Below are 1,153,433 nucleotides of genomic sequence, written 5' to 3' on the forward strand. Positions count from 1 at the left end.
ATAGGGACCCCTTTGTCTTCTCTTGAGCTCCCCCCACCCCTGACTTGCTGGGACAGCCGCAGGGCTCCTCACCAGGCTCCCCAGCCCCGGTCCCCGACAGGGACCCCTCCTCCCCCTTCCCCAAAGTCTGCAGCCTGAGCGGCAGACTCCTCCATGTGCCTTCCCCACCCCAGCCCTCACTGCCCACCCCAGTGGGCAGGCCCAGCTCCGGGCAGGGCCACTGCCAGCCCAGTCCGCCTGTCCAGCTACCCAAGAGCAGGGCCTCCCCAGCTCTATCGGAGTCAAAGGAGGACAGAAAAACCCCCGTGGGAAGTGCCAGCCACAGCACAGAATAAAGTGGTGCAAGTCTCCTCCCCAGCTCCATCTGTCTCAGAAACGAGATCGGGGGCACCTCTCCAGCTAGGAGACCTCCAGACCTCTCCAGGCAGCAAGACTCCCGGGGGGCCAGGTTGGGGTGGGGGTCCTCAGGTGCCTGCAGCCTGGCCTGGGTGGGGCGGGGCCTGCACTGTGCTCCCTCCCAACAAAGACTCTGAGTGAGGTGCTCCCAAGCCCCGCCCCTCCTTCCCTGCCCTTCCTTCCAAGTGTGGGAGGACACAGGGCAGGGAACTCCAGGAGTCAACAGAACAGGAACCAGAACTGGAGGGATCCCGGGGGCCCCTGTGGGAGGATCCCGGGTCCAGTGGGAGGCAGCAGCTAGGTGGGGACCAGCTGGACACTGTTCCTCCACACAGACGTCACAGACGCGCCAAGATTGGCCAGGGGAAGAATGAGAGCCTTTTGACACGGTCCTGATTTTTAGAGATGAACATCCATTTATCCAAAGCTGATGCAGACAGGACCACATTCTGCTTGGAACCACAAATGCAGAGAGGGTTTCCTTAAAAGGCCTCTTATCAAGTTTAAAGAATCTTACTGCTTTTGTTAGGACAGGATGTGGTAGTACCTGGCTGAGCAACAAGAGACGGATAAAACGGAGAAAAAAGATCACTGAGGTTTCTGCTAGACTGAAGAGGGAAGAAAATAATTCTCAAGAACCCTGTCTGTGTGATAAAAAAGAGTTTGGAGTTTCCCAGATGCTGTCCTCAGATTCTGGCGCTGGTAGGAATTTTTAAATTGTGGTGGGGACTGCTTCCCTTGTGGCTCAGTTGGTAAAGAATCCGCCTGCAATGCAGGAGACCTGGGTTCGATCCCTGGGTTGGGAAGATTCCCTGGAAAAGGGAAAGGCTACCCACTCCAGTATTCTGGCCTGGAGAATTCCATGGACTGTAGGGTCCATGGGGTCACAAAGAGTCAGACATGACTGAGTGACTTTCACTTTCAACATAGACTGAACATAAAATTTACTATTTTAAGCCTTTTTGAGTGTACAGTTCAGTGGCATTAAGTCCCTTCACAGGGCAACCTTCACCACCAGCATCTCCAGAACTTTTTCGTCTTCCCAAATGGAAACCCCACACCCACTGAACATTTCCCATCCCCTCCTCCTCCAGCCTCCGGGAACCTCTTCTCTGCTTTCTGTCTCTGTGACTTTGATGATCCTAGGGACCTCCCCTGAGTGGAATCACACAGCGTTCATCCTCTGTGTCCAGCTAATCTCAATGAGCCCTCAAGGTTCACCCATTACTATAGCTGTGTCAGCATTCCCTTTTCAAGGCTGAATAATACTCCATTGCGTGGACAGACCCCATTTCCTTTATCCATTCTTCTGTTGATGGATTCTTCGCATGGCTTGGCTTTCAGATCTAAAGACAAAGGGTCAAACTGAATTTGATCCAGTTGACCTTTCAAAGGCATGGGCCTGTTAGTTAATTCAATTTTCAAAATCAAGGCTATCATACAAGTGAATGAAAAATTTTTACTTTATTAAATTTCACTACAGACAGGCCAGTACCCAGCACCCACCCCCATGACTCCCTCATTTCCTCAGTCCTCTTCCAGCCCTAATCATTTTTACAGCCTCTGATCACAAGCAGAGGGAGTGAGATTCCTGGATTCTCTTTCCTTAAAATGCCTTCCTACAACGTGAGGGTCTCCTCTTATTACTTCCAGCCGGGCGGTCTCGGGCTCCCTGGCAGGTCAAGCGGAGTGTCTGCATACAGTTGACATGCAGGAAAACCAGGCTGCACTGGGCGATGCTGACCTACTTTTCTCTGTGAGATATTATAAGAAGATGCTCAGCGTGGCAGCTAAGTGACAACATTTTGCTTGTCTCCTTTGCCTTTTTTTTCTCTTTCTAGGGACAGAGTCTACAGCCTCGCATCAGCTCTGCACTTGGCCTGGGGGAGGGCTGGGCTGCCTTGCCGCCTTACCTGTTTCCCACTCTTCAAATCACCTGGCTGCAGGCAAGGGCGCCTGGGGCCTGAATCCATGAGTCAAAGGAGCCTGGATATAAAGACAGAGCCTTCGAGGATGCCCGTGGGGACTTAGGGAGATGGAGGAGGCAGAGGTGCACTGTGGAAAGGACAGAGGGATGGATTTCCAGAGGTAAAGAAATGAACCAGGAATGAATCAGTTATGGGAGGAGAAAGCGACTGCCCAGAGACCACATGCAGCCAGGAGATACAGCCTGTTTAGCTCACCTGGTATAAAGAATATCCTACTCAGTTGTCTGCATTTTAAAATTATATCATATACATACACAAAAGAGATGGCCATTTATCTTGAAAAATCAGATGTTCCCCGCCCCCACCCCACCAGGCTTACCCTGAGCAGGACGCCCCCTGTGGTCAGGGCTGGTGCTGCTCTTCCCACCCCTGCTCTCCTGGTGCCCGAATACACCTGCCTTCCAGGCCTGCGCCCCGTGACCTCAGCCAGGACTAGGGGACAGGGCATAGGACAGAATGGGCATGCCGGAAATCGCTCCCATGAGCACTGGCTGTCCAGGAATGCCAGGGCGAGGAAGAAGGCGATTCTAGCTGGAAAGAAAGTTTAATCTGAAGTTCTCGACTTTAACATTTGGAGACATCCAGAATCAGTGCACTTTCTGCAGCCTGGCGCAAGTCTAGCCTTTTAAATGGTCTTGACCTTGACCTTGACCTTGATGCCTGTGGACACTGCAGAGCCTCCTGCTTCCACCAGCCCTGCCCCTCCCTCCCATCTGGTCCAGCCCTGTTCCTGGAGCTCCTGCAGACAAATGCCTGCCTCTGCCAGCTCACTGCCTCCTCCCGGCCGATGTCCTGCCCCGCATGGACCCCTGGGGAGGCCCTTCACTGTTGGTTCCCAGGCTCGTGCTGGGCCCCTTCTGAGTGCCAGGGGCTGCTCACGAGGAGGGAGTGAGCCAGAGAGCATGCAGAGGATGGCGGGATTGGGGGCAGGGCGGTCAGAGGTCAGGAGGGGCCTGGTTGGAACTTGACCCTGGGGCTGAGAAGATAGGATCCTTGCACGAGGATGACAAGGGGCCTCCAGGGTGTTTAATCAAGGAAGCACCCAAGTCAGGGCAGAGTTTTCAGAAAGATGTTCTGGGAATGGACGTGCGGAGTGGACCAGAAGTATGTGTGGGCTGTCCCCACCTGCTTCTCCTCTTGACAGGGACGGAGTAAAGGGACTAAGTAGGTGATTAAATAGTGAATCCCACTAGGGGACTGTGGATGGAAAAATATGGGCGACCCCTGTAAATTAGTGATTCCTCAAGAAAGCAGCTTTGCTTAACCACAAAACCAAGCAGGCTTGCTCAGCAACAGAACCAGGAGGCAGAAGGACGAGACAAGCCCCCAGCACAACAAAACCACGGTGGCAAGAGACCCACAAGCTGCCCAGTGAGCTCTGAAGGGTAATGATCCCTAGGACACGCTCTCTGCACATGTGAAAAACAGCAATTTGTGGACCTCGCTTGACCACACAGAGACAAGAAAATCCCCCTGCTCAGCCTGGAGGAGGAGGTGATGGTGGGAGCATGACATCTACTCAAGAAAGACAAAGAAGCTCTTCTGCCTCCCCCACTTTTCTTTTGATTATAAAACCAGAGCCCACTAAGTTCTCAGGCGTGGCATCTCTTGCCTTCCCCACTGTAGGCCTCACGAGTGTCCTATTCTAATAAATCACTTCTCACCTATCACTGCCTCTCCCTGAATCCTCCTCTGCACCGAGACATAAGGGACTGTGGTACCAGAGCTCTTCAGAGCCCCCGAAATGACAACCACATGGGTCCACTTTGCTGCCCATCTCTTCCCTCTGCTCCTCCAGGCACTGTCCCCACCCTGCCCATGTGGAAAAGTCTCCGAGGTTGCTTTCCACTTCTCACGTATCTGAACTGCCTGCCCACCTGGACTAGAATCCCAGCGAGCACTGGGCCATGCTTCTCGCCCCTCAAGTCCCCTGCAAGGAGATACAGTGACCTGGGCTGAACGGACCCTTCAAAGCGTGTGCTGCACAGTGGAAACGCAGACTCAGAGAACAGACTGTGGACACAGAAGGAGAGGATGGGATGAGCTGAGGGGCCGGCATGGAAACATACATTACCACATGCAAAACAGACAGCCAGTGGGAATTTGCTGTAGAGAGCTCAGACTGGGGCTCTCTAACAACCTAGAGGGCTGGGATGGGGTGGGAGGTGGGAGACAGGGTCAGGAGGGAGGAAACATGTGTATATCTATGTGTGATTCATGTCGATGTAAGGCAGAAACCAACGCAACATTGTAAAGCAATTATCTTCCAATTGAAAATAAATAATTTAAAAAAATGTGCACTGCATGGCTGGCGATCACAAACAATCCTGTGCGTGGGCCTCTTCCTGGTTTTGTTTTTTTCTGGAATAACTAGATCTAAAGTTTGAGATTCCTTTTTGGAAAACTGCACCCTGGAGTCATCTTCCACAGTTAATCATGTCCTGCCTGCTTTTGCTATAGGAGACTAGAACGTTCGAAAAAAAAAGAAGGATGAAAGAATTTAAAAAAAAATCCCCCAAAGAATCCTACAGTTGAAGGATTGATTCCCTTTCATTTATAGGAGGGAAAAGTTCTAAGTCATTTTACTGAAAAAGCTGTACCATGAAGCACAAACAAGTGTTTCACTTGCCGAAATACCTGGAAAGGCACTTCCCTGGAATGTTGTGCTATTTAAAGATAATGAACAGTGGGGATTAGTTCATAGCTTTTGTTCAGAAAGGCATTTACAATTTTGTTTGGAGAAGGAAGCAGCTGTCTGGGGTAGCAGGCCCCACACATCAGGTTCCTCGAGTTTTTCACAAAAGGTCTGATATCAGGACATCCTAACTCACACCAACCTGGAGCACCCTGGGATTTCGAGGTCCATGCCACGTTGAAGTACACAGATTTGGGGCCTGAGGGTGGAGATATTACCTTAACAGAGGTGATGGGCTCTGTTTCTGTTTTTCCAATTTGAAATGCAGAAGCAAGGATACTAATTTCATCAATTTACACACTTCCATCCATAGCAAAAAAGAATACTAAGAGGTAATACCATGTGAAATGTACCACAATGCTGCTTTAAAAAAAAGTAAAGAGAAAAGTAATATTGATCCAGTAATCTCAGTTCTGGGTAAATATCCAAAGGAAATGAAATCATTATCTCAAAGAGGTATCTGCAACCCCATGTTCATTGCATTTATATATAAATATATCGAGACAGAGATGATTGAATATTACTCAGCCTTGAAGAAAGAAAGAAATCTTGCCATTTGCAACAACGTGGGTAAACCTGGAGGACTTCATTCCGCTGAGTGAAATAAGCCAGACACAGAAAAACAAATACTGTATGATCTCACTTATATGTGGAATCTAAAAAAGTTGAACTCAGAAGCAAAGAGTTGACTGCCAGGTGGTTGCCAGGGGCTGCGGATGGGGGAGATGGAGAGATGTCATCTGTAGACACTTTCAGTTACATGATAAGTAAGTTCTAGGGATCTAACGCACAGCATGGTGACTATAGTTAATAACACGGTACTGTATACTTAAAATTTGCTAAGAGAGTAGAGCTCAAGCGTTCTCACCACACAAACACTAAAAGGTAATCACTTAACGTAAAGAGTTAAAGTGTTGATCGCTCAGTCGTGTCCAACACTTTGTGACCCCATGGACTGTAGTCTGCTAGGCTTCTCTGTCCACGAGATTCTCCAGGCAAGAATACTGGAGTGGGTAGCCATTCCCTTCTCCAGGGCATCTTTCCAATTCAGGTGTATATTAATTAGCTGGATTGCGGCAATCCTTGAAGGCAATGGCAACCCACTCCAGTACTCTTGCCTGGAAAATTCCATGGACAGAGGAGCCTGGTAGGCTACATACAGTCCAAGGGGTTGCAAAGAGTCAGACACGACTGAAGCACTTCACTTTCACAGTGTATACATATCAAATCATGTCCTACAACTTAAACATATACAACAAAAAAGTAATGTCAATTCTAAAAATATTCTGGATCAAAGAAAACATAAGATTACTTTAAAAATGTCCATTATAACCAGCAGTTAGTCACGACTGAGCTGTGCTTCATGATTAGAGCTTAGAGGATCCCAGCTCCAAGCACACGCCCCCTAATTAAGGGGCTGTCAGGCTGGTTCGTTCACAACTATTATTTTATTGAGAAATTTTGTCAACTCTCTTCACAATGAAGAAATTGGGTCCCAACATGAAAGCAATTTTACACACAAGATTCAACAAGTACACTGGGGCTCTTGACTTTACTAGGCAGCTAGTCTGAGATATAGGAAAATGAAAGCTTTTCTTAAAAAAAAAATATGAGGACTTCTCTGGTGGTACAGAGAAGGCAATGGCACCCCACTCCAGTACTCTTGCCTGGAAAACCCCATGGACGGAGGAGCCTGGTGGGCTGCAGTCCATGGGGTCCCAAAGAGTCAGGCACGACTGAGCGACTTCACTTTCACTTTTCACTTTCATGCGTTGGAGAAGGAAATGGCAACCCACTCCAGTGTTCTTGCCTGGAGAATCCCTGGGACAGGGGAGCCTGGTGAGCTGCCATCTATGGGGTCACACAGAGTCAGACACGACTGAAGCGACATAGCAGCAGCAGCAGCTGGTGGGACAGTGGATAAGAATCTGCCTGCCAACACAGAGGACATGGGTTTGATCCCTGGTCCGCGAAGATCCCATGTGTCTCAAAGCAACTAAGCCTGTGCAGCATAACTATTGAGTCATTACTCTAGAGGCCAGGAACCTCAACTGAGCCCATGCGCCCCAGAGCCGGTGCTCTGCAAAAGAAAAGGCGCCGAAACGAGAAGAACCCGCACCACCGCGAAGTTATCCTCCACTCACCACAACCAGAAAAAGCCCATGTGTGGCAACGAAGACCCAGCGCAACCAAAGATAAACAAAGAAAAGTAAATGTTTAAAAACATGAGATAGTATTATCAAATTGAATATTAGCGATACATCTTTATTAATACCTCTAGGTAGGAGCTATCGAGTCCACACACAGGCACACACACACTCACAAGTGCTTTATTAAAGGCACACACCAAACTAGTATACATAGAATGGATAAACATCAAGGTCCTACTGTCTAGCACAGGGTATAGCATACTCAATATTCTGGGATAATGGAAAATAATATGAAAAAGAACATATACATGCATAACTGAGACACCTTGCTGTACAGAAGAAATTAACACACTATAAATTGACTGTACTTCAATGAAAAAAATAAAAAGATACACTCAAGAAATTCCCTTTTCCCCCAGCTGAGATATTGGTTCTACTTGGGTGAGAACTGATCCTTGGGATTTCTGCCTCTTTATGAGCAATATGTCATCTCTGGTTGGGCAATTGCTAGAACTTCCATTCAGCTCAGAAAGTCTAGGTTTCTATCTACAAATTATGCTCATAGTTTTATTTGGGCAAGTGCAGATTTGCAGATCACCTGATTTTCACCAATTCCAACATGAGTGAACTGTATAGGATGCTGGAAAGGCACCAAATGATTCATGACAAAGTGCCCTTGATTTCTTCCCGAGGTGAGGTTAAGGTTATGCAGATTTTTAAAAAGAGCATTATTACCTGAAAAAAATATAGTTTAAGAGACTTCTTTGGTGGCTCAGTGGGTAAAGAACCCGCCTGCAATGCAGGAGATACAGGAGACTTGGGTATGATCCCTAGGTCAGGAAGATCCTCTGGAGAAGGGAATGGAGACCCACTCCGGTATTCTTGCCTAGGAAATCCCATGGACAGAGGAGCCTGGCAGGTTACAGTCCATAGGGTCGAAAAAGAGTCGGACATGAATTTAAATCACACGTTTAAGACCTTAATCCCATTCATAAAAATTCTGCAGCCAGAGCCTCGCAATCAGGCTTCCCAGGAGGCACTAGTGGTAAAGAACCCGCCTGCTAAGGCTGGAGATATGAGAGACACAGGCTCGATCCCCGGGTCGGGAAGGTCCCCTGGAGGAGGGCACGGCAGCCCACTGCAGAATTCTAGCCTGGAGCACCCCATGGACAGAGGAGCCTGGTGGGCTTACAGTCCATGGGGTTGCAAAGAGCTGGACACGACTGAAGTGCCTTAGCACACACACCAGCATCGGCACCTTTAATTCTGTGTTGTGTTTGTTTTCCAAGCCTTTTCAGGCATAAAAACATCAGAGCTCTGTCTGCAGGAGGATGGAATTGCCTATGAAAGGAAAAGCATATAGACGTAGGGATTATGAGTCTCAGCTCTCAATACTCCTGACGGTTCCTACACAGGCCACATCCACTGTACCAAGAATCATTATTTCTGCCTTTTACAGGACAGCAACAAACACTTGGCCATCTTTAAACTGAACTGGAATTAGAAATTCCCAGCTAACAGCCGCTAGAATATCAGAGAATGGTTCTGAGCAGTCAGTGAGTCTGGTAAGCAGTTCTGAGAGTTACAACAGCCACTAGCCTCAGAGTCAGAATCAGCTCTCTCTTCAAAAGGGTTGATGATCCAGACAAACTCAGGTACACGTCTGTGTGTGATGTACATATATACACACACACACTGGCCACTCTTAATTAAACACCATGAATGTCGAATGAACAGGTCAAATAACGTCAAGTTTCAAATTACATTTTACTTAAAAGACAAATGCCCCAATTCACAGGCATTTACAAAATAGTCTTGACGTGAACTTCATTACAGGATCACCTCTACCGTGCTGTGATTGCTTGTAAGACTGTCTTCGAGTATCACATAGAATACAGTACAGTCACTATTTAAAAGGTGACATCAGATCTCCTGGGATGTCGTACAGAGAGTCATTTTCAAATGTATGTAAGAGATAAGAGGTGGGTTGTGTTCAGTGAAACATGATGGACTGGGCTGCAGTCTGGGGGGCCAAGGAAAGAGCACCCCAACTTCCCCCACCCACACAATGCTCTGTGGCACCAGGAGACTGAGCCCCAGAAGCTGCACGTCTGAGGCTCAGGGGCCACTGTCACTGGAGCATCAGGAGTCTATACTTACTGCCTCTGTAAGAAATCACGTGGTTTCAGGGCTTAGTTTAAATGACTGACACCAGAGCTCCTTCCAGGAGCTTCTGCCTTGGCAAGGACCCTGAGGGTGGTCCCTGGGACGGTCCAGCCTCTCAGAAGACCCTGTCTTGGGCACCGGAGGGAGATACCCTTGCCCTGATGCCCCCAGTGTGACCCTTCCAGGTGGCTGGAGCCTCTCCAAGCCAGGAGCCCTGCAGAATGTGTCAAAGAAGGTGCCCCTGGGTGGAGATGGGTTGGGTCCTGAGGGAGAAGGGGGTCCCCTGGGACAGAACTGGGAGCAAAGGATAGAGCTGCAGGGTCCAGACACCAGCCGGCGGGGGGAAGGGCCCGTGTCATAATCCTTTCTGGGGGCGGGGGTTGGGGGGGGAAGGGGAGCCCCAGCCCCCACAGCACCAGAGGGCTGCTCCAGGGGGGACACTGCATGGACACTCATGTGGCCCCACTGCCAGCCCCTCCAGGGAAGCTGGAGGAGAGAAGGGCGGACGTGTGGGGGCACCCGCTAAGTAGTGGAGGTGCCAGCCCCTCCAGGGAAGCCGGAGGAGAGAAGGGCGGACGTGTGGGGGCACCCGCTAAGTAGTGGAGGTGCCAGCCCCTCCAGAGAAGCCGGAGGAGAGAAGGGTGGGGGACCCGCGTGTGGGGCACCAGCCCCTCCAGAGAAGCCGGAGGAGAGAGGCTGGGGCAGGATGGTGGAGGCTGGGGTAGGATGGGGAGGGCAGCATGGGGGCAGAGCGGGCAGGAAATCCCCTCTCAGGAAGGATGCTCACTGTGCGGGCCCCACCCGCCAGCCCCGCGTTCAGCGCCGCCGCCAGTGAAGGACAAAGCAGGAGAAAGAAGGAGGCTGCCCAGCGGGTGCTGTCTGTGGCCACAGCCTCACAGACACCTGGCTCCCTCACAACCTTGTGTCCCTAGGGGACAAGCGTCCCTTCCCCATGAAAGGGAACACGGGATAGAGGGAGTCTTATGCAAGCTGCATGGCGTCAGCTTCTGAGTTTCCTAAACCAGAGGGCTTCCCTGAGACCTCCGTTGGTAAAGAATCCGTCTGCAATGCAGGAGACCCCAGTTCGATTCCTAGGTTGGGAAGATCCTCTGGAGAAGGGATAGGCTACCCACTCCAGTATTCTTGGGCTTCCCTTGTGGCTTGGCTGGTAAAGAATCCGCCTGCAATGCGGGAGACCTGGGTAAGATCCCTGGGTTGGGAAGATCCTCTGGAGAAGGGAAAGGCTACCCACTTCAGTATTCTGGCCCGGAGAATTCCATGGACTGTATAGGCCATGGGCTGGCAAAGAGTCAAAACCCTAACTTTCACTTTTTCTAAACCAGGGCTGAACTAGGAGGGTGAGGAAGGGCCATCCTAAAGATGCTCTTATCCCTGGGAAGGAAGCAGAACTCAGGGAACCGGAGCCACGGAGCAAACGAGGGTTCCCAGTTTGGAGAGACAGCCAAGCTCAGTTTGCAGGCAGCATCGTATTTCCTGAGGGTGGGTTTCACAGACAAGTCCCAAAGGGCAAATGTGTGTGCCTCTCTCTCCAAAGCAAAGAAACAGTCGAACCCGGGAAAGGCCAGGAGCATCCTCATTATATAAGAGCTTCACTCTCAGGCTCTTGACTGGGAAGCAGTGACACAGAGACTGGGGAGCCCACACCCCCCCTCAAAGAAGCTGCTCCAGGGCTGAAGAAATGGCGAGGCGAACCCCACCTTTTTTGCTTTTGATTTCAAGATTAGCCCCTGCAGAGAAGCTTCAGGTGAGAAACCCCATCTCCTCTATACTGGTTCCAGAAGTTGTCAGAACAAGTGTGGATTCTCTCTCTATGGTTGCTTAACTTGCTCAGTCGCTAAGTCATGTCTGACTCTTTGCAACCGCCTGGACTGCAGCACGCCAGGCTCTTCTGTCCTCCAGTGTCTCCCAGAGTTTGCTCAAATTCATGTCCACTGAATCAAAGATGCTACTTTAACATTTTATCCTTAACTTGTGTGTGTGCTAAGTCACTTCAGTTGTGTCTGACTCTTTGCAACCCTGTGGACTGTAGCCCGCCAGGCTCCTCTGTCTGTGGGATTCTCTAGGCAAGAATACTGGAGTGAGCTGCCATTTCCTGCTCCAGGGGACCTTCCCCACCCAGGGATCGAACCCACCCCACCCTGGGGCTCCTGAATTGGCAGGCGGATTCTTTACCACTGAGGCACCTGGAAAGCCCTTAAATAGCAGGTATCTAACTCTTCCTGATTCACAAATTATCTTCTTCAATGCTACTTCATTTTAAAGCCTAGTCAGAATTATTCCCAGATAGTAAGACTGAGGCTTGAGAACACAGAACTTGGCCCAGCCAGGAGGGGAGGAGGACTGGAGGGGGAAAATAGGATCCATTCCCTCTGGGGACGTCCCTGGCGGTACAGAGGATAAGAACCCTTGCCAGTGCAGGGGACGCAGGTTTGATCCCTGGTCCGGGAGGGTTCCACATGTTGCAGGGCAGCTAAACATGTGTGCCCTGCAGCCTGGAGCTGTGCCCTGCGAGAGAAGCCCCCACAATGAGAGGCCCACACATCTCAACTAGAGAGGAGCCCCCGCTCTCCGCAGCCAGAGAAGGCTCAGGCACAGCAGTGAAGACCCAGCGCAGTCAAAAAAAAAAAAAAGGAATCCATATCCTCTGAGCCCAGCACCAGACCTCCACCACGTGGGGGTGATCCGTCTTCCCAAGTGACAGAGGTGGTCCTGGGCAAGCCCACCGAGGAAGATAATACGTGTTTAGGATTCCTTTCTCTGTTAAATGCCAGAGAATCTCAGACACATATTAAGATACTAGATGATCTCATAATTAACTAGTTTGGCAATATTAATTTGTGGTTATACTGACAAGGAGGTTCCTAGGAAACCTAAAATATGCCACAGACTCGAGCACATTTCCATCTATCCTACTTCAGAATTCTCCAAGAGTTTAATTTGGTCCCTGATGTAAACAATCCCTCATTTTCATCCAGAATGTGTGGCATGTTGCTGTTTTCAGGAAAGAGACAAATCATCTTAATTTATGTAAAGAGTATTCCTAAAGATATGTATAATGGGGTCTGCAAGGCGTAAACACCCAATGTGTAAATAACACAGAATTATCTCTGCACATATTGTCTCAGAAATGGAAACAAATCCCTTTGCTGCGAACAGTCACTCAGGAGAACCTTAAATTTTGTCATTTTGATGTGAACGTGGGTGTGGAGGGAGCTAGGAGGCAGAATTTTAAAAATATCCCCCAAGAGTCCCACCCAGCGTGCAGTGATCCAGGTGCTGCTGGGAAGGGGCTTAGCAGGGGAGTTGAGATTCCTAATCTGCTGACTTTAACGTAGGAGAGAGGATCCTGGATTCTCGGGGTGGCTCCAGGGTGGTCACAGGAGTGCTTAAAAGCAGGAAAGGAGCAGAGGAGAGACATGACGGTGGGGTGGGGTCGGGGATACAGATGGTGGAAACAGGAGAGGGACTGCTGAGTCTGATGATGGAGGAAGCAGGCCTGGAGCCAGGGAATGGGGCAGCCTCTAGAACACGGAGACCACCCTCCACTGTCAGCCACCGTGGACACAGACCTCACCTGCATGACCTGAATGCAGGTCCTTCCTCCCAGAGCCTCAGCTGGGAGGCACCCTGCTGGCACACTGATCTCATTCTATGCGACGCTGGGCAGAGCCCTCCCGAGAGAAGCGTGGGGTCAGAACGGGCTGTTGCTTAAAGCTGCTAAGCTGGTGGGAACTTAACCGCAGCAGTGAGAGGAAACTGATTAAGATGAGCGGGAAGCTGGCCACGGGCACACACGTGTGTGCAAATGAGCAAAAGAGCCTTTCCCTACCCTCCTTTCTCCAAGAAAACCAGAGACGGGACAGCGAACACTGTGACGCTGCGCCCACGAGAGGCCCACAAGCCGGGCCGCAGGCTCCACGAGGCGCCGCCTCACAGCTGTCCCTGTCCCTTCACCTGTGCGGCTCTGCTTCCCCAGAGGGACTGTGCACAGCTGGGAGGTACTTTCTACATCTCTGATTTCCCAAATTATAAGCACTCAACATATATTTGCATACGCTAATGTGCCAAATGTAAAATGTAGGGCATCTATTTATCACTAAAATCCACTCTAAAGCAATAACTAACACATGGAAGAATTCTTCATCATGGCATCATTTTGGCTGTGTGTGTGTGCCAAGCATTCATTTTCAGTATGTACACTGCGTGTACTTTTCCAATTTTTTTCTCTCCAGCGGGGAAGAAGAGAATCCTACGTAAGACACTTCATTGTAATATAATAAAATAGTGTGGCACAAATATCTGTACCTTATATCTTCTGTATTTCCCTTAACAGAAGAACCACAAAACAAGACTAATCTGTTGATCATAAACAAGGATATGATTCCTAAAAACGTCAGCCACTCTAGATTATATTGAAACTTGACTCATAGATTCAGATATGACTGAGTCAATATTTAGCTACCCACTTAAAGAGTCTGCAGAGCCTTTAAAAAATAGCTCCAGTAGATTAAAAAAAATTTTTTTTGCTGGGAGATGAGTTCTGTTAGGGAGCTGGATGAAAAAGACAGATCAAGGCAGAAAAACATGTCAGTCCTCCGTGTCGTGGAGATAATCACAAACAGCGATCAAATACACAGTCAAACTTGTCTCCTGCCTGAAGAAAGAGCTCTTAATTTTGAAGGTGGAACTGAACTATTCTCTTGGAATATGTTGGTTCACTTTTTCCTACAACTTAGGATTTCTTCCATTTGGGTTAAGAATCAAAGAGGGCCAAGGGATTTCAAAAATAAAAATAGAAGAAATGCTTTACGGTTCACCAAAGAGGAGGGAGGCATAAGGGATACTGCTCACAGTTGAGAGTGATGTTGTGAAATCCTATTTTATGTACACAGAACAGAAAAAAAAGAATGATGTTATGCTCTATCATGGACAAGCTACCCACCACTTGGGACTCCATGGACTGCAGCAAGCCAGGCTTCTCTGTTGTTCACTATCTCCCTGAGTTTGCTCAAACTCATGTCCATTGAGTTGGTGATGCCATCCAATCATCTCATCCTCTGTTGCTCCTTTCTTGAAGGGAGCTAAAAATGTAAATGCCAAAGATATTTCAAAGATTGTGTGTCTCCCAAGGGCTCTTAATCTTTTTGGTGACTTGGATCCTTTTGGCCAGTGAGTGAAGAATGTCCTTGGAATAACGTTTTTAATTGCATAAAATAAATTATATAGGACTAACGACTCAATATTTTTAATGGGCAAAATATTTAAACAGACACTATCAAAGAAGATGTACAGTTAGCAAATAAACCCAGGAAAAGAGGCTCTAAGACACTGGACATTATGCAAATTAAAACTGCAACTAGATATTATGACTCACCTATAAGAATGGCAAAATTAGAAAAGTAAACAACTCCTGAAGAAAATTGGCGACATCAAGGGCACACCTCATCCAAGAACAGAAATGGTATGGACCTAATAGAAGCAGAAAAGAGTAATTTTAAGAGTAAGAAGAAGTGGCAAGAATACATAGAGGACAATAAAAAAAGGTCTTGACCCAGATAACCACAATACACTCAGAGCCAGACGCCCTGCAGTGTGAAGTCAAGTGGGCCTTAGGAAGCATCACTACAAACAAAGCTAGTGGAGGAGACAGAATTACAGCTGAGCTATTTAAAATCCTAAAAGATGATGCTGTTCAAGTGCTGAGCTCAATATGTCAGCAAATTTGGAAAACCCAGCAATAGTCACAGGACTAGAAAAGGTAAGTTTTCATTCCAATCCCAAAGAAAGGCAAGGCCAAAGAATGCTCAAACTACCGCACAACTGTGCTCATTTCACATGCTAGCAAGGTTATGCTCAAAATCCTTCAAGTTAGGCTTCAACAGTATGTAAACCAAGAACTTCCAGATATACAAACTGGGTATAAAAAGGCAGAGGAACCAGAGATCAAATTGCCAGCATTCACTGGATCATACAGAAAATGAGGGGATTCCAGAAAAACATCTCCTTCTGCTTTATTGGCTACTCAAAAGCCTAGACTGTGTGGAGCACAACAAACTGTGGAAAATTCTTACAGATGGGAATACCAGACCACCCTACCTGCCTCCTGCGAAATCTGTATGCGGGTCAAGAAGCAACAGTTAGAACTGGACATGGAACAACAGACTGGTTCAAAATTGGGAAAGAAGTAAGACAAGACTGTACATTGTCACCCGGTTTATTTAACTTGTGTGCAGAGTACTTCATGTGAAATGTTGGGCTCGATGAATCACCAGTTGGAATCAAGATTGCCGGGAGAAATATCAACAACTTCAGATATGCAAATGACACCATTCTAGTGGCAGAAAGTGAAGAACCTCCTGATAAGGGTGAAACAGGAGAGTGAAAAAGCTGGTTGAAACTCAACATTCAAAAAACTAAGATCATGGCATCTGATCCCATCACTTCATGGCAAATAGAAGGGGGAAAAGTGGAAACAGTGACATATTTTCTTTTCTTGGGCTCCAAAATCACTGCAGACGGTGACTGCAGCCATGAAATTAGAAGACGCTTGCTCCAAGGAAGGAAAGCTATGACAAACGTAGACAGTGTATTAAAAAGCAAAGCATCACGGTGCAGACAAAGGTCCGTATAGTCAAAGCCATAGTTTTCCCAGTAGCCATGTGCGGATGTGAGAGTTGGACCACAAAGAAGGCTGAGTGCTGAAAAATGGATGCTTTCAAATTATGATGCTGGAGAAGACTCTTGAGAGTCCCTTGGACTGCAAGGAGATCAAACCAGTCAATCCTAAAGGAAGTTAATCCTGAATACTCATAAAGAAGGACTGATGCTGAAGCTGAAACTCTAATGCTTTGGCCACCTGGTGGGAAGAGCTGACTCACTGGAAAAGACTGATGCTGGGAAAGATTGAAGGCAAAAGAAGTGGGCAGTGGAGGATGAGATGGTTAGATAGCATCACTGACTCAATGGACATAAATCTGAGCAAACTCCAGGAGATAGTGAAGGACAGGGATCCTTGGGACATGACTTAGCAACCGAACAACAACAAAACAACAGACAATAACAAATGTTGGCGAAGATGCAGAGCAACTGAAACCCTCCTCCACTGCTGGCAGGAAAGCAAATAGCACATCGCTATGGAGGACCACATGCTTTTTATTTTTTTTAATAATGTTACACGCATGTGATTCAGCAATCCCATCCTGCTTACTTATCCAAGTGAAACAAAACTAGATTCACAGAGAAACTTATACGCACATGTTACAGCCATATTATTAATGTGTTTGTTAATCACTCAGTCATGTCTGACTCTTTGCGACCCTATGCACTGTAGCCTGCCAGGCTCCTATGTCCATGGAATTCTCCAGGTAAGAATACTGGAGTGGGTTGCCATTCCTTCTCTAGGGGATCTTCTGAACTCAGGGATGAAACCTGGGTCTCCTGCATTGCAGGTAGATTCTTTACTGTCTGAGCCACCAGGCAAGCCTTACTTTCTTTATAAGTGCCCCCAGCTGGAAACCACCCAAATGCAACCCCATGTGGAGAATGGTTAACCACAAGAGTATATCCATACATAGAACACTATCCAGCAATATTGATATACTCAACAGCAAGAATGACTCTTAAACCCATATGTTAAGTGAAAGCAGCCAGACCCAAAAGGCTACATATTGTCTGATTCTATTTATAGAACATTCTAGGAAAAGCAAACACTCTAGGAATGGAGGACAGATCAATGGTTGCCAGGAGTCAGGGGTGGAGTTAGAGAATCTGTAAACATACAGCCCAGGAGAGTTTTTAGTTGGGGAGGCAAAGCTTGTTTCTGGATGGTGGTGGTTACATATCTCTATGCATTTGTGAAAACTCATGCAGCTGTACATCAAAAAGAGTGCCTTTTAAAGTTTGAAAAAAAATTGTAATTGTTCCTAAGTGAAGTAAGCCAGGCACAGAAAGACCAGTATCATATATCACTTTTGTGTGAAATCTAAAAATGATACAAATGAACTTACATACAATGCAGAAATAAACTCACAGACGTAACAAAGGGATGGTCAGCAAACAGGCAAGTTAGGAGTTTGGGATTAACATTAACACACTACTGTATATAAAATAGATAATTAACGAGGACATGCTATACAGCACAGGGAACTCTTAGTATCTTGTAATAATCTCCAAGGGAAAAAAAAATCCCCCCCAAATATATATGTGTAACTGAATCACTTTACTATACACCTGAAATTAACACAACATTGTAAATCAACCATATTTCAATAACGAAGAGAAATTAACCATAAATTTAAAAATATATATATACATATATATTCTTCCGACCCCGAAAAAAAATGTTTAAAGATGTGAGGAATGACAAAGGAAACCAATTATATGGAAATAAAGGTGTAAATTTTCCCCCTAATCTAAATTTCCAGACCCTCTGAATTCTATCCATCGACTCCCAGGAGACTCCAGGTTAAGAATCCCAGAGTGCAGACCAACACGCTCAGGGATGTTACCAGAACAGTCCCTATGGCCAAAACTGTTTGGAAATGCGTGCTGCGTCGCTTCAGTCGTGTCCGACTCTTTGCGACCCCATGGCTGTAGTCCGTCGGGCTCCTCTGTCCATGGGAATCCTACAGGCAAGAATACTGGAGTGGGTTGCCATGCCCTCCTCAAGGGGACCTTCCCGACGCAGGGATCGAATCCACATGTCTTATGTCTCCTGCATTGGCAGGCAGCCTCTTCAGTGCTGGAGCCACCTGGGAAACCTGCTGGTGTCCTCACACCTCCTGAAGTGGTACCTGCTGCACCTACAGCTCTCAGCGCACCTGACCACACCTGGCAGAGACGCATGGGGAGGGGATGCAGTCACCAGAGAACCCTTTGGAAATGCCATGCCGGATCAGCACTCTTGGGCGCAGTGCCCATGGTTGCTTGCTCTTGCGGTCCCCAGCACCTGGCCCAGGTATAGACTTGATAAACACCTATATTTGTTAAACAAGGAAATATCCATCTTTGTTGATTTCTTTACAAAAATAAATTTTACCTATTTACCATACAACTCATACTTCTGAGTAATTTACTTAAAATACCTTGTTGTTTTAACACTAAGTATTTATATAATGATTTTAACATGAATCATGATTAATAACTGTATTATTGGGGCTTCCATGGTAGCTCAGCTGGTAAAGAATTCATCTGCAATGCAGGAGACCCCAGTTCGATTCCTTGGGAAGATCTCTTGGAGAAGGGATAGGCTACCTACTCCAGTATTCTTGGGCTTCCCTGGTGACTCAGATGGTAAAGAATCTGCCTGCAATGTGGAAGACCTGGGTTTGATCCCTGGGCTGGGAAGATACCTTGGAGAAGGAAATGACCACCCATTCCAGCATTCTTGCCTGGAGAATCCCCATGGATAGAGGTGCCTGGTGGGTTACAGTCCATGGGGTTGCAAAGAATCAGATGCAATTAAGCATAGCACAGCATCTTATGGCTTTAATACTAAGGATTTATATAATAATTTTAACACGAATCAAGATTGATAACTTTATTATTTACATGACATATACCATGGAAGTAATTAACCTGAAAAATTACAGTTGACAGAATCTAATTACATAAATCACCATGAATGCAAAGCACCTTCTAATTTTTATTTTACAGTGCATATTCAACTCCTTCCTCCCGAATACAATGGCTTACAGTTGTAACTTGAAATGTATACCAATCCAAGGTTTAATTTTGCTTTTAAGATTAAGTAGCACATGTGTTTGAAACAGCAAACAATGCCATTGGGCTTACAATTAATGAGGTTTTGACAACTGCAAACAAATTGAATGCATAAATCTATTCAAAGCAATCTCTGTATTTAACAGGCATGTCACTGTGTGTGACTATACAGTTAATTTTCGTTCTTCACTGTGAAAGCTGATTTACAGTGACATTGACCTCATGCGAAGAGTTGACTCATTGGAAAAGACCCTGATGCTGGGAGAGATTGGGGGCAGGAGGAGAAGGGGATGACAGAGGATGAGATGGCTGGATGGCATCACAGACTCGATGGACATGAGTTTGAGTAAACTCCGGGAGTTGGTGATGGACAGGGAGGCCTGGCGTGCTGCCATTCATGGGGTCGCAGAGAGTCGGACACGACTGAGCGACTGAACTGAACTGAACTGACCTCTAATACTGCCCTCAGCATTTGGTTCACTTATGAAAGTTAGACTGGACAAAGAACATTATGAAATCAAATGCCACGATTTCTTTCTTTCTAACTTTTTTGGCCATGCCACATGGCATGCGGATCTTAATTCCCTGACCAGGAACAGAATCCGGCCCCCTGCTCTGGAAGCAGGAAGTCTTAACCACTGGACCAGCAGGGAAGTCCCATGATTTTTTTTTTTCCTGTGACTTCAGTACAGCCCTTATCTACCAAACACTGTGCTTTCCAAAATGTTATTTCAGAGATGGATACACGTTTCCAGTCCACACCTCTGAGTCTGTATTCAGAGTAAGATGTTTCCTATTTACTCAGACTGTAGACAGACTCAGCATAAACATGCGTGTGGAGCTAACCCAGCACACAAATCTGTCACACCCCCAGAACAATCGGTTCTAGGTACACAGAGAAAAACCAGTAAAGGCATGAAACAGGGGAATGGATTGGCACTGAAACGCTTCCGAAAGAAGGCCCCATGGAATCAATACGAACCGATGAGAATATGTGCATTTAAAAACGGTTAAAGAATTGCTGTATCTGCACTAAGGTTTCACCTATTTCCTTCCCACTCAGAAGTTCCAGGCTCTAAGGAAACAAAATGGCCTTGTCAATACCAAACACGATTTACTGAAAGGGAAAGAAGGCCAGGAAGCGGGCGCACAGATGAGAACTGGATAAACAAAACTGGAGCAGCTGAGAGGCCACTTTCTCTGTGAAATGAAAGGAATTTTAAAGTTTGTTCAGATGGCTGTGTGAGAATGGCTAAAATGAGTGAAGAACAGCAAAAAATTTTCTTTTGAAATTCTGCTCTAAGTATAAACCTGAAGGCTACCACTAACGTAATTTGCGAATCTTGGACGGAGGAAGCAATTCAGGGTTATTGTATTAGGAAGTCAATATTCCCTCTAATAGTTTTTGCACAGTACATTAATTTTCTTGGCCAAAAAAAATGATGGTGCTTTTTCTTATACCAAAATATATACAAAAGTATGGGGAAATCCATTTAAATAACAATAGCAAAATAATAATCATAATAAATTACACACTAAAAGGCACCCAGATTAATGGAAATTGCTATTCGCTCTTAAAAGTAATCACTTCCCGGGTGGCACTAGTGGTAAAGAACCTGCCTACCAATGCAGGAAATGTAAGACACACAGGTTCGACCCCTGGGTCCGGAAGATCCCCTGGAGAAGGAAACGGTAATCCACTCCAGGATTCTTGCCTGGCGGGCTACAGTCCACAGCATCGCACAGAGTCGGACACGACTGAAGCGACTTAGCACACACTTAAACATAAAATTAAATCAGGAAAGTAATTCACTCTATGTCCCACCACAGAATCAGAATCATGTGTATTCTGACATACAGACTAAAATAACCCACTGAAAAATGTTATTTACTGTACGTTCTTTATCCACATCTTTTATCCAAAGGGGTGGCCGTCTCAGGATGTTCATCTGGAATTACAGGAGGCTCAACACAAGCTCCCTAGGTTCCCAGGCGCGTCTCCTCCAAGCTGTTCTGCTCATCACAACCCCTCCTGCCTGTGTGTCGACAGGCCCTGCTCGGAAAGCCGACAGACCTGGGACGGAAGCCCAGCTCTGCCACCTTCTAGGGGACAGGGCCCCGAACGACTCATGTCCTTTGTCCAAGGCTTAGTTTTGCTAACCATAAGATGGGCTGACATCTTACGCACATTCAACTTAAGAGAATTCAGCGACACGAAGTGAATCCACTCCATCCTCCTGTGCCTTCTTAGAGGGGGCATCTTGCCACAAGGAGTATGATTCCAGGGTCTAATGTTTTGTTGTTCTTTTAAAAAAAAAACATTATTTTAAAAGGGAATCTATGCTTTAATAACAATCTCTGAAAACAGAAGTCAGTGCCTCCTCGAGTGTTCACTAATGACACTGATGGGTTCCAACTCCGCAGGAAAAAAGGGGCTGAATCAGTCTTCAGTTCAGTTCAGTCACTCAGTCGTTTCGGACTCTCTGCGACCCCATGAATTGCAGCACACCAGGCCTCCCTGTCCATCACCAACTCCCGGAGTTCACTCAGACTCACGTCCATCGAGTCAGTGATGCCATCCAACCATCTCATCCTCTGTCGTCCCCTTCTCCTCCTGCCCCCAACCCCTCCCAGCATCAGAGTCTTTTCCAATGAGTCAACTCTTCGCATGAGGTGGCCAAAGTACTGCAGTTTCAGCTTTAGCATCATTACTGATGTAGTAACACACGTGTCACTTCCCTACAGGTGTGAGAGACCCCCCTGGGGTGGAGGTCACCCCAGCTTTCCTGTTCCCCTTACTCTGTGCGGATGGAGACAAGAGCGGATGGACACATGTGGCACGCGGGGGCACCTGAATGGCAGCTGTCTGTCTCCAGCGTCTCTCCTCGTCTCTCCGTCTCCAGCGTCTCTCCCCGTCTCCAGCGTCTCTCCCCGTCTCCAGCGTCTCCCCCCGTCTCCAGCGTCTCCCCCCGTCTCCAGCGTCTCCCCCGTCTCCAGCGTCTCCCCCGTCTCCAGCGTCAGCGTCTCAGCGTCTCCCCGTCTCCCCCGTCTCCAGCGTCTCTCACGTCTCAGCGTATCCCCCAGTCTCCAGTGTATCCCCAGTCTCCAGCGTCTCTCCCGTCTCCAGCGTCTCCCCGTCTCAGCGTCTCTCCCGTCTCCAGCGTCTCTCCCGTCTCCAGCGTCTCTCCCCGTCTCCAGCGTCTCTCCCGTCTCCAGCGTCTCTCCCCGTCTCCAGCGTCTCCCCCGTCTCCAGCGTCTCTCCCCGTCTCCAGCGTCTCTCCCGTCTCCAGCGTCCCCTCTCTCCCGTCTCCAGCGTCTCCCCCCGTCTCCAGCGTCTCCCCCCGTCTCCAGTGTCTCCCCCCGCCCCGCCCCCCGTCACCACTGTCTCTCCCATCTCCAGTGTCTCTCCCTTTTCTCTGCATCTCTCGTCTCTCTAGTAGCTTCCGGCACTAGCTTCCTGACTGCCTCCCACCCCGTTCCTCATCCGATGGCTCTCCTTGCTCCTGTTCCACCCGGATTCCTCTGCATACACGGAACCTGTCACGGTCCCCGCAGAGCTGTGCGCATGTCTCTGCCCTGCTCTCCACACCCCTCCTGTCCAGGCTCCTGCACCCAGTTAACCAGGAAACCTGAATACAGCTCTTGGAAATGGAATCAAATTTTCCTGCTATGATGTGGAAGCCTCCCACAGAAGGGGGAAAAAAAAAAACCACTAACATTAAAGGTGAATTTTCCAAATCTAATTTCCCAGGCGGAACAACTAAAAATGCTTGCTTCTTCCCTTGTTCACCACTAAACATGCTCATGTTACAACAGCCTCGTGGGCAAGGACAAAATAAAAACAAGCTCTTTAAAAATTTTAATAGCCTATGCTTCCTTCCAGAAGACAATCAATTACAGTAGAGAAGGAAAAATGAAGAAAACAAACAAACAAACCCTCAGTGCTCTTTTCTTCCGCACAGCATGAGACACTGCTAACAGTTACACATAAAGCTGTCATGGTCCCTCACTATGAGCAAAAGAGGAAACCTGAGCGGATCCTCTGCCTTGAGAAGACACAATATGCAGAGTCTTGACCTTAAAAAAATCATTACGAAGTGATTATTTGTTCCCTAAAAGGATTAGCTGCTTTACAAAAGGATTATCTACAGACTTCTAGAAGGTGTTAAGCTTAGCCAGTGTATATAAACCACGATGCAAATTAACATAACTTTTCAGGAATATATTAATATGTAATACAGGGTGTACTTGGAGACAAAAATAACCCTTGGCTCAGTGCAAACCTTGCAGCATGAACGCCAGTGTTTGGGGATGCCCTCGGAGCCTCAACGCTCCTCCTGCTTTTCAGCATCCCTCTTAGGTGCACCATCGGCGGTTCAAAGCGCTCCACCTCCCAGCGCAGGATCCCACCAACACCCCGCCCTCCAAGCACCTGCAGCCCAGTTCCATCAACCCTACCAGGACTGACTCCTCAAGGTGAGCCATGGATCCAGGGAAGTCCCGAAACCACGGGCAGAGGGCGCAGCTGCAAGAGTCCAGTAGCAGCAAGGCCCAGCAGCCCCACAGGCCACATCTTCTCTGAAAGCTTCCGGTGGCCCCGCCTTGACTGCAGTTCAGACTGTGAGCCTGGGCCCTGCCCCTTTTCTGAAACTTTATCCAGCCTTCCCAGTGATTCCAAGGACCACTCTGTAACCTTCTGCCAGTTCCTTTTCTCAATTCTGTGTGGTTACAACTAAAAGCCACAACTAACACACCCAGGATAGTAAAAGTATAAAGGTTCCTCACCAACACCTTCCTCATTGGAAGGACTGATACTAAAGCTGAAGCTCCAATCCTTTGGCTACCTGAAGCAAAGAGCCAACTCATTGGGAAAGACCCTGACGATGGGAAAGACTGAAGGCAGGAGGAGAAGGGGATGACAGAGGATGAGATGGTTGGATGGCATCACTGACTCAATGGACACGAGTTTGAGCAAACTCAGGTAGATAGTGAAGGGCAGGGAAGCCTGGTGTGCTTTGGCCCATGGGGGTCACAAACAGTTGGACACGACTTCATGATTGAAAACAAGAACCAATACCTACTCTTTGGAAAGGGCTGGTCATTCTTCTCTGCATAAGTGGGGCTAACCTGTATGACCAATGGAATACTGCAGGAAAGACCCTGTGATTTCTGAGGCTAGGTCTTGTTTCAACTTCTGCCTCACTTTTTCTGGGACCACTGTCTCTGGGGAAACCAGCTGCCCCTTATGTGGATGCTCAAGTGGTCCTTTGTATGTCTCCACATGGGAAGGAACTGTGGCCTCCAACCCACAGCCAACATCAGCTTGCCAGCCATGGAAGTGGGTCTTCCAGCCAAGCCTCAGATATGCTAGCTTCAGATAGGTGTGTACGTTCAGTTGCTCAGTCGTTTCCGACTCTCTGTGACCCTATGGACTGTAGCCTACCAGGCTCCTCTGTCCGTGGGACTTTCCCATCAAGAACACTGGAGTGAGTTTCCATTTCTTCCTCCAGGGGATCTTTTTGACCCAGGGATCGAACCCGTGTTTCCTGCATTGCAGGCAGATTCTTTACTGCTGAGCCACTGGAGAAGCCCCTCAGACAGGTGAGAGGAGACAAAATCGCCAACTCTGTTCCGGAGCTTGGAAAACTGAAGTCTATGCCAAAGGCTGCATTTGGCACAGACCTTGTTTCACAGAACCACATCTTCAGTGCCCAGGAGTGTGCACTGCAAAGTAGCCCAGGGACTCCTCTGAAGGCCTCTGCTTAAAACAGCAAGGGTACTGAGGGCGGAGGTTTTCTGGCTTTGCTCATTCATTAGAGCAGCTACTTTCTAGCAAGCTCAGCTACAGTTGTACCAATGCTCCATTACTTCTAGATGTAAAAATGATACACTGTCAATAGTTTTTAGGGAAGATGAAAGCACCAAGATGAGTGGGTCAGAGCCAACATTTCCATGTTCTGTAACCAAATGGGACCCTATTGAACATCTCACCCACACTGTCCTGGTTAATCTTGCAGTTTTTATTGCTTAGGTCATGAAATAGCCCTTGAACACAGAAAGGGAAGTTGGACAGAGGGGACAGAGGGGAACAGGCCGGCTGTAGGCTGACGGTGAAATCCTACTGACAATAGTTGTTTAGCCACTCAGTCCTGTCCAACTGTTTGCAACCCCATGGACTGTATCTGGCCAGGATCCTCTGCCTATGGGATTTCCCAGGCAAGAATATTGGAGCGGGTTGCCAAATTCTTCTCCAGGAGATCTTCCCGACCTAGGGATCAAACCCACATCTCTTGCATTGGCAGGCAGATTCTTTACCACTGAGCCACCAAAAACTATACATGTGCCAAATCACACATCTCAAAAACACCTTGTCCCCCTTCCCTTGTCCCCCTTCCCTTGTCCTTCCTGATGAAGAACCAGGTCTGTGACCCTATAAAAGTTAGTCACACAGTCACGTCTAACCATGTACTATAGCCCGCCAGGCTCCTCTGTCCATGGAATTCTCCAGGCAAGAATACTGGAGGGGATTGCCATTTCCTTCTCCAGTGACCCTATCACTCAGCGCCATTTCCAGCCCAAACTCTTTCTTGATAAAAACGCTTAGGAGTTCTTTCCCACATGTTCCTTTGATTTGTTCAGACACGCAGTTTCCCAGAGACATGGCCCGCCTCACACCATGGTTAATTGTATTTTTTATGCATCTTGACACAGTATTTAAATCTCCACCCAAAGGCTCCTTGTACTTGTCATGGATATTTTCCAGCTTAAGCCTCCTGCAGGCAAACATTCCCCTCCAGCCAGACCAGACAGCCCCGCGTTTACACAGACTTTATCCGGATCTGTGCTGCTCGATTAAGGGGCTAAGCATCTACCGACCAGAAATCAGGCTGGGTGGGGTGAGGGCAAAGGAGCGGGCACCCCACCTGAAGGTCAGCTCCAATCCCAGGTTCATCCAGACTCTGCCAGAGGCAACAGGAAGTGAAATATATGTTGTTTGAATTTTGCATTAAAGAAAGACCGTGACTCCAACACTAGGGTATCTCGATAGAATTTTTCCCAACGTGGAAACTCTCCATGGAGCCATTAGGACTAATTCAAAATGATTCTCCAGTCAGGAGCAATTGGGCAAATCGTTCTGGTATTCGGTTCTCCCGGGCTTGTAGCCCTCGGCCCTGGGTATCTGTGGTCCTGTGGGCAGGGTCTCTCCCACGGCCCCTGGGTGGGGGGTGGCCCGTTCCCGGAAGTCCGTCTCCCTGGCCTCCTCACATGATGAGGCAATCGGGTCTTTTTTATTTTTTGGAGACTGGACAACAGCAGGCAGGGAACAATGGGCATTTCTTGGACCAGCTTGGCTGTTACTCATTTCAAAGGAATGGCATACCAGCGGTGAAGTGCCAGCTCCCAGGGCCGCCAGCCCGGGCAGGCGTGCAGCAGGCAGGAAAGCTGCCCAAGGCACGAGGCCACAGCCCTGCCGCCCGTGGGCCCTCACTCCACAGCGTGAGTGTCCCCGATGCAGTAGGGCGAGCTCAGGAGGGCTTGGGTTCTGGGAAAAAGAAGCCCCAGGGGTGGAAGTGAGGATAGGGAAACGTGAGAGCCCAATGGGGAGGAGGGGGCAAGGCTACTGGGTGGCCCTGCCACTCTCCCCATCTGGCCGTAAGAGTCCAGCCTCCTTCAGACGTTAAGGTTAGGAACAGAGTCCTAGGAATCTGGGTTCACTGCCAGAGAGATGGGCTCTTGAAAGAGAGCCTGGCAGAACTGCAGTTCTGTGGGGTGAGGGGGAGGGACAGTCACTCAGCCATGAACACTCAGTGGAGATGGGGTCCCCTGTGAACACACGCTGCTCCGGATCGACGGGAAGGGAGGCAGGCGTGGGAGGCCCTCTTGGTCCCGCAGGGGTGACGCCAGGACCCTGGGGTGGCCCCCTGGCCACACATGGCCTCCTGAACGAGGCTGAGCTGTGTGCCACTGGCCTCTGAGGGGAGTCCTGGGGGCAGATGGACAGACAGACAGACAGACACAGGAGCCCGGGCCCCAGGTAAAGGCTGCAAGGGCAGGATCAGTGCATTCTATTCAGCATTGTAGCCCCAGACCCAGTAGGTCTCTCCCATTCACGTTTACTGAGTGGATGAGTGGATGGATGTATGTACATGACTATGAGTCTCCTGGGGCTCACAGCGGCAGGGAGGAACACCCTTCCCCACCCCAACCATCACCACCACCATCACCACTGCTATACACCCTTATCACCACCACAATCACCAACATCACCACCACAATCACCCTCATCACCACCACAATCACCCTCATCACCACCACAATCACCCACATCACCACCACAATCACCATCATCACCACCACGATCACCAACATCACCACCACGATCACCCTCACCACCACCACGATCACCCTCATCACCACCACGATCACCCTCATCACCACCACGATCACCCTCATCACCACCACAATCACCATCATCACCACCACGATCACCCTCATCACCACCATCATCACCATCATCACCACCACCGTCACCCTCATCACCACCACGATCACCCTCATCACCATCACCACCATCACCCTCACACTGCCAGGAACCAATCCTCCAATGCTTACTTGGCTTAGTCCTCCTCGTTCTGAAACTGTCATCTTTTAAGAAGAAACACTTGAAACTGGCCCCCAGTGAGTCCCCAACACCTCGTCATGGGTCAGTCTGTCCAAGAGCTCTCATTTAGGATGGAAGTGGCTGGAGCAGGACTGAAAGAGGAGCAGAACGCAAACAAAGGAGATTCCCAAAGTTTCCAGCCACCCTCAGGGCAGCACTCAGGACTGGTGCCCTCCCCATGATGGTTCCATTTTGGTCCTGCGAGCCACGGGTACCAGGTAACACCTCAACCCCACTGTCAGCCCTGAAAGGCACTGGTGCTTCTTCTCCACCTGCCTGGGCAGCCACGGTGCCACCCACTGCCCTCTGCCACCACGGAAAGTCCTGACCTCATTCCTGGGCCCCTGAAAAAGCCCCTGACTTTTTCTACCGGGCTACAGGTTGGGATTCCCTGGGGAGCTTTGTAAGAAATGCAGCTCCTGACCTCACGATATGCAGGGGGCTCTGGGACCTGCCCTGTGACTCAGAGGCATGGCCTCACTAGAAAAGACCACCCAGAGACTCTCCCGCCCCCTGCCCACCCCTCATCAACCGCCCCCAGAACACATTCATCATCAGCGCTTCCCTTCCTCAGAACTCTTCTTTGCCTCCCCCAGCCCAAGATGGAGCCCAAGTCCACCCACTAATTCTAAGACCATTCCTGGGTAGGTCCTAGGGATCCTCCCCTCCTCTCCCTGCATGGTCCACCCTCTTCCCTTCCCCTGAAGGCCCCAGCTGCTCCCCCCGAAGGGTACAGTGGTTTGAGAGGAGCTACTCCACCCCCGACCCCTGGCAGGATGCAGGGCCCCAGCCTGGACAATCAGAATAGGGCAAACCCTGCCCCCCAAAGTGCAAGCTTTGAGGGTAGCGAGTGACCAAGGCCTGGTGCATCAGAGCCAAGGAGACTCACTCTGGAGTCCACGGCCTCACCTGCTCGGGCAGGGGGTGGGGCTCTCTCCTGTGGGGATGATGGATACGAGGCTGCTGGAGACACAGGAGGAAGAGCCTGTCCCAAGAATGAGGAAGCGCTGGGACCTTGACGGCGACGCTGAACCACTGGATGCCGCGCTTTCCCAACCTTCAGTTACGTAAGTCGTGAGGCCCCTCGTGAGATGAACTGTGTTCCCGTCTCTGACACCCCAAGATCCCTGATCACACGGAGCCTGCCTCTCCTAGCCTGCGGGGCGACCTCACACCTTTCTCAGCACTAGGGCCCCCGGAAGTCCGGGCGGAGGGTGGGGCTGGGTGGAAGAAAGGTGGAGCAGCACCCTGAGGTGCAGACTCTCTAGCAGACCCTCCCACAGGCGGCCCTGGAGGCCACAGCCACATCGGCCACGGAAGTTGTTTCCTCTGCCCCACCACCAGGACCCCCCTCCTGGAGAGGGTGGTGACCGCAGGGCGGTGGCACACCCACCAGCATCCTGGGGACAGGCACCCTGGCTGGGGGCGGGGAGCGCAGCGGACCCTCAACCAAACTCAGAGTGGAGGCTGCAAGGGGCTCATGGCAGAAGGCACAGCCTGCTCAGGCTCCGGGGGCCACGCCTTTCCAGGGAGACCAAGGGACTCGTCTCACGGGAGCCTAACCAATGGCCCGTATCAGAGGCGACAGGGGTTGAGCCCAGGTGACCAGACGCCAGTCACTCCACAGGTCTCCACGCACACTGCTGCCATCGATTAGGCAACAGTGACGCGCGCACAGCCAAGCCATCCCCACTCTGTCGTTCAGGCCATCAGCTCAGAAGTCACCCCGGGAAGCACGGCCACACTCCCCACCTAGGGGGCCTGGAAACAGAGAGCACATGGAGCCTGGCTGCACCAGTCTCCAGAATACCGGTCACGAAAGAAAGTGCCATCTCTGTACAGCACTTACAGATCATTGCCGTACTGAAACAAACAAACAAACAAAAAACAAAAAAAAAGAAGAAAAGCCTTTATGCAGAACAGTAACTAGGATTGATGTCATTGATTTCTGCCCGGCACTGCCCATTCATTCAGGATGTGCATTTTAATACAACATATAATAAGTCTTCTGCTAAACAAAAGCCTGCCAGGCACAAGAAGAACATGTGTGACTGACCGCCTTCTGAAATACCGCCTGGCTGCAGCTGGCCAGGCAGAAGCCACACCCAGAGGGCTGGGCCGGCGAGACGTAGGCCAGGCGGACAGCAGAGGCAGGCCTGGGCGTGAGGCAGGAGTCGCCCCCCTCCAGGCTCCGCTGGGCAGGAACGTTCGACTCCTGGCGAAACAGACAGATAGGCTGGGCTTTCAGGTGAAGGAAGTAGATGAGGGGCTTCCATTTCCTGAGACCCCAAAGCATGACCAGGGGGTCAGATACGGGAGGGAGGCGAAGGGGTCAGCCTACCCCTTCTCTCATGAGAACATGAGAAGGAGGCTCGGTCCGAGTTGGGACGTGGTCCCGGGAATGGGCATCGTGACCCCGGCAAGTCTTAGGATGCTCAAAGCGGGGCAGGCATCGCCCTCGGGCTCTAAACGGGGGGATCATGTGGGTCCCCAACCACCTCAGATAAAGCCTAAAACAAAAAGGGCAGAATTGGCGTTGTCTTTTAGTTACTTCTTTATGGAGTTTTTTTTCCCATGATGATTTATCACAGGCTACTGAATACAGTTCTCTGTGCTGTACGGCAGGACTCTGCTGATTGTCCATCCTATAAATAATACTTGGCGTCTGCGAACCCCAAACTCCTACTCCGTCTCTCCCTCAACCCCCTTCTCCCTGAGAAAGCGCCAGGCTGTTCTCTCTGTCTGCCAGTCACTTTCTGTCTCATGGATCAGTGCACTTGTGGCACAGTTTAGAGTCCACATCAGACAGAGCCCAGGTGCTGGTAAGGGGATGGAGAAGGCCCAGCTCTTCCGTCTGTTTGGTTCCAGCCTCCTCACCCCTGGGCTCCAGGTCCCCTGAGTCACCTGCCGTTCCCCAGAGAGGTCATGCCACTTCTCACCGCTGGGCAAGCACAAGGAAGTCCCTCTGTATGGAATGTTCTAGGCCTGTTGGCTGCCAAGCAAACATTCTTGAAAATGATGCCTGCTCGTTGGCGAAGCTCTTCCAGGCCCCACTTCACAAGCCCTTCGCAGCAACTGTGCTCCACCTCTGGGCCATGCTTACATTATATACGCCCTGGAAACGATCAAGTTTGCCCTCCTATGGGTGGAGGGCAGGGGACTCCAACCTCCAGGATCTAATGCCTGATGATGTGAGGTGGAGCTGATGCAATAATTACAGAAATAAAGTGTGCAGTAAATGTAAGGCCCTTGAATCATCCCCAAACCATTCCCCACTTCCCACTTACAGAAAAGCTGTCTTCCAGGAAACCTGGTCCCAAAAAGGTTGGGGACCACTGGACGCCAGGGCACCTGCAGGACAGGTGTCGTGACTGCGTTGTAATGCCAGTGTTAAGCCCAATTTGAGTATACCACAGATACTCAATAGATGTTTACATCTCCATTTGTCCCTTCCATCCCACCTTACAGACTACTTTCCAATACTACCCACATTTGATGAAAACCAAGAAAGATCCTTTGAAAGAATATTGTTGGCTGGCTAAGAATAGGCCTAGCTTGGCACAATTCTGTGCAAAATTATTAAATTTCTGGCTCTTGCATCTTTATATTATGCTAAGCCAAAATCAGGACTTTGCTCCAAGGAATTTAAATGAGCAGAATGATACCATCTCCAATACATGACTGAGCTTTAGCTGATGGTCGCAACACGGCTGAAAAGTAATTTATTGAATTACTGATGCACTTAATAAAGTGCTGCCAAAAGCTCAGAAGGAGAGGGTGCTGAGCCAACTGCACTTGAACTTGAAGGACAGGGTGACTGTTTCAAAGCATTTTTATGTCCAGGACTTAAATGTTTGGCTGTTTATAAAACTAAGGCCACTTTCAGAGCCAGAAAAACCACCTATTGAAGAAAAGTGTCCATCACAAGGAATCATTTTATTAGTAACCAGGCAGGTTTTGAGACGACTTAAAATAACATGGTTGGAAAGGAGAGTTTCTTTTGATTAGCCAACATCTTAACGCAACTAAGATGGGTTTATTTGCACATGGTTAAGAAGTTAAAATATTTAATCTCCTTGGAAGAGCACTTAAGTGTCTAAGTAAGTAAGTGTTAGTCGCTCAGTCATGCCTGACTCTTTGCGATCCCATGGACTGTAGCCCATCAGGCTCCTCTGACACTGAGATTTTCCAGGCAAGGATACTGGAGTGGGTTGCCATTTCCTTCTCCAGGGGATCTTCCTATCCCAGGGATTGAACCCAGGTCTCCTGCACTGCAGGCAGATTCTTTACCTACTGCGCTACAAGGGAAGCCCAGCAAGTGCCCTAAGGCAACAGCTTTGGAGCCCAAACTGAGTTCCTGCAAACCCTTGAATGTCATAAAAGGACACACATATTGTGGCTTCTGGTTAATTCACACTGATTCCCAACGCCTGTCCCCCTGGAATTGTGAGAGTTTCTCCTTCTGTGATTCAGTGAGCTTGGTCTAACTGGTAGCGCCGTGCTTAAAAGGAGTGACAGGTCACGCTTTTGCTCTCTGAAACCATCTGAGACTACACCCTGGAATTTAATTCCTGCCTACAGGTACCTAGATCCAGGCCTCCCATTCTGGATTGAAAGGGAGTTTGGAGGCCTCCTTAGATGACGACTGGAAGATAAAAGCTCAGTATCGGAGTCTCTCTGTCTCTCTGCTTTGTACCAAGTGCATTAGTATGAAATGGCTACGAGCAGCCCAGCCCTGGGAAAACTGTAAGAAAAACTGACCCTGGTATCCTCAGAGCCCCTCCTGAGCCATATGTCAAACGACAAAAGAAAAGCTTTATTCCATGACAAGCATCCAGACAGACTGGTGAGTGAGGTAGGGCAGAGCGGGGGAGGGTGGCCTATGACATCAAGTCACGGAAATGGGTGCCCCACTTCAAGACCAGCCTTTGGAACGGGAGCAGAAAGCAAGGCCGGAGCTCCCACAGTTTAACGGGGAGCCTGCTGGGCCAGGAGCCTGCACCCACCAGACTCTGCGCCCCCCAACTCCCAGGGCCCTCGTGCACGTTGGCCAAACAGTCAGGGCCAAGTCTGCTGGAAGCCAACTGAACTCGGCCGAGCCGACCCGTGGGAGCCCCAGCCCAGGGACACTGCCTGAAAACACCAAGTCCCTTTGGGGCAAGGGACAAAATTAAAAGGCTGAGTCCAAAGGTCACTCAGAACAACACATTGTAACCAAGTAGCTAGGCGACAGGGACATTCACAAATCCCTGCCTAGGAGAAAAATGGAACTCGTTGGCTCTCAAGTACAAATATCAGTGACTAATGTTTGGTTGGAAATGACCAAATAGATCTCAGGACATTAATAACCAAAAATGACGCCTGCATCTTAGACAGTGGACGTGGCGAGACTTGCTTTGAGGACACAGCAGATGCATCCGAACAGAGATCAGAGCTCAGGTCACCTTGAGCCTGGACACGAGGCGGTGCCGTGACCCCCTGGAAGGCTCCCGCAGGTGACAGCAATCCATCCACATGACAGCCCTGTCGGGGACGTGTGATCGCGCCCATTGCAAACAGGGAGGATCACACTGGGAGGTGTGTTAAGTCACTCGCCCCTAAATGCAGTGCCCGGAGCCCCAGCCTTGACCCTGTCCCTCTGGTCCAGTCTGTGCTCTGAGCCCTGGGCTGGGCGCCTCCCAGGGACGAGCGGAGCCCGGGGCTTAGATGCACTGCTGGTTCTCAGACGGAGTGAAATGACTGCAAGCAGGGAAGAGACCTCAGCACGAAGCCTCCTCCCCTGGTGCACTCTGGGGTCTGTCCACTTCCCTCAGAAGCTGGGCTATTCTGGGAGCTCCAGATACCTGGCTAGCATCCTTCATCCCTTGGGAGGATGATGCAGCCACGCACCTGCCGGAGGAGGGTGGCTGACGCTCAACACTCATTCCAGCACATCACACTTACTGCTGCTGGAGCCCAGCCCCAGGGTCCAGACTAGCTTTCCTATCAATTCCTCATTCCCCACCCAATAAACATAACAGCAAATGCTTGCCCAAATCGCTTCTGGTTTTTAGCACATGAAAAGTGAAAGTGAAAGCGTTAGTTGCTCAGTCATGTCCAACTCTTTGCATGACCCCACAGACTGCAGCCTGCCAGGCTCCTCTGTCCATGGAATTCTCTAACCAAGGATAATTTTTCCCCTTCTGTCCCCAAATGGAGTTTATATTTGTTCCAGGGAAAAAGAAAACGCTGGTCCCTTTTTTGGTTATCTCATCCAGGTTACACCCACTGGCTACACAAACACGTCACTGACTGGGGGATTTGTGCAGAAGCTAATGCCTACAGTCAATGATGCGCTAATTGGGGTCCTTGATTATACTTGAAACATATTTAAAACACACATTGAAAAAATATATTTATTTGGTTCTTATTTTCTGGAGATCAATATAAAAGGATATGCTGCTTTTCTGAAAGATAATGTTGAAAAAAAAACTTTTTTTTCATAAGCTTCGACAACTCCTTTGAAGTGTCTGAGGAGTTGAAAGAAAGACATCAGGCTCGCATTTCTGGCTCTGAGCTGGGAGCTGTGTGAGTTCAAAGAGGCTGCGAACCACATCAAAACTCCTGGGTTTGAACACCTGGGTGGGGCAGCCCTTGATGGACGAGGTGTAGGGAACAGCAGCCAGACGGAGAGAAGCAAAGAAAGCCAGCATGGTAATCCCCAAACGAGGGCTCTCTTAGCCCAAACCCAGCAGACGCTGCCCCCCACAACTGTGAATCTGCATCTGTGAAATTCACCGAAACCCCTCCACCTCTGGTACAGCTGATCTAAAACCCCATCCATCTAGAAGGTCATCCAGCACTCTGCTATCGGAGAAAAATGTAAGTGACATGAAAAAGTGAGAAGTTAACTCTCCAGAGAAGCCTGCTGGTGTGTCTGGGGTCAGCAGGTAAAATTAGCAGCACACTAAATGTGCCTATGAGCCTAATCGTCCCCTGGGTAGGCCTGGCACCCAGAGCAGACAGAGACGCGGCCCCTGTGATGACCCAGCAATGGGAGGCAGCCCAGCTGTGGATGGGGTTGGGGGCTTGGGGGGCACTGCACCACCTGGACCGAGTGAACAGTGTGAAATCGGTCAGCACCCCGGGGTTAGGAGGGGCTCAGAGATGGCCCAGTGCCACGCGTCTCTCTCCGGAGAAAAGAAGTGTGAAGTTCTGAGGGTTTGGGGGGAAGTCCGTGGCTTCACAGCCTTTACTTCCTAGAATAAAGAAGTCCTTCTCTTGACCCTGGGGCCACCCTAGTTCTAGATCACACTGCTTCTTGACCCCGGTTCAGCTGGCTTGCATCTTGCACACAGCCTGGTTTAATCCAGCCCGTGGACGCAGGCTAATGTGCATAAATGACTGCATCTCCGCCTCCCAGACCACTCTAACACTCAAGAGTCAATGGTGTGTGTTAAAGAATGGATTGGTTCAAGGTGCACAGTTCACGTTATGAGATTAGAATACTAAATCACACAGATCTTACATCCTTCTTCAAATTATCACTAAAAAAAATAAAGTTAACTGGCATATCTCACTGCATTGACTTGAACGAGCACTTTGGATGGCATACAAAAGGCATGTTATGTATCCGTCAGAGTGGATTCTGCAAACACTAATGACCTTAGGCAGAGGGGTTAGGAAGGCTTTGTGGAGACCCGGGCTATTTGAAGCGGGCCTTGACGTATGGGTAGGAGTCCCAAAGATGGAGATAAGGGGGAAGGAGAATCAGATTAGGAGGCTGAGCAGGCTCTACCCTCAAGGATCTAGAAAGCCTGGGGGTGCCTTCAGGGAGCATGGACCCATGGGTTCACTAGAAGGCAGGATGCCAAGGCAAGGAGTGAAGGTGAACTTGGAACACACAGTTCTTCCCAGTGATCATCAAATATTAAGAAGGCCAGTCTTTATCTTAATGGATATATGTGTTCCTGTTTTGACAGCAGAACCTCTATAAGGGTAACTCAAACATTATAAATGGAAAAGACGTGTCAAATGAAGGAAGGAAAGGGACTTCCATGGTGTCCCCACTGCTCTGCAACTTGCCTCCTGGGGAGGTCATCTGAGGTCGCTTTGGTCCAAGTCAGACAGTCATTTTAGCAAGTACGTTCAGCATCTCTAGAAGCACTGGCTGTTTGGTCCCTAGGCAGGCGTCTCTTCTCTCTCCATCAATGTTAAAAAAAAAAAAAGGTGGCTGCCTATCAGCCACAAAGACATCCCCTAAAAACACACAAACGCCTCTACATCCTCAGACCAGTTCCTAAAATGTTTCCATTCATCCACTGATGAGTTACCAGAGCCTCCTGTCAGATGCCTGGCTGGGTGCTGAGAACACAGCATTTTCCTTGGGGGAATAACAATCCAGCCCATCTTTCCACAGCAGGATGGAGGCTGGTGTGATTAGAAGGATAAAAGAAACATTAGGCAGTGTTGGGCTGGGTGGGAGGTCACAGGTGTGATTTGACAAGTGTTGAGTTGGGGGCATCTGCCATCCCAGAAGAAATGTCAAGTGGGCGCCTAAGCCTGGGACTTGCAGAGGACGGGTCTAGGATAGGACACGCTTCTGACCTGGAAGGGGGGAGTTTTGTTAAAAGCGGGCAGCTTGGCCTGGAGTGATGCTGCAGGAGAGAGAAGCGCGGCGTAGAGAAGACCCGTATCCACGTTTCAGCTCCACCACCAACCATCAACCGCGGCCAACTCCTCACACATCTGCCTTCAACATGCCCCCTCTGATGGACCCTGGGCCCCCACCCCATGGCCACTGCAGCCCCTCTCCGGGTGGACGATTTGCACACACACACACACACCCCGGATGGACAGGAGGGGTAAAGCATGAGGCCACGGAGCTCCAGAAGGCGTCCACTGGCTTCCTTGGGGCACCGGCCGGGTCCTCTCGGGGCTGGGGGAGGTCCCTCCATAAAGCTGAGAAGTGGCCCTGGCGCAGGGCTGTGGACCTGCCAGCAGCTTCACACCCTCTGCGCCTCCACAAGAGGCCTCCCAGTGACAGTCACGGGACCTCCTCATTCAGTGCCCACCACCCACGTGGCTGGGGGCGCTGAGCGGCTACGGTTTTACATCTAAAACCATCTGGATTCAGCCAACAACCCGGCCTTCTACAGGAACAAATCTAGATCTTAGCTCTTGCTGACATGCGGAAAGTTTCCGGGGTGGGGTGGGGGGACGTGGTTGGTTCACAAGCATTGCTGACACCAATGAACAAAGGCCAGAGGTCACGGTCAGAGGCAGCGCCACATCTGGGAAGGGCCTGTCCCATGTCACCACCTGGCCTGTTGCTCCCAGAAGCCTTCAAGCCTATCCTCAGAAAGCCTGGACTCCCAATGCTCTTTGCACACAGAGGGCTGCCCCAAGCCATAAAGGCTGAGTGACCGCAGCAGTCAGGACACCCACGCCCTCCCCTTTGCACCCTCCTTTGGCTGAGAGCTCTTGTTCTGCAAAGGCTCAGCCCTCCCTTCACCCCCCGCCACCCCACCCCACCCACAGTTGAAATAGGCATAGGTCTTTATTTTGCAGAATCAGGATTTCACTGACCTTTGAGACACAAAGACCTCCAGGCACCCCAGGTCAAGGGACACCCAGGGTCAGGAGCTGGCTGGACAGGGGCATAGGGAACTTCTGAAACACCTGACCAGCCTTTGCTGGTTGTCATCCCGCCCCACCACCTTTCGCTCTAGAGCACAATTGAGCCACAATCCTCTTTCCTGGAGTTTCCCGGGTGGGAACTCTGGTACAGTGGTCCTCATCTGAGATGATGGCATAATTCTGCAAGTATAATTGTTTCACCTTTCTTGAAAGGCTTGCCGAGCCAGGAAGGAATTTAGGTCAAGTTCAGCGTGATCACTCTGGGTTTGGCTCTGCTTCTCCATCCGAGGGGCTGTCCAGCCCTTCCCAGATGGTCCCGGGGAGCTGGCAGGCTTGGCTTTGTGCTGCGCTCGGGCCCAGGCGCTCTGACAGGTCACCCCGCGGACACCGTGGGCCAGCCTGGGCCAGAGGGGAGTGCCCACTTGCCCCAGAGCTCCCTGCCGCATCTCTGAAGCCCCACAGCGGCACCCCACTCCCCTGCCCTCCCTGGGAAGGCCAGGGGCGCCCGGACAGCAGCCCATGCCGCTCGCGGAGTTGCTGCAACTCGGAGTCACTTTCTCCGAAGGCTCGGGTCTGACCCCTGGGTGCTGCAGCCCCCAACACACGCGCCGGCACCCCCTCTGGGTCTCGCCTGCCTTCACACACATCGCCCTGTCGCCATCGCCACCCGCAGGCACACTCACTCTGCTGGTCCGTTTACCAAGAGGGAGCCCGAGAGAGCTGCCTACCTGGTCGCCAAGTTGGGCTGGGGGGGGTACCCCCCCCCGGGGGGGCCCGATGGCCGGGGTCGCGCGCTCCCCCAGACGCCGGCACCGGGCGCGCTCCCGGGCCGGCAGAGACCCGGTCGGGGACCCGGCACCCGGGCGCGGCCCCTCCTTCCCGCGGCGTCGGCCGAGGCGGTGTGTCCCCGGCCTGCTCGGACCGCCCCGGGCGCACGGCCACCCGCAGGGGTTCGCGGGGGCCCCGGTCCGCGCACCCTCGCGCGCGCACTCACCTCCTGGGAGCCGGGGCGCTCGCGCCGATCCCGCCGCCGCCGCCGCCGCGGCGACTCCGCATCTCCCGGGGCGCCCGCCCGCCGCCCTCCGGGGCGCCCCGCCGTCCCCGCCGGGCGCGCAGGAGGCTCGTGGGGACGCGCGGAGGCCGCGGGGTCCTGGCGCCGCCTGCGCCGCCGCCGCCGAGCAGGAAATTTGTGGGGCCGGGTCCCCGCCGCCGCCGCCGCCGCCTCCGCGCCGCTGGCTCGGGCTCCGCGGCGGGGGCGGGGGCCGGCGCAGCGAGGAGCGGAGGCGACGCCTGGTGCCCGGCGCGGGGAGCGCACCCGGCCCGCCCCGCAGGGACCGACCGGCCGCCCCGGACCTTGACCCACGCGGCCGCCCCACGCGCGGGGACCCTGGCCGCGCGGCCCCACTGCCCAGACCCGGGCGAACTGTCGGTATCAGGGTGTGACCCTCTTGCAAGCGGGAAAGTCCCTTCCTTCTCAGCCTTGGTCCTGGACACCAGGGACTGGAGTGGCTGGACACCCGCTCTGGGTCATGCCCTTGGTTCAGGAGGGCTGAGGGCAGGCGCCCAGAACCTAGGAGAGCCCAGAAATCTCTTGAGCTGCTGTCTCCCACCCTGCAAAGAGGGAGTAAGGGTAGCGCTGGGTGGATGTTGTACAGACTCAATTTGCCTGCAATGCAGGAGACACGGGTTCGATCCCTGGATGGGGACAATCTCCTTCCGGGGGCATGACAACCCACTCCAGTATTCTTGGCTGGACAAGAATGGACAGAGGAGCTTGGCAGGCTACAGTCCATGGGGTCGCACAGAGTCGAACAGGACTTAGCAGGCAGGCATGCATTTGTCATTAAGGCAGTAACCTGCAGGCACAGGAAGAGAGGGGACTACCAGGAAGGGTCTGAACCAGGTGTTCTCAGGGACTGCTTTCCAGAAGACTTCCTGAAAGCTCCTTGGAGAAGTTTCAGAGTGAAGGAAATCCCACGGGGAAGGGCAGAAAGGACACCTGTTGTGTCAGCTTGGTTTGAGCCTTGGTGCTGTGCCCTCCAGGTTAGTCCCAGGCTCCCGCCCTCACGTGGGAGATGCATCCTCCTTGCAGGGACCTCACTCTGGAGGGCTTGTGAATGCTGGGACCAATGGTGAGAAGGTGACACTTAGGGTATGGCACCCTGCCTGCATCAGTAGCCAGCAGACACCTCCTGGGACCCCTGGCACCTGTTCTGGACAGAGCTGTGGACTCCAAAGGCTGGGGAGGGTGGCCACCTATTGGCTGGGACCATTTGCAATGCTATATATCCCTTCCACATGGCGTAAAGAGAGGTGAAAGAGTGCAGAATTTGAACTCGGCGCTTTGCCCATGCTGTCCCTGGGAATCTTGTCTGGTGCCAGGGCTTTAAATACCATCTGCATGGAGGGAGCTCCAAAACAGCACAGCCTGTGTGGCCCTCTCCTCCACGCTCTGGCCTCCTGGCTGTCTGCCAGGCAGACCCAGCCCTTGCTCTGACTCTGTTTCTCCGCAGGCTTCCTGTCTCCACCTCACATCCCGCCTCTAATGCAGCCGTACGTCCAGGTCCTGTCTTGCTCCTTGGTGCCTCTTGACTATGTCCCCTCCTCTCTGCTCCACCACCTTCATCTGATGAGTGCAGGGTCCCCCAACTCCAGACTCATTCTTTTTTTAGGCAGTCCATTCTAAGCACACCATCCAGGGAGACCCCCTACAAATGAAACCAGGTCCTGCCAGTTTTCGGCTTAAAAGCTTCCATTTGGAATAAAAGCCATATTGCTGGGAGGCTCTGCCTGACGTCTCAGCAGCTCCCGGGCCCTGGGTTCCAGCCCCCCAGAACCCTCTCTCAGGGTCAGAGTCCAGCTCTTCCCCATCTGGGACTCCCCGCCTTGGTACCTGGCCTGCACCTTCCTCCTGACCGCCTCTGGGAAATGACCCTGCACAGCTCCCTTCTGCTCTGCATGTGAATACACACACAAGGTGTATCCCCTTGTTGGGACTACACTGATTCCCTTGTTGGGCATCAGTCTTTCCTCCCTCCCCCTCCTCGGGGCTGTGAGCTCTGAGACAGTCTGCGCGGTGCCTGTCTCCATCACCTCTCCATCTCTAGCTCCTGACATAACACCATAGCTGGGAGGCGCCCAATAAAAGCCTGTGGACTGACGGAGGCAGAAGGGCCCCAGCTGCAGCGCCAGGCAGCCCAGTCACCCTGGAGCCCAGCAGGGCGGTCGGCTGCCTCCAGAGCATGCCCTGGGGGGAACAGCCCAGGTCAGGCAGGGCCAGGTAGGCCGGTGACTCCGCCCAGCAGTCAATTCCCAGCCTCTGTGGCCTCCGGAGCCAGACTTCCGCACAGGAGGAGATCGTTTCAAACCCTGATGAGCACAGTTTTGCTTGTTAACACTGCAGGGCTGCAGAGGCGGAGACTGTGATGCAAGACGAGAGGACAAGTTGCCTTTGTCAGACATCTGCTGCTGGAAAGTCCACAGCCGGGGGAACACGGCGCAGGGCAGATGGCCCCACTCTCCCGGTAATGTCCTCTCTGCAGGACCCCAGGGATGCTTCCTGGAATTAAGCAATCTCCCTCAACCTCTGAAGTCTAAAGACATTCATCGCTGTCACACAAGAGCGTGTTGTCAGAGGCATGGATCCAGGGTCACGTTGATTTCCCTTTGGAAGCCCTTTGACCCTCCATATCCATCTTCCTTCCGCCCCTCCTGACATCAGAGTCAGCTCCCTTATTCCCGAGGCTCTGAGGGCCACCCCCAGCCTCTTGCCATCCTGAACACCTATGCACTCTCATCTTTTTGACCCCAGAACACGGCCCTTCTTACCAACCCAGCTTCCTCTTTAACCCCCAATGCACTTCCTGTTTAAACTGTCTTCCGCCCCACACAGGCTCTCCTCCTGCCTGTCTCCCCGCCTCCTCCTCTTCCCCAAGCCCTGCAGCCCCTTTCCTTTAAAACACTGCTGGAGGCAGTCTTCCTGTGACTGGTGAGGCGAACTGCGGTTGTGTGTCTCCCATTTTACTGGAGGACGGGGCTTCTGGATTTCTCTGCAGCAACCCAGGTAATGCTCATCACGCTTTAAGGGCTCAACAGATGCCAATTAACATTAAGATGTTGAGGCCAGAAATGGTCTCTAGAAGAAGCAAAAAAGGGCAAACTTGGGTCTGTAGAGAGAAATGAGCTTGCGTTTAAACATCAACCAGAAACATGAACATAAAATCACTCAGTGTTCAGAGATAAAAGCAGAAGGCCTTGGTGACTCTTGACTGCAGAGCAGGGGCAGGAAGGAGGGCTGGTTTCAGGACAGAAGCAGTTCAGGTTGGCTACTCCAGTCTCTAGAATGTGCCAGAATGAGTAACTCTAGGGGATCCAGAATCTTCCATTTTCACATTGCCCATCTATCCTTATTCCTCTTCTTTTCCCAAATTATGCCCAGGTGTTAACACTGACTAACCAGTGAACTCACGAGGCCAGGCCCTTTGCTGGAAGTTTCCTCCATTATCCCAGAAAAACCAATAATTCTCTCCTCCAGGTCCTTGCAGCATTCTAACCCCCTTTTCCCACCTTGGATTACTTTTTGTTGGTGAATAATATGTCATGTATTATAGAGATCACTCAACATTCAGAAAACTAGAATTATGGCATCTGGCCCCATTGTTATCATTCAGTTGCTAAGCCGTATCTGACTCTGTGACCACATGGACTGCAGCACGCCAGGCTTCCCTGTCCTTCACTCTCTCCTGGAGTTTGCTCAAACTTGTGTCCGTCAAGTCTGTGATGCCATCCAACCATTTCATCGTCTGTCGTTCCCTTCTCCTCCTGCCTTCAATCCTTCCCAGCTTTGGGGTCTTTTCATCTTTGTATCAGGTGGCCAAAGTATCGTAGCTTCAATTCAAGGCAAATAGTTGGGGGAAAAGTGGAAAAGGTGACAAATTTTATTTTTTGAGTTCCAAAATCACTGTGGATGATGACTACAGCCACAAAATTAAAAGACATTTGCTCCTTGGAAGGAAAGCTATGACAGACCTAGACAGCATATTAAAAAGCAAAGACATCACTTTGCCAACAAAGGTCTGTAAAGTAACAGCTATGGTTTTTCCAGTAGTCATCTACAGATGTGAGAGTTGACCATAAAGAAGGCTGGGTGCTGAAGAACTGATGGCTTCGAATTGTGCTGGAGAAGACTCTTGAGAGTCCCTTGGAGAGCAAGGAGATCAAACCAGTCAATCCTAAAGGAAATCAACCTTTCAATATTCATTGAAAGGACTGATGCTGAAGCTGAAGCTCCAGTACTTTGGCCACCTGATGCAAGGAGCCGATTCGTTGGAAAAACCCTGATGAACAATAACAAATGTGCAATTTAATGAATGAAGACAAACGCATCTATCAAGATACTGGACATATCATTCTAGAAAGTTCTCTTGTGCCTTTTCCCTGAAAACTCTCCACTTCTGCTAAAGGTAGCTCCTGTTTTGATGTCTGTTACCATAAATAACAACATGATCTAGATCTTCATATAAATGGAATCATAGAGTATATACTCTTCCAATTCTAGTTTCTTTCACCCAGCAAAATCTCTTCCAAGTTTCACGGTATATTACCTATATCAGTAATTTAGGCAATGTATTTTTTTTTCCTCTCTCTACTTTAAAGATTTTCTCATCGTGATTTTTTAAAATTTTTGATTAAATTACATCTGAGTGCAGTTTTCTTTGTCTCTTTCACACTTGGGATTAGTCCTGCTTCTTGGTTCATAAAGTATATCTTACAGGTTATAATATCAGTTTATAGTTTTCATCAAATTTGGAAACTTTTCAGCCATTATTCCTTCAAAAATGTTTTCTGCATGCCCCCTTTTGGGGGATTTCATTTATATGTTCATAGTATCTCCTAACATTGTCCCATAGGTCCCTGAAGCTCTTTAAAGTTTAAGACTTTTTTCTTCTGTTTCAATTTGTCCAGTTTTTACTGCTATGTACTTAAGCCTGACAATCATTCCTTTTACAGTGCTTAATCTTCTCTTAAGTCCTTCCGGAGAAATTTTCATTTCAGATATTGTATCTTTAGGTCTTAGAATTTTTATTTGATTATTCTAACACTAATTTTTATTTCTTTGCTAAGGTTCTTCATATTGTTTTCAGCTTTTCCTTTAAACCCTTTAATATATTCATTATAGCACTTCTAAATTCTTGGCTAATTTTAGCATCTGTGTCATCTTTGAGTGTGCATCTATTGAGTTTTTTGGTTCTTGATTTTCCTGCTTCTTTGCAGGTCTATTTTTTTTTTTTTAAATCATTTGCTGGATGCAACACTGGTTAACTCTTTTGTTAGAATAGGTCTGTAGAAATCCTTACTGTAGGGCTAGAATACATGCGTGAGTGGTCAGTCACCTTAGCTGTGTCTGACTCTTTGCAACCCTATGGACTGTAGCTTGCCAGGCTCCTCTGTCCATGGGATTCTCCAGGCAAGAATACTGGAGTGGGTCACCATTCCCTTCTCCAGGGAATCTTCCTAACCTGGAGATTGAACCTGTATGTCTTATGTCTTTTGCATTGGCATGCAGATTCTTTACCACTAGCATCACCTGGGAAGCCCAGGGCCCTGGGAAGCCTAGGAAGACTGGCCTTCTTTCCTTTATTTTAAAATTGTATTGCATTGTTTTGTAATTATCTGTATGGATCCCTTCCCCCAAGGCTGAGTCTAAGTCATTTTTGCATCTTAAACACCTATCAATCACCATAAATGGTCAGAGTGTCAGAGTGAATGCTTTTTGAATGAATGAACTAATACTGGTGACTCAAATGGTGAAGAATCTGCCTGCAGTAGGAGACTAGTTCAATTCCTGGGTCAGGAAGAGCCCCTGGAGAAGGAAATGGCAACCCACTCCAGTATTCTTGCCTGGGAAATCCCATGGACAGAGGAGCCTGGAGGGCTGCAGGCCATAGGGTCGCAGAAAAGTCAGACACAGCTTAGCAACAAATACACACAGATATATGGCAATTCAAATTTTATGTTACATGCTGTTCAGAACTGAGGTTAGTTTAGTAAAGTTAAGTGCTTGTGTTATTTAAATAGCAATTGAAAGTGAAAGTGAAGTTGGTCCGACTCTTTGCGACCCCATGGATTGCAGCATGCCAGGCTCCTCCATCCTCGGAATTTTCCAGGCAAGAGTACTGGAATGGGTTGCCATTTCCTTCTCCAGGGGATCTTCCTGACCCAGGGATGGAACCTTGGTCTCCCGAATTGCAGGCAGACGCTTTACTGTCTGAGCTACCAGGGAAGCCCTTAAATAGCAGTTAACTTTATACTTAAAAAAATGAGGAACACACATGCATGGCTCAAAATGAAAAAGGTTCAACAAGTATAACAATGAAGAATCTAAGTCTCCTTGCTTCCTTATTCCCCAGACAACCAGTTCGCCTTTTTTGAGACAAACTTAGTTACCAGTTCCTCGTCTGTCCTTCCAGAGTAAACATATATGCATATGGATTTTCTGTTACCTAAGTTGCATGATATGGGTATTTTTCCACACTGGTACTTCTAGACTTGCTTTGTTCATTTAGCCACTGGAGCCAAGATGCGGTGCCACACAATGTGTTTAACTCCGCTTCTGTTGTAGACCACACAGGCTATTCCCAGTCATTTTCTAATGCAGTGTGGAGTATATGTGTTCATATGTCATTTCAGGTATATGAGAGTATGTATGAATATAGAATTATTGGCCACCATATAGTTTTTTTTTATTGGAGTATAGTTGATTTATAATGTTGTGTTGATTTCTGCTGAACAACCAAGTGACTCAGCTCCATGTAGACATAGACCCCCTCCCTCTTGAACCTCCCTCCCACTTCCCCACCCCACCCATCTAGGTTATCCCAGAGCGCTATGCAGAGGTTATCTCTCTTGTGCACTATACAGGTTATTTTTTAAAAACAGATGAGCAGTATGTCTCTCTCTCTCTGTGATTCTTTGGAGGTAAGTTTTCACAAATGTGAGTATGAGTGCAGTGGCCAGTCCACCTGTAATGACAAATTGCTTAATTACTTCTTATATGATTAAAAAAGTTGGAATCAATCCCTTGAGTAAATGGACATCTAGAAATTGGAGTAAATTCCACCAGAAGGCCAAACAATGAAACAATTCAATGCCTTCCATGACCCGCTTCAAGTGATGCATGGAACTCCCACCTAGACCTCATTCAAAAAATCATAGAGCTTTATGCTTTGGAAAAGTGTCTTTCCCCCTCAACTTCTTTGAGAAACTTGAAGACCTTCAACAGATTTCTAGCAGAAAGAAATGAGTTAATTTTTTTTCATAATGAAGTTAATATCTGTAATCCACAGAAAGTTTTCATTTATGGAATGATTTAGTATTCACCTAGTTTTTGCCTTGCTTTTGGTTTGCTTCAGGAGCCAAGGAAAATGTTGGTAATGTAATATAATACAGAATTGAGATACCAAGTAAAGTTTCTCAAAAAACAGGGGATAGAGAACCATTTCTTATCAGCTATTAAAGCAGGATAGAAATTTGGTTTTTAAATATTTAGTTGTATGAAACATCGCAATGTTAAGAAAGACTTGTATGTATTAAAAAAATGACTCTTTGAAAAACAAATGCCACATGGTATCACTTACTTGTGGAATCTAAAATAGGACACAAATGAACTTATCTAAGAAATAGAAACAGAGAGACATGCAGATTAGACCTGTGATTGCCAAGGGGGAGGAGGGAGAAGGGTGAAGTGGGAGTTTGGGGTTAGCAGATGCCAATTATTTTATATATATATATATATATATAGAGAGAGAGAGAGAGAGAGAGAGAGAGAGAGACTGGATAAACAAGGTCCTACTGCAAGATGGGCTGGTCATGGTGGAGAGGTCTGACAGAATGTGGTCCATTGGAGAAGGGAATGGCAAACCACTTCAGTATTCTTGCCTTGAGAACTCCATGAACAGTGTGAAAAGACAAAAAGATAGGACGCTGAAAGATGAACTCTGCAGGTCAGTAGGTGCCCAATATGCTACTGGAGATCAGTGGAGAAATAACACCAGAAAGAATGAAGAGATGGAGCCAAAGCAAAAACAACATCTAGTTGTGGATGTGACTGGTGATAGAAGCAAGGTTCGATGCTATAAGGAGCAATATTGCAAAGGAACCTGGATGTTAGGTCCATGAATCAAGGCAAATTAGAAGTGGTCAAACAGGAGATGGCAAGAGTGAATGTCAACATTCTAGGAATCAGCAAACTAAGATGGACTGGAATGGGTGAATTTAACTCAGATGACCATTATATCTACTCCTGTGGGCAGGAATCCCTTAGAAGAAATGGAGTAGCCATCATAGTTAACAAAAGAGTCCAAAATGCAGTACTTGGATGCAATCTCAAAAACGACAGAATGATCTCTGTTCATTTCCAAGGCAAACCACTCAATATCATGCTAATCCAAGTCTATGCCCCAACCAGTAACGCTGAAGAAGCTGAAGTTGAACAGTTCTATGAAGACATACAAGACCTGCTAGAACTAACACCCAGAAAAGATGTCCTTTTCATTATAGGGGACTGGAATGCGAAAGTAGGAAGTCAAGAAACACCTGGAGTAACAGGCAAATTTGGCCTTGGAATGCAGAATGAAGCAGGGCAAAGGCTAATAGAGTTTTGCCAAGAGAACACACTGGTCATAGCAAACACCTTCTTCCAACAACACAGGCGAAGACTCTACACATGGACATCACCAGATGGTCAACACCGAAATCAGATTGATTATATCCTTTGCAGCCAAAGATGGAGAAGCTCTATACAGTCAGCAAAGATAAGACCGGGAGCTGACTCTGGCTCAGATCATGAACTCCTTATTGCCAAATTCAGACTGAAATTGAAGAAAGTGGGGAAAACCACTAGACCATTCAGGTATGACCTAAATCAAATCCCTTATGACTATACAGTGGAAGTGAGAAATAGGTTTAAGGGACTAGATCTGATAGAGTGTGTGATGAACTATGGATGGAGGTTCGTGACATTGTACAGGAGACAGGAAGCAAGACCATCCCCAAGAAAAAAAAAATGCAAAAAAGCAAAATGGCTGTCTGAAGAGGCCTTACAAATAGCTGTGAAAAGAAGAGCAGTGAAAAGCAAAGGAGAAAAGGAAAGATATACCCATTTGAATGCAGAATTCCAAAGAATTAGCAAGGAGAGATAAGAAAGCCTTCCTCAGCAATCAATGCAAAGAAATAGAGGAAAACAATAGAATGGGAAAGACTAGAGATTTCTTCAAGAACATTAGAGATACCAAGGGACCTTTTCATGCAAAAATGGGCTCAATAAAGGACAGAAATGGTAGGGACCTAACAGAAGCAGAAGATATTAAGAAGAAGTGGCAAGAATACACAGAAGAACTGTACAAAAAAGATCTTCATGACCCAGATACTCATGAAGGTGTGATCACTCCTCTTCATCTAGAGCTGGACATCCTGGAATGTGAAGTCAAGTGGCCCTTAGGAAGCATCACTACGAACTAGTGGAGGTGATGGAATTCTAGTTGAGCTATTTCAAATTCTAAAAGATGATGCTGTGAAAGTGCTGCACTCAATATGTCAGCAAATTTGGAAAACTCAGCAGTGGCCACAGGACTGGAAAAAGTCAGTTTTCATTTCAATCCCAAAGAAAGGTAATGCCAAAGAATGCTCAAACTATCTCACAATTGCACTCATCTCACATGCTAATAAAGTAATGCTCAAAATTCTCCAAGCCAGGCTTCAGCAATATGTGAACCGTGAAATTCCAGATGTTCAAGCTGGTTTTAGGAAAGGCAGAGGAACCAGAGATCAAATTGCCAACATCCACTGGATCATCAAAAAAGCAAGAGAGTTCCAGAAAAACATCTATTTCTGCTTTATGGACTATGCCAAAGCCTTTGACTGTGTGGATCACAATAAACTGTGGAAATTTCTGAAAGAGATGGGAATACCAGACCACCTGACCTGCCTCTTGAGAAACCTATATGCAGGTCAGGAAGCAACAGTTAGAACTGGACAAGGAACAACAGACTGGTTCCAAATAGGAAAAGGAATACATCAAGGCTGTATATTGTCACCCTGCTTATTTAACTTATATGCAGAGTACATCATGAGAAATGCTGGGCTGGAGGAAGCATAAGCTGGAATCAAGATTGCCAGAAGAAATCTCAATAACCTCAGATATGCAGATGACACCACCTTTATGGCAGAAAGTGAAGAAGAACTAAAGAGCCTCTTGATGAAAGTGAAAGAAGAGAGTGAAAAAATTGGTTTAAAACTCAACATTCAGAAAACTAAGATCATGGCATCTGGTTCCATCACTTCATGGCAAATAGATGGGGAAACAGTGGCTGACTTTATTTTTCTGGGCTCCAAAATCACTGCAGATGGAATTTGCAGCCATGAAATTAAAAGACGCTTGCTCCTTGGAAGGAAAGTTATGACCAACCTAGACAGCATATTAAAAAGCAGAGACATTACTTTGCCAACAAAGTATGGCTTTTCCAGTAGTCATGTATGGATGTGAGAGTTGGACTATAAAGAAAGGTGAGCACCGAAGAATTGATGCTTTTGAACTGTGGTGTTGGGGAAGATTCTTGAGAGTCGCTTGGACTGCAAGCAGATCCAACCAGTCCATTCTGAAGGAGATCAGTCCTGGGTGTTCATTGGAAGGACTGATGTTGAAGCTGAAACTCCAATACTTTGGCCACCTGATGCAAAGAGCTGACTCATTTGAAAAGACCCTGATGCTGGGAAAGATTGAGGGTGGGAGGAGAAAGGGATGACAGAGGATGAGATGGCTGGATGGCATCACTGACTCAATGGACATGGGTTTGGGTGGACTCCAGGAGTTGGTGATGGACAGGGAGGCCTGGCATGCTGCAGTCCATGGAGTCGCAAAGAGCTGGACACAACTGAGTGACTGAACTGAACTGAACTGAAACTCACAATGAACCTAAAGCAATTCCAGTAACAAGACCCCCCTCCCTCCAACTCTAGGATGTAGGTGTGCAACAGCATTAGAGCTAATAAAGTGCAAAGAGACTTCTGGGGCAGAGGCATTTATTTTACTTATGTTTTTGCAATAGTTTAAAGCTGAGAGGTTGAAAGTTCTGGACAAGGATGAAAGTTCATGAACTCAGGAGCAGAGCGTAAAGAAACGTAGCCAGGAAAGAGAACAAGACAGGTGCCCTGTCTCTGGCCCTGCAGAAGATTTGCATGGGCTTCCATTACCTGAGATGTGTGTGAGCTTACGTCAACTTGATTTACGTATTTTGTCAAAGCTCTGTACATTCTTTCTTCCTGGATGCATTTGGAGAGAAAAAATGCAAGAAAGTCATCCAGCCAAAAGCTGAAGCTTGGGGAAGATGAGACAAAGTGACCCCAGATAAGGTAAGAAAAATTCCAAGGGAATCATTTGCAACATACTAGAGCACAGCAATGGTTGGACAGAACTGCCCAGGTTAAAAATAAGCAAGATAAAAAAAAAAAAGAAAGTGCCAAGGCAACTATGCAGATATACAGCAAAAGGAAACAAAGACAGAAGAAACTACCTTCAGCTGGGAAAGCATGCAATTCACTGAATTGTTTTTTCTGCATGTATTATGTGGCTCCCCTGGTGGCTCAGATGGTAAAGAATTCTTTTTGTAGCTCAAACAGTAAGGAATCTGCCTGCAATGCAGGAGACCCAGGTTCGATCCCTGGGTCTGGAAGATCCCCTGGAGGAGGGCGTGGCTACCCACTCCAGTATTCTTGCCTGGAGAATCCCATGGACAGGGGAGCCTGGTGGGCTATAGTCCATGGGGTCACAAAGAGTTGGACACGACTGACTGACTAACTACTACTACTACGCTATGTAAGGACTTATAATAAGAGTTTATTAAAGTAAGAAATGAATGATGAGATGGCAAAGGAAGAAAACCCAAATGAAAGGAAAGTTTCAGAGCGAGGGAGAGAAACTGAAATTCCAAACTGCACCATTTTGGATTAAATACATAAGCTAGAATAAGACTTGACTGAAAGATGAGCTAGCCTCACGGAAGAAAGGAACAGTGAGGCAGGAGAAGAAGACAAAGAGACCAAAGCTATCAGGAGAGACGGTGGATGTGGAGGTCAATGATAACCCAACGCGTGAGTGACCGGTGTGCCTCAAGGTAGCATTTCAATGAATACAGAAATAGGATACAAAAAAAACACAACAACTGTATCTGCAATGAACCGAATGAGATCTTGAAAAGACAATCCCAGAATAAGAAGCAAAAAGAGATACAGAGCAATCTATACAAAATACATTCAGGTCAAGCAACTGCATTTCATGAATAAAGACTTTTGCAACTATGCTATGAGAATAAGAAAGTCATAATCAGAGAGAAGAAACAGATCTGACCCCAGACTCCTGCATGGCAGCATTGAATGTTAAAACACAACAGCGTAATACATGCAAAATTTTGAGGGGAAGAACATGGGGCAACCATGCTGATTCAAGAATAAACACTGACTGCCTCTTCTGGCCCTGATGGAAGAATAGGGAGCAGATTGGCCCTCGGCAATAAAGCAGAAAATTACACATAAAAGGATGGTTTCTAGACACTGGACATCTGGCCACATACGGGCTTTCATTCCTGAGGGAAAAGAAAGGAATGAGGTGCAACTGACCCCTGCATCAGAAAGTTTCCAAGGAGGAATCCGCAGGGCATGGTAGAGAACCAATAGTCATCTCGAGGCAAAGAGACAGAAATCAGAGTTTGGGGAAGCAAAAGTGGCTAAAATTGGTGTAAGACCCTGGAGAGAGAAAGAAGCAAAAGCAAGCTCTCAAGATCTGCAGAGGGCATCCCTCGAATCTTTGAGGGTTGGTCCATACAGGTGGGAGGAACGTATCTGAGGTCACAGATAAGAGCCTCTGGAAAGCAGGGTGACCAACAGTGCTTGGAGTTGACACAGAGCTGGAAAGATAGACTTTGTAATGGAGAATCCAGAAAGAGACCCACGCAAATGTGGTCATCTGATTTCTAACAGGGACTCCAAGACGATCCACCAGGGAAAGGATACATTTTTCAAGAAATCAAGCTTAAACAATTGTATAGCCACATGTATAAGAGTGAACCTCAGCCCTTACTTCATACTATTTTGAAAAAAACTCAAAATAAGAAAATAATCTTAAGTGTAAGAACTAAATTCATGAATATTCTAGAACAAACCAGGGGGAAAATACCTTTGTGATCTTGGGTTAGGCAAAGCCCACATTGCAGGCGGATTCTTCACCAGCTGTGAGCCACAAGGGAAGCCCAGACATTTAAAGCACAATCCATACAATGAAAGCAATTGGTACTTAGTGTGTGTGTGTGTACGTGTGCTCAGTCACCCAGTCGTGTTCAACTTTTTGCAGCCCCATGGTCTGCAGCCCCCCCGGATCCTCTGTCTTACTGGTACTTAGACTTCACCCAAATTATAAAATGTTTCTCTTTGAAAGATACTGTAAAGAAAATAAAGATGCAAGCCAGAGATTGGGAGAAAATGTTTGCAAAACATAAACCTAATAAACGGCTTATACGCAAAACACACGTGTGCTGCTGCTGCTAAGTCGCTTCAGTCGTGTCCGACTCTGCGACCCCAGAGACGGCTGCCCACCAGGCTCCCCCATCCCTGGGATTCTCCAGGCAAGAACACTGGAGTGGGTTGCCATTTCCTTCTGCAATGCATGAAAGTGGAAAGTGAAAGTGAAGTTGCTCACTCGTGTCCGACTCCTAGCGACCTCATGGACTGCAGCCTACCAGGCTCCTCTGTCCATGGGATTTTCCAGGCAAGAGTACTGGAGTGGGGTGCCATTACCTTCTCCGAAATACACGTATAAAAAGCTCTTAAAACTGAACAAAAAGGACTCAAACCAATTTAAGGAAAGAGCAAAAGATTCAAATAGATACTTCTCCAAACAAAGGATATAGGTAAAAAATAAGCTCATAAAAAGATGTCCAACACCATTAATATTTGTGAAACCATCAAAACCATAGTGAGATACCACGAAGCACTTGTTCCAATCCCATTTTTAAAAAACACTGGTAATAGCAAATGTTGGTGAGGACATAAAGCAATTGGAAATACCACGCATTGCTTGTGGGAATGCATATGGGTACAGACACTTCGGAAAACGCTCCATCAGTTTCTTCAGCAGTTAAATACGGTTACTGGATGTCTGGGTCGAGAAGATCCTCTGGAGAAGGAAATGGCGCCCCACTCCAGTACTCCTGCCTGGAAATCCAATGGACCGAGGAGCCTGGGAGGCTGCAGTCCATGGGGTCACAAAGAGTCGGACACGACTGAGCAACTTCACTTTCACTTTATGTCCCAGCAATTTTTCTCCTGTACATTTAAGTAAAAGAAAGGAAAGTGTATATTCACAGAAAGGCTAGTACTTAAATGTTCAGAACAACTTTATTCAAAATAGCCAATAACTTTTAGTTCAGTTCAGTTCAGTAGCTCAGTCATGTCCGACTCTTTGGGACCCCGTGGACTGCAGCACACCAGGCCTCCCTGTCCATCACCAACTCCCGGAGTTTACTCAAACTCATGTCCATTGAGTTGGTGATGCCATCCAACCATCTCATCCTCTGTCATCCCCTTTTCCACTTGTCTTCAATCTTTCCCAGCATTAGGGTCTTTTCAAATGAGTCAGTTCTTCTCATCAGGTGGCCAAAGTATTGGAGTTTTCAGCCAATAACTTAAATTTACCCAAATATCCATCAATTGCTGAACAGATAAATTTAGAGGTAGTCGGGTGAATCTCAAACTGGGAAAGGAAGACTACATACTGTAAGGAACCATTTCTATGAAATTCTAGAAAAGGCAAAACTGTAGGGACAGAAAATCATAGAATTGCAATATAATGCAACATTCCCTATAAAACTTGCCACAATTTATGAACCTAAGAGCCAGCATCTTCTAGTCCTGTAGGAGAGAGGACCTTCCATTGCTGGCGGGCTTATCAGTGAGAGGCCTATTTGGCTTTGGTATTGAAATGTCCGTTTGAACCAGCAACTCTTAACCTGTTCTCAAGCACGTTTATATGAACAAAAAAACTAATAATACGCAAAATGGCCAGAAAAGAACATTGTTAAATGAGTGATGGCCTGGTTATTCTACTGGGAAAAACAGACATTATCAACTCATTCCACAAACAAGTTAGGTGCTACCCAAGAAAAGCGCAGGATGAAAATGTATATATACAATATGACTTTAACTTTAGAGCCAGAGAAAAAGTGTTAGTCACTCAGTTGTGTCCAACTCCTTGAGACCTTGTGGACTGTAGCCTGCCAGGCTCTTCTGTCCATGGGGATTCTCCAGGTAAGAATACTGGAGTGGATTGCCGTTCCCTTCTCCAGGGGATCTTCCGACCCAGGGATGGAACCCGGGTCTTCTGCATTGCAGGCAGATTCTTTAGTCCCTGAGCCACCAGGCAAGTCCTGGATACAGAGTATAATAAAAAGAAGTGTACCTAATATGCTGTGAACATCTATTTATTAACTCAAGAAATGATCTTCTTGACAAATGGAGGACTTCCTCTAAGGGCCAGAAAGGATCGTTTACAAACTATTCACCGCTCAACAGAGAGAACGGAGTCGCAAAGACAAAGAAGGATTGTTCAGAATCAGTTCCATCAGAGAACTAACGAGAGAGATGAAACCTCTTAAGTTACAGTTTAACGGAGGAGTGTGATCCAGTTTGAAAGAGGAAATTTGAAAGGCGCACTTCTTTATCAAAGTCTAAAAATAAGGTGTCAGCTTTCCTCTTTTCCAATCCCTAGGACCTGTAGCAAGAGCTTCATCTCCTTAGGATTTCCTTTGGAACCTTTGTTAGGGTCACATCATTAACCCTCGGCTGATGGGACTCTGTGTTGTTGGCTGCTAGAATTGGTAACATTTGAGGGGTACAGGGCATATTATTTAGGAATTCTACTTCTGTCCTGATGTGGTAGGCTGATTTTGTTTCTAAAGCACTTGAAAAAAAAGAGCCCTAAGTTAGTTGTGTGATTGGCGATGTCTCGGGAAGACTGTGTTTATCCCTTGTTCCTCCCGGTGGGCTGTAACCATAGCAACCCGTCACTCCAGACCAAAGTTCAGCTACCGTAAATCTTTATGGCCGTAGTCACAGTCCAATGTTCATCAGTGTAACCCTTCCTCTTGAAGAGTGAGGTTTTATATCTCACAAGAAAGTGTGAGACTCCATTTCTAAACACTGGACTCCAAATGAGAAGGCCCCAGAATAGTATAAAAAGATCTCTGCTTAAAACCCGAGGACCCTTATCGTCCTGAGAAAATGCCGACGGCAAAGAAAACACTGACGTTCTTCCTCAGCTGCGTCACCAGCCTGGGGGCTTTCATCGTCCTTTGCTGCGTTCTGGCGACCCAACAGTGGATCCGCAGTACGATCGCCATCAGCGACTCTTCTTCGAATGGTAGTGTGATCATCACCTATGGACTCCTTCGTGGGAAGAGTATTCAAGAACTGAATCACGGACTTGCAGAGTCGGACAAACATTTTGAAGGTAATTATAGCTCTTTGAATGTGCGCAGTGAGGCTGAAATAACTGGGTAAAATTCACGCCATCCTGTATTCTGGTCAAATAGCCCTTCAGAAATAATTTCCTGGTAAATTTTAATTGGGCTGTAGATACGATCTCATATTTTTAATCTTGAAAATTCGCCAAATTTTTTCAGCTTCCTCCGGTCTGGTTGGGTCTATTAGCAAAACAGTCTAAATCCTTCTAGAAGAGTTGTGTTTAAACAGTGTGTGTGTGTGTGTGTGTGTGTGTGTGTGTTAGTCGCTCAGTCATCTCCGACTCTTTGCGACCCCATGGATCTTAGCCCACCAGGCTCCTCTGTCTTTGGGATTTCCCAGACAAGAATACTTGGGTGGATTGCTGTTCTCTTCTCCAGGAGAATCTTCCCAACCCAGGGATTGAACCTGAGTCTCCTGCATTGCAGGCAGATTCTTTACCATCTGAGCCACAGGGAAGGCTTAAACAGCACCAGAGTTTATTGACAAGAAAATATGAAGTAGAAAATATGGGCAATTTCTTACCCCTGTATCTCAGCTTCATTTCTTTCAATGATTTGAATTTGCATTCTTACTTCTAAACAATCTCATTGCTGTTGGAATTGATATTAAATTTCCATCACTTATATTAATTGAAGATTTTACAGAAATTCCTATTTTTTTTAATTTTGTACACACTACTGCTCTACTCTCAATGTGTAGACAACAAAAATTCATTGCGAATAAGCGGAATTTAGCTACTTACTTGGCATTCGAAGTTTAAATACATACCATTGCTTTCTAAATTTAAAAGCATAATTTATAAACTATTTAGCACCTTAAATAGATTTTGTTCTGAATGGTGTTTCAATGCAGCTTACTATACAGGCTTTATCAGGTATTAGGCAATCATCACCTCTTTCCTTGTAAACATACGTCATTTTTTTTTAAACTAGTGTTTCCTGAGGCCATAAGATGGTAGGTTTATAAGACACAAAAAGCTCTCAGCTATATTACAGAAGTCTAATTCTGTTCAAGTGCTGACTTGCCTTTTTTAGTGTTTATTTCTATTCATTTATTTATTTTCAGCACCAGATCTTAGTTGTGGGACTAAGTTGTGTGACTCCCACTTGGTCGTGGGACCTTTTACTTACAGCATGTGGCTCTTTAGTTGCTGCGTGTGGGATCCAGTTTCCTGACCAGGGACCGAACTTGGGCCCCCTGCACTGGGAGCTTGGAGTCTTAGCCGCTAGACCACCAGGGAAGCCCTAAACTTGCATCATTTTCTGTCTTACGCAAATGGAGTGTTTAGTCCTCATGCCACGCATAATGTTGGGAGTTTGAGCCTTTGACCGTAACTCCAAGTTCTAGCTCTAATTTGTGACCTTATTAATGAAATGATTTCCTTAATTCCAGAGCAGCATAATTATATTTAAAAATTATGAATCTGCCTTTTAGACCTTAGCAAAAGCAGTCTCTGCCAGTATTTTAGCAGCGTTACACATCTCTTCTGGTACCGACCTCACCTCCTCGGGAAAAGGAGAATTCACTTCGTGGCAACAAGAAACGAAGACTTTCAGAGACTCAGCCCCACTTTCAGTTCTGTGAATACAATTTTCGAAACCAAAACTCCCTCCAGCTCCTGAATTTCCAGATACGTGTTCAAGTCTGAAAGTACAAGTTAACAGTCTGGGAATTTTTTAATTTTCGTAGTGTCTGTTTACAGCCAGTTGGTTCCCATTTGAGGTAAAGGGCTTCAGTGGGCTCCCTGACTCCCTGCCCCCTGGGGCGCTCAGAGGAGATCTGGGTGGGCCAGCCTGTCTCTAGAGCCCTGTGGGGGTGACGTGAGCCCGGTGACTGTCGGAGGGTGGGGACAGCCGTGGGCAATGGTAACCCTGAAGGCGGCAGGGCCCAGTGGGCACTGCAGGGCAGTGTGTGCCCACAAAGGAGGCAGAGTATTTGCATTTGCCTTGCCTGGCTCTCCTTTTTTATTCTTGGTCCCCAGAGACCCACATTCCAGCTTCAGGTCCTTGCCTCCAGCCACACAGGTGTTTAGACAGCACTCCACCTCCCAGACACTGAGGTGCTGCTCAATTTCAGGGGGTAACAATCTGCTTGGGACCGCTCAGAACCCAGGGGGCCTTCAGTGCGGGCAGCTTTAGCAGTCATTGAAGTGGGAACACTTGCCAACTGTCCTTGCAGACAGGGGAAAAGCCATTTAGCCACAGGGTAGATGGTGCCTTGGCTGGTGTAGGTGTGTGGACACAGTCCCCAGGGAGCAGAGTTACAAGCCTGCAATGAGATGGTTTCCTCAGGACCACACAGGCTCATTTCCAATCAGAAACCAGCCATTGGCAGCACAGTAAAGTCATTGATATGAATGCCACTTTTCTGCCCTGCAGTGATGGATTGCCTTTTCACATAAGAAGTTAACCAGGTCAGTTTCTTAGCCAGGAAGAGTTCTGACTGAAACCTCCAAAGCGTTATAAATATTGCTAAAACCCTGTTCTGTTCCAGCCTAAGATTTATCACATGGTGCCAGTCTGGGGCTGTCGATTTCTGAAATGAAAGAGCAGCATGAAGCGACAGTGGCTGAGCTCAACGTGCAAAAATAATTCAGCCAACGGTGTGTCACCTGGAGGAAAATAATCAGTCCAACCTGGGGAGGAACCTCTCCATGGCATAACTAGACTGTTTGGGCAGCTCAGCTTCACCGGGAGCTCCACCAGCCTCGTCCTGAGGATCCCAGCTTGCCCAACACCTAGATGAAAAGGACCATGTGTCCATGAGTGAGCACGTTGCCTGGCTACGCCAAAAGTTCTAGTTATTTAATTTCAGTTAAAAAAAATCCTCCCTGGGCAGCTGTTACATAAGTGAGGGGCTTGGATCCTGAGTGGAACTGCACAGAGCCCCTGCCTGGGTGGATTCACCACTCAGTCTTCCTAGAGAAAGGCACCCTTATCGGTTAAATCCAGGAGCCTGCCCTACTTGTAGGTTAAAGGTGTGTGCAGGTCGCTATGAGAACACTGGGGTGTTTCACCCCAAATGTGCCTCTCCTCCTCCAAGTCTATTTCCCATCCCTTTCTGTTCTCAGGGAACTTAGAGTTGTACTATTGGCTCACATTTAAAATGATGAAGGAAGTGAATCTGGAGCAGAAAAATCAAGTAACTGCAAGAACAAAGAAAGGAGGTTTATCTCTCCAGAATGTACAAAAAGTCCCTTCTTAACACTCCAACCCGCCCAGTCCTACCCCACATACATCCCATACTTTCCCTCGGGTAGGAGTGACTTCTTATTTGCCACTAGAGATGTGGCCCCGCTGGGAGGTGGAGCATAAAGGGGCAGAAAAGGCTTTTCCCTACTCTTCTCACAGAAATGTGTGTGTATGCATGCTCAGTCGCTCAGTTGTGTTTGACTCTTTGTGACCCCATGGACTGTAGCCCACCAGGCTCCTCTGTCCATGGACTTTCCCAGGCAAGATAACTGGAGCTCTCCACTTCAGCCCACTGAAGTGGGTTGCCATTTGCTCCTTCAAGGGATCTTCCCAACCCAGGGATTCTAAACCACTGCGTCGAGCCACCTTGGAAGCCACCTGCCCCCCTTCCCCGACTGAGATAACCCTGGTCAGTTTCCCAGGCCAGCAGCTGGGACGTCCTGGGAGAGCTCCCAGGCCACACTCTGGTGTCTGTGGAGTCAACGAGCCCTTCCAGGGGTACACTGGGGCCCAGAGACTCAGGAGTTCCCTTGGGTCAGGCCCCCTGGTGTCCAGATGCTTGAGTGGGGCATGGAGACTGCTCCTCCCCAATAAAAGCCAGCGGCTCTGTCTCAGTTTCTCACAGACTAGAAGGGCCAGGTGGCCAGCGGGGCTTGAATATAAATCTTTAGGCCCAGGAAGCCCGGATGTTCAGATGACCCCTCACTTCCGCACTGCCCACCTCCCAGTGCATTCTGGCCTCTTTGCCGGAGCTGCCAGAATCTGGACAATTGGGTCCAATTGTGAGATGGCTTTCTCAATTCTGACGCTTGGGCGCCTCAAAACAAGAAAAAAAGAACTGAATGTATTTGCTAATTTTGTAGGCAGAGAGCAGCTGTCAGATGCTGTGGAGGTTGATTGTGATTTCATTCTTACTCAACTTTCACCGAATTTCTAGCTTTCACTCTCTGAGTTCTAAGCGGGGTTGAGAGGAAGGTTGGGTGGCTGGAAGGTGCAGGAGATACGGCTGTCACACCTGTGCGGCAGGGGACTCAGAAGCTGAAATACAATTTTGAAATGTGGCAGTTAAACTTAATATAAATTGTCACATTAATTCATAGAAAAGTATGAGTCAAATTGACTCCCCTTTGAGAACTGATGTCTGGGTATGTGCCCAGTCGCTCGGTCATGTCTGACTCTTTGTGGCCCCATGGACTGTAGCCCACCAGGCTTCCCTGTCCGTAGGATTCTCCAGGCAAGAATAGTGGAGTGGAATTCCTACTCCAGGGGATCTTCCCAACCCAGGGATTGAACCCAGGACTCCTGCATCGGCAAGTGGATTCTTTACCACTGAGCTTCACCAGATTGTTCCTTTCTAATTTACTCTAAAATGTTCACCATTCACAAATGACCCTCCATTTACAGAGTTAGTAAGAAAGTTTCCCTAGGGGACTTCAGACACTTGGACACGTGACATTTTTCCCATGCTGAAATTTTTATTTTCTAGTTGTGCCCGGTTGCTCAGTCATACCCGACTCATTGCAACCCCATAGACTGTTGCCTGCCAGGTGGCTCTGTCCATGGAATTTTCCAGGCAAGGATACTGGAGTGGGTTGCCAGTTCCTCCTCCAGGGGACCTAGGGATTGAATCTGCATCTTCTGTGTCTCCTGCATTGACGGACGGGTTCTTTACCACGAGTGCCCTCTGGGAAGCCCTATTTTCTAGTTAAGTATCCAAATTATGTCCCATTGGCTAAGGATAGAGTTCCCTTAGTCCCCAGGAAACTTCTAATCTGGTGCTGGAGCTTCCTCCTTGATGCTGAGGCAGAGCCAGAGGGTCGTGGAACGCAGGAAAAGCAGTTCTTCCCGGGGATGACTAAGTTTGGAAGGATCCACAGCATTTGACCTTGTGCCTTGAAACAGGTGTGTCCTGCTTCTTGTTTTTTACTCTGGCGTCATCTTCCACAAGTTGTTAAATACTTGTGTGCTGCCTCACAGCCTGGCAAAGCTCCTCACTCGTCTCTGGGGTGAGACAGACCAAGAAGCCCGAGCCTCGGGCTTGAGGGCTGGACCCTGGAACAGTCTCAGTGCAGGTGGTCCCTCCTCCCGGGAGGGCAGGGCTCCTCACCTGGGCATCAGTGGGTGACAGAGAGGACCATGTCCTCAGTTAAGCCAAGGCCTGTCAGAGTTCTTACCGAGCGCATCACCCAGAGGACATATCCAGAGTGTGTAAACCAGCGAGCTGTGCAGAGCACTGAGCCCCACCCATGGGTCACTAACAGAAATCCCCGCCCATGGGTCACTAACAGAAATAGTGACAGGGCCAGACAGTACCAGGGAGGAGCGGACCAGCCGTGTGTGCGCTGGACTCTGCCCCCAGGGCCCGGCTCCCTGGGCAGTGAGCTCATGGCCTGCATGTTGCTGAGCTGGTATTTCCCTCTCCCGTCCTTCCTGGTCTCCTGTGGGGCTGACAGGGCTGTGGCTGCTCACCAGAGACCACACCCGTGTCTCCCTCCTGGCCGTTGCCTTTCCTGCCTCTGTCCTCTTCTGCAGGCTTCAGCTGCCACGCTCACCTACCTTCTGCTCAGCCCTGCACGCCTGGCATTGCGTCCCTGCTCCATCCAGCCAGGGGCGCTTCCAGCCCAGGCCGGGCCACGTGACCTGACCATCAGGATGAATTCTCTCATGCACGAGGGTCTTTACGACCATATCCCCACTGCCGGGATGTCTGAAGGCAGACTTGCTGGCTCAAATCTCTTTCACATCTACCCTCTGTCCGTTGATGACAAATTTAGCTCCTTCACAGAATACTGCTGGTTTAAAATAAAAATGTCTGAGCGACTAACACGTAGGTGTTAGAGATAGACAGAGGATGGCGCAGGGAGTGTCACATCTTAACAGGAGTGCTGAGCCCATCTGGCCATCATGAATGGGAAGGACGGTCAGACTAGAGTGTGTGTAGAGTCAGGGCCAGGATGGCAGGAGCTGTGGGATCACATTTTATGAATAACACACTGGGTTTACATCCTCTTTTCAAGTATTGGGAGGAGCTCCAGGCAGGAGAGGATGGAGTGGATTCTGCATTGGTCCCAAAGGAGCATTAGGACCCAGGGTTAATATCACAGAAATGCAGGATGAAGAACCTTTGAATGGATACGATACCACAGGGATGAAAAGGGCCACCTTGCAGATGGAGGGCTCCTTGTTCCCAGGACACGGGCTGGCATGACAGTCTGCAGCTCCTGCTTGCACAGCATCCGGGGTCCCCTCTGGCTTCCAGGGCCCTGTTCCTTAAAACTCGCCACCCACAGCAGAACAAGAAATCTTCCGTGGCTGTTTCGGTTTTTGTTCTTTTAAGCTGCTTTGGCTGAAGGTGTGAGAAACTCCAGCTGTCTCCTTGGGGCCCTGAGAAACAGGAATGAAAAGAAGGAAGCTCTGACCCTTTCTCTCCCGCCCCCACCCTGGTTCCTCAGTTCAGTTCAGTCACTTAGTCGTGTCTGACTCTTTGGGACCCCATGGGCGGCAGGCCTCCCTGTCCATCACCAACTCCCAGAGTTTGCTCAAACTCATGTCCATTGAGTCGGTGATGCCATCCAACTGTCTCATCCTCTGTCACCCCCTTCTCCTCCTACCCTCAATCTTTCCCAGCATCAGGGTCTTTTCCAATGAGTCAGTTCTTCACATCAGGTGGCCAAAGTATTGGAGTTTCAGCTTCAGCATCAGTCCTTCCAGTGAACACCCAGGACTGATCTCCTTCAGGATGGAGGGGTTGGATCTCCTTGCAGTCCAAGGTACTCTTAAGAGTCTTCTCCAACACCATAGTTCCAAAGCATCAATTCTTCGGTGCTCAGCTTTCTTTATAATCCAACTCTCACATCCATACATGACTACTGGAAAAACCGTAGCTTTGACTAGACAGACCTTTGTCTCTGCTTTTTAACATGCTGTCTAGTTTAGTCATAGCTTTTCTTCCAAGGAGCAAGAGTCTTTTAATTTCATGGCTGCAGTCACAATCTGTGGTGATTTTGGAGCCCCAGAAAATAAAGTCTATCACTGTTTCCATAGTTTCCCCATCTATTTGTCATGAAGTGATGGGACCGGATGCCATGATCTTAGTTTTTTGAACGTTGAGTTTTAAGCCAGGTTTTTCACTCTCCTCTTTCACTTTCATCAAGAGGCTCTTTAGTTCTTCTTCACTTTCTGCCATAAGGGTGGTGTCATCTGCATATCTGAGGTTATTGATTTTTCTCCTGGCAATCTTGACTCCAGCTTATGCTTCAGCTTGCTTGACATTTCTCGTGATATACTCAGCATATAAATTAAATAAGCAGGGTGACAGTATACAGCCTTGACATACTCCTTTCCCAATTTGGAACCAGTCTGTTGTTCCATGTCTGGTTCTAACTGTTGCTTCTTACCTGCATTCAGATTTCTCTGGTAAGGTGATCTGGTATTCCCTTTTCTTTCAGAATTTTCCACAGTTTATTGTGATCCACCCAGTCAAAGGCTTTAGTATAGTCAATGATGCATAAGTAGATGTTTTTCTGGAACTCTCTTGTTTTTTTCGATGATCCAACGGATGTTGGCAATTGATTTCCAGTTCCTCTGCCTTTTCTAAATCCAGAATGAACATCTGGAAGTTCTCAGTTCACTTACTACTGACGGATTCTGAGCATTCCTTTGCTAGCATGTGAGATGATGATAGTTCTTCTGTGTATTCCTGCCACCTCTTCTTAATATCTTCTGCTTCTGTTAGGTCCATACCATTTCTGTCCTTTATTGAGCCCATCTTTGCATGAAATGTTCCCTTGGTATCTCTAATTTTCTTGCAGATATCTCTAGTCTTTCCCATTCTAGTGTTTTCCTCTATTTCTTTGCATTGATCTTTAAGGAAGGCTTTCCATCTGAACTCTGCATTCAAATGGATATATCTTTCCTTTTCTCCTTTGCCTGTTGCTTCTCTTCTTGTCTCAGCTATTTGTAAGGCCTCCTCAGACAACCGTTTTGCCTTTTCCAGTCCTTTTTCTTGGGGCTGGTTGAGCGCTGAGGAAGGCTTTCTCATCTCGCCTACCAAGGTTCCCACCCTTGCTCTTCCCGTGATGCTGTTAGCGGATTACTGAGGACTCCGAAATCTTACTCCCAGTCTGGTTCTACCTTCTTTCACGGAACGTCCTGGTAAACACTGTACTGACTGTAACGGCAGTCTCCTAAGGGGCTCAATGCACAGACAGCTCTTGGAGATGTGCTATAAACGCGTGGCTGGGCTTCCAGGTAAGAGTGGGGCCACTGCGCCTCTGGTGTCTGACCATCTTGTATTGTAAACGCGAAGGGAACGGGGAAAGCAGATGGACTCCAGGGGAGGCTGGCTGGTGGTCAGAGAAAGGAGGGTGACGAAAGCAGGAACTGATGGCAGAGGGCGCAGGACATCCGTGTTTCATTTTACATGTGTGCAAATCCACGTTGGGCACTCCCCTGCACTCCAAAAATATGGAACTGTTATGAAAAGGCTGAGGGTGTCTAGCCCCAGTGCCTAAGCAGGCGAAGTGGGAAGGGGCCCCGGGAGGGTGGAGCAGCCCTCGGGCCCAGAGCTGGTCTTTGGGTCGGGGGCACCACATACTTACCAGACCTTGTTTCAGTTTTAGGGACATTGACCAATTCTTCTCCGAAGACTCTGCACTCGGTGGTCATCGTGTTCCTGGCCCTTGGTTTGTTTAGTTCGCTGCTGAGTGCTGGGTTCACCTTCTGCAACAGCGTCAGCAACCCCTACCAGACGTTCCTGGGACCGACGGGCGTGTACACCTGGAGCGGGCTCAGCGGTCAGTACCGGCCAGTCCCGGCCTCTGTCCCCCTGGTTCCCTCTCACACAAGGACACACACGCTCACGGTCAGACCCTGGGCGTTAAGAGTGTGCTGAGTCGAGTGTGGAGGGCTGAGGCTTATTTTCGCAAGCCTACAGCATTTATTCAGCATCTTCAGATGTGTTTTGGGTGCCCTGGGGAGGGGCAGACTGTGGGTAAGTTGGGAGTGTTAGGTGTTAAAAATGTATGATATACCCAGTCTTTGCCTTAGAGTATTTAGGATGAGGCGTTAAACAGAAACACGCACATCAATAAAGCATTCACTGGGCTCCTGCTGCATGCTTGACTGCAAAGGAGGCTCCATGTGATGTGGAGAGGCACACACGTGCACACACACACGTGCACATTTATTTAGCCCGCTTCTTGCCCCCATAAAACAGCAGTCGACTTGGCCTAACATCTGAACATGATGGTGGTGCAGAGCCTCCAAGAAGGCCATTGGAGCATCTGAGCCGACGCCCTTGCTGTGGGCGACCTGTGAATCCCGGGTGTCGGCTGGGTGGTGCTGCGAGGTTGTGTTGTCTGTTTGGGGGGAAAGGTGTTGGGGTGGGGAATGGGAAGTGGGGTCCAGTTGCGGTCACAGTGTTTTGAACTCTCTGAGGTCTCATGGGTTCTGGGGCCACTGTGTTTGCCCAGGGGCTTGGTCCAGTGGGAGCCTTGTTGCCCCTGCCCGACAGGGGGGCTTCTCCTGCTCTGTCCTTCTCTCCACCACAAGAACCTGATCTCAAGAGTGGATTAAAAATGGCCCATCCTACTAATGGGATGCCGGCCTGGATGAACCACAAGCTGGAATCAAGATTGCCTGGAAAAATATCAATAACCTCAGATATGCAGATGACACCACCCTTATGGCAGAAAACATAAAGGAACTAAAGAGCCTCTTGATGAAAGTGAAAGAGGAGAGTGAAAAAGCTGGCTTAAAACTCAAAATTCACAAAACTAAGATCATGGCGTCTGGTCCCATCACTTCATGACAAATAGATGGGGAAACAGTGGAAATAGTGAGAGACTTTATTTTCTTGGGGCTCCAAGATCACTGCAGATTTTGACTGCAGCCATGAAATGAAAAGACGTTTGTTCTTTGGAAGAAAATTTATGACCAACCTAGACAGCATATTAAAAAGCAGAGACATTACTTTGCCAACAAAGGTCTGTCTAGTCAAAGCTATGGTTTTTCCAGTAGTCATGTATGGATGTGAGATTTGGACCATAAAGAAAGCTGAGCGCTGAAGAATTGATGCTTTTGAACTGTGGTATTGGAGAAGACTCTTGAGAGTCCCCTGGACCACAAGGAGATCCAACCAGTTAATCCTAAAGGAGATCAGTCCTGAATATTCATTGGAAGGACTGATGCTGAAGCTGAAACTCCAATACTTTGGCCACCTGATGTGAAGAACTGACTCATTGGAAAAGCCCCTGATGCTGGGAAAGATTGAAGGCAGGAGGAGAAGGGGATAACAGAGGATGAGATGGTTGCATGGCATCACCGACTCAGTGGACATGAGTTTGAGTAAGCTCTGGGAGTTGGTGATGGACAGCGAGGCCTGGCATGCAGCAGTCCATGAGGTCACAAAGAGTTGGACACGACTGAGTGACTGAACTGAACTGAATTAATGGGATGGCCCTGGCAGTGGTCATGTGTGTGTTGCAGGTGGTATATTTAAACACAGACCAGGAACTTTCAGGGAGAAGATAGGAGCTCTGGATATGGGGGTATCAAGACGCCTCGGATGACGAGCTCTAGGCAGCTTCCTGTCCTTCTGTGAGGCCATCGTCACACTGGCCAGTGTAGGTGGCTGGAGGCACCGCTGTGCTGTGGATCCCCGCAGTGCTGTGCTGAGACCATGAACACCTGGCTCTCCGGGGAGGGAAGCCCTGAGCACAGCCCTGGCTGGTGTGAGTGCACACACACTTCCGCTGTGGCCTTTTTCAAGCTCATATTTAAGAAGCCAACCCCATTCTGGCATGGATACAAGGGAGAGCCTCTCAACACTCTGACCAAACAAGCTGGGATTCCTAAACATCATGCAGGACAACAGGTGGAAATCCGGGCTGCCCTGGGCAGGCCTGCACACCCACCTCTCAGCTCTGAGAGTGTGGGATCAGGCTGGTGTAGCCACATCTGCACATGACCAGCCCTTTTCTTTCTTTCTGTGCATTTGTGATCAAAACAAGCAGATGCCCAACTTAAAGGGCATGAGCTGCCAGCCAGGAATGAGCGTTTGGGCTTCCCATCTCACGGTGGACCTGGAGGGGTTGGTTCCAAACTCAGAGACCCTCATCTGGACACCAGGGTTCTGTGCCCCAAGCTGCTTCTATGACTGTAGTTCACGTCTGTCAACCAAACCAAAGGCAAGACTCATTGGCACTCATTCCCAGGGTGAAAAAAATAGATTGTTTTAATTCTTGCTCATGTGATGAAGAAGCTGAGGGAAGTGGTGGCTTCAGGTACAGCTGGATCCAGGATCTCAGCCTGAGCCATCAGACCTCTGCTTCCATTTCCGGAGCCATCTCCATAGCTGGCAGGGTTGAATTCACTGACTGACCCACCTTGGCTGAGGACACTGAGCACCTGGAGCTGGGTCTGAGGAGGGGATCTGAGAGCAATGTCAATCACTAGGACCAGAGGGGTGGGTTGGGTGTGAGGCCAGCAGGACAAAATCCACGCTCGTTGCTCCGTCTACACCCACAGGGTCCAGAACCCATCCCCTCGTCTCTGCAGGAGGAAGCCCCTGGCTTCAGTGTCTTCCTCCACTGTTGAGTATGAGCTGGCTTTGCCCAGGGCAGAGGCCTGATGCATGTTTGTCGAGGAAGACACGGGAAGCAAGGCCAGCAGCCTCCCCACCCCCAGTCCACACCTGGTTCTAACAACAAAGAATTGTTTGACGGGCAGCAAGCTCCTGCCACATTCCTCCCCAGGCTCGGGGCAAGTTCTGACACACAGAGCGGCTGTGAGGTGGGCAGAAGCACAATCGGAGACTTTGATGTGTAGGGTGGAGGTGAGCAGCCTCCAACTCTCAAAGGGCAGACTTGGGCCCTGTTTGGTTGAAGAACTTGCGGAAAACTCGGGTCCCTCTGAGGCTCAGCCTGCAGCGGGCTTTGTGCACAAATATGCCATCTCTGGGTCCCTGCCTTGGGTCACTCTGGCACCGGGGGCGGGGTCAGGCTGCCCTGAGGTGCCCTGGAGGCCGAGAGAAGGGCCGCACACACCTCTCCAGGCTGGGCTTGGACACAGGCTCCTTGGCTACAGGAGGAAGGGGAGCAGTTTGCTGGCTTGTCTCTGAAGCAACAGGAAGAGATGCTGCTTTGAGGACAAAAACATGAAGTGCAGCCTCACCTCCCGGGCCCCTGTGCCCTCTGAGCCCAACCTGGCGTGGTGACCCTGACCACAGGGGACAGAACTGTAGTCTGAGAGGTGCTGGAGATGACGGCGGAGCCAGGGAGAGCACTGCAGATGGTCTGCTCCGACACGCTTGGTCCTCAGCCCGGGAACCCGAGAGCAGGGAGGAATTTGCGTGCCGACTATTTCCTGTGCTTCTTCCTCACACCTCCGTCTCATGTCTGTCGGCTGATCTGCAGGCTGGAGCCCTTGGTCTGGAGGAAGTTCACAGCAGTACTGTTGAACTTTATGCAAAACTTTGTTCAGGTCCTTGTTCAGCTATTCAAGCTCTAAAACAAACCATTGCATATCTCTGTTGAAATTCAATGCCAGTGGGCATGGAATATGATTTCACTTGAATAAGGAATTCTACTGGAAAACCACCTAGTGTTTCAGTGTCAGAGCCAGGAATTTTAAGGGCTTCCCTGGTGGCTCAGATGGTAAAGCATCTGCCTACAATGCAGGAGACCTGTGTTCGATCCCTGGGTCAGGAAGATCCCCTGGAGAAGGAATTGGCAACCCACTCCAGTACTCTTGCCTGGAAAATTCCATGGACAGAGGAACCTGGTAGGCTACTGTCCATGGGGTTGCAAAGAGTCGGACATGACTGAGCGACTTCACTTTCACTTTCAAGGTGACTGCCCTGATAAGGGATCATTACCTGTAATCGGCAGGTCCCATGCCCACGGGGACAGGCCAGGGGGGTGGAAGGCCAGTGCCCTGAGCCCTCCGGGGCTCCTCCATCTGCCACGGGGCTTCCTCCAGGCCCCGTAAACCTTCTGTCCCAGGAACCACAGAAGCAGGCAGTGAGCGGCGTCCCCTTCTCCTGGGGGCTCAGCTCAGTGTCCGTGTCCGTTGGTGGGTGCCCCTCACGGTTCAAGTCAAAGTCATGAGCATACACTTCAGAGAACAGCGTGTAGCCCATTTCTGGGTTTTGCTCCTTTCTGACTAAAGCTTTTAGAAGAAACTTCCCAAGAGCAGAATGAGGGATAATTGTGGGGTGTGAGACACAGTGCAGAGGGGAGGGGCTTCGTGTACTCCCACTCCTGTTATTATTAAGAAATAAAAGCATTAGGTTTAAGATGAAAGACTCATCACGGGGAATGAAAACGCCTCACCCAGAAGCCCTCTAATTAGGGCCTCTGGAGGGCTGCTCCCTGGGTCTGGGTTATGACCAGGGCACGCTGGGTGCCAAATGTCCTCCTAGTTTTGGGTAAATGTCAGCAGAGGAAGAGTCAGAGAGCGTGTGTCAGTCTGGACCTCTGTCCTGGGGACTCCTGGATGGCCGCCTGGCACGGTCAGCCCGACTCCGCTGCACGGCTCATCACAAATCCAGCACAGCTGCCATCTGACCCTCCTTCCTCTGCCTTTTTGAACAATCTATTGAGATATGACTCACATACTGTACAGTCTACCCATTTAAGGGCACCATTCAGTGATTTCTAGTGTATTCGCGGATCTGTTCAACCATCACCACCATCACCACGGTTGATTTTAGGATATTCTCCTGACCGCGAAAGGAAACCCATCCCCCAGCAACCCCCCACAGACCCAAGCAGCCTCGAAGCTCCCTGGGGTTTGTAGCTCCCCACCTTTGGAAGATGAGGATCGAGGTTCAGAGCAGCTGAGCGCATCTCCCAAGACCTACGGCTGGAGGCCTTGACCCTGCTCTCTCTGACTCCAGAACCACGGTTGAAGCCAAGGGGGCTTTCCAAAGCCAAGACTGGGGAAAGTTCTCTAGTGCAAGACATTGTGAAGAATAAGGATGAGTTTACTAAAGAGGGCTTCCCTCATAGCTCAGTTGGTAAAGAATCCACCTGCAATGCGGGAGACCCTGGTTCAATTCCTGGGTTGGGAAGATCTGCTGGCGAAGGGATAGGCTACCCACTCCAGTATTCTTCGACTTCCCTATGGCCCGGCCGGTAAAGAATCCACCTGCAATGTGGGAGACTTGGGTTCAATCCCTGGGTTGGGAAGATACCCTGAAGGGAAAGGCTACCCACTCCAGGATTCTGGCCTGGAGAATTCCATGGACTGTATAGTCCATGGGGTCGCAAAGAGTCAGGCACGACTGAGTGATTTTCACTCACTTACTAAAGAGAGCTTTCCTGGTTAAATGCCGTCCCCTGTTGTGGGTGGAATGAGACCCCAGTTGCCAGGCTGGTGCTCAGAGCTGCCCAGGTGGGCTCGACCTCTGTATCCGGTGCTCAGAACCCTCCAGACCCCTCCCCATCAGCTGGACTTGTGTCTCCCAGACCCGGATACTCTGAGCTCACTGTGCCTCACGATGGATGGATGTTCGGGCTGGCTCTTTTCCTCGTCCTGCCTCAGCCTCCCCACCACACTGGTCCTCTCTGGACAGTTGTCCTGTCGACCCCTGTGATCAGTCACTTGTCCCGTCGCTCACGCAGTGCACAGGCTCAGTTCATCGCTCTGGGAAGTGGGCAGGGTTCAACTCATTCTGAAAGGGCTTGAGCTGAATGTTTGCTCCTGGTCACAGCTGCCCTGTGTTATCGTTAGCTTTTGGGGTCTAGAGTCTAGCATGCGTTTTTCATTTCTTTTACCTTCTCCCTAATGCGGAGAAGAGAGTAAATCCCAGTGTAGATGGTCAGTGAATGCCCACAGAGTACATGTTTGATAAAGGGGAAAAAAATGAACTTAAAAATGTACATTAATACATATATATGGAATCCAGGAAAACGGTACAAATGAAACTATTTCCAAGGCAGAAATAGAGACACAGATGTAGGCAACAGGGGAAGGGGAGGGTGGGAGGAAAGGGGAGATTAGGCGGACATACACACTCCACCGTGTGTAAACAGGTAGCTTGGCGGGAACCTGCTCTATAGCACAGGGAGTCGGCTCAAGGCCCTGTGGTGACCTAGAGGGCTGGAGTTGGGGTAGGGGGGCCGGAGGTCCAACAGGGAGGGGACACATGCATGCATGGGGCCGATTCGCTTCATTGTACAGCCGAAACTAACACAACGTTGAAAAGCAACTAACCTCCAATAAAAAAAGGTCTTAAATATAAAAATATTCATTGAAGTATACCACCGTGTTATTTACAAACTCTTTCTTCCCTTCAGCATCCTTCACATTCATAACCATGGTGCTCTTTGTGGGGAACACGCAGTCCAATCGTCTCTCGGAAGAGCTGGCCCAGAGGCTGTACCCACTCTATCCAGCTGCCACTCAGCAAGGGACGGCCCACGCTTACAGATACTCGTTCTGGCTCACCCTGCTGGTCATCCTCCTAAACGTGGTCACCACGGTCATCATCATCTTCTACCAGAAGGCCAGATACCAGCGGAAGCAGGAGCAGAGAAAGCCCATGGAGTCTGCGCCTAGGGATGGAATTTTATTCTGAAGTGTGTGTCTTCGTTTGGTGGCTAGGTTTCCTGTTGTACGCCAGCTCTCAGAGCAGTAACTGGCTGGCGTGGCTGAGTCAGTCAGCAGGTAAAAGTGTAGCCCTGTCCGACTGCCACTCGGGGATAATTTTCACATCTCACGACACTACACTCTTCATAAATGATGCACCCTTGACAAAAGACACTTCCCATGAGGGTGGGGAAGGTGAAGAAGAAAGCTCTGTGGTCCGTGTCGTGTTCAAAGCAGGGCCATGATTCTGAGCCTGTCGACCTTCTGACCCGGCCTCACTCTCTTAAGTAATAAAGGCTTGTGTTACACGCCTCCCCTTTGAGTTGCTCAAAGCACTTTGCTACCTGTGACCTCATTCCCCACAGGAGGGACCACACATTTTGATTCCACTCTGTGAATGGAGACTTGTAGACACAGAGGATCCAGAAATTGTTTTTCCTAGACTGGGTGTTAGAAGGGAAAGGAGAGACTTAGGGGTGTGTGACCTGGACTTCTGGACCCTCTGCCTCTGATCTAACTTAAACCCAGTGCTGGGTAGAGAGGCTGACATTCAGTTTTGAGTTTCCAAGGTATACTTTTGGCAGGGAAAAGACGAGGAAGGAAGAAGATCAAGGAAAGATGGAAATTATAGCCCCATAGCCTCATGCTAAGAAGCTTAAATATGTTTTTGCTTTAAAAAGACTGTGGTTAGTTCAGTCAAAATAGAAATGTCATTTTGTGGTGAGTTCTGAAAACCCCATCAGCTGACGCTCTGCTCGGTTGCTGCAGTGTCCCCGATACGGGTGAGAGAGCATCACCCATCGCAGACTCCTGGCGGCTGGAGGCTCAGTAAGCAGTGGGGTCCTGGTCTGTGACTTGCAGGTATATCCTGAGTCAGAGCCAGGGCAGGTGCACAGTGCAGAGATGGGTTGCCTTCCAAGCACAGGCGGGAGGAACTAGCTCATGGCTCACGAGGGGACGGTGGATGCCCTGGGATATTTTTTAAAAAACACCAGGTGGATTTGGCCTACTTTGCCTGTAGGATATTCTCTCAGAAAATCACTTTGAGAATCTTTTAGGCTTGAATATCCTACACTTTAGCCGGGTCAATGTTGTCAGGATTCTGAAATAATCACCTTTCACATTGTGATAGAACCAGAGCCTAAGGGAACAGAGTTCCCATAGTGTAATTTACAAAGCAGCAGTTCTTTGGACAGAAGGATACATCCTTTAGGAAACTAGCAGAGATGAACAATCTGCCCTAGAAATAACATTGTTTTCCTTCGAGAAGCTCTGCGTACCTGCGATGTGGTTAACACCTAAGCCAGGTACCCGCCCCCAGGGAAATTGCCGTTGAACAGTCAAGACAGATCGTCAAAAAGCAGTCAAAATTCCCTGTGAAATGTGTACTTAGTCACAAAATTGTGTTCAGTCTTTGAAAAGTCAGTTCTCCATAACCTCTCACCCCCAAGTTGTACAAAGTCAAAATTATAATTCTAATAAATTATTCTAATAATTCTAATAAATTAACCTATTGTGAAACTGAATGTATTAAAAATATGATTAACCTCAGTGAAAATGTTCTAAATTCTTTGACACTAAAAGCATCTATGTTCTTTGGAGGCTTGAACTTTATATCAGATTTTAATAATAGGGACAGGTAACAAGGAAGCTAAGGGTAATAATTACATCTCATTTCATGTATAACATTTGTGCAAAGGACACGGCAAGAGGTAAAGCCTGCATTTACTCATCTCAGCATTTGAGCAGAGCTTGGTGTCTCTAGAGGACAAACTATCTCACTCCTTAGATCATACAGGGATTTGAGGAAACATTTAAGACATAGGAAAATCAGGTAAGTGGAACTACAGCTCACAGTTAGGGCAATGAAGAGATAGGCTCCCTTATTACGTCTGAAGGTAGAAGGTAAAGAAGCCATGTGTGTATTCAGTGAAAACCTTGGGCTTCCCCTGTGGCTCAGCTGGTAAAGAATTTGCCTGTGATGCAGGAGACCTGGGTTCAATCCCTGGGTTGGGAAGATCCCCTGGAGAAGGGAAAGGCTTCCCACTCCAGTATTTTGGCCTGGAGAATTCCATGGACTGGTCCATGGGGTCGCAGAGTCGGACACGACTGAGCGACTTTTACTTCACTCACTTCTTAAGGAACAACCAGGCCAGCTGCCTCTTCCAGACTCAGCCACTCCTGACAGACCCAATCCTGGCCCCTTGCCCCGGCCTCCTGTCCCTGGAGCTGTGAGGGATTTTTTTTTTCAGGGAAAAAAGGGCCACTGAGTAATGCTTTGCTGCTCTTTCGTTGTTCAGTTGCTCCCTCGTGTCTGACTCTTCTGCGACCCCATGGATGCCCCCCACCAGGCTCCTCTGCTTACGGAATTTCCCACTCCGTAAGGAGTGGATTGCCATTCCCTTCTCCATCTTCCCGACCTAGGGATCAAACCTTCGTCTCCTGCACTGCAGGTGGATTCTTTACCCTTGGGCCACCTGGAAAGCCTTGCTCTTCTAAACCTGCTTAACAAACGTGCCTTCTCTTACTTTTGTGTTAATGGAACCAGCTGAAATATTATTTGGCAGGGGTCCAGACTGTCCTATGAAACTTGAATGTTTCAGGGATTGTCGTAGGACCTCCAGTCAACCCACGTGGTCCTGTTATGATGAGCTAGGTTACAATAGAGAATACTGTGCTCCTCCATTTTATAAGAACATAGAGGCTATGACAATGATGCTAGAGAAAGTTACTAATTAATGTCAAAGGGATGGGATGTCTCTAATGAGCTGATGCTTGCAAAGCATGCTGGGAGAAAGGAGTGACCTCCAGGTAATCCAGGTTAGCTTGACCACCAGCAATACAATTTCATTTGATCATCTCACCAAAGCCTGTGGATTGGAGTTGTCTCCTTGGGTCTGACACTTTTCTGGGTCTAAATAACCATCCTGCAGCCAGCCCCAGGTGCTGTATTGGTGCCCCTGTGTGTGGCTCGTAGCCACACAGGTAGACCCGGCAGCCTCCTGCTTTCTGGTTGGCCTCTTGGAAGCCCTGGAAACTGGCTGTTCTGCAAAGTGTAGGCAGACACCTACCAATTTCCAGAACAGGCTCTCCTTCTACTGCCCTCATCCACCCTGAGACCATCTTCTTCGTCCCTGAAACCAGCCACTGAGTGCAGACCTGAAGCCAGGTTCTTAGTGGTCTAATCTGATGGCTTTCTACAGCCTGGACCAGCATGCACGCCCTGCATGCGTGGGAGAGGATGTGTGGGAGAGGATGTCTAGAGTCAGTTCAGAATCAGAAACTCTAGCTTGGAGAGGAGCCAGGCTCCTTGGTCCCCAAGCCCCTCCAGGCTGTCCCAACCATGGCACCCAAGTCCCCCACCCCAGAAGGCATGGTATGCATAGGTCCCCTGGCCAAGGGTGCTGAGGGCCGGTGCCTCCCTAGCAGCTGGGGCTGTGGTCTGTCGTCTGGTCCTCAACCTCTGTCCTCACCCCAAACCCCTCCTCCCCCAGGACACGGACCCAATTGGAGACTCCATTTGTAGACTGCTCTGACATCTCATCTTTTCTCTTCTCCTTTGCCTTCTGTGTCTCTTCTTTTCATAGCAATTTGTAAGACCTCTTCAGACAGACATTTTGGTTTTTTGCATTTCTTTTTCTTGGGGATGGTCTTGATCCCTGTCTCCTGTACAATGTCACGAACCTCCATCCATAGTTCATCACACACTCTATCAGATCTAGTCCCTTAAATCTATTTCTCACTTCCACTGTATAATCATAAGGGATTTGATTTAGGTCATGCCTGAATGGTCTAGTGGTTTTCCCTACTTTCTTCAATTTAAGTCTAAATTTGGCAATAAAGAGTTCATGATCTGAGCCACAGTCAGCTCCCGATCTTGTTTTTGCTGACTGTATAGAGTTTCTTCATATTTGGCTACAAAGAATATAGTCAATCTGATTTTGGTATTGACCATCTTGTGATGTCCATGTATAGAGTCTTCTCCTGTGTTGTTGGAAAAGGGTGTTTGCTATGACCAGTGCATTCTCTTGGCAAAACTATTAGACAGGGAGGCCTGGTGTGCTGCAGTCCATGGGGTCACAAAGGGTTGGACACGACTGAGTGACTGAACTAAACTGAATTGAACTGATATCTCATAGCTAGCCACGAGAAGCCAGCAAAGCCATCTGCTTCTCTGAGCATCTGTTTTCTCAAGATGAAAAAACAATAAATAATTAATATTAGAAATGACAACCAATGTGGGGTTGAGCAGAGGAAGTCTGCAGTCAGGGTGCCTGGACTGGAGGAGTTAATCTCAGCAGGCCTCCTTCTAATTATCTGTGAAATGGGATCACAGTAGTAGCAGCATTGCTCTCAGAGGTGTGAGAATGAACTGCGATGAGGGATGTAAAGAGGTCTTGATAACTGACAGCTAGGCCCCTCCCCACGGAACCCGGAGCAGGCAGAGAGTGATGGTGATTGCAAAAGCTAGAGCCTGTTGCCCCTTTAGCAAACACATTAATAATTCTTTCGTTCTGCCAACGAGCAACAAACAACTTAAACCCAGGGAGGTTAGTAAACTTGCCCAGGCATCCAAACCTGGCAAGTGGCAAAGAGACAAGAAACACAGGTCTCCAGGGCCTTGTTCTTTTTTTTTTTCTTAACCAATATTTGATTCTGTTCCACAAACATGTGTCTGTGTCTGAGTGAGGGTAGAGGCTGAGGGTGGAGGCTGAGTAGAGGCTGGGGGTGGAGGCTGGGGGTGGAGTGCAGGGACCAAGGAAGGGGTCCCTGCCCCTGAGCCCTGCCCAGCAGGACCCATAGCCTTCCTGGCATTGCCCATGGGGCTCAGCCCCTCATTTCCACATCTGTGTGCCTCACAGGGGACCCAGATCTGGTTCATTCAGAACAAAAAGGAGCCGCTTGCTCAGGTGAAACAGATCCAACTTGCTTCAAGTACATCCTCTGCCTGACCGCAGAGGGTGGAGTCTCCCCGACATGACCCTCCCAGGCACGCCCAGACCAGGCAGCAGCCAGTGACCTCAGGACTTTGTGCTTTCTTAAAATAGAAAGCGAGGCCTGGTTAGTCATGCTGACCTGGGTCACTGGATTATTAAAGCTGAACCCAAGGAGGAACCAAGACCTGGGAAGTCTGTGGAGCATTCAGTGCCCTGAACGCGATTTTGCACGAAAGGACGGTCAGCCCAGCCCAGGCTGCTCCTTGCCCTTCCTGCACTGGGGGCTCACGCCACCCACAGACTGATCATCCTTAGAGCATCACTGAGAATTCCAGACCACGTCCTAGTCACCAAAAAAGAAAAGTGAATTTGTCCTTGTGACAGGCTTCAGACCACAGAAGTTTCATTTTCAAAGTGCTTACATGTTTAGCAGAGACCTTACTTTGCCAACAAAGGTCTGTATAGTCAAAGCTATGGTTTTTCCAGTCGTCATGTACGAATGTGAGAGTTAGACCATAAAGAAGGCTAAGTGTCAGTTGCTCAGTTGTGTCCGACTCTCTGCGATCCCATGGACTGTAGCCCACCAGGCTCTTCTGTCCATGGGATTCACCAAGCAAGAATATTGGAGCAGGTTGCCATTCCCTTCTCCAGGAGATCTTTCCACCCAAGGGATCGAACCCAGGTCTCCCCCATTGTGGGAAGATTCTTTACCGTCTGAACTACAGGGAGGAACCAGAAGGCTAAGCGCCAAAGAATTGATGCTTTCTAATTATGGTGCTGAAGAAGACTCTTGAGAATCCCTTGGACAGTAAGGAGATCAAACCAGTCAATCCTAAAGGAAATCAACCCTGAATATTCATTGGAAGGACTGATGCTGAAGCTGAAGCTCCAATACTTAGGCCACTTGATGTGAAGAACTGACTTCATTAGAAAAGACCCTGATTCTGGGGAAGACTGAGGGCAGGAGGAAAAGGAGGTGATAGAGGATGAGATGGTTGGATGGCATCACCAACTCAATGGGCATGAGTCTGAGCAGGGATAATGAAGGACAGAGAAGCCTGGCGTGCTGCCGTCCATGCGGTGGCAAAGAGTCAGACACGATTGAGCAGCTGAACAACAACACAAAGATGCAGCTAGAAATACGCTGTCTTTTCTGACTGCTCACTTAGAGGAACTACTTTAAAAACAGACATCTCTCGCGCCTCCACCTCCCACTGCTCACCACGAGGGGTAGACATAATTCTTCACCTTGACTCTTTCCTCTGCCCCTCTGGCTGGCCTGAAGCAGGACACTTCCCCCACACGGTCAGCTCGGGCACCTCTCTTCTGGAAGAGAGGGTTCTGCTTTTCTAATTCAGTGCACGGATGGCGGGGTTTCCAGAAAAGTGTGGCCCCACAGACATCGCTGCCTGTCCGTGTGTGCTTCCCCTAAACACCCTGCAGGAGGGAGTTCAGTGAATCCCGCTGAAACCAGATACCTCAGATTGGGACTCTAACCCACGTGGCCGGGACTCAAACCCAGCCAAAAGCCAGGGTCTTCCAAGATCACAGACCTGGTTTCAGGATCTGATGAAGCTCAGCTTCTTGATGTCTCATTGCAGAAAGAATTCAATGAGAGACAAAGTGATAGGTAAGAAGTGGATTTATTCAGAGAGAAACACACTCCATAGTCAGAGTGTGGGCCATCACAGAGGGCGAGTGAGGCCTCAAAATGTGGCGTGGCTAGCTTTTAAGAGCTGGTAATTTCACAGGCTAATGAGTAAGAGGATTATTCCAACTATTTTGGAGGGGTAGAAATTTCCAGGAATTGGGCCATGGCCTACTTTTTGGAAACCCAGCAAAATTGGGCACTGGTTTAGAATTAACCCATTTCACAGATGAGGACTGAGGCTTACACTGGTGAAACGCTGTGTCTGCCACCCCAAAGCAAGGGAGAGACTGAGCAGAGAGAGATTCCAGCACAGACCATCCGCCATGTCTCGGGTGAGACATGCAGCCTGGGCCGATCACCTCCAGATGGGCCCTTGTGTGTGTGTCAAAGCATCGCACAAAGTCCCAGGTGTGCATTCAAGCACTGGGCCCTGGCCACCAGAAGGGTCCTCCTGGTATGTGACCCTTAGGGTCAACTGAGTGGGCTGGATCCTTGACGTGCTCAATCATCTTCCTGCGACGCTGACTGTTTTCACCAGTGTTATCTTTATGATCTCATCTTACGACAAGCTTCTTGATGGCTCCATCACTGTGCTAAGCAGGGATTAGGTGTTCTATTGAGGGCAGGTGGTGACGTGCAGAAAGCACATGCTTTCTGTGTTTAGACTTGGGTCTTAGTGAGGGCTTGGTGAGCAAATAGTTACTGAGTGCTTGGTCAATTTAGGGGCTTCCCAGGTGGCACAGTGGTAAAGAACCCACCTGCCAATGCAGAAGACACAAGAGACACAGGTTTGATCCCTGGGTGAGGAAGACCCCTTGAAAAAGGAATTGGCAATCCACTCCAGTGTTCTTGCCAGGGAGGGCCCCATGGACAGAGAAGCCTGGTGGGCTACAGTCCACAGGGTTGTAAAGAGTCAGACATGACTGAGCATGCATGCTCTTAGTCCATTTAAGACAGGAGACAGGAGCTGGGAACCTAGCTGGATGGACGTGGAGTCAGACCTGATGAGGCTTTCAAGCAGAAACTCTTTGGGAGCATCTTGAAGGGGAACCTGAACTAATTGGGAATGTTCCCCTGAGAAAGACCTGGCCTTCACTCCACCCCGAATTCTGGACCTTAGAGAAGAGCTAATCTAATCTGCTGGTCACATGGAAAGCCAGGGGAGCTCAGATCTAGGAACTCGAGAGATTCATGTCTCTGTTTCCTCATTTGAAAAGAAATAAAAGGGTAGAAGGAGATTTAAAATCCTTTAGGTTTTTTCTTTTTTCTTAATTTCATCAAGCTTATTGTTTAAAGAAACATTTGCATAAACAAACAGAAAATGTGAACAGGTCAATGTTCCAAGTACAGGATGCATGGTAAGTGTTTCTGAGAGAACGTTTCTATCAGTATTTTTTGTGAATTCTGCTGCTATTATATTCCATGAGGATATGATCAGCCTTTTATGTGGGGGTCTTACTTTGCGGTATGGTGTTGTTGAAACGTTCCCTTCAGCATTTGCCGAAAGAAAAGTCAAATAATGTGGTCTGCAGCAACATGGATGGCCCTAGAGATTATCCTACTAAGTAAGACAGGCAGAGACAGACAGATGTCACATGATATCACTTGTATGTGGAATCTAAAATATGACACAAATTAACCTATCCCTGAGACAGAAACAGACTCACAGACATAGAGAACAGACTTGTGTTTGCCAGGGGGAAGGAGAGCAGGGGAGGGATGATGGGAGATTGAGATTAGCTGATGCAAATTAGCATAGACAGAATGAATATACTACAAGGTCCTACTGTAGAGCACAGGGAAATATATTCAGTATCCCGTGATAAACCCTAATGGAAAAGAATATGAAAAAGAATATATAAATATATATATATATATATATGTATATCTGAGTCACTTGCAGCAAAAGGGATACATAGTATACAGTAGAAATTAACACAACATTGTAAATCAACTACACTTCAATAAAATACATTTAAAAAAGGAAAAGCAGGCCCAAGAACCGTGAAAAAGGGACAATGAGTGAATGATGATGACATTCATGTATACTTAACAGAGTATGAAAAAGTTATTCTTTTGGGGAAAATGAGGGTTCTTTGAAATAGATTCCTAATTTCCAGAGTCCTCCATTTTTTATACAAATAAGTGCCCTGGAGCTGGTGGTATACTGTTGAGGCAATTCCAAGGTCATGTGTCTGGGAACTCTGGCTTTTTACTGAGTGTCCCAACCCATGCGTGTCTCATGCCCTGCTGTGAATACAGCGCCTATAGAAGGTTTCTTTGGCTATAATATGACCCAAGTCAGTTAACTGGTAAACCACCACTCCCAACACTGCCCAATGAATGCAAACATCTAGCTTAATACCTTTATGAAAATGTGGCCATCATGGATGCCTTCAGTTAAATAAAATCTTGTAGAGAATTTTGATAACCAGATAGATGACGCATCACTTTTTCAGAGGATAGTAGAGATCAGTGGCATTCAAGATGCTCAGGGCTGAAGACAAACCTTCTGGGCTCAGGAGGACCCCTTGAAGGTGTCCACAGATGGCTTGAGAACCCTAGGGAGCTTTTCTTCATGTGGGCTGATGCTGTCGGTAGCATATTAGAAATTAGAACTGCTAAGTGTTCGTCTTTTATTTATTGAAAAATAAATCCATGGCATGTTAATATAAGCAACATGTTTTAAAGAAAAATAGCTATTTCTAAAAACAAAAAGTAATTTAGAGAGAAGAGTGGCATTCTTTTGTGTTTCTGTGGATCTCTACAACGTCTGACTTAACAGAAAACGGCTGGATCCTTCTGTCTGCTCCGTCTACCATCTGTCATCGGTTGTCATGGTTGAAGAAAATTTAGCCTCGCGTGGAGATGCGGTCAGGACAGAGTAGGGTGTTTTATGGGCCTTTATGTGTCTTTGCTTTAAGGTCAGTTTCAATATGGAATCTAAAACCGTATGAGTGCATTTTCCCTTCTCCGTTACGTTAACACATTGCATTCTTTGCACTGGTCTCTTGCCTACTGTGCCTGGATCATTTAACCGTGCATGCTTTTCTAACATCACATATTGATGACTTAAAAAATACTGGTTCACTGACTTACACAGATCTTCCAAATGTTGACACATTCATTATATATACTGAAAATTCACATTTGTTAATTTTACCATCTATCTCATCAGAAAGGTCTTTAAAGATTGGGAAGCTGGTAAGCTCAGAATAGCAGATACAAGTTCTCCAGGATTCGAATCTTTGCTTGAAAGCTCAGATTGTTTCATTGGCAACAAATACTGTCAGTTGTTTTCCGTGAAGTGACAGACTCACTTTATTCATTTCTGAGAAAATGTTGCCGAATACTGCACACTGAATAACCGTCGTTTGTCAGTCATTCTTTCGGATCGAATGGAGCTGCATGGAAAAGGCAGTAAGTTTAGTTCACGATTCAGCCGAGTTCACAAGTGCTTTTCCTGGAGACAATCACTGTGCTTCGATATGTAGCAAACACACTGTGTGCAGATTTCTGTTTTGATCAAAGGTGTCCTAACTAGAACTGACCCCTCGACCCCCCACCATCTGGTGGTTTGATGAGTACGTCTTGATTTGTGCCAAAGTGGAAGTGTTGGTCATTCAGTCATGTCCAGCTCTTTTCTACCCTGTGGACTATAGCCCGGCTCCTCTGTCCATGGAATTTTCCAGGCAGGAATACTGGAGTGGGTAGCCATTAGCTTCTCCAGGAGGTCTTCCTGACTCAGGGAACGAACCCCGATCTCCCGCATTGCAGGCAGATTCTTTACCGTCTGAGCCACCAGGGAAGCCCCTGATTTGTGACAAGGTGCAAGGAATTTTACCCACCAGTGCAAGTATCAACCTAGTTCAGAAGGCAGGTAGCATTTCCCTTTGTTGCTGTTCGGTCACTCAGTCGTGTCTGACTCTTTGCGACCACGTGGACTGCGGCACTCCAGGCTTCCCTGCCCTTCACTGTCTCCCGGAGTTTGCTCAAACCCATGTCCATTGAGTAGGTGACGCCATCCAACCATCTCATCCTCTGTCATTCCCTTCTCTTCCTGCCTTCAGTCTTTCCCACCATCAGGGTCTTTTCAAATGAGTCAGTTCTTTGTATCAGGTGGCCAAAGTATTGGGGCTTCAGCTTCAGCATCAATCCTTCCAATGAATATTCAAAGTTGATTTCCTTTAGGATAGACTGGTTTGATCTCCTTGCTGTCCGAGGGACTCTCAAGAGTCTTCTTCAACACCACAGTTCAAAAGCATCAGTTCTTCAGACCTCAGCTTTCTTTAGAATCCAGCTCTCACATCCATACACAACTACTAGAAAAACCATAGCTTTGACTAGACGGACCTTTGTCCGCAAAATAATGTCTCTGTAGCATCTTACTACCATGATGAAAATAGTTTTGACCAGAACACAGAACTCTATGGGAACAATATTTGAAAAGGAAGGTTAGACAGTTTCCAAGATGTAAGTGAGAATCTATGTCTTTAAAAAGTTTCAGAAATGGACAGCCATGTCTTTCTCTGTTTCTCCAGACACTGACAATTCTGGGGGTTGGAAACATGTAAAATGTAATTATATCCACATCATTGGATGTAATGAAGCCACTGAAAGTGATGATTGAGAAGAAAATATGTACAAATAATGTTGTGTGAAAGAGGCAGTTCTCCTATCGATCGGGGTATCTCTCCAGATGGGGGGAAGCAGTGGGTTTTATTTTTTCTTACATTCTCCTGTGGTTCCTACAATCGGCATGCATTACTTTCATATTTGGAAATGACCACCAACATTCTTTCATTCTTTTTCAAAAGGCAGAGGACTTCTCAGGCGGTCCAGTGGTTTAGAATCCTCTTGCCAATGCAGGGACACAGGTTTGACCCCTGGGCCACAGGGCAGCTAAGTCTGTGCCCCACGACTACTGAGCCTGCGTTCCAGAACCTGTGAGCCACAACTGCCGAAGCCTGAGGGCCTGAAGCCCAAGCTCTGAAATGAGGGAAACCACCGCAGTGAGAGGCTTGCCTGCTGCAGCTAGAGAAGCCATGTGCAGCAACAAAGATACAGCGAGGCCAAAAATACATAAAATTTTTAATGTTAAAAAAGTGAAATAAATAAATAAAATAAAAAAGGCAGAGAGCAGGAAATGAGGAAAATCGCTCACTGATCACAGGGTCTATAGTGTCATAGACTAAGGCATGTCATAGACTTGTCATGTCCAAGTGTCATAACCAGACTCATAGAAAAAAGGTAAAATCTGAGTTGTGCACCTTCTTGAGTCTGAGTCCCATGGCAAAGCTGGAAAGACAAAAAGATGAAGGTTACCCCCACTGTGGAGGGGGTTCACCGGGATGAGAGATGGCCCCGCCTCGTCACTGTCAGCTGGATGCCGGCAGTGGCGGCTCTGGATGTTTATCTGTAGTATTTGTATATGTAAACAGTCTCCTGTGTTTATCTGCTACAATCCCCAGTGGCAAGAGGTATCTCCCAGGATGACCTTGAAAGCTTCCCACATTCTTTTGGTGAAGTTCTGTTGGGGGCTAAATGCTTACATCTCTCCAAGTTCTTATGTCAAATCCCTAAACCCAACATGATGGAACTTGGAGGTGGGCTTTGAGGCGGAGCAGACTCAAGGGATATAAGTTTGAGCCAACTCCGGGAGGTAGTGGAGGACAGAGGAGCCTGGAGCGCTGCTATCCACAGGGACGCAGAACAGCAGACAATAGCAAATGCTGACAGAGATGGAGAGCAAGTGGAACGCTCCGCCACTGCTCGTGGGAAAGCAAATAGTATGTTACTATGGAGAACAAAGTTGCTTTTTAAAAATATTACACATGTGATTCAGCAATCCCATTCTGCTTACTTATTCAAGTGATTTAGATGAGGTCCTGAGGCCAGGCCCTCCTGATGGATCAGGATCCTTAAGGAAAACGATGAGGACCCAGCTCTGTCTGTCCCTCTGTGAGCATGCCCTGAGGAAAGGCCAAGACATCAACAAGCTGATATCTGGAAACCAGGACGTGAGTCCCCACGAGAAGCTGAGTCTGCAGGGACCTTGACATTGGACTTTCCAGCCTCCTGACCTGGAAGAATTACATGTCTGCTGTTTGGGCCCCTAGAAGGTGGTATGTTGTTAGCAGCCTGAGCTGACAAACATGGGCTCTTTGGACCCATTCATTGGTGGAGGGCATGGTGAACTTGAGCAGACTGGAGACGCAAAGGTAGCTGTGTTTTCTGATAAGCCCTGGAAATCGGGGCTTATTAAACAAAATGCATAACTATGCAATGGAATAGTATTCACCCACAGAAAGGACTGAAGTACTGACATTTGCTGCAACATGAACAGGCCTTGAAAGCATGATGTTCAGTGAAGACTGCAGACTCGAGTCCACATGCTGTAGAATTCCAGTCATATGTGATGTTCACACCACAGAGAGATCAGGAAAGACAGAAAGAAGACCAGTCACTTAGAGCTGGGAGTGGGGACAGATGGAGCCAGGAGTGATCCATCAAGGGTACAAGGTTTCTTTGTGAGATTGTGAAAATTTTCTAAAATTGCAGTGATAATTTCACCTCTGTGTAAATATACTGAAAACCATTGAACTGTACATTTTCAGTGGGTGAGTTGTATGGTATGTTAATTCTATCTCCATAAAGTATCTCTTCCAACAACACAAAAGAAGACTCTACACATGGACATCACCAGATGGCCAATACCGAAATCAGGTTGATTATATTCCTTGCAGCCAAAGATGGAAAAGCTCTATACAGTCAGCAAAAACAAGACTGGGAACTGACTGTGGCTTAGATCATGAACTCAGATCATGAACTTACTGCCAAATTCAGACTTAAATTGAAGAAAGTAGGGAAAACCACTAGATCATTCAGGTATGACCTAAATCAAATCCCTTACGACTATACAGTGGAAGTGACAAATAGATTCAAGGGTTTAGATCTGATAAACAGAGTGCCTGAAGAACTATGGACAGAAGTTCGTGGCATTGTATAGGAAGGAGGCAGGGATCAAGACCTTCCCCAAGAAAAAGAAATGCAAAAAAGGCAAAATGGTTCTCTGAGGAGGTCTTACAAATAGCTGAGCAAAGAAGCGAAAGGCAAAGGAGAAAAAGAAAGATACAGCCATCTGAATGCAGAGTTCCAAAGAAGAGCAAGGAGAGATAAGAAAGCCTTCCTCAGTGATCAATGCAAAGAAATAGAGGAAAACAATAGAATGAGAAAGACTAGAGATCTCTTCAAGAAAACTAGAGATACCAAGGGAATATTTCATGCAAGGATGGGAAAAATAAAGGACAGAAATGGTATGGACCTAACAGAAGCAGAAGATATTAAGAAAAGGTGGTAAGAATACACAGAAGAGCTATACAAAAAAGAGCTTCATGACCCAGATAACCACAATGGTTATGTGATCACTCACCTACAGCCTGACATCCTGGAATGTGAAGTCAAGTAGGCCTTAGGAAGCATCACTACAAACAAAGCTAGTGGAGGTGATGGAATTCCAGCTGAGCTATATCAAATCCTTAAAAATGACACTGTGAAAGTGCTGCACTCAATATGTCAGCAAATTTGGAAAATTTGGCAGTGGCCACAGGACTGGAAAAGGTCAGTTTTCATTTCAATCCCAAAGAAAGGCAATGCCAAAGAATGCTCAAACTACCACACAACTGTACTCATCTCACATGCTAGCAAAGTAATGCTCAAAATTCTCCAAGCCAGGCTTCCACAGTACATGAACCGTGAACTTCCAGATGTTCAAGCTGGTTTTAGAAAAGGCAGAGGAACCAGAGATCAAATTGCCAGCATCTGCTGGATCATGGAAAAAGCAAGAGAGTTCCAGAAAAACATCTATTTCTGCTTTATTGACTATGCCAAAGCCTTTGACTGTGTGGATCACAATAAACTGTGGAAATTTCTGAAAGAGATGGGAATACCAGACCACCTGACCTGCATCTTGAGAAATCTATATGCGGATCAGGAAGCAACAGTTAGAACTGGACATGGAACAACAGACTGGTTCCAAATAGGAAAAGGAGTACATCAAGGCTGTATATTGTCACCCTGCTTATTTAACTTCTATGCAGAGTACATCATGAGAAACGCTGGACTGGAAGAAGCACAAGCTGAAATCAAGATTGCCAGGAGAAATATCAATAGCCTCAGATGTGTAGATGACACCACCCTTATGGCAGAAAGTGAAGAGGAACTAAAAAGCCTCTTGATTAAAGTGAAAGAGGAGAGTGAAAAAGATGGCTTAAAACTCAACATTCAACATCACTTCATGGCAAATAGATGGGGAAACAATGGAAACAGTGAGAGACTTTATTTTGGGGGGCTCCAAAATCACTGCAGATGGTGACTGCAGCCATGAAATTAAAAGACGCTTGCTCCTTGGAAGAAAAGCTATGACCAACCTAGATAGCATATTAAAAAGCAGAGACATTACTTTGCCAACAAAGGTCTGTCTAGTCAAAGCTATGGTTTTTCCAGTAGTCATGTATGGATGTAAGAGTTGGACTATAAAGAAATCTTAGTGCCAAAGAACTGATGCTTTTGAACTGTGGTGTTAGAGAAGACTCTTGAGAGTCCCTTGGACAGCAAGGAGATACAACCAGTCCATCCTAAAGGAGATTAGTCCTAAATTTTCACTGGAAGGACTGAGGCTGAAGCTGAAATTCCAATAGTTTGGCCACCTGATGTGAAGAACTGACTTACTGGAAAAGACCCTGATGCTAGGAAAGATTGAAGATGGGAGGAGAAGGGGACGAATGAGGATGAGATGGTTGGATGGCATCACTGACGCAATGGACATGAGTTTGAGCAAGCTCTGGGAGTTGGTGATGGACAGGGATGCCTGGCCTTCTGCAGTCCATGGGGTCACAAAGAGTTGGACACGACTGAGCAACTGAACTGAAAGTTATTTTAAAAGTCTCTTACATTCTCTTCTAATATTTTTACATAAAGTAAGGAGATCCACCCAGTCCATTCTAAAGGAGATCAGTCCTGGGTGTTCTTTGGAAGGAATGATGCTAAAGCTGAAACTCCAGTACTTTGGCCACCTCATGTGACGAGTTGACTCATTGGAAAAGACTCTGATGCTGGGAGGGATTGGGGGCAGGAGGAGAAGGGGACGACAGAGGATGAGATGGCTGGATGGCATCACCAACTCTATAGACATGAGTTTGAGTGAACTCTGGGAGTTGGTGATGGACAGGGAGGCTTGGCGTGCTGCGATTCATGGGGTCGCAAAGAGTCAGACACGACTGAGCGACTGAACTGAACTAAACTGAACTGAAGTGAAAACAAAAAATTGCTGAGAATATGGGTGGAAGCCTCCTTTCTACCCAGTTCCCGGGTCTGCTCCCCTCCTTCTTCACCAAGGCAGCCACGGTCACGGATTCTGTCCTTCTGTCTGTGGTCTAGGTCACTGTTCCACAGCTTCAAAGCGTCTTTTATTTCCACCACAAGAGTTCTGGGAGACAGAATCATTATTTGCTCATGTACACTTGACAGATGAGCAGACTGAGGTCCCAAAGGTCAAAACTGAGCTGCCCAAGCTCAAAACTCCAAGTCAACTCCCACAAGACACAATTGTGCTGTGTTACCAACCTGTTTCTTGTTCCCTATTTTCCAAGCCTCTTTGGCAAAATCTCACAAGTGATCCCATTAATCTGTTTCCATGAAAAGAACGTTATGCATAACATTAGCAGTGAATATGTTACACACAGAAATCTCAAAACATCTCCGGTATTTTTCAGGAAACATTTTTACAGTCTTAAGGTGATTTTACAAATCCTTCTCTAAAAGGTGAGAATTGCTATTCTGAACAACTCGAGCAGACGATCCAGGTTTCTTAAGTAGAATTCGATTAATTCACACCTGCCGGACCTGCAAATGTCGCAAATCTCCCAACAAGCCTTGAACATTTTATAGCTTTTGTCAGCAAAGGGTGAGAAACAGGAGGAGCTGAGAGGTTTTGCATTTCACATATTTCATCACAGAGGCAATGGACGTGCTATGAGCCATGAAATATGTGCTCGGAAAGGGATGAATAAAACCCGCAAACTCTGCTAGAATCCTAATTCGGGCAGCCCCTGACCACTTCCACACCAGCACCCCTCTATGACTCACCCTAAAACCAGCCACTGTGCCTCGGACAAGCCACTATGCCCGCTGACTTTCGTGGGGTCCCCAGGATCTGCAAGGCATCCTGGGTAGACACAGAGATGGACAAGACTTGGCCCTTGCCTTCAGCGTAGTGTTACTTGTTAATTGATGCTGACTTGCTTCTTACGAAACTGTGGCCCAGAATAGTGAGAAGTAACGTTTTTTAAAGGGGCCCTTTATATCCGTGAATAGAGATGCACACCTTGGCTGGGGCCTCAGTGCACGGCGTCTGGCAGACGAGCCAGAGGCCCCGGAACCCCAGCTCCACGTGGACAATCCAGGTGCCTGTGACCTTACATGACCTTGTATGGAAACGGGATCCTTGCAGATGGCATTAGTGAAGATGAGGTCTTCCTGGATTTAAGTGGGCCCTTAATCCAGCTTCCCTGGTGGCTCAGTGGGTAAAGAGTCCGCCTGCAGTGTGGCAGAGCCGTGTTCGATCCCTGGCTTGAGAAGATCCCCTAGAGAAGGAAAGGCAACCCACTCCAGTATTCTTGCCTGGAGAATCCCCTGGACAGAGGAGCCTGGCGGGCTACCGTCCATGGGGTCAGAAAGAGTCGGACACGACTGAGCGACTAACACTTTCACTTTCACACCTAATCCAGTACGGTGTCCTTATAAGACCTGGGGAATTTGGACAGAGAGGCACTCACCGGGGAGACGGAGACGCTGGGATAAGACAGCTACATGAGAACAAGGCAGAGACGGAAGAGATGCAGCCACAGCCGGGAGATGCCTGGGACCACCGGGAGCTGGAAGAGGCAGGAAGATCGCCCGGGTCTCAGAGGGAACGTGGCCCTTCCGTCACCTGGATTTAGGATTCCTGGCATCCAGGACTGTGAGACTATAAGCCCCCCAGCATGTGGCACCGTGAACCACAGCCCTGGCAAAGCAGCATTCATCCATCTGAAATCCCGAGGTCCCCTCTCCTGGGACCCTGTTCCTCACCTTGCTGAGCATGGTGTCCCGGACTTGGTTTTTTCCCTGCTCCCCGCTATGCTAGGTGGTCACCCCCACTCCTGAGCCCTGGACCCTAACCCGCCTGCCTGCCCTCGATGACCAGGGGTCCTAGCCTAGCCTCCTCCATCCCAGGGCCCCCCCAGGAGCCATGGAGCCACGCTTGTGGGTTTCAGGAGCACAGACCTTGCCGTCCCTCCCTGAGAGGCTGTGACAGGGACAGGACACAGAGCAGAACCAGCCAAGCCTCCTGACTAGGCAAGGGTCTCAATCAGGGGTCCAGACAAGTTCCCCCAGGACTGGAGATGCCGGTCTACTATTTCCAGGAACCCAGGGGCCCAGGCCCTGCAGGACCATCTCAGGTTTCCAGGCCCCTGCAGCCTTCTCTCTCCGGTTCTGCAGCTTCCAGCCTCCCTGCCCCTCCCAGAGGTGTGGTTCTCCCCAGCAATGGCACCCATCTGGTAGGAGGTCCCCTATCCTGGACCTGGGTCCTTGCGCCCCCCCAATGGTGCATCTGCGGCTGTGCTGAGCGCTCCAGCCAGACGGGGTTCCCGGTGACCCAGGGCCACTCCTGAGGGGACACTCCTCACCGGTGCAGCAGCCGCCAGTGACCGTGATCGCAGGGACAGGCACGGCCACAGCACTTCAACCAGAGCACCAGGCCCTGGGTTCCAAGGTGCGTCCTGAGAATGATGATCCCCAGACCTCAGGAGCCCCCCCGGCCATCCCCGGCTGACTCGGCTGACCCGAGCTAAGGTTGCAGACAGCTTTGCAAAGGAGCCAGAGGGCCCTTTCCAGACTTGGGGCCACAGGCCTTTTGCTGTCTGCCCATTGGGAGGCAAATAGAGGGACTGATGGCTTAGAAAGTTTAACAGACATGCAGCAGAGTTGATGCCCATTTAATCTAATTATACATCTGATAGCCTTTTTTTTTTTTTTTAACATTTTCCAGCTTTCATATTTAATGATTTTTTTCAGAAGTATCAATCCAAGAGGAACTGAACAGAAGAAACAAAACCTATCCTTAACCACAGAGCGTTTGGGATGCACTGGTCTACATCTCGGCCCAGAAGCAAGTAGATCCTGGGTGTGGGGGAACCCTGGTGGTGTGGCTGGGGGGTTGGCCCCACCAGACTGTATGGCCAGGTCACGATGCTGAGTACCTGCTTCGGGACCAGATGCCCTGGGAGACGTGGAGGCAAACAGGAAAACCCCAGAGCTGCCCGTGTGGCTGCTGGGGGAGCTGGGGCGCTGGCCACTGTCTCTAAGGCAATGGCTGTGCCCTGAGGGGGCTGGCTCGGTGGGAGGGCAGGCCTGAGGCCGCAGTGAGCAGGTTCACCAAAGGCCTGAGTGAATGAATGAATGAATGAGCATTGGAGTGGGTCAGAAGGAGCCTGGAGGGACCCCCGGGGTCGGAGCTGAGCCCACTCCTCATCACCCCTCACCCCCCTGACCCTCACCACACCCAGCTGAGTGACACACTGGGGGCTCCAGGCAAGGAGGGGTGGGGTCAAGGAACTTGGCTTTGCTCTCACTGGGTCAGAACCTCATTCTTAGCCTTGGCCACTCTCTGCCTGCTCGCCCCAGCCCTGCACCCATGGACAGCCACCCCCTCCCAAGTTTCCCTTACCTGTAACTTGAAGCTCTAGACCAGGGGTCATGGGTTAAATCCAGCCAGGCCCCTGCTTTTGCAGACATTTTACTGGCATATAGCAAAGCTGGGTGGAGGTCCCCTAGGGTGAGGGCTCGTGATGACAACCCACAGACCCGCAAAGCCCTTGTCTATAAACGAAAGGCACTCAGTCATGTCCGACTCTTTGTGACCCTATTGATTATACAGTCCATGGAATTCTCCAGGCCAGAATACTTGAATGGGTAGACGTTCCCTTCTCCAGCGGATCTTCCCTACCCAGGGATCGAACCCAGGTCTCCCACATTGCAGGTAGATTCTTATCAGTTGAGCCACCAGGGAAGCCCAAGAATACTGGAGTGGGTAGCCTATCCTTTCTCCAGGGGATCTTCCCGACCCAGGAATCGAACTGGGGTCTCCTGCATTGCAGGTGGATTCTTAACTGAGCTGTCAGGGAAAGTGAAAGTGAAAGTGAAGTCACTCAGTCCTATACGACTCTTTGCGACCCCGTTCACTTTCATGCATTGGAGAAGGAAATGGCAACCCACTCCAATGTTCTTGCCTGGAGAATCCCAGGGATGGGGGAGCCTGGTGGGTTGCTGTCTATGGGGTCGCACAGAGTCGGACACGACTGAAGCGACTTAGCAGCAGCAGCAGACTGCAGCCCACCAGGCTCCTCCGTCCATGAGATTCTCCAGGCAAGAATACTGGAGTGGGTTGCCATTTCCTTCTCCGGGGGATCTTCCCCACCCAGGGATTGAACCCAGTCTCCTGCAATGCAGGCAGACGCTTTAACCTCTGAGAGACCAGGGACTGCTGCTGCTGCTAAGTCACTTTAGTTGTGTCCGACTCTGTGCGACCCCATAGACAGCAGCCCACCAGGCTCCGCTGTCCCTGGGATTCTTCAGGCAAGAATACTGGAATGGATTGCCATTTCCTTCTCCAGTGCATGAAAGTGAAAAGTGAAAGTGAAGTGGCTCAGTTGTGTCCGACTCTTAGCGACCCCATGGACTGCAGCCCACCAGGCTCCTCCATCCGTGGGATTTTCCAGGCAAGAGTACTGGAGTGGGGTGCCATTGCTTTCTCCGAGACACCACGGAAGCCCCTCTCAAAATAGTCTGAGGCAAAATAGTTAAGGCAAAGCCCTTAACTATTAATATTTGCATATTTACTCTGAGTCTCCTGCGATAGATGCACCTTTCTCAGTCGGAGCAGCACTGTCTCCTAGCAGGCAATCTGGAAACTGTTTCTGGTGAGTCACGGAAATACTCTTTCTAGTATATTTAACTTATTTTCCTCTCTGTTCTTGAACCTCCGCTGCCTAGTGGAGTCAAGGAAATATGTTTATCTTTTTGAAATTCGGCGCATAAGCAGGTGAGAGTCTCTATGCGTTCGTGGCGGAGGCCTCAGAGACTATTTTTCCAACAGCGGGACCACCGCATCCCTCCCGCCCCCGGCATCCGCATCCAGCTGCCCTTCCGAGGCGCAGCCACGAGAGGGCGGTACAAGCCCGCGAGAGCGCGGCGGGAGCCTGGCCCGCGGCCCCGCTGATGTGCACGCGCCCGGGACTGGCAGGCGGTCCTGAGTTCTCAGCGGGAGTCGCTGAAAGGTCTGCGTCCGAACCACTGAAGGGACCGCTCTAGTATGTGAGACACACGCTGGAGCAGATGCCCATCTGGATGCTCCCGCCGCCAGTGACTCGAGATGGCTTGTCCTCAGGGAATCCCTTGGCCTGCAGTTCAGTTCAGTTCAGTTGCTCAGTCATGTCCGACTCTTTGCGATCCCATGAATCACAGCACGCCAGGCCTCCCTGTCCATCACCAACTCCCGGAGTTCACTCAGACTCACGTCCATCGAGTCAGTGATACCATCCAGCCATCTCATCCTCTGTCGTCCCCTTCTCCTCCTGCCCCCAGTCCCTCCCAGCATCAGAGTCTTTTCCAATGAGTCAACTCTTAGCATGAAGTGGCCAAAGTACTGGAGTTTCAGCTTTAGGAGATCCAACCAGTTCGTCCTCAAGGAAATTAGTCCTGGGTGTTCCTTGTAAGGACTGATGCTGAATCTGAAACTCCAATACTTTGGCCACCTGATGCGAAGAACTGACTGATTTGAAAAGACCCTGATGCTGGGAAAGATTGAAGGCAGGAGGAGAAGGGGACGACAGAGGATGAGATGGTTGGATGTTATCACCGACTCTATAGACGTGAGTTTGAGTAAACTCCAGGAGTTGGTGATGGACAGGGAGGCCTGGTGTGCTGCAGTCCATGGGGTTGCAAAGAGTCAGACACGACTGAACGACTGCCCTGCCCTGCCCTGCCCTGTCCTCAGAGATACTCCTCCTGGGAGGGTTCTGCCTGGCCTCCCCTGCAGAGTCACGTTTACACTCTCATGCTCCCGGAGGTCAGGCAGTGAAGGCATCCGCCCCTTCAGCTAAGCTGAGTCTTCCTCCAGTGTATTTGATGCAAGGGTCTCGTGTGTGTGTGTGTATAACACCCACAATATAACACCCACACCATGAAACATACATTGGTAAATGCTAACTGGCCATTTTGGAGAACACTTGGCTTTTGCTTGTTTTAAGTTGGGTTTCTTGTTCATTTTCCAGCCATCTTTGCCAGTAACCCAGGGCTGGGGGGTGGGCGGTGGAGCCTGCTCAGTGCTGGTTAGCAGGTCCTGTCCCGGCAGCACTGGAGGGAGCAGACCCCAGGTTGTGGGGTGAAGGAGCACCTGCCAAGAGGGGGAACAGGGCTGGTGGAGTCCACGGGCTCTGGGACCATGTCCGTCACCACCAGGCGTCAATCCGTCTCTCCGGATTTCCATGTCTCCCTTCAGCCCCCTCTTGTCTGGGGAAGAGAGGGATGACTGGCAAAAGCAGCGGGTGAGTAACAAGAGAAAGTTACCCAGGAAATGAGCAAGGACCGCCCCTCCCAGCATCGTGGTCCTGCTCTTCCCCTCGGCCTGAGGACGGTGAGCCGCCTGGGATGGCTCCTGGGATGGGCGATGGGAGGGCTGGGGGCCGTGTAGTCCTCCTCTCCACCTCCCCAGCCTGGGAACACAGATGGGGCCGTGGATGAGGTCACTGGGTGATGCGACCAGGGGACATGCAGACCTCTGCATCCCAAGGCTGATGGCCTCAGGCTGGCGGCAGCCCCTGAGCAGCTGGACTAACATCCCTCCTCCAGGAAGTGGAGGGTCTCCTGCCAGACAGCTGCCCAGGGATGTCGCCATCGCCCTAATGGGTGTCTCTATGTGGCTGACTTTTGTTGAGATCCTTTTGAAATTCCATGCCTGTTACATCCTTGTAGATTGGGAGTGCTGGAAACCGCCCCCACATTCTCCCCCTGGCCTCAAGTGCTGACCTTGAGGTGACCTCATCACCCCGCAGGGGGCCTTCTCAGCTCCACCTCACGTGACCATGAGAACCTAAGCCTCTTCATTCTTCCGCAGCACGTTGTTCAAGGCCGTGAGAGTATGCCACTTCCTCCAAGAAGCCCTCTGGGACTTCCTTTGCGTTATGCACCCCCAGGGTTTTATTTGCATCTCCTGGGGGCCCACTGTGACAGACTGGGGGTGGGTGGGGTCCTTCTTGTGTGGAGCAAGCTAATTGGATCAAGCAAGCAGCAATGAAATAATTTGCTTCTCCTAAAACTGTCACTTGTGAACAGAGATGCGTTCCTCACAGCTGCTCCAATGAGCGGGAATACTGGTCCCAAACAAGAGTGTTGTTAGACACACCATGAGTAAGCAGGCCTGCAGCTCTACCAGGACTTAGCAGCGAGGCTGTGGGCTCTGTGTGGGGGGTTTGTCCCCTTCCCATTGACCAGCCCCCCTTGGGGGTCCCTCCCCCCATGGGCTGGTGTCCCCCCCACCACTGCATCCAGAGGGGCAGTTCCCTGGTCCCCCCCTCCCTCAGGCCCCTCTGCCCTCTCCTCATGGTGGATGCTGCCTTTTCCCAACTGGGGTCTGTCTTCTCCTAGCAGAAGAGAGGGGAGAGTAACCAGGGGGTCCTGCCTCCCTCCGGAGGCTCAGTCCTTCCACTGTGGCCTGTCCTGCTGGACACCGCTTCCTCCTGCTCCCAGGATGCTCTCAGACATCCCCACCAAGGCGGGGCCTCGTCACCTCCCGTCCCTCCAGGAAAGCTCTCAGCTCGGAGTGGAGACTACGGAAAGCTCTGCAGAAGGCTGGAGAAGTCTTTGCACCCCAGACAGAGCCCCCTCTCTGACCTGGCTCCTCCTTCCTGAACCCCTACCTCCCCATCTGCAGCTCCACACAGCACCTGTGAGCATCCTCTGGGCCCTGTGTTCAAGGCAGGCCTCTCAGGAAGCCTCACACCTGGCCTTGCCTCCCCAGCCTTCTTGTGGGGCCCCTGCCGCAGCCCAGCCTTCCCCTGCCTGCCTGCTGCCCTGCCCCGGCCCGTGGCCCCAGGCGGCCTCATCACCCCATGCTGTGCTCTCCCAGCTCCACCTCCTGTGACCTCAGCCCTTGCTTCCTCAAGGGCATCTGAGCTCCTCTGGCACCACATCCCAGCCAGGACCCTGTACCCCCATCTCTCTGCGCCCCGCTGCTGGCTGCAGCCCTCAGGGTGCTCCTGGGGTTGGGAGGCGCTCTGGAGGTGATGTCTGATCCCTGCTTACCTTTGATATGGGCTGGTGGGACCTGCCCAGAACTCTGCGCCCCCCTAAATCTCGGACTTTCACCCCTACACCCAGCCCAGCCGAGGTGCATCCTCTGCCTGACCAAGTCCCCTGGCGCCTGTGGACAGAAGGTGACAGGGGCCGTCCCAGAGCAGTGGTCAGGGGTTGATAGACCCCACTCGGAATTTACCTGAAATCCGCGTGCTCTGACCATTTGATGGCATACGCACGCTCAGATTTGAGTGTTCACTTCATCCATCTCAGAGAGTGACTTTTATGAGAACCTCTTTCTTCTCTGCCTGCGAGATGGACGGCGGCCACCGCTGGCCCCTGACCATCTGTCCTCCCGTGAAGAGCAGTCACCACCAGCAAAGCCCCAGGAGTCCCCGATGCAGAAAGCAAGTCCCCACAGCCTGCGCCCCTGGGCCCCTGACCACCTCCCCACCTCCACGCAGGCCTCCTTTCTTTCTCACAGAGGCTTCCACCAGCCAGGGCGCTGCTTGGAGAGACCAGCTCTCCGGTGTGGAAATTGAGCTGTAAAAGTTAATTGTTTTATTGGGCTTTAAAGAGCAGCAGAAGAAAACCACACAGCAGAAGTGCTTGGGATTTGTTTTCTAATTTATTTTTGTAATGAGTTTTCACTTGTTATTGATTTTCGCGGGCTCTGGGGGGGCAAGGGGGAACCTGTGCCTTGGCCCCTCTGAAGGGCTCACGGAGTGGAAGGGCAACGTGGCTTCTGGCTTATAATTAATTCCTTTCTTTTTTAAGGAAAATAATCAGGAGGGCTCTCATGAAGTTGAGTATTTTCCCAGAGTGAAATAGCCTCAGAGGCATTGTCCCGGGCTTTCTGGAACAGATCAGAGCAACTCCTGGGGGCCAGTGGAGCAGAACAGCAGCTAGGGGGGCAGTTATCAGGAGCTTTGGGTTCCTGTGAGTCTTGCTAATCCTTCCTGGAGTAGAAATCTGCTTGCTTTTGGAGCAGAGGACTTCCTTCCCGGCCCGGGGTGGGGTGACCACACCGGCTCCCCCCAACTCTCTCTCCCTGCTTTGATGGGATTAAGCGGCTGGGGAGATTCATTTCAGCTAACAGGCTCTGACTGACGGCCTCTGGCAGGGTCAGCCCCGAAACATCCCCCGGCCCCAGGGAGAAACTCACGTTTCCTCTTCTTGAAAAATTACTCCTCGCAGGCTCCATTTAAATTCTTTCTCAATAGAAATTTCCCATAAATTTACCACTCTTAGAGAGTCTCATTTTCTCCAACAGAACCCGAGGAAGGAAAATAGATTCTTCTTTTTTGTGGGGGCGGGGGGGATGTCTTTCCTTTCAGGTGTTAAATGTCCATGAGTGATTTATTTGAACGAACACGGGTGGGTTAATTCTATAAGCATGGACCCCAGAGGGGCCGGCGTTGCTGTAAACGCAGCGGAACTGTTTAGAGAGACAGGCTGTGGAACGGCGTTGACGGGCTCCGTGTACACATCGCCTCCGCCAGCTGCCAGCCCAGAGGCTACTGAGCAGGACCTGGGAAGGCTGAGGGCCCAGTGACCCTCAGGGGCTGCGCTGGTCATTCTTCCACCGTCCGTCCTTCTCACCCGCCAGGCCTCTGAGCAGGGCCACCCCCCAACACCTCTCCTCACCCCCTCACCCCTGACGCTCTCTGCCTGGTACCCCCTATATCCCATCACCAGCACTTTATCTTCCACTTGGTCTGATATTCCGTCTCTACCTTCCGGCTCTAAAACCCGAGTTGCTGGAGGGCAGGCTCAGGGCTGGCTGTGCCAGAAATGGCCCTGACCACAGTCAAGCCCCGGCTGGTGGCTGATGGGTGAGCAGAGGATGTGGACGACCTGGGCGGGGGGCGTCTGGTTAAGGCAGCCCTGTCTGGCTCTCGGGGGAGCCTTTGGAGTCCAGACATCAGAGCCCCACCTGCGCTCTGTAGCTGCTCGGGGAGGGCTAGAAGGGGGCTCCGGAGCCTACCTCCTGGCCCCGAGGACTAAAGGGAGAAGGGCGGACCCCTTCTCTCCAGGTCCTCATCGTGGGACGGGGCAGGGAGCACCAAGGTGAGCAGAGAAGCCTGAGCACATTCCCTGATGGGAAGTGTAAGGGGGAGGAAGCGTCCAGGGCGATTGGATGGAAGAGACCATGTTTCTCAGACGTGGACGCAGGGGCCAGGCTGGGGCGGGGGCTCCTGAGGAGCGTCCCTCAGGGATGAGGCGTTGTCTCCTGGGAACCGCTCTCCGTGGACTCCCAGGGCGCCGGGCACCTCTGGGCACTTTGTCACACAACAGCATCCTTGTCCAGTTGCCTGTGGCCCCCGCCTCCTGCCCTGACCTGCCAGCTTGTGAGACGGACGCGTCTTGTTGATGTTGGCATCCCGGTGTCCGGCAGAGTGGGTGCCACGCAGGAGGACCCCCTCAGCCAGTGGCTATTCAGTACAGGTCTGAGATGGGCCCCAAAGCGGCAGTGGGGTGCCTGTGTGTCTCCATGCACTAAGTCTCTGCTGGGTAGGGCAACGGGTGAGGACGGAGCCGGAAAAGTGGCCAAAGGCAGGGGTCGAGCATCCTTTCAAAACTGCTGAGCGGCCTGAGGTCACTCGCCGAGTTCTGTCTTCTCAGGATCTGCCCTGCCGGGCCGCTGGCTGCCCGAGCCCACCACTGGCTCCAGGTGACAGGCAGCCCGTCCTACACGATTCAGCTGGGACAGGACACCCCGGTTTTCCTCTTCCAGGTAGATTCTAAGCGAAAACTATTTGAGAAAAGAAAAACAGGCAGAGTCCCCCTTGTGGAGTAATGCAATCCTACAACTGCTGAGAGGTTGCTGTCCGAACACCCCGCACTTCGGGGTCTGAGAAGAGTGCATGGAAATGTAAAAAGATGAATCTGCACAGCCTGTCACTGAAGACCACGGGGAGGAGACGCTCGGCAGAGGAACACGGGTGAATCTGCACAGCCTGTCACTGAAGACTACGGGGAGGAGACGCTCGGCAGAGGACACGGCTGTTAGGTTAAGTGAAACAGAGCCAGAGAGCTGTGGTTTCCCAAGCCAGAGCTCCCGGACCCCTGTCTTATTATGGGCATTATATAACTTCATAGATGTAATACGAATATGAACACAACTTCATAGATGTAAAGTTGTATGTTCTATATGTGTGTGTACATGTGATAAAGATGGGCTATAAAATTTGTTATTTTGTATACATGTAAAGGCAAGAGGAGAAGGGGATGACAGAGGATGAGATGGCTGGATGGATGGCATCACCAACTCGATGGACATGAGTTTGAATAAACTCAGGGAGTTGGCGATGGACAGGGAGGCCTGGCGTGCTGCAGTCCATGCGGTTGCAAAGAGTCGAACATGACTGAGTGACTGAACTGAACTGAATACATGTAAATATAATCACATATATAACACACATATACACTATACCTGTGCCTGCTAAGTCACTTCAGTCGTGCCTGACGCTTTATGACCCTATGGACTGTAGCCTGCCAGGCTCCTCTGTCCATGGGGTTCTCCAGGCAGGAATACTGGAGTGGGTTGCCATGCCCTCCTCCAGGGGATCTTCCTGACAAGGAGGCCCTCGTGGCTTCTGGGAGTGAGGCAGGGTGTAGGGGGTGGGCCTTCCCCTCGGGAAGGGTGGCTGAAGGAGGAGCAGGTCCCGGCTGGTGGGGCACACTTCACTGTTGGAGATGCTGGATTCAGGTGTGTGGGAGACGTGGGAGGGAGGCAGGCTGTCCAGGAGGCAAATAGATGGTCATGCCAGCTGGCAGCCTGAGGATGATCTGCGGATGCTTCTGGAGTCATTGTTCTGGGGACGGTGGTGGAGGAAGACACACGGGAAGACATTCCTCGGCCAGAACACGAGACTGGGAGCTGAGTTCAGGAGGTGTGAAGTCCCTGCCCCAGAGCACACTCTCCAAGGCCCCAGGAGGCGGTCCCCCTGATACTGCAGCCCTGAGTGGGGGGCGGAGAGTGGGAGGCCCCCTGCCGCCCCCCAGGACCCTCTTTCCAGCGCTGGGAGCTGCTCTCAGTCCAGCAGACTGTGCCCGAGGAAAGGTGAACCTGCAGAGCCTCTGGTCCGTGTCAGAGCCGTGGCCGCTGCAGAAGGGGCGGCTGACAGCCCACCCTAGAGATCTCTTCCTGTTTACCTGAAAGCAGAAACCTGCTAATCTCTTCCTCTCCTGCCCTTTCATTAGGCAGAAGGCGATGGGGATGAAAAGGTCCCCAGAGAGGGGAGAGGTGTTGGGCTTTGTCCTTTGCTGAGGGAGATGGGGGCCTGGAACCGTCCCCCACTCCGTCCAGGAACTCGTTTCCCTTTTCTGTCCATGCAGTCCCAGCACAGGTTTCGAGCCAAGCTGGTTGTGGACAAACTGAGCACGTGGACTGGTGAATAACAAAGGGAATGTGAGTCAGGTTTCTGCAGGAAAACTTGCTTTTGAACTGTGGTGCTGGAGAAGCCTCTTGAGAGTCCCTTGGACAGCAAGGAGATCCAACCAGTCTATCCTAAAGGGAATCAGTCCTGAATATTCATTGGAAGGACTGATGCTGAAGCTGAAAATCCTATACTGTGGCCACCTGATGCAAAGAACTGACTCACTGGAAAAGACCCTAATGCTGGGAAAGATTGAATGTGGGAGGAGAAGGGGATGACAGAGGATGAGATGGTTGGATGGCATCATCGACACGATGGACATGAGTTTGAGCAAGCTTCAGGAGTTGGTGATGGACAGGGATGTCTGGTGGGCTGCGGTCCATGGTGTTGCAGAGTCGGACATGACTGAGCGACTGAACTGAACTGAACTGAATCAGGTTTCTGCAGGAAAACCGATGAACTTGGAGATGCTACCATTGGGGGCGCTGAGGGGAGGAGAAGCTGATTGCCCCAGAAGTTGTTGGCAAAATGCCTTGCAGGGTGTTCTCTGGGTAAAGGGGCTCCCTCTGCTCTGGCAGAGTCTCCCCAGGTTGACCTCTCACCTCTACCACACAGGATGGCCCTGGAACCCCAGTTCCTCTCTTTGTCTACAGGGAAGAGAAAGCATCTTGTGCAGAGTTTGCAGCAGGGTCTCTGCTGGGCTTCTGCATTTTCTCATTTACCTTTCATTTCTATTGATTGCATTTATTCTTTGGCTAAAATTCTGAAGACGAGAGACGCAGGAGGAGGGCATTGAGCTGGGGTGTTTTATGGGAAGGCCCCAGAGGGTCCTGCTCAGGTCCAGCTGGACTGTCTCTCATCATCATCTTTTTGTTTTAATATTTATTTAGGTATTGGCTGTCTTGGGTCTTCCTTGCTGCACAGGGCTCTTCTCTAGTTTTGGTGACTGGGGGCTCCTCTCTAGTTGCGGTGTGCGGGCTTCTCCTGGCGGTGGCTTCTCTGGTCATGGAGCACCGGCTCTAGGGTGCACATAGGCTCGTTAGTTGCTCTTCCAGGCTCTAGAGCGCAGGCTCAGTAGCTGTGTCCTATGGGCTAAGTTGCTCCATGGCATGTGGGATCTTCCCGGACCAGGATTGAACCCATGTCTTCTGCATTGGCAGGTAGATTCTTTACCACTGAGCCAGCAGGGAAGCCCCCTTCACTCAGCTTGTGTTGTCTGGTCTGGCCAGATCGGCTGTGATGTCCATCAGCGGGAAGGCTCACAGCGATCGCTCAGCACACGAACCTTCATTCACTATTTGTTTACACACCCTCTGCTGAGTGCGGTCTCCTGGGTAACAGGACACAAAGACCAAAGACAGGACTGTCCCGCAGACCTGCCGGCATCTCATAAGTCTCCCTTAAACCTCTGCACACTCGCCTGCTTTCCAGGTTTACGGAGGAAACAGCTGTAGGATAAACCCTTCCCTGAGAAGCACTCTTTCAAACTAGGCGCACACACACACACACACACACACACACACACATATAGGCACACTGTCTCTGTCACACAGACACGCATTTTGTTTTGCAAGTCACTTCAGCGTGCCCTAGAAAACCTCAGTCATACATTCTGCACTTATGTGATGGAAGATTTCCAAATACCACCTTTATTTTAATCTCGGGATATGGGTCTGTGGTTTTCTCCTTCTTTCAAAGCACATATTTATAAAACAGAACAAAAAAAGTCTCTTTCAGAGACGGAAGCGTCATTCGAGGGAACAGCTGAAGTCAGGTTCCCGCTTCCGGGTGCGTCACGCCGCACTAGGGGCTGACCCTGGGGACAGCACTGAGCGCGTACGGCGTCCTCAAGGGAACCGAGGTCACCACAGCCCTGCTTTCTAAGCTGGCCTCCCCAGACCAGGTCAGTTCCGCTCAGCTCAGTTCAGTCGCTCAGTCGTGTCTGACTCTTTGTGACCCCATGGACTGCAGGACGCCAGGCCTCCCTGTCCATCACCAACTCCCTGAGCTTGCTCAAACCCACGTCCATTGAGTTGGTGATGCCATCCAACCATCTCATCCTGTTATCTCCTTCTCCTCCCACCTTCAATGTTTCCCAGCAACAGGGGCTTTTCCAATGAGTCAGTTCTTCACATCAGGCGGCCAGAGTATTGGAGTTTCAGCTTCAGCATTAGTGCTTCCAGTGAATATTCAGGACTGATTTCCTTGAGGGTGGACTGGTTGGATCTCCTTGCAGTCCAAGGGACTCTCAAGAGTCTCCTCCAACACCACAGTTCAAAGACATCACTTCTTCGGCGCTCAGCTTTCTTTATGGCCCAGCTCTCACATCCATACAGGACTCCTGGATCAGCAGCAGGTGATCCACTTGCAGAACAGTGACGCCTGCTAACAACCGTGGTGGAGGAGGAGGCTGTGCTGGGAGCTCCAGGCCTGTGACTGGCTTGAGCCTGGCCTTGCTTTGCTGCTCATCAGCCCTGGAACCTTGACACGTCGGTTCTGTGGCTCCCGCCTGTTTCTCCCTGGATCTGAAGGGTCAGTTTCCTGCAGTTCAGAGACAAATGACTCCAGGATGCAGAGCCTGGGGACCCATCCTATATCCTTACTGACCTGTGCTTTGGATTCACCTGGCTCCCTGGTGAAAGCCACATCGAGGTCCCGTAAATCACACTGACGGGGCGCCTGCCAAGCCTGCCCCGTCTGTCTTCATTTATCCTTCACCAGCTTGGGAAAAGGGCTCAGCCAGTGGGGCCTCCAGCCCACCCTGCCCTCGTAGGAGGGGATTTTAGAAGCCCTCAAAACAAACAGAATGAACCTGCTGATGGCGATTCCTCACGGAGTTTCTGAGCTTGCCTTCTCTTTCTGAGAAGAAACATATCTACCTGAACACACTTACTGGGCGTTGTTGACGGAGTGAGATGAACACTCTCCCTCTTGCCCCAGGAACTCCTTGCCACTTCTGGTTTTAATCTTTAGGAAAGGAACGGCCGTTCCTATTACAAACTAAGTGACTAGAGAAATTTTAAAAGCACTGTAATTTATATTTAAGAATATCGTGGCTTATATGCCCCATGAGGAAGGGATGGGAAGCACACAGTGAAAATTCCATTCTCTCCAGAGTAAAGTTTTGCTCAGATATTGTGTTTAATAAACCTGCTTAGTAAAATGCAGGGACAGCCTTGTCTTCTCAGAACAAGGTAGTGTTTTCAGCTTTATATGAGTGCATGCGTGCTTAGTTGCTGCATCATGTCTGATTCTTTGCAACCGCATGGATTGTAGCCCACAAGGCCCCTCTGTCCATGGGATTTTCCGGGCAAGAATTCTGGAGTATTCTTCCGGTATTTCCTCCTCCGGGGGATCTTCCTGACCCAGGGATCAAACCCAGGTCTCTTGCACTGCAGGTGGGTTCTTTACCGTCTGAGCCACCAGGGAAGCCCCTTTCAGCATTACGCAAGGGTTATTTTTGGCCATACTTGGTCTTCATTGCAGCGAGCGGGCTTTCTCTAGTTTTGGCCCATTGACTTATTTGCCCCGTGGCATGTGGGATCTTAGTTCCTCGACCAGGGAGTGAACCCATGTCTCCTGCCTTGGAAGGTGGATTCTTCACCACCAGACCACCAGGGAAGTCCCAGCTTTATGAAATTGATGTAAATACCTGGGAGCTAAGGACCTGTGGGATGAGTGATGCTTTGAAACTGAAGCCAGAAACCAGCATCTGCCTGGAAGGAGGGAGTCTGGGAAGCAGGTGTTGGGGTGGTCCAGAGGGAGCCCCAGGAGGTGGTGGTCTCCTGCAGACCCCCTCTGACCGGACTGAGTGCTGCTTTCCCTACGGAATGTCAACTCTCGGCAAGTCCAGTGGATTCCTTGAGTCCTTGTAGCTGTTCAGTCGCTCAGTCGTGTCTGACTCTTCACGATCCCATGGGCTACAGCACACGGGCCTTCCCTGTCCCTCACCATCTCCCAGAGTTTGCCCAAGTTCATGTCTACTGAATCATGTCCATTGCATCCTTGAGTCCTATATTTCCCTAGACAGAGGTCTAGGCAGCTCTGTTCCACAAGGCTGCAGCTTTGGAATGGAGTCTGGGTCTCCCCTGGAGCTGAATCCCTTCCACCTCCCTCTGGATCCCACTTGGCCCAGTCTTGGCTGCTTCACCTCTTGCCATCACAGGAGGTACCAGAAAAAGCATTTCTGCAGAGCTCGCTTTGCCGCGCCTGTTCTCCAAGAAGAGTATCTAGTGAAGAGGTGCGTTTCTTCCCTAAAGAAACTATTTCAGGCAAGTGTCCAAGGATCTATCTGTTGTATACTTTCAGTAGTAAAAATTCATCAGGATTTCTTAAACGGGTGTTCTGAGAATTTGGAAAGCTTATCAGCACACACACAAAAGAAAAAAGAAAGGAGAAGTGAGCATGTTTGGAGGTTCCTTTTTGTTGTATCTCTTTAAACAGAAAACCAGTTGAAACCTCCCCAGAGAAGTTCAAGTGTCCCGTCCTTAGAGCAGTCTGTTCCCTACATACTTTCAAAGATGTGAGCGAGCCTTTGGTTGGTGTCAGGTGTGAGTGAGCTGGCAGCTGACCCGCCGCCTCCTGTTGCTGGCGATGCTTCAGCTCTACCATCTCCCACCTCCTCTCCTTCCTCCAGTCACTGAGCCTTCCTGCCTGTTCCCTTGACGCCAGCCCCCGCATGCCAGCTCTTGCCCTGCATCACTGAACTTCTCAGGGTGCTCTGCTGTAAGGTCAAAAGTGTTTCTGTATTCCTTGTGCTCGTTTTTATGCATCATTTGTGTGAAAAGTACGATAACCCATTAGAGTGCGACACTGCTGTATAGCCGGTTGAGTTAGCTGGGTACCTAGGCTAACTTTGTTGAACTTGCGAACAAACTGGACTCACAAACACGCTCCAGGGATGGAGTTTGTTTGTATGTGGGGGACTGGCAGTGATTCACACCACCAACCAGGAGAAATGAAGGAGAACTGAATTTCTCCTTCAAACTCTTCCAAATTGAAAGAAGAGTTTCTAGGATTTTTAAAGCATGATGTCACAGCCGTGAGAAAACTGGACACTCCCTCCATCTGGCTTTTCCTCAGGGTTTCAGATGAAGATGAGGAACCAAAGTCCCTGAGCGAAGAAGGCAGAATGCTTTTCTCTGCAAGAAATTTGCTTGGCGGCCTTCATTTGTACTGAAAGCAAGGCGACCCCGTTGAGAATCTCCATGGCAGTGGAGGGTAATTGCAGTGAAAAATGAGGCTAAATTAGTGAAGAGACAAATGCTGCCATCTGTCAAGTGACATTTCAGTTGTCTTAACATCATCATCCATCTCTTAAAGTTTGAGCCTTTCAACCCGAAGAAGCTTTTGAACACCAAACAGAGAGAAGATGTACTCTCGATTCGTATTTCCACTCTGCATATGAGGGGGCGAGAAATTACACCCTCACATGGATTACACCATCCTGAGAATTTTTCTAGCTTCCTTAGTGACTGGCAATTTTTAAGGGCTCTGAGTGTGTCTCTGTGATCACTCTCAACATTGCCAAAGGGACTGGACTTAGGGTTTCCACTAGGAGAAAGAAATAGGCTGTGTGTTCTCAAGGGAAGGTGTGTGGTGTATGTGTGTATATGTGTGTGTGTGTGCGTGTGTGTGTGCACCTACAGAATCTCACAAAGTGGTTGAGAAAGAGGGCTGACTTTATCAAAAGCAGACATCTGCATAGACTGATGTCAACAGCACATGTATGTATGACTGGTAGAGCCTTGCCATGGTCCTTTCAGGGAATCGGACCAGAAATCTCAAGGTCTTTTTAGCACAAACTTGTAGGCAGCTTTGTCATTTTAGAGCAGGGATTCTCACCCCCAGCACAGCTGATGTGTTGGGCCCGATGATTCTCTGTCTCAAGGACTGTCCGCTGCATCACAGGATGTTTAGCAGCACCCCTGACCGCTACTCACTGGGTACCCGTAGCATCCTTCCCCACCCTAAGCTGTGACAAGCAAAGATGTGTCCAGACTGGCTTCGTGTCCCTGGGGGCAAAACTACCTGAGTGAGGTCTACCAGTGTACTGACGTGTGTGTGTTGGTGGGGGGGCGGGGGGTGGGGAGTGTGTGTGTTTCTGGTGATGAGATGTTAAAAGGCCCCATGTACCCCAGAAAGCCCTCCATGGGGTTGTCTGTGTACGAGCCATCTGACACGTCTCTAAAGGACAGTGATCTCTTTTGTCCTGTTTACCTTACTGGCAGGTGGCTGGCCGGGGTCTTTGGAAAGATCAATCAGATGCCTCTCAGAGAAGCTGCCCTGATTTTGCCTTCGGGCTCTGCCTTCTGCCCCGCTAAGCCCCTCTCCTCCACCCTCACCTGATCCTTGGGATTCTTTGGGACGATGGTGACAGGGAGTGTTGATTTCAGAAGATGCACGAGCTTGGGGAGTGCCTGGCGGTTCCCAGGACCTGTGTCTCTGCCCTCAGCCCTGCTCTGACCCGCCCGGCCAGTCTCCATGGCCCCTGACACCACTCTCCTGATAGGTGAGGGACAGCTCGCCCCAGGACATGGCTCCTCCTTCATGTTCTCGGAGGCCTGAGGACCATCCTACGTCCCCACGGGTGTGACCGTCTGGCTTTTGTGCAGCCACATTCTGCCGTCCCCTGGCCCTGGGGAACCACCTGTGCTCTGGTTCCTGGCGGTGATGCTGTTGATTACAAAGCTGGAAAAGGTTAGCGCCAAACAGACCATCCTGGAAGATGAGGGAAACCGAGTCAGCTAGCTTGGACCGAGCGCCCATGCGGGCTGCCTGTTCCGAGTCTCTCTTGGCCTCCACGAAGCCAGAAAAGGGTGCCATCTATCCGTAAGAAAGACCACACAGAGCAGTTCCATCAGCCGGCCCTTTGGGATGTGTCGCCACTCCGAGGACCAGACCCCAGGGATTCAGAGAGGAAGGACCCACCCATCCGGGCCTTGAGGATAGAGCTTCACGGTGCACAGATGGGGATGGGGAGAGGGGGGGTGATGAGGGACCCAGATTGATCTCCAAAGACTTTTCTCAGTGATCTGCCCACCAGCCAGCCACAGATCACAGACCACCTGCTCTGCCAAGCATGTGTGTTTGTGTTAAGTCTCTTCAGTCGTGCTGGACTCTTTGTGACCCTGTAGACTGTAGCCCACCAGGCTCCTCTGCCCACGGGCTTCTGCAGGTGAGAATACTGGAGTAGGTTGCCGTGCCCTTCTGCCGGAGCTCTTCCCCACTCAGGGAAGGAACCTGCATCTCTAATGTCTCCTGCATTGGTAGGCGGGTCTCTTTACCCCCAGCGCCACCTGGGAAGCCGGCCAAGCATTCTGCTAGGACTCAAAGATGCAAGAGATGGCTCCTTCTCTCCAGGGGCTCAAGATCAAGTGGACCATCAACACTACTATGATCAGACGTGGGGACCCTGCAGACCTGGGCAGGCAGCTGGCACGCGCCTCCTCTCCCTAAGGAGGGCCCCCACCCAGTCCCTGGAAGGTGACTGTCCCTGCCAGGATGGGCTTGGCAGAGCTCTGAGCCTGGTGGGCAGAGATGTGGCCTGCTCTGCACCCCTGGGGGAGCCTCCTTCAGAGGACCTTGGGTGTTGCTGAGGAATCTAAGTGGTTGTTTAGAGAAAGAATTAAATGACCACCTTTGTGAAAAGGGGGCTTCCCTGATAGCTCAGTTGGTAAAGAATCCATCTGTAATGCAGGAGACCCCAGTTTGATCCCTGGGTAGGGAAGATCCACTGGAGAAGGGATAGGCTACTCACTCTAATGTTCTTGGGCTTCCCTGGTAGCTCAGCTGGTAAAGAATCTGCCTACAATGCAGGGAGACCTGGGTTCGATCCCTGTATTGGGAAGATCCCCTGGAGAAGGGAACAGCTACCCACTCCAGTATTCTGGCCTGGAGAATTCCATGGGCTGTACAGTCCATGGGGTTGCAAAGAGTCGGACACGACTGAGGGACTGTCACTTTTCACTTCTTTTGTTTAAAGACAAATATCATATGATATCACCTATATGTAAAATTTTTTAAAAAATGATATAAATGAACTTATTTACAAAGCAGAAACAGACTCACTGAGGTAGAAAATAAACATATGGTTACCAAATGGGAAAGGGGAGGATGGATAAATTAGAATTTTGGGATTAACATGTATACATCATTATATATAAAACAGATAACGAATAAGGACCTGCAGTATAGCACAGGGAACTATACTCAGTATTCTGTAAGAACCTGTAATGAAACAGAACCTAAAAAAGAATAGATGCATATAAATGTATAACCAAATCACTTTGCTGTATTCCTGAAACTAACACAACTTTGTATATCAACTAAATTTCAGTAAATTTCTCTTTTTCTTTTTTTTTAAGAAAAGAAAGAATTACTTGACTGAGGACCAGGGGGAGCGGGCTTGAGGACAGGGGCTATGGCTCTTCTTAAGCAGCGTCATGCAGATGCTTGACCATGTCTCTGCTCCCTGGGGACTGACGTCTGGTTCTCTGGCCTCGTTCAGGGGACAGAGGATGGTGGAAGCCTGACAACACAAGAAGCTCAACTGGGGAGTCATTTGCCCCTGGAGGCCTCAGCCAGCCCAGGGCCCGGGCAGCAGAGTTGCCCCGCTGAGCAAATAAAAATACAGGAAAACCAAATTAAATTTGAATTTTGGATAAGTAACAAATGAGACACATTTATACTAAAATTATTTGCTGTTTCTCAAAAATTGAAACTTAACCTGGCACTCCCACCTGGTGCACGGGGTCAGTGGTCTCCTAGGAGGCCCCCGCACCCCAGGTCTTACCCCAGGGGCGCCCAAGAGGTGGGTGTCCATCTCAGCCCCATGCTAACTGCCATCAGGTGACCTGAAGTGATTCATTCACGTCTCAGCTTCCCCTTTTGGACAAGATAAGCTTACCCAAGCCATCTCCAAATTATCAGTTCACAATTTCATCTCCCTTTGCTTTTTAAAGGGTACCATCCATTACACTGGCCTACCCCAGTGGCTCAGTTGGTAAAGAATTTATCTCCAATGCAGGAGACATAAGAGATGTGGGTTCAATCCCTGAGTCAGGAAGATCCCCTGGAGAAGGGAACGGTAACCACTCCAGTATTCACGCCTGGAGAATCCCATGGACAGAGGAGCCGAGCCGGCTATATGGTCCATAGAGTCACAGAGAGTCAGACACGACTGAAGCGACTGAGCACGCACGCACCCATTACATTAAAGCCTATACAAGTTGGTAAAAAAAACACCTTCCCTGAAGCTGCCTGGTTTATAGATCCAATGCCATTATTTTCCAAACCGTATTCTTTCAGTTCAGTTCAGTTCAGTCACTCAGTCATGTCCGACTCTTTGTGACCCCATGAATCGCAGCATGCCAGGCCCCCCTGTCCATCACCAACTCCTGGAGTTCACTGAGACTCACGTCCATCAAGTCAGTGATGCCATCCAGCCATCTCATCCTCTGTCGTCCCCTTCTCCTCCTGCCCCCACTCCCTCCCAGCATCAGAGTCTTTTCCAATGAGTCAACTCTTCGTATGAGGTGGCCAGAGTACTGGAGTTTCAGCTTAGGACAGCCATAGTTTAGACAAAAATGAAATATATTTTCTCTACCCAAAAGTACATTAAGAATGGCCAAAAGGAAACTGAAACTATTCTACAACTCTCTTTTCAAAGAAAAGCTACCTGTCAACATGAAGTAAGGCATGCCAGTTGCTAAGCCCAGTATTCAATGAAGTTGCAAATACATTTTAAAATGAAATTTGAGTAATCTCTAGCAAGTCCTTAATTTATGCAACTTACATGGGGTCAGTCAGAAGACATTCTAAGAGAGAAACAGTGTGATTGATCTGCATCCAGTTCTTCCCAAATGCATGCTCCAGAGTGGGTATGGGCCGTGGTACACCCTGAGGGCCTGCAGGTCTCTGCTGCAGGCGGGGGAGTGGGATTCTAGCCCCTACGGCTGTGGATGCAAAGTTGGCCAATATGGCACCTTGAGATACAAGGTGATTATTTCAACTGCACTCAGAATGGACCAGCCCTGCTCTGCACGTACCAGTCTCCAATGGTACCTTGGTAATTCCAGCCGAGTTACCTAAGGGAATGTCATGTTAGTTTCCAGTGAGGCATCCCTTTAAAGTAATGTTCTAGGCTAATTTTGATCAAACTCTCTCTCTTTCAAAAATATTTATTCATTAATTGGCTGTGCCAGGTCTCACTTGTGGCATGCAGAATCTTCAGTTGTAGCTCTTGGACTCTTAGTTATCATTTGTGGGATCTAGTTCCCTGCCAGGGATCCAACCTGGGTCCCCTGCAGTAAGAGTGAGGATTCTTAGCCACTGGACCGCCAGGGAAGTCCTGATGGTCTCTTTAAACTTAGCAGTCAATTATTGACCTCCAACTAAGCACCCCAAAACTACAAAAAATCAGCTTTTACCTCATATTCTCTATTATTATTATTATTATCTCATGTTGTCTCATGTTGCTGCTGTGGGTCAGGAATTTGGGCATTGCTTGCTGGATGAGTCTATCTTGGGATGTCTTTTGAGGTTGCAGTAAGGATTTCAGGAGGCTTGCAAGGATTCACAGGGATTTCAGGAACTGGCAGGGGGCTGAAATCAGCTATCAGCAGGTTGGACTTGGGCTGGAGGAACCATGTCTGAGATGATGCCTTCATGTAGCCACTGGCAGGAAGCCTCAGCTCCTGGCCACGTGGAACTCTCCAAAAGACTGACTGAGCATCCTTACAACATGGTGGCTGCCCTTCCCCATAGCAAAGGAACCAAAACAGAAAACAAGGAGTGTTCTAGCCAGGGACTATGCTAACCTTCCCTGTATTTTTCCATTCTATTATATGCACTGCTCTACACCTGAAGCCCTGGTGGCTCAGACGGTGAAGAACTGGCCTGCAATGCAGGAAACCTGGGTTCTACCCCTGGGTCAGGAAGATCCCCTGGAGAAGGAAATGGCAACCCACTCTAGTATTCTTGCCTGGAGAATTCCATGGACAGAGGAGCCTGGCGGGCTACAGTCCATGGGATCACAGAGTCGGACACGACTGAGTGACTCATACTGAACTACTGGACATCTGAAATGAATACACTGTTAATCAACTATACTCCAATATAAAATGAAAAAGTTCCTGAAGTCTTTTATAACTTAGTCATACCCACCATGGTTTATTCATTGGCACTGAACAGCAACATCCAGCCCACGCCCACAGGGAAAAGAATTGGGGCCCACGTGTTGAAGAGAACTGTGTTGGAGAATGCGTGTAAGCAGTTTAGAACTACCGCAAGGGTGACAGATTCTAAAGTGACTCGCCTAAACCTCAGACAGGCGGGGCTTCAGGCTTTAGCTGGAGGGAACGCAAGGGTTGGATCTGGGCTCCTGGATCCTCAGCTCCCAGGTGGCTGGCTCTGCCTCTGCTTGGTGACCGAGAGGTTGCCTCTCAGGGCCCCTCGGGGGGCATCCCCGGAAGCCCTGGGCAGGCGGAGTCACCCCTGCAGCCTGGGAATCCGGAATGTGAATGAATCTCCCCCAGGGCAGTCCCCTTGGTGCCCACAGGGCTGAAGGCAGAGGTACTGATGGGGAAGGGCAGGCCACATGGGCTCGGGGTTCCCCTTTCTTCTAGAACAGACCGTGCTGAGTGGGGGCTCCCCAGAGCCCCTGAGGAGTCTGGGAAAGGACATTCTGAGACCAGCTAGGGCTTGAGAGAAAGGAAAAGGAAGCAAGAAATGACAACACAGAGGCTGGGCCCGAGGGACCCGTTTCTGGAGAGGCTGTCGTGGACAGGGACAGACGGAGGCAGGCTCCGCTCTCAGGTCTCAGCGATTCTGACTCTGGGGAACAGGAGGTCGTCTGGCCGATCCGCTGTTCAAGACTAGGGCTCACTAGGAAGCCCAAGAGCCTCTTCTGGGCCACGCAGCCTGGGCCTCTGTGGCACCCGGGGTTTGTATGTTGTACTGAGCAATTTTGGGATGGTCCCAGGACAGTATGCGACAGCCGTCATAACTGTCCCCCTCAAGCAGCATCTCAGGATGAGCCCCCGGGTCTGAGGAGCATCATAGCTCCCTGTGCCCCTGTCCCATCTGCTCAGACCCCTTCTTCCCCACCCCGAGGCTGGTGAGCAGGGGTCTCTCCTGGTTCCTGCAGCCCTCAGCTCTCCTCATCACAGGCTGCATCTTCTCTGGGCCTGTTTCCCCCTCGGGGTGGTGTTCTCTGGTCCAGTGAATCACCCTCTTCCAGGTCTCCTGGGGGCTTTTGTTCATGGGCAGCGCTCCTGAGGACTCCAAACAGTACCAAAGCTGACGGTCGGTTACCGATTCTTACATGTGGTGCTAGTGGTTAAGAACATGCCTGCCAATACAGGAGACATAAGAGCTGTGGGTTTGATCCCTGGGTTGAGAAGATCCCCTGGAGGAGGGCAGGGAAACCCACTCCAGTATTCTGGCCTGGAGAATCCTATGGATACTTTCTCTGAAGCACAAGCCCTGAAGACCTCCCTCCATGCCTGAACCTTGCAACAACCCCATGAGGAGGAAGCAGGAGGTGGGCGGAGCTTCCAGACCCAGTGGGCGGAGCGCCAGCCCTGGGAACTCAGGGCCTCTGACCCAGTGCTGCCTCACAAATCTCTCAGCCAAGGTGGAAATGCTGTGTCACCCGCACTGTCCAATATGCAGGCATCAGTCACAAGTGGCTGCTGAGCCCTTGAAGCATGGCCGGTGCAACTGGAGAGCAGAGCTTTCACTCTTTAATTTTAACTTCCTTAGACAGCCACAGCAACTGTGGTGCAGGAGAAGACTCTTGAGAGTCCCTTGGGCTGCAAGGAGATTCAACCAGTCCATCCTAAAGGAACTCAGTCCTGAATATTCACTGCAAGGACTGATGCTGAAGCTCCAATACTTTGGCCACCTAATGTGAAGAACTGACTTACTGGAAAAGCCCCTGATGCTGGGAAAGATTGAGGGCGGGAGGAGAAGGGGACGACAGAGGATGAGATGGTTGGATGGCATCACTGACTCGATGGACATGAGTTTGAGCAAGCTTCGAGCGTTGTTGATGGACAGGGAGGCCTGGCGTGCTGCAGTCCATGGGGTCGCGAAGAGTTGGACACGACTGAGCGACTGAACTGAGCTGAACAGCCACGTCTGGTGGTCCTGCCCCTTCATTTCACGCCCATGGAAACTGAGATGCAGTGAGAGGAAGTGGATGGCATCAGACCCCTCGGGAATCCCAGAGAGGAGATTCCCTCCGGCAGCAGGGTCCTTGTCACCCACAGCAACTTGCTCACAGAGGTCAGCATCTGCCGGGCTGACTGGCTGGTGGGGACAGGGCCCAGGTGGGCAGGGAATCCCTGCTTTGTCCGGACAGATGCTCAACTCTGCTGAGAGTGCAGAATCAAGACCCTCGACCTCTAAACAGCAGGGGAGGGTCAAGTGCTGGGACCTCACAGCTTGGGGTCCCAATGTGGCCCCCATGAGGTCCGGCCTCCTTTGGGGTCTTCTTTGGAGTCTCTTTTTGGGCTTGAGCACTCTGATGACTCTCCCCAGCCGACTCCCTCAGACACACTGAGAACCCTGAATGGATATGCAGCCTGCACTCACCCCTCCAAGCAACGTAAAGGTCTATGAAAGACGTGCCAAGCAGTGAGTCCCGGGGGGATTTATTTTTTCCACTTAAGCACAACGACGATGCTCTTTTATTATGTAGCCATTTGGGGACCATACAGGCCAGGGCCGTAGGCAACGGAGTCAAGCCTGTTATAGCCTCAAGCAGTCGGAAAGCCCAGAGTCACTACTCCTCTTAAATGAAATGGGGATCAGGGTGAGGAAAAGACTAACTTGAGCTAAATTGGTAAATGCTTATAATTTACAAAATTACGCAAAAGTCAAAGACTTCAATTTCCTTTCCATCAAGGCATATTCTGTGGGAAAAATCAAATCGCCTCATATCTCTGCATTTGTGCTGTTAGGTGCTAGGACTAATTTGAGGGAATTATTTTGTTGAACTCTGAGCAGTTCACCCCAGGAAGCCTATGAAAACTCTCAGGGGCTACTTCGGAGTGCTGCAAACACAATGAACTTCTATCAGCAATAATTTGCCCTCATTTCCTGTGGGCTGTTACCCTGGCAACCCTCCCGTGGTACCCCATTGCTCCTCCCTAGGTGTTCTAGAATGAAGAGCTTCTCTTCAGAGCTGGGGCAGCTCTCAGGTGCCAGATCCTCTGCAGGAAATTGCTTTACTTTCCTGAGAGTAAAATCCCACTCTTACACCATCCTAAATTGACAAAGACAAAACTTAATTTTGTGGTCTGAGGACCCTAACAGAAGCCAGCAGTGAGCTCCACAGGATTGTTGTTCCCTGATTGTCACCAGCCCCCTGCCCCAATCCATTTCCAGCCTGTCTGTCCTGCTCTGGGCCCAGGAGACCCACCTCCCCGCTGTTGGAACAGAGGACTGTGTGCCTGCCTCGAGTCCCAGCGTTGCGCTGGAGGTGTTGGGTCCCTCGGTGACTCTGTTCCTTTGAAATGGGCCCTGTACACACAGGATGTCGACGGGCCCCTCATGTCACAAGCATGCACACACATCGGTGTCCTGTGGGACAAGTGGTCACCTCTGCCACTGGAGAAGAGGGCTGGAACCCCCACCCAAAGTGGGCCTCTCTGTCATGGCAATTATTTTGATCTAAAGGCAACAGAGAAAAGGCAGATGTGGGGAAAAGCTCTTTACTTCCTTAACTGCCTAAAAATAGAGTAAATTCCTCTGCCGTAAAGAGAATTTCCATTTAAAAAGATTTCTCCCTCCAGGAAGACAGCGATTCCTGGAGACAAAGTCCATCACCTGAGAAAATGTATCTCTGCTCAAGAGGACCCGTATTTAACGTACATTTCCTCCCCTCCCAGGCCTCCCCTTCCAACCTAGAGGCCTGATCCCGTTTTCTATTTTTTTTAAATATAGTTTGAATTAATGCTCACATTATTCATCTACTTATGTATCTTTGGCTGGCTGGGTCTGCGTGGCTGTGCGGGCTCTTCTCTGGTTGCAGTGAGTGGGCTTCTGGTTGCGGCGGCTTCCTTTGCAGCAGAGCACGGGCTCTCGATGCACCAGCTGTGGTAGTTCCAGCACGTGGGCTCAGTAGTTGTGGTTCTCGGACTCTAGAGCTCAGGCGCAATAGTTGTGGCACGCAGGCTTAGTTGCTCCACAGCCTGCGGGATCTTCCCGGACCAGGATGGATTCATTACCACTGAACCACCAGGGACACCTCTGAGTACTCTTTCTCTGTTTAGTCTAAGATGATATATAAGTCCCAGTCTCCTGGCTACCTCCAAGAGCCACATTTTTTCATGGCAATCTCCTTTAAAACTGTGTTCTCTTTCTTGTCTGGATTTGGGGGCTGTACCACCTCCAAGAAAAGTCAGAAGAGAGTCAGATTAATTCCTCACCAAAACCTTCCTCTCAAGGGCAGCTGGGTGGAGACTCTTGCATGATGGAGTTCCTCAGTGGTGCCCGGGAACCACTTCCTGACTCCTCCGCCTGCTCCGATGTTCGGTTCTGGTGGGCCTCACGTGGCGGCCACTGACACATTTGTCACCAGGAGACATGACCTCAGCTTAGCCAAAGCCGCGCCATTCTTTGGCACCATTTAAGGTCATATATGTTGTTTTCTGCATCTGGCCACAATGGGGTATTTGGATAAAACACATATCAAATTTGACTTTGCAACCACTTTAGACGCACAATGGAATGTCAAAGAAGTGCTGTTAAAGCACTTAGGTTCAATTTAGACGAGATAAGAGACACATTGGAGGATTAGGGAATAAGAACAGAAGATTCTCAAATAAAGATTCTGGTCTGTCGTGAAAAATCAGGTTAATTTTGAATTTGTGATGCCCACAGTTATTTGTTATAAACTGTTGCTCGCTGTTACTCATATGAATCAAATCAAGCCACCCCCTAAAGTCAAGTAGATTGTAATTTGTTATTTTCACTTTTTAAAATGTTAAAAATGATTTAAAATGTTTAAACAATTTTTAGGGGAAAAAAAGTAAATAGAAAGAAACTACTTGTGAAGTATAACTTAAGTGACATTCCACAAAGCATATCAGAAAATTAGAACAAATGAAAAATTTTGCATGACTATGAAGGAGAAATTTCTATAAAATATTCCTGAAATTAGCACCTGTAAATAGAACTGTTATGTCAAAAAAAAGGGAATTGAACATGTGTACTATACCGTACTGGTGTTGGAGAAGACTCTTGAGAGTCCCTTGGACTGCAAAGAGATCCAACCAGTCCATTCTAAAAGAGATCAGTCCTGGGTGTTCTTTGGAAGGACTGATGCTAAAGCTGAAACTCCAATAATTTGGCCACCTCATGGGAAGAGCTGACTTATTGGAAAAGACTCTGATGCTGGGAGGGATTGGGGGCAGGAGGAGAAGGGGACGACACAGGATGAGATGGCTGGATGGCATCACCGACTTGATGGACGTGAGTCTGAGTGAACTCCAGGAGTTGGTGATGGACAGGGAAGCCTGGCGTGCTGCAATTCATGGGGTCACAAAGAGTCGGACATGACTGAGCGACTGAACTGAACTGAACTATACCATATTACTATTTCAGTTTTCTTTATAGAATTCCAGCACTGAAAAATTTGAAGGAGGAAAGAAAAACTTACACTGAGTACATCTATATGTTGTTTTAAGATACATGAAATTGCTTAATAAGTAAGAGTAATTTACATGATAATCTTAACACATTGTGAGTGTTTTTCAGTAAGGATAATTTATCATGGGAGATCCCATTATAATGTATTAGTGTGATATGTAAAATTTGTGCTTTCTTTGGGAATTTAATCATTGCTTGAAATGTTATTGCCTGTTCCAGTTGCTACTGCCTCAGCAAGGCAAACATCCCCCAAATTGAACTTAAGAAAATACATAACTAAGAACTACATTAACTCTAGAAATGTTGTCTAACTTGGCATTATTGTCTATATTAAAAAAAAGAGTACAACTTTTCTTTTGTAAAACTTTTCTTTATGAAACTTTTATATTAAACATAATTTGTGATTTTCCTAAAACAGAATGAAGGAAAACAGATCTTGTGGGTTAAGTATATTAAAATGTATGGATTTACATAAGCATTTTGCTATTCATCTGTATATGGCTAGCCTATCAGAATCCTCAGAAAGGCGTAATAGTAATTAAATTTGGTTAAATTCGTTGGTATTTTGTTGGTTTATAGCTTTACAGCTTTACCTGTACTTTTCTATTTAGTCATCTTGTGGATCCATTTATCATGGTAGGAGGGTAAAACAAGCTTTATCTAGCAATTTGCTAGCTGAGAACATCACATGAAGATGTTTAGATTTGTGGCACGTGGGCCTCTGTCTCTGCTTGCCGGGGCCTCAGGGCTCCCTTTTCCATCCCTAGGCTCTCCGTGACCCAGTTTCATCCTCTCCCAGCCCCTTCAGGCCCAGAAGGTTCTGCCTGCCTCTTGTTACTAGTTGCTGGGGCCTCAGTCTCCTTGGGGATCCCCAAAGCCAGCCCATACCTCCACAAGGGCCCTTTCCTTCAGCAGTTTTCAGATCATCTTCTTAACCCCTAGCCAGCCTCTCTCCAGAACCCTAACTGATACCCCTGGTGTTAGAACATTTAACAACACACCCCATCGTCACGCATCTTGCATCCTTCCAAACTGCTGCGTTTTCTTCACAACACTGATCTCCTCTTGACATTCTAGGATGTCCTGGTGGATGCTGGTTGCTTGTCTCTGCCCTAGGCTGGGAGCTCCCCAAGGGCAAGGCTCTGGCTGGTCTTCTGCCGGAGACCCAGAGATAGGAAGGGTGCCCGTCACTTACATGCTTGATAAAGATCTACTAAGTGACTCTGATGGAAGAAGAGCACATATAAGGAAGGTCTGTAAGAACATCCAGAATTCTAAACAACATCTAAAATTCTCCAAGAACTGGCCCAGGGTATGATTTTATATATAAGTCAGGGAAATGTGAGTGAAAGTGGGAAATGTCTCAAAAGGACCTAGACACCCACCAACCATGGAGTGTCTGACCACAGCCATCTCAACAGCAGAATATGGTTGGTGGGTGTCTAGGTCCTTTTGAGACATTTCCCACTTTCACTCACGTTTCCCTGACTTATATATAAAATCACACCCTGGGCCAGTTCTGGCTTCTGGCAGGCATTCAATACGCACAGTTTCCCAAACGTCCTTTTCTTTGTTAAGAAACGGGAAGGGGGGCTTCCCTGATGGTCAGTGGTGAAGACTCTACCTTCCAATGCAGGGAGTACGGGTTCCATCGCTGGCTAAGACCAATATGCTTCTTGGCCAAAAAATAAAACAGAAGCAATATTGTAACAAGTTTGATAAAGACTTTAAAAGTGGTTCACACTAAAAAAAAAAAAAAAAAATCTTCAAACAAAGAAACAGGAGGGATTTCTCAAGGTCGATCCGATCCCTACCTCAGTCACTTTCTTGAATCAACTACTTTAAAAGTGGGGTACAGGATGCTAAATCAATGAGGCTAAAATTGGCTGAGTGGAGAAATATAATCTTAAGTTGAAACAAACAGCATGTGGATCACAAGTGCCCCATGTGTCCATTTAAATAGGACTTTTATTAAAATAAGAGTTGCCTGATGTTTGACTCACCTAGATCTTTTTTTTTTCTTTCTCCCATAATGAGCTGCCAAGAACCGTGATGTGTAATCACACAGCAATTATTTAGAACCTGTGACCTGATGAACAGTGTTTATGAGTTGCAGGGATTCCTGCAAGGAGTGGATGGAATTGTGCCAGGGTTGGGCTACCTGATGAGGCCCACTCTGATCCCTGCCACTCACAGGGGAGCGGGTCAACAGCTCCAACTAGGGAAATTGCTACTTGGCAGCTCAGGGTGACAGGCAGGCACGGCGGGACTGTCGGAGCGGCATGGGAAATAAACGGGTGTCATGGCGAGGTGTCAGGAGGTAATTAGTAGCCCCTCGGCTGTCTGTAAACAAACATTTCTGATGCATGCCATGAAGAGCTGGAGCTATTTTGGTGATCAATTTTGCACTCACGGGAAGCAGAATTTAATTACTTGTCTGATCTCCAGAGCCCGTCGTCAAGCCTGCACCAATGCAGGAAATAGACACCCCACCTGCAGAGGTGGCAGCTCTGGGTCTTTATTGGGTCGTTTTTTCACTCGTTTACAACAGATCATCTGTCTCCACCAGTTCTTACTTAAGAATAAATAAGATTTTTAAGTTTTCATTTCTAAAGTCAATCAAGAAGGCTCAAAGCATCATTGAAAGGCAGCAGGAGATGAATATAACAGTTACACAAACGTTTACTGAACGTCTCCTATGAACTGCATTCCTGGCTCTGTGTAGGGGCTGCAAAGACAAAGCAGAGTAAAGATCCAGTGTCCAGGCTCCAGGAGCTTATCGTGAAAGGGGAGAGGTGGCGCATTAAACATGAAATGCCAATACATGGTTTAGAATAGAGTTTCATTTCCCATCTCGTGTGTCTTAGCCCCAACTAACTCCAATACTTTGGCCACCTGATGCAAAGCACTGACTCATTTGAAAAGACCCTGATGCTGGGAAAGATTGAAGGCGGAAGGAGAAGGGGATGATAGAGGATGAGATGGCTGGATGGCATCACCGACTCAATGAACATGAGTTTGAGTAGGCTCCGGGAGTTGGTGATGGACAGGTGAGGCCTGGCATGCTACAGTCCATGGGGTTGCAGAGAGTCAGACACGACTGAGTGACTAAACTGAACTGAACTGAAGTTTATGTATGTATTTTTTATTTTATCTATTTATTTGTTGGCTGTGCTGGGTCTTCCTTGCTGTGCAGGATTTTCGCTCGTGGCGGGTAGGGGCTACTCTCACGTGTGTGTGGCTTCTCTTGTTGCGAGAAGGCGAGAGGGTTTCAGTAGGCGCGGCTCCGGGGTTCTAGAGCACAGGCTCAGCAGTTGTGGCGTGCCCCGGCTTAGTTGCTCTGCAGCACGTGGGATCTTCCTAGATCAGGGATGGAACCCGTGTCTCTTGAATTGGCACATGGATTCCTTACCACTGAGTCACCAGGGAATCCCAGCACATTTTTTGGTTGTTGTTGTCTTTTTTAAATCTCTGCTTCTGTCTGGGCCTCTGCTGCAGCATCTTGGGTCAAAGAGTGAAAAGTAACCAGGCTGCACATCACCTTCCAGTTAAGAACTCTCCTCAGACTAAGTCGGTCTGGGTATCTTTGAGTTGTCTGCTGCTGCTGCTGCTGCTGCTAAGTCGTTTCAATTGTGTCCGACTCTGTGTGACCCCATAGATGACAGCCCTGAGTTGTCTAGAGTGAACGAATCAGAAAGGTTCAGACCAGCTACTGGCTTCTTTCCTCTGGAGTCAGCTGTGGCCTTTCATCCCATTCGGTACAAACAGAGCACCCAAGACAGTGGGAGACAGATTCTCCCAGAAGATTGTGGGCCAGCAAAGGCAACGACAGGCCTCGTGAGGGCTGGGATATCTGAAACAGGGAGCCTGGGAGTGCAGATCTGACGAGAAGCATCATCGGGTACAGATTCGCCGAAGTCCGGGGGACGTGGGCTTAAAGGTGAACACCCTCTCATTTTCAAATCATTCTCTCCAACCTTTGAGACGTTTTACCAGGAGAGAGAGTATGTTTTCAGCCATATGGGTTCAACCTTTCTAGTTTAATACCTGTCTGAAAATTAGGGAGCATTAAATCTCTCAGTTAATGACCCTTTTCCCTCCTTTCATCTAAGCAATTAAATATCTGCTAATAGTGTGTATCTCCCAAAACTAAGAGGACTTCACCTGTAAATGTATTTTTAGTCCAGCAGCTGCCACAGCTATGTACCAGTCGCTATTCAAATTGTGCTTTTAATGAGCCACGGTGAGAACTTTCCTCTTTCTTCTTTACCCACTCTGTCTGTCAAAATGAGGCAATAAGACAACCCCAAACTTGACGTGTGATTCAGAAAGCAAAGAGGACAGCTGTGCAGACTCCAGAGATCCGGAAGTATGTGGAGTTCGTGGAGGGCCCACAGGGCTTTCCTTTTAAAAGATACATGTGGGTATCTTCTGTACCTTTGTCTCTGCAGCCAGAGGTGGAAAAGAGCTGAACCTAAGGTTCCACGGGCTCCTGACCGATGAACGCCTGAGCCATTCCGACATCTCACTGAGCAAGGAAGTGAGATGTGTGTCTTACAATGAATGCCTGAGCCATTCCGACATCTCACTGATCAAGGAAGTGAGATGTGTGTCTAACAATGAATGCCTGAGCCATTCCGACATCTCACTGATCAAGGAAGTGAGATGTGTGTCTAACAATGCAGGTTTTCTGTAATGCTTGTGGCCTTTTTATCAATTGGCCACTCTTTGAAGTTGGAACACGCTCAGGTTCAATCCCTGGTCACAGAACTAAGACTCCACATGCCATGTACCCCCCAAGATGATTATATTATTTAAAGCAAAACAACCCCACCTTTCTCCCTGCCTACTACCCTCAGAGATGTGGTAACAAGGAACTTCAAGATGTTGGCACAGTTTTTCAGAACAGAAGGGCTCCCTGCCCCAACTACATGCCAAGCCTCCAAAATGCAGTAACAGAACACATTTCTTCAACATCTTATTTGAAAGCAGGTTTAACATTGGTAAGTAGAGAATGGTTAAGATGACCTTACAGAAGCTCTGTGCCCTAGAGGAGATGGGAGGCTGGCCTCACCCTTGAGAGGCACACTCATCAGGGGGCAGCAGGAGAGAAACCCAGCGGCAGTGAAACCAAATGGTCAGTTAGGATTTGTCAGCCTGGCCTTCCACAGAAGGAATGAGCTCTGGGCTGGCACCAGGGGCCGGCCTGCCTTCATCTTCTTACAAACTCAGGTTCAGCTGCTCAGCACTTGAAAGTCAATACTCAAAAGACAAGTGTCAATAGGAAAGGAAAGTTTGCTTTATTCTGGAGGCCAGCAGCCTGGGGAGAAGACAGACTCATGTCCAAAAGTCAGCTCCCAACAGCTGGTCAGGGAGTAAGAGCTTCTCATGGAGAATTTCAGGGGTGCTCAGGCGGAGGGGGGCTACGTACATGAAAGCACAGTCAGCTCCAAAAACCAACTTGAAATTGGTCCTGGTCAGCATCATCTGGATTGTCTTAAGTACAATTAATCTTCAGCTCCAGGGTTGGATTGTTCCTATTTCTTTAAAATCAGTTCTCGGAATTGTGCAAGATGGAGTAGCTTATGTTGTAGCTACAGTCTGGTCATCAAGTAGCTAACTTCTTCCACCTGGTGGGAGTTTCAGTATCTGCAAAACAGCTCAAAGGTTATGGCTCAGAATATCGTCTACAGCCCCCGAGGAGGAGCTGAAGGTACTTGACTTTATTTAATGACTAAACCACGGGGTCACAAAGAGTCAGATGCAACTTAACGAGTAAGCACGAGCAAGAATCTGTTAGTATTTTGTCTTACTGGACTGTTTTCATTTGTTTCTGCATTTTATCACTTCTCTTATTAAACTTGTTCTTTGGCTAAAGTTTTTCTACAGACAAAAGTCAGGTGGAGGATCTTGGTGGCGGGGCGGGTGGTGGTGGGGGTCTGTCCTGAGAAGGCCCCGCAGGGTCCAGCCCTGTTTCTCTCTCTTTCACTCTTTCTTCCCTTCCATCCATCCTTCCCTTTTTATCCCTCCCTGCCTCATTCCTTTCCTCCTCTCCTTCAGTCAGTTCGTTTCTTCTTTCCCTTCCTTCCCTCTTCCTTCCCTTCCTATTCCTTTCCTCCCCCTCAGTTCATTTCTTCTTTCCCTTCCTTCCTCTTCCTCCTCTCCCTCAGCCTCAGTCCTTTCCTTTCTTCCTTTTCCCTTCCTTTCCCTCCTTCCTCTTCCTAGTCTTGGTGAATCCCAAACATCTTCCAGCAGAGGTCACACTTTCCTTTGAAATGAAGCAAGGCATTTTTCGCTTTGAGAGAATAACTTAGCTGCTTACTCTGGGCTGGAAATTTCCACACTGCTTGGAGAGACTCCACAGTGACCCGAGGCCATTGGAGAGGCAGGGGCATAGTCTCAGAAATACAAGACCACCGACCAGCTGCGCATCACACATCATGAGCAAGATGATAACACCCATGCTGACCATGTCCGGGTGCCCAGCACTCTCCTTTCATGAGACCTTCGTGTTTATCCCCTCTTGATGTGTTGGCTGAGATAGTGATAGGGAGCCCTGGACATTAGCCTTTCCTTCAGGGGTGTAGGTATCACTGGGGCTTATCAAACCTACATTGTCCACAGATGGGAGGGGTCCCATGAATTCCTTAGGACGACTGCTGAGGGGTCTGACCTTAACAATAGCTGTCTAGGTACTTCTGGTTTGGTGGGATGTGAATTCATCATTCATGAGTTTAGAGAGGGCTTAATGGTAGAGGTGAGAACAGAGCACAGCTTTAGGAGATGTGTCAAAACTAGACTGGCAGAGGGAAAGAGGTGAGACATGACTCGGGAAAAGTCCAAGCAGTTTCCTTGGGAAGTCACATGGGGCATGTTTCTGGGTGACAAGTCCATTTGGCTTATAGCTCTAAATGCATTGGAGAAGGAAATGGCTACCCACTCCAGTGTTCTTGGAGAATCCCAGGGACGGGGAGCCTGATGGGCTATCATCTATGGGGTCGCACAGAGTCAGACATGACTGAAGCGACTTAGCAGCAGCAGCAGCAAGATTTACTGAGCACGTCCTAAATCCACTCCTCTGAGCTAAGTAACTTCTATTCATTAGCTTGATTGGGTTCTACAGTTAGGAAAACCAAGGTTAAGTAGCCAGCTTGAGATTGTGCAGCTTCTCAGCAGCAGAGTCTACAGTCAGACCCAGCAACCTAATTGAAGAGACTGAGCTTTTAACCTTTATTCTAACCTGTCCTCTTGCCACAGCTCAGCTCACAGCACGATCACTCAGCATTGCTTGGACTGGGGAACTGGCGTTTAATACATTTAAAATATGACAATCTTTTGTCATGGTCAGCTTCCCAATACTACCCAACTCCCTTCAACTTCTTTACACTCAATTTACAAACAATTCACACACACATGCACGCACCTACCTACCAATTTTAATACTTTAAAATGAGCTGTATATAAGTTTCCTAGAGTTTGGCCCTTGAGTACTTGACTGATGTAAATTTGATGTCACTTATCTACAAAAATACCCTGATGGTGGGAAATATGGAAGGCAGGAGGAAAAGGGGACGAGAGAGGATGAGATGGTTGGATGGCATCACTGACTCGATGGACATGAGTTAATACAAGCTTCGGGAGTTGGTGAAGGACAGGGAAACCCGGTGTGCTGCAGTCCATGGGGTTGCATAGAGCTGAACACGACTTAGTGGCTGAGCAACAACAAATCTACAAACTGAAGGTCCCAGGACCCCAAAAAGAGATAAGAGCCGGTGATGCCCTGATGCATCTTCTTCTAAGCTTCCTCGTTCCTTACAAGCTACAGCAGTTCCTGCCAGGATTTATGACCTCCTTGCACTGCTGGTGCATGGATTACAAAGAAGAAATATTCTTCAGTGGCTGATTTTGGGGACAGGAGGAGAGTTTAATGGTGTCACACAGGAGGTACCATGAACTTACCCAACAGAGGCCCTGTTTTTCACTTGGACTGCATACAGATTTCTAAGGGATTTCACCATCTCTCTCTTATCAGCACTGCCCACAGAACCCTGCCCATGGCAGGACATCTGGGACAAGGTTTGCGCTGGAGTGATCACGGAGCAGAGGCCAAGTCTGTCCCAGGAAGTGGTGAATAAAGCATGGTGTTTCAAGGCTGGTCCCAGCAAGGTGTGAAAATGTTCGTCGCTCAGTCGTGTCTGACTCTTTACGCCCCCATGGACTGTAGCCCACCAGGCTTCTCCATTCAGGGAATTCTCCAGGCAACAATACTGGAGCCATTCCCTTCTACAGGGGATCTTCCCAACCCAGGGATTGAACCTGGGTCTCCTGCATAGCAGGCAGATTCTTTACTGTCTGAGCTACCAGGGACCCAAAGGCTAAGACACACAGATGGAACTCACAGAAGAAAACCCACCAGAGCTGTGCCTGCAGGCCCTGACAAGGGCTATCACCAGTCCCTCGGGGAGAAGAAACTAAGATTGCACCTCAGGGCCTGCTACGTATACGCTTCGCACGACCTTGCATAAGGATACGCAGAGGAAACACACATAATTGTCAATGAGAACCGCCTTGACCCCAGTCGTTGGCTACCAATGTTTCTGGCTCATCTTGGAGTCTTTAAATAAGAACCCCTTGAAATAGTTTTATATTTTTACCTAAGGAGTCTCTGTGTAACCATAAAAGTATAGATTCTGGAATACTGAGTGGGCAAACTAGAAAAAAACAAAGCACCCCAAAAAAACCCTATCTCCTACCACGAGTTTGTCCTAATCGCAGCCATGTGGTCTGACTCCAGGTAGACTCCATACACACAATCGAGAAGTTATTTCTTTTCCTTTTTTTTTGGAAAAAATTATTAATTTATTTTTGGCTGTGCTGGGTCTTTGTTATTGGGGGCAGGCTTCCTCTCGCTGTGGTGAGCAGGGGCTACTCTCTGGCTGGGACGTGAGTGCGTCTCATTGCTACGGCTTCTCTTGTTGCCGAGTACAGGCTCTAGAGTCCGGGCTCAGGAGTTGCGGAGCACGGGCTAGTTGCCCCTGGGCATGTGGAATCTTCCCAGACCAGAAATGGAACCTATGTCCCCTGCACGGGCAGACGGATTCTTATCCACCGGACCACCAGGGAAGTCCTTGAACGGGTACTTCTAACCCAGGTTTTTTATGCCCTGCACACATTTGAAGGTTTCAATTCACTGTCTACCTTAGGGGAAGGAGCACAAAAGGGGAAAGTTCTTGTACGGGGTGGGCAGGTAGGCATGCTGGAAAATCAGAATGCTAGCCCATCAAGATCAGAGATCAGATCAAGATCAGAGGGTGATCATTCTCGCCCACAATGGACACTCCATGTGAATGAATAAAAATTACACTTTAATCCCATCTGTGAGGATCCTGGAGTTAACATATACCCTACACTACAGAGCCTATGTACACAGATCCTATATATATATGAGTTCTATACTTTATACAGAAACCCAGAGAAAGTCTGAAATGCTGAGCAGAAGAAAAGGCCAGAACATCAAATAGTCTGAATATAGAGACTCTGAAGGAGCTTCCCAGGTAGTGCTAGTGGTGAAGAATCCACGTGCCAATACAGGAGACATTAGAGACGTGGATTTGATCCCTGGGTCAGGAAGATCCCCTGGAGGAGAACATGGCAACCCACTCCAGTATTCCTGCCTGGAGGATCCCATGGATACGAGCAAGCTACAGCCCATGGACACTACCGGAGCGACTTGAGCACACGTGCAGACTCTAAAGCACCTCCTTGCGTGGACAGCATCCGGTGAACCGCGTGTCAGATCCAAAGTGCTCAAGCGCTTTGGAATTCTTCATTAAAATCTCTGTGACACAGAGTTTTCTTCTAGAACAACCCAGGACCCAGGTCCACTCGGAGGAGCTGGAGGAAACTAAGTCTTCTCTGTGGTCAACTTGGGGATACCAGGTCACTTTTCAGAGAAGAGTTGCTTGCCCTGGGGTCCTGACCAAATCTGTGAATTTTCAGTGAAAACTCACAGAAGCCTCAAACCAACTCTTCTTTACTTAGTTTGTGGGGACTGCCTTCTGACTTGATGGTTTGTCATCTCCTCTAACGTTTCCCCTTTTATGGGGATTAACGCCTCCAATATTTTCTGGTTAAGTGATGATTTGTTGATTTCCTGTCCTCCCATTCAGTCTCTGGAATGTTGACACGTGGTTAATTTCAGCTTCTGTTAAATCACCATGGCCCTTAGGGCTCAGATCCCATGGTCCCAGGGCCTTGCTAAGACATTTGAGAGCCAAGGTCTGGGGCAGGGGAGGTGAAACTGGAGAAGCCTGGGGTTTAAATTTACATTATCTGTCACACTGCTAGTGGGAGGTCACAGCTCCACTGTTCCAAGATTTTTGGTCTCCACAGCAGGGTGCTTATCACAAGAAAATGTTAAAGGAATTATGCTGTGGGCTTCCAGAGTCACTACATGGATCTCGGGAGAACCAGGAACTGGACCTTTAATCTCCTTTCTTGGCCTTCTCTCATCTGTGCAAACCTGAGATTGAAATGCAGGCGGGTGGAGCTCACCCCACGAGGAGTGGAAGCCCCAGGAAGCAGAGATCCGGCTGTTCTCTGAAGGGTTTGAGTCAGTGTTATCTATCGACTCAAAGTGACCACAGCAGCAAAAGATTCCTTTTTCAATTACTTACAATAGTCCAATCACACACTAGCTTTCTCTACACATTTTTATTTCTCCCTTGTACAGACTCTCCCAGATTTTCCAGGCTGTTTAGGAAATAATTGCCATATAGCACCATTTGCTCCATAGGTTAACAACTCCTGAAGCTTTTACCCAGTACCAGGTACCATTGAAGTAAAAAGTATGCTTTTCTTAATCATTTGCTCCTGAGATAATAGAGGTTTTTTCCAAAACAGAGCAGCATTCCTTTATTCAACAAGTTCTTATTAATAACCTACTATGCTCCAGAAACTCAGCTTGGTGCAGACAAGCCCTTCCCGCCATCCGTCCTATATGACATTATTAGCTAAGCAAACTGACATGATATGTGAGCAAAACGCAGTGTGGTGGGAAGTGCTGTGGAGACAGCGAAGCAGAGAAGGGGGCTTGGAGAGCCAGGAGCCTCTTTCTGAGAAGGCGACATGTGAGTTTCAACGCCAGACGCTCCATCAACAGCTCAAGGCTTCTCGTGGTGGAGTCTGGGCCGCTCGAAGCTTGGATTGGACTAGATGTGCCTAAAAACAGTAAAAGGCTATGACTGGAAGTGACCCTGCTGTGCAGCCCTGTCCACTGCACTAGTAGAGACACCAGCCCCTGAGAGGTTACCTGACCAAGCGTGTCCCCACTCAGTCACGCCCCTGTACACTGTGCCTCACGTGTGGACACTTAGGTCTAATTACCTTTCCTCTCCCTGAGAATCTGGAGTCCACTTGCCCTACCCCGACATTGCTTATGGAGCAACCTCTAATCTTTGCCAGGAACCAAAAGGCAAGCAACACCCCGAAACCATGTCCCTTGTCTTGGACCCAGCATTGGCTGCAGCTCCCCATCAGGGTTCATCAGGTCATCTTCTCCCTGGAGTGGAATTTTACCTTCCTCTTTACCTTTCAGAGCAGGTATCGTGCGTGCTCCCTCAGGCACCTGAAATATAAGCTGCTACCTGCCTTGATCTCCAAGCAGGAGGTGAATTACATAGAGGACCATGCACACCTCTGCTATCTTAACACACCAGCAGGTCTTTAGCTAACGTGTTATGACGCTAAAAGCGCTGGCTCTTCTCTCTATGGTTTTATAATGTATGTCAAACATCCGTGCCTTCTTTCTACCTACTTCGGAAAGAGCAGGTGCAGTATTTGACATGTGTAAGTAACTGGGGCTCTTCTGCGGTCAGCGTGTGCTACAGGGTGGCAGGTCTGCAGTGTTCTATCAGCCAAGCCTATGCAGCCCAGGGGCTGTCATATCTTTGAGCAAAGTGAGAGTGAGGCTTCTGCTCAACCATCCAGACAAATAGGGGACAAAAGAAGACACTCATACTTTGGATGACCTGTTTCCTGAGAAATCTATATGCAGGTCAAGAAGCAACAGTTCGAACTGGACATGGAACAACAGGCTGGTTCCAAATAGGAAAGGAATATGTCAAGGCTGGATATTGTCACCCTGTTTTTTTTAACTTATATTCAGAGTACATCATGTGAAGTGCTGGGCTGGATGAAGCCCAAGCTGGAATCAAGATTGCCAGGAGAAATATCAATAACCTCAGATATGCAGATGACACCACACTTATGGCAGAAAGTGAAGAGGAACTAAAGAACCTCTTGATGAAAGTGAAAGAGGAGAGTAAAAAAGTTGGCTTAAAACTCAACATTCATAAAACTAAGATCATGGCATCTGGTCCCATCACTTCATGGCACATAGATGGGGAAACAATAGAAACAGTGACAGACTTTGTTTTCTTGGGCTCCAAAATCACTGCAGATGGTGACTGCAGCCATGAAATTAAAAGATGCTTGCTCCTTGGAAGAAAAGTTATGACCAACATAAACAGTATGTTAAAAAGCAGAGAGGTTACTTTGCAAACAAAGTTTTGTCTAGTCAAAGCTATGGTTTTTCCAGTAGTCATGTATGGATGTGAGAGTTGGACTATAAGGAAAGCTGAGCACTGAAGAATTGATGCTTTTGAGCTGTGGTGTTGGAGAAGACTCTTGAGAGTCCCTTGGACTGCAAGGAGATCAGACCAATCCATCCTAAAGAAATCAGTCCTGAATGTTCATCAGAAGGATTGATGTTGAAGCTGAAACTCCAATACTTTGGCCACCTGATACAAAGAGCTGACTAATTTGAAAAGGCCCTGGTGCCGAGAAAGATTGAAGGCAGGAGGAGAAGGGGACGACAGAGGATGAGATGGTTGGATGGCATCACTGACTCAATGGATATGAGTTTGAGTAAACTCCAGGAGCTGGTGATGGGCAGGGAAGCCTGGCGTGCTGCAGTCCATGGTGTCACAAAGAGTCAGACACGACTGAGCAACTGAACTGAACTGAGCTGATACCTTGGATGAAAAGCTCGTAAGATGCTAGTATTTGCTGGGATATTAAAGTTAACATATCATCCTGATCCAGTTATCCTTTAATTCCTCAAGTTGGGGGAAAGAAGTCCTGTGAATAAATAGTTCAGCTTGGTAAATGTTATAAATGTGATAGGTTACCAAATCCCATAGGGTTACAGAGAAGAGGAACATAAGCCCTGCTTGGGTTGGAGTCAGGGAAAGCTTTTTACAGGAGGTGAAATTCAAGCTGGGTCTTGACGGATGGGAACTCATTGTTGGAGGAAAGAAAAGGCATTGGGGGAAGCAGGCACACCACGCATGAAGGCATGGAATTCTGCGAGAATAGACATGGGTCCAGGAACAGGAGTCATTCCAGATGGCTGGAGTTTGAAGTGTGGACGGGACAGTGGAGTGAGTGCTGAGGCCACAAGCCAACAGGACCCAGGAAAAGGGTCTATGTGTCCCCAAATCCCCATCTTCAAAGGTGAAGACTGTCTCAACCACGTGCCCATCAGAATCATGAACTTACACTTCACACCAGGCTCCTACGAATGTCCAGATGTGCCCACTGCTTCCGAGGGTCGTCATCTTTCATGGGTCCACGGCAGAGCAGCAGGTTTTCAGCTATTCTGGAACTGGTGAGCTTTAGCTCTTTTCCAAAGACTGTCTTTGCACACCAGCTCTTGCCAGCATCACTGGGCAGCCTGAGCTCTCTCAGTGGCTGCGATCGCTATCATCCTAATCATGAGATGGGGCCCCATTATGGAACCAGACCCTGTTACGCACAGGTGCTCAGCTTAGCCTGGGGTCTCCACGTCACCGTCGGATGCGGCACTGGCAGACAGAGCTCACTGGGAGCTGGCAGCTTCGCCAGCCCTGAGACAGGACCGCGTCACTGCAGTGATTTCACACGAGAGCGGAGGGCAGCTTTGGGTGGTCTCCATCTTTCTCTGTGAAGCAATAGAGCTGTTTGAATGTATCTTGGGGCAGGAGTAGAGGGTGGGCAAAGCTGCAGCAGATGTGACAGCCGGACCTCCAAGCGGAGTCCTCCATGTGCTCCTAATGGCTGCCTGGACCGAAGATGGAGACAGATGGAGGCACACTTTCTTTCTTCCTCTGCCTCTGTGGTCCTCCTTCCCAACCGCACCTTTTGTGTGAGGGGACAATCAATTAGACCACAGCCAAGAAGCACCCACATGCTAATCCCCTCTTAAGGAAACCAAAGGCACATTTAAAATCCCTTACAGTAAACCTCAGTGCAAGGAACAAACTCATTAAAAAAAAAAATGCCTATTCACACTCTTCCTAGAGTATTGGTTTCATGGCTGTAATTAAAAAACAAGGATCTTATTAAAAACTTATATTCCATTAAAAACACACACACAGGATGAACAATCCCACACACGGGCTCAAAAATAGAGGGCTGTGGATGGAGGAGGTTGCATTTTAAAAGTACAGATGGAGAGAACCAAATGGTCGTCGTGGTAGAAGTGCCCCCAATCTGTCAATCAACTCTATAAGATTTACTGAGGGCATAATAGGGCATTATTGCTTAGGATGAAAATAAGCAGAGAAGACAGTATCCTTACCCAGTAGGAGAAAAAGCTTTTTTTGAGGAATATTTGCAAGAAGTCCAAACAATAGATGTGTTCCAAATAATGGAGTACATTGTAGAGTGATGCAGTGGACAGCACCCAGAGGGGGGCTCTGACCGTGAACCTGTCCCCCCAGACAGGTCGGTTCTGGAGACCCAGCATTCTGTGGTTGCGGGGAGACTGGCAGAGATTGGGAGGCAAAAAGACTCACAGGCTGAGCAGTGAGGTTCCAAGACCCTGCTTAGGAGTTTGCAGAGGGAAAGGGGAGTCTGGTCAAGGAGGAGGTGGGGCACATGGCCAGGGCTGGGCAGAAGTTGTCACAGGGAGAGAGGCAGGAAGTCTTCCCAGGAGCCTCAGATGAACCCTCCTCAGTTCCCTGTGGAGGCCCAGGGCTCTGACTGGGCTGTTTGCTTTGCATATCTTCCCATCTGCTGGCATCCAGACTCAACGGATTCCCAACACTTTCCTCTCTCAGAGTAACCACAGAGCAGCCACAATTATGATCCCGTTTTATCCACTGTTTCTCTCCCTTCCCAACTCCAGTCCACTTCCGGGTTTATTCCCCCAGATCTTCAGGAAGGAATGCCATGGGAGTTTCGAGAACAGAAAAAACAAAAAAACAAAAACAAAACAAAACAAAAAAAACCCTCTTTTGGACTTTTTCACTAGCCCTGTGGTCGGAGCACCGCCTTTGGAGGCTGAGGTCCTAATGATGCCCACTGGAGGTGACCTTGGGAGGTGCCCCTGTGCTTTGCCCACTGTATTGACAGTCAACAAGGAAGGAATTGCCCAGCTGTTTAGAATGTCAGTGAAGGCAGGTGTGGTGGTGTTATTCTCACCAGCATAAAAATAATATTTACTGTAAATCCTTTGAGTTGCTTCCTATCTGCCAAACACAATCAAAAAGGAAATTAGGTTCCCTGTTCGATAGCAAATATTATGTCCCAGGTAAGTGACTGGGCGGTCAATTCACTTTCATCCTGGAGCTCTGGGCATTGGGGTGGAAAGAGAAAAACTACAGAAGGTTCATTGTCAACTCCAACGTCATTGAAGGAAAGCTCTGGTGTTGGACAGCCTAATATTTTAGTCCCCAGAGAAATACTCTGATGAAGAAATTAAGCCAGACTGATATGCCTCACATCAGAGTTCTGAACACAGATTTAGGAAAGCTGTGTTGTTTTTTTCACTGGAAATGAGACAACATATCGGTGTTTACCAGGCTGTAGGCTGTGTCAGAAGCTCAATGCTGTTACCGTGGCAACCAGATGCGCTCACACATCTCTGCAGTACAGCCTTGGCTTTGCTCGGGCCATTCCCCAAAGTGTCCAGAGGGTTATTTCCAAGTGCTTATTCTGACCTGACATTGCACTTACAAAATCCACCAAAGAACTCATGCAGAGTATTCATCTTAGATTCAGAAAAGCCCAGAAATTTCACCAAAGGAAAAAAGAACAAACGATGGTCACTCAAAAGTCCATGTAAAGTCTAGCTTAGCAGTTGGGCCAAGGTAAAAAGTCAGCACATTCTCTACTGAAGAGGCATGAATTTGGTCCAAGGAAAAACGAAGGAACCATTTGTCATACATTGTAGATAATGCAAACCTTAAGAAAAAGCGAAGACCCAACACAAGATCCCAAAGCCTCTGACTGAGCTTGCAGAAACCCCAGAGAAAAAAAAAGCAGGAGCAGCTAGAAGAAGAGAGAGATTCTAGAAAAATAGATACACAGGTGTAATCTTGAGAGACTGTTCAGTTCCGCCTAAGAGGTTGTGGTCTTTAGCATAACATGGGCTATGCTTGCTATAGGTTCTACCAAGTATTACTTCAATAACTTTGAGAAGGTTACTTGACCCTTCTGAGCATCAGTTTCCTTATTGGAAAAGTGTAGTTTATAATTTTAACCTCTGCAGGCTTTTGGGAGACTCCAATACTGTACCACAAGCACTGTGTCATGGGGTCTAACATGCTGTAAGGGCTCAGTGACCCCACCCGGCTTTCTCATTCACTGTCTGTTGGGTGTTGTCAAGTGAGGCAGACATGCACATAAGCATGTTTCAATTCCTACCATCAAGGAGCTGAAAATTTAACTGGGGTGGGAGGAGGGGGATGGGTATTCATCGAATGGTCATGCACCGTGACCAGTCTAAGAGCAAAGGAACAGATGGAGTGGCTAACCATATCAGAGGAGTTGGGAAAGGCCCCAGAAGAAGAGGTCCCTGAACCCTGCCTTGCAAGAAGCACCAGAATTTACCAATAGAGGCGTAGCTGAAAGGAGATTTTTGGCCAGAATGGCACTGGTGCAGAGAGTGGGACTTCCTGGTGCAGGGAGGAGGTTCAAGTGCCCAGATGAGGTTGCCACACTGGGTGGTCACCCAATGCCCTTCAGCACCAAGGCCTCTTGGACAGTTCCCTGATCCCTGTGTGTGTTTGGGGGTGGGAATGGCTGGGGTGCTAAGGGACCATAGTCCACCTTGTCTAAAAGTAATCAACATACACTAACCACCAACAGGAAGAAAGACTTCTCTTTGGGCCTGACAAGGAATCAGCCAATGAAAAGTCACAGATTTCTTGTTCACTCCTGACTTCCTTGTCCCCTCTATAAAAGTATCTCCTTTCTTTGCTGTTCAGCAACTTGCACGTGGCTCACCATGGTTGCAGGCTCCAAATTGTAGTTCTCTGCTGACTCTGAATAAACCAATCTTTGCTGAAGAATATCTGGCAGTCTATTCACTTCAGGTCAACACATCCAAGGTCACACAGTAAATTGTGAAGTGGAATGGATTTGAACCCAGAAGGTACTGGCTCCGATACCTGTTCTTTTTCTACCATGAATGTATCATACCATCATAATGCATAAAAAGTCTTGCGGATAATTTTGTTAAAACCCTATTCTACAAAGAGCACTCACAGAGTGTCAAGTGATTTGGTGGAAACTCAGAGTAAAGGAATCAATGACATTTCCTGAAAGTGTGAGGTTATGAGGTTTTCTTTCTGTTGTTTGCAAGTTGAAACTTGTCTGGATGCCATTTGATTAATGACATAAAATTTCACTTATGAATTAAATTCCAGAAAAGAGCATTCTAGAGCAAGAGGGGAAGTCAGCCAAGGTGATGAAGAGGGTATAGGGAGGTTGATGTGAGAATTGCATAATATCAGAGGTGAAAACCACCCCTCCCCCTCGAATGAATGACACTTCTGGCACCTCATTTTTCAGAAGACCTGGTCAGAGGGGTGGTGGCTTGGTGGAAGCTCTTTGCAGGGCTCTTTTGTCCTTGGCATCAACCTGGTAATGTCGCCTCAAGCAATTCATCCTGAGAAGCCATTGCAGTAGACCCTAGAATCAGAAATTGATTATTTTGATGTGGACCAGATGTGAAGAGCTGACTTACTTGAAAAGACCCTGATGCTGGGAAAGATTGAAGGCAGGAGGAGAAGGGGACTACAGAGGATGAGATGTTGGATGGTATCACCAACTCAATGGACATGAGTTTGAGTAAACTCAGAGAGTTGGTGATGGACAGGGAGGCCTGGCGTGCTGCGGTGAATGGGGTCGCAAAGAGTCGGACACAACTGAGGGACTGAACTGAGCTGATTTTTAAAGTCTTTACTGAATTTGTTACAATATTGCTGCTTCTTCTTCTTCTTCTTTTTTTTTTTAATGCTTTGGGTTTTCCTGGCCTGGAGGCATGTGGACTCTTAGCTCCCCATCCAGGGATTGAACCGGCACGCTCTACATTGGAAGGTGAAGCTTAACCACTGGCTCACCAGGGAAGTCCCATGAAAGTAATTATTTTGAAGTGCTGGTTAACATGCACTTTGGCAGGAGTGGAATGCTGCAGGACCGTGAGTTTAACTGATTACAAGAGGTGGTTTTTTTCTTGAAATGACAAGCCGCCTCATGCATTCGTTTTCTGCTGACACATGTCAGGCAGGCAGGATCTGAGAGTGGGAAGTCTTTGCTCCCTGCGAGTGGGAACGACATTCATTAAGGTTACCGATTCCCTCGCTGGTCCTGGGGCAGTTCCTGTCCTGAGTGATAAGGAAGCATTTAAGGCCCCAACAGCCCCCTTGAAAAGGCTCTCCGCCAGGACTAAACCAGCATCCCTCCCCCAATGCCCTGGGTTCTGGCCTCCCTGCCCCATCACTGTGCAAATCCAGGGTGCCGGCTTGCCCTTCCCCAAGCCAGAGCAGGCGTCAGAGTTGGCCCCGGGGCTGCCAGAACCCGGGTCAGCGTCACCCCCCGCTGTTTCTGTACCCGGAGGGTGGAGCTGTGCTGGGCTGGGCTCCCCCGTGGACCCGGCTGGAGTGGTGCCTGGGGTAAAAGCCCTCGGTCCGAAGCGCCTCTCCCCACGGCACCGTCTACCTGGCAGGAGGGAACCGCAGAGTTCTGCTTTTCACGTTTAGTTTCCTGTCGAGTTCATAAACGTTTCTATGTTTCTGGGGACACTGCCAATTCCTCCAGTGGAAAAAACACCCTTTCAGCTATTTCAAGTGTGATTTGGCCTTTGGACAAAATCCCTAAGAAGAAAAATTTCCCAAGACTGCCTTTTTTTCCTTCTGATGAACAGCACCAGTTTCTGTGCAAAATGAACTTTGGGGAAAACAAAAAGAAACAAAAATAACAACAAAAATCCCCTAACTGTTGCTTTGGACTAAATGAATGCTTGTCCCAAGCCTCCAGCTTTCCAAATACCACATTCAGGGTATCTGTGAAGAACACCGGTGGTTCCCTGGCAGGCTTACACAGCCTTTGGCCTGGAGGGATGCTCATAGGAGGGTCTGGCCCACTGCCAGCTTGCAGGCAAGGAGGCCTCTGACCCTGAGCCCTCCTTCCATCGCAGGGAGGGACAGCAGCTGTGTAGCATCCTTGGACGCAATTTCCATGGGAAGTTCTGCTCTGCTCCAGGGAGGTGAGGTTCCCTGGTCCCCAAGGGGACCTCACCACTTCCCTACTCCTTCATCTCTTCCCAGTTCTGTTTTTAAAGAAGACCCATCTGGTGGCATAATTCAGAGATGTTTCTTAATCATTGATAATTTATTTTATCCACCAGGTGACATCCTTCATGGATGAAGGGAATGTACAGATAACATTACCCAGGCCTCTTAGTTTTAGAAATAAGACCCAGAGAAGTCAATTTTCGGATCCAGTCACGGATGGCAGACCTAAAACTAGACCATGGTCTCCTGACCCCCATCCAGGGCTTGCTTGGCTGAGACGGTCTCCATATTATATTTTAAATGGTGGCCAGGTTGGGGCTCAGCATTGAGGTGGTTGGAGAGTGGAGGAACAACATGGTTTTGACCAAGTGAAGTAACTGACAAAATGGTGGGAAGTTCAGACCAGCTGGGCCTCTAGTCTTCTCTCCCAGACCAAGAGGTCAGTATCTCCAGCTTCAGGCAGGCTTGAAGGGTAAGGAGCGCAAGGAAGGGCTTAGCTTATGTTGAAGAGTGGCTTAGCTGACTTTCTTCACGTGTTTGATTCTCAAGATCACTAAAATGACCAAAGCCTAGTGCTGGCGGGATTTGTGAATTTTAAGTCGCAAAATGAACCTGTGTCTTTAAGGCCCTCGAGGAAGTGGATGCGATGTCATTGCTTCTGCCGTCTTTATCCTATCTGGACCCGAGTTGTCGTTCACGTCCAATTTTCCTCGTGTTCTGGCATTCTCTAACGTGAGGATGGAGACTGAGAATGTTTGTCCAAACTCCTGTCACCTTTCACCCTATTGACTTGATGTGAAATTTTAAGAAAGAGCAAGTGTCTGATACTAGGGATTGAAATGTGCTTTGAAATGTTCTCATGAACAAGAATGTCCAATATCATTGACTTCCAGAGAGACTGGAGAACTGTTTTCATGAAAGAAATCTCCTTGACCCCTGGTGCCTAAAGGTGTCTGGGCCTGAGGGAAAAAGCCAATAAATGTATTTGCAAAATGAAAACTGGAGCCCTTCAAAGACAAGTCTGCCCCAGCCTTGGCACACGTTCCTATGGGCATTGGGTTTCAGTTGAAAAGTATCAGTAAATAATATTTGTTTTGCAGGTAAATAGTGGGTTAGGAGGCTAAGGAGCAACAACTAGTTTGCTCTGCTGCTGCTAAGTCAGTTCAGTCGTGTCCAACTCTGTGTGACCCCATAGACGGCAGCCCACCAGGCTTCCCCGTCCCTGGGATTCTCCAGGCAAGAACACTGGAGTGGGTTGCCATTTCCTTCTTCAATGCAGGAAAGTGAAAAGTGAAAGTGAAGTCGCTCAGTCGTGTCCGACCCTCAGCGACCCCATAGACTGGAGCCTACCAGGCTCCTCCATCCAAGGGATTTTCCAAGCAAGAGTACTGGAGTGCGGTGCCATTGCCTTCTCCTAGTTTGCTCTGGTTGTATGCAAATTGCTAGCTAAGGTACAAGCCAAGGGCTCTAAGTGGTTAAACCCATACAGCACTACTGGGCTGAGCCACCCCAGATGGTGTCTGTGTGTGTGTGTGTGTGTGTTGTGCGTGAGTGTGTGGTTGGAGTGGGGTGGTGGTGGTTTAGTTGCTAAGTCGTGTCTCTTGTGACCCCATAGACTGTAGCCTGCCAGGCTCTTCTATCCTTGGGATTTCCCAGGCAAGAGTGCTGGAGTGGGTTGCCATTTCCTTCTCCAGGGGATCTTCCTGACCCAGGAACCAAACCCAGGCCTCCTGCATTACAGGCAGATTCTTTACTGACTGAGCTATGAAGGAAGCCAGAATTCAAAAGTTATTGTCTCTAGGCAGATGAGTAGAACCTTCCTCCCCAACCCACCCCTGTTTTATATCTCTTCTTTCTTCCTTCCCTCCTCAATGAATCAAGCCTATGAAGTATCTCTCCAACCCAGGCGTAAAATGATGTTTTCAATGTCTTCTCTTTGCCAACACAGGTTGGGCTCCAAGCCCGAGTGGCCTGACACCAGGGCTGGCATGCCACTGCTTGTCACTGGATCTCCAGACCCCACGCATGGCGCTGCATAGGCTGGACACTCGACGAACGCTTGAGGAAGAGTTGGGAGAACTGGCCCCCCCATCGTCATCTTCTTGGCGGCGCGATGCAGGTGCAAACTGGCCATTTCCCTTGGTCCAGTCTGACAGTGAGTGAGGCAGAGCTTGGGTGCGCCTTCATCACCTGCTTCCACCCTCACATGCCACTTTCCAGGCTACAAGAGCTTTTCACATCCCATACATTTATTTTGAATTTTGAGTAATTTTCCTTGGAAAGTCATGTTGAGGATGAGCTGAGAGTTTGCACACTCTAGCCAGACTAAATAGAACTCTTGTTTTGCTTTGATGTAAAAATCATCTGCAGGAGGCCAGTCAGGCCTGGTAAGGTAGTGTTTCCACAAAATCATCCAGGCTTCAGACACCTTCCACCTTCCTTCTTTGCCATTCTCCAGGGATGCCGCTCATTCTTGCGCTCTCCAAGTGGCTTCTGGGGCTCCAGCCTGTATTCCAGGCAGGGCAAAGGGGCAGCACACAGCCTGAAAATGCCCCTCCCGCCCCAGTTGTAAGATTTTTCCAGACCTTCACCAAACAACTTATTATCATATTTCATTTATCAGAACTTAGTCACAGGGTTACTGTATTTCCATAGGAGAATGAGAAATGCAGGTTTTTTTTTTTTTTTTTAAACCAGGTATGTCTCCACCTTCCCCAATAACAATGAGATCTTGTGGATAAAAAAGAGGAGATTAGCTATTAGGAATGACTATCTCTATTTTCAACTGAAGCACTTGATGAATTGGAGGACGAAGCCCTGTCTCCCATATACGTAAAATATATATAAGCCACTAAATTAAAACACACATGACAATAACCTTTTTGTCATGACTCAGTTACATAAGCAGTTTAAAAACAACTGGGTGACATTGCTGGGTATTTTTAAAAGGAGACTTTGGCTTAGAAAACAAAGTTGGAATTGCAAACGTTCTAACAGTGCATTGTGATCCATGTCTAAGATTTATTACATTTCGTAAGACTCCTTTAGAAACTTTTTAAAGAATGTTGTTAGTTAAAGGGTCATTAAAATGTTAAACTCAGAATTTCATCCCAAAGGCGGAATGACACGGTGAGGAGAGTTCACGTAACTGTTTGAAGAAGGGGGGGCTCTTAATGTTTGTGTGTCGACAGCTCCGTTTTTATTTTAAGAGTTGCACTTACTGAAATTCATCCATATACAGTATTTTAAAAGCCCTGGGATGTGTTCTCCATTTAGCCATCAGTTATTATTTAGACTCAGAATGTACAAAATAGCATGAGGCTCTAGAATGCCACATTGTAGAGAATTCATACTTGCTTTTCTCTGTTGTGTATCGCTGTCCTTACAGCAACCACTGAAAATCATTCCAAGAGCTATCTACAGGAACCTCCTGGTGGTCCAGTGGCTAAGACCCCATGCTCCCAACGAGGGGGGCCCTGGTCAGGGAACTGGATGCCGCATGCCACAGCTAAAGATCCCGAGTGCTGCAATGAAGACCCAGTGCAGCCAAATAAAAAATAAAAGAGAAATCTACAAAGCCACCAGATAAATTAAAAATGAAATATAAACATGTCTGATGAACACCTACACATATGCATACAGGGGAATAAAGAAGAGATGAAAAATACACTGACAACAAATAGCAGAATGACAATCTTAAATCAAATGTCAGTAATTAAATTAAAGGCAAATGGACTGAATGCCTGACCAAATGACAGGATAAAATTCAAGAACTAACTTTATAATGTTACAAGATATTTACTGTGTATACAGAAACAAATAGACTGAAATAGACGATAAAGACATACGATGAAAATTTGAAACAGAAGTGTCTACATTAGCATCACACAAATACACCTGAATGTATTGGCCACCTGATGCAAAGAACTGACTCATTTGAAAAGACCCTGATGCTGCGAAAGATTGAAGGCGGGAGGAGAAGGGGACGACAGAGGAGGAGAAGGGGACGACAGAGGATGAGATGGTTGGATGACATTACCGACTCAATGGCAATGAGTTTGAGTAAACTTCGGGAGTTGGTGATGGACAGGGCGGCCTGGTGTGCTGCAGTCCATGGGGTCACAGAGTCAGACACGACTGAGGGATTGAACTGAACTGAACTGAACACTTAAGTGAACCTATTTGCAGGGCAGCAATGGAGACAGAGACACAGAGAAGAGACTCCTGGATACAGAAGGGGAAGGAGAGGGAAGGATGAATTGAAACAGCAACACTGAAACATACATCCCCGCATATGAAAGATCACCAATGGGAATTTGCTGTATGATGCAGGAGCTCAAACCCGGGGCTCTGTGACCACCTAGAGGGGTGGGAGGGGGTGGGAGGTGGGAGGGAGGTTCAAGAGGAAGGGACATATGTATGCCTATGGCTGATTCATGTGGATGGATGGCAGAAACTAACACAATACTGTAACAATTATCTTCCAATTAAAAATGTTAAAAATTATTTTTAAAAAGCCAAGGAATATTACTACAAAGAAGAATGCTTTTTATATCAAAGTGAAGTTGCTCAGTCGTGTGCGACTCGTTGCGACCCCGTGGACTGTAGCCCACCAGGCTCCTCCGTCCATGGGATTCTCCAGGCAAGAATACTAGAGTGGGTTGCCATTTCCTTCTCCAGGTTTTATATCAAGGCAGTATAAATTTACTGTTTTTGCAATGCAAAACTCTTCTTGTGAAATCAAAGTTATCTTTATCCTTATTGATTGTGGATTTTGAGTTTTTCGCACTTAACCTGTATCAACTTATATAGAGAAATTCATTTAGATTTTCATCCAGTATTTAAAAGTTTTTATTCTTAAAATATTTATATCTCTGATCCATTTTTATAGGGATTTAAACTGTAGAATTGTCATTAGAAATTTTTGCCTCAAAATAAACAAAAGGTCTTGATTCGGTGCAAATGAATTAAGCTGACATTTGTTAGTTAAGAATGATTGTATTTTTACAATTGCATTTTCCTGTGCATTTAACTGATGAATAACCAGCATTTTATTGGATATGAAAGCAAAGTTCTCCAAACACAGTCCCTTTTCACTATCAAAGGGTAGGAAATTTTACAAGCTTGAACTAGCTCAGGCTCCTTACTGCTTTCTGTTAGCTTACTTTATAGTCAGCCGGAAGTTGCTCAGGTGTGGTTTGGGAAGGATCATTTCTAGAAAAGACTGCGCTGTGACTTTGGTTTCCCAGCGTGATCACAGTCCTTGAGTCCCTCTTTGGAATAAGTCACTTTCAGCATCTCCTGTAACTGTCTAGCAGGTGATGCGTGGCTCCAGCCTAAGCCCTGCCCTAAAGCATGAAGACGGGTCAGGTTATACAGTAGCAATGAGCCAGGCAGACACCCGTGGAGGAACGGATGAGGCTGTCTTGATTCCAAGGGGTTTCCATGTCTGGCTTTTCACAGCTATAATTTCTTAAAGGCATTAGTGAAGTCCTGGTTAAGTTTCTCATTTTACAGAGGACTCAGGAAGCGCGTATTTTTGCCTTTTTAGAAAACTACTTTCAGGATTAGACTATACATATACATGTGCACACAGACACAGCCTGTCTTCTATCTCATCTGTCTCTAGGATCAAGATTCAGTGCTCTGTTGCGTCTTTTGAAAGTCAAGTTGATTTGGATATCTATAATTATTATCAAATAGCCTGTGTAAATAGTATATGCAATTTATGTATAAATTATATGTGATATTATATATATATGGCTTTTCTGTTGGCTCATTTGATAAAGAATCCACCTGCAATGCAGGAAACCCAGATTGAATCCCTGGGTCAGGAAGATCCCCTGGAGAAGGAAATGACAACCCACTTTAGTATTCTTGCCCAGGAAACCCCATGGACAGAGGAGCCTGGTGGGTTACAATCCACGAGATCACAAAAACTCAAATATGACTTAGCAACTAAACCACCACCACCATACATATGTATATATATGTATTGAGTTAGCTAAAAAGTTTGTCCAGGTTTTTCAGTAAGATAGTACAGAAAAATGTGAACAAACTTTTTGGCCAACCCAATAAATCATCAGTATAAATCACAGTTCCTGTGACATACAAATGTTGGAACATGTGAAGACCTCACAGTCAAAGGCACTAAGTCAAACACTGTTAATGTCACACAGGCACCAAGCCTGGGGAAGGAGGGAGAGTGATCTTGGACTATCCCTCAGTTACTAGATGTTTTAAGAGAGTGGAGAACAGATGTGTGTTCCGGCAGTGAAACTTGAGTCTGCTTTCCCTTATCTCTGGGAGGTGGGCCTCCCCTAGAATACAGTAGAAAGGGTCCAGAAATCAGTCCTCTGGCCGAGTGCTGATGTGGATTCCTCAAGGTTACCTGCTCAGGCAGAGACCAGCCATTCAGACTGTCAGCCTTGACTTCTGCGTGTGGAAGGTCATGATGAAAAGAGCCTCCCTCAGGGCTTGTTTGGTAGGCTCATTTATATGTAATAGTCCAGCTGCTTTCATGGTGGACTCGAGCCGCACCATACGGGTTCACATCCCAGCCCTACACTTAGTAGCTGTGTTGTTTGGGCGAGTTACTCAGACCTCTCTGAGCTTCAGCCTCCTTGTCTGTAAGATGAGCGACAAGTCATATTTCACTGGGTGGGAGGGTTACACAAATTCATTGACAAAAACCAGTTAGAATAAAGTCTGGCACATAGTATGTTAGCTATTATGATTACAAATAAAGACAATTTTAGAAAAATCCTAGAAGTGTAGAGCTTTCTTTGGCATTGCCTTTCTTTGGGATTGGAATGAAAACTGACCTGTTCCAGCCCTGTGGCCACTGCTGAGCTTTCCAAATTTGCTGGCATATTGAGTGCAGCACTTTCACAGCATCATCTTTCAGGATTTGAAATAGCTCAGCTGGAATTCCATCACCTCCACTAGCTTTGTTTGTAGTGATGCTTCCTAAGGCCCACTTGACTTCACATTCCAGGATGTCTGGCTCTAGATGAGTGATCACACCATCGTGATTATCTGGGTCATGAAGATCTTTTTTGTACAGTTGTTCTGTGTATTCTTGCCACCTTTTATTAATATCTGCTGCTTCTGTTAGGTCCGCCACTTCTGTCCTTTATCGAGCCCATCTTTGCGTGAAATGTTCCCTTGGTATCTCCAATTTTGTTGAAGAGATCTCTAGTCTTTTCTATTCTATTGTTTTCCTCTATTTCTTTGCACTGATCACTGAAGCTCAGTTTGGCTTAAAGCTCAACATTCAGAAAACAAAGAGCATGGCATCCAGTCCTGTCACTTCATGGCAAATAGATGGAGAACCTGGAAACATAGCATTTCTGGGCGCTCCAAAATTACTGCAGATGGTGACCGCAGCCTTAAAATAAAAAGACACTTACTCCTTGGAAGAAAAGTTATGACTAACCTAAATAGCATATTAAAAAGCAGAGACATTACTTTGCCAACAAAGGTCCATCTAGTCAAGGCTATGGTTTTTCTAGTGGTCATGTATGGATGTGAGAGTTGGACCATAAAGAAATCTGAGCACCAAAGAATTGATGCTTTTGAACTGTGGTGTTGGAGAAGACTCTGGAGAGTCCCTTGGACTGCAAGGAGATCCAACCAGTCCATCCTAAAGGAAATCAGTCCTGAATGTTCATTAGAAGGACTGATTTTGAAGCTGAAACTCCAATACTTTGGCCACCTGATGCAAAGAGCTGACTCATTTGAAAAGATCCTGATGCTGGGAAAGATTGAAGGAGGAGAAGGGGATGACAGAGGATGAGATGGTTGGATGGCATCACCAACTCAATGGACATGAGTTTGAGTGAACTCTGGGAGTTGGCGATGGACAGGGAGGCCTGGTGTGCTGCAGTCCATGGGGTCGCAAAGAGTCGGACACGACTGAGGGATTGAGCTGAACTAACCTGAGAAGCATTGAATAAGTAATTAAGAGGTATTGTGCCCCTACCAAGTACCAGGCACATTGCAAGTGCTTTATGTACATTCTCCATTCGATTCTCCCAGAATTGCTGTAAGGTGTCTTTTACCCTGGGGGAAAGAGAGACCCAGGGATCTTAGGAATTAAATGATTTCCTCCAAATAATCCTGATGGTAAACGTAGAGCCAGTGTGTGAAGCCAACGTCCAGGGGCTATGCACTCGACAAAAACTGCTTCTAAAAGAGACCACTATGTCTAATCACATCTTCATGAGGCCAGTCCTTCTTGGCACTGAAAAGTGAAAGTGAAGTCGTTCAGTCGTGCCCAACTCTTTGTGACCCGGTGGGCTGTAGCCTACAAGGCTCCTCTGTCCATGGGATTTTCCAGGCAGTAGTCCTGGAGTGGATTTCCACTTCCTTCTCCAGGGGATCTTCCCAACCCAGGGATCAAACCCGGGTCTCCCGAATTGTAGGCAGATGCTTTATCATCTGAGCCACCAGGGAAGTCCTTGGTACTGCAAGGACCTACCCTTTTCCCCTGGGGGTCAAGTCCTAACTGCCCAGAGGACTCAGCCCATGTTTAGCCTTTCGCCTCTTCTTTTATCTACCTATTTGTATCTACATTATATCTCTTTATATGTATATGTACGGATGTGCGTGTGTGTGTGTGTGTGTGTTATTTACTCAGTCATGTCTGAGTCTTTGCAACCCCATGGACTGTAGCCCATCAGGCTCTTATGTCCAGAGGATTTCCCAGGCAGAATGCTAGAGTAGGTTGCCATCTCTTTCTCCAGGGGATTTTCCCAATCCAGGGGTCAAATCTGGGTCTCCTACTTTGCAGGCAAATTCTTTACCTTGTGAGCCACCAGGAAAGCCCATGTGTGTGTGTGTGTGCGCACGCACACTCACACACATTAAGTCACTTCAGTGAGCCCACCAGGCTCCTCTGTCCATGGGATTCTCCAGGCAAGAGTATTGGAGTGGGTTACCATGCCCTCCCCCAGGGAATCTTCCTGACCAGAGATAGAAACCAAGTCACTTGCGTCTCCTGCTTTGGCAGGTGGGTTCTTTACCACTAGTGCCACTGGGGAAGCGTGTGTGAGTGTGACCGTGTGCGTGCGTGTGCGTGCGTGTGTGTGTGTGAGAGTGTGAGCGTGTGTGTGTGTGTGTGTGCATGTGTGTGTGAGTATGCGTGTGAGCGTGTGTGTGTTTGTGTGAGTTTGTGTGTGTGTGCGTGTGTGTGTATGCATATATTTGGCTGTGCAGGATGTTTAGTTGCAGTGTGTGGGATCTAGTTCCCTGATCGGACTTGGGCCACTTGCACTGGCAGCTCCGAGTCTTAGCCACCAGACCACCAGGGAAGTGCTCAGTCTCTTCTGTTAGTGCCCCCACGCTGGACACCACCACACTGATCTTTCATGTCCCTGGAACATGCCGGCTACTTTCTTGCTTCCAGGTCTTCATACAGTCCTGCTGTCAGGAATTCTTTTGCATTCTTGTTCAACATTTTATTTATACAAAAGTATAGGTCACCATGAAACACAGGCAAAAGGCTTGGAAAACAACCTCAAGGGCCTAACAAGCCTTCCCTTTGTGAGTGGGCTGTGCTGAAAGTTGTCTTACTCTGCAAGAGAAAATAGACAAGGACGCAGAATATTTATTACTCGGTGGGCTAAACACAGAAAGCTGTTTATCTGACTAATCAGGATGAAGCCATGGACTTAAGGAAGAATCAACTTGACTGTCCTTTGTTCTCTGTCGTTAATTAGAGATTCTCTTCTGTGTTCCTTGACATTCAATGTACGGAAGCAATGACTCCCTGAAATGTCAACTTATTTTACTACAGAGCCTGTTTTAATTTCTTAGGAATATAACCTTTCAAGGAAAGGCTTATGTGAACTCTGAAGTTGGTAAAATATGTTTTGGAAAAGTAGCATGAAATCATTAAGATGTTGATTCCAGGATAAAAGAATATACAGCAGTGCTTCATAAAAGACATCTGTGATTATTGGATTACACTGGAAGAAAACGCCCTCGGCTTTTATCTTTTCTTCTTTTGTTCCTCCAAAAGTGGAGGGAACTTACCGGTGAGGAAAATGCACCCACGCCCAGCTACTTGTGTTTAAAAGGCCTCTGGAAGTTTCTGATGCAAAAGATGACAGACAGATGTCTTTCTTCCATCCCCTAAATCCTGTGTCAGAGACAATTTTCCGATGCTTCCAACTGCCAGCCCAGAAGGCGCAGCTCTGTCTACGCCAGTTTGCTCATGGGTCGTGAAGAGCACTTCTCCAAGACAGCGCAGTCCGTGTGCACACAACTGTGAACACTCGAATCATAAGAAAATGTTTAGAGTTGTTGTTCAGTTGCTAAGTTGTATCTGACTCTTTGCGACCCCACGGACTGCAGCATGCCAGGCCTCCCTGTCCTTCACCATCTCCTGGAGTTTGCTCAAACTCATGTCCATTGAGTTGGTGATGCCATCCATCCATCTCATCCTCTGTTGCCCCCTTCTCCTCCTGCCCCCAATCTTTCCCAGCATCAGGGTCTTTTCCAACGTGTTGGCTCTCTGCATCAGGCGACCAAAGTGCTGGAGCTTCAGCTTCAACATCAGTCCTTCCAGTGGATATTCAGGGTTGATTTCCTTTAGGATTGATTGATTTGATCTCCTTGCTGCCCAAGGGACTTTCAAGAGTCTTCTCCAATACCACAGTTCAAAAGCATCAATTCTTCAGCACTCAGCCTTCTTTATAGTCCAAGTCTCACATCTGTACATGACTACTGGAACAACCATAGCTTTGGCTATATGAACATTTGTCAGCAAAGTGATGTCTCTACTTTTTAATATACTGTCTAGGTTCATCGTAGCTTTTCTTCCAAGGAGCAAGCATCTTTTAATTTCATGGCTGCAGTCACCATCCACAAGCATTTCAACAAGGACAAGGAAATGTTTACTGAGCATTTACTAGGGGCCAGACTGCATTCCTACCAGAGCTCCAGGCTTTGCAAGTCACACAGAGTGTCATTAGATGTCCTTCTTTGTTCTTTCTTTGTTTGACTTTGTTTCCGACCCTCTAGGAACTTAAAACCCATTCCTAGCTCAGGGCTATATACAAAAACAGGCAGTGGACTGCATTTGGCTCCTGGTGATATTTCCAGGTGTTTCGGTAATGATAAATCTAAATACAGCGCCACCCTCCAAAGGTGATGGAGAGTGATGAGTCATCTACGGGAGGAAGTAAGGGGTTATGAAAACAAAGACCCAAAGACCAAACCCAGAGAGGCTTCCTGGAGGAGGGACACTGCCTGTGGGGGGTTCATCGGGGTTGTGAGGATGACTGCAGTGGGCACCCTGGCAGGGGGAACTGGGGCTGAAAAAGCTGTGTGCACAAAGTCAGTGAGGCAGGAGAGAAAAAGAGTAAGGCCCTGTATGGCTGCACTCAGTAGACGGGAGTGTTGTTGTGGCCTGAGGAAAGATAGCCTTTCAATATGGATTTAAAAGGAAGAATGAGTGACTGCAAAGTGGGCAGCCAGGAGGCCAGGAGTCATCAGCCTGGGGCTGCAGAGGTGGGCAGGCAGAGGGGACCACAGGGCCAGAGAGTGTCCACAGAGGGGCGGTGGGGGAGCAGGGGCGAGGCAATGGGGTGTGGACTGACCTTGAGGCCTGCCAGCCCCTCTTAGGTTAATAAGAGGCCAGAGAGAATGACTGGGGTGTGAGCCTAAGCACTCTCCTTGTAGGAGAATTGCTTGGAGAAGGAGAGACGGACTTTGAGATCAGCCTGGGATCTTTCCCACACCCCTTTGGACCCTCCAGAGATGAATCAAGCCCCCACACTTCCCCAGTTGCTTAGTGATGGGAAGTGAGATTCCGCTAAAAGACAAAAATGTGCCCAAATTTTTGTCCTGTGTTTACTGAGTGTGCCTGAGGCCTGGGCTTGGGGGTCTTGAAGAGTAGCTAGCCTACTTTTTTTACACAGAGTTAACAGTCCGGTTAGGGTGACAGGTAGGCAACATAGCCACAACACAAGAAAGAATGAAATGAGGTTAATCATTAGTTTTACGAAGGAAATGCTGTGGGAGGAGATGGGATGACAGTCTGATGGGAAGACAGCTTCCCAAAGGCTGGTGCCTGAAGCTGGAAGAACTATTACTGCCTCTTCTAATGGAATGTGAATCCAGAAAAAGGTCACAGTTTTCTGGACACCCCGGATATTTCCGGAGGTGAATCAAGTGACCTCTGATTTGATCTGAATCACATGTTGGGAAGAGGAGTGACTGGTGCGACTGTTGTCTTTGTTGATTGGTTGCTAAGCTGTATCTGACTCTTGGCGACCTCATGGACTGTAGCCCACCAGGCTCCTCTGTCCATGAGATTTTCCAGGCAAGGATACTGGAGTGGGTTGCCATTTGCTTCTTCACTGGTGGGGCAGAAAGTGAAAGTGAAGTCGTTCAGTCGTGTCCAACTCTTTGTGACCCCATGGACTGTAGCCTATCAGGCTCCTCCGTCCATGGGATTTTCCAGGCAAGAGTGCTAGAGTGGATTGCCATTTCCTTCTCCAGGGGATCTTCCCGACCCAGGAATCGAACCCGGGTCTCCCGCATTGCAGGCAGACGCTTTACCGTCTGAGCCACCAGGGAAGCCCCAAGGACCTACCTAAACGCTGTTGGTATCTTAGCCACCTTGATGAACTTGGCTCCCTGTCCATCAGTTTGGGCCTAAAAAGTAAGGCAACAAAGCAAATGAATCTTCCCTTTCTTGTGTTATTTCAAGCTAACAGCAGCTCCTGTCCTGAGTTCTGGAAGGAGTTGCTAACAATCTCAGGCCAGAAAGATGGGAGCTGCTTGATGATAATGACTCACATCCATTATGGAGTGTCAGTGATGATTCAGGGGAGACCAATGACAAATTTTCTTTCCCTCAAAAAAGCAACTTTGTGAAAACTGGTTTTTGATGAGGCTTGAAAGATACTAAGAGGTCATTAAAACTCTTTTCCCAGTTTTGTGTTTCTGGTGCATAAAACTTTTAAAGAATCAGGTAGATTTACAATGGATAAAAACCTGTAGAACTCTAGATCTGATTTTTTTTTGGTTATGTATTTGTTGATGAAATGTACAGAAATATACATGTGATTTAGCCAGACCTCTGATTATGCTTTTCACTAATATATTTTCTCCATAATTATGGGATCTTCAGTATGATGCTGAACTGGGGCATAGAAGTACAAACGGGATGCCCTTTCACAGTCTACACTGACTAGAGGACCATTTGCCACCCTCCTGGGAAAACAAAGACCCCAGATAGAGACACGTTTTATGGCCCATGGGGACAACCAGATGAAGAGGGGCCCTCTTGTAACTTCACATAGTTCCTGTAGGTGGAGGACTTGGGTTCTATTGTTAGGATGAATTACTCCTATTTATAAAATTAGTGAAAATGAAAACTTGGGCTTCCTGGTGGCTCAGATGATAAAGAACTCGCCTGCAGTGCAGGAGACCTGGGTTTGATCCCTGGGTCAGGAAGATCCCCTGGAGAAAGAAATGGCTACCCACTGCTATATTCTTGCCTGGAGAATTCCATAGACAGAGGAACCTGGTGGGCTATAATCCACGGCGTCACAAAGAATCAGACATGACTGAGCAACTAACACTTTCACTTTCTTTTCATAAATTTCAGTGAGGTTGAAACAATGAGCCTGTGACCAATGGAGCCTTCAGCTAGCAAGAGAAATGAAATACAGACAATCTTTTTAAAAACTTTTTATTTTGTATTGGAGTATAGTCTATTTACTGACTTGTTGAAGAGGATTCTGATGCTGGGAAAGATTGAAGACAGGAGGAGAAGGGGACGACAGAGGATGAGATGGTTGGATGGCATCACCGACTCAATGGTCATGAGTTTGAGCAAGCTCTGGGAGTTGGTGATGGAAGGGAAGCCTGACATGCTGCAGTCCATGGGGTTGCAGAGTCGGACACAACTGAGCGACTGAGCTGAACTGAACTGAGAATCTATTAACAAGTGATAATTTCAGGTAGAGAGCAGAGGGACTCTGCCATACATATGCTGCTGCTAAGTCGCTTCAGTCGTGTCCGACTCTGTGTGACCCCATAGACGGCAGCCCACCAGGCTCCCCCATCCCTGGGATTCTCCAGGCAAGAACACTGGAGTGGGTTGCCGTTTCCTTCTCCAATGCATGAAAGTGAAAAGTGAAAGTGAAGTCGCTCAGTTGTGTCTGACCCTCAGCGATCCCATGGACTGCAGCCTACCAGGCTCCTCCGTCCATGGGGTTTTCCAGGCAAGAGTACTGGAGTGGGGTGCCATTGCCTTCTCCATGCCATACATATACATGCATCCATGAGAAGGCAATGGCACCCCACTCCAGTACTCTTGCCTGGAAAATCCCATGGACAGAGGAGCCTGGAAGGCTGCAGTCCATGGGGTTGCTAAGAGTCAGACACGACTGAGCGACTTCACTTTCACTTTTCACTTTCATGCACTGGAGGAGGAAACGGCAACCCACTCCAGTGTTCTTGCCTGGAGAATCCCGGGGACGGCAGGGCCTGGTGGGCTGCCGTCTCTGGGGTCGCACAGAGTCGGACACGACTGAAGCGATTTAGCAGCAGCAGCATTCTCCCCCAAACTCCCCTCCCATCCAGGTTGCGCATGACATTGAGCAGAGTGCTCTGTGCTCTACAGTGGGTCCTTGTTGGTTATCCATTTTAAATACAGCAGTATGTACATGTCCACCCCCAACTCTCTATCCCTCCCCCCTCTTTTCTCCCCTGGTAATTATAAATTCATGAAAGAGAGACATTCTGACAAAAGCATTTTGGAGGCTTGTCTGATGGAGGAAAGTTGGGTTAGAGGAAGGAGAGAAGCAAGTGTCAACTTGACACGCCCTCCGCCCCCCACTCCAGCTCGTGTCCTGACGCTAGCATGACATTGCCATCGGACTGGGCACCCAGGCATCGGCACCACTGCTGAGACAAGCTACAAGCCTGGTTTGCAGCCAGTATAGCCAAATCGAGCTACCTTAAGTATTTCATATAAAATTCATTTTAAAAGGGTTTTCCTAGTTATATTTTCCTAGTTTATTTCCAATGTTTATCAACTTATCTGTAAGTCTAAGTGGAAAATACTATTCAGAGAAATGACATCAGAAGAAATAGTCTTAAAAGCTATTTTATTGCGTTTTTATCCCTTCTGACTTCAAGAGAACAATAAAACTTGATCATGTATGTAATCCATGCAGATTTTTCACTGTAAACTTATAGAAGCTGTAAGTTTTCTATCTTGATTATTGTCAGTTAAATATCTGAAGTCAATAGGGAGGATTTAGGAAAGAATTTTGCCTATCAGATATCACCTTCAGAAGCTGTGCTGCACCATCAGCTCTGAATTACTTCTGCTGATATTCAATGCTTAAGCTTGACTAAATCTGGGTCATGGTAATGCCCCCTACGGCCCAAGTGGTGAGATGTCTCACTTGCAAAAAAGAGACAGCAAGATTTACCCAGTGTCTGACTGCTGGCTCATCATTCATAAAGAATCTGAGTGTCAGTGTTGGGACAGAGTAAACACACCCGTGAAAATTGCCTAGACCAGTTGAAATTGGAGTAAAATAGAAATCTGAATAATAGCGGTTGGAGACCCTCTTCACCTGAAAGATTATCATGTTGCTGGGAGCAGTCTTCTTCAGTGGAAGCAACTAGTTCTGGGCCTGGAATGAACAGATGCTCAATATTGAGGGAAGTCAGAAGAAGCAGAGAAGATTCAGTGATGATTAAGTGAAAACAGTTGAACTGAGCTTCACTAGAAAAAACAAAAAATCTAGCTCCATTAAGCCCTTTCTGTGGGAAGGTCTGAGAGGTTAATCTGGATTCATCTCCCAGCTCCAGTGCCCTTGGACTTGATTTCTAGTTCTTTTTCATATCAGGTCTGTGACCAGAGCTATCTCATGTTTTACTGCCTCAATCCCCTACTCAAGGGATGGAACCCAGGAATATGGGTCACATGTTCACCCCCACATTCCTCCCACATCTAACTGCTGTTTCCAGACTCTCAAGCCGTAGCTCGCCTAGTTGCTGCCACCAGGGATGCCTGCCCCTCAGCTTGCGTGGTGAATCTCCACTTAACCTTCTAGGGCTCACAGTGTGAAGTGAAAGTCGCTCAGTTGTGTCCGACTCTTTGCGACCCCATGGCCTATACAGTCCATGGAATTCTCCAGGCCTAGAATACTGGAGTGGGTAGCCTTTCCCTTTTCCAGGGGATCTTCCCAACCCAGGCATTGAACCCAGCACTGAGGTTGCCCACATTGCAGGTGGATTCTTTACCAGCTGAGCCACCAGGGAAGCCCAAGAATACTGGAGTGGGTAGCCTATCCCTTCTCCAGCAGATCTTCCTGATCCAGGAATCAAACTAGGGTCTCCTGCATTGCAGGCGGATTCTTTACCAACTGAGCTATCAGGGAAGGGCTCACCATGAGGCTCCCTCATAATGAGGTCTTTGCTGGGCCAGATGTTGCCATGGAGATGATAACAGCCCCCTTTCCCGGTTTTATTGACCTTCTTGATTTAGTTACTCCCTTTTTTGATGCTCCTTCAGGCTGTTTTTGTAGAGTCCCAAATATATATCAAGCACTCAGTCAAGGATTTTTTTTTAATTTATTTATTTTTAATTGAGGGCTAATTGTTTTACGGCATTGCATTGGTTTCTACCAAACATCAGCATGAATCAGCCTTAGATTTACCCATGTCCCCTCCCTCTTGGAGAAGGAAATGGCAACCCACTCTAGTACTCTTGTTCCTACTCAAGGGATGGAACCCAGGAATATGGGTTCCATCCCATATTGTGATATGTGAAGTGACTTTCACTTCACATCGTGAGCCCTAGAAGGTTAAGTGGAGATTCACCATGAGAGCTGAGGGGCAGGCACCCCTGGTGGCAGCAACTAGGCGAGCTACGGCTTGAGAGTCTTGAAACAGCAGTTAGATGTGGGAGGAATGTGGGGGTGAACATGTGACCCATATTCCTGGGTTCCATCCCTTGAAAATTCCATGGATGGAAGGAGCCTGGTGGGCTACAGTCCATGGGGTTGCAAAGAATCGGACACAACTGGGCAATTTCATTTCACTTCACTTTACTTCCTCCCTCTTGAACCTCCCTCCCACCTCCCTCGCCACCCTACCCCTCTAGGTTGCTACAGAGCCCCAGCTTGAGTTCCCTGAGTCATACAGCAAATTCCCATTGGCTTTCCATTGAAGGGGATGACAGAGGATGAGATGGCTGGATGGCATCACCGACTCGATGGACATGAGTCTGGGTGAACTCCGGGAGTTGGTGATGGACAGGGAGGCCTGGCGTGCTGCGATTCATGGGGTTGCAAAGAGTCGGACACGACTGAGCGACTGAACTGAACTGAACTGAGTGTATGTTTCCATGTTACCCTCTCCATACATCCCTCCCTCTCCTTCCTCCTCCCCTGCCAACCGTGTCCATAAGAGTGTTCTCTATGTCTGAAGCACTCAGTCAAGGCTTGCTGAGAAAATGATTACATAGATTTGTTCATAATTTTATCCAAGTCCCTCCAATATAGCATCAGTGCAGTCCCCAAGTAATTAATCTGCCTGGTATTTCCGCCCCCCCTCCTCAACTATTTAAAATATAGCTTGACTCCAGCTTAATTAACCAGAAGCTGCTGTCTATAGTTTTATGAGGCGAGTCTGACTAGATTTTAAAACACATTAATGGAGAGTTCGCTTATCTCTTCTCTTTCTCAGTGAACGCACAGCAGTCCTTCATGTTGGGTCTCCTACATTTATGTCTCATAATGTCCCCAAGAAATTAAAAACATGCAAAATGAGACAAACAAATGTTTAAAGATGCATGGGATCTTGCTTATTTTTCCCAAGTTGTGATATTGGTTAATGCAAAGTCTAACTGTTTTCTCAGTGTCTTTCTCTGAGGCTGTGATAATAAGTGTCCAGTGGGCGAAGGCAGACCTAGAAATCAGCCAGGTGACCTTCGGGCGGGGAAGAAGATGAAGTCAGTGGTAAGTGCAGATCCTTCCATTTTATAATAGCAAGCATGGTTTCTGTGCAATAAAATCCCATTTTCAACTAAAAATTTCAATTTTCACATTGGGGCTTAGTGGGAGAGCTAATGTTTTTCGCTTGTGGTATACTCTCAGCTCCTCAGATAGCAAGAGGTAAATGGCAGATGCGTGTTCTCAAAAAAAGTGAATTTTTTTTTTTTTTTTAGCGGAAGAGAAAAATAGGACAAATCATGCCTTGGGTGTGCTGCGGGCTGAATGTCCGTGTCTCCCCCGTTATTCATACGCTGAAATCCTAATGTCCAAAGCAATGGTAATAGAGGCAGGGCCTTTGGGAGGGGCTTAGGTCAGTGAGGGTAGAATCCTCACTGAATGGGGTCAGCGCTCTTAGAAGAGACCCCACAGAGCCCCCTTGCCCACCCCTGTGTGGGGGGTTGAAGAAAAAGACAGCCATCTATCAGGAAACAGGCCCTCCCCAGATACCAAATCTGCTGGCACCGTGTTCTTGGACTGCAGGCTTCCAGAACGGTGAGAAAGAAATTTCTGTTGTCTATAAGTCACCTTGTGTGTGGTATTTTGGGATAGCAGCTGAAAGGGACTGAGACAGGGTGTCAGGTGTCATAGAAAGTGTGCGTGCAGGGGAGGGGGCGGGGAGACATGGCTAGGGAGCTGATCCATCCTGTCTGGGAAATGAGGTAAGACCTTTAAGGATTAATAGGGATGCGGTGGAAGCTGACGAAAGAGAACAGACACTCAGCAGAAGGGTTTGCCCTGGTGGGGGTGGTGGGAGGAGTCACCGAGGATGGGGACCGAAGCGATGCAGGGTCAGGCAGTAAAGGGCCTTGTGACAAGGTCCAAATGATAAGGAATTGGGGCTTTATCTGACACTCGTGGTATTTTAAGGATAGTGGTCAAAAGACTGGAGGCCACTGAAGTCAGGACACCATTGGACACCCTAGTCAGAGATGGTAGAAACCTAAGCCAACCTTGGGGCAGTAAGGATGGAGAGAAAGCCTTCGAGTTAAGAGTTCTCTAAGAATTAGGCTTGCTCCTGTGGCTGATTCATGGTGATACTTGGTAGAAACCAATGCACCATTGTAAAGCAATTGTCCTTCAGTTAAAAATAAATAAATATATACAATCCAGCTGTAAATAAAATAAAAAGCAGAAAGAAAAGAGTGGATACGTGTATGTATAACTGATTCACTTTCCTCTACGTCTGAAACTAACATAATATTGTAAATCAGCTATACTCCAATAAAAATGTTCTAAAGTTAAGAAAAAAAATAAAGAATTAGGTTTGTTGACAAAATAGAGAGGAGGAGGAGGGAGTGGTCCAGAGTCTCGGTGGACCGTGGTGAGTACAAGGCTAGCAGTCAGCTTGGTGGAGGGCGCACCCAGGCCCAGGTGGCAAGGCGGAATTTGAAAGGCTGATGTGACATCTCCTAGTAGCTGGAGACGCAGGTCAGAAGGAAAAGGACAACCTTTCCCAGGGACCGTTGTTCCTTGTGTTCACCACCTCATGACCAGGCGCGTCATGGGCATTAGATAAACTCTGAAAAAGATAAGACGAGGGCTTCCAATGTCAGCTGTATCTGTAAAGAGCTTATAAGTCATCACTCCCCTCCTCACCACAAGAAAAAGTTGAACCCACTGAAGACCAATGACCTTTCTGCGAGCCCTCAGAGCGCTGAGGTCACAGAGCAAACCACCACCCTAGGATTTAGAGAGAAAGGTCTGCTTACCTGGAGTAGAAGCAGCCCCTGGAGCTATGAACTGTTAGACACCCTTAAAGCGGGGATTTGATAAATTGCTCAAGGCTGAATGCAGACGAGAATAAGAGTGAAAAGCCTTCGGAAGGTCACAGTTAGAGAGTTCCTCTAGACTTTTCAGGAACCCCTCCACGTTAAAATGACAAGGAGCCAAGACAATCCCTTGAAAGTCAAAAAGAAAAGGACAGTTGCTGAGAATACACTGAGTGCCCTCCCTAGTGAAGCCCTACTTTCCAGGGAAGACAAACACTACCAGAGCCTGGCCTCCCCTGTGTGTGTTTGCTAGTCGCTCACCACCAGGCTCCTCTGTGCATGAAATTCTCCAGGCAAGAATACGGGAGGGGTGGTCATTTCCCTTCTCCAGGGGATCTTTCCGACCCGTGGATCAGACTGCGTGGCAGGCAGATTCTTTGCCTTGTGAGCCATGAGGGAAGCCCCACGGTGGAAAAGCACTTCCCTGGCTCTAGTGCCCTCTGGCATTCGTGCCTAAGAAAAGTGAGGTGGGTTAGTAAGCAACACCTGTGTCGGTCACAGCACAAGGACACAGACACACTCAGAGACTAAGACGGAAGCACAGAGCGACAGAAATGTCTCCCCTCTCTCACACAGTGGATTAGAGCCTAAACAACTGCAAGATGCAGGCTTCTAAGGAAGGGGGCTTCTAAAAACCCAAGGGCAAGGGGAGACAAAAACAGAGAAATGGGAAGCTTCGGCACCTCCACCAAGTGTTAAACGCAGCCCCGCCTCTAGCCAGGTTTCCCCACACAGCCTCACCACGAAGGCCAGTTTATCCGTCTATCGTGTTTCGCTTTCAGCGAAAAACAACCGAGCTTGCTAAGAGGCAAGAAGAAGCATAGTCTGAGGAGACAAAGCAAACATCAGAACAAGTCTCAAATATGACATAGACGTTGGGATTATCAGATAGGTGATTTAAAATAATTATAATTAATATCATTATGTGAAAGACTTTAATGAAAAATATAGACAACACGTAAAAACATGGGTAATGGAAGCAGAGAGATGGAACCTAAGAAAAAATTCAAAGGAAGTGCTGGAAATCAAAGAAATGAAGAATGTCTTTGATTGGCTCGTCAGTAGACTGGCCAAGTAAAGACTCTGTCATTCTCTGAAAAATGTTGGCAAATTTTTTTTCTGCAAAAGGCAAATGGTAGACATTTTAAGCTTAGCAGACCAAGGGGCAAAATCAAGGATATTTTGTGATACTTATACAGCAAGAAAGAAAAGAGATTTCCACAAAATTTTATTGATGACATTCGACTTCTAGTACCTAATTACAATAGAACAAAACTGAGGATGAAAGCTAATAGTCTTAAATAAGTTTGTATTTTCTGGACATTTTCTGGGCACATTTCTGCAGTTGCTGCTCTCAAACCTGATTTAATGAACTCATTATGAGTAAAAGTAGCTTTTTTTGCCCAGAAACTTGCTTCAATCCCAGCTGCATTTTCATTTTTTGAATTTTTGTGAAGAAATTCTGCTGCAGTGAGATGGGATACACTTTCTAATTTTTCTGACCATCACCGTGCTGAATGAGGAAACGCTTAGTCTGGTAATGCTGATGTAAGAGCGTGTCCTTCCACACATGTCTGGAGTCATTGCCTGATAAACCTGGTGCCTGACCATACCAACATAATCCCCTGTCTCTTGTGTCTTAAAATTGCGACACATGATGTCCACTTTTCACTCCTTTTCCTGTCTTTATATGGGCTTCCTGATGGCTCGGGGATAAAGAATCCACCTGCAGTGCAGGAGCAACCGGAGACACAGGTTCGATTCCTGGGTTGGGAAGATGCCCTGGAGTAGGAAATGGCAAGCCACTCCAGTATTCTCACCTGAGAAATCCCATGGACTGAGGAGTCTGGCAGGTTATAGTCCACGGCATCCCAAGAGCCAGACATGGCTGAGCTCACATGCGGCTGTTTTGATATAATGGGTATGCACTAGTATCAGGCTTCCCTGATTGCTCAGTTAGTAAATAATCCACGTGCAATGCAGGAGACCCTGGTTCAATCCCTGGGTTGGGAAGATCCCCTGGAGAAGGGATAGGCTACCCACTCCAGTATTCTTGGGCTTCCCTGGTGGCTCAGCTGGTAAAGAATCCGCCTGCAATGTGGGAGACCTGGGTTTGATTCCTGGGTTGGGAAGATCCCCTTTAGAAGGGGACAGCTTCCCACTAAAATGTTCTGGCCTGGAGAATTCAGAATACAGTCCATGGGTTGCAAAGAGTCAGACATGACTGAGAGAATTTCACTTTCACTAGTAGTAAAAAAAAGTCTTGGAACATTAACATGCATGATCCTTAAGACGCAGGCTACAGCTATTGATTCTGTATCTGCCGCTTGGATCTGCAGGGTGGGATCAGGAGAGGCACCGGGGTCTCAGGAGCAGCTCTGGTCTCCGATGCAAGACCAGTGCAGCCATGGACAGGATGACCAAGTGGGCAGGCTGTGCTCAGGAAATTTGTATTTACTGGTGCCAAAAAATATAATTTCATGTAATTTTCACGTCATGAAATATTTTTCTCTTATGTTCTTTGTAAGTCATTAAACAATATAAAAGAACTTTTAGTTCATGGGCCATACAGAAGCAGCTGGTGGGCCAAATCCAGTCATTTGGAATTTCCCGGCTATAATTTTCTGTTCCTTCGCTCCTGTTTGAAACTTATACATTGTATTTCTACTCATTCAATGATGTCCCTTAATTTTAAAAATTATGCTACTAAAATTCTTTTCTATAATAAAGAACAGTCATGTTTCTAGTTTTTTAATCATGCCTAAAGAATTATGTTGTTTTATACAATGAAGTCCAAAGATAGTAATGTTTCCTTCCTGTGCCTGAGCTTTCTTGGAAATGGGATCAACATCTCTGGGACTGAATTTGAGGACAGAGAATGTGGCTTTTCTCTGCCGCTCCCTTCCCTGCTCTTTGTTACAAGAAAGGCAGTGTGGATGGTGGGAAAACCAGTGAGTTTTGGAGTCCGGGTAGTTAAGCTTTAAACCTCGGTCTCCAGCACTCTGCCTCCCTCGGGTGAGTCACTTGACCTCTCTAAGCCTAACTTTTGCATTGGTAAAGCTGAGTTAATACCACCCTCCTTGTTTATCGGCGTTCAGTAGAAGCCATGTCTTTAAGGCCCTTGCTGGCAGTGGGCACTCAGTACCAGGGCACCATCCCTCATGACCCAGGCCTGCCCAGTGCATCCTATAGGATTTCATTTCCACGGCAGGGGTCTGTGCTCCTACATTCAAAACCCCAGCTCTGCAGCTTTGCTCTCTCTTGAAGCTGGCACCTAGTTTGGAAGTATGAATGAAGCCTCTAAACTGAACATCTTGACTTCACAACGTCCACAGCACCCTGTCTGGATTTATCAAAGCCTTCTCCAGTGGACGGTGCACAGGGCAGGCTTCTCAGCACCAGCTCTTGTCATTCTACACCCAGTTATGCTGAAAGTCTTTTTTTTTTTTTTTTAAAGTGTAGATGCCCCAAAGGGAGCCATGGGTTTGCTGTATGAAAGAGCCCAGGTGAAATCTGAGCCAGAGTAGGGTCCCTCCTGAGATGTCAGAAGAATTCAAAAACATCCATCTTACTAGATACTGGAAAATGTGTGACTTTTTCCTGTTATAAATCTCACTTTAATTTTGTGCCTGCAATGCATGCATAAATATGATATGTGTACTAACAGACTGACACATTCAAGCCCTGAAAATGAAGAAACATTCCTGCCAGGAATGAAAAAAATTCTTGCTAATTAAGAAATATTATTACTGTAGATTCTTACATGTCTTACATTTCTTTACACATCGTTCACGTATTATATATCCTAGCCAGGACATTGTAGAAAAACTTAAAGCAATTGAACGAAAAAAAAAAAAAAGGTTAAGGATAGTGTATTTCTTAAAATTTGCATTACAAATGATTCTTTAAAAGTTTTCTTCTTTCCTTCCCTTATAATTCCTTTCTTACATTGTATTGTTTAACATACCAAATTGTTTTTAATTTCACTCAATTAAATGCATGATGAAAAATATACAATGTGATTTATTCTTCTTGACAAAAATTTTAAAACAGCAAGTCAAACAAACCAAAGTAAGTAAAACAGCAAGGCCATTCTGTTGCACTCAGAATTCCAAAAAGAGCAGAAAGAATTAAGCTCCAGCTTTTTCAAGAATCCTGAAACAGAAACCGTTCATTAAAGTATTAATTCTGTTGCCTTGAGAAGTCTAGCTTCCCCTAAACCGACCTGCCCTTAGGCTGCAAGGACTGAAGTGTTCCCAGCCCAGCAGAGCGAGGTCCAGTCAAAGGGCATCCTTTGGTTCAGGTGGAGAAGTTAATGTTCGCCTTAGGCAGAGGCAAACCACCCGTGCGTGCAGAGGTGAGGGCTGGCTGCAGCTGATGAAGTGCTGGGACAGATCGGGGCCCTGGGAGCCAGGCAGACACCTGACTAGAAGATGTCTAGACACCTTCTAGAAGATGCAGTCGAAATTATGAGTCATACACAAACTCAGAAATGGTAGGGACCTAACAGAAGCAGAAGATATTAAAAAGAGATGGCAAGAATACACAGAACAGAAAAAATCTTCAAGATCCAGATAATCACAATGGTGTGATCACTCACCTAGAGCCAGACATCCTGGAATGTGAAGTCAAGTAGGCCTTAGGAAGCATCACTACGGACAAAGCTAGTGGAGGTGATGGAATTCCAGTTGAGCTATTTCAAATTCTGAAAGATGATTCTGTGAAAGTGCTGCACTCAATATGCCAGCAAATTTGAAAAATTCACCAGTGGCCACAGGACTGGAAAGGGTCAGTTTTCATTCCAATCCCAAAGAAAGGCAATGCCAAAGAATGCTCAAACTACTGCACGATTGCACTCATCTCACATGCTAGTAAAGTAATGCTCAAAATTCTCCAAGCCAGGCTTCAACAGTACCTGAACCGTGAACTTTCAGATACTCAAGCTGGATTTAGAAAAGGCACAGGAACCAGAGATCAAATTGCCAACATCTGTTGGATCATCTAAACAGCAAGAGAGTTCCAGAAAAACATTTACTTCTGCTTTATTGACTATGCCAAAGCCTTTGACCATGTGGATCACAACAAACTGTGGAAAATCCCAAAAAAGATGGGAATACCAGACCACCTGACCTGCCTCTTGAGAAACCTGTATGCAGGTCAAGAAGCAACAGTTAGAACTGGACACGGAACAACAGACTGGTTCCAAATAGGGAAAAGAGTACATCAAGGCTGTATATTGTCACCCTGCTTATTTAACTTATATGCAAAGTACATAATAAGAAACACTGGACTGGATGAAGCACAAGCTGGAATCAAGATTGCTGGGAGAAATATCAATAACCTCAGATATGCAGATGACACCACCCTTATGGCAGAAAGAACCCTTATGGCACCACCCTTATGAAGAAGAACTAAAGAGCTTCTTGATGAAAGTGAAAGAGGAGAGTGAAAAAAGTTGGCTTAAAACTCAACATTCAGAAAACTAAGTATAGTTTTCTGAAACTATACTTAGTATAAACATAGTATCTGGTCCCATGACTTCATGGCAAATAGATGGGGAAACAAGGGAAACAGCAACCGACTTCATTTTGGGGGCTCCAAAATCACTGCAGATGGTGTCTGCAGCCATGAAATTAAAAGACGCTTGCTCCTTGGAAGAAAAGTGATGGCCAACCTAGACAGCATATTAAAAAACAGAAACATTACTTTGCCAACAAAGGTCCATCTGGTAAAAGCTATGGTTTGTCCAGTAGTCATGTATGGATGTGAGAGTTGGACTATAAAGAAAGCTGAGCACTGAAGAATTGATGCTTTTGAATTGTGGTGTTGGAGAAGACTCTTGAGAGTCCCTTCAACTGCAAGGAGATCCAACCAGTCCATCCTAAAGGAAATCAGTCCTGAATATTCATTGAAGGGACTGATGTTGAAGCTGAAATTCTTATACTTTGGATACCTGATGCGAAGAACTGACTCATCGGAAAAGACCCTGATGCTGGGAAAGATTGAAGGTGGGAGAAGGGAATTACAGAGGATGAGATGGTTGGATGGCATCACCAACTCGATGAACATGAGTTTGAGTAGCCTCTGGGAGTTGGTGATGGACAGGGAGGCCTGCCGAGCTACAGTCCATGGCGTCACAAAGAGTAGGACACGACAGAGTGACTGAACTGAACTGATCACACACTCTTTGCCTCTCTCCATCTTTAAGTTGCATTAAGCCCAGGCCCTGTGTGAGGAACACAGAGCATGAACCCATTTGTGTCTTTAAATTCTTCCTGCCTTCTTGGAATCTCAGCCTCGTTCTAATAATGGGATTAAAGTCTGGGAAGAGCAGAGGTGGTAGGAAAAGGCCCAGGCATCTTTGGCAAATAAGAACTTGTGTGGCCTTGGAGGTGTCAGCCTGGATTCTCTAGGACATTGTATTATTACAGTTGCTCTCATGTTCAAAGGGAGAGATTAATCAGCCATTCTTGGCCTCAGCATCTCCCATCACATCGCTGGCTTTTCCTGCCTGCAGCTCCACACCCCTCGGTGTGCAGCCTGTCCGCACAGGGCACTCTGCACAACAGTGGTCTCCAGGGCTGTGTCTCCTCCTGTTTTGTATCTGCAGGGTCCAGCTGAAGGTCTGGCTCTACGTAAGGAGGAATCAGGCCTGTTACAGGAGACTAGAGGACCCACGAAGGGAGGGAGAGTGTGCGGAAAGCTTAGGGTACAACTGCCAGCTCACGTACTTATTCATTCATTCAACTGCTACCCCAGGTGTTTGATTAAATAGAGCATGTGACTCCTGCCCACATAGACCCAAGAGGACCTAGGCAAGACCAGGGCCTTCTGGAGGTATGATACAGTCCATCCAAGGGCCACAGGTACAGAGCAGAGAGACACTTTACTTCGATGCCAGGGAAGGATCCTTGAAAAGTGAGATATCTCTCAGACCTGAAGGACAGAGTTGGAGGGGAGAGAGTGAGGGCAAGTGGTAGGCATGTTCTTGCTGCCACAATTCTATGTAGCTGTGGCCTCTGGGAAGCAACCACTTAATCTTCCTGAGCCTCATCAGTTTCTGCATCAGTGAAATGAGGATAATAATACTTGCCTCCTTGGGAAGTCGTGAGGGCTTAATGAGATGATGTCCAATAAGCAGGTAACAGAGTCCTTGTCACCTTGATATTTAGCATTGGATGGATGCACGGGTGATTCTTGGGAGAAGAGAAAGCCTCCAAGACTCATCAATTCAATTAGCTCCATATTAAAGAACAGATATAACTCTGATTTTTGTAATGAAAATCTAATTTAATATTCTATTCATTTACCCTCCGCAAACTGAATGAGATCATTTCACATTCTTTGTGTTCAGTCCCTGATGAGCTTACCAGAGAGAGCAGTCAGCTTACGGCAGGTGCCAGGAAATTAGCCTTGAGGAACGTTCTTTAGCAAATTTTACATTAGATTAAAAGAGAGAGTTCTTCAAGCTTCAACGAATGGATGTAGAGATGCACCAGAAGAATCCATACCCAAGGGCCTTGGGGAAAAACCAGCTCGGGTCACATGAGTGGCTGTCTCCTGTGATGCTCAGTTGATAGATCTTCTTCTAAAAGCACAGGAGTTATGTTAAAGTTTTTGAATAAACCTATGGAGAAGGGAGCAGGCCACACTGGCTTCAGCCCAGGGCAGTACTCAACTCCTAGCCTAAGTCACAAGTAAGTTAAGAACCCTAGAAGGCAAACCAACACTTCCAAGCTTTCAGGGTATAGGAAACACAGCATTGCGGTGATTTGGTATTTACAAGTGAGATGGCTTATGGACTTGATCATAAAGCCGTTGTTTTGGAGCCGAATAGCTGCCGTCCAGCCTGTAACTACCCACTCCAGTATTCTTGCCTGGAGAATCCCAAGGACAGAGGAGCCTAGTGGGCTGCTGTCTATGGGGTCGCACAGAGTCAGACACGACTGAAGTGACTTAGCAGCAGCAGCCTGTAACTGCGCCCTGATCTCTGCCTCTCTAACTGGGAGGAGGCCTTGGGAAGGGTGTTCACTGCAGGGCTGAATGCAAAGCCAGACACATAGCTGACACTCAGAAGATTTACTGAACACACCAATTTTCCTGCGATGTGTGGCCAGGCCCCTACTGCATTCTGTGATCGTTGCACATGCTCCTCTCCACCTAAAACCAAACCCAAGTGCAAATGAGATATTCACACAGTATATCTCAGAAAATACTCACAGAAAACACTGTGCCTCTGAGTATCGTGGGTTGGTGCTGTCAAGGCTTTCCCCTTGAGGATCCTGGCCAAGGCCTGGCTCTATGATTTGCATCGTGTGTGTGTGTGTGTGTGTGCACGTGCACGCGCGTGGGCACGCTCAGCTATGTACATATGAAGGTGCATTTCTGAGTATGGACCATAAAAAGGTTGCGTGTCTATCAAGAGTCCTTTTTAGTTCTCATTAGATGAATTTCTGAAGATCATCTAACCCTTTCCCCCCCTTTTTTGTTTTTTAATTTGTACAATATTGTGTTGGTTTCTGCCATACAGCAACACGAATCATATACCCTCTGTCTTGAGCCTCCCTCCCTTCCCCACATCTCACACCTCCACATCATCTCAGAGCACCAGACTGGGCTCCCTGTGTTACATAGAAACTTCTCACCAGCTACCCACCCTACACACGATAGTGTACCTGTGTTGATGCTACTCTCCCCATTCGTCTCATCCTCTCCTGCCCCCATGGTGCCCACAAGTCCATCCTCTACATCTGCCTCTCTGATCCCTTCCTGCAAACAGGCGTATCAGTACCATTTTTCTTGATTCCATATATATGCATTAACACACTGTATGTGTTTTTCTCTTTCTGACTTCACTCTGTATAGGGCTCTCTGGATAGCTTAAGTGGTAAAGAATCTGCCTGCAATGTGGGAAACCTGGGTTCAATCCCTGGGTCAGGACGATCCCCAGCAGAAGGCAGGAATGGCAACCCACTCCAGTATTCTTGCCTGGAGAATCCCATGGACAGAGGAGCCTGGCGGGCTACAGTCCATGAAGTTGCAAAGAGTCGGACATGACTAAATGAATAATACTTTAACTTTTCTTTCACTCTGTATAACAGGCTCTGGGTTCATCCACCTCCCTAGAACCGACTCAAATTAATTCTTTTTGTGGCTGAGTAATATTCCATTGCATATATGTACTGTATCTTCTTTATCCATTCATCTGTCTCTGGACATCTGGGTTGCCTCCATATTCTGGCTGTTGTAAAGAGTGCTGCAATGAACATTGGGGGGTACACGTGTCTTTTTCAATTATGGTTCTCTCAGGGTATAAACCCAGTAGTGGGGTTGCTGGGTCATATGGTAGATTTATTCCTAGTTTTTTAAAGGAATCTCCATGTTGTTCTCCATAATGGCTGTATAAGTTCACATTCTCACACCAGTCAGAATGGCCGTCATCAAAAAATCTTCACTTAATCCTTTGACTCAGCTTTTCTATTGATAGAATCACAATGAACTTCAGACTCTTGTTTCAGTGAAGAGTTACAATAATTACTATAAGGTTATTTCATTGAATAAAACAAAGTCACTTGATATCACTGGAGGTACTTAGGAAATTAAAGATTGGAAGTTGAAGATGAATATGCCAAGGCAGCATCACCAAAGTGCAAAATTGTATTCATCATAGATGGACACCTTCAATGTTTAATCCATATGGGAATTCCTATCTTGAAATCCAGTGCCCACTTCTTAAATTTTAGTTACTACATTTAAAGAAATACTTTTAACAAATATTTGAGTCTTCATCACAAATGGTTCTTTTCTGCCTGAGGACTTCTTGCCACCCCACTGACAATTTCCACAGGAGGTAATATCACAATTTACATTATTATTATGTGCTTTGGTTTTCAACCACCTGTAGATTTCCACTACTGTTTGGCAAAACGAAAAGAATTCCTAAGAACCCATGGTAGTTTGCGTTCTTAGGAATAGTTTCAAATAAAGAAACATGCCATTCCTTTATTTGAAACTGTTCAATGCCACCGAAATGCTGATTCAGATGAAGAACTGAGTGTTTCAATGATACTTGTTGCGTGCCTAGACCATCATACCAAGGCACTCTTTTTAGAAAGGTTTGCACTTAGTTTTAAAACAACTTGAAATTTCCTCAAGAGAAAAGCCATAGCTCACAGCACCTACCCTCGATATGCAAAAGCACAGTATTTTACTACTTCAAAGACCGAAGAGACAAACATGTGTAGATGGGGTCTGGGTACCAACATGGGGCTCCAAGGCCCGGGGAGAGGATTCTCCTGGCACAGTCCCTCCATCTATCTGCCCAACAGCAGCTGGTCCTTCAGCTGCCCACATGCAGCTTGCTTGGGAACTAAGGTCAAATTCACGAGACCTGGCCCAAAGAAGATATTTAGTTATAAACCGATGACAAGCTGCTTTGCTTTTCTTACTTATTTTGATTTCAGCAGTTTCTTTCCTCTGAGAAAATCTATCTTTGGGATCATGTGAAGTGGGATCATTTGGGATCATTCCAAAGTTGACTGCCCCAGGGCCCAGGAAATGCATTTTGGCTGCCCCTCACCCCCACGCAGACCCCCTTCATTGTGAAAATATCGAGACAAATCAACTGTCATGGAAATGAGACGGTTTCTGATCCCCAAATACCTTGCATTGTTAGAAGTAAACTATGCATTTCTCAGAAGAGTCATCTCTTTGGTTATACCATTACCAATTAATGGTGTAAAGCAGGAATGGAAGCACCATTTTTCAACATCAAAAATTGATTTTTAGTCAAACAAACTAAAAGTGGAAAGATCTTTGTGAAGCCCTTTTCAGAAAAATCACTGTTGGAAGAATAAAAATGGCAGCTTCATACCAGTTTCGAACAGCCATGCAGCTTTGATGTGTGATGTTTATATATATTTATCAGCCAATTTTCTGAAAGCTCCATTAATTGTAAAAGTGTGCATTGTACTTTCTCAGTGTTGTCAAGCTTCTTTTTAAAAATTCCTTTACTCCAAGTTTCCTGCAAATGCAGAATCTAGACTGAAAACGCTGAAAACAGTGGAGAATCCCTCAAATGTACAGAACAGCAGGTACATTCAAGTTACAGTCTGTTGGTGTTTATTTTTAGCATTTTTGTTAATTAAATAGGCCTGAGAGAAGAAAATTCTTTCCTTTTGTAATGCGAGGATTTTCCTTTTCCTTGCTGGTTTTCTTAAACTGTATTACCTTTGGGGGAGCACTTAGGGTTGACTGTCAGTTTGGTAACAAAGTATCAGGCAACAGAGCTCCGCAGCAGCTCTCCTTCCTGAGCCCGGAGGCAGAGATGAGAAGCAGCCACTCTATGCTTCCAGAGAGGCTCGAAGGAACACCACCGGGGGCTCCAAACTCACTCCAACACTTGGCTAGTTCTATTCACACCCAAGCTCCTTCCCTTCCTCTCTCTTTCTCCCCTCCATCCCGCCGCCTCCCTTACACACACGCATCAGGATCACAACTGGCTCAGCCTTAAGAAACCGACAGACAACCCGTTGGCATCCTTTCCAGCGGCAGCGGCTGCGCTGGGCCCCGAGGTCAGTCTTTGGAAAACTGCTGCAGCTCCCTGGAGGCAGCGGCGCTGCTCGGCTCGCCAATCCTCTGCCCTGCCCCAAGTTCATGGGGTCCTCTCCCCGCTGGGCCTCCCGGGGAAGACACCTCTCCTGCCCAGCGCACAGAGGGTGGGTGTGCCCTGCCAAGAGCCCTCTGCTCCAGGATAAACCAAATGACCCCGGGGCCCGGGCGACAGAAACTCAGGGAGCTACCGAGGCAAACATGTCTCCTTCCAAAAGCTGCTGGCTCCAGAGATGACCTTCTGAGCAAATACAAATGAGGGGAGAGGCTTACATTTGCACCGAAGGCTCAGGGGTGGGAGAGCTGAGGCCCAAACTGGGGGGTGAGGGGTGGGCGCAGAGAGGAAAATAGGAGTGGTTTCCCCCGGTGTGAGCTTGGCTGGGGAGGCGGGAGGCAGGCGGGAGGCAGGGGGGAGGTGGGAGGGAGCAAATCCAAACCCAGCCTGCCACTCCAGGGCGCTAGGCACTGCTCTTGGCTGCCCCAGAGGTGATGACCTGGCCCTAGGACCCGGTGAGGGAGGTGGGAGCTGAGTGGCAGGGAAGGAGCTGGGGTTCGCAGGACCAATGCAGCGTCAGCCATCAGGAAGTCCCTCTTACTAGACTTCAGTTCCAGACCACCCCCGATGGCTGACCGACCGCACACGCCGCTGAGGGTGAGGGGACCCACTCGGCCTCCCGGGGGTGCTCCTGAACCCCGCGGCCTTCCCTGGAGCACCAAGGAAAGGGCCTGTGCGCCGGGTGGGCCAGGCTGGAAAGGTGGGAAAAAAATCCCACCCAGACGGGCCCGGGGGTCCCCAGTAGCACCTAAGACACCAAAGTATCTTTGGGGGTGGGTCAGGCTCCCCTCGGAAAATCTGGGGTGAGCGCCAGCCTGTCGCCCCTTTCAGATGGAACCCTCTGGGAGCATGGGTTCCAGGGACAGGCCAACTGGAAGGACAGGGGGAGCGCCCACTCGCCCCACCTGGATGGTCGCTGGGTGAGGGGTGCACGGCAGCGGGGACCCTGGGCCCTGCACCCCAGCCCTGCCCTGACCCCTGCCGGGGCGCTCGTGGGGCCTTGAGCTCAGCGCCTGTGAACCCCGCACTCGGGAACACTCCCCGGCCTTCCATCAAACTTCGGTCCCTTCCCGGGTGTAGACGAAGTGACTGACGCGGAAGCCGGGGGCCGCCGTCTGCTGGCCAGCGGCGAAGCCGGGCGCGGGGCGGGGGACCTGGGGGCTGTGAGTGGCGATCGTCGCGGGTCTCCCGAAGGAAAAGTCTCCCGCCAGGCCCCCGGGTAAGGGGTTGAAGCCGCCAGCTAGGGCGCCCACGGCCGAGGCCAAACTGGAGAAGCAGGCTGCGGCCTCGGGCGCGGGCGGGGACGCCGAGGCCCGCAAGTCCGGGGAGGCGGCGCCCAGGGGCTCCAGCTCTGGCGCCCGGGCTCCGGCCTGGCTCCAGGGACCCGAGGGTGCGACTGCGCCCGCCTCCCCCCTCCGCTTCCTCTTCCTTCGGAAGTTCCCGTTGTCAAACATCTTCTCGCAGTTTGGATCCAGGGTCCAGTAATTGCCTTTACCTGCGGAAGAAGAAAGGGACCGGCTCAGAAAAATCGGGGTCTGGCCGAGGTGATGGGTGAGAAGGTGAGAAATGGAGGTCAGCTCCAGAAGGATTCCCACCGGCCCCTCCATGAACCCTTACCCCCACCCCAAACCTTGAGGGGACGCTGTGTACCGGATCGGGCGTCCACAGCGAAGGACGATGCCCGGGAAATACAGAGCCTCGCAGAGGGCAAGGCCAGAGAGAAGGCCTATGAAATGAAGAAAGGAACCTGCTCTCCTCGGGCCATCGCTTCGCCCGTGGGGCGGAGCACACCTCGCCAGGCCTCTCTGCAGCCTCCCAAAGCGGCATCGCCTTTGTCTTAACCTTCGTGGGGGGAGCCGCCGTCTTCCCCACTTTAAGCAGAGGACATGCGCCCCCGAGAGAGGCAATTCCTCAGGTCGCCCCGGCAGGCTAGCTCTCCCGGGCTTCTTCATTCTGGAGAGCGCGCCGAGAATTAGAGACTCAGTTGCCCTGGATGTGAAGTCAGGGCTGCGGGGGTCTGCCGGCTTCCTGGAGCCCGTGGGCGGCTCCCCACCCTCCTCCCGCCTCGGCTCCCCTAGCTGGGAAGTCTGGACGGTCCAGGACCGCCGGGTCCCTCGAGTGCCCGCAGCCCGGAGTCCTGGACTCGCAAGGGGGCGCGCCTCTGTTACCTGGGTCGTCCTCGTCGCGGGGCACCTTCTTGAAGCAGTCGTTGAGGGACAGGTTGTGGCGGATGGAGTTCTGCCAGCCCGCCTTGCTGCGCTTGTAGAAGGGGAAGTTGCCGGCCACGTACTGGTAGATCTGGCTGAGCGTCAGCTTGCGCCGCGGCGCGCTCTGGATGGCCATGGCGATGAGCGCCGAGTACGAGTAGGGCGGCCGCACCAGCCTCAGCAGCTCCTGTTGGCCGGGCAGGCTCAGCCACGCCAGGTCGGCGCCTGCCAGGCCGCCGGGGGCCGCGAGGAGCGGGCCGGGGGCTCCGAAGGGGGCCGCGGGCACTGGGCCCGGCGCGTAGGGCGCGGAGCTGAGAGCGGGCGCGTTCAGCCACAGGCGCGGGCCGGCGCCCGCTGCGCCCAGATCTCCGCGCGCGTATCCAGAGGGGCGCGCGGCCGCCCGGGCCTGGCTCTGCGGGGCCGCAGAGGGCCCCGAGCCGTCGCCGTACTCGGCCATGTCCTGCGGCTCCCGGGCCGGGGCGGGTGGCTCGGCGCCCAAGCTCACGGGCGCACCATCCAGTGCGGCCGCCCGCAGCAGCTCCAGGTGTGGCGGCCGGGCCTCGCCCTCCGCCCTTTAAATGCCGTCGGGGCCAGAGACCCAGGTGAGTGTCGGCGCGCCGAGCCCCCGCCCGCGACAGCTTTGGAGGAGTGCTGTCTGCATCCCCGCCCCAGGGTCAGCTTTCCGCCCCGCCCAGGTCCAGATGCGCCCGGGCCGAGTCGCTCCGGTAATTCCCAGACCCCGTGTCTCCTGCGCCGCCTGACACCTGCACCCCGGGCCCCCGGCGATACCACCCCGTCAGACCTTTAGGGCCCGGCGGCCCTGGCTGTCCGCACCCTCCAGCAGCCACCGCGTGTCCTCCTTCAGGCCCCAAGGGTGCAGCGTGGGATTCCCTTCCAACGCGGTGTCCCCTTGCTCGCCCGCCAGAGACTCCCTCCCGGCGTCTTGGGGGACACCCGGCAAGGAGCTAAGGCCCGCTGTGTGAGGCACAGAGTCGAGGGGTCGAGGCGGCGCGGCGGCGGAGGACGCGAAGGCGGGAGGGCAGGCCTGGCTGGAAGCGGACCGTGGCCCTGAAGTCTTCGGATGTCCCCCCGCGATCTGCTTCGAGGTGGATCAGACCCCACTGTAGAGGAGGCTGGAGACTCTGAAAGCTCAGGACACCTCGCTCATCTAGGGAGCCCGAGATGTGGCCCGGCTAGGCTGCGCGGTGGCCTTGGGCACAGGGTGCCGTGGGTGGCAAAACCCTCCGCTGGGTTTCCCAGGACGCAGGGAAAACAGGGACCTCCGGGTAGGGCGCCCGACGCCCTCCCGCGGGCCCTGGCTCCCGGCTTCGCTTCCCCGCGCGGAGGCTGATGCGGGGAAGATCAGGAGCCCCTGTACCCCACGTGCCCTCGCTTGGAGGAGCGATGATCAACGTTCAGAGATAATTAGAGGGGCCCCGAAATTCAGCGCCCGCGGTGGTAATACCCATGTTGGAGAAATCGGTCTCCCCTGGGACTTCCCCAATGTCTCCGCACTTTTGGAGATGAGGAGGGAGCAGGAGGCGGCCCGCGGGTGGGGCTAGAGGTTAGAGTGAAAAGACGGGAGCTCTGGGGGAAAAGGGGGCCACGCTGGAGTTCCCTGTCTCTCTCCTGTGGTCTTAGGCCGCTCAGGTTGTAATTTAGAATTTAATGTAAAACAACCAGTTTGTGGAACTGTTTCACAAGTAGTGGAAGGGAGGGTCCCTCTATTGGCACACGGGATTCTCCTCTAAGAAGTAACAGCCTGTTGGGAAGTGGTTGGTGAACTACTCGAACTACACCTATTTCTGCCTTTGGAGCGAGTAGAGCCAGAAATCCTGGTCATTTGGCCAAGGACAGGAAAGCAACAGACCCAACCAGATCATTGAAGTCAGTGCCTCATCTCTCCCTGCGCCCCCTTCTGGAAGATTTCTAATTGCAAAGGCTTAGGAGATGGGAAGACGCTAAGGCCTTTCAGATCACCATCCCCATCACTGCAGGGGAGGAGGACAGTAGTACCTTCTTTGGGAAGCATGCCCCTGATTTTTCTTGTTTCTGTCAAGAAACAGCAGCCAGAACCATAGGTCTGCCAGTTAAGAGATCTTCAGAATGTCCTCATAGTGTTAAACACACTGTCTCTGTAGACATGACAAGTTTTCTGGTGGCTGCCCTGCCTAGGAGTCCTAAATAGGACTGGTCCTCTTCCTCGCATCTTTAACCCATACCCTTTTCCTTTATTCTCAAACGTGGCCCCACTGCTTACTTTGCGGGTAGCTCCCCATCCTTCCTCTGTCAGATTTTCAGGCACACCTGTTTTCCTTCCTCTGGTCCCCATGGGAGAGGTGTCCCTGCTTCATCATGTCCATCTCTCCTTGCTTCTCTTTAGCAGCCCAGCCTCCCAAAGGTTTGTCTCTGTCGGCTGTTGATGTCCCTTTTGTCTGGAGAACACTCTAGTGGTGCCCAGATAGGCATCCACCCCCAGGACTCCGCTGAAACTGCTCAGACACAGTCTCCAGTGGCCTCTGTCTCCCCGAGTCCAACGATAGCTCTTCCTCATGTTGCTCAGCTCTCAGCAGCTCCTGACACTTTCCAGAATCAACACCCTCTTCCCACCGGCTTCTGAACACTGTCCTCTGGTTTACCTCCACTTCTGCAGCTCCTTCTCGGACTCAGCTCTATTCCAGGCCCTTTCCTCCCTCTTTTTGCTTGGATTACTGGCCCTTAACTCACGGTTTCTCAGCCTCATCACTATTGGAATATCGGGCTAGATAATTCTATGCCGTTCTGTGCACTTTAGGATGTTTAGAAGCATCTCTGACCTCAACCCACTAGATGTTGGCAACATTGCTCTGCTGAGACAACTGAAGCTGTCTTAAAACATTGCCAACTGTTGCTTGTGGGGCCAAGTCACTCCTGATTGAAAATGTCTGCATTAACTAATGACTCTGTCATCTTTATCATCCATTTGGATGTCTTCCTCTCCAATACCTCGTGTCTCTTGCTAATTTATTATCTTCTACATGAGAGTGGCCTCCAGCAGATGAGAGCTCCTCTAGTCCCCACAGCCACTGAGGAAGTAGGAACTTCGGTCCTGCAATCACAAGGAATTGAATTCTGTCAGTAGCAGGAATGACCTCGGAAGAGGACTGAAACCCAGATGCAATAACCAACACCTTATTTTAGCCTGAGCAGAGAAGCTGCCATACTTTGCTTGACGTTTGACCTAAAGAATGTGAGATAGTGAATGGGCATTGTTTTGAGCTGTTAAGTTTGTGGTTATTTGTCACAGAGCAAAAAATAAAATAAAAAATTTTAAAAAGCCCTTAAAGATAACAACTCCAAAACCAAAAGGAGCATGTCATCCCAGTTTAGTACCCTACCTTTGTGGTCAGAAGGAGGTTCTCACTTCTCATGGGGGTTGTGACTCCCCCGAGAAAAGCCCTGCTCTGCCCTGACTTCTCACCATCTCCTGTGTTAGAACTCCACACAGCCACTGATGTCCAAGGCTGATTAGTGAGGTCTACGTAACTTTTTTTAAACATTCAAGACTGGAGAGACCTCGAGGGTTTTTCTGTCATTGAATAGATCATTTACAACATCAACAAAAGCCGTCCTTGACTTCTGCAATTCTGTCTACAAAATAATTAGCTATGGGTTTACAGTTCCTCCCTCTAGAAGGGGTCGGGTCAGGGGTAACTGTGGCCAAGAGCCTAGACCCAGGTCAACTGGATTTTGGCTTGAGCCTTGCCTCCATCAATGAGAACTTAAGTCGATGATTCCACCTCTGAGTTCCATTTTTTCTAGCGCCTGTGAAGTGCTTTGAGGTATTAGGTTTCTCAATACATATCCTAGTTCATAACCAGAATTTACCTCAAACTCTTATCACTTAGAGAAAAACTGAAGCAACATTCAGACTGTGCAGACTTTTTTCAGCTTTTTTTCAGCTGACAAATGAAGAAGGTGAGAGCTTTAGCTGCAGATAGACCTGGATTCAAATCCTGGCTCTGGTCCCAAACACCTGTAGGTGTAGTCTGCTTGACTTTTCCAAGTCTTAAGTTTTTCTCTCTGCAGAGTGGGCCTAATACTGCCCAGTTAATAGGTTATTAGAAAGACTAAGTGAACCATGCATGCCAAACACTTACGCATAAGCAATAAGTGCTTACAGTATAGGATCTACTGGCATTTTCTCTGTGTCATTCAATCATTCACTGGTTTGGAGATCATATCCTGAGCTTATGGTTTGTCTCCCTACATGTTAAATACACTTTCATACCTAAAAGTGTCATCCACATTCTTAATATGAAACTGAGGAAAGGTTTTATTACAATGTTTTCTCCATTTTAGCTTTTTTCTTTTCAAATCAGAATCCAATGTGCTCACAAGAGCTGACTTGTACTTGTCAGGTCCCTTCAGTTTCTTTTGTTCTAGAACAGCCCCTTGGGCAATGACTGCAGCCATGAAATTAAATGACACTTGCTTCTTGGAAGGAAAGTTATGATCAAACTAGGCAGTGTGTTAAAAAGCAGAGACATTACTTTGTCAACAAAGGTCTGTTGAGTCAAAGCTATGGTTTTTCCAGTAGTCATGCACAGATGCGAGATTTGGACCACAGAGAAGACTGAGCACTGAAGAATTGATGCTTTCGAACTGTGGTGCTGGAGAAGACTCTTGAGAGTCCCTTGGACTGCAAAGAGATCAAACCAGTCAATCCTAAAGGAAATTAATCCTGAGTATTCATTAGAAGGACTGATGCTTAAGCTGAAGCTCCAATACTTTGGCCACTTGATGTGAAGAGCCCCTGATTCTGGGAAAGACTGAGGGAATGAGGAGAAGGGGACAACAGAGGATGGGACAGTTGGATGGCATCATTGCCACAATGGACATGAGTTTGAGCAAACTCTAGGAGATAGTGGAGGACAGGGAAGCCTGTTGTGCTGCAGTCCATGGGATCACAAAGAATCGGACATGACTGAGCAACTAAACAACGATAAGAACAGCCCCTACCTCGCTGCTCTCAAATTGCTTGTTTTTAAATGCCTTCAGGCGTTGACTCTTTGCAAAGATCAGTCCCACCATCTGGATGTGTCTGTTTTCTCCTGCTGATGTTTAACTTATTACCATATTCCCTCCATTTCCTTTATATAGAAGTTAGGTCTCAACATTGGTGCAGATTCAGGTTACATGGATTTTCCACATCTCATCAGGAAGCACACGATGCCAGGTTGGTCCTCTCTCGCTGACTCTGAGCTTTTTTGCATGTTCAATTGCTCAGTCGTGTCCGATTCTTTGCAGCCCCATGCACTGTAGCCCACCAGGATCTTCTGTCTCTGGAATTTTCCAGGCAAGAATACTGGAGAGTTACCATTTCCTACTCCAGGGGATCTTCTGGACCCAAGGATCGAATCTGTGTCTCCTGAGCCTCCTGCATTGGCAGGTGGATTCTTTACCATTGAGCCAACTCTGAGTTTGATCACTGGGCTAAAGGAGTGACTCTGGAAATGCAGTTGGGAACTAACCCATGGGGTGATGCTTGGAGATGATAAATTTCCCTGGTGGTCCAGTGGTTAGCGCTCACGTGCGTTCACTGCTGTAGCCTGAGTTCAGTCCCTGGTGGGAGAACTAAGATCCTACAAGCCACGCAACACGCCTCCCCCCACACCAAAAACAAAAACAAAAACCCAACTCCGTGTGTAAAGTTGTCCTTCCCAGGTGAGAATTGCTATTGATTTTCCTTTCTATTGATGGTTGCTAGCTAAATCAACTCTGTTGGAAGTTGCAAAATATAAATTTTCTCATTCTGTCATTCTTTTACATTCATTGTCTCATTTTTCTGTAAAACAGAGCTTTCTGTCACCAACTGAATTTATCTAGTTTCCCTGCTGCTGCTGCTAAGTCGCTTCAGTCATGTCCGACTCTGTGCGACCCCATAGACAGCAGCCCACCCGGCTCCCCCATCCCTGAGGTTCTCCAGGCAAGAACACTGAACTGTATATTAAAAAGACCAGAAAATTGTGTGGTTTTTTCTGTTTATTGATCTATTTTAAGATTATGGTGTTGCTAAAGCAGTCATCTTAATTGGAAACAGTGTTTTCATTTTGCTTCATGGCTTTCCCTGTGACTAGCATTATGGACTCCTAAATGTTTACATATTTAATATTTTAATAAATTATCATTATTTTTGTGATATTTATATTGTCCAAAACTGAGGCATTGGAAGCCCCTTGGAGCCAGTCTCTGTATCCTTTTGTTATGGCCCCAGCAGGCTTTGAACTTTTTTTGCTGTTTGATACAAGCAGGTCTGGGATTATTTTGTACTTTCCTGACCTAGATCTGTAATCAGCTATTTCTCCAGGGGGCCTTGGTTCCTTTTTAGAAGGAATAGTACTAAGAAACTAAAATACATGCCATAGGATATTTTGGTGGAAAAGGGATAGCATTGCTTATAGAGTTTTCAATGGGCAAATATAGGAAATGCATTTTAAAAAATCATGGTTGATATACTTCTTATGAAAGTTTAACCCTTACAAGATTTTTTCTTTTTTAAAAACTTTTACTCTATACCTGTGTCTTCTTTCTCTTACACTGGAGATCTGATTCCTAGTAACTTTAGCACAATTAATTCTTGCTTGATCTCACAGCTTACCTCTGTGGTTTCCAATACCATATCTGTATCATTATTAATAGAGAAACTATTGAATGATTTCTCTGAGCTCTTTTTATCCTTAAAATACATGCAGCCATGACATTAAAAGATGCTTACTCCTTGGAAGGAAAGTTATGACCAACCTAGATAGCATATTCAAAAGCAGAGACATTACTTTGCCAACAAAGGTCCATCTAGTCAAAGCTATGGTTTTTCCAGTAGTCATGTATGGATGTGAGAGTTGGACTGTGAAAAAAGCTGAGCGTCGAAGAATTGATGCTTTTGAACTGTGGTGTTGGAGAAGACCCTTGAGAGTCCCTTGGACTTAGGAGATCTACCCAGTCCATTCTAAAGGAGATCAGTCCTGGGTGTTCTTTGGAAGGACTGATGCTAAAGCTGAAACTCCAATACTTTGGCCACCTGATGTGAAGAGTTGACTCATTGGAAAAGACTCTGATGCTGGGAGGGATTGGGGGCAGGAGGAGAAGGGGATGACAGAGGATGAGATGGCTGGATGGCATCACTGACTCGATGGACATGAGTTTGAGTGAACTCCAGGAGATGGTGACAGACAGGGAGGCCTGGCATGCTGCAACTCATGGGGTGGCAAAGAGTCGACCACGACTGAGCAACTGAACTGAAGGAAGTATAGTGAAAGGAATATTTTATAAAGCCCCTTGAACATTTTCTTTTCTCTGTGAGGTCTGTTGCTGTTTTGACAGATTGTTGAGTTCACTATATTTTATTCCATGTATGTTTAAAGCCTGGAATTTGCTAAGAAGTTGGGAAGCACCTTGGTCATTAAACTACACAATGATTATTTTCTTTCAGATGTGGTAGAATTCATATGGGGGTTTCCTGAATGCTAAAAGTTATGGGAATACACTGTTAGTGGCACTGTAAACTGGAGCAGCCACTGTGGAGAGCAGTATGGAGGCTATGGAGGTCCCACTCCTGGGCAGGTATCTGGAGAAAACCATGGTCTGAAAAGATGCAGGCATCCAGCTTTTCACTGAAGCACTGTGTAGCCAAGATATGGGAGCAACCTGAGCGTCCATTGTCAGAGGAATGGACAAAGAGGATGTGGTACATATTTACAACGGAATATTACGCAGTCATGAAAAAGCATGAAATAATGCCACTTGCAGCAACATGGATGGGCCTAGAGAGTGTCATACTGAGAGAAGTAAGTCAGACAAAGGAGGAGAATTATTGTGTGACATCCTTTATATGTGGAATCTAAAAAGAAAGGATACAAATGAACTTATTTACAAAACAGGAAGAGATTCACAGGCTTTGAAAACAGATTTACAGTTGCTGGTGGGGAAGAGATAGTTAGGGAGTTCGGGATGGTCATGTACACAGTGCTATATTTAAAACTGGTAACCAACAAGGACCTGTTGTTTAGCACACGGAACTCTACTTGATGTTATGCAGCAGCCTGGATGAGGGGGGGGGTTTGGGGTAGAATGGATGCATGTATATGTATGGCTGAGTCAAGCTGTTCATCTGAAACTATCACAACATTGTTAATTGACTATGTTGTTGTTTAGTCATTAAGTTATGTTCAGCTCTTTGCAACCCCATAATTGGCTATACCTCAATATCAAATTAAAAGGTCAAAAGAAAAAGAAAGTAATGGCAACCTTTGGGATCATGTAAGGCACCCCACTCCAGTACTCTTGCCTGGAAAATCCCATGGATGGAGGAGCCTGGTGGGCTGCAGTCCATGGGGTCTCAAAGAGTCAGACACGGCTGAGCAACTTCACTTTCACTTTTCACTTTCATGCATTGGAGAAGGAAATGGCAACCCACTCCAGTGTTCTTGCCTGGAGAATCCCAGGGATGGGGGAGCCTGGTGGGCTGCCATCTCTGGGGTCACACAGAGTCAGACACGACTGAAGCGACTTAGTAGCAAGGATGTTCTAATTTTCATAGTAATATTAATTATCTTGTATCTCTGCAGAGAGGCAGATACTGTCAGACTGAGTGGGACCATGCTAACAGTGGTTGATTTTGATGGCAAGGAACTGTCCGATGGATTCAGGTTTGAATCCTGGTCCCGTCAATTATTAGCTATTTGATTCTGGATGAGTTAACCTGGGCCTTTATTTTCTTCATCAGTAATAGAATAATACTAACCATCTCCCAGGTCCTTCCATCCCCACTGGGGCAGAATGACATCACACATATAAAGCACTGTGCACGTGTCCTGGCAAAAATACATGGCAGTGAATGTTACTAGGGCATCAAATAATAGTGCTTTTTCTCTCTTCACTAGTTTTTTTTTTATTTTTTAAAATAACGAATATTCCCTTCCTTCATTGTAGCAAACAAACAGCAAACTACAATATGCTTGGTGGGACAATGATTTTATTCTCTTTAGAATCACGTAATGACTTTGTTTATTCATCTGGCCTCTTCCCTCTGTAATTATGTGACTGTACTGCCATCTAGTGAAAAGTTTTAGAGTCTATTTCCTCAAGTAGCCCCATTTCATAGAGAAAAATCCCATGTTTATGTTGCAAAATGGCTTCAGTTCCATTGCTTCCTTGTTACAAAGGTAGCAAAATAAACAAGAGGAAATAATAAGATTCAGAATGCACAGTCGTCACTAAAGATGTTTTCAGATGAAAAAAGCAAGGAATACGGACACGACTGAGCGACTTCACTTTCACTTTTCACTTTCATGCATTGGAGAAGGAAATGGCACCCCACTCCAGTGTTCTTGCCTGGAGAATCCCAGGGACAGGGGGAGCCTGGTGGGCTACCATCTATGGGGTCACACAGAGTCAGACACGACTGAAGTGACTTAGCAGCAGCAGTAACCTACACTTCTCAAGGTTTTTTAAACATATTTTTTATGTTTGTATTAATTTTAATGTCAATTTTCATGATCATTCTCTTGAATATTTTTAACATAATAGATACACGTGACTTTTTAACGAGTGAAGACATTTTATTGACGAGAGAGACCTATTTAAGTACCATGAATATTCCTTTGATTTTTTTTTTAAATGAGTGAGACACTGGGAATGAGTATAACGTCACACCAATCGTGACGCTAAGCCCGTCCAGTGTAGTGGTGACAGCGGGAGTGTCCGGGACCCAGCGAAACAGAGCTCCCGTCTGGGTCGTGCCTCTCCCGTCTCGAGTGACATTTGGTGGGCAGAGTCCCCGTCTGAGCTTCATCTGTAAATGGCCAGGTTGGAAGAGAGGGTCTGTCATCTTCCATCTGTTGGATCCTTTAATCCTTGGCTACTGGTTTGTGAAAGTGTGGCCTGCTCCTTATGGCTATGACCAATGGTGTGAATATCTAAGTCATACATTTCCTACGAAATGTGTATGGCCACACACACAAAATAGATCAGGTTGGCGACTAAGATGCTCCCAACTAATGGATGGGACATTTCTGCTCCTTCTTTGCTTCCCGCCCAGCTGTAACTCTGAGCTGCATCTCGTAATGACTAAAGGTCAGAAAATCATTTTCTTTTCAATTTCTCATCTAGTTTATTTCTTAACCTTAATCTATGTCCCCTGATCCCTGACCACTCTGGTTCAGGACTGAAGTGTTCATGTTAGTCGCTCAGTCGTGTCCAACTCTTTGCGACCTCATAGCCTTCCAGTCTCCTCTGTCCCTGGGATTCTCCAGGCAAGAATACTGGAGTGGGTTGCCACGCTCTTCTACAGGGGATCTTCCCGACCTGGAGATTGAACCCTGGTCTCCTGCATTGCAGGCAGATTCTTTTCTGTCCCAGCTGAATCGGACCAGCAAATGCAGAAGGGCAAAGGGGCTGGGCTTCCGGCTGCTTCTCCCTGAGATGCAGATGGAGATGCTGTGAACGTTGAAAGGAACAGTGCCATTTATCCATCACCAGCACTTGGTCTGTCTAGGGGCCACAGAGAGAAGGTCCAGCTGTCATTTCTGAAGACTGCTGCCCCTCGAAAAAGAGAGGTCTCCCAGACCTGGCTGATGCTCAGGCTGCTTTGGACTGTTCTCCCGTCCTGACCCAGGGTGTAAACCGAGGGTGCTTGTGCCGGGAACCAGAAGGACACAAGAGCTCACACCTTGCCTAAGCAGCAGGGAAATCAGCATTTAAGAGCGTGGGCTCTGAAGCTAGGAAGTCCTGGCTTTGACTCTGGGTCCCTGCCCTGTGCCTTTGCTTAAGATGCTAAACCTCTCTGAGTCTCATTATATTCGTGTGACATGCATATCATGATACTACCTGCTTCGCTGGGTCATGGGAGTGACTGCAAGCACCTGGTTAGTGCTTAACACATTGTGATTAAAGTCATGAATATACATATATATTATTAAATCAAATATATCAATATGAATAATGCAGTAATTACATCTTTATATTTCATTGCATATTTTGTTGTATGGTATACAATATATACCTATTGTATGAATATACTATTAATATATTAATTATTATATGCTATATAAATTTGGGCTTCCCAGGTGGCTCAGTGGGAAAGAATCTGCTTGCCCCTGGGTTGGGAAGATTCCCCTGGAGGAGGAAATGGCAACCCACTCCAGTATTCTTGCCTGGGAAATCCCATGGACAGAGGAGGCTGGTGGGATGCAGTCTATAGGGTCGCAAAAGAATCGGATATGACTGGGCAACTGAGCACATTATATAAATTATTATACACTATATTATTAAGCAATATATTAAATTAGATTAAAATGTTGAATTAACTGTTTATGATAATATAGCATAGTACTAAGATGTGAGAATTTATTGATGATTTATTTACTGGGTCGGTTTCCTGGGATTCCTGGCCGAAGAAGACTATGTTCCCGTTTCCACGTAATGATTCCTTGTACCTCAGTCCTAAACCTCTGCCATTGGCATGTGTATGTCAATCAGATCAGTCTGGTTCTCCTCTCTTCTGTTGCCCTTTCCAAAACTGCAGCATTTCTCAGGGGTTATACCTGTAGAGTTTGCTTGCTCAGTATTTTTTAAACCTTTGGATTTCTGCACTTTGGTCAATTTTGCCTGTAGACTCCAGAGACGTGCTCTGGAATGGACTGGTTTTCTCAGCTCATTCCCTCTGACTTCTTGGACTTCATCTGGAGGTCCCCCGTACCCACATCAGCTCAAGCAGATTATCTGTGAGGATCTGGAATTGAATAAAAATGCTCTGAGTCCAGAGGGTTTCCAACCAGAACCCTTTCCTGTGCCAGGCACCGCTTTTGCTCTAGTTAATGGCCGAGCATTGCTCTATGTTCATCAGATTCTCCCAGGGGCCATTGGGAAAGAAGTAATTTTCTTTGGTGTTTTAGGAAGTCCCCTGGGTCTCTGGTTACCATTAGCTGCTTCTCACAGAATGGCAACTCTGCAGACATCTGTCCAGTGAGGTTGCACATCTGTACAGAATTGCATTTAAAAAAAAAAGGAAACTGGTCTAATTACAAGACGATAATTAGCTGTGTGTCTCTCCAGGAGCATTGTAGAGGGTGGGGCATGGTTTGAGGTTGGCCCATTTACCCTGAGGCATCACTGGATGGGAGGGACCCACCTGGCCTACATAGGTTATGAGGAACCGGGCTGGTGGTCCAGCTTCCTTTCACACCAGGCCTGGCCTTTTCTGTTTTACTGGCACTTCTCTTACTTTAGAGATGCTCCTGAGGGACAGAGAGCCTGGTCAGGGAGGAGCATGGGCTGCCCCCACTACCCAGTTAGGCCACCAACCTTCCCAGTGCCATTGGGGACATCCCTTCAACTTTTCCCAGCCTCAGTTTCTCTATCTGTGAAACATGCCCTATTTCAGAGGGGTTTTGCAAAGGATGAAAAAAGCAATTGTAAAAGCACTTTTAATGTGCTGTCCAAGACTGTGCTTTTCCCCCACCACCAGAGAAAGAAGTCAGTGTTGATCGTTAAGTCGTGTCTGACTTTTTGTGACCCCATGAACTGTACCCCACCGGACGACTTCTGTTTATGGAATTCTCCAGGCAGGAACACTGGAGGTGGGTTGCCATTCCCTTCTGCAAAGGATCTTACCACCCTGGGTCTCCTGCATTGCAGGCAGATTCTTTACCATCTGAGCCACCAGGGAAGCTCTGAAAAGTAAATATGCACACCTTTTAAAAAGAAATCATATTCAATGAAACTTTTACAAAACCAGCAGCATTTTAAAGGTCTACACTTCTTAGCACTTATTTATAAAAGAAGAAAATGTAAAACTAACTTCAGCATGATGGGTTTAATTTCTCCTTAGAAACCAATGTGGTTGCAGTGATCAGGGCTGGTTACTTTTAAAAACTAACAAATATTTGCTATTTAGAAAGCACATATTGTCTGTAGTACTCATTTATACTTCTTCCCCTTTAGGTTTTTTGTCTGTTCTTTCCTTCTTCCAGGAGACAAGCCTTCAGGAGCAGCTTTCCCTTTCAAGCACTGTTTCAGCTGTTGTTCAGTCGCTCAGTCGTGTCCGACTCTTTGTGACCCCATGGACTGCATCGCACCAGGCTTCCCTGTCCTTCACCAGCTCCCAGAGTTTGCTCAAACTCATGTCCATTGAGTCGGTGATGCCATCTGACCATCTCATCCTCTGTTGCCCCCTTCTCCTCCTGCCCTCAATCTTCCCCAGCATCAGGGTCTTTTTCAGTGAGTCGGCTCTTCATATCAGGTGGCCAAAGTATCGGAGCTTCAGCTTCAGTATCAGTGATGGACAGGGAATAAATAAATAAATATTTATTTATCCTTCCATTAAATATTCAGAGTTGATTCAGTGTTTCAGTGAGCTGCAAATGGGAGGTTGAACAGGCAGAGGAAGGTAAGAGCTGCTGTATTTCGGATGGTGCCTCCAGCCAAGACGGGGCTGGGGCAGCTGCAAGCCCTGCCAGGAGCACCCGTGGCCATGGCAGGTGGGCTGAGCTCTTTCCATGGAGTTGGGGGCCAGTAGAACATGACTCTTGGAACCCCGCTCAAGAGAGCAGAGACACTGAACCGTGGGCTCAGATGAGCACTGGCTCCAGCAGGGATGTGACGGCTTTCTGCAGCTCCTGATGTATTGTAGCACCACCTTTATGTCATTAGTTTGTTATCTAATTCTCTGTTAATCCTCTCTGTTCATAATACCTGGAGTAGTCTCTGTCTCCTAATTAGACACTGATACTGGAAGAGTTCAATTCAGTTCAGTTCAGTTGCTCAGTCGTGTCCAACTCTTCGAGACCCCATGGACTGCAGCACGCCAGGCCTCCCTGTCCATCACCAACTCCCAGAGTTTACTCAAACTCACGTCCATTGAGTCGGTGATGCCATCCAACCATCTCATCCTCTGTCGTCCCCTTCTCCTCCCGCCTTCAATCTTTCCCAGCATCAGGGTCTTTTCCAATGAGTCAGCTCTTCACATCAGTGGCCAAAGTATTGGAGTTTCAGCTTCAACATCAGTCCTTCCAATGAACACCCAGGACTGATCTCCTTTAGGATGGACTGGTTGGATCTCCTTGCAGTCCAAGGGACTCTCAAGAGTCTTCTCCAACACCACAGCTCAATATGGTGCTAATTGTTTGATTATTTGCTGTTGCTGTGTTACTGTTAATGGTATGATTCTGAATCTGTGTGTGTGTGCGTGCACACTCAGTCATTCAGTTGTGTCTGACTCTTTGTGACTGCAAGGACTGCAGCCCTCCAGGCTCCTCTGTCCATGGATTCTCCAGGCAACAATACTGGAGAAGGTTGCCATGTCCTCCTCCAGGGGATCTTCCCAACCCAGGAATCGAACCTGAGTCTCCTGTGTCTCCTGCATTAGCAGGCATATTCTGAATCAGTGCTATCAGCAAAAATGATAATTCTTCTCATCTGGATGTCCTTTGGAACATACAAAACAACCTTACAGATGTTGTCTCATTTGAATTGTTCTGGTAGTCCACGAGACAGGAAAAGTGGGTGGTCTTCTTACCTTTATACAAGTAAGGAAACAGACCAGAGGTGGTTCCGTCAAGTCCCTGATCTGTAAATCTCCTGCTGCAGGGTTGGTTCACCTCTCTGCAGCTGAGGTGTGGTACCCAGAGGCTGATGTGCTACTGTGCATGTACGCTCCTCGAGAAAGCAGTCCCAGAGGGAGAAGGTGATTCTCCACTTTAAACTTCACAGCCTCCTCCACACTTGATTGCACAATGCCCTTGGGATCGTTTATTTTTCCTCAAGGCTTGACCATGGTCATCACTTTAACGAGGTAGCAGCTGCATGAAATGTGCAAGGCTGTGCCAGTTTCTGTGATTTTTTTTTCCTTATCCACACATCCTAGTTCTCATAAATTACCACAAGACCACGTGTTAATTCTCAGTCACTGGGAATTTACCCAATACCTACTGTAGGCCAAGATCTGCTAGGTTCTGGAAGGCATGACACTGTTGAGAAGCCTGCAAGCCCGTGAGGAAGATCTGAGGTAAGCGTCTAACTGCAGTGTAGGGCAGCAAAGGATTGGAGGGTGCAAGGGTGTCGTATTGACTCACTGTGGAGACATGATGTTGGCAGGGTCATGGGGGCAAGAGCAAGGAAGCAGGGAGAGAGACAGCGCAAGTACGAAGACAGAAAAACCTAGGCCAAAACTTTGCCGTGGATGAGGACAGCTCAGCTTGTTACGGTGAGATGTATATGCACTAATGTAATACTTGTGTCTCTAACCCAGGAGTTTTATAAGGTCCTCAAGTTGAGCTGGAGGTGGACCTGCCTAAGAAGATATCAAGACTTCTTCTCTGATTCAATTTGTGAGTTTTTTTTTTTCTGTTTTTGGTAAAGGTTATTGCTATATGTACAGAAAAGCCCACAAATCAGGTGTACAGATGGACAAACTTTCAGGGTGAATTCATCTATGCCATCGGCACCCAGAATGTTACAGCATGATAGAGAATTCCAGAACGCCCTCCTGTCCTCAGTCAAGGCTTCGCCTTTTGGGGAGTAACCAAGACTCCTAATCTTGATAAGTGTCCCTGGTTCTGAATGTTACATAAATACTAACATCAGCATCTGCTGTTTTATCTAGTTCCTTCATTCAACAATTATTTTTTATTGGTGAAATTCAGCTATCTTGTTGCAAGGACCATAGCTCATTCATTCTTCCTTTTTTTCTGTAGCATATTCCACTGTGTGACCATACCAAAATTCATTTACCCATCTCTCCTTTTGGTGGATAGTCTCATCATTTCCAGTATTTTGGCTATTAGATATCGTGCCCCTATGGACACCGTAGACAAATCTCTGAGTGAAAATGTGTATGAATTTCTAGAGTAAAATTACAGACTCAAGAGGTACATATATGTTCAGATTTATTATCTATTGACAGTTTTCCAAAGTGGTTGTGCAAATTTATATACCAGCCCCATCTGAAATTTCTAATTGCCCTGGTCCTCACCAACCCTTGATACATCCAACTTTTCATTGTATTGGCTCAGTACCCTTGGGTGGCTGGTAGATGTAGGGTAGGTTTGTTCTTAAGATGCATAGTGGTTCGGTTCATAAATGAAGTATCTTGCCCTGAACCCCAGTAATTTAGATTGGCAGCGGACTTTCTTTCTCTGGATCACATCACTGAATTTTCAAACCTCTGACATTTTCTTCCCTGGTCACTCATATTTCTAAAATGAGAGCTTCTTATAGCCTGATGTAACCAAATACCCTAACACAGACCCCCAAATCCAAGTTCTGGAGGAATATTTTTTTTCCCACATACATGCTTTTATGTGAATAAGTTTAGCAAAAGTGAAATGTAAGATGTGAAAAGCTAGTCAGAAATGTCTTCAGACCATTTTTCATTTCTGCTGCCATTTTGATAGAGAAAGACCATGAATCCTTTTTGTATCTGTCTACCTGTGGAGGAGTAACATGGTGATGCTAAGTGGCATCACTTTCTGGCTAGGGATTCAGTTCAGTTCAGTCGCTCAGTTGTGTCCAACTCCTTGTGACTCCACAGACTACAGCATGCCAGGCTTCCCTGTCCATCACCAACTCCCAGAGTTTACTCAAACTCATGTTCATCGAGTTGGTGATGCCATCCAACCATCTCATCCTCTGTCGTCCCCTTCTCCTCCTCCCTTCAATCTTTCCCAGCATCAGGGTCTTTTCAAATTAGTCAGTTCTTCACATCAGGTAGCCAAAGTATAGGAGTTTCAGCTTCAGCATCAGTCCTTGAAATGAATATTCAAGACTGATTTCCTTGAGGATGGACTGGTTGGATCTCCTTGCAGTCCAAGGGACTCTCAAGAGTCTTCTCCAACACCTCAGTTCAAAAGCATCAATTCTTCAGGGCTCAGCTTTCTTTATAGTCCAACTCTCACATCCATACATGACTACTGGAAAAACCATAGCTTTGACTAGACTGAACTTTGTTGGCAAAGTAATGCTTCTGCTTTTTAATATGCTGTCTAGGTTGGTCATAACTTTTCTTCCAAGGAGCAAGTGTCTTAATTTCGTGGCTGCAGTCACCATCTGCTGTGATTTTGGAGCCCAAAATGTCTGTCACTGTTTCCATTGTTTCCCCATCTATTTGCCATGAAGTGGTGGGACCGGATGCCATGATCTTAGTTTTCTGAATGTCGAGTTTTAAGCCAATGTTTTCACTCTCCTCTTTCACTTTCATCAAGAGGCTCTTTAGTTCTTCTTTACTTTCTTCCATAAGGGTGATATCATCTGTGTATCTGAGGTTATTGATATTTCTCCTGGCAATCTTGATTCCAGCTTGTGCTTCATCCAGCCCCTCGTTTCTCATGATGTACTCTGCATATAAGTTAAATAAGCAGAGTGACAATATACAGCCTCCTTTCCCGATTTGGAACCAGTCTATTATGAATCCTCCTCCACCATGACTTGTAACTAATCAAGTTACCTAACCTAAACTTTAACTTACTTATGAGTTAAATTGGGAATAAGTCAGCAGCGACCACCCATGGCATTTTATTTAAACATCAAACATGGTAACTCACTTAACAGCATTTAGCATTTAGGACCAATTTCAGTAACTGGCCCTCAGTAAGCATTCAATATTTGTTAGTTTGTGTTCAAACTCTCCTTTTGGTGGGTTGCTGGATATTTTGGTATCTATTTTTTAAATTACTATAATAAACTTAAATATATTAATTTTAATCCTGCAGTAATTTTGTTTTTATTTATTAAAGTAATGTGTGCATAATGCTAAAGATTTAAAGTGAAACTTTAAAATCTCCTCCCCCTCCAATTTTTTCAAAAGAAAAAAAACCATTAAAAATAAAAAGATAAAAAACAAGAGTACAAACAAAATCTTCTCACCTATCACCAATCTTATTCCCAGAGGTAATCACTTTTTTTTTTATTAAATGTATCTTTTATTTTTTAAAAAGTTTTTATTTTATATTAGAGTATAATTGATTAACAATGTTGTTAGTTTCAGATGTACAACAAAGTGGCTCAGTTATACATATACATGTATCTATTCTTTTTCAAATTCTTTTCCCAGTTAGGTTGTTACAGGATGTTGAGCAGAGTTCCCTGTGCTGTACAGGAGGTCCTCGTTGGTTAGAGGTGAACACTTTTCATTCTCACCATGTTAGATATTCTGAAGTTTCCTCTCTAACTCTAAATTACATGCTTGTACCAGTTTCCTTAAAAAATTTTTATTAATCAGAATAATATTATAGCAAAACCTATCTCCTTTCCCACTCACATGCTACATTCTGCTTCACAGAAATAATAGCTTTTAAGCACTCTTACCTGATTTTTAAAACATTGACCTCCACATTTCAAATAACATGAAGATAGTGTTACTACCCAGTTCATCAATTTTCAGCTTTACCCATGGGCTTTAAGAGAGATGAAGTTTTGGTTCACTTATACCTAATCCTCCAACTCATTGCCCTGGTGTGGTCTCTTAATTTTTATTTAAATCATTTTCAGTGTTTTAGCTATTTTAATTATGTAAATATTACTCACTCTGACCAAGCAGAATGGTGTGATTATATTTTATTGTATGTACATTTTTATTTTTCCAAGTTAACAATTGCCTCAGCTTTTAAAATTTACATTGTTTTTCTTGAACAGCTGATTGAGTTTTCTAAACCTCCAGTACTTCCTCCAAGGCTTATTGGTACAATTTTTTACATAGTCTAACTCGTGAGATAATAAATTACCTAGCTTATAGTCTTTCTGGAATCCTTTTAATTAATTTCTCTAAACCTGGCTGTCTGCTGTTTTCATGGGAAATTTTGTCATTATCCTGGGAATTTCTTTTTACTCTTTCCTTTTTGAATCTCCTGCTTTCTGTATCTCATATCTTTCTCTTTCTTGGATTATTCACTTCTTTGAATGTAGAATACTTCTTGTTGCTTCTCAAAAATGGTGGTTGGGAAGTACTTGCTTTTCAGAATTTCACCCTGTGAAATTTCTTCCTTCACTTTGATTAGTAGTCTATTGGAGTATAGATTTATATGTTGAAAATTATTTTTGCGTAGAATTTTGAAGATATTTTCCCATTATAATCCAGCTTCCAAAATTGCTGAGTTTCTTGATCCTTGGGCTGCGGTGTATTTTTCCCCTTCGAAATATACAAGCTCTTCATTCTGTTCTTAGGATTCTGAAGATTCATGATTATAGTCTATTTTCTCTGATTACCTTTCTATCCAGTGGCTCCTGTCCTTTTATTATGACAATAATCATATTGACATTGTTTTTAGATCATTTTATTCCATTCTTCTCTCCTCACTCTTTCTTTAATGCCTACTGGTCAGATGTTGGACATCTTAGATTGCTCTACTATTTTCTTGTCTTTTCTGTCCTATTAATTCTCCCTTTTCTTATTATTGTTCTATTTCTTGGGAGAATTCCTTGACTTTATGTTTCAATTCTTCTATTAATTTAAAAAATTTTTCATGGATCTTTTTAGTAACATTTTTAACCAGAGTACTTTCTTATTTTTTGACTGTTCCTTTTTGTAGCTTCTTGTTCTTGTTTAATGGATGCAAAATTCTCTCTTACCTCTTTTAGGATATTGGCTGTAATTCTTTTGAAACTATCTTCTTCATCCTGCATTGCCTCTACTTCCTCCAAATTCATTTAAACTTTTAAATGTTTTATTCATCTCCATGTCTATCTTTCATGTTGGAATCTGTCATTAAAGGTTTACTTATCCTTGGCTGACCAATCATATTTGGGAGTAAGATAATAAAAATGTTGGTCAGTAGCTGCATGTGTGTGTATGTGTGTGTGTGTATGTGTATGCAGAAATCAGGGCATCTTTTGATTTGAACTCTGGATGTCAACTCAGAAAAAAATATGTTATGGATCTGGGGAGGGAAGAGGACTTATGTCTCACTGTTCATTTTGTGGACTCCTAGTTAATCTCCCTGGTGTGACATTTTTCTCCCATCTTTCTGTGTGTCTGAGGTCCTTAGTCTGAGACCCTCTGGTTTAGTGTTCTTTCTTTTTTCTCTTACATTACACTTACCTAATTGTCTTTAAAAGAAAATACTAGCGTTATTTCTTCTATGAATAAATGTGCTCACAAACATTGGATGGTATACCTGGTCTCTCACATGGGCTTTTAAACAAACCATCCCTCTGCCTTTAGCTGCTTAGCCATCCCTGCCTTTCTCTGTTGTAAGTATTTTCTGTTAACATGTATTAACCTGTTCCCAACAATATGTTGAGTCTAAAGCTTTCTAAGGACTAATACTTGGGGACTGTATTCTCAGCATTTCCTGCATCCCAGTCCCTGCCTTAATCAGCCACCCTTCTATCCTTGCTTATCTAAATTTCAAAACCTGTGAGAAGTTACAGAATTCCTAGAGCAATGGTTGAAACCAGAGCTTCTGACCTCTTCCCTTTAAAACAGCTAGTCTAGGCATTAGATCGAGACCTCTCTGAGTCAAGACTCAAAGCTTATTTTACCATATTAAATAACAGGCGAATAACTATGTGGGGGAACCAGAGGTGTATTGGCTGAGTGTCTGTGATCTTCGGTTAGGGTGAGGTGTAATTTCCCAGACACTTGAGTGTCGCGGAGGAAGAAATGAATGGAAAGACAATCCCCCTTGTGCTTTAGGGAAAGATTCTCCACCTGAGTCTCTGCAGGGCACCGCAGGGGTGCAGGTTAGAAGACGGCCTCTGGTTCTAAGGAAGCAGCTGACACTGCCTCCCAAGCACTAAACAGACCTGTTGGATACCTCTGGGGGGTCATTACAGCATTTGTTCTTAATGAGCAGCTCCCCCCGCCTCAGCAAGAGCCAGCCCCAGGTAACGTAATCCTCAGGACACCTTCACAGATGACACAGAAAACCTGGGAACGGGAGGCTTGAACAAGGACACAGTTTAATTGTTCACAGTGAGCACTGCTCTTGGCTGGTGAGCCAACACCCCAGATGGCAGGACTCCGCCTGTCAGCAACTAATCACTCAGAGGGCAAAAGAACCAGGGCTTCCCATCAAGTCAAAGCAGGATGGATGAACGTGCTTTCAAGAAGTTATCCTGGGGCCTAGAATCTGCGTTGAAGGAATCATCGTTTTATTTTCCAAGTCCCTTCCTTTAAGTGCAGAGGTGATCAGGTTACTAATTACAAAGGATAGTTCCAGTTCGGAATGAACAGCCCAAACAACCTTTGAACCTTTGTGGTATTAACTTCCTATAATGTGCTTGAGTGTCATTTTGCCAGAAGCTACAGCAGATTGAATCTCCAGGAAGGCTCTCCAGCTCTGTAACAAGCACTGATGACACTTTAGTTGATAACAGTGTTGTTTCTAAAAGAGAAGGTCATGGGCTTAGTCTTTGCTTAAGCAAGGTGGATGTGCATTGTTCGGCCCCTTACAAAGCTGCTGCTTTCAAGAAAAAAAAAAAAAAATCAACAGCTGTATCATGTGTCCTGTACAGTAACTGGTGAAACAGCTGTCAAAACCCAGACTGCATCCTTCTGGTTCTGATTTTGTCAGAGGCATAACTGGAAAGCACGAGGTTTAGTGCAGCATCCCTGAAGCCCTGGGCGGTGACCCCACCTTTCCTGTCCCCCGCTGCCTCGTAGAAGACGTGGCAGAACAAAGTCACTTTTTAGAAAGCTCTTTATTTATTCACCAAGTGTTATTTCTGTACGTTGCATTTCAAAGAAGGGTTCATACATATTGCATAATTCCTTTAAATACTGAATTATTTTTTGTAAACAGAGAAAGAGATTTTAAAAAGTGTGTCTTATAGTAATTTTCCTGGTGAGCAAATGTACGTGAAATTACTGTGAAGGATGATGTTGTCAGAATGCGTTTTACGGGTTTAAAGGCAAGTGTTAAAATATGTTTTTTTCACAGATGAGTCATATCCTTAATGTAAGAGATTGTTGCTACTTTTTTTCTTAGACTGAAGTCATTGGAGGGGGATTTGTGTTGGTAGAAATTTACTCTTCCCTTAAACTATGTTTTAAAATATGTCCTGTACACCTGTGAAGAGCAGACTCTTTGGAAAAGACCCTGATGCTGGGAAAGATTGAGCGCAGAAAGAGAAGGGGGCAACAGAGGACGAGATGGTTGGATGGTATCATCGACTCAATGGAGATGAGTTTGGGCAAGCTCCAGGAGGTTGTAAAGGGCAGGAAAGCCTAGCTTGTTGCAGTTCATGGAGTTGCAAAGAGTCAAACACAACTTAGTGACTGGACAATATCACCACCTTATAAAGTGGAGTGGTTTTTCATTGGTGTTTGATTAAAGTGCTGTTAATGATTCTTTCTGAAAACATATTTTTTTAAGAAATAAAATATCCCAAATCATCAATATACACTTTCATCTCTTCATTGAAGTTTCAGAAAAAAAAAATAGGAAGGAGAGACATCTATATGAGAGTGTACATTCAAAATGAACAGGCAAGCCTAATTTTAGGACTATCAACCTTGACAGCTCCTTTTTAATCATTTGGTTTTGAACAGATATGCAAATAAAGGAGTCAGAAGTAAAGAATTCACAGCTTAGAAGTCACATCAGGGCTGAAATTGCTTGAGAGGTGCATAGATTTGTAATTCATTCATTACGCTCTGATTCCAGAAATCTATGGTTCTATTAAAAATGGAAAGCAGAAACCGTGTATAATGGTCAAATCCATATGAATGACATGCTTGTTTGTAAATGTCAAATGTGAGGAGCCACAGACGTGCTCTCCACAGAAAAGCCTAGCCTTGCCTGTGGGTGGAGTGTCCACCCACCCCTTGGCACTGGGAAAATGAAGACTTAAATAAACGTAACCTTTAGCATCCTCCTACACAAGTCTTTAGGGGATAAGATGGCCTTTTTAAAAACACCATAACAGAGTCTTTTAAACTTGAACTTCTCCCAGTCTTCTTATTCCCAAGTCAGAATCGGTCATGTACTTTATACCAGTTGAGTAATGCTATGGTTTAACCTTGATACAAATAGAGGACATAAGAATCCAAAAGGTATATCGTCTAGGGATCGAATGAACCTCACGATTCTACAGTTGTGTATAACATGAAAGTAGAAAGCACTTAGCCAGGTGAGCTCTGTGTTTTATCTTCTAGATGGAGCAGGACGCTGCGTGGCTGGCTGTTGTCCAGAGGCACTTTCATTAAATCACGGGTTCTCTGAGCCCTCGATGCTCAAGATATGGTGCCATGCAAGCCATTCATCTTCCAGGCTAGTAAACCACCGTATGATCAATTCCTCTGCAAAGGATGGTCATAAACATTTTTCAGAGGTAACTGCAGAATTCCCATTTCATGAAACATCATGAAGTGATGCATTATGATCAATGTTTAATCAAAGGCAGGGATTAAAATATACAGCCCAGGCGTGTCATGGCTGAGGAGGTGCCTCTGAAATGCTGGTGCTAAGCAGACACGAAGCAGGTCCAGCCGAGTTGCCAATGGGCCTGGCCATCTCCATCATGCAGCTTCTGTGAAATGACTTCAGGCTTTATCTGGCACGTCCTCCTCCTCACTCCTCCCACCCCATTCCACCCAGCTGGCCCTTGTCCTGTGAAAACTTCACACTTGCATTAACTCATATCTCTGCTGGAATTCTCTGGCCATCAGGTTTGAACTCACCAGGCAGGAGGACTGAGCCACCCACATAGAACCAGGACAGAAAGGATGCTGGATGCCTCAGAGACAGCGGTCCAAGAGGATGCTCTGGGCTGGCTGCATGCTCCAGGGCCAAGTAGCAGCATTTCTCTCTCTCTCTCTCTCAAGTCTCTCCCAACTCTTTGTGACTCCACGGACTATAGGCCACCAGGCTCCTCTGTCCATAGAGTGCCCCTGGCAAGAATACTGGGAGCAGAGAGCCCTTTCTCCAGGGGATCTTCCCAACCCAGAGATGGAACCTGGGTCCCTCGCACTGCAGGCTGATTCTTTAAGATCTGAGCCACCAGGAAGAAGCCCATTTCTTTCTCTATGACCTTTGAAAATAGGAGAGGTGTAGGAGTGGATGTTCTAGAAGCCTCTTCAAGTTCTAGGGTGTTGACGTCTCATTACTACTCAGCTTCATCATAGAGAAGCCTGGACAGAATGTGCATACCTCATTATTCACATGGCACCATGTCGGGGGCTCTCATATCACTCTGTTGGGTGCCAGTCTCCCTTGAGGTTTTATGAATAACCCTATAATATGGGGGGAAAGGGCATCCCAGGTGGCTCAGTGGTAAAGAAGCTGCCTGTAATGCAGGAGACTCAGGTTCAATCCCTGGGTCGGGAAGATCCCCTGGAGGAGGGCGCAGCAACCGACTCCAGTATTCTTGCCCGGAGAATCCCATGGACAGAGGAGCCTGGTGGGCTGCAGTCCATGGGGTCGCAAAGAGCAGGACATGACTGAGCAACTGAACAGTAAGAACAAATGGGGAATGAAGAAAACAATAGTGCCTGGTAAAGCACTCTGATTTCAGAGGGGTTTCCGGGAGGAGGAAGACTTGCCTTAACAGACAGGACTTGAACATATACAGGAGCTGATGAATGTTGCCAATTTCAGAATTCCCAGCTCCTGTGGAGTGAACGGCTTGCTCTGCTCCCACTCTCCAAAATCAGCCAGTGGAAGTGATCGTCTTTTGATGGGATCATTTCTGGCAGCCAGGATGCCCTTAACTCACCTCTCACTGTCAGCTAACACTCATTTTCTCTTTTTCTTTTCCTGTTCTTTCTTCTTCCTTCCAAGTGATACACACACAGCTGCCCTTGTGATGGGCATTTCCTTCACGCGACCTTCCCTTTATGACTTGCAATGCAAAGGCTTCTGCTAGCATTTCCTCCATGGGTAATTCTCACCATCTTTGGAAACGTATTTTATGTGGGTGAGTAGGTTGTCCCTGCTACCTGGCACCCTTCAGGGACGTTGATTTCTGTTTTGTGGACTTTTACAGACACTTGTCTAAATTACCATTTACAGGTAACTTGTGACCTATTGCATAAGAAAGTGACTCAAACATTTTTCTGTATTTCAAAGTTTATGAGTCAGTAATTTGGCTTCCATTCTTGACATAAGCTTTTAGTGTGTGTGAAAAAGTAAAGAAAATCTATACCTAGCCATCATCTTGTTGTGGTTCAGTCACTAAGTCATGCCCAACTCTGCGATCCCATGAACTTCAGCATGCCAGGCTTCTCTGTCCTTCACTTAATCAAACTCATGTCCATTGAGCTGATGATGCCATTGAGTCTCTACTATTGTTAAATATTTTCTGTGTTTTAAAGTTGTATTCTGGTAGCATCAGCAGGCTGATAAAATTATGGTAAATGGTATTTTAAGAAGCTAGATAATATACCTTTCAGTGAAAACATAAAGTGCCAAGTACCATTTTAAAAAGCAGTAGTAGATAAAACTAAAAATATATGCATAAACACGTCTTTATAAACACACATATATGTATATAAAAACAGACATATGCATAGACGCACATTTGCACATGTAGAAATGTATGTGTGCACACATAGTTTTAAAAAATTATGTCTGTTGCTTGGCATTTTGGTTCCTTAATTTTACAGAGTCTCAGTTGCTTATCTCCTTTGCAAGAGTGAATTGGTTTCTTAAATATTTTCCTATGGTTTATTGCATTTTATTTGCTGCTATTGAAACCCTGCCTCATTTTCTCTGAAAAATAATAAATAGCAACAGGAAAAATGACTCGCATCCTTCTGAGTTTTCAATATGTACTTTTTTTTATTTTGTTTAATCACCAATTCCTTTTAACTTTCGTATTTTCACTCATCCCACCAAGAAGTAGATTTCATTGAAAAGTAAAATTTCTGTGGATGTTTAAAACTAACTGAGCTGTGTGTTTCCCGCCCTCTCACTCCAGTACTCCTGCCTGGAAAATCCCATGGATGGAGCAGCCTGGTGGGCTGCAGTCTGTGGGGTCGCGAAGAGTCAGACACGACTGAGCGACTTCACTTTCACTTTTCACTTTCACGCATTGGAGAAGGAAATGGCAACCCGCTCCAGTGTTCTTGCCTGGAGAATCCCAGGGACAGAGGAGCCTAGTGGGTTGCCGTTTATGGGGTCGCACAGAGTCGGACACGACTGAAGCGACTTAGCAGCAGCAGCAGCAATCCTCTGTAGCAGGAATGCTTTTGCATCCAAATAAATAAATGTCAGCAAACAAACATCTTGCATTGGAATGAAATAAAGTCTCCTAAATATATATAAAACTCAGTATTGTTTTTAAGTTTGCAATCCTTAAAAGATATTTTTCACTCTATGATTCTGATTTTCAGCATACTGTAGTTTGGTTTTAGGCTTGTAGGTCATCTGCGTATTCATTTACTCAGTGAATGAATTTATACTTTGGTAAAGATCACTTGTTACAACTGAATAGATCTAATTTTTATAGTATATGAATTTACCTTGATACACTTTTAAAAATGGACTTGGTAAATGTGATTGATATTATTTCGGTGCTTAGTCGCTCAGTTGTGTCCTGCTCTTTGCGACCCCGTGGACTGTAGCCCACCAGGCTCCTCTGTCCGTGGCATTTCCCAGGCAGGAACCCTGGAGTGGGCTGCCATTTCCTCTCCAGGGGACCTTCGCTGTTGCCATGTGAACGCTGTCAGCAGGAAGCTGGCACTTGCTGCAGCCAGATCACCGTAATGGCCATAATTAGTAAAAGGTGTAGAAAAGTGTTCACAGAAGTGGGCTATTAGAGCAGAATACATTTAAAGCAATTGCTCCTTAAGACGAGTCCTAATAGATGTTAACGTGTTAAATCAAGTCCCATTATTGAATCTAGTCCGGCCCTGAAAAAAGGTGGACAATCCACTGGAACAGAGCAGCAGATGAACAAGAGAAACAAACTCAGAAGGTAATTTGCAATATAATATAGGTAAGTGCTTCAACCAAATAGGGAAAGAAAAGATGAGTTATTCAAAAGTATAACCAAACTATAGACTGGCCTATAGAAATAAGAGAGGGATTTCTATTCGCTTCTTATATCATAATCAGTCCTAAATAGACTGGAGAGTAAAGCATAAATACAATAAAATGAAATAAAGCCATAAACGACAAAAACCCTCTACACATGAATTTTCACATAATCTTGCAGTGTGGAAACCCTTCTTAAGCAAGGCATGGAACTCAAAGACATACAAGAATATTGAAAAGTTCCATCACTTTCAAAATTAAAATTTCAGTGTGATAAGATACGGCAAGTAATGTCAAAAGGCAAATGGCAAACTGGGAAGAAATACTGTGGCATGCACGGCAAATTTCCTTAATTTACAAAAAGCTTGTAAAATAAACGCAAGAAAGATAACCCAATAGGAAATGAAACAAAGGCAGTAAACACAAAGTTTGTGGCAAAGAAAGTCTCTAATCTAAGAAAGTCTTATGCATAATTAAATAATCGTGACATAGCGTCTAAAAATTTATCTGGGGACTTCCCTGGCGGTCTGTGGTTTCCAGTGGTTAAGAATCTGCCTGCCAGAACGGAGGACATGGGTTTGATTCCACATGCCGTGTGGTAAATAAGCCTGCGCACCACTGCTGCTGAAGCCCAGGAGCCTAAAGCCCCTGTTCTGCAGCGAGAAGCCTCCACAGTGAGAAGCCCACACACAACTAGAGTAGCCCCCACTCTCTGCAACTAGAGAAAGCCAGCACATAGCAAGGAAGACCGGCCACGGCCAGAAACGAACACTCATTTAGAAAATCTACCTGGTAGTTAAAATCTGACAGTGTGAAACCTGGAACCCCAGTGACTATTGCTCAGATTATCTATTATGATGACAATTCTTCGAGGGCTTTGTTCTAATATTTTGAGATTTAAGAAAACGTGAACTAAGATTTCTGCTTTCAGTAATGACGGAGTAGCTTACTTTAGGGGCTTGCCTGGTGGCTCAGATGGTTAAGAATTTGCCTGCAAAGCAGATGTGGCTTCAGTCCCTGGGTCAGGAGGATCCCCTGCAGGAGGAATGGCAACCCGCTCCAGTATTCTCGCCACTTCCAGTAGTCCTGGGAAATCCCATGAATAGAGGAGCCTGGCAGGTTACAGTCCATGGTGTTGCAATGAGTCAGATACGACCGAGTGTCTAACGCTGCTGCTACTCCTACTGGCTTAGATTAATCCACACAAAAGAATCATCATATATTTTTAAAATAATTATTCAAGTGTACTAGAAAGTGACCCCAAAATACGTGAATGCTGAATGTTTACATGAGGGGAATGCATCGGGTGGTATTTGCATCTCTGGAGCCTTTCGCTTGAAGGTGCTCACCAGTCTTCACCGGGTAAGGTAACTAGGAATGAAACCGTTTACTGCACTGTGAGCAAATGAGACCCGAAACGAGGGGAGAAAGCCCTTCTTCTGCCGGGCACGTCAGGGCTTGGTGGGCAGAGTTTGGGAGGGGACTTAGACTTCGCTTGACCCCTTGGCTGGGCAAAATCGTCCCCTTTCAAACTGCCCAACTGTACACACAGCCCTGGAGGAAGCCACAATACCCTGACTCTAGCCAAGGGCTCCAGCTTGGACCTTGGACAGCTGTGATCTTTGTGTCCAACCGCGGCCGCCCTAGCTCCATCACTTGGTAGATATGAGATTTAGAGCAAAATATTTAAAGGCTCCTTAACAAGAGAAGAGAAAGTCTAAATATGACTTTTGCTCATTTATCATTTCTGAGTTTCCCATTGTTTTTCTCTTCAAATGAAAATGTCTTGAGGCGTTTAGGCCTTAATGTTCTTTTTCAAAAAGTAGCAGCATTATTGAGATATTACTCACACGGAATTCGCTCATTTAAACAACTCAGTCGTTTACTAAAAAGGCAGTTCTGCAACCATTGCCACAATTTTCGAACAGTTTTATCATTCCAAAAAAGAAAACCCCTAGTGTTTTAAGAAGACCGAGCTGCACACCCTGACCTACATACATATTCCAGACACAATAGAAGTGAAATCATAAGATATGTGAGCTTTTGTGACTGGCTTCTTACACTTAGCATATTATTTTCAAGGTTCACCCATCCAGTAGCATGAGTCACTATTTTATTCCTTTTTATTGCCAGATAATATTTTATTATTGGACTTCCCTTGTGGCTCAATGGTAAAGAATCTCTCTGCCAAGCAGGGAACACAGGTTTGATCTCTGGGTCTGGAAGATCCCCTGGAGAAAAAAAGGCAACCCCTCTGGTATTCTTGCCAGCGAAATCCCATGGACAGAGGAGCCTGGCAGGCTATGGTCCATGGGGACACAAAAGAGCTGGACATGACTTAGTGACTAAACAAGAACAGTTATTGTATGAATGAAGAACAGCTTGTATGAAGAACAGCTTATTGTATGAATATACTGCCTTTTAAATCCACTTGCCAGTAAATGAATCTTAGGTTTGTTTCCATCTTTCAGCTCTTCGGAATATTGTAGCTATCAACATTCTTGGACAAGTTTTTGTGTGAACATATGTTTTCATTTGTATTTATACTTAAAACCACAAACCCATGTTTTTATTGTTTAGTTCGCTAAGTCATGTCTGACTCTTTTGAGACCCCATGGACTATAGCCCACCAAACTCCTCTGTCCATGGGATTCTCCAGGCGAGAATACTGAAGTGGGTAGCCGTTCCCTTCTCCACGGGATCTTTCTGACCCAGGGATCGAACCTGAGTCTCTTGCATTGGCAGGCAGATTCCTTAGCACTGAGCCACCAGCAAAGCCCAAAGCCACAAACCCATGTCCTAAAGGCCCCACCTGGTTGTCTGCAGACATTCTTGCTCCTTTCCTAAGCCCCAGACATTTGACAACGTCCAGCTCCTTGAAGAAACCCCACCGGGTTCTCTGCCTGGGAAGTTTATCTGCCTAGAATGACCGTCCTGCAGGAGTTCCCTGCCCAGACCTACTCTTTCTTCAGATTTCAAGTTCAGAGTCACTCCCTGGAGCAGCCTTCCCTGATCCCCTTCAGAAACCAGTCCCCTTGGAATCCTCGTAATCCTTGTGCTTTTTCTCGATAATCTTTATTGCAATCTGTAGCTCTGTTTTTATCTGTGTGATTTTTATTTGTAATGTCAGTCTTCTGAAGGGGTGAGCTCTCCTGTAGGACAGGGGTCAAGTATGCTCTGATTTTCATTGTTTTCCAAGCACTTAATATAAGCCCTGACGTGTGGCTAGAGGGTTGGTAAGTACTGAGTGAGTGAGGGAACAAATGAGTGAATGATGCACGGATGGAGGGATGAATGTATGAGGCAGAGGGAGATCTCTTAGAAAAATCAAAAGCCCAGACATCTAGGTCTTAGGGATGAACCAAGCAAGACTCAGTGTCACAAAAGGGCAATCTGAGCGCAGACAGAAGTGGGTCTCTTGGCATCACTCTCCCTGTGGATTCCGAACATTCATCGCCCTTCACTTCATCCCCTTAGCAATTTAGTGGTTTCTGGTGCTTGATTCCAACCAAGTTAATGCAAATCACATCACAGCTTTGATGTGTCCTTTCTGAGAGCACTAGCAATCAGTTGCCTTCCTGATTACCTCTACCACCATGAATAATTATTAATGTTATTATTAGACTTAAAATGTGACTAACAAACAGCCCTCTTAAAAGGCCTCTTACATTATATATAAAGATCCTCAAGATGCTATTGACATTTGGTCTGTAAGACTGGGAGCTCTCCCTGGACTTTCTTTTAAGGTCGGAGAAGAAAACGGGCTCTTTAAAGGAGGTTTCTAAGACCTTGCTCCTCCAAGGTTAGTTAGTGATAGATTCTGAAATTCTGCTCACTGCATGCAGAGCACCAGCTCAAGGACTCTGCATATGATTCCTCATTGAAGCTGCACATTAACCCAACAGGAGGTGGGTGATATCATTATGGCCATCTTGTGGGTGAAGGAACAAGCCAAGTGGTGTGAGATAGCTTGTTCCAGGACACCCAGGGAACCAGTGCCCAAGCTGGCAGGATCAAACATAGCTCAAGACCACTCTCTCAAGAGCAGTCTTACTTGTTGGACTTGAGAGAGAATTCTGCTCCTTGACACCATGAAAAATTCCAGCCATAATCTTTAAAAGGTTCAGCAAAGTCGTATCCATAGTCTTTCCTTAATCACTGTTCACAGTGTGGGTTATTGAAGAAGAGTCTGGACCACCCTGGTATTTCCCTTATAGGCACCCCTGTGTTTCCCATGAGATTCACACGCAAGATCATTTTGGCCCAAGAGGGTAAACAATTATTGTGTCTTTACTATTCTTCGCAAGGCTTCCCTGGTGGCTCAGTGGTAAAGAATCCGCCTGCCAATGCAAGAGACGCAGGGGACATGGCTTTGATCCCTGGGTCAGGAAGATGCCCTGGAGTAGGAAACGGCAACCCTTCCGGTATTCTTGCCTGGGAGATCCCATGGACAGAGGAGCCTGGCGGGCCACGCCATGGGGTCGGAAAAGAGTTGGACATGACTTAGCCACTAAACACAAAAACAAATTCTTCACAAAGTGGTTAAAATAAAAATTTAATATCCTATTAAAAATACAATTCTTCTAGATTTATATACTTTTATTATCTACTCCTATGAGAAACCGTGAAACTTCACACAAAATAGGTCTTTGCCTAAAAGGAAAGAAATGTGAGGATTTCCGGCTGGTCCAGTGTTACGACTTCGCCTTGCCAGGCAAGGAGCACAAGGTCAGTCCCTGGTTGGGGAGCTTGGATCCCACATGCCTCACGGCCAAAAAACCAAAACATGAAACAGAAGCCGTGCGTAAGAAATTCAATAAAGGCTTTAAATGTGGTCCACATTAAAAAAAAAAAACTTCATAGAAAAATAAGAGAAATGGGAAAATTGGGTGTATTAAAGATAAGATTTCTTAATTTAGAGAAGCACAACTATTGTTGATGGGAAGATTAGTGAAATACTCAGGAAACTAATTTCAGTAGCAGGGAGGGTGGATTAATTCCTTTCAGATTGTGAAGGCATTAGGGAAATAGCCAGAGTGAAGGAGCCTCAGGGCTTGAGGTGACATTAGAGATAATCTCACTCAATATGTTCGTTTCACTGATGAAGATCCAAGTGGGATCACTCCCCACATGCACACCTGATTGTCTCTTTAACACAGAGCTCCTCTGCTGAGAGAGGACTCTAATTTCTACCATGTAACAGTGGTATTAAATTGGCAAAACAGGAGAGAATTGTCTTGTCTTGAGTTCATTGTCAGTTGGCTCCTGGCTTGTGTTCAACTCGACTTTCTCTTAAAGCCAGAGGACCCTAGGATAGTTATTCTTTTATGATGTGACTCAAATGTTAAGCTAGATGTTTGTACTTTTTTTTTTTTTTGTCCTCTCCAGAAGCAACCATGGAGCCTGACGATCCAGCGATTTGTTGAAGGAAAGTGTATAACAGAGACGCTCAAGCAAACAGATCTGCAGGTACAAGAGAACTAAATCATTTTTAGCCCAAATGTTACTGATAGCTTCAGTAGATACAATTTACACTTCAAGCATTTTTATTTGCAAGAGAGTCACAAAAGAGTTTATACATTTTCTTTCCAAGAAAAAAATAACTTGAGGAAAGAAAAATTTGATCTAATATAGGCCATGAGTTGAAGTCAATATTTAGAAACTTTTTATTTTCTGTTCTTGATAGCAAGTGCCTCACCCACTCTTATTTAGAGTGATTCCTGGAGACAGAAAACAAACTGTTTCTGTTTTGTTGTTTCTTTTTACTGTATATTGTGATCATCACTCTACATTACAACACTCAGCATATAGAAATTCAAAAGCTCAATTTCCAACCTTCTCATTAGACTTTGTGTGTGTGTTGAAAATAAGCATGTTCTCATTCCATACCACATTTAATTGGAAGCATTTTGGCTTCATTTTTAATTCCTAGTCAGAACCGTGTGTTACAGAGTCATTTAAAACAGACTTGAGCTGGGTGATGATCAAATAAATTCATTCCACAGAAAGGAGATCTGTTCTGCTGTGTGTTTGGGAATTATACCTTTTAGCTCATATGTACCACACGCAGCAAAACTGGTAGCAAGCTGCAGGCTGTGTTGTACTCTTGGGGATTTGGGGGAGGGAAAGAAGTCAAGGACATCTTGCCAGAAGAATGTTTCTACATGAGGCAAAACACACATGTGATATTCCATGGGAACTTCCTTCCTCCTCGCAGCCTCTAAAAGTACTGCAAGAAGGGTGATTCGCCTTCTTTCTTTATTTTTTGTTACTTATTTAACTTTTGGTTGTGCTGGGTCTTCCTTGCTTTCTGTGGGCTTTCTCAGCTGCAGCAAGCCAAGTGACGGCTACTTTTCTCATTCCAGTGGCTTCTCTTGTGGCAGAACAGACTCGGGTGCTCAGGCTTCAGCAGTTGCAGCACACGGGCTCAGAAGTTGTGCATGAGTTTAGTTGCTCTGTGTTCTTATGAAATCTTCCTGAACCAGGAATCAAACCCATATCTCCTGCATTGGCAGGCAGATTCTTATCTACTGGGCCATGAGGGAAATCCCGACATCTTCTTTCTGCCTCCCCCCAGTGCCTTGAATGAGAGCCAGGGCCCTGGGCTCCATGTCAGAGCTCTGGGTGGACTGACTGTCTTAGTGAAGGATGGACATTATTGGAATTCATACGAAAGGGCTTTCAGACTCCATTACTCCAGGTCAAGCTGCCTCTGACCTGAGCACAGAAAATGAATTTCAAGAAAGAAATGAAAGCTCAATTTTCAGGCCCATCAGATCCCTGGCCTCTTCATAAGACCCACTGGTCCTGCAGGAGAGCTTCTTGGTAGGTTCAGTTCACTTCAGTTGCTCACTCATGTCCGACTCTTTGCGACCCCATGGATTGCAGCACGCCAGGCTTCCCTATCCATCACCAACTCCCGGAGTTTACCCAAACTCATGTCCATTGTGTTTGTGATGCCATCCAACCATCTCATCCTCTGTCATGCCCTTCTTCTCCTGCCCTCAATCTTTCCCAGCATCAGGGTCTTTTCAAATGAGTCAGCTCTTTGCATCAGGTGGCCAAAGTATTGGAGTTTCAGCTTCAGCATCAGTCCTTCCACTGAACACCCAGGACTGATCTCCTTTGGGATAGACTGTTTGGATCCCCTTGCAGTCTAAGGGACTCTCAAGAGTCTTCTCCAACACCACAGTTTGGGGGGGGTATGATTTGGGAGAATGACATTAAAACATGTATAATATCATATAAGAAATGAATCGCCAGTCCAGGTTCGATGCAGGATACAGGAAGCTTAGGGATGGTGCACTGGGATGACCCAGAGGGATGGTATGGGGAGGGAGGTGGGAGCGGGGCTCAGGACGGGGAACACGTGTACACCCGTGGCGGATGCATGTTGATGTATGGCAAAACCAATACAATAATTTAAAGTAAAAAAAAAAAAAAAGTATCAATTCTTCTGCGCTCAGCTTTCCTTACAGTCCAACTCTCACATCTATACATGGCTACTGGAAAAGCCATAGCCTTGACTAGACGGACCTTTGTTGACAAGTTAATTTGTCTGACAGAATGTGGTCTACTGGAGAAAGGAATGGCAAACCACTTCAGTATTCTTGCCTTGAGAACCCCATGAACAGTATGAAAAGGCAAAAAGATAGGACACTGAAAGATGAACTCCCCAGGTTGGTAGGTACCCAATAGGCTACTAGAGATCAGTGGAGAAATAACTCCAGAAGGAATGAAGGGATGGAGCCAAAGCAAAACAACACCCAGTTGTGGATGTGACTGGTGATAGAAGCAAGGTCCAATGCTGTAAAGAGCAATATTGCATAGGAACCTGGAATGTTAGGTCCATGAATCAAGGCAAATTGGAAGTCGTCAAATAGGAGATGTCAAGAGTAAATGTCGACATTCTAGGAATCAGCAAACTAAAATGGACTGGATTGGGTGAATTTAACTTAGATGACCATTATATCTACTACTGTGGGTAGGAATCCCTTAGAAGAAATAGAGTAGCCATCATGGTCAACAAAAGAGTCCGAGATGCAGTACTGGGTAGGTTGGGGAACCTTTTTGTGCCTATGGCAGCCTCTTGTCTGGTGGATGGTGAGGGAGTTCAAGAAGCTTCCTTGTTCAAGACGTGTTTCTGGTTGTCTACAAGAGCAGTGTGCTGTCACTGACAATTTGGGCCTCCTTTAAAGTAATTAAAAGATTTCAACTAATGCTGAACACAGGAGAAAGGGAAGGAAATCCAGTGTTAATGCTCTTGAATTTTAGCAGAGAGGATGGGTAGGAATGGGGGAACTGTGAAGTGGGTAAGTCCATAGAATGCTGGAATCAGGAAGGGCTTCAGAAAGTGATGGTGCTAGTGGTGAAGACCCTGCCTGCCAATGCAAGAGACGCAAGGGACATGGGTTCAAACCCTGGGTGGGGAAGATCCCCTGGAGGAGGACATGCCAACCCTCCAGTATTCTTGCCTGGAGAATCCCATGGACAGAGGAGCCTGGTGGGCTACAGTCCATAGCATTGCGAAGAGTTGGACACGACTGAAGTGAAACATTCTCATTCCTTCTTCGGAAAGTAAGTATCTGGAACATTTACTCCATTTCATGGATGAGAAAATTGAGACTGTATGGGGAAGAACTTCAAGGTTATGAAGTAAGTTTGCCCTTTTGATCATATACTTTGTTCAACACTGAGTATAAAGACTGGACCTTTCACAAGATGTGGGGACTAGATGCAGCAAGAAATTCTGGAGACAGAGGAATAGAGAGGTTGCAAACTCCAAGGCTTAGTGGAATCTGGCACATAAAGTAATGGAATGGCTATAAGGCCAGTGGTAACCTCAGTGCTGGGAGGGCGACAGGGAATGGTGGGGTTTCCTATCCAAAGAGGACAGCTCCTATCCAGCTCCGGCTGGCGTTGTCTGTTAGGAGAGAGAACCAGGGTACCACTTCTTTCTCCTTTCCACAAGAAGCCAGGAAATGAAATGTTTGTGTGGAATTCTCAATTTTAAAATGTCAATAATCAGTCTGATTGTGAATTTTGGTGAAGTTGAACCAAGCACGTCTGCGTGGGACTTCCCTGGTGTCCAGTGGCTTGGATTCCATGCTCTCAATACAGGGGACTCGGGCTTGATCCCTGGCCAGGGAACGAGATCCCACATGCTGCAATGAAAGACCCCGCATGCCATAACTGAGACCCAGGGCTGAGCTCTGCTGTGTCACTTCAGTCGTGTCTGACTCTTTGTGAGCCCATGCACTCTAGTCCACCAGGCTTCTCTGTCCATGGGATTCTCCGGACAAGAATACTGGAGTGAATTGCCACGCCCTCCTCCAGGGGATCTTCTTGAGTCAGAGACTGAACCGGGGTCTCTCATGTCTCCTGCGTTGGCAGGTGGGTTCTCTACCACTAGAACTACCTGGAAGACCCAGTGTAGCCAAGTAACTAAATATCGAGACAAAACAAAACAAAATACCCGTAGGCTAAGTTTAGCTTGTGACCTACAGTTTGAGACTTCTGGTGTAGAGGGTAAAGAGACCTGCAGTCCAGAAGCCCTGTCTCCTAGGGGCCTGCCAGCCTATGGACCAAGGACTTTACAGGCATGGAGATCTTTGCCTTCTTGGTTCATGGGCAGCTGTGAGTCGAGGCTTGAGAGATGACATACAGCCTCTTGGCACAAAGAACTTTGTTCAGCTGTTCCTTTTTCCAGTCCCAGCTATAGCACAGGCCTCTAAGGAAACTTCCCTATCCTTTAGCATTGCTCAGCCCATAGAGGTTTCCATTCATTCATGCTGCTTTTAGGGGCTGAATTTGACACCCAGTGTTGGATACAGAGCATGGATGTAATAGAAGCTATTGTTTGGTTGACCAGATGTTTCTTGTAAGTCTGGGGTCCTTATAATTTTGTATTAAAATGCTTCTGCATTATGTCAAGGAAACATGTAGTATGTTAACCTACTTCCAAGGAGAGAGGAAATATTCTGTCCTTTCTCTTGGACTCCCAAATAAGGAAATGCCATAGGGATTTTTAAATGATAAAATATGTTTGCATGTTGTACAAATTTGCAATTATTTCCCCACCCTCCAGATAAAAAGAAACAAAACAATAAATGCTAAATTAATACCTGTAGATGTTATCAATGCATGAGACTCATTTTTTTTCATTCTTGCTTCTTCTCTTAAATTTTTTTATTTCCCTTCGTGTATTTTTCCTTGTGAGCCATTTTATTTTCTAGTAATTCCACCCTGCATGACTTGAAATGAGTTCAATAGCCTTTGCCAATGGGAAGTTTCTTTATTTATAACCTAAGAGCTCCCTGTAATTGGTTAAACCTTTATTTATTTTTCCTATAAGGGTTGAGAATGTGATGAGAACCCTGAGATTTAATTCCACATGTGCCACTAATGAATTGGATGCCTTTAGGAAATTCCTTAGCGTCCCTGGGATTTGCTTTCTTTGTATAAAATCTGGGTGGGAATATATTGGACTGTGCACTGCTATTAGAATGTAAGCTGGTTAGTGCAACTGGGAAGGCAAGGGAGAAATTTGCTTTACCCAGTACTACGCACTTGCTGGATTAGTGCATGGAACATATATTTAGTCATGAATAAATTGGAAAAGCAATTCAATAGGTGCATATGCTGATTGTCAAGAAGCAGTTTTATATATGAAAGGTATAATAGTATATCAAACATTTCATTAATATAACTCTAAAATTAAATTGCAGCCTGGCTCCTCTGCCTTATTGTCCAGTTCATTTAATCATCTTTATGACTTTCTTATGGAGCCTGTCACAAAATCCCTGTATTTCTTATATTTTTTACCAAACTAATTTCCATCATCTTTAAATGAAACTTCCAGAGGATAAAAATTTCACTTATATTTACACAATTCAAAACCAATTATTTTATTTTTCTGTTTACTAATAATATTTATCCATGTATCGAACTTAGTATAGGTATCTAATCATGATAAATATTTTATGTTTTGATTTATTGAATCATTTTCAAAATACATTTTGTGCTTCTTCTTCACTTTTATAAATTTTAGTGTTATTAAACTACCTCATGGGCTTCCCAGATGGCTCAGTGGTAAAGATTCCACCTGCCAAGCAGGAGATGTGGGTTCAATCCCTTGGCTGGGAAAATTCTCTAGAGAAGGAAATAGCAACCCACTCCAGTATTCTTGCCTGGGAAATCCCCTGGACAGAGGAGCCTGGAGGGCTACAGTCCACGGGCTTGCAAAAGAATAGACACAACTTAGGGACTAAACAACAGACGACCTCATAAGTTGTTTCATTAGTGTTAATATACCTTCATTCCTAAAACACTCCTATTGGTGTATGCTTAGGTAGTATTTTCCATGTTTTAACCTTTTATGCCTGACTACAAACTCAGACCCTGAAACCAGGCTTTGTTCACCGTTTGTAATTGTCAACGTTCCATGCAAGAGACCAAAAGCAAGATATTTCAAGAAGATAGAGATTTAGTACAGGGAAGTAATGGTTACAACTGTGTTGTAAAGGCTGAAGGCTAACAAATGAGGAATTAGAGACAGTCACAGGGACCACTCTTTTAAAGAAAACAACACCTCAAGAAGCCAAGAAGGCTGCCACTGCCCCACCTCGTAAGATCCATGTCTCCATGCCTGGTCTCACTACATGATTAGCAAAGAAGCAGAATCAACAATGGCCTCCACTCACCTTCTCCTTCCTTTGACTCATGAGTACATCGAATTTCTGGGTCATAATTTGCATCTGGGTTCCCAACTGCCAGAGAGTCTATAAAATGTGAGTTCTCACCTTTCCAGCTTCTGCGGTGAAGCCTTTCCAGTTTCTTCCCACACTAGAAAGCAATGGGTAGAGATGTTGAAAGGCCACTTTCATATCACACACCACCCATCACCATCCACTACCAAGAATGACGCTGGGCATGAGGAGGTGCTCAGTTATTCTGTTCCGAGTGACTGTATTTGTAGCTAGGTCTCCTTTTTGAGGTGTTTGTGGCCCATCTGGCAGACAATATGATTCAACCTACAATACAAAGCCAGTCAAATGATTTCTCAAGGAAGGAAGTAACCTTTCACTGATTAGAAAGACAGAGACAGACCTTTATAAAGGATTATTATTAACTATATGTGATACTAAAAGATACTTAAAAGTGAGCTCAAACATCATTCTTTTGCACATGGATATCCGGTTTTTTCAATGGCTTCCCTAGTGGCTCAGTGGTAAAGAATCTGCTTGCGATACAGAAGACTCAGGAGAAGATGCGTGTTGGATTCCTGGGTCAGGGAAGATCCCCTGGAGAAGGAAATGGCAACCCACTCCAGTATTCTTGCCTAAAAAATCCCATAGACAGTCCATGGGGTCACAAAAGAGTCAGACATGACTTAGGAAACAACAATCCAGTTTTTTCAGCATTGTATGTTGAGGATAGTATCCTTTCCCCATTGTGTAGATTTGGTTCAACAGAATTTTAAAATAAAGATTGCTTGAGAAGGTGTTGTTGGTTTAAGCTCTGTTAATTTCTGTTGTTTAAACTCCCCAGTTGTGGTCTTTGTTGTAGCAGCCCTAATAAAGTAACACAAGAGAGATATTGTGGGGAAAGTGGTTGAAAAGGGCCATTAGGGGCCACATCAAGGAATTTGGCTGGAAAAGGTCAGTTTTCATTCCAATCCCAAAGAAAGGCAATGCCAAAGAATGCTCAAACTACTGCACAATTGCACTCATCTCACATGCTAGTAAAGTAATGCTCAAAATTCTCCGAACTTCCTAATGTTCAAGCTGGTTTTAGAAAAGGCAGAGGAACCAGAGATCAAATTGCCAACATCCACTGGATCATCAATAAAGCAAGAGAGTTCCAGAAAAACATCTATTTCTGCTTTATTGACTATGCCAAACCTTTGACTGTGTGGATCACAATAAACTATGGGAAATTCTGAAAGAGATGGGAATACCAGACCATTTGACCTGCCTCTTGAGAAACCTATATGCAGGTCAGGAAGCAACAGTTAGAACTGGACATGGAACAACAGACTGGTTCCAAATAGGAAAAGGAGTACGTCAAGGCTGTATATTGTCACCCTGTTTATTTAACTTATACGCAGAGTACATCATGAGAAACGCTGGACTGGAAGAAACACAAGCTGGAATCAAGATTGCCGGGAGAAATCTCAATAACCTCAGATGTGCAGATGACACCACCCTTATGGCAGAAAGTGAAGAGGAACTAAAAACCTCTTGATGAAAGTGAAAGTGGAGAGTGAAAAAATTGGCTTAAAGCTCAACATTCAGAAAATGAAGATCATGGCATCCGGTCCCATCACTTCATGGGAAATAGATGGGGAAACAGTGGAAACAGTGTCAGACTTTATTTTTGGGGGCTCTAAAATCACTGCAGATGGTGACTGCAGCCATGAAATTAAAAGACACTTACTCCTTGGAAGGAAAGTTATGTCCAACCTAGATAGCATATTCAAAAGCAGAGACGTTACTTTGCCAACAAAGGTCTGTCTAGTCAAGGCTATGGTTTTTCCTGTGGTCATGTATGGATGTGAGAGTTGGACTGTGAAGAAGGCTGAACACCGAAGAATTGATGCTTTTGAAGTGTGGTGTTGGAGAAGACTCTTGAGAGTCCCTTGGACTGCAAGGAGATCCAACCAGTCCATTCTGAAGGAGATCAGCCCTGGGATTTCTTTGGAAGGAATGATGCTAAAGCTGAAACTCCAGTACTTTGGCCACTTCATGTGAAGAGTTGACTCATTGGAAAAGACTCTGATGCTGGGAGGGATTGGGGGCAGGAGGAGAAGGGGACGACAGAGGGTGAGATGGCTGGATGGCATCACTGACTTGATGGACGTGAGTCTGGGTGAACTCCGGGAGTTGGTGATGGACAGGGAGGCCTGGTGTTCTGCGATTCATGGGGTCACAAAGAGTCGGACATGACTGAGCGACTGATCTGATCTGATCTGATTACATTTTAAATCTATCTGTGGTCTGTGCTTTGAGCCATCACTCACTTCCTGGGGTAGCTATTGCTTCTTTAAGGTGAACTAGTCTCTGAATTCATGACTTGATTTCCTTGATTTTTTTGTATAGAAATTACATGAAGAGAGAAGTGAGAGTGATAGTTTGGAGTAGAAAAGGGAAGCACACGCTTTGTGTATCAGGAAAACATCAAGTGGGGAGCTGGCTGCGGTGGCTGGGATGGGAGGCAGGGAGCTAAGGGACTCGCCTGTGGTCCAGGCAGGAGGAGGAGAGCCTGGCAGAGGCAGGGCTGTGGGGCAGGAGGCCTTGTTGCTGACAGATTCAAAGGTTCCGCAGGGGAGGCGGCCAGCCGGGTGCTGAGGTTGCAGCCTGGTCAGAGCAAGGAGGAAGGGCTGTCAGGGACTTATTTTGGAAAAAAATGATTTGTGAAAAAAACCCATCCATATGGAAACTGCTCAGTCAGTCATCAGTTTGGAAGTGGACTTGAGGGCAAAGGTAGAGATGTCTATTCCAGACCTGGCAGCTTTGGGGTGAAGCTGAAGCTGCCACTGTGGACCAAAGCAGAAAAAGCATCAAAGGGAACAATGGGCAGAGGGAAGACAGCACAGTGTTTGCCTTTAAATAGGTCCCTAAGGTGAGATTCTCACAAAGTCCATGCACAATTTTATGCCTCTTAAGATGTGTTGCTAAATAGCTCTCGAAAAGGACTGTACCAATTTATGATGTCACAGACCAGCGTTGCACAAGTAGATCATTTACTATTACATTTTACAATCTATTTGTGGTCTGTGCTGTGAGCAAATCATTGACTTCTTGGGGTAACTATTGCTTCTTTAAGATGAACTATTCTCTGAAGTCATAACTTGATTTCCTTTATTAGAGTTATACTGTGGTTCACATCCTTTGTTGCTATGTTTTCCATGATCACCATCACTATTGCCATCAATACCACTACCATGCTGGCAGAAAAGCTTGGGCTCACCCAGTGTTTTGGGGTGGCTGCCCGGGTGGTCCTAAATCCATGGATGCAGTGGTTGCTGTTGTTTAGTTGCTATGTTGTGTCCCCATGAACTCTTTGCGGCCCCATGGACTGAGCATGCCAAGCTTCCCTGTCTTTCACTCTCTCCTGGAGTTTGCTCAAACTCATGTCCATTGAGTTGGTGATGCCATCCAACCATCTCATCCTCTGTTGCCCCCTTCTGCTCCTGCCCTCAATCTTTCCCAGCATCAGTGGCTTTTCCAGTGAGTCAGCTCTTCACATCAGGTGGCTAAACTATCGGAACGTCAGCTTCAACATCAGTCCTTCCAATGAATATTCAGGGTTGATTTCCTTTATGATTTGGAAATTTTGGTTTGATCTCCTTGCTGTCCAAAGGACTGTCAAGAGTCTTTTCCAGCACCACAATTCAAAGGCATCAGTTTTTTGGTTCTCAGCCTTCCTAATCATTCAGCTCTCACATCCATACATGACTACTGGAAAAACCATAGCTTTAACTATATGGACCTTTGTCGGCAAAGTGAGGTCTCTGCTTTTAATATGCTGTCTAGGTTTGTCATAAGTTTCCCTCCAAGGAGCAAGCATCTTTTAATTTCATGGCTGCAGTCACTGTCCACAGTGATTTTGGAGCCCAAGAAAATAAAATCTGTCACAGTTTCCACTTTTTCCCCTTCTATTTACCATGAAGTGATGGGACTGCATACCATGATCTTAGTTTTTTGAATGTTGAGTTCCAAGCCAGCTTTTTCACTCTCCTCTTCACCCTCATAAAGATGCTCATTAGTTCCTCTTCTCTTTCTGCCATTAGAGTGGTATCATCTGCATATCTGAGGTTGTTGATATTTCTCCTGGCAATCTTGATTCTAGCTTGTGATTCATCTAGCCCAGCATTTCACATGATGCCAAAGAATGCTCAAACTACCACAAAATTACACTGATTACACACACTAGCAAGGTAATGCCCCAAATCCTTCAAGGCTTCAGAAGTATATGTACCAGGAACTGCCAAGTGTATAAACTGGGTTTAGAAAAGGCAGAGGAGCCAGAGATCATATTGCCAACATTCGTGGGATCATAGACAAAACAATGATCCAGTATATGGGCTTGCATATGGGCTTCCCCGATGGCTCAGATGGTAAAGAATCTGCCTGCGATGCAGTAGAGCCTGAGTTCAATCACTGAGTTGGGAAGATTCCCTGGAGGAGGAAACGGCACCTCACTCCAGTATTCTTGCCTGGAAAATTCCATGGACAGAAGACCCTGGCGGGCTACAGTTCTTGGGGTTGCGAACAGCCAGTCATTGCTTCTTAACCTGCATACAGGTTTCTCAGGAGCCAGGTAAGGTGATCTGGTATTCCCATCTCTTTAAGAATTTTCTACAATTTGTTGTGATACACACAGCCAAAGGCTTTCATGTAGTCAATAAAGCAGAAGTAAATGTTCTTCTGGAATTCCATTGCTTTGTCTATGATCCATTGATGGCAACATGATCTCTGGCTCCTCTGCCTTTTCTAAATCCAGATGTACATCTGGAAGTTCTTGGTTCACAAACTTCTGAAGCCTAGCTTCAAGGATTTGGGGCATTACCTTGCTAGCATGTGAATGAGCACAATTTTTTGGTAGTTTGAACATTCTTTGGCCACCTGATGAGAAGAACTGACTCAATGGAAAAGACCCTGATGCTGGGAAAGATTGAAGATGGGAGGAGAAGGGGACGACAGAGGATGAGATGGTTGGATGGCATTACCGACTCAATGGACATGAATTTGAGTAAACTCCAGGAGTTGGTGATGGACAGGAAAGCCTGGCGTGCTACAGTCCATGGGGTGGCAAAAAGCCAGACACAACTGAGTGACTGAACTGAACTGAACTGAACATTCTTTGGCATTGTCCTTGTTTGGGTTTGGAATGAATATTACCCTTGTCAGTCTTGTGGCCACTGCTGAGTTTTCCAACTTTGCTGACATATTGAGTACAACACTTTGACAGCTGTGGACCTTCATGTATCGATTCCCTTCTTTTACAATCTCTGCCTTTTCAGACACTGAATATAACAAGGAATGTGGCGTGGGACCAGCCATGCCCCATGCTGGAGTGAGTTCAGTTGGGAACTGAGAAGAGAAGAAATGGAAGCTGAGGCAGCCAAGGAAAAGGAGGCTGGATAGGAAGGAGTATGTTCTACCGGTGATCCAGTAGCCTGATGCCATCGTTCTGTTCAACTAGCAGACAAACGGAAGCATGGAAGGACAGATCCACGCTTACCTAAGTAGGCTCGTGTAGAGCATCCTTTGTGGTCACCAACCTAAAGCACCATTCTGAAGGTCAGACATTCTGCCTTGTTTTCCTGAGAACCCAGCCCACAGCTTCAGGATCCTCTGGGCTCAAGTGCGGTCAAGGGAGGTTGTTCCATTTGCACTTGGAGGCAGAGGCTGAGGCTTGGAGAGAGACAGGGAGACCAGCCCCACCCGTGGGAGCACTCTGAGATCTACTGGACTGCCGCATTGCTCTCCGCTACCCCCCAACCTCCCGTGATGAGCTTCCTTTGTGACAATTACGTGCCTAATTCAATGCTCAGTGAACACCTCCACCACTGCAAATGCTGCCTAAAGAACTCATCTCTGCCGCAAGACCAATTATGTCCATAGAGAACAGTTTGTAGGGTGGACTTTTTCACTTATGGGCTGTGATCCTTCTATTATTCCTTTACCCAGTGCATTTGTTGTGATGTAAATACTGTGCTTTAATTAGTTTCTATACATCTGCTAATCCAGTTAGCAGCATGTTCTCCATGCCCATGATGAGCGGAGTTTAGCTAATGAAGTGCACATGTGCACAGGGGGCGGGAGGAGATGATCAATGGCCCCACACACGTGGCAGATAAAACATTTGACAAGCAATCTTCTGTTTTTAATAACAGGAAACATTTTGAGGGAAGGGAAACCGGGAGGAAAATAAATCTATTTTTATAGAGCAGAAGAAGCAATGAAACACCATAGGAGAAGGCCAAGTATGTGTTCAATAAGATGATCGTTATAGGTGATTTCAATTATTCCAAACTAATTGAAAAATCTCTTAAGATATTCCGCACCACAACCCCCTGTAAGAAAGAGACACGCAGGAGAGAGCTTGGCTGTCTTCTGATTCAGAAACTCCCCAGAGCAAAATTCCACATTCCTCGCCCCTGACCAAGATGGTGCCTGCAAATTAGAATTAGCCAAAGACACCAAGGTCAGATCGAGCTGCAGATTTATTACAAAGATGACAGGAGGTTTAATTTAAAAACAGTATTTCTCTCCACTCCTTGGAAAGTGCCTTCCATCGTTTGGTGCTCGCTGGCTGATTGTAGACGGGATAGAAGCCTTCTAGTTGCCTTCTAGGGTACCCGGGCTCTTCTTGAAGCCTTACTTCCGTAAGTAGGGCCATCTTTCCAGTAATACATCATCTGTGTGTCCTGTGCAGATTATTGCACTAATATATCATTAGACCAACAACTTGCCTTGGTGATGGATGGTATAATAGACCCTGGGAGGTGCAATTCGCTCGGTGATGGAATGCCCCCTCGTTCTAATATACACTCACAACACTGCCCTTTGGGTCCTCAGCGAAGGCGAGAGGACAGACTTCAGAGTGGGTTTTGTTTAAGGAAGCACAAATGAAGCACTTCACAGCGGAGTGTTCCCTGTAGATCATCCCAGAACATGATTCATATTCTGATTGTCAGGCGATAAAAGGACAAAAGCATATAAATCCAGCCTTCAGCTAGATTCTAAAAAATCCTTTCTTGGGTAAGCTCTAGGGCAAGTTTCAAAGGGAGTGACCTCTTTAGGACTTGTGTGCCTCGACTCTTGGGACAACACTGCTCTTTAATGCTCATGAATGTGTTACCCTTGGTGTCCTGCATGTAAGCTGTGAGTGGAGAGCTACAGCAGTCCTATTTTCTGATAGATTAGGTCCACTCTTAGGTAAGGGAGACATTCCTAAAAGTCAAGCTGTATCAATTATAAGGGTTTGATTTCTGCCTTCTTTAGCTATGGATTGTAGGTGGGCCCACCTGAGCACGGGAAGAGGGACACCACGTTCATATACGGGTGTCATTCATACCCAATCTTCTGCTATTCACAGTCCTCAGGGTTGTCATTCAGTCAGTCAACTAAGATTTCCCAAATGTCTGAATGATTCTTTTAAAAGAAGCTCATAGCGCAAGGGCCAACCTTGGGGGCATCTTTTAACCTTGAGGCTTGTTCCAGTTTAAGATTATTTCAGTGAATAGGTACAGTGAAAGATACTAATATAATATACTGACCTACATGTTTTTTATTGTTATGGAAATGATTAAGAACAAACAGTAATCTCATATTGTGTGACTTCTCTGGTGGCTCAGATGGTAAAGAATCCACCTGCAATGCCAGAGACCTGAGTTTGATCCCTGGGTCGGGAAGACCTACTGGAGAAGGGAATGGCAACCCACTCCAGTATTCCTGCCTGGAGAAATCCATAGACAGAAGAGACTCGCGAGCCATGGTCCATGAGGCTGCAAAGGGTAGGACACAACTGAATGACTAACACTTTCTTCTTAGAGGGGCTTTATAAATGAGGATTTCCAAATGAAGATTTCTTGTGTTTCTATCATTCATGAAAACAGTGGATTGGAATGATTCCAAGAGCATGCTCTTCTTATGTATAATACAGTTTCTTCAATGGGTTACTTTTTTCTGGAGAGGTGTACACACTTTGACTTTATTTTTATTTTATTCTGTCTTGCAGAACTTTAAATTTCCTCCTCTTTTTCCACTCATTACTGGTCTCCAAAGTCTCTTCTTTGTTATTCTTTTTCTTTCAGAAACGTAACTTTGCAAACTCTCTATATGGGTCCCAGGTTCACCTTCACATTTATTCCTGTTAGTGCTCTGGTCTACAAGGACTCTTTTGCAGTATTTTTATACTCACAGTGAAATTTCTATTTCTGAGGGTACTGTATCTCAGATCCTTTTGTTCTTTTCTGTGCAGCTTTTTCAGAGTCTTTGCTAGTCTCCTAACAAAGTTTTGTAGTAGATGTTTGAAAAGAAGTTCTGCTGGACTTGACATACATGGGTAAAGAATCCAGCTGCAATGCAGGAGAGACAAGAGATGTGGGTTCAGTCCCATGGTTGGGAAGATCCCCTGGAGGAGGAAAGTGGAAACTCATTCAAGTATTTTTGCCTGAAAAATCTTGTGGACAGAAGGGCCTGTCTGGTTAGCATACAAAGGGTCGCAAAGAGTCGGACATGACTGAGCATCTAAGCACAATCCATAAAGGAAGTCCTGTTGTAACCACAGTGTGCTTGGAGAGAGGGAAAACAGCATTTAGTGTTCTCTGGCTTTTATATTTTGCAGAAAACATAGGCTTTATGTCATTTTATATGTTCTTCTTATTGATTGGTAAAGTTTGTGGCAGATGTGTAGAGATCATTTGTTAAGTGTTCAGTCTCCATTGCTTTGGCTGACAGGAAATTCCTTTGATTCAGTTTTAATTTATTCTTTCAGTTCAGTTCAGTTCAGTCGCTCAGTCACGTCCGACTCTTTGCGACCCCATGAATTGCAGCACGCCAGGCCTCCCTGTCCATCACCAACTCCCGGAGTTCACCCAGACTCACGTCCATCAAGTCAGTGATGCCATCCAGCCATCTCATCCTCTGTCGTCCCTTTCTCCTCCTGCCTCCAATCTCTCCCAGCATCAGAGTCTTTTCCAATGAGTCAACTCTTCGCATGAGGTGGCCAAAGTACTGGAGTTTCAGCTTTAGCATCATTCCTTCCAAAGAAATCCCAGGGCTGATCTCCTTCAGAATGGACTGGTTGGATCTCCTTGCAGTCCAAGGGACTCTCAAGAGTCTTCTCCAACACCACAGTTCAAAAGCATCAATTCTTCGGCGCTCAGCCTTCTTCATAGTCCAACTCTCACATCCATACATGACCACAGGAAAAACCATAGCCTTGACTAGACGGACCTTGTTGGCAAAGTAACGTCTCTGCTTTTGAATATGCTATCTAGGTTGGACATTACTTTCCTTCCAAGGAATAAGCATCTTTTAATTTCATGGCTGCAGTCACCATCTGCAGTGATTTTAGAGCCCCCAAAAATAAAGTCTGACACTGTTTCCACTGTTTCCCCATCTATTTCCCATGAAGTGGTGGGACTGGATGCCATGATCTTCGTTTTCTGAATGTTGAGCTTTCAGCCAACTTTTTCACTCTCCACCTTCACTTTCATCAAGAGGCTTTTTAGTTCCTCTTCACTTTCTGCCATAAGGGTGGTGTCATCTGCACATCTGAGGTTTTTGATATTTCTCCCGGCAATCTTGATTCCAGCTTGTGCTTCTTCCAGTCCAGCATTTCTCATGATGTATTCTGCATATAAGTTAAATAAGTAGGGTGACAATATACAGCCTTGATGTACTCCTTTTCCTATTTGGAACCAGTCTGTTGTTCCATGTCCAGTTCTAACTGTTGCTTGCTGACCTGCATACAGATTTCTCAAGAGGCAGGTCAGGTGGTCTGGTATTCCCATCTCTTTCAGAAATTTCCACAGTTTATTGTGATCCACACAGTCAAAGGCTTTGGCATAGTCAATAAAGCAGAAATAGATGTTTTTCTGGAACTCTCTTGCTTTATTGATGATCCAACGGATGTTGGCAATTTGATCTCTGGTTCCTCTGCCTTTTCTAAAACCAGCTTGAACATCAGGAAGTTCACGGTTCACATATTGCTGAAGCCTGGCTTGGAGAATTTTGAGCATTACTTTACTAGCGTATGAGATGAGTGCAATTGTGTGGGAGTTTGAGCATTCTTTGGCATTGTCTTTCTTTGGGATAGGAATGAAAACTGACCTTTTCCAGTCCTGTGGCCACTGCTGAGTTTTCCAAATTTGCTGGCATGTTGAGTGCAGTGCTTTCCAGCATCATCTTTCAGGATTTGGAATAGCTCAACTGGAATTCCATCACCTCCACTAGCTTTGTTCATAGTGATGCTTTCTAAGGCCCACTTGACTTCACATTCCAGGATGTCTGGCTCTAGGTCAGTGATCACATCATCGTGATTATCTGGGACATGAAGATCTTTTTTGTACAGTTCTTCTGTGTATTCTTGCCACCTCTTCTTGATATCTTCTGCTTCTGTTAGGTCCATACCATTTCTGTCCTTTATTGAGCCCATCTTTGCATGAAATGTTCCCTTGGTATCTCTAATTTTCTTGAAGAGATCTCTAGTCTTTCCCATTCTGTTGTTTTCCTCTATTTCTTTGCATTGATCGCTGAGGAAGGCTTTCTTATCTCTTCTTGCTATTCTTTGGAACTCTGCATTCAGATGATTATATCTTTCTTTTTCTCCTTTGCTTTTCGCTTCTCTTCTTTTCACAGCTATTTGTAAGGCCTCAAGACCATTACGGAAGGGAATAAAAGATACCTACAGAATAAATGGAATTACTTCTCTTGAAAATTGATTTTTTGTAAAACAACTACTTAAGAGTAAGATAAATTTGTTTAGTAAACCTTCATTAACATATGATATAAATTTAATTGCTAATAAAGTTGGAATATCATTTAATATTATGTATCCTATTGAAAACCTCATGATTTCTAGAGATAGGTATCAGTAATGGAACCAAGGAGAGTTAAATAAGATTAAACTGTACAATCCACAGGATTTAACCTTGTTGAAAACTTTTCAGTGTTACATGTTCATAAATAATTTCTTAACAGTGATGAGAAGTTTGTTTATACAGTATAATTGTGTTCCATAATGAGTCTTTCTGTTACACAGATAATAAAGACAACTGGGATGTACTTTGGAGAAAACGCTGAAGTTTATTAAAGATATAAATTATGTATTCAACAAATGCAAAATAATAAGTTTGAACCATATTGCTTACATACTCAAGTAATTATTCTCCTATTTTCTTCTAATATCCTGTTGTTATTAAAAATGTTATACCCTATTAATCTTCCTTGACTTTTTCCCAGAGGTAACATTACTATTAAACACACACACGTTTAAATATACTCAGATGTTCACAGACAACCAGGCACCTCGTGAGTATAATTACTAACACTGGTAACAAGGAACAGCACCACTGAAATACAAGAGATAACAGACATACCTTCCTAGACTATAACAGACTGTTTTCTAGTTTTATCCTAAAATGTGTGAATTAGGAGAATTTGAACTTGGATAAAGATAGATGAATAGAAGTTGGAGGGATATTTCCTGTATGCATATTTGAGCTTGGCAGGAATTCAGGTTAAAGCGATTTAGAACAACATCTGGCAGCCCGAAGATTTCAGAGGTGTTTCTTTCACAGCCACGGAGAAATCTTGATTAAATGAATCTTCCTTATGGATCTTCGTGATTCCTCGTGAGAGGCATGATCCAAATTAATTTAATGTCACCTGAGGAAAAAGATTAAACTTATTGGCTGAGCATCCATATCTGTGCGTAACATTTATTCTCTAAGTATGAAAAATCAACTGTTGATTACAGGATCAACTCAGCTTATTTTAAATCGCACCTTTTTCTGAAATTTCTACATACTTTTCAGAGTATTAGAAAAGGGAGGGATGAAAAGGAAATGATTAATTGCAAAAATCTTCTGTGATGCTTTATGTTTTCTAAAGTGTATTTGTGAGCCCCCCTAAAACTTAACCCTAACCCTAACAGATGAAAGGATAGGTACTGACAACCCATGTTTGATACACGGGGGACCCACAGCCACAGCAAGCTGCAAAAATCAGTGGGCTACACCAGCGTAACCCGGCTTGGGGCAGAAGTCTCTGTCTCCTCCTTCGGTGGTTTCTCAGCTATATTCTTCTTCTTAAGGGAAATGGCAACACACTCCAGGATTCTTGCCTGGAAAATCCCGTGGATGGAGGAGCCTGGTGGGCTACAGTCCATGGGGTCACAAAGAGTCGGACACGACTGAGCGACTTCACTTCAGCTGCTTGCAGAGTGAGCCAGCGTTCTCTAGTTAGAGTGCATTTTGGAAGCTGGCACTGAAGCTGTGCTCAACAGCCAAGGCGTCTTCATTGACTTAGCTCTTGAACTGGTTTTTACTTCACAGAGAAGTTTGGAGGATGGATGCAGAGGACACAGGGAGTGGAAGAGTGAGGACAATTATTGATCAGTCAATTACGGATGAGCCATTTGATCCTCACATGCACTCAGAATGGCAGGTTAGACTGTCCTGTTTTCTGATGACTTGGATACTCCATCAAAGAAAGAAAAGTCCCTGATACACTGGACCTCTATAACCATGTGTGCCTAACCATTTTTCAGCTGATAGAGGGACAGCAATTTCTGATGAAGCCTTCAGCATCTCAAGTCATTGGGTGAATTTCCTTTCAAACTATTTTCTGGGCCAAATTTCACCGCTGCTCATAAGTCTTGATAAGATCAATATGAACCTAATGCCCACACTTTCTGACACATTCATCTAAATCATTTTTTTTTCTTTTCCCACTATGGAAAAATCCATCTTTAAGACAAGGGTGAAACCTAATTTTTCCATGTCAAACAGTGCACGCACAGAGTCATATTGTTTTGTTTTGTTTTGTTTTTCTGTCATATGTAATAGACACATTATTTTTACCCAAGGAAGAGTCAGATTTCATTCCTGCAAAGGAGGGGTCAGTAATAAGAACCTGATGAGTTTTTCAAATTTCTAGTCAGACTTCTTTAAGAAAGGTCGGTGCTTAAATATCTTGTCCTGTGGTCTGAAACCAAGCGTGGAAAACACAGACACACATGCAAAGACATATTACTTAGGATTCTCAGCACAAGAAAGAAAATTACTCATTGCATTTTTATATTGGTTTGCATCGTAATTTGGGCTGTAAAGTCAGTATTTGAGGGAAAGTATTCAGGGAGATGAATTCCTTTTGTACTGGAAATTAAGACCCAGTTTTCAGATTCATAGCTTACCCATAGGAATATATCTCAGACATTTGACACACAACATAACACTTGATTTATTGGAATCCACTTTGTGCATTTTGGAGGGATAGCAATTTGGTATCTGAAAATTCACAGCCAAACATGGTAGGTCATATTATTGCTTGCTATGTTATAATGGCAACTATAATTGCTACTGTAATTGAGTCTCCCCAGGGTGTTTTTAAACAATATTTTGATCTAAGTCTGTAAGTATACAAATTCTGTTTTCCCCTAGTCTAAAAGTGAGGATAATTCAGGAAGAAGTGCATCTTGCTTCTGTAGGCAGCACACTCGTCACACAAAAGATAAATATACTTGAAATGCATTAAGTTTACTTTTCTGGAATAGGATAACTTTCAATTTATACATAGGTCGTAAAATAGCTTTGCCAGCATTCTAAGTATTTAGTCAGGCTAAAACTGAATCTCTAAAAGTTTGGAATTCTCGCTGAAATTCTTCTAGTCAAGAAAATTCATTTCCTGGGTGTTGAACCTTGGCATTCTGATGTATGTGATATACTGAAAATGGTTAGAAGAAAGTAAGTAGATAGAAATATACCTTTGTGTTTCAGCAGGTTGGAGAATTTAGACATTTTATGATGGCTTTTTCTACAGCGTGATTAAGTGTTGTATGTGTGTGATTAATTTAGATAAATATGCTATTTTGTTATTTTAATTCTCTTCTTAAATATAAGGTCTAGATATGACTTTCCGTCATCCTCCTTTAAGTACTATTCTAAATTCTGTTGGAATATTTCTAACTTTAAAATTTTATATTTGCTATAACTCAATTTATATCACTGCTCTCTAAGTTAGGAACTTCAAACTTTCATTTTTCTGAAATCATTTTTCATCTTTCCTGAATTCATCATCCAGCTGAATTTAGATACCTGGACTCCAGGGTAAATCCGTCTTCTCAAGACGGAAAGACTAGCCTTCAGGTCTCAGGGGGACATTTCACATCTCCCACTGTTATTTCCCATGCTCCATCCCTGTGTACTTGCTACGTTATTTCCCATACTCCATCCCTATGTACTTGCTGTGTTATTTCCCGTACTCCATCCCTATGTACTCATAGTTACCCTAGCAATTTGAGTTCTACCGGCTGAAAATGCCTGATATGCGAAGGCAGTTGATCACCAGTTAATTTGGTTCGTTCACCCGAAGAGAAGAACTTTGAGAAACAACCCATTCCCTAAAATATTTTCATATTTATATCCAACTGCTTTCATCATATGTGTGAAGTATGCGAACAGGCATCATTCCCAGAATATTGTTAGGATTTACTAAGAATAAAATAGCCTGGCATTCTTTTTCATGGAATCGGATATCATAGTGATTCAATATCCATTATCACCCATTTGAGACATACACAAGCTATTATTTAACAGCTAGAAATTATTTATCATGTATACACACATATGTATAAATGTATTTTTTTTCTGTTTGAACTTGCATTTTCATGACACTTCTGGAACAGAATTTTCTGAGTCTAGTATATTTTATGATTTAATATCTTCTCTCGATCAGTCTTTGATACTTCTTTATAAAAAATAAATATGACAAATACTTAAATTTAAATTTTTTAAAAAATTATTGTGATCATAAGCTGATGTTAAAAAATTTATTCCTGCTGTAGCTATTATTAAAAGTATTATTAATATTAACACAAAATTGATCAACATAGTGCAAATTTTATAAGTAATTATTAAACATATGAAATGTTTTTGAAAACACATCGTTTGGTAAAATGGAGATTTTCATAGTTGACTTAAAATGCATAATGAATATGGCTACATATGACATTGTTGAAGAGGTGGCAGAGTCTGCCTCTATGTTAAAATAGATGTAAATGCTGAGGGGACTTGTCGACATCAATGAACAGCTAAATGCTTCATGATAGAAATTCCCTGAAATGCTTCTGAGTTGTATGTCAAAAATCTTACTGACCTAAAATTTCAGGAAATTAATTATGTCAACTGCCAGCTTCTATTAATTTCTCCTCTAGTTTTGCTGAAAGCAAAGATTTGGGAAATACCTGAACTGAAAAGGGGGTTGGTACCTGTTCATTAGAGTGATTCCTGTTCTCAGAGTGTCCTGGATATTTCCAATTACCCTTGTGCAGGGCTGGGCTTCATACCCCAGAGCAATATACCAAGTAAGATATAGTCTTTTTTTCTTTCTGCTGAAGGGAGAAGGTGATTGTGATAGGATAGAAAAGAAAGGAGAACTTGCATTCTCTAGGCCATTTTTAAGAAAAACTAAATATAGATGGGGAATCCTTTCAAACCATGATTGTTGCGTGTCTTTGGGCACCTGCGTGCCCCTCCTGAGGGTGGCCGAGCCAAGGCAACACGGTGGGGTATTGTGGTCCAAGGACTTCAGTGTGTGAGCAGAAGTCCTGGATTCGGGGTGAGGAGAGACTGAAAAGACAAGTCTCATCAGGTCCCCTCTGCCTCTTATTTCCCACTCCTCATTAAAATTTAGCCTGCCTGGAAGGCAGCCCAGGAATATGCATTTTAGGTCAGACTCCTGAAGCTTTTGTTGCAAGAGTCACAGACAAGTCACCCTTTGAGAAACACTGAATAGCAGGAAAGTGGATGGACTATGACCTTAGACAAGACTGTTCACTCTCCTACCTACTAGCTATGCACATCCTGGGCCAACAGGTGAGCCTCTGTAAGCCTCAGTGGCTCCGGGCAGCTTTTTGAGGGAAGTGATCCGGTGAGGCAGGAGTAAGAAGGGAGAGAGAGGGAATAAAGATGCTTCACTGGATTGGCCACTGTGGATGGCCAGTGTTCCATGCTGCTGGGACTTTCTGAGGAGCCCTATGAAAGCTGTTTCACGACCATCCACCTGAGAAGATGGATCAAACCAAAGAATCATTCTGTCCTCCTTGACTGCTAATTGTCAGCACTTTCGGGGTGCACAGGTGAGAGTACCTGGCAGGTTCTCAGCCATGGGAAAGGATGGAGAAGAAGCCCCAGAGGCAAGAAGTAAGAAGTATAATTGCTCAGTAATGGCTCTCCACCCAACATACTAGTATGCAAATTGTCTGGGTGGGCGATTTGGCACTTTTTTAGAGTACTTTAGTGTTCTCTTTTAAAAAATAATCTCTATTCCCATCTTGACTTTCAGTTCCCCCTGACAGATTCTCATTCTACAATTTTCAACGAGAAGATCTGGCCTTACAAACAAGAGAAGAGTAACATGGCACCTGAATGGTCCCCCATCACATCATGAGCGCCGATGGCTGGTCACTTCATTTCCTGCTTATCGCTTTGTTTTCTTTGTAACTCTCAAAGCTCTTGGTTGATCCTACATTGGAATTCCCGTTTCCTTCAATTCTTGCTGCTCCTTCTAGTCCAAGAGATCAAGCATCACCTTCTCATTTTAAACAACGCTGACTGTCCATTTAAAATTACAACCCGCAGCTCCCGTCAGTCCTGATCCTTCTCTTCTACTTAAGAAACAGCACTTGGCACCTTACAACATGCTGAGATTTGCTCATTATTTAGGGTTATATTTAAGTTCCACAGGACAAGGGACTTTAATTTTGGGGTTCACTAGTGTATCCCCGGCAGTCAGAACACTGCTCGCTGACCGTAAGTGCTCAACAAACATGTATTGATTGAATGAATAAATGGTGAAGATTTCCGGCACATTACTTAGTAAATAAAAGCAGGTTTGACTTTTAACAAGCATGGAGGAACTTTGTACAGATTGAAGCTTAATGAATGCAGTCACTGTAATCAATGCCGAGGCCTTAGTTGAATTAATAACTTGCCTTGAGAAGAAAAGTTTAGAGAGATGCACAGAAATAATATTTTTGACTGTTTACCATCAGGAAGAGATGGAGAGCTAGAGTAGGTAGGTGGCTCCCTTCCCAGTCCAAACTGGAAGGTGATAAATAGGGAAAAGGACACTGCGTCTCTTTGGAGAAGGAGAATGAGGCCAGGAGGACCCCTGGGGACTCAGACTGCGGGGGGTGGGAGGGGGTGGCTGGTTTTCCGGGGGAAATAGCAGTGAAGGAGCCGATGGCTGCTAGATGGGGGGAGGAACAGATCGGGCAGGAGATGTTGCAACCCTTTCGTTTTGGCTGCACTGCCCTGGGCTGGCCATCGCTCTGCGCGTCACCCACGTGGCATGGAACGATGGCAGAAACACCCTGGCACCGTGGGGATGTGCTGGGCACTGACCGTGGACCAGCAGAGAGCCCCAGGGCCAGGCGTGGGAATTCTGGCTCACCCTTCACCTTCCGCAGGCTGGGTGATTAAACGTGCAGGAGAGGGCGCTCCAAAGAGAGGACTCGGACTTTGGTTTAAACACTGAATACGGACAAAGGGGCCACAGTGAATCGGGCTGAGAGGAGATAAATCCAGCTGTCCCCATCTGGTGTGCTCTGTGAACTCAGTTAACAATGACTGTCATTTATTGAGTGCTTACTCCTTACCCGTGTTTACTATTCACCATTCAACTTCATGCCAACAGTAACTTTGCAAAACAGGAGGCACGCTCCCATTTTCTAATGGGCAAGCCTGAGGTTTTGAATGGTTGAAGACCATGAGCGCACCCAGCAATACTTAACAAAGTCTAAGAGGGTAAGTTTTTGTTGTGTATTATTTTACCATAATTTAAAAAAAAAAATCATGCCTCAGATTAAATTAACCATTTAGTTACATTTTTTTAAAAAATGGCAATATGTGTCAGAAAAAAGGACTTGGCCCCAGGCCAGTGAGAAAGACCCTGCTTTGCTCGTCCTCCTGTCGGTGGCTTGCATTTTTCCCTGCCTGACATAAGTTGCCTTGTACCATGTTTAAAAATATCCCCTCAAAATTCTGGGGCTTATTGTCTTTCCATGGAATTCTGGAGTGGGCCAGTGAATGGTTCTGGCCCGGGGGTCTCTGGTGCGACTCATCTGAGTGTTAGCCAGGGCCGTGGCCATAACAAGGCTGGGCTGGACTGCAGCTCTGCCTCCAGGATGGCACGGTCACAGGACCGCCAGCGTGGTGTTGGCTGTTGGGGGGGCCTCAGTTCCTCTCCACAGGGGCCCCTCACAGAGCCGCAGAGGACTTTCGACTGCATAACCTCTGTCCGTCAGAGCAAGAGGGTTAGGCAGAATTGGCAGTAACTGTCATTTACTGAACACTTACTCTGTATCTGTCCTTGCTGTTCACCGTTCAAAGTGGGTGGCACGCTTCCATGTTTCAAAGGGGAAGTCTGAGGTTTTAAGTGATTGATTACACTGTGAGTGCACCCAGTGATACCTAAAGATGGCACCTAAAGATCCTTTTCTCTTAATGATCTACCCTTGGAAATGACATGGCATCACGTTTGCCACATCAGACGCCAGGCACTGAGTCTGGTCCACATTTAAAGGAATAAGCATTAGGCGCCACTGTTAGAAGGTAAGAATGTCAAAGAATTTGTACATTCTTTTATTCAATATAGTTTTCCATATTTTTTAAATTGTGGCAAAAAAAAAGTAGATCCTGCTTCAGACATAAGATGTTATAGGTTATGACTTGATGTAGAAGATTAGTACACTTCATAATATTTGTTGCTGTGTTCTATATATTTGCCCCCAAACAAAATTTAGATTCGAGGCTGCAGTTTACAACCATAGCTGTAGTTTCAGTTGATCACAGCATGAAGCAGAGGTCAATGTATATAACTGGCATAAAATAGATGTTGTCTCATGTGTGAATATTTCAAGTTAATATTTTGTATACATTCTGACTTTGTGATTTGAATTCCTTTCCAGGGTCTTATTTGATCACATGTTGAGAATAATCCTTATATCTACTGTAAGGTAGATTTATGACTGAAGAACTATAGCATTTTTTTTGTAAGGTTCACTTATTAGGCTATGTATTGAAAAAGAAAGAGAAAAAAGAGAAAGAAAAAAAGAGAGAGAAAAAGAAAAAAATTAGAATTTTTTTCAGTTGTTTCCAAAGGATTTACCTCTCTCTTTACATATATTTGTAATTTCCCTTTTACTTGTTTACATTTGTCCTTCTTTTCTTTTGGACTTCCCTGGTGGGTCAGATAGTTAGATGTCTGTCTACGATGTGGGAGACCTGGGTTCAATCTCTGGGTCAGGAAGATCCCCTGGAGAAGGAAATGGCAATCCACTCCAGTACTATTGCCTGGAAAATCCCATAGACAGAGGAGCCTGGTAGGCTACAGTCCATGGGGTCGCAAAGAGTTGGACACGACTGAGTGACTTTACTTACTTACATATATATATATATATATAATATATATATTATATGTATGTAAACATAAACCCAAAATAGCTATATAAAATTTATTTAAATTATACTTGCAAATACATATATATATATAGTTTATATTATTTATTATGCCTATTTTGAGTTTGTAGTTTTGGCTGCATAATTTCATAATATTTTTTAATTCAATTGGATAGTACAGTTTGTCAAAGTTTAACTTTGCAGTTGAACATAAGTTTTATTTAGTAAAATTTCAGATCTGCTTAATTTCATATATGTGTAGTAGACACATAGTGTCAGTGAGAATAGCTATTTGTAACAAAAGTAAGCAGTCCAGACACTCTTCAGATGCACATTGGATTAAATTGTCGGAATCCACTCCAACATATTCACACAGTCACATACACAGACACTCACCTCATGAGGAATAAAGCACATTCCCCAGGTCTTAAAGTTTCCAGTAAACTGAGCATTTTAGAGCATCTCACCCAGCAGCGCCCAGGATGCTAACAGTCCTAAGAAACTGGTGGGATTTAGGTTTAATAGGGGCCTGCTGAAGGCTGCGTCTGCTTCCAGAGTAAGAGCGACTAAGTGCCATTGTCATAACTTCTTAGGCGCAGAGTCCCCAACCTCGTATGTCAAACATATTCAAAAAAGGCATTCAAAAAGGAAAGGAAATAAACAAGGGGATTGAGCCTCTTTGAGTGGTACTAAACTATAATCCCTCAAGCATTTAGCACAGCAAGCAATTGGTTTGTAATGAATAGAGCATCCTGAATAAAAAATGGGACATCTTTTGACAAGGTGAACATTCTGAGGCCCCAAAGAGAGGTTAGAAAACAGTAGCTTCTAAAAGTGTGAAGAGCAGGCAATTCACGGGGCCACGCTTTCTCTTACGTGGCCTTGTCCTGTAGGCTTCTTAAAAATTAGAGAAAGTGATGGATTTAGATTTGCTATAGGTCAGCTTCCTCTCCTCTCTCCCTCTCTTCCTTTCTTTCCTCACTATTTTATATATATTTGTAATAAACGTATTCTGCATGCAGGTGTGCTAAGTCGCCTCAGTCGTGTCTGACTCTTTGCGATCCTATGGACTGTAGCTGACCAGGCTCCTCTGTCCATGAGATTCTCCAGGCAAGAGTACTGGGATGGTTTCCATGTCCTCTTCCAATGGATCTTCCTAACCCAGGGATTGAATCTGCATCTCTTACGTCTCATGCATTGGCAGGTAGTTTCTCTACCACTACCGCCACCTGGGAACCCCAAAACGTATTCTGATCACTCTGAATTAAAAAGTGAAAACACAGAAAACCATGTAAAGTCCCATGATGCTAACAGAATAATTTAATCCCACTTGGAATATTTGTCTCACTTGATTCTGTTGTTGCTTTGATTAAGACACACAGAGACAATTAACTATAAATTCTCCAGATCACATAAGAGTTTATTCAACCCTTCCTACATTGTTCAGCATTCCAATCATTTTTAGTTTTTCTAAATTATAAATAATGCTAAATTATAATACATCCTTATGAATACATCCCTCCAGCCATATTTAGAATTGCTACCTTCAGGAAGTAGAATTATTGAATCAAAGAGTATGAACTTTTCAAAAATGTAATGCCCCTTACAGAATTGCACTCAAAGGAATTGTACCAGTTTACACTGTCCACCTCACCTCACCCTTGCCAGCAGATTAAAATTAAGAGTTCTCCTTACTTTAGTGGAGTGAAATGAAGCCCATTCATTGAGCACACTCTAATTAATCACCTGGTGGGGATAATGATGAAAGACCCACCATCTTGGTCCTTGACAGTCTCCCTGTCTGGTGGTGTGAAGGCTGCAGGTAATGCTTATTCCCTTCATCCTTGCAAGGGCAACCTACCTGAGCCTCAGGGACCAGGCAGAAGGCTCCGGCTTTTTGTCTCCCTCAAGATTGCCCATTGCTGAAATTTTGGCTAGTTTGAGGGATTTTCACACTGTTTCCAAATCTTTGGGGAAGGAACGGGCAAGGGTCACCAAGCCCTGCAGTCAAAGGTGGACATGGATTCTCCTGGTTGGGTTCCTTTGCAAAGTTTTCACCACCATAAGCTGCCCAGGCACACTGAGGACTTACCTGGAACCCACCTGTGGCCATGAGCAGCCCTCTCCAAAACAGTCACTCAGTTTTGAGAATAACTCAGCTTGGATTCAAATTGAGAGGAGCTGGTTTCTTTTCCACGGTCCCATTGTTCTACAGAGGGATGTCTGTTTCTTTCCTGCTTCTCCTGGATCCTGTTGTTGCTGCTGTTGTTTAGTCACTGAGTTGTGTCCGCTTTGTGACCCATGGACTGCAGCACGCCAGGCTTCCCTGCCCAATACCAACTCCTGGAGACTGCTCAAACTCATGTCCATCGAGTCGGTGATGCCATCCAACCATCTCATCCTCTGTTGCCCCCTTCTCCTCCTGCCTTCAATCTTTCCCAGGATCAGGATCTTTTCCAGTGAGTTGGCTCTTTGCATCAGATGGCCAAAGTACTGGAGCTTCAGCTTCAGCATCGGTCCTTCCAATGAATACTCAGCATTGATTTCCTTTAGGATGGACTGGTTGGATCTCCTTGTAGTCCAAGGGACTCTCAAGAGTCTTCTCCAGCACAATACAAAAACATGAGTTCTTTGGTTCTCAGTTTTCTTTATGGTCCAACACTCACATCCACACAGGACTACTGGAAAACCTGGATTCTACTGATTGAAAAAGGTGAGGAGTGGGTCATGGGCTTCTCCGTGCCTTGGGTGTTGTATCTGTAAGGTGGGCATAGCGATCATGGATCATTCTACCTGACTAGTGTAGTGTAAGAAATAAATGAGGTAAGATATGGATAATCTGTAGCCCAGCATTGTTTCAACTATACTTTTCAGCACTTCCTCTACAGGTTATTTTGAAACAAATCTTAACCATATCATTTTATCTATAAAAGCATCAGTATATATCACTAAAAGCTGAAATATATTTGTGAAAAAAATCTTTGTAGTACCATCCTAAAGGAAATCAGTCCTGAATATTCATTGGAAGGACTGATGTTGAAGCTGAAACTCCAATACTTTGGCCACCTGATGTGAAGAACTGACTCACTGGAACAGGCCCTGATGCTGGGAAAGATTGAAGGCAGGAGGAGAAGGGGACAACAGAGGATGAGATGTTGGATGGCATCACCGACTCAAAGGACATGAGTTTTGAGTAGTCTCCAGGAGTTGGTGATGGACAGGGATGCCTGGCGTGCTGCAGTCACAACTGAGTGACTGAACTGAACTGAGTACCATCATCAGACTTTTTAAATGAGCAATGATTCCTTCATATCAAATATCGAGAGTTTGAATTCTGCATTTTCCCATCCATGTTTTAAGTTTTTTTTTGTTTGAAGGTTCATATATAAGTCAATACACAGCAATTGATTTATCTCTTAAATCTTTCAAAATTCTGTCTCTGTCTCTCTTCATTGCTATTTATTTGTTGAAGAAATATATTTTGAACATAAGGCCTTTTGACGTAAATATAGATGCGCATTATGTAATATATAATACATTCCTCCATTGTGTGACTTGCCTCATTGTCTCTTAGCAGTGCTTTCATTTCTTAATTGGGGGTTTTTCTTTTTCCTTTTTTATGTTTATTTAGTTTTGGCCACATTCATGCAGCATGCGGGATCTTAGTTCTCCAGCCAAGGATCAGACCCGCTCCCCCACAGTGGAAGCCTGGAGTCTTAACCACTGGACCACCAGGGGAGTCCAGCAGTGCTTTTCAAACATTAAAAATTTTGAATTTTGATAAAGACTACTTTATGATATCTTTCTTTATGGTTCAGATAAGAAATATTTTCCTAAACCAGGGCCACGGTATTTCCCCTATGTTTTCTTCTAGAAGTTTCATAGTTTCAGACTTTACATTTTAGGCTATCATTTATGCCAAGTTTTTTGTATGATATAAGTAAAGGGTCAATGCTTGCTGTTTCATATTTGAAGATCCAGATGTTTCCACACCACTTGTTGAAAAGCATGTTTCCCTCCAGAATCGCCTTTGACAAACATCTGCTGATTTCGTATATGAGGGCTTCTAGATCTAATTTTGTTTATGTCTATTTTTCTTTCAGTGTTCAATATTATTCTTATTACTGTAGCTTTATAGTACGTCTTCCATCATGTAACATAAGTTTATTATTTTAAGAATTACTTTCATTACTCTAGCTTACTTGCAATTCTGTATAAATTTTATAAATAGCTTTTCAATTTCTATCAAAAAAAAAACCTACTGGAATTTTGATTGAAATCAGATTGAATCTATATACTAGGTCCTAGAGAAGTGACATCTTAATAATATAAAATCTACCAATCCTAGCTGGGTATATCTCTCCTTTTATTTGGCTCTTTTTAAATTTATTTCGGCAGTGTTCTGTAGTTTTCAGTGAAGAGGTCCTGTGTGTCTTGTGTTAAATTTATTCTTGAGTATGTTATGTTTTTGATTCTATCACAGTTGGGATGATGTCTTAGTTTTCTGTCTCTGTTTCTCTTTTGCATCCTTTTGACATGCTCTCTCCCCCAGAGTGTGAGTCCAATCTTGCTTTCTAAACAGTGAGATGTACTTTTCTTGCCTCAGGCCTAGAAAGCAAAAGTTTCTCAGATAATTCTAGTTTCCCCTTTAGTGGAGAATGAGATGTACAATCAATGTATTGAGTCAAAAGACACTTGAAATACTGTCTTTTATTATTTAGTTAATATACTGTTGGGTTTATTTGATCCCACTTAATTTCAGTTTTAGGTTTGCTTTTTCCTATTGATTCAATTTCAGTTTTTGAATATGTATAATACTAACTTGGTTCAAAAGTCCAACCTGTATGATATCAAAGAAGTATTATATCTTCATCTCCTCCATTATTTACCATACAATAATCATCCTTATTATCCTGTGCATTATCCTTCTGAAGGCTTTGTTTTTTGCTACTATGGGTTTTTATTTCCCCCTATCTTTAACAAATTTGCCATGATACATAAACTTAATTTTTTCCCTCTCTATTATGGTTTATTAAAGAATAGGAGAAGGGGATGACAGAAAATGAGATGGCTGGATGGCATCACCGACTCGATGGACATGAGTTTGAGTGAACTCAGGGAGTTGGTGATGGACAGGGAGGCCTGGTGTGCTGCGATTCATGGGGTCGGAAAGAGTCGGACACGACTGAGCAACTGAACTGAACTGAACTGAAGAATATTGAATATAGTTCCTCGTGCTGTATAGTAGGACCTTGCTGTTTATCCACTTTATATCCATCCCTCCCCCAACCCCCTCCATCTTGGCAACCATTCTCTATGTTCGCGAGTCTGTCTCTGCTTACCATGACACATATACTGCTCTGCATCTTGTTTTGACCACTTTGCATATCCTGGAGATTACTTCATATAGAAGAAGATGACCTTTTCATTCATTCGTATTGCTCTATCATATTCCTTTGGGTAGATGTACCATGGTGTTGTCAACCAGCCTCCTGCTGAGGGAAATCTGGGTTGTTCCGCATCTGGAGCTATTGTAAATAATGCCATTGTTATTAACCTAGGTATGTGTTGTTCATATTTGTGGAGGTGTATTTTCCAGGCAGGTTTCCAAAAGGATTGCTGGGTCAAAGGTAAATGCATATGTAATTTTGTTAGATATTGCCTAGGTTAGAGTTTCTACTATTTTGTACCCTGTTAACAATAGTTAAGAATAGCCTCCCTCCCAAAAATGTTGATTCTCTTAGTTATGACTAGACTATATTCTGAAACTACCACAGTTTTCAAAGATTGTGGGATAAAACTCACAAATAAAGCTTGTGATGGTAAGAATTTGAGTGTGTCACCCAATAAGGTAGTTAGTGTGTGTGTGTTAGTCATTCAGTCAGGTCTGATTATTTGAGACCCCAGGGATCAAACCAGGTCTTCTGCATTGCAGGCAGACTCCTTACCGTCTGAGCCACCAGGGAAGCCCCTAAGGTAGTTAAGTTCTATTCAAATCATACAATCAGTGTTTGTTATTTTTACATAACTTCTCACTGCAATCCAAAATATGTCTCATATTCCTTGGCAGTCAAAAATATACTAGATTGGCCAAAAAGTTTGTTTGGGTTTTCTGAAAGATGGCATGGAAAATCCAAATGAACTTTTTGGCCAACCCAATAATAAGCTCAAAGAAGGCAATGGCACCCCACTCCAGTACTCTTGCCTGGAAAATCCCATTGACGGAGGAGCCTGGTAGGCTGCAGTCCATGGGGTCGCTAGGAGTCGGACACGACTGAGTGACTTCACTTTCACTTTTCACTTTCATGCATTGGAGAAGGAAATGGCAACCCACTCCAGTGTTCTTGCCTGGAGAATCTCAGGGATGGGCGAGCCTGGTGGGCTGCCGTCTATGGGGTCACACAGAGTTGGACATGACTGAAGTGACTTAGCATAGCATAATAATAAGCTAGCTCCTGGACAGATTGAATTTTGGTGGTATAATAATTTTTTTTTAATTAACCATGTAGGAAAAGCTTAGTTTTGATGTATATTGAAATTAATGACATTATTCTGACTTTATATCCATTTTATTTATTTTCAATAGCCAGATACCAGTGTTTGATACATGGAGAAGGTACTGGCACCCCACTCCAGTACTCTTGCCTGGAAAATCCCACAGACAGAGGAGCCTGGTAGGCTGCAGTCCATGGGGTCGCTGGGAGTTGGACACGACTGAGCGACTTCACTTTCACTTTTCACTTTCATGCATTGGAGAAGGAAATGGCAACCCACTCCAGTGTTCTTGCCTGGAGAATCCCAGGGACAGGGGAGCCTGGTGGGCTGCCGTCTGTGGGGTCGCACAGAGTCAGACACGACTGAAGCGACCTAGCAGCAGCAGCGTTTGATACATGAACATACAATCACATTTACTGAAGATTGTCACATAACATTCTTCACTTTAATTTTAGTTACACATTAGTTAACTATTATGTCTAATCACACATAATCTTAGCTCCACATTAGTGTATGAATATTAAGTGATGAGACATAACTTGTTGATTTGTCTCATCTTCAAAATTAATACAGTTCCTTTGCCCATTTTTTAAATCAAGTTATTTGTGTTTTGCTATTGAACTGTGTGAGTTCCTTATATGTTTTGGATATTAACCCCTAACTGAATATATGGTTTGCAAATATTTTCTCCTATTCACAGGTTGCCTTTTTGTTCTGTTGGTTGTTTTCCAGATTCATTGTTCATGATGCTGACTTTCCTTCTTACTGTGGGGAAAGAAGGAAATTGTGCACTGATATTGAGAATGACAGGCAAGGAGATGATGTGGGAAGTGCAGCCTTCTTCTGCAGTGTTAGCCAGGAGCTGGGGCTGGGGAGCTTGCAAGCCTAATGAGCAGTTCTGTAAATTCGTTGTTTCTACTAAAAAACTTTGCATTACATGAGCAGGAGTAGAGCAACCCTAAGACTTAGTGATGTATCTAATGAAGAAATCAAAATTCTTAGAAGACAACTATGATTAGATATAAGCATAATTAGAGAAACATTTCCTCAGTTAAAAAAAAAAAAGCCTGATTATATGCAGATTGAAAATGGCCACCATGTTCCAGACAGAATTAATTAGAAAATAATTACATTTCTGAACAAGATAATTAAAAGGCAGATCTTAGAAACACCTGAGATAGATGAGGTACAGTGCTCATAAGGACAGAAAACTCAGTGGATCTCAGACATCTTTGAAAAACCAGAGTCCAGAAAACAGAATCGAGGCTTACATGCTCCTGGGGGAGAAGTTTTTCGAGGTCCGATTTTATACCCAGCCAAATTTTGATCATGTGCAAAAGTAACGCAATGATATCTCCAACCGTGCAAGGACTGAGATACAGTCTTTTAAAGCTCATGTTGACATATACAGCCCAGCTAACAGAGAAACATGTTCTCATTAAATGCTCCAGGTTGGGGTACTTATTAAAGCACAGCTTGTGAGAGGTAAGCCAATTAAATAGACATCTAAATGTGAATACTCACCACTAGAGTTCTAGAAAGACTGTAAATATAAGTAAACCTTTTTGAAACCAGAGGACCACACACCATAAGAAATGCATACCATGAGGAATGCATGCTACATGACTGAAATGAGAATAAATGATGATAATAATAATTAGAGCTTCAAACCAAGAATATGTGGAATTCTTCCTTTTACTTGGGGCAAGATGAAACAAGAAGAAATAAATTAATTCTTGACTTTGTAATTCAAGAAATGCAGGTTTACCTGTTTCTAAGAATGCTTAAAGTTATACTCCATTAGTATTTAAAGAAAAAAAAAACAGAAAATAACCAAATATAGTTAAGCCCAAGGAGAAAAATTAAACAAAGAATACAAGCATAAAATGAAACTATGTGTAAGATAGGATGAGAGAAATGAAGTGAAAATTATCCTTTGTGGCAAGAAATGAAATGCTTTAACGAAAATTATTAAACATGTTCTATGGCTTGGATGTTTCAGAAAACTGGTTTTCACCATTAAAATGCAGACTCCTGGACTCTACAGGAGTCAGTTTTCTGAAGTAAGTTTATCAGAAGTGAGAACTTGTAGTTGAATTAATTCCTCTGGAAGCTCTGCTTGAGAATCTTGACTTAAATATCTGTAAAAGTTTGGATTAGACTTAAGAATATCCAGCTGTACATGGCCTAAAGATGTATAACCAAAAATACAACTACAATTGAACGTTTCAATCAAAGGATGAATAGACATTTACTAGGCAATATAAACGGAGAAGGCAATGGCACCCCACTCCAGTACTCTTGCCTGGAAAATCCCATGGACGGAGGAGCCTGGCAGGCTGCAGTCCAGGGAGTCGCTAAGAGTCGGACACGACTGAGCGACTTCACTTTCACTTTTCACTTTCATGCATTGGAGAAGGAAATGGCAACCCACTCCAGTGTTCTTGCCTGGAGAATCCCAGGGACGGGGGAGCCTGGTGGGCTGCCGTCTATGGGGTCGCACAGAGTCGGACACGACTGAAATGACTTAGCAGCAGCAGGCAATATAAAACTCAACATTAAGAAAACTAAGATCATGGCATCTGTCCCATCACTTCATGGCAAATAGGTGGGGAAACAATGGAAATAGTGACGGATTTTATTTTCTTGGGCTCCAAAATCACTGCAGATGGTGACTGCAGCCACGAAATTAAAAAAACACTTTCTCCTTGGAAGGAAAGTTATGACCAACCTAGAGAGCGTATTAAAAAGCAGAGACACCACTTTGCCAACAGAGGTCCATCTAGTCAAAGCTGTGGTTCTTCCTGTGGTGGACTGTGGTGTGAGATTAAAAGGCAGCAGAGTGTTTAACCTACAAACTCCTTTGGAAATCCTCTAGCCTGCCTGAATAGGTTTTTCCGGCCACATGTGATTGTTCAGAGCCTCCCAACTGTGAGAGGCAGGAGATGTTCTAAACTGTCTAAACACAGATTCTTTTGAGTAGTTAAAGATTGATTAGAAATTGCATTGGTGAATGGTTTTTCACTTGTTGGGCCATTGTTTGCTGCTCAGTTTCCATATCCCTTACCTGCTGTGTCCCTGGCAGTGTATTGATTAATATAATTGGTGTAAGTAGTAGCTTTAATGTTTGTAACCTGGGACCCTTGAGTTAATTCTTTTTCTTGTTATAGCCCACCACACCTTTGCTCTGTAGGAATGCAACTTTATCTAATGCTTTTTGGACCTTTAGAGAAAAATCTGCAGCCCCTCCTCTGTCCATGGGATTCTCCAGGCAAGAATACTGGACTGGATTGCCATGCCCACTCCAGGGGATCTTCCCAACCCAGGGATCAAACCCAGGTCTCCTGCAATGCAGGCAGATTCTTTACCAGCAGAGCTACCAGGGAAGTCCTATAATACATAATAAAAATTACCAAATGAACAATTCAATACATTCTGAAAAGCAAAACTTATGGTCCAGATCATCAGACTATGCTTTTAAAAATAAGTTTTTGGCTAGCATCTCTGGAATTTCTATGATGTAGCCATATGTTGGGCTATCTGTATTATATTTATTATTTTCATCCGTACCTTACACCTTTCAGGAAAGAGTATTATATTTACTCAATGGATTAAGAAACTGTGAATCAGAAATGTTACAAAGTTTTCCCAAGGTCACTAAGAGTGAGAACTTAAAGCTGTGTTGGCCTGAACTTTTTGTCTTATCATCACAGCTCATTCATCCAAGAATTCAACACATTTTTTTTCTGAGCACCTGTAAGGTGCCAGGCACAGTTCTAGACGCTGGAGTCCAGGGATAAACAAAACTCACATGACCTTACCTAATGCTCTTATAGGATGTAAAACAGATATAAAGACCGATGTGCATAATTAACACTTGTGGCACAGGCTAAGGGTACAACCAACTAGAGAGAGGCATTTTTAGACCTGGAGAACAAGGAGACCTCTCTGTGGAGGTGACTTCAAAAAGGAAACTTGAAGGATGAGCAGAAGTCAGCCCTGTAGACAGCTGGGGAGACAGCATGCCTCCCAGGGGAACGGTATGTGAAAGGGCTCCAGGGTGAAAGGAGCTCGCGGTTCACTAGAAGATCCCAGTGACTGAGAGGAAGGGCAGCGACAACCGAGCTTTGAGAGTGGACAGGCTCTTCATCTTGAAAGGACTAAGTTGTTAGGATTTCAAGCAATTAGCAAGGTGGGAGGATCTTCAGGAGGGTTGAAAACCATCCAGTTCTGTGTCTTGCTACTCCCTGGAAAATTGATTGCAAAGGAAGCGGGCAGAATGATTAGAAATCTACTAAAGTAGTCTCACTGAAGTGTAAAGATTAATTAGATGGGGTTATAGGAGTAGAAATGGAGAAAGAAAAAAATCAATGCATTCGAGATATGTGTTAGGGATGGAATCCACAGGAACAGGTGATGAATTGAATGTGAGGAAGGATGAGGAAGATGCTAGAATGGCTCTCAGTTTTCTGGTCTGAACAATTAGATGGATGGCAGTACCATATTTTAAGATAAGAAGATATTATTTATCATTTTCCAGAACATGCACGTGTATCTGTCCAGAGAAACTAATAAATACTTGAGCTTTAAAAATAGCACAGAGCAATAAAAAGAAATGAGTTGATATACCATAAATAGGCAAGGATGAATCCTAAGTGTATCTTGTTTAGTGAAAGAAGTCAGTCCGAAAAGGCTACATAGTCTATGATGTCAACTGTGTGACATTCAGGAAAAGGCAGAATCACTATTTTAAATAAATAAAATTTAGGGCTCCCTGGTGGTCCAGTGGTTAAGGTCCATGGCCTTGATATGGTCCAGGGAACACTGGTTAGATCCCTAGTTCAGGGAGATCCCATGTCTCGGAGCAACTACGCTTGTGCGCCACGACCACCGAGACTGAGCTCTGGAGCCTGAGAGCTACAATTACAGAAGCCCACGCGCTTAGAGCTGCAGTTCCACAATGAGAGAGGTTGCCATGCACTGCAGCTGGGCGTGGCCCCGCTTGCCACAGCTCCAGAGGAGCTCACCTGCAGCATCAAAGAGGCATCACAGCCAATAAATAGTAAGTAAATCTTTGAAAAAAGTAAATTTTATTTTTTTTCAAGTAAATTTATTTTATCAAGCTAGTGTGCAATAGGTGAATTTGTTAATTAGAAGCTATTTTAATTAGTCTATCAATTTTTTATGCAAATGATTCATGAAAACACTTTGTTCTCTTGAGTAGTTTAAGCATTCCCTCTCTAATCTTATTTACATTCTTAATTTGCTTTGCAAATTCTTCATTATAAAGGTAAAATTCAAGTGGTCACAAATGGAGACTAGAAATATCTGAATTAATGAGGTTTTCTCATAACTCACTTTTAGACTGTGTTCTTCCCAGTTTCTTAAAAGACAAGAATTTGGTTCCAATTCCAGTGTCCCCTTGGAGCCTGGCAGACCTCATTGGACTTCCTTCCAGCTCTTCCAGAGTGCCGATGTCTTTGCTAGATACATGTCAATGGCTTCACCTGCAGAAAACATCGATTTGACTGTTTTTCCCTTACAGATGAAATTGTACATTATGAAGAGTAAAGAAAAGCAGAAAGCAATATTTTGGAGAGCTTATCATGATTATTTTATGCAAATCAAGAGCTTGAAGATTAAATTGTGTTTAAATCTTTATTACTTTCATCAGAATGTTGACTTCTCTTCAAAAGTATCCATTTGGTTTATAATCCTGGATTCCTTTCCAACATCTCCAAGTCATCTGCACCCCTTGGCATGGTAGGGGTAGGGTTGTCTCATTGGTTTAAAGCACCTCCATTCACTTCCCCTCCGCATCCCTGCCCTGGGTCTTAAGTGTGGACCGCCATGCCTGCCTTCCTTCAGGGTCTTCTACAATCCCCTCTCCTCCACTGCCAAGAGATTCCGCTCCCCTGATGCTAATTCTGTCTGCAATGCTTTTTATTGTGCTCACTCATCAGGGGCTCCTTGAGAGCAGAGTCTGGGCTTAATAGAAGCTATGGACTGAAAAGAAATGCATGACCTAAAAGTTGGGAGTTTTGTTTAATTTGGTGGACTTGCTGAGGACTTAAGCCCAGGAGGAAGCCTCCTAGCTCTGAGAGACTGTTCCAAAGAGGCAAGATGAGAGGCCAGGATATATAGAATTTTTGCAACAAGACCAGGTAGTTGGAGCATCAAAAGATCAGGGTTAAAGAAAACCAGGTGTCTCAAGTTGAGGAATTTAGCACTTTGGGGTGTATGGGAAGATGCGAGGGTCCAGACTTACTGAAACCATCCCCTTCCTTTGATCTGCACCTCAGCTCTCTGGGGCCGACATCCTGGGCTTTCTCATCCTGAGTCTCCCCAGGTGCACCATCTGGGGTGGCTGTGGGGGGCTGACGGCTAGACGGTGGGCATCTTGTTTCTGTCCTGAGTCTCCTCAGGGCTCTCCGCTGGGGCGGCTGTGATGGCTTGATGACTGGAGCATCTCTGTTTACTGATGCAGCGAGTGGCTTTTTTTTTTTAATCGCCCTGGGCAGTAGTGGTGAGGGTGGTTTGCCTTTGCAGCAACCTCAACTCACACCTTAGGTCCAAAGTCCTCATGTAAGCCTGACATATCCAGCTCCTCCCAGCCATCCTTTATGGTTAGTTTTTCCCACCAAGTGTGGTAAGCACCTGCTTTGGCTGTAAGAGGTATTCTGGGACCTCAGAGAGACAGAGGACAGCATGCAAAGCTCCTGATTTCATGGAGCTCCTGCTCTAGGAGGGGGCAAAGACAAAACAAACAAAACAAAACAGGAAGCAAATAATAAACAAGTGATTTCAGAGGCAAGTGATGGAGGTCCAATTCAATCAGACTAAAGCTAAAAGAGAATTGTTTGGGTCACGTGATTGGAAAATCCAAGAGCTAAACCAGCTTTAGGTGTTAGGTCAACAATGTCCTGGAGGTTTTGCCTTTTTCTATTTGCTGTGTCCTGTCCTGCTGGGCTCATTCCCAGTGGTCTCTCTGCTCACAGGGCAGATGGCTTCTGGCCAGGCCTACCACCCACTTCAGCCTTTTCCTCCAGGAGGACTCTGACTGGCCTGGTTGAGTCTCGTGCCCACCTCCCAACCAATCACTGTGTCTCAAAGGGTTTTGGTTTGCCAGCTGGGTTCATGTGCTCACTCTTGGGACCAAGAAGGTGAGTCCAGGCTCTCTCAAATCAAAGGGATTAAATGGGATTATAATGAGGTGGGGAACTTGGCTTCCCAGGGAGGTGTGCTGGCAGACACCCCATGGCTCACCCTATGGTTCTTTCTTTCGCAACACTCTGCATCTTAGCAATGATAATCTACTACCACATGTCCCCTCAAAGCCCCCAAAAGAGGAAAATTGTCAAAAGAGGAGAGTGGACAGACAGCCTGGCCACAGCTTGCTTGATAGATGAGTTTTTATCTTTTCTCTGGGGGAAGAATGATATCACAGGCTTGGAATTCATATTCATTGCTAGATCTTGTAAATGTCCCATTCACTTGCTAGGCAGGATGGGGGCTCCAGGGTCTCTGCCCCAGGGCAGTTTCACCCAATCAGAGGATGAATGCTAAGGACACATTGCAACTCAAAGACAATCCTTTCAGGTTGCAGATGTTATGGACTCCCTTACTAAGCCCTGTTCAAAAAGAACAGATTGTTTATATCTTTAAAAAAAAAACCCACAGCTGCCCGTGTACTGAATGGGGTCATCTCACAGGGTTTTGCCAGGGAACGCCAGCAGGCTGGCGTTCATTTCTCCGAGCTAGCCGAGAGCCTGTGTTTGTGTGCAGGCTGACCCGAAATTCACATGAGGCAGCTGTTCATCAAACAGCTGTCATATCACCACGCTGGGAAAGACGCTCTTGATGCATTCGCTGCCAGCCTCGCCAGGTCTTAGGAGAGCAGATTAGACCCTGTGAAGGGGGGCGGAATGCAAAGCTGTAATTTGAGCCAGGATCTTGTCACACTTACATGCAGCTGTTGCATTCAGAAATACAATATATATATATATTTTTTTCTCCTTCTAAACAGGCTCTGTTCATTTCAACTGCTTCATTTACTGCCTTTTCCTACCACTTTGGCAGTTGGGTATAATAATGTTAACTGTTGAACTATCTGCTGTTAACAACCTTTTTTCATGGCATTCTTTGAGTGTTTTAGGCACTTTTGTAGAGAGAAATGTTTCCCTTTCTATAGTTTCATCAATCTTGATTTTCTTTTTAGTAGTATTTCATTCTTCCCTGCATGGTTTAAAATCCCCGGTATAAGCAGAGTCAAACTATCTGCTGATACAAAAAGCCCTAGTTGACTTTATAACATGGCCAGCTCGTTTTGCTATGATGGCATTTGAAGGAAACGAAGGTACTTCTGTCCTGAAGTGCTACCGTCTGAGATACTGAGTCCACTCTAGTGCTGTGGGGTTTTTATGTATGTGTTTGCAACTATGAATTATTAAAAAATTTTTTTTCTTGTATTAAGAAAGGAGAAGATTTCCAGTCTCTGAACTCTGGAGTGATCATGATGTCCCATTTACCTTCACCAAGTTGATCCATACAACGCAATGTGTTTATTAAGCACCTGCTATGGCTTAAGCCTTTGTGTCTCATGCAAGGAGGGAGGGGATTTAGTGATGAATTGTTCACCCTCTGCACTGGGGGAGCTTGCGTCCCAATGAGAGGGTCAGACAGAGCAACAGCCCTTAGAGAGCAAAGCAGAACCTGGATATATTATACAATACAGAGAGTATAGCCATTGCTTATGGTAAGTTTAAGTAGAGTATATTCTATAAAAATATTGTATCACTGTGGTGTTGTACACCTGAGACAAATAGAGTATTATGAATCAACTATGCTTGAATATTTGTTGATTTATTTAATTTTTGGCTGTACCAGGCCTTCACTGTGGCATGCGGGGTCTTCCCTGCAGCAGACAAGCTTAGTCGCTCCCCAGCATGTGGGACCTTTGTTCCCCGACCAGGTATTAAACTTGCATTCCTTGCATTGGAAGTCTTAACCACTGGATCACCAGGGAACTCCCAATCAACTATACTTGAATAAAAAATAAATAAGGAACACAGAATACTTGGAGGGTTGTTGAGTAGAGAGATGCCTACTGCCTCACAGACCATGACACTGGGGGAAGCATTCACTGGGCCTTAGAAAGTGAGTGGAATAGATGTCAATGCATGGAATGGGCAGTTCGAGGCTCAGCAGCATCGAGCTGTTGGTGTTGAGTGGTCAGGATCACGCAGCTAGCTGTGGTGGTAAGGAGATGTGACTACTGGGGTCAGACTTTGGGAGAATCATGCACTAGCTCAGGAGGATGAAAAGCTTTCCAAAAGAGAGGGATTCCAAAAGAGAGGGCTCATCTGAACTTCAATTTTCTTTTTGGAAGAAGATAGTCCAGGATATCCTTCCCTTGATGTCCTTATTCTCAGGAGGTGCATGTCGAGGAATCTGAGAGTGACTTTCACGGTGTTTGCAGTTTATTCTCAAATTGTGCAGCCAAAAAGGTCACACACACCTACACACAGAGAGAGAAAGAAGCAAAACACTCACAAGTATCAAGCCTAGAGGAAGAATGCATGCATGTTCACTGTACTGCTCTTTTAACTTTTCTGAAAATGTGTAAGTTCTCATGACAAAGCTTGTGAATAGAAAAGAAAGGCCCCTGGGTAGACCAGTTGGTAATACCTGGGTCTTGGAACCCAGTGCTGCCAGCAACACTAATGAACAGTCCCAGCTTTGCCGTCCGCAAGCTACGGGGCTGTGGTGAAGACACGAAAACCTCTTGAACATCAGCTTTGGCATCCGTCCAAGGAGTGCAGGGACAAGATCTGCTGGCCTCCAGGGCTGTGGGAAGATTAAGACAGAGAGCTTGCAGTGTGGGGCCTGTCCCCCCCAGCAGCTCAGGAAATGGAGCTGACTATTGTTATTATTACGACTACTGTTACTAAGCTTTACGCTGAAATTGTCTAAGTCCTATTTCTGCTCAGCATCCATGATGAGTGTTATAGCTCAGAGCAGCATCCCGATGACTCTGCTGATGCCACATCCTCCGGTAAGTGCTGAGTTATAACACTCACAGCATCTTGCAGTGCAAAACATGCTCTGTCTGTCCAGCCTGATACATGGAACAGGCCTCTCAAACGACACTGGTGAGCAGCTTGTGAATATTCAGATCAAAAGTCAGTGTCATTTGGTTTACATTTAAATAATATTCAAATCAAGTGAGAATAAAATGGCATTGTTCTTTCAACTTCATCAGCAGCCCCACTGTCCCTTTTACAATTTACTGTTTCTAAACAAATCAAACATTTCAGCATGACAATGCTGCTGCTGCTAAGTCGCTTCAGTCGTGTCCGACTCTGTGCAACCCCTAGATGGCAGCCCACCAGGTTCCGCCGTCCCTGGGATTCTCCAGGCAAGAACACTGGAGTGGGTTGCCATTTCCCTCTCCAGTGCATGAAAGTGAAAAGTGAAAGTGAAGTCGCTCAGTCGTGCCCGACTCTTAGCGACCCCATGGACTGCAGCCTACCAGGCTCCTCCGTCCATGGGATTTTCCAGGCAAGAGTACTAGAGTGGGGTGCCATTGCCTTCTCCGAAGCATGACAATAAATTGTCACAAACGTGACATGATGGATTTGAAGATGGCCAGGAAAATCTCAAGGCTCATCTTTTCCCTGGTGCATTCTGGCCTCTTCCTCATCCCACTTGTCCCTGTGAATGGCTTTACCTTGAACCAGGAGGTATTGTGCACAAAACATGGAAGATTTAAGAGCATTGGCTCAACAAAGCAAAAGTAAGCTCAAAAATTCTGCACTGAAGCCACGTGTGTTCTTGTTTTATGTTTGCAGGTGTGCCTAAACATACACGTGCACAGGTGCCTGGAGTACCAAGCAAGATAAAATGAGTGACTCAGCACAGATATTGATACCTGCATAGCTGCAATTTCCCAGGTGGTGCTGGTGGTAAAGAACCCACCTGCCAATGCAGGAGACATAAGAGACATGGGTTTGATCCATGGGTCAGGAAGATCCCCTGGAGGAGGGCATGGCAACCCACTCCAGTATTCTTTTCTGGAGAATCCCATGGACAGAGGAGCCTGGTGGGCTACAGTCCATAGGGTTGCAAAGAGTCGGACATGACTGAAGAGACTTAGCATGCTCGTATGACTGCAGTGCTCCAAGAAAATGGAACTCCAGCTATGAAGGTAACTAAATACTATAACTAGCTAAGCAAAACCAATTCAGTGCAGCTCCACAGGAATTTTGCTGCTGCTGCTGCTGCTAAGTCACTTCAGTCGTTTCCGACTCTGTGCGACCCCAGAAATGGCAGCCCACCAGGCTCTGCCGTCCCTGGGATTCTCCAGGCAAGAACACTGGAGTGGGTTGCCATTTCCTTCTCCAATGCATGAAAATGAAAAGTGAAAGTGAAGTTGCTCTGTCATGTCTGACTCTTAGCGACCCCATGGACTGAAGCCCACCAGGCTCCTCTGTCCATGGGATTTTCCAGGCAGGAGTACTGGAATGGGGTGCCATTGCCTTCTCCACAACTCCTTTCCCATTATCTCTCTACTTTTAAGCAGGTTTATTTTTTAGAACAATTTTCAGTTTATAGAAAAATTGGGGAGATGGGACTGATAGTTACCAGGTACATCATACCAATTTCCCTTTTTACTGCATTTCACATTATTATGATTTGTTTGTTACCACTCACAAACTAATATTGATGTATTTTTAACTAGTCCATGTTTTATTCAGCTAGCCTTTGTTTTTGTTTTTTTTTTAATCGAATGTCTCTTTCTGTTCCAGGATTCCATTCAGCGTTTCATTTAGTCATCACGTTCCCTTAGTTTCCCTTGGCTGTGGCAGTTTCTCAGATGTCCCTTGTTTTTGGCGACCTCGACAGTTCTGAGGCCTGCTCATCTTGTCATTGGCCTCACTTCTCAACCTTACTTCTAAACCTTCAGCATTGCTCACATGCTTTCTATAGTCTCTTATCATCATGTCAGAGCAACCGTGACTGACTCATAGTTATACTTCAAAAATGTGCTCATGTTTAATAATAGGTTAGGGCATTTGCATTCAAAACTGCTCTCTGGTAATAAGGTGTTTTGAGATGTGTTGTAGACCCCCAATTTTCATTTTATTTAAAATTACAGTTCACTATAATTGTAAACATACTTTATTTACATCAGATCATTCTGGTAGCGGTTATGCATTACGGGCGTAATTACAACTATCCTGTACTCACGCTCCCCTCATGCTGTAAAAATGTAACAATTGCCAGAAAACTAGAGTTGGAGGAAATTGTTAGAGGGAAGAGCTGATGAATGGCTTGCCATCCTTCTATCTCCTTGCTTCCAGGTCATAAACTCTTAAATCAGAAAAGCCTGTGTCAAGAGTCTTTTGCTCTAAACATGGCTGTTAGGCCCTTGACAGTCCCTGGGCCTGCTTCTCCCACTTATTTAAAAAGGTACCCGAGAGCTCTGCACCAAGCGCCTGGCCTGTGAGACCCTGTATAGTATTCATGGCAGATTAGACATTGCAGAAGAGAAGAGTGGTTGAAGACAGAGGAACCACAACTGCCCGTAATAAAATACAGAGAGAGAAAGACTGAAAACAATTAGTAGAGAATTCGTGAGCTGTAAGGAAAAATCCAGTGGCCTACTGTATGTGTAACTGAAGTCTGCAAAGATGAACAGAAGGGGGAAAGACAGGAAAAAAAAAAAAATCCTAAATTTTCCAAGCCTTCAAACAAAGTAGATTCTAGGGCAAAGGATATTACCAGAGATGAAGTCATTTCATCATGATATATGGGTCAATTCATCTAGAACACACAACAATCCTAAACAGTTATGTACTTATTAAGAAAGTTTCCAAATATGTGAAGCAAAAGCCTAATGTAATTGAAAAGAGAAATAGACAAGTTCAAAGCTGTCAGAGATTGCACTCCTCTGTTCCAATAACTGCCAGAACAAGTAGACAAAAAATGGAGTAAGGAAATCTGAAATTCACTTTGATATTAATATAGCCAATTCAGCTTTCTTTTGATCAGTGTAATCATGTCTTTTACTGTCTTGTTACTTTTAACCTATTTCTTTTTGTTTCAAGTGCACATCTCATATGCAGCATAGAGTTGAATAGAACCTCATCATAGTCTGATCAATCACATTGCCATAATCAACAATTTTAGGGCACTCCATCAAACATAGCAGAATACACATTTTTTTCAAGTGCACACAGATTGTTTACTCAAATTAACCAAATTCTGAGCTTTAAAATATATCTTAACACATTTAAAAGGATTTGATTTATACAAAGTATATTATTTAGTCACAGTAGTATCTTGCCTGGAAAATCCCATGGATGGAGGAGCCTGATGGGCTGCCGTCTATGGGGTCACACAGAGTCAGACACGACTGAAGCGACTTAGCAGCAGCAGCAGTATTAAATTAGAAATCTATAATAGAGACATAACAGGTAATTCCCAATTATTTGGAAGCTAAATAATATATTTTTAAATAATCAGTGGGTTAAAGAAGAAATCAAAAGGGAAACAGAAAGTATTTTAAAACAGTAGTTTCAAGCAAAAACACAGCATTTTAAAAATATGTTAATATATCTGAAGAACAATATGCCAGAATTTGCATAATGCAATTAATGTAATACTTGAAGGAAATTTATAGCACTAAAAATCAAAATTTATGAGCTCGGTTCCTCCTGAAGAAAATTTAAAAAGTAGAGAGCCACTCAAACCCAAAGTAAGCTGAAGAAAATAGATAATAAAGATCAGAGTGGAAAACAGTGAAATGCAAAATAGGAAGTCAGAGGAGAAAAATCAATGAAACCTAAAGCTGTTTATTCAAGAAAATAAAAAAGATCAAAAAGCTTCTAGCCAGGCTGAAAGAAAAAAAGAGAGCAGGCAATAATGATCTATATCAGGACTGAAATACTTGACAACAAAAACAGATTTTATAGGTATTAAAAATAAAGGAATATTATGAACAACTTTATGCCAGTACATTCAATCAGATCAGATCAGATCAGATCAGTCGCTCAGTCGTGTCCGACTCTTTGCGACCCCATGAATCACAGCACGCCAGGCCTCCCTGTCCATCACCAACTCCCAGAGTTCACTGACGCACGTCCATCGAGTCAGTGATGCCATCCAGCCATCTCATCCTCTGTCGTCCCCTTCTTCTCCTGCCCCTAATCCCTCCCAGCATCAGGGTCTTTTCCAATAAGTCAACTCTTCGCATTCAATAACTTGGATACAATGGACAAACACATAGAAAGACATAAAACTACCAGAGTTCACTTAGAAAAGAGATTAAATTTGTAGATTAAAACATCTTCCAGGGAGAAAACTCCAAATAACATCATTGATGATTTCAGGAAGAGATAATACTAATTTTACAAATCCCTCACTGAAGACCTTTTCCCTCACCTCCTTTCACCCAGGACCTCATGCCTGCCTTTCAATAAAAAGACTGAACACTACCTAAACAACAAAGACAAGAAGAAGAACATGGGGAAAAAACAGATGCACACATCGTCAGAACCGCACATCTTACCGTTTCCACGGCTCTTACCCTGGTCCCTTGGAGAAGGAAATGGTAACCCACTCCAGTACTCTTGCCTGGAAAAAGCCATGGATGAAGGAGCCTGGTAGGCTCCTGGTAGGTCCATGGAGTCTCAAAGAGTCGGACACGACTTGAGCGACTTCACTCACTACCCTGGTCCCTGGTCTCTGGTCCAGCCACCATCAATTCTCTGATTTTTGGTCCTCTTCAATTCTGGTCCCAGCTCTCCTTTACAATTTAGTGTTTCCTCTTTCATCCCCTGGTACTGGAAGTCAGGACATCCAAACGCAACTTTATCTCCAGAACACTTATCCCTAAACCTGACTTTTCTGGTGAGCAACAAAGGCTTGGCTCATACAACTTCCTCTTTGTGAGGAGGTGGACCTACTGCATCCACTGTTGAAGATTCAGCTTCCTCTCCGACGTGTACATCCTTTTCTGTCCCTCTCCCCAATTCCTAGCCATTCTGGGGGAGGTCATTTAGGGCACTTTCCCACTCCGCACAAGTGCAGTTCAGCACAAGGCACCCTGAGGGAGGGCATCCCAGCTCCTGTCTGGGATAAAACCCTGGGCAAAAGCTACCAGTGTCTGAGTCCCACTCACTTCAGAACAAAAGGACTATCTCACCTGTATCATTACCTCCAGGATTGCTGGGTGAGCTCTTCTGTGAAGGATTTATGAAATAATTTGTTGTTTTAGTCACCAAGTCATGTCCAACTCCTTTACAAAACCATGAACTCTAGCTGGCCAGGCTCCTCTGTCCATGGGATTTCCCAGGCGAGAATACTGGAGTGGGTTGCCATTCCCTTCTCCAGGGGATCTTCCCGACTCAAGGATTGATTCTGCGTCTCCTGCATTGGCAGGCGGATTCTTTCCAGCTGAGCCACCAGGGAAGCCCTTATGAACCAATACAGTGGGGTTAGTAAGAAATCGTGCACAATTATTTTATTTTCCATGCATTGGTCTTTTCTCCCTATGAATTTGCAGGCTCTTTCTGGGCAGGATCTTTGCATCCTCCTTGGTATGCACTGAGTGCTTTGTGCATGTAGCAAGCCCCCAGTGAATGCTTTTCTGAACCAGTCACAACTTTGGTGGCTCAGAGGTGATCTTTCTGCAGCCCGAGACCACTGGCATGTTATCCCTTCCCTGTCTTTAGCAGCAATATTTGTCATTGCCTGTTATAGAGGGAAATCTCTGCAAACAAAATTCGTCTCTGTAATTGAGTTAACATTTCATTATTGCTTTCGATGGTGCTTTGTTTTACAAGCAAAGCAACATGAAGTGGCTTCTCCAATTTTTTAAAGCAAATGAAGAGTCTTTTCGGGCCAGTTGTTGTATCGCATTTTCCTTATTTATCACTTTATAGCAGGCATATTTCTGGTAAAATGGTAGTGACCCTGTGGTCGCTTCTGAGAGCATGAATAAGGCAGATTTCACACAGACTTCTAGCTCTCAGTTAATCAGAATTTCGAAAGGTATGGATATCCATGGGCACCTAAAAGGCTTTTCCTAAAATTACTGTGTTTGAGGAAGGTGAATGATACATTGCATATTAACCTGTTAACAAAGTATATGAAACTGCTCTGATTGTTCTTTTCAATCTTTATCTTTATAACCTATGCATCCGTGGTCATACCAACCCAAATATTATCTCCAGTCCCTCAGCTTGTTGGCATCAAATTGCCCTTTAAGACCCACTTTTAAAAAGTATAAATTAACTGTGATGTATTAACTGCTATTCAGTAAAAAGCAAGAGTTTTCCAAATAATATGGGTGAATCTCAAAAATATGATGCTGCAAAATAAAAGACGCAAAGGACAAAATGAACCATATGATTTTTTTAATAGGAATTTCAAAAATTGGCAAAACTAATCTGTGGTAGTAAAAGTCAGACTAGTGGTTATCTGAAAGATGATGAATTGGAAACGTTCGGTACCTTGAGTGGGATGGTGGTCGCCGTGGGTGCCTACAGGTATAAAACATTAGCTGCTCATTGGAAATGTGGGGATTTTTCTGCATGTAAACTGTATATCAGTAAGTTGTATTTAAAAGGAATCAAGTGTAGACTTCCTTTTGCTTCTGGAAAGATGAAGTAGACATACTTTCCCCTCTTTTTCCAATTAAGTACAACTAAATACCCCTGACGTTACACATGCAAAATAAATCTGAGAGAACTCTAAAATATGGGAAGAGGAAGTCAAGCTAGTTAAGGATCTCAGGACCCAAGGAACCACAGAGTGAAGGTTCTTTGGGATTTCTTTTTCCCTCATACATCCCAATCCTGAAGCAAAAGAAGCCACAAGCTGGATCACACATTCATCACTGGTAAGGATACAAAATGGTCCAGTCAGCATGGAAGACAGCCTGGCAGTTTCTTAAAAAAATAGACCTGCAAATACCACTTGACTCAGCAACGCACAGAGAAACGAAGCCTACTATTCACACAAAGATCTGTGCACAAACGTGGATAGCAGCTCCCCTTACAGTAACCAAAAACAGGGAGCCACCCAGGTGTCCTCCAACAACTAAGCGATTAAACAGCCGGGTGCATCCACACCACGAAAGACTCCTCAGCAGTAAAAAGGGAACGACTGGCTTATGCAGCAACCTGGATTAACCTCCAGAGAATGGCAAAGGGTGGGGCTGGCAGGGGCTGGTGAGGAAAGCCAATCTGAAAACCCAACATACTGCATGATAATATTTACAGACTTTTCTTGAGCAGAGAAAATGATAAAAATGGAGAACAGATAAATGGTTGCTGGAGGTTAAGAGGATGTGGGGAGGGGAGAAGTGTGGCTATCAAGGGGCAACTTGAAGGATCCCTGTGAGATGGAGATGCTCTGTGTCTTGACTGTATCAGTGTCAGTATCTGGTTGTGAAATGGTGCTTCAGCTTTAAAAGATGCTTCCCTTGGAGAAAACTGGAAAAGGCACACAGGGTCTTTCTATGTTATTTCTTACAACTGCATGTGGATCTACAATGATCTCAAAATCAAAAGTTTAATGAAAAATTTTTGAGCATCATAGCACACCATGGTTTGACTGGGGAAGGGCAGGAGGGAAATTTATGGACTTATGATAATGCTTCGTACCTTGTATGGACTCAAAAAATGATTCACAACCTAAAAGTTGAGAGTTATGTTTTATTAGGTGGGAATTTTAGGACTTCAAGCCCATGAGGTAGCATCTCAAGTAATCCTGAAAGAACTGGTCAGAGCAGGTGAGGGGGGAGCCAGATTATACAGAAGTTTTGCAACAAGAAGCAGGTAGTTAGAACATCAACAGATGCTTATTAAGGGAAGAAAACTAGATATCCTGAGTTAGGAAATTTAGTACTTTTCTATGTATGGGAAGATGCAGGAGGCTGGACTCACTGAAATCATTCCTTTGATATGTACCTCGACTATCTGGGGCCAGCATCCTGTGTTTTCATATCCTGAGTTTCCTCAAGGCTCACCATAGGGAGTGGCTGCAGTCTGATGGCTGATAGATGACAGGTCTTCTTTTCCTTCCTGAGTTTTCTCAGGCTCGCAGGCACACCATCCATGATGGCTGCAATCACCGATGACTGTGACAGCCTTGTTTACTGATATGGCGGGAAAAATCACATTTCTCACTTGATAGGGATCAGAGTCATATAGATGTCTGCGCTTGTCAAAACTCAGCAAATGTGTGAGTTTAGCTGTGTACATATTATTGTATAGTCATTTTACATTTTAAAAAAGAATTAAGCAAAAGTGTCTGGAGCACCAAATCCCTGCTCTAAGAGTGCTGAGAAAGTCCCCAGCCCTTCAAGGATAAGCTGGCCAAAACAGATTTGGAAACAGACACCCTGACAGAAAACCCAGCTGGTGGAGAAAGAATGTGCTTGGAGCATCTCACTGGGAGGTGGGGTTTGAGGACACCACCATCTACAAGTTAAGAATTTATCTTAGGACTTCTGTGGAGGTCCAGTGGTGAAGACTCTGTGCTTTCAATGCAAGGGGCATGAGTTGGACCCCTTGTCAGGGAACTAAGATCTTACATGCCATGTAGCATGGCCAAAAAAATAAATAAAATTTAAAAAATGCATATCTCCTTTAAAAAAATGAATTTATCTCATGTGCAAGAGACCCATTCAGGCCATGCGTGCTGTGTGTGGTCACGCTCAGTCATGTCCAACTCTTTGCGATCCCATGAACCGCAGTCTGCCAGGCTCCTCTGCCCATGGGAATTTCCAGGCAAGAATCCTGGAGTGGGTCGTCATTTCCTCCTCCAGGGAATCATTTTGACCCAGATCGAATCTGAGTCTACTGCATTGAAGGTGGATTTTTTAACACTAGTGCCACCTTGGAAGCCTCTCAGCCCAAAGGAAGGCTATCGGAAAAAATGTGTTCACAGAGTTGTGAAATTTACCAATGTGAAATATTTTAACTCCAATCGGCTTTGACTGCTGCGTGTTTCTACTGCAATTTCTGCTCATTTTGGGTGGTGTAGAATGGTCACAAGCATTTGGGGGGTTGGTTCTAGGAATCTGATTGAGGATGCATTTTGTTTGGGTTTCATGGCAGACGTGATTTTCAGTTACCTTTATGTGTAAAGTTAGTACAGCCAGTTTCAAGCCTGCAAAACATAAAGTTGAAGCCATACTCAGGCTTTCAGTTCAGTTCAGTGCAGTCGCTCTGTTGTTTTCGACTCTTTGGGACCCCACTGACTGCAGCACTTCAGGCCTCCCTGTCCATCACCAACTCCCGGAGTTCACTCAAACTCATGACCATTGACTCGGTGATGCCATCCAGCCATCTCATCCTCTATCATCCCTTCTCCTCCAACCTTCAATCATTCCCAGCATCAGGGTCTTTTCCAATGAGTCAATTCTTCACATCAGGTGGCCAAAATATATCTGGTATACCAAAAACAAAGTTTAGTACCTGGAAGGGCTCCTAAAAGGCTATAGAAAATGAAGTGACTCTTCTTTAAGTCAGTAAAGAGATTGATTATCAATAAGTATTGGAGCTTCAGCTTCAGCATCAGTCCTTCGAATGAATATTCAGAATTGATTTCCTTTAGGATGGACTGGTTGGATCTCCTTGCAGTCCAAGGGAGTCTCAGATGGGCTGGTTGGATCTCCTTGCAGTCCAAGGGACTCTCAAGAGTCTTCTCCAACACTGCAGTTCAAAAGCATGAATTCTTCAGTGCTCAGCTTTCTTTATAGTCCAACTCTCACATCCATACATGACTACTAGAAAAACCATAGCCTTGACTAGACAGACCTTTGTTGGCAAAGTAATGTCTCTGCTTTTTACTATGCTGTCTAGGTTGGACATAGCTTTTCTTCCAAGGAGCAAGCATTTTAATTTCATGGCCACAGTCACTTCTGCAGTGATTTTGGAGCCCCCCCAAAATAAAATCTGTCACTATTTCCACTGTTTCCCCATATATTTGCCATGAAGTGATGGGACCAGATGCCATGATCTTAGTTTCCTCAATGTTGAGTTTTAAGTCAACGTTTTCACTCTCCTCTTTCACTTTCATCAAGAGGCTCTTTAGTTTTTCTTTGCTTTCTTCCATAACGGTGGTATCATCTGCATATCTGAGGTTATTGATATTTTTCCCGGCAATCTTGATTCCATCTATTGCTTCATCGAGCTCAGTGTCTCTCATTATGTACCCTGTATAGAAGTTAAACATGCAGGGTGGCAATATACAGCCTTGACATACTCCTTTTCCTATTTGGAACCAGTCTGTTGTTCCATGTCCAGTTCTAACTGTTGCTTCTTGACCTGCATACAGATTTCTCAAGAGGCAGGTGAGGTGGTCTGGTATTCCCATCTCTTTCAGAACTTTCCACAGTTTCTTGTGATCCACACAGTCAAAGGCTTTGGCATAGTCAATAAAGCAGAAATAGATGTTTTTTTGGAACTCTCTTCCTATTTTTGATGATCCAGCAGAGGTTGGCAATTTGATCTCTGGTTCCTCTGCCTTTTCTAAAACTAACTTGAACATCTGGAAGTTCACGGTTCATGTATTGCTGAAGCCTGGCTTGGAGAATTTTGAGCATTACTTTAGTAGCGTGTGAGATGACTGCAATTGTGCAGTAGTTTGAGCATTCTTTGTCATTGCCTTTCTTTGGGATAGGAATGAAAACTGACCTTTTCCAGTCCTGTGGCCACTGCTGAGTTTTCCAAATTTGCTGGCATATTGAGTGCAGCACTTTCACAGCATCATCTTTCAGGATTTGAAATTGCTCAACTGGAATTCCATCACCTCCACTAGCTTTGTTCGTAGTGATGCTTCCTAAGGGCCACTTGACTTCACATTCCAGGATGTCTGGCTCTACGTGAGTGATCATACCATTGTGATTATCTTGGTCATGAAGATCTGTTTTTACAGTTCTTCGGTGTATTCTTGCAACCTCTTCTTAATATCTTCTGCTTCTGTTAGGTCCATACCATTTCTGTCCTTTATCAAGCCCATCTTTGCATGAAATATTCCCTTGGTATCTCTAATTTTCTTGAAGAGATCTCTAGTCTTCCCCATTCTGTTGTTTTCCTCTGTTTCTTTGCATTGCTTGCTGAGGAAGGCTCTTCTTGCTATTCTTTGGAACTCTGCATTCAGATGCTTATATCTTTCCTTTTCTCCTTTGCTTTTCGCTTCTCTACTTTCCACAGCTATTTGTAAGGCCTCCCAAGACAGCCATTTTGCTTTTTGCATTTCTTTTCCATGGGGATGGTCTTGACCCTGTCTCCTGTACAATGTCATGAACCTCAGTCCATAGTTATCAGGCACTCTATCTATCAGATCTAGTCCATTAAATCTATTTCTCACTTCCACTGTATAATCATAAGGGATTTGATTTAGGTCATACCTTAATGGCCTAGTGGTTTTCCCTACTTTCTTCAATTTAAGTCTGAATTTGGCAATAAGGAGCTCATGATCTGAGCCACAGTCAGCTCCCAGTCTTGTTTTTGCTGACTGTATAGAGCTTTTCCATCTTTGGCTGCAAAGAATATAATCAATCTGATTCTGGTGTTGACCATCTGGTGATGTCCATGTGTAGAGTCTTTTCTTGTGTTGTTGGAAGAGGATGTTTGCTATGATCAGTGTGTTCTCTTGGCAAAACTCTATTAGTCTTTGCCCTGCTTCATTCTGTATTCCAAGGCCAAATTTGCCTGTTACTCCAGGTGTTTCTTGACTTCCTACTTTTGCATTCCAGTCCCCTATAATGAAAAGGACATCTTTTTTGGGTGTTAGTTCTAAACGTTCTTGTAGGTCTTCATAGAACCATTCAACTTCAGCTTCTTTAGCATTACTGGTTGGGGCATAGACTGGATTACTGTGATATTGAATGGTTTGCCTTGGAAATGAACAGAGATCATTCTGTCGTTTTTGAGATTACACCCAAGTACTGCATTTCGGACTCTTTTGTTGACCAAAATGGCTACTCCATTTCTTCTAAGGGATTCCTGCCCACAGAAGTAGATATAATGGTCATCTGAGTTAAATTCACCCATTCCAGTCCATTTTAGTTTGCTGATTCCTAGAATGTCGACGTTCACTCTTGCCATCTCCTGTTTGACCACTTTCAATTTCCCTTGATTCATGGACCTAACATTGCAGGTTCCTATGCAATACTGCTCTTTACACATCGGCCCTTGCTTCTATCACCAGTCACATCCACAACTGTCTTCATCGCCTCCACCTTAGTTTGGCTTCAGGTCAAATAACAGGGAGGGAACACAGCCCCACCCTTCAACAGAAAATTGGATTAAAGATTTACTGAACATGGCCCTGCACATCAGAATAAGACCCAGTTTTCCCCTCAGTCAGTCTCTCTTCCGTAAGCCTCTTATCCTTCTCCATCAGAGGGCAGACAGACTGAAAACCACAATCACAGGAAACTAACCAATCTGATCACATGGACCACAGCCTTGTCTAACTCAATGAAACTATGTCATGCCATGTAGGGCCACCCAAGATGGATAGGTCATGGTGGAGAGTTCTGACAAAACATGGTCCACTGGAGGAGGGAATGGCAAACCACTTCAGTATTCTCGCCTTGAGAATCCCATGAACAGTATGAAAAGGAAAAAATAGGACACTGAAAGTTGAACTCCCCAATCAGTAGGTGCCCAATATGCTACTGGAGATCAGTGGAGAAATAACTCCAGAAAGAATGAAGAGATGGAGCCAAAGCAAAAACAACACCCAGTTGTGGATGTGACTGGTGATGGAAGTTAAGTCCAATGCTGTAAAGAGCAATATTGCATAGGAACCTGGAATGTTAGGTCCATGAATCAAGGGAAATTGGAAGTGGTCAGACAGGAGATGGCAAGAGTGAATATGGGCATTTTAGAAATCAGTGAGCTAAAATGGACTGGAATGGGTGAATTTAACTCAGATGACCATTATATCTACTACTGTGGGCAAGAATCCTTTAGAAGAAATGTTGTAGCCATCATGGTCAACAAAAGAGTCTGAAATGCAGTACTCAGATGCAATCCCAAAAAATGGCAGAATGATCTCTGTTCATTTCCAAGGCAAACCATTCAATATCACAGTAATCCAAGTCTATTCCCTGACCAATAATGCTGAAGCTGAAGTTGAATGGTTCTGTGAAGACCTACAAGACTTTCTAGAACTAACACCCAGGCTTTAGAGGTCTTGAATTCTAATGATCTTAACCCTGCTCTTAACCCTACAGCCTTTCATATGCTCCCAGTGTGCCAGGAATTACAGAGAGCCTAAGATCCTAACCTCCTTGCATGCCAACAAGTGAGCCTGTACTGTTTCATGAGATGCTGGTGGAAGACACAAGAGCCCCAGGTTAGAAATGAGGAATATAGCGCACACGTCAGACCTTCATTTCCACAGGGAGACTTTATTACCCTGCCAGGAAACAAACTGGCCTTTTGCCACAAGGTACTCTCTCTGTTTTTCACGGTTACTTGCAAACATTCTAGGAAAGCTTGTTGTTCAGTTGCTAATTCGGGTCTGACTCTTTGTGACCCCATGGAGTGCAACACACCAAACTCCCCTGTCCTTCACTGTCTCCTGGAATTTGCTCAAACTCACATCTGTTGAGTTAATGATGCCATCTAACCATCTCATCTTCTGTCGCCCCCTTCTCTTCTTACTCTCAATCTTTCCCAGCATCAGGGTCTTTTCTAATGAGTCAGCTCTTCTCATCAGGTGGCCAAAGTATTAGAGCTTCAGCTTCAGCATCAGTCCTTCCAGTAAATATTCAGGGTTGATTTCCTTTAGGATTGACTGGTTAGATCTCCTTGCTGTCCAAGGGACCCTCAATTGTCTTCTCTAGCACCACAGTTCGAAAATATCAATGCTTCTGTGCTCAGCCTTGGAAAGCTAGCCCTGGGAAAAAGCCATCAGTCACTCTACTGAGAAGATGTACAGAAACACTAGAGACCTTGAGGAATTGTTTCTCCAACATAGAGGTTCACATACAGGCCTTGCAGCTTGACCTCGAGGCTGAGGGTCTACTCCCAACCTCTCACAAGCAGTAGACAGCTTCTTCTTTCCCTCCTTGAATCTCACCCACTTTTCCCATCTCATCCCCTCGTCCTCCATCTAAAGGGTCCTGCCCAAGCACGTTTATACAGGTTTTTTTTCAAGTTCATGATTCGACATGAAATTCTGACATAAAAGGTAACACAATAAGCCACTACAATGTGAGTGCTGACAACACACTGGTTAGTGAGGTGCCATCATTTCAAAGAATAGTTAAGATTAATCCCTGCAGAAGAAAGCTTGAAATGCCCTGAAACTTTGCAGCTCATATTTCAGAAAGCTGATAGAAGCTTTTCTAAACATGACACTCACTCTAGTTAGTTCATTACACTACCAAAAACGAGCTTGGGAAAGTTAAAACGAAACTTTCTCAAATATCAATAGCAGAAAACAAGGATTGCTCCTTCGTGGCAGGATAAAGACGGGGTTACCTTCCTAGTCTTGATAAAGCCATTCAGTTCACACCACAGCCACTAGCCACATGCCTGCAGAGCACTTGGGACATGGCTGGTGCGATTGACAAGTGATGTATGGGTAAAACATGCATCAGATTTTGAAGACTTACTAAGGAAAAAAATGTAAAGTAAATCATTAATATTCTATTAATAATATGCCTAAATATTCATTGGAAGGACTGATGCTGAAGATCCAATACTTCGGCCACCTGATGTGAAGAGCTGACTCATTGGAAAAGACCTTGATGCTGGGAAAGATTGAGGGCAGGAGGAGAAGGGGACAACAGAGGATGAGATGGTTGGATGGCATCACCAACTCGATGGACATGGGTTTGGGTGGACTCCGGGAGTTGGTGATGGACAGGGAGGCCTGATGTGCTGTAGTCTGTGGGGTTGCAAAGAGCCAGACATGACTTAGCTACCGAAGAGCAACAAGGTTGATATCACAGTGTAACCAGGAGTGGGGTCCAGCTTCTTGCTGCTCAAAAGCCATTAAAGAGTCCAAGTTGGTGGAAAGGAAAGTTTGGTTTATTTTGGATGCCAGCAATCAGGGGTGAGGAACGAGCGGACACCTGTCCAAAGGCTGACTCCCTCACCACCCCACTGACAAATCAGGTGACAAGAGCTTTTATAGACAGAGGGAGGGGGCTACCTGTGGAAACAGCACAGTCAGCTCTGACAGTCATCTTGTAACTGATGATCAGTGGTCTGACCAGCTTCATCTTGCTTGTTTCAAGCACAGTTAATCTTCAGTTCCAGGGTCAGTTGGTTTCCATTTCTTTGAGGCCAGTTCTCAGAGTTGTGGCGACTTATGTCATGGCTACAGTCTGGTCATGATACAGTTAACCTCTCCACCCGGTGAGGGTTTCAATATCTGTAAGACAGCTCAGAGGATACGGCTCAGAATATTATCTACAGCCTTGAAAAGGAACTAAAGTTCCTTGACTATGATTAATGACTAATCTATTATTATTTGATCTCCTTTAACTGTTTTCTTTGTTTCTCCATTTTCTCACTTTTCTGATTAAACTCATTCTTTGGCTAAAGTTTTTGCACAGGCTAAAAAGCAGGATGGGGACATGGCGGGGTGGGGTGGGGGCAAGGCAAGGGCCAGAGAGTTCAGCTCCATTTCAGTAACACTTGGGCTATATTGATGTAAATGAAACATGGGGTTAAAATACTCCCACCTCTTCCTTTTTCCCCGCCTTACCCTTTTAAATATGACTACTACAAAACTGAAAACCATATATGTGACACATTGGAGATTTGCGTGATATTTCTAATGGACAACATTGTTTTACAGAAAGTGATGGCCAAATTGTTTCAGATGAAAAGATAATCAGAGTATGAAGCCAAATACACAGGTGGAGGTTTGCATGATCTTTCTATCATACAACATTGTTTTACAGAAAGCGATGGCCAAATTGTTTCAGATAAAAAGATGATCAGAGTATGTGGCCAAATACACAGGAAAATGTATTACTTTTTTCCCCCTGGATTTTGTAATGTTTGTGGACTTTTCTGGCTCTTAAAATTTTTTAATTTGTTGTGCTTTGTCATTTTACATAAACATTGAGTTTCATATCTATTTATGTGTTTATAATTCTGCAGTCTTCTTCTTAAAGAAGTACCTCCAGATTGTATAAGCTTCATGTCCCATGAAACCTGGATCTTCCCTGGGATTCAGGCTCCACACTGTGCAGAGGGGCTGGAGAAAACTAACCAGTGCAAAGGTGGGAGCCCTGTAAGTTGATTCAGAGATCTTTTACTATGTTATTTTCAGTTTGTCTCTCACGCGGTTCAAAGCAGCTGTATGGTGGGAGAACGGGGGAGAGAAGGGAGGTGGGGCAGACGGATGGATGGATGGAGAGGGCAGGAGAGATGAGGCTGGAGAGAGGCGGACCACCATGGAGGCAAACACCGCTCTTTATTCCCATGCTGCGGAAAAGTCCTTCCTTTTCATCGGCACTGATGCTAAAGAACAGGAAGGAATGAGTTAATGGAATTCAGTTTATATAAATAGAGCAAGAACAGAGCACCTCTGGAAGGAAAGGAAAATGTTACCATAAAAAAGGCCAAGCAAATTTGCAGGAGTAGTGATGGGGGAGGTCACCCACAGCTCACTGAGGCGTCTGCGTTTACACTGCAGAAGGACAGGCTTGGGAGTTTGCCAGGAAGTGAATTTAAGGACAATGCAGAAAGGCAGGAATGAAAAGAGAGCCAGGTTAACACTGAATCAGAAAGTGAAGTCGCTCAGTCGTGTCCGACTCTTTGCTACCCTGTGGAGTATAGCCCACCAGGCTCCTCTGTCCATGGGATTTTCCAGGCAAGAATATTGGAGTGGGTTGCCATTTTCTTCTCCAGGGGATCTTCCCAACCCAGGGATTGAACCCAGGTCTCCCACATTGCAGGCAAGTGCTTTAACCTCTGAGCCACCAGGGAAGCCCAACACTGAATCAGACTTCCTTAAACTTCAAGTTTGCGCCCACTGGAGGCAGGGCTGTGCTTTAGCCCACTAGAATAATAGGAAGTGAGAAAAGAGCAAAAATAGACGCAAAAAGGGAGGCTGGGCATCGCTGAGATATAAGTCAATCCAGAGATGTAGTGTATAGTACGCTACTCTAGCGGTGGACAGCGTGTTATACACGGTGCGTATGTGTCCACAGCATAGTAGGCAGTATCTGCACATAGTCCAGTGCATACCTGGTGCGTATATGCAGCGTGCGCATGTGTGGTACAGGCATGGTATGTGTATGCACAGTCCAGTGTGCGATGTGGGCAGCCAGTGGGAGTGGGCACAGCTTTGGGACGAGCAATCATCAACACTGCTGCTTTACCTTCTTTTATATATATATTGAGCTCAAAATGGTACAGATGAACTTATTTGCAAAGCAGAAATAGAGACACAGATGTAAAGAACAAATATGTGGACACCAAGAGGGGAAAGGGAGGGTGGGGTGAACTGGGAGATTAGAATGACATATACATATACTACTATGTACAAAATAGGTGGCTGATGAGAACCCACGGCACAGCACAGGGGATTCCAAGTGATGCTCTGTGGTGACCTAAATGGGAGGCGATTCAAAAAGGGGATGTGTGTGTCTGTATAGCTGATTCACTCTGCCGTGCAGCAGAAATGAACACAGCACTGTAAAGCAACAACACTACAATAAAAATTAATTTTTAAAAATGTGCCCCCTGAATTTAAACCTTTAGCCCATTCGGTAGATTTGATGGTCATAAACAGAGACAAGCCAGCTGGAGCAACTGCTATGATGTGCTATGAGTGAAGAACGCCGCTATGATGAACGTGAAAGTTGCTCAGTCGTGTCTGACTCTTTGCGACCCCATGGGCTATGCAGTCCATGGAATTCTCCAGGCCAGAATACTGGAGTGAGTAGCCTTTCCCTTCTCCAGGGGGTCTTTCCAACCCAGGGATCAAACCCAGGTCTCCCGCCCTGCAGGTGATTCTTTACCAGCTGAGCCACCAGATGACGTGTCATTAAATCCTCTCGGATCTTCTCCAGAAGGTGCCTGCTGCTGCTAAGTAAGCAACCCACTCCAGTACTCTTGCCTGGAAAATCCCATGGACGGAGGAGCCTGGTAGGCTGCAGTCCACGGGGTCGCGAAGAGTTGGACATGACTGAGCGACTTCTGTTTCACTTTTATGCACTGGAGAAGGCAGTGGCAACCCACTCCAGTGTTCTTACCTGGAGAATCCCAGGGACGGCGGAGCCTGGTGGGCTGCTGTCTATGGGGTCGCACAGAGTCGGACATGACTGAAGTGACTTAGCCTAGTATCACTTAATTTAACTTTGGTTTCTTGAGTTCTGATCTACAGAAATGTCTTCATTTTTTTTTTTTCTGGTTCATGAGGGATAACCAAAGCCCTGCTGTCACATCCCTATCTGCCCGCTGCAGCTCTCAGAATTGCTGCCACTTTTCCTTTCCAGGAAAAGTGCTTTGCTCTGCATCTTCATTGCATCATGGTGATGCACCCTTCTCTGAGACTGTCTCTTTGAAACTTGAAAGACTTCGAATCCCATAGATTCCCTTCTTTTCAGCTCAAACACAGAAGCTGATGAAGGAATAGAGCAGGTGAGCCTAGATAAAGAAGGCCCTGGGAAGACCTCTGGTCATCCCTTCCAGTTGGAGCGGTTATTGGGTAAACCCTTTCCATGGTGAGATTCACAGAACTCTCTCTCAGTCCAGCTCCACGATGATGTCTTTGCAAAGCCCTACTCCAGGTTTACCAGCTAAGCTTCTTAAAGCAATGATGCTGGTATTTGAAAAATCTCCTTTCTTTGAGTTATTTGAAACTTACTTTGAACCTAAGGGTGGTTTCTCAAAGCAGTGTTTTCACCATGAATATCATCACACAACTTAACAACTGTTGCTGTTTAGTTGCTAAGATGTGTCCAGCTCTTTTGCAACCCTGTAGACTGTCACCCACCAGGCTCCTCTGTCTGTGGGATTTTCCAGGCAAGAATATCAGAGTGTGTTATCATTTCCTTCTCCAGGGGATCTTTCCAACTCAGAGATCGAACCCAGGACTCCTGGTTTGGCAGGCAGGTTCTTCACCACTGAGCCAACAGGGAAGCCCAACTTAACAATTAACCTCCAGTCTGTTTCCCGGCTCCCATTGAAATAGGACATGGTGATGTAGCTAGATTCTCACTCCTTTGTTTTTTTGCATTTTCCCATGTATAAAAAAATGTATCTGAATCACAGAATTTTATCCTTTTGTAAAGAGGGAACTCTCTCACCAACAGGTTAGGGAATTACATGCATCCTTGGGGATCGCGTAAATTCACATTTAAGCGCATCTCAAGGTTATCCATGGAAAGCACAAATTGGCATCTTCAGAATCCATTTATGGTCTTGGCTTACAAGGGAGACCCAGGAAACCTGTTTACAACATTGCTTTCTGTAATTTGAACGTTCTCTGATTGCTTGAATATTTTTATCAATAGAGCTATCATTTATTGAATGCCTGCTATGGGCATGGCTCCATGCTAAACAATTTCGTTTAAATATTACTGCAGCGTAATATATCTGGAGAAAAGCATGATCTGCAGTATGCACTCTCTCATGTCCAGTGTGGCATTGTTTACAATAGCCAGGATATGGAAGCAACCTAAATGTCCGAGAACAGAGGAATGGATTAAAAAAAAAAGTTGTGGTGTGTATCTTCAATGGAATATTAGTCATTAAAAAGAATGAAATAATGCCATTTGCAGCAACATGAATAGACCCAGAAATCCTCATACTGAGAGAAATGTCAAAGAAGGCGATATATGGTATGACATCCCTTATATTTGGAATCTAAAATGAAATGATACAAATAAACTTACTTGCAAAACAAAAGAGACTCATTGACTTAGAGAATGAACTTATGGTTCCCAGAGGGGAAAAGATGGGGAGAAGGGATAGTTACGGGGTTTGGGATGAACACGTACGTATTGCTGTATTTAAAATGGGTAACCAACAAGGACCTACTTTATAGCACAGGGAACCCTGCTCAACGCTATGTGGCAGCCTAGACGGGAGGGAGTCTGGGGGAGAATGGATATATATGTGTGGCTAAGTCCCTTTGCTGTTCACCTGAAACTGTCTTAACATTGTTAATCTGCTGTACCTCAATACAAAATAAAAAGTTAAAAAAAATAAATATTACTGCAGTCTGGGTATAAGCAGAGCCTTATTTAGAAAAGTTTTGTTTTTAATCCTCTTCTGTTCATTTCAAAATTATCTTTAGGTCTCCAAAATGTCACTCAATCTTCACTTTACTGATAAATCAGGCTCTTCAACTAGAGGCAAAAAGGGATCCTTAAAAAGGAAAACCACCCATGTAAGCATTCTAATTCTGAACTGTAATTGGGACCAAAGCTTCATTTTCTGATACGATAATTCAGTGTAATCTACAGGAATGGAAGTCAGCTTGCCTACCCATTGAGGACATGCAGATTTTGCACTGAGTGTGGTGAGAAAGTCCCATGGTTCCTTGAACCAAAGATTTCAGGAGTCTCCAGTCTTGTGGCTGAAAATCACAATCACAGACATAACAATAACTCCTTTTAACTGTTTATGTATATGTATAAGCAGCTGTGTGACAAATTTTCATTTAGAAAATTCACTTTAAGCAGGGCAGTAAGAGAAAGGAAAACATTTGATACTTTAAAATTGTTAATGATGAGTAATAAAAAGAAGCACAAATGAGGTTATTTTGCAAGTTCTGTATAAACAGGGCTTTATTGACTCTGAAATGATGCAAGAATAATAAATGGATATTGGACTCATTTGTCACCGCTGAAGAGATCCTACACTTGAAGCAGTTTATTAATTTTAGACTGTTTCTCCTCACACAACTGGGAGTGTCACACGACAGGGGTGGGTCGTTTTTGTGAACAGCAGTCCTGAGGTGGCAGATACCATTATTTTATCAGTTCAGCTCAGCTGTGTCCGACTCTTGGTGACCCCATGAACTGCAGGACGCCAGGCTGCCCTGTCCATCACCAACTCCCGGAGCTTACTTAAACTCATGTCCATTGAGTCAGTGATGCCATCGAACCATCTTGTCCCCTTCTTCTCCTGCCTTCAATCTTTCCCAGAATCAGGGTCTTTTCAAATGAGTCAGTTCTTCGCATCAGGTGGCCAAAGTATATCTGGTATAACAAAAACAAAATTCAGTACATGGAAGGGCTCATAAAAGACCATAGAAAGCAAAGTGACTCTTCTTTAAGTGAGTAAAGAGATTGATTAACAGTATGTATTTTTTAACCTAAGAAAGTGAAACTATTAGTCACTCAGTCCTATCTGACTCAGTGACTCTGTGGACTATAGCCCATCAGGTTCCTCTTTCCATGGAATTCTCCAGGTGAGAATACTGGAGTGGGTAGCCTTTCCCTTCTCCAGGGGATCTTCCCAACTCAGGGATCAAACCCAGGGCTCCTGCACTGCAGGCAGATTCTTTACCAGCTGACCCACCAGGGAAGCCCCCTTTTTAACCTAGGTTAAAGGATAAACATTTTATTTTCCCCAAAGTTTTGTTTCCAAAGAGCAGCTATTTTTAAAAATGTCCTGGGTTATAAAGTACCTGATATCTTTAATCACCTGTGGCACATCTGAGTTTAGAGGAGCAGACTGGAGGGCAATGGCAGTGGGTGATACAGAAGAGTGGAATGTGCTTAGACGAGTCTGGCCTGGAGAAGCCTCCACATGGTGTGATGCTCACCCTGGAGCAGCTGCGTTCTCATCAGTTTTCACTCACTGGTCTCATTCTCAAGAGCATATAATCTCTTGTAAGTTGGTGCAGCCACGATGGAGGGCATGGAGGTTCCTTATGAAAAATAGAGCTACTGTGTGGTCCAGAAACCCCACTCCTGGGCGTATATCTGGAGAAAATCAGAATTCACAAGACACCTACACCCCAGTGTTCATTGCAGCACTACTGGCAGTAGCTAGGTCATGAGAGCAAGCTAAGTGCCTATGGATAGAGGAGCGGATAAAGAAGATGTGGTACATATATACAAGGGAATATTACTCAGCTGTGAAAAGGGGTGAAATTGAGTCATGTGTAGAGATGCGGATGGACCTAGATTCTGTCACACAGAGTGAAGTACGTCAGAAAGAGAAAAATAAATATCATATATTGATGAATACGTGTGGAAGCTTTAAAAAATGGTTCAGATGAGCCTGTTTGTAGGGCTGGAATAGAGATAGAGACATAGAGAATGGATGTGTGAACAGAGGGGAGAAAAGGGAGGGTGGGGTGAATTGAGAGATTAGGACTGACGTATATACACGACCATGTGTGAAACAGGCAGCTAGAGGGAGGCTGCCATATAGCACAGGGAGCTCAGCTCAGCGCTCGGTGACAACCCACGGGTGGGGTGAAGGGGCGGGGGAGAAGGAGGTCCAGGACGGAGGGGATATACGTATACACACAGCTGATTCACTTCGTCATACAGCAGAAACTAATATAACATTCTAAAGCGATTACACTCCAATAAAGAGAGGGAGCAAAAAGAGTATATAATCTCTTGAAACCCCTTAGGGGCTGTAATTCTGTAATGGGTTTTTAGAAGCGTATTACTTTTGAAATGTATTTCATGTGTAGAACATTTCATTTCTGATCAGTGTACTAATAATGGTTTTATTCAAATTAATTTTACTATAATCTAGGATGTTATTTTATAAACACACTTGGCTTTTTTTCATTAAAATGCATCCTTTCAATTAATTTCAAAAGCCAAGGCATAATTTGACAAAGATAAAAATTTAAATGGCGTCTAGTGTCACCTTTTGGTTAGAGACCAAAAACATACACTGAAACATGGGCTGATGGTTAAATACACATGGCGGCTGTATTCCTTGGATATGACCAGCTGCTTTGACCTTCCCATCTGGAAGGGGGAGATTGGAAAAAGGAGTCCTCCCTTCATCTTTGGCTGCATAAATTCTGCTTCCAGCCCCAGCCTCCAACTTCAGGCCCCCACCTGAACCCTTGATAGTAGATATTTCCAAACTCATCCACTGACATTTTAACTTGGATGATCTTTCATTGTGTGCAGCCATCCTGTACTTTATAGGATGTACTATATTTGGGGGCACCTCTGGTCTGTACCCATTAGATGCCAGGTTCCCTTCCCACAGTCATGTTGGGACAACCACAGAAGTCTGTAGGCATTTCTAGCACCCCATGGGGGACAAACTGTCCCAGAACTGAAGACAGTTCTTTATACCATCATCTGTCTGCTCTCCTGGAGGCCCCAAGCTATAGCCCATGTTCATCCCTAAAATGAGGAGAGGAAATTTCACTTTCTAAAGGCACAAACATGCTAAAATTTTGTTTGAAAATGCTTTGTTTAAAAGATTTCCTCCCAGATACGCTCAAATCTAAAAAGCAAGTGTTTACTTCACACTCATTTTTGCAAAGCATTGAGTTGGTCCATTTTTCTCTATAATTTGTTTTCCAAGTTCTTTTGTTGTTGTTGTTGCTCAGTCACTAAGTTGCATTCAACTCTTTGTGACCCCATGGACTACAGCACACCAGGCTTCCCTGTTCTTCACTGTTTCCTGGAGTTTGCTTAAATTCATGTCCATTGAGCCAGTGATGCTATCCAACCATCTCGTCCTCTGCTGTCCCCTTATCCTCCTGCCCTCAATCTTTCTGAGGATCAGGGGCTTTTCCAATGAGTCACCTCTTCGCATCCGGTGGCCAAAGTGTTGGAGCTTCAGCTTCAGCATCAGTGTTTACAATGAATATTCAGGGTTTATTTCCTTTAAGATTGACTGTCCAAGCTCTTTTCATGTTTCTTCATCAAACAAATAATTTCTAAATACAGAAACAGCCTACATGAAGAATATCTTATTTTGCCTTTAATACTTCAAATTTTCCTTTGCAAAAACCACGCTTTTTATAAGAGGCGAGAAAGACCTGGAGCTGCCAGTTTATTTAAACTTGTTTCTTTGTATTTATATTAACATTATGAAGATTTGATTTTGCAAAATTTGGTGAGATTTCACTCTACAATTTTTCCGCTGAAAGTGCAGCGTTATTAATCTCAGAGAAGGGAGATGTGTACAGAGATCTCATTTTATTTGTTCCCTGCAGTGTCACTGTGGACTGTGAATAAAGGACAAGTGGCTTGTGATGCAGGAAGCATCTCTAAACAGCCCTTACATAGAATTAGCCACATGCAGATAGAACACTAGATACATCATCTAACTAATAAGACCAAGAACGAAATGTCATTTGCTTCTAAATAACCTACACATTCACCTTGCTTTCCTTTATAAAATCCTAAGAATTAAAAGGCTTTGCTAACATTTTTCTGAAAATAAGTTACAAATCTGGGAGGTCAAAATGGAATCTTTTTGTTTCATCCAGCTATTTTAAAATAAGAAAGTGTATCTTCATAATTAAATCTGCAGAGTCAGGAAACAACCAGTTCATAGAAATGCTGCCAATGCAAGGAAAGAAAAAAATAGCTTGAGCTTTCCAAATAAACAAATGGCTCTGAGAATGTCTTCTTTTAACTGGTTGCCTCTCCAAGTCTTTTCCACTAGGACTCGTCCTCCAAGACGTCTTTGTAGTCAGGTTTCTCTTTGGGTTGTTTACAGCCAACTTTGCTGTGTAGAGAAAACTCAGTTTTTTATTTTTGGTTGGTAAATTTTTGTCCATCTACCCACCCATCTTATCCAATTATCCATCTCTCTATTCGATTATTTATCAGACATCAGTCCAATGGCTTCTCTTGGCCTCTGTGGGATTTCTTTATGCCAGGGGCCATAGTAGGTGCACAGATTGAGAAATCGGATAGATGCTCTTGTTATCACAGGCTGTACAGTCCTAGTGGGGGGCAGTGTCTACATACCCCGGGCTTTTTAAGACTACCAGAGCCGTGTCTCTCATAGAAGAATTAGGTATGTATCTAGTAAATGTGGTTTACGTAGAACTGGGGAGCTCAGAATCTTTGTGTTTGGAAACGGGTGTCCATATGTTACAAGCATTAGCCAGCCCCCATTCTCTTGTTCAAGTCTGCCTGCAATGCGGGAGACCTGGAATCGATCCCTGGGTCGGGAAGATCCCTGGAGAAGGGAAAGGCTACCCACTCCAGCATTCTTGCCTGGAGAATTTCATGAACAGAAGAGCCTGGTGGGCTAGAGTCCACGGGGTCGCAAAGATTTGGACGCGACTGAGTGACTTTCACTCACTCATCCTCTTGTTTTCAATTTGCAGCAGTGGCAGCAACAGGAAGCAATTTCTTCCCAACTTAACATCTTACGCTCATTTGCTTCTGTGCCCACTTGCCAAGCCCTTTTGAACAATTGTACAAAGTTCATGAATCTGTCACTTCAGGATATGCTAATAAACAATATCAACCCCAGCACCTTTCTTGCCACAGAATTTCTCGGACATTCCAGTGGCTTATTCAGTGGAATCAAATTTGGCAAAGGGAAGAAAATACTAGAGTTTATTTTCAAAATTCAATTCAATTTTCTAGTCTAGAAGTAGTCATCTTACAGAACAATCAACTGAAAAAAAATCTTTTCTTCTCAAAATGTTAGCTCACCAGAATTCAGTAAAAGACAATTTATCCCATGAAACATTCTAATATTAAGCAGCTTCTAAAGCATTTTACCTGAGTATCTACCAATTAAAATTCCCTTGACTATTCCAGGAAATTGCCCAATTACCCACATCATCACTAGCACTCTCTCTGCTCATTCCTGGCTCTCCCCACTCCTGGAGTCACCCCATAAATACACACACATCAAACACACTGGACTTTGACTAAGAAAATTCACAAACAAAGCAACGCAAAGAACAGCAACAACACAACCTTTTTTAGCAGTATCAGACTGATTCTTTGGGCTCTTTAGAAGCCTGCCAGCCCTCGGGATAGGTCCAAGGAGGATAAAAAGAAGGATAAGCCACAGGCCATCTTGAAACCGACCTCAGTAGGGGAGGTTAAGATGCAGAGTTATTAATTGGGAACTGGGCCAAGGGGGAAACAGACAACCAAGTTTTTGTATCTGTCATAGCTTTAGAAATGGGAGTGTTACTGTCTCCTGGTGGCTCATTGGAAAAGAACCCACCTGCCAATGCAGGAGACATGGGTTCGATCCCTGGGTCAGGAAGATTCCCTGGAGGAGGGCATGGCAATCCTCTCTAGTATTCTTGCCTGGAAAACTCCATGGACAGAAAAGCCTGGTAGGCTACAGTCCATGGGGTCACAAAAGAGTCGGACACTACTTAGGGATATCTCAACAACCACAACACATAAAAAGACATCTTACTAAGAAAGCATAGCTTTTCTTTTAATCTGGATTTGCCCTGAGACACCCAAACTCCAAGTAGACTAGGGTTTGAGTCTCAGCAGCTGGGAAACACACTGACTGCCCCCACTGAGCTCCGGGTGAGGACTTTGGGACGGAAACACAGTCTGGAGTGTGAGGAATTCCAAATGTGGAAAATGAAAGTGGATTCTAATGGTGGAATTAACTTTAAGGTCCTGATTCATCATTATTCATGTCAGGGGAGTTTTAAGTCCGTCTAAAACAGATGGGTGAGCGCAGACTTCTTTTTCGAGAGTCCTTCAGTTTGCTAAAGTGAGCTCTCCGCTGACTGGCATGACCCAGTAGCCCTTGGCTGCATATAAATTTGGACAGAGAGCATCTTGGCACGTTGACAGTAGTTAAAAGAGTACCTGGCAGATGGCCCGATTGGTTCAAGTCAGAAATAAACGGGGTTTGGAGAAGTTCTCACTGTGCCTGAGCGTCTCACCCATCTGAACTCCAGGAGGGCGGAGGTGGCTCCTAGTTGCTAAATCTGCTCCACCAGCTCTGCAGGGAACCCTGAGGGAGGGGGTACCTGGCTGCCCACACAGGGCGAAGCAGGAACTGTCAGAACCAGCTTCTCCTGTCTGCTGGGGCTAGAACCACATCTCCTGTCTGATGTGGTTGACACACAGTAGGTGCTCAATAAATGTTTAAAGCCAGATTTATCCTCTGCTGGTGACCCAGTCTCATTAAAGTGGAGAGTCTTTGTCTTGCACTCTGGGGAATACTCATATGGCTCGTAAGTGGGGTCAGTGTCACGCATGGAGGGGCCTCAACTAAGCCCCGCACATTTGTACCCCAACTCCTACTCATTCCAATAATTTCCACCTTTGATCTAGATGTTGTCCACTGGGAAGTTGTGTAGCAGCTCGATTCCAGTTCCCTGGGTGAGTGTTCTAAGGTAGAAACCCCCTGGCGTAGGTCAGCTAGAGCAGGAGTCCCCAACCTCTGGGATGTAATGACAGATGATCTGAGGTGGAGCTGATGTAATAGAAATAAAGTGCCCAATAAATGTAATGCACTCAAATCATCCCCAAACCTCACCCACTCCCAACCCATCCATTAAAAAATTGTCTTCCATGAAACCTGTCCCTGATGCCAAAAGGTTTGAGGACTGCTGATCTAGAGTCTAGATTCTAGATGGGCATCAGTCTTTGACCCATTGAATATTTCCGTTGAGTGTAACCCCCTGAAGTCCTTCCCTACGAGCTCACTGGAGCTCATTAAACCCCCACTGGAGGGGGTTTAATGTGTGGCTCAGGGCTCACCTTCAACTAAGGGTTGAGATTTCAGGAGCAATGTGATTATCACCCGATGAACTGGTGTTGAATTCAAAGACTGCCCTTGAATCTTGCCAATCAGTTGAAGAAGTTGTGCTCCATCAACACTTTGTTTATAAAAAAATATGACTTAGCTAAGGGTCAGGCACACAGAGTTCCCTGATAGCACAGACACGCTGAAGAGTAGAGGATTTTATGAGTCCCCGTCATTCTTCATTTGCCATTTTAAGGTGTAATCATTTTTTTTTTTTATGAATTGATTCCCTTTTGTGCTTTTTTAAAAGCTGTCATTGGAAGTTTATTTGGAGGAAGTAAAAACTTGTCCTCGGTGCAAACTCTTGAACTGGAAACCATTTTTCAAGGGAATATGTCACTTCCTGGGCCAGTGTTTGATTACAGAAAATAAAATCGGCCCACACAAGTCAGTTTAACTTCCTGCCATTGTCGTGTTGGCTCAAATGTTCTGTTTATCAAAATGCAACTTTTGCCTGGTTCCAGCTGCAATGAATTCTCATGACAGAAAGGACTACAAATTTAGCTCTTGCTGAGTTAGTGCCATTCTTCATTTGACCTGTTAAAGCACTGTAATTTAAAAATCATATTTTAGATTTGGAACTCGAAATGGGTTGCTTTTCAAAGGGAAGTTAGAAGTCTAACCTTGAAACAAATGAAAATATACCAGATAACGAAGACATTCGGGGCTTCCCTCATAGCTTAGTCGGTAAAGAATCTGCCTGCAGTGCAGCAGACCCAGGTTGGATCCCTGGGTTGGGAAGATCTCCTGAAGAAGGAAATGGCAACCCACTCCAGTATCCTTGCTTGGAAAATCCCAAGGACAGAGGAGCCTGACGGGCTACAGCCCATGGGCTTTCAGAGTCAGGTATGTCTGAGCAACTGTCACTGCTACTCAAGAGGAAGGGTTAAAATTTGACATAACCTCCTGCTCCTTCTGCCTCTGTAACTCAGCTTGCCCCTTGCAAAGTCTAGATCACGCAGGTCACGTAGTCTCAGAAAGTGGGGACTTGGGATACTAGGAACTGGAGTTTATCTCGCTCACCCTTGTCCTGCTCTTTGCAACCACCCAGCCCCTGAAAACCTGCCTAATCATGCCTGTCCAGGCCAGGCATCCCCTCCCCATCTTGACTGCTGTTCCCATGCGCAAGTGGAAGCCCTTAGTTTAAACCAGCCAACTGACAGCTAGCGTTGCCCACTACAGTCTGTCTGTAAAAACTCTGTAACCCCTTTGTTCGGGGCTCAGAGCTTGGAGTGTTAACTCCTCTGGGCCCACCGGCGTAATAAACCTGGTTCTCCAGCTCTCCTAGCGTGGTGCTTCGTTTCTCGAGTACTGGCTTCTGCAACACTACTACTACTATTGAAGACATTCGGAGCCTTCTGAACGAGGATCAGAGCCATCACTAAGGACTGAGGCGGACTTCCCTTTGACTCCGAAGCTTCAGACGTTGAGCTTGCTGTACCAGAGCGTGCTTCCAGCACAGTCAAGACACCAGAGCCAGCAGCATCAGCCAATAAAGAAGGCATGGATGTTCTTAGAAAGTTATCTGAAAGATGGATTTTGTCATTGTGGCAAAGCAAATATGCTTAAATCTTATTGTCCCCTGTTCAACAAAACTGAACAATAAATTATATCAAACCAAGGTCATGGTGGGATATGTGAAAACAAGACTAAGCTATAAAGAAATCTGAGAATATTTTTGTAGCTATAAAGGGGAGTCTTTTAACTAGAAACAATGAATGAAAAGTACAAGCAAATAAAACAAAAAGAAGTTGCTTGTCTCTTGCATCAAGCTTGATTTCAGGAATCACTTGAACAGTGAAATTTACATTTTAGGAGAAAAACCGGTGAAGCTCTGCTCTGTCAGTATGATGGATTCTAGTTTGGGACCAAATACAAGCCGCTTTGCTGGAAACATACCATTCTCAAACCACATGAGAAGAATGCATTTTATTCTGATTAAAACTCACCTTTGTGCAAATAAATGGCTAAGAGACGGAATTTAACTCAATACTTTCCTTTGCAGTTGGCTGATCCCTTTACATCGATCTATGTTCACAGCAGTGCTTATGATGATGATACCTATAAACATTAATTTTGCCGCAAAACACCCGATGGTTAGATGTGGTGCAGAAAATTTCAACAGTTGGGGACCATTTTTCTAGTAATTGCAGAACTGACTGGAAAGAAAATGATGTGCATTTAGATGCACTGACCAGTAATAACGACAGCTGAGGTTTCGGTTTGGGTTCCTGAGAGATGCAGATGCCTGTGAAAGTAGTTTATGAAGAAGTGGTCCCAGGAGAACTGATACGGGAATGAGGAGGCAGGACCAGAAAGGCAAGGGCGTCAAGTGAGACGAGCATTGGATGAGTCCCCAGAAGTATAACTTGGCTCAGTCCCTGGGGGAAACTGTGGAGATACGTACAGTCCACCCTTGAAGACGCAGGGGTTAAGGGTGCCCACTCTTGGTGTAGTTGAAAATCTGAGTATAGCTTATCATTGGTCTTCCATACAAATGGTTTCTCTATATGCCTGGTTTTACATCCTCAGATTCAACCAACCTGCAGATCCCTTAGTCTTGTAGTATTTACTACTGAAAAAAGTCTGCATGCAAGTGACCCCCAAAGTTCAAAATCCTGATGTTCAAGGGTCAACTGTAGTTCACATCTCGAGTCATTCCTAGGAGCGTCAAGAAGGCTGAAGCCCTTATGCTGCTGTTTAAGGGCTGACCCTGGGGGTTGTAAATTCTCTGTATATAAATAAAGTAGCCTGCCACCACAGCCCTCCAACAAAAAAGCAAAGACACTACCTAAAAGGATAGAAAGGGAGGGCCTCCCAATGGCTTAGCGGGTAAAGAATCCACTTGCAATGAAGGAGACACAGGAGTCACAGGTTCCATCCTTGGTCCAGGAAGATCCCCTGGAAAAGGAAATGGCAACCCACTCCAGTGTTCTTGCTTGGGAAATCCCATGGACAGAGGAGCCTGGTGGGCTACAGTCCCTGGGATCACACACAGTCAGACATGTCTGAGCGGCTGAGAGAGGTTAGGAGTGAAACAGGTGTGCAAAGAATCAGAGGAAATGGGCATTATCGATTCTAAGGCCCACTGCACTATCTAAATCGCACATCTCCCTCAATTAACTTGTGCTTCGATTCCTGCGTGTTTATGGCAGGGTCTCTCCTAGTTGCCTGGTCGATATCCATTCCCGTTCCCCTCCCTTCCCTGCCCCCTGCTTTTCCTCATTAATGGGGCCTTCATTATGTTTCAGGCACCAGGTGTCCTGCTAAAACAGGCACATTTCCAGACTTTCTTGCAGTTACCAGTGGCTGAGGTGATGCTTCTTCACCTCCCTTCCTTCTCCTCTTCTGCACTGAGGTCAGCCTGCAGGAACATTTCATAAGAGGAGACAAGTGTTCTGATGAGGAGGACGGCCACAAAGGCAGTGCAGTGTAAAGATGGAAATGTAGAACTGCCTAGATCCTGGAGGCACCTGACCAGCCTTATTTGGTGGCCTCCTACATTTTTATGTTGTGGGTGAAATAAATCCCAAGCTAAACTATTGCAGGTCATTATTTTCAGAGTGTTATTTGAAACTGGAAGTATTCTTAACCAAGGCAGCACTAAACACAGTGGTTAAAGCGATATATTGAATAAAATAAACAGTGCTTTTTGGCTTGTTTTTGGTCAAATTTTAATAAAATGGGAAGTGGCCTTGAATTTTTGTCCTGATCCATGAATATTAGCTGATTGTGATGGGGAAAGGCACTGGTCAGGGTTTTCCTCTTCATGGCCAAATTGTTTTTCTTCAAGGAGAAAAAAATAACAGACATCACTTGGATAAAGGGAATGAATTCATTGTTCATCCAAATGCTAAAGAGTAGCTCACTGAGATGGTTTATTTTAGCAGATGTTTAACACTCTTAATCAACAATTTCAAGGGAAATTGGAATACATTTATTGCAGATGACAAGATTGTTGAAGATGAGCTTGGGAATTGGATGAAGACAATTGATCATGAAGGGGATTAATCATTGGAGACTGTTGGCTCATTTACATGTGATGAGGCACTGCATTTGCAGCAAAATAAAGTACATCATCAGCTGCCTCTCCTCACTAAGAAACAGTTGTGACGGTCACGTGAAGGACTGACCACGATGCACTCCTGTGCGCAGCCCCCAAGCCCCTCATTGTGTACCTTGCAATGGGTGAAATCGTCAGCTTTTGCCACCAGGCTCCGAGCTCCAGAACAGTTGAGGGGTCCCTTGTTTCATTCCTTTGGCCACACAACAAACTTGCAAATATGGAATGAATAATCACAGAGAGGATTGGAGACCCCTTCAGTCTGCCATTTGTGCAAGCAATTGGCCTCCAATCAAGATAAGGTGTTTTTTGAGATCCTCACTAGACACAGCCTAGACTTTGCACAGTAAGATAACCTGGGCAGCTTTGAGGGTGTCTCTCATCAGAATTACTCTAGAGCTATGGGTAGAAAAGTGATAAAAAAAAAACAAAAACAAAAACACTGATGCCATTAATATTCAGGCATTTACGCTAGCCTGGATTCTTGAGATACTGAGCTAACAGGTCAGGAGGTAAAAGGACCTGGATGTGGAACCTGATATGCAGAGACAGCTTTTTTGCAGTTCAGTCCAGTTTGGGGAAATTGGCAGAATCCCTGCATTAACATTTCATCTGTTAAACAATGAAGCAAAAAGAAAATATTTTGTTTCTTTGTGATATATTTAAGCTATTATTTTTCATGGTAAAGCATGCATAAATCCTGAACTGGGATACAGAATTTACTTGTAATTGAGCGGCAGCAAGAAACCCCCAGGGGAAAAAACAACTGAAAAAACCAAAAGATGTTAAAATTTTTTTCCATGTAATTATTCTTTAGAGTAGAAGGAATCACTGGTATGCCCAGGGTTATACAGGGAAAGGCAAAGAGGCCCCGGGGATATAAAATTTTCCTGAAAGTCTAATAGTTCTGAAAAACTAGCATTTTATATATTAACTTTCTTTTAATCTATAAAAAGCAGACTAACAGCACAAATATTTTGAAGGAATAAGAGTTACATAAAGCGTTTTTGTTATGCAACACTAAATTCTAGTACTAAAGGATTGGCAGTTACATGCCTTTCATCCTCTTGTTTATAAAAGAGAGCAATTCAAGGGGAAAAGAATGCTATTCAAAAACCATGCTGAAATAATTGGACATCTATACCCAAAACAATAAACATTGACTTACATTATACTACATACCAAAATTAATTCAGGTGGATGGTTCTAAATGTAAAACCTAAAATCTTAAAACCACTAGAAGAAAACATATGAGGAAACCTTTATGATCTTGACGCAGGGAAGATTTTGGATACAAGCAAAAACAAGAGCCATAAAAGAAAAAAAAGATAGTTGAAATGCTCTTTGAAATACGTCATTTAAAAAATGAGAAAACAAGCCATGGACTGGAAAAACATATTTTCAAAACACAAATTTGATAGAGTGCTTGTACCCAGACTATATGGAGAACTCACAAAACTCAAAAGTATTAAGAAAAGAAACAACACCCGTGGCTGAAAGTTTGGCCAAAAAGGACTTTACAAGATAGATGGATAGAAAATAAGAACACGAAAAAATGGCCAGCATCATCATTCATTAGGAAAATGCCAGTTAGAACTACAATAAGATCCATGGCATTCCTTGCTTAACAACTTAAAAAAAAGAAAACAAACAGTATCGGGCGGCAGGGATACAGAGGAAGTGAAGCACTTATATAGTACAGAGGGGAATTCAGCACTTGAAAGGCAGCTGAATAGTCTTGTATAAAATTAAACAGATACTTGGTTTTAGTCCCAGGAATCCCAAACCTATATATTTGCCTAAAAGAAATTAAGTGCACAAAAATCTGCACACGTGTGTTCACAGCAGCTTTATTAATCATCCCCTAAAACTGGAAAAAACTTAAATGTCCATCCACTGGTAAATGTATAAACAGATTGTATTCCATTCATGTGACGGAATGCTACTCAGTGATTAAAAGGAACCAACTGCTGATAAATACAAAGACATGGGTGATTCCCAAAAGCAATGCTAATTTTAAGATGTTAACCTCAACAGGCTACTTACCGTATTATTCTGTATTTATATGACATTCTGGAAAAGGCAAAACCGTAGAAATACAAATTAGATCCGTAGCTTCCAGAGGTGAGAAGGGGCAAAGGACCAGTTATCCAAGGCTACAGGGGATTTGTGGTACGATGGGAGCACCCTGTTTCTTGAAACTACCCCCACGTAGCTTCCTTATTACATGAGCTTGTCAAATGCATACAGCCACACACCTAAACAGACTGGCTTTCACTCAAACTAAATCCCCCACAATAAACCTGTGCGGTGAAGAAGGGAAAAGACTTGATAACCAAGTGCAACGTGTGACCTCAACTGGATCCTGAGCCAAAACGAGAAGCACATGAACAACATTAAAAAAAAAAAAAAAAAAAAACCAGCTGTAATGACATTATTGGGACAGTTGAAGGGAAAAAATCAATGAACTGTATAGTGGTTCATATTATTGTACAGCATAAACAGTGAATTTCTTGGACATGATAAGTTAACATGATTGTGTAAGAGATTGTCTTTTTTTTTTTTTTTTTTAGAGTTTCAGGCTGCAATTTTGAGGAGTGAGCAAATATCATTGTGTGTGGAGGTTACTTTCCAAAGTTTTAAATTGTTCAGGAAAAAGACTGTGTGTGTGTGTGTGTGTGTGTGTGTATGTGTGTGAGTGTGTGTGTTTGGGAGGAGGGCAAGGGAGGAAAAGTATATGAGCAAAATATTTACAATTGGTCAAATTAAGTGAAATGTTCATTATGCTATACTTTCTATTCTGAGGGAAGGTTTGAAATTTTTTCGAATAAAGACTTGGCAAAAAAAAAATCTGTTAATCCTTTTCCATCCAACCAGTACCCTTGAACAAATTTATCCTAAGAGATTAATTAAAGTTACACACAAAGATGCATGGGAAAATATACTTAACACTACAAGATTCATAAAGCTAAAATTTTAAATGTCTGAGATGTCTAACAACACACGGCCCCTGACACAAAGTGCTGCTCAATACATTTTATTGAAAAAAAAAAAAGAGCATTGCACTAAAAAAATAATGGATAAATAAATTACAGCATAATAATGTAGTGGGATAACATGCAAACATTAACTGTTTTGATAAATATTTAATGAAGTGGCAAATGCTTATGGTATGTTAAATGAAAAAAGAAAATCAGAATGCAAAACCTGTATATATTAAGCTATATTCTCAAAATACTCTTAAAAAAGAAAAAAATACATGGAGTGAAATTAAACTAAAAACTTAAAGAAGGTTGACTCTGGTGATAGGGTTTATCTTTCCTTTATAGTTCATTCTATTTCCAGTTTGCTACACTGAGTATATTCTTTTCTTTTCTTAACCTCTGAAAAAAAGTGAATTTAGCAACAAATGTATCCAGAAGAATGTCTTAAAACAAGTGTTATAGGTAATGAGACAACAAGGAGGAGCTGATAGCAACTTTGTTTGAGTTCAATATAGGCACAGGGAATTAGCTGATTCACAGTAATCTACCCCATTATAGCAAAACTTCTGGACTTAAATTGAGTTGCTACCTTCACTGAGAAAACATTTTCAAATAGGCTTTAATACAATGATAGCACTTTCTAATTGCTTATTACTCTTATGATGTAAAAACAGCGTGAAATAAAACCTTCCATCAGATGAATCCGGAAGCAATCCAGCTCTGTTTTCCCAGAGTTCTCTTGGGGACTCCCTTGACCCCGGCCATGCTCTGCTCTAACCTGGGTGGCAGTGCAGAGGAACAGCCTCCTTCCAATTTTCTTCCACCTCCAGACTGTTCCTGTGCCAGTTGAGTCACTTCAAAGAGGGGGAAAAAAAAATTTTTTTTAAGAAATATGGCTCAAAGGAGTATTTACAAATTTTCCAAGTGGAAAATGTGTAAAGGTGCAGAGTTGTTTGTCAAAATCTCCCAGCCAGGGGCAGTCCTAGCACCTGAATCCTGTCCCCTCAAATCAAGTTCAGGTCACTGCGTGGAAGCCTGAGGGCCCTGGATTTCAGGAAAAGGTCCTTTTGTGCAGCCAAGGTTGTTGCATCTCCTGGAAGGGGAGGGCTGTGCCAGGGCCCCGGAGCATGGGGGAAGGAACTTGGCAGACCCGAAGCACAGTAAGACGTGCTCAAGGTGTGTGTCCGGAAGTCACGGTCCCGGGGTGATGAAGTGGAGGCAAGAGCATCTAATTTGGGAAAACTGGCCTTCAGGAAGGACTTTCCTGGTGGCTCCGATGGTAAAGCGTGTGCCTACAGTGCTGGAGACCTGGGTTTGATCCCTGGGTCCGGATGATCCCCTGGAGAAGGAAATGGCTATCCACTCCAGTATTCTTGCCTGGAAAATCCCGTGGACAAAGGAGCTGGTCGACTACAGTCTTCAGGAAAGTGCTGGGGGTGTGTTTGCTTTGGGGATTTGATCACTACGGTGGAGGAGAAGCTCCAGCCGCCCAGACTCGGGACAAGCAGAGCCATGAGAGCCAAGCGCACCCTCCTATGTCTTGGAGAATCTGCTGGGAGGACCAGACACCCGTGGCAGCGAGGACCTGGGATGCCTGTTAAAGAGCTGGAACCATTTAATAATTGATCACCATCTCTTGCTAAAACTAATACCATGAATTCCTTTAGGTCTTGGTATTATTAAAGTGTCAGGCTACCTGGGTGTTAGAGAAAAGGTTGGCAGTACCCCAGCAAAGTTTTCTAAGCAAATTATCCTTTTAAAAAATTGCAAGACTTTTTTTTTGAGATAAAAATTTTTGAATAAAATTTTAAAAAAAAATTTTTTTCTGGGGGTCACTGTGAAAGCCTGAGAGAAACTCAAATTGTTTGCTTTGCACCTCATTTTAGAATTAATTCTACCATGAAATTCAAGTCCCATCAGTCATTTATAATACCGTGACATGAACACTTATCCTTAAATAATGTAATGGTGTTGCAAAAGTACTTTTCAAGCCTGTGAGTTCAATTGAGTTAAGAATTAAGTGTAGAGAGTTCTACAAATCCATGCAGTTAATAAATGATGTTACAGCTTAATGTGGGTGCTTTGGAATCTTTGAGAGTTTTTATCTTCGTATTTTAAATTCTTAATGATTCGTCTCTCTTTCTTATTAAAGTCTTTTGGAGAAATGAATCCTTTTATTTCAGGAAATTCTTGGTATTTTTCTCTTTAGTTGGAAGGAAAAGGATCCCAATGGATGCCATCTCTCTTCCTTTCTCTCTCTCTGGCTTCTATCTGAGTTCAATTGAAACAACTGAAATTAGGTTTAATGTGAAAATTTGGTTGATATGATTGTGGTGTAAGAGTGGGGAATCTACACACTTCTCCCAGCCCACCTTACTCTACTGGGTGCCCTGTGCTTTTGGTTGGACACACACAGACACACACACACACACACAATCATGGTTGTGGGAAACCTTGAAACATGAGGAGAGCTAAAGTCTTCAAGCGATCATTGGAGTCCAACTCTTTAAATTTAGACATCAGAAAACAGAAGTTCAGAGAGGCCAAGCAAAGTGTTCAAGCTCCCCAGCAGGTTCCAGAAGCTCCAAGGTCATAGCCCAGTCTCCTTGTCCTTCTGTCTGGCCATGTGGTATGGAAGGGACAGGAACTTATGAGTCTGAATATCAGTCTTCTACTTGCCCATTAACTGGGCTTCTCTGAGCCCACTTCCCACCCCTAAAGTGGGGCAGGTGTCATCAGCCCCACAGGCTGGGAGGTGAGAAGCATCATGCATCATGGAAGCAGACTCCTAGAAATGTTGGCCGCTCCCTGGCCCCTGTTTTCAGTTCCCCTGTGCTGATTCAGTCTTGCATGGATACAGAGGAGATGCAGCTGGCATGGCCGGTCTCCCAGTGGGCACTCCCTGGACACAGTCCTGCCCCACACTCTGTACAAAGGGACTTTGTAAAGGGATACATTTGGGAAGACCATGCATTGTTCAGCTTTGGTTAATTCTGCATTTTCTTGAATATTCGGACCCCATCCACCAGCACCCTATTGAACTACCGTGGTCAGGAACACCCCAGGCATTGTGACTCCTGCTGAAGGGAGGTGAAATCAAACCAAACCTCACGAAAACAAAACAAAAGCCATTTCCAGGGCTGAGAGCCTCCAACATTGCCAACACTGTCATCCCTCCCCACTCTATGGTTGCCATGACTGAAGGACTGCTGCCTCTGTTCACACCCGCCCACCCTGGCCCCATGAATGATCCATAATTGATCCCAGGCCCTCCTTCACTGCTCACATGAACTTAGCTTCACTCCCTTCCCTGAAGCCCAGCATTTCCTACCTGCTGAGGAAGAGCTTCGAATGTGCATGGTACACGGAGCATGTTCAGGGTGTCCTTCATGAAACGCGAGCTCCCTTGAAGGCTCCCGACTCTCCTAGTGGGGACGTCCTCCCAATGAAGGACGTTTCTGAACCAAGTGAGGGGCTCTTGCTCCTGGTGTCACGTGTGAGCTGGATGAACGCATGCAAGTATTGAGATGGTGGCTCCAGTTTTATAAAGTTTTCTCAGGTCTTGCGTTCTACTTCATATTTGTCAGATGTAGCTGTTTAGGGTTCTCCCCTCCTTTTCTGTTGTTCTATGTCCTAATACCTAAAGAAATCTTAGGTCATTTAAACATGTTCTATAGTGGAAACAGCTTCTTTGGGGGTACACCATGCACCAATGCAGAGAGAAAGCCAGATCCCATTTCAGTGGAGGGGGAAGGACCATGCCCAGGACATAAGGCATTGGAAGCTGCCCGGGGACGTTTGCTGTGCTGGTCAGGCCCCTAAACCAGGAGCCCTTCCTTTTATGGGAGTGAGGATAACTGTCCCATGAACTGGAGGATGGGCTGTGTGTGATTCACAATTGAAATCAAGAAATTCAATGGTTCTGGCTATAAACCATCCGTGTCCTTGAACATGTTTATACTTTTGCCCAGGGGTGGCTGGCATAGGCCTTCTCCAGATCATTTTTTCTCTTCAAAGGACTGAAGAGTAACAGGCATTATGAGATGCACATGATTTTTATGAAAAGAAGAAAAAAACCTAAAACTAGACATTGTGCTCCCTTTTTAAATGAAGGGAAAATGACTCATTCATCTCATTAAAAAAAAAAAAAAAAGTTGTCAAAATCATTTATTAACCAGCTGGTGGCAGTGTTTTCACGAAGAAAAGATAAAGTGAAGTTAGGCACACTTTATTTCTGATCCATTTTATCAAATGTTTAAGAGGAGCAATTTTTAGGTCCTTCTTGCTAAAATGCTGAAAATGCCAACTAAACAATGGAAATCAGAATTCTGGGTAGTTCTTGAATAAGCTTCTACTGCCAGGAAGTAACATAAATTGTATCGGGCAAGGTTGTACTATTTGGCATCTTTTCCATTGCTGATCCCTTTGTTAAGGTTTATACAAATGGACAGAAGTAGCGAATGACTGGGATTATATGTCCACTGACTGGTTTACCAGTTGACTGCCGCTGTATGACTAAGATGTTTCTTTTAAAGTTGAAGGATAGCTAATTTACAATGTTGCATTAGTTTCAAGGGTAAACCCAAGAGATTCAGTTTTACATACATATATATATATTTTCCTTTTCAGATTCTTTTCCATAACAGGTTATTACAAGATATTGAGTATTTACTTCTCCGTGCTATGCAGTAGCTGAAGATGTCTTAAATATTTCTCTTTCCTGTCTTCTAACAAAAGGAAGAGTCGTATCCAGCTTTCTTCTCTAAAATTATCCAATGAATCCTTTTCTCACGCATTTCCCGCAGACAGAGCCACCGAGTCATACGTCACAGACAAGCAGAGCACCCTGTTTTATTTCTGTAAGGCAATCAGGTGGCAAGCAAGCTAGCATCCTTGCCAACGTGTAAGTTCCATTATGCCAGAAAGGACTGCCAATCAGGTCTTGGAATAAGGCTGTCCTCCCACTGAAAGGCACCCAAAATATCCACAGTCTTGACCTCTCCATCTGGGAATAGGATTTCACTCCTTCTCCAAGGGGCTGAATCCTCCCACCCGCATGTGCTACCAGTGCCAGCTGCACTGTCTCCATCTGGGAACTGGATCCCAAACCCACACAGACACACTCAGAGCCAGTGTCTCCACCCAGCAGACTCGCTGACCCCTGGGCTCAGCAGGAAGCACTGAGTGGTGCAGAGCAACGTGTCCTTCCGTATCATCCCTCCTCAACTAGAATCTGTGTCTTCCTACTCTCCCTGGGATCCAAATGGGGCTATTTTGTGTTCAGAGTTTTATTTCCAAAGGTATGTTGGTGCAATTGGCATTGCATTCAGGATCATCTTTACTAACTGTCGTTGTAAAGCTCCCTTGCTCTCCTTGGCTGCCTGTAGGATGCAAGGCCCTCTGTATGGATGGAAGATTGTGGTCACCTGCCCAGAGTTGCACAGAAAATTACAGAAGGGTGAAACTGGCAGCCTTGAAGTTGCAGTTTTCAGTCCATGAACGCTGGTGTGTGTGAGTGAAGGGCACTTTGTTGATTTAAATTTGCAAGAATACAAAACCTGCTCCAAGAACGGGAGCGACACAAGCAATAACAAATGGGCCTTGAACACTTTTCTATCGAGTGGTTGCTCCAATCTTCACACTGTTTAATCTCACATAAAGTTGCAAAGATGACTAAGTAAGCATAATGCTTGGAACAAAAGCTGTCACAAAGAACCTATAGCAAGGCCATGTGAGGACCTGGAGAACCCAATATCCTGCAGGATGTATGAAATGGCCATCAGAGAGGAGAAAGCTTCCAAACGCCTTTGAAAGACACCTTGGCTGATGGTCCAGACACTCGTGTGCTCGTGGGTGCCGGGGCCTGGAGGACAGGTCGCACTGACCCAGAAATGGTGATAATTGAGTCTGAGCTTCAGACGGTTGCCTGGGAGTTCAGGAAGGTGTAGAGAGTACAGTAGTTACTTCTAAGGGTCATCAGATCAAGAAAGAGTTGACTTCATTAAGTGGCTGATTCCAGCTCAGTGTTTGAAAGGGCTTTCTAACAATACAAACCACCCTTTAGACTCTACATAAGCAAGACTATTCCTGTATGAGATATTAGGATGATTTGAGAGCCTGGGTTCCACTCTTTACCAGCTAGATGACCAGTTGGATGTTATTTAACTCCTCTGACCCTGGTGGCTCATTGGTTAAGAGCCACCTGCCACACAGGCGCTGCAGGAGGGTCAGGTTCAATCTCTGGGTCAGGAAGATCCCCTGGAGGAGGAAATGGCAACCCACTTCCGTATTATTGCCAGGAGAACCCCACAGACAGAGGATCCTGGTGGGTTACAGTCCATGGGGTCGCAGAGTCAGATACAATTGAAGTGACTTAGCAGGCATGCACGACCCTGTGATACCTGCTCATCCTACTTTTTAGGACTGCTATCTCTGGTGGCTCAGACAGTAACGAACCTTCCTGCAATGCAGGAGACCCAGGTTCAATCCCAGGGTCAGGAAGATCCCCTGGAGAACGGCATGGCAACCCACTCTAGTATTCTTGCCTGGAGAATCCCAGGGACAGAGGCGCCTAGTGGGCTACACTCCATGGAGTTGCAGAGTCAGATGCGACTGAGCGACCAGCACTTTCGCTTGTACTTCCGTACTGGCAGCATAAGAATGTGCGTCACGCATCCCAGTTTGAATTGTCAGTGGCGCTGCTTTGAAGTGGTCCTCGTTTTTAAAGTCTAGATGAGGCAGTTCATCAAGTAATAATAGCTTCGTTCATTGAACGACAAGTATACTAGACACTACGGTGTGCTTGTTCACGTGATCTCAGATAATCCTCTCAGGATCTTTGAAAGAATGTTGGAATCCTCGTCTCATAAGCAAGGAAATTGGGGCTTGGAGATATGACATCAGTTGCCCAAATGAATGTTGTGCTGTGCTTAGTTGCTCAGTCTTGTCTGACCCTTTGCAACCCCATGGACTGGGGCCTGCCAGACTCCTCTGTCCGTGGGGATTCTCCAGGCAAGAACACTGGAGTGGGTTGCCATACTGTCCTCCAAGAGATCTCCCCAACCCAGGGATGGAACCTAGGTCTCCCACACTGCAGGCGGATTCTTTACCATCTGAGCCACCAGGGAAGCCCAAATGAACAGTAATGCCAAAACTGAAAGTGTTAGTCACTCAGTTCTGTCCGACTTGGGCTTTCCTTGTAGCTCAGTCGGTAAAGAATCTGCCTGCAGTGCAGGAGACCTGGGTTCGATCCCTGGGTTGGGAAGATCCCATGGAGAAGGAAATGGCAGCCCACTCCAGTATTGTTGCCTGCAAAATCTCATGGACATAGGAGCCTGGCGGGCTGCAGTCCATGGGGTTGCAAAGAGTTGGGCACGACTGAGCGACTAAACTTACTTACTTGTGTCAGACTCTTTGCAACTCCATGGACTGTAGCCCACCAGGCTCCTCTGTCCATGAAATTCTCCAGGCAAGAATACTGGACTGGGCTGTCATTCTCTTCTCCCAGGGATCTTCCTGACCCAGGTCTCCTGCATTGTAGGCAGATTCTTTATGGCCTGAGTCACCCAGTAATGCTGAAATTTAAACCTGAATCCAGGGAACCACTTAGCTCCCCTCCCACTCATCTGTTTTCTGCCTCTCCCACACCCCTTTTAGTGGAGAAAGAGGGTTGATATCCAGTGATTCTGACAGCAAAACAGAAGGAGGATGGTACATAGATGTGCACACCTGATTACAAGTCTCCTTCCACTTAAGTCCAGTAACGTTCAGGAGACCAGCATCCATCTGAAGACGGCTTGCCTCTTACTATGCCACAGAGCTGGACCGCTCCTCTCTCCACACGGCAGCCAAACCAGCAAGTGTACAAGGCTTGAGAAGATCAAAGGGTTGTCTTCAAAAATCTGTTCTAAAGAGCTGTAAAATACTCCTTTAATCTGAATTGTAAATTCTGCAAACACAGCCGTGGTCTCCCAAGTGTACCACAAATGTGTGAACAGCTGGGCAAAAGCAACCCTGGTGTTAATTGACTCACCTCAGACATGTCCATCTGAGCCCAGCCTAAATTGGGAGAACTTGCCTGTGATACTCATTTGGTTTGTTAATGAATGATTATAGTCAGTTCAAGAGTGAGCTAAACCCGACAATTAGTGTCGTGAGGAAAGGAGGGGAATGGTGCCAAGGCATACATGGCACCAAGTCGTGCATCCTGAAGACTGCAGCCTGAGCTCCAGAGCCTGGCACGCCATCAAAACCGTGGATCAGTCAACCCAAGGGTGGTCTGCCCGGGAAAGCCCGACCCCTAAGCTCTCAGTAGTGAGTGAAGTCGCATAGTCATGTCCGACTCTTTGCGATCCCGTGGACTGTAGCCTACCAGGCCCCTCCATCCATGGGAATTTTCAGGCAAGAATACTGGAGTGGGTTGCCATTTCTGTCTCCAGGAGATCTCCTAGACACAGGGATTGAACCCAGGTCTCCCACATTGTAGGCAGACACTTTACCGTCTGAGCCACCAGGGAAGTCCTCTCGGTAGAGGACCCCTCTATTTAATCATGCCTAATTCCTTTGATCCAAAGACTCCTTTTCATACCTGCCAAAGAATAAACTTGCGGTTTCGGACCATGCTGGGGGGCAAGGCGAGAGGTGATCACAGAGAGTGGGGACGGAATCTGGAGGCCTAACTGCCCTTTTGACGGACTTCTAAAATTCTTCTTGTTTTAGTCACCCTGCTTTAACGTACTTCCAGAGGGATCCAGTGCCACTAATCACCAGGCCATCTGAGGATTATGCATTAATAGTAGAAATCAACTTAATTCTACAAGCTTCCCACTGCCAGTTTAGGATGAAGTTTACAGGGTCCAGTAGGTCATTGTCCTTTTCTGTCTTCTTTCCAACTCCCTGTTATTTCCTCTCTCATTCTCTTTAGCCTTGTGGGCTTAAAAGTTACTTTGTGGTCTTCCCTGGTGACTCAGTGGTAAAGAATCCACCTGCCAATACAGGAGACGTGGGTTCAATCTCTGATCCAGGAAGGTCCCCGCAGGCGGCAAAGCAGCTAAGCCTGTGCTCTGCAACTACTGAGCCAGCGCTCTGAGCCTGAGAGCCACAGCTACCAAGCCTGGGTAGGTAGGACTCTGTCTTCTGCAGCAAGAGAAGACCTCACATTGAGAAGCCCTCACACCGCATCTAGAGAGGAACCCTCACTCGCCACAACTGGAGAAAAGCATGCACAGCAATGAAGACCCAGCACAGCCAAAAGTAAAATAAATAAATTGAGAAGAAAACAAGGAAACCGATCTTTTAAAAGTTACTTTGTTGTGATTTTCGTGCAATGGATGGAGTGTGTTAACAGACACGTGTCTCTTCTTCCACTTTTATTATAACTGGAAGGCCAATCAACAGTTCCCTGATAAACTTATTAAAAATCGATGTCATCAGCAATCATCTTCTTATGTCTACCTCAAATATAACACGTTAATGTCTGACTCACTTTCTCTTGTCGTATTTTCCATGAAGATGAAAGACAGCTAACCAATGTCTTCCCTGTTCATGTTGTCAGGTGTGCTATGAAATCACTATCAAATGTAAATGGACTCCTCTCTTTCATTAAGAATCATCTTAATTTTTAACTTGTGCCTAAGTGTAATTCGGAGAAGGCAACGGCACCCCACTCCAGTACTCTTGCCTGGCAAATCCCATGGATGGAGGAGCCTGGAAGGCTGCAGTCCATGGCGTCGCTAGGAGTCGGACACGACTGAGCGACTTCACTTTCACTTTTTACTTTCATGCACTGGAGAAGGAAATGGCAACCCACTCCAGTGTTCTTGCCTGGAGAATCCCAGGGACGGGAGAGCCTGGTGGGCTGCCGTCTCTGGGGTCGCACAGAGTCAGACACGACTGAAGTGACTTAGCAGCAGCAGTAAGTGTAATTTATGATCCATTGTGTTTCTTTAGGTCTTTTTTTTTTATCCCTACTTATTTCTAGCTAGTCAGTTCTTAAAAATAAAACAAGGTATAAATAAATAATTTATCCATTTAGTCAGTAAGCATTTACTATTTTCCAGTCACTGTGTTAAGTCAGGAGTTGCAAGAGTAAAGAAGAAAATATATATTCAGTCCACAAGGACTTTACAACCTATCCTAGTGGAGAATAGGTTCTAGTGTTTACTTTCTAAACCGCTCATTGAGATTGAACACTAAAGTGACCTGTGTTCTTCTGAAGGGTTATTTCTCAAAAGTGTCTGTGGTCATTTGAATTCTCTGCTGAGGTTCTCTTTTGCAGCGTGATAATACCACTGATGTTTCAAAAATTTCACTGAAGAACTGAATAATTAATATAGATGCTATGGAAGCAGAGAAGAACTTAGAAGTCAGATTCCATCAATTTGCAATAGGAACGTCATTGTTCTCGGGACTTCCCTGGTGGGCCAGCGGTGAACAAACTGTCACCCAAGGCAGGGGACATAGGTCTAATCCCTGGTCGGGAAACTGACCCACACACGCCTCTACCGAGGCAACTACTGAGCCCACACACCAAAACTGGAGAAGCCTGCACCCTGCAACAAAGACCCAGCACAGCCAAAAAAAATTTTTTTAATGGATCATCACTGTTCTTCTTGGAATACCAGCTTATACATGCATATGGAAGTGCCACTGCATTAATTTTCTTTCCCAAGTTCTAATGGATGCATAGAAAAGAAAGTAACATATTCTTCTGTGATTTGTTATTGTTGTTCAGTTGGACTCTTTTGTGATACATAATTATAATTTTTAATCTTAAACATTTTACATAATGCATTTAGATTTGCTTGCCACTAAAAGCTGCTAAAATCTTTAAGTGTCTATAATAATCATGTTTGGGACACGGTTATTATTAAAGACATAAAATAAAAAGAGCCAGACATCCTGGAGTGTGAAATCAAATTGGCCTTAGGAAACTTTACTATAAATAAAGCTAGTGGAGGTGATGGAATTCCCGCTGAAGTATTTAAAAATCCTAAAAGATGATGCTGTTAAAGTGCTGAACTCAATATGTCAGCAAATTTGGAAAACTCAGCAGTGGCCACAGGTTGGAAAAGGTCAGTTTTCATTCCATTCCCTAAGAAGGGCAATGCCAAAGAATGCTCAAACTACCATACAATTGTACTAATTTCACATACTACCAAGATTATGCTCCAAATCCTTCAAGCCAGGCTTCAGCAGTAAATGAACTGAGAATTTCCAATGTACAAGTTGGGTTTTGAAGAGGCAGAGGAACCAGAGATCAAACTGCCAACATTCATTGGATCATAGAGAAAGCAAGAGAGTTCCAGAAAAACATCTACTTCCGCTTCACTGACTACTTTAAAGCCTTTTATTGTGTGGGTTACAATAAACTGTGGACATTTCTTAAGAAGATGGGAGTGCCAGAGCACTTTACCTGTCTCATGAGAAATCTGTGTGCAGGTCAAGAAGCAACAGTTAGAACAGGACGTGAAACAACAGACTGGTTCAAAATTGGGAAAGGAGTGTGTCAAGGCTGTGTATTGTCACCCTGCTTATTTAACTTCGATGCAGAGTACATCATGCAAAACACGGGGCTGGAGGAATCACAAGCTGGAATAAAGATGGCTGAGAGAAATGTCAACAACCTCAGATGTGCAGATGACACCACTCTAATGAGAGAAACTGAAGAGGAACTAAAGAGCCTCTTGATGAAGGTGAAAGAGGAAAGTTAAAAAGTTAGCTTGGAACTCAACATTCAAAAAATTAAGATTGTGGCATCCCATCACATCACTTCATGGCAAATGGAGAAAAAGTGGAAGCAGTGACCATTTTTATTTTCTTGGGCTCCAAATTCACTGTAGACGGTGACTGTAGCCATGAAATGAAAAGACACTTGCTCCTTGGAAGGAAAGCTATGACACACCTCAGTTCAGTTCAGTTCAGTTGCTCAGTCATGGCTGACTCTTTGCGACCCCATGAATTGCAGCTCAGGCCTCCCTGTCCATCACCAACTCCTGGAGTTCAAACTCATGTCCATCAAGTCGGTGATGCCATTCAGCCATCTCATCCTTTGTTGTCCCCTTCTCCTCCTGCCCCCAATTGCTCCCAGCATCAGGGTCTTTTCCAATGAGTCAACTCTTCACATGAGGTGGCCAAAGTATCGGAGTTTCAGCTTTAGCATCATTCCTTCCAATCAACACCCAGGACTGATCTCCTTTAGGATGACTGGTTGAATCTCCTTATAGTCCAAGGGACTCTCAAGAGTCTTCTCCAACACCACAGTTCAAAAGCATCAGTTCTTTGGCACTCAGCTTTTTCACAGTCCAAATCTCACATCCATACGTGACCACTGGAAAAACCATAGCCTTGACTAGATGGATATGCTATCTAGGTTGGTCATAACTTTCCTTCCAAGGAGTAAGCGTCTTTTAATTTCATGGCTGCAGTCACCATCCGCAGTGATTTTGGAGCCCAAAAAATAAAGTCTGACACTGTTTCCACTGTTTCCCCATCTATTTCCCATGAAGTGATGGGACCAGATGCCATGATCTTTGCTTTCTGAATGTTGAACTTTAAGCCAACTTTTTCACTCTCCTCTTTCACTTTCATCAAGAGGCTTTTTAGTTCCCCTTCACTTTCTGCTGTAAGGGTGGTGTCATCTGCATATGATGACATACCTTGATGAGGTTATTGATATTTCTCCCAGCAATCTTGATTCCAGCTTGTGCTTCCTCCAGCCTAGCATTTCTCATGATGTACTCTGCACAGAAGTTAAATAAGCAGGGTGACAATATACAGCCTTGACGTACTCCTTTTCCTATTTGAAACCAGTCTGTTGTTCCATGTCCAGTTCTAACTGTTGCTTCTTGACCTGCATACAGATTTCTCAAGAGGCAGGTCAAGTGGTCTGGTACTTCCATCTCTTTCAGAATTTTCCACAGTTTATTGTGATCCACATAGTCAAAGGCTTTGGCATAGTCAATAAAGCAGAAATAGATGTTTTTCTGGAATTCTCTTGCTTTATTGATGATCCAGTGGATGTTGGCAATTTGATCTCTGGCTCTTCTTCCTTTTCTAAAACCAGCTTGACACACCTAGATAGTATATTAAAAAGCATAGACATCAGTTTGCCAACAAAAGTTGATATTGTCAAAGTTATGGCTTTTCCAGTAGTTATGTTCTGATGTGAGATTTGGACCATAAAGAAGACTAAATGCTGAAGAATTGATGCTTTTGAACTGTGGTGCAATAGAAGACTCTTGAGAGTCCCTTGGACTGCAGAGAGATCAAGCCAGTCAGTCCTAAAGGAAATAAACCCTGAATATTCAATGGAAGGACTGATCCTGAAGTTGAAGCGCCAATATTTTGGCTACCTGATTTGAAAAGCCAAGTCACTGGAAAAGATTAAAGGCAAGAGGAGAAGAGGGCAGCAGAGGATGAGATGGCTAGACAGCATCACCAACTCAACGGACATGAATTTGAGCAAGCTCAGGGAGATTCCGGAGGACAGAGGAGCCTGGCGTATTGCAGTCTACGGAGTTGCAAAGGGTTGGACATGACCTAGTGACTGAACAACAACACGTGCTGCATAAAGCAGACAATTGCAGCTGCTGTACCTTTGCATCAGGCTGGAAAACTGGCATCAAACTTGTACCTGGCAAGAAATGAGAGAATCATATTGAACCTTGGACATCAGTGTGCTCTGTGGATATACATAGCTGTGAAATTACCTAAGGATTTCCTAATTACCCAATGGAAGTGGCTACTCAGGCCAAATGTGCCCATAGCTGTACATGGCCAGGAATCCAGGGAAAGGTGTGTGCCCTGAGGCAAGCACTCTTGATGGCTTCTTCTTCCATGAGAAATTGGCCGCAGTGGTTGCAGAGGCTGGAAGATTTACAGATTGCTGTCTACATGCTAGAGACCCAGGAAAGCCAGTGGTATAATCCAACCTGAGTCAGGAAGCCTGAGAGCCAGAGGCTTGATGTCTGAAGGCAGGAAAGATGGATATCCCAGCTCAAGAAGAGAGAGAAAGCATTTGCCTTTCCTTCACCCTGGGCCATAAACGGATTGAATGATACCCACGCATATTGGTGAGGAGAGAGCTTCACTCAGTCTACTGATGCAAATCCTTATCTTTTCCAGCAACACCCTCATAGACACACCCAGAAATAAGGTTTTACCGGTTACTGGGCATTGCCCAGTTACATTGACACATGTAATTAAGCACCAGGCATCTTTTTCCAATGCTCAGGCCACTGTCCGATTCCAAAAACCTGAGGGGAGGTGTGTAGATATCAAGGATGACCAACCCTGATGACCAAGTCCAATACACGGTACAGGAAAGCACCTGGCTGCTTAATTGTTCTTCCTGACTGATTTGCCCTGGCATCTGGATGTTTTGTAACTCTACAGGAGACTCAGTGAAATGAAAGATCAGTGCACAGCCTTCCATACAGTGCCCCTCCATGGGACGGTCTGCCATGAATGGCTGCCTTCTGAAAATGCCCCTCTGCATCAGGTTTCACCCATAAATGAGATTTGTTCATACATCAGTGTGGTTCATGGGGCTTCCCAGGGGGCTCAGTGGTAAAGAATCTATCTGCCCTGCATGAACGGGAACTCCATGAGGGAAGCTCTTGTGTAGAATTTAAAAAGGATGAGGCCGACACAGAGGGAGAATGGAGGCGAGCTATCCAGACAGAGAGGGTCTGGCTGAGACTACATCCTGGTTCCAGTGGCTTCAGAGGTTCAGCCAGTCCTTGCTCCACATCTTTGTAACACACTTATTCTAAAACCTGTTTGAGTTGGGTTCTTGTTACCTGCCGCCAAAAGAGTCTTAACCAATGCCCTCCCTCCCCCAGCAAGCATCCTTCGGTTTTCCTCTGGAGTAGCTGTTATGATTTCCTGTGGTTCTCCTCCAGCACATGAAGCCAAAACATCTTGGGAGGCCAGTGTGCCTCTTCCACTGGCGGTGTTCTTTTCCCAGGGCTCACCTGGAGCAGTGATTCAAGTGAGAGTGAGGAAGGGGAGGACTTCCTTGGCAGTCAAGTGGTTAAGACTCTGAATTTGCGCTGCTGGGGGCACAGGTTCAGTCCCTGCTCAGGGAACTAAGAACCCACAGGCTGTGGGGGGCAGCCAGAAACATAATAATAGTAAAATTAAGTAATAGGGTCTTAAAAAGAAGGGGAGAAAAAAGGAAAGGAGAGTCTGCTTGCATTAAAGATGTCTTGAAATACCCAGGACATACCTTGCTAGCCAGCAGGATGAGGGAGACTGACCACCATGAGAGATCTTGCTGCCCTTAGAAAGGAAGCTTCTTCCTCTACTTATGAAAAAGTTCTTTGTGGAACGTGGAGACAGCCAAGGGCGATTCATCACATTGCTTTCTGCACTGGTTTACCTGCTCATGCAATGTTTCAACAAGCCTCCTACTTGGTGGCAAGTGCTTGAGGACTGGGTTCATCTTCTCTTTCTCCATCTCTTCCTCCGTCTTCTCTGAATCCTATTATATACAGTAGAAGAAGGTCATGACGGATTCTAGTATATTCGTAGATAATCATGTGTCTTACTTCACCAAGGATCTGATTGTCAAGCAATAAGCCAAATGTTTTTCCTGGTCCCAAATAATATGAAAATCTTGTTACACGATTATGCCTATGTCCCAAGAAACCAGAATTATTATGTTTCAGTGTTTGTATTAGTGGCTTCTCTTGCTTCAAATCCCAAAACCAATTACAGAACAACCAAAAACAAAAACCACCGCCTCCCTCAGAGGGTTGTGTCTGCAGTTTCACAAGAGTTAGAATTTGGACTTTATACTCACAAAGAATTGCTGTAAGTTTCAACAGGATTTTGCATTAACTGTTGTGTAATATATACTTCTTTTTCTAGCTATAAATATTCTCTGCAAACTAGAGTACCATCCTACAACTAAATGTGGAAAAAGAATATTGTGCATATAACTTAAGCATAGAAAATTTGTAACCCAAAGTAAATAGAAATCCCGCACAGCCATATCACTATAAGAATTCTAAAAGCTTATGAGTTTCCAAAATATATAGTCTAACTTTTATAATTACTTTTCTTCTTTTGAGTGGCTTACTATGGAGAAGAGGAGGGCGAGAAGAGCAAAATAGATTTTTAGAATCTATTATTCTTGATTTTTAACCTGTTTTGTTCCATCTGTCTCAGATCATTCCACCGTGGGGGGAAGGCTTTCTTTTCTTTCACTAAGTCACATATCTTGGAGATTCGAAAGTTTTCAGTAGCACTTTGCACCAGTATTTTCTTAGTAAAAATACCCAGCTGGAGGGGGTTCTCTTAATCCAAAGGGATTTTCTAAGCCATAGCTGTTTTTCTTTGAAAAATACAGTTGATCATAACACAGAGGCATGAGTCAGCAGATCCAGGGCAAAAGGAAGATTTCAGATTTAGCTCCAAGCAAAATAGAGTCCTGAAGTTTCCCCCGGGCTGTGCAGTGTAGTGTTAGAGCCCTGTGAGGAGCAGAGTGAAAGAAAAACAGAGCCATCACTCCAGATTGCCATGGAGGCCAATTTCAAGCCACTTAGGATTAGAGCTATAAAATGGAAAACACCCACATGACCCACAAATTTGTAAGTCGAGTGTTTGTACAACAACTGAGTCATTTGGCTTGCAATGACATGAGACGAAACATTAGTGTAAAAATGTATATCTCTTATGAAGATGTATGGAGAGAGAGTAACGTGGAAACTTACATTACCGTATGTAAAATAGATAGCCAATGGGAATTTACTGTCTGGCTCAGGAAACTCAAACAGGGGCTCTGTATCAACTGAGAGGGGAGGGGTGGGAGGTTCAAAAGGGAGGGGATATATGTACACTGATGGCTGATTCATGTTGAGTTTGGACAGAAAACAACAAAATTATGTAAAGCAATTATCCTTCAACAGAAAATAAATCAGAAAATTTATATCTCTTAAGATATTTTATTCTGACTCTGTGTGCAAGGCTTGAGGTATGTCCGTCATGGGCAGACAAGAAAGTCACAGAGCCCTTGATCTACCAAGTTGTGGTAGACCACAGGAAGACAGCCAGCTAGATTTCCCGAAAGACAGACCCAGCTATCCCGACGACAAGGACCACAGCAATGAGGCGGATGTCACTGGTGCTGGGCTAAGATGACCCCAAAAGTGACAGCAACATTTGCTGAGCACTGACTGGGTCTCGGGCCTCATACTGAGTTTTTATATGCCTTGCCTCCAAGGGAGGTTGGGATGAGCAGATGTAAGGTTTTCATATAAAATAGATAAACAGCAAAATTTTACTGTATAGCACAGAGAACTATATTCAACATCCTAAGATAAACCACAATAGAAAAGAATATTATAAAGTATGTCTATAGCTATACCTGAATCACTTTGCTGTACAGCAGAAATTAACACAGCAATCTAAATCAGCTATACTTCAGTAAATGCCCGAAGTGAAAGTGAAAGTCGCTCAGTCGTGTTCGACTCTTTGTGATCCCGTGGACTGTACAGTCCATGGAATTCTCCAGGCCAGAATACTGGAGTGTTTAGCCTTTCCCTTCTCCAGGGGATCTTTCCAACCCAGGGATTGAACGCAGGTCTTCCGCATCTCAAGCGGATTCTTTACCAGCCCAATGCCCAAGAGGCACATGAAAAGATGCTCAGCATCACTAATTATTAAAGAAATCCAAATCAAAACTATAATGAGGCATCACCTCAAACCAGTCAGAAAGGCCATCATTAAAAAATCTATGAACAATAAATGCTGGAGAGGGTGTGGAGAAAAGGGAATCCTCCCACATGGTTCGTGGGAATGCAATTGGTACAGCCACTATGGAGAACAGTACGGAGGTCCCTTAAAAAACAAAAATAAAACTACTATATAATCCAGAAATCCTACTCCTGGGCATATATCTGGAGAAAAAAATAATTCCAAAAGATACACATACCCAATATACACTGTCAGTTCAGTTCAGTTCAGTCGCTCAGTTGTGTTCGACTCTTTGAGACCCCATGAATTGCAGAATGCCAGGCCTCCCTGTCCATCACCAACTCTTGGAGTTGACTCAGACTCACGTCCATCGAGTCAGTGATGCCATCCAGCCATCTCACCCTCTGTCATCCCCTTCTCCTCCTGCCCCCAGTCCCTCCCAGCATCAGAGTCTTCTCCAATGAGTTAACTCTTCACATGAGCTGGCCAAAGTACTGGAGTTTCAGCTTCAGCATCATTCCTTCTAAAGAACACTGTAGCGATATACACTGTAGCAATATTCCTAATAGCCACAACATGGAAGCAACAGCAGTGTCCATCAACAGAGGAGTGGATAAAGAAGTTGGGTACGTATACACAATGGAATATTACTCAGTCACAAAAAAGCGAAAATAGTGCCAATTGCAATGACACGAGGGGACAAAGAGATTGTTATACTGAGTAAAGTAAGTCAGATAGAGAAAGACAAGTATCATATGTTATCACTTACATATGGAATCTAAGAAAATAGTTTAAATGAACTTGTTCACAAAACAGAAATAGAGTCACAGATGTAGACAACACATTTATGGTTACCAAGGTAGAAAATGGTGAAGGATAAATTGGGAAATTGGGATTGACGGCATCCCACTCCAGTACTCTTGCCTGGAAAATCCCATGGATGGAGGAGCCTGGTGGGCTGCAGTCCATGGGGTCACTAAGAGTCGGACACGATTGAACGACTTTGTTTGACTTTTCACTTTCAAGCTTTGGAGAAGGAAATGGCAACCCACTCCAGTGTTCTTGCCTGGAGAATCCCAGGGACGGGGGAGCCTGGTAGGCTGCCGTCTCTGGGGTCGCACAGAGTCGGACACGACTGAAGCGACTTAGCAGCAGCAGCAGCAGCAGCAGTACGTTACTGAGCTTCCTGGATGGGTGAGTGGTAAAGAATTCGCCTGCAATGCAGGAGAGGCAGGAGGTGCAGGTTCGACCCTTGGGTCGGGAAGATACCCTGGAGGAGGGCATGGCAACCCACTCTAGTATTCTTGCCTGGAGAATCCCAGGGACAGAGGAGCCTGGTGGGCTGCAGCCCATGTGGTCACAAAGAACTGGACACGACTGAGTGACCAAGCACAGGCACACACACGGTATATTACTACCAGTAGTATACAGAGTACTATGTATAAAACAGATTCCCAGGTGGCGCTAGTGGTAAAGAACCCGCCTGTCAGTGCAGGTGACATAATCCCTGGGTCAGGAAGGTCCTCCGGAGGAGGGCATGGCAACCCACTGCAGTATTCTTGCCTGGAGACTCCCATGGACAGAGGAGCCTGGTGGGCTACAGACCATAGGGTCACAAAGAATCACACACGACGGAAGGGACTTAGCAAGCAATATATAAAATAGATAACTAGCAAGAACCTGCCGTATAGCATAGAGAACTCTCCTCAAGACTGTAATGACCTATACAGAAATAGGGTCTGGAAAAGAGTGGGTGGTGACTCAGTGGAAAAGAATCCTCCTGCCATTGCAGGAGACCCAGGTTCGATTGCTGGGTGGGGAAGATCCCCTGGAGAAGGAAATGGCAACCCACTCCAGTACTCTTGCCTGGGAAATCCCATGGACAGAGGAGCCTGCTGGGCTACAGTCCATGGAGTAGCAAAAGAGTTGAACACGACTTAGCTGCTAAACAAGAAAATAACTGGTTAACTTTGCTGTACAGCAGAAACTAACACAACATTGTAAGTCAAGCATACTCCAAGGAAAATTAATTTAAAAGACTATAGCTCAATAACATAAATATTGAAAAAAAAACCTTGCAAAATAGTTTCTGTTGCTAAGGACATTTTGCCAAATAGGAAACTAAAGGCTAGAGAAAACAGCAGTGTGCCCGAGGCTGCCAGTGAGTCCATGGTGAGCTGTGACTGCCCCTAGGTCTACAAGACAGAGCCCAGGATGCTGACAGAGAAGAGATGGAATCCAGGGCACCTCCATCCCAATCCCACACAAGTCTGCTTATTGATCTGAGGCCAGGAGCCCAGGGAGATCCGCCCACCTACACTCTATTTGCAAAGTCATAGCTGTTTCTATTTGTCAATTAAAGTACTGTTGTACTTCACCTGTCATCTTGCAAATATCTGTCCCTCCTACCTGATACAATGTGCGGCCTCTGAAATGGTAACCTTAAAGAGGTAGGAATAACGATTTAAACCTTCCGAAAGTTCTTCTAAAACATTGAATGTGGCCTTTGAAAGTAGTTAATTTTAGGAGGTACCGATGAAAGCGTAATAGTAACATACATCTGGCCCTTTGAAAGTCCTTCTACAAATTAGAAATTTCTGGGATCCTGAACAAAAGATTCCGTGTTCTTGGTGGCAAGTTCGTGCATGCTCTGCTTGAAATATAAAAGGTTAATGTCATCTGCAAATTCAGAAACAGACAGTGCTTATGATGAGAACCCACAGAATTGACTACTAAAAAAGTACAGATTGCTTGATACAACTGATCTTACAAAACAGACTCACAGACTTAGAGAAGGAACTTGTGGTTGTGAGGGTGAGGGGAAGGGACGGTTAGGGAATTCAGGATGGACGTGTACCCACTGCTCTGTGTATTAATAAAACCAACAAGGACCTACTGTATAGCACAGGGAACTCTGCTCAGTGTCATGTGACAGCCTGGATGGGAAGGTAGCTTCGAGGAGAATGGATACATGTATATGCATGGCTGAGTCCCTTTGCTGTTTACCTGAAACTATCACAGCATGGTTAATCAGCTATATCCCAACACAAAATAAAAAGTTCAAAACATCGAGAGGTACAGGTACAGGCATACATAGGTATGCCTGTGACTGATTCATGTTGACGTCAGGCAGAAACCAACATAATATTTGTAAAGCAATTATCTTCCAATTAAAAATAAATAAATTTTTAAAAAAGTACCCAGGCTAGGAGGGCTGAAGGGGAAGTGTCTGCAAGGAAAGAGTGAAAAGAGTCAAGAGAATTTTGTTGAATACTTAAAGGTCTGTATCTAATTGGGGTGGAGTTTACACAGATGTATATGTTTGTCAGATAACTATAGAGTTAATGAATCCAGTTTATCATACATAAATTATACCTCAATATGTTGACGGAGAAGGCAATGGCACCCCACTCCAGTACTCTTGCCTGGAAAACCCCACGGACCGAGGACGCTGGTGGGCCGCAGTCCATGGGGTCGCTAAGAGTCGGACACGACTGAGCGACTTCACTTTCACTTTTCACTTTCATGCATTGGAGAAGGAAATGGCAACCCACTCCAGTATTCTTGCCTGGAGAATCCCAGGGACTGGGGAGCCTGGTGGGCTGCCGTCTATGGGGTCGCACAGAATCGGACACGACTGAAGCGACTTAGCAGCAGCAGCAGCAAGTTGACGACTAATGAAAAATAAATAATTTTTTGAAAGGTTAAAACAAACAAAACACAGATTTCTAATTAGTTATATGTCCTTGGCTTATTCCTAAGGATCTCAGTTTCATCAACTGTAAAATGGAAATTGCAACATCCTTTCTACCCACGTCAATTCAGATATTGTAAGTGAACTCTCCTCAAGAAATAAAACAATAACAGCCCGATCCAAATGGAAGACATTACTTTTTTATGGTTATACCCACAAAATAAAACAAAAACTTGTAAATGTCTCCTCCTCCTCCTTCTCCTGCTCGTCTGTTACGTCACTGTCCTTCATGCTCTTTGGCAGGAGTTTATCACAGAAGACGCCACCGCCTTTATTATTCCTCACTGCTCCCAATTTATACCAGGCAGAAGCTGAGTGCACATTTGAGATGAAGGGTAATTCAGAGCCTTCTTAGACCCATTCTCTCGCTTGGAGTTTATTAGCCTTTGCTTTGCAGCCAAGGGACGGAAGTCTCCAACCTAAGAGGAGGATTTATCATTGTTTACTCGCTCAGTCGCGTCCGACTCTTGTGACTCCACGCACTGTAGCCCGCCCAGCTCCTCTCTCCATGGAATTTTTCAGACAAGAATGCTGGAGTGGTTTGGCATTTCATTCTCCAGGGGATTTTCCCGACCCAAGGATCAAACCCAAGTCTCTGCATCTCCTGCACTGCAGGCAGACTCTTTACCACTGAGCCACTGGAGAAGCCCAAGAAGAGAATATATTAATTTTGGTTGTTGAAAGCTTTATGGAAGATTTGTAGTGAAACAGTACCCCAAGGCAGGTTCCTTGGGCAAATGAAATACTGTGGCCAAGTTATTAGAGAATATCAAAGTTATTTAGTAGAAACCAAGACCTTGGAAGGAGAGCTGACATCTGACTTCAGCAGAAATAGAGAACAATGAAGTTCTCACTCGGGTCCAAGCTTCAGAGGTGCCCAGGGTATGGTAGAAAGTTTGCCAGCAGCAGGAAGCTAAGCTAAAGCTGTTGAAGTGAAAGGGAATTTTACTGGCTCGCATCAAGAAGAGTGTTGGGTGGATATGACTTTAGGCATTATAAACTCAGGCTTCTCAGGGAGCACTAGTAGTAAAGAACCCACCTGTCAGTGCAGGAGATGTAAGGGACATGGGTTTGATCCCTGGGTCGGGAAGGTCCCCTGGAGGAGGGTATGGCGACCCACTCCAGTATTCTTGTCTGGAGAATCCCATGGACAGAGGATCTTGGTGGACTACAGTCCGTGGGGTCACGAAGAGTCAGACATGACTAAAGTGACTTAACACCCACATTATAAACTCTGGGGTCTCCTCCTTTCCTCTAGGCTTTGTTCCCATGTTCCTGTATCACCCACTACCATTTGAAGTCCCCTCCTGGGACTTTCTTGGCAGTCCAGTGATTAAGACTCCATGCTTCCAATGTTGAGGGTATGGGTGTGATCACTGGGTTGGGAAGCTAAGACTCCACATGTCTCATAGTGTGTCCAAAAAAAAATTTGTTTTTTAGTTTTAAAAATTTAAAATGTCCACTCCCAACATGGAAAAGTGGCTGCCAACAGGACCTGTTCTCACAGCCCAAGACCATGGAAGAAAGGGAATTTTCCTTCCAGGCAAGTTTAGTAAAATTCTGGGCTTCAGGTACTCATGCTGCAGCCCATCCTGTGGAGGGGGACTTCATGTGCTGACGGGTCCAGGAGGAAGGGGCAGAGCCCCAGGGGAGCACAGGTGGTAAAGAGTGTGCGTCTCCAAGAGAAGTCTTCCCGTTTGGTTCCCAGACCAAGAGGGGGGTGAGGAAGAGCTCGGCAGTTCTCTGGGTCACTGTCCAAACCCAGAGAAAGTATAAGAACATCATGACCAAGTCACTTCATAACATCTCCTTGCTTTCTGAAAACAAATTCCAGATACTGGGCTTGGTGGTTGAAAATCAGGCATCTTGCGGTCCCTAATGGAGAACACATTTCACCAGCTCTGTTCCTACCCACATGCCCAGCATCCTCAGATTTCATCTCTGGAAAACCCGAGGAAGCTGCCAATGAAAAGAATTTTGCAGTTTTTATTTTAACCTGCAGAGCTGTAAACACGCATTTCCCGCCCGTACCCCCCACAACAGGACAGCATTTTAGGTTACCGAGAGAGCCCGCCTCATCCTGGTCTCACCCAAGATTTGCATTTTTGCTGGAGTCTGGAGCTCTGCTGAGGACACAGAGCAAGTACTTGACCTACATGTGGTGGTCAAGAGGGTTTCCTGAAGTGGCTCTTCCTAGAACAAAGAAACCATCTACCCCAAAGTTGTGTTCCACCCTTCAATCTCTGGAAGGCAAAATTCTAGTTGTTTTTTTTCCCTGCTTCTAGTAACTGGTGGTTCATTGCACTCCCCTGCCTAATTGAGAAAATATTATGGGGACAATGTGACATTTGAGCCCAGTTTTCAAGAGTTCTTTTTGGCAGAAGAAGAGCTAAGAGTGCAGCCTCCCTATTTCAACCCTGGATGAGTAGCAACCCAAATCAGAGTCCAGATTAGGGACTGCAGTGCAGAATATGGTGAAAGAGAGGCAGGTCGCTCTGAGCTGGAGAGAACACGATTCACGCAGCGTCACAGAGGAGGAAGTTGAGCACACGCAGTGCAATCGCCCGGCTGAGGTTCTGCCACTAATTTGACAAACAGAACAAGGTTCAAAAGGCAATACGTGGCCTATTTGGGAAGGTGTAGCCAACATCATACGTAGAAAGCACTCAATAAATGAAAACAGGCTTTGGAGTCAGGCACAGCTGGTTTAAGCCTTGGCTTCTCTAGGTTTTCGCTCTGTCACCTTGGGCAGTTTAATTAATCTCACTGTGCCTCTTTGAGATAATACCATGGATGTCACCTTGCAGTTGTGAGGATTACAAGGTAACTTATGCTAAGTGCTTAACAAAATATTTGTCATGGTAAACACTCAAAATGTACAATTATTTTGTTTGAAATGATTATCTTTATTATTTGAATTTTTTAAATATTTAAATTTTAAATATTTTTTAAAATATTATTTTATTTATTTATTGTAAAGTTTTTTTTTTAGTCTTCATTGAATTTGCTACAACTTTGTTTCCACTCTGTGCCTTGGCCTTTTGGCCACAAGGTATGTGAGATCCCAGCTCTCTGACCAGGGAATGAACCAGCACCCCTTGCCTTGGAAGGTGAAGTCCCAACCACTAGACCACCAGGGAAGTCCAAACTTTTTTTTTTTTTAACAAGAAAAAGGAAAGAGAACGAGAGCAAATATCCCAAAGCAGTCATTTTTGGAAATCAAACAAATTAGAAAATTTTCTTCATCTCCTTAGAGAGTAAAACAGGACAAAAGATGAAAAGTGAAAGGCGAGAAAAGAAAGAGGTTAACGTAGGTCTGTTGGCCTGAAGATAAAGAGAGCCTGATTGCAGAAATTAGAAATATTTTTGAAGCTGCAGTCATCAGAATCAACACTACAGAAGCCAAGCTAGTGACATTCAGGGTAGGAATGAAAAGCTGCAGGTAAATATGGAAGCAAAGCAACAGAAGGGCTGAGACCACGGTCGCGCTGGGCCCGGCAGCTGAGCTCCCCAGTGTCTGGGCTGCACACGTGGGGTCACACTTCCTGGACCAGGGGCTGCAGGCACACCAGTGTGCAGCCAACACGCCCCCGGCCCCAGGCCCACCCTTGGCTGTGTCCCCTCCTGTCACTGGCTGTCTGCATCTGCATCCAACCCCCCCGCCAGGATCTGGGGGGCTCCCGCTCTCCCCGCTTACAGGCTTAGGTGAAGCGTCCACGCTGGGACAGGGCACCTGGTTTCCCTGGCAGCTGCCTTGGCAGGGTTGGGGAGAGGGGCTGAACAACACAGACCAGCAGTGCAGAAAAGGGAGTATTCCTGGGAAAAGCTTTGATGGGAAGGAGCAAGCAGACCAGTGGGGCCACAGACTCAGCGGACAGGGGCCTTGCAGCCCACCCCTTCTCCAGCGACGTGTCCTGAGGCCGGCGGCGCTCTGTGATGACGGCACAACCTTGAGTTTGCTGTTCCTCCCTCTTTGCTCCGCTCGCATTCCCCCGTCATCCTTGCTGTCTTGGGATTCCACTCCAAACAGAGGGCAGCTGTGAGGCTTTGCCCATGTTGTGTGTTCCAGGGAATTCAGACTAAGGTAGTGATCCAAATGTGATAGACGCTGGATATTCGATATGGATATTGAGTTCTGTGAATTTGAAAATAAGCAAGTAGAATTAAATGATAATGAAAATTTAAGAGAGGAGAGCATTCAAGGAAGTACCATGACAATGTACCTAGACAATGAATAGAGAATGATAAATACTGATATTTATCCTGGTAAGATTACTGAACTTTAAACTTTCAAACTGAACTGTTAAAGAAGCTTAAAGAATTTTACAAATATGCAATAAGAAGAAACAGGTGACTCACAAGCAAAAAAAAAAAAAGTAAAGACAGATTTCTCAATAACATAAGATTCCAATGAAAAATGAAGCAATCGAATGTCTACAAAATTTTGACAGAAAGAGAAATGCTAACCTCAAAATGGTATACTCAATAAGCTGTTATTTACATTAGAAGTCAGCTGAAGGACATTCTAAATATGCAAAGAGGGCTGATGTACCTTTATGTAAATTCATTTGAGGATATAATCTAACTCAGCAAGAGATGATGTCCTGGATCAAAGACTTAAATAAAATCTTAAAACCTTTTATTATCTTGGAACGGAAACACTTTCTTTCCCATGACCTAATAGCCAGGAAAATTGAAGGAGAAAAACTAAAGATACTTGCAAGCTAATAAAGACAAATAAAAGAAAAATATAATTACAAAATATGACACAAATGTTTGATAGCCTGTTACATAAGTAAGTTTTAAAATCAATAAGAAATGACATCGAATTGAAAGATGGACCAAGTACATACAAGGGCAATTCATTAAAACAATTCCAAACGTGTACATGTATGTAGGTAGGTAGTTAGATTGATAGACGATGAAAGATAGATGTTTATTCTTACCATAATGAAAAATGAAAAAAGAAAAAATGTAAATTTAAACAATATGATATTGCTTTTTATCTACCATATTCCCCAAATTGAGAAAGATAGCAATAACCAGTGTTCCAAAAGGGATGTGACTTTTTCAGAGGCCACTTTAGCAGCAGATGTTGACATTTTAAATGTGTCTACCTGTTTATCAGTTTTATCGCTTCTAGAGCTTCATCATTACAAGCAATTGGCCAAATGTACAAAAGTATATATTGCAGCGTTTTTCCTATCAACACAGCATTGAATGATCAAAATGCCCAGGAGTAGAGGACAATCTAAGCTGTGACACACTCGTGCAGTTGTATACGATGCAGACCTTAAACACGATGTTGTATGTCAACATTGACAGACATAGAAGCTACGCGTGCCTGTGGTGAATTGATTGAACAGATTCCAGAGTCTGAACTGGGTAGCTACGTTTATGGGCTTCCCAGGTGGTGCGAGTGGTAAAGAGTCCACCTGCCAGTGCAGGGGACATAAGAGACAAGGGTTTGATCCCTGGGTTGGAAAGATCCCCTGGAGGAGGGCATAGCAACCCACTCCAGCTTTCTTGCCTGGAGAACCCCATGGACAGAGGCACCCTGAGGGTTACAGTTCATAGGGTTGCAAAGAGATGGACACAACTGAAGCGGCTCAGCATGCTCTTACACGTTTATATAAAAATACTCACGCAGGCATGTGTCTGTGCTCCCATCCGCATCACACGGATGTCTGAAAGTGTTGAGAGATTACTGATAGGTGGTAGTTTAGGGTTAAAAATATATATTTTTTTGCTTTTAGGAGGGTTTTTTGGCAGACATTTTCTAAATGTTTGATTTTTAAATTTACAATAAGTGAATAATAGTGTCTTTTTTTAAAAAAAGACATTGAAAAAATCTTAAGCCAATGGATATTTACTGTCAACCAATATTGTGGAGTTCCTGGGAAGCTTTACTATTAAGTAAAGCTTAACTATTAAGTATAGCTTTACTATTAAGTCAGCCACCTCAGTCATACCTATTTATGGAGACAAATAGATGAGACAAGTTGCAACAAACCTGCTGTTCTTCACAGCTCGCCATAGCAAGAGGCTCAGTCTCCATCACTCACCTCTGGCAGAGGCTTAAAGACAGAAGAGCACAAAGGCTGTTTAGTTGAAAGGGGGAAGCTTCAAGTGTGCCCCTCTGGGGGGCTGCGGGTCTGCAAAAGCTGGAGGGAGGCTAACTAGAACGGGGGCATCTTATCGGATTTGAGAGCATATTTGACTTTTTCTGTTGGTTATGAGGTGGATGTGGGGGTTAAAAAAAAAAAACACCAAAAAACAGAGAAATTGGCAGTCATTGACCAAGTCCTGACCGTTCTGCACCAATTGCTGCAGAAATTGGCTTGCTGGGCTGGCTGCCGCAGAGGCATGGGTCTGCATTGTCCTATTTGGTCTGGTTCTTGCTGGTCCGTATGTTTCATCTCTCAATGGATTTCAATTAGTCTACGTTATTGACCACACCATTTCGAAAGGACATAGAAAATTTCCCTTGCAGTCAGCCCTACTGGCATCTACAAGAGCTTAGTGATATACTTGGGATAACATCGAATCTATATACCTCTCATCAACAGACGATCTCTCTGTTCATTGTTCAGTCATACCTGACCCTCTGCGACCCCATAGACTGTAGGCTCCTCTGTCCATGGGATTCTCCAGACAAGAATACTAGAGGGGTTTGCCATGCCCTTCTCCAGGGGATCTTCCTGACTCAGGGATCAAACCCATGTCTCCTGTGTCTCCTGCGTTGCAGGCAGATTCTTTACCATCTGAGTCACCAGGGAAGACTCAACAAACAATATCTGCCTCCAAAAATCTTCCCCAACTTAATTTGTAAGTGTGAGTTAGATACCCCGTTTCCTATGCGACGTGAAGCTGAGATGCTTGGTGCGTTCTGCAGCAGCTGGCTGCCGTTTACGGAGCAGGCAGATGGAGCACTGTGTTAGGTGCCTAATGGATATTATCTCACTTCCCCCTTACTACAACTTTATTGTCCTGTCACTATGAGTTCCATCTGACAGATGAGGAAACTGAGGCTTGGAGAAGTCCAGGGTCATGTCCACAGCCATGGAGCTTATCAAGTGGAATGCTGTCTGAGTGCATATAGGTCTAAGTCAAAGCCTGTGCTTCTAAATCTCAAGAAACAGGAGACCTCTCGGCATTGACTTGGCCATGCACAGCCTGGGTCACCAAAGCCCAGAGGAGCCTGGGCAGAGAACACAGTGCGCTGACTCTGAGCTGCAGATTTTGTTTCTTAAAGGCTATAAAAGCACCTTCATCCATAATTCTTTGATGTACCTGGAGGGTTTCCATCATGGTGGCAGGAAGCAGGATTCTAGCTAATGTCATCCTTTGGCAGTGACCATAATTCACTCCGGTAATCACTGACCCGCTTGCCCAGGGATGTGAGAAGGCCCATCATGGACAGGAAGACAAGAGTTACACACCTCCTGCAGGCTGTCTTTGCCAGTAAAACTTTTAAGAGTTTTACTGCTGTAAAAGGAAATACTCTATCTCTTGCTTATTTACAGATAAGTTACTTTCTGATAGCAGGTCGGTGTTAAGTGCAAAGGCAGCTTCTTCATAATTTCTGAATTTTCTGATTGAACTGGAGACATTCATTTTCTGACTGCTTCTTTGCTCTCTCCCATCAGAACACGTTTCATCACGGGAAACCTGCCTTGGAAATTTTAAAGGCATCTTCATTTCCTGTCACTGTGCCCTCTTTGCCCCACTGTCTACCCCGTTTCTCCTCTACTCCAGCTGGAGCCAGCTTTTCTCCCCAGCCTGTGCTTTTCAAAAAGCGGCTGCACACTCCAGGGAGAAGGAGGCTTTCTTAGCCTAAGGACTTCAGCAGCTGAGTTGAGGAGGCTCCTCCACTGCTGGAGTCCGACCACCTGGGTCCCCGTCTTGGCTCTAGTGCTCATGAGCTGCGCGGCCCTGGGCAGGTGACTTAACCCCTCTGCCCCTAATGCCTTATCTGTAAAACAGGCCAGTAAGAACCCTTGCCTGAGAAGCATGTTACTGCATTTTTAAAGGAGTTATGGGAATTGAATGAGCTCACACATGTAAACTTTTCAACCAGTACCGGCGTGTAGTCGGACTCCAGTAACTGAATTTCACTCTACATTTAAGCCTTAAAATCAGTCTGTCTTCCTCGCAGACTGCCAGTCACCTTTGGTCTGTATCTTACTCCTTGTCAGAGCTCCAGCCTGGAGACAAATGGCTATCTCCCACAGCAAAGGCAGTCACCCATAACTTCCGTATCGACTGTGGTCCCTGCTACTTCTCGCCTCCTGGTGTTCCCACCCTTCTGCAAACCTTCCTCTTGAGTGCAGACAGGACCTGTGACTTGCTTTTAATCACTATCATAAGGCAAAGGTGAGGGATGTCACTTTCATGATGGTGGGACATAAGACTGTCGTGTCCATCTGCTGCAGAATTCTCCGCCTTGCTGGTTTGGATGAAGCTGGCAGCCACGAATAGCTCAGTGGTAAAGAACCCACCTACCAATGCAGGAGATGTGCTTGTACTTGGATTCCATCCCTCAGTCAGGAAGAACCCCTGGAGGAGGGCATGAGAACCCACTTGTACTTGAGTATTTTTGCCTGGAGAATCCCATGGACAGAGGAGCCTGGTGGGCTACAGTCCATGGGGTCATATAGAGATGGATATGACTCGAGATTTTGCATGCACACACACACATGTAGCAAAGACTGACGGTAGCCTCTAGAAGCTGAGAACAATCTCTTGCCAACACCCAGAATGAAACTGAGGCACTGGGGTCCCCAGACACAGAGATCTGAATTCTGCCAACAATTACGTGAGTTTGGAGGTGGGTCCTTCCCCTCTTGAACCTTAGGTGTGGCCACAGTGACACCTGTACCGCCATCTTCTGAGGCCCTCAGTTAGAGGACACAGCTCTGTCTGGCCTCTTGGCTGTCACAAGTTGGCAAGCATGTGTTGTTTGAACCACTAAGTTTCTGGTAATCTTTTCATGGAGCAACAGAAAACCAAATGCACTTGTTCATCAGGGTTCCTCACAGAAACAGAAAATACAGGATGTATACGGAGAGAGAGGGGAAGATGTGGGAAGGGAGAGAAGAGAGAGGTTGCACGCAGCTGGCTCATGCAGTAGAGAAGGTAAGAAGTTCAGACACAGAAAAGCTGGCAGTACAGGTCCAGGCTGAGTGGTGAGTTCAGTTCCGTTCAGTCACTCAGTCATGTCTGACTCTTTGTGACCCCGTGAATTGCAGCATGCCAGGCCTCCCTGTCCATCACCAACTCCATGAGTCCAAACCCATGTCCCTTGAGTCGGTGATGCCATCCAACCATCTCATCCTCTGTCGTCCCCTTCTCCTCCTGCCCTCAATCTTTCCCAGCATCAGGGTCTTTTTAAATGAGTCAGCTCTTTGCATCAGGTGGTCAAAGTATTGGAGTTTCAGCTTCAACATCAGTCCTTCCAATGAACACCCAGGACTGATCTCCTTTAGGATGGACTATTGGATCTCCTTGCAGTCCCAGGGATTCTCAAGAGTCTTCTCCAACACCACAGTTCAAAAGCATCAATTCTTCCACACTCAGCTTTCTTTATAGTCCAACTCTCACATCCATACATGGCCACTGGAAAAACCATAACCTTGACTAGATGGACCTTTGTTGACAAAGTAATGTCTCTGCTTTTTAATATGCTGTCTAGGTTGGTCATAACTTTTCTTCCAAGTAGTAAGCGTCTTTTAATTTCATGGCTGCAATCACCATCTGCAGTGATTTTGGAGCCCAGAAAAATAAAGTCAGCCACTGTTTACACTGAATATAGAAGACCGATGTCCCAGCTTAAAGACAGTGAGGCAGAGAGAGCCTTTCATGGTACTCGGGCCTTCATTGGACTGGCTAACACTCACCCACGCCTGGGAGGGCAACCTGCTTTACTTGGTCTGCAGATTCAAATGCTAATCTCACCCAGAAACTTGGACACACCTAGAAAATGTTTAGGTGTTAGCCAAATATCGAGGCTCCCCAAGGGCTGGTCAAAGTGACACATAAAATTTGCTGTCACAAAAGTCAGAGAAAGACAAATATCCTATTATATCACTTACTTGTAGAACCTAAAAAGAATGATACAAATGAACTTATTTACAGAACAGATAGAGACTTACAGACTTAGAGAATGAACTAATGGTTACCAAGGAGGAGGGTTGGGAAGAGGGACAGATTGGGAGTTTAGGACTGACAAGTCCACATTTCTATATTTAAAACAGATAACCAAGAAGGACTTACTATATAGCACAGGACACTCTGTTCAGTATTCAGTAATAACCTAAATGGGAAAAGAATATGAAAAGAATAGATACACTTATATGTATAAGTGAATCACTTTGCTGTAAACTTGAAACTACTGCTGCTGCTAAGTCGCTTCAGTCATGTCCGACTCTGTGTGACCCCATAGACGGCAGCCCAGCAGGCTCCGCCGTCCTGGGATTCTCCAGGCAAGAACACTGGAGTGGGTTGCCATTTCCTTCTCCAATGCATGAAAGTGGAAAGTGAAAGTGAAGTCGCTCAGTCGTGTCCGACTCTTAGCGACCCCATGGACTGCAGCCTACCAGGCTCCTCCGTCCATGGGATTTTCCAGGCAACAGTACTGGAGTGGGGTGCCATTGCCTTCTCTCAAACTTGAAACTAACAGAACACTATAAATGAACCATACTCCAATGTAAAATAATTTTTTTTTTCAAAATTAACCATCACATACACTTTCTCTGGTTTCTGATTTCCTTTCCTTCTATTCATGCCTGACACCATTTGCTGTCGTTCAGTCACTACTTCACGTCCGACTCTTTGCAACCCCGTGAACAACAGCAAACTGGGCTTCCCTATCTTCCACTATCTCCCAGAGTTTGCACAAACTGATCTCCATTGAATCAGTGTTGCCATCCAATACCTCATCTTCTTTGCCCCCTTCTCCTACCTTCAATCTTTCCCAGCATCAGGGTCTTTTTAAATGAGTCAGCTCTTTGCATCAGGTGGCCAAAGTATTGGAGTTTCAGCTTCAACATTAGTACTTCCAGCGAATACTCAGGGTTGATTTCCTTTAGGATTGACTGGTTTGACCTCCTTGCAGCCCAAGGGACACTCAAGAGCCTTCTCCAGCACCACAGTTTGGAAGCATCAGCTCTCCAAGGCTCAGACTCCTTTATGGTCCAGCTGACCCCATGACTGTGGGCAGTTGGACATCAGAGACCACAGGGCACCTTCTCTGGAGTCAGGCCAACCTGCCACTTACCAGATATTTGATCTTGATCCCATATGACAAAACCACTGGATCTCCCTGAGCTTCAGTTTCTTTGTCTATCCATGGAGACAAGAGCAACCCAGTGTCTTCTTCCAGGGCTGTGGGGAGTATAGACGGGGCAGTGTCTGGAAAGCACTTAGAGCAAAGCCCCAAGCCTGGTACACAGGGATTTGAATATCATGGCAGAGAAGACTGTAACCACATGTTGAGTCCCGCTGACACCCACTTAGCAAAGATGGCTTTAGGTTTGCTTTTTGTTTGTTTGTTTACAAATTTTCCCCATTGTGGGCATTAGTGTAGATGGGCAGAGATTAGTCAAGAAGGCATCAGCCAAAGGCCCAGCCTAGGCCTCAGCATCACGCCATGGAAGGCAGGGGTCAGAGGCAGAAAGCCCAGCAGCTGGGTGATGCCTGCAGGGCCTGGTCTGGGTCCCTCAAGGAGGAGTGCTTCCATCTGTACAACTGGATTCATTCATCACAGTTTGTGCCACAGGCAAGAGGTCCTGCCAACCTTCTCACTTTTTGTAGGGCAAGCAGGAGAATGGATTTATTAGCTGGGAAAAAATAGTCTGAGCTGAATTGTCAACTGCTGCAGACAGTGTCTGCAGCCATGAAATTAAAAGATGCTTGCTCCTTGGAAGGAAAGCTATGACAAATTTAGGTGTGGTTGCATGTTTAGTCGCTCGGTCATGCCCAACTCTTCATGACCCCATGGACTGTATCCTGCCAGGCCTCTGTCCATGGGATTTCCCAGGCAACAATACTAGAGTGTGTAGCTATTCCCTTCTCCAGGGGATCTTTCCAATCCAGGGATCAAATCTGCCTCCCCTGCATGGCAGGTGGAATCTTTACCATCTGAGCCACCAGGAAAACCCATAACAAACCTAGACAACATATTAAAATGCAGAGCCGTCACTTTGCTGACAAATTTTTGTATAGTCAGAGCTACAGCTGCTCCAATAGACATGTCCAGATGTGAGAATTGAACCATAAGGAAGCCATTGAGTGCCGAAGAATTGATGTTTTGAATTGTGGTGCCAGAGAAGACTCTTGAGTGTCCCTTGGACAGCAAGGAGATCAAACCAGTCAATCCTAAAGGAAATCAGTTCTGAAAATATTCTTTGGGAGGACGGTTGCTGAAGCTGAAGCTCCAATCCTTTGCCACCTGATGTGAAGAGGCAACTCATTGGAAAAGACCCTGATGCTGGGAAAGATTGACGGCAAAATGAGAAGGGGAGCTGCAGAGAATGAGATGGTTAGATAGGATCACTGACTCAATGGAGATGAATTTGAGCAAACCCTGGGAGAGAGTAGAGGAGAGAGGCGTGTGGCATGCTACATGGGGTCACAAAGAGTCAGACATGACTGAGTGACTGACCAGCAACAAGCAACGGCAGGAAAGGTGCGTGTCCTGGCTTGGGCGTGGGGACTGTTGAGAGGATGTTCAGCTCTCATAAAGTGGAAGAAACACGCTGCAGAGTCATCCCAGGCAGCCCAGGGGGAGCTGTCCAGCACCGAGGTGATGGTCTGTCCTCTATAGAAAAGAATTAAAGCACGAGTCTTCCCTCAACAGGGGAATCTGCCTCTGCACTTAGCACATGAGTTTCTCTGAATATTAGCAGAGAAAAACACACCTGGAGGAGGAGATGGAGAAAAGCCCCCAGATATTTCCTTTTCCAGATATTTATTGTCTGAGGACCAAAAGGAGATGAGAATATTGAGTGTAGAAATGGGACTTTGATGTCAAACTGCTCTATTCTGGGTCTTACTGCATGAGGGAAATGAAATTCAATTGTTTTCAGATTTTCCTTCCCTAAATTGTTGCTTCTTCTGTGACAGCTCAAAAATGAATGAGTCTGAGTGTTTGGAGTGGAAATTTTGTAGCAGACATCCTTGTTTGTTTTTTAATGCTTCTGCATTAGAAATAAATCACCGCCAGAAGAAAAATGAGAAGAGCATCTCGAAAATTCAAGTGAGTGTGTGAGTCAAAAGCTTAATTCTTGTATTTTTTTTTTTGCTTGAGTTTCTAAACAAAAATTTACACACCTCCCTCCCTCCCTCAAAATTTGAGATGTTTCCATGGGAATCTCAATAAATGCTTCACATTCCTACATGAGAGAGAAAGCAGTGAAATAGAAGTTCACCTTTAAGGCGAGTTTTAGTTGATGGGACCCTTTCCCTGATCACTTGCTTCTCAGAATTTGGGGGTTTTACTAATCATTCTGAATGATGCTTTTCCTGATGACGGTATCTGAAATCATGCCCCTCCTCCTAGTAGAGAAGGGGACAACAGAGGACGAGATGGTTGGATGGCATCACTGACTCAATGGATGTGAGTTGGAGCAAACTCTGGAAGATGGTGAAGGACAGGGAAGCCTGATGTGCTGCAGTCCATGGGGTCGCAAAGGGTCAGACATGACTTACTGACTGATGACATGAACTGACTTACATGAACAATGACAGCCTATGCCTCTGCCTTTCCTCTCCCACTTCCTCGCTGTTTCTCCTTATCACTTAACCCTCATCTTCATGTAATATACATAATCTTTTCTCCAACTCCCTTCCCACTCCTGTAAAAGGTCAATGAGAGCAAGACTTTGGTCAGTTTTCTTAGCTATTGCATTCCCACTGCCTAGAACACTGTCCCTGGAATATAGCAGGTGCTAAATAAATATTTGCCAAGTGAGTTAATTGGCAAATGAATGGACAATCCGGTAAGGTAAGTAAAATTAGTCCTATTTCACAGGTGTTGAAACTTGGGCTCAAAAGGATTCTAGGAGCTTGAGCAAGGTCACGCAGCTGAGTAGTCAGTGATGCTGAATCCAGGCACCCTGTGTGTGTGGCCTGGGGGTCTTCAGGCTCCTGCATCCCCAGGCTCTGCTCTGCGGCCAGCTTCTCACCAGCATTCTCCCCCTCAGGTGCCCATGGCACTCAGTGTTCAGGAAAGGGGACCCCTTCCAGGGCCCAAGAGAGGGCTCTTGTCTAACAGTCAGAAATGGATTGTCCGAGGAGACACACATGCGGACAAAGCAAGAGACTATTGGGAAGGGGCGCCCGGGTGGAGAGCATCAGGGTAAGGGACCCAGGAAGACTGCTCTGCCACATGGCTCTCAGTCTCAGGTTTTATGGTGATGGAATTGGTTTCTGGGTTGTCTTTGGTCGATCAGTCTGACTCAGTGCTCTTCCCAGTTGCAAACTCATTGTTCAGCCAAGATCGATGCCAGTGAGAAGGATTCTGGCGGTGGCAGGACACATGGTACCTCCTTTCGACCTTCCCTACTTTAGTTCCGTGTTTCTTACCAGGACCTCTTGTCATAAAATAATTCACGCAAATGGTTACTATGGAGCCTGGTCAAGGTGGGGGGTTTCCTCTAACATTAGAGCTCTTTTCCTCCCCCTTCAATAAACTCTTTCTAGGTAAGAAATGAAACTCAAGGGACTTGCTGTCAAGCAGATCAAGATGAAGTTACAGTTACTCCTCCCTTGGAATGTTTGCATTCTGTGGGCTTTTAACACCTTGCCTGGGGCAGCTGGCTGTAAAGGTGCAATTCCAGTTTCATCAATGCTTCAGTTCAGTTCAGTTCAGTTCAGTCACTCAGTCGTGTCTGACTCTTTGTGATCCCATGGACTGCAGCACGCCAGGCCTCCCTGTCCATCACCCATTCCTGGAGCTTACTCAAACTAATGTCCATTGAGTCAGTGATGCCATCCAACCATCTCATCCTTTGTCATCCCCTTTTCCTCTCACCTTCAATCTTTCCCAGCATCACGTTTTTTTCCGAATGAGTCAGTTCTTCGCATCAGGTGGCCAAAGTATTGGAGTTTCAGCTTCAGCATCAGTCCTTCCAATGAACACCCAGGACTGATCTCCTTTAGAATAGACTGGTTGGATCTCCTTGCAGTCCAGGGGACTCTCAAGAGTCTTTTCCAACACCACAGTTCAAAAGCATCAATTCTTTGAGTGCTCAGCTTTCTTTATAGTCCAACTCTCACATCCATACATGATCACTGGAAAAAACATAGCCTTGACTAGATGGACCTTTACAGACAAAGTAATGCCTCTGCTTTTTAATATGCTGTCTAGGTTGGTCATAACTTTCTTCCAAGGAGTAAGCATCTATTAATTTCATGGCTGCAGTCACCATCTGCAGTGATTTTGGATCCCCAAAAATAAAGTCTGGCACTGTTTCCGCTGTTTCCCCATCTATTTCCCATGAAGTGATGGGACCAGATGCCATGATCTTCATTTTCTGAATGTTGAGCTTTAAGCCAACTTTTTCACTCTCCTTTTTCACCTGCACCAGGAGGCTCTTTAGTTCTTCTTCACTTTCTGCCATAAGGGTGGTGTCATCTACATATCTGAGGTTATTAATATTTCTCCCGGCAATCTTGATTCCAGCTTGTGCTTCATCCAGCCCAGTGTTTCTCATGATGTACTCCGCATATAAGTTAAATAAGCAGGGTGACAATATACAGCCTTGATGTACTCCTTTCTCTATTTGGAACCAGTCTGTTGTTCCATGTCCAATTCTAACTGTTGCTTCTTGATCTGCATACAGATTTCTCAGGAGGCAGGTCAGGTGGTCTGGTATTCCCATCTTTTTCAGAAACTTCCACAGTTTATTGTGACCCACACACACAGTCAAAGGCTTTGGCATAGTCAATAAAGCAGAAATAGATGTTTTTTCTGGAACTCTCTTGCTTTTTTGATGATCCAGCAGATGTTGGAAATTTGATCTCTGGTTCCTCTGCCTTTTCTAAAACCAGCTTGAACATCTGGAAGTTCACAGTTCATGTATTGTTGAAGCCTGGCTTGGAGAATTTTGAGCATTACTTTCCTAGCGTGTGAGATGAGTGCAATTGTGCAGTAGTTTGAGCATTCTTTGGCGTTGCCTGGTGACATCATCAACACTGCTTGGTGACAAAGGGAAGGTCAGAGAGTCAAAAATCTGGTCAACGCACCCTTTGACCCCAGGCCACTCTGCAGGCAGCCCTTGGGAGCAGGCAGCTTTGCTCAGAACCCTGCATAAAGCTGGTACCAATGACTGGATGCGACCCGGGGCCACTCGGGTGCTACCCTCTTGGAGTTCACCTTCTCCAAAGGTTTCCATGGTCATCCTTCATCTCTCTAATGACACTATCTAAGCATGACTTGGAAGTCTTTTTTATCTTAAACACTTTATTCCTAAAACCTTAGCATGAGATATACCTTTTCCTTGGAAAGCAAATTTTCCTGCCTGCCAGGTTTCCTCTGCTACAATTTTTAGAGTGCAAATACTTTCTCATAGGCCTGTTGTCCTGCACTCCCCCCTCGAGGTTAGAATGATATTTCAGATCCAGAAATGGGAAGAGAATTTTTCCAATTATGTTTTTGGTATATTATTATTCCAACCAATCCCTAAATACAAATAGGGAATTAGGAAGATTCCTCTGCAATAAAACCTTCTCTCTTCCCTACACGATGGACATCATGATTGCCATGAGCTTACTGATGCAGTCACTGTTTTCAGCTTTGCAGAAGGAAGTGATGTCTATTGGCCTATCTAGTTAGCTCCCCCACCAACGATGCTAGGAAGGTTTTTTTAAGTCCCAAATAAAAAAAAACACCATTTTCCTTGACAATCACCTGTCAGATTTTCCACCGTTTCTTGGAAGTGCTTTACATCTCCTCCACAAAGCCTCCTGAGGCTCTGGAGCCTGTCTGTAGGCAGGCAGTGCATGGATTCCCTCCTGGTATTTCCAGATGCCCTGAGGAGAGTCCAGGCTTGCAGTGGAGGATAAGGAGAGTGGAGCTGCCAGTAGAAGTGCCAGGGTGGTTCTAAAACTGCCTTCATCGGGATATTATGAACAGTAAACAGGATAATACATATCAGATGTCTGGTACTTAATATGTGGGCTTCCCAGGGGGCATTAGCAGTAAAGAATCCACCTGCCAATGCAGGAGACACAAGAGACGGGTTCAATCCAGGGTCAGGAAGATCTCCTGGAGTAGGAAATGGTAACCCGCTCCAGTATTCTTCTTGCCTGGGAAATCTCATGGACAGAGGAGCCTGGCAGACTACAATCCATGGGGTTGCACACAGGCAGACACGACAGGCACACACACATGTAGTGTGTGCTCACTAAAGCTGTTACTCTCGTATGCACTTTAAATTAAAATTTAAATATATATGCAAATGTATGTTGAATGTGCCATCAAATTTGTAACTGTTAATTTTTATTTCCTATAAATGTATTTTCCTTAAATCCATGTCTCTCTTTAGAAATTTGATATTTTCAAGAATAATAATAATAAAAAAGCAAAGTTGTCCTCATAGACACAAAGGCCAGGACCTTAGGGATAGAAAACAAAGGGACACAAAGATCCTAAGTCCTAAAATACATTAGGACTTGTTCATCTCATCTGTGTCTGTACTGATAAAGTGAAATGGAAAATATAACAGTTTTCTTGGTTAGTGTTTTTTGCAGAATTAAACGTGCACATACATATTTATTAAGGTTATGCATTTGAGGTAACAACTCATCAACCGATGTTGCATTATTCTTGTTTTGTTTTTTGTTTTTTTTTAATTTTATTTTATTTAACTTTACAATATTGTATTGGTTTTGCCATATATCGAAATGAATCCGCCACAGGTATACATGTGTTCCCCATCCTGAACCCTCCTCCCTCCTCCCTCCCCATACCATCCCTCTGGGTCGTCCCAGTGCCCCAGCCCCAAGCATCCAGTATCGTGCATCGAACCTGGACTGGTGACTCGTTTCATATATGATATTATACATATTTCAATGCCATTCTCCCTTTGTTTTTTTTTTTTTTAAGTAATGTCAAGAGTTTCTATGGAAGGGATGCCTGGTTTTCTCTGGAGCAGGAGGGAGTGGGGCTTTAAGAAGCGCAGATTGGGAGAACTGACTCCCAAGGGACTCGCCCCCCCCCGCCCCCCCCCCACCATAGCAACGACAGGTCTTCAGTAGTTTTTCGGTTGTCTTGATCTTTACCGGCGATATTTCTGTGTTTAAAGATTTAAAAAGAAGACAAATTTCCGAGACAAAACAATGATCCATGTTTAAGTTTATTTGATGAGAAAGGGTGGCAAGAGTTAGACCCAGAGGGCTCTGATCATATTTGTTTCTGGTGTCAATCGACTGAGGAAAACACACTTGTGTCATCAGCCTTAACTTTGCTTCTCACAAGACTTTTTTAGAAGCTGAAATAACACATCCCCAAAGCATTGGCCCAGCTAAGCCATTTCAGAAAACCATATTGAAAAGAAAAAAAAAATCAGTATTATATTACAGGCATGGAAAAAAAATCGTACCATTGTCATCATAGTAAAAATACCCATACTTTTTGGTCAATTTAAGATCAAAGCAAATGCATCTATCCCTACTCAGGCAAGCTGCTAACTGATCACATAAATATTTTATTCTCTCACAGTGAACGTTTGACACGGGCTTACATTTTTTAAAACTTAATTTACTCTGTACCAGTAAGGAGAGAGAAGATATTTAAGAACTGACAGTGTACCAATACTTAATGATAAAGATATAACTGACTCTTAGCACATTAGTCACACTATACAAAATTTGAGATTAATTCCCAGAGTCCTTTGCACACTTATTCATGATTTTGCTCTTCGAAAGGAAGTTTTTTTCATCCCTGTGCCGACACCATTGCGAAAGGACCTTTTCATAAGTGTCTTCTCCAAAATTGGCTTTAGAAAATCTAGTCCCACTCTCCTGTCCATCCTGGTTGGGCAGCTGTTCAGCAGAATGACAAAGTAATCAGATTTTCCAGACACCTGGCAATTAAGATGGGGGAGAGGGAGAGAATACAGCTTTAGGGTTCAAAGCTTATTTCAATTGTAACAATCTTCAGAATCTTATGGTGATAAATCCAATATAACCAATATTCAAAGAGGGTTTTGCTAAAACACTTTTTAAATATAGACTTTATCAAAATACAAAATACTGTTTGAAGCTGTCTACCCTCTTCTCTAAATTTTGTACTACTTATGTGATTGCAGCTATTCAGTATTTGCATCATACAGCCTACAGTTATCTTGTTGCTATTACTTTATAAAGAACCTTTCAAGTGGCACTAATTCGTCTTGGGAATATTTTTTTTAATTCACTGAGGAAAACAACCCATGATAACCAAACTCCAGGTTTAAGTTGCAGCCACTTTCCTTCTGAGGCCTGTCCTGAGTCACTTTCCAAGTCTCTCCACAAGGATGTCTTTGAACTTGAGAGTCGACATCTTTGTCTTTTGACTTTGGCTCAGTTCCCCCAGGGGCTCAAGGGCCTGAATGATGTAAGATGGTATAGGGAGCACTTAGCTGTGAGAGAAACAAGTCTGACGTCTTAGAGCTCAAGTTGGCCATCGAGAACACGCAATTCAATCCCATACTTTGTAGATGGAGAAGCTAAATAAAGACCTGAGGGGCATGATGGGTAGTCTTTGTGCTACATGCTTATTTGTATCACCTGATTTCAACCCCTCAAAAAGCTTTATGAAGTTGGTACTATTATTTCCTTGCTTATAATTTCCCTTAAATAAGGAAATTAATTACATGGCTTATAGGTGAAGCAGGACTTGAATTGAGGAATCAGACTCCAAGCCCATGTTTTTCAACTGTGTGAGAGCTACAAGAGGATAGGGGGCTGAATGTTTTTATGACAGATAAAGAACATTCTACAGTGCCAGAAGCACATATTTCCTCTCCTGGTACAGGAAAACAAGTTTGATTTGGAGTGACTTTGAAAGTTGAGATGGGACCAGAGTGCATCCCAAGATTCTCCACCCCACACTGGGGTGGAGGCTTCCTCAGCAATCAGAGCCCCCAGAAAAACCATTCCCACTGGTCTCTGTGGGAATACATGGGCATTTAGGAGTTTTAGATCTGGGAGTAATCGGAGAATTTCAGAGGTATTGGTCATATTTGTCATGGGAAAGCCAATCAAAAACTTTTACACTCTGTGTCTTACCCTGTATTAGAGAAGATCTAAGCATGATATAATGCCGTTTATTTTAAACTTCCAACAAGGGCCTATGAGTCATTTCAGGAAGGGGAACACTCCAGTTCTTTCCAGAAATTCTCATAATTCCACATTTATATTGTAAAAAAAAAAAAAATATATATATATATGCATCAATCCTAGTAACAACAACCCCAAAACATCAATGCCTGTGCGTGCTCAGTCTTTCTGTTGTGTCAGACGCTTCTCAACCCCATGGACTATAGCCCACCAGACTTCTCTGTCCATGAGACTTTCCAGGCAAGAGTACTGGAGTGGATAGCCACTCCCTACTCCAAGGGATCTTCCCGACCCAGGGATCGAAACTGTGATATCTGCTTTGGCAGGCAGATTCTTTACTACTGAGCCACCTGGGAAACCCAAAACATCAGTAAACACCCCTAAAAAGATACTTTGCTGATCAATGAAGGTAGTCCTTGTCAGACAGACTCATTAACTGCATAATATGGTATATTTGCCTGCTTGATAAACTTTATGAAGTTTACAACAAATATTATAAAGGCCTCTGTGTTCTTTGCACACTCACCCTAAACAGTCCAATTGGCACCATTACTTATAATGAGAACAAGACTGTCACATGGAAAAATAGAAATATGGGACGTTCAGTGAAGGAAGAAACATTTCACTTATGGACAAGACGATCTCATAAGAACAATAGAAGAAAGAACATTCTTAATTAAAAAAAAAAAAAAACACGCACAAGTGCCTTTGTTCAAGAGAAATGTCATGAACAAACCTTCAGGGAAAGAATAGAAGGTGATTAGGAAGGCATTTGAGAAAATATACCAATTTGTAGATTGTTACTCATCTCTTTGATCAATGTGCTGTCTTATAGAATCAATGACTAAATTAGTGTGGAATGCTCATAGGAGTAAACCAAGAAAAAAGAAACTAGATTAAGTAAACAAGAAACAGAAAAATGACATGCAAAGATCGTGAGAAGACTCACAATGTAAATAGCTAGATCATTATGTTGGGACATATAGTTATTGTTCAGAATTCATGTGGCATCTCATTATCTTAAAAGTGGCTTCATAAATTACCCTGATTTCAGTAATTACTGTGTGCCATGTTAACTTGTACTGAAGCAGAGTTAAAGCATAAAAATCTATCAATGACAAAAATATTTTAAAAAAATTTTTTGTATTGACATAACACAACTGAAATATCATGTAGAAACAGCATTAAAAATTCCAAAGAAAGAAAATGTCATGTTTTGAATGTCTTGATCAGTTCAATGAATACAGTTAGGAGTTCAATCAATGTTCTTCAATAAACACATGAATTAGTATTTTATATTATGTTTCATTGAGAACTGACATATTATCTATATCCTGTATCTGAAAAAGTTACCATTTTTGTAAAATAAGAAATTTGCTGCTTTTGAAAAATAATCCTCTGTATCTTTAATATAGCTTCGAGTGTTAAATGTTCACTTTGATTATGAGTTGATGCATGTGAAACAAACAATTTATCATGAGGAAAGTAACTTACATTTTATGTTGAAATTATTTTCTTATGCAAGGCCAACTCTTAAATAATTCAAAGCAAAGTTTAATATAACCTGTATTACTATTGTAAAAATGTCCCTTTTTACCTAATTTTATGGTTACTCATATTTCTTTCATTGTAAGCTCTAATAATAAAGGAAATAACTTTTGTCACATATTTCTAGAGATTATTTTGAATTTACATACTCTATAATTTTAGTTATTTAGTCAAGCATCAAAAATAGAGGCAAAACTCTTACCTTAGAAGACGAAATTGGATGACACCAAAACATATGCATTGTAGAAATCAACAGAAATAGAATAAGATTGAATTTTAACGAACTGCAGAGGAGAAAAAAAAATTCAGAAAAGTCTTATTCAGGCAAGTATAAATTAAAAAGCGTATACAAATTTAACATTTTTCTTTGTGGAAAAATGCAATCTCTTACCCAATCATTCTGGACTTCCTGAGATCTCTGCAGATGGGTGATTTTATTCCCAGATTCCTCACTGTTACTGTCAGATACTCCTTGAGTGATCCTTTTATACCAGAAAAGTTCAAGAGTGAAAATGTCATCATGTCCCATCATAGGTGACTAATTGATTCTGGCTGAGGCCTTTTGTTCTCTTAAGTTGGAAAAGGAAAATAACATATAGGCATTGTCATTGACCTACCAACTATTGACTTTATTTAAAGTTTGCCATTAAAAATGTCCTTCAAAAGCCTTGTCTTCTAGACCAGAGGTCTCAAAAGGAACCAAAAGTTTGTTTACCTCAGAGTTTAAATACTTAAGAAGGATGACGTTATTTCCTTGAATATCCAGACGTCTATTTTCAAAGAATAATGCACAAAGAATCCTTACAGGAATGAAGAACATCAACCCAAACACTGTGCATACATTGAGTTTTTCACAGCAGATGCCCTTTTCCAGGACTTCCGAGATTAGAGGAGGGAAACAGACGTCTCCCACCCACTACTTGCCACTCATCCTCTAGATAAGGGGAAGGCACAATCTCTCCTCCCTTTCCATTGTTGTTATTCAGTCGCTAAGTCATGTCCAACTCTTTGCGACCCCATGGACTGCAAAACACCAGACTCCCCTGTCCTTCACTGTCTCCCAGAGTTTCCTCAAATTTAAGTCCATTGAGTTGGTGATGCTATGTAACCATCTCATCCTCTGCCAGTCCCTACTCCTTTTGTCTTCAATCTTTCCCAGCATCAAAGTCTTTTCCAATGAGTCAACTCTTCGCATCAGGTGGCCAAAGTACTGGAGCTTCAGCTTCAGCATCAGTTCTTCCAATGAATATTCAGTATTGATATCCTTTAGAATTGACTGGTTTATTTCTCTTGCACTCCAAGGGATTCTCGAGAGTCTTCTCCAATACCGCAACTCCAGAGCATGAATTCTTCAAGAGCACCCAGTCTTCTATATGGTCTAACTCTTATATCCATCCATGACTACTGGAAAAACCATAGTTTTGCATCCCCAAAGTCCTGGGGCCAGAGTTCTAGGAGGGCCTGTCTGCCACGGCTGCTTTTTTCTCTCCAGGGCATGAAATTCTCCAGGAAGCCTCTCCTGTCCTTGTGTACCACATTAATAAATGGCATCCACATTAATGATGGGTGTCACATTAATAAATGGATTCAGGAGCACTAAGGGTGAGCAGATGTCACTGAGGCTTATAATGGAGGGAAACGCCAAGCAAGGTGCTGCTTCCTGCTTGGGTAACTAGTACTTCTGGGACAGAGACAATATTTTTGTAATTCAAAGCAATGGAGGAAAATCCTTGCCTTCTCAAGATCAGCATCTTTTGGAGGACAAAGCTGTCCTATGTCTGGGATCTTCGATGCCCATTGGTCAGTGCTTCATCCCTTTCTTTTGGGAACTGCCCTACAATACGATTCTCATGTGATTTTCAATCACACAGTCACACTCCACCTTCCACAAGGAAAAGTAGTCGACCTGACTCTCAAGAGAATCTGGAAATTAGTGCCAAGTTGGGAGCTGGGACATCTGATCCAAACCTTTGATAGCTTTTTTGGAGACATTCTACAGAGACTTAAGACACCAAGCGACTCAACACCCATGGTTACTTTTGGTCTCTCCTTAAACCCAGCTAAAATTTTAAGAAACAATGGAGAAAATCAATGAAACCAGAAGCCTATGCTTTGTAAAGATTTTTTTTAGATAGATTGGCCAAAGAAAAGAAAAAAGAGAGAAAATACTTAAATTGTTAGCATCAGAGATGAAAGAAGCAGGATTGCTACCAACAGTTTAAAAAATTAGAGCTATGAAGAAATACATGGGTACTCAATATCTTGTAATAATTTATAATGGAAAAGAACTTGAAACTAGAAAGAAAGGAAGAGAAGATGACACAGATAGCATTTTGCTGAGTGAGGAGAAATCACTGAAGCAGGCTTGAGGAAAGTGTCTATCGAAACGGAGCTCAGTAACAGACCCACAGCAGACTTGAGTATTCACGGAACGTGTTACTGTCAGATGTGGTGAAAGTGGTCCTAACGAAGGAGGATCCTCTGGAATGTTAAGAATCAATTCACTCTCACCTCCCCTCCCCAGTTCCCATGTACAGACACCTTCTGCTTTGTCAGAAGACCATAGATTTATCCTGAAAAGAGGGTAAGGCAGAGGACCGCCTGATGGATTGACTCAGGTACAGTGGCATTATGGAGTCCTCTCCCACCAAAAGGAAGGTTAAACAAGCATTTTGCTCAAAGCCAAGCCCCGTGGATCAATTCTCTAACTCAGGGCCGAGCACACCATTAGCTCTTTACTCTGGAGACAAGTGAAAGGAAGACTTGTCTCTGAGGTCCGCCCTATGCTGTAAAGTGTCTGTAGCAAGGTTTTTCTTTCAACTAGGATTCAATGGTGGGGAGAAGACAGAAATTTGAGCACTGAGTGAGTGAACTGAAAGTCGCTCAGTCATGTCCGACCCTTCGTGACCCCATGGACTATACAGTCCTTGGAATTCTCCAGGCCAGAATAGTGGAGTGGGTAGCCTTTCCCTTCTCCAGGGGATCTTCCCAACCCAGGGATCGAACCCAGGACTCCCACCTTGCAGCCAGATTCTTTACCAGCTGGGCCACCAGGGAAGCCTGGATGCCTGAAAATGTGGGGTGGAATCCAGGGGTATCTTGGGACAGGGGGATGAGACTGGAGTCAGGGGTATCTAGAAAACTCTGCCAGACACTGGTTCACAAGGCTCTGCTTGGGACCACCACCTCCTTTGTTAACTGTGCCTGTCAAGTGATGTCCATGAGAGGCATTTCTGGCTCAGTTGGAACCTGCAGAGACCCATTGTCAACACCAAAAGGGCAGGTAAGTGCTCCACTCAACTTTGGAATTTAATAGACTTTTCATTGAAAGTTTATCCTCTTATTTGTCACAACGCAACCATCTTTGAATCACCCAAGCCCTTTTCACACATTTCCTCATGGCATCAGTGTGAATGCCAGAGGGAGAAGGGACACGTTCTTTTTGATTTTTTCTTCTCATTGGTCAAACCTGAAGTCGAGACATGCGTTCAGAACCATGTTTCAGAAGTTCAAGCACATCATGTACTTTGGACAGAAAAGATCAACAGGAGCCCGTTCTTTTCTAATTTCCAGTGCTTCCTTCCTGTTATGACCCCAAGAAATGTCCCCCAAGCACCACCTTGATCGCTACCTCATTTGGCTCCTTGCTGAAAGCAGAACTTGGAAATGTGTTTAAATGATTTTAAGGGAATAAGTGACAAGCTGGAAAAGGTCATCAGCTCAGATTAATTTAGGGTTTTGGTGTCTTAAAAATAATTCTACAATTGATTCCATTGTCCCTAACTATAACACATATTAAGCCCTGCATCTTTCAGCATATATGGAAAAATCAATTTCATCTTAACGGCTTCTTAATTCATACAACTGCTCTATCCTCTGAAAGTATAATTAAAATGCAGAAAGTGGCTGAGTGCATTTTCTGGTTTTATACCAGAGTAGGGGAAATAAAGGCTTAGGCAGAGCTTAGGTTAATTTATTGAAATAAATCATCTCTCCAGTGCCTGGTTGCTCCTAAAATGCTCTGTTAGAGTTTTCACTTGGGCGTTCAGAACAGGCCCAGTGTTGGAGACTGAGGTTCTACGGAAATAAAAGGCAAAGACAATCCAGAAGGTGCTGGTGGAACATAAAAAGTGCAAGCAAGGCTCCTTGCTTCAGAGCATCATTTCTCGGTGTCGGTGCTGTTGATATTTGTAGCTGATGGTTTTGGGACGTTGGTTCCTGTGTGTTGGAGGAGGTGGGAGCAGCCTCTGTTCAGTAGAGATTGGTAGAACTCCCCTCTGCCCCCTGAGCTGGGACAACGGAAAATGTCTCTAGACACTATCAAATGTCCCCTGGGTGAAGTGAAGTCGCTCAGTCGTGTCCGACTCTTTGCAATCCCATGGACTGTAGCCTACCAGGCTCCTCTGTCCATGGAATTCTCCAGGCAATAGTACTGGAGTGGATTGCCATTTCCTTCTCCAGGGGATCTTCCCAACCCAGGGATCGAACCCGGGTCTCCCACATTGTAGACAGACGCTTTACCGTCTGAGCCACCAGGGAAGTAGGAGAACCAAACCACCTCCATGGAGAACCACTGTTTAGAGATAAGTTCTCTGCTCGCTCTCTGTCCACAGACGTGGAGTCTGTGGGTGGACATACATTTCACAAGCCTGGCATCACTGTCGGATGACAGTATGTTTTTCTTCCTTGGTGATGCATAAAATAGTGGTGCATCTTCTAGTGGATAAAATCTTAGGTTCAATGGAATAGTACCTACTTTTAGAAAGGAACTATCAAAGGCACTATTTGAGGCATGTTACTTAATATTACATGTTCATTTAGATAATAAGAAGAACTGTAAAAAAAGAACTTCATGGCCCAGATAATCATAATGGTGTGATCACTCACCTAGAGCCAGACACCCTGGAATGTGAAGTCAAGTGGGCCTTAGGAAGCATCACTACCAATAAAGCCAGTGGAGGTGATGGAATTCCAGTTGAGCTATTTAAAATCCTAAATACGGTGTAAGTGCTGCACTCAATATGTCAGCAAATTTGGAAAACTCAGCAGTGGCCACAGGACTGGAAAAGGTCAGTTTTCATTCCAATCCCAAAGAAAGGCAATGTCAAAGAATGCTCAAACTACCGCACAATTGCACTCATCTCACATGCTAGTAAAGTAATGCTCAAAATTATCCAAGCCAGGCTTCAGCAATACGTGAACAGTGAACTTTCAGATGTTCAAGCTGGTTTTAGAAAAGGCAGAGGAACCAGAGATCAAATTTCTAACATCCGCTGGATCATCAAAAAAGCAAGAGAGTTCCAGAAAAAACATCTATTTCTGCTTTATTGACTATGCCAAAGCCTTTGACTGTGTGGATCATAATGAACTGTGGATATTTCTGAAAGAGATGGGAATACCAGACCACCTGACATGCCTCTTGAGAAACCTGTATCCAGGTCAGGAAGCAACAGTTAGAACTGGAAATGGAACAACAGACTGGTTCCAAATAGGAAAAGGAGTACGTCTAAGGCTGTATATTGTCACCCCACTTATTTAACTTATATGTGGAGTACATCATGAGAAACATTGGGCTGGATGAAGCACAAGCTGGAATCAAGATTGCCAGGAGAAATATTAATAACCTCAGATATGCAGATGACATCACCCTTATGGTAGAAAGTGAAGAAGAACTAAAGAGCCTCCTGATGAAAGTGAAAGTGGAGAGTGAAAAGTTGGCTTAAAGCTCAACATTCAGAAAATGGCATCTGGTCCCATCACTTCATGACAAATAGATGGGGAAACAGTGGAAACAGTGGCTGGCTGACTTTAAATTTTTGGGCTCCAAAATCATAGCAGATGGTGATTGCAGCCATGAAATTAAAAGACGCTTACTCCTTGGAAGGAAAATTATAACCAACCTATACAGCATATTAAAAAGCAGAGACATTACTTTGTCAACAAAGGTCTGTATAGTCCAGGCTATGGTTTTTCCAATGGTCTTGTATGGATGTGAGAGTTGGACTATAAAGAAAGCTGAGCACAGAAGAATTGGTGCTTTTGAACTGTAGTGTTGGAGAAGACTCTTGAGAGTCCCTTGGACTGTAAGGAGATCCAACCAGTCCATCCTAAAGGAGATCAGTCCTGGGTGTTCATTGGAAGGACTGATGTTGAAGCTGAAACTCCAGTACTTTGGCTACCTGATGCGAAGAGCTGACTCATTTGGAAAGACCCTGATGCTGGGAAAGATCGAAGGCAGGAGGAGAAGGGACAACGGAGGATGAGCTGGTTAGATGGCATCACTGACTCAATGGACATGAGTTTGGGTAAACTCTGGGAGTTGTTGATGCACAGGGAGGCCTGGCGTGCTGTAGTTCGTAGGGTTTCAAAGAATTGGACGCGACTGAGCGACTGAACTGAACTGAACTGAAAAGTGAAATGAAGCTAAAGTGTTAGTTGCTCAGTTGTGTCTGATTCTTTGCAACCCCATCGATCAAGTCTGCCAGGCTCCTCTGTCCATGGAATTTTTCAGGCAAGTATACTGGAGCAGGTAGACATTCCCTTCTCTGGGGGATCTTCCTGACTGGGAATCAAGCGTGGGTCTCCCGCACTGCAGGCATATTCTTACTGTCTGAACCACAAGGGAAGCCTGACTAATAAGGAAGTATGCTCTTATTTTTTTTCACTGACTTACAGTCTTAGTTGCATACTTCTGCACCTTGTCTATTTTTCTTACATTTTGATTTTATTTTAATAATACCCTGAAGTTGTTTTCAAGAAGGCAGATGTCATATTAGACACAGTGTCATCATAAGTGGTGTTTTTATAAATAAATTCCATTAATCACTGATGTGATATCTATGGTATACTACTGATGCACCTGGTGAACAGCAGCCAGAAGTGGCCTTTATAAGGAAGCACCGTGAGGAGAGGAAACCCTGCTATAAAGCACCTTGTTCTGCCAGAGACTGGATGCCTCCGGAAAGCATTTTCGGGAATGATCTTCACAGCAGCCAACACTTCATTTATGAATTCATCCAAGGATCAATGAAGGCCCACTCTCTTCCAGGAACTGCCTGAGTTTCTGGGGACGCAGCCGTAAAGAAACCTCACAAAGGATAAACACAGCGGGGAAAAGGACAACTCCAAGGTCAGGGTGGGGGTGGGAGCAGCCCCTAACAGGACTTGGCCCTGACTGTGAGGAAGGGCACAGCAGCATGAGCCCCAAGGGGACAGGGAAGAAGCCCGCGGCCATCTGAGGACCCAAAGGAGGCTCAGTCTGGTGACCACAAGGATTCACTTGGGAAGGCCCCGGGGTTCCCCACAGGGCAGGGTGTGCACATCCTACCCTTGAATCTGAGGCTCACAAATGCTGTCAAGCTGGGGAGGAGACCTAATCGGATCTGTGCTTTAGAAGAACGCTCTGGCTGTCAGGAGCGGGTGGAATGGGAAGACTGGGCATTGGGACAAAGAGGCCCCCCCATGGGCCATGTGGTCAGGGTATAGACGGTGGTGGGGCTGTGCACCAGGGTGGTGGCCCTGGGGCTGGAAAGAAGTAGATAAAACTGAGATGTTTGGGAGACAGAAATGAATGGACACCGTTAGTGACAAGACGTGTGGGGCAATGGGTGATTCAGAGCAATCTTTTTCACCAGCTCATCATAGCCACTCAGAAGTGCAGCACATCCAAAGGTCAAGAGTGACCAAGCCTGATCACATCCTCCCATCCTCCCAGTCCCTCCTCCCCCCTACTCCTTCTCCAGAGTGGCTAACCACACAAGCGTCCAGCCTCGTTCCAGCTGCATCCTCACCATCCTTCACCCTCATCAGGGCCTCTCCTCCTTCACTCAGCTCAGAGGCCACGGCCCATCATTACAGTGATGCTCCCCTGCCAAAGCACCACCCCCACAACTGGCAAAACTCCAACCTTGAGTGAATCCATGTGACCCCATCTCTGAGTCTCACTCCAGTTATAACCGTAGCAAAACCTTACAATAGTGGTTCCTGGTCTTATGTAAAACTTCATGACCCTAGATCTGCCACGAGCCCCCAACCCCACCCAACCAGCATGATGTATCTGCTAAATAGGCCCCTTCTCTCAGTATGCAAAAAGGAGATTTCATACCTTCTCTCCTCTTATGCTCCTATGGCCCACGGTCCTGTTTTACACCAACTCTGCCTCCACACACACACATACACACAAATCTGTATGTGGGTATGTGCTCAGTTGTGTCTGACTCTTTGCAGCCCCATGGACTGTACCTATGAAGCTCCTCTGTCCATGGAATTTTCCAGGCAAGAATACTAGAGGGGTTGCCATTTCCTACTCCAGGGGGCTCTTCCCAACCCAGGGATCAAACCCAAGTCTCTTGTGTCTCCTGCATTGGTAGGTGGATTCTTTACCACTCGCACCACTTGGGAAGCCCATACAGAATTTTGAGCTCATGGTTTTTTGCTGAGAAAGCAGAGGCAGAGTCAGGCTCTCTCTGATCTTTCCACTATAAAAAGCATCGACTCCCTCATGTCAGTACCCATGTCCTGACTCTTGCCTTGCTGTGATGGAGTAAAGTCCTTTCTCCTGTTGGGGGCCAACCCCCCTAGCTTCTTAGGAAATTTGTGACCATGGTTCTATCTCCTTGCTCCACTGCACTTTCTCTGGCTCATAGATTACTATCATTGAGCCGTAAGTCCCCTCTTGCACCCTACAGAGGCCACTTCCCAGATGATCTAAGTGTCGTAAAGAGGGAAGCAGATGGGAGGAAAAGGAACCCTGCACCCACACCCACTATGGTGCTCTGGGCCTGGGGTGGGGCGCACATCCCCCACAGAACTTCGCTTAAAGGCTTGGAGTGGAAAAACCCTCAGCCCTTCAGGGATGCTGAGCAGAGAACCAAGGACTTGATTTGCTGAGTGAAGGCTCTTGTCTGTAGGCAGCCATCCAGGACTCGTAATTCCCGTAAATCCTAGCTCTCAGGATGACTCTGCTGACTACATTCTCGGTCTTAACCTCTCTCTTCATCCTTTTCCCCCAAGGTTTAGACAGCACATCCATAGATCCTACCATCTAGTTTTTATGAGCAGCATAGTTATTTTCCAACTATGTACCCATTTAAACTTTACAGTCTTTTATTAGGGTTGTATTCATGGACAAATAAATACAAGACTCTTGAAACTTTATCTACTGGAAGCTTCTGCCTCTGCCTACGAAACGATGCTGATCTCCCGGCTCAACGAATTTCACATCATTATCTCTGAGAGAGAGAGTTTTCTAAACTTCAGGTCCCTAAATAGGATGAAGATAAATGTCGATCTTACCCTCTTGTTATTTTGTGGATTTTGTTTTTATGTTTTTGAAGCTATCAATGAATATTAAGTATATATGCTGCTGCTGCTGCTAAGTGGTTTCAGTCGTGTCCGACTCTGTGCGACCCCATAGACGGCAGCCCACCGGGCTCCCCTGTCCCTGGGATTCTCCAGGCAAGAACACTGGAGTGGGTTGCCATTTCCTTCTCCAATGCATGAAAGTGAAAAGTGAAAATGAAGTCGCTTAGTTGTGTCCGACTCTTAGGGACCCCATGGACTGCAGCCCACCAGGCTCCTCCATCCATGGGATTTTCCAGGCAAGAGTACTGGAGTGGGGTGCCATTGCCTTCTCCATTTCCTGCAAAAAGGAACATTAACTTGATTATAAGTATGAAATCTACACTACATATATTTTGGGTTTGGGATGGATGACTTAAGATCCATATGACACAGCAGTTCCATTGCCTTATTGCATATTTAGGCTACCTACTTACATACAGTCACCTGTGAACATTTCAAAGGTGTTTAACTAATATCTTAGCCATATGATTAGGAACAGAGGCAGTAATCTACTCTTGAACAAATGAGAGGTTTTGGAGCCCAATGAGAGCGTCTCATTTGCTTTAAATATGTGTGTCATTTCTCTTGACTGATGTTTAGTTGAGAAAGATTTGTAATACAGGTCAGATGCTGGCCAGAAGGAAAAGGTAAATACCTGAGAAGAGTGGGGAGGAAGGAAGAGAGACGGGAAGTTTCAGGCTTGGAGTTGCTTCATCCAGCTGCTAATCCAGCTGGGTAGGAAAGCTGGGTAGGACAGAAGTGGCCCCACCCCATGGGTGTGACGAGGAGACTTAGCACTTTTTCCACACCCCCGCCAACACTGGTGATTTGTGGTCTTTTTGCTGACAGTCATTCTGGATGGTGTGAGGTGATATTTTATCGTGGCTTTGATTGGCATTTTTCTGGGGATCAGTGGTCAGCATCTTTTCGTGTGACCATCAGCTATCTCTATGTCTTCTTTGAAAAGTCTATTGAAGTCTTCTGTCTATGTTTAAATCTTTTCTCTTGCTCCTCTTTTTTCTTAAAGAACAGGAATGGCTTCCTTGTGCCTACATTTTCTGAATTGCAAGGGATTCCCAGAATGATACCATGGTCCTTCTTAAGACGGCTGTCTCACTGCCCTTCCCCAGTGCAAGGATGAAAGAGAAACATGAGTGATGGGTTATACAGGTTACAGTTTTGTTTCCCTTATTTAACATTCTCGAACTATAGCCCAGCTGTACGAGACTGGAAGACCAGGGAATATCCCTCCGAGTGGGGACCTGACTTTATTTCCTGTGCTTGTGAAGAGACGATGATGGTGGGAAAATATACTAAAAGGGACTAAACTGGTAAAGTTCTTTACAACTGGCTTCCATTACTGAGACACCTAGTTTAGGTGGAGGAAAAAAGTATTCGGAAGTATCGGGACTCTTTGGTTGGCAACAAAGAATTCTGGAATGTCCTCTTGATCAAGTAGACCTCAAAGATTTCTTGATTGTAAGACAACTCCCAAAGGTCAGAACTGATGTGGTTTAGGATTCTTGACATGTCTGTCTGCCTCCACGCTCTGTCCCAGAGCCCCACCCTTCTGTTTCCACAGCCCCGTTTCTCCTATTGCCCAGTGGGACCCTGAGGGGCTTTGTTGCAAATCAATTGTTGAGCCTCCATTTGCTCTTTTTTTCTTTTTCCATTTGCTCTTAAACTTCCTTTGGAAGGAACCAAGCATCCTCCTGAGACAGGCTGGGACCTGGGACCCTTTGCCACAAAACTTGCCCCTGGACGCACCTTTCCTCGAGCAACAAAATACAGAGAAACTGTACTGGACTAAAAATATCTGTGTGCATGTGCATTTCGGGCAAACTCTGGACTAAAAGATGCAAAGACCGAAAAAACCCAATGCCATGTCTGAAGAGCCAGGAGCAAAACACTGGGTGTCGGGAGCAAAAAAAACATACTGCGCACGCCCCCTGCACTGGCCACCACCAAAGGAGTGGGCACACCACCTAAGCCAGCCCTCCAGCCCGACGCCCGGACGGACCCCTACCCTCATAAGAAACAAGCTGGGCCCCGCTTAGGGACCAAGCAAGGAAAGCTGTTCTTCACTCTTGCTGCCTCTGCTGCAGCAGGGGCCCCAGTAAAGCCTTGCCTGAATTTCTTGCCTGGCCTGTGATCAATTTCTGTTTACTGGGGGTGACCAAGACCCCTAGTCAGCATCACTCCTTCATCTGAAACTACTCCTCGGGTCTCGTGCTGGACTCTGCTTTGTCAGTCACTTTATCTCCCAGTGGCTGTCCCAGCAGCCTCCTGGGGCTCACTGGGAGTGGGAGGGGGAAGGCGCCCCTCATAAAGGATTCCACTGCCCTCCATAAAGCCCCACCAATCACCCCATTTCTTCGATGGAGAGAGCTCTGCTTGTCTGCCTCAGAGTCTGCCTGCTCAAGAAATTGGCAATAAAACCCGCTGTGGGAAACATTGCCAGTGAGAGGGGCCAGGCTCAAGCCTGCAGAAAGGAACCCGTTAGGGTCCCACTGTTCTGCTTCTCCAGTTTTGCCCCTCAGCCAGGAGGCAGCCCAGGAGCTGGCTCTGCCTGCCTGGGTCCCACCATAGCCCTTCCTGCCGTGCCCATCCTTGTACCAACCCTCTAACGGTGTTGGAAGCTATCCTGGCTTCTTGGTGCTGCCTGCACCTTCTCTGAATGTATGTGCTGCAATCAGAAGATTTGATAAATCAGGGAGGTTTATCAGCCCTTCCCAGGCAGCAAAGTGTAAGAATCCACCTGCCAATGCAGGAGACACAGGTTTGATCTCTGGGTTGGGAAGATCCCCTAGAGGAGGAAATGGCAACCTACCCCAGTATTCTTGCCTAGGAAATCCCATGGACAGAGGAACTTGGTGGGCTACAGTCCAAGGGGTTGCAAAGGGCCAGACACAGCTGAGCGCACACACGCACGTGCTCACACACACACACACACAGGCCTTTTAATAGTTGCATATGTTTTTCCTTCTTTTAAATACAGGTTTATGGGTGAATCTGGAAGGAATGATGCTAAAGCTAAAACTCCAGTACTTTGGCCACCTCATGCGAAGAGTTGACTCATTGGAAAAGACTCTGATGCTGGGAGGGATTGGGGGCAGGAGGAGAAGGGGGCGAGAGAGGATGAGTTGGCTGGATGGCATCAGTGACTTGATGGACTTGAGTCTGAGTGAACTCCGGGAGTTGGTGATGGACAGGGAGGCCTGGTGTGCTGCGATTCATGGGGTTGCAAACAGTCGGACACGACTGAGCGACTGAACTGAACTGAACTGAACTGAACTTATGGGTGAATCCTCAGCATGGAGCAAGGGTGGCCTATGATTGGGGGATTTCCAACTACAGGATTGAGGTAATCCACAAGGGAGGGGCCCAGAGAGGAAATGTCTCCAGCCCCACTGGGCAGCGAGAGCTGGGAGGACCTTGGAACAGCCAACTTCAACCCCAGATCCGAATAACAACCACGAATAATGTGGTTTTGAAAGGTCTGTGAGGACTATTGAATTCTGCTCTTCTGGGGATTATTTTACTTATTTTCCATGAATGCCCATTGAAGACTTGCCCCTTTCAGCCTAAAGCATGAACGCATCTACGTGGCAGATCATTCATTTCCTTTACATTCATATATGTGCTCCTGGAAGAGGGCAGGGGATACAGGCAGGAAACAGGACAACCTCACAGTGTTCTGAATGTGGCATCAGGTGCCCAGGCCATACCACCTTTTCTTGGCAGCAACTAGGGGACCTGAGGGTCTGTCCCTGTCTGCCAACACAGATGGTGATTTCACAGGCTACTCTGAGAGATTCTAAAGGAAGTTGCTGCTTGAGAAAGATGTAAGCATTATGAAAAAGACACCTGTCAAAGATGAAACCTCGTTACACTCTGGAATAAAGAGCTCCTTTGGAGTCTCAGCTGAGTGTATGATAAACATGCAATTTCTCAGTGCAGCCGCAAGAATGAATTTCCAGTAATGCTGTGAAAAAGCAAAGTTGCAGGAACGTGAAGAACATATTATCTAACTTTTAACTTAAATGGCTAACACTCCCTTTTTCTGAATCCCTGCTGTGTCAGGTCAGTGCCAGGCAGGATGCAAGCTTCGTTCTGTCACCATACCCCAGTGTGACAGTGCTTGTCACCTCAGGTATCACAGGGGAGCACCCAAGGCCCTGTATAATGAGGGTTCCATGGTTATAAGAGATGGATGTGGGCCCTAGCTTCATCAAACCTAGAGAGATTGTGTGAGGCTCAAAAGTTAATGGAGGATTTGAACATCTATGCCCGGGACATGAGTGGATTGACCCAACATCTCAGTAGCAGGAATGCATGGATCAGCAAAGTAGAACTTAGCAATGCTGCCCTGGGGGAAAATGGCCACAAGAGAAAGTCAGATTGGCCTGGCTGGGTCACAAGACCTTACTAGGTGGGTTCACAGAAAACAAGAACAGCTACATCAGTTGTTCACCCCCTAAATCATATCCGACTCATATCCCCTGTACCCCACTATCTCCTGGAGTTTGCTCAAATTATGTCCTTTGAGTCATTGATGCCATCCAACCATCTCATCCTCTGTCATCCCCTTCTCTTCCTGCCTTCAATCTTTCCCATCATCAGGGTCTTTTCCAGTGAGTCAGTTCTTTGCATCAGGTGGCCAAAGTATTGGAGCTTCAGCATCAGTCCTTCCAATGAATATTCAAGATTGATTTCCTTTAGGATTGACTGGTTTGATCTCCTTGCAGTCCAAGGGACTCTCAAGAGTCTTCTCCAACACCACAGTTCAAAAGCATCAATTCTTCAGCGCTCAGCCTTCTTCATGGTCCACCTCTCACTTCCGTATGTGACTACTGGAAAAACCGTAGCTGTGACTATATGGACGTTTGTCATCAAAATGCTGTCTCTGTTTTTCAGTACACTGTCTAGGTTTGTCATAGCTCTCCTTCCAAACTCAACATTGCCTCAGAACCACCCAGAAAAGGGGCAGTGCCTCCCCAGAAGCCAAGCAGAGTGCTGTTAGCACAGAAGCCCAGGGACCCACGGCTGCCAGACAAAGAGAGAGCAAGCTCCCGCCTGAGATGCAGCAGAACACAAGACAATGAGGACTGACCGGGGCCAGGTGGCCCAGAAGGACCCCTGTCCTGCCACGTCCTAGCTCTGTGACCCTTGATAAGTGGCCTCACCTCTCTGTGCCCCGGTGTCCTCATCTCTAAAATGCAGCTGATACAAACTCCAGCAACTGTTGTGTAAGCTTGTGGTGGTGGGGGGAGCTTTACTACAAGCAGAATGCTTAGAAAAGGCCTGGCGCCCCGTGACAGGTTGCTGTTATTCTCACAGTCTTGGTGGGGGAAGCTTTAATACAAGTCGAATGCTTAGAAAAGGGCCTGGCGCCCCGTGACAGGTTGCTGTTATTCTCACAGTCTTGGTGGGGGAAGCTTTAATACAAGCAGAATGCTTAGAAAGGGCCTGGCGCCCCGTGACAGGTTGCTGTTATTCTCACAGTCTTGGTGGGGGAAGCTTTAATACAAGCAGAATGCTTAGAAGGGGCCTGGCGCCCCGTGACAGGTTGCTGTTATTCTCACAGTCTTGGTGGGGGAAGCTTTAATACAAGCAGAATGCTTAGAAAAGGCCTGGCGCCCCGTGACAGGTTGCTGTTATTCTCACAGTCTTGGTGGGGGAAGCTTTAATACAAGCAGAATGCTTAGAAAGGGCCTGGCGCCCCGTGACAGGTTGCTGTTATTCTCACAGTCTTGGTGGGGAGCTTTAATACAAGCAGAATGCTTAGAAAGGGCCTGGCGCCCCGTGACAGGTTGCTGTTATTCTCACAGTCTTGGTGGGGGAAGCTTTAATACAAGCAGAATGCCCGTGACAGGTTGCTGTTATTCTCACAGTCTTGGTGGGGGCTTTAATACAAGCAGAATGCTTAGAAAGGCCTGGCGCCCCGTGACAGGTTGCTGTTATTCTCACAGTCTTGGTGGGGGAAGCTTTAATACAAGCAGAATGCTTAGAAAAGGCCTGGCGCCCCGTGACAGGTTGCTGTTATTCTCACAGTCTTGGTGGGGGAAGCTTTAATACAAGCAGAATGCTTAGAAAGGCCCTGGCGCCCCGTGACAGGTTGCTGTTATTCTCACAGTCTTGGTGGGGGAAGCTTTAATACAAGCAGAATGCTTAGAAAAGGCCTGGCGCCCCGTGACAGGTTGCTGTTATTCTCACAGTCTTGGTGGGGGAAGCTTTAATACAAGCAGAATGCTTAGAAAGGGCCTGGCGCCCCGTGACAGGTTGCTGTTATTCTCACAGTCTTGGTGGGGAGTACAAGCAGAATTGAAAGGCCTGGTGACAGGTCGCTGTTATTCTCACAGTCTTGGTGGGGAACTTTAATACAAGCAGAATGCTTAGAAAGGCCTGGCGCCCCGTGACAGGTTGCTGTTATTCTCACAGTCTTGGTGGGGGAGCTTTAATACAAGCAGAATGCTTAGAAAAGGCCTGGCGCCCCGTGACAGGTCGCTGTTATTCTCACAGTCTTGGTGGGGGAAGCTTTAATACAAGCAGAATGCTTAGAAGGGGCCTGGCGCCCCGTGACAGGTTGCTGTTATTCTCACAGTCTTGGTGGGGGGAGCTTTAATACAAGCAGAATGCTTAGAAAGGGCCTGGCGCCCCGTGACAGGTTGCTGTTATTCTCACAGTCTTGGTGGGGGAAGCTTTAATACAAGCAGAATAGAAAGGGCCTGGCGCCCGTGACAGGTTGCTGTTATTCTCACAGTCTTGGTGGGGAAGCTTTAATACAAGCAGAATGCTTAGAAAGGGCCTGGCGCCCCGTGACAGGTTGCTGTTATTCTCACAGTCTTGGTGGGGAAGCTTTTACAAGCAGAATGCTTAGAAAAGGCCTGGCGCCCCGTGACAGGTTGCTGTTATTCTCACAGTCTTGGTGGGGGGAGCTTTAATACAAGCAGAATGCTTAGAAAGGGCCTGGCGCCCCGTGACAGGTTGCTGTTATTCTCACAGTCTTGGTGGGGAGCTTTAATACAAGCAGAATGCTTAGAAAGGGCCTGGCGCCCCGTGACAGGTTCCTGTTATTCTCACAGTCTTGGTGGGGGGAGCTTTAATACAAGCAGAATGCTTAGAAGGGGCCTGGCGCCCCGTGACAGGTTGCTGTTATTCTCACAGTCTTGGTGGGGAGCTTTAATACAAGCAGAATGCTTAGAAGGCCTGGCGCCCGTGACAGGTTGCTGTTATTCTCACAGTCTTGGTGGGGAGCTTTAATACAAGCAGAATGCTTAGAAAGGCCTGGCGCCCGTGACAGGTTGCTGTTATTCTCACAGTCTTGGTGGGGGGAGCTTTAATACAAGCAGAATGCTTAGAAAAGGCCTGGCGCCCCGTGACAGGTTGCTGTTATTCTCACAGTCTTGGTGGGGGAAGCTTTAATACAAGTCGAATGCTTAGAAAGGGCCTGCCCGTGACAGGTTGCTGTTATTCTCACAGTCTTGGTGGGGGGAGCTTTAATACAAGCAGAATGCTTAGAAAGGGCCTGGCGCCCCGTGACAGGTTGCTGTTATTCTCACAGTCTTGGTGGGGGAAGCTTTAATACAAGCAGAATGCTTAGAAAGGGCCTGGCGCCCCGTGACAGGTTGCTGTTATTCTCACAGTCTTGGTGGGGGAAGCTTTAATACAAGCAGAATGCTTAGAAGGGGCCTGGCGCCCCGTGACAGGTTGCTGTTATTCTCACAGTCTTGCCCAAGATGCAGGAATTGCTGCATCATTTGTGGGGTCCAGTGCAAAATGAAAATGTGGGGGTCCTTGTTAAAAATAGTGGGAATTTCCAGACAACAACAGTAGATGGAGACTTCCTAGGTGGCTCAGTGGTAAAGAATCTGCCTGCCAATGCAGGAGCCACAGGAGATGCAGGTGTGATTGCCAGCTGGGAACATTCCCCGGAGGAAAAAAAATGGGAATCCACTCTGGTATTCTTACCTGGAGAATTCCGTGGACAGAGGAGCCTGGTGGACCCGAGTCCATGAGGTCGCAAAGAGTCGGACGTGACTGAGCGCCCATGTGTGCACACACTCGCACTCACACAAACATATATATGCACACAATGGAATACTACTGAGACATAAAAAGAAGGAAGTTTTGCAATTGTACCAAATAAATGGACCGGGGTGGTACTTGCTAAGTGATAAGTCAGACAGAGGACCAATCCAGTATGATATCACCTACTTAAAGAACCTAAAAATACAACTATTGAATATAACAAAAAAGAAACAGACTCAAACATACAGAAAATATGCTGGCAGACAGAAGTCGGGTGGGGAGGACACTGTAGAGGTGGACAGAGGAGTCCATGGGGCTGAGCACGCACACAGCAGTAGACGGTTACACCAGCCCTGGGGCCCGAGGGAGCAGGGGGCCCCGTGGGACTCTGTGGACCACACACACGTGAAAACAGCCCCGCCTGGGTCACACGACCGGCAAAGCTGGAATTTCAACCCTGGACCATCTCCTACCACATCTCCTGCTTCCCTGCATCACCTCTCTGTACGGTTTATCTTTTTCTAAAGGACTGCCTCTGGAAAATAGCTGGGTCCTCTTGGGAGCCCAGGAAACAAACATCAGAGGCAGAGCATGATGCTGACAACAGCCCCTGCCTCTTTGGAAGGAAGATGAGCAGCCTGACCCTGAAAACTGTGGACACACTGAGATGCAGGCTTAGGGCCGAAAGCAGCCAGACCACCTCGAAATCTCTTATGCTTGCGGTTCTGTGGGGAAACCTGTGGGCAGAGTTAGATATGACATGATGGGAAGAATGCCAGGTGGAAGGGGAAAGCAGCTGGAGTTCAGCCCCCACCATCTCAAGGTGACACTCTTTATGAAGAAGTGACGGGCAGGAGGAAGAAGCCGCCGAGACTGTAAATGTCAATGGAAGTCCAGAGTTGATGCCTATCTTCATCTGCAAAAGGGTCCCTCTGAAAGAAAACAGAGGTGTCACAGCTGCACACTCCCAGCCAGCGTGATGAGCTTTGTCTGAGTCTGAGCCCCCGGCCCAGTCTCTGCTCTCTTGTGGACACTCGGCCAAGGCTCCAAGACTTTCTTGGGGAGGAGGCATTCCGTTCTCGCCCACTTTGCACCAAGTTCGAAGCTTCCGCTTCGCAGGCATCGTTTTCTGGATGCTTGATGGTCAGGCTACAAGTAGTGATCTGGGACAACTTGTTGGAAAGCTGGGAAGAACCAACGCATTTCTTCCTTCTCCTAAGCCCCTAAGTTCTGAGTCTCAGCGCTGGCTGTCACTGGCTAAACTCCCTGGTGACCACACGGTCCCTTTTCCATGCATCTTCCCGGCTCCCCACCTAATTTTAGGGGTTGTTTTTCTTTCAACTATGAATGAGGAGTCAGTCCTTTGCAAAAAATGAAGTCTGTAGATAATTTTTTACCCCAAACACCATCACATGGAAAAAAAATACTGACTCTTAATTCCAAGTTTGAGAGAATAAGGAAGACTATTCCTTTGCATTCCCTCACTGTTCAACCATTTAGCTTTGGACGGTGTTGACTTTCAGGAAGAGGAAAAAGTCGTTCAGGGCTGGGAATTCAGTGGGGGGGTCAAATAGAGAGCTACTATTAGGATAAAAAATGAGGCAGGGCTAGAAGCCACGAGAGTGATTCTCTGAGTTTCAAATAATGTGGCTCTGAAGAATAGATCAGACAATTGTTTGAGCAATCCCAGAAATGCTGGAAAACAAGAGTCGACTCAAAAAGTGATGATTTTGAAAGAGTGTGGCACTCTCCTGTATGCATTGGGTCAGGGTTATACTGAAAAGCACATCCTTACCCCGTTGTAATCATATTTTATTCAATGTCTGAAATATGGCCTGTGGTGATGATCTGTTAGTTCTTTAAAAATGTGATGTATTTTTCAGAGTTTAAAAACCAACAAAATATCAGCTTATCCAAGCACATTGGTAATCACCAATAACAACCTGGGGTGTCGCTAACTCCTTATTGCTGTGATAAAGTAAAAATTGGATCACACACACACACTTCATAATGCTTCATTATCACAGCACTGATACTGTTAGGAGGCTGGAACTTCTTCTGTTGATGTGGCATGCAGAGCATTTTTGATCCAGCAAAGACTAAATCTGTATTCAAATTGGCAACAACCAAGAATTTTCACTCTTTTCTCTATATTGTAGGTCCTTGACATTCTCAAGTCTGATTTTCACATTGGAGCGCTAATCTGTGATTTCAAATAACTGCCGTATTATTGATATTTTCTCCTTTTAGTAACACTTCACAGCTCACAGTCAGGACCACGTTTTCAGAACATCTTCATAGTGGTGTGTTCGGCTTCCAACTCTTGTGACTCTGCCCACCCCGGGACTCCGCCCACAATGGGACTCCGCCCACAATGGGACTCCGCCCACAACGAGGACCCATTCCAGATAGCCTGGGACACCCTGACCCCTGCCCCACAGCTACACCTAACTTTCTCTCAGGAACACAAGGACAGCTTGAGACAGGAAGTGACTTTTCAAAATATGCCAAAAAGATGAAAAGAAAAAAGACACCTTCTCCTACATTTTATTTGTCTCTTCTACTGATGAGGATTCTCTGACAGTCATTTCATCTGACACCTGTGAACCAGGAGAAAATATTAAAGACAGTTTGTCCTCTCAGAGGGACCTTTTGCCTGACACAAACCCGCTGCCTGTCTGCCTCTGGGAGCTTCTTTTTTTTTTTTTTCTGCCCAAGGAAGAGGTGTTCTAATCCACCCTGAGGAAATTTGAGCATTGGCGTTCTATTGCTCATTTGATGGGAACGCATCTCTCACTCCTAGATTCTGTGAATTCAGTTTCTTTCCTTTCCCTGAGGAATGTTTTGCCAACCAGAGCTTTTAGCTTTTGCATCATGTTGCAGAGTTGGAAAGAGGTGGGGTGTGTTCACCAAGCAGGTGTGGAGAGGCATCTAAGGAGAGAGAAGCCAGGAGCCAAGGAGCACGTGAGACAGGCAGATGGAAGAAGGGGGAAGATCCTCTGGCACTGTGTAAGCTATTCACACTAGTGAACACACAAGTGAAGACTTGAGTTGGTTTGCAATTAATTTCTGATGACTGAGTGGGTACTTGATCTTCTGAGATCAGGCTCTGAGTGTTATGGCTTCAATAGTGATCCATTTTTAACCCAGTCGCCCTTCCCTCCTTCAATCTCAATCAGCCTCAAGCTCCGTCTGAACTCTGTCTGCTGAATCTCTCCACCCACTTGACCTTGTTGTCTTCTTTGACATTGTCCTACTGGGGCTTCCCAGAGGGCTCAGTGGTGAAGAATCCACCTGCCAGTGCAGGAGATGAAGGAGACCTGAGTTTGATCCCTGGGTTTGAAAGATCCCTGGAGGAGGAAATGGCAACCCACTCCAGTATTCTTGCCTAGAAAATCCCATGGACAAAGGAGCCTGGCAGGCTACAGTCCATAGGGTCACAAAGAGTTGGACATGACTGAGCAACTGAGCACCGGCACACACACACACACACACTGCAAATGACCGGCATCTTCCATCTGGATGATGAAAGCAGCCTTCTAATTGTTGTCTCTGCTGCCACTCTCTAGTCCAGCAGGTACCACGGATCAAATACAACAGACCTTGCCCAGGCATCATCCATAGGCTGCTCCTGGTCAGTGGGTGGCTCTCCTGCCACTTTGGTGAGGAAAGGCTGACGTTCCTTCCATGTCAGGACTCCAACTTCGTCTATGTCTTGTTGCTGCTCTGAAGTCTTGGTCCTGAGGTGGCACCCATCATGCATTCACCAGATCTCGATCAGATGGCTGCAAGGGGGACCAGAAAGGAGCCCAGGAGAGGAAGTGGGTTTGGATGAAGAACAGCCATCTCTGCCTTGGTGAAAACAGTGAGGTTCTTGGTCGAGGAGAAGGGTTTCCAAGCCAACCTACGCTTGGTCACTACCCACCTGAAAGGCCCAGAGCACTTCACTATGAGGGTTTAGTTTATCAGTCACATGGGAGAGTGTGATGATGCCTAGGTTCTAAGAAATCATGGCCAATGTTCACTGTGTTTCAGAACCATCCAGAAAGGTGGAGGCAGTGCTTTTAAAAGTGGGGCCTTTTGTCTCTGCTGTCATGAAATTCCTCTCTCTGGCTGTCCCTTAAAAAAAAATCCATGATGGAAATTGCTAACGAGTAGCATTAATTATGAAGTTCTTCTTTGCTCCTAAATCCTTAAACTTTCACTTGTTGTCGCTTTCTTTTATTTTTATACCCATATTACCATTCCCGGTTGGAATTTTAAACACAGGTAATTGAGAGTGTATCTTGTAGCTGGGTAATAAGTGGAGAGCTTGTCCATCTGTTGGCAGAGAAGGTAGGTAGTGCTTGCCTCTCCAGTGAATCTGCCTTCTTCAATTTGGTTTGCAGATGGCACCATCTGTTTCCAAAATCCACTTATCTGCAGTTGAGCAAGAGGGTAATAACCTTCCTGGGCTGGATTCAACCACCCCTCACTTCTGCCCAGCCACCATCCTCCTGTCTCATCTGCAAGAAAGATTGACCACGGACAGCTGGGATCTCAGGCCAGCTCGGCCAGGAGAGCACACTTTCCTCCAACAAAGGGAATGTGTCTGGCTCCTCACAAAACCCTCAATCCAGGGAAGAAACAGGCTGGGAGAGCACCCTGAACTGGCGAATCCCAACACATTTCTGTTGCCCAGGAAACAACTGTTTTGGGGAGCGTGTCCTGGGATCAGCACAGACACACTTTGTATGTTTTCCTCTCAGTGATATTCTCATCTTGCTGACGTGCAACATATTGAGAAAACCCTGACATTTGATAAAACTTGGATGGCAATCTACTAAATCTGATTAACCCTTTTTAGCATTAACTGTCACTTCCTGCCACCCACTGTGATGCTGAAAGCTTTAAGCATGAGTACAACTCATTTCAAGTGATAATACAACATCTCAGTTACAGAGCATCTCACTTTCCAGTGTATATGGAGAGTGGGGGAGGTGGCGGGAATAGGGTTTAAACCATCTGGTGTCTTAGCAAACCAGAAAGAACTTCATAAGATAAGACAGCTGGTTACAAATCAAGCCAAAAAAAGGTTTGGGGAGAGTTAAACTCTTATCGATTCATTTAGTTGAGTCATCTGTGAACAATGGTTAAATATGGGAAGATCATTAATAGGAGATTTACTTCATTGAAATCTGTATAATAGTCAATTCATTCTTAAACACAACTGGTTAAGAATTTGGGATCATTACTGCTGCTAGGCAGGAGGAGAAGGGGATGACAGAAGACGAGATGGTTGGATGGCATCACAGACTCAAAGGACACGAGTTTGAGCAAGCTCCGGGAGATGGTGAAGGACAGGGAAGCCTGGCGTGCTGCAGTCAATGAGACTGCAGAGTCGGACACGACTGAGCGACTTAATAACAATAAAACCAGAGTCACAATTGCCACTTTATCAACAACCTATGCTACATGCTCATTTCAAAAATGTATAATTAAAAAAACCCACTACTGGTGTGCACATAAAATTTCAGCTTTATGTACATAAATTTTCAGGTATTTTTCCCCAGATTGTTGACTACCAGTGTCTCTATCCCATTGGGCTTTCCAGGTGGCGCTAGTGGTAAAGAACCTGCCTACCAGTGCAGGAGACATAAGAGACGTGGCTCGGGAAGATCCCCTGGAAGAGGGCATGGTGAGCTACTCCAGTATTCTTGCTTGGAGAATCGCACAGACAGAGAAGCTTGGTGGGCTACAGTTCATAGCATTGCAAAGAGTCGGACACGACTCAAGCAACTTAGCACACACACACGCACGCATCCTACCTCTAACCTGTACACTTTAATGCCAGAGTTAGATCATTGTTATTTGTAAATCTCCAACCTGAATAGGAGAGCCTTCAAAATTTTGGAGACTAGAATAAAAAGAGCTCACGTGGAACTGGGAAAATCCAGCAGAAGGACATAAACAATGGTGAGGTTCGTTTGAGTGAACAGTAAACAAAGCAGGTTCACTGTTGACCCTGGGGCTCCCTGCTGGGAAAAGAGGAGAGAAACCAGACAAGGCTGCTCTCCAAGGGGACTGACAACATGCATAAGAAATTCTGGTTCTACCTAAGCCTGTATTTCTATTGCCATACTCTGAGAACAATAAAACAAACACATCTGTAAAAGGCGTATGATGTGCCAAGCACTGCACCAGGTACTAGAGAATCAAATAATCTTTGTCCTGGTTTCTGTCCTCAGAAGATTTGTAATTGAGCTGGAGAGAGGTACACAGAAGGAAGATGGGTGGTCCAAAGCCCATGAAAATGCCAGCGGGAAGGGAACTTTGTGATGTCACTTCCACCCCTTGTGCCCAGTCAGACAGCACTAGCTGCTCATGGCACTCATTTTGTCTGAAATGAGTTGTAGTTGCTCTTTGTTTTTTGGGGCGGGGGGTTGCAACTATCATTTATTAAAAAAAAAAAAATGTGTCTCCTTGGAGGGAACCATGGTAAACCAGCTAGTGTCCTGCTTTCATCGCTTCTTTGCTCTTCTTCTCTGGGAAAGGTAGAGAGCTGAGCATTGTGCAAACTGCATCACTTACTTAACATCAGAGAAACTGACACTCCCTGTTCGTTCCCTCCTTACCTGTGGCCTCACCAGAGTGAAAGAAAGTGAAAGTGTTGGTCGCTCAGTCAGGTCTGACTCTCTGCAACCCCATGGACCCGCCAGGCTCCTCTGTCCATGGAATTCTCCAGGCAAGAATACTGGAGTGGGTAGACGTGCCTTTCTCCAGGGGATCTTCCCAACCCAGGGATCAAACCTGGATCTCCCGCATTGTAGGCCAGCTCTTTACCATCTGAGCCACAGGGGAAGCCCATTTTGCCTTCAGCCCAGTGTCCTGCTCAGGCAAAACTGTTGCCCTTTCTTTACGCACATTCTGGGTCCCGATCTTTACAGTTAGCCTCATGATGCTGGTAGGACAACGATCAGTAGACTTCCTAAATCTGGCTGGCAGTGCTCATAGTGTTCTCCATACGTGTCATTTGCACTGGTCATAACACAGAGGGCTAGGACTTTTCCCAGCGTGGCCCCCACCCAGGAAGCCATTGACCAGCTGTGGTTGTCACGCACAAGGACACCCATGTGCCATCCCTGGCGTGGACTGTCTGTTGGGAGGAGGAGCTCATGTCTCTGTGGGTTTGTGTTCACTGATATTTCAGAGGTCAGTCTGAAGCAAAGGTGACAGAAAGGTTAAAGCTCTTAGGAACAAAGTAGCTGAGTGTGGAAGAGTCACCGTAACTCCTCTGGGCAAGTTCAGATTCCCTGATGTAGGGCTGGTGAGGTCTGGGATGTGGTTGCATTCTGGGTGACAGATGAAGCCACTTGTTCTTCTTTTTTTTCCAACAAAATTCATTATACTTTTTAGAATAGAAATGTAGCTGATTTACAGTGTTTCAGGTGTACAGCAAAATGACTCAGTTACACATACATATACATGCTTGTTCATTTCCCTTATATGTTGTCACAAGATATCGAATCCCTGTGCTTATGCAGTAGGTCCTCGTTGTTTATTTTAGACATAGTAGTGTTATCCTTTAAAGCCCAATTCCTGGTTTAATCCCTCCACCCCCACCTCCACCTTCTTCCTTTGGTAACCGTAAGTTTGTTTTCTATGTCAGTGGGTCTGTTTCTGTTTTGTAAATAAATGCATTTGAACCATTTTTTGAGATTCCGTATATAAGTAATATATTTCTCTGTGTTTGACTTAGTGTAATTATCTTTGCTGCTGCTGCTAAGTCGCTTCAGTTAGGTCCATCCATTTTTCTGCTAATGGCATCATTTTGCTCTTTTTAATGGCTGAATAATATTCCTCTGTGTGTGTGTGTGTGTGTGTACACACCACATCTTCTTTATCCATTCATCACCTGTTCTAAGTCATTTGAGAGGAGATAGGATGAGGGAGTATGAACTGAGTCCCCATAAACAAATTCAAAGATGAGCAGAGAGTGTAGTCTTGTCTGAAAGGCGTAATGTCAATGTCTCATCAAGCATCCCAGTCCCTACCACTTGCCAAGGCTAAAGTATGATCCTTGAGACAGAAATGAGGGCTGAGATGGCTGTGTTTTGACCTTGAAAAACAGGTATCATAGCAGGAAGTAAGACACTCACATTTTGCGTAGACCAGAGGCCAGAAACCACCAGATTGGAAAGATAATGGGTCCTTGAGATTAGCAGGCACTTATCTCAGGAGCAGAAGCTATCTTTGAGAAACGTCCTGAAGAAATTCATTCATTCAACAAATATCTCCACAGGCAGACCACAGTGGCAAGCAAAAGAGACCTGGATTCTATACTTGGTGGAGTTTCTATTCTACTGCAAGAGATGGCATTCTTCACTCACACCCACGAATGGTGACATGCCGCTGGGTAATGTTTTGATCTATTTCTGTACTACTTTTCTATGGCTGCTGTAATAAATTACCACAAATGTAGTGTCTTAAAAAGCAATTCAAATTAATTTTCTTAGAGGTCAGAAGTCCAGAATGAGTCATATGGGACTAAAACCAAGATGTCAGCAGAATAAGAAAGAAGAAAACCCTGTCATTTGCCACAACATGGATGGACCTAGAAAGCATTATGCTGGGTGAGATAAGTCAGAAATAGAATGACAAATACCTTATTTCACTTATATGTGAAATCTGAGAAAGCTGGACTCATAAAAGCAGAGTAGACTGGTCACTACCAGAGCTGGGGGGATGAGGGCATTGGGGAGATGGTATTTAAGGGAAAAAAACTTGCAACCAGCTGATCAATAAGTTTCAGAGATCTAACACCCAGCACAGTGATTCAGACAACAATACTGTAAGTGAACTACAAAGCTGCTAAGAGACTGGATCTTAACTGTTTCTGCCACAAAAGAGAAATGACAGTTATGAGATGTGATGGACGTGTTCGTTAACTCTGCAGTAGCAATCATACTGCAATATACAAAGCATTGAATCAGTGCCTTGTACACCTTAAACTAACACAATGCTGCATGTCAGTGGGGCGTGCCTGTGTGCTAAGTCGCCTCAGTCTTGTCTGACTCTTTGCGACACTAGCCCACCAGGCTCCTCTGTCCACGGGATTCTCCAGGCAAGATTCTCTGGGCAGTTCTCCAGGAGTGGGTTGCCATGCCCTCCTCCAGGGGATCTGCATTGACAGGCAGGTTCTTTACCAATAGCACCACCCGGGAAGCCCCTGTATGTCAATTATATATGCATTTGATTTTAAAAAGGTATCGGCAGGGCTGCGCTCCTTCTGGAGGATCCTGGAGAGGATTTCTTTCCTTTGCCTCTTCCAGCTTCTAGAGGCTGCCCAATTCTTGGCCTGTGGCCACTCCCTCCATCCTCAAAGCTTATCCCTTCAAACATCCTTTCTGTTGTCTCGTCTCTTTTTTCTGACTCTGACTCTATCTCACTTTTGTAGGGACCTTTGTGACTACATTGGACCCATTCAGATAACCCAGGAAAATCTCCCATCTCAAAGTACACACCATAGTCACCTCTGCAAAGTCCCTTTTGCCCTTAGGGTAATGTCACTGGTTATAGAGATTAGGTTGCAGAGATGGTCATCTTTGGGCAGCCATTATTTACCTATAATAATAACTATCTGTTTTCCCTTTTAATTCATTTTACTTCTTCCCTCTTCTCCATCACTCTTTCTCTATGGCAACCCCCAAGAAAAGAAAAAAAAAAAGTAGCAGTAAGAAGATAAGAGGAAACTGAAGCATATGATGGTCTTGAAAACTGCAGTGTTCAATTCCAAGAGCCAAGCCCTTGAGAGAGAAAAGCTGATTTGAATTCCAAAACGCTTCGTTTGGAAAACCAAAAGCTCAGTTCTGAAGGATGAGGGTGCAATGTTAATCCATATATAATAGATGAGGAGAACTCACTTGTTTCTGTCCAAAAATGGGTAAAGTCTTGCCTACCTGGTCACAAGAGAGAGAACAGAGACGACTGGCATGAATTAGGTCCCTGAGAAGGTCATAGCTCTGAGCCCTGCTAAGGCTGAAACCCCAGAAGATGAGTGGGCGGGATGAGCCATCAGTCGCCAGGTCCCTGTGGAGTTGCCCTCAAGCCTCTCTGATGTTCGGAGTAGCCAGGGTCCTGTGCACCCCACACTTCTGTGCACCCCACATAAGGCAGGAGGGCACCTGAGACATTGTTTCCCTCCAAATGGGAGTGCAAGGACCTGGAAAGGAACTGATGGGCCCCATGGTTTAGGAAGAAGTGGGGTCAACCTTCAGAGGCAGCTGTTGACGCACAAGGAAAGGACAGGAAGGATGAGCCTCAACCCAGGAGAAATCAGCAAGGAGCAAGGCTGCCCACACCCCGGGCCAGCCCTGGTTCCTGCTGACACTGGAGTGGCTCCTGCTGGATGGCATCTGGACCGCCACCAGAGAGTGGATGCAGTGGTGTAGGGAGGGGACCCCGAGTGCTTATGCTCAGACCCCATTCTGACCATAGTTAAAGCAGAAGGCAACTGGGTTACCTTTAGTGGGACTAAGCAGAAATGGGATGGTGATTTAGGTCAGAGAGAACCCCTAAAACTTAGACCTTAAAACCAAGGGTGACTCAGGTCTCGATGGGTTGAGAGAGGGTCACTCAAGAGGAATGGGTGAGAGGGGTCCACTCACGGGGAATGATGCTGAGAGACAGATGGGCAGCTTTTGCATGTTTTGTCATCACCAGCTCTCTGATCCCATTTAACACTTTTGAGGCATCAACCCTGTATCTCATCCATACCCAGGTGGAGAGTGATAGTAACTGAAATAGATAGATGAGAAGGATAACTCATTTTAACTGATGGAGACTTGGCTGCGGGATGTTCACTCGGCCCAGAGCTCTGTGTGCATCATCGCACGGGCTCATTGCCTTAGGTCTAGGAAGTAGACTCCATCACGTGTCTGTTCTGCATATAAGGACACTGAGGCTCCAAGAAATTGTCACTTCCTGAGGTTCCACAGGGAGACATTCTCTATCTGGCCATAGTTTGTGGCTGGAGTCCACAACAAAAGAAGTCTGTGTTCACACCCTTTGGAAGGAGGCAGCGGGCCAGATCCATGCAGAAAGCCCACGGGGAGGAGGGTTTCATTCCCCCAGGCCTGGTGACGCAGATGCACATCTGGATCTCAGCATCTCGCCAACCATTCCCTACTCCTGACATGGGTGTGCCTGCCTTGGGGTGGGGGGCAGTTCTTAAAGTTTCTGAATAAACAATGCACGATTTCCTACAGCACCAATATTCCTACAGGATTTAAGAGAGACCAATGAAGTATTTAGTTAGAAAACAATTTTAATGTTTTCTTAATATGATCAAGCATACAAGAAGTTTTAGCACAATCAACATAAGGAAAAGCTGAAAGCTGAGTAGCAGGTCCAAATAAAACTTGTCGTTGTTCAGTCCTAAGTCGTGTCTGATTTTTTGTGACGCCACGGACTACAGCACACCAGGCTTCCCTGCCCTTCACTGTCTCCCGAGTTTGCTCAAACTCATGTCCACTGAGTCAGTGATTATTATCTGAGTCCAAATAAATACCCATCATCTAAACACACACTTGTCAATAATTCCTTACCTGTCCAGGTAAATTGTTGAACCATTAAAGCGTGAGTTGCCCACATCCTGACACTTTAATACTAAATATTTCAACTTGTAGCTCTTGAAAATGTGAACTTTGAAAGTAGGGACGTTGATCACATCTGAGAGTATGAATGATAAGTTCCCAGTCTTGTCTAATGTTCAGCCATGTTCATATTTCATCTGTGGTCTCCAAATGTGTTTTATAGCTAGGCTGCTTTCTCACCAGGAGCCCATCAAGTTTCATGTACTGCATTTACTTAGTTATGTTTCCAAATTCTAATAAATTTTAAGTCTGCCACTTATTTTTACCAACAGTGGCTCTTTGAAAAGACAAGCCCAGTTGCCTCAAATCAATGTCCCATATTCTGTATTTGCTCGATTGTTTCCTTGAACTGTGGCTTAATTTATCCTTAATTCATAGACAGCCAAGTTTTCACAATTCATATTTTTAATGTCTATATATTTATGAGTGAAGTTGCTCAGTCGTGTCTGACTCTTTGTGACCCATGGACTGTAGACTACAAGGTTTCTCTGCCCATGGGATTCTTCAGGCAAGAAAACTGGAGTGGGTTGCCATTTCCTTCTCCAGCGGATCTTCCCAACCCAGGGATCGAACCCAGGTCTCCTGCATTGCAGGCAGATGCTTTACCCTCTGAACCAATAATCACAACAAGAGGATGAAAATTTGCTTTGATCCGGGTAACTGTGCATTGCATGCATTGTCTCATGGAGTCTTCACAACAACCTGTGAGAAAGACATCCTGACACTTTCATTATGTCCATTTGCAATGACTTTTATTAGAGGTCAGAAGTCCTTGATGTCCTTCACCTCCACAAAATTTGCAGTGATTGGTCTTTGAAGTGTTCGCTCACCAGTTCACTCACCCATCTTTGAAATGTTCAATCACTTTCTCTTTTTTCCTTTCAAAGCATTTAGAGGGGTTAGAATGCACCTGGAATTGAGCCCCTTTCTGTCACCAAAGCCCAGGCACACTCAATTCTTATGCCTTTGACCCACACTGAACACAGGTACTTTGAGGATGAGGCCACAATTATTTACAATTAGCTTTGATTAAAGTATATTTGCTTTACAATGTTGCGTTAGGTTCTGCCACAAAGTGAATCAGCTATATGTGTACAGACATCCCCTCTTTTTTGGATTTCCTTTCCATTTAGGTCACCACAGAGCCCTGAGTAAAGTTGCCTGTGCTATATGGTGAGTTTAATTAGTTATCTGTTTTATACACGGTATCAACAGTATAAATATGTCTAGAGGCCACTTGATAAGCTCTCTAAACTCCTGACATGTGGCACGAAGGCTCTGGCCTTAGCACAGACTCAGATCCAGGAACACTGAGTAAAGCTCATCCTCTGCCATAGCCCATGATAATGACTGATACACAGGACATGCATTTCCTCAATGAATGAATGATCATCTTCCAGGTTGTTAATTCAGCCTGAGATATCTAAGAGTCATTAAAATCCTCAATGGGGCACAGAGTAATGAACGGGACTGGGTTAACACCTGGCTAGTCCAGGTTGTCCTTAAAGAGGGCTTGGCCACCTCAGGAAGGACATCACTGACCTTACTGTGATCGTGTAATCCTCTTGCAAATATCGCAAGATTTCAAACAGTATATGAATAGGAACAAGTAGCTTTGATGCTTCACACCTTGTCATAGATCCACATTGACTAAAACATTTCTCTAAATTCAGATTTTCCTCACACTGTCCTTTGAAATCATGGCACCCAAAAAGCTGACTTGGGAGAATGAAGAGGCTTCAGCTCTTTGTGGAGCTGGAGCATTTGCAAAATGAGCATTGATGAGTTGAAATTCACCCAAAATTCTCGGGAGGCCAGCGATAGATGGCAGCCATGAGGGAATCATGAACTCCTTGCCTTCCCAGTGGAATGACAGGTGCTCTGTGATCCCGCAGGGTAGATGCTCTAATCTCATCTGGCTTGGGGCACTGACTCTACACTGCCCAGAATTAGAAAGAACGTGAAAAATGAAAGTGAAGTCGCTCAGTCGTGTCCAACTCTTTGAGACCCCATGGACTGTAGCCTACCAGGCTCCTCTGTCCATGGAATTTTCCAGGCAAGAGTACTGGAGTGGGTTGCCATTTCCTTCTCCAGGGGATCTTCCCAACCCAGGGATCGAACCCAGGTCTCCCACGTTGCAGGCAGACACTTTACCATCTGAGCCACCTGGGAATACATCCATATGCGTGCATCAAATAGAGTGCATTTTCAGAAGGTATTACAGTATTTTATGTGCTTCTTTCTCCTGAGAATACCAAAAAGAAAAGTATTGCAGAAATGCTCTTACTGTTCTCTGATCACTGTTTCCCCAGCAGGATTCTAGGAGGAAAAGGCCACATCTGATTCACCAGTATTTTCACCAGCAAGAACCTGCAAGGTGTCTGCCCAGCATAGGTCTCATTGCTTGATAAAGCCACATTGAATACGTAAAGGTTCTTGGGAGGAATTGAGATATAAAAGAATGATTTCTCGTGGACTCAAATAGCACACTCCATTTCCTCTGCCTTGTTTGGTTTTTCAAAGGAGAACTCTAGACCCCGTGTTCATTGCTTCTCCTGATAGGCAATCCCTTCAAGAGTAACTAAAGAGGCCTGCTGGCATTCAGATAACCACTTAAAGCTGGGGAGCTTATAAAAGACTCTGATTTCGGGTCTTTGCTCCTAAAGTGTCTGATTCAGCAGACCTGGGATTTTGCTCAGAAATCTCCACTTTTAAATACCTATTGGGATGATTCTGAGCAGGCTTATTGTGGGAGCCACACATTTATTATTATTCAAAGCCAGCTGCAGGGTCAGCACACTTGGAGGGATTCATCATTGCAAGATAAAAGTTCGATCATCTCAGGCTGTAGCTGAACAGCTGAGGCATCTCAGTCCTGGCTGCACATCTGAGTTACTTGGAGGAGCTTTTTATTTTTTATTTATTTTTTTATTTTTTTTAGGAGTTTTTTAAAAATAGGATGCTTTGCTCTCTTTCCAAACCACTGGGGTCAGAATTCTCGTGGCAGGGTTTGGGTGTTGTTTATGTTTTAGAGCTTTTCCAGAAGATTCTAGAGCAGCCAAGATTAAGGACAATGGAATTAAACAAACATGTTTAAATACACATCAGATCGGACATCAATATTTGATTGCCTTATATTGACTTTCCAGGTCATTCAGATAAAAAAAAAAAAATCCCTGCTTGCCATTTACCTTAATAATGTGAAAAAAAAGTGAAGAGACAGTGAAAGTCGCTCAGTCGTGTCTGACTCACTGTGACCCCATGGACTGTGGCCCACCAGGCACCTCTGGCCATGGAATTCTCCAGGCAAGAACACTGGAGTGGGTAGCCATTCCCTTCCCCAGGAGATCTTCCTGACCCAGGGATCAAACCAGAGTCTCCTGCATTGCAGGGAAATGCCACCAGGGAAGCCCATATCTTAATAATAGTCTTTACAAAGTACAGTCTGTACCATTCTGAACTAGGTAGGGCTAATTTTACCAACCCCATTTTTTACAGACAAAGAAAGTGATGGTAAGAAAGGTAGAAGTGCCTAAGATAGCACAGCTCCAGGTGATGGCATCAGCAAGAAGGCTTTCAGCCCCTGCCCAGGGATTTTGCTCCTGCACCACACAGCCTTCAAGTTATTGAAGATTTACTGCCGAGTTTGGTCTCCCTCCAGTTAGAGATTATTTGATAATTGCTTGTTAAAGGTCCATGTGATTCTTTAAGGTTGACTTTGAGTGGTAGGTAAATGTCCAGGGCAGAGGGGGAGAACCCACGTGACCATGTACTTTCAGAGAAGACAGCCAGCCAAGGACGGACTGAATTTTCTGTGATGTCCGTAACGTCCATCTGATTAAAATATGATTCAAAGAGAAAATATCTTCAAAGACAAGCAGCTAAGGAAATCAAAAGTTTGCAGGGAAAGGAATAAATCACTTAGGGAAAGAGAGCAAAAACAAGATAACATAATGTATATATTTAGGATCAAGTTTTCTAATTTACTGCAATCTGTAGTACTCTGAATCTGACTACATTGGGTATAATTATTTCTGTCTAAATAATTTTGCAGGCTTGAAGCATAATAACTCAGGATCACAAATAGGAATCAACTCTGCTGTGCTCACAACACAGCAGTAATTACGTTCTTGAGTTGGTACAGCTCCTCACAGCTCACTGCAAAGTAATTATGTTTTTTTTTTTTTCCCCTTGGTGCAAAGCATATTAACCTGTGGAAATTACAAACCATGAAGTGTAAAAAGAAGTCTATTTCTAATAGGAAAATACTGAATTTGGCCCACTAAAAATTCCCACCTAAGTGAATTAGCTGGTTCTGTAAGAAGTCGCTGAAAGAAACCAGAGGTCAGTTCATCAGCTTCCCACTTGGATGGAGAGCACTTTTCAGTGGACAAGATATGGAAGCAGCTACCTCCATGGAAGATCCCCTGGAGGAGGAAGTGGCAACTCACTCCAGTATTCTCGCCTGGGAAATCCCATGGGCAGAGAAGCCTGGTGGGCTACAGTCTATGGTGTTGCCAAGAGTAGGATGCTACTGAGTGATTGAGTATGCACACATGTCCAATAAAGATAAAAAATGTGCACTTTCTTGTGGAGTACTTCAGATCTATCCAGGTTGATACCTTTGGTTTTAGTCATTCACTTTCATGGCTGTATTCTCTGTTCTATGAATATACTACAAATTGTTTATCAGCTAGTGGTGGCCTCCAGGGCGTTTGCTAAGTTTGGTGCGGAATTGAGTGAAATGTGATTGAAGAGAAGTACCCCAGTGAGTTTCTGCCTCAGCTGTGATGCTTTACTTCTTAAGCTGGATGGTGGTCATGCAATATTTGCTGTGTTAGTTTCCATATTTTTGGTTCATCTGACATCATTTATAATTTCTGTGATGGTTAACTCTATGTGTCAGTTTGGGCTAAAGGATACCCAGGTATCTGATGAAACACTGTCCCTGGGATGTTTCTGGAAGAGATCAGTGTTTAATTGGTAAACTGAGTAAGTGACCCGCCCTCCCCAAGGTCGTGACCATCATCCAGTCCACTGGACACTCAAACAGAACAAAAAGGAGGGGTGGTGCTGGCATTCTCTGCTTGGGCTGAGATGTCCATCTCCTCCTGTCTCCTCTGAGCTCCTGGCTCTTGACCTTTCAGTCTCAGACCATGGCTTACACCACCAGCCCCCACTTCTCAGGTCTTGGACTCTTTGGATGGAATTGTGCTACCAGCTTTCCTGGTTCTTCAGCCTGCAGACGGCAGATGGCAGGACTTATTGACCTCCATAAACACATGAGCCAATTCCTATAATAAATCTCCATTTTTTTCTGAAGAACCCTAATAGTATTTCTTTTTACAAAATTAAAAATACAATTGAGGGAAGATGGCAGGGAGTATATTTTGGGAATTATCCAGAATCTCTGCATAAAAACAGCAGCTGCATTGCAAATCAAAACCCATGGACAAAATTTACAACAAAACTAGGCAGTGAAATATTCCTGAAGACTCCAAAATGCAAGGTGAAGGAGCTCTATGAAGTTGGGAAAGCTATACGTGAACCAAAGTGAAAGTCACTCACTCGTGTCTGACTCTTTGCGACCCCATGGACTCTGTAGCCTGCCAGACTCCTCTGTCCATGGAATTCTCCAGGCCAGAATATTGGAATGGGTAGCTAGTCCCTTCTCCAGGGGATCTTCCTGACCCAGGAATCGAACCAGGGTCTCCTGCATTATAAGCAGGTTCTTTACCAGCTGAGCTACCAAGGAAGCCCCATATTTGAGCCAAGCCTCCTTTCAAGCCTTCTTCTAAAAGTTAAGAAAAACTATTTTTCATTAAAAAAAAAAAAAACAAATCTAGAATACAATCAAGATCAAATCCAATACAAAGTTACATAAGAAAAAATAGATTATGGAACAGAATAACATCTTTACAGACAATGAAAGCACTCTAAACATTCATACTAAGAAAAAAGAAGCCTGTTTTAAAATGAGCTGAAAGACACGAAGCAAACAGCATAAGACACAAAAGAACAAGGTAAATCAGAATTAGAAAAACTCAGAATGAGACCACAGAACTCAGATAACACTTGAAAATAAAAAATTTTTTACATGTAATTGGAAATGAGGATTAAACTAGAAGGGATGCAAGCACCAATAAGCAACTAATTTCTTAGTAAAAATAGTAGGTTAAAATTAAAAAGAAAGAAAATATTATTCAAACATTTGTGATAATATGACAAATATTGAAGACAAGCAAAGAAGATGCAAAATAAAGATGTAGTACCTAAAGAAAAATCTAAAGGAAGGATGCAGAATAAATTATATACACTCTAATGTAAGGAAACATTCTTGAAATAAAGACAAAGATCTGAAACTACATACTGAAACAGCACACTGTTTATCTGAGAATACTGCCACAGAACCAATAAGAAGATATTTTCTAGTAAAATTACTAGATTCACTTTAAGAAAAAAAATCCTTCTGATAACTAAGCAAAAATAAAACGTGATTTATAAGGAAAATAAAATTATATTATTATCAGATTATTTCTCCAGTGCTTGTTTGCCTGCCAGAAAAAAATAAGTAGCATATTTAAAATATTTAAGGAAATAAAATGTAAGCCAGGATTTTATATACAGCAAAACTGATATTCAAGTAGAAAGAGCTCAGACAAATGGTTACCAAGATAAAACAGCTCAGAGATTACTGTTTATGTGAGATCTTCTCAAGGACCTGACTAAGGAAAAAGCTTCAGACAACAAAATTATCAGAGTCACGGGCATAAGGACTGTCAGTGAGCATTAATCATATAGTTACTTAAAGAAATAGAAGAAAGATTAAATAAGAGCTAAAAGGGAAATATGTATGTAATGGCTCTATGATCTGAAATATAGCTAGAGGATCAGCACAATGAAGAAATTAAATTTAAAAAAAAATACAGTCGGCAGTAGTATTAGAATTGTCATCAAAAAACTCCAGTGTGTCTAAGTGGAATGAGGTCATTTTGGAGTATTCTACCTTTATCATCCACTGTGTCCTTTATAATCAAGACTTGGTGTAAAAGAATAGAAACTTCCAGATGAAATTGTTGTTGTTTAGTCGCTAAGTCATATTCAACTCTTTGCGACTGTATCCCACGAGACTCCTCGGGGATTTCCCAGGCAAGAATACTGGAGTGGGTTGCCATTTCCTCCTCCAGAGGATCTTACCAACTCAAGTATCAGACCCAAGCCTCTTGCATCTCCTGCGTTGGCAGGTGGATTCTTTATCACTGAGCCACCGAGGAAGCATGTCATATAGTCCAGGTCAAGTTAAATTCCCTTGTAGCCTTGAAGATAATTTGGAGATATCAGTACGAATTCACAGATTATAATATCTTTATTCGGGGGTGAAATGCCTATCTCTTCTAATTCTGTAGGCTATAGCTGTGTACATCCTTTAGCACTGATCATTCCGAGAAACCAAACCGTGGTCCTGAAATATCATTTCCCAGGAAAGACAACTAGGACTTAGAGAATTTATTGATACCAGGTCTCACACAGGAGATGTGTAAGATGAATTTGGAACATCTCGTAACAACCAGATGGCAAGGGAACTACTACAACCACCTCCACTGATCAGATATGGGATAATTAAAGTGAGCTCCAACAAGAAAAAGAGATGCAGTGAGTTGAACTCTAACAAATGTTAAATCCTGGAACAAATGACAGGAATCAATTCACCATCTTGGAAGCTGGGAAAATAGAGAAAAGAATCAAAATTTATCCCAACTTGGTTATGTAAACTATGCCAGTGGTTGACCAAATAGCAGGTGGAGGAAATATCTCCTTAGAAAATTATCCTGTGAATCCATTGAAATGAAATGGTAGAGTCATGTTTCTATAATACAACCTCCAGTGAATTAAAGGATCAAAGCGTTGAGCACCATGACTGCTAACATTTAAAAGAGCATAAGCCAGCTCCTCTTTCCTCCTAATGAACAAACACAGCTTGTGGTCTTTGCCAAAGGTGTTTAACCTGAGTCTGATTCATCTGTCAAGTTCTAGGACATGCAGAAAGCTGGGGCATATTGAAGTACTCTGTTCATTCAGCAAAGTCCAATCTATGGGAAACCATAGGTCAATGACTACACAGATCATAAGGAAAAGAAAAGGATGTTGATTACACAAAACTTCAGAAAATATATTGTTTCAATATACGGGTGAGACTTTCCTAGTGGTCTCCGTGGTTAAGACTCCAATGCTGCCAATGCAGGAATACAGGTTCAATTTCTGGTTGGGAAACAGATCTCACATGCCTCGAGGTGCAAGCAGTGTGTGTGTGTGTGTGTGTGTGTGTGTGTGTGTGTGTGCAGCTGCCGCTGCTAAGTCGCTTCAGTTGTGTCCAACTTTGTGTGACCCCATAGACGGCAGCCCACCAGGCTCCTCCATCCCTGGGATTCTCCAGGCAACAACACTGGAGTGGGTTGCATTTCCTTCTCCAATGCATGAAAGTGAAAAGTGAAAGTGAAGTCACTCAGTCATGTCCAACCCTTAGCAAATGCATGGACTGCAGCCTACCAGGCTCCTCCATCCCTGGGACTCTCCAGGCATGAATACTGGAGTGGGTTTCCATTTCCTTCTCCAATGCATGCATGCGTGCTAAGTCGCTTCAGTTGTATCCAACTGTGCAACCCCATGGACAGCAGCCCACCAGGCTCCTTTGTCCACGGAATTCTCTAGGCAAGAGTACTGGAGTGGGTTGCCATTTCCTTCTCCATATATATATAGGCAAGACTAAACTATAATATCTAAAGATGACTTGAGTGAACAAAGAAAGACTCCCAAGTGGTGTTGTAACTCAAAGTCAGATAGTAGTAACTTTGGGGAAGACGGAGGTCTATGATTGGAATGGGGCACTGGAAGAATTTATAAGGTGGCTGGAAAGCTTCTATTTCTCAATTAATCACTCAATTAATTACCTTCTAATAATTTACTAAGCTACTTTATAAATAAATAAATGACTAGATGGTACAAAGAAGGAAAGATTACTAAATGTGGGATTAGAAACCCAGGGATTAAAAGCACAGCCCCTCTTTCACCAGCTATTTTACTTGGGCAAGTCACTGAGCTTTGCTGAGACTTAGCTTTTCTCTTCATCAAAATGGAGTTCAACTTGCAGAGTAATGGTTAAAAAAAAAAATGCTCCTACCTCCATATTTTTGTCAAGATGGAATGAAATGTGATAACGTCAGTAAATTTCTCTGAGCCTCGCTAGCACTGAAAAGATTTTGGAAAATGATCTTGGGACATGAATATGGATCCTAGAGGCAGCTTTGGTTTGGAAATAGGAGTTCTGGATTTGCCAGTCATGGCCTTAGTGACAAGGAAAAATCATTCCTAAAATGAAGATAAAAGTCATACTTGCTTCCCTGGGTGACTGACAATAAAGCAAGAAGACGGGCAGGCGCCCCGAGTGAGCTGTCCACTCACTGTCCTCAGGGACATAGCTTGCCTTTAAGCCATGTTTCCAGCTGCCTAGGGAGGGCCCCTTTGATTGTTACTCTCCACCACGATGCTTCAACACGGCTGCTGCTGTGTTCCAGCACAGATCGACTCTGCAAATGTTCTCATTGGAACACAGACATTCTCATCCTCTGCTGCTGCTGCTACTGCTACTAAGTCGCTTCAGTCGTGTCCAACTCTGTGCGACCCCATAGACGGCAGCCCACCAGGCTCCTCCTTCTCTGGGATTCTCCAGGCAAGAACACTGGAATGGGTTGCCATTTCCTTCTCCAATGCATGAAGTGAAAAGTGAAAGTGAAGTCGCTCAGTCGTGTCCGACTCTGTGTGACCCCATGGACTGCAGCCTACCAGGCTCCTCCATCCATGGGATTTTCCAGGCAAGAGTACTGGAGTGGGGTGCCATTGCCTCATCCTCTACTTCCTTCTTAAAGTGGGAGATAAATAGCCCACGGGGCAAGAGTGTAGATTTGGGGCTTCCATTAACTGAGGTTCAAATCTTATCTCTATCTCACACCAGACAGATGGCCTTGGGCCTGCTCCCTACTTCTCCAGGTGGCTCAGTTACCTCCTTGGCAAAAAGGAAATAATATGGACTACTCCATGGAGCTGGTGCTTGGCACAGCCACGGGCTCGGAGTAAGTGTTCAGTGATCAAAGGCAGCTCTCATTATTGCAACAAGGTCCATGTGACAAGCAGCCTCTGAAGTATTGCAAGGGAAGGTGTGTCCCTTACTTAGCATTGACCCTAACAGAGAAAGCTATTTAAGTTTCACATTTTATGTTCAAAATTCATGTGATTACTTTTTTTTTTTTAGAAGACTTGATTTTTCAGAGCAACTGTAGGTTGACAGCCAACTTGAGGGGACATCCAGAGATTTCTCATATACCCCCAGGTCCGCCACACGTACAGCCTCCCCCATGACCAACACTCTCCTTTAAGCAGTAGATTTGTTACAACTGATGAACCTACACTGATGCATCGTAATCCCCCAGAGTCCATGGTTCACATTAGAGTTCACTCTGGGTGTTGCTTTCTCTGCGGGTTTGAACAAATGCGTAAGGACACATGTACATCACTGTGGTACCATAACGAGCAATTTCACCACCATAAAAATCCTCTGTGCTCCACCTATTCTTCCCTCCACCCCTTCCTGCCTATTCATATGCTGTTTACATTCTCCTTCTTTGTTTTCTGGGAGAAAATACTTACATACTAAATCTAAGACAAATAGTTAACCTCCTAAGACACAAAAAATGATTTAAAAAGGAAACATAAAAGGGTCATAAACCAGATTTTAAAAATAAGCACAAAACACAAAAATTTCAAATGAAATAAAGATAAACAGGGCTTCCCAAGTGGTGCTAGTGGTAAAGAATCTGCCATATCAGGAGACATGAGAGATGCCTGTTGGATCCCTGGGTTGGGAAGATCCCCTGAAGCAGGAAATAGTAACCCGGTCCAGTATTCTTTCCTGGGAAATCCCATGGCCAGAGGAGGCTGGTGGGCTACAGTCTATGGGGCCACAGAGAGTGAGACATGACTGAGCACGCATGCATGCAAAGATAAATGATTGTTCAACATATGAAAACATACTCAGTCTCAATCATAAAAACAGAAAGGCAAATTAAAGCTAACTGAAATATTATTTATTACCTATTTTCTGAAAAAAAAATGCAGATATGGAAGAACACAGTCTGTTCATAAGATTGTGGAGAAACAGACTCTCTGGAGGTTGCTGGCAGAAACACACAATTATATGAACTCCAGGAGAATGTGGAATTATCTAGCAAAACTGCTGTATTTGCCCTAGACTAAATTATTTCTTTTCTAAAAAGCTGCCTTGAAGACACACCTCCACAAATACAAGAACAGTCGTGGTCAAGTTTACTAATTGTGGCCTCTTTCTGTAATTGTAGATTGTTGGAACCAATCCAAATGTCAGGAACAGAAACGCGTTGAACAAATGATGGCATGTCAGTGCAGTGGCATACTACGCAGTCATGGGGAAGCTAGGGCAGCCCCCGTGTATTGCTCTGGGGTGTTACAAGAGGAAAGGTGGCGTGCAGAGCAGTTGCACAGAATGAGGCTTTGGGGGTAAAAGGGAAGGGGAAATACAGAGCAATGCATTCTTTTCCTACTTTTGAAAAACACAAAGAAGCTGCAAAGATAGCTAGAAATGAATGAAATGATTGTCTAGAAGAGTTAGGGGAGCGGGAACAGAGTGAGAGGAAACACTGATGAAAATGTGATTTCTCAGAGGATCCCTTTTCATACAATTTAGACGTTTGAATCCTGAAAGTCTTTTTATATATTCAAAAAGGAAAATTATATATAAAAGAACAAAACACAAGGAAAATCAAAGCTAAAAATCAAATGGAATCTATATAACTAACTACATATCAAGTTGGTAAAATAATTACACAGAAATGAGTTGTTTTGAGTGACATTTGAGCATAATACTCTGTGTAAGAGAAAAGAGGAGCTAGAATTATAAAATCTAAAACATTTGTATATGTTAAATTTAAATATCAAGTAATATATTTTTTAAAACCCTGGCTTTACTTACTGAAAGCATCTATAGACAAGGAGCCTACCTAGCACCAAGGTCTTAGTCTCTACGCACCATTTTTCCCTGTAAGGAAATAAGGTTTCTCAAGTCAGGAAATAATGATTCAAGATAAAAATAGATGGTGATTGTGGGGTAAAATTTTAAGCCGGAAGACACAGAAATACTCCAGGACTAAATGGATCTTGTCAAGACAGCCTAGACATCAAGTGTGTCAGGACACACCAAGACATCATGGAACCTCACTGGCTAAATGGGAGACGGGTGGCCATCTGAACTTCAAAAAGAAAAAGAAAAAGACCAATTCATGGAATAATAAATATCCATGGCTTCCCAAGGGGCACCGGTGGTAAAGGACCTGCTGCCAGTGCAGGGGACATAAGAAACTTATGGGTTCGATCCATGGGTCAGGAAGATGCCCTGGAGGAGGGCATGGCAACCGATTTCAGTATTCTTGCCTGGAGAATCCCAGGGAGCCTGGTGGGCTACAGTCCATAGGGTCGCAAAGAGTCGGACACAACTGAAACGACTTAGCAGGCACAAACGAGTCCGTAGGGATACACTGGAGGTGGCAGGGTTGGGGGAATCACTTCCCAGTGTTGGAGGTGGTTTTACACCAACTTCTTACTCTGAAAATTGGTAAATGAAGTGGGGGTTGCGGGGAGGGAAGCATTAACTCTGTGTTTTTTGAGAAACTATAGTTTTACTGTCTGTTTATACTGGCAAGCTCTTCTTTCATAAGATTGGTGAAGAAGATCGCTCAGTCGTGTCCAACTCTTTGCGACCCCATGGACTGTAGCCTACCAGGCTCCTCTGTCCATGGGATTTTCCAGGCAATAGTACTGGAGTGGATTGCCATTTCCTTCTCCAGGGAACTTCCCAACCCAGGGATCAAACCCGGGTCTCCCACATTGTAGACAGGCGCTAAACCATCTGAGCCACCAGAGATGCTACTAAATGTGTATTATAATGAGAAAAATCACAAGAATCACCATTCTGCGGTTCTGAAGGAAATAACTGATACAAGCAAGAAGAGTCAAATGGTTCTAAAACCATTCTGAAATGTTTGGAACAGAATGTATTGCCTGGTGCTAGAATATCCCCTCACAGACTCCTGACTTCTCACAAGGGGAAAGCCTACCTTTATAAGGTGAAATCCCACAGTCACCCCTTAACAACGTGGTCAGTCTGAGCATCACTAAGAGAGACATGGGCCAACATCACAGTCCTCCAAGTCGTGTGTTAAGACCTGAGCATCACCTAGAAAACATTCTTTCCAAAATGTTTAACCTGAATATAACCAGGCCACTGAGTGAACTGCCAGTTGACAGCAAATTTAGGGAACATATCAAATGGTGTCACAGGAGACAACCCTATAAAGCCAAACATTGTAGAATTTAGCAGGTTTTATTCAGTCAGTGGGCCTCCCTGGGGCCTCAGTGGTAAAGAATCTGCCTGCAATGACACCCCACTCCAGTACTCCTGCCTGGAAAATCCCATGGATGGAGGAGCCTGGTAGGCTGCAGTCCATGGGGTCGCTAGAGTCGGACACAACTGAGCGACTTCACTTTCACTTTTCACTTTCATGCATTGGAGAAGGCAATGGCAACCCACTCCAGTACTCTTGCCTGGAGAATCCCGGGGATGGAGGAGCCTGGTGGGCTGCCGTCTATGGGGTCACACAGAGTCGGACACGACTGAAGCGACTTAGCAGCAGCAGCAGCAATGCAGGAGACATAAGAGGTGCAGGTTTGATCCCTGGGTTAGGAAGATCTCCTGGAGGAGGGCGTGGCAAGCCTGGAGAATCCCATGGATAGAGGAGCCTGACAGGCTATAGTCCATGGGGTCACAAGGAGTCAGACACGACCGAAGAGACTTAGCACAGAGGCATTCACTCAGTATGCACATTTCTGTCCTGGGGCCAAGGCAGAGGTTAAGTTACCAGCTCATCCCCAGAGGGTATGTGTTCTGGTGGGAGACACAGGCCTGGTCCTTAGAGCTTTCACTGGCTTTGGAGACAAAAGAGGATAAAATCCTGGTGCAGTCACTCACGCTGTAGGACTGAGGAAGTAACTGGACACCTCAAGGACCATCTCCTCATTGTAAAGTGGACCTGATGAAAATGTCAGGATGACTTTTTCTTAAAGAGTCTGTGAGGAACCCGTGAGACAATGCATGAAAAGCACTTGGCAAGATTATTTGGCTCAAGGCAAATGTCCAATACAGTTAGCTTCCTTTTTCTGAGGTCCTTTCTTCTTTTCATAAAAGCTGGAAAGCCACAAAGTGTTGCAGAGCGGCCCTTATCCCCTGGTGATCACAGCTGGGGGACAAGTCTCATCACAGTCACCAACTCCACTAACTGAGGGGAGAGTCCTACCGCACTGGGTGGGGGAAATTTTTTTTGAGAAAAACATTGAATCTTTTGAAAAAGGAATTACTTAACCTGAGTCTGGTGGACCAGAAAGATTGTTTCTCAGAGTTTCTTCAGAGACTTTCTGATCTTCATAAGAGATTTGACACAGAAACAGGTGTCCTTCTAGAAACTTGTGGCATCGAGGGGAAATGCTGCTTCTTTTTTCCTCCCAATTGTAATTCTCCCTTCCTGGGTAGTTGATTTGATGAAGATACGGTTGGGCAAATAGAATCAATAACAAGCTACGTGTGTTGAGATCTCCCGTGTCTGAGGTGATGCGTGACTTCTGTTGCAGAGCTGGTGTAGGAACCGTACAGCCCACAACTCCTGCCCCCGCTCCATCCTCCAGAGGAGCCTGCCTTGATTTGCGTACAAGTGATAACGGCAGTAGGGAGGTGAGTTCAGCCTTGCAAGGCCTGCTTGTGGTTCTCTCTCTGAATCAACTGGAAGCCCATGAAGGCAGGGGACTTGAGTACCAAGTACCTCCTCCTGGTACCCCCTACCCCACAGTTCAGTTCAGTTGCTCAGTCGTGTCCTACTCTTTGCGACCCCATGGACTGCAGCATGCTTCCCTGTCCATCACCAACTCCTGGAGCTTGCTCAAACTCATGCCCATCGAGTGGGTGACGCTATCCAACCATCTCATCCTCCATCATCCCCTTCTCCTCCTACCTTCAATCTTCGCAGCATTGGGGGCTTTTCCAATCAGTCAGTTCTTCACACCAGGTGGCCAGAGTACTGGAGTTTCAGCTTCAGCATCAGTCCTCCCAATGAATATTCAGGACTGCTATCCTCTAGGATGGACTGGTCGGATCTCCTTGCAGTCCAGGGGACTCTGAAGCGTCTACTCCAACACCACAGTTCAAAAGCATCAATTCTTCAGCGCTCCGCTTTCTTTATAGATCCACTCTCACATCCATCCATGACCACTGGAAAACCATACAAACGTGACTACCGGAAGCCTACTGTCTGTGTGGGACCCCCTCCCCCGCCCACAGCATTAACCCAACACAGCCTACTCTATGACCAGAGTTTACAGATTTCAACGTATTCACTGTGTCAGCGATGTAAAAGCATTGCAAAGTCAGAGAATCCAAAGTTGCCCATTTTAAGGATACATTCAAAGGGTTCAATGGTGCAAAAAATGTACGATAACATAGCATCTTCCTACCCCGGACTCCAGGGTTTATCCGATGGCTCAGTGGGTGAAGAAGCTGCCCACGATGCAGGAGACACTGGTTTGATCCCTGGGTCAAGAAGATCCCCTAGAGGAGGAAATGGCAATCTGCTCTGATATTCTGGACTGAACAATCCCATGGACAGAGGAGCCTAGCAGGCTACAGTCTATAGGGTTGCAAAGAGTTGGACATGACTGAGCAACTAAGCATGCATAAATAAGTACTCCAGACTGCTAGTCCTAGAAGAAGTCATTTTTCACACTTTCTTTGGTATTCTTTCAGATATTCTCTCTCTCTCTCTCTATATATATATATATATGTAATAAATATATATTTTATATATATAAAATAAACTTACCCTGAGCTTCTTTATATATATTGGAAATATTTATAGTGTCTCACCCACTAGCTGTATGCTAGCTTTCGATCTTACATTGTGGAAAGACTTTTATCACTTTCTAGTTCATTAAGAAAAAGATTTTATATTTCAAGATTGGATGCTAACTTTTTTAACATATATATTTTGCCACCTATGGAGAAAGCCATTTGATCATTGTTTTTTGTTCAGTTAACATCTTGAATTATATTAACCAAATATATATTTGCCTTATGTCAAAATAACCATACATTCCCAGTAAAAAAATGTGGTAGTAGTAGATTTAGGTTTTGTTATATATTGCTAGAATCCATTGCTAATATTTTATTTTAAGTTACTGCATCAATATTCATTGCCTTAGTCTTTTCCATTGCTTCACGTTGTGTTTGTCAAGTTTTATTTTCTATGTGATTCTGGTTTCAGTATATAATTTAGATTACATATATTTTAAGGTTTTGACAAAATTTACCTCTGAAACTGACAATTCTTTTTTCATAGAAATGTGTATACGTCAATTCTCCGTAGCTTTGTATTAGTTTTCTATCACTGCTTAACAAATAACCACAAACGTAGCAGCTTGAAACAGCATTCATTTATTATCTCACAGTTCTGTAGGTCAAAATTCCATGCAGGCTCAGCTACGTCTCCTGCTTAAGGGTGTGCAAAGCAGAAATCAAGGTGTCTTCTGGCCTGGGCTCTTAAGTGGACACTCTAGAGGAGAATCTGCTTCCAGTGGCATTCAGGTTGTCAGAATCAGTCAGTTCCTTGTGGTTGTACGACTGACGCTCACATTTCCTTGATGGATGTCAGTCCAGATCCACTCAGTTTCTAAGGCCACCAGCATCCCTTGTCATGTGACCTTCCATCTCTGCTCCAGCAAGGGAGCCAGAAGTTCTGCTTACACTTTGAATCTCTCTGACTTTCTCTCCTACTACCAGCTGGACAAACCACTCTGCTTTAAGGGCTCATGCGACAAGAAAAAAGTGCATCTACATAATCTCTGTATCTTAAGGTCAACTGTGCCATATCACAGGACATAGTCATGGGAGTGATGTCTCACTGTATTCACAGATTCCAGGGATCAGAGTGGAGTATCTTTGGGAGACCAGTTTAGATATTCTACTTCAATACTGTAGGACCAAAGGTTGATTATTAATTTTTTCCAATAAAGCCTTCATTCCATCAATGGTATGGGATTCCCCATGGCTCAGATAGTAAAGATTCTGCCTGCAGTGCAGGAGACCCAGGTTCAACCCCTGAGTCAGGAAGATCCCCTGGAAAAGGAAATGTCAACCCACTTCAGTATTCTTGCCTAGAGAATTCCATGGACAGAAAAGCCTGGAAGGCTACAGTCCCTGGAGTCGCAAAGAGTCAGACACGACTAAGCGACTAACACTTACACTTCCACTTTCTTGCACTTTCCCTCAATGGTATTTATGCATAGCATTAATGAAATATACTCTTATTCTAGGGCTTCCCCCATGGCTCAGCCCACCTACAATGCAGGAGATGTAAGTTCAGACCTTGAGTGGGGAAGATATCCCAGAGGAGGGGTGGAGTAGGCAAGGCAACCCACTCTAGTATTTTTGCCTGGAGAATCCCATGGACAGAGGAGTCTGGTGGGCTATAGTCCACGGGGTTGCAAAGAGTCAGACATTACTAAAGCATCAGAGTACAAAGGCACACACTTTTATTATAACAATTATTTTAATTCCATTTATACCTACTCTAAACTTTCAATCTCTTTGGTAATTTTTTCTATTTATGTTTCTCTGGAGTGGGTTTGCCATGCACTCCTCTAGGGGATATTCCCAACCCAGGAATCGAACCCAGGTCTCCCTCACTGTAGGTAGCTTCTCTTAATTATTTTAGTTGGAATTTATCTCCCCCACTGCAAAGAACCATCTCTTGAAGTAATATATTCAGTCTACTGGGTTTCTATGTTTCACACATTAATTTCTACTTTTATCTTTATTATTTCATTATGGTTTTGTCTTAAATATGGTTTGTTTTTACACTCATTATTTAAATGACAATTCATTTATTTTCAGCCTTTCTTGTTTCATAACATAGGTATTTAAAGTTATGGAAAATTTTTTAATCCTTTCTCTACTCAGAAGTGTTGACATATACAATTTCTACTTTTTTTGAATTTTAATTGTTTTCAATTTTTAATTATTTTTACTTTTTAATTATTTTAGGGGTTATTATCTTTACCTCACTTATCATCTTTGAAAGCACTTATTAAAAAATGAAGAATCTGGAACTTCCTTAGGGTTTCAGTGGCTAAGACTTCACACTCCTAATGCAGGGGACCCAGGTTTGATCGCTGGTCAGGGAGCTAGATCCCACGTGCTGCAACTAAGATCTGGAGCAGCCAAATAAATTTTTCTTTAAATTTTTAAAATGAAAAATCCATGTATTTGCAATTTTTTATACCTCCTCAACACTCTCTGTCTCCTGATATTTATACTTAGCTTATTCTAGATTTCAAGGTTTGCAATATATAGTCTGTTCTGTAGACATAATTATCATATTTAAATAAATTCAGTGCTCACCAGTAATCATTGCATCCTGATTTTTCCATTTTTCTGAATTTTGTTGCCATGTAATATTTCAAAGAAGGGCTCAAATATTCTGTATGTCCTTATATTACCAAATAAGTTCTTTGAGTTTCTTTTGTTTGATACCCATACAATTTATTCTTTGTCTTTAAATTTCAGACCATCTCTCCAGTTTTTCTTCTGTACCAGCTCTTCTTGTTGTTCTTTCCAAGTTCATATTCCATTATCACAGGAGTTATCTTCTGTCATATCTTTGAAAATGCTTTCAGTTCCATTTTGTCTTTTCTTTTTCCCAAGAACACCAGTTTTCTATACTGTGCATCTCCTTGGTCTGTATTCTATATATAACATTTTCCCTATAATCTTTTAAACTTTCCCTTTTTTTTCCCATTTTATTTCTTTAGATTTCTTCTTCATATCCCTAACTAGAATTTTAGCAACATCAGTCTCCTTTTTCATTGATTCCAATTTGCATTTATTTCTGAACTTTTTCTAATTTTTCTCTTTCATTTATTTCTTAACCTCCGTCAGTTGACTTGTCTCTAGCTTCTGTGTCTTCTCATCTGCTTTGGGGTTTTTACTCATTAATGTATGCTTATTTCAGGGTAACCATACTGTCTTTTGTTTGCTAACACAGAGAAGCGCTTGTCCATGAATATCTGCTATCTCAGGGCATAATTCTTCAGTTATGTAATCTGGATCTACATTTGGCTTCAGTTCAGTTGCACAAAATGAAGCAGATCAAAGACTAACAATGCCAAGAGAACGCACTGGTCATAGCAAACACCCTCTTCCAGCAACACAAGAGAAGACTCTACACATGGACGTCACCAGAGGGTCAATACTGAAATTAGATTGATTATATTCTTTGTAGCCAAAGTTGGAGAAGCTCTATATAGTCAGCAAAAACAAGACCGGGAGCTGACTGTGTCTCAGATCATGAAGTTCTTATTGCCAAATTCAGACCTATATTGAAGAAAGTAGGGAAAACCACTAGGCCATTCAGGCATGACCTATATCAAATCCCTTATGATTGTACAGAGGAAGTGGCATATGGCTTAGTGAGTTCTTTTTATTTTGCAGTATCATTTTATTTTGCAGTTTTACTTCTGAAATTCATGTAGATTTTTTTTGTTGTTGTTGCTGCTGCTAAGTCGCTTCAGTCGTGTCCAACTCTGTGCAACCCCATAGACGGAAGCCCACCAGGCTCCCCCGTCCCTGGGATTCTCCAGACAAGAACACTGGAGTGGGTTGCCATTTCCTTCTCCAGTGCATGAAAGTAAAAAGTGAAAGTGAAGTCGCTCAGTTGTGTCCGACTCTTCACGACCCCATGGACTGCAGCCTACCAGGCTCCTCTGTCTGTGGGATTTTCCAGGCAAGAGTACAGGAGTGGGTTTTGGTTGCTACTCATCTTTAAATGAGCTCTTTTGAAGTCAGTCATTTGCTCAAGAATAGCATGGGAGATGGGCCAGGAGAGAAAATTGGAAGAGAACTGAAGAATGCTGTCCTGCCCAGCAGAAGCTTTCCCTGGCTCACTGAGAAGCAAGTATTTACCAGGTCCTTCTGCTGGTGACAACGTTTACATCTTTTTCTGTTGACGGAGATCCACATCTGCAGAGATGCTCGCCTCCAACTGGCTTTCTTACAACATAACACTCAGATGATCATCTTGCAAACACATTGTGTCTGCCTGAGTCCTGCTTCAGCACTGCCTTAACCAGAATTCGGCAGTGTCACAACCTGCTCAGGGACGCTCCACCAGAACCCAGGATTCCAAGTGGTTTCTTCACTCGGTCCTGCAGAACGTGGTTTCCTGCCTAACATCTGCAGGGCTTGTTCCCTTGCTTGGCACCCACGCTGCTTCCTCCTGCCGCGAAATTAGCAGGCTCACAGGTGTGTATCCTCCATGAGCAATGTTTGCATCCTGCAAAAAAGAGAGACTTCTCACTGGAAACCCACTCATTTTACAATAAGCCAAGACAACACTTCCAAAAATGTTTCTTTGAAGCCCAGAATTAACAGGTGGGGCTCTGAATACAGCAACATAAAATGACATCTGAGTCTTTGCTGATGTTTATCATTGACGATATATTGAGCGGGAGTATTAGCATTTTAGTTCTTCCTGAGGTTTTCCGCTGCTTTTATTTTCTGTGAGTCAAGAAAATCAGGCCATACTTCATAATAAAAAAAAAAAAAATCTGCCGTCTACATGTCTTCCTGGGCATTTACACCCTGATCGGACAACTCAGCTGTGATGGCAATATGTCTGATTTCAACCTCCCTAGTGTTAATTGGGAAACTCTGCTGACACATAGCATAATAAAGGTGGAAGTGATGGATGCAGTAAATGATTACATGTCAGAGGCATTATCAGGAGTGCTTAATGTCTAGACCCATTTCCAGCTAATGACCAAGATGGTATTAGGAAATCAGGGAGAGCTAGGCACTAGGGTCAGGCCCCTGTACACTGATGAAACTGATGTAGTGTGGAAATAAGAGGAATAGCTATTGGCAAAAATTAAACTGTGCAACTCCAGTAGGCAGGAAGGAAGCTGGGGGAGCACACACAAGTCAGGGGAGCTCAGATCCTGTGAACAACTTTCATCTACAGAAACAGAACAAAGAGAGAAGCACTGGCTTCCTTGACAGGCCATGGTTTGTTTACACAAGTAGCAATGCAGACACAGTTGCATGAAAATGAAAGGCTGATTACAGAAAGGCTTTTGCAAGAAATCATATAAATATGCTGCAACATGAAGATATGGTCATTGCACTCTGAAGTAGAACTGGGCTTCTGGAGTAATAGGGACTCGCTTTGATTAGGGACTGAGGTTGCTGCAGACTGGATTCCTGACCCCACTCCTTCATGCCTGCTGCACGGTTATGTATTCATACAAACGCAGGCATGGCCGTGTTACTTTGCAGGCCCTCCCACTGCCGGAAGAAGATTCTTCCCCTGCCCACTGTTTGGGTCTTGGCCATATGACTGGTTTTGGTCGATGGAACGTTAGTGGATGTGACGTGAGCCCAGGACTTAACCCAGGCCTTAACTGCTAGCGTAGTTGGCACCAGTTCCCTCCCCAGGCACCACCCCTGTGGCAGTGCAGGCATGTGCCCCTCCATTGTGCTACTTCCTGTCAGTCCTGCTCACTGCTGCCCAGATGGAATGTCATGAGCACCAAACCCCTGTCTAAGTACCTGCTGGCCTTTGACCCTTAAAGCGCCAACAGACTCCCGAGCTGTTGCCGACCCTGACGCATCATCCTCTTCTTTGCCTCCTCAGCCCCCGGCCAGCGCTGGAGAGAGTAAGTCCTGGTTCCAGCCTCACTTAAATGTCACTGGGGAGAGAGCCCAGACACACCCAAGGCACGGCCTCAGCTTTAAAACATGTCGCTCTTTTCTGGTTTAGAGAGAGTGAGAGCTCAAGTGTCCCATCTCTGCCCAGGCTGGGGTCCTCGTCCCTCCCTCTGTCAGGTCCCAGGTAGGGTTCCTCTTGCCTCCCGAGTCTCCATGAAAGGCCGCTTCCGGCCTGGGTTTGGCACACAGTTTCATCCCAGGAGCGATGCGATGGCAAGCCTCCCATCCTCCAACGCCTCTTTGTGCTGCAGCCAATGTTTCCACCTGCACTTGAGGTGCAGACATGGGCAGGGTCAGGGTATTCATCTCGGACCCCTGGCTGTTGGACCAGCTGCTAAACACCATTCTGCAGGCTGTTCACCCCCGCCCCCACCTCGGGCATCACGGAGGGATCACAGGAAGAAACCAGTGCCCGGGGCCACCAGGATTAGCAAATGGACAGATGGTCTCCTGCCTGGAAACCCTGACAATGTGCTCGGGGTCAGCTGTGTGTGGGGATGGAAGGGTGGAGTGGGGTGGACTGTTCTGGACTCAGCTAAGTCCACTCTGGACCTGCAACCAGCAGTCAGGGTGCTACCACCCAAGGCCTGTGAAGGTGCCGGAAGCATAGCACGCCTTAAGCAGCTATGATCACTGAGCCTGCACAGGGAAATGGAGCGGCTCTCTGAACGCACCAATCATTGGGTGCTGCCGTTGGGGCTCACAAGCCTCTTCAATCATACAAGATTAATTTTCAAGAGGCAAAGACCACTAGGGAAGAGAGGACACATCCCAGGGCGGTGGATCTCAGAAGAGAGGATCCATTACAGACACAGATCCTTACCGGTGCCAGGACTGCTTCCAGAAGCCTCAGTCTAGACTCTCAGGCCCAGAGCCAGAGAAGGGTGGATCTAAACTGCAACAGGTGGAGTCAGCTGGCTAAGGGGGACCAAACCCAGAGACGGTCCAGATGTGCTCTGCAAGAGTAAATTCAGGCCCAGCCCCTTCCTTCCTCTCATCTGAAAAACAAAAAATTAAAAATTAAATCCCCTCTGCTCTAGAGAACAGGAGATGGTGCACATCCTTCTCCCGCCCAGAAGGGCATGGTCGGCTTGGGAATGTCCTTGAATCTCTGAAGTGGGCTTAAGACACTGTCAGCGACGTGTGCGTCGTATGACTGACGCGTACTACATCAACTACCTGCGTTCCTCAGAGGAAACGCTGATAGACAGCTGCCTGTAGAGGCTCCTGCCTAGGAACTGAGCCCGGAGGACACAGCCAGGAGGTGAGTATGGAGAAAGTGTCAGTTCATCACATAAAGCAGATGCTTCTAACCCATTCAGGAGCCGAAGGGAGGCTTTGCAGCAACCCGGGACGGAAGCTCTGGGGAGGCACGAGCAAGGAATCTAATGAGGGCTTAAAGGCTGTCACACAAGTCATCTAGGGCAAGTCACCCACAGGAGGCTGGTGGGGAGTGTGGAAGGGTGGGCAGAGGGCAAAGTCATCAGGGTCCTGCTGGACAGGGAAAGTGCCTCCATGAAGAATTTGGGGGCTGTGAACCACAGAGGGACAGGCCAGAGCCCAGAGAGGGACTGGAATGAAGCCAGAGCCTTTAGAATCTTGAGAAAACAAAGAATCTGAGATGGATAGTCCTAGAAGATGAGGCAGAACACATACGGACTCTTGCCACCAGGGTCCTAAAAAGGCAGTCCACATGGGATTTTTAGGGCAGTGAAACTAACCTGTGTTCAGTTAATTCAGCAGAGCAGCTCACAGAACTCAGGTAAACAGTTCACTGACAGATTACCTGTTTATTACCAAAGGATATAACTCAGGAATTGCCAGAGAGAGGAGATGCTCAGAGCAGGGGAGGGGTGTGGAGCTATGCTGCCCTCCTGAGAGGCAACTCTCCCAGGACTTCCGCATGTTTGCCAGCCTGGAGACCTGCACTCTGGGGTGTTCGTGAAGGCTTCATCACGGGACTATGACTGATCCTTTAGTCAGTATGCAGCCCCTTCCTCTTCTTGGAGACAGGAAGGGGAAGGAGAGTTCCAAGCTTCTAACCACGGCTTGGTCTTTCTGGTGACCAACCTACACTCTGAAACCATCCATCATGTCACTGCATTAGAGCTAAGTCACTCCCACCACCCAGGAAACCCGCCCACAAGACCTAGGAGCTCTACATTGGGAGCTGGAGTTAAAGACCAAATATTAGAGCAAAAGGTGCTCCTAGTGCCCTGACTACTTAGGAAGTGATCAAGGTTTTAGGGGCTCTGTGGCAGGGGCAGGGAGTAGAGACCAATGCATGCATTAGCTATTATTTCACTGAGACAGAGAGGTGGTCAGGGAAATCCTCTGTGACAGTCCCTTGGCCTGTTGCTGGCTTTGAAGAGTGAGGAAGGGGCCACACACCAAGGAAAGCAGGTGCCGCCAGAAGCTGAGAAAGACTAAAGAAATGGATTTTCCTCTAGAGCTTCCAGGAGGAACCAGCCTTGCGCACACCTGAAGTTCATTTCAGTGAAACCTGTGTCACACATCTAACCTACTGGACCATTAGCTAATACACTCATGTTGCTTTAAACCAATATGGTTGCAGTAACTTGTTCCTTCCACCCTAGAAAACTAATCTGTAAAGAAATAACACTGACTCAACCAATGCTGGTGGAGCACTGTCCATGCGCCAAGTACCGTACTTAGGTGTTTTCCTGTTCTATCCTGATAACAATTGTAGAAGGAGAGCACCTTATTTACTCCACTTTAGAGGTGAAGCGACTGAGTCATAAGATTACTGCTTCAAATATAAAAGGTGTCGGGACACGAGTTGGAAGGTGGGTGTGTGGAGTCCAGCTGCTTCCCAGCAAGGCTTTACAGTTAGAAAAGGAAGGAGGTAGGAAGGCCCGCAGACCACCCCAGAGGCTCTGATGCCCCTAGATGAAGCGCCTAAGGGGTGGGGGAAGAAGCTGGAATGGGCCACACATGCCCAGCATCCCTCCAGCTAGAGGTCTTGGACCTTGGACCTTGGCTCCCAAGGCTCTCTCAGCACGTTTCTTCTCTGATTATCTGACTCTCTAGAAGGCCCATGAGCAAATCATCCTCCTGATTGACTTTCCATCTACACCTCCCAGCTCAGTGGAAGTTCACCAGAGTGCCGTGGTGACGTCAGCGTGCTGGGGTGCCAGTCCTCCTCTGCCTGCCCAGGTGACCACGACCAGTGTGCATGCAGGACCTGTCCGAGCAGCCAGAGGAGGTGCATGAAGCCCAGGCCACACCCTTCCAGGAAGCTTTGCATCAGCCAATGCAGTGATGCACGTTGATGGGAAAACATTCTGTCCTTCTGATGAAGTTACGCCACTGATTAAACTGCCAAAGAGAGTGAGACAGTTTGAATTTTCTTTGTTTATTATGACTTCTGCTCAGTTCAGTTCAGTTCAGTTGCTCAGTCATGTCTGACTCTTTGTGACCCCATGAACCGCAGCACGCCAGGCCTCCCTGTCCATCACCAACTCCTGGAGTCCACCCAAACTCATGTCCATTGAGTCGGTCATGCCATCCAACCATCTCATCCTCTGTCGTCCCCTTCCCCTTCTGCCCTCAATCTTTCCCAGCATCAGAGTCTTTTCAAATGAGTCAGCTCTTCGCATCAGGTGGCCAAAGTATTGGAGTTTCAGCCTCAGCATCAGGCCTTCCAGTGAACACCCATGACTGATCTCCTTCAGAATGGACTGGTTGGATCTCCTTGCAGTCCAAGGGACTCTCAAGAGTCTTCTCCAACAGTACAATTCAAAAGCATCAATTCTTCAGCACTCAGCTTTCTTCACAATCCAACTCTCACATCTATACATGACCACTGGAAAAACCATAGCCTTGACTAGATGGACTTTTGTTGGCAAAGTAATGTCTCTGCTTTTTAATATGCTGTCTAGATTGGTCATAACTTTCCTTCCAAGGAGTAAGAGTCTTTTAATTTCATGGCTGCAGTCACCATCTGCAGTGATTTTGGAGCCCAGAAAAATAAAGTCAGCCACTGTTTCCACTGTTTCCCCATCAATTTGCCATGAAGTGATGGGACTGGATGCCATGATCTTAGTTTTCTGAATGTTGAGCCTTAAGCCAACTTTCTCACTCTCCTCTTTCACTTTCATCAAAAGACTCTTTAGTTCTTCTTCACTTTCTGCCATAAGGGTGGTGTCATCTGCATATCTGAGGTTATTGATATTTCTCCCAGCAATCTTGATTCCAGCTTGTGCTTCATCCAGCCCAGCATTTCTCATGATGTAACTCTGCATATAAGTTAAATAAGCAGGATGACAATATACAGCCTTGACGTACTCCTTTTCCTATTTGGAATCAGTCTGTTTTTCCATGTCCAGTTTTAACTGTTGCTTCCTGACCTGCATAAAGGTTTCTCAAGAGGCAGGTCAGGTGGTCTGGTATTCCCATCTCTTGAAGAATTTTCCAGTTTATTGTGATCCACACAGTCAAAGGCTTTGGCATAGTCAATAAAGCAGAAATAGATGTTTTTCTGGAACTCTCTTGGTTTTTCCATGATCCAGCGGATGTTGGCAATTTGGTCTCTGGTTCCTCTGCCTTTTCTAAAACCAGCTTGAACATCAGGAAGTTCACGGTTCATGTATTGCTGAAGCCTGGCTTGGAGAATTTTAAGCATTCTTTTACTAGTGTGTGAGATGAGTGCAATTGTGCTCAGTTGTGTCCAACTCTTTAGCTACCCCATGGACTGTAGCTCCCCAGGCTCCTCTGTCCATGGAATTCTCCAGGCAAGAATACTGGAGTGGGTTGCCATTTTCTTTCTCTGGGGGTCTTCCCCACCCAGGGATCAAACACACGTCTCCTGTGTCCCCTGCCTTGGCAGGCAGATTCTTTACCACTGAGCCACCAGGGAAGCCCTGAAATTGAGTTATTTTGACCCTCATTTTATTTTTCCCTGTGAAATTCTGAAAACAGTGAAATTGGAAAAATAGAACCCTGGTGATTAAAATTCCCAATACAGCCCACCTAGATGTCCCTTCCTTGTGAATTACTGGTTACCTAAAACTAATGGCGGAAGGCAGATTCACCTCTAGACGAGAATGACCATTAGAGATATATCAACGCGCCGCCTGTTGTTGGATAATGAGAAAGAGGAGCCACCATTCTGTCTGTGCAGGATGGTAAGTTACCACCTTGGGGAAGAGGAGCCAGGAGAGGAGGCAGGGACAGGAAGGGAGAGTGACAGCCGCAGAGGAGATGCTCACGAGACACATGGGAATAAGCTGAGCTGAAAACTGGGAAAAGGGCACCATCTGACTTAACTGAGAGAACACAGCCTTGGATTTAAACGACAATCTATACAGCCCATTGCAACAGATACTAGTTATGAATCCACTGTGCGCCAGCATGGAGATATAAGGGTGTTCCCCGCTCAAGGAGCTCATACCTTGCTGGAGACAGAAGCGAGCCATCTACAAGCAGAAGCAGAGCATCAGTAACCCCATTGCCATAATTTCTTACATCAAGAGGTTAAAAGGGAAAACCATATGGCCATCTATATGGATGCCACAAAGGCCTTTACCAAGATTGCGCATCAGCTTCTGAGAAACATTCTCAGTCCCTGGAGAGTAAAACTAAATTTTCAAAAATTAAGAGCATCTATTAGAAGCATCAAGCAGGCACCATCGTTAACAATCAACCACGAGACATTCCCATTAGACTCAGAGAGGCAAGCTGCCAAAAATGGGCACACACCTGCCTGCCCGCGTGCGTGCCCTGCCGTGGCAGCGCTGCTTTGCTGCTCGTCCCGTAAGTGCCGCCGTGTCTGCCCTGATCACTTGAGTATGAGCTGCGCTTGTGACACGTTTGAACCGTGGGGCACAGAAAGAGTGACATCATGTGAGTCCAAGCCGAGGACCCTGGAGGACTTGGGTTCCCGTCCATGCACCCGGGGAGCATGCTCGGAGAACACCCCGGGGGGGGAGTCTAGCCTCACCCACAGGGGACGTAAGACCACGTGGAGCCGACAAGGACGGTCCCACCTGGCAGCCAGCACCAACTGCCAGACTTGTGAGCAAGGCTGTCTTTGGCCACTGTGCCCTGGTCAAGCTGCAGATGACCACAGCGGTACGCGGAATCCCGGGTCAGACCAGCGAAGGACGGACAAGCCCAGACCAAACTGCTAACCCACCGTGTGACGAGCAAATGAAATCGTGGATATTCCTTTTTTCTTTTGTAATGAATTTTTATTGTAGTGTAGTTGCTTTGCAATGCTGAGTTAGTTCCTACTGTACAGCAAAGCGAATCAGCTGTATGATACATATATATATACCTGTACATGGATCCCCTCTTTTTGTGTTTTCTTCTCATTTAGGTGAGCAGAGCGCTGAGTAGAGTTCCCTGAGCTGTACAGTGGGTTCTCATCAGTTACCTTCTTTATACATAGCATCAGTATTGTGTATATGCCAAATGCCAACCCCAGTCTCCCAGTTCATCCTGCCACCTCCCTTCACCGTTGGCGTCCATGTATTTGCTCTTTATGTAACAGTGGCTGTTCTAAGCCACTAATTGTGGGGCGATCTGTTGTATGTATTAGATTGTTAGGGCTGCAGGAACTAAGGACCCAACCTGAGTGGCTTCACCATAAAGAGCAGAAAGTATTCTCTCACTCTTCGGGAGGCCAAATGCCTGGAATCAAGGTGTGGACAGTTCTGAAGACCAGGAGGGAAGGGCTTGTTCAGGCCTGTCTCCGTGGCTTGCTGATGGCCATCTTCAGTGCCCACATAGCATTTCCCTGTGTGACCAGTCTTCCTCTCTTTATAAGGACACTAGTCATACTGGATTACCCTCCACCCTTATGACCTCATTCTGATTTGATCACTTCTGTAAGGACTCTGGGTTTCCCAGTTGGTGCTAATGGCAAAGAACCTACCTGCCAATGCAGGTAATGGAGGAGACACAGGTTCGATCCCTGGGTGGGAACTCTCCCCTGGAGGAGGGCATGGCAACCCACTCCAGTATTGTTGCCGGGAGAATCCCATGGACAGAGGAGCCTGGTGGGCGACAGTCCACGGGGTCACAAGAGTCAGACATGGCTTAGTGACTAAACCATGTGTAAATGAATAGTTAGTGGGAAGTTGTTATAGCACAGGGAGCTCAGCTCGGGGCTCTGTAATGACATAGAAGGGTGGGATGGGCAAGTGGCAGGGAGGCTTAAGAGGGGGGCATATATCTATACCTATAGCTGACTCACATTGTCGTATAGCAGAAACTAACACAACATCGTAAAGCAATTATCCTCCAATAAAAGAATAAAATGCTTTCCCTTCAAATAAGGTCAGATTCTGACATGCTGGTGGTTATAGCAACATATAAATTGGGATTGGGGGGGGCAAATAATTCAAACCTTAACATTATATGACAATTTGTGACTTATGTAGTAAGGAACAAGAATATTACTATTATTCAACTTTTGTTCTGAAAGTTTAACTAATGTAGTAAAGAAAGAGAAAGAAGCCACATGTTTAAATATTGAAAGGAAAAGACTAACTGAAAACTATTGAAACTACAAAGAGCATTTCCTAAGATTCCTACATTTAACTTTAAAATATGTTTCAAAACCCTTTCCTTTATATCAGTAATAACCAGTTTGAATATATAATTTTAAAGACTATATTTATACAGAGTTGTAAATAAATGTTCAGATCAGCTTTATTAATAATAGCCCCCGAATAGAAAAAAACTCAAACATCCATCAGTAGTCAGATGTCTAAATAGCAGCATATTCATGTAGAAATGATTATTCTATGACGATTATTATTATTCATACTTTTGATGATTATACATATGTGGTATACATATTTTTACATGAAAATATATTGAAAGTATAAAACTCATCAGCTTAATATGGATGCCTTCATTTTATTGTATGTAAATTATGCCTCAATGATATAACTTTCAAAAATTCTGATTTTATTAAAGGGATAAATCTAAAAATATTAGAAGACAGTAAATGCCAAAGGAAAATTTAGAAGAATATTTTTATAACCATATGATAAAAAAATTAATTATCATGACAGCAAAGCAAAAGCCACAAATTAAAAGATTAAAATTTTATGTTATATAAAACATTTCCAATGACTTGTATATCAAAAGGCATCATCAAAAAAGCTTGAAAATGAGCCACAAGCTTGGAAAACTTGCAACATAATCAGCAAAGAGTGGAGCCTCATGAAAAACCCTGGTCTAGGGTGTGAAGTAAGAAAATAAAAAACCATGGGAACTATTGGAAATTAGACCCTGGAATGGAGCAGATGGGGATATTAGATTCAAGTGAGTCTTCCAGGAAGGAAAACAGGAAGGGCTGGCAGATAGGTCCTGCCTGGAGTGTCCGCCCGGGGTTGGGGGGAGCAGTAGGAACACCCCTCCTGATGTGCTTAGCTCAATGCATGGTGACCTGGCTCGGCAGCTAAGGTGATAAATCAGCAACCTACCTGCTCCCCTCTTAGTGTAAGAGTGAGGACATCTTCTACCCTGCTGTCCTCAAACCTTGTGGTCTCAGAAACTCTTGACATGCTCAAAAACTGCTGAGGAGCCCCAACAGGATATAGATTATATCTGTCAATATTTACTCTAGTGGAATTAGAGCTAAGAATGCTCCTACATGTTGCGACATCCCTGGCAGTCCAAGTGGTTAAAAATTTGAGTTTCCAATGCTAGGGACTAGGGTTCAATCCTTTATCAGGCAACTAACATCCCACATGCTGCTTGAGTGGTATGGTCAAGTAAAACAAAAATAATAAAATGAAAAATAAAAGACAATTATAAAATAGACTGCTTCTAAATGTTTATTAATGCATTTTAGAAGAAGAATAAACCCATTATGTGTTAACATAAATCATTTTATAAAAATTAGCTATGTTTTTCAAAACAAAATGTATGATGAGAAGAGCAGCATTCTGCATATCTCTTTAATTCTGGCTTAATAGAAGACAGTTAGACTGTATTGTCTGTTTCTATGTGCGATGTGTTGATACGTTGCCTTGGTTAAAGTATATGAAGGTAATTAGACCTCACACAGATGTGTAGTTGGAAAAGAGGGCAATGTTCTAATAGCTTCTCAGATCATTGTGGATGTTCTTTTTGCATGCTACACCAAAACTCACCAAGTTATAGGTTCTAAATGTTTAGTTGCCGTGTGGAACCCGAAACCCCATCAATCAACTGTTCCTGCTTCAATCTATTACATGCCATTAGTCCATCGTGTACTTGGAACGGATTTTTTTCTCTCACAAAACTTTGTCCCATCATGCATTGGTCATTTGGAAAAATTTTGGTTCACTGAGTTTGCAGGTCTTCCGAAGGCTGACACATTTCATTATACAATATTAAAAAAAAAAAAAATTCATGCTTGTTAAAATCAGCACCCATCCCCTAAGTTCTGAAGTACCAGGAAGCTGTCAAGCTCCTGGTGGCTGATACAAGGGTTCCAAAATTCCAATTTTCACTTGAAAGCTTGAATTTTATCACCAGCAAGAAAATACTGCCAGTTGCCTTCCTTGAAGTGACAGGCTCGCTTCGTTTCCTTTTGAGAAAATGTCTAGCGAATACCCGAGTCTGAAGAGCCCCGGCGTGTCTGTCAGTCATTCTTTGAAGGCAAAATGCTGTGCCCAGGAAGAAGCAGCTTGTTCAGCTCTGAACAGAAATGATGGCAAGAAGAAACGAAACGAAGTGTTTTTCTTGAGACGATGCTCATTCCGGGGTGGACAGCGGAAATGGCTTATACACATGGCCCAGGGTAGAAAAGAGATGTGTGCATGAGGGTCAAGATTAATAAAATTAATAGTTTTTGCTGCTTTATTAGAGCATTTTGAAGTGAACTTGTTCAGTCGCTAAGTCGTGTCCAGCTCTTGGCGACCCCATGGACTGCAGCACGCCAGGCTCCCTGTCCTTCACTGTCTCCCAGAGTCTGCTCAAATTCATGTCCAATGAGTCAGTGATGCTGTTCAACTATCTCTTCCTCTGCCATCCCCTTCTCTTTTGCCTTCCATCTTTCCCCACATCTTTTCCAGTGGTCAGCTCTTCACACCAGGTGGCCAAAGTACTGGAGCGTCAGTTTAGTCTTTCCGAATTGTTAGGTACATGAGATGGCCATGAGGGGAGCTTGCTGCCCCTGCTTTGATTCCTGCTGAGTCATCGGCTACGTTACTTACCACTGCCTGCACCCTAGCTACAAATGTCAACATGGAGAAATGCATCTTAGTATAATTATGAAAAAAGTTTTGACTTCACAGACTCCCTGTAAGAGTCCCAGACACATTTAGGGTCTACATTTTAAACACATTATACTATGACACTCCAAAGAAATAATGAGAAGTTTGTTCGCAGAGGTATAGTCAAGCAATTCCACTCCTGGATTCTTATCTGGAAAAAAAAAATGAAAACACTAATTCGAAAAGACACCTGCACCCCAGTGTTCATAACTGTATTATTTACAGTTGTCAAGGTATGGAGGCAACCTATGTGTCTATCAACCGATGAGTAGACAAAAAAGATGGGAGATATATATATATATATTTATATTTAAGCTACTCAGCCTAAAAAAATGAAATTTGACAATTGCAACAACATGGATGAGCTTGGAGGATATTATGCTTGGTGAAATAAGTCAGACAGAAAAAAGACAAATACCATATGGTATCATGAATATATATAATCTTCAAAACGAGGTATCACTAATGTGTATAATCTGAAAAACAAACTAGAGAACATAACCAAAAGAAAGAGCCTGACAGATAAAGAAAGCAAACTAGTAGTTACCATAGGGTGGAGGAAAGGGAGAGAGGCAAAACAGGGGTAGTAGATCGAGGTACAATAACTACTATGCATAAAATAAATAAGCTACATGTGTATTAAACAGCACAGGGGATATAGCCAATGTGTTACAGTAACTATAAATGGCCTATAACCTTCAAAAATTGTGAGCTACTATGTTGCATGAGTGAGTGAAAGTTGCTCAGTTGTGTCCGACTTTTTGCAGCCCATGGACTATACTGTTCAAGGAATCCTCCAGGCCAGAATACTGGAGTGGGTAGCCTTTCGCTTCTCCAGGGTATCCTCCCAACCCAGGGAGCGAACCCTGGTCTCCCTCATTGCAGGCAGATTCCTTACCAGCTGAGCCACAAAGGAAGCCAACTATGTTGCATACTTATGTAATATTGTACATCTAACAATAATGTTTTTTAAAAAGATGTATGGTCAGGGATGTCAGTTTCAATTTTGCTTGAAACAGTGAAGAATTGAAAGTAATCTGAATACCCTTAGGTGAACAGTGTTTAACTAAATGTTGGTACATCTAAGCAATAAAAAAAAAAAGCAGGTTGGATGTCAGGGGAATCAGATAAAAGTAGAAATCTGTACCCTGGAGTTTTGTTGGGAAGTGCACCCGGGAACATCTCTAAGGACAGAGAGGAAGCGGGGTTGAGCTGATGCCGTTAAGAAAGAGGCCTCAGCTCATCACACCTTTCAGCGGTACCCAAAGGACAAGGGCAGCAGGCCTCTGCACCCTCCCATCAGCCAGCTGTGTATGTGGCCGGAACACAGATGCTCCCTCCCTCTGTGTCAGCAACTCTCAGGCTTGCTATGAGGCATCAGCAGAGCACGCGTGCTCTCTCGCTCTCTCTTTCTCTATCGGCCTCTGGGAGAAACAGCGCCCTCTTGCTGGAGTAATGAATCCACTGCAAGCTACTGAGATGAGGCAATCCTGTAACTTTTGATGTGAAAAGATATTTTCAAGTGGAATAGAAGTTTCCAGCATAAGTCCACATTCTGTACTGAAAAGCAAGATCTCAAGGGTTTGTAATAGAAATGCCTTGAAGGATAAACCACAAACCATTCACGTAATTACCTCTGGTGATAGCATGTAAGAGGAATGTCTTCTTTAAAAACTCCTGGATTCTTCTAAAATTTTAATTACATCTATACTGCTTTTTAGATCTGGGTGGCACTAGTGGTAAAGAATACACCTGCCAAAGCAGAAGACACAGGAGACGCGGGTTCAACTGCTGGGTTGGGAAGATCCCCTGGAGGAGGAAATGGCGACCCACTCCAGTATTCTTGTCCGGTAAATTCCATGGACAGAGGAGCCTGGAGGGCCACAGTCCACAGGATTGCAGAGTCGGACACTACTAAAACAACTTAGCAACAAAATTATTACTTTTATAACCATAAATACATTTCCAGTTAATGAAAGTGCAATAAAAGAAGTGCCCCCTTAGCCACAGAAGCGGGAACACAGGTAAAACCCCGCACAGGGTCTGTCCAAGCCAGATTCCTCATAGGTAAGCTGACTTCACCCAGAGAGGCCGAGGGGGTCATCTGTACCATGCATAAAGCATAAAGTCCCCTGGATCTAGACTCCTGCCCTCCTCAGTCCCTGTTCAGTTCCCTAAGGTGACAGAAGCAAGTTGCTGAGGGGGAAATAGCAGAAGTGCCCCGTGGAGCCCTGGTGCTCTCAGAACTGCGGGAGACAGTGGAAAGGGTCTTCTGAGCAAGAGGAGGTGCCCAAGCAGAGGCTCAGAGGCAGTGAACAGGGAGAGGAACCTGAGGATAAGAAGGGCAGCCACTAGACCCACTGATGAATGAGAAACCGGGCCGTCGGGCTGGCCTGGTGGCCTAGGCAAAACTGTGATGCCTCCAGGACTCACTGCAGGGGACTGACCAAGCAGCAAGGCTGAGGGGCCCTGGGAAGTGTTCCAGTGGGCCAGCCTCCGATTTTAGGGAAAGGATGTGTGCTCCAGGAAAAGGAATCTGGCAGCTCATGGGTGCAAAGAGACAAGAGAAGCAGAAAATACCAGCATGGAAAACTGTGCTGTGAAATTGCCATTTCCTCCTCCAGGGGATCTTCCCAAGCTAGGGGTTGAACCCGAATCTCCTGTGTCTCCTGAATTGGCCAAGTGTCTTCTTTACCTCTGCAAAGTGGAAACGTTAGCTACTGGACTTTGAGAAAAACAGAGTCCTTAGAAATGACGCTCTTGGAACCGTTTAAGTGACTTTTCGGTGCCATTCTGTGTCTGATCGCGGCGGTGGCGCCAAGGGCCATCATCAGAAAGCATCATCAGTCAGCGGGCGGCCTCATTCTTCCCGCTCCGGTTTCATGAGGGTCTCCTCTGTGCTGGCAGGTGTTCGATTGTGTTCAAAACGTGCTGAAGCTTCCCATTGCAAGCACGTCTAACCTGCCCACGGAGGTGATCTGAGAAATTTCCAGCCACGTTTGAGGAGATGGAAAAGCACAGTCATGAACTTTGAGAAGCTGCTGTAATTGTGTTATTTAATCCTAGGAACACAGAGGAGTCACCTTTGTAAAATTACCTCTCTAAGAGATTCATGCCAGGAAGTTTAGGACTTAAGTTTATGATTCAGTGAGAACGAGCACAGTGGTGGTGACCAAGCAGGGTGGGAGCCACGGCCTTGGCGGGCCCTCATGGCCTTGGCGGGCCCTCACGGCCTGGCTCAGTATGAAGACGGATCAGCAGGGCACCTGGGGGCCAAGCCAAGCCAGGGGCCCTGGACACAGAGGCAGAAGTTCTGCTGGAGGCACGAGTCTGAGCGGCTCCAGGAGGAGGCCCAGAGCCAGCTCCCAGGCCACGTTCTGCCCGTGGTGCCAACCACAGGCCATTGCATCTTCTATCACTGGCTGGTGAGCCCTTTCATGTCCATGACTCTGCATAGGACCCCACTCTGAACTGGGCCAGGCGGCAGGGACTGAGTGAGAACAACCTCCATCCTTGAGGAACTCAGAGGGATTGACCCAGAAGCCACACATGGAGAAAGCTCCAGCCCCGCTCAGGTGCTGGCATGTGTCTGATGGGGGAAGCAGGGAAGGACAAGGACGGCTGGTGGTGACAGCGGGCCTGCTGGAAGCCTTGGCATTTCTGCTGATGAAGTGGTTTTAAGGGAAGGGAAGTGTTGCCATGAGGCTTTCTGAAATATGAGATGCTTTTCCTGTTTTTGAGCATGACATTGTTTGAACACCACTCCCTAGGAATGTGTGAGCCTGCATTTAGACAGCCCCTCCACCCTCGTTTATCCTGGAAATGATCCCCCTGAGCTTCAGAGCTGGCCGAAAGAATGTTGCTATTTACAATGTTACCCCACAGCCTAGATCAAAATCTTGCCATGACCCTGCATTTAAACGCGTTCAAGGTCAATGGAGTTGAGAAATACTCTAAGAGAAGCATGAGGGAGCCCTACTTTTGAAGCAGCTCTCCTAAGACAGGGTGAGGAATTGCAGAGACTGATTCTATTAGAACTGGGGAGGTGGCCCATTAGAGTCCAGGCGAGGACTCTTGGAGCCTAGGAGAGGCAGAGCTCCATGGGTGGGGTGGCAACCCATGAGTCTGGAGGGCTAGGTTTTCCCTGTCTCCAGAAAGAGAGAGAGAGGACATTTAAAGGGGATGTTGGCAAATGGGGAGTCTGCAGAGGGGGCAGAGAGGATGAGGGAGTCTGATCACCACGGAGATGGGAAATGATGGGAAAAGTGAAGTCTCTCAGTCATGTCTGACTCTTTGCAACCCCATGGACTGTAGCCCACCAGGGTCCTCTGTCCATGGAATTTTCCAGGCAAGAATACTGGAGAGGGTTGCCATTTCCTTCTCCAGGGGATCTTCCCAACCCAGGGATCGAACCCAGGTCTCCCACATTGCAGGCAGATGCTTTACCATCTGAGCCACCAGGAAGCATAAACGATGGGGAAGGGGCGAGGTTTAACCTGGAGAGGGGCCTGTGGGAGCTGGAAGCCTAGACGTTCCCCACCAGCAGGAGTGGCATCTCTGTCTGCACCTCCTGAGAGCAGACGGAGGACCAGGAGTGAGAGTCATATGGCGTCGTGTGGACTTGCGCTCCATGAGGGGGCCGTTTCTGGGTGGATCATGGCAGACCGAGCAGAGAATCGTTTCTCAGCAACCACAAGCCCCTGCTCTTCCTCATCGTTTGTCCTTCCCCACGTCTCCCCCTGGAGACAGTGGTGCAGCATCATCACTGGTTCTCAAGCAGGGGACACAGTGGTGACCCGTGGAGACACAGGTCCTGTCCTCATGAAGCACATGGTCTAGTCTAGAGCAGGGCTCAGCAAGCGACAGCCCTCAGCAGGTCAAGTTCAGCCCACTACCCGCAGGTCAAGTTCAGCCCGCTACCTGCTTTGTGAAATGTTTTGTTGACACCCAGCCACACTCGTTTATTTCAGCAAGATCTGGGGTTGCTTTCAGGCTAATAGCAGAGTTGAGTGGTTGAAGCTACAACAGAGACCGTATGATCCACAAAGCCTACAATACTGATATTTAGGAAATGTTTGCCAATCCCAACTCCAGATGAGTAAATGGGCTGTTACACTTTAGTGTGTAGGCTTGAGAAGACTCTTGAGAGCCCCTTGGACAGCAAGAAGATCAAACCAGACAGTCCTAAAGGAAATCAAACCTGAATATTCACTGCAAGGACCGATGCTGAAACTCCAATACTTTGGCCACCTCATGCAAATAGCTGACTCATTGGAAAAGACCCTGATGCTGGGGCAGGAGAAGAAGGGGGTGACAGAGGGTGAGATGGTTAGATAGCATCACTGACTCAATGGACATGAGTCTGAGCAAGCTCTGGAAGATAGTAAAGGATGGAGAAGCCTGGAGTGCTGCAGTCCGTGGGGTCGCAGAGTCGGACACAACTTAGTGACTAAACAATAGCAACAACAGTAACCATACCGGTAGCCTCTCAGGGATTCTGTGTGTATTCATGGAAATAATTTATGTTGAGTGCTTAGCACAACCCTTGTTACATAGTGAGTGCTCAAAAAACTATTGATAAGGAGGAGGAGGATATCCAGGGTGCTATGGGAGCACAGCAATAGCTAGCAGTAGGGGACACCAGGGAAGGCTGCCTGGAAGCAGTGACGTCTGAGATGATATGTGAAGGATTCATCAGTACTACAGGTGAATTCTAGCTCCCAGGCAGTGGAAGCACATGTAAGAGCCAGAAGTGGAAAGCATGATACTTTGTAACACGTTTGTAACAAATTCAGTTTGGCTGGAGTGACTGACATGAGATAGGATGCTGGGTGAGTCTGAGCCGGGAGAGCCAAGACACATGTGAAACTTACCTTGAGACTATGGGAATCCACTAAAGGCTTAATAGGGGTTGGTGTCACCAGGCTTGCATTTTAGAAAGAATTGCTCTGGCTGCAGCATGGAGAATGCATTAAAGGGGCAGGCACAGAAGCTGGGAGACCCCATGGCAGGCAGTTTGGGTGTCGGGCTGGAAGATGGAGCTAGTGGACACAAGGGCTGGGGCAGTGGGGATGGAAGGATACAGGGTCTGGAAGAGCTTGAATGGAACGGATATAGGGCTGAGGGAGAAGAAGAAGAAGCCAAGGCGGTATCCCGGTATCCCAGTGTCCCAGCTGGCAAACCTGGGCGGCGATACGACATTCTCTAAACTAGGGGATGGGAATGCAGGTTGGTGCGCAAGGGCCAAGGGGGGCAGGGAAAGATACAGAGCCAGCGGGCACATCATAGCAGGTTGGCGGGGAATGGAAGGCACACCCATCAAGGTAACTCAGGGAGCATGGCGAACACACCCATGATGATGGTGGGGGCAGGACTTAAGGGGCAGAAGGATGTGAAGCTGCCAGAAAATGGGGTGGGAAGGTCACCACCACCTCGAGGTCGGAAGGAGAGGGGGAACCAGTCAGAGAGGGGAGTAATGCGGAAGGGGTGGGAGGGACCTGGGGCGAAAACCCCTGACGTCAGTCTCTCAATCCCCCACACTCTCCTGAAGAAGAGGGTGAGGGAGCCAGCCACCAGCTGGGCACCAAGCTGGGGGGAGGGGGCACCTCTGAAGGGCCCAGGTGGCATCCAAGTGGAGCTGTGCCCAGGTAGCTGAGTACGGACATGCAAAACCCAGGGCATCTGAGCTCAAGACACAGAGGAGCCGTCAGCCTGGGTCTGGGGCCGGCAGAGGAAGATCCCAGGGAGGGTCCCTGGAGGGGCCATCAAGGAGGTGGGAATCAGGAGGCTGTGGCTTCCTGAAGACCTGGGGAAGGGGGTGTTTCTCCAAGGGAAAGGTGTGCTGGGTGGAGGGCTGGTCAAAGGGTCGGACCCTGACTGTGTAAACACCCAAGACTTTCCAGGCAGTGCTGAAAGCCACCTTGAGAAAATCCCTGGGCCCCCCAGATCCCCCACTGGCATCATGCACTAACTGAAGGTCGTGACAGCCCCTCCGTGGTGTTAGGGTGACAGGGTGACGACCGTCAGGTGCTGGAGACGGACCGGCGCATAGTAAGTGCACAGCATGTAACTTGCTTCTCCAGACTTTGCGCATTTTTGGAAACGCTCATCTTGTCTCTTCCATCAGCAGAGAAGACTTAAAACATATGAAGTCATAGGAAGCAACTTCAGCACCGCAATAGGAGAACAAGACAGATAATAACTCACCCTTCTTCTAAAATGATAACTCACCCTTCTTCCAAGACACCCAAGTGTCTCTATTAGAGGAACATTTTAATCTGCAGACATTCTGACAATGGAAATCCTTAATGACTTAGAGCAATGAAAGAAATGTGCTCTATCAGATAGCATTTCACCTGGTATTTAAAATAAAAACAGAATAAACCTTTTTGTCAGGTTATTCAATTCTTATTTGATGTTGGTTTTAATTAGTTCAAGCTACCTAAATTATCAGGAAAAATTAAACCAAGTCTGCTTTTTAAAAAAAAATTGGCTACTAGCAAACAATTGAAGAGGGCAGGGAGAGGGCATTCTATCTTTTTTTCAGCATCTCTTAACTGTTCTTGTTGGACAGGAAATATTTTATTGTCAACAGATTTGTTACAAATTTATGAACCATTTTAACCTTTTTCTGTTGCACGGAGAACGTTCTCTGGTAAAAGGATTTGAAGAAATTGCTCAGAGCCGACTCTTGGCTGGCGGTTCTCCCACCCTCCCCGGAGGGCTCCTGGGAGGGTGACGATCTCTGTAGAACAATCACTCGAGTCTGTCGAGGGGAGCGTAATGTTTAGGACATTTAGAAGTCATCTTCGTAATACAATAAATAGAATGAAGCACCAAGAGATTATTCATGCCTATTGACCTATGAAAGTGAAAGAAATGTGACCACATTAAAAAAAAAAAAAAAAAGAGGAGGAAATAAAATCCCCTTTATGGAAACATTTTAAAAACACTTTACATTTCATCATTGGTCAAAATGCCCCCCAAACTATTGGTTAATCCACTTTTCCTAAGCAAAGCTGGCCTCTGATAATCAGCAGAGGGCAGAGCCCTGTCCAAGATTAGCTGCTAGAAGCAGAAACACGAGTGTTCATTGAGCTGATTGCATTGTCCTCTTTAGGCAGTAATCTTTGTCAGAGAGCTCTAAAACAAGAGCAGAGGATTACAAACCGAAGGGTCACTCTTTTTGCACAATGAGGTAAATGGAAACATTTTCTTTTGTGTAGAAATGTCATCATCTCACTAATGAGTTTTGAGGATAAACAGGAAGATATGATCATTTAGCCAGAGTTACCCCTTCTCGCCTGCAGAACGAAGGCTCTCGAGCCGTTTTAAAAGAAGTGATTAGACTCTGGCTGTGTGCAGTGCCCTCGTTAAGCTGTTCAATCTATGACAGGGTTGATCCAACAAGTATTCGGGGAGTCAACAGGACGGCCGCAGCCTTCCCATGTTTGGACATGTTTGCGAATTAAAACAGTCTCCAAAAGGAAATTCTGCATTTAAAAAATCCTTGAAGACTTCTCTGGTGGCACAGTGGATAAGAATCCACCGGCCAATGCAGGGGATAAGGGTTCAACCCTTGATCCAGGAAGATCCCACTCGCTGCAGAGGAGCTAAGCCTGTGCAGACAACTACTGAGCCCATGAGCCCGAACTACGGAAGCCCCGCACCTAGAGCCTGCACTCCGCAACCGGAGGAGCCTCCGCGACAAGACGCCTGCGCTCAGCAGCAAGAGAAAGACCAGAGCAGCAGTGAAGACCCAGCGTGGCCAAAAGGGAACAGACTTAATTAACTAATTAAAAAATAAAAAATCCCTGAAAGTGAGCATCATAAAGAAGAAAGGGTTACAACCTAAGCTCCTGATCATAAAATAAATAGAAAAGGAATTGTGCTCATATAACATTCAAGGTAGTGGTAAATATTCTTTCTTAAAAATACCTTTATATAATACCATATGGTATTTTATATGTGCCACGTGGAACAGCAGTTAATGCAATGAGGTAGTTCAGTTCAGTCGCTCAGTCTTGTCCAACTCTTTGCGACCCCATGAACCGCAGCACACCAGGCCTCCTTGTCCATCACCAACTCCCGGAGTTCACTCAAACTCATGTCCATTGAGTCAGTGATGCCATCCAACCATCTCATCCTCTGTCGTCCCCTTCTCCTCCTGCCCTCAATCTTTCCCAGCATCAGGGTCTTTTCAAATGAGTCAGCTCTTCGCATCAGGTGGCCAAAGTATTGGAGTTTCAGCAACTAGGTAAGCATTGGGTAAAAGTTAGAAACCACATCCCAAGGATCTTAAAGCTACCAGGTTCATTAGACCTTCACAGTTCAGTTCAAATGCTCAGTCATGTCTCACACTTTGCAACCCCATGGACTGCAGCATGCCAGGCCTCCCTGTCCATAGCCAACTCCTGGACTTTACTCAAACTCATGTCCATTGAGTTGGTGATGCCATCCCACCAGCTCATCCTCTTTTGTCCCCTTCTCCTCTCGCCTTCAATCTTTCCCAGCATCAGGGTCTTTTCAAATGAGTCAGTTTTTCGCATCAGGTGGCCAAAGTATTGGAGTTTCCGCTTCAGCATCAGGCCTTCCAATGAATATTCAGGACTGATTTCCTTTAGGACGAACTGGTTGGATCTCCTTGCAGTCCAAGGGACTCTCCAGAGTCTTCTCCAACACCACAGTTCAAAAGCATCAATTCTTCGGTGCTCGGCTTTCTTTATAGTCCAACTCTCCCATCCATACCTGACTACTGGAAAAACCATAGCCGTGACTAGACAGACCTTTGTTGGCCTTCACAGGCAGTAGCAATTCACCTAGTTGGCTACCTGTAGGAACCAGGTAATTTGAGCAAGGCAGTGGATGTCTTTTTAACCTCCAACTGTCAGACTGGATTGAGAATAATGAAGTTTGACAAGACTCAAGTTGAAAAAGGGTTCATCACGACAGATCGGCTACAAGGTCTGAATTTTAACACAAAGGTAATACTGTGCTGTGATTGAAAAGTTAGCTAATCTGTGTGTTTTTCTATAAAACACAGCACTTCACAGAAAAAATGTGCACCCAACCGACACTAGAGTTCTTGGCTTTGGAAATACATTATTCAACGAACATTTACAGGTGTATATATTTGAATAACATGTTATTTAAAAAAAAAAAAAGAATTTGCTGCTCTGTGTCGCGTACAAAGCCTACCCCTGGGGATGCAAAGAGGAGGGAGCCCAAGCCTGTCCTCAGAACGGAAGGAAGGAAGACATGACTCAAACTGGCTGGGACCACTCCAGTCAAAGTGCTGTGAGGAGTCAGGGGTGATTTGGGAGAACACTCTCCTGAGCCTGAGGGTCAGGGAAATCTCATCGAGGAGAGGATGTCTGTTTCATCTCTTAAGGAAGACTGAGGGTATGACAGAGTGGGGAGGAAAAATAATTTCAGGCAGACGGAACAAAGCGATCATATATATTTTTGGCAACCCACTCCAGTACTCTTGCCTGGAAAATCCCATGGACGGAGGAGCGTGGTAGGCTACAGTCAATGGGGTCACAAAGATTTGGACACGACTGAGTGACTTCACTTTCACTTTCATGTACATCTAAATAAGCAAAATAATGTATAAATATATAGAACTTTAAACAGTTTAGGTAGTACACAAAATATACATGGGCTAGGTACAAAATGTTTAAATATTCTAAAAAGTAAAGAATTTTTTTTTTTTAAAAAGTAAAGAATGTTTAAGTCACTTTCTCAGATCACAATGCAATCAAATTACAAATGTATGATTTAAAAGAAATCTTAAAATATTTTGAAAGTAAAACTTTTCAGTCCTGTAGTTAACATTTGAGACAAGAGGAGATCAGAATTGCAACATAGAATATTTATTTAATAATGACAATGGGAACTTCAAATGTAAAATCCTCAGTTATACTCTTATACGTTCTTTATTATTAAATTGAAAAATTGTAAGCATGCTTATCATTCAACTAAAGAAGTGAATGAGAAAAATAACCTGAGAAAAACATGATGAATAAATTAATCAAGAGAAAATAATGAAACTGGAATATATTTTTAAAACTCAAGACTCAGGCAGACCCAAACACTGTTTCTATAAAAAAAAAAAAAAACAAAAAAAACAAAAACAGTGAAACAGACAAGCCTCTCGAAAATCTAATCAGGAAAAATGATTGACGACGAAAGCACACCGTTGTGAGTGAGAAAAGGATAAAAGCCAATGCAATCATTTCAAAGACGAAGAATAAGCAACTCTAAAAAAGCAAGGCATTTTAAAATTTGAATGAAACAGGTGATTGTTTTAGGGAAGCACAACTAAACCAAAACCAATTTCAAAAGAAGGTGAAAACAAAGAAGCCAAAAATAATTTTTAAATCTATCAAGAAGGTATCACAAAAATCAAAACCCCAAGCTCTGATGCTATTGAACACGTCTGTCCATCACATTTAATTCCGTCACCCTTTGCCATGAATACTGGTATCCCCCACTTACACAGTAATCCCATTTCTGTTTCTAAAGCCAGTTGTTCAATAAGGACTCGTTACCCTTCAACCAGGGGCTTTCCAGATGGTAAAGAATCTGCCTGCTAATGCAGGAGACGCAAGAGATGTGGGTTTGATCTCTGGATCGGGAAGATGCTCTAGAGGAGGAAATGGCAATCCACTCCAGTATTCCTACCTGGGAAATCCCATGGACAGAGAAGCCTGATGCGCTATAGTCCATAGGGTTGCAAAGAGTTGGACATGGCTGAACGATTTACCTTGCATGCACGAATCCTTCAGTCACACTTGCTATGATTTGATGACTTCTTGGCATGTCAGGGGTGGGTAAGACCTGGGAGCTGGCACCGGTTGGGTGTCCAGTGGCGCACAGGCCCAGGATGGAGTCCCTGAAGCAGGGAGTTGCCTGGGTTGTTTGCTCTGTGGAGTTCTGAGTCCCAGGTTGAATTAATTCCCAGGATAGACAGGCAGCAGGAAGCTCTGCCAAAGTGGTCTTCCATGTGGTCCTGTAAGTCAAGCCTGCATTTCTGCCCTGCTTGTTATTTCTATTTCTCAGGGAAGAATTCCTCCTCTCTGACATATTCCACTTTGCAGGGGGAGGGAAGTTGTTCAAGCCATTCATCCATTCTGCCTCCCATCCATCATCCTGGCCAAGCACCCAGTACGGGCAGAGGTCCAGGTGCTGAGGGGCTGGGAAGCTAGACCAGCCCCTAGCCCACCCTGATGCATGGACCATAGCCTTGGAGGCTAAAACCAGGCGCCCTCTTGCACTCTCTCCTCTCGTAACAAGGCAATATGCACCCTGGAGTAACGAAACCCTTTTCTCACTGACGAATACTATCCTTAGTATCGTGTTCAGCTCCTCTGGAGATGAGGTCTATAATACTGCTGAGGACACAGCTGGCAGTCTTCCTGGGAGCATTGCTTTCACGATGGGTGGACAGCATGCTTAACAATCAGGCAAGTCTCAGGGGCTGTGATGGAAGGGGCCGGGTTGAGAGCAGAGAGCAGGAAATGCTGGGAAACTCCTCTGCCTGTTGTGTGGCCCAGCTGGGGAATCAGCGTCTACACAACCCGGTTGTGAAGTGAGTTCTTCCCTTCTGCTGAGCCCCCAGGGACGGCTTTCCTCCGCATGATCCCAGACCACCTTCTGAGGTGCTTTCTGACTCAGGGGCCTCATCTCCTAAAAGCTCGCCATGTGACCGGACAAGACTGGGCCTGCAGGGGTGCCTGCAGAAGACCTGCAAAGGGAAAGCGGGGCTCAGGACTCAGAAGCTCAACAGTGGTGGTGTGAATGGACCCGGCTGGCACTGACCAGACAGCTGGCATCGTAAGAACCAGGGAGGCACCACTGTATTCATCCTGTTCTGGGTGTCCAGCTGTCGTTTTGAAATAAGAGCCCCTCTAGCAAGCAAGTTCTAGGGTGGACAGAGAGAAGGAACTAGAGGCTGGACCTTGACTTGGTTCATAAAGGTGACAGGCTCTAGACCATGAAGTCCAGAGTGTTTTCCTGGACTCATGGAGCTGACCATGGATCTGTGTAAAATCTGAAGCGGAAGACTCTCTGTGCATAAATACACCTTGGTAAGGCTCACAATGGCTATCATGGCCAGGCAGGGCTCCATACAGACCTATCCTGGATTCTGGAATTCATTATTGAGGAGCTTAATGTTTTATCATACAAAGGAGTTCAGCAAGATAGGCACTTGGATGTTTTCAAAGTCGATATGCCCAGGAGAGAGTCATATATTAAAGATTATGCATTTTTAGTTTTTTTTTCTTGTTATTATCGCTTCTGACATTGGTTTCTGCTGACTTCGTTTTTCATTCTCAAAAGTTTCTCATAACTTCGTGTGATGGTTTAACTCATGCAGTAATTGTTAGTTGTATGTTTAATGTGGAAAGAGCCCAGAATGAGGGGCTAATGGGAGACCAAAAATGTTAAGGTTATTGAAAGCCAAGTCCACTTTCTTTGGGAGTGGAGTGGGGTGAGCTATGCAGCTGGTGGCAGCTTGGACCCCGTGACCAGGCTCAGTTCTAACTAGGTTTGGAAGGAAATGATGGACGAGGCCCTAAGGATACAAGAAAGGAAGGCGTGCCAGGTAACAAGTGAGTCCAGGCGCAAATTAGGGATGTGAGAGCTGGACTATAAAGAGAGCCGAGCACCAAAGAATTGATGTTTTTGATCTGTGGTGCTAGAGAAGACTCTTGAGAGTCCCTTGGACTGCAAGGAGATCCAACCAGTCCGTTCTGAAGGAGATCAGTCCTGAATGTTTATTGGAAGGGCTGATACTGAAGCTGAAACTCCAATACTTTGGCCACCTGATGTGAAGAACTGACTCATTGGAAAAGACCCTGATGCTGGGAAAGATTGAAGGCAGGAGGAGAAGGGGACGACAGAGGATGAGATGGTTGGAAGGACATGAGTTCGAGTAAGCTCTGGGAGTTGGTGATGGACATGGAGGTCTGGCGTGCTGCAGTCCATGGGGTCTCCAAGAGTCGGACACGACTGAGCGGAACTGAGACAAGCAGACAACAGAGGGACATGGGGGCGCCCCTGAGTCCTGAGTCTTCCCGTGACCTCCTGCGCCCTCTGCTGGCAGATTGTGTGCACTGCGGTTTCTCCTGTGAGTTCTGTTTTCTGATGGCAGGCTGTCTCTCTCTGCCCTTAGTAAAACCCCAAGGCCTTTCCCAGAGCCAGTCCAGCACACAGGTGGAGGGTGCCCAAAGTGTTTCCTCTGGCTTGCTGTCCTGTCCTGGTCACTGACACCTCCTGCCCCTGCATTGATGTGGCTGGCCTGGGTTTCCAATACTTAATCCCTCCTGTGGGGGCAGGGGCTTCTCCCCTGGGACCTCCTTCCAGGGTGGGGAGGAGGCTCTGATTCACACTGTCCCACAGCCTCTGATGTAGCCCAGGTTTTTCCAAAGTGTGGAACCTGAGACAGGTGGTTTGCATGGGGAAGTGAAAGGTGCATACAGAGGAGATGATGGAGCAGGACTCACCCGCCCACTTCAGCACTGAGGATCTGTAAGCCGGTCACAGACCACACTCTGCCGAGATGGGCGACTTGTCAGTGCGGTTCCTGGGCTGTGTCATATGCCGTGAGGATGCTGTGCCTTTTCAAGCTGTGCCTTTTCCAAGCTCACACTTGGAGCTGCTGCTGATAGAAGGCCTCCTCCTGTGACCCTGTGTGTGGAGGGCAGTGCTTGGGAGGACGGGGAAGGAGGCTGAAACCCTCACTGGGCCCCAGGTGGATTAGCACATCCTTCTCACTTCCTGCAGACAGCTGGGAGCAGGGTGGAGTGCAGGGTCCTACTCGAAGCCAGTTAGATCCGGGCTGAAGTGCTGGGTGTCTGCTCAGCTTGCTCTCCTGTCAAGTGGATATGATCCTGTCTAATAACGCAGAGAGGGTGTCTGGTGCATCGAGAAAGACACAAACAGGTGCTCCACAAATGACCTTTTGGTTTCAACAGCTAGCTATTTGTTAGCAGCCTCTTCTAAAGCATCTCGCATGTGCTTGTGCACCAACACACGCGCACACACACACACGCTCAGACACCCGAGGTCCCAGGAGACGGGCCTCTGCAGCATCTCCCAGGAGCTAAGCAGGGCTCTGCTGAGTCTTCAGCTGCTGCTCAAAGCACCTGCCTGGCCCCATTGCCTTCACTTACACACAGGGAGGAGAGGAGGTGGCCAAGCATTCTAGAACCACTCGCCTACTCTGTGCAAGCCTCCACTGGCTGCTCCACAGGGCAGAGGTGTCCTGGGAGGAGCTGGGGCAAAGGCGTCCCTCTGGAGCTCAGAAACATTAATTCATTTTGCCACATGTCTTGTGCTCTTTTTTAAAAAAAATATTTTGTTGAAGTATAGTTGATTTACAATGTTGTGCTAATTTCTTCTGTGCAACAGAGATTCAATTATATATATATATATATACATTCTTTTTCATATGTTTTTCCATTATGGTTTATCAGAGGATGTTGAATATAATACCATGGGCTCTACAGTAGGATCTGGTTGTTCATCCTTTCTATACATAATTGGTTGCATCGGCTAATCCCAAACTCCCACTCCATTCCCCCCTCTGCCCACTTCCCCCTCTGCTCCTCTGAGGCATCACGGGGAACACATGTGCTGAGTGAAACATTACCTGGCCTGTTGGTGTGGAAATGGGGACCTTCCTTTGATGGGAAAGACTTGGCCACATCCTAGGTGAAAATTATGATTAATTGAGAGAATGCCCCCCTCCAGTGTCCCCACTCCTTCGTTCATGTGCAAATACCAATGAGGTGGGGCTGGAGTTATCAAAGCAGTTTGGGAAATTCACTGATGTGAGAGTCAGTGCTTTCAGGGTGCGTGGGTCTGGACTCCAACAGCCCCCCAAAAATCCCTTCATTTACCAGCCCGGGTCAAGCTCAGGGTGACGGTGGTCCTGTAAGAACCTCATGCCATCCCAGACAACAGAAGACCTGCACAGCCTGCCCCCACCAAGTCCTGCAATGAGTGTTCCTTGTATCCACACGTCTTCTTCCCCAAGAAAGAACACCCACCCACCCACGGCCATGTGATGACCAGTCAGCTTCAGTCATGCTGCCCTGTCGCTTCACGCTCCTTGTCTGGCAGAAAGGAGAGCAGTGGAGACAGGGCAGTTCTAAGGGGAAAATTGTTTCTTTAGTGCAACTGTGACCTGAAGAACAAGCAGCGCTCCCAGGGAAGCGACTTAACAATGGGTGAGGAGACACCGTTGCCGCTGGGCAGTGGTGGGCACCACCCAGAGGAGCAGCGGAGCTTTCGTCAGCCTCCTGTCCACGCCCATCGATAGGGAAGCCATCAGCAACAGCTCACGAACACGCCAACAGCTCACGGACACGCCAACAGCTCACGGACATGCCTCCCCCGACCAAGTCATGGAGTCGTGGGAACGTGGTCTATGTCTGGATAGCCTAACTGAAGAATTCGATCCAGGCTGGAATCCCAGCTTCTCTCCAATGAGCTTGGGGACTTTGGCAAAGAGTCTTGACAGACATGCTGCCCCCACTGCAAATGGAGTCAATCACAGCGCCCACTCCCCTAGATGGAGATTTCCAAAGTCCAAGAAGGACACACGCTGCCTCCATTGTGTCTGGCACTGACCGCACGTTATGTCCCCTCATCTTCTCAGCCAGACCAGAGAGGTGACCACGGGGCACGCTCGCGGCCGTAAGCAGCCAACACCTGCGAGGAGAACAAGCTAGACACACAGCAAGAAGCAGCAGAGACGTACGGAAGGTGAACGAAGAACAAATGAAATAGAGAGCAGAAAACCAACTGGGGAAAATCACCAGAACTAAAGGCTGGCTCTTTGAAAAGAGACCAAAGTTTAAGATTTTTCTATGATCCGTATCCCTAGACTCAAGATGGCATTTCCCATCCTGTCAGAGAAATCTCTAGCAAGAGATGCAAAGGGTGAGATTTAGCCTTGCCATAGAGACAGGAAAAGAAATGGAAAAGAAATACAAAAAAGCAAAATGGCTGCCTTACAAATAGTTGAGAAAAGAAGAAAAGCAAAAAGCAAAGGAGAAAAGGAAAGATATAAGCATCTGAATGCAGAGTTCCAAAGAATAGCAAGGAGAGATAAGAAAGCCTTCCTCAATGCAAAGAAATAGAGGAAAACAACAGAATGGGAAAGGCTAGAGATCTCTTCAAGAAAATTAGAGATACCAAGGGAATATTTCATGCAAAGATGGTCTCAATAAAGGACAGAAATGGTATGGACCTAACAAAAGCTGAAGATATTAAGAAGAGGTGGCAAGAATACACAGAAGAACTGTACAAAAAAGATCTTCACAACCAAGATAATCACAATGGTGTGATTACTCACCTAGAGCCAGACATCCTGGAATGGAATGAAGTCAAGTGGCCCTTAGGAAGCATCACTACAAACAAAGCTAGTGGAGGTGATGGAATTCCAGCTGAGCTATTTCAAATCCTGAAAGATGATGCTGTGAAAGTGCTGCACTCCATATGCCAGCAAATTTGGAAAACTCAGCAGTGGCCATAGGACTTGAAAAGATCAGTTTTCATTCCAATCCCAAAGAAAGGCAATGCCAAAGAATGCTCAAACTACCGCACAATTGCACTCATCTCACACAGGGACAGAGGAGACAAGTGAGCTGCCGTCTATGGGGTTGCAGAGTCGGACACGACTGAAGCGACTTAGCAGCAGCAGCAGTAGCACATGCTAGTAAACTAATGCTCAAAATTCTCCAAGCCAGGCTTCAGCAATACATGAATCATGAACTTTCAGATGTTCAAGCTGGTTTTCGAAAAGGCAGAGGAACCAGAGATCAAATTGCCAACATCCGCTGGATCATGGAAAAAGAAAGAGAGTTCCAGAAAAATATCTATTTCTGCTTTATTGACTATGCCAAAACCTTTGACTGTGTGGATCACAATGAACTGTGGAAATTTCTGAAAGAGATGGGAATATCAGACAATACCAGACCACCTGACCTTCCTCTTGAGAAACCTGTATGCAGGTCAGGAAGCAACAGTTAGAACTGGAAATGGAACAACAGACTGGTTCCAAATAGGAAAAGGAGTACATCAAGGCTGTATATTGTCACCCTGCTTATTTAACTTATATGCAGAGTACATCATGAGAAATGCTGGGCTGGAAGAAGCACAAGCTAGAATCAAGATTGCTGGGAGAAATATCAATAACCTCAGATATGCAGATGACACCACCCTTATGGCAGAAAGTGAAGAGGAACTAAAAAGCCTCTTGATGAAAGTGAAGGTGGAGAGTGAAAAAGTTGGCTTAAAGCTCAGCATTCAGAAAATGAAGATCATGGCATCTGGTCCCATCACTTCATGGGAAATAGATGGGGAAACAGTGGAAACAGTGTCAGACTATTTTTTGGGCTCCAAAATCACTGCAGATGGTGATTACAGCCATGAAATTAAAAGACGCTTACTCTTTGGAAGGAAAGTTATGACCAACCTAGATAGCATATTAAGAAACAGAGACATTACTTTGCCAACAAAGATCCATCTAGTCAAGGCTATGGTTTTTTCAGTGGTCATGTATGGATGTGAGAGTTGGATTGTGAAGAAAGCTGAGTGTGGAAGAATTGATGCTTTTGAACTGTGGTGTTGGAGAAGACTCTGGAGAGTCCCTTGGACTGCAAGGAGATCCAACCAGTCCATTCTGAAGGAGATCAGCCCTGGGATTTCTTTGGAAGGAATGATGCTAAAGCTAAAAGTCCAGTACTTTAGCCACCTCATGTGAAGAGCTGACTCATTGGAAAAGACCCTGATGCTGGGAGGGATTGGGGGAAGGAGGAGAAGGAGACAACAGAGGATGAGATGGCTGGATGGCATCACCAACTCGATGGACATGAGTTTGAGTAAACTCTGGGAGTTGGTGATGGACAGGGAGGCCTGGCGTGCTGTGATTCATGGAGTCGCAAAGAATTGACTGAGCGACTGAATTGAACTGAACTGAACAGTTTGAACTGATAGAGAGAGGGAAGACTGGGATTGAGACTTGCTGATTTGCTTTTTTTTTTTTTGGCTCTTTCTATGAGTCTGTGAAATTAATGGCAGGTTTTTCAGTGAGTGAAAATTAGGCAGAGGTGCAGGGCAGTTGATCCCCTGGGGCCACCCTAAACCAGTGGGAATCCAAGTCTAAAGACCCCATCTCCACACTCACTGTCAGGTCAGGGAGACCTAAGGGCTGGTGATGAGAATATGGCAAATCGTTGGCCACCAAAGGGGCAAGGTGACTGTGTCTGCTGGTCTTACACAGGTTGGAACGAGGACAAGGTGGATTCACTAATGTGGTGAACAGTTACAGTTGACCCAAGCTCCAGTTCCAGAGAAAACAGATGGCTTCTCTCTGCATCCAGCCTGCCCCTTCCCCAGTAGAAAGAGCAAATGGTGTCTGAAGACACAATACCAGGGACAAAGTGGACACCAGACAGCCAGCAGCTCTCCACCTGCAGCAGGAGCTGAGCGTGTGCAGAGGGTCTGGTGGGGGCTGCCCCAACTGGGGAGGAGGGATGCCCAGGAGGAGAAGGGGTGGCAGCTGGCATGAGGGAGGCAGGGGTCTTCGAAGCAGGAAGATGTCCATGTCCTTTCTCAGAGTCATCACTCTTCTTTGACGCACATGTGCCGTAATCACAGAGCAGGAACCCATGGTGGGTGTACAGCCCTTCCGGGCTCCTCCTTGCCCACCCAGGAAGAGTTTCCAGTTGCCAGATGTCTTCTGTGGTCTTCAGGGAGGCTGACAGGACCCTGGGAACAAAGAGCGGAGAACTGGAAGGAAAGACTTCCAACAGAGGGGAGAATGACCCGTGAAAATGCGTAGACACACAAACATTTGGGGGTAGGAAGGTGTGAGCTCTCCCAGAGGTTCCAGAGAGAACAGGGAAAGGGGAAGAGAGTGTAGGGACTCAGGTGCGTTTGGGTGGAGGCTGAAGGGTGACAGGGATGGGGAGAGGGTATTTTTTTTGAGGGGGAGAGGGTATTTTTAAGTTGCTTTGCAGGACTTTCAAAAAACATGCCGGCTGCTCCTCCCCTTCTGTTAGACTCGTGGATTTCCGCAAGACCATTGATTTCAATTCTCATGCTTCTTTGAATCAACTTTTCTCAAAGATGGAGTCACCCAAGGTCTTGGCTACAGTGTGAAGATGGACTTGGCCCCTTCTGTCAGTGAAGGTATGCACCGGCCAGGCTGGGGGAAGACCTGGCCACCCCTGCCCTTAACCATCTTCTTTTTCTTTCATCATAGATATCTGTGAGAGGTAATGTGAAATGGTCACTACCAAATTATTGGAAGGATAATAACTTTGAGTAATTAATACACACACGATTTGGTAAGGTACTGTAGCATGAACAGCCATCTTCAGGAACTGCAGCTCTGGCTCATAATAGCATCGTTGTCAGGAAACTAACTGCAGCCCCATGGGCTCCTTTGTCACACTTGTAGAGAAAAATAAAGTGGCCCAGTAAAGCAGCCCAATCTGTTGCTGGGTTTTAGTACTGAGTGATGCTTAACACTAGTTGGGGAGGCTTGGAGCCTTCAGAAAGATGAGACTCGCTTACTAAACCTCCCATTTCTAATCTGAAGTGAGTTCTAAAATTGTCACCATCAGGGCTTCCCTGGTAGTCCAGTGGCTAAGACTCCATGCTTCCAACGAAGGGATCCAGGTTCGACCCCAGGTCAGGGAACAAGATCCCACATGCTGCAACTAAGATTCAGTTCAGTTCAGTCGTTCAGTCGTGTCCGACTCTTTGGGACCCCATGAATCGCAGCACGCCAGGCCTCCCTGTCCATCACCAACTCCTGGAGTTCATTCAGACTCACGTCCATCGAGTCAATGATGGCATCCAGCCATCTCATCCTCTGTCGTCCCCTTCTCCTGCCCCCAAGATTCAGTGCAGCCAAATAAATACATAAATACTTACAGATCTCACCATACAGAAAACCAGCTGTGGGAGGCTGCCCAGTGCCTCGTGCCTGTCAGATTCATGTTACACATCCTGATGAGTGGAGAGTCTCATAACTGAGGATGTTGAGCCATGTGAGCTCTAAGGGTCTCTCTGGGACAAAGTTCTGGGTCTGTTTTCCACTTTTCTAAAGCAAGTGTCTTTTACAGTTGTGGACCCCACACCGTTTACTACTGATGGCAAAGCAGTCAGAAGGATGACCATGGTGAATGTGTGCTCTCCAGTACAGCAGGGTTTGAAGTTCAAGTTTGCCTTGCAGAGGAAGTGGGCCTCCCATTTCCTCTCTGCTGGTCCATCACCCACCCTGAAGTTCTGGGAACTGGGCCTGGAATGACTCTCATATCGTTGAACGTTCTCTGTAATTTATTTCATGTAAACTTTCTCTTCACTCAGCAAGAGGTACTGAGGTCCCTGTTCCATTCAGTTCAGTTGCTCAGTCGTGTTCAACTCTGCGACCCCATGGACTGCAGCACGCCAGGCCTCCTGTCCTTCACCCTCTCCTGGGGCTTGCTCAAATTCATGTCCATCTAGTTGGTGATGCCATCCAACCATCTCATCCTCTGTTTTCCCCTTCTCCTCCTGTCTTCAATCTTTCACAGTATCAGGGTCTTTTCCAGTGAGTCAGATTTTTGCATCACGTGGCCAAAGTGTTGGTGTTTCAGCTTCAGCATCAGTTCTTCCAATGAATATACAGGGTTGATTTCCTTTAAGATGGACTGGTTGGATCTCCTTGCAGTCCAAGGGACTCTCAAGAGTTTTCTCCAACACCACAGTTCAAAAGCATCAATTCTTTGGAGCTCAGCTTTCTTTATAGTCCAACTCTCACATCCATACATGACCACTGGAAAAACCATAGCTTTGAATAAATGGACTTTTGTCAGGACAGTAATGTCGTTGCTCTGCTTTTTAATATGCTGTCCAGGTTGGTCATAGCTTTTTTTCCAAGGAGCAAGTGTCTTTTAATTTCATGGCTACAGTCACCATCTACAGTGATTTTGGAGCCCCCCAAAATAAAGTCTCTCACTGTTTCCATTGTTTCCCCAACTATTTCCCATGAAGTGATGGGATCAGATGCCATGATCTTAGTTTTCTGAATATTGAGTTTTAAGCCAGCTTTTTCACTCTCCTCTTTCACTTTCATCAAGAAGCTCTTTAGCTCCTCTTTGCTTTCTGCCAAAAGGGTGGTACCATCTGCATATCTGAGGTTATTGATATTTCTCCTGGCAATCTTGATTCCAGCTTGTGCTTCATCCAGCTCGGCATTTCACAGGATGTACTCTGCATATAAGTTAAATAAACATAATGACAACATAGAACCTTGATGTACTTCTTTCCCAGTTTGGAACCAGCCTGTTGTTCCATGTCCAGTTCTAACTGTTGCTTCTTGACCTGCATACAGATTTCTCAGGAGCCAGGTCAGGTGGTCTGGTATTCCCATGTCTTGAAGGATTTTCCACAGTTTGTTGTGATCCACACAGTCAAAGGCTTTGGCATAGTCAATAAAGCAGAAATAGATGCTTTTCTGGAACTCTTTTGCATTTTCAATGATCCAATGAATGTTGGCAATTTGATCTCTGGTTCCTCTGCCTTTTCTAAATCCAGCTTGAACATCTGGAGGGTCATGGTTCATGTACTGTTGAAGCCTGGCTTGGAGAATTTGAGCATTACTTTGCTAGTGTGTGCAACTGTGCAGTAGTTTGAATATTCTTTGGCGTTGCCTTTCTTTGGGATTGGAATAAAAACTGACCTTTTCCAGTCCTGTGGCCACTGCTGAGTTTTCCAAATTTGCTGACATATTGAGTGCAGCACTTTCACAGCATCATCTTTTAGGATTTGAAATAGCTCAGCTGGAATTCCATCACCTCCACTAGCTTTGTTTGTAGTGATGCTTCCTAAGGGCCACTTGACTTCACATTCCAGGATGTCTGGCTCTAGGTGAGTGATCACACCATTGTGATTATCTTGGTCATGAAGATCTTTTTTGTACAGTTCTTCTGTGTATTCTTGCCACCTCTTCTTAATATCTTCAGCTTTTGTTAGGTCCATACCATTTCTGTCCTTTATTAAGCCCATCTTTGCATGAAATGTTCCCTTCAGATCAGATCAGATCAGTCGCTCAGTCGTGTCCGACTCTTTGCGACCCCATGAATCGCAGCATGCCAGGCCTCCCTGTCCATCACCAACTCCCGGAGTTCATTCAGACTCACGTCCATCGAGTCAGTGATGCCATCCAGCCATCTCATCCTCTGTCGTCCCCTTCTCCTCCTGCCCCCAATCCCTCCCAGCATCAGAGTCTTTTCCAATGAGTCAGCTCTTCACATGAGGTGGCCAAAGTGCTAGAGTTTCAGCTTTAGCATCATTCCTTCCAAAGAAATCCCGGGGCTGATCTCCTTCAGAATGGACTGGTTGGATCTCCTTGCAGTCCAAGGGACTCTCAAGAGTCTTCTCCAACACCACACTTCAAAAGCATCAATTCTTCGGCGCCCAGCCTTCTTCACAGTCCAACTCTCACATCCATACATGACCACAGGAAAAACCATAGCCTTGACTAGACGAACCTTTGTTGGCAAAGTAATGTCTCTGCTTTTGAATATGCTGTCTAGGTTGGTCATAACTTTCCTTCCAAGGAGTAAGCGTCTTTTAATTTCATGGCTGCAGTCACCATCTGTAGTGATTTTGGAGCCCAGAAAAATAAAGTCTGACACTGTTTCCACTGTTTCCCCATCTATTTCCCATGAAGTGGTGGGACCGGATGCCATGATCTTCGTTTTGTGAATGTTGAGCTTTAAGCCAATGTTCCCTTGGTATCTCTGATTTTCTTGAAGAGATCTCTAGTCTTTCCCATTCTGCTGTTCTCCTCTGTTTCTTTGCACTGATGGCTGAGGAGGCTTTCTTGTGTCCCCTTGCTATTCCTTGGAACTCTGCATCCAAATAAGTGTATCCTTCCTTTTTTCCTTTGCCTTTAGTTTCTCTTCTTTTCTCAGCTATTTGTAAGGCCTCCTCAGACAGCCATTTTGCCTTTTTGCATTTCTTTTTCTCGGGGCAATTCCATCCTTCTGTCTTCATATTTAATTCCCAGTGATCCTCCCTCAGGGAGGCATTGCTTTCCCCAAGGGGTGATCAAGGGAGGAGAAGCTGCAGCCATGGGCCCCATCTCTGCCCACTCTGTCTCCAGGGCAATGATTGAGCCTCCTCTGGAGTCTGTCAAACCAAAGGAAGCAGCGTCTCTTTACTCGAAGGCTAAAATAATATGGAGAACCCTCACATTACTAATATTTCTGAAACACTGAGAGATGAGTCTGATGTTCCTTCTCTATGATGATAGCTTTGCCTTCCAAAGTTTACTTTTCAGGGGAAAAAAACTTCAGCAAGGCATTAAAAACCCACGTACATCATCTGTGTTCCCTGCAGAGAAATCAAAAATATGTAGGAGCTTAAAAATAACCCTGCCTTTTCCAGGTAGCTCCTCACTCGATATTAAGTGCCCTCCTCTCCAATGCAAGTGTTCATGATGCTAAATTAACTGTTAACAAGCACTTTAAAATAGTATAAATTATGCTAATTCAGAAATATTCCCGTTCCCAAACTGATTATTTTTAACCTCCCAAATTGCTGTGCTTTTGCATCAGCAGCTGAGGAGTTGGGGCACTGTGAGCAGGCATCTTTCTGAGTGACTTCTGAATTCCTGGCCCTTTCCACACATGGTTTCCAGGGACGCCCCCGGCTCATGCCCTGTGCCCTCTAGCTATGCTCCGTTGTGATTCTGGGAGGCGGAAGGACACCTCCAGCCCTGACCTGTGCTGAGTGTCATCCCTTAAGGTCAGGGCCACGTGGGAAAGGTCATCTGCTTCTGCCAGAGCCGCCATCATGGGATGGAGGGCTCACGTTGGCTTGCTGGCCCCTGCTGGGGGTGTACATTTCTCCCCACTCACGCCTTCCCCCAAAATACATCACAGACTCTGATGGTGAGTGGCAGAGGAGTGTGTAATTTCCTCGGTTGTGTCTCGTCACAACAAAAATTTGAAGCGACGGACGAGCTTTACAGCTCTCGGATGGACCAGTGTTACAGCTCCATGTTACAGCTCAGTTTTATTTAGAAAATAAAAGAAAATACCTCCTTGAGGCTTGAGGGCATGATGACCCAAAAGACGCAAAGAGAAGAGAGACAGACAGAGACCCCGGCCCTTTGGCCCCTCTTTTCATGTCTTTTTTCCCTCCCTGGGCCTGCCCTGTGTAAATTGGGCTCACCAGGAGTGCTGTTTGTTCTACCTGAGGTCCTCACTCTGGTCCTCAGACCTTCCTTTGTTCTATTTTCGTGGGCTTTTCCCTTCCTTGTCTTTTAGCCACCACCATTCTGGACCCTGTTTTCTATTCTAACCCCCTAATGGTGAGGACACCCCCAAAGTCTGTGTGAAAGGCCTCTCTGCTCATCCTTGCCTGGTCTTCACCACATGTCCTTCAACAAACTGAGCTGCTTGTTGGGTGTCCTTCAAACACACAAGGCCCACTCCTGCTGTGGGGCATGTTGCTTTCACTGAGGTGTAGCCATAACGAGGCTTCATTTAATGGAGTGAAGTTTAGCAAAACCCAGAGCCATATCTTCTTCCTTTGAGGGAGAGTCCCACCTGCCCCTCTCTTGCCCTCAGCTCCCCATCCTATGGCCAACCCCCACCCTCTTCCCCAGCATGGATGCCCATCTTGCTCTTGTCCTAGTCATGGCCTAAAGGCAGAATTGTTTAGGAAAAAAGGGAAAGAAAGAAAAGAAGCTTGATTTTTCGGAGCATGAAATCTCTGAGAAAGTCCTCACAGAGGAATCAAATGTGCCTGGAGTCACCCACGATGAGAAGCAAGTCCACTTGGGGAGACGTGGAGGGGACCCCACAACTGGACGCCACCCAGCTCCCTAGCCTCCCTGAGCCGCCTCCTCCCTGCGGGTCTTCCAGCCGTTCCTTCACAGTGGGGGGCTCCCCCTCATATCTGGGAGGTAGCAATTACTGCTCCTCCCCACTCCTGACTCTCCTGCAAGTCTGTCCAAGTCTACTCATTCTCCGGGTGTCCCCCAACGTCTGTGTGAAAGGCCCCTCTGCTCTGCCCTGTTCTGCCCAGTGCTCACCACTTGTCCTTCAACAGACTGAGTCCTACTCGGCTGAGGTCTCATCCATCCCCTAACCAGACTCTGAGATCCATAAGGACAGGACTGGGTGTCTTCTAGGGCATTGTGCAAAGTACCTGCCATGGAGCTGTAGACATGCTCAAACTGTTTCATAAAATGGCACAGCCAGTTACAAGAAAGGAGAAAGAACAGATGAAATTCGGCCCTCCCCAATACTAAAAATGTGCTGTGCTCAGTCGTTCCATCGTGTCTGACTCTTTGTGACATTATGGATTATAGCCCACCAGGCTCTTCTGTCCATGGAATTCTCCAGGCAAGAATACTGGAGTGGGTTGCCATTTCCTCCTCCAGGGGATCATCGCCACCCAGGGATTGAACCAGCATCTCCTGCATCAGCAGGCAGATTCTTTTTACCACTGAGCCACCTGGGAAGCCCTATATTGAAAACAATTGTTAAGTATTAGCAATGGCTAAACAGGTGGCCCTGGAGAAGGCAAAAAACAGAGAGAGTAAAAGGAATATATCACTGCATCGAGAGAGGCAAGCTGTGTCCTGGAAACTCCTTCTAGAAGGAATGCCTCCAGAAGACACTTGACACAGAGGTCAGTTTTTCCTTGACTAGTTCTGTAGCCCAACCTTGATTTAAAAGGCAAAAAAATAAAAAATTAAAAAACTGTGTCTGCCTAGTTTGAGAAGTTCATTTTTTAAATAAATACACTTACATATTTATATTAGGAAATTTCTTTAACACATGTAAAATGTGTCCACGTTTCCTTTCCTGTTAGATTTGCCATGCACCCAGCCCTCTGGAGCCCAGTGTGGAATTCCTGGTGACTGGGGGGATGAGGACATGGGGGAGGGCCCTGGGTGGGATATGCAGTCCAGGGATTGTCCAGGGAGACTTTGTGGGGTAATTCGTGGTGCAGGGCAAGAACTAGAACCCAGATGCTGTTCTAGAATAAAAACAACCATTTCCAAAGGGCCAGGACTGGTTCTATAAATTTCAGCTATAGCTTCTGCTATGTGAAATGCTGACTATCCAAAAACTCCCTGAGGCCAGGGGCTGGCCCCTCCCAGGTGGGTGTGTCCTTGTAATCATTTTAGGATGGTGGTGAATAGCCAGTTTCTAACATACTCAGAGAAGGCAATGGCACCTCACTCCAGTACTCTTGCCTGGAAAATCCCATGGATGGAGGAGCCTGGTGGGCTGCAGTCCATGGGGTCGCTAAGAGTCGGACACGACTGAGTGACTTCACTTTCACTTTTCACTTTCATGCATTGGAGAAGGAAATGGCAACCCACTCCAGTGTTCTTGCCTGGAGAATCCCAGGGACGGCGGGGCCTGGTGGGCTGCCATCTATGGGGTCGCACAGAGTCGGACACGACTGAAGCAAGTTAGCAGCAGCAGCAACATACTCAGTGGAGGATGAATATTCATATTCGTCAGAGAGTAAAAATTCAAGCAGAAAAAAAATCCATGTTCACGTGTATCTAAAATGTCCTAGGGTGGACTGGACATTGAAGACAAGTTCAAATAAACTGGGGCACCAGCCGTTGAGCCAGAGGAGGCTCCTCTGAGTCTCCTGGGTTCTGTCACAGCCTCCTGGGAGGCCTGGCTGGAAGAGACAGAGTCACAGCCTGTGTTTGAGCCAGGACACATCTGGATAGCATACAGGACTCCAGTGCCTTCTCTGTTTCTTACCATCTAAGCTTCAGAGAAACCTGGGAAGTCTGATGCCTCTCAAGTGAAATGGCACATCCCAGGAAATGAAGCCCTCACTCACGTTGGACACTGAGAAGGTTAAAAGGAGAGGTTAACAAGGCTTAGCCAGGGGGCCCTGGGGTTGGGTTGAGGGAGTTCCAGCCTGAGCCAGGCTCAGCTCTGCTCTGTCTGTAAGGACACATAGACAGAGGGTCCTGGGACCTGAGTGCTTTCTGGGCTCCGGGTCCCAGACAGTTAAACAGAGATGAAGAGCAGTGTTTGAGGAAGATGTACACGTGTATAAACATGGATCACAATGCTCTTTAAGAAGGCAGTGTCAGCTACAGATTGGCACTCGCCATCTCCCTCTACAAGGATTAAGTCAGGTAGATGCTGCTGCAACTGCTGACCTTCGACACTTCCGGAAAATAGTTCAGGGTGGAGAGCAGAAATGAGGCACTCTTTGCTCTGGAACAAACTGGCAGAACAGGTCTTCAGATAGTTTTTCGGGAGCCGATTTTATGAGCCCAATTCTTATATCTCCTCATTTCTAGAAAAGCACTAAAATCCTTCATGGGGATCACTGCTCCTCGTGACTAACAGAAGCCTCCTGCAAAAAATACGTGCTTGACTGCACGTACTCCATTGACCTCCCGCTGCGGTCTCTGTGGAGCAGTCTCTGAAGTGCTATCTGAAGTGCTGTCTCCCTGGCTATAGTTCTCACTTTGCCCCAAATAAAACTTAACTTGCAACTCCAACTCTCACGATGTGCATTTTCTTTTTTTACGTCAGGAGCAGAATATAAGCAGTGGCTTTTATATTCTACATCAGGGGATAATAACATAGTATGTCAGACACTGAGACTTTTTAAACAACAGTTTATTTTTTGTTGTCAATGATTAACTCTTGGGCCTACTAGAAGAATATCATGATTATAGTCAATAAAAAAATATAGATGATAGAATAAAATATTAGGTTATACAAAGTTAGTTTTTTTTTTTTTTTTTTAAATCATTGTCCAGGAACATTTTTAGGGCTTGTGCTTTGTGGAGGGGGAAAAAAAAAACAAGAAAATTTAATTTGTGTTTCTTTTTTACACTTCCCTCAGTTACAAGTTAAGAACACATATTGAGAATCATTTGTGGGTGCCTAGGACAATAAACAGAAGGACCACAAAAATTAAAACAAGTTCTAAAGACCCTCATATATACAAACTTCTGTACAGAATGAGCCCAAGAAGAATTCACCCAATTAAAACCATCGCCTGTGGTCTACATATCCTTTTTTTAAAAAGAGAGAAAATGGATCTTCCTACACTCATACTTACTCTTTCCACTTGATCCAGTATTTTTAATGGTGTCTCCACTCCATAAATTAGTAACTGTTCAGTAGCAGAGAAATATCCTATTTTAAATTATACCAAGGGAAATCAGGAACTTCCCGGAAAGGGCTGACCATAGTTGTCTGAAGGAGACTGAAGGAGCCCTCAACCCACAGAAAGCACACCACCAGGTGAAGGCAGGAGCATTCCGTGAGACATCCTGGGAGAGTCACCTGGGGTCTAGTGGGGAGCTGAGGACTTGTCCACTGTTAGTACACAGTTCTAAACTCTCCTTCCTGTGCTCTGCTCAGGTCAACTGGGCTCTTTGCTAATGTGTCATCTGGCACAAACAGGAAGGGCTTTTGGGCAAGACTTAGGCTCTTCCAAGATGGACACACTCAGACGCTGATAAACACAGCCGCGTGTCCCAGGCCCGTACCCGCCTCCTTACTCCCTGATGCTAAAGCCCGCTCACCCTGTGGCTGGAGACGAAATCCTGTTAGGGAAAAGCAATTGCACTAAAGGTCAGACATCACAGGCCCCATGAGGTAAACGCCAGACGTGGGAGGAGATGTGAGGGAGGGGAATAATGCCGGCTCGCCCTTCGGGGGATGCCGCGGCTTCACTGCACGATCCCCGAGTCCACGGAGGTCTGCTTGCGCGTCGTCTTGGGAGGGGGCGGCGGCGGGGTCTTGCTGGGCAGAGGAGGAGGCAGATGCTGGAAGACAGAAAATGAGGGGATGGCTCACTGCTGACGCTCTGGCAGGAGAGACGTGGTCTCTGGGAGGTTCTGACCTGGTAGGGGGATGGGCAAGGGAAGCAGCCCTGGGTGGGAACATCCTCTCCCTGCAACGCGGGGCTGGCAGGTCACCACTCTCAGGACTGGGCTGCTGGTGGCCACAGGCCTTTCCAGGGTTTCTGATGAACCACTTTTCACAAAGCACACACATCAGACATCTGAACAGCCTCTGAGAAGTGTAGCCACTGCTCTTTGGGTGGCGGTCTTAATCGTGCATGCTTGCATGTTCTGTTGTGTCCGACTCTTTGCAACCCTGTGGACTATAGCCCGCCAGGCTCCACTGTCCATGGGATTTCCCAGGCAAGAATACTGGAGTGGGTTGCCATTTCCTTCTCCAGGGCGTCTTCCCCATCCAGGGATCAAATCCGTGTCTCTAGCATCTCCTGCCAGGTCTTCAGTTGTGGCGTGTGAACTCTTAGTGGCAGGATGTGGGACCTAGTTGCTAAGACCATGGACAGAACCCAGGCCCCGAAGTGCAGGTGGATTCTTTACCACTGAGCCACCTAGGGTGGTTCTAAATCCATGTGCTCTTGATCGAGGGGCGCCTGGAAATGGACTGGTTTCAGAATTGGGCAGTTGAAATGGTCAAGAACAAGGGAAGGGGGACAACGCAGGACCCAGGGCCACCCAGGCAGCCTGGCCACGTCACAGCTGAGCCCCCCTGGGAAGAGGACCCACAGGCCCTTCCTTACGTCCCTTGAAGATGCTCAGGGACAAACAAGTCCTCGGAGGTGCTCTCTGGAGCTGGGCCAGAGGCCTGCCGTGCTCTCGGGAATGGAAAAGCCACACGAGAGAGGGTCAGCCGGGCTACACTGGCCCCTGCGGCCACCATCCCCCTGACCTGTTGACAAAACAGTCTCTCTCCCACAGTCTCTTCTGCATTGGTAAATAACGGGGATGAGCAAGGTTGAGGGGATGTTTAAACTCTTCATGGAGGAAGCACAGTTTATCAAGAAATGGCTGCAGCTGTCTTCCAATGCTACAGATAAACATTTGCAAAGCAGAACCAGAGACACAGACGTAGAGAAACAATGTATGGACCCCAAGAGGGGCAGAGGGGGTGGGATGGATTGGAAGATTGGGAGTGACACACAGACATTCCTGCATATAAAATAGATAACTAATGAGAAGGACAGGAAAGTCTGCTGTGGTGCAGTCCACGGGGTTACGAAGAATCAGACACAACTGAGTGACTGAACAACAACGAGAACCTAATGAAGAGCACAGGGAGCTCTGTGATGACCTGAATGGGAGGGAAATCCAACAAAGAGGGGATATATGTGTCTGTATAGCTGATTCACTTTGCTATATAATATAAACTAACACAACATGAGAGTCCCTTGGACTGCAAGGAGATCCAACCAGTCCATCCCAAAGGAGATCAGTCCTGGGTGTTCATTGGAAGGACTGATGTTGAAGCTGAAACTCCAGTACTTTGGCCACCTCATGCAAAGAGCTGACTCATTTGAAAAGACCCTGATGCTGGGAAAGATTGAGGGCAGGAGGAGAAGGGGATGACAGAGGAGGAGATGGTTGGATGGCATCACTGACTCAATGGACATGGGTTTGGGTAAACCTTGGGAGTTGGTGATGGACAGGGAGGCCTGGTGTGCTGCGGTTCACGGGGTCACAAAGAGTCGGACACGACTGAGCGACTGAACTGAACACAACATTATAAAGTAACTATACTCCAATAAAAAATTTTTTTAAGTTTTTTTTACAGAAACAGGTGGCTGGCTGGATATAGCCCATAGTTTGCTTTTCAATCTCAAGAATGAATTTACAACTGTAATGGTGACAGGAGACACTGAATGGACCTGCCAGAGCGTGAGTGACCAAGGGCAGCTCGTGCCCTGCTCTTGGTGGGCATGTGATGTGCACGAGAGGTCACGTGTTGACCACCTAGGTAAATGAATGAGTGAGTGAACAGATGAATGCATGAATGAGCGAGCAGACGAAGAAATACACAGACCAGGATAAGCAGGCACGAGTCACAGGCAGAACAAAGCAGAGGGGCTCGCAGAGCACTGTCCTCTGCGGGTGAGAGTGCGCTGTTAACAGCCTCTCAGGGCAGGCACATGTTCAGCTCAACGTGAGAAAAGAAGTTTCAAAGGCAGGACGGTGGCAAAGCAGCGTCTAACTCATCACCCAAGTTCCTCCTAATTCACAGGCAAATAAATACTAAAGTGACCCAGGGCTTAACAGAGAGAAGAGAGTCAAGGTGTAAAACAGAACTGATATAATGATTTTTAGACTTTGTAACAAGAGAGGTAAAAGAATAGATTTGTAGTGCTCAGTCATTAAGTCCTGTCTGACTCTTTACGACCCCATGGACTGTAGGCCACCAGGCTCCTCTGTCCAGGGGATTTCCCAGGCAAGAACACTGGAGTGGGTTGCCATCTCCTTCTCCAGGGGAATCTTTCCAACCCAGACATGGTAAGAATGGTCAAAAGAGGGACTTCCCTGGTGGCCCAGTGGCTAAGACTCCTCGCTCTCCATGCAAGGGGCCTGGGTTCTATCCATGGTCTAGCAACTAGACCCCACATCCTGCAACTAAGAGTTCACACGCCACAACTAAAGATCCTGTGTGCTGCAACTAAGAACCAAATAAATAAATGAATATTTTTAAAAAACGATGACAAAAAGAGAAAAAGAATGGTCAAAAGAAACGCTGATTTCCAGGTCTGATGAGACGGTTGCTTGTTTATGTGTGGAAGTAGACGGTAAGTGTGAGCCATTTTTAAAGAAAGGACGATTTAAAGTGGCAACAGCTAGACAGCTGACTCCAAGCCTGAGGGTGATGACAGGAGGCTGTGGACCAGCCCCCAGAGCAGGCGAACGATCGTAGTCCTACAGCAGATCTCAGGGCCTGCCGGGGAGGCGCCCGCGGACACCCAGTGATGACACCCTGGCCCACAGGCCTGTGTCCTGAAGGCGCACTCATGCTGCAGGTGAGTCAGAGAGCAGACCAAGAGCAAGGAGACTCGGGTGATTAATATCGTGGCATTCACAATGCCTTTACACATGGAGCCAGAGCTGGTGTGTGTTTGCCCTTCCACTAACAGTTGCGGTGGCTTCCAGGTGGCTCAGCAGTAAAGAACCCACCTGCCAATGCAGAAGACACGGGTTTGATCCCTGGGTGGAGAAGGTTCCCTGGAGAAGCCAATGGCTACCCACGCTGGTATTCTTGCCTGGGAAATCCCATGGACAGAGAGGAGACTGGAGGGCTACAGTCCATGGGGTTGCAAAAGGGTTGGACATGACTTAGCAACTAAACAAAAACAATACAATGCAGAAACTGAGATCATCAAATGTCTCCCCTGAATTGACCTGTAACAAAAATGGATTTGCTCTCATTTTCAAGTTCAGAGTTTTCAGTGTCGGGAGACCCGGAGGACATTCTTGTCTTGCTTTTCCAGTAAAATACAGGTATGAAAGGTGAGGGAATCAGTTAACTCCGCTGTTAGGAAAACAACACCCCAACCAATCAACGTGCCCACTCGGCTCCCTGGGTCTCCTTTTATTCTAACCTGTGGTTAAAACCTGTGGGAAGGGTCAGGCTTACGCTTCCTCAGTTGCTACCAACCATTCCAGCTGCCTGGCCCCTTCTCCAGGGCTGGCCCCCCATTGTGGAATCTCGAGGGACAGAGAGCTGATTCGCAAGTCCCTTGGAAGTACAATCCATTCCTTCAGCCCTGAAGACGAAGCCCCACTGCTTATTTGGTTTTCTTCCACAAAAGCAATAATCAAATAAATACGGTGTTGTGGTGATCTCAGTTGCTCAGTCGTGTCCGACTCTTTGTGACCCCACGGACTGTAGCCCGCCAGGCTCCTCTGTCCATGGGATTTCCCAGGCAAGAATACTGTGGTGGGTTGCCCTTTCCTTCTCCAGGAGACCTTCCCAACCCAGGGACTGAACCTGAGCCTTTGTGTCTCCTGCACTGGCAGGCAGGTTCTTTACCACTGAGCCACCTGGGAAGCCCCGTCAAATAAATACGGTGTTAATAAATCCCCTGTCTTTTTCACTCCTCTCACAAGAAGAGAGAATAAACTTGCAAGAAACTTGGTGAGAAAGTTTCCATTAAAAAAAAAAAGAAGGATATAGGATTTATATTGTTTTAGAAGGGGAAAGAAAACCCACACCTTGCTGTTATGCAAAGGATCTTGGCCACAGAGCCAGCTCGTGTCTCCGATGTCTCCAGGAGCTCGGCTGCTGTGCAACTTACTTTATGGAGACTGACCGATTGATTGCCTGAGTCAGGGAGGCTGCTTCCCTCTTCAGCCCGCAAGGCTTCCATTTCACTGGGCTGTGAGCAGCGTGGCCGGGGGATGGAAGAACCTGGACGCAGATCTCCCGGCACCGTGGGGTCATTTCAGAGGCACACGCTGACCTCTGCATGTGGCCAGGCCAGCCAACAACAGAGCTGCCCGAGTGACCACAGCCTTGAGAAGCAGGAGAGAAGGTGGGGGACCTCAGAAGAGTGTTTCTAGAGCTGCCAGCGGGTTAAAGTGGCTTTTTCGGGGTTTTAGCTGATATTTGCATCAGTAGGCAGGCCCAGAGGCCTGAGCAGTGAGCACACATCAGACCAGATGAATGACAACTTCCATGGGGGGACCAGCCTCAGGACTGATGCGTAGGAGGGCCCTAGTTGGCTGATCATGCTGGTGACAGCCAGCACCCCGAATCTACGCGGGTGGGGATAGGTCCCAGGGCTAGAGGCGGGGCTAGGAACGGGCAGCCTCGAGGAGCTGGGTTGTGCTCCAGCTGGAGCCAAATCTCGTGCTCGGCTACAGTTTCTTTGTGTGGCGCGCACCCATCCTCACCCACACACGGCCAGTGGGAGAGCGAGGCTGCCTGGAATCAGGCTGGGACCAGGGCTTCTTCAGGGCAAGGGCAGTGTCCAGGAGCACGACGTGTGCCCCGCGTGTGGGGTCAGCCAGCTTCTTCAAATGACAAATGTCTTCATACAAAAAGCTACTTTTCAAAACCAAACTTTCATAAGAACTGCACCTCAAGGGCAATGACCTCCAAGGTCACGAGAGTGGCCCCTGGACCCACCAGCTGGAATTCTCCCTGCTCTGCACGGTCCCCCTGGGAATGTACGTTCCCATGGTGATGACACAGGAACCCCGGGCCACATACATCCGCGTTCTAACCACTGCCACAGCTTTCCTGGAAATCAAGCCTTGGCTTGTCTAAAGTAAACACGCCAACATCAGGAAGGAAAGGAGGAGGAACTCCTGTCTTGTGGAGGGAAAGAGAGGATGGATCCACGTTCCTGAGCCCTGACTTACCCTCTGATGAGGAGGAGGGGGTGGGGGCGTTGGTGAGCCCGTCAAGTCCAGGTTCTCGCTCACGGTCCCGTAGTCTGCGCTGGTGCCTTTGAGAGGCAGAGGGGGCGGAACCTCAGCCACATCCAGCCCGGCCACGGTCATGCCGTTCAGCTCCAAACCTGGAAGAGAGCGAGAATGAGAACCACACCCCCAGCCCCGCCGGGAGTGATGAGCGTCCCTACACGGCTGCTTCGTGCCCTCTCGGGAGTGGCAGGGCAGCGGGAACCCTTTATCCCCCAGAAATGCCCGTCAATGGGCAGCGAAGAGATCGGGAGGGGGCAGAGAAGGCTGGGGCTGTGTCCCCTGCAAGGGAATGTTCCAGAAGGAGAATCACAGGATGCTGAACCCCGAGCTTAAAGGGTGGATCAGACCACTGGAAAAACAGCCACGTCTACCTGGGACCCCTCTGGTCCCTCCTCGACTGCCACGCCTGGGGGCATCTATACAACTCGTGGGTCACAAGGACCATATCCGCCTGGAGCGTTCCGAATCCGCGAGGTCGCTGCCCCAGCCTCCTACAGGGAGCTGCACTCAGCTGAGTCCAACGACACAGCTCACACCAGCCCACCTGCCTGTCAAAACCCTCACAACAGGAAAAGCCGCGACCCTGCGAAAGGCAGGCATGAGCGGCAGCGGCCGCTGCGACTGCGGCTTTAAACAAGCCAAAGGGAAGCAGTGCTGGTTTTTTAAGTAAACTGAAAAGCAGTCGTTTTCAAGGGGGAGTGGTCGTTGGGACAATCTACTTTCTCAGCTTTTGTTGAGACTCTGAGAAATCATCTGCCTTTTACGTTAAAGACAGAAATGGGCATTTTTGTTGTTGGGTGTCCTACCCGATGATGCAGCAGATGGAGAGTCATTAGGAGTCATTAGCGTGCTCCCTAGGACGAGGGGTGTCAACTGATAAGGAGGCCTTGCGGTTGAATCGAGGCGTGAGAAGGTGGCCTCTGATGGAATGGTCGCTCTCCTGACTGGCTGGCTGGTTGCTTTTACTCTGGCCTTTATTTAAAATTTGCCACTTTAATCATTTTTAAGGGTAGAAGTCGCACTGTCTGTTTGAGCCTGTGTGTCCAGGTCTCCGGGGTGACTGTCTAGGGGCGGGCTTACTGGGGGTGATGGTGACTGTGTGTTTAATTTCAAGGGACCAGCAGAGCGTCCTCCACTGCAGCGGCAACGTGCCTATTTATTAACTACTTATTAACAAAATCAATAAAATATTTGTGAAGATCTCGGGTTACAGCGTAAGGATGTATGAAGTGAAGCCAGGACACCCCCCTGGAGACTGTCTCCCTTCTGACGCCCAGCAAGGCCTGGGTCCCTGAGGCTCATCCCCGGGGTAGCCCTGACTCCCGACCAGAGACAGTCTTGGGAATGGCTGCTGCTCCCCTTGCAGCAAGAAGAAAGCAGGAGCTGAGGACGACTGTTGGCGGCCGGCACAAACCACTGCCCGGGGCCGGGCTCCCCGCCCCGTCTCCAGCCACGGGGAGGACAGTGGGTCCTCCTGGCTCTCTTGTCTGCTGCATCCTCAGTTCCTACCACCTCCTTCCTGCCAGGACGTCACCTCTCTGGCTGGCCTGACTTCAGGGGTGAAAACTAGGGTAGCAGTGGCATCCCTCCACGATTCGCATCCACTCGGAACCTCAGAGGGCTTCCCAGGTGGGTCGGCAGTAAAGAACCCGCCTGCAATGCAGGAGACACGGGGGACGGCAGGTTTAATTCCAGGTCAGGAAGACCCCCTGGAGAAGGAAACAGCTACCCACACCAGTATTCTTGCCCAGAAAATCCCACGGACAGAGGAGCCCGGTGGGCTGCCATTCATGGGGTTGCAAAGAGTTGGACACGACTGAGCACACACTCAGAACCTTAGACTTTCTTTGAAAAGAGGGTCTTTGCAGAAGAATCTGGAGATGAGATCATCCTGGATTTATGGGGAACCCTGAACCCCATCTGCAGTTTCCCATAAGAAGAGGAGAAAACACAGAGCCTGGGAAGAGAGGGGTGAGGGGACTGGAAGAATGAGTATACAAGCCAAGGAACTCCGAGGGCTGTGGGAGTCCACCAGAACACCAGTCCCCAACCTTTTTGTGGAAGACAACTCTTTTCCATGGACGCAGGGGTGGGGCCGGGGATGGTCTGGGGATGATTCAAGGGCGTTGCATCTACTGTGCACTTTATTTCTATCATTACTACATCGGCTCCACCTCAGGTCATCAGGCGTTAGACCCTGGAGGCTGGGGACCCTGTACTAGATGGAAGCAGGGCTGGAGACACCTTGATTTCAGACTCCTGGCCTCCAGACTACGAGAGAATAACTTTTTGATATTTGGGGCCACCAAGTCTGTAGGAATTATGCTGAGCAGCCCTAGAAATCGGGCAGAACTGGAAGGTAAGTTCTACCCTTAGCCCCTCAGCACGGCCTGGAAGGGCTCCTTCCTTCCCATTCCTCCTGCACACAAAAAGGTCCCTTCCCCACCGTGTGGGCTGCATCATCTCATGACACGAAATGGGGGATGCCCCACGTGCTCTCAAGTCACCCCCAGCACACAGGAGGTCCGGAGCGCTGGCCGGGTCCTGCACTGTCCACCCAGGGAGCACAGGAACCCGGGACTCAGCTGTGGCCTGACCCGCTCCAGTCCCGGGGGACACTCCCCAAAGTCAGGGGCTCACCAACACTCTCTCCGGCTGCTGGACTGAAAAGAAGCCAGTCTAAAGTGACAGCCTTCAACGGAGGGGGGAGGTCACAGCACAACGTCAGGAATTCACACGGGACGACGTCTCACTTACTGGACTGCAGGCTGAAGCTGAGCTTGGCCCTTGGCATGACCGGGGGCGGCGTGGACTGGGAGGATGGGGAGGACGGGGACACCGAGAAGCGCCGCTCGCCCCCCATGGCGTTGATCACCTGGCTCTTCGGTCTCTGGGGCCGCAGAGGGCTGATCTACGTGGGAGGGACAGAGAGAGTGTGGTTAGGGTCTGTCCTAGGTGGCTCAGTGGGACAGAGCCACCTGCCAATGCAGGAGATGCGGGTTTGATCGCTGGGTCTGGAAGATCCCCGGGTGAAAGGCATGGCAACCCTCTCCAATATTCTTGGCCGGAGAATTTCATGGACAGAGGAGCCTGGTGGGCTACAGTCCATGGGGTCAGGAAGAGTCGGGTATGACTGAGCCGCTGAGCCCTGAGCACACACTGGGCTGACTTAATGTCACTTCAACAATTCCTCTGTGGAAATCCTGACCTGCAGCGCCGGTGCAGATGACCACATCTGGAAACATGGTCTTGCCGACGGTCAAGGTCGGGTGTCACTGTTACAGCAGATCCTGATCTAGTGTGACTGGTGTCCTTATAAAGTGGGGAGATTCGGACCCAGACACAAGCGCACGGGACGGTGCCATGTGAAGATGAAGGCAGAGATGCAGGGAGAGGGGAATGCTGGGCGAGGGGCTGGAGCAGACTCCCCACCACAGCCTCAGAGGAAGACAGCCCTGCTGGCACCTTGGCCTTGGACGTCCAGCCTCCAGACTGTGAGACCATCAGCCTCTGCTGAAGCCACCCAGCCTGTGGGATGCCGTTCTTGCGGTCCCGGCAAACTAACCCAGGCCTCACCCCAGTCTCCTTACACAGTCGGGGGGGATGACACATCCGTGTCTCCTGAACAGGAATGTGATGAGGGCACTTGGTGTTGGGGAGAGCCCCACCGGGTTGGGAGTGGACTCAATGACCTGTGCAGTGACCAGAACGCCCCAGGGGACTAATTTCTTGGCCTTTCTTGGCAGGTGTGTTAAAGTCTAGAAACTTGCTGAAGGATTCCTTCATTCACCTTCTCTTTCTTCTCTCAGGCTATGCTACGACTGAATAGGAATTCTTTCTACTTCTCATTGCATTTGTCTTCCCCATCTCTGACTTTCAGATGCACCTGACTTAAAGCAGCTAAGCCTTTTCCCATGTCTGTAACATTGGGAATTTTTATTTCTCTACATCTTACAATTTGGTCTCAGATTGTCAGGTCTGGGGGAACATGAGCAGTCCAAAATACTCTCAGGTAGGAGTAACGAGGACAGTTATTAACCCAGCTGAGAAAGAAGAATCAAGATTTAGGCCCCAGGATGGGCAGGGCTTCAGGCTTGGCTCCCGGGGCAGGGCGTGCGGATGGGCCTGCTGGTGAGGGCCAGCTGCAGAGTGGGTGGGCGGCAGCGTGTTCCACTGGGTGGTCTGCAAAGGCAGGGGGAGGCTGGAAGGCTTAAATCCTTTTGTAAGCAGTGTGGTTGAGGGGACACTGGCCAACAGGCTGGCTTCTGGAACGGCCCTATGCCAACAAAGCAGATCCCGGAGTCCAGGTGTCACCACCCATCTGCAGAAACAGCCCACCTGCTGTGGAAGGCCTGGGACAGCCTGGCTGGGCTTAGGGCTCCCCTTGGGTGCATGTGTGTGGGGACTGAAGATGGATCCAGGGTGCTCTTCCCACCCTTCCCTTCCCATCAGGGGACATCCTGACAGTTCAAGGGGCAGGGGATGGTTTACTGGTGAGATGCAAATGGCACGTGGAGGGCCCCTCCCCCCTCCAGGTCCTGAGAGGCTCAACTAGAGGTCATGACATTGCTGATGATGCGAATTCAGGTAGGAAGCTGAACTCAGCCCCAAAGAGGAAGTAGAGAAAAACCTCTGCAGAAGTGTGGAGAGGGGGCAGGTGGGTGCCCAGAGTGCAGCAACCCCAGGGGCCCAGGGCACCACCCTGGGGATGGGGCTGCTGCTGCCACTCAGTCATCTTCGCTCCCTGAGACCCCTACCCCCTGCCAACCCACTCTGTCCTGCAGCACCCGGCTGGTCACGGGCACATGAAGGCTTGAACGGGAAACTCCAGGTGCCCAGCTGGACCCAGAGACCTTGCCAGCACCTGTCACCCAGAGGACAGACTGGGACCTTGCTAGACCAAGAACAGCCAGCCTGCCTCCGGCAAGAAGCCAGAATGCCTGGCCCCTAGCACTGCAGCTGTGGCTATTCTGAGACTCCTCAGAGGCTGACAGCAGGGGTCAAGGTTCTGTGCCCTGACCTCGGTGGGTTCTGCTGCGTTTTTGGAGAGCACTCGGGCCCGCTGGAGTTCGGGGGGTGGGAGTGGTGCTTTGGGCTGAACTCAGCCTGTCTCTGCAGGAGAGCGGGACCACAGCGGGGAGGGACAGAACTTATACTGTGACGATGGCTGAAGCTGGCACATCCTTTGTCTTCTTGTCACAGAACTTGATTTGGATCAACTCTGCCACTTGGCTCAAATTCTCTGAGGCCTTCCGCTTCACCATCTTAAAGTAGAGCTCAAAGAAAAATGTCTGACACACTTGCTCAAGGTCTGCACTTAGCAAATGTTCAAAAAATGTTGCTGTTAGTTTGCCCATCCGGGTAGGGTGTCTGGACACTCGGGAGAAGGAAGGGGGTGCTGGTCAGCCCCAGCAGTGTCTCTGGCCACTCGGCTTTCCAGAAGAGTAGACGGAGCCCACAGTGGTGGGGGGGGGGAAGGGGCGTCATGAGAAACCTCTGGATAGCACCACGTGAGGTCACATCTGAGTGCCAGCCAGCGGCCAGTCCCTTCCTGAGCCCTGCACCCTGGGCCGCCTGCTTCTCCCATGAAACACTGCAGCCCAGACACAGTCAGAGCTCTGTCCAAAGGCCTCACAAGAGCATTCGCCTTCAGGAAGACCGTGTGTGGTCTGGGGTCTCCTTTCTCCTCTAGACACCCAAGCAGCACGTGACTGCTGGTCTCCATGACAAAGGGTCTGGATGAAACATGCCTTCCGGTGTTGAAGATACAAGCAAGCAGTGAAGTGTGTCTTATTAAACGGTGGCCCCACCTGAGCCCTTTGATAAGCAACTGCCAGGGCGGGTCAGGGGTCGGGGGCTTCCGCCCAGGGCAGGCACATTCTTGGGCACTGTAGATGCAAACGGCCTTCCACTGCAAGGAGGTGGTAGCTCCAGGCCCAACTTAACCTCTGAAGCTGATGGCCTGAGAGAGCCTCCTCTTTGCTTTGTCTCCAGTCTACAAATAGCACGTTCTGAATAAAGTTCAGCCCAGAAGCTGCCCTCAGTTTGTGACACACTGCTGGGAGCGTCAGCTGGCATCCCTCCCACCCCCGCCCCAGCCCAGGCCGGGAGGACAGCGTGCACTTGGCTTTCCCTGTTGCCACACACCCTGGTCTCTGGAATGAACGAGAGTCCCTGGGATCCGTTTTTAATGTCAACTGACCAGCATGAGTTAAGTCCCCCCAAATCCTTGTGAAAGATGGCCAAGGGATTTAAGCATGGAACAGATGAGGCGAGGAGGATAACACAGAACCGCGTATGGCTGGCAGAACCTGTGGGAAGGGGCTCTGGGACTCTAGCTGAGCGGATTATAACACTCCCGCCGAACACCGGCTTACAATTTCTGGTCAGGAGGGGGTGGGGGAACGGCATTCGCTGGCCTGGAATTACTGTTTCCTGACAACACAAGCACCCTGCTCATCTCCTGAGACATCTGGGTGTCTAATGAGTGAGCCCCACTTTGCTGCGGAGCCCGGAACCCTGTGGGTCCCGCTGATGGCTGCCCCCCTCCCCCGCACCTGGCCCTGGAGGATGGGGGGATGGAGGGAAAGACCAGCATCCTCCAGAGAGACGCGGGCCTGCTCTGAGCCTCTGATGTCCTGGAGCATCTGTTACACAAGGGCAGGGATGCAAGAGACCCTGGATTCTCAAATGACTGTTCACAGCCCATTCAGTGAAATCTGATGGACAGCCCCCTCGGCAAAATGTGGAGCAAAGACAGGCCCCCTGCGGCAGCTACCGATGAGCGAGGGAGAGCTCCCTGTGAAATTACCGTTTCTGAAAGGATCACAGCCTCAGATTGCTGCAGGGGAATGTCGGTGGGTTTAAATTCTTTATCGAATATCTCTTGATGCTTGCTGTTCCTTTTTTCCTTCTTCTTGTCCTTCTTCTCTTTGTCAGGGTCATCCTTGTCCAGCTTGTCCTGGGACCGGGAGTGCATTTTCTTCGGCAGGAGGGGTTCCAGAGCGAACCTAAAGAAAACGTTGTTGGTTTTTTTTTTTTTTCAATCAATGATGTCTTTCTAGGAGAAACTGTTACTTTTTGCCCTGCGGATCCATGTAAAGTCACTCACAATGAATCAGGTGCTGTCTGGGGACCGCCCAACTTTATAAGGAAAGAAATAATTTTGAAAGGAAGCTCAAGGGCTACCTAAGATACTTATTACCGATTGCCATGGTGACGGTCTTGCATCGCGATAGAAACAAACTGGGGGAAAGACACAACATGGACAGGACAAAAGCCTGATTGGACTACGGGATGACGATATTCGGAGATTATTGTTGCTTTATGGCCGGAGGAAGGTATTTGAGATCTATTTCCAAAAGGAAGTTCTCACTTTTTAGAGATTCACACTGCCATACTTATGAATGTGAACAGGAGAAACAGGCAGATGCTGATGCAAAGAAATGTCTGCATTGGTACACAGGGAGCTTCCACTCGAAAGCCTTTGATGGCTCAGTGAGAAAGAAGTCAACTCTAGCTCCCAAAGATGTGGAGTTGCCCTGAGATTTTCAGCCAAGAACTGAGCTTGAGAAGGAGGATTTGGGTCCCAGCTCTGCCACCTACTGGTGAGGGTCCACTGCCTCTGAGCACTGGGGACTGGACGACCCATTCACAGAATGAAAAGAAAATGGTATTTAAAAAGAGATGTGACCTATTCAAAGAAGCGAGTCATACAGTCCTATAGGAGAAACAGCACATACTGTGATTTCTGATTAGAGTGTTTTTAAAGTGTGGTCCACACCTCATTCCTATATGGTTAAAAAGAAGCAAAATGGTCTGCTGAGAGGGTTCATGGAAGCTCCTTGCCTTCGAGCTGCTCAGGCAGTCCCAGAGCCCCTTGGGAGGGCAAACTCCCTCCCCCGTAACGTGGGATAAGAGGCCAGGTTCCCAAGCCAGCCTATGAGAGCCCCCGGTCCTCACTGCGACCTTCCAAGCCTGACTTCCCGAAACAGCCAGAGAGTAAACTGGTTTCCTCGGGGGGAGAATGATCCTAAGAGAAGGCAACTTAGAAAGCTGGTCGCATTTCCATCCTAGCTGTGGTTTCTTTCAAATTTACTTGTGAACAGGAAACGGAGAACTAAAGCACTGCTCTAATCAAAAGACCATTCCAGCAGCTTGGCTCCCTAACATGAGCGAGGTACCACAGACATCCACACTGAGTGGGTCATTCAGAGAAGCACATTTCAAATCCAGGGAAGATGCTGACCGCTGAGAGAAAGAATCACATCCCCTTAGTTTTGCTAAAAAAAAGAAAAAAACTGGATGGGCAGAGGGATTTGAACAGTAATGGTATTGAATGTAGGCATTGATTATCTATAGCTGCTAACATCACTGCAAGAGAGATAGTCAGGCACAATGTCCTTCTGAATGGAAGAACCTATGAAGTCATCCGGCCTCCAAATCAAGCCTGAATCTGTACAAGTCTCTAGATGGGACCACCCACCTGAAGGAAATAGGAGGGACACAGAGATACAGTCAATAACACTGTCGGGGATGCAGTCAGAAAAATCTGGATTGCACCAGCAGCAACCTGGAGTTTTCAACAAATAAATTACAAGGAAGAGAAATGAAAAGAAGAGAGTGGAAGGAGGAAATCTCTTGATTAAAAGAGAACTAAAGAGATATGGCAGGGCTGCCCAGGTGGCGCTGGTGGTAAAGAACCCGCCTGGCAATGCAGGAGATGTGAGAGACTCGGGTTAGATCCCTGGGTCGGGAAGATCCCCGGAGGGGGGCACGGCAACCCACTCCAGTATTCTTGCCTGGAGACTCCCATGGATGGAGGAGCCTGGTAAGCTATAGTCCATAGGGTCGCAAGGAGTCGGACATGACTGAAGCGATCTAGCATGTATGCAAAGAGGTATGGCAGCCAACTCCAAAGTGGGAGTCTTATCTGGATCAGTTTCAAACAAACTAAAAAAAAAAAAAAAAAAAAAGCCATTTATGACCCAGCTGGAAATTAAAACCAATATCTGATGATGGTATGGAATGACTGTTCATTTCTCACCTGTGCTAAAGGGAGTTTTTTTTTCTAAGTTCCTACCATTTAGAAAGCCACACTGAAATGTTTACAGATGAAATCACACGATGCCTGAGACTTGCTTCGTGTGTAATATGGAGGAGGGAGAGGGTGGAGTACAGACTGAAGAAGATGGGCTGGGAGGTGATCACTGCTGAAGCTGGCTCACAGGTGATGGGCACAGGGCCTCGTTATGCTATTATGTTTCCCGTGAAACTTTCTCATAATAAAAACCTGAAGATGACTGATGGAATACACCAGTGTTGACTTTGATTATGAAGGCATTTCGGGACATCTAGATATGCAATTAGCAATAAATCAACATCCATTAGGTGTTAAATGTTACATCTCTTATAAACAACAATAATAATAAAAAAAAACCTTCATGATTTTATTCTAGGTTTTACAGAACTTGAGACAATTAATAGAGGGAAATAAAGGATTAATGGACATCTTCTAGCTCGGGGTGAAACCTGTGCTGTGAAATCCAGACAAGTACACAAAGCACCAAAGAGGAGGCTGAGCTGGAAATGTTTCACAGGATGAGGCAACTGCCGGCAGGTGCACTTTATTCTGCACGTCACCAGTGCCATCTGGGACCAAAGTCTCACTTTTTCCACGTTAGTTGGGTAGCTAAGGGTGACAACCCTGTGAATGAACGAAAATCTGGACTCTAATAAAGACGCTTTCTAGTTTAAGGTTAAACATACGGCTCCAGGGGAGGAGACAATGGTTTCCACTCATGCAATCACATGTGCAGGACGGGACTCTTCCATCTAAAACCTCTGGCTCACTCTTTGCTCTCGCCCCTACATTCCTGGAAATATAAAACCCTTTTCATAACTAGCCTGGGGATTTACCTGGGGAGAAGTTGAATTAAGTTTCTTTAGCAATCTTGCTCTAAGTGACAAGCGCACTTGATTTAAATACCTCTAAATCAAGAATTTCCATATGGACTTGGCCTTGTAAGTAGCAGACACTGACAAAAATTACTGTTAGGGGAAAAAGAAAAAAAAAAAGTGGGAACAGTTTTCTCTCCTCCATTGGGCCTGCTAGCTGTTGGCGACAGAGGGCACTGGGGTTGGAGCTGTCTCTTGGGGTGCTCTGGGAGTTTCTGTCTGCAGGTTGCCGGGGCCAAGAGCCTACGGGTTTGATAAGATGATGGATTGTAAACCAAATGGGCTTGGACAAACACACAACTGTGCAGACTCGACAGTAAAACAATTAGAAGTTCTCAGATGTTTAAACTGCATGTGACACTTTTTTCTTTCTGTATAATCAGAACAAGCTTTATATGTAGGCTACTCACTAAACACACAAAAATGTCAACATCGAGGCTGTCTTTGCAGAAGACACAGTGGGAGTGCAACGAAATGTTGACTCATCTATTCCATTCCTGTTCCCTTCTTAGTGGCTTTGGCTTAAGAGCAGTGCTCAAGAGCAACACTGGGTCTCAAAAAAGATCTTGCAGCAGGAAAGTGGCCCTGCCGGCCTTCAGGGAAGCCTGCCTGAGTATGACAGGCCTGCCCTAGTGTCACGCCTTGGAAGTGAGCAAGGGATGAAAGCACAGCACACCACTGGCAAGGAACGCACCTCACTGTTCCAGGGCACGTTGACAAGGACTGGACACTCATTGAGGTTTTATAGTTTGATGGAAGTCTCATCCAAAGTGGAGCCCAAAGCGAGAGATTGTTCTCAAAAATTGCTAAGACCCTACAAGTCTTAGTGGCACCCTGGCTGTAAAGGTCTTGGATGATCTCCGTTTCAAAGGGAGTGTTGAGTTTCAGAAATCCTCTCAGCTATCATCACAAATCCAGGACCCTGGAGAGCTCCTCACAACCCCCACAGCCCTTCTCTTCCCTCCCTACTGCTGAGCCAGACTCACCCATCAGAGCCAGGCCTGGAAGGGGTGCTGTCGGATGAGAGGGAGGAGACAGAAGCCACGGATAGAGGCCGGGACGAGGAAGGCATGGTGAAGGATCGGACCATGGACCGGGGACGGCTGCCTCTTCTGTCGTCCAGACTTGAGGGCTGGGTTGGGGCAGAGGGGAGAGAAAAAGAGTGACTTGCTTGATGTCCATGCCAAAAGATGTCCACCCTGGCATGGCCAGACACCTCAGACCGAGTGGTCTTAGCAGCCTGGAGTCTATACCAAAGCAATCTACACTTTTATCAACAGTTGATGTTCCTGTCCAAAGCTGAAGCTGAAAACCATGGTTATTTGGAGATTTTTTGAAGTATGATTTGATACTGTGAAATATACCAGAAAGAACTTTCTTGTTGGTTTTTTTTTAAATTTAAAATGCAGTTTTCTTTACCAAGACCACAATGCCTTACCCTGCTCCAAAGTCAGGACAATGCACTGATGGACTAGGAATTGTAATTTACAGAACACATCTAGAATGTGCCTTAAGGACTTGGCAAGATGTTTAGATGAAATGTGTATCTCTGCATGCTGACAAACCAAGCAGATCACCAAAATACATGGAGGCACAGGGACTGAACTTGTCTAGACTGAAGTGAGATGCTCCTACTGCTTAATTAAAGGCGGGTTTCCTTCCCTGCCAGTGACTGGTACAGTAGGTTAGCTGGGTCCATGGCTGGAGTTGCTGAAGCTCCTCCTTCTTAGCAGGAAGTGGGCCAGTGATGCATCCAGAGAGAAACGGTCTCTGGATACAGTTTTCCACCCTCTGTCTGTCACACAACTGCATATTAACAAAATAAGCATCACTGAAATACAGCACATGTCAACACCTAATTAGCTACAAAATGCTTGTGTACCTGCCCCTCAAGCCAGATGTTGGCACAGCTGGGACAGCAGCTGGTGCAGAAACTTTTTTTTTTAACCCTCAGGATGTGGAAATCAAACTTCTGTAGGGCATTCCCTCTCTGTGTGGCTCAACCTCCCTCAACCCCAACCCCATGCTACCAAAGCCGGCGTTCATTCAGCCCATCTCCGACGGAAGAACTGCTTGGGACCCGGGCTGGTTACAGATTATATACCACCACTGAAAAGAGGGCCTGTTTCTTAACTACGCTTTGCCCGTGAAATACCATCGGACCTGAACCTCATCTCTTCAATAGTAAAAGGCTCAACAGACTTGTGGGTGCCAAGGGGGATGGGGGTTTGCGGGGGACGGGATGGGGAGTTTGGGATTAGCAGATGCAGACTATTACATACAAAATGGATAAACTGTAAGGTACAGGGAACTGTATCCAACACCCTGTGATAAATTTTAATGGAAAAGAATATGAAAAATACATATAACTGAATCACTGTGCTGTCCAGCAGCATTCAACACGGCACTATAAATCAACTATACTTCAATGAAATAAGCTTGTAAAAAATAGTAAAAGGTTCAAAGTCGCAAAAGAACACTTTAAAGCAGGAGCTGGTAAACGTTTTCTGCAAAGGGGAAAATGACAAATACTTCAGACTGTGGGCCAAGGTCTCTGTCCCAAGCATGAAAACAGCTATACACAATACAGAAATAAATAAGTACGGCTGTGTTCCAATAAAACTTTATTTACAAAACAGATGTCTGGCCGTAGTTTGCTGACCAGTGGCTCACTACCCAGCTGCAATCTGCCAGTACCAAGGGTCTGGTCAGCCTTAACTTTAGCACTGATGAAGGTGCCATTGCCCAACTCCAGGGAGACAGCCTTTGCCATGAACTGGCTTTTAGGAGGCAACTAAAAGGAAATGGTGACTTCCAGAGTAGCCTAAATCGTAAAAACGTTTCCAGAGACTCAAAGTCTACAGTATCTTCTTCTCAGCCTTTAAGGTTATATTCCATTTCTAATGATTATAAAATACTGGCTATATCCCTCCTGTTTTACAATGTGTCTTTCTTTGTAGCTTAGTTGTACAATGTATCCACTTCTCTGATGAAATGACCTTCACAGCAGCCAGGGTCAAGGGAGTGGGCACACAGGAGCCAGCCGGCCGTGGACCAGGAGGTGCTTATGGCCACAGGCTGCCCTCATCCAGCTCTTGGGAAGACCCAAGCAGCTGCGAACGCCCCCAACCACACAGGGCTGGCGATGTGCCCCAAGAGGCAGCCCCGAGTCTTGGTCAGGATGCATGAGCATGGACGGGAAGACTGCGAAGGATGAAGCAAGGGGGATGCAGGAGGGGGCTCTGGCCGGGGATGGCCAGAAGCCACTGGTGGTCGTGTGTCAGCAGGGCACCCACTGGGGGTGGCCCTGAGCCCTCCTCCTGGGCCATTCACCTCGCACGCCTTTCTTGACCCAGCAGAGCCTCTAGAAATCGAGCAGCCAGGACTTCTGCTTTTCCATCTGAAACCATCAGGGCCTCCCAGTCCTTACTGGGTAGCTCCAGTGCTAGGAATTGTGAGGGAGGGGACATCTGTGTCCTCGCAGCAGGACAGGCACTGAGTGGGGGGGGCGGGGAGACCACCAGGTGGGAATGTCGGCCCCGGCATGGACTGCGTGACCTCGCATAAAACAAAGAACCACTCGGACACCTAGCTCCCTCCTGAGCACACAGGGGATAGTCACGTCACCTTGGGAGGCTGGCGAGGATGACCTGTAATGACACGTGACAGGCAGGGCGGCTACACGAACGGCAGCCTCGTGTCCAGCTGTACAGACACGAAGCACAGACGTGCTCCAGCCCCTCACAGAGCACGCCTGCTTGTCCCAGGACGCAAGCGGTCACCATACTCATCTCCAGGGTGGTCCGGAAGGCCCCACCCACGCCCACCACGGGTGCAGACTGCCCATAGCATCCTGGGGATGGCTGGTTTCACTGCGTTTAATCATGCTGATGGGGTTTCATGGGGGTATGGTGAGACGCAGGCCCGTTTCACAGTCTTCTAGAAACATCCCTTTCCAAATGCTGCACAAATGCCAGCTGTGGACTGGAAACCCACCGGGACAACAGGCTGGCCCCTAGGAGGGGGTGCATGTGCAGGGGTGCATTAGGAGGGAGTGGGTGGGGAGGTGGGAGGGGGAGAGATGGCGTGCTCTAGGACATGCAGCCTCAGGGTCACCGCCCAGAGCCCACACCCTGACTGCCCTCCAAGCCTTATCAGCCACTCTTCTCTTGGTTGGAATATTCTGTTGAACTCCAGCATATAGAAGACGGCAAGGGGAACTTCTCTCTGGAGGTGGGGGTCATCAGCTTACCCTCCCAATGAACACCCCACTTAGTGGCCTCTGAGGAACCCCAGGGTTCCATGGATCCCAGTACGAGAATCACTGGAACAAGTCTCCCTGGAAATGGTGAAGGGGGCCCTCTTGCTGTTGTTGCTTAGTCATTCAAATATGTCTGGCTCTTTTTGACTCCATGAACTGTTATAGCCCGCCAGGCTCCTCTGTCCATGGAATTTTCCAGGCAAGAAGATTGGAGTGGATTGTCATTTCCTCCTCCAGGGGATCTTCCCAACCCAGGGATCAAACCCGTATCTTTTCCATCTCCCACACTGGCAGGCAGACTCCTTCCTGCTGAGCCACCTGGGAAGCCCCCAGGGAGGGCTGGAGGGGGAAAGTCCTGGAGGCAGGGGTGACAGTGAGCCACAGCACCGTCTGTGCACACCATGGCGAGGACCCGAGAAGGATGAACAGTGGCTCCTGGGTGTCTTGTCTGCTGATGGTGGTGGAGCGGGACCAGCCCAGGGAGCTGGAGGGGCTGGACAGCGTGGGCTCTTCTGGGCACCGGGGTGGAGGGGCCCAGAGGCAGGTGGACGGGTGGGTCTGCGCTCAGGGCCGCAACCAGGTGATGCAGAAAGCGATAGAGGATGACAGTGGAGAAGGGGCAGGGCCATGGGAGGCTCCCTGTTCTCATCAGACTTGAATGAACCAGAGAAGGAAGGAGTGGAGGACAAACTCGAAACTCTTTCAGGAGCCTATGGACAGATGCCTCCTGTACGGCCAAGGGCCAGCAAAGGCACAGGGCTGGTGCTGAACGTGACTGAGGCTCGTGGCCTCCACTCTGGGGGCCCCAGGCTCTTCACACCTCCCTCCCCAAGTAGCAGGAGGAGCTGGGGTTCCTGTACTTTCTTTCAGGAAGTGGCAGCTCCTCAGAGCCCAGGGTTGGCAGGATGAGGCTAAAGCTGAGTGGACTGGACGGGGGTCTGATGGAGCCGCTCACGGATTAGGAGTCAGAGGGCGTCCAAGTCTTCCCTTTCTACGGCTTAGGCTGGCTCAGAAAAATTGACAAAATGGTTTATGTCCTTTCTATGGGGTTTTTATTTTTAAATCCATCTTTTTTTTAAACCGGATGACAGTATATTGCTTTTTAAAGTATTCTGAGATGCTTGAAAGTTCTCAAAGTAGATAAGAAGGGGAAGCCTCATTCCAGACTGCATTTTATCACCACATTTTTCAGAGAATGACAGGGTATCAGGCCTCCTGTTTGCTCAAGGGAGGCTGGCTGCAGAACCTGCCTTTGGGGGTCCCAGGATGAAGCGGGGACACAGGAAGGCAGCTCCAGGGGACAAGGCACCACGGGTGGGAAATGCACCCTTACTTAATTCTGTTCCTGACAGCATTCTCAAGATGCCCTGGCTGCCCCTACAAAGGGGTCGGACATTGGTGGAAAAGATGCCTTCTCAGGGTGTGGTACAAATGGCTTATCTGCCAGCTAAGGATGGCAGATCGCTGCCCACATGACAGCCCCGCCTTCCTACCCGCCCCGCTACCCCCGCCCCCGTGCTCAAGAGCAAGCCTGCACCGAAATAATGAATCACAGCAGAAGACAGGGATATGAAGGATGTTCTGATGAGCCAGACAGATTTCTGTCATTTTGAAATATACAGGAAATGATTGATCAAAGAGGAAGCGTTTCACTTAGAAAGAGAACACAGAGCTTGCACAAGTGTTTATTTCTTAGAAAGAATTAAAAGTGGCGTCAGACTTTGAAAGAGGTGCACTGTGATGCCCTCTGAAACTCTTCCCGCCACTTGACGCTGATTGTAATGAGTTGTAAGCTCCAAAGTGATGAAGCGCAGCTCGAGGACTCTGACTTGCATGGAGGGCCCTCTGCAGTGGCCAAGCAGGAGAGCACCCTGATTCCTAAGCCAGTTCATCTGGAGCTGCTCCTGTGGGGCTGACAGTCTTGGATTCCCGCCTGCTGGGTCTTCAGACCATAGCCCGGCAACTGAGTTACTCTCAGCTCGTGCTCTGCTTTAGCCAAGGCCACAGACACCTCATCTGATGAGCACTAGGTCCCAGGCTTGGAGGCACTGGGGCCTGGGCATGGCCAGCAGGGCTTGGGGTGGTGGTGGGGGAGCGCAGGGTGCAATCACAGCCAAGTCAACCCATCTGGGGAGGAGTCCTGCTCCTGACTTGTCTCCAACCACAAGGGCAAGAGAAGAAGAGCTTTGCCACTTATGAGCATGAGGCCTCAGGCTAGGGGCCCTTCTCAGGTTCCTCCACCTCTAAAAGAGGTAGGTTTCCCCACCTCGAAATGTCCGCAGCGCCTCCTTCCTCAGGCTGCACTTCCTACTTGCAAAACGAAAAACTCAGAAAGGTACCAGGCTCATGGTAAGCACTAAATTAGCGTTTGCTAAGTGAGACAGATGTGTGGAAAAAGAAGTCAGTTCAACATAGAGCAGCAAACTTTTGAGAACGGCAGACAGATGGAGCTGGGCTAAAAATGAAGCCAGAATGGCGTGCCTAGCTGGATACGTGGTTCTTTAGGGGGTAGAGGGCTCTGGGTCCTGAGTGGTGGGGTAACTGCTGCAGCCTGCCTTCCCTTTGCAGGATAACCTGTTAGACCTGCTCACAGACACCCCGTCCATGCCAGTGGGCATGGGATTCCAGACCAGAAGAGGTCTCACTGCCTCTTTTTGCCACACTGATGCTCACCTCTGAACAGTGGAGAAATGGGACCATTTGTTTGGGCAGACATCCCCCAAGCCCACAGTCAAGGCTAGGACGCACCAAGATTCCCATAAGGAAGGAAGTGATGCTCTGAACTGCACACCACGGGAGCACTCTGAGGTGTGGTGCCTGGCCCTGCCCCCAGAAATGCTAAGACCCAGCTCGTGAAGACTGTCTCAAGCCCACCACAGGCCTTAAACTGCCAGGTACTTGGCATCAGTAAGGATAGAAACTCTGCTCCGTGTTATGTGGCAGCCTGGATGGGAGCGGAGTTTGGGGCAGAATGGATACATTTATGTGTATGTCGTACACCTGAAACCAGGCTTCCCCGCAGGCTCAGCTGGTAAAGAACCTGCCTGCCAGTGCAGGAGGCATAAGAGACAAGGGTTCGATCCCTGGCTTGGGAAGATCCCCTGGAGAAGGAAATGGCAACCTGCTTCAGTATTCTTACCTGAAAAGTTCAATGGACAGAGGAGCCTGGAGGGCTACAGTCCATGGGGTTGCAAAGAGTCAGACACTTGAAACTATCATAACATTGATAATCAGCCATTCTCCAACATTTAAAAAAAAACAATCCAAAACCAAAAAAGATGCATACAATATATAAAAAAATTACCAGCCATTCTTTTATGATGCTCTTGATGTTAGCCCTGGCTCAGAAACCTTACACAAACTCTTAGTAAAAGCCCAGGTCTTCCCTTTACCCCAGAACAGAGTCTCCCAGCAGTCCAGGCTCTGTGAGGCTGGGTATCTTTCTAAGTCTGCCCTACGAATTGTATTCTGCCCAAGGCATGGCTGTGTCTGCACCAGCCCCGGGCTTGCCACTCAGATTCCTGCCACCAGCCTTTGCTGAGTGAGTCCTCTCTCTGGGCAGCATCCTGCCCACCTCCTGCAGCTTATCCTTGACTTAGATCAATGGCCACTTCCTCCAGTAGGCAAGTTTCAGACTTCAGTGAACGGCTCCTCCCCTCAACGACTCTGCCCTTGGCCTGGGCACAGGCTCCATCTCAGCTTTGGGACATCACGCGTGCTGTTACCCTGTGTGCGCTTTAACCCTCTGCTTCTGCTGTGTGATTGGAAGTAGGGTTTCCACGAACCAGCCTGAGTCCCGTTGGGTTGATGAGATTTTTCTGTCGCTCCCTGACTCTTAGGGGAGATTGCATTCACAGCCATCGGCAGGGTCCTTGGTGATCAAGCACATTTACTCAAGCTTGCTCACCCAGACATTTCCAGTTACTGAAAGGAGGTGACTAGATTCGCTGGCAGAGGACCTGAGGAAGGGGCAGAGGTTCCTTGCCCTACTTCCTAAGCGGGCACCACAGGCAGGACTTGGGTACTCTGCCCTGTGGGCCTGTCATGGTCAGACGGCGTGTGCCGGGAGCTGGCATATTGTATATTGAGTGCATATTGCATATTGAGTGCAGCACTTTCCACAGCATCATCTTTCAGGATCTGGAATAGCTCAACTGGAATTCTATCACTGCCGGGAGCCAGCGTGAGGAGCTCCACCCATGACAAAGGTCATGAGGAAGGAGGCTCGGCATACGCAAAGGCGGGATCGAGCCTCAGGAGTCCCCTTGGAAATTCTCGAGCATCTACCCCCAAAACCAGAGTCTGCCTACTTTCTGCTTTGTGCTTTCACCTACACCTCTGACTTTACGGGGGGCTGTCCCCCACTACCTCTCTCTGAAAAAAGAGTTAGCTTACAGCTCCAGTTAATAATTCCTGGGTGTGACAGTGTTTAACCTACAAACTCCTTTGGAAATCCTCTAGCCTGCCTGAATAGGTTTTTCCGGCCACATGTGATTGTTCAGAGCCTCCCAACTGTGAGAGGCATGAGATGTTCTCAACTGTCTAAACACAGATTCCTTTGAGTAGTTAAAAGATTGATTAGAAACTGTATTGGTGAAGGGATTTTCACTTATTGGGCCAATGTTTGCTGCTAAGTCTCCATACCCCTTACCTACTGTGTCCTTGGCAGTGTATTGATTGATATAATGGGTGTATAGAAATGTAAGTAGTAGCCTCAATGTTTGTAACCTTGGACCCTTGAGTTAAGTCTTTTCTTGATTGATCCCACCTCACCTTTGCCCTATAGGAATGCAGCTTTGTCCAATGCTTTTTTGGAGGCTGGTGCCTGACTTTGGAATAATCACCTTTAGCGAAATATAAGTTTCTTAAAATGTTAACAGGCCTCCTGGCCAGAAGATGATGTAAATCACCTGAACTTTTGCATATGATAAGTTTGAAAGCCTGGCTTCGATGAGGATCAGGAACTGCTGTCCTTGCATGACTCCACTCCTTCCCCCATTATCCTCTATGCACAACTTAAGGTATAAAAACTACTTTGGAAAATAAAGTGCGGGCCTTGTTCACCAAAACTTGGTCTCCTCATCGCTCTCTCTCCCAAATTCTGGCTGAGTCTCCATCTGGAGCGAGGAACCCGCCATGCTTGCTAATTATGCCTGGGCTTCTAAGATCCGACCGGGGAGGCCTCAGTGTCTCCTCTCCTTCGGGAGAGCGGAAGGGCGCCTGTGGCCTACGTAAGTGGTGCAAACTTCTTGTCTTGAAGTTTTATTGGTCTCCCGCGTACACCAAGCTACTCAGCCTCTTTTCTCCACTGAATTTTCCTACTGAGCTATCCTCATTCTATTACTCTTAATATCTTTGATAAATATTTAAATAAATAGGTTGCCTATGCTGTCCCTCCTTCGAATACCCTGGATCAGCCGGGGCTGGACCCCGCAGGCGTGATGAAGAGCCGTGCTCCCCCGCCCCCTGCCACACCAGCCGCTCACCATGGTCCGGACACCGTACTGCTTCTCCACTTTCTCCTTTAACTGTCTGAAACAGGCCTCCATTCTCTCATGAAACGGCCTCAGTGCTTCTGTGACTTTGTCTCCATGGATCCTGATCCCTTCGGCCAAAAATGGAATCTGAAAAACATACCGGTTGACATTCCTTATCTCCTGTTTAATGATCTCAAAAGAGCAATGTACACCCGGCAGAAAGTGGCGAGCCACGTGCAAAATGCATCTGTTTCGGTTTTCCAATCAAACCAGCTGATTAAATTCATCAGCCAGGCATGCTACTCTCCCAAACCAAAATGTGTAAATGAAAAGCATTTGTGTCTTAAGTCGGACACATCTAGTGCAGCGTGCAGGGCACGGATGTGTCGTTGCTTTGCCTGACTTGCATTTGACCATCAACCCCAGAAGAGACGGGTCTGTGCTTTCCACTTGAATTTGAGAAGAACTGCATTTTGGACTTGTTTAGCTGTAACTTGATGTACTCACAAAGGGCCATGTCACAGTGCCAAGATTCCTTTGCTAAGAATACTGCCTCTATAACCCACTCCAGTATTCTTGCCTGGAGAATCCCAGTGGACAGAGGAGCCTGGCAGATTACAGCCCACGGGGTCATAAAGAATTGGACATGACTGAAGTGACTTAGCATACATGCACAGCTATAACTTGACCTACTTGCAAAGGGCCATGTCACTGTGCAAAGATTCTTTCGCTAAAAATATTGCCTCTACAGGCAACTGAGAACTCTATTCCAAAATGTAAAAACCGAATTATATGTGATCTATAGTCCTGAAGGGTATTCTTATTTGGAAAGGAAAAACAAATTTATCCTTCCTTAAAACTAAAAATAATCACCTCTCTGCCAACACTGCTGTCACAAACTTCCACGCCGACGCTTCACATCGGACCGTGATGTAGCTGACCTTTAAACGCATCGTAGGGACATTTTTATTCCCCAGCCCCAGAGACCCTCCAGAGTCCCTGCTGTTGGGGGTGGGTGTCAGGAAGGCGCCTTTCTTCCCCCAGCTTCTGCGTCCCCCGAGGCTCCGACTGGGAGGTACATGCTCTCCAGTGCAATCAAGCTAAGAGGCTTCTTCTTAATAATTTATAATTAAATCAAAATACTGATTAAAAACAGATTTTCTTAATATGACAGAACACCAATGTAGATGAGCAGATTTATTAGTAAGAAGGATAATAAGTCCACAATTGAATTTCATGTGAACAAATTCAAGAAATCTTATCAGGATGAATCAATGCACAAAATGTATTTGGCTGCCATTTATAGCAAGCAGCTGGAGCCTCTTGTGGTGCTCTGGGAGAGGACAGGATCAGTGAGCACCCCCCCGGGTTGACACCCCTCAGCCTCCTCTCGGGCTGCGCAGGCACAAAGCGTGTTCGGCTAACAGCTGGGTCTACATCCAAGGTAAACTCCGGGCATCCCTTTCTGGCCGTGATCACCAGGAGGACAGTGTACAGCTAGGACTTCAAACGAGATGGGACCTTTTACTTCCCCACGCATATTACTCTCGCAGGTGGCAGCCTCCAGCGGCTGGCTGCAGTTTGTTTAGATTCAGCAGGAGAAGATGCTCACAGAAATCTTCTAGATTCCTGGGGGTCGGCAATGGCAGGCTGGGGATAACCTGTTGTGGGACGGGAAACGTGTCTTGTCTATCCTGGAATGAAGGCAAGGATACGGGTGTGGTTTCAAGGTGACAGCCCGGCCACTCTAGACACTGAAAGCATTTTGCTCTACAATGGAGCTTTCTCAAATGTGCAAAATGAAGTCTAGTCATTTCTGTAATTTTTTGTTGGTGGTCTGACAAAACTCTTAATTGGCCAGATGCTTGACATCAAAGAAGCTACTTGCTGGACTAAAGTGAAGACCTTTTGGTTCAGGTCTTGGGACTGAATGAAGGGCAATTTGGCAGGTGAAACTGATCCTTTCAACTGGTCCCTGACATTGGTCAGTTATAGCTTTCTACAAGAAGGGTGGGATGGGGCCCTTGTTCTATGTCCGCTTGGGGCTGAACTGAAGCTATGAATAAAAAGATGCTCTGTGCAAACACTCCAACATACAAAGTGCTTAGCACACGAACGGAAGCCATGGACTGAGGCCTGGAATGGTCTTTGGATTTCAGCAGGCTGAGCATCAAAATCTCTCAGGCAGATTCCTGAACCATAGTCCTGATCTGGTCTAGAGCAGGTCTCAGGAATCAGAACATCTAAAGAGTTTCCCAGAGCCCAGAGGGGGAGGAGGTCATCCCCAGAAGCCACATGTGTCCTCAGGTGCATGCTCAGTCGTGTCTGAATGTGTGTGACCCCACAGACTAGCCCACCAGGCTCCTTGGTCCAAAGCATTTCCCAGGCAAGACTACTGGAGCCATTTCCTTCTCCAGGAGATCTTCCCCACCCAGGGATGGAACCTGTGTCTTTTGCTTTGGCTGGCAGATTCTTTACCACTCAGCCACCTGGGAAGCCCAGCAAAGTCACATGTTGAGTTCAAAGTGAGCACGTGGCCGGCTCTCAGAATAGCGGTGTTGTATGTGAAATCTGCTCCCGTGTGTCCCCTCCACGGGTTCACGGCCTGCTGGTCGTACAGAGCACTCAGAAGCAGCGCGAAGCGCTCCAGGAGCACTGCCCCCGGTGACCTCAGTCAGGCCTGTCATCAGCTGGGGATGGTGAGAGGGTCTAGGCTTTCATTTCTGTGCATTTCAGAAGACACATATGCGGGCACCTCAGCGGGCTCATCTGAGCCTACACGGATTCATCCTCAGACCCACAGCAGGGAGGCTCTGTGAGACAGCTGTGTCTGCGGAAAGAGGGAGCTGTGCCTTTGAAGAAGGGACTGGCGCTTGTGGCTGCAAACCTGGAAGAGCCCCATGCACGCAACCGGCCCCTGACAGACCCCGACTCCCACCCCTAAGGGGCTGAACACCCCCTGCTTCAGCAGAGGCAACAACAGAGCCGGGAGCTGCCCGGGACTTAATACCAGCCTTTGCAAGTGATTTTAGGGACCAAGATGTTCTGATTGCACATCAGGGATGGACACTGCCCAGGAATCCTTGGGATTCCCAGGAGGAAAACCTCACTTTGCCCTGATGGAGCTTCAGGGAAGAAAAACAAATCAAACAAATTAACAAACAAAACCAAAAGAAAGCATCCCAGTAACCCCAAACTTCTTTCTGTTACTGACCATATGACTCAATTACTGATATTAAAATATGGATTTTCAAAACATCGGCAAATGAAAGCAAGATCACAGGTAATGTTTTGAATATGTATTTTTCATCACTCTTTGATTTAATGAAGTGGCTAGAAAAGATTTTTTTTTTCAACTTTCCTGTGAACTGCTTTAAAATTCATCCTTTAATATAGTTATTAGGGGTGATGACATAGTGCTGACATAAAGTTCTCTCTGGGGAACAAATTACTTTCCTCTGTAGGGCCTGAAATTCTTAAAATCCAATTTGCTGTAAAAGCTTACAGGGAAAAAAAAATCAATATAACTTTTTGCAGGCCAAACTAGGTTTTGTGTAGCAATGGTTTTACAGCCTTCAGTAGAGTTTTGAATTTTGTACCTTTTGGTTCCCACAACATCTAAAATGGAATCATTCAGACCTGTAAATCCTCTCCCTCTTTTTCTAAGTTAGAGACAGAGACTGCCTACACAAAGCTTATATCCTGTGCAAAGAAACCATTCTGTAAAAAGTTCCCTTAAATTCAGCTCCCAAGATGTCTTACCAGAGAAGAATTCCAAGGCCAAATTGATATCAAATGCCTAAGTCACACCCATTAGGATGGTTGTTATAAAACAAAGAAAAAGAAAACCAGAAAATAAATGTTGACGAGGATGTGGGGAAATTGGAACCATGGTGCCTGCCTGGCGGGGGGGATAAAAAGCAGCGCAGCTGCTGTGGAGAACAATGCAGTGCTTCCTCAGAAAGTTAAAGACAGACATATCACACGATCCAGCTGTCCCCCTGCTGGACACATACCCAAAGGAAGCGAAAGCAGGAAGCAGCAGTTTTTTGTAAACCTGTGTTCATAAAAACATTGTTCACAACAGCAAAAGACGGAAGCAACCCAGGCAGCCATCAGTGAACGAACAGATAAGCAACATGTGGTCCATACAGACAGCGGAACATTATTCAGCCTTAAAAAGGAACAAAATTCTGACACATGACTATGGGTGAACCTGGAAGACCAATCCCAACTGGAATGAGAGTCACAAAAGGACAAACAACGCATGAGTCTACTTATATGAGGTCCCTAGAATAATGCAAATAAGAGATGAGGGTTTGATCCCTGGTTGGGAAGATCCCCTGGAGGAAGAAATGGCAACCCACTCCAGTATTCTTGCCTGGAGAATCCCATGGACAGAGGAGCCTGGAGGGCTACAGTCCACGGGGTTGCAAAGTCAGACACGACTGGAGTGACTTAGCAGGCACGCACAGAATAATCAAATGCATAGAGACAGAAAGCAGGGTGGTGGTTTCCAGGGGTGGGGAGCGTGGAGAATTATTGTTTATTGGGTGTTGCGTAGGTCTGCAAGATGAGAAAGTTCTGCAGATGATGGTGGTAATGGCTGTACAATGATGTGAGTGGACTTGTGACACTGGACTGTGCACTTAGAAATGACTAAGGTGGTCACCTGTATGTCACACACATTTTATCACAACAATACACACCCATATATTACATAGATATGAAAGAAGTACTTGTAACTTGGCTTGAAACCGAAACCCAGGCCCGCTCTGCCCTAATAGGTCCTGTAACCCACGGGCTGATGGTGGACAAGCCAGGACAGTGAGGCTCCAGGGAGGCCAGGAGCTGGTGCTCACAGAGCACTCATCAGAAGGAAGAGCTGGGACTCCCGGGCTGTGGAGGGATGCCGCCCAGGCACAGGGTGACCCTGGTCTCTGCCCTCCTCAGCTCTCTGCCCTCAGCCTGGCATGCTGGGCACAGATCAGCAGTGTATCTTTCTCCCTGCCTCCCACGGGAGAAAAGGAAGCCTAAAGAAGCCAGATGATGCTGGGCAAGATTGAAGATGGGAGGAGAAGGGGACGACAGAGGGTGAGATGGTGGGATGGCATCACCGACTTCAATGGACATGGGTTTGAGTAAGCTCCGGGAATTGGTGATGGACAGGGAGGCCTGGCATGCTGCAGTCCATGGGGTTGCAAAGAATCAGACATGACTGAGCAACAGAACTGAACTGAACTGAAAGGAGTCAGCTGCCCGAAGTCCAGAGCAGGTGGGCAGAGCTCCCACAGAAGCTGGGTCTGGACATTCCCACTACACCAGGCTCACAAAAACTCCAAAAGCCCAGACACAGGAGCCAGGAATGTCCCACGGAGCCCAGGACACCCTCCAGAGATCCCCAGCCTTTCCAGACCACATCCCTTGAAGGAAGTACTGAGAGCCCCAGGAGCACAAGCAGAAAAGCCCAAGAATATGCAGAAGTACATCTGGGATGCTCCCCGCAACCCTGACCACTGGCGGAGGGGATAGGAGGGTGAGCACTTGGCGGTTCCCCACCCCCACCTGCCATACCACCCGCCTGAGACAGGCTGGGGCCATGACCTCTGGGAGTCATCCCCCGACCTCACCCCCAACATTCTGTTCTGTTGATACCAAAGATTTTCCAGCAGGCAACACACCGACCGAGGGGAGGAAACAGACCCAGCTCATTTGCAAGAGTGAACGTTCTAGGTGTTCATACTCATGACAATGGCCAGGAGTCCAGTTAATTGCAGCAGCGGTGGGTGGGTTTATCCAGTACAAACACGGCTGTGTGCACTCTGTGGCGGCTGGCAGGTGTGCTAAGGAGGCCCAAAGGGATCTGGTCCCAGGCTCAGCTTTCCCCACCCCGACCCTGCAGCTGCCGAGAGACGTTTACCTGCCAAGCAATCAGGTCCTTGAGCTTCTCGATCTTTTCGTGGGCCTCGGGGTGCTCCTGCAGGTACCGCTCGGTGAAGAAGGCCTGGTGGGGACAGAGAGAGTTGCTGAGCCCACCAACATGCCCCGCCCACAGGCAGTTTGGCACATCTGGAGATCCCCAGGCCCAGGGAGAGAGCCGTGGGGAACGCAGACCCACAGCCCTGCCATCACCAGGCTCACATCCCCCTAGGGTGGGGCCCTCTCTACCAAAACATTCGGGAAGGTCAGTACAACAAAAGGACTCTGTTCATTCACTGCGGAGGCCCCGTCCACAGAGCCCAGCGAGGCTGCTGCTGACCCCCGCAGCCTCCTTGCTCAGGTCATGGGCAGCATTCCCCAGGTGCGACCATCAGCCGGGCCTGCTCTGCACCTGGGGACGGCTGGGACGCAGCACCACCTCTCTGTCCCTTCACGGCCCACCTTCGGGCAGCGCCCTTCCTGCCTCAGTTTCCCCTTTGTCTAGACCGGGGGGGCTAGCAAACTCTCCCTGTGAAGAGCCTCAACTTTGCTGCCATTGTATTGGGAAGACAGCCTCGGACACCGAGAAGTGGATGGCCACAGCCACGCTGCAAACTCCATGTACAAAATCAGGTGGACCCCTGTGCCTAGACCACCAGCCCATGACCTTCAACTTCGGCTCCATCTTACTGAGATATTTTTCCAGGGAGATCAGCTGGCTGTCCCCACCGCACCAGTCTCCCAGCTATTCTAAATATTCTAATGCCGTTGTCTTCCACTATAACTGTATATTGTGGTCTTTAATAACCCCAGGTCTCTGGACAGTCAGGAGGGTCACTCTCCATCAGCACAGCATGGTAGGGGAGTGGGGACAATGTCCAGGCCAGCCATGGCCGGGATGGCAGCGGGCAGAGGCTGCCCCCGGGGAGTGGGCCGTGTTCGGCCCACTTCAGCGAGCCCGGGAAGGTCTCCGGGCTTGGAGGCGGGGTTTGGAGCTAGCCCGTCCCCAGGGGCGGGGCTGCAGAGAGAAAGCCGGCGTGTCACGTGCCTTCTCGTAATTGGCAAAACCTCCCATGACGGCGGGGTCCACGATGCCGTTTAGGAGCATGGAGAGCGGGTTGATGGGGAGGCTGGGGTCGTCTAGGTGCTGCTGGACCATGCTGTTGATCTTGTCGTTGGTCAGCTGCATGGTCTCGATGGCGTTCTCCAGGGGGCTGATCTCCACCTGCGGAAGCGGGAGGACGAGGATGACTTGGGCTGGTGGCCACGCCCCGCCCTGCCCTGCGGGGGCCCTTGCCCATGCCCCCCGCTCCTCGCCAGAGGACAGGCATCCAGACTGTGGCTCGGGCTTCCTTCCAGTGGACCTTTGGGGCAAGGTCTCTCATGACCCAACAAGAGGAGCCAGGCGTGGGAATGTCTTTACGTTTCCACTGACACAGTCCCCACGTACAAAGTTCAAAGGCACGATGCAAGGCCGCCTTGTCCCGGGGTGCGTGTGTGTGCACATGCTCAACTGTATACATGTGTGTGCGTGCATGTGTGTGTGTACATGTATGGTCATCCCAGGAAAACACAGCCCTGAGTGCTGCTTGAATACAGCTGCTTCACAGAAGAGGGCTTTTAGCCATGGTCTTGTCTGCTGCTTGTTTTAAGGAATCTGGGACAATCTGTCCTGTCCCAGAGGCAGGAGGTCTGGGCGCTTTGTAAGCCCCCCGGACCTGTTTGGCCCGCGAAGTTGGGGGAGGAGTAGAGAGGTCCCGCCAGGGTCTCCACCTGCAATCACGTGCCCTCCAGGGAATAAAAGAGCGCCCCCAGAGCCAGGGGCACGGCTTCCGTTGGACCTCACAGGCCTCCCTTGCAAACCTGACGCCAGTCGGCGGGACGCAGGGCGGTCCACCTCAGGCCCACCTCTGCCCACACTGCCAAGGCCCTTGTTTCACTGGGGACCCTGCAGGGCTCCGTGATGCTCAGCCCCGCCCTCCTCTCTGGCTCAGCTCTAACCGCCAGGAGAACGTGACTGGATTTAAAACAATAACACCACCTTCAAGCTGGGTCTCCCTCCAACAGACCCAAGGCTGGGCCCCTGAGCCACGTCTAGGGGTGACCTCAATGTAAGATAACCTGGTCCTTGCCCTCCTCAAGGCTAGTGTGCTGGATCCCCCTACCTGTGCCAGGGACCCGAGGGTGTCTTTAGCAAATGGCAAAGCAGAGCAGCCTGTTTTCTTTTTGCTCCAGCCCCTGGGGGCCGTCTGAGAGGCAGAGGGAGGGATGGAGGTACAGAGACGCTCAGGGAACAGTTCTGCTCGTGGCCAGATCCTGGAACGACACCCTCAGCTGCTGGGTAGGAAGCCCTGCTTGTCAAGGAGCCTGCCCGCGACCCGATGGAGGGGCAGTGACATTCAGAGAGGAGGCCGACCCTGTGCCGGCCGGTGAGGGTACCCTGGTCCCACGTGCACCCCAGACAACATGTATCCCAGGACTGGTGTCATAGCCCAGCACCTGGCTCAGTCACACCCTGGAACACACCCTCCTGTGCACGTAACTCAGCCACATGGACTCTCCAGGGCAGAATTCCCTCCTGACTGGCTAATGACTCCCTGTTGCGGACCCTGCTGGCCTCAACAAAGAACGGTGTCCTAGATTCATCAAAACAAGAGGGTCAGCTGCTGCCCACACCATATCCCATGCTGGTCTGTCCTGGGAGGCAGACACTCGGCAAGAGGGACCTGTGGTATTGACAGCGGGATTATTTCAGTCATGCCATTCAGGGATTATTCAGCTTCCAGCCCTCTTAGTTCACTAAGAAAAGGGCCAGTACAGCCCACGGCAGAACCACATCCTTACAGAAAATCAGGGATTGCCCCTCTCCACCTCGAGCTGTTAAGCGCCTTCCTCGCACACCCTGGCTGGCTCACGGAATCCCCGATTACAAACGGCTTACGGGCAGAGGCTCATTAGGAAGATAGGATTGTGCTTGTTTATGGAAGGGCCTCCTGGTCCATCTCCCACCCACGTACATCACCAGCTCCAAACGGTGCCAGTGAAGGCTTGCATTTCTGCCACCTGCCACGTGTCTCCTGAGCCTTTCCAGCTCAGGGCCTGAGCCAGAGGCCCAGAACTCAGCTGGTGAGGACAAAGGTCAAGAGTGGAGACAAGGCTGGGAAGAGAGGGTGCGGCCATAACGTCTTAGGGTGAATCAGGAGCATCCAAGGGGCCTCGTGGTAAACTGAACGGCGAGAACCACCCCTCTGGGTAAGATCCTGCCAGGTAAACACCCAAGGCATTGAGACACAGGACAAAGCGTACATATTCTAATCAGATCTTTTTATACCAGCAGTTGTCAGTACGCTGCTGCTGCGATAGTCAACAAGAATCTTTGGCCCAAAACTGGTTCCTGTCATTACAACTGTCCAATAGTAAGGTTTAGCTGATGAGATGTGAGTGATTCTTTCTTTAAAAAGTGTGGGCGGTGGGGGTGGTATATTCTCAAACTATTTTTATTTGAAACGAGCAAGTACTATTAATCAAGTTGTCTGTCATGTAAATGACAATAAGACCATCAGGAAGAAAGATCTTAAAAAGGGTATATGAATTGGAATTTGTCTTAAACTTTTCACTTTGTTCGCAGAAAAGAACTGTCAAAACAGCACAGTGAGGGCTGTGTTTAAATATTTTGTAAGAAGGGATGAAATCTTAATTCTCTGGTTTTCTTCTACATTAGAGGTGGCTGTGATTACAGCATGTCCACTGTGGTATTTGTGGGCAGAGATAGAGATTCTGGGTTGTTAAGCCTGACATGGGGTCTGCAGGGTGTGTGCTGGCCACGGTGACCAGGTGACACGCCCCAGGAAGAGGCTGGGTCAGGCCATAGCAGAGGGGTGACGGGCAGTCCTTCTGCAGGGTGTGCTTACCATGAAAACAGACTTGACCTCAAACCACCTCAGGATGCCAGGCAGTTTATATGCAGTGGTGTAAATGGTCCTCTCGATCCACATATTCTGCAAAGGGAACACAGACCCAAGGCGGTTAGAAGAAGGATGTTGTAGGCGGCCGACAGCTTCTGCCCTCAGGGGGGTCTGCTAGGCTCTGGGAGGCAAGGTCACCAGCCACCCAGGGGACACCTCACGCTCTGCTGAAGCCAGACCATCACACACGACACGTGGTCCCCTGTTCCTTGGCCAATGGTGCCCACTTCCCTGGTATTTGGAAAAGAAAAGTATAACAGACGAGTCAGGAAGAATTATCTGCATCCAAACAGGGGAGGTTCCCTCTGAGTGAGCAGATTTTTGGAAAGGCTCTGATGAGTTTAACGTTAGCCTTTCTTAGTGTTCATAAGAAACCTGAGGATGCAAATTCATTGAGGAAGATGGGGCTTTGTAAAAGTGACCTCTCATATTCTAATAAACTCAGTCAGCATTTTAATGATTGTTTTTTTGTATAACATATATTTACATCAGAAAATAAAGATATGGAAATAGAAGGCAGAAAAATCACCCAGTACCCAAAGATGATGGAGAAGGAAATGGCAACCCACTCCAGTATTCCTGCCTGGGGAATCCCATGGCAGAGGACCCTGGCATGTACAGTCCACGGGGTCGCAACAGTTGGACACAACTTAGCGACCAAACCACCACCATCACCGACCACCCAGAGATGACAACCTATCTATTTTTAGGTTTTATTTTTACTTTTACTATCTATTGTTAAGGGTACTTATTAAGCATTCATAAGTGTGTATATGTGTATTTTCAGTGAAAATACCATTTAATAATCTGCATTCTTCCTAAAGAAGTTTCCTAAGTAACACAGTAGTAAAGACTCTGCCTGCCAATGCAGGAGACGCAGGTTTGGTGCCTGGGTCAGAAAGATCCCCTGGAGTAGGAAGTGACAGCCCTTTCCAGCATTCTTGCCAGGAAAATCCCATGGACAGAGGAGCCTGGAGGGTTACAGTCCGCGGGATCACAAAGATTCGGCTACAACGGGGCACGCACACACACAAGCTTGCACACACTTCCTGAAATGGTACATCTCAGATTGAGGGAAACTGTATATAAGCTGATACACATAATTCCACCTCTGTCCCGTGGCTGCCCTGAACTCCACTGCAGAGTGAACAGTGGCCCTTCCATCCCGGCCCCTGCGGCAGGATGTCGAGCTGGTGGCGGCCTTTGCTGGCAAAACCTCCGAGTGATAGAGAATCACTGAGTCTGTCTGTAGTGGCCCAGATACACAGAGATGGCATGATGGAACGGCAGCATTTCCAGAAAACTGGGCTAGAGCTTGGAAAGCATTCTCCCCAGACCTCAGACTGCAGAGGAGGGGAAGGGGTAGGCCCTGGCGTGGGGCCCCGGGACACAGGCTCCTGCTGCCCCCAGGGGCTGGCGGTCAGGCGCCGGTCTGGAGACAGCATTCTGCACGTTCGGAGCTGCCTGCAGCCACAGCCCACTATTCTCCTCCCCAGCGCTTCAAGCCAGCACCCTCCTAGGGGCCTTCAGGCTCCACACTGACTCCTCTCAGCCTTCGTCCTCCTCTTCTCTGGCCCTGGGTTCCAGAAAGTCACCCCCTGGCCAGGTTTGGAGGCGCTGAGCTGCTCTGAGCTCCCCGGCTGGCCTGGCGGGGCAGTATGTAGACTCCCCACCTCGGGCCCCAGCCTGGCTTCCTGTGGCCACCAAACCCGCATGCTTATCTGGAAGCCAGGAGCTTTGTCAGGCCCATGAAGGACTAAACCCCATGGCTTCTGAAAGCCTCATCTGCGTGTGAGAGGACCTAATGGGGCCATTACGGGATTTCAGGGCCATTTAGAAAAAGCCCGGCTCTGAGGCTTAGCGCAGCTCCAGTGTCAGGAGCCGTGGTTATTCTTAGCTCTGCCCCAACGGCTGCAGGCTCGTCGGCAATTTGCCTGACCTCCTTGTGTCTCTTCCTTCACAGTATGAAAAACCTACATGGCTGTGAGATGTGAGAGGCGTGAGGGAAATTCAAGGAGGGCCCGTACATTCTGCCTGGAGGATGCTACATCACGGAAGGAGTTACTGCCGAGATGATCAGAGCAGAGATGTCCATAGAGCCCGGCCCTGGCCTGGGGGAATGGGAGTGGACCCGTCCCTCTCCCCATCACAGACGATGCCACAGTGAAACCCATCACCAAACAGGAGCAGGAAGCCACAGCAACCAAGAAAGAGGGGACGGACTGGTTTGAAACAACCAGTGTTGACACGGGGGCTGCCTTAGAATTTCCCGATTCCGAGCTCCTGGTTGACACACAGAGGAAGCTGGGCTGGGGAAGGAAAGGGCCTTTCAGGGGCTGTGGCTGGAGGCCCACAAGTGTGGCCCTGAGGACGGAGAGATCACAGGAAACAGGGAACGTGGTGGAAGCTTTGCTGACTGTGCTCTGAGCCTCCCTTTGAGTCAGCAGATGCTAGTTCGTCTTTGCCCTCCTGCACCCCCAGATACCTGCAGGCAAGGTGCCTGCCAGGCGCCCTCAAAGCTAATGCTGCCTTGAAATGTGGGCCAATCTAGGGATTTCCAGAGGACGTTTTCAGGGCAGGAGGAGAGAGAAATAATAACATTTAAAACAAACAAACAATGTTTGATTTCATGCCTTTTCAAACTGGAATCCATTAAACTGGTTATGCATATATTTTATTTGTATTTATTTATTTTTTAGTTATTTATTTATTTTTTAGGCTGTACTGGGCAGCATGCAGGATCTTAGTCCCCCGATCAGGGATGGAACCTCGTGTCTCCTGCCTTGGGGGTCCGGAGTTTTAACCACTGGACTTCCAGGGAAGTCCCTGTGCCTATATTTTTTTTTTAAAAGGCTGCAGGAACCTGTGTTAATATTTCCAGGTCTCTAATGCAGTGTTTTTAACAAGGCACAGACGTTTAGCAACGTGTGGAAACATTTGTGATTGACTGTCATCTGGGAGATTGTACCTGGCATCCCGTGGGTGGAAGCTGAGGATGCAGTTAAACATCCCTCGAGGCTCAGGACGGCCTGCCCCGTGAGAACCACCAGGGCCTTTGCTCAGCTGCCCGGGAACACCCTGCTCCAGCATGTGGTGCCGGAGTGCAGTTCAGGCTGGGCACTGCAGAGTGAGTACAACCCTCCTCCAGGCTGTGTGCCCGAACAGCAGAAAGCCACGTCAGCACACGGTGCCTCCATGAACTTCTTTATAACAGAGACACCAGCACCTGCTCCAGGACTCAGAGCCCAGAGGGAGGCTCAGGTACATGCGGGAGGGAGGCGAGTGTGCTCTGAGCACAGGAAGACTCTCAAAGTGCCAGTCACTTTCTAACAGCATCACAGGGACCTTGGTGACAGCGTCTGTGTAATGGTCATCATTGCACTGAATTTGGAGGGGTCGTATGTCAGGATCTCTGTGCATAACACACATGGGCATCAAACCCTGCACTGTGGGATCTCTGAGGATACGCTCTTTTTTTTTTTTTGACAGGCAGTTTTGTGAATGGTGGCATGAGGTTGGGGGGAGGGAGGCCATTTTTGCTTTTTTACCGCAAATTCGTTGTCTGGGTTTTTCTCTCCCTTGCGGATCGGACGAGAATATTCAAATCGCTGGACCTCGTTGACTCTGTAGAAACTGTGCAGAGACAGGGAAATCATTAGCTATTTCACCGGAGAAGCAGCCGATTTGCTTTTAGCCCTGGGATCTGGTCTCCCTACACGTCACTGCATCCCTTAAACACCTCCAACCTTGACCTAGAGCGGTAGCTGGGCTGTTGCTCCCCACCAGCCTCACAGGAGAGACGTTGGCAGGTGGAAAAATTACCTTGGGTTCTTTGCCTTCTCTCTGTCCCTGCCAATGCTCAGGGGAGAAGAGATGCTGAGTAAGAGTGAAACGGGCAAAAACCGAGGAAAGGCGAGGCAAAGGAGAGAGGAAAAAAAAAAAACAACTTTGTTCTTCATTCTTGTGTTTGTTATTTGAAAGTTTTAATTCATGTGTCAATAATCAATGTATTAAATAATTTACTAGTTTATTAAACTTCTAAGAATGCATCTTGATTATGTTTTAAAGGTTTTGTCTATTTTAACTGCAGGTCTTGGAAGGCAGATTCTGCAACCACCAGGGGTGGCAGACACGGATGGACAGCTTGCCTTTCTCCCGTGGGGAGGAGGTGGGTTTCGCACACACCCCAGAGGCAGGCTGGGAGGCTTACTCATTCTCCTGCTCTGAAACACAGAGGCATTCCACACCAAAGGGAAATACAGGAGCGTGTCCACGGTTCACTATTACTTAATGCCTCTCTCTGAGAAAAACATATGTTGCAAAACTTAAAAATCTAAGCCTGATGAAAGCAATCATTCCTCAATAAGTCGAGTCCTGGTTTATTATTTCCCATGTTTGCTGAAGAAAGGCTAAAGAAATCGTAGTGAATTTTGCAGAAGAACCCAACCCGCCAAACTGCAGGATGTAAAACAGCATATCCTGTGCATTATGTGGCCATCAAAGAGGTCACTTTTTTTCAGCAGAACAAGGATGAAGTAGAAAAAGAAACTCTTCACATCAAAGAGACATCTAGGGTATGTGTTTCTACACTGCTGCTAAGTTAGGAGCAGTTCAATGCAGACACATACAGTCTCACTCAGATTCGGACACCTGGCCTGTGAGTTTGAAAACCCACCTCTGAGTCCCATGTTATGGAATCACCCTGCGGTAGAGGAGAAGGGTCTCTTCACCCGGCACCTGATTCTCCATCAGGAGAGTATGTCTGAATCCCTTTGCCTGCCTTCTGGGATCCAAACACTCAGGCTACCATGCAGGCACACAGACTCAGATCTCAGGCTGTGGGGTGGGGCCTGTGCCCTGGAGAAAAAGTCTAAGGGGGTCTCTCACCTGGTGGGTCAAAAGGAGACTGGATTACCCCCTCCTTCCCCTGACTTTCCTTGTCTCAGTCCCAGGTAAGGGACGGCTTCCCACCCTCCCAGCCACACTTGTTAACAACATGTCCCTTCCCTACTTTGATGCTGAAGAAAATTAGCTTCCCCTGCTTTTCAAAGTAAACAGAGCATCTGAAAAGTTCATCAAAGGCTGACATGCATCCTTCTACAGGTGAAGTTATGAAGAAGAGATCTGTGTACGCCTCTTACCACCCTCCTGTTGGGTCAGGGAAATAGGTTGATTACCTTACAATCTGCTCTGACACGGGCCTGTGAAATTTAGGAGGCAGATCAAGTTTGGGCTTTACTGTGAAGCACTGAATATCTGAAGGTCAAAGGTTAAGGTCATCAACCCCATGTACACCCAACCATGTGAACCAACAGCTTGGCCATCATTTTCTATCCCACGTGGTTGCCTGAAAGGATACATTGGCCGGGAGAGTTTTTAATGTCGTCGCCTGGTGGAGACGTTGTCTTCATCTTCTCAGCGTTTGGAAACTGAGTCAGTAGACGAGCTTCAAAATCCTCTCGACGTTCATACTCTTTCCCTCGATAAATGAACACTTTCCCCTGCAAACAATGACAAGCATTAAACAACACCCCAGGGACTGGGCCAGGTAAAGTGCACACATAAATGCATTGGTCTTCAGAGTGGGCTGGACAGTGTTTTAAGTGTCACTAAATCGAAGAACAGCTTGTAATTGCAGTGGTCTTACTAATCAAGAACTCAGGAACAGAAGACAGGTAAGTTGATACTGTTGAAGAAGCACTAAACACGCATTACTGAAGTCTAGCTACACATTTCAGCCTTAACAGCAGTAATCAATTGACAAAGTCATGAAAAACCAAATGAGCGATTAGCGCCCAAATCCTAGAGGGCAGGAAATGACCAGACAGGTTAAGGGCACCAGGGCCAATGGAGAACGGTGTCCACGTCTTCTTCTTGCTTCCAGATGGCGATTGTTTTTGTTGTTGTTCAGTCACTCAGTTGCGTCCAACTCTTTGTTGTTCAGTCACTCAGTTGAGTCCAACTCTTTGTGACCCCGTGGACTGCAGCGTGCCAGGCTTCTGGTCCTTCACCATCTCCTGGAGCTTGCTCAAACTCATGTCCACTGTGTTGATGATGTCATCCAACCATCTCACCCTCTGTCGCCCCCTTCTCCTCCTGCTTTCAATCTTTCCCAGCATCAGAATCTTTTCCAATGAGTTGGCTCTTGGCATCAGGTGCACAAAATATTGGCGCTTCAGCTTCAGCATCAGTCCTTCTAATGAATATTCAGGGCTGATTTCCTTTAGGACGGACTGGTTGGATCTGTTTGTAGTCCGAGGGACTCTTAAGAGTCTTCTCCAGCACCACAATTCGAAAGCATCGATTCTTTGGCACTCAACCTTCTTTATGGTCCAACTCGCACATCCGTACATGACTACTGGAAAAACCAGTTTTGACTATATGGACCTCTGTTGGCAAGGTGATGTCTCTGCTTCTATAAGCAGTTTTCATTTTGCCAGAGAGAATTCAAGAGATCATGAAGTTAAGGTGGGGCCTTGGAGCCTAAGCATGACTTTCCAAGCTGACTCCTACAGTCACTGCCAGGAGATGAGCAGAACCCAAGGCACAGGGGTCCAGACGAAGTAGAGAGGCCCACGGCTCCTGGTCTCTCTCCTGGTGCTGAGAGGCTCTCATACGAGCAGCTCTGAGGAGTTTCCCAGGTTTGGGGGCTCAAATGGCACCCAAGACCCTCTCGTGCCATCCCAAATGATAATGGACAAGGGGCAGCACCCTCTCCAGTCTGCTGACCGGAACCCGCCGTGCGAGAGCTCGTCTCAGTCTGACCCAGCAGCGGACCCGCCATGAACTGTGGACGTGCTTCTTCCCCAAGGTCGCTTAGCGAAGCTGGCTGGTCCTGAGCCCGTGGCACCCAGCACAGCACTGGAGCTGCACCTGGCCTTGCTCTGGGCTCTCTGCTGTTGTGAACAGTAAGGGGGGTCACGGGTCGGTGTCACCCAGCTGGTTGGCAAGGTTCCTGCCTCCGCCCGGAGAGCCCGCAGCTGGGCCAAGTCTACTTCCTGTGTCATGACCTCAGGAAATAAATGCCCTTCCTTGACTTAATAAAAGCCAAAGGAAAAAAAAAAGTCCAGCGGGTGGTGGCTGGACTCCCCTCACTGAATGTTTGGAGCTGTCTTATGGATAATATTCCATCAACAAAAGACAGAGCAGAGCATGTAGCGATCTCCTCCCAAAGACTTGAGTTTTGTCCCTCTCCAAGGCCACATCTGTCACCTCCGTAAATTCTGAAGAGTCCATCTAGGGGTTGTTTCGGGTGATCGGGAAGCCCTCCTCTCCGCTCAGGCTGCCTCGTTGAGACCTGTCCGATGACACGGTCACTCTGTAAGTATGTCGGTAAGGAAAGTTCTGGTTCCAAGAAAAAACAGGTCTCTATACCTTCATGGATTCAACAGGTCTCCATACCATCACAGATTCAACATGGGTATTCTGAGCAGTAACTGAGTCACAAAAAAGGTGTTAACGGGTAGCGCGATGCCACAGCTCCAGAAGGCTCCTGAATCTCCCCCTCCCCACCCATCTTGCCCCATCTGAGGGTGGTCTCAACATCACCAACTGCAACAAGGAAGGGATCACGAGCAGAAGCCACAGGGCCCGAGGAGCCAGAGGCTGGGGGCTCTTGGTTCTCCTCCCTGGACTTGGTTGTTGCTTCCATCAGGGATTGTTGGGCAAGAGGCTCCAGGCCGGCTGGTCAGGAGTTAGGGGCAGCCTTGTCATCTGCCCTGACCCTGGATGGACGCCAGTGTAGAGGAGGGGAGGAAGGACAGGGTGGGGAGGGGAGGGAGGGGAGGAAGGGGTGAGGGGGCGGGGGATGAGGGGGAAGAGAAGACAGACAGACCAACAGTTGGATCCTGCAGACTCAGCTCAAAGTCAAAATAAAATCTGTCTAATAAATTAAAAAAAAAAAAAAGAGCTCCTATGAGGCTCCATTTTTCCCCTTCCCTAGTCCAAAGTTATTCTGAGTCCTTTTAAATCACAAAAGAGGGAACAATTTAAAAATTGAATGCTTTTTTTCCCACTTTGTGCTTAGGTATGTCTTAACGCACCCATTACAAGAGAAAAATGTTCTCTTTTCTCTAAAAAAATAATTTCAAGTAGAAACCAAAGTAATACGTAGTCTTAATTAGAAATATAAATACACAGCATGAGCATCTTTTAAGGCTATAAAAAGGCAAACATTTCAGAAATTCAGGATGATTTAATGTATAACAGGCTAGTACAAAACTAGCATGCATTTATTAGGCTTTACACTCGAAGGGAGACATAATAATAAAAGTGTATATAAAGGCTTTAATAGAAAAACACTAGTGAGTTATAGATGGAAACACTAATAACATTTTCTAGAAACATCAATTACTTTGCATTCTGAAGTGGTCCCTTCAAGCCTGAAAAGAGGAGGGGAGTGTAGGTATAGTCAAAGATATTTATTCCTTGTAAGAACCATAAATATTAATATAAATGCAAAAAGCTCCACATGTGATCAATTCTGAAAGAAACACAAAGGGGAGGGCCAGCGAGTCAGTCCTCCGAGGCTGTGCCCCCAGCGCCACCTGAAGCAGACAAATATCCTGCCCCCTTTCTTGGAATTGCCAATGTCATTGTCAGATCGACCCCGGACAGGTAGCCTGTGAAGTATAATAAATATATTGCTATAGCCCCACAAAACCAGCCAGGTGTGGCGGGAAAGCCAGCTCAATATTAATCAAGCCCTTTAAGCTAGTTATTCCTGCTTTGCATTGTCCTTTCGACGGGCAGGTGACCCAGTGTGGTCTTTGGAGCGTGGGTCTCATGTGCCCTCCCAGGAAATCCCTGGCATCAGCTGGCTCGGGGACCGAGAGATGCTCAGCCCACAGGGTTGCCAGGACAGGACGACGGGACAGAGCGTGGTGGCCTTAAATCCTAGCAGTGTCCACAGAGGGTAGCACACACCCCACGCCCAGCACCACCCAGCTCAGCGTGATGCAGGGCTTGTCTCTCCGTCTCAATCTTTCTTAGACACACACACAGAGGTGTATGTACAGATTCACACACCTTAATTAAAGCCTTATTAATTAAATTAATTAAAGATTGTCTTTTAACTTAATGTCGAAATCTTCCTTAATTCAGGGCTATAACCAAACATCCTTTATTCATTCTTTGGAAGGGAGGACTTTCTCTGGAATCTGAGTTTCTGATCAACCACTCTCTTCGGTGTTCATGGCCAGAGCTGCATGACCAAGACTTCGGGGTCAAGGAGAGACTGAAAGGTAGTGACAGGGACAGTCCAGATGCCCCTGGCACCCAGTCAGGACCCTGTGTGTGTGGAACAACTGACAGGTCACCTCCTGGAGCACGTCAGTTCTGCAAGGGTCACCTGCTGACATTTCTATAAAGAATGACAGGTCTTCGGCAAGTAAGTCCCTTTTGCTGGTGGCAGTGTGAAGGGATGTCTTATACCCTCAGGGATGCCTGGGGGTTCGGAAACGCTGGGGCCAAAGAAACACACCTTTGAGGCTGGGAGAGTCTCCCAGCTAGATCTACCTGCCCCAGACATCTGGGAGATCTGCCTGCCCCAGACATCTGGGAGACCTGCCTGACCCAGACAGGTGTGCCCTGGGTACAGTGCCTGCTTCCCTAAAACCAGAAGGATCACGCATGGGCTCCAAGGAAAACAGAAAACCAGGTGCCATTAAAAAAAAAAAAAAAGATCGAAGATTGTAAGAAATGACAGGCAGACATGGTCAATGGCATCCAAGAAAGAATTTTTGAGAAACTCTAAACAGTTATATTTGGAGAAGGCAATGGCACCCCACTCTATTACTCTTGCCTGGAAAATCCCATGGGCAGAGGAGCCTGGTAGGCTGCAGTCCATGGGGTCTCGAAGAGTCGGACATGACTGAGAAACTTCACTTTCACTTTTCACTTTCATGCATTGGAGAAGGAAATGGCAACCCACTCCAGTGTTCTTGCCTGGAGAATCCCAGGGACGGGAGAGCCTGGTAGGCTGCCGTCTATGGGATCGCAGAGTCGGACATGACTGAAGCGACTTAGCAGCAGCAGCAGCAAACAATTCTATTGGGCTATTTTTTCTTCTTTTTTTTCTATTTGAGACACTGTTTCCATCCCTGGGTTGCAAAGATCCCCTAGAGATGGAAATGGCAACTCTCTCCACCATTTTTGCCTGTGGAATCCCATGGACAGAGGCGTCTGGTAGGGCGGGGGGTGCAGGTCTACCATCCATGGGGTCACAGAGAGTCATACACAACTCAGTGACTAAGCCACCGCCACCAAACAACTGTATTAGCAGGCTAGGCCGCATTTATTTACAAGATTTCTGGCCTAAAGATTATTGGGTGATTTGACTGATGATCATACTGTTTCTTCAATCGTGTCAAAGAGAACATGCTTGTCTCAGGGATGGAGGGTGAGTCCGAGTTTCCAGCACTGGAAATTCATGGCCAGTTTCTCATATACTTTAAAATATGCATGCTTGGAAATTCCCTGGTGATCCAAGGGTTAGGGCTCTGTACTCTCACTGCTAAGGACCCAGGTTCGACTCCTGGTTGAGGATCCAAGATCCCACAAGCCACACAGCCAAAAGAAGAAACAAAAATACATACGTTCAGAGCAGCATTATTCATATTAGCCCAGACAAAGTCTGCCAAGGACGAATGGATAAACAAAATGTGGGACATTGACATGAGGGGATATTACTCTTCCACGACAAGGAATGAAGTTTTGATACACACTACCTTGTGGATCAGCCTTGAAAGGTCTGTAGAATCAAGTAAATTCTGAGACAGAAAGTAAGGTCTGGGGTGGGTGGGGAGAAGAGAAGGGGAAATTATTGTTTACTGGGATTGGAGTTCCAGTTTCGGAAGATGAAAATAATCTGGAGATGGGTGGTGGGAACGGTTGTACAACAGGGTAAATATATTTAATGCCACTGAACTGTACACTTAAAGACAGTGAAGATGGTAACTTCCATGCTATGCATTGCTGTTCTTGAGTTGCTCAGTCGTGTCTGACTCTTTGTGACCCCATGGACTACAGCCCATCAGGCTCCTTTGTCCATGGGATTCTCCAGACAAGAATACTGGAATGGGTTGTCATTTCCTCCTCCAGGGGATCTTCCTAACCCAGGGATCGAATCCACGTCTCCTACACTGGCAGGTGGATTCCTGACCACTGACCACCAGGGAGGCCTATGTTATGCATTTCTTAGTATAATTTTTAAAATATACATAAATCTCTGACGAAGAGTTCTCTTTAGGAAAAGAGAGATGGAATGCTTATATTCAATGAAAAAACATTATCAGCCCCTCTCTGGCAACCTGAGGCAAGTACAGAGGTATGAAAACAATGCAGACTCGCTTCCCTGGTAGCTCAGTAGGTAAAGAATCTGCCTGCGGTGCAGGAGACCCGGGTTCGATCCCTGGGTCAGGAAGATCCCCTGGAGGAGGAAATGACAAACCACTCCAGTATCCTTGCCTGGAAAATCCCATGGACAGAGGAGCCTGGTGGGCTGCAGTCGTGGGTTGCAAAGAGTCGGACACGACTGAGCGACTTCACTGAGAGACGCACTTGAGAGGCAAACCAAATCCTTCCTTGGAAAGAGCAGGCGCTGGCTGCCCAGGGAGCAATGGTAACCCAGTCCAGACAGAGCCCAGAGTTACCCGGAGGAAGGTGGGGAATCCTTGTCCGTAGTAACCGACGGCAAAGTAGTCAGGCTTGGGACGTATCACCTTGACGATGTTTTCATAAAACTGAGCCTGTTTTTTCTGAAAAGAAGAGAAGAAACGCATTTCAGGTTTGAATGGAGTATCTGAGAATTTGTGTGTCTGGATTCTTCCAGCTTTGCCAATTCTAGGGGGTGGGAGGGGGAGAAGGTGGGGGAGCACTGATGCAGGCGTGGAATTTAATCTCACCACTAAGCTATGACAGTACTTTTCATTCGTCGCCCGGCATTCAGCAGGCAAATCTGACCAGAAAGCCAAATTCAGCAACCGGTTGTGATTTACAGGTGTTTTCATCACCAAAGAAGTGCCAGAGAGATGGCTTTTATCCTGATTCAATGTCTGGTCTTTAGTATTTTTAAAACATGGTATCGGTCAGATAATGGGATACATTAAAAAAGGATTTAAAAGGGGAGAGTTCTGTTCCACATTCATGGTACACATTAAAACATCATTAAGTCGATCTGCTGGATACAAAAATGATTCAGCAGAGAAAGCAGTAATTAGAAACTGGTAGGTTCTATGGAAGGACAAAGGGTTGGGCCACCCTCCATCAGTCCTTCATGGAGACGGGCTCAGAGTTGAAACCACTGGAGCCTCCTGGAGACCTCTGAGCATCCAGACCACTAGACACCTGGGCTCAGTGGTTTTCACACGCACATCCTTCAGAGGCATCTTCGAGTTTGATGACGAAAGCTCAGTGGGGAATGCTGCTGAGCCAGAATCAACCAGCAAAGAAATCAAAACTGTCCTCCTGGACAAATGAAGGAGAATCCCAATGTTAAAAGGAAAAGAGGGACTTTCCTGGCGGTCCAGTGGTGAGGACATGTCCATGCTTCCACTGCAGAGGGCATGAGTTCCAGCCCTGGTCGGGGAACTAAGATCTCGCACATTGCTCAGGGAGGCCAAAGAAATGAATATAAAATAAATGGCTGTTGCATTAAAAAAGAAGAAGAAGAAGAAGAAGGGAAGGGAAAACTTTGAGAAGAACAAGTTGAGATTGCTTATTTTTTTTCAAAGAGAAGGAAAGGAAGACCTACCAGCAATTCGCTGAGCTGTTCATAATCAAACATTTCGTTCTCATACTGTTCTGCCAGCTCCTTGCCCAGGGCGATGGCCTCCTCCCACATCTGTGAGGGAAGAGAGAAAAACAAGGGCAAGAGAAACGCAAACCTGAATCATGCGGTCAGAGAGGGAAACAGCAACACCGCCGTTCATGATGCAACAAGCTGGAAACACGCCTGCTTAACCTGAAGACGCTGGAAAAACACAGATCTTTTCTACAGGCTCATGTCCTTTGGCTTGGGCCTGGTTGACCAGACCAGTCAGCTACTGGCTCATCAATCACACTGGCTGCTGCCCCCGGTCAGAGCAGCCAGCCGGCGGGTCCTGCCCCTCTGCAGGCCGGCCTCTGAAGCCCATCTGTCAGGGCAGCCGTGGAGCCCAGCAGGGAAACCGCAGGGCGAGTTTGAGAGCAGTGTTTGTGCAGAAACCGAGGACCAGATTTTGGTACTTTCCCAAATCATCCCACTTAAAAGAGCTACGTGTCAGTGGTCAGAAGGACAAGGATCTGTTTCAACTCTGATTTAAGGCTTGTAAGAATTTCATGTTATATGGGCAGATACCATTCAAAAAAGTAAGATCATGGCATCCACTCCCATCACTTCATGGCAAATAGATGGGGAAACAATGAGAGATTTTATTTTGGGGGGCTCCAAAATCACTGCAGATGGTGACTGCAGCCATGAAATTAAAAGACACTTGCTCCTTGGAAGAAAAGCTATGACCAACCTAGACAGCATATTAAAAAGCAGAGACATTACTTTGCCAACAAAGGTCCATCTACTCAAAGATATGGTTTTTCTAGTAGTCAGGTATGGATATGAGAGTTGGACTATAAAGAAAGCTGAGCTCTGAAGAATTGATGCTTCTGAACTGTGGTGTTGGAAAAGACTCTTGAGAGTCCCTTGGACTGCAAGGAGATCCAGCCAGTCCATCCTAAAGGAAATCAGTCTTGAATATTCATTGGAAGGACTGATGTTGAAGCTGAAACTCCAATACTTTGGCCACCTGATGAGAAGAACTGACTCATTTGAAAAGACCCTGATGCTGGGAAAGATTGAAGGTGGGAGGAGAAGGGGACGACAAAGGATGAGATGGTTGGATGGCATCACCGACTGGATGGACATGAGTTTGAGTAAACTCCAGGAATTGGTGATGGACAGGAAAGCCTGGCATGCTGCAGTCCCTGGGATCACAAAGAGTCGGACACGACTGAGCGACTGAACTGAACCGAACCTGCAAATGTAAAACCTGCCATCATTTTGAAAAGGAGAATTTTGAATGATAATAGTTTAAAAGTGGGTTTCCTAATCAGGTAACATTTATTAAAATGCTGATAAACTTTTGACACATGTAGACTAATTTATTGACACATGTGGTGAGCCTGAATTTCCCTTATTTGGGTGGGAGAAGGAAATAAAATACAGTGGTCTACTTGAGAACAGGAAAATTTGGAGGGACTGTCTCCTCCAGGAAGCCTTCCTGGATGCCACCCACCCTTCTCTGTACTATCACAAGGACCCAGGATTCCCCTCTTTCAAACCTTTGAGTATTAAAAATGACAACTACGGACTTAGAATTAGCAAAGCGTCAGACCACCTCACATACTGGGTCCCTAGACATGAACTGCCCACTTCTCCACTGGGAGTATCCCCATAAGTTAGTAGCACCAATCATGAAGGCAAGTGATTTCCAGCTTACTCTTTGTCCAGCAAGATGCCACCTGCATCGTCTCATTAAAGTGTTGCGTCAGGTGGGTGTTATTATTACACCTGTTTTGCAGATAAGGAAGCTGGGGGTTGGACAGGCAAGCTACCTGCCCAAGGGCAGAAAGTGGGGTAGACTCATCGTTTTCCAAAGTTCCTGCTCTCGATGACCATCTTAGTTGGAGCTGCTGTAACAAAATCCCACAAAACAGACACTATCCTCTCACAGTTCTGGAGGCTGGGAAGTTCAAGCTCAAGGTGCAGGCAGATTCGGTCTTGGTGAGGGTTCTCCTGACTCTCAGACAGTCGCCTTCTCACTGCATGCTTGTATGGCCTTAAGCAAGATCTCCTTCCTCTCCTCAAAAGGGTACTAATCCCATCATGGGGGTCCCACCCTCATTATGACCCAATCTAAACATATCACATGGGTATGTCATCACATGGGGCAGGAGGTCAGGGTTGTTCAACATATGACTTTTGCAGGAATGCAAGCATTCAGCCCGTAACAATGACCATCTGCCAGCCCTTCCAGCTGCCCTCCACCCCCTCCTCCTGGAATAGGTTTTCAAGGATGCTAAGCTAGTCCTTAACTCCAGGCTTTCACTCGGAACACAGGGAGCTGGTCCCACACCTGGCATACCCTTGGCGCTGAATCCTCACCTGCCTGCCAGTCTTTGCCTTTTCTTGGCAGAACCACCCAGTCGAGGGCCTTACTTATTACTGAATCACCCAATAGACTTAAAATACTCTTTACACAGCTGCTGCTTAAAGACACCATCTGCTATTTTTGATGAGAAAAAAGCTATTCCGAAATTGTATTTTAATACTTTGAAAGACATCATAAAGATAAGCTCAAAGGAGAGAAAGATTTCAGAGATAGGACCAGCAGCTAGGAGAGAGAGAAAGTGGCTGAGATGCTCTTTGGAGGACCACATGCTTCTCTCCCCAGGAAGCCTCTCCTGGCTCCTCCATCCTGCCGAAGCTCTCACCCTCCGAATGTCTGCACCCTCTGAATGTCTCCAGCTGCTGCTCCAGCGAGCTCAGGTCCTTTGCCAGAGTCCCAGCCTCCATCTCTCAGAAGAGGGAGCTTCTCCACTTTTTATGTTTCTTTTAAGCTCCAGTGACCAATTCCTCCCTCAGTACATTTCCATTTCAAAGAAATCATTACCTCTAGTTGAAGTTCTCACTCAGTGGCGAATACACCACTCCCTTAGCTGCCTACAGTCTTAGGGCTTCTAATTCACTGCTTAATCTGTTTCTAGACAGAGGAGCTGCTTTAGATACCTAGCAAAAGTAATTGTTTTTTTAAAGAAATACAAGTGGAAAAAGAGAACGTTGCTCAGTCATGTCTGGCTCTTTGCAACCCATGGACTGTAACCCGCCAGGCTCCTCTGTCCATGGAATTTTCCAGGAAAGAGTCCTGGAGTGGTTGCCATTCCCTTCTCCAGGGTATTTTCTCAACCCAAGGGTCAAACCCACGCCTCCTGCATTGCAGACAGATTCTTTCCCATCTGAGCCACGCAGCACAGATGCAAGTCTTGAGTAAATATCCAACTCACTCAGGGGTCACATGGTTGTGCTCTTTGTCAGATTTTCTATAAACGTATATTCCTCTTCCCCACCCCTGCTTGTTTTAAAGCCTCCTGCGTTAAGGAGATCTGCTTCTACTTTTACTTGGCTAGGGCTCCACAGAGTGTGGGTCACTCATATTTCCCATGTGAATACCTTGGAAAATATTTCTGTGCCAGAGAGAAAACAGATTTCATATAACGGAGATTTAGATTATCTTGGTAGAAGAGTCGCTTTAACCTGTGTGATTGAATATCCTGCCCAGGCCCTGTTCTTAGACGTGCCATAGGTCGATGAGGGTCACCACGGCCGCAAATGAAAAAAGCATCCTATCAGTGCTCAGCTTCGTGTTCTGATTAGAAGTCCGGAATCCGTTTCATAGTGTCCTTGGCCTTGCAACGTGGAGCACACCCTCCCCACTCCCCGTTTTCATCAGATGACCTCTGGCTATATTCTCTTGAGATGATCACCTTTTACTTCGGAACCTCTCCAAGTTTCATTTCTGCAAGTTTCATGAACAGAAAATCCTTTTTCTCCCTGATGAAACTTCTTCATTAGAACTGGCCACAGAGAGCATATTGGCAGTTGCTTTGACCAAACTGTGAGGTTGACGAGTGACCAGTCGGGCAGGGAGACAACACTGATCTCACTGGGTCAGGGAGTAGCAGCAGGTGCAAGGTGAGATGGCAGCCTGCACAACAGCCCCCTTAAGGAGAGTACAGCCTGGCCGTGACCCACCAGGATACTGATGGGCAGCTCTGAGCGAAATCACTAACTAGCTGTGAGCCAATTGCCAGTCAAGATGTTTCATGGGATGCTTGGATTTCAGTCACTCTAAAACTCACCTAGTTTTCTGGGTGGTTGTTGGGAAACGAGTCATATTCTAGCACCTTCTAATTTTCCAGGGTCCTGCACAGGTCTCTGACATGTAAAGGGATGTAGATTCAACACTGTGGGATTCCAGAGAACTGGTTTAGGGTCATCAGCAGCGAGGGGGTCAGGGTGACCCAGAAGTAGCCTTCCATCCTGGTGATTGAGGGCTTCACTGCAGGAGTGATTGAGTGAGCATCTCTTCCCAGTCCCCCGAGGATGAGGGGCTGGAGTCCTCGGGAAAGATGTGTCTCCATGGCGGCTCTGAGGGGTGTGGTCCAGCAGGGAGAGGGTCCTGCAAGTCCTCTCCTTTACAGAATGGAGATGCCTTGTGGGCTCCTCCCCTCTCTCTCAGCTGCTCCTTCTCTCCCTGAGCCACGCCCCATCCTGGGTCTTCTGCTGGTCTCCCTTGGTTTCCACTGATCTGAGTAAAGGCTGGACACTTTCTGAAGACGTTTCTGAGGTCCAGCATCACCACCCCCACCCCTGCAATGGAGCCTTCTCACTGTGAACTACTCCAAAGCTGCCTGGTTTCACTTAATGACACCACGCTCTCTGACAGCACACACATCACTGCACCAGCCGCCTGAGAAAGGTGGCTGGATGGGCTGCCTGCCCTCCAGTAGGGCAGGACACACAGCGGGATCTAGGACTCGGGCCAGACTTAAGAAACCTTGATGGGAGGCTTCTCACACTGACTCGAAGATGAATCCTGCCTTCTGGGACTGTCACGTACTCAGGAATTACTGCTCCTCAAAAGCATGTTCCTCTTTGCCCCACAGCAAGTCTTTATTAATCTAAATGGAAAATGATTTGCTCAGTTTTAATGCCCCTGGGAGGAAAATAGGAAACGAACAGTTTTTTTTTTTTTTTTTAAAAACAAAGAGATTTTTTGCCTTTTTCTTTAATAAAGGACCTTTGTAGTTCTGCAAGCCCTTAGAAAGCCTAAACCAGGCATTGAAAGAGATAGTTGCGTTTTGCTTGGTGGTTTGATCAGGAGGAGAATGGACCCACTCTGCCACTCACCCCTCACTCTGCAGTAATTACTGGGCACCTGTGACAGGGGTGGGTTCAGAGAGCATAAGGAGGGGTACAGACAGTTCTTGGAGGAGGATTTGAGGAAGAAAAGAAACAGGCAGTAGCTGGAGAGGGGAGTTAGAATGATAGAGAACTTTTTTAAAAGATGGGGGAAATAATAGCATGGTTGTAGGCGAGTATGTGGGCTTCCGAGGTGGCGCTAGTGGTAAAGAACCTGCCAGCCAATGCAGGAGACGTGGGTTTGATCCCTGGGTCAGGAAGATCCCCTGGAGGAGGGCATGACAAGCCACTTCAGTATTTTTGCCTGGAGAATCTCACGGGTGGAGGACTCTGGTGGGCTACAGTCCATAGAGTTGCGAAGAGTCAGACACAACTGCAGCAACTTAGCAGGCGAGTACGTATTAGCCAGTAGGGAGGAAAACAGTGCGGCCAGTGGGAAGAAGACAGATGGGCCAGAGTGATGTCCTGGATGGGCCTGGGGGTCTGGGGCCTGGGGGGTGGGAGCAGCCTTGGACAGGAGCACAGACAGCCGTCCCTGGACTGGAGGGACTGATACAGACCCACGGCCAAGAGTGTGACCGGCCGAGTGGAGGCCAGAGATGTCCCACACAGCCTGGGGACCGCCAGCTAGAAAATCAATGACTTTGACCAAGAATTCCCATGTAAAGGAGAGGAGCCGAAACACTCAGAGCTGCCGGAGCTGCCTGGAAAGGAGTCAAACCTCCCCGGACTGATTGGAAGTTGCTCCCCTGTCAGCTCTGCAGCCACGGGAGGCTTGTGCTCAGGCCTCTGAGCCGTGCTGGGTACCCAGCTCCTCCGGGCATGCACACATCTGACACTGACCCCATATGAGAGACTCTGTGCAATCAGCTGACTTCAAGCCTCTGGAGCTGTCTCCTGCCTGTCCTAGTCCCCACTGCCCCCACATCCCGTGCCTGGACCCCTGCCCCAGCCCACGCCCACCGGGCTTCTGCCACTGTGAGCCCAAATCACTCCCTGAAAGGGGGACAGTAAAGGCAACCTTGCTTATGTGCATAAAATCTCACTGGCTCCTTGGGTCTATGTGCGTGCATGCTTAGTCGCTTCAGTCATGTCCAGCTCTCTGCGACCCTGTGGACTATAGCCTGCCAGGCTCCTCTGTCCGTGGAGTTCTCCAGGCAAGAAAAGTGGAGTGGTTGCCATGCCCTCCTTCCGCAGATCTTCCCGGCCCAGTGACTGAACCCGTGTCTTTTACGTCTCCCGCGTTGGCAGGCGGGCTCTTTACCACTAGTGCCGCCTGGGAAGCCCGCTTCGTGACTATGGAGTAAGTCAAATCTTTAGGAGACATGCAAGGCCGTGGACAGACTGGCTCCCAAGTTCTCTGCATCTGTGTCTCCCAGGACCCCCTCCTCACCCCGCTGATAGACAGACTGGCTTCAGAAGCCCTGGCCTGGATCAATATGGTTCCCACTCTTTGGAATCCCTGCCCATCCCCCACTCTTCAGAATCCCAGCTCCTCCCAGCTATCACCTTGCAGGCTTCATCTCTTTCTCCAAGACCCAACTTGTGATGTGTGCTAAGTAGCTTCAGTCATGTCTGACTGCCAGGCTTCTCTGTCCATGGGGTTCTCCAGGCAAGAATACTGGAGTGGGTTGTCATACCCTCCTCCAGGAGGTCTTTCCAACCCAGGAATCGAATCTGCGTCTCCTGTGACTCCTGCATTGTAGGTGGATTATTTACCACTGGGCCACCAGGGAAGCTCAAGACATGGTTTACAGGTCACCTTCTAATGAGGTCTGCCCTTTCTCCTCAGGAGGGCGAATCACTCCCATACCTGTTAGGTTGGTAGACTCTGAACCCGCAGTGCAACAGTCAGAGGGCGGGTTTTGCTATTTGCCTGCTCATCCATTAGCCTTGGTTCTAGACTTCTCAGCTCGAGGCAGGCCTTTGGCCTCCCCAAGTTCAGGCAGGCAGGTGGCACCTGGCACCCAGGAGACTGGGTTGCAGAAACACAAGTGAGGGGTCGTGCAGGGTGGGCAGATGGGGGGAGCAGGGTTGATACCAAGTCCAAACTTCGATTTTCTCTGTGCTGATCACAAACGGTTCTTTTCTGGGAGCCCAGTCATAATTAACACACGATCTCTATGCTCACTCCAGCCAGATTCTTGCTAATTGAACAGATTCTGGCAAATATCAGGATTTCCAAAAATTCTGGAAATGCTGAGACTATACCAAGAAAGAGGGTGATGGGATGCTCGTACCTGTAATTCCTCTGACTGACAACTGTGCTTTCAAAAAGGAAACTCAGAGGGTGAGAAAATGTCAGCCCCAATACTCAGAAAAGCAACCCAGCCATTTCACTAAAAGTGGAAACTTGCTTCCAAACCCCTATTTTTAGTTCACGGGATGATGTAGGATGCCGCCTTTTTTTTTTTTGACTTGGGCACAAGGCAAAGTGCAAACTTCGTCAAGGAGAGGTTATTTTAAGGGAAGAGAAGACAGAGCTCCAGTCGAAAATAGTCCCAGAGCTTCAGACACCACGTGGGCCGTCAGCCACGAGCCCCCTTTGCCAGTGCCAGGCTGGTTCCCGGTTTTTGAGGTGGTGAACATCAGGTTCACCGCCTCCCTCACTCTGACTCCATTTCCCTGAGAGCAGGGCTTCTATTTTCAACGCGCCCTCCATAGAGAAGCCTGGTAATTTTCAGTGAAGTACTTGGATTAAGAGCTTTATTGAAAATTACTAGGCCTCAACCACACACAATAGGACAGACAACTCAGAGCGTCTTCGGAACAGAACGCTCAAATGCCGCGATAATATCTGGCGGCGGGCTTTCCGGAGGGGCTCAAACGGGTGGTGAAACGAGAACAGAAAAGGAGTGAGGGCTAATTATCAGCCCGGGAAGGAATAAGGGCAGGAGAATGAAACGGAAAACAGATGGAAATGACATTTCTTTCTTTTTTTTTTTTTGGTGAGAAAGAAAAAGATGAAAAGACCAAGAGCTGGGCTGAAGGACATTCAAAACTTTTAAACGGTGGAAAAGCAAAAATAAAAGAGTGATTTTTGTGCAGAAGAAATACAGAAAGATAACAGAGCCTAATTCAAAAGCTGGAGGGTCCAATATAATGGAGCAGAAAATCCATTCAGCGTTGCTGCTTTCTGAGCACAGAGCTGGAGAGACTTTGAATATAATCCGACCCCAGTCCTGTGCTGGTGCCCTGGACTTTCCCCGCAGATGCTGGTGTCCGATGTCTGAGAGGTCCGACGGGCACCAGCTCCTTTAAGGGCCTGTGAGCACAGTTCCCAGGACACAAATCTGCACTGGATTCTGTAAATCCCTCCTCCCCCTAGGAAGCTGAATGTTGAAAACAGTCACTGAAAATGAGCTCTAGGATGAGTAAGGTTCCCCCCTACTAAGGACAGAGTGAAGGTTTCCTTAATCACCTAAGGGGACAGCCTGTATCAATGGCGTGATGCCCCAGTCACAGCTTTGCCAGGTTCAGATACCATTTATTCTACAATTGCGTGGTCCCCAGCCATTTCTAGGCTTCAAGTTCAACTGTAGTATGAAGGCCTCTCGCCTGAATTATTGTTTTTTGCAGCTGCTAAGTTGTGTCCAACTTTTTTGCAACCCCATGGACTGTAGCCCACCAGGCTCCTCTGTCCATGGGATTTTCCAGGCAGGAATACTGGAGTGGGTTGCCATTTCCTTCTCCAGGGGATCTTCCTGACCCAGGGATGGAACCTACGTCTCCTGAATTGGCAGATTCTTTAACCACTGAGCTGAATATATGGTTTTAAACCAGAATTGCAATTTTAACAGGTGTAAAATCAAACCAAAGAAATTCTTGTGTTTTCAGTATAATGCAGGAGAAAATTCAAATGTGGCTCTTGAATCAGCAATGAAGTCAATGTCTATTTATTTTAGATTTATTTCAGTTTTTCAAATATTCATTTAGGGTAAGGAATATATCTCAACAGGCACATGAGCAATGCCGCTGCCAGTGAGGACCCCAAACGGAGGGGCAGGCAAGCATCGATTTTCCAACAGTCCGTGGATGGAAGCACTAGCAGAAACCGTCCCCAACAGTAGCAAAGTCTGGCTCAGGGCAGCACCATCCAACGGAACATCGGCCAAGACACACATGCAGTTTTAGATTTTCTAGTAGCCACATTTTAAAAAGTGGCCTTCATTTTAGTAATATTCACTATAGCTGGAATATTGCCATTTCAACACGTAATCAAAAACACAAAATTCATGAGATATTTGACAGGCTGCCGTAACAAAGTACTCAGGTGGCGTGTGTGGTAAAGAACCCGCCTACCAGTGCAGGAGATGTCAGAGGCGTGGATTCGATCCCTGGGTCGGAAAGATCCCCTGCAGGAGGGGATGGCAACCCACTCCAGTATTCTTGCATGGAGAATTCCATGGACACAGGAGCCTGGTGGGCTACGGCCCATAGATTTGCAGCAAAGAGTAGGACACGACTTAGCACATACTCATACACACACACATATACACACACGATAAAGATCGGGTGCCTTAAACATATTATTTCCTTCCTGTTATGGAGCCTAGAAACCGAAATCAAGTTGTCAGAAGGCTGGTTTCCTCTGAAGCCTCTCTCCTCAGCTTGTAAAGCAAATCCTCAGCCGTATTCTCACAGGGTCCTTGCTCGGTGTGTCTGTGTCCAGATCGCCTCTTCTATAAGGAGATCAGCCATCCTGGGATCAGAACCCACCTCCAACACAGTCATATTCTGAGGTAGGAAGGTCAGGGCTCCTGCACATGAATTTCCATGGGACACAGTTCAGCTCCTAACAGCATCCTTTTCTCATGCTGAGCCTTAGGATCCAGTGCATGTTGCATATTTCAAGTGTTAATGGCTGCTTGGCGCCCGTGACTCTCACAGCTGACAGCTCAGGTCAGGGTCCCCCATTGTAGGAGAGCTGGCTCCCTGGGGCGTCTCGGCCGGGAGGGTCCCTTCCTTCCAGTTTCTGTGGGTTGAATCAATTGCCACCTATTACCCATTTTGAGATATTTTTCCCCCAAGAATCGGCAGATAAATGGATAAGGAAGATGTGGTATGTAAACCCAATGCAATAGTGCTCAGCCATAAAAAAAGGATGAAATAACGCCCTCTGCAGCAACATGGATGGTCCCAGAGATGATCATGCTAAGTGAAGTCAGATAAGGACAAATGTCATATGATATCACTTATATGGTGGAATCTAAAATATGTTACAAATGAACTTATTTACACAACAGAAACAGACGCACAGACATAGAAAACAAAGTTATGTTTACCAAAGGGGATGGGAGGGGTTGAGAACAGATAAATTAGGAGTTTGGGACTGACAGATACACACCATTATATATCTAGTACATAACCAATCACTCCAGTACTTTTGCCTGGAAAGTCCCATGGACGGAGGAGCCTGGTGGGCCGCAGTCCATGGGGTCGATAGAGTCGGACACGACTGAGCGACTGCACTTTCACTTTTCACTTTCATGCATTGGAGAAAGAAATGGCAACCCACTCCAGTGTTCTTGCCTGGAGAATCCCAGGGACGGGGAAGCCTGGTGGGCTGCCGTCTATGGGGTCGCACAGAGTCGGACACGACTGAATCGACTTAGCAGCAGCAGCAGCAGCAGCAGCAGATAACCAACAGAGACCTACTGTACAGCACAGAAAGCTCTACGAAGTATTTTGTAATAGCCTAAATTGTAAAAGAATCTAAAAAAGAATATGTGTGTGTGTGTGTGTGTGTAACTGAATCGCTTTGCTTAACCTGAAACTAACTCAACATTGCAAATTATCTGTATTTCAATAAAAATGTTAAAAAAAAAAAAAAAGTATTTCAGTCTGGATGTGCAGAACAGAAACGTAGGCATCCAGTCCTTCCCGATGTCAAGTTCTTCATCTGTAGCAATGACCTCAGCCACTGTCTTATTCCAGAAAAGTCACGGAGGGTGTTATTTCTCAAATCATCACATATACCCATACCTGGCAGGTATAATACGACCATGTCTTGCTCTTATTTCTTAAATGAATGTGTCTGGCAGGAAATGCTGAACTTTATCTTCTGCTGTGACCTCCCGTTGCCCAGACTTCTCGCCTGCTGGGATTTCGGGCATCGTGGCCACTGGTTCTCTGGTGCTCCTTTTCCCTCACCGCCCAGCCGGGACATGTTGTTCCCAACCCCTCCCTAACCCGAGAAAGAAACTCCATATGGAGGAACTGGGCTCAAGGCCCATTACCAGGTTCTGAAGATTGCTCTGTTTTCACATGTCCAGTTGCGGGAAGTGTGCAATTGAGGGATTAGAGTGAATGCTGCCTTTTCTGGAACATACACATACTTAGGTAATTTCCCTGCACCTTGAGAGCCCTTGGTTAGAACCCCGGCTCACCCGTCTGATTAAGTGTCCTGGCGATCTACCCGCTTTACCTGGTATATGGAGGTGCTGCTACACGGCTCCCCCCATGCGTACTTCCCCACCCGCCGAGGCTCACGTGATTTGCTTTAGTCAATGGCATGAGCACTAGGACTTCCCTGATGGCCCAGTGGCTAAGACTCTGCTCCCAATGCAGGGGCAGGCTGGATCCCTGTTCAGGGGGCTAGATCCCACCCGCTGCAACCAAGTTCACACGCCACAACCAGAGATCCCATGTGCTGCAGCTGAGACCTGGCACAGCCAAACGACAAAAAACAAAGAACACGAGAGCACGGCACGTGGGTCTTTTCTGAGCTAAGCCTGCAGGGGCCAGGCAGGGACTCACTGTCCCTTTGAGGCTGCGCTCACCTGCGTCCCCAGAAGTGAGGACAGGCAGGCAGCATGAGTGAACCACCTGGGCTGGGTAGCATCACTGAGACATCAAGAGGTTGAGGCCCCAGCCGATTCCAGCCCATCCCAACTGATAGAGAAGATGGATGATTGCAACTTCCTCCTGTTCTTTTGTTCCCAGGAAATTGAATGCTTGTTGATGCTAAAATGATTTTATTTTTTTGCTTCGGAGCTCATCATCCAGGTACTTCAAATTTTGTTTGATGAAATCTTCTCCCTCACCTGCACTCACCCTCATGTTAGCTTCACATGGATGAGTAAATGTTTTTTTAAAAATATTCTCCTGGAGAAGTTATGGGTATTCAAAAGTGACTTTTCAATCGCTTTTGCCAACACAACCCTAACAGCTGCCATGAAGACAATTCTCCTAAACTTTGATGAACAAGTTGAATCAAGTTAACCTTCCCGACTCCAGGTAAGCCAAATGCTCACTTTACCAGAACCATCTTTCTGTCTCCTCCAAAACACAGGAGCATGTGAGGACATTCCTTCAGCCCCTTTCTTTTGGCCAAGAATGCTTTATCATTTGAACTGGCTTTTTCCAAAACCAGGATTTCTCAGCCTGGGTACTACGGACATTCTGGGCTGGATGATTCTGCACCCAGGGAGCTGCCTGCCTTCCACGGTGTCCAGCAGTGTCCCTGACCTTGACCCACTTGATGTCAGTCTCATCCACCCCCCGCCTCAGGAGTGTCTACCTGAAAGGTCTCCTGAGGGTCTGGGTTCAGAGCCACTGTTCTCGGCTGAACGTGCTCATTTTTCCCTCCACATGAAGCTGGGCTGTGCTGTGCTTAGTCGCTCAGCTGTGTCCGACTCTTTGCAACCCCATGGATGGTAGCCCACCCTTTCCCTTTTGGTAGCCCCTAAGTCTGCTTCCTATGGTTGTGGGTCTATTATATTATTTTACCGATATTGTTATTAACAATAATATTAAACATCATATTCAATTGGAAGTACAGTGGTACCTTCCTTCCTGCATTGCCATGGAGACTCATAATGCCCAGGCAGCATCCAGCACAGTGCTTGGCCTGGGGTGACCGCTGTGCTGTGCTCAGTCCCTCAGGCGTGCCCGACTCTGCGACCCCATGGACTGCAGCCCGCCAGGCTCCTCTGTCCATGGGGGTTCTCCAGGTAAGAATACTGGAGTGGGTTGCCACGCCCTCCTCCAGGGGATCTTCCCAACCCAGGAATCAAACCAGGGTCTCCTGCATGGCAGGTGGATTCTTTACCAGTTGAGCTCCCAGAAAAGCCCCCAATATGAGGCTACACTGGCTTAAAACAAAAGCAAACTCACTTGCCTCCTCAATGTATTATTTACTGAAGGCCAACTGTCTTACCGGCCATGACCATCCCGCATCTGCCAGAAATCATCCTTAAATGCTGAGTATTCACTCATTTGTTCGTTCATTTATTCTCTCATTGATTTCTTTGTCCATCTAACAAATGCCCCCTGCATTACAGGCCTAGCTCGGTCTCAGAGTTAGATTAATGTGCAGGATTAATATGTGTGGTCTCTGTCTTCTTGGGCTCACAGTCTATTGGGAGACTCACTAAAGAAATCTTATGTGCAAATTACTGTTCAGCTGCTAGGTCCTGTCGGCCTCTTTATGACCCCAGGGGCTGTAGCATGCCACGCTTCCCTGTTATTCACTGTCTCCTGTAGTTTGCTCAGATTCGTGTCCACCAAGTCAGTGAAGCCATCCAATAATCTCATCCTCTGTCACCCCCTTCTCCGGCCTTCAATCTTTCCCAGCATCAGAGTCTTTTCCAATGAGTTGGCTCTTCACATCAGGTGGCCAAAGTATCGGAGCTTCAGCTTCAGCCACAGTCCTTCTAATGAACATTCAGGGTTGATTTCCCTTAGGACTGGCTGGTATCCCATCTATCATTGCAAATCGTGGTGAGTGCTATACAGGAACAGAAGGGGGCATGATGGGCGTTGGAGCAGAGGTGACATTAAGCGGAGATGGGACGAAATGACCAAAGGCAGGGGCAGCAGAGGCCTGCTGGGCAGAGGCAGGAAAGTCTACAACGGCTGAGGCCCCAGAAGCTGGGGTGCAGCCAGAAGATGCAGAGTGAGGGGATGAGGAGAGCTGAGATGCGATTGGAGACGTCAGTGCTGGCAGAGAACGTGAGAGCCCCAAGGGGCCATCAGTAGAGACGCACCTTCCTTCAGCCCCAGTGGCCTCTGGCCCTCAGGCTTCCTAGGCCTCTGCAGGGTCCCGCCTCCTGTTGTGCCTGCTCCATAGCACCTGACCACCCTCCATCTCTAGAACACTGTAAGCCAGAAAGCCACTGGGGAAATGAACAGATCCACATTTTTTTAGCAGTTTGTTGAAAAACTGCATTTCTCTGGCTAAGCTAATACAATTTTAATAATTGGCTTTAACCGTGAAAGCATCTCATTTCTACAAAGAAATATATTCTGCTTCTCTACAGGACCAAGTATAATTCACTGACCATTTCCAAGTGGCCTCTGGTCAGTCCCCATGCTATTCTGAATATTTTGACTTCCATCCTGTATCAAGGACAGAGGGGAACAAGTAAAACACACGTGATCATTTTAAAAGGATGTGGTTTATGTTGACAGCCACAGACAGAGCAGCCTTCATCCTTTTCTGATACAGGTGCTGCTGGGGGTTAGAACTGTGTCCCCTCAAAGGACATGCTGAGTCTCAACCCCTGGGATCTTTGAACCTGACTTTACATGGAAAAAGGGTCTCTGGATGTAAGCAAATTAAGATGCAGTCATACTGGATTGCATGGGCCTTAAATCCAAACTGATGTTCTTAGAAGAACATATGGAGACACATAGAGGGAAAACTCCCTGTGAATAAGGAGCCAGCAATTGAGTGATACGTCTACGAGCCAAGGACTGCCGGCATCACCAGAAACCAAGAGGGAGGCAGGGAGCAGATTCACCCCTTGCACTGTCCTCTCTTGGAGAGCACGGCCCTGCCAACACCCAGCTGCAGCTCTGTAGCTTCCAGAACAGCAAGAGCATAGAGTCCTGAGGTTTAAAGGTGCCCAGAGGGCAGGACTATGTTACCATAGTCCTAAGAAATGAATATAAGTACCTTCATGGAATTCCCTGTTCACTTGTCTCAAAGTGTTAAAAAAAAAATAAAGCAGGTATCTAAGACGAGTTAAAGGGGTTTCTCTGGTGGCTCAGATGGTAAAGAATCTGTCTGCAATGCAGGAGACCTGGGTTCAATGCCTGGGTTGGGAAGATCTCCTGGAAAAGGAAATGGCAATCCATCCAGTATTCTTGCCTAGGACATCCCATGGATGGAGGAGCCTGGTGGGCTACAATCCATGGGGTCACAAAGAATCGGAAACGACTCAGCCACTAAGATGAGTTATGAGTCCTGATAGCACAGAATCAACTTAGAAGTTGCTTTGGGGAAGATTTTATACCCTGAGGAAACCAAAATTGAAAAAAGACACGTGTATCCCATTGTTCCGGAGAAGGCGATGGCACCCCGCTCCAGTACTCTTGCCTGGAAAACCCCATGGACAGAGGAGCCTGGTAGGCTGCAGTCAATGGGGTCTCGAAGAGTCGGACACGACTGAGCGACTTCACTTTCACTTTTCACGCATTGGAGAAGGAAATGGCAACCCACTCCGGTGTTCTTGCCTGGAGAATCCCAGGGACGGGGGAGCCTGGTGGGCTGCCGTCTCTGGGGTCGCACAGAGTCGGACACGACTGAAGCGACTTAGCAGCAGCAGCAGCAGCAGCATCCCATTGTTCATTGCAGCACCATTTACAATAGCTAGAACATGGAGGCAACCTAGATGTCCATCGACAGATGAGTGGATAAAGAAGCAGTGGTACACGTACATGATGGAATATTACTCTGCCATAAAAAGGAATGCATTTGAGTCAGTTCTGATGAGGTGGATGAACTTAGAATCTATTATACAGAGTGAAGTGAGTCAGAAAGAGAAAGATAAATATCGTATTCTAACACATATATATGGAATCTAGAAAAATGGTACTGAAGAATTTATTTACAGGGCAGCAATGGAGAAACAGACATAGAGAATAGACTTATGGACATGGGAAGACGGGAAGAGAGTGTGAGCTGTATGGAGAGAGTAACAAGGAAACTTACATTACCATGTGTAAAATAGATAGCCAACGGGAATTTGCTGTATGGCTCAGGAAACTCAAAGAGGGGCTCTGTATCAATCTAGAGGGGTGGGATGGGGTGGGAGATGGGAGGGAGCTTCAAAAGGGAGGGGATATACGTATACCTATGGCTGATTCATGTTGAGGTTTGACAGAAAACAATAAAATTCTGTAAAGCAATTATCTTTCAATAAAAAAAAAAAACACCCAAACTTCTGAACTGAAGGCACCCACCACCCCCAGCCTTTTTTTCCCCCTTAAAGTGTCTGCTAATTAATTAATTAATTTCTTGGCTGCAGCACAAGGGATCTTAGTTCCCCAACCAGGGCTTGAACCTGCACTCCCTGCATTGAAAGTGCCAGGAAGATCTAAGGAGCCTCCCACCTTTTTAAAAATAGCTACTAGTGATCTGAATCACATGAACTACAGTGATGAGATCTATTGCTGTCTGATTAAAATGATGGCAGGTTTCCATTTAGTAGAGGTCAACGGTTAAATAATTTTGTTTGAGACAATTAACAGAGAGGCCATCAACGAGAGCAGCATTGGTCTTGCCACGGGATTAATGTTTCAGTGACAACAGAAAAACTCAAACTGTCAAAGGAATGCATTAGCTGTAACACAGCCAGTGCGCATGTGCTCAGTCGTGACCGACTCTTTGTGACCCTGTGAATCGTTAGCCCGCCAGGCTCCTCTGTGCATGGGATTCTCCAGGCAAGAATACACAAGTGAGTTGCCACTTGCCCTGGGTTCTTTACCCAGTAGCGCCCCCTGGGAGGCCCAAATTCCCCCACATCAGCGTCCTCTGCAAGGACTATAAAAATCCTCATGCTCAGTCGTGACTTTCAGCAGAGCATCTATAAAAGGGTGATTGATTTTTTTTTTTTTGGTAGGATTTCTACTTAGAAGCACTGGCTGGAGGGCCATGCACAAAGCCTTCAGATACACAATCTGCAACAAATCTCTGGTTCCACAAACACCATGTGTTAAAAAAAATGTGTTTACAACATGGCAGGAAGGTGCACAGAAAAAAGAAAACAACAGAAAAGCTGCATTTTTTTTTTACCTTGCCTTTGTCGAAGTAGTGGATGATCTCCTGGTAGAGCCGCTCCTTCAGCTGCCCCTGGGTCGTCGCCTGGTACCCGTCCCGCTGGGTGAGGTGGGCCGCGCACACGTCCTCCGACCACTGAGGCAAAAGCAAAGCGTGAGTGGTGCTTGGGGAGGCCCGGCCCCTGCGACCTTTCCCTCCCCTGGACGCAGACTGCACAGGAAGCCCTGAATTCAGGGCAGTGTTCCAGCCATGATTCCGGGGACCGCTGGAGCGGCTCTCATCAGACTTTCAGGCCTGGAATTGAGGACAGAACCTCTGTGCAGAGGCCTCAAGATGAGAAAACACGCGAGGAAGGCAAAGCTGGTCGAGATTCACACAGAAGAGAAACCCAGCAGGTTCTGGAACTGTCAGCTTGCCGATGAAACCTGGGAACCGATGAAACCAATGAGGCCCTGGGTGATTTGTGGCTGCCTCAAGTGGGGCTTCCCCGGGTACTGGCCTGGCTCCTGTGCTGCTAAGTTTTTTAATCAACAGCAGAAGGCACGTGGATCCCAATGAGTCAGGGCTCAGCTGGTGTTTGCAGATGTGGCAGAGGACTTAGGGTACCAAGGAAGGACGCACAGAGGTCTCAGCAAGGAGCGGAGATGAAGGCGAGGTCATTTAACACCTAAACTCCTGAACTTATGCTCAACAAATCCATGGCGCTGAATGTAAAGTTCAGTAAACTTCACCATTTGGTGGGGACCTACTATGCGCAAGGCATGGGCTTCCCGAGTGGCTCAGCAGTAAAAAACCCTCCTGCCAATGCAGGGGATACAAGTTTGATCCCTGGGTTGGAAAGATCCCCTGGAGGAGGAAATAGCAACCCACTGCAGTATTCTTGCCTGAAGAATCCCACCATGGACAGAGGAGCCTGGCAAGCTATAGTCCACAGGGTGGTGAAGAGTCAGGCACAGAACAGCAGTGTGCAAGGCACCAGGTCACGGGTGAGCGCCATTACAGACGACAGTGGTGTGGTACACAATGAAAGTGCAAAAGAAAGTGTTAGTTGCTCAGTCGTGTCCAACTCTGTGCGACCCCATGGACTGTAGCCCGCCAGGCTCCGCTGTCCATGGGATTCTCCAGGCAAGAATGCTGGAGTGGGTTGCCTTTCCCTTCTCCAGGAGATATTCCCAACCCAGGGATTGAACCTGTGTCTCCTGCATCTCCTGTGTTGCAGGCAGATTCTTTACTATATGAACCACCAGGAGTAAGTCTGCAGGAAACATCTCATGATCATTATGGGCTTCCCTGATAGCCTAGTTGGTAAAGAATCCGCCTGCAATGCAGGAGACCCCAGTTTGATCCCTGGGTTGGGAAGATGCCATGGAGAAGGGAAGGACTACCCACTCCGGTGTTCAGGCCTAGAGAATTCCATGGACTGTATAGTCCATGGGGTCACAAAGAGTTGGACACAACTGAGTGACTTTCACTTTCACTTTCTAAGGGCAGGAGGAAGGACAAGAGGTCTGGGGAGGCTCCCTGGAGTAAGGAATCAGGATGGGCTTGCTCATTGGTTAGACTCAGGAGGTGACGTCTGAACTGGTCTTATGAGAAGACACAGGGGATTCTGCCAAGAAAGCAGCAGCTTGCAGGCTGCCTGGACCACAATTGGGATAGAGTACCCCACCAGTTGGGGGGCACCGGATTCAGGGTTGGTAAGGCCACATATGGAGCAATGGGACGAGCCATGGGGCCACATTTTAGGCGGCATGACAAATGGACAGGAACCACGGGGGCAGGGGGAAAGGCCCGAGGGACAGGCCTGCAAAAATGGTGAGGCGAGGCCCGGGAGTACGCTGGGCTCCCTAAGAGGCTGGCTCTCACAGCACATACTGCCCCTACCTTCCGGAAGCCAGAGGGGCTCCGGAGCACCCCAGGAGTGCCCCAGGCTGGACCCCAGGGCTCCAAGGGACAGGGTGCAGAGCATGGGGCCAGAAGGGCTCCCCAGGTCCCGGGGTGTCAAGTAAGAATGAGAAGCCTTTAGGCTACTGCAGTGTTTTCCGTCTTCAAATGAGACATGTATAACCCAACCACAACCCAGAGTTACAGACTCCGCTGAGTGTGGCATTTTCACCACATGGCCAGATTTCGACTTTTCTGAGGGTGGAAGAATTGCACATGATTCTGAACTGTAACTACAGTAAGATAACTAAGAAAGTTCAGAGGCCATATAACTTCCTTGGAGTTTAAAATCGCCTAAAAAAATTTAAACACCAAAAGGAGTTATGCTGTATACTCCCCCTTACACATAAAGATGAAATAACTTCATTGCTAAAGGCTAAAGGCTGATGTTTTTATTGCCTTTTTTTTTTAAATAGCCTTAACCAAAATAGAAGATCCTATTTGAGGATTTTTACTTCATGAACAAGACTATATCAATCATGGTGAATAATTTTCATAAAGATACAAGTAACGTTCTTTAGTGTGCTGATTAACCAGCATGAATTCACATTTACTGCAATATCAAAACATATTTAGGAAAAATTGCAAAATGTAATGATGTAAAAGATATGGAGAGCAATTATGTGTATTTAACTGGAAAATTCAAAACCCCAGTGAAAAAGATAATGGAAATGGGCCAACTGATTTGGTTTGTGAAACATCCTTGTACCGTGTGTGGAAAACCCGACTGTGCTCAATAAATGTAATTATTAAATAAATGATACTTTGCACACACATATACATTCACACACCACAGAAAAGTTTATGTACGACGAGAGAGAGCAAGGGTGCCCAAGCAGCGTGTCAACCCCTTTTTAATTTCCCTGGTGTAAAGGAAATATTTCTGTAGTTTCAAAATGGCCTTGTTACTAAAATTTGGGTTTCTAACAAGTGAAAGCCGTTAGAATTCAAAGTGGGACAGCTCGTGTGCAGTGGCCCAGCTGGAATTCCTAGCTTCAGAAACGACGTTCCCTGCAGAGTTTTATGTGGTGCAAAACCACAGGGCTACCACGGATGACTAGAGATGAGGTTCAGACCGAAGCGAGTCTTACTGCGCTTGGTTTGGAATCGACTCTTCGTTTTCAGGTGGAGGTAAATCTCCACACTCCAGCTTCTTTTTATACGTGTCGCGCAAGCGACTGGAGAGCTCAGGACTGGACCAGGGGCTGGGAGATTCTTGCTGGAGGTTCGCTGCCTGACTTGGCCTCTGCCTTGCTCCTCTCATCATCCAACAGGCACTGAGCATCTTTAGCACAATCTCAGCCGGTTTCCTTCCATTCAGGCTTGTCTGGTGGCTCAGACGGTAAGAGGGGGAACTGGCTTGAGTTTAGACACAGGATTTCTTGAATGAGTAGTCTTTACATGGAGACACAACTTAATTCTAATTCTCATACCTCTTCCTCTTTATCTAGTTTATAATTTTTCAATTTTTTATGAGGATATAATGGGAAAGATGATCTAGTGACTTGCTAAAGTTTTAAAATATAAAACTAGAAGTTGTAAAGAAATTTCCTCATTTATCCAACTACTCACCCAGAGAGCCATCCACCCACACAGCCGTCCATCCACTCACTCGTCCCACCATTCATCCACATTTCCACCCATCCACACAGCCATCCATCCGTCTACCCACACATCCCTCCATCCACCGATACTTCCATCTTTCCATTCATCAATACAAACATCCACCCAGCTGTTTACTGTGAGTTCACTCTGTAAGACTAACTGGGCTGAAACTGGACATGGGGAAGAACATGAATATATTATGGCAACACACACACACCAATGTCCACAGCTATCTACACAACAAAATGATCACTCAAGACAGACTCATGCTCAGGAGCAACACACCCAGGAGTCAGGCAGGAGGTCTAACAAGCACTGATAGACCAACAGGAGATCTCCATGGATGCCCTTGGAGCACAGGGAGAGAAGTCAAGATCTGGTCCCTACACTGTTTTCTAAGATTACAAGCAGTGGGCTCATCCTCTTAGCTGTTCTAACACAGAAATTCCTTCTTACTGATGTCACTCTCCAGCATTACTGGGTCCTGTTGATAGGAATAAAGAAACAGAGAGCCCCTAACTCACTGCAAGCTGACAGACTAATGATGGGTATTTAAGATGCTCGGTGATAACTTGTTCCGACATCCTGTCAAATTTGCATTCAGTGGAGTCAAATCTATAATCAAAGTACTTCCTAACTCTTTGTTAATGTCACTGCTTTGAGTTAATATCCATAAAATCTTGTTACAGGTCTACTAAAAATTTGTCATGGGAAAATCAAATATTAAGTGATCTTATAATTCATAACAACAGAATCATAAAAGTATATGGTGAACTTTACGACCTTCAGAAGCTTTGCATGGAGGAGCAAGGTATAGGCGGCTTCAGTGTAGTTATCACACTCCTTGTGCAGGTCACAGAGCTTGTACAGATACCTGAGATGATAAAACACAGGTATATTCAGAAAGCGTCACAAAATAATTTGTGTTGAGAACTGCAACAGCAAAATTCTACTTCAACAGTAAATCATCTCTATTCTTTCTTCTTACAAAGTTCACAATACATAATGCCTTGGAAGCTTCTGGTACACAAAGCATTAAGAAAAATCAACCGGAGTAATAAATGATATATTTTTAAAAATTTAAGTATTCTCTTTTCAGGACAAAGCTGAAGATGGCCCAAGAAGGCACAATTGTGCTTCAAGCTTTCTCATTCTTTCTCATCTTTTCTAGACTTTTCTCCATACATTTGAAATGAGCTGACACAATGTTTCATTGCGATTTCTCACATGTCTATTGAGTCTGAATACACACACACAAAATCCATAAAAATACAAATCCATAAGAATAAAGAGCTCCAGTGATCACAGTGAATGTGATCAAAAGAATTCTTCTGCCATAAAGAAAAGGAGGCTTTTTAATACAAAGTAACCTACATTTGGATAAAAGAAACTAATTGTTTTCCCCAAAGTTTATTATGTTCACATGTATTGCTTTTAAAGGAGAAAGTTAAAAAGTCTTAGAAACCAAAAGTTAGAAAATCATGACTTTGTTTACTCTTTATACAAATAAATAGAGACTTAAAAAAAAGAGAGAGAGAAAGAAAACCATGCTGAATGTAACTAATCCATCATTAAACACTAATGCCATGTGGATCATGTAATTACTCTGGTCTTCTAAGGGGTAATCTTGCTAAAATTTGACACCGCCACTAAAAGAGACCAATATGGAGAGGGTCCAATCATAGTCCAACATCCTAGAGAAAAAGGCAAGTGAAGCAGAAAATTCCAGCAGAAAATACAAAACTTGAGAATTTGGTATCCAGGTAAGAATGAAAATGTATAATATTGTCCTATTTCTGATGAAGTTAAAACTAGACTTCTCATTTGATCATATGGCTTTCTGTGAAACGCTAAAATTTGTAGTGGTGCCTTTTGCTATAAGGGTCAGTCAAAAGGAACAAAAACCCTTCGCAATAATTTGCTTCTGAGCTGACTATGTATGACCCCCTCCACCCCCAAATCTCCACATCAGCCTGGACACACTGCCGTAGGCTTGACAATACTTCCAGGATCTCCACCAAATTCAAACTCCAGCCTTCATGATTTTCTACAAGATAAACCCCTATGATTATAAAATACTTTTTAGCATGGATTTGACAGACAGCAATTATCATCAACAGATCAAGGGTGCAGAGAAGCCTGATGCTTACGTACCGTATATACATTTCTTCCCTTTCAATCTCTTTGTAGAAATTCTGAAAGAAATCAAACCACAATACTATATTAAAAAACCAGTTCTATAAAAGGTATCACGTGCACATTAAAAATTCACAATTCTTCAACTTGTGTTAAAGACAAACAGACCCAACCAACTCTTTGGATCTGAACCAAAAATCCATATAAAATGCAGAAATCGCTTACATTGCTCTTCATTTTTTTTGGATGGGGATAAAAATTCTAATGAATAAGTTTTCTGCACTTTAAATACTGTAGGATGTATATGCTAATTTCAAATTCCCATTTATCCCATTTATCCTTCTATCCTTGTGTTCCCATTTATCCCACTATGTTTCCCCTTTGGTAACCTTAAGTTTGTTTTCTGTGTCTGTGAATCTATTTCTGTTTTGGAAATAAGTTAATTTCTATCATTTTTTCCCTGATTCCACATATAAATGGTATCATAGGATATTTATCTTTCTCAACCTGATTTATTTCATTTAGTATAATCTCTAGGTCCATCCATGTTGTTGCAAATGTTCATTTTTTATGGCTGAGTAATAGTCCACTGTGTATCTACACCACATCTAAATAGATAACCAACGAGGACCTACGTATAGCATAGGGAACTATACTCAACATCTTGTAATAACTTACAATGGAAAAGAATCTATGCTGTACACCTGAAGCCAACACAACATTGTACATCAACTATATTTCAATAAAATAAAAAGAAAAAAATTCTAATTTTAGAAATTAAAAGATAAAAAAGCCATGATGGCTTAAATCTACTTCTGTCATTTGAATGTCACCTGTTTTCAGTTACAACAAAGCATTACCCAAAGACGTGATATCTTAACCATTCTTAACCACTATACTTTCATTAGAAGTGGGAGACAATTCACTTGGGAATAAGCATCATCAACATGATTTAGAGCACACTAGGTCTGGCCTCACTCACCAAGAGCCATAAGAAGGCAACACACTGTTGTAACTTGATTGGACACAATAGCCACAGATCATATGTACTCAAAGAGAAAGTCAACTTAATTTAAGTTGAATGGAGTTAAAAATTCACTTCCGCAATGGCACTTGCCACATACCCTGAGGGCTCAGGAGCCACATGGAGCCAGGGCCCCTGCATAGTGTCCTGAGTGCATATAAGCGCGTCTCCATCACGAGGAAATTTCTACTGGAAAGTGCTGTTCTACACAGGCCTTCCAAAACACAGTAAGAAAACCGGTTACTGCTTAATAAAACACCCTGTGTACAGCACTGACAGACAGGAAGGCTAGTTAGCCGACTAGCGACAATGGGCTAATTCTACATGTGTACTCTGCTGCTGCTAAGTAGCTTCAGCCGTGTCCCTCTGTGCGACCCCATAGACGGCAGCCCACCAGGCTCCCCCATCCCCGGGATTCTCAAAGCAAGAACACTGGAGTCGGTTGCCATTTCCTTCTCCAATGCATGAAAGTGAAAAGTGAAAGTGAAGTCGCTCAATCGTGTCCGACTCCCAGCGACCCCATGGACTGCAGCCCACCAGGCTCCTCCATCCATGGGATTCTCCAGGCAAGAGTACTGGAGTGGGGTGCTCAGTCACATCCAATTCTTTGCCACCGTATGGACGGTAGCCCGCCAGGCTCCTCTGTCCAGGGTATTTTCCAGGCAAGAATACTGGAGTGGGTCACCATGCACTCCTCCAGGGGATCGTTCCCCACCCAGGAACTGAACCTGCATCTCCTGAGATTCCTGCATTGGAGACGGATTCTTTACCCATTGAGCCACCAGGAAAGCCCTAATTCTACATATTGTAGACTATTTTCAGATGAGCATGAACATTGCTCATAAACAGTTACATTTCTTTATGAGAAATCTCTACACTTTAAAATCTTTATTGTACATGAGGCCACCAGAAAGGTACAGAACAGTCACCTAACAAGGTCTAAGGCATGGAAACACCACGGCCACTTTCAGTGTGAAATTCAGCACCTGCACACGAAGTGAGCCCTCTAGAATGGGGCCTGAGATAACTAGTGGATATCACTATCATAAACGCATGCAATTATCCAGGAAGATGAAATAGCCTCTTTTATTTCATTAGCCAAAAAGACATTGCTTCCACGATCGATCTGTCTGAAAAGAAATGCTAAATACATGCGGAGAGTAAAAGGGGGCGCATTTAGAGAGACGCACCGAGATTTCCACGTTTTGCAGCCTCTCAGCTGTGAGTGTCCCCTGGTTTCGGGTAATGAGGATATTTTTGGCTGACAACTGGGAGCCACGTAACAAAGGCAAGCTACATCAAAGGAGAAGGATGAGCTGTTCACTTCCAGCTCTGACTCGCCAGTGTTTACAAGCTACGATTTCACACCACTCTCTTTTGCCCTCCCATTTTTAATCCTTTCCGAAGCTTTTGATCATTCTCCTCTACAATTTCACAACAGGGATATCATACGACTTTCACTCCTCTCCGAGATATGGAAATGTCTTTATTTCCTGCCTGCGCTGAGTTCCGTTCCCTGCCTAGGACTTCAAAACCTCCCTAGACCCGAAGAATGTTCATCTCAAATTCCAATTTCTATATAAAACTTTCAAGTTCCTTGTATAAAAGTTCACACTGCTCAGCGGGGGCCCCACTTCTGGGCCCCCCACCCCCGTGGTCCTCTCTTTACCCCAGCGCTGCCAGCTGTGTTTCTCCAAGCAACCCCACTGGGACAAGGCTCCCAACTCCAATCCAGTGCTATGTATTAATCTTTCAGAGCACATGCATTTTACTGCATTTCAGTTTTGTACTCCGTCATAACTGAGACACATCCTATGATAACATTTTCAGATTTCTAGTTGGAAACACCTTAATTAACCTTATAAAGGGACCACAAAGTACCTGACTTATGTTTGTAAATTAAGAATGATTTTACTACTCTCTGGTGTAGATATGATAATTGCGTAGACGAGCCAGAGGACATACAACAAAATCACCTACCAGTAACTGAAAACTGTGATTATAAGGTGACGATGAAATTCTACTTCATTACAAATACGCATTTGTCCAGTGGGAACTGTGATCCACTATGTATACAGACTTGCTGGTAGAAGTTTGTCTATTTTGTGCTCAGTCACTTAGTCGTGTCCAACTCGTCTCAGCCTCATGGACTGTAGCCCACCAGGTTCTTCTGTCCATGGGATTTTTCCAGGCAAGAATACTGGAGTGAGTTGCCACTTCCTTCTCCAGGGAATCTTCCCGACCCAGAGATCGAACCTATATCTCTTGCATCTCCTGCATTGACAGGTGGATTCTTTACCACTAGTACCACCTGGGAAGCCCCAAGAAACAGACTCAGAGAATGAACCTGCAGGTGCCAGTGGGGAGGGGCAGGGGAATGGACAGTAGGGGGTTTGGGATAAACAGGCACCCACTGCTATATTTAAAAGAGATAACCAACAAGGACCTACTGCATGGCACGGGGACTCTGCCCAACATCATTCGGGGGCCTGGATGGGAGGCGAGCCTGGGGAGAATGGATACATGTATATGTACGGCTGAGTCCCTTTGGTGTCCACTTGAAACTGTCACAACATTGTTAATCAGTTATGCTCCAACGCAAAATAAAAAGTTTAATTAAAAAAATAAAGGACTTAGGCTACTGGCCAGAATAATAGCCTCTGTCTCTTATTTTTTATCTTTTTAAGTGATAGAAAGAATAGGATGTTAATAAGCCCACACAACTTAGACTGTCCCACCAACTCCATAAAAAAAGGATAATACCACTGGTTCTAATGGAAATTTGGCAATGGGCTTACATTTCTCTATTGATGAATATATTTTATGTTCTTTGGTTTTTAACCTTAGGATTTCAAGGTAATTTCTGCTTAGTAATCAGTTGGGTACATTTTATATTTTTCTAAACATATGTTTATACCTCCATATTCATCTAAAGATAGAAAGACTCTTAGAGTCCCTTGGACTGCAAGGAGATCAAACCATTCATTCTAAAGGAAATCAGTCCTGAATAGTCATTGGAAGGACTGATGCTGAAGTTGAATCTCTAATACTCTGGCCACCTGATGTGAAGAACTGACTCACTGGAAAAGCCCCTGATGCTGGGTAAGATTGAAGGCGGGAGGAGAAGGGGACGACAGGGGATGAGATGGTTGGATGGCATTACTGACTCAATGGACATGAGTTTGAGCAAGCTCCAGGAGTTGGTGATGGACAGGGAAGCCTGGTGCGCTGCAGTCCATGGGGTCACAAAGAATCGGACATGCCTGAGTGACTGAACTGAACTGAACTGAGAAAGACATATTTGCTTCTATGAAACTCTATTTGTTTCATAAGAAAAGTACCAAGATAAAGGTAAAAATGGACCAGGAGGTTAAAAATATATTTATAAGATTAAATGTAATCTTAGCAGTGAATATTATGAGACAGAATGTCTACCTGTAAAAATCTAGTTATATTTCTTTGAAATCCAGAGATCTATTATATTTTTTAAGTGAAAGAATCGTGATAGGTTGGAATCCATGTCATCCTCCCCAGGAAATGGTTAAGAACAGAACACTCGACTCTTCGTGGGAAGATTCAGGATGTTTCAAGCCGAAGGACGTGAACAATATCAGACAGTCTCAGGACGAGAGAAGAATGCAGGCTACAACGCCAGGAACTCTGAGCTCAGGTGTCCTCACAAACGCTTACTGTTCTGACCCGGACTCTGATTCTGGTAAAAGGCCCGAGCTCATCACCGTATCTCCGCCAGGTTTTGCATCCTGGTTCACTCAAAAAGATTGTGCTTGAAACAAAGATTAATAGTAGTCGAACATCAAAGCTGGAAACCTCATCAACATAATAATAATTCTTCCTTCAGGACACAAAAGGGCCTCTGGATCCCCTTAAAGATCAGAGGACGCACCAGAAAAGGATGTCCATGGAAGGGAATGATTTTGAAAAGTTTTCTGTTTCTCTCATGCAGAAAAATGCTGATTTCTATTTTGTGTTAACCACATTGGCATCATCAAAGTAAATTCTTTTGGACAGAGGAAAGAAGGCAGGGGGCTAAGAGCTGGGCTCATTTCTGAGCAAATGATCGAGGCCTTAACTGGGGCAGAGCTCACTGCCACCCCAGTGCAGTCAGGCTACAGATGGGTGGAGAGGCAAACAGCCGGTGTGGGCCAGATCTCAAGGATGGAAGCCCACTTCCAACAGTGGTCCAAGGCCCTTACGAAGCACATGCAAATGTAGTTAGACGTTTCAAGCTCACTGATCTTTCCTCGACCATGTCCAGTTTATTGATGAGACCAAAGGCATTCTTCATGCTGCAAGTGTTCTGGATTTCTAGCAATTTTCTCTTTGATTCTTTCTGAGAGCTCCCATCTTTCTGCTTATATTACCTATTCTTCCCCTGTAGCTGTTGTTCAGTCACTCAATCACGTCCTACTCTTGATGACCCCATGGACTGCAGCACGCCAGACTTCTCTGTCCTCACCATCTCCCAGAGTTTACTCAAACTCATGTCCATTGAGTCGGTGATGCCATCCAACCATCTGGTCCTCTGTCCAATCGGCCATCCTGACACGCTGGTCTCCCATAAAGTCTACTCTTTCTATTAGTGCCCTTAACATGTTAATCATGACATACTAATTCCCAGTGTGATAATTCTAAAATCTTAAGTCCAAGTCCTGATCTGATGTTTTGATACTTCGAACTGTGTCTTTTGCCTCTAAGACACCTTGTAATTTTCTGTTGAAAGTGCTAGTTAAAAGGAGTCAGGTAGTGGCTCCAGCGGCAGTTTCTGCTCCAGGGAACTGCGATTCTCTGTATCCTCCTGTCTCTCCAAATTGGGGAGCAGGCATTTTCCCAGTGGATCTAAGACGATGACTCTAAGAAGAGTTGTTGATTTTCAGTCTGGCAGCTTTTCTTCTCGTAGTGAGGATGGGGGTAACCACTTCCAAGCTGCCTTACACACTGGACCAGAAACCTTAAGTCCCCCATGTTTAGATTTTCAAGGAAAAGAAAACTTGCTCTCGAACTGTGTATCACTGGCCAAAACAGATTGGCCTGCCCCAGAATGCAGGGCTGAGACTGCACAAGCTTTCAGTGGCCAGCTCTTGGTGGCAAAGCTCAGATTCAATGTTGATACTCAAGAAGGAAGGTAAAAAGTATTCCCTTTTGCTTAACTTTTTAGCCCAAACCCCTCTGGTGATTTTCAAGAATGAATAATGTGTCCTGCTCCTCTTGGCACAAAAGTCCACTCCCATGAGCTCAAAGGGCCCACAAGTCCATACAAACGGGGAAAGTCAGGGCAGGGCTTCCACCTGCTGTCCAACGATTGGGCAGTGATGAGGACAATCCAGGGAAGTAAAGAGAAGAAAGTAGGAGCAGTGTTTCCTGGCCTTCCTGCGTCGGGACAGGCAGGGGAAATTGATGAAAAGGCTGTTTGTTTGGCTCCTTAAGGGGGAAACAGAGAAGGAAGATGCTGAGAGAGGTAGAGGACTCTGGAGCCAGACGTGGGGTCACGTGGCTCCTTAGGGCCATGAGGTTTGCCAACCACTCCCAGCCGCTGAGTTTGTTGTAAAGCTTCCTAAAAGCTCCTTGCCCTGTAGCCTTGCCTGATGCACCACGACCGTGTCAGGAACGGGGTGTCCTCAGAACCCGGCCAAGTCCAGTGACTGCAGCTGCGCCAGAGGCCGATGGGCGGGGGTGGTCGAGTTCACCTGAGCCTTCATGTGGCCACGCACGGGTTTCTTGTGGCTGTGCCACAAATCGCCACCATCTTGGTGGCTTAACACAATAGCTCTGCGTCCTCTCACCATTTTGGAGGCTCAAGTGTGAAATCCACGTGTCAGCAGGGCCACGTAGCCTCCAAGAGAAGCATCCTTCCTGCCCCTTTCAGCCGTGGTGGCTCCAGGACCTCCTGGCTGGGGCAGCATCCTTGGCATCTCTGCTCCTACTTCACCTGGTCTTCTCCTTGGGGTCTCTGTCATCTCCTTTTCTCTCTCTTAAGAATACCTGTCACTGGACTCAGCCCCACCTGGGTAACCCAGTTTGTCTCATCTCAAGATCTTGAGCCACAACCGCTAGGAGCCTTTTTTCCAAATAGGGTCACGTTCACATTTCTGAGGATCAGGATGTGGACATCTCTTTCGGAGGCCACCACTCCCCCCACCGCAGTTTACGAGGATCCTAGTAACAAACACACTTAGCGGGACTTCCCTGGTGGTCCAGGGGTTCAGAATCTGCCTTGCAATGCAGGGGGCACAGGCTGGATGCCCTGTCTGGGAACTAAGATCCCACATGTGGCTGGCAACTAAAGCCATGGGCCACAACAACTGAAGACCTCTCTTCTTGGAGCCCGTGCTCCGCAACGATAGAGGCCCTCACGCTGGAACTAGAGCAAGCCCGCGTCCAGCGATGAAGAGCCCATGCACGGCAGCAAAGACCCAGCAGAGCCATCAATAGGTATTCAAAACAAAACACACCCAAACTCCCCACTTAGGATCTGTAATCAGGGAGGGCGCTCCCTGGTTACAAGCAAGACAGATCTTCTTATCTTCTGAGCCAGGGGAAGAACAACTGTGCAGACATCTAGAGCAAAGATGGTTGCACAGACGTGCTTATTGGGCAGACATGCTTAAAAAGCAGATCTGCAAACAGTCCTCCCTTCTTCATTCCCTGCAACAGACAAGGAAACAAGCGAAGGAAGCCACACACCGCCCTGCAAAGCCCTGTGGCCAGCTGTCCCGAAGCTCTGAAATTCTTGGTTCATCTCCCAGCTTCCTGGACAGATGGGATATTTAAGCTATCACTCACCAGCACGTTGACCGTGCAGCTCATGCGGTTTTCTTTGTTCTCATCGTGCATGATGGTTCTATAGTCCAGAAGTCTCTCCATCAGGCGCACGACAAGCTTTACGAAAGTCTCTCCCGTTTTGGCGAGGTATTTGTGTTTCCTGCAGTGCTCCAGGAGGCTGAAAAATAATTACACATACCTTGTTAATCACACTCAGAAAAAGAAACCGGACTGAGGCACAGTTTAAAATATGTCCATCATTAACACTTTTTAATTATTTCTGGGCTACAAAGTTCATTGTCGTCGAATTACAGTCTCTCTGTCTCCATTCTGACATAAATCCCACTGTTAATCAACACTTACATTTTATCAAATAACACTTTGTACTGCTCATCGCCTCTGCCTCCTTCCACTTCATGATCCAGCTTGGTGATGATCTCATTTTCAAACTGTAATTAAACAGAGGAAGTGTAAATAATCAGCACGGTGGCTACTTCATCTCATGACTTGAGCGTCAATAATACATAAATCGCCAACAGATCGTCGTTGGAGAGTTGCCCTGCACCTTTGAAGCTTGATTTTGTTTAAGAGGTGCCCTTCTCGAACCCCTGGGGATTTCTGATGAGCCCCTGTCACAGGGGGAATCTTTCATTTCCCTCCCTGGTTGATAAAGCCTCAATGCATCTTCTGATCCCAGGAGTAGCACCAGAGAGAGAAAGAAAAGGAAATCGTAAGGGGAAAAGATATCAAGGAGCAACATAGAAAAAAGTCTCAAACTTCATCTTTATGAACAAGTAACAACTAAAATAGCTCCTCGGTTCCTGGAAAAGAACAGACGCTGTGTCACTTGGCAGCAGAGTTCTCTGCAATCTGAAAACAGGCAAAGGGCCACTTCCCTGCCACGCCTTAATGGATCCCAGTGATATAGCTCATCCTGGATGACAAACAGGCTGAAAAACAAGAGGGGCAATGCGTTTAAGTCAGACCAGCAGACACCTTAAGCCTTTCTTTGAATCCCCCAAAGCTTCTGATTGGATTTCCAGCATATTATGGTGGGAAAGGACCCTCAGGATTGATGGTCTGTCTGTCTCTTTCTTTCAGGACAACTCTAAATTCTGGGGAGGAGCGAATCTCCAAAATGCTTTCACAGAACTCACGGACTCCGTGGCTGATCAGGCTGGAAACAACTCCTGTAATAAGGATGGATGTGCCCACCCTCCTCAATCCTCGCGGCCCCATCCCCATCCCTGCCACAATTCAGAGCCACCTGAGTACGGGGATTCTGGCCAGGTGAGGGTCCCTGCAGTTACTCATGGATGTGGGACAGGCAGGAAGGAGAGGCTGCGAGAGCTTTGGTTCCTGAGAGATGAGGCACCCACACTGCACCCAAAGGAAACAAGGGCTGAATTCAGGGTTCACAAAGCAAGCAGACCTGGCAGGTATGCGAGGGTCTCTGGGACCCTCCTTTTAAACAACTGTATTGAAGTAGAGCTGATTTTCAATGCTGTGCAAATTTCTGCTGAGCAAGGGGACTCAGTTATACAAGTATATATTCTTTTTCACCTTCTTTTCCTGGTTTATTACAGAAGACTGAACACAATTTCCCATGCCTGTTGTGTATCCATGCTCTATATGCCAGTTTGCATCTGCTAACCCCGGACTCCCATCATCTCTCCCCACTCCCCTCCCGCTTGGCAACCACAAGCCCGTTCTCTTGGTTTGTGAATCTGTTGTGTTTTGTAAGTTCATTCATGCCATATTTTAGATTCCACATATCAGTGATGTCATGTGATACTCATCTCTCTCTTTCTGACTTACTCCACTTAGTACGATCACCTCTAGTGGAATCCCCTTACAATACACACTCAGACATTGCTTCCCCAGGCACCTAGTCCCCCACTGTTATCGGGATTCCTTAAGAATTTAAGCTGCACGAGAAGACTTTTCTTCTCTATTGGTCTCTGCTGTATTCCCAACCCCTAGGATAGCACCTGGCATGGATGCTCTAATGGGATGAATATGCTGTGTACATATAAATTATTGCATAGAGTCGGTGTTAAATTGGAGCTCGGGAGGACTTAATAGGGCCCCCAAGGAGCGGGCCAGTAGGTTGCTAAGATACAACCTTGGCCACACAAGCCAAGTGGCGAACACACTCATTGCAGTGCTTGCGACTGGTCCGTCCAACACTGTCTACTGCTCTTCGGACCTGGGGCCCCACTGCTGCAGCAATACCTGCAGTGATACCCCTGTGAAGCAGAAGGCAAGGGGGCTGGGGAGACTCAAGGAGCAGCCTCAAAGCACGACCTTGATCGGGACATGCTGCCTGAAGTCACAATTTTATCATGCTATGGATGAAACAAAGGCTTAAAACAGGACTGGAGAGAAGTATTGATTCTTGCTTGACATCAAGGACTTAGCAACATCACAAAAACTGGGACTTCAGTAAATCCCTGCAATTCTTTTCTTGATCTGCTCCATTGTCTCCTCCCCCAGTTGCATTTTTTTTGGTTCACCTGAGGTCTCGGGAGAATGACTTTTACTATATAATAACAACTTGGATACTAACACACTATTACTCTTCTCTTTACAAAAAAAAAAAAAAAAAACCTCTGCAAAAGGTGGTTCTTTCTGGAGACTAGCACAAGAGAAATGGCTTGCTACTGGATCAAAAGTTTGCATTTCAAGGCAGCTCCATCTTCCATGATGGCACCATGACGGGGATGCCAACGATTAAGTGGTGAGTGCTGATTCTTCAGAAGAAGCCATCGTGAGGTAAAGTAAGTCTAAATTTAATTAAAACACACGATTTGATTCCACACATGTTTAAGGAGCATACAACAAAGAAGGCTTAGAGAGTGAAGAAAAACATACCTTATCCTAACACAGGCAAACACATATCAGCATTTCAAATTGCTCATCACTAGTTAATCAGAAAGTACTTGAATTTAGAGTCTCCTTTCTGGAAATGGCATGTTTTCTCTGCTTATCCACAAACCTCGTTGCCACAGAACAAGGGCAACAGAGGAAGCTTCAGCTCCCTAAGTAGGCTGCTTATCAAATTTTGACTGATGAATTCAATGTTTTCTAAAAAGAGTGGATGAATGATAAGGAAATCAGAAGAACACAGCTGATTCTAATTTCACTAACCTCCAGTCTAAACTCTGTAATTTGCACAAACACTGGAGACCCTGTTCCATTTATCAGCGAGGATTCAGTTCCACAGATCTGCAGCTTAGCCTCAAATTCCAGGGCCTTCGTCAATTTTCACCGAATATACCAGCATCCGTTCGCTCCTGTGCTGTGAACGGTTATCATCATCAGGATTAAATGATCCTGTCCAAATAAACTGGAGAAAGTACGTTTGCTGAAAGAGCAGGGCTGGTTTTCTAAAAATCATGTTTATTATCTTACTTGTAAAGGCATGCTGTCTGGTAATTTGAAACAGGATTCTCTATGCTTGGGATAAAATTAGCAAGGGTTTACTCTGTTGCTCGGAAGGTCACAGAGGCTCACTCATGTGATGAGCAAAATCATTATATTATCCCCTCTTTTCTGAAATGCTAATATCGCTACAGAAATATCCACAGGGTGTCCAACTTAAAATATTGAACAGAGCGTCTCTAAGCACCTGATACCGTGGCCCTACGAGAATACGAAACGTAAGAGGCCACGCACAAACATCAGGCTTTTCAGAGGCTTGCTGTTAAGTTGAACACAGTGGAGGCTGAAGGGAGCTATGCTCAGAGGAGTAGTGTATGATATTAACATCGACTCAAGTAACTTAGAAAGAACCATTGCTTTCAGCGCTCAGTGCCAACATGAACCGTGAGTTACTGGCTCTAACTTAAGAGATCACAGAATGAAAGGTCTCAGGACAGGATAATCAAAAAGCCAGCTCTCCTTGGTTTGGGATGCATCATGGCTGTTGGGGGTTAGACCTACCATTCTTGCTATACTGCATTTAAAATGTATAAAACCAGGCTTGCATTCTCCAGGTACCCAGGGACACGTTTATAGACGAGATCTGGGGTTATGTCAGAGCAAGGCAGGACCAGGATGGAAGGTTGGAACCGGTAACTCACCACATGGGTCAAAAGCCGAGAGAAAGGTGAGCTCTAGGACCGCGGGAAGCGAAGCACATTAGCAAAACGTTCTTTGACCCTTCAAGAAAACCTGAGTGCAGGCAGGCTTCTTCTTACCGCACGTTGCTTTACTGCGCTTCGCAGATACTGCATTTTCACTGACTGAAGGTTTGTGCCTTGAGCATGTCTCTCCGTACCATTGATCAAATAGCATTTGTTCACTTCTCTGTGTCACATTTTGGTAATTCTTGCAATATTCCAAACCCTCCACCAGCCTTTAAGACTCACTGAAGGCTCACATGATGGTTAGCATTTTTTAGCAATAAAATTTACTTTCTTAGCAATAAATTGTTTTTAATTAAGGTATGATCATTGCTTTTTTAGATATAATGGCATTGCACATTTAAGAGACTGCCGTATAGTGCAAACGCAACTTTTATACAAACTAGGAAACCAAAAAATTCATGCAATTCACTTTGTTGAGATTTCCCTTCATCTTGGTGGTCTGGAACCAAACCCACAATATCTCCTGGGCCTGCCTGTCTGGCTGCACTTTGTCCTAATTTGTGTTTTTTAGAGCAAAGCATCTCACAAGATCCTGGAGGTATGACCAAGGTTTTAGACCATCCCCTGGTGTTAGAGAGCTCCAGAAATTAGATTCTCTTTTGTTCTGTGCCCCCAGATGGAACTGTCTAAGCCAACAGCGTTGCAGAACCACGTCCTTCTCTTTAGCATGACTAGAAGGCTGGGGTAGGGTGGGTGAAAGTCAGTTAACTGTGGATCACACGGCCAAGAGGAAGGCACAGGCTTAGCAGAGAGCGCCCTGCTCTCCCACACCCTTGGGGCTCCGTGCTTACAGGTTGACACCTGAAAAGTAACTGACGCCCCCCCAGATCTATCACTCAGCCTTCAATCCTGTGCTCAGACACACCACTATTTTGACGTATGTTCCATTCCCCTGGCCTAACCGCTCTGTAAACTTAATTACACACTTAATTAGTCTCTGGCACTCCACAGCCCACATCCTATCAATAAAGTCCCCACATCCCTCCAGGTCTAACAAGCAGGCAGCTCAGTGACCTTGAAGCTTCTATGAAACCCCCAGGAACCTATAGTCAAGGCCCAGACCTGCAGTAGCCTGGCAGGGGATTGTCCGCTGCGTGGCTGCAGCTGGCGACACCTCGGACAGGTGCAGCTGTGCCCCTCTGCTCCACAGCACAGACCAGGGGCTGCCTTTGGGGCTGTCTTCATTGACAGTGAACCCCAGGAGCAAGCCTGCATATAAGTCCTGTGGGTTAAAGGGGATTATGGGAGTCTAGGCAGATCTTTCAGAGAAGGCAATGGCACCCCACTCCAGTACTCTTGCCTGGAAAATCCCATGGGCGGAGGAGCCTGGTGGGCTGCAGTCCATGGGGTCGCAAAGAGTCGGAGACGACTGAGCCACTTCACTTTCACTTTCCACTTTCATGCTTTGGAGAAAGAAGTAGCAACCCCCTCCAGTGTTCTTGCCTGGAGAATCCCAGGGACAGGGGAGCCTGGTGGGCTGCCATCTATGGGGTCGCACAGAGTCAGACACGACTGAAGCGACTTAGCAGCAGCAGCAGCAGCACCAGCAGATCTTTGGGCTTCCCAGGTGGTGCTGGTGATAAAGAACCCGCCTGCCAGTGCAGGAGATGCAAGAGACGTGGGTTCGATCCCTGGGTTGGGAAGATCCCCTGGAGTAGGAAATAGTAACCCACTCCAGTATTCTTGCCTGGAGAATCCCAGGGACAGAGAAGCCTGGTGGCTGCCGCCTATGGGGTCGCACAGGGTCGTGACTTAGCAGCAGTAGCAGCCAGTATTCTCACCTGGGGAATCCAATGGACAGAAAAGCCTGGTGGGCTACAGTCCAGGGTTCACAAAGAGTCAGATAAGACCAAAGCGACTTAGTATGCACACACTCACGCATCTTTTCTGGAAAGCTTTTATAATATTAATACGATTCAGTGTCATCAGAACTCTCAGAGGCCAGGGTGTTAGTGTCCCTGACCTCTTGGACCACTTTTGAGTCTGTGAAAACGAAAGCCTAATTTGGGGGTCAAATCTCCCCTCTAAGCATCCAAAACAACAGAATTAAGTATTATTTTTTAAATGAAAGCAAGAACAAAGCAATCAGCAAAACCCCAAAGAACTGAAGAATAAACAAAAAATCACCACCGAACACATTCACATTCATATTACAGTGCAAACGACACTGGCTTTGCCGCCAAGAGGCAGAAGCCGCCAGCACCCACTTGGTTATTCAATTATTTGCTTAAGGTAACCAGCCTGGGCAGCAAGAAGAGATTAATCAAACAGGAATTTGCAACATTTAGGACACAAAGATTACTCATGTTATAATTTTTTACAACTAAATAGGAATTTCTGGAAGTCTTGGAGCGTTTTGCTGACCCTCAGGAAGAGAACAGAAAATAGCTCTGTGACCGAAAACACTATTTTGCTGTGGAGTCTTTTCCATCCCATTTTTATTAATGGTTGAGAGCCCACATGGCCGTTTGCTACAATTCTTAGCTGTTAGTTCTGTATTTTCCAAAGATAGAAGGAATGGAATTCTTCACAAAAAGGTGCCAAGGGAGAATTAAAAAGGTACGCTTTCCTTCTGAATCCAAATCTAGTGAGGCTGAGGCTCAGAATGGACTCAGTTGGGGAGCAGGGTCTGGTGGCTCAGACAGTAAAGAATCCGCCTGCAATGTGAGAGACCTGGGTTCAGTCCCTGGGTTGGGAAGATCCCCTGGAGAAAGAAATGGCAAGCCACTCCTGAATTCTTGCCTGGAGAATCCCATGGATAGAGGAGTCTGGTGGGCTACAGTCCATGGGGTCCCAAAGAGTTGGACATGACTGAGCGACTAACACTTTCACTTTCACACTTTTTCTCGGGGAGATAGGGGAGAGGTTAGTTAAGGCTCATCTTTGCAACCCCAGACTGTAGCCCGCCAGGCTCCTCTGTCCATGGGATTCTTCAGGCATGAATACTGGAGTGGGCTGCCATTTCCTCCTTCAGGGAATCTTCCTGACTCAGGGATTGAACCTGTGTCTCTCACATCTGCATTGGCAGGTGGGTTCTTTACTACGAGCGCCACCTGGGAAGTCGGTTGCCATGCCCTCCTCCAGGGGTTCTTCCTGACCCAGGGATCAAACCCATGTCTCCTGCATTGCTGGCAGATTCTTTATCCCTGAGCCATCAGGAAAGCCTGCCTGCCGACATGAAGCAGATTATTTCTAGGTGGGAAGGATTTCTAGAATGCAAGGCCACTTGGTACATATGTGAGCCTCCTAGTTCAGATGCTCCTGTCTTGTCCAAGCTCTTCCACGACAGATCAGATCAAGTGTACCTGTTAGGACCTGCCCAGAGCCAATGGTATTAAGGTCAGGAATTGCCTGCAGCCATTGAGAGGGTCCCAGGCTACCAGGAGGGCATGTGAACCCATAACTCCAGGCCACCCTATCCCACCTCCATGCCAGACCCCCCAGTGCACGAACATTGGGGAGACAGGATGAGCAACACCCAGGACACAGAAAAGGGGATACTTATTTTGAAAGATTCATGCTCCTTCTTGCAGAAATGGAGACAAGGAAGAAGCAGACTCTTGGGGAACTGTATGTATTAGAACATTCTAATGAAATGCTCTCCACTACCGCTGGAGACCTAGGAGCAACAGCCCTGGGGAACTTTTAAAAAAAACCAACATGTAAGACATGTTTTTGAAATTCCAGTGATGGTGTGAGGCAGTTTAAACTTGAGTGAAATGGCAGGTATTTCTTCTGAATGCAGCAGGTCGCTTCTCCACTGCCACTGTAAGAGTGTGAAACAACTCTTTACAGCCCCATTCTGAAAGCTACAGCAACCTCTCAAAAGAGAGGCTCCGTCATATGTTCAAAACAGTAAAGTTTTGTAAAGATGAAAAACCTTCATGCCTTCCCCTCACTCCATTTGGTTTGCACATCTGCTATGAACGCAGAGCCAATTTAAGCCTTGTTGATGTGACTAATAAGGTTAGATAATTGAATTGGTGGCAGATTAGACAGCAGTCAGCCAGCCCTGTCCTAGAAGCTCCCTGGATTGGGCGGGGGGAGGGGGGCAGGGGAGGGCGGCTGTGCCCTGCTGTTCTGTGTATGTGTCAGCTACACATATTCCCCAACGTCACCGACAAGGAAGAGAGGGCATGCCCTGTGCTTCAAGAGAGGGGCCGCTGCAGGACAAGAGCTGAACCGAGAACAGAGAGGAGTCTGAAAAGATACGGCGAGTGGAGAGACAGATGCTGTGGTCCAGGAGAGCCTGGAATGGGGTCAAGGGGAGCTGATGGACCCTGCGGCTGAGACAGAGGAAGAACCATAAGCCATCTCAACCCACCAGCGAGGCCAAGAGAGCAAGCCAAGGCCAGGCCGGTGGAACGGGACACATGAACCAGATGACCAGGAGCCTGGCAGGAACGAGGGTCCTGGGGAAGCAGCAGATTTGGGAAGGATGATATGCCCTGGGGCAGCCACGCGCCCTAACCCCCAGGGAGGCTGAGATAGGTCAGTAGAAAATCTGAGCTGTCCCAACGGAAAAGGAAATTGATCATTTCCCAATTCACAAGACCAGATTACTTTAGCAAAGAGATTTTTTTTTTCTCCCTGATTTTACTTTCAGGGTGTCTTATCACCTGTCCGTGAAGGTACAAACAGGGGATAATATAAAATGAACAAATGGCTAAGGATCCTTGACCGAAAATTTATGGCCTTGGGCATGCAGCTCTGAGTTCCCTGACAGGGACGGAGCCTGCGCCTGCTGCAGTGGAGGCATGAAATCTGGAGCACCAGGAAAGCCCCTACATATACCTTCAGGAATTTCATCTGTCTCACTGCACAGGTAAAAACACCAAGGCACACACTTAGAAGAAGAAAGGCAAAGACTTTAGACTTAAAAATGAGGTAACTCAGCACGAAGCAGCCAGTCGGAAATTAACAGTAAGGTCTGATCAAACCCTCTACTGCACCTTTGAAGGAGGGTGAAAGAGAGTTTTACCCAATTTTAGTGTGTAAGTAAATCCAGATAAAAGTAACTGAAAGCTAAAACCAAAGAACAATGCTCCGTAAAGCTGAGAGCAGTCCTCCTTAAGAACGACAGGCTTCCTCCACAACGAAAGCCTAGGACTCTTCTCTCTTAAGATGTAGGGAAGTGTTCTCCATATTCACCACGTGTAACTGCAGAACAATCTATGAGTCCTTCTCGAGAGGACACACCATAGCACCTTGAGGAAGTGGCTTGTGTCCAAGCCACTTATGCACACCCACGTCCTTACCATCTGGAAGCTTCGGGTGGAGTGGAATTCACACTGCATCATGTCGAAGAAGATGGGGATGGTGGCTTTGCGAAGCTCTGTCTCTGGAATCAGCGTCATTTCCAATATGGGACCGACCATCTCTGGAATGAACTTGATCTTGTGTTGACCTTGAATAAAGAAATGCATTATTCAACAATTTTTTTTTAAAAAAAAAAGGACTCTGAAATGGGCTTCGGTGGACAAAACAAAACTACACAGATCACTATGATTTTGAAGGCTAGGATCTGGAGAATATATATCCATTTCTCACCCACAGGCAACGATTTTGAATGTGTCCAGCCTGTAGTTTAAGAAGTGGATAGTATTGCAAATTTAAGTAAAGCTGTTAAAAAAATCCATCTAGTACAGGGCCTGCAGTCATGCTTTGTCTGTTACAGACAATAAACGCCATTTCACAAATAGACAGTCACATCACACACATAAGAGCCGTGAGCTGCCAGTGGGTACCCAGATTTGGAAAGAGCAGGGCTGGTAGATGGGACACTGGGCATCTCACTTTGTAGATAATGAACAAGAGTTGATAAAGTGAAGGCAGATAGGGCAGATGGTCTCTTGGGCCCTCTCTGTCTGCAACATCATTTGAAAAACAGTTTACTATTTGGAACCTCTGTAAATAATGTTGAGTGATTTCTGTAACCTTTTGAACGACTGCAATCAAAGAAAGCAATGCTAGACCTCAGAATATGAAGCTGTGAAAACAGAAAGCACTTTGGTTTTTTTTGACTAATGATGTGATCGGAAAATGCTTGTTTATTTATCTTTAATATTTATTTATTTGGTTCCGTTGGGTCTTAGTGGAGGCAGGTGGGGTCTTCATCGCTTCATGAGGGATCTTTCGTTGCAGCTGCGGCGCCCAGGTTCAGCAGTTGAGCATGTAGGCTTAATTGCCCTATGGCATGTGGGATCTTAGTTTCCTGATCAGGGATCAAACTTGTGTCCCCTGCATTGGAAGGTGGATTCTTAACCACTGGACTGCAAGGGAAGTCCCCAGAAATGCTTATTTAAATAACTCCTTTATCTTATATCTCACCTATCTTGTCCAGATATAATTTTTTTAAGCATCAGATTATAATATTCATTATGACTCACAGGGCAATAGTATTTGCTTAAAAACAACTTTTGAGAAACCTTCTCAAATACTATTGCCCCATGACTAGTAATGAATATTACAGTATTAGCTGACATTTACTAAGTACAACTACAAGACAAGCCTCATGGAAAGAGCCTCGCTGATTCTCAGCATCATTTTATGAGATGGCAACCATGCCTCCTTCAATTTTAAAAACTGAACTTTAAAAAAAAATTTAATAGACCTTATATTTGATAGCAAAACTGAGCAGAAGGTACAAAGATTTCTCCTACATTCCCACCTCATTAGCACCACCCTCTCCCAGGTGGGGGCCATCCTGAACTGTTTTACAGACAAAGAGACTGCAGACTGCCCTAAACCAGCATGCTGTCCACTGGAAAGAGCGGGGCAGGATGGGAACCCGGGTCTGGGATTCTGAAGCCTCGGCCATGTCCCCCATTCCCTGCTTGCTTGTCACGGCATCTTTCCAGGGGAGTGGCACTCACTGACCCTCCGTTAAAGAAAGGATGCTGGCTGTCCACAGCGCTCCCTTATCTGTCTGCTCTAACAATCACCCAGGCGCTGGGAGCTCCCTAGCGATCCAGTGGTTATAATGGCTTGCACTGCTGTGGTCCTGGGTTCAATCCCTGGTCTGGAACTAAGACTTGGCTGCACAGCCAAACAAAACAGACAGACACACAGCTGAAGCGGACAGGGGCCTGTCATTTTCTCTAACGTTCCAAGATGTGTTCCTCAGAAAGTAGAAACCGGCTTCTTTCAGGTTCCAAACCTGTTTATTTTTCTTTTCTATTTCAATTACTTTTTGGGAAATGTTGGTATCATACCTTTCGAGGGCTCTGCTTTCGACTGCTAACTCAAAAATCTCAGGTTTTTTTTTTTTTTCATTTTTTTGCTGCCATTTTGCCTCCCCCGGGCAGTGGCTCCTAAACCTTGCTGGACCTAAACTCCTGAGGGCTGGGGGTGATGAGGGTGAGCTTCCAGAGAACCTGCAGTGACAAGAAGCCAGCAGAGGGAAGGAGCTGGGAGACCCTCTTCTTCCCCACACATGCCTGGAAAGAAGATGCCAGAAACCTCATTTCCAAAAAAGGGGGTGTTGGCCTTATGTGAGATGACATAATTAAATTTAGAGGCAGGGTTATCCAGTAAGAGGTCTTTTAAAATTCCTGCCTTCTTATCTTTAATTTCAGAATTTCTGATTTATTTTTATTTCACTCCATTATAATTTATATCATTTCTTTCCAACACATAATAGAAGACTGCATAAGAGTTAAATGCTTGAATGAATTATTTGCAACATTATGTTATTAAGACTTGTAATTTACCCAGAGTTAATTAATATTACTAATATTTTTACATAATCTGGAAACGGAATGGATACAATAAATAATTTAGCTTTCCTTAGAAATCAGCTAATACAGATTTCAGAAAAGAGAGCCATTAAATGAATTTGGCTATTATAAATGAAGACCCTTAACAAAACATATAATCCTCATAAGTGGCCTAAATGAAATGTATTCTGAAATTTGTAGTGAGTGGACATACACACAAAACGTGACATTCAACAAGGAATCTGAATACTACTAAAATCTTATTAAAAAAATCTTATTTTTCACCATTGAGGATAATGTTTGCTGTGGGTTTGTCATATATAGCTTTTATTATGTTGAGGTATGTTCCTTCTATTCCTGCTTTCTGGAGAGTTTTTATCATAAATGGATGTTGAATTTTGTCAAAGGCTTTCTCTGCGTCTATTGAGATAATCATATGGTTTTTATTTTTCAATTTGTTAATGTGGTGTATTACATTGATTGATTTGCGGATATTGAAGAATCCTTGCATCCCTGGGATAAAGCCCACTTGATCATGGTGTATGATCTTTTTAATGTGTTGTTGGATTCTGATTGCTAGAATTTTGTTAAGGATTTTTGCATCTATGTTCATCAGTGATATTGGCCTGTAGTTTTTTTTTTTGTGGCATCTTTGTCAGGTTTTGGTATTAGGGTGATGGTGGCCTCATAGAATGAGTTTGGAAGTTTACCTTCCTCTGCAATTTTGGAAGAGTTTGAGCAGGATAGGTGTCAGCTCTTCTCTAAATTTTTGGTAGAATTCAGCTGTGAAGCCATCTGGACGGGGCTTTTGTTTGCTGGAAGATTTTTGATTACAGTTTCAATTTCCATGCTTGTGATGGGTCTGTTAAGATTTTCTATTTCTTCCTGGTGAGTTTTGGAAAGTTGTATTTTCTAAGAATTTGTCCATTTCTTCCACGTTGTCCATTTTATTGGCATATAATTGTTGATAGTAGTCTCTTATGATCCTTTGTATTTCTGTGTTGTCTGTTGTGATCTCTCCATTTTCATTTCTAATTTTGTTGATTTGATTTTTCTCCCTTTGTTTCTTGATGAGTCTGGCTAATGGTTTGTCAATTTTATTTATCCTTTCAAAGAACCAGCTTTTGGTTTTGTTGATTTTTGCTATGGTCTCTTTTGTTTCTTTTGCATTTATTTCTGCTCTAATTTTTAAGATAGACAAGGGTGCCCACTTTCACCATTACTATTCAACATAGTTTTGGAAGTCTTGGCCACAGCAATCAGAGCAGAAAAAGAAATAAAAGGAATCCAAATTGGAAAAGAAGAAGTAAAACTCTCACTATTTGCAGATGACATGATCCTCTACATAGAAAACCCTAAAGACTCCACCAGAAAATTACTAGAACTAATCAATGACTATAGTAAAGTTGCAGGATATAAAATCAACACACAGAAATCCCTTGCATTCCTATACACTAATAATGAGAAAACAGAGAGAGAAATTAAGGAAACAATTCCATTCACCATTGCAACGGAAAGAATAAAATACTTAGGAATATATCTACCTAAAGAAACTAAAGACCTATATACAAAAAACTATAAAACACTGGTGAAAGAAATCAAAGAGGACACTAATAGATGGAGAAATATACCATGTTCATGGATTGGAAGAATCAATATAGTGAAAATGAGTATACTACCCAAAGCAATTTATAGATTCAACGCAATCCCTATCAAGCTACCAACAGTATTCTTCACAGAGCTGAAACAAATAATTTCACAATTTGTATGGAAATACAAAAAACCTCGAATAGCCAAAGCGATCTTGAGAAAGAAGAATGGAACTGGAGGAATCAACCTACCTGACTTCAGGCTCTACTACAAAGCCACAGTTATCAAGACAGTATGGTACTGGCACAAAGACAGATATATAGATCAATGGAATAAAATAGAAAGCCCAGAGATAAATCCACGCACATATGGACACCTTATCTTTGACAAAGGAGGCAAGAATATACAATGGATTAAAGACAATCTCTTTAACAAGTGGTGCTGGGAAATCTGGTCAACCACGTGTAAAAAAGAATGAAACTAGACCACTTTCTAACACCATACACAAAAATAAACTCAAAATGGATTAAAGATCTAAGCGTAAGACCAGAAACTATAAAACTCCTAGAGGAGAACATAGGCAAAACACTCTCTGACATACATCACAGCAGGATCCTCTATGACCCACCTCCCAGAATATTGGGAATAAAAGCAAAAATAAACAAATGGGACCTAATTAACCTTAAAAGCTTCTGCACATCAAAGGAAACTATTAGCAAGGTAAAAAGACAGCCTTCAGAATGGGAGAAAATAATAGCAAATGAAGCAACCGACAAACAACTAATCTCAAAAATATACAAGCAACTCCTACAGCTCAACTCCAGAAAAATAAATGACCCAATCAAAAAATGGGCCAAAGAACTAAATAGACATTTCTCCAAAGAAGACATACAGATGGCTAACAAACACATGAAAACATGCTCAACATCACTCATTATCAGAGAAATGCAAATCAAAACCACTATGAGATACCATTTCACACCAGTCAGAATGGCTGCGATCCAAAGTCTACAAATAATAAGTGCTGGAGAGGGTGTGGAGAAAAGGGAACCCTCTTACACTGTTGGTGGGAATGCAAACTAGTACAGCCACTATGGAGAACAGTGTGGAGATTCCTTAAAAAACTGGAAATAGAACTGCCTTATGATCCAGCAATCCCACTGCTGGGCATACACACTGAGGAAACCAGAAGGGAAAGAGACACGTGTACCCCAATGTTCATCGCAGCACTGTTTATAATAGCCAGGACATGGAAGCAACCTAGATGTCCATCAGCAGATGAATGGATAAGAAAGCAGTGGTACATATACACAATGGAGTATTACTCAGCCATTAAAAAGAATACATTTGAATCAGTTCTAATGAGGTGGATGAAACTGGAGCCTATTATACAGAGTGAAGTAAGCCAGAAGGAAAAACAGAAATACAGTATACTAACATATATATGGAATTTAGAAAGATGGTAACAATAACCTGGTGTTATGAGACAGCAAAAAAAGAGACACTGATGTATAGAACAGTCTTATGGACTCTGTGGGAGAGGGAGAGGGTGGGAAGATTTGGGAGAGTGACATTGATACATGTAGAATATCATGTAAGAAACGAGTTGCCAGTCCAGGTTCGACGCGCGATACTGGATGCTTGGGGCTGGTGCACTGGGACGACCCAGAGGGATGGTGTGGGGAGGGAGGAGGGAGGAGGGTTCAGGATGGGGAACACATGTATGCCTGTGGCGGATTCATTTTGATATTTGGCAAAACTAATACAATTATGTAAAGTTTAAAAATAAAATAAAATTAAAAACAAACAAACAAACAAACAAAAAAAAATCTTATTAACCTCTACTAAATAAATACTTTGACTAAAGCTCTAATATAATGTGATTTTCATCACTTCCCCCAAAGCTTATTGTTTCTGAAAGGCATGTAACTGAGGCAAAGCATTCTCTCAAAAATGCTATTATAGTCTGTCTCTCAGGTGTCATTTCTCTTGTATTATGTCTAAAAAAATGCCAGAGCCAGTTTCAGAGAACAGATGCTGGTGACAGAGAGGTGTTCATCAAGCACAACTGCAGTTTCACAGAGGACTCTGTCCCCGACAGTCTTTGCTGCTCCAGGTTGGCAGGAGAGGATAGGGTAGTAACAAGTGGTTGTGAATGCAGGGATCGAAAAAGTATGTTCCAAGAACAATGGTGTCTCCAAATTCACTGTAATTGTTACAGTGATCATCTCCAATGATTACTCCTCCTATTAACACAGGACAGGCTGGCTGGGTACCAGTGATGAGCCTCAGCCACAATGAGGTCCCCGAGTTTAGCCGTGGAGAACCAATGGTCCTCAAGACGAGAGGGCTGGATGCAGTTCTTCAGTATTCATCTTTTTATTTCTTTTTCTTGTTCTGGCATTTGCATTATGGATTTCCCCTGGAGCATCTCTTGTTCAAATTTAATGATGAAATCAGGCTTGGAATCAATGGGGATCAAGGTGACTCTTGAACTGTACACTTTAAGAAAAAGAGGACTTATTTTTCTGTTTGTATCCTTTTGAGACAAAGGACGAGCACGCTAATTATCGGGTCAGAGTGGGACTCTTTCACCTCTGGTCACCTCTGCCAAACTCCTGGTTTGTGTTTGTTGTTTTTTGGTCATTAAGTTACGTCTGTCTCTTTGCGACCCCCATGGGCTGTAGCCCTCCAGCCTCTTCTGTCCTTCACTATCTTCTGGAGTTTGCTCAAATTTGGGTCCAAAATTCCTGGTTATCACTCCCCAATTCTTAAAACCCCACCGGGAGTCTTTTTTCTCATGACAAAACTTGGAGCTCATTCTTTGGGAACCAGACCGCTCTGTCTCAGGGAGGGGCTGGCTTCTGCCTCCTGAGCAACCTTCCCCCTGGGGTGTCTGGAAGATCTCTTGAGGATCACGAGTGTTCAGAAATCCGGGACGTTAAATGTTAAACATCGTCTAATTCTGGGAAAATCTTCGTATACACAAGGGTAGGCAAGAGCCAAAATTTCCATCACCCCGTCAAACAGAGTCCGCCCACTGTTTTAATGGGAAACACACAATTTTTCCAAGTCTCCAAAAATACCCCCGAAGGGAATCTCTGCATGACAAATACCCCAGTCCCAGTCTGGCAGATAAAGATCTCCTGCAAGCGCATGTGTTCTGGCCACATCCCAGCGACTGCGGCTCCAGGGTGCTGTATGGAATAAACAAAGTGTAAATCGAGGTGAGAAAGGCACAGGGAGACGGGGCTCGTGGGCTGCTGCATGGAGCGCGCTTTGATAAATAACTGAAGAGCTGGGTAAATGAGCACATTTCTCCCCCTCTTTTTGGGAGAGAGTCTGCCTTTGATTTCTCCTTTTGCACTCAAAATATGACAGGTATGGGAGGAAAAAAAAAAGAATCAGGACATGCTGCTCGGTCCCATGGGGCAGCGCTGTCTGTACTTGCATGAAATTCAGGAACAGAGACCCCGGATCCTCGCTCTGAAGCTTGCTCTGTACGGAGGCGGGTTCTGAATCATGCACGCGGCACACAAGACTCAAGGAAAAAGTCTTCTCAGGGTGTTTGGCTCCGGGTGATAGGTAAGTAATTGTAAGAGGATGAATATATCTGACTTGTATTTTTTTTTATTTTCTCGGTGGAGCTGGCTCGATCAGAATGCCAATGTGGTCCCAAACCTGAACACATTTGAGAAAAAAAAAATTCTATAAAAAGACTGTGTAGAAAATAGGTTGTGTACATCTTGAGAAACTGAAACATGCTGTCGTAAATATCCAGAGTGGTGGCCTCAGCAGTGACACTTAGCGGGCAGGCTCCGACACGTGAGATTCACAACAGCAAAGAAAGAGCCAGGTGGCCGGAGGTGACCCCATGGAGTGACCTCAGGGTGGTGACCCCCAGAGCTGGCCTTAGCCATTTTGAGGGCTGCTTGGGCCTGATCTTGTGAGCAGCTGATATGTTTATTATTCTTTAAACATTCAAAAATAATTATTATTTTATACACAAGGAACCCAATCACGTGGGTTGATGATTATTTCTTTCTGTTACCATATTCCTGCCCTTCATGGATCACGGTCACGGTTTAGGTTTACACTTGACCTCCTGGCCGCTTCTTTTGCAGAGTCAAAGGTCCTAGGTGAAAAGCTGCCAAACACAGCTCTGATGTGTGAATGAGCAGCAACGGATAGGGAGGAATTGGACACATTCTCTCTTAATGGCATCATTTACATTGCAAATCAACAGTCTCTGTTGACTTGCTCAACTCAGCCTGCTTGGAGCAAAAGGACAGGTGATGTTGAGAGAGCCCACCGCACTGACTGGTGGAGCCTTCATGAAGACCCGGAGATGACTTCACTGAGGAGCTCAGACTTCCCTGGGGCCGTCTCACCTTGCTTCACTGAAATCACATAGAGCACGTGAGCAGTCATTTTCAAACAGTGATCAATGTCAGGGATTCCAGAGACGACCTCAAAAACACTTTGAATTAAAAAAAAAAAGAAAGAAAGACAATCCGAGTGTCAGGAGTGCCCATTGGTCTGCTTAGCCGGGGCTCGAGCTGGCTTTTGGAGGCTCCCTCTGTGCCAGGAAGGGGTCCTTCAGTTGAAGGCCAGAGAGGAGGAGACAGTCCTGGGTGAGCTGAGCTGAGACAGCAACTACTAATCAAACAAGAAGGAAGCATTTTAGCGTGTTAATAACGTGTCTGAGTATCTGCCAGGATGGCTGTCTCTTCTTATCCTAAATGAAAAAAAGACTACCAAAAAGGTATTTTGGAAGGAAGCATTTGAAAACACACTTGGAACTGTCCTTTTAGGGAAAACAGACTAGCTCCCAGTTTGGACTTTGGAGTTGACACTGGATAATTCAGAAGCAGGTGCGGCCGCTGTCTCAGGAAGGGCCGGGGTGAAAGGTGAGTTCAGAGGGGGCCCTGGTGCAGAAGCACGTTGGGTGCCCACTGTCGGCCCAGCCACAGCAGGCGGAACCCATAGCATACTTGGACCCTGGCATGCGGAAAAGCCCCGGCTCCCACTGGTCCAGCCGAGAACAACTCCCTCCATCCCTGCCTGCCTTCCCCGGCCCCTCCCTTGAATGGGGCTATCCACGGAACTTTCCTGGCAGGAGGCCTGAAGTCTGTGACCTGCCAGGAAACATGACAGATGCACCCGTCAGAGCCAGATCAATTAAAATGAATCATGAGAAGTCCTCCTTCCTATCCGAGGAGCCTGAGCTTTTCCCTACAGAGATCATCATGTATATATATATAACAGGAATTATTGAACTTCAGGCTTGGAAGGCTCTTGCAAGCTTCCACCCAACCCCTTTATCTTACAGCCTAGAAAGCTAAGTGAGTCACGTGACAGAGGCCATGCAGCCAGGCAGGGTCACGGCAGGACGGGGGCTGGGGAGGGACTCACTTGGTCTCTTCCCTGGGAACTCAGGGTGCCTGCATTCTCCCCAGGGATGGCAGGAAGATCGAGGACAGGACGGAGCCTGGAGGGCTCTGTGTTGGGGATGCAGCAAAGATCTTTCACATCGAGAGCCAGTACTTTGATTCTAGATGTTTAAGCTGCTTACGGGGTCCCCTAGCAACTCCAGGACTCACACCCATATGTGCACCATCCTGGCTAACATTTTAATAGAGAATTTCTTTGTTATATTAATTCTCTGATTAATAAAATTGCTTTCATTGTGCTAACATCTTATCATTTTACTTCTCTTTTTTATTGTAGAGTCCAACAAGATGAGATCTACCTTCTCCAATTTTCACACGTACAACACAGCCTCGTTAACTGTTCGTTAACATGCACAACAGCAGATCTCCAGAACGCACGCATCAGGCAAAAAAGAAACATCTTAGCTTCTGATCAGCACCTCCATGGCTCCCCCGGCTGACCCCTGCCCCTAGCAACCACCCCTCTGCTCTCTGCTCTAAGGAGTTTGACTCCTTTAGAGACCTCATATAAGAAGACTCATGTGGTGTTTGTCCATCTATGAGTGGCTTCAGTTCAGTTCCGTTCAGTCGCTCAGTCGTGTCCGACTCTTTGCGACCCCATGAATTGCAGCTCATTTCACATCTAACAACGGTCTTCAGGGTCTTTCTTCCCTCTGCATATGACAGGCCTTCTCTCACTGAGCAGCATCTCATCTAACAGCGGTCTTCAGGGTCTTTCTTCCCTCTGCATATGACAGGCCTTCTCCACTGAGCAGCATCTCACTGTGCACACATCCACACCACGCTTCCTTCACCTGTTCTTCCGTCGGTAGATGCACACGTCTCTTCCGCACCTGACTGCTGTGAACACTGTTGCAGTTAACGTGGGAGTGCCTGCCTTATCCAGATTCTGAGTCCAGTTCATCAGGATAAGCAACCTGGAGTAAGATTGCTGGAGCATGGACCCTTCTGTCTTTAATTTATTGGGGAACCTCCATGCTGTTTTCCATAGCGGATGCACCATTTTACAATCCCACCAGCTGTGTACAATAGTCCCAAATTCTCTACCTTCTTGAAAACGTATGTTTATCTTTTGTTTTGTTTTGTTTTTAAATAACAGCCATCCAACTGGTGTAAGGTAATGGCCCACAGTGGTTTTGATTTGCATTTCCTCGATGACTCGTGATGTTGAGCATCTTTTCATTTACCTACTGGCCATCGGTCTGTCTTCTTGGGAGAAATATCTATTTAAGTCGTTGGATAATTTTTTACTTGGTTTATTTGCATTTGTTTGTATTTTTGCTACACAATTGTAGGAGTTTCTCAAATACTGTTGATATTAATCCCTTATCAGACCTGGGGTTGAAAAATTTATTCCCCCACTTCATAGGCTATCTTTTCATTCTACTGTTCCCTTCCTCTGTTGTGTAAATGCTTTTTAGTTTGATGTAGTCTACTTGACTTTTTGGTGTCATTTCCAAGAAATCATTGCCAAGGCCAATGTTTAAAAGTTCTTCTCCTATGGTTTCCTTTAGGAGTTTCGTGGTTTCAGCCCTTAGGTTTAAGTCTTTAGTGCATTATGAGTTGATTTGGTGTATTTTATTCCTAAATATTTTACTTATTTTTATGCTATTATAAATGGGATTGTTTTCTTAATTTCTTCTATAGATAGTATGTATAGAAAGGCAACTTTTTTCTCCTATGTTGTATCCTGCAAACTTTCCTGAATTTATTAGTTCTAATACTTTTTGCTGGAGTGCTTAGGGTTTTCTACATATATGATCATATCATCTGCAAACAGATAATTTTACTTCTTCCTTTCTGATCTGGGTCCTTCTTACTGCGTTTTCTTACCTAACTAGTCTGGCCAGAACTTCCAGTATTAGATGAAATAGAAGGGGTGAGAGTAAGCATCTTGTCTTATTTCCAACCTTAGAGAGAAGTTTTCAGTTCCTCATCATTGAGTATGATATTAGTTGACAATATATGACCTTTATTATGTTAAGTTACATGCCTTCTATACCAAGTTTGTTGAGTTTTTAGCACAAAAAGTTTTGAATTTTGTCAAATGCTTTTTCTGCCTCTATTGAGATAATCGTTCTTATGATCCTTCATTCAATCAATGCGGTATATCACTTTAACTAATTTTCATGTGTTGAATCATTTTTACTATTCAATCCTTATTATGTCCTTCCTTCTGCAGACTCTAAGTTTTTGTTTGTTTCTTAAGGTCCTTGAAGTGTAACGTTGGGTTGTTTAGGGGAGATCTTTCTTGCCAGAACCACAGATGGTGGACCTAACTGACACAGACAGAACGTTTCACCTCGCAGATGCAGCAGAATACACACTTCTCTCAAGTGCACAAGGAGCACCTGAGGATATATCACACGTTAGGTCACAAAACCACTAACAAATTCAAGAATATTGAAACCATACCAAGTATCTTTTCCTACCACAATAGAGTTAAAGCTGGAAATCAGTAACAGAAAGAAAACTAGAAAGCTACAAACACATGGAAGTTTAAGACCACACTCCCGAACAACCAATGAGTCAAAGAGGAAATCAAAGAGGAAATGGAAAATTATCTTGAGACAAAGGAAAAATGAAAACACAACATACCAACACTTGCCGAGGCAGCAAAAGCAATGCTAAGAGGGAATTCATAGTGATAAAGGCCTATGCTCATTTCTTATCTCAAACACACATAGCCCTGGTTGTTTTGACTGCACAAGTACTCACCCTACCGCCACCTAAAGACGAGCCCAGTTTTGAGTGGGCAAATAAACCCCTTTGAAGGTAGATTATGCGAAACTGAAGACAGTAACGGATGGCGTGCATACCAGTAGGATGAGCTACATTGTTTGATTCATGGAAAATGGAGGAAACGGTAGCGACACCCAGGAGCGAGCATTCCGAAGCAGAGCTGTGCTTGCCTGACACGAGAGGGCGCGCTACTGACTTTTCTGTCTCCTCCACAATCAGATCTGCTTCCCTTTACTGTGGTCTCCCATCTCTTATTCCCTGAAAGCACTAACTGCAAAGGTAGCCAGGAGTTGTTCGGATTTTTAAGATACCGCAAAGCTGTCAGATGGGGCCAGCGTCACTGCCTACCACTGACTCATGAGGTTCACCGCGTTGCCCTGAAATCCCAGTTACTCACCGAGATTGTACCACATGTCCCTGATCTCGAAGCCAATCTGTCTCCGCATGTCGCCGTACCTGAAAACCAGAGACAGGAAAAACACTGAGTCACTCCACGCAGCATTTGAACATCAGGCTTGGATTACTTTTATTTACTTTTATTTTTGGCTGCACCACACGGCACGAAGGATCTTAGGTCCCCGGTCAGGTTTTTGAATCTGACCCCTGCCTTGGAAGCGTAGAGCCCTAACCTACTGGGCCTCCAGGGAAGTCCAGACTTGGATTATTTTTACGTGCAACGAAAGTCTCCCATCCCTGAGGCCAATAAAGAGGGTGTCAAAGCATCAACTTCTTCTGCCCCCGAAAGGAATTGGAGGAGGAATTCAGCTAAAAACCTCACTTTCCCATCATCACGGATTACATAAGGGCCTCTCCTCTGTGGGAACATGGGGGAGACGGTGCAGAGAAATTCCTTTCCTTTCTTCCATCTCTCATGGCAGGAGAAAGAGAACCTGGTCCCTGGGCCCGAGGGGGAGTTTGCTTTGCATGCATATCATTAGCATCTAGCCACCAGACACCAGATGCCATTGCACAGCCTGGCACACAGTAAACACGCCTCACATGTTAAATTAAGCCCCGGAGTCTTAGGCAATCAGGCCCGGGAAGGCCTCTTCCGTGGAGCTCCCAGTTCCCATCCTTCTTCATCATTTTCAGTGTAAGGAAGGACTTAACACCAAGAGATGTCAACAAACATTCCCCCCCGCCCCCGCCCATTTTTGTTTATCCCGGGAAAATAAATGCTAATTTTCTTCCCAGTGGGTCAGCAGAGGGGGTGTGTGTTTCATGAGTAAACAGAATTTGATGCTTCAGAAGATAAACCTTTATTAGTTTGTGAGCAATTTAACGTTTCCCTTTATTGCCTAAGGAAAAGGCTGATTATATTAAAAATAATAATTTGCAAAATGATCCCACAGTGTTGCAGCATCACAGCTGTGGTTCGGCGCCTGCCCCGCGCATCCCCGTGTCAGCTGACATGGGAAGAAAGCTCTGATTATGGATGACCGAGTTGTGACTCCAGAGGCAGAGATCGGGCTGGTACCTCAACAGCCTCAGCTGGTGCCACCTTTCATCAGAGTCTCGTGTGCCCGAAGCACCTGTCACTTCCAGCAGGAAAGGACTACAGACCCTGTGATCATCACAACCAAGAAAGATAAACAAACCCAGCAGCTCCCCTTGGAGAAGTCAACCTTGGGAACATCCCAGTCGGACAGGTGCCAGGAGGCTGTACATGTGGAGAAACTGATCAGAGCGGGCAGTGTTACCGCCCTTCCTCTGAGGACAAGCCGGTCCTCCAAGGTGAATGCAGTGCTGCCCAGCGACTGGGGCAGGTAAATTCTGTGAGTGAGAGAGAGGTGCTCTCTGCCCGGGTCTGTGCCCACCACCAAGATACAGTGAGCAGGGACCTGGCCACCCTTCGGTATCTATCTGGCACCCCAAAACACCCCAGGGGCACACAATCTGAGCACAGTAAGGGGTGCTTCCTTTTGAGGCTTGGAGAGCTGTTTTTCATCCCCATTTTGCTCCTGTAGGAATGACAAAGGGGTCCCAGCAGCGCAGGCCAGGCGAGGAGGCGGTTGGCTGCGTGATGACTGGGAAGACCATCCTCCCAGCATTTGCTAGGAGAGGAGGATCGGGGATGGAATACTGTGCTCCATCCAGGGCAGATGCTTCCTTCCCAGGCTGGGGGGATGCTTGCTGTCCAGGGGGATGAGCTGCCTCCCAGCGGAGCACATGTCTCGGGTAGCGGGGAGTGCAGCATTGCAGGGAGGACCCCGAGGATGCCAACACACCAGCCTTGGCCTCCAGGTGCTCAGACTGCAGCACAGCGAGGGGGAGGCCAGAGTCCCCGAGGAGGTGACAGCCTGGTCCCGGGCGGGTGCTGTCAGTCACTAACACAGGCTCTAAAGACCCTGGCAACTGCCAAGCAATTACTTCCCGGTCTGGGATGGTAGCTCTTGTACAGTACGAGTGGTGAAAGCCAGGCGGATCTCCATCAGCGTCTGAGCCTCTCGCCCTGACCAAACTCCCTCTCTCAGGTCTTACACTGATTCAAATTAAACCCCGAGGTTCAGAAAGGTAAAGGGCAGGGGAACCCCAGCTGTAGCGCCTTCACCATTTCGGTCTGGATCACCAGGAGGGACCCGATGGATGTCTCAAGCTGTACGGCGACCCTTGTCCAGAGATGGAGTTGATGCAGGGACCGCAGGAGAGGGAAGCCAGCCCCATCCCCTGCTTCTCCACACAGCTCGCAGTGCTCGCAGTGCTGGCTGAGTGCTGGGTGGGGCTCAAGGATGCTTGCCTTACACTGCTCAGCTATGTTCACCATCTTCTCTGTGGAAAGTGATGCGTCTTCACAAGTATTTGAGAACAGGGAGGATGAGGAAAGATCTGAGCATATATCCCTCATGAGAGTTAGGCTGCCTGGATAAAGGTGCTAAAAATGCCGTTTTAATAGTCAAGTGAGACACAGGAGTGCGAGGTTGGTATAGGAGGCATAAAGAGCTCGAAGGTGAAGGACAGGACAGCATCTCCCTGGCAGCAAGACTGATCTTTTCTCCAGCTTTAATAAAGCAGGCAGCTTTGACGAATCCATACACATCTCAGCGTAATCCGCAAATAGAGTCACAGCTGTCACCAGAACTTAGGAGGGATTCCTGAACCATTCAGCTGTCATCTCCCAAGGAGGAGACAAGCAGCAATGCAGAGAACCTGGGATCCAGGGCTGGCGGCTTTAGGGTTTTCGTAAGAGTCCATCCTGAAGACTGATGGTTGAGGGAACAGAGCTAGTCCTCAGGGGCGGGGGAGAAAGATGACTTGGCCAAGGTCACAGGGCAAGAGGAGAAGAGACTGCAAGTCTGCAGACTCCCACAAATCCCCGTCCCTCCCCCCGGCCCGCACCTTGAGGACCAGAGAGGCGTCCACGAGTCACAGCATAGCACTGTCCCATGCCTCAAGCTGTGCGTGTTACGTTTCATTCTTGTGGTAAGCCCACGTGGTGAGGAAAGAGACGTTCCCACAGCCACTTTCCCACTGAGGAAGCAGAGATTCCTGCTGCTGAAACGACACGCCTGTCTCCACAAAGCTGGGGTCACCAGGCACTCCAACCACACCCAGCTGCCCTGTGCCCACCCACACAGTGAGCAGACACCTCGACAGGGCCAGCCCGATGGGCCCCGAGAAGTAATCCTTTAGATGTGAGCCTGGATAGATCTCAGATCCCACATCCAGGCCTACAGCTCTAACCCGAAACAGCATGACTCTGGTCTCCCCGGCCTCATCTCAGCACCTGCTATCCTGAATCTTCACCCCAAGCAGCAGAAACAGCATGTCCACCAGAGACAGTCATCCAAGTTGAGGGGTCAGCAAACGGAGCCCCAGTCCCAGCACACGGGGAAAGTCACCTGACCACCCTGACCCACGGTCTCTTCATCTGTAGTATCGGGTATTGATGGCGTGACGCATGTCTCTCTCTTCATCTGTGGTATCGGGTATTGATGGCGTGACGCATGTCTCTCTCTTCATCTGTGGTATCGGGTATTGATGGCGTGACGCATGTCTCTCTCTTCATCTGTGGTATCGGGTATTGATGGCGTGACGCATGTCTCTTCATCTGTATCGGGTATTGATGGCGTGGCGCATGTCTCTCTCTTCATCTGTGGTATCGGTATTGATGGCGTGACGCATGTCTCTCTCTTCATCTCTGGTATCGGGTATTGATGGCGTGACGCATGTCTCTCTCTTCATCTGTGGTATCGGGTATTGATGGCGTGGCGCATGTCTCTCTTCTTCATCTGGTATCGGTATTGATGGCGTGGCGCATGCGATGTCTCTCTCTTCATCTGTGGTATCGGGTATTGATGGCGTGGACGCATGTCTCTCTCTTCATCTGTGGTATCGGGTATTGATGGCGTGACGCATGTCTCTCTCTTCATCTGTGGTATCGGGTATTGATGGCGTGACGCATGTCTCTCTCTTCATCTGTGGTATCGGGTATTGATGGCGTGACGCATGTCTCTCTCTTCATCTGTGGTATCGGGTATTGATGGCGTGACGCATGTCTCTCTCTTCATCTGTGGTATCGGGTATTGATGGCGTGACGCATGTCTCTCTCTTCATCTGTGGTATTGGGGTATTGATGGCATGATGCATTTCTCTCTCTTCATCTGTGGTATCGGGGTATTGATGGCATGACGCGTGTCTCCCAGGCTTTGGGGAGAACGAGACGTTGCCCTTGTTTGAGCAAACAATGAAGTCAGGCTGGTCCTTCCTTTAGAAGCTTAGACTGGCCTTCTCACAGCATCCCCCCATGGTTTCCATGGTCATTGAGACTAATTTTTCAGCAAGCATCACTCATTGCTTTATGATTTACTGAGTATGTCCTGGAGGCCAGCACAGAGCTAATATGGGAACAGTAATGTAATGTGCAGAAGAGACACAGTCCACAGACGTGCGGGGCCTGTTCGCATAGTAGCAGAGATGGCCCAGGACATGCAAGTACGTGTATATAGTCTTTCTCAAAGGGCCATGATCATGGTTCATTAGGAAAAAGTGGAGTGGGTCCAGGTTGGCTGTGGGTGAAGTTTGCTCTGAGAGTAACGTTGACTTTCAGATTTGAAGAAGGAAAGCTGTAATTCAGACAGATATGGGACGCAACCAGCAGGATCAAAGGCCCTGTGGCGGTGGGTGGGGGGGCGCAGATAGGTAGGTATATGGACCACAGAAGGCTGGAGGACAGGGAGCTTGCCTTACTGCTTCCCCTTAAGAGGAGGGCTGTGTTGTGAACCAAGGCTTCAGAGGCAGATCAGTAAGTTTCAAAAATTTTCTTGAAATGAGAAATATACTAAGAGGCACACACATAAATATATGTGCACAAGAGTTTCATGAGATAATGCTTAACTTTACTACCTGCCATGAACTCTGATGCTTTCTTATATTCTATTTGAGTGGGGGATAAAAAGGAAAGAAAGAGGTATGTTGGTCTTGGCTGGTGTGGGTTGAATTGTGTCCTCCATAAAAATCTGTTAAGACCCTAATCACTGCTGTCTATGAATGCGAGTGTGTCTGGAAGAGCATCTTTGCAGAAGGAATCCTGTTAGCATGAGGTCATGCTGGACGGGGCAGGCCTTAAATCCAACCACTGGTATGCTTATCAGGAAAAGGAGACGTTTAAGGACAGAGACACAGGGAGGAGGGCCGTGTGAGGATGAAGGCGCAGCTAAGGAGCATGACCACAGCGAAGGATGGGGCCGCCCCAGAAGGTAGGAGAGAGGCAGGAAGTGCTCCCTCTGAACTTCCAGGAGGAACCAACTCTGTCGATGCCTTGATTTCAACCTCTGGTCTCTGCAACTGGAAGATAATGTATTGCCGTTACTTCGAGCTGCTCGATTTGTGCTCATTGTTACCTTACGGCAGATGGCTCTAAAAAAAATTAATACAACGGCCCATTAGGTTGCTATCCTGGCCCAACAAAGGGCTGAGATGCACAAGGGCTAATATTGAAGAATGCTGTCTTAAGGGGAGACCACAGAATCATCGAGACTTGAAGAGCTCCATCACTGAACGGTTGGATGGAGGAGTCTGACAACAGTGCAGAGAGGCTGAGATGGGAGAAGGAAAACCTATGACGGGGTTCTGGGAGCCCAGACAGGAGCCGGCCAGCAGCCAGAGCCAGGAGCGGTGGAGGATGGGGAGAGACGGGAGGCATGCAGGGAGCTGGGGGAGATGATGGGTGGGCCGAGACATTTTTGTTTTTATGGGAAAGACTGGAGGTAGGAGGAGGAGGGACCCAAGACTGATGGGAATAAGCCTAACTAGACACAGGGACAGATGTGTCCTCCACTGCATAAAGTTTTATCACGGTCAGTAAAAACCACGTCACTAAAAGAAGATATGGTATATACTGACAACGGAATATTACTCAGCCATAAAAATAATGGAACGACGCCACTTGCAGCAGTTTGGATGGACCTAGAGATGATCACACTAAGTGAAGGACGTCAGGCAGAGGAAGACAAGTATCACACGATATTGCTTACTTGTAGAATCTAAAATGTAACACAATTGAATTTATTTATAAAACAGAAAGAGACAGAGAAAATAAACTTGGGGCTACCAAAGGGGAAAAGGACAGGGTGGGGTCATAAATGAGGAGTATGGGATTAACAGATGCACAGTGCTAGTATAAAATAAACAGCAGTGATTTACTGTACAGTACAGGGAAATACATTCACTATCTTATAATAACCGATAATGGAAAAAATCTGAAAAAAAAAAATACGGAGTCACTTTGCTATATCAATTCAGTTCAGCTGCTCAGTCATGTCTGACTCTTTGCGACCCCATGAACCACAGCATGCCACCCTCCCTGTCCATCACCAACTCCTGGAGCTTGCTCAAACTCATGTCCATTGAGTTGGTGATGCCATCCAACCATCTCATCCTCTGCCATCCCATTCTCCTCCCACCTTCAATCTTTCCAAGCATCAGGGTCTTTTCAAATGAGTCACTTCTTCGCATCAGGTGGCCAAAGTATTGGAGTTTCAGCTTCAACATCAGTCCTTCCAATTAATATTCAGGACTGATTTCCTTTAGAATGGACTGGTTGGATCTCCTTGCAGTCCAAGGGACTCTCAAGAGTCTTCTCCAACACCGTAGTTCAAAAGTATCAGTTCTTCAGCACTCAGCTTTTTTTATAGTCCAACTCTCACATCCATACATGCCTACTAGAAAAACCATATCTTCGAGTAGATGGACCTTTGTTGGCAAAGTCATGTCTCTGTTTTTTAATATGCTGTCTAGGTTGGTCATAGCTTTTCTTCCAAGAAGCAAGTGTCTTTTAATTTTATGGCTGCAGTCTCCATCTGCAGTGATTTGGGAGCCCCCGAAAATAAAATCTCTCACTGTTTCCACTGTTTCCCCATCTATTTGCCATGAAGTGATGGGATCAGATGCTGTAATCTTAGTTTTCTGAATGTTGAGCTTTAAACCAACTTTTTCACTCTCCTCTTTCACTTTCATCAAGAGGCTCTTTAGTTCTTCTTTGCTTTCTGCTATAAGGGTGGTATCATCTGCATATCTGAGGTTATGGATATTTCTCCCAGCAATCTTGATTCCAGCTTGTGATTCATCCAGCTCAGCATTTCGCATGACGTACTCTGCATATATGTTAAATTAGCAGAGTGACAATATACAACCTTGGTGTATTCTTTTCCCGATTTGGAAACCAGTCTGTTGTCCCATGTCCAGTTCTAAGTGTTGCTTCCTGACCTGCATATAGGTTTCTCAGGAGGCAGGTCAGGGGGTCTGGTATTCCCATCTCTTTAAGAATTTTTCACAGTTTGTTGTGATGCACATGGTCAAAGGCTTTGGTGTAGTCAATAAAGGAGAAGTAGATGTTTTATTGGAACTCTCTTGCTTTTTCCATGATCCAACAGATGTGGCAATTTGATCTCTGGTTTCTGTCTTTTCTAAATCCAGCTTAAAAATCTGGAAGTTCATGGTTCATGTACTGTTGAAGCCTGGCTTGGAGAATTTTGCACATTATTTTGCTAGCTTGGGAGATGAGTGTAATTGTGCAGTAGTTTGAACATTCTGTGGCATTGCCATTCTTTGGGACTGGAATGAAAACCGAACTTTCCATTCCTATGGCCACGGCTGAGTTTTCCAAATTTGCTGGCATATTGAGTGCAGCACTTTCACAGCATCATCTTTCAGGATTTGAAATAGCTCAACTGGAATTCCATCACTTCCACTAGCTTTGTTCATAGTGATGCTTCCTGAGGCCCATTTGACTTCACATTCCAGGATGTCTGGCTCTAGGTGAGTGGTCACACCATCATGGTTATCTGGGTCATGAAGAAATTTCTGTATAGTTCTGTGTATTCTTGCCCCCTCTTCTTAATACCTTCTGTTTCTGTTAAGTCCAAATCATATCTGTCCTTTTTTGTGCCCATCTTTGCATGAAATGTTCCCTTGGAATCTCTAATTTTCTTGAAGAGATCTCTAGTCTTTCCCATTCTATTGTTCTCCTCTATTTCTTTGCATTGATCACTGAGGAGGCTTTCTTATCTCTCCTTACTATTCTTTGGAACTCTGCATTCAAATGGGTATATCTTTCCTTTTCTCCTTTGCCTTTAGTTTCTCTTCTTTTCTCAGCTATTTGTAAGGCCTCCTCAAACAAACATTTTATCTTTTTGCATTTCTGTTTCTTGGGGATGGTCTTGATCACTGCATCTTGTACAATGTCACGAACCTCTGTCCATAGTTCTTCAGGCACTCGGTCTATCCAATCTAACCCCTTGAATCTATTTGTCACTTCTACTATATAATCATAAGGGATTTGATTTAGGTCATACCTGAATGATCCAGTGGTTTTCCCTACTGTCTTCAATTTAAGTCTGAATTTGGCAATAAGGAGTTCATGATCTGATCCACAGTCTGCTCCCAGTCTTGTTTTTGCTGACTGTATAGAGCTTCTCTGTCTTTCGCTTAGAGCATTCATCTTCTCCTGTGAGAACTCCAAAATTATAACTCACTGCTGAATAAGCGTCTATAGGAGAATGTTGGATTCCACCAAGAAAAGATACCCCACATCCAAGGGCAAAGGAGAAGTCCCAGCAAGACTTTGCTATACACCAGAAACTTACTATTGTAAATCAACTATACTTCAGATAAAAGGAATGTAATATCACTAATGTGCGCAAGCCAAAAGCAGTTCACTTAACTCTGTCAAAAGGACCTTGGCACAGGTTACAGCTTGTTGAGTCTATCTCCTCCGGTTCCCTTCTAATTCTTATTATATAGTGAATTTATTTGCAATAATTTGAGCCTCTTGGGGAAAAAAATAGCACAAACACAAATTAAACATCATATTCTCTTTTATAATTTGGAATGCTCTACCGCAGCTTCTTATTAGGTCGCATGCAAAGCAAGGCTTGTCCCCGTGTACTCTTCCCTTTCGGTTCCCCTAAAAAGTAGTGTGTACATCAGTGTGTACAAACTCAACCCCTCACTAATGTTCTAGAACCCAGTGTTTAGAAAGATGATGATTTTTTTTTTTTAATATGGTATTTGGTCCAGTAGTGAAACCTGTCCTCTAAGAACAGGCAGGTATCTGAGGATAGACTTCTATAGTTAAAACGAACCAAAAAAGAATGAGAAACACTCCGGGACCAAGTGAGGAAGAGGGTAACGGGAATGACACACGTCAGTCACACGAGTTCACCGACCCGGGGTTGCACCGACCCGGGGTTGGCCATCAAGCATTACCCTCTCAGCGGACAGTTGTAAATGAGCATTTTATGCTTAGATCTGCTGGAGGCCCGTTCATGAACCGCTTCCTCTCTCAGAAAGAAGTCTGGTTCTGAATACAGAAGCCCATTTGCTGTCACAGCACCCCATGGTCCCCACCAGGACACATGATATCTTCCAGATTAAAATGTCCACACTGGCTGCTAATTCTAAGCCAGCTCTTTCACACTGGACTCAAAATATCCTGAGCCCCCGGAATGTGCAAAGTGCGTTGGAGGATGGAGGTGGGGGAATTAATGACGGTCAGGTTTAGCATTCTGTCGACTTCTCTGTCCTTTGTTAGGAGTCACTAGCACCAAGGATGTCTGAAGGTGAGTCAGTTAAATGTTCTTATTATGGACTTTAATTCCTACGGGTTATTTATTTCGTGGTTCATTGCCAAATCTTGTACTCAGTTTGGGTTGGACATAATCAGTGCTCTGTGCAGTATGGCCCATTCTTTTATGCTACTCCCGTGCGCTTTGGGGAACGCCTCTGGAATAAATATCCTAATTATCTCCCCAACCTAGGTCATCGGGAGGACACGCAGCTGAACAGGAGAGAACAAACAGGCAGATCTTCTGATCCTGGCATTTTCTGTTATTCTGGGCCACAGAGCTGTCGACCCGGAAGATACGAGAAGCTGAGGGGCCTGCAGAGAGGAAGAGGAGCCGGGGGCGTGTGGGTTCCACGGATTCACAAACCCGGCAGCAGCAGACAGGCTGATGGGGAGACAGTCAGAGGCGATGAAACAGGATGGCACAACTCCACTTTCAGACCCCCTGGCCTTCCCTTCTAGAAAAAAGTAGCCACCCGCATTACGATGTCCACTGTGCTGGACATCAGCACCCAGCCACTTGCCCAGACCACTGGGGTTAATCCCTGTGTCACTTGGTCCCTCGTGCCCTGCGCCAAGTCCCAAGTGCCCCAATCCTGGCCACTCTCTCATGCTGCAACAACCCAGAGCACCTCTGCTTAGAGAGGGGGCCACACCCCTTAGGACCGCATAGCCCCTTTTGGGACTGGCTGTTCGCTGGCATGATGCTCTCTGGTAAACAACTCAGCCACCTTCACCACTGAAGCTAAGTACCACCACATGCCAACTCCAGGCTGCAAAGGCACCCAGGTGGCACTTGCGATCTACGTCAGTCATGCTTTTTTTTTTTAAATCTTTTTATCTTGTATTGGAGCACAGCCACTTAACAATGTGGAAGCCCTCCTAATATTTCTTATGCAGGTTTTGCTATTTAGAAATTAAAATTGCGCATGGATGGTAAAGTGTTTAAGGTGCAGCAAGAGGCAGGGAAAATGCAAACCTGCCTTGGGTCTTAGCCACGCGGCCTCGTAGGCCAAGAGTGCTCATCACAGACGCCGGAAATGGGGTCTCCTCGTGGGCCCGTCACGGCTGCACACTGAGCTAGCAGCCCCAGAAGAGGAACCCTGAGGCTGCCCCCAAGCTGAGACACTCCTGCAAAGACACTTTCTGGAACGCTTGGGGCTTTTTCCCTCAGGGGATCCATGGGACAATTTCAAAGGGGAAATCCGCATTTCTCCTCCCATGGTTGTGAGAGAGAGAATTCTAAAAGCCCGATTAGAGGCTCTGCCGGGTCAGGGAGGGCAGACACCAACTGGCCATGTTTAATTTTCCGTGGCTCTGAAGCTCAGAAGGTACAGTGTGATGGGGAAGCAAACGTCTCCTTCGGCGGCCAAGGCTCATTTCCTGGCGTTGCTTTAGCTTGAACATTAAGGCTCTTGCCACAGCGAGGAAAGGGCCCAGGAAGCGAGAGGCTGCACCCTGACCTGGAGAACGCTCAGAATCAAGCCATTTTATTCTCCAAAGTGGCAAGGAGATGTCAGCTCTTTTCATGCAGATTTCCAATTTAAAAATACGTTTTCTCCGCAGGTGTCTCTAAGGGTGGGCTGTGCTGGGAGCTTGGTAAAGACAGGGCCCCACTGTCAGCTCGAGCTGTCTGGATCCTAACCTCACCTCCATGAGGGAGACACATGCTCCCAGGATACAGGGACGGCTGAGCAGCTTTCCCCTTTGGAGACGCCTTGGAATCTCTAACCCCTGGACACCGGGCTGGCAACGCCTTGGAACAGCATGGCACAGAAGGATCTCGAAATGATGAACAGGGATGCTGACTCATCACCGTGACGTGCTGATGAAATACTGATGTATCGATGAACAGATCCCCCATGAGGGTTCACTGTCTTCCCTCTGGGCACCCACAGAGCTGAGATGCTGGTGAAACTGAGGCAGGAAGGATACAGGTCCTCAGAGAGCCCAAGGGTTGCAAAGAGCCCCACGCAAGGGTTCTTTTCCTGACCCTGGACCAGGAGCTGTTCAGGACGCACTGCTGAAAGAGCCAGGTAGGAATCTTGTCTTTCCTGGGGCTTCTGAGAGGTTCTTAGGTTAATAAAAGGGTGAGTTAAGCCCTTCAGATCTCCTGCTGGGAAGAGGCCCAGGGTCATCTCTGGCAAAGAAGGAACCCCAGACCGCTCACCACTGCACGATGGGCTGTCCCACAATTCCAACGTGCAACAGCTTCCATCAGAAGCTTCCTTGTTCGAAGCTTACACTGGAGAATTAAGCCACACACAAACCACATGTGGCGTGACATCAGCACAGCACACAGCAGAAGCAATTATGTCCCCAAACTCCCGTTCTGTGCGGCACTAATAGTCTCGAATGGCAGGGACCGGCAACCCACCAGAATGAATCCAACAATCTTCAACCTGGACTCACGGGTTAGAAAAGGCAATACCCAATTCATGACCTGAAACCACCCTCTCATTACACCATGATTGCATCTCAGTTGGTACCGAGTTGGCTTAGAGGCCGTGAGATGATTCTAATAGACTCGCAGGCTCCTGCCCGTGAATCCAGAGCTGCGTGGACTTACTTGTTAAGGATTTTCGCTCTCTTAGCACTTGAAAAATTCTCCAGCTGCAAGGACTCTTGAGTGAGGAAAGCGACGGCCAGGTGAAAATAGTTGTTCCACAGCTGAAAACCAAAGAGGGGAGATGCTGAGGTGTCAAACTGATTCATACAGGATCTCAAAAACGGTCCGAGACATTTCGTGTTTGCCCAGCACATGCCTGTGAGATGTTACAAAGCTGTGTCCTCTGCGTGCACCTGGCTGACCAGCCACTGAGTGTGGCTGGTGCGGCTCAGGGCTGAGTGTGGGCTCTGACTGCACGTGCTCAAATCCCACCCGCTTGGCCACATACTGAGGCAAATAACCCAATCTTTCTGTGCCTTGGTTTCCACAGATAAAGTGGGAACTTCAACAGTACCTACCTGATAGGGCTACTGAAGGAAGGATCGAAGGAATAAAGATACTTAGGGCCCCCCCAGCAGTGCCGAGCAGGTGGTGATGATCATGTAATATGTTTTAGCTCTTATTAACACTTTTGCAGAAACTAATGCCTGTGGCTATAATACATCTCAGGTCAATAATGTATTAATATTGTATCACGGAGTCCCTTACCTAACAGTATATAGATTTCTATAATTTATCATTTTTATGATACTAAATATATATATAAACACTAGACAATTGAGAACAACATAAAAACACCCAACAGTTCGTATTTCAAGGACAGCTGTTGTTCAGTCGCTAATTTGCAAACAGAGGTCAAAGTGAAATTGTTAGTCGCTCAGTTGTGTCCGACTCTTTGAGATCCCGTGGATGGTAGCCTGCCAGGCTCCTCTGTCCATGGGATTCTCCAGACAAGAATACTGGAGTGGATTGCCATTTCCTTCTCCAGGGGATCTTCCTGACCCAGGAATCAAACCTGGGTCTCCTGCGTTGTAGGCAGATTCTTTACCATCTGAGCCACTGGAATCATAAGCAAAGGTAATAACTGTTGCATCAAGTGAGATGATTATAAAGAGTTACATAAAAATAAGGTGTTAACAATAACTGACTATCTTCAGTTACCAGGTAAATACTGGCAAGTTTCAAGCATGGATGTAGCTAAAGGCTTCATGTATCTGCTACTCTTCATAAGTGGCATTTCTTCAGGACGAGAGCATCTCATTTGGTTGCCAGGGAACCAGGTAAGTGCTGGTCCCCTTAGCTCACAGATGAGGTTCAGAGACTTGCCCCCAAATGCAGAAAACACAGAACAGAACAAGGTGAAGCAGAACAAGGGTCTCCAGTGGCTCACCCCAGACCTCACAAGCCAAGGCACTTTCTCTTTTATTTAGGCCCTTTGAGCGACTGATCTGATCTGATCTGACTGGGTTGCCGAAATGTTCGTTGAAGTTTTTCCATGGGGTGTCACGGAAGAAACCTGAACAAACTTTTTGGCCAACGCAATATAATAAACAGGGCGGCTCAAATCAGTAAAGTACAAGTTTCTTCTCTTCTTTTCGGAACTAACACCTGCCCTGACGCCCACCCATCCCCTTGCAATGCCCTTCTCTCACAGCTCTAGCAGGGATGTCTGGCCCACGTTGGGGTCAGGGTCATCCTGCTGCTCATAAAAACAGCACCAACAGAAATACAAATGTGTCTTTTTAAATGCCAGCTTCACTAACTCTCTCTTCCTTCCCTGCATTCACACAGGGCCAGGACGACAGCTGAATTACAGGTAACCTAAAACCCCACCCTAGGAGATGTTTAGGGGAACAGTGTAGTTGAACACCCTGAAGGAGGTTCCCTTGTGGACTGCATACCTGGAGACTTAGCATGTCCACCTATAAAGCAAGACTGGAACCCACAGGAGATTTTTGTACCCTGAGGAACTAGGAGGTTGACTGCTGCTCACCTCAAAACTCCCCTGGCCACTTTAGAGCCAGAGCAGGGCTGGGGGCCCCCAGGAGCTGGGAGCATCTGGCCTAGGGGAGGTGGGGTGATGACTTCTGTGATGTCTCTCTCCCAGGGCGCAGCCTAAGTCTATGCATGGGGAATGTGAGGCGGCCCAAGTGTGGGGCAGTCTGCAAAGCCAGGCCTGTGCTCTGCAGATGTGTAGGGGATAGGACAGCCTGGAAAGAGTGAGGAGCTGTTCAAGGCTGGAGCGGACTAAAGTCACACAGAAACTGAATGCACAGGGGAGGGCGGGTATGTAGGAGGAGCACGGGGGGTGTTCAGGGCCATGAAACTGGATGCACGTCATTATACATTTGTCCAAACCCACAGAATGGACAACACATCTGCAGGGAGTCCTGATGCAAAGTAAGCACTCAGGGATGATGACGGGTGAGCGTGGGTGTAGCAGTTGCATCAAATGCACCATCTGGTGGGGGATGTTGATGTGGGGAGGCTCTGGGTGCTGGAGGCGGGGTGTTTCTGGGAAATCTCTGTACCTTCCTCTTAATTTTGCTGTGAACTTAGAGCTACCCTTTAATAAAATACCGGAAAAGGCAATGGCACCCTACTCCAGTACTCTTGCCTGGAAAATCCCATGGATGGAGGAGCCTGGTAGGCTGCAGTCCATGCGGTCGCTAAGAGTTGGACACGACTGAGCGACTTCCCTTTCACTTTTCACTTTCATGCATTGGAGAAGGAAATGGCAACCCACTCCAGTGTTCTTGCCTGGAGAGTCCCAGGGACGGGGGAGCCTGGTGGGCTGCCGTCTCTGGGGTTGCACAGAGTCGGACACAAATGAAGTGACTTAGCAGTAGCAGTTAATAAAATACAAAAATTTTAAAAATCATATAAAAATACAAACATTAATAAAACCTTTAACGGTTTCCCTGGCATTCCAGTGGTTAAGAATCTGGACTTCCACTGCAGGGGGTGTGGGTTTGATCCCTGGTAGGGGAAGTAAGATTCCACATGTTGTACACTGCCGCCAAAAAAAAAAAAACAACCAACCAGACAAAAAAAAAAAAAAAAATCCTGTAAGCTATGCATGATTTGAGCTGTGACAACTAACAGCATTCACGATGCTGACCTGAGAAGCAACAAGTTCCGTGACTGGGTCAACAGAACCTGAACGTGGTCTGGGGGCCGGTGAGCGCTGATAATGGTGTGAGTGTGGTGGTCTTACTCTAGCTATGTAGCGGAGGGCCTCTGTTTGTATGAAATATGTACTACAGATTGGGGGAGGTGATAGGGTGTCAAGCTGGCAGCTCACCAGGAGAATGCTGAGAATAAGAGCTCTTGGTGCTGTACTCGCCGGAAATGAGAAGCAGACTGGGAGGGGCGGAGGGACGCAGAGGGCAGAGTAGCAGCCCACAGGGAGCAGTGGTTCTAAGGAGAAGGAAGTGTCTGGGACACCAGGACATCAAAACATGGAAATGTGCCTCGTGGGAGGACCTGCTGCCTGGAGCACATGCGGAAGCCAGTCTTGGCCATGCAGCACCCAGGCCTCCCTCTGGGTATGGGAGGATGAGAACCTCCTAGAGTGGAGCAATCAAACCACACCTGTCAAGGGATAAGGGCCAAAAGAGCTCATTGCAGCCAAGGCACTGGGCATGGGGGGAGCTTCCAGAGGACCAAAGGCATGAAGACAGCGCACAGGGCCAGCAGTAACCCGTAACACGCTCTCAGCAGCCACACCTGAAACACACAGCCGTCTGTGTGTGTGGCTCAGCACCTGATGGGCATGGCCTACATGGATAAAAGGAGAAAACCTAATGAGGGACACGAAAAAAGCCACAAATATTCCTGTGTGGGATGGGAAAAAATAAATACTGCCAAGTACTCTCCCAAATGCTGTTACAATTCTACTACAATCTTTTATGAACTCAACAGAACCAATTACAATGTAAACAGCGTGTTTCAAAAGTTGAACAAGGTGATTTGGAATTTCACATCGAAGAGGAAATGCGCAAAAAGTCAAAATACTTTTGCAGTAACATCCTAGCCAGGAAGACCTGGCTCTACTAGCTGGGTATAAAACCCATAGTTAATAACACAGAAAACAGAACGGATACACACCCGCATCTGTAATTGTGGGTATTCTTGGTGGCATGTAAAATCACTGGGAAAGAATAATTTATTCATAAAATCATGTAGGGAAAAGTAAATGTAAACCAGCTTCCAGCAGATGTAGATAAACAAGGACAGGGGACTACAGTCAGTGTCTTGTAATAACTGATAATGGAAAACTGTGAAAAGGAATCTATACATATAGATATACGAATACAGAAGTCTATACAGAGGCATATAAAATTGAATCACTTTGCTGTACACCTGAAGCTAATGCAATGTTGTAAAATAACTATACTTTGATTTTAAAAAATGATTAAGGAAAAGAAATCACAGATAGATTCAATGTTAGTTTTTTTTTTAAAGCAGAAACACAAAGCATTATCAGATACCAACTATAAACAAAACAGTTAAATTTATAATCAAAGAAGGGCCAAGCAAAAAATAAAACCCAAAAAGCCATTTAAAAGAACTGACAAATTTGACTACAGAAAAATTAAGTATTTCTATACAATAAACCTAAACCCATGACTAGACTACATCAAGAATTTCAACTTACAAAAAATATGACATATAGCACAATAGAAAAATGAGCCGAGAAAATGGACAGTTCATACTAGAAATCCTCACAGCCAGTGAGTACTCTCAATCCAACTAGCAATCAGAGAAATATCAACAAAAATAAGAATCAATAATTTTAAAGAAATTGGTATTGGAGAAGATCTGGACAATGATGCTTTGCAGAGAAGGCTGGTGAGACTGCAAATTGCTAGAGCATTTGAGGATGGTAATTTATCAGTGTCCATCAAACTTAAAATGTCTCACCATCCAGTCTGGCAATTATGCTTCCAGCCACCAGCAATGCTGCCCTGAGACGGCTGTGTCACCCTGTTCACGGAAGCATTGCCGGGAACGGGGAAAAACCGGAAACAGCCTGCAGGTCATCAGAGCAGGAAGGCCTGAGCCAGTGTTGATGCATTTACACTGTGGAATAGGACAGAACTGAAAACCAGGAAAGCGTGACCCCACTCACGTGTAAAGCCAAAACAATCCCGGTCTTGGTCCAGATATAGCTGACTCCTGGGTGTGAACTACTCGAGTCCACTTACAGGTAGACATTCTTCATTAGCAAATACTACAGTAATGCACAGTCTCTTGTTGGTTGAATTATACTCAGATAAACCACCTTCCCCAACCTACCCACACTGTTCAAGGGCCAACTGTACATGCTTAAAGAAGCCTCAGAGATAACACACAACAATTATTCTAAAAGTTAACCAGCAGTTGGAAGGAAATCCAAAAAAGAGGGGATATATGTATCCACATGGCTTCCTTGGTGGCCAGACTGTAACAAATCTGTGTGCAATGTAAGAGACCTGGGTTTGATCCCTGGGTCGGTAAGAGCCCCTGGAGAAGGGAATAACTACTCACTCCAGGATTCTTGCCTGGAGAATCCCTTGGACAGATGAGTCTGGCAGGCTACAGTCCCATGGGTCACAAAAAATTGGACACAACTGAGCAATGAACACTTTCACTTTCTTTTCACATGCATGCATGTATGTATGTGTGTGTATATATATATATATATATAGCTAATATTCATTGGAGGGGCTCATGCTGATGTTGAAGCTCCAATACTTTAGCCAACCAATGCAAAGAGACGACTCATTGGAAAAGACCCTGATGCCGACAAAGATTGAAGGCAGGAGGAGAAGGAGACAACAAAGGATGAGATGGTTGGATGGCATCACTGACACAATGGACATGAGTTTGAGCAAACTCACTCAGGAGATGGTGACGGACAGGGAGGCCTGGCGTGCTGCAGGTGGACATGACTTAGCGGCTGAACAACAACATCCAGCTGGCCTTCCCGCGCGGGACTACTGGAAAAGAACCCACGTGCCAGCACAGGAGACGTAAGAGACACGGGTTCGATTCCTGGGTTAGAAAGTTCCCTGGAGGAGGGCATGGCAAACCATGCCAGTATTCCGGCCTGGAGAATCCCATGAACAGAGGAGCCTGGTGGGCTATAGTCCACGGGGTCATAAAGTGTTGGACATGACTGAAGGGACTTCGCACACAGCACACAGCTGAGGCACTTCATTGTACAGCAGAAACCAACATAACATTGCAAAGCAACTATACAAAGTGAGGTCGCTCAGTCATGTCCAGCTCTCTGCGATCCCATGGACTGTAGCCTACCAGGTTCCTCCATCCACGGAATTTTCCAGGCAAGGGTACTGGAGTGGATTGCCATTTCCTTCTCCAGGGGATCTTCCCACCCCAGGGATCAAACCCAGGTCTCCTGCATGGCAGGCAGACGCTTTACTGTACCCCAAGTTTAAAAACATACTATTTGGTAAATACTAAGCAATGAATAAATATTTGTTGACATTAAAAAAAAAAAGCTACCCAGCAGAGGGAGAAAAAGATGAAAAAATGGGAAGGAAGCTTTCCTATTTTATTCAATGGGCTGACTTACACTGCATAAATATTTCACAAGAATGTATCTGTGTTTTAGGATGTGATAACAAACATTAAGCAAAGAAAATAATAAAAAATTTTAAGCTGAAAAATAGTAACATTTTTACATACACAGTACCTGATATATTACTACATACTTATATTCTATAATGCTGATGAAACATTTTTAATTTAATAAAATGATACAAATGCAGTTACTTAAAAAACAGAAATAAGACTCAAGCTTTCAAGAATGAGCTTATGGTTGCTAAGGAGAGGATGGGGGGAAGGGGGAGTTTGGGATGAATAGGTACACACTGCTATATTTAATGGAGAAGGAAATGGCAACCCACTCCAGTGTTCTTGCCTGGAAAATCCCAGGGACAGGGGAGCCTGGTGGCTGCCGTCTGTGGGGTCACACAGAGTCAGACACGACTGAAGTGACTTAGCAGCAGCAGCAGCAGCTGTATTTAAACTGGATAACCAACAAGGACCTCCTGTATGCAGCACAGGGAACTCTACTCAATGCCATGTGGCAGCCGGGATGGGAGGGGGTTTGGGGGAGAACGGACACATTAATCTGTACAGCTGAGTCCCTTTGCTGTTTACCTGAAATTATCACAATATTGTTTGTTAACTGGCTACATCCCAGTATGCAATAAAAAATTTTAAAAAGTTAAAATTAAAAAAATGATCTAAGGGCACAGGCACCAAAGAACTTAATCTAATAACCTAGTATCACATTTAGCTCTAAGTTGTCAGAAGACAAGGCAAATGGGAAAGTAGATGGGTGTCTAATTTTTGTTATCTGTTAATTTTTGTTATCTGTTGACCTAGGTTTGAGTAGGACCACCCTCTGGGTGTACCTAAAGTGGTTCAGGTTCTTTCTCCATGAACAGTCCTACCCAGGAAACTAAAAACCTGTTTGCCCCTGGATGCTTTGATTTGCAAACTTTAGTAAATGAAACAAATAATAACAAAACCATGATTAGCAGAAATATACCTGAAGTTTGGTGGGAATGAGAGTCCCAAATAGTAGATGCATAGTAAGAAATCATGCCAGGCAAAAATCAATCAATCAGTTAAATCACACACACAGGCACATGCACATACACGCGATCCACAAGCACCGGAGGAGGAGGGCCTGGATGGGAGGATCGGCTCACCACAGCCAAGGGCTGTTGAGGGGCTGGGACCTTGTGCCTGGTAAGGGCTACTTCAGGCAGCACAAAGCCGGCGGGGAATATATCAGGGGAAAATCGAGTTCTACACGCGATCTGGGCTCAGTGATGCAGACCCACAGTGCCTCCCGGGCTGATTCTCATCACATCAGGATGGCCTGAGACAATCTTGGCAGCCAGGCCGACTGAGACACGGCCGCCTCCCTGCTCAGAGAGTCCCTAACTTGTCACTCTGATTCAAGACTTTCTCTCTGAAACAGCTCCATCTCCTTTCTCGCTAAATTGAGCAAATACCCCAAAGGCATCATTTTCAATCCTCGGGTTCCAGTAGCACGTATTGTAAATTCCATTTCCACACCTTAAATGGGAAACTGATTAAGTTTAAGGATTAGAAATATAAGATATGGGCTCAGACCAGCAATTCGTTTTAACATGATTTCCCAACAAAGGTCGTGTCTACTCCTCTCACCTGCAGCTCAAAGTTGGCTTGATCCAGAAATTTTTTGTTCAGCATATCTGCATACTGATTAATCGCTCGCAGGAAGACTCTGAAAGATCAAGAGAAAATTACATAAGTACACACTTCTGCTCTGGTACCTTTGGAGGTTCGGCATTTCAATTAGCTACAATCTGAGACTGTCTGGCAAGTGAACTCTCTAAGTCCTGTGAAAAGCTGCGAAGTTTTGCCAATGCAAAGCCCAGAGAATTATATGCAGATGTTCTTCAAATTAATCAAGGAAACTAGCACATGCAGAAGAAAAGAAACACACCAAAATAACACAGTCTGAAAGTAACATATGAAAAGTATCACAAACAAAAAAACCCACTTTTTTTTTTTTTAAAAAAAAGAAGAGGTGCAAATTAAATCTTATTCTCGAGTCACAATATATTCATGTTATATTATAAAATTGGTCTTTGCTTAGCTGGCTTTTTAAAGTTAAGCATTCAAAAGTGCTGTTACACACGATCTGGCTTGGATTGATTTGGTATGTAGACTGGAAAAAAATGCAGAACAATCTGAAAAAGGTGAGAATCATGTTTCATTTGGCAGAAAAAACTGAGGACTTAAGCCTGGGACATAGCATCTCACATTGCTCTGAGAGACTGCTCAGAAGACGTAAAGGAGGAGCTGGGATACACAGTACTTTTGCAACAAAGATCAGGCGCTCAGAACTTCAGAAGATTACTGTTACTTAAAGGAAACCTGATTATCCCAACTTAAGGAATTTATCGGCTTTTCTATAGATAGGAAGACATGAGTCTGGGATCAAGGAAGCCGTTCCTTTGATCTGCACCTCAGCTCTCTGGGGCCAGAGTCCCGTGCTTTCTCACCCTGGGTTCCCTCAGGGCTCACCGCCCTGGACAGCTGTAATGTGATGATGTGATGGGTGCAACGTTTCCTTTATTTACTGACGCGCCAGCAACATATCTTTCCTATCAATAGGTGAAAAATCACGGAAGCTCAGAAGTATGGTTGACCTCAGTACCATGTGTCCACCAAATGCTAGTTTTAGGCACTGTTAACTTGTTTAAATAAAGAAAGCTTTAGTAGAGATGAGAGTCATTTGCCAAGAGTTTCAGCAGGAATGTGAATTCATCCATTCACCGACATGGTACCACTGTGAGCACGCAGAACAAAATATCACATCCTTCCACACTCTGACTTTTTCTTTTCCGTGATGGAATACGCAACTCGAGGATGTCCTAAGTGACTCCAGTGCTCAGCCTTTCCCAAGCTTCTTCATTCAGTAGATTTGTCTCATGGCTCTGCAGAGTGTTTACAACAAAGCTTAGTCCAGATCCTTCTTTTTAAATGAGCCTTCTTCCTCTGCACAAAGGCAGGATGTGAGAGCAGCTAGCATCAGGTCACAGATAATAAACTTCATTATCCTCCCTCCATTTAGACGGCAGGAAGCAGCCACAGAGTGTAAGAGAAATCTAGGTTACTTACTAGGAACTGATGCTGATAAGAGGATCTCTTTAGCTATGCATGCCTGGAGAAGGTCCCCAGCCTGGACAGTCCCAGTGCCACAAAAGGCCAGTTAGCCCGGGAGGACGGGGAGAGGACAGGGCCACCTGGGGCTTTAAGGAGGTCTCCATCACCACCTCCCGCCACCACCTCCTGCCCAACACTCGCTGTCGTGCAGGTTTCTCTGGCACAAGCTCCAAGAAAGAGGATGTGCAGACAGCATTTCATTAAGAGACCCATCGGTGGGATCCACGACCAAACGAGTGTGACAAGTGGCCTGTGCTGGAGCTTGCTATCTTCGTGGCTGAAGAAAAACGTAGCCGGAGTTACTTGAATCCTTCCCTGAGGATGTTAAGACAAAACCAAGAAAGTCGGATCTGATGTTGTAAGTGCCTGCTCAGAGAGGGGCATGGAGACGCTGGCTTGTCCGGGACCAGCAGCATGGCCTGGGCAGCGGCATCCATCAGCCACAGGGTGGCTGGATTCTGCCATTACAGAATGCCCAGGGAAACTGGAAAAATAGCTCTCCTGGATGAATGCTGTAATTTATTGAGTGGGGGCGGCGGGGCGGGGGGAGGCTGAATACAGGGTATTGAAGGATCCTGACAAATTAATCGAGGAGCAGGACAAAACCACTATAATCAAGATGGAAAAAAAAAATAAGTGAAACTGTTAGTTGCTCAGTCATGTCCAACTCTTTGCGACCACATGGACTACAGCCTGCTAGGCTCCTCTGTCTATGGAATCCTCCAGGAAAGAACACCGGAGTGGGTTGCCATTCCCTTCTTCAGGGAATCCTCCCCACCCAGGGATGGAACCCTGCTCTCCTGCTTTGCAGGCAGACTTTACCATCTGAGCCACGAAGGGAGCCTTGTATAGACAGGTCGCCTAGCAACCCTAACCAGCCCCCCAGTCTTGGGCCTCAGCCCATATCATGTTCAGCCCTCAGAAGTACAAGCTGCCTGGTTCAAGCGAAGACACGCTCCCTGGCCCAGGCGGCCCCTGGCAATTGTGCTCAGATAGCATCTGTGGGTGTGCCCTGCACTTACCCAGAAACCTGAAGACTGCCCCCAGCGCCAGTGGAGTAAAACGACTTCCTGTCACGGGGAGAGTGGGGCGGTCACACAATACAAAAACACAGGGCTTATGGCCTTGAACATTTTTTTTTCTGCTCAACTTTTCCTCCGGCTTCAGAACTTGGCTGTTCACTGGAGTACCCCATGGCCTTTATGAGGTTTCAGAAAGCCCCTCTCTCCAGCCCTCCATGACAATAACAAGTTCACGTAGACATGCATTATTATTACAGGGCTAATTACTGTGCCTCAAGATAGCACCCAAAGAGTTGCAATATGCTACTTCTAATTAAGCCCTGGAACAACTTCAGCTAGTTAAATAAAGATATTGCTCAAAATGACTGGGGAAAAAAAAAAAGACGCCACGCTGAAAGAATATGAAAGCTGAACAAAAACTTTTTAATGAACTGACAGCTGAGAAAGAGCAGTGCTGAGAGAGATTCTATAATTTAGACTATAAATTTTTTAAAAAGCCAGGACAAAGAAACAAATAACATGGCATATCAGGGCAAAGCTGAAGGGATGATCAAACAAAAGCATCATTGATGCTGTCAACAAAGGCGAGCCACTCAGGCTACAGGTATCAAAGGCCACATCACCTTTACAGAACCATCATTATATCCTACGCTTCACACTTGATGGGATTGAAATCTTAGCGATGCCCCAAGTCCACTTGAAGATAAGTCAACTAACCAGACAAAAAGAAACATACACAGAGGCTAACTTTTTGGAAAGAATATTTCCTGTCTGTTGTAATTCATGAGTTATTTCTAACACATATCAAGCTAAGGGAGATAAATACGAAAATCACATTAGAAGCTTCTGCAGAACAATCTGCTTTCAGTCAATGATTATGAAAGATATCGCAGCTCAGCCAGGCGATCACACAGCAGGATGCCTACTAGATGGGAGTGAGGGGCTTCAGCCTGGCTCAAGGGAACTGACAAGCAAGACCTGTCTACCAGGAGAGGGGACATGAGACGGGGAAGGGGTTGCAAGTGGCCTCCGCTCTGCATCCCTGGTGACCCTGTCCACACTGGGCACCGCTGGCATTGCACTCAAGGACAGAAAAGCCCTCCAGTCTGTTCCCAAATGGACCTGTTTATTCGCCACTGGCTGCAATGCCTAATTGGCATCTGGCACATCACAGATGTTCACTAGGTATTAGCCACGGGAAAAGAAGGGCATGATGAATATGGGTGGCGCACGGACGGACGGATGGGTGGGTGGGTGGATGGATGATGGATGGATAAGCTGGCTGACCCACGTCAGAGCGAAACTGTTTACTTCAGACTGGAACGCGAACATAGCCCAAACCCACAGGCTTCCAACTGAGATCACAGACCTGGTTTCAGGACCTAATGAAGCTCAGGTTCCTGATGTCTCATCACATCAGAATTCAGTGAGAGACAAAGTGATAGGTAAGAAGTAGATTTGTTCAGAGAGAAACACATTCCACAAACAAGAGTGTGGGCCATCGCAGAGGGCGAGTGTGGTGGCCTTGAAATGTGGCGTGGTTAGTTATTATGGGTTGGGTAATTTCATAGGCTAATAAGTGGGAGGATCATGCCAACTATTTTGGGGGAGGGGTGGAAATTTTCAGGAACTGGGCCACCGCCTAGTTTTTGGACTTTTGACAGTGCCTTGGAAGTGTCAAGGCATCCCTGGGCGTGTCATTCAGCTTGCTGATTGAGGAACCAGGTCCAGCTGAAGTTTAACTTGTCTGCCATCTTGGACCCAATTGATTCTAATCGATTTATGTTATGCCCTTGGGCTATGTCATTCTTTTAAAAATTGTGCCCTGCCCCCTTCCCTCCTATTTCAAGAAGGCTCAGGGAGGCCAAAATATCTGGTAGCTCCTGGCTATCCCTGCATTCTGAGATTTTCCTCTGTGGGTTCAGCTGTTAGAGGTTCTTGAAAACCAAATTTTGCAGTAGGCACTGGCATTTAATGGCTGTGCGTTGCCCTCACGCTCCTCTCCACTTCTGGAGTAAGTTCCTGGGCGGAGAGAACCTTGCCTTGTAAAAGGTAAACATCAAGATGCCCCAAGGCATCTGAGAGGACCGGTGGCCTCTGTGTGTATTCAGAAATGTTCTGGTCTAAGGACATTCGTTTATGACTGCACTGAGAGACGTCTCAGAGTCAGCGATATGTCTAGGAACTCCTCGCAGGCAAACAGCTCACACAGCCTGCTCTCCTGGGGAGAGAGAAGCCACCTTGTGGCAACCTGTTGCTGTTGTTCATTCACTCCGTCGTGTCCAACTCTTTGCGACCCAATGGACCATAGCCCACCAGGCTCCTCTGTCCATGGGATTTCTAGGCAAGAGGGGGAAAGGATGGCTATTTCCTCTGCCCGGGGATCTTCCCGACCCAGGGATGGAAACTGCGTCTCCTAGATTGGCAGGTGGATTCTTCACCACTGAGCCCCAGGGATCACAACAAGCACGACGTGGGGTCGTCTGGGTTGGTGTTGATGCCCCCATCCATCATCACTGTGCGTGAGCAGCAGGACCCAGGGCACGGAGCTCATGTCTGCTCTTTATAATGTTCCCAGCTTTCAGGAACAGGAGAGTGAGACGCTGGCAGGAGACAGAGAACTCGGCGAGGGGAAGGCAGGGAGCAGGGCAGACGCGTGCTGCTGCTCCCCTGCCAGAAAAGAGAGACGGGGTGGGGGAATGTGAGCCAAGCAAGTCCTGTCTCATGCCCAGCCACGAGCGCAAAGTCATTTCTAAAAAATGAAGTTAATGGTGTAAGAACTAAATGCTTTCATGGATACTGTCCCACAGGATCAAAATGATTAAGAAAAAGGGCAAGCCCATCTTTCACAGAGCTCTTTCCGATCATTTTTAACCTACAAAAGGTTTTATTTAAAATCTAAAAAATTTAAAGGTAAAAAACCAAACACAAGAAATAAATAATGTAGGGAGAGCCAGGGGCAAATCTTACAAAGATTCAGAAGCCCTAAGTTCTAGGCGTACAGTCTCTAGACATTCAAATTATTCAAGGCAATGACTGCAAATTGTCTTGTTAATGGCCCCAAGGAAAGAACTTTATCTCACTCTGCTTGGTAAGTGACTCTTGTCCCCAGAAAGTCAGAGTCACAACCTTCACCAGCCTCCCCACGACGTCACTCACTTTAAACAATCTAGAAATCCTGAGAGACCGAGACCATTCATTCCCAAAGCTCGTACAATGGAAAACGAACAAAGAAACAAGAAAGCCCAGGAAGTTTCCCTTGACTTCCTTTTCTTCTACCTGGATATTTAACTACAGCGAGTATTCATTTGCTGGAAACAAGGTGCTGTGCTGTAATTCCTGGTGGTGTCAAATACGAGAGTAACTGTCGTCCACACACACACACACACACATCCAATTACAGTTTTAATCTAATTCTGTTAACTATCATATACCTATCTATCCACCCATCCATCCATCCATCTATCTATCTGTATATCCATCTATCTGGCCATCTCTCTCTCTCTTTTACATCCATGTAAACATTTGGTTACCAGGCCTTCAAAAGTTGCTCAGGTTTTTGAGATTCTCCTATTTTCAAGCAACGCATAAAAGTACGAAACTATGAGCCTTCAAGTTTCCTTGAACTTAGAATCTGTTTGGGTTTGTTTGTTTGTTGTTTTTCTAACTTTGAGATTAAAGGTAAGGACGATGTATGCCACATAATTCAAAGTCATTTGAGCACTGTGACCGTCCCTGACACTCTACAAAACATTAAGTAGCGTTTGCTAAAAAAAGGAGGCAAGCCCTGTGCCTTGACTTTGGCACATGTTGGGGAGAAGGCTGGGTGAGGCGGGGAGAGGCTCTGAGAAGGAGGCGGCTGCTGAGGTTCAAGCCTTCCAACCACAGGCGTTTCCCAGAGGATGCCCCACTGGCCCTGCCTCTCCCCCACGTCCCCTCTGCATCCCAGCACAAAAGCATCCTGATGCCTCCTGAACTCCATGGGAGACCATCCCCCAAAATGACCTATTGGAAAGCAGTGTCCTGAGCCATCACAGTCCCACAGTCCTAAACAACTGTGTGTTAATTGAGAAGAAGGGAACTCAGAAAGCAGAACATAATCAGACACCAATTTAACTATTGGAAGCTCCTGGCACAGTGACAGCCCCTAAAATGACTTTATTATGACAGGGCTGCAGGCATTTCTGTGTTTCTGTTACCCAGTGTTTGCTGCCAATAAAACAGGAAGAAGAGGGACCTCATTACTGCAGAGGGAGGTGCATCTATGGCGAGATGCCCCAAGCATCCCGGGTACAAGGTGAAGCCCCAGGTCTCAACAGCTGAAGCTGTGGGGCTTCTCTTGTTCCTCCTCTGAACTGACTGTAAGTTATATAATGAGATTGTACAGTTCAGTCCGAGGGCACTTAAATACCTCTGGCACCCACCCAACAGTCGCTCCGGGGGGGAAAAACTGCATCTTTTAACAAAATGTTTTGCCCAAAGTGGTTGGAAAGAAAGGCAACAGAAGTACAGAGACAGTCTATCCCTGCAGAACACTGAGCCAAGGAGTCGCAGCTGGAAATCTGCCTGAACGTGGTTTCCGCATCGCTCAGGAACGCTGGGAAGGAGAGGTGACCTAGGGTGACGTGAGGGAAGAGGTATAGACTGTGGCTTCAGGCCCACGGGACGGGTGCCTGCCCCCTGTCAACGAGTCTCCTGGCACCTCCCACGAGCAGCTGGGCGTCAGGTCAGTGTCTAAAGCAACAGTTGTTACCTCTGGTGAGATCTTGGGTGAAGAACGAAGACCATGTGAGCACAGAGAACTGACTTCTAAGAAAGACCCTGGTGTGTCCTGACGGGGAGCAATGTGCAGAAAGCGGAAGGCTTAGGTGAGACGCACCTGCAGTCTTTGTGGCTTGGGAAGCAGTGGAGAGACTGGTGTCACAAGAACTGTCTGGGAAGGAGGCTGAAAGTGTTGACGGGGGCCGTGAGAGGTTGTAGACGCCAGGGTACAGAGTTTGCACCTTGGGCGGCGGGTGATGGAGCTCCTGAAGACTTTACAGTGGGGACTGGGCCAGAAAAGCAGAAGGGTTAACCACCCTTGAATGCATGAGATTTGCTTCGTTTCTTTCCCTAATCAATAAGCCTACAGTATCCATTAGATTCTTAACTAAAATGCAAATCGCTCTGCACCTTTCTGCTTGGCCAGCTCTGGGAGATGCGGGCTCAGTCTATGAGGCCGGGGCATCATAGAATCCCCAGGGAGCATCCGCACCACATTAAGGTCTCATCCCTGCTGGGGGAGAGGGGGTGTCCTGGAACAGAGATCAGTGGGCCCAGGTAGGCTTGTCTGACATGCTCAGTGCACTTGTGCTTTGGATGTGTGTTCTCTAAGTCCCCACCAAAACAGTGCCTGTTGCCCATGAACCACTGCGGGCTGAGGGCCAGACGTCCTGAAAGTGGCCGCACCCACCACAGCCCTCTGCTTCCTCTCTCACTGGACCACCCCCCTCACTTTCTGGGGCTTGAGCATCTTCTGAACACCTTGCATGTTCCACACAATGTCGCTACTTCACAGACATCACGGTGTTTGATGCCACAAGTCTTGTGAGGTATGAATTACCTGATATTTTACAAACCAGGAAATAACAGCTCAGAGAGGCAGAAAGCATGCTCCCAGTAGGCTTAGAACAAGGTCACAACCGGTTACAATCATGTACTGCCTTCCTTAGGAAGGTTAATCACCACGGTCAGCATGATTCAAGTACAACCTTGCCACTAACTGTGTTCCTTTTACACTGCATGGAGGAAAACTTCCAGCAGATTCAAAAGTAGACAGTGAAGGACTTCTCTGATGGTCCAATGGCTAAGAATCCAAACTCCTAAGGCAGGCTGCCCAGGTTTGATCCCCGGTCAGAGAACTAGATCCCACATGCTGAAACTAAGAGTTTCGCATGCCACGACTAAATATCCCACGTGCTAAAAGTAAGAAAGATACCTACTGCACGCCGCAATGCAGATCAAAGGTCCCGTGTGCTGCAACTAGACAGCTGTGAAAGGCGCTCAGTCGTGTCCAGCTCTTTGCGATCCCATGGACTATACAGTCCCTGGAATTCTCCAGGCCAGAATACTGGAGTGGGTAGCCTTTCCCTTCTCCAACTAAGACAAATACATAAACAAGTAAATGTCTTTTAAAAAGTAGACCGCAAAAGGGACCCGTGTACTCTTCACTCAGCTTCATCGATTATTACCGTCTGCGCATGGTTGACTCATTTCTCCCCAACTTTGTTCCCCCTCCCACATTATTATTATTGTTGTTGTTATTTTTAGACAGACTTTATTTCTAAGGGCAGCTTTAGGCTCACAGCAAAACTGAATGAAATGTACATGGAGTTCCCCACTCCACTGGCTCCCCCATGACCGACATCCCACACCGGGGTGGTGCCCGTTTTATAAACTGCTGGACTCCCAGTAATTCATCATCGTCACCCACAGTGCAGAGTCTCATTAGGGCTCACTCTTGGGGCTGTACGTTCTATGGCTTTGGACAACATGCAGTGACCCACGGCCCCCATGACTGAATCATACTGAACAGAGTCACTGCCCTAAAGACCCTCTGTGCTTGGCCAGCTCACCGCTCCCTCCCACTGAGCCCCTGGGAGCCACTGATCTTTACCGCTCCATCCTGGCTTTTCCAGAATGGCATACTGCTGACTCCTAGAGGATGTAGCCTTTTCATATTGGCCCCTATTATTTCTAGAATGTTTTCTAAGTTAATTTTCCCCAGGTTTAATAGTCTTAACATAAGAGACTTTATGGCAAGGGCTTGAAACACATTCTCTTGTCAAACTCTTTTTCTAACTCGTCTGAGCAACATAAGTGCCTGCCTGAGAGAGTTCAGGGATCATCACGGCCTCAGAGCTCACCCTGCTCCAAAGCGTCCACTAATGCTCAGGAAGCACCTCCTTCCTAATGGTCTGGATTCTTGGGGTGGGTCACTCCGTGGAAGAGGGGGTATTAACACAGATCTCACGGGCTTTTTTATAAATGTACATATATATTTATTTTCTACATTTAAAAACTGTTAACCTCGATATTTATTTATCTGGGCTTCCCTGATGACTCAGTGGTAAAGAATCAACCTGCTAATGCAGGTAATGTGGGTTTGCTCCCTGGGTTGGGAAGATCCCCTGGAGGAGGAAATGGCAACCCACTCCAGTATTCTTGCCTGCAGAATCTCATGAACAGAGGAGCCTGGCGGGCTACAGTCCATGGGGTCGCAAAGAGTTGGTATGACTTAGTGACTAAACAACAACAATAATTTATTATTTATTTATTTATTTTTGGCCACACCACGAGGCATGTGGGATCTTAGTTCCCCAGTTAGGGATTGAACCCTCGACCCCTGCGTTGGAAGGGCAGAGTCGTAACCACTGCACTGCCAGGAAAGTCCATCACAAGGCTTTTCTGAGGGCTCCGTGTCTGTCATGTAGCAGTTGTCTTGTGAATGGCATCGATTACTGTTCTGACTAATATACACACACACGTCTCTCCATGGACGGAGTAACTGGGACAGGGAGCCTCCTCCAGCTTCTTCTCACCACACTCACCTGGTTTCTCGCCACACTGTCTACAACCGTCTCTCCATCCTTCACAGCACAGTCCCCAAACCACAACCCCTGGCTTAATTTTGTAAAGTTTTTTGATTTCTTATTTTAATAAAGCCTTCTGAAAAAAACTTGTGGTGAAGATCACGTAACGCAGCATTTACTGCCTTCCCCATTTCTAAGTGTACGTGTAGTTCAGGGGCACTCAGTACATTCACGGGGTGGTGCAACCGTCACGGCCATCCGCCCGCAGAAGTCTTCACGAAACGGGAACTCTGTCCCCATCAGACAGCCAGTCTGCTCCCTCCAGTGCCCGGCTGCTGGCAGCCACCCTTCTCCTCTCTGTCTCTATGAATGGGATTGCTCTAAGGACCTCATACAAGCGGAATCGTACAGCGTTTGTCACTTAGCGTCTGGCTTTCTTCCCTCAGCATCAGGTCATTGAGGTCCATGCGTGTTGCAGCATGTGTCGGAATGCCCTTCCTATTAAAGGCTGGACGATATTCACTTGTATGGATAACGACACCTTGTATTTATTTCATTTATCCCTCATCCACGGATGGACACGAGGGTGGCTTCCCCCTTTCGGCCACCTGGAATAGAGCTGCTATAAACACGGTTGAACAAATATCTCTTCAAGTCCCTGCTTTCAATTCTTTTGGGTCTATACCCAGAAATGGAATTGCTGGGTCACGTGCCAATTCTATTTTTAACTTTTTGAGCAACTGCCAAACTGTTTTCCACAGCAACTGTACCATCTTACACGCTGGCCAACAGTGCAAGGTTCCAATTTCTACACATCTTTGCCAACACTTGAGGGCTTTTTTGTTGTTGTTTATTTGCTTGCTTGTTTTGGATAGCAGCCATTCTAATGGGTGTGAGGGGGTATAAATAAAGTTTTATTAGAACACAACCACATCCATTCATTGAGAAATTGTCCATGGCTGTTTTCCCATGACAAACTCAGTGTTGAGCTGTGCTGCCTGCAGAGGTACCTGGCCCTTAATGGAAAGTTATGCCAACTTCTTAAAAGCTGGCTTCAATTCTGACCTGTTCTTCATGCAGGGTTTTGGAGAGTTCTTCACCTATTTCAGGAGGGAGCCAGGGCTCATGTCTGTTTCTTGACATCAAAAAATAAAAGTTGTTGACAAAAAGGTGTTTAAAAGCCCCCTCCAAAGCTTAGAGAAAACAGCTTCCCTCTTTAAACCAGGAGGCGGTGTTGCCAAGAGTTGGGAGAAAAGTGATTTGGAAACCAGTCAGCAGGTTCCCTCCATTTGTGCCTCTGGGAAACCAAGCACGTCAGCTAACAAACTCATTTCAGGGTCAAGTCTTCAGCATGTACAGCCTCCCTCTCCCTCTACTCTCCAGCATCGCCTTCATCGTACTGTCCTCTTCATCGCCAATCCTGCCCGCCTCGCCTATTAATCACACAACATCACACAGTAAGTGGTGAGTGACTTACGGGCATCCCGGAGTTGGTGATGGACAGGGAGGCCTGGCGTGCTGCGATTCATGGGGTCGCAAAGAGTCGGACACGACTGAGCGACTGATCTGATCTGATCTGATCTGGGTAAAGAGGGAAAATCCCCAACACAGACACATCAGGGAAGCCTACCAGCAAATACTGGGAGAGACATCTCTATGGGTGGCGGGGCCACGCGAGGGACAGTCACATCCTCACTCTAGAATCAACCATGGTGAATAAGCAAGGGTCCTGGGTAACCCCAGAGACCCCCACCACGAGCACCCCAGCAACCATCCGGGAGGCCTCCTGCCTCCCCTCCCAGGGTCCTCCCATTGTTCCTAGGATTACTAGCTGGAGGCATCAGGACAGCCATGGTGGACGTGCCAAGGACTGCCCTGGTGGGGAGGCTAGGGACAGAGGAAGCAGGAGGGAAGGGTGACCGCTGACCTGTCCCTTGGGCATGGGTGCCGACTGCCCTGGAAGATCGGCTTTCCAGGATGTAAGAGTGTGCAGCTGTCACTGAAGTATTTTCTGAGTTCCTAATATGTGGGAGTAGGGAGTGAGGTGTAGAAATGAGGACTCAAGAGTCTCTCCTTAGTGAGGAAACACTTGGGAGTAAATAGCAGTGGTGATGGCTGCAAAACATGGTGAATAGAATTAATGTCGCCAAATTGTACACTTTTGCACAATTTAAATGGCAAATTAGAACTGGACATGGAACAACAGACGGGTTCCAAATAGGAAAAGGAGTACGTCAAGGCTGTATATTGTCATCCAGCTTATTTAACTTATATGCAGAGTACATCATGAGAAACGCTGGGCTGGAGGAAGCACAAGCTGGAATCAAGATTACTGGGAGAAATATCAATAACCTCAGATAGGCAGATGACACAACCCTTATAGCAGAAAGTGAAGAAGAACTAAAGAGCCTCTTGATGAAAGTGAAAGAAGAGAGTGAAAACATTGGCTTAAAACTCAACGTTCAGAAAATGAAGATCATGGCATCCGGTCCCATCACTTTATGGCAAATACAAGGGGAAACAGTAGAAACAGTGTCAGACTTTATTTTTCTGGGCTCGAAAATCACTGCAGATGGTGACTGCAGCCATGAAATTAAAAGACATTTACTCCTTGGAAGGGAAGTTATGACCAACCTAGACAGCATATTAAAAAGCAGAGACATTACTTTGCCAACAAAGGTCCGTCTAGTCAAAGCTATGGTTTTTCCAGCAGTCATGTATGGATGTGAGAGTTGGACTATAAAGAAAGCTGAGCGCCAAAGAATTGATGCTTTTGAACTGCAGTGTTGGAGAAGACTCTTGAGAGTCTCTTGGACTACAAGGAGATCCAACCAGTCCATCTCAAAGGAGATCAGTCCTGGGTGTTCATTGGTAGGACTGATGTTGAAGCTGAAACTCCAATACTTTGGCCACCTGATGCGAAGAGCTGATTCATTTGAAAAGACCCTGATGCTGGGAAAGATTGAGGGCAGGAGGAGAAGGGGACGACAGAGGATGAGATGGTTGGATGGCATCACAGACTCAATGGACATGGGTTTGGGTAAACTCCAGGAGTTGGTGATGGATAGGGAGGCCTGGAGTGCTGCAGTCCATGAGGTCACAAAGAGTTGGACACAACTGAGCGACTGAACTGAACTGAACTGATGCTATATATATTTTAAAGTGGAAGTCAGTTGTGTCCGACTCTTTGTGACACCATGGACTATATAGTCCATGGAATTCTCCAGGCCAGAATACTGGAGTGGGTAGCCGTTCCCTTCTCCAGGAGATCTTCCCAAACCCAGGGATCCAACCCAGGTCTCCCTCATTACAGGTGGATTCTTGAGCCACCATGGAAGCCCAATATATATTTTACCTCAATTTAAAAACAAAACAAAAAACACTGGGAGAGGAAAGAGAACAGGGTATTTCTAGAAACCCCAGCAGCAGGAATCATGACTTCTCTGTCCATAACCCCAACATTTGTGTGACTCAGGGTCACGATTTAAAAACAAAACACACAAACACAAATAAACAAGCAAATGAACAGAAACAACTTGGGAATAAAAACTTCTGACCTTTACTCCCCAAAGAACCAGGTGGGGCATTTAGAAAAAGCATAAATATAAACAAATAGAAACGACCACGATGACCTGATAATGACCACGACCATCCAGCGGAGCCATTTAAGACCTGCGAGTCCTTTCTCACTTGACAGGATAATGACTCAAATCCACTGAGAGCCCCTTGAAGCTGTGCTACCTATGGCGGTCAGCAAAGCATCTCGTATAAAGCACAGTGTAACTGAATCCATGTAGGAAGCCCAGGAAAACAGGAAGTGGTCAGAGGCTGTGAGCCAGCTGCAGGGTTCAGGGCAGAAATTCTTAAGAGAAACTAAGATAGTTAACCAAAGAGGGTGATTCTTTCCAGCCATTTCATGCTCAGAATGTACTAGCTACGCCTAGAGTTTATTCTGATTCATTTTCAAGACTTGCTAACGGACACTGTCATCCTTTAGCAAAGGAATGCAATTTGTTTTAGGCTCATTGGCCAAAGGCTAAACACTGGGGCGAGGTGTTGTGTCCATTCAAGGGCTGGGTGCTTACACGAGTGCCCAGAGGAGCCGCCTGGCGGCTGGTGACGCGTCTGCATTTCCACATCCTTGCTGGCGCTCAGCTACTTCTGCTCATGGCTCATTTAGTTTCCCTCTCACTGGGCTGGTGGGCCTCGTGCATGGGGTACCCCGGGGAGCGCTCTGTGCCGAATCACACCCCACCCCTCAGGCTGTGCAACCTTGGGGAAGTGAACGAACACCTCTGCATTTCTTTTCTTCACTGAGGTCTGTGGATGGGGGACTTAAAGGGCTCAGTGTTTGCAAATGGCTCGGGTCTTAGAGTGTGCGTGCATGCTCAGGCGCATAGTCATGTCCGACTCTTTGCAGCCCTATGAACTGTAGCCCGCCAGGCTCCTCTGTCCAGGGGATTTTTCCAGGCAAGTATACTGGAATGGTTGCCATCTCCTTCTCCGGGGATCTTTTCAACCCATGGATCAAACCCACGTGTCCTGCACTGGCGGGTGGATTCTTTACCACGGCACCAGCTGGGAAGCCCCTGGGTCCTGCCACCTGCTTAATAACTGGCAGGTGTTATCCAGAGTAGGATAAAGATACAAAAGATGGGCTTCCCTGGTGGTCCGGTGATTAAGAATGTGCCTGCCAATGCAGGAGACATGGTCCTATCCCTGGTCTGGGAACTGAGTTCACACAGGCTGCAGAATAACTGAGCCCTTGCACCGCAACTACTGAAGCCCATGTGCCAGAACTACTGAAGCCTGCCCGCCTAGAGACTTCACACCACATCGAGACAGGCCATCGCAGTGAGAGGCCCTGCCCGCCTAGAGACTTCACACCACATCGAGACAGGCCATCGCAGTGAGAGGCCCTGCCCGCCTAGAGACTTCACAGCACATCGAGACAGGCCATCGCAGTGAGAGGCCCGTGTATTACAAGCAGAGTGTAGCCCCTGCAACTAGAGAACACCCACGTGCAACGACGAAGAACCAGCGCAGGCAAAATTAATTAATTAATATAAATAGACAAGATGATGGCCTCTGCCCTCTTCTCTGCTATTTATTTCCAAGGAGATTCTGAAGGATCTCCTTAGCATGCATTGAGCAGAGGAGACTTCAGAAGACCAGTGTTCATGAAAGCTCAGCTGGGGTTGAAGCTCAGAGAAAAGCAGAATATCCTGTAATTTCGCTCTTCGATTTTACTGGGGCTCAGAATCCCCATCACTGACGCTGAGTGGAGGGAACTTTCTAATTTCCCAAGATGGAAAGAGCGGCCTGGTGAGGTTCGTCCTCTGGTTTTGAGACTAACAGTGCTGCAGGGCAGGGTGCCAGCCCAGGGCCACAGCTTGCCCCTGCGCCCATCCAGGCGGGCATCACATGATGGTCACGTGCCCTGGGAGGGCTGCCCTCTTCGAAGGTTGTGTGCTGGTGTGGAACAAATTACTGCAGATGCACTGGCTTCAACAGCCATTATCTCACAGTGCCAGGGGTCAGAACTCCCTGTGGGCTAAGTTGGGTCTTCTGTTTGAGGTCTCAGCAGGCCTTGGTCCAGGAGTTGGCCAAGGTGAGTTCTGATATGGAGGTTCTGGACTTCCAGGCTCATCTGGGCAGAAGCCAATTCTTTGCAACTGTAGGTCTGAGGTCTCCCTTTCCTGCTGCCAGTTGGGGTCTCCTCTCTGATCTTATGGGCCACCTGCATTCCTTCTCATCAAATTCATCATCAAGTCCTTCTGATGCGTCACACCCTCCCTTCCTTCTGCCATGAGCCAGAGAAAATCCTCTCCTTTTCCTGGGCTCCGGGGATGACACGAGGCCTGCTTGGATAATCTCCCGAACTTAAGATCAATTAATTAGTATATTTGCAAAAGTCCCCCCTTTCCAGGTGGTGCAACACAATCATGCAATGATTATGTCTCAGTTCAGACGCCCATCCACACTCCAGCAGGAGCTTCCCAAGGACCCTCACTGATAGCCACAAACCTCTATCCCAAACTGGTTTTTCTGGATCCCACTTCCGCTTTTATTCTTCTGTAAGCCCCAGAGAGAGAGAAAGGGGGTGGGGGGAGGCAGTCATCTTAAAACTCTTTCCTTTGTTGGCCCTCCTGCTGTTCTGAGTATTAGCGACAAGAAGAAAGACTCAGCTTAGTAAAGGGGTGGCTGGAAGCTCAAAAGCATGAAAAACCAACCTGAACCAGGTCTTGCAAGAATGAAGTGGCTCTTTCAGGATTCCCTTCTCTGCAATCCACCAAGTGACACTTTGTATTAACAGGCATGACCTTATTCTAAGCCCAGGATGTCGTCTGATTCCAAGCTCATTTGTTCCCTGGATTCAGTGTAGCAACCCAGAACACAAGAGCTCAAGAACTGAATGATGCTTTTCCTCCCCAAACAGTCCATAAAATCACCTAAACAGCCCTTCATATTAACATAATTCCTCTGGTTTATCCTAAAAAGATGAGGCTTTCTTTCTGGCGAGAGTAGCATGGCCTTGAGCATCAAGTATGGGACTGGAATTTCCCACACCCGTGTCATAACCCTAAGCAAGGAAATATGAAATTGTTCAATATCCAATCTCAGAGGGCAGCAAGCTACAGCTCAGGGGCCAAGTCCACCCCTCTGCCTGTGTATGTAAATAAAGTTCTACTGGCCAAGAGCCAGGCCTGTTCAATTACAAGTTGCAAACAAGGAAGACAGAGCTCACAAAGCTGAAAATATGGCCTGTTATGTAAACAAATGATATTCAAGGAGAAAAGATATAATTACCTTCTCTGATCTCTAACAACAGTTTCCACTCCATTCCCTCTGTAAACTAATTAATCCTTCCATACTTTCTAGTTAAAATCTGTTTACCTTTTACCATGAAGACCATTTGATCTGTTTATTCTTTTATTGTTTATTCTTTCCTGGACAGAACAGTGAGCACCTCCATACCCTCAACTACAGTCGTCAAGCAACCTTGAGCATCCTTCTCATTGAAAGTCTTGACATGAGATAGGAAGACTGGGAGTCAAGCCTCAGTAGGTGCTTGGAGGTAGGTGAGCACAGGGGTTAGAGCAGAGACTCCAGGGATAAATGGACTGAGATGAAATCCAGACTGTGCAAGCCTTGAGCTGATTCCTTGTCCATGAAATGGATACAAGAGAATATCAACCTGCTACGTGGTAAAGCTGAAAAGATCTAAAACGTGGCAAGTGCCTGGAACAGTGGCTGGACTGCAGTGAGCTCATGGTGAGTGTCAGGAGGTCTGAAAATTACTCTCCAGTACTTCAACAGAGAGCGCTAGTTGAAGTGATATATTCCAAGTGCTACTATAGACGGTTGGTTACCAACCTTTAACCAGAAACCCATTCTGGAAGACGGCATAGGCTAAGCCTCACCTTGATCAAAAGCAGAAATTCTAGCATAATGTGCATGCTCAGTCACTCAGTCATGTCTGACTCTTTGCAGCCCCACGGACTGTAGCCCTCCAGGCTCCTCTGTCCAGAGGATTTTCCAGGCAAGAATACTAGAGCAGGTTGCCATTTCCTCCTCCAGGGGATCTTCCCGACCCAGGGATCAAACCCATGGATCTTGTGTCTCCTGCACTGGCAGGCAGTTTATGTTACCACTGAGCCACCTGGGAAACCCCATGAATGCAATAATTATTCATAATAGTTTTCTTTTGTGAAAGGTGTGCCTGCTTAATGAATAGTGAACAGAAATGGCCTGTCCTGGTGGAACTCGAGGCCATGCAAGGTAAGCCAATGAGCTACAACACTGTAGGGACTCTGCCCGCTCCTGTGTGAATACGGTGCCTGGTGCCAAGATGCCCAGTACTGAGACATGGGACCCAAACCTTGGGCTTCTGCTCTGGTCTCAGGTCACTGGTTTGCAGGACTCTGGCTCCTGATGGTGACTATAAGCTCGTATGAATCTTGCCTCCGGATGATTCTCTCAACCCCTGAAACGACAGACGAGCAGTGCTTCCTGAAGTCTCAGAGCAGGCTGTGTGCACTGATTGTTGGTGAAAGTGTTTCTTCGTGATACCTGTGTGTGGAAGGCTTGGACCTGACACTTTCTTTCACTATAACCTGGTAGTGAAGTGCTGAGTAGCTACCTTTTATCCAATTTTAATGATGAAAAATTGATGGTATCTATTAAACAAAAAAGAACCTAGAACCTACCTTTGGTCCGTTCCCAATTGTACAGCTCTGTCCCATTCTTACAGAATGCTTGCTTGTAAGGCATGATTATCTGCTTGGACTTCCCTGGTGGTTCAGACAGTAGAGAATCTGCCTGCAATACAGGAGACCCAGGTTCGATCCCTGGGTTGGGAAGATTCCCCTGGAGAAGGGAATGTCAACCCACTCCAGTATTCCTGCCTGGAGAATTCCATGGACGACTGAGTGACTAAAGCTTGCTTGCCCCCTTACAGAGTCCGGGCCTGGACTCCAGCTTCCATATCTGCAAAACGGGCTTAGAGAGGATGCTGATGGAGAGATGACACGTAGGGGTCCCCAGTCCTGCCCTGGAACCTCAGTGTGGGCCACGCAGAGCTGTCTTCTCCAGCTGCCCCCTAGGAAATCAACTTTCTAATCACTTCTGAATTCTAATATTGACACATTATGTTAACAAATGCCCAATTAATGTCCCGCCTGAGATGACAAAGAATGACAGCGAAGGCTGCTTCCTGTCTCCCAGGAGATGTGCCGGGTGCTAGGTTGTCAACTGAATCTGGATGGGTTATGTCTGCTCAGCCCACCTCTGTCATTTTGGGTCCAGGGGTTGAAGGCATCAGAAGCAGACTCCTCTTCCCACACCATGCTCTGAGTCAGCACCTACAACACACTTCTTCCCGAGCGCCTGGGGAACGTCTCTGTCTCCTGACCCAGTGATGGCACACAGTGAAGCTGGGGAGAGCTGAAGGACCTGGGCACCTCCTCGACAACCAACAACCAGCATCAGGGACTTGCCTGGGGAGCCAGTGGCTAAGACTCTGCACTCCCAAAGCAGGGGGCCCAGGTTCGATCCCAGCTCGGAGAACTAGATCCCACGTGCCCCAACTACAGATCCTGTGTGCTACAGCTAAGACCCAGTGCAGCCAAATAAATAAATAAAAACAAATAAATATATATATTTTTTTAAATAAAGAAGAACCAGCATGCTCCCTGCAGCAGTTTTTTAACCTCTGCTGTGGCCCCTCATCCCAGGGCGATGGCCCAAGATGCAGACGCACAGGGGATTATTCCATGTTGACTTGACAGCAGCCAGCAGTGAGAGAAATACCAGACACCAGGAAGACACTGACACGTGCAGCTGGAGGAAAGCGGGAGCTTGCTCATCCCATGCAGGGGCAAGACAGCTGACACTGACAAGCAGCTCTTACAAGCACCGGATGGGCCAGGACTCATCTGTACACTCAGATACCCTCTACAGAGCACAGGTGGGAACCATGAGATCAGCCCTCGCCCAGGTACCCAGACAGTAGGTGCGGGGCCGAGAAGCCAAGTGACTGTCCATCCTTCTCCCTGCCCCGGGAGTGGAGAAGGTGGGGGTCGATGCCTGGATGGAGGCACCCCCATGCAGGACGCACGCCACAGGTGGGCGGAGCTGCCCGGCCTTACCACGGAGGCACCCTCTATACAGAACTTATCGTTGACTTTTAGAAGATACATAAGGGAAAATGTAGTTTCTACAGCCTGCCTTCCTTTTCTCATGCCATGTCATGTGTTAGTTGCTCAGTCGTGTCCGACTCTTTGCGACCCCCTGGACTGTAGCCCGCCAGGCTCCTCTGTCCATGGGATTCTCCAGGCAAGAACAGTGGAGTGGGGTGCCATTTCCTTCTCCAGGGGATCTTCCCAACACAGGGATCAAACCTGGGTCTTAAAAGAGCACAAAGTCTTTCTCAAAACTTTTCTACAACTGGCTAAAAGGAAATCCATGCACTTGGCTCAAGCTCCAGAAGCAACCATGGGCGAGGCAGCCCTGATGGAAGGGGACGTCCTGAGAGGCATGGAGCAAGAATGCACGCTGGGGCAGAGCCTTGAGAACAGCGGCAAACCTGCCTAGAGGAGCGCGTGGGGAAGGTCATGTCTCCAGCTTTCCTAGGAAACGTTGGTTTGCACACTGCACCGTGAAGCAGCCACGCAGTCTGGTACTGGGTGCAGCTGGGGGCGCCACGCTTGGTGGGGGGCTGGGGTAAACTGGAGGGAGCCAGAGAACTCAAGGTTACGGCACAGCAGCTGCAGACGCCACCATTCTCCGCTTTACAGGAGAGCGTGGACAAGACGAGGGAGAAGGACGGGGAGAGGAGGCGGGACGCTGTGCCGCGGGGGTGACTGAACGCACCCTCTATATGTGCCCGTATTGGGCTGGATTATTCTTAAGATTCCTGGGGCTCTGATGGGGGTGATGACATCTGGGCATCCAGACTGTGACACAGTGATATCTGGGCACCCAGAATTCGTGACACAGGTTGTGAAGGACCCAAGGGGAAGCCCTCATCCAGGGCCCCATCTCCGCCCAGTCTTCTGCTCCCCATGCCCCCGCCCCAGGGGATGGGCAGGACACTGAAAAAGGCAGCCAAGGGTGGTGGGAGCCAGGGAAGGTCCTCAGAGAAGGGCGCAGAGCCTTTTGAAGAGTCCAGGGTATGAGCGAGGAGAAACACTGTCTCTCTCCTCCAGGCTGAGCCATCCCACTTGCCCGCTGTGTGAAGCAGCATCGCAAATTCACGACTGTGACACATCTAACTCCTTTTCTACATTGAGACGAAAAACATCTTTACGATGTTCAGAACAAAATCTACGAACATCAAATTAAAACAGGAGGAGGGGGCAGCCGTCCTGCTAGGTGCTGACTTATTCTCAAACACAAGCAGACCTCACCTTCCATACCAGACAGTTTATTCCAGAGAGTGGCAAACGTTTTCTATAAAAGGCCAGATAGTAAATAAGTTAGGCTTTGCTGGCCATCTGGTCTCTGTTGTAACTGATTGACGCTACTGTTGGGGCAAAAACCAAATGATTGTTTGTGGCTATGTGCTGATAAAACTTCATTTATGAACACCGGGACACTCAGGATTCATATAATATTTGTGTCGTGCTATTTTGACTTTTTGTTTTCAACCCTTTAAAAATGTGAAATGTGGGGCTTCCGTGGTGATCCAGTGGTAAGAATCCGCCAGGCAATGCAGGCGACTCAGGTTCAATCCCTGGTCAGGGAACTAAAACCCTATGTGCTGAGGGACAACTAAAGCCACACGCCACAGCTAAGGTCCCGGCAGCCAAATGAATAACAAAATAAAGCTTAAAACGTTGCTGTGTAACACAGGGAGCTCAACCCAGCGCTCTGTGACAGCCTAGAGCAGTGGGAGGGGGTTGAGGGGTAGGGGGAGGTTCAACAGGGAGCGGGCATATGTATACTTAGGCCCGATTCACGTTGTTGTATGGCAGAAGCCAACACAATACTGTAAAACAATTATTCTCCAATTCAAAATACATTTAAAAAAGAAAAGAAAATTATAAAGTGCTTAGAATCTTGCCCAGTTCAGCTCCAGGCCAGCGTAGACTAAATACCAGAGAAGTATTAGCTTAAAAAAAAAAGAAAAAAACAAGTAAAAACTATTTTATAGCTTGTAGGTCATCAGTTCAGTCGCTCAGTCATGCCCGACTCTTTTCGACCCCCGTGGACTGCAGCACGCCAGGCCTCCCTGTCCATCACCAACTCCCGGAGTTCACTCAAACTCACGTCCGTCAAGTCCGTGATGCCATCCAATCATCTCATCCTCTGTCGTCCCCTTCTCCTCCCACCTTCAATCCTTCCCTTTCTTTGTAGGCCATAAAAACAAACAAAATGGACCCCTGCTCCCCAAAAGGTGGCGAGCAGATCTTGCCCATGGGTTGCGATTCGCCATCTTCTGGTTTAAACACTTAGATCTGTGTGGATTTTCCAATTACCCCCATTCTCTGAGCACCGCCATGGGATGGGACTGTGCTGATCAGGGAGCGGTGATGAATGGAGCTGGGGTGTGGGTGGAGCAGGAGGTTTCTAAGGTGACCAGGCCTGTGCCCAGCGCACCAGGAGGGCACAGGCACCGTGTTCGCGGGAATGACAGCGAGGGGGCAGAGTGCCGAGACGGCGCCTCTAAGGGGCTGAGATGTTGGCTTCCAGCTCTGGGTCACTGCTGTCAGTGAGGTCACAGGTGGGATCTACCTTTGAAACCAGATCTGAGTCCAGGTACAAAAAGATCCTAGGGAATGGATGGAGAACGTGAAAAAGAGATTTCAGAATAAGGAGGAGAGAGGAGGGGGTGCGGAGGCCAAGCAGAGAGTCTAGGGAACTGCAGCCTTTCTGGGCAGAGGAAGATGAATCCTGGAGGGGAGAGAGGAGAGGAGGTGAGGGGAGAGGAGGGGAGGGCAGAGGCGGGGCCGGCGCTGGGCTGACTCTCCTTGCAGCCCCAGCTGTACTGACTGCTCCATGAATATTTCTGAAGCAGACCAATGCCCAGAGGAGCAACAGGAGGCCAAATTTTAAACTGGGCTCTGCCGCCGGTCACACCACTGCTGCTCCAGCTCCTCCATCGCTCCCCCTCCAGCCTTTGGGCCCACTGCCCTCCCCTGGCCTGCTGCTCAGCCCATCTGCCTTGGGTCCACTTCTCAGCTTGCTCTCCAGGGGACAGCCCCATTGCCCAGCCCTGACCTCATTCTGGACCTCCATCGGGTCCACGGTGTTGGATTTGATGCTATCACCCCTGACGCGCTCCCAGCCATACGGCCACACGCATGAGAGGGAGCCCTGGACGTCCTGTTCTTACCCAGCCACTCGCTGGCCGCATGGGCCCCGTGTGTGTGTCCACAGCCGCAGCCTGCCTAGCCAGCCTTCTGGAAAGGCTAGAAATAGATTAAAAGAAAAAACAAAAAAAGACTCCACATCTGTCTCTGCTTTCCCTGCCAGATTCCTTCTGTTTCTGTTTTTTTTCCAAATGACCCCTTTAACTCTTCCAGGCTCTCACCCTAATCATCTCTGCCTGTGCTAAAGAGGGAGGGGAGCGAGGGAGAGCTTGAGAGTCTGCAAGCTTAGGCCCCAGAGTCTTGTCCTCTGCAGACAGCCACTGGGACGAAGAGCGGGGAAGGAATCGTGAGCAGAGACTAGGGGCAGAAGTGCTCTAGGCCCTACCTTATTTACCCCCGAGTAAGAAGCCCAACAGGCAGAGTCCACTGCCTGTGAAATAAAAAGGATCAGGGCTCCATCACACAGGTTGACTTAAGATTAACGAGAACCGGGACTTCCCTAGCAGTCCAGGGGTTAAGACTTCACTTTCCAACGCAGGCCGGGCAGGTTCAGTGCGGGTTCAATCCCTGGTAGGGCAGCTAAGATCCTACCTGCCTTGGGCCAAAGAGGCCAAACAGAAAACAGAAAGCAACCGTAACAGATACAATGAAGACTTTAAAAATGGTCCACATCAAAAGAAAATCTCTAAAAAAGAAAGATGCGAGATGAGTGGATAAGGGCAAACATTTTTTTTTTTCTTTCCTTAAATTGTTTTAAAATTGAAATATAGTTGATTTACAATGTTGCATTAGGGCCGGCATCCGCCTGCCCCTTTACCTAGCCGTCCATGAGGCTCCCATGCAGGAAGCAAGCTGTGGAGTGAAGACTGAATTCTGCCTGCTTCAAAGCCCACGCTCCTCAGACACAGTTCATAAAACCACACAGACACATGCAGTCATGCTGAGCTCTGCTTCCAAAAGGCCTGGCAGGTCATGCGAGAGGCTACCTTCTCACATGACCGTGATGGACGGGAGGAGGTAGAATTCAGGATTTCTTGTTCTATCTGAGTCTGCATATGTGTGTATGTGCACTCAGTCGTGTCAGATTCTTTGGGATCCCATGAATTGTAGCCCACCAGGCTCCTCTGTCCATGGAATTTTCCAGGCAAGAATACTGGAGCAGATTGCCATTTCCTCCTCCAGGGGATCTTCCTGACCCAGGGACTGAACTCGCGTCTCCTGTGTCTCCTGCGCTGGCAGGCAGGTTCTTTACCACTGAGCCACCTTGGGTGCCTTGACACATGGCGTCTGGTCAATTGCGCTCACCAACACAAGGGCTCCATTGTCTGCATCTCTCCACCTTTCACCACCTGAACTCGGCCATGGCCATGGCCATAGAGGCATTTACTCTGATGTTAATGGGAGGCCACCGGGTAATCGGAAGCTAATGATCATCCACCTTCCTAATGCTAAGTGACTTATTACTCATAAGCACATGCAGAAAGAGCCCCGGGAAGCCCCCGCTGGCTGAAAACTCACAAGTTAAGCTTCTTAATTGAAAATATAATCTGTATTGCAGAGATTAAAATATATTGGATTCATTTTGGCTCAATTCTTCCCCATTGTCCCACATACATTTTCTTTATGCTACACAATCAAATTAGTTCCCCTGCTACGGAAATTATTTCCACACAATAAATCAATTTTACGGTGAAGCTACGTCTGAATGTCCTATTTAAAGGGAAAGCAAATAAGGGCTGGAAACAATTTTCTTACTGATGCGATCGCTGTTTGCATCATGTGATTTTGGTGATCTCTGCTGGTTTTATCTCTTTTTTAATTCTTAGCTTTCTTGTCTTCCCCTTCATTGTCCTTGGGAAGGTTCGGTTTGGTGTGGTGGGAAGAAGCAGGTAAGAGCAAGTGGAGAGGGAAAACCTTGGTATTCTGGCTCTGATCCAGGGATGGCCCATTCCCACCCTCTCCAGAAGTTTCCCCAGACGCCGTGCCAGGAGTAACACAGCCCTCTAGGTGGCCCCTAGTCCCTCATCATACTCGTTTACTTTTTTCACACCACTTATTAGTTGCTGATGTTATACAATCTAGCTGTATGTTTGTCGGATTAACGGCTGAGCCCCCATCAAAGAGAAGGCAAACCCCACGAAGGCAGGGGCTTGATCCCTCCTCTTAGGTGTTAGATCCCTCATGTCTACAGCAGAGCCTGGCACAAACCTAGACCAACAGTCCCGACCTTACAAAACGAGGCCCACATCAAAGCCAACGTGCAGGGAGCTTCAATCCTGCTGGAAGGGGGTGAGGCAGGGCAAGTGCTTATCAAAGGTGTCCTCGGGGCCCTAGCACGTTGTGGGACGTGTGAACTCGCAGGATGAGGCCCCACAGACCTTTCAGTGCCTCCTGGGCACAGGCCTTTGCACATGCTGTTCCCAGCCCCTAGAGGGTGCTCTTCCTGCCTGGACCCACCTGGTCAATTCCTTCCAGTTACTCAGCTCCCAGCCTTCCCAGGCCCACTGAACGCTCATAACCTGCTCTTATAGAACCATGAGCTTCTCCGTCAGAGTGCCCGAGTCCTGTTTATCATTAGACGCTCGCTTGTTTGGTGGTCTAAGCCAAGCCCAGGGTTTTCCTGTGGCCTCTCAGCTCCCTGACAGCAAGCTCCACACCTGACTTTGCTCACATGTACCCCCAGCATCAAGCACTCTATGCAACCCTAGTAGGCACTCAATAAACACTTGAATGGAGAAAGAATGAACCAAGGCTGCCACAAAAATGATCCCCAAGCTTATTTTTCATTTCAAATTCAAATGAGGCTGAATTTGCTAAATTGCAAATTTAGCAAATTGCAAATCAGGATCCATTTGATTCTCCATGTACATCTCCACATTAAGATGAGACAAGAGAAGGTTACTAACTGCTGGGCACAGACTGTACTCCAGATAGGCCGTGAGCTGCACAACAGACACTCTACCTGCCTTTAGAATAGGGGCTGATCATGACCCAAAGGCCACCAACTTCCTGGTCCTTTAGCATTGCTGAGGGAGAGCCCACAGTGCTAGAACAGCAGCAAGTTGCCCTCGGAGGGACCACACTGTATCTCACAGCACAACAGCTGCTGGGGGCTCAAACACCCCAAGGTGTCCAAGTAAGAACTCAGGAGACCGCCAGGAACACGCGGCACAGGAAGGGCACAAGCATTAGTGGCACGCACAGAATACACAGGCGTGTTCAGAAGTTTGAAAGACTGAATGTTGTCAGGTGTTCACTATCCCAACTCCCCGAACTCCATGAGATGGCCCTAGGACTTGTCACTGTCTTGAACTGCCAACCCAGGACGCTGTAGCCCAACCTAAGCCTTCAGAAAACGACCTTCTCTACGCTGCATGTGTGTGTGCTAAGTCATTTCAGTCATGTCCAACTCTTTGCGACCCTATGGACTACAGCCCACCAGGCTCTCCTGTCTAAGAGATTCTCCAGGCAAGAATATTGGAGTGGGTTGCCATGTCCTGCTCCAGGGCATCTTCCCAACCCAGGGATCGAACCCATGTCTCATACATCTCCTGCACTGGCAGGCAGGTTCCTTACCACTAGCACCTGCCAGGAAGCCCCTTGTCAGTGTTACCACTGAATAAACTGGAACTAGAATCCAGAGTGCCTAACTCCGGACATTGGACATGGTGCGTGTTCTCAACAGCTGACTGCCACTTTTGTGATTATAAATTAATTTAGGTGATCAGAGCTGCAGTGGTCTGCATGAGCAGTAAGACCCCTGCACTCTGAGTTAGACATTTTAGAATTACCTGTATGAACAGGGCAGGCAAAAGAAGATAGAAAAATTTGTACCATTTATTATATATCAAGTTTGAGGAAAACAACAACAGCAACACTGTTTTAATGCTGTTTTGTAAAAGCTGTAGTGGATTCAGCCTTTCTCTAGGTCTAATCAAACTCTGATGCACAGGATGAGCTGGAAGAGCAGGGCAACTAGGGATCCTGGAATCAGAACAGAGTGCGTGTCATTGCACCCGGGCCCACAGGCTTATACAAAAATACACCCCTAATGAGGTCACAGAGTTAAGATGGAAATGGCTGAAATGCATAGTGTGGGCCCAGAAAAACTGTCAGCAAAGTCTAAAAATAGCTTTACTAAGGTCTGTCAAATTGGGGGCAATAATTCAGGAAAATGATATAAGTGCGTATACAGACGCAGCAGCTCATTTGAGTACAAGGCAGCTTGGGGAACCAGGTTTGGGGTGAAATGTTTGATCATTTAAGGGGAGTTTCTTTATTCCATGCTGACATTTTTTTATGGCCTCAGGATTCGGGGGGGTGGTCTTTGTTCTCTACGGGGGTGGCTATTTCCAAGTTGACCTGCACAGATGCCTGCACATGCCTTGGGGGTGGGGTGGGGTTGGGAAGTGGGGCAGCCCCAGAGCTGGCAGCTGCCTGGGGAAAGCGAGGGATCCCTGTCTCGGGCCCTAGTCTGTGGTTGCCCCGTCCTTGGCGTCTGTTTTTTCTGCAGGAAAGCGCTGTTTTTCATAGACTCACACTCAGTTGTTGTCTTGTCAACACTGTCCTTTTGGGTTAAAGTCATACGTCTTTGCTAAAATAACCCATGGTCTGAAAAAACACACCCAAGAAATCACAAAAATAACAGTCCCAACACAGCACTTTAAGATGCGAAAAAGAGAGAAGCAGCAGTGCTTTTTGTTTTTAATGCTCTGTTCAAAATGAATCCAGATAAAAGCAAAACAGAATATGCATGGCTTTTTATACTATCTTCTAAACATGACTTCTGACTTCCAAAAAAAATTAATATTCCCTTCTATTTTTTCGCCAATGTTGTGGAATTTTCGTAGTGAATAAATAAGAGTCCGTCCAGCTCTTTCCTCTGAAACTCTAAATAAAAGTAAGTATTCAAATGCTTGTTGGCTGAGAGGATGCATAAAACCTTGAAATTCAGCTGATATGACTTCAGGGGCTGCCCTTATAAGGGATAAAGAAAACAGGGTTCGGTATTCACTTGCTAGGCTTGCCATAACAAAGTAAAACATCACAGACTGGGAGGCTTAAGACGGAAATGTACTTCCTCACAGTTCTGGAGGCCGGGAATCCAAGGTCACAGTGGCGGCAGGGCTAGTTTCTGGTTAGGCCTCTGTCCTTGGCTTGCAGATGGCCACCTTCTCCGTGTCCACACGAGGTCCTTGCTCTGTGTGTGTCTGTGTTCTGATCCTCTCTTCTTACAAGACACTAGTCACATTGGATTAGTGAAGTGAAGTCGCTTAGTCGTGTCCGACTCTTTGTGATCCCATGGCCTGGTAGCCTAGCCGGCTTCTCCATCCACGGGCTTTTCCAGGCAAGAGTACTGGAGTGGGTTGCCATTTCCTTCTCCCTTAATGATCTCATTTTAACCTTAATTCTCTCTTTAAGGGCCGTGTCTCCAATACAGTCACATCCTGAGATCCTTGAGTGAGGACTTCAACACGTGAATTCTGGCAGAGACACAATTCAGCCCATAACAGGTTCATTCCTGTGGGATCTTTGTATATCTTTTTAACAGTCCACAGAACGTGGTTACTATGATGCCCGTACGGGTTTGGTGATGCTCTTCCCTCTTGCCAAAACTTGATGCCACCAAACCCCATCCTTGATCCTAGGAGAGGGGGCAGTTCTGAACTGTGTCTGCTGGACAGCACCCTTGGCATAAGGAAGAAAGAGCTGCCTGGTCCAACCCCAAGACCAGGAAGCACCCTGGGCTCAGCACCAGCTCCTGGGTTCTCTGCTTTGCTGGCACTGCCTGTGAGCTACAGTCACCACACCACTGCCACCAGTGTATTCACCCGTCCATCTGCCCATCTCCTTGAAACCAGAGCCTAACTTCATCTCTGAATCCCCAACACACAGAGTGGAGACCCAACACACCTGAACATCAAGCCCTGCATCGTGTGGACTCACGCAAGCCCACCCGCAGTACCTGTGCTGGTCCTTGGGGGGGCGAGCCAGGTCAGGGCTCCCCCATCAGTGAACATCCAGGTGAGACAGACAAGGCTCCTTCCCCAACAGCCACGTTCTAGAAGAATCTGGGGAGACTCAGACCCCAGCTTCCCTCGGAGGCACTTCCTGAGCCCTTGGGGCCCTTCCCAATTTGCTCACATCATGATTCCTAGTTTTTCAACAGAAACCTAACACCGGAGACAAGAGGCCTGTGGCTTTGCCTGTCTATACACATAGATTCAAAATCACTCAGAGAAGCAGCAGGTCTGGAGCCAGGGAGTATGCAAAATAACTTACAACATAAAGAAACCCACTTACGATGGAAACTGCTGGACTTGTTTCAGACTCTCCCCAACGCCAGCATGATGCTCCTCTCAGAAATCAGCAGGTGCAGCTTTTTGTGGCTCATCCAGAACACACCCCAGTAGAATCATCGTTCATTTCCAAGTGACCTTGGCCTTTCTTATTTCTTTTCCCTTCCCTCAGCTTAAAGTTGAGGGAAAAAAAAACAAAACTCCCAAATCATACTTAAACACACACAAACCCACAATGCCGACCGACTCTAAATACCACCTCCTCCCAAGAAAAGCATTTCTATGGCCTGCCCTTCCTTGTTTGCAAGATGCACTAAAAATAGACATCATTATGATAACCCAGGTCCCAGGAGGAATTTCATGTCATGAGCAGGCTCATCAGCCAAAGTGTAAAAACAGGTGCGAGCAAGATGCTCTGAGTCAAGAGGAATATTTCCAGTTTCAATATTCCTGGGTATGAAAAGTCATTTTCTCTGAAGGGGTGCAAAGCTCTAAAAAACACCACATAAAATCTGTTCCACACAAAACCTCTTAAGAGAACAAATCAATTCTGTACATCAGAGAGCAGCTGTACAAAAATAACACACACACAGAGACCCAGCTCAAATGCAAACATGCACACGCTCAGAGCCGAGCCAGGAGGGAGGCCCTGGTGGAGGGGAGCCTTTGTGATCACAGAGTGGGGCTCTAGTTCTAGATCGGGTCCCTCTGCCCTTGGGCAAATCCATCCCAAGAAAATGCACTTGGCAATTCAGCTCCAAAGGGAGGTTCCAAGCACCCTGCGACAATATCAGAAAATTAGAAATGAACTCGAGGAGGAAATATTCCCTCCGACAAAGTCTCTGATAACGTACAGGGATTTTGGAAACATCACTGACTATTTTGTTAACTTCAAAAAACTCAAACTTGAGCCGTCAGTAGCCTGCCGCCTTTCTAGTCCCCTTGGAAGTCTCCAGGTCCATGTGTTAGAGGACTTCGGAGAGTGTGGCTGCCAGCAGGTCACAGAGAAAGGGGGAAGGGCCAGAGGCTTGGGGTCACCCTCTCTGCCAGCATCCTGACAAGCACCTCAGCTCTTCGTCGAGAACTCCTGTCTACAGAATGAGGATAGATGGAGGAGTTGTGTGAGAATCAGAAGCGGAAACCAATGTATTTCAGTGAAAATGAAGCAAAACACACCTTATATTCATTAGGACGGCTATTATCAGGAAGGGAGAGAGAGAGAAAGGAAGAAAGAAAAAAAGGAATGAAGGAAGAAAAAGAATTGTTGCTGAGAATTTGGAGAAATTAGTCTTTGTCTGCCATAGTGGGAATATAAAATGGGGCACCTACTGTAGAAAATCATATGGAAGTTCCTCAAAAAAACAAAATACAGAATTATTCTCTGATCCAGCAATGACGCTTCTGGGTATATACATAAAAGAACTAAAGACAATTATGCACTCATGTTCATAGTAGCATTATCCACAAGAGCCAAAAGTGGAAACACAACACCATCAGCAGATGAGGGGACAAGCAGAATGCAGTCCATCCATACAATGGGATATTTCTCAATCTCAAGAAGGAAGCAGATTCTCACCCGCTTTAACATGAGTGATCCTTGAGGACAGTGTGCTCTGTGAGACAAGCCAATCACAAAAGGACAAGCCGTGTATCATTTTATTCATATGAGGCATCAAGAGAACTCAAACTCATAGACAGCCGGAAGGTGGGTGTCAGGGGCTGGGGGAGGGGAAGAAAATGGAGAGTTAGTGTTTAATGGGTGCGGAATTTTAGTTTTGCAAGATGAAAAAAATTTCTCACAGTCGTATGAATATACTTGATACTAGTGAATTCTGTATTTTAAATAGTTTAAGATGCTAAATTTCATATTATGGATATTTTTGTCATAATTAAATCTTTTAAAGTTTTAATTGAGGGAAAAAAAAAAACACACCACCACTGTCAGCATGCCTATGACACAGGAAGGGCTCCAAACACTGTTCTGTTAATATCAGCCCTTTCTGGTGCTGTACCAAAGAATCTGTTACCACTGATCAGCACTGGCTACTCTTTTAAGTCAACAAACCTCAGGTTAATTGTTCTCTTTTCATATTGCAAGATGAGGAAAACCTTATCTCTCTGGGTGCTAGGAGCCCTGGGCAAAGATTAAAGAAGATTCCCAGATGATTGCTGGCTGAGGAATTGGAGGCCAACTCGGATACCCAGGGAGAACGTGAGGGGCCAGTATCAAGATCATGGCTCACAGACTGATCACAACAAGCTCCAGGACTCCTGAGGAAGGGAGCAAGGCTGACTCAGGCCTGAGAAAAGATGGAAAGAAAACAACACCGAAGGAGTTTAAACAAATCCCGGACCCCTCACCTGAAAGGTAGGGACACCTGCCTTCTCTTCACTGGGGTTGAAGCGAACGAGCTTCAGGGGAGAAACAGGGGGAAACCTCTCCTCCAGGGAGGAACAGGGGAACAGGTGGTGGCGGGGAGGGGGGGACATCAGGTTGGGTGGGGGCTCATTCCCCATCAGCCGTGGACAGAACACTCTCTCTAAAGAATGAGTTGTTGCTGGTTTGCCTGCAATCAACAAGGATGATGAGAACGTTGCTCCTCTACGTGTATGCCTCCTGGAAGAGCTGCCTCGGAACTAACTAGAAAATGCAGAGCTCCAGGCTCCTTTCCAGATCTTCTGGATTTGAAGGTGTATTTTGATAACCTCTCCAGGAGATCTGTGTGCACAAAGAAGCTTGGGAAGGACTCGGGGTAGAAGGCCCCTTGGTCTACTCTTCCTTGCATCTCATCATATCCAAATATATGTGCGTAAAGAAAGTAAAATCCACTGGAGGAATATAAAGTCCAAACTCAACTGGAACTTAAGACCAACACAACTTAAGAACCTCCCCCACGGTCCATTAGCCAGTAGTTTGGACTCACCTCTTCCACTGCAGGGGGCATGGGCTCAATCCCTGGTCAGGAAACTAAGATCCTACAAGCTATACAGCCAGAAAAGAAAAAGAACAACACGTGTCTGCCTGCATCACACTCATTTCAGATTAATTTTCTGCCATCAGCTTTGATTGGCCTTTTGCTTGTCTTCTGATCATCATCTAATAAGACAAAACGGGAGATAAATCAGCGTCCTAGTTTGGGGCACTAAGAGATTGTAGTAACATGTTCTAGCAGCCCATTGGAGTTTATTTCCTTCCATTTCATGATAGCCGAAGCATTAAATAGTCTTACATCATCAGGCTGTCCCCTGCCTTCTCTGTGACCACTCCTGTGGCTTTGAAAATCCAATATGAGACATCATTCTTTATGGCAACCTCCATAGCTGCAAGCAAAGCAATTTTAGAGAACACTTTTCCGAGAATAGTTTCTACATACTCGGCGTCTGTTACAAATTACTCCCTGGTTTTGACAACACTTGTAAAATACGGAGTTTAAGTAATACAAATGAGTTGTCAAATTTTCATGATGTAAACAGTCAGAAAAGTTGTTTCCTATCAACAAATCCATAATAAGCGGCCATAAAGCTAAATGATTGGACTTCCCTGGCGATCCAGTGGTTAAGACTCCAGGATTCCAATGTAGGGGCAGTGGGTTTGATCCTTGGTCTGGGAACTAAGATCCCACATGTCTCACAACATGGCCAAAAAGAAAAAAAAATTACTTAAAAATTATATATTTAAGAAAGACTCAACTACTTATTTGCTACCCAGCCATTCCTGCTAACTGGGCACTCGGTGGTTGGCAGAGACCTTGAGACCATTTCCTTCATTTCCCAGAGTAAATTCCCAGGGGCAGTGGTGTTTGGGCTACAACATACCCCATCCACAGGAAATCCCAGGTCCTAGCTCTCAGAGTTGATTATCAGCAGAACTCTAATTTTAAAAAAAAAATGAAGAATACAGAATTTCCTTGACCTTGAATGTAAGATGTGCAGAGAATTTTTTAACCTTGTGAGTCATCTTGTTGATTCCAAAACATTAACCTTGAAACTGAAGAAGGTCCTCCATAGAGGAACCCCAGTAAGTCTTGGAAACAGTTAAGGAAACAGAGAAACATGCTTGGAGCTGTGTCATTTCCTAGTTACACGGTGTAGACAATCCCAAACTGAGATCAGAGAGTGGATCCTATACCTCAGGTCCCCTCCACTATGAATGAAGAGCAGGATGCAGGGTCACGTATCAGAGAGGCAGCTGGCCAGACGCCCAGGATGCAGACCACGTCCCAGCCAGGTGCGCTCGAGATCAGCAAAAGAAAGAGTGAGCTCAGGTGCAGCCATTGCTTCAGGGATGGCCTAGTGGCAAATCAAGTGGTTCTTGAATTTCCACAAATCGTGAAACCAGCAGGATGGAATTCAGATATACAGTCTGAGACTCACTCTATGAAACAGAACAAGCCCGCCCACCACCAAGCAGACAGAACAATGCCAGCCAGGTCCCCACCAACGTTCTCCTGGTTCCAAGTGCAGCCTTAAATAGAGCCAGTCCACCAGGGGGCCGTCCCACTACCAAACCAGACGGAGGGCTACCTGCCCACCCTGTCCACACAGAGCCTCTAGGGAAAGCTGAGATGAGGAGCTCCCAGGAGAAGGCTGGACCTACACGGCAAGGGGGAGAGGAGACCTGGACAGGGTGCTGTCCCAGAGCCGGCAGCCTTGTCTGGAGATATGTTCAGACACTCAGAGGGAGGTCGGGGAAGCAGAGGATTAAACACAAGGCCCAGGAAGTGGGCCAGGAGCTCTGCAGCAGAAGGCAGCCAAGCAGCACCCAGTTCAGAGCAGAGCCACCCTAGGGAGAAGCCAGGGCTGCAGAGGTAGCTGGCTGCCACTTCTGTACAGGCTATGTTGCTGAAGGGTCACCCCAACCCCCTGACCCCCCATCTCCCCTCCAGGATCAGGCAAGAATGCAGACGGCAGACTGGGAACTGCTCACTAGGACAGACAGTGCCTCGGACAGGGGGATTTCTTTCAAGGATCTGGTGTCCAGTTTAGAGACCAGTTGAGATCGAAATCATTTCAGAGGAGATGCAGGGTGGGCAGGAAAGAGTCACAGCTCCCAGAGAAAGTGCAGATCCTGAAAAGGGAAAGTGCCAGAAGTGTGGCACCATGTTTCCACACCACGTGGTCCAAAGGACCCCTCTGCCCAAGTGTGTGGAGAAGAAGGAAGGATTCTCAGCAGTTTCTCATAAAGTGACAAAGCTGTCAATCAAAGTGATGAAAGACCAGAAAAATAAGAAGGGCCTTCAATCTCATGTGGATGGTTCCAGTGAGCTGTTTCCACCTCTTTCCACCCACTTTATATTTGTTATGAAATTAACATTAAAAACTAAAATGAAAACACTTTCTTACAAATGGATCTTACTTTTAATCCTAAAATGGTTCCCAAATTATTGTCAGTATATTGCATCTTTTCAATTATGGCTAACTTAACGGTTACACTTTGCACATAACATATGTAAATATTTTTCTTAATTCTTATCCAGAGAGACATTACTGTAAAATTCTTTTTAGGAAATCAAGACGTTCTGACTCTCAAACTTCAATTTTAATGTCCCCCCACGGCTTTACTTTTCGTTTAATTTCATAATAGCTAAAAACCTAACACACAGAGATAAATGTAAAAGCCCCCCAAACAGTGATCCAAGCTTCTCATAATGTAGTCATTATAAACAAAGCGTATTTCCCTGATAAATTCCTGAGACCATAAAATGCCAAAGTCAGAAAAGGAGGCCCAGTGCTGAACTCAGGACAAACTTCTAGGTGAAAGAGAATACACTCTCACTCGTGACAACCTAAGTGCATTTTCAGGCAGTCAGCCCCCTGAGTGCCGCAAAGCTCTCCTATGATACCTCAATTTTGGCTTCTACGTGTGTTTATGAACCAGGTTTTAAGATGACTGCTCACAGTCACTGCTCTTGATCACGCGGGCCCAAGGCACTGCAACAGCACATAACACCAAGAATTCATTGTGATCAAAAAATAAACATCGGGACCTGTCCCTAAGAAGAGCAGTTTCTAACAATCCACGTTTGAGGTTTTCAGGTTTCAATCCAACTCAAAATCAAGTATATATATAAAATATACTGGAGCTAACCACATAAAACATTCAATCTCAGATTACCTTATTTAGATACAAAGATCCTACAATCCTGGGTTCAAGCCATCTAGTCAACCCAGTAAAGCCCAGGGGCCTGGTCTATGAAACGAGCATATGAAAAGACCCTGGCCCTGAAAAACACTACCTCTGAAACCAACCAGAAGAAGCAAATCAATAAACTCCTACCTCAGTTTAGACATGGCTGAGACAATGGACATCTCAATTCTACAGCCTAAACTCAGTCCCTCTGGATTCTTTCTGAATGCAAATAGATGGCCAACCTAACATAAGATTCTGTTCTAGAGGATACATTTTTGAGGCTGGAGAGCATGTTCAGCTACTTTTTGCCTCAGCTCCCTGAGGGCATATCAGGGTTTTTACCTGGGGTTACCAGATTACCATCCTCTGTCCTAAACTGCAAGACCTGGCCCTATGGCGGGGCCAGGTCATGCACATCACGGGTATTCCCCTTGAGACCTAGCTCAGGGCTAGGCATGTATAGGCACTCATGCACCTCAGAAACCCCCTGAAATCATTTTCAGGGAAACCAAGCTCTCCAGGTCACCTATACCCTCTGCAGAGCCTTAGTATAAAGCATGTGGACCAGTGTCCAGGTCACGAAGACCACTGCAGCCACAGGCTTCTTTCTAGACTCCTGGCTCTTCTGGCCATTCCTCAGGGCACACAATCCCATGGTCAGCTGGGCAATAAATAAGATATGAAGCAACAAATTATGAATGCCCAAAAGGAAGAACTGTCTTTTGAAAACTAAACTGAATGCTTTGGTGGCGGTGGTGGTTTAGTCGCTAAGTCCGACTCCTGCGACCTCAGGGATTACAGCCTGCCAGGCTCCGCTGTCCATGGGATTCTCCAGGCAAGAATACTGGAAACTGCCATTTCCTTCTCCAAATTGAATGCTTTAGAAATATTATAAAGGTAAATAGCATAGAAAAGTCTGCAAAACTAGGCATGGGTGAGACAACTGGAAAAACTAGAAAACGTGAAACTCGCCTAACTCCACTTTAAAGAAATCTGAGACAGAACTGATGGACTCTGCATTATAAAAGTGGATCAGAGGACACTCACTCACTGACTCTGCATTTGGTTGTTGTTCAGTCACTTAGTCATGTCTGACTCTTTGCAACCCCATGGACTATAGCCTGCCAGGCTCCCCTGTCCTTCACCTTCTCCCCGAGTTTGCTCAAGTTCATGTCCATTGAGTTGGTGATGTCATCTAACCATCTCATTCTCTGCCGCCCCTTCTCCTTTTGCTCTACATAAAAAGATCAGGAAAAAAAAAAAAGTGAAAAAGGTAAATCTCTGTGTTTTATGTAAAAACAAAATAATAAAGAAGTGTGATAATCAAAAGAATAGCTTCTACCTTTTCTTTTTTTTTTTAATTTATTTTATTTTTTAACTTTACAATATTGTATTGGTTTTGCCACCTCACTTCTGGGTTAACCACACTGCAGAAGACACCTTCTACTCTGGAAGACCTTAACATTTAACTGGAAGTCACAAGTGCATAAAAGAAACTTCAGGAAAAGAGCTGACATTTTCCTCTTTGGTATGACTCCTGAAAAGGCAAAAATACACTTGAATTTTGCGTATCATAAAAGAGAAAATTGTTTTCTGAAGCACATGAAGGCCCCCGAAGAGAATCCCATGTTCCAGAGAGCAGAATAACAAGCTGCTAGTGTACCTGGTTGTGGTTTGGTCACTAAGTTGTGTCTGAGTCCTTGCATCTCCACAGACTGTAGCCCTCCAGGCTCCTCTGTCTATGGGATTTCCCAGGCAAGGATGCCGGAGTGTGTTGCCATTTCCTTCTCCAGGGGATCTTCCTGACCCAGTGATCGAACCTAAATCTCCTGCATTGGCACACAGATTCTTTACCATTGAGCCAGGTAAAGGCACGGAGAAGCCCTCTTAGGGTACTACCTCATAGCACAGCATTTTTTTTTTTAAATCATTTGCAAACAGTTTTAACTCCTGTCCCTCTGTGCCCCTTGAGCCATGTGGAACTCCACATCCTGAGAGTGAAGAACGCTCTTGTGTTCTTTGCACTGCTTTGCACATGCAGTTCCTTCACTCCCAGGCCCCTTCCAATCTCAAATACTCTTTTCCTGTTAAAACTCTTGTAAGAACAACCCCCACATAGCTTCTCCCCTGAACTCCCCCAGGGCCAGGCTGGCCCAGATCAGTCCTTCCGTCCTTCCAGTTGATAAAACTACACTGGGTTCTGTACATGCTCCATCCATGAACACCTCATGCGCTGTGATTGCATAACACTCTCTCATCCTCCACTAAAAAACAAAAATGAAATCCCAGTACCTAACCCAGAAGAAGTTAGTAACTGTTGGGTAATAAGACGAAGTGAAGTGTTGACAAAGACTCTCTCTTTGACAAAACTTGAGTCTGGCTCCTCTAAAACCTCTTCTTGATCAGCTTTGACTTTAGTCCCCGTTGTTGCAGCCTTAAACAATCCGGTTGTAGCAAGTCAGGTCAGACAGAATCCCTCCTCCTCAATATTAATCAAAGCCTTCATCCCTCACTTTCCATGTACAATCAGTCCTCTATATCCACAAGTTCCTCATCCATGGATTCAAACAAGCGTGGATCAAAACATTTTTTTTATATAAGGTACGTGAGTATCCTTGGGTTTTAGTAAGATCCTGGATCCAATTACCTGTCTATATCAAGGGACAGACGCAAGTTACTGGTCTGCCTTCAGCAGGAATCCTGGTAAGTTGTTCTAGCAAGATTTCTCCCATAAGCTTCCATCAGAATAACATAAGACTGCACGCTTCCCTGACGACTGGGCAAAAACTGCCACAGCTTAGCTGGTAAGTTCTGATTCATCCACCATATTCACCAGACATTGCAACTTCATATGTCCATTTATTTCGGTCTTTACAAAATTCTCTTAATAGGAAACATTTCAATTCCCTGGAAGACTGTAAAAGGTACAGTCTGGAACAGTTCTTTGTTCAAAATGATATAAAGTTTTGGGAGGATGAAATTATGAAGTTGTCTGAAAAATGGCAAAAGGTATTGGAACAAAGCAATGAATCTGCTGCTCAATAAAATTCTTGGTGAGAAAAAAAAAGGAATTCCCCAACCCTTTTATCCTCTCAGTAATCCTCCATCCACTTACCCTCCCAAACCGTTCCTTGGCTTAAATCCCCACCTGTTCTTTTTGTGTTTGGAGTGGAGCCTGGTCTCTCCCTCCTACTACAAGCCTGTCTCTCCTACTACAAGACACCTACCACAGCAGCTCTGAACGGAGGCTTCCTCACCATTTCAACAAGTGTCACAGTGATTATCTGAATAGTGCAAAGTGCTTTTGTATTTTATTGCAAACTTAAACACAATATTTCATCGAGCAACTTTATGATTAAAAAAATGTTAATATCATGCTAGTATTTAAAGAAACGCCCCGATGGCTCAGCAGTAAAGAATTCACCTGCAGGAGACATCGATTCCTGGGTTGGGAAGATCTGCTGAAGAAGGAAATGACAACCCATGCCAGTATCCTTGCCTGGGAAATCCCATGGACACAGGAGCCTGGTGGGCCACAATCAATGGTGTCACATAAGACAACTTAGCGACTAAACAACAACATTTAAAGAAAAAGGCAGCTTTTCTAATGACCTCACACTTGCGTTTTCATTGCAAGCAGAGCTAGTATCCCACCTGGAAGCTGTCATGATGAGACTTATTTGGAAATGTTTCTGTTCCGTCTGTTTGAAGACCCACACCCCTACCTCCTTCAGGTACAAACTACGCTGAGGTATAAGACGGTACACTTACAGATTATCCAATTGAGCACCAAGACTTCAGTGGACCAGTAAAGTTAAAAAGCCAGTCTGGATGGTGGCCCTGGGCACTCCACTTCTTAAACACAATGGCCTAGACTTCTGCCATGGCAGCAGGTGAGAATGGATGCTGGGGGAGCTATCCCTGTCATCCTCAAAATGCCTCTAACTATGGAAACAGCTGCAGCTTTGACTCAGAGACAGGCAGAGAATAATTTTCTTTTTAAAAAGCCCCAGGATTCCCTGGGAGAGGCGCGCCAGCCCCACAGGAAATGCCCTCTGGCGCCCGCCTCCAGCTCAGGGCCCACAGTGTCTGTCCAGTGATGCCTGAACACAGGGGTCCACTCAGCACTTCCCTCACCCACCTGCCTGCCTGCCTCACAGGTGCATGTGGAGGGCACACACTTGGGGTTTCAGGTGGGCCAAGGTTGGCTTGAATTCCTCCAGGGCAGACTGAGGCTGAGAAACACAGGCTGCGGAAAGAGGTGGGCCAGCAAGGGACTTGGACGAACATTCGAGATTCTCACCATAGGCAGAAGGGTCCCTGGGTTCTGAGACCTGCCATACTACCCTGCGGGGCCTGCCAGAAGGAAGCAGGTGTCTGAGACCAGCCTCAAAGGAAAACTCAGAGGCCTGGGGGCAACACGCTTGCAGCGTGCCTTCATGGACCCTTAAGTAGCTGACTTGATACAAACCCTTGCCCACAACATTCAATTTTTTTTTTTCAAATACTGAAACCTGGATGTTACACGTTCACAGGGGAGTACAGTATTGAGAAATTATTAGCCCACACAATGAAAGGGAAGCTGTTTGGCAAACACTCGTCATTCCTCCTACCCATCCCTCGACAAAAAGAAAAAAAAAGCCCTTAGTACAGTATTCGCGTCAAAGTTAGTTTGACAAACTCACGTTCGCTAAATCAACGAAATATTTGGGTCATTTTGTTAGGGTCAATACACATGCTAGATGCTTTAAAAAGGAAGCAAAATCTACTTTTCAAAGCCCTTGTTGAATCACGTTGGTGTAAAATGGGCTCAGAGAAACTTAACCATTAACCTGCAGATCTAGATAAAACCTTCACTTCAACCCCTGTATCCAAGTGCTTTGCAAGCTGGGCCCGGCGTGCGCCCAGAAATGGATGTCAGCCTCTCAACTGGAAAAAGCTTCCAAAACACTCCTCTGTGTTGATCCTGGCTTCTTTTATAGAGACTCAATCACACAAATGTGTGTTTACTCTGCGAAGATAGAAACCTTGGCTGCTCTTCCCAAGGGAGGTGTGATCCTAACCTCTCAGCTCCAGTGTTTGAATGAGGCCAGAAGGTTAGGAAAAGCTGGGGTCCATTCTGGGGACTGCAAGGAGGGGTGCTCTTGGCTCTCACATCAGCTTGGCCGCACGGCAGACCTGAAGTGTCTGCCATCAGCTTCAAAATGGCCAGGAGGGAGCTCTGATAGAACAACCTCTGCTGCTGCTGTTAAGTCGCTGCAGTCGTGTCCAACTCCATGTGACCCCATAGACGGCAGCCCACCAGGCTCCTCTGTCCCTAGGATTCTCCAGGCAAGAATACTGGAGTGGGTTGCCATTTCCTTCTCCAATGCATGCATGCATGCTAAGTCGCTTCATTCAGGTCTGACTCTGTGACCCTATGGACAGCAGCCCACCAGGCTCCTCTGCCCATGGGATTCTCCAGGCAAGAATACTGGAGTGGGTTGCCATTTCCTTCTCCAATGCATGCATGCATGCTAAGTCGCTTCAGTCAGGTCTGACTCTGTGACCCTATGGACAGCAGCCCACCAGGCTCCTCTGCCCATGGGATTCTCCAGGCAAGAATACTGGAGTGGGTTGCCATGTCCTTCTCAAGAACCACCTCTACCACAAACACAAAGCAAAGAATGTCAGATGGTGCGGGGAGAGCACAGGGTTGGGGGGTGGTTGGAGCTGGAGAGGAGGGAGGCAAAGGCCTGGCACAGGCATCTCCGGTGACCAGAGTATAGTCCAGAGGTTTCCCCAAGTGAAAAACCATAAAGAATGCAAAGGCAGATATACAAGGAGTCCCAGAGCCTGCGTAAGAAAAAGAAAATACACTGGACCATAATCCCCGACACCAGCACGACTGTGAACTTCATGACCTAACGTGGAGGGGCAGCCCTTTTCTTTTTTCTTTTTTCCCCAAAGTATCACCCCCAAGATACCCATTAATTGCAAAGGGGAACCTTATAACTTTACAGCAGAGAAACACAACAGGCACAGCCTTGACCAAGTGACCAAGGTTAACCCATCACCAGAAACAAGACTTGTGGACATCGTGTGGGCCCTGATAAGACACCGTGAGGATGCAGCATCGTTTCCGCACTGTTCTTGCCAAAGATGCACAACCTCAAACTAATTCTGAGAAAATCCCAGGCTAACCCAAAGGAAAAGATGGGACTGACTGCTACTCGTCAACTGAAGGCCACGAACAACAAGGAAGGTGGAGAAATTGCCACAGATTCAGTTCAGTTCAGTCGCTCAGTCGTGTCCAACTCTGCAACCCCATGGACTGCAGCACGCCAGGCCTCCCTGTCCATCACCAACTCCCGGAGCTTGCTCAAACTCATGTCCATCGAGTGGGTGATGCCATCCAACCCTCTCATCCTCTGTCATCCCCTTCTCCTCCTGCCTTCAATCTTTCCCAGCATCAGGGTCTTTTCCAATCAGGATCACAGATCCGAGGAGACTAAGAAACAAAGTCCTAAACACTGGACCGCCTGCTTGTTTTGTGACTTGACAAAATTCTCCTGGAGGGCAGTCCCAGATGGATGTGGTCTGCCTATTTGCATAAGACCCTCCTATGGTCCTTGGGTCCTTCATTCTAGAATATACTGACCTTTGCTACTCTGGCTGTCTCTATCTATACCCAGCCTCTCAGGGGCTCTTTTCCTGTTTGACTTTTTCTGTGGAGCTCAGGAAAGAATCAGAATGATCAGGAAAAGCCCCAGGAAGGAGGGGTAGGTGGTGGGGAGGAGGGTGGCGGTGGGGGGGTGGTGGGGCAGACATGGGAGGGAGGTCTTCCAGTTCAGTGTCTCCCTCCACATCATGATCTCTACCTGGCAACTCCCAGGAGCCCAGGTGGGGATGCACACTCCCTGACTGCTGCCCACCCCCATCTGCTGCTGGGCACTGCTTCCAGCTCAAGTCTGACGCTGCCACCAGCCTGTGGAATGTACCCGAGAGAAAAGACCAGAACTTGCTGAGCCCATTGAGGACACTGGTTACCTTCCCTTCTGTGGTCCTGCTGGCCTGTCTGCTTAAATCACACTTACTGTGTGTGTGTGGCGGGTGGGGGAGAGCTGGCTTTGCGGAAACAAAGTCCGCTCCCAAAGGCAAGGACGCACCAAGGAAAGACATGAAAACTGGGGGAAGTAACACTGCACAGATACTTTTCTATTTTAAAACCGCATCCCCAGAAAGGCAGGAGACATGGGATGGGGTGCAAGGCTTGCTCTCACCAGTGGAGACTTGTACGTGCTACAAGAACTTAGTTGAACTGAGCAAGTCCCGTCCACCCTTGACCACAGCATGGTGACCTTCCAAAGTGGCCACAGTGGAACCAGGAGGTCACATTAAAACTCAACTAGAATGGCTAAGGTGATGGCCTAGGTGTCCTAGGACTGCGGTAACAACCAACCACAAAGGGCTGGCCTCAAACACCAGAAGTTTAATCTGTCACAGCCCTGGAGGCCAGAAACCCAAGGATAGGGTGTCAGAGGGTCAGCTCCCTAAGAAGCCAGCCTGGGAGACTATACTGCACACCCGTGTCTTAATGTGTGGTGACCCTGGCCTCCCTGGGAGACGCTCCACTCCAACTACTGTCTTCACTGCCACATACTCGCCCTGCGAGCTGGTGTCTGGGCCTGTTTTCACATCTCATAAGGACACCAGTCACAGGATGAGGCCCCACCCTACTCCAGTGTGACATGCAAACTCGATCACATCTTCAAAGATGCTATTTCCAATAATTCACGGACTCACCCTACTCCAGTGTGATGTCTGAACTCGATCACATCTTCAAAGATACTATTTCCAAATGATGTTATATTCACAGGTCCCAAGGGATAGGAAGTCAAGGTACCGTGCCAGGGACATAATTCATCCTGATAGGTGCCGAGGCAGGCTGCACGCTACCTCCCCCATGCTCCTCTGCATCATGTGATGCTTTGTGAGTGAAACTTTATGAAACTTTACGAGTGAAGCAATCACCAGACTTCTGTCCCTGTCAGGTCCATTTTCTCATCTCTCACGAGTAGGGCTTCGCGTTCCTTCCCCAGGCCAAAAAAGGCAGGAAATTGCTGACAAATGTGTCCAAAGTGATGCTCTGCTCGCTGCAGGCTCTGGATCTTGCGCCATCAACCCAGAGAAGTTTGTGAGGTGTTTCTCTTGAAATCAACCCATAGCGGCTTTTACGCATCTTCATCAGATTGAACGGAGCCTGGCTCTGAGCAGATCATCAGCTTCTGTGCTCCCCGGGGCAGGAGGCAATCTCAGGTGTGAGACAGTTGATGGCACAGTTGGGGAGGAGAGGAACGCTGAGGGGAAATGCTTTCCAGTTGACAATGGTCAAAGCAATTGCTTGGCTCACTCAAGGAGAGCTGAAGGATACACCAGTAAATTTAAAAAGAAAGGAAAACTCCTGATTAACTCAACCATGAGAGATAATTTAATGAACAGATTTCATTTTAGTTAATGAATGATTTATTGAAAATGCAAGCAAATTTACCCTCAGCTACAATTATCACTAGATAATTTCAAAAGAGGGAATGTACTGTCTAATTAGTCACAGTCTTAAACTAACTTTAAACAAAGGGATTTCATCTCTGAAACATTTGATTAGCTGACTTGTGCTTTTTGATACTAATTATCATGCAGGTATTATTTGTATGGCTATTAGGTTTTAAGGTCACAGAACATGGTGTCATTAAGTATACATAAGCAAAGACTAAAATGATGGTGTTCATAACTAGGCATAAATGTGATGTGAATAACAGTTTTTAAATTCACACTGATTCACACTTAAGTGATTATCTCCCTTACAGATAGGTTATCAGACAAGGTGGGAATAATTACTTTTCCAATATGATGTTTGGTGAGATAATTAAGTAGTGTTTGTCTCCCCTCAAGATAAAATAAACAAAACTTTGAAATGAATAATCTTCAGATCAGGAAGCAGAGAAGGCATCTCAACAGGTCATGATGGTGGCATTGGAATCTTGCTGCAAAAGGATGCTCAGAACTGCCATCACTTTCTTCTAAAAATGCTTTCTGCCTCCTCCTGTCTCATGGAACTGACTTTCATTGCAAGGGTTTCTTAAGCTAATGGTAGAAGAGTTTGGTTTTCAGTGTTCCAAGATGCTGAAGTCTTACTACAGAGAGTTACTAATATTTATTACTGTAAAAGTGATGTAACATGATGGAGAGGCGCTTCCTTTCTCTGAGAAACATCATTCTGTTGTTGAATTAGAAGAACTCGGTGAGAACACACCCCATCTGAGGCTTCCTTCTTCAGCATCAGTTACACAGGTTGGTCCTTCTCTTCCTTCTCCTTCCCTGCTCAGTGGCCCCTCCCACATCTAACCACGCCCTTGGTCCCGAGTTAGGGCTCATTATTCTCATGACCTATCGCCTCTCTGCCTTCCACCAGGATAACCTACGACTTGCTTCTCGGCTCCCGGGCTATACTTGCATGATCCTACTGGTCAGTGCGTCCTACCTGTAGGCGTCTCAAACCACGCGTGCGTACATGCTCGTGCAGTCCCCTCGGTCGTGTCTGACTCTGCGACTGCAGGGACGATAGCCCTCCAGGCTCCTCTTTCCATGGGATTCTCCAGGCAAGAATACTGGAGTGGGTTGCCATGCTCTCCTCCAGGGGATCTTCCCGACCCAGGGATCGAACCCACATCTCTTATGCCTCCTGCACTGCCAGGCAGCGTCACCTGAGAAGCATTTCCCAAGTTAAACTTACAACGACCTTCTTCCCCGACAAGCCAACATCTAGAATTACACACACTCCTTCCTCATAAGGACATCACCCAAAGGCCACTACTGCTTGCTTCACTCTCTTCACCCTCATCACCTGGTCCTGAAGTTGGCTGTGCACAGGCCAGCCCTTCCTGGGAACCAAGGTTTGCAGAAGCTCAGCAGTGAGGGAGATGAGCAGAGAACATGCTATGCAGCAGCCACGGTCCAGCCGCGGTGAGCGTGGGCTGAGATCACGGTCACGCAGGGGCAGGGAAGACTCCACCTCCCCTTGGCAGGGCGAGGGGGGCACATTGAGAGGCGATGGCAGGTTTCTGGTGTGCTTGCTTGGCATATGGGCAAAGAGAGAAAAGCAAACTCAACTGCTGGATAATCCTGTGTGGCCAATTATACCACAACGAGTCAAATGTTGGGCACTGACATGGGATGGACAGGGGGCCTTGCTGGGGCTCCAAGAGGAACATGAGACTTCCCAGGAGAGGCAGCTGCCACCCGCTCTGCATAGGGGAGGGGCTCGCTCCAGGTCCCTCACCCTCTTCTGCCTTCTCTCATGAGGAGCTGTGACATTTCAGTGTTTTGTAAGAATCTTCGTGAAAACCATCTGGAGCCTCTGTTTGGTTAATGGAATCTGGTGCCATCCAGCATGCGATCAGGCAGGTGTACGGAGGGTGAGATGTCTAGATAGTGTCACCGACTCAATGGACAGAAGTTTGAACAAACTCTGGGAGACAGTGAACGACAGGGAAGCCTGGAGTGCTGCAGTCCATGGGGTCACCAAGAGTCGGACATGACTCAGCAACCGAACAAGAGAGGAAATCCCACATCAATTAAGCACAAAAGCAGACTTTCTGAGTGAGAAGGGTCCTCAAAAATCATACATCAACAATAACACTCATTCATTTCATAGATAAGGAAAAGAAATCCCAGAGATGTTAAGGAACTTGCCCCAAACTACACAGCACGCTCTAAGAAAGCCAGAGTTTGTCTACCCAAGATAGAACCTTCCTGTACTTAACTTTACCTAAAAGCACAATTATCAGTGTCCCATGGGAGATTTAAATACCACAATCTGACTTTAAGTTTTTCACACTGTCAAGACCTTAATTACACCTCTAAAACTGTTTTTAAAAATGAAGACGATGTAATATATTCTGTCACCCGAATGGGTGACCTAGAGGTGAGGTAGGAATCCGGAGCCTCAGCAGCAGCCCCAGGCCATGTTTGCTAAAGGGCTCCTCTCTGGCTCCAAAGACTTCCCATCGCGGTTGTGTCATCATGATTTAAAAATAAGAAAATTCACATTAAAGGAAGGCCTTCATTTCATCAAATGGTACAAATACAGGTCTCTGAAGAAAAGGTTCAACTTGTACATAAAATCTGTTCTAAATCCAAGTCTACTTGCGAGAGGCCTTAAAATAAGCAGGCAAGGTCCACCCAAAGGATCATGAGAGTGGGGGCAGGAGAGGTGACATTATTTGAGTTGGGGGGACAGGTGGGCTGCGGGGGAAGGCACCCACACCTGCCATGGAGGCCGAGGGTAGGTGAGCAAGCACTGCACATCCATCCCATGGTCCCCGGAGCTTCCCTGAAAAGCTGAGGGGCTCCATGAACAGGAATGTGCGGGGTAGACCAGATGGTCGGAAAGCGTCTATCACCACACCAGAAGTGGGGTCCAGGGATTCATCAAAACTGGAGAGACTTCTCATCTTTGCTGCTTTCTTTTCATCTTGTGATGCTATTCCACAAGTATCTACTGGGTGCCACCTACATGCTAGATCCTGTGCTGTATCTCAGGGTGATCTGGTCACAGAAGCCATTGAACAGGTTCAGAGGAGCTGACCGTGTGGCTTACTGGGCAGACAAGTGCCCCTGTCCCCACCACACCAGAGTCCCACACCCACCCCTCTCAGACTCGCCCAGCAGGTGGAGGGGTCTGACCTGCCCATGAGGGGAACAGGGACAGGAGGGGAGGGGAGGGCTGTGCCTTGGTCAAGGATACGTGTCACATGCACCTCGGCTGCCCCGAGAACGGACCATGAAGGCAGTCTGGGCGGGATGCACCCAAGGAGGATGCCAGTGACCTGCTCCTGGCCCTGCAGGGCCCAGACAAGGGGGCAGCGTTCCTCTCGGACCTGACCCTCAGGGATGGGAGAGACACAGCCGCTTGAAGGTTGCCACGGAGGGCTTCCTCTGCAGAGCAGGGCCTTTGCTACTCTTCCCACCTAGATCACTGTCTCCTTGGAGACAACATGAAATGCCAGCCAGCAGGGCTCCACGTCCCCAGGAAGACTACTCCTCCAAGTCTAGGGCTCTTCTGAAGATCCAGGGCAGGGGGAGCCCCGTGTCTGTGAAGCCTCCAGACCCCAGTACCATCCAGCAGTGCCACACAGAAGGCACCCTGGTGGGATGTTGGGACACCCCGCCTCTATTACCCTGCCACCTCCTCTCTGCATCCTGCCGAGTTCCTGGCTGTCAGGTCAGGCAGGGCACTGCTGGGCATCTGGATGTTTTTTAACCCTCAGAGCCTTTCACGTTACAAATTGAACCTGTCAAGTTGGGACTCTCCTGGCCCTGTTTCTAATGTCCCTAACAACTGCGGGGCGGCAAACGGGTGGCCAGGAGACAGGGCATGAAATCTGTCTGCCAATATCAGCTCTCAGGGGGTCGAGAGTCACTTCACATCATCGGCAGGTTTCCTCGGCCAGAGCAACGCATAAAGCGCATCGCTGCCATTGAGCCGTGAGAACCGCTTTTATTTCTTCCTAAATGAATGTGGTCGACGGCCGACAAGTGGGCAGGCTGCAGCTTTCAGCAGTCAACAGGAAGGAAAGAGCATCCGAAGAACTTATTTACAAAACAGAAACAGACACACGGACACAGAAAGCAAACATGTTTACCAAAGCGGGAGGCAGGGAACACATTTGGAGTTTGGGATTAATAGACACACATCAGTACACTGTATATAAGACAGACCTACTGAACAGACCAGGGAACCATATTCAATATCTTGTAATAACTTCTAATGGAAAAGAATCTGAAAAAGAATATATATGTAAATATACATCCTAAAGGAAACCAACCCTGAATATTCATTGGAAGGACTGATGATGAAGCTGAAGCTCCAATAATCTCGCCACCTGATGGGAAGACCCGACTCATCGGAAAAGACCCTGATGCTGGGAAAGATTGAAGGTGGGAGGAGAAGGGGACGACAAAGGATAAGATGGTTGGATGGCATCACCGACTCAATGGACATGAGTTTGAGCAAATTCTAGGAGATAGGGAAGGTCAGGGTAGCCTGGTGTGCTGCAGTCCATGGGGTCGCAAAGAGTCAGACACAATTTAGTGACTGAACAACAACAAATATATGTAAAACCAACCAAATCATTCTGCTGAACACATGAAATTAACACAACATTATAAACCAACTATACTTCAATTAAGGAAAAAAAAAAAGATATTCAAAGATGCATGCAATGATGCACGTGAAAATCCGGACTTCACAGGCAGGAACACCACGCAGTTAAGAAGGTCCTTGTCTCCAGTGTTGGGATGGGACTGTGCCCATTGGTCCCTGGCCTCGGTTCACTGTTATTCAGGGCAAGTGACCCCGAGGCCCTCTGACAAACATCAGGGGCCCATCTCTCCTGTAAAGACACACACAGGCTCGGAAGCACTGTTTCACACTCTGGAATCTATGAGACAGAGTAAGGGAACTCTGCAGCCAGGTGGTCAGTGGACAAGGTGTCCCAACCCATGGAGAGTGGCCAAGTCCCTCCGTGTCCAGGGAGGACCTGCAGCTTCCTTCCCCAGGGCTGGCACACAGGGTTGACAGAACCCACAGGGTCTGGAAAGATCCCATCTTGGACAGACGTGGAGATGCCAGCAAACATTTACAAAGGGTTTAAAACGAGAAGGAAAAAAAAAAAAATCGGAGAGCCCAGGAATGGTCTTATTGGGAATGCACATAAATGAGAACTGTGCAGAGTCAGAGATGTCTGCTAGAAAGGTTGCCAGAGGCCAACGGTGACTCAGCTCTGGCCAGTGGATGAAACAGACCCACACGCAGACCCTCCAAAGATCAGCGGCCACTCCGTCCTTGTCAAGACACAGAGCCTCGCTCCAGAGCGGCGCCGGGCCCAGGGCCTGCCGCAGCCAAGGGTTGGTGAGAACACCATGCAGGAACAGAGGCGGCCCGGGGGGTAACCCAGAGAAATCCCTGTCCTCACCGCCCCCTGACCACTAGCCCTCTTGTTTAACAGCGTGAACATGTGCTTTTTATTACATGCCCCAGAAGATAGCGCACAGAGAAACAGACGGCATCTCGAGGTGCAAGCCAAGTGGCGTGGAATGCAGGCCGGAAATCATGTTTAAAACTGGACATGGAACAACAGACTGGCTCCAAATCAGGAAAGGAGTACGTCAAGGTTGTATATTGTCACCCTACTTATTTAATGTATGTGCAGAGTATATCATGCAAAATGCTGGGCTGGATGAAGCACAAGCTGGAATCAAGACTGCTGGGAGAAATATCAATAACCTCAGATATGCAGATGACACCACCCTTCTGGTAGAAAGCAAAGAACTAAAGAACCTCTTGATGAAAGTGAAAGAGGAGAGTGAAAAAGTTGGCTTAAAACTCGACATTCAGAAAACTAAGATCGTGGCAACTAGTCCAATTACTTCATAGCAAATAGATGGGGAAACAATGGAAACAGTGACAGACTTTATTTTGGGGGGCTCCAAAATCACTGCAGGTGGTGACTGCAGCTATGAAATTAAAAGATGCTTGCTCCTTGGAAAAAAAGCTATGACCATATATACCCAGACAGCATATTCAAAAGCAGAGAAGTTACTTTGCCACTAAAGGTCCATCTAGCCAAAGCTATGATTTTTCCAGTAGTCATGTATGGATGTGAGAGTTGGACTATAAAGAAAGCTGAGGACCAAAGAATTGATGCTTTTGACCGGAGGTGTTAGAGAAGACTCTTGAAAGTCCCTTGGACTTCAAGGAGATCCAACTAGTCAATCCTGAAGGAAATCAGTCCTGAACATTCAATGGAAGGACTGATGCTGAAGCTGAAACACCAATACTTTGGCCACCTGATGCAAAGAGCTGACTCATTGGAAAAGACACTGATCCTGGAAAAGACTGAAGGCAGGAGGAGAAGGGGACGACAGAGGATAAAATGGTTGGATGGTGTCACTGACTCAATGGACATGAGTTTGAACAAGCTTCGGGAGTTGGTGATGGACATGGAGACCTGGCGTGCTGCAGTCCCTGGGGTCACAAGGAGTCGGACGTGACTGAGCGACGGAACTGAACTGATTTAATAAAATGGTGGTATTTTAAAAACTCTTATTTTAAGAGGGACAACTAAAATATTTATGTATGAACTGATATAATGCCTGAAATTTGCTCCAAATAATGGTAAGAGAGAAAAAGATCAGGAGATACCTAGAACCAGCTTAGCGATGGTTTGTAACAGTTAATGCTGAATGGTGGTTATAACAGAGACACTACACTTCTCTAATTTTCCATATACGTATAAAAAGCTTCCATAATAAAAAGTTAAAAAAGCAAAATACATTGGCATTGAAATCCCACTGGAGAAAAAGACATATCACCTTCAGACAAATAACAAGACTCTGTAGAATAAAGAAAAGCCTAAAGATAGCGGAATCATTGTCTTCAAGAAAATATTTTTTTCAAATAGAAAAAAGTCACTACCAGCCTAAATTTCTTTTCCTAAAATATGTTTCAAAAATGAAATATAAACAAAGATATTACATGGTAAAGAGAGAATTCAAAATCAGCAGACCCAGGTATTCCTCGAGCAGGAAAACAAAAAGAAAGGATCCCAGATGGAAAGTAAGGGATACATGAAGGTCATGATTTAATCATCACTGAAAGGAAAGAAGGTGGAGGCCTGCACCAGAAGCGACCCGGAGGGAAGGCAGGGAGAGTGGAAAGGCAGAGAGGAGGGCTGGCAGCTGGCGTGCTGGGGGCCGAGTCAGTCGGAAAGCCCACCAGCGAAGGGCACTGGGACACGTGCGTGGACCACAGGAGAACGGCCGCTCTGGCTTCCGCAGGACGCTGTGGAGAGAGGCGCCTCCCCCAGGCTCACGGGAGCCCGAGTCTATCACATCAGCTCATTGAATAAGCAATCCGCTTAGACAGCTCCACCAAGTCCAGAGCGAGGTGTTTCAGGTAATTCCTTGCTCTAAAGCTGCATCGGCACAGACAGCTTATTGCCAGGCACTGTGGCAGGGATGCCAAGAGTGTTCTCCGGTCTGAAGGGCATCCTCAGATCCCCCAAGTCACCGCCACCCCGCCCAGCAGCAGCTGATGGAGACCTCCGCTATCAGAGGACAGCGTGACCTTGGAGGTCCGAGTATACCTTCAGCTGACCACACCTGCGCTCCCTGGGCTAGTCCCCTGCACCGGGATGGACGGCACCTGGAGTCCACAGCGTGGAGTCCGTCTGACCTCCAAGCTGGAGGCTGAGCTGTGAGTCCGTCTCTGACCTCTAAGCTGGAGGCTGAGCTGTGAGGCCACCCCCACCCACCGCCCACGCCAGGAAAGCGGGGGATGTGTGCTCAAGAAAGACAGTGGGGTCTGCTGAGCCCTCCCCGCCGTGTCCTCTGCGCAGCTTTTGTCTCTGGAACACTGAAGTCAAAGAACAAGCTTCATCAGAGAAGTAAAAGAGTAAATTTAAGCAGAAACAAAGGAAAACAGTCAAAGGAGACCGAATAATCATAGTAGAGCCACTAAGCCTAGTCAAGGACTTTCAGTTCCTCTTCAAGGCTATAGATAATATTCTGAACCACATCCTCTGAGCTGTCTTACAGACTCTAAAACCTACACCAAGTAGAGAGGTTAACTGCATGATGACCAGGCTGTAGCCATGACGTAAGCTGCCACAACTCTGAGAATTGGCTCAAAGAAATGGAAATAAATCAACCCTGGAACTGAAGGTTAACTGTATCTGTGATGCTGGTCAGACCACCGATGGCCAACTTGAAGATGACTGTCAGAGCTGACTGTGCTGTTTCTGCATGTAGCCCCTCCCTCAGTCTGTAAAAGCTCTACCCCCTGCTTGTCAGGGAGGGGGTCGGCCTTTGGCCAGATGTCTGCTCCCCTACCCCCTGCACAGCTGTCAGCATTTGAAATAAAGCAAACTTTCCTTTCCACCAACCCAGACTGTCTACTGGCTTTTGGGTGGTGAACAGCCAGACCCTACCTTTCAGTAACACATACACCAGAGGGTCTCTATTACATCAAGGTCAGCAAAGTCATTTGTGGGTCATGAGCCACTTCACTTTTTATCTTCCAATATCTTCCATAATAAACATGGATTTCTTTCACAAAATTAAGAAACAAAATATATTATGCATAAAATTCAGTACCATAAAATGTGCCTGCTTCACACTCAGATCTAATGCAAGTCCAATTAGAACTTGAAAAAAATTATTTTTGATAGGAGATTTAACAAAACAATTTGAAATTTCACTTGGTAGAATAATAAATTAGAATACTAAAGAAGAATCAGAGGAAGAGTAATAAGAGAGAACTGGTTGATATTAAAACATACCATAAGCAGTAACAACTGAGACGATGTGGTCCTGACCCAAGAATAACAGATTATGTCATAGAAGCAACAGATTGCCTAGGAATGACCAATAATATTACCTAAAACATTTGATGGAAAGACTCACTTTTAAATTAAACAGGGTTATTTAACAAATTATGTAATAACTAGCTGCAATTTAAAAATCAATTCAGAAACTTTCAGAAAGTCAAATCCAGACAAAACTAAAATCTTAAATATAAAATAATAAAATAAAAATAAAACCTAGGATTTCTCTGATGGTGCAGTGGATAAGAGTCCACCCGTCAATGCAGGGGACACAGATTCGATCCCTGGTCTGGGAAGATTCCATGTGCTGGGGAGCAATTAAGTCCATGTATCACAACTTCTAAAGCCTGAGAGCCTAGAGCCTGGGCTCCACAAGAGAAGCTTGACAGTGAGAAGACCACTCTCTGCAACAAAGAGCAGGCGCCACTCGCTGCAACTAGAGAAAGCCCTCGTGCAGAAGCGAGACCCAGGGCAACCAAAAACAAGTAAATAAATAAAGCTTAGAACTGAATATCAAATTTGAAAATAGAGAATGCTATAAAGAAAAAGATGGAGAGACTTGATAAGCTAAAAAATTTGGATATAAAATAACAAAAGCAAATTAAAAAAAAAATCCAATGAGGTAGCAAAAAACAACATAGGAAAACCAGCTGTAGAAATATCAAGTAGGTTAATATAATAACCGTCCAAAAACGCTAATAAAATTCTGAACAAAAAACATTAAACCTCAATAAATAACTAGGCAAAGGATATGAACAGTTTGCAGAACAAAAACTGCAGTTAGAAAATGAATGCAAACTATTTTCTCTTGCAGATAACTGAGAGTGCAAATGTAAACAAAATATGGCCACTTTTTGCCAATTAAAACTTTTTTTTTAAAAAAAGATAATACTAAACGCTGGCAAGCGTGCAATAAAATTGGTAAAAACCCTTTTGGAAAGTAATTCAACAATATGTATCAAATTCCAGTAATCCCATTTCTGGGAATGTGTCCTAGGAAGTAATCCAAAATACAGAATCCATATGCATGAAGACACTCATCACAATGTTATCTACAACAGAAAAAACTCAAGAGCAACCTAAGTAGGAGAAACGAGAGAACCTCCTGGCAAGACACCAGGTAGATTAACTCAGCCAATAAGAACGCTGGTGATGACAACTCTGTAGTGACATGGAAAACTGTCTGTGATAGACTGGAAAGTAAAAAACTTTAGTACACAGATGATGCTTATGCCAGGGATGGGCTTCCCGGGTGGCACCAGTGGTAAAGAACCCTCCCACCAATGTGGGAGACATAAGAGATGCGGGTTCCATCCCTGGGTTGGGGAGATCCCCTGGAGGAGGGCATGGCAACCCACTCTAGTATTCTCGCCTGGGGAGTCCCCCATGGACAGAGGAGCCTGGTGGGCTCCAGTCCACGGAGTCACAAAGAGTTGGATATGATTGAAGTGACTTTGCACGCACACATAAGAAAGTAAAATATACATGTAAAATGATCTGCCTGAACCCAATGAGACAAGAGAATTACGTGTACTTTTCCTACTCCTCTCAGGCTAGATATAGGATGGCTTCATTCCTTGAATAATTACTGAATATAACATATTGAAAGCAAACACTGTGCAATTCTCCTGTGCCCTGGGAGGTTGGGAGCAGGCAGCTTGCCTTCTGGAGACTTCTATAATCTCCACGGTGAGAAATCAGGTCAAAACCACAGAATGGGGCTCGGCCCCCGCACTGGGCTTTGCTCGGATGTCACTGGTTTGCTTGACTGCATGTCTCCTCCTTCCATCCACACTCTGACCTGCTCCTTCCAATAGTGACTGCCCGTGGCAGACAAGGAACCCAGCAGCTCCAACCAAGGGCAGGGCCGTGAAAGCACAGCTGGGAAAAGAAAGCCAATGATTCATCATTCTGTGTAGCAGAGCAAAACTCCAGTGTAGGGCTCCATGAGCAGAACTTGCAAATGGCATTCAGGGCATTTTGCAGAGTTAGGCCAAGGGCACCCTAGCCCAACACAGCCCCAGCAAAGCTCTGGTCTTAGCCAGACATGACCCACAGAAGCACTGCACTTCCAGCACGTTTTCAACTCACAGGACACGTGGCCCTTGGGTGGAGAACTTTTCATGTTTATCTGTTCTCACCTGGTAGGAGGAAAAAGGGTGGGGAAGTAGTTGGTAAACCCGAGTTGCCTGGGCCCCCTCTGGCAGACACCCAGCATCACTCTGCAGAACCTTTTTTTTTTTTCTGTTGCTTCTTTTAAAGTCTGCCACTAAAAAATGACAGATGATTGTCACCCGAACAGAGCCTGCTCTCAGGACACGGGGTGATGTTGGAACAAGCTGAGAGGAGAAGGATATATAGCCAAGAGAATGTTGTTGCTGCTGAAGAAGCAAAGAAAGGAATGATGAGGATAGAGGGGAGAGACAGTGACGCCCGGGGAAGCCTGGCATGCTGCAGCGCACAGGGTCGCAGAGTCAGACACGACTCAGCGATGGAACAGCAACAAGACGCGAGAGACGGGGGTGGCGGGAAGGAGAGTTGGCTGGAGACACAGAGTGGAACTGAGAGTGGAGGGGTGTTGTCGCTCCCCTCCGGTGGCCTCGCTAGGCCTACACTGCTTCTTTTTTTTTTTCCCCTCCCGGTTATGTTGCCCTTTGAGATTCCAAAACTCCCCACAGACCCGCTGGTGAGAGGGTTTCCTGGTGTTTGGAAACTTCTCCTCCTTCATGACTCCCTTCCCGGGATGGCTCTCCATCCCTAACTCTTCTGACTCTCTTTTTGTCTTTTATATTTTGTCCTACCTCCTTTTGAAGAGAATGGGCTGCCTTTCTGGGTGCCTGGCGTCCTCTGCCAGCGTTCAGAAGCTGTTTTGTGGAAGTTGCTCAGCATTCAAGTGATCTTTTGATGAATCTGTGGGGGAGAAAGTGGTCTCCCCATCCTATTCCTCTGCCATCATAGGACTTTCCCCTGTTTTCTGTTTCCATCTCTGCAGCAGAATTCTGACCACTGTTCCTGGGCAGACCACTACCCAGTGGTGGCTGAAGCCTCACGGTTTCTGAGCCCAGGTCCACCAGAACCCAGCTGACACGTGCTTCCTGGCCCAGCCCCACGAGGGCGAAGGCGGCCTGCGCGCCTCAGGTTCACGGGAGCCCACAGCCACGTCCAGGGGCCACAGAGCCCCGTGCTGGTCACAGCCGCCTCTGCCTTTGTCCTGTCCTCCAGAAAAAGGGAAAAAACCAACTCAGCAGAGGGAAAAGGCCCCAGGCCATCTGTACTAAACTCGAAGGCCCAGAAGCTTGGAGCCTTTCAGAAGACCTCTGTCTCTGTGTGCCTGGCATCCCGAGGAACATGACGTCGTCACTGAAAGACGAAGCAACAGCAGTCTTTGCAGGCATGTGGGATTTTGCCATGCAAAGGAATCTGGATCACAGGTAACAAAGGTGTTTCTCTGGATTGCAAACACCAAACATCTCCACTTATTCTTCCAACAGGATCTTAGAAGCAAGTAGGCTTTGAAAACCATCTATCCACTTAAAATGAGTGAATTTTATCGAATAGGCGTTATACCACAATAATGTTGGTCAAATTAAAAAGTCACTTAAAGAGGGACTGACTCTAACTCCTCTAAGACAAGGACACTGCTGTACAGCAGCAATTGACTACTTCCTCCTTGCATGAGGCGTAAGTTTCTGGTTCCTCAAAGAAACCTATAAACCTCCCCTGCCCCCTAAAATAAAATAAAAAGAAGGTTTAACCGCATCAAAACATGAATCATGCTTATTTATCCATGTAAAACTTCACGTACTCTAACCAACTCTCAAGATAACATTGTCTTTGCTGAGTGAAAATCTTGTAACCACCAAAACAAATGAGTCTTTCCTGACGTTTTGGGAGGCTGGGGTGAATGTCATGACTGAATAAGAGTTCATAGGTGCAGAAAAGGGTTAAGCTGATTAAGAAGTTAGCTGACTGGAGACTAACTCAGCTGAGCCAAAGAGTCACCCCAACTTGCCCCGAGCAGGAGACTCAGAGGAAGGAAAACATCTCCACTAAGGATGATCTGGCATGTAATTTGTATGAAAGGAACATTTTTGCTCAGTGCCCCCATAAACCTTGTGCCAGAACCTCCTAGAATAGAATAGGTACATGAATACACAGACGTATCTCCCAGGGGCAGGAGGAAAAAAAGAGAAAAGAAGGAAAAGCAGACATTCGTGCTCTCCCTACTATGTGCTGTAGGATAATTAGTGAGCACCTACTGAGGACCAGGCCCGTTACAGACCTTCACACACTGGCACCAACAAGACAAGCCTTGCCCATTTCGCTAGGCACAGTGAGAGCCTCCTCCTGCCACGGTCAAAAGCATCTCTGTTCTCTGCAGGAGCTGGGAATGTGTGTTCGGTGGGGTGGCAAGGGAAGAACGAGGGTGCAGAGGAAATTCAGGGTGCTAATCAGCTGTCCTTAGGACCTGAGCTTGTCATCCAGGACTCCTGTGATGCGGCCTGAGCACACCTCTCCAAGGCCCCATCCTGCTGGGCCATCCGGGGTCACCCACAGATCCCCTGACCCAGGCCCCGCAGGGCTGAGTTCCCTCAAGTCACAGGAATCTTCCCCCGCTTTCTGGCGGAATCCTGCTCTCCCTGTATAGCCCAGTTCCCAGATCCGTCTGCTCAGGGATTTTCCTGAGCACCTGTGAGAGGAACCTGCGTGGACCCCACAGTACACGGCGTGCACCTCCATCCTGAGACCATTTCTTCCCCGTCCCAACGGTTTAGCCTTGGTAGTTTACACACCCACCCTAGACTTCCCAGACAGAAGGAGGTAAGAGTGGGGAAGGGTGAGGGCCAGCTGAGCTGGGAGCTGCGACGTCTTCCCCAGTCTCTTCCCGGACACGGCACATCGCCTCTGTCTATAGGGCAGTCAGGGTCTCCATCCCTGTCACTCTAGCATCAGGGGTAGGGCCAGGGCCCCTTGAGGGTAAGGCAGCACCTGCTCATCTGAATCAATGTGGTCCATTCGGATGTCAAAGCATCCTGTTCAAAGAGGTACCCGATTCTCGAGATGAGGCTGCATGAGCCACGGCTGGCCCCGGGAGTCTTCTGCAGGCCTCTGACTCCCTCAGGCCCTCTGGGTCTCCTCCCCAGCAATGCCAGTGGGGCCCAGAGTCAGGAGGAACCCCGTCCCAGCTGGGCACCTGTCAGGGATGTCACACATCGTGTAGCACCTGCCACCTGTTCCCGGGACAGCACTGATCCCTGGTGTGTGATGAGACCCGTGCTCCCTAAGCCCTTCTGGAATCATCTGTTCATTTATGTGGCTCTCGCAGGGTCCAGAGCCGTCTAGTAGCAAACTCTCCTAGCAAAGGCGGTCTCTGTGTCACTACCCGGGGTCTCATGCACTCTAAATTCTGCATTATGCTCTCAAACAAGCCACAAAACTACCCGAGACCATGCTGGTTTGTTGTGCCACGGCTCAACAAGCTAATCCCCCTTTCTTGGTAACTTTCTACCAATTATGACTTTGGCAACGCCTCTCAGGAAAGCTGCAGCTCTATGAATCTGCTCCTTGAAGGACATTAAACACATCCAGTTTTCAATTTAAAAATAAAACTGTATCTGTGCGGCAAAGCCCAGGGGGGCTCCACACTGGAAACACAGAGACAGAATCTCCAGCACAAACCAAACAAGGAAGCCAGGGAAGTTATTTAAAACAAACACTCCCTCGATGGAATTACATTAAAGTAAGGCCTTACTGTAAATTCCAACGGAGTAACTGGCTAAACTAAACAGTGTCAGTGCCTCACCAACCCAAAGAATAAAATAATGGACCATGGGGCTGACCTGATCTTCATTTCCTCTGGACTATTTTATAAATGGAAAGCTGAAAATATTCCTGAATTTCCCTAGCGTGGAGTGAAATTAAATGAAAGGGAGGGGGAAAAAGACAAACTTATCTTTCATTTCAAACCAATACAGATGATCAATGGCCATATTAAGCCTCTCAGTAGATGCTCAAAAACCAGGGCATTCTGCATTGGTGCTGTACGCTGCTCGCTCACTTACCTGCAGATGAATTTGCCTCTGCAGTCACTGATCTATGCCCTGAATTCTCTGATGTCGAAGTGCCTGGCAAGAGGCTAAGTGTCTGCAAGAACGGTGAACAAATCGCCAACTTTGTCCCCAGGAGTTGTCAAGGCTGAGTGAATCCCCAGTATTTGAGCCTTCAGTTTTTATAAGCACCTGAAAGCTGTCTGACTGTAAGGTGATGGGAAAGGGTGGTGATGATGCTGTGTGAAATGTGTGGTATTTTTCTCTGTGTTTTTAGAAGAAAAAAAAGTCCTCTTAAAAACAAAAAAACAGAGCTTCACTGCCAGAGCAGAGCATTTTACTCAAAGCACAAAAGTTTCTTGCTTTTATAAAAGTACAACATAAAAAATAAATGTTTTAAACCACAAACATATTTCTTTTAACAAATGAACGTGCTCTCAAGAGTATGACGTCTAACTCGGTATTCAGGTCGTGTTTCTACAACTCCACTGATGGGGAGATACTATGGAAAAGCCCCTGCTGTGATGAATGAGAGAGGATGGAGTGAAATACACAACCTTGCGTGCGATGGTCCTTCCGGGGCGGCCACGCTCTCAAGTGTAAGCACGTGAGCCGCTCTGCTAACACAGCTGCAGTCTGGAGAAAGGGCATCAGGCTGACAGGACCTTCCTTCTTTCTGTGCTGGCTTCTAAAGCGCGTTGCAAAAAGGCTCTGCAGTGAGCACTGGCATATTTCTTGACTTGAATTCCAGCCACAGTTCTGTCCCCGACAAAGATCTTCTCCTTGACCAGACTCAGGCTCTTCTGAACTCTCTTCTCGACTAAGCCCTGACCTGTGGGCTTCCATATGCATCTCAGCATTTTCCAGTTCCAGCAAGAACTACCCCCGCACCCTCCGTAGCGGATTGCCCTGGTCTGCCTTCAACAAGAAACCCGCGTGGTCAGTTTAGGCAGGATAACCCCCTTGTTGTTGTTTAGTCGTGTCCGACTCTTTTGCAGTCCCATGAACTGTACCCCTCCAGGCTCCTCTGTCCATGGGATTTCCCAGGCAAGGATACTAGAGTGGGTAGCCATTCCTTTCTCCAGGGGCTCTTTCTGACCCCAGGGATTGAACTCATGTCTCCTGCAGGCAGTTCTTTACCACTGAGCCACCAGGGTAGTCCAGAATCACCCCTTACATCTGATGTTTCTTTTCAGTGATTTTACATCCACTGATTCCACTTTACACCTCTGCCAAAAGAGCCCACTTTTTCTTGTTGTGTTTAGAGCAAGTCGAACCCAATTTCTCTCCGCCACTGAAAAAGCCCACTGTGGTAGTCCCTACACCCATTAGGATGGGCCTGAATAAAGTCTGCCATGCCAATCTCTAACAAGTGAAAGTGAGCGGTGCTCAGTCATGTCCGACTCTTGGCGACCCCATTGACTATACAGTCCATGGAATTCTCCAGGCCAGAATACTGGAGTGGGTAGCCTTTCCCTTCTGCAGGGGATCTTCCCAACCCAGGGATCCAACCCAGGTCTCCTGAGCCACAAGGGAAGTCCAATGTTTAACAAGGGTCAGGGGTCATTTTTTAACACCCCAAACATTTATTTCACTGACAATGGGGCTGGAAGTTCTCTATCAAAACAGTAAAGGGAAAAAAAAATGTTTATGCAAGCGATTATGTTACTGGATAATCTCACGCCTTTCTCCCACTCACGCCCCAAAGGGTAAAGAAGGTACAAAGGATGTGAACAATATAACAGGAAATTAAACAATTACAAAGTGAACTGTGGTGTCGGGCAAACCTCGGCCTGAATCTGGTCCCCTCTGACTTGTTAGCCATATAGCCCGGTGTGAACTGCTAAAATCAGTATCAACTTCACCTCTCTCACCTGCAAAATAAGGACCATATGATGGCCTTCTGCGGCTACCGAGAGGAATGCCAAGGATGGGAGGAAAGTGAGGCCCTGACTAAAGGCTTGATAAATAAAATGCTTTTGCTATGATCTTTATTATCCTTGATGGTAATTCCTGTACAATACACTTACAAGTCTAAGATTACAGTTGGGGCTTTTGAAGTTATTTCAAAGCATCCTGAGTGCTATTTTATTGTGGAAAAAGTCAACTATATTGATTTATACCCCTTTGTAGAGGCCACTACATTGGAAAAGCACTAATTAAATATAAAAGCAGGAACAGGAGGCTCATCAAATGTTTTTTGGGAACCCAGGTGTTCAGGGCACCTAGCAGATGCCCTGGGGACACTGAGAGGTGGGTCTCATGTTGCTGTCAGTTGGTTCACACCTTAAGCATCCGATTAGGTACTTATTTTTGCTCCCATCATCTTGTAAGCAGCAGATCTAACCACCTGATCTGATCTCTTGCTTGTCATACAGAAGGAAGCTTTTTATTTGGTAAACAATGCTCAGAGCATCTCATCAGTTTGCTGACACCAGTGATTACATTTTGACAAGAAACACATCCTCTGAAAGGGAAACAAAAGAACATTCTCTCCTCTCCTCTCTGCCTCTCCCTGCCCTGCCCACTCCCCTGCTAGTCACGCAGTCTGGGTGATGCTTTACCACGTGACCAGGTACCACGAGAACTCCTCCGTTACCACATGATCGGCGGTGCTTTGCCACGTGAGTGGCTTCAGTACTCAGGGTTAGGAGAGAACATATACTGTTTAAGTTAAATCAACCTTCTTTCACAATTTTTTGAACTTACCCTCCTGGTACTCCCGAAACCTCATGCGATCTTCCCCGAGACTGGATAAGAGATATTTCGGGGAAAAGTGAGAACAGAAAACCCTCGGGTCCGTTGAATCCAGTCCTGCTTCAGTTACTATTTTCCTCTCAGAATATAATAAAATTTAGTCTCATTTTCTAGAGATCTGAGCGCTTACCTGCCCGCCATCTTTGAGAGGCTGGCAGAGAGGTAATCAGAAATGATAAAGGCCAGTGACCGCGTAATTGCCAAGACTCTGCTCAAAGTTCGACGATGTCTCTCTTTTGGGGAAGGACCGTCACTACCTCGTTAGGTCTCTTTCTCCTAATGTACTCAGGCTTAAGAAACATCTCTACGCACAATCCTTTACACCCTATACCAACTGAGGAGGACGTGACTTTCACTTTTTTAAAGAATTTTTTTTGTTGTGGACCATTTTTAAAGTCCTTATTGAATTTTATTACAATGTTGCTTCTGTTTTACGTTCTGTGTTTTTGGCCATGAGGCATCTGGGATTGTAATTCCCCCACCAGGGACTGAATCTGCAGCCCCTGAATCGGAACGCAAAGTCTTAATCACGGAACCAACAGGCAAGCCCCCTGTTTTCACTTTAACAGAGATTCGCCCCTCTCTAACCCGCACAGCAGTGGCACCACAGTTCACACTAAACGCTCTCCTGCACTGTGACCACACACACCTCTACAGCCAAGAACAAAGCGCACACACGTCGGGTTTGTACACCCAGTTGCGTGTGTTCCCTGCCTGGTTTATATCCACAAAACCTGCTTTCGTAACTGCTTGAATTACTTAAAATTTATACGAAATGAGAAAAACGTGACTGTGAAAAGAAAGCTGACTTCTATGTGACAATGAAGTCAAAGCTTTGAAAGGACCAGACGGCTGACTCGCTTTAAAAATGGCTGTTAAATCAGATGGGAGTGAGAGAGCCTTGGAAATCCAGGAGAATTCAAATCACTGTGCCTCTGGTCTTGGATTTTTCACTTTTGAGGGCATGAAAACTTGCTTATTGAAGATGCTTCATGCCAGAGAGACAATGTGAAGTGTTAATCAGTAGACCCATCTTAAAGTGGACTTCCCTGGTGGCTCAGACAGTAAAGAATCCACCTGCAATGTGGAAGACCTGGGTTTGATCCCCGGGTTGGGAAGATTCCCTGGAGAAGGGTATGGCAACTCACACCAGTATTCTTGCCTGGAGAATCCCCACGGACAGAGGAGCCTGGTGGGCTGCAGTCCGTGGGGTTGCCAAGAGTCAGACACGACTGAGTGACTAAGCACAGCATCTTAATGTAAATAAAGTAAAAAAAAATATGGCAAATACTTCTAGATATTTCCAGATTAACCTTCCTTTCTGAAAGGGAAGGGATTATGTTCCAATTGAGCTCCAATCCCGACTCACAACATCAAGGCAGCTGAGATGGGAGCCCTTTCATCAGAGCTGCCCCAGCCAGCATTGGCATGTCCAGCTGGACCAGAAGGAGGAGATACATCTATGTGGACACCATCAGTGAGAAGCATCGAGGCCATTAGCTCTCCAGACTCCATGCACCCTGACCTGCTGCTCGCCAGCAGCCGAAGCACACATCTCACATGACTGAAGAGCTAGGAAGGTGAAGTCAGCAACAGAAAAAGGCCCATAACACTCAGCATGTGATTTCTAAAATTCCTCCATGCATTCTGCAACCAAGCAGTGGAAAAATGCAATGGCATCACAGAGACTCAAGAGCAACTGGGATGATGCAGGAAGAATGTGCTTCTCAAAATTCTTGCTGCCCCTGGGACTGATCAGGAAGTGCCAAGCAGGGCTGTATACTCTGTGCCTCTAAACAAAACAGAGAAAGGATGACAAGCCTCCAGCATGGGGAGCATCACCACTGGGACCTGAAATGTCCACTGCACCAGAGTGCATCCTGGGTCCCTGTTTTTTCATCCTTAGCACCTGGAGTTGGGGGATGGGGAGGTGGGGAGAGGGATAACACAAGATCATAGTCTTCAAAGAGAGAAGATGAAACATACAGATGCTCAAACCCAGACATCAGAAAGCCCTTGAGTGCAGAATAGCTGCAAAAGGGAAGGGGGCCCTGGAAACAAGTCCTCTCCAGGGGGCTCTGGTCCCTACTGGTACAGCCGACACCCTGTCCCAGCCTCTCCAGGGACCATGCAGCCATGATGCAAAGATGCAGGAGGAAGCTGGGAGAGGACTATTTTGAGAGACTAGAGGGTTTTGATGGCTAATAGGGTTTGCTGAAGCTTAAAAGACAAGATCCATCTAGAAATGTTCACAGAAGGGTGATTTTACATGAGTTATTTAAAGCAGTGTATCGTGTTAGGCTCATCTGCTTGTGAGCCTCTCCTGGGCTTTACGTAAGAGGGCGGCATGGACCACAAGGAGTCATCCGTCTGGACCCGTGAGTGTGGATTAGCAGGAAAAAAGCTAGAGGGGAAAGCTTCACATGGTCAGCACATAGATACAGGTGCACCATAGCCACTATTCTGAAAACCCCTTCTGATAATCTTGTTTTATTTTTTAGTGAGAAAAAAACCATGTTGAAATTTTCTCATCGTCCAACCGTCACGTCTATGGCTCTGCTGACATTTATACTCGGTCTGTCCTCTCTCTTCTTACAGTGGATCTGTGTCTGGCTCCTATGAAAGGCCAGCCCCTGCCCTTCCAACAACCCCTCTACCCTGCACCCCACAGTTCTTACTGACTTCCTGCACCAAGCCCAGCGCCACTCCTCACCTGTTTTTCTCTCCACTGGATGATTCCTGTGTCAACAACAAACACTACACCCAAGCCAGCCGGCATCACCGTTTCCCCAGACGGCAGTGTCTCACTGCGTCCTGACAGAGCTGCCTGGTCAGCAGGTCCACTCTCTCCATGACCCCGCCCCCTGCCCCCTGCAGGTTGGTTTCCTCCTTGGCAATTACGGGGATACTGCTCCGCTCAGCAGCAGCAGTGACCCCTGCACAGTCGATCGCTCTGGTCACATCTCTGTGCTCTTACACATCCTCTCATCAGAATTCAACCTCGCTTTCCCGATCCTGGGTTCTCTCCTTTAACGATATCCCTTCCACTGCTGATCCCCTACATGCACGAGTGCCCTGCGGCTGCAGCCTGGTCTGTGTCTCTTCTCCAGCCACGCTCGCTCCCCTGGTGGCCTTGATTTTATCCTGTGAACGCTTGGGGCCACCCCGCTGTATCTCAGAACCAACCCTTCCTTGGGAGTTCCAGCCTGCATTTTGACCCCTAATTGCAACTTCTCTCTCTGGCCGTCTCCCAGACATCTCATTACCAACCAGGCCATGCATTCTCCACGGGGCACTGTCTCCCTTTGGGCGTGAAAATGGGTTCTCGGGGTGGATATAGAACATTTTAGACATTACACTGGCCCTTGGCCCTCCACGCAGGCCCCATCCTCCTTCTTAGCACTTAATGTCTCTTCTTAATTAAACTTAAATCTAATTTAATCCTTCTCCTTAGGAGGGTGATAATGGGGAAAAAAGGCTGAGAAACACTGAAGAAGCCAAAACAAAGCTCCGCCCAAACCTGATTTTCCATCTCTTTAAGATTTCCACCTACCCATTCTGGTTCCAGCCAAACATCTAAGACTTTACTTGATTCTCCACTTTCCTTCCCTCCCTACACACAGTTGACCACAGGCCCACTGGACTCTGCCTCCAAATCACGTCCGAAACCCCCATCCCTCTTTCTCTCCCCGGAGACCATCGGAGCCTGGGTTACAGCATCCCTTACCCAGATTTTTCCAGAGGCACCTAATGGGCCCTCCAGTTGGCCCAGCTCCCTCTTTCTCTAGACTTTCAGCAAAGCAACCCAAACTGCCTCGTAAAACAAACGTCAGTGATGCCATTTGTCTGATGTAACGTCTCCAGCATCTTTCCATCTCAGTATAAATCTGACAGGACAGCACGACCAGCCTTCCTTCTGCTCCTCCTCTCCTGCATCCGCACCCACCCCAGAGGAGGGTGGGAGAGCTGAGTTTCTCTATAGCACATGGGATCTTCCCGGACCAGGGATGGAACCCACGTCTCCTGCACCGGTAGGCAGATTCTTTGCCACTGAGCCACCAGGGAAGCCCTGGGTCACTGTTTTGAACTAGACCTCGTGTGATTCAGATTTCACTACCCTTCTCCCCATGTCCGTTCACTGCCTCCAGGTTCCCAGCCAGGGTGCGACATTATTTACAGTCTCTTCCTACCTCTCTGGGTCCCTCTTGGCTGTGACGGTTTCCCAGACTTTTCTTGATTCTTGATGACCTTGACAGGAGCACCTGTCAAATATTTTGTAGACAGTCTCTCAATTGGAGACGGTCTGAAGCTTTTCTCCCGGGGAGATTCAGCTGTATTCATGTGCTTGACCCTTTGCTTCCTGCCTATCTCTCCCCAAAGCTCTGGGCCCCAGATGCCCTTGAACTGCGATGCTGAAACGCCTTCAGCTCTTGGAGACTGAATCAACTCTGCCTCGCTCATTGTGTGTCCCCAGAGCCAGAACAAGGCCCATCCCACAGCAAAGGATCAATACCTCTGCACTGATACGTGGGCAAGGAGACACATACCCCACAATGGAAGCCACGTGAAATGCTCTCATGCTTTTACAGGATCGAGCAAATCCTACATTTCATGCTGGGTTAAAGATGCCCACGTGTAGTTAGGATAAAACTCCATCTTCAGTCTATTTGCACATCTTCCTCCTCATCTCAGTGGGAACAGTGCGCTTTTTAGAAAAGTCTTCCTTCTTAGAGGCACTCAATTCTTCCCCTATTTCCTGGCTTTGCTTCTTGTTTTTTTCTTATATTGAAAGATGGGCTTCCCAGGTGGGGCTAGTGGTAAAGAACCCACCTCCCAATGCAGGAGACATAAGAGACCTGGATTCGATCCCTGGGTCAGGAGGAGAGCATGGCAACCGGCTCCAGTATTCTTGCCTGGAGAATCCCATGGACAGAGGAGCCTGGCGGGCTACAATCCATAGGATCACAAAGAGTCAGACACGACTGAAGTGACTTAGTATTCTGCATGTGTATTAAAAGATCGTGTGTTTCTATTGCAGGCCTGTTCTTGCTTTACAGTATCTTCTGGAATGCTCCTGGCAAGTCAATATTGTGTCCAGTTCCGGAATGAGGAAGCTGCAACTCCATGAATTAATGAAGTCATCCAAGGCTGTTTTTTTGTTTTGTTTTTTAATTAATTTTTCTTTTGGGTGTGCTGGTCTTCACTGAGGCACACAGGCTTTCTCTAGCTGCAGCGTGTGGGGCTTCTCTTGTTGCAGCTCACGGGCTCTAAAGCGCACAGGCTCAGAAGTTGTGCTGCCTGGGCTCACTGGCCCTGCAGCATGTGGCATGTCAGGTCCCTGATCAGAGACTGAACACGTGTCCTGTGCATTGAAAGGTGGATTCTTAACCATCAGATAGTGCAGTTTCTATGTGAAGGAACTCAGGCTTGAAGCTACAGCCTGATCCTTGGGTCCGGCCCTGCCCAGCCTTGGGCATCATGCATGCCTCCTGGCTTTGCCTCCTGGAGCAGGCCCGTCATGGGGAGGAGCCGCAGCGTTCACTAGGACAGACGTCCATCCGTGCCTCCAATGGAGGAGATCGCCAAAATGCGAAGGAAAATGCCACGTGGGCAGCCAGGGGAGGGATGACGGCAATGAGAGCCGGGACCTCAGCAAGTACTGGTGTAAGACAGTGAGGGATGTCAAGAGTATGCAGGCACAACTGGGGTGAGAGTCGAGCGATGGCCAGGAAGAAGGGACACAGGTCAGGAGGAGGGTGACCCAATGCCCGTCGTTCATGGGATGAAAAATAGAGACGGCTCAGGTTGCTTACAGAAGGCGTCCTTTTTGCAAATACAGATTGCCAAACTGTAAAGTCTGGGGAACAGCAAACTTGAAAGCTCTGTTCTATTTTCATCCTTTGTCAAGGATTTCCAGAAGACCAGAGGCATCCTTAGACATCCGCCCCTTCATCTCCAAGTCCATCGAATTACAATTCTTTAAATCCCAAATTTGTGTGCAGCTCTGAGCTAGGGGGTTGGGCTGAAGGTGGGAGAGGACCTGTTCTTGAATAGCTCAGCTTTGAAGCTGAGATGGGTATTTCAAGACGATGAACCTGGAAATTCAAAGGCAATCCCTTGAAAGAAATAAGGACCAAAATAGAGCGCCATGCAGCAGCAAGGCAGAATAGGACCCCCTTGTCTAAACCAGACACAGTCGTGTGCACGCTGCCCCATAAAAGGACGTGAAGGTGGTCTCTGCTGCCTACGGGGGTGCAGCAAGCTGCCATGCGCTCCCCAAAGCATCCATACACAATCAAGAGTGGAAATAAACTATTCCCTCTTGGGAGCGGTAGATTCACAAAGGAATGAACGGACAGCGTGGTGCTTGCTCATGCTCCTTTCATCACAGGGATGCCTCGTGAGCATGGATGCAGAACCTGTCCTTGGTTCCCAAGCCTCATTCCCGCCTCGGGCGGTCCCTAGCCCTGGGAGTGTGCGATCTTGAACTGTCTCTCAGAGAACAAATCCGAAATCCCGTCAAATAAAAATAGTTCCCCTTGAATCTGAACTCGAGAATTTTCACTAACCTCAAGGCAATCACTAGGAAATCAGCCTCTAACTTGGTCGTCGCAATCACGGCCAGTGATCCTTCATGGTCAGTCTAGCACGTAGCTGACCGTAGGCTGCTATGAGGCTGCCAAATTCCTCTTCCTCAAGCCCAGAGCTCTGAGAGCCACCCTGGCCCCCAGCCCTGGCGGGCTCACCAGGCTGCGACCCTGGCCACACTCGCTCAAAGGGTGGGTGTCTACTGGACCTCAGCACTTTGATGTGGACGATCACAGCTCCTCTGCTAAGGAGCCCTTGTGTGGCCCCAGGAGACCCTGTCACTTTTCTCCAAGAGAGATTTGTGGATCCAACACCTCACAGATATGTAAAGGGTAAACAGGAGTCAACCCCGAGGGCAATTTTCTTTTCAAAGCTGCACAGATTGAGCAGGAAGACAAAGGGTGTTGCCCAGGGACAAGCCCCAGGCTTGCAACACAGAGGGAAAACTCTCTTCGGAGGGTGGGAGCTTAGCATCTTTGCAACTTCCATTGTCTGGGGTGGCAGAGAACTCAGGTTTAAGGGCACCAACACTGCCAGGCCAAAAGAGCTTTGAGAGGTCAGAGGAGATGGGCTTCATTCCACAGGAAGCCCACACACCTCAAGGAATCAGAGAACAGCTTCCTGGAAACTTAAGGGCACACAGAGCAGGGATGGATGAGCCCCTTGCCCTGGCTGCTAGGAGCAGAGTCTAGACCCAAGGGAAAGCTATCCCCTCTGAGGTCAGGGAAGTGGGTGGGTGTGCAGTTCACTTCACGTGCGAGGTTATCCCAGCCACCCAGCAGGGTGGGGTCGGGGCTTTCTCAGGACAGGACACACTGAATCACAAAATCCTGCCTCCTGCAGTCCCTGATGTGATTAATCTCCATCCACTGAGCAGGACGCATGGCAGAGAGCCGGATGCAGACAGCTTGCCTGCTGCCCCACCCAACAGGGGAGAGAGAGGGGGCCAGAGCCATCGTAGCTGCTGGATCTCCAAGCTCCCAAAGCCCGACCCTCGCATCTCAGTCATTTAGTGATGACCATCCAATAATGCTCATCATGCGGATGGCGAGGACATTCTCTGGCACTGGGCGATTCTTTGCTGGGCACTGGCACAACCATCATGAATCCTTCCAGGAGACTGTTAGTCTACAGCTGACCAGAGAAAGCAAACCACAGGCCTCAGGCTTCATCTGACGGGCAGGGGTGTGTTTGAACCAGGGTCTGTCTAACTCTGTAGTCATCATACTTCTCCGTCTGCAAAGGGATCTCTTATCTGACACGACCCTAGTGACCTTGACAACAACATTACAGAACTGGAATTAACTTTTTTATCTTTTTGAAATCCCTGGTGGCTCAGACGGTAAAAGGTCTGCTCGCAATGCGGGAGACCTGGGTTCAATCCCCGGGTCAGGAAGATCCCCTGGAGAAGGATATGGCAACCCACTCCAGTACTCTTGCCTGGAGAATCCCATGGACGGGTGAGCCTGATGTGCTGAGGTCCATGGGGTCACAAAGAGCCGGACACAGCTGAGCGACTTCACTTTGACTTTCCCTCCTGCCCTTCACCTAGGTGATGGTGAGTAAGACAGAAGGCTCGGGCCACCTTTAGCACGTGACATGGAGAACACATTCCGTGATGGAAGACAAAAGCAACCACAGCCTCACTGCTACGGACAGCGATGAGAAACCTCCTTAGAAATTAACATCAGGGAAACATGGGCTTCCCCTGGAGAAAGCAGGAGTTCCCTTTCAGATCAGACCCCAAGGATGGGGACATCCATACTGCCCCTCAGTTGTCTCGGTACCTGGTGGCTCAGACAGTAAAGAATCTGCCTTCAATGCAGGAGACCTGGGTTTGATCCCCGGGTCAGGAAGATTCCTGGAGAAGGGAATGGCTACCCACTCCAATAATCTTGCCTAGAGAATTCCACGGGCTACAATATATGGGTTGAAAAGAGTTGGACACAGTTAAGTGACTAACACACACACGCATACATATATATATATATGAGCATACATTTATTTGTTTATGTATATGACACATATATTCATACATATTTGTTTTCGAGTGTTGTATTATATATATGGTTTCTTTAAACTGAGAAACCATTCAAATTCACCATATAGGCAGTCTATCCATAATAAGCAGGACGTTTGCCTTCCCTCCCCTTTTTCTCGGTATGAGAGACTCACTTCACAATGCACTGGCTATTGGAGAGCTTAGCTCCAGGAGAGAACACCCAAACACTTGACAAACTCGGCTCAGAAATGCCAGGCCCCCATGAATTACACCTGGCAAACCATGGTTACTTCCAAAAGTGTCTCCCCAAAGGGCATTACTCTATTCCCTCTAAATCAAGCTTAATTTGTGGGTTTAATATCAAATATAAAGAAACCTCTCCAACATGCGGCTGGCTTCAGATACTCCATTTCCAAACCATCTGCAGGTTAATGGCTAACTAGGAAACACCTTTGGAGAAGGAAATGGCAACCCACTCCAGTGTTCTTGCCTGGAGAATCCCAGGGACGGGGGAGCCTGGTGGGCTGCCGTCTATGGGGTCACACAGAGTCGGACACGACTGAAGCAACTTAGCAGCAGCAGGAGCAGCAGCAGGAAACACCCTGCACACAGTACCTCCAGGATCAGACGGGAATGAGGTGGCCGTTTGCATTAGTGGAGCAATAACATTCAGCCTGAAGAGGCCAATCAGACTCCTGACTCCTAATCCCGGGGATGTTGGCGAAATCAGAAAGGCAGCCAGCTCCTGCGTGGCAAGGAAGGGGGAGCTTCTGAGGGAGGTCAAAGCTGTTCCCCGCCTCCCCGCTGCCTAGCACTGCACAGCCAGGGCAGAGGAGGAATCATGAAAGAGGTGTACAGGACAAAGGGGCAGAAAGGCCCCTGCGGTGAAGGCGCCATGAGAGGTATTGATGGCTCCTGCATGCATGCTCAGTTGCTCAGTCGCGTCTGACTCTTCGAGACTCCATGAACTGCAGCCCACTAGGCTCCTTTGCCCATCAAATTTTCCAGGCAAGAATATCAGAGTGGGTTGCGCTTTGCTCCTCCAGGGGACCTTCCTGACCCAGGGATCGAGCCCACGCCTTCTGAGTCTCCTGCCCTGGCAGCTTTGACCAGCTGAGCAGTCAGGGAGGCCTATGGAAGGTTCAGCCTTCATCAAAGAAGCCAAGCCCTACAAACCTCCCCCCACCAATGCTTTCAACACACACAACCTACCCACTACATTGCAGGTGAGGAAGTCAACCAGAGAACTTCAGATTTTCTGGCTCTTGCATGAAACCTCACTATGTGTTTTCCCCTGAACACAATGAATCAAGAGAGAATACAGGCTGCTGTGTATCATCACAGGAAAAGAGAGGAGGGGGGCCCCCTAACCACTTCCAAACCTCTGCATCCCAAGCAGCCCCACGTTAGGGATGTGGTAGCCACAGGTCAGAAAAAAATGGGGGAAAGATCATTTCTGCCTATGAAAAATGGACTGAATACTGAGAAAAGTGCCAAGTGCTAAAAAGCTATGCGTTGATCAGATGGCTGGAGTCCTCTGGGGATGGTAAATATTTATATTCACAAATTTTAACATGTAGTGCTTTCTATTCCTTCTAAGATCCTGTGTACCCAAGACACGGAGTCAACGGCCACTGGGTCTTGAGCAGGGAGCAGGGCGTCTCTGATACAGCAATGGGGAAAGGCGCGGTGGGGTGCGGGGGCTTTTGTTTTGGAACCACTAGAATCCACTGAACTGAAAAGAGCAGGGCTGTCAGAGTTCATTCTCTTCCTAAATCAACCACACTGTAGAATCACACAAAATATTTCACTTTACAATATAATTTGTATTTTCAATTTTCTTGTAGCTCTGGGAATTTGACAGGTACAGTATTAAGTAAAAACCCTCCTCTGAAGTCTCGCTGGAAAGGTTAAGAAGAAACAGCAAGCTCCAGCAGACAGCAAGCAACCCCCTGCAGCTGTCTGACCTGCAGTCAGCGGCTGGCTCAGTACAAACACAGGTCTCCCGTGCACAGTTTTATGATACACTGAGAACAGATTTCAATTAAGGAAATGCACTAGCTAATACAGCCTCAAAAGAATAAGAGGCTTCATTTGTTTATTGCATACCTGCATCTGGAGTTAGTTATTTATTTATTTGTGGACCTAAAAATAACAAGGGTAATGGCGTTTCATTCCTGGAAAAGAACCACTATGGAGTAGGTCATGTGCTTTATCAGCTGACCTTGTAATAACACTTGCTACTGACATTCATTCTTTTCAGTTGGGCAGTTAGTCACTGTTCGTTCAGCACCTACTCTGTGTTGGACAGCGACACTAAACTCAGCATCTCTGAGGATAAGTGACTTCCCCAACATAGCATCCAAGAGTCCTGCACAAATGCACACGATTCCGTGAAAACATACCACATGACACATGAAAGCATCTTATACAAACAAAAATGTAGAGAAGCTGTCATAGTCCTAACATTTCGAGTCCATGGAGAATCAACAATATTATCATTTCTTTATAGACCTACAAATGTATTACATATGTGATTTTTTTAAGTATTCCACTGTCAAGCTGAAGATGGAGACAAAATATTACTCAACTTTATTTCCGATCTTGTGTCTACAAAAGAGGAGCTTGACACATAATGATGTCATTCCATGTTCAATCTTCAAGATGATTTCATGTCAAAAACTGCATTTCCTGGAGCTTCCATATAGGAAAAACACTGAGCCTCACTATCTGTATGGTCACCATGCTTGTTATGACAAATTGACCAACAGGAAGTCCACTGACTTTCTTTCTGCAAGAATCCTCAGAGATTTTAAAATTTTATTTATTCATTCATGTTGATGGCCGTGCTGACTCTTTGGTGCAGTGGGCAGGCTTTTCTAGTTTTGGCCCTGCAGCACGTGGGACCTTAGTTCCCCGACCAGGGATTGAACCTGTGTCCCTTGCATCGGAAGGAGGATGCATAACCACTGGACCACCAGGGAAGTCACCTCAAAGAATTTTTAAAAAATTTTATCAGACAAAAAATTTAATGTCATCCAACAAAAGCTACTATTCAGTAGGGTGGGGGAGAAGTCACTAAGAAAAAAGTGACTGCAACACACATCCCTGAAAGGAGGTTCAAGGATGCGTGGATAAAGAAGATGTGGTGCATATTACAAAAGAATGTCACTCAGCCGTGAGATAGAAGGAAATCCTGGCATTTGTGACAACACGGATGGACCTCGAGGGCATTATGCTAAGTGGAATACGTCAGACAGAAGGATAAACACTGGATGATCTCATATGTATGTAGAATCTAAAACAAAATCCGTAACTCCCCCATAAGAGGCGCTCACGAATATTTTACACCTACGTGCCAGGCACCAGGAAGGACAGCCCTGGGATCTCCGATCTTATCAGTGAGATTCCAAAACCGGCCTTACTCTCCTCATCACGTGGGCCATGCCCACAGGGCTGGAGCATCTTGCAGGGCATCTCTGGGAAAACCGTCTTCATTCTTCACCCTATACAGGAAAGCTCAGCCCTGGCGACATTAGCAGACAGCTGCTATTATTTATGTTAATGACTCCTGTCTTCACTGGGGTCATGACACAGAGAAATGGCTGAGAGAAGTAGAAATAAGAAGAGGGTCACTGAAATGGATCACATATTTCTATTAATTACTTAACATTGCTGAGACTCAGTTTGCTCATCCATAAAATGAGCATAAAACTGACATTTGCTGGGGATGGTTCTTGCAGTAGGTGACTCTAATGTACAAGGAAGGGTGTTTAGCAGTATCACTGGATTCTACCCACAAGGTGTCAACAGTCCCCATTGATAATAAAATTGTTGTCGAGTATCCTCTAGGGGGCAAAATCGCCCCTGGCTGAGAACCACAAACAGATATCTAACACAATGTTGGCTGCAGATGAGCATTCAATTGCCATGGGTTTCCTCCTCTACACATCCCAGACTTAAAAGGATGACCCTAGAGGGACTCGCATTGCATGCAGGCTTTCTTCTAAGTCCCAGGAACATCGGAGGTAAAAACTGAGGATGGAAAGATTTGGGATGCGACCTTAATAAAATGTATTTCCTCCATGAGAGCTGGACCATAAAGAAGGCTGAGCACTGGAGAATGGATGCTTTCAAACTGTGGTGCTGAAGAAGACACTTGAGAGTCCCTTGGACTGACAGGAGATCAAACCAGTCAATCTTAAAGGAAATCAGTCCTGAATATTTATTGGAAGGGCTGATGCTGAAGCTGAAGCTCCAGTACTCTGGCCATCTGATGAGAAGAGCCGACTCACTGGAAAAGACCCCGATGCTGGGAAAGACTGAAGGCAGGAGGAGAAGCGGGCGGCGGAGGATGAAATGGTTGGATGGCATCACCGACTCAAAGGACATGGATTTGAGCAAATTCCAGGAGATGGTGGAGGAGAGAAGCCTGGCGTGCTGCAGACCATGGAGTCACAGAGAGTCGGACACAACTCAGGGACTGAACAACAGCATTTCCTGCTTTATGTTTTGCATGGAGAGCAGTCTCATGCATCAGATAAAGAGGGTGTTTGGCTTCATTCCTCCTAAAGTGAAGTGCATCCTCCAGCATTAAGTGTCTGCAGGGTGGCCTTGTCGACACCAGCCAAGAGCTCACGGCAAGGTGTGCGCTGTCTCAGAGAATCCTTACACCGATTTTGCCCTTTTAAAACTTTGCTCTAACGGAAGCTTCCCTAAATAAGAGTCCTGGCTAAGAGTGCTTCATCACTGCCATTCCTTGGAGAGTACTCTGATTTTTCATCTCAGGATTAAATAAAGAGGCAGTCTGAAAAGCTGGTATAAAATATCTATGCTGTGTGCAATAAATTGGTTATCAACAACCAGGTAAAAGCTGGAATTATCTGTTTTAATTTTAGGCCAAGTTTAATTATTAAGCAAAAGCAGGCATGCCAGGGAATAACTATATGGAAAATAATAAAATAATTTATGGTAATGTCATGAAGGATAAAAAGCACCCTGCGTGTGGGTGCCCCGTCCTGCCGTTGGGACGCAGACGACCATTCCCAGGCCCAAGTCAAGAGTTGTCCTTGAAGCCTGGTGTGTCACCATGGCCACCTCTGCCCCAGAAGAAGAGCTCATGTGCTTCTCGGTGAGACCGGCTGGGAAGGTGCTCAGTCACAGTCCAGGTGAGCCCAGCTCCAGAGGCAGGCCCGGGTCTCAGCGCCTACAAACTGGGATCTGAGCTGCAAAACATCTCTGCTTTAGGCCAATTTTCTGGGAGAGGACCAGGCATTCCCAAGGGGCACCAGTGGAAAAGAACCCGCCTGCCAATGCAGGAGATGTAAGAGATGTGCGTTCAACCCCTGGGTCAGGAAGCTCCCCTGGAGGAGGGCATAGCAACCCACTCCAGGATTCTTGCCTGGAGAATCCCATGGACAGAGGAGTCTGGCAGGCTACAGTCCATGGGGTCACAAAGAGTCGGACATGTCTGAAATGACTTAGCACGTCTGCACACGTTGGGAGAGGATTAAGGTTGCCAGAGTGACATTATGAAGTGTGTGAGCTAAATAAAATGCCGGCATGCTGAGCTCTTGGGAAATTTTCATTCCAGAATGCTTTCATTATACTGACTTTAAATTCCCGTTTCTTCACTCAAAAACAATACATATATTCTTCCTTTTGGTCCTTAGCTAGTGGTATTGTGGCAGAGTTTCTGTCAGCTACTGTATACTATTTCCAAGGGAGAAATGATACTTAGGTGTGCTTAAAATCTTCAAGGCACCAGATACGCTAAACCTCAAAAGGAACCCCAGTCATTTTCAAATAATAAGTTACAAACATCAACTAAAAGCTTCCGGCAAAGAAAGGAAAAAAGATACTGAAAAGAAATGATTCAAGAATCTCTTGAGCCCCAATGCTTGATACCCTCGCTTTGAATCTGCACAAAGATTTCATCTCCATGCCTTTTCATGGGAGGACCGTTTCCTGGAAGGAGACTGAGCTGGAAACAAACATCCTGACTCCCAGACCGGCCCGTCTGCTGGCTGGGGCTAGTGCTATGGCCCTCGAGGCAGGCCTCCAGAAAGCGGGGACCCCCACCTCCCTCCCTCCCTCCCTGAGGCAAATGGTCTCCGATCCAAGCCCAAGATACAGCGCTGGCAAGGACCAAAAATCTTCCACAGCAATGAAACCAAATAATACAATAACTGCAACCAATCTACCCTGAGAATTTGCCTGCTGAGCATTTTCACAATTTACCCTTAAGAAACCTGGCATCTCAGAGGTGGAATCTCGAAGTCTTACTGCTCTTTCCTGCCCCAGCTCTACACCAGATTAATTTTGGCAGACGCATCCATGAGCTTGCCTTCCTGGAGGTAGACACATCTGATGGAGACCATTTATCACTGGGGAAAAATGCATGTTTTCAAGGAGGGAAATAGCCAGATTGCAAGAACATGTATGGAGGGCTTCTTTGGTGGCTCAGTGGTCAAGAGTCCGTCTGCCAGTGCAAGAGAGATGAGTTCAGTCCCTGATCTGGAACGATCCCGCAGGCCTCGGAACAACTAGGCCTGTGCGCCACAGCTGCTGAGCCTGTGCGCTAGAACGCACGAGTCGCAATGACTGAGCCCAGGGCCCCCAGAGCCTGTGCACCACAAGGAGAGAAGCCACCACAACGAGCAGCCCACTTACCGGATCAAAGGGAAGCCCCCCTCACCGCAGCCAGAGAAAAGCCTGCACAGCAACGAAGACCAAGCACAGCCATAAGTAAACAAGATTATATAAAAAAGCATACGTGGAAAATTGACCCAATGAAAGGAGCCATACGCGATTCTAAGTGTATAAATATGTACTGCATGCATCAGGTTGGGGGAAACATAATGCAGTGTGTTGATGGGTTGAGCAAAACACTCCTTGGTCCAAAAATGCTGGACTCACAGGTGAGGGAAGGAGGAATAGAAATGAGCCAACACAATCAAACAGAGGTAATCTAGAACCCAACCGTGGGCCCATTATGATAGATTGTTCTGCCTCCATGCCGCCACGACCCAAAAACAAGTAAAACCCAGACACACGAAATCAATAGCAACGTGATCTCATAAATTCCAAGTTGGGAAGAAATTACAGTGTTTTGTTTTTAAAGTATTTATTGAGTTTGTTACAATATTGTTTCTGTTTTATGCTTTGGCTTTTTGACCTCAAGGCCATGTGGACTCAGTTCTCCAACCAGGGATCGAACCGGCACCCCTTGCACTAGAAAGGTGAACCCCTGGGCCACCAGAGAAGCTTCGATATTTCAGTGTTTGAAAGTACAAATTTAAGATGAAAGCCTGACTTCAGATAAAGTCAAACTAGATAATAATTTTGATTGGTTGGTCTCCAGTATTTGCATGGTCAACAACTTGCCAAGACTAAATTGGGTAGCTCAGAAAATCTACTACATTCAAGAAGCTTTAGGACAGGTCCAATGATGACCGACTGCTCTTAAGGGTCAGCGTGCTGACCCAAAACATCTCAGGCACATCAAAACTGAAATACTAATGCCCTCCATTTCCCGTGGGCACAGTTTTGAGTTCTCAACTGATTCCTTTATGGTGATACTCTCTTGCTCAATATGTTATACATAAGGATCTTCACCATAAATTGCCAGTCTTCCCTGACAAACTGCAAGGATCTTTTTTATCAGCCAGTGAGAATTTTGCAACCCATTATATTTTCCTTCGTGCTTCATCTCCCAGGCAGCTTCAAGCATTTTGGCTTCTCTAGTTTCCAGTTTTCTCTATCATTTTACCTGGTCTATTTTATATCCACAGTCTATGAATCCTTACTTGCAAAACATACCAAGTTCTTTATGAATGTACATAGGATAATAAATCACAAATTATAAACATAAGCTCCTTTAGGCCCCAGCTGAACATGGACAAAATCAAGAAGAAGGAGACACAAAACCTACACCAACAGAGAAGGACCCCGGAAAACACTGATAATCACAGCTGCAAACTATGAGACTTATGAGGAAGTAAAAGTGATTGTTTAATTTATTTTTCATCCTAAAAGAAGAGGACCTGGGGAGAAGCTGAATCAAGGTAGCTGAATTTTAAAAAGTCTGCTGCAAGTTTGAATGGTGGACAGATGTAAGAAAGGTTTCATTTCCACATAAATAAGAAATTCTAATTCTAAAAATCTGAAGATTACACCCAGTTCTGCCCCTGTTTTCACCCCCTGGTACGCAGTGGAGATGCCTATCACAGGTAAATAAAAGCAGCTGATAACAAATGCTCCTTCAAGGCGAAAAAGGAGCTCAGTCAAACCAACAGACTCATTTCCTACCAGGTCACTCCTCTGCCTTAGAAATCTAGTCTGGGGACTTTCCTGGCAGGTACAGTGGCTAAAATCTGTGCTTCCATTGCAAGAGGCATGGGTTCGATCCCTGGTCGGGGAACTAAGACCCTGCAGTGCAGCCAGAAAAAAAAAAAAAAAAGTAAACAATCTACTCAGGATTATTAGTCCACAAACACTACTGGGATGATGTCAAGCTCTGAGACCAAGAGAAAGCCACAGAAATGCAACCAAGAGGTTGCATTCATGTTGATAACCAGAGAGAACTCTAACAAAGCCACAGCATAATTCTTCACCATGAGACCAGGCTACACACTCCGCAAAGTGTAAACCTGAAAATTCCAGCTGATCCAAGTTCCAAACAGTGAAGGTCCAGGCTTCCAATCCCACCTGAGATCTTAAATGAAAACCTAGTGTCTGCTTCCCTCTGGGCAGATTAACTAGCACTTCTGCATGCTAACACTCAAGCTCACATCTACTGTATCTGAACCGTGCTTATCTTAAATGTCATCTCACCATCTGGCTCCCGTATATCCTAGAGCAGAGTTATAATGTCAGGCCATCACCAATCACTTGCTCTCTTGAATACAGCAGTTGAGTGACTACTGTCCTTTGGGATATTCATTATATCCTATAAATTTGATTCTTGATTTACAAGCTGTGGCCCCAAAACTAATGGAGGCTGTTTTTAATTACATTTTACAAGCCCCATGGACTGAAGAACAGTCCTATTTGCAGAGGCAAGGCTGAACAAGCACACGAATATTTAAGGGACCACAGAGGTTGGTTCTGTCAGTTTCTGAGCCGTAGGTGGTAAAGCTGCATGTCCAGCTGTGCTGTTAAAACTTAAATACAGACTCCGGAAGCTGCTGGGAATCACTGTTTATCCCAAGGAGGCAAGGAAGTCTGTGATGCCTGCTAGGAAGAGAGGAGCAGGCAAGTCTGGCAACATGTAAGATAACAAGCTCTTACGTTACAGGAATTTGTTGTTTAGTCACGAAGTCGTGTCCGACTCTGCAGCCTCAGGGACTGCGGCACGCCAGGCTTCCCTGTCCTTCACTGTCTCTCGGAGTTTGCTCAAACACATGTCCAATGAGTCAGTGATGCTATCTAATCATCTCATCCTCTGCTGCCCCCTTTTCCTCTTGCCCTCAACCTTTCCCAGCATCAGTGTCTTTTCCAAAGAGCGGGCTCTTTGCATCAGGTGGCCAAAGTATTGGAGCTTCAGCATCAGTCCTTCCAATAAATCTTCAGATCATGAATTCCTTATTACAGGAATAAAAAGGGGCAAATAGATAATGACATAGAAACAATGCTCTATGGTATCTATGTAATTTCTACAGGAATTATTTTATGATGATATTCTGTCCTAAAAGTCCACAGTAGGACTCCACAGAGCTCAGGAATGGATGTGATCCTCTGGAACACACACACACACACCCGTTTAATGGCACCAAAAAAGCTTAGTAGGAACTCCTTGATTTCTATGCTTAAAAGTCATTCAGGTTAAGTAGTAAATCTTACAGAAAAGTTGTGTTTCAGAGTCTATAGGATTAAAAGCAAAGGCATATTTAAGGGGTGTGTGTGCTAAGTCACTTGGGTCGTGTCCGACTACTTGTGACCCCACGGGTGCCCGGACATGGCCACGCGGCAGGGGACGCAGGCAAGCCAGTCCACGTGCAGCTGCTGCGCACCCACTGCCTCCCGAGGGCGCCAGAGCCGCCTTTAGTCCTGCGGCTTCAGGACTGACGTGGCCGGCGTATCCCCCAGGCCTGGTCCACGTGCAGCTGCTGCACACCCACTGCCTCCCGAGGGTGCCAGAGCCGCCTTTAGTCCTGTGGCTTCACGACTGACGTGGCAGGCGCATCCCCCAGGCCTGGTTAAACGCAGAACGCGCACTGTGTGTGCCAAGTCGCTTCAGTCGTGTCCGCGTCTGTGCGAATCTATGGACTGTAGGCCACTGGGCTTCTCTGTCCATGGGATTCTCCAGACAAGAATACTGGAGTGGGTTGCCATGGCCTCCTCCAGGGGATCTTCCCCACCCAGGGATCGAATCTGAGTCTCTTATGTCTCCCGGGTTGGCAGGTGGGTTCTTTACCACCAGCACCACCTGGGAAGCCCCTGAACACAGAAGCCCCTGCTTATTTCACTGCCGGATGGGAAAGATCGGACTGTGGTTTCCAGCTACAGCATCCAGCAGAGTAAGGAGAACCCAAGTTTCCGTGGGCATCCAAGACAGTGGGTTCCGTTTGTCAGTGTGTTTGTTTTATGTGGAAAACAGACCACTGAAAACATGAAAACCACAGCTCTCGGGTCTCATGCTAAGCTGTCACTCAAAAAAGTTAATCCCAACAGAGAAAAAGGAAGAGAAGCCCCGTGCTTTAAGTTCCTCACATTCTGGGTAATGATGCAGATCACCAAAGGCAGCAGGTGGAAACCCAGGAAGCTGGGGCCAGGACCCCTGCTCTGAGCCGCAGGCCGCCCTTGTCTCTGCAGCTGCGGGACACAGCTCCTGCGCCTCCCCACTTCTCTGGTGTCTTCAGATGCACCAAAGGAGGTTTCAGCCACAGCATCAGATGACTTCAGAGGGAGGACATTCACTGAGGCTCAGCCCTAGCAGAGGCCTGCTTAGAACAGCAGCTGCTGGTTCCCAGGGCCCATTTCATTCCTGTTGTCCCAGAAAGTGGGACTTCCCTGGTGGTTCAGCAGGTAAAGAATCTGTCTGCCAATGCAGGAGACATGAGTTCAATCCCTGGGTCGGGAGATCTCTTGGAGGAGGAAATAGAAACCCACTCCAGTATTCTTGCCTGAAAAATCCTATGGACAGAGGAGCCTGGTGGGCTACAGTCCATGAGGTTGCAAAGAGTTGGACAGGACTGAACTAAGTGTGCTCATTCCAGAGAGTATTGTAGCATCACCCAGAAAAGGCAAAGGGAAAGATCCGTGCCGCTACGAATCTGCTCATGGGGTGGACAAAATCATCAAAAAGAGGCAAAGTCATCAGGGGAAATGCAAATGAAAACCACGGTGTGACATGGTTCACATCTGCCAGAAGGGCCAGGATAAAAACGTCAATGACAGCAAATGCAGGTAAGGAGGCAGAGGAGACGGACATCTCTTCCAGGGCTAATGGGGATGGAGAGCGATGCAGCCAGTCTGGCAGTTCCTGATAAAGCTAAACACGCAGCTACCACGCAATCAGCATTTATAGGCCACACTAGTGCAAACAGCCTGCCTGCCAAGGCAGGAGGTGCAAGAGATGCAGGTTCAATCCAGGGTCATGAAGATCCCCTGGAGGAGTGAATGGCTACTCACTCCAGCATTCTTGCCTGGAGAGTCCCATGGACAGAGGAGACCGTTGAGCTACAGTCCATGGGGTCGCACAGAGTCTGACACGACTGAAGTGAATTAGCACGAGCACGGCATTTACAGCCCTGGGACATTTGTGCCAGAGAAATGAAGACTTAAGTTCACATAAAAACCTGCACAGGAAGTTCATAACCAATCTAATTGTAATAGAACTATCTGTAATAGCCCCAGACTGAGAATAGAGTAGAAGTCCTTCAGTGGTTAAAAAAAAAGGTTAAACCATCTGTGGCACATCCACACTGTGGCCACTCTGCAGCGACGGGAAGGAACCACCAATACAACAACTTAAGTGAGTTCCAGAGGGACCCTTACTGTGAAAGAAACGTTCCATGTCCTGACCATGGGGGTGGGTTTGAGAACACACACCACATGAAAAAAACTGTAAGAAAGGAAACACAAGCAGGAAGGCATAAAAGTCAAGCTGGCAAAACCTGAATAAGATGGCTAAGTTGTATCAATGTCGTTCCCTGGTTGCAGTTCAGTGTTGCAGGTTGGCAAAAGGTTATGGTCAACATTTTACCAGGGCCAAGGGCACACAAGCTCTCCTGTCTTTCTTCTTACCACTGCACCGACTATAAACCGACAATCATCTCCATAAAGCTCTCAGTGAGAAAGAAGGGGCAAAAAGAAATCAACAGACATTCCTTCTAGAAACCACAGGTGATGGAGAACCCCATGATCTTTGATGGCACTTACAGAAATTATAAAACCCACGCACTAGAAAATTAACCAACAGCCCTCACAGGGAGATGATGAGCATGGCACACGCTTAATATTTAATAAGTATAATGAAAATGCTCATGATTTCTTTAAGCTGAAATATGTGAAATGCAAACACTCTTAAAAAGCCTCCCATAGAACTGAGAATCACTTTGGCTAATAAACACATATGGTTAAAACTGGATGGAAAACAGAAGCCCTGGACAAAGGCAGAGTGAAGGATGGATCATAGTCACGTTTGTCTTCTGGGGGGTGCAGAGCCCAAGTTCTCAACCCCAGAGCCCTGCGCTGACGTAAGAAAAGCACTCAATCTCCAAGCCCATTTTTCCAAAGAACCACTTGCGTCGCAGAAGCGGGGCCACCCTGTGGTACCCAGGCAACACCTCCATTGGCACCAGCCGTGAGCCGGGCACCTCCTCGAGGACAGCCTCTCCCGTACTCACTTATTCTGCATCATGTTCATGATCACCCAATCGAACGGGTAGACATTCTTCCCAATGAGGTTCTTAAACATGATGAATGTCTCCATCAGGAAATCCTGAAATAAAAGCAGAACGTTCAAATAGCCCACCGAGAAAAAGGTGAAAGCCAATGCCCACCTCCACCCCCAGAATAACAGCATTATAAATGACCTTATTATTATTACTTCTTTTTTAGCTGAACGAAAACATAGCACAAAGTAATGAAGATGTATTTCACAGAGCTGCGTATGACGCCTTCTGCCTTTCTGTGTACCTGAGCACCTCATGTCCTGGAGAACTTTTTCAAGGATATACTAAAAGAAAGTCTCTGGTCATGTCTCTCTAAGAATTACAAGGAATAAACCCTTGCAAGTTACATATATTCACACTCTTTCTGCTTAAGGAAACACTTTCAATCAAATATAACATGCAGGCTGTAACTATGTCTTATATTTAATCTGAGTGAGCGGAAGTCGCTTGGTTGTGTCCGACTCTTTGCGACCCCATGGAATTCTCTAGGCCAGAATACTGGAGTGGGTTGCCTTTCTCTTCTCCAGGGCATCTCCCCAACCCAGGGAACAAACCCAGGTCTCCCTCATTGCAGGCAGATTCTTTACGAACTGAGCTACCAGGGAAGCCCATATTTACCTACATTTTAATTATAAACAGGGCCCATCAAATTCAACCTGCAATATTATTATCCTTCCCTTTTTCTTACATAATTCAACAAATTAAAGGTGCAGAAAGGAACTCCTGACCATCTGCTCCTAGTCAGCACTCTGTCAACCAATCAAGCACATGGTCAAGTTGCCAAAGTCTCTTATGTGGCATCATCAAATCCATAAGCTACTCAGTGATGGCTCTCTTGTCTCCTAGACGGTCCCCTGCATTTCAGAGCGGTGGCCTGTGACCCTACCCTGCCTCCACACTGATTATACTGCCCCTGGTGACGGGAGGGGGTTCCCTACTCCTAGTGGGTCCACTCTGTGCTGTCAGAATTAGGAGATTTTCTTGAATCTGACAGTTTAGAGCTTATTCTGAGCTCACCTGAACAAAACAAGTGGGTGTCATAAAAGTGCACACCCCAGTAATATAGGGCACTTGCTCCCTCAGGATCTGGGTGGAAAGGGGACAAGCGACTGAGAAGTCACATTAGGAAAATGAGGCTGCGGTCATAGATGAGCAAATGAATGGATGTTTCCCATTTATTTCATCTACTGATTCATAATTAAGTGCAATGGCTGTGAAGACCGAGGTGGTGAGCAGAATATAAGCAGCCCAGAAAGCAATTTTCAACACAGAGTTCTACACAAGACCTTCTTGCAAAAAGACACAAGTTCCATTTGATGGTAGGAAAAAGCCAAGGATGAAAGACACCTTCTCAGCCACCTTACCAACAATGGCCAGCTTACAGTGTTACAGCGAGTCATTTCTGCTGCAGGAGGGCCTTGTGGAGCACCCCCCATGAACAAAAACTCCAGGAACCACCATGATCACACTTGTTACAACAGAGGCCTCCAGTGCAGGAGAGGTTAGGACAGAAGGCAGAGTCAAGAGGGAAAAGTGAGTCCTGTGTCCTCCCAACACCACCCCCAGGAGCCCCGACCAGCAGGGCTTGCGAGCAATAGGTGTTCTCAATGACCCCTGACACAAGGAACACTTTCCTATTCCCAGTTTAATTCCTGAAATTCATATTTCACTACTTAAGTTTCCCCACTTTGTCAAGAGTTTCCTGTTTTAATGACCAGGTTGCCCCTTCTGTAGGCTGAGTGTCATAATTTAGTCACATCTCTATTTGCATGAAATTGCTGGCTTTCTTGCTGATTACTCCTCAAAGCCTAATAATTGAGATACAGGGTCTGGTTTTTATTATTCTGGAAGAGAAGCATATTTTTCCCACACCAACTCCTTTTTTTTTTTTTTTTTCTCTAGGAAACACAGTCCCATACTTCATTAGTATGGCTCAGCTATTAAATGTTGGTACTTTGCTGATCAAACAAAATGCTGCAGATTGTGGGAGATGAGGTTTTTCAAGGCTTTCCCTGTTGGTCTGAATAAATTACCAGCCATGGCGGTGGTCCCCACCAGTGTATTTGCTGGAATGGCTGATGAGGCTGAACAGGCTATTACAACTGCCATCTCCAAGTTGACAAGAGGAGTTGGAGGATTTAATACACATTTTGTGAAAATTTCATCATTTTATATCAATCCATTCCTGCTGCATTTTTAGTTAGATTGTACACAAGATGTTCCATATAATAAGGGAACAGCTCTAATAAGAGCCATCAATGCATTCCATAGGCAAAGTCTTCTTATTATAAAACCATCTACTTCTGTCCATCTCTGGCCCCACCCACTTGGATAATTGGTCATCATTTTTCACTGGGACTCCCAGAGGGAAAGCCTAGCCCATCTACCTATGACCATTCTAGTCTGTCTTGATCCCCACACTTCATTCAGAGTGACCTCTTAAAATCTAATCAAGGCACCAACACTTCCTCAATCTTCCACTGAACCTACATCCTCAGTGGCTTCCAAATGTTCTTAGGTAAAAGCCAAAGAGTCTTAATTCTCAGAAGGAAGACACCCTTATCTTAAGTCAAAGAAATAACTGTTTCAGACAAGGACCATCAATAGATACTAAACTCAACTGATGAAACTGCTAGAGGATAAGACCTCTGCCAATTTACTATGGATACCAATGTATTACTCAAAGTTTCCATGATGACCTTTAAGGGCCATGTATCTTCACAACGGAGAAGGCAATGGCACCCCACTCCAGTACTCTTGCCTGGAAAATCCCATGGACGGAGGAGCCTGGTGGCCCGAAGTCCATGGTGTCGCTAAGAGTCGAACAAGACTCAGCGACTTCACTTTCACTTTCATGCATTGGAGAAGGAAATGGCAACCCACTCCAGTGTTCTTGCCTGGAGAATCCCAGGGACGGGGGAGCCTCGTGGGCTGCCGTCTATGGGGTCACACAGAGTCGGACACGACTGAAGCGACTTAGCAGCAGCAGCATCTTCACAACAGAGAGAGCCAGAAGTTATTTCCTTTTAACCAAGTGATCAAACCCATTATCATCAGTAGTGCTCAGCCTGGAATGCCTAGCCTCCCGACAGACATAACAGGGCATGCTTAACCACAACTTCTCTTCCACTTGCCAAAAGGTGAACTTGAATTTTAGATCAAGCTTCCAGTTTGTGGAGGGCTTCCTTGGTGGCTCAGACGGTAAAGAGTTCACCTGCAATGTGGGAGACCTGGCTTCAATCCCTAGGTCAGGACAATCCCCTGGAGAAGGGAAGGGCTGCCCAATTCAGTCTTCTTGGCTAGAGAATTCCATGGACAGAGGAGCCTGGCAGGCGTCCATGGGGTCAAAAACAGTAGGACATGACTGAGTGACTAACACTTTCACTTTCCAGTCTGCAGGATATATGAATTTGAAGAAAGAAATCTGTACAAAAGGCAGCAATCAAAAATTACAGAATGGGGGCGGGCAAAGTGGGGGGATGGTGCGGGCAAAGTCTGCAAAGCTAATGGCTCTATCTGTTCGAAACAGAAAATAAATAAAAATGAAACTGAATTTTAAAAAGCAATGCCATGAAAGGGAAGGAAAAACAAGGTGATGAACTTATTTTAGAAAAAAAAGAGATTAATGAGAAATAAGCAAATACGATGAGTGAATCTGGACTAGATGCAGCTTTGAGAAAGCCTGTAACAGAAGACAACAGAGACTGGGGAGAATCGAGGGAGAATGTGAATGTAGACGGTGTAAAGAGATGACAGTGATGTTCTGGAAGAACAACGAAGCCCCTGGACATTGTCTTCATCCTTGAGAGCTACCTGCTGAACCACTCACATGCTTCTCACATTCTGACAGGATTTGGCTACATGTTAACAGAAACAGATACCTAGATACATAAGTAAGTAAGAAGGCTGAGCGCCGAAGAATTGATGCTTTTGAACTGTGGTGTTGGAGAAGACTCTTGAGAGTCCCTTGGACTGCAAGGAGATCCAACCAGTCCATTCTAAAGGAGATCAGTCCTGGGTGTTCTTTGGAAGGAATGATGCTAAAGCTGAAACTCCACTACTTTGGCCACCTCATGTGAAGAGTTGCCTCATTGGAAAAGACTCTGATGCTGGGAGGGATTGGGGGCAGGAGGAGAAGGGGACGACAGAGGATGAGATGGCTGGATGGCATTATCAACTCGATGGACATGAGTTTGAGTGAACTTTGAGAGTTGGTGATGGACAGGGAGGCCTGGTGTGCTGCAGTTCATGGGGCCGCAAAGAGTCGGACACGACTCAGTGACTGAACTGACTGACTAAAGTGTTAGTCACTCAGTCATGTCCGACTCACCGCAACCCCATGAACTGTAGCCCACCTGGCTCCTCTGTCCATGGAATTCTCCAAGCAAGAATACTGAAGTGGGTTGCCTTTCCCTTCTCCAGGTAATCTTCCTGACCCAGGGATTGAACCTGGGACTCCCCACATTGCAGGTGGATTCTTTACCATCTGAGCAACCAGGGAAGCCCACTAGAGATAGATAGTAGAGGCCAATACGGCAGAATGCTTGCAACTGATGAATTCAAATGATAGGAATAATGGTTTTCATTGCACTATTCTTTCAGCTTTTCTATATGCTTGACATTTTTAATGATAAAAAGAGGAAAGCTTGCAAGCTAAATGGGGAGACTCAATATGAGACTGTATCACCATCAACATTCTGATTTTGATACTCTTTTATAGATCTGCAAGACGCTCCCATGGGGAGAAACTGATCAAAGCATACGAAGATGCTCTGTATTATTTTTTACAGCTGTGTCTGACTCTACAATTGTTTCAAAATAAAAGTTTACTCAAAAAATACATGCTTTAAAATAATTAGTGGAAAAATAGTAAACCAATGACATAGACAGAGGTTCATAACCTTGTACAGGAGGCCGTGATCAAAACCATCCCCAAGAAAAAGAAATGCAAAAAGGCAAAGTGTTATCTGAAGAGGCCTTACAAAGATCTGAGAAAAGAAGAGAAGCAAAAGGCAAAGGAGAAAAGGAATGATATACCCATCTGAATTCAGAGTTCCAAAGAATAGCAAGGAGAGATAAGAAAGTCTTCCTAAGTGATCAATGCAAAGAAATAGAGGAAAACAATAGAATGGGAAAGACTAGAGATCTCATCAAGAAAATTAGGGAACATTTCATGCAAAGATGGGCTCAATAAAGGACAGAAATGCTATGGATCTAACAGAAGCAGAAGATATTAAGAAGAGGTGGCAAGAATACACAGAAGAACTATACAAAAAGATCTTAATGACCCAGATAACAAGGATGGTATGATCACTCACATAGAGCCAGATATCCTGGAGTGTTAAGTAAAATGGGTCTTAGGAAGTGTCACTATGAAAAAGCTAGTGGAGGTGATGGAATTCCAGCTGAGTTATTTCGATTCCTAAAAGATGATGCTATGAAAGTGGTGCGCTCAATATGCCAGCAAATTTGGAAAACTCAGCAGTGGCGACAGGAATGAAAAGGTCAGTTTTCATTCCAATCCCAAAGAAAGGCAATGCCAAAGAATGTTCCAACTCCTGCACAATCGCACTCATCTCACACGCTAGCAAAGTAATGCTCAAAACTCTCCCAGCCAGGCTTCAATAGTACCCGAACAGAGAACTTCCAGATGTTCAAGCTAGAAAAGGCAGAGGAACCAGAGATGAAATTGCCAACATCTGGTGGATCATAGAAAAGCAAGAGAATTCCAGGAAAACATCTACTTCTGCTTCATTGACTATTCTAAAGCCTTTGACTGTGTGGATCACAACAAACTGTGGAAAATTCTTAAGGAGATGAGAATACCAGACCACTTGACCTGCCTCCTGAGAAACCTGTATGCAGGTCAAGAAACAACAATTAGAGACAGATATGGAACAACAGACTGGTTCCAAATTGGGAAAGGAGTATGTCAAGGCTGTGTATTGTCACCCTGCTTATTTAACGATATGCAGAGTACATCATGTGAAATGCTCGGCTGGATGAAGCACAAGCTGAAATCAATATTGGCAGGAGAGATATCAATAACCTCAGATATGCAGATGACACCACCCTTATGGCAGAAAGTGAAAAGGAACTAAAGAGCCTCTTGATGAAAGTGAAGAGGAGAGTGAAAAAGCGTAAAACTCAACATTCAAAAAATGAAGATCATGGCATCTGATCCCATTACTTCATGGCAGATAGATGGGGAAGCAATGGAAACAGTGATAGACTTTACTTTCTTGGGCTCCCAAATCACTGCAGATAGTGACTACAGCCATGAAATTAAAAGATGCTTGCTCCTTGGAAGAAAAGCTATGAGCAACCTAGACAATATATTAAAAATCAGAGACATTACTTTGCCAACAAAGGTCTACCTAGTCAAAGCTATGGTTTTTCCTGTAGTCATGTATGGATGTGAGAGTTGGACCATAAAGAAAGCTGAGCACTGAAGAATGCTTTTGAAGTGTGGTGTTGGAGAACACTCTTGAGAGTCCCTTGGACTGCAAGGAGATCCAACCAGTCAATCCTAAAGGAAATCAGCCCTGAATACTCATTGAAAGAACTGATGCTGAAGCTGAAGCTCCAATACTCTGGGCACCTGGTGCGAAGAGCTGACTCACTGGAAAAGACCCTGATGCTGGCAAAGATTGAGGGCAGGAGGAGAAGGGGACGACAGAGGATGAGATGGTTGGACAGCATCACTGACTTGATAGACATGAGTTTGAGCAAAATCCAGGAGTTGGTGATGGACAGGGAAGCCGGGCATGGTGCAGTCCATGGGGTTGCAGAGTTGGACACGACTGAGTGACTGAACTGAATGGCATAGAAACAGAGGTCAGAGAAATAGAAAGACACAAAGCTGCTTAGCATGACCTCTGGGGCCTTGTGCAGTTTGAAACCCCAGTGCCTCTCCAGGCCCACCACCTTCTTTCTCTCCCACCTACAGGGCTCCTTCTTCTCTTCCTACACATTGCACAATCCTCTCTTTTGCAAAACAACCCTTCCTGAGGGCTTCCCTGGTGGTGCGGTAGGAAGGGACCTCAGGGCACATGGAATCAGTCTGGCCAGGGAGCTACGACCCCATGTGCTGGGGAGGAACTAAGCCCACAGTGTCAGCTACTGAGCCTGGGCAGCATAACTACAGAGTCCTTGGGCCACAAGCGAAAACCCTGGCAGCTAAGACCCGACACAGACACATAAAAAAATAATTTTTTTTTAAGCCTTCCTTAGGACTTCCGTGGTGGTCCATCGGTTAAGAATCTGACTTTGATTCCTGGTCGAGGAACAAAGACCCCACATACTAAGGGGCAAATAAGTCCATGCATCGCCATTAATTATAAGCTTGCAACCACTGAGCTCATGTGCCACAAAGAAGCCTCGACACAGCCAAACATAAAAACAAGAATATTTCTTAATTTTGTTTTTTAAAAAGACTTCCATCCACCTGACTCAGTCCAGTGTGGCTGATTTGCAACGCCCATTCTTTTGGAGCATGGGTAACGTGGGTTGTCTGATGGACTCCCGGGTAAACTAGGATACTCTCTACTACACTGGGGGCCTCAGAGCAAGATGTATCTGCTCTGCTGCTCTCATTACCTCCACCTTCTTCACACAGTTGCTCTTCACTAAGTAGCTTGTGAGTGAACTCACTGTAAAAGGATTCCGCACCCTTGGACTCAGCATTTCATCTCCGAGGAATGGTCACAGGGATAAAGAAACAGATGCCCAGCACCAGGCTCTTCTGCCCACTCATGACAGTCTCTACACAGGCTTTGCAAATCACCCTTTGGTGGCTATTTTCACATGGAACTCAGGGCCTTTAAGGCCAAGCCTGGCCAAGAGCAGAAGGCTTCCTAGGCAATGACACTCACACAGCAAACATTCTTGTTTTCATAATCCCTGTGAGCATCATCACCGCTTTCCATCAGTTGAGAAGTCACCCTGGACCACACCAAGACAGGCTGGTGGTTGATGGGGCCAGACAAGAAACAAAGAAGGGGTAACAGGCGATATCTGCCAGGTGAGACCAAGGGAGGCATCAGGAGGGGTTCTCAGAAGAGGTTGGACAGATGGAGACAGGAGGCATTTCAGGAAGAGGGTCCTGAGATCTCAGGGGGCTGCCTGGCCAGGCTTCCCTAGGTCACCCCGCAAGCGGACAGGACTGGGAGAGGCCACAGGAAGGAGGAGGAGCGCGTGGCAGACTGTGGCTTCCCCGGGTCCTCCTCGGAGATGAGAAGGGCCCTGTAGCCGGGTTCTCTGAATCTTCCCTGTCCTGTCTTCTGGATTCACCCAACCTGTAACTGACAAGCATCACTTCTACTTGCAACGTTCGTGCATGAGTCCTTATTTACTCAGTCACTCCACAGACATTCCCTTAGGGGCACTTGGCAAGAATCTGGGACACGTGTCATGAGAACAGTCTGCCCTGGAAGGTCCAGAGTACTCCTCATCACCTCGATCTTACAACGGACGCTGAGCAAGCTCTTCACTTGTGGTCCTGACTCTGTGACTTGGACCCAGGACAGCCAGCAGCCGCATCTTCAGACCCGCATCTCCAGCGCAGAAGAAGAACTTAAAGACCGTTCACGGTTGCCCATCCTAAAGGGACAATCTCTATTATGACAATTTTGAGCTGAAATGTCTATCCTCTTTCTTTCCTGGCTTAGACTTTCCATTTCATGCTGTGTTCCATCCTCTCATGGTCTGGGGGTCCAAGGGGCCATCTGAGAGGCCGTAAAAGTAACAGTTCTGAGGCTCGTGACTTTGGTGTTGATCATAACTGCAATTTTGTTTGAGAATGACTCATTCATCCAAAAAAAAGGGCTAAATTTGAAAACCTAAGGTAGCACTTTTAACAAGGAAGTAGTCTTGAGAAAAGAGTTGAGGCTCTTTGCACATCGCAGTACCGATTAACTTCCAATTATTTAACACAAAATGCTCTTTCGTTTTTGTGAGCAGTTGTCCAAGTAGAAAAATAGTCAAATCCTCTCTACGGATAGTTAACAGATAGGAACCCATTTTACGAAGGTTCTGACAGATTAACAACAATAAAAAAGGTTTACAATCCTTGCAGTATGAATTCATGATATCCAAAACCACAAATGCCATTTCATAATGGAAATCAAATCGTTCGCAAATAATTGATGCTCTGAACCACTGTGTCTACAGAAATAAACTCCCTTGGGAAATCAGGGCCACAACACATAACAAGTATCTGATGATCTGCTTCCTGCAAGGAGAGAGGGTACATGCTTGGAATTCAGGATGTTACAGTCATTTTTAAACACCATTTTGTAAAATCACTTTTTCATGACATCCTGAAGGTTCCCTATCCACAGCACACTTGAATAATCTGGATTAAATATTTTTAACAGTTTGCATGAATCATAAGATTTTGATCACGTGACTAATCTGTAAAGGACAAATGATTTATTGGAGCCCTGAGTTTTCAGCATGGGTAACACTTCTCATTCTGAAGTTTATCCTTTAGCCTGAACCATTATCTAGGAAATTGCTCATATAGATTTAGCTACCACTGGCTTAAAGCTGAACATTCAGAAAACTAAGATCATGGCATCTGGTCCCATCACTTCATGGCAAATAGATGGGGAAACAGTGGAAACAGTAGCTGACTTTATTTTGGGGGGCTCCAAAATCACTGCAGATGGTGATTGCAGTCAAGAAATTAAATGGAAGGAAAGTTATGAACAAACTAGACAGCATATTAAAAAGCAGAGACATTACTTTGCCAACAAAGGTCTGTCTAGTCAAGGCTATGGTTTTTCCAGTAGTCATGTATGGATGTGAGAGTTGGACTATAAAGAAAGCTGAGTGCCGAAGAATTGATGCTTTTGAACTGCAGTGTTGGAGAAGACTCTTGAGAGTGCCTTGGACTGCAAGGAGATCCAACCAGTCCATTCTAAAGGAGATTGGTCCTGGGTGTTCATTGGAAGGACTGATGTTAAAGCTGAAACTCCAATACTTTGGCCACCTGATGCAAAGAGCTGACTCGTTTCAAAAGACCCTAATGCTGGGAAAGATTGAAGGTGGGAGGAGAAGGGGACAACAGAGGATGAGATGGTTGGATGGCATCACCAACTCGATGGACATGAATTTGAGTAAACTCTGGGAGTTGGTGATGGACAGGGAGGCCTGGCAGGCTGCAGTCCACAGGGTTGCAACAGTCGGACATGACTGTGCGACTGAACTGAACTGAACTGATCCTTCCGATGATCAAACAGGAGGCATGAAATGTTTCACAAGGCAAATGGAACTTCACTATGATATGCCTGCTGAAGAATCCCAGGATAACATCACATGTGATATGTTACATGCATGAGAAGAGTCCTACATGACACTGCTCCTTAATATTACACAAAAACTAAACATATAAAGCCTGAGAAGAGTCCTACATTAAACTGCTCGTTAATATTACACAAAAACTAAACATATAGACACATCATCACATACACATTCTTGCTCCTTGATTCCTTTGTAAGATTTTTTTTTCTGATGTGGATCATTTTTAAAGTCTTTTTTGAATTTGTAACAATATTGCTTCTATTTTGTGTTTTGGTTTTTTTGGCCATGAGGCATGTGGGACCTTAGCTTCCCGACTAAAGATCAAACCCACACCCCTTGCATTGCAAGGTGAAGTCTTAACCACTGGACCACAGGCAAGTTCCCCTTGACTTTGATTGAAGGAAAATTGGTATGATTTTAAGGTATAAATCCATTTGTGTATCTTTAGAAATTTAAATCCAATTATTTATTATTATCTATTATGTTATTAAATATTACATCAATTCAGTTCAGTTCAGTCGCTCAGTCGTGTCCAACTCTTTGCGACCCCAAGAATCGCAGCATGCCAGGCCTCCCTGTCCATCACCAACCCCCAGGGTCTACCCAAACTCATGCCCATCGAGTCAGTGATGCCATCCAGCCATCTCATCCTCTGTTGTCCCCTTTTCCTCCTGCCCTCAATCTTTCCCAGCATCAGGGTCTTTTCCAATGAGTCAACTCTTCGCATGAGGTGGCCAAAGTATTGGATAAATACAAACTTAAATATACATATGCATACACATAAGCATATATAATGGCAGTGATTAGTGATGTAGCTTTTTTTAATTAGAATTCATCCTTTGAAAAAATGCTTAAATGCCTTGTCTTCTGACCATCCCTTAATAAGGCTGACGTCAAGTGCAATCAACGTTGTTTTGGAAACACTAGCAGAGCTTCCTGTGGTTTGTAGGAATCTAGGGGCCTCAGAACTGGAATCGGTTCTCCGAGACACAGGAGTGGAGGGTGGACATCTACTTGGCAACTCTGCAGAGATGCTGGCGGTGGCTTCGCAGAGGACATCTGCCATATGGCCCTGTGATGCCAGCTTGTCAGGGACGGTGCCTCCAAGGATACGTTCCTCTCTATTGTACTTCTCCTGATTAAGTTGTATCACAGTCTCACTGAAGATGACTAGAGAATTATTTCCAGAAATGCTAATGAGCCTCCATGATGAAAGCTAATTAATAACAGAGCACAATTTAAGGCTGAAAATTCTCCTTGGCTTCTATCGAGTGTCAATCGATAAATAAACAGGAGCTAATGGTAGCTCTCTGTGGTAACGTCTCCAAATTTACCATGACCCTAAAGCCTGGGAGAGGAAAGAACAGAAAACGGATTTTTCTGGGTTGATACCCTGGGTCACTTTCCAGGTCAGTACAAGGAGTGAGCCTATCGCAGAAAGCTTATCTTCTCTCTCTCTCTTTTTAATTTTAAACCTTTTGTGTTGTGTTGGGTTGTAGCTGATTAACAACGTTGCGATAGTTTCAGAAGGGATCCAGCCACATATATACATGTGTTATCCATTCTCCAAACTCCCTCCCATTCAGGCTGCCACACTGTTAATATTGAGCCATGCATTATACAGTAGGTCCTTGTTAGTTATCCATTTTAAATAGGACCCTTATCTTCTTACAAACACACTTTTACCTAGACCATCTCTGGGCTTCTGAAGTCAAGTGGAGGCAAGTCTAAAATCAAACTGAAGATGGAAATACTGCTATCAGCATTTTGTCTAAAAGGCTGAGCTCAAAACAAGGTTACGTGAACAGAGTCCCACTCACCACCACATCGGTCCTCATCTTCCCAAAAGTCTTGATCAGACGGGCGTAATGACAGTCTTCCATCTGTCGCAGGATAGCTGTCATACAGGCCACGAAATTTCCCTGCAAACAAATCAAAAGATACAGTTAGATGATGCGAGAACAACACTCAAAAGTCGATGTAAACCAACAGCCCCTTCTTCTGTTTCTCCTCTGCTGTAACAGTAGGTTCTCATTAGCCATCTATCTTATACATGTGAAAGTGAAAGTCACTCAGTGGTGTCTGACTCTTTGCAACCCCGTGGGCCATACAGCCCAGGGAATTCCCCAGGCCAGAATACTGGAGTGGGTAGCCTTTCCCAACCCAGGGATCAAACCCAAGTCTTCCACATTGCAGGTGGATACCTTACCAGCTGAGCCACCAGGGAAGCCCAAGAATAGCGGAGTGGGTAGCCTATCCCATCTCCAGAGGATCTTCCCGACCCAGGAATCAAACGGGGGTCTCCTGATTGCAGGCGGATTCTTTTCCAACTCAGCTATCAGGGAGGTGGAAAAGAATATACACAGCAGTGTATGCATGTCAATCCTAATCCTTAAAAATGCATTCAAGTATACATTAGGTGCAGAAAAATACTGTTGATTCCACTTATATGCGGTATCTAGAATAGTCTGATTCATAGTCAGAAAGCACATTGGTAGATGTACCAGGGGCTGGGGGTTTTGAGGGTGCAGAGTGGGGAGGGGGCGTTAGTGTTTAGTGGGGACAGTTTCAGTTTAGGAAGGTGAAAAATTCGAGAGGTAGAGCAGGAGGGTGAGAGCTGCTTAGTGCCGCTGAACTGTACAGTTAAATATAGTTAAAACAGTGTGTGACTTCTACCACGACAAAAAAAATAAAAACTCTGGTCGGCAGAGGGGAGGAGAATTGATGTGAATTGAACTAAGAGTCTGGGATCACAGCCCATCAAGGAGACACCACGAGCGAGGCTGGCCAGCTAGGTGACCAGTCACTTCAGCCTCAGCATCTTCTCTTTTGCTACGTTTCTGTCTCTCTGACTCCATTAAATGCTTGCTGATACATGACTGTCCAGTCTGGAAAAAACAAGCTTGAAAGGGTTTTTGCATTAAATATGTGCAAATGGGAGACAGGATTGAAATCACTGCCACTTGTATTTTGTGTTCTCTGGAAAGTCGCTGCCCTTATTATCAGGCCAAGTGTGTGTGCAGCACCTCCTCCTGGGCTGTGGCAAAGAAAGGCCTTTTATTTCTCAAATCTGCCTGTATCCCCCTTGGCCAATTTGGAGGCAATCGCCAGTGACTCCACAATGAGTTATGGTCCAATTCTCCTCCAGGAGAAGCATGTGGGGAGGAATGCGGCCTCATCAGAATGTAAAGTGGGAGAGACAGGAATTTCTCAAAACAGACAGAGCTGGCAGGAAAAGGAAAGAAGGGGGAAAAAAGAAACCACCAAAGGAAATCAAGACACGGGACAGGATGGGACCAGAGCACTGAGCAACGGAAGTGCACACGTGTTTGCACATGCAGATCTGTGCACCTGTGGGTGTGTGCAGGCACACCAAGGCAAATTTGGTCTAGTGACTAGACAGGCGGGTAAACTGTCCTGTTGCCATTAATTGGACTGTATCATTTCTGAGGCTCATGGCTGACAGCATCCTAACAACCTTCCTTGCTTTTAAACATTTCCCCCTAAAGTAATGACATTGCAAGAAACATAGGACATATATTTTCTCCCATCAAAGCAGTACAAGTCTGGTAAAATTACAGGATGAGACATACTCTGAGACATGCCCCTAATTTTGCCTCGCTAAATGAGTTCAGATTGTATTCTTTTACTAACTCTGCTTTTACGAACAATATGTTTGAATGCCTGAATATCTCTTGTATGAATTTGGAATGCATGCTCTGAATTGAAATATCAAAGTCCACTATTTTTTTCTGAGCCATTTTATATCTGTAATATACATATATGCTTCCACATGAGTCCTCAGGAAATGCTTTACGTAAGTTAGCCAAATAAAATAATGATAATATGGTATGTTCCATTTGCCCAGAAGTGTAAATTATTTGTGAATGATGATAATTGCTGAAATTTAGATTCCAAGTTGGTGTTCAGGGAAAGAGCTTAAATAATGCGTGTTTTCCACTGGAGGGATGATCTGTAAAATGGCAAGATATCCATTTATGAAGATGAACTTTTGTAATATGTAGGTGTTTAGCATCTTCTTGAGCACAAGAGAAGCCACCTTTGTATCTTCTTTACTTCTGATGAAAGCCATCTTTTGGATAACACTCTTCATCATATTACATGTTGATTGATTACCATGTGTCAAGCGCTATGCCAGGGCCACTAGAAACATGGCCTCATTCAATCACACCACAGATTTTCTTCTTGTTCCCAGATTATAAACAAAAGTGTTCCCCTCTCGATGAAAATAAGGAAACCCGGCTGTGAATCCAGAATACCCCCTATGAGGTAGGTGCTGAGGAGCTGGGCTAATTTTCCATCCAGATATGCATTTTAATTATTTTTCTGAGAAATTTGAGGTCACTGCTAACGGCCAACCTGAAACAGAGATTCACTTTCTCAAACTTCTGCAGTCATTAGAGAAAGCTGGGAAGAGCATGAGGAAGCAGAAAAGGTGGCCATAGACAGTGTCTCCAGTTCTCCCCTGACCCAGCTGGCCACGACCTGGACGCCTCCCTCCCAGACAAGGAGCTTTTCTAGAATGAGAAGTTTCACCTGCCAGGGGTTCATATTAATTTTCTGCAGGTCAAAGGGGTTAAAGAATCGGGACTCCCATATTACAGTCACTGAAATCACAAAGCCAGCTGTGTACAATTCAGAGCAACAGACTCCACGTACTGCACTTTAAATATGAAGTTCAAAGTAGAAAGAAGACCCCAGAGCAGTCTTGAAAATGCAAAAAACATGAGCAGGGAGTAATATCCATTTAAAAACAACAGAAATACACAGAACATCCAGAATCTGGCCAGACACTCAAACAGGTGACGTGGACATGCTCAATTGAGGGAGCAGACTGCCACGCAATGCTGAAAATTCCATGCAAGGCAAAGGCTGGGGGAGCTGACATGATGCAGAAAATGAAACCCTGAAGAGAACATAGCAATTTCCATAAAGCAAATCCTGGGAAGGCTTCAATGGCTGGTCGGGAAGCTCTGCATTTGCATGAGAATATCACAGAGAGGGCAGCCAAATGGCCTCTTGTCTAACTGTGATGGGGACTAATTGGAGGACAAGGGCAGGTCATCGCCCTGAGTTAGAGGTCAAAAGGCCACAGGTACAACGTGCTCCCTACTTAATCTAAGGAAACGTTACGGAAAGCAGTTTGTATAGTTCAGTCTTGCTTAGAGGAAGCAAATCTTTCTATTTCAGTGCTTTTCTAAGCAGAAATTCTGGACCCCGCCGAGAAAGAGGTAATATACCTGTCAAATTTCACAGAAAGGCCCCCTCTTTCCCTCAGAACGGAGTCCCATGTGAGGGGGCCAGCATCTTTAGAGAAGAAACACGGCGGACACCATGGAGCATGACTGCCTACGTGAACTCAGTGGAACCCTCTGGAGCAGAGTGTGGGTTTCTAAGGGTAGATGGAAAGCAGGTATTTATGGAAGCTGTATTTGAAACCAATCACACACCAGAAACAGAAGTGGGGGTGAGCTGTGACACAAAACTTATTCTGCAGGCTCAGAAGAAAATTACAATTCGATGCCTGGCCATTGATTTTTTGGAAATGCATTTAGAAGTCATAGGACGCTTTTAGTTTAGACAATGGGTGGGTGGGCAGGTAGGCTGGGGGTGATGTACAGAATTCCTCCTAGAAACTGAGCCCGGGGGTCGAGTTCTAGTCCCAGTGGCTGAGTAAAAATGAGCAAATAAATAAAAGCAAGACATATTCCTTATGACTTCAAAGCCATGCAAAATAGGGACAGAGAAGTCAGGAGGCAGAGGCAGAACTTTTAAAAACCAAGACATGGAAGCCTCACAAACAAAAAAATGTGAACTTCATTAGCAATCAGAGATGAAAATGGTATATCATTATTTGCCTGCCAAAATAGCAGAGGAGTATTTAAGTGATGATAATGTTAGCAAGGGCACAGGGGATGAGCACTCTTAGACTCCACTGGTGGGAGCATAAATTGCTATAACCTTTTTAAAAAGTGATTTGGCAATAGGTTTAAAAAGTCTTGGAAAAAAATACTCATCTCCTCAGGGTAATTCTACTTCCCACAAGCCACCTAAAGAAGTAATTCAGAATCAGAAATTTTATGCCCAAAGATGTCCATTGCATCTCTGAAAACATCTCAGTGTTCAACAGCTAGGAACTGTATAAGTAATATGATATTCTGTAAGATTGCAAGGTAAAATATAGGATGCCCAGCTCAATTTGAATCTCAGAAAAATATGTCCCAAAGATTGCATTGGAAATTTTGCACATGACATTCATAATACTACAGAAATGATTTGTTGTTTACCTGAAGTTCATTTTTTATTTGCTAATTCACATAAACATACCATAGTTTTTTGATGAAATATTATGTAACCATCAAACAATAATCATGAAAATATGAACTGTTTTAAGTAGCATAAGAAAATGCTCAAAGATGAAAATCAGACATAATCATGGTAGTTTTCAGCAAAAGAAAAAAATATAGCACAGGAAAAAGTCAAAAGGAGAAACAATTCAAAGAAAAGACACCACATAGTGATGAGGGTGGGAGGATGAGTCCAGATTACTTTAAAACTGGAAAATATACTAGCATTTTAAAAGGTGGGACAGGAACTGAGAGTTGCATTGACATACATACCCCTCCAAATGTAAAATAGACGGCGGGCGGGAATTTGCTGTGTAGCAAAGGGAGTTCAACCCAGCGCTCTGTGCGACCGCCAGTGGTGGGATGGGGCAGAAACTCTGGGGAGGGTGGGAGGAGGCTCAAGAGGGAGGGGACATAGGTATACTTATGGCTGATTCACATTTTGTATGGCAGAAACCAACACAGCATGGGAAAGCAATTATCCCCCAATTAAAAAATAAATTCTAAAAAAAGGTAGTCATTAGATAAGACAGCTGAGATCTCCATCTTCTCCCCCTGACCCTCGGTGTCCTTAGGGGTTCCCTTATTCTCAAAAAGTTCTTTCATGGGGCTCCCTCTGCCCACGTGGACTAGGTCACTGCTCCTCAAGCCTTGGGCTGAACTTGCGTCTGTGCGCCCCCTGGAATTTTCTTTCTGGCCCTCGTCCAGCCCATTTTAAATCTGGAACACCAGGGCTCTAAGCAGGTGGACAGACAGACTGGAGGACAGGCAGAAGCAGCACTGCTGGTGGGGCAGGGGACGCTGTGTGGCAGGCAAGTGAGTGCAAAGTCGCAACGGGGTACAGAGACAAAAGGCTGCTAACACAGATTTTGAAGAACAGTCACTTAGGGCGAGTTCTTGTCAATGGTATCTTTGCCTTCTTTGCCTAGTCTAGAGTCCAAGACCGTGTACATGAATTGGAAGGGAAAATCCCAAGGATTTGTATTCACAGTCTTGAGCTGTGAAGGGGCACCTCTTTTATGTAAAGACATCAGGACTGAGTCACGAGGCTCAGAGAATAAAGCTTGACATTGCTCTTGGTAATCCCATCCACGGTCCAGAACGCTTCATACACCCCTGGATCTCACACGTGCATGGAGCCCGCAGCACAGGCAGAAATTGTAAGTCTCTTCCAAGTACTCTAAACGCCAAGGGATTTGGGGGAGCTCCAAATCGCAGAAGCTGTCGGAGCTGCAGACAGACCTCCAGGGACATGGGGTCTGGAGGGCAGGCAGCAGGCTTGAATAAAAGGAGAATCTACTATTTGTATTGGGGATTACACTTCTTGGTGGCCAGTGATGACGTGTCAAAAATTTTAAATGTGTTTTCATGAAAGCAAGTGCTTTGAAGAGGAATTCTCATTTACATATTTCATTTCAAATATATCAATGAAAACAAACCTACTTCATAATCACCATCAAAAGTTGAAGACAAAGTAATCCTCCAATGATACTGCTGAAGGACACGGGGCAAGAATTGCAGCAAAGGTGGGAAGAGGTATCACTTGGTGGATTCTAGGTGACTTCCATACTGGGGAGCATTTCAGCCCAAGAATCAATACTGTACGGCAACATTATGAGGACTAGGATCTGGAAAAGGGAATGTGGTTGAGAGTCGAGTGCTCTGTTTCAAAGGCAATTGTTGTTGCTGTTCGCTAAGTCATATCTGACTCTCCGTGACCCCGTGGACTGCAGTACGCCAGGCTCCTCAGTCCACTCTCCCCCGGAGTTGGCTCAAATTCATGTCCATTGAGTCGGTGATGCTATCGAACCATCTCATCTTCTGCCACCCACTTCTTCTGCCTTCAATCTTTCCCAGGTCTTTTCCAAAGAGATGGCTCTTCGCATCAGGGGGCCAAAGTATTGGAGCTTCAGCTTCAGCATCAGTCCTTTCAGTGAATATACAGGTTGATTTCCTTTCAAAGGCAGGGGTGATATGAAATAAATCCCCATACAGATAAGTTCTTGGACAGATAAGAAGCCCTAGAGAGTGCAAGGCTTTCTGTTTTCAAGAGGGAAAGCCAATGGTGAAATGTTTAAAGGTTCTATTTGTTATAAGGAAACTTAAGAGAGAAACATAGGGAGTCCAGACAGATAACACAAAGAATATCTCAACATGGCATTCACTGGCCCAAAGCGTCCTCCAAAGCCTCTGTAGGGATGATGTTTGTGAAAAATACACATGGGGGCATCCACATAACAAATTAAAAACAGCTGTAAACACAGACTCGTCTGTTTCCTCACACTAAACTGACAATAATGTTTCTAAAGTTCACAAATGCACAAAGACCAGGAGAAGAAGAGAGACAGAACCACGGGAGAGAGAATTCTGGAAGCTGACAAGCGGATGCAGAAACGATTACTAGCTGTGCTGGAAGCAGGAAGGGAATGGATATCTATCAGGAATCCTGTTGATTCTGGGCAGAGAGTCCTGGAAAGTCTAGGAAACTAGAGCTGCCAGTTACTCAGAGAGCGAGGCTATGTGTCAACTGGAAATCCAAAGCCCTGATGTCTTTAAAACCTGGCCAATATGCCCACCCCAGCAGGTCCTCTAAGGGGATTGACTCGCTCCCAGGAGGGAACCACATGTTTACCCTCCTGACGAAACAGAAGAGATAGCGGGGCAGGACCACTTGCTGAGACTGTCCCGTGATAGGAAGCCGATTATTCTAAGTCCCCACACTGCTCTGCTCAGCTCGGCTCCCAGCAAAACACCAAGGATAAGCAGCCTGCACTTAAGCCCCGTAACAAACTGGAACAGGCAATTGGAAGAATCCTCTCTGGAGAAACTGACCAGCCCAAGAGAATACCCAATAACTTCCCATTAAGGTTCTGACAGCATGAGGACCCCATCCGCATGGGCTCCTCATGCAGTGAGGCCCAGAGCCTTCAAGGTCTGTGCATCCAGGGGGAACAGAGGGTCCGAAAGTGACTTCAGTCCTCAGGAGAAAAACCGACCAGATATTAATAAAGGAGGCCAGAACAAGCAAGAACAGAAGCCAGAGGAATGAAAGAAAATTGAGAAAACGTAAGAAAATTCAATCATTATCTTCAGCTAGGTAAGAGATGATATCCATAAAACAAGAACATATGTTATAAAAAGAAAAAAAAAAGGAACAGATACAATGAAATGATTATGGAATGTTTCAGCTGTATTAGCAGAAATAAACATCTTAATAGGAGTTTGGGAACATACAATTAATGAAATCCTCCAAAAGCAGAACAACAAGACACGTGGAGAATAAAAACATCAGAGACTCCATTCAGGAGTCAATATTTAATCAATAGAAATTCCAGAAAGAACACAGAAAATGGGGAGACAAAAGTATTTTTACAAAATGATAGAAGACTCATTAAAGGATTATTAGAACTAATAAATGAATTCACAGATTATAGGATACAGGATCAAATGACAAAACTCAATTGTTTTTCTAACACTGGCAATGGATAATCTGAAAATAAAATTCAAGGGAAAAATTCCTTTCACTAAAGCATCAAAACAAACAAGAATAAATTTAACAAAATTATATAATACTTGGACCTCCAAAACTAGAAGGTACTGTTAAAGGAAATTAAAGAGGACCTAAATAAATAGAAAAATACCCCATGTTCATGAAATAGAAGACTTAATATTGTTAAAAGGGCTATACTCCCCAAATTGAGGTACAGATTCAACCCAATTCCTATCAAAATTCCAGCTGGCTGCTTTGCAGAAATTGACAAGTTAGTTACAGATGACTGTATTTTGCCTGATTTCATTCTAGAAAGTGTCCAGGACAGGCAAACCCATAAAAACATGAAGTTAGACTTGGGATTGCCAAGAGCTGGAAGTTTAAGGAGAGAATGAAGAGCAACTGCCTTTGGGTATGGGTTTCCTTTGTGAGTGACAACAATATTCTAAAGTGGATCATGTGCCTATAGTTAAAACCTTATATTCTTACATTAAATAGATGAATTTTATGGCATAAAAATTAGATCACAACAAAGCTGTCAAAATTCTTAAATATAAATTAATTAACTAAACAATGTAAGATAATTATTCTAAAATGACAAGCATATCCAAAATGACAGGGCCCACTGAGGGTCAAACACAATCAAGACTCACATGTGTGAGATTGTGGAATATTACAGACAGAACAATAATTCTCAAACATTCGAGAACAAAAGAAGAGGTCCAGTGGTTAAGACTCCAAGCTCCCAATACTGGGAGCCTGGGTCCATTCCCGAGTCAGGGAACTAGATCCCACATGTTGTAACTAAAGGTCCTGCATGCCGATTTTAAGACCTGGCACAGCAAAATAAATAAAAATTATAAAAAACAAAAAGAAAAAAAGAAACGCACAAGTAGAAATGCAAGCATGGCCTAGGAATTGATCAGGCGAGGACAGTGGAGACACCTAGTTCTCAGGACAAGTCAAGCCCTTGTAAACGCTCAGATTTAAAATGATAATAACCCATCTGGAAAACTCCTTCCAAATTCTATGATCCTTGTGAAATTATTCTTTCTCTTTAGATTTGTGAAATAGATACAAGGAAGTTTTTCTCACCTTTGCTTTGTTTCTTCATTCATGTATTTTGACATCATGGGAAATCACTTAACCCTTTTAGGATGGGGTTGGGGGTCATAAGGAAGAAATGATAATGCAGTAGAGCAATGGTGTAGGACGAAGAGAAGACAGTGCCCTTGCGAGATACAGCAGAAGACACAAGTCACTGCTGTGCTTCGCAGAGTATTCAACATCTTGTTAATTAAATATGTGCTTAAGCATAATACATAATAAAAAGGCTGAATCAAGTACTATTGTTAACACTGAGGTTATTGGAAAAATAAATATTCACTCATACCATTTGAACTTAACTACATCTTTCCCCAAAATACAATCCATGGTGAAACTGAGGGCAGTCTTTTGTTTCTGTTCTCATTTCAAGAAAAAGTCAGTCCCATGAATCATCTACCCAAAGTACAGTTAATTTTTACTCATTTAGTTTCCAAACTATTGTGATCTCTTGTTTTATAAAGGACCATAGAGTGAGGAATGTTTGTAAAAAGACGCTATACCAAATTAAAAATAGTATGGTTGAGAAATGAAACTAATGTCATCTATTAGCTCCTTTCAACTACTAGCAACAAATTAAACCTGCATTTTAAATTTAAATTGAACGCTACAGCTCATATCATTGCAGACACGATAAAGAAAAAAACTTTAATTTTAAAAACAAAATCAATTTCAACTTTACGGTGGCAGTAATTGTAGGAAGGTGTTTATAGGAAAAATATACCAAAAGGAACTCTCTGGATCTTGTATTACCCATAACAATTATTTGCTGCTTATTCCACATAATAAATTAAACACATATTCACATTTGTTATGAAGAGTAAAAATAAATTACAATCAAATTTTATATATACACAATTATACTTTGTGGTATAAAGAGGAATATACATATATTGTATATAACTTCTTGATATAATTCATTTGTTGCTAACATAAGTCAGATTACTACAGAAAATTTAATATTTGTTTTCAGAAACAGTAAATCAGATAATACCAGAACCTTGGAGCGCTTTCAGATCTTCTCCCACGATATACAGTAACTGTGAACACACCGTAGTAAAACCAAGAGTAATTCAGTCTTAATAGCATTTTGCCTTTGAAGGGGGATCAATTTACTACACATTTTTAAACTCTCTTTTGTCCATAAACGACACTCTTGTCATCATAGTTATAGATTAAAATTGAAACTCTTTATTGGATGAAATGAAATTCCTCTCTATGAATCATAAAATGATGCTGTGCTCAATAGTATTTATATTGGTTAGATGAGTTGATGTGGAGAAAACTGTCACATACAAAATGCTAAAAAAAAAAACAAACTAATGAATCATAAGGAGAACAAAATACATTTTGGAATATAAGATCATTTTAAAATAGAAGCAATGATAATCTGATTTATAAGACGTTATTTCTTAGGAAATATTTATACATAAATATATAAATCTACAGTGTGCAGATAAGGCTCAAATACCACCTATCACAATCCATCACTAATAGCTTGTCTGCTCATGACCACAAAAGCCCTCAAAGTTCTTTAAGCACTAAATGCCTTGAGGTTTATTTCCAAAATCTCCTACAATGGGGAAGTGGAACTCAGTCTAGGGGGGCGGTACCCAAAAGAAATTCTGCAGAGCAATGTGCGTGCTGAGCAGGTGTGCAAGAAAACACAGGTGGCATGAAAACTCCCCCGTAGGGGCTAGCTGCCCGTCCCATTGCCCTTTCCCCACAGCCCTGAGGAAATCAAAGCGTCCTCAGATTCGGAGGTGATGGGGCCACTTGGAACATACTAGAAGAAATTGGGGAGATAAGGCAGAAATGATGAGGAGATTCAAAATGTTGCCAAGTATTAGTAAGTGTAACACTCAACAGACACTCAAAGAGTGGGCGCTGTGTTGACAACACGGAGTCTGGGGGCTTGGCCAGGTGGGTACACACAGTGCCCCCAGAATGAGCACACACGGGGGCCTGGGGCCAAAGGACTAAGGCAGGAGGACCCAGGAGGATGCTGGAAGAGACTGTGCTGGCAGAAGTGAGGACGACAGGAGCGATGGATCACGACACAGCGGCAAGTCTTTGAGTCTACACTGGTACTCAGACAAGGGGTCTTGGCAAGGCAGGCAGTGTTGAAAAGAGAGACAAAGGTAAGACCCTTACCTTACAGATCACAATGTGTAGACGGAACCAGAAAATAAGGAAACCATCCGTTCCAATCCCTAAAGTAATGGTTGATTCCAGAAAGGATTCTCAATGGGACTGAAAAGATTCGGATAAAGGTCCTCGGGGATGAAGACACTCAATTTGAAACTATCACCCCCACGTTCTCCTCATTACAGACTGTGCCCCCAGGGGGTGAAGAACACAGAGGACGCATCATCCCTGAGATCCCTGTGCCAAAAATGTGAGATAATAAGCAATAACTCTTTGAGGAAAACATCCTCACCCTAGATGGGGGAAGAAGTATGGAAGATGATTAACTCCTTTTTATAAGTGAGAGTATAGAGAGAGTTGGCCAACACACACTTAGGAGATGAGAAGAGCAAGAAACAGGGCTCAGACCCCAAGTTAAAGGAGAAGGAAGAGGAGACGGAGGAGGGGTGAAGAGGGGAAAAGGGGGGCGGAGGCTGCAGACAAAGCAACATCGGATAAGGCCATTGTCCTGCGCCCTTAAAGAAGGCCAATGCGGAAACCTCATCTGGGGTAGATATTATATTATAGAATTGTTAATTTTTATAGATGCCATATGATTACCAACTATGCAGCAGAATTACTTTCTCGGGAGATGCAAGAAACAATGAGGGACGAACGTGCCACCATGTCCGTGACAGACTTTTCCACTGGTAAAGAAATAAATTTACATTTGAGATATACAAATACACAATGGAGAGAGGGCGGAGTTAACGCATACCTGACAGACTGCTAATAAAGAATGGATCTAGCTGACAGGTATTCACGTTTTACTGGAATATTTTTCCACCATTTCCATACCTGTGCAAACTCCAAAATAAACTTCTACTCACAGACTACTGGAGAAGGCGGACACGACAACAATTCATTAAGACACAATGCCACAAAAGTTATACAAGGCGGCTATTACAGACTGGCAAGCAGAGTCTAAGGAGCAAGCATTTCTTTTCCAGTCATAGGAATTATTATTGACTGTCATAACAGGAAAACAAGCAACGGGTTAGCTATTTTAAGACATTTAGGGAAGGGAGAGAGGAGGAGTCAAACTTCCCAACTCAGAAATATTCACTCAGGAAACTGTTTGAGGAGCAAAAGTGTAAGTGAATGGAGAGCTTTAAGGCTTTTGTATATAAAGTTCTGACACACGCATTCTTCTTCAATGCAAGAACGATTGATTTATTTGGACTGCTCACTGTAGAAGTGCTTGCTGGCCTTGACAAAATGCTCTTCGGTGACAGAAGGAAGAGTAAAGATATCCCGTCTCCATACGAAATACAGATCTTAATATCACGCACATTCCTTTCATTATTTTACAATACTTTTCTTTCTATGGTAAAGGTTTACAGGTAGATGATAGAAAATTAGCTTCCAAGACAAGACTAAAAGGCTTGAGGCAGACAGTTTATAAGAATCGCCTGACCCAGATCAAGAGGGCTACATAAAGTACAACAGGCCGTTTAAGCTCTCTGAGCCTCAGTTTCCTCATCTGTAAAGTGGGGACAGTACCTTTAAACTCCAAAATTGTTGGAAGATTTAAATTGGTTATTGATGTAAGGATATTAGCCCAGTGCCTGGCTACACACACAAATGCGAGTTATAATGGTGGTGATCACGATGACAGATAAAATACAATAAAACACAAGAATAAAGTCACAAAAGTATGAAGTCAGGAGACCTTCATAACAGAGTCCAAGAATGCTTAAAAAAAAAACAAACAAACTGGAGATATATTTATGTTCAGGGTCTGGAAGAATCAATATAGTTAAGATGCCAAGTGATCTACAGTCAGCAGGAAGGTATTGTAGAAATTAACAATCTAATTCTAAACTTTATGTGGAAAAGCAAATGATGTGAAACAGCCAAAGAAACTTTGAATGAAGTTAAAGGACACACCACGCTCTGATTTTAAGATTTATTACAAAACTACAGATATTAAGACTATGGTACAGGTGAAAGGACAGACCGATAGATGACAAAACCTGACCACACACACACGGTTAATGGATTTTCAACCAAAGTGCCAAGAAAATTTAATGAAAAGTATAGTGCTTTTGGAGAAGGCAATGGCACCCCACTCCAGTACTCTTGCCTGGAAAATCCCAGGGACAGAGGAGCCTGGTGGCTACAGTCCATGGGGTCACAAAGAGTCGGACACGACTGAGCGACTTCACTTTCACTTTTCACTTTCATGCACTGGAGAAGGAAATGGCAACCCACTCCAGTGTTCTTGCCTGGAGAATCCCAGGGACAGGGGAGCCTGGTGGGCTGCCATCTATGGGGTCACACAGAGTCGGACACGACTGAAGTGACTTAGCAGCAGTAGCATAATGCTTTTAACAAATGGTATTTTCAAATGATACAATTATACACATATGAAAAGTCAGAAAGAAAAAGGAGGGAGACATGGAGGAAAATAGGGTTGACTTATACCCTACACCATATACAAAAGTTAGCATAAACTGCATCATAAATGCAAAACCTCCAAAACAGCAGAAATTCTAGAAGAAAACACAAGGAAAAACCTTTCCAGCCTTGGTTTAGGTATATATTTCTTGGGATACAAAACACATGAAACATACAAGAACAACTGACATACCCCTATATCACTGGTCTGAAGGCAAAAGGGTACAGATATTTTGGGCAAAGTCTGGCAGTTTCTTATACATTCCATCATGTACTGCCCGTAGGGCCCAATCATCCTGCTTCTAAGTATTCATGCAAGAGAAAGGAAAACATACATCCACACAAAGACCTCTACACAAATGTTTACAGACAGTCTTAGTCTCAAATGCCAAACATGACCCTATATGTCTGTTGCTGCTACTAAGGCGCTTAGTCGTGTCTGACTCTTAGCGACCCCATGGACTGCAGCCTACCAGGCTCCACCATCCATGGGATTTTCCAGGCAAGAGTACTGGAGTGGAGTGCCATTGCCTTTTCCACCCTATATGTCTATTACCTGTTAAATGGATCAACAAATGCAGGACATCCATATGATGGAACAGGGCTCAACAATAAAATGGACATTTTGTTTATCTACTGATAAACAAATGTAGATCATTCTCAGACACCAAGGATTTCATTTGTTAAAAACAAAACATCAAACAAACAACAAAACTGTGCTAACTGAAAGATGTCAACACATAAGGTAACACAATGTATAAATTCATGTATGTGACATTCTAGAAACACAAAAGTCATGTATGGATGTGAAAGTTGGACTGTGAAGAAGGCTGAGCACTGAAGAATTGATGCTTTTGAACTGTGGTGTTGGAGAAGACTCTTGAGAGTCCCTTGGACTGCAAGGAGATCCAATCAGTCCATTCTGAAGGAGATCAGTCCTGGGATTTCTTTGGAGGGAATGATGCTGAAGCTGAAACTCCAGTACTTTGGCCACCTCATGAGAAGAGTTGACTCATTGGAAAAGACTCTGATGCTGGGAGGGATTGGGGGCAGGAGAAGAAGGGGACGACAGAGGATGAGATGGCTGGATGGCATCACTGACTCGATGGACATGGGTCTCAGTGAACTCCGGGAGTTGGTGATGGACAGGGAGGCCTGGCGTGCTGCGATTCATGGGGTCGCAAAGAGTCAGACATGACTGAGTGACTGAACTGAACTGACAGTGATAAAAGGGAGAAGGTTGACTCCAGAGGGGAATATGAAAATATTCTAAACCCTGTATTTGGTGAGACTTAGACAACTGTACATATCAATCAAAATTCAAAACTACAGGGGTGAATTTTACTATATGATCTTATGTATGTATAAATATGTGTGTGTGTGTGTATATACACACACACACACATATCTGCATATATATATACACACACACACAAAAAGAACACAAATTGAAAATCCTAAAATACCCTATAAGTGATATGCAGCTAATACTGACATTTAGTGGATTCCTTCTTGCTCTCACATATAGAAACAACCTAGTTAATGAACGTAGGATCATAGTTCAGTTACTGTAGCTTTCAAATGGTTCGTTATTCACAGTACAAGCCTTACATCACCACCCTTGGTTTTCACATTTTCCATGGGTATCCATGACAATTTATTCTTTCCCATGAACTTTAGAACCACATTATTGAGTTTGAAACAAGTCCCACTGGAACTGACATTGAGATTGCAATGAACTTTTAAACTAACGGAGAAGGCTTGTAGATATTAGCCTTCTCACTTATATATACATGGTGTCTCTCCATTGGTTAGTCTATTTTGATGTCATTCAGGAATGTTTTGTGGTTTTCATCACATGGATCTTAAACAGTTCATGTATTGTTGATTCCTATAGGAAAGAGAAAAAAAATTCCCCCCCCAAAAAACCTTTAAAATTTTCACGACATCTGTATTCATATATTTGGGAAAACCACTGAATTTGATAAGTAAATTCTATTATTGAACTCGCCATTACTCCCTATAGCTTGAGCGGGGAAGGATGTTGAAACAAACCGAAGCAGCACCTGTCAGTAATTCTGTGTCGTCCTTTCCAAACCACGAAGGCTGTGTTTCTACTGCTGGACCCGCTACACAGGTTCTCACGACCAAGTCAACGTTGAATTGTAATAATGAGAATGAATGTCTTTGTTTCCTTAGAGATGTTAATGGGCAGGCATGCCTTTAAGGTCTAATATTTTATATATATTTTTTAATACTTGAAATAAACTAATTCAACAAATATTTATTGAACACCTGTGCTAAGTTCAAACTACCTCACAATTGTACTCATCTCACACACTAGTAAAGTAATGCTTAAAATTCTCCAAGCCAGGCTTCAGCAATACATGCACCGTGAACTTCCTGATGTTCAAGCTGGTTTTAGAAAAGGCAGAGGAACCAGAGATCAAATTGCTAGCATTTGCTGGATCATGGAAAAAGGAAGACAGTTCCAGAAAAACATCTATTTCTGCTTTATTGACAATGCCAAAGCCTTTGACTATGTGGATCATAATAAACTGTGGAAAATTCTGAAAGAGATGGGAATACCAGACCACCTGATCTGCCTCTTGAGAAACCTGTATGCAGGTCAGGAAGCAACAGTTAGAACTGGACATGGAACAACAGACTGGTTCCAAATAGGAAAAGGAGTATGTCAAGGCTGTATATTGTCACTCTGCTTATATAACTTATATGCACAGTACATCATGAGAAATGTTGGGCTGGAGGAAGCACAAGCTGGAATCAAGATTGCCGGGAGAAATATCAATAACCTCAGATATGTAGATGACACCATCCTTATGGCAGAAAGTGAAGAAGAACTAAAGAGCCTCTTGATGAAAGTGAAAGGGGAGAGTGAAAAGGTTGGCTTAAAGCTCAACATTCAGAAAACTAAGATCATGGCACCCGTTCCCGTCACTTCATGGCAAACAGATGGGGAAACAGTGGAAACAGTGGCTGACTTTATTTTTGGGGGCTCCAAAATCACTGCAGATGGAGATTGTAGCCATGAAATTAAAAGACACTTACTCCTTGGAAGGAAAGTTATGACTAACCTAGACAGCATATTAAAAAGCAGAGACATTACTTTGCCAACAAAGGTCCATCTAGTCAAGGCTATGGTTTTTCCAGTGGTCATGTATGGATGTGAGAGTTGGACTGTGAAGAAGGCTGAGCGCTGAAGAATTGATGCTTTTGAACTGTGGTGTTGGAGAAGACTCTTGAGAGTGCCTTGGACTGCAAGGAGGCCCACCAGTCCATCCTAAAGGAGATCAGTCCTGGGTGTTCATTGGAAGGACTGATGTTGAAGCTGAAACTCCAATACTTTGGCCACCTGATGTGAAGAGCTTACTCATTTGAAAAGACCCTGATGCTGGGAAAGATTGAAGGCAGGAGGAGAAGGGGATGACAGAGGATGAGATGGTTGGATGGCATCACTGACTCAATGGACATGAGTTTTAGTGAACTCCAAGAGTTGGTGATAGACAGGGAGGTCTGGCTTGCTGCGGTTCATGGGGTTGCAAAGAGTTGGACATGACTGAGCGACTGAACTGAACTGAACGGAACTGTGCTAAGTTCTGAGGATAAGCTGATGGACAAAACAGATATAGTCTCTATTTGTCCTACAGAAGAGTAAAGTGAAGTGAAGTGAAGTTTCTCAGTCGTGTCCGACTCTTTGCAACCCCATGGACTGAAGCCTGCCAGGCTCCCCCATCCATGGGATTTTCCAGGCAAGAATACTGGAGTGGGTTGCCATTTCCTTCTCCAATATTTGTTTTTAAATTGAGATTTAATTGACATAGATTAAGGTGTACAGTGGAATTCTCTGGTGGCTCAGAAGGTAAAGTATATGTCTGCATTGTGGGAGACCCACGCTATCCCTGGGTTAGTTAGAAACCCTGGAAAAGGAAATAGCAACCCACTCCAGTATTCTTGCCTGGAGGATTTCATGGACAGTGGATCCATGAGAACTGGACCATAAAGAAGGCTGAGTGATGAAGAATTGATGCTTTCAAACTTGGGTGCTAGAGAAGGTTCTTCAGAGTCCCTCAGACAGCAAGGAGATCAAACCAGTCAATCCTAAAGGAAATCAACCCTGACTATTCGTTAAAAGCACTAATGCTGAAGCTGACGTTCCAATACTTTGGCCACCTGATGCAAACAACAGACAATGGAAAAGACCCTGATGCTGGGAAAGACTGAAGTCAAAAAGGGCGGCAAGAGGGCGGCAGAGGATGAGATGGTTGGACAGCATCACTGTCTCAACAGACATGAGTTTGAGCAATTCTGGGAGTTAGTGAGGGACCCGGAGGCCTGGCGTGCTGCCGTCCATGGGATCACAAAGGGTCAGACACATTGAGTGACAGAACAACAATGAGGTCTACAGTGTGTTGATCTGACACATTTATATATACAAAACCTTCCAAGATTTTGGGAAAACATTTAAGGGGTATTTCAATCAAAATACACAGCAAGTACCCAGAGTTACATGTGCATTATTCACACCCATCTATTTCTACACAGATGTAATGGAAACAGTAGAAGAAGCCAAAAATGTAGAGCTGTATTTTGTAATTACCAATTATAACAGTGACCATAATAATTTTAATTAGGAAATACAAGACATGGGTTTTTTGAGATTAATCTTCTTGAACCAAATTCATATATGTTGAAGATTAATTTTTAACATGACAATCATCGACATTTTGGTTGTTTGACTCAGACATAAAAATAAAAAGGAGGCGTCACTAATCACATTGGTTTCCCTTCACGTGAACCCCAAGCTCTAATCACAAGTCACACTGAGCAGATGCAAATTGAAGGCCACTTTCCAGCAGATGTTCAGCCAAGATTTTTTTAAATTTTTTTTTTTTTTATTAATCTTCCCTAGATGAGACCTTAACAGCATGCAGTGGAAGGTAAATCCACAGTCATACTATAATGACTAATTTTAATTACTTTGCAGAATCACCACTTATTTGCAAAATTGGGTATGTTTTTCACAAGCTAATTATCTGGCTACACAGCTAGAAGCTTGCAAGCTGTAATGCTCCTAGTTCCTATCTCAACAAAAACTGTTCTACATGGCATAATGAAGCCCACTGGTTTTGAATGTAAGTTGGCAGTTTTGGTGCCATGAAGGGGCAAAAAGCTGAACTCTAGGCTGATCAGTTAAAGGGAAGCACGATCAATAGGAGGTATTTGACAGAATCGGAAACCACACACAACTCCATGGGGATTCTAGAAGGGAAATCACCGTTATTTGGGATAAAACAATCACCACAAATAAAAATGCCTACGTGGACCAATGACTAGGTCCACAAGGCCACCCATAAGCTGCCTGCCCCTCCCCAATACCTCTCTGACTCCATCTCTGGTATGATCTGAATTTTATCCCTGCTCATGATCCGTACGTTGAGGTCCTAAGACCCCCAGAACCTCAGAGTGTAAATGTATTTGAAGACAGGGTCTTGGAAGTGACAATTACGGTTAAGGAAGGTCATTAAGAGGCACGCTCATTCACTATGACTGGCATCCCTTACAGAAAAGAGACCGGGCACAGACATACACAGTGGGAGGACCACGTGAAGACGGAGTAAGAGGGCGGCCATCCACAAGCAAAGGCAGAGACGGCAGGAGAAGCAAGCTCAGCAGGACACCTGGATCTTGGACTTCTGGCCTGCAGAACCATAAGGGGTGAATTTTGGCTGTTTAAGCCACCCATTCTGCAGCTTTTGTTATGGCAGCCCTAGAACCTAATATAACCTCATGGCCTCCGTCACACTCTCCATGGGGTCCTAGAACTTGCCCAGCTTCTCCCCTCAGAAGGCCTCTTGTGTCTTCTGATGAAGGGCCCTCCTCATGAAGACTGCCTGACTCCCACTCTCTTCTCCTGCAGAGCCTGGCTCCGAGAATGCCCCCCTCCCCAGTGCTGAGCCTGCTCCATCCCATTAAAATTTGGAACCTTTCCCAGGCCCCAGCACACCCCATCGTCTTAACCCCGCTCTCCTGCACAAGCCGCCTCCATACACATCCCCATAATCTCCTACTTATTAGAAACATTGCTCATCAACTCTCCCAACTGGAATATAAACCCCACAAGGGCAGGGATCACTGTTTCACTCACCAACTGAGCTCTAATGACTAGAAAAGAGCAATAAACACTTTGACAAGGTGGATTGAACGCCCTTTCTGTTCTCATTTTAAAAAATATATAATAAAGTAAAAGAAAAGGAGGACAAATGTAAACAAGTAAAAGGGAAATTAGTTCAGCAAAGACTGTAATGTGAAATAAGGAAAGATTGATCCTATCAATTAAAAAGAGAATGTACTTCTGATGAAGTTACCGATTTCTTTCTAGTCTTTTCAAAGATCCCTAAACCTACTGGTCAATGATACTTCTCTAAAGGAATTCATGCACCAAAGTATTTTTGACAATCCACTTGAATTGCATGTCCTAATTTGTTGAAAATATAGCACAGTTTTTTGGTACCTCGTAGAACTGTGGTGCTGGAGAAGACTCTAGAGAGTCCCTTGGACTGCAAGCAGATCAAACCAGTCAATCCTAATGGAAATCAATCCTGAATATTCATTGGAAGGACTGAAGCTAAAGCTCCAATAATTTGGTCACCTGATTCGAAGAGCTGACTGATTGGAAAAATACCATGATGCTGTGAAAGACTGAAGGCAAAAGGAGAAGGGGGCACTAGAGGATGAGATGGTTGGATGGCATCACCAATTCAATGGACATGAGTTTGACCAAACTCCAGGAGATAGTGAAGGACGGGGAAGCATGGCGTGCTGCAGTCGATGGGACAGCAAAGAGTCGGACAAGACTTAGGGATTGAACAACAACAGCAGCAAAGTGCCACGTTCCTGTCTGCAAAACATGTCTGCAGTGAGGTTGCTGTGAGAACCTCTGAGTGTGAGAAACCACCTGGGGATTCATCGTCTAGCTGTTCCCTAAAGAGAGCTTTGTCTCCAAGTTAGCATATCCAAAGCAGATTTAAATGTTGCCCTGGAGAAAAAAAAACAGATGAGTGTTAAAGCAAAGCTGCCTGGTCATTTGAATGGACACTGCATTAATAATGACAGCCTGATATGCTGGAAAACCTGTGCACTTCTGCACCTGTAGCAAAAGCCCAGGGCCCTGTTGTAAGACATGGTGGGGGAGTCTATTTTGTTGTCGTTATTATTGCTCAGTCACTAAGTCATATCCGACTCTTTGCTCATGGACTGTAACACGCCAGGCTTTCCTGCTTTCACTATCACCCGGAGTTTGTAAAACTCATGTCCATTAAGTTGGTGATGCCATCCAACCACCTCATCCTCTGTTGCCCTCTTCTCCTGCCCACGGGGCAGTAACAAGTACATACAGGTGCAGCCCATGGCTTCCACCCTACATGAGCCATGTCAGATTTTTATAAGCTTCGATCAAAACACAGGGCTAAAACCAAAACCAAACATGAATGCCCTGGTAGCCAGCAGCGAGCACAATGCAGCCACATCATCCAGCAAAACTGGAGAAGCAGACAACCTCACTTTGCTAACAGACTTTGTAGAGCACTGGAGAGACCATTCTGCAGAGTGCACTGTGCTGCTCCCTGCCCTGCAGACAAGAGAAGGTCTTCCCATCACCTTGGGACCTGTGACTCAGACAGACCTCTCTGCAGGGTTCCCCGGACACTTTTCATCAGGACCCGGGGGTGTCCTGCAGTCAGGTGTTTCGTGTCCCCTCCCTTTATAACCTGCGAGCATAATCCAATTGTATGAAAAATGGGCCAGGGAAACTGTGGCTCTTTTTGAAACATTAAAATTATCTTCATAGAAAACAGAATACAGAGAAGAATGTGTTGAAGCCCTGAGGACATGCAAACAGGCTGTGCATATCACTGCTGTAAAAAAAAAAAAAAAAAAAAAAAAATTTGCCTTGAAAGAACAGAGAAATTCAATAACATACAAAGAAATATGTGTAATAAAAGAGATCTCTAAAATTGGACAGAAAAAAGAACATATTTATTTTTTTCAGATGCTAATGGCTTCAGTAAAATTCTGAGAAAATTTGACGTAATTAGAGTCTTGCTAGGTATTTATATGGTTAACGTTTCTTGTGTATTTAGTAAGTCCTTATGTTGCCATAATTGCTATGAAATAATTTTTTTCCCCAGTGGTTCAGCAGTAAAGAATCCAGGCCTGGAGGAGTCTATGGGGTCACAAGGAGGCAACGCTGACTTTCACTTTTCACTTTCAGGAACATCCAATACATCAGGCTTACGCGACACGCGAAAAGCCCCACCTTGTCACATGCTACTCGGAGGAGCTTGAAGGCGTGGCTTCCATATCTGAGTGTGTCTGAGCCACAGTGAAATCTCATTGTTGGTGCCTGAATGGGAGAGTCACGGATTAAAGGAGGCTCATTCCGATTCTGCCAGCATGGAAGAACTGTGAGATTCTCACTACCTGGAACCCTGAGCGGCGGGGGAGGCAGGGGCTTGGACGTCACTGTGGACCCACCCCTTTCTACGCACCACCGTCCCTTTGTAACTGTGAGGGAGGAAGCCTTTTCTAACAGCAGGCAGCATTTCCAGTCCAGGAAGAGTAGGGTCATTTCTGTGAGGACCAGAGTCAGGGTAAAGTGTCCAGACCATCCACGGCAGTCAAGCGTTTCAGATCAGGGGTTGCAGGCAGATGGCTCAGAATGAAGCCAGCAGAGGACATGCAAGCCCACCTATTTTGTGTCTGCTTCCTGCCCGTCAGATGGGTGCTTGGAGCAAGTTTGAAGATACAAAACAGAGGCCTTAGGAACATTACTTGCAAAATGTGTTGGTTAGGGCCTTCTCTGCTGGTCTAGAGGTTAAGAATCTGCCTTGCAAAGCAAGGGAGGTGGGTTTGATCCCTGGTCTGGGACCTAGGTTCCCACACATCACAGAGCACCTAAACCCATGGAACTAGAGAATCCATGGGCCATAACATAAGATCTGGCGTGTCTAAGACCTGATGCCACCAAATAAATAACTAAATACTTCTCAACACATGTTGATTAGTCTCAATCACCTTCCCCCCGCGCTCAGGGGTCCTTGCGATGGCCAGGGGTCTTCACCAGGCATTCGTGCTCCCCTGACCCTGAAGAGACAGTATCCAGGACAGAAGCTCTGGAGCAATGGGGTCAAAGATTAAGCCAAGTGCAACAGATAAAGGAGAGGCTGGACAGGGCCATCTTTACAAGTGTGTTGTTCGGAGAGCGCTGGAGAGCTGACTGGTGAGGACGGAGTCAAGAAGAGCCGCCCAAGGCTAGCTGGCTGCATCCATTCACTCATCAACAGGGGCACGTATCATCACTTGCTACAGGCCAGGTCCTTTGCTGGGGTTTGGAATATGAATGGGAATAAGCCACGGGTGCCTGCCCCTGTGTCTGGGGAGAAAAGCCTCATTAAAGAGAACTGTGTGTGAGCGTGGCAGGGTCAGGATGGGGTGACACCGGTGTTGGTGCGGAATGGAACAGGCCCCCCCCTGCCCAGCAGACGTGGGGAGAGAAGCAGAGGAAACTCAGTCCAGGCAGATTTGTGCTCCCTAATCACCGCTGGGAAGGTCCCAGGAACCTGGGAGCTGGGAGCCCACGAGCCCCTTTAAGGGAACTGATCAAAGGGGGCAGAAAGTAAGACAGAAGCAAAGACAGACGGGGACCTCAGTGCTCAACTTTATTTGCCTCCAAGTTTCCTGTGTCTGATGATCTAGTTGCTAAGTCGTATCCGACTCTTGCAACCCCACGGACTGTAGCCCGTCAGGCTCCTCTGTCCATGGGATTCTCCAGGCAAGAATACTGGTGTGGGTTCCCATTTCCTTCTCCATTCCTGTGTCTAAGGCATAGTTACTCAAATTAGATCCTACCTCAGTCCACAATGCCATCAATATGATGGGGAGAGCTAGCTTCCTATTAGGAAAACTTCAAAGCACTTAACAGTTTTGGTGCTCACGTGGGAAGGAGCATATTGTGTTAACTACTTTTTAGGGATGACAGGTTTTATCTGGCTTTCTCTTTGCACTCTCGTGTACAGTAATGCCATTCCTTCTGTGGCAATTACAGAAAGAAATAGTGAAAAAAGTACTTTTGCAGCAGCTTATTATTGTCTAAGCTATATATCGAACAGCTAGAACTCAAAAGGGTAACATCTCCTAATTCTTCCAAACCCTCACTCCTTGGAGACAAATTCTTCAGTCTAATTGTAGTTAATTAGACAAAACTGATTAAGCCCTGCATTTGGTTGCTGGCGGTCTGGATCAACATAAGACGGTGAACAGAATAAAAAGAAAAGGACAGGCCTGGCTGCGTCCTGTGTTGGGTCTCTGCGATCTAAAAGGAAAGAATGGTAGTCAGAGAAAATGTCACGTCCTCTTCAGGGATGTCTCTGGTACAGCCCTCTCTTGCCTGTACCACTGATGGAGTAAGGAGGAGCAACTCTTTACTTGATTGACTACAACTCACTCCTTTCCTGTCTTAACCAATAAAATATTCTATTATTAAAAAAAAGTCAGTTTAGTACTTAGAAAATTCAATTATGAGGAGTCTGCTAGCAAATTACAATTCTTGTTCCATCAATTACTTTGTATATTTTTGACACAACATATGACTCCCAAACCTCTCTAATTCAGATTTACTGGCAGAGAGAGAACAGAGTTAATTGGTGGAAAATGTGAATTTTGGGAAATATTTTGTAAACATAGATTTTACGTCTATAAAGCACGTGCGTGCTAAGTCGCTTCAGTTCAGTTCAGTCGCTCAGTCGTGTCCGACTCTTTGCGACCTCAGGAATTGCAGCACGCCAGGCTTCCTTGTCCATCACCAACTCCTGGAGTTCACCCAAACTCTTGTCCATTGAGTTGGTTATGCCATCCAGCCATCTCATCCTCTGTCGTCCCTTTTCTCCTCCTGCCCCCAATCCCTCCCAGCATCAGAGTCTTTTCCAATGAGTCAACTCTTCGCATGAGGTGGCCCAAGTACTGAAGTTTCAGCTTTAGCATCAGTCCATCCAAAGAACACCCAGGACTGATCTCCTTTAGAATGGACTGGTTGGATCTCCTTGCAGTCCAAGGGACTCTCAAGAGTCTTCTCTAACACCACAGTTCAACAGCATCAATTCTTCAGAGCTCAGCTTTCTTCACAGTCCAACTTTCACATCCATACATGACCACTGGAAATACCATAGCCTTGACTAGACCGACCTTTGCTTCAGTTCTGTCCAACTCTTTGCAACCTTATGGACTGTAGCCCACCAGGCTCCTCTTTCTATGGGATTCTCCAGGCAAGAATACTGGAGTGAGTTGCCATGCCCTACTCCAAGGAATCTTCCTGACCCAAGGATCAAATCCAGGTTTCCTGCAATTCTTGCACTGCAGGCAGATTTTTTACTTAACTGAGCCAGCAAGGAAGCCCCTTATGTAAAGTAACTTACTCATAAATAGATTACGAAAGTATGTATAGTAATCTTTCTGATACTTCTAGCCTAATGGCTACATATAACTTTTTTCTTATTCCAAAAGACCAGCTAACATATTCAGGTTCAATAAAATATATCTGAACTTTCTATTTTGAGTTTTAGTGATTTTTTTTATATCATATACACTTCTTCTTGCCCTTCCCTCAAAATCCTGCATTAAATTCTCATCTATTTTTCCTTGAATTTCTTCATTCAAGGAATTATTATTCCCAAATAATTTAAAAATTATTCACAAATAATTTAAGCCATAGTTTTAAAAAAATTATATGCATTTTAAAACATTAGTGTTTTTTAATAGCCATTCTCTATCCTAAAAAACATGGTAAAAAGTTGTCTTTGGATAGAATTAAAAATAGGACATTTTTTTATTAAATAATTGATGGCTTATCAAAAACCCTGATTTTTCAGGGACAGAAAGGAAATACATAAATTTTTAGGAAGGCACATGTGAGCCCAGAGCATAGTTATGAACACATAACCAAGAAAACACCAGTGTCTTATTTTAGTTTGAGTCTCCCAGACATTTTGATAAGATAAGTAGCAGAAAGCAAACCTCAGGCGGTGGAATTCTCAGAAGACTATGGTAGCTCATTTACCACTCAACAGTACTTCTTGGCATCATTGAACTTTATCCTTTCACCCTGGGGTGAACCAAGAAACGTGGGTTCCACCTTGATTTTCACTGTCAGGTCATATTTCCTGGTTTCTCTGGGTACAAAACAAGAGCGGTGGGCTAAGGAAAACGGACCAGTGTCATTAGAAATCCAATGCTCTATAGAGACACACATCACTCTCCCACAAGCTCAGAGCTCCCTGCGAGCTTGTATACGATGCTTGGTCCTCTCCACCAGTTCCTTGCTGAAGAATAATAGGTATTAAATTAGTAGAGAAGAATAATAGGTATTAAATAAGTAGGAATTAAAGTACATTAGCAAACTGTAATTATCAGGCTCAAAAAATTGTGGACTAAAAATAGCAAGGGCATTAAAAGGTGATTTTGATAAGACTAACTGATTTTTAGTTTCTATACAATAAGTATCCAGAATTTAACGGTTAGCTTTTGTGAGCAGTTCTAAGCCACTTGCTTTCAAAATATCCTCACAAGCTGCAGGTTTCCATTGTTTCTATTTTTGTTCTGATCATTAAAATGAAATAATCAAACAACTTCATGATTTCATAGTGGTTTTCAGGTCTGATTGCTTAGCTGTGACACACGTACCATAGTATGTAAGATGCTAACACTGGGGGAGATTGGGCGGCAGCTACAAGTGGACACGCTGTATGATCTCCACAACTTTTCTGTGAGTCGTCTACTTTAAATTACCAAGGTAACCTTTTAACCCAGGAGAAAAGGCAATACCAAAAAGGGTAGATCTCTACCTAGAGAAACTATAAGATCCATCTGCCAAGAAAACATGTTTATTATTTGAAGATTTATAATCAAAAAGGTTAACAAAATGAACCTTGCATGCGTTGCCAATCAAACCCAGTGAAGTTTATCCTGACATGGCAGAAGGCCCAATAAACACTGGAAGGAGCCCCACGAGGTCAATTTGACACACTCTCACTTAAACAGTCTTTAAAACTTGGGTACAGCAAAGGAAGAAATGCATGAAAAGAGCTACTGAATAACTAAAAAGCAGCAGGTTCCCAGATACAGAGGACAAACTAGCGGTTTCCAGAAGGGAGAGGGAAGGGAAGAGGCCAAGACGGAGGCTGAGGACTAAAAAGTACAAGCTGTTAGGTCTAAAATCACCAACAAAGAATACACGGTAAACACAGGGAACATATTAATAGCCAGTGTTTTATAATAACTATAAATGTAGTATAATTTTTAAACTGTGAATCACTATAGCGTACATCTGTAACTTAGATGATATTGTATATCAACTATCATTCAATTAAAAAAAAAAAGGAAAAAAGCTATTTAAATTTCACAACCCCAGAATTTGTGGGTATGCAGAATACGTCTGTAGTTCCTAAAAGCTCATGGTGAAAAAAAGGCAAACTATGCTGACTCAGGGACTCTGTGTCTTTTTCAGGGATATAGGGAGACCAGTGACAGAAAGGTGATTTATTAAGCTAATTACACAAGTACTTTCAACAGGCTGTTTGTAAGCACAAATCTTGATTAAAAATAAAGGCTGGAAACATCAGCATGTATAAAATTCAGCATCTGTAGCTCCCTGTGCTGCTCCTGGGAGCTCAGACAGCGACTTCCCTCCCTACACTCAGGGCTCAAGACGGCAAAGACGAAAACACCGCCTCATGCTATTCGAATAGCGTCTCCCTGACAGAACATAATTGAAATCAAGAGAGTGTCAGACATTCTCCCATAATGGTTGCCCAGAGGCCAGGCACCACATGGCTCAGTTTTTCACTCTCCTCTGATGGAGGCTTTGCAACAGAAAAGCCCAACATCCCAATATATAGACTGTCCTCCCAAAGGTTTATTTACTTCAAGAGTTTTTAATTGAAAAAGCACCAAGTTCTGCATCAAATTAAGGAAATAACTGAAGGAAACCCAGTAAAGGAAGGATAAGCCATGAGGCTCACACGAGAGACCATCATTCCGAGACACTGTGACTCCGAGCACTGCCCACTTCCCGGGGACAGGTTCCCTTCCCCTCACTCGCTCTGGACAGACTTTAAACTACTGTACCTTTAAATGTCATGTCCGCAGAGAAAGGCAACCGCTCATTACCCAGGGAGATAGCACAAGGATCAATCCAGGACAGGGGAGCGGAAGGAACTTGAACCAGAAGGCATCTTTGAACACTTGTGCTTGCTTCTGTCATTTATCCCGAAAGCTCTCAGCATTTATTTTGACCCTGTACTCTGTGCCAGGGGCTAGGGGAGAGGTTGAGGATATAGAAACATGAAGAGACTGTCTCAAGACTTGAGACGCTCCATCCATAAGGGAGGGGACAATGTGAGCCATGAACAGGGCTGCAGGACAGACAGTCAAAGGGGTAAGGGCTGTCTTCACCTGCCACAGTGTAGACTGGGGGCCTGGTTAGTATCACAGAGCGGTCTGGGCTGGGGGCAGAGATGGACATGAATGGAAGAAAGATAGGGTCTCACTCGGTGCTGGAATCAAGTGGGCTACACCTGTACAGAGAAGAAGACCAGCGGATTCCACACCAAGAAGCGCTTTCACACCCAGCCCTCATCATTACAGTAACCAAATTCCCAGACACAGAAAGTAGAAGGGTGCCGGGGTGCCGGGGGCTGACGGAGGGGAAGATGGAGAGTTACTGATGAATGGGTATAAGAGATTCGGTTTGGAAGGATGAAAAGAGTTCTGCTGATGCTTGGTGATGACAGTTGCATAACAGTGTGAGTGTACTTAGAGTCACTGAACTGTACACTTAAAAAGGGGAGGTGGTCATTTTTGTGTTTGTATATTTCATCATAATTAAATTTAAAAATTAATCATCTCTAGAGGACCTAGTACTACATCCCTTCTATAGACAAAATGGCCAAGATGTGAGTGAGTGGAATGAAATGGGAAATGAGGAAGTTAGAGAAAAGCTAAGTAAGTAACCCCAAAATAGTAGTTAGGTGAACGAAAACCTTTACTTCTTTGGGGCTGCAATGAACAGATAATGAATCCACAAGTTCACACTTTTTAGGACTTATAAGAATGTATTTCAGCAAGTCCAGTTCAACCACGATGAACGGACAGTTTCTTCTTTGACTTCCAGTATATTTACCTCAAAGGAAAACCTGACGGCAAATCCACAGACCCAACTAAATTTGGAGAACTAAATAAACAAGATCTAGAAATTCAACCCTAATAACACTAATGACCCTTTGATTTGTAAATAAAAGCACAAAATAGGAGGGAAAAAATGGGGAAACAATCCCAAATTTCAATTTGGTAGAGACAATAAGCATCAGCTGTGCACAGTAGAGAGAACTGGCTTTGTCTTGTTAAGTGCAAACTGGAGGGGGTCCTTGCCAAGAGTTTCCTTAGCCAGTGGAGTGAGAAAAGTCTGATAAAAGTCCAGTCTTCTGCCCCTACCTGCGGCAGGTAGGGAGAGTATGGAGGTCAGAAGCCAGCTGTCCTAGTCTTTGACAAGCTCAGTTCAGTTCAGTTCAGTTGCTCAGTCGTGTCCAACTCTTTGAGACCCCATGAATTGCAGCACGCCAGGCCTCCCTGTCCATCACCAACTCCCGGAGTTCACTCAGACTCACGTCCATCGAGTCGGTGATGCCATCCAGCCATCTCATCCTCTGTCATCCCCTTCTCCTCCTGCACCCAATCCCTCCCAGCATCAGGGTCTTTTCCAATGAGTCAACTCTTCGCATGAGGTGGCCAAAGTATTAGAGTTTCAGCTTTAGCATCATTCCTTCCAAAGAAATCCCAGGGCTGATCTCCTTCAGAATGGACTGGTTGGATCTCCTTGCAGTCCAAGGGACTCTCAAGAGTCTTCTCCAATACCACAGTTCAAAAGCATCAATTATTTGGCACTCAGCCTTCTTCACAGTCCAACTTTCACATCCATACATGACCACAGAAAAAACCATAGCCTTGACTAGAAGGACCTTTGTTGGCAAATAATGTATCTGCTTTTGAATATGCTATCTAGGCTGGACATAACTTTCCTTCCAAGGAGTAAGTGTCTTTTAATTTCATGGCTGCAGTCACCATCTGCAGTGATTTCATGTTACCAATTTTTCTCATTTAAAGACAACTCCCCCACCTCCACCTCCAGCTGAAAAGTAAAAAGATCCCTCCAGTTCAAAATTTTATGACTTCATGATCCCATTTTGCATCAAAGTCATCTGGCTCTACTGCTAGTGATATAAAAAAATAGCAGATTCTATGTTGACACAACAATATTTTCAATCGTGCAGCCTCCCATATACTGCTGCATATTAACTCAAATTATGCTCATATTGCTATAAAGGAAACCCTTTTTCAAATATTATGATATGCTCTTAGATTAATGAATGTAATTATACTGTAACATTTTTATATTTTCCATGTGACTTTTCCCTGTGATAGATGGTACCAACATATTAAAAAAAACTTATTCTTCAATATGCAAAAGTATATATTATCATGCTCACCTTGGCAGTATGCTGGCATTACCTGTCCAAAGCAGGACTTTACCACGGTTTCCATGAAGGTCTCCGAACAGGTAAAAAACTGGTAAATGAACTTAACATTTACTGACTGGAAATCTTTTCAAGATACATCTTGGCTGGTTTTTGTTTGTTTGCTTGTTTTTAAGGATAGGACGAGAGATCCCTAGGAGCTGAGAACCTCCTGTCAAAGCACAGTAGGCTCAACACACACACAGTAGGGTTCTCATCCTTTTGGCTTGCAGAAAATTAACATATGATCAGTTTATGAGAATTATAATGCAAACACAGCATCACTAATGAAATAAAACCCAGTGTGAAACTGCTTAAACCGCTCACACTAGGCAGTTCCAAGGAAGTGATGTGCAGAATCCGATTAAAAAGCCAGTCTTCATCTCAATGCCAGAAGTCAGGGGCAAAGTCAAGTTACACGGAAAGGAGCGGGTCGTAGCGGTCGTCCGGTGAGCGGGTTCTGGGTACAACGGCACCAGGTGCCTGGTGGTGGTGCGTTTCTTGCTTTTCCCTGCCTGTGCCTTTTCTCTCCTCCCCGCTCCCTCTCTCTTATAACAGAACTTCAGTGAGGACAGGGGACAAGGCTGGTGGGTGAAGCACTAAACGCCCGCCACTTAGGACATGGGCATGTGGCAATCACCTAATAAATACAGCAACAAGTGAATGAATGAGGATCTCCTCCAACCATCCCCCTCTCTACCCTTCTGGCCAGACAACAGCTGGAGGGAAGAGGAGAAATGAAGGTCAGTGCACACTCTGTTTGGACTTGCCCGGATCCGAGCTATAAGATAAACCACGCAAGAACACCAGACCCTGCCCCTGACACAGACCCACCGATGGAGGCTACAACCAGGAGACCACTTCCCCAGCCAACGATTCCTCGCCTTAAGACTGTGCTCAAATCCTCACCTGACTCCATCCATTCCTAGCAGAGCTCACCCATCTGACAACTGAAGGCTTCTATGAATTCCTCTATCTGGTCACACTTGTGAACACTTTTTGTTCTGAAGGCAAAAGAATTTCCCAGCAGGCAAGAGCATCTAGGAAATTAATGAACCAGAATTCAATTACCAGTGAAATCTTGCTTTAGTATAAGGACCAACCTGGGTCCCCACTGTTGGGCTGGGTATCTCAATGGTTGACAAAATGAAATATGGAATGTTACCAAGGAGGAAAGTGATGGAATTCAAGCATACTTGTAGAAATGCGAGCTCCTGACCATGCACTGAGATCCATGATGGGCTTAGAATCAAGGCAACTTGTTGCTTACATGTTGAACAATAATACATAAATAGGCATTTAAATCTTTTCTGATTTGTAGGTAGTATTTCATTTTTAGCTTTTAAGCTTGCACTTTAAATATGATTTTCTGTTTTGTTCATCCAATCTCCAAACTGACACCTCCAAATTAAATCCTCTTTTAAAATGCCTTGGACTCAGCAACACTGCTTGTGGGAGTGGATCCCAAGGAAATAAACCTAAATAGAGAGATGTTTTGGCAGAAAGATGGTTCATGAAACATTCCTTATCCCTAAAAATAACTTAAATATTTCAAAGTTATAAAATAATAAAGAAAAAGAATACTCATCTGGTTGATAAAGTTTATAATTAAAAGTGGATGTTAGGAAGACAAAGCAACAACATGGGAAAAGGCCCGCTGTAGATAAGAGATGAACCACTAGCGAGGAAAAAAGCAAGGAAAGGCTTCTGGCAACTGGTGGGACACACAGGTGCAGGGCATACACGCTTGCAGAGAAGTCAAGGTTTGTTCAGGGAGATAAGAAGCAGAAACAAAGGAAGCTGAAAAGAAAATATTAAAAGGACAATATTATAAGGATAGTTATGCGAAAAGATGCCATAAAAAGACAGTGATAAAAAGTGCTGAAAGATGTAAAATAAATAAAAGTTAGGGTCATAAATAAGGGATTACAGTGTATTTAAAAAAAACAACAACCATGTCGTGAAAGAATTCCAATTTTTTCAGATATAACGTAAACCAGGGAGATTACTTAATCTTTCTGAGGATCAATTTATTCATGTACAAATTTAGGGTGATTATTTCTACCCTCAAACGTTTTCTATCCAAAAATAATGGTTAGGCAATTAGGCAATGCGTCCTAGCAACAAGAAAGAAGTAATCTGATGCCCGGGAAACATCCAGAAGGATGATGGGCTATCTGATGGGCATGGGATATACTTATCGGAGGATGCTTGGGATGGCAGGACAGAACAGTTCCAGAAGGGAGGGGTGAGGAGGCAGTGAGGGGGGTGGTAGTTAGAAGTGGCGGCAACAGATGGGTATTCGCTAGGAGTTACCAAATGGTGAACAGAACAAGCTGGAATCAAGACTGCTGGGAGAAAATCAATAACCTCAGATGTGCAGATGACACCACCCTTATGGCAGAACGTGAAGAAGAACTAAAGAGCCTCTTGATGAAAGTGAAAGACGAGAGTGAAAAAGTTGGCTTAAAACTCAACATTCAGAAAACTAAGATCATGGCGTCTGGTCCCATCACTTCATGGCAAATAGATGAGGAAACAATGGAAACAGTGACAGACTTCATTTTTGGGGGGCTCCAAAATCACTGTAGATGGAGACTGCAGCCATGAAAATAAAAAACGCTTGCTCCTTGAAAGAAAAGTTATGACCAACCTAGATAGCATATTAAAAAGCAGAGACATTACTTTGCCAACAAAGTCCATCTAGTCAAGGTTATGGTTTTTCCAGTGGTCATGTATGGATATGAGAGTTGGACTATAAAGAAACTTGAGTGCTGAAGAATTGATGCTTTTGAACTGTGGTGTTGGAGAAGACACTTGAGAGTCCCCTGGTCTGCAAGGAGATCCAACCAGTCCATCCTAAAGGAGATCTGTCCTGATATTCATTGGAAGGAAGCTGAAACTCCAATACTTTGGTCACCTGATGCGAAGAACTGACTCATTGGAAAAGACCCTGATGCTGAGAAAGATTGAAGGCGCCGTAGAGATGGGGGATCAAGAAGACACGGAAGAGTAGTTGCAGCAAGTGCTAAAAAGGTGAGGGGGAGAAATCAGGCACACCTAGAACCGGCTTAGAAAAAGAGACGGCGTACCGGACTCCAATTCAGGAGAGAACTGGAGGCGGGACAGACAAGAACAGGGAGCTTGAAATGAGTGAAGGCAAAGGAAACCGAGACCACTCGCATCTGCTGGCTCGGACGGACATGAGCTCCGTAATAGCAGATCACAGTGGACGGTCATGTCACCTGCAAGGAAGCACCAGGGGACACAAGCAGATGCTGGGAACAGTAACAGGAAAAAAAAAAGTTCTGTCCTGCAAATATCTATAACCTGCAGTGCCAGCGAGCAAAGCAGAGCTGACAGAGTAACCGACACACGCCAACTTCTGAAAGGCAAAGGGCGTGGGCAGGCCCCAGGGAAGGACCGCAAGGCTGCGTTTCAGCTCCGACGGAAATGGCGCCGCCCCCTGCAGGACGCCTGCTCCTCTCGGAAGCGAGAGCGGGCCTCACAGGCACGGTGCGACTACTCTCCACTCAGATCTGAATCTTCTGTTCAGTGAGCAAGTTGGCAAGCTTCGTCCACATTGAAAAGGAAGGAGGAAAAGCAACACCTCAAACAACAGGATGGAGACTTCAGTGTGTTTCCTGCACGGTAAAACCCGGGAGCATGTGAGGGCGTGGTGCATTATTATTATTGCACTGGAGAAGTTCTGAGGTTATCGACAGCAGCCTTTCCCTCAAGTATGAGAGTGGGTTTGAGCCTCTTCATTTTCCAGCAGACGGAACAGTGAGGTGGTCCAGCCCAGAGGCTGAAAGGCAAAGTCGCAAGAACATGTACACGGATAACTGAATCTCTACGCTGTACAGCAGAAATTAACACAGCACTGTAAATCAACTATACTTCAACTAAAAAGAAAAACTTCTTTGAAGACAACCTGCCAAGCTCTAAATAAAGGGAGTATTTTTAGGGACTAGAGAAGGAAATAACTTTTATGTCACACACATTAATACATGCAGGCATTTGATACTTTTCAAAATCATACAGTTGCTGAAATTTAAGAAAGCATAAAAGTAAAATGTTTTCTCTTATTAAATATTTACTTTAATCCCCGTGGAAATAGTCATTTGTCACAGGCAGATTCTCTTCTTTAAAAAAAGAAAAGATTAAAGAAGAAATGCCAACATTATGCACCAAGATATTTTAAAAATAGATACACTTGCGGACAGCCTCTAATTACCAGTACCACCTAAATACTTCAGTACAATTTATCCTATTTTAGGTCAAGGAACCTAAAAAAACAAAAATGTTCGGAAAATGTAATGCGAATCTTTTGACTTGATAACATGTGACAAGTCTCAGTCCGGGACTCCCTTTATTCTTGGCGTAATCTTTGAAAGCATAAACACTCAAGGAATCCAAATATACATTTTAAGAATGTAGCCAACTTAAGCTTTGTTTGGATTTCCAATGCCTTGTCCTCCATACTTCCAACAATTAGGAAATATTTTCTTTTTAAAATTTTGGTTTGTGTATCTATATTTGGTTGTGCTTGGTCTTTGCTGCCACATGCAGACTTGCTCCAGTTGCAGCGAGCAGGGTTCTTCTCTGGCTGCGGGGTGCAGACTTCTCACTGTGGTGGCTTCTCTGGTTGCAGAGCAGGGCCTCTAGGCGGGCTTCAGTAACTGAAACACCGAGCTCAGCAGTGGTGGCACGCAGGCCTAGCTGCCCATGGCGTGGGGGATCTTCCCAGACCAGGGACTGAACTCTTGTCTCCTGCGTTGGCAGGTGGATTCTTCACCACTGAACCACCAGGGAAGGCTCAATAAATATTATCATGAACAGATGAAAAAGGTGGCACCTCCTAGGTACCATGCTCTCTCCGAACGATAAACACTGCTCTGCTGAGTTTCCACTAAGTAGCAAGTTGTCTTCCCTTAAAAGCTGGGGATGCTTCTAAAGCCAGGTGCTAAACTCCCTTCTGCTTGCCCTTGCTATTGTGTCTGTATCATTCACTTTCAGATTGGCTCCAAGGACTTTTTAAATGTTTTGACCAAATATTTACTTCTGTGTGGAGTTTGGTAGAAGAGCTCACAGAAGCTCCTTTCAAACTTGGTCCTTAAAGAGTCAATGCAATAAGTGACACCTTGACAAACAGGTTCCAGTAGCTCAGGACTCCAAAGGGGGTTTCCTGGGCTCTGTGTCCCCTGATGCAGTCCGAGGATCTGGCCTCCCACACACCTTCTAGATAAGAACATCATTCATGAATTCTGCAGCTGGCTCCCAGGTACCTGGGGTTCCACTGGGCCATCCCTGGGAACTCGTCTTACTGTCACAGCTAAGATTCAGTTAACAGGAAGCTGAGTCTCCATGAGTTTACCTTTCAGATGCAAAGGTGCAGGCAGATAACTCAGCAGCAGAAACACAAATGAATATTCAGAGCCACATTTGAATAGAAGAGGTGCAGTTCCTGGAGGCTGAAGGTACTGGGTAATAAAAGGGAAATCTTGCTCTACTGCTCAGGTTATTTAGACGTTTTTTGCAATTATCTTCTGGCGGGTGGGGGGGGTTTGTTTGTTTGTGTTTGCAAAGGAAAAAAAATCAAAACTGGATTTTGACTACTTTGAAAATGTCTGTAAATCATCTTATGTGTAAGGTTTTTCTGCCTTTATTTTCTTTAGCTCCATATAATTTATCTTGAAATCAACCTTGTGGAAGCATATTTTAAGCCTCTGAATGAGATCTGGATACGAAAAATGCCCATCAGTCAAAGAGGATTATCAAAGCCATCCTGTCTATTTCAGGGTCTAGAAAAACAAGGCAGAGCTATTTGTTCACAATCCATCATTATTCGTACCTGCTAGCAGGAACTCAAGATAAACAGGGCACAGAATTGAGTTGAAAATTCTGTTCTAAATTGCCTTGGTTTGATGCTCTGGGCACCCAGGAGAGCTGGAAGCTCAAGAGAGACAGAGGAGAGTGCCAAGGTTCAGGTCCCAGGATGTCTCCATCGTATAGAAGGGGTGACTGTACATTTAAATGACTCTATAGATTTAAGTCTGGATTAAGAAAAGAGAAGGAAGACGAGTCAGAGGAGGGATCACAGGGGCTTGTGTCTATGTTTCATGATTACTTTGCAGACTTTTAGAGCTTAAGAAGAATGGGGACGTCTCCATGCCTAAGGATGAATATGCCTAAAAGAGATGTTGACCCAACATTATAACCCCAGGTGCATAACCCGGAGAATCTTTCAAACAGGTGTGCTTGGAGATGGTGAGATGGATAATCTTTTTTATTTTTTTTTTTGAGATTTATTTATTTGTTCGACTGTGCTGGGTCTTCATTGCAGCACACAGGATCTCAGCTGTGGTATGTGGGACTTAGTTCCCTGACCAGGGATCGAACCTGAGCCCCTTGCATTGGGAGTTCAGAGTCCTAACCATATGTGTCCAAGCGTGAAAAGGGGATAACTCAGTCATAGCTATTCCCACAATGGGAATAGTACACAGTGAAGAAACTGAATGAACCAGAGATGCACCCATCAACATGGATACATTACAAAACCATAATGTGGAAAGTAAAAGCTTGTCACTGAAAAATATGTACTGAATGATTCAAGGACTAAAGCAGGCTAAACATAAGAAAATATTTTTAAGGAATACATGAATATGTGATGAAATTATACAGAAGAGCAAACGGATAACCCAAAAGTCTGGCTAAAGATTACACCAGGAAATGCTAGAGGGACACACTTGAGGGCCAAGGGCACATCTAACGACCCTGAGCTGAAAATAGCATCGAAGCTCACGTTAATATTTCTTAAGCTCTACACACGTACTGCATTGACTCACTTGAATGCATGCATCTGTCATGTTCTTTATCTAGACTCTGACAAGTTGTTTACAATGCTTTCCCAAACACCTAACTTCCAAGTGTTGTCTTAAAATAATTCTTCCAGGACTTCCCTGGTAGTACAGAAGGTAGGAATTCGCCTGCCATTGCAGGGGACACGGGATCAATCCTTGGTCCAGGAGGATTCCACATGCCACGGAGCAACTAAAGCCCACGCACCACAACCGCTGACCAGCGCTCTAGGGCCCTCAAGCTGCAACACCGGAGCCTGTGTGCTCCAGGCCTGCGGGCCACTCCACTGAGTCAGCCTGATGCAGCTCCCGAAGCCCACGCTCCTAGAGCCTGAACTCCACAATAAGAGACGCCACCACGGTGAGAATCCCGTGCACCACTACTAAGAGTAGCCCCTGCTCACTGCAAGCCCTCATGCAGCCACAGAGACCCAGCACGACCAAAGATAAACAACAATAAGGTGATTAATTAGAGACACTCTTCCACCAGGAAGAGCAAACACAAATGTATTTGCAGCAAAGATAATTAGTATTAATAAATTTGTTCTAAAAAAGCTAGGGGAGACATGATATAGCCTTCAGTTTAAAGCAGATGAGGAACATTTAAAGACTATTCTGATAAAACAAAACAAAACACTTAGATCTGCATCTTTGGGCTGAAGGGACGCCCATGTTATATTGTCAGAAGAAAAAAGGCAGTTTGACAAAACAACATAGTAAGATTCTGGGGCAATTTTGCTCCTTGAAGCTCGCTTCCCTGGTGGTGCTAGTGGTAAAGAATCTGCCTGCCAATGCTGGAGATGCAAGAGACGTGGGTTCGATCCCTAGATCAGAAAGATCCCCCTGGAGTAGGAAATTGTGCCCCACTCCAGTGTTCTTGCCTGGAAAATTCCACGGGTAGAGGAGCCCCGCAGGCTTCAGTCATGAGGCCACAGAGCTGAATGCAACTAAGCACACACGCAGCTGCAGCCTGAGGTCCACATCAAGACCCGCATGCAGACGTTGATGGGAGCTCACTCACAGATGCCAGTACACTGAAGCAGCAGAGATATCGGTCAGCAGGTGAATGCTTCAGAAAACAGTGGTGCCTCCAGAAAATAGATTGTAATTCAGCAGTTTGGGAAAAAGAAAAAAGCACTATCACACCATGAAAAGACATCAAGGAACCTTGAATGCATATCACTAAGTGAAAGAAGCCTCATAATTATGATTCCAACTATTGGACCCTCGGGCTTCCCTGGTGGCTCAGCTGGTAAAGAATCCGCCTGCAGTGCGGGAGACCTGGGTTCAGTTCCTGGGTTGGCAAGATCCCCTGGAGAAGGGAAAGGCTACCCACTCCAGTATTCTGGCCTGGAGAATCCATGGCCTGTGTAGTCCATGGGGTCACAAATAGTCAGACACAACCGAGAGACTTTCGCTTTCACTTTTATCTGACCCTCTGGAAAAGGCAAAATTATGGGGCCAGTAAAAAGATGGGTAGTTGTCAGGGGTTCAAATCTCAGGCAGGAATGAAGAGCCAAGACACACAAGACTTCTAGGGCAGCGAAATAATTCTATACGACGCTATCATGGTGCATATGCGTCATTACACATTTGTCCAAAGCCACAGAATGTAAAATACGTAGGAATGTTGACAGTGGAGGTACTGTGCGTGTGTAAGACCTGGGAGGATTCTGGAAGCCTCTGTACTTTTCCCTCAGTGTTAATGTGAACCTAAAGCTGTTCTTAAAAAATCAATGAAGGGCACAAATATGATACCTCTACTTTGTAAAAACACACACAAATAAAACATCCCCCCATACTCCTCCCAATAATAACCTGAGCTTACATGTGTAAAGAAAATATGTACATATATTTAAAAATTGCCTAGGTACTTATGAACAAGAAGAAAACTGTGTAAAGATACACACCAGCCTGTCAACATTTCGAGTGACAGCGGAGGATGGGAAGGGGGACCTGGGACAGAAGAGATCAGATTTGACTTTGTACAACCTTTCATTGTATTTTTCACTCATTACTAAAAAACACACTACTTATTGCTAAAAATGAAAAAAATAAATAAATAAGGAGTTTGGGATTTCTTCCCCAAGCAGAAACACTTCTCCAAAGTTAAATTCAGAAGCAGGAAATCATCATGGAAGTCAGGTATGGGAAATCAGCCTCAAAGGACACGCGATGTATGTTCTCCATCCTTCGGTGCACAGGGTGGAGTGTGGGGAATTAAAGTACTGACAAAGCAAGTCATCTAGCTAGCAGGGACTCTCAAGGTCCTTCACAGAGAAGCCTCCACCACAGAGGGTACATAATAGGAAAAAAAAAAAGTAAAGTCATTCTTCACTGACAGGAAAAAGAGTCCACACAAATACTGCGAACACACAGAAACAGAACGAGAGCTTCTGAATTTCCAGGCAACGAGGCAGGCCCACAGGGAAACGCTTACCTTACCTGGGGGCTTCTGAAAGCACAGAGAGAAAATCAAGTAAGGACTCTGGAAGGAAGAAGCCCAGTCCTCAACAGCCAGCACGTGCCTGGCTTAGAACCTTAAAGCCTTTTCACCTTTTCCTGGAAATCCATTTTCAAATTCTGTATGGATTATATCACGGGCTCACATATTGCTTCAAGCACTCCTATGTACAAAATAACTTATAAAAATAAAGTCTCACTTTTCTTAAAATACAGCCAGTGTTGTCACATGTACATTTGCTTCAGAAAACATTTCTTATGAGTGCAAAGAACAAAAGAGATCTTGAAATAATCTCACACTTAATCTTAAGCAGATACATTTTTGGAGGCCAGGAAATAGACAACTGAGAAATCGGTGGGCTGGAGTTAAACAATCCTTCTATCAGGATATTATCTTCCATGTCCTTGAAAAAATGCACACACAAAAAAATAAGCCATTCACTAGAGGTGAGTATTTTTAAAAATATAAAGCAGATCAAATAGAGCTTTACAAATCGCTAAGATGAAACCAGTTTTGAACAATTTTGCAATATGTGCTTATTCTCCAAATAGATGACTCCTTTAAGGAAAAATATTCTCAAAAGTCACTTATGGACTCCCTTGGTGGTCCAGTGGTTAAGACTCTGCACTCCCAGTGCAGAGGGCCTGGGTTTGATCCCTAGGCAGGGAACTAGATTCCACATGGAGCAACCAGGAGCTCACATGCTCCAGCTAAAGATCCCGAATGCCACAAGAAAGATCTAAGATCCCCAAGTGCCCCAGCAAAGACCCAGTGCAGCCTAAGAAAACAGACCTTTTTTAAAAGTAAATTTTATATGGTTTGCAGCTTCAAATCTCTTTACGTTTTCTTTCTGTTATTTTAAATTATGGAAATACGATAAATTTATAGGAAGCTTAGAAAATACAGAACAAAGTTAACATATAGTGCCACTATATATTACAATCATTTGTTTTAAGAAAAGAAATTAAGATTTTTAGTTACCATTTCAGATGTGTTTCTAATGAGCAGCCATGTTTAAAAACAACTGGACTATATGTGATCTTTTACTTTTATATCTAGCTTGTTTCACATTTTGTTTCATATTCAAGGCTCCCATTTCATTTAGTTTATGTTTTCCAATTTCTCTGCCTCTTTTTTTTTTTTAATGTTCTTTCTCAAGACTTTATCAAGCATAGTAGAAAAGCTTTTGTATATATATAAATATGTAAATAGCATGTACAATATTATATATATATATATATACACACACACACACACACATACATACACACACACTAGAAAACCTAAGTCTTTTTAAATGATGCTATTTTCAAACTTTAGAATCACAGCACACCTACAGTGCTTTGGAATACGCAGTAGACTTGGTAACAAGGGCAGGAAATGACCTGCAAGATTCATGTCCACATAAAAAAGGCGAAGTTACGGAGTCAGGGAAGGACGAGTGTTCATAAGAACAGCCCGTACCTGGGAGCACATCCCCATTATGGTTCCTGGCCTTACCTGGGGGATGGCTACAGGTGGAACCCCTGAGATGCCATCTTCCTTTTTACCAACTACATGTATTATCTCTGAATATCTTTTTATAAAAATGATGGTGCCTGAATTTTTCTTATTTGACCAATCATCTAACCTGTCATTTCAACCAGAAAAAAAAATCAACAGTATAAAAACCCATTAAGAAAAGCTGTTAAATGTCAGAAGCAACTATGACAAGAATAAAAAGCACAGAGGATTTTTAGGGCAGTAAAAGTATTCGGTAGGACCCTATCATGATGGATATGAGTCATTACGCACGTGTCCAAACCCACAGAACATACAACGCAGAGCTCTGACTGAGCTGATCTATGGGCTCTGGTGACCGTGGTGTGCCAGATAAGTGATCAGCTGTAACAAACGCCCCCTCCAGCGGAGGTGCTGATAGTGGGAGGGAAGAGGGTTCTGTACGTGAGAGGGCAGGGGGTGAATGAGAAATCTCTGTATTCCCCTTGATTGTAATGAACCAAAACTGCTCTTAAAAAAAAAAAAAAATCTGGGAAAAAATATTCAGCACTGAAAGCTGTTGTGTGTCAGAAACAAATTTGCCAATAATAAAAAGCACACAGACAATGATGCTTCTAAGGAGCACCTGATGCTGGTCAGATCATATCTCAAGACCCCAGATTCACAAACAGGGTCCATCCAGCCTCCCTCGTAAAGGCAGAGACTGGCTTGCTGTTCAGTTGCTCAGTCGTGTGCAACTCTTTACCACCCTATGGACTGCAGCACACCAGGCTTCCCTGTCGTTCACCATCTCCCCGAGTTTGCTCAAACTCATGTCCACTGCGTCAATGATGCCATCCAACCATCTCACCCTCTGTCATTCCCTTCTGCCTTCAATGTTTCCCAGCATCAGGATCTGGCTTGGTGAAGGTCAATAAATAAGTTTTGGGGGTCACCTGAGCAGGAGTGTTTCTCCCTGAGAGATGTCTGACAGTATCAGCCTGGCACCCGAGACTATTAACCCGCTGAGTCAATTAAGAGAAATGCCCTTTCTCACAGAGGAGACAGGCAAACCCCATCTGCCCAGTACCTGCACTTGGCGTTCCCTGGCTACGCTGCCTGCTACGGGCGTGCAGGACTGAACAGTCCAGCTGGAGCTCGGAGAAGGATGCCAAGAACTGCTGGTTGTAATGCATTAAGTCATTAAGCCCTTGTCACGTTTAGCAACCAGCCCCAAGAATATCCTGAGCTTTTATTTCCCTCTTTGAAAGAAATGTCGTCCTGCCTACAAGAATGCAGCAGAGGGAGGGCGTTTGCCTTGTGCTTTCAGCTGCATGTGCTGAGGAATCCTTTGGGAAGGCAAACAGAAAGAGAGAGACCAGCAGAGGTCATCCTGCTCCCAACCTGGACCGGCAGCTGACTCCTGCAAAGGAGGAGCAGGGCAGAGAGCTTGGCCGGGCACCCACGTCTGAAAGCCTCTGCCAATCACATCGAGAGGGGCAACGTGGGCCAGACCAGAGAATTCAAGGCCAAGAACGCCAAGGAGGAGGGCCCGAGAAACAGCCTGACTTAGCTCCCGGTGGATTGGCATTTCTGGATCCTAGGCTCAACCTGGGAGACCTTCTCCAGGAATCCCAGGAAGTTCCCTTCTGACCTGAGCATCTGATGGGTCCCTCATCCTTCAGAATCAATTCTCCGGGAGCGGCCCCCTTTACGGCAGCTCTAATGCCTCACTCCGCCTCCTTGGCGCACCAAGGCTTGCATGGGAGTCGTTTGCAGAGGGGAGGAGTGGCCCTTTTTCCCGGGACGAGCACTGGGACCACGTTAGGGGCACCCAGAGCATGTGTTGATGGGAGCGAAATGCAGTCTTTATGGCAGTTTCTATAGGTAATGGGACAATAACCACCAAATTTAAGACTTCATAAAAATTTTCATTCTCACTGTGAGGGAACCAAGGAACTGAGATAGAAATCTTTTCTCTTTTTCCCCTGATTGGGGAAAAAAAAAAAAAAAACCCTGGCAGAGCCTCGTAATGTGTCTGAGTGCCTATAAAGCAGGAACGATGACTTATACCAACTGCACAGAAGCCAAGATGAGGATTTCCTTAAGCCAAGTCTCCACGTCCTTGGGAACCAGGACAGAGGACACTGACGCCCGTGCGGCCCCGCTGGGGTGAACGGACATGAAACGGGGGAGTCAGAGGCAACGGAGCCCAGCTGGATTCGAGGGGCAGGGGGTCTGCGTATCTGGGTGCCCTGCTCAGAGGAGGCTTCCCAGGTGGCCTTAGTCAGAAAGAATCCACCTGCAATGTAGGACACACAGGAGACCAGGTTCGATCCCTGGGTCGGGAAGATGCCCTGGAGGAGGAAGTGGCACCCACTCCAGTATTCTTGCCTGGAGAATCCCAGGGGCAGAGGAGCCTGGAGGGCTACAGGCCACGGGGTCACAGGGAGTCGGGCACGACTGAGCGACTGAGCACAGCTTGAACTGGAACCACACCAGCACTGAAGGCGGCTTCAGGCACAAGTGCGAACAGCAGGCGGGGCACATCCATGTTTAACTGCAGCCACAGTCCCTAGGTCTCTCTGACGTTCTTTCAGTACATTCTACTCGTAACACTTACTTGCCGTGGTCGTGGGGTATATTTATTTTTACAACTTATTGGATGAAGTGCTTCCTGGTGTGAATCATCTTCTTGCACCTTGACTACTTTTCTGTTTTCCAAATCCACCATTTTATTTTTTTTTAATATTTATTTACATATTTTTATTATTTATTTGGCTGCATCGGGTCTTAGTTGCCACATGCGGGGATCTTTCATTGCGGCACGCGGGCTCTTTGTAGCTCCAGCCCAGGGTCGGCTCTCTAGCTGCGGCACGCGGGCTTGGTTGCCCCAGGACATGTGGGATCCCAATTCCCCGACCAGGGATCAAACCCAGATCCCCTGCATTGGAAGGGGGATTCTTAACCGCAGGATCACCAGGGAAGTCCCTCAAATCCATCATTTTAAAAGGCAGCTCCAACCAAGGGAGAGGAAAGAGTGGGCTGAGGACTCCTTGTAAGCATCCTTTCTCCGGCTGTATGACAGGAGGTGCTGGATTCTCAGTTCTGACAACGAGGATTCGAGTCACCCTCCCCTCATGTCCCGGCGAGTCATGGACAGCACCCAGTCACCAAAGCCTCCATGGGCTCAAAGCCATCCCAAGCCTCTGCTGTCCCCAGAGCTCCCACTCATCCTTGCTCCTTTCTTCAACCTTCAAGAAACTCTTGAATGTGATTTTCCCACAAAGAATGACCAGATTTTGCCTTCTTTTACGAACACCCAGACCAGGGAAACCTACACAGCACACACTTGCCTGTGCTTTCCTTCGTCACTTCCAAAGGCAAGGCCGACCTCCTCCTGACCTCCATGTGTTAAACATTCTGATTCATCAAGTGAAACCTTAGTATAAAAATGGAAAAACTGGTTCTCGAAGCTGCCACTCTTTGTCAGCTGAAGGAGAGTATGAAACCAAAGAACTGCCTCTGGATACTCACAGGAATCTCAGTGCCCCCACGAGTTATGCAGTTAGAAAACAAATTCAAACTTGCTTCCTTCGGTTAAACACACTTGAGAGAAATGCCGTGTACACAGGTTAGGGTCCTCACGCTAGGAAAACACATGTCTGTCGCCAAAGAGAGAACATGTTACTTTCAACTTGCTAATTACAGTACAATGCACAATGATCTAATTTTAATTAATAAAGGAGCACCATAGTTCTGCACCAAACACGGTTGCTATACAAAATTAAATTTTAAAAGCTTACCGAATGTCTTTAGAGATTATCACAAAGTACTAACAGATGACATAATACTGACAAATCTCAAACTGAGGTGACAATACACAATGAAGTTTACTGAATTCAATAACTATGTCACATTTCTGGCATGTTAAAATAATTATCAGAGGACAGGAAATCTCTGTTCCCTGGAATATTCAAATCTAAAGAATTAAGGATAACGTTAGTAAGGGTATTTGACTGATTATTAATCCTTACTTTTTTTTTAAATTTTATTTTATTTTTAAACTTTACATAATTGCATTAGTTTTGCCACATATCAAAATGAATCTGCCACAGGTATACATGTGTTCCCCATCCTGAACCCTCCTCCCTCCTCCCTCCCCATACCTTCCCTCTGGGTCGTCCCAGTGCACTAGCCCCAAGCATCCAGTATCGTGCATTGAACCTGGACTGGCATCTCATTTCATACATGATATTTTACATGTAAAATATCATGTATGAAACATGGCATTAATCCTTACTTTTATTAAAAAATTCATGTGACGCTAATACTTAATCATTTTTCATATGGTTACAAAGACCAATTACAGAAGCTTAACTATTTATCTCAACCCTAAAGGAAATCAACCCTGAATATTCGTTGGAAGGACTGACGCTGAAGCTGAAGCTCCAATACCAAGGCCACCTTATGCAAAAAGCCAACTCATTGGAAAAGACCCTGATGCTGGGAAAGACTGAAGGCGAAAGGAGAATGGAGTGGCAGAGGATGAGATGGTTAGGTAGCATCAGCAACTCAATGGGCGTGAATTTGAACAAACTCTGGGAGATAACAGAGGAGAGAGGAGCCTGGCACGCTACAGTCCATGGGTCTCGAAGAGTCAGACCCGACTTAGTGACTGAACAACCACAACTACTACTTATCTCAAATGTTTGGAAACCACCGAAACAAAAGATGGCTCACAGCAGTCACCGTGGGAGCTCCAGTATTAAAAGCCTACAACAAACATATTCCTTCTGGTTTCCTGAAGCACCTCGATAAATCAGCCGTAGATGAAAATCCGATAGTGTCTGCCCAGCATTGTCTTGTCTTGAGTTATACAGTGTTCCCTCCAGGGGTGTGGAAATTCAAAGGCACCAGACACACACACACGCTTTCCTATGGAAGAGATTACTGCATTTTCCTTCCAGTAACTACAGTATTCTCAGAGACCACAAAGCAAAATCCTTCTGGAACACTGAGGCAAAAATGTTGCCATTCCCTATTTTGTGTGTTTAGTCTTTGCTTTTTCCCCAAGAATGGGAATCTTGAGGCGTGCAATTATTGTCTGTTACTCAAACGCTAACAGATCAACTGCTCCATCATCGTATTCCCATCCTGTCAAGGATAGGACACATTGATTTAATTCTGCACAAATCTGCACAAAGAGGAAGCGGTATTACCTAGAATCTAGCACATGAGAGAAGCAAAAGGGAAAAAAAAACCCAGTGCTTCATGTGATGAGTCTAATGCTTTATTAACTCATCTTTAAAATGTGGGCCTAAATAAGGCATCAAAATTCTCCAGAACAACTTTTGCTCTGTATCAGAGATCAGAAAACTATAGCCTGTGGACCAGATCTGGCCCACTTCCTGGTTTTATAAATAAAGTTTTATTGGAACTCAGTCATGCCTATTTGTCTACCTATTGTCTGCATCTACCTTTCTGTTTCACCAGCAGAGATGAGTTTTTACAACACAGATTGAATGACACCAAAAGTCAAAACTATGTATTATGTAACTGTAAGAAAAACTCTACCCTCCCCTGCTCGAAACTATTCTTTTCATTAACAATCAGGTAATAAAGTCACTTGCCTGCTAAGGGAACCCCCAAATGAGATAATCATCCATATTCTCAACATATACAAGAACAAATGATGTTCTGCTTTCCTGGGGGAAAAGGGATAATACTTCCAAGTCTACATAGTTTATTGGCTGGTTATTCAGGTACAAGTCAAAAACAAATACTAATATCTATATTTTGTCTCACTGGAAGTTGCTCCCTGATATTTCTGGAGAAGATTCCTGATCACCCACAACTTCTTGATTGTGGTTTTCATGTAAGATTCCAGACCTAGCCAGTCACATGTGTTGACTTCTCAGTGCTTCCCCCCTCACCTGACATGGTGCTAACCATGACCTATGTTCATGGAGCCTTTAGGAAGCTTAAAGTTCTAATTCATGAAAGTGCTAGAACTATGAGCCAATGGGCATACAGTGAGTTAACTCAACGAAGATGAGCGAATGAGAGTGGTGGTGTTTCTATCTTCCCAGGAAGCTCCAGAATGCAGTAATAGCTAATGAAGGAAAGATGTCACCCGAAACTGACTACCCTTTACGGAGAACAGAACCTGATATGCCAACACCTGTCTTTCATCCAGAATAAATGAGAATATATTTAAATGAAACATTAATAAGCCAATTCATCTACTTATATTAGGGAGAGGAGAGCGTTGGTTATCTTAAAAACAGGAATAAACTCAACTGGTCAAGGCCGGTGAAGTGTTAAGAACACCTTGCTATACTATGCTAGGTCGCTTCAGTCGTGTCTGACTCTGTGTGACCCCATGGACTGCAGGTCAGCAGGCTCCTCTGTCCGTGGATTCTCCAGGCAAGAATACCAGAGTGGATTGCCATTTCCTCCTCCAGGGGATCTTCCGGACCCAGGGATCGAAACCACATCTCTTGCATCCCCTGCATTGCAGGCGGATTCTGTACCATTGAGCCACTGGGAAATGCCCTAAGAACCCCTTCAGATCAGATCAGATCAGATCAGTCGCTCAGTCATGTCCGACTCTTTGCGACCCCATGAATCGCAGCACGCCAGGCATCCCTGTCCATCACCAACTCCCGGAGTTCACTCAGACTCACGCCCATCAAGTCAGTGATGCCATCCAGCCATCTCATCCTCTGTCGTCCCCTTCTCCTCCTGCCCCCAATCCCTCCCAGCATCAGAGTCTTTTCCAATGAGTCAACTCTTCACATGAGGTGGCCAAAGTACTGGAGTTTCAGCTTTAGCATCATTCCTTCCATAGAAATCTCAGGGCTGATCTTCAGAATGGACTGGTTGGATCTCCTTGCAGTCCAAGGGACTCTCAAGAGTCTTCTCCAATACCACAATTCAAAAGCATCAATTCTTCCATGCTCAGCCTTCTTCACAGTCCAACTCTCACATCCATACATGACCACAGGAAAAACCATAGCCTTGACTAGACGAACCTTTGTTGGCAAAGTAATGTCTCTGCTTTTGAATATGCTATCTAGGTTGGTCATAACTTCCCTTCCAGGAGTAAGCGTCTTTTAATTTCATGGCTACAGTCACCATCTGCAGTGATTTGGGAGCCCAAAAAATCAAAGTCTGACACTGTTTCCACTGTTTCCCCATCTGTTTCCCATGAAGTGGTGGGACCGGATGCCATGATCTTCATTTTCTGAATGTTGAGCTATAAGCCAACTTTTTCTCTCTCCACTTTCACTTTCATCAAGAGGCTTTTTAGTTCCTCTTCACTTTCTGCCATAAGGGTGGTGTCATCTGCATATCTGAGGTTATTGATATTTCTCCCGGCAATCTTGATTCCAGCTTGTGCTTCTTCTAGTCCAGCGTTTTTCATGATGTACTGTGCATATAAGTTAAAAAAGCAGGATGACAATATACAGCCTTGACGAACTCCTTTTCCTATTTGGAACCAGTCTGTTGTTCCATGTCCAGTTCTAACTGTTGCTTCCTAACCTGCATACACATTTCTCAAGAGGCAGACCAGGTGGTCTGGTATTCCCATCTCTTTCAGAATTTTCCACAGTTTATTGTGATCCACACAGTCAAAGGCTTTGGCATAGTCAATAAAGCAGAAATAGATGTTTTTCTGGAACTCTCTTGCTTTTTCCATGATCCAGCGGATGTTGGCAATTTGATCTCTGGTTCCTCTGCCTTTTCTAAAACCAGCTTGAACATCAGGAAGTTCATGGTTCACATATTGCTGAAGCCTGGCTTGGAGAATTTTGAGCATTACTTTACTAGCGTGTCAGATGAGTGCAATTGTGAGGTCATTTGAGCATTCTTTGGCATTGCCTTTCTTTGGGATTGGAATGAAAACTGACCTTTTCCAGTCCTGTGGGCACTGCTGAGTTTTCCAAATTTGCTGGCATATTGAGTGCAGCACTTTCACAGCATCATCTTTCAGGATTTGGAATAGTTCAACTGGAATTCCATCACCTCCACTAGCTTTGTTCGTAGTGATGCTTTCTAAGGCCCACTTGACTTCACATTCCAGGATGTCTGGCACTAGGTCAGTAATCACACCATCGTGATTATCTGGGTCGTGAAGATCTTTTTTGTACAGTTCTTCTGTGTATTCTTGCCATCTCTTCTTAATATCTTCTGCTTCTGTTAGGCCCATACCATTTCTGTCCTTTATCGAGCTCATCTTTGCATGAAATGTTCCTTTGGTATCTCTGATTTTCTTGAAGAGATCCCTAGTCTTTCCCATTCTGTTGTTTTCCTCTAGTGCGTGCCAATTTACTGTAACTCTGAAAAGTGGTGTAGGCAAAAAGAAAGATCTTCCAAGGTGCTACACAAGCAGCTCTGCAATTTACATTTCACGTGCTAGTACTTTGTAACATTGTAGAAAAGATGAAATAAGAGAAAACATGTGAAGCACGCAACAAAACACAGGGTCCTTTGGGAGACAAGTCTATTGTTTTAGCTCTGGTTTCTACTGAGTAAATGTCATCTCTTACTCTGGTAAAGAGAGGGTAAAGGAGAATTTTAGCGAACGAAGAACACTGATGTTTTGCTCTGACAACCCAAATCTGCCCACTATCCTACTCTGGGAACAGGTACAGAATCCCACTACAAGCAATTTCAGAAGTTTCCAGGGTATATACAGGCATTCATATGTGTATATAAACAAGAATGTATGGTAGATGACACTTGAGACAAAAGGTGGAGTCCTGCAAAGTCACGTGTTAAGAAGTTTTTGACAACCTGAATCCCTCTAAGTGCATAAGAGACGGTGGTTATTTGAAGGCAGGCTTCATCAAAATGAGTCTTTGATAAAGTGAAAGCTATCGGTTCACCTGTTGTCAAGACACCCTTTCATATAAGGAGTTTGTTTAAAGTGGGCTACACCCACGGATGAAAAACTCTTTTAAAATATTGATTCTGTTCTGTATTCAAAGATGGAGATTATGCATGCTTGTCAAGAAATAAAGAGTAAAGACGTCTATGGGAGATCTTTGCATTTTACATGGTATACAGATATTATATGTGCTTTACTGGAGCTTATTTAAATTTCATGGCAACATCAGCCATGTTTCAACACTTGCCACACGTATGTATCACACCTTAAGCTGATTTCAGTACAGTGATGTTTTTAAAATGTCCTTTGAGGACTAACAAAGTATCCTTGGCTGTCATAAAAGCCAAGAATTCAACAAAGAACTCTAAACATGCCTAATGTACAAAAGGAACACATTCTTTGTAAATCCACACACTCTGGGCCATGGGCATCTATCTCAGTCCACTTATATGACCAGGAGGAGGTGGTGACCACACTGTGCCGTGGCTTTAATCTGCTTATTTTCTTATGAGAGATTGTCTAAAATATCAAATCAAATTAACACAATTTGCCCACAACCGCAGAGCCCAAACACAGAATTCCCAAGGCCAAGACCCAAAGCTTGACGTCAGGACCCTCATTCCTAGTCCACAATGGAGCTGGGAGCAGAGAAAGCTCCAGAAGTGAAAATGCTCATTAACACCCAGGGACTAAAAAGGAAAGAGCCAGTCGCTGATGAACCTGAGGGTGAACATGTTGACTCTACTGTTTTCATGGTGTGAATGAATCACAACACTTATTTTAAGGGACTCAGAAGTATCATCAGCATTTCCACGTGACAATATTTACTCCACTGGAGAGAGGAGGCAGAAGATACCATTAAAACAAATTTCTTCATTTTCATGTTCGGATTCAGTAAACAAAATAAATCATCAATGGATTTCATCTTCCACTAGAAATTTAGGGCACAACGCTCATAGCCCAGGACATCCTCATAGAAGGGTAATTTTACATTTGCTCCTGCTGATCAAATGGAGCAAGGTGAGCCACATTCAAACAGGGAAAGATCTGGAGCATGAAGTGGGCCACGAGGGGCCAAATCATGATTGATGAGGACACTCTGAACTGAGGCCAAGAGAGGGCATTTGCGGTCTCAGCTATCAGTGTCCAGAAGCCTCACTTTGACTGCTGAAACACCAAGCCTCAGTGAACATTTCAAACATTTAACAAACTCCGAAACATTAGATGTTGGTGGGAGGGGGTCCAGGGTGGGAACTCACATAAAAATGAGTCAAGATTTCCTTAAAACTTGACACTGAGTAACAGAACTCTCTACTAATCGTCTTTCACCTTTTTGGTGAATCTTCGGTGAACTGCCATATTCACGTCTCAGGTTTATTTTAAAAAAAAACAAGCTGATTTTCAAGTTGTTTCCCTTAAGCCTCTGAAATAGCCAAACAATGAACGCCAGTGAGAAAAAGCTTTGTACAATTTGCCTCCTTGCCTTTCCAGATGGTTCAGTGGTAAAGAATCTGCCTGGCAAGCAGGAGACATGGGTTTGATCCCTGGGTCAGGAAGATTCCCTGAAGAAGGAAATGGCAACCCACTCCAGTGTTCCTACTTGCGAAATCCCATGGACAGAGGGGCCTGGTGGGCTACAGTCCATGGGGTCCCCAGAGAGTCAGACAACTGAGCGACTAGAAAGCAACAGCAGCAGCTGGAATGAAATGCATGTTCTGGCGAATTTACAGTTACCAGTGGGATGGAAGGGCGAAGGGATAACTAGAGGTTTGGGGATGGACATGTACACACTGCTGTATTTTAAATGGGTAACCAACAAGGACCTACTGTACAGCACAGGGAACTCTGTTCGATGTTATACGGCAGCCTGGACGGGAGGGGACTTTGGGGGAGGATGGATACATGTACGCATATGTGTGGCTGAGTCCCTTTGCCGTCCACCTGAGACTAACACAACCTTGTTGAGCAGCTATGTTGTTTAGCCGATATGTCATGTCTGACCCCTTTTCATCCCATGGACTGTAGCCCGTGAGGCTCCTCTGTCTCTGGATTTCCCAGGCAAGAATACTGGAGTAGGTTACCATTTCCTTCTCCTAGGAATCTTCCAGACCCACATGCCAATCTCCTGCATTGGCAAGTGGATTCTTTACTACTGAACCACTTGGGAAGCCTAATAATCAGCTATACTCCAATATAAAATAAAAAGTTAAAAGAAAAAAAGGAGAAATGCATGATCTAGGATATGTAGTGGCAACCCACTCCAGTATTCTTGCCTGGAGAATCCCAGGGACAGAGGAGCCTAGTGGGCTGCCATCTATGGGGTCGCACAGAGTCGGACACGACTGAAGCGACTTAGCAGCAGCAGGATATGAAGATTCCTCCCCTCTTCTGAGCTCAGAAGCCTGGGGGCAGGAAGAGAACCCACCAGGGAGCCCCAGTCAGTGGTGCAGGGACTGCTGTTAACCTTAATCCATTCTTACCATACGCTCTTTAACCTACCACACTGGGTTCTGTATCAATATTTAAAAAAAAAAAAAATTAGAAAAAAAGAGAACCTTAAACAGCATGCATAAATAAAATGTCTTTCTTTTGTTTAAATCCTGCAGGAAGTTTAATTTGTGTAAGAAATACGTTCAGGTATGTTTTCAGTTATTGCTTTAACGTCAGTTAAAGGTGCACTAGTTATTAACAGATGTGAACCCAGAAGAGCTTCCAAGGCAAGCACATGTCTAGAGTCTTACTGCCGCTCCAAAATGTGCCAAAACCCAAATTAGGCAAATTGGAAACGGGGAGCTCTGCAATCCGACAGCGCAGTGGAATTAAAGTAATGGCCTATTTAATTCTCCAAGGATTCGGCAAAATGAAACAGAAATGTTTGTGAAAAACAGGGGACTGAAAGTCTGTGTGTGACCTTAGAGGTCACCCAACAGAAACAGATAGGCTTTTAAAAATTCTGCCCTCTTCCCACTTGGAGGTTGGCGTGAAGGAACAAAATGCTTGCTTTCTGACGGATAGCAGCTGGCTACCACATCACCCGTGATCCTCCTTACTAAATCCAGAAGATCATCATAACACAGCATCCAGACACCTAGCCTCGGAAGAATCTGAGATGGTCTTTAGTGATATATACAGAACATGCTGTGATGGATCCTTCTGATAACCGATATCCAATGAAGAAAACGTGGGTTAAGATAATTGAAGTTACACTGCACAAGCATAATGCACCATCCAGATGTGAGACGGTTATGGCGTGTTGCTGTTTCAGAGACTGTTTCTACTCCAAAGTATAACTGATACGGTGATCAGATAAGTTCAGAAGTAAAGGGGAAACAACGCCTGGTCAAAAGCACGCCTCAGTCAGCAGACACGAGTGATGTGCTGTATGACAGCGTGCCATTACAGGTGACATTTCTGGTCAGAACGTTCCATGATGGAGCCAAGCCGACCCCACAAGGGCCTGGAAGGGTACAGCCTGCTCTGGACATGGGTAGTTGGGGTGGCCAGGAATGGATTCCGCTGATCAAGGCCACTCCTCAAGTAGGACCATGATGTCTGACCAGCACGTGGTGCAAACAAGAGAACACTCAATGTGACCCCGAGTGCTAGTACCAAGTTCCTTTAGTCGTGTCTGACTGTTTGCAATCCTAAGGACTGTTGTCCGCCAGGCTCCTCTGTCCATGGGATTCTCCAGGCAAGAATACTGGAGTGGGTTGCTATTTCCTCCTCCAGGGGATCCTCCCGACCTAGGGATTGAACCCGAGTCTCTTTAGTCTCCTGTAGTGGCAGGTGGGTTCTTTATCACCAGCACCACCTGGGAAGCCCCTGAGCAAAGCTCAAATTGATTTAAAAAGAATAAACCTGAGTGGGGCAGGGTAATGCTGTGGCAGCAGGCAGTATTGGGTTTGAATCTAGACTCTATCACTTCCTAGCTGTGTGACCTTGGAGAAATGACCTGTCCGTTCTTCCTCTGGGAGAAGACTGAAAGAGGATCTATTTCCTGGCTGTCTTATGAGGATAACAGGGGATGCTGTGCAGCACATCAGGCGTGTGGCCTTATGCAGGCACGTGACTAAGGAGAACCACCTTCGCTGTCAAACAGGGTTTTATGGAAGGAAAAGAATGACAGAGAATTCTGTTTTCTCCTTGCCCCCTTCCTTCCTCCATCTCTGTGACTCCTCAGGTGGGCACAAAAGGCCATCAAGGAAATACCTGTCCTGCATACCCCAGGGCAAGTGCTCCCAGGGGCACTGACCACAGGCCTCACGTCGGCCAGGGCAGACAGCTCAAGGAAGGGTCATCCCCAGTCTTGACACCAGTGAAGTGGATTAGCAGAGCAGACACTGAAACAGGAAAGCCATTTTTATCCCTTCTTGACCTAATTCTGGTCAGAGGTATCATTCCTCAGCCTGGGCATATTACCTGGTTTATGAGGGGTTGCCTTCAGCGGCTCAAAGAGCAGCCAGCATTACCAGCAAGGATTAAGAAAAGCCCTTTAGCTTCTCCCTCATCCGGAAGAGATCTGCTCCCAGCAGATTAGATGTGGATAATGAGAAATTCCCACAGACCCCATCACCTAGACCACCCAATGAAGGTCAGCTACATGAGATCCAGGGTATTTATTTCTCAGCTGCTGCTGCTGCTGCTAAGTCACTTCAGTCGTGTCCGACTCTGGGCGACCCCACCAGGCTCCCCCGTCCCTGGGATTCTCCAGGCAAGAACACTGGAGTGGGTTGCCATTTCCTTCTCCAATGCATGAAACTGAAAAGTGAAAGTGAAGTCGCTCAGTCATGTCCAACTCTTAGCGACACCATGGACTGCAGCCCACCAGGCTCCTCCGTCCATGGGATTTTCCAGGCAAGAGTACTGGAGTGGGGTGCCATTGCCTTCTCCGTTATTTCTCAGCACATCCACCTAAAGGAGAGGGAGTGAGTAGTGATAGAAGTGGGAGAGGGGAAAGCCTCTGGGTTTGCAAGACCTTGCACATGAGGGGTCCTGAACGGGGAGAGGGGAAGTCAGAAGCCCGTGCCCACCCTTCACCTCTTCTCACTGGCGTGGTGCATTCAAGAAAACCTCCAACCACTTTTGGTCTCTTTACAAATAAAACCATTCCATTTCCTACAGATAAATGAGATACACAATGATGCATCAGAGAAAACCAGGAATTGCAACTCGTCTGCCTGATGTTCAGTTTCTTGGAATCAAATTGTGATCCCGGCCAATACACCATCCCCAGCTGCTCATCGTAGAAGGAAAAGGAACCAGGAGTGGGGAGAGCCCCCGGGCATGGACAGGACTCGAGACACAAAGCTCTGATTCCCACCAGAAGGAAACGCCGTTGTGCTACCAGGACAATGGGAGAGTCGTGCACAGGGGAGTTCGCACAGGGAGATGCAGGTATGAGAAGGAGGTCGGTCCTGAGAGTGGATGGTAAATGCTTGAGCAGAATGCGAAAAGGGGTTCCTTCAGAGGGCTTCTCACTAGTCTCCGAGGCCAAAGATGAGGTCCAGCTGGAGCCCCGTTGAGCACTAGGTCGTGTTCTTGAAAGAGAAAAGAAAAACGCCCTGGTGTGACTGATCTCTTCGAGACAGGCTCAGGTCAAGCTGAGTTACCTCCCTTCTGTGGGAGCTGAGCACGGCTGGACTGTACCCACATCTTTAGAACTGAAGGGTAGAACCTGCCATCACAGACGCAGGCTCACCTGGTAGTCACAGTACAACATCAAAGGACCAGGTAGGGAAGTCATCTCCAACGTGAAGTCTGCTGAGGATACACCTGAGAGTCAAGCAGACATCCAGGAACATGCTAGAAAAAGATGCTCCCAAAGAAGGAAGCTCCAATGTGTGTCTAATCAGAGCCTTACCTACAGCACCTGACTTTTCTCTTGGCATGAGTTTTGGAGAGGAGGAGGCTTCAGAAGATAGAAGTTAATTTCACTGACAGATAGGCTGGTTCAATGAAAGGGACAGATTATTGGGAAACTTGTGTGCAGACATACTGTAACAACACGGGGATAATGCCCAGACAGAAAGGAGGCATTCTGAGAAAAGAGAACATCTTGATGAATTTTTCCATAAGTACACAACCATACTTGAACCTGGTTCAAGATGCACAGAAGGCAGTGTGGCTCTGTGGGATTGGTCTGCTCAAAGATAAGCATCCTTCTGACATCGACCACCACAGGGAAATTTTTCATCCTCTTAGACTTGGTTTCAAAGGAAATGTGTAACACTGACTCTTGTGTCTGGCTTCAGCTGCACAAGGTTTGTGAAGGTCATTCATGCTGCATGCATGAGCAGTCAACTCCTTTTCCCTGCTGTATAGTATTCCACTGTATGAATAAAGCCCCCAAATTGTATGCATTTGGGTTATTTCCAGTTCAGAATTCAGATGGACAAAACTAAGGAACATTCTTTAATATCGTTGACTCCTATATTCTTGTCTTTTTTTAACGCAGAAATTGAGATCTCAGAATTTACTAAGCTGGAGAGCTGAAAAAGCCAGCATTGCCCTGCATAGCACCTACACACATCTAAGAAGGAGGCAAAAGAAAAGAGATGCAAATATTTTCTTATCATCCGTCTTGTACTTTCTTATATTTTTATTCTTAGGTACTTCTGCTTTTGGACAATCCCACTTTAAATGTTTAGCTATTTGGGGGACTTCCTTGGTGGTCCAGTGGTTAAGACTCTGGTGTTCCCACTAGTGGGGCTTCAGCTTTGATCCCTGATCAAGGAACTAAGATCCAAAATGCTATGCAGCACAGCCAAAAAAAGTAGCTATTTTTCCCTTTGCCAGGGAAAGGGTTAATTCCTCGACCAGGGATCAAACCCATGTCCCCTGCAATGGAAGCATGGATTGCCAGGGAAGTCCCCAGAGAATTTTAATAGACTCAGAAAAACAACTGTATGTCTACTACAGCCATGAACAACTAAAAGCAGTCTTGATGATACGAAAAACCTCAATTACATCCTCTGTTCATATTAAGTGGATTTTCTCACCTGCCAATCACAGCTTTCCACTTTCTTCCTAGAATTCCAAATCCTTTGGGTCTTAACACCACCGCCCCCAGAGCTGCACTCTGGCCAGCTCATACTGCCACCTGTAGCTCTGGTCTGTCCTGCATTTAAGCATTTATGCATTTGTGTTTATCTGTTTCACTCATGGTCCCTAAAACTTCAGTTTTCCATTACCAACAGCACAATTTCAGGATTTCCTGGTAGCTTTATTTACAGTGACATGTTTAAGAGATGGAAGACAGATTTCGATTTTCTGGATTAGCAATAAAGTAAAATTTACAGAAAGTTGCCCAAAATCCTTGGAGAGATTATTGCATCCACATTGGAAACAGCCCACCCCCAAGGGATTATGTTGAAGGTATCCATGGAGACACTCCCTCCCACCTGGCATTAAATGTCCCCAAGTCCCACACATCCCCAATATCACTTCCCTTCCAGGAAGAACAGCAGGCTACAGGTTTACCCGCTGCGCACACATCACCTGGCAAATCTCTCCAGCCAGCACCACCAGCACGACTACCAGCCAGAGAAGTAAACAAGCTGAAAATTAGACTGGAGGACTCTAGGTTAAGAGAGGATAGTAAAGAGCCCGGTGACAGAGTTTGGATCCACAGATTCAGGATTCCCTTCTTGGGCATATCTGGATGCCAAGAATTATACAGTTATGTGCTAATGTATGAGGGAAAAGGGGCTTTCAGGATGCTTTGCGTGTGTGCGGTATCTGGAAGCATCACCCGAAGCATCCAGGTATAGACGAGGCATTTCCGGTTTCTAAAGACCGGTCACTACATAAAGCACCGACCTAGGCTCAACTCAACTCAGCAAACCAGGACCCAACAAAGGCTGAATCGCAGCACAGAGCCGGTGCTCAGGAAGGAACAGGCAGCGGTGTGTGCACACAGCTGAGACTGAAAGGCTGAGTGAGTGAAAAGACGTCACCGATTGTCCTCCCAATTCATCCCCCCCCACCCCCGCCCTCTAGCCTGGCACTGCCCTCCCGTTTACCATTTCTCTGACCTTTCTTGGGAAATATCAAACCTAATGAACGTGGCTACTTTCAGGTATGCTCAAAGAGGCTGAACTTCAAGCCCCAAGCCTGAGAAAATTTAGGGAGCCAGGTGATCCGCAGCTAGCTGCCTGCCTAATCCCAGGCCTGGGCACCAGGTCCCACAGGGATCCGCGAGGCCCCTGGGCCAGCGGCTCTGAGCTCCAAGGACCTCCTTGTTCGTGGATCTCGGGGGAACAGGGTAGCTCCTGTTGCCTTCCCAAGTGAGCTCAACTCTCGCCTGAAACAAACGCAGCAAGTGTCCTGGCCTGGCAGGTGGGCGGTGAGCGCCACTTGGGGGGCGGGGGGGGGGTCTTGGTGCGGAGGCGCCGGGTTCCTGAATGTCAGTGGGCAGCGGACCCCGCGGGGGACTGCCTTTGATACTCCGGCCAGTTACAACCAGCCTGCCGGGCAATCCCCGCTTAGAGGGGCTGACCCCGGGTTGGACCCAAGGCAGGCAGCAAATCCGCAGATGAAGGGGGCAGCCGCCTAAGCCCCCCACGCGCTCCTAATTTCAAAACCGCGCTCGGCTGGGTCGGCCGCTACCGCCGGCAGCCTGGGCACGGGGTCCCCAGCGACCCCCTCCCTGGAAGAACCGCTGGGTCCCCGCCCTCCAGCTGCTGCTCGGAGGCGGCTCCAGCTCCAGGGCAGGCTCAACAAGTTCCCGGGCCGCGCAGCGCCGCCTGCAGCCCAGAAACCCCGAGGACGCGCCGCTGTGGAGCCCCGCGAGCAGGCGGCGGCCGCCGGCGGCTCCTTCCACCTCCTCCTCGGCTGGGGCTCGGGCGTCGGCGGGCGGGAGGGCCCCTGCACTCCCGCCCGCTCTGCTCCCTCTGGGGCCCCCCCGCCCCACGCCCGCGGCCCCGGCCTGGCCCCGCGCCGCCCCCTCTGGGCCCGGGGCTCCGCCCGCCTCGGTGCCAGGCGGGCGCACAGGCGGCAGGCGAGCGGCTCCGGCGCCCCGTCCTCCGGCCGCCCGGCTCGGCGGAGTGGCTGGGACCCGGGGGGCGGCGGCGGCGGCGGCGGCGGCAAGGACTTCCCTCCCGCTCCCTCCGCCTCTCCGCCCCCGCCTCCCGGCCCCGGCGCCCACATCTCGCCGAAGACGATCGCAGTCAATGAGGACATCGGAGGAGCACGGCGCCGGGTGGCTGTGGCTGGCTCCGCCGCGCCGCGAGCGAGCGAGCGCGCGGGCGTCCCCGGAGCCGGCCGAGCCGCTGCCTCGCCGCGCGCCTCGCTGAGCCGGGCCGGAGGGACGCGAGCTGCGGCGCGGGGGGCCGGCCGGGCCGGGCCCCGGCGGCGGCGGTGGTGGTGGAGGGGGGGCGCGGGCGGCGGGCCAAGCCCCCGAAGCCGAGCCTTCCTCCGCGCGAGCCCGGCGAGCCTCGCCGCGGATGCCCTGCCCGGAGTGCTCCGTGCCGCGCCAGGCTTGCCGGGGTCCGCGGCGAGACATGCCCGAGCCAGGCGCTGCACCGACCTCGACTTATCTGTAAGCCGCCGAAGGTAAGCGGAGCCCCGCGCGCCCTGCTCCCGCGCCCCGGCGCCCGCTGCGCTTGGCCGCGGCCAGAACACCGCCCGGACGGGCACAGACCCCGGGATTCTCGCCCCGCGCCCCCGACCGGGCTGCGCTGAGGACTCGGCAGGCTGCCGGGGGCCGGGGCTGCCGGGAGCCGACCGGGCGGCGGGCGGGGGCGAGGGGCGAGGTTACGCAACTGCATCTGGCCCGGGCCGGGTGGCCGAGGGGCTTCCGGCAACTTTGGCGACGGCCGGCGAGGAGCGGGTCCGTGTGTCTGCGATGTCGGTTCTAGACAAACGCCACAGCCTCCTATAGCACCCGACAGCCCGCGCCAGGCAGAACCGGGGGTGGTGGAGGGGGGCGGGGGGCGCTGGGAGCGGCCGTGGGCCCCGCCGATCTCGAGGTTTTGAAGTCTTTCCCAAACTAAAGCGAGCTGGCAAGTACGGCTGATTAACTTTGGGGGGATGAGTCCGGGCGGAGGGGCCCTGCACCGGCTGCGGAGGAGAGGCGTGAGCACCGCGAAGGCACGATGCCCACGTGAAATGCCCGTCTCCTCCCGAGGCGCCCGGGCTCGCCCGGGGTTGGCACCTTCCAGGGGCTGCGGGCCGGGGTAGGCGCCCGCGGGGCTTCCGGGGGCGCAGCATCCCGAGTCAGACCCAGGACGGGCGTGGGAAACCAACCCAGGCTGCGGACCGAGCGAGCGGGCCGGCCGGCTGGCGAGCCAGGGCAAGAAGGAGGAGGGAGCCCGTGGGCCGGCCCGCGGCCCGGGGCAGCGCCGGGAGCCCCAAGTCAAGAGCGAGAGTCTGCGTCTTGCTGGTTCATGCTCAGGGTTCCCAGCTGGCATCTCCACTGCCAGGATAAAGAGCCTGTCCCTGTGACCTCAGCACAAGGCAAGCCACAGGGGGATGGAGCTCGCTGTAAGGGGATGCCAGGAGTGGGGGTTACTCTGGAGTACACCGGGGCCAGAAGCGGGGCGTTTGGCTCATGTACAGAGAAGGGCCCTGACCCCTCTCCCGCTGCGGGTCTGTGCCTGACGGCTGGACCCTGAACCAGAATCAGCAGTGAAGCAGTTTTAATTTGACCTTGTCTGCTTAGGCGCTTAAATTCTGCGGAGGCATCCCAGGGTGAACTGGCCAAGATGGGGATGGAACTTTGGGCCAGCCCTGCCTTGCCTGGGAACGCAGGAGGTATTTTCACAAGACTGTAGCTCAGAAGAGGAGGGTCCAGCAAGGAGGTTTTCCTTGGATAAGCACTAACAAGGGGAGGTGGGGTTCCCTTTCCATCTGCCAGAGAGAGGGGGGAATGTCAAGGTTACCCGACTGAAGACTTGATTGAAGACTACCACCCACATCACCTGACCCAGGCCATTCTCAGTGAGGAGTACACGTATGAAATCGCTTTAACCTCATTAAGCTTATGCTACAGACCCAGCAGAAAGTATAACCATCATTTCACTTTGCGGAGGCAGAAAGTGCCTGGGTTTTACTATTCACATTTTGTGCTATTTATTACATTCATATTCCTGTTGAATGTTTCTTTTCAAAGAAAAGTTCATATTTATCTTTGCCTTTTTTTTTTTTGCCTTAGCGAACGTGTTGTTAGTTCAAAGGGAAAATGGAAGTCCTGCCATTTGCATGCCTCACCAGGTATTAATAACTCACTATCCATGTTTACTACTTACATTAGATGCCACTGCTATTCATGATGGTTTTATTACAGACGCATTTGCAGGAAAAAAAAAAAGGTCTAACACAGCCATCACTAATTGCATGATTTTGCATAAATTATGTTAGTTACAGAGAGTTCGAGCTTTTCTTCACTAAATTCATCATTTCCTTAAAGATAAGGTGATTCCGTTTAATTTATTTAAAGGCAAGGCCTCTCCTGAAAGATAGGTGCCCTTGAAAAGCAGAGGTTACCTTTCGATTTACTGGAGTTTATTAGTGTGATTAAGACATTAGCTTTTACTTAAATCAGCCCCATTGTCCTACTGAGACACAGCCACTGCTGGCCACACAGGTTAGTTGGCCTCAGCTGGGAAGTTGGTACTTTTACTCTTGACTTTGGGGGCTTCTCTGTTCTGCCATGGTTGTTTTCCTCAGGTGCAGGGTAGGGAATTTCTGTTGTTTATTTCTCCCTCTGTACGGGGGAGGGGGGGACAACTTTGTAAGTAAATAAGTTAATTAATGGAAGACTTGTGTATGAAAGGCATCAGAGTACCAGGAAGATTCCTGCACAATGAAATAAGCAGTCAGAAAATAAAAACGATTCTCAGATGTAGAGCTGAACCCAGCAGAGCAGTTGGGCAGATGTGTTCACTGAGCTCCACATTTGTATTCTCTTGTCTGTTCCCACCCATGGCTGTCTCATTTAGAGCTACAACTACTGAACTCTCTTGTATGAGAAGCAGATTACTTATGTGGGGACAGGCTGCTTCTCGGGGAATAATAATAAAGAAATCACAGCTACACTGCAAAGCGGCAGTGCTGAGGCCCGGCATCAGTGTAGGGAGGCAGGGACCGGGTCGTCGGGAACGGCGAATTGTGAAGCTCTGGACCAGCCCACCAGGCACCTGAGTAGGCGCACTGCAAGGCTGCTGCTCAAGCAATCAGATGCTCAGGAAACCACACCAGTTGTGCCTGTTTAAGGCAACCACAGTCATTTGGGGACTGTGGTCATGATGGTGACTCCCCCAGACAAAACTGGCACGGTTACATTAAACATTCCCTTCCTCAACAGTTCCCTGACCAACTCCTCCAAGCCCGTCATTCCCCCACCACCAAAATGAGCTGACATAATTTATGAAGCCGTTTCTTTTTAGTTTCCTCACATATTTGATTTTAATATTTCATAACATGACTTCAATATTTTAAAGCAAAATTTAGTATGATTGATATGACATGACAACACTTTTATTACCACGGAATTTGCATACAAACATTTGGATAAGTCTTTATCTAATATTTGGGCTAACCTATGACATAAATGTCGTAAAGACGTTACACATTTTCCTCAGTGTATTTTTAAAGTATATTTTTCTTGTATATTAAGGACATAACACAGAGATATGATGCCATGTTGTGGGGATCCTGCTGGGATTCATATAAAGACGCTGCTTAGATGTCAATTCATATTAAACAGTAAGCCATACGCATTACAGGTTTGAACCTTTGGGCTGTGTACAATAGATTATGTATCTGTTTCAGGTTCAGGGGCCCTGAAGTGTCTCCAAGCACCCGAGAATCTTACCTGTCAGCTTTACAAAAAACATACCTAGGGAGACATTGCTGGATTCTAAATTCAATTCTTGATATAAACTCTCTCAGACACCCTCTACCATAAGCCACTGTGATATTCAGTATGGGTCTGAGTCATACATACCGTAGACATCATTCACACCACAATGAATGAATGAGTTGAGGGATTCTGAGTTAGATAAAGATGTTATCAAGTGACAAACCAGTAATGTAAATAAAAACAAAACACTCTGATAGCTCTGTGGCTTTCTGCTGGACGCATACTCTCAGCTCTAATTGGGAGAGAAAGAAAAAGAACTCGACTACAGAAAAGCAGATAATAGGGACAAGGACTTCTGTTTCTAAATTATAAACCTTTTGGCCAACACTATGTTTCCAAGGGATTTGGGAAGAACAGTCTTCAAATTCATCATTTGCAAATATTGTTTCTGTAGAGTACTGAGCTGATTATTCCAAGTACTGTACATTCACAGACAAGCTCTCTTTGCCGTGTTATCTTGCTGTTAGGAGTTGACACCAAAGACGAACAGAGATGTTTACGTCTACACACTGACCCTTCACCTGAGTTGTGCTATTATGGCCATGACAAGGTAAAGAAGAAACTTTTTGAAAAATCACAATAGTATGGCAAAAAGCTGGTCAAAGTTTATATTGCAGTTACTATGGAAAATTCCAATTCAACTCTTAATAATCTAGCCTTAGGCATAAAATGAAATGCAGTAAACTATAGCATATGAGAGACATAAGAAAGAGGTTTTGTGATGCCAGAAATACTACGGGCAGGCAGTCCTGCGAATATGATACTCGCCTCATCAAGACTGCAGAGAGAAAAGGCAGAAAGGGGAAGCTGATGGTCTGAGAGCTTCGTTTCAGCTGCTCAGTTAAGAAACCGCCAAGGAGGTACAGCATTATCCACTTTAAACAGAAATGAAACTGACCAATCTTTGTGTTTCCAGGTCATCATTCCACTGGTGATGTGGGCCCCTCCATACTGGTTGTTCCCTGGGAGGTATCCTATGTTTGTCCAATTCTTTATTTTTCTCATGTGTATTAATACTTTAGTAGTCAGACTCCGAACACCCCGTATTATCTGCATTGTGTTCCCTGGAAGCTGCTTGCTTTTGTAGTAAGCGATTTTAGCATCCTTGGAAATGTAATGGAACTATAAAACCTGGGCTCCGGTAATGGGCAAGCACTGGAAAGTAGATTGATATGCAGATGGCTTGGTCCAGAAAGGAAGGCTGGTCTGTGGAAATGTACCCAGCCGTAGCGGCAGTGGCCATAGCAGGGTGTGAGATATTGCAAGATGAGTGAGCGGTTCTCAAGAGGTTCAAGGCCAGGAAGGCGAGAGGGGGTGGGAGATAGGATGAGGAGAGGACCAGCAGTGTGCTTTGGGGGTTCCCAGGCAGACAGGGTGATGACCTACGGAGAAAAGGGGATGAGATGCACACACAAATCCTGCAGCTGAGCACAGCTGCTGGGTGCTCAGAGTGAGAGACCTGTGTGGGAAGGTAAGAAGCGACGCTGGGCGCAGGCTTCAGGGTGGATATCAGAGAGTGAAGAAGCAGTTTAAAGCCAGTTTACGGAGGAACCAGCAGAGCAGAAAGGTCCTGTGTTCATTGGTGATAGGTAACCACTGAATGTTTTGAACAATTGCATACATTTCTAGAAGACGAAGTCTTGATAGCTCGAGACAACCAGAGAAGAGGAATTGGAGATCGGTTGAGAGGGTGCGAAGGGTGAGAATTAACTGGTAGCAAAGGTGACTGGGGACCATGGAGATATATACAAGGGGGCATTTGGGAGAGAGACATCCTGGGTGGTGAGTCTGTAACATGGAGAAGGGACTAACGATGCTACTAACCCAGCCTGACACGGGGCTTAGGGATCAAGAGAAGCAGAGAAGCCAGGGAGCCAGTAGGTCTGGAGGAAAAAAGATAGGATTACTATCAGAAATCGGAATGTGAGTTTCCAGCTGGAAACATTATTTTAAAAGATAAGTGCTTCATCATTTCTTGCTTCTTAGAACGTCCATGAGAAATACTCTGAAAGAGGAAAAACTAGACCAAAGGATTCACACCGCAAAGAAATTCTTAAAGGACTAAGAATAGTCCTATGAAATAACAGGTGCTTAATGAATATTTAATGAAGCTATTAACAATAAACCTAGTCAGTGATTTTGCTAGAAATTCACAGACTCCAGATTGGACAATAATTTTTTTTTCCTTCCATTTCAAGTTTACTTGTTTTGAAGTAGGAATTAAAAGGATGAATCATGAGATGTTGCTAACAAGGAAGACAACTTCTAGAGATGCACTATCTTCAAATCTGAGCCACATGGTGATTAAGGAAGAAAAAAGTCTCAAAGGTTTGGAGTTTTCCTCCCCCAAACTCAACCTTATATAGAGCTTCCTTTGGTGAAAGTTCACATGGGTAGAAGTTGAGTTTTTAAAGACAGAATGTAAGTTTAATGACCTAGTAATAGAATTAGAGTGAAAGAAACCAGGGAGGCAAAGTAAGCCTCAATCCAGTAGATTAAATGCTCTTTTATCCCAAATGATGACAGTTTTTGGCTGAAAGGAATTTTCACCTTACCAAAATACGAGTCCATAGAATCAGTTCAAGACAACTAGAAAACATCTATCTTTTAGCCTTGACCCCACCTCTCAATTTTATATCATGGCATATCAATTTCATTGGGTTTGTGCCAGACTCACCAATGTATCTCTTCTTTTTTCAAGCGATACGAGAGTGGTTCGTAAAGATGTGGCTTTTTGCTTTTCTCTTTTTTCCATGTTGAAATGGCATGGTACAAACAACTAGACAACTGGTTTCCCATCAATCGTGAACTTACAACTCGCATTCCTTGGAGAAGCGTGGCAGGGAATCACTCTCACTTACAACTCGCATTCCTTGGAGAAGCGTGGCAGGGAATCACTCTCCAGAAAAGTTCATACACATGCGAGTATAGAGAGTTTGAAAATCTCAATATGCTAGGGACTTCCCTGGCGGTCCAGTGGCTAAGACTCCAAGCTCCAAAACAGAGGGCTTGGGTTCAGTTCCCGGTCGGGGCACCAGAATCTACGCAGCGCAACTAGAGCTCACACGTGCTGCAACTTAAGGCCAGCTGCAGCCAAGCACACGAGTGTTTTTAATAAAAACATTTATTAAAATATTTTAATAAAAATGCTAAGAAAGATGAGTTTCTCACTTTTAAACCATATTTTCATCTGACTTCTCAGGCCATTGAAAAATCCCATGATAACTGCTTTTCTCAAACATTTATTGTCTCTTTGTTTTGAAAGTAGTTGTTAGTTCAGAGGCTTCACAGAAGGACTTTCCCTCCTGGTTTAATTTTTATTGTTGTTTTTGCTATTTCTAGTCATCTCCACGCACACTATTCACTCTCCTCTAAGTATGTCTTTGCTTTACGTATTGTTTCTATCAGATTTAGTAGTGGGGCAAAAACCCCCAGGGTTAGGCTGCTGCTGCTGCTAAGTCGCTTCAGTCTCGTCCAACTCTTAGCGACCCCATGGACTGCAGCCCACCAGGCTCCTCCGTCCATGGAATTTTCCAGGCAAGAGTACTGGAGTGGGATGCCATTGCCTTCTCTGAGGGTTAGGCTACAGGATGGAATTGATCACAGGGTTGCAGAAACTGGCTCTGTGAACACACCAGCTGGTCTTCTTGGGCAGGGCAAGCCAAGGGAGGCATCCTTTCTCCAGAAGGCAAGGTCAGCCGCTGAGTGAGTGGTAGAGGATGGACTGGAATCCAGGGCCCCTGGCTCTCATTTCATTCCTCGTGACCATTAAGTTCCACATCAAAGACTCAGTCCCAACTCTGGATCTAAAGCGTCTGTGAAAATGACCACTGGCATGCCCAGTTTTCAAATAAAAACCTACAACTGTATACTTTATATAATCAGCCATTCAAAGTGGCTTACCAACCTTACAGGGGGTTCTCAAACCTGTTTCTCTCAAATAACGTATCCAGTGTCGTCCACAGATGCACCCTATTCTTAAGTGCACTGTCCTCATCAGCATCACTTCCTCATCGGCAGCAGCATCACCAAGACCACATACCGGGGGCTTCACAGATACCAGCCACCTGGGCCCGCATCACAGATGAGAGTGCTTACAGGTGCATTCGGGGGGCACTGCCCACACCTGCACCCCCAGTTCTGCCAGTTACTATCAGGGTGATGTGGGCACAGGTTTACCTTGCAGTGCCTCAGTTTCTCCACCTTTTAAGAAACAGTAACCGGTCCATCAGAGATATTTGGTAGAACTTCCCTGGCGATCCAGTGATTAAGACTCCAAGCTTTCACTGTAGGAGGTTCAGGTTAGATCCTTGATTAGGGAACTACAATCCCGCATGCCATGTGGCATGGCCAAAAAACAAAAGAAAAAAAAAAGTATTTGGAGAATGCAGTATTAGAACATGGACAATGTGGGGCTTCCTTGGTGGCTCAGTGGTAAAGAATCCCAGGTTCGATCCCTGGGTCAGGAAGATCCCCTCGAGGAGGGAACAGCTACCCACTCCAGTATTCCAGCCTGGAGAAGTCCATGAACAGAGGTGCCGGCAAAGAGTTGGAGATGACTGAGCAACTTCCACTTTCACTTTTTTACTCGCCCAGGTTATATAATCTGAGCAGTATTCTGAGCTAATTTGTTGAAGGAGCAGAACTCAAAAGCAGGCAGGCAGTCTCTACACCCCAGTTCTGAAGCACCCTGTGATATGACAGAGCCAGAAAGGATCATGACAAGAGAAGACTAGAATGACAGAATGCCAAAGGGATGACCTTGCGCACCCCCTCGCCAACTTATAAAATCCTACACGTAAATCATTCACTAATAATCAACCTCCAACCCCTGACCCCTGCTGAGAAGAGCTGCCTCCACCCCCGGAATTTCTAGGAATGGACCAAATTCTAGATCAAGAGGAAAAAAAGGTGTGAATATACCTTATTCTGGCTGTGGACCTGCCAGGTGACAATTTACTTGGCATTCACCATGAATCCACCATGCAGAACACCTGTGTTTTGAATGGTGACAGTCACAGGTCACTCATTGCCCTCTGGGAGGAGAATCCATGTCCACTGTTGATCCCAAGTGGGGCCACTGGAAGCTCACCGTACTGCCCTCAACCTGGGCTCTGTTTGGTGACCAGCACCCCGTGGCTAAGTTCATCCTAGAAAAAGTATTACAGAAGGGGGCGGCTCTCCTTGCTCCCCTGGGACATCACTCATTCATCCTTTCATTCAGTAAATATTTACGGGTACTTTTTATGTGTCACGTGTTGCTCTAAGCTTTAGGAATGCCGCAGGAAATACAAGACAATGAGGGGAATAAAACAAAACACGGAGACTGGTGGGTCTTCATCTTGCCTGCGTTATCCCGGTCATCTTGACTCCCCCGGCACCCCTTTCCCTGGGTGCCTGCTGGGGTAGGGACCAGTATATTTCTTCTAGAGAGTCAGGTTCAAGGATGGAGACCCTGAGGAAGATGCATGTCTTCCTACTTCTGAGAGAAGAACAACCTCCCTTAGGACTCTTTAAAAGGCTGTCTTTAAAAACAACAACAAACCTTGTAAAAGCTTCCACTTCTTTAACACTTACGCTCTCCTCCAAAGTTTCAAGAAGGTCAAGTGTAAGAGGGGTCATTTAAAGTTTTGGAAAGACATATGTTTTCCTTTTAAAAAATTATTTTTAGGATTCTGAGGGGAACAGAATCATTTCAAGATCAGCAGTACTGCTTACACATGGCAATGCCAACTTCCCTTCTTGAACCTACACAACCTTTCCCCTCTGTACTGTCTTCCTTTTCCACAATCCCCGTGAAGAAAGAGGTGCCCAGGGATCAAAAGGCAGAAGCCGAGCATAGAGCATCGACTTAAAATGGGATCATTCGTCCAGTCCAACACTCACGTTCATTGCATGCTGGGTGCTTCATAAAACGTGAAACTGTGACAGTCCGGCCTCAGTTGCCTAAGAGGAACTCTCCAGCTCAGTTCTGAACAGGAGAAGGGTCGCTGCAAACCGCCTGATCCGGAGCAGTGCAAAGCCGACGGCAGTGGCTCTTGCTAGCAGGAACCCTTTGCCTTTGTCCCACTGAATAGCACTTGGGATGTAATTCCCCGAGCACCGCCCCGTCCTCTCTGTGTTTGCCTGTCTGTCTGGGCAGTTCCAGGCCTCACTGTTCCCCTCACATTCTCCATCTTGTTTCATTTCTCCATCTCCCTTTTCCTTCCGCCCCATGTTCATTACAGAATGTAGTGTAGAATTATTATTTCTGAGTATTGATTTTATTGAGTGCAGTTTACTGAGTGCAATTTTATTTAGACTCCAAGTTAAAAAAAAACAAAAACAAAAAAAACGACTTCACGAAACACCATTGGGCCAAAGCACACACACTCGGAAGTAACCCAGTGCAGAGGGGTGATCCCGAACTCTATTGATTTCCCCCCAGAACGTCAGGGGTTCCTCCTCTACAGCAAAATCCAGGATTCAGTTAGAAGGCTAGGTTACAATGATTCCACCCTAACATGTTCATGTTATCCCACATGATTGAGATTTTCTAATTAAATTATTTTGCAATAGCCACATCCCACTCCGAAGATGAAAGCCAGGCACTATAAGAACAAGCCTACTGGTCACATTTACTGTAGCAAATCTGTTGTAAGGGCCTTGACGTACTTTAGGAGAAAACAGAAAATACACGTCACTGCTGAACCATCTACTCATTTTCGTGCGAGTGTGGGTCATCTCTTGTCCCTGCATCAGCACAGAAAAAAAAATTTAAAGTAATACTTTGTAACAACCAAATTTGAGAGAGTTACACCAAGGTTCAAAAGATAAAAATCTGTGGAACGTGGTTTCTCTTAAACTAATGGAGCTCTGTCCCTTTACCCTTCCGTTCATCTGATCCCTACACAGGATCCAGGCTCCATCTGATTGAGGATCCAGGTTATAGAGAAAGAATCCATGGAAACCAGTAATATTGAGTACCCACCCTAAACCTTCTTAAAATGTCCTGGGTAAGGCCCCTCCTGTGAGGATACTGGGATGCATATCATTATATTCTTTAATTAGCAAGGATCAAAGGCTGATTGAGTTCGAGAGAAAGAGGAGATACTTAGCAGAATCTAGTCTGCAAACACTTACATAAGTGTAAGCAGAGAGAAGGGACACATCAAAGCAAAGCAACTGAGGCTTGAGGCCCATCTTTCCATGTCCCCCAGGGGATGCCTGCCCTGACTTCCCAGGGAACACTCTGGGTCCTTTCTTCTTCCTGCTCCCAGGATGGTCCTCAGCGCAGCGGGCTGGTGCTATCCACAGAAGAATGTCTTTTCCATGCTGAGCTCACAGCACTGAGGACTGGGCCTCGTTTTCCTGGGTGCCCAGCACACGGTATGGTGCCTGCATCACCCTTCACATGCAGGCACCATTCACTGCATCCATGAAAGGGCCATGAAGACAGGCGTAGCTGGGGGGAAGAAGGGGGCAGGCAAGACTAGACTTGAATCATTAAAGAGGAGGATGGGGCCAAGGCCAGAACATGAACCACTGGGAGCAAAGACATGAAGGAGGGAGTGACCCAGGTATACTCCAGAGACACTGTAAGCACTGGCTTGAGCAGACAGAGAGCTTGTGAGTAGGTCTGAGATATCCAGGGGGATAAGCAGGATGGGAAAGGCTACAGAGGACCCTTACAAAAACTGCTTTTTGGAAGTGCTACCCAACTAAGACTAGGCGGGTACTCACAAAGAGAGATGTTTGCAGTTGAAGGTGGGACTGAGGATGTGCAGGATGGAGGGACGGAGAGCTGAGAGCAAGGGACGTGAAAACACCAAGGTCGAGCTTGGGATGGTGAGGATGAAGGGAAGAAATCAATAGTGAAGCAGTAGGAAGGTAAAGCAAAGATCAGTGGGACCTAGCGATGGCCTGGTTAAGGGGGATTACACTAGGGAGTCTGGCAGGTAAAGCACTGTCAGCAGCTGTTAGGAGCCCTCAGAATCAAAGGACTCAGAGACATACAGCACCCTACGACGGGTGGGCTGGGGTCTCTTGGCCGCCGGGCAGGCCAAGTTCAGTCCTGCGTTTAACACTGGGCGCCTTTGCTGCACGCTCGGCTGGGGCGAGCGCAGCAGCTTTGTTACTGGGTTGAGCACAGACTGTTAGGGTCGCAGGCCGTTCGCCCCGTGTCAGCCCTCCTCCCAGAAGGGCACAGAGGCCTCCAGGCTGCAAGAGACACTGCTGAGCTGCTCAGGCACACGGAGGCAGGCTTCTAAAGACATTAGAGCAGAGCGCGGTGGCTGGGGAGGGGGGAAGTGTGGCTTCATACTTTTTATGAGGCTACATAACGTTATGTACAGAAAAGAGAGAAGTTCATAATAGCTGTTGGTCAAGGAAAAACATTAAAGAACCAACTGACCCAGCAGAGTTAAAAAAAAAAAAAAACCCATGGGGACTAATGAGAAGTCGAATTTATGTTAAGAAATAAAAAGTGAAAGCCATTTGGACATCAAAGGATGTGACACCCAGACATTTTTTATTTTTTTTTCACCTCCCACCCCTAAGAATATTTTGGGCACTAAATGCAGAAAGTGCACCCTAAGTGCTCCTGCAGTTGCAACTATTAGCTGCTACTGGAATATTCCCTCTGTTTCTACATCCCCAGCGACTGTACACTGTCTCCCTGACAAGTGTGGTCTACGCTGACAGCATCTGTCTTCAGGGTGATGAGTTATTTCTGAGGTCCCTCTCATTGTTCATCAGCTGCAGTGGAAGGAAAGGGGTCTTAATTCATTTCCTTAATTCATGTCCCTGGTCCACTCAGATTAAATAATTCCTGCATCATCTTGTGTGATAGCACAAGTATCCCAGAAAAGGAGAGTTCGTTCAGACCAGGCAACCATCCCACACTGGACCATGGCTGACAAACGTGAGCCTTATTTGGGAAGACCATGCATGCTGCCTCTGACTACGGATTTTTGTTATGATTCTGACCCGGACAGTCAACTCTCTACTGATAAATAGAAGCTGATTACAAGAAATACTCATTTCTCCCCTTCTTTCATGGCTTGTGCTACCTCAGCAGTACACCCAAGACCTTGCAAAGTCTACAGTTTGACCGGGCCAAGGTACCAGGGGAGACACACTGCAATGAAAAGTGCACGGGGGATCCGTTTTGATGGTAATAGATGGACACTCCCATGGCCGTGCCAGAGAGATGGATAGCATCTTTAACTCTAATTGATTGCAGTTGTGGTGAATGGTCACCCCCAAGCAGAAACCCTGCCCGGGTGTTCCAATGTGATCTGAGATTGAGCCGGTAGAAGCAGCAGGGAAAACACACTCTGTTGTCAGTTATTTTTTGGGGAAATTACTGTTCTAATTTTAGCTTCAGATATATGATGAGTCAAAACATGTCATTTAGCAAAAAAAAAAAAATATATATATATATATATAAAAAATATATATGGATGGATTCATCATAGTTCATCAGTAAGGCAAAACAAGCACAAAATGCATTCCAGTGTGCACGTTCTCAAAAGAGTGAGACTTTCATAAATAATCTAAGGAAGAGAAGCCACCTCTCTTGCATCTTACTAATTCCAGCTCTTGCAATCAGGCCCCACACCATCAACTAATTGTTGCTTAATAACTGGGAGCCTTTGGGGAATAGAGTAGGTGGGCTATTTTCTACATTCATCTAAATGCACTGAGAGCTATGCTCAAAACGAAAGGCCTTATTTTTAACATTTTCTGTAACTGTCATACTGAAGGGGGAGTGAAGAGGAATAGGGAAATCAGTTCCTTTTCTAGTCTTACAGATGACTTTGGTGAGTGGCTGTTAGCAGTTTTACTGAATTCTTTCTGGACACAGTTAATTAGCAAAGCTAACTGCTGCACATAAAGTTTCCTATGTTGATATAACATCTCAATTGGAGGAGGTATTTTTTTCCAGTTGATTTTGGCCACCGTCACAAAAGGTTGCTAGTCCATTTCTACGAATTTAGATCCCATCTGGACAGAGGATAAAGGAAGGTTAATGTCAGGATAAGCTGAACACAGAAACACTAAGTAAACAGGCCAAAAACGAAGAGGAAAGTCAGGTCCAATGAAGACGGCATCTTCCGGTCCTTCTAAAACCTCAACACCAAACCCAAACATCCACGTAGAAAATGCGTGCTTTACTTCCTCTGCTCCCACTAATTAGAAACAGGCCAGAGAGAGTCAGGTTATGCTTTGTGGCTGAAGTAATGGAGTAAAAGTTTTTCTGTAGGTAAAAATGAGGTTTTTTTGTTTTTTCTTTCTTTTAAGTCAAGAACTTGCCTTAATTACATTAGAAGGGGAAAGAAGCTCATGTATTTGAGGATCAATCATGATTTTGACGTTGTTGAGAGTAAAAAATAACATAGAACCTCCTCATAACAACTGATGCTAAAGCTTGAAACTGCAATATATTGGTCACCTGATTTGACTCATTGGGAAAGACCCTGATGCTGGGAAAGACTGACGGCAAAAGGAGAAGGAGGCAGCAGAGGAGGAGATGGTTGGATGGCATCAATGACTTAATGGACATGAATCTGAGCAACTCCAGGAGATAGTGGAGGACAGAGGAGCCTGGAGTGTTGCAGTCCATGGGGCTGCAAAGAGTTAGACACAACTTAGTGACTAAGCTACAGCAACATAACAACTAAAAAATTTTATTATACGAGCATAGAATGCTACTCAATAGATGCATTGCATAAGACAGCAGATATGAAAGTTCTCATTTAAATATTTGCTATTGCTGAAAAAGAAATGTAGACTAGAAACAATGAGTACTGTCAGCAGTGGGAAGGACATAAAACTAACTTGGTCAAAGAGCCCAGGGGCTCCGTTTCACTCTTTACTCATTCTAGCAAACCTTTAAAAAACGTCTGCCCATTGCCATCAAGGGAAGTCCAGCTTCTTCACCCCAGAATCAAAGCGTATTCAGAATTAGATCCATAAAATGGATTTTCTGAAATCAGAGATATGCACGAGCCGGGTGTCTCCACTGAGCAGCTGTTTCTTCTGCCCAGGACCCTCTGCCCTGCTTCCCAATGGATGACCCTCAGGTCTTAATAATGGAGGCCTCATGGCAATCATCCACCAGCCCAGAGGATGGGGCATGGCTTGGGTATTTCTCACAGAGGGCCACAGCTTTGGGGGCTGGGACAGCTGGGACAGCTCAGTTTCAGAGGGGTGTCAGCGTTCTTTTTTTTTTTTTACACCCCACTTCAGCCTTCATAGGCAATGACCTCTGAAGAAGGGAACACGTGTCTGGAAAAATATCATTTCAGTGTATTAAAAAAAATTAAACTGGATAATGAATCTCACTAAGACACAGTCCAAAAGCTATAGCAGTTAGCTTTGCCCAGAGGAGAGGACTTTTGCTTTGGAAGAATCAGTCAGTGTGATAACATAGGTCTTAACGTTAACTATTTCAGAAGGCGGATGAATTCATGAGCAGGTGTGGGGTCTCTGCCTCACTTCCTTTTCTGCCCAGGAAGCAGCGTGTTAAAACAGGGGATATTCTTTTTCATCACTCCCCCGCTCCCAGTTCAAGCATTCCCTCTGCATATAGAATAAAATGCTGACCCAATTAATCCTGAATCCCGGCCAGCATCTTTGACACCAAGGTGTCTCAACAGCGGGAAAGCCACAAGAAAAACCAATAATATCATGCAGTCCCTTTCCAAACTCATCAGTTGCTGGCCTTAGCTCTTCTGCCATATCCACCAACTGAGGGGACCCTGGGAGGTGTCCTGGCAAGGCCGGCCTGCTCCCCGGCCGCCACTGGCAGTCGACTGCATTATGCTGTTGATATCACAGCTGGAGCCCAGACTGGAAAGCTCCGGGTCCCTGCAGATAGTAAGAACTGAGCTCACCCAATGGAGATTCTCTCTCATCAGCTGCTGAAACCAACCAAGTTTGCCTCAGATGCTAGCTGTAGATTATAGGGCAAAACCGTTTGATTTCTAATTAAAACAGATGGCAAATTCCACCCAACCGTGAGTTTTCTCACATATTGATATATTTTCAACTAAACACTCCCTGGCTCTCCTAGCCGATCCACATACATACAGAGGGATGTGTGTAGATGTCTACACCTCGGCAGACATGAGGCAGGAGGTAGATGCCCCCCAAGCCCAAGGTGAAGCGATTACAGATTCATTCCCTATGGACTGAAACTCAAAGAAGAGAATGCTATGCCAAGCCGCTTCAGTCAAGCCCGACTCTGCGACCCCATGGACTGTAGCCCACCAGGCTCCTCTATCCATGGGATTCTCCAGGCAAGGATACTGGAGTGGGTTGCCATTTCCTCCCCCAGGGGTTCTTCCCAATGCAGGGATCGAACCTGAGTCTCCCACACTGCAGGCAGATTCTTTACCATCTAAGCCACCAGGGAACCAAGAAGAGATGAGCAGGACAATTAAGGGAGGAGGAGAAAAGCAGGACAATTAAACTCCAGACCACATATTTCTCATTCCCAAAGTCAGGAGACCTCCCCAACCACAGGTGTGCAGAAAGGCTCCTTGGAAGTCAATGGAGAGTGATGCTAAAGGATGCTCTACCCAGAGGCCTTTGCAGTAGAATCCATCTTGGCTAAGAAATGCATGCTCACACATGGGAAGATCCTGAGATATACCTCATGTGGACTGTGAACCGGGCAAATCAAAATGACTGGCCAAGAGAAACCCGGAAGAAATACCCCATAATGGTAATTCAAACGGCCATGAGGGTGCGACTCAGCAATTCAGGGACTTTCCCTCTGAGCAAATCTATCTATACATACTGCACTCTTTTTCCTCTTAACAAAAACTTTACCTGCTTCACTTCTTTCTAGCTTTGTGGGAATTCTTTTCTGCAAAGCCAAAGGACCAGGGCCCTTGCCACTGACCGCTGGTCTAGAGCTTAGGATCTGGCCTCCATCTCTGCCTGGGAGCCCAAGTCAGGGCAGGCCAAGCCCACCTGAGATCAGATACACATACACACACATGAATACCATCAGGATTTTGAAATTCATTTTCTTTCTTTATCCAAGGCTTCCTCAAAACAATAAAAGATGACCTTTGGGAGACTGCTTGTACCCAAATCTAATCATTTCTGGGTTTTCCTTACTCGATCCAAGTGTTTCTAGTTGGCAGAGGCCTGATCCCCTCATGCTGCCTAAGGTGTGGACCGAGTTTGCTCTTTTTTTTTTTTTTAAATTGAGAAACAATATAAGGACACTGTAGGTCCTGCACCCAAACCAGAAGAAAGAAGGGGGAAAAAAAAAAAAAACCTCCCCAAACGTACCATCTCAGTGCCACGGTGACAACCAATTTTTGGTTACTTTTTTCCAGTACAATTTGGTAGATGGCTTCCCTTCACTTGACATTATATCACAAGCGTTTTCCTCCAATACTAAATAATCTTTATAATTATCATTTTAATGGCTGCACTGAGTGAATGTAACCATAATTTACTTAACCGTTTACCTATTGTTAGGCATTTAGTTGCTTCCATCTTTCACTCCTTTAAGCTGGAATGAACATTTTTATATAAGCTATTAATTTAAAGCGGCAGGCAGAGATGACTCTCCATCACTAATCTAAAAATACAGGGTTTATATATTTACAACTCACATTTGATTATGAAATTTAATTTGAGGGTAATTAAGACATTTATATTCCAAGCAGCTCCTCGACATCGCGCACTCCCCGAGCCAGCCAGGCACAACTGTGACTTGCCGTTTTTACCTCAAGACAGCACAGTCCAGTGAATCTAAAACACAGTTTTCTTATGAAAAATAAACTTTCTGAACTCCTTCAGCTTTAGAGCCAGTAGTTTAACTCTGACAGTCCATGGTTCTCCGGGGTGACCCGGACAAGGCAAGCCACCATTGAAAATGGCATTTTGGCGTCACGATCAATCCAGAACTCAAGGCAACCCGGGCTGAGTCTGCTGCAGGACCACCTCTGCTGCTGGGACCTACGTGGTGGTGCCCTGAGAAACCTGCACCCAGATCCTTTGTGGAAACAGGCCAAGGAAAGGGCCCGCCCTGAGTTCCAGCTGTTTGATGCTTCCTGTGGTTTCCCATGGGTCATTTCGGGTTACAAATTTCCCCAGGCCGGGAACTTAAAGGGATGTACTGGCAGTGTGATTCTGAGCAAGATCCGGAAAAAAAAAATCGAGTGCCTGAGTTCCTCTGTTTCCAGCTTCAGGGTAACAATAGTGCCGTCGCTGTGAGGATGCTGTGAGATCAGGGAGAAAATGAGAGTGAAGTGCACAGGACAGGGCCGGCCTTGGTTTAGCACCCAGAAACCGGGAACGTACGGACTGAGTGTTGAGGCTACACAGTAAGGCGTGTATGAACAGATGCATGAAGGAAATGAAAAACAAGCACGCCAGGAAATTCCACTTGTCTCCTGGACTCTTATCTAGAGAACAACCAGTTTTCTTGCATGACACAATCATTTTCTTTTTCTTTAAATTTTATCGAAAAATAGTTGATTTAGAATGCTGTGTTAATTTCAGTTGTACAGCAAAGTGACTCAGTTATACATATGTATTTTTTCATATGCTTTTTCAGTTCAGTTCAGTCACTCAGTCGTGTCTGACTCTTTGTGACCCCATAGACTGCAGCACCCCAGGCCTCTCTGTCCATCACCAACTCCCGGAGTTTACCCAGACTCACGTCCATCGAGTCGGTGATGCCATCCAAGCATCTCATCGTCTGTCGTCCCCTTTTCCTCTTGCCCCCAATCCCTCCCAGCATCAGAGTCTTTTCCAATGAGTCAACTCTTCGCATGAGGTGGCCAAAGTACTGGAGTTTCAGCTTTAGCATCATTCCTTCCAAAGAAATCCCAGGGCTGATCTCCTTCAGAATGGACTGGTTGGATCTCCTTGCAGTCCAAGGGACTAGGAATTTATTATTATTATTATTTTGCCACCGGCAATTAATTCTTCTGATTTGTTTTATTAGTTTGATGGTTGGGTCCAAGACCAGAATATCTTTCCAAACCAGCAGACTGATGGAAAAAAATTATTTCAGTGCAGTTCTTGGCAAATCGTGATGATGAATAGCGTGGTAGGACAAACTTATTCAGACACACATTTTTCAGTCGTGGCAGGGAAAAGGCTGAAAAATTACTAGTAAATTGCTTTTTGTAAAGATGCTCTCTCTTTCAAATTTTCCCTAGTGTGAAGGTCTTCTGCAGGATGAAGGCACAATACATTCTGACACACCTGGACAGCTGAGGCTTTAGAGAATGAATACAAGCTACGAGAGAGGGTTAAGGTTTCCTTTCCTTATTACCCCCACTGCCCCTATTCTCTCCCTCACAGGAGGCCCCTTGTGTGCATCTTTGTAACCTTATGGGATAAGTGTCTCTCAACTATATCTATACACACATATATAATCTACCCTTATCAGGCACGCTCTGTCCCCATCACCCATGATCTTGTTCAGTCTGTATCTCTGCCTTTTCCGTCTTTCCAAAACGGCCTCATTTTTCAAGTTTCAAATGACCGACATCTCCAAATACCCCCAGTGCCCAGTAGAGCGCCAAAGACGAAAGAAGACCTGTTCTCTGTCTTGCTCCTGCCTCCCCCCAGATATGACTGTTTCAGATCAATTCTTTTGTCAGAGGACACACAGCTGCCGTGGGACTCACCTCCGTGTTGGCTGAGCTCCGAGCTACATCTTTTGCAGACTAGAGCCTCAGAGCTGGCACTCTGCATGCCTCCTGGGGAGGTGGGACACTGTAATGCCTTCCTGGTCTCTCACGTGGCTTTCCACCCCTGCCTTAGCTTCAGGACACACTCTAGCCACACAAGGTTAAAGGTCTGATGCAGTGGTTTTCAATAGGAGTCAGTTAGGCACCCCCAGGGCTACTCGTCTGGAGACCTTCTGGCTGTTACTTTAGAGTGGGGGTGCTGCTAATATTGAGAGACGCCAAGACGCTAATGCATATTTTACACGGCACAGGACAACCCCCAACAAAGACTCACCTGGCCCGTAACACCAAGAATGCCAAGGCTGGGAAACCTGATGTGATTGGAACCAAGCTCTGCAGGGATTACTTCTGATGTCCTCTAACGTGATTACTGGCTCACTGTTCAAGGCATAATTGATGAAGTGCTTGCATTTTTTCTCTAAGCCTTTCATTCAGTAACACTAGTGAACTTTCAGAGCACACCAGTGCCATGCTGGCCTGCAATGTCAACTTAACGGAGTCCCAGACTCTGCGTGGCGGGAGGGGGGAGGCGGATCTTTAACTCCCTCTTGGCCAAGGGCTCTGGGCTCCTCCCTGAAACACCAGCCCTGTTGGCCTGCAATTGTAACTCAGGGACGTAGGGAAGTGGCCTGCCTCTCTGTTCACTGGACTCCTGAGGTATGAGAAACAATGTGGACTCGAGGGGGCAGGTAGATCAGGATCCTGCCTGTGTGTCTCACTTGCTGTGTGACTATGAACAAGTGACCTAACCTCTCTGAACTCGAGTTTCCTCCTTGCAACGGGATGAGTGGCACTGAAGGTATTAGGCATGGCTCTCCTCTACCAGCAGAGCACCTGAAGACCGCACACCCTTGACTCCCAGAGCGGCAGTCACGTGATCACAGGGCCTATGGCATTTCACAGGAAGTGCCATGGGAGGCTCCATGAGGGTCCCTGGGTGGTGGGTGGGTCATGGCAGCCTGAGCCTGTTCTTGCATTGCTCTCACCGGCTCCTGTCAATGACCCTGCCTCTCTGGTCACCTCGCTTGGACATCAGGGCCCTCCACACCCCAGATTCCTCCCTTCTGCTTTCTTCTCGAACACAGGGAGGGGAAAAAGCAAACACTAACTCACAAACGGCATACTTAACTGTATTTTCTTGCTTTCAGTTCAGCCCGCAAGAAAGTCCTTCCATGTGTGATAAACAGCTGCGAATCTGCCTAATAAAGTGAAGGCATTTTACCCACTGGTATTCCCCCAGAGCAATCACTGGCCACCTGCATCTTCTTAGTTGCATTTAATAATTCAGCCCAAGATGAATTTGCATGATTAACATAAAGCCTTGTGATTTTATTTTCTTTCAGAATTTAAATCCTGAAACAACCACCATTGTGTTCATTTGCAGAGGTTGTGATCAAAACACAAAACTTGATTCTAGAATGAATAATTTCTTTTTTTTTTTTTAAGTATTTTCAAATACCCCTCTCCACAGAATCAAAGAAAAGAGTTGCTAACACAGACTTTGTAGAAACCAGGAAACCCATGCCCTCGCTATGGCTGATGTTAACCCATGAGAAGCAAGCCATACTGCTGAGACTGTTCCCTTTACAGTTTTCCCATAAACCAGCCCGGCACCCTATCACATAGCATCCAGAATGGCTAACATAAATAGATATAGTTCAGTTCCTCATCGGAGGACTCTCCACATTTATCCGATCAGGAGCTAGAATCCCCAAGATGTCTTTAAGAGAAAATAGCAATCCTCTCGGATTCCAATAATAGATTAATCGGTAGCCCTCAAAAAAGTAGTAAAAGCCCAAACCAAGTAAGTTGCATTTTGAAAAACCATCTGCCTGTGAAGTGGAGATGTGCCTGCAAAACAGCAATCTGCAAGAAAAAAAAAAGCAGAAGAGGCAGAGTCGTTGGGCTTCTTGATGAATATAGTAAAACAGGTTTGTCTGATGGGGAAACATGCCTTACTATCAAAGGAAAAACGAGTGTATCCTACATGGAGAGGGAGGCAAGCTTTAATATCTGAGAAACATTTCAAACTGTGCCTGCCAGGGATTCTCTGCCTGTCTGATTTTCCTTAACATAAAGGCCGACCTCACCTGTTTAAAAATAATTAGGGAGCAGGCATCCGTCATTCTGGCCCAAAGCCTGCGCTGCCTGTGGTTTCCTGTGGGTTTCTGTTCCACTGACAAGGTCTGTTGTTGTATCCGCCTGCAGGAACCATGGTCAGTAAGGAACCCAGCAAATGCGTACTCACGACCTCTGCGAGTGAAGTGGAGCCTGCCGCCTGTCTGGCCCTGGAGATGAAATATGCCCTGGATCCCAACCGGCAGATTAAGAAGCGGAATAAAGCCCTGCAGGTGCGCTTTAAGGACATCTGCGAGGCGCAAAACGAGCAGAGGGACACTCAGCTCGCCTCGGGCCTGCAGGGTGACAAGCGGGAGGCCAGGCCCGCGTCCTGCCGGGCTGCCTACCGCAAGTACATGACCGTGCCGGCCCGGCGGTCCATCCCCAACGTCACCAAGAGCACAGGTGTGCAGACCTCGCCCGACCTCAAGAAGTGTTACCAGACTTTCCCTCTGGACCGCAAAAAGGGGACTCTCAAAAGCATCCCAGGCACCGAGGCCTTTAAAAGTCAGAACAACGGGTTGGTAATTGACGCGAAAGAGAAGAGCCAGGAAGGGCCGGGCGAGGAGGCCCGGCCGTGGGGCGCGGGCCGGGTACAGAAGACCACAGCCTTGGTTTTCCACTCCGACGAACACGTGAACGCGCTGGGGCCGCCCACCGGGGTCAACTGCGCGGAGCCGTGCAAAACCCCCGACCGCCACAGCTACCGCGATGCTCCGGTGCAGAACTCCACTCGGTCGTCCTCCCAGGAGCTGGAGTACCAGCTGCTCGGGAAAGCCAGGCAGGGCAGGGCGACCCCGAACACCGAGGAGCCGGCTCCATCGGCCCACCGGAGGGTGTTTAAGACCGAGGTGGCCACCGTGTACGCACCCGCCCCAGGCGACAGGGCCCCTGCGCCGGCCTTGTCGAACTCCGCTCCCTCGAGCGAGTGGTCCCTCTGCCCCGCAGCCGACCTGGAGCGGAGAACGGCTGCGCAGGCCAGCGGGCTCCAGGCCCGGCCGGTCGTCGCCCCGGCCTGCTCGCCCCCGACGCAGTGCCTGTCCCCGGAATGTAGCGAAGAAGACGCCTCCCTGCAGACTCAGGCCCCCTCGGGGCAGGAGCGCCAGCCTTGTCCCCCGGCGCTCGCTGCAGATGAAGAATGCCGACAAATCGTGCCTCACACGGAAGTGGTCGACCTGAAAGCCCAGCTTCAGATGATGGAGAACTTGATCAGTTCAAGCCAGGAAACCATCAAAGTGCTCTTGGGGGTCATTCAGGAGCTGGAGAAAGGAGAAGCCCACCGGGAAGGGTATGTATATTCCCGCCGGTCTTACAGTGCCCGTTGCAGGCTCACCACCCTCTGGAGGGGGGGGGGCAACTGCCAGCCCCCAAAGCCCAGACCCCTAAATGAGACCAGAGCCAGCATTTCTGAGAACAGATTCAGGTCTGAGGACAGGTGGGAGGGGGCAAGTTCAAAGGGGCCCCAGGTTATTCTGTGATCCTAAAACTCATTCATCCTCACCTGCAAGGTTGACTTGTTGGCTAGCATTCATGGGCCTGGTCTGGACTTGAGTACATTTTGAATGAATGGATGGAGCATCCCTTTTTAGCTCTGGGGGCTAAAGTTCATGATACTGATGAAGTACAATAGGTATGCCAGTCCAGAATATCTAATCTGAATAAGAAGCGACTTGCCTTTTAGTAATGGAAAAGAAATTCGGATGGCATTTTGAAAAGTAAATGCTGACTCGCTTATGCTAAATAATTGGAATAACATTGACATTCAGGACTATACCAGGTTTTATATTTTATACAACAGACAATATGGTTCCCCCCGTCCCCATCTTACTTGGAGCTTACAGAAGCGATGTCCATTCTTAGACAGATGCTATCTGTATATGATTAGGAGAGAGACACCTTTCTCCATGAGATGCCCTGTGTATCCAGATGGGCAGGAGAGAGAATGTTAACAGCCAGGACTGTCAGCCACTGATAACAGATTGCTGAACTTTGTTTCCCATCTTTTGAACTTGAAATTGTGCAGCAGAGAATTTAACAACAAATGACCTAAAGATGGGACGTTAGTCTTGAGTCTCTTAGCTAGGAAGGCCAGGCCGTGTGCTAGGCTGATGGGAAACAGCCAGTACTGCTCTGCTTCTGTGCTTCTTGAAATAACCTTGTGGTTCATTGGCTTTGTTGAGATGGCCAATCAGCTCTTTCCCATTCCACTGTGATGCTGTCTGGATTCTTCCAGCCCGTGTTTTGGAGGTGGCAACTGAGACAGTGCCCTCTGGCCTCATGTGATTAGCACCCTTCACCCTGTGGGCCCCAGTCCCTGGTTAAGTGAGCTGACAGGCAGGCCAGCATGATCTAAGCCCAGAAATGCACTGTCAGGACAGCAAGCCACCCTGTGCACGGGATAGCTGTGACTGAGTCACATCGTGTTTCCATCTTACAAACTAAGGGGAGGAAACAACCTCTGTGTTCCAAGGTAGCAGAGGAGGCTTAAGGCCTGGCCCCAGAGCCAAGCTGCCTGATGTAGACAGCGCCCTTGGCATCTGGCTTCATGCAGGTGGTCGATGTACAAAAGGAGTTGATGGTCAGTAACCTACCCGCCACCCCCTGCCCCCTGCCTGGCACATCCTATGACCTAGCATTGCTTGCAGCTGACAGGATGAAGCAAAATGAGCAGCCAATTGTAAACTACTCTAACAGGAGATTAGTAGTAACCTACCATGACAGAAGGCTTTCAAAAGTCTTTGTTGAATTTTGGGTTTGCATCTCCATTTTCATCCCATTTCAATCATTTGGACTTGAATAAATACACAGCCAAAAGCAACCCAGTGCAGTGGGTCTATAAGGGATTTGTTGATCAGCAGAGCACATTCCATAGAAACATTAAAAGCCCAGACAGGACCGATCACAGACCTCGATACAGCTGTTCGTGATTTAAACCAGACAGCAAAACAGAAAGACACCAGCATCACCAAACGGGAAATAAAATTCAGCAAATGGTGTAAAACCAAATGTGTATCTACATAGCATGCTTCTCACGGGTGTACATGCCCAAATAAAGCCCTGCATGGGTTGATCATCCACAAACACTGTGCAAGGACAACTGTGTTCTAGATCGAGGCTCCTTCTATTAGAACAAGGGTGGAGAGCTGCTTGAAATCTGAGTTTTCTGAGGCTACGTCAGTCTACCAAGTGGTGTTGAGTTTATTAAGACACGTCTAGATGGGAATTCTGGCTCTGAGGACTTGGGGCAGGGGCTTCGCCTCTGTGCCCCACCTCTTCACCTGTCCCTTGCTCATCGCCTGTCCTGCAGATGGGAAGGGGAGCAGGACAAGGGGTGCATGGAACCCAGGGCCAGGGGCCTCTTCATTTCTCATGGTGGCACGAGGGCTGCCTTGCTGGTTAGCAGGGTTGGGTTCTGAAAGCTCAGAAAGGAGGTGCAATCCACGTTTCTGCTATACCTACGCATTCACTGTGATGAGTGCACTTCTACATGCTCTACACACAAGCCGACCCCCAGCGAGGTAACTGCAAGCCCTGGGCTGCTCTGTCCAATACAGGCGCCTTGGGCGGCTACTGAAATGCACCCTCAAATTAATTACAACTGAAAATGCTTTAGTCACATCAGCAATCTCACAGGTGCCCAAGAGTCACAGGTGGCAACCGACCCTTACACGAGACAGAATACTTTCATCATCATGAAAAGGCCTTGGCCCCAGTGTCCCCAAAACAAGGTCCAGTGCCTGGCTCCTAACCTGTTGAGGAGTGGGCACCTTAGATCAAGGCAAAGGATGTTCTGACTTAGAAATCAACCTCTAGTTCAGTTGTTGTCTGCACGGGTCAAGTTACTGGTAGAAAGGCAGGACCGTATCGGGGTGAACTCCCACATCCGTTCCTAATACAGTAAGTCCCTACATAGGAAACCTACAAGCTGCAAGCTTTCAAAGAAATGAAGGTGCCCCTGTATGCCAGCTGTGGTACTGTACTACTGGACAAGGCACTGTACTATAAGATTAATGTTTTCTATTTTGTGTTTGTTTTTTATGTCTTATTTGTCGGGAAAGTATGATAAACCCTTTACAGCCCAGTACTCTATAGCTGATTGTGTTAGCTGGGTACCTAGGCTCAAACATTTTTGTACTTATGAACCAATTGGACTTATGAACACGCTCTCAGAACAGAACTGATTCATATGTAGGGGACTTACTCTAATCTTCATTTCTACCTCCCTCTCAAGCTCCCTGGATAATGGTGAGACAAGTGGTTTCATATTCCAAGACCCACGTTGAAGGTGACCCCTCTAGTTCAATGCCCAGGGTCATTCATTCGCCCAGAATTTGAATTTCCGCCACTGTTTTCCGTGTCAGAATACACTAGGAGACAGCAGCCTCAAAGGTGGGCACATGAGAGGCACACTCCTCCATCTCCTTCTCAGGGGTGTGGGTGCAGGACAGAGGTGCTGGGGGATACTGATACATTTTTAACCACTGACTCTCGAGGGACGGGGGAGTAAGCCGCATTTGCTGATTTCCATGGTGTGAATGCTATGGTGGCCAGAATCAACCAGCTCACAAAATCCTGAAAATTTAACCTTCTGTTGCCCTGAGCCCTAGACCAATTCTCCGAAGGGTGTGCCCTGGACAGTCGCTTTAAAGGAGGAATTCACAGGACTCATTTTATGTACTCAATCTGAGCTGGAGAATAGGAGTTTTAGTAGAATGAGGAATTCACGGGACTTACTTTATGTACTCAATCTAAGCCAAGAAATGGTATCTTTGCATCTCATGATGAAAAATGGGAAAACTCACTCTACTGTACGTAGATGATTACGTACTCATTATGTAACCCGACAAGGAGTCTCATGACCAAGTTAAAATACTGGGAAACACTCCAAGTCATCACCCGTGAAGGATGATCAGAATCCGGGTTCAGTCCACTTCACCCCCCACCCCCAAATCAACGAGAAAAGACCTGCTTTGTATAAAACTGTATCCACAGCCGGAGGAGTCTCAGTGAGGGCAGGAATGCTGTGTGCACTGCCAAGCTCACTGCTTTAAAACCAAGTGACACATTTTGTCCCCAAGTTCCCACTATATCATAGGCTTGACCCAGGCCCAGCAAGGCCTCAGGCTTGCTCTTGTGGGTGAAGTTAGGACCCAGAGAAGGAAGACAGAGTACGCTGAGCTTGGCTTAGTGTGGCTGTGTGCAAATTATATTGAATGTCTAACTTGAATAGAACTTCTTTGCACTGTTGAGCTTGTTTATGCAAACTCACTATAGAGTTTAAACTGCATTACCAAGTCTGCCAGGCAAGCCGTGTATAACAGTTCTTCCTCTGTGCATAGAAATTTCTGTATCACAAACCAAGACCATTTTCAGTAGCTTCCAAATTACTTTTCAGAAGGGACTCTTTCATGACTCTCGTTTGATTATACCGATTTCTGAAAGGCCTCAGCAGAGAAAGTTTTCAGTGTAGGCAAGTTAATCTCAGCGAGCTTCAATTCCACCTTCTATTAAGCAGGGATGCTGGAAGCTTAAAGATGCTGTCCACAGAGGTCACTAAGAAAGGGCTCATTTCCATGGGATGCATTCTGTAAGTGGGTAGATGTGCAAAAAGTGTTTGAAACCCTGCCTTTTTTAGCCCCTTGTAGAACGTCTGGGCAATTCACGAAAACGGCTCCCTTTATGCAGTGCAGGCAGCCTTTGATCCCTCTATTTGCGTGAATGCCAAGAATGATCCTGCTTATTTCAAAGCTCTCAGCATTATTCTTGTCTCTTCCCGGGAAGTTCAGAGTCACACAGACTATCTAAATGAGCCACAAATGTCGTCGTTGAAAGCTGAGAAGCAGGCAGATGGGACACTGAGTTTAGACACCCAGCCAATTCTTCTAACGGTGGTAATTCCCCAGGGCAGCCGTGGGCTGCTGGGCAGGTGACCCCCGACCCAGGACTGTGGGGCCATTGCCCTTGGCTCAAGTGCTGCACCCTCACCAGGCATCTGGCAGAGACGGCTGCTCACTGCTAACACGCTGGCACCCACACATTTCATGTCTTGAGGGACTCACTGGCTGGTGACAACCCCATGGTACTCTGGTCTTTGGAGAAGACCTGCAAACAAGATGGGAAGCTTGATCCCAGCCATCCAGCAAGAAGGAAGGATCTACTGTTGCCCAGAGTGTAATGGGCCCTTTCGTTGGTCGGGTCTCTCCTAGCATCCTGGTGGTTCAGTGGCAAAGAATCCACCTGCAATACAGGAGACCCAGGTTTGATCCCTGGGTCGGAAAGATCCCCTGGAGGAGGGCATGACAACCCATTCCAGCATTCTTACCTGGAGAATCCCATGGACAGAGGAGCCTGGCGGGGTACAGTCCATAGGGTTGCAGAGAGTCAGACACGACTGAGTGAGCATTCCAGCATCAGCCAGGCGTCACCTGCCAGCTTAGGTGTGTGTGGAAGAGGGAGGAACAGCCGAACCAGGTCACACGGGCCCCTGAGATGTGACTAACGGGCAGACAGGAAACCCTAAAGCTCCGGGGGCTCTGTACTGACTCAGAGCAGATGTGGGGCCATCGTGTAAGAGGAGGAAATCTTAAATAACCAGGAAGCCCCAGGAGCCTCGTAGCCTGCAGTGGTGGTGGTTTAGTTGCTTAGCTGTGTCCAACTATTGCAACTCCATGGACTGGAGCCCGCCAGGCTCCTCTGTCCATGGGATTCTCCAGGCCAGAATTCTGAAGTGGGTTGCCACTTCCTTTTCCAGGGGATCTTCACAACCCAGGGATCGAACCTGGGTCTCCTGCTTTGGCAGGCAGATTCTCCATGGACTAAGGCACCCACCAGGGAAGCTGCAGCAAGGGTTCTAATTCCAGTGCTTCAGTCTCCCCGCCATGGGCTCTTTTTCAGCCTCCCTGGGAAGGGGGTTTTTCCATGGCAAGGATCCAGGGCACGCAGCGATAGGAAAACACGAGCCAAGGGAATCGCCCTGAGATCAGGGGCCTTTGAGAACACAGCTCTCGGTGGGCTTGCAGGCATAGGAGATAGGAATAAAGATCTAAGGGACGGTAGACCCAGCGTGGAACCCTGCAGTCATGTTTGCTGAACTTTGTTTTTCATTTTAATCACTGAAAAGGAAGCCACAGAATGGGTGCAGGTGTGTGCAGAGCGTGTACATGTAGACATAAGGACCTGAGCCTACAGGACCTGTGTTTTTAAGAGATTTCAGGGTCAGTTTCCAATGTAACAGACGTCAGCAAAATTTTTCTGCAAAGGGGCAGATAGTATCTATTTCAGGCTTTGCGGGCCATGTGGTCTCTGTTCAAATGATTCAGATCCACCACTACATCATGAGCACAGCCGTACACAGTACATGTATGAATGGATACGACCATGGTTGCATGAAACGTCACAAAAACAGGCGCAAGCCGGACGTGGGGCATGGGCCAGTTTGCCAGCTCCTGCGACATGGTCTTGTAAATGTAGTGACCACAGTTCCCCAGCTAGAAACCAGGTTACCATATCGGGCGCAGGGCAAACTCAGAGGTGAGTGTCCTACAGACGGTGTATCGTTCATTCACAGGTTCAGAAGGCTTCTGTTAATAGCAAGAGTCTCCAAGTGTTGTTACTGTGCCAGCCGAGGGCCGGGGGTGCGGGGAGGTACTCGTCAAAGAACGCAGGCCCTCCTCTGAAGAGTCCACGGGTCACTGACACTCATCTGTACTAGCCTACACTTAACTGCTCACCAGCCCATAAAACCGGAGACGGCAATGGCAAGCCACTCCAGTACTCTTGCCTAGAAAATCCCATGGATGGAGGAGCCTGGTAGGCTTCAGTCCATGGGGTCGCTACGAGTCGGCCGCAACTGAGCGACTTCACTTTCACTTTTCACTCTCACGCAATGGAGAAGGAAATGGCAACCCACTCCAGAGTTCTTGCCTGGAGAATCCCAGGGATGGCAGAGCCTGGTGGGCTGCTGTCTATGGGGTCGAACAGAGTTGGACACGACTGAAGCGACTTAGCAGCAGCAGCAGCCCATAAAACCGTCAGGATTCTGCTGGGGAACTCTGTGTGTGTGTGCCTCTACACACGTCTTATACACATACCTATAATTTCTATGTATATACATACACGACATAAAAAAGGCCTCCCTCTCCCACCAGCAGCAATCAGAGGTCATCTCCACACCCAGTCATATGACGTGACCTGCTTTCACCTAGGTATCAATGCTAGATGGAGGGAAATTACATCCTGGCTTCACCTGTGTCCTTCTATTGACAAATCCCTCAGCATCAGGCAGTCTTCAGAGAGCCCTGTCGGGGGATGAGAAATCTCTCCGAATTTCCTCTCATTACCCATGCCCAAACAGAATAAATACTGCATCGAAATTACACAGGAAGCATAAGGGGGCAATTTAATTTCAATCACAGCACAGAAAGAACCCACAGGAAAACCCAGCATCACCACCACAGCTAGGGAGCTGCCTGGGGTCACCGAGGTCCCAGCAGGAGGCATGGGGGCCCCCATCTCAGAGCGCAGGGGAAGTTGAACACCTTAGGTGACCCTGTCTCAGGGTGGCTGTGCGCCCTTCTAGGAGGAGACTGGGTTCCTTTTGCCCAGATGCACCCACGTAGCTGAGATGGAGGTCTTCCACCTGGTTAGCTGGAACGGCCACGATTTCCAACAGGGGCGAGGGTGGGTGCCCTTGCGGTCTGCTGAGGATCCTGGCAGACAGATGTCTCTGGACTGTTGAGAACTGTCTGGGCAGTGCGTCACAGAACAGAGTGCTGTGAGCCGTGGAGCGAGGCGGTGCTCAGCTCCGAGCTCAGAAGCAGAAAGGTCCTCCCCTGGCCACCGCACTCCTGTCCCTTCCTGCCCAGGATGGGCATGTCAGAGCTTCATTTGCTAATGTTCTCGAGACATCAGTTTCGGTGTCTCTGCCCATTTCTTGCAACCCCCAATATTTTAAAACATGCCACCCAGCAGACGAAGGTTCCCTCCTCCTGTGTTTTTGGCCGAGGTTCCACAGCCAGCCAGTCCTGAGCTGGAGACTTTGTGCCCGTCCTCCCTGCGGTACCTGTGCTCGGAGATGGTTATTACCCTCTCCAGCCTCAGCTTCTGACTCTGAAAGAAGGCTGAGAACACCAGCCTCCTGGGCTTCCCGGAGACATTAAGTAGCATACGGAGGACCAGGCCCTCAGCCCAGGGCTGTGTGCGCAAAGTCGCATCCTTCCAAGTTGTTCTGTTGCTGAGACGCAGCCTTCCAGGTGCGAAAACGCAGGCAAGTGATCCAAGGGTGCAGGTGGGACACTTTGGAGAGAGATTCTTGCTTTCCTCTACGGGTGGGTTTCCTTCCAGGGATTAGTGGCAGGGCTGAGGATTACAGAAGGAAGAGATCAGGCTTTGTACTTGCTTTCAGAGAACTGTGCAGGCCAGGGTTACTTGGTGTCATGGACGAGACAGCTGACGTGGACTCAGGCACGCGGGCTTGTTCCCAGCTCAGCCCCGCCCCTCTGAGCCCCTCCGCAGGAAGGCAGGACGGTCCACAGGAGACGAGGGACCCCAAGGGTCCTTTCTGATCTAAGAACGGATTCTCCAGAGAAGTCCAAGAACTTCATAATCTCAGCCAGTGCCGCAAAAGACACATACAAGTTGGGAGAGAGAGAGAGAGCAACACACCCCTCTATGGACGCTGGTTAACAAATGCGTATATGGTAGTCCCTCTGTTAGGCTTTCTTTCTTCCCGTCACTTCATTCATCCTTTATCTCTCCCACGGCTACACATGCTGCAACCGGCCTCTGTCCTTCTAGCTCACAAGCCTTTGAATAGCTTTCAGGGAAACCCCCCTTTTTTTCTTCTATAACTAACGGCTTTTATATACTTGTGATAAAATATTCAAGTTCCAGAGTCCAAGTATAAGTTATCGTGTTTATGATTTTGAAATATAAGCACACATCGTATTCCCTTCCACCATTCTCTGTATTTGATCCACAGGGCTGTGCCGAATCTTTTCTGCGGCTTAAATTTATATAACATTGGAAATACTATTTTTGAGTTCTTGAACAATAATAATCCTTTCCATCCTTAATATGAAAAATGAAGCATATATATTTGTGAGGCTATAAAACAGTTTCCAAACTTTTGCTTTGTACTTCATGTAGGTATCACACATACTTGAAAATACAATTTAAATAATCTTCCTGTGCAGAATCCCAAAGGAGATTTCAAATACCTCCCTAGCCTTTTAAGTTGGTAGGTAAATAAAAGCCTTGCCACTGAGGCACTAGGCAATTCAGACACCCCATGTGTAGGCAAAATGAGCAATTCAAGGCATGACATGAACGTTTATGGAATTTATGGATTTGTGTCCCAGAATTTGGATTAAAAGAGAGAGAAATGAAATGCAAGTTCTACTTTTCAAATACTTTTTTTCAATCCCATGCAATTTCTGCTAAGCTATGCAAAAATGGTTTGAGCTCTATTTCCCACTGCGCTCTGGGGGCCAGTTCCACTGAAATGAGTGTCTCTGGGCAGAGCACCAACAAAGCTCATCCATTCTGAGCTCCTACAATATAGTGGCCATTCTGCACTGTCTCATTCAATCCCCAAAATAAAACTGTAAGGTAGGAGTTGTTTTGACCAGGAAACTAAAGTTTGGATATGTCAGTAACATCCCCAAGGTCAAAAGACTGGAGCGAAACAGTACAGACAGGACTCACCTCTAGACCCATCACGCCCCAGTAGCATCTTCTCCCTCCTCCGAAAATGGGAAACATGCGTGTCTGCACAGACTTGAAGGCGCTTTTGCGGTCCTGCAGTTCTGAATTCTTCCTTATACTTGAAAGGGTCAAGAGAGTCCCGCTCTCAGACCCAGTAAGGTCCCTGAGAATTTATGTCCTGGAGAAAGCATACTTGAACCCTGGAGGCAGCAGAGAGCACCTTGGAAAGGATCCCAGTAATAAAGTATGGTTTTCAGGATTCCTAATCAGTAAGAGGAGTCCCCTCCATGAGGTTGTTTCAGAAAAATCAAAGCCATTGCTCTAGAAGTCCAGGTACTGATCCATCCATGAGCAGCCTTCCCTGGGGAAGCCACTTCAAAGCTTTCCCATACCGCCTTTCACCTGAGTGGCTTAGTGAGTGACCACCTCATGCCACCCAGGCTCTACTTTAACCAAATTTATGTCCAAATGTATGTGAACAAACACCAAAGAAAAGTCCTCAATAAACCATAAAAGCAAGCAAACGTATTTTGAAAGCCATATTTGAACAGACAATTATGAAAAATGAGTTCCTCTAGGTAAAGAAAGTCTAAAAACGGGCATATTTCGACCAAACATGGAGTCAGATTCTTTTGCCAGTATCTCACTGGTTATAGCACTAGACTATCTCCCCAGATAAAAGTCTCATAATTGGATATCAAGAATTTTATAAATGATGACACCAAAATTTAAAGATTTTAATCTTCAGCTACAAGAGCTCTGAACCATTTGTTCAAAAAACAAGCACAATGTCAAGCCTCTGAAACAAAGCACAAAAGCTTCACGAAGAGGAAGTTCTGATTTAAGATTGTTAACTAATGTGCTCTAAAAAATACATCAAAAGAAATTACAGATCAAAGATGAAAGCTCTGTGGTTATTTACCGTCAGAGCCACTGCCCCATGCACATCATTAATGCTTTCAAACTAAAACCTCTGAAAGTGAGATAAGTGGCAATACTAGAGCTGGAGAAAGTGGCATTCCAGAAGGAAAATCTGTTTTCATACAGTATACTCACATTCCTATTTTCATTCAAGTTTGGTAGCCAGTGCCACCAAGATTCATTTTCATTAATTTTCAATAAATTATAGCTTTAGCTTTATCTCTCCTCCAGGAAATAAGTTAATCAACTCAGCTTCAGCTCAACCCTAAAAAAGTTTTTTCCTTTATTAATAGTTACTCCTGATGCCCCGTAGGGCCAGTGACGTTTCTGTCATTATTGTCATCATTTTGCAACTAGCGTCTCCTTGATTTCAGAAACATATGAAACTATAAGCTTTGCCCTCCCTACTAGTGTCTCCTTGATTTCAGAAATACATGAGAGAAACTGTAAGCTTTGCCCTATTTGTAATATAACCAGGCAGTTCTTTGTGAAAATAATAATTACCAGCTGCCCCAGTTTTTACATATTATGCTTTTATTGCATGGAAACAGGGTTAGAAAACACTAAAGAAAAAGACCTGCCCTAATGAGAGTGTTCAGCTCTGAGTCTGTCTCTGTCCAAACCGGCACACACTTCTGATAGGAGCAATGATGACTATGCAATAATAAGGATATATCCCGTCTTCGTCATGACGAAGCAGAGAGCTGGGGCAGGGCCTGGGGAGAAGCAAGGCCCAGGAGAAGCGGCGCTGGAGGAGGGGCAAGGTGGCTGAGGGGGAAAGCAACAGGGACCGCCTGGCTCCCGCCGACCCCCGGGGGAGGGGGGACCGCGTGGCCCGGACCTCCTCATGCCTGCAGCCACGCTGCACCACTCACCACCATTCCTGTTTCCCTTTCATTCTTTGTAATGAACACAAGCATTAAAAGCCTCCCAAACAGTCAGAGCCTCCCAGAATTATAGTGTCACCACATCTGGGGAGCTGCTGGGCCAATAAAAGTTAATTTGACAACAGCGTCTAAAGAAAAGCCACTGAGTTCATTATGAATAGAGTGTTTCTCACCGAAACTCGTTCGCCTGGACTGCTTCTGGGATAAAGAACTGAGGTCTCCCCGGGGTCAGCAGGGGAGCTGGTTTAGGTGCAGACTAAGCCATTTACTTTAATGACTGAGTGTGGGAAGCAGGAGATGACTGACCTCTTCCACTTGTGTGGGGGTATTTACGACGGGATCGTGGTAATACGTTAAGACAGATGTTCTCACCTGGTCCAGCCAGGAACATCGCAGAATTGGCCCTACTGTGGGTGGGTATCAGTTAATCCTGGAGAACACTCAGGCAGATTCTTCATTCATTCATTCGCTTGTCCATTATTCAGAGTATTTCTGAAGCACTCACTACACTTCAGACCCCAGTGTGAGCACTAAATATCCGTCAGGGAACCGACAGAGAAAGCTCCCTGCCCTCAGAGTGCTGATGTCACGGAAGGGGAGACAGATTAGAAAGCAAAGCCGTAATTTTCTGGCATGTTCCATGGTGAGAGGTTTAAAGCAGAGAAGGGAGTAGGGTACTCACTTTCTATTAGTCAGGAAAGAAGCTGCATTTTTGAAGCACACCTCCAGCCCTGCTCTCTGGAAGGCACCAAACTACATGTTGGGTGGGACGGGGGAGACAGAGGAAGTCACGTCTGTGGCCACCAAGATGCTCTCGGTCACACGGGAGCAAGACATCTCTGCTGGACAAGGTCAGCATCCACTGTGGAATGCTCTGGAAGAGAGTCACAAAAGGGTGCTGGAGATTGGCCAGAAGCCATCCGAGCTGCTGACGAGTGACCAGAGGAGCTGGTCCAGGCCATGGATGCTGGCATGAATGAGTACAGAAATTGCCCCATGGAAATAGGGCTTCTGCTGGAGGCCATACAGCTTACTCCCTTAACGTAGAAGCAAATCCTTTACCTTGGAAACATATGTGCTCTAGATTTGAAGTGTCTTGTGGGCAAGGTCTGTGTTTTATTCATCCAAGCAACTGCTCCCCAACAAAGGGCGGTGCACGAAGTTGAGAATAGGAAGCATCCCGTGATCTGAGCATGCAAACACAGTGAAAGCCATACAGTTATTTTGGCTAGTTTAGAGTACGTGCTTGGAAGTCTGTCATCAGAACACTGCATGAGTGCTCGCTCAATCACGGCCGACGCTTTGACCCCATGGACTATAGAGCCCGCCAGGCTCCTCTGTCCATGGAACTATCCAGGCAAGAATACTGGAGTGGGTTGCCATTTCCTCCTCCAGGGGATCTTCCTGACCCAGGGATCGAACCTGCATCTCCTGCCTTGGCAGGCGGATTCTTCACCTCTGTACCACCTGTGAAACCCCAAGCAGGACACTACATAGAAATAACCATGATTCCTGAAAATTACCCAGGTGTGTTTAATAAGCTCATATGGGGTTTACATAAACAGCTAGTTCATCAAGAGTCCACATCTCAGTTCCTGACTGGGAGAATGGTGCATGTATAATTCTGAGAACTTCACCGTCCGGTGGAAAAAAATTAAGAGTAAGATGATGAGGGATTAGAACGGGAAGTGGAAGGCAAAAGATCCAGCTCAAGCTGTGATTGGGCTATGTTCCAAAAACATCATTTCTAAGTAACTTGTTTGGACCACAGAGCAATTTGCACAAAACCAAAATCATACGTGCTGTTGGGGTTCCCAGGCCAGCTGTTGGGGTTCCCAGGCCAGCCGTGAAATTTTTTCTGGCTGTATTGAGACTCAACACAGAATGCTGTAAAATCTAAGAATCTAGCTCGTAGAGTGATTATTCCTTCTAACGTGGGACTCCAAAAATAGATCTCCTTTAATGGTTTCAACCAGAGCAACTCTTATTTTATACAAATGACCTCTGGAACATACATATTCAAACTCAGGGGGGATCACATGAGTGTGTCTGGAAAGAAGTATTTGATATCCTTAAATCTAAATGAGAACCCTTTTCTACAAAAAAGAAGTCCAGAGCAGAAAAAAGAGGAAGCCGGTAGTTAATGGTGCTGGCCTTACTCTCTGACCTCATGCTTACAGGCAGTAGAGAAGGGGAAGAGAGAAACCAGGGTCCTAGAATAAGTGACTGCTGGCTGAAACTCTCTAAATACAGACAATGCAGCCATTATAATCAGGAAACGCTAATGCAGTCACTGCCCTACCATACTCATCGCACTGAGTATGGAAACACGGGTCTTTTAAAATTTTCTGTAAATTTCAAGGAAGAGCTGCCAAACTCCAGTGAAACAGAGATCAATCCTCATAGACCGACTGAGACAAAGTTACCTTCCCAAATCATTTCATTTTTCATTTGCTCTGTCATTCACCATTCCGTGTATCCTAAACCTTGATTGCCACCTCTCCCGCGACCGACAAGCCAGGTTTTGGCTGGGCAAACAGAGAAGACAAAGCATGCCAGGACAGTACCAAATGCTATGAGTTCTGGTGGAAGGAAGTCACTGGGAGCTGGCTAAAGGGGACCTGAAGAGCAGGTGATGGCAAAGACTGATGCACTGCCGACTGCACTAAGAAGGCAGACATAAAGAATTCTCAGAAGGGTTCAAAACAACTGACCCACTTAGACACGGCTAAAGGCGGGGGAAAGCAGAGGGTGGCGCGAAGGTTTGGGGGGGGTCACTGTTAGTCTGTGTTTCTCAAAACGCAACCTCAGTTTTTAAAACACACTGCTTTGTCAGCTTGGGGATTCTAGGCCACTAATGAACAAAGAATTGCTCAGCCTAACATAGCAAACCTGCCACTGGCTAGAAAAAGGCTCCTCTCAGCTACTGGAAAAAAAGGGGACCTAGTCAGACCATCACCAATGAAGGCCAGTACTGCCTTCTACTGACCAGTGGGTGTTCTCGGTGTTTGTTAGGAAAATCGACTTCATGTTTTTTCAACAAATTTACATTGGATGTTCCCCAAAGCCTGGCACTTAGCAGCTCAAGTGAATACAATAGATATAATTGAGTTTCCATAGATAAATGAGGAAATTCCAGACACACTTGAACCACCCAACAGCTGATACAGGAACTAACTACAATTTCAGGGCATAATCTGGCAAATTCCAAGTGAGAACTCAGACTTAAAAAAACAGCCAAAACTACTGGCAGAGGTGGGCTTAAAACGTAGGAGAGGGTCTGTGAAAACAGCTGAGCCTGACTCTTTGAAATTTCATTTCCCCCAACAAAAACAGAGGTATCACTTAATGCCTCTAAATTAATGTCACTTTGAGACTATTAAGCAGAAAAGCCCTTTAAGATGCTGATATAAATGATGGCTCAGTTATCAAGAAAGCGCAGCTGGAGCACAAACCTGGCCTAGAATAAGGAAAGGAAAAAAAAAAAGTTTTTGGCACACAGTGAGAAAGAACAAGAAAGATCAAAATTAGGAGAATAAATTAAACAGGGGCATAAAATGATCACTGAGAGCAGTGACCACTGTCTAAGCAAAGAGCCTAACACACAGCTTTGAGTTAATTCAAAGTGACAGCTCCAATACCCTATGTAACCAGTGTTTTGAAGACCCCAATTAAAGGATCACATCCTGATTTTAGCACACATGTCTTTTGCTTACATGCTAGGAGATCTGAACTTACTGTAAATCACCACGTCATTTAAAAGACGAACAACTTGGCAGCGGGGTCACCTGTGCCTGTGTCCTGTGCCCCGAAGCCGAGGTGGAGGAGGGCCCCCTCTGGGGGATGCTGGTTGAGAGCAGGATTCTTTTCTGAAATCTAAAACCAAACACTCCATCCACAAGCCCCTGGGGAAACACGAGAAGAGAATTTTCCTTGGAATTTAAAATCTTCTGGAGAAAACAGGGCTGAGGGACTGGGCAGGAGAAGCATGCGGGAAAGTCAATCCAGTGCCCGTGATCACAGTTCACTACCCCAGAATCATTTCCACTTGCCAGCCATGCTCCTCCCGAGACGCTTTTAACTTTGTTGGAACTTTGCTTCTGATAGCAGGCACAGTCAGAGACATCTATTTTTTTTCCTTTTCCTGACCTTTTCACCAGTTTTCTTGGGGGGCGGGGGATGGTAGAGACACGCAGTTGTCAGTCTCGTCTCAGGCCCCATCTTCAAGGTCTCAGAGACACTGAGCCACTCGGATATGGGGCCAGGAAGAAAGCCTTCCGTGACCTTTCTCTGACATTTCGCAGCACCCTCTCCTACCCCCCAGGGCTCTGGTATCTTAGATCTCCCTGTGAGGCCTTCATGAAAAGGCAGATGCTGCCTGTCACCGGCTCCTCATCCCTACCTCCCAGGACACAGCCGTGGTCCAACTCAGGCGGGAGCTGGCTGACATCTTTCTGCCTTGATCATTCTATGGCTTTGTTACAAAACTTGCCACACCAGCTCTGCCCTTTGCCACCCCTTCTTCATTTTTTTTTTTTTTAATCCCAGTCCTCCTTGTCTCTTTTGTTGTTGACCTGCAACAAGGATAACAGAAGACTTACAGACCCTGAATTGTTAGCAGTGCCGTCTATTTTATATAAATGGGCAAAAGTATATTTTTACATTCACAAAATTTTTATAATGACAACTAATGAATTGGAGGAAAAAAGAATTGGGGCAGATGTCTGCAGAAGCCAAAGGTAGCTAGAGAAACTGGTGAGATGCATTCTGAATTAAACCTAAATATTCTAAACCATTAAAGAAAGGAAGACCCTATGTTTTCTTCAAAAGGGGGTGCCTTAACTAGAGTTCTGTGCTGTCTTCTATAACAGACATTCGTTATACTTTCTTTAAAGTACAGCAAGGTCTTCTGAAGAAATCTGTTTCACTACAAAGCAGAAGTGGAAATGACTCTCAAACTGGACTCCACCAAAACTGCTTTGTAAAATTAGCTTGAGTAAAGCCTTCTGATATAAGAAATCAAGAACAATAATCCCTCTTCTGTGAGCTATCAACCAAGTCCATGCTTTTGCATCCCTATTAATTTCCTAATTTGGGTCTAGTGTCCTTTACCTTTCAATAAAGCCCACCCTGACCAGTGAGTGTCCAAAGGGCATCAGGCAAGGAGAGGATCAGGGTTCCAGAAATGTCCCTGGGATAGAACTGTGATCTGCAAGGATGGGTGTCAGGAGGTCAGAGAAACAGAAAATAAAGCATCTTGGACTCTTGGCGCTGTCCTTGGTGCTGAATGCCATACTTTCTGCACCCGCCTCTCTCCGTACCTCCCCAGGTAGTACACATTGTTGAGTACAGGGAATACTAACAAATGGCAACTAACTGTAAAGGGACAATACACAGCAAGTGTTGTAAAGATCAGTGCATTAAAAAAAAAAAAAAAAAAAAAACTCCACGTTTACAATAAACGTGCTTATCATTGGGATCCAAAGAGGCTCACACTAGGAAGTAAGTGAGGACCAAAGTGTTCATAATTTATGCATTTCACTTGCTTATTGCACTCAGTTGGATTTTTTCCCATAGATTTTTCTATTACTGGACTTCAATATGGGAGCACAGAGACTGACCGCCTTATTTGATTAATAAAATAATACTGGCCAAACACCCAGAGTGTACCAGGCATTATGGCAGACATGGGTTATAAACCTACCAAAGGTATAAGTTCTTCAAAATAAAAGAGGAGAGAGCTTTATAAAGATAGCAATTAATGTGCAAGACAGAATGTGTCATTTTTGATCAAGATATTCTTCCTCTGCAGCTGTGATATCAATGATCCGAGCTCTCTCTTCTCCAAACTTCTAACCACAAAAGGCCTCTAGCCATACCATCTCTGGAGAAGTATCTGCCCCAGCAGCTCAGTTTCTGGCTGCTTCTCTTCATGGCCAATGGCCATCCACAAAGATAATCATTCCAAGTATTGCTTTTATGACTTGTTTCCAAGTGAGAAGGAAAACAGGGGCATTCCATAATGGCATTCTGTGTTCCCTGTCCTGTAGAAAGAACTTATCTGTTTGGTCTGCATTTGGAGAACACATTCATTCAGATGCTGCAACACAATCATTATTTTGACCATAAAATTATCAGCGAAGCCAAACCCTACATCTTGGAAGCCCCAAGGACAATTAGATGGATTATCAAAGCAATAAGCACACTAGATTATACACATTCAGTCCTCTGTAAAGAACACTCTCGTGTTTAATAAAACTGCAGTGGACATACCTTGACTGACAACAGCTACTGAAGGCAGCCTGTGACTTAACCACAGGATACAAGGGCAACACTTTAACTTTTATCCACAAATTAATCTCTTTGATAGCCATTTTTATGAACTACATTTTTGGACTCCAAACATCTGAACCCCTTCAAAAACAAAAGATCCCAAACAAACATCTTGAAGGGTCTTCCCAAGGAAAGTTCATGGCAGTGAGATCCTGAAAATACTTCTCATGTACGGTGGAAATTTGATGGACCACCAATTTTTCATTTAAATTAGCTTTAAAAAAAAAAGTGACCACAGACATGTTTCCCTATAAGGTAGATATTATGACTCACTTGCTTCTAATCAACAAACATCAGCACACCATGCTGTATTTCAGGAATGAGTGAGTTAGGATGGGTTATAAAGAAAAGAAGGAAGAAAAAGGAAATTGAATGAAAATTATATTTTAGAAGGAGAAGAGTAAGAGTTAAAGTTAAGAGGAGATATGTTCTGTGTCATCCTGGGCTCTACGTATAAAAACACAGTGGCTTCCCATTACATGTAAAGCAGATGTCCAGAGAGTTTCCTATTTTACATGATCTGATCTCACCTCCCTCCTCTCTCGTGTGCTCCTGATTTTCCAGCCACACTGGCTCTTTTTCTGGCAGACATGCCAACATCATTCCCATTATGATGTTCACAAGTGATGGTCCTTTTGTTTGCAAAACTCATCTTTAGATCTGGAGATGACTACCTGCTCTTTTATTATCACCCAGTTCTCTATCCAGATGCAAGGTCCTCGGTGTGTGAGCCAAAGCCACCCTCCCACAACATGTCCTTAACAGAGCAGCATCCAAACCCTTTCTTTCATTCATCCATCTGTTTACACATCGCCCATCTGGTTCTCCCAGTGTGTTTTAAGCTTCCTGAGGACAAGGACTCGATCTTATTCCAGAATGTCTCCTTGGTAGGCAGAGTAAGGTCTGACACCTAATAGGCACTTAATAACTATTTGCCTACTGACTATAACAGCGCAAAAGTGTGTGCTTTTTGCAAAGTGATAAGAACAGTCTGTTCGGAAAGGTCTTTAAAAAGAGCAATTTATCACTGAAGAGCCCCAAGGTCCGGGAAGACAGTTCTCTCGTGCATTTCGGGTGCCTGAAGCCTTTGTCCCGTCGCTGCTGGATTCACTGACTACCCCAAGCTGCCAGTTACACCCAGTGCAGGACACGGGCCCTGAGGCTGGAACAGGTCACAGAGCATCGGAAGCCTGGGGTCCAAGAATAATGAGATCCCAGACCTGAAGTGTTGCTGTATTCTCCTCTGTAAAATGAGCTAGAGTAATTAACTGCAGGACTCAAGGCTCTAATGTAAGTGAGACACTTGGGAACTCCACAATCCTGGGCAAGGAAGGGGTGTGGTGCTGATGAGAATTGATGGCGATTTGAGATCTGTCCTGAGGTCTTGAGCAGGAAGGTTCTGCAAGCGTGGAAGTTGGACGTTCTGCAGAGCCAAGTAAGAGTGCCCCTCTAATAATGGTTAGGAAATGCCCCGGATGTCCTCTGTTTTCTTTTAAAATCCTAACCTGTAGAATGTGACACAGACAACTATCATGCACCCTCTTCCCGGCTGGTGGTTAGCTTACACTAGTGCAGTAGGCAGAGCTGCAGCCCCTCGTCTGCAGCCCAGCCCCACAGCAGGACCGCAGGTCCTGCAGCAGATGCATCATTGCTAGATGTGTGCTCAAGTCCTGTGCTTATTACACTGCACACAGCCACTGTGGTGAGACATGAGCTGAGGACCGAGCTCCAGAAAAACCAGTGGGATGGAGAAAGGCCTGTTACATGTGATAAGGCATGGGAGAAGGGAGGTAGTGTCAGACAGGGAGGAACCTGGTGTGAGTGTGATAATCTAGAGTCAGGGGGGAAAGCTCAGGAAGAATGTACCCTTGGCGTTTGTTGTCAGGAGGAAAGGGCTAAGGAAAGGGGGGAAGTATGAGGCACAAGCCCTTTCCTGCTCCCCTCCTGACAAAGCCCAGAGGGCAGGAAAAGACCCCAGGGGGGCATTCAAAGGTGCCCTCTATGGGGAACGGAGGTCCACACAAACGCAGCCACAGGGCGACTCCAGTTGTGGCTCAAATATCATGGATCGCAGAGACTGGCGACCCTATAGGACAGAATGTGGTCACTTGGTTAATAAACACAATGCACAGAACTCAAAGGTCAAGTTCAAGTTTAGCAAAGCTCGCTGTGAAAATAGCATGGAGGGGAAAAATCCTTTTGTCAAATGTTTATGTAACACCAAACATAATGAGGAAAACAAAAAGTGAGTTTCAATTCAAAACCCATGACGCGAGGAAAGAGACGTTTACACAGGGAAGGTGATAAAAATATCCCCTCTGTTGACAGAAAACCTTCTGGGCACTATTATTATGTTGAGTCGCTCTCCAAATGTAAATGTGCCCCCAAAGTGTGTGTCTAAGCCAATTCAGATGGAAGCCCTGCTTCTGCTACTAATCTAACAGGTTCTGGTTATCACGTCTGTCCCTTGGTACAAAGCAATATTCAGAATAAAATAGGCCTGCACATGAAAAGTAAGAGAGAGGATAGGTCAGTCAAAGTGGCAGGAAAAACATCAGGAAAGCTCCCCCAGACTAGCTTTTTTGGGGTGACTGGGCTGAGGAAGACTCAAGAAAATCCTCTCATTAAATCTTTAGGGCTCTGGATGGCAGGAGACCTGGGGGGAGAATGCACACATGCAGATGGGCGGCTGGGTCCCTTCACTGTCCACTATCACAACACGGTCATTGGCTCTACCTCAAAACAAAATAAAAAGTTTGCCAAAGAAAATCTTAACAGCTGTACACCTTTCCAGAATATACTCCCCAAAAAATAAATGAATAAGGTTCCATCATTTTAATGAGAGGACGGGGAACACTGCCCTACCGCGCCTCCAACAATGTCTAGTCCGAGCTCTGACAGGCTCAGCAGAGAACACAGCCATAGAGGGTGTCAGAAGGCTTGACAAGGCATCCGATATGCTGCCACACAGGTCAGCACATTTTTTACTCTAAAGAGCTAGAGAGGGAGTATTCCGGAATTTGCAGACCAAGGATATTGTAGCTACTTACGTAAGAATTTTCACCATTTTTTACTTTCAAAATTTAAAACTTTATGAACACTGAAATTTTAATTTCACAAGTTTTCACATGTTCCAAATATTGTTCATTTTTTTAAACCATCTACGAACGTAAAATCCAATCTTAGCATGCTGGATAAAATCAGGCCAAGAGCGGGATTCACCTGAGGACCATAGTCTGCAGACCCCTCCTCTCGAGGGTGAAGAGATTGTGGGGCAGAAACAAGCCATCAGGTCAAGAAGATCTGAGGCTGGTTTCCTTTTCAAGTTTCTTTAAAATGCCATGAATATCACTGCCCTGAAACATCCCCAATTCCCCTTGCTTATAACAAAATCAGATTCTTTGCCTCATCCGCTAGGTTATGTTCACATCCTAGATTTTAATTTAAATAGCAGCCGCAGTGGTTGCCCTGGTTGTATACAATGCACACAGAGACCGGAGTGAAGTGGGAAATGCCTGGCTCAGTCTCCACTCCCGCGAGGAGCGATGGCAGTGGGAAAGCGCCTGACGGGAGCCGCGTGCTCTAGAGAGGCCAGGGGCCAGCAGCCGCCACGTGTAATGCTCTCCTGTTCTTATCTTGTAGGCTTTCATATCGGACTGGGCAAGACACAGCTAACTGTGACACATGCAGGAACAGTGCATGTATTATCTATAGGTATGTCAATGTTCTCCTCTTCCCGCTTTGTTATTTTGAGTGACAAATGATGTTTACCCACGGATGCAAGAATCGTCTGGGGCCCCGCTGGGATGATGACATCAGACAAAAAAAAGTCAAGAGCCTTTCCTGACCTTAATTCTAGGCAGCTTCTAAATAAGCAACCTCAGGCAGAGAGTCACGGGGTGAGGGAGAGCGTGAACCCATGTATCTTGCAAATGCATCTTAGCGGCGTTTCCGAAATTGGTATAAGTTTGATGGCTTGTTCCCTCAGAATCGATAGTCGTGAACACTGTTCTGTGTGTTCCGCAACGGCTGTGAAATATAAGCCCTTCAGATGGTATAGATCAAAGGCTGCAAACCACACTGTATGTGCTAAGAATACCACAGAAAACGCAGTGTGCGAACCACACTGTATGTGCTAGGAGAACCACAGAAAACCCAGTATGTAGTCTGTTTCCTGCGAGCTCAGCAGGATTGTGGCACTTGGGTTCCTTGGGAAATAATCCCCTGTCTAGGGCTTCCCTGCAGCTCAGCTGGTAAAGAATCCGCCTGCAAGGCGGGAGACCCCAGTTTGATTCCTGGGTTGGGAAGTTCCCCTGGAGGAGGGCAACCCACTCCAGTATTCTTGCCTGGAGAATCCCCATGGACAGAGGAGACTGGTGGTACAGTCCACGGGGTTGCAAAGAGTCGGACATGACTGAGCAACAAAGCCCAGGGCTCTGTGTCTGGTCTTACCATTTTTCGATTCCAAGTATATTTAGATTATTCACATTGACAAGAATTCAGCAGGAACTTTCAACAAGCAAAAACCATGTTAGGCTTTTGGCAATAATTTGGGATTTTAAGACACAATCACGACCTTCAGAGAACTTACTATTTTTTTTTTTTTTTTTCTTTTTGGAAATGTAATTTTCATAAGCAAAATATGAGAGCAATAAGAGATGTTATGATTTTGTTCATTTAAAAAAAACCCTGAAGAACAATTTTAGTTGATTGCCAAATTATCAAGAATAAAAAGAAGCTGTATAGTTATATCTCTAAGAATGTGTAAAGGAACCCCAATCTCAACCAAAAAAAAAAAAACCCTTCTAAAAAGATCTTCACAGTTACCACTCTCTTATCAAGAAAGCGGAGACAGAAAAAGGGTATAAATGTCTTAATAATGGCAGGAAGCTCTCGTCCACACAGTCGTGGTCCCACCAAGTCTCCAGTCCAGACAGCGCATCCCAGACGGGGCCCCAGGCTCTTTCCAAGTCGAGCTGGGTCACCGTGACCGCTGTGGTTGCGGCAGAAGCAAGCACAGGGCAGACAGGAGCTCCAGTCCCATCGTAGAGGTTCTCAACCCAGAGGGGTTTTGCCTCTCAGAGGACTTTTGGCAAGGACGGAGGGAGACGCTTTCAGCTGCCACAACTGGGACATGCTACATCGACTAGCTAGAGGTCAGAGCTTGCTGACATCCTATAACACGTGGGCAGCCCCCACGACAAAGAGTCAGCCCACCCAGAATGTCAACTGTGCCACGCCTGAGAAAGCCTGCCTTGCAGGAACCACGGCCTGGTTCCGGGCTAGCAAAAGGCACACCCTAACTGCTAAGGCCTTGGGGCTGCCTGCAGGGAGCCGGGCCCCCTGCAGCAGCCCTGGCCCAGCCTCTCAGAGGCCTGGTGGCTCCCCACTGTTAACAAGGACGTGAAAATGAAGCCCCCATGCAAGAGAAGTCAAGCACTCTGAATATAAACCTACGGAGATGTCTTTTCACTACATTCATATTATGGGAGAAAGCTTTGAGTCCAACAGTGAAGGGATGTAAGTGACATAAAATGAAACGCCTGCACTCAACCAGTCAATTAGGGAAAGAAACAAAGAATCGAGAGCTCCTGGCAGAAATATCTTCACCAGTTAGCTTTTGCCACTCAGGAGCTAAAACGCCTCCAGTCTCCGTGCAACAGAGCAGAGTGGTCACAGATTTGGAAAGTGAGCTTGATGACATAAACCCATTCAACATGTTGTGGGTGATTGAAAGAAGAACGTATCTGGACACTCTTCAATGTAACTGAGGTAATTTAGATAAATTTAGCTGTATATACAGAAGTAACTTACATTTAAAAAAAAAAGTGATATTCAAAATGATTCAACAATCAAGTGCAGGAATTAGCCTTGAGGGGTTACTGCTTAGATGTGGCTCACCCAGCAAGCTGTATGAACCCCAGGATACAGGCCAATGACAAATTTTTCATAAGAACTGGGAGTTCCAGCATCACAAGAATTTAACAAAATTTAGTAAGACTCGCTTGGAGAAGGAAATGGCAACCCATTCCAGTATTCTTGCCTAGAGAATCTTGTGTCCAGAGGAGCCTGGTGGGCTGCTGTTCAGAGGGTCGCACAGAGTTGGGCATGACTAAAGAGACTTAGCATGCATGCATGCATTAGAGAAGGAAATGGCAACCCACTCCAGTATTCTTGCCTGGAGAATCCCAGCGACAGAGGAGCCTGGTGGTTTGCCGTCTACGGGGTCGCACAGAGTCAGACACAACTGCAGCGACTTAGCAGCAGCAGCAGCAGTAAGACTCAGTCACCCGGTAGAGGGGTTGCAATCACTCGGCTCATCCCCTGCACACTGGGGAAACGTGTACCTACTCACAGAGACCTCGTCATCAAAGACGTGATGGTAGAAGGTGGGCTGCAACCTCAGGAACTGGGCAGAGTAGGCACCCTCACCAGCCACACCACCCAACTGTCAGCTCCCTAAGTGCACTGAGCGTCCCAGGAGAGGCAGGACTAGAGAAAAACTGGAGTTTTCAATCTCTCTTTTGGGAAAGTATTTTAAAATACCCCGTTAGCACATGTGCGTGCATGCTCAGCTGCTCAGTCATGTCCGACTCTTTGGGACCCCATGGACTGTAGCCCGCCCGGCTCCTCTGTACATGGAATTCTCCAGGCAAGAATACTGGAGTGGGTTGTCGTTTCCTACTCCAGGGGATCTTCCCAACCCAGAGACTGAACCTGTGTCTCTTGTGTCTCCAGTACTGGCAGGCAGGTTCCTCACCACTGAGCAGCAGGGAGGCCCAACAGAGTGACCAACAAAAACAAAATTTTCTGACACCCAAACCTCTGCTGCAAAGGGAAGTTACTCTGAAGGCTTAGTAGCAACATTTCAGCTGGACTCCCACAGCCCCACAAAAGCAGTCTTCGTGCTACAAATTCAAACAGAAATCTCCATATTATTACTAAGTCAAACACAGATACTCATCAAACTGTTTCCTAATTTTCCTATCACTTTATAGAGGATATAACTTAAAATTATAACCCTAAAATTGAACAGTTACTCTCAACATGGGTTATTAACATTAGCACGAGTTTTCTGAGCGCTAGAGATGATAAGAGGAGACAGCCCACTTCTGGTCCACTAATTGGAACACCCGTCAAAAATGAAATCATAAGCATGTTGTTTGAATTTGAATCATAAAACTTGGGGTCTCACATTTAAGGTTATGCCAGTCTTTTGAGGTGAGGACCAGATGTCTTCTGTGCCTGTGGTCACCCCAGCTAGACTTCCGAGTTATCTGCCACGAACCACACCCGCTTCCCTGCAGTGGAACATGGTCTTGATGGTCTTGAGACAGCATCTGAGTTCGGGAGCCTTCTGGGTGTCGATCCACCCCTCCGTTTGTCACACTCAGTACTTTGTAGCAGCCTCCTCGTTCCAGAGCATTTCACCCACAGAAATAATTCCCTCTTGCCTCCAGTGTAGTGGTTTATGTAACACTCAGATAAATTACATCATTTCAGTGGTGAGAACAAACAGCATACGCAGATCCAAGCCCAGCGTCCTCTTGGTGAGCGCACAGCTGGAGAAGTGAGGACAGAGGGTCAGGGATCAAAGACAGAGAAGTCTCTTTGCCAGGAGCATCCAGCCCAGGTGGGTGGCAACACTGTCCCGGGGGGCACAGTGGTGGCTACTCCAGTCCTTACACTGCCATCAGAGCACCAAAGATGGATACAAGAGTGGTAACCGGCAGCTGTTGACACACCCAGATAGGAACCTTCCCTCACGGTTCTCTTTTGCCAAAAAAAGCATGGCAATTGGGGAAGAAGGGGGGATTCAGCCAGATGACGTCTTCGTGTTCGTCAGCCCTGTCAATCCTCAAATGTCAAATGCTCCCTGAAGAATAGAGGTTTCTTTGACAGAAAAGCATCCAGAACTCAATAGGGCAGAAGGACTCACCTGTCCAGGTAACCCTGCTGCACTGCAGTTGGGCAGGCAGACATCTGGGAGGTGAGCCAGAGGAACTGTCCAAATTGCAAAGGCTTTAAGAAAGAAGTGCCTCTTTTCTCATGGAAGAAACTGCAACGCCCCTCCATCAATTCCAGCAAGTACCTCTGTAGAGACAAGGCCATCGGGAGAAGACAGGTTCCAGCTCTGAGTCTCTGCAGTTGGCTCCATGCCTGGCTCCGGCAGCCAGGTCCTCAGCTATCAGGGCCTGCACCCTAGACTTCAGGAACGCTCTAGGGGCCCCCGGACCACCATCTCTGCTGCTCTTCCAGGTCCTTCCCGTAGGATGCCTGCGGCATCTCAGGACTGAAGAGGTGAAAGGAGTTTCAAAACGAAGACCTCCTCCAACGTCGGAGCCTGTGGTTGTCCCAGAGCCCAGGTGAACACAAGGGGCCCTAAGAGCTGCCAGTCTCTCCGTCTTGCAATTTGTCATACCTGCGTGCTGGCAGGCCCAGAGCCCTGGAGGTCAATGAATTTGACCCCGCCTGTCTTGCATTTACACATTGCTTTTCACCCGAAAACCAATTACTCTCTCCGAGCCGTGTAAGAATCCACCGTGTTGCCAGTAACACTTGGCCCAGGGACACGCAAAGGGGGTCGTGTCCAAGATGCGGCTGCCTGCCTGCATATTCAGCAACACAGCCCTTGAATAAACGCGTGCCTCTGCCAGGGATACGTATTTCTCTATAAAACAACAAGTCTGCCATGGAAATATACAGGGCATGGAGGAAAAAAAAAAAAAAAAAATCAAAGGGACAAAAGATCTTGAAGCAATTTCAGGGGAAAGGGCACCACCAAGACCACAAGCAAAGGGTTGGAGACATCAACCTGCCTGGGACGGAAGTTTAGGTAGGGGGCCCCCAAGAGGTTAGGGCTCAGCTGCCATCCTCAGTCTTCAGAGGGGCGTCCATTAGATCTCTCAGTCCTGTGGGACTGCAGGAAGGGGTCGGGTAGGTCCTTTCTAGCTCTGAAATCCCGTGAATCAGTGGTCTACAATAATGAAATGGATGGAGCTGAGAGCTTCACAGAAAACACGTTGTTAGTCTCTCAGTCGTGTCTGACTCTGACACCCTGTGGAATGTAGGCCACCAGGCTCCTCTGTCCATGGCATTTCCCAGGCAAGAATACTGGAGTGGGGTGCCATTTCCTTCTCCAGGGGATCAAACTGGCATCTCCTACATTGCAGGCAGATTCTTTACCACTGAGCCACCTGGGAAACCCAACAGAAAGTCTACTTGGAGATAAAAGTCTGGGCATTCACAGGCATTTCTCAACTGAAAACATCCATTCCTATATTGGCAAATCAATTTACATAGAGCCAAACATCCATCCTTGGGCAATGGGTTTGTTCCGCTTCCTAGATGTTGAAACTCCAGGCCTCCAAAGTGACATCTTCCATCCCTGGGAATTTGGAGGTGGTTAGCAAGACAACATTTTTTTTTTCCCCCTAAAATGACACTCCTTCCATTGTGATCTGGACCAATTGTGAAATTCTAATTGAAGACCATCTCAGCATGAAACAAGATAACAAGAGATACAAGTTTTAGTTTTCTGTAGTAAAACTTTTTCTGACTTAACATCCATATTCCCTGTCAAAATAGGCTGTAATTATTTCAAAAAATGTTTGAAGGATAAATTACTAATATAATCTTTGCTCATAAGCAGTTGAAATGCTTTGTACCCACCCTATCTCGGTAAGTCTCTTGTCAGACTAATCTGATGAGTCATGCTAACTGATGACTCATCCTTTGTTCACATTTTGCTTCAAGAAGGAACAATGCAACATACCATTTCCCCTGCTTAACTGAAGTGGTAAATTCGTAAAATAATACCACAACAAAATGGCCTGAATTCAAATGTGTGCATTGTGATGAGGAGAGCCTCTGCTAGCCTCAATTCAAAGGCTTTGGGGGAATAAAAGCGAGATTTAAAAGATAATGATGATGATGATTCAGATTAATTAAGTAGAAGCCTTACCAGAATTTCAAATCTTCCTGTAAAGCGTTAGAATTCCTACCATCAATACCTTCCGGAGGAGGAGGCTGCCCACACCTGTGTCCTCTCTGTATCCTCAGGGCCATGGCACGGCTGACCTCGAGCCACACTACTAATTATGCAGTGAATTCCTGGATGTACTCAGCACCCAAAGGGAAGGGAACGCTGCTGGTCTGCAGGTCACTTTGTTTTCAGCACCCCAGAGGGAGGCAGCTTGCAGGATGCCCTGTTGTCCATATCATATTTTCATCTTTTGATATGAGCCACTGATGGTCAAGAATAGACAAAATTTCAAACCACCATTTTGATAAAATACTCGAGTCCCTTCCATTCAGTGTTTGTATGCATTTCTTCAGCAAGCATTTTTCATGGAACTCCCAGGAGATGATGGGCTTGGCCCCGGACAACAGGAGACAAGGAATTGGTGAGCTGGCTGAAGACAGCCCCACAGAACCCCTGCCATAAGATCCCTATAACAATAGAGCGGTGACAACAGGGAGCCTTCTATTCCAAAGGTGAGGGCCACGGACCCAGTGAGGAAAGGCAGAGGACGGGAAGCCGAAGGAAACCAGGATGCTCCGGCGGGGGGATGGCGGACTCAGGAGACGGGACCACCTTGGAGGGGCACCACATTAGAGCGGGTCTAGGTGCTAGAACACCTCTCCCATCTCCCAAGCTAGAGGGTTAGAAACAACCAGAGGGATCCAGGGGGATAAACAGCCAGAGCATTTCCAAGGATGGAAGGGGAGGGCTTGTGGCTGGCACATAGCATTCATCCTTACAGCAGCTGGGGAACTCTCCACTGTGCTGCAATCTTTAATTGCTTATCAAAGAGGCTCCCAGATTCCACAAGGTCTTCTCCAAAGAGACTGGAGGATTTCAGGAAAGACGAGAAAAATACTCTCATTTTATGAGACTGAAACAAGGATTTCACAGAATTAACGGTTTGCATTTTCTCAAATCATCAATGGAAATTCATTGCATCATCTATAAGAACATAAACCTGAAGCTGCAAAGATCCCACATGAAATGTGCCTGGAAGTGTCACTGATCCCAGAGCACTGCAAAAAGGGAGCTGGTGAGGGTGGCAGCCGTCAGGGCAGGCAGCAGGACTGGGTGTCTGGAGACTAATGAAGTCTTATTGTTAAGAGAGGTAACTGCATTTGTATGCAGAACTGGGGCCAGTGCTGGCCTGTCCAGAGCCCACTTGGAGTGGAATCTTTGCCGTCTTTGTCCTTTAGTGATTATCTCTTAGTGGAAGTGGCTTCCAGCCCTGCTTCAATTACCACCACTTGTGCATATTAACTTCTTAAACAACATGAACTGATGTGGAGGAAATTAGCCTTTTGTCTAATACTTAGTGCTCTTGCCTAGAATTTACAGTGAGTGATGGGGCGGGAAGAGATAACAGAACAGATTTCCCTGGAGAATATAATACCTTAGGTGATGTTGCTCTGATGTAAGGAAATATGTTTTAATAAAGTAAATTAAAAGTGAGAGGGAAAAAAAAGTGATTTAACAGACCTCAAAATTCTCCCTGAAAATTCCCCAACCCAGTAATCCAAGCTTTGTCTGTTCTATTAGAATTCTATTTCTTTTTCCCCAGTATGTAAGGATTAGGTTTGAAGATCTTTAGTGACATTTTACTAACCTTTCGTATCAAAAATTCTAATGTGTAACTGAGTACAGCTGTAAAATTGAAAACTGATTTCTCATCTCAACATATTATTTGTAAAGCAATTAGTTAACATTTATTCAGCAGAGAAAGGCTAATTATACTGCCAGCCCTCCTCTTAAGACCCTCAAAAGTCAATATTAATGAGGTAGTCATCTATGTCCAAAACAGTGTGAAGGGGTTATGTTGTTAGTGTCATGAGCAAATCAGTGTAATTCATTTTTTAGATGACCGTGGAAATTTTCCTTTGGGGTAGATATAGCATCCGGTCCTTAAAGCAACGACCATGTAAAGTTCCTGGGTGACTCAATGACAGGAGAAGCCACCTGGAGTTGGCAGGGGTCCCTCAACTGAAAATTCTCCCCCATCAGCCTCCCTGAAGGTACTGGTCCCATAGACATCACATCTCTGGGGAGGCAGTGGGGAGCTCGGGGCTTCAGGCTGATCACTGGTGACACCACAGGACATGCATCGGAAGCTAATGTTCCTCTGGTCTGTTTGCTGAGAGCTGTCACTGGTCCATATCTTGGCTCTCTCTGCTCATGTCAGAACATGGGGAGCTCCTGAGAGTATCTTCAACTCGGGAGGCTTAGAGGAGCTGGGTTGCTTTGCATGTTAGCTCAAGCACTGTGACCCCAAGAAAGCATTCTTCCCTGAGCAGCAGACTGTCCATCCTCGGGATCCAGAACAGAAGACGGTGATGGCCAAGACCTCGGCTGACCTGACTCAGGTCACCTGGCTGGGCGCTTCAACCCTGGCACCTGCAGGACTCACTGCAAATGATTTTGGAGAGTCCTGTGTTCTCTCCTTTTAACTGCCCTTACCATCCATGTCCTGCCTAAAGATGTTTGTTCTTCTTTTTTTTTTTTTTAATTAAAAATGTGTGCTCTTTGTTGAGGCCAGGAACAGCAGCAGATTGGCAGTCCACATTTAATACTTATCCACCCCTTCTAAATATAATCTCTGATCTTGATGACTTGCTAGGAGTGTGGCCTCAGTTACGCTTGATACCACTCGTTAGTGATCTGGTCCCTTTCTTACCCAAGAAATTATTATGGGTAGAGGTTACAAACAGTATTTAGTCTTTCTGCTTTGACCTCTCTGTGGCTTGAAATTATGGGAGGCTCAAACACAGTTCCCTCATCCCTGTGCACCTGGCCAGCCCTCAGATTTGAGCTCTTAGCTGCAGCATGGGTGGTAAATCAGTCTTTCTACTCCAGAGGAAGTCACAGATATGAAAGATACCAATGGTGGGGCTTCAGCCAAGCCTAAAAGGAATGACTATTCTCCCGTGTGGGCAGGACACGTAATAGGATGTATTCAGAAAGGTCACAGTCCAACTATAATTTTAGCTATTTCAGAGTATAATTTATAGCTAGCCAGCCAATGTTTTGCTTTTTATACCCATAATTTCTTTGCCATAGGATATCATGAAAAGGGGATAGATCTTATAGTTCAGGGATTAATATTACTGAATGCCCATTTATTTCTGGTATTTTAAATCTTACAGTGATTCTGTAAACTTTTATCATGCACCTACTGTGTGCGAGAGTGGTGGCAAAAGAGGTTCATTATAATGAATCATTTCTATGTTCATAGCCTTAATATTGGAAACGATCAGAATGAGATCCATGTACACATAACAGGTATATAACATGGGCACATTCTGTGTATATATGTTCGTTTTTTAAAGATTTTTTGATGTAGACCATTTTAAAGTATTGAATTTGTTACAATATTGCTTCCGTTTTACATTTCGGTGTTTTTGACCCAAGAGGAACGTGTGATAGATCCTAGCTCTCCAACCAGGGATCAAACCCGCATTGCCTGCATTGGAAGGTGAAATATTAACCACTGAACTGGCAGGGAAGTCCCCGTATGTCCCTTCTAATGAGTATTATAACTAGGGAACAAAGCAGCAGCATTCTGCCGAGAATGGAATTGATGGGATATGGGTTTAGGTCATCAGTTTATTTCAGTAAACCGAGATTCTGTGCTGAGCCTGTCACAGTATTAAAGGCACCACAGAAGACGCTGACGTCAACACAGCCTATCCCTTGATGAGTGAGGGAACTGAGAAAAGGCGCTACGATCAACATGAGCCAGAAGTGCTCTGGTGAACATGTGTAGAGACCCTCAGAAGTTGGTCCAGAGGGGTTTGGACAGGACAGGGAGGGGGCAGGTATACGTGATGGGTCTGGAACATCCATGGAAGGAAGAGGCAACGGTGACCTAGGTGCACAGGATGAGCAGTCACGGGGTCTCAGGTTTCCCTAAGGTGGCTCGGGTACTTGGAAATCAGGTTAGGGTGGGGGCGAGGTGGGGAGAAGACACACCGGATGGCTGTTTCCGCAGCCAGAGTGAAAACAGCTGAAGGTCTGTGAGGGCAGAGGAAGTCCCTGGAGCTTGCTGAGAGGCGGCTGCCCCAGACCCAGCAGATGGGAGCGGGCGGGAAGGGCACGTCCAGCCAGAGCCAAGGTGCCCAGCTCGCCGGCTGAGTCTGGGAAGGACAGAGCAGGAGGCTGTGGAAACGACGCAATTCTGGACATGCTGGCTGGATGGGACTCGCCAGGAGTCACGTGGAGATGTGTCCGGGGAGGAGGATGGCTGTCTTGGGTCCTGGTTCTTCTACTCTCTGAAGGCACAGCTGGGGTCGTGTATGTAAACCCGTGCCCAGAAGTGAAAAGTGACCTGCCTGCTCCACCTGGCCTGCAAGGGGGCGTGCCTGACCTTCAGCTTCCTCTGAACAACGCTGTGTCCTCCGTGGGGCTATCAGACTTGATGTATTGTTCTGGGGACGCTGTCTGTCCCACCCAGGCCCACTGATGACAGCCTTCCCACACCCCAGTGAGCTGGCTGCCCTGGGCTTGCCCCAATTTTCACGCACATTTGGTGGCTCCAAGGAGCCCCCTGGCAGTGGGGGCATCTCCACCGTCACTTCCCAGCCCAGGAAGCTCCAGTGCCCGAGGGTGGCACGATGTATCCACAGTGGCAGAGCGTGAGTCAGACAGAGCCGCACGGAGCCCCGATGACTCTGTGATCTGATGCAAAGAGAATGAAAAACAGAGGCCTCTGCTCCGCAGCCCACTGAGCCCTGCTGACACTATCAAGATTGGAGAAGTCAGACATCTCAGGTTTTCTTCCAGTCCAGGACACACACAAGTGCCTGGGAGCCAAACTCACCCGCTCTTGACTCTTCACGGCTACCCCCAGGAGGGGATGGAGAAAAGGATGCTCTATGTCCATTTCCCCTTAAATTAACTCGAGGAGCAGGCAGCAGCTTGCTTAGGCAACTGTGGCAAGGCTTGGGTATTTATAGGAGCAGCAGACACCAGAGCGTCTGCAGAGACGCCAGGACCACGCTCCTCTGCAGAATCGTGTGACGTCGTGGGGAGAAGCGTTACTACAAGCCCGGCAGAGATGCCGGGAGGACAACAAAGCCTGGGCCGGTGGCCAGAGCAGCCGGAAGTCCAGAGCAGATTTTTATTTCCTTGGAAATGGACAGAGTGATAATTCTGTTAGTGAAGTCCCTATACATAAAACTTCCATTTTCAAAAGAAAAAGACTAACCAAAGACGTGAGGTGTGTGTCCTCTGGACACACATACATCATACGTCATACATCACAGGGAGTCCTGTACATGTGGCCATAGGTTTTAGTGGGCACGTCGGCCAGTGCGGCGTCACTGCCCACTCAGCTCTCAGAATGTGCATTTGGCTGGATGGATGCAGGCAAGGAAAAGAGAGATATAAAAGGTAAATACTAAAAGAACCCAGGGGTTCATATCTTGTAAACAGTTCAGGGACTGCTCCTGGATGACCCAGCACAGTCTTCAGGCTGCCTTTGAACTCAGGACCAAAGGAGAGAGCACGCAGGTTAGGTGAGGCTGGCTTGGCTCCAGCCCCTTCACACTCTGGCTCGGAACGTCCCGAGTCAGGACTTCTTCCAGAATGCTTATCCTCCGGAGGCGTGAGGGCTCAGCCTGCTGTACGCGTCCACTCGACAGCCCATCACAGACACCAGATCTCACCTGCAAGAGTCGGGCGGCACCACCAGCAGCCCCCTGTCTCGTGTGCGGCTGGACCCTGAGACCCCGGAGGTGGCAGGAAGCTGTGTAACCCCCCACGGAGTCCTAAGAGATGAGGCGAGCCCCAGAGGTCAGACTTGGAACACCGGGGGATGCATCTCCAAGCTGGAGCTGGGGTGGCATGTCCCACCACATGATGGACGCACGCCCCCTTGATGGAGCTTAGATGCGACATCCTGCCGAAAGCCACACCAGGGCCTGTAGCCCCCAGGGCAAGTGGGAAGGGACTCAAAAGATGCTCCTAGGATCTCCTTCGCAGAGCACAGCTGGCCATTGGCCAGCGCACCCTCGCACCCCACCCATCCTAAGATCTTACTGCAGACCCTCCCAGAAAAGAGAACGTCAGGAGTGGAAGTGGAGACAGCAGGCTCTGAACAGATCCTGGTGTGCGATTTGCAACAGAAGTTTCAGAATCTTCTTCAATTAGGTTCTGACAGAAGACAGCCTGGCCACAGATTCCACTGGGAGAGGACTCCAGCGCCACTGCCTGGGGGAGAAGCCCTGGTTATCTTTATGAGGAGGGGGCTCGCCAGGGGGAAGAGCCAGGGGGCACCTCCAATATCATCAACCAAGACAGAGCAGCCCAGGGCAACTGGGATGAAAGCTGCTATGGGATTTGTGTTTTAAGGCTCATGTGTTAATTCAGTAAACATCACACAGGTGACTGCCACGGCTCAGGCCCTGCTGTAGGTGCTGGGGGCAGAGACAGGTGGCATTCACCCTGGCACAGCAGCTCCGTTCAGGGGATGGAGACAAAATGATACAGAGCCAAATTCATAATCATGCATCATCGGTAGTGGGTGCAGAGGAAGAAGAAAGGACGGTTCTGGGGGACCTTGAAGAAGGTGCTAGAAGGTCAGAAGGCCCTGTGTGTCTGGGGACAGAGGGGTGAGGCGTGGCTGCCACCCCCGAGCCAGGACACGTGCCCCAGGCCGGGGAGAAAGTAACATGGTGACTGCGGCCCCACACCCAGCTCTGGGACGGTCACAGCCGCCACCGCCACCACTCACACAGGCAGCGTCCCCGTGATCAGGGTCCAGACCCAAAGCGAGGGCCGTTGCCCCTCCAGAGGCAGTGCCCCCATCCCCACTGCCAGGCCCCATCCGGACCGCTCACTATGTTAAACAGGGAGGCATGGGCACAGAGTCCAAGTGCCCTCGAGTGCCCACCGCTGGCTTCCGTCCAGAGTGAACAGGGGCAGCAGGTGCGGCTTTATCCTGGCCATTTGGCCGCTGAGACTGAAGGGACATGTTGCCCTGTGTCAGCTAGAGTCAGCCAGACGATTAACCTTCGGCCACCGCCCTGTCCAGCCAGCTGTCTGCTTCTGACTCGCCCCGCTGACCCGGTGAGCTCCCTCCTAAACGAGAAAAGCCCAGCTGGACTGAGCCCTTCGCATCATTCTAATCTGACCGCAGGGCACGGCGCTCCATAGTCTGCCTGGCGGGTGCCGGAGCACCACCTGACAGGCAGGTGTGCAGTCACCTGGGGCAACAGACCGGGCGGGAGGTGCCGGGCTCAAGGTCACCTCGCTCCAGGGCACTCCAGGTCACTCCCCGCACAAAGAAACTGCTCTGGACGGCAGCTTCTTGGGCACGGGGGACTCCAGACAGGAGTCAGCTGACAGATGAAGTCGAGTCATCTTGTTAACAAGGACTCAGATTAGATTATGCTGTGATTACATGGTTCTGCGGTGTGATAAATTGGTTAATAACAGGATTCCCACTGTAGATGCTTAATGGGAATTCAATAATTACAGGTACCAAAATTGTACCGTTGGCCCAGGAAATGCTAGTGCCCGCCCTCTGATCTAATAACACGAAAGCTATTTGGGCCTATTGAGATGGTTATGATCTGGAGAACACGCTTTCAGTACTAAACCTGGACAGATACTGGCCTTGACAAAACGACTCTTTTGTGCCTACGCTACCATATTGGATACCATAACATCTCACAGACTCAATGGCAAGGTTCTTGTTTTCTTTGTTAAATGTCCAAGTCAAAGAATACTTTCATAGATTGTTGCCATTATACAATTAGTGACCAACAGATGATAAGGAGAAAGTAATATTTGAATCGCATTTTATAGTTTAGGAAGTTTTTATTTTTCAAGGGAGACAGTACGGGAGGATCCTTATCGCTTTCCAGTGAAATATCAGGGCAGCCATTCTTATACCCCTTCAAGCGAAGGGGACTGAACCTTGAGGAGGTGAAGGGGTTTATCTGAGCTCCCCTGTCCCACACCCCCCACCACAGCACCAAAGGGGAAAGCCACAACGGAGATCCCCGTTCTTCCTACTGAAATGATAGACGAGGCTCGCGTTTCACAAAGGCAGCGTGTCCTGAGGTTTGCACTTTTCACAACTGTCCCCAAGAGGAACCAAACCTCCATCAACCCCTGTTGTAGACTAGCAGGTCATGAGTTCACGGGGTTTTATTCTATTTCCTATAAACTGCAGCATAATGCAAAGAGGCCATTTCAAATGAAGGGGGGAGGAAATCATTGTTTTGGGAGCAGAGAGAAAACTAGTCATAAACTTCTCTGATGGTATTTTTAATTTTTTACTAATATAGCCTATGATGATAAGAAAAATGGACCAGTGGGTTTAAAGCATAAAACGGTCCATTAGATGGGTCTTGAACTTGTTTTTAAAGCTCCAGATAATACAGCTTTGCTGTTTTGTCTTTCCAAAACGTCAAAATGTGGCTAGGATTAACGGTTCTCTAAATCAATGGAATATCATGTTTATAAATGGTTTACAGTTCCACTGGATATAAAATGTTATGAGCACATGTATTATCATCACTGCTGAGCCTGTACTGAAGTCTACGGGCATTTCGATGGGCACCCAGAGCAGACAGGGAAGGGGCACGGAGCGGAGGTCTCCGGGGGCCTGGTGACACAGCACCCAGGTTCACGTTACAAGGGTCCAGGCGAGGAAAGCAGAAGGGAGCCGGGCCCATCGCCCCTTGGCTGACCACGGAAGACTGACACTGGAGCAGGGGGTCCTACGCAAAGTTAGGGGCCCGCAGTGGTCCTTCCCAAAGCCATGGAGAGCTGGGAGGACTCCAGGCAAGCTGCAGCATTATTAGGAGAAATTTCATGGCAAACAAGATACACTTAAAAATCCGCTTTAATGCTGTCGTTCTAACACAAACACTGTCCCTGCTGGTGAACGTCCTTTCCTATGGCTACATGTTTGCACATCATGGCTTCAGGCGTGTAATTACAATTCTACGTTATTTGCACCGAATACTACGTTTTTGCCAAAAAAAAAAAACCATCTTTGAGAACCACTGAGTGGCGTTCAGTGGTGTTGACTTGATAAAACACACATTTTTTGGATATTTGGGTTCTTGCCACTTTTTCAAGCAGATGAGATTTTTCAAAGGAGCCCAGAAGCCAAGGTCATGTCACTTAACAACAGTTTCAGGTGAGATGAATGGATTACTCTGACCTTGTGAAAAGCTGCAGAGCTTCCAAGCACCTGGTGCAAATGTACTAAGATGACCCCTAAATGCTCCATATCTTTGCTTAACTATTTATTCCATGAAGCACACTTATGTAGTCCATTGACAAGCAAAAAGGTTATTCACATGTCACATTTATGGTTTCAACAGCCTATGCTTTCACACCATGTACACTAATAAAGCTTCAGGGGTGTGTGATTAATGTTGTTATTTTCAGAAGAAAGTGAACTTTTTGGAGATAGTTCATAATGATTGAGAGTTCAAACATATTCTCGCCAATTGCTTAATGTTGAGCCTTAAAATGACATCATGAACATCATCCAAATGATCATTACGCGGGGAGGATGGCACCGAAGTCTGCTGTCACTAAGGGAGCTCTTTAGACAGGAAAGACCGAGCCACTAAATCCGTCCCTCTCTTTGCTTTCTAGTGTGGAGCTAGATTTCAAGCAGCAGGAAGACAAACTCCAGCCAGTTCTGCGGAAACTTCACCCGTTCGAGGAAACTCAGGTCGCACCCTCGCCTTACACTCAGGAGACGTACTCCTCAACTCCCAAGCAAAAATCCAAAACTGAATCTAAAAAGCACGGACGGTGGAAACTCTGGTTCCTTTAACCCTCGCGGTGTTTGGAGTCTGAAGGCCGTCTTGAAAACCCACTGGAGTTCAAAGTAAAGCCTTTTCCAAAACTAACAGGATGGAGTGAAGGGTGGCTGGGCCGGGCGTCACCCAGTTCTCCCCCTGCTTACCAAAAAGGCCTTTGTGACAGATCAGCTCACAGAGGCAAGGGAGTGCAGGTCATACCTTGCCAGCTGTCTCTGCAGTTCGGGGGTGTGGGATGTAAAATCGGAAAGGAAACCTAACACAGTCAAAGGTGATACCTAAAAATTCTATGCCCCTACCCCCAGATCGGCAAGGATTAGGTTATCAACCTGCAGAACGGCAGGCTGTCACTCTGTAACACAGCGAAAACTCATAATTATTTTCAAGCCTTTATTTTTTTTAAATACTGAGAAGAAAAAGTAGCCCTTACGTTTGCAAAGGACTTCATTTTTACGTTTAATTTTGCAAATAAGCGGGGGTGGGGGGGAGGGGGGTGTGCGAGTGCAATTTTCAGCACATCAAATTCCAGAGAAAGCACAATTTTTTTCAAGTGGTCGGAGACCATGAATAATCTCTAAAATGTGACTCTATGTATATTTGCCTTCATGTGCTGTAGCGCTAAGCCAAGTGGCATCTCAGTGTCACACTGACACCTCGTATTCAGCGTCTCCTTCATCTCCAGACCGGCGACACGCTTTCTGCTCCTGCTCAAAATGGCCAGCAGCAGCCAGGAGTCCCCCAGAGTCAGGACATGCTTTTAATCACTGCGAGTTGACAGGGTCAGCGCTATCGGACACTAAGCTTTCATAGATCTCATTTTTTAATCTTTTGGTACCCAAAGGCCAAATGATAAATCCTGGCAAGAATCTGAAAACCCACATAGAGATACACAATGGATTATACAGACACCGATAAATCACAGGCATTCTCTGCCACCGGAAAGTGTTTCTGTGGATCAATCTCTGAGACACTGTTCATCACGAAAGCCTAGCCAGATGTTTGAGACCATTCGTTATGCTTTGTAACAGCTGGGGAAGATCTGACCATCTCTAAGCGAAACCCTGTGCTTAGTTTAGCTGCTACCGACAAACCACCTTAATGTCACCCACATTTAACCTGTTAGTGAGCTGTACTAAATGACAATACCTAGGGGAAAGCTGTGAATCAAATGTTTTTAGCTCTTTTTTAAAATAAATCGTGTCACCTCGAGTTCTCTTTTGATTACACATTGCAATATAAATCTCAGTTCCTTTATTTTTTCACTCATTCCTTTGCACCTTTGCAGGTACCTTTTTATAGAATTCAAAAGCCCCTACTCTATTAATGACTCTGTCTATCAAATTTTGGCTTTTCACAATAGAAAGTAGGCATCTTCTTTTGCCTTTTTTTTGGGGGGGGGAGGGTACAACTTCAATTTTGAGTCATTTGTGAACGTACAAGGAAGCGGAGTCTCCTAGTCTCTGTCCAGCCATTTCTGATCTAATCTCATGCTCACACGCACACCTTATTGATCAGATGCCAATAGGGTGGTCAACCTTGGTAAAAGGATCCACCTGCATTTCTCAGATTGGAGCTATTTCTTGCCATGCGTTTTCCTTCTGACTCAACAGCAAATCTATTTTTTGTTCTCAGTGTTCTGATTCTAAAAGGACCTTAGTGGGCTTGAAAAAAAAGAAAAGAATGACAGGAGTATCTCACGTAAGCATTCTTTGGGGGTTACTCCAGCTCTCTCGCAGATGTACGCTTTAATTAAAAGAAAAAACATGCATCTTTTGTGGAATCGATATATGAGGATATGAATCCTTGAATATCACTTAATAGAATTGAGAAATATTTTTGTGCAAGGAGAAGACTGAGTTAAGTTGATCAAATACCATGAAGGAAGTGCAATTGTTTCGTGTAGAGATAAAATTTGAAAAAAAATGTGTTTCATGTATTTTATACTGTTTTTAACTAAAGTTATAAAAACATGTTTGCAACAAGTTATCTCTCCTTGTGTCTTCAGAACCCCGACTGTCTCAGTGAATTGAAATGAGTGTTAGCAGCTTTCTGCTTAGTACCATAATTCTGTCTACACAAGAGGACATCCTCGTAAACAAAGTAATATCACTGTCTGAAAGCAGTCTAGACCAAAAAAAAAAAAAAAACATTTTCAGAATCTAAAAGGAAACTGAAGATAAATGAATTCCCATCTAAACATGAAACTATCTTCAGAATAGGAAAAAAAATATTTTCAATCTCATTTCATGACTGCAGCGTGTCACTCACAGGTGATGACTCTTCTCTTAGAAAGATTTACGTAAAATCTTTGATACAAAACCAAGGTAAGAAGTACCGTGTTCCCGCATATGTAGATGTACACGTGGCATTACGTATAGAGATTAAATTATTATACTTGTCACTAAGTTCTTTATTAATTTTTAAATAAAAAAAATCAAAGGTCATGTTTTGTGCGGCTATTAAACTTATTTCATAGTCTCATTAGTTTGGGAAAAGAGAAGCCATTCATCTAAGGAAATAATAATGAAGGAAGGGTGTTCAGGCTGAAGAGAACGTCACAGAGTCTTCAGAAGAGGAGAACATTCCCAGGGTGCGGGCCTGGCCTGGCGGGGGCGGGGCAGGGGCAGGGCTGGAATCCAGCTCAGACTCAGTTGACCAGGTCACACCCGCTGGCACAGCCTTCAGCTGCCAGGAGGGCGTGATGGCTTTTGAGATCAAAGGGCACCATGCACAGGAGGATCTGGCTGAGCTCTAATTTTTGAAGAACCTCAGGGACAACCAACCTCACTGGTATTTCCAGGGCAAGTCCTCTCATCCCCCCGCCTCCCCCGAGGCAGATTCTAGACCATCCGTCCAGCAAGTGCCCAGCCCCAGGAAACTGGCCGCCTCCTTCCTTTCTTCCTCCCTCCCCGGGATGGAAGACCAGGGCCTCCATTGGGCTGAGCACTCTGCCTCTCCCATGAAGACCAGCCCAAGCCAACCTCCTCTCCCAAGGTATAAGGCCCTGCAGAAACCTAGGAGGGGAGAGTCACCACCTGCTTTCGCGGGCTCTGCAATAACAAAGTCCGCTCACAAGGATGGGGCTGGGACAGAAGGCCCCTGCTGCCCTCAAGTCCCTCTGGGCAAAGAAGGGGTCAGGAGTCAGGATGGAGTCAAGATGGGGAGGAAGAATCCATGCCTGGAGCACCTGGGGAAACTCCAAATCACACTCGACAATCATCTGTGAGCCGCACGCTGCTCACACATGTGCTCACACCGTGCTGCGTCACAGGTCCTCTCTTATCGATAACCAGATTCAAGACATTCTGCACACAGGTGCCCACCTATCACACTGCAAGTGTGTGACTAGCCTCCAAGGAGCGGTCCCAGGGCTCTGCATATGGTCCTTCAGTCTCCGACGATCCCCCAAGCGGAGTATGATCAGGGGGAAGTCAAGACGTGGGAAAACCTTGCTCTCTTGGAAAGGGCACAAGAAGTTGGCAGAAGTTTCCCCCATCCCACGAGGTTGCCGAGATGTCCGTTGCCATGGAGACCTGAGGTGTGGCAGTCATGGCGTCGTCATTCATGGACCCACACCAGGCTGACTCCAGTCTCAGATGGTAACAGTGAGCACGCCTCGCAAAGCCATTCTCCCTGGGGTACCACCATGGGCAAGGCGGATCTGAGATACACCACGCTCAGTTCCAACTCAGAAGACGCACCATGCAATTCAAGTGCTTGCTTTGTGCTTCTCACTGAAGACAGCGAGAACAAAAGAGGAGAGACAGGCCGTGAACCTCTCCGTTCCATGCTGTCTGTGAGGACACAACATGTTTACAGAGCCCACCACAGCTGGAATGGTTCTTCAGGAGCATTTTTATCAGCGAGCAAAATTTGACATGATTACACGTCACCTAAAGGTCACAGCAGCTGCCTTCCACACTGATGCGTCTCCTTTTATCTAGAAAATCTCTATCATTGGCACACCTGGCGTGGGATAAGCGCACAACCTATTTACTGAGTGGAAGAGAAGAGCTACATGGTTCAGGAACGACGTCGCGCTCTGTGAACTGGCGGTAACTCATCGTGCTGTTATGCGCACACACGTTCCGACAGGTGAGACGCCCAGGTGCGAGCAGCACACTGCCTCTTAAGGAACTCAATAATTAAGGGACAGTTTGGGATGAAGATGCAAGAACCGCACAGCATATTTTACCCAGGGAATGACGTGGTCTTTATTTCCTCGGCAACAAATCCACGGTCAGTAACCATGCTTGAAAAAATAGGAGGGCCACAGAAAGGAGAAAGGCAGGAAGCACTGCTGTACAAATACCAAATGGGAAGGAATCGATAAAGTCGTCACAGCTCACGTGTGCACCCACATCAGGATGGTTTTCTGCGAGTCAGATGTGTTCTGAGTAGATTTATTAACAAACACACGTTAGAGACACTTTTTGTAACACTCACATAGAAAAAGCAGATACTGTCCACTTGAAACTTTTATAATGTATTGTTTTCTTCTGCGAAGCAAGGTTAAGATCAGCACTTTGTTAAAAGCACATTCATACGTAAAGTCCATTAGAACAGATATTGCAAAATGAATGCACGTGCATGGGGACAGAACGTCTTTGTGAAAAGTCTTGGTGATAATCTTGGTAAAGGGGCTGAATGCTGGGGGAGACCACGTCTCTTACAGTATTTTTTGATGCAGAAGCATGTCAGGTCCTTGTAAGTCACGCAGGCTCAAAGAAAGCAGTGGGTTTTCACTAACAGCATCTTCCCTATCATCGGTGCTACTGCCACAAGGAAACACCGCACCCATCAACGACCCCTACAGCTGGTTCTCAGAGCGGAAACAAAAGAACTTCCATCCCTTGAGTCTAGGGAATGAGGAGGTCTGCTGCTCACAAGAGCAAGTGGTGAACGCAGGCAGAGTTTTTCCCATTGCTAAGCCTACGTCTGCCAGTCTTCCAGGGGAATCTTTCTTTTGAAGAGGCCCACATTCTCATGTTAGTGAATTAGTCATTTTCAGTCTTCTGGTGTGTATCCAGGCCACAGAAAAAATCTTTAAAAGTCCTCACTCAATTACATTTTTAAAGGACCCATTAACGAATGTAAAGCTGAACATCTGAAAGTAGCAGCAGTGGCTAACATCACAGGAGAAGGAACAGTCATATGTATTATCCTCTATGCTCTCAACCCAGCTTTATTTACAGCACTTGTGCCAACAAAGACACAGTCTGTGTTTGTCCGGAGGTCCTGTGTGAGGGTCGGGGTACCCATGTCACTCACCAGGTAAGTGGTTGGGTCACCTGCCCACCAGACAAGAGCACCTAAGCCCCCAGGGCCCCTACTCGGAACCGAACACAATGACCGAGAAGGTGCCGAGCGCTGTCAGCCTAGAAATGTTTTCAAAGAGGAAGAGAAAAATCAAATCTGAAATCAGACAATGTAAAACTCGGCATTTCAACCCAGAACTCTACAGCATCAGACAATCCTGGAATAAAGATGAAATGGCATCTTAATTCTGTGGTCAGATACTGCAAGTCTTCTGTGTTAGGGCCCATGGTCAACATCCAAGCCATCCACAACCCTAAACTTGCCAAATGCAGTTTCCTTTGTCAAAAAGGCATCCACTCAGTAGGATCACGGCATATTTTTATCCTCTGCCTGAGATGTGCTCCAACGGCCCATTTCAAATACGAAGTTGAAAGGTATAAAATGAACTAAAACAAGTGACATATAACCAACTGCATGGGGTTTATAAGATACCACAGATACAGGTAAAAGAAAAGGCTTACACTGTACATCACAGCTTAGCCAGTAACGTGTGAAGTCCCCCAGTTCTCAGTCCTGGATATGAATGGATGGGAAAACTGCCAGGCCACAACAGCATCCCCAGCTGATGAATAATTCTGTTGGAAACAGAGGTCACACGTCTACTCCTACTGTTGACAATATCATGAAATAAATTATTAAGTGAAACACAGCTATTTAAAACTTTTTAAATCACTTGGACTTTTTAGGTCCCTCTTCAGCAATCATGCAGAATCGGTGAGCTGATTCGTGGTTATACCACTTCCGTTCCACTGATGCAAAAAAGCAAAGAAGACACATAAGTCCTGGAATCTCTGTGTCACACCAAGGACGGCACAGCTGACCCTAGGCAGGCCGATAAACCACGTGCTGCTCGTTTCTCACTCTAGAAGGGCCCCGATGAAGTTTTTTTTGTCCATCTTGTCAGGGATATTTTCCCCCTCTGGATCCTCCTCTCACCTAAATTCCCAGAGCAACAGCAGTGACATTAAGAAGCCGCTGCACAAATCTGCACGGGAGCTGACGGGCAGAGCAAGGTCCGGCTCGCCGAGCAGGGCAGCCTCTCAGTCTCACCGCTCTGCGGCTGTTTGGACTTGTGGCCCCGTAACTCCCAAAAGAGCTTCCTGAGCACCTCCAGTCGGAAATGGTAAATGTCCTTTCTGCAAACATAGTGACGCTGTCACCACTCATGAAATAACTATAGGATATTCAGATTTTTTTTTTGAGAGTCCTTCCCTGACAGCTTAATTCATTTTAAGGGAAGGAATGTCTGGGCTTCTTGTATGCACATTAGAGATGTGAGAATTGGGAAGAGTCAGGTTAGGACCTAAGTCCTGTTCGTGCTTCTAGAGACTTCTGCTGGAGACGGGCTGGGCGGGGGTGATGAGCCTCTGTGTGGGCAGCTTGCTATAGTCTATCCCCACTGACTCCCCACAGTGCCCTGGACCCCCGCCACCTGTGCCGCAGGAGCAAGGCTGCGGCTAGGTCAGACGGAGCCTGGGTCCTCGCTTCCTGCGCCCGGGTTGACAGTGCAAGGGCTCTTCCCAGGAACCCCCAAGGACTCCGTAGGCCACAGGCATCCCTCCAAGCCCTTCAGGAAAGCGGCTGCCAATCTGTGGTCTGGCCCCTTCTACCTCCAGGACATCCTGGCATTTGGTCCACGGACGCGACTGAAGGCAGCAAACAGCAAAGTGTTTACTTCTGTGGGCAGCTCCCCGCCAAACAAGGATGTGGATCCAGGAGGAACTCAGAGTCCTCCAGCAGACCTTCTGGTCCACCACTGAGACGAGGCTCACGGATCTCAGTCTTCCAGAAGAGACCAACGAAAGCCAGCTCTGGTGCCCAACCAGGGCTCCCCACGAGCCCTGCCGTGCCAGCTGTGGGTCTGGGGACACTTCCCACCTCCCTGCAGGCCATTTCTGCAGGGGCCTATGCGCAGGGAAGGGGGGGACTAAGCGAGGCCCTTCCATGCATTAACCAGTGCCCAGCACACACAGATGCAAAGAGCTGACTCATCTGAAAAGACCCTGACGCTGGGAAAGATTGAAGGTGGGAGGAGAAGGGGACAACAGAGGATGAGATGGTTGGATGGCATCATGGACTCGATGGACATGAGTTTGAGTAAACTCCGGGCGTTGGTGATGGACAGGGAGGCCTGGCGTGCTGCAGACTATTGGGTCGCAAAGAGTCGGACCCGACTGAGCGACTGAGCTGAACTGAAGTGAGCACACACAGAGCAGCTACTATATCAGCACTGTTATCACTGTGCCTGAGACATGGGAAATTTCCCAAGGGCCCCCTGGACCACGTGGTCTGAGAACAGTCACCATGCTCCGCCCGCAAGGTCGTCTAGATCCTCAGCTTGAGCTGCGAGCGCGTCTCACAGTCTCACCACTTGCCAAGGCCCCGTCCAAACTGCTCTGAGTGTCCTCCCTGCCCTCCTCTCCCCAGTGTAACTGCTGGCCAGTGGGCTTTGATCCGAGTGAACACACTGCTACCCGGAGACAGGACTGTCTCACCTGCTCACCGGCCACACGCCAGCCACCTGCCCCATCTGCCCACCAAGACTGCCCATAGCACACTCACTGTGACTCCGTGCCGGCCACAGTGTCACTCCCACAGCGGTCTCAGCACAACGACACCAAACTCAGGTCAGCTTCGAGCCACACATCCTTCATTCTACTGAAAGCCCTCCTGAGTTCCACTACGACAGAGTGTCCCAGGGCCGACTGGCGCACAGCCCCAAGGAGACAGGAACACCGGGGCCCTGGGGTGCCTCTGCAGCCACCCCAAGTCTTCCCCCACGGGGCTCCCTCTCCACCAACCTATGTGAAAGCATTTCCAGATTACAGAGAAGAAGAGTAACAGTGAAGACACCAAGAAGCAAGTGAGGTTTATAGGACAGTGGAAGAGCCCGTGGCACATAACATCAATTTACAAGGAAACCTTAATTTAAACACGTTAAAGCATAAACCGAGAAGACATGTACATCAGAAAGGAAAGCCTGCACACAACATGTGCTAAAGCTCAGAAACATAAACTAGACAGTTTTACCGCGTGGAAACAGACAAAGGCAACGATTATTCTCTGGGATGCATCCCAAGCCACATGGCACATCCTTAACTGTGATGCAGCCACAGAAAGCAACACAAGCCCAGTGCCCCATTCCTGCCTTATGTCTGAAGGAAGCCGATGGGTCACCAGACCCGATCCAGACCCAGGTTATGTGGACAGAGCTAAAGTCAGCCAAGGGAGACCAGTGTGCCTAGTCTGACTGCCAAGAGAAAACTCTAACTGGATTTTTCTTATTCCTTGATTAGGAAAGTGATTTTTTTGAAATAGGATCCACCAAACTTAGTTAAATAGTAATACATACCAGAAATTAAAGAAATTAAATGAGACCTACAAATGCATCTTTTGCCCATAAAACCAAATTTAACAATCATGATGGTAGCAAACTCTGGGAAAAAGCGCCACAATATGAAACTTGAAAGACTGCCACGGTATTGGTAAAACCTTGAGAAAAAGAATAGATCCCGTGCTTTGTATCCACGTAAGAGGAACATCTACAATACATTAGAGAAGACATAAAATAGCTAACTCAGAGTGCCTCAATTACTTTTTAAGGCCCTTCATAAAATTTTATTAATGGGATCTTAAGTGTAAATACGTAGAAAGCAATGACCTGGAGTGTGGGAACTTAGAAGAAAACAAACACCCTTTGCTAGAAGCTAGCAACGACAAAACTAGACCCAAATCCTCCATCTACAAAACGTGGGCATGCTTGCTCTTCACCTTCGACACTTGCTTCTAGAATCATGGGAAATGAGCCCACTTAACCTACTAGGCTGTAAATAAATGCATTGCAACTGCTTGCTATACTGTAGTAAGAGACAGTTTCAAAGGCAGGTGCAAGAGGACCACGTGGATTTTCAAGCTTGAGAGTAAACGACTTTCCCAGGAAAGATGCTCTCAGCCACGATGAGACCCCCACGCGTGTGTCACCGAACACTTACAATGAGTTCCGAGTCCCGCCCCATGGAAATGACGGTTCGGTTCACTGTCCGGAGAAGCTTCTCCATGATGATCTGAACGTGCCTCTGCGTTGGCCCCTGCAGGAGACACACACGTGTAAACCAACAGCTAAGACAGTCATTAACATGCCAGCCCCACGGCTGTTACGGAACCCATTTACCCTGTAAAGAGTAAATCAATTACAACCCTTAACGAGATGAAAAATGGCCCCTGTCACAGGCAAAAGCCTTCACAAAGAAAACTCAAGGCATTTTATTAATTATAGCCCATTAATGGTAATGTTATATAATCACAGTAATTTAATTGAAGCAAACCTTAAAAATAAAAGCAAATCTGTCTAAACAATATAATGTTTATGATCCCTGATTAGCTCACCAATTAGCTTTGGAAAGACACTTGCCCATTTGTACACAGAGGCCCAGCAGCTAACAACCATACAGCTCATGCTGCATGTCAGATCCCAATAAGGTGGGTATGCTTGCATAGAATCAAATGTTTAAATATCACCTTAGCACAACACCTAAAATTCAGCATGCCGGAGCATCTCCAATCATAAAAGTGTGCTCCTTCGTCTAGTGTGTGATGGGACTGTTGATTCTTCTTCATGAATTCTGAATGTGTTTAAATCAGTTTTCCAGATGCTCCGCACAGGCCAGGCAGGCACTGCCTCCTCCATAAGGCTTGGCCTTACAACTTTTCATGTACAATCTTTTTCTTTTTTTTCACTCTTTTCTGTTTTTAATTGGAAGCTAATTGCTTTACAATATTGTGTTGGGTTTTGCCAAACAACAAGGTGAGTCAGCCATGTATACATATGTCCCCTCCCTCCTGAACCTCCCTCCCACCTCCCATCCCACAGCCCACCCCTCTAGGTTGTCACACAGCCCGGTTTGAGTTCCCTGGGTCATACGGCAAACTCCCACTGGCTGCCTACTTTACACGTGCTAACGTATATGCTTCTGCGCTGCTCTCTCCGTTTGTCCCACTGCCCTCCTTCCCCCGCTGAGTCCACAAACCTGTGCTCTAGTCTGTGCCTCTATTCTTGCCCTGCAAGTACTTTCATCAGTACCATTTTTTCTAGATTCCATACTTACGCATTAATATGCAATATTTGTTTTTCCCATTGCCGACTAACTTCACTCTGTATAACAGGTTCCAAGCCCATCCACCTCACTAGAACTAACTCAAATGTGTTCCTTTTTATGGCTCAACAATATTCCATTGTGTATATATATACACACACCACAGCTTCTTTATCCATTCATCTGTCAATGGGCGTCCAGGTTACTTCCAGGGTCTAGCTACTGTGCATAGTGCTGCAGTGCACCTGGGAGTGCATGTGGCTTTAAATGACGGTTTCCTCAGAGTATACGCCAGTAGTGGGGTTGTTGGGTCACATGGTGGTTTCATTCTCAGTTTCAAAGAACTCTCCATACTGTTCTCCATAGTGGCTGTATCAATTTACATTCCCATCAACCCTGTAAGGGGCTTCCCCTTTCTCCAAATCCTCCCCAGCGTTTGCTGTTTGTAGATTTCTTGACGATGGCCATTCTGATGATTGAAGTGAAGGAATAACTTCACTGTAGTTTTTATTTGCATTTCTCTAATAATGAGTGATGTTGAGCATTTTTCAAAAGGCCTGGACTGGGATGATTGAAGCCCGGCCTTTGGGTTAAGGCTGGCAAGAGCTTTCAGAGACAAAGCCTGGGGAGGGTGGACATAGCCACAGTCACAGTTAACTAACTTACTGTAGTTCTCTTTTCAAGCACACTACCCAGACTCTGAGAAGATACGCAGGTGCAGCAAAGAAGTGGACAGGACAGGCACATGTGTGTGTGTGTGTGCGCGTGTGTGCACACATGTGTCTGGACTGGGGCGTTGTCCAGAGGTCACATGGGGGAGAGCTAAGAACAAGCCCTACTAACTGAAAAACCTTGATTCATCTAGCCACTGCTAGAGACAGAGACAGACACGGCTCTGTGCAGCTGTCCAGACATGCCTGGAGAACCAGTGACTTTACATGCGCGCACACACGTGCACAACTGCGTACGGTGGGTACAATGGCATCGGGAGGCAGAGAGTCAGATGTTTCCACATGTGCTTGCGTCAGCTTTTTATTAGGACAAAAAGGTCAGAGGAATAAGCATACAATTGAGAAATGCAAAAGAAAATACCATTTAAAAAAGAAACAGCAAAGAAAGCACAGGAAAAAACGGGCTGTACAGAAAGGAACCTGCAAAAAGGGGCAGAGAACTGCTCCAAAATTCTGAGGCACCACTGACTTAAAGCAACAACAGCTATGCTCCTATATAAAATAATAATACTAAGTGTTATTTATTAAAGATAATGATTGAAAGAAAGTAGGCAATTAGCCGCCCTCTGTTTATTTCTAATTTTTAACATCAAAGCCTCTGACCTTAAGTATCAAATCTCAGTCTTGGGAGTCACTGTGCTGAGAAGTCACAGGAAACAAAACAGTATCTTTAATGTGGAAATACACACACGATAATACAATCATCACGCTTTGCGTGCTCAGTCGCTCAGTCGTGTCTGATTCTGTGCGACCCCATGGACTGTAGCCCACCAGGCTCCTCTGTCCATAGGATTTGCCAGGCAAGAATACTGGAGTGGGCTGCCATTTCCTCCTCCAGGGGATCCTCCTGACCAAGGGATCAAATCCACATGCCTGCACCTCCTGCATTGGCATGAGGATTCTTCCCCACTAGGGAAGCCCCATCAAGCTTTATACATAAATAAAAAATAATTTGAGGACGCAACTCTACAGAGAAAAAGAGAAAGGTGTTAGTCGCTCAGTCATGTCTGACTCTTTGCAACCCCATGGACAGTAGCCCGCCACGCTCACTCCTCTGTTCATGGGATTCTCCAAGCAAGAATACTGGAATGGGTTGCCATTCCCTTCTCCAGGGGATCTTCCTGACCCAAAGGATTAAACCAGGGTCTCCTGTATTGCAGGCAGACACTTTACCATTACAGCCACCAGGGAAGGCCCAAAGAAAAAGAAAGGGTAACCCTTAAAATTCAGGCCATTCTCTTTTAAACAAATCAAACGTGATTCAGTCCATCGAGGCCAGGTCTCAGGAGGACCACAGGCCCACGCCTGCCGTGGGGTCCATGGAGGCAGCCCCATGGTTACTCACCACGTCCTTCCGGTACAGAACCTCAAGGATGTTGCTAAGCAGTTGGCAGCAGGCCTCCAGATCTTCCTGTCTCTCCAGATGGTACTTGAGCTGATCCGTCATCATGGGAAGCAGGATCTCTGCAGTCTGCAGGGGACACCAGGTTACCAGTCAGCAGGAGACCCACCGAGACGCAACTCTGTTTGCTAGAAGCTTGTTTTCCTAGCTCATGACAGGGCACGTAGCACCAACACTCTCTGCAATGTGACACTGACGTCTGGAGGGGGTCGGACCAGCTGACTGGGCAGAAATCACTTGTTTTCTTATCAGATAACTCACACACACACACCCACACGTGCACACATGTCCGTGTTGTCACCATGTAAACATAAGATGAGTTAACAGACACATGCGTACAGATACGTATTCACACGCATCCCATGGTGTGCACGTTGACACAAACACAAGCATGCGGTGATTCTAACTAACTTTCTGTGCCAAACTACGAATTGACTGATTGGCCCTTTAAAAGAAAGACGTGTTAAAGCACAAATGATTTGAATTGCAACTATTCTTGTTGTTTCCTAGGAGGACTAGAGCATGGTTCCTTTCTGCTTCCATGCACTTCCCACACATTCCTGAGCTTGGCCAGTTCACAACTCACTAACTTCCACACTTAATGTTTACTTGCTCAGGGACAACTTTCTGCTGGGTTCACACCTGCAGAGGACAGTCTGCAGAGGGCTGAGAGCTCAGGCTCTGGAGTGAGGTTGTGTGGGTTTAAATTCTGCTGTTTTCTGTGCAGGGTAATCTTGGGCTATGCTGGTTAACTCTCCAAGCCTAGGTTTCCTCATCTCTAACATGGACACACTGGCACTAGTTACTCACAGGTTTGGGGCTCAGTGTCCTCCTGCAAGATTAGGCATGAAGGCCTGGGCCTGGCACAGGTGAGATGCTCTGGACAGGTACTTGCTCTTATGATGAGACATAGATACTGGTGAAGAGAAGCCCCCCCCCCACCCTCCCTGGCCTCGTAGACCCCTGGGCTAATGAGCAGCCCCCCACCCTCCCTGGCCTCGTAGACCCCTGGGCTAATGAGGGAGGGAGCATTGGGGAGCAAGTATTGACCTTGGAGGTGAAAGTTAGGAAGGCCTCCTTCAGGACACAGTGCATTCACCTGCTGGGAAGAATATCCCGCATAGGAATATCCCACATAGGGTGGGCAATCCTAGGCACAAATTCAGGGAGACAGGAGTAGATGACATATTCACAGAGCCACAGGCAAAGTTCAGGAGGGTGGGAAGAGGAGAAACAGAATAAAATATCAGATGGTAAATCAGGTTTCATTCTGAACATGATGGGTGAAATGGAAACAGATGGAGAATTGGAAGAAGCTGATGGGGAAGGGATGTGATAATACAAAAGGCCAGAGAGAGCCTCTGTGATGGCACCCAGGTAGGGCAGTGCAGATGGGGAGCACAGAACTGGCTAGTTAGCTACTGCAATAGTCCAAGCAAAAACTAGCCTGACCACCTGCTGACGACAGAGGATGAGATGGTTGGATGGCATCACCAACTCGATGGAAATCAGCAAGCTCCAGGAGTTGCTGATGGACACGGAGGCCTGGCATGCTGCAGTCCACAGGGGTCACAAAGAGTCAGACATGACTAAGCATGATGATAAACAGAGAGGAGGCCAGGAGCTAAACAAGAGTCAAACATGACGCCCAGTCCAGCATGACCCCCTGATGAGCCACCCAAGGCAAGATGTGGAACCTGGGAACAGAAGGGTACCACAGGGAGGAGAAAAGGACCAGGGTTTAGTTTTGACAAGCTGCATTTGAGTTGCCTGTTGGATATTCAAGTAGCTCCACCTAGTAGGCACATAGAGAGAGGTTTCTAGACCTTAGAGATCTCCAGTCTCACGGACCAAAGAAGCAACAGCTCTTAGACAGTAATAAATGCCAAGGGTGTGGGTAAGACCATTAAAGAGGAGTACGGAGAATGAGAAGGGAGCGCTATGAGCGGCAGTCAGGAGGTTGGTATCAGAACAGGAGATGGAGCGAGCAGCGACGTGGGATGAGGCAGAAATGAGTGACGTCACCCAAGTCGAGGGAGGGCAGGTGGCCTGCGTGTGGCAAGAACGGATCCAAAAGAACAGCCCTGGGAGGTGGCGACTGAAGGCACACAGAGGCCTGCTCAAGACGGCTTCCTGGAGTGGGATGAGAAGACAAAACTGGGAGTGCAGACACAGCTCCGGAAGCACAGCTCTGAAAGGTGTCTAAGGATCAAAGATAATTTGGGTTTTCATTTGTTTTTCAGATAGGACCATGGAAAGGATGCTCAGAAAAAAAAAAAAAAAACGAACTAGACACAAATAAGACTGGAGATGAAATGTTGATTACTAATTGTCTCTTCCTGGTGGGGCATCCCACTGAACTCCAGCACATCCACCCTCCAATGGGAGCGATCTGCTGACAACAGCAGTTCTGATGGTGAAACAAGCTCAGCCACTGTCGTTCCCCTTAAAATGTGGAACACGAGAGAAGAGACAGCAGAGCTTGGAAACATTAAATATCTCACGCTTGTTTTTAGAATTTTACATTTTAGGACTTCCAGTGTTAATGATACATAAAAGCATGTCTCTGCATTAATGTTTTCTGAGTTTTTTTAACATAAAGAAAACAAATGAGCCTGCAACACTGGAAACATTTCTGAAAGTATGCAGAGACCTGCTTAGATTTTGCCAAGAAGTAGGGGCTTCCCTGGTGGCTCAGGTGGTAAAGAATCTGCCGGCAGGAGACTTGGGTTTGATCCCTGGGTAGGGAAGATGGCTTGGAGAAGGGACTGGCAACCCACTCTAGTATTCTTGCCTGGGAAATCCCATGGACAGAGGAGCCTGGCGGGCTACAGTCCACAGGGTCGCAAAGAGCTGGACACGACTGAGTGACTCACACACGTGTGGTAAAAGACCTCAGGATGGAGGAAGGAGGTAGGTCAGACAGGGAGATGCAGAAACAGCCCACATCCTTCTGCTCCTCCACTTTCCAGGGGGCTGCACGTAGGAAGCTCATGCTAAGGCTTTTTCAAGCCGCATTTTGATTTAATCCACAGAAAAGGAACTGATAACAACTCCATTTTTCCAGACGGAGTTTTCCCCAAAGAATATATGAATATATGCATTTGCTTGCTGATGTCACCATTTCAGGAACCCATACTCGCTCAGTCGCTAAGCTGTGTCCAATTCCTGGGGACCCCATGGACTGTAGCCCACCAGGCTCCTATGTTCACGGGATCTCCCAGGCAAGAATACCGGAGTGGGCTGCCATTTCTTCCTCCAGGGCATCTTCCCAGGATAGGGATCAAACCTGCCTCTCCTGCACTGCCAGGTGGGTTCTTTAGCACTGAGCCACCAGGGAACCCAACAAATACTTAGGTAGAGGTAAGTCAGAGATGCTAAAGGGCTGAGCATCTTCCGGGCAGAGGCCGGGTGGGCTTGGCTGACTGTGATGTCAGGAATCACAGGCGGGCAGGGCGTGAGAGCGCAGCACAAGGAGAAGGCGCTCTCGCACGGGGACCAGGACAGGCTCTCCTCGTCATGGCTCCTGGATGTCAGAGGCTGTCACACGATTCCTTCCCCTTCCCACCCAGCCCTTCCTACAACGTCCGGGGTGAAGGCCTGGCCCTGCAGAGAGCATCTCCCCCAAATGCCACCACCCCTTGAACTCATGACAGAAGCGCTCCAAAGCTGAGATGGGCCTCCAGCCTAGGAGAGGGCACAGGCATCAGTCTCCCCAGGACAATGCCAGTCCAAGGGACAGGCCACAAGATGACCTCATGGCAGTGAATCCAGCCTGAACATGCAGATGCCCAAAATGCGAACCACACACACACGAACTCCACAGGCATCCCAAATCCAACGTCTTACTACAAAATCCTAAAGTTCACAAGTCGCAGCAGCCTGCAGTAGCTCTGCTGACCTTAACCGCAACCAGACGTACAGTGTAGAGCTACACTCCAGCTCCCAGAAGCCACGGGGTGGGGCGGGGCCCTCGGCCAAGCCGTCTGAGTCCAGCCCTGACGCATTCACCCTCAAGGTCCAGGTGGAACATCTCCAGCTGCAGTCCCCCTTCCCTCTCACCCGAAACACATCACCAGTATGGCCACCCTCAGTAGATGAGCCCTCAGCTACCCCGGCCACTTGGTCATCCCCAGCAACACTGCCACCACCGCTCTGGAGGTAAGTCTAATTTCCAAGTAGGTGGGGAAGGAAGAGCCACGAGAAGCTGAGCAGGCAGAGACAGGTGCTGACCACAGGACCAAGGAAAGCAGGACCTCGGAGGCTGAGCAAAGCCAAGCTTGGGAGGGAGCCCACAGCAGCAGCAGGCCGGGTGGACTTGCCAGGCCAACGGGGCAGCAGGGCTGTGTCCACAAATGATCCTAGAAAATCAGAGGAACACAGCTCGAGACTCAGAGACGGCTGAAATGGCTCCTTGGGATCTGGCAACCCAGAGGCCCTGGCCGCAGTCCATGCCGTAAGGCCCCAGGTATGTGTCATGCCGGACAGACAGGGCTGGACTTCACCGTTCTACAAATAATCAAGTGTGTTGGTGTCATCTGTCAGAATCACTCCAGGGTGAGGGAAGGGATGGCCGCCCTGTCCATCTTCTGCTGGCAGAGATGCCGTCAACCATTCCTGGTTCCCGGTGCGAATGCCCACCTGCCACCCAGCCCAGAGCTCTGTGATAGCTTTGTTCATTGATTACCCAGCCTCTTTTGAGGAAAAAGGACCAAATTTTGGACACTTTGCTGCCATTTTGTCATGTTTAAAGACTTTCATCCTGTTTCTGAGAACATAAAAATCCATTTGTTATAACCCTTCATGGGTCCATAGTATCGAGAGATACTATGGAATACACACAGGATGTTTTCAACATCCACAGGATAACTGGTTCTAACCTTATCACTGCCACCCACCTCTGGCTGGTCAAGATAAAGGGGGCCATGGGGATAAGCCTACGTCACCGAGAGGATGGAACAAGACCACACGAGAAGGACTTTGGGAGGGTCCAGCACTCCTGTCCACAGGACCACCACTGGCCCCTGACCACACGCCCATTCAGGACCAGCTCACCAGGAGGGAGCGGCCACGTGCCCGGGGCTTCCGTACAGGCGCACGGACCGCACCAGGCATCTCCTGAAGTCTCCAAGGACAGAGGGTCACAGGGCAGCCACACCTTCAAAAGCATGACCCAGGCCTCCCCACGAAGAAGAGCAACGTCCCAGGTCCTGCAGTGGCTGCGAGGACCACAGCTGGAAGCAGCCCAAGCTCAACTGATCCACCTTCCTGGTGACCCGTGACTGGCAGGCCCCAGCCCTGGCCCCCGACAGACCTGGGGACAGGTGGGCTTCTGGTGCCAGGCCTCAGACTGCTGGGATCTAAGACTGGCTCTGGGAGCTGCTTGTCCCTCTGGAACAGTCTCTGTTAGAGGAGAGGTCTGGCTCTCAGCCAGGGGAGGGGCCCCGCACATGCCCTAAGATCTGAGAGTGGAAGTGTATGTTTGTGTGTGTGTGTGTGTGTGTGTGTGCCTGTAACTTCCTGCACATGTGTGGGCATGTGTGAGCAGGCATGCATGTGCTCAGGGGGAGAAGTGCTCTCTTCCCAACAAGACAGCCGCACAGGACTCCGGTCCACCATCTTAAGCATGGGTGAACCCCGTGCTCTGCTTGTTTGAGGTGGGAGCAAGGACGTGCAGCCAAGGGCCACTCTGTCCCGTCCTCAGAAGACGTCGGGACAAAGCCGTCACTGCAAGCTCCCACCTGCCTCTGGGGACTCAGTTGTACTGAACAGTGTCCAAGCCGATCCCCACAGCAGTGCTCGGGCTCAAGTGCACATGCACTTGCACATGTGTGTGTGTGCACATGTGTGTGTGCGCACACGTGCGTGTGTGCAAGTGTGTGTGCGTGTGCGTATGTGTGCATGTGTGTGTGCGTATGTGTATTGTGTGTGTGCGTGTATGTGTCTCTGTGTGTGTGTGCGCACGTGTATGTGTGTATATGTGTCTGTGTGTGTACGTGTATGTGCATGTGTGTGCGTATGTGTGCATGTGTGTGTGCGTGTGTGTGTATATGGGTATTGTGTGTGTGCGTGTGTGCGTGTGTGTATATGTGTCTGTGTGCATGTGTGCGTATATGTGTCTGTGTGTCCGCATGTGTGTGTGTGTATATGTGTCTGCATTTGTCTGTGTGTGCATGTGTGTGTGTGTGTGCATGCACACAGGAGTGTTAGTGTGGGTTCTCTGTACCTACAGGTGCAGAGGACCGCAGGAGAGGGTCTGCAGTGAGAAGCAGGTCTGCCTCCTGGTGCTGCCCAGCCACCCAGCAGCCCTCCCCACCCAAAGCAAAATGAACCTTATTTTACAAAGGACACCACTGACTCTGCATTTATGCTCCCTTCAGCTTTCTCAAGAAGTGGTGGGACCAAGTTTGCAATAACACTAAAGATTCTGAAAATTTTTCTAAGTCAAAACAAAACATTAGGAGCATAGAGGAAGGTACCCCCCACACAACCACTCATGCACCCACCCACCCACTCACACACGCACACACATACCCACCCATACACTCACACCTGCAATGAGCTGTTTTAAAGCATCAGACATATATCTGGCAGTCAAGGAAGAGGAATCCCCTGTCATATTCTGCGTGTCTCAAATCGGTGACTCCAGTAACCTTCTCCATGAACAGAACACCATTTCTTCAGCAAGATATAGTCCTACTTGGTTCAGAATGGATGTCTGAGGAAGCTGACAATCTCCCCACTCAAAGGAAAAAAAGAAAAAAAACCAACCAACCAAATACTGAAATCAAGAAAACACATTTTAAACCAACTACCCACAGATCAACACATGGAGAAAAGCTGTGACCAACACGTGACTGAAGCCTAGGAACCTGGGTCAGTCTATTTGATTTTGTTTGTTTGCTTTTTCACTAAAGTAGAGTCAAGTCCCCTATGATGAAAAGGACATCTTTTTTTGGTGTTAGTTCTAGGAGGTCTTGTAGGTTTTCGTAGAACTGTTCAACTTCAGCTTCTTTGGCATTAGTGGTTGGGCATAGACTTGGATTACTGTGATACCAAATGGTTTGCCTTGGAAACGAACAGAGATCATTCTGTCATTTTTGAGATTGCACCCAAGTACTGCATTTTGGACTCTTTTGTTGACTATGATGGCTACTCCATTTCTTCTAAGGAATTCTTGCTCACAGTAGTAGATATAATGGTCATCTGAATTAAATTCGCCCATTCAAGTTCATTTTAGTTCACTGATTCCTAAAGTGTCAATGCTCACTCTTGCTACTTCCTGTTGGACCACTTCCAATTTACCTTGATTCATGGACCTAATATTACAGGTTCCTATACAATATTGTTCTTTACAGCACCGGACTTTACTTCCATTACCAGTTTATTTATTTAACGTATAAGCAGATACATCATGTGAAATGCCAGGCTGGATGAACCACAAGCTGGAATCAAGATTGCCAGGAGAAATATCAATAACTTCAGATATGCAGATGACACCAGCCTTCTGACAGAAAGCAAAGACGAACTAAAGAGCCTCTTGATGAAGGTGAAAGAGGAGAGTGAAAAAGCTGGCTTAAAACTCAACATTCAAAAAACTAAGATCATGGCATCTGGTCCCATCAATTCATGGCAAATAAATGGAGAAATAATGGAAACAGTGACAGATTTTATTTTCTTGGGCTCCAAAATCACTGCAGATGGTGACTGCAAACATGAAATCAAAAGACGCTTGCTCCTTTGAAGAAAAGCTATGACAAATCTAGACAGTATATTAAAAAGCAGAGACACTACTTTTCCAACAAAGGTCTGTTTAGTCAAAGCTATGGTTTTTCCAGTCGTCATGTATGGATGTCAGAGTTGGACCATAAAGAAAGCTGCTAAGTCGCTTCAGTTGTGTCCAACTCTGTGTGACCCCACAGACGGCAGCCCACCAGACTCCACCATCCCTGGGATTCTCCAGGCAAGAACACTGGAGTGGGTTGCCATTTCCTTCTCCAATGCATGAAAGTGAAAAGTGAAAGGGAAGTCGCTCAGTCGTGTCCGACTCTTAGTGACCCCATGGACTGCAGCCCTCCAGGCTCCTTCGTCTATGGGATTTTCCAGGCACGAGTGCTGGAGTGGGGTGCCATCGCCTTCTCTGAAAGAAAGCTGAGCACTGAAGAACTGATGATTTTGAACTGTGGTGTTGGAGAAGATTCTTGAGAATCTGTTGGACTACAAGGAGATCAAACCAGTCAATCCTAAAGAAAATCAACCCTGAATATTCATTAGAAGGACTGATGCTGAAGCTCTAATACTTTGGCCACCTGATGCAAAGAACTGACTCCTTAGAAAAGACCCTGATGCTGGAAAGCATTGAAGGCAGGAGGAGAAGGGGACAACACAGGATGAGATGGTTGCACAGCATCACTGACTCAATGGACGTGAGTTTGAGCAAGCTCCGGGAGTTGGTAATGGACAGGGAAGCCTGGTGTGCTGCAGCCCATGGGATCACAAAGAGTTGGACACAACTGAGCTACTGAACTGAACAAGAGTTGGTTTACAATAATGTGTTAGTTTCAGGTGTACAGCAGAGTGATTCAGTATACATATATCTATAAACGTTTTCAGATTCTTTTCCATTATAGGTTATTACAAGATATTGACTATAGTTCCTTGTGTTATACAGTAGGCTCCTGCTGTTTATCTATTTTATATATTAAAGTGTGCTTCTGTTAATCATAGAAAACAAATTTATAGTTGACAAAGGGAAGGAAGAGGGGAGGGATAAATTGGGAGTTTGGGACTAACAGTCTAATCGATTTTGGAAAAGCCTTTTGGTCTGATTAAAGTTCTGTTTACCCATGCACATAAGAAAATAATAATATCTACCTGTCTCACTCTTTGCCTTGAATCTTGGGCAAGTTACTTCAACTCTTGAAGGCTTAATTGTCCTTCTCTGCAAACGGGCATGCTACTGTTAACCCTTCAGGCTTACTGTGAGAATCAAATGATATAATGTGTGTATCTGGCAAGTAGTCAGCACTCAGTCAAGCGTAGCTGTCAAAAACTGTAACGGAAATAATATTATTCTGCAAAGTCAGCTTTTCCAACAAAGTACACAGCAAAAACTCCTGCCTTAGAGTTTCTTAGTCAATAGGGTAGCCAGTGAGCCCTTGAAATACAGCCTGTTCCACTGATGAGTAGAATTTTCAACTTTAGTTACTTTCATGTAATTTTTTACATTTAACTTTTTAACTTAAATGTAAAAAATGGACACCTGATTCAGTTCTTGCAAACAACTATTTTGAACGACGGAACAGCATGTATATATGAATCTCCTTTCCTGTGGTGAATTTTATTAAATGTGAAAAATACAGATCGAGAGTCTGTGATGAAAATTCAGCATCCAAACTGAGATATGATATACATGGAAAAACCACACTGGATTTTAGAGAGGTCCTATAGAAAAAACAAAAAACAAAAAAAGAGTGTGAAACATGCCATTTGTAATATTTAGATCAAGGTTGTGTTGACATATTTCAGATGAAATATATTATTAAAATTAATTTCACCAACTGTCTTGCACTTTTTTTTTTTTTTTTACTGTGGACTGTATAAAATTATAAATTGTGTGTGTGGCTGGCATTCTCTCTCTGTTGGACAGCGCAGTCTGGGAGTGTGCTAGGAAGCAGATGTTGGAGGCCTCCTGTGCGATTTCTCATTTTAATGAACTAGTGTTCATCTCTGGAAGGAGAGTCAAGGCCACAGCTTTCTCCTGGCGGATGGTCTTCAGTCACAGATGTGACTGCAGGCCTCATCAATGCCTGTTAGTCTGTGTCAAGACACAGAGCTGACCTACAAGCGAGCCAAAGCCCGGCAGCTCAGTTGTCCTGGCTTCTCTCTGCCACTCACAGAGTGAAGGCTGACCGCCCCACCCAGACGACCAGGAAGGCGCAGGCGGCCCTGGGCTCAGACCCCTCGCAAACCAGCCATGGGGATCAGAGCCCTGCAACACACCAGCCAGCCTTCCACACCCATTTCCCCAGTGCGATCCACTTTGATTACAGACAGCAATAACGTGACATCTGCTCATTCTCAGCTGTGCAGGCTCAAGCCATGATGATTAATGCTCTGGTAATGGGCACAGAGCAAAAAATATTAATCTTTATAAAAGGTATTCAACAGGCATCATCAGCTTATAAATGTCCAAGGAGAATATCCGTCTATAACTCCATTACAGCTCTACATCAAAGCAAGACGCAAATACGAGAATGAATCTGTCTGTTTAAAACATTCATTTTATGAACACTGAATAATGTGCTTCTTAATTTTTAGTTTGGTCACATTAAACAAATGATCCATAAAGTGCGTTTAATAACCTTGAGCCTGTTACACAGAACTAAGATCCAGACGAATACTTTTAATGAGAATTAAACAGCAAGAGTCATATAAATGGGGGATGCTTTGCTATCCATCTTTTTCAGACAATCATCCGATTTTTCAACAGTCTGAGAACTCTGTGCCCACATGATTCAATTTGTTCAAATAACTCTCTCCCGCTATACAAATCTTCCAGTGCCAGAAATGCGGAACACAGAGCCAGCAATGCAAGGGATCACAGGAGCCATCTATTCATGTCCCAGCTGTACAGACGTGGGGACAAGCAGCCAGTGTAGGGACCAGGCAGCAGCTGAACTAGAATGAGACGTCTGATCCCGAAGCCAGATGACTATGTATGTAAACGTGTGTAAACATGTGTGATTCAGGTAACTTTACATGTCGAACACAGATTAAATTTTTCCAAGAACCATTTTAATTCGCTTTAACTAAACTGTGATCATTAGCAGTCCCAGCAGGGTAAATTCGCATCAAGTAACCCTAAGCATACCAGTTGCCCTTTCTGAACTTTAGATCTTGGTCATGAAATGGAGTAAATACAACTGCCCTGCTCTGTTTCTATTCCTACCAACAGGCAGTCCCTTTGTAAGTATTCTGGTCAGAGGATTCTCAGCACCACTTGGCCAAGTGCTGCAATGATCGGAAATAAGATAATCTGCCTGTCAGCTCTGAGGGACCCAATGTCACAAAACTTTAACTGAGAGAGTGGCAGAGCAATTAAAAGCATCTTGAAAACTGGAAGGGAATGGGGCAAGATACAGATTGTAGAACAAGAGAAAAAGAAGTTGGTCAAAGATATGTCTTCTGGCCGAAGCCAAAGGGCCTAGTAAAAAATGTGTCATCTTTTAAAGAAGGGAGAGGTGTAGCAGATATTTTGTATCCCACAGTTTGGAGAAGTATAATTGTAAAGAGTAACTGTTCATTAATATTATGTTGTTGTTGTCAGTCACTAAGTCATGCCTGACTCTTTGCAATCCCATGGACTGCAGCACACTAGGTTTCCCTGTCTTCCAACATCTCCCGGAGCTGCCCAAGTTCATGTCCATTGAGTTGGTGATACTATAGAACTATCTTATCCTCTGCTGCTCCCTTCTCCTTCTGCCTTAAATCTTCCCCAGCATCAGGATCTTTTCCAATGAGTCAGCTCTTCACACCAGGTAGGCAACGTATTAGAGCTTCAGCAACAATCCTTCCAATGAATACTCAGAGGTGATTTCATTTATGATTGACTGGTTTGATCTCCTTGAAGTCCAGGAGACTTTCAAGAGTCTTCTCCAGAACCGTAATTTAAAAGCATCAATTCTTCAGCAAATTCAGATTATAATAATAAATACCTTGTCAAATGAAAGAAGAATAACTGGAGAAAAATCTCAAATGAATCCCATTTAAAAGCAGATCCAAAAAAAAAAAAAGGCAGATGAAAATATTAGTAAGACTCAAGCAAAATGCCAGGGAAGACAGTGTGCAAAGTACTGGTCAGACCAGGAATTTGTTCTCTGGATAGAAATGCATCAAGGAGGTGTCTCAGGACCTTTGAGAGGAATGCTATAGGCTTGCCAGTCCTTGGGCAGAACTGTACTGTGTGGAAGATGAGGAAACAAACACAGAAAAATGGGGCTGGGGAGTTGTGTGCATTTACCCAAGTGTGTGAAGGAACCAAGAACACAGGTCTTGGCCTGTGCATCCCAGCACACACTCTTCTACTAGTTGTCCCAGTGATGAGCTATATGGTTAAAAAACAATGTCCAAACCTTACAGTCTGTCCCATCCAGCTTGAGGGAAGGACTAGCCCTCAGGGAGGAGTTTATGCAACAACAAGAAAAAAATAGCATCTCAAAAGAGAACCCAGGAGACAGCAGGCTGAGCTGAGGACCCTCCAACTGTCCCAGGCAAGTTTATGTAGGCAACACGAGGGACCATGAACTGGGAAGACTCAGAGTCCTAGCACCAGTGTGAGCATGACTCGATAAGGGACAATCAAGCCGGCCTCTTTTAAGACTGCTCCTTGTGCCAGTAATATCAAGCAACAGGGACAGAAGTTCACTCAGAGGGGAGCACAGAACAGAGAACCAATAGACCATCAATAAAGGTTAGACCAACTACACCCTGAGGAACTTGACGCCACCAATTTAATCACACAGAAAGAGAGAGACAAGGCTAGGAAAACTCCATAAGCACACGAGCACAACACGCTACATGGCTTATGTTTCATTTATGTATGTGCTTATTCATTCACATACTTGTATTTTATCTTGTTCCATATGGCATTTGAAGTGAATTCAGTGTTCAGAATGCATTACTCGTACAGTGGATGTGAATCAGCTTAAGAGTAGGTAATGGATTTGTAACAAGGAAAGTCCTTAATCAGCACCACGGTGGTGGACAGCTCCCTGCCTGAGAAGCTGCTTACCAAGTACAACTTGCCAGTTAACTCCTAGGTGGTTATCTGTAAATTAAGAAAATTACTCTTTTCCAATTAAATATTTTTAAATGGCTCTGAAGCCTCTCAGAGGACTCAAATTCGCTCACCAACAGTCCTGAGCACATGCTAGGTGCTCAACAAATTATAATGGAATTTAAATGGATATAATTAAAAAACTGAAATTGAGTTCACCCTCCCAGATTCATTAAACCACTTCTAAAAGGCTGCCCTGTTTTAACAAGTGATGTTTTCAAAACACATACAATGAAAGCTATAGAGTGACATATTGAATTAGGGATGAAAAGAAGTATACTGTGTTACAGATAAAGATTAAAATTTTCTCAGGGCATGATTTAAATGGAGAAAATTATATTTATATTCCATCATTATTTAAGAAATTAGTCTTTGGGTTTCACAGCTGGTAATGTTCATTAGAAGTCTTCAGCACAACTATCTAATTAAAGTCTCCCAGAAAGCTACACAAGTGGTGCATTAAGTAACTGCCACAGACAACACTACCAGCCCCAATTTTTCTTTCTGTGTAACATCCGTCAAGTTAACAAAGCTACGACAGAGTGCTTCTGGTTTTAAGATCCCTTTCAATGAAGAGAAATCTCTTTTGAGATTTGCTTATGGATCCAAAGCATCAAGAAGGTATATTTTTCTACAGGTCTGTATTAAACACACAGTTTCCCTTTCTATGATTTAAAGCATGACAAACTGATTAACAGGGTAATTTTTTAGAGATACAAATTTTCTATTTTGGATGGAATGACGATGAAAACAGTCTAGAAGCCTGAACCAATAATTCCTACTAGGAGTCCCACTAGGCATCTGAGTCTTTGCTCTCAGATTTTCAAAGGTTGCTGTAACTTATGTTCTCACCTCTGCTTGATAACTGAAGGACTCAATCACCTGAAAATAAGAATGAGGGAAATGACTTTTAAGCTCTCTAGGCGTACATTTTAAAGAAGCTCTTTATTGTTCAAAAATGGAAGACAAATGAGGTTTGATGAGGCTGACGAACACTGTCTAAAGGGAGCCTATTCGTTATATTGAAGGACAGAGCCACAGGAACGGCCAGAGAATGAGGGAATGACACATTTTCTATTCCTCCTCACTGCTAGATGGCAAACATCACAGAAAAAAATAAAAACAAGCAAAGGGGTCCCAGTGAATAGTAAGGTAAAACCAAAGTAATTCACTAAGAGTACTAAACCAAACTACTATTAAGACGGGAAAGAGACAATGTTGCCACTAAGTCTCTAAATCTTTATTCTCCAAAACATACTACCCTGCAAAATCAACTTATGACACAAGGTAAGTATATGTAAGTTCTAAAGGAAATACTGTTCATGGGGTTCTCAAGGCAAGAATACTGAAGTGGTTTACAGTTCTCTTCTCCAGTGGGCCATGTTGTCTCAGCAGGCCTTACAAATAGCTAAGAAATGAAGAGAAGCAAAAAGCAAAGGAGAAAAGGAAAGATATTCCCATCTGAAGGCAGAGTTTCAAAGAATGTCAGGAGAGATAAGAAAGGCTTTCTAAGGACTCAATGCAAAGAGATAGAGGAAAACAATACAATGGAAAAGACTAGAGATCTCTTCAAGAAAATTAGATATACCAAGGGAACATTTCACACAAAGTTGAAAGAGCACGATGAAGCACAGAAACGGTATGGACCTAAGAGAGTCAGAAGCCATTAAGAAGAGGTGGCAAGAATACATAGAAGAACTATACAAAAAAGATCTTCATGATCCAGATAACCATGATGGTGTGATCACTCACCTAAAGCCAGACACCCTGGAATGTGAAGTCAAGTGGGCCTTAGGAAGCATCACTATGAACAAAGCTAGTGGAGGTGAAGGAATTCCATCTGACTAATCTCAAATCCTAAAAGATGATGCTGTGAAAGTGCTGCACTCAATATGCCAATAAATTTGCAAAACTCAGCAGTGGCCACAGGACTGGAAAAGGTCACTTTCCATTCTAATCCCAAAGAAAGGCAATGCCAAAGAATGTTCAAACTACTGCACAATTGTACTCATCTCACATGATAGCAAACTAATGCTCAAAATTCTCCAAGCAAGGCTTCAACAGTATGTGAACCGAGAACTTCCAGATATTCAAGCTGGATTTAGAAAAGGCAGAGAGATCAAATTGCCAACATCCACTGGATCATAGTAAAAGCAAGAGAATTCCAGAAAAATATCCACTTCTGCTTTATTGATTACATGCCTTTGACTCTATGGACCACAATAAACTATGGAAAATTTTTAAAGAGATAGGAATACCAGACTACCTTACCTGCCTCCTGAGAAATATGTATGTAGGTCAAGTATCAACAGTTAGAACCAGACACGGAACAATAGACTGATTCCAAATTGGGGAAGGAGTACGTCAAGGCTGTACACTGTCACCCTGCTTATTTAACTTATATGTAGAGTATATCATGAGAAATGCCAGACTGGATGAAGCATTAGCTAGAATCAAGGTTGTTGGGAGAAATATCAATAACATCAGATATTCAGATAATACCACCCTTACAGCAGAAAGCAAAGAGGAACTAAAGAGCCTCTTTATGAAAGTGAAAGAGGAGAGTGAAAAAACTGGCTTAAAACTCAATATTCAAAAAACTAAGATCATGGCATCTGGTCCCATCACTTCATGGCAAATAGATGGGTGAACAATGAAAACACTGACAGACTTTACTTTCTTGGGCTCCAAAAGCACTGCAGATGGTGACTGCAGCCATGAAATCAAAAGACACTTGCTCCTTGGAAGAAAAGCTATGACAAAGCTAGACAGTATATTGAAAAGCAGCGATATTGCTTTGTTGACAAACTTCTGTCTAGTCAAAGCTATGGTTTTTCCTGTAGTCATGTATGAATGTGAGAGCTGGACCATAAAGAAAGCTGAGTGCCAAACAATGGATGCTTTTGAACTGTGTTGTTGAAGAAGGCTCTTGAGAGTCCTTTGGACTGCAAGGAGATCAAACCAGTCAATCCTAAAGGAAATCAGTCCTGAATATTCATTGGAAGGACTGATGCTGAAGCTGAAGCTCTAATACTTTGGCTATCTGATGTAAAGAAATGACATTTTGGAAAAGACTCTGATGCTGGGAAAGACTGAAGGTAGGAAGAGAAGGGGACGACAGAGGATGAGATGGTTGGATGGCATCACTGACTCAAGGAATGTGAGTCTGAGCAAGCTCCAGGAGTTGGTGATGGACAGGAAGCCTGGCGTGCTACAGTCCATGGGGTCGCAAAGAGCCAGACATGATTGAGCGACTGAACTGGACTGAACTGAACTGAAAGAAAATCTGTCAGTTACTTTTGTCACTTTCAATATGAGAATATAAAAAAACTAGATCCTGAAAGGCAAGGAGATTCAGTGTTACTGGAATGAGCTTTCCCCAGGTCTCAGGTGCAGAAGCACAGCGGAAAGGAGCCCATGTGGGTAATAGAATGTCTCCCACTTCAGCTGTTTGCAAGTATGCCCAATGTGCTTGACAAATTTAAGTCAATGCTATCTCAACTTGATTTCTTTTATTCCAGTTTTTATAACATTAATGTGAAATATTTTTGTCAGCATAAATCCCAAACCATGGTGTCCTTGTGTTTATGTTAATTTAATTACACTGCAACCTTTCATTTCTATAATAGGATGGAAGCTTTAATCTTCACAGCTTTTGTCAAATAGGTGAGCAACTATGTAATCACATGGGAACGAAGCTACAAATACACAAAGGATGACGCTTTGACCTTTCCTTCTATTTTAACTTGATTTAAAAGTCTGCTCACTCCATGCCACAGGTTATTTGGAAGAGTTACCTTTTTGTGAAGCACATAATCTATTTAACCAGCTTTCAAGTAGTCAGATCATATCTCTAGACAATGCTTGGAGCCATTCCTGCCCATTCCCTGGCTGTCCACAGAGGGCAGGATAAAGAGCCCGAGCCCTTCCTCTTAGCCGGGAACCAGGAGCGGGAACGGCCCAGGTGGGTTCCTAACATCAGCATAGGGACCAGCCCCTCCACACCTCGTCCCTCTTCTGAAACAATGCCATCTACTCTGACTACAAGGTCACATTTGAAAAGCCACCTTCCCGAAACACTGTGAAGGCTAGGATTTGCTTCAACCTATCTGGGGGAGGGTGGGGGGAGGAATGGATTGGGATTAGTTGGGATGAATTTGGGATGAGCAGAGGCAAGCTATTAGACATAGAATGGATCAACGACAAAGTCCTACTGCATGGCACAGGGAACTATATGCAATATCCTAGGAATAAACCATAATGGAAAAGAACATGAAAAAGACAGTGAAGGGCAGAGGACCCTGGCATGCTGCAGCCCGTGGGTCACAGAGTCAGACACGACTGAGCGACTGAACAGCAACAAATGTAGTGTGTGTGTGTGTGTGTGTGTGTGTGTGTGTAACTGAATCACTTGGCTGTACAGCAGTAATGAACAACACCGTAAGTCAACTATATTTAATAAAATATATTTAAAAATAAAAATATCTAGGGGAGAAGTACAGAGATAAAAAACGGGACTATGACTTATTAGCATTTGAAGCCCAGTGAGGGGTACATAGGCATTCGTTATTACACTCTTCTCATTTTCCTGTCTGTTCAAGTTTCTTTGTAATTTTAACCAAAAGCCATCTTGAACTGTCCCTTGTTGAATGTCTTCTTTCCACAAAACAGGGAAATAATAAAATCAAAAGCAAAAAGACCAAGACCTTAATTTTATACAACTGCTCACAGATGACCCTCCATATCTCAAGGCTCTCACCATCTTCCTTCTCTCCTTCTGTTCCTTCTCCTTAAAGACAGGTCCTCCCCACTCCATGATCAACCCACTCAGAGCCTAGACAGGGAGAGAAGGCCACCTTCCCCCATGCAAACACAGGACTTCCCCTCCCTTAGAGCAAGTGAACCTCTACTTCTGCATCATCAACTACGGGAAAGCCTTTGACTGTGTGGATCACAACAAACTGTGGAAATTTTTTAAAGAGATGGGAATACCAGACCACCTTAGCTGTCTCCTGAGTATGCAGGTCAAGAAGCAACAGTTAGACATGGAAAAACAGACTGGTTCAAAATTGGGAAAGGAGTATGTATATTGTCACCCTGCTTATTTAAATTCTATGCAGAGTTCATCATGTGAAATGCCAGGTTGGATGAATTGTATCCCTGGTAGCTCAGCTGGTAAGGAATCCGCCTGCAATGCAGGAGACCCCCATTTGATCCCTGGGTAAGGAAGATCCACTGGAGAAGGGATAGGCTATCCACTCTGGTATTCTTGAACTTTCCTGGTGGCTCAGCTGGTAAAGAGTCATGCTTTCTTCTCTGCAATGCTCCCCAGGGAAAGACGTGCTGGACGTGAACATTCAATAAATATGCATCATGAGCCAAGCCCTGTTTTGTTGCTACCAAATCACTACCAAATCCTTGCAACTCCATGGACTGGCACACGAGGCACCTCGGTCCTGCACTGTCTCCCAGAGTTTGCTCAAATTCATGTCCACTGAGCCAATGATGCCACCTAACCATTTCATCCTCTACCACAACCCTCTCCTTTTGCCTTAAACCTTTCCCCTCATCAGGGTCTTTTCCAAAGAGTCAGCTCTTCTCATCAGATGGTCAAAGCACTGGAGCTTCAGCTTCAGCATTAGTCCTTCCAGTGAATATTCAGGATTGATTTCCTTTAGTATTGACTTCTTTGATATCCTTGCAGTCCATGGGATTCTAAAGAGTCATCTCCAGCACCACAATTAGAAAGCAACAATTCTTTGGCTGTCAGCATCCTTTATGGTTTAACTTTCAAATCTATACATGACTACTGGGAAAACCACAGCTTTGACTTTACATAGCTTTGTTGGCAAGTGTTATCTTTGCTTTTTAATCCACTGTCTAGGTTAGTCATAGCATCCCTTCCAAGGAGCAAGGGTCTTTTAATTTTACGGCTGCAGTTACCATCCACAGTGATTTTGGAGCCCAAGGAAATAAAATCTGCCAATGCTTCCACTTTCTGCCTTTCTATCTGCCATGAAGTGATGGGACCAGGTACCATGATCTTAGTTTTTTCAATGTTGAGTTTCTAGCCACCTTTTTCACTTTCCTCTTTCACCTTCATCAAGAGACTCTTTAGTTCCTCTTCACTTTCTGCCATTAGGGTGGTGTCATCTGCATGTCTGAGGTTGTTGATATTTCTCTTAGTAATCTTGATTCCAGCCTGTGATTCATGTGAAAGTCACTCAGTCATGTCCAACTCTTTGCAACCCCATGGACTATACAGTCCATGGAATTCTCCAGGCCAGAATACTGGAGTGGGTAGCCGTTCCCTTCTCCAGGGGATCTTCCAGACCCAAGGATCGAACCCAGGTCTCCTGCATTGCAGGCTGACTCTTTACCAGCTGAGCCACCAGGGAAGTTCAAGAATACCAGAGTGGATAGCCTATCCCTTCTCCAGTGGATCTTCCTGACCCAAGGATTTAATGGGGGTCTCCTGCATTGCAAGCTGATTCCTTATCAGCTGAGCCACCAGGGAAGCAATTCATCCAACCTGGCATTTCGCATGACGAACTCTGCATAGAATTTAAATAAGCAGACAATATACATACTCCTTTCCCAATTTTGAACCAGTCCGTTTTTCCATGTCTGTTTCTAATTGTTGCTTCTTGACCTGCATACTCAAGAGACAGCTAAGGTGGTCTGGTATTCCCATCTTTTTAAAAAATTTCCACAGTTTGTTGTGATCCACACAGTCAAAGGCTTTCCCGTAGTCAATGATGCAGAAGTAGAGGTTTTTCTGGAATTCTCTTGTTTTCTCTATGATCCAACAAATGTTGGCAATTTGCTCTTTGGTTCCTCTGTTTTTATTAAACCCAGCTTGAACATGTGGAAGTTCTCAGTTCATATTTGAACTGGCTTGAAGGCCTTGTTCTAGGCAGTAGCAATAGAAAAATAACAGGGCCATGCTCAAAGCCCTCTCATTTTAAGGAAGGACCACAAAAAACAAGCCAAGAAGGAAAACTGGACAGTGAGCACACAGTGTGGAGAGTGGCAAGAGGGGCCATGGGGCAGCATGTCTGGGGTATGCTCTGCACGGTGATCTGAGTGCCTCTCGGGGGAAGCTCCCTATTTAATCCCTTTCAGTATTTGATCTGAATCTATCTTCTTTCACCAATTTTCTTTCATCACATATTTGACATGATAATACCTTCCTCAACGAGGACAAGTTCTCATCTGCTATTTTTCTATGAAATCTTCAACAAAAATGAAGACACGGGCCTAACATTTATTGAACGTGCATTAAATGCTGAGTGCAGATCTCAGTATCACACATGTATCAATCTGCAGGTAATGTAATCTTGGCAAGAAGAAAAGGGCAGCTGGAGAAACTGAAGCCTGGAGGGTAACTTAGCGGAGGTCACTGAGTTAGCAGGTCACAGAGGCAGGATGTGAATGCAGGCAATCTGATCACAAAGTCCACACACGCTCGCAATCCTCTTACAGGCTGCCTGCCCTCATTACAGAAAGGAGCTCAGAAACATGTAGTTCTTTAATAATGAGGAAGCAAAATCACTACCCTGGTGGCTCGGGCAGTAAAGAATCTGCCTGCAATGTGTGAGACCCAGGTTCGATCCCTGGGTTGGGAAAATCCCCTGGAGAAGGGAATGGCAGGTCACTCCAGTATTCTTGTCTGGAGAATCCCATGGACAGAGGCGCTTGGCGGGCTACAGATCATGGGGTCACAAAAGAGTCAGATACGACTGAGTGACTAACACACACAAAATCATTTATAGAAGAAATGATGCAAGCGCCAGTCATTCATTTCCTTTTGTAAACAAAGCAAAGGGAGACAGGCAGAACACAGAGAAAAGGCTGATGTGGCCGACAGCCAACCCTGAGCTCTGAGTTCTCCGGAGGCCTCCGGAGGGGCTGAGACACTGATGCCATCAGCCATCTACTACAGCCCACACGCAGGATGGCCAGGTCCACGCCCCAGCTTCTGAATAGCCTTCTTATACTGGGGGGAGATTTCTACATTACAAGCTCTGTTTCCCGAATACAGACGCCAGAACTCAAATCCACAGCCACGCTTGCATCTACAATGCAGAATACATCCTCCGTTCTGCCAAGGAGGTATAGTCTTGTAGGGATGGCAACTGTTAAGGAGCAGTGGGAAGGACAGCTCTGTAAAGAACTCCAGTTTCCTTCGGATCAGGGTAGAGGATACGGAAGTAACAGGAGCTATGAGGACCTGACTCAGAAGGAGCACTGCAACTCGTATAGCTGTGAACAGATGGCAGCGACAGTGCCCGTAATCTCCAGACTGGTTCGGGCCAAACACAACTGTCTTTGCCAAAAGACACCTTTCCTGCTGTAGCCTAACAAACTCAGCTGGATCCTCTGATTCCAGGTCCTTGAAGGGGACAGAAGAGGAGCAGGCTGAGCTAACCTGCACCCTGTAAGCCTTGGCCAGCTGGGACCCACACCTGGCAAGGGAAGGCTTTCCTGCAGAGGGGCAATGCCACTCTCAGAATTCACTGCCAGCCTCACTGCACCCATATCAGCTTGCTATTCCCATCAAAGTGAGACTGGAATATCTTTGATATTGGAGGGAGATGGAAAGAAGCGTTTTGGAGCAAAGCCACAGAGTCTCTGCTATGAGAGAACCAACACGCATGCTGATGAGCAAAGACTCACCCCCGGAGCCCAACAGGGGAGCCAGAGGAGCCAGACAGGGAGCCCTCCAACCACACCCCCCGAGAACGCAGACCATCCAGCGCAGTCCGCAGCTTGCGCTGCCAAATCTGGCCAGAACGCATTCTAAAGATCTAGACACAAAGGGAGCTAGTTTGAGTGATTCCACTTGGATCAGGAAAGAGGACATGGACAACTACATTTTTTACAAGTTAACAAGAAACGGAACAAGGGAAGACACTCACAGCCATCATATCTCATCAGAAAATGGTTTGCCTTTAAATATTTATACCAAATGTGGCACAGAAGATTTTGCACAAGTAATGACATTGTAAGAACAGACCAACTGGAAGATTTCCAGTGCTATATCTTTCCTGACAAGGAGGTAAGATGGCTCTTGGTAACTCCGAAGATGCAGGGAGCCTGAGGTGAGAAAAATCAAGGTTGTCTTTGCTGTCTTTACCCAGAAAGATTGTGAAAACTCACAGCCTATACACGGGCCCATTTTCACATCAGACAGCACATTCTGAAATGCTTCCAGGCAGCCGGAGAGCGTCTGGAAGTACATTTGGGGAGCCAGTTATGGCTCAGAGACCATCTAATAATGGGACAGTTCTGGAGCTTCTTGTAAGACATGAAGCTTCAGGCTACTTTTGGCTCATTCATCACTGCCCATAATAATTCTGGATTCATTTATTTCCTGAGATCTCATTGACTAGCTCGGGTACATCTGGCTATTGAGATTCAATTCCAACCTTTGTAATATCTAGAAAGATACTAAGTTGATCATTCTAAAATATGATATATCCTGGTAATTCCCTGTCAAACAAAGCTAAATATTTATTTTTATGCTCCATGTTTCTAAAACAAGGCTTAAGGCAGTCTAAGATTTAAAAAAAAAAAAAGACTTATAAAACAAGAATGAGAACAGAAATCGAGAACAGTAAAGAGAGCAACTGCCAAACACACAGACTGACATAATCCTCAAAAGCAAATCCTACGTTTGCCTTCGCGCGATCTACTAGCTAAAAAACATGTGTAAGTTTCCACAGAAGAAAGCACTTCCCTGAAATACATTCTTAAAAGAAGATCTATTTTAGTATGTTTAACTGAACTGTTTACGCCTTAGGTCGTTACTCAAAAGGACCTCATTCATTTGGCATGTGGGACAAGAGTGTTCAACAGAGATTTTGAAATAGTCATCATTTGTCTGCAAGAAGGTCTTCCCTATAAAAACACTCAGTAAAAGCCAAGTGCGAAAAGAAGTGAAGTCACTCAGTCATGTCCGACTCTTTGCAACCCCATGGACAGAGGAGCCTACCAGGATTTTCCAGGCAAGAGTACTGGAGTGGAGGCCATTTCCTTCTCCAGGAAATTTTCTCGACCCAGGGATCGAACCCAGGTCTCCCGCATTGCAGGCAGACGCTTTACCATCTGAGCCACCAGGGAAGCCAAGTACAATTAATCCTTAATAATTGTTACTTTTTGACAATCGTTAACTCAGAAAAGTTGATGGTAATAGTGGTAGAGGTGTGTGTGTGTTTGTGTCTTCGGGTTGGATGGCTGGAAGAAGAGATATTAATAATCTGTCTAATAAGGTCCAGATATAAAATTTTCAGGGGATTTTTACCTGCTGTGGCATCAAGTCTAGTTTATATGGAAAGAAACACTGAGGCCGCGTCTTCACAAATCACCTCTACCACACGCCCCGCGCCAAGGGCCACAAAGAGTCCCCAAGCTTTAGTAACACCTGAAGAACGAGCAATTCAATACCCAGCCCTCCAAGGACAGCTTGAAACATGGACAGTCGGATTACCGGTTTAAGGAGCTGTGTGAGCTCTGAGTCGCAAGCAGTGGTAGCAGAGTTGACTTTCTTTTATGCAAGTGACAAACAGAGAACGATGTTTTGAAGGGCTGCAGAAAGCCACTCACTTCTTGGTTTCATGTGCTTTCTCCAGAAAAACACTCCCACTCTGATGAAGTCTTAACATTTCCTCTTAACATAAGCCTTAGCTATAAGTATAGACTACAGGGAACTGTATAAAGTTAAATCAAGAAATAAGATTAAAAACATAGGTTCCAGTGGTCCAGATGGAACAGACGATTAACCAGACACACTGAGTCCTCCACAGGAAACTGAGCTGCTCCATCTCTGGAACAATACCACACATGAGGACAGAAGAAAATGAAAGGAAAAGCCAAACAGCAGGACAGAAATGGAGCAGAAAAAATGTATGCCGTTCCATCAGAAAGTCACTCAACAGTCTTCCCGTCTCCCTCCAATAAATGAGGAAGACCGTGGGATTATGCAAAGGTCTTAAGCTTTCAATAAAACTTCTTGACAAGTGTAAAATATTAATTCAATCTGTCCAAACAGAAAGAAAGTGATTAATAGAAAAGGGTAGGGAGATAACATGTGGAAATATAAAGTGTCCTCAGGATAAATGAGTTGAGGAGTCATTCAAATTCTTTCTCCTTTGCGTTGGGTTTGAGGAAGCCCTGTCACAAAATGCTAAGTTCAGGCTAAGACAGAACCATTACTTCGAGGTTAAAAGAAAATTTGAAACTTTTCATTGCAATCATCTCAATGGAAGTCAGTGATTGCCTCCCCAGGATAGATAATCACACATCTTAGAGGCTACAATGTATGCTGATTATCCGAGGGCCTTGGTATACACCTAAATTCCAAACTACGAGGATTGGCCTTCATTTCTCAATGATCTATTACCTACAGTAGATGTCAGTTACCACTCTCTGGCAAGGGCTAAATCTTCCTTTCTTGTAACGGAGCTGTTTTAATTGGGGGCAACTTCCCCACTCCTTTTGACAAAGAGAGAATTCAGAAGGGTCAAGGTCTTCAGACAATGATTAATGTGACAATTTAGTGATTCTCAGGGTTTCACTCACCATGCTGTGTGAAGAGGTCACTGTGAATTATTTCAATCAAGCAATACAGCTTCTGAATGGTCAGCAAACCCACGGGAACATTTAGGATGAAATCAGTAAACATTTTGCTGTAAAAGGAAAAAGCCAAGGGAGAGAGTTGAAGGATATACTACAAAATGACCCAACAGAATACAAGACCGTACTGAGACGTGAGCTCACTGAATGGTCACTGAATGCCACCAGAAAGCTGAATGAGGCCCATTAATATGGACCAAAATCTCACCCAAAAGAATGATGCTTTATGATGTTATTTTTCATTTCACACCCACTAAAATGGCCATAATTCAAAAGAGCACCAATACCAAGTGTTGGCTAGGAGGTGAAGGAGCCGGTACCCTCATACCATGCTGCTGGGAATGCAGCACGGTGCAGCCACTTGGGAATTCTGTCTGGCGGTTCCTGAACATGTTACCATAGTTACCATCAGACCCAGCACTTCCACCTCTAGGTGCACACACAGAAGAAATGAAAATATATTTCCACACAGAGCCCTGTGCATGAATCAAAGAAACATTACCCATTACACATGAAAAATAGAAAAACCCAGAGGTCCATCAACTGATGAATGCAGAAGCACTTCACCCATTAAAAAAATGAATCTCTGACATTCACAGACCTTGAACACATTACACTAAGTGAAAGAAGCCTGCTACAAAAGGCCATGTATTGTGTGACTTTATTTATATGAAGGCTTCCCTGGTAGCTCAGAGGTTAAAGCGTCTGCCTGCGATGTGGGAGACCCGGGTTCGATCCCTGGGTTGGGAAGATCCCCTGGAGAAGGAAATGGCAACCCACTCCAGTATTCTTGCCTGGAGAATCCCATGGACTGAGGAGCCGGGTAGGCTACAGTCCACGGGGTCGCAAAGAGTCGGACACGACTGATGACTTCACTTCACTTATTTATATGAAATGCCCAGAAAAGGCAAACCTATGCAGACAGCAAGATTAGCATTGCCGAGCACTGGAGTGGAAGTGGGCAGCGACTCTTCACGGGCACGAGGAATCTTACTGGGGTGATGAAACTGTTCTGACGCAAGATTATGGTAATGGTGTAGAAGTCTCCTTCGGGATGTGGGAAAACAAGATGTCTTCAGCACAGGAAGTCTATCGTAAGCTACAAAATGTAATGCGGAATTCATTTGGAGGTGTATGTGGGTGTGTGTGTGTTTGTGGGTGTGTGTGTGTGTTTGTGTGTGTGCGTGCACGTGCATGCACAAAAGATAACCGGAAGGATCCAGATCATCATGGAATCATTATAACTCTAAGCTATTCTCCTCTGTGATTTCTTCTGTATCATCACAACATGACTCAGTCTTCCAAAGAAGGAAAAACACATCCATGATTTTCAAAGTCATTGAAGAGGAACCCACGCAGGCAGAAAGAGTCAAGGGCCCAAGAGCAGATGGCACTGGTCCTGGGGAAGGCGGGGGGCGGTGGTCTTCAGGCACAAGGCACACGCACCAGCTGTGAACATCGAAGTCACCCCTGTAATGAGCGGAGGCCTGGCCCGTGAGCCCCAGGAAGGCAGCCCAGAGTGAGGCCATGACCCACCCAACCTCAGCTCCTTGTTCATCCCGTTTTCTCCATATCTGAGGTTCTCAAACAGGAGCATTCATTGGAAGCACCTGGAGGGATCTTTGAAACCAAATGGCTGGACCCCACCACAATTTCTAATTCAGAAGATCTGGGAAAGAGCCTGACATTCAGGAAGTCCCCGGACCTGCTGGGGCTGCTGTTGGCCTGGACCACTGTCTGAGAGCCGGGTGTGCAGAGACCCAAGTGGGCAGACACGGTGCCCAAGGGCCCGTTTGTTCCTCCTTTTCTCATCGAGTGCCTGTTAAGCTAGAACTGGCACTGTCGGTGTCCGGGGGCCGCAAACAAATGTGTCCACGCGGGACACTAAATCCTTGGGCACATCAGACACGAGATGACTCATGAGGCGAGCAGCTCCCCAGGAGCCCCTCGCCCCTCACTCCCAGGGCAGGAGTGACCTACGGTGGACATAAAGTGCAGGAAGGATGACCGCTTTTCATTCCGTTTAACCACCCAGGGGACACATGGCCCTTTACCAATATTTAGGTGGGCTTTGCTGGCTAGTCAAATGGTGCCATCACCTGGGGATAAGTTTACTGTATCAAATGTTAAATCAAGTCGCCAGTCCAGGTTCGATGCATGAGACAGGGCGCTCAGGGCCAGTGCACTGGAATGACCCTGAGGGATGGGATGGGGTGGGAGGTGGGTTCAGGATGGGGGACACATGTATTCCCATGGCTGATTCATGTCAATGTATGGCAAAAACCACTACAATATTGTAAAGTCATGAGCCTCCAATTAAAATAAATCAATTAATCTTAAGAAAATCCAATCAAGGATCAGACGAGGACTGTGCTGTGATGTCTGGGGTCACAGAGGCCATGGACCCACTTGCTCACGACACCTCTTTTCCAAATGCAGTGACGTCTGCATGGTATACACCCGAGACTGGGCTTAGACAGCGATGGCAGCAATACTGAAAGCTGAAAGGAAGGACTCCATCGCCAGCGTGACTCCGAGGTCTGACAGCCAATGTCCACCTTGCCTGGAGTTTGGTTTGGTTTGGTTTTGGTTTTACTATAACCTGAACTGACAACCTCTGGCTCCTCTGTCTGAGGTTCACTGCTCTTGGTCAGGAACCCCCGGGAGAGAAGCTGTGTGGAGGAGGTGAGACGTGAACATTAAAGTTCCTGTGTCAAAACGTTTAGGTTCTGAAAACAAAACCCAAACCCAAGAACCACATATTGAATTTTCAACTCTAAAGGATGCAAAATGCCAAATTTGTATTATTTAATGCATGAAGCTAAAATTAATCTTCTAAAGAAACTATTGTGACTGTTGATAAATGATTCCTCTTTCACATAATGAGCTAGAACATGTTCCAGAAGGATCCAGGGCACAGACCTTCATGGACATGAACCAGAACCCTGGGCATCCCATGAACTAAAGGAGTCCAAGCATGGTATGGGGGAAGCCTTCGCCCTGGGTGCTCCTTACCTGAGCTCTTTGGGATCAAATACCAATTTCACATCGTTGACAATAGTTGGCAAGTATTTCAGCGCTGCCCCCTGCAAACCAAGAACAGAGAAGAAGGCTGGGCATCATGCAGTTTGGCAAATGTGAATACAAAATTGCAATCACTATGAAGAACCAGAGGCAGATCAAGAAGGCAACACTTTCCAGATGATGGTTAAACACAACAGAAATAGAGGGGGTAATAAAAAGCCTCTGATCCACAGAACAATGGAGATTTATTACATGGTTATCCTGACACATAATAATAACAACAGCATTAGCTAAAGCCAATATTCTCCGCTTGCTCACTGAATGCCTGAGAAGTGAAAGTTGAAAGTTAGTCGCTCAGTTGTGTCCGACTTTTTGCGACCCCCATGGACTGCAGCCGGTCAGGCTCCTCTGTCCACAGAATTCTCCAAGCAAGAGTACTGGAGTGGGTTGCCAATGAATGCCTATACTGCGCTAATAAGCTTTTATGTGATTTTCTCCTTAACTCTAAGGAAGTTATAGCAAAAGAATACCTGTGCCCTCAAGCCATCAGATGCACTGCAGCCTCACACTGTCAACAATTACAGTGACTGCCTTTGTTCCATTCCAAAAATGACTGCCTGTATATCTAGGTCTCTTGGAATCATTTTCTTCTTTAGTACCTTTATTTCCCATATTTATATTCCATATCTTCTAGGAAACCCTACTTTCAAAAAATAAATTGATGGTAATAACGATAGATTCTAATACATGCCCTGCACTATGCTGCTGCTGCTGCTTTAGCCATTAAGTCGTATCTGCCTCTATGCAACTGCATGGACTGCAGCCCGCCGGGTTCTTCTGTCCGTGGGATTTTCTAGGCAGATTGCCATTTCCTCCTCCAGGGGATCTTCTTGGCCCAGGGATTGAACCCATCTCTTCTGCGTTGGCAGGTGGATTCTTTACCACTGAGCCCCCACCTGGGAAGCCCCTGCACTGTGCTAAATCCTTATATAGTTTATCTTTAATTTCAACATAAATCCTACAGGGAGTTAGCTGTGTTGGAAGGCAAGGTAACTGACAATGGGGATGGTAATGACTTTGCCCCTGATCTCGCAGTTAGTACTGAGCTGAGCTAGAATTAAAATTTAGTTCTGTGGGGGGGCGAGGGGGGAATATATGGTGGGAAGCCAGAGCCTCAGTGCCCATCATTTATAGCTGGTTGGGGAAAAGTCCTGGAATTTTAGAGTCCTGACCCTGGCTGGGATTGCCCCCCACCCCTGCCTGTCACTCTAAAGGACTCCTTCTATCAGGCTGGGCACCCCCTTCCTGAACGAAATGGAGGGAAACTATTTTCATCCAAATACCTCCAGGGGCTGCAATAAAGCTCAGAATCTAATTGAAAAGAGCACTGGATGAACAGATAGTGCCACACCTATTACCAAAAACAGTTGTCAGCATTGTTTTCCAAAAGCAAGTAGGCACAAACCCATTTTTAAAAGAATACCCTGAGTATATATGGTCGACTAGTTTGCAGCAAAGGGACAAAGGCGCCCCCTCCTCCAGCACCAAATGAAATTCCTTCCACACCTCACTCCCTATATAAAAACTCACATTAAATGGAACTTAGACCCATAGATCTTCTATTCTAAAAACTATAACATGGAAGAAGATACTTGTGAATTTGGGCTAAGCAAAGATTTCTTTCGCATGACAAAAGCATAGTCCATAAAAGAAAAAAAAATTAATCAATTGTATGTCATCAAAATAAAGAATTTCTGCTCTTCAAAAGAACTTCTGCTGAGATAACAACAGATGAACCACACACTAGGAGAAAATAACTGCAAATCACACATATGATAAAGATTTATATCCACCATATACAAAGAATTCTTAAAACTCAATAATAAGAAAGCAATCTTCCACCCAAAATAGGCTAATGATTTTTTGAAGAGGCGCTGTTTACAAAGAAGATCCGTGGGTGACAAATAGGTACATGACAAGCTGGCCACCAAGGAAATGCAAATTAAAACCACAAAGAGATCCCACTAACATCTACTAGAATCGCTAAGCCAAAATAAAATAAAACTAAAAATCTGACCATACCATGTGCTTTCTGCAGATGCTACAGGTCTGAAAGCAAACTGGATCTGCAAGTTTGAGAAAGCACTCCCCACGCAGCCCAGCAATCACACTCCTGAGAGGGGCCCCACGGAAATGCAAACTCAGGCTCACACAAAACCTTGTGTCTGAATGTGTACTGCTGCTGCTGTGAAGTCTCTTCAGTCGTGTCTGACTCTGTGCATCGACGGCCTGAATGTGTACAGTTACTTGAAATTGTCAAAAACTAGAAACAACCCAAATGTTTTCAAGAGGTGAGTCCCTACAATGGAATACTACTCAGTCATGAAAAATACCAGGATGCTTTATATCTGACACGGATGAAACTCAAGTGCATTCTGAGATGGAAGACAAGCTTAAAGCTTCAAACTGATTCCATTTTTAGAACATTCAAGAAAAGGCACAACTAGAGGGAGGGAGCACACCTCAGGGGCTTCCCGGGGATGGAGTCTGGGGAGAGCTTATCCCTAGTGAAGGACTGAAGAAGGCAGGGGGTGGGCAGAACTCTCCTGTATGACCATGTACAAACTATACCTTACATGTTTAAATGAATAAAAATATATTAACTGGAGGGACAGCCATGGAAAATGCCTGAGAGATTCTTGGACCTTTTAACACTGGTGTCCAAGAGTTAAGCGGTCAGATTCAAATAACTTCAAAGATGAGTTCAGGTTTCCTCTGGTATCACCTGTGAATTTTCTGTAATTGCCAGACACTTCTCTAGGAGCTTGCCTCTCCTGGCAATAAGCCCTCAGCACGGCCAAACGAGAGAGGTCTTCCACCAATGCCTTTCACAGATGAGAAAGTGAAGCCGTTTGCCAGATTGTGGAGCCAGTCTATCCACCTCCAGGGTAAGAGTGAAACCACCCCACAAAAGCTTCCATGCTCCACAGTCAAGATGCTCAAGGCTGGGGAACCCAAGTTTACCTGTCAGTCTGCACTACAGGGCTTCCCTGGTGGCTCAGTGGACAAGAATCCACCTGCCAATGCAGGAGACACGGGCTCAGTCTTTGGTCCGGGAAGATCCCACGTGTCTCAGAGCCACTAAGCCTGTGCACCACAGCTACTGAGCCTGTTTTAGAGCCTGGGAGTTGCAACTTCTGAGCCCATGAGCTCCAACTGCTGAAGTCCGTGTGCCTTAGAGCCTGTGCTCTGTAACAAGAGAAGCCACTGCAATGAGAAGCCTGCACACGGCACTTAAAGAGAAGCCCCCACAAGCAGCAATAAGAGAAAGCCCACGCGCAGCAACACCCAGGATAGCCAAAAATAAAATACAAATACATAAATAATTTGTAAAAAAAAAAGTCTGCACAACAGACTTATTGGTGCCTTTTCCCCCAGCGGTAACCCCGTCCTTCAATGCTGGCCAGGTCAAAGAATCCCAACTCCCCGCTCCGAGAGGCAACTTCTGAAAAGAACCTTAAATGGAAACAATTTCATTCCTGTTTCCGAAGTTCGGCTTCAACTACCTCGGAGTTGCTTTGAAAAACTGAAAGATATTTATTGTGACATTTAATAATAAACGTTTGCACCGCTGAGCGCTCAGGCCTGAAACTGTCTTGTCTAGTTTGTGAGGGTCCCCGGGGGGAGAGGACCCATCAGCACCACTCTTTTCATCCTGAACCCCACAAAGCAGCATCTGCCTTCAGCAGGTGATAAATACCAGCTCACGAGGACCGACAGACAGCGGCAAACAAGGCTGGCCTTCGTGGTCCACCCCCGGCTGCCCAGGGCTCCCAGGCTCTGCCACCTGACATCACCGCGACGCCCACAGAGGGAGGGCTGGACCCGCTACGACCCCCAAAGGCTGGTTAACAGGGCATCCTTCCGGCTGATCTGGATCCCAGGGACGTCACGTCTCAGTTCGTGAGGATGACAGAGATCAGAGAAGAACACAAACCCACATGGGTCCAGGAGAACACAACAAGGATGGGCAGATGGAACGATGTGAAGGCAGGGGGTGTCTCCTCCACACCCCATCTCCAGCTCCCCATCTCTGGTGGTCCTGGGCTCCACGCCACCCTTCGCTTTGCCGTGGTGACCACTTCAGCCTCTCTCGTCTCTCCTCCAGCCCAGGATCCCAGCCCCTCCCCGCTCAGCTCACCTCCGCCTTCAGGGGAAACCAAAACCCTCAGGAGAAAATGGGACGGGCAGCCCTGCCCACCACTCAAGCCGAAACAAGTCTACATGGACGCCCGGCCTCTGTCCATGCTTCCAGGTGAAGGGAGGCAGCACCCGGCCCCACGGAGGGGACCCCCCGCCCCACCGTCTGCTCAAGGGCCGCCTACGTTTCCCACCCGGCACTCTCCAGGGGGCCCAGATCTCACCCCAGCGGCCCCTTCCTGTCACACGTGTGCGCACCCTGAAACCACCCAGAGCCCCACGCCCCGCACCTCCCTGCCCTGTACAGACGGTTCCCAAGCTGAGGGCTCAGTTCTGCCGCCCCGCAGCTGCCCCGCAGGCTCCCTGCACCCGCCCTCAGCCGCCACCCCACCTCCATTCCTGCCCGGGCCCCGGGGACACCAGGTCTGGCCCCAGGTGACTTCCCGTGACACCGCTGTGACCCCTCACCTCCCAGGGCAGCCACCTTCCTCTGTCCCCTGCCCCTCCCTTAAAGGTGGGTGTCCTAGCTGTCCTATTCTAGAGTGTTCGCCTTTGTCCACATACCCCCGGGGAGGACCCCCTCCATCCAGCTTGACTCCTAGTGTCTGTCTCTGGGGTCAGCTCTCTCCTGAGCACCACACATACACACACACACACACACACACACATACACACACCCAGCAGCTGGGTTCAGGGCAGCCTCACAGAAGCAGCAAACCCCCTGCCTCAGATGAGACCCCACCCCATGCCCTGGTGCTCCAGGCTCAGAGCACTGCACCCTGAAACCCCCAGATCACAGCCTCCTACTCTGTCTTCCCTAAAACCCACTTTGGACCAATCACAGAGCCTGGCAGATCCTCCTGATCCCACACACCTTGCCTTTACTGCTTTCTCCATTCTTAGAGCTCCCACCCTGGTCCAGGCCACTTCTGTGTCCCTCTGTCAGGAAGCCACCCCCTCCCAAGGGAGCTCCCGCCGGCACTCTGAGCCCCTCAAGGTCACGGCCCATTCGCAGCTGGAGCCGCTTTCCTAAGAGGCAAGTCTAACTGACATCTGAGGGCGGTACTGCCCTGCTCCTGACTGCCCAGCAGCCTCCGAGGCCCTGGCCCCACTTCCTCCCCAGCTCTCCCGGTCGGCGGCCTCCAACTCCACCAGCAGGACCCTCTCCAACCATGTGGAGCCTCTCGCAGTCTCCCCCCTGTCCCGGGCCCCTCTGCTAACTCCGAAGCTGTGTCCATGCCGTTGCCTCTTCCTGGGCCACTGTTCCCATCCCTCCTGTCCTTGCCCCCAAACAGAGTTACCTTGGTGACTTCTCAGTCCTCAGCTTAGCCATCGTTCTCTCCAAGGCACACAGATTCCAGGTTAGGCATCCCAAGTGTCTGTCTCCCCCAGACCAGGGCCCCACAGCTGTGGTCTGCCCAAGGACCCTGGACACAGTAGAACCCCCAGGACTCACTCACTGACAGCTGTTTAGTTGCTTAGCCATGTCCGACTCTTTGCGACCCCATGGACTGTAGTCCCCCAGGCTCCTCTGTCCGTGGGATTCTCCAGGCAAGAATACTGGAGTGGGTTGCCATTTCCTTCTCCAGGGCATCTTCCTGACCGAGGGGTCAAACCCGCATCTCTTGGGTCTTCTGCTTTGGCAGGCAGATCCTTTATGGCTAAGCCACCAGGGAGGCTCCACTGACTGACAGACCTTTGCACAACAGCACCTTCATCTTCAAGACTCTCTCCCTCCCTGCTTTCCATGCACAGAAATGGGCCATATCAGCTGATACACGAAATGTATCCCCTCCAGGCTGACCAGCTGCCAGAAGAGGCAGAGCGAACCCTGAGGTTCCCCTACCCACCCCGGGCAGCCTAGGTCTCCTGAAAAAGCACGTGCCATCGCCCACTCTCGCTAAGGGCCCAGCCAGTTTGTTTGGCCCAGTTCTAATATTGGTTCTTTGATGAGATCTCTAAGTGTTTGGGTTTCTGCTTGCGCCTGCAGAAAAAGGCTCTGGGCTCCTTGGTGGAGTCCAGCTGCTCCACTGAATTCAGGTCTCTTTCAAGTGCATGGGGCTGCCGCTTCAAGAGCCCCTTGAGATGTGAGCTCCGGGCAGACAAGGCGGGGCTCCTGCCTGTGATGGAGGCGGCTGGGAGGAATCTCACCTGCAGAAGATACCTCCAGAAACGGAAGTCCCCAGTGCAGACAGGACAGGGAGGCAGGCGGCCGACACCCAGGAGCCAGGGCCCCACCCTGGACAAGCACGCCGGCTCCGAGCCAAGCTGTTGCCTGCGCCTTGTAGTGTGTGGACTCAGGAAGAGGGCTTTCCAGATACCTCCCAGTGGGAAAGGATGCAGCCTAACAGTGGTTAACGGGGCAGCCTCCAAAGACGGTCAGGAGGGTGGAGGGTCCCCACAGAGATGATGGGACACCCCCAACTCATCACAAGTGCTCACAGATGACAGCCAGGGCCACCCCTGGGTGAGAAGACCAGAGAGCATGCAGCTGTGTGCAAATGTGAACACACAAACCTTCATGGGGCCTTCCCTGGCCTTCCAAGGCAGGGCGTGTGGGTTCAATCCCTAGTTGGGGGAGCTAAAACCCACACATGCCTCAGGACGTAAAAAACCAAAACATAAAACAGAAGCAACAGTCTAACAAACTCAATAAAGACTTTCAAAAAATGGTCGGCATGAAAAAAAAAAAAAAAAAAAACTTCTTCAACGTGCAAAACTCTCCATTCAGTGAAAACCTTTATAAAGTCCTGATTAAAGTGGTAAATAATGTGTAGAATCATTTGCCAACTCTCAGAGACAGGAAGGATAATAGGAATACAGAGCACTGGGGAGGTCTGTTTTCTGCTATTATTTTCTTTACATTGCTTTTGGTAAATCGGTTTCTTTTTTAAACAAAGTCTTGCTCAGAATGTGCAAGGCTGTTTTGAATGGGAGGGGAGAGGCCGGGACCCCACCCAGGCCCTGGCAAGGTTCCCTGTGGGCCATCGGAGGGGCAGCCTCAGTTCCCTGAGGCTGAGGGGCAGGGAGGGGACGGGGCCTCTGGGACGTGCCCAAGACACAGGGCTGAGCTTGGAGGAGGGTCTCTTCCTCTGTGCCCTCTGAGGGCGTGAGCTGGGGACCACATAACCTGGGCGAACACACCCCTGGGATGGGGTCTAAGCAGGAACAGAGACCAGCACAAGAGGAAAGTAGACGAACTCACTGTCTTCAGCTTTGTGTATTCGTCTCCTGCTTTTTAAGTCGTCAATGAACTTATCCATGTTTGCTTTCTAAGGAAGTTTATTCCTTCAGATTTGACTTTAAATGTACCTAAATTAAGGAAATGGCAGCTTAAGTCCTGGCTGGCATTTCTCTTTGAACTTGGGAAGGCTTTGATCTGTCCACGTGAGGAGGGACTCTAATTCTAAATGTATTTGGGCCTCAAACACAAGTGAAAAAAAATGACCCACTGACACACTGAGAGCACACACTTGAATTGCCTGCACACTTGGGCACATAAAGGCTTTAGGTAAAACTGTGAATTACCACCAAAACCTACAATAGGGCTCCCCGCACCACTGAGCAGGGACTGAAAGGCTGCAAGACACAGAGACAAGAAACAAAACTGGGGCCAGTGGCAAAGCTATTTCTACTTCTGTTAGGGGAAGCACGCTGACTGAAACCTCCACCCTGGCCAGGCACCATGGTCACCATTTCCATGAGTTGTCTTATGACAGGAGGTCCTGGTAAGGAACACGGAACTAATAAGCCACCACCGACCGGAAGAGTTCAGGAAAGGTCAAAAGGAGACACCACATGTCCGACCACCTCCCAGAATCCTTCTCTCTGGCATCCATCTTGGCTGGACATGGCGGGTGCCACCAGGAAGGACTCTGAGTCAGAATGACTGGCTAAGGACAACCCAGAAACTAATCCCATCACCATAAAAGCGGAGACTGCGAGCCACATGGCAGAGCAGTTCTCCTGGGTTCCCTTACCCTGTTGCTATCCACCCAGGCGCCTTTTCCCAATAAAATCTCTTGCCTTGTCAGCACATTTGTCTCCTCAGACATTTCATTTCCGAGTGTTAGACAAGAGCCCAGTTTCAGGCCCTGGAAGGGGTCCCTCTTCCTGCAACTCGTGCATTTAAAAGACAAGCAAGTTGCTGAGTGTCCCTCTTAATATTAGCATCCTCACTTAACATTCAGGCAATCAAGAACTTATGGTATCCACAGACTTACCCTATGATCCAGGAATCCCACTCCTGGGCATTTATACAGATAAAAAACTCTAACCCAAAAAGATACAGGCACACTACTGTTCACAGCAGCACTATCCATAATAGCCAAGGCATAAGCAACCTAGACGTCCGTTGCCAGATGAACGCATAAAGAGGATGTGGTGTATATACACAGTGGAATTCTGCTCATCAGTAAGAAAATGAAATAATGCCATTTGCAGCAACATGGATGGATCTGGAGATGGTCACATCAACTGAAGTAAGTCAAACACAGAAGGTCAAGTGTCATATGCTGTCATTTATGTGTGGAATCTAAAACAAAATGATATAAAAGAAAGTGAAAAGCGTTCGTCACTCAGTCGCATCCAACTCTTTGTGACCCCACGGACTGTAGCCCACCAGGCTCCTCTGACCGGGGGATTTTCTAGGCAAGAATACTGGAGTGGGTTGCCATTCCCTTCTCCAGGGGCTCTTTCTGACCCAGGGATTGAAGCCGGTCTCCTGCCTTGCAGGCAGATTCTTTACCACTTGAGCCACTAGGGAAGCCTGATACAGAAGAACTTACTACAAAACAAAAATAGACTCATAGAAAGCAAATGTGTAGTTACCAAAGAGGATTAGGGAGGAGTCATTTAGGAGTTTGGAACTAGCACACTACCCTGTATAAAACAGATCAACAATAAGGGCTTTATAGCACAAGGAACTATACTCAGTATCTTATAATAACCTACATGGAAAAGAATCTGAAAAAGAATATACATGCATATATAGGCGTGTGTGTGTGTGTAACAGAACCCCTATGCTGTACACTTGAAACTAACACAACATTGTAAATGAACTATACAGCTTAAAAGAGAGAGAGAGAATCATCTCTGAGAAGGGTAACAATAAAGTATAATTTAAAGTTAAAAAAAAAACTCATGATATCATAACTCTGAGGAAGCAAAGTGTGGTCAGAACTGAATTAAATGGACAGAAAACACACTGAAACCAAAGTCGTAGAGACAAAGAAATGAAACACATAGAAGAACTATTAAATGGCAGGAAATGCTCTAAGTTTGCTAATTGCCGGAACACTTCAGGTTAAAGAAATTACATTTTATACTCTTCTCTAAGCAAATTTAATTGTCATGCATCTCATGAGAATGCCAACTTAATCCAAACTGTAAAACAAAACAAAAAAAACATATTTTCTATCTAGTATTGGTTTAATGTTGTAAGTGTCTCTCTGTCTAAAAATATTACTACTGATGAAGATTAATAGACACTATTTTAGGGTAAAGTTCAGGCTACATTATTCAGTATAATTATTTTAATTAAACCCATTAGCATATCTTTATATAAGATTACAAGAGCTATGGGTGATACAAAATAAGTTTTTCCTGAATAATGTATGAAGCAATTATTAATTTACATATTTCTCCAGAATATGCATAAAAATGATTCCATTTGGAGGTTTGAAGTTAAAATATATACGGTCCACAAATTCTCCTTTCAGACTTCAACGTTCCATCTTTGGAAGATGTGGGACATGGCCAAAGAGGCTCAGAAGAACCAGGCTCATAAGCAGTTAGCAAACTTTGAGCGTTTCCTGTCGTTTCATGGTTCTTTTAGCCGTTTCATTTCTTTCTCTCTAGGACTTTGGTTTCAGTGTTTTCTGTCCATTTGATTCAGTTCTGACCACACTTTCCTTCCTCAGGGTTGTGAAACCATGAGTTTTGCTGTTTTTTTTAACTTTCCTGATACAGATAAGTGTAGTAAGACCAGTTCAGCCAAGAGGTGCCCCTGGACCAGAGCTTGCATCTTTCATAAGGAATAAATTAAACAGAGCAGATGACTGGACATGATGGCTTCATGCAGTTAAATGATGGAAACACGTTGGAGAGATTCCAGAATGTGACAGTCTGAGCCACAGTTAGACACATAAGAATCCAGAACAAAACGAAAGACAATGCTTCTGTTCCTTACACCGCATTCAATCAAGACTACCTACATCTTCTGTGTCTTAACTCAAAAAATACCTCTTCTCTTTGTAACCAAGCTTCCTTGAAGCAGACTCTGGTCTTTCAAATAGCATTCCCCATCTCAAACGCCAACGCGTCAGTTCATGCAATCCTGAATGACAAGTGAGCAGTCAGAGGAAATCACTAGAGGAGTGATTCATGGAGCAGTTTCAGGTTTCACTATCACAAAGTCCAAACCAAAAAGTTAACAAGGAAAGCATTCTTCAGTGAACCCAATGCAAGCTCCTACTCTTAAAAATCTATTTGTTATGGCCAATAGGCATGAAATGGTGGTCAACATCACTAACCATTAGTGCAAATTAGCCTCAGTGAGATGTTACTTCACATCCATAAAGATGGCTACTATCAAAAAACCAAAAATAGCAGGTGTGGGCAAACACACTGAAGCCCTTGTGCACTGTTGATGGGAAGGGGAATGGTATAGCCATTAAGGAAAACAGTATGCTGCTGCTGCTGCTAAGTCCCTTGAGTTGTGTCCAACTCTGTGTGACCTCATAGACGGCAGCCCACCAGGCTCCCCCGTCCCTGGGATTCTCCAGGCAAGAACACTGGAGTAGGTTGCCATTTCCTTCTCCAATGCATGAAAGTGAAAAGTGAAAGTGAAGTCGCTCAGTCCTGTCTGACTCTTAGCGACGCCATGGACTGCAGCCTACCAGGCTCCTCCATCCATGGGATTTTCCAGGCAAGAGTACTGGAGTGGGGTGCCATTGCCTTCTCCAAGGAAAACAGTATGGAGGCTCTCAAAAAATTAAAACTAGAGCTACCATATTGTTGTTGTTCAGATGCTAAGTCATGTCCAATTCCTCGAGACCCCATGGACTGCAGCATACCAAGCTTCCCTGTCCTTCACTATCTCCCAGAGTTTGCTCAAACTCATGTCCATTGAGTCGGTGATGCCATCCAACCATCTCATGCTCTGTTGCCCACTTCTCCTCCTGCCCTCAATATTCCCCAGCATCAAGGTTTTTTCCAATGAGTCGGCTCTTCATATCAGGTGGCCAAAGTATTGGAGCTTCAGCTTCAGCATTAGCCCTTCCCAGTGAACATTTGGGGTTGATTTCCTTTAGAATTGACTGGTTTGATCTCCTTGCACATCTTTAGAGACATCACTTTACCCACAAAGGTCCATATAGTCAAAGTTATGGTTTCTCCAGTAATCATGTACAGATGTGAAAGTTGGACCATAAAGAAGACTGGGCACCTAAGAACTGCTGCTTTCAAACTGTGGTATTGGAGAAGACTCTTGAGAACTACCATATGATCCAACAATCCCATCTTGGGTGTTTATTCAAAAGAAATGGAAGCAGAGTATGAACGATACATAGACACATCTCTACTCACTGCAGCCTTATACACAACTGCCAAGAGGTGGAAGCAATGCAAACATCCATCCACAGATGAATGAATAAAGAAAACATGTTGATACACACCATGAAACGTAAGTCAGTCTCAAAAACAAAGGTGATTCTGATGCACGCTACTAGACAGATGAACTTGAGGGACATTATGCTAAGTGAAATAAGCCAGTACAAAAGGTCAAGGGCTGTATGATTCCACTTATATCTAAAGCAAACTCACAGGAACCAAAAGCAGGATTGTTGTGGCCAGGGGCAGGGGCTGGGGAGTGGTTTCTAATGGGGACAGAGTTTAAAGTATTGCAAGATGAAAACCTTATAGAGATCTAGTGAATATAACTACACCATTGAACTGTACACTTAAAAAACTATCGATGGTAAATTGCATGTTACCTTGCTTTTATTAGAATTAAAATGAAACAGATAAAGAACGTGTTATGCCTCCCCTGGAGAACATCCACAGTGAGGAAAGGTCTCACCGTGCTTCTCACAGGTCATTTTCACTGGGCAGGTCCACTTTTACGACCCCTGGCTCCAGCCCATCAAATGTCAGGTAATCTTACACAGCACACACACACACATACACGGACAGACTCACTGTCACAATTGAACGATGTCTCTGACTTTCCCAAACAGCCCCTGGTTAAGCACCACCAGGTTAGACAGGAGCCTCCCTCCTGTGTGACTGCCTCACAAACGGTCCCCAGAGGGCAGAAGCCCTCAGTCCTTCGGTCAGTCGGGCCTCTGGAGGGAGGAGCTAGCCCCCTCTGCACTACACAAGGATGCGCCCGTGGATGGAGACCGTGGGGAAGCAGGGGTCATGTGCTCCGTCCTGTCTCCCTCCTGTCAGTGGTTAAGACTCACTCCTGGAGAGACCTCCTACACCTGTTTCATCCTGGTTCCCCTATTCTGGGCACTCAGGGTCCCAGGAGAGTTTGGTCAAGGATGGAAGGAACCGGAAGATGACAAAGGGCCAGGGAGCCGCCCTGACTCAGGGAGTGAGGCCAGGCTGAGACACTCAGCAGAGCACAGGGGTCCCCGGAGCTGGGACCCAGTGGCAGGACCACGTAGCACTAAGTACACAGCAAGAGAAAGAGAAGGGGACCCATTAGCACCTTCCAGAACAAAGCCTGCTTCTTTGGAGTCACTGTGCTCTCCTCAGCCTTCTAAAACCCATTTGCTAGGAACTGACTCATGCAAAACAGAGGAGTCTTACCGGAATCTCGGCAAGAACAAATCCGAATTAAATTATGAACTTCTTTTTTTTTCACTTTTTACCAGCATAGCCATATAGTGAGGAGGCCCAGCAAGAAGGGGGCAATCCTTTGAACAGGCCTCCGCTGCCTCCAAATTGGTGAAAATTGGTTACCTGTCTAGACAGTTTCCAGGAAGCAAAGCATGCCTTTCAAATGATGGCAATTCCCTGAAACACACTTGAAATTCAGAGAGGAAAATGGTCTGTTCAGAGCATCTTAAGGGCCGGCACCACAGTGAGGCAGTTTGGAAAACAGCGACTGAAGGACACGACATATCACCTTTGTGTTCTACTCATGCACTGAAAACTCTCACGACGGAGACTTGGAGGAACATAAGCGGGTGGGCCAAGGGGCCCCGCAGAGAAGGCAGGATGCAGGAGGGAGCCTGCCTCTCTCTGCCCTCCCAGCACCTCCCACTGCTCCCAAGCCCCAGCCTACCCCAACTACTCCCAGAAAAACCATTAGAGATGATGGTCAAGGCTATGGAGACACTCAGCATCAGACACAGCCAAACAGGTAAAGAAAGTCCTCTCGTGGAAAGAGAGGAAACCGTGAAACAAACAAGGGCCCGACACTCAGAGCCAGGCCCTCCCTCCCACTCCCGCCCTAAGCCCACGCCCTGCACACACTGGCTGCCCTGTACCCAAGGCACAAACCAGCCCGTAGTGGGTGGAACTATGTCCCCTCCTCAACAAAGCATGTCCCACTGCTAACCTCAGGGACCACAGAAGCAAACGTACTTAGAAACAGGGACTCGGCAGCTGAAATCAAATTAAGATGAGCGCACACTAGATCAGGGTTGTTTATTTATTCACTGGGCTTCTCAGGTGGCTCAGCAGTTAAGAACCCTCTTGCCAATGTAGGAGACATGGCTTCGATCACTGGGTCAGGAAGATCCCCTGAAGAAGGAAATGGCAACCCAGTCCAGTATTCTTGCCTGCAGAATCCCACAGACAGAGGAGCCTGGTGGGCTACAGTCCATAGGGCCGCAGAGAGTCAGACATGACTTAGCAACTATACCACCACAAGCTGGAGGAGAAGAGAGAAGACCCTCAGAGTCTTCAGAGAGAAGGTGGCCCTGCAGACGCTTCCAGAAGCATGAGAGAACACATTTCTGAAGCTTTAAGCCATCCAGACTGCACTCATTTCTTAAGGCAGTCCTGGGAAATGAACGCACCTCCCATCCCAGGACCAAAGGAAAAGACTTCTCCCGCTCCCTCTAGTGAAAGACGAAAGTGAACTTTTATTTTCCATCTGTCTCCAACCAACAGTTTTGCAAAATAAAATTAAGATGATTTTCCAGTAAACCAAAATGCCACTTGGATGACATAGCAATGTCCATTACTGCAGACGTCTGTCAGCATTTACTGTCAATGCTCCTGCTGATCACACTCGGAGGAATAAACCATGCACAGCAAGGATCTGAGACCACCTGCTTTGAGTGACACAAAGAGCAGCAGGTCCAAGCACCCACACCCCCCCAGCAGGGGGAGGGACAGGCCTTGATCAGGGGTGACACCCCCGACAATCCAGAGCCGAGAGACACACCATAGCTGCATCCCGCAGTCTGCTCCTTTTATCCCAAAGTTGGCCCCTGAACCCCGAGGTAGGGCAGTATTGATTTCTCTTGGTTTCTCCCAGAGGATGAATCTTGTGAGAATGAAATGGGAACCTGCAGGGAAGAGGTCTGATGCACGGCCATGCTCAATCATTTCCTAGAAGACAGGGTTCAAGTCTTCTTGGCCCAGGGGCCCTCCCATGTCACAGGTTCCACGATTTAGGAGGCTGTAAATAATGCTGATGTTGCCATCTTTGATTAGGAATCCTGGGTTTTGACAGGAAGCCCTCCTGGAAAAATATATCTGTTGTGATTTCTAACTTCTCAAGATTGATTTGCTGTCCCGTGACTCTGACCTCACGTGTCCTCCTCTTCGTTCCGGACACCCCCTCTCCTGCTCAGGGAAAAACGCTGCGTGAACTTGAACCCCTTGGGCCTCGAATCTCAGTGAAGATCCTAGATGTCCAAAAACATCAAAGACGGCCCTGCATTTGCCCTAGAGAGAAAGGTTTCACATAAAGAAGGAGGGGGCACGTTTCCACATCAACTTGCATATGTAATTCAGTTCATACAAGAAAAAGAAATGCCCATTCCTCAAGGAATTAAAGAGAATTATCGTATGACCCAGCAGTCCACGCTCAACTCTCTCTCTGAAGAACAAAAACAGGTGTTACAAGAAAACCTTGTAGCAGACTGTTCATAGTAGTAGGACTCACAATACTCAAAAAGTGAGAACTAATGTCCATCAACTGATGAATGGATATAGTCTATTCATAACATAGAAATATGATTCTGCCATAAAACTGAAGGAAGTACTGAGACAGGCTACAACACAGATGAACCTTGAAAATATACTAAGAGGCCAAGAGACAAACAGATGTGGAAAACAAACATATGGACACCAAGGTAGGAGAAAGAGGGCTGGGATGAACTGCGAGATTGCAATTGACATGTATACACTATTGATATTAATACTATGGATAAAATAGGTCCATACAGTAAAGGCTATGGTCTTTCCAGTTGTGAGAGTTGGATCATAAAGAAGGCAGCAACACCGAAGAACTGATGCTTTCAAACTATGGTGCTGGAGAAGACTCTTGAGAGTCCCTTGGACTATAGGGAGATTAAACCAGTCAATCTTAAAGGAAATCAACCCTTAATACCCTTTGGAAGGACTGATGCTGAAGCTAAAGCTTCAACAGTTTGGCCACCTCATGCAAACAGTCAACTCACTGGAAAAGACCCTGATGCTGGGAAAGACTGAAGGCAGGAGGAGGGGAAGGCAACAAAGGATGAGATGGTTGGCTGGCATCACCAATGCAATGGCATGAACTTGGGCAAAACTCCAGGAGATGGTGAGGGACAGGGAGGCCTGGCATGCTGCCAGGGGTAGCGAAGAGTCGGACACGACTTGGTGACTGAACAACCATAACAATAACATACATAACTAATGAAAATCTACTGCAGAGCATAGGGAACCCTACTCAGTGCTTTGTGGTGACCTACATTGGAAGGAAATCCAAAAAAAGGGGGATACATGTATATGTATAGCTGATTCACTTTGCTGTACAGCAGAAACTAACACGTTACTGCAGTTAAAATTATACCCCAACACTAACTAAAATCCAATAAAAAATTTAATAAAGAAGCCAGACCTAAGAGGCCACACACTTCACTGTGTCACCTACACGACCTACCCAAAATAGGCACATTCTTAGAGAAAGCAGATGAGAGATGGCCAGGGGCTGAGGGAGGGGGGACAGGGAGTGATCCTCACAGGTTTCCTTCTGGGTGGTGAAAATGCACGGGAACCAGATAGCGGTGACGGGCTCACAGTATCATGAGTGTACTAAGGGGTCGCCTTTAAATGGCTAAGATGGTAAATTTTACCTATGTACATTTCACCACCACAAAACTAATTGAAAAAAAAAAAAAACAGAATGTGCTGTTCCCTACCCCACCCCCACCGACTGTAAATGGCACACAGGACCGCCCTTTCTTTACTTAGTGATTCAGAGGCACTGTCTGTCCCTCGAGCTGTAACACGGGGGACTGACCCTCATGACGGTTTCCAGCCAAAACAGACCAGCACTCTGGAAACAGCAGAGTGCCTCAAACTTCCTCTAAAATGAGGCATGAAATTAGTCACCGCAATGATGATTCCAATGTCACTGCCTGGTTCACCGGGAAAGCCACGTCTCGCCTGGAGCAAGCCACCATCAGCGCTTTAATTAAAGCAAAATGCGAGACAATCCGCTAAAGCATAAGTCCACGGAAACCAGAAAGGAGAGGCATGCAGACTTCCCAACACCGACCATTGTCCTGAAATGTCACCCCGGAGACCCCTTCTACAGACTCTTCCATAGCTGCATCTCGGCAACCAGTGACGAGGCAGGTCAGAGGATTTAAACCACGCGCACAAATTAAGAACTCTGTAAAAATGTACTCAGAGGCAGAGAAAGGGGAATTTTTATCAATGCTGTCCAAAAAAGAAAAGCTTGGGGTTGGGTAATTAAAAATATTTCCGCAGGTCAGTCTCTTCTTCTCCAAAGGAAAAGTTGGTCGGGAAGACTAACTATGGCTATTCCAGACACCAGCTCGGGGCGACGTCTCTCCTGGAGACCCGAGTGCCCGGTCCCCTGCTCGCCCGCCCACCCCTTACCCCACGGCCACCTTGGCCTCTCAGCCAACCATCCCCGTGGTCTGGAAAGGCAGGGCCGGCCCAGAGCCGGGACACAGGCAGCGGCCTCCCCTGGCCGGGGATTACTCTCCTAGAATCTTCCGTGCAGGCCGCCTGACTCCTCAGTTATCCCGAGGTTCCCCAGAACCGGAAGAGGTTCCCCAGAACCGGAAGAGGTTCCCCAGAACCGGAAGAGGTTCCCCAGAACCGGAAGAGGTTCCCCAGAACCGGAAGAGGTTCCCCAGAACCGGAAGCATGCTGCCATGGCGGGTAGACAGAGGAATGGAAGGAAATACAGTGGGTGCACCGAGGACGTGAAAGCAGAAAAGGAGGGGGGCTGAGACCAACCAGCAAGGAGGGGGATGGCTGAGGAAGCCGTGGGTCCATTTGTCCTTCTGTCTGCATGGAAGAGGGGGACGGCGAGGAGCTCGTGGGCCTGCTCCAGGAACACAGGGGCTCAGAGGGGACGGGGCCCCAGGACAGGGCTCCATGGGCCCAGAGGAACAGGCACGGGAGGAGGAAGTCACAGAGAGAACAAAGCGGGTGGAGCCCCGAGGACAAAGGAAACCTCAGCAGTGTTGTTTCCAGGAGAAGAGGGTCAAGGGCCTGGATCATGCTCTGGCCACCTCAACAAGATCCCTTCCCCTGGACGGCAGGTGAATCGGGGTGAGGAGGAGGCTAGGAGGTCAAAACCAAGCTCAGGAAACTCATCGGTACTTGCAGTTACAGGGGTGAGTCAACAAGGGATGTTATAGCATCCATGGACCAAGTGACTTCCAGAAGCCCCAGACCAAGGTGTCAGCAGGTGGGCACCCCCTTGGCTTGTAGACAACTTCCTCCTCCCTGTGGGTTTCCTATGTGTCCGTGACTTTTTTTTTTTTAAGATTTTTTTTTTTTTTTTTGATGTGGACCATTTGTAAAGTCTACTGAATTTGTTACAGTACTGCTTCTGTTTTACATTTCGTATTCTGGCCCCGAGGCATCTGGGATCTTAACTCCCCAAGCCACACACCCCAACATTGGAAGGCGAAGTCTCAACCACTGGACCACCGGGGAAGTCCCGGTCCATGTCGATTCCCTCCTCTCACAAGGGCATACGGGAACAGGGCCACCCTAACTACCTCACTTCCCCTTAATTGCCTCCCTAAAAGCTCTGTCTCCAAATACAGTCATACTCGGAAGGACTCAGAACAGAGCTTCCAGTATGGATTTGCTGGCTGCACAATTCAGCCCAAACGTACTGTTACCTCTTCTCCCTTCTTTGTGCAAATGTACTTGTTTATTCATAAAAAGATGCTTTTTCCTCTACTTAATGGCATTCTCATTGTTATAAGTTGTTCAGCATAGAGCACAGACAAAACCTCTTTTGAAAGAAAGTGGGGAAAGCTCAAAATCTGCCAACAAATGCATTCTTTCAGAAGTACCTTCTCCAACCACCCCCACCCCAGCCACAGAGCATACAAGCTCCCATCAGGACCACACACAGATCCCTGGTGCCCTGGCCTCTGACAACAGCACCTCGCAGGTCCCTGGGGAATCAGTCCTGGCGATTAGAGCCCACGGGTTATGAAACAGCGTCTTGAGGCCAGAGACTGTGCTTCTGTTCATGACTGAATTCACCACAAGGCACCCAGCATCTGGCACCCGGGAGAGGTTGGGGCACACTGGTGATCATGGTGGGGTGGGGTGGGGGAGGTTCTGTCTAGTTCCTGCTGGCTGCTGGACAAGATGGAGAACAAAGTCCAGAGCAGGCTGCTGCCCGGCTGATGTTCTCGAGAGCAACACCGTCCCCACCCAGGAGCAGACGTCATCTGGATGTCAAGACCTGAAGAGCTGGCCGGGGGGCTGTGATGACACACAGAGCAGGCGCACACGACAGAAGGGCAGACCAAGAAAGACGGCCCCTCTGCACACAGGGCCCTTCCTCCCACTGGGTCTGCTCACCAGCCCTCCCCTGCCCTCCACGCCAGCTCAGGAGCCCCCACATACTGGGACTAGTGAAGTCGCTCAGTCGTATCCGACTCTGCAACCCCATGGACTGTAGCCTACCAGGCTCCTCCATCCATGGGATCCTCCAGGCAAGAGTACTGGAGTGGGTCGCCACTTTTCCTTCTCCAGGGGATATTCCCGAGCCAGAGATCAAACCCAGGTCTCCCACATTGCAGGCAGATGCTTTACCCTCTGAGCCACCTGCCTGTGTCCAGTTCCACCTTCTGCTGTGCCCAGGCCACCTCCCAACAAGTGGGCTGGAAAGTTCTCCCTCCTGCCCACTCCGCCATCTGCACCCGCTTTGCTCAGGGCCTCCTCCACCAGGTTGAGGCACCCATAGCCCTGCAGTGCTCCCCAAAAGATGCCGATTGGGGGCTTTTCCCAGGAGAGCAGGGAGATGGTGCCCGTGTTCTTTATAGCCCAGCAGAGCCTGAAGAGCTCTCCGTAGATACAGCTTCCGCCACTGCAGACACCCAGTAGGTGGGCCAGCCTGGCTCAGTCCCTTCTCTGCTGAGCACCTTCAGGGACCTGGAACTCCAAGATGCCCAAGTCCCAGCTTCTTTCCCGAACACACGAGACAGCCACAGCCTGGCCACTCCCCGAAGACTTATCTATCCCCCAGCCACGTTCCAGCCACATTTCTCTCCTTCCAGATTCCAGAGAAAGCCAGGTGGTCCCCCATCTGCCCCTTGGCATCTACCACCCCCTGCTCCCTGACTCACTCCCTGAGCCCCTGACCAGGCAGCTGAAATGACCCAGCACTGGGCATTCAGTCTTTCTTCAGCTAAACACACAGATACGACCCAACACCAAGACCAGGGCGAGTGGGTCCATGACCCGCTGTGAATGCCATCGATTTGTCCACCTGGCCAGGCTATAGCACCTGGCTGTCAATCAATCCAGGTGTCCCATGAAGGAAATGTGCAGACGTGATGATTAACTCCCATGAGGTGACTACGCAAAGGAGACCATTCTGGGTAAGCTGGGTGAGCTGGACCCAAAAAGCTGAAAGATGTGAAGAACAGAACTGGGGCTTCCCAGAAGAAGGGAGATGTCGCCGTGAGGACCACAGCGTCAGCTCATGTCCCAGAGTTTCCAGCCCACCCTACAGACTTCAGGCTTGGCTAGGCGACCCCACGGTCATGTAAGCCAATTCCTCGTAATTCACAAATATATTAATATACCCTACTGGGACTTCCCTGTGGTCCAGTGGTTAGGAGTCGGCTTGCCAATGCAGGGGACATAGGTTGGATCCTTGGTCTGGGAAGATCCCACATACAGCAGGGCAACTAAGCGCATGAGCCCCAGAGCCCACGCCCCCCCCAGGAGACGCCACTGCAATGAGATGCCTGTGTACCACAAGCAGGGAAGAGCACCTACTCACTGCAACTACAGAACAGCCCACGCAGCAACGAAGACCCAGCACAGCCAACACTAAATCTAAAAACTTTAGAAATATATATATACCCTACCAATTCTGCTTTTCAGCGGACACGGGACTGACACACCTCTGGCACATCTCCATCAGAGCCCTGCTTGGACATGCCTGGACCCCTTGGACCAAGCTCAACAGGATGGGAAGGGTCTTGCCTAGTTCTGCTGGTCATTCCAGCCCCTGCCCCTCCCCTCCCCCGACAGGACACTCAGGGAAGAACGGTGGACCAGAAGAGACTGGTGCTCAGTAATCACACACTAAATTAATAAAAGGGGAAAACCAGTAAGTGCTCAACCCATTTACAAAGGCAAGCACCCCTGCTCCAACGGAGTGAGTCACTCACTGACTCACTCATCCAACCAGAATGCACTGATGAGCAAAGATGAGTTAAAATTCCAAAGGGGATGCTCAGCAAAGCTCTTGAACCCTCAGGAAGAAATGTTCAAGCACAGGGCTTTCCTTTTTAATAGCTTTGACTCTGGAGGAAGGTGCGGTCTTTGACCGCTCAGTGGACAGTCTGTCTCAGGCCTGAAGACCTCCGAAGGGGATGCAATTAAACATGAGAGTCACGGGAAAAGGCAACACGAATTCACTTCAACTGACTGCCCTCAAACCTGGCTTCAAATCCATTTTTCCAGGAAATGCTAAAAGAAATGAGATGTCCCTCTCATGTTTTCTTTCCTAGGTAACAGTTCAAATAAATCCTAAGCACCATAATCGTTACTTTCAGATGCAATAACAGGAATGATAGCTCCATTTGAACCAAAACAAGAGTTCATAGAAAGACATAAAGCCAGGGCAAAATCAAAAAAGCAATGTTGAGACATTTACTATAAACATAAACAGTAGTCAAGTTAACAGCTTTTAATGATTTTTGAGGGGTATGTTCAACAGACGTGGGAGCGACATCCTCATTTGCAATCATGAAAAAAAATGGTATTTTGCTCCAGAAGAAGACCGAGCCGGCTTGCAAAATGGACTGAAGGGTAGAGAAAATAGCAGAGACAACAGTAAACAGTGCAGTAATGAGTGAGAAGGACAAAAGCACCAACCTTCAATTTGTGTAAAGTTTGTTGTTTGAAGACTCCACAGTGTGCCTGCACAGATGATAAATGAAATCTGAGGCACTTGATGGCAGCTAACTGGTTATCAAGTTAAATAAAATTTGGAATGAATTTTACAATTACACTTATAATTGCTGCCATCAAAACAGAAAACCTGCTAGCTTTCACTTGGCATTTGTAAAGGATGGTTTAGAATGAACTACAGAAAACTTTGGAATTAAATACGAAAGCAACTGCAAGAAAATAATGACATTTATTGGAAAATAAAATGACATGATCATCAGAGAAAATGAAATAATTTCGGCTCTGGATCTTCAAAGGTCTGGAATTTGACAAACACAAGAGTGTATAAAAATAAAGCTGTGAAAGAGAAAGCTCAAAATGAGGCTCCTCGTTTTGTCCAACATTTGTATTGATAACCAAAAGTCATTTATCTCTTTTAATGACCAATGAATACCAAAATTATTTTGGATCTACTTAACACAGATGGCCCTAAATGATGCAAATTTTTAGCTCTCTAGTGCCACTTGATTTCATCAGATGAACCTCTCAACAGCTTGGCTGTGATCCCAAGCCCCACAGAACCCTTGAGAAAGAGGGGGAGGCGGCAGTGGTTCTTGGGAATGAAGTCTGCAAACTAATGTTCCTTCACTGTCTTCACATTCAAGAAGCACCCCCACGCCCACCCCTGGTCAACCTTTGATGGTTTATGGAAGAGTGAGCACCCATGAAAAACTCTGAGGCACCTGATGGTGGCTAACTGGTTATCAAGTTAAACAAAATTTGGAATGAATTTTAAAATTACACTTATAATTACCACCATTAAAATATTAATAGAAAACCTGCGGGCTTTCACTTGGCATTTGTAAAGGATGGTTCAGAGTAAACTAGAGAAAACTTTGGAATTAAACACAAAAGTGCGTGTGTATGCTTGTGGGCTGCGTTGCCTCAGTTGTGTGCGACCGACTCTGTGCGAGCCCGTGGACTGTAGCCCACCAGGCTCCTCTGTCCATGGGATTTTCCAGGCAAGAGTACTGGAGTGGGTTGCCATGCTCTCCTCCAGGGTAGTTTCCCAACCCAGGGATCAAACCCACATCTCTTATGTCTCCTGCATTGGCAGGCAGGTTCTTTACCTCCAGCGCCACCAGGGAAGCCCAAATGCAAAAGCAAGTGCAAGAAAAGAATTACACTCCCCGCTCAAACACGCTCAACCACAATCCATCCTGACGTCTGCAGGGACCAGCCCCTCCTCTCCCCAAGACGGGTCTACAGAGCAATGCCCTTCCCTCCCCGATCCCCACGAGCACCGTGAACTGAATCCCAGCATGAATTTTGGGGACTTGATCAACACCAAGATAAATGTGACGAAACAATGATCCACCTTATTTGATGCTTAAATACCACAGAGCTTCTCAGCATCCAATGGAGAAGGTGTTTCAGTGTGCTGCTGGGGAAATGACAACCCTACCTTCTGAAAACTGACGACTTGGGCAAGCATCCTGTGAATCTAACATACGTATCAGATAAAGGCCCTGCCCAATGGCCAGTGCTCTAAGGGTGCTTGCCCTTCCACCCAAACCAGGTTCCTTCACTTTCTGGAGGCTTCTGGAGTCCACCAGGAACATCTCATGCTGTACCCACTCCCACCTACCCGGCTGGGTGGAACTTCCTATGAGTCAGCTGACCCTGTATGTAAGACTGTCCCTCATTTTCAAATGACAGAATTTCAAATTTTGGCCAGGACGAACATATATACTTTTATAGACAGAGATAAAAGTCAAGTGTCTAATTATAATACTTCATTAATTTAACTATGCATGCCTATATGTAAGGAGAAGGCAATGGCACCCCACTCCAGTACTCTTGCCTGGAAAATCCCATGGACGGAGGAGCCTGGTAGGCTGCAGTCCATGGGGTCGCTAAGAGTCGGACACAACTGAGCGACTTCACTTTCACTTTTCACTTTCATGCATTGGAGAAGGAAATGGCAACCCACTCCAGTGTTCTTGCCTGGAGAATCCCAGGGACGGGGGAGCCTGGTGGGTTGCCGTCTCTGGGGTCGCACAGAGTCGGACACGACTGAAGCGACTTAGCAGCAGCAGCAGCAGCAGCCTATATGTAATAATATCATGATATACAAATATTACTTTAGAAATATTTTTTGTCCACTCTCAGATTTCAAGAAATTATTCTATATTAACTTTTTACTTACCTCTTTGATAGCAGTGTCTTAATCATCAATACTTTTGGTCATCATTTTACACCAGTCTAAAACGCTTACACCATGGGACTCTTTATGAACCACAATAAATTTGTTCCCAAGCCATACGTCCCCATTTATATAATTAGCAGTTTCATGTTTTAAATTTACACGTTAAGTACATATTCGTGATCTTTCATGATCTCTGCAATGCAACCAATTACTCTATTTTCTAAATGACCTTTAAAAGGCTTTATCACAATGACAACATTTGAGCTCACACTAGCGGAAAATGGCAAATGTGCTCACTCCTTTGCTTCTCTTCTGCCCATTCTATCAGGTAACTCGTAAAAATATGGCAAACTAGCATCAAGGTTTCTGGCTAATGTAGTTTAGTATTTTATTTAAACAAAATAATGAGAAAGATGTTACAGGTTCTTAGAAAGAATATTATTTAAGTCAAGGATTGGGAGGCATCTGTGGGGTGCAGAGAGACAGGCTGTGACATTGAAGAGAACAGGCTGGGCTCCTCTTCCTGAATGTGGGGACCTTTCGAGATCCGGTTCATAGGACCGCACAGCAATTTCCTCCAACCTCCCCACGTCCCAGGACTGCAGGGGCCCTGGTCCTTCTCACTGGGGTCCCCTTACACCCCCTCAGTCACTCAGGACCTCTTGAGCCGACACCCGCTGATTTTTCTGCATCCTCAGCATCTTCATATTATCTGGCCTTGAGCTGGTGCTGACAAACACTTGTTGAATGGATGCATGTGTGAATAACATCACCAGAATGCTTTTTTAAAAAACAAAAGAGGGACACAGTAGCTTGGGGTAAGATTTGGGGAACAGAAAGGAAGACTTTGGTAGAAAGAGATCTGAATTCAGAAGTCCTGAAGACCTGTGAGCACCCTAAGGTGACCCACCTCTCTGCCCCCACTTTCTTTCTTTCTGAAAGGCGCTCAGTCGTGTCCGACTCTTTGTGACCCCATAGACTCTACAGTCCATGGAATTCTCCAGGCCAGAATACTGGAGTGGGTAGCCTTTCCCTTCTCCAGGGGATCTTCCCAACCCAGGGATCAAACCCAGGTCTCCCGCATTGCAGGAGGATTCTTTACCAGCTGAGCCACAAGGGAAGCCCAAGAATACTGGAGTGGGTAGCCTTTCCCTTCTCCAGGGGATCTTCCCAGCCCAGGAATCAAATTCAGGTCTCCTGCATTGAAGGAGGATTCTTTATTAGCTGATTCCACAAGTGAAGCTCCGACTAGACTGTGACAAAAGAAGGAAAATGGACATAAAGAAAAGGCTTTAGAATAGCCAAATATTTTAAAAATTTAGACCTGCTTCCTATTATGAGATTGGGGCCCTCCTTCTCTAGGAAAGTCGGGAGGTCCTGACTTAGGTAGAAGCAGGTACAGGACGTTTCTTTTTATTGTTGTTTATCACTAAGCCAGTTCTATAAGCCAGTTTTATTGTTGTTGATCACTAACTCAGTTCTCTGCCCTGGATTAGAATGAAATGCAGCTTGTATACACCCCATACTCCACGTCTTGACCACTGACACAGATCTCCATGCCTAGAATATGGCCTAGCAGATACAGGGGCTCAAAAATCTGGCGAATGTAATTTTTTGATCAGTGACAATTTTTTTATAACTCACCCATCAAATTCAGCTATTGCACAAAACCATCCTGGAAGCCACACAGAAAAAAAGGTCAAGGGTAACAAGGGTTCTTAACCTCCCTCTTTCCACCAAACCTTCCCCAAATTTCAGGCTGTTCTAAGGCTACCCACTCCATTATTCTGGCCTGGAGAATTCCAGGGACTACAGTCCATGGAAACTAGGAAGTCTCTGCCTTTTGATTCCTGGCTTGTTCATTATCATCTGCACCCATCTCTGCATATTAGCCCCTGTCTACCCTGTCTATTCTTAACAACATAGTTAAGAATCAGCTTAACCCGTCCCACCAACCCCTGGACTTTTAAGTGTGTAGAAAGTGAAGGTGGAAGTGAAAGGCGCTCAGTCCTGTCGGACTCTTTGCAACCCCAAGGCAGGGGGCACCAGGAAATAGCCCTAGGGGTGGGTGTACTTTGCATAGAATCTACTGTAGCGTGTGAGGTCTATCCCTTGAACAGGCAGGCCAATTCTTAACCACTGGACCACCGGGGAAGTCCTGTATAAAGTCACTTTCGGCTACGTTCTCTGCTGCATCCCTGGGGAGGCTTCTGGTTACCTTCTTACCATTATTTCTGTTTTCACTTTTTGTTAAGGAAAGGCATCTGATCCAAAGCCCCTCTCTGAGCAGCATGTGCAAATGTTAAATTTGGTCATGGTGTAGAAGACCCTCTCCCTAGAGGGATCTGGGAGCATAATGGGGTCGGGGCTATTATCCTCACAATGTCCAGCGGCTTCTCTTTGGGAACCTAAATGGGAAACTGTGCGTGCTGCTAATGGTCCTGTAGGCGGTCTTCTCTGCAGCACAGCACAGCTGCCTTCCTGAGATGGCAGGGCACCACAACGACTGAGCCAGCACTTTAGAGCCCAGGAGCCACGGTTTCTGGAGCCCATGTGCCTCAAGCCCGTGCTCAGCCACACGAGAAGCCACAGCCACAAGAAGCCTGCGTGCTGCAACTGAAGAGGAGCCCCCACCCACCGCGACTACAGGAAACCCAGGCAGCAGCAGAGGCCCAGCACGGCCACAAGTAAACACATTTCTTAATTATTTACAAGATGGCTTTATACATTATCCTCCCAGCTGCAACATGTACCATTCACACACCAATGAAGAATTAGTCATCTGTAAGTGATGAAACACCCACAGCATGGCCGGGAGACAACTGGGTGAAGAAGTTAAGGATGAAGAGGATAAAGGAGGTTTAAAAGAATAGTATTATTTAATCATCAGACAACAGGACAAAAAGGAAGATCCCCTGAAGGAGCCCATGGCAACCCACTCCAGGATTCTTGCCTGGAGAACCCCTTGGATAGAACTTGGCAGGCTACAGTCCATGGGGTCACAAAGAGTCGAACACGACTGAAGTGACTTAGCACACACACACAAATACAGAAAGCTCCAGAAAGCAAAACTTGAATGTGATGCACCCTAACAAATATTGACATAGCATTTACATTGCATTTACAACTATTTACATCTCATTTACATTGTATTTATAAGTATTTACATAGCATTTACATTGTATTAGGTATTACAAGTAATCTAGAGATGATTTAAATTATACAGGAGGATCTGCTTAGGTTATATGCAAATACTATACCATTTTACACAAGGAAGGAACTTTTAGCAGCCGCAGAATTTTAATACCTGAGAGGGTTTCTGGAGCTAACTCTCTGCAGATACCCAGGGATGGACTATGAATGGGATTTGGAAAGATTTAGATTCATTAAGAATACTGGCGCTTTTTGGTGGCAATATAGCAAAAGAGGGAAAATATTTGTTAAATCTAAAGACTCACCATTCTGCTTATGACAAGTGCCAGTAACTGGATATTGTCATCAGTAAAACATCTAAAAACACTGTAACCAGGTTAACAACGTACAGAAGAAATGGATGTCTATACTTCTTTTCTCCTATGTCAAAACATAATAAAGGGACAAAAATTACTCAGTTCTAAAGCTTTAAACAGCTTCGTAAAAATGTTAAGTAACTTCTAATGGGCTTATTCCTTTTCTTCTCTGTATCATAGGAATCTGTTTGGAAGATTAAGAAATCACCTTAGGAAAAACGGAAAACAGGATTCACTAATCATCTTCCATTTAGCCTTTTATATGTGTAAATAGGGATATCATTTATAATCATATCCATTATAAAGAATTCAAATTATTCCACTCTGCTTTACTGAGTATCAACAGGAAGCATACATCCTCACTATGAAGTTCAGTTAGTGTGTTGATCGTGTCATGAACTCCTACTATAAATAGCCAAAGGGTTTGTCAAGCCCAAGCAGTGAGGTGAGGAGTCAACACAAAGAAGGCGTGAGAGGTGAGATGCAGGCACAGGGCACGCTAGGGAAAAAGGAACCGTAGAGGAAGCAGCGATGCTCAGCGTGTCTGGAGGTGTTCCAGAAAGTGACGGCTCCAGGTGTTTCACATCTCCGTGGACACCAGCAGCAGGTGTGCTTTCTGAGAAATTCTCTAACCTCCAGTTTATGTCTGTAAAGTGCCAGGCCAGAGCTCAGTGGAAGTCTTGATATGCAGGACAAGCAGGATGTGCGAGCAACGATTGCCAACACATCTGATGGCCAAGGTTTAATAAAAATGTGGTGTCTTGCAGAGGACACTGGCGGGAAGCACAGGAGGCCACGACAAACTGGTACAAGCAGCTCCAGCACCAGCTTCCAGAGACTGACTGTCGGGTCCCCGGGGAGAGACGAGGGGCGCACGCACCAGGGAGAGAGCTCTGCGTGTAAAGACTCAGAGACAAGCAAAAGCACAGCACGGCCAGGCAGCGCGAGGCCACAGGGTAGCGAGGGAGGAGGAGGAATGACAAGGGCTCAGAGCCGGTCAGGAGTGGACTGCAGGGGTGGAGGGGACCGATGCCCCGGGCACGTTCCAGCTCTTTCCACTCCTGCCAGACAGACGCTGTCAGTTCTTATTCTCCCACATAAGCCTCTATCTGTTCTGCTCGCTGCACGCCAGACCTGGGCAGACACGACACGGACATTCTGACCCAGCACACAGGCGTGTCCTCCGAGTCTTGGATTCAGGCCAGGAAGTTCACAAGGCTATTGAAGCGGTTCTGCCTGACAAGGTAGCGACCAGTGCGAGCTCCATGGACCAGCACAGAGAGCACCAGAAAAGAGATGGAAGCAGTTGAAAGATGAGTAAAGAGAGGAAAGACCCACGCTGACCCTTGGGTTTGGTCTATTGTGGGGAGAGCTCCCAGGGACACACTCTTTCTCAGCCCTGGGGCCCTAGAAGCAGTGTGCAAAGTCAGTAACTGCCTATCAAGGCAAGAAGTCTCAAATGAACAAAAAGCGTCCAAGAAAGTGCAAATCAGCAGGCAGGGATTATCATACATATAGATTGCAAATCTCCAGGCAGCCACTTCTTCCCAGGTGAACAATGCTCATGGTTCACGCATCATCAGATCATCCTACTCACGCCTCATCAGATCATTATATCTCCTAATAAAAGGAAATATAAACGGATGGATTGCAAATTCTCTGAAAATAGTATTTACTTTGCTAAAATATAGCACCGTGGGTTCAGGAACATTTCAAATAGAGATGACATGTTTAACTCATAGAGAGAGCAAAACCCCATTTAACTACCTTGGAGGGGTCACAGAGGGCCGAAAGTAAGATCACACCAGACTCCGAGAAGGTTATGAAAACAATTATGAGCTAATGAGTAGATGCTGGGAGGGTGAAGGGGAGAGCAGCAAATTGCAGGCTGGCTAACTTCATCCTCGCTCACGACAAATCAGAGACCAACAGTGTCATTTTAAAAATATTAAATTATTGGGTAGGGAACTCCAAATTCAAACACAGAATAAATAAAGCTGATTTGTAACAGCCTAGCGAGGAAGACAGGCTGGTGGAGACAGACTCTGTGTGAATGATGATATGGAATGGTAAGGACCTACTCAGGGTTCCTTCCAGCAAGAATATGCATGCTCAACTCAGTGAGAGGCAAGAGTCAGCTGGGCCAGATAACCCAGAGGGCCACGACTACCCAACCCAACACTCCAGATGATGCAACATTTTCTTATCAGTGGAACAGAGCTGCAGGGAAGAACTTCTCGATGGTTAGACATTAACTAGCAATTATAATACAAAAGCAAGTATCAATCAAACTCTGGAGCGGGGACAGGAAGCAGGGGGCTAAGAGATAGTCTGAGGAAAGAAGGGCAACTTTTTCAAAAATGAAATTGCTATCACTTTCAAGTTTTCAAAGGAAACTAATGTCCCAGTTTCTTGCCAGCATGATACTGGCAAGAACTCAGAACTTCTGAGCTGGAGGAGGACCTAGAATTTATCACTTCTAAAGTCCTTGGTAGAAATCAGGTGGAAAGAAGAGTTGAGGACTGATGTACACTGCCATACCGAAAAAAGATGCTATTCTCTGGGGAGGTATACGCCCACCATCAGGGACCTAATCCCACTCGCAATACGGATTCATCTGGTAAAGCTTCATTTTCCTGCTGGAAAAGGTGAATGGCAGCCCAGCACTGCCTTAATTATCCCAAATTATGCATGAGTGGGGTGTGAATGAGACTTTGCTCCACTAAACTTACCACAGTGTCAAAAATCATGAGCTAGGCAAAAGCTGCACAACTGGTATAGTAATTTTGGAGCTCTGATTAGTTTAAAATACAAAGACAAAGCACTTCTAAAGGACTGACTACCATATTACACACTCAGCGGACTTCTTTTAAACATCCATGTCTGTATACACTTAAAAAAAAACATGCCCCAGTGCAAGCTGAGGATGGTGTTTGACCTTTCAGCCTATCCGAAGTTTGCCTTGGTGTTCACGGTCCAATTTAAAGAGGTGGTCATTTCTGGAGAGAAGATCACCGGCTGGAAATGGAGACAGAACAAGAAAGTACAGGCTAAACCCTTTCCCTTTATTTTACAGATGGAATAAGAAAACTCGGAGGAGTGAAGAGAAATAAATTTACAATATAGAAAACATACACTTACCAAAGGGAATTAGAAGACTAGGATTTACATACCCACACCTCTATACATAAAACAGATAAACAAGAAGGATCTACTATATAGTGCAGGGAACTATATTCAGAACTTGTAACAATCCATAATGGAAAAGAATCTGTAAAAGAATATACATGGGCTTCCCAGGTGGTGCCAGTGGTAAAGAACCCACCTGCCAATGCAGGAGATGTAAGAGGCATGGGTTGGGTCCCTGGGTTGGGAAGATTCCCCTGGAGGAGGGCATGGAAACCCACTCCAGTATTCTTGCCTGAAGAATTCCATGGACAGAGGAGCCTGGCGGGCTATGGTCCAAAGGGTCGCAAAGAGTCGGACACAACTGAAGCGATTTAGAACACACGCGTACATGTATGTATAACTGAACCACTCTGCTGTATATCTGAAACATGTAGGACATCGTAAATGAACTACACTCTCATTTTTTTTAAAGTGGTTTTAAAAAGTTTCTGTTTAAAAGAACCAGAGCTGCTGAGGCAAATGGGATTCAGAGGTTCAGACTGCAGAGAGAAAAACAGAAATGCACCCAAGACCATCAGTCAACATACCCAGTGTACAAAACTGGTGGCGAGAAAGTTCTTTATTTTGATGGAGGTGTGGGTTGCATGACGCAATCATTTCTCAAAACCGGAGTAAGCTGGACGCATCACATTTGTGCATTTCAGCATGTATGAATTATGCCCCAATGTAAAATTCAGCTTTTGATTAAAGGATTGTAAACAAAACGAAAACAAAATAAAGTAAGTAGATAGAATACTCCAAATAAAAGACAAAGGTTTCAGGCTGGGAAAAACTACATAAATAAAAGAGCAAAGAAAGGTTGAAAATAAAAGGATGAAGAAGCTATTCCACACAAATAGCTCATACACGGAAAGTTGGTGCAGTCTAATACATGAGAAACAGTCTAAACCTTCATGCCTCAATAACACAGCTTCCACCATTTTCTGGGTGAAATAGTGTCTCCTCCTAATGCAGTGTTCTCTCCACTCCACCAAGAAGGGAAAGGCTTGGCAGTGTGGAAGTTGTTGGCAGAAAAGGAGAGCAAAAAGCCTGCAGGGTAGGCTGATGGGCTGCAAAGGTCCCGGACAGGGATAGGAGCCAAGGAGCAAAGAAGATGGAGCACAGAGCCATCTTCACATCACACGATGAATCAAGACATGCCATGTTTTTTCATTTGTATTGTCCTGACATGTTTTTTTTGAAATGAAAAACAAAACAAAAAAAAAAAACAAAGAAACAATCAGGACATGACATGTCACATCCACTAGCAAAGACGACTCACTTGGGAAAAGGTCGTGATTTTCTATAAATACATTTCACATTGATTTGTTCAGTCGCTAAGTTGTGCCTGGCTCTTCGCGACCCCATGGACTGCAGCATGCCAGGCTTCCCTGTCCTTCACCATCTCCTGGAGTTTGCTCATACTCATGTCCATTGAGTCGGTGATGCCATCCAACCATCTCAATCTCCATCACCCGCTTCTCCTCCTGCCCTCAATCTTGTCCAGCATCAGAGTCTTTTCCAATGAGTCAGTTCTTCACATCATGTGGGCAAAATATTGGAGCTTCGGCTTCAGGATCAGTCCTTGCAATGAATATTCAGGACTGATTTTCTTTAGGATTGACTGGTTGGATCTCCTTGCAGTCCAAGGGACTCTCAAGAGTCTTCTCCAGCACCACAGTTCAAAAGATCAATTCTTTGGTGCTCAGTCTTCTTTATGGTCCACCTCTCATATCCGTACCTGACTACTGGAAAAAATTATAGCTTTGACTATATGGGCCTTTGTCAGCAAAGTAATGTCTCTGCTTTTTAATATACTGTATAGGTTGGTCACAGCTTTTCTTCCAAGGAGAAGCGTCTTAATTTCACGGCTGCATCACCATCTGCAGTGATTTTGGAGCCACTGTTTCCATTATCTCCCCATCTATTTGCCATGAAGTGATAGGACCAGATGCCATGGTCTTCGTTTTTTGAATGTTGAGTTTTAAGCCAGCTTTTCCACTCCCCTCTTTCACCTTCATCAAGAAGCTCATGTCACATACACAGGACATAACCTCTCCAAGTGAAGGGAGCACCCTGGGTGAAAGACAGGAGTCTTGCCTACACATCCCAGTGGCTTCCCTGGACAGACGGTCACTAGTCCCTGGTAGGGCTCTCAATGGACTTATAAGATTCCAGGGAAACTTCTTTTTTTCTATTAAAAACATATGACTTTAAAAAACAAATGAAAAAAAAAAAAGTACCCCACGACACAACTAAAAGAACAAAGAATTCTCTGAGGTAAAATTTCTAAGAACTTGTGTAATTTTCATATTGAGAGACCCTTGTGGGGGAAAGTCCATTTTTTTTCTTTTACCTCTATTGCTTCCTTGGGAAATCCTGGCCTTTTCTAAAAGTATAAGAATTTTTTTTTTTAGATTAAAATTTTTTTTTTTTAGATTAAAAAATAAATCTATATGGCAGTGCTGAGGGAGTCAGGTCAGAATCTCAGAGATAACTGTCTGGTTATCAGAACAGGACCGCATTCATCTTCTCAGCTCTGAGGCCCTGGGATGGGACCACGGCTGCCTAACCCCCTGCTCCCAAGGCAGCTCAGCACTCGGCTCCTGGGATGCTGTATTCCCTAAACACCATCATTCCTGCCATCTCCACCTTCTCCTCCTTCTTGTTCTCCCTCCCGTTGTCACCCTCTGCCTCCTCTCTGGAATGTTCACCCATCTCTACTCCCTCCAACCCTTAGAGCTCTGAACCAGCCCTGCCTGCTCTGATCATGCCTTATCTGGTGATCTCAGGCCACCCCCACTTTCTCTGGGTCCTTGTCTGGCTTGCAGGCTCCTATCTGGATACCCAATGTTGCAATAACACATCACCTCATCTGTTACGTATTCTGGGGAACCAAAATACCTGCTTTCCTCGGGCTCCCCTGGTGACTCAGCTAGTTAAGAACCCATCTGCCAATGGAGGAGATGCAAGAGATGCAGGTTTGATCCCTGGGACAGGAAGATCCTTTGGAGAGGGAAATGGCAACCCACTCCAGTATTCTTGCCTGGAGAATCTCATGGAAGAGGAGCCTGGAGGGCTACAGTCCATGGGGTTGCACACAGTCGGACATGACTGAGCTCACAGGCACACATGAACTACTTTCCTAAACTGCAGACAGCAAGCTACACTGTTCCATGTATATCCCTCACGGCCTTGGACCAGTCCAAATCCACAGCTGGCACCAAATGAGCATTTCATAAACTCCTAATATCGATAACCTCAGATATGCAGATGACAACACCCTTATGGCAGAAAGCGAAGAGGAACCAAAGAACCTCTTGATGAAAGTGAAAGAGAAGACTGAAAAAGCTGGCTTAAAACTTAACATTCAAAAAACTAAGATCGTGGCATCTGTTCTCATCACTTCATGGCAAATAGATGGAGAAACAATGGAAAGAGTGACAGAATTTATTTTCTTGAGAAACAATGGAAAGAATGACAGAATTTATTTTCTTGGGCTCCAAAATCACTGCAGATGGTGACCACAGTCATGAAATTAAAAGATCCTTGCTCTTTGGAAGACAAACTATGACCAACCTAGACAGCATATCAAAAAGTAGAGACATTACTTTGCCGACAAAGCTCTGTCTAGTCAAAGCTATGGTTTTTCCAGTAGTCAGGTATGGATGTGAGAGTTGGACCATAAAGAAGACTGAGTGCCAAAGAATCAATGCTTTTGAACTGTGGTGTTGGAGAAGGCTCTTGAGAGTCCCGTGGACTGCAAGGAGATCAAATCAGTCAATCATAAAGGAAACCAATCCTGAATATTCATTGGAAGGACTGATGCTGAAGCTGAAGCTCAGATACTTGGGCCACCTGATGCGAAGAGCCAATTCATTAGAAAAGACCCTGATGCTGCAAAAGATTGAAGGCAGGAAAAGAAAGGGATGACAGAGGATGAGATGGTTGGATGGTATCACTGACTCAATGGACATGAGTTTGAGCAAGCTCCAGGAGATAGTGAAGGACAGGGAAGCCTGGCATGCTGCAGTCCATGGGGTCGCAAAGAGTCAGACAAGACTGAGGGAACTGAACAACGGCAACAATATAAAGTCAAGCGATCAAATCCACACCATCTCTGCATTCGTGTCAAAAGCACATGTATATTAAAATACTAAATCTGACAGTAACATCATGAAGATCACAACATCTAAAGCAGACCTAGAGAATCACTCACGGTGGTTTTCTCAGTAAGAACTTAATAAACATTAGGCAAACACTACACAGATGTTTAAGTTACTGAAACATTTTCTTCCCCGAGATTAATCCTCCTGCCCTCTCCTAACAGAGGCACTAGGCCCATCCATACTGTGGACACACAGGCTACACGTACCTACCCGACTTCAAGACTAAGACTCCAGGCAAGAAGGCAGAGAGGAAAGTCCTGGAGTCTTTGAAGTTCTGTGCTCACAGAGAAACAAGCAGGAGCAATCTCAACCTGGAATACCCCCAAGAAGAACAAAGAAAGCAGCTGGACCAGCAGGAAGATGAGGAAGCCGGCTATGGGGCAGTGGGCGTGGTTGAAGGTCAGTGGTCGGTGCTGGGAGCAGTGGGTGGGGTTGAGTGAAGGGGCGGGGCTGGGAGCAGTGGGTGGGGTTGAGGGCAGGGGCGGGGCTGAGGAGCAGTGGGTGGGGCTGGGTTGCAGTGGGCGTGGCTGAGGGACAGTGGATGGGGCTGGGGCCCATCAGGAGAGGCAGGACCCAGGTGGAGTAGGCACCAGAGGCATCCCCAGGACCAAGAAGAGGGCCAAGGGAAACGGAAGGGCCTCCGGGACCTGGAGGTCGTTAGGGAAAACCAGGGCTGCTGCAGAGCTGCAGAAACACCTGCACATCCTCCCCACACCAGGAGCAGGGGACACTGCCTTAGGCCTTAAATTCCAAGATCCCTGTTGAGGTTTACCCCAAGACCCCTGCTTTCTGGTTCTTTGCTTTTCGTTAATGATCACTGCTGATTATTTTGGTTGAGCTTTTTGGTGTCATGTAACATCAATTAATTCCTTTTTTTTTTTTTTAAGATTAGTTTTTGACATGAACTACTTTTAAGGTCTTGGACTTCCCTGGTGGCTCAGACGGTAAAGCGTCTGCCTACAGTGAGGAAGACCTGGGTTCAATCCCTGGGTCAGGAAGATCCTCTGGAGAAGGAAATGGCAACCCACTCCAGTACTCTTGCCTAGAAAATCCCATGGACAGAGGAGCGTAGTAGGCTACAGTCCATGGGGTCACAAAGAGTCAGACACGACTGAGCAACTTCACTTCACTTCACTTTTAAGGTCTCTATTGAATTTGTTATAGTATTGCTTCTGTTATTTTATGTTTTTGTCTTTTCTGGTACCAAGGCATAAGGGATCTTAGCTGCTCGACCAGGAATCGAACCTGTACCCCCTGCATTGGAAGGCAGAGTCTTAAACCACTGGACAACCAGGGAAGTCTCAGTAGTTCTGAATTTGTCAACATCTCGTTGGATACTGGTTTGGTCCAACCAGCAAGTCTCTCTGCAACAGGATGGTATCACCTACTCTGTGAAAAGAAGTTCAAACACACTCTGTGAGGAAACCAAGCAGGGAACGGCACTGGCCAGGTATTTATCACCAGCTTACTGTAAATCACACGCATAATCCTTATAGAAACAGAAAGAATTCAGACAAGATCATGACCAAGTGGCTGACAGTGAGTAACCGCACAGCAGTAGATTTATGTGTATTATTTTAGAGGACTTTACTCTTTTGTTCGGAGAAGGCAATGGCACCCCACTCCAGCACTCTTGCCTGGAAAATCCCATGGACGGAGGAGTCTAGTAGGCTGCAGTCCATGGGGTCTGGAAGAGACAGCCAGGGCTGAGCGACTTCACTTTCACTTTTCACATTCATGCATTGGAGAAGGAAATGGCAACCCACTCCAGTGTTCTTGCCTGGAGAATCCCAGGGACGGGAGCCTGGTGGGCTGCCGTCTATGGGGTCGCACAGAGTCGAACACGACTGAAGTGACTTAGCAGACTCTTTTGTTGTTACCTGTCTTTGAGAAGCAATCAAAATAAAGAAATGAAATTTTCATTTAAAAATAGTCTTATAGTTTCTGTTGACTCAAGATTGTGTGTGAGGAAAAGTTTTAACAATGAAGCACAAAAAACACTCAGCTCCCACCCCAGATCACTGCAACACAGCGCTGCTGGCTGCCCTGGGGGTACCTCCGATTGTAGAGGAAATTGTAGGAACACGGGAAACGAGAAGGGGTAAGTACCTGACACATATCCAAGACACACCTAAAGGGGAAATTGCAGTAAACAAATCTTATAACATGGAACTCTGCTGAACCAGTGGTTTGTCTTCATGTCCCAAAAAAAATATGGCAGAAAGAAGAAGGGGCCAACGGGTAGACCACATAAGTCAGCAAAGTGATTGTCAAGGGGGATGGAGCCACAGGGCTGCTCCCCCGAAGGACGCATTGATGGGAACACATCACGAGAGTCATGACCCACCAGGAACCAACCAGATGATCTGCCTGACAAATAGCAGCAAGAATAGTATTTTTTTTTAACTTAAAATGAATCATTTAAAAGAAAAATAATGAAAGGACTTGGCAGTCACCTAATTTCTCAGTCATAGCACCTCTGTACTTAATCTTGAGTGGTGACCCTATAAAATGTGTAATGCCACAATGTGTATTTCTCGGAATTCTATGAAAATCTCATTTTCCAAAATTAATTGCACTTTAGTTACATTTTATTTAATCAGATGATGAGAAGTGCTGCTCTTCCTTAATCACATTGGAGAGAAGACGATTTATGCTTCAAAAAAAATTAGCAAGTCTAACTAAGAATCAATCACTGTATCTACAGGTTACACAGGCAAGAATGAAACCTGCTTGATTTTAATAAGATATGCCTTTTATAGCCTTCTCTTTCCTTTACCGCGCCCCTAATTCAATATACCATATTGGATGTGTAGGATTTCCCAAGGGAAAAATAATTCTCCTTGAATTATAAAACTGTCACATTCACAGTTCATAGAGAATAATACTACTCAGCTTCTCATCAAAATTGTTCTGCCTGGCACAGGATTCTAAAGTTTACAGTGTAACTTATAAACTGATTTGGGAATATCGCAGAAAAGCCATGGGCTGAAGAAGGGAAATTCAAGGACTGACCCTCCCTCCCAGGACAACTCTGGTTATGGTTTCGTCACTAAGTCATGTCTGACTCTTGTGACCCCATAAACTGTTGCCTGCCAGGCTCCACTGTCCATGGGATTCTCCAGGCAAGAATACTGGAGGGGGTTGCCATTCCCTTCTCCACAGGACAACTCTATCCCTGTGTAAATTCCTGAAAAAACTCAGATGTGACTTTGCGTGCATGCTAAGTTGCTTCAGTCACATCCGACCCTTTGTGACCCTGTGGAGCACAGCCCACCAGGCCCCTCTGTCCATGGGATTCCCCAGGCACGGATGTGAACTTCCCACTCCCCAGCTCCCATATTAACTACATACCAGTGTTAACTACTTGAGAGCTTTTAAAATTCAACATCTAGTCCAAGATTTCATCCATACACACACGAAAGTAATTTATTCCATCATAAAGTTCTGAAAAATGGCTTTAATGAAACTTTGAAATTATTTGATATAATGGAGCTGATCATTTTTTAAACTCAATTATGAATTTATTTTTTCATACTTTCTAATGCTCTAGCACTAGCCAACTTGTTTCTCAGTAAAATTCTTCCTGGGCATATTTAAGGGCTGATCTCTTCTCAGGTCTCAGCCTGGGCTACTTGGCATGCAGGTTGGAACACCAAACCTAAATGAGGGCTTTAAGTACCCTTTCCATCAGCCCAGTAGACAGGTCTGGAGAATAGCTACAGAAACCATTTCACAAAGTCACAAATTAGCATTGGCTTCAGCTACACTCACCAATGTCAGGTCAACCCCCCTGCTGGCTGCTTTATCCCTCTCTCTCCACTCTTTGCAGCAGGAACCCTCTACTTCTCTTTCAACCTCCTTGAGTGTTTTCCTTCCAGGGATGGTCCCTCCTTTACAGGAGGAAGGTTAATGAGGGGGTCTTTCTGAAGATAATTTTAGCCTTGAAAAGCTAGACAATCTGGGTCTTCTAGGATTATAAATAGTAAGAAAAAATACAAGCCTCAGACTAGTGGTGGCCATTCTTCCCTCAAATAGAAGAGAGTACTGAGCCTGTGTGCATGGGTGCTCAGTAGCTGAGTTGTGTCTGTCTCTTTTGCGACTCCATGAACTATAGCCTGCCAGACTCCTCTGTCCATGGGATTTCCCAGGCAAGAATACTGCAGTGGGTTGCCATTTCCTACTCCAGGGGATCTTCCTGACCCAGGGATCAAACCTGTGTCTCCTTCATGGGCAGGTCGATTTTATACCACTGAGCCACCTGGGAAGCCACTGAGCCAAGAGCAAGGATTTCTTTTCTTCTGGGTGGCGGGGGCGGGGGAGGCACTCTACGCGGCATGTGGAATCTTAGTTCCCTGACCAGAGGTTGAACTCACACCCTCTGCAGTGGAAGCAGGAGACAACCACTGAACCACCAAGGAAGTCTCCAAAAGCGAGGACATCTTTCAGCCCCTCCTTGGGCACAGTCATGACCAAAGCCTTGACCTACCCAATGACATGAATCAGTTACTGTCCTTCTTTCTGAAGTGAATATGAATTGAGTTTATACATTTAGACTACTGCAGCTTTTCAGTAAGTCCTGAAGTCACAGAGTGTCAGTCCTCTGATGTTCTCCTTTAGAACAGAGTGGAATATTCTGGGTCTTCTGCTTCTGGTGTCCCTTTAAAATCAATTTGTCAACAGCAACACAGTAAGTTGCTGAAATTTTTGACTTGGGATGACATGGAGTCTACAGATCAAGCTGGAAAGACCCAACACCTTAAAAATATTCAGTCTTCTTACCCAAGAACTGGAATATCTTGCCATTTACTTAGCTCTTGTTTGAGGTTTATGTTATTTGCAATTAAAAGGGGCTACCATCCACAGAAACTCAGTAAAAACCTACAAACACATTCAAGTGTTTGTAAAACACTTGAATAAAAAGCAGTCGACAAGCAAGGTACACAGGAGACCCTGTGTCTTCAGTTTACTGGGAGACCTAGGTTTAGATGGGTCAGACTGCTTTAGACTCCATTTAAAACTCCCTCATTTTTCCTAGAACAAAAATCTCAGGAGGAGCCCCAAGGGACAGCCGCAATCAATGTGAAGATCCCAGAGAAGAGTCAGTGGACCTGGGCTCCAAATGTTTCCGACAATGACTCTGCTTTTAAAACGCAGTGACTTTACATGATCGTGTTTTCTCCCCTCCCTTTCTGATGCCTTTTCGTTACCACTTTGATTGGGCACCATGGCGGTGCTGGGAGCATCATAAGTGATGACGTGCATGGAAAGGTTCTGATGAGGGAGAGTGCTCCCCAAATGGAAGGGATTAGGATTATCTCCTGGTCCCTAATCCACCTGAACAGAAGCATCAGATAAGCTCTATCCAAAGCCTATGGGAGTCTGGGTTTGGTACTTTCCTTTTGGCCACCTGATGTGAAGAACGAACTCATTTGAAAAGACCCTGCAGCTGGGAAAGATTGAAGGCAGGAGGAGAAGGGGATGACAGAGGATGAGATGGTTGGATGGCATCACCACACCAAAGGACATGAGTTTGGGTAAACTCCAGGAGTTGGTGATGGACAGGGAGGTCTGGCGTGCTGTGGTCCATGGGGTCGCAAAGAGTCAGACACAATTGAGCGACTGAACTGAATGGAGCCAAGCATCTAAAGCAACAAGCTCTCTATCTACATAAGCACCTCCAGTCACCCAGCCAGCAGCACCACTAAGGAGACAGGAGACAAAGGGTGGAAACTGGACACTGCCTAAAGAGAATCAGAAAATGAGAGGCCGGTCCTAAACGATGGCCGTGCAGTTAGAAATGGCAGAGGGATACCCACGCAAAAGCATGTAAATAAATTATCAGCACATGAAAGCTGCCCAGGAACCCGTTTCCCACAATGGAGTCAGGCAAAGTTACTAACACAGTGGCTCTAAGAAAGAGATAACTTTCAAGCAGGGTCTCAGGAGAAGCCCACCCTCAACGTCTACATATTGTAGAACCTTCACCGTTTCTTAAGATGTCTCTCCATCACGCCTGCATGCTCAGTCGTGTCTAACTCTTTGAGACCCTGTGGACTACAGCCCGCCAGGCTCCCCTGTCCATGAGATTCTCCAGGCAAGAATACTGGAGCGGGTGGCCATTTCCTCCTATAGAGGATCTTCCCAACCCGGGTATCGAACCTGCATCTCCTGCATCAGCAGGCAGATTCTTGACCACTGCGCCACCAAGGAAGCCCTGTCTCTCCATCACACAGTAGCTTAAGCTAAAGATTTGGGAGATGACACCCCCTCTGCTTTTTCTCACCTCCCACATCAGAGCCACCACCACAGTCTGTAAACGACACCAGCAAGTCTCAACCCTCCTCTCAACACTCGTCACCAATCCAGGAACCCAATGTCTCAGCCACAGGCCATTTTGCCCCCAACCCCCACCCCAGGAGACACTTACCAATGTCCAGACACATCTCTGGTCGTTATTCGAGGAACTGCATATAGTGTGTAGAGGCCAGAGATTCTGCTAAATAACTCTGGTGTGCAAGACAGCGCCACAGCCAAGAAGGATGGGCCCTGGGTGTCAACAGTGTTGAGGACCTCACTGTAGTCCAGCCCCACGCAGGACCAATCACCCAGACCTGATGTCAGCCTCTCACCTTATCACGGCTGCCCCCATCCCTTCTGTAGACAGCAGTCAAATGGCCCTTTGAGAAGCCAAGTCAGGCCTGAGCATGACCTTTCCTGTGGCGTCCACGGATCCTGAATGGGACGACAGGGCTCTGCCCTCACACGCTCACCTGCTTCCCTACGCTCTCCCAACATCCCACCTGGCCTCACGACCCATCTGTCCACCCACAACTGCTGATCGTACGGCCAGTCCTTGAAAGCAGCAAAGACCTTCCAGGCTGCTCTTCCTGGGGGAACCCAGGACATGTTCCCCTACCTAGTGCTTCTTTCACTCCTGAAAGGAAAGTGAAGTTGCTCAGTTGTGTCCAGCTCTTTGCAGCCCCATGGACTGTAGCCCTACCAGGCTCCTCCGTCCATGGGATTTTCCAGGCAAGAATACTGGAGGGGTTGCCATTTCCTTCTCTAGGAGATCTTCCCAACCCAGGGATTGAACCCGGGTCTCCTGCACTGTAGGCAGATGCTTTACCATCTGAGCCACAGGGAAGTCAAACCTTCCTTGAAACAACCTCCCACCTAATCCTAACCCTAACCCCTGATACGCCTTGTCATCCTATCCCTTACTTCCCTCAACAGGACGCAAGACAATCTCAAATTAGAGATTCATGTCTATGCTGTGCTTAAAACCATACAACTACACACGTATGGGTTGGGTAATTTAATTTATATCTGTCTCACTGACTTAAATGTAATCATCATGAGGACACAGCCCACATCTGTCATATATGCTCTGTGTCCAGTGCCTGGCACACAGAATGAACATATGAGTAAATGAATTTCTGAAACAAATGAGTAAATAAATGACATGTGCTACACATAAAGCCATCCATGAGACCTGCTCATTTTCACAGAGCACAGAATAAACCCTGACTGCAACGGTGGAAGGAGAAGAGGGTGGGGTTGTGTCTGGTCCAGTGGCAGGGGGACACACAGGAGGCAGAGAGTGCAGATGAAGGGAGCTAGGGGAGAGACCCCTGAAAGCCAAAGGCAAGGGCAAGGGGAAGGCAATCACTTCAAGGGCCTGAGCACTGAAGCCAAGAACTAAAAAGGAGCACTTTTCCACCAGTGAGCATCACCAAGGGGACAGGCCAGGTAGCTGGGAAGGGCCTGGAATCCTGTAATCTCAAATCAAAGGCTGTTAATCCGACAGAGGCAGGAACATGTGGTAATCAACACAGAGGAAATTCATCACAAAATTAAACAAAAGATCAATGCCACCAACTACTTCTCAATAAAATCATTCACTACAGGCTTAAACATGTACAGTTCCATGTTCACTACATGGAACAACAGACTGGTTCCAAATAGGAAAAGGAGTACATCAAGGCTGTATATTGTCACCCTGCTTATTTAACTTATAGGCAGAGTATATCATGAGAAACGCTGGGCTGGAAGAAGCAAAAGCTGGAGTCAAGATTGCCAGGAAAAACATCAATAACCTCAGATATGCAGATAATATCACCCTTATGGCAGAAAGTGAAGAGGAACTAAAAAGCCTCTGGATGAAAGTGAAAGAGGAGAGTGAAAAAATTGGCTTAAAGCTCAACATTCAGAAAACAAAGATCATGGCATCCGGTTCCATCACTTCACGGCAAATAGATGGGGAAACAGTGGAAACAGTAGCTGACTTTATTTTTCTGGGCTCTAAAATCACTGCAGATGGTGATTGCAGCCATGAAATTAAAAGACACTTACTCCTTGGACGGAAAGTTATGAGCAACCTAGACAGCATATTAAAAAGCAGAGACATTACTTTGCCAACAAAGGTCCATCTAGTCAAGGCTATGGTTTTTCCAGTGGTCATGTATGGATGTGAGAGTTGGACTATAAAGAAAGTTGAGTGCAGAAGAATTGATGCTTTTGAACTGTGGTGTTGGAGAAGACTCTTGAGAGTCCCTTACTGCAAGGAGATCCAACCAGTCTATCCTAAAGGAAATCAGTCCTGGGTGTTCATTGAAAGGACTGATGCTGAAGCTGAAACTCCAATACTTTGGCCACCTGATACGAAGAGCTGACTCATTTGAAAAGACCCTGATGCTGGGAAAGATTGAGGGCAGGAGGAAAAGGGGACGACAGAGGATGAGATGGTTGGATGGCATCACCAACTCAATGGACATGAGTCTGAGTAAGCTCCAGGAGTTGGTGATGGACAGGGAGGCCTGGCGTGCTGCAGTTCACAGGGTCGCAAAGAGTCAGACACGACTGAGCGACTGAACTGAACAGGCTTAAAATGCTAAAAGCAAAAATCGCAGTATTCAACAGTGGAAAAATTAGGATGATGAAATATCATTTGATTAAGCAAACAAACGCACATCAATTCAGGCATCTGTTCTGAACTGGTATAGAGCCAGTATATATATGATTATAACTACTCATTAATATGGAAAAACACTCATGATACAATGATAAAAATGGAGTAAAGCAAACTGTATCTAGGTTGTAACAACTGATATAAAAACTCTCACGCATGTGCACCATAACTTGGGTAAAAAGTCAACACAAAAAGGAGATCATGAAATAATGATAAAAGGGGGTAAAGTGAATCTTATCTGGGTTGTAAGTCTAAAAACTCTCATGCACGTGCACTATGACTTAGGTAGAAAAACAATACAAACTGCTGGTTTGATTAGAGTGGAGAACAGAAATCATCTTGCTTCCCTCTAAGGCTGCATTTCCGCTACTGCTGCAGAGTCTTACCCACTTCAAATGGGGGTGGGGAGGCAGACGGCTAGGAAACATTGTCTCCATCCAGACAGCTCCAGACAAAGTCTGCCCACATGGGTGGTCTCTCAAGTCTCCTAGGACAGTAGCCAAGATGATTGTGGAACTCCCCACCAGGAACTCTGGCCAAGAAGGAGATTCCAGAAATCCAACACTGGGCAAATGCTTTCCAAATTATAAATTGGAGGCAGCTGAAAGCCTCTGTGTCGGGTGAGTTCAAATCACTTAGCCAGACTCTGGAACTCTGAGGAGTCTAGAAACCACAGACTGGAAAGCAGCATGGAAATGAACAACTGGAAGCATTTTGAGCCAAAGGTTTACCAAGCAAATGCCCTAGAATATTTTCTTCCCTTTATTTGTTCTTGCTGCTGCTGCTTCTTTTTTGATGTGAGTCATGACTTCACTTGTGTCTTATCATCTGTATACATGGAAAACTTGTGAAATCAGAACAGTCTAGAACATTAGGCAGCGGAGGGCTAGTACACAGGTGAAGACAGCCTGCAGGGGAACATCAGCACCTGCCCAGACTCCCACTCCCCACTCCTCCACTCTGGGGCAGCCAGGATGGTCCTAAGCACATGAGTCCTGGCCCCGCCCACCTCAAAGATTGGCCAAGGATCAACACCAGCAGCACTCCTGGGAATGACTAGGAGGGAATCTGCACTTTCACAAGACCTCCAGGTGATGTGTGTACACACACTGGGAGCTGAGAAGCTCTAGCCCCTCTGGGGCCCAAACAGCTATGGTCCCAGGGTCAGCATGGCTCTGATGCTCCTCATGTATTTAGAATACATCCTTATCTCTGATGGTTGCCCCTTGGAAGGAAAGCTATGACAAACCTAGACAATGTATTAAAAAGCAGAGACATCACTTTGCCAACAAAGGTCCATATATTAAAAGCCATGGTCTTTCCAATAATCATGTACAGATGTGAGACCTGGACCATACAGAAGGCTAAGCACCAAAGAATTGATGCTTTCGAACTGTGGTGCTGGAGAAGACTCCTGAGAGTCACTTGGACTGCAAGGAGATCAAACCAGTTAATCCTAAAGGAAATCAATCCTGAATAGTCATTGGAAGGACTGATGCTGAAGCTGAAGCTCCAGTACTTTGGCCACCTGATGCGAAGAGCTGACTCATTAGAAAAGACCCTGATGCTGGGAAAGACTGAAGGCAAAAGGAGAAGGGGATAGTAGAAGATAAGATGGTTAGACAGCATCACTGACTCAATGAACATGAATCTGAGCAAACTCTAGGAGCTAGTGAAGGACAGGGAAGCCTGGCGTCCTGCAGTCCATGGGGTCACAAAGAGTCAGATACAACTTAGCAACTGAACAACAACTATGATGGTTCCCATATCTCACTGACTGGCTTCCTTGGGGTCCAGAACCATCTGAGCTAAAGGAACTGGACTCAGCAGAACTCTCATCTCCTTACCTGGTTTGGCCACCAATCCTGCATGGAGACACCAAGGTTATGTAAGCAGGTGACTCCCTAGGATCAAATAGCTCCCAGGGCACCCAACACTGCAGTCCAGTCCTCAGTCCCACGAAGCAGGGGATGAGTGGAACCCCAGACAGAACCTGGGTTCTAGCGTGAAGGGCAGGCAATCACATAGAACACCACAGCCCAGGAGAGAAGGGTGCAGATTCACCGGGAGGGCAGCGAGTCACAGCCCAGGTGAGAAGGGCGCAGATTCACCGGGAAGGCAGCGAGTCACAGCCCAGGTGAGAAGGGCGCAGATTCACCGGGAAGGCAGCGAGTCACAGCCCAGGTGAGAAGGGCGCAGATTCACCGGGTGGGCAGCGAGTCACAGCCCAGGTGAGAAGGGCGCAGATTCACCGGGAGGGCAGCGAGTCACAGCCCAGGTGAGAAGAGCGCAGATTCACCAGGTGGGCAGCGAGTCACAGCCCAAGTGAGAAGGGTGCAGATTCACCGGGAGGGCAGCGAGTTCTGACAGCTCTGCTCCCGACCTCATAGACCTTCAGAGCATTTGGAAATCTGGATGGGCCCAGCTAAGCAGACAGAACAAGCTCTTTGCCATAGAGAAAGGGCCTGCCAGGGAGGTTACCGAGGCACTGTTCATGGAGAGGGAAGCTAGAAACAATCTAAGTGCCCAACTATAGCAGAAAACTAGTAAAATAATCTATGACACAACCATGAAGCAACATAACCTTAAAAAAGATGTCCTTCATGGCGGGCACAGTGGGAGAAGGGGAAGATGGGACAAATTGAGAGAGTAGCAAATTGGCATATATACATGACCATGTGTAAAAGAGATAGCTAGTGGGAAGCTGCATTATACAGCACAGGAAGCTCAGCTCCACGCTCTATGATGACCCAGAGCAGGAGGATGGGGAGGCTCCCAGAGGGAGGGGAGATGTGTATACTTCTGGCTCCTTCATGGTGCTGTGCAACAGAAACTTACACAACACTGTAAAGCAATTATCCTCCAATTAAATCAATAAATGAATAGATGTTCTTCAAAAATACTAAAGGATATATGTAAATGTATGTGAATAAAAGGCAAGTTGTAAAAGTATGTATATATAAACATTCTCATGTGTATCTAAATATCTGTACACATATATATGTAATCTCATACATCATCATAGACACATCACGATGCGAAGTAAGGAGGAAAAGCCCACAATTAGAAAGGAAAACACGCTGACACTGTAATTTATGGGCGGTGAGAAGACCAGTGAGTCTTGTTTTTCTTAATTGACCTTTTGGCATTTTCCACTTTTCTAACAAGATCACATTTTATATTTATACTGAGCTCAAGGACACAACAAATCCCTGATTTGTTTAAAACTGATAAGACTTCACATCCTTATAGAAATCTTGAATTCAGCACATGAAGTGGAAGATAGAGGGGTTCGGGAAATAGGGGCCAAGGCGGAACTGCTATTACTAGAGCAGAGGCCCTGAACAGGTCAGCAGTTAACCTGTGAAACCTGAGTTTCCCATCTGCAAGGAAATCGTATTATTTGTTTGTCATCATTCCTGGACTTCCCTGATGGCTCTAGTGGTAAAGAGCCCATCTGCCAACTCAAGAGACTCAAGAAAACGTGGGTTCAATCCCTGGATCTGGAAGATCCCCTGGAGGAGGAAATGTCAACCCACTCCAGTATTCTTGCTTGGAGAATCCCATGGACAGAAGAGCCTGGCAGGCTACAGTCCCTGAGGTCACAAAGAGTCGGACAAAACTGAGCAAGCACAATCAAGATCTAAGACATTCAGAGAGTTTTTCAGAGGGCAAACATATATGAAACTTACAAGTTTGTGAGAAGCAGTCATGAACCCCAGATGCTAGCTTAGAAATGGACATAAAGCAGCCAAAACTCTTGATAAGGAAAAATTTTAAATAAAATAGAAGACAAATATGTGTACTTCAAGTCCAGATATTAATTTTTAAGCAAATGAAAACCATACTGATTGGAGGGCAAAGACCATCCCACAACTGCATTTACTACTATAACAGTACAGCTTATTTCCAACACACTTCCTTCTAGAGAAGGCCAGGCAGACGTGGGACCACCAGTAGCAAGAAAGGCGAGAGATGAGGAAGCTGGTGCCCCAGGAACAACCCCCTGGAAGGACGGCAAAGTCTCACGTGTCTGTGTGCCCAGCTCAGCTCAGGGGCCTCAAATTCAATCCATCCTCGCCCCAGTCCAGACTACACGCTGGGCAAGAAATTCACTGAGTGCCAGGAACCTGTGCCTTTACTTGACGATGGAAGACACACAGAAAACTAATAATATTTCATATGAAACCAAACAGGAAAGACGGCGAAAGAAATAGAAAGGATGGTAAAGAACAGTGTTCTTCAAATGTGGGTTGAGATACACTTGCTCTTTAGGAAATAAATTTAGCGCCTGTCAACCAGCAATTTTTTTTAGTGAAATACATTAGTTCAGAATAGACTAAAAAATACCAGAATAGAATAGAAAATGCCAGAATACATCACATGGGATAAGGGGTAAGCACTGCTGCATGAAAGACTTTCCAGCTTCACACACACACCACACACAGCAATGCATTTTTTCCTGTGGATAAGCATCACTGTAGCCCTCGATAGAAGGTTCTAGAATCCTCTGGGCAGACTGCCCAGTTTGCAGGGTAGTCTTTCCTAGGATAATCCCACAGAGCTGTAAGATTTGTGGACTGGAGTTAAAATGTCAGTGCTTGTATTAATTCTGATGGCTACACCTAAAATGCCCCAAATCTAGCACTGAGATCCACGTGTGGTAAAGAAACAGAAGCCCCTGCAGTAAACATGGGTGGGGGGGCCATCATTGAGACCCCTCAGGAAGCCTCAGGACCAGCCCCACCGAACTGCCTTTATCCTCCTTCGGACAAACCCAACGTCTGGGGCACGGTGTCAAAGTTTTTTAGTTGCTTTACACCCCTCCCGAAAAACAAAACTTAGGACATATCCATTTCAATGAAAAGCTCCATGGGAAGTGAAGCTGATGTCTTTACAGCCCTAGAGGATATGATCCAGACCTGCTATCTGTCAATATGGATGATCAGTCATGGGTCCTGTTTCTGATCCATGGGATCACTGGTGCCCAGGGACACTCTCTAGGGGAATGGAATGTGGCTCTGGAACCAGGCAATCTGGGCCTCCGTCATCCATACACCCAGTCCCACCACTTCGGCAAGTTCATTAATAACTCTAGATGTCTTCATCTAAAATCCATGACCGTACCGTGGAACAGGGTTACTCTTAAGGATCACACAAGATGCTAAAGATAAGAAAGCACTCAGAACAGCAAGTGATCAGTGAACATCAGCTGTGGCTGTTCCGGCCGTTAGAGTTCATGCTTCTTTCTAGCCACTGTTGGAATCCATCCTTCCAGAGGCTTCTGGGCATCCAGAGGGATGCTCTACTTGTGTTTCTAAAAACCAAAGGCTAGGAGAGTTGACTGCATTGACTGTGAAGCAGAAACTGGAAGCTGACCCATTTCTCCAGGCAGCTGGAGAACATCACGACTTCATGAGAAAAAGAAGGCCATCGCCGGATGTGAGTTTGGGGAAACACTGAAATACAGTCAGGGAACAAGATGGTCAGGCACAGCACCAAGGGCGTAGAGGGTACAGAGAGGGGCTGCCATACGTCATCCAGAGCACCTGAGCACCTGGCTCAGCGTAGTCACGGTCGTGGTGAGCAGAGGAAGAGACAGCAATGGAAGGGGATGACCACGTCTGGCTTGGAGAGGCCGCAGGTGAAGGGTCACTGGGGCATACCTGGAGGAGAGGCAGACAGTGAGCATGTGGGGTGGAGCAGAGAACAGAAGCAGAAGACACCGGCCACAGGTCCAAGGGTCGGCTCACGGGGAGGAGGACATGGGGAAGTGTGATGGCCAAGAGGGCTCCGCGAAGCGCCTGCAGAGAATGTCTGGGGACGGCTGTGGGCAGGTGAAAGGGGCCATCTGATGTGCAGACAGAAGCTTCTAGACTAAATATATGTTGAAACTTCCACGCGGATTCCATGTGTTTCCTGAAGTTAATTATGATCTGAATCTTCTCTTGCCTCCCCCTTTACTGAGATGTAAAATGCTAACCTGAATCTAGAAGGTGGGTGTCAGTGGTGGCTTCAGTTCTGAGGAGTTGACAGCAGGGAGCTCAGAGTGGTCACATCAAGCCACCCTGAATGACACCAGGAAGGTATGGACCAGGCTGACCTCCTGACTCACTCCTAACTGAAGTGGTGGCTTCAGTTCTGAGGAGATGACAGCAGGGAGCTCAGAGCGGTCACATCAAGCCACCCTGAATGACACCGGGAAGGCATGGACCAGGCTGACCTCCTGACTCACTCCTAACTGAAGTGGTGGCTTCAGTTCTGAGGAGGTGACAGCAGGGAGCTCAGATCAGTCACATCAAGCCACCCTGAACGACACGGGGAAGGCATGGACCAGGCTGATCTCCTGACTCACAAATGGGTGCCTGTAGATCACCTCCTAGATCAAAGCAGCCAACCAGGACCACCCAGGGGAACAAAGTTTAACCCCCAAGAAAGGCTTTTTTCATAATTCCTCTACGTGAGATGACTCACAATTGTACTTCCATTTCCACAGAGCAAAACTTAGAAAGTTAAAAACTACAGAAAAACAGGATCCCATGATGGGAATTCTTAACTTTGGGAAGCTGAGAAAGTACCTATTGCGAAAGAACAAAATACAAAATTAGCAGAAGGGTGGCAACATGTCACACAACACTCAGTCATCTGTCTTGCAGATGTAAGCCTTGCATCAGCGCACAAACGTCACTGAATTCACCGTGTCTTATAATAAAACACCTACCAAAGGAAGGACTTCCAAGTCTACAGTTACTAAATGTCTTGACATCCAGGGAGGTGGGCAGACACAAGTCAAGCCCAATCAAAGTTAATAATCTAACAGTATATTTAGAAACCTAAAAGAATTTCTGGGCTCAAAAATCTAAAAGAATTTCTGGGCTTCCTGTCATTTGTATCTATTCTTAGACTCCCAGCCTCTGTTTTTTCCGAAATGCCACAGGATTTAGGAGTAAATGTACCAAACACACGGTTAATTTTAACCTCAGAACAATAAGGCAGCTTTAGGCAATAAGTTGGGCTTCCCTGGTGGCTCAGATGGTAAAGAATCTGTCCACAATGTAGGAGACCTGGGTTTAATCCCTGGGATAGGAAGATTCTATGAAGAAGGAAATGGCAAACCACTCCAGTATTCCTGCCTGGAGAATTCCATGGACAGAGGAGCCTGGCGGGCTACTGTCCATGGGATCGCCAAAAAGTCATAGACAACTGAGCGACTTTCACTTTCAGGCAGTAAGTTGCCAAAATAATTAAGCCACAACTTGAAAATAGGCACAATGCAGCTTTCTCTGTGGACCACCAGCTCTACATCACGAGAGAAATGATGCCAAGGGACCACAGCTCCTCCAGACAGCAGCATCACCTCTGAGATGAAAGGATTGTTATGACTCCTCACGTTAAGTGACACCGGTTCCCCTGGTCACAGCAATGCAACACACACCTGAGCGCATGGACATCTTTGTTCGAGACTTAAAAGCTGGGAAACCACTTTCCCACAACAGTTTTAAGACAATAGCCATAAGGATGTTTTCTGAAATGACACATTAAAAGAACATTCAAAGAGGAACGTGAGAACACAGCAGGCTTCAGGAAGCAGTGGAACGAAAGCTACGAGTTAATCATTTGGAAGACTCTTGTCCTCAGAAGGAATCAGCATGGGCAACACATGCAGACTACATGGCTTCTTCTGCAGCAAGTCAGCCACATGGAAATTTCCAGAAAGGGGGATGCTAGGGAGTGTGTGGGCTCTGGCTTGATCTGTGGGCTTCCCCCATGCCCTGCCCCCTGGCACCTCTACCCCTAACATGTCCTGAAGACCACCCAGACCCCACCTTTGGGATAAAGGCATCTTGATACCACAGAGGACCACAGGGCAAGAACAGATAATGAGGTGATGAGAAGAGCAGGACCACGGGAAGGCTGGATCCTGACTCACTGGAGGACAAAGATGTACCACTATGGGCACAGTTTCGCCTGAGGTCTGGCAGATGCCTGGGGCCCCTACAGCCTCAGCCTCCCACTCCCGCTCAGATACTGAGATGCCCTGACAACAGACACAAAAACACTGTTCTCATCCACTTCCCCACCCTTCCATGAGGAAACTGAGACCCTTTCCCCAAGGAGAGACAAAGAGCAATGGCAGGGACTTCCCTGGCGGTCCAGTGGTTAAGACTCCACGCTTCAACTGCAGGGGGCATGCATTCGATCCCTGGTTGAGGAACTAAGATCCCACATGCTGAGCCACGCAGGCAAATTTTAAACAATCAAATTTAATTAAAGAAAAAAAAAAACAAGAGCAATGGTAGCAAAATTTAAGAGCAGCTACAGAGAAAACAAAGAGAATCCCATTACAGGCACCACGATTACGGTCATGGCAAAGCCACTCCTGGGAAGTCCAGGTTTTGTAGGACGCGCAGTCCCTGCTTTCCTGGGCCCGCGGGGAACCCCGCGTCTAAGAGCGGCCCGCACGCAGTCGGCGCTGCCGCACCCGAGGGCCTACCTTCACCCGGACGGTCTGGTCCGACACGCTGCTCATCATGTCGCTGATGGACCGGAAGAGCTGCAGCAGGGACTCCACGAAATCGGCCTCTCCTTTGTTCTCATAGAGCCTGCAAAGGAACACACGGATCTGTGGGCCGGGCACAGGCACACGGCCGCTTCCTGCTCCCGCATCCACAGACGCTAGAGGTGCCGCTGGGCTGGTAAGGTAGACCGGGACAGAACGTCCTCAGCGTCCACGGAACACGGCAGAGGACTGGGCAGTGAGGGCGTGGTCTGGACCACGCAGCCAGGAAGGTCTGCCTCCGTGCTGAAGAAGCTGATCTTCAGTCACTCTATTTATTGTCTTTTGTCTACATTCTACAAGTCTGAAAACCAGAGAAATGTAGTAAAAAGGGAGGGAAGGAGAGAAAGGGGAAGGAGGAGAGATAGGAAGGAAGAAGGGAGAAATCCAGCTTTAATGTTGCCCCGCAGAGATCTCATTATTAACATCTCAGCGTATATTCTGCGCGTGTTTCTTAAACCCATGTCAAATAACAGACTATCACAAAGACAACAAGTTTACCGTGATTTCAGAATCATTCAAAAATGACACTGTAAGAATAAATGCAAAAAATTACTTGATCTCAGAGTAATGATACTATATTATCATTGAATGATATTCTTTCATCATAGAATTGGTGGTTCTGGGAAAACATTCAAAAGGTAGAACATATTCAATAAATGGATAATAAAGAAGTTGTACATTGGTTCCATGCATGCAAATACATGTTGCTAATTGTAAATAAGTTTCATCTATAAATAATTTATTAGCAGATACTTCAAGCTGCCGTGTTACTAAAAACCAACACATTTGCATTTTAAAATGCTGCAACGCAGATGTTTTATTAATATAGACTAGCTTTCTGCCTAATTAAAAGTATACCATACCTGAAAACTTGTGTACAATGGAAAATTTTGTAAACTAAGTGATAATTAATTACCCTAGAGGTAATCTTATATTTAAATGAGTTCCATTGTAAGGAAACAAAGTCTGTCTAAAATGGGGAATTGCAAACTAGTGTATCTGTTTTGCAAAAAACTTTCAAAGAGGGGCTTGTATAAACAGTACCCAACAATGACACTTATGAACTCATGAATTTCTGCCTGCTGGTAAAATTAAGCACAGTTTGACAGACTGGTGCAAATACTTGGGGAGGTTTCTAGCATATACTCAGCCATTCTCCTCCACCCCCTCTGCCCCAGTATATCTGCCAATTCCTAAGGCTCAATGGGGCTGGGGACTGAAAACCAAACTGAAAATATCTGTAAAGCAAAGTAGAGTTTTTATCAGTCTCCAGAGATAAAGAACTCAGTTTGAAAAATGCCAGGGAGAAGGGCCCAGATAACACAGCAGACTCTCAGTTGAAAGCCCTGGAAAACCAAAGGAAAACTGCATAAGACTGAGGCTTACAAAGGCTACACACAGCCTCTGTAGCCTAAGAGTTCAGTCCACTTTCTCTGCCTAGAAAAGATCAGTCCTCTCTAGAAGAAGATCACATCACCTGGGGCTTTGACAGTTGTATATGTTCACAGTGCCATATTCAAACAAGCTATTAAACACAGCAAAATACCATGTGGCCAAATCAAAGAAGGAAAAGACAACAGAAACAGATACCCAGGTGGTCAAGATACTGTAGTTAGCAAGTAGTTACATCTTGTCATAAGAATGTCAAAATAAATATAAGCATTATAGCATTATGCTGCAAAACAGAAAAGATGGAAAACATAGAAAACTGGAAATATGGAAAATAGAGAGATGGAGAAAACAGAAGGCAAGATAAAAAAATTCTTGTAGAAAAATGAATGTATAAAAAAAGATGAAAATTCTGAAACGAAAATACAATATCTAAAATAAAGAATTCATTATATGGGTAAAATTGAGATTAGACATTATTAGAAACAGAATCAGTGAAATGGAAGACAATCAACAGGAAAATAAACAGAAGAGAAAGAAAACCTAGAAACGTGTGCTAAGATACGTAGGACATATTGAAGAGCTCAGATACATGTAACTGAAGTTACAGAAGAAAATGACAGGTACAATGTGACAAATGAAACATTAGAAGCGATAATGGCCATGAATTTGTTGAAACTAATATAAGCGACAATCCAAAATTCAAGAAACTCTCAGAATCCAACGTAGGGTAGATAAAAAGCAAATCATTCCTAAGCAATCCATAGTAAAATTGCTAATAACCACAGAAAAAAAAGAGAAAGATGGCAAACATAGCTAGAAAACAGTTGTTAAAGACACCAATAGCTTCAAAGATGTAGCAGTAAGTCTGAAAGTTGACTTCTCACCAGAAATGATGGAAACCAAAAGAGAAAATAACACCTACAAGGAGAAAACAGCTGTCAATCTAGAATTCTCTATTAAATGAAAACATCCTTCAAAAACAAAAATGAAACTAACAATTTTCATAAAAAAAAAACCCTGCATCAGACTTATACCAAAAGAAACGCTACATGATTCCTCTACACTGAAGGAAAATAATTCTATAGAGAAACATAAAACTAAAAGAAAGATCGAAAAACAACGATAAGTATAAAACATACCGAATGAATGCCGACTATACAAAACAATAACAGCAATGCTTTATGAAGTTTAGGGTATTTGTAGACTTGAAATGCATGACAATAATAACACAAGAGAGAGAAAATGGGACGAGGAAAAGAACATTTTGATTGGTACTAAAGAAGGCAGAAAAAAGCATAATATAGATGAGCAAAACAAAATTAATAGAAAGACAATTGATATAAACTTAATATGTTACCTGAGTGTATTAATAGTAAAAGGATTTTTACACTGGATAAAAAAAAAAAAAACAGCTCTATATTGTGTATAAGAGACACACCTTAAATATAAGAACACAGGAAGGCTGAAAGTAAAAGAATGGGAAATGGTATTCTGCGAAAATACTAACCAAAAGATAAAGGGAACCTTTTCACATTAAGCAGTAAGTTCACAACAAAGAGATCACAGTTCTAAATCTGCATGCCCCCAATAATACAGCTTCAAAATCTACAAGGTACAATTCATGGGTCTTTCTTATATTTAATATTCCACTAGGAATCCCTCAAGAATGAAAACTTAATTATTAATTCCTCTGCTGCCAACCACCATTTAAAAGATATATGTGGTAGTATTTTACAGCAAGCACTTTGGAGCCCCTTTCTGTAAGGAAGGCGAGGTCTCTAGAGACGAATAAACCAAGAGTCCCTTGTTCACCCACACTGAGGTGGGTAAGAGGAAAGGACTCAGAGGGCGACTGGTAAATACACAGACAAAGCCTAGTCATCATACCTTGCTCTATTTAAACGTTAAGTATCCGTTAACAAGGAACAGCTTGACCTTTGTTTATTAACCACATCCTACAATTGTGGCCGAGGAAATGATAGCAAAATGACAGGTCTACAACTTATTCATGATCAATGACTAACTATTCAGGAAGCTAACACCAGGTGAGACAGGCAGCAGGCAGCAATAACCAGCTTCAGTGACTGGATTCAGACAGCCTCGTGCAGGCCGAGTCTGCTTTCCGGCTTTCCAGCTAATGTGATCCACCCACACAGGAAGCACAGACAAGCCAAACCAGCGGAGAAGTGCCCCTGGCTGTCAGGAGTCTCTCCGTGGCTTCCCCAAGAACCAAATGTCTTCGGACCAGAGTTTTAAAAATGCTGTTCTCATCTCTAAACAAACAAACAAAGTATGGATTTGTATAGTGAGAAAGCAAGTGGGGTGACAAGGATTAGTTTCAGTATCTTCATCTCCAATGTTTCACCCCTTCCTTCTCCAGAAGAGTAATTACTGTCAATTAACGTGGAATTTTACAAAGCTACTACATTATGTGAAAGCACAGCATACCTGTTTGAAAGGAGAAGAAAAACAAAAGACCTCCGAAGTTTATTTCAAATGCAAATAGAAGAACACACTTGATTCCAGCTGTGAGCACAATTGTTTTTCTCTCAAGGTAATAGATGCTTTGCAGGTAAGAAAACGGGAACCTGAGTTTGCTTTCTCCCTCACCCCTGAAAAAACCATGCGTCAGAGTTGCTCAGAACTTGTTAGGAATCAAACATCCCGGAAAACTGGGCGGGACACAGGACGGCTTTTCCCCTAAACAGTATATACACAATAGGAATGTTATTTCATGTCAATGTAATGAAGACAATGAAGACTACCAAAATGGGTCTCAGGGTGGAGGGTATTTGAGGACAGGAAACAATTGAGAGACTTTAGCCCCATGTCTGTGATTTCAACATCCTGGTTTCTTTTTTCCTATCATAGATTCTTCTCAGAAATCTCAGACTACAGATTGAAATTTAAGCACTATCATATTTATACAATGCAACTACAACTGTGTTCTAGGCTCTGAGAGGAACATATGTCCTTGTCTGCCCTCAAGAATCATAAAGGCGGCCAAGATACACATTTAAGAAACTAGAGAGAAACTAAGGTCAATATACTTTAAAAGTCTGGGACAGTCAGGGCTCCAAAGCCCATTAGGCTCTTGGAAAGGAAGGATTCTGGTGGGACAGTGTCTGGTGAGATGAGGTCAGGGATATCAGGACAAGGATCCTGGAAGGTTCGTGAAGTCTTCTGGCAACTGCTCTGCTGGCCTTCTCAACTCTTGGCACTTTTTGTCCTGAACGGCCTCAGCTCTTCACAAACACATGAACCCAGCAGAGAGACTCAGCTGGGGATCAAGCCTGGCTCCCCCAACTCCAGGAAAAAGGCTGGCACCAGGACCATGGTCTCTGCCAACACCGAGTGGCCAAGGGCCAAAACAAAGGCATTCCTAAGGCTGTCCAGACATAAAGCACTGCCGAGGCCACAGGCAAGGGTCTGTTCAGTATTCCGCTCCATTTCCATGACACAATAGGACTGAATCACCCTTGTGCAACACTTAGGGCTCAGTGGCTCAAAGTCAAAGAGAGAGTGGAGACCGGAGTCTCACAGAGTGACCCCAAAACTAACGAGGAAGAAATGTCAGGGGCCTAATTACATGGGATTTACAAAGCTGGGACTTGGGCTTCCCAGGTGGCGCAGTGGTAAAGAATCCCTGTGCCAATGCAGGAGATGCAGGTTCGATCCCTGCGTCGGGAAGATCCTCTGGAACAAGAAATGCAACCCACTCCACTATTATTACCTGGAAAATTCCACAGACAGAGGACCCTGGTGGGCTACAGTCCAGGGGGTTGCAAAGAGTTGGACACTTCTGTACCCACTGCACTGCGTTACTAACCTGAGATAAGTTAGGGATATTACGCTGGAAGGTAACAGGAATTCCTGATTAAAGGTATGAGAAAGAGTGTCAATGCCCATTCAATATATACTTCTCCTTCACTACTTTACTAAAGGAAATCTGATTTTGTTGAAAAGTGAAGTCATTCAGTCGTGTCTGACTCTTTGCGACCCCATGGGCTGGAGCCTACCAGGCTCCTCTGTCCATGGGATTCTCCAGGCAAGAGTACTGGAGTGGGTTGCCATTTCCTTCTCCAGGGGATCTTCCTGACCCAGGGATCGAACCCAGGTCTCCTGCATTGTGAGCAGACGCTTTACCATCTGAGCCACCAGCATCAATAAATTTTTTCCCATCTCCCTTGCATCTAGGATGGTCATGTGACACAGTCTGGCCAATAGGAGGGAAGCACATGACCCACTGTAGGCAGTGGGGACAATGTTCCTTAAGGAAAGTAACTGAAAGAGCTGTTGACATCCACCTTCCCTTCCCTGCAGCCTGCAGTGAGGTCTTGACACCAGGAGGAGCAGGAGCCACTTTGGGGCCATGAGACAGACAGAGATTCCTAAGGACAGTGGGGCAGAGAGATAGAAGGAGCCAAGGATGAAATAAGTAAGCAGAGACCAAGTGCACAAGCTCCAGACTCTTCCTCTGGGTTCCACGCCATGTGGGGGAAACAAGCGAACCTCATCTGTTTCTGTAACATGTAGCCAGTCATACTGCTAGCCCCGAGAAGATCAATCAAACTCAGTGCTATTTACAAGACCATGGTCCCAAGATCGCACGCCATTTGTATTTTCAGGCTGAAAGAGATTAAGGAGAAACAGAGAGAAACAATTTGCCACTGGTCCACTTGGGTGACCCCAATCTTTTCTAAGCAGCATTATTTTGTAAAAGATTATAGCATTTACAACAATAGCAGGAACACACTGACCTTGAACATACCTTTCTTTTCATTATTAATCTCTGAATGAGAAGGAAAATCAGCAGTGTGTTTGAAAAGGAGATGCCGGGCATCAATGAATCCCTGACCCAGGGCCATACTGATCACAAATTGTACATGATGAAAATTTTTTCACATAAAACATGACATAATCCACACCACCTGATTGTTCCACTCTTTCAAGTTCATCCTTTCACCTTAGTGTCGATGTTATTTTAGAGTAATCAAAGACTTAAAATTAGTGGGACACATATAAAAGCAAAATTTTGTCTGACTCTTCTGCAACCCCATGGACCGTAGCCCACCAGGCTCTACCATCCATGGAATTCTCCAGGCAAGAATACTGGAGTGGGTAGCCATTCCCTTCTCCAGGGGATCTTCCCAACCCAAGGATCAGACCTGGGTCTCCTGCATTGCAGGCAGATTCTTTACCATCTGAGCCACCAGGGAAGCCTCTAAATAAAAGCAAGACCAGATCAGATCAGTCACTCAGTCGTGTCCGACTCTTTGCGACCCCATGAATAGCAGCACGCCAGGCCTCCCTGTCCATCACCAACTCCCAGAGTTCACTCAGACTCACATCCATCGAGTCAGTGATGCCATCCAGCCATCTCATCCTCTGTCGTCCCCTTCTCCTCATGCCCCCAATCCTTCCCAGCATCAGAGTCTTTTCCAATGAGTCAACTCTTTGCATGAGGTGGCCAAAGGACTGGAGTTTCAGCTTTAGCATCATTCCTTCCAAAGAAATCCCAGGACTGATCTCCTTCAGAATGGACTGGTTGGATCTCCTTGCAGTCCAAGGGACTCTCAAGAGTCTTCTCCAACACGACACTTCAAAAGCATCAATTCTTTGGCGCTCAGCCTTCTTCACAGTCCAACTCTCACATCCATACATGACCACAGAAAAAACCATAGCCTTGACTAGATGGACCTTTGTTGGCAAAGTAATGTCTCTGCTTTTTAATATGCTATCTAGGTTGGTCATAACTTTCCTTCCAAGGAGTAAGCGTCTTTTAATTTCATGGCTGCAGTCACCATCTGCAGTGATTTTGGAGCCCAGAAAAATAAAGTCAGCCCTGTTTCCACTGTTTCCCCATCTATTTCCCATGAAGTGATGGGACCGGATGCCATGATCTTCATTTTCTGAATGTTGAGCTTTAAGCCAACTTTTTCACTCTCCACTTTCACTTTCATTAAGAGGCTTTTGAGTTCCTCTTCACTTTCTGCCATAAGGGTGGTGTCATCTGCATATCTGAGGTTATTGATATTTCTCCTGGCAATCTTGATTCCAGCTTGTGTTTCTTCCAGCCCAGCATTTCTCATGATGTACTCTGCATATAAGTAAAATAAGCAGGGTGACAATATACAGCCTTGACGAACTCCTTTTCCTATTTGGAACCAGTCTGTTGTTCCATGTCCAGTTCTAACTGTTGCTTCCTGACCTGCATACAAATTTCTCAAGAGGCAGATCAGGTGGTCTGGTATCCCCATCTCTTTCAGAATTTTCCACAGTTTATTGTGATCCACACAGTCAAAGGCTTTGGCATAGTCAATAAAGCAGAAATAGATGCTTTTCTGGAACTCTCTTGCTTTTTCCATGATCCAGCAGATGTTGGAAATTTGATCTCTGGTTCCTCTGCCTTTTCTAAAACCGTGAAGTTCATGGTTCACATACTGCTGAAGCCTGGCTTGGAGAATTTTGAGCATTACTTTACTAGCGTGTGAGATGAGTGCAATTGTGTGGTAGTTTGAGCATTCTTTGGCATTGCCTTTCTTTGGGATTGGAATGAAAACTGATCTTTTCCAATCCTGTAGCCACTGCTGAGTTTTCCAAATTTGCTGGCATATTGAGTGCAGCACTTTCACAGCATCATCTTTTAGGATTTGGAATAGCTCAACTGGAATTCCATCATCTCCACTAGCTTTGTTCGTAGTGATGCTTTCTAAGGCCCACTTGACTTCACATTCCAGGATGTCTGGCTCTAGGTCAGTGATCACACCATCGTGATTATCTAGGTCGTGAAGATCTTTTTTGTACAGTTCTTCTGTGTATTCTTGCCATCTCTTCTTAATATCTTCTGCTTCTGTTAGGTCTCTACCATGGGCTTCCAAAAAGTTCCTTTTTGTAGAAGCAATTTTACTGAAAAATATGATAAAATACAGAGAAAAAAAAACACCCTACTTTCTTAGTCATCTTTCACACCTTGACAGTGAGAAAATCATCAACAGGTTTCACCCTGACAAAAACAGAAAGCTTAGTGACCCTCATCAAGATTCACACCTATCCATGATAAGCAAAGTAAAAGAGTGTATTCTTCAGTCAAGGAGCAGAGCATGACGGCCTCAAAGCACGGGTCTGAACTCACAGGACCTGTAGAGTGACCACAACACAGGCCATCCTTGTCCAGTAACACAGGGGCTGTGGCCACTGATCAGTGGAGGGCACCACCCCGTTTGTGACTCTTACAGCTCTACACACAGTCTCCTGCTCCTCTGGCTTACGTGCCCCACAGGGTACACAAGACTGATTCGTGAATACCTCCCCTCTCTCCCTGGCTGTTCTGGAAAGCCAACTTCAGGCCAACAAAATGAAGAGTCAATAAGGAGGTACCGACTTGGGTCCACACTCCCTCAATTCCCCATATTCACTGATACGTTTCAAGAGGGCTGTGCTTTTAAAGGTGACATGTACTCTGTGAATCAGAGGGACACTGATTCTTAAACTCCGTCTCTGTGTTTCGGACTCACACAAGAACATCACCCTCCCATAACTGACAAGGAGCAGCATCACCCACTGTAGGGCACCCTAAGCAGGAGCCTCCGCAAACAGCAGCAGCGGGAGTCGGCTTCAACGCCCCAGCGTCCCATCTACCCCTGCTTCTCCTCTCTGCATTCAGAGCTAAACGTTGTGGACCGACTGAAACCTCATTTATTTTAGCCCCATTCTTTCATCTATAGATATCTAGGAAAAAACACTAATGTTCTCTATAAAATGATGAAGTCATTATTTTAAAGTGGATCGGAAATACCCCAATCCACTTTAAAGTTTGAAAACAACTCATAAATTTGCCCAGATAATCCATGAAACACATCCCTAAGTTAAAACACTGAATGTCCATGCACAAGGCCATTTCGTGTATAGGAACCTCTCTCTAGAAACAAAACATGATTCTAGTTGAAGGAAAGAGGGCGGAAGCCCCACCATCTTCCCAGGTGAGTTAATTTACCTTGCTGTTTATTATTGTTGATGTGGCTTGTTTTAATTTTGTGTGTTCTTCAAGGGGTTTTTTTCCTCTGTAAAATAACACTGAAAAGAACTGTAGAACTCTGGGTGTTCAGTCTGTACTGTGTCGGACAAAATGCCAGTGCTTTCAGGAGACAATGTTTGACTCACAGGCATACAGTTCAGACTCAGGGCTCAAGACTCAAACTCAGAGAGCTTGCCTTTTACTCCACTGGGGAGCAGTTAGGGTGAGCGTGGACAGCTCCAGCCCAGAATTGCTGTCTGTTAACTGCCATGTTCTGCTAGACCGCAGGGAAAGGAAAGGGAGGAGGAGAGAGAGGCAAAGAAGAACGAGGCAGGGGAAGGGAGAAGACGCAGGAAGGAAGGAAGGAAGGAAGAAAAGGGTCTCCTCCCAGCCCTCTGGAGAGCTGGCACGGGGACACGCACTGGTTGAACAGGATCCGGGAACGCACGATGAACTTGAAGATGTACTCTAAAGCCTTCATGGCTTTATACAGCTGGTCGCTTATTCCCGGCTTCTCGGCATTGTCCACATAGTTCCGCAAAACTTTCGTCAGCTTCCTGTTTGGAACGGAAACACACATCAACAAATTCAGACGACTACAGTATCTCATTTCTTAACTGGGGCAGAAATATACAAGTGGATATTTGGGTTCTTTTTAGCTGGGTTCACAAATTATCAGTATGTGCATATTTGTGAAATGTATTCGAAACAGATTAAAAGTGACCTATAAAACAACTCTCAGAGGAGTGAGATCTGAGCATTTAACAAGCATTTTCTAAGTTTTAGATGTCCTCCTAAGCATTTAAGAGTATTATATAATTTATTCTCCACAGCAACACTGTATGACAAGTGTTCAGTTTTACCCCTAATTTGCAGATGGAGAAGCCCAGGACTCGGTGGGTGATCTAGCATTCCAATGCTCAACAACAAAATCAAAAGGGTTTTCTTTACAGACATATCTGTTTTCATAATGCTCTTTTTTTTCAATTGAGTGCTATTTTCAAATGATAGAGGCAGTAAGGGTAATAATCAGTTTTTAATTCTGTCCAAATGTCTACATTTTCTACCTCTATGCATGTACGCTCAGTCATGTCTGACTCTTCATGACCCCATGGACAGTAGTATGCCAGGCTCCTCTGTCCATGGGATTTCCCAGGCAAGAATACTGGAGTGGATTGCCATTTCCTCCTACAGGTGATCTTCCCAACCCAGAGACTGAACTCACATCTCCTGCATTGGCAGACAGGTTCTCTACCACGGAGCCAACTACTGGCCCATAAACTAATAATCTTCAAGTCAAGCCTTTTAAATCATAAAGGAATAATTAAATAACTTCAGTGTATTTTCAGCTTGTGGTGCATTTGGCTACACTGTAACTTCAAAAACTAGCAACATATGTAAAACTTGTATGACAACAACCAACAAAATTACCCCCAAACCAAACGTCTCCACCCCCTAACTTTTTCGGTAATCAACAAGAATTCCTTCTGGCTTTTAAATATTCATAAAAAACAACAAAATCCTGCCAAGGTACTGACAGCTCTTCTCGTTAAGTTAGGAGCCAGTGTGCACCAGCTTGTTATTTGAGATTAGTACAAGTCACTCATAAGAGCAACTGAAACTTGGCTCGTGGATGACCTCGGAAGAACCTAAGAGAAACGATTTTACTGATAAATCACAATAAAAAGGCTGTGGGGCGACTGAGTGGATGTGAAATCATTTCTAACACTGATCAAGATGAAGAACTCAAGAAACCTCACAATGCTGTCACAGGAGCCTTCCTGGCAGTGTGTCCTGAAGAAGTGAGGCCAGAAAGATCCCCTCCCGTTAGGTTCCCCTGGTCCCGACCTTGGGAAGGTATCTACCCTTACAAGTCTTGTGATGGTTCTCGAGGCCTGGCAGAGCCTCTCAAGTCCTGGCATAAAAGCTGTTTCACCCAGTTTAACAACATACTTTCCCAAACTGACAGCCCCACACACCCTGTTCTCTTAAACCCTACTGATAGCCCAAGAAATATACATTTCATCTGGAGAAGGGAATGACTACCCACTCCAGTATTCTCGCCCAGAGAATCCCATGGATAAGAGGAGCCTGGTGGGCTACAGTCCATGGGGTCGCAAAGAGTCAGACATGACTGACCGACTGACGCTTTCACTTTTCACATTCATTCCATAGAAACAGATTTTGGAAATCCTTCCAAAAGTTCAGTCAAAGGAAAGAACAAAAAGAAGGAAAGCATGGCCCAGAATCAGAAAATAAATCAGGAAGTCACAGGACCCGAATCCACACCCGTCACACCACTTGTAACTATAGAAAGACCAAACTGCTCGGCCCCAGGTGAGAGGACCAGACCAATGGGGCATCGGTTCAGTGAGGAGGAGGCCCGAACCAGCTCCGGGAAAGGCAGGTCTGTGCACAGAAGGAGCACGTCCTGCTGGTTTTGGGGAAGAACCGTCCCAAAGGCTGACGCCTCCCTCCCTCCTGGCTTGGACCAGCCCCGGTCACTCTGCCCCGTGAACCACCCATACAGCAAGCACCTGCTCTGTGACTTAGAAAGCTAAGAAGTAACACCCATTGCCTCTAGTCTTCGTTAATTTCTTCTCAGAGTTGTTTGCAAAGAAAGGCTCCAGATCTCAACATTTATCAAAGGAAAGAGGTAAAGAAACTGCCTGGATGGGAATCTAATCTAAGCCTCCGCCCACCTCCCCCCCAAGCAGGGGAGGGGAGAGACTGTTTGTGATGATGCTTGGTACTAGAATGTCCCCTGGGCTGGAGAACGCTGCAAACACTTCATTAGGGCAGAGGCAGCCTTCCTGATTGCGTTAGAACTGCGTGAACCTCAATTATCTCCTCTGGCATTTCAAGGCGAAATGCTCAGATTCCAACGGCTGAAGAACCACTTGGGGTTGCTGGTTAGTCAAAACAAGATAAGAACACTTATTTTCCGAAATTAAAAATTTTTCTGCAGATGACAGACTGGACGAGAGGATACGGATTCTTGGCTCCATCCTGTTGTAACTTAACAGTAAGATGGTACTTTCTGTGTCTTCCATGGACTAACCTGCCCAATGCTCCCCAGGTATGCTTCCCTCTTTGAGAATAAGGGCAAGGGGACGCCAGAAAGAGGACCTGGCCTGCAGCACGGTGACCTTGCCACTGTTCTGACTTTCTAAAATGAAAGTAAAAACTCTAATCTGAGAACAGTTGTTGGGCCCAGTTTCAGTAAAGGAGGATGGTGGCGGTGACACAGCAGGAGGTCACATGGGACCCAGAGCAGCATTCAGGCCCCCCCCCGAACCCTGCACTGACTCCTTTTGGTTGCTATAGCGAGATGGTGCCACCCGACCAGCAGTCTGCAGGTCTGAAGTGCGGGCCAACTGGGCTTCTCCACAGAGAGAACTGAAGGTCTTAAACAAAGGTTGATTAGCCAGCAAGCAGCAAGCTTGTCACAGCTTGCCCTGTGTGCCTGAGGACACCCCTGCTTCCTGGCCACGTGGGGCTCCACCAGCAGCCCTACAATAAACAAGCACTACTGAAGATACAGAAGAGTCCGAGACCCAGGGACAGGCCCGCTGACCTTGAGTTCCTGCAGCCAGGGACAACAGGTTCTGACCTAAGTAGGGGCAAGACACAGATGGGAACTTCGATTCAAGTTCCTGGCCCTAAAAGGGAATCATTTCTAAGGAATCTAAGTGAAATGTTCTTTAAAATATTAAACCTTTCTTTTTCACTGCAGCTAACACAGAAAACAGTCTGAATCAGTGCCAATAAATCCCACTGTGAGAGAACGAGGAACTCGCCCTAATAATTCTAATAATAATGGAATATAACTACTGCTTGGTGCTAAGTGCCACGGATTATTCCAAACACTTGACACGTTAAGAACTTATTAAAATTCTCAAGAAAACCTACAACCGTGCTGTTGTGCAGATAAGAAGGCTGAAGCTCAGAGACGCGAAGCAACCTAAGTTTGCAAGTGACCGTGGTAACACAAGCCGTGGCAGCAAGTCCCAGGGCTGTGGCCTTGACACCAGGCTCCACACCTTCCCCTGGGAGCCCGACTCCCAGGGACCCAAGACGGGGCCAGGTAGGGAGCAGCTAGGTGAGTGCAGAACAGCTGGGTGGGGAGTCAGAATCCTAGTTAGTCAGAGCTGAAGCTTCTGGAACAGAGGAGAGGAACTCTTTAAAGAGCAAAAAGAATCTGAAAAGGAATATATGTATATATTATACACACACACATAACTGAATCACTCTGCTGTAAACCTGAAACTAACACCACCTTTCAAATCAATGCCACTTCAATAAAAACAACTATGTAAAGAAAAAAATTTTTAAAAGAAAGAAATGTAGGAGTATTAAAAGCCAATATCCAGATGAAGTTTAAAAATAATTGCCAAACCTGCAGATGTTTTATCTGAACAACATTAACATTCTGCCTCTTTAAACATCACTAAACCACTTTAAAAGAAAAAAAAAATTATTTTATCCAGCTTGATCCAGCAGAGCAAAAATAAACAAATCACCTGCAACCTTAAAAAATAAAGAGTGAAGAAATAGATTGAAAAGTATAAGACTGAATTTTATTAATATTCACACTAAATAACCAATAATCTCAAGACAAGACCACATCCATTCATTCATTCATCAAATGGCTGTGAGGAAGCTGCAGTGTGGCAAGCACTCTGTATCCATATATCCATTTCATCAAACATAGAGGGAACAACTCAAAGACAAAAGAAAGGTGTAGAGAAGAACAAGAATTTATTCCAGAATCCTATAATGCATCCCCTATCTTTTCCAAGATTTTTAGGTCTGTTAAGAGGAAAACAGTAATAAAAATGATTCCAGGAAACTCACCATTGGGGAAGGGAAATGTAGAACCATAGGCAAAAGTACACGGAAAAGAGTCTTAACAAAGATACAAAAAGAAGAACTGGTTTTAAAACAACAAAAAACAACTTACGTGTAGGCTAAGGTTGCACTAAAGTGTTTCTTAATGTAGGTTTCCAAAACAGGATTAAAATGCTGAAATTTTCTATCAGCAATTAGTCCAATGATAAATACCTGTTAAATTAATATTTTCATTAGCAAAAGAGATGCAAACCATTTTGGAATCTTTAGCTGAATCACCTGCACCTCTGTGCGAGTCACCTGGGCACTAACATTTTCAGACACAGGCTGGCCAGCCAGTTTCTCTCTTCTTCCGCTGACAATTACATCCAAAACTACAGCACTACATTACAAGAAACTTTCTACCTCTCAATTCATTTGCTTTGATTGGGCTTACAACTGAAAACGTTTTCAAGGTTACTGTGACGGCTCCCGCCCCAGCTTCAAAGGTTGCAACATGAAAGCCCCGTAATTTCTAAGCAGATGCAAAGTCAAGGTCCCTTACCAGAGCATCAAACACTAACGTATCAAAGGTCTCGCTCTCCGAGTTCTCCATCATGATGTTGAAGAGGGCATCCAAGGTGTCCTGGAGGAACTGGAGGGACACAAAAAGTCAACAGGCGATACCAACTCTCCAACTCTCCCCAGCCGATCACCTTTGGCAGAACTCCCAACACCCAGCTTTCCCGAACAGCACCTACTGATTCTTCACGGCCACGACACACATGTGACAAAAATCTGAGATGAGTGAATTCAGAACAAAGACAAGCCACCCTAAGTTAAGTGGAGGATGTGCAGCAAGGAAATGCACAGAGCTCATCCCCCACCCCCCATGGGACCTCTCCAACCCTTCTCCTGGTTTTCACCAAGACCAGGAGTTCAACAGCAACCCCAGGAAGACTGAATCTGACTTATCCTGTTCACCCTGGGTGGGACCTGAGCTAGCGAGTGGGCAGTTCCACAAAGGGAGAAATTCTAGTTTAATAAAGGATCTTCTGTAAATACAGGTGCTATGTGATTCTGAAACTGGGGTACAGAGCAGGGGCCAGGAAGTGCTTAATTTATGTAACAGTAATTTAGAAATCCTATTATAGCCTACTATGTCACCAAATAAATATTACAGCATAGAATGACAAAATACTAGGAATATAATTTTGAAAAAATTAGGAGACTTCAAAGTTATGTCACACTAGAAATTATCTTTGAGTCCTTCCCCTGTTCTCCCTAGAAAGAAGTATAAGATGAACTAAAGACTGCATTGGAAGTAATGAGTTCCCTGTGGGTGGGGTAGGGCAAAATGCCATACGGTGGACTAGTGACCATGCAAGGGAATGAAGTATGTGTATGTTCATGGTGAAGTCACTATGGATCTGCACACTGAAACCAGGGTGAGCTATCACTTCATCCAGAGCGTGGTGACTATCATCAAACAGATGGACAACAGTTAGGCATGAGAAAGGCAGAGAGAAACCGGAGCCCTGATATATATACTGGTAGAAATGTAGAATGAGGCAATGGCTTTGGAAAACCAACTGACAATCCATCAAAGAGTTAAATGTAGATTTACCATGCAACTCAATAATCTCATTCCTGGGTATGAAACCAAAAGAATGGAAAACGTGTATCTACACAAAAATGTGGGCACATATTCAGAGGAGCTTTATTCACCATGGTCAAAACGCAGAAACAACCCAACGTCCATCACCTAATGAATGGAATGCTTGCATGCTAAGTCACCTCAGTTGGGTCTGACTCTTTGCAACCCCATGAACTGCAGCCTGCCAGGCTCGCTATCCACGGGATCCTCCAGGCAAGAGTACTGGAGTGGGTAGCCATTTCCTCCTCCAGGGGATCTTTCTGACCCAAGGATTGAACCCTTGTATCTTATGTCACCTGCACTGGCAGGCAGGTTCTTTACCACGAGCACCACCTGGGAAAGCCCATAAACTGTGGCATATCCATACAGTGCAGTATTTATTATTTAAACAGAAAAAGGAATGAAGTTCTGATACATGCCACCACCTGCCTGGAAAGCGTTGTACTCAGGAAAAGAAGTTAATAAGAAAAGATGTTATATATTGTCACTCGATTTACATAAAGTAGCTGGAATAGTCAAGTCTATGAAGACAGCTGGTGGCAGGCAGAGTGGAGTGATGGCCAACAGGTACAGGGTTTCTTTTTCTGGTGATGGAAATGTTCTGAAATAAGATCGTTCAGGTAGTTGCACAACTTTGTGGATATACTGAAAAACCAGTGAACTGTATGAATTAAAAGGGTGTTTTCTGGTATGTGAACTATGTCTCGATCACGTGGTTATTAAGAACACAAGGAGTAAGTGAGACAGCCCCACAGCTAGGACAGAGGAGTGGCTGTGTGAGATCCCTGGACCAGGTCTTCCTCGGCTGCTCGGCCCACACACAGAACTCCAGGGCCTCTCATGTCCCCAGAGGATCTCGAGACTGAGAAACCAAAGACCTGCCCTCCCACCAGAGCTCACCCCTTAGCTCCCCAAGCTGTGGAAGCTTGCACATTCAGGGTCCCACAGCTCTTCCCTGGTGGCTCAGATGGTAAAGAACCCGCCTGCAGTGCAGAAGACCCGGGATGGCTCCCTGGGTCCGGAAGATCCCTTGGAGAAAGGAATGGCTACCCACTCCAGTATCCTTGCCCGGAGAAGTCCATGGACAGAGGAGCCTAGCGGGCTGCAGTCTATGGGGCTGCAGAGTCAGACATGACTGAACAACTAACAAAGCTCTTCTTCCCAAGAGACAACAAGCTCCCAGACCTAGCAAGCAATCCGAGACCCATCAGGCATAAAATCCTCGTTCTGTCCCACTGTGCCTCTGACCCCCTATTCCGTGCCAGGACGTGTCACACAGAAATGGGCAGGGAAATGAGACCAGCCGGACCAGGAGGCATTCTGGCCTAGACATCCGTGGTTCTGTCAACTCCGTAATTATGTAATCCTGCACCACCTTCATTACTTTTGTATCATTTCCCATCATTTTCAGATTGTAAATGCTTTGCAAAGGTCAAAACTTGATGCCATCTGCTAAAAGCCCAATGTTCCTGCCAAGAGACTCACCAGGTGCCAAGCCCTGGCTTGGCACAGTTCGAGGAAATAGGTCCACCCGCCCCACCCAGATGAATGGCACAGAAACAGGGGCTGGGGCCTGGATCGCTGCAGCACTGCAGGGACAGGAGTGTCCTGAGGGTGGGCCCCACCCAAGGCCTGAAAGGGCTGCTTTTGACTCCCACTCTCTCCAAGACCATCCACTAGAAACCACGATCGCCATTTTCATAGGAACAAATATTTTCTTCAAGCAATGTCACTTTTTCCAAATGACCAAATACTTTCAACAGTCTATCAGGCAATGTCATCTTTCCAGTAAAAGTTACAAATACACAGGGACTTCTCCGGTGGTCCAGTGGTTAAGACCTCATCTTCCAGTACAAATGGGTACAGGTTCAATCCCTGATCAGGGAGCTTAGGTCACATACGCCTTGAGGCCAAAAAACCAAAAGACAAAACAGAAGCAATAGTATAATAAAGTTGATAAAGACTCTAAAAAATGTTGCTGTTGTTCAGTTGCTAAGCTGTGTCCAGCTCTGCGACCACATGGACTACAGCACACCAGTCTTCCCAGTCCTCCACTATCTCCCAGAGTTTGCACGAATTCATGGCCATTGAATCCATGATGCCATCTAATCATCTCATCCTCTGCCACTCCCTTCTCCTCTTGCCCTCAATCTTTCCCAGCATCAGAGTCTTGTCCAGTGAGTTGATTCTCTGCATCAGGTGGCCAAAGTATTGGAGCTTCAGCTTTAGCATCAGTCTTTCCAATGAATATTCAGAGTTGATTTCCTTTAGGATTGACTGCTTTGATCTCCTTGCTGTCCAAGGGACTCTCAAGTGTCTCCTCCAGCGCCCCAATTCAAAAAAACCGATTGCGTGGCGCTCAGGCTTCTTGACGGCCCAGCTCTCACATCCGTCCGTGACCGCTGGAAGAATCATAGCTTCGACTACGTGGACCTTTGTTGGCAAAGCGACGCCTCTGCTTTCTAACACGCTGTCTAGATTTGTCATAGCTTTTCTTCCAAGGAGCAAGTGCCTTTTAATTTCGTGGCTGCAGTTACTGTCCTCATTGATTTTGGAGCCCAAGAAAAGAAAATTTGTCACTGCTTCCACTTTCTCCCATTCTACTTGCCATGAAGTGATGGGACTGAATGCCATGGTCTTAGTTTTTCTAATGTTGAGTTTCAAGCCAGCTTTTTCACTCTCCTCTTTCACCCTCATCAAGAGGTTCTTTAATTCCTCTAAAGAGTTCCTAAAAAAACGGTACACATCCAAAAAAAAAAAAAAATCTTAAGAACAAAGTTACAAATACACAAAAGGGGAGTCTTAAATAAGTGGAATAAGATGCACAGCCTATAAATGTTCTTCCATATAATGGAAAGCAGCCCCCCATGCAGGCTGGGACCCTGTGTGGTCCTCAGATGAGTCCGTTCTCCACTCTAGGCCTAAGGGTATTTAAGACATGCTGGTGACTGGAAAGAATAAACCTTCCAGGTAAGGGCCAGACCGGTCCTCCAGGCCTGGGCAGTTCCTGGACACAGGAAGGGTCACGAGAGAGGTGAAAAATCACCTCCAGGGATGAACAATAGGAGATGATAATAGATCAGCTAAAAGGAACAGAGGAAGGCAATAAAACCAGATGGCTCTAGATTTTCCCTGGTCAGTGTAACAAAAGTTCAACAGAAATACAAGTAATCCCTGATGTGATACAGGGGCCGCAAAATGAAAGAGGACACAATTTCATTAACTGCGGGCCTTTTAAAGAAGTGCTGTGAAGTTATTCAGCCAGTTTTCATCTGAATTAGGGAATTCATAGAACCCTGGGAAGTTTAAAATACAATTAACATTGTCCAAGCCCAGAGAAGAAGACAAGGGCCGGGAAAAGATGATTAAACTTTGAAGATTAGCAAGGATATGTTTGAATGGTTATACAATGAATTCAGGAGAGCGACGCCACCGAATTAATTTATACTGAAGCTAACCACACTGCTGTTTAATTGAGACCATTTGAAGTAATTAATTTTTAGAGAGATAAGGTTGTCTCCCTCCGCAAGCATCTCACGGAGGGTACAGGACGAGGCAGCAGCACAGACGTGGCAGCAGGGAGCCTGCTCAGGGGGGCCAGCCTGCTGCCACCAGCCCGGGTGGAGCCCAGTGGCCACAGACAGGCACTCAAAAGTGCCAATAAGGACCAAACTTGAGCATTCCAAGGGACCTCCGATCACACCAGTCTGACTGTCCGATCTCAGGTGAAGATTCAGGAGGGCAGCCAGCATTGCTCCAGAGCTTGCGCTGTGAGAGGCTAAGAAATAAACCAAGGCTGCAGAGGGGGAAAGCAGCTAAGACTGAAGACTGCGACTTCACGGACACACCATGCAGTTCTCCACATCGACGACAGGGCTTCTGCGTGAGTTGAGAGCCAGGACGGCAGGACAGTGATGACCATAAATCGTGACACTCTTGGACCGCCTCCCAGGGCCAGAACCTTACGCAGCCTCCACAAGGTCATCTGAACACGGCACTCTGGTCCTGTCCATTTTACAGCAGGGAAAGTGCGTGTGTTAGTAGCTTAGTCGTGTCCGACTCTGTGACCCCATGGACTGTAGTCTGCCAGGCTCCTCCTCTATCCATAGAATTCTCCAGGCAAGAATACTAGAGTGGGTGGCCATTCCCTTCTCCAGGGGATCCTCCCAGCCCAGGGATTGAACCCAGGTCTCCTGCATTGCAGGCAGATTATTTACTGTCTGAGCCACCAGGGAAGCCCAGCAAAGACACAGGCTATGGCAGGGAAAGCAAGGCTTAAACGAAGTTATTCAAACTACGGTAGCCCCACAGTGAGAACCCAGAGTCCTAGACTCAGTTGATTCCAAAGACCATTTCCCTCACAGTGAAGCCAGGCCACCCTCCCCGACCAGGGTCCAAGGAGGACTGTCCTCCTAGAGGCATGCGTCAACATCCCAAAGATACTAGTGGTTTAAGGGGTCAGAGCCAGAGCCCCACACGGGCAGACCGCGTTTCATCGCACTCGGCAGGCATGCTGGTTTTTACCACCCCAAGGTTTGTGACAACCCTGGATCCAGCAAGTTTATCGGCCCCATTTTTCCAACAGCACTCGCTCACTCGGTGTCTCTGGGTCACGTTTTGATAATTTTCACGTTATTTCCAGCTTCTTCATTGCTATATTTGTGGTGGTGATGTGATCAGCGATCTCTGATATGACTACTGCAAAAGGGTTATCAACCACTGAAGATTAGGGTGACAGCATTTCTCTCAACAAGGTATTTTTAATTAAGGTATGGACATGATTTTTTTTAATTTTGGAAGGTTTATTGGGGGGGGTGTTTTTATGGAAGTATAGTTTATTTACAATGTGTTCGTTTCAGGTGTACAGCACAGTGGTTCAGTCATACATATATATCCATGTACATATAAACACACATATATGTTATATATGTATTATATATTGTACATAATACATTATATAATATATTATATATTATAGTTTTTAAAATTCTTTTCCATTACAGGTTTTTATAAAATAATGAGCTTAGTCCCCTGTGCTGTACACGAGGTCCCTGTTGGTTACCCATTTTATATCGTAGCTAGCTTTTCTGACACGATGCTACCACACACTCGAAAGACTACAGCAGGGCGTGGGCATCCCTTCGATCTGCATCGAGGAACCAAATCATTCATGTGGCCTGCTCTCCCACCACAATGTGAAACCGAACCCCCGTGTCTTGGAGGCGCGGCTGTCCTAGGAGGCCGCACCGACCCCTGTTCCTACACTTTAGGACTACGTGTTACCTTCACCACCTCTCCGCCGTCCACCTTCATCAGCTGCCTCAGGTTCTGCTGCAGCAGGTTGGTGTTGGATCGCCACTTCAGGAGCCCCAGCAGATCCACTGAAAACGGGAAATGACAATCAGTTCCTCCCAGCAAGGACCCGGTCCCCCTCATGCACCCATCACATCAGTTCTCCAACATCACTTTTTGAACAGAAAAACCAAGTCTATTTGGAAATGTTCGCCAGCTAAATATTTCAATACTTTTCTAGAGGCATCCTTGATGCCCAGTGCAGCTGAATTCATTACTTTCAATTACATTTACCATGAAATGATTTACAAACAAAAGCTTCAGAAAGGCAGCTAGGAGCCCATGAAAGGAAGACCAGCCTTTCCACCTCCAAGAAGGCAAATCAGAGCAGCAGCAGGCCTGCGAAGCCGCTCCTGGCAGCTTCTCCCCAGAGGCTATTCCCTGCTTGAGAATAAGACTCTTACTTTTTAAGATAAAATAATATAAAATACGGGCCTCCCCGATGGCTCAGCAGTAAAGAAACTGCCTGCAATGGGGGAGACGCAGGAGATCTGGGTTCAATCCCTGGGTTGGGAAGATCCCCTGGAGGAGGAACTGGCAACCCACTCCAGTATTCTTGCCTGGGAAATCCCGTGGACAGAGGAGCCCAGCGAGCCACAGTCCAAGGGGTCGCAAAGAGTCGGGCATGACTGAGCGCCTGGGCATGCGATATAAAATAACCAACTCAAACGCAGTGCTGAGAATGCAAGGGGGCAGTCCCTGAAGGAGACAGGACGCTGGCCACTGCTGTACTGAGCCTGCCGCCCTCACCAAGGCTGGGCCTTTCCGGAGTCTTTATGTTTGTTTTCTAACAGAAAAACCACAAGTTGAATGCATTGGTTTTTGCAGACTAAAGACATTGTGTAAGACAATGTTGAGAAATGATTTTGTTTAAGGCATGAAGACAGACTCCAAAACATCTCGAGGAAAAGACGTGGGCCTACACAACTCTCACTTGAAGTCATATTAATATCCCATTATGTGAAGAAACACAACTAGCAAGACACATCTAATGTACTGTTTATGCTCATCAGGAATGAGCTTCTGCTACAGACACTGTCTCTATTAAAAAAAAAACCCTAGTCAATACTGAAAAGAAAAACATAATTTTGGCAATAAAGTAGAATTTCAGTGAACACAAGACAATTATAATTTAAGGATGTGAAAGCGTCAGTCGCTCAGTCATGTCAGATTCTTTGCAACCCCATGAACTGTAGCCTGCCAACCTCCTCTGTTCCTGGGGTTTCCCAGGCAAGAATACTGGAGTGGGAAGCTATGCCCTCCTCCAGGGGACTTTCCCAAGCCAGGGATCGAACCCAGGTCTCCTGCATTACTGTCAGGCAAGAATACTGGAGTGGGTAGCCATGCCCTCCTACAGGGGATCTTCCTGACCCAGGGATCAAACCCAGGTCTTCTGCATTACCATCTGAGCAATCAGGGAAACCCCATAAAGATCAAACCACATAAAAGGTGATAAGCACCAAACACACATTCTCATTTATATGGCCTCACCCAAGCACAGGTGTTGAAGGTAAGCGTTACAAACAGGAAAATGCAGGGGGACATCCTAGTGTATTTGGAATAGCATAGGTTCAAGCATCAGTTGGGCCATGCTGAGAGTTGGACCATAAAGAGGGCTGAGCACCAAAGAATTGATGCTTTTGAAGTGTGGTGTTGGAGAAGACTCTTGAGAATCCCTTGGACAGCAAGGAGATCCAATCAGTTATTCCTAAAGGAAATCAATCCTGAATATTCATTGGAGGGACTGATGCTGAAGCTGAAGCTCCAAAACTTTGGCCTTCTGATGTGAAGAACTGACTCATTAGAAAAGACATTGATGGTGGAAAAGATTGAAGGCAGGAGGAGAAGGGGATGACAGAGGATTAGATGGTTCAATGGCATCACCAACTCAATAGACATGAGTTTGAGCAAGTTCCAGGAGATGATGAAGGACAGGGAAGCCTGGCATGCTGCAGTCCATGGGGTCACAAACAGACATGACTGCACAACTCAACAGCAGCAAGAACCGCTTTATGACCTTGGACAAGTACCTTCACCTCAGTTTTCCTATCTGAACAATGGGTGCATGGTTCCCTAGTCACAGGGTTGGTGCAAGAATTAAATAGTAAGACATGGAAAAAGCACTTAGCATGATGGCCAGCAGGAAGACCTGCAGCAGCCATTCATCAAAGAGATGAACATTTTAGTCATCCATCAAGAAAGCTGACACATTTTAATTTCTAATCAAAAGGGAAGTCATGAGAAAGGCTACATCCTGCTCAGTCATGCTCTCAGTCCTGGGGTTAAGGGAGCTTTCTGCTGCTGCTGCTGCTGCTAAGCCGCTTCAGTCGTGTCCAACTCTGTGCAATCCCATAGACAGCAGCCCACCAGGCTCCCCCGTCCCTGGGATTCTCCAGGCAAGAACACTGGAGTGGGTTGCCATTTCCTTCTCCAATGCATGAAAGTGAAAAGTGAAAATGAAGTCGCTCAGTCAAATCCGACTCTTCGCGAGCCCATGGACTGCAGCCTACCAGGCCCCTCCGCCCATGGGATTTTTCAGGCAAGAGTACTGGAGTGGGGTGCCATTGCCTTCTCCAAAGGGAGCTTTCTACCTCATAAGAATTACCAGCATTTTTTTTTAAACAGAGGCTAGTTAATAATCTGAATCCATTCAAGCAAAGTTAGTGGCACTTTGGATTAGAAGGAGGCTGAGGTTCACCTCTACATTGTTCTTTTGAGAAAAGATCATCATGTTAGTCATTCAGTCGTGTCTGGCTCTTTGTGACCCTATGGTCTGTAGCCCCCCAGGCTCCTCTGTCCATGGGATTCTCCAGGCAAGAATACTAGAGTGGGTTGCCATGCCCTCTTCCAGGGGATCTTCCGGACCTAGGGTTGGAACCCGGCTCTCCTGAACTGCAGGCAGATTCTTTACCATCTGAACCACAAGGGAAGCCCTTGAGATGTTGGGAAATGAGAGAGGTCAGAGAGAGCAGGGACCTAGGGGGCTGGCCAAGCTTCCCCTCCTCAAAGGTGTCTGCAAACTGCTAATTGGCCCAGCTGTATCTTTCTGAGAACACCTTTGAGGAGGGGGAGCTTGACCAGCCCCTAGGTGCCCAGCGCTCTCTCAATCCCCAGTAGCCACTGCAGTCTGGCCTGTAACAACACTCTGTGTCAGGATTTCTCTGTTTCTTACTCGGCAGTAAGCTGATTCAGGAGAGGAACCACATCTCCTGCTTTGTCTGCTCTCTCCCACAGCATCCAGCATAGTGCTGAGAACAGAGACATTTCATACAAATCTCGATGAGTAATGCAGCCACTCCTTTTCCCTAAGTATCGGACCTTCGCAGGAACAAATCATGGTCTCGGAAAAATGACTCCCTCAAATGAGAATCTGGGACTCAACGCCAACTGGGGCAACTCCATCTCACACACCTGACAAGCCACCATCCCGAGAAGAGGCATTGCTGGCTGGTGTGAAATGAACAACAAAAGACGGGTCCCCCTGGCTCTCAGTAAGCTGCATCACTGAGAGCTGCAATTTCCTGGTTGCCCAGCAACAGCCGCTGCGGAAGCCAGGGTGCCCTGCCCTCAGTCCCAGGCAGAGGACTACCCTGAGACTGGTGGAACTCGAAGAGTCAGGAAGTCAGAGACAGCGAGACGCATCTCCCTGGGAAATTACTGTGACTTAATACCTTGAGAATATCCTGGTTGGCAGTCCTTTTCTCCAGGGACATGAGGGTTAAGGAGGATTCTGTGGGTGGGCCCAACCTACCTGCTATTCAGAACACTGTTTAATGGGGAAACATATTCAAATTGCAAATAACAGCTTCCAAACATGCTTCTGGAATATGACCCATAGGTAAGAGGGTGGCTTATGATGCAGTGAAGATGCCACGACACAGCAGAAGCTAAAGTACTCCATGAGAGAGGCTGCCCTGAGTTCAAAGAGGCCCTAGAATAGGAGTCCCCCACCTCTGGAATCCAATGCCTGATGATCTGAGGTGGAGCTGATGCAGCAACCACAGAAATAAGGTGCACAATAAGTGTGATGTGCTTGAATCACCCCAAAACCATCCCACCCAGCCCTCTACCCCCAGTCCGTGGAAAAACTGTCTTTCACAAAACTGGTCCCTGCTGCCAATAAGGTTGGGAGCTGCTATCTAGAAGGAGTAGCTGGTCATCGGGCGAATGGACTGTGAAGGCTGTATCCAGGGTGACATCTGACCTATGGGGTCATCCTCGCTATAACCCAGGCTCAAACCCACGCCCAACCTGCCAGTGGCATCTTTCCCGGGAATTAAACTTGTAAAGTGCCTGCACATAACCTACCCTTCCCCAGGCATGCAGGGAACCCAATGCCCCTGGGCAGGGTTTTCACCTGCTCAGAGCAGGACCCCAGGCTGGGAGAATTCAAAATGCACCAGGCAAACCGTGGTAAGAAGGTATTGTTAGAAAGATGTATCCAAATGGCCTTCAAGCATCTGAGTGCCATGCTACTCTCTGCCACACATCCTCCACACCCCACCCCGCCCCGCCCCACCCCGCAGCCGGTCCCAATTTACTCCTGAGACAAATGGCGAGAAACAAAGCTTGCAGAGACCAGTACAACCAGGAGGAGACAGCAGGCGGGGAAAGTCTAAACAGGGCCCACATACCCTACCCCAGTGCACCCTCCGCTACCAAGCAGGGGCTTCCAGAATATGGGCTACTTTTGGCCCTTGATTATCCTGTTAAAGTCCAAACGATGACTGTCCCTTGGGCCCCAGCTTTAAGGACAACCCCTGGGACACAATTCATGACAACAGACATTAATAATCAAAATCCATATCAAGTGGCTAAGAGGGAAAAATTGGATTTTCAAGCTGACTTTCAAGAGAACATGAAGGTACTCCGCACAGTTGTGAGACGGTCACATTTGGGAAGCTGGATTATTCAGTGTAGGGTCTGTGCAGAGGGGTCTCTGCCTCAACCAGATGGTGTACTCGGAATCAGAAGTGGCCCCCGGCCAGGCGGCCACAATGCAGGGAGGCTGCGAGCAGTGGGGACGAGGCCAAGGAGCCTCGCCGCCAGAGCAGGGAAGCCGGGCACCATCTGATGCTGCCTTAAGACCGTGCTTTGGTGTGAGTGCTTCAGCAAGGGGCGCCTTATCTCCCCGTCGGGGGGACTAGAAATGTTATCAACAGCAGCTTTTAAAAGTAAACGTAACTGGTAATTATTTCAATGAACAAAGAGGAGAGGGGAAGACCCAAGAGGGTGGAGTCTCACACCCTACACCTCCCATAGCCCTCATAGAGTCCTAGGAGACAGGCATATAACCAGGACACAGATGAGGAACACTAGCTTGGGGACCCTAGTTCAAGGTCATTCCCAGGGTTCAAGCCTGGGGCATTGGTCTGACTCCCAATTATGCAGACTTTGCTTTATGCCATGCTACCTTCTCTTGGCCAAAATTCTTTTTCAAAAGTATATTCAGGGACGTCCCCAGTGGTTCAGTGGTTGAGACTCGGTACTCCCAGTGCAAGGGACCTGGGTTCAATTCCTGGTCAGGGAACTAGATCCCACATGCGGCAACTAAGATCCAGGACAGCCAAACAAATAGATATCTAGATACGTAGATGGATAATTTTTTAAGAAAAAGTAAATCCATCACTTTGAGGTTCATCCTTAGGGTAAAAGCAGAATGTGAGTTTCAAAGCAGAAGGGCCGTCAGCCCCGCCCTCTTTCCCCGTCATCAGCATCCACACAGGCCATCACAGAGCAATGAAGGGCTCATGGGTAGGAGTCAGGCACCTGGGGAAGCCTCCTGCATCCAGCAGGGAGCACAAGAAAGAGGCGGCAGAAGGAAAAAACATGCGGAGAGGCGTGCAGCTCTCCACGCCCCACACCCACCGTTCTGGGTCAGCTTGGTGGAGCACACGAGCGTGGAAATCTGGAAGGAGTCCTTGCTGATGGTGCAGCTCCCGAGGCTCTGCATGCTCTTGCCTGTGGCCGAGTGGCCCTTCTCCTCCAGCTCGGCCTTGGTAGAGGGCAGGCTCAGGTACGTGCCCGCGTCCTCCAGCTTCTTCGCTTCCGCCTGCGGGTTTAAGGCCGCCACAGGTCACACGTGACTCATGGCCCCAGGCAATTTTTTCTACCCCCTTGTGATTCTTAATCCTTTGAACCATCATGACATTTGTTCTCTATTATTTCCTAAACAGTTTGCTTAATTTTTTAATGTTTTCTATTGGAGGACAGTTGGCTGACAGCGCTGTGCTTACTTACAGGCACACAACAAAGTGATCCGGTTACACATGTCGATGCTGTTTAGCTGCTAAGCTGTGTGCGACTCGTCTGCGACCTCGTGGACTGTACCTCACCAGGCTCCTCTGTCCACGGGATTTTCCAAGCAAGAATACTGGAGTGGGATGCCATTTTCTTCTCTAGGGGATCTTCCCAACCCAGGGATTGAACCTGCATCTGCTGCATTGCAAGTAGATTCTTTACCACTGAGCCACCAGGGAAGCCTACAGTTACACGTCTACATGTGTCTATTCTTGTCTAAATTATTTTCCCGACTAATTTGCTAAATAATATTGAGCAGGGGACCTCCCCAGTGACCCAGTGGTTAGGACACTTCACTTCCACTGCAGGGGGCATGGGTTTGATCTCTTATCAGGGAACTAAGATCCCACATGCTGCACGGTCAAAAAATAATAATAATAGGAAAAAAACAGCCATAATATTGAACTGAGATCCTGTGCTAAACTGCTTATTTTTAATATTTCCCTGTCCCTCTAGATGAATTCACACTCACAGAGCATTTTTTTAAACAGAATCTAATGTGTTATTATGGGCTTCCCAGGTGGCTCGAGTGGTAAAGAATGTGCCTGCCAATGCAGGAGATGTAAGAGATGCAGGTTCAATCCCTGGGTCAGGAAGATCCACTGGAGAAGGAAACGGCAGCCCACTGCAGTATTTTTGCTGGAGAATCTCATGGACAGAGGAACCTGGTATCCATGGTGTCGCTAAGAGTCAGACATGACTTAGCGACTAAAACAAACAAACATCTCCCCTTAGGAACAGCTAAAAAGCTGGTCATCTGAAATGTTCATTTTCAGAATTAAAAGTTGCTAGAGAGCACTGTTGCCACAAAGATGGGAGATGTCCACTCAGGCCAGGAAGCCCAAAGAGGCTTGAAGCAGTCAACATCAACAGCATCACACCAACAGAAAGAAGAACGTACCTTGTAGACGATCAGATCGTGCTCCCCGTCCCTCAGGGTGGTCCCATCATAGCGCATGAGCTTTACAAAAGCGAGGGCGAATATTTTCTCAGATTTGTCCTTAGCTGCAACAGAGATCAATAATCATTTTCAACAGCCGTCACGACAAAAATAACATCATAAAATGCCATGAGAGCTGCCTTTCTGAAAAAGTTACAAAACTGTTTTGACAGATGTTGAAGTAAACATAAATACACGGAGATGGAGACAATGTTCACATATCACAAAGGGATCCTTGGGCTCAAACTAATCTGTAAATTCAGAGCAATGTTAGAGTTTCCTCGTGGAAGTTCAAGTCAGAACCTGGAGGAAAGGGCCAAGAGCAGAAGGATGTTTGAAGGGGAACATGGAGAGGAGTCTGCAATACTGAAAGCCAAGAGTAACTGGAAAGAACTCACAGTGAAGATGGTGTTTGCAGCCTAGAGATTCACAGATAAACATGGCAGAACACACAGGCCATCACAAGTGACCACTATAAGGGGCAAATCCTTCCCTGAGAAAACAGACAGTCAACACGGAAGTCAAGACAGAGAGATGCCCACCTTAGGCCTCCACTGCACAGGCGGACTAAACACCTGAGCATGAAATTTCATTCGCTTTGGCGAGGAAGTTCTTCCCCCAAAATCAGCATGGGAGACTCAGTTCTTCATTTCATTCAAGATTCCACCAAGGAGTCACCTGCTTGGAAGCGACCAGCCTGCCCAGAAGAGCAATCGCAGACCCTGGTCTTCCCTGGCACTCAGCTGACCGGTCTTCACAATGGCCAGGAGCTGAACTGTTAGGTTTTCATTTGTTCAACAAAATTGTCAGGCTGAAGCCTAATCCCCGCACAGCTGTCCTGGAGAAAAGGCCTAAAAGGAGGCTCTTAAGGTTGAGTGGTCACAAGGCTGAGGCTCTGACCCCATAGAACGGGGGCCCTTATAAGAAACAGAACAGACACCAGCTCTATCCTCCTCCATGTGAGCTCACAGCGAGAAGGTGGCTGTCTGCAACTTGGAAGAGGGTTCCCACCAGACCCGACCACACAGGTGCCCTGAGCTCAGACCTGCAGCCTGCAGAACTGTAAGAAATCTCCACTGTTAAATCACCCAGTCTGTGGTATTCTGCTGTGACTGCCCAGCAGATTAAGACAAATCCCTATCACTACCAGATTACCAAGCCTGTACTGTGTGTGTGCATCTGCGTGTGTGTGCGTGTGTGCATGCGCCGAGTGTGTGCACACACGTGTGTGTGTATGTATGCGTGAAAACTTATCATTAGCTTCATCCACTGGATTTTCCCATGAAAGAAACGTTGTGTATTTTTTCACTGCTATTTCCCCAGTGGGTAACGTAGTCCCGCTATATATCAGATACTCAATAAACATTTGTTCTAGTTGGGGAGATGCCAACAAACGAGTTCTTTCAGATAACAAAGAAAACAAAAGTCAGGAGCTTGTTAAAGCGTTATGATGGGAACAGGGATGACCCAGCTGGATGGTCAGAAAGGTCTCTCTGAGAAGACAGACTATGTATGACCCAAGATGTAAACCCTCCAGGAAAAGAGATGGCCAAATACAGAGGCCCTAACAAGGAGCGGCCTGGCTTGCTTGGGGGCCGACAGCCAGTGGGGCTGGTAAGCAGAGGGGAGTGCAGGCTCCAGGGTGGGCAGGTGCCCGATCAGGTAGACATGAATGAGGCCTCTGGGCTGAAGAAATGGATGTGTGATGAATTTTCAGAGATGCAAGCTGAACACAGCATGGAACCATTGAGTTCAAGGCTAGAAAATAACTTTAAAATTACAGATCCCAGATTCTATATTTAGAGATGAAACAACAGAGATCCAAGAGCAATACCTCTGCCCACCTTGAGTCAGAGGCTCAGAATACTTACTGCAGGACACCACTGAATGAGGTAGTGTATCTCACTGATCTTTGCATTCCTGGAATATAATAGGTGCTCAGTAAATGCTAGCTAATGAGGTGGGTGATAATTGACTAACCAAAGATAAAAGGACAGATACAGGCAAAATATATGTACGCTAGGAATCAAAAAATAACTTAGTGAAAGGGTTCTTGAAAACATAAAACTTCTCAGTGTTCAAGAGAGAAGGAAGAGATCCTTCCAAGTTTGTGCTGTGCTGAGTTGCTCAGTCGTGTCCGACTCTTTGTGACCCCATGGACTGTAGCCCACCAGGCTCCTCGGTCCATGGGATTCTCCAGGCAAGAATACTGGAGTGGGTTGCCATGCCCTCCTCCAGGGGATCTTCCCAACCCAGGGATCAAACCCAGGCCTCCTGCCTGGCAGGTGGACTCTTTTCCATCTGATCCACCAGGTTCTAAGTTTGGGCAGACATGAAGAACATTAAAGCATGTCTCTGTGAAATCAGCCGTGGTTCAAGACACGTGACCATACCTGCCAGCAGACAGCTTCCCCCAGCCCTACTATTAAGTAGGACAGAATTTTAAAGCGCACCTTTAAATTATTAACACTGCCTCTTTACATCAGGAATGGACTGCAATTATCACATGTTCATTAGCAGCCATGATGAGGCAGACAACACATTTACACGTCAGGAGTCACAGAAGAAGACCTCATGCCCCAGAGGGCAGGCAGGGCTGCCCACCCAGCCAGCCCCCCTACAAAGAAGGGAAACTCCTGGGAGGTCGGCCTCAGAAGGCACACATGTGCCCACATCCAGAGCAAACACCAGCTGATGCATCCGGAATTGCTAACACGTTGCAGAACGGCATTAGACAGCTCACATACCAGCACCAAACTTTCCCAGCAACCCCAAGGACAGAGCCCAGCATGAGAAACCCCGTCACCTGCTTCCAGAAGAGGTAAAGCAACATGTTTTGCTGGGGAGAGTAGGGAGGGGGTGCAGTGTGGCCTCAGCTCGCCCCATTTCTGCCCCAGAGTGTGCGCAGACGAGGCGGCGTCAAGGGCCCCCCTGTGGCCCTCATCGCTAGGGTGGCCCACCAACTTCACCATCATCACACTTGCTAAGCTCCACAAGTTCCCCCAGCCCTGCCAGCTGTGGCTGGGGAGACTTCATTAATTATGCAACTGTATCGTGATAGCGTCATGTCTGTAATGAGTACTTAAAAACTGACAAGGAAAACAAGGATTTGGAAAATTGAAATGCTACCGAAGAGATCCCTCTGCCCTAGTCTAATCTATTAATTAGGGGGAATGATGGTGTTCTAAAGGGGGAGCATGCTTCTGAGAGAAGTCCTCTGTGCATTCGAGAACTCTGCCTGCCCTCCAGCGGGGCTCCCCACCCTCACCTCCCCAGCAGCTCCTGCCCCCCGCCACCACGACTTCCACTGTGCAGGGTGCAGAGCCAACCACAGCCTCCAGGACTTGCCTCAGGTCCATCTAGTCAAGGCTGTGGTGGTAGTCATGTATGGATGTGAGAGTTGGACTATAAAGAAAGCTGAGAAAGTTGCTGGGAAAGTTTGGTGCTGGTATGTGAACAGTCTAACACCATTCTGCAACTTGTTAGCAATTCCAGATGCATCAGCTGATGGTTTCTGTGGATGTGGGCAGATGTGTGCCTTCTGAGGCCAACCTCCCAGTGGTCATGTACGGATGTGAGAGTTGGACTATAAAGAAAGCTGAGCGCCGAAGAACTGATGCTTTTGAACTGTGGTGTTGGAGAAGACTCTTGAGAGTCCCTTGGACTGCAAGGAGATCAAAGCAGTCCATCCTAAAGGAAATCAGTTCTGAATGTTCATTGGAAGGACTGATGCTGAAGCTGAAGCTCCAATACTTTGGCCACCCGACACAAAGAACTGACTCACTGGAAAAGACCCTGATGCTGGGAAAGATTGAAGGCAGGAGGAGAAGGGGTTGACAGAGGATGAGATGGTTGGACGGCATCACTGACTCGATGGACATGAGTTTGAGTAAGCTCCTGGAGTTGGTGATGGACAGGGAAGCCTGGCGTGCTATCGTCCATAGGGTCACAAAGAGTCAGACACGACTGAGCAACTGAACTGAACTGAACTGATTCTATGCCAAGCACTGTGCCAAGGGGAGGGCAGCTTCCACTTTGCCTGGTCATCAACCCCCCCTCCCCGGGCATTTCCCCCTCAGGCTGAGATATTTGGAAACACACACAGAGTCAAGGCTGAGGACCCCGCCCACCCCTGTGGCTCTGGTCCCCACAGGGTCGTGGGTGATAAACACGCCCACTGAGGCCACCCTTCCCCTGATGCCACTACATATACAACTGTATCATCACTTGCGTTCCCAAATCTTAGCTGACGGCCAGATGGATACAGCCCACAAAGGGCAGTAATGCGTCTTCCCCGTGTAACTTTGTACTTGGTGGCTAACAGAGGGCTAGATCCTTAGCAGACAATGAATTCAACACAGGCTATGAGACAAACTTCATCTTCGATGCTAAATCCTTCTGGAAGGTGAGTGATGCGAACAGCCGTTCTTTCCTCCCAAAGTTTTGGCATCATGTCCAAGGCTATACCAACACCGGCGAGAAAAGGTCAGCCTGAGTTCCAGATGCCAGTGGCCGCCAGCAAAGCCAGAGAGGGCTCAAGGTTTTCAGCACCAGCACAAACAGCATTAAAAGCAATTTGTGAAATCTGTCTGTTACAGCTCAGCGATTTTCTGACAGATGGGACAGGATCACAAAACAAATAGGAAAGACGAAACCCAAGGGCAGAGTAGGAAGGAAGGGCACCTCACTGGACAAATTCGAGAAGAAAATGAAGATCTCCAGGGAGCAGCTCAACCAGAGCAGACAGCACTTCACAGGACTGAGTTCACCCTGACATGGAGCTGGAGTGTCAAGACCTCCCTATATTACGGTAACCACCATCTAGAACAATCCAGAATAAATGCACAATAATAAATACACACGGGCTAACGAAGCGTGTGGCTACTCACAGTCCTGGGATGATCTGTGTCGGAAGGTAAACCGGAGGTGACTGCGGTTCACGTCCTCGATGGGGATGGCCACCTGCGCGATAAACAGGGCAAGTCAGCACCCTTACGGCACCTTCCCCCACAATCGGCTTCATTCCGCTGAGACATCCTGGAACACTCCACACACTTCTACCCCACAGGGTGTGATCTTCCCAAAGGCAAATGCCCTGAACACCAAATAATGCTGTCCAGGATACCACGTGGACTGGAAGAGGAAGCTGAATTTTTTTTTTTTTTATGTGCTGATCCTCACAGTGAAGCGTCTATTTTTTAAAGTTGCCATTTATGTTTTTAGCCCCAATTTGGAGGTACCTATGTTCCCTCGTAACTGTGGAGACCTGCCGTTGGCTGCAGCAGAAGAAGTTCTTTCAGGACTTAGAGTAAAAGGAAAAAGACCCAACACATGCTGCCTTTAAGCCAAGAGTGTCCGTAATCTCATAGCTGACGTTTGCATTCCAGAGCCAGCCACTGGCCTGGGGTCCCAATACCCAAGCCCGCGGTGTGCGGGCTGGTTCACGGTGGGCGGGGTGTCGGGGGATGCGCTAGGAATCTCGGAGCATCACAGCTGAGGGAACAGGATCCATCTCCCCAGTGATGTCCTCCATGTACTACCACCACTATTTTTTTTTCCATTTGCTGTAAAGACAGCACGCCTGACATAAAACAGACCTGAGAAGAGACAGACAATAGCTGTCTGTAAAGGACTCTGTTGTTTGTCTCCAGGAAAGTCTTGCTTTTACATCCAAAAGGAGATGAGAGTAAATGTAAATTCCAAGAAACCCCAGCAAGGCTCCTTAGCAACCTTCCTGAACGACTTTGTTGAAAGCGCCCCAGGGCTGGCAGAAGGTACCCACTGGCAGGCAGCCCTGGGGAGCGGGGGGAGGTGCGAGGGGGCGACGTCCTCAGGATACAAATGAGCATCTCATAACCCGCCCCATAGGAGAACAGGGTCATGGAGATGATACCTTAACCGTCTCAAACCAGCGTGGCTGTTTCACTTGGTAGTAAATCACCGACTTGTACTCTGAAATCGCTTCATCACCAGCGCCCGGGAAAATCACATGCTTTAAAAGAAGCATAAAGAGTTCGCATCAGCCCTCGTCGAGCCTGACACTGCATCCATCTCCTCCTCCCGCCCCTGTTAGATGAGCCGGGAGAAGGAGCAAGGTTGCCCCGGGAATGCCAACAACCCGGGGCCCACAGAACACGCCCCACCCAGTGACGGGCTGGGGCCGGCGGCCAGCAGAAAACCTTGCCTGCAGACATCCAAATCTTGATGGCCACACGGTCTGGAGATGCTACTGTCTTCCACCCTCCGTACCCCTAGTAACGTTCACCCTGACCTGCAGGAAACCGCCTGTCTCCTGGTGGCTGGAGAAAAGAGCTACAGATCAAAAAGGAGCTGACCTTTCTCCATCCTCTTCCTCCAGACACTGACCATTCGGCTCTAAGGAAACACCAGAAAAGCCCAGGAGCAGCATTGGCCTGTTTCCAGAGAGACGGCAGGGCAGGGCCACTGGATGTCGGCCAGAGACAAAGGATGCACCCACCTCCAGGCAGAGCCGAGCCTCATGGGTACCCGCAAGTTACTGCCCTGGGCCACGTGGGCCCCGGGAAGCCCAGGATGCAGTCATGGTCCAGAGAGGCAGCTGGCAGGGACTCCTGCTTGGGCTCAGCCTCCAGTCCTCAGAGGAGGCCACGGTCTCCAAGTCCCTCCCAGGACAGCTGCAGGGTGCCGCGACCACACAGGAGGAGGTCTCCCCGACCACCACCCAGGAAAGCACAAGGTCAGAGGCCCCGACTCCAGCCCGAGTTCCACCTCTCACAGGCTCTCTAACCTTGGTCAAGTTGATTTCTCTGGGCCTCAGTTTCCTCCCATCTCAAAAGATGCTAACAACAGTATCTGAACATCTAGTGTGGCCACTCGCCCTCCAAGCCTTGGGTTTATGCTGGCAAGCGGGGATCCAGGAGGGGTTTGGCAAAGGTGGTTAGGACCCCAGGGACATCCAGAGACTGTCCAGTTGCGGGACCCAGTGGAAACCAGCCCTTTTGGGTAAAGGAAAAGGAAGAAAGAGCAAACGTTCTTCCTGAGAAACAAGACTGGCTTTTCACATTCCGAAGCAGAGGCAAGGCGCACATAAGGGAGGTAAGACTCCAACACCACAGGTTCAGCTCTGCAACAACAAATACCTCCAGCCGTTTTCCATCTTCATCGTAAACAGACACCGTAACTTCGACGTTCTTAGCTGTCGTCTTGCTTCCTTTATCAAAATCTCCTTGAACTAATGTTACATAGATATCATTTCGAACATCACCTGGCGGGGGGAAAATTACACCTTTGAAACCAATCCATTATTCATTGCGTAACTGTGAATTTTGCCAAACTCACTGTCCCTCTGAGCAGAGTATCATAAATACTGTATTAGGTGATTATGAAGTATTTTCTACAAAACAGTCTCCGCATTTAATAGCATGACAAAGGCAATTTGCATCATCACTGTAAGACTCGCAAGAAAGAGGAAAATGTCTCAGCCTCCAATTATCTGCTCGGGGCTTCTCGTGGGCAGGGGGCTCCTACACTCTGTGGGCAGCCTGTGCCCAGAGCAGCTCAGATGCGGTCAGTGGGTCTGCACTGACCCTACTGTCACCCCAACCCTCAGCATCCATGGCCCACTGCAACCCACATCACCAGCCCTTGTCATCTGCGACTCAGCAGTCAGCACCCCGAGGATCACCAGCAACGCTGGCCTCCTTTCCATTCCACTATGGAGTTGAACAAAAAGCAGCATTTGAACCACAGGCCAATGTCCTGAGTTGACACCCAGGATCAGGGACTAGGGATGGGTCAAGAAACTTTCTGCAAAGGATCATCTCTCCTCCAGGCAGGCAGCTGTCCAGCTCCTGAATAAGGCCACAGGGAGCAGAAGAAAAGACTCAGACATTTGAAAGTGAGATGGGCCTTAAACCGTGCAAAAAAAAAAAAATTATAAGACCACACGCATGCAACAGATGAGCTCAAGACGCTTCCTCCAGCTGAGAACACATGAAGCCCCTGGTAAGGGTCCGATTGGGAAAACTCTGCAAGCTTCGTTAGCAGCATGATTTAGAGGAAGCACCGCTACCCTCTGAAGGCTGCTCTGCCGTCTGTCTGGCCGCCTCCCACGTCTGACACAACTTCCCTCCCCCGGGGGACATGAGCAAGGGTTGTGTCAAGAGCGGCAAACGACCTGCTCTGGGCAAAGAACAAGAATCCCAGAAGGAAAAAAAAAATCCCGCTGGTTTCTTGTTTTTCTTTTGCTTTTTAGATGGCTCTATTCTGGCTTTTAATGTATGTGACTATTAAATTAAGCTTTCATTTAAAAGTCATCATTGTAATAATCCCTGTGGGTGGCTACCCCTGCCACAGCAGCTGCTGGAAGGAAGCAGGGCTGCGATCGCTGATACGGACCACGGAGAAGTTCAGAACGATGGTGCACATGGCCGGGGGAGGAGGCAAGGCTGCAGGTCCAGGCTGCTGCTGTTCAGTTGCCAAGTCATGTGCGACTCTTTGCGGCCCCATGGACTGCAGCACGCCAGGACTCCCTGTCCATCACCATCTCCCGGAGCCTACCCAAGCTCATGTCCATCGAGTCGGTGATGCCAACCAACCATCTCATCCTCTGCCATCCTCCTCTGCCCTCAATCTTTCCCAGCATCAGGGTCTTTTCCAGTGAATCTGCTTTTCACATCAGGTGGCCAAAATATGGAAGCTTCAGCATCAGTCCTTCCAATGAATATTCAGAGTTGATTTCCTTGCTGTGTGACCTCAGACAAGTCGCTTAACCTTCAGGGCCACTTACCACTAAACCACCTTACTGATCAGGCAGGTGGTCTGCACAATCTCTCCACCTGAAAATTCTATCAGAGCACCAAGGCCGTCATCAAAAAGGGCTACAACAGCTTCACAGGGGGCTTCAGCAGCCAGAGAAGCAGCTTGTGCTGGAGAGCGGGGTGGCTGAACCTCAGAGTCTCCTCGTCTGATTGGCCTAGAGATTCTGGCTCCAGTCCAGAAGTAAGATCCCATACGGAGGTCAGCATCCCTAATGGGCACTCATGAGAGGGTCTTAGCAAATGCCTCCCGGGCTCTCACTCTGGGGAGGAAGGAGCTGGAAGCAGACGCGGTGGGCCCATCCACGCCTCCAGCCACCTTCCCCACCAGGATCCCTCAGAAGGACCCCAGGATTTCCAGGGGGCCACTAGAAGGTGTGAGAAGCAGGGACAACGGTGGCACGGCCAGCTCTCCCACTGTGCAAAGGAGATGCGTGTCTCCATAAACACGCGTGTGGCGGGATGGCATGGGTTCTACCAGGCTAAACGTAGGGATCTGAATGAACGTGCCCCGCAAGGGTAAGATGCTCCCAGCCTCTCAGCATCCCTCAGCCCCAGAGAACATGGGTGAGTCCCTCAAGCCGGGCTTGCTCACTGCAGGAACGCCAAGCGCCAACTCAGCACACCAAACAAGCCAGAACAATGGTCAGCTGTACAGGTTTCCCACAAACCTACTAGGAGATTATCTTAGAGGTTTAGACTTACTCTTTAAGTCTGTCAATCGTAAGGGAGACACAACCAGTGTGAACTAGAAGTTCCCAGGTTTCCCAGTCACTTGGAGAGAGAAAGGGAGGAGAAAGAACATGCCCCTGAAATGCCCTTAAAATAAACAAGCGCTAACTCTGAAGCACCCGTGTGCGCACAGGGCTCCTGATGACAGTGACGCTGTCCTCATGTATAAATTTGCGTCTCAAATCCACATGTAAACGATACGTCCGCTAGAAGTCCAAATCCGTTAGCTGTGTACGGAGCAGACGACTTCCACAAGCAATAGGTGTCCCATCGTCTCTAAATGTGCTGTGTGCCACGCTTTCGTCCTATACAGGTGAGACTGGCTAACACTCCATCTAGCTGATGTTAGATGTCTTTTCCTATCAGTTTAACAGCGTTGACAATGAGCCATAATTGCCTGGAGGAACAGAGGTAACATGTCCCTGAAATGCCCTATAATAAACAAAGGGATAACTGTGAAGCACCTGAGTGACCGGCTCTTCCCTGGGAACCTACAGCAAAGCCCTGCGCCAGGGGCTGCAGGCAAGTGCTGACCACAGGGTGGTTTGCCCTCATTTCCACTGCTTATTAGCCATGTGACTTGAGGCTGTGGCTTAATTGTGATGGGAATTAGTTCAACACCCATGTGGAGGCTTCCAGGATCCTTTTGAGGATCAAGCTAGGTAATTAATGGCAACATTATCTGCAAACCAAAAAGTGTCCCACAGATATCAGAGATAAAGATTCACAGGCTTCCCAAGATCTCATGATATCAAATCTGATGATTAATATGAACATTATTTGGAAACTGAAATCATATTGTAAATATCACAGATTAACCTTAATATGGGGTCTCATTATCAGTATAATAAGCTTAACCACGGTTGGATGGGGGCAGTACTGGCAAGGTAACTCACACACCTGAGTGAGAACCAGGTGTAAACATCACGGGCTTCCTCACGGAACCTGTATATTCATGCGTGCTGGCTGTCCCTTCCTGCTTCTCCTGCCTCCTCTTAATCAGATGTCCATCCAGACTGTGTCCCTGTCTCCCTCATCCAACCTTTGTCTTCGGGAGGAGCTGCCCCCTCCGAGAAGTCCCAATGGCCGACATGCACCTGTCCCTACCCCGGCCTGTCACTGTCCAGGGCGCCCAGGAGTCCTGAGCAGGCCGGGTCAGATGACAATCAGTCTCCCTGTTTGGAAATACTGGATAGAAAGCATGTCATCTGCTTCAGGACACTGGGATTTGGGAAGAAGCTGGGTGCCAGCATGACCTGTCCCCAGAGGATAAAGTCAAGTTGCAAAGGAGACAGTGGAAACACAAAGAAACACAGCTGGCAGTCCAGGCTGGCCCGGCAGCAGGCTGTCTCTCTCCCTCAGCCACATGACCGACAAATATCCCCAGGGTGAGGCTGTCTGAGCTGGTCGCGTGCTTTCTGATACTTAAACCCTAAAGCATCCTAACTCCAGCCAGATCTCCAGGTAGGAATAGTATTGTTCTCATGCCTGGGAGGAAACACAGATCAGAGAGATGGGGTAACCTGCCCAGAGCCACAGAGGGGCAGAGGTGAGACACCCAGCAAGGTGTGTGACCCCAGCCTGCACACTCACAGCTGAGGCCAGGGGGTGGGGTTTCAGGGTGGTGGATCACTCTGGGGGGGAGTCATTTAACCCATAACCAACCCAGAGGGCTATTTTCCAAACATGGAACATACTAGGGTGTATTTACCCAAACTGCACTCCCTTCATTGTGAACAGATTCTGGACAATTCAAACGCTGTTAGGGATCACAGAACAGACCTGGGGGCATCACTGTAAGCCTGCCCCACCATCATCATCAATCCATTCCTTGGAGCCAAAAAGTGAATTCTGCACAGGCTCTCCGAAAGGTCCCTGCCTGCTCACCCTCTACCACATCACTAAGCATTATCGCCGGCCAAACACTCTCCGTGCTCTCAGCCAGGGTGAGTGGGATGTCACACACCCATCCTTCCCTGCCAGACAAGGCGGGCAGAAGACATGGCAGGCATCTTGACTGGGGCAACAACAGAGCACCGACCAGCGGTGGGTTTGCTTGCGATCGCGGCGGCGTTTTCCCCAGCCGGTGACAGAAACCACCTGGACGTCTCTTTGGCCGATGCTCATTCCGTCCTCTTGTCCCTGTTACTGCACCACCAGGAGTCACTCCACACGACTGCTCCCAGATTACGATTAATATAGCCAAGAGAGACCTCCTCCCCTGGCCTGATCCCTGGTTAGCTGTCCCTCTGACCGCAGTCCTGTCTGTGGGAATGACCCACCACCATGCTGGGCTTTACATGCTCCGCTCTCTGCTTGCCTGAGTTCCCATGTACACATCTCTCTTTGTGGCAAGCTACACAAACACTCCCATTGCGGCTGCATCCAGCACATGCGCAGAAGGACTAAAGGATGCATCCGTTCTTACCAGGCATGATGATCTCCGGGAAGCCCGTCTTCCGAGCCACCGCTGTGGTCCTGTCCACCAAATGAGGAAACTCTTTTCTAATCTGATGGATATCTCCAGGAAGTAATTTCAACGTTACCCACAAACCTAGGAAAGCAACAGATGCGTGAGTCATGTTATATCTCGTACATATTCATATCTTGTACGTTTTTAGAAGTCTTCACGAAATCTATTTCAATGAATCAGCAGTTTTTAATTCACCAGGCAATGTCTTAAGAGAAAGTAGCAGTGGATGAGAAAAAGGAGAGCTTCCAGGGAAGAGCAGCTTGGCACGGGGGAGGTACCAGCATCTGACCACCTGGGACACGAATCCCGCATTGGCACACCCTAAGGACATGGCAGCACTTACGTGCTGCCCTCGCCCAGGCCTGATGACTCTTCAGAGTTGATAATATGTTGAAGATAAATCAGAAGGTAGCATTTTGCTGGGAGGGGATTGAGAAGGCTATCATTTCCCATGCTCCCAAGAAGGATGACAGCAGAGGAGGATTTGGGAGGTACACAGGCAGTTTCATGAACCCACAAAAATACCCAGTCCTCTCGGGCTCTCGAGAAGGGAAACCATGGAGACCACGGAACACCGGGCGGTGGGCACCAGTGGATCACCCACACGGCTGGGTGGCGCAGTCAGGGCGGCCCCGTCCCTGCTTCACGATGTCACAGAGAAGGGGGACTCACGCCACCCAACCCCCTTCTCCAAGGGGGAAACAGGGACTTCCAAGGCCTAGAAACAAGATGCACGGATCCCCAGGAGAGAGCACAGTGACCCTGTGAGCCCTGCCTGCCCGCCCCTCCTCCCTCTGCAAAGCTAATGCGTTTTGTATAAAATACTCCTGGAGCAGTGATCAAACAATAAAAGGGGAGAAAGCCAACACTTAATGAAGTCAAAGGCAGGAGGCAAAGCAGTGGCTCTGTCAGCTGTCTTCAACGACATGCCGTGCTGGCAGGGGTGGAGGGGTCACTCTCAGGAGGCAGGTCAGGGTCTCCCCATCCTTGAGCCCTTGGGGGCCTGGCCTGCTTACTCAGCTCTGCGGGACACCCCCCTCTCACATCCCCCCACCCATCAGAAGATAACATCAGTACCAGTTTGCTCAACTCACTGATAAACCGGTAAGTAGGTAACATCGCTTGTTATAATTTAAACACAGAGATTAATTTTTCCTGTTTATGCTAGGCTTAAAACACTTCCTCAGGGGAGGAAATGAGGCCAATTTTCAAAGGAAAAGTGCATTTCAGGTTGACTTTTGCTTAATCAGAGTAGCTAAACACAAGGGAATTAGCATATGCTGTATTTCAAACAGGGGCCGATCCCTAGGTTGGGAAAATAAACTGCATGAGGGTACAGCAACCCACTCCGGTGTCCCTGCCTGGAGAATCCCATGGGCAGAGGAGCCTGGCAGGCTGCAGTCCATGGGGTCACAGAGGTGGACACATATGAAGCAACTTAGCAGGCATGCATGCACACATTTCAAACAACAGGAGCAGATGGATGGACGCACGTGAGGATTCAACGTCCAGATAAAATCCCAGGACCTCTGGGTCCAGGCTTCAGAATAACTTGGGCTAAATATAAGAGATGTTGTCTACTGTGAAAAGGAAAGAGGTAGATGCAAACCTAAACTAGGCCAAAGCCTGGAAGCCAGCACAAAAGGGACAGGTCATGTTTCTCCAAGTCCCTCCCATGGCTCCATGAACTTGACTGTGACTTGAGGGGTCACCACTGATGGGAATCGGAGCTTCGCTGGGCAAAACCCCAGAGACCCTGCAGCTTGCTCTGTGCTGCATTTACTGGGCCCTGCCCAGCTCTCCCTGGAAAGCACTGAAATAGGCCTAAGAGTGGGCCCCAGAAAAAGGTCACTCCCTCACGTCTGTTTCAAGGCCAACGAGCTAGTGACATGGCCCAAGGTCATTCTGGTTCAGAAAGCCACAACGGTCCGCTTGAAAGCAGTCAATGCGCTTGTCACTTAGCTCTTACCATGACCTGAAACCAACTCTCCTCCCCGAGAAGTTCAAGGAATCGGGGCCTGGCCTCAGCCCATCTCCGTGACACAGATTTTGGCCACAGTAACAAGGAGACGGACAGAGGCGGGGCTTGGGTCCTCTTTTTCAGCAAGTTCCGGCTGGCCTGCCAGCAGTCTCCACTTTTCCCAGGTGACCCTGTAATAAAACTGGATCAAAACTCTGATGACACTGCAAGAGAAGCCAGAGGCCTGGGGACCCCGCCCCAGAGTGACTCCAATCAAACAGCTTTAATTGGGTCTCCCCGTGGTTTTCAATTAAAGTGCAAATTGGGAGGGCTGGTAATTGATGAGAAGACGGGTCCTGGGTCAGCTGAAAATTGCTCTGTCTACAGAGGCCATGGTTCAATAACGTTTGGGGCTGAGGTTTTGGTTTTGTTGTTTTCCGGGCGGGGAGGGGCGGTTCAAACCAAAAGACAGTCCGGCAGAGGAACGGGAGCAGCTAATTCCTGCAGAACGTTCTTCAGACTTGATTCACACTCTCCCTCAGGGCAATGGGAAAAGAATCAAGATAATTGTTTCTTAAAAATCGAGTGACGTAAGGTAACCAGACAATGAAACAGGTCCGTTCACCTGAGCCCCACTGAGTCCATGGCAAGCCTGCATCTAATCAAGGACTAACAAGCGGATTGTCCCACCAGTCTCAGGCCTGGGAGACTCTGAAGGTGACTTCCCCTCCGGCTGGAGGCAGGGCCTCAGCAAACACTTGTTTTCCAGCAGCCCTCCCGGCCAGGCGAGTGCCAACTGTCACCAGCCCAAGGTGATTGATTCATAGCCTCTGCCAACAGAAGGTCAGCCCCTGGGAAACTTGTCAGCGTGGGATTAAAAACGATGACTGCACGCCAGGTGCGCGAGGGAGGAGAACTCCCCTCAGTTACAAACCTGAAGGGGAACTGGCCTGCAAAACGGAACTGCTTTCTCAGGGGTGTGGAGTGGGGAAGCCCCACAAGACAACATGGCAGGGCTTAGCTCACAACACGAGTGAGGAAAAAGCAGCAAGAAGGACTGCGCGCACGGGGAGGTGGGCTGCGTTGAATGTCTGTGTGTCTCTAAGCAGCAAGGTGAAATCACAGGCAGGGGATGGCTATTTCATTCTCTGCTGAAGTCACTCAAGTGTTGTGAATAGCAGAGACGGCTGGAGAAGTCTAAGGAAGACAGACAAAGGAGTTGCTTCCTGGCCCATCGACTCTGGGCTCTTTGCAAGCGTTTAATCCTAGTATCCAGTCAGCGTTCTCTCATCCAGGAGCTTGGTTCTCAGTAGTGCTTACAAAGATGACCAGTGAGGAGAGCCTCACAGGCTGTACGTACACCAGGGACAATGGGCAAACACCATTACCCTACACCACCAGCGTTATCAGCGTCAGCGGCATGACCATCAGTATCTTTGTAATCATTACTGCCATCTTTGTTATCATCATCACAATCACCAATATCAGTGTTATCACCATTACCACCATCAGTATTATCAGTATCATTGTTATCATCATGACCGTCATCAGCATTATCATCACTGCCGTTACCATGATCACTGTTATCATCACCATCACCGTTTCCACCACCACCATTATTATCACACACGATCATCACCATCATCACCAACGTCATGATCATCATCAAACTAAAATTCAAACCACACAGGACATTCCCAGGCTCATGCACACGGACACTTAAAGGAACGAAACCATAGGATACGTACCCTGGCCCTTGTGGTTGACTTCTTTGGCAGCAATGACTTTGTTTATAACAGTCTGAAGGAAGTCATTCTCCCCTGCCACCCTGGGTGAAAAACGGGATGACATGTTCAGCGGCTTGTGTCGGATGGCGTCGTCCAACGCGAGCCTGGAGGGCACGGGACGACCAAGACCACAGGAGACAAGGGGCACGGGGACCCAGAGGTGACGGGAACAAGGGAACACGAGAGAGCATCACCACCGAGCGTGAGAGAGAGTCGGCACGAGGCAACGCACGACAAAGGACAGGATAGGTGACAAGAGAGACAGGGAAGAGCATCGATCAGGAAATGCTGAACCACACGAGAGAAGTAAAGCAAACAAGCTCGACTCTACCCCGGGGATAAAGGTGCACCAGAGCTACACTCCATGCCTGTCAGACAGTTTACAAAGAAGGGAACTGATCTGAAAGCAACACGACTGAACAGCATTTAATCCCAAGGCATGTTTATGACCATGTCTTCTATTTCAGTAATTCCTGGCCAGAGCATAGGTTGAGCGGTGGGTGCTTTGAAGGGAAAAGCAAAATCAAGATGAAAAAAAAAAAAAAAAAAGATCCCTCGGACCCAATTGCTTGGGAAGCTTAAGTACGGACTCTGCTCCATCAGACTGTGTACTCCACATAGCCTAAAATAATTAAATGTGAAAACAATGGAATAATCTTCAGAGAACACAACAGCCATGTCTGAGCAGTTAAAAACTGTGACACAATTATGGATATAAATCATCAGTGTTCAGGGGACTCATGAATCAGGAGCTTTCTGCAGAAAGTGTACCAGGACTGAGGAAATAAATACAAACAGGCGACATGGGCAAAGAGAAATACCATGTAGCACAGCCAAGCGCAACATGCAGTGAGCAAGGAGATAAGTGTGTGATGTTTAAAATGATCTCCAAAAACAAGGACAAGTGTTATTTATCCCGTGAGCCCACATGACTCAAGGGAGCTGAGGGCTGTTTTCATTTACTTCCCCAAGTTCAAAAAGACAGAGAAAGAGAGAAAGAGAAATGTACACTATGATTCCTCCCCTAGAACTTACCCTGTGATATAATAAATCAGTTTTAATGGAGCAAAAAATGGGTTTCATTAGCATGGCATTTCCCAAAGAACTACTTCCCCTGCTTATTTTGCTATTAAAATCATGTTTCTGTTTTGTCTCTAACACTGAACATATGAATCTGGATATCAGTCTTCCTTTAATGGAGCAAGAAGTCACAAACTACAATGCGAGTTGAACATGTGATTTTTTTACAAGTGGACATTTCACTACAGGACAGAAAAAGATGGCAGCAACCTGCCATCTCCAGGTCATAACATGTCCCAGTGAAATTTAGATTAGTGAGTCTAAAACTAATAACCCTCTCACTTTTCAAACCATAACTCAAAAAAACTTTTTTCTTTGACTTTTCCCAGAAGACAGTAGTAGGCAACAGGTAACTTTAACGCAGTGGTTCATTTGGACATGAAGAAACTCTGATGTCTAGTATCTAAACGGCATTCTAAACAGCACTGGGCTGCACTTTTTTTCTCATGGGCAACTCATTATCATTTCATACTCGTGTGCTTTATTGATTACCATGATATCGGCTCATATTCCAAGATGACGTTCCTCTTGTTTACTAAACAAACTTCCAGATTTTGTAGAACCGAGCTCCCTCTGTAACTCTCATCACTGGCTGTGATTCCACAGTATTAATATCATCACCCAACAGAACATTCCATGATGAGAGGAACGTTCTCCATCGGCACTGACTGATCTGGCAGCCACTAGCCACTTATGGTCCTGAAGGCTTTAGATGGGACCACTGTGATGGAGGCAGGAAATATCTGATTTCAGTTAATTTTCATGAACTCAAACCGTTACACGTAGCTAGAAGTTACAGTGTTGCACAGAAGAATCGCTCTAAAGCAATGAAGCCACAACAAACCACTGCCTCCAGCTGTGGGGTGAAATACACAAATGTGAACCCCAATTTAGAGCACATTCATGCTTTTCTGTTATCCTAACTTCCTACTGAGCCAGGCTGGGGATGCTGTCTGAACAGATCAGCTGCCTGCAAAGGAACCACTCTATTCCACCTGGAGCACGTGCTTCTCCAGCCTGGGACTAAGAGCGTGGTCCGTCCTGCAAAGACAGGATGCAAAGGGAAAGCACCCCCTGCCTCCTGCCTCCCACCCCCCGCCCCAGGACAGGATTCATCCCACCACCCACCAGCATCACAGGCCTCAAAACTCCCTTGGTTAGCACCTGAAAACAATCAAAACTGCCTAAAATAAAATTTCTCTCAAGCCCGGAATCAAGTAGAAACCAGAAATGAGGAGAAAAGACAAGAACGCAGGGCACTATGACAGGTCACTCTAACTCGATTTATCATTTGCTCCTCTAAGGTTTCACACCGCCAGGAGGAAGCCGCCTCTTGCAATTAACCTAAACCGCTCTAATTCCTCCTCCTCTCTCCCCACCTCTGTGTGAGGCGGAGAAGTGCCCTTGAAGGGACTACAAACCATTATCCAAGTGCCCTCTCTGGCTTTAATCTCCAGGGAAATAACACCAATTCTTTCAACCTTTTCCACGGAAACTGCCTTCAAATCAGAGAGTCAATTTAATGAAGCTCCCCGGAGTGCTTTCCAAGCTCGCCACACCTCTTGACAGACTTCAGGTCAGAACTAGACAAACCCTAAACATAGCAAGCACAGGCAGCGTCCACTTGAAGCAACCCAGGGACAGAAAAATCACAAGGATTATTTCTCGCTTTACAAAAGAATTCAGTCTTATTTTGTTTGGTTTTTTTATTTGGAAGACAGCAACTTATCATGATGAATTTGAAGTACTGTATTTTGAAAATGTGAATACTTTAAGTTCATCCGTGGTGTAAGGAGATGTTCAAGTCCAGAGAGGAACTCTAACTCTGCATGTCCTACGTGATAAGCCAAGTCAGGGATCACACATAAAACCTTGTACTTCAAGACCATAAACTTTGACCCAGGTTTCTTATGGCTACAAAAACGCCCTACACTAAGTGACTAAGATGTCTCGTTATTATAAAATAATCAATTGCTATTCATGCTGAATTTATAAACTGAACTATAAAGATAACTATTACAAACACACATTTTCCATATTCTATGGGGTTAATTAAGCACTTGGATTGTCTCATACTTACGGCTGAAATGGAATGAAATGTTGTTTGTCTTCATCATCTACTTTTCCATTTATTATATCCGTTACATCCATCACTGGAGACAAGAAAAAAAGAGAGACGGCTGTGCTTAAAGGCTGCCATTACAGAAAACAAACAAAAGAACTTCAGAATGTCTTCTGACCAACAAGAAGCATGAACTGACCCGTGGAATTTTTTTCTATATTCAAGTTTAAAGCATTTCCATGTTTGAAAGACCAATTAAGTTACCTGAAAAATACCTGCCCAAATAGGGATGGGGCTTAAACAGCAAAGCTCCATTTAACAAATTCCTCTATTAACCAATAGGCACCAGTTAAGCTTCTTTGCTCCAACAGGACTTTGTGAGATGAGGAAATACTCTATTTTTGTTTACTTATTGATTTCTTTATTTTCGGCTGTGCTGGGTCGTCAGTGATGCCTGCAGGCTTCGCTAGCTGCAGTGAGCAGAGGCTCCTCTCTAGTTGCGGTGCTCAGGCTTGTCACTGCATTGGCTTCCTTTATGGCAGAGCGTGGGCTCCAGAGTGGGGCCTCAGCACCTGCGGTCACGGGCTTAGCTGCTCCGCAGCATGTGGGATCTTCCCAGACCCGGGGTCAATCCCTGCATTGGCAGGCGGATTCTTAACTACTGGACCACCAGGGAAGTCCAAAATGAAATGTTCTATCGCAAGCAGCACGTGAGATATGGCAAGTGTGATGGAGGGACTGAATTGTTACTTTGATTTCATTCATTTCTGCCAAAAGAGCCACCTGGGGCAGGGTGACCACACCAGGCAGCACTGACCCGCAGCCGCATGGCAGTCGCCCGGCCCCCGAGTAAGGAAGCAGTAATAACGTGGCGACAGTTAGCCGCCTCGTGCTGGCGTCTGTGGACAATGTTTCAAGAAACACTTGGCATCTAATCCTCACGCTTACCTCCTCTACGGTGGAGGAGACTAGGCTCAAAGACCTAAATGAATTCGCCCAAAATCTAGTGGCTAGAACATCTCCCATGCCCCAGCTCAGACCAACACAGTGAGGAACCCAACAAACAGCCCAGGGTGCTGGACACAAGCTGTCTCTGCTCAGCCTCCTTACCTGACTGCAGGTAAGTGAGCAACAAGTCCCGGGTATTTCCTTTTGCACAATCCCTTCCCTAATGACATACGACCAAATACTAAATATGAACAATTTCTATCTCTACCACCCCAAAACAGGAAAAGGGATCTGTAGGGGGAACAGAAGCATCCCATCTAATGTTAAGATGCTCCTATGCAAAAGACCACATCTTGACCGCCAGTTCCGAACCACCACACACAGCGATTGTTTTAGCCCAAGTCCCATCAGTCTTTCGGCATCTGCAGCAGCAGCTCAGACAGCCAGCTCTAGATGGGTCATAACAAGTGAGTCTGTACCCAGGAGACCATCTCCCACAGCCCAGTCCGCAATAAGCCACCTTCCTGCATCCACAGACCTCTCTCTATCATGGGGCTCATCCCACCAGCTGACTATAAGGCCCCCTGATGGTCCAGCTTTCTTGTCAAAGCTCCCTAGTCTCTAGCTTGGACACGTCTAGGGGCCCAGCAACTACTGGCAAGAAGGCAGCATGTGAGCAAGAAACACACCCTTGGTCTGAGCACCAGTAACTTGAAAGCAGCCTCCGTTCTGCTACTTTCTAGGAGTGACAGTCCCTTTGGGGCTCCCCCAGCCCAGAACTCAGCAGAGAAAGCATTGAAATCGCCCGTCACCATGTCCTTCCCTCACTGGTCTTGCTTTGGTGAGGACTTTGAGCATTCAAAGGTTCCTGCTGTCAAAGGAAGAAGTAAAGGACTTGGGGGCGTCACCCCCAATCTGGGAGCCCAAGTATTTCTATTTTCAGGTATGAGGGTCCGTTGTAAGGAAGCCAGGCGTCCAGCCATATGTAGTTACCATGGGCGTGTGACGGAGGAGGACCTGAACACCCCCGAAATACGACATCATAGGATGCAGGGGCAGAAGGAAGGGGACGTCGGGATGCTGCTGATGGAGGAGGGACAGCAAAGGCAGGAAGCCAGGCAGGCACCATGAGAAGTGATGAGAAGCACGAGGCTGAGGCAAAGGGCCGGGTCGGCTCAGAGTGACGCCTCCCCACAGCCTGCTCAGAGCAACCTGGCACTGAGCGTCCAGGTGGCCAAGATGCACAGCAGCTGTTTGCAGGGGCTCATCCTCTGCCAACAGTCAGAAGAGACACAAAGATCCAAGTTCAAGGACAGGCACGGGGTACCTAGGCAAGAATATGTTTTAACAGCTCCCTGTGTATATGAGTGTCTAAGTATATATGAGAAATACACTTAAGGCTGAGAATCACTGTCTTAAAATATGTACCTCTTATGCCCCAAATGTACCATGACCACATTGCCTGATGACATTTACCCCCTCCCTCTCAGAGTGGAGATACGAGTAGGAAGTTAGGAAGTACACAAGCAGAATGCTCAGGTCCTTACGTAGCATCTACAGAAACACACCAGCCCACAGCTAAGGAGAGCCAACCCTCTGGGCTGAACGCAGAAGGTAAGAGATCACTTGCCCCCTCCCTACCTCATCCCCATTGGGCACTTTTGCTCTGAACCTAAAACGGCTCTAAAAAAATCTGTTTAAAAGGGGCTATGCACGCGTGCTCAGTCGCTTCAGTCCTGTCCGACTCATTGCGACCCTACAGGCTGTAGCCCACCAGGCTCCTCAGTCCATGGAACTGTCCAGGCAAGAATGCTGGAGTGGGTTGCCAGGCCCTCCTCCAGGAGATCTTCCCAACCCAGGGATTGAACCCAAGTCTCCTGGTCCCCTGCATTGCAGGTGGATTCTTTACTGCTGAGCCACTGGGGAAGCCCTTAAAAGAGGCCAAAACAAAACTCAACATAATGATGAAAGCCCGGAGCTTCCTGGTAATGCAGGTAAAGAACCCCTCCATTGCCGCTGAAACAAGAAATCAAGCGATGCATCAGAAAGGAAGAGTTTTTCTCACGTATATATATAAACCCCAAGAATCACAAAAAAGGATGAGAACTAGAAGGCTGTGCAGTGAAGGGCGGCCATCTAATCGTGAGGGAACATTGTTTCCCAAATTGTGAAAAATGAGAGTGACACCAAGAGGTCAGCTAACGAGGACGTCCCGGGGACACTTTCCTGTCCTTCCACAGGGATGGCTCGTTTCTCCCTTTTCCTGCACCGTCACCAAAAACAAAACAGAGCTCACGTCCGCAGAGAAAAAAAGCCCCTGTGTGAAGAGAGCTCTGTCCTCTCTGAGCTTTCGTCTTCTGCCTCTTCATCACTTAGACCATTCTGTACGGACTCATTCCTAAATCAATCCATCACCAAGTCAGAAACACCGCAACCCTCCTTGGCTGGCTTCCCTCCAGGATGAGGGTGTGGGAATGTGGGTCAGGGTCTCCGCCAGGAAACGGGCTCCACTGTCATAGCAAAGACGGGATTTGTGCCTGAGGCTGGTGGACAAAGCCCCCGAGCCACATGTCGACGTGAACCCACACAGAGAAGAACAGATGTTCCCTCTCTCCAGCGGACAAGCTTGTACACCAAGCGGCCCACGGTCCAGTATTCAGCAGCAGCTCGCATTCAGGGTGGAGGTGCTGATCTCCAAAGTCTTCAGGAAGAGGAAGGAAATGGATTACCGGCCACCCCGAAAGGCCGTCGCAGGCCCGACGTCAGCTTCCTTGTGTTGTTGTCCCTCAGCTCCATGCGACCCACGCGGACGATCTGACACACAAAACTGATTTTCTCCCTTTTCAGGTCTTTGCTTCCCAGGTCCTGGAAATATTAATTTCCGTAAATTATTGTGGAGAAGCATTACTCAAGGCAGGTTCAATTGCAACAGACAGTAGAGAGATAGATTGCCACTCTTCACTCCAACCAGTTTTTACTATTTTAATAAGTGATTCACAAGACAAAGAGGAGCTGAATTACAAAAGTCAATTAGCATTAAATGAATTTAAGATCCATGTTTAAGAGACATACTCAACACCACGGAGTACATCTTTGTCATGGGGCCTCGAAGGGTGGCTAGAGGCCCAGAAGGTTTCTGGGCAGCTACGTTATTACAGGAAATTAACAAGGAGTCCCGGCATCCCAAGGACCCACGCTCCAGGGCGGTGAGAAGTCAGACAGGGCTCATTAAAAACAGTCATGAGAATGGTGAGCAATTCGAATGAACATCTTTGGATACACTCACCGTGAAAACAGCTCGCAAATTGTGTAACCTGTCTATGTCTTTAGGCAATCCTGAACTTGACCAGCGGACAAGGTAGTTCTCACTTGGGAAAAAAGGAAATAAAAGCAAATTAATTTTCCAAACAGATCAGGGAACCAAATGTGCATCCTCAGTGGATTTTCATTAGTATCACAGAGGTCCATTATGCAGACAACGGTAAGGGTTCAGAAACATCAACCACATCAGACGGAGCAGCTCTGCCATTGACATACAAGTACTCTCCATACAGCATCTCACTCAAGGTCTGCCCGTACAAAGTCCCTGAGGTTTTCAGTTTGGATGTCCAGGATTACAACTGCAAAGGACCTATCTGCAAATGGCATTTCATAGTTTTTATCATATTTTTAACAATGTTTTAAATTCAATTTACAGTGTTGTGTCACTTTCAGGTGTAAAGCACAGCGATTCAGTTACACATATATGCTCTTTTTCAGATTCTCTTCCATCATAAGTTATTATAAGACACTGAATAAGGTTCCCTGTGCTATACAGTAGGTCCTTGTTGACTTTATACAGAGTAGTGTGTACATGTTAAAAATTTTTTTATTAAAAGCATACTCGTTCATTTGGAATGACTACAGTCTCAAATTCACTATTTATTCATTTATAGTACAAAGTAAAACTTCATGATGATTTCTGAGCCTGCCATAAGCCAAACATGACCTAAAAATATATATTAAATCCTATGACAGGAAGAAATAGTCTTTGTCGGAAGTGGCAATGAAATTTGTTCTGTTTTCTGCCATATACTAAGTTCTTAAATTTTCAATAATGTGAGTGAAGATTCTGGAGCTTTATACCCAGACACACACACACACGTTTACTACACAGACAGTCCAAACCATACTTTTTCCATCTGGACAAAGAGAAAGTTATACCAAGGAACAAAGACAAGAACTAGGAAAGACAGCACGTGAGACGATGAGAAATGACAGACTGGATTTACAATATTTTATTCAACACGTATTCACTGACAGCCTTTATGCAGCAGGCACCGACCTAGACACTGTTTCCCATCCAATCACCTTGGAGAAAAAACAACAGGTCAAAGGTCCAGAAATGACACTCACAGAGAACCAAAGCTCAAAAAGGCAACATCAAGATCAGGGCAATACTGGAGCGAGGGAGGGCCCTAAACAAAGCACCCCATAAAGACAACGCAGGAAGCGTGACTTCAGTCCTTAGTCATGCAGTTGCCAGGTTTTGAAAACATTACAAGACTCCAACTGTTCAATCGAATATCCACGTCCTTGCCGGAGAGCTGATCCTGGCCCAGACTCCAGCTGCTTGGGGGAAGTCTGGCCAGCTGATCACCCCAAGGACTCCCCGCGAGAGCGAGACTTTGGGGTGATTCTGAGGCCATGTTCCCAGCGGTGACCAAAGAGGAAAGACAGGGGCTCATCACTGACCTGATAAACTTGGACTCCACGGGGTCGTACAGAGACATGAGCACCTCGGCATCTTCTCCTATTTTACAGACCACATTCTTGAGGTTGACAAACAAGGCCAGGGAAGGGGTGGCGGCAAACTTGGCTTGTCTGTTAATGTCTATGTTCTGCTTCTGAGACTGTCAGTGGGAATAAAATAAGAAACAGAAAGGTGACATGAGCCACACCTGTGGCTAACTCTTACTCTGTTCATCCCTACAGAACAGAAAACCATGCGAACCCAGTCACACAGCAAAGCCCTTCATGCAGAACAGAAAACCACGCGAACCCAGTCACACAGCAAAGCCCTTCATACAGAACAGAAAACCATGCGAACCAGTCACACAGCAAAGCCCTTCATACAGAACAGAAAACCACGTGAACCCAGTCACACAGCAAAGCCCTTCATGCAGCTTCTTCCTTGATGTTGTCAACACGACCACGAGCTGAGCTGAAAAGAATATGCCCGGGGCGATGATCCCAGCACTGTGAGAAGTTATACTGAGTATTTACTTCCGATACAAAACGTTTAGGGGCCCAATCATCCATCAGAATGGAGATTACACGTGCAGTTGCTTATTCGATTTTTGATTCTCCCATCAGGTCAAACCCTCTGAGGACATCTCTGTGTTATTCATCATTATGGCCTCAGGACCTGGCACACTGTAGGCGTTCAGCAGTTGCTGAATGAATGGATGGCTCAATCACCCAACTGAGTTCTGAGTATAGACTGCATACAAGTTACCATTAACGGCCATGGGAAATGAAAAAGATCAGTAAGACGCATGTTCCCTGCCCTCATCACACTTAGACACATCCCTTTCCTACTCCTATCAAAGAGGAAACGCAGAATGGAGTACTGTTGCCCATGAGTTAAGACCACAAAGTCAGTGTCATTAAACCCTCAAGGGATGAAAAGCCTTCAGGTCATCCACAGCAGGTTTAGATGCTGGGCTCCATTCCATCCATCAGTGTCTGAAATACATGCTGAAGCTGGGCCTTTTCACGGTGTAGCTAATGCAATCGTCATGTTTTACTGGTGACGTTTCACTAATGTTGTCAACTGTTACTGAGAAAACGTACCCTGGGTGTAAATGGCATAGTACAGAGAGCTGAACTTACTTTTTCTTCTTGCAATCTTTCCTCCACTTGTTTGGAAGCTACTTCATGAGCTCTGAAAAGACTAATTGTGCTAGTTAGTTCTGGATCCAGAATGTTCCCATCCTCATCTCTCACCACCAAGTCCAAATCGAGGATTCTAGAACAAGAAGAATTCAGAACTTCACCAACAAACTTCAGTCCTAGCAACTGAGCAAGATGAAATCAAAAGTCAGGGTCACTCTCACAGTATCAGAAAACATAGTTCTGTGAGGTCACTGTCATTTAACTTTCTTTGTACACCCTTGGAATTAAAAAAAAAAAAAAATTACTCAAATCTTACTTCTATTGCTGTAGTGACTTTTACTTACAGATCTAGAAAGCCCAAATGAAATGTATGTCGCTAATTACTACATGAACAGTATGGACAGTTATGCGCACACACGCTATGCACATACTGGGGGGGGGTGCATATAAATTTGTGGGTATGTATACACAGCCCCATGCACACCCCTATGCCCAAATATATATACAGTTGGAGGTTGGGGAGAGGTGGGAGGGAGGAAAGCTGGAACAGAGGCATACTCACCACTCTCTCTGGCAGGTTCCATGGGACTACTTTCCTTCTACCTAGAATCACAGATCTAATCCCTTAATTAGCCTATCAGAAGATTTTCAATAAAGACGTTCTACTGTTTCAACGTGGAACATATGGAAGTCATCCACAGAAATGTTAAGAAAGTTTCTGGCCAGATGGCTAAATGTAGTAGCCGACTTAAAACGCAGGCAGCATCTGGCTAATAAATCTGTCCATCCTATATCTGGAAGTGTTTTTTGGCAACAGTCTGTCCGTTTCCCGTTAGGTGGTTTTTACCAGGATTTTATTTAAAGACTAAACAAAGGCGACTATATAAAGTAAGAAACCAAGAGTTTTACTAACAGTGGTGTGTTCTGGTTTTCTTTTAATAAGATACAAGGATCTTCACCACAGACGCCTGTTACTTTGCCTTTGGGACTTTTCTTTTTATTAAAAGGCTGTTGTTGAGTCACTAAGTCGTGTCTGACTCTTTGTGACCACGTGGACTGCAGTGCGCCAGGCTTCCCTGTCCTTCACTATCTCCCAGAGCTTGCTCAAACTCATGTCCATTGAGTCAGTGATGCCATCCAACCATCTCATCCTCTGTTGCTCCCTTCTCCTCCTGCCCTCAATCTTTCCCAGCATCAGGGTCTTTTCCAATGAGTCGGCTCTTTACATCAGGGGGTCAAAGTACTGGAGCTTCCGCATCAGTCCTTCCAGTAAACATTTAGGGTTGATTTCCTTTAGGATAGACTGGTTTGATCTCCTTGCTGTCCAGGGGACTCAAGAGCCTTCTCCAGAGCCACAGTTCAAAGGCATCAACTATTCAGTGCACAGTCTTCTCTATGGTCCAACTCTCAGCAGCAAATTTTTTTTATTTTTTTAACCATAAGACATAAGAAAACATCTTTTGAAATAAAGATAAATTAAGTCAGAGAATGTCTTTTTAACAGTTACAAGTCGAAGAGTTGACAGACTGACTTTGCAAAAAAGCCTCCACTTAGACGAACTAATCTCCTACTTGTCTCCTGTGAAGGTCACACACCTTAAGCTCTGTGTGAATGAGTCTGATAACACATCAGGCAGGTTTAGGTTTGTGAGCTGTGCTGGACTGCACTATGAGTTCCTTGGACAAAAATCTGTCTTGTTAAGGACCGCATTTCCTATCCAAGCAGTAAATCACGTTTGGAAATACTTCCTTTCCTTAACTAGATTATTCCATGACATAATGTATTTTGGTAGCTTCCCACAGCCAAATTAAGCAGGTGGTTTCTGGACGTAAGTTCAAAACATGATACTCCAGCAGAAAATAAAATCAAAGCTCCAGAAGTTTAGTTTTCAAGCAGGTGGTCTTGAAATGAGTTTCACTGCAACAACATCTAATATCCTATACCCAGCAGTCTCTAGGTTTCTGGGGTGGGAACCTTCTCCTGTAGTTAATCCAAACACTACATCTTACTGATAATGTAGCTTTTAGAAACTTTTCACACTTGAAAGTCTGAATTACCAGAAAGCAGAATTGTTATAATTCCGATTATACAAAATGCTTCTTTAGTTTTTCCAGGGCTTCCTTGGGTTGAATGGCTCAGGGCGAAGCTGTACTATTCTCTGAGCTTTATATTCTAACATGTAAAATGAGGGGGTTGGACTGAACCACTAGCTTCCCAATCTGCCGGCCTTCACGATCCAAGTCTATTTTTACAGACAGGGATTTCCAGTCAGCATTCCAGACGTGAGAAATCAGGATCCTAAGGAGTGGGGCCCAGCATTCTGTATTTTGAAAGTTTTCCAAGTGCCTCTGATATAGACCAGCATCTGGGAACCTTGTGACCACATACTTTTTAAGGCTTCTTGCAGCTCTGGCATTAGACGAATAGTTATCCAGTAGGAAAGGGCGTAGCCTCCCTCTGATTACAGAAGCTGGAAGGCGGGGGATGACCGTGCTGGGGGGATGACCATGCTGCAGGCAAGAGTGCCAACACCAGAGCACGCACCTCGATGGGTGGGTGAGCAACCACGGCTGAAGGCATTCGAGCAGAGCTGGGCGGTGCCCTGCTGTAAGAGGGAACTTCTGCATGAGACCTGCTCCTGTAGAACAGTTATATGATCTTTATATCAGAAGTACAAATTTAGGGGGCTGGATTTCTTTTTCCCAAAAGGTCTCACAAAACCACTAAGCCAAAGCACTGGTGCAGAAAATCTTACACACAGAGAAAAATCACCTTCCCGATAAAACATGCTCGGCTGTTCAGACAGCAGTGATGTTCTCAGAGTGACATGGTAAGATGCCAGTGACCTGGACACAGCATAAACGTGTGTGCCCCCTCAGATGGGAGGCTCCTTATAAACTCAGCTTGTGTCTCCTCCAAGGTCTTCTTCTGGAGTTCTACCTGATTTTATTACCAGTTTTCATTCAAATCCATTGGGGAGTGAGACCATTCTGCTTTTGTGTCTTGGCCAGGCATCACCTGATCCTGAAAGTCTTGTGAGAAGACATGGCAAGGAACAAACTCGACCGGACACAGGATGGCAGAGAAAAGAAAAAGAGACTTGCTGGCTTTATTTTTGTTTGCCAGATCCCTACACTGGTAACAAATTTCCAGGTGCCCTTTGAGGTCTCCTCCAACTTGCAGAACGTCGATTCCACAGAAAGAGACCTGATGCCTGCTACTACACAAAGTACCCTCATATCTAGACTCAGGGTTGAATGCTGTCAGCAAAAAGGAAAAGTTCCTGTCGGGGGAATTGTTGTGATAAGGACAGGTTACCCCATCTTCTTGAAGAGAGTACGTTTTAACAATGACTCAGAAAACTCCAGATCCGATAGAAAACACCTCATGCTTTTAAGAAAAAAAACTGTGCCGTTATATTGACATTAGAAATTTTGTTGGTCGTAAGATAGGATTTTAGTCTCCTAAACGCTTAATGGTGATACCATTATATTGGTTAACATAAGCATGAAATCATCTTTTGAACAAACAAACCTGTTTCCATAATCAATTTTGGCAGTGACCTTCTTCTTCAATTCCTTGAGCTCATCCTGCGGCAGAGTTCCAGAAAGAATCTGCGACCGCCACTCGATAAGGTCGTAGATCATGTGTCGAACGCTCCGGAACATCTCCCTGTTATCTTGCTAGATGAGGGGGGGAAACCAACTGTTAAGTTCTTGACTTAAAAGAGCATTGTAGTTGCTGTTTATGTCAGATTAATGGTGTTTTCAGCTTGGAACTGAACACATTAGATGGAATTAGGCTCCTATCACACGTGAAAAGATTAAAAGGATTAAAAACCACGGACAATCTTCCATATTCAGGCCAGCGCTCCGGAGTATGTAGCCCTACACCCAAAGCGGACCCAGGGCAGGATCTGCACTTGGGGATCCCAACCAGCCCGTGAACTTCCAGTCTCTGGACCAGGAAGGGGCAACCCTTGAAGCTCCCTGAGGAAGTGCCCGGTCTACAGGTCTTGCCTAAGGAATCTTCAGAATGGCCTTTGCCCCGGTGATTCTCAGCACTGAGAAACCCAACCCGGAGCCCCAGCTGTCAGTTGACTACACGAGGACCTAGCCCGAGGCTATGGTGCATTCTGAATGTGCAGAGAGGCTTCTGCAAGAGGCACTATCTGGATCTACAAGCTCTTGGTGCATGTATAGCAAAAGGGAAATACACATGAGATTCAAACTTCACACCTACTTCTCACTTTCTACATATTTCGAGGGATTTGATGGTACAAAGAAAAGCAAGTTCTGCAACAGCATGAGAACAACTCTTCAAGAAAATGAAGGATTAACCAAAGGAAAACAAACCCAGTGGTTCTTTCCAAGAATAGAAATCTAGGTGAAATCCAACTATTTAGATTTATAAATAGTTTTAGATTTATAAAACTAAATCTATAAACAGATTTAGGTTTATCTAAATCTGAAATTTAGATAAAATTCTAAATGTCAGGGTGCCAAAAAAAAATGTAACTGTGGTCATTGCTACCTTTTAAAATAATGTCTTCTCTGCACAGCTGAACTTCACACCTCCGCTCTTTATAGCATCTGACCTTCTTCTTAGGAATTGCTAGGATCCCCTCCACTCACTCAGCCTATCACGCCCTAACAGATTATTTTCTATCCTATAAGTTCTCCTTGTTAGTATCATCCTAATCCTAAATTCCTGTTTATGTATTTATTTATTGGCCATGCCTTGTAATATCTTAGTTCCCTGACCAGGGATTGAACTTGGGGCCTAGCAGTGAAAGCACCAAATCCTAACCACTGAACCACCAAGGAAATTCAATAATCTTGACTTCTTAAATGAAAACTAATAATCAAAATTAATGGTTTATTATAAAATTATGTTTGTTTCCCTCATTAATTCTCCTTGTCTATTTTCATAAAGCATTACCAAATAACTAAAATCCTTAATATTTTCTTAATCTTGTCTATTGCCACAGAGCAGAGGGAAACAGAACATATAAAAATATTATAAGCAACAACAATACATGTGCATATATATAATAAGCATATCTCTTTGGCTTTGCACAAACCTAACGGTGTAAATCCCTAACAGGCAAAGGTAGATTTTTTTTTAAAAAAGGAAACCAGGTGATGGTTAGGAGTGTCTGTTATGGAGCTGTATGGCTAAAACCGTGTCCACTAACATATTAGTCAGCATCAGCTCCTGTTTGTTTTGCCATATTTTTGTCTAAAAATTGTTAACATGAAATATCAACTCCAAAATTGCTCAGATTTATACAAAATATTCATGGTTAACTTTACGCCTCTAGGTTTTTGAGAACATTTGATGAACAATTACTGCAACTGCTTATTACTGTGTATTTATAGGAAACCACTGTATAATCAAAAGCAATGAGGCTGCCCAGAGAGCAGCTGTGGGACTGAGAAGTCTTCTATGTTCCCCAGAAACTGATGCACGGCCTTCCCTCCAGCGTCCAAGCTTTGCGCTGACAATATTAGCAGATGAGAAATCAAACCCTTAAGAGGAATACAGACCTAACAAAAGGTAATCTTCTGCAAATATGAATTTATGTGCAAAGAAAATGCCCCCAGGGATACACAATGGAAGGTGTCAGGGCCCCAACCCTGCCGCATTAATAAGGCTTCTTCCACAATCCGGAGAACTGGGTATCTCACACGAAGCCAGAATGGAAACCATGTCCCTGCCTCTAAACAGACTCGCTGAGACCTGGAAGACTATGTCACTTTCCTCAAATGGTAAGAGGCACCATCTCCAGGCAAACAGTGGCAGAGAGCCCTCACCCTCTACCGCATCCATGAAGAGGCACCTGCAACAGTTTAAAAGCAGATTTTCATGTTCATGATCGACATAAACTCAGGGAACTCCAGCTCCGGCGGCCTCGGTCAGTGTTCCAGCCTAAAAGCAGCCTAGTTCCCTTTTCAGTACAGGGAAAGGTGAAACCTACAGTCCCTTCCTCAACGGCCACTTCACTGCCATCAGCATGGCCGCACCTGGCACAAAGCTGGTGGAAGGGCTGCGGCCCCAAGGGCGGCCAGACTATAGGGCAAGGCTGCCGAGCATGACTCGCTCCCATAAGTTCTGCTTCTGAGGGTACCAGAAAAAGCAAAAGTAATCCTTTGGCTCAGCAGGGTTCAAAAAGACCTATTCTCTATTGCTAAGCTCTGATTCAAAATCCCATCTTCAAACCTAGAGTCTATTATGCAGAGTGAAGTAAGTCAGAAAGACAAATATCGTATGTTAATGCCTGCATATGGAATCTAGGGGCTTCCCAGGTGGGGCTAGTGGTTAAAGAACCTGCCTGCTGATTCTGGAGACTTAAGAGATGCGGGATTGATCCCTGGGTTGGGAAGATCCCCAGAAGGAGGGCATGGCAACCCACTGCAGTATTCTTGCCTGGAGAATCCCATGGACAGAGGAGCCTGGCGGACTACAGTCCACGGGATTACAAAGACCCAGACACTGAAGCGACTTAGCACGCATGGACTCTAGAAAGACGGAACTGATGAATCTATCTGCAGGGCAGCTAGGGAGACACAGATATAGAAAACAGAAATGTGGACACAGGAGAGGAGAAGGAAGGGGAAGGGGAGGGAAAGGGGGGCACGAATTAAGAGAACAGTACGGAAACATACACATTACCACACGTAAAATAGACAACCAGTGGGAATGTGTTGTGGGACCAAGCTCAACTCAGTGCTGTGACAACCCACAGGGGAAGGATGGGGTGAGAGGTGGGAGGGGGCGCTTCAGGAAGGAGCGCACATATGTTACACCTGTGGTGATTCATGCTGATGTATGGCAGAGGCCAACAAAATATAACGCAATTATCCGCCCATTAAAAGAAACACCCACAAAAGCCCCATCTTCTCACCACATAGAGCTGCCTCCAGATGGTAGACCATTCTCGCAGGGTCGTGGTGACCTCCTGTATGAGCGGGAGGTCGCCTGGGATGACCGTTTCATGTTGCCTAGGAGGAGAGGAAAGGGCAGAGACGGCAACAGCTTCATTAAACAGAAGGGCACCTTGTCAACTTCACACGCAGGTCATAGCATGGAGAGAAAACATGCAAATAAGACTGAGCCCACGTAGGTCTCCATACGTCTCTAAGAACGACAAGTAATTTCTATACAGAGCCCGAGAACGTCTACCTCACACGTCAAGGTAAGATGAAAGAGGCAAATAATATCCCATCAGGACGTCAAGGTCTGAGAAGTGGAAAGTGTATTCATAATATGTGTACCCATCTATTTTATAGATGTCATAAATTACCACCAATCTGTGTGGCATTAAAACACAGGCTTGGGATAAGATGATTTTTTTTTACATTTTCATCCTGCCTAAAACTCACTCTGTGATAATACACGAAGCAGTTATCCTTGGCGAAATACGGGCGAGGTTACAGCTTTCCAGTGTCCACAGGCGCCCTGATCACCAATTTTGATTATCCTCTTTCCCTTGTCTCTCCACCCCAGAGAGTTAACCCTTGCCTTATTCTTGACTCCTGATCTATTTGTCCATTGCTTTTTATTCAGCAAACTGCTGTTTTCCGGTTACTTGCTCTGGGTCAGGCATTGCACTAAGCAGAACTCCTAATATTTGGGACTGAGTCAGACACCGAATTTGGTGGCTTGTGAAGTAAGACCACCTGGGCCCAGAGGCCCTGAATAGACAAGGCTCCCACACAACATGCAGTGTCCAGGGGGCACTGAGATAGGTCCCCACGGCCCAGGCAGGATCCTGACTGTAGCTCGCAATGGAGATTCAGGGCTGCAAGGACTCAGTGATTGGGGTGAGGGGGGGGGTCTCCAAGGAAGAAACACAGGAGTTCCTGAGAGAGGGCCACTCCCTCTGGAGAGGTCTGACCACGTGCACCAGCGGGAGCAGCAGGGACCAGGAAGGGGTGCATGGGAGACCACCCCTCACAGGAGTGCTTTTAAGAATAAGCCTTTGATGGGACATCCTCAGCGTCTCTCACAGGACATGACTGTTTCTCAGTAAGGATGCTGATGAAAGTGTGGTTCACTTCGCTCTGTGATGTCATCCTTACAAAGCTGCTCCACTCACAGTGCGAGGACATTCAGCAGTGGCTGGGCTGCCTTCATCTCACAGAGCTTGAGTTCCGTGCGAAGCCCACTGGGCTCTTCCTGCTGGCCAGCAGGGACCTGGAGCTCAATGAGACCTCAGTTTCCCACATGGAGAGGACCTCCCTTACCCACTGCGTCCTGACCTCCGCTCTAGAGCCTTCTTACCTTCCTTCCTTAATTGGTCTGATCTGTCTCTTGGACTAAGTGCCAACTGGTTCTCAGTCTTAACCCAGTGTCTGCCTGTCCACCTGTCTGGCGGGGTGTGACTCTATCTATCGAGAATCAACAGTCTCTTGCACCCTTTTCTATCACTCTTCCTAATTACATTTTACATACACTCATCTGTATACCTCAACGTGCATTTACAAAAATTATCCCTATTTAGCCCAGCATCCATGCTGATCCTGATACAAAGTGATGTAAAATACATGAAGAAAATATTTTATTCAACGTTGTTCACAGTAGGGTGAAAAGTTTCAAAACTTTCCTCGTTTTACTTCCCTCTGAAATTTCACCTACAAAACAATTTCTCAGTAGAAAAAAGGACCCTCTTACAGGTCATCACATTGATGCCTCTAAATTATTTCCCTCGTTTTAATGATGCACCATGGAACCTCAGAGCCCGACCCAGTCCTTCTCATATGTTCAAAGTACACTGCTTGGGAAAGCAATTTCGCAATCAGCCACAGAGATGCCATTATGCAGTAATCATATGATTAGTAATTTTATCATTTACATATTTAATGGAGTGCGAAGATGTAGCAGAGACAAAAAGGAAAACATTTTACTGTTCCTTCTCCAAGTTCACACCTGGCTATTCATTTGCCATTCCTGCCTAACGGGTTCCTGTTCTACAAATGTCCTCTTAATGATCTTATACATCAGTTTTATGACCTCTAAGAAACATACATCACAATCAGGCAAGACGTAAATTCACACACGCCCCAACCGAACAACTGTTGCTTCACTCCCCACTGAATTTGTATCACAGCCTGCAAAGTCTTCCAGAAAAATGGATTCAGGGCTGGGGGGCTGTGCAGCCTTTGCTAGATGGGCTGGCTCACAAAGGAAGAAGCAGGAAGCTTTCCAAATCCACATGGCATTCTAGGCAGTTGGCTGTGGTTCCAGTGCTGACTGAAGACTCCCTAAAGGCTCAAAGTCATGTTGTAGACAGCTCCAGATCAGAAGTCCTCCCCCGCTAAACTCCTGTCACCCTGGATCAAAGGCACCCACTGTTCAACCCCAACGTCGCCCTGCAAAAAGCAGCAAGGTCAAATGCAATCACTGCACAACTTCATTTAAACATCAAGACCAGACTCACCCTTTTCCTTCAACTATGGCTTCTTTAAGATGGATGTACGAAGCAGGAAATATACCCTTTGGGAGGAAAAGAGACAAGAGGTTGTAGCATTGATATGAATACTAACTGTCACTCAAACAGCTGTCCCCCCAAAAAAGGTGGAGGTGAGGATGACTGGATCACTATGAAATCCATAAGCCTTTATGCTAAGTCACAGCATGGCACAGAAAACAAAGTGTGAAAGACGGCAACTGAATTCACTTGTGTTTCAAAGAGGCTGCAGAAGTCTTAGAAGAAAACAGATGCACACTCTGCTCGCAAAGGGAAAGTCCCATGGGACCTTCCAGTGTCTTCTCCGTAGGTCACACCTCGTATTGACTGTGGACACAGGCAGATCAAAAGTCAACCAATGCCTAAAAACAACTTCTGATGATGGCCTCTGACAGCTCTTCCTTTCGAAATACTAAAATTGTCATCAGAAAGTGAGTTTACACGGTCGATCATCACATTCGCGCTGACTACTTACCTGACCCACGGAGACTCTCTCATCCATCTCCTAACAGAGGAGCCAGCCAATAAAATACAGCAATAAGGTACATTTCACCCACCCTGCCCGGCTCCAGCAGGGGGACATCAGTTTATCTGCAGATGGTGCTCAGCAGCCCCCACGTGAACAGCACACAAGGCCCGACAGACAATTCTGAGGGGATGGCTCCTCAGGAGGACTGTCAGTCCTGGGCACTGTACGTGAAGGGCCAGGAGCTTCCCCAAGAGTTCTGGGCCTGCTTCCTGAGCAAGTGCAAGTCCCCTCCTGGAAGGAAGTAGAGGTGAGCACCTGGAGGGCAAGAGCGGGGCACTGGGCGTGGGGGTCTCGGGCAGCGCGGGGGTCTCGGGTGGCGCAGGGGTCTCAGGCAGCACAAGGCAGACAAGGTGCAGCTTCCTGAGATGCCACGCACGCAGCAGAAAGTCAATCAGCAGGAACAGTCACCTGCTGTGAAAACAGGAGCTTCTGACTGGGTTTCCCAGGCTTCTGACCCCAAAGAATCAACACAGGAGATCCAGAAACCACGCAACTCATCCTGCTTGGAATGGAAGCGGGCACCACTGGTCCCTGCTCCTCCTGTCTACCAAGAAAGTGGCCGCACTTCATGTAAAAAAGAATTATCACAGAGAGGGAAGGAGTCAGACAGAAAGGTGGAGGCTGGGCAACACAGAGGACCAGGCGGACCTGCTGCGGGGACACCTCCAGCCACCAGGACGGATCCCGGGTGCACATTTAAGGTCAGCAGGTGAGCACTGGTTGGTAGGTGGGATACATAAAGCAATGAGTCTCGGCCATGCCCACGTCCACAGGTAGAGACACCTCTCAGTTTCAGTGAAGCTGCTCTCGACAACCATGGGGTCACAGAAGGGACAACGGAAAAATGAGGCTGGACACACCTGGAGGCTTGAAATGAGCAGCTTCTTCAGCTACAGTGATCAGGACTGGCCAGATCTAGAGCTCATTTGTGAATACCGGTAAGAGGATACTTCCAGAACACAGGGTCAGGTGCCTGGGAGCCAGTCAAGTCCCTTCTCTGCCACTGTGGGAACTGGGTGGGCCAACGCAAAATCACAGCGTCTCTAAGGTGTCAGTTTCAACTGTTAATGAAGGTTTTAGATGGAACGATAAACACACCCCTACCCAGCTTTGTGAGCTACAAAGTCAGGTCTCTCTAGTGCAGGGCAGGAAGGACGAGGGCTCACGGAGGCACTGGGGAACCAGGAGACACCCCTAGTTGGGGAACTTGGTGAAAGTGAAAGTGAAGTCGCTCAGTCGTGACCGACTCTTTGCAACCCCATCGATTGTAGCCTATCAGGCTCCTCCGTCCATGAAATTTTCCAGGCAAGAATACTGGAGTGGGTTGCCATTTCCTTCTCCAGGGGATCTTCCCGACCCAGGGATTGAAATGGGGTCTCCCGCATAGTAGGCAAACGCTTTTACCATCTGAGCCACCAGGGAAGAGGTACCTGACACCAAATACCAAGCAAGCATCACAAGTGAACCACTTCCCTGGGACATACCTGACCTGTGAAGTTGCAACTTTGTCATGGGTGGACGGGGAGTCCGTGAGCCTAAGGTCATTAATAAAGTTCTCAATTGTGGCTTTCTCAGATGAAACTGAGGTTTTCATCTGCAGGAAAACATTCTTCTTATTTTTTCTTAATTAAAGTATAGTTGATTTACAATGCTGTGCTTATTTCTGCTACACAGCAAAGTGACTCAGTTATATATTGTTCTTCATCTTCTTTTCCATTATGATTTATCACAGGATATTGAATACAGTTCCCCATGCTATATAGTAGGGCCTTGTAGCTTATCCACCCTAAGGGATTAGTTCGCATCTGCTAATCCCAAATTATGGAAGAGACAATCAGAGTGAAAACAGAACTTTCTCTGGAGAGAGCTATTCCTCCAGCCACCAGGTTGGCATAGCCCTCATTCAGACCTCAAGACGCCAGGTCATTGGATATGAGAGACTCACAGTCCAGTCTGAGCTCAGCAGCATCAGGATGGAGGTCCTGGCTCCAATCTGCAGAGCTGGCTCAGCAGGTTACCCAATTAGCATCTCTCACATCAGGACAGACTGCCCGAGAGCTCAGCCTGGACACCTCTGAAGTGACTGCTACCACAGGATGGACACCTCTCGCCTGTCCAGCAAGGGCTGATTGCAGAGAGTCTGGGGGAAAAATAGAGCAAGAAGGCCCTGCACTTGGACAGCTGGCCTTCAACAGCCTTAGTCACAGGCTCAGGACCACAGAAGGAGCCCAGCCCAATAAGGAGATAATGAGATGCCAAGTTAAGAAACAAAAGCAAAAGGAACCATGTGTCAAGCATAATTAGATTTTATAAGGTAACATGGACAGCCTAACCACAGCTTAGAGTGAAGGGAACAGCCATCATTAGGTTCTGTGAAACTAAGAATGGAAAAGCCACAACAGAACCACGCACGGGTGTGTCCATGGCAAAGATCACGGTGTAATTGCACGTCTTCACCCCAGAAATTCAAACAACCACGCATGCAAACTGTCCAGGAGGCAGAACCTCTTTCTTCGGCCAGCAGACGTCAGTAGTATAAAAATAATTACAAGCAAGAAGGGAAGAAGCCGGCATGAGCGCTGTAGATCTGCTAATTTATCATTAAGGATAATGCAAAGCTGAAAATCGTAAGCGGTAGTCAGTCTACCCAGATCATTCTCTTACACAACCTGTTCTTCAACAGGATGCAGAATTCTACCAGGAAAAGAAGGTCCCAGCTCTCAGGACAACAGGTTAACATCATCCCACACAGCCCAGCCATTCACTCATAGACACGAAATGACAATTTCTACATATATATGCTGTTCAGAAAACCATACGGGGGAGGGAGGGAGGGATGACTTAGGAGTTTGAGATTAACATATATTCACCACTTTATAAAACAGACAGCCAACAGCAATACTTGTTCCAACCAAGCACAGTATGGAACTCTATATTCTGTAATAACCTGTAATGGAAAAGAATCTATAAAAGAATAGAAATACATATATGTGTGTATAACTGAATCACACTGTTGTATACCTGAAATGAACACAACATTGTAAATCAACTATACGTCAATTAAAAAATAAAGGTTTTTTTAAAAATTTTTTAAAGAAAACAATTCAGGGTAGCCTACATTTCATAAATTCTCTTAATTCAGAGAAAGAGATATATAAGGACAACTCTTAGGCTCCATGAGACAGAACTGATTTCTTCTCCTAGGGTGATTTATGAAGGGATACGCACTGTGGTTAATACCAGGGACTTACCTTCTTGGACTTTTTTCTTAAGGTGTAACCTCTGTACCACCCTAAACAAACACAAAGGTGAGATAGTTAGTACAAGGGACATTACAGGGTCCTAAACAGCACCTGCCCACTGCCTAGAACTCACTATCTGCAGAACCACGGGAGTCAGCCTGTCATAGAATTCAGTCATCCTAAGGTTTGCAGAGATGCTTTGGGGGTTTGTAGAGATCATCTCAAAACCAGGCGTGAAGCCTTGGCAGGGGGCTTCACACAAAGATCTCCAGCTCCTTCGTCTCCATCAGCCGCACATGGTCCTGAGGGTGGCAACCAGCTCCAGGAGAAGAAGCCGCCCTTTGACCACGGAGCCCTGGGCAGGATCCGGGGTGCGCGTTTTCCTGTCTGTCCCTCGGCCGGATGGAGCGGGGTCACTGCCAAGCACACATACCAACACCCTCAGATCATCAGCAGCGGCAGCACAACAGAAATCCTATTGAGAGCCGACTTCCTCCCCCTTCGAGATGGAGGGGGGTCTGGGGGTTGCCGTGCAGCAGTCACATCACACAAAGTGCTTCTGTGGTGAAGACTCAGCCCCCAACAGGAAGCACCAGGCCCAGGAACACGGGCCCACCTACCCCCTCGGGGGCTGGCCTAGATTCAAGTTCCCATTCTCTCCACGTGGGAGGGCAAGCAAACAGCAGAAGACAGAGGGAAATGCCCAGTGGAAGAGACGTTCAATGCTGGGCAGGATCTGACCACACCCTCGGCCCCTCCGATCACGCTGAGGGCAGAAATCGTTCCTGCCAATGCTCAGGGTCACTCACGGCTGGTCACTCACCTCCCAACGACTCTGCCACACACTGAATGTCTCCCGAAACACTTTGAGGGTGCTTCAGGCCACCTCGCTCCAGGAGAGGCAATCAAAAGCCTAGACAAGTTCCACTGTGCTCCCCAGGAGCAGAAGGACATCAGCCCCCAACAGAATGACAAAAAGACTGGGAAAGCACCAGCTGGGTCAGCTCCCAGAGACTAACTAAATACTAGGCTTTTAAAGAAGGCCGAGCACTGAAGAATCGATGTTTTTGAACTGTGGTGCTGGAGAAGACTCTTGAGAGTCCCTTGGACTGCAAGGAGATCCAACCAGTCCATCCTAAAGGAAATCAGTCCTGAATATTCATTGAGAGGACTGATGCTGAAGCTGAAACTCCAATACTTTGGCCACCTGATGTGAGGAACTGACTCTGAAAAGACCCTGACGCTGGGAAAAACTGAAGGCAGGAGGAGAAGGGGACGACAGAGGATGAAATGGTGGGATGGCATCACCAACTCAATGCCCATGAGTTTGAACAAACTCCAGGAGATGGTGGAGGACATCACATGCCAGAGGAGCCTGGCGTGCTACAGTCCACAGGGTTGCAAAGAGTCAGGCACAACTTAGCGACTCAACAAAGTCACCAATAATAAAGTAACAAACAGTCAAATGCTGGAAACCAGGGATGCGTGAACGAAGATGCCCAGAAACTGCAAATGGACCTGTATTCCACCAATGACCAGACACCTCTCATAAAGCAATGACTTAACAACCAGAGGAGGAGTGGAAGCAGGAAGGGATGGAGTTAAAATCCTCTAGGGATTATGAACAGACGCTTTCTGAGCATTCAGAAACGAAGCTGCAAATCGCCAGGAGCCTTGCGAAGGATTTGCTAAGACCAAGATTCAACCAGTGAACCCACTTCATTCCTGACAAGGCGACTACACGGTGATAAGGGAGCATGGTGGACCCAATGTCGAGGTCTCAGGGCGCATTTGGAGGATTATCTCCTGATAGCCCTCCACCATCTCCTGGGTGGTTTCCATCTGCCCAGCCCACAATCGGTGCCCACCTGGGTCAGTGTTCACAGACAGAGATGGGAAAAGACAGAGGGTCGATGCAGTAAGCTGTTCAGAAGGCCATATTTAATGTAGAGGACTGCCCACTTTCCTGTGATTTTATCCCTCCCATATTTTCAGTGTTACCATGCCCTTTCTTTCCTGAAATTGACATGGGATAAATGTCCCAGAACATCTAAGGAAATACTTCCAAGGGACGAGAAAAAGACAGAGCCCAAGACAAAAATAAGCAAAGTTTATAAACACTGTAGAGAAGAAACCCAAAAGAATTACATATGTATGAAGAGATGCTCCAACTTACTAATAACCAGATTGAAACACATATTAAATCGACAGTTTAAAACACAATTCACTAGAGTGAGGAAAATTCTAACGCTGCAGGAGTCAGGCAGCCACCGGCACAGAGGAGGGGAGTGTAGACAGCATGACCAGTGTGGGCAGGACCCTTCTTCCCCGAAGTATCCATCCCCGCACCCCGGAGCTGCCGCGTATCCAAAGACACTCGCACACCTACTGCGCTCCGTGGGGCAGACGCAGGAGGCAGGACAGGTGCCCATCACTGGGAGGGTGGCTAGTGAAACGTGAGGGTCACACAGAGCACTGAGCGCCGGAGACTGCAGCCTTACCAACAGGGCTGCGTCTCAGAACACAGCACTGAGAAACAATGTAAACACAGAAGGAGCGCTTGCGCGTGTTACTTGCTCAGTTGCGTCCGACTTTTTGTGACCCCATGAACTGTAGCCCTCCAGGCTCCTCTGTCCATGCCATTCTGCAGGTAAGAATACTGGACTGGGTTGCTAGGCTCTTCTCCAAGGGATCTTCCCATGCACTGTGCAGGCAGATTCTTTACCATCTGAGCCAAATGAGCACTACAACCACATTTATATACACAGAAATATATGCGTGCCAGCCAGTACAGGCGACACAAAAATTCACTTCAAACACAGCAGAAGGGTTTCCCAGGAGGGACTAAAAAAAGATGAGGAGCCTTTTTCTTTTCGTTTATGATAATAGATGGTGGTTTCTCTTTTAACACCTTTCCCAAGCAAAAGGAAAACCTAGGGTTTCCCTTCTCAAGAATTTTTGCATGCGTTATTCCTTCCAGCAACTGAGCCCCCAGACTATGTGCCAGAGGTCTCACCAGAGAGAGCAAATGTAGAAACAGATTAGACCCAGTTATTTCTAACCTCCAAGAGCAGGTTCCCCTAGGACAAGCAAGGCTCAAACCACGAGCAAGGGCAGAGACTGGGGATCAAGGGCAGAGGACAACCCCTCAAAGGCTTCACGGAGGGCAGCAGGGGGACATGAGAGGATGACCTGGCTGCTGCTCTGGGGGGGACAGGCCAGGCACAATGAAGCCAGGAGCAGGGAGATGCATGGCTCGTTGAATTAACAAGCTGACTCCCTTCTTCCAACCAGGCCTCAACCAACCAGCTCCAAACAAGACACACCCAGCTCCCCAAGAGACACCCGCCCAACGGCAAGAAGAGGTCAGACGTGGTCCTCAAAGTCAGGAGGGCCCCATCCAGCCCAGGAAGACGGAAGCCACATACGTGCACATAGCAGAGCGTTTCCAGCAGAAGGACCAGTGCGCGCACACTCAAGCGCAGGGCGGGTACCAGTGAAAACAGGACCAGGCAGAGCGAAGGAGGGGGGCGGCGTCAGAGAGGAGCCCAGGGAGGATCACTCAGACAGAGTCTTTGAGGATGGCTCCAGGTTATAGTTAGGAGGAGAAGGGGGGTGGCGGGTGGGCAGAGCAGCCTCTGCAAAGATCTGCTCACACAGCATCTGAGAAGCCCCCAGCAGCAAGGCTAGGACACACCTGAGGAAAAGGCTGGGGCTCAGGTGAGACAGGGGCTTCCCAGGCAGCGCAGTGGTAAAGAATCCATCTTTCAGTGCAAGAGACACGGGAGATGCTGGTTCGATCCCTGGGTCGAGAAGATCCCCCGGAGGAGGAAATGGCAACCCACTCCAGCATTCTCACCTGGGAAACCCCATGACAGAAGAGCCTGGCAGGCTACAGTCCATGGAGTTGCAAAGAGCTGTACATGACTTAGCAACTACACAGCAATAACCAGGGGTTGGGAATCCGCCTGCCAGTGCAGGCGACGTGGGTTCAATTCCTGGTCCCGGGAGATGCCGCCTGCCGCAGGGCAACTAAGCCCAGGCACCTCAACTACTGAGCCCACGCGCTCTAGAGTCTGGGATTCACAAGAGAAGCCACTGCAATGAAGGGCAGCCGCCAGTCGCTGCAACTAGAGACAAGTCCATGCAGCAATGAAGACCCAGCACAGCCAAAAATAAACAAAACCAGAAGCATTTTAAGTAGTTTAGGAATTGCCCTTTAAAAAAAAAAAAAAAAGGACCTAATGCTACACATTGTCCTTATTAAAAAGGAGAAATAGACAGAGCCAAGCAGCGGGAGACTGCTGCGTGATCCTGAAGACAGAAACCAGGGCGCCGCACCTGCGGGCAAGGAATGCCAATGAGGACAGCAAAGGAGCAGAAGGCTGGAGTGACCCGTGGGGCGGCCTCGCATTCTCAGCCCTGCCGACCTTGACCTGGAGCCCTTAGCCCCCAGAACAGTGAGAGAACACATTCCTGTTGTTTAAACGCCCCACCATGCAACACTTGTTACCTCCGCCCCAGGACACCCAGAGGCGGTCTTCAAGGACCTGGAAAGAAAAGGGATGAAGGTATGTCGTGGAAGAAAACAGATGATGATCGCTTTGAAAAATCCGAATCAAGCTCGAGCGCTGCGTTTTCATCACAAGAGCACTTTCCTAATCTGGGTGCAATGCTGCCCTGTCCCTCAGCACAGCATACACCCCTTGGAGATCTTTCTGGAAATAAGCAGGTGGCAGGACCTGTGCCTGCTTGGGCACTGGAGAGTCACTTTATCAACACCAGGGACCTGGGTTCACTTCTCCTGTCTGACTGACCCTGGACCCTGCTTATAGGGACATAGGCAGGGGTCCTTATAGAAAGGACCCCTCAAAGTTCCGTCCACCTCCATGGTGACCTGGAAAGTTCTTTTCTTTGCTCTGTGCTCCAAGCCTCCATGAGCCTGAGACGGACAAATTATCCATAACTTGCAGGTAAATGTGTTCTCTGAACCTGAATATAAGGAGTGATCATCTAGAAATTATATTCTCTGGAGCAATCCCAGCAGTATCCTACCCTGAACAGGATCACAAAGAAAAGGGAAATGAAATTTGACAAACAAATAAATTTTCTTAGGGGGAAAATGTGGAAGGGGCTGAGAAGAAAAGAAGAGAATGCCACAGGCTAACACAATCCACAAAATTTAAACAGAATGAGAGCAAAGAGCAGGAAAACAATTATTCCATTGTAATCCAATGACAATTAAGTCACCAAGTTTCCCAAAAGCAATGCGTTCCCCCTACGCATTTCTCTGATTGGATTTTAACTAAAACCAAAAAGGCTGTTGTCAAAGAAGGGGAATTGGTTTTCCATTACAGGGTCTTTACAAAGACTGGAATATTGTAATCAACACTTGGAAGATGGATGAGCCCAGAAACCAAATGCTCACTGAAGACTCCTTTATCATGATGTTGGCCAAAATGTCGATGCCTGCCACCATTTTCGTTTAAGTTAAACGTACAAAAAGGATCACTGACTTGCCGAAGGAGTCTCCTGTTTAAAGAGTGCATTCTTCCTATGAAGCAAAGAACCAGAAGTCACAGCCCCCACTACCCGGGGTTGCACAGGAAATTGCTATCTGTTCAGGAATGACGTCACTGTCCACTGTTTATTAACCAGGATTTCAAATGCAGCTGACCCGGGGCAGAAATGCAAAAAAAAAAAAAGATATAAGCGCGTTCTTCACCTGAGATCAGAAAAGTGTCTGAGATGAGAGGTTTGATCCTTAACCTCTAGCTAATTTCTCCGTTTCCTTCCAGCCACTGGCCATATAAACTGGGGGCAGATAAGGCGATCCAACTGTCAGCTGTAAAAACTGAAAATAAGCAGAGGATACCCACGGGCAGCTACTCGTTCACACAGTAAGGAGTATGTCTATTTCTGCATCATATCCGCTTCTAAGCTTACGCCGCGGAAGCTGATTTCCACCCACAGTGGGACATTTTTTAGGGTAAAAGGTGCAAATGGAATGGAATTCTAAGCCAGATGAGGAAGTAAGGGACACGAACATGGGTGTTTTAATGAGTTTATGTTTCTCCAGGTACACGGGAGCAAGCTGCAGCTTGCCTGATGCAGAAGCTGAACGAGGCATCACTCATGTGCAAAGAGGATTCCGAAGACTGAGTGTGAAGTTCAATCTGTGATTACTACAGGATGTCTGCAATTTTCTCGCCCCGCATCTCCAGCCCACCTCCTCCCGGGAGGGGTCTGGCTAAACCCGATCTGAAAGCAATTTTGCTGTTGGAATTACCAATTTTAATCAGTTCTCTTTATTCCTTTGTTACATGGGAGTCACCCTTCCAACAGGAAATAGAGCCACCAGTGCCACAAGACAATCTCACAAAACATCCAGATGTCAAGCCCATCACTGCTTCTTCTCTGTGCAGCAATAAACCGCAGCATGAAATGAAAGGGGTCCTGTTTTAATGATTTGCGAAACACTAATACGAAAACCAACAGCCTGAAAAACCATGGACACTGGGAAACCACTGTCCCCAACAAGGGTATTTATGGGATAATTACAACAACTGCTTCACTGGACCATATCGCACACAGCGGCAACAATCTTCGTTCACCCCTCAGAAAATGGGGTCACAGATTTTTTTAAAAAGGATTTAAGACATGATAATTTTGGTTCCTCTCAGGAAATTGTTAACAAGTCTAAGTGAGAACATAAAAAGTCTTACCATTCACATCAAACACCTCAAAACACTAAGCCAAACACTAAACTAACCTTAAATGTATTTAAAAAAAAAAAAAACTTTTTTCAAGCAGTTATGAACAGTCAAGATGTATATACATTCATTTGCAAAGAAAGGAAACAACAGTGTTGTAAAATAAGGAAAATGACTATTTCAACAGAAAACTTCAGAGGTTAAAAATTTAGGAGTTTAATTTTAAGTTCATCTTAATTTTTTTTTTTAATAAGTTCAATAACAGAAAACCTCACCACTGCCCGCTCCTGACACTGCGCAAGAAAACCAGAAGTTAAGTGCTTTCCTAACAAGGTAATGATTGGCCCATTAGGTACTGAAAGTGTCCTAACCACACAAAACATAAAAGGAAACACACCAAAATAAATACGCACCTTCGTATGTTTCCAGGATGTGCACAGCGTCTCCTATTTGTAAAGAAAGTTCATCCGCTCCCCGTGCATCATAGTTATAAAAAGCTGTTCAGAGAGAAAACAGCAAAGAAGCTATTAGTAAAGGTGAGATTATGCTGGCTTGTTTTTGCCTGTTTTTAAGACTGAAATATTCTGCCTTTGCCTGGATCATCCTCTCTGATATCCACAAAAGGAGCCTTTTCTTTCAAGGGTCCTCAGTTTAAGTAGAAGAAATTCTTAACCACTTATAACACCAGACAACCACAAGTGGTTTATTGTGGTAAAATGATGTGAAATTTGCCTTTTTAATCATTTTTAAGTGTACACTTCAGTGACGTTACATTCATAATGTTGAGCTGCATTACCACTATCAATTTCCAAAACTTTTTCATCACTCCAAACAGAAGCCCTATAACCATGAAGCAATAATTCTTCACCCCTCCCCCTGTCCGCCCCTGATAACCTGTAACCTACTTTCTGTCTCTATAAATCTGATTGCTCCTGCTGACCGGAGCAGGAATCATAGAATATTATCCTTTTGTGTCTGGCTTCTTCTGTGCTGTGCTGTGCTTAGTGGCTCAGTCACGTCCAGCTCCTTGTGACCCCATGGACCATAGCCCGCCAGGCTCCTCTGTCCACAGGGATTCAGGCAGGAATACTGGAGTGGGTTGCCATGCTCTTCCCAGATCTTCCCAACCCAGGGATCGAAACCAGGTCTCCCACATTGCAGGCAAATTCTTTACCATCTGAGCCACCAGGGAAGCCCAAGAATACGGGAGTGGATAGCCCTTCCCTTCTCCAAGGGATCTTCCTGACCCAGGAATCAAACCAGGGTCTCCTGCATTACAGGCGGATTCTTCACCAGCTGAGCTACCAGGGAAGCCTGTGGCTTCCTGTTTTCAAGGTACATGCACATTATTCCATGGATGAAAACCTCATTTCTTTTCACAGCGGAATAACATTTATAATAGGAAGAAAACTGAAGCTATTGTCAATAACATTTCAATTATCACTTCATATACTACCATATATTTCCATTAACGGACTTTTCTACTAGATGACTTTTTCCTGTCTATGAGTCAATGACATGTGGACTGAGAATTCCTTGAAAATCAAATTGATTTTAAAAGTATCATATAGCCAAAGTTGCTATTAAGTCAAAAAAATATTACAAAGAGGCAAAAATATGTCTTATGTTAAGAAGAAATCCTTCAAAGGGACAATACACAACACATGTCTGAAATCCCAAACATTTATCTGACATAAAGCAGTTCTGTTCCTCCTAGCTGAGCATGCAAAAGTCATCCCATTAAATTCAGGCCATGCTTTTGCTCAAGAATGGAGATAAAGGGAAATATCACAGTGAAAAAAGGATGTTTACGACTCCCAAATATTCAATTAGCCCACTCTCAATTTAAAAAATTACAGTGATGTTATTCCTTCCCAATGGATTCTACCTTAAAAGATTTTTCAGACTTGAGGTAAATAAAACTCATCAAAGCATTTCCTCGAGCAGGATCAAACTCTCACCCATCCATCCTGAACACCCTGCTGGATAGACTGCCCTTTACAGGCACTGTGACCGGGTCCATCGCTGGAATTCTCCCTGATCTCATGCAAGCATGAGGGGCCCTCCTGCTGACCGACCACCTGGCCTTCCTTCCAACCACACACTCCTGGTCCCTGTCCCTGTTTGTCTCTGAAAGAAAGAATCTGCCCGTCCCTGTGTGTCCCTCCTTATTCTTCCCCCACGAACGGGGTCTTCCCAACAATGCCCCCTCTTCCAGAGGGCCAACTCCAAGTATGCGTTGGCTCTTTCAACCCCTTTCTGCAAAAATGCCCAGCAGCACAGCACACTTCCTGTCGCAGCTCCATAACCAAGCTGCTGAATGTGAGTGTGGCCTCTGGAAGCAGAGAGACGAGGCATGGTACCACCTCTATCCCTGTAGATCTGAGTGGCCTCCAGCAAATGATCTAGCTCTCCCTCCTCAGCTTCCCCGGCTGTAAAATAAGGAGACTGATTTCTACCTTATAGGAGGGCATGAGTATTTTGTGTCTTAAAGAAAATAATGCTGCCGACGGCTCTGTTGATTTGATGCATGGGTTGCCCCCTGTAAACAATCATGCTTAGTCACTCAGTCGTGTCTCTTTGCAACCTCATAGACTGTAGCTCATGAGGCTCCCCTGTCCATGGGATTCTCCAAGCAAAAATACTACAGTGTGGTACCATTTCCTTTTCCAGGGGAATCTTCCCAACCCAGGGATCAAACCTGTATCCCCTGCATTGCAGGCAGATTCTTCACCATCTGAGCCACCAGGGAAGCTGTAAACACTCAGTAAATTGTAAAACCTCTTATTGTGTTTGGGGGCATTTTGTTTTTACTGCTATGAAGACTTCTCTTACTACCAGAATCCTTTTTTAAAAAGCCAAAATGAGCAGATTATCGCAACGAACACAAAAATTCTAAAACATCAGTAACCATACATACGTAGAAAATTCTATCTTCCTAGGTATTTTCCCATATTTTCACCCAAATTCATAAAATTTAAATGGCCTCAACTGACATTAATGTTATTGGAAGTTATTAAGTTTATTTAGCATTTTATGGTGAATCTTTTAACAAGAAATAACTGCATTAGAGAAAGGAAGCTCAGAACATATGCCAGCCTCTCCCAGCCCCGAAAAACCACTTCCGAAGCCTTTAGAAATCATAAATGCATTTATCACCATTCTTAACAGCATCCCTGCCAGCACGTCTATTCTATTACTGATGCAGAAAAAAAATAAACACATCAGAAACAATACAAATAAAAGAAAATGAACACATCCACTGTAAATACATTCAGGTCCCTGTGAATTTGCAAGGCCCACACGCAATAGCCTTTAAGTAGTGACCTCTCCATCTCTGAAGCAGGCAGAAAGGCAGCTGTGAAAAGCTCATACAAGAACACAAACAATTCTGAGACTCCCCTAGTGGTCCTGTAACTAAAATTCTGCGTTCCCAATGCAGGGGTCCTGGGTTCAATCCCTGGTCAGGGAACTAGATCCCACATGCTGCAGCTAAGACCTGGTGCATGCAAATAAATATATACTAAAAAAATAAATAAAATAAAAGTAGTAGAGGAGCCTGGTGGGCTACAGTCCATAGGGTCACAAAGAGTCGGACGCAATCGAGCATGCAGGCACAGCAGATTTAAAGAAATAAACTCAATTGATCAACAACCTTAAAAACAAAGGACAGAGCCATTCCACATTTAACTATGACAGTGTGAGTCACTCAGTCGTGTCCAACTGTTTGTGAGCCCGTGAACTGCGGCCCACCAGGCTCCTCTGTCCATGGGATTTTCCAGGCAAGAATACTGGAGAGGGTTGCCATTTCCTCCTCCAGGGGATCTTCCTGACTATGAAATGAGCCTTAAAGACCCACGATTTCACAGATGAAGGGGAAGGGGGCCTCAGAGAGTTTATGCCATGTGGCCTCAAATGACACAGCGGAGCCTGGACCGCAACACTGGCCGCCCCCGCCCACAGCCTCAACGATACCACGTTAAAGGCAAATCAAAAGACTTGCACATATATTGGTACAGTGTTGAACAAGGAAGCAGGAGGAGGGGAAAGTGTGGTAGACAGAATAATGGCCCCAGAGACGTTCACATCTGAATCCAGAGCCCTGTAAGGCAAAGTGGCCTGTGGCCAGTGAGATGCGCTTAGAGGTCTAGAGACGGGGGCCCAGGGTAATCACAAGGCTCCATGAGAGGGAGACCAGAGTGTCACAGCGAGACACGACCACGGAAGCACAGGTCCGAGTGGAGCAAGGCAGGGGCCGCGAGGCAAGGAACGCTGCTGCCTCTAGACACGGGAGAAGGCGAGGAAAGGACCCTCCCCGGAGCTGCCCGCAGGAACACAGGCTTGCCTGCCACAACCTTGATCCTAGGACTTTTGACCGTCCAGAACTGTAGGGTTGTACATCTGTGATGTTTTAGACCCCTAAGGTTGTAATTTCTTACAGCAGCAATAGCGAACCTATACAAGGAGCTACGTGGAAAACAATTTAAAGGAGGCCTTTTGAGCTTGACTCATTCACTGCTGAGCAGGGCCCCCAAGAGTAAGCATCTGACAAGTCCGAGGGCTGAGGGTCCCCACTTCCTGGGTGATAGAAAAATGAGAACAATACAGTGAATTTTTTCTTAAATAAACCCAAAGGTCTTCAGTGTAAAAGACTATGCCCTACTCTGATCACTTGACCTTTCAAATCTGCCCCTCTTTTGGGAAGTGGTGGGTAGGAGCCGAGACAAGAAAGACCAGAGGCATCTTCTCCTTTACGAAGGATACTGGTGATGGATGGCTTCTGGGTTTTCAAATGTCTTTACGCGACACAGGCACAGGGACGGCGGCCTTTCTGCTGTTTGTCTTCTTTATCTCTCTGGTCTGTTAAGATGCAGGAACACCCCCACAAGAGATCAGGGTCATCGTGCCTCCGTTCACAGCTTCGGAGAGAGTGGCCATCACCTCCCTCTGGCTGGTGGGTGGGCGCTTAATCGATTCCTCCTCCTAAAGCCATTTAGCTTGTTTAATAGCCTGACTTGAGACGGATGTCGCTGAGTATAAATGGACCTCCACGTGAATCTCTCAATCCTGGACCGCAGAGTCCAGCGGAGCAGCTCAACTTGTTATTTGTGTGAAAAGTGAAATGGGAAAAGGAGGTGGACATGAACCCAAGTCGAAGCTCCTTTCTCAGGAGGATACAGGTTTGTTTTCTTTTGGGGAAGAGGAGGGATTTTGTTTTCGTTTTTGTTTTTTTCTCTCAAAGAGCCAGCAGCAGCCCAGAGTGAGGAAGCACATGGATCTTTTTTTCCAAAATAAAAAATGAGCACCCTAGTCCATACTCCACACAGCTAAAATGCATCAGAGATGTTGAAAAGCCAAAGCCATCTCCTCTGCTCAGTCCCCTGATCAACCTAAAAAAAAGCTGCCTGGGAACAGAAGGAAAGAACTGTGGTTCATAAATCAGAGAGGAGGGCTTCTATTCACATCGAGACTTTGAATAACACTGATGGTGATGATACGGCAGATGAAGATGGTGATGATGGTGATGGTGGTGACGATGCAGCCGATGGTGATGGTGGTGAGGGCAATGGTGATGGTAACGACAGTGAGTACATTCTCTGGGCTAGCCGGTGGGCTAAGAGCTTCCCTGAGCCACCTGGGAAGCCCAAGAGCGTCACATGTTCAGCTAATTCAATTTTCCCAACAGTCCTAGGAGATGGAGCTAGAATTCTCCCCATTTCCCTCATCAGGGTTTATAGCAGCTCAGAATCAGCCCATACATGAGCAGCCAGGGGCCCACTGGATGAGATGCCAGAATGCCAAAGCTGCAGGGTCTCTTTCTCAACCCCAGTCCTCTCTGAGCCTTGCCCTCCTGATGGCTCCCTGAAAATTCCAACATCCATCCTGGATCCATGACAGGCAAACATGTCCAGGTATTCCTCAAGTCCACCAGAGTCTAAAACGTCAGGCTAGTGGATTTCACATTCTTTACACAGAATAACCCAAGCTGGGGTAATTCCAGAAATGCAAGACTGGTTTAACATCCAAAAACCAATCAATCAATTTACCCCATTAACAACAGTAAATAGCAAACAATCATATGATCAATTCATTTGGTACAGAAAAAGAATTCAGTGAAATTTAAATCCTATTCAGGGAAAAACAACAACAAAAGAATTACTTGACTATTCTGACATTTGTTATTGTGGTTCAGCCATTTAGTCAAGTCCGACTCTGGGAGACCCCACGGACTGCAGCACGCCGTGCTTCCATCCTTCCTAATCTCCCAGAGTTTGCTCAAAATCAGGTGCATTGACTCGGCAATGCCATCCAACCATCTCATCCTCTATCGCCCCCTTCTCTTCCTGCCTTCAATCTTTCCCAGCATCAGGGTCTTCTCCAATGAGTCAGCTCTTTGCATCAGGTAGCTCTAGGTATTGGAGCTTCAGCATCAGCCCTTCCAGTGACTATTCAGGGTTGATTTCCTTTAGGATGGACTGGTTAGATCTTGCCATCCAAAGAACTCTCAAGAGTCTTCTCCAGCACCACAACTAAAAACCATCAATTCTTTGGAGCTCAGTTTTCTTTATGGCCCAACTCTCACATCCATACATGACTCCTGGAAAAACCATAGCTTTGACTAGGTAGACCTTTGTCAGCAAAGTGATGCCTCTGCTTTTTAATATGCTGTCCAGGTTTGTCATAGCTTTCCTTCCAAGGAGTAAGCATCTTTTAATTTCATGGCTGCAGTCACCATCCACAGTGATTTTGGAGCCCAAGAAAATAAATTCTGCCACTGTTTCCACTTTTCCCCCATCTGTTTGTGATGAAGTGATAGGACCAGATGCCATGATCTTAGGGTGGGAAAAAAAAAAAACCAAACACTACAGTCCATCCATCCATTTAACAGATGAGAACACAGAGCCCTCCAGAGGAGTCACGAGTTGCTCAAGGAGGCACAGTGATGGACAGCAGCCCTGAGACCCTGGGGTGTCCCTTCCAGACTGTCCCCACCACCCCATTCTTCCTGACCCAAGCCTTCAACATCTCTCACTGAGATGAAAAACAACATTTCAGCGGGTTTCCTATATAAAATCTTTTCTTCTCTCCATCACCAAAGTTACCTTCCTTAAATCTTACTCCAAAACACTACACGATTTCTCTTGGCTTTCTGAATCATGGCTAATCCTCCAGCACAGCATCGAAAGCCCAGTGGGACATGACTTCAGTCCATCTTTCCAATCCCCTTCTCCCCCACTCACCCTCCTCCAGCTCCACCTCCTCCCACCCCAGGCCTGCTCCTCCCACTGGGAATGTCACATCCCGCTCCGCCTCTGAAGACCCCACTTGTCTACAAGGGCCGCCCTTGCTGGATTCTGACTTTTCCCCCTGAACCAAAAAAAAGAAAAGTACATGCACACCTGAATTAATTGCTTGCTTCCCAACTGTTCTTTAAACTGTGTGACAGCCCACACGTTGGGAGGCTTACTTACCTATCTATCTGTCTTCTCCTCCAGACCGAACTCCTTGGGGGAAGTAAACATTTGCTCATCATTGGATTTCCCACAGTAGCTAACACCATGCCTTGCAGGCACTCAATAAAAATTCACTGAATTTAACCAGACCACAAAGTATTCTTTCTTGTGAGGTTTGCAACAAGAGAGAAAGCAAACATTGTATCATGTGTTCCTCTTCAAAATGATCTTGACCTCTACAGACAGATCCAGGAGCCCGAGACGGATTCAATCAATAAGAAAGAGAGGTACAATATTAGCTTTCCGGGCTCTGCTTTGGGTCTCTTCCATCTAATGAGATAATCAGCCATCAGTGCTTGGGTTCAAAGCTGCCTTAATGCACCAAAGACGTGGGATTGACCACACATGACTTTTCAAAATCTGCTCAGCTCCGAGCTTCTCTCTCTCTTCCACACACTGTCCCCTTGAAACATGACTTCAGCATTTCAAGGAGCAATTTAAAAGTTAATTAATTCTTTCAGAAAGTCAATTTGTGAAAATTAATTGCTCTGTTTGTGATCTCATTCCCTTTGTCCTGCCATCAGTGGTTAAAAAAAAATTTTTTTTTTCCAACAGCACGCATCTTTTCGGTTCTTAGGGCTGGGGAAAATGCAGACCATGTCCTTAAGGGTACAGGGCACAGGTCCTGGCTGTGGCCCCTGCAGGGTTTCCTTCTAAAAGGCTGGCTGCCTGCTGCCCTTTGGTTTCACAAGTCATCACATGGTCATCTAGTCCATGCCAACCACAGACGTGCGGTGTTTCCCAGACTCTGTCCAGCTCCTGCTGTGGTCCAGCAATGGGCTGGGGCTGATGCTGCAGAGATGGGCAGAACACGATGCTACCCCAGGATGTCCGTGCAGCCTGGTCTCTAAGGAACATGCTGGACCCATTCAGGAAGAGCAGTGCAGAAAGAATCAAATCATTTATGTACATCCACTGAACTTGACTCTGGGCAGAAAGCAGCTCCCCACCCCCACCCTATATCAGAGCTGGGATCTGGGTTGCCTAAATTTTACTGTCACAAAAGAGACTGGTGCCCACTCAGTTGCCACTTTCTATGACCCAGAGCCCAGTCCTTCCATCTCTGATTTGGGGGCAGACGACTCAGGCAGGGTTAGGGCCTCCCAGAGCCCTGGTCCATGATGACTTAGAGCGATGCCTTCACCATTGACTTTACTTGTGCCCAGCACCTAACAGTACTTGGCACATGGAGAAACTCTAAAGTGGACGGAAGGAGGGAAAAGGAACAGGACAGAAAAAAGGAAAGGGGGGAGGAAGAATATTAGAACCTGTTCCGAAGGATGCTGCTACAAGTGTTGTCTCTTAAAGATATAAAATAAAATAAAATACTTAGGAACAAACTTAACAAAGAAGGCAAAACACTTGCACACTGAAAACTACAGAACATGCTGGAAGAAATTAAAAGACGTAAATACATGGAAAGTCATCTCACGCTCATGGAAGGGAAGACTCCATATTGTTAAGACAGCAGCTCAACCCAAAGAGATCTACAGATTCGGTGCAATTCTTATTAAAATTGCAATGACATTTTTGCAGAAATAGAAAAATCCACCCCACAGCAGCCCAAACCGTCAAAACAATATCTACAAAGCATAAAGTTGGAAGCTTCACAGGTCCCCATTTCAGCACTTTCTACAAAGCTCCGGTAATCAAAACAGTGTGGTTTACGCAGACATACAGACTAATGAACAGAACAGAGAGCCCAGAAGCAAACTCTCACACATACGGTTACACTGTTTTGATGGGGATGGCTAAACCGCTCAAGGGAGAAGACTATGTTTTCAACAAAGGTGTTGGGGAAACTGGGTACCTGTATGCAAAAAGATGAGGAATCAGGCATAAAAAGTAACTAAAAGTGGATAGAAAACCTAAACAGGAAAGCTACAACTACAAAGCTCCTAGAAGAAAACACAGGAGCAAAACTTCATGGCACTGGAGCAGGCAAATGTTTCTCGGATGTGACCCCAAAAGCACTGGCAGCAACAGTGACAGCAAAACAGATGCTCCATCAAAATCAGAGCCTCTTGTGCACCCACAGGAAACCGTCCAAAGAGTGAAAAGGCAACCCACAGAATGGGAGAAAAACAGTTACAGATCCTGCATCTGATAAGGAATTGATAACCAAAATATATAAGGAATTCCTATAATTCAATAATAATAAGCAAACAATACAATCTAAAAGCAGTCCAAGTACTCAAATAAACATTTCTCCAAAGATACCAAAGGGCCAAGGGGCACATGGAAAGATGCTCAACATCGCTAATAAAATCAAAAACTACGATGAGATATCACTTCGCATTCACCAGGATGGCTATTTTTTTTTAATAGAAAATAAAAAGTGTTGGCAAAGACATGGAAAAATTACAATATTTCTCGTGGGAATGTAGAACGGTACAGCCACCGTGTAAAACAGGTAAATGTTTCTTTAAAACGTTAAACTTAGAATTACCCTGCGATCCAACAATTACACTTCTGGGTATAAATCAAAAAAAAAAAAAAATGAAAGCAGGGACTTGAATAGATATGTATACAGCCATTATTCACAGTAGCTAAAATGTGGAAGCAACCAAAGTCTCTATCAACAGAAGAATGGATAAGCAAAATGTGGCCTACACACCCAGTGGCATTTCATGCAGCCCTAAAAAGGAGACATGCTGACACATGATACCTTGAAGACACTGTGCTAAGGGAAGTAAGCCAGACACAAAAGACCAGATATGCTACCATTCTGCTCCTGTGATGTCCCTAGAAGTGTTAAAATTCATAGAGACAGAAAGTAGAATGATGGTTGCCAAGCGCTGAGGTGGAGGCGAAAGGAAGTGAGTGTGTAACAGGTGGGAGAGTTTCAGCTGGGGAAGATGAAAGCGCTCTGGAGATGGCAGGGTGATGCCTGCACAGCCGTGTGAGTGTGCTTAATGCCACGTACTGTACAACTAAAAATGGTAAGCTTAGGTCTCTTTTACCATAATAAAAAAAAAGATGAGGTGGATAGAAACAAAGACTGATCAAGTGAATGAGGATCCAGCATCTCTCACTTCTGTTAGCTATGAAGCAAACTCCCCATGGGCATAGCAGCTTCCCTGACCTGGTTCAAACACACGAGGTTCAAACCAGAAAGAGAAATAAAGGAAAACGAGGGGTGATGAGCTCAAAGTCCGAAAATACCTCCAACTGCATTCGCGAGTGTGGGTCTGATAGAACCCATGTTTCTAAAACAGATACCACTTTCAAAGTCATGAACTTACTTCTTTGGGGTTCGTATCTTTCTTTTATAGGAATAGATCCTGTTTCCCTGCCAATAAAGTTCCCTGCAGCAAGACTTCATACAGTGTTTGAATATCAGACTCAAGGAACTCATCTAAATAATTAAAGTGGTGGGCAGGGACCTAGTGAGATAAAGGGGATTGTCTTTGGTGATTCATTATTTCTTTCTGCCTTTTGGATGGAAACAGGTGTGCAGGATGGTCAAGATAAGATTGTGAAAAGAAATACATAAAAGAGTCTTCTATCACATTCTCACTGAAGTGACAGACACAATTCTAAGATACTTTAATATCTTTCTTTAGAATAAAGTATCCTTGTATGCCTTATCCACAACTAGGCAGCCACTACCTCATTTCCATCTCATTCAGAGGGTTGCAGTGCCCCAAACATGCAGGTTGTCTTAGCAAATACGCTGGGTTGTCCGTGGGTCTGGCTTTATTGCTTTTCTGTGACAGGAAAAATGAGTCCACTTTTCAACACTTTTGTCTTTCATAAAGTCAGTGCCGGTAGAGAAAACCACTGACTTCATTATGGATGGTCTTTGCAAATCCACCCACAAATCAGAAAAGACTGAGCTGACCTGAAAATTATCTATTTCTGCATTCAATTTTGCTCAGCGACAAAGAGATGCAGAGAAGAGATACGGGGAGGGACCTAATCTCTTTAATCATCCTTCTTCAGGCAGAAAGGTGACTGCAGTTTGGCGAAATATATGCCAGTGAAACGACCTGGCTCCTACCCCCTCCCCACCCCCTACCCCAGCCATGGACACTTTACAGTGACCTCGCCCCAGAGGACTGGGCAAACCTCAGCACGGCCAGTCCCCAGAGGTCCCCCACAAATGGCACTGCACACCCGCCGGCCACGCGGGACGTGTGTCCAGAGGACTGGACACCCAGGGGCAGCTGGTCCCAGTGAGAACCCTCATGAGGAAGACCGGCAGCTGGGAACCCTCTGAGGCTCACCGTCTCTGCCACGGACCTGGTCAGGACTCACAACTCCCCATCACTGGTCAGACTGGTTCCACCTAAAGCACGTGCTGGAAACACACACAGGCCTGGGGACTTGAGGAGGCAGAAATGAGCCAGCTCCCCACCAGTAAGGACACCTCTGAAGGAAAGGAGAGAGGTGAAAGAACTGGGCTTGGGCCTATTTATCTGTGATTCTCAACAATAAGGTCTCTTAGTCACAAGCCCCAGTTCCTCTTCCTGGGCTTAAACTTTGACTTGTTCTATAGAATGGGGTCATGCTTTCTACTCTCTTCTTTTCAAATCATCCAATCTGATATTAATGGTGATGAATAAAGGGAAAGACAATGGGAACACTGCAGAATGATGCCAATTTGTTTTTCTTCATGGCAAAAAACAAATACATAGCTGTTGCTGTTGTTTAGTCGCTAAGTCATGCCCGACTCTTTGCAACTCCATGAACTGCAGCACACTAGGCTCCTCTGTCCTCCACTATCTCCCAGAGTTTGCTCAAACTCATGTCCACTGAGTCGGTGATGCTATCTAACCATCTCATCCTCTGCCGCCCCCCTCTCCTTCTGCGCTCAATCTTTCCCAGCATTAGGGTCTTTTCCAATGAGTCACCTCTTCACATCAGATGGCCAAAGTCTTGGAGCTTCAGCTTCAGCATCAGCCTTTCTAATGATTATTCAGGGTCGATTTCCTTCAGGATTTACTCTATATAGGGTAGGGTAGTCCCCACCCCACTCCAGGACTTTGTCCCAAAGCCTACTTCTGTCTGGGATGCTCTTTATTCCCCTTCTTCACCTGGAGGCTTGCTCCTCCAGTTCATCCAACACCTGTAAGGAAACCTTGCCCATCACCTCCCGCCCAAAGAAGGGGTAAGCGACCTCATAGGAGTGCAACAGCGCCCTCTGCCCACACTGATGAAGCGTCGTCAGAAAACTGCCCATCTGCTACCCACTGGACGACATGATCCTCATGAAACAGGTACCCAATAAATGGCACCCAATAAATGCTCATCACGGGGGGCCTGCAGAAGGGGCCCCCTGGCTCCCAGTCCACGAGCAGCTCTTCTACAAGACCCTGAAATAGTTCATTCTTTACCTCTCTGCTCCCAGACTCCTGCCACACCTGCCCAGCATCTTTCCATCCGCATCCGTGCTTCACGATGCCTGGCACCCAGAGTGAAACCAGTGTTGACTGGATGAATCATGTAACAGATCAATACAAAGTTTCAAGACAGCAAAACTATTACTTAAATCTTAAATCTGTTGGGAAACACTGCAGTTTTATTTGCATCTGTTTCCCATCAGAAAACTCAAGACCAGACCGGGGTCTTAAATAGCAGAGACAAATTCTAACATCTCAGTTCTGACAGTCTCACCAGGGAGGTATGTCCCAGACGGCTGACTGTACATGCAGAATAAGCACAGTTTCACTTGGACAAATGGTGCCAGTGATCCCACCCAGGGCACCTGCACACTCAGCCCCATTAGCAAACCACCTGCCCTGGACGGGTTCTGAGAGGCAGCAAGACTGTGCACGTCTCGCTTGACTCTGGGTGTGGAGAAGATGCTGCCCAGGCAACCCAGCCCATCACTGGTCCACCTTCCCAGGACCCTTCAAGAAGAGACTTGAGTGCAGTGTGTCCGAGCCCTGCCTCAAAGGAGGGAGCCCAGGGTCCTGAGATGGCCAAACCAGGGCCACCAGCCTGTCATGTCTGTTTTCTTGGGCGTGTGGGAGAGTCTGATCCAAAGGCCTTCCTCCCGCCAAAGCCAACAAGCGTGAGATCAAAGTCCCCTGAGGACCCAAGACGAATGTTTCCTTAGTTAACCGCTTGATAAATCTGCCTTCCACGGATAGTGTGCAGACAGGAAGCGGGCAGCCTGGTCACGGAGAGGGTGCTTGTAGCTGGGTTACCCTTCCCAATGCAGACCCCAGGAAGTAACTGCAGATCTCATGTGATGGGGACATGCAGGCAGGAATGCAGATGAGACAGTAAACAAACCCAGGCAAGCTGGGAGGGTGTCCCCTGCCCGCCTTTTCACTTCTCCAAGGGCTCCGCTCTGACCGGCCAGGAGCTGCCTTTAGGCCCAGACAGTAACGAGCCTCCATCCCTCCCACCAGGCTGCTAAGCCCAGGCCTAGTCAGACCCTCTCTCGTGTGACCATGATTGTGAGTCCACAATGAGGCAGTGCGCCCTCCCAGCAGAACCGGCTACACACTTCTCAGGGCCCAGTGCAAATACAAGTGTGATATCCCTTGTTCAAAAATGACTAAAATTTTTAAGACAATTAGAATGGCTAGCATCTTTTTTTTTTTTTTTGGCCTCATCTCGTAACATGAGGAATCTTAGTTTCCCAACCAGGCATCGAACCTGTGCCTCCTGCAGTAGAAGCTAAGATTCTTAACCACTGGACCACCAGGGAAGCCCCAGCTCTCAGCTTTTAAAAAGGCAAGTGTTAGTGAGGATGTGGGGAAACCGGACCCCCTGAGCACTGCCGCTGGGGACGTAAAATGCTGCAGCTGCCACGGGAAGGTTTGGTGGTTCCTCAAAAAAATCAAACATGTGATTAATATCTGACCCATAAAGACCCTGATGCTAGGAAAGATAGAAGGCGGGAGGAGAAGGGGGCAACAGAGGATGAGATGGTTGGGTGGCATCACCAACTCAATGGACATGAGTTTGAGCAACTCCAGGAGTTGATGATGGACAGGGAGGCCTGGCGAGCTGGAGTCCACAGGGTCACAGAGAGTCAGACATGACTGAGTGAACTGAACTGAATATCTGACCCAGCAATTCCACTTCTGAGTATATATCCAAAAGAACTGAAACAGGGACTCGAACAGGTGTTTGTATCGCTGTGTTCACAGCAGTGTTATCCACAATAGACAAGAGGTCAAAGAAACTCAACTGCCCATCAATGGAGGAATAGATGAGCAACACGTGGTCCATCCATACAACGGAATGTACTTCAGCCTTAAAAAGGAAGGGAATTCTGATATAGGAGACAACAAAAATGAAACTTGAGGACATCATGCTAAGTGAGATAAACGTGCATGCATGCTCAGTCACGTCCCGACTCTTTGCAACCCCATGGACTGTAACCACCAGGCTCCTCTGTCCATGGGATTCTCCAGGCAAGAATACTGGAGTGGGTTGCCATGCCCTCCTCCAGGGGATCTTCCCAACCCAGGGATGGAACCTGGGTCTTCTGCATTGCAGGCAGATTCTTTACTGTCTGAGCCACCAGGGAAGCCCAGGAAATAAGCCAGTCACAAAAGGACAGATATTCTATGATCCCATTTATACGCCATACCAGAGGAGACACACTCAGAGAGACAGCAGAACGCTGGTTTCCAGGGGCTAGGGGTGGCGGGGAGCCACAGCTTCATGGGTACAAAGTTTCAATTTGGGAAGACCAAGAAGTTCTGGAGATGGATGGAGGTGATGCTTGCACAACAATGTGAATGGACCTAAGGCCACTAAACTGGACACCTAGAGATGGCTAAAAGTCATCAATTTTGTGGCATGCATCTTTTATCATAATTTAAAAAATAAGTAAGTAAAAGTTAAGTGCAGGGTACACGTCTCAGGCCTGTGAGTCTGGCTCTGGCTCCCAAGCAGGGCTCCCTTTCCAGGATGAGGCTGCCCCATTTTGCAAGGGCAGTGCTTCTCCAGAGAAGTGCCTGCAAGCCTGACTGCAGTGTTATATTTTAATAGTCATTTCAATTGACTATAAAAATACAGCCTCACATAATAAAATTGGTTTTGCACCATGGTAGAAATACTTAGCAAGAGATGAGAAATACTTAGCAAAAGGCTATAAAAACCTATTTGCTTGCTTATAGAGCTGCTGCTGAATAGGACAAAAGCAGAAGGGGATAAAGGCAGAGGCTCCATCCCAGAATATGCACACAGCAGCGTGTCCACCACCAGCCTCAACATACAGGATCTGCTCGGTGTTTTTCTTTAAAACATTGAACCAAAAATTGACTACCTTTCCATTATTTGTTTCATTTTTAACTTTTATGGCTCTGTCACATTTGACATCAGGAAACACTCATCTCCCTGCAATTCCCCATTGTTCCCTCTCACTCACTACAGCAGGCTCTAAATAACACCACAGCTGACCACTGGAGCCACAACACCCACCTCCACCAAAATAGCTCCTCCACCACAGCAGTTTCCTAGGAGAAACCCCAACCACACGTGAGGTACACGCTATTCAGTGCTCCCATGAGGCCTTCGCTTCAGAGGCATCCGGTGAGAAAGATGGGGGCTCACCAGCACCACCATGAACCATCGTCATCACCAACAATACCAACGTCAACACCCCGTCACCACCAGGACCACCAACAATCACCATCACCAACAACATCAACACAAACACACCAGCACCACCATGAACCATCGTCATCACCAACAATACCAACATCAACACCCGTCACCACCAGGACCACCACCAACAATCACCATCACCAACAACATCAACACACCAGCAGCACCAGCACCAACCATCACCAACAATACCAACATCAACACACCAAAACCACCAGGACCACCATCAACAATCAGCACCAACAATGTCAAGATCAACTCAAGGGAGGTTGTACTATTCCCATCTCTCAGGTAAAGGAGCTGAGGCACAGAGATGTGAAACTGCCTGCTCAAAGGCACAGATGTGTTGGGTTGGCCAAAACGTGCGTCCGAGTTTGCCATAACCTCTTATGGAAAGACCCGAATGAACATTTTGGCCAACCCAACAGAAGCACGGGAACACGGCGTTTTGGAGTCAGGCATCAGACATCGGCATATGTGTCGTTACAAAACACCCTGGCAACGTTCTAACAGAGTGCCACCCCACATCCCCTGGGTCAGCTGGACACTGCTCTTCCTCCCTGGTCAGCCTCCCCCTGGTGCTCCCTGAATAGCTCTCATAAAACCAGACAGAAAGATGTCAAAACAAAAGTCACACAAAATATCATCCAATATCACACAAGGACTGTCATAAGCAAACCTTGTCACCAGGTCCTTTTTAGGTGAAATATTCCCTAGTAATACTTTTCCCCTCCAGATCCTTCCCACATCCGACAAACTGCTACACTCTCCTGTCTACCATGGATTTATAGTTATTGCACAAAAAGGACATTCGATACCCCACAGTCTCATCACACAGAGAGATCTATCCATGTCCCAGCTCTGCCCTGCTCCCTTGGAACAAAACAGGGGCGCACTGATGGCCTGGGGAGAGGGAGTTTGCAAGAACAGAGCCCATCATATGAGCATTCCTTACCCTCCTACACATTCAGGACCGTCATAGGCGGTTGGGCAGGTTGCTGACTGCACAAAGGCTCGGGGTCGATGGGCGTTTGTGGGAGGGAGGCCTGGGTGAGGGTCAGGGTTCTGGTGAGCACACCAGCTGGGCCTGCTGTCTCACCAGCTCCAGCCGTGCCGTGGCCGCTCGGAGGACCAGGAGAGGTGACGCAAGCCACGCTGGCACACAGAGCCTCCACCCCGGGAGGGCGGACAAGGAGGAAGCGCCCTTGTGAGAGAGTGGATAGAAAAATCAAAGGACCAGAAGAGCTAATATACTTGCAGGGGCAGAAAGTTTGGGACTAATCGTAGCTGAATAGCTGGACTCGGGAATCACAGGTTTCTTAAGAGGTTGAGACCCTGGGGAATCTAAGTGGCTCAGCTGATAAAGAATCTGCCTGCCAATGTAGGAGATGAAGAGACACGAGTTTGATCCCTGTTGGGAATATCCCCTGGAGAAGGGCATGGCAACCCACTCCAGCACTCTTGCTTGGAGAATCCCATGGACAGAAGAGCCTGGAGGGTTACAGTCCATGATGTTACAAAGAGACAGACATGACTGAGTGACTGACACACACAAGGCCCCAGGGAGATACAGCCTCTGGTCCAGGGTGCTGGCCATCGGACCCTGGACCTTGGATCTTCCTGCTGCATCCTGGGCACTGGAGGGCCCTCTCCCATACTCCAGCACGCCATCCCTGATCCTGCGGCAGGGAGCAAAGGCTTAACATGTGTATATAGTTTATATATATATATTTTAGTTTTTAGTATCATTGCAGGAGATATAAGAGACCAGGGTTCAATCCGTTGGTCAGGAGGATCCCATGGAGGAGGGCATGGCAACCCGCTCCAGTATTCTTGCCTGAAGAATCCCCATGGACAGCGGAGCCTAGTGGGCTACAATCCACAGGGTGGCGAAGAGTCGGACACAACTGAAGTGACTTAGCATACTAAATCCATAGGCTTCCCAACTGAGCACCTTTCACACATTCACACATACTTAATCTATATGAGATATGTAATGCTTTTTTTTTTTTTTTTTTTTTTAGTTTTTAAGCTAGGGAAGGTTGGCAAGCCTTTCATCTTTAATAAGGAACAGTGCTACCCTAGATAAATAGACTTAGATTTCTCATCTTTTTTAAAGAGTTTTAATTACGCTAAAGAAAAGAGCACAACTGCAGCAAACTGTTTTCCACTCAGATGCTCTCATTTCTTCCTCCCTTCCAGTATTATGAGACTCTTAAAGTCAATGCTTGCAACGTCTCTTTGGACATTTGTACTTTTCAACAGACAGCATCACCATTAAGAAACAATGGAGGACGGGATTGCAAAAGAGTGTCACGTCTAATGCTCCGCTGTCAGCTCTTCTGCACTTGTCACGCTTTTAAATCTAACTTTGCACACGAAAACCCATGCGAAAAATGCTATGCTGTTCAAAATTTCCAAAGAAAAATACCTATGTGTGTAGGGACCTGACTCTGCCTCATCTTCCCCAGAAGCACAGGGGGTTCTCCTGCCCGGTGCGCAAGAGTAAAGGGTCTTCCCATGGGCGGGTGACCCCCACCCTGGAGCCTGGCGGGAGGTGCAGCGGGCAGAGGTGCAGTGTCAGGGAGGCGAGGTCACAGAGAGCCCTGCCCCTCAAGGTACCCCACCCCTGGCCAGGCAGGCGGGGGCTGCCAGCGCTCAGGATGTGGGCGCCCCTCCCAAAGGCTGCCTCCTTCCCTGGGGGTCACCTTGCCAGAAAATGCCTATGAGGATCCCCAGCCAATGAAAGGCTGATGCCAGAACACAGAAGGCCAGGCCTGTGTCTCAGTGGGGAATCCGATCCTGGTGCTTTTCAAGCTGGGAGCTTCTTCCCCCGTCCAGTCTGCTTCCCCGAGGCCCTTCACGCCTCTCCCCCGAGAGCCAGCCCCGCCCCTACAGCCAACCCCTGTCAATCACTTGACCAGAATCCCATCCTCAGGCTCTGCTTCTAAGGTTCCGGCTTAGAAATGGGGGTACTCTTGACAAAGACGAAAGTACAACCTCACCTTGGAAAATCTAAGTCCCACAGATTCCCAAAAGAAGAGAAAGTTCAAACCATGGGCCAAGAGGAAGTGAGAGAAGGGGAGGAGAGGAGACGGGGTATGGGGAGAGAGAACAGAGCTCAACTTTTGACACAGACGCAGAGACGTTAAGCAACTTGTCTGTGGTCCCACAGCTCAGAAGCAGCCGTGTCAGGGAAGCACCGCCCTAGTCACTTCTCCCCAGAGCCTCGCGAGAGGGTCCAGACGATCTCCGCCAACCCTGTGTGCGAATGTCAAGAGGGATGATAAAACACAGCGTAAAACTCTACATGTGTGTCGATGACCATCAGCCAAAAGCATCTGAGGCATTTTATTTCCTCATTCCATAGATCAGGAGTCAGAAGCCACAGCCCCAAGGCCAGACTGGCCTGCTGCCTGTTTGTGCAAAATAAAGTTTTATTACCCGCGGTATAATGGGAGAGTTGAGTATTTGCCCCAAAGCACCCAAACCCCTGCTTTGGAGAATTGATCTGGGAGGACTCCAGGCCCAGGGAGCGTCTCACCCCGTCATCCTCGGGTGACGAGCAGCCTAGGAGCACCTCCTTCCTCCCGCCATGCCCCACAGGTTCCTTCCCGGGACCTGACAGGCGGCGACCTGCTCAGATCCACACACCGAACCCCACCCCCCTCCCTCGGGAAGGACAGCAGAACGCCTCCCCTCGCCCCCAAATGTGAGCGCACTCGCAGGATATGTTATAACAAGATTTTCCTCCATGATGTAATCTCTGCCTCCGAGGGGCACCTCCCTGTCAGTCTCAGTGTCTGTAGGTTCAGGTCCTTCCTACACGGACCCCGACTGGGAACCGCGCTTCCTACACGGTCATCAGGGTGTGTGCAGGGAGTGTGCAGAGAGTGTGTCACCTCAGGACGGACACGTCACTGGGACCCCTCCCCCGCAAGGGGAGTCACAAAACTCAAGAGACTGGGACGGACAGACCTTCGAGATGTCCACCACGATCCCACCCACTGTGGGTCACCCACATGATCCCCTCCCTGTTGGCATCAGCTGGACCTCAGGACAGGCTTCCAAGCCAATAAAACACAGCAGGTGATGGATGTCATGCCTGTGATGAGGTTACTAAAGGACTCTGGCTTCTTCTCTCTTTCGGTGTGTACGCATCCGTCTGTCTCTCTCTCTCATTCACTTTGATAAAACCAACTGCCCCGTTTGAGCCTCCCCCCAGAGAGGCCCATGAGACAAGGTCTCCAGCTAAGAGCCACCGAGGGACCTGCCAACAGCCCCTGTGCACGCGTGGAAGCGGGTTTCCTCCCCACGGCTGAACCAGGAGGTGCCTGGGCCTGGCCCGCAGCAGCCTCACGAGGGTGCCGGAGCTGGAGGACCTTGCAAAGCCGCATTCCTGACCCACAGGAACTGAGATAACAAGCAGTGTGTTAGGCCACCAGGCTGTGATGTGGTTCGTCACGCAGTGGCCGGTAACTGACACAGAGGAAGCAGGGCAGAGCTGGCTCGGCCCTTCTGCCTTCAGCAGCCTCCGGCCCCCAGGCGCCTCAGGCACATTCCTCTGCAGTCATGTCCTCGGCCCTCCTGCCCGCTCAGGCTCCGGCCACCACGCCACTGCAGTGCGCTCCTCAAGCTCACTGAGGCTATCCCAGATAGCCTCCATCCGCTCTTCCAGATCACTTCCTCCCGGGCCCGCACTTTGCGGGTTTCCCCTCTTCAGTCCCGACCCCTGATGCTCCTCGGGGTCCAGAGGCCTGAACGGCTTCATCTGCCTTCATCCGCCACCATCTCACCATCCACATGGTGACGTCCAACCCTATTAACGGTGCCCGGTGACTCTGCAGCCTATGAGTGGTCCAGGAACACCTGGCACTCAGCCCTTCCACACAGAGCGGATGCCCATCATCAGAGGCAGCGAAGACATCCTGAATGTCCATCTCCGAGTCCGTGCTTCTCCAGGACCACCCACCTGGATACCAGCTGAACCGCCCACCCTGCCCCTCCCCGCCACAACCATGCATCCCTTCTCCTCCTCCTATTTCTCAAATGCAGCCCCTTCTCCCAACTCCTCCTGCACCACCCCTGCCCAGGCCACCATCCACTCAAACCTGGTCAGCCACCACAGCCTCATTCCCCCGCCCTTCAAACCACTGCTTACAGGATCCTCCTAGAACCAAACCTGATGACGTTACTCTCAGGCTTTAAACCCCTTGATAACTACTCACCGACCTGAGGATAAAGTCAGATTCCTCAGGGAGGCTTGCAAAGACCCAACTTAGCTACTGAACCTCAACTTGGACATCCATCCACCTCCGCCCACCCTCAGAGGTATCCAGGCTGAATGTCAACGGGCCATGCACTCCTGTGCCCCTGGGCCATCAGATATATTTATGCTACGTCTACCTGCCATCTTCATCTCATCAATTCATACCTGTTCTTCCAATCTCCCACTAAGATGTCACCTCCTCCAGAAAGCCTTCCCTGATAGCCCTTTCTCCCTCCCACCATTCCACCACTCTGTCCTGTAGTTGCCTCCTTACGAGCCATCCCTCCATATCTATCGAGGTCTACACTGTCTCCTCAGGCCCAGCCAACTGAGTGACATTTTATTAGCACTTGGTAATTATTTGCTCAATATATATGTTTAGCTAACTTGTTAAAGGAAAAAAAAACAAGGCACGCAGGACAGAGGTCATCTGGCCTGAGGTCACCCAGGGGCAGAGCTGTGACTTGACCCCAGGCAATCTGGCTCCAGAGTCTGTGTTCCCGACCACAGAAATAGTAGTCCTTTAAAGAAAGTAAAACAGTCAGATTCAAAGAAGGTCTTAAACCCTTTGTTTGTTCACTTTTAATGACCATTTCTAGATGAAAAAGAAATCAATATTTTTTAGGATACTAATTAAAATCACAAGTGCTCATGAAAACTGAGAAAAAATCCATAACGAGGTTGTGAAACACATAATCTATTTTCTGGAAAGAAACACCTTGTAAATAAATACCCAGCCAGAAGAATCATCATAGAAAACTATCCTCTGCTTTCTATTACAAGCTTCCCAAAAGGACAGATCGTGGTTATCTTTTAATGAATTTTTGTAATGGTGAGTGTCTTTACAGGAAAAATAAGCAGGATGACATGTCTCTGCTTCATCACAGGTCCCAGGTTCCCAGAGACTATGGATCCCTCGAGGCCAGCTCATTCCATTAAAGCCAACTTCTTACAAATCAGAAATAAGGAGCACATTCATCCATTACTTTCTGAATCCCATGCTTGTAGGTCTTCCAAGATTTATTTCCACTGTAACAGCAGGCACCCCGCACACCGCTTCAACCGGATACGAAAAGTGAATTTCACTCCCCTGGCAACAAATGAAGAGACTCTGAGTTCCCCAATCTTTGCATCCATAACTCAGACTCAGTACATCCGGACGAGGAGCAGACATCCCAGAGTACCTGCACCCTCCAGATCCTGGGCTCCTCACCACCAGAGCTCAGCACCCACATCGAAACACTCCAAACAAAGCACTTTCAAAGACACGCAGAGAACCACTGGCAGAATCGTCACATGGGGGTTTTGAACTCTTAGCATCCCACCCGCAGAGCTGTTAAGAAAGACAGTTTTCCAGGAAAGGCAATTATACTCAGACAGGTAAAGATCCACACACTCTGTTCGACTCTGACTTTGCCAGATTTTTGTTTGCTTGTTTTCCGCTGTTGCTGGGTTGATTGACTTTGTTTTCTGTTTGTGTTTTAAAGGATGACTAGAGTCCATACTACTGACTTCCCTGGTGACTCAGTGGTAAAGAGCCCGCCTGCCAGTGCAGGAGACACAGGAGATGTGGGTTTGATCCCTGCGTCAGGAAGTTCCCCTGGAGAAGGAAATTGCAACCCACTCCAGTATTCTTGCCTGGGAAATCCCAGGGACAGAGGAGCCTGGCTACAGTCTATGGGGTCACAAACAGTTGGACATGACTGAGCAACTAAACGACAACAGAGTCCACACTAGCACCATAAACCAAAAAATGTGATCAGGACTTAGGTACTTGCAATCTTGAGAAACCCATATGCAGGTCAGGAAGCAACAGTTAGAACTGGACATGGGACAACAGATTGGTTCCAAATAGGAAAAGGAGTACATCAAGGCTGTATATTATCACTCTGCTTATTTAACTTATATGCAGAGTACATCATGAGAAATGCTGAGTTGGATGAATCACAAGCTGGAATCAAGATTGCTGGGAGAAATATCAATAATCCCAGATATGCAGATGACACCACCCTTATGGCAGAAAGTGAAGAAGAACTAAAGAGCCTCCTGATGAAAGTGAAAGAGGAGAGTGAAAAAGTTGGCTTAAAACTCAACATTCAAATAACTAAGATCATGGCATCTGGTTCCCTCACTTCATGGCAAATAGATGGGGAAACAGTGATAGACTTTATTTTTTTAAGCTCCAAAATCACTGCAGATGGCGACTGAAACCATGAAATTAAAAGACGCTTGCTCCTTGGAAGAAAAGTTATGACCAACCTAGACAGCATATTAAAAGCAGGGATATTACTTTGCCAACAAAGGTCCATCTAGTCAAAGCTATGGTTTTTCCAGTAGTCATGTACAGATGTGAGAGTTGGACTCTAAAGAAAGCTGAACACCAAAGAATTGATGCTTTTGAACTGTGGTGTTGGAGAAGACTCTTGAGAGTCCCTGAACTGCAAAGAGATCCAATCTGTACATCCTGAAGAAAATCAGTCCTGAATATTCATTGGAAGGACTGATGCTGAAGCTGAAACTCCAATACTCTGGCCACCTGATGCGAAGAACTGATTCATTTGAAAAGACCCTGATGCTGGGAAAGATTGAAGGCAGGAGAAGGGGACGACAGAGGATGAGATGGTTGGATGCCATCACCAACTCAATGGACGAGTTTGAATAAACTCCAGGAGTTGGTGATGGACAGGGAGGCCTGGCATGCTGCAGGCCATGGGGTCACAAAGAGTCGGACACGACTGAGTGACTGAACTGAACTTGCAATCTATCTACAAAATGCGTTCCCTTTTGTTTCTGTGCAGGGCTTCGTTACACAGCGCAGCATGCATTCATAACCTCAGAACACATGCCATCCAGCTTTCTCTTCCTCTCTGTCCACTAGATACCAATAAAAGCATGAAGCTACAGTTCTGGAAGGTTAAACTGCTGAAACGCCCTCTGGTCGGATCTCAGGGCAGATGAACCACCAAACAATATTACAAAGACTATCCTTTCAGACAAAGACCTAGCAGATTACTCTGGACCAGCAGGTCCTTGAAATATTGTGATGGAAAAATGTAAATGTACAGCTGATAATTACTTTGGTGGCTTATCCATCTGTTTGCTTTCTCATATATACGGTTTCATGATTACATTTAATCACCCTCAAAAGAATTATCTTGGTGAGTTCACAGAGCAACATAATAGAGTCACTATAATTCAATATACACTTTTGATTTCCCTGATAAGATAAAGAGTCAGCAATTACTGTTTGTTATCACAACTCCAGTTCTTGTCAATATGATTCAAATTTTACTTGATACACTAATTACATAAACCCTGGCCAACTACAGAAGTCCGCTCTCTGAATTATTTGCAGTGAAGGGCTTGTTTACTGAAACAGGTACTTTGAAAAATTACATTGAATATAAAATGCCCCAGATTCCCTCTGTTATCTAATTTGGAAAATGACCCTGGTTTGAAAGAATACGCACAATGGTGGCACGGATCTCCTCCTCCTCGGCTGGTTTCTTCCAAATCATTTTCAATCAACTCCCAACAAATTAACCTAAATTACAAAGCAAAGCAAGCCCCTGAGTCCTCAAATGCCCCGTGGCCTGCCACCATTCCCAAAACCATGCTTAATTCACTGGATCAATTTCTTGTCAGTTACTGAAGCAACCAAAAATGTCCACATCAGAAGTAAAAATATCACAGATGGGAGGGCTTTCCAAGGTTAGAAAGGCATTTGCATGCATGCTCAGTTGTGTCCAACTCTGTGCGACCCCATGGGCTGCAGCCCACCAGGCTCCTCTGTCCATGGAATCTCCCAGGCAGGAATGCTGGAGTGGGGTGCCATTTCCTTCTCCAGAGGATCTTGCGTCTCCTGCATCGTCAGGTGGACTCTTGACCACTGTGCCACCTGGGAAGGCATTCGGGAGGAAGCAAAAACTTCCCACTTGCTTCTCTTTCTGGCCTCTCCTCCAAATCTGTCTTCCCCTGGACTGTCTGCCACTCAAGTCCTGACCCAGGGTGAGGGCCAGCCACCAGCTCATGGTCATGCCAGCCTCCGGCATGACCCCCAGAGGACAAAGGGCCCAAATAAGGCTGTCTGCTTCATTCAGGAACATGAACCACACTATGGCCACCAAGAGAGGGACCCAAATACAGAAAGGCCTCCTATGTGACTTGTAGGACTATCAGTACAAAACCAAAGCACCCAGGAAGAATGCCACACAAATGCAGGTCTCTGAACTCGTCCATCAGAGAACACTGAGCTGGTAACCAAGGGGAGGCTATTACTGAAGCAAGTCATTTCCAGTCATGGAAAGGGGATATATGTATCCTTATGGCTGCTTCATGCTGCTGTATGGCAGAAACCAACACAACACTGTAAAGCAATTAATGCTCCAATTAAAAATAAATATATAAAAATAAAATAAATTTTAAAAAGATAAATATCTTTTTCAAAAAATTAATTATCTGTATTTTTAAATTTTTTATTTATTTTTTACTTGGCCAGACTGGGTCTTTGTCGCAGTGTGCCGGCTTTCTCTAATAGCAGCATGTGGGATCTTAGTTTTCCAACCAGGTATCAAACCCACGTCCAACATAATTGCAAGGCAGATTCTTAACCACCGGACCACCAGGGAAGTCCCAAGATAAACACATTTAAATTAAAATACGCAAAAATATTGACACCCCTTAAACTTTCAGCCAAGAAATAAGTCAACAGTAAACAGGCACAGGCAAGGATAGAAAAATCTATTCAAAAATGCACAAGGAATCCCAAAATGATCCCAAATATGAACAAAGCTGCAAGACTCACACTTCCTGGTTTCAAAATTTACTGCAAAGCTACAGCCACCAAAACGGTGTGGTACCAGCAGAAAGAGTCCCTTCCAAGCCGATGGGATAGAACAGAAGGCCCAGCAATAAACCCTCACATACACTGTTGTTCTTCAGTCCATATGTCATACTCAACTCTTTGTGACCCCAGGGATTGCAGCATGCCAACCTTCCCTGTCCTTCACCATCTCCTGGAGTTTGCTCAAACTCATGTCCACTGAGTCAATGATGCCATCCAACCGTCTCTTTCTCTGTCACCCCCTTCTTCTCCCACCTTCAATCTTGCCCAGCAGCAGGGTCTTTTCAAATGAGTCAGTTCTTTGCATCAGGTGGCCAAAGTAATGGAGCTTCGGCTTCAGCGTCAGTCCTTCCAATGAATATTCAGAGTTGATTTCCTTTAGGATTGACTGGTTTGATCTCCTTGCTGTCCAAGGGGCTCTCAAGAGTCTTCTCCAGCTCCACAGTTCAAAAGCATCAGTTCTTCAGTGCTCAGTCTTCTTTACAGTCCAACTCTCATACCCGTACATGACTACTGGAAAAACCATAGCTTTGACTATATGCACCTTTGTCAGCAAAGTGATGTCTCTACATTTTAATACGCTGTCTAGGTTTGTCATAGCTTTTGTTCCAGGGAGTAAGTATCACATGTATGGACAAATGATTTTCAGCAAGAGAGCCAAAACTAGTTAATGGAGAAAGGATAGTCTTCAACAATGGGGCAGGGAAGACTGATATCCACATGCCAAGGAATGAAGTTGGACCTTTAACTAACACAGTACATGAAAATCAACTCAAAATGGATCAAAAAGCCATTTCTTCAGGTAAAATACATATACCATATTAAAAAAAAAAAACTAACAGGTTCAACAGGAAAATTTTAATCCACTTCTCCTGACGGGTTCAGTCATTTCTCTTTGATTATACACTAACATTTTGTATTCTTTTTAAGTGGGAATTCTGCCCTTTTGGGGAAAGATCTTGAATGCAACCCTAAGCCTTAGCAACACTGAGACCAGAGACCAGCAAACTGTAGGTCTGCCCAAATCAGGTCTGTCGCCGGTTGGTTTACGGCCATGAGCTCAGGTGTTCACATTTTTAAATAACTGGGGGAAAAAAATCAAATAAGAGTATGTCACGACACAGTCCTCCAATGAAGACATACAGATGGCCACGAGGCTCATGAAAAGATATTCCACACTGCTAATTACGAGAAAAATGCAAACCAAAGCTACAGTGAGGTATCGTCTCACACCAGTCAGAGTGGCCATCATCAAGAAGTGTATACAGATATCGAATGCTGGAGAGGGCGTGGAGAAGAGCGAACTCCCCCTCCTCTTAAACTGCTGAAGGGAACGTGAATTGGTGCAGCCAGTATGGAAAACTGCATGGCAGTTCCTCAAAAAACTGAAACTCGAGTTACCCTATGATCCAGCAAGGGATTCCCAGACATACACCCGGACAAAGTTCACAAAGGTACATGGGGGGCTTCCCTGGTGGTCCAGTGGCTAAGAAGTTGCCTCAGGGAACACAGGTTTGATCCCTGGTCAAGAAGCTAAAATCCCACATGCCAGGGAGCAACTAAAGCCCTCAGGCAGCAACTGCTGAGCCCAAGAGTCCAGAGCCCATGGACCACAGCTAGAGAGTCCACACACCACAACGAAAGATCCCGCGTGCTGCAACTAAGACTCAGTGCCGCCAGATAAAATAAAGATACATATCTCTAAAAGATACGTGCATCCCTATGTTCACTGCAGCATTATTCACAATAGCCAAGACATGTAAACATCCTAAATGTCCATCAGCAGACGGATGCCCCAAGAAGATGCGGCACGTCTACGCACTGGAATACGACTCTGCCACAAAAGAGAATGAAACAATGCCATTCGAAGCTCCACCGATGGACCTAGAGATGATCATACTACATGACGTAAGTCAGAGAAAGACGAATATCATATGCTGTCACATACGTGGAATCTTTAAAAATGATACAAACAAACTTAGATACAAAACAGAAACAGACTCAGAGACATGCAGAACAAACAGGATTACCAAAGGGGAAAAAGCGTGTGGTGGGTGGGGAATAAATTAGAAATTTGCGATGAACATGTACGTACTACTACTATATATATATAAAATAGATAAGGTTCTACTGTATAGCACAGGGAACTACTATATTCAGTATCTTACAACAAACCACAATGGAAAAGAATATGAAAAAATACTATATACATGTGTATGTGTGTATACATATATACACATAACTGAATCAGTTTGCTGTATACCAGAAACGAACACAGCATTGCAAATCAACTATATCCCAATTTAAAAAAAATTTTTTAAGGAATATGTCATGACATGCAAAATTCATACAGAATTCAAATTCTGGTGTCCACAAATAAAGTTGTATTGGATAAAAACCATAAACTCAGTCATCAGAAGCCAATTAAATGTGTCAACATCACAACTTCTCTTTAAACATCATGGCATTCTCAATAGAAAATTCTAGATGAAAATCGGCAACATCTCAACGAAGGGTTTTTATGGAGCCACACAGGAGTGCACACCTTGAAAGAAAAGTTCTCTACGTTTCATGATCCTTATCATCATTCCCTGCCTGTAAGGGCTCCACCAAGTAGACAAGACAAAAATAACAACTAAAACCCCATAAATTCCAAATAGGCTTGGCTAGCCGTGACACTGAGCCACATCCAAAGTCAACTCAGAGCAGGTGGGAAAACAGATAAAAGTCGACGCCCATCCATGAAGCAGGAATCAAACCCTAGAAAGCAGAGTCGTGGATTTAAAGCCCAGTCTTGCTACAGTGTATTTCTCCACGTCAAGTAACAGTGATGTTTTTAAGATAAAGTTAAAACTCATCTTCAGGTATTTGCAGAATTTATCAGGCTTGGATCCTAAAGTGTTATGGTCAAGAAAAACTGAACCAGTGATCCACGGCTTCTTGTAGAAAGTGGGGGTCTGTCACGGAGCCACTGTGACGGAGCAGCTGGTGGGTGATGGTGTGCGTAGCACACTCAAGGTCACAACGAAGACCCTCATTTGCCACACAAAGGCATCCCTCTGGTTTCCAGCCTCAACGGTAGAAGGGCAAATAAATGACAAGGCACGTGCCCTGCTATTTATTTGGCTTTAAGTTTGGGGGCAATGAAAAAGTAAATGTGGGGAGATCCCTGGAGGCCTAGTGGTTAGGATTCCAGGCTTTCACAGCCATGGCTTGGTTCAATCCCTGGTCAGAGAACTGAGATCGCACAAGCTGTGCAGCATGGCCAAAAAAAAAAACCAAAAACTAAACTAAATCGTATTTAGACAAAAAGATCATGGATCATGGTGCACATAAAATCTGAGCTTATATGTAATTGGCTTCCCTCGTAGCTCAGTTGGTAAAGAATCTGCCTGCAATGCAAGAGGCCCAGGTTCAATCCCTGTGTTGGGAAGATCCCCTGGAGAAGGAAATGGCAACCCACTCCAGTATTCTTGTCTGGAGAACCCCATGGACAGAGAAGCCTGGCGGGCTACAGTCCACGGGGTCACAAGAGTCGGACATGACTTAATGTCTAAACCTATAAGTAATTAATGCCACCATGTTAACAGTAAATAGTGAAAGTGAAAGTCACTCAGTCGTGTCCAACTCTTTGTGACCCCATGGACAATACTACAGTCCATGCAATTCTCCAATTGGATCTCTCCACCTCCCTACACTGTTTGAAGCTCCCCGGTCTCAGTTTATCTTCAGCGAGACCCAAACAGTGTCCCCTCCACTGGCTCCCCAAACTTAGAGGAGCTGTAACTGTCAGCCCAGCAAGTCAAGAGTTAGGGAACTCAGCTTTAGCGGATGGAAGCTTCCAGCAGGTACCCAGAGAGATAATCTCTAGGTAACCTCCAGGTCTCCGCAGGATCTCCCCTGTCCCCACTCTGCCCTCTAAGCCTGTCCCGTAACAACATCAGGAGAGCACAACAGGGGCGCGTCTTCCCAGGGTGTCACCATACACCCAGATTTGTGGTCTGTGGTCTTCTATACCTAACCTTCCAGTAACCTTCTGGAAATGGGGTTTCTAAAAACCTGGACTCAATGGACACGAGTTTGAGCAAACTCCGAGAGATGCTGAAGGACAGGGAAGCCAGGCGTGCTGCAGTCCATGGGGTCGAAAACAGTCAGACACGACTAAGCGACTGAACTGAACTGAAAAACCTGGAAATAGATCTAATCAAGATCTAATCTGTTCGATCTGTTTATTTTGAAACAGTCATAATTAGTAGCAGTGCTGGGTTAAATTTTGTCCCTCCCTCCTAAAAGTTATATTCAAGTATTTAATCCCCAGTCCCTATGAAAATGACCTGCTTTGGAAATTGGATTTTTGTAAATGTAATTAAACTGGGAAGGGGTCATATTGAATTTGTTGTTGTTGTTGTTCAGTCACTCAGTCATGTCCGACACTTTGCGACCCCATGGACTGCAGCACACCAGGCTTCCCTGTCTTTCACCATCTCCAGTAGTTTGCTCAAACCCATGTCCATCGAGTCAGTGATGCCGTCCAACCATCTCATCCTCTGTCATCCCCTTCTCCTCCCGCCTTCAATCTTTCACAGTAACAGGGTTTTTTCCAGTGAGTCAGTTCCTCACATGAAACTGGTCAAAGTATTGGAGTTTCAGCTTCAGCATCAGTCCTTCCAATGAATATTCAGGACTGATTTCCTTTAGGATGGACTGGTTTGATCTCCTTGCAGTCCAAGGGACTCTCATGAGTCTTCTCCAACACAACAGTTCAAAAGCATCAATTCTTCGGTGCTCAGCTTTCTTTATAGTCCAACTCTCACATCCATACCTGACCACTGGAAAAACCATAGCTTTGACCAGATGGATCTTTGTCGGCAAAGTAATGTCTCTGCTTTTTAATATGCTGTCTAGGTTTGTCATAGTTTTTCTTCAAAGGAGCAAGCGTCTTTTAATTCCATGGCTGCAGTCACCATCTGCAATGATTTTGGAGCCCTGGGCTTCCTACTGTCCTTCTAAGAAAAGAGAATTTTGGACACAGAGACTCAGAGAGACACAGACAAAGCATCCTGTGAAGACAGAGGCAGAGTAAAGACAGTCACCACATCCTGCCTGCTGTCCACTGCACAAAACGGGGTATGACTCTGGGACCTGGCTTCACGTGCATAAGCTCTCCCATCTATTAAACTGCTGATGTCTCAAAAACAAATAAACAAAAGACAGAGGCAGAGACTGAGGTAACGTTGTCATAAGCCAAGCAACACCAAGGTCCACAAGGAGCCCCAAGAAGACACTAGAGCGGAAATCCAAACCTCCAGAATGAACCCACCGGCCAACACCTGATCTGAGACTTCTGGCTTCCAGAACCGTGAGAAACGTTCTGTGAGAACGTTTGGCTGTTCTAAGTCACCCAGCGTGTCCGAGCACATTAGGACGGCAGCCCGAGGACACCAACAGGAGAGCTGCGGCCCACGGACCACGCTCACCACCCGACAGGCACAGTCCGTGTACTCTGCACCCTTTAGTTCACGTCGTGGGGTGCATGCGGTAACGAGCCCAAGAGAACACAGCTCACTGCAAAGTACCCCCCACCAGCCCCCTGTCCAGGATTCTGTGGTGCTGCCATCTTTGACGCTCAGCCAGCATTTGCTGCGGCTCAAACGGTAAAGAATCCTCCTGCAATGCAGGAGACCTGGGTTCAACTCCTGGGTCGGGAAGATCCCCTAGAGAAGGGAACGGCAACCCCCTCCAGTATTCTTGCCTGGATAATTCCATGGACAGAGGAGCCTGATGGGCTACAGTCCATGGGGTTGCAAAGAGTAGGATACAACTGAGCGCCTAACACACACACACACCAAAAATCTTGCCACTAACTTAAACACAGGATTTCCATATGGTCTGGCAATTTCACTCCATGGTATGTACCCAAAAGAACTAAAAACAAGAATTCCAACAGTTATCCCTGAATATTCATGGCAGTTTTATTCACAACACCCAAAAGGTGGAAATAACCCAGATGTCCATCAACAGATACGTGGAGAAACAAACTGTGGAACAGATACATATGGGGAGATATTGGGCTTCCCTGGTGGCTCAGAGGGTAAAGAATCTGCCCACAATGCAGGAGACCTGGATGCGATCCCTGGGTTGGGAAGATTCCCTGGAGCAGGAAATGGCAACCCACTCCAGTATTCTTGCCTGGAGAATCCCCATGGACAGAGGAGCCTGGCAGGGCTACAATCCATGAGGTCACAAAGAGTTGGACACGACTGAGCAACTGAGCGTAGCACACAGGAGATATTACTCAGTCACAGAAAGGAATGAAGCTTTGACACATGCTCCAGTGTGGATGAACCTTGAAAGCAATATGCCGAGACAAAAGAGCCAGACAAACGTCACATATCATATGATCCATAGACGTAAGTCCACATAGACCAAACAGAGATTAGTGGCTGCCAGGGCCTCGGAGGAGGAGAGAAAGGGGGGAGAAACTGCTTAACGGGTGAGACGTTTTGTTCTGGAACGATGTAAATGTCTAAAATGAGACAGAGGATACTATACGAGGCTGTGAGTGTAGTCATGCCACTGAACCGCTCACCCTATCATGCTTAAGAGCACGCCATGTGAATCTCGCCCCAATACCTCACTTTTCGTGTAAATCCTGCACCTGATTCATAAACCGACAACGACGTCAGAACGTGCTCCCTTATCGGCCTCCTCACTCTGCTCACCCCTGCAGCTTTCAGGACCGAGTCTCCACTCACCAAGCCAGCCTGCGAGCCCTTGGCCCACATGGCCCACCACAGCCTGGGCAGAACCTCCCATGAACACCTTGCCATCTGCTGCCCCTTCCCAACCTCAGCATCCACGAGGCCCACCAGGAGTCCTCGGTGAAGACTCCCAGAGACAGCCCACCTGCCACAACCAAGCCACATATCCCTTCAAGACCAAGGGCCAACACCTGAATCCCCATCACTGCAACTGACACCCTGGACTCTTCAGAGCAACTCCAACAAAAAAACCCATATGACGTGGGTGTCGACGTTTAATCCATGCCAACACTAGGGTAGCAACCAGTATTAATCCCCAGTTGAGTGGGTTGGCATTTCCTTCTCCAATGCATGAAAGTGAGAAGTGAAAGTGAAGTCGCTCAGTAGTGTCCGACTCTTAGCGACCACATGGACTGCAGCCCACCAGGCTCCTCCGTGCATGGGATTTTCCAGGCAAGAGCACTGGAGTGGGGTGCCATTGCCTTCTCCAAAAAGAAATGCACTGTCCACGGCATGGAGGGGAAAGTAAATTCTAAAAATTACCCAACCAGCAAGGTGGCCAGAATTCACCCCCAGCTCAGTCCAACGGTAAACAGTCCCTTAACCCTCTGGGACTCAGCCCAACAACTACCCAGCCACAACAGGCCCTGACAATGAGCTGCCGAATCAGTTTTGACGCAAATAAACTTGCAGGGATTTTCATCTGTGCTCAACAGACCCACACATGGCTGCAAACCCCGGTTCCTTCCGCCTCCCTGGACAACATCGCCTTTCATGTTTAGCACATTTTCTTCCCTGCAGTCCTTCCGGACAGAGGCGCCACCCTCAAACAAGACGTATGAAAATGCTTCTAGAGATTAAATGCCTGCAGCCAGGCTTCTGAAAGTGACCTGATTAAATACTTAGCCATAATACCAGTCTAGACTCAATAGATCAAACCTTTCTGGCTCAGGGCAACAGTGGCTGTGTGGCAATTGTGCAAAATAACGCTTATAAATGAAAGAAAGGAAGCCCATTTCTTTTGATTTTCTGGTAAATTGGGGGTTGGAGACTTAATAACGCCAGGCCAGTTTACAAGTCAGACAGCGGGCTCTGTGGAGGCCCCCTGGGAGCAGAGACCAGCCATCAGCCCGGGACACAGCTCCGGGAATAAATGAAATGAATCATGGCCAGGGGGATCAATGCCCCCACCCCCCAGCTTCCTTAAGCGCCCTTCTTTCCAAGTGGGGCTTGGAGACCGTCACTTCATTCTGTTTTAGGCTTCTGAATCCAGGGAACACCCTCACTCCGTTCATCTTTTATTCTTTCAGCTTCTCCAACAAGCCACTCAACCCAGCTCCAAACCTCACACACAGTCCCCTCTGCTGCGATCACTCGTCCTGACTCTTCTGCCGGGTACCTGCTGGAGACCCCCCAGGTCTCTATTAATGATACTTGCTCCTGCCAGCGCTCCTAGACTGTCCGGCCCCTGGGTAGGTGCCCAGGGGCACTGCAGATGCCATCACTCTTAGAGAACGCTCACTCCTGGCATCAGTATCGACTTTACAGCCAGACAGCAGGCAACCAAGGGCACACACTATGTCTGCCTGAATCTTTGGTGAGTCCCCAGCACCTCGAAGGGTGTCTGCCATGTAGACTCTGACTCAGTGTCGACTGAGTAATGAAGTGATGAAGAATTAAGGAAGTAACTCAGAGACAGTCTCTCTGGAGGGAAAGAGATGACCCAGACTTCCGTGGTGGTCCAGCAGTTAAGACTCTTTCCTTCTAATGCAGGGAGCACTGGTTTGATCCCTGGTCAGAGAATTAAGATCCCATGTGCCATGAGACACTGTCAAAAAATTAAAAAAAAAAAAAATTAAAGTAAGAGATCACTTACCAAGACGCCAACTGGAGAACAGGCTGCATCAGACAAAGGTCCCACACACACTTCAGGGCCTTCACCCTTGGGAGGGATGGCTGTTTATTAAGCATTGCCTATTCACCTCAAGAAACTGGCCAAGAAACTCCCCATCACATCCAAATTGAAGGAAAAAGCAAATCAAAGAGAGTAAAAACCTACCAGCGATTTCACACACTCGCACGTGAGACACCATGAGTCTGCAGACAATTCTCTAAAAATATGAAGAACAGACCGGGACACACGGTTTCTGAGCATCCCCTCCCTCCCTGAATGAAGACCAGCAACACCTCTGCACCTGTTTCTCAAATGCATCTGTGCCCGAACGCTCTGGATTGGGGTCACCATAATAAATGACTGCAAACGTGGTGGCTACGAATTCTCTCCCAGGTCTGGGAGGCCAAGGGTCCAAAATAAAAGGTGGGGTGAGGGGGGCTCCCTCCTCGCAGCCTCCAGCTCCTGGCAGCCCAGGCGCTCCTCAGGGTCCCTTGGCTCCTGCAGCTCAACTCTAATTTCTGCCTCTATCCTCACGTGGTCAGGGGTCTGCCTCTTCTTATAAGGACCAGCCACCTTGAATTAAAGGCCAACTCTAATCTAGAATGACCTCATCTTAACTAATTGTGCATGTATGCATGCTAAGCCACCTGGGTCATGTGCAACTCCTCGACCCTATGGAGCCCGCCAGGCTCCTCCATCCATGGAATTCTCTAGGCAAGAATACTGCAGTGGGTTGTCATGCCCTCCTCCAGGGGATCTTGCCAACCCAGAGATCAAACCTGCGTCTGCTGCAGCTTCTGCACTGGAGGTAGGTTCTTTACTGCTGAGCCACCGGGGAAAGCCCCTTAACTAGTTAAGACAATTATATCTCCAGTGACCCTATTACAAATAAGATCACAGTCTAAGGCACTAGGAATTGGGACTCTTTTTTTTGGGGGGGGGGCACAATTTAATCCATAAAATCCTACATCTTCATCCTAGAAATTGGATTAAATGATCCAGGCAAGATCCTGAAAGCATTAGGAATTGTGTTCTCCTCGAGTTAATATGCAAATATATGCAAATATATATATGCGAACTGGTAGTTTTTCAAAGTTTAATTTTTTTCTTCTGTCTACTTTTCCTGGCTATCTAAATTCAGACTGAAGCTTACAAGTAGCTGAGAACTGAGAGCAAACGTCAAGTAATTTATGCGGGAGTCGAATGGTTCTACCCAACAGCTCTCTAATCCTTAACCTTTTCTGACCCTCTGGAGAAGGCAATGGCACCCCACTCCAGTACTCTTGCCTGGAAAATCCTATGGACGGAGGAGCCTGGTAGGCTGCAGTCCATGGGGTCTCGAAGAGTCGGACACGACTGAGAGACTTCACTTTCTTCTCTCTCTTTTTTTTAAACCAGAAGACAGCAGTACACTAAGCAGAGGTGGCTTTGTCACCAGGGACCTATTTTCAGGCTTAATGTGGTGCCAACGATGGTGCTCCCAAGAACTGAGTGATGAGCGGCGCTGAGCATTTAACACTTCTGTCACTCCTCCCCTCCACGTTTATAGCAAGTGGGCACCATCATTATCCCCATTTTACAGACGTGTAAACTGAGGCTCAGAGAGGTGACGTAACCAGCCCAAACTCAAACGGGAATCCAGGGGTCTGAATTCAAACCAAGTGGGACTTCAGGGCTGGAAGAATCTCACTGTTACCTGGTTCAAACCCCAGCCTCTACACACACACAAATGCACACACACACACAGCAGGCACACCCCACATCACATCCCTGCCTCTCGGGGAAGTCTGCCATTTTTCCATTCCTGCCTGTAGGATTCTAACAGCTACAGGTGCACAGCCTCCTGAAGGCTCCTCAAGAGGGTGCCCACCCTGGCCGGTTACATGGTAGTCACATCAGCACTGGCCAGGCCCCCCAGTCCTCGGTAGGCAGTCACACCCAGGGCTCCTGTTGGTCACCAATGACGTTTTTACTTTCGATTTAAAATTGCCATGGGAGCAAGTGGGGGGAGGTGGGGTAGGGGGAATGTGGGAAGAAGACTGGATGAAGGCGGTCAACTTCCAGGTATAAGAGCATAACTGGAAATTCTACTATAGTGCTAGAAGTACTAAGGATGTAATGTATAACCTGACAAATATAATTAATACTGCTGCTTGTTATATGTGAAAATGGCTGAAAGTGAATCCTAAGAGTTTTTATCACAAGGAACACTTTTTTCCTATTTTCTTTAATGTTGTATATAACATGATGTGTGTACATTAGCCGCTCAGCCGTGTCCGACTCTTTGTGACCCCATGGGCAGTAGCCCACCAGGCCCCTCTGTCCATGGGATTCTCCAGGCAAGAGTACTGGAGTGGATAGCCATTCCCTCCTCCAGGGGATCTTCCTGATCCAGGGATCGAACCCAGGTCTCCTGCTTTGCAGAGAGATTCTTCACTGTCTGGGCCCCAGGGAAGCCCAATATATAACATGATGGATGCTTAATAAATACTGTGATTGTCATTTCATCATGTATGTAGTTTAAATCAATATGCTGTACAGCTGAAACTTACCCAGTGCTCTATTGAGCAAACTCCGGGAGACAGTAAAGGACAGGGAAGCCTGGAGTGCTGTAGTCCACGGGGTGGCAAAGAGCCAGACACAACTTAGCAACGGAACAACAACAGTGCCAGTTATATCTCAGTAAGACTGGGAAATAAAGGGGTGGACGGATACACAGACGGACGGATGGATACACAGACAGATACAACAGCCAGTGTTTTATTCCACTCGTGGAGCTCCCCACTGATGTCATGGGACAGACTCCTCCGATCAGGTCTGTACTCCAGGGCAAAGTCAGCCACCCCCTCCCTGCTCGTGAGGGTTTCCCCAGCTTCTGAGATGAACACAGTACTCATTCCATTCACCAAAAGCAATAGTTCAAGAATATCTCATTCCGTTGTTAAAGAGCTGTCTGTACTAAGGGGAACTGGGAGGAGGAGGCGCGGAGCAGTGGGGGGGGGCGGGGAGAGAGAAATTTGGAATTAACAGATACACACTATTATATACAAAACAGGAAAATAATATGGGCTTACTGTATAGCACAGGGAACTATTTAATATCTTGTAATAATCTATAAAAGGAAAGAATCTGAAAAGGAATCTATATGCATATGTGTAACTGAATCACTTTGCTTTACACCTGAAAACTAATACAATACTGTAAGTCAGCTTCCGTTTAAAACTGCTGTCTCCACTGGACATTTTAGGTCTTCCTCCCACTTGTCATCTTCTCAGGAAAAGAAAGAATCAGAAGCTTTCCTGCTCTGGGAGCATCCCACGAAGGTTTTCTAATAACATCGCTTCCTTTGGTCTCAGCTGCCCCTTGAGGTTTTGGGTCGTCCACATGGGTGTGACTATGACACAAACACCCTGCCGCGTGTGTATTTTAGAAAGGGGTTCATGACCTCCCTGCATGGTAAGAAAAGGTAACAAGAAGGGTGAAGTGCAGAAGCTGGACCAGGTAATGCTGGGATTTCACCCAGCTTTGTGCATGTATGTGCCTGGGGTGTGTGTGTGTGTGTGTGTGTGTGTACACAATTAAAAACATTTTAGAGCATAAGTAAAAGTGAAGTCGCTCAGTCGTGTTTACTCTTAGCGACCCCGTGGACTGCAGCCCACCAGCATAAGCAGAGGGCAAATTAGGCTCACTGCCCAGGCAGTCAGGCTGTAAGACACAAGATATTGTTGCTGTTTAGTTGCTAAGTTTTGAGACCCTGCAGTCTGCAGTCTGCCAGGCTCCTCTGTTCATGGGATTTCCCAGGTAAGAACACCGGAGTGGGTTGCCATTTCTTCTACCAGGGGATCTTCCCGACCCAGGGATCGAACCTGCACCTCCTGCATTGGCAGGCAGGTTCTTTACCACTGAGCCACCAGAGAAGCCCTGTATGACACAAGAAGCACTCATTTAAAAAAAAAAAGGGAAACAAGACTCAACACCACCATTCTATTTCTCCAGGCTGTGATGCAACCGCAACCACGAGATGAAACATCATTAACTCAGTGATAAAGGCGGGAAACCCTGTGAAAATTTTATAAGCCGGTCTCAAGTTTGTGTAGGCTGACACATTTAAAGCAAAGCTGCAAAGCTGCTGCCCATAGTTGCAGGTGACCGGCAGACTTTGGCAGGTAAATAAAAGATCAGTTTTAAGAATGGAAGAATAATGCCATACTACTGACGCCAAGATTGCCGACGCTTCGTCCTTAGGAAACAGCTCCATCCATCCTTCACTCCCAGGGCCTTACATTCTTCACTCTGAAGGCTGAGTCCACGTCAATCCCACCTTCAAGCGCCTGCCTGTAAATCATAGGCATCGAAGGAAATTGTACAGACAAATGCTTTTGAGCCCTTGACCATATGTGGTCCCCACCGGTAACTACTGATCAGGTGAAAACTGGAGATTTTATTTTCTGTTCAACTGAAGGCAACACAGCTGAAGAGGCAGGAATCCTATGGAATTGGATTTCTGTTAAATCACTTTTTTTAAAAAAAAACTTTCACTCAAGGTTCACTTCCCCTTCCCCACACCCAGCACTTCAGAGGCCTCTTGTGTTCATTAAAGCTCTAAACGGGGCCTGCCAGCAAGGGTCCCCGTCCAGCTCCACACTCACATCCCTGGCCCCTCAGTTAGGAAACCAAGATGATATTGCCCCTTTGGCTCTAAGAGCCTGTGAATTACTGCAGAGGTCCCCAACTGCCCCCAGGGACCCGTTTTGTGGAAGACAGTTTTTCCACGGACTGCGGGCGGGGGAGGGGATGGTTTGGGGATGATTCAACTGCCTTTATTTCCATTATTACTACATCAGCTCCACCTCAGATCATCAGGCATACAACCCCAGAGGTTGTAGGTGCACGCTAAGTCACATCAGTCGTGTCCAACTCTTTGCGACCCTATGGACTGTAGCCCACCAGGCTCCTCTGTCCAAGGGATTCTCTAGGCATGAATGCTGGAGTGGGTTGCCGTGCCCCCCTCTAAGGGATCTTCCCAACCCAGGGATCAAATTCAAGTCTCTTATGTCTCCTGCATTAGCAGGTGGATTCTTTACCACTAATGCCACCTGGGAAGCAGCTGCGGACCTCTGAATTACTATATACAACATAGATAACAAACAAGGACCGACTGTATAGCACAGGGAACTATACTCAGTATTTTGTAATAACCCACTGAAGGAAAAACAACTTGAAGAGAATATATATGTGTACGTGTGCACACGTGTATATTTATATCCACACGTAGGTATAATGAACCACTGCGCTGCACACCTGAAACAAACACATTGTAAAACAAGCATGGAAAGTGAGAAAAAGTGAAAGTGCTCGTCGCTCAGTCAAGTCTGACTCTGCGCGACCCCATGGATGGTAGCCCGCCAGGCTCCTCTGTCCATGGGATTCTCCAGGCAAGGATACTGGAGTGGGTAGCCATGCCCTTCTCTAGAGGACTTTCTCCACCCAAGGATTGAACCCAGGTCTCCCACATTGCAGGCAGAGTGTTTACCATCTGAGCCACCAGGGACGGAATCTAAAGTATGACTCAAAGGAACTTACTGACAAGACAGAAATGGACTCAAAGACACAGAGAACAGACCATGGCTGCCGGGGACGTGGGGGGGAGCAGTGGGTGGTGAGTTTGGGTTAACAGTCGCTGACTATTTTATGTAGAATGGATAAACAGCAAGGTCCTCCTGTTTCACTCAAGGAAATACATTCAGTATCCTGCAACAAACCATACTGGAAAAGAATCTGAAAAAGGAACGCACACATGTATAACTGAGTCACTTCGCTGTATAGCGGAAGTTAACACAACGCTGTGAATCAACTCGACGTCAATAAAATAACAGAAAGATGTATAAGCTGAGCTGAGCCCGGAAAAGCTTGACAGGGGGAGGTAAATAAAGGGATTTCCAGGCAGACAAAAGAGCGCGTGCAAAGGCACTGTGACATGACCAGAGCACACAGGTGGGCGTGCCAGAACGTGTGTAAGGACGCACCACCAGGCACAGTGAGGTCAGCTGAACGAAGCCCCTTTCCCTTCTGTACCTGGGAGTCGTCCCCAGTCCCGGTTCCCACAGCCGTCTCTCCCTTCCCCTGCCTCTCCAGGCTGATCCTCAAAGCAATACCCGCCCTGTCACCCCCAGGAACAATCCGAAGGAACTTGGCTGCCTGGTCACGGTGCCTGGGAGACCAAAACGCATTCCTGCCTGTGAAAGACGGGCAGCACAACACACATGACATTAGAAGGACTTGAAAATAAATCTTGCGAAGTTAATAGAAGCACAGCAATTTGGAAGAAAAATAATCACATTTCCCTCCTGCTAAATCATTATTTGCCCCTGGTAAAGTCAATTATGCTAAAGAAAATAAGTTATTATTTTCGGGGAGCAGGGGGGAATGGAGTCTTGATAAGTGCCTTGACTCCAGCAAATAAAACTCCAAGAGCGAATGCTTGACTTCCCGTCTTGATGAAGGTCTGTGGGGAGCCTGAACGGTATTTCTTAGACAAGATGTTGGGGGTGGGCCATCACGCCCCTGGTAATCTGTGCATCTCTGCCAGGACCCGACCTCAAGACTGCTGCTTGTCTCTCAGAAAGGACAGGGCAGCCTGGCGGGCTGCAGTTCATGGGGTCACAAAGAGTCTGACCCAGCTTAGCGACTGAACAACACCAGGGAAGAAACACAGCTGTCAGCTGACCACCCGCAGACAGCCCAGGTGCCGGCTGTAAGTCCCACCCCCGCACTCCCGCAGGCTCCCTTCTCTCAACACTCTTGCCCAAAGCACCGCCTTTGGAAGCAAGTCCTACAGGTTTCTAACTTTTCCTCCCAAATGTGTGGCAAAGACTTTGCTTCCAGCAACACAGGCACTAGCGCAAACAACCACACCACGCTGCGCCCGCTACGCGATACTGCTGCTGCTGCTGCTGCTAAGTCGCTTCAGTCGTGTCCGACTCTGTGCGACCCCATAGACGGCAGCCCACCAGGCTCCCTGTCCCTGGGATTCTCCAGGCAAGAACACTGGAGTGGGTTGCCATTGCCTTCTCCAATGCATGAAAGTGAAAAGTGAAAGTGAAAAGTGAAAGTGAAGTCGCTCAGTCGTGTCCGACTCTTCGCGACCCCATGGACTGCAGCCCACCAGGCTCCTCCGTCCATGGGATTTTCCAGGCAAGAGTGCTGGAGTGGGGTGCCACTGCCTTCTCCACTACAGTAAATACAGAGTGCTGGGTAGCAGTTGGGGTGACTCCCAGCGCTCCGTTGACACCGGTGGGAGCCATCCGGCCCCCAGGGGGACACGTGGCAATGTCTGGATCTATCTTGGGTTGTCACCACTGAAGGAAGGGAATTCTTAGTGGGATCAAGTGAGTAGAAGCCAAGGGTGCTGCTAACTACCCCACAATGCACAGGACCAAAACACAGCCAACCCAGAAAGTCACTAGTACACAGATCACAGAAACCCACTTGGCATGAATTCGCCCATTTAAGCCTTGAGCAACTCTGGGAGGCAGAAACTGTCATCCACAGTTGACAAGGAAGGACAAACGCATGGAGGGGCTACGGAGTCCCCAATGCATCGCAAGCCAGCGCCACATCCTGGCTGGGATGGGGCCGCCTCCCCTAGATGGACCTTCTTTGCAGTGATGTCACTGAATACTTGAGGCTTCCCTGATAGCTCAGCTGGTAAAGAATCCACCTGCAATGCAGGAAACTCTGGTTCGATTCCTGGGTTGGGAAGATCCACTGGAGAAGGGATAAGCTACCCACTCCAGTATTCTCGGGCTTCCCTGGCGGCTCAGCTGGTAAAGAATCTGCCTGCAAGGCAGGAGACCTGGGTTCAATCCCTGGGTTGGGAAGATCGCCTGGAGAAGGGAAAGGCTACCCACTCCAGTATTCTGGCATGGAGCATTCCATGGACTGTATAGTCCATGGGGTCGCAAAGCATCAGACATGACTGAGTGACTTTCGCTATCACTGAACACTCCAAGGACAAGGCTGTGGGCTTTGGGCTAGTCCCCTCCCCCACATTCAGGGCAGCTGCTCCGAGTCCCTAACCAGGCAGCAAGGACTAGGACTCCTGGTCCATCAGCCCAGAATCTGCTGTATGGGACTCAGGTTGATGAAATTAAGAGGGAAACCAGTGTTGGATGGCATCACCGACTCAAGGGACATGAGTAAACTCCAGGAGTTGGTGATGGACAGGGAGGCTTGGCCTGCTGCAGTTCATGGGGTCACAGAGAGTTGGACACAACTGAACGACTGAACTGAACTGAGAGTGCTGTGAGCTTGGGGGAGGGAGGCCTCTGGTCTCTTCCATCCTGACTCCCTGACCCCGCGGCCTTCTTGCCCCCCGCCCAGGCTCTCCCCCTGCTGCCCCCTCCTCATCCCTCAAGACTCCTGGGCCCTTGGGGCTGAGCACCATTCTCACTGGGGCCTCAGCCCTCACACATCCCTGTCCCCCCAGCCCCAGGTTGGGAACCATGGGGACAGAGGGACAGAAGGGATCAGGAGGCAATGCCAGGACAGGGAGACCCTATGGAACTAAGGCAGGAGATTGCAGACGGTGCCCCAGGGCCAGCCAGGCAGCCAGCAGGACAGAAGTGCGTCAGGAAATGAGGCCAAAAAGGCTGGGGAGGGTGTCTTAAAGGATGCCCTTTCCACGCAGGCGGCAGCCACCTCGGTCTCAGAAATCCGATCAGAGATCCCAAGAGCTGGGCTGGACACAGCTCAGGGCTCAGAGGACACAGTCTAAGACAAACTGAATGAGTTAGTTTAGGCATGAAATTAAAAAAAAATCAAACAGATCCACATCCTTGCAATCCCCAAAGCCCCAAACACCGCAGAGTTGTGGGTAAGTCACTCAAAGGCAAGAATCCAGCGGAGATGAGACACAGGGTAACTCTGGATCCTCAATGTCTAAGAACAAAGCTGGCAAGTAAACAAGAAGGAAGGAAGAGAGGGAGGGAGGGAGGAGCTGTACCATTTTCTTCTCTGGCTAATCTCCCTGGGGCTGGCGACGGCCGCGTTCACCCCTGAAGCGGGGACACACTTACTCCGTGACTACATCACTGCTCAGCCCTACACACGGGTTCAGCTGCCCAGCTAAGCAGATCATTCAGAATGCTCAGCTGCCCAGAAGGCTAATCAATTATCAGACAACCTGTCGCACATAAAATAAAAGTTACAAAACTTGATGAAAAGTAAAAGCTCACACGGTCCTCTTTCAGTTAAAGACAGATGAAAACCATCACCAGATGCTGCCCATGTTCTCTATAATAAGTGAATGGAACACGGCGAGCGAGCCCGAGTGACGCTTCTTCCTGGGGCAGGCTCTTCTGTACACGTGATCTGGGCTCCTCCAGGGCGGCTGAGAGGTGAGCACAGGCTCTGGGACTCTGCCAGCGCCCAGGTGCAGGGTCTGAGGTCGGGGAGGTGGAAAAGGCTGCACGAGGTGTTGGGCCCAGACCTGGATCCCAGACCTTCAGACTCCTGGTCCAGGGTTCTCTAATATCCCACACCATCCAGCCCCCTCATGCCACTTTAAGTTACTGCAGTTCTGACCAATCCACCCGTCCAGCCCTTTTCAGCACCCACTGAGTCATAAAGACAAACGCTACTTCAGAAAATGAAGACTCGTTCACTGCAGTAGTCTTCACAACAGCCAAGATAGGGAAACAACCTCAAAATAGGGAACCTCAAGATAGGGAAACCTCAAGATAGGGAAACAACTGCAACGTCCATCGACAGATAAAAGGATAAAGAAAGGGTGGTGTGAATATATACAAATACAATGAAATGCACTCAGCCATTAAAAGAAAGAAGGAATGAAATAATGCCACCTGCAGTAACATTTAAAAAATGAAGATCATGGCATCTGGTGCCATCACTCCATGGCAAATAGATGGGGAAAAAATGGAAACAGTGACCGATTTTATCTTCTTGGGCTCCAGAATCACTGCAGATGGTGACTGCAGCCATGAAATCAAAAGATGTTTGCTCCTTGGAAAAAAAGCTATGACCAACCTAAGCAGCATATTAAAAAGCAGAGACATTACTTTGCCAACAAAGGTCCATCTAGTCAAAGCTATGGTTTTCCCTGTAGTCATGTATGGATGTGAGAGTTGGACCATGAGGAAGGCTGACCACTGGAGAATTGATGCTTTTGAACTGTGGTGTTGGAGGAGACTCTTGAGAGTCCCTTGGACTGCAAGGAGAGCCAACCAGTCCATCCTAAAGGCAATCAGTCCTGAATATTCATTGGAAGGACTGATGCTGACACCGAAGCTGCAATACTTTGGCCACCTGATGAGAAGAACTGACTCTCTGGAAAAGACCCTAATGCTGGGAAAGATGGAGGGCAGGAGGAGAAGGGGACGACAGAGGATGAGATGGTTGGATGGCATCACTGACTCGGTGGACATGAGTCTGAGTAAGCTCCAGGAGTTGGTGATGGACAAGGAAGCAGTCCATGGGGTCATGGAGAGTCAGCCGAGACTGAGCGACTGCACTGAGCAGTAACACATGGACCTAGAGGCTGTCACACTATGTGAGTTAAGTAGAAAGAGAAAGACAAGTACGTGTTACCACTCACATGTGGAATCCTAAAAAACGGTACAAATGAACTTATTTGCAAAACAGAAACAGAATCACAGACACAGAAACAAGTGTGCGGTCACCAAAGGGGAGGCCGTGTTGTTCAGCTGCTACGTCGGGCCGCACTCTTTGTGACCCCATGGACTGCGGTCCGCCAGGCTCCTCTGTCCATGGGATTTTCCAGGCAAGAATCCTGGAGTGGGGTGCCATTTCTTCCTCCAGGGGATCTTCCCGGACCAGGAATCGAACCCTCAACTCCTGCACTGGTAAGTAGATTCTTTACCACTGAGCCACCAAAGGGGAAGGAGGGGTGGATAAATTAGGAGTCTGGGATTAGCAGATGCAAACTACTCTATATAAATCAGACACACAACAAGGACCTACTGTATAGCACAGAGAACTATACGCAACATCTGACAATAAACTATAACGGAAAAGAATCCAGAAAAGAATATACGTATATATATGGACACACACACATTATACAGCCATGAAACTGAAGTTGTACTTTGCTGTACACCTGAAACTAACACAACATTGTAAATCAACAGTACTTCAATTTACAAAAAAAGAGAAATGATTCCATTCTTATAAGGAAACAAACGCCAACACTGAGGCAGACGCGGTTCTCAGCAGGCTTTAGTAAACATCTTCTGAAGCCAGAAGACTTCAACAGACTTCGGGGGTGGGAATGGGGTCTGGAGGTGCTAAGTACATTTTAGGGTGGTGAGAATGGGAACTGCAAACAAATATGAAGATGACCAGTTTAGAAGGCAGCCTTCTTTATGCTCACGGGCCCACTCCCCCTGCCCCAGGACCCTTCTGGGTTAAGTACACAAAGAACATCCTGAAATGCTATAGGACTTAAGTAGCGGAACAAACATCAAAGAAAAAGGCAGCAGCTGCCCCCGTTTACATCCCTTCGCATCTTTGCAGGGGTCTGGCCATCTGTTCTGCCACCGGACTTTCAGGGACTAAAAGGTGTGAGATCTTACAATCCGGTGTTCAATGCCCATATTTCTAACCAGTCCACCACAGTTCATGCTGATCAATGGAAAATGCATATTTATAGGAATAGGTGGAGGAGACCCACCTCATCCTCCTCCTTTGGGGCACACAGCAGGACTCTATCTCTGAGTCCCACGTGCCGGCCAGGGATGGAGCTCTGAACACAAGAATGAGCGCAGAAGTGTGGGTACCAGTCCTGGCCAGGAAGAATCTCCTGTGAACTGTCCTGCATCTCTGTCTTCCCCCATCCACAAGTTAAAAAGGCAAGATGCTGCAGAGGGCAGAGCCACAGGATAGAAAAACCCTTAGTCCCTGAACGAGTAGACAGAACAGAGCCCCTGGGTCCCCTCCCCACCCCGACTTGGGCTGTGACGTGAAGAAAAAACGAACTTTCATGGTATGAAGCCAGCAAAACGCTGGGGCTGTTTGTTACAGCAACTGCTGCTGCTGCTGCTAAGTCGCTTCAGTCATGTCCGACTCTGTGCGACCCCATAGACAGCAGCCCACCAGGCTCCTCTGTCCATGGGATTCTCCAGGCAAGAACACTGGAGTGGGTTGCCATTTCCTCCTCCAATGCATGAAAGTGAAAAGTCGAAGTGAAGTTGCTCAGTCGTGTCCGACTCCTAGCGACCCCATGGACTGCAGCCCACCAGGCTCCCCCGTCCCTGGGATTCTCCAGGCAAGAACACTGGAGTGGGTTGCCATTTCCTCTTCCAATGCATGAAAGTGAAAAGTCAAAGTGAAGTTGCTCAGTCGTGTCCGACTCCTAGCGACCCCATGGACTGCAGCCCACCAGGCTCCTCCGTCCATGGGATTTTCCAAGTAAGAGTACTGGAGTGGGGTGCCATTGCCTTCTCCAGTTACAGCAACTAGCCAACCCTAATTCAGAACAGAAATCACAACAGTTACACGTGTACCTAAAAGTGTACTTAACGTATCCACGTTAAGTTAAACAAAATCACTCCAGAAGGCATATAAACTTTGTATCACACTCCCGAGGACAGGCAGGGACAACTGTGCACAGCAAATGGGCCAGGAAAAAAGACAGAGCAACATTTTTGATGACAGATGTATCCCTGGAAGCTTCAGGGATCTGCCCTGGGAATCCGTAGGAACTCAGGCTGCTGGTCTGACCTCAGTGTGAACATTAAAGTTTTAGGGAAGCCATGAAACATCTCTCCCCATCCTCCACCCGCAGCTCCCAACCAGCAGGAGATGAGAAACAACGGGGTCCACGTTGCTTTGGTCCCCCAGTCAGACTGGGGAGCCGGGCAGAGCCTGAACTCACTAGAGCAGCCTAAGGCTTCTCACAATCAACAACAAAAGGAACCAACCTTGGCCAAGCACAGCCCAGGGGCCAGGTTGGAAGTGGGCTATCTCTTTATCCCCAGAACTGCCCAAGGAGGCTGGCGTGATCACCAGTTTTTACAAAAGAGAAAGCTTAAGGCAACAATTCAGCCAAGTCACTTGGCTAGGAGGAGGTGGAGCTGAGATTCAAGAGGAATCTCTCCTACTCCAAACCTGTGATCTCCTGGCACACACCGCATGCTAAAAGAAAACATCTTTTTCTCCTTAAGGCACCCAGATGAAAATTTAACAAGCTGATAGGCATCTGTCTGGGGTGAAACCATCTGCCTTTTGAAGGCAGAGAGCGCCTCTGTGTATGTACTCGCAGCAGCCCACCAGCATGCAGGTAGGCAGATGACTGCAGTCTTGAGCTAACACAGAGCTTACACTCAATCATCCAGACGACCTGCCACCAGCAACACCCTGCCCTGGCCCATTAGCTACCGAGATCAAAGCGCCGCACGAGCACCCCGGGGCCACTGCACACTGGGCCTGCGGTGACTGTTGGCAGAGCCAGCCTCCTGGTCCACAGAGTGAAGAGCAGCCCCTGGGATTGTCTGCTGGGCCAACGTGAATGAGCAACTTGGGTACCCAGGGCCTCCTCGCCATCACAGGAGAACTGGGATTCCGGATCCAGCATGGTTTGGCCACTCTATTCGAGCCACAAAAACACAGTTGGTAAGAGACTACAAACAAACCTAAGGGGGATGTCTCAGTCTCCTGAGACTCAGCCAGGTGAGCACAGGTGGGTGACGCTCGATGAGTCATCCATCTACACCCCGCCAGGCTGTGACACCACACTTCAAAACTGCACAGCTTCCTTTCAGGTCCCAAATGACCAGACCTTAAAGTCCTGTCCATAACTGGATAACAAGGACTTTCCACATCTAACACAGAAACTAACTAGAGTCCTGAACTAGATTCTGTGAGCCTTGTGACCAAAACCGGGGGAGCTTCCACCACGAGCGCCCACCTCCCACCTCTCACCTCCCTGGGGTCCACCCAGCACTGGGGACCCACACCCTTACAGAAAAAGTCACCCAGATGGTGACCCCCCCAAAGGCAGAGTGAAACGTAAGAGGAAAAGCCTTAATGTCGTGATAATCACACTGTCAGGGGCTGTGTCCCCCAAAACTCAAAGGTTGAAGCTCAAACCCCAGTATCTCAGAATGTGGCAGGATATGGAGACAAGGTCTTTAAATAAGTGATGAGGGCAAAACAAAGTCATCAGGGTGGATTCTCATCCATGAGGGGGGTCTTTACAAGAAGAGATTAGGACAGAGACACACACAAGGGGGGACCATGGGAGGACACAGCAAGATCTGCAAACGGACGAGAAGTCCCAGCAGGAACCAGCCCCTTCGACACCCGGGTCCTGGACTCCGGCCTCCAGAACCGGGAGGTAAGAAATTCCTGCTGTTTAAGCCACCTAAGTGTGTGCGTCGGAAGGCAGCAAACCCACAGTCACCCCCTGCCCTGTATCCACAGGGGACTGGTTCTAGCACACAGATGCCCAACTCCGTGGATGTGCGAGTCCCTTGTGTGAAATGGCACCCCCTCTTCACCACGTTCCTCTCTGAGGACGACCCCAGGACACAGAGAGTCTGAAAAGTGAGCGTCTGGGTGAGCCGTTGGCCAGCGGTGTGCAGCACTGTGTACCTCCACACCGCCAGACTGTCTCCAGCCTCCCCTCCAGAATCTTCCCTGCAAGCTGGACTTCTGGCCCTTCCCTGAGCAGACCCAACTATCTCACCAAATCCATCAGCAGCCCCCCCGCCTTCCACCCAGCACCCAGCCCGGCTCGTCTCCCAAATTACACCAAGACCTCCGTCAAGGTGCACTGCAGTGAGGGAAACGCAAATTCCAACCCCAAAGACACACCGCTCAGACTGGGGAAAACAGAAACACGTGTCAGTAAGGATGCGGAGAGACTGGATCTCACACACACACGCATGCACACGCACATACGCACACACCTGCACATGTTCACATACACATGCACACACGTGCACACATGCGTGCACACACATACCTTCAAGTACACACGCACGCACATCACACCTTCACACACACACACATGCAGACACGCATGTACACACACCTTCACATCACACACAAGCACACACCCATGCACAGGCACAAACAGGCACGTATACACACAGCTGGTGGGAATGTAAAACGGCCAAGCCACTGGGGAAAAGTCTGGTATTAATAGTGTCTTAAAAAGCCAAACCACCACACAGTTCAATAATTGCACTCCTGGGACTTCCCTGGCAGTCAGGTACTTAAAGACTCTGTGCTCCCAATGCAGGGGGCATAGGTTCAATATCTGGTCTGGGAACTAAGATCCCACATACTGCACAGTGTGGCCAAAAATTTTTTTTTAATTAAAAACAAACAAAACACAACTGCACTCCTAGGCATTTATCCCAGAAGATGGAGATTTCCGTTCACAGACACACACACAAAACCTGTGCATGAGTGTTCACAGCAGCTTTACTCACAATAGCCAAAACCAGACATCCTTCAACGAATGAACAGTTAAACCATCTGTGGCACGTCCAACATCACGGGACACTACTCAGCAAAGAAAAGGAACAAATCGCTGATACACACAGCAACCTGATGACTCTGGAGAATTATGCTGAGGGAAAAAGGCAATCCAGAAAGCTTACATACTCAAGATGCCATTCACGGAACATTCGTGAAATTACAAAATTGCAGAAATAGAGGTCAGATTAGTGGTTGCCAAGGATTATGGGGCAGGGAAACGGGAGGGGGGTGCGGCAACAAAAGGACCACGGGAGGGGTCCTGGGGGGGATGGAGACGCTCTGTATCTTCAACGTCTACATCCAGGTTCGGACACTGTTGGAGTTTTACAAGATAGAACCTCGGGGAAAACCGGCGATGTGTACGTGGGGTCTCTGTATGACTTCTTACAACTGCTGTGTGTAATTATATGGAAATCCAAAGTCTAACGAAGAGAGAGGAAGGAGGGGAGAAAGGAAAGAAGGAAGGGGGGAGAAAAGAGAGAAGAGAGAGAGACAGAGACAGAGAGAGGTCACAGGGGCCCTCGGGCACAGGCACTTGGCTTCCGGGCTGCACCCAGCTCAGGACTCACCACTGACTATTTCTCTACCTGCATCCTCAGAGGTCACAAGAACACACGCGAAAGAACAATTCACACCCTCGGGCAATCCTGATAACACTCGGCTATTCTGGGCCGACCCGGCACAACAATACATTTAAAATGTGTATAATGTTTCCCAAGTAAAATCAGGTGTGCAGAAATATAATACACTCTTAAGTTTTGTTTTTCTGCAACTCCAGTGAATGAAAATGTCCGCATGTCTATTTACTTACGATCAAATGTAATTTTTCATCCCCCAAAGTAGCAGCTTGCTTGCTATTCCAGGCAACATGAAGGATCTCTCTGCAGCTCCACACTCCCAAACTTATTGGAATACTACCATATTCCTAGCAATTACCATTGCTCAGAGCTAATCTGAATACACACGTCATAATCTCTATTATCAAGCAAATGTCACACTCCCCGGTAGAAAATTAACTTTGGAAGAAGAGCCTTCCTTCAGCCACGGTGACTGTCGAATCCAAAGAGGAAATCGCTTGTCACCACATTTCTAAACTGCAATTCATTAAATTAAAAAAATTACTAAAAGCGTTGCTGCACGGACTGCCTGGCTTATCTCAAATGCTGACCTCAGCACTTTGTGCTCTGAGGACACTATCTCAATGAATCCCCACTGGTCTCTGCGGAAGGCAGGCTTGAGTCCCCTTTCCAGATGAGGAAACTGAGGCTAAGGAAGCAGGAGTCATTTGCTCAAGGGCCTCATGATGACTAAGACCCAGGAGTCAAAGATGTCTCGGTGCCAATACCCACATTCCCTGTTTGAGTTTGGCCTGGAGTGAAGAGCGAAGGACATGTGGAGGTCAACCTGCCTCCTGGCAAAGCCAAGGCTGGAAAGAGAACCCAGTCTCGCCCAGGCTGCTCACCACACCACCTCCATTCCCGCCCGACTGCTGCCATAACCCATCACCACGCCCTTGGCAATTGAAAACCACCCGTTTATTATCTCACTGTGCTCCAAGTCAGACGCCCAGTGTTCCTGGGTCTCAGAGCCAAGGTGCTGGCCAGCTGGGCTCTCACGGGAGGCTCTGGAACGAATCTGTTTCCGGGCTTACTGGGGGCGCTGGCAGAATCCAGCTGTGGCTGCAGGACCGAGGTCCCCGTTTCCTTGCTGGCTGTCAGCTGGGCCACCCTGAGCTCCCTGGGGTCCTAGCAAGTGGGCTCCTACATCTCCGGGCCAGCAAGGGGGCGTGGAGCCCTCCCCAGCCTCGGAGCCTGAGTCCACTTCTACCGCACCTCTCTACTGCGAGCAGTCAGAGAAAGTCCTCTGCTCAGGGGACCCAGTGTCTGCTGCCGTTCAGTCACTCAGTCATGTCCGACTCTTTGTGACCCCACAGACAACAGCACACTAGGCTTCCCTGTCCATCACCAATTCCTGGAGCTTGCTCAAACCCATGCCCATTGAGTTGCTGATGCCATCCAACCATCTCATCCTCTGTCGTCCCCTTCTCCTCCTGCCCTCCATCTTTCCCAGCATCAGGGTCTTTTCCAGCGAGTCGGCTCTTCACATCAGGCGGCCAAAGTATTGGGGCTTCAGCTCCAGGTGAGTAACTTAGGACTAATCAACCCATTTCAAGGTTCGTAACCGTAACCACACCTGCCAAGTCCCTTCTGTCATGTCACACATCATATTCATAAGTCTTGGGGATTAGGGAGTGGATATTTGGCAGGGGTTGGGGGGCATGGCGGGGAATATTCTGTCTCCCACACCGTCAAGGAGATATGAGCCCACCATCCTCAGAAAACTTCCCAGATCAAATATATGACTTAAGTGAATTCTTATAAGGCAAACACCATCAGGCTGAGAATTAGAACACTGCATCTTTTCACCTAATCTTAGCAACTGTATCCACATGAACACAATTTTACAGGTATTGGGACGTTATGACTCAACTTAGTCGGGGGTGATGGAAAAGTTCAGCTGGCCCAACCCCTGAGTGTGACTGAGTTAGGTCAAAGTTCATGCCTTGTGTTAATAAGCCAGTCTGTAAACACTGACCCACCAAACTCACACCCAAGGGGAGACAGGAACAGGCTGGTCAATTGCACAGGTGACCATCACCACCGCCCCCGCCCTGCCCCAACCCCATGAATCCCCGGGGGTGCCGGGATTTCCTGCCTTTGCTGAGGAAGCACGAGATCAGCTGTTTACTCCTTTCCCGACTTTACAGAACAAATAAATAACTGAAGTGTCTTACTTACAAACAATGCTTCTAACAGAACCTAAGTACTTGCAGACAATGAGCTGTGATTCATGTTTGCAAATGAGATAAGAGTTTTACCATTTTCTCTCCCCTCGTGATCTATTCACAGGCCAAGTCGCTGCAAGCATGGCTCGCCCACAGACCCACCAGAGCCCATCTAGGGAGACACAGTCTCCTTATGAGACTCCAGCCAAAAAAGTTTTGTGGTTGGTGAAAGGGCTCTCTAGGAGTTTTCCCTTAGGCAGAAAGAGCCAGTTAGCTTGGGGAAATGGATTCCTACATACAGCACTTCCATCTTCCCAGCCAGCCCAGGCCCTGAGAACCAGGGGACCCCTCCCCAGGCAACTGCCAGACAGGAGGGGCACCTGGTTCAAGCACCCTTGGCTTCCTCCTGCCCCAAATCAGGAGTTCTAAGCCTGCCCGCCCTCCTTGACAGGATGTATTTAAAGCTCCTTCTGCTGCTCAGAGATGGGTTGTCTTGTCATCTTCTCCTGGTGACACTAAGTAGAACAGCCCCCTCTGGGTCCCCTGACTGCCTGACTGCCACTCACATCCTTCCCAGAACTGCCTCCAAAACCATCCAGGAAACTTCTCTTCTTTGAAACTCTTCACCTTGGGAGTTTTCTTCAAACCAAAGTATGAGCCCAAGGTGTGATATCAGAAGGCACTGCCATGCATGCATGCTAAGTCACTTCAGTCGTGTATGACCCTTTGCGACCCCATGGACTGTTGCCCAGCAGGCTCTTCTGTCCATGGGACTTCTCAGGCAAGAATACTGGAGTGGATTGCCATGCCCTCCTCCAGGGAATCTTCCCAACCCAGAGATCAAACCCGAGTCTCTTGCATCTCCTGCATTGGCAGGCAGGTTCTTTACCACTGAGCCACAAAAGCTTCCAGAAGGCGTCTGCCTTACTGCAGAAAGGACACAGCCACGGTCACGCCCAGAGCCGCCTCCCCAGTGGGCAGACCCTGCTCGTGAATGTTCCCCTCGGTCTTGAGACACAAGCCACTATTCAACCATCTACACCTACAGGGTGATCACTGACACCATCCAGGTCACCCCAGGAACCAAGAGGATCAAGGTGTCTTAAAATACGGTGTCCCAGGATCAACGTGTACACCTGACTATATTTAAAATGGATAACCAACACGGTCCTACTGTTTAACACAGGGAACTCTGCTCAACCTTTGTGGCAGCTTTGGATGGGAGGCGAGTTTGGGGGAGAATGGATACAGGGGGAGAATGGATACATGTATCTGTAGGGCTGAGTCACCTTGCTGTAGACCTGAAGTATCACAATATTGTTAATCAGCTAGACTCCAATATAAAATACAAAGTGTAAAAAAATATATATATAGTATCCTAAAGAGAAGCCCCTTCCCCATCACCTGGTGGGGGGCTGGGGGAGTTGACCATTAATGAGCTCTAGAGCCACCACCAGGGTTTCAATGGCATTCGACTGTCCTCGGCCTCTGTGAAATGGGGGGGACAGTGAGTAGACCCCAGCACACAGGACGAGGGGCCAAGTCCCAAGCAGGATGGTGGTCTCCTGCCCTCTGCCTGCCTCTCCCCAGAGCTCCAGCTCCTCCTTCACCTCTCAGTGCAAGTTCCCCGAGGGTCGCCCTCAGCCCTCAGCCTAAACACAGCATCCCAACAGGCTCCCCACAGCCCAGACTCCCACCCCACACCCAGGTTGCAGTTACCCCAGCAGGAAACTCCACTTCCCCAAACCTCCCTCATCCAGTGCAGATGGATGGGGTTATTTCTATGGGTCTGAAACCATCTGAATGCACACAGGATGCCACTTAGAAGTTTAGAAACAGAGCTGCCATCGGAAAGCCCAGCTCTGTTGGGCTATTGACATTTGTAAACAAGCCTGAGTCTCAGATGCCTGAGTCTCTAAAAGGCGGTGGGGAGGGAATTCAGCCACTGCGGTCCTGAAACAGGGCCGCTCCTGCACTAAGACAGCACAGGCCCAGAGGGGACCTAGGACCGTCCCAGTGCCCACTCTGCATCTCTGGCATCTCGAAGATAAGCCACTGGCATCACAGAAAAAAAAGAGAGTGCCCTGGGGACGAGCAGCACCCAGGAGGCTTTGCAGTAGCAGGCGGCCTGACCGAGACCAGCAGCAGGAGTGGGAAGACACTCTGGGTGACCACACTGCAAAGGTTCAGAGCCCCAAAGGCAAGACAGGGGAGGGACCAGGAACCCCAGGGAGGTATCCCCTGCCTTCGGAGGAGGCCCAGGTCAGGCAGAGTCCAGCCAGGCCTCTGAGGAGATGGTCTCCGCTTTGGACCCTGGAGCAGGAGGAAAGAGACTGAAAACCAACTGGGAAGCTGTGGAGCTGGGGGACCAGCCGCCCACCCAGACAGAAGCCTTGGGTGGGTAAGTCAAGAGAAGACAGGAACCCACAGGCCCCAGCAGGCCAGGCCCCGCCAGAAGGGCTGCAGGGCGCACAGGGCCCAAGGGGGCCGTTTGTTTGGCCCTTAAGGAAAGTGTCTCTGGAATGTATGTGTACTTGGGCAGAAATGTAAACTTGCAACCGGACTCCCCTCACTCCCCTCCGCAAACGACAAAGAGCCACGGAGCCAAAACCCGTCCTGCCCTTCCCAACTCCGCTCCGGGGACGCGCTCGGCTGCCGGCCCCAGGGTCCCGCGCCGTCCAGGGCAGGACCACCAAGCTGCCGGGTCGTGCGATGGGCCGTCCCCGGTTGCACGGGCCACCTCCTCCCGCCCACCCCCCCGGAGGAGAGCACAGTTCTCCTCTCCTTGATAGCTGCAACTCGAAACGGTCCACCCGGGAGCCCCAGACGCTGAGCACAACTTCACCCGAAAAGCAAAAAAAAAAAAAAAAAAAAAAGGCGCGGCTGAACAATGCCCCCGGGGGCCTCCCGGCCGGGCCCGGCCCAGCTGGGATCGGGGAGTCCGGGGGCAAGCCCCGAGAGGCTGGAGGGTTCGGCCGCCGCGGTGCCCGTCCCGAGAGCTGGGTGTCGGAGGGGACACCCTCGGGACGTGACACAACCCGCCGTGTACCCCCCCAAACACACACCCAAACACACCCGCGTGTCCCCGGCCCGGCACGCGCGGGCTCCGGAGCGAGCTCGGGGACGGCGTGCGCCCCGGGCGCCGAGTGGGCAGTGCCCGCCGACGGGAGCGCGATCGGACCCCCCGGGCAGAGGGGGAGGGCTGGGGACGCCGGGCTCCGGGCGCCGCGGTCACTCCGCGTCCCCGCCCGGGCCGCCTGCAACAGGCTCCCGGGTGCGCCCCCGGCGGCCCGGAGCCCCGCGCGCGGCGCGCGGAGGTGCTCACCCACGCCGTATTTCTCCTCGCGCTTGGTGGGCACCCAGCGCGTCATGCTGCCGCCCGCGCCCCCCGCGCCCAGGCCGCCGCCGCTGCGCCAGGAAACTCCGCGCCTAGGCCGCCATTTTCCATCCCTCTCGGGCCGCGGCAGGATGGGGTGGAAAAAGTTTGCGGCGGAGGCGGTGTCATGTGGGACGGGGCGGGCGGGGCGTCGCGGGCCGGATGGGAAAGGCCGGGAGCTCCAGCGGGAGGCGGGCCGGCGGCGGGAGGCGGCGGGCGGGGAGCCGCGCGCGCGGCCTCGGCCCTCGGCGGCCCTGCCCCGCGCTCCGCGCCCACGACCCCCACCCCCAAAGGAGCGCCCCCCGCAGGGGCTGTCGTCTCCTCCTGATGTGCGGGACTTCTGCGAGTCGGGGTGCCCTCCCGAGAGCTGGATCTCATACACCCAGAAAGGGGGTGCACCCTGGCCGGGAAGCGGGCAGGGGGAGTCTTGGCAATTCGTGAAACTTCTACATCAGACCGACTCCCAGTGATGTGAGGTTCCCCCCCCCCCATCCCCCACCCCTGGTTTGGGGGACAGGCCTGGAGCTGAGCAAACCAGCAGGATCCCTGGGAGGAAGCCTTCCCCGGAGCGCGTGGTTCATTCATTCATTCGTTTCGCAAAAGTTAACTGAGCACCTACCCAGCGCCCAGTGCGCTGAGCACCAACTAGCCAAGCTAGGGAGGGGGAGGTGATGGGTAGAATAACAAGAATAGGTTGGCTCCTAGTGCTTGGGTGGAGACACCCAAGGAGAGTGGGAAGAGCCAGCGCAGTGCTGGCCTGGGGTGGGGCAGGGGTGGGAGGGGGGGGCCGGTTAGGGGGCGTTGCGGGAAGGTGACCTCTTGCTGGACTGTGGAGTGAGTGCATTGACCCAGAGACCTCAGCCTCCTTTGGTCCCAGAAGCCTCTGCAAGCTGAGTAGGACAGGAGGTCTGTGAAGAAGGGGGAGTCGGGAACTGGAGAGAGGGTGCTAGCCTGGAAAGGAAACCCCAGTCCCGGCCTGGAGCAGACACACTGGCCTCTTAGGAACTTGGTATCCACTGTGCTAAGCGTCCTCAGGCTCTTGTGTTTACCGCACCAGGAAAAGATTGGGGGGGGGCTTCAGATTTTCTTCAAGTTAACACACACAAATTTATTTTTACCATAATTTCAGAAAAGAATAGAAACATCAAAACCAACAAAAGGAGGAAGGAGACAGCCTCAGGATGGAATACACTTGGTGTCATGGAATAAACTCATACCCCCAAGAACCACTGACAATGGCAGTAGGCTGGGGAGTTTTCAAGAATTTTTTCTTTTTTTTTTCTGGCTGCCCCAGGTCTTAATTGTGACATGTGGGATCTAGTCCCCTGACCAGGGATTGAACCCCAGCCCCCTGCATGGGGAGCTCGGAGTCTTAGCCACTAGACCCCCAGGGGAGTCCCAGCCTTCAAGGATTGGAGGAAGGACGGTAAAAAGATTGGAAGGCTCCATGGGGTAGGGACAGTGCTGGGTGGGGGAGATCAGGGAACGGGCTGGGAGGGCCTGGGGAAGACCCGGAAGGCCACCATCCTGATGTAGAGAAGGCCTGCCACCTGCCTTCCGGGCTACTTTGAGACAAGGAAATCTCAGCATTCCACCCAGAATACTGATTAAACGCCTGAGGATTCCTTAAGAGCTTATCCGTTTGGGTGCCTGAGAGGTAACCTCCTGTACGCAGAGGGTAACATATGACTTGAGAGTTCACAGAAAAAACCACAGATTCATAGAAAGTCACAGGCCCTGTTTTACTGATAAAGAACCTGAGTCCCACAGACGGAACGGACTGGGCTCCAATCACACGCAGCCACATGCGGGCACTTAAAACCTCCTGTGGAAATTAGAAACCTCAGGAGCTCAGGCCCTGAACCCATGGCCTGGTCACCCTGACCCCTGAAGGTGTGAAGGTGCTATCCAGGAGAAGCAGGACACTCTGAGACCAGTGACATGATGGCCTGACCTACTCTAGGTCAGAACAGGCTTTCTGGGAAAACAGAAGCTGCCCAGACTTTAAGGAAAAACAGAGACTAGCAGGGGGAACCACATGTGGGAAGGCACTGGGGTGGGAAGGAGCATAGATGCTTCAGGGGACTTCAATCTTCCCTGAAGCACAGGAAACCAGGGGAAAGGCCACGGAATGAGCTTGCAGTAGAAGGGCCTTGTTGGTCTTATCAGGAATGTGGAATTCTGCAATGAAAACCTGGGAAACATTTTAATGATACTGATCTCTCTTGTGTCCAATGTTTTGGTTTTGCTTGTGTGGCTACACATGGAGGCATATGGCATATTGTAGTGAAAGATGAGGAGCTTGAGAGCCATATGCACCTCGGAGTCCTGGCCTTCCTTTGCCAGCTGTGTGACCTTCTCTCTCTGTTTCTAGCCTGTTCTGCTCCTAAACCTTAGGGTTCTGATAGCTCTGTGTATAAGCTACGGGCAATGATGCCAGCCTCTTCTAAGGATCAAAGGAGAAGATACAGCTGCACAGGTGAGACATCCTCTAGTTATACTTGGTTTTCTTATCTGATGCTGCCCCCAGGGATTTTGCCTAATAACGTCATGCTTCACACTTACTATAAGTTTCCACTTTCACTCTGATACAAGAGACACACTGAAAAAAAAATATATATGTTATGGGACTTGCATATTTTTGTAAGACTGTGATAAAAGTAAATTTCTTGGAACTGCCTTGGTAGTTCAGTGGCTAAGCCTCCTCCCTCTCAATGCAGAGGGCCCAGGTTCAGTCCCCGGTCAGGGAATTCGATCCCACACGCCACGACTGAAGGTCCTGAGGCTGCAACTAAAGATTCTGCGTGCTGCCACTAATACTTGGCACAGTCAAATAATTTTTAAAAATAAAGAAATTTCTGAAACAGAATTTTAAAACTCCAGATGAACCACAGACCACATGTTGGAGACAATGAGGTTTTGATCCCGTTACTTCGATATGTACCCAAGCTTGGCCACCATCCATGTGGCTCTGAGAGGTTTGTCTGCATTCCCTGGCTGACTGCAGCAGTGGTCCCATCTAGAGGCTGGAAACTGAGTCCAGGCCTGGCTCCTTGCCCTGTGGTTGCATGAGCTCTAGGTTGGCATCGTCTCCAACTCCACGAGCCCTGGGGGTTTTAGTGAGTTGGTGTTTTTAACTCCTGAGTCGCCATGGGTGGGCCCCTGATCTCAGCCATCCCTCCCGGGCTTCGCACAGCAATCGGGTCTCTGCTGGCTTGCAGGTATGACCCGCCCAACAGCACTGCGGTTCCCGGCAGGGGCCAGGCCTGAGGATCAGTTCAGACTAGGGGCCCCTCCCAAGATAAGGCAGAATCCTAAGAGGGGGCCGTGAAAAAGCATAATCGACTTTGCATTACACGTTATTTAGATTTTGAAAATTAAAATTAATTTGTTTCGTTGGAAAAAGTTTTCCACATTCACAAATGCAAACCTAGGAGACCAATTCAGCAAAATCTTGCCTGGTGGAGGTGGCAGAAGGCACAGTGAATGGGGCAGGAACAGAGGAGAGTGAGACAGAGATGTGAGGATTTCACGCACTTCATCAAGGGGCTTCATCACAGTCTACTCACCACCTGAAAAGCTAAGAATGCGGTGTGCAGTGAGGCATGTACTTGCCGCCGCTTTGATCCAGTAGCAGATGTTAGCGTTGTATTATATCACCCAGCATGTGGTCACAGCACCTAATGCCACACAGAATGAAAAGGTATAATCCCCCTCTCCCCGCAAAAAAAAAAAAAGTATACTCAAGACTTCACATCTAAATTCCAGGCTACAGGAAAAAGAGAAGACTGAGGAAAAAGTTAAATGACCCCACAAGAACCCTTGAGAACCCCTTGTTTAGAATGGTGGGACTTAAGGTCTTTCAACTTAAGAATGGTACGAAAGTGCTGTGCATTCGGTACAAACCTTAGCTTGAATTCTGAATTTTCAATCTTTTCCAATACTTTGGTCACTTGATGCAAAGAACTGACTCATTTGAAAAAACCCTGATGTTGGGAAGATCGAAGGTGGGAAGAGAAGGGGATGACAGAGGATGAGATGGTTGGATGGCATCACCAACTTGATGGACATGAGATTGAGTAAGCTCCGGGAGTTGGTGATGGACAGGGAAGCCTGGCATGCTGCAGTCCATGGGGTCGCAAAGAGTCGGACACGCCTGAGCGACTGAACTGAATTGAATCTGTTCCTGGGCTAATAATACAGTTCTATCTCCTGACGCTGGGCAGCAGGTGGGAGCCACAGCTCCCAGTCAGCCCTCAGTCAGGAGAGGAAATGATCAATATACACACAATCATTCTGTGTCCAGACAACCAACCATTCTGCTCTTTACTTCAGTACAGTGTCCAATGAATTACACAAAATATTCAACACCTTCTTATAAAACAGGCTTTGTTTTGCCCCACTATAGGCTAACTTAAGTACTCTGTTAAGAAAATGAAAGTCAGGGGACACTTCCCTGGTGGTGCAGTGGTTAAGATTCCATGATTCCAATGCAGGGGACACACGTTCAACCCCTGGCCGCAGAACTAAGATCCCATATGCCTTGTGGTCGGGCCAAGGATTTTTCTTTTTTTTTTTTTTGAATATTCTAAGTGTGTTTCACATAGACTTGGCTAAGTGATGATGTTTGGTAGATTAGTGTGTTAAATATATCTTCAACTTAATGATATTTTCAACTTACAGTGGATGTATTAGGGTGTAACCTTATTATAAGTTGAGGAAAACCTGTATAGTTACATGAAGATAGAAGGAAGGCTCTTATAGGACAGTGGTCTGGTGTCAATGAAAGTAAAAGTGTTAGTCACTCAGTCACGTCTAACTCTTTGTGACCCCGTGGACTGTAGCCCGCCAGACTCCACTGTCCATCCATGGGATTCTCCAGGCAAGAATCCTGGAGTGGATTGCCATTCTTTTCTCCAGAGGATCTTCCCTACCCAGGGATTGAACCTGGGTTTCCTACAATTGTGGGCAGATTCTTTACCGTCTGAGCCACCAGGGAAGTCCAATAAGTCAGAATAATTAAAAAAAAAAAAATGAGAAAGAACTCTTCTAAGTTTAAAAAAATTTAACAAATATAAGAAATGCGCTTCTTGACTGGATACTGATACTGCTCTTAGCAAACCAACTCTGAAAGTTGTTAAGGACAAGAGACAATTTTAACTGTGAACCAATAGTACATAATATTTTTAAATTATTTATTTTGCCAAGTGTAATAATGGTTATTATTATTAATATAATATTAATGACAGTTATTGTTACATTATTATATAATAATATATTATAGATAATATATCAAAAGAAATCCTTAGGACTTCCCTAGTGGTTCAGTGGTTAAGAATCCGCCTGTCAACGCACGGGACGTGGGTTCAGTACCTGGTCCGGAAGATCACGGTTGCCTCAGGGCAGCTAAGGCCACACGCCACAACTACAGAGCCTGAGCTCTAGAGCCTGTGACCTGAAGCTGCTGAGCCCTGGAGCCCGAGCTCCGCAATAAGAGAAGCCACCACAACGCAACAAAGAGTAGCCCCTGCTCACCACAACTAGAGAAAGCCCACGGGCAGCAGTGAAGACACAGCCCAGCCAAAAATAAATACATTTTTTGGGAAAACTCCTTATGTTTTAGAGATGCATGCTGCAGTGTTTGGAAGTATGTCATTTACTTTAAAATACTGCAGCAAAAAAAAAAAAAAGATGAAGCAAAATTATTCAGTCTAGGTGATAGGTTTATGCGTGTTTCATCTTTATGTTTGAAATTTCTTAATAAGTAAAGTTAAAGCAGGGGAAGGGAAGGGCTTGAGATGTGATAAGCAGCTTATGAAACAGTTTCCTGGACCGGCCTCGCTGCAGTCACCTGGGTTCTGCTGTACATTTCAGGTGCCCTGCTCAGCATTCTCCGTGAAGATCATTAAGGCAGACCCTTGATGTTAAACTTCAACCAGCCCCGTAGAGCAAATAGGTTGTTCGGTAGAGGATGCTGCCTGCAGAGCCCGTGTGCCTGGTGGGCAGATGTGCCTGTGAATATAAATGCAGACCAAGCAGTCCTCCCCACGCTGAGCACACACAGAAATGAGCTCTGGGACTGCGGGCCGGGATGCCTGCAGAAAGGGGTTGTCGTCGTGCAGTCACTCGGTCGCGTCCGACTCTTTGTGACCCCATGGACTGCAGCATGCCAGGCTTCTCTGTCCTTCACTGTCTCCTGACGTTTGCTCAAATTCATGTCCATTGAGTTGATGATGCCATTTAGTCATCTCATCCTCTGTCACCCCCTTCTCCTCTGGCCTTCAATTTTTCCCAGCATCAGGGTCTTTTGAGTCAATTCTTTGCATCAAGTGGCCAAAGTATTGGAGCTTCACCTTCATCGTCAGTCCTTCCAATGAATATTCAGGACTGATTTCCTTTAGGATGGACTGGTTGGATCTCCTTGCAGTCCCAGGGACTCTCAAGGGTCTTCTCCAGCACCACAGTTTGAAAGCATCAATTTTTCGGTGCTCAGCCTTCTTTATGGTCCAACTCTCACAGCAGTACATGACTACAGGAAAACCCATAGCTTTGACAAAGTGATGTCTCTGCAGATATCTCTTCAGGAGGGGGAGCATCCTGAAACAGAGGGAGCCTTGGGTGCAGGTGGCAAGGCCTGAGACAGTCGAGTTCTTGCCCTTGGAGGCTGGACTCTCTCAGGGTCCAGTCGCACAGGGTAGTGTTCAGAGTCAGGCAGACACATGACCAACATCTTGGCAGCTGTCTGACTCTGGGAAAGTTACCTGAGTGTTTCAAGTTTCCTCATTTTAAAAGTAGCCTGACTTCTAGAGCATCTGGAAGATTTAATAACGGTGCAGAGCTTCCACTGGGAGGGGATCCAGATAAAGTGATGGTTTCCAGACACGAGGCACTGCAGGGCTATGACCCTGAAGAAGAGAAATGAATGAGGTGCGTCCTATGGAGCCCAGCTGGCTTCCTGGAGGCAGTTTCTGGGCTGCAGCACAGGAAGGAGAACTAAATTAAGCCTGGGGTCTCACTCACTGAAAATAGATGTTAGAGTTCAGAAATGCCAAGGCTGCTAGGACTTGCAGGTCATGGGGTCCAGGAGAAGGGAGCTGTCCACACTGAGAAAATTCCAGAGATCTGCAGATGGGCTCCACTGAGTCTCTGAGTACTACGCACATGAGGATTGAAACCCTATGAATCTGTTTGTGGAAAGAACACAGGAAGAAGCAGGCCCCAAATAATTCCCAGAGCTCACAGGGGAGTTGGTGTTACCTTCACCCTCAGTGGACAGACCTCATAATATACAGTGGAACAAGTAGAGACCTCCTAAGGATCTCACCTTCATAGTGGGACTACATTAGACCTAGACCAAAGGCTGCTCTAGTAAAGTATAAAGCCAAAAAGCAAGCTTAGATGAATGAAACTGAGCTCAAGTAACATAACAGAATACCATACAAAATCCAGTGCTGTTTAAAAGAATACAATAAAATCCAGCACCCAACGATATAAAGTTCACAATGTCTGGCATCCAACCAAAAATGACCAGACAGGCAAAGATACAGGAAAACATGACCTGTAACCAGGGAAACAAAACCATCAGTAGAAACAAACAGAAATGACAGCAATGATGTCATTGTTAACAGCAGACAAAGACCTTAAAACAGGGTTGTCAACATGCTCCAAGTGCTCAGAAGTGTAGTGGAGAACATAAAAATGGTGAGGAAAGAAGGGGGACCATAAAGTCGGAGCCAGTACTCGTAAATGGGAGCAGTGTTATTGTCATGGTGGGATTAGCAGCAGAGGATGAGACGCTTAGAAAGTATCACCAACTCAATGGACATGAACTTAAGCAAACTCTGGGAGACAGTGGAGGACAGGGAAGTCCGGCATACTGCAGTCTACGGGGCTGCAAAGAGTCGAACACACCTTAGCAACTGACCAACAACAGGAACCTCTAAAGTACCTTATTCTCTTTGGGAAATTCTGGGATTCTCCCAGCGTCTTCCTTTTAAACTTATTTAGAGGAGCAACTTCCGGTCTCTGGCTCTCAGAGTGCTCACAGCTTTCAGCGGGGGCCTGGGTGAAGAGGCAGTCAGGAATCATGGTGAGTATCTGCCCTTCCCCCACCCCTCCATCTTTGGGCAGTGCCATTCTGGCTGTCCTTTGGGGACCCATGGTTATGCACTGAAGTTTGTCCCCCCAAATTCTTGTGTTGAATCCCCAATACCCAGTACCTCGGAATGTGACTATAATTGGAAATAGGGCCTTTCAAGAGATGATCAAGTTAAATTGAGGCCATTAGGACGGACCCCGCTCAATCTGACTGGTGTCCTTGTAAAAGGAAAAAATTCGGACGCACAAAGCGACCTCAGGGGGTCTTCCCCAGTGGTCCAGTGACTAAGACCTCACACTCCCCATGCAAGGAGCCCGGGTTCCATCCCTGGTCAGGAAGCTAGATCCCACATCCCGCAAGTAAAAGTCTGCATGCTGCAACTAAAGATCCCGCAAACCACAGTGAAGCCCTGGCACAGCCAAATAAAGAACTTTATATTAAAGTGGAAAAGGGAGAGAAAGAGGCATCAGGGGCGCAGAATGGAAAGAAAGGCCGTATGGGGACACCGCCTGCAAATGGCCACAGAGAGCAGCTTCAGGGAGGCGCCAGCCTGCTGACACCTCGGTCTCAGACTCACAGCCTCCAGAGCAGCAAGCAATTCACCTCTGCTCCCCGGTTTCTTGCAGGGTCTCCTGCACAGCCACTGCCCAGGGCTCCTGCTGGCATCCTCACCAAGGCCACTTTGAGAGCCCAGGGCAGGATGTGGGCTGCAGGGTGGGAGTCTGGCCCAGCTCCAGGATCTGGCTGTTGCCATCTGACAGTTCAGACCGCAGAAGCAGCACTTCCTCTCTGGAGCCTCGCAGCCTAACCCCTGATCAGAGGGTCCTTCTTGGTCACCACAAGGAGTCCAGGTGAGTGCCAACCTACGAAAGGCAGGCCGGGGCTACCAGTCAGGGCCCTCTGGGGGCCAGTCACTCAGTCATGTGACTCTCTGTGACCCCATGGACTGTAGCCCATTAGTCTCCTCTGTCCAGGGGATTTCTCGGCAACAATACTGGAGTGGGTGGCCATTTCCTGCTCCAGGGGATCTTCATGACCCAGAGATCAAATCCATGTCTTCTGCATTGCACCTGGGAAGCCTACAGGGCCAGATACACATGCAAACCCACACCCTGCCTCCGGAGGCCTAGGGGCGTCCAGAGGAAGGAGACGTTCATACCACCTGGAGGGATCAGGGAAAGCAGACCAAGAGGTGGCCATCGAGGTGAGAAGGCGAGACACGGGTGTCCCTTCAGGCAAGAGAAGCAGTGTGAGGAGTGCCGGGGTCTGGAAAGCCCTCCGGGCCTGGATGCCTGGATGGAGCAGGAGGTGAGATGAAGGGTCGGGGTGGACATGGGGCCAGAGGGCAAGGCCATGACCCCCAAGCCAAGGGGGAAGCAAGGCCCAGATCTGTGCTTTAGGACGCTCACCCCAGAGGCCCCAGAGACGATGGGCTGAGAAAAAGAAACTGGATCTAGAAAGTGAGTTAAGGGAAAAGGAGGGGTGAATTGGGGAAGTCTTTAGAGTTTTGAATTTCACAAATGAACAGGTGCACAATTACACTTAATTTACTGAGAACACGCCCACCGACGCGCTAAGAGCTTGTCATCCTCATAATACTAACCCGGGAGTTAGGAGGTATGGTTAGCCCATTTACGGATGAGGAAACTGAGGCTCCTAAAGGTTTCTCTGTAACTTGCCCAGAGCTCACAGATAGGAAAGCAGTGGAGGGGACTTTCCGGGTGATCCAGTGTTTAAGAATCTGCCTTGTAATGAAGGGGACACAGGTTCTATCCCTGGTCAGGGAACTAAGATCCCACATGCCATGGGGGCAGCTAAGCCCACACGCCACAACTACTGAGCCCTTGCACTCTAGAGCCTGTACACCACAGCAAGAGAAGCCTGTGCACCACGATGAAGAGCTCACGCAGCCAAGAAATAAGAAAGAAAGGCAATAGCGTTCAGATGGAGCCCAGTCATCTCAGCGTCAGATCCAGACTCTGAGCCACCTGCATGGATTTGGTCTTGACAACGGCCCATCTATGGGGTGGGCAGGATGGGCAATGCTCTTGTGCCCACTCAGCACATATTGGCAAGGTCACTGGGCCTGCAGCCCAGGCTCCAGGCTTCTATTATCAGGGACCAGTGCTCCTTCGATCTCCCTGTCTCTGGGTCTTAGTGGCACAAAGGCCCTCATAGAAACTGTAATTCTCATCGACCAGTCAACACAATGGCCACCTTAAGCCCCAGTGCCCCGACACCATGACTGGATAGAGGTGCAGGCCGGCAGGCAGCCAGGCGCTCCTCTGAGCCCAGGGCAGCCTGTTGGGAGTGGCCACCACACCCAGAACGTACCTCCCAGCTCACCACCCTCCCACAGGCATATGACCAGTTGACCAGGACAAACGTGGTGCTTCTGAACAGACAGGCCCTGCTAACCTCAAGGACCCACACCCCTCCAGCCTGCCTCCAGCCAGGCCCTACACAACTTTCCCAGGCCCTCAGTTCAGTTCAGTTCAGTGGCTCAGTCGTCCGACTCTTTGTGACCCCATGCACTGCAGCACGCCAGGCCTCCCTGTCCATCACCAACTCCTGGAACTTGTTCAAACTCATGTCCATTGAGTCAGTGATGCCATCTAACCATCTCATCTGTCGTCCCCTTCTCCTCCCGCCTTCAATCTTTTCCAGCATCAGGGTCTTTTCCAATGAGTCAGTTCTTCACATCAGGTGGCCAAAGTATTGGAGTTTCAGCTTCAGCATCAGTCCTTCCAGTTAGCATTCAGGACTGATTTCCTTTAGGATGGACTGGTTGGATCTCCTTGCAGTCTAAGGGACTCTCAAAGCCAAGGACACCCATGCCCTAGAGGGCACCTAAACGGAAGACACCCTAGCCCAGTACTTGTGAGCCTCGCTCCCTCTGGCTCAAGGTTCATGTCATCCCAGCCTGGGTCAAATGTCAGCCAGTGAGGTTTTTTTTTCATCCCCCAAGCAGTTGATCCCCCCACCCCCTCTGTAGCACTCACAGAAGCCCTCTCTCCTGAGAGGGCATCTACCTGGACTGACTTACCTAGTCCTCTAATTTAAATCATCTGTGACTGCCCCACCGGCTGGGAGAGAGGCTTTATGCATCTTATCTGCAGAGCCTGCACTCAGGGCTCACAAGAGCAAGATGAAAGCAACAATAATACAAAAAGGCAGCCTCTATTGAGCTCATGTATTATCTCATTTAATTACAGCCTATCGTTGCAGATAGCCATGTGGGAGCACTTCACATATGGCCTGGAGGAGGGTGAGGTGTAATAACTGTCAGCTGCTGTTATCAGTGGAGTTGGAGCTGGGTAGATGGCTGTTGAGTGTGAGGGACTGAGTGAGCACCTGGAGTGACTCAGCCTCAATTCTGGGTGTTGCAGGAGACACACACAAGGCGGGCTCTCGGTGACTCAAGCTGGCATCCCTGGCTTGAGGATCCACTGATGCCCCGGGCCAGGGTACAGCTAAGTGACCCTGGGGACAGAGCCCACTTCAGTTAACACTTCCTTGAACCTGCACAGAACTCCTGTGACTCAGCATCATGGAAGGCCCACTCCCCAGCTCTGCTCAAGGAAGAGAGCAAGCCTGGGCTCGCAAACATGCCCACCAAGACACCCTTTTAACTTTCGGGCCCAGAGGCAGGGCCAGGCCTGGATGCAGGCATACACCCATGCCTCATGCCTGCCTGGCTGTTCCTAAGGACCTGTTGTTAAGTCACTAAGCCGTATCTGACTCCTTGAAACTCCAAGAAGTGCAGAACATCAGGCTTCCCTGTCCTTCACCATCTCGCAGAGTTTGCTCAAACCCATGTGCATTGAGTTGGTGATGCCATCCAACCATCTCATCCTCTGTCGTCCCCTTCTCCTCCTGCCTTCAGTCTTTCCCAGCATCAGGGTCTTTTCCAATAATTTGGCTCTTCGCATCATGTGGCCAAATTATTGGAGCTTTAGCTTCAGCACCAGGAGACCGGACGATGAGGAAGTGGTGTCTGGCCTGAGTGAGACACACACCCGGGCCCCGCAGAGGATCCCAGAGCATGCCGGGCTCAGCTCAGGGCAGTAAGTGTGCACAGCACTCCCTCTGTGTGCAGCTCCTGGATACACTGTGATGACAACCCCTCATGAGTTCCTAGGCTGGAGGACCCCAGACCAAGAAGCAGCTGAGGAATCTTGTAAGCGCAGGTGAGCACAGAACAGCCCAGGCCATGCTTCTGAACCCACTCCTCTCCTACCAACCGGAGGACGTCTGCTTGCCCAGCATCATCTGTGCTACGACTTGCACTTTCCTTAAAAGCCAAAAAAGTAAGTTGATTGTAAAAAGGAGAACTAGTCCTACTTGCTATAAACAGAAAGGAAGTGAAAAATAAAGGGCTGGCTACGGAGAGGGAAGTCCATTCACAGGTCCGCGGAAGACCCTCTCCTGTTCCACTCTGTTCTCTGTAAGGCCCCTTCCCCCCAGGGGGAGACAGAGCTGAGGGGTGGGGGCTTGGGAAGGGTTTCCAGGAGAGGGTGGTTCTGCAGCAGGGGCCTGGTCCTGCAGTGGTCGTGAGGCTGCGGGGTCAACAGGGCAAGAGTGAGTGAGGAAGGGCCCCACCAGCAGAGGGTGCAGCAGAGCCCAGGGGTGTGTGTGCGAGTGTGCGTGTGCGTGTGAATGTGCGTGTGTGTGTGTGTGCACGTGTCCCTGGGAACTGTCTTGATCTCTTCTGTGGCTGTGTAGTGTCAGTCACTCAGTTGTGTCTGACTCTTTGTGACCCCATGGACTGTAGCCCATCAGGCTCCTCTGTCCATGGGATTCTCCAGGCAAGAATACTGGAGTGGGCTGCCATGCCCTTTTCCAATGGATCTTCCCAACCCAGGGATGGAAGCCAGGTCTCCTGCATCGCAGGCAGATTCTTTACCATCTGAGCCACCAGGGAAGCAAGTCTATTGCATTCTGTTACAGCCACCCATAGGGGCTTCCCTGGCAGCTCAGATGGTAACGAATCTGCCTGTAATGCAGGAGACCCGGCTTCCATCCCTGGGTCAGAAAGAGACCCTGGAGAATGTATGGATTTGGGGGGGAACAGAGACACCAAACGTGGAGATTCTGTGTTACCAGCAGGCAAAGGCATGGAGAGCGGTCAGCAGGGAGCAGAGCCTGTGATGAGACGTGAGTTAGCCTTTCCGCGGGGTTGGAAGTGGCACAACCCTGTAGCTGGAGAAACAGAGGCAGAGGTCCAGCCTTCAGTGCAGTTTCAGGTCTCTGGATCTGGGGACATACATTCCTGAAGAAACAGTTTCTGGGCCCTCCCAGCCCCGGCTTCCCCTCTGACCCAACTGCTGGTGAGGCACCAGGTAGAAGGGTACTCTGGAGGCATTTGGGAAGAATTCTTTCTGCATCTACCATGCTCGACATTAACTCTCAGATCCCCGGTGGCTCAGCCGTAAAGAATCCACTTGCAATGCAGGAGACGCAGAGATGCGGATTCGATCTCTGGGTCAGGAAGATACCCTGGAGGAGGAAATGGCACCCCACTCCAGTACTCTTGCCTGGAAAATTCCATGGACCGAGGAGCCTGGTAGGCTACAGTCCATGGGGTCGCAAAGAGTCAGACAAGACTGAGCAACTTCACTTTAATTTTAGTATGCATGGAATTCCAACTTTGGGTGAATGCAGCTTTCAAAGAGAGCTTCATTCTCTCTCTTTTTTTTTTTTTTTTTTAAGTCCTTTTCTTTTTTTTGCCAGACTGCCTGCGAGGCTTGTGGAATCTTAGTTCCCCAATCAGAGATTGAACCCAGGCCATGATGGTGAAAGCACCAACTCCTAACCACTGGACCGTCAGGGTTGGGACCTCGTGGGACTATCCCACCTTTTTTTAACCGGCGGAATGAAAGTTTTAAGAATCAGGTGCTCTTGGTGTATTCTAGGCATCCTTGATTTTCTTCTTTTCTTTCCAGTAGAAATAGTAATGGAGAAATTCTGCGAGAAACAGCATCACTTGAATGGGATTTCCTAAGGCTATAAAATCTATAGCTTGAGGCTCTCCTGCTGCAGGTGAAGGAAACAGTGAAGGAAAGGACTCGGGGTGGTGGTGGGTGGGGGAGCTGTAGGCAAAGGGAGCCTCATCTCCCTGTTCTCCCTGCTGGTAATAGACAAAACCTTGAAGTCTGTGTAGCTAACCCCAGGGGCCACGGGGCTCCTCAGGAGTGGACGAGGGTGGCCTAGTCTCTTTTATTTCCCCACGGCACCCAGCACGCCTGTAGCTGAGAGCTAGCAAGACTGCGCGCTTGCTTCAATGATAGAACATTTGAGATATTGATTTGGGTTCATCCCTACCCGTTTTTCCTTATTATGCTTTTGGGGCAGAGCGGAGGTCTTCCAGACTGTGGTCCTTCCCTCCAGGAGCTCCTGCAGGTAGAACTCTGAGGCCGCTTGAAGTCAAGAGCCCTGCCTAGATGCTGACTTAGAGAACCGACGTGTGGACACGGCTTGGGAAGGAGAAAGTGTCAGCAGCTCAGCCGTGTCCGGCTCTTTGAGACCCCACGGACTGCAGCCAGGCTCCTCTGTCCATGGGCTTCTCCAGGCAAAAATACTGGAGTGGGTGGCCATTGCCTTCTCCAGGGGATCTTCCCAGGGATTGAACCCAGGCTCTTACATTGCAGGCAGATTCTTTTCTGAGCCACCAGGGAAGCCCCTCTGAGCTTCCTCCCCGCTGGGAAGGAGAGGGTGGGACTAACTGAGAGAGGACCACTGACGTATACACGCTACTATGTGGAAAATAGCCAGTGGGAAGCTGCTATGTAACACAAGGAGCTCAGCTTGGCGCTCTGTGATGACTTGGAGGGGTGGGCGGCTTAGGAGGGTGGGCATATGTGTATACATAGAGCTGATTCACGCTGTCGTACAGCAGAAACTAATATAACATTGTAAAGCAATTATTAAAAGATTAATTTAAAGAAAAAGAGCCCCGCCCAGGTCCCTTGACCTGCAGCTGCTATGAGTGTGGGCTGTTCCCTTGGCAGTATCGCCGCCCCCCAAGCTCGAGGAGAGTTCCCATGGTCCCCTAGACTGAGCCAGTGACTTACAGTACGTGGCATAGAATAGGACTTGATGCCTCCGAGTGGGACAGCCACCCCGCCCCTGCCTCCAGCCTTGCGTTTGTCTGAAGCCGGTCTTCTGGCTGAGTTCCTCCCCGCCTTCCACTCATTCCTTCCCGAGAGCCATCACCTTAGCACAGCATCACTCAACAATAGATTTTCCATTTCGAGCTACTTCCAGAGAAACTGCCCTCTGGAGGTTTGTTAAAGAGGCCAGTGTCCAGGGTAGGAGGGAGAAAGAAGAGCATCTGTAGAGCCCAAGAGAGAAGGGGGTGTCCCCCAAGATTGAGAAGGGGACCTAGGAATTCACAAGCCCTGGCACTGAGGCTGCCCGCTTAAGCACACAGCGCAGGCCCAGGGGAGAGACCTTGAACTCCATGCCTGTGGGCAGGGATTGTGCTGGTGACCGTGAAGGCTGGGGAATTCCAGTCCCTAGAAGGGGCTAGGAGTGCCCTAGTGCTAGGGAGTGTCCTGGGGCTCAGGACTGGAGGTGACAAGAATTCCTGCTCTGATGGGGCTTGCAGCCCAGAGAGGGACAGGGGATGAAAGGGCCAATCAGCTAGATGATGGGAGAAGATGACATCTGAGCTGACCTGAATAACAAGAAGAAAGGGGTTTGCGAAAAGCTAGGCAAAGAAGGTTTTGATTGAGGGAACAGCGACTGCAATGGTCCAGAGGCAGGAATGCATGTGCTGGATGCTGGGGTCAGTCTGGGATGGAGGGGAGAGGACAGAAGGTGTGAGTGTGTGTCGGGAGGGAAGGGGGGGAGGCAGAAACCATGCCTTGGAATTACTCAGCACCAGATATGATCATTTATTTATATGCGTATATTGTGTGCTAAGTGGCTTCGGTAATGTCCACCTCTGTGAGATTCCATGAACTGCAACTCTCTAGGCTCCTCTGTCCGTGGACTTTTCCAGGCAAAGATACTGGACTGGGTTGCCATTTCCTCCGCCAGGGGATCTTCCCGACCCAGGGATCAAACCTGTGTCTCTTGTGTCTTCTGCATTGGCAGACGGGTTCTTTACCACTAGCATCACCTGGGACACCCATGAGTGGGCTTCTAATATCGTGAACACTTCTAATATACACGTAATGTAGTATATTGTTGTTGGTAATCACTCAGTCGTGTCCAACTCTCTGTGACCCCATGGACTGTAGCCTGCCAGGTTCCTCTGCCCATGGAATTCTCCAGGCAAGAATACTGGAGTGGGTTGCCATTTCCTTCTCCATATAGTATATACGTATATAGTATATATACCATATGTATATAAGATATAGTATATATTATAAAATTATGTATTATCATTCACGAGGACCTCTGCCATGCTGGGCTTGAGCTGCAGGCTAAGGGCTCTGGGACTGCGGGAAGCCTGGGTTCCCCCCACTGTCAAGGAGCTCCTAAGATCAAGTGGCTCAGTGGTAAAGAATCTGCCTGCCAATGCCAAAGACAGAGGAGACGCAGATTTGGTCCCTGAGTCTGGAAGATCTCCTGGAGAAGGACACGGTAACCTACTCCAGTGTTCTTGCCTGGGAAATCCCATGGACAGAGGAGCCTGGTGGGCTACAGTCCATGAGGTCACAAAGAGTCAGACATGACTGAGTGACTGATTGAGCAGGCACGCATACTGGATCTGGAACCCTAGCTTTTTTGAGGTTCATCATAATGGCATCGTTATGGCTCAGAGGTTAAAAGCATCTGCCTGCAATGCGGGAGACCTGTGTTCAAAATCTGGGTCGGGAAGATTCCCCTGGAGAAGGAAATGGCAACCCACTCCAGTATTCTTGCCTGGAGAATCCCATGGATGGAGGAACCTAGTGGGCTACAGTCCACGGGGTCACAAAGAGTTGGACACGACTGAGCGACTTCACTTTCACTTTCACTTTCCACTTTTAAGAAATGACGATACGATAGTCTCATTATTCTTTAGGTTCACGTCTACACTCACAGGCTCTGGGGGACGGATGCTACAGCAGGTAAAGTTACCTGGGCAGACATCGGCAGTGTCCACAGTTCAGTTCAGTCGCTCAGTCTTGTCTGACCCTTTGCGACCCCATGGACTGCAGCACGCCAGGCCTCCCTGTCCATCACCAACTCCCAGAGCCTACCCGAACTCATGTCCATTGAGTCGGTGATGCCATCCAACCATCTCATCCTCTGTTGTCCCCCTCTCCTCCCGCCTTCAATCTGTCCCAGCATCAGGGTCTTTCCCCATGAGTCAGTTCTTTTCAAATGAGTCAGTGTCCACACTGATGCAGGAAATGGCCTGAACTTTAAGAAAGGCAGCGCTTCATCTTGCTTTGATGCTGGTCCCCCTTGCCTAGATGGATGCCCAGGGGTGTTTTTCACTTCAGCAGTGGGGTTAAGGCGTCAAAAGGCAAGCCCAACGTCTGTGTAGGGTCCCAGTGACTGGGTTTGCCAGTCATTGGCTCTAGAAGCTCAGAAGCAAGGTTCCCATGGAAGGATGATGCCACAGGGCATGGGACGAAGGTGGGGCAGAGCCAAGACAAGTCCACAGTGAAGTCTGCTCCTAGCTACTTGGATCGGAGGCAGGGAGCCCTTGGCTCATGTCCAGATGGGCATAGGTGACCTTAAGTGACCAAACTGGACTCTACTTTTCTAAGGAAATCACAGAATCTCGGATCGTCTCACTGGTTATCTCAAGCAGTTAATAGAGAAGTATGGTTTTGTTCTATTGAAGAAACATGACTTAATCCTGGACCTGAAAACAGGAGCTGTGTGGGTGGATTTCTCTATTCTGTAGACTAGAAAAGCCACGTGGAGCCGGGTGAGACAAAGCTAGAGGACACGTTTTTTGTGCATTCTGATTCCTAGAGAGGTTTGAAATGAGTCTTTGTCTTACAGACATCATTATTCCATAATGTGGAGAACAGGAGACAGATTAGGTCTGAGCTTTCAAAAGGTGGCTTGTCCTTATGGGGTAGGACTGTGTTTTTATGTTTTAAGATCTTTTTATTACAAAATGACTAAAATATTCAGAAAACTCCCCAAACTGAATAGATGACTGAGCAAATTCTTTCACGGCAAACTTCACTAGGTTGAGAAATAAAGCTCTGCCCGCTATCCTGAAGCCCCCGCAGATAGATGCCTATCCCAATCAAAACCCCTTCTCTGGCCCCAGTTGTGACTGCTATCCTGACTTTTAATTTTTTGTGCTTTTTGATATTTTTTTTCTTTTTAAAAAAATAATTGGAGAATAATTGTTTTCAATATTGTGTTGGTTTCTGCCATAGATTAACATAAATCAGCCATCGATGTGTCCCAGCCCTCCTGAACCTCCCTCCTCCCATCTTCCACCCCATCCCGCCCTCTCGTGCTTTTTGAAACAAATTCTTCAACCACTCAAATTTGCATCACTATCCACTCTTGAAGCAAAACTGTTTCTCCATTCACAACACTTCTGACAATAACTGGATTTTCCACATCGTCCAGTGATTCTGCAGTCTTCCTACACCAGCTGGTGTCCTAGGGTTTAATTCAATCTTGACACTACCTGCCGGAGTTAACCCCACACCCCACAGGCTAAGGGCTGAGTCCCCCAAGACTGCACCCTAACTTCAGATGCCAATTGCCAGGAGTGGCGGCCCAGGCTTCCTACATTTCTATACGACTTAGCTACGGTTCGGAGGTTCTTGCCACTGGCTCCTCACAAGAAATAATTTGCTACATCGACTCAAGGGACTCAGGGACACTACTTATTATTACTCATTTATTATAAAGGATACAAATGAACAGCCAGATGAAGAGGTGCAGAGGTCCAGGGGGGTCCAGGGGGTCCCAAGGACAGGAACTTCTGTCTCCATGGAGTTTGGGACGCATCACCTTCCCAGCAGGAGGATATGTTCACGAATGCAGAAGCTCTCCACACCCTTTCATTTGGGGTTTTTATGGATGGTCCATTATGTAGGCACAACTGATGAAATCTGTGGCCATTGGTAATCACCAAAGTGGGGGATGGGCTGAAATTTGCAACCCTCTGGTCTGGTTCCTCTGTCAATCTGCTTGGATTCTAACAACCTACATCCTGTCCAGAGACCCCTCAGCTAAGAGTCATCTCATTAGCACGATGGAGAATAGGAGGGAGGTGCCTTAAAACTAAAAATAGAGCTACTCTGTGACCCTGCAAGTCCACTCCTGGGCATATATCCAGAGGAAAGCAGTGTCTGAAGGGACATATGCACCCCAGTGTTCATTGCAGCACTGTTTACAGTAGCCAAGGCGTGGAAACAACCTGAATGTCCATCAACAGAGGAATGGACCAAGAAGATGTGGTGCGTACATGCAATGGAATGTGACTCAGCCACAGAAAAGAATGAACTAGCGCCCTTTGCAGCAACATGGAAGGACCTGGAGATGATCATACTACCTGAACTAGGTCAGACAGAGAAAGACAAATATCAGGATATCGCTTATATGCAGAACCTAAAGAAATGATACAAAGGAACTAATTAATAGTCACGAAACAGAGATAGACTCAGAGAACAAATTTATGGTTACCAAGGCAGGAAGTGGAGGAAGGATAAATTATAAGGTGGGATTAAAATATACACACTACTATATATAAAATAGGTAATCAACAAGGACCTCCTGTCTAGTGCAGGGAACTAAACTCAATACATTGTAATAACCTGTAATAGAAAAGAATCCCAGAAAAGAACATTTACATATTATATGTATAACCCGCTCATGTTGCTGTACACCTGGAAGTAACACAACATTGTAAATCAACTATGTATCGATTGACATTTTTAAAAAAGAGTCATTTCGTCAGCATGCCAAAGACACGTGGAGCGCTTGGACGCTTCTAGGCTCTTAGAAGCGCTGTGCTAGGAATTGGTGGGGTGGGGCATAGATAGAATATGTATTTCTTACTGTATCACAACTATAGTCTGTCCAGGTGGTTCAGAAAGTAAAGAATCTGCCTGCAATGCGAGACACCAGCATTCAATCCTTGGGTGAGGAAGGTGCCCTCAAGAAGGGAATGGCAACCTACTCCAGTATTCTTACCCGGAGACTCCCATGGACAGAGGAGCCTGGTGGGCTGCAGTCCATGGGGTCACACAGAGTCGGACACGACTGAGTGACTAACAGATGGCAGATGATAGTCTTACATTTAAAGCACTTTTGATTTATTTTTCAAGTCGTTTATAATCTCTAGGTTACTCTTTCTGCCCGTTTGTTTCCATAGTCTCTGTTGAAGGGCACTCGGGCTGTAAAATTTCTCACAGTCTGGGCTTTGCTAATTGCATGTTTATGGTACAATTTAATATGTTTCTCTGTCCCTGTATGTCTGGAAAATTTGAGGCTGGATCTAGTGACTGGATCAGATTCAGGCTAGGTCCCTTTGGCCAAAATACGGGCTGTCCTTCATAACTAGCTGTCTTTCCCTTTATAATGTTTGCAGACTTGGATGCTTAATGCTTTCATCTGTTAAGTTATTGGAGATTGCTAAGTGGTGATATTCTAATTCCATCATTTCTTTTTTTATTTACTAATTTTTTAAAATTTCTTTTTATCTTTTGGCCAAGACACATGCATATGGGATCTTATTCCCCAGCCAGGGCCTGAACCTGTGCTCCCTGCTTTGGCAGAGCAGAGCCTTAACCACTGGGCCACCAGGAAAGTCCCTGTTTTCATTTCTTAAATCTAGTCGTTTTACTAGACCCGGTCTTGGTGTTGATTTTTCTGGGTCAGTAATCTCAGGTGCATACTCTGCTCTTTCAATATATAGTTTCATATCCCTCTTTTATTTGGGGGAATTTTTCTTGAATTATGTTTTTAATATTTGTTTTCTTGCCTTGCCTTGATTTTGTTCTTAAGGGACTCCTATTATCTGCATGTTTAATCTTCTTTGCCGACTTCAATATTTGCCACTTTTTCTCAAATATTTTTTAACATTTCTTTTTGATTGAAAATTATTTTTTAAAAAATCTGCTCTTTCTCTTCAGGCATTATTTCTGTCTACTCATCACTGTGTTCCTTCTAACTTTTATATAAAGGTTTTTTTTTCTTTGATTTCCAACTCTTCTGTAAGTTCTGTTATCTCTTTCCTGAATGTTCCTAAATGTTGTTTACTCATGTATTTTAGCTTATCTTGAAATATTAGGTTAATTTTTATCTCTTCTCTTATCTGTCTCTCTGTCATGCTTTGATCATCTATCCGGATGTTTATTCTGCCCCTTTTGTTCTTTTACTTAGTCACTTTGGGTGAGATTTGACTTCCTTCCTTGTCTGGTGCTCATTTTTAAGTGGAATTAGTCCTCCTGAACTTTATAAGTAAGGCTGCCGCTGCTGCTGCTAAGTCGCTTCAGTCGTGTCCGACTCTGTGCGACCCCATAGACGGCAGCCCATTAGGCTCCTCTGTCCCTGGGATTTTCCAGGCAAGAGTACTGGAGTGGGGTGCCATTGCCTTCTCCAATAAGTAAGGCATGTCCAGGAAAACTTTTCTAACTCCAAAGAGCACCCCCCTCTGTTGTGTCTGTGTCTTGGTAAAAGATATGGCAACAGCAGTGAACACGGGCACATGTATTCTTTTAAATGACGGTGTTCTCGGGGTATATGCCCAGCAGTGGGCTTGCTGGGTCATATGGTAGCTCTATTTTTAGTTTTTAAAGGACCCTCTGTACTGTTCTCCATAGAGGCTGTATCAGTTTATGCAAGGAGCTCAGCGGGGTGCTCTGTGGTGACCTAGATGGGTGGGATGGGGGTAGGGGAGTGAGAGGGTCGTCCAAGAGGGAGGTTTGTGTGTGTGTATGTGTGTGTTATCACTCAGTAGTGTCCGACTCTATACGTATAAATATAGCTGATTCATTTCGTTGTACAGCAGAAACTAACCCAACTTTGTAAAGCAACTATACCCCAATTGAAAGAAAAAGATATGGCAGCTCGCTTTCTGTGCAAAGTTTCTGGGATCCATTCCCGTTTCCCACTGAGATCTGGATCTCCTCGTCTTTGTCTCTATTGTCCTTGATCAAATACATTCCGTTCCCTGAGGTTTCTCCTCCTTGTGTGCTCTGTTCTAGAAGGAACCCCCAGCAGGGTCAATGTGAGAGCTCACGGGCCTGACTGCCTGGCCCCTCCTGACCTTCTTCCCAGGAGCACCTGGCAGCCACTTGCTATCGGCAGGGGCAGCATCGCTCCTGGTTTCAACGGCTGTTCTCAGAATCTACCTGTATCTTTGCTTTTGGGTTTGCTTTTAATTATGCTCCTCCTTTTTTTTGGCCGCTTCATGTGGCATGCAGGATCTTAGTTCCCCAAAGAAAAGAAAGTGTTATTGGCTCAGTGGTGTCTGACTCTTTGAGATACCATGGACTGCAGCCCACCAGGCTCCTCTGTCCAAGGAAATTCCCAGGCAAGAATACTTGAGTGGGTTGCCATTTCCTTCTCCAGGGGATCTTCCCAGGAGACCCAGGGACAGAACCCGGGTCTCCTGCATTGCAGGCAGATTCTTTACCATCTGAGCCACCAGGAAAGTCCATTTGATCCCTGGTTAGTTCCCCAACTGCTTCCACTGCAGGGAATCCTAAACCCCTGAACCACCAGGGAAGTCCCAGTCCCCTCTTTCCATAATTACACTCCAGCTCAAGGTAGCAGGCATGAGAAACTTTGTCTCTGTCATTTGTAGGTAGACGGCGAACAAAGACTATACTCTGGAAGCTTGAGCTTGGCAAATGAACTTTTCCTAAAAATTAATAGTTTATAATGTGGTTGAATGAATACTTTAAACAAATATTAGGTTGACTGGCTTCATAATCATAGCTGAAAGGAGTGATGTTTCAGTATCATATCTTAATTTGGAGATTTTTGACTTAATTATAATTTAGGCCCAATTAATAATTTTTAAAGCTTTCATTAAGGTCGATAATAAATATCTAATTCTAAGATGTTCTTTGGTTGAAAAGATAACATCTTAAATCTTGGGTAGGTCTGTTAATCTCTGTACTAAAATAGAAATGAACTGCAAGTTTATTTTAAATATCACTACTTTTTTAGGGGCTGGTTTAAGTTTAAAAATTAATCTTTAAAATGAACTGAAAATTCATATTTGTGACAGGTGGGGAAAATCAAGTTATGAATCTTTTATAGCCCATGGTGAATAAAAATATTATGAAGAAAAGAACTGTTATAAAGGAATATCACTGTTATTCTTGCAGTTGAATGCCTTGGCTAAACGTGGGGAGACCAAGAAACTGGACTAGCGAATTAAACAGAGGTCGTTGGGAGATTATTCTTTAAGGGGAAGAAAAAAGAGTTGAGAAAAGACCCTGATGCTGGGAAGGATTGAAGGCAGGAGGACAAGGGGATGACAGAGGATGCGATGGTTGGATGGCATCACCGACTCAATGGACATGAGTTTGAGTAAACTCTGGGAGTTGGTGACGGACAGGGAAGCCTGGCGTGCTGCAGTCCATGGGGTTGCAAAGAGTCGGACACAACTGAACGACTGAACTGAACTGATTAGCCAATTAGCCATTTATGGATCAATTTATCTGACTGTAAATGTGTGACCCATGGGATCTGAGAATAACCAGCTATAGCATCATCCATGGGCCCACACGAATTTTTCTGTACTTTCAGACATCCCAGCTCCTGACAATGCCCCACCTTGAACTCTGGATTCTGTCTCTTCCTGTCTGCTTGAAGGCTTTCTCTGGCACTTGAAGCAGGCCTAGGAGCACACAGGTATAGCTTGGAAGGGAGAGGAGAGCAAGTGCAATTGCCTCCAGGGATAAACTTCAACCATTGAGCAAGAGGATCGGTGGGAAAATGCTGTACTGACCAAGTCCACCTGGTAACCTCAGGTGACCCCCAGCGGTGACCAAGGAGCATCCCGACCATCAATGAACCTTCATCGGCTTTTCTTTTTGTTCACTCTCCTCCCTTCCTCCCCTGTGCTTCCTGGGATCACCTTCCAAAAATCTATCTTCACTCCAGTCTGTGTCTCTGTGCCTGCTTTTGGGAGCAACCAAACTATGACACTGAGTAATTGGGGTTATTTCCAGAAGTCTTCAACCTCATCCCCTATGTCCAGTCTGAGGCAGGGAGAAAGTGAAAGTCATTCATTCATGTCCAACTCATTTTGACTCCATGAACTATACAGTCCATGGAATTCTCCAGGCCAGAATACTAGAGTGGGTAGCCTTTTCCTTCTCCAGCAGATCTTCCCACCCAGGGATTGAACCCAGGTCTCCTTCATTGCAGGCGGATTCTTTACCAGCTGAGCCACCAGGGAAGCCCAAGAATATTGGAGTGGCTAACCTATCCCTTCTCCAGGGGATCTTCCCAACCCAGGAATCTAACCGGGGTCTCCTGAATTGCAGGCAGATTCCTTACCAACTGAGCTCTCAGAGAATACCACTGGGCTAGAAAAGGTGCAGGTAGAAAGCAAGGATTGGTCTGCTCAAATACAAGTTTCTGATGGTAGGTTTGGATGGGTGTTAGTCACTCAGTCATGTCCGACTCTTTGCAACCCCATGGATGTAGCCCACTAGGCGCCTCTGTCTATGAGGAGGCAAGAATACTGAAGTGGGCTGCCATTTCTTCCTCCAGGGGATCTTCCCGACCCAGGGATGGAACCCAGGTCTCCTACTTTGCAAGCAGATTCTTTATCATCTGAGCCACCAGAGAAGCCCCTGGTTGGTTAGAGCCTACCTTACAGTGAAGATGGAGCACTGGCTGGCAGAGTCTCTTGGCCTTGAGGTCCCCCAAGCAGCAGCCTTTCCTGGGCTCTATGCTCCTTCTGCCCCTCACCGGACAGTGTGACTTCCCTTGAGGTCTCCCTCTAGGGAGAACATGAGAGAGTCACAGACATGAGCCCTGCAGGGGGCACAGCCTTTTATTTCTGAGAGCCTGTGCTAGTCTACACATTGGCCTCTTGGAAATTGTGCTAATCTGAATTTGTTCCAAAGTCTGGTCAACTCTAGATTCAGTTTCTGCTCCTGCAGTGTTGCTGTCCTGTACCTGGCACGTTGGGGCATCCCTGGGAAAGCCCAGCACTCACCCTGAGCGGCCTCCTGGCATAGTCACTGCCTGTTCTCCCATTGCCACAGGAACTTGGAGATGTCAGTTGCTGGTCAATCCCGGGACTGCCCTGAAGCAAGCTTGACGGCTCAGAATTCCTCCTGGAGCTCCTCCAGAAGGAAGACCCGCCTCCCAGCTCTCGCGGTTGTGGCTCAGGGCACAGACCCTGCGGCGTCTGTGGGTGTCTCCCCATCGGTCTTGTGTTGAAAGAGTGGGTTGTTCATATACCTCAAGGGCTCTCCTTTAATTCAGTCATTATTTTTAAATACCATAGTTCTTCACGTCTCTGCTTTCAGATTCCTTTTCCAATCCCTTTCTTCTTTCATTTTGGTTCATAGCCCCTTCGAGTAAATGTCAGTAGGTCAGGAAAATTGTCTTCCTCCTTGAAATGCAAGTTAGAGCCCCTAGTTTGGCACCATAAAGACGGCTTCTCCCTTTGACTCCTGTGTCCACCTGCATGGTGGCCTCAACGAGTGAGTCTTATGTCCCCTCTACAGCTCTGCTCCAGACCAGATACTGGCTGCTTGTCTGGATCCTTTTGGTCCAGATGACAGGAGCTGACATTCTTTAAAAAAAGAAAAAAAAATGTTGGCAGTCACTGTAATAATAGGCCCTGGCTCATTCATCCATCCAACCTTCATTCGGTTAAGCTTTGTTGAGCGTCTGTTCTGTGCCAGAAAGCACTCTGACCCTGACCTCAACGAGATCACCGTGTATCTGGGGTAAGTGGACCAGAAAATATTTTATTGGGAACACATTGTATGCACTGGGGATGATGGGCACCCAGGGGAGCAGCCTAGAGCCAGGTCTGAGGACTCGGGAGACTCACCAGTAGAGGTGATGCTATGCTCTGGGGGATGAGTAGATGTGAGCTGGGCAGGGAGGTGGGCAGGGGAGAAAACGCCATTCTGTATAAAGACAACCATGGTGTGAATAAAGTGAAGAAGACATGAAGCCGCCTGTTGTCTAGGGGAGCTGAAGTGAGAATCTAGACAGAAGGTGAAGAGTGATGAAGGGAAACTGGAAAAGTGGGAAGAATGAAGGTCAGGGTGCAAAGGGGGAAGGTCATCAGCTCACTTCAGTGGCTCAGTCGTGTCCGACTCTTTGCAACCCCATGGACTGCAACACGCCAGGCTTCCCTGTCCATCACCAACTCCCGGAGTTCACTCAGACTCATGTCCATCGAGTCGGTGATGCCATCCACCATCCCATCCTCTGTCATAGGGAAGGTCATAGCTGCTCCAGTTTAAAGACTTCTCTTCTAGGCATCTTCCCCTGTCGGGTGAGTCTTAACATGGTGATTACATTTGTCCTGCACACCAGTCACAGGGGCTGCAAGGGGAAAGCTGGGCTTCAGATGCCTATCCAGAGGGTGAGCTGTCTGGGCAGTGGGACAGGCGAGTGTTGCCAGGGAGAAGGGATGCGGGCCCGGCCCTGGGCAGGGAGTTAGGTTGGAGTTGATAGAATAGATGGAAGGTAAGATAACAGACCACAAAGAGCGCAGATCCTTCTCAACAGGACTCTGGTTGTTGGCACAATGAATGACCTCATCCTGTTATTCAGGAGCGACACGTCCTCAACCAAAGGTCACACAGGAGCAATGGGATGGCCACAGAACCCACATCTGGATGTTGAGAAGTTGATCATTAGCATTTAGTATAACATGAATTATGTTATCCTAATCAGGCTTTAAGCTAACACACATCATAAACTGAATTAAGATTTTAAAATATGAATTTTAAGGAGAAAGTCTCTGGCTCTGGGTCAAGGGGGGTCTGAGCGTTCCAACTGATATCAAAGAGCAAAACCAATCTCTAAGGGGAAAGTCCTGCCTATTTTTCACTTAACAAGCCCAGACCTTCTTCCTTATTAACTGTGCTCATCACACATCCAAAGAGATCGCCTCTTTGAACGATAACAGCAGTAAGTTTTGACTCTGCACAGCTGTGGGCCACTTTGACCTCTGGATTATTATATGATAGAGGTTCATGGAACCTTGCTTGTCTCTGTGCATTTTTTTTATGTCTAAATTTAAGACCTATACTTTTGACTTCAAATATGATTTCCTACTGAAATATAATCCTGACACATAATTATAGAAAAATGAGAGATCAAAACCCAAATCTTTATAAAAGAAAACTCAGGCAGTTGATCAATGCCACAATCGTAAAGCTATCACTCAATGCACAGCACTGAGTGGCCAGCACAAGAGTGACCCCAAGGACTGTACAGTCTGTGGAATTCTCCAGGCCAGAATACCAGAGTGGGTAGCCTTTCTCTTCTCCAGGGGATCTTCCCACCCAGGGATCAAACCCAGGTCTCCCGCATTGTAGGCGGTTTCTTTACCAGCTGAGCCAACAGGGAAGCCCAAGAATACTGAAGTGGGTAGCTTATCCCTTCTCCAGTGGATCTTCTTGACCCAGGAATCGAATCAGGGTCTCCTGTGTTGCAGGCAGATTCTTTATCAACTGAGCCATGAGGGAAGCCCAAGGGTTAAAGAGGAAACACACAATTCCGTGAAGTCTGAGCCCGAGGATTGTACGATTGGCCCACTTATTCCGTAATTTCCGGTGTCACTGATCTACCTGGAGCTCAGGTTGACTCGGTAACGTGCTGCTAAGTCGCTTCAGTCGTATCTGACTCTGTGCGACCCCAGGGACAGCAGCCCACCAGGCTCCCCTGTCCCTGGGATTCTCCAGGCAAGAACACTGGAGTGGGTTGCCATTTCCTTCTCCAAAGCATGAAAGTGAAAAGTGAAAGTGAAGTCGCTCAGGTTGTCTACTTGAAAGTTACACAGTCGTGTCCGACTCCTAGCGACCCCATGGATTGCAGTCTACCAGGCTCCTCCATCCATGGGATTTTCCAGGCAAGAGTACTGGAGTGGGGTGCCATTGCCTTCTCTGGACTCTGTAATGTAAAAGGAGCTAATTGCAATGATGAGATTGGTTTAGAGGAGGAATTAGAAGAAAATGTCCTTGACTGGTTGTCTGGATATGCCTTTCATTTATCATCTGTCTTTGGGGACAGAAGAATGGTAATCTCACTGTTCTTGTAGGCTGCTTAGTTCTCAGATAACTTTGGGGGCTGTTTTTTTTTTTTTTTTCAATTTATTTGACTGTGCTGTGTCTTAATTGCAGTATGTGGGATATCATTGCCTGACAAAGGATGGAACCAGGGCCCCCTCCATTGGGAGCATAGTCTCAACCACTGGGCCACCAGGGAAGCCCCAGGATGTCTGGTTTTGATTCCCCTTGGTTTGGGTCAATACAAGCATTTGTCTATTCTGAGTTCACTCAAGTGCTTCTCGGTTACTACAAGGTTCAGTCACTCCTGTGAGAGCTGATGAGACCACAGTGAATAAGCTTGGGCAGACAGTGAACAAACAACCACATCTCCAAGCAGGAGAACAAGGAAGGCGATGTCTGGGGCACTGCAGAGAATGAAAATGGGAGGGGATAACAGAGGGAGGGAATGGGGAGAGGACATTTAAGAAGAGCCTCCCGACGCCATGATAGGGGAGTCCGTTCCAAGGAGAGGAACTGGGGCAACCAAGCCCATCGAGAAGGACGAACTTGGTGTATTTAAGGAGCAGATATGCAGCGTGGTGGGCAAAGCTTAACCTAGGAGAGGGTGACATAGGGGCATAGGTCAGGGCTGAGAGGTAGATGGCCTAGAGATCTGGCAGGCCATGATAAAATTTGGGTTTTATTGTAAATGTGGTTTCAAGCTTTGGATTTTAGGCTGAGAGAAGTATTAGTAAAGCATTTAATGCTTTAATTTAATTCTTTTATTCTTAATATGTATTTTACCACAAAGCTCTGTTGTATTTTTCTGTGTACCTATGAAGGAACTTTTTGTCAAATTATTTTATCACACATACTTTCTTTTCTGTCCCCCACCCCACCTTCACCGCTGGTTTTTTTTTTTTTTTTTTTTTTGCTACAATTCAGGTAGAACTTCCCCAACCAAGACTTGAACCCATGCCTCCTGCATTGGAAGCCTGGAGTCTTTTTTTTTTTTAATTTTTTTATGTGGATGATTTTTAAAGTCTCTATGGAACTTATTACAATATAGCTGCTGTGTTATATTTTGGGTTTTTTTTTTTGACCATGAGGCATGTGGGATCTTAGCTACCCAACCCGGGATCAAACCCACACCCCTCACATTGGAAGGCTAAGTCTTAGCCACTGGACCACCAAGGAAGGCCCACATTTAGTGTTTTTAAAATTCTGCCTCCAAGAGTTGAGGCAGGATACCCACTGTGTTTAGTCGCTCAGCCGTGTCCGACTCTTGTGACCCCATGGACTGTAGCCTGCCAGGCGCCTCTGTTCATGGGGATTCTCCAGGCCAGAACACTGGAGTGGGTAGTCATGCCCTCCTCTGAATACCCATTAGGAGGTGCTGAAGATTCCTGGAGATTAGGGTGCTGAGGTCCACGCCAAAGTGGGGGATAAGATAGGACTCAGATAGGATTCAAGTAGGGACTGAGAAAAAGAGGGGATGCCACAAAGACTCCCGGATTTCTAGCCTGAAAATCTAGGTGACTGTTGGAGTGATGATTAGAGAGATGGAGGAGATGCAGGAAGTATGCAGGCTGCAGGCAAAGGGTGGAGGCAAATGAAGAATTCTGCCTTCTTAAGTCTGAGATCACACTTACGCATCTGAGGAACCCTGTCAATAAGATCTAGAAATCTGGAATTCCAGGAGATGAAAGCAGGGGATATCGACCCAGGGGTCAAATACAAGGCATTTAGAGCCTGGAGACAGGGAGGATGAGATGACCCGGAAAGAATGTGCGGAGAGAAAGGAGAGGCAACTCAGAGCAGCCCCTGGAGATGCCCTCAGTGTGGGTCAGAAAGAAGGGGAGGAGTCAGCAAAAGGGGCCGGGAAGGAGCACAGAGGAGCAGGAGGGAAGGACAGGAAGTGCAGATCCTAGCAGGAAGCGGGAGGCGGCGTCTCAGCAGGAAGGAGCAGCCTTCTGTGAAGGCTGCTGAGAAGCTGGGATGAGGACAGAGGCGGGACCACTCGACTGCTACATGGAGCCCATGTTGGCCTTGACAGGAGCAGCCTTGTTGGAGTCATGAGGTCTGTCTGGAGCGGAATAGGAGACAGTTGTTCAGTTGGTTGAGTCCAGCTCTTTGTGACCCCATGGACTGCAACATGCCAAACTTCCCTGTCCTTCACTACCTCCTGGAGTTTACTCAAACTCATGTCCATCAAGTCGGTGATGCCCTCCAACCATCTCATCCTCTGTGCCCCCCTTCTCCTCCTGCCTTCAGTCTTTCCCAGCATCAGGGTCTTTTCCAATGAGTTGACTCTTTGCATCAGGTGGCCAAAGAACTGGAGTTTCAGCTTCGTCCTCAGTCCTTCCAATGAATATTCAGTTGATTTCCTTTAGGATAAACTGGTTTAGTTGAGCCACTTATTTCCAGTTCAGGTCTGCATGCTGATGGGGAAGAAGGTGTTGAAACAGGAGAGAAAGCCAGCCCTTGCCATAAGCAGAGGAGGCAACCCAGAGCACCAGGGGTGCTCACTGAATTGGGAGGAAACTCCTGTGAACGTGGTGCTTTAGAACTGTGGAGGGCGGGGGGAGCAGGAGGGAGGACCAGGTGTGGCTCAGATGCCCAAGGACTGTGGAGTTCAAGACGAATCTTTCGGAAATCCTTTGAAGGGCATGAACGGTTAACACAGGAGGAGATCTGTCTATAGGCTGTGAGTGTGTCCTTATCCCGGCCTGTTCTCCAGAGCTCCTATGACTTGTCTCATGTCACCTCCAGGTGACCTAGCTCCTTCCAAAGTTGCAGTGCTCCGAGCAGATGAGGTGTGGGAAGCAGATCATTTGGGCAGTTTACTTGTGGGTTAAAAGGAGGAGGAAATTGTGCTGGTCTGGGTGCCTCCCAAGGGGCCCGTGACATTCATTTGGAAGATGTTCCCATAAGCATCATGGTGCAGAGCTGACACCCCTGAATCCCAAGGGTGTGTGTAGTAGGGAACAGTGGTGTCGCTGGGGTGTGGGGCAGACTTCTGTAAGGACTAAGAGTCTGGAAGGGGTTGGAGAAGACTCTTGAGCGTCCCCTGGACTGCATGGAGATGAAACCAGTCAATCTTAAAGGAAATCAGTCCTAAATATTCATTGAAAGGACTGATGCTGAAACTGAAGCTCCAATACTTTGGCCACCTGATGCAAAGAGCTGACTCATTGGAAAAGACCTTGATTCTGAGAGAGACTGAGGGCAGGAGGAGAAGGGGATGACAGAGGATGAGATGGTTGGATGGCATCACTGATTCAATGGACATGAGTTTGAGCAACTCCAGAAGATAGTGAAGGACAGAGAAGCCTGGTGTGCTGCAGTCCATGGGATTACAAAGAGCTAGACATGACTGAGAGACAGCTGGAAGGGGCACTGCGTGGCCCTACATGAGTCTTCATGAAACAAGATTCAGACCAAATGCAGCCGGGTCGCCAAAGCTCAAATTCCGAATAACTCTCCCTGACGAGGGGCTGCTGGGATCAGAGGAGAGAGGTGAGGATACCAGATGACATCTGAGGTGCATCTGCCCTTGGAGATGGTGGCCATGCAGCCAGGTGGCAATGGACCAGCCCTCACCCACGTGCCCTTCACGGCCCTCAGACCCTCAGCTGGATCAGGCTGAATTCTGCTTGAAGTTCTTGCCAGAGAGCTATTAATGTGGGGTCTTGGCCAGGTCCCCAGACCACCCTGCACACCTCAGACCACAAGACCTGAGCCAGACACTGGTCCCAGGGGAGCCAAAGGTCTGAGTTGTTTGGAAATGGTGTCCAGCTGCACTGTCTAAATCTACCATGACTTGTGGGAGTGGGGTGCATACCCCACTTCCTCATCCTTCGGGGGATAGCTCAGAGGCAGGTGTGTCTTACCCTGGTTCCCAGCAGGACGACACTCCTTCAATCCACAGGGGTGCTGGCTGGATAGTGCATCCTTCATTATCTGCTTTCCTCCCTGGTCTTATCCTCCACACTCTCCTAGCATCCCTGGCACCTGCTGATTAGCTCCCTGTGTTCCAATTCTCACCTCGAGGTCTGGGTGCCCCCAAACCTGGGCAGCAACCCACTACTGTGCTCCTGCAGAGTCCACATGCATTCCTGATATGTCATCCCCAGAACTGTGGGCACCTCAAGGGCTGAGCCCAGGTCTCATTTGACCTCATAGCCCCAGGATGCAGCATAGCTACCTCCTGACCCACAGGCGACCCCACAAATGTGTGTCGAGTGTGAGATATGGTGTGAACCTCACCCACACGGCACATCTCCAGGGCTGAGATGATCTGAGTGAGTGTACTTCCCCAGGATCTGCTGGGGAACGCACTTTGTCATTTTCATTGCTGGTTCTACTGAGTGATCATTAAAAATTAAGCCTGCGTTCTCAGGCAGATTTTGTTACAGATTCTGGAGAAGGTGCAGGTGGAAGATTCTGGAACTATGGAGGCAGAGTCCCCAGAGGATTCTTGCTGAGGGGCAGCCCTCTCCTTTCCCCTGAGGATTTGGATGTCCGTGAGCTGTGAGCCGTGAGCTGCCAGATCTGGACAGCTTGTGCTGATGGCCACGATCTCGCTGGGGTGTGTGGGAGGGGACCCTGGGGTGGCAGTGTGCCTTCCCTGTCCGCAGCAGCTGCTTTGGGTCCCCCGATTGCCAGCGCACTGCCCACACCTCGCCATCCCCAGGTAGGCACAGCCTGTGGGTCTCACCCCCACTTCCTCCACTGCCCCCTTTACTGAAGCACCAATCTGATTAACATGAATGCTTAACATCTGGATGATGCTCCGTGTCCAGCTCTGGACCCTCTGCCTGTGGGTGATGACAATTACTGGCATGTTTCTAGCATACGTTTCCACGGCTACCCAGCCCCAGTGTTGCAGCTCTTCATCTTGATTCACAGGGGATCCCTTCTGGCCTCTCTATGTCGGTGCCGATGTCACATGAGTCCTGGAGCTGGTCACTGGATTTCTCTGTGCCTCACTTTCCTGGACAGAAAAGTGGAGGTAGTTCTTGGAGGATTACATGAAATAGCCCACTTAAAAATGCTGGTCACAGTATGTGGCTTTAAGCAAGTGTTCAGTCAATGTAAGTTATCATGGTTATTATCAGCAAAGCCATTTAGTTGGGTCCAGGGACTGCTGTTTGCTCTAGGATCATATATATATATATATTTTTTTTTTTTAAATTTTTTGGCCATGTTATACAGCATATGGGATCTTAGTTCCTCCACCAGGGATCACACCTGTGCCCCCTGCACTGGAAACACCGAGTCTAACAACTGGACTGCCAAGGAAGTCCCTTCCATCCCTTTTAAGGACTCATTTGCCCTAAAGGTCCTATATACGCTGTGCTAGACCCCCGGGTGACCTTGGCTCTGAGAGATTCATTTGCAGTCAACTGCAGCCACTTCACCCAGCTCCCAGCGATCAGCCCTCTCCTTTCATATCTCGGGGTTGACCGCTCACCCCTCTTTGGGGCACTTGCCCCATTTAGATGTCTCGTCTTTACATCCCAAACCAAGATTAGAGGTTGGCCATAGGAGGATGGAGAGGGAGGCTATGAGAGCACGAGGGGACTTAGTAACACCTCACCCTGGATCCAAAGCACAAACCCCAAGAGAAGGAGACAGCTCAGGAGGAGGAGGCACCCAGGGATGGTTCCTGGCCTCAGGGGCTTTCCTGCCCCATCCTTCCTTCTGCCCTCCAAGACACCTTTACGCCTGGATCCCAAAGCCCAGGCTGGTAATGAACTATTGTGGGAGACAGCCTGTCTCCTGTCCACCCTTCGCTGTGATGCACCCTCCACCTCTTCTACAGACACTTTTATCACCCGTGGTTGACTTCCCTGACTCTCCTGGTCACATGCCACTGCAATATTTATGGGCTTGTGGATTGCAGATCCTGATAAGGGGAGTAAGGCTTTGGAGGTGAATTAGATGCCAACAAAGCAAAGTTGAGCTGGGCAGGACTCAGCTCTTGTTAATGTCTCTGTAAATCATCCCATGGCTTCAGGATGCTCAATATTTTCTTATTCATCTCCATTTTTCAAGGGGAGAGTGTTCAATCTGTCAAGCCAATTCTTTACAAATGGCTTGTCAGTCTTAGAGGCATCGTGGACCTATGATTATTTCCAAAAGCTGGTGAAGGCTTGACACCTCCTAGTAACATCCTACTTAGGGTCCTAATTGAGCAGCAATCGTTGTCCAACCATGTGCTCGCATAGGGGCTGCAGCTACAGAGACCCATAGCAATCAGGCTGGTCCTTCATTTGCTGAAGACAGCACTTTGGTGTTAATAGTTCCATGGTGGTCAGCACACTTCAGAAGAAGTGTGTCCAGAAGGTCATAACCAGACCTGGCTGGGAGGAGTGAATTGCCTCAGTGAGGGCTCCCAGAAATCATTACCAGAGGATAGAGTTTTTAAAAAATATATTAAAAAAAGTTTAAAAATATTTTTCCAAATTGTAGTAAAATGCACATCACATAAAATTGACCATTTTAACCATTTCTCCTTTTTAAAATTTTTAATAAATTACTTATTTTCGGCTGCCCTGGCACACAGGCTGCTACGTGCTGGCTGCTCTCAGGTTGCAGTTCGTGGGCTCCTCACCATGGTGGCTTCTCTCGCTGTGGAGAGCGGGCTCTAGGCTCACAGGCTCGGTAGTTGCAGTGCATGGGCTTAGTTGATATCCGGCATGTGGGATCCTCCCGGACCAGGGATCGACCCCACATCTCCTGCATTGGCAGGTGAATTCTTAACCACTGGACCACCAGGAAACCTACTGTAACCATTGCTAAGGGCACAGTTAAGTAGTGCTAAGTGTATGTATTCATTTTGTTGTGCAATCAATTTCCGGGATGTTTTCTTCTTCCCAAACTGCAGCTCTGTACCCATTAAACAATAACTCCCCTCCCCCTAGTTTCTCTCCTCCCCCCACAGCCTGGTGTTCTACCTTCTGTCTTTGTGAATTTGACTGCTGTAGGCTGCAGTCCATGGGGTCACTAAGAGTCCGAAACAACTGAGCGACTTCACTTTCACTTTTCACTTTCATTCATTGGAGAAGGAAATGGCAACCCACTCCAGTGTTCTTGCCTGGAGAATCCCAGGGACGGGGGAGCCTGATGGGCTGCCGTCTCTGGGGTTGCACAGAGTTGGACACGACTGAAGCGACTTAGCAGCAGCAGCAGGGACCTCATATAAGTAGAATTATACAGCATATGTCTTTTTGGGTCTGGTTTATTTCACTTTGCATAGTATCTTCAAGGTTCATCCATGTCATAACGGGCGTCAGAATTTCCTTTCTTTTTAAGGTTGAATAACATTCCACTGTGTGTTTGTACCAGATGTTGTTTATCCATTCGTCCTTTGATGGGCATTTGGGTTGTGGCAATCCCTTGGCTATCGTGAATACTGCAGCTGTAAACATAGATGTAGTGACTTTTATTTTCAAGTCTTGAAGAAGTAGGACTTTCCTGGCAGAGCAGAGGAAGGCAGGAGCCAGGAAACACACGCAGCATATGTAAAGGCACTGGGTCATGACATCATGGTGGCCTGGGGGTGACTCGTGGCTCTGTGTTGCTGGGGCCCACGAGGGTGGTACAGAACAGGGGAAGATGAGGCTGGGCAGCTGAGTGATAGGGAATCATGGCAGGCCTACATGCTATGAGGTGGCCCCAGGACACAATATGTCATGATATGAAGGTCGCCATTTGATGCCCAGGTTCAATTCCTGGGCCGGTTTGGGAAGATCCCCTGGAGAAGGAAATGGCAACCCACCCCAGTTAATCCCATGGACAGAGGAGCCTGGTAGGCTACAGTCCATGGGGTTGCAAGAATCGGACATGACTTAGAGATTAAACCACCACCACCAATTTGATGCCATTTCGCCTAGTGGACCACATTAAAAGTTTTCTGGATCTCAGTGGAGCGCACTGAAGTACACAGTTCTACGTTCTTAATCATCAATCATGGGGGCTGAGCTCAGTATACTGTGTACTGGGCTGCTTATAAAACTGGTCTGAAGCCTGAGCACGATTGACACCCCCATTGCACTGTGTTGCCCACAGAACTTTCCATAGCTGCCCAGTCCTGAGAATTCCTGAGCGCTGGAACCCAGTCTGATTCTCTTAGCTCTGTGATCCTGGGTGAGCTAGTCAACCCTTCTCAGAGTTTTCGCTTGTTCCATCAAGGATGTGGATAACTTTTAAGATTCTTTAAAGCTCCCCGACCAGTAACACTGCAGAAGCTGAAGTTGAACGGTTCTACGAAGACCTACAAGACCTTCTAGAACTAACACCCAAAAAAGATGTCCTTTTCATTATAGGGGACTGGAATGCAAAAGTAGGAAGTCAAGAAACACCTGGAGTAACAGGCAAATTTGGCCTTGGAGTACAGAATGAAGCAGGGCAAAGGCTAATAGAGTTTTGCCAAGAGAACGCACTGGTCATAGCAAACACCCTCTTCCAACAACACAAGAGAAGACTCTATACATGGACATCACCAGATGGTCAACACTGAAATCAGATAGATTATATTATTTGCAGCCAAAGATGGAGACGCTCTGTACAGTCAGCAAAAACAAGACTGGGAGCTGACTGTGGCTCAGATCATGAACTCCATATTGCCAAATTCAGACTGAAATTGAAGAAAGTGGAGAAAACCACTAGACCATTCAGGTATGACCTAAATCAAATCCCTTATGACTATACAGTGAAAGTGAGAAATAGACTTAAGGGACTAGATCTGATAGAGTGCCTGATGAACTATGGATGGAGGTTCATGACATAGTACAGGAGACAGGAATCAAGACCATCCCCAAGAGAAAGAAATGCAAAAAAGCAAAATGGGTGTCTGAGGAGGCCTTACAAATAGCTGTGAAAAGAAGGGAAGCAAAAAGCAAAGGAGAAAAGGAAAGATATACCCATTTGAATGCAGAGTTCCAAAGAATAGCAAAGAGAGATAAGAAAGCTTTCCTCAGGGATCAATGCAAAGAAACAGAGGAAAACAACAGAATGGGAAAGACTAGAGATCTCTTCAAGAAAATTAGAGATACCAAGGGAACATTACATGCAAAGATGGGCACAATAAAGGACAGAAATGGTAGGGACCTAACAGAAGCAGAAAATATTAAGAAGAGGTGACAAGAATACACAGAAGAACTGTACAAAAAAGATCTTCATGACCCAGATAATCATGATGGTGTGATCACTCACCTAGAGCCAGACATCCTGGAATGTGAAGTCAAGTGGGCCTTAGGAAGCATCACTATGAACAAAGCTAGTGGAGGTGATGGAATACCAGTGGAGCTATTTCAAATCCTGAAAGATGAGGCTGTGAAAGTGCTGCACTCAATATTTCAGCAAAATTGGAAAACTCAGCAGTGGCCACAGGACTGGAAAAGGTCAGTTTTCATTCCAATCCCAAAGAAAGGCAATGCCAAAGAATGCTCAAACTACTGCACAATTGCACTCATCTCACATACTAGTAAAGTAAAGCTTAAAATTCTCCAAGCCAAGCTACAGCAATATGTGAACCATGAACTTCCAGATATTCAAGCTGGTTTTAGAAAAGGCAGAGGAACCAGAGATCAAATTGCCAATATCTGCTGGATCATCGAAAAAGCAAGAGAGTTCTAGAAAAACATCTATTTATGCTTTCTTGACTATGCCAAAGCCTTTGACTGTGTGGATCACAATAAACTGTGGAAAATTCTGAAAGAGATAGGAATACCAGACCCCCCGACCTGCCTCTTGAGAAACCTGTATGCAGGTCAGGAAGCAACAGTTAGAACTGGACATGGAACAACAGACTGGTTCCAAATCGGGAAAGCAGTACGACAAGGCTGTATATTGTCACCCTGCTTATTTAACTTATATGCAGAGTACATCATGAGAAACGCTGGGCTGGAGGAAGCACAAGCTGGAATCAAGATTTCCAGGAGAAATATCAATAACCTCAGATATGCAGATGACACCTCCCTTATGGCAGAAAGTGAAGAAGAACTAAAGAGCCTCTTGATGAAAGTGAAAGAGGAGAGTGAAAAAGTTGGCTTACAGCTCAACATTCAGAAAACTAAGATCATGGCATCTGGTCCCATCACTTCATGGGAAATAGATGGGGAAACAGTGGAAACAGTGTCAGACTTTATTTTTCTGGGCTCCAAAATCACTGCAGATGGTGATTGCAGCCATGAAATTAAAAGACGCTTACTCCTTGGAAGGAAAGTTATGAGCAACCCAGACAGCATATTAAAAAGGGGAGACATTACTTTGCCAACAAAGATCCATCTAGTCAAGGCTATGGTTTTTCCAGTAGTCATGTATAGATGTGAGTTGGAGTATAAAGAAAGCTGAGCACCAAAGAATTGATGCTTTTGAACTGTGGTGTTGGAGAAGACTCTTGAGCATCCCTTGGACTGCAAGGAGATCCAGCCAATCCATCCTAAAGGAGATCAGTCCTGGGTGTTCATTGGAAGGACTGATGTTGCAGCTGAAACTGCAATACTTCGGCCCCCTGATGTGAAGAGCTGACTCATTTGAAAAGACCCTGATGCTGGGAGGGATTGGGGGCAGGAGTAAAAGGGGACGACAGAGGATGAGATGGTTGGATGGCATCAATGACTCGATGGACATGGGTTTGGGTGGACTCTGGGAGTTGGTGATGGACAGGGAGGCCTGGCGTGCTGCAGTTCATGGGGTTGCAAAGAGTCGGACATGCGTGAGCGACTGAACTGAACTTAAAGCTCCCCAGAAGCCCAAGTACTTATGAATTCTATCGACGTGCCTGTTAAATATGCTGCTATACGCCCCTATGGCCCTGCAGGAATATAAATCGACACATCGTTGACCTTAGACTCTGTGTCTTTGAATCACCATCTGTGAAAAGGGATGTTGGAAACAGTGCCTTCCTGGTTTTTTCCTACGGGTTGCTGTATGTATCCATATGTAACTTACAAAAGAGAGCATTTAGCTGTGTCTGTAGCTATTTATTTCATCATGTCATTTTCTCCACCTCTCAGACCTCCACACTGAATACACATAACCTTTCCCAGCTCTTTTTCCCGAAGTTCCTGATTTTCCTGAGGTCCTAACATCTTCCTTGACTTACAGGAGAATGTCCCCACACAAGATGACTCTCATCAGCAGGCTCCTCCCATCCTGGGGACGCACCAGGCCCTCCCCTGCCTTCTCATCTATCAGGTCGGCCCCTTCTGGGGCAATGCCCGCCTACCTGTGACCACTGGAAGTCATTCTTGTGCTTTATGTTTCAGATAAAATCTGTCTGGCCCCCCAAAACCAAGACCGCTCAGGAAGATAACTTTCCCTCCTCCTGGTGGGAATCACTCAGAGTTGTCTTATCATTGCTTTTGAACTTGTATGGCTGTCCCTTTGTCTGAGGTCAATTACCAAGACACTGTGAAGGAGATTTGTGTGCGAGAAGATACTGGGAAGAATCTTTGAGATCAACCCTACGGGGGAGCCAGGGGTGGGGAAAGCAGGGTTGGGTGAAAAAGAGGAGTTGAACTGTGATACAGGGCTTTTAAAAAAATTTTTTAATTAAAAAACACACATACTATAAAACATACTATTTAACCATATTTAAATAGTGCAGTTTAAATAGTACAGTTCAGTAGGACTAAGTGCATCTCATTGCTGTGCAGCTTCACTGTCAGCCATCTCTGGGATTTTCCACCTTCCTAAACTGAGACTCTGGCCCTGATAAACACTAACTCTCCGTTCGCCCTCCCCACCCCATCCCCAGCCCCTAGCATCTACCAATGTACTTCCTGATCCTATGAACTGGATTGTTGTCGGTACTGTGCCAAAGCAGAATCAAACAGTATTTGTTTGCACCTACTGCATATGCCCAGTTGCTCAATCGTGTCCGACTCTGTACGACCCCGTAGACTGAGCCCGCCGGGCTCCTCTGTCCGTGGGATTCTCCAGGCAGGAATACTGGTGGGTTGCCTTTTCCTTCCCCAGGGGATCTCTCAGACCCAGGGATCGAACCTGCATCTCCTGCTTTGGCAGGCGGCTTCTCTACCACTGAGCCACCTGGGAAGCAGCTATTGTGTAGGGCAATGCACTTTTGAGGTTACCTTATTATATGTCTGTGAGCAGGTTGCACCTCCCCCGCCCTCCCGGTGCTGCACAGTAAGTTCTCATCAGTTACCTGTTCTACACATGTAGCGTAGACACGTCGGTCCCAATTTCTCAGTTCATCCCAGCGCCCCTTTCCCTCCTTGGTGTCCATACGTTTGTTCTCTATGTCTGTGTCTCTCGTGTTACAGTTTAACACAAGCCTCAGCATGTTCCCTGGGGGCTCTGGAGATGGAGTGACTTCTCGGGGATCACCTCCTTGGCCAGGCCTTTACCATGGGCTGGTTGTTGGATGTGGGCTATCCCCAGGTGGGAGGCACGATCTTAGACTTCAGATGGTCTTTGTGATGCTGGGATGGAGACCCAGCTGAGCGACATCCTCTGCCAACACTCCCAGCGCTTGAGAGAAAGAGTGACTCAGTTCTGAAGGGGCCCGGGCGGCACATGTTGACATCCAGCTGCAGCTTAGGGGTGAGAGGAAAGCGGTCTTGTGTGTGTGTGTCTGTCCAGCATGTTTTGCACAACTTCTGATACCTGGTTGCTGCTGTTCAGTCGCTCGGCTGTGTGCAGCTCTTTGAGACTCTGTGGACTGTAGCCTGCCAGGTTCCTCTGTCCGTGGGATTTCCCAAGCAAGAATATCGGAGTGGGTTGCCATTTCCTTCTCCAGGGGATCTTCCCAACCCAGGGATCGAACCCACGTCTCTTGGGTCTCCTGCTTTGGCAGGTGCAGTCTTTACCACTGAGCCACCTGGGAAGCCTCTGACACCTGGTAGGTCCTTAGTAAACATATGTCAGATGAAAGAACAAATCAACAAAGGAGCAGCCCAGTGGCATCAACAGATTCGTTGCTTCAAGCAGGATCTTTAACTGTGGCATGTAGAATCTAGTTCCTGACCAGGGATCAAACGCAGGCCCCCTGCTTTGCAAGCATGGGGACCTGGGCCTTAGCCACTGGGCCACCAGGGAAGTCCCACTTAGTTCTCAATTCTACTTCCTGTCTCTATAAGTTTGTCTCTGTTGCTGCTGCTGCTGCTGCTGCTAAGTTGCTTCAGTTGTGTCCGACTCTGTGTGACCCCATAGATGGCAGCCCACCAGGCTCCCCCGTCCATGGGATTTTCCAGGCAAGAGTACTGGAGTGGGTTGCCATTTCCTTCTCCAATGCATGAAAGTGAAAAGTGAAAGTGAAGTCGCTCAGTCATGTCCAACTCCTAGTGACCCCATGGACTGCAGCCCACCAGGCCCCTCCGTCCATGGGATTTTCCAGGCAAGAGTAGTGGAGTGGGTGCCATCGCCTTCTCCATTGCCTCTGTTAGGTATCTCATATAAGGATGATCATGTAATATTTGTTCTTCTGTGTCAGGCTTATTTTACTCAGCATACTGTTTTTAGGGTTCGGCACCCCACTCCAGTACTCTTGCCTGGAGAATCCCATGGACGGAGGAGCCTGGTAGGTTGCAGTTCATGGGGTCTTGAAGAGTCGGACGTGACTGAGCGACTTCACTTTCACTTTTCACTTTCATGCATTGGAGAAGGAAATGGCAACCCACTCCAGTGTTCTTGCCTGGAGAATCCCAGGGATGGCGGGGCCTGGTGGGCTGCCGTCTATGGGGTTGCACAGAGTCGGACACGACTGAAGCGACTTAGCACTTGTCAGAATTTCATTTCCTTTAAGGCTGAATAACATTGTACAGATAGACCATATTTGTTTATCCATCAATCCATCCATGGACATTTCAGATGTCCACACCTTTTGGCACTCATGCTTCTGTGAACTTTGCTCTGCGTGCATCTGAGTCCCTCCTTTCAGGGTTGCCTCAGTTCATTTTTAAATGAGGTGTTCTTTTTGTTTGTTTTTTAACCTTCTTTTTCTAGAGATGAACACCTTGGCCTGAGGGAATAAAAATCTTCTGTTTGATATTTGAAACTTTTGTTTGTGGGACCATTCTAGTGGGACAAGAGAGCCTTTTTGAAACAAGGCCTCTGCTTTAGGATGTAAACCAAGAGAAACGACAACAGGATTGGAAATGTTCTTAATTGTGGCAAAGTTTTGCATGTATATGTTTATGTTCTTTGGAGGTAGGGGTGTCAATAGCTTCCGTCAGATTCCCAAAGTATCTACAAGAAATTGGTTAAAGGCTGTTGGATTATAAAATTAAATATAAAAACTGAAATCATGAAAAGCTCTAAGGGACTAAAGGGTATACATGGGCTTCCCTGGTGGTGGTCTAGTGGTTTTAAGAGAACGTGGGTTTGAGCCCTGGTCCGGGAAGATCCCACAAGCCATGGAGCAACCAAACCTGCGTGCTGCAGCTGCTGAAGCCTGCACGCCCTGGAGCCCGTGCAACAAGAGAAGCCACGGTGATGAAAAGCCCACGCCCCGCAATTAGAGTAGCCCCCGCTCACCACAATTAGAGAAGAGCCTGCACAGCAGCGAAGCCCAAAAATGAATAAATAAATAATCTTAAAAAAAGGAGTGCACATATGCCCTTCTATCAGGAGGAGCTCTAGGCCCTCTGTGTGTCCCTCTGCCTTCACGTGGCCCCTTTCTCTCCTGTGTACCTGTGTGCCTTTTCTTCTTTTAAGGACACCGGCCTTTGGATTTAGAGACCGCTCCAATCCAGTGTGGTCTCATCCCAGTGTAATTCCATCTCCAAAGACCCTATTTCCAAGTAAGATGCTCTGACTTTCTGGGGGGACACGGATTTGGGGGGACACCAATCAGTCCACTCCAGGGGGGCATTACTCTGACTGCTGTGGATGTGAAAATGGTTCCCTGAGCTCAGAGTGTTCCTACTGAGATCACCCACTCCTGGGCCTCAGCTGTGCTCTTGCAAGGACTTGAGGGAGATCCTCAGAGACCCAAGTGGCCCTAGGAAGCCCATATTCCTGGCCCCCAAGTGCCCAGGAAGTCAGTTCAAGAAAGCATCTCTAACCACAGTGGAATTTCTCTCCTCTGCAGCTGGTGGAGACTTCAGCATCTGCATAAATGACCATTGGACACCTTGACCTCTCAGCTGCTTCATCTTCTCATTTTCCGCCTTCTCTTTGACTAACTCTCTTTATCTCCACACTCTTATGTTCATACCCTTCACCAGCAGTTCTCAGTCCTCAAAGCAGACTTGTGTGGAGAGCTTTTAAAATGTGCTGATGCTGGGACCTCATGCCCAGAGGTTCTGACTGACACCATCCAGAGGCCCAGGCAACGATGTTGTCCACATTCTTTTGAGCTGCTTCTAATGCATAGCCAGGCTTCTGAGCTTCTGCCTGGCTCAGTCATTGGAACTCTTGGAATTTTTTTGTTTTTAAACCCCTGGTCAGTTGTAGATTCGCAAACATCTCCCGGTCTGTCACCTTTCTGTTAACTTTGCCAATAAGTGCACCGCTTATCAGGCACTCCTGATTCTAACGCATATCCCTTCTAAGTCTCCATCTCACTCTTTTGTTTCCTGCTTTGTAGCTTACTTCCCACAATGTTGTCAACAGGACTAAGTTTCCCTGAATCTTCTACCTGGTCATTTGTCATCAGCAAAGTCCTTAATTGAATGTGTCTGAGACGCATGCCCCGTGGTCACCATCTCTATCTTGTACGTGCTCTGATTGGAGGGTCTGAGTACAAGAATGACAGCATTTTATGTACATGTTAAAGATCGTGCTGGCTTCTGCGTGGGAAACAGACTATAGGCCAGGACAAGCAGCAGGAAGATTTCTGGAGGCCTGGGCAGTGACCCAGGAGAGAGGGGACCGTTTGAGGGGTGTTGCACAGGTCATCTTGGGATGCGTGGTAAAGGTGGCACCTTCAGGACTTGCTGATGCCTGGAGTGCTGGTTTCAAAGGAAAGCACAGAATCAAGAGGAACCCACGCTTTCTGCTGGACGCGTAGGGGTGGAGGGGCCTGGAGCTCGGCCTTGGGCACACCACGCGGGAGAGGCGCTGGGCCGTGGGCACACCACGCGGGAGAGGCGCTGGGCCTTGGGCACACCACGCGGGAGCGGCGCTGGGCCATGGGCACACCACGCGGGAGCGGCGCTGGGCCTTGGTTGTGGCGCTCGAGGTCTTCCGGTACCACGTGGGCTCTTTCACCCAGTGCGTGAACTCTTAGTTGCCGTGAGTGGGCTTCATTGCCCTGGAGATCTTAGTTCCCAGACCAGGGATGGAACCTGCATCCCCTACCTTGCAAGGTGGATTCTTAACCACTGGACTGCCAGGGAAGCCCTTGATTAAGGGTTTCAAGATGGGAATATTGTCCTGGGTTGTCTTGATGGAAGGGTAACCATAGTGGTCTTTATAAGAGGCTGGACAAGGGAAGGAAATGGATTCTCTCCTGGAGCTCCAGAAGGAACACAACCCTATTGACACTTGACTTTAGTCCAGTAAAAACCTATTTTGGACTTCTGACTTCCAGAACTGTAAGACAATATACTTGTGTTTGAAGCCACTAAGTTTGTGGTCTTTGGCGATAGCAGTCATAGAAGAAAATCCCAGGAGATAAATCTCTAGGTGTCTGCATGGTGTTGGGGATGGGATGTTCTAGATCTGGTGAAGGTCTCTGAAGATTCAGGAGAGGAAGCAGAGAGGTTTTAGGTGCAGCGTCAGTGAGTCAGCAAGAGAGGCTGGGATCCAGAACCTAAGTGGAGGGGCTGAACTTCACTTATATGGCAGGGAGGCCAGACAGTGTGACGGTCCAGGTGAATGCAGATGGATGGACTTGGTCAAGGGGAGGTAAGAAAGTTCTCATCTGATGGCTTCTGTCTTCTCATTGACATCAAGAGGGAAGGTTATCAACTGAGATGAGGAGGAGGAAGGAAAGAAGGAGGCAAGAAGATGTTATGAAATGGTCCTTTAGGGAGTGGATTTAAGTCATCCTATTCCTGATAACTTTTCTTGCCTTTTCTTTTTTTTTTTTTTTGCCATACCATGGAATTTTAGTTCCCTGACCAGGGATTGAACCCAGTTCACCACAATAAAAGTGTTGAGTCGTAACCACTGAACTTCCAGGAATTCCCCAGAATTCTAAAAGGAATAATTGGAGACAGGCACAATATTTTACACATAAGAACATCTCTAACAACATTGTTTAAAAGAGTAAAATATTGGAAACAGCCAAAAGGGCTGACAAAATGTTATTTATGGAAGAAATATGTTATGTCCATAATGGATTACTCTGCAGCCATTATAAACCATGCTTTAGAGGACCATTTAATTAAATATGAAAATGTACTTACTGTCTTGTTAAGTGAGACTGGTTCCAAAACAAATATGTACAGAATGAAACCAATTTTGCAGAAATAGTGTATGTAAATATATGCATTGAAAAAGATAGTCAGGAAACAACACAAAAATTTAAATAACGATTATCCCTGGGTGAGGGAATTACAAACATTTCCATTTACTTTTCACATTTTTCTTCATTCTTATATTAAATAGAAATGATTTCTAATGAGAGTAAAATTGTCAAAAAAGGAAGGACTTGGAAAACAACATTTATTGATTAGCTACTAAGCACTCAGTAGATCTATTATTTACTGATAAAAGCAACCCAAGACGTAGGCATTAGTCTCATGGGACTAGTGAGAAAATTAAGGCTCAGAAAGTGAAGTAACTGGGGCTTGCCTGGTGGTCCAGTAGTTACGACTCCACGCCTCCGCCGCAGGTGGTGTGGGTCCTGGTCAGGGAACTGAGATTCAGCATGCTGGGTGGGGCATTCAAAAAAAGAGTGGAGAAGAAGAAGAACTCCTTCTGCCACCCGTGATAAGAAACTTTAGTATCAAATCCAGTTTCTCTCGTCTTTCAGCATCCTCTGTACCTCTGTACCCAGACTTCTGCTAACTAGCTCAGGGCCAACCGACCTGGGAGAGGTCGTATCTCTGCCTCAGGACCTGCTCTTCGATTAATGAAAGCAAGTTTTCCTGAATGTTAAGGGCTCAGTAAAAGTGGGCACTGCAGGGACACTGCTGCCTTTGCCACGGACAGGACATGGTAAAAACCCTGAGATGGAAAACACACACATATGCATGCACACCTGTGAACACACACAGAAAGACACACACACACAAATGAAGTTCAAGATAAATCCAAGGTGAAGCCATACCTGGTCTGGAATGCTCTATGCCAGGAAAGGAATTCTGTCCAACAATGATTGGGGTCTTTTATGGGTTGAATTATGTCCCCTGGAAAGATGCACTCAAGTCCTGGTACCTTGTGAATATGTCCTTTTTGGGGAACTTGGATCTTTGCCGATGTGATTACATTAAGGTGAGGTCGTAGTGAGTGAGGGTAAAGAGAGAAGTTGTTCAGTCGTGTCCAACTCTTTGCAACCCCATAGACTGTAGCCTACCATGCTTCTATGTCTATGGGATTTTCCAGGCAAAAGTACTGGAGTGGGCTGCCATTTCCTTCTCCAGTGCCTGATCCAAATTCCAGTGTCCATACAGAAGAGGGACATTTGCACACAGAGACTCAGAGAGACACAGACAGGAAGACGCTCTGTGGAGATGGAAGATGGAGGCAGAGATGGAAGTGTTGCTGCCATAGGCCAAGAAAAGAGACGGTGCGCTGAAGCCACGGAAGCCAGAAGGGGGACATAGACTAGGTTCTCCCTCCAGCAGCTGAGACGATACCAATCTTGTCAATACCTGGATTTCAGACTTCTGGTCTCTGGGAGACAGTCAATTTCTATTGTTCTAAGATACCAGTTGGCTGTATTTTGTCCGGGCAGCCCTAGGATACTGACAAATGGTCATAAGGGAAAAAATTGGATTGTGTTGAAAAGAGTTTCCATGAGCACGTGTTTGAGATTACTTCTGAGTAAGATGCCTGTTGGCAGTGGAGCTTACCAAGGCAAGCGGTTACCAGTTGCAGCTCAGCATGCCTTTTCTGCTGCCTGGAGGAATCCCTGGATGGTGCTGGGGCAGGAGGTCTGTCTCAAGACTGGATTGGATCTTGGGACAAGGGCATTAAACTTGTGGCAAGGTTGCTCCTCAAAATTTGTGGTAGCCAAGGAGGGTTGGACTGCTCAGCAGAGCTGGAGGGAACGGGACAGGGCATCAGCATTCTGTCCTTAGCATGCTGTCCTTGCCAGTGAGGCTGCAATGCACTTAATTATCGCAATGGTTTGTAAAAACATTTCTAAGCTTAATGAATCTGTTGGTCAGGAAAATCCAGTCACATCAATGTTGAGGCAAACGCAGGTAGATCTCTTGAAGTGATGGTCTAAGGCTACAGAAATAATATGGTAGCCACTAACCACATCTTTTAAATTACATTACAATTACATCTTTTAAAAGTTTATTTGCAGTCTATGTACAATAAATCACTTTTTTTTTTTTGACTGCACTTCGAGACTTGTGGGATCTTAGTTCCTTGACCAGGGATTGAACCTATGATCCCTGCAGTAGAAACATGGAGTCCTAACCACTGGACTGTCAGGGAAGTCCCAGTAAATCACTGTTTTTGATGGAGGTTTCCATGAGCTTTGACAAATGCATAGAACCAAGTATCTGCCACTCCAGTCAAATGCAGAAGTGTTCCATCAATCCAAATTATTCCATCAGGCTGCTGCTTTGTGGTCAACCTTCTGCCCAGCTCTAGCCCCTGGTAACCACTGATATGTTTTTTAATCCCTATAATTTTGCTTTCACAAAATTTAAATTAGTAAAAATTAAATAAAGTTAAAAATACAACTTGTTAGTTGCACTAGCCGCATTTCATGTGCTCCATAGCCATGGTGGCTAATGGCTACCATTTTGGGTGGTGCAGATACAAAGTAGTTCCATCATTCTAGAAGTTCTATTGGATGGCACTGGTCAAAGTACATGTATTCAGTGATTCTTAAATGTTTTGGGGCAGTATTCCCTCTGAATCCTCTTTCCTGAAAAAGGCATGTTAATACAGATATACAAAAAAATCTGGTGCACATTTTCAGAGCATCTGTTGATCCTTCCAATCCCTTCCCTAGGGGTTAAAATTCCCAAATTTCATGTAAACTTGAAAGTCTGAAAGCATTTTCCTTAAGCCTAGTGTTCTGCTTTGTATCTTCAAGTTAAACATCAGACCAAGACACTGTCTTGTAATCTTGCTGTTTCTCTTTAGTATGCCACGCTGACAGGCAATTATTCATGGAGATTACTCCACGCACGGGATCTGCCTGCTGGGCCGCCTGCGCTGAGTCGCAGGAATGAGCTTTTGGAAATCATCATTATTAGTAAATATGAATCGGGGGTGTTCGAAGTGACTTAATGGAAGTTTAGCTTCTCTCCCATTAAATCTTCTTTGTTAAAATGTAATGGTAAAGTCATTTCAGAATAAGCTTAGATAGTTTTTTTTTTTTTTAAGGTAGATTATTCCTTAAAATAGTGTTCTTGGCAATTTTTGCCCATATCAATTTCACTCTAAAAGCTGCCTTTTTCCATTCTGCAATTTAGGTGCGGTAATTGCTTTTGCTTACTGATGGTGTCCTGTCCACAGTTTCTGTTTCACGTTGGATCCTGCTCAGCTCCATGGGAAACATGGAGAAAACTTCCTCTCTGGTTGCACGTCCTTTGGTTATAAAATGCCCCACGAAAAATGGGAAAGGGCCTGGCTTACATGTTGTGAGGAGGTGCTTATGTGTGGGTCCGGGATCACTGTGTAATGTGATTTCATCAAAGGAAAACAATTTAGTGACTTGTGTACATACCCATCCCCACCCACACACACTTCCTTAGTGCAGAATGAACTATAACACCTGAAGAAGTTATCTGGTCCACATTTTACTGTCATCTCTGATAACAAGTCTTGTTCTTTGTTACCCCAGGCATCTTCTGGGATTGCCAGGCCCCACACCATCTAAGTAACCGTGGCTCAACTACCCATTCTGGGCTGCGTGGAAATCAGAAAGTCTATCCGTCAGTTTCTGCAAATGGCTGAGCTTCCCACGAGGGGTCAGACCAGGATTCTTGATTCCCCCTTGGAAGATTCTCCATCTGTGCTCTGCCTCTTGTGACGATTCCTTGTGTCTGCATGCTGGTAAGTCCACCTGTGAACCCAGGGTTCATCACCTTGTTCCACCTGCCTTGAATATAGCCTGTTTCCACGTAGAAGAACTTTTCCTGATATTTACAGTCACAGGGAGCAGTCCCTTTGCCCATGATGCAGCAAGAATTCGAAAACCCCATCTTCTGTACTGCTGTTCTTTTTTTTTAAAGTGATTTGAAATTTTTGTTTATTTCTTTCTTATTTTTTATTTATTTGACTGCACGGGGTCTTAGCTGCAGCATGTGGGCCGGTTCCCTGGCCACGGATGGAACCCAGGCCCTCTGCATTGGGAGCGTGGGGTCTTGGTCACTGGGCCACTAGGGAAGCCCCTATACTGCTGCTCGTAAGGCACATTCGGAGCCTCTGCAGAATAAGCCGGTGTCCTGGCTCCACTCTCCTGCCTTACTCTGTCCCCTTTCTCTCTTATCTTCCCTGAGGTGTGAATAAATCTTACTATTAGCTTTTACTAATGCAGAAGAGTTTGTGCCCTGTCTTGTGGCTCTTGCAATCCCATATCCTTGGGACTTCATTCCACCCTATAATCACTAGGACTGGGGTTGGAAATAATAGAAACGGAACTCAGATGAGCTTAAGGGGAAAAAGTACTCTGTTGATTCATAAAACCCAAGGGAAAATATCAGGGTAAGGATTGATTTCTGAGCTGACTTGAAGGCCTGGAGAGTTTTCTCTCTGTCCTTTTAGCCTCTCCCAGGTTTTTTTTTTTTTTTTTAAACAAAAAACAAACAGCTTTCTCCAGATAGTGGAGACTTGGTATTAGGCAGTCAGGAACTTCCATTTAGCCTACTTGCTTCCAGCAAGGAAATCAAGGCCTTTCCCTGGTACCTGTGGGTAAAGCACTCCGGGCAAAATTCTGATGGACCCACCTTGGGTTACACACCCAGCCCGGGACCATTCACAGTGGACAGAAGACTGCCGCCTTGGCTGGGGGCCCTTCCCCACAACTAGAGAAGTAGATTCCACATCCAGACACAAGGGCTGGGAAGCCAGCAGGATGGAAGCAACAGATGATGCACATAGCAAGCTGCTCATCAACATATTTACCTCCACAGGGGCAGCTCCAGATGGGAAACGGGCTAGAGATACCAGCACCTTGCAGATCTCATGACTCGCCCACAACAGAGGCGAGGCAAGAACCAGGTGACTCCCCTTTTCTGCCTCTAGGAAGGGTCTACATAAACGAGATAGTGAAAGTATTTTGGAAGCCTAGAAATTGCATGCGTGTCTCTGCACTCAGTCACTCAGTCGTGTCCGATTCTTTGTGGCCCCATGGACTGTAGCTCACCAGGCTCTTCTGTCTGTGGGATTTCCCAGGCAAGAAAACTGGAGTCCATTGTCATTTCCTCCTCTAGGAGCTCTTCCCCACCCAGGGATGAACCCCTGTCTCTTGTGTCTCCTCCATTGGCAGGCGGATTCTTTGTCACTAGCGCCACCTAGGAACCCCATCCTTCTCTAAGAGGCGCTTTTAGTACAACAAATAAGGCAGGAAGGCTTTTCAAAGAGATCATTTTACTCATCTCATTATGTCCTCCACTCAGGCTGCTCCTAAAAAGGCCTGGATGGACAGAATTTGTCATCCTCTGAACCATTTCCAAAAAGGTGATGCTGTGGCCCTCTCAACACTCAGTATTTAATAACTCTAAGCATCTGGAAAGTCTTCCTTATTTTCCAACCTAAACTCTTCCTGATGCAATTGAAAATCATTTCCCCTCTGTGCTCAGGAAGGGGAAACCAGATGGCCAGTATCCTATGTGAAATAACTTTCAATCAACTTGCTGGAAATTAGTGACCCATCAAGCAGTCTTTTTTTCCTCTGGGTTAAACAGTCTTAATTCCATCAATTTTTTTCCCTTTCAGGTCTTGTTTTCCATGTCCTGAATTATCTGACTTTATCTTCTCTAAAAGAGACTTTCAGTTCTTGTAATTACTCAGTGTGTGTTGATGTGTGGGATGGTGTTAAATACTCATTAGGCAGGAAAGTATCAGCAAAGGGATTTCCAGCAAGAAATGAACCCAGCTCCAGAGCAGGGATCCTTGAGGATGCTCTAAGTATGGCAAAGGTTGGTGGCCCTGTAATCTATCGGTGACCAACTGGACATTTTCAAAAGTCACAGCAGGTGCTTTCTCATGTCTGTTTTATTTATGAGGTATTTTTTGTCAGATCTAAATCATTTGTTGGCATGGAATTGTTTTTGCTGGACCTAAAATGAGAGCATGTTTCATGGAGTAGTTCTAGGTCAATGACCCGGGCAGCTCTTTTTGTTCTGCTTTATTTATTTATTTACCATGTACCTACCGCTTAATTAATTAATTTTTAGCTGCGCTGGGTCTTCTTCGCTGCACACAGGCTTTTCTCTAGTTGTGGACAGTGAGGGCCGCTCTCTCCTTGTGGCGCATGAGCTTCTCATCATAGTGTGGCTTCCCTTGTTGCGGAACACAGGCTCAGTAGCTGCAGCCCAGGCAGGGGCTCATTCATTGTGGCTCTCGGGCCCTAGAATGTGCAGGCTTCAGTAGCTGTGGTGCATGGGCTTAGTTGCTCCACGGCATGTGGACTCTTTTCGGACCAGGGATCGAACCCATGTCCCTTGCACTGGTGGCAGATTCCTGTCCACTGTGCCACCAGAGAAGCCATTTAACTTTCTGCTGGGTAGCATTAGGAGCCCATCATACAGGACAGAGGAGGACATGGCTGAACCGTTTCTCAGATGCAGATCCTCAAATGGCCAAAGCAACCATCCCAGGTGCTAGTCAGAATGATGCACGAGTTCCGACCCACAAACCCTAGGGTCTAAGAAGGACGCACCCAGGAGCAGGAGTACGGGAGGAAGAGCGTCCAGCTTGCTGGTGACATCATGGGTCCCAGGTGAGAGCAGGCCCAGGAGTTCAGTTCTCTCCATGATGCAGGCATCCGCAGGCACCCCCGAGATGGTTCTAAGGGGGAATTCACAACTTTCAAGGGAGTGAAAGTCCCTCACTCATGTCCAGCTCTTTGTAACCCCATGGACTATACAGTCCATGGACTTCTCCAGGCCGGAATACTGGAGTTCCCTTCTCCAGGGAGTCTTCCCAAACCAGGGATCAAACCCAGGTTTCCCGCATTGCAGGCGGATTCTTTACCAGCTGAGCGGCTCACTTTAAAAACTGAATGAATAACGAGTGAGTACATGAATGAGTAAATGAATAAATGAATTGTGGGTAATTACGATTTCTAGGGAAGTTTTTTTTCTTTTAACACCTGGAAGTACGTACCTGTTTATTCCTTTACCCATTTCACCCCTAACCTCTTGGGCTTTCCGTATGGCTCAGGGAAGAACCCGCAGCTGGTAAAGAATCTGCCTGCAGTGCAGGAGACCTGGGTTCAATCCCTGGGTTGGGAAGATCCCCTGGAGAAGGGAAAGGCTATCCACTCCAGTATTCTTGCCTGGAGAATTCCATGGACTGTATAGTCCATGGGGTCACAAAGAATCGGACACGACTGAGCGACTTTCCACTTTCTGGCAACTACCATTCTGTTCTCTGCATCTATAATAAACTTTTTTTTAAAGATTCCATATATAAATGAGACATGCTATTTTTAATTTTTTGAGGGGCCTTCATACTGTTTCCCGTAATGGCTGTCCCAATCTGAATTCGCATCAACAGTACGTGAGGCTTTGGGTTTTCCTTTGTGGTCGTGTTCTTTAGGGGATTACAGGTGGATTCCGCTTCTCCCTCAAGGTGATGGCTCAAAAAGAATGCCTTATGCTGTGCGGGTTGTGTGCTGTGAACTCCAGTGGATGCCTTTCACATCGTCCTCTACGGCAAAGGGGTGTCCTGTAGCTGTTCAGTGCACAACCTGCCCAGCCGTACGTGGTGGCCCCATTAGTCTCAAACCCCACAGACCCTCTCATCAAATCACAGCGTCCATCTGTGAGTGGGCTCAGCACCATCCGCTGCAGGAACAGTGAGCGGACCCATGCAGGGGAGCATCTGAGTGCAATAGACAAAACACAAAACGTTATGCAGTTCTGTTAAATTTCTGTTGATATTGGTAGACATCTACTGCCTCATAAACTTTGTTTTCAATTATGTATGCTCACAAGCTGTTCCATTTTTGATATATTTAGGAAAAGTTCAGTCACATATTCAGAATTGTAATGATTTCCCATAAAACATCTGATTCCAAAATTTTGTATCTGTACAGCACAAATAACATAATGGCAAGCCAATCAGGCTACATATTACCTTCCTTTATGCTGTAGTTAAAGTTATTACAGCTTTCCAAACAGTTTTTTTTTCCGATATTATAAAGATCCTGGGGGTACAGGCTATTTAAAAAAATAGACATGATTTGAAGGCCCTGTATTTACCTACCTTTCTGATACACACTGTATTTCTTCACAGTCTAATTTCTTCAATAATATTTGTATGGAAGTGGAACCTTTAAACTTGCTCTCTTGCCCAGGGGTCCAGTACAACTATAGGGGGCAGAACAGAATTCCTGGGTGCTGGATCTGGGGTAGATCATGGTATAGAGGTTTAGCTGGAAGAGAACTAGCTATCTTGGCAGATTCCAGTTTAATCACCTAAAGAAGGAGGGTTTCTGTTTTTCTAAAGGAGAGGCTGAAGATGGGTGGTCAAGGGAGGTTTGACATGACCAGGGAGTAACTTTCTGTTCTGCTTTTACTTTTTTAATGTTTGTTTATTTGTTTTAGTTGTGGGACTCAGGATCTTCCATCTTTATTGTGGCATGAGGGATCTTTAGTCGCGGCACCCGAATTCTTAGTTGTGACATGTGGGATCCAGTTCCTTAACCAGGATCAAACCCAGAGACCCTGCATTGGGAGCGCAGGGTCTCAGCCACCGGACCAGCAGGGAAATCCCAACCCTTCTGTTCTAAAGATCTTCACAAAAGCTAGCATAGTCTCTATCCTTTAGAAATGTGATAAGGAGGATGAAGAGGGCTTCAGGGAACGGTGGGGACAGCTGGAACCCGGATGTGTGAGGCGGGCCCATGTGGCACTGAGTGACAGTGGATGGCAAGGAGTCTCTCCTCATTCAGTCTTTGATGCCCAGAGGTTTCCAAGGGCACAGCCAGCTCTGGGCCCTGTGGGCAGCAGCAGAAGCAGGGGCCTTTGGACCATGAAAGCTGGCATTCCCTCCGTGCTCATTCGTTCTTTTATTTATCCACACTTCCATCTAGTTTCCTTACCACCACCGAACTTGCCCTGAATCTCTTTCGAAATAACACAGGTTTGAAATCAGGCAGTGAGGTAGGTGGCAAGTGTGGTACCAATGGCTGCCCCATGTGCTGGTCAGGGAGGTACCTAAGGCATAAAACTGCCTGCAAGATGCTGCCAGGCCAGCAGAAAGATGAGACTCATGAGGACAGAGAAGGCACGGTGGAGGGTAGAATGATGTCTTCAGTAACAGAAAATGGAAAGAATGAGGAGGGGTGGCAAATGGGGCAGTTAGGCCTCCTGGGCTGGAGGGTGGGTGGTTTCTTCTAGCCCTAATCGTTTCCTGCAGGACCTTCCAAGACCAAATCTTTGATCACATCACTCCTTTGTTTCTAACCCAGGAGTGGCTCCCTTGTATGTGCAGACTGAATAAGAGCCTTGGCATTGCATTCAAGGGTGTGCCAAAGGGTTCCGTTTCTATCTTTCTTGAGGGATCTCACAATCTCTCCCTTCTACCTTTTATGCCCTGACCTGATGACCACAAAGTCTGTTTCCTGAACATGTGTTTTGCCCTTCCTCTCCTTTTCCCCGAAACTGGCACGGGGATGCCTCCTCCCCGAACCCCATAGAGGGGTGGGGCCAGAAGAGGGGTGATGACGCGGTGGATCTGCCTGGAAGCCTGTGGAGAGGCAGACAACTGGAGAAGAGAGAGAACCTGACTTTCAGAGGACGCAGCATTCATGGCACCATCTGGGGCAAGAGAGGAGGTGCTACTGGTGTTTTGTGTGCAGGATGGCTGAGGCTTGAGGAGACCTCAAAGGGAACCCAGGCTGTGAGCATCATTCACTTGGCCAATTTTTTTTCCTTCTCCTTTATTTTTTTAAAAATTTGTTTATTGGCGTATAATTGCTTTAGAGTGGTGCATTGTCCGTGCGTGCTAAGTCGATTCATTCGTGTCCGACACTTTGTGACCCCACAGAGAGGAGCCCCCCAGGCTCCTCTGTCCATGGGATCCTCCAGGCAAGAATACTGCAGTGAGCTGCCATGCCCTCCTCCAGGGGATCTTCCTGACCCAGAGGCTGAACTCGTGTCTCTTATGCAACCCAGGGACCAAACCCATGTCTCTTATTTCTCCTCCGTTGGCAGGCATGTTCTTTACCACTAGCACCACCTGGGAAGGCCATATAATGAAGTGAATCAGCGATACGGATACATCTGTCCCCTTTCTCTTGGACCTCCCTCCCCTCCCCACCCCACTTGTCTAGGTCATCACAAAGCCCCGAGCTGAGCTCCCTGTGCCATACAGCAGGTTCCTACTGTCTATTCTGTGCATATACAGTGGTGTACATATGTCAAACCTGCACTCCCAGTCCCCCCCACCCTCAGCTCCCCACCCGTGTCCATCCACTAAAAAAGGATGCGTCCTTTGTGCCTGCCCCCTTTCTAGCAAGTTTCATCGCTGAATTTCAGAAATACTGACAAATCAAAAGAAATGTGCCCTGAGAGTTCTGGGGGAGATGAATTGCAAGTGCTTCTATAACTAAATGGTACTGTGATAAAAATTTTTTATTCTATCTTTGTGAACTCAAATGACGAATGTTTCAATAAGCAATTTAAAAAGGCATTTTGGTCCCCATGACAGCAATGTTTTAGACATTGTTAAATAAAACCTTCAAAATTTTTCTTTAGAAATGAAACATTATAGAAAGTATTAATATATGAATATAGGCTGGTTTACCCTGAGCATACAATCCAGAGGTATGTCCACGTGGGGGAACATTAGCAGTAATGGCCACAGTGATTGGGTCTCTCTGGCTATCACAGTACTTCCAAGGACCCTTGGAAAATCCTCTCTACATACACTGGTTACCAGAACCCCTAGAGTGAATATTCTCACCGTGTACCCTGTGAAATTTCCTTGCTGGAACTCAGAACGGCCCCTCCCCTCTGACCCCAGTAGCTTTGCTTTGGGGCAGCATTTAGGAGTTCCTGCCTGACTCCCTTCCTCTCTCTTCTGTACCAGGAGTATCCATAAACCCTTCTCATCCCCTCGCCCTGACCATTTCATCCCAGGGGCCCCAACCAGAGCTGAATACCAGTGTCAGTCATGGGTTTAGCTCAAGCTGCATTTTAACGAGATGAAAAATAATACGTAACTATTTCTTGTACTGTGCTTAATCGCTCAGTTGTGTCTGGTTCTTTGCGACCCCATGGACCATAGCTCACCAGGCTCCTCTGTCCATGGGGATTCTCTAGGCAAGAATACTGGAGTGGGTTGCCATGCCCTCCTCCAGGGGATCTTTCTAACCCAGGGATCGAACCCTGGTCTCCTGCATTGTAGGCAGATTCTTTACCATCTGAGCCACCAGGGAAGCCCAAAAATACTGGGCTGGGTAGCCTATCCCTTCTCCAGGGGAACTTTCTGACCCGGGAATTGAATCAGGGTCTCCTGCATTACACACGAATTCTTTACCAGCTGAGCTACTAGGGAAGCCCTAGAAGTCACTCAGTCATGTACAACTCTTTGTGACCCCATGGACTATACAGTCCATGGAATTCTCCAGGCCAGAATACTGGAGTGGGTAGCTTCCCTTCTCCGGGGGATCTTACCAACCCAGGGATTGAACCAAGGTCTCCCACATTGCAGGCAGATTCTTTACCAGCTGAGCCATCAGGGAAGCCTGAGAATACTGGAGTGAGTAGCCTATCCCTTCTTCAGCGAATCTTCCTGACCCAGGAATCGAACCGGGGTCTCCTGCATTCTTTACCAGCTGAGCTCCCAGGGAAGCCCAATATCACTTTCCCTACCAGGGATTGAACCAGTGACCCCTGAAGTGGGAGCGCAGAGTCCTAACCACTGGACCATCAGGAAAGTCTGATGGTAAATAAATTAGTTATTGATTGTATTATACAATGCCTTGGAAATGTACCAGGAGAGGCAGCACAGTGTAAAGGCATAAATAACTAATGGGAAAAGCAGGGCAGGGCTTCTGACCCCAGTCCTCCACTGATCCTGTTATCTGCAGACTAACTCAGCTCTCGATCACTAGAAAGGGGCAGCTGCAGGGGGTGGGGGCCCGCACTTCTCTCAGCCCACACCTCACAGCCCTCCAGGTATGGAAAAGCCTCCAGAACATGAGGTGTCATGAGAACCCCCTCTTCAGGAAAACCCAAAATAGCAATCACAGCCGGCTGAGGGCAGAGAGGTGACTATAGATCACCTCCTCTCAGAAAAAAAGCGTTACGATTTCTTTATACAGTAACAGTGGCTATAGAAAACCTAGCAAGCACCAAGCAGCAGAAAGGAGAATCGAGCGTCACAAACTCATCACCCAGAGACAGTTAACAGTCTTGCTGTTTTCTTCTGGTTTTATATTAGAATTCTTTGATTTAAAAAAAAATGAATGCACCATAATAGTCTTCATATAACTTTATATGGCACAGATTAGTTTCCTGTTAATATTAGATCATAAGGATTTCTAACATTATTATAAGTCCTGGATAAACATCGTTTTAAATTGCAAGTGAGTGCACTGCAATTCTATTATTTCCTCAAACGTTTCTCGATTGTCAGGCATTTAAGCTCCAGATCATTTGTTTTCAGTGATAATAAGCAAATGAATGAGCAGAACCTCCAGATGATGGGTTTAGAAATTAACACAAACCCCACAGCAGGAGGGGTCCTTCCCTTCTCAACCTCCAGGGGGAGCAGTCACTGGAGCCACAAGGGTTTCCTTGCAGCTGATTAACACTGGAAACCCTTGTGGCTCCATGACACTTGACTTTGGGGATCAAAAAAAGCACCGCTGGCTCAGATGGTAAAGTGTCTGCCTGCAATGCGGGAGACCCGGGTTCGATCCCTGGGGTGGGAAGATCCCCTGGAGAAGGAAATGGCAACCCACTCCAGTACTCTGGCCTGGAAAATTCCATGGACTGAGGAGCCTGGTAGGCTACAGTCCATGGGGTCGCAAAGAGTCGGACATGACTGAGTGACTTCACTTCACTTCACTTCACTTGGGGATCAAACGCTAGCCCGCATGCCTCGTGATGTGGGAGGGCTTAGGAGCACTTGTCAAGTTGTCATTTGCTCATTCAGTCATTCGGTCGTTGAGTAAGTACTGTGCACATCCATGCCCCAAGCGTCATACAGCTCTGAGGGCGCACTGCTGGAGGCTGGGCACTCAGGGCCGTGTGGGCTTTCAAGCCGGTGATGGGGAAGGGGTGGCTGGAGCTTCCCGGGGGGCCCTGGTGCCCTCCGGCAACAGGTAGTGTGTGGGGGGCAGGTGGTCAGGACACCCCCTCCCATCCTGCCTGAGTGGCTGATGCATGAGGCTGTCACAGCAGGTGTAATTAAAGAGATGTATGCTAATTCCTAACTTGGTTAAGGGATATTAACTTAGACGAATGAACCTCTCCTTTCCCAATAATTATGTACCCAAACAAACACACGCTTTTCTCCCCAGTTAAATGAATGGAAACTTTTAACTCTGGAGCTTGATTTCAGTATGCCCTATTTGTTGCTGGTTTCCATGTCAGTGCTTCCTTTAACTTCACGAAAGCAAATGGCACCATAAAGAAGCACAATAAAATCATAACAGTAAAAACATCCTTTTGATTTTTGGGGGGACATAAAATGCTCATTTACAACGGGGAAAAAAGACACCATGTTCAGCTCACATGTCATGATGTTTCCAAGAGAATATGGTTTAAAGGGCTCGGGGGATGGCGGCATCCAGGTGGCACATTTCAAAATTGTATTTAACATCAAGCAGTAATGTCTCTTCCTTTGGTATTTGATGGATGGATCATGCCAAGCAACGTTGTGTTTTATTAAATTACAAAATTAGTGGAAGCGGAAAGTAACTTGACGCATGTGCACACTCTGGTGTAGGCAGTGATTTCCTAACTGTGGCACGTGTACTACACATATTGATGCTGAGAATGATGCTTTTAGAGCCATGAAGGCGAATGCCTATTATTTTCATGTCTGTGGCTGCGGCCTGTGCATGCATGTAGCTTGGCTGGCCTTGGTGTGACAGGCTGTGAACAGGCTGAGAATGAGGCCCAGGAAACCATGCTCTTTCAGTGTCTCCTGTACCCACTGGTTGGAACTTAAGAGACATTTCCAATAGTAGGGTCACTGGGCCTAGCATAGCCACCACTTTGATGTCTAGGACCTGGCATGGTGTGGATGGGATTGTAGCATGCTGTGCAGTACAGACCCATGGACCTACTTGGGTGAACATGAAGTCAGAAGATTAAAAAGATAGGTGTGCTTACATAGAGATGGACATGGGGAGAGGGGAGGAGAGGAGAGGGTGAGATGTATGGAAAGAGTAACCCAGAAACTTACATTACCGTATGTAAAATAGATAGCCAATAGGAATTTGCTGTAGGGCTCAGGAAACTCAAACAGGGGCTCTGTATCAACCTAGAGGGGTGGGGTGGGGAGGGAGATGGGAGGGAGATTCAAAAGAGAAGGGATACATATATACCTACAGCTGATTCATGTTGAGGTTTGACAGAAAACTGCAAAATTCTATAAAACAATTGTCCTTCAGTAAAAAATAAATTAATTTAAAAAATAGGTGTGCTTACCATTAGCACAGGTGACATTGTCATGGTAAGAGTCTCTGTGTGTAGGCGGGACTCCTGCTCAAAGCCAGAATGGTAATAGCGGCCTCCCCGGCCTGAACCCAAAGCGTGATGAACCTTTCCCTCCTTCCTCCCTGGTGCCAGTCCTTTCCTGCCTGCAGCCATGCCTAGCCCACCAGACCGGCCGGTGCCCACAGCCCACCCATTGCACAAGTGGGCGGCAGGGAGCTCCGCTCCGGGACACCAGCAACCTGGCCATCGCAGCGGTCATAAACCGGCAGGTGAAGCCAGAGGTGGGATCACCCACTGCCTCAGACATGGATCCCAGTAATGGACCGGTCACAAGGACTGATGCTGAAGCTGAAACTTCAAAACTTTGGTCACCTGATGTGAAGAACTGACTTATTTGAAAAGACCCTGATGCTGGGAAAGATTGAAGGCCGGAGAAGGGGACGACAGAGGATGAGAGGATTGGATGACATCACTGACTCTACAGACATGAGTTTGAGTAAACTCCAGGAGTTGGTGATGTGTGGACAGGGAGGCCTGGCATGCTACAGTCCATGGGGTCGCAAAGAGTCTGACAGGACTGAGCAACTGAACTGAACTGAACTGAAGCGAATGGGTGGGTCAACTGCCTCCTCGCGGCCATCCGGTCTCTGCCGCCTGCATGCCTCGCTCCACAGAGAGCTGGAGAATAGGGATGCTAGAGTGGCCAGTGCTTCTTCAGACCCTGTGCTGCCCGGGGTCTCACCTTTCTCCTCAGGGTGTAATAGGCAGGTGGGAGCTCTGAAGTCCCGCCAGCTATTGCTTGGCGCGCTGCGGTGGGCCCCTCCCCAGGCAAGGGACTGTTAGTGAGCAACTGTCAGCCAGCGACCGTTAGTGGTCCCACTTTGATGTCTAGGACCTGGCATGGTGTGGATGGGATTGTAGCATGCTGTGCAGTACAGACCCATGGACCTACTTAGGTGAACATGAAGTCAGAAGATTAAAAAGATAGGTGTGCTTACATAGAGATGGACATGGGGAGAGGGGAGGAGAGGAGAGGGTGAGATGTATGGAAAGAGTAACCCAGAAACTTACATTACCGTATGTAAAATAGATAGCCAATAGGAATTTGCTGTAGGGCTCAGGAAACTCAAACAGGGGCTCTGTATCAACCTAGAGGGGTGGGGTGGGGAGGGAGATGGGAGGGAGATTCAAAAGAGAAGGGATACATATATACCTACAGCTGATTCATGTTGAGGTTTGACAGAAAACTGCAAAATTCTATAAAACAATTGTCCTTCAGTAAAAAATAAATTAATTTAAAAAATAGGTGTGCTTACCATTAGCACAGGTGACATTGTCATGGTAAGAGTCTCTGTGTGTAGGCGGGACTCCTGCTCAAAGCCAGAATGGTAATAGCGGCCTCCCCGGCCTGAACCCAAAGCGTGATGAACCTTTCCCTCCTTCCTCCCTGGTGCCAGTCCTTTCCTGCCTGCAGCCATGCCTAGCCCACCAGACCGGCCGGTGCCCACAGCCCACCCATTGCACAAGTGGGCGGCAGGGAGCTCCGCTCCGGGACACCAGCAACCTGGCCATCGCAGCGGTCATAAACCGGCAGGTGAAGCCAGAGGTGGGATCACCCACTGCCTCAGACATGGATCCCAGTAATGGACCGGTCACAAGGACTGATGCTGAAGCTGAAACTTCAAAACTTTGGTCACCTGATGTGAAGAACTGACTTATTTGAAAAGACCCTGATGCTGGGAAAGATTGAAGGCCGGAGAAGGGGACGACAGAGGATGAGAGGATTGGATGACATCACTGACTCTACAGACATGAGTTTGAGTAAACTCCAGGAGTTGGTGATGTGTGGACAGGGAGGCCTGGCATGCTACAGTCCATGGGGTCGCAAAGAGTCTGACAGGACTGAGCAACTGAACTGAACTGAACTGAAGCGAATGGGTGGGTCAACTGCCTCCTCGCGGCCATCCGGTCTCTGCCGCCTGCATGCCTCGCTCCACAGAGAGCTGGAGAATAGGGATGCTAGAGTGGCCAGTGCTTCTTCAGACCCTGTGCTGCCCGGGGTCTCACCTTTCTCCTCAGGGTGTAATAGGCAGGTGGGAGCTCTGAAGTCCCGCTCAGCTATTGCTTGGCGCTGCGGTGGGCCCCTCCCCCAGGCAAGGGACTGTTAGTGAGCAACTGTCAGCCAGCGACCGTTAGTGGTCCCCCTCAGCCATTGGCTGATGCCACAGTAGGCCCCGCCCCATCCCCTCCTGTGTATAAAAGGAGCCCCACCAACTGAGGGAAGATGATTTTTCGGAGGAGCTGGTCGGCCATCTTCTTGGTCTGCTTGCTTTCCGATGAGAGTCATTATTCCTTGTTTCAACAAGGTGTCTCCTGATGACATTGCCTTGGCAAGCACCGAGCAGAGGGGCCTAGGCTCAGTAACAGAATGAATCTGGCAAAAAAGTGGTCATGGGCCCAGCCCTACCTAGCAGACTCTGAGCAGAGAACAAGTCCAGTGACCCTTAGGCCTCCATGCGAAATTCCACCCATAGTGACTGGATTCAGACGCCAAGGGCCCCTCGCCCCCTGCCATATAGTGGGTGTGCCCCTGAGGTTGTTGTGATAAAGACAAGAGTCCTGCCTGGGCTCTAATAGGCAGTGATGCATTGGCACATTGGCCAGGAGGACCTGATGGAGAGGGTGGAGGCCCACCTGGAGGAGAGCTGAATGAAGACAGAGTTTGCAAAAGCAGAAGCCCCGAGAGACCCAGTGCTGGGTGCCTGAACCCTCGATGGACTCCAGCTCTCTTGACCCTGAGACCCTGACCTACTTTGGGGTCACCACAGCCCTAGTGACACAGGTGGATGTGAAGATGAGTCCCTGAGGGAGGGACTGATGGTGTGAGATCACGCCGTAGACACAGAGTCCAGCTCCAGGAGGTGGTTAACGACTGTGGTTGGGAGTCAGGGCTTCCTTCCCAGATGACTGAGGTGTGTGGGAAACCACACAGATCCCCATGGCAACAACGACAACAGCAAAACCCAACCCAACAGATGCCAGAGCATCTTAGGTGGAGGCCTTTCATATTGTTAATCACACAGTCTTCCATGATGAAGCTCTCAAGGTCAGAAACTGCTATCATCATTCCCATTTCACAGATTAGGAAACTGAGAGGCTAGAAGACAGAAACACAGCAGATGAAGGTGGGACGCTGGGCTTCAGCCTCATAGTCAGGCTCCAGCTCCATCCTCCCCTGCGTCCTCAGCATCTCCTGGGCAAACAGTCCAATGAGAAGGATGGAGCATGCGTGGGACCCGCTCTGTCCTGTGCAGCCCATGGACTTTCTCCACTCTTAGGTACCCTTTGAGGAACCAGGCACAGTGTCTTCTCCTTCAGACTGAGTTGGGCTGTGACAGTAACATCAGACAGAACTGGGTAGATTCTGGGGTGTTCTTTCTGTGAGATTTTGGACACAGTATCAAAGTATGTCTGCTCCTTGCTTGCTTTGTGGGTAAATGAGAATCATTCTCCCTTCCCCAGGGCTGTGAGGGTGTGCGTGTCTGCAGCAGACCCCCTGAAGGTCAGGCTTTGTCCTCCTCTGTCTAAACAGTCATCGGCTGGGGGACCCTGGCCTTTCAGATGGGCCCCATCCCCCTCTTTCATGTGTAAGCTGTTTCTTCTCATGGTCAGTCAAGTGGCTTTGGGGGTCCTGCCCTTGCTGGTCACCACCCTGCCACTGGCATCCTGCTCCAGAGGTGGTCCTCAGTGCCCCCTGCCCCTAAGTACAAGCATCTCTCCCTGTACCACTTGCTCCAGGCAGATCGCCCTAAGTCTGGCCAGGATGAGGGAGTTGGCGTCACAAGGCAGTGTTGAGATGAGACATTTTTGTCCATCAGAGCCCACTGGGCACAATGCCCCGGACACACCCCATTAGCCTCCCTCCCCCGAGTCGCCCACAGTCTGCTCTGCATTCTGCTCCCTTCCTTCAGTGTGAGCTAGCAATTTCTTTGTTTTGCTGACTCTTGCTAAGTCAGAGGTCACAGATGGGTGGCCTATGGGCCAGAGGCATTCAGCTCACAGGTGTGCTTTGTTTGGACCATAGCCTTTGGGAGTTTTTGAGCTAGAGGGCAATATTTGCCATTGGGTGCACTGCCACAGTTTCGAGTTTCTTCGGAAAACCGGACAGTCCGGCAAAAACTGCACCCCTTCCTGTGTCAATCAACCTGTCGTCCATCTGGCCAGAGCCCTGTCACTCCTGACACCTGACAGCAGGCGGCTGGGGAGTCCTTCTGCAGGCTGACCTGAGGCCTTTGGTCTCACTGTGCACAACCCCAGAGGCTGATCAGGTCATTCTCCTGAGCTGAGACAGTTGCTGATGGTAGCTGTTAGTATGTATCTGTTTATCAACCCATCCACCCGTCATGTATCTATCCATCTATCATTTATCTAGCTACTGATCCATCATCTGGGTTTTTAAACTATATTACACATATGTCTGCAGCACTTAGCTCAGTGCCTGGCACACAGTAGGTATTCAGTAAATATTTGCCAAACCGATGAACAAATATATGATAGAGGATGAAGGCAAGGGCTCAAACAGGCTGAATTTCCGGCTTGTCCTGGGGCTCACAAACAGAAGAGCCAGACCCCCACGTCCAGCCTTTTTAGGGACCCCTTGGCTCCCTCTCCTGTGGGTCAGGTTGACGGGGGCTTGTTCTGGCCGCCTGAGCTCCCCTCTCTCACCCCTGCCTGTTTCTGTGCTGTCTTTGCCCGTGTCAAATGTCAAATGCTTCATTGCGTCCTCCTGGTGACTCCGTGTGGACATCTCAGTGTCCACAGAGCCCCTTCAGACTGGGGCTCCATAGAGAGACCGTCCCTTTCCTCTAAGGACTTCTCATTCCCTTAGGTGTTTATCAAACGAGGTCTGGTCCTGACTGAAGCATTTTGGTCTTTCCTGTCTCCACTGACTTTTTCTGGAGCATGACAACGTTAGCAACAGCCACCATTTACTGCTCACTCACCGAAGGCCACAGTGTGTGTCATCTCCTGTTGCTGGGACAGTAGCCCTCGGGTCGCTGTGGCCACACAGCTAGTCAGATACGTAGCCAGGGCTTGACCCTAACCTTGCACTTGATTTTTAGATGAGGTCAGACTGTGGTCCAGATCCAGTCACTGCCTATTTCCTGTTTTTTGTATGGTTCTTGAGATAAGAAAATTTGCATTTTTAAATGGTTAAAGTAAGTGCAAAATAGGAATCATATTTTGCAATACATTAAAAATTACATGAAATTCAGATGTCAGCGTCCATAAATAAAATTTTGTTGGAACATGGCCTGCAGCTTAGGTATTGTCTCTGGCTGATTGCAGACAGCATCAGCTGAGTAGAGAGGCTGCACAACCGAGTCTGTGTGACTCACAGAGTCTGAGGTGTTAACCATCTGGCCCTTTGCAGGAAGCGTTTGCCAGTTCCTGCTCTAGGCTGGGACCCAGCAGACAGTTTTGAGGGGGGCTGAGGCTCAGAACCCAGGCATTTCCAGAGAGGAGCTGTGGGCTCAGAGAGCTGGGGTGAGAGCCCTGTGAACAGCACCGGCCCTGGGGGTTGAGGGGTGTGGAGGCGGGGGTGTGTTGTAGCACAAGCAGGGGCTGTGTCTCCATGCATCCTTGCCCAGCAGCCCTCGGTCAGCCCACACGCATCTATTGGCCCAGACCATGCTGCGGTGAGAACGTGGGGTCAGGACGGTGCCACTCTGCTCTCAGACACAGGGCCAGGGTGGCCCTCAAGGATGGGCAACAGGCATTATGCTGTCATGATGGGCATGGCTGGCTCAGGGCTGATTTATGCGCTTTGCATTTATACTAGCTGGTTGTCCAGGAGGGTAGATGCAAAACCTTACTTTACTCAGTATATTTTGGGGGCCAGAGGGTGTGGGAAAGAGGAATTCAGTCAAGGGTTAAAAGTGAACCACACCCTCTTTTCCATCCCCAAACATGAGCTCCTTCATCCCCACTCGACCCCCAACACACATTCATGCTAGAACCATGTGGACGCAGAATTAGCTGAATCTTGGGAGCCGAAAGGGCCTTAAATAGTATGCACTACGGTGCTTTTCAAACTTAATGTGTGCGCAAACCACCTGGAGAATCTTATTAAACTGTGGATTCTGAATCAATAGGTCCTGGGTGGGTCTGAGAGTCTGTTTCTAACAGGTGCCAGGTGCTGCTCTGGGTCCAGGCAAGGACCACTTGCCCCAGACAGAGCACAGGATCTCGTGCTGTGGATTTGTGCGTGTGGTTTGCAGACCAGCTGCAGAAGCGAGAGACGTCTCAGAACTGCAGCTACCAGCCTGGCCCTCTCTGGTGACTGGGAAGCTTACTCAGGTATGAGAGTGCTGCGCTAGTCTTTTATTCCAGGTCCCCCTCCCTTGCCCTGCACCTCCTGTCTGATCAGCAGCCAGCTGGGCTTCCTGCCATGACTTGAGAGAATCATTAACCATCCCCTGATACCTAAATCCTGAGGCCTCTCACCTGGAGCAGGTGATGCAATATTGCTCTCAGGAGAAGCAGCTCAGTTATAAGCCAGTGCCGGCCATCTTTGGCCTCTGCCCGGGTAATTTTCCATCCAGGGGCTTGTTTTTGAAACTACTGCTTGCTTGCTCTGTTCACAGAGTCTTAATATGCAGGCCCTGTTGCTCACTTGGGAGGGAGTCACGTGGGGGCTGGCTGGGGTGCTCTCAGCTGTGCTGGGACACAAGCCAGTCTCTCTGAAATGCACCCACCAGGGGCCCCCAAAGGCTTTTCCTAAGCTGGGACCTTATATTTTAAATCCGGCCATCACAAACCTACCCTTCCAATATTGTGCTAATCTGCTCAAGCAGTTTTGTGTGATGCAGCGGAGAGAAGCATAATTTTATCTTTAATGAAAGCACAAATTACATGTTTCAGAGAGTATAAAATTATTGCAGAGATACAGTGTTAGTTTCCTAGGAACCTAGCTAAAGCATCTTTCTAGAGAGTGAGAAAGTTAACTTGAAACCTATAAGAGAGTTGATATTTGCACTGCTGCTAATTCCTATTATGAAAATATTAAATTTTTATTTTCATGATAGGTTTTAATTTGCACAGTTGCTCTTGTGTTAGCAGGTGGAGCTCTGGGATTCTGGAACCCTTATTTTGACTTTTGGCTCTTAAATGAAGCTTTAAAAAATGTCAGGAGTAATGCTGAAATAGAATGTAGTTAGATTTCACAGTGACTATAATTGTGATTACAATTAGATGACTGTAACGATACAAAAGACACATTATCTTTATAATTTATGATCCTCCTGGACCAAACTCAACATCTTAAAAATGCAACATTTCAGTACCATCTGGGAGATTTGCCCAACAAAATTATGTATAAACAAAGTTCTTTATTGACTCGCTGAGATCCAAGTGGAATCAATTATACATTATTGTTGTCTTTGTCGGTGCTGCAAAGTGTACGGCAGTTAAAGACCCACATTCCATAAATCATCTGAGTGTAATTTCCCCAGGGGCTAAGTTTGGTGTGGAAATAAAGCATTGTTGGTATTTTCTGCTCAGATTTTTTTGATCCCATTCAGAGAGGGAGTCTATTCATTTTCCTTGAGATCCCCAGTGAAACTTGCCAGGTTCACTGAATTTGGCATCAAGTCTTGCTCTGGAGGCCTCAGCTCCCTGGAGTGTGTTGTGGTGTGTGGCGAAGGGGAGGTGGATGCAGTGACGCAGGCGGTGCTCTGGCCTCTAGCTGCATCATTTTCACTTGTGTGCCCTCAGCGTTAAAATTCAGAGTGTTCTGCAACACAAGTGAAAGATGGCACCGAGCTCTGTGTCACTGAAAGAAAAAAATCACTTGATTTCAGAAAAGCGGCTACCCTCCCCTCCCCCATTCAAACCCCAGGGGTGCAGAATTTGTATTCTGCTATTCTGTGCACGGTTATCTCAGAGCTCAAGAGGGACGGTATTCTGAAATATTCCACCAACAATTAAAATAGGCTGACAGCCCTTATCTCAAAGAAAGTGATGGAGGAGACTGATGTTGACCATGTTCACGTTGACGAATCCGAGAGGAACATCATGGTGAGTGGACACGAGAGGAACTGGCCAGGGCTTTCCTATCTTGCACTTTCACCAAGCCCTGCCTGAGGTTGGCTGGCCCCTAGGTGAGGAGCTGGTGGGCGGAGGATGGCTCTTCGACCCGGGTCTGAGGGTGGCAAGAAGGACTCAGGGAAGCAGAGCCTGGGGAGGCTGGTGAGAACAGACTTGTGAAGAGGCCACTTGTATCCTGAGCGTGCTGCGGACCGACCCCAGGTTTCTTCCGAGTGGGGCAGTGAGAGGCAGACCTGCGATCAGGGCGCTCTTTGGCTGCTTGCAGAGCACGGGGGAGGGCGCGTTTAGGAAGCATGGTATAGGAGGTGACTTGCCTCTGTAGGAGCAGGACAGAAGATTCCAGACTGCGGTGCACGACTTGCAGGAAACAGCTGCAGACCTGCTCTTTGCAAGGATGTAGGGTCAGTCCTGGAATCTCCATCTGCCCAGACAGTCCATCCTTACCTTTCTTTCTTGAGTGTCGTCACCTCTCCCTGTCAAGGGATTTTTGATCTTGCAGACAGGGTCATACCGCCCCTTGATAAGAGATGCACTTTCACATCTTCAAGGTGACCCTCCCAGCCTGCAGTGCTCTCCTGGTTCCCTCCCAGGGAGAACACCAGGTCCCTGCTCCCTAAATCCTGGTAGGGGGAAGAGGAAAGCCTTTGCTTCTCCAGGGCGGTGGCTGAGACCTCAACCCTTTTTTTTGACCGTGAATATCCAGAATTTTCCCTTGACTCATAGAAAGCACTCAGTAAATGCCTGCTATTATTTTTATTATATGCTTTTATCAATAATAATATCCTTAGGCCTGTAATAGATGTCCAATGAATATTTGCTAAATATTGAGCATTAGATAAATGAGGGTTGTGCTAATTGATAAAAAAAAAAAAACGTGGCTTAATAATTAACTTCGGAACAAGGAAGTATTTTAGTTTGCTGTTTTTCTCCTGGCGAACTGCTGTGCTCTAGTAAAAATGTTCATCTCTCTCTAGTGTGTCAAATGAGACAGTTTTGGAAAATTAAAGATCCCCGAGATTTCTTGACCTTTGAGTAGGTGTTTGCAAGGTCCTTTCTCTTTTCCTCTCTCTTCCCTCCTCTCCCTTTTCTGCCATGTGGAGGATCTATAGCTAATGGAGCCGTTTTATCATTCTGAAACATTTTCAAGCCCCAAAAGGAATTGCAAGGAGCAGGAAATCTGGCTGCCTGGGAACCCCTTCCCTGAGTGACAATCCAGCGCAGTGTCCTCAACTGCCATCAGGAGTCACTGGGAGAAGTACTCTGAGGGACAAGGTCTGTTCCTTCCAAAACAACCCAAAGCACACCATTCGTTAGGAAATTGCCGGTCTCCTGTGTGTGTCACGATGGCATATTCCCCTGAGCAGAGTCTTAGAGTTTCTTTTCCAAAGAACAGTAAAGCTTCCTCTTACTGAACACCAGAAACCACGTAAGTTGTGGTTATCCTTTGAGACTGGTTACCCAGGAAGCTCAGAGCTATGTTTGGTGCCAGTGATCATTAGTAGCATTGCATCTGTGACATGTTAGCAGTTTTGTATTCAGTTTCTAATTGGATTCTTACAACAATGCTGTGAAAGCAGTGCCCAAACCATCCCCATTTAAAAAATGGGAAATAAAGGCTTAGATGAGTTTATGCGTCCCATGGCTGGCGAGTGATAATGTTAACTGAGGGTCCTAGAGTCGTGTTCTTTCTTTACTTGCTTCTATTTGCTGGCGGTTCCAGAGATACCCAGGCAGGGTGATGTATCCTTAGTAACTAAGAACAGAAAATGAACAATTAAATTCTGTCTATTCTGATCCATAATAAGAATGATGCCTGGAAGTGTTGTTTACAATATACACTGAAAGCTTTAAACTCAATAAATATTTATGTAAACACAGCCCTTACTAAAGATTTAGAAGTTCTTTGCAAAGACTGTTTCTAAATGTTAATAACTCTGAATAATTCCTATTGTATTAAAGATGTATGTGATGAGATCTGGACTGAATACATGAGGGTGATGTGACTGGTGTTCCACGTTCTGGAAGAGAGGTGCATTCATCCAATTTGATGGGTAGTCAGAGGCCCTACTATGTATTGGGCTGGGCAGGAAAGACATGGTGAATAATCCATGGTCCATCTGTGTGTCTTATATAACTTAACCAGGCAGCAAGAGGAATACCATCTTACCTCCAGGCCAAGCACAGGTAGGCGGGCTGCCAGTGGGGTGGGGGGGGATGGGAAGCAAGCAGGGGCTCATGGGTTCATCCCATTCGACCCTCATGGGAGCCCTTCCCAGTGGGAGAGGATGCATCTGTTTCACAGATGGGATTCTGAGGAGGTTACTCAGCATCACATAGAGGGCAAGAAACAGAACAGGCTTCCGCCTGCGGTGGGAAAGCCCAGGCACTTTCCAGGATCCCATGAGGCCCCACATACCCTTCTGATTTCTTTAAGAGAGGTGCCAGGTGTACCGGGTGTGGAAAAACAGTTGTGGGTACAGTCAGGGAGAACCGGAGGTGGAGGGGTGGGGCAGGAGCCCAGAAATCTCTCTCTGGAGGGGATAAGCGACCTCTGAGGATTACATAGAGGGCAGACTGGCTTTCAGCAGACTTGGCGGGGGAGGGGCATTGATTGTCTTCCCATTTATTGAGCTATAACTGACCTATATCCCCGTAGAAGCGTACTGATTTGATTTATGTACATCTTGAAATTGTCATCACCACAAGGTGAGTGAACGTCCATGGTTTTATTGGGGGGCATTTTTGCAGAGAGAGCGACAGGAGCGAAATGGAAGCAGCAGGGAAACGCGGATGCTGCTTGGGGAGGGTGGGTGATGGGCAACAACAGGAAGTGAGACTGAGTGGCAGATGTGTGCTGTGGGGGGGGGGACTGGACCAGCGTGAGTCCAAACCCTGGCCCCAGCATCCGTGATCACTGTGACTGGGTGATAAGAACCATGTCAGAGAGGCACTCAGCACAGTGCCCACCCAGCACAGAGTGAGTGAGGTGCCCCACGCTTGTCGAGAAATGGGAAGTGTTTCAGGGTTTGGGGACAGGAAAAGACATGGTCTGTGCCATTGACTTCCTAGGTTTCAGGGTCTATTGATTCGGACCCTTAAGAGGCTAAACTTAAAAAAAATTATTAATCCATAGCAACTCAGTGAAAAAATGGGAAACAGTGTTTAACTCTTTATGACTTGTGTATCTCCAAATTGGCACATTTCTCAAACTTTCAAAAAAAGTGGGTAGAACTTGTTATTTTTAAAAAATTACTTTGTATATTAATTTATCTAGAAAGGAGTCACCTATTAAAATCGTGATGGTCCTGGACTTTACTCAAACACTTGTATTTCTTAGGTTCTTTTTGGGTGTCAGAATTCTTTTTAAAAAAATTATTTTACTGAAGTGTAATTGGTTTACAATGCTGTGTTAATCTCTGACGTACAGCAGAATGTCTCAGTTATTGTTGTTCTTCAGTTGCTAAGTCATGTCTGAATCTCTGTGACCCCCATGGACTGCAGCACGCCAGGCTTCCATGTCCTTCACTATCTCCTGGAGTTTGCTCAAATTCATGTCCATTGAGTTGGTGATGCCACCCAACCATCTCATCTTCTGCTGCCCCCTTCTCCTCCTGCCTTCAATCTTTGCCAGCATCAGGGTCTTTTTCGGTGAGTTGGCTCTTTGAATCACATGGCCAAAGTATTGGAGCTTCAGCTTCATCATTAATCCTTCCAATGAATATTCAGGATTGATTCCCTTTAGGATTGACTGGTTGGATCTCCTTGCAGTCCAAGGGACTCTCAAGAGTCTTCTCCAGTATCACAATTTGAAAGCATCAATTCTTTGGGGCTCAGCCTTCTTTATGGTCCAACTCTCACATCCATACATGACTACTGGAAAAACCATAACTTTTACTATGTAGACCTTTATCAGCAAAGTGATGTCTTTGCTTTTTAATATACTGTCTAGGTTTGTCATAGCTTTTCTTCCAAGGAGCAAGCATCTTTTAATTTCATGGCTGCAGTCACCATCTGCAGTGATTTTGGAGCCCAAGAAAATAAAATCTTTCACTTTTTCCCCTTCTATTTGCCAAGAAGTGATGCATATCTGGGGCTTCAGAGGTGGCTCAGTGGTAAAAAATCTGCATGCAGTGCAAGAGATGCAGGAATGATCCCTGGGTCAGGAAGATCCCCTGGAGGAGGGCATGGCAACCCACTCCAATATTCTTGCCTGGAGAATTCCATGGACACAGGAGCCTGGTGGGCTACAGTCCACAGGGTCACAAAGAGTTGGCCACGACTGAAGTGACTGAGCACACACACACACGATACATACGTGTGTATAGTCTCTTCCGTTATAGGGTGTTGCAAGACTCTGAATGTCGTTCCCTGTGCTGGATAGTAGGACCTTGTTGTTTATCCATTCTCCATATAAGAGCTTACATCTGTTAACCCCAAACTCCCGACCTGCCCTCCCCTGCCCCCTTCCCCTTGGCAGCCACGGGTCTGTCCTCTGTGCCTGTTGCTGTTTTGTAGATAAACTCATCTGTGTCAGGCTTCAGATTCCACGTATAAGTGATAGCATGTGATATTCGTCTTTCTCTGACTTACTTCACTTAGTATGATCATGTCCAGGTCCGTCCATGTTGCTCCAAGTGGCATGATTTCATTCTTTATGACTACGTAGTATTCCATTACACACATACACACACACACTGCATCTTCCTTATCCACTCATGTTGATGGGTATATAAGTTGCTTCTATGTCTTGGCTATTGTGAATAGGGCGGCTATGAACATGGGGTGCTTGTACCTTCGTGAATTTTAGTTTGGCTATGTTGGGTGTCATAGTTCTGTCCCTATCTCTGGGAATGCCTCCTGCTCCCTCCCAGAATCCCTGTATCGGGTTCCACTTACACTGATAACTTACACTGTAACTACAACTGCTTCCTTTGAGTGTTCATTTATTTAACTTCATAAAACTAAGGGAAAAGGAAAGGAAAGGATCATAATTCATTATTCTAAAACATTTTTTTTTCATTTTGCCATCTTTGTGCACTGGTATGTTTATTTAGGGGTTTATTTGTAAGTCCCTGCTGGTATAGAATCTGGTTCAGAACCACAGTCACGAGGATCTATTGTATTTCCTGAGCACTCAGTTTAGCAGAGGGCTTTACGTACTGTAGAAAGTGTAACAGAGTTCTGAGCACTGGCTGTGGATTCAAATCCCTGACCCTTCTTGCACTAACTCTGTTGATTCCTTTGCTCCAACTGTGGGCTAAATGCTCCCATATGTTATTTATCAAATGCCTCTATCATGTATGTGACATTATAACTCCCTTTTTATAGAAGAAATAGAAATTTAGAGCTAATAAGTAGCTTGCCCACGGTCACAGAGCTAAGTTCATAGTTAGCATTTGTCTTATAGTGTTTTGAATCAATCTCCTGTGAACAAAGCACAGACATTTGAATTAATGAATGACCCGTTTGTCTCAGAAACACATATTTTTCTGATTCCTAAGAGTGAAGCCATATAGAAAACATTTAAAAGTCATTAGAGATGCTGAATTTCAGAAAGCTTCAAAATGCCTTTCTCCAGTTTTACTCACCGCAGCAAAAGATCTTTAAAATAGAGTGTTACAATTCATGGAAAGATCCCCAGTTGATTGCTATTTAATTGGAAGGATGTGTATGTGGGAGGAAAAAGCAGTCTTGGCAAATTTCCGGTGGAGGAGGAAAACACATCCATTATGTGACACGCTTGTCATGACCGGGGTTCATATGTGTCCCCAGTTAACCATGTCCCTTACACCTTAACCACACATACAGGCATCTGGCCCTGCCCTTGCCAAGGATTCAGGCTACATTAAGGATGTGGCACTGAGAGACCAAAGAGGGGTGTTGTCTTGTCAGCAGGGAAGACCCAGAATGAAGGCTTGGAGCTGAAAAGAACCATTCGGAGGAAGTGCAGCAGCCAGCATAGGGGCTTACTCAGTAAACCCTGGAAAAGGGACGAGCAAAGCGGCCGAGTTTCAGAGAAAGACCACGTCTGGGAGAAGCGAAGCCCAGGAACACTTCAGGGAAAGAAGGTTCTGGAATGAGGCCAGGGCTCCTTGGTGCACCTGGACCCTCACAGGGACCCAGACTGTACATCCACCTCCTGGCCTGGTCTCAGCTTTGTCCTTTGACCCCACGGCTGGAATACGATGACCTGGGCCATGAGCCCCTGCTGGTCTGGCTTCCCGGTGCCTTCTGCTGTGATACGGACTTGACTCTGGGTGGGCCTTTCTGGGACTTCACTGAAAGCCTGGGTGATTACAAGTGCCTCTCAGTTGGTCACTGAAATTCCAGACAGTTTCCCAGTGGGAAGAGATATCCTTGCTTAGTACCTGGCTTCCCTGCTGTCCCCCGTATGTGGAGTTCAGGGCCAGGCAGTAATTCAGAGGCAGAATTATTCACAGCCACAGACTCCCCTTTCTGGGCCTCTCTCCTTTCCTGGATTTCCTCCGTAATTTCTAATTATCCTGGCAGCCCTGACTTCTCCCCAAGTCCTCCTGTCAACAGGCTGATCCAAGGGCCCCCTCCATGTGAGGTGGAGGGTTCTTGAAGGAGGAGCAATTAAATGTGAATCATGCTCTCTGTGACTTTCTTTCAAGGGTTGAACTACCTCCAATTTCTCTGCCTAATTTTGGTTGCTCTCCAGTGCCTCCAAAAATTATTTTTTAAAGATTTTTGTTGAGAGTTTATACTTATTATAACCAACATGAGGCTTAGTCTGACACATGCTGCTCTGTATGACCAGGAGGCGGAACTCCAATAAGCTTATAGTTTTATTTTTTGCATTTTGTTTTGTTCTGGTTGTGTTTCTGAGCACTAATTTTGGTTGTTTCCAATAGAGTTTGAATTCTTTATTTTCCCCCTCAAGGAATAAAAAAGAGGGACTAAAGTAACTTCCAATCTGATAATTGTGGGCTCCCAAACTACTTAAAATTTTTTTTAATAAAAAATATTTTTACATTGGAACATTTTTAAATGCTTTACTTATGTCACAAGGCTTTGTGAGCATTTTATAAATTGTGAAAGCAGTTGCACCTTTTTAAAAATATAAGCTTAATTTTTATTTTATTTTGAGGTATAGTTGCTTTATGATGTGTTGGTTTCACGTGTACAGCAAAGTCGTCTAGATATGCATATACAGGTCTCCATTCTTTACCGGATTGTTCTCCCTTACAGGTTATTACAGAGAATTGAGTAGAGTTTTCTGTGCTGTATAGTAGGTCCTTGTGATTATCTATTATTTATATACAGTAAGGTATATATGTTAACCCCAAACTCCTAATTTATCCCTCTCCCAGAATTACTTATTTTTATTTTTAGGATTTTTAAGAATTGAAGTATAACTGATGTGTGTCTCTGAGCGTGCTATGTCATGTCAGTCATGTCTTACCCTGTGACTCTATGGACTGTAGCCCACCAGGTTTCTCTGTCTATGGGATTCTCCAGGCAACACAGTGGGGTGGGTTTCCATGCCCTCCCCCAGGGGGTCTTCCCCACCCTGGGACTGAATGTGGGTCTCTCTCCTGTGTTGCAGCAGATTCTTTATCACTGGGCCACCAGGGAACTGATTTGAATTTGTTAATGTTTATATTTTTCTTGCATCTTCCAACCTGCTTATCTTCTTCTGATGCCTTCTAGCATCTGTTTTGAATCTTCCTCTCCTCTTTGGTTATTAGAGAATCAGGTTGTTTTTGTCTTATTCCATTTGGGCTGCTGTGATAAAAATACCGTCAACCGGGCAGCTTATACACTAGGAATAGTCGTCTCTCATCGTCCTGGAAGCTGGGAGTGCAGCCACGATCATGGTGCCTGCAACTTTGGTGTCTGGCTGGAGCTTGCATTGGGTTCAGAAATGATGCTTCTCCTTGTGTCCTCACAGGATGGACGAGGCAGGGGATCTTTAATAAGGTCACCAATCCCATTCATGAGGGCTTTACAGTTAGCCTCATGACCTAAGCAAAGACTCCATCCCCTAATACCATCACCTTGGGAATGAAATTTCAGCATGTGATTTTAGGGGGACTTAAAAAAACGTTCTGCCCATGGCACCTCTGATATCTTTGAGACGGGTAAGAAATACTCTCTCAATTTTCAGCAACCATAAAGTCACTGGGATTTACAAAGTCCTTAGCCATAGCCTCTCTGTTTCATGATCTGGTTGTAATGGCCTCCTCTTCCTCTTTTCTTGGGCAGTTTCCCTCAGGTCAGATGCCACATCCTCCATGAATGAAAGTGGGGTCTCTATGTGGTTTCTCCTTTACATTGACTTCTGCTGACCATTGATTGGTTTGCTTCCTGCATGATCTGCCCTAGTCACAGATCTAACTGAAGACTGATGAGAGAGTATCAGGACTGTGACACTAACCTCTATGGACGTCGGTGAGCAGCTTCACATTTGGAGGCTGCCTTATCTCTCAGCGTCTCCCGCGCCTTCAGTCGTGTTTTACAGCACTCTGCAGGTATGCGTCCTTTTGTGCTTTGGAGCTCTGGCTCTTTCCTTGTTCATTTTGTGATGATGCTTTCCCTTCATTTTCAGATTGTTTGCAGTGACTTTGAAAGGGGTGCAAGAAGTAGGTTTACTCACCTATCTGTAACCAAAAAGTTCCCCTTGCTCCCAGTTTTAAGGGGTCATGAATTACTAAGTAAGGGTGCAGGTAGTCATTGATTTTTGCATGGCCCGGCATCACCGACTCGATGGACATGAGTTTGAGTAAACTCCGGGAGTTGGTGATAGACGGGGAGGCCTGGCGTGCTGCGATTCATGGGAACGCAAAGAGTCGGACACGACTGAGAGACTGAACTGAACTGAACTGAATACCGTGCAGTTAGGAACACCACACTCATACTTTTCTAGGAAGTTTTAAAAAATGAAATGGTCTTGTATTTCATATTTTTCTTTAATATTTTCATAAATGTTTATATCTTTTTTTTTTTTAGGTTTGAAGGATGCATGATTAAAATGTTTTTCTTTCTTTCTCTTGGTATGGTTTTTGCTATTTCCTAAACTTAAGTGCAAGCTGAAGACTACCCATGAGGTCAGGGTGTTCTCCAAGCTTGTTTTGAAAGGATTGCTGTGTGAGTCTATTTCAGAAGTGAGAGTGATCTATACTTTATGCTCCAATGTGGACCATTTCATGTTATCAGAATAGAAATGGAGACTTTAAACTGCTTTAACCAAAGCTTAGCTATCACAGAAGAAAGGAGAAACTCTGGGATGGGAAAGCCAGAAGTTCAGAGTTCAGAAGTGTGTCTTGCTTGCCCTTGGCCATGTGGGTCCCTATTCTTTTCCTTCTCCCCCCCCACCCCCCACCCCCTGCCAAACCTATGCCATGAGGATGGACACAGACCCGGCTCCTCCACTGCCCGGCTGGGATGGGACCTTTTTTGCGATGGTGTCAGGGCTAGCCTGTTCCTAGTTAACTTTCTCTTTCATGACCTGCTTTCTCCAGCCCAGGTTAAGGGAGCCATCTTTGTCTAAGGAAAGAGTTCACCAATGTATTTGCCAAAACAAAATGTCAGCTTTCTACCTAGAATGCAGACACTCTGACAGTTTTTATAGTTTGTGTCCATTTGTGAACTATGAGGTTTAATGAGAAAAAGTTTGCCATACAGGACAATGTGTGCAGAGTGCCAGGTAGGTGTCATGACAAGTTCTGGGCAGTGTCTTCACACAGTGAAGTAAGGTGATGGCTGGAGAAGTCCTCGGGGAACTGGGGTTGAGGGCGATGTGGTGGACTTTAGCCCTGTGGGGAGGAGGAGGAGGGGTTTGGGGTAATGGTAGGAATAACCCGATGGATGCTGAGAACACTTGGTGTGCCTGGGGGGTGTGAGGATCTAAGGAGATAAAGGGAACAGGCAAGGGAGCAGGTGCGCACCCCTGTTCAGGCAACATTTGGTCCCTGAGGTTCTTCCATCAGAATCAATGTGCCTTTGTGTGTGGGCAAAGTCTAAACATCATTGGCCAAGATGCACACTGGTTTATATAGGATGCATAAACAGCAAGGGCCTCCTGTATAGAGTGACTGTATTCAACTTCCTGTAATAAACCATAATGGAAAAGAAAAAATCCTACCTGCTGAAGGTCAAGTTTTCTGACCTAAACTTAATTTTTAACCTTTAATATACACAATTTCAAACATACATAAACAGAGTCATACGGTACACCCAGCCCTGTGCCCATCATCCACCTTCAACAGTTATAAACATCCACCCATAATATTTTCACTAGTATTTATATCTACTCTCCACATATTTATTTTTACAGTTGTTAGTTTTTGAGGTAAAATGTACAAACTTTGCAGCACACATTTCATAAATGTGTTCTGTAAATGTCTATGAGATCGGAGGTTTTATAGTGCCATTCAGATCTTCTGTATCATTGCTAATTCTTCTAATTGTTCTATCAAGTACTTGGAGATTAAAATCTCCAACTCTGATTATGGTTTTGCTGGTTCCTCCTTTTTTGAAAAAATTTATGTTAACTTACTCTTTTTTTAAAGTATAGTTGACTTACAATATTATATTAGTTTCAGGTATACAGCAGAGGGATTCAATAATTTTACAGATTGTATTCCATTAAAAGTTATTATGAGATTATGGCTATAATCCCCTGTGAAAAAGTGAAAGTGAAATTTGCTCAGTAATGTCCAACTTTTTGTGACCCCATGGACTATAGCCCACCAGGCTCCTTTGTCCATGGAATTCTCCAGGCCAGAATACTGGAGTGGATAGCCATTTCCTTCTCCAGGGGATTGTCCCAACCCAGGGATCAAACCCAGGTCTCCCATATTACAGGTGGATTCTTTACCATCTGAGCCGCCTGGAAAGCCCATAATTCCCGGGACTATAGAGTATGTCCTTGTTGCTCATCTAATTTACACATAGTAGTTTGTATCTCTTAATCCCATATCCCTAACTTGCCCTTTCCCCTTCACTCTCTGCTCTGAAGGTGAAAGTCACTGAGTCGTGTCTGACTCTTTGTGACCCCATGGACTACACACTCATGGAATTAATTCTCCAGGCCAGAATGCTGGAGTGGGTAGCTGTTCCCTTCTCCAGGGGATCTTCCCAACCCAGGGATCCAACCCAGGTCTCCTGCACTGCAGGCAGATATTTTACCAACTGAGCCACCGGGGAAGCCCCTCTCTCCCCTCTGGTAATCACTAATTTGTTTTCTGTACTTGTAGATCTGTTTCTATTTTGCTAACTACTTTTGTTTATCTTATTTCTTTAGATTCCACATGTAAGTGATATCATGCAGTATTTTTCTTTCTCTTTCAGACTTATTTCACTAAGCATAATCTCCAGGTCTACTTTGCTACAAATGGCAGAATTTCGTTCTTGTTTTATGACGAGTAATGTTCCATTATATATATATATATATATATATAAATCTTATATATATATATATATATATCCCACATCTTTCTTATCCATTCATCTGTTGATGGACATCTTTTTTTATTATCAGTTTTTGCTTCATATATTTTGAAGCTCTATTATTAGGGATACAGTTATAAATATGTTATGCCTCCCTGCTAAATTGACATTTTTTATCATTATAAAATGCTCTGTTTTATCTTTAGTAATGCTTCTTGTCTTGAAATAGGTTTTGTTGGATACTAATGCAGCCACTCTACTTTTGTTATGATTAATATTTGCACCTGGTATAATGTTTCTTCATATTTTTACTTTTAACCTATTCATATCTTTCAAAAATGAATGAATCCTTTGTAGGAATGAATGAATCCTTTGTAGACAGTTTATACTTGGATCTTAGTTTTTATCCAGCTGAGAATTTCTGTTTTATGGTTAGCATTTTTAGTTCATTTACACTTAATATAATTATCGATATAGTTGGATTTGGGTAAGTGTTTTTGTGATTTGTTCTCTATTTGTCTCATCTACTTTTTGTTTCTCTGTTTCTCTTTGCTTGCCTTCTTGTGAGTTAATACAATATTTCTTTTGGTTCCTTTTTAGGTGTTTTTGCCGTCTCTATTTTAATTATTTTTTTAGTGTTTCCTATAGGGATTATATTGTGTATCTTTGATCACAATCAACTTAAATTTAACATTACACTAGTTTATGTATAATGTAGGAATATTATAAACAGGGCTTCCCTGGTGGCTGAGATGGTAAAGCGTCTGCCTGCAATGTGGGAGACTCAGTTTCGATCCCTGGGTTGGAAAGACCCCTGGAGAAGGAAATGGCTATGCATTTCAGTATTCTTGCTTGGAAATCCCATGGACACAGGAGGCTGGTAGGTTACAGTCCATGGGGTGGCAAAGAGTTGGACACAACTGAGCCACTTCACTAGTTCCACCCATCTACTCCACTGGTAGTAGAAGCTGAACTCACCTTTCATTAAAAAAAAATTAAAAAACATACATAAATTTAAAAAATTCTTTAGGGGTGCAGTTCTATGGGCTTTTTTTTTTTTAAATTAGAACTTAAAAATAATTTATTTGGCTGTGCTGGGTCTTAGCTACCACATGTGGGGTCTAGTTCCCTGACCAGGGATTGAACCTGGTTCCCCTGCACTGGGAATGAGGAGACTTAACCACTGAAGCACCAAGAAGTCCCTGGTTCTATGAGTTTTGACACCTGTGTGTCTTCATGTAACCATTGCCTTAATCAAGATATAGAACAGTTCCATTACCCAGCCACCCCCGCCCCCTAAATGTCCTCATGTTGCCTTTCTATAGTGAGACCTTCCCCTTACCTATAGTTCTTGGCAACCATCAATCCATTTTCCGTAGCTATAGTTTATCTTTGAGAATGTCAAATAAATGGACTTGTCCAATATGTAGACCTTTGATACTGCTTCTCTCTTATAGTACCTTTTTGCCGACACAATGGACATGGGTTTGGGTGGATTCCAGGAGTCGGTGATGGACAGGGAGGCCTGGCGTGCTGCGGTTCATGGGTTCGCAAAGAGTCGGACACGACTGAGCGACTGGACTGAACTGAACATTTTTGTATTGCGTCCATTTGTCCCACGTACCAGTGGTGTGTCCCTTTTTCCTTTTTTACTGCTGAATGATAGTCAATTGGACAGATGGGCCACACTTCATCATTCACCTGGTGAACAATATCTGGAATATTTCCAGCTTCTGGCTTTCACAAATAAAACTATTATGAACTTTTGTGTACAAGTTTTTGTGTGAGCATTCACTTCAGTCAGTTCAGTAGCTCCATTGTGTCCAGCTCTTTGTGACCCCTTGGACTGCAGCACACCAAGCTTCCCTGTCCATCAACAACTGCCGAAACTTGCTCAAACATGTCCATCCAGTCGGTGATGCCATCCAACCATCTCATCCTCTGTCATCCCCTTCTCCTTCTGCCTTCAGTCTTTCCCAGCATCAGGGTCTTTTCCAGTGAGTCGGTTCTTCGCATCAGGAGGCCAAAGTATTGTAGCTTCAGCTTCAGCATCAGTCCTTCCAGTGAATATTCAGGGTTGATTTCCTTTAGGATGGACTAGTTTGATCTCCTTCAAGTCCAAGGGACTCTCAAGAGTCTTCTCCAACACCACAGTTGTGTGAGCATAAGTTTTTGCTTTTTTTTAGGGCAGGTACTCAGGAGTGGAATTGTTGGGTCATTCGATAAGTGCGTATGTAGCTTCATTTGTCTGCCAAACTGTTTTCCAGAGTGACTGTACCATTTTATCTTCCTGTTGTCAATGTGTAGAGTTGCAGTTGCTCCATATCCTTGCCAGGATTTGTTATTATTTTAAAACATTTTAGTCCTTCTAATAGGTGTATAGGTATTTTGCTATGATTTTAATTTGCATTTCTCTAATGGCTAATGATGTTAAACATCTTTTATGTGCTTATTTACCTTCTTCAAACAGTCATTGGTGAAGTGTCTGTTCAGGTCCTGTTCTCTTTTTAAGAACTGGATTGTTTGCTTTCTAATTGTTGAGTTTTGAGAGTTCTTTTATATTCTGGGTATAAGTAGTTTGTTGAGTATGTGATTTGTAAATATTTCCTTCCAGTCTGTAGCTTGTCTCTTTATTCTCTTGATTGTATGTTTGAATGAGGACAAATCTCAAATCTTAATAAAATTTACCTTATCTTTTTTTTATGCTTTATGCTTGTCTAATCATTATTGCTGAGTAGGAGTAAGAGCCGAATACCTCCTCTTCTAACATTTGCTGATGAGAAGTTCTATTTTTAACACAGTGATTTTGGTGTCATTTCTATGTACTCTTCATCTTACCCCAGTTTTTGATGATTTTCCTCTAAAAAGTTTTATCATATTTATTTTATATTTAGATCTCTGATTCATTTTGAACCGATCTTTATATAGGCCAAGGTTTATTCTTTGTGTGTGGCTGACAATTGTTCTAACATTGTTGTAGAAACTACCTTCTTTTTTTAAAAAAATTATCTTTTTCTTGCCATTTGCAGCAACACAGGTGGACATGGAGATTATCATACTGAATGAAATATACAGAGAAAGACAGATATCATATGATGTCGCTTACATGTGGGATCTAAAAAATAAAATATGCAAAAATGCATCTCTCTCTCAATAGATTCTTTACCATCTGAGCCACCAGGGAAGCCCCCCAGTAGAATTCTAGAGCTCAGTAAAAGTAAATGAAATATGCAGTTGAAAAAAAAATAGTACATACCTCTTTCTCCACAGTATACCAGTTCTCTGGTTATCTGCCCAGAGATAGAAACTGTTATGAAAATCTAGTGGATTTTCCCAGTAAAATTGTATGTATATGTAAGTATAAGAATGTGTATTTTCTGAAACACCCCGCCAATTGTAGCATACTCTATCCACTGTTTATGGCCTTGCTATTTTTTCACAATATGGTATATTGGAGAATATCCCATATTAATACAAGAACTGCCTCATTCTTTGAAATAGCTTTATAATATTCTGTTGTGTGAATGCAACGGTTTACTTAACTGGCTCAGGATAATACACCCTTAGGATGTTTCAACTCACTTGCTATTCAGTTATATCCTAATTATCTTATTCACAGGAATATCAGGTTCTTATAAAAGTATAAGCAATAGGTAACATCCTTCCTATTTTTTTTTTAATAGCATAATATAGCAGGGCTGCTTTCCCTTCAACGAAGATAAAAGAAACATTCTACAAGTGCAAAAGAATGATCTTCAAATGAAATTTAGACAGAAATACATCAAGAATGTCTCTCACAATGAAACTTCCCTCTTCAAGAACAGGAAGGCAGGGATTCTTATAGGTACTTATAGTGCTGCCTAACAATGGAATTAAGTGGTCTCATTTCTTTTCTCAAAAGGCCCTGCTAAAGAAGCTATTTCTGAGCAGGGCTTTGGTTTCTACCTTCTGACTGTAAGGGCTGCTCACGTGTCAGGCAGACCCATAAACCTGGACACAAAGACCTTCCTTCAGTCCCAGGTTTATCTGTTCTGTCAAAGCTCATGCAAACACCAGGAGAGGGCAGGTTGGTGATGGTCTGTGAGGTCCCCCTGTGGCGCTGAGACCCATGTTGCTGTTGACAAGTCTGGGTAGTTAGACTGTTTGCCCAAATGCGGGAAATACAATGGGCTTCCCTGGTGGCTCAGTGGGAAAGAATCTGCCTGCCACTGCAGGAGACGTGAGAGATGCCGGTTCTGTCTCTGGGTCGGAAAGATGTGCTGGAAGAAAATGGCAACCCACTCCAGTATTCTTGCCTGGGAAATCCCATGGACAGAGGAGCCTGGCGGGCTACAGTCCGTGGGGTCGCAAGAGAGTTGGACATGACTTAGTGACTAAAGAGCAACAACGAGGAAATACAATAATGATGAGAATAGGAGATTGGATGTGGGCACCTTGTCATACCACAGACCACAGAATCTGAGACTAATATTTAAACTCAGAGGAAAGAAAACTCATGTGAAGGGGGGCATGCAGAATTCTCCTTCATCATCTCTGAAATGTGGTTCTAGGGCAGGAAAGGTTAATAACGCCTCATAACTCTTCTCAGCCCTGTTACTTAACTTGAGGAGACTTATTTTTACCCTGAATTCTTAGTACTCAGCTCAGTATATTTTAAATCTTCAGAGCTAAGAGCTTCATAAAGGTGAATGAATACTGTCTTGGGTTTGAGCTGTGCCATAATTTTAAGTTTAGATCATACAGCGCAAGTGACAGAAGCTTCTGGAAAGAAGATTCCTTGCTTTGATTAAACTGGCTGGGTCATTAGGTCTCCATTATTCTCATAGCAGTTGGCTATGGTAGGATGCAAGCCATTGTGTTTATGACCTGAGAACTCTTTCCGCTAAATGGAAATGATGATATTAGTTCACTGACATAATTACACAATTTGGTTCTGGGAGCAAATCTGGAATTGGTCCCTAATGTGTTTTAATTGCTTATGCAACTTTATGGAATTTTTAAGAGTCTGTAGTAGTTATATTATGTACTTTTCTTGCTGCACAGATAAGCTTTCCTACCACTTCCCTCAGAGGGGTGCAGCTTCATCTGTCTATTCTGAATTCTTTGTTCATCTGATTATTTGAAATTTTATATTCCGAGGTATAGTTAAAAACAGTGACAAAGATTCTAGATGCTGAGGGAACTAATAGCAGTTACATTTATTAGGCTCTTATCATATGTCAGGCTTTATTGGAGACACAATAATAAGAAATTAATAATTATATTTTTGTTAACATCTACTGAACACTTGCTTTGTGCTAAACACTCTTCTAAGTGGTTTACATAACATTGTCCATTTTATCCTCATGCAAACCCTATGAGAGATGGTTTATTTGATGAACAAGTGGTGCAGAGACGTTAAGTAGATGCCTGAATACCTCAGCTAGTGATGGAGAAAGGAAGGGAGCCCAGGCTCTGAGTCTTATGCTCCTAGCCGCCACCATCACTGGCTTCCTAGATGCAAGTGTAGGTTCCATGAGTGTTCTCTGGACCCCGTATCCCAAGCCCCCGAGGCAGCATGCTGCATCATGAAACTCAATGCCAGGTGTGTCCTGCTGTGCCAACACGGAGCTTGGATTCATTCATTCAACAAATACTTACTGACGTTTGTGCCCATCTGGGACAATTAAACACACTCTCAGCTGCTGAAGAAAGCTAAGCATTAAAGAGTGCTAGAAACTGGGTGTTATGGGAGTTAAAAGGAGATAAATGGCTTTCAGTGGCTTCGAGGGTGCAGGAAAGACCACATGGGGGTGGCTGGGTTGAGGAGAGCCGTGTAGGATGCATTGAACCAGGATGTTCTGAAGAGGGGAATGAGGGGCTTTCAACACAGAGGGGTGGATAATCATTAGCCAGCTACTTGAACATTCTGGGTTTCTTTTTATGAAACATTCTGATTTCCTTTTATGAAAATCACAGGCAAAATGAAAAGTTAAATTTGATGACCTCTAAGGTTACTTCCATCATTGAAATTCTGGGATTCTTTCAGTCTAAGCCTTGTGGGCATTGAGTAATGAGCCTGACAGCATACTCAAGAATTCAAGAAATTTGTTTAATTGTATCTTAGCTATATTCATCCCAGAAAGTCATCTGCCAACTCTTATTTACTAGGAGAGGACTCTCAAATTTTTCTTTCCAAGGATCCTTCCCTGAGCTCATTTGCTTTCCCTTGCAGCCACATAATATTCCCTAGATTATAGAGTGCGTTTGACCAGGCAGATAATTTAAAGGTTTCACATATTTAACCCTCAGTGTGATTAATTAATTGATAGACATGAAAAATATTTAGTCTTCATAATTAATCAATTAACAATAAACCTTTGTTGAGAATCTATTTGGTATTAAGAACTGTGGTAATAACAGGGGATATAGCAATGAGCAAATTAACCTTAGCTCTTTGTATCTTGGCGTTCATACCCTAATGAATTACATTTTTTCCATAGGATCAGAACTCGGATGCTGAGCCATTCTGGTTCTCCCACTTACAGGTTGTGTGACTGGGGCAAGTTACCTAACCTTTCTGGGTGTCAGTTTCCTCCTATGTAAACAGAGGTTAATATTAGTCTTAACCTCATAGGATTGTTAAAAGGATTAAATCAGTTATTTTAAAAGTTATTTGTAAAGAACTTGGAACAATATATGACACACAGTGGGTTCTAAGAAGAGATTAAGTAAATTATGTAAATCAGCTGATAGTTACATGTTTTCTCTACATATTGATACACCATAGTTAACCGTCCTTCTGAATACCATTGAAGTTTTGACTTTAGCTCCATGTGTAGTTTTTGCAATGACATGACTGCCTGTCAGGTAACTCTTGCTTTTCCAGAAAGAAACTGATTTGTATCAGGCGTAGATTTGAAGGGCTACCACAAGTGACTTTCCACTCCGAAATCTACCCTTAACTTCCATCTTCTGGCCAGGAATCATCCTTTCTTAGATGCATGACTTCCCTCAGTAGCGCCAGTTTTCTTTCTGGCATTCTTTCCCCCCAAAAAGCAGTGTTTCAAAAAGAATCCCTTCATGAGAGTTGCTGCCTGAGACATGGCCTCGAAGGAAGAAGAAGCCTTTGTGGGTGTAAGAATCTGAGGCTTTGGAAGCAGGCCCTCAGTGTGTCTGGGCTGAAGGTGGGATCAGCCAGATGTTCAGGGCAGAGGAAGCAGACCGTGCAAGGGCCTGGAGGCAAGAGAGAGCCGTGCTTGCGGCAGACAAGGACGGCAGGAAAACGCGTGTGCTTGGGAGTGAGACACGTGGACAGAGAGACAGGCAGCAGCGGGATCATAAGAGGTCTGCAAAGGTCTGGCTTCATCACGGAGGCACTGCAGGAACCCTGAGCAGTTTTTAGGCGGTGAACAGTGGGGAATTTAACCCTGCCCAGATGAGAGCTGACCTCTGACCTTTGCCCTTGGTTTCCGGAGGTGATGTCTAAGCCCTTGGAATGTTCTGCCTGATGGAGCACCCTTGCTTTCCTGGGAGCCTCGGGCCAAGCAGGGCAGCAGCACTGACGTGGCATGGGGACTCTGGGCCAGGGTCCAGAGTGGCAGCGGACGGACCCCCTCACACACTGACGTCAGGAAGGAGGTGCTGCCCTGACTCCACAGGCCGAGGACGACCGACGCTTTGCACTTGGGACTTTTCCTGGACTCTGTTCTTCCCTTGGCTGATTTTTTTTGGGGGGGCCACAGGACTTGTGGGATCACGGTTCCCCCAAGCAAAGACTGCAGTGCAAGTGCCAAGTCCTGACCACTGCACTGCCAGGGAATTGCTTGATTATGTTTGTTTTTGTAGTGTATTTGGTTTACAATGTTGTGTTAGTTTCAGGTGTACATGAAAGTGACTCAGGTGTGTGTGTGTGTCTGTATTTATATCTCTATAGCTATCTAATTAGATTCTTCTTCAGATGAATTTCCCTTACAGGTTACTCACCCCTCCCCCCACACGTGACTGATTTTAATTTTGTCCTTTCCCTGTGATGAACCATAACCACGAGCACAGCAGTTGTCAGTGATTTCTGTTAGTCTTTCTACCCAGTTATCAAACCTCTGGGTGATCTGGAATCCTCCAGAGTTGCAGCTTGTGTCAGAAGTGAGGGTGATCTCCTGGACTGTGCTTCCTCTAACTGTGCAGTTGGCTAACCTCTATGGGGATGGTTAAAATATTCAGTGGGTGACACTCTCAAAAATAAACTTTAGAGATTATACTGATACATGTAACAGCAGTCATGATTAAAATGATAGAACATTTAAAATATGAGTGAAAATCACCCATGGCCACAATTCTTTCTCTCACACACATGCTCATCTGCATAAACACACACACACAGTATCTTTGAGATTCTTTTATTTTTTTGCTCAGATACATAGTTTATATGCCAAGGCTTTCTTGGGAAGTGCAATCGCAGGGCAGCAACAGTGAGGAAAAAGGGGAATAACTCACTTCAGTTGTGTCCGACTCTGTGCGACCCCATAGACGGCGGCCCACCAGGCTCCCCCATCCCTGGGATTCTCCAGGCAAGAACACTGGAGTGGGTTGCCATTTCCTTCTCCAATGCATGAAAGTGAAAAGTGAAAGTGAAGTCGCTCAGTCGCGACCCCATGGACTGCGGCACACCAGGCTCCTCCATCCACTGGATTTTCCAGGCAAGAGTACTGGAGTGGGGTGCCATTGCCTTCTCCAGGGAAGAAGGTAGAGAAGGTTAAAAAACAAAAAACATAATGTGGTAAATGATTGAGCAATAAAGAGCCTCACAAGAAAACACAGCCTTCGTGGGACCTCCGAGTCTCAGTAGAGTCTGTTAGGGGTTGGAAGACAGAGGATCTTACCTGAGGGCTCCTTCTAGTTTCTTGCCTCTCACTGGTCAGATTTTGCCCCATAGGCATCAACGTCATGGAATTTCCACGCTTTGTTACCAGCCTCTCCATGCAGGTGATGGAGAGAGCAGGTCCTGCCCAGCAGCTCACTTGGGCCTGGGGGACCTGCATGGAGATCCAACCAGTCCATCCCAAAGGAAGTCAGCCCGGAGTGTTCATTGGAAGGACTGATGCTGAAGCTGAAGCTCCAGTACTGATGCAGTAAAAAAGACCCTGATGCTGGGAAAGATTGAGGGCAGGAGGAGAAGGCGGTGACCGAGGATAAGATAAGATGGTTGGATGGCATCACTGACTAATGGACATGAGTTGGAACAAACTCTGGGTGATACTGAAGGACAGGGAAAGGACTGGCATGCTGCAGTCCATGGGGTCGCAAGGAGTCAGACAGGACTGAGCAACTGAACGACAGCAGGGGGGAGGTGCCATACATTTTTTTTTTTTTTTTTTTTTGGACCTGCCTGCTGGGGTCATGCGGAGACAACGATGGCACCCCACTCCAGTACTCTTGCCTGGAAAATCCCGTGGATGGAGGAGCCTGGGGGGCTCTAGTCCATGGAGTCACGAAGAGTCGGACAGGACTGAGCAACTTCACTTTCACTTTTCACTTTCACGCATTGGAGAAGGAAATGGCAACCCACTCCAGTGTTCTTGCCTGGAGAATCCCAGGGACGGGGGAGCCTGGTGGGCTGCCGTCTATGGGGTTGCACAGAGTCGGACACGACTGAAGCGACTTAGCAGCAGCAGCAGCTGGGGCTGTGGGCTTGAGCCTGAGCCCAGCCCTTGTCTAGGGAGACTGAGGCACTGGGCAGGGTCAGGAGATTAAATAGGTCTTGGTGGCAGCAGGGGGATTCTCATGGAGCAAGTAGTCAAAGCCCCAGGGTGGCAGGATCAGGGGACCCAGCAAACTGGATTATCACAGGAGAAGGCATAATTGTCCCACTTAACTCTGTGCCATTGATATGTTACTAAACATATATCTGATTATAGCATGTATATAATTTTTAAGTGGCTGTATCGTCTCTCAGTGGTTATAAATTGGGATTAGTGCTACATTTCTCGACATTTAAATGAGTGCCATTGTTTTTTTTGGTATTCAATCAATACTCTGATAAATATCATTGTTCATATGATTTCTGTACCATATTTTCTGGAGATATGTTTCTAGAAGTAGAAAAGCTAGGTCAGAAAGAAAAATTAGGGTTTCTAAGTTAAATCGATGAGATTTTTGAGTCCTGGACTTTGCATGTGTCTCTTGAGAACCTGGAGGACACTCTTGGCCTTTGAGGCAGACTTGGGGCTGAGACTCCCTGAGAAATGGCTGAAGCTCATATCTGGCCACTGGGTACTACAGACAATCACTGGTCAAGGTGGCGGGAGACCTGACTGAAGTCAGAATCGAATGTCCCTAGGGTCGCAGCTGTGGCAGTCTCGAGGAGATGGGTCGCAGGGTGGTGAGGGGTCAGTGGGAAAACAGAAAGCCCATATTTGAATGGTCAATATTCAAATGTGTAAGAAGACAAACAAAAAAATCCCCAAGATTTGTGTGCTGGCCAAGCAAAACTTACCTTAGAAGCAAATCTGGTTATTGTAACCTAAAGTCAGAAGACCCCAATTTCTCAGGGCTTTGGCTGGAGGATATTTTATAGAAATTTTTCTTTCCATGGATCTCACTTTGGGAAAGATTTTGTATACAAAGTATATTTCTTATTATTTTTTTAAATTTTATTGAAGTGTAGTTGACTGTTAATTTCTTCTGTATGGCAAAGTGATTCAGTTATATGTGTATATATATATATATATAGTAATAATCTCACTTATTACAGGATATTGAATATAGTTCCCTGTGCTATACATTAGGACGTGTTGCTCATCTATTTTATATATAATAGTGTATATATCTCACTCCCAAACTCCTAATTTGTTGCTCCCCATGACTTCCCCCTTTGGTAACCATAAGTTTGTTTTCTGTGTGAGTTTGTTTTTATTTTGTCTGTAAGTTCATTTGTGTTGTATTTTAGATTCCACATATGTGACAGCATGTGGTGTTTGCCTTTTTCTTTCCGACCTACTCACTTCGCACAATAATCTCTAGGTCCGTCCATGTTGCTGCAAATGCCATTGTCTCATTCTTTTTATGCTGAGTAGTATTTCACTTCACACACACACACACACACCCACATCTTTATCCATTCATCTGTCGATGGGCGTTTAGGTTGCTTCCATGTCTTGACTGTTGTGAATAGTGCTGCAATGAACAATAGGGTGCTTGAATCTTTTTGAAATATAGTTTTCTCCAGATGTACGCCCAGGACTGGGATTGCTGGTTATTATGCCAACTCTATTTCTAATTTTCCATACTGTTCCCTCCATACTGTTCTCCATAGTGACTGCACCAATTTACATTCCCGTCAATGGTGTAGCAGGGCTCCCTTTCCTCCATATCCTTTCCAGCATTTACTATTTGTAGACTTTTTAATGATGGTCATTCCAACCAGTGTGAGGTGGTACCTCGTTGTAGTTTTGATTTGCATTTCTCTAATAATAATGTTGAGCATCTTTTCATGTGCTTATTGGTCATCGTATGTCTTTTTTGGAGTAATAGCCATTTAAGGCTCCTACCCATTTTTTTTTTTTTCAAACTGGGTTTTGTTGTTACTGTTGTTATTGAGTTGTATGAGCTGTTTGTATATTTTGGAAATTAAGCCCTTGTTGATCGCATCATTGCAAAGTGCATTCTTAAATAGCTGTTAATAGCCAGTGCTACCACGATGAATGTTATGATGTCAACAAGAGAAATTTTGAAAATGGATATTTTAATGAGCTTCTGCAGCCTTAACTCAGATGAGTGCATGGGGAAGAGAGTCAATAAAGCCGCACTATTACCTTTTCAGACTCCAGCTGTGTGGAAATCACCAGGTGGGAAGGAAGCGCTGGGATGCCTTACGAGGTCTGTGTTCCGATGTTGGAAACTCGGCTTCCCGGAGCTGCCCTGGGGATCTCCTTTCCGTATGAGTACCTGTCCTCTCCTTGGCAGGGCAAGAGGCATGTGCCCGGCTGGTGATGTTTGTCTTGGGGGCTGAAATGGTCCTGGCATGCACGCTCTGTTTACCGCCATGGTGTCTGGACACTGGAGGGCTTTACATGTGCCCCTCGGCACCCCTCCCCCACCTTCCACACCCCGATTTATTCTTCCTGGGAGGAAAGCAACTTCAACAGCACTGTGTAGAGGAGCATGCCTGGCTCTGAGAAGTAAAGGAGCTTGCTTGAGGTCACGTGCCCATCATGGCAATGCAGCAGACTAGAGACAGGCTGGTCAGACACCATCGGCTTTCCATGGGCTAAGCCTGGAGTCAGTGGAGGCTCCATGGAGGAGGTGAGTGCAAAAAGGTACACTGGGCTTCCAGCTAATCAAGCAGAAAGGTGGGGTGGGGGAGCTCAGAGAGGGCGTATGAAGGACCGGAGTTGGTCATATCAGATAAAAGTGAATCTGGACTTAGGTACAGAGAAACTTGGCTTAGAAGGATTTCTACAGTAGGGGGAGGGGAGTACTGTTTTAATAAGGAGGACTCTTGACCATAAAACTGCAAACTCTTCAAGGTTAGGCAGAAAAGGGATTTTCTTCCTTTTTTTAAAAAAATTGAAATATAGCTAATTTATATTGTTTCGGGTATAGAGAAAAGTGATTCAGTATATAAATATATATATATATACACACACACACACATATACATGTATATTATAGATTCTTTTCTATTATAGGTTTTTACAAGATATTGAATAGAGATCCCTGTACTATACAGTAGGTCCTTGTTTTTTTTTTTTTTTAATCTATTTTACACATAGTAGTGTGTACCTGTTAATTCCAAATTCCTTGTTAATCTTGCCCCATCTTTCTCTTTTGGTAACCATAAGCTTGTTTTCTATGTCTGTGAGTCTACTTCTTTTTTGTAAACACTTTCATTGTGTATAATTTTTTTAGATGCCACATATAAATGCTATCATATGAGATTTGTCTTTCTGTCTGACTTACTTCATTTAGTGTGATTGTCTCTAGGTCCGTCTGCATTGCAAGGGATTTTCTTTTACAGGGAGGAGTCAACGAGCTAGAAAGCACCAGGGATGGGGGGACGGAAGAGGAGCCCATGATCAGAGGGGATGAGGCAGTGCTTGGCCCTGAGGTCGGTGGATTCCATTAAGACAGCTTTGCCCGTTGTTCCAGTGCCCGAGGACAACTTCAAAGGCTGTTGGGACTCAGAGAACCTGGTGAAACTGGTCACGTTAGCAGACGTTTTGTCTAGATTGGTCAGTGGTGACCAACAGTTCAGCCAGTCGTTTTTGAGACAAAGAATGGGAATTGGGGGTCTGTGTCTGGCTTTCTCGTGGGTAAACAAGGGGGGAGTCTGCAATTCCGATCTAAATCCTGTAGACAAGAGTGGGTCTCTGCGGTGGGCCGCTCCCTGGAACACAAAAGGCAAGGGGCAGTGTTTAACCATTGCTGTTTGCCAGAGCAAGGGGCTCAGGAAAGTTTGACCTCACCAGAAGAAACAGAAGCAGGCAGCAGAGGGCAGTCGTTGGCAGAGGGGAGGGTAGCTTGTGAGCTGGAGCTGGAGCTGGAGCAAGCAAACCAGGCCTCAGGCAGCAGTGAGTGCGGTGGGCAGGCTCCCGTCACCCTCACATGCACATGTGGTGTCGTTAGCCAGGCCCCTGACTTCCAGGAGCTCTTTCCTCCAGGACGGTCAGATCCATCAGGAAGAACTGTGTGGCTGACAGACTCCTCACTGGGCCTTCGGGTTGGCAGCTTGTCCAGGCAAGAAGCTTTGGGCTTTGAAGCTGGATGGCTCTGAGGCTCTGGCACTTGAAAGTGAGGACCCAGGAGAAAGCCTGAAAGATTCGGTGGATGAGATCACATGTTGGGCTTGTTCAGGACCTTCAGTTCTCTAGTTAACCGCATCTAATGGCGGAGATGGAATCTGTAAGCTGTTGGCCTTGGCACAAACGAGACAGAAGGTGCTGGTCTGTTTCCTAAGTTGCATGTTTCAATTAGAACCATGTGCTGAACTATAATTTTCTGTCACATTGGTTGGCCTTTTCCTTGAAAGATCCATTTAATTATCTTTGTTTAAAACCTACAGGGTGTAAATGAAAGTATCTGTAGATGAAGACTCCTAAAAAAATCACAAGTTTTAGGCAACAAACCAACCTCCTTTCGTTTTGGTTGACAAAAGGAGATTTCAGTTCAGTTCAGTCGCTCAATCATGTCCGACTCTTTGTGACCCCATGGACTGCAGCATGCCAGGCCTCCCTGTCCATCACCAACTCCCAGAGTTTACTCAAACTCATGTCCTTTGAATCCGTGATGCCATCAAACCGTCTCATCCTCCGTCTCGCCTTCTTCTCTTAACTTCAATCTTTCCCAGCACAGAGTCTTTTCAAATTAGTCAGTTCTTCATATCAGGTGGCCAAAGTATTGGAGCTTCAGCTTCAGCATCAGTCCTTCCAATGAATATTCAGGACTGATTTCCTTTAGGATGGACTGGTTGGATCTCCTTGCAGTCCAAGGGACTCTCAAGAGTCTTCTCCAACATCACAGTTCAAAAGCATTAACTCTTTTGCGCTCAGCTTTCTTTATAGTCCAGCTGTCACATCCATCCATGACTACTGGAAAAACCATAGCTTTGACTAGATGGACCTTTGTTGGCAAAGTAATGTCTCTGTTTTTTAATATGCTGTCTAGTTTGGTCATCTTTTAATTTCATGGCTGCAGTCACCATCTGCAGTGATTTTGGAGCCCCCCAAAATAAAGTCTTTCACTGTTTCCTTTGTTTCCCCATATATTTCCCATGAAGTGATGGGACCAGATGCCATAATCTAGTTTTCTGAATGTTGAGCTTTAAGCCAATTTTTTCATTCTGCTCTTTCTCTTTCATCAAGAGGCTCTTTAGTAGTTCTTCACTTTCTGTCATAAGGGTGGTGTCATCTGCGTATCTGAGGTTATCGATATTTCTTCCAGCAATCTTGATTCCAGCTTGTGCTTCTTCCAGCCCAGCGTTTCTCATGATGTACTCTGCATATAAGTTAAATAAGCAGGGTGACAATATACAGCCTTGACGTACTGCTTTCCCGATTTGGAACCAGTCTGTTGTTCCATGTCCAGTTCTAACTGTTGCTTCCTGACTTGCATACAGATTTCTCAAGAGGCAGGTCAGGTGGTCTGGTATTCCCATCTCTTTCAGAATTTTCCACAGTTTATTGTGATCCACACAGTCAAAGGCTTTGGCATAGTCATTAAAGCAGAAATAGATGTTTTTCTGGAATTCACTTGCTTCTTCAGTTATCCAACGCATGTTGGCAATTTGATCTCTGGTTCTTCTGCCTTTTCTAAGAAATTTCAGGGGATATTTTTTTTAATCTTCTGGCCACACCATACAGCATTTGTTCCCTTACCAGGAATCGAACTTGTGCCTCCTGCATTGGCAGCATGGGGTCTTAACCACTGGACCACCAGGGGAATCAGAAGCCTTGCCACCTCCGGGGAGTTAGAGGGGACCTCACAGAAGCAAGACGATTTTACATCCATGCAGGATAGAATGCACAGCTAAAGCACAATAGAGACTAAGAGAAAATATGGTACAATAGAAGGAGGTGAAATAATTGGGTCCAGGCAATAACCAAAGAGAAAAGAAGAAGAAATAAGAGAGGACAGTGAGAGACAGACACAGAGAGACAGAGACAGCGGGAGAGAGAGAGAGGACAGGGAGAGGGAAGGATGGAGAGAGATCCTTCACGAGGAGAGTCAAGCAAATGCAGAAACACATCCCATTTCCTGATGACGAAGATCAGCAGGAGGACAGGCTCAGGTGTGTGGGCACACAGGGCCCCCTTAGTCCATGGCGTGGACATCTTCTGGCCTCCCCCACCCCGGGGCTACAAGTTGCCCTGTGGAACTCATTTCCTCGGGAAGCAGAGGGCACAAGCCAAGAGGTGGCCCAGCGCCTCCTCTGTCTGCCATGTCTGGGCCTCAGACCTTTCAGCCTTTCCAGCAGGCCACCTGTTCAGTGGGGCTGACTTTGGGTGCTTGCCCAGCAGGGGACCCTCCTTGGGGCACTAGGTGTAAGCATGTGGGAACTCTGCAGCTCTAGTGATCATTCTGGCCTTGCCATCAACTACCTGGGGGCCTTGCAAAAGTGCCTTCACTTCTCTGGGCCTCATCTTCCTCATCTGTGAAATGGGGATGCGAGTATCCCCCACTTTTGGAAAGTTTGCTTCGTGCTACTTTGCTTTTATGAAAGATCTAGTATCTACTAGTATCTGTTTTTATGAGCTGAAAAAAATAGGAAGAAGACTTTCACTTTTACCAAAAAAAGGCAAAAGGCAAAAATTGTGAAAGTTGTGTTTAGAGTTTGTTTTGCCACACCTGCTTTTGGGGCAGAGGCCCCAAGCAGCTGAATGGCCCCACCAAGCTCCTTTCCCAGAACTACACTCAGCATCTCAGCATCCAGCCACCAGAGCTCTGAACTGTGTCTGAGCATCTGTGCTTTATCTCCATTTATTTTGTGCACCTGTTAGCAAGATGTGTCCCAGCGTAATTGCTTCTTTATGCAGTTTCAGTTATGAGAGTTTTCATAGGAACGCTCTGCTTTCAGATAGAGAGGGAGACCTGTAGTACCAAGCCCTCTCTTTAGAGGATGTTGTGAGGATTAGATGAGACATTGCAGATAAGATGCTTAGCCCGGGGCTGGCACGAGGTAAGCTCTCAACAAATGCTGTTGACTATTCTTATATGTTGAAACCAGTGGTGTTAAGCTGTGTCACCTCGCAGTGATGCCCAGTGCGCCAACTAACAGGAGCTCTGAGGCTTTTGGACATTGGCTTCAAAGCCATTTCCAGTCCTCATGCTTTGTGGCTTGTGTTGACTCTGCTCAGTTCTGAATACTTAGTGGAAATGAGGAACAGCCTTCTCATCACGAATCTGAAGTGCATGGAATGTCTCAGTTCCCTGATCTCTGAGATAAGCCAGCTCCACACCAGCTCTCTCCAGCTTCCCCAGCTTCTGAGAGGACCACAGGCCTTACCCCGGAAGAGGTCCGCTGGCTTGTTTGTCTCAACTCTGAAGCCCAAAAGAGGCCCACGTCCTGTTTCCCACCTTGTTCTACTCCCCTGGCCATAGGCACACAAGCTAGCATCTAATCTGCTTTCACTGCTTGACTTCTTTGGGATTTTTAAGCATCTCATTCCCTGCAACTGTATCTGTGTTTGGGATTATTTTTTCCCAGATGCTCTAACTGGCATCTATCCAGCAGGAATCTCAATTTCTTATTTTCTGGCTCTGCTTATAATCTTCTTAAGTCCACTTTTATTATTTGTCTTTCTTCCCTGATGTTCCTCAAACTGTCCAATTTAGTTATGATATCAGCAATTAGTTGCACAATGTTAGAGGTTCTACTTGTCCTCCTCTATGTGGGTTTAGCCAGCATGCATACCTAGGTCTTTATGTTCTGATTTAGCATTTTAAAACACAAGCCACTCATTCTATTAAGATATTACCCTAGCTCATCCGATTCTTGAACAGCTTGGTGTGTGTCTGCATCCTGCCTATAATTGGATATAATTAAATCAGTTTAGTCCAGAATCAAGTTAGATTAACTGATGATGTTGTTATGATGGACATATTGGTAGATTAAAGCAAGTTTTAAAATTTCTATATTTTCAAATATATTGCCTGGATTTCAGAATTCTGTGAATTTTGTTTCAATTTTGACTTTACCATCTATCCCTTTGATTTAAAAAAATATATACTTTTAAAAGCTGAATTAAAAGTTGCAGAATTATTGCCAAAATAGTACAGGGATTTTTCACGTACCTTATATCAATTTTCCCTGTTATTGACATCTTGCATTAATATGTTTGTCACAATTCTTCCATCAAAGTTGATGTAGTATTATTGATTAAAGATCACAGGGTTATTTTTTTAATTTTTTTTTTTTTTTTTTGATTGTGGGATCTTATTTCCTCTACCAGGGATTGAACACAGACTCTTACTGGTGAAAGCATGGAATCCTAGCTGCTAGACCTCCAGGGAATTCCCAAGGTCATAGTTTTTTCATATTTGCTTACTTTTTACTTACTATCCGTTTTCTCTTCCTTATTTCCGACTGGGATCCCACATTACATTTGGTCATTATGTCTCCTAAAGGTCCTCTTGGCTGTGGCAGTTTCCCAGACTTTCCCTGTTTCTGATGCTTTAACGGTTTTAAAGATTACCAGTCAGATGTTTTCTAGAATATCCTCCAATTGGGATCTGTCTGATGTTTTTTATCATGAGTAAATAGGAGTCACGGGATTTGAGGGAGGAGGACCACAGAGGTAAAGTGCTGTTCTCATCAAATTATACCAAGGGTACACCCTATCAGTACGACTCATCACTTCTGATGCTGACCTGGATCACAGGGCTGAGATGCATTTGTCAGATCGCTGTTCTTCTGTGTCTCCCTTTCCCTACGGGTCCTGTTTATAATAAGTCACCAAAGGAAGCCCACCCTTAACTGAGTAGTATGCTGCTGCTGCTGCTGCTAAGTCGCTTCAGTCGTGTCCGACTCTGTGTGACCCCATAGACAGCAGCCTACCAGGCTCTCCCGTCCCTGGGATTCTCCAGGCAAGAACACTGGAGTGGGTTGCCATTTTCTTCTCCAATGCATGAAAGTGAAAAGTGAAAGGGAAGTCGCTCAGTCGTGTCCGACTCTTAGTGACCCCATGGACTGCAGCCTACCAGGCTCCTCTGTCCATGGGGATTTTCCAGGCAAAGATACTGAAGTGGGTTGCCATGCCCTTCTCCAGGGGGTCTTCCCCACACAGGGATCAAACCTGGGTCTCCTGCATTGCAGGCATATTCTTTACTGTCTGAGTCACCAGGGAATATACCTAAGTCATTTGTAATTCTTCTGCATGGAAGATTTTATTATGTATCTTTCTTATTTATTATTTATCTTTCTTACTTGTTTACTTGCATGCATGCATGCCAAGTCACTTCAGTTGTGTCAGACTCTCAGTTCATGACCTCATGGACTGTACCCGCCAGGCTCCTCTGTGCATAGAATTCTCCAGGCAAGAATACTGGAGTGAGTAGCCATTCCCTTCTCCAGGGGGGTGGATCTTCCTGCCCCAGGGATTGAACCTGGGTCTCCTGCACTGCAGGCAGATTCTTTACCATCCGAGCCGCCTTCCTACATATTCACTATATGATTTGAGTTATAATCCAATACTACCGTATTTTATTCAATTGCTCAAGTTTTTCCAGTTTGGCTACTGGGAGCTCTTGTAGTTGCTCTTGCACGCCTTTAAAATACCCTCACCTTTCTTTTTCTTTTTGGCACTTCTGTGGACTAAGGATGTTCCCGGCCCATCTTGTGTATTTCCGGTCTCAGTCTATAATCAGTTGTTTCTCTAAGAAGCCTGGACCGCTTTCGTTGGAGAATGGTATTAGAAACTAATGGTGTTAGTTGTGCTTGTTGCTCCTGGAATGTCATTTCTTTTAGGTCCTTTCAACTAACAGAGCAGTGACATATGCATGAACTAGTTCATGTGTATACACGTGTCTATAAATATTTCTATGTATAATCATCTGTATTTATATCAAGCTGAACATGAGTTAGCATACTCCTACCTCCAACTCTAATCCACTCTCATTATAACAGTGAGAAACCTGACTCATTTATTAACTGCTCATTTTCATTATATACATATAATGGTTTCAGAATTGTTAACTCATATCCCCAGGGGAACAACTTCATCAACTAAGGTGCTTATTATAGCTTACTTGTACAGCGTCTACTCATTTCCAAAGTTTCTTAGGTCAGCGCTTTATTCCCCATCCTAGTCAGATTGTTTCTTTCTTTTTTTTTTTTTAAACTACATTTAGGTACTTCTGTCACATTCTGACTTCCATCCTGGGATTCCTCCACATCCTAAGAGGTTTTTTAAAAGAGATTTGCCTAATTTGCATAGATTAAGATTTAGTCTTTGAGCTGTCAGGTTCTGTGGGTTTTGACAAATGTTACTGTTTTGTGTTCATCATTACCGTATCATACAGAAAGGTTTGTTACCCTAACAATCCTCTGTGCTTCCCCTGCTCCACTCCCGGGCCCTGATGTGACTCTCCTGGCAACCACAGATCTGTTAACTCTCTCTACAGTTGGCCATTTCCCCAATAACATACAATAGTTTGTTTATCCACTCACCTACTGTTGGACATTTTGATTGCTTTCCATTTTTGGCCATTACAAATGAAACTGCTGTAAACATACCTGTGCAGCTTTTTTGTCTGGAACAAAGTTTTCAGATCATTTGGGTTTATATACCTAGGAGGGCAATTGCTGGATCTTACAGTAAGTCTGTGTTTAGTTTTGTGAGAAATGGTCAAACTGTCTTCCAAAGGGACTATACCGCATTGCACTTCCCACAGCAGTGAAAGAGAATTTTTTTTTTTCTGCCTTCTTTCCAGCAGTTGACACTGTCATCTTTTGGATTCTAACCATTCAAACGGTGTGCAGTGGTGTCTCATTGTTGCTTTAGCTTGCAGTTCCATAAGGACAAACGGTGCTGAGCACCTCTTCTTATGTTTATTTGCCATCCATTTATCTTCTTTGTTGAGATGTGATTTCAGATCTTTGGCCCATTTTTCAGTTATATTGTTTATTTCCTTATTGTTGAATGTTAAGAATTCTTTGCATATTTTGAATGCAAATCCTTTATCAGATCTGTATTTTGAAACTATTTTTTTCTCAATCTGTGGCTTAACTTTTCATTCTCTTATCAGTGTCTTATGTAGAGCATGTTTTAATTATAATAAAGTCCAATTTATCAATTTTTTCTTTCACACATCATTCCATTGATACTGTATTTAAAAACTCATCCCCAAGCCCAAGGTCATACAGATTTTCTTTAAGAAGCTTTATCGTTTCGTGTTTTACACTTAGGTGTATGATCCATTTAGAGTTAATTTTTGTGTAATGTGTAAGGTCTGCGTTTAGGTTACTATTTGTGCATGCAGTACTGTTTTTGAAAAAGCAATCTTTGGAATTTTCCATTGCATTGTTTTTGCTTCTTTGTCAAAGATCAGCTGTCTATATTTGTGTGTGTCTATTTCTGGACTTTAATTTTGTCCCATTGGTCTATGCGCCTGTCCATTCACCGATATTGTGCTGTCTTGATTACCGTAGCTTTATAGTAACTCTTGAAGTCGTGCAGTGTGAGTGTTCTCATTGTGTACTCCTTCAGTGTTGTGTGTGCTATTCTAGGTCTTTTGCCTTGTCCTATAAGCTTTAAAATTATTTTGTAAATATCTACAAAATGCCATCGTGATATTTTGGTTGGGATTGAGTTGAATCCTTAGGTGTTGTTGGAAAGAAATCACATCTTAACAATATTGAGGGTTCCATTCCATAAACGTGGAATATCTCTCTACATAGATTTTCCTGATTTTCATCAGTGTTGTATAGCTTTCTGCATATAGATTCTACACATGTTTTATGAGATTTGTACCTAAGCATTTTACTTTTTGGTTGCTATTGAAAATTATGTTTTTCATTTCAAAATGCCAATTGTTCACTGCTGGTAAAAGTGAGCAACTGATGTTTATATACTAACTGTGTATCTTATGAACTCACTGTCCTCTTCTATTAGTTCTAGGGGACTTGTATTAGTTGATGCTTGTTTTTTGGTTGATTGGAATTTTCTATATAATTATGCCGTCTTAAATAAGTTTTATTTCTTCCTTTTTACTTTGTTATACCATTTACTTTCTTTTCTTACCTCATTTTGCCAGCTTGCACTTCCCACATGATGTTAAGTAGAAGTGGTGAGAGAGACTATCCTTGTTTTATTCCTGGTATTAGGGAGGAAATGTTCACTTTCTCACCGTTAAGTATGATATTTGCTGTCATGCTGAATAGTTATCTATAAAAATGAAGTAGGTTTTTTCTTTTTTGTCTTATTTTTTATTGAAGTGTAGCTCATTTGCAATGTTGTGTTAGTTTCAGGTATGCAGTGCAGTGATTGAGTCACATACACAAACACACGTGTATCTTCAATAGGTCTTCATAGATTTCTTTATCAGATTGCAGAAGTTACTCTTGATTTGTAGTTTGCTGGGAATTTTTTTAAATTAATTAATGTGTGTTAGATTTTGTCAAATGCTTTTTTGGTGTCATTCAATAAGACAATGTGATTTTTCTTCTTTAGTCTGTTGATGTGGTAGATTACATTGGTTGACTTTCAAATGTTGAACCAGCCTTTTTGCATTCCTGGAATAAATCCCACTTGGCTGTGGAATGCAATACTTTTATACATTGTTGGATCAGGTTTTCTGATATTTTTGGAGGATTTTTGTGTATGTGTTCCTGTAAGATATTCGTCGGTAATTTTCCTTTCTTGTAACTTCTTTGAGATTGTTTTAGGGTGATGTTGGTCTCATAGAATGAATTAGGACAATTTCCCTCTGCTTTTATTCTCTGGGAGATATTGTGGAGGCTTGGCATTTTTCTTTCTTCCTTTTTAACTTTTTATTTTATGATGCAATATAGTTGGTTAACAATGCTGTACTAGTTGCAAGTACACAACGAAGAGATTCAGTTACTGTAGGTCACTAAGTTCCGTCTGACTCTTTGTGACCCCGTGAACTGCAGCAAACCAGACTTCCCTGTCCTTCGCCATTTCCCAGACTTTGCTCAAACTCATGTCAGAATCAGTGATCCCATCCAGCCATCTCATCCTCTGTTGTCCCCTTCTCCTCTTGCCCTTGATCTTTCCCAGCATCAGGGTCTTTTCTGATGAGTTGGCTCTTTGCATCAGAGAGTATTGATCAAAGTATTGGCACTTCAGCATCAGTCCTTCCAAAGAATATTCAGGGTTGATTTCCTTTATATACATGTATCTATTCTTTTTCAAATTCTTAACAAAACTACAATGAGATATCATCTCACATCAGAATGGCTATCATAAAAAAACCCACAAACAATAAATGCTGGGGAGAGTGCAGAGAGAAGGGAACCCCTACACTACCAGTGGAAGGGTCAGTTGGTACAGCCACCATGGAAAACAGCATGGAGGTTCCTTAAGAAACTGGAAATAGAGCTACCTGCACTGTCACTCCTTGGGATGTGCCCAGAGAGAAACATGGTCTGAAAGGGTACATGCACCCCAATGTTCACTTCAGCATCATTTATAATAGCAAAGACATGGAAGCAACCTAAATGTTCATCGAAAAAAGAATGGATAAAGGAGACGTGGTACATATATACAGTAGAATATTACTCGTCCATTAAAAAGAATGACGTAACTCCACTAGTAGCAACGTGGGTGGACTTAGGGCTTGTTATACAGAGTGAAGTACATCAGACAGAAAAATAAATATCGTGTGATGTCGCTTATATGCAGAATCTGAAAAGAAGTGATACAAATGAACTTATTTACAGAACAGAGACAGACTCACAGAGAATGAACTTAAGAGTTACCAGGGCGGAAGGGTGACAGAAAGGGGTAGTTAGGAAGTCTGGGATGGACACGTACACTCTGCTCTGTTTAAAATGGATCACCCACAAGGACCTACTGTATAGCACAGGGAACTCTGCCTAATATTCTATAACAACCTAATTGGCATTATTTCTTACTTAAATGTTTGGTAAAATTCACCCATGAAACTATCTGGATCTGGTGTTTCTTTTTTGGAGGGATATTAATTATTAATTCAATTTCTTTAAAAGATATGTTTATTCATGTTTTTTGCATCTCCTTGTGAGAATTTTATTCAGTTAAGTTCAGTCGCTCAGTTGTGTCTGACTCTTTGAGACCCCATGAACTGCAGCACGCCAGGCCTCCCTGTCCATCACCAGCTCCTGGAGTTTACCCAAAGTCATATCCATTGAGTCGGTGATGCCATCCAACCATTTTAGCCTCTGTCATCCCCTTCTCCTCCTGCCCTCAATGTTTCCCAGCATCAGGGTCTTTTCCAATGAGTTAGCTCTTCGCATCAGGTGGCCAAAGAATTGGAGTTGCAGCTTCAGCATCAGTCCTTCCAATGAGTATTCAGGACTGATTTCCTTTAGGATGGACTGGTTTGATCTCCTTGCAGTCCAAGTGACTCTCAAGAGTCTTCTCCAACACCCAGTTCAAAAGCATCAATTCTTCTGCACTCAGCTTTCTTTATAGTCCAACTCTCACATCCATACATGACTACTGGAAAAACCATAGCCTTGACTAGATGGACCTTTGCTGACAAAGTAATGTCTCTGCTTTTTAATATGCTGTCTAGGTTGGTCATAACTTTCCTTCCAAGGAATAAGTGTCTTTTAATTTTATTAGTCTGTGCCTTTCAAGGAATTGGTTCATTCCATCTAAAATATCAAATTTGTGGGCACAGAGCTGTTAATAGCCTTTCTTTATCTGACTCTATTTAATGTCCATTTTATCAATAATGATGAACCTTAAATCATAAAACCTAGATTTATGATATTGATCATTTGTGCCTTCTCTTTTTGTCTTGGTTAGCTGGGGCTAGAGCTTTATCAACATGATTAATCTTGCCAAAGAAACAGCTTTTGGTTTTATAATTTTTCTCTATCATTTTCCTGTTTTCAATTTTATTGATTTCTGCTCTAATTTTTGTTATCTCTTTTAAAAACCAGCTCTTAGTTGAGGCTTGCAGGGTCTTTAGCTGTGGCATATGAACTCCTGGCTGTGGCATGTGGGATCTAGTTCCCTGACCAGGGATCAATCTGGGGCTCTTGCATTGGGAGCATTAAGTCTTAGCCACTGGGCCACCAGGGAGTCCCTAACTTTCATTGCTTCTTTTCCTTTCTTGTTTTAGGAGTCTCTTGATCTTCCTTCTATAGTTTTCTAAGATGAATGCTTACATTATTGATATTATAGTTTTCTTCTTTTCTAATAAGGGCATTTCAATGCTGTGTATTTTCCTCTAAACACTGACTTTACTATATTCCACAAATTTTGATAAGTTGAGCTCTAATTTTAATTTAGTTCAAAATATTTTTATATTTCTCTTGACATCTCCTTTTGGTACCAGTTATTAGTTAGAAATGTGCTATTTAATTGCCAAATATTTGGGAACTTCTAGCTATTTTTCTGTTTCTGATTACTAGTTCAGTTCCTCTGTAGCCTGAGAACACACTTCATGTGATTTTTATTCTTTTAATTAAGATATATTTCTTGGCCCAGACTGTGGTCCATCTTGCTGAATATTCCTTGAGAGCTTTGAAGAATGTATACTCTGTGATTGCTGGATGGAGTGTTCTATAAATGGTAATTAGATCAAGTTGACTGATAGTATTATTCAGGTCTATTGTATCCTTATTGATTATCTGTCTGCTTGGCCTATCAATTACTGACAGGGAGGTGTTGAACTCAGCTTTAACAGTGGATTTGACTATTTCTCCTTTCAGTTGTATCAGATTCTGCTTCATGTATTTCAGTGCCTTCTTGGTAAGTACATACACCTTTAGAAGTGGTACATCTTCTTTGAGAAATGGACTCTTCATCATTATGTAGTACCCTTGATAATTTTCCTTGTTTTAAAATCTGCACTGAAGTTGGTATAGCTATTCCAGCTTTCTCTAGAATACTATTAGCAAGGTCTGTCTTTTCCATACTTAGACAATGTATTGAAAGAACAGAGACATTACTTTGCCAACAAAGGTCCGTATTGTCAAAGCTATGGTTTTCCCAGTAGTCGTGTGTGGATGTAAGAGTTGGACCATAAAGAAGGCTAAGCACCAAGTAATGGATGCTTTCGGACTGTGTTGTTGGAGAAGATTCTTGAGAGTCCCTTAGACTGCAAGGAAATGAAACCAGTCCATCCTGAAGGAAATCAACTCTGAATATTCACTGGAAGGACTGATGCTGAAGCTGAAGCTCCAGTACTTTGGCCACCTAATGCAAAGAGCTGACTCACTGGAAAAGGCCCTGGTGCTGGGAGGGACTGAAGGCAGGAGGAGAAGAAGGTGGCAGATGATGACATGGTTAGATAGCATCACTGACTCAAACTCACTGGACATGAATTTGAGCAAACTGGGAGACAGGGAAGGACTGGGTAACCTGGGTGCTACAGTCCATGGGGCTGCAAAGAGTTGGACACGACTTAGCGACCGAACAACAACAACGACAATCTTTCCCATGGTTTTACATTTGACTTTATATTAACATTCTTGCCTGGAGAATTCCAAGGACAGAGGAGCCTGATGGGCTATAGTCCAGAGGGTAGCAAAGAGTTTCATTCAAATGAGCAACTAACACTTTCAGTTTTCATGTAAATAACATACATTTTAGTCTTTTTAACTCTGGCAGTCTATTGTAATAATATTTAGTGTGATTATTGACGTATTTGGATTATTATGTCAACCATGTTTGTAGCCATTTTCTGTTTATTGTCAGAGACTTCTGCTTTCTCTGATTTTATTTGAGCAATTCATATGATTAAATTTTATCTTCTAAGCATAGCAAATATGCTTATTAAAAACTGTTGCTCTAAGAGTTTACAATATTTACTCTTAAGCTAATTTAAGTCTACCTACACATAACATTATTCCACTTTGTATGTAGCGATGTTATCTTTCTGCTAAGTGGCTTCAGTCGTGTCTAACTCTTTTTGACCCCATGGACTGTAGCCCGCCAGGCTCTTCTGTCCCTGGGATTCTCCAGGCAAGAATACTGTAGTGGGATGCCATTCCCTCCTCCAGGAGGTCTTCCAGAGTCAGGGATCAAACCTGCGTCTCCTATCTCCCCTGCATTTGCCAGTAGGTTCTTTACCACTAGCGCCACCTGGGGAGGTTATCTTACAAAAGAGAATTCCCAATTTCTCCCTCCCATCCTCATGGCCTGCTGCCGTTCATTTCGCTTACATATTTGCTACAATAACCTAATACATTGTTATCATTACTATTTCAAACAGTTATTGCTTAGATCAATTAAGAATAAAAATATTTTCTTTACCCTCATTTATTCCTCCCTCAATACTTTTCCTTTTTTTAAAATGTAGATACAAGTTTTTGGCCTATATCATTTTCCTTCGCCTGAGAAAATCTTTTAACCTTTCTTGTGAGACTGGTGATGGATTTCCTCAGTTTATGTTTATCTGAGTAAATCTTTCTTTTTCTTTCAGTTTTGAAGAGTAATTTCTCTGAACATAGCGTTCTAGATTGGTATTTTTGTTATTTCAACAAGAGAGCTTTGACTCCATTCTGTCTTGCATGGTTTCTGACGGAATGTCTGCTAAAATTCTGTTTCATCTGAAGGTAAAGTGTTTTTTTCCCTCCCTCTTCCTTCTTTCAATGTTTTCTCTTTGTCATTGGTTTTCTGCAGTTTGGATATGATATGCCTGCAGGTAGGTTTTTTTTGTTTTTTTTTTGTTTTGGCATTTATTCTGCTTAGTGTTCTCTGTTATTCTGGAAATGGAGAGGTTATTCATTTTGGAAAGTTCTTTGCTATTATTATTATTCAAATATTATGTCCCATTCTCTCTTTTTCCCTTCAGGTATTCCAGTTATGCATTTATTACACCTTTTGAAATTGTCCCATCTCTCTCTCTGTCTGTTTGTTTCTGGCTGTGCTGTGTGGCTTGTGGAATCTCAGTTCCCTGATCAGGGATTGAACCTGGGCCTTGGAACTGAAAGCCCAGAATCCTAACCACTAGGCCACCAGAGAAACTCCCCTGCCCACTACTCTAGAATGTCCTGGGGTTTTTTCATTCTTTTAATTTTAGTTTGGAAATCTTCTATTGATCTATTTTCCTTTTAAAATATAGCTGATCTACAATGCTATGTTAATTTCAGGTGTGCATCTATTGACCTTCTTTAAAGCTCACCAGTTCCTTCTCTGGGCATGTCCTTTCTGATGATGGGCTCATCAAAGTCTTTATCTAAGTCACTTCCATTGTGTCCGATTCTGTGCGACCCTATGGACTGTAGCGTGCCAGGCTTCTCTGTCCATGGGGATTCTCCAGGCAAGAATACTGGAGTGGGTTGCCATGCCCTCCTCCAGGGGATCTTCTCGACTCAGGGACCAAACCCGTTATCTCTTGTGTCTCTTGCATCTCCTGCATTAGCAGGCCGGTTCTTTCCTAAAGCACCACCTGGGGAGCCCCAAGAGCCTCTGAGGGGTTCTTAAAATTGCAGATATCAGTGGCTGTCAGCCCCATTGGAGACTGTGAGTCAGCAGACATGTGGCTCAACCCAGAGAGTAGAGGTCTCCCCAAGAGCAGGATGGTGCAAAGCTGTCAGAGGATGGCTATGAAACTACAGCTCTCCACTCACCAAAACGATCAGCAAAGGTGTGCTTACTCAGTGAATTCTGGAGGCTTCTTTGCCATGAAAAGAAGCTTGGAGTCAATACATCATATTTCTCTGTTTCCTCTTCAAAAAATCTCCCTCAGGAGAAATCTTCCAATAAAAGGAAGATGAGTTTTAAATTGTTAACCTTGACGGCTTTGTATCAGCCTCTTTTCCTAGTACAAACAGGGACTGGGAGATGGCATAGCCTTCTGAGGAGTCTTCTGCACGAGAACTTTCCATTTCCCCTGCTATTTAAATAGAATGCAGCTATTATCTGGAGCATCACTCAGCCATTAAAAAGAATGAAATAATGCCATTTGCAGCAACATGGACGGACCTAGAGAGTGTCACGCTGAGTGAAGTCAGTCAGACTGAGAAAGAGAGATACCGTATGATAGTGCTCATGTGCAGGATCTAAAAAGAAATGAGGCAAGTGAGCTTATTGGACAAAAAAGGAACAGACTCATAGGCTTAGAAAACAAACTACAGTTACCAGGGGGAGTGGTGGGGGAAGGGATAGTGAAGGAGTTTGGGATTGACATATACACGCTGCTATAGTCTTCTGTATCAGTTCAGTTCAGTCACTCAGTCGTGTCTGACTCTTTGTGACCCAGTGGACTGCAGTCTTCTATATAGTAAACAGCAATTATCTTCCAATAGAAATAAGTAAAATGGATAATCAATAAGGGCCTATTGTATAGCACAGGGAGCTCTCCTCAATATTGTGTATTAATAACAGTCTAAATTGAAAGCGAATTTGAAAAAGAATAGATACATGTATAGGTATAGCCGAATCACTTTGCTGTATGCCTGAAATTAACACAGCATTGTTAATCAACCATACTTCAGTATAAAACAAAAAGTTAAAGAGGAAAGACTAAAATGTAGTTACTGTCATTTGCCAGATGAACCTCTAGATCTTACAGGGTGGGATATAAGCTGGGCATTATAATATTAGGTATCCATGACTTTGAGCTCCCAACACACACACACACACACAGTTGGTGTTTTAAAGATTTAATATTCAGAATAATGTTGGTAGTTGAGTCAGTATTATTCTTTTCTCAGTAAGAAACTTGGAAACTGAGGCCAGAATGTTATGTGTGTTGGTGACAGGAATTCAAATTAGGACCGTAAGTCACGGGGACTGAAAATGCCTCTGGAAATGAGGCCAGCCTCCCTCTGTCACGTGTGACTGTCCCACCCGTGTGGCCCTGCTGTCAGTACGCAAACGTTCTCACGGCTGCAGTTCTGAGTCTGTTCACAGGCTCTTGTAAACGGGAACCCCCTGGTACCCTAAGATCTTGTGCTGCACAGAAACAATGACAATGCCCAAGGTATATTTTAAAAGAGTCAGACAAGACTTAGCGACTAGACAACAGCAACCAGGAGTATTTTATTAACCTCAAAAGTGGAATGTGTGAGCTGTAGACTCAGATCACGCAACGTAGCAGTGAGTTCTTACACACACTCACGCACAGAGACGAAGCTCAGTACCCACTTCAGCTGGGTGCTGGCTTCTTCCCTGCCATGCATGGGCAGGCGGAGGCCATTGACAGAGCCATATGGTAAGAATTCCAGGCACCCCTGTTTTTGTGTGATAAAGGTGTTCCCGTGGAGCTCAGGATGCCTTGCGTGTCCTAGCCGCTACGCTGAGTCCTACTGCACGACTGTTGGAGTGTGGCTCTCTCATGTTTGGGAGGATCAGCCCAGGTTCATAGCCATACAGGGTCGAAAGGTCAGGTGTTCCTTCCCTAAGAGCCTGCAGCACACTCAGTGCCAAACGCTCGCCTTCAAGGGTGGATTTTACATTTGAGGCAGCTTCGGAAGCGCACTCTGCTTCAGAAGGGTGACTTCTGTCCTCAGCGCTGGGCTGTTACACTTCCTGCTTCTCTGTTCCTGTGGGTGTAAAGGAATCAATTAACATACGGTTCTCTCCTGATTACTTGATTCTAATTAATTGTCTCTGTGTGTCTGAGCACTCCGTCTTTCATGTTTGAAGGAATGACAGTGGAAACAAACGAGGTTGCTGTTTTGGGTTTAAAGTACTCCTCGCTGCTGGGAGGATTCAGAAATACCCTAGCAGTGCCCATCAGCACGAGCAGTCTCTGACTTGTCTGGGCTTCTGTGTTTAGAAGAGGCACTGTGTTGGTGGATGTGTAGTAACCGTGGGACTGCCCGAGCCAGTCGTGGAACTCACTGGGTGTGTGTGGCTATTCAGGTTTGGAAATGTGTCTACTTCAAGTTGAGATGGTCTCTAACTATGAGACACACTCCAGATTTCAAAAACTTTAATAGGAAAAAAAAAGAACATAAAAATATCTCTTGAAGAGTGCTTGCATTTATTACATGTTGTGGGAATGGTACTTTGGATGTGTTGAGTGAAATACATCATGGAAATTTGCTTCTCCTGTTTCTTTTTTATTGTTTTAATGTGGCTCCTAGAACATTTATAATTACGTCTGGTTGGCATTATTTCTGTTGGTCAGGGCTGGTCTAGATAGTTCAGATTATTGTGTAATTCAAGTGAGAATATATACTCTTTAAAAATGATGCCAAATCATCCTGGGGCTTGTTCACACTCCTGATTGCCCACTGCGTAGGGACCCTTCCATGATGTAGTAATTTACTTCGATCTCTTTTCAAATCATCCTGGGGCTTGTTCACACTCCTGATTGCCCACTGCGTAGGGACACTTCCATGATGTAGTAATTTACTTCAATCTCTTTTCAAATCATCCTGGGGCTTGTTCACACTCCTGATTGCCCACTGCGTAGGGACACTTCCATGATGTAGTAATTTACTTCAATCTCTTTTCAAATCATCCTGGGGCTTGTTCACAGTCCTGATTGCCCACTGCGTAGGGACGCTTCCATGATGTAGTAATTTACTTCAATCTCTTTTCAAATCATCCTGGGGCTTGTTCACAGTCCTGATTGCCCACTGCGTAGGGGACTTCCATGATGTAGTAATTTACTTCAGTCTCTTTTCAAATCATCCTGGGGCTTGTTCACACTCCTGATTGCCCACTGTGTAGGGACGCTTCCATGATGTAGTAATTTACTTCAGTCTCTTTTCAAATCATCCTGGGGCTTGTTCACACTCCTGATTGCCCACTGTGTAGGGACGCTTCCATGATGTAGTAATTTACTTCAGTCTCTTTTCAAATCATGCTGGGGCTTGTTCACACTCCTGATTGCCCACTGCATAGGGAAGCTTCCATGATGTAGTAATTTACTTCAATCTCTTTTCAGTACTCAGATTATGATTGCCCACTGTGTAGGACGCCCCATGATTTGAAGTCTCTTTTCAAATCATGATGCTTGTTCACACTCCTGATTGCCCACTGTAAGACCTCTGATGGAATTTTCTGATGACCTCTGGGAATTTTCTGATGCATGAAGAACATAACTGGCTGTTAACTTTAGCTGGATCATCTTGATGTCCAAGAGCCCTGACAGTGAACAGCTCAGTTACGAGTGTGACTGTATGAGCAGCACATCTGTTTACTGGAGGCAACAAGTGATGTCTTTGCTCTATGGAAACAAGAAGTTCAGTTATTGATGCACTGATTAGTACCACATTTTGAATACATATTTAGTACTAGGGTAAAATTAGCCAAGTTTAAAAAAATGCAGAAAAACTAACATTAGAAAAGACAGTTAAATTCAGATCAGAGAAATATTAACGTGGCAAGAAGAAAGTGTTAAGGGAACCATGATGGCAATTCATAAAATCAGTGAGTACAACGTGTGATGTAGTAACACCAGCAAAGCTCTGTAATGGCCTCATTGTAAGATGCGAGATCCCTTTAAGTGTCTTCCTTCCACATGCCTCAGAACTATTTCTGTAAGTTCCTCCAAGGTTTCTAGATTTAGCAAGTGAAAATATAGGATGCCCAGTTCAATGTGACTATCAAATAAACAATGGAATAATTTTTAGTACAAATATGTCCTATGTCATGTTTGGGTTTGTGAATTTAGCTCAGATGACCATTATATCTACTACTGTGGGCAGGAATCCCTCAGAAGAAATGGAGTGGCCATCATGGTTAACAAAAGAGTCCGAAATGCAGTACTTGGATGCAATCTCAAAAACAACAGAATTATCTCTGTTCGTTTCCAAGGCAAACCATTCAATATCACAGTAATCCAAGTCTATGCCCCAACCAGTAATGCTGAAGAAGCAGAAGTTGAATGGTTCTATGAAGACCTACAAGACCCTTTAGAACTAACACCCAAAAAAGATGTCCTTTTCATTATAGGGGACTGGAATGCAAAAGTAGGAAGTCAAGAAACACCTGGAGTAACAGGCAAATTTGGCCTTGGAATACGGAATGAAGCAGGGCAAAGACTAATAGAGTTTTGCCAAGAAAATGCACTGGTCATAACAAACACCCTCTTCCAACAACACAAGAGAAGACTCTATACATGGACATCACCAGATGGTCAACACCGAAATCAGATTGATTATATTCTTTGCAGCCAAAGATGGAGATGCTCTATACAGTCAGCAAAAACAAGACCAGGAGCTGACTGTGGCTCAGACCATGAACTCCTTATTGCCAAATTCAGACTTAAATTGAAGAAAGTAGGGAAAACCACTAGACCATTCAGGTATGACCTAAGTCAAATCCCTTATGATTATACAGTGGAAGTGAGAAATAGATTTAAGGGCCTAGATCTGATAGAGTGCCTAATGAACTATGGAATGAGGTTCGTGACATTGTACAGGAGATAGGGATCAAGACCATTCCCATAGAAAAGAAATGCAAAAAAGCAAAATGGCTGTCTGGGGAGGCCTTACAAATAGCTGTGAAAAGAAGAGAAGCAAAAAGCAAAGGAGAAAAGAAAAGATATAAACATCTGAATGCAGAGTTCCAAAGAATAGCAAGAAGAGATAAGAAAGCCTTCTTCAGCGATCAATGCAAAGAAATAGAGGAAAACAACAGAATGGGAAAGACTAGGGATCTCTTCAAGAAAATGAGAGATACCAAAGGAACATTTCATGCAAAGATGAGCTCGATAAAGGACAGAAATGTTATGGACTTAACAGAAGCAGAAGATATTAAAAAGAGGTGGCAAGAATACACAGAACTGTACAAAAAAGATCTTCATGACCTAGATAATCACGATGGTGTGATCACTGACCTAGAGCCAGACATCCTGGAATGTGAAGTCAAGTGGGCCTTAGAAAGCATCACTACGAACAAAGCTAGTGGAGGTGATGGAATTCCAGTTGAGCTATTCCAAATCCTGAAAGATGATGCTGTGAAAGTGCTGCACTCCATATGCCAGCAAATTTGGAAAACTCAGCAGTGCCCACAGGACTGGAAAAGGTCAGTTTTCATTCCAATCCCAAAGAAAGGCAGTGCTAAAGAATGCTCAAACTACTGCACAACTGCACTCATCTCACACGCTAGTAAAGTAATGCTCAAAATTCTCCAAGCCAGGCTTCAGTAATATGTGAACTGTGAACTTCCTGATGTTCAAGCTGGTTTTAGAAAAGGCAGAGGAACCAGAGATCAAATTGCCAACATCCGCTGGATCATAGAAAAAGCAAGAGAGTTCCAGAAAAACATCTATTTCTGCTTTCTTGACTATGCCAAAGCCTTTGACTGTGTGGATCACAATAAACTGTGGAAAATTCTGAAAGAGATGGGAATACCAGACCACCTGACCTGCCTCTTGAGAAACCTATATGCAGGTCAGGAAGCAATAGTTAGAACTGGACATGGAACAACAGATTGGTTCCAAATAGGAAAAGGAGTACGTCAAGGCTGTATATTGTCACCCTGCTTATTTAACTTATATGCAGAGTACATCATGAGAAACACTGGGCTGGAAGAAGCACAAACTGGAATCAAGATTGCCGGGAGAAATATCAATAACCTCAGATATGCAGATGACACCACCCTTATGGCAGAAAGTGAAGAGGAACTCAAAAGCCTCTTGATGAAAGTGAAAGTGGAGAGTGAAAAATTTGGCTTAAAGCTCAACATTCAGAAAATGAAGATCATGGCATCTGGTCCCACCACTTCATGGCAAATAGACGGGGAAACAGTGGAAACAGTGTCAGACTTTATTTTTCTGGGCTCCAAAATCACTGCAGATGGTGACTGCAGCCATGAAATTAAAAGATACTTACTCCTTGGAAGGAAAGTTATGACCAACCTAGATAGCATATTCAAAAGCAGAGACATTACTTTGCCAACAAAGGTTCGTCTAGTCAAGGCTATGGTTTTTCCTATGGTCATGTATGGATGTGAGAGTTGGACTGGGAAGAAGGCTGAGCACTGAAGAATTGATGCTTTTGAAGTGTGGTGTTGGAGAAGACTCTTGAGAGTCCCTTGGACTGCAAGGAGATGCAACCAGTCCATTCTGAAGGAGATCAGTCCTGGGATTTCTTTGGAAGGAATGATGTTGAAGCTGAAACTCCAGTACTTTGGCCACCTCATGTGAAGAGTTGACTCATTGGAAAAGACCCTGATGGTGGGAGGGATTGGGGGCAGGAGGAGAAGGGGACGACAGAGGATGAGATGGCTGGATGGCATCACTGACTCGATGGATGTGAGTCTGACTGAACTCTGGGAGTTGGTGATGGACAGGGAGGCCTGGCGTGCTGCGATTCATGGGGTCACAAAGAGTCGGACACGACTGAGCGACTTATCTGATCTATACTCAAAAGGACTTGTTGTTAATCTTAAATGAAGAGTGTTGAGGACCCACCCCACGCCCGGCCCCCAGTTTTGCACCCTGGCCTCCTGCATCTTGGGGCTCCCCTCTGCCGCCTCAGCCACCTCTGCCCCTTGGGTGGGCTCCTCTCGGTGCAGATGTGGATGCTCACTTGGGTGGGGCCGGAAGGCTATGGAAAGCTAGTCATGACCTCTAAAGGTGTCTGGGTCCCAAACCCTGAAATCTGTGAACCTGCTGCTTTACAGGGTAAAAGTGACTTTGCAGGATGTGATTAAGTTACGAATACTGCTGGGGGAAATTCCCCTGATTCACCTTGTGGGCCCAGGATGCTCACAAGGGTCCTTATAAGAGGAAGACAAGAAGGTCAGAGTCTGAGAAAAAGATGCAAGGAGAGAGTGTAGGCTGGAATAGTGCAGCCACGGGCCAAGGAAGGCAGAAGCCTCTAGATGGAAGAAAAGGAAAGGTCACTGATTCTCCCTGGAGCCCCCAGAAGAAACCCCAGCCTTAATTTTAGTTCCCTGAGACCCGCCGTGGACTTCTGACCTCCAGGACTTGTAGGAAAGACTGTGTTATTTTAAGTCACTAAGTAGGTGGTAATTAGCGACAGCAGCAGCAGGAAACTAATTTTACAAAGGCTGAGCTTGGCCCTCGCCTTGGCTCATGTGGGTCCTGCAGCCCAGCAGAGACCAGGTTGCAGCATCTAGAAGAATATTAACGATGGATCTGGGGTCACAGAAGATGGGCAGAATCACACACAGCGCTAAAGAGGGTCTTCTCCCAGCCGCCTCATCCCTGGGTTCATGGCCTGCTTCTATCTCCCCACCAGTGCACCCCCAAGACTGGCCTTAGGCCCCAAGGCTCTGAGGACATTTCCCCCTGAACTCTAAGAAGAACTTCATCAGCCTTGATTTTTTTAGGATCATCGGTTTGCTTCACCTGCCCCCACAGAACATGAGCACGTTTCTCCAAACCAGTCTTTAATCCCACCCGCGCCAAGGCTGGGTGGGGCCAAGGGGAGTGATGTCCTTTCAAGTCCCTCCTCTTGGTCTGGACTTGACTTGGGGCTAGATGGGCCTGTGTGTCTTTCCTGTAGCTTCAACGCCCCTTCCACACTGGCTGAAACCTGTGGTGAGGACATGCCCAGAGTTCTGTGGACACACAATACAGGCAGACCCCATCCTCCCTCAAGAAAGAAGCCCTTCTCCACCACTGATACCCTGAGGAGGGGGAAGCTCTGTCCACAAAACAGCATCGTCTTGGAGGAAGATGCAAAGGTGCATTCATGGTACCCAGTGCCACATTGTCTCAAAGCTCTCCTTTCCTGTAGGCTCTCTTCGTCTTCAAGATACTGAAGGACTTTGGCTGGTTTCCCCAGAGCCAAGGAATAGACACCATCAAAATGCAAGTTCAAGAATCTCCTGCTCAGGAAAAAAAAACAAAACTTCTCACAAATGTATATCAGTTTTTCCAGTTTCTCTTTACTTGGATTCAAAACAACCCTAGTGACCATCTTGCCTTGTTATGCAGTTTCTGCATGAAGTGGACTTGGTCACTGTCTCCTAGACCCTAGTGTGAGGAGTCATCCAGAAACTCAGGGGAAGCTGTTTGGGCATCCACAAGCGTCAGCAGTGCAGGGGACCTCAGCCTGAGTTGCCATCTACAGCTGTGCATCGCTGCTGGTTAGCTAGCAGTATCACTGCTCTAGCAGGTGAGTTTTCCTAATATTTTCTTCTTATTTCAGCCATTTCTAATTTCTTGCTCAATTGAAAAATATTCCTTTCTAGCAAGGCTACCTGTATAATGTATGTTATGCAGAGTTAGTGCTTGGAAAACACATTTTAAATGGATGACAGTTGAGAGAGAAAAGGAGGAAAAGGACTCAGTATATTTTAAGATTCTAGTTTGTGATTCAGGGAGAGGGTGTGGAGCCCACAGAGCCTTACGGATTTTCAGCCCTGAGCAAGGACACCAGAAGTTGCTCTCAGCCCAGTTCCCTGCAGATTTTCCATCAGTTTGGGGAATATAGGAAGTCTAACCATCTGTGAGTCCATACTGAGAAAGTGAGAGGAGAAAACACCCAACTGACAAATTGAGAACGGGTTCATCTTGAATCTTTTATGTGCTTTGCTGAAGGTAAAGCTTTTCCTGGTAGGGGAATGGAGGGGGAAGCTGTGTTGTAAGTCATAAATCTCTCAAGTTGGAAAAAAAAAATTGCGGAAACCAGTTTCCAGGGGAAAATGCTTTCTTTTAAAAAAATTAATGGCAATGTCAAAAGAAGAGACTTGAAGGCAGGGCATCTCCAGGTGCCATGCAGAGGTCCACCCATGTTTCCTCGTCCAGCTCCCCCAGGTCCAGGTAAGTCCCTGGGGGCACTTAGTTTCTGGTCCGTGCCATCCTGAGTGGGTAACTCTGTCCCACCCCTGATTCCACACACAAGGCATTTGTGTGGGCAGAGGACTTGGAGGAACGTTGGAAGTGATGGAACTGTTGGTAACTCACACTAAATTTTAAATATCCTGTCCTCCAAAGCCCCTGGGGATCCTCTGCTTCCATGCTCCCTCCCTCTCCCCTCCTCTCATCTCTCCTTGACCTCTGCATCCAGAGCATCATCAGCCTGTCTTTACTGACTTGCTTCAAGCCAACTTGAATGGCAGAGCCTCTCTTTAAACCCCATGAATAGATTATTGAGGTGTTTTCCAAAACAAAAGATGTTGGTCTTTTCATTAAAATGATATAGAAAAAAACCCCATCTTATTCCATAAAGATAGCATATGGGCCATGTGCTCAGTTGTGTCCGACTCTTTATGACCCATGAACTGTACCCCTCCAGACTCCTCTGTCCATGGGATTTTCCAGGCAAGAATACTGGAGTGGGTTGCCACTTCCTTCTCCACGAGACCTTCCTGACCCAGGAATCAAACCCAAGTCTCCTGTGTCTCCTGCATTGCAGGAAGATTCTTTACCCACTGAGCCTGTCCTTTAAGATTATATGCATTGTTGCAACATGTATGAAAACTCAGCCTTGCATTAGCTTAATAACAAAATCACGTTTTTCTATCATTTAAATAACGAATGAAGAAGATTCCATGAGAAAGTGCAGTTGTGCACAGGATTATCTTATTATCTTCATTAAATATTTCCTGAGAAAGTGATAATTATGGTAGTCAAACTGTCAAAACCAAAATGAGTCACAAGACAAATATTGTAGTTAAACCCTCTAGTCCTCCAGGGTAGGCATTTGCCGACAAAATAGAGGTTCCTTAGTTCTTCTAATTAACAGAGAAGAGTTTTCTCAGAGGTAATAGAAATATGATCTCTTACCAAAATATTCTGCTTAAGAAAACTTGCAAATTGTCGATTTATACTATTTATGGTCATGTGATGTCATTTTCTAAGAGGCAGTTAGAGACCTACTTCAGGTAGGTCTAGCAGCACATAATTGGCAGTCAAGATATGCTACATCAAGAATTTGTGAACATATTTATGTGAGTTTATGCCAATGACATTTTCATGTTATAACTTTTAGTCAGTTTGATGATTCTGCATGGCAACCTTTAGTTGAAGATTTTCATGGGAAATTCTACTCTTCCTTTTTCTAAATAGAAAGATTCTAAAGATGCCTTCAGAGGCTGGCTTACAGAGAGAAAACTAACTTGTATCATCTTCCATGGGGTTTCCCCGGTGGCTCATATGGTAAAGAATTCACCTGCAATGCACGAGACCTGGGTTCAGTTCCTGGATCGAGAAGATTGCTTGGAGAAGGGAGTGTCTACTCACCTCTTGCTTGGAGAATTCCATGGGCAGAGGTTACAGTCCATGGGGTTGCAAAGAGTTGGACACTACTGAGAAACAAATTTACAGAGAGAAATCTAACTTGTATCATCTTTTGTAGCGAATACGTGACTTTTCCCAGTAGAGCAAGCTTCCAGTGGCAACCCACTCCAGTACTCTTGCATGGAGAATCCCAGGGACAGAGGAGCCTAGTGGGCTGCCGTCTATGGGGTCGCACAGAGTCGGACATGACTGAAGCGACTTAGCAGCAGCAGCAGCAGCAAGCTTCCTACTTTCAGGTCTTCTATTTCGACTCTGTAAATGAAACTCTCTCCTCTCCTGGCCATGCAAACTGTGCACCTCCAAGCTTTCAGGGAACTGAAAAATCAGAAGGCATGGCTTTACAGGTACTTCATTCAGTTTCTTTATATCACTGCCAATTAAATATTCAAGCAGCATTTCTTTCTTCTTGGGCATTTTGTAGTTCACAAACATAAACCCTTACTTAGCATTGTTCTATTATTCCATAGGAATTGGATTATTATACTTTCATGAAATTTCAAAATTAGTCTTGTAGTTGACAGCTAAACACATCTATCTAGGTTCAAAATGGAAACCTCAAGTTTAAGAAAAATTTCTGAAAACTTCAAGAGGATGCAAACATCAGAAGGCAATAAGTTTCATTTTAAAGGAGGTATTGAATTTACACCAGGGGAATTTATTTTAATAAATGAATTTATCACAACAAATAAGTGTTGCATGCTGCAGTGAGATACTGCTGTGTGGCATTCATCAATGACCAAGACCCAGTCTGCTCTCTGATGGCATGTATGACCTACTAAAGAGAATGGGCATGTATACTCATGGTTCTGATAAAGGCAGCAGAAAGGCAGGATCCAGAAAGTTTCCTGGGGAGGTGGGTCAGAGCTGGGCCTCCGATGATTCGGCTGAGTAGGGATGGGAGGTAGGGAAGGATGCTCCAGGAAGAGGAACCTATGTGAACAAAGCCCCAGAGCACATGCTTGGATGGTGTTCAAGCCTGAGACCCTGGGAACTGGGTGATTTATCAAAGTCATACAGCGATGGTATAGGGGGTCGGAAGGAGCTCATTTAAAGTGATAGAATTCTCTTCCCATAACATGAGACATGGGGTTAGATTTCCTGACTGGACTCTTCACATCTTTCTGGTGGGGTCACGGTCCAGCGCTTCCATGTAAGGTAAGGCTTTTGGGTCAGGCTTGCAGCAACCAGGCTGAGTACTAATCACTCCAAAGAGAGGGGCTTTTGTTTTCTGAGGGATTATGCTCATGATGGTGTTGAGCAGGCTTTATGACCACATTCAGGATTGCACTCATTTGTAATATCACGTAAATCGACGGTCTGATGCAAGAAGGGCCAACAAGTGCGGGTAAAGCAAAGTGGAGGGAGGTCGGGAGGAAAGAGGTAAGTGGCGCCAAGTGTGTACTTGGCATTACAGCAGGGGCGATGCCACGGGCCGAGTAAATCCATTTACATTTCTGATAAATAGCTGCTGCTGTTGTCATCGTGCAGGGATATCAGGTTCCCTTCATGCATCCATCCTTCTCACAAAGAATCCATTAGTCTTGCATGAATCTTCAATTATCCTGTTACACAGTCTGCAGAAAGCAGAGTTATTTTAGTTGATGGAAAAAAATCTCCTTTCTACTCTCCTAACTGCTTAAACAGGGATCAGACTCTCAAACATTAATGATCTTTTATCACATCACAAAATTTTAAGGGAAAAAGTTCCGTGGATTTTCTGTACTATCAATACTTTGATGCATATGTGCAGAATCCATCCTTGTCCATTCGCTCATTCAAAGAATTTCTGCAGGACACTGAATATGTGCCGGGAACTGGGATAATCCTGGAGACTTTTGTCCATGTGACAAGGGACTCATCTACTTTGTTCAAGAGATTTGACACATTAGGGCTATTGCATATCAACCCCAACAGGAAGAACATTATTAATAACACCGTCGTGAAGTTGCCTCTACTGATAATGAGCCATCAAAGAGCTTAGACTTTTTTATGTTTAATTTTTTTAATAAAAAAAGAATTACAAAATTATAGAAAAGTTGCAATGGGAATATAAAGAATGGTTTTCTTTGCTGAAAAGTGAAAATATTATTAATCCTCAAATTTGAAAAGATTTCACTGTAAAACAAAACTTCTGATTGATCTTACTGATAAAGATTTATGTTAAATTTTTAAGTAAAAGGTTATCCCAGAGAATGCAATAGCACATGAAAGACACCTTAAGAACAAGTGAGGTTTTGGAATTCCCTGGTGATTCAGGGGTTAGGAGTCTGTGCTCTCACTGCCAGGGCCTGGGTTCGATCCCTGGTCTGGGAACTAAGATCTTGCCACCAATGTGGCATGCCCCCAAACAAAACAAAACTGGTAAGTGAAATTCATTCTAGAGTGCAAGGATGTCTGTTAGTAGGAAATGTATTTATGCACCATACTATGGACAGCAAGATTAAACCTATCAATCCTAAAAGAAATCAACCCTGAATATTCAATGGAAGGACTGTTGCTGATGCTGAAGCTCCAATACTTTGGCCACCTGATGCAAAGAACTGACTCACTGGAAAAGACTCTAATGCTAGGAAAGATTGAGGCCAGAAAAAGGGGCCGACACATGATGAAATGGTTGGCTGGCATCATCGACATAATAGACATGAATTAGAGCAAACTCTGAGCGATGGTGGAGGATTGGAAAGCCTGGTGTGCTGCAGTCCATGGGGTCACAAACATGACTTAGCGACTGAACAACAACAATTAATAGAGCTAAGGGTCATATATGGATGTGAGAGTTGGGCTGTGAAGAAAGCTGAGCACCGAAGAATTGATGCTTTTGAAGTGTGGTGTTGGAGAAGACTCTTGAGAGTCCCCTGGACTGCAAGGAGATCCAACCAGTCCATTCTGAAGGAGATCAGCCCTGGGATTTCTTTGGAAGGAATGATGCTAAAGCTGAAACTCCAGTACTTTGTCACCTCATACAAAGAGTTGACTCATTGGAAAAGACCCTGATGCTGGGAGGGATTGGGGGGCAGGAGGAGAAGGGGACAACAGAGGATGAGATGGCTGGATGGCATCACTGACTCGATGGACGTGAGTCTGAGTGAACTCTGGGAGTTGGTGATGGACAGGGAGGCCTGGCATGCTGCAATTCATGGGGTTGGACACGACTGAGCGACTGAACTGAACTGAAGGGGATAAATCATACAATCATCTCCACAGATACAGAAGAGGCACTTGAGACAATTCCCTATATATATTAGACTGCAACAGGTGTTATTCCAAAGTACCACAGACTTGTGGCATGGACAACAGAAACATATCTTTTGACAGGTCTGGAGGCTGCGAAGTCCAAGATCAAGGTGGTTTCTTCTTCAGCTTCTCTCCTTGGGCTGCACATGGTCTCCTTCTCGCCCCTCACCTGGTCTTTCCTACGTGTGCACTTGCTCCTAGGGCTCCTTAGTGGGTCTGAATTCCCTCTTTTAAGGACACCAGTCAGAACAGATTAAGGCCCACCCTAGTGGATTCATTTTAACTTAATTACCCCATTAACAGCCTTTTCTCCAAATACAGTCACATTCTGAGTACTGGAGTTAGGACTTCAGTCCTTAACAATACCTATTCATTTTATAAACACTTAGTAATATAGAACTGATGGATACTGCCATAACATGACAAACACACATGCTTCAGACCAAAGTTAGCTTTTTACTTAATTGCAAAGCACTTGGGGCTTTGCTGTCAAGGTCTGGAATAAGAACTAATGGCCACTAATGTCTCTTCTACTGCTAAATATTGTGTTGTTAGCCAATAAAATCAGACAAAGTAAAGCATTTACAGTGTAGATGCTAGAAAATAATATAAGTACATTTCTATTTATAGATGATATGACTGTGTAGCAATGCAAATAATTGGTGGGAAACTACTATATAATAGTAAGGAAATTCAGTGAGTTAAGTTATAAAAGCAACACACAAGTCAATGGGGGTTTAGTTGTAGCCGACCCTTTTGCAACCCTGTGAACTTTAGCTGACCAGGCTCTTTTGTCCTTGGGATTTCCCAGGCAAGAACATTGGAGTGGATTGCCATTTCCTTTTCCAGAGGATCTTGCTGACCCAGCGATCGAACCCGTGTCTCCTGCCTTATAGGGATACGCTTTACAACTGAGTCACCAGGGGAGCTCACACAAATCAATAGTTATCATACATACAGGCAAAAACCAGTTAGAAAACTTACTGGAAGAGAGGACTGCACTTATAACAGCTAGAAAGAAAATGAAATACTTAGAGATAAACTTACATAGAAATGTCTAAAACCTTATGGAAAACTTTAACACCCTGGAAGATACAAAAAAGGCCCAAAATGGCAAAAACATGTGCCATGTTTGAATAGAAAAACTCATTTCCACAAATATTTTTGTGAATGTCAGTTCACAAAGAAATGTCAGTTCTTCACAGGACAATGTGTAAATTAAAGTTTATGTTGAAGAATGAATGAGGAAGAGTCACAAGGAAGACCTAGAGGAAGACGAGCCAGTTTAAACATTGGGTCAAACACACCGTAAGCATTCTAGAATTAGAATATTAAAACACGCCAGAAAGGCTCTGTAACTAGAACACCATGGAACTGGTGCCCGCACAGACAGACCAATGGAACAGAGTTGAAAAATCTGGAGACAGACCCAGCTGCACATGGGAATTTAGTGCGTAATGAAGATGGTCTCAAACCATTGAGGAAATAGCAATGGCATGTCCCTTCAGAGGAGGTGACAGTTACAGGATGTCCTGGGCTGGAGACTGTTCCCCCCCAAAATGACGTCCTTCCCAGAGCCTCGGAATATGGTGTGATTTGGAAGTGGGATCACTGAAGATGCCACTGGTTCAGATGAGGCTGTGCTGGAGTAGGGTGGCCCTTAATCCAACATGAATGATGTCCTTGTGAGAAGAGATGGGGAGAAAACCATGGCAAGGTGGTTGGTGATGGAGGCAGAGATTGGAATGCTGTGTCTGCAAGCCAGGGGAGGCCTCAGTTCAGTTCAGTGGCTCAGTCATGTCCGACTCTTTGTGACTTCATGGACTGCAGCATGCCAGGCTTCCCTGTCCATCACCAACTTCCAGAACTTGCTCAAACTCATGTCCATCGAGTCGGTGATGTCATCCAACCATCTCATCCTCTGTTGTCCCCTTCTCCTCCTGCCTTCAATCTTTCCCAGCAATGAGTCAGTTCTTTGTATCAGGTGGCCAAATTATTGGAGTTTCAGCTTCAGCATCAGTCCTTACAAGGAACACCCAGGACTGATTTCCTTGAGGATTGACAGGTTTGATATCCTTGCAGTCCAAGGGACTCTCAAGAGTCTTCTCCAACATCACAGTTCAAAAGCATCAATTCTTTGGTGCTCAGCTTTCTTTATAGTCCAACTCTCACATCCATACTTAACTACTGGAAAAACCATAGCTTTGACTAGACGGACCTTTGTTGGCAAAGTAATGTCTCTGCTTTTTAATATGCTGTCTAGGTTGGTCATAGCTTTTCTTCCAAGGAGGAAGTGTCTTTTAATTTCATGGCTGCAGTCACTATCTGCAGTGATTTTGGAGCCCCCCAAAATAAAGTCTCTCACTGTTTCCATTGTTTCCCCATCAAAGGGAGACCTAGAATGGTGGTTAACACCAGATGGACAGACTCTCTGCTAGAAGCTTCAGAGGGAACACAGCCCCGCTAACACTTTGATTTCACATTCGTAGTCTCAAGGACTATGAGAGGAAAAATGTCAGTTTTCTTTTTAAAATTGGAGTATAAGCGTTACAGTGTTGTGTTAGTTTCTGCCGTACAGCAGAGTGAATCAGCCACATGTATACCTGTCTCTCCTCTTCCTTGGATTTCCTTCCTATTCAGGTCACCACAGAGCACTGAATAGAGCTCCCTGTGCTGTCCAGGAGGTTCTCATTAGTTATCTGTTTTATACATCAGATCAGATCAGTCACTCAGTTGTGTCTGACTCTTTGCGACCCCATGAATCGCAGCACGCCAGGCCTCCCTGTCCATCACCAACTCCTGGAGTTCACCCAAACTCATGTGCATCGAGTCGGTGATGCCATCCAGCCATCTCATCCTCTGTCGTCCCCTTCTCCTCCTGCCCCCAATACTATATATATGCCAATTCCAATCTTCCAGCTCATCCCAGCCACCCCGTTTCCCCCTTGGTGTCCATACATTTGTTCTCTGCATCTGTGTCTCTATTTCTGCTTTGCAAATAGATTCATCTGTACCATTTTTGTAGGTCCCACATATATTCATTAATACATGATATTTGCTTTTCTCTGTCTTCACTCTATATGGCAGTCTCTGGACTTAGAGAGTCAAACGTCTGTTGTTCTAAGCCACCCAGTCTGCGGTCCTTTGTTACAGCAGCCTTGGGACCCTCATACATGGAGCATCAAAACAGAGAGGGTACTCAGCAGGAGATGGGATCTGCCCGCCTGTGAGGATTCCATGGTGGGGTACTTAGGGGCATAAATCCTCTGCTCTTATTCCCTTCCCTCCCTCTGAGCTCTGGATCTGAGCTCTCCAGGGTGGTGGGCACTCATCAGACATGGTGCCCTTGAAATGTGGCTAATCTGAATTGGGATGTGCTGTGTCGCACACACACTGGATTGCAAAGGTTTGGTGAGGAAAGGGATTGTAAAACATGTCACAAATAAATAGCTTTTCATATTGATCACAAGTTGACATGGGAATGTTTCAGATATATTGAATCCAATAATATATATTATTAAAAGGAGCTTCACCTTTTTCATTTTACTTTTTAAAATGTGGCTACTGGAAAATTTTGAATGAAACTTGAGGCTCACACCCGTGGCTTGCATCTTATTTTTGTTGAATAGCACTGCTGAAAGAGCCAGAGGGCAAGGCCTGCTACTGAGATGGCCCATCACATCAGCTTCCTGGGCCCAGAACAGGGGGAGAAGGGAGGAGAGTGGATCCAAACAGACAAGCAAAAGGTATCGCACAAGCACCTACTGTGTGCTAGGCAGGATCCTGCACAAGCACCTACTATGTGCTAGAAATGACTGTGGAGGCTGGACATAAAGCAGTGAAAAACGACAGAGCCTTAGGATGGGAGCAGAAGAAATGGAAAGAAGAGGAAGGATTCAAAAAGCATCTTGGAGGCAGAATCAACAGAACATAGGGACTGGACTGGGGCAGAGGGAGGAGCCAGGTGTGTGGATGGAGAAGGGCGTGAACAGTGATGTCATTTCCTGAGACACGAGCAGCTACAAGCTGCAAGTTTGGTGTGGGAGAGGGAAGATGGCTTCCATGTTGGAAATAATGAATTTATTTGGTTGAGTGTATGGGAGTAGAGATGAGGAGGAATTAGAAGAGATTCTGATTTGGGAATTATCAGCAACAAATCATTGCCACTTAAATATTTTCGACATTAGTTATTTGAGACACAGACCATGACCCCAGGTTGCCCTGTTTGCCTTCCCAGTTGAAGAAACACTTTCAATAACCATAAAATTTCACTGTTCAAAGACATTCTGAGGAAATTATTTCTATAATCACAAAATAATATGTGTATATTTATCATTATATAATTATCTGTAATAACACCTCACAAATCTTAGCAATAGGAGTCTGAAGGGTTCAAATTTGTACCGTAACACATTGTCCTAAATCTGGGCACTGGAAAATTATGGGCCAAAATTGCAATGGATGCTAATAGGCATCTCATTATATAGCCGATCAAATAGCTCACAAGAAATTAAAGTGATAATGATGAAGTCAAACTAATAAAGATTTCTAATTAAAATGGAATAATAGCAGCAAGCCCAAATCACAACAACTCAAGGCAACATTGACGATGTGTTAATGACTAAGCATTATCCTTGAAAATTCCAAATACTTATTTGCACAGAATTAGGAGAGAAGCAATACTGTCTGGCAGAACCCTCAGTGAATTCTTATATGGGTCTGACTTTAGTTTAAGAACTCCAAATTTAGAAACACATTTCATGGGTAACTCTTAGTCTCATAAAAATAATAGACTTTGGAACCGCATGCTATTTGTCCATTAGAAAAAAAAGCAATTTGTGCAAAAGTATTTGCACAGAAGTATTTTCTTTGTTTTTGCTTTTTCTTTCTTTTTTAAAATTAATTTGTTTGTTTTAACTGGAGGCTAATTACAATACTGTGGTGGTTTTTGCCATACACTGACATGAATCAGCCGTGGGTGTACATGTGTCCCCCATCCTGAACCCCCCTCCCACCTCCCTCCCATCCCATCCCTCAGGGTAGTCCCACTGCACCAGCTTTGAGTGCCCTGTTTCATACATCGAACTTGGACTGGTCATCTATTTCACACATGGTAATATACATGTTTCAATGCTATTCTCTCAAATCATCCCACCCTCGCCCTCTCCCACAGAGTCCAAAAGACTGTTCTTTATATTTGTGTCTCTTCTGCTGTCTCACATATAGGGTCATTGTTACCATCTTTCTAAATTCCATATATATGTGTTAATATACTGTATTGGTGTTTTTCTTTCTGACTTACTTCACTCTGTATAATAGGCTCCAGTTTCATCCACCTCATTAGAACAGATTCAAATGTGTTCTTTTTAATGGCTGAGTAATAATCAATTGTGGATATGTACCACAGCTTTCCTATCCATTCGTCTGCCGATGGACATCAAGGTTGCTTCCATGTCCTAGCTATTGTAAATAGTGCACAGAAGTACTTTTATCAGGGGGCTCCTGATGCTTTTTTGTGTACGGGGGGACTTCTGTTGTGTTGATCTGTGTAGGGTGTGGGCAAGAGAAGGGAAGAAAGCTAGAGTGATTACATGAGAAAATAGGAGAGGTACTTTGGGTGTGCATGCTTGGTTGCTCAGTTGTGTCTGACTCTTGGCGACCCTTTGGATTGCAGCCCGCCAGGCTCCTCTGTCCATTGGATTTCCCAGGCACGAATACTGGAGTGGGTTGCTGTGCCCTCCTCCAGGGGATCTTCATAACCCAGCGATTAAACCCATGTCTCTTGTGTCTCCTGCACTGCAAGTGGATTCTTTGCCCACTGAGCCATTGGGGCTTCCCACCTGGGGAGAAAAGATGGATCCTGGAAGCCAAAAAGCCAAGACCACTTTTTCTGTAAGTGGGAGTGGGATGAAGGATGCTCAGGAAGAATTGAGGAGAAAGAGGGATTTGGGGAGGAGGGGGCTGCCTGGAGTGGCTTTGACACAATTTGCTCCAACTCAGAGAGGGTCAGGCAATGTCATTCTCTCTTTGGTATTAACCACCTAAATGACTTTTCAAGTTTGGGCTGTTGGTCTAGTTTCTCTATTGCATTTTTACTGGGATAATGGGGAGATTTCACAGCCTTGCAGGGACAGGCTGAGATGCCCTGCTGCGGGTAGTAGTTGGAAGCCTGAGAGTTGATGGGATTGCTCAGGGTGGGGACACAGCACAGGAATCCTCTGGTCAGCAGATCCTCCATCCATTGACTCTTGAGGACCACTGTCCAAGAGGACAGCTCTTGAAATGTTTCATCTTCACAAATATCATTGCTCTCTCCATGAAGCAATCCAAGTCCTTCCACATGTAATGAGTATCCTACACTGACTCAGGAAAGTGAAGCCCACTTATCATGAGGTCTGCAGGGCTGGGCATTTGTCTCCAGGGCCTCCCGTTCTCCAGGCACCCAGCTGCTTCTGTCTCCTTTGCTGTTGGGAAGACCCACCAGGGTCTTGTAAACGATGTAAGAATCAGCGTGTATGTGGATAGGGTGACATCAGTGTTGATTGGACGACACATGGCATGGCCAGTGCGTCTGAAACACTCTTTAAAAAAAAAAATTAATTTAATTGGAGGCTAATTACTTTACAATATTGTAGTGGTTTTTGCCTTACATTGGCATGAATCAGCCATGAGTGTACACGTGTTCCCCATCCTGAATCCCCCTCCCACCTCCTTCCCCATCCCATCCCTCAGGGTCATCCTGATTGAGAACCCTGGAAGAACTCCTGTTTACGTGGGGTTTTGTTAGCATTAACATTAACTTTTGTTAATGTGTATTTCCCACACTGGAACTTAACTGAGACATTAAAAATGATTTATTAATTCATTTAAAAAGAAAGATAACAGACCTATTACATGGTAACATAAATAACATTTTAACTTTTTAAGTTGAAGTGTAGTTGATTTACAGTGTTGCGTTCATTTCTGCCCCACAGCAAAGTGCTTCAGTTTTCCATATATATTCTTTTCCATTATGGTTTAGCACAGGATATTGAAGGTAGCCCCTGTGCTGTGCAGTAGGACCTTGGTATTTATCCATATTCTATATATACTGGTTCGCAGCCACTCGCCCCTCTCTCCCAATCCCGCCCCCCTTCCCACTCCTTGGCAAGCACCAGTCTGTTCCCATGTCTGTATGTTTCTGTTCCGTAGATAAGTTCATTTGCGTCATGTTTTATTTATTTTATTTTTTGGGCCACACCACGAGGCTTGCAGAATCCTAGTTCCCCAACTAGGGATCAAACCCAGGCCTTGGCAGTGAAAACACCGATTCCTAACCACTGGACCACAGGGGATTCCCTGCGTCATACTATAGATTTCACATGTAAGTGATATTATACAGTATTTGTCTTTCTCTGTCTGACTTACCTCATTTAGGTTGATAACCTCTAGGTTCATCCATGTTATTGCAAATGGCATTATTTCCTTCTTTTTTAATGGCGAGTAGTATTCCATTGTTTGTATATACCAGACCTTTCTTATCCATTCATCTGTCAATGGATAGGTTATTTCAAGGCTAAAATTAAATAAATTTATTTAATTTAATTAAAATTTATTAATTTATTAAATATTAAATTTTATTTAGATAAAGTGAAATAAAATCTATATCTTCCAAGAAAAACACGGTGAGAAGAGTGGCATTGTTGTGCATTTTTATGCACTTCTTTAACATCTGGCTTACTAGAGGACAACTACTTTTTTCTTATCTAATTCTCCGAGGTATATGAGAAACACCTGGCCTCACACAGAAATGTAGTTGAGAAAGAGGACGGCTCTAATGGTCTTTTCAGATGATCGTGGCTATTCTGCTTGTGTGCCACACCAAAACTTGAAAGGGGCAGTGTCCTCGAAAGTTAGTTGCAATGTGGAATATGGCATGATAACAATGAACTTGTCATTCTCTGTTGTATTAAAACCTATTTTCCTGTCTTGCACTTTGGATGGATCTTCTCTCCACGCATCACTTTGTAACATGCACTGGCCACTTGGAAAATACTGATTCACGGTGTGAGGCAGCCCTTCTGAATGCTGCTACATTTCATTAGACACCATGAAAAATCACACTGCTTGATATCTCTAATCACATCCGAGAAGTGTTTACATATTGGAAGGCTCTCCACCTTGTGGGAGCATATGCTAGTTTTCCAACATCTAATTTTCACCTGAAAGCTTGAAATTTTATCGTCGGCAACAAATAATATCAGTTGTTTTCCTTGACGTGACAGGCTGACTTCATTCACTACTGAGAAGATGTTGGTAGTTACCCGAGTCTAAATAACCGTCGTTTGTCAGAGGCTCATTCAAGGAGAAGCAGAATTCTGTGAAAACAATATTGTTTAGCTTAGCACACAGCTGAAAGGGTGTTAGCAAACCGAGGGGTCCGCAGACCCTGGATGGTGACCTCCTGGTACAGCTGATCCTCATTATTCACAGATTCGGTATTTATGAATTCAACTACTCACTAATTTATTTGTAACTGCACATTTGTGGGCATTTGTGGATAAGCATGTGAATAAAGGGGTTTAAATTTCAGTGTGCAGGTTCCCAGCTGAAGTCAAACAAGCTGGCCCTCTGCTTCCTTGTCCCTCTTTCAGACCTTAAACCAAGGTTCTTTATGTGCTTTATGAATTATCATACTGCTAGCTTTAATTTTGTGCTTTTTTTGGTGATTTTACTGTTTAAAATGACCCCACCTGTTGTACACAAGTTATATCCACTGTTTTTGTGCACATCCCAGGAAGGCTGGGATATGCCTCATGGAGAAAAGACGCCTGTCACATGAGTTTTGTTTCAGCATGAGTTACAGTGCTGCTGACCACACGTTCGATGTTAATGAATTAACAATTGTTGTTCAGTTGTTTAGTCATGTCCAACTCTTTGTGACCCCATGGATTGCATGCAGCATGCCAGGCCTCACTGTCCTTCACTATCTCCTGGAATTTGCTCAAACTCATGTCTATTGAGTTGGTAATGCCATCCAAACTTCTCATCCTCCTGCCCCCTTCTCCTCCTGCCTTCCATCTTTCCCAGCATCAGGGTCTTTTCCAATGAGTCGACTCTTTGCATCAGATGGCCAAAGTATTGGAGTTTCAGCTTCAGCATCAGTCCTTCTAGTGAACATTCAGGACTGATTTCCTTTAGGATTGACAGGTTGGATCTCCTTGCAGTCCAAGAGACTCTCAAGAGTCTTCTCCAACACCGCAGTTTAAAAGCATCAATTCTTTGGTGCTCAGCTGTCTTTATAGTCCAACTCTCACATCCATACATGATACTGGAAAGATTATGGCTTTGACTAGATGGACCTTTGTTGGCAAAATGTCTCTGCTTTTTAACAAGCTGTCTAGGTTTGTCATAGCTTTTCTCCCAAGGAGCAAGTATCTTTTAATTTCATGGCTGCAGTCACCATCTGCAGTGATTTTGGAGCCCAAGAAAATAAAGTCACTTACTGTTTCCATTGTTTTCCCATCTATTTGCCATGAAGTGGTGGGACTGGATGCCATGATCTTTGTTTTTTGAATGTTGAGTTTTAAGCCAACTTTTCACTCTCCTCTTTCACCTTCATCAAGAGGCTTTTTCGTTCCTCTTCACTTTCTGTCATAAGGGTGGTGTCTTCTGCATATCTGAGGTTATTGATATTTCTCCCAGCAATCTTGATTCCAGCTTGAGTTTCATCCAGCCTGGCATTTTGCATGATGTACTATGCATATAAGTTAAATAAGCAGAGTGACAGTGTACAGCCTTGATGTACTCCTTTCTCAATTTTGAACCAGTCTGTTGTTCCATGTCCGGTTCTAACTGTTGCTTCTTGTCCCGCATACGGATTTCTCGGGAGAGAGGTAAGGTGTTTTGGTATTCCCATCTCTTTAAGAATTTTCCACAGTTTTTGTTGTGATCTACACAGTCATAGGACTGGAAAAGCTCAGTTTTCATTCCAGTCCCAAAGAAGGACAATGCCAAGATTGTTCAGACTACCACACAACTGCACTCATTTCACGGGCTAGCAAAGTAATGCTCAAAATCCTCCAAGTTAGCCTTCAACAGTATGTGAACCAAGAACTTCCAGATGTTTAAGCTGGATTTAGAAAAGGCAGAGGAACCAGAGATCAAATTGCCAACAACTGGCTCATGGAAAAAGTAAGAGAATTCCAGAAAAACATCTGCTTCATTGACTACACTAAAGCCTTTGACTATGTGGACCCCAACAAACTGTGGAAAATTCTTCAAGAGATGGGAATACCAGACCACCTTACCTGCCTCCTGAGAAACCTATATGCAGGTTAAGAAGCAACAGTTAGAACTGGACACGGAACAACAGACTGGTTTAAAATTGGGAAAAGAGCTTGTCAAGGCTGTATATTGTCACCCTACTTATTTAACTTATATGCAGAGTACATCATGTGAAATGCTGGATGAAGCACAAGCTGGAATCAAAATTGCTGGGAGAAATATCAATAACCTCAGGTATGCAGATGACACCACTCTTAAGGCAGAAAGTGAAGAAGAACTAAAGAGCCTCTTGATGAAAGTGAAAGAGCAGAGTGAAAAAGCTGGCTTAAAACTCAACATTCAAAAAATGAAGTTTATGGCATCCAATCCTATCTCTTCATGGCAAATAGATGGGGAAACAATGGAAATAGTAAGAGACTTTATTTTCTTGGGCTCCAAAATCACTGCAGATGGTGACAGCAGCCATGAAATTAAAAGATGCTTGGTCCTTGGAAGAAACTCTATGATCAACCTAGGCAGCTTGTTAAAAAGCAGAGACATTACTTTGTCAGCAAAGGTCCATCTAGTCAAAGCTATGGTTTTTCCAGTGGTCATATATGGATGTGAGAGTTGGACCTTAAAGAAAGCTAAGCACAGAAGAATTAATGTCTTTGAACTGTGGTGTTGGAGAAGACTCTTGAGAGTCCTGTGAACTGCAAGGAGATCAAACCAGTCAATCCTAAAGGAAATCAGTCCTGAATATTCATCGGAAGGACTGATGCTGAAGCTAAAGCTCCAATACTTTGGACACATGATGTGAAGAGCTGACTCATTGGAAAAGACCTGGATTCTGGGAAAGATTGAAAGCAAGAGGAGAAGCGGACAGCAGAGGATGAGATGATTGGATGGCATTACTGACTCAATGCACATGAGTTTGAGCAAGCTCCAGGAGATAGTGAAAGACAGTGAAGCCTGGCATGCTGCAGTCCATGGGGTCATAAAGAGTTGGACCCGACCGAGTGACTGAACAACAACAACACGGTGAAAGGCTTAAGGGTCATCAGTGAAGCAGTAGTACCTGTTTTTCTGGAACTCTCTTGCTTTTTCTATGATCCAGTGGATGTTGGCAATTTGATCTCTGATTCTTCTGTATTTTCTAAATCCATCTTGAACCTCTGGAATTTCTTGGTTCATGTACTGTTGAGACCTAGCTTGAAGGATTTTGAACATTACCTTGATAGCCTCTGAAATGAGTGCAATAGTGTGGTAGTCTGAGCACTTTTTGGCATTGCCTTTCTTTGGGATTGGAATGAAAACTGAGCTTTTCCAGTCCTGTGGCAACTGCTGAGTTTTCCAAATTTGCTGGAATATAGAGTGCAGCATTTTAACAATATCATCTTTTAGGCTTTGAAAGAGCTCAGCTGTAATTCCATCACCTCCACTAACTTTCTTGATAAAAATGCTTCTTAAGGCCCACTTGACTCCATACTCCAGGATGTCTGGCTCTAGGTGAGTGATCACACCATCGTGGTTATCTGGGTCGTTAAAACCTTTTTTGCACAGTTCTTCTGTGTATTCTTGACACCTCTTGTTAATATCTCTGCTTCTGTTATGTCCACATCGTCTCTGACTTTATTGTGCCCATCTTTGAATGAAATGTTCCCTTGTGCTTAGTCACTCAGTCCTGTCTGACTCTTTGTGACTCCATGGACTGAAGTCCGCCAGGCTCCTTCGTCCATGGGGATTCTCCAGGCAAGAATACTGGAGTGGGTTGTCATGCCATCCTCCAGGAAATGTTCCCTTGGTATCTTTAATTTTCCTGAAGAGATCTCTAGTCTTTCCCATTCTATTGTTTCCCTCTATGTCTTTGCATTGTTCACTTAAGAATGCTTTCTTATCTCTCCCTGCTATTGGTTGGAACTCTACATTCAGATAAGCATATCTTTCCTTTCCTCCTTTGACTTTCAATTCTCTTCTTTTCTCAGCTATTTGTAAGGCCTCCTCAGACAACCATTTTGCCTTGCTGTATTTCTTTTTCTTGGGGATGATTTTGGTCACTGCCTCCGGTACAGTGTTATGGATTTCCATCTGTATTTCTTCAGGCACTCTGTCAATCAGATCTAATCCCTTGAATCTATTTGTCACTCCCACTAGGACTTGTGTGATATTGTACATAAACTATATGTTAACAAAAGGAAATCAAAACACCCACTGTCTTCCATAGTCTCATCAAGTGAAGAACCTAAAACAAGGCATGGGCTTGCAGCACTTTTGTGACAGTTGGCACCGAGGGACTGCCTGCCCTCTGCTAAGCTGCCACTCATACTCTCCTGTTCGTTTGGACAGTGACTCAGGGCTTCCCTGGTGGTTCAGCTGGTAAAGAATCGCCTGCAATGAGGGAGACCTGGGTTTGATCCCCGGGTTGGGAAGATGCCCTGGAGAAGGGAAAGGCTACCCATTCCAGGATTCTGGCCTGGAGAATTCCATGGACTGTATAGAGCTGGACACGACTGAGTGACTTTCACTTCACTTCAGGAGGTAGGGCTCCTTCCTGCCGTTTCACAGGTGAACAAACTATGGAAGCCAGATGTCTTGCCCTGTGTTACTTACCCAGCAGGAGGCTGAACCGGCCCCACGGCTTCTTTGTCTGTGTCCTCCCACCGGACCGTGGTGCTTTTCTTCACGGTAGGGCGTTTCACCATGTTTTTCAGGTGATCTGGAGGGAACCCTCCAGAACTTTACAGAAGCCATCGCCTTGTCTGTGAGGTGCCAGCTCTCAGCATGACAGGGGAGTAAGGCCTGTGCCCACAAGTCGTTCTTGTAGCAGTTGTGAGTGTTGGTGCAGTGTGCGTGCTCAGTCGTGTTGAGCTCTTTGCGACCCTGTGGACTGTACCCTGCCAAGCTCCCCTGTCCAAGGATTCTCCATGGCAAGAATACTGGAGTGGGTTGTCATTTCCTTCTTCAGGGGATCTTCCTGGGATCAGGTCTCTTGGGCCTCCTGCACTGGCAGGCAGATTCTTTGTCACTGAGCCACCTGGGAAGGTCACGTGTTGATGGCTTTCTTCAGGTTTCAGATACTCTCTTCCTGTGGGCCTCCCATCACCCACACCACCCATTGCATGGAGCTGCTTGGATTCCATGGGGCACGTGGATTCCTGGGAGGGTGCGATGCAGGAAAAAGCAATCACCACCAGAGGGCACTGCAACCCTTATGCGGTTTGTACCTCCGGGACAGATGGCCCTTCCACTTTCCCAACAGAGAAAGGTGATTGCTCTGAGATTTAGATTCTCTTTTGGCTCAGGCGTTACCTTGTGCAGATAAATCACAGTGGTTTTGGTGTGTTATATTATAGAATCCATATGTGTTCTGCTGGTATATTGCAATTGAAAGAAAATGACTCCCTTTAAGGCATTTCCCCTTCTAACTAAGTGATGGTTGAGGATCACATTGGTTGCTTTTTCCCAAAGCACAAATTATTCAGTTGCTCTCTTTAGAACCCACCATTCAATTGATTCTGACTCTTTGCAACCCCATGGACGGTAGCCTACCAGGCTTCTCCGTCCATGGGATTTTCCAGGCAAGAGTACTGGAGTGGGCTGCCATTTCCTTCTCCAGGTCTTCTTCCCAACCCAGGGATCGAACCCAAGTCTCCTGCATTGCAAACAGATGTTTTACCGTCTGAGCCACCAGGGAAGCCAATATAATAAGTGGTGTTGGGGAAAGGTCAGCAGATTGCTTGGGATCTCAAACCCAAATCCTAGGCTTCCCCCAACCCTTGTTGATTTCAGCAGAAGGCAGTGTTTAGATGTCAGTCAACTACGAATTATCTAGTGCAGGATGGGGAATGCCAAAGATTTCCTTATATAATGGGAATACTGTTATGTCTGTATCAGGTTGCCCAAATGAGACTTATTTATTAATTTATTTTTTAATAAACTTAATGCCTTTTATTTATTTATTTTTATTTGGCTGTGTTGGGCCATTTTAGTATGTGAGATTTTCATTGGGTCACGTGGATCATTCCTCTGGCTCCTGGACTCTCTCTGGTTCTGGTGAGTGGGCCCAGTAGTTCAGCATGTAGGCTTAGTTGCTCCGCAACATGTGGGGCTTTACTTCCCTCACTGGGAGTCAAACCCACATCCCCTGCACTGCAAGGCAGATTCTTAATCCCCTGGACCACCAGGGACGTCCTTATTTGTTTATTTTACACTGGAGTATAGTTGATTAACAACGTTGTGTTAGTTTCAGGCGTTCAGCAAAGTGATTCAGTTATACAGGCCTCTGTTCCAAATGTGACTGATTTTAAGTTCTTCTGACCAAGTAGAGATGCTGATGTTTAAAACTATAAAGTGATCCAAACATCACAAAGGGAAACCATGAGATGAGTAACAGGCCAGTCCATTTATAGGCCATTGGTTTTCACACTCTGTGCGTGAGCAGCGCCTTTGAGTAAGGAAATCCTGTGGTAGAGACGGGACACAAGAAGACTGAAGCTGCCCATGGGGCATCATTATCCATCCGAGAGAGGGCCGCGCTTCACAAATCCTTCTTGTGACTCTTGTTCTTTGGTCTGTAGGCGAGGGATTGCCCTGGACAGGGCATCTTCACCACATGCACTCTGTCTGGGCTCTGACACCCCCTTTCCCGTGATAACCCTTGGGCTGGCTCTCAGCAGATTGTACAGTAAATACTCCCTTCCATAGCTCCCCCAGGTTTCAGCCAAACTACTGGACTTCCACATGGAATGGCCCCTCCTGCAGAGATTTGTGTTTTAATAAGGGATTGAGGAATTTAAAAAACTTACAAAATTAGTCCATTCTAATAAAAACATGAAAATCACCTTCCTTATCACTCCCTCCTTATTAATTACATTCTCTGAATATAAATCACTGTTCTTAGTTTAGTCTGTGTCTTTCCAGAACTTTCTCTGTGCACATAGAAACATACAGACATCTATCATACATTGGTAGACTTAATTTTTAAACAAAATCATGTATATACTCTCCATAGTGGTCTTCCCCCAATAATCTAGCATGGATACCCTCCCAAGCGAGGACAGACAGGTATCTCATTCATTTTAGGTGCTGTGCAGAGTTCCATAGTGTGATGATGTCATCATTTACTGATCAGTTTTTATTGGTGGATTTGTAGGGGGTCTTCAACTTTTGCTGTTACAAACCAGACTGTAGTGAACACCTTCTCACAAGTATCCTTGACTGCATTGAGGTGCTGTGCATTTTAACTGTTAGTAAGCATTACCACACAGCCCCAGTTTATTTTCAAGGGAGGGATTTTGAAGAGGAAAAGTTTTAATGCAGAGAAAGATGACTATGGAGTAGTGAAGGTGGGGTTGCAGAGCTCTTGGTGAGAGAAGAATGGTCGGGCTCACAAGAGAAGCAGACAGCAGTCTTAATCTGTGTGGTCCTGGAGTTAGGGCATCTGGTCAACCATGGTGATACACACTGTGGTGTGCTCCTTTTTTATGCTAAAAATTACATATCCAGTGACTCATTATCCACCTCCTTGGTTGAAAAAGGTTTGATAGTAATAAAAACAGCTACAAAGATCCCCCTTCCATGTTTATAGAGCTCAAATTGTAGACAAGAGAGTGACAGCAGTGTGGGGAGGCTTGTTCACCCTACTGTTGTTAAATCAATTTATCTAGAGAAGAATATGTTTCTGTCTTTCTCTCTTGATGCAGCCTCTTTCTCTTGCACATGCACACACATGCACACACACTCTTGTTCTATTATTTCAAGTCAACGACACTTTTCAAGCCACATTTGGCTCTTGTGAATTTTTGCAGAACATGCATTCTACTTCTTTGAAAAGCAATTTATGCTTTTCTTCTTTCAATAAATAATTAGCCTCAAACATTGTCTCACACCTAATGAGAGATGGTATGTCTGATGGCATCAAGCCAAGGGTAAAAGCTGAATAGAGAACAGTCAGTTTAAATCATATCTGGTAGAGAGTAATTAATTAATGTGTCAATAAAGCCATTTAGAGAGCGGTTTCAAAGGGCCACGTAGTGTTAAGTGCGAATGTACAGAGATGGTGAAGACAGTCAACGTCTTCAGAGCCGACACACACGCTGTTAGGAGAAAGGACTGTTGCTCTTGGAAGTGTAGCTGAGTGCAGGCCTGTAAATGCTCACAGACGCTTCTGTAGATGGTGAGAGACCTCTCACTAGTCAAGGAGACTGAACTGCGGCGCAGGGAAGGCGTTGGTCCTCTGTCTAGAATCAAGCCTGCTGCTTTGTGCTCATTCCTTCAGGCCATGCTGGGGTCCTGTAGGGATGGTAGCTGAGAACACAGCAGGCCCTCTTGGGGTACAACCTTAGAAACCTCTCTGGTCCTCAGGTGTACATGTCCAGAGGGGTGTTTCAGGCACCTGCCAACCCAAGGAGATGGGGCCACAGCCAGAGACCCCATTTCCCATGTCATGCTGAGTTTCCCCTTTGGCGGGCCTTCTCTGCTGCTCTTCTTGGAGGTCCTAAGCCAGGTCTGAACTTCCCTTGTGGCCTGAAACATTTGCCTTACATCAGAGAGGACATCTTCTGCTTTGCCCAGCAGCCCTCTTCTCTTGGAGATGAGAGCTCAGTGTCACGTTCCCGAGAGCATGCCCTGCTGGGTGATGCTGCACATCCCTCTAGCTGTGTGGTGTCCATCGGGGGCCCCCTTCCAGTACGCACTGGTCCATGCGCTCCTGCTCAAGGGCTGCCATTGTGGTGGAGTTTACCTTGGCTCCTACCAAAAGGTGCTCCCAGTGCAGGGCCAACTAGAACATGGACTAGGCCCCCACTGCCCGCCCCAGTGGGGTCAGTGCAGCTCTGTGTCTTGCGGCTCACAATGCGTGAGAACCAGCCAGCAAGTCCAAGGTCAGGTGGACACACAGCGCATAATTGCTGAGTGGCCAGAGACTAGCAGGAGGCCAAACTGCGCCTCCCAGTGAGCAGACCTGGCTCCCGGCTGGCTTTCCTCGAGTGGTGTCCATCCATGTGTGACAAACACCAGGCCACCTGCATCCAGACTTCCCCAGGGCAGCTTGTTGAACATTCAGACTCCTGGGCACCACCCAGGTTTAGCACCTGGGTGCTAATCAGGGCTCCTGGTTTAGTGGGTCTGATCTGGGGCAGGAATCTGGGTTTTTAACAACATTCTTATTATAGGTGGGCCGAAGTGGGGTTGTCTTAGGATAATGGCTGGCCAAAGGGCTGCTTATAATGCCTGGACACATTTTTTTTGTCCCCTAACCTGTACCAATCTATCAATCAACGTTAGTTACTCAGTCATGTCTGACTCTCTGTGATGCCATGGACTGTAGCCTGTCAGGCCCCTCTGCCCATGGAATTTTCCAGGCTAGAATACTGGAGTGGGTAGAGATTCCCTTCTCCAGGGGGGTTCTTCCCAACCCAAGAATCAAACCTGGGTGTCCTGCATTGCAGGCAGATTCTCTACCATTGGAGCCATCAGGGAAGCCCAGAACCTGTCCCAGTGAATAGAATAAAATCGGAATTAGTTAGCTTTAATGTACCAGAATTTTTTTACCTGGACAGAGTGGAGGAATGGAAACTGATTTAACAGAGCAATGTCAGGGAGAAGCAGGCCAAGTGCCTCGTGGAGCCGAGAGACCCCAGGCTATGAGGGTGGTGGGGTCGGGGGAGTAGACTTCCTATGGATAGAAAGTCTGTACCAAGTGGCTGGCCTCCTCAGCATCTATGAAATTTGTTCTCTAAAGAAACTGAGAAGAGGAGCATCTGGGCTGCAGATGGTGGGGTGAAGTGCAGGGCTAGGCATGGAAGGTTTGTGGAAGTCTGCACCCTGAGCCTGGAAGCCCAGCTCCAGCCCAGACCCTGTCTGGAATATTGCAGCCAGATCGTGTCCCCAGGTAGGACTGGAGGAGTCCACTCCAGGGACGCGGGCAGGACTGGAGAAATGAGCCTGGGTCCCCTGGGGTGAAGCTCACCAGTCTACAAGGCACAACCCACAGGCACAGTCTTTTTAGGTTTCCCTCCTGGGTGTGAGTGAACCTTCCAGGAAGGCCAGAACTTTGAGGGGGAAACCCCACACTTGAGAGTGAGAGAACCAAGCAGACAAAGAGAAGGGGAAAGGTCCCAAGGAAACACCACTGTGGGAATCAGGAAACAGTGTCAGAGTTTACTTATCATTCCCAGAGAGTTAAGAGGACACGCTGCATCCAGAAACCAAGAGCAGGATGCCGAGGGACAGCGACCTTCAGGGAGATGGAAACAGACACACGGGGGCCATCAGCAAACTCAACGGGACAGGGCAACAAAAGTCCAGGAAATATCTCAGGAAATAGAATAATAATTAAAACAAGAAAAGAGAAACGGAACTAGGAAAGGCTGGGAGCAGGAGAGGATGTGTCTAGGAATCCACTGTCTGACTGATGAGAATTCCAAGGCCAAGGATGAGAGAAAAAGCAGGCAGGAAATTACCAAAGATGCATTTCAAGTAGCAGAACAGAAGGATACAAACTACCATAAGGAAGAGCCAGGCTGGAATGGAGAACGATGGTAGCATCAGCAGTCAAAAAGCCCAGTATTCGTCCCAGTACTCATCGGCTGCTCACGACAGGCCCAGCACTGTTCTAGGCTTTTGATGGATTAGCTCGTTACTCTGGACAAGCACTCTACCTGAAGGACACTCACCCTGGTTTTACAGAGGCACAGTGAGGTCATGTCACATGCCGAAGATCACTCACTCACGGGGGCACTGAGGTGCTTGAGGCCCAGGGGGTCGACCTGACACCTCCCTTTGTTGCTGTGAAATGTCCAAATAGCATGCATGAAGAGAAGAGCCCAACATTCACGAGGGATAGGCAGGACACAGCTGAAGGAACATGAATCCGAGAGGGTCGGATCTACTTAATGCAACCCTGGAAACAGGAAGATATGGAGAGATTGCCTTCAAAACTCAAGGAAGGTAGTTTTCAAGGCAGAAATCCTTACCAGCCAAATTACAGTCAGGTGTGAGTGGAATAAAGCCATTTCCAATGTGTGAAGTCTCCAAATTTTTACTATCCAAGCAGCTTTATAAGGGAACTACCTGAAATATATTTCAACAAAATGGCAAGTGAGAAAATCATGGAATCCAGAAAACAGGGGTGTCAACTCAGTAGAAAGGTACGCAGATGCCCCAGGGAGAGAGCAGAACCTGAGAGCTGGTGAGACCTAGGTCACCGAAGACGGACTGTGACTGCGTGGGCAGGGTCGGTGCAGGAAGAGCTAAAAATATCAGCCTTGGTGAGTGCAGAAAAGATACAGGCAACGCTTAGAATGACGAAGCTAATGAAGAGTCGAGTAGCCACACTTTCTAGTAATAGAGAAGAACGTACCAGAACAAGCAAACAGCAGTTCAGAGTGGTGACTGAGGATGGTGGTTGGAGGCCAAGGGGGCAGAGGCCACTGATACTGTAAGCCTGTGATTCTCTTTTTCAGTTTTTCTTTTCTTTTTAAAAAATTTTTTTATTTTGGCCACATCACGCGTCATGTCGGGGGTTGCCCAGGTGGCGCTAGTTGTAAAAAACCTGCCTGCCGATGCAGGAGACGTAATAGATATGGGTTTGATCCCTGGGTCGTGAAGATCCCCAGAGGAGGGCGTGGCAACCCACTCCAGTATTCTTGCCTGGAGGATCCCACGGACAGAGGGGCCTGGTGGGCTACAGTCCATAGGGTCGCACCAAGTCGGGCCCAGCTGAAGCGGCTTGGCACACATGTGTCACGTGGGACCTTGATTCCTCAACCAGGATTGAACCTGGGTTTGATGGTGGAGTCCCAACCACTATACTGCCAGGGAATTCCCTTAGTTTTCTTTGTAATTTGGATTTTTAGAGCCTTTACGTTCACAGCAAAATTGTGCCCAAGGGGAAGGTACAGAGGTTTCCTGTCTGCCTCCCACACACGCACAGCCTCCCTCCCTTCAGCATCCCCACGAGATGGTCCTTTTGTTACAAGTGATGAACACGCCTGGACACATGGTCACCACCCAGAGCCCATGGTTTACGTTAGGGCTCACTCCTGGTGTCTTACCTTCGGACAAATGTATCATAATGGCATGTGCTCACCACTGTAATATTATCCAGAGTATTTCACTTCCTGAAAGCCCTCTGAGCTCTGCCTGTTCATTCTCTCCACCTCCTCTCAACCCCTGGCAACGGATCTTTTTATCATCTGCATACTTTCTAAACCTTTGATTTTTAATTATATGTGTGCATTAAGTCAATTAAGAAAAAAATCAGTGGCTTTCACCTTAAAAAACAATTATCTGGCTTCTCAAAAGAAAAAAAAAAAACCACAGGAAATCTGGTGGCTTGAGGCGGCCACTGTGCCAGGAGCATCGCATGGAGCTCTGTATGTGCAGGTCCTTTCGGACGTAGCAGCCCTTCAAGGTTTACTACCATCCCAGACAGTCCAACTTCCCTCGTTTCCTTACTCCGTTTCCTTATCACCTTGGAGTGTGTGCCTGGAAACCAGGTGAATCACCTCAGTTCACTGCTACCTGAGCACTGGTATCTGGAAGACCCATTAGCTGCAGGAGGAGCTCTTGGGTGCCAAGCTGAAGTTGACGTCAACAGGACCCTTATCCTGGGATCCCATTTAATCCCCAGAACAAGAACAGCTTCTTGCTAAATCACACTGTCTCTAGAAAGTCCCAAGCAGTTGATTATATAAGTAGGATTAACGCTGGTGTAGTGAAATGCCACTCGGAGAGGTTCGGCTTGCAGGCAAATGCATTCAAGCTCTGTGCCTTTAATGGGGGTTGTTTCCATCGAGCAGATGGCGTATGGCCCTTCCATCCTGCTTGCATGAGCATCTCCTCTAGCACACCCACCAGGATCGCAAGGACAAAACCATCTAGTGAGAGTGTTGTCAGCAGCAATTATGAGAAGTGTATGTCATGTCCCCAGGAGTTGACACACTGATTTTAGTGAAGTGCTACACAGATCTTTGATCTCTTGGCATGTTGTTTAAAGGATGATTGTCATCCTCATAAGATGAACAAGAACTCATGGAGCCCCAGATCAAGGTGGTCCTGGCATTCAAGAAGAGCAGTAGGGATTCCTTTTTGAGAGAGAAAGTGTGTGTGCACAAAACAGCAGCTGCAGCAGAAGCCAGTTCTGTGTCTGTGCATCTTGAGATACAGCAGGTTAAAAGCCAAGATGTTAATTTCTCCTGCTTTTAGATCCTTTGTCAAGAACACCTGGGCTTCCCACGTGGCTCTGTGGTAAAGAGTCTGCCTGCCAACACAGGAGATGCAAGAGATGCAGGTTTGATCTCTGGCTTGGAAAGATCTCCTGGAGTAGGAAATAGCAACTCACTCCATGTTCTTGCCTGGGAAATTCCATGGACAGAGGAGTCTGGTGGACTGTAGTCCATGGTCACAGAATTGGACACCACTGAGTGACCGAGTACACACATATACAAGAACACCAGGGAACTTCTAAACAAGGAGCAACTTGATGGGCTTTTCAAAACTGCACACCTTTCCTGAATTGCAACCAACCATCCCACATGGGCTTCCCTGGTGGCTCAGACGGTAAAGCGTCTGCCCGCAATGCGGGAGACCCAGGTTCGATTCCTGGGTCAGGAAGATCTCCTGGAGAAGGAAATGTCAATCCACTCCAGCACTCTTGCCCGGAAAACCCCATGGACGGAGGAGCCTGATAGGCTACAGTCCATGGGGTTGCAAAGAGTCAGTCGGACATGACTGAGCGACTTCACTTTCACTTTCATCCCACATGGACATTCATTTTCTTTTAGGAAGCGTCAAGAGCAGGAGCCACTCTGGGAAACAAATCTAAAGGGTCATGATTGAATCATGAGTGAGGCAGTGTGACAAGGCAGCCAAGCCCCTCTGGGTCACTAACAAGAATGTATTCCAATAATATGCTCAAGAAGCACTAACAAAGATAAACCACAGTCAAAGCTTTGTTGAAGGCAATATATTTCAAACTGGAATTATCAGTTGTGTCACTGGTTTAGTGTTTGAGTTGGTGGCTGATCTCTGTCCACTTGGAAATGTTCCAGCTCCTGTGCAAGAAGTTTCCCCATTTTTGAGTCATGAATCCACAGGGTTGAAGATGTTCCCAAAATTCAGCTTCACCTGGACTGTGTTTTGAAGCTGCCGTGTATTACCCTTTCTTAGACTTCCTTGAACAGCCCAAGTCTCCTTAAATCACCACGAATGATTTACTAAAATTAGTTCACTTCTGTTCTGAGGTGCCAGCAGGGAGTTTGTGTATGGATGAAATAACTGTGTATGATATTAATCTTGTATGTCAAGTCCCATGTAATAAAGTGTGAGTCAGGCCAGATAATAGTCACATGTGAGACCTGGAAGAGGCTGATACGATTGAGTTCCCTTTCTGCTGGGTTTGTTTTCTTCGTAAATCTATCACAAGTGTGGAATGTCTCTTTGATCATGTCAAAGGCTGCAGGGTGAGTGAAGAGCACCCTCAGTGGAAAATGCCACCTTATTATTCAGTATTTTTGAAGTGTTTTCCATGGGCTGCTTGTATCAGTATGACATGCATAAACTGTTAAATATTTAAATCCAGAGGCTCGCCTCCTGCCCCCAAACCTCATGAGGAGGCGTTCCGGCAGAGCAGCCTGGGAAGATACATGGGAACAAACACCCCAGACGATTCTCAAGCAGTGAAAGCTTGGGAATTTGTGGATTTTTCCAAAGGCCTCACATCCTGGGATTCTGCACGTTGTGGGGATGATGGAAGAAGAAACAAACGTTCTGAGGTGTTCAGCTTCAGTCTGGGGCAGATCCTTAGGGACAGCGTGTTACCAAATGCTAAGTGATTTGAACCCTCAAAACATTTAAATGGCAAAACACACATACTTGCTTCTAGTGATGCCTCATGTTTCAGTGTCGCCTTGAGTGACATCCAAACGAGTTATTTAATCTACTTCAGACCCGATTTTGGTTTTCTCATTAAGGAAAGTGCCGGCAGAAAGGGTTGAATTTTAATCCTGACCTTCATTTAGTATGAAGGCCACAGACAAGAGGGTCAATTTTGAAGATGAATGTTTTGCTAGAGTGTAGATAGTTTCAATACCTTAAAACACAAACGCCCTCCAATCTTTTCAGAAGAAAAACTCTGAAGTGCAAGCTGAGATCTCAGTGGGAAGGTGGATAAAATCTGAAGCTAACTAAGATGATAGAATAGAGATGTCGGGATGATGGGAACAAGTCAAGGGCATTTGCCCTTCCTCCCATGACTCCCTCCCCACCAGCCTCTGATTCTTCTCAGGACCACTGGGATGTTGGAGGAGAGAGATTTTGAAGGGAGGAGAGCTGAAGAGGGAAGAAGGGTAAGTGTGGGAGAAATTAATCAGGGAGAAAACGAGGCTGATGTTTGTGTGTGTCTCCATGCTCATTCTTGTGAAAAATTGAATGGGATGTAAGTTGCTAAAAGGACCAAAGCCTCAGAATCCTCTGCCACTGCCCCCACCTCCCCAGCCCTGGCAACGTGATGTGGCCCAAAGTGTCTTCGCTCCGTGTTCCTGCCTGCTTTATCAACTTTGGGCTGCTCTGCTTGAAAGAAGGCTGAGTGCCAAAGAAGTGATGCTTTTGAATTGTGGTGCTGGAGAAGACTCTTGAGAGTCCCTTGGATTGCAGAAAGATCAAACCAGTCCATCCTCAAGGAAATCAACCCTGATTATTCATCAGAAGCACTGATGCTGAAGCTGAAGTTCCAATACTTTGGCCACCTGATGCAAAGAGCTGACTCATTGGAAAAGAACCTGAGGCTGGGAAAAATGTAAGGCAAAAGGAGAAGAGAGCAGCAGAGGATGAGATGGTTGGATGTCATCATCGACTCAATGGACATGAATCTGAGCAAACTCTGGGAGATGGTGAAGGACAGAGGAGCCTGGCATGCTGCAGTCCCTGGGATCACAAAAAGTCAGACATGCCTTAGCAACTAAACAGCAACAACTCTGCTTTCAAACAAAATCGAATAATGGAAATCTTTGGCTCCGGGTGAAAAAAAACTTGCTTCCGTGACATTCAAGTTCTTAAACCAGCTTCAGTTACTCACCAGATAACCCATGGAGACTTGGTTCATGAGGAAACTTCTGTACTTTTGCTGGCTAAGTTCTTGTCTTTCTCTTTTATTCATGTGATCTTTTCCCTTGTGTGTTGAATTGCTTTAGTTGTGTCTGGCCTTTTGCGACTCTGCGGACTGTAGCCCACCAGGCTTCTGTGTCCATGGGATTTTCCAGGCAAGAACACTGGAGTGGTTCCTCTTCCAGGGTGTCTTTCCAGCCCAAGGAACAAACCTATGTCTCCTGCGGCTCTTGCACTGCCGGCTAATTCTTTACTGCTGAGCCACCGGGGAAGCCCAGTCTTTTACCAAAAGAACATCCAATACCTGAAAACTGACCTTGGTTATGTTAAATGTAAGGGTCATGTAAGGGATGTTACCACAATGGAAGGAGGGACTTATAAAATTTGGGGGAGCAGAAGTGATCATGATGGCTATGGCCATTTGGGAAAATAAATATGACTTGCATGCTAGATTAAAAAAAAAAAAAAAAAAACCCAGCTAGTTATTTAGCAGGAGTTGCAGGAAAATGTACATAATTAGTAGCTACACAAGCTTAAGACACAATTATTTTTAATAATATGTCTATACAACTTAAACTCTTTTACTTAACAAATGAATACAGTAATAATTGCTCTTGCTAGAATATGTTATAATGATTTTGTGAAGTGCATTATTAACCTTCACAACAGCATTTTGAAGTGATTATCATTCTAACCATTTTTGCAGATGAAAAAAGTAATAGAGGTCAAATTTCCTGCTTAGCTGCAGAAGCAAGCTTGTTATACCAATCTTAAGACTTTTTGTGTCATGCCCATCATATTTCTAGAGTGAAAATCATTAGAAACAGTAGGGGGGAGTTATTTATTTCTATCTAGTTACTATGACTGAAACAGTTGACTTGGGGGAAATTGAAAATGCAGTGATGCATATGCTTGCTTACCATATATCATTGACTTTGCCTCAGTATCCACTGCCTGCTATTGAGAAACCCCAGTGAAAATCCAGGTCAGAGGAAAAACTGGTATCTTTTTGAATATAATCCACTGAGATATCTACCTAATTGAAGGAAAACACATAATGAAGTGTGGCTGATCTCTTTTTTTCTGTTCCGTAACGAGTCATCACAATTCCTTAAAATAGAAGATAAATGTCTCTTAGATGGAACATGTAGATAATGGTGTGTGTAATAGGGTATCATCACGGACCAAGGGCAAGTTTGGTTTCCCAAGAAGAAAGGCATCGTTTAGGTCTAATTCTGTCCGTTTCTCATGCCACATTACCAGGCTGGTAGGAGAGGCATTTCCAAGTTAATGGTCTTGCACCCTAAATTGGGGTTCACCATGGTGGTTGGTTTGTCACTGTTGAGTCTAAGCAGTGAATCCTGCTGAGTAAGGGCCCAAAACTAGGCGGGCACTTGAGGCCACACATATAGAGCCCAGCGCTGAATGCCAGCTGCCTTCTCAGGCTTGTGGCTTGGGGCGTCTCTGCAAGGGCAACACTCCTGCAGGGGCTTCCTGCTTCCTCCCCCAAGCCCGGTTCACCCCCTGGTCCTGGTGCTGAAGCCCTCAGGGTCTGGTAGACCACCATTGTTCATCGCTTTGTTCCCAGATGTCAGTGTGCTACTTGGCACAAAGTTGGCACTTGGGCAATGTGAGTGAGTAAATGATGATATCTCTGTCCCTTCCTGTTCATAGGCCCCCAAAACCCCAGGTGCTGGTTCATGTACTCCTGGAGCTGCTCGTTTAGCCATCACATGACCCTACCCTCAACCCCTGCTTCTGAGTTCAGGCGTCTGTCAGCTCTCGCTTGAACTCGACCATTCCTTAGCATCTTTGAGCACCTACTGTTTGCCAGGAAGTGTCTAGATAATAAAGGTATGCTGTGAATGGAGTGCACTTCAATGAAGGTATGCTCTTCATGGAGCTCATACCCCAGAGAATTTTCATGCTTTGCTTTGCCAGATTTGAGAGGTATCAAAAATGACACAAGGTCATTGTTTTAGTTTTATTTTTAAAATTTTATTAAAGTATTTGATTTGTGAATGCTAATTGTTTTAAAAGTCACATTCTCAAAGTACTGCACATGAATTAAAATGTGGAAGAGTTCCATAATTTTTGTGACATTTTTGTAAATATATTTGTATATGATATATAAATTTGTATATGTATATACATATATTTGATGCTTTTGAACTGTGGTGTTGGAAAAGACTCTTGAGAGTCCCTTGGACTGCAAGGAGATCAAACTAATCAATCCTAAAGGAAATCAATCATGAATATTCATTGGAAGGACTGATGCTGAAGTTGAAACTCCAATACTTTGGCCACCTGATTCGGAGAACTGACTCATTGGAAAAGACCCTGATCCTGGGAAAGACTGAAGGCAAGAGGAGAAGGGGACGACAGAGGATGAGATGGTTGGATGGCATCACTGACTCGACATGAGTTTGAGCAGGCTTCGGTAGTTGCAGCATGCAGTCCGTGGGATCGCAGAGTTGGACACGACTGAGCAACTGAACTAACTGAACTGATTTGTATATATGAAAGTGAAAGTGTTAGTCTCTCAGTTGTATCTGACTCTTTTGTGACCCCATAGACTGTAGCCCGCTAGGCTCCTCTGTCCATGGAATTCTCTAGGCAAGAATACTGGAGTGGGTAGCCATTCCCTTTTCCAAGTGATCTTCCCAACCCAGGGATGGAACCTGGATCGCCTGCATTGCAGGCAGATTCTTTACCATCTGAGCCGCCAGAGAAGCTCCATATTGTATATACATATGTGTAACCACTTGACCACCAGGGAATTCCTCAAAGAGCAAGTTACTAAATGTGTTATGAAATAAAATATATGTATATTTGTGTATGCATATGTACATATGTGCACACGCTTTATTTTATAACATGTTTAGCAACTTGCTCTTTCAGGAATTCCCTGGCAGTCCAGTTGTTAGAACTCTGAGCTTTCACTGCCTTAGGCTCTGGTTCAGTCCCCAGTTGGGAAACTAAGATCCCACATCCCATATGGCCAAGAATAAATAAATAAATAGAGAAATAGAGTAATATTTTAAAAAATATTTTTAATCTTAGATGTCTTTCTCTGTCACTACAATAGATGCATTTATTTTATTCTTTCTTTCACTAGGTATTGAATAATTTTCAATGTATTGAATAATTATAGAAAATTTTATCAACACATGGAATAATTAATAAAATGAATTTATTCATTCATTGAATAAATATTTATTGAGTGCCTTCTACATGCCAGGCACTATTCCTGGTGCTGGAGATGAAGAATGAACACAACAAAGTCCCCATCACTCTGGAGTTGATATTTTAGAAGAAAATGAAAACTGTTAAATACATAGCAAGTCGGGTGGAGAACGACATAGGGTTTGTGGGAGAGGAGTGTGTGGGTAGGGGGTACTGTCTTCTATAGTGTGATCAGGGATGCATTTGAGCAGAGACATGAAGGAAGCAAAGAGTGTAGAGAGATGAATCAGGGCAGGTTGTTGTAGGTATAGCAGTGGTGTGCTGTGAGTCATCAGCTCTCTGAAGAAACAATGAGATTTTACGTGCAACACTGGCTGATTTTTGTTGTTTAAACACACCCACCATAGCTGATATTAAGCCACCAAAATGATGTCACTGAATGTGAAGTCGGGAAGGGACACTCATAATCATTGCCCATGAGCCAGGTCCAGTGGGTGTGAGTTGGCCCTAGCACACCACGGAGGCAGATGGCATCCCTGGTGGGGTCCTGGGGCAACTAGGAAGACCATGTGGTTGGAGTGGACAAAGCAAAGGGGAGAAAAGTAGATGAACTTTCAGAGGCAGACAAGGCAGGTCACATAGTGCTGGTGTAAGGACATTTTCCCCCAAAAGACTTTGAAAGGTTTTAACCACAGAGCTGTGTGACTTGATCTAACTTACATTTGAAGTGTTGATAAGAGGTTATAGGAAGGTCAAGGACAGAAGCCAGGGCGAGGAGCAAGCTATCACAGTAATTCAGGAGGGTGATGCTGGTGACCAACCCAGATGCGAGTGAGCAGTGATTGGCTCATGGGTGACTTTGGATGGAATCTGCTGATTACTTAGATGTGGGTTGGTAGGGAAAGAGGAGACAGGAATGATTCCAAGACTTTGATACGGTGTTGCTATTTACTAGGGTTGTGAACATTTTAGGAAGAATAGATTTAGGGGAGGAAATCAGGAGTTCCCTTTTGGGTATGTTGAGTTCAAGAGGTGCATGATACATGCAAGTGGGAGGATGAACAGGCCTCCAGAAACTGCTCTGGAGTCTCGGGCAGAAGTCTGGACCCAACTGTAAAGGTGGGAGCTAATAGCCCGTGATGGATATTCTCAGAGAGAGAGAGAGTGAATAGAGCTGGAGAAGGTGCTGGAGGACTGAGTGGTCAGGAGGACGCAGAGGGGCTGGCAGGATTCCTCAGAAGGAGCAGTGGTGAGAAAGAAGGGAAGATATGATGCAGAGGGTAGGTGGAACGCATGTGCAGTCAAAAGCTGCTGACGGTCAAAGAAGATGAGGGCGGAGACGGGCACGAGCAAGGGGTGGAGGGGCCTGGAGGCCACTTGGGGAGAGCCTGGCAGCGAAAGCTCCATTGGAATGACTAGCACGGGAAATTGCAGGTGGGGAGCTGCACTGTGCTGGTCAGATACTTGTGGCCGTTCCTCGTAAAGTCCAACAGACGTAATAGGATGTAATAGGATCAAGGGGAGCTCGATGATGTAAACTGTTTTGTGATCATTGCACTAGGTATATTGCCAGGAGCCAGCGTGAGGGACTCCGCCCGTGGCAAAGGTCATGAGGAAGGAGGCTCGGCATACACAAAAGTGGGATCGAGCCTCAGGAGTCCCCCTGGAAATTCTCGAGCACCTACCCCCAAAACCAGAGTCTGCCCACTTTACTGCTTTGTGCTCTCACCTACACCTCTGACTTTATGGGGGGCTGTCCCCCACCACCTCTCTCTGAAAAAGAGTTAACTTACAACTCCAGTTGATAAAGTTCCTGGGCGTGACAAGAGTGTTTCAACCTACAAACTCCTTTGGAAGTCCTCTAGCCTGCCTGAACAGGTTCTTCCAGCCACATGTTCTTGTTCACAGCCTCCCAACCATGAGAGGCATGAGATGTTCTAAACTGTCTAAATACAGATTCCTTTGAGCAGTTAAAAGATTGATTAGAAATTGTATTGGTGAAGGGTTTTTCACTTGTTGGGCCAATGTTTGCTGCTAAGTTTCCATATCCCTTACCTACTGTGTCCCTGGCAGTGTATTGATTAATGTAATTGGTGTATAGGAATGTAAGTAGTAGCTTTAATGTTTGTAACCTTGGACCCTTGAGTTAATTCTTTTTCTTGTTATAGCCCACCACACCTTTGCCCTATAGGAATGCAACTTTATCTAATGCTTTTGGAGGGTGGCGCCTGACTTTAAATAATCACCCTTAGAGAAAAAATAAGTTTTCTGAAGAAAGGGTCATAAAATGTTAACAGGCCTTCTGGCTAGAAGATGATGTAAATCACCTAAATTTTGCATATGATAAGTTTGAAAGCCTGGCTTCGATAGGGATCAAGGACTGCTGTCCTTGCATGACTACCCCTTCCCCCATTATCCCCTATGCACAACTTCAGGTATAAAAACTACTTTGGAAAATAAAGTGCAGGCCTTGTTCACCGAAGCTTGGTCTCCCCATGTTGTTCTTTCTCTCACCTTCTGGCTGAATTCCCATCTGGAGCATGGAGGCTTGTCAAGCCTACTAATTTTGCCTGGGCTTCTAAGATCCGACCGGGGAGGCCTTAGTGTCTCCTCTCCTTCGGGAGAACGGGAGGATGCCTGTGGCCTACGTAGGTGACGCAAATTCCTTGTCTGGAATTTTATTGGCTTTCCACGTAAACCAAGTTATTCTGCCTCTTTTCTCTGCTGAATTTTCCTACTGAGCCATCCTTATTCTATTACTCTTTATGTCTCTAATTAATATCTAATTAAAGCTATTGTATCCAGTTCGCCGACGCCGTCCCCACTTCGAATTCCCTGGATCCACCGGGGCTGGACCCCGGCAGTATATAACAACGTAGACTGAGGCATAAAGTCCTAGGCTGGTAGCTCTTCTGCAAATCTAAAGCCAAACCAAATTTTTCACTAAATACAAACAAACTTGCAATCGTGTTCAAATCACAACAGCATCAGGACAGGTGATGTTGTTGCCTTCAAACTGAATCCTTGATGTTAGGTTTCCCAGGAGAAAGGTACATCTTCATATTTTTTTATAAAGTTGTTTGTTGTCTAATTGATCTTTAAAAGTGTTTCTTTTGAGCCCCCTGGGCGTCCCCCTACTGCCAGCTGCCGAGACTGGAAATTCCAGGATGTTTGACAGCCACTGGGGTGCTGCAGTAGGCAGAGGAGCAACAGATGAGGACTTACTGAGCCAGCCTCCCTGCAACCAGGCATCGCTGAGCACTCCCGCAAGGCCGCACCTGATCTCCCTGCTTCCAGACTTCTCCTTTCTCAACTGCTTTTTATCCTGCTGCCAGATTGCCCTTCCTGGCGTCCAGCTCCGATTACGTCACTGCCCTACTTTGCTCAACAATGATCAGCAGCCCCCTTTCCAACCAAATCAAGTCCTCACATCTCAGTGGGCATTCATGGTGCTTCCCTCCCTGGTCCCAGTCCGTCTTTCCATGGAATGGGGCAGTGTTCATGGACATGGCTAAAATGGTGCCTGCTCATGTGTCAAAACCATGGACTCCTTTCCACGAATCTCTGTTCCACACGAAAGTAATTTCTGTTCCCCAGAAGCCTCCAATGGGTTTTTCCAGAATCTTAACTTCTGGTGTTTTTTTTCTCTCCATATAGTGCATCCCTAGATGTTGGTATTTCCAAATGCCAGTCTAGATTTTGGAGCTCCTCCTCTGCAGACTATTGTGGTTTATTACATTTTACATATTGTCTGAGCTCCAAGGTGGTGGTGGTGGTGTTCAGTTGCTCAATCATGTCCAACTCTTTGCAGCCCCATGGACTGCAGCACTTCACTATCTCCCAGAGTTTGCTCAGACTTGTGTCCATTGGGTCAGTGATACCATCCAACCATCTCATCCTCTGCCACCCCCTTCTCCTCCTGCCTTCAATCTTTCCCAGCATCAGAGTCTTTTTTTAACGAGTCCACTCTTTGCATCAGGTGGCCAAAGTATTGGAGCTTCAGCTTCAGCATCAGTCCTTCCAGTGAATATTTAGGGTTGATTTCCTTTAGGGTTGACTGGTTGGATCTCCTTGCAGTTTAAGGGACCCTCAAGAGTCTTCTTCAGTACCAGAGTTTGAAAGCATCAATTCTTTGGCTCTCAGACTTCTTTAGGGTCCAACTCTTACATCTGTACGTGACCGCTGGAGAAACCACAGCTGTGACTACATGGACCTTCAGGGTGTGGGTGCAGGTTTCTCCGCCTCCATCTTCGCAGCTCCAGTGGGCTTTTCCCAGACCCTGCACACAACTCAGAGCATAAACAGTAGTGCATGGCATTCCCTGGGTACACTTCTTTGTACCTGGCTGTGTGCTCAGTGCTTCTGTGCATTATGTAATTCATCTTTAGACAGTGTCAGAAGAGGATGCTTAAAAAAGAAAAAAATTCCTGTTTTGCTTTAAGTGGAGGAGAGTGTTGCCCAAGGTCAAATATTTGGTAAACATAGAGCTGGGGTTGAACCTGGGTTGGGAGATCTTTATTCTCCCTATCTTCCTATCAACTCAGCTGATAGCCTTCCTTGATAAATGAATGGATGGATGGATGGATGAGTTGCATAAAGGGTACCTGTGTGTTCCATGAAAATCATCATTCTTCCTAGGAAACAGCAAAAGACATGCCTTCTATCTGAAGGAGCCGCTCCCTGGCACATTTTGTAGGCATGACGGTAATGCTGGGTGGGGTGAGGGATGTGCTGCCTTGGGACAACTGCAAGGTCACAAGGCTGGCTTCTAAGACACTACTGGTTCACATTAAAAATGTGCTTCATTGCCCACTTGCATAGCTCACCCAGCGTGCTCTCCAACCCAAATAGTCCATAGAATAAGAAGCTATTCAGAAGTTATTTCCTTACCTATCAGAGAAAGCATCTTCATTGAAAGAATCAATAGCTGAAAAATGAATTTTTAAAGGGACCTATTTAAGAGTCCGTGTTATTTCAAGAGGGGAAGGCGTTCCATATCTCACCGGCAGATAAATAAATACAGTCTACGGTGCTCACTGTTTCATCCATCCAGACTACAAGTTATCAAACACTTAAATATTTAAAGCCTCAAATTAACTTCAAGATAACACTAAAATGCACCAGTGTCCTCTACCCTGATAAGAAGAGCAATGGATGATTTTAAATTAATGCCAAGTGTACATGCTCTGAATATATTAAGGAAGCGTGCAATTTGTATTCCTGACAGAGCCCGTGCTTGTTCTCTGTGCTATTGAGGAGGTTTGGTGCTCATTAAACAACGCCAGTGACAAACAGTACTGTGATTTCCAGGCGTCAGCAGTGAGATGGGGGGTGGCTGCCAGCCTGGCTCAGCTGGGAGGCCACCAGCTACCCTGAAGCCCTTGTTGGGTCATCCCCAACCTTTGCACATTTTGTAGTGTGAATACACACTGGCTCTGATGTGGTTTTCACAAGTGCCCCGGTAGCAGGGGATAGATTACTAATTGCCTGTTTATAATTGTGGAAACTGAGGCATAGAAAGTTTGGCTTATCAGAGTGCCACGCTTCGGATCTTTGGGATGTTGGGAGGTCAGATTGATACCGTCTTTAGAATTAAGATGTGCACAGCTTTTGACTATGTGGCTGCACTTAGAACTTAGTGTAGAAAAACTGACATGGGAAGATCTCCAAGTCATGTTGTCAAGAGGGGAAAAAAAAAAAAAAGGCAAGTTGCAGCCAAATAGTATTTATGTAAAAAAGAATCCTATACATTTCTAGGTGTAGTGTTGTTGTTTAGCCACCTAAGTCATGTCCGACTCTTTGCAACCCCATGAACTGCAGTGCACCAGGGTTCCCTTTCCTTCACTATTTCCCAGAATTTGCTCAAACTTTGGCTGAGACAGTAAAGCATCTGCCTACAATGCGGGAAACCCAGGTTCAATCCCTGGGTCAGGAAGATCTCCTGGGGAAGGAAATGGCAACCCACTCCAGTATTCTTGCCTGGAAAAATCCCATGGATGGAGGAACCTGGTAGGCTACAGTCCATGAGGTCACAAAGAGTCGGACACAACTGAGCGACTTCACTTATGTTCATTGAGCCAGTGATGCAAATCCAACCATCTCATCCTCTGTCTCCCACTTCTCTTCCTGCCCTCAATCTTTCCCAGCATCAGGGTCTTCTCCAGTAAGTGGGCTCTTTGGGTCAGGTGGCCAAAGTACTGAGCTTTAGCTTCAGCACCAGTCCTTCCAATGAATATTCAGAGTTGATTTCCTTTAGGATTAACTGGTTTGATCTCCTTGCAGGCCAAGGGACTCTCAAGAGTCTTCTCCAGCACCACAATTAAAATCAAACATTACAGATTCTGGGACTGAGTTTTACATTTAAATCTTTAATCCATTTGGAGTTTGTTTTTGTATATGGTGTGAGAAAGTAGTCCAGTTTAATTCTTTTGCGTGTAGCTGTCCAGTGTTTCCAACACCATTTTTTGAAGAAGCAGTTTTTCTTTATTGCTTATTCTTGCCTCCTCTGTCATGGCTATATGAGTTTATTTCTGGGTGCTCTATTCTGTTCCATTGATCTAAGTGTTTTTTTTTGCCAGTTCCATACTGTTTTTGATTACTGTAGCTTTGTAGTATAGTATGAAATCAAGTAGCATGATATCTCCAGCTTTGTTCTGTTTTCTTGAGATTGTTTTGGCTATTCAGGCTCTGTTGTGTTTCCATATTAATTTAAAAATTTTTTGTTCTAGTTCTGTGAAACACTTTAGTAGAAATTGCGTTGAATCTGTACATTGCCTTTGGTAGTATGGTCATTTTAACAATGTTAATTCTTCCAATCCATGAGCATGGTATAGCTTTCCATTTGTTTGTGTCAATTTCAATGTCTTTTATCACTGTCTTATGTTTTCCTGAGAACAGTTCTTTTACTTTCATAGTTAGATTTATTCTGAGGTACTTTATTCTTTTTGATGCAGTTGTAAACTTTTTTTTTTTTCTCAATTTCTCTTTCTGGATAGTTCATTGGTTCATTGTTAGTGTATAGAAATACAATAGATATCTGTGTATTAATTTTGTACCCTGCAAATTTACTGAATTCAGTTACTAGTCTAATAGTTTCTTGGTGGCATCTTTAGGATTTTCTATATGGAAACAGTGGCTGTCTTACTGCTTTTCCAATTTGGATTGTTTTTTCTTGTCTGACTGCTATGGCTAGGACTTCCAAGAAAACTCCTTAATGTTTTAAATGAATTTTGACAACAAATTTTCTTGGATTTTATTTGTCTAAAATGTCTTCATGTCACCTTTATCTGTGAAGGATTTTTCTCTTTTGCTGAGATTTAAATTCTATGTTGGCAGTATTTTCTTGAAGAACATTCAAGTTTTTCTTTTCATTGGCACTAGACTCCATAGTTTCTGTTGACAACTCAGCTGTTAGATTGTCTGTTGGTCTTTTAAAGACAATTTTTTTTTCCCTCTCAACTACTTGAATGATTTTCTCTATATTTTAAGTCTTTTTTAGTGTTACCATAATATACATTATTATGGCTATCTTTATACCTCATAGAACATCTTGTATATATGAGTTAAGCTTTCATCAGTTTTAAAAAAGTCTGTTCCATCATGCATTCAAATGCTGCTTCTGTCTCATTATTTTTTCTGTCCAGACCACCAATTAAATGTTATATATATGTGTGTATGTATGTGTTAGATATTCTGACTGTGGCCCACCTAAATGTTAAATATCCCTTTCTTCTTTTCTTCTCTCCTTTTTCCCTTTCCCTGTTTCTGCGGTACATTTTCTGTTAATCTGTCTTCCGATATAGATCAACAATCCTGTACTCTACTGTGTTAGATTCAATTAATGAGTTCCTAATTTCAAGTATTATCTATTGCCGTTGGAGAATGTCCATTTAATTTTTCATAGATAATAGTTGTATGTTAAAGTAATCTATCCAGGGCTTCTCAGGTGGTGCTAATGGTAAAGAACCCGCCTGCCAATGCAGGAGACTTAAAGAGACTTGGGTTCAATCCCTGGATCAGGAAGATCCCCTGGAGGAGGGCATGGCAACCCACTCCATTAATCTTGTCTGGAGAATCCCGGAGACAGTGGAGCCTGGTGGGTTACAGTCCATAGAGTCACAGAGAGTCAGACACAGCTTAGCAATCTAGCATGCACATGTCTATTACTCAAACATGCTAATTATGATTATAGTTTAGTTTGTCAGCTAGTGTTAATATTTGGATCTTTGCAGGTATGTTTGTAATGTTTAACTTTTCCCCTCTTATTTGGTCATGTGGTTTTGTCCCTTGGAGCACCTAATAGTTGATTAATTTAGAGGTCCCAAATGGGTTTTTCTCTCTTCTAGATGGGACTTATCCCTTTTCTCTGTTGGGATCAGGGGAAGTATTAGTCACTCAGTCCTGTCTGACTCTTTACAACCCTGTGGACTGTAGCCCTCAAGGCTCCTCTGTCCATGGAATTCACCAGGCAAGAATACTGGACTGGGTAGCCGCTCCCTTCTCCAGGGGCTCTTCCTGACCCAGGGACTGAACCTGGGTCTCCTGCATTGCAGGCAGATTCTTTTCTATTGGAGCCACCAGGGAAGCTCCACTGGGATCAGGCAGAAGTGGCTGGTCATCCCAGGGTAGTCAGGGTTTAATTGAGCTGCTAAAGGCTCCATTTATGATCATCTCTGAATCTCCATGCTTTTTCTTTTTTTTTTTAATTTTATTTTACTTAACTTTACAATATTGTATTGGTTTTGCCATATATCAAAATGAATCTGCCACAGGTATACATGTGTTCCCCATCCTGAACCCTCCTTCCTCCTCCCTCCCCATACCATCCCTCTGGGTCGTCTCAGTGCACCAGCCCCAAGCATCCAGTATCGTGCATCGAACCTGGACTGGCGACTCATTTCATATATGATATTATACATATTTCAATGCCATTCTCCCAAATCATCCCACCCTCTGCCTCTCCCACAGAGTCCAAAAGACTGTTCTATACATCAGTGTCTCTTTTGCTGTCTTGTATACAGGGTTATTGTTACCATCTTTCTAAATTCCATATATATGCATTAGTATACTGTATTGGTATTTTTCTTTCTGGCTTACTTCACTCTGTATAATAGGCTCCAGTTTCATCCACCTCATTAGAACTGATTCAAATGTATTCTTTTTAATGGCTGAGTAATACTCCATTGTGTATATGTACCACAGCTTTCTTATCCATTCATCTGCTGATGGACATCTAGGTTGCTTCCATGTCCTGGCTATTATAAACAGTGCTGCAATGAACATTGGGGTACACGTGTCTCTTTCCATTCTGGTTTCCTCAGTGTGTATGCCCAGCAGTGGGATTGCTGGATCATAAGGCAGTTCTATTTCCAGTTTTTAAAGGAATCTCCACACTGTTCTCCATAGTGGCTGTACTAGTTTGCATTCCCACCAACAGTGTAAGAGGGTTCCCTTTTCTCCACACCCTCTCCAGCATGTATTGCTTGTAGACTTTTGGATCGCAGCCATTCTGACTGGCGTGAAATGGTACCTCATAGTGGTTTTGATTTGCATTTCTCTGATAATGAGTGATGTTGAGGATCTTTTCATGTGTTTGTTAGCCATCTGTATGTCTTCTTTGGAGAAATGTCTATTTAGTTCTTTGGCCTATTTTTTGATTGGGTCATTTATTTTTCTGGAGTTGAGCTGTAGGAGTTGCTTGTATATTTTTGAGATTAGTTGTTTGTCTGTTGCTTCATTTGCTATTATTTTCTCCCATTCTGAAGGCTGTCTTTCCACCTTGCTTATAGTTTCCTTTGTTATGCAGAAGCTTTTAAGTTTAATTAGGTCCCATTTGTTTATTTTTGCTTTTATTTTCAATATTCTGGGAGGTGGGTCATAGAGGATCCTGCTGTGATGTATGTCAGAGAGTGTTTTGCCTATGTTCTCCTCTAGGAGTTTTATAGTTTCTGGTCTTACGTTTAGATCTTTAATCCATTTTGAGTTTATTTTTGTGTATGGTGTTAGAAAGTGTTCTAGTTTCATTCTTTTACAAGTGGTTGACCAGTTTTCCCAGCACTACTTGTTAAAGAGATTGTCTTTAATCCATTGTATATTCTTGCCTCCTTTGTCAAAGATAAGGTGTCCATATGTGCGTGGATTTATCTCTGGGCTTTCTATTTTGTTCCCTTGATCTATATTTCTGTCTTTGTGCCGGTACCATACTGTCTTGATGACTGTGGCTTTGTAGTAGAGCCTGAAGTCAGGCAGGTTGATTCCTCCAGTTCCATTCTTCTTTCTCAAGATAGCTTTGGCTATTCGAGGTTTTTTGTATTTCCATAAAAATTGTGAAATTATTGTTCTAGCTCTGTGAAAAATACCGTTGGTAGCTTGATAGGGATTGCATTGAATCTATAAATTGCTTTGGGTAGTATACTCATTTTCACTATATTGATTCTTCCAATCCATGAACATGGTATATTTCTCCATCTATTAGTGTCCTCTTCGATTTCTTTCACCAGTGTTTTATAGTTTTCTATATATAGGTCTTTAGTTTCTTTAGGTAGATATATTCCTAAGTATTTTATTCTTTTCATTGCAATGGTGAATGGAATTGTTTCCTTAATTTCTCTTTCTATTTTCTTATTATTAGTGTATAGGAATGCAAGGGATTTCTGTGTGTTGATTTTATATCCTGCAAGTTCATTGATTAGTACTAGTAATTTTCTGGTGGAGTCTTTAGAGTTTTCTATGTAGAGGATCATGTCATCTTCAAACAGTGAGAGTTTTACTTCTTCTTTTCCAATTTGGATTCCTTTTATTTCTTTTTCTGCTCTGATTGCTGTGGCCAAAACTTCCAAAACTATGTTGAATAGTAATGGTGAAAGTGGGCACCCTTGTCTTGTTCCTGACTTTAGAGGAAATGCTTTCAATTTGTCACCATTGAGGATAATGTTTGCTGTGGGTTTGTCATACATAGCTTTTATTATGTTGAGGTATGTTCCTCTATTCCTGCTTTCTGTAGAGTTTTTATCATAAATGGATGTTGAATTTTGTCAAAGGCTTTCTCTGCATCTATTGAGATAATCATATGGTTTTTATTTTTCAATTTGTTAATGTGGTGTATTACATTGATTGATTTGCAGATATTGAAGAATCCTTGCATCCCTTGGATAAAGCCCACTTGGTCATGGTGTATGATCTTTTTAATGTGTTGTTGGATTCTGATTGCTAGAATTTTGTTAAGGATTTTTGCATCTATGTTCATCAGTGATATTGGCCTGTAGTTTTCTTTTTTTGTGGGATCTTTGTCAGGTTTTGGTATTAGGGTGATGGTGGCCTCATAGAATGAGTTTGGAAGTTTACCTTCCTCTGCAATTTTCTGGAAGAGTTTGAATAGGATAGGTGTTAGCTCTTCTCTAAATTTTTGGTAGAATTCAGCTGTGAAGCTGTCTGGACCTGGGCTTTTGTTTGCTGGAAGATTTCTGATTACAGTTTCAATTCCTGTGCTTGTGATGGGTCTGTTAAGATTTTCTATTTCTTCCGGGTTCAGTTTTGGAAAGTTGTACTTTTCTAAGAATTTGTCCATTTCTTCCACGTTGTCCATTTTATTGCCATATAATTGCTGATAGTAGTCTCTTATGATCCTTTGTATTTCTGTGTTGTCTGTTGTGATCTCTCCATTTTCATTTCTAATTTTATTGATTTGATTTTTCTCCCTTTGTTTCTTGATGAGTCTGGCTAATGGTTTGTCAATTTTATTTATCCTTTCAAAGAACCAGCTTTTGGCTTTGTTGATTTTTGCTATGGTCTCTTTTGTTTCTTTTGCATTTATTTCTGCCCTAATTTTTAAGATTTCTTTCCTTCTACTAACCCTGGGGTTCTTCATTTCTTCCTTTTGTAGTTGCTTTAAGTGTAGAGTTAGATTATTTATTTTACTTTTTTTCTTGTTTCTTGAGGTATGCCTGTATTGCTATGAACTTTCCCCTTAGGACTGCTTTTACAGTGTCCCACAGGTTTTGGGTTGTTGTGTTTTCATTTTCATTCGTTTCTATGCAAATTTTGATTTCTTTTTTGATTTCTTCTGTGATCTGTTGGTTATTCAGCAGTGTGTGTTCACCCTCCATATGTTGGAATTTTTAATAGTTTTTCTCCTGTAACTGAGATCTAATCTTACTGCATTGTAGTCAGAAAATATGCTTGGAATGATTTCAATTTTTCTGAATTTACCAAGGCTAGATTTATGGCCCAGGATGTGATCTATCCTGGAGAAGGTTCCGTGTGCACTTGAGAAAAAGGTGAAATTCATTGTTTTGGGATGAAATGTCCTATAGATATCAATTAGGTCTAACTGGTCTATTGTATCGTTTAAAGTTTGTGTTTCCTTGTTAATTTTCTGTTTAGTTGATCTATCCATAGGTGTGAGTGGGGTATTAAAGTCTCCCACTATTATTGTGTTATTGTTAATTTCTCCTTTCATACTTGTTAGTATTTGTCTTACATATTGTGGTGCTCCTATGTTGGGTGCATATATATTTATAATTGTTATATCTTCTTCTTGGATTGATCCTTTGATCATTATGTAGTGACCTTCTTTGTCTCTTTTCACAGCCTTTGTTTTAAAGTCTATTTTCTCTGATATGAGTATTGCTACTCCTGCTTTCTTTTGGTCCCTATTTGCATGGAAAATCATTTTCCAGCCCTTCACTTTCAGTCTGTATGTGTCCCCTGTTTTGAGGTGGGTCTCTTGTAGACAACATATGTAGGGGTCTTATTTTTGTATCCATTCAGCCAGTCTTTGTCTTTTGGTTGGGGCAGTCAACCCATTTATGTTTAAGGTAATTATTGATAAGTATGATCCCGTTGCCATTTACTTTATTGTTTTGGGTTCGAATTTATACACTCTTTTTGTGTTTCCTGTCTAGAGAATATCCTTTAGTATTGGAGAGCTGGTTTGGTGGTGCTGAATTCTCTCAGCTTTTGCTTGTCTGTAAAGCTTTTGATTTCTCCTTCATATTTGAATGAGATCCTTGCTGGATACAATAATCTGGGCTGTAGGTTATTTTCTTTCATCACTTTAAGTATGTCTTGCCATTCCCTCCTGGCTTGAAGAGTTTCTATTGAAAGATCAGCTGTTATCCTTATGGGAATTCCCTTGTGTGTTATTTGTTGTTTTTCTCCAGCTGCTTTTAATATTTGTTCTTTGTGTTTGATCTTTGTTAATTTGATTAATATGTGTCTTGGGGTGTTTCACCTTGGGTTTATCCTGTTTGGGACTCTCTGGGTTTCTTGGACTTGAGTGATTATTTCCTTCCCCATTTTAGGGAAGTTTTCAACTATTATCTCCTCAAGTATTTTCTCATGGTCTTTCTTTTTGTCTTCTTCTTCTGGGACCCCTATGATTCGAATGTTGTAGCGTTTAATATTGTCCTGGAGGTCTCTGAGATTGTCCTCATTTCTTTTCATTCGTTTTTCTTTTTTCCTCTCTGATTCATTTATTTCTACCATTCTATCTTCTAATTCACTAATCCTATCTTCTGCCTCTGTTATTCTATTATTTGTTGCCTCCAGAGTGTTTTTGATCTCATTTATTGCATCATTCTGGAGATGGCAATGGCACCCCACTCCAGTACTTTTGCCTGGGAAATCCCATGGATGGAGAAGCCTGGTGGGCTTTCGTCTATGCGGCCACTAAGAGTCGGACACGACTGAGCGACTTCACTTTCACTTTTCACTTTCATGCATTGGAGAAGGAAATGGCAACCCACTCCAGTGTTCTTGCCTGGAGAATCCCAGGGACAGAGGAGCCTGGTGGGCTTCCGTCTATGGGGTCGCACAGAGTCGGACATGACTGATGCGACTTAGCAGCAGCATTGCATTGCATTATTCATTATATATTGACTCTTTTTTATTTCTTCTAAGTCCTTGTTAAACCTTTCTTGCATCTTCTCAATTCTTGTCTCCAAGCTATTTATCTGTGATTCTATTTTGATTTAAAGATTTTGGATCAATTTCACTATCATTATTTGGAATTCTTTATCAGGTAGATTCCCTATTTCTTCCTCTTTTGTTTGGTTTGGTGGGCATGTATCCTGTTCCTTTACCTGCTGGGTATTCCTCTGTCTCTTCATCTTGTTTAAATTGCTGAGTTTGGTGTGTCCTTTCTGTATTCTGGCAGTTTGTGGAGTTCTCTTTATTGTGGCGTTTCCTCACTGTATGTGGGTTTGTACAGGTGGCTTGTCAAGGTTTCTAGGTTAGGGAAGCTTGTGTCGGTGTTCTGGTGGGTGGAGCTGGATTTCTTCTCTCTGGAGTGCAATTAAGTGTCCAGTAATGAGTTATGAGATGTCTATGGTTTTGGGGTGACTTTGGAGCTCAGGGCTGTGTTCCTGTGTTGCTGGAGAATTTGCTTGGTATGTCTTGCCCTGGAACTTGTTGGCCCTTGTGTGGTGCTTGGTTTCAGTGTAGGTATGGAGGCATTTGATGAGCTCCTGTCAATTAATGTTCCCTGGAGTCAGGGTTTGGACTTAAGCCTCCTGCTTCCAGTTATAGGTCTTATTTTTACAGTAGTCTCAAAACTTCTCCTTCTATACAGCACCATTGATAAAACATCTAGGTTAAAGATGAAAAGTTTCTCCACTGTGAGGGTCACCCAGAGAGGTTCACAGCGTTACATGGAGAAGAGGGAGGAGGGAGTTAGAGGTGACCCGAATGAGATGAGGTGGAATCAATAGAGGAGAGAGCAGGCTAACCAGTAATCACTTCCTTGTGTGCACTCCACAACTGGACCGCTCAGAGATGTTCACGGAGTTATACAGAGAAGAGAAGAGGGAGGAAGGAGACAGAGGTGGCCAGGAGGATAAAAGGAGGGAATGAAAAGGAGAGAGACAGATCCAGCCAGTAATCAGTTCCCTAAGTGTTCTCCACCATCTGGAACACACAGAAATTCACAGAGTTGGATAAAATAGAGAGGGGTTAGGGAGGAGACACAGGCAACCTGCTGGAGAAAAAGGAGAGTCCAAAGGGGGAGAGAGCAGTCAAGCCAGTAATCTCGCTCCCTAGTAAAAAATGGGTACTGAAGATTGGGTTCTTAAAGGTACAAAATTGGTAACAAATACCTAAAAGCAAAAATTAAAAGTCTAGAGTAGTGTTTGGAATTTCAAAAATACAATGTTAAAGAAAAGAAGGAAAAGAAAGAGAGAAAAAGAAAACAAAAACAACAACAACAAAAAAACAAAGTCACAAAAATTGTAGAGAAAATATAGGTACAAAATTGATAGCAAATACCAAAAAGCAAAAGTTAAAAATCTAGAGTAGAGTTTGGAATTTCAAAAATACAATGTTAAAGAAAAGAAGAAGAAAAAGAAAGAGGGGAAAACAAAACAAAAACAAAAACAAACAAAGTCAAAAAATTATAAAGAAGATATAGGTACAAAATTGATAACAAATACCAAAAAGCATTAATTAAAAATCTAGAGTAGAGTTTGGAATTTCAGGAATACAATGTTAAAGAAAAGATGAAGAGAAAGAAAGAGGGGGGAAAAAAAGTCAAAAAAGTTATTAAAAAATATAGGTACAAAATTGATAACAAATACCAAAAAAGCTAAAATTAATAATCTAGAGCAGAGTTTGGAATTTCAAAAAATACAATGTTAAAGAAAAAGAAGAAAAAAAAAAAAAAACAAGGTCACAAAATTTATAAAAAATATATATATATGAAGTTTTTTTTTTTTTTTTTTTTTAAAAAGGGTCTTTTTTTTTTTTTGCAAAAGTAATAGTAGGTTATAAAAGTGAAAATTAAAGAAGTAATAGAGGACTTAAAATTTTTTAAAAATTTAAAAAAAAAGAAAGAATGATCATAAAAATAGTAAAAATATATATAGGGCTTTCTCTGATGTTGTTGTGGGTATTGTGGGTTCAGTTCATTTTCGGCTAGTTCCTTGTTCCGGCTTACATTTCTCAAGATCTATAGGCCCCTTCCTATGTAGTCGGTACTAACCACAGGGTTTTAACCTGTTGCCTGTCGCTTCCAAGGCGGTTCCCTCTGTTATAGCTTCTTCTGTTTGCTGGTCTCTTCAGTGTCTGATTTCCGCCCTGAAACAAAGGGTGCGGTGCTGGACACCTTTTTTTTTTTTTTAAGGCTCACTTGTTCAGTTGTGTTGTAGGGAGGGAGGGACACTGCAAATAAATAACACTGGCATGCGCTCGCAGTGCCTCAGCCACCCTGGGCCTGCCCCCGCTCACGGCGCATGTAGCCTCCCTGCCTGCACTGCTCAGGCTCTAGATTGCTCTGCCAGGAACCATCCACAGCTGGCCCTGGGCTGCTTGCACCTCCCAGGTCTAAGCCGCTCAGGTTCAGGCACTCGGGTAGTCCTCAGAGGCGCAGACACGGTTGGGCCTGCGTTTTGTGCCCTTCCCAGGTCCAAGCAGCTCAGGTGATGAGGTGTTTGGCGAACGCGGTTGCTGTGACTTATCGCCTCCCCGCCGCTCGGTTATCTGGGTGTACAACCGGTGCACTTTCTCAGGCGGATGTTGACCGTCCAGAACCCCAAGAAGTTTTAGTTAGCAAAGAAGCCTGCTTACAGTTTTGTAGATAATGTCTCTCTGGGGCTGCGATTGCCCCCTTCTGGCTCTGGCTGCCTGTCACCGGAGGGGGACGGTCTGCAGCCGGCTATCTCTGTACAGTCCTTTGTTTGTGCGCGGGCCTGGTGGTGTCTTAGGTTAGGGCTGGCTTTTCGCGTGGTAGATATCCTGCAGTCCGGTTTGCTAGCCCAAATTATTTCACTCAGGTAGCGCTCGGGGTATTCAGGCCAGATCCTTACTCTAAGAGATGCAGCCCGCTCCGCGCCTCCCTGCCCAGCCCCCACTCGCTAATGGCGGATGCAGGCGTCTGCACTGCTTCTCCACTGGGGGAGTTACCGTAGGGCTCGTAATCTGTGGGTTTTAATTGTTTATTTATTTTTCCTCCCTGTTATGTTGCCCTCTGTGCTTCCAAGGCTTGGCACAGACTCGGCAGTGAGAATGTTTCCTGGTGTTTGGAAACTTCTCTCTTTTTAAGACTCCCTTCCAGGGACGAAGCTCTGTCCCTCCCTCTTTTGTCTCTTTTTTTGTCTTTTATATTTTTTCCTACCTCCTTTCGAAGACAATGGGTTGCTTTTCTGGGTGCCTGATGTCCTCTGCCGGCATTCAGAAGTTGTTCTGTGGCATTTACTCAGCGTTTAAATGTTCTTTTGATGAATTTGTGGGGGAGAAAGTGTTCTCCCCGTCCTAGTCCTCCGCCATCTTAGCTCCTCCCCCTCGTGCTTTTTCTGCTAAAATCCAAGTTAAGTGTACAAGCCTTCTTTTCTTCAGTTCAGTTCAGTTCAGTTCAGTCCCTCAGTTGTGTCTGACTCTTTGCGACCCCATGAATTACAGCATGCCAGGCCTCCCTGTCCATCACCAACTCCTGGAGTTCACTCAGACTCATGTCCATCGGGTCAGTGATGCCATCCAGACATCTCATCCTCTGTCGTCCCCTTCTCCTCCTGCCCCCAATCCCTCCCAGCATCAGAGTCTTTTCCAACGAGTCAACTCTTTGCATGAGGTTGCCAAAGTACTGGAGTTTCAGCTTCAACATCATTCCTTCCAAAGAAATCCCAGGGCTGATCTCCTTCAGAATGGACTGGTTGGATCTCCTTGCAGTCCAAGGGACTCTGAAGAGCCTTCTCCAACACCACACTTCAAAAGCATCCTTTCTTCAGCGCTCAGCCTTCTTCACAGTCCAACTCTCACATCCATACATGACCACAGGAAAAACCATAGCCTTGACTAGATGGACCTTTGTTGGCAAAGTAATGTCTCTGCTTTTGAATATGCTATCTAGGTTGGTCATAACTTTCCTTCCAAGGAGTAAGCATATTTTAATTTCATGGCTGCAGTCACCATCTGCAGTGATTTTGGAGCCCCCCAAAATAAAGTCTGACACTGTTTCCACTGTTTCTCCATCTATTTCCCATGAAGTAATGGGACCGGATGCCATGATCTTCGTTTTCTGAATGTTGAGCTTTAAGCCAACTTTTTCACTCTCCACTTTCACTTTCATCAAGAGGCTTTTTAGTTCCGCTTCACTTTCTGCCATAAGGGTGGTGTCATCTGCATATCTGAGTTGATATTTCTCCCGGCAATCTTGATTCCAGCTTGTGTTTCTTCCAATCCAGCGTTTCTCATGATGTACTCTGCATATAAGTTAAATAAGCAGGGTGACAATATACAGCCCTAAATGCAAATCTGTGTCTCTTGAGACTTTATTTTTCAGAGGCTTATACCTAAATTTTTAGCTTCCATTCTGCATAGCCTCAGAATTCGGCTATTATTGAGAGGAAACATTGCTCTTGACGACTTCCAAAGTCCACCAGAACTATGTCAGGATTGCTTGTTTCCAGGCAGTCCCCCTTCACCTAGTTTTCACTGAGCATTATGATATTTTTAGCCTTATTTCCACACCTAGAATTGGAAACTGTCCTGAAAGATACAACAGCCCATGACAGCCAGCTTTCTTCTCTAAAGTTTTTCCTTTTCTGGAGTCTTAGCCCCTTTAATTCTCACTGCCTCAGCACCTTTCTACTGCTTCTAAAAAGTAGATCCTCACAAACCTTCAATTATTGGAGTGCAAGGGACCAAGAATCCCAGTGGCCATGCTCTGAAATCCATCACCACGTTTGTATTAAGGCCACGTTGTCATGAGTTGCTCTCAGTCAGTGACTGAAGGTGCCTTGTATGTTAAGGCAGACCCAGTCCTGGAAGACACAGGATTCCTCTACCTGCTGACTTTGGCTTGAGGGCCTCCTGGGGGCCTTGCCCAACATTCCTCAGGTTGCACCACAGCTTGGACCATCTCCTTCCCTCCTTTCCTCCTTCACTTGTCATAAGACTTGCATCATGGTCTGATGGATTTTCCCAGCTCCCTCTCATTTCCTCTCACAGGGTACTTTTTTCCCCTAATAAAGTCACTGCACAGTCAATCTCATCTTGATATCTTCTTGGAGAGCCTGGATTAACACAGGCTGTTTCTATATTTTATAAGCTGTTGCTGCTGTCTCAGGTGGGATCACTGTTCAGTCATCAGTGATTCCAGCCCATCTGGACGTGAATGTCTCAATAATATTTTGAACTGCTAATCTATTTCACCCCCTAGTATTTTTCTATTCCCCCTAAACATGTTGCCTCTAGGGCGGTGCTGTTAAGGTTAGCCAAAATTCAAAGAAAATGAAGAGAAGCAAATAAGCTTTTATTTCAGAAGCTAAGGTGTAGGTATAAGAAGGTAAGACTTAGGAGAAGACTTAACCAATTTTCTTGTTCTAGAGAAGGAAAAAGTTTCTTGGGTTCTTGCTGGAGAGGGTTAGAGGGAAAACCTAGAAGTTAAGATACTTGCATGAGGGTCTGAAAAGAGACTTGTTCCATACCCTCTCCCTACTCCAAGGAGTTTGGTAAGTATCCACAAGGAAGAGAGATGATCAAAACCTCTAAGTAAGCCTGAGTATCTTAGAGCAACAGAGGGCTGAGCCCCACTGCCTGATTGGGCCAAGGAAAGCAGAAATCCTGGTCCCCCACCCTGTGTCATGCAGCAACCAGGTAGGGTAGGTGCAGTCGGCAGGGGTCTAGACGGGGAAGATCCTAGAGACTCAGGGGCTTACACAGCCCCAAAGCACCGGGCAAGGGTGTCCACAGTCTCCTGTGTCTGAAAGAAAGAGTCGCCAGGTAAAACAGGGCATGCTGCATTTTTATTTGCTAAACTTGGCAAGGGCTTCCCAGCTGGCTCAGTGGTAAAGAATCCACCTGCCAACACAAGGAGACACAGGAGACTCAGGTTCAATCCCCGGGTTGGGAAGACCCCCTGGAGAAGGACATGGCTACACATCCAGGGTTCTTGCCTGGAGAATCCCCATGGACAGAGGAGCCTGGAGGGGCTATGGTCCTTGGGGTCACAAAGAGCAGGACACAACTGAGTGAATGGGCATGCATGCATGCAAACCAGGCAAAGGTTGGAGGGGCATGGGCAGAGTGCAGAAGTAAGCCAAGATAGCTGCTGAACCAAGGAGTCCTGGGCTGTGTGGGAGGCCTTCACCGCGACCTCTTTGACATTGCTAGTTGACCAGATGGCACGAGGCTGTCTCCTAGACGCTAGCAGAAACTGATGCTGATGAGTGGTGACTAGAGGGGATGAAGGCAGCTGTCACTTGGACAGATGACATCGCGGTCCCCTTCCCCTTTCCCTTTCCCTTCTGTGCTTGACACAATATAACCCTCTCCCTGAATTTAGAGGCTGACCAAGGAAGAAGGGGGAAGGAAGAGCCTGAATGAACTGGGCTTAACCTGAATAATCTACAGTTACATTCCTAGGACTTCCCTGGCAGTCCAGTGGTTCAGACTCTGTGCTTCTAGTACAAGGAGTGGGGTTTCAGTCCCTCACTGGGGAACCCTGATCCGCCATGCAAAGTGGCCAATAAAAAAGTTACATTCCTGCCACAGGTGGATAAAATTTAAGATAGAAATTACGTTCAAGTAAGAAAACCTAAAATTATCTTTGATGCCAGAGCCTAATGGCTGGAAAAGGTGTGATCTGAGGATTATCTAATTCTTTGTAAAAACGGTTTAGATGATAACTTCTTTTAAGGGAAGGGTGTTGATATTACTCTTCCCTCTCTAGTTCTCAAGACAGCATCGACTCACAGTCAGTGCTTCCTTCCAGAAATCCTTATATATTTGTTTTGCTGCCTGTCTCTACCTCTCCTTACTAAATACAAACCCCATCAAGGCAGGGACCTGCTTTGCATTCTATTTAGTTGGACCCACATGGCTTCATCATCCATCAAGTCTGGTCATTCTGCGTGGGGCATTCAAGGTAAACGCTGAAAGAGAATCACATGCTTATCCTCAGTGTTTGGCTCCCTCACTGCCCCTTTTTCAGAAGCCCTGGTTTTTGGCTCCAGCAGTTGTGGTGGGGAGCCCTCCTGCATGCCAGGCTGTGCCAGGGCCTGGGAGAAGGGCAGATGAGCTAGCTGGCCTCTGTTTCAAAAAGTTTTTCTCCCATGGGATGGCAGAGAGGTAAACGCCAATAAGACAGTTCCATAAACAAGACAACAGGATGTCTTCATGGTTCTGAGGGTGCTCAGAGGAGGAAGCCACTCATTCAGCCAGGGGAAACTCAGGTAGGCTTCCTAGAGGAGGAGCCCTTTGAGCTGGGCCTTGATGACTGAGTACAAGTTTTCTAGTGGGGTATGTGGCAGTGGAGATAGAGGGCTGGAAGAGAGAACAGCACAAGGTGTGATGCAGAGGCTTGCTTTATTTTAGGGACAGCTGAAGCCTCTGGCCCAATATGGGTAGTCTGAGTTGCGTAACCTTGGGATGTGGTTCTGACTTGAGTTTTGAAGTGTTCAAGTTTCTTCCCATTTTCCCTAATTAGATAATTACAGTTTTATGGCTGTTTTCATGACTTTAACTCAGTGCATGCCTCTGCAGATTCACAATAACCTCATATTTTATAAAGACAGCGTATCTGCCCTCAGCAGAGCATGTCTCTCTGGGGATGCAGGGGAGGTCAGGACCTGCTGCCATAAAGATGGGAGTCCTCGGGACCTTAGGAAGCTCTGTGAGCACTCCAAGGTTGTTGGAGCTGAAGGCCCAGGAACAGCTATTCATAAAGTCCTGTTTCGAGGCTCTTGAGACTAGCGGAGTAGTCTGGCTGCTTTTATGTAACCAGATCATGGCCAGGGCAGCAGGAAGGCAGCGGGTGCTGGGAAATTCCTGATCTTAGACCCAGGGTTCCTTGACTGCGGCGCCCAGCCCCAGTGGAAGAGTGGACCCCCTTGACAGGGGGCTGAAGGAGGCAGAGCGGCAGCAGGCACAGGGCTGGTGAGCCTGTGCAGCGGCTTGGAAGAGGGTAGTCTTTAGAGGAAAGGATAGCCCTTGGCCTGAGTCCCAGGAGCTGAGTGTTTGCTGGGCTGGGTGAGGCAGCATACAGTAGACAGAGTGGAAGCTTAAGACTTGAACTGGTACAGGAGGGAGGTTCCCGCACCATGGGCACCCAGGAGTGTTTTCTAGAGAGGTGGGATCAAAGAGGGATGTCTCCTCTTCCCTCTCTGTGAGCCAGGGGAGGTGACAGCAGGGACAGACAGGGCACGGAGTTGGTGGAGCAGGAAGAACACCCAGGAGGCCCGGGCTCCTCTCCTCTCTGCCCTGGGCCCTCCTCATGGTGCTCAAGGCCGAACCGTCTCTTCCCTCCCCGTCCTCTCTTCCCAGCCGGCCTTGGAGTGAGGCACACAGGACCAAGCCAGGATGTCTGGACTTGTGCCTGCTTCACCAGTCATTACCAGGGTAGTGCTGAGAAAACATGAGAACATCCCAAGCCTCAGTCTCCACAGTTGCAAAGTGGAGCTGCAGTGTCCGATAACGAGAGTCAGCGCTCAGAGTTTGTGTCCCTTTATCATTGGCTGCTTTGGGAGTTCCCCACGACTCCTGTTTGTGCTGTCTGTCCCCTCGGACAAGGGCCCAAACATGGGAGGGGTGGGGGAAGGAACTGGAGAAACAGAGGTGCTGGGAAAGACAGGAACCTTCTCGTTTCTGCACAGCTTTCTCGGGTGGTTTGCCTGGGACGTTGCTGATGCAAAGGAGGACCTCCGGGCTTGTTCTCCTGTGCTCTGAGCTCAGCGGGGATGGGAAGGCCGGTGTGAGAGGGGAGACTCCCCTCCAGGCGCGCTGTGCTCTGCCTGCTGCCTGCCCTCCACACTCACTCCTTGCCTTTGCCCATCTCACTCTCTGCTTCTCCAAATCCTGTCAAAGACACCGAGACTCTCATGGCCCTGGGCCTCTGCCCCTGCTAGGCTCTCCCCATCCTCCCCCTGTCAGCCCCTGTCTTTCCCCCTGCCTTGCGTTCCCAGGTACCAGTCTGGAAACCTGAAGATTTCCTTTCCCTGTTTGGATAGCACTGCCTCCAGGAGGTCTTCCTTGCTGACACCCTTCCCTCATCCAAGTCATAAACCCCTTATCTGGGCCATAGTACCTGGCCTTTCCCTACTGATGCCTTTGTCACACAGATCATCCTTTGTTGTTGTTGCTGTTCAGTCGCTGTATCATGTCCAATTCTTTGCAACCCCATGGACTGTAGCCTGCCAAGCTTCTCTGTTCATGGGCATTCTCCAGGAAAGAATGTTGGAGTGGGTTGCCATGGTCTCCGCTAAGGGATCTTCCAAACCCAGGGATCGAGCCCAGGTCTCCTGCATTGCAGGCAGGTTCTTTACCATCTGAGCCTCCAGGGAAGCCCTTTTATCCCTAGTCATTGTTGTTCAGTCGCTCAGTTGGGTCTTTTGTGACCCCATGGACTGCAGAACACCTTCCCTGTCCTTCACCATCTCCCAAAGCTTGCTCAAACTCAGGTCCATTGTGTCTGTGATGCCATCCAACATCTCATTCTCTGTCATCCCCTTTTCCTCTGCCTTCAATCTTTCCCAGCATCAGGGTCTTTTCTAATGAGTTTGCTCTTTGCATTTGCAGGTGGCTGAAGTATTGGAGATTCAGCTTCAGCATCATTTCTTCCAATGAATATTCAGGATTGATTTCTTTAGGATTGATTGGTTTGATCTCCTTGCAGTCCAAGGGACTCTCAAGAGTCTTCTCCAATACCACAGTTCAAAAGCATCAATTCTTCAGTGCTCAGTCTTCTTTATGTTCCAAATCTCACATCCATACTTGACTACTAGAAAAACCATAGCTTTGACTCAACATACGTTGTTGACAAAATAATGTTTCTGCTTTTTAATATGCTGTCTAGGTTTGTAAAAGCTTTCCTTCCAAGGAGCAAGCATCTTTTAGTTTCATAGCTGCAGTCACCTTTTGCAGTGACTTTGGAACCTAAGAAAATAAAGTCTATCACTGTTTCTATTGTTTCTCCATCTGTTTGCCATGAAGTGATGGAACCAGATGCCATGATCTTAGTTTTCTGAATGTTGAGTTTTAAGCCAGCTTTTTCAGTCTCCTCTTTCACTTTCATCAAGAGGATCTTTAGTTCCTCTTAGCTTTCTGTCATAAGGGTGGTGTCCTCTGCGTATCTGAGGTTATTGATGTTTCTCCCGGCAATCTTGATTCCAGCTTCTACTTCATCCAGCCTGGCACTTCATAAGATGTACTCTGCATATAAGTTAAATAAGCAGGGTGACAATATACAGCCTTGACGTACTCCTTTTCCAACTTTGAACCAATCTGATGTTCCATGTCCAGTTCTAACTACTGCTTCTTGACCTGCATACAGGTTTCTCAGGAGGCAAGTAAGGTGGTATTCCCATCTCTTTGAGAATTTTCCACAGTTTGTTGTGATCCACACAGTCAAAGGCTTTAGCATAGTCAATGAAGCAGAAGCAGATGTTTTTTCTGGAATTCTCTTGCTTTTTGCATGATCCAATGAATATTGGCAATTTGATCTCTAATTACTCTGCCTTTTCTAAATCCAGATTGAACATCTGGAAGTTCTGGGTTCATGTACTGTTGAAGCCTGGCTTAGAGAATTTTGAGCATTACTTTGCAAGCATGTGAGATGAGCGCAATTGTGTGCTGGTTTGAGCATTCTTTGGCATTGCCTTTCTTTGGGATTGGAATGAGAACTGACCTTTTCCAGTCCTGTGGCCACTGCTGAGTTTTCCAAATTTGCTGGTTTATTGAGTGTAGCACTTTAACAGCATCATATTTTAGGATTTGAAATAAGTTAGCTATAATTCTATTATCTCCACTAGCTTTGTTCGTAGTGATGCTTCTTAAGGCCCACTTGACTTCACACTCCAGGATGCCTGGCTCTAGGTGAGTGATCACACCATCGTGGTTATCTGGGTCATTAAGACCTCTTTTGTATGTTTTTCTGTATTCTTGCCACCTCTTCTTTTTACTCTTAGGTATATACCCAAAAGGACTGAAATAGGTGGTGGTGGTGTTTTAAATTGAAGTATAGTTGATTTACAATGTTGGGTTAGTTTTTGGTATATACCAAAGTATGTATATACATGGGGCTTCCCTGGTTGCTCAGATGGTAAAGAATCCACCTGCAGGGCAGGAAGCCCAGGTTCAGCCTCTGAGTTGAGAAGCTCCCCTGGAGAATGGAGAAGGGAATGGCTACCCACTCCAGTATTCTTGTCTGGAGAATTCCAAGGACAGAGAAGCTGGATGGGCTACAGTCTGGGGTTGCAAAGAGTTGGCCATGACTGAGCAGCTAACACACACATACACACGCTATATATTACATAATTCAGTTGTATATATAATATAGACATGTGTTCTTTTTATATTATGTTCTTTTCCATTGTGGTCAGTCACGGAATATTGACGATAGCCCACTGTGCTGCATGATAGGGCCCTGGCGTTTGCCCATCCTCTGTAACACCTTGCCTCTGCTGGTCTCAGTCTATCCCCCAGCCCCTCCCCTTGACAACCATAAGCCTGGTTTATGTCTGTGAGTCTGTTTCCGTTTCCTAGATAGGTTCATTCATGTCATATTCTATAGCCCACACACAAGTGTGGTGTGTGTCATTCTTTTCTGACGCACTTCACTTAGTGTGATAATCTCCAGGCCCGTCCATGCTGCTGCAGGTGGCATTATCTCCTTCTTTTTTACGACTGAGTAATATTCCGTTGCATCTGTGTGCTGTGTCTTCTTTACCCACTCCTCTGTCGGTGGACACTGAGTTTGTTTCCATGTCTTGGCTATTGCAAATGGTGCTTCTGTGAGCACAGGTGAGCATGAATCTTTTTGAATTAGAGTTTTCTTCTGACATATGCCCTGGAGGTAAGGTTGCTGGGTTCTATGGCAACTCTGTTTTTATCCCACAGTGTCCTTGAAGCCCCTCCCGCTCCAGTTCCCACAGGCAGGGATAACTTCCACTGGGGTCTCTAGCCCTGAATGTTGCCTCCATCCTGGGTCCTGCAGTCACCAAGCAGGTATCAGCCTGCCGGATATAATATCTAAAGCCTGAAGGGGTTGCTGGGTCTCCAGTATGGCCCCTGCCTGTGGGGCATCTGGCCCGGAGCAGCGCTGAGAACAACCACCGGCTTCTTATGTTGCCTGCGGTTCTCTGGGTGCCACTCGAGCTGCACGGCACAGTGCCCCTTGCTGTCACTCAGGCTCCCTGGGTGCTTTTATCCTCTTAAAATGCTGCTCACAGGAGGCAGGGCTTTGCCTTCGAAGGCTGCTCTTTCATGTTAAATCACCTGGAAGCAGCTTGAATATTGATAGCTGTTATTGCAGAAACCTAGAACATGACAGATTTTTTTTTCATCCCTGTTTTGGAGGCAGCCTTTACTAGGAAACCCTCTTGGCAAACACCTGTCACATCCCTGCCCATGGGTCTTCGGCTCGGGTTCAGGTCACAGACAGAGCAGGGGTTCAGGTGCTTGTTTGTAAGCAACAGAAATGAACATCAGCTGGCTTGATACCCAGAAAGGCATTTGCTGGGAGGGTGTTGGGCAGCGCACAGACAGATGGAGAGCTGAAGACCCCGGCTTCACAGGGGCTGCTGCATAGAACTGGGGGTGACAGGGAACGGATGGCCTCTGCCAGGAGCAGCAGTAGCTGGGCACTGGGGCTTGGGGCAGGGGCTCAGCTGGTGATCCTGGCATCACTGCTACTATGCTGGAGGGGGACATTCCAAAGGCCAAGTGTGGTGCTACTGTGGGAGGGGAATGGGTGTGGGCAGGTAAACACGCGTGCATCCACGCTGTGCTCTGATGCTGTAAGAATCGCCTTCCATGAGTCTCCACTCTGGAGATACTCTGGCATTTAGCTGGGGATTCGTGCAGCATCCCCGCAGGAGTCCTGTGGAGACACCCAGCAAGGGAAGACGTAAGGAGCACCATCCAGGTCTCTCCTAAGGCTTCTCACCAACGCACACATCTTGGGGGAGCTGGTTGATCCTACAGAACCAGTATCGGGGGCTGGGTGGGCTCAGAGTGCATGTCAGCACATTTCCTTGGTGGCTTTCCTGTAAATTTCATCTTGGACCCAGTTTTCCCTTGAGGCTTTTTGATTTCTAGAGCAATGTGCTGGCTACTCTCTGATGCTGTAAGAACCGCCTTCCATGAGTCTCCGCTTGTGAAGCAAACCCCGTCCAAAGACGGGGGACTGAAGACAGGGAGGTATGATGGGACAGGAGAGGACCTAAAGAGAGTGGGCACCCTTGGGCCAGCAGTCAGGGGGCCCTTCATGGTGGCCAAAGCAGTTTTCTCTATTGGTGGCAAAAGCTGAACTCTGTGTCATTTTTGAACTCATGTAAAAATGGAGACTTCTTTTTAAAGGGTGGTAAATAAATAATAACACATAGTATTTATTGAGTGCTTCATCCCTGCACTTTATTCTGGTAGCTCTAAATTGTGGAGGCTTTCTACTCCACTCCTAGTTTTGTGGGTCAGGAAAAGGATGCACAGAGACATCCGGAAACTTGCCCATGGCCACGCGGCAGGTGGCGGTGGAGCTGGAGGGAGTCCAGGTGACCTGCTGGCAGAGCCGGCCTCCCGACCCTGTGCTGCCTCCAATTTGTTGACACAGGGTTTTTACAGATGGTGAAAGAGCTGCCAGCGTGGGCAATGTGGTAATGTCCTTGTGGTTTTGTTCAATTCCATCCTATTAGGACAGCATTTACTAAGAGCCAGGCCCCAGGGCGGCAAAGGTGACTGAAACACGGTCTTTGTTTTCAAAGTGTCAGTTCTGGGTAGGGCTAGAGAAAAGAAAACCTACAATGCTGATATCATAGCATAAAGCACGTGTGTTCTCAGCCAGAGGCCCTTTCTGCGGGGCATGCAGCAGTGGGTAGGACTCAGGTGGAATCAAGGAGGGCTCCAGGGAGAAGGTGACCATCAAGCTGGGTCTTGATGGGTGAGGAAGAGTTCAGCAGGTAAACAGGTTGTGAGAAGAGGGGGAGGGACTGGACATGGCAGGTGGGAGACATGTGTGCCAGTGACTGAAGCATGTGCAATCCATGCCAAGTGGTCCAGGGAGGACTGAATAGGGATAGGTGGGAGGAGAATGGGGAAGGGAAGGGGTTAGAGGTAGAAGAAAGGCTGGAATGAGATGGCAAAGTTCAGCCAGGCTGTAGAGTCCTGGATACATTCCCAGGCTTGTCCGTTATCTTGTGTGTTAGTTTTCTGTGGCTGCTGTAACAAATTATCATGGCTTTAGTGGCTTAAACAGTACAGTTTTTTAGCTTATGTCTCTGGATGTCAGAAGCCAGAAATGGTTTCAGCTGAAACCAAAGGTTGGAGGCAGGGCACACTCCTTCTGGAGGCTCTAGGGGGGAGTTTGTTTTCTTGCCTTTTCCAGCTACTAGGGGTGCCCGCTTTCTTCCTGGCCCCTTCCTGAGTCTTCAAAGCCAGCAACTGAGGGTAGCATCCTCAAGCTGTCTCTCCAGTTCTGTTTTCTACTTTTAAGGTCTCTTGTGATTATATTGGGCTTATCCAAGAAATCCAGAATTGTTTCCCCATTTTAACATGAGATGATTTGGGTTAGTTGCTCAGTCGTGGACAACACTTTGTGATCCCATGGACTGTAGCCCGCCAGGCTCCTCTGTCCATGGAATTCTCCAGGCAAGGATACTGGAGTGGGTTGCTATTTCCTTTTTTTTTTTCCACTGTATATATATTTATATTTAAATTGTAATAATACATTATTTTACACATATATTCTATACAATTATGTACATATATAATATAGGGATTTCTAAAGGATAAGAAAAAATATATATGAAAGTCTTTTGTTTTTCCTACATTCTAGGGGTTCATCTTGTATAACTTAGCACATATCCAGTCTCCTGTGGCAACCACGAACCTAGACCATGGGTCAGCATCTCTGGTCTGCAGATAAAATCAGATGTGACAGTTTTAAAAAATAAAGTTTTACTGAAACACAGGCACTTTTGTTTACATAGTGTCGATGGCTGCTTTCATACTACAAAAGTGGGTACTTAACAAATGCCCACGTGGTCCGCAAAGCCCGATTTCCTTCTCCAGTGAGATGATTAGCAGCAACAATTCCACCCACCACCTAGATTCCCTTAGCAGGATAGCCTGAATCCTCAGAGGTGCGGGGGATTGGGAGGTGAACACCCGGGGCATCATTCTGTCCACTGCCTCTTGAATCACTGAAAGTTCTTAACCTGTAGAGTAACATATCAGAATTTGAGAACGATGATCTTGAAACAAGTTTACAAACAGGATCATGAATTCCTTTTTTGTCCCTCCTGGTGGACAAGGCATGATTAGTTTTCCCTATTCTTATGTTAAAGTCTCTTTATGACATTTACAGAAAAACAAGGAACGGCAAGGTTGGAAGTTTATGTTGTGATGTTTATTTACCTGTATTTTCTTCATATTTATTTATATTTTGCCTCAGACCACAAAGGACTTGATATGACTTCCCAAAATGCAAGCAATATACAATGCTGGAATAAACAGTTGGAAACAGGAAAAAAAAAATTTAAAGTAGGAAAAAGTGAAGGGGGAGGGTTGGTTTGTTGCTGACTGAGATGGTTCACAAACTAGCTTCAAGCTTCCTAGTGCACAAAGCAAATAGAGAAACAAGGTCAGTTATAAAACTCACAGCAGCAGTAAGATAAATGCAGGTGAGTGGTTTAGCAGATGCTCAAACACCTTTGGCTGACACCTGAGATTTTCCGCTGTGGGCCCTCACAGCAATAGTGTATGTTGATGCAAACTTTGTCCTTGCAAGAGCTCTAGTGGAGACAGTAATGACTTTTCTACGAACGGGAGTTTCACACCATGTCTCTTAATGCAAGTAGACGACCCAGTACCAAAGTACATTTTAGTGAAAGATACCACAAAGACTGTGGGGTGGAGGGTGGTTTCAGGTATCTGTTGCTGCATTGTTGTTTAGTTGCTAAGTCAACTCCATGGACTGTAGCCCACCAGGCTCCTCTGTCCATGGGATATCCAATGCAAGAATATTGGAGTGGGTTGCCATTTGCTTCTTCAGGGGATCGTCCCAACCCAGGGATCAAACCCACAACTCCTGCATCAGTAGGCACTGGCAGATGGATTCTTTACAACTGAGCCACCAGGGAAGCCCCACTACTGCATTAAAATCCATCAAACGTAGTGACTTGACACAAGAATTTATTATTTTTCCTGAGTCTGCCGACTGATCGGGTTCAGCTGGGCAGTGACGGAGTCGCATCTGCTGGAGCTGCGTCATCCACAAGCTTGGCTGAGATGAGCATCCCACGTGGCTCCCTCACTTGGCTGCCAATGGTGCTGGCTGTCAGCTGGGGGCTCAGCTGGGCTGTCAACTGGGATGCTTCAGTTCTCAGAATACGGCTGCTGGGGGCCAAGAGAACCATTCTAACAGTAAGGGGACAGCTGCAGACATTTTGAGATACGTAGACCTTCCAAGGTCCAGCCTTGGAAGTTTCACAGTGCTACTTTCTCCACATTCTGCTGGTCAAACCAGATTACTGGGAAAGCTCACATTCAAGGGAGTGGGAAATTGACTCCACTGCTTGATGGCAGAAATGGCAAGGAACAGGGAGCCATTTTTAACCCACCAAGTGGCCAAAACAATGACCAGATGCGCAGGTCCCTGATAAGTTGACTTGATGCAGGGGTGAAGTTTGGAAAAGCTTAAGGAATGTATGGACTGGGCTGATGATAGAGCTGAAGCTCCAATACTTTTGCCTCCTGATGTGAAAAGCTGACTCATTGGAGAAGACTCTGATGCTGGGAAGGACTGAGGGCAGGAGAAGGGGGTGACGGAGGAATGGGAGGGTTGGATGGCACCACTGACTCAATAGACATGAGTTTGAGCAAATTCCAGTAGATGGGGAAGGACAGGGAAGCCTGGCCTGCTGCAGTTCATGGGGTTGCAAAGAGTCCGACACGACTAGGTGAATGAACAACAAGGAATGGATGGGCTGCCTCAACATCTCTTTCTAGCAATTCCCATACAGATCAGATACTGAAAATTGTGTTCTTGATAAAGATCAAAGTTAACAAATATGTTTCACCTGTGGAATCTCAGTAAGTGATATAGCTAAGTGCCCAGAATATGGACCAGTGATACAGGTGACCAGGAAGTGGAACGTCCCTGCTCAGAGGGTCAAGGTGTGGGATTTGGGGAGAGAAGGTCAGCAGTCATCCACCCCAGATTACTCACCCGCGTGTATCATGGCCAGCAAGCATTAAATGACATCGTGCACCATCCCAACCAACTGGCCATCGCTGGGCACCATGTCCACCTGGTGGAAGAAAGACGTGGCTTAGAGGGTGAGACCGGTGGGTTAAAATCATGCTTATGAGGGAAGCTCCTGTTCCTTTCAGTGACACCATGCTCTTTTGTCACGTTTCATTTGTATGTGGTTTTAAAGGAAGTTGCAAAAAATTTTATGAAAAATCCCAACATCCCTCTACCAAGATTTGCCAACTGTTTACGTTTTGCCCCCATTTATCATTGTCTTTCTTTTTTTTAATTACATATTTTTAATTCAAGTTTGGTTGATTTACTTGAATTAAATCAAGTAAATTGGCTGATTTCAGATGTACAGCACAGTGACTCAGTTTTTATATATATATATATAATATATATATACTTTTCCAGATTCTTTTCCCTCATAGGTCATTATGAAATATTGAATATAATTCTGTGCTATGCAGTAGGTCCTAGTTATCTACCTGATATATAATAGTGTGTATATGCTAATCTCAGCCTCCTAATTTATCCTTCCCTACTCCTTCCCCCTTTGGTAACCATAAGCTTGTTTTCTATGTCTGTGGGCCTATTTCTGCTTTGCAAATAAGTTCATTTGTATCTTTTTTTCTTTTAGATTCTGCATACAAGAGATATTATATGATATTTATTTCTGACATACTTCACTTAGGGATCATCTCTAGGTTATCTATGTGGCTGAAAATGGTATTATTTCATTCTTTTTTAATCACTGAGTAATATCCCATTGTATATAGGTACCATAGCTTCTTTATCCATTCAGCTATTGATGGACATTTAGGTGGCTCCCCTGTCTTGGCTCTTGTAAAGAGTGCTGCAATGAACACTGGGCTGCATGTATTTTTTCAAATTAGAGTTTTCTCTGGATATATGCCCTGGGGTGGGATTGCGGGATCTATCATTATCTTGCTATCTACAGTATTTTTCCTGAGCTGTAATGAAAGTATGTTGAAGAAATCATTCCCCATTACTTCTAAATGCTTCAGGGTGTATTTCCTAAAAACATCTTCACACTACTATTATCAAATGCATATACCACCTATGCTTATATTTATTTGTGTGTCTATGCTGTGTGTGTACATATGTATACATAACACATACCCACATTTATGTGTACTTACATATGCACCGACTCAATGGACATGGGTTTGGGGGAACTCCGGGAGTTGGTGATGGACAGGGAGGCCTGGTGTGCTGTGATTCATAAGGTCACAAAGAGTCGGACATGACTGAGTGACTGAACTGAACTGATATATGCATGAGATTATAATGACCACCCTGATTCCAATCCAGTACCACAGGGCACTCTCTGGTTTTGTTCCTTTCCATGTCTGTAACCTCTTCTCTACTAGCTGGATGCTGGCTGGGTGTGACCTCTGGCTCCTCAGTGCCTCCCAGCTCGGATGCATTTTGGTCTCACCTGTGTGTGCTGTGTCTAGCCCTTAGCTGAGGACTGCCGGGGGAGGGTTCTCTGCACAGTTCCCTGCTTCCTAGCATAATCCCTTCCAATGTCCAGCTGTTTTTAGCAGCGCCAATGTCTGCCCAGCAGGACCAGCCCCCTGTGTGGGAGGTCCAGCAAATGAGCAGCTGCTCCTGAGATACCTGGTGTGTCTCTTCCCTCAGGGGT

At 46.3% G+C, this 1,153,433-nt stretch overlaps 5 protein-coding genes and 1 long non-coding RNA gene across 9 annotated transcripts in view; 3 read left to right on the top strand and 3 right to left on the bottom strand.

Moving 5' to 3' along the window:
- LOC138985774 (uncharacterized) overlaps positions 1-3,782 on the top strand; it is a 4,821-nt gene extending 1,039 nt beyond the window's left edge. Inside the window, exons 2-3 of the long non-coding RNA XR_011462728.1 lie at positions 926-1,098; positions 2,238-3,782. This is a non-coding gene — a long non-coding RNA (uncharacterized lncRNA). The remainder of the gene's footprint in view (positions 1-925; positions 1,099-2,237) is intronic.
- Positions 1-38,649, bottom strand: part of PTPRE (protein tyrosine phosphatase receptor type E) — a 180,216-nt gene extending 141,567 nt beyond the window's left edge. Inside the window, exon 1 of one of the 3 annotated variants that reach the window (XM_070363929.1) lies at positions 38,411-38,649. In XM_070363929.1, coding sequence (XP_070220030.1) covers positions 38,411-38,472 — 62 coding nt within the window. In that variant the 5' untranslated portion in view covers positions 38,473-38,649. Of the gene's footprint in view, positions 1-38,144; positions 38,167-38,410 lie in introns of those variants that run through there. The other 2 variants (XM_070363930.1, XM_070363931.1) reach the window with 2 other exon arrangements.
- A 16,092-nt stretch (positions 38,650-54,741) lies between these two features.
- CLRN3 (clarin 3) lies at positions 54,742-72,273 on the top strand. The gene is made up of 3 exons (XM_070363488.1): positions 54,742-54,970; positions 63,791-63,970; positions 70,478-72,273. Exons 1-3 carry the CDS (start codon positions 54,742-54,744, stop codon positions 70,756-70,758), a joined length of 690 nt encoding a protein of 229 aa, XP_070219589.1. The 3' UTR covers positions 70,759-72,273.
- A 95,602-nt stretch (positions 72,274-167,875) lies between these two features.
- Positions 167,876-169,487, bottom strand: FOXI2 (forkhead box I2). Its single transcript, XM_005910505.2, has 2 exons — positions 168,992-169,487; positions 167,876-168,318 (listed from the first exon to the last, which is right to left on the bottom strand). Exons 1-2 carry the CDS (start codon positions 169,485-169,487, stop codon positions 167,876-167,878), a joined length of 939 nt encoding a protein of 312 aa, XP_005910567.2.
- A 242,130-nt stretch (positions 169,488-411,617) lies between these two features.
- On the bottom strand, positions 411,618-971,537 carry DOCK1 (dedicator of cytokinesis 1). Its single transcript, XM_070363418.1, has 53 exons — positions 971,339-971,537; positions 915,259-915,342; positions 908,142-908,182; positions 904,332-904,387; positions 901,797-901,893; positions 898,424-898,572; positions 894,887-895,022; positions 893,747-893,904; positions 892,299-892,380; positions 891,742-891,877; positions 888,083-888,155; positions 884,884-885,026; positions 881,131-881,256; positions 876,294-876,418; positions 875,069-875,167; positions 874,065-874,137; positions 869,137-869,240; positions 867,804-867,987; positions 861,867-861,964; positions 855,492-855,581; positions 855,060-855,160; positions 850,519-850,653; positions 840,622-840,730; positions 788,307-788,377; positions 785,238-785,344; positions 777,955-777,963; positions 760,760-760,878; positions 757,583-757,678; positions 628,854-628,955; positions 616,681-616,775; positions 533,646-533,724; positions 525,552-525,652; positions 513,317-513,375; positions 500,675-500,823; positions 491,629-491,714; positions 491,287-491,443; positions 483,480-483,520; positions 482,109-482,199; positions 477,792-477,911; positions 460,565-460,654; positions 459,465-459,569; positions 453,173-453,314; positions 452,991-453,069; positions 451,362-451,446; positions 447,760-447,846; positions 444,897-445,073; positions 443,850-443,933; positions 437,939-438,076; positions 429,178-429,323; positions 425,046-425,244; positions 420,992-421,145; positions 418,172-418,329; positions 411,618-412,795 (listed from the first exon to the last, which is right to left on the bottom strand). Exons 1-53 carry the CDS (start codon positions 971,382-971,384, stop codon positions 412,700-412,702), a joined length of 5,667 nt encoding a protein of 1,888 aa, XP_070219519.1. The 5' UTR covers positions 971,385-971,537; the 3' UTR covers positions 411,618-412,699.
- On the top strand, positions 687,955-749,039 carry INSYN2A (inhibitory synaptic factor 2A). 2 transcript variants are annotated; one of them, XM_070363416.1, is made up of 4 exons: positions 687,955-688,473; positions 709,705-710,902; positions 732,102-732,173; positions 748,102-749,030. In XM_070363416.1, the coding sequence occupies exons 2-4, from the start codon at positions 709,710-709,712 to the stop codon at positions 748,283-748,285; spliced, it is 1,449 nt and encodes a 482-aa protein (XP_070219517.1). In that variant the 5' UTR covers positions 687,955-688,473; positions 709,705-709,709; the 3' UTR covers positions 748,286-749,030. The 2 variants fall into 2 exon arrangements, with proteins under 2 accessions (XP_070219517.1, XP_070219518.1); XM_070363417.1 differs by lacking the exon at positions 687,955-688,473 and adding an exon at positions 709,037-709,427 and having other exon boundaries at positions 748,102-749,039.
- Positions 971,538-1,153,433: the final 181,896 nt, after the last annotated feature.

The sequence above is a fragment of the Bos mutus genome, chromosome 26, assembly GCF_027580195.1.
Source record: "Bos mutus isolate GX-2022 chromosome 26, NWIPB_WYAK_1.1, whole genome shotgun sequence".
Lineage (NCBI taxonomy): Eukaryota > Metazoa > Chordata > Mammalia > Artiodactyla > Bovidae > Bos > Bos mutus.

Excerpts from the sequence above, each read along its gene's own strand:
- FOXI2 (XM_005910505.2), bottom strand. The coding sequence starts at position 169,487 with ATGGCCGAGTACGGCGACGGCTCGGGGCCCTCTGCGGCCCCGCAGAGC. Across the intron at positions 168,319-168,991 it reads CCGCGACGAGGACGACCCAG|GTAAAGGCAATTACTGGACC; the intron begins GTAACAGAGGCG and ends CTTCTTCCGCAG.
- INSYN2A (XM_070363416.1), top strand. The coding sequence starts at position 709,710 with ATGGTCAGTAAGGAACCCAGCAAATGCGTACTCACGACCTCTGCGAGT. Across the intron at positions 710,903-732,101 it reads GGAGAAGCCCACCGGGAAGG|GCTTTCATATCGGACTGGGC; the intron begins GTATGTATATTC and ends CTTATCTTGTAG. Across the intron at positions 732,174-748,101 it reads AGTGCATGTATTATCTATAG|TGTGGAGCTAGATTTCAAGC; the intron begins GTATGTCAATGT and ends TTTGCTTTCTAG.
- CLRN3 (XM_070363488.1), top strand. The coding sequence starts at position 54,742 with ATGCCGACGGCAAAGAAAACACTGACGTTCTTCCTCAGCTGCGTCACC. Across the intron at positions 54,971-63,790 it reads GTCGGACAAACATTTTGAAG|TTTTAGGGACATTGACCAAT; the intron begins GTAATTATAGCT and ends ACCTTGTTTCAG. Across the intron at positions 63,971-70,477 it reads CACCTGGAGCGGGCTCAGCG|CATCCTTCACATTCATAACC; the intron begins GTCAGTACCGGC and ends TCTTCCCTTCAG.
- DOCK1 (XM_070363418.1), bottom strand. The coding sequence starts at position 971,384 with ATGACGCGCTGGGTGCCCACCAAGCGCGAGGAGAAATACGGCGTGG. Across the intron at positions 788,378-840,621 it reads ACCAGACCGTCCGGGTGAAG|GGGGCAGCGCTGAAATACTT; the intron begins GTAGGCCCTCGG and ends CTTGGTTTGCAG. Across the intron at positions 412,796-418,171 it reads CCCCTCCTCCTCATCAGAGG|CATCTGCCTCCTCCTCTGCC; the intron begins GTAAGTCAGGGC and ends TCTGTCTTCCAG.